This window comes from Ursus arctos, unplaced genomic scaffold, assembly GCF_023065955.2.
Source record: "Ursus arctos isolate Adak ecotype North America unplaced genomic scaffold, UrsArc2.0 scaffold_20, whole genome shotgun sequence".
NCBI lineage: Eukaryota > Metazoa > Chordata > Mammalia > Carnivora > Ursidae > Ursus > Ursus arctos.
This window is the reverse complement of record NW_026622875.1, coordinates 22,215,891-23,369,323: the sequence shown is the minus strand read 5'-3', so window position 1 is coordinate 23,369,323 and position 1,153,433 is coordinate 22,215,891. Positions and strand designations below refer to the sequence as shown.

At 45.7% G+C, this 1,153,433-nt stretch overlaps 5 protein-coding genes and 1 pseudogene across 7 annotated transcripts; 2 read left to right on the top strand and 4 right to left on the bottom strand.

Annotated features, from left to right (window-relative positions):
• Nucleotides 1-49,540: 49,540 nt before the first annotated feature.
• Nucleotides 49,541-71,544, bottom strand: RBP2 (retinol binding protein 2). Its single transcript, XM_026496596.4, has 4 exons — nucleotides 71,425-71,544; nucleotides 60,117-60,295; nucleotides 51,345-51,446; nucleotides 49,541-49,785 (listed from the first exon to the last, which is right to left on the bottom strand). The coding sequence occupies exons 1-4, from the start codon at nucleotides 71,495-71,497 to the stop codon at nucleotides 49,735-49,737; spliced, it is 405 nt and encodes a 134-aa protein (XP_026352381.1). The 5' UTR covers nucleotides 71,498-71,544; the 3' UTR covers nucleotides 49,541-49,734.
• A 6,413-nt stretch (nucleotides 71,545-77,957) lies between these two features.
• Nucleotides 77,958-78,720, bottom strand: LOC113253681 (protein farnesyltransferase/geranylgeranyltransferase type-1 subunit alpha-like; annotated as a pseudogene).
• A 27,082-nt stretch (nucleotides 78,721-105,802) lies between these two features.
• RBP1 (retinol binding protein 1) lies at nucleotides 105,803-130,700 on the bottom strand. The gene is made up of 4 exons (XM_026497139.4): nucleotides 130,422-130,700; nucleotides 129,712-129,890; nucleotides 107,885-107,986; nucleotides 105,803-106,064 (listed from the first exon to the last, which is right to left on the bottom strand). Exons 1-4 carry the CDS (start codon nucleotides 130,492-130,494, stop codon nucleotides 106,011-106,013), a joined length of 408 nt encoding a protein of 135 aa, XP_026352924.1. The 5' UTR covers nucleotides 130,495-130,700; the 3' UTR covers nucleotides 105,803-106,010.
• A 14,042-nt stretch (nucleotides 130,701-144,742) lies between these two features.
• On the bottom strand, nucleotides 144,743-255,676 carry NMNAT3 (nicotinamide nucleotide adenylyltransferase 3). Of its 3 annotated transcripts, none has more exons than XM_057315918.1 (5): nucleotides 255,431-255,676; nucleotides 208,283-208,428; nucleotides 158,654-158,837; nucleotides 153,510-153,592; nucleotides 144,748-147,000 (listed from the first exon to the last, which is right to left on the bottom strand). In XM_057315918.1, the coding sequence occupies exons 2-5, from the start codon at nucleotides 208,389-208,391 to the stop codon at nucleotides 146,582-146,584; spliced, it is 795 nt and encodes a 264-aa protein (XP_057171901.1). In that variant the 5' UTR covers nucleotides 208,392-208,428; nucleotides 255,431-255,676; the 3' UTR covers nucleotides 144,748-146,581. The 3 variants fall into 3 exon arrangements, with proteins under 3 accessions (XP_026352926.2, XP_057171901.1, XP_026352925.2); XM_026497140.4 differs by having other exon boundaries at nucleotides 144,749-147,000; nucleotides 208,283-208,432; nucleotides 255,431-255,648; XM_026497141.4 differs by lacking the exons at nucleotides 153,510-153,592; nucleotides 158,654-158,837 and having other exon boundaries at nucleotides 144,743-147,000; nucleotides 208,283-208,432; nucleotides 255,431-255,621.
• Nucleotides 255,677-448,414: 192,738 nt separating this feature from the next.
• CLSTN2 (calsyntenin 2) lies at nucleotides 448,415-1,049,019 on the top strand. Its single transcript, XM_026497144.4, has 17 exons — nucleotides 448,415-449,118; nucleotides 675,993-676,115; nucleotides 902,357-902,552; nucleotides 903,289-903,497; nucleotides 909,946-910,095; nucleotides 934,227-934,412; nucleotides 943,471-943,719; nucleotides 948,026-948,147; nucleotides 998,506-998,668; nucleotides 1,011,912-1,012,078; nucleotides 1,020,403-1,020,551; nucleotides 1,022,474-1,022,691; nucleotides 1,034,214-1,034,384; nucleotides 1,034,846-1,034,991; nucleotides 1,035,101-1,035,224; nucleotides 1,035,934-1,036,118; nucleotides 1,037,986-1,049,019. Exons 1-17 carry the CDS (start codon nucleotides 449,007-449,009, stop codon nucleotides 1,038,187-1,038,189), a joined length of 2,874 nt encoding a protein of 957 aa, XP_026352929.2. The 5' UTR covers nucleotides 448,415-449,006; the 3' UTR covers nucleotides 1,038,190-1,049,019.
• Nucleotides 1,049,020-1,128,046: 79,027 nt separating this feature from the next.
• TRIM42 (tripartite motif containing 42) lies at nucleotides 1,128,047-1,150,810 on the top strand. Its single transcript, XM_026497145.3, has 5 exons — nucleotides 1,128,047-1,128,387; nucleotides 1,132,411-1,133,108; nucleotides 1,137,432-1,138,255; nucleotides 1,141,261-1,141,485; nucleotides 1,150,724-1,150,810. The coding sequence occupies exons 1-5, from the start codon at nucleotides 1,128,047-1,128,049 to the stop codon at nucleotides 1,150,808-1,150,810; spliced, it is 2,175 nt and encodes a 724-aa protein (XP_026352930.1).
• The last annotated feature ends 2,623 nt before the right edge of the window (nucleotides 1,150,811-1,153,433 follow it).

Sequence of the window (1,153,433 nt, the reverse complement as noted above, 5' to 3'; positions counted from 1 at the left end):
AAGACATCTAGGAAAACTGTATGCCACAAAAGGAAAGGAGAGGGAGGACATAATAGGGTGGCCAGCAGTCTAGATGGCTTTAGAAAACTTAAGGAGGTTTGGTATTTGGGGGAAAAAAAACTATTGCCAATGAATTAAATGATTATGAGGACACTAGTAGTCTTCAAAAAAGGCATTATTTCCTGATGACTTCTTATATGACAGAAATCATGAAGAGTTCTAGAGCTAGATAAAAAAGACACCATCCCTATCCTAAAGGTGCTTGAGCTTAGTATAATAATATATTAAAAACACTGTCCTCACACATATAACCAGGGTGATTATTCTTCAAAGGGACTTTATAAAATTATTTTGCCTGCCTAAGTAATGCTAAGGGAAGCAGCTTTGCAAGGGATTAAGACATGACTGGATGGTAAGGAGGTCTAAGTAGTGAGTATAATCTATTTCACCAAAAGAGTAGTATGAAAAGGCAAATGTTGATGTCTCACTGAAAGTGAATTGATTCTTTCTGTAGGTGTAGTTGACATTACTTCATAAGAACACTCCAAATGGCCATATGCAAGTAAACAGACCTTGCAGTGGGAGTAAGAACTAGCCAGACAAATGTCAAGAGGGTATATGCGGAGCATTTTAAGTGGAGGGAAGAGAGAGTTTAACTTTTCCAGATAACTAAAAGTGTTTTAGCATGTCTGAGCCAGATAGTAAGAAGGGGGGGAATTGAGAAATGGGACTAGAAAGATAGATGAAGCTCAGATCTTGAAGGTCCATGATTGCCAGTTTAAGGAGTCTGGACTTTATCAAGAAGGCTCTAGGGAACCACTGAAGAATGTTAAGTAGGGTAATCTTCATGCTCCATTACTGATTCATCATTGCATGTCAGTTACTTTCCCTGTTAAAGGAAATGTTAAGGTTATCAGCTGGATCTCTGCATGAAGTGAATAAGAAGAGTTTTGACCACATAATCACATACCAACCATCGGCAGACTAAATTGAGTCGAAGAACCACTGAGCTGTCTTCCAAGAATGAAGCTTGTGGATGCCCGACACCAGAGGCAAAAGTTTTGATTGCAAAAGCATCAATTAACCACAACGTGCTGTGCATTTCATCTGATTACCTTCTAAGAATTTAAAAGTTGTTAAAACAAATTTACTCCATGTGATGTGGGCTTGGGGATGAAGGAATGTTCACTTTTGTCTACCTGAAAGCATAAAAACCTAAATTTTAGTCCTTGTTTTTGGTGTGGGTATAAATATTACCTTTTAAAAGAATGCATTAACTTCATGTTTAATAAAAATTTTTAGAGGAGGCAGAGTTTAAAATGAGCTTTGAATGAAATGAAGGAGGTGACTGCATAGACTGGAATTGCTAGACACTGTGAGTATAGTAATAGAATTTGGGGAATTTGTTGTTTAGTGACCTCCATAGTGTTCTATACGCCAGGACATTCTATACCCCACTCTTCACATGCAGAGTGCTAAGACCACCAATGTTAAGTCTTGACCAACAGGCTCTGGAGACTTCTCTGTCTCAGGGTTGTCTTGTGGGGTGACCTTTCCCAGTCTCAGTTACATTACCTGAGAAGTAGTGTTGGACAAAATGAACCCTGAAATCCCTTCCTATGCCAAGCTTCTTTCAACTTTTGAGTGTGAGTTTGTATTCTTGTCAAATAAAGAGGGCAAAGGGATGCAGGATGTGTGAGTAGACCTGTGTTTTTACTTCATGTGTCAATGCAGTAGTTCTTCCCTACATATTTCACAACACGCATCACTCTTTTTCTCTGGAAGCCACCTTTGATCAGCAAATTTGGGGTGAGGGTTCATTATCCTTTGAACAATACTGTACAAACCTGGGGTCCTAGGGCTTTGGGCAAGGATGTGAGAGGATCAGGAGCGGAGGCCCAAGTGTGCATGGTATGCAGAGGTCCTTGGTGAACATTTTCTAACAAACAATGCTTAACTTTCTTTCCAGAGAAAAGATATTACAAAGTTTTACATAAGCAAGTTGATAGGTTTAGAGCAATTATGTTTCCTTAAGAATTATGTCCTTGTAAATAACAGTGCTGCGTATAAATAAATGGATAATAGTGACAAATAGCCTGGATATCTGGCGTGTAGCAGTTACCTTGAAATTAATTGAAAAAGAAATTTAATGTAAAAGTGAAATATCTGGAGTGACAAGGCACTGCACAGTATAATGTCCATCAAATTGCCTTATTCCACTTTCTTCTAAAGAATTTGTCAGCTCAAGTTGATCTAAGGGCATTACTGAATTTGAATTCAAATGTCGTTCAAGCCCAAGGTTTAAAAAATGAAGTCCTTGGGCTCTGAGCTCCTAATATGCTTCTATACCTGAAGATGATAGTCCAAATCATATTGAGCTGCACTACTACAGGACTTTTCATTTGATGTCAAAACAACTTCACGTTGATAGTGCTTGATCCACCACTAAAATCCAAATAAAGGTACTGTCGCTTGGAAGAAGAAATTGTTTCTTTTGCTAAATATGGCTATACCTTGGCATATCTTACATTGACAAAGAATGCAGATATAACTTTATCTTGAAAAAGTTTTTATATAAAGTGAATGTTACTAGCTACCTGGGTCATATATACATTTTATTTACACACACACATATATTACAGGTGGTTTTATTTGTATCTTCTAACTTTTTTCTATTATAAACATACTGTGTAATAAAATTTTTATGCAAATATATAGCAAAGGGGCTTGTCATTTGAGGGAAGCCTATTTTGAATCTGACTATAAAGCAAAGAAATACCTCTTATTTTCTGCATAAACCTGTATTTTCATTTTATAAAGCCTATTTAAAGTGCAACAAAATGATATAGTCTTATTAGGAATGAACAGTTTGCCAAAAGAGAATGTGCAATCCCTGAGTGTTCCAGGGGAAGTATGAACCAGGTTTTGTGAAAGGAAGTTATCCTATGGATTTTTTGTTAAGGTGTATTCCTGGTAGAACTAGACAGGGAAGCAGCTGTGTTGGAAGATTTAAAAGTGCAGGGGTGGGGTGGGGGCTGGCTGGCTCAGTCAGTTAAGTGTCTGACTTCAGCTCAGGTCATAATACCAGGATTGAACCCCGCATCGGGCTCCCTGTTCAGAGGGGAGTCTGTTTGTCCCTCCGTCCCTCCCCCGCTAGTGCTCTCTCTCAAAACAACATCTTTAAAAACAAATAAACATGCAAGAGGGTAAGGTTGAGGCAGGGATCAAGAAGGAGGAAGGATGAGAGCTGCTTAAGGTAGCCCAGTGGAAGGGCTGTAAGCAGAGTTTGTATTCAGCTGGTATGTATTAGTACTGCCAACACATGTGTTAAAATACCAGTTGCTAGATAGCCGCTACTTTGAATGTCTCCACCACCCTAGCTGATCAGGTCCCTCCCCTGGGCTTCTCCACATTCTAGCCACTAAAGGGGTAACAACTTATACAAGGGGCCCCAGGACCCTGGTCTCGTGCAACAGCCAGCATCTGGTCTGCTACTGGGAATCTTCTCTGTTTGAAGAGTGTTGGTGCTTTTTAGTACTGGCAGATATTTTAAGTATCAGTCCTGTCTATAAGGTAAGGATAAGGAACGGGTCCTTGACGCACCAATAAATGAAGAATCACTGAAAGGAGGAAGCGGGTGATTTCCACCAACAAGCTATATTCATGGTAGGGCAATTATAAGGCGGGTTTGGTTGGTCTTTGACAGCCACTTTCAACCTCTCAGGTACCCCATCCCCCTTTCCCACCAACTCTGTGCCAGTACAGACCTTGTTCTGTAACTTTCTCCAATACTGGTCTGATGAACTTCTCTCCTAGTCCATCACTTTAAAGTGCAATCAATCAACACTGGTTTTTCACACCTCTCTCCAGAATTTTTGAGGGGACCATAGACTAAGAGAAGGGATCAAATTCATTTTTGAATGGCGGTTATATGCAGAATTCCAGGTTAGCACTAATTTTCTTTGAGCACATCAAAGCTGGATCAGTCTACCGTTTTCTGATATGCTGTTAAAAGTCCATTATCAGTAGCTCCTTTGAAGATATGAAGATAACTTTTTTCTCTGGTTGCTTTCCTAGATTTTCTTTATGTCTTAGTTTTCTGCAGTTTCATTATGAGTTGTCTAGGCATGGGTTTCATTCTATTCTGCGTAGAATCCAGTGAGTCTCTTAAATCTGTGAATAGGTGTCTCTCATCAGTTCTGAGAAATTCTTAATCTCTACGCTAGTTTCTCTTTCATCTCTTCCTGGCGTGGCAGCGTCAGAACTTTGTACTGTATTCTCCACACCTCCTACGTACTCTTGTGTATTTCTTTTTCATTCTCTCAGTACTGCATTCTGTATAAGGTCTTCTGCCCCACCTTCCAGTTCATCATCTCCCCCTTATATTGTCACTGTCACAAATATGATTATCGAGTTTTTATTTCAACTACTTTCTTTTTTTTATTTTTAGTTTGGTTCTTTTTCAGAAATGGGGTATAACTTTTTATAGCCTCCTTTTAGTTATTTTCAACGTTGTCATTTATTTCCACAAACATATAGGCATGTTGTTTTTAAACCTGGGTCTAATAGCTGAAGTCTGTATGGGCCGCTTTCTTCTCTCTTGTTTTGCTGGTTCTTATTCCCTTGATGCTTGATTATCTTTGGAGAATAGACTGGTCACTGTCCTTAAATTATTTATGGGGTGCTCCAAAACCTAGTTCGGGTGTGCCTCCCTTCTACCTTTACAGCCTTTATTTTGGTCTTGCCAAGCACCTGGGAGCAATAACAATTGAGATCTCTTCACACCAAATTCATGGCTTAAAAGTTTCCAGCTCACCCAGGCTAAGTGTACACACAGTACAAACCCACAAGAGGGTGGTCTGTGGCCACAACGTCTCGAAGACTTTTTGTTCCTTTTCTTTTTAATTCTCCTGCCTTACTAATTACCAAGGCAAGCTTTTCAGCAGCCCCCTGAGGTTGAGGGGCAGGGGAGGCAGATTGAGATCTGGTTTATCCTTAATCTGCATGCGTATTAATTTGGGGAAGTTGTCCAATAATACTCACCAGTTTCTGAGGACCCCAGGTCTTACCTGGTATCCAGCCAACCCGTAGCGGCCACAGCAGTGTTGACAGACACTGTTAGGGGTTTTGATCATCCAGTAGTCTTCTTACCATTTGGTAGCATCCAGATATTGACCTGAAAATTCTTTATTGTGTTTTCAGGTCTTTGGTTATTTTAAAATAGTAGTGTTTGTTTAAATCCATTTGAGCAGTATTTTTTGTTCGTGTTTTCAGCAAGAGTGTTGATCTGAATAACCTATTCACTATTGCCTGAAACCTGTATGACAGTAACACCAAAGCTACATTTTTATTTTTATTTTTTTAGAGAGAGAGCACGGGTGCAAGCGGTGGGGCCGGCGGGACTGGGGCAGAGGGAGAGGAGAGACAGAATCCAAAGCAGGCTCCCTGCTCAGCACAGAGCCCAATGCAGGGCTCGATCTCAACGACCCTGAGATCATGACCTGAGTGGAAATCAAGAGTCAGATGCTCAACCAACCAAGCTGCCCAGGTGCCCCCCAAAGCTACATTTTTAAAAGAGGTGAGACAGAGCCATTCCCAGTGCCCCTGAAAATTGACCTAATCTATGGGTGATATAGCAGGGTAATATTTTGACATACTTGGCAAGAATTTCCCCCACATTTCTCCATATGCCTATTTTCTTTCAGCATCTCTCAGCTTTGAATCTCCCACAGCCTCTGTTGAATCATCTGTCTCAAACTTTCCCTCCATTCTCCCCACGACTGCCACCTCCCTGACCTGGATCAAAATATGAGGGAAAAGTTCACAGCAGTCACCAGTATTCCCAGATTAGAGCAGGCTCTTCCCTCAAGGGCAAAACATGTATATACACATATATGTTTTCATGCAACTGCAACACTTCACAGAATCCATGTGAAAAACCCAAGCCCCGTGTCTATGATGTAGACATTGCAATTAAATTCAACAAACATTTTCTGATGACCGCTTCTATGCCAGAAACCATGAAGAGTTCTAGAGCTAGATAAAAAAGACACCATCCCTATCCTAAAGGTGCTTGAGCTTATTATGATAATACACTAAAAACACTGTCCTCACACACATATCCAGGGTGATTACTCTTCAAAGGGACTTTATAAAATTATTTTGCCTGCTTAAAAAAAGCAGAAAGTTTGGATGTACTCTAAATTCCATTTGCAGCAAAAGGAGCAGGCGCCTCGCTACAGGTTTCAGGGGCCTAGAGCCACATGGTCAAACAAGTGAAGAGTGAATGACACAATCTGATGATCACTCCGCAGGTGTCAGCAGCACTCACACAGAGCCCCTCCCTCTGAACCCTGGTCATGGAAGGCCATGTTCTCATAAGAAGTTGGGACCAATGGCAGTGGTAATAGAGCATCCATGGGATACCAAAGGGAAATGCAAACCGCACGTTGTTACCAGGCACATTGCCTGGATAAGGCGGAACATAAATTTTGCTTTCAGCATTAGGAAAGTAGGCAAAAACACCCGAAATGTAGCCACATCTTCCAACAGTCAAGATTACTGTGAATAGGGTTCTTCATGTCTTAATGCAGCATTAGAACATTTTCCACAGATCAGATATGTTCCCCTTGTCTCATCCCCTAATGATCTCATTTGCAATTCACTGAAAACCTAGGGTGTACGGTACTACCCTGAGTGAGATTCACCAGTGAGCTAAGATGGGGTAAGTTCCTCAGCCTGTGACTGCATAGTGGAATTGCATCATACACTTAAATTTATGCAAATTCAGCTCTTTGAGCTCAGAAATAAAGATAGCTTAAATAATATCAGCAGTACCTCTCTTTCTCCTGGAATGAACACAAACTAGAAGTGAATCTGCTATTCCTTCAAAACACCTCCGTTCCTCTATATCTCCCACAATGAGAACTGTTCCCTCAGTGAACGGGAGTCTAGGTAATTTTCCTATCCCATGCCTCTAAACGCGATCCATCTGTTATCTAGAACTAACCCAGGAAGCAGTGAGCAAAGGGAAAAATGGCTGCGTTGGGTTATTAGGTGCTGCTATGGATACAGTGAAGATCCCTGCTGTCCAATAATCTTCACTGCCTGTATTGAGCTCCACGAATAGGGTGAAAACCAAAGGCAAAAGGAGCACTCAAGACAAAAGGAGGAGGTGGCATACCCTTGGCCTTAAGAGATTAAAAACCTTCTTGGAGGAGGAGACACTTAAGAATGAGCCAGATTATTTCACAGTTGACCAACTGTCACAGAGTTTGGTGCTTTTCATCCAATAACTCTGAGGGCATCTCCATTTTATAGATGAAAAATCTAGTGGACACAAAGGTTAAATAACTTGCTTAAGGTCACACAATATGTGGTAGAGCTGGACCTCAAACCAGGTGGGTACTGTAAGGATTCCTCCCTGTGTAAGGATAATGTTAAGTTGATTAGGTTCTTAGAACACTTAATAATAAGTGAGCACTCAGTAAATACTATCTTCCCTTCTGCCCATATTGTATCCCTCTCTAGCACCTAGCTCAGAAGCAAATATTGAATAAAAGGGCCGAGAAAAAGTGGGGTGGAGGATGGGTTGAGCTGTGTAGGGCAGGAAAAATGGTACAAATCACTGGGGCTTGTCAGTGGACTCTGCAAATCCCATGTAAAGATTTCTAAGGATATAATAAAATCAGTACACAGAAATCTGTTGCATTTCTATATACTTATAACAAATTATCAAAAGAGAAATTAAGAAAACAATCCCATTACAATTGCATCAAAAAGAATAAAATACCTAGGGATAAATTTAATCAAGAAGGTAGAAGACCCGGGGGGCGCCTGGGTGGTGCAGTCGTTAAGCGTCTGCCTTCGGCTCAGGGTGTGATCCTGGCGTTATGGGATCGAGCCCCACATCAGGCTCCTCTGCTATGAGCCTGCTTCTTCCTCTCCCACTCCCCCTGCTTATGTTCCCTCTCTCGTTGTCTATTTCTATCTCTGTTAAATAAATAAATAAAATCTTTAAAAAAAAAAAAAGGTAGAAGACCCGCACACTGACACTATAAGACATTGGCGAAAGAAATTGAAGAAGACACAAATAAATGGAAAGATATTCTGTGTTCATGGTTTAGAAGAATCGATATTGTCAAAATGTCCATACTACCCAAAACAAACTACAGGTTCAATGCAATCCCTACCAAAATTCCAGTGGCATTTTTCACAGAAATAGAAGAAATAATCTTAAAATTTTCATGGAGCTACAAAAGACCCTGACGAACCAAAGCACTACTGAGAAAGAAGAACAAAGCTGAGACATCACATTTCTTAATTTTAAAGTATATTACAAAGCTATAGCAATCAAAATAGTATGGTATTGGTATAAAAACAGACCCATAGATCAATGGAACAAAACCACACATTAATTTATGAAAAAGGAGCCAAGAACATACAATGGAAAAAGGTCAATCTCTTTTAAAAATTCTGTTTAGCAAACTCAATAGCTGCATGTGAAAGAATGAAACTGGACCACTATCTTACACCACACACAAAAAGTAACTCAAAATGGATTCAAGACTTGAACGTAAGACCTGGAACCATGAAATTTCTAGAAGAAAACATAGGCTGGTGTTATACGCAAACAATGAATCACAGAACACTACATCAAAAACTAATGAAGTACTGTATGGTGACTAACATAACATAATAAAAAAATTAAAAAAAAAAAAGAAAACAGGCTGTAACTTTTTGACATTGGTCTTGGTGATAATTTTTTGATTTGACCCCCAAAGCAAAGGCAACAAAAGCAAATATAAACGGGTGGGACTATATCATACTAAAAAGTTTCTGCGCAGCAAAGGAAAACATCAAAAAACTGAAAAGTTAACCTATCAAATGAGATAAAATATTTGCAAATCATATATCTGATAAGAGGTTAATATCCAAAATAATATAAACAAGCCATACAACTTCATAGCAAAATGAAAACAACAAACAAAAAAACCCCCAATCCAGTTATAAAATGGGCAGAGGATGTGAATAACCATTTTTCCAAAGATGACATGCAGATGACCAACAGGTGCATGAAGAGATGCTGAGCATCACTAATCATCACAAATCGAAACTATAATGAGATGGCACCTCACACCTCTTAGAAAGGCTATTAGTACACTAACATCAGGTGTCGGTGAGGATGTGGAGAAAAAGAAACCCGTGTGCATTATTGATGGGAATGTAGTTTGGTGCAGCCCTATAGAAAACAGTATGAACGTTCCTCAAAAAATTAAAAATACATCTACCGTATGATCCAGCAATTCCACTGGTGAGTATTTACCAAAGAAAATGAAAAGACTCAAAAAGATGTATGCATCCCCATTTCATTGCAGCATTATTTACAACAGCCAAGATATGGGAACAACCCAAGTGTCCAACAATATATGCATGGTGAAAGAGATTGTGGTGGTGGTGGTGGTGTGTGTACAATGGAATATTATTCAGCCATAAAAAATAAAATCTTGCCATTTACAATGGCATGGATGCATGGACGTACCTTGAGAGCATTATGCTAAGTGAAAGTAGTGAGGCAGAGAAAGACAAATACCATGTGATCTCACTTACAGGTTGAATCTTAAAAAAAACAAAAACCGAAAAACTCAACCTCATAGATACAGAGAACAGGCTAGTGGTTGCCAGAGGCAGGGAATGCGGTGGAGGGTAGAATTGGTGAAGGGGATCAAAAGGCACAAACTTACAATTATACAATAAGTGCGTCCTGGGGATGTAATGTGCATCATCGTGCCTATAGTGAATAATACTGTCTTGTATATTTGAAAGTTGCTAAGAAAGTAGATCTTAAAAGTTCTCATCACAAGAAAAAAAATTCTGTAACTACGTATGGAACTTAATGCTAACTAGGCTTACTGTGGTGATCATTTCACAATATATACAAATATCAAATCATTATGTTGTACACCTGAACTAATATAATGTTGTATGATAATTATACCTCAATAAAAAGGAGTGAAAACTTGAAAAAAAAGATTTCCAGCTGGTCTTCTATTACTGAAAAGTTGAATATAAGATCTTCGTTGGGACATCCAAACCTACTATATATAAATATTTGTTGATTGATTTTCCAAAAAAATACTTATTCACACTTATGGTATTATATGATATACTATATATTAATGTGTATATGTGTGTATATATATATTTTTTTTTAATTTGGCTATCACATGGGAGTACTTTCATCTTTTTTCTTTTTTTTTAAGATTTTATTTATTTATTTGACAGAGACAGAGACAGCCAGCGAGAGAGGGAACACAAGCAGGGGGAGTGGGAGAGGAAGAAGCAGGCTCATAGCGGAGGAGCCTGATGTGGGGCTCGATCCCAGAACACCGGGATCACGCCCTGAGCCGAAGGCAGACGATTAACCGCTGTGCCACCCAGGCGCCCCAACTTTCATCTTTTTTCTAACTCATGTACAGCGGGCATTGTTGTTCTCGATGTCTGTATAACCTTCCTATTTGAAGGAATTCCCCCTCCTCTGGCAGCTTGAGCTCAAGCATGGCCACGTGGCCTCAGTACAACTTGAAAATTGCTCCTGTCTATGCTGAATCTTGAGAGGCTGCTCAGCTGGTGATAATTCATGGTGAAGTCCGATAGCATAGAGGGCATGACCAGTGCAGCAGAGCCCATGGAGAAGATGCAGAGGCCTGATGCCCATGGGGCCGGCAGAGGCCATGGTACTGTGTCCAGCAAACAGATTCTGCGGTGGGTTAGGCCTTCTTCCGCGGCCCGTGTGCTTCTGATACATGCTAGAATTGGTGTCTGTTATTTTCAACCAAGAGCCCTGCTTAGTATGGTGTCCAATAGCCCGCCCACAAACAAAAGATGGTATGATGGGCTCAAGAGTAATTTTGAAACCTGAAGAAAAGACCCAAATATCACATTGATTTTAACAATAGCCAAAGCAAGTTTGGGAGAGCAAGTAACCATTCCAAATTGTCCCTGAGTTAGGTAACCATTTACGGAAATAATACTTCTTTCTCTCTAGATGTATGGGTGTCAAGAAAACAGCTGGAGTCTATCATAAAACCAGGCCTGACCCTTGGCTCTATGTGGTTCAGTTGGTTCCCTGGCTCATTTCTTATTTTATCCAAAGCCAGGTCAGACCGTCCGGGTGGAATGTTCATAAAAACCAAAACCTTAGTGTGAACATTTTCTTTAAGGTCAGTGTAATTTACAATCTGTCCGGAGAAGCTTTTAGAGATGTAGGATGTGATGTGGAATGTGGCTGTAATCCACAATGCACTCTCATTACCCTTCCCTCCTATTAGAAATTGATTCTGGCACAGCTCCTTCAGGTGGAAAGTGACTCTGTCAGCAACTGCTGTTTCGTTTTTCACACATTTGTGTTCCCCCTACCAGAGTATTAAAGCCTCCTTAATGTTCCTTTAGGAAAGGTTAAAAACAGTTATCACCAACATTTAGAGTTTCATATCTCCCTGTTATTTCTACTGTGCTTTGCTCCTTGGGCAATTAGCAATCATGTGGAGTGGAAGATCTTTTCCTCAAATTACCTGAGCTTGACTACTCTGTATGCCAAGTGACCCCGAAGGAAAACATGCCCAAACAAGTCAGCTGGCTCTGACTGTAGTTGGCAGCACTTATCTCCCTTTTTCCCTACCCTTATGGATCTTCCTTGCACTTTAGGAAAAGATAACACTGTCACCAAACTACGGACACCTTGCAACTTGACTCTAGACAGATCCAGAGAACACACCGGACTTTTTCCATAGATGAATTGAAGCTGCCGAAGAGGATGGTCAGCTCATCTCTGTATGTGGCCATTAGCATTCCCATAACTTTCAGGGTGTTGGGTAGTGTGATGATTAATTTTATTTGTCAATTAGATGAGATCACAGATGCCCAGCTATTTGGCTAAAAATTATTTCTGGGGTGTCTCCAGATAAGAGTGTTTCCAGATAAGACTAGCATTTGAACTGGACTGAGTAAAACAGATTTCCCTTCCTTGCATGGGCAGGCATCATCCAATCTGTTGAGGATCTGCACAGAACAAAAAAGTGGAGGAAAAGAAAATTTGCTCTCTGCCTGACTGCTTGAGCAGAGACATTCATCTTCTCCTCCCTCAGGCTGAGACTTACACCATCAGCTCCCCTGGTTCTTAGGCCTTTGGACTTGGATTAAATTACACCACTGGCTTTCTTGGGTCTCTGGCTTGCAGATGGCAAATCATGGGACTTCTCAGCCTCCATAATCAAGTGAGCCAATTCCCCATAATAAATCTCTTTTATTAATTAACCAATAATCCTATTGGTTCTATTTCTCTAAAGAACCTCGACTGATACAGATAGTATCTCTTAATAGTGCCCATGGTGTTCACTTCCTGATATCATGCTTTTTAACCTGTTTCAATTCATGTATACCTCCTTTGGTTAAATATAAAATATTCTTTCACCCCATACATTGAACATTACATCTTCCACAAGTAGATTCTGTTTAATCTTCTTTAAACTTGTTCATTTTTCAAGTTTCCAAATATGGAAGCATATTGAACATGCCTTTTAAAAATGAAGTAGATTGCCTAGAGATTTGTGTTGGCCTCTTTGGGGAGGAAGCTCCTGGTTAACGGTCATGGATTATGACAGACATAATGGGTGGGCCCAACAGCTACCTCAATCTTCTTATTGCCATCCACTTTAAACACCAAGAAGCTTTCCCAATTTTTCCTGCACTGAGGAATGGCCCTATGGCATGTTATCGTGGCAGTGATAGGTAAGTAGATGTCTGCTGCTTTGCTTTCCTAAGAAAGGGACAGACATAGCCGACTCCATCTCTCCATGTCTTAACTTGGGGAAGTTCACCACCTCTAGCAACCTCAGTCTTTTTAATGTAAAATGATAATAGCGTCTAATTCATGGATTGCTACAAGAGTTATAAGCATAAGTGAGGATAACTTTTAAAAAATATTAACCCATTTTTTTGTATCTCATATTTCTTACCCTTCATGCTACAACTTTCCTCCCCCCACCAATACCTTATTCACGGTCAACTATTTTATGGTCCCTACCCTAGGGATGAGATATACTGGTGAAAACAGATATACAAGGAGTTTCTTCTAGACACTGAGTAGGTAGAGGTGAGAAAAGAAAGGACTCAGGACATAGACTAGAGAATTCAAGATATTTTAAAATTTATAAATATTAGTATTTGATTTCCACTTCCAGGAAAATGAAGTAGATGTACTTTTCCCTCTTCCTCTTCCTAAATATAACAGACCAGCCAGGGACCCCAGGACCGAAATAATGACACCATGGTGAGCTTCTTTTTGCACTGTATATCCCAGACTTGGAGCTGAAGAGACAGCAACCTGGAAACCCCAATGGGCACAAAAAACAACAAAAGTCCCCCAAAAACCTGTTCTCACTAGCCAATAGACCAGGAAAGGGGCAGCCTAGAAAGGCAGAAAATTTTTAGATGATAACCTCTTCAGTCTAGCCAAACACTACAGAAAAAAAAACAACAACAACCCTACTTCTCCACCCCCACTCATGTCAGTAAAGACTAAGTAGTGAGCCTAGACTTCCACCTTCATCAAGCTGCGTGACATGTCTCAACCCTCTTGTTGCAGTGGTGTCAGAGAAGGTCAGTAGAGAGCTGGAAACTTTATCCTCACTGGTTGATAAGGAGGTCCACCCCTCCACCGTGTCAGCAGAGACCATATGGGAGCCTGGACTTCTACCCCAATCTGTCAGTAATGATGTCAGTAATGACCCACTGGGGTGGTAGCAGAAGAGGCCTAGTGGAGAGTTAGCCATAAAGGACGTCACCCTCTCTTCCACCCTCATGATGTTATTGGAGGTCATGTGGGGAACACCAATGAGACACTCCTACCCCTCCCGGCTACAGAGATATCAGTAGAGGCCTAGTGACAAACTAGAACTTCTACCTCCACCTAACAGTAACAAGGAGCTTCCCCCACCCTGCTCTCAGATATCAGTGGAGGCCAAGTGGAGAATCTGGGTTTCCACTGGTATCTGGCAGTAATGAGATTCCCTTCTCCCTTCTGACCCCCAGCCACTAGAGTAGTATCAGAGGAAGTCAGCTAAAACAGAAGGTTCAAATAAGATCAAGAGTCAAATGTCATGCCCCAAATGTCCAGATTTCAATTGAAAATCACTCATCATACATTTCAAGGTGAGTGGAAAAAGACAATAGATGTCAACACCAAGACACCCGAAATGTTAGAATTATGTGACAAAGAGTTCAAAGCAGCCATGATAAAAATGCTTCATGAGCAATTATGAACATGCTTGAAACAAATGAAAAGTAAGAAGAAAGTCTCAGCAAAGAAACAAAAGAAGAACGTCACATCATCAGAGTCCTGGAAGGAGAGGAAAAACAGGATGAGGCTGATAACGTATTCAAGGAAGTAATGGCTGGAAACTTCCCAAATTTGCTGAAAGACATAAACCATAAAAAAAATTCAAGATACTAAGAGCACGCCCAACATGATAGACCCAAAGAAACCCATACCAAGAGTACATCATAGTCAAACTTTGGAAAAGACAAAGAAAAAAATCTTGAAAATAGTAAGAGAGAAATGACACTTGTGGGGAAAGACCATTTGATGACAGATTTCTCATCAGAAACCATGGAAGCAGTGAAAGTAGGACATTTTTCATATACTGAAAGAACTATCAACCCAGAATCCTATATTCAGCAAAAATAACATTCAGGATTAAAGAGAAAAATCAAGACATTCTCAGATGAAGGAATATTAAGAAAACTATTAAGAAAACTATCACCAGCAGACCTACTCTAAAAGAATGACTAAAGGAATTTCTCACAAAAAAAGGAAATAATAAAAGAAGGAAAGGTGAAACATCAGGAAAGGAAAAAAAAAGCTTGGTAAGCAAAAATATGGGTAAATACAATAGACTTTTCTTTTCTCATATGTTTTCTATATTATGCTTGATAATTAAAGAAAAATTATACCACTGTCTGATACAGTTCTAAATGTATATGGGGAAATATTTAAGACAATTATATCATAGGTGGGAGAGGGTAAAAATATGTGAAGGTAAATAAAGTTTCTCCACTTCATATGAACTGGTAAAGTGATATTAGTAGATCATGACGTTATGCATTTATACAGTAACACCTAGATTAACCACTAAAAAAGCTATACAAGGAGATGTACTAAAAATATAATGGAAGCCATAGCAATCTTGAGAAAGAAGAACAAACCTGAAAGTGTCACACCTCTTTGATCTACTACAAAGTTAGAGTAATCAAAATAGTACGAAACTTGCCCAAAAGTAGACACATAGATTGGTGGAACAGAATAGAGAGTCAAGCTTATTTTGTCGATTATTCTATGACAAAGAAGGTGGGAATATACAATGGGGGAATAGACAGTCTCTTCAATAAATGGTTCTGGGAAAACTGGACAGCTACATGAAAAAGAATGAAAGTGGACCATTTTTTTAATACCATGCACAAAAAGAAGCTCAAATGGATTAAAGACCTAAATGTGAAAACATAAAACTCCTAGAAGAAAACATAGGCAGTAATCTCTTTGACATCAACCATAGCAACATTTTTCTAGCTATGTCTCCTTACACAAGGGAAACAAGAGCAAAAATAAACAATTGGGACTACACAAAAATTACAAGAAAAAAAAACCCACAAAAACTTTTGTGCATCAAAGGAAACCATCAACAAGATGAAAAAGCAACCTACTCAATGGGAGAAGTTATTTGTAAATGATATATCTGATAAAAGGTTAATATCCAAAATGCTTAAAGAACTTACACAATTCAACACCAAAGGAACCAATAATCTGATTAAAAATTTGTAGAGAGGGGCACCTGGGTGGCGCAGTCGTTAAGCGTCTGCCTTTGGCTCAGGGCGTGATCCCAGCGTTCTGGGATCGAGCCCCGCATCAGGCTCCTCTGCTGGGAGCCTGCTTCTTCCTCTCCCACTCCCCCTGCTTGTGTTCCCTCTCTCACTGGCTGTCTCTCTCTCTGTCAAATAAATAAATAAAATCTTAAAAAAAAAAATTGTAGAGGACCTGAATAGACATTTTTTGAGAGACATACAGATGGTCAACAGACACGTGAAAAAATGCTCAACATCACAAATCATCAGGGAAATACAAATCAAAGTCACCCTGAGTTATCACCTCACACCTGTCAGAATGGCTATTATCATAAAGACAAGAAATAACAAATGTTGATGAGGATGTGGAGAAAAAGGAACCCTTGTGTACTGTTGGTAGAAATGTAAGTTGATGCAACCACTAAGGAAAACAGCATGGAGGTTCCTCAAAACATTAAAATAGAAATACCACATGATCCAGTAATCCACTAGTGGGTATTTACCCAAGAAAATGAAAAATATATATGCAGCCTTATGTTTATTGCAGTATTATTTATAATAGCAAGATATGAAAGCAACCCAAGTGTTCACCAAAATATCACTCAGCTATAAAAAGAACATAGTCTTGCCATTTGTGATGACATGGATGGATCTAAAGGGTATTGTGTTAAGTGAAGTAAGTCAGACAGAGAAAGAAAAACACCATATCATTTCACTCAAATGTGGAATCTAAAAAACAAAACAAATGAACAAAAACAACAACAAAAAAAAAGAACAGATGCTTAAATACAGAGAGTAAATTGATGGTTTTCAGAGGGAAGGGAAGTGAGGGACAGACAAAATGGGTGAAGGGTAGTGGGAGGTACAAGCTTCTGGTGTGAAATGCACATGTCACTAGAATGAAAGGTACAGCATAGGGAATATAGTCAATGATATTGCAATAGTGTTGTATGGTGAGAGATGGTAGCTACACTTGTGGTGAGCATACCATAATGCATAGAGCTGTCAAATCACTATTTTGTACACCTGAAACTAATGTAACATTGTGTGTCCACTATACTTCAATAATATAAAAAAAATCTTTCCACAAGGATAAATCCTGGGCCAAATGGTTTAACTGGTAAATCTTACCAAATACCCAATGAGAAATTAATATCAAAATTTCACTGACACTTTGAAAAAAATTATCGCAAGTAAAGAACATTATGGACCAATATAACTAATGAATATAGATACAGAAATCCTCAAAATATACTAGCAAACTGAATTGAGCAACATATAAAAATGATCAGACTATGACCAAGTGGGATGATTTCATAAATGCAGTGTTTAACGTTTAACATCAATCAATGCAATACACAATAGAATAAAAAACAAAAATATCATTTCTATAGACCCAGAAAAGTATTTGTCAAATCCAAAACCTATTTGTGATAAAAACCTAAACAGGCTTTTAGTAAACAAAAATTTCTGAGACCTACTAAAGGGCACCTATGAAAAACCCATAACCAACTTCACACTTAATGGTGAAGACTGGATGTTTAGGAACAAGATTAGTATATTTAATTTGCACTCTATTCAACGTTATACAGGAGGTATTGGCCAATGGAACTCTGAAGAAAAGAAATAAAATTCTACAATTTGGAAATGAAAAAATACATTATGGCTAAATCAAATTGGAATTCTTTTTTTTTCCCCCAAAGTAAGCTCTATGCCCAGTGTGGGGTTTGAACTCACGACTCTGAGATCAAGAGTTGCATGCTCTACTGACTGAGCCAGCAGGCACCCCCAAAATGGAATTCTTTAAAAGGGTCAAGTAACCCACAGGAAGGCAGGGAAAAAGAAACAGAAAAGTGAAAAGCAGAACAAACAGAAAACAAAAAATAAAATTGCTAACTTAAATTTTGACAGAGCAATAATTTCATTAAATATAATTGACCTAAGTACACTAAATAAAAGACAAGGATTTGGCAGAGTGGATTAAAAACTGACCCAACTATATGTTATCTACAAGAAACTCATTTCAACTATGATACAGGCAGATTGAAAGTAAAAGGATGGAATAGATATATTACACACACATTACTTAAAAGAAAGCAGAGGTAGTTGAATTATTTCAGATAAAATAGACTTCAGAGCAAAGAAAATATCCAGACAGAGAGACATTATATAATGATAACAAGATTGAGCCACCAAAAAGAACACTAAATAGGTGTGCACCAAACAATAGAGCCACAAATATGTGAAACAAAAAGTGATACAACTAAAAGGAGAATAAGACAAATCCACAATTATAGTTGGAGACTTCAACACTCCTTTCTCAAGGACATAGCAGAGCTCTGAATTCAGCACCACCATCAACAAACAGGATATAATCAACATATACAGACCATGCTGCCAAACAATTCGAGAATACACATTCTTTCCAAATGCCCACGGAATATGTACCAAGATAAACTATATCTTGGGCCATAGAATACATTTTTAAAAATGTAAAAGAATTTGAAATAATACAGTGTGTTCTCTGACAATTGAATCAAACTAGAAATCAGTAACTGAAAGATAATGGGAAAATCTCCAAACAGTTGAAAACTGAACAGTACACATCTAAATAATCAATGAGTCACGGAGGAAGTTTCAAGGGAAAAGAAATGCATTGAATGGAATGAAAAATAAAAGTAAAATGTAATCAAAATTTTGGAAGCATTGCTGACAAGGAAATGTATGGCACCAAATATCTACATTAGCAAAGGGGAAAGGTCTAAAATCAATAATATAAGCTCTCACCTCAAGAACCTAGAAAATGAAGAGCAATATAAATCCAAAACCAGCAGAAGGGTTAAAAAAAATCTGTTCCGTAAGAACAGAAATTGGTGAACTTAAAACAGAAAAATAACGAAGAAAAATAAAATAAAGAGCTAATCCTTTGAAAAGATCAATAAACTAGACAAATCTCTAGTAAGACTGACAGAAAAGAGAGGGGACACAAATTACCAATACTGGAAATGAACAAAGGCTATTATTACAGACTTTTCAAAATCAAAAGGATCATAAAGGAATAATACAAACAACTCTGCATAAATATGAAATGGATCAATTTCTAAAAGAAACACAAATTATCACAACTCACAACTAATATGAAATAGTTTGAATAGTTTTATGACCATTAAGGAAATTGAGTTCACAATTTTAAAACTCCGAGAAAAGAACTCACCAGGCCCAAATGGTTTCACTGGAGAATTCTACCAAGTGTTTAAAGAGGAATTAACATTAATTCTACACAATCTCTTCTAGGAAAAAGAAGAGAAGACTTTCCACTTCACTTTATAAAGCTAGTGTTACCCTAATACCAAAACTAGACAAAAACAATACCAAAAATCCCACCCTACAGACTAATACCCCTCACGAACTTAGAGACACAAAAATCCTCATTACAATTATATATTATGGCACATATAATTCACCCATACGTAAGATAATTACACAGTGACACTTGCTATATAGCTATAGTAATCAAGACTATGTGGTACTGGAAGAGGGATATCCACATAGATCACTGAACAGAATAGGGAACCCAGAAATGGATGCACGCAAATATGTCTGATTTTCACAAAAGTGAAAAAATAATTCAATGGAAGAAATGCAGCCTTTTCAACAAATGATACTGGAGCAGTTGGGTATTTTATGGGAGAAAAGAAGAGAACCTCACTCTAAGTCTCATTCTTTCTACAAAAATAAAGTCAAAGCGTATAACGGACTTAAAAGTAAAACATAAAGTTGTAGAGCTTTTACAGAAAGAACAGGAGAAAACCTTCAGATCTAGAGGTAGGTAGAGTTCTTAGACTCAAACCGAAAGCACAATCCGTAAAGGGGAAACAATTGACAAATTGGACTTCATTGAAACTGAAAACTTGTGCTCTGTGAAAGACCCGGTGAAGAGGATAAAAAGACAAGCTACAGACTGGGAGAAATATTCACATACCACATATCTGACAAAGGACTAGTAACTAGAATATACAAAGAATGCTCAAAACTCAACAGTAAAACAAACAAACCCGCTCATTTTTTAAAATATTTATTGATTTGAGAGGGGCGCCTGGGTGGCGCAGTCGTTAAGCGTCTGCCTTCGGCTCAGGGCGTGATCCCGGCGTTATGGGATTGAGCCCCACATCAGGCTCCTCCGCTATGAGCCTGCTTCTTCCTCTCCCACTCCCCCTGCTTGTGTTGCCTTTCTCGCTGGCTGTCTCTATCTCTGTCGAATAAATAAATAAAATCTTAAAAATATATATTTATTTATTTGAGAGAGAGAGAGAGAAAACACAAGCTGGGGGAAACAGAGGGAGAAGCAGACTGCCCACCGAGCAGGGAGCCCGACGCAGGGCTGCATCCCAGGACCCCGGAATCCTGACCCGAGCTGAGGGCAGACGCTCCACCGACCGAGCCACCCAGGCACCCCACAAATAACTCAATTATTAAATGGGCAAACAACATGGAGATTTCACCAAAGAAAATATAGAGAAGGCAAATAAACACACAGAAAGATGTTCATCATTAGCCATTAGGGAAATGCAATTTAAAACCACTTGAGATCACCATGCACTAATCAGAATGGCCGAAATGCTGATGAGAATGCAGAGCAGATAGACCACTCATACATTGCTGGTGGGAACATAAAATGGAAAGACCACTCAGGATGATGGTTTAGCACTTTCTTAAAAAAATGAAACATGCATCTACTATACAACTTAGCCATTGTACTAGGCTTCTATTCTAGAGAATGAAACTTATGCTCACACAAAAACCTGCACACAAACGTTTATAGCAGCATTATTTGTAATAGCCCAAACTGGAAACAATCCAGCTGTCCTTCATCAGGTGAATGGCAAAACAATCTGTGGCACATACACACTGTGGAATACTATTCAACAGTGAAAAAGGATCAACGATCAATACATGTCACAACCTGGATGAATCTCCAGAGAATGATGGTGAGAGAAAAAAGCCAATTCCAAAAGATTATATATTATATGACTTCACGGATGAAATGACAAGATCATGGAAATGGAGAACAGACCAGTAGTTGCCAGGGGTTAAGGATGCCAAGTGTGAGAGGGAAGTAAGTGTGGCTAAAAGGGCGGCATCAGGAATGCTTGGGTACGGTAAAGTCCTGTATCTTGACTGTATCGATGCTAATATCCTAGTTGTGATATTACAGTACAGTTTTTCAAGATGTTTCCATTAGGAAAACTGTTAAAGTGACATCTCTGTATTTTTTCTTACAACTGCATGTTAATTTACAATTATCTCATAATTAAAAATTCAATTAAAAATATCAATACTTTGTTGAAATGATGTCTTTTATTATTTATAAAACAACTTCTATTGTGAACTACTGTTCTAGAAGTGTAAACAAGTAGTTTTTTTTACTGAACTTTGTATTTTGAACTACTTTTAGACTTACAGAAAAAAGTGCAAAATAGTACAGAGCTTCCATGTATCCTTCACATATACGCTCCCAATTGTTAACATCATATATAAACATGGTATAATATCAGAACTAGGGAATTCATGTTGGTACAATATCATTAACCAAATTCAAGACTGCAAACTTCCACAAATTTTTCCATTAATGTTCCCTTTTTTGTTGTAACAGGGTCCTATTCAGGACCCTACATTGCATTTAGTTGTCATTTCTCCATGTTCTGTGACCAGCCCCAATTGTTACTCAGTCTTTCCTTGTCTTTCCCAACCTTGGCATTCCCAAAGAGCAGTTGTTTTGCTGAATGTTTCTCATTAGCAGCCTGTCTGGTGTCTTCTTGTGATTGGACTGAGCTCTTGTGCTATGAAGACACCCAAAAGCTCCTAGCTTCTAAAATTGGGAAGGATTCCTAGGGAAAGGGAGGGGTTGGGAGGTAATTCACAGCTACTTCTGAGTCCTATAGAAAAAGGTCCTTCCTCTCCTGAACTTGAAGAGGCGTCCCTGGGAGAAAGACCACAGAAGTGCCAAATAGACTTGTGCAACTTAAGAGTGAAAGGAACCCATGTCCCTTTCCTGGACAGACAGGTGGAGGGACCTTTCAGCCAGCATGGACAGGCAATATCAAAAGTATTACATACATCCCCCTCATTCTGCCACCACATCAGATGCAATCAAGAGGCTGGATAGACCCTCCAAACTGGCTACTCGTTTAGCAGAATAGGGGCTCAGACTAGAATCTATTTTGAATTAAAAAAAAAAAAAGGTTACGGGGGAATGGGATAGACTGGTGATGGGTAGTAAGGAGGGCACGTATTGCATGGTGCACTGGGTGTTATACGCAACTAATGAATCATGGAACTTTACATCAGAAACCAGGGATGTACTGTATGGTGACTAACTTAATATAATAAAAAAAACATTAAAATAAAAAAAATGAAGGTTACATTTCTTAACCTCTGAGCTGTGACTTGGGATTTATACCCATTGATAAGGATTGAATAAATGACAGCGGATATAGTGAATAATGGTTATATGCACAGAAGTGTGTGGATGAGTAGGAGTGTGTGTTTGTTCTGAGCACAAACAGCACCATGTTCAAAGGCATGGAAGTAGAAGGTGGCCTGGGTACTTTGAGAACTGCAGACCATTCATGGGAAAGTAACCAATCGGCTCTACTTGTCAGGGCGGGGGGGCTTCTATCCAGATTGTGCTGTATTCCTTCTATTGCACAGTGATGTGTGTAATGTACCAAGTTGTGATGCCATAAAAACATCTTTTTATGAAATGCCATAACCACCCCCTGGGTAATGGTGCTGTATGCTTTTGGTTCTCCAGACCACCCCAGAGGGTGTGCTGTCATTGACCATGAAGGGGAGCCCTTGGCATGTTTCCGAGTGTAGGTGGGAAGACTGGCCTCTTCTTCTGGGTGATAAGCAGGTGCAGTGACAGCTCAGCTGTTCCGCCACCGATAAAACTCCCAGCACTCCGCAGTCCTTTAGGGACTGAATCTGTGCACATTTCCAGACTTAGGGAATGACAGCATTTTAGACCAGTGAGGTTCTTAGAGGGTCCAGCACCCTAAATTTACAAATGAAGAGACTGGGTTGCAAAGAGGGAAGGGTAGCTTGTGCAAGCGTGTCCAGCCAGCCAGTGACTGAGTCTTTGGGCTCTAGGTTCCCAGCCCAGTGTTTGTGGCTACTTTTCCATGTTTCATGCTCCTCTGGGGTAGCCTCCTCCTGGGGAAACACTACCTGCCCTTCCAGCCCACCTAAATCCAATCCAGCTTTCAAAACCCACCTCATATATCTCAGGAACTGACCTCCCCCGTGGCAATTCTTGTCAATACTAGTAGTTGGCAATGAAACAAGTATTATCTTAATGTCTTATCTTCTAAAGTTGTTCTATCAGCTTAAATAGGTTTTTTGCTTTTACTTCACTTTTTAAGCCTTTATGCATTACCTTATCCAATGAAATGGTTTCATTCTGGAGCACAGGTTTTGTGTGTGTGTGTGTGTGTGTGTGTGTGTGTGTGTGTGTGTGTGTTTGTTCCTGCAACAGTACCAGCGCCGTACCATGCACAAGTGCACACGTAATAAGCACTGGCTGATTCGATGCTGCTAGCCCAAGCTCACCACAGCGTGCTATGGGACACAAAGGAGTGTCATATGAAGGCTAATAATATGGGTTCAAGAGTCAGTAGCCTAGCTTTGGCAAGCTGTGTGTGAACTTGGGCAAGTTGCTTCAGGGTTTTTGGGGGGGATGCTTTTTAAGTTTTCGTTTACATTCCAGTTAGTTAACACGCAGTGTCATATGAGTTTCAGGCGTATAATACGGTGCTCATCACTAGTGCCCTCCTTAATCCCCGTCACCTATTTCCCCCAACCCTGACCCCCACCCCTGTTCTGTTCTCTAAGTTGCTTCAGTTTTGAGCCTTGGTTTTCTTTTCTGCAATATGGGATGATGATAGTTCTCCTAGGACTGACAAGTGGATTAAATCAATCTCTCTGGCATATAACATACCTTATATACCCGTGGCCACAGCCATAAACCTTCGGTTGATGGCAGCTATTACTACTACTAACGTCATGTCATGGGTTGGAAATCACTGAAGGTCTATTAACTCCATGGAGCTCTGTGGCCTTAAACTAATCCTTCCACAGGCATTTCAACACCTCATAGAAGGGTCACAGGGTCCAGGCAGGGGCGTGTGCGTATGTCCCCATAACTGTCATCCATTCTTATTCTTACCCTACTCTGATCCATAAAAAAAAGTGGTGTGTATTCGATACATAAAAGCATGTGTGTGTGTGTGTGTGTGTGTGTGTGTGTGTGTGTGTGTGTCGTGCACACACAACACACATTTGCAGGGCACCCCTTCCAAAAAACCGTTCAGGGGCTTGCCAGAATCTCTCCTTGCATAAATACTTTCAGCCACTAGGCGGTGCCTTGGTGCCTCGATTCTTCTCAGGGCAGCGTTTTTTGCTAGTTCCCACCAGGGAGTCAGCTGTAAAAGCCTAAGTGAATCTTTCTTTCTCCACCTACTGCAGACTGTGCAAATCATTGCCTCAGCTGATTCAGATGTATTATGATGTGCTGGGAAACCCGAGCATTCTCTCATCCTGTGGAGATTAATTACCTTGAAATAGTCATTGGATTAAAAGTATTTAAACATGCACTGTTTAAAGCTCAGTGCTGCAAAATGCCATACTCAAGATATGTATTATGGGTATTAAATAATTAACTTTAGTGTGTGAGAGAAAGGGAAATGAAGGGGGAAGAAAGAGTGGGAGGGTGGGGGAGATCTTATTTAGTGCTAAACCAGCGGTGAGACTGACAGTAGCCAAGTCTAAAGCTTTCCACAAATCAGCTCAATCCTGGCTTCTCAATTATTAGAATGATGTGACCTTGGGCAAAATACTTATCCTCTCCAAGTCTCAGCTTCCACATCTTTAAAAGGGAATGACAGTGCCTCAGAAGTAGAAATTTCATGTGGCTAAGACATGGAAAGCACGGGCTGTCATGCCTAACTCATGGTAGGCACTCATACAAAGCGAGATTCAGGGTTTGCCTTTGCTTCTTTAGACCCAGAGATGGCCTTGGTCCCGGCTCTGTGGCCCTCTCCTTCCTCCCCCGTGCCAAGCTGCTCTCCCTCAGGTCTGGGAGAAGCTCGAGAGTGTGGGTATTAGGTGCACAGACTCAGGAGGCTGGCTGCCCTGGTCCACGGCCCCGCTCTAGCACAGACCAGCTACGCAAACTTGGGCAAGCATCTTACACCCTCACTGCCTCCTTGGCTCAGTCAATTAAGTGTCCGGCTCTTGGTTTCAGCTCAGGTCCTGATCTCAGGGTCATGAGATTGAGCCCTGGGTCCGGCTCTGTACTCCGTGCCCGGAGTCTGCTTGAGATTCTGTCTCCCTCTGCCCCTCCCGCTTATGCTTTCTCTCTCTAAATAAAGAAATAAATCTTAAAAAAAAAAAAAAAAACCCAAACCCTCTCAATGCCTCAGTTTCTTTATCTGTAAGGGAGATGATAATAGCGCCTTACCTGATAGGGCTGCTGTGAGGGACGGAGGAGTCACCACGTAGGGATCGATGAGAGCAGTACCCGTCGCGCAGACAGGGCTCCGCAGGTGTTGCTTCCTGTGATCATTTCAGGTTCAATTCAGACCCCACCTGCGTTTAGTTCTGAGCCGGCCTTCACACGCAATGTAGGGGCTCTTTCGCCTCCTGGTGCCCTATCCTGTTTGTCTCGGTGCCATGTTCAGGCCTTGGACCTTCTAGAAGCTCCTATGTAGGCCCGACCTTCCCCAAGTGTCTCCTGCTCCATGCTCTAAGCCAAGCCTCCCCTCTGTTACTCATTCAGATTCATTCCTCCTTAGTCCCTGATTTGTGGCCGCTGTAGGAAATAGAGCAACCCAACTAATTCATATTAAGATGCTAATGGCTGAATACAAGCTCCAGGGGGACAGAAGTCTGGTCCGTTTTATTCACTGCTTATCCCTAGTACCTAGGAGGTGCCTGAACATGGGAAGTGCTCCATAAATACTATTGCATGACTCTTTGGACCTGTGGGAACATAAAATCTTCATTGAAAGTAATGCATCTTGAACGGTGGGATTTCAGACGTCTTGACAACTAAAGAGGAAAATGTTGAAGTCAGGGACTCCTAAGTGTGTCCCCGAGATCACTGCGGCTAGGGGAACTTCTACTTCATTTATATATACAGCTCTATTTTTTATTTTTTTTACTTTTTATTTTGAAATGAATTTTGACTTAAAGAAAAGTTGCAAAAAAGAAAAATAAAGCACCCATCTCTCAGCTTATCCTGAATTTTAATGTTAACACCTTCCACAGGGCAGGGACGGAAACTACGAAACCATGAAGTTAACATCGGTACTCTTAATGTTAATCTCTGTGCTACGAATTAGCATTAACTAAACCCTGGGGCTAACTTGAGTGTCACCAGTCCTTCCACGGATGACGCTCTCACGTTGCGCTTACTTGCTATGTCACCATAGTCTCCTCCAATCTGTGACAGTTCCTCAGTCTTTCCTTGTCTTCGGTGACTCGCCACAGTGCAGTATAACCGGTCAGCTGGATGTTTTTCACGACTAGATTGAGGTTATGGATTTTTGCAGGAATCCAGAGGGATGTGACCTTCTCAGCAGATATATCAGAGGGCACATGATGTCAATATGTCTTTTTACTGCTGATAATTAACCGTGATCACTTGGTTGAAGTGGTGTCTGCTGAGTTTCTCCACTGTAAAATTGCCATTTCTCCCTTTAAAAGTAATAAATGTCTTGAGGGAGATATTTTGAGACTATGCAAATACTCTCTTTCTCCTCAAACTTTCCCACACTAACTTGAGCATCCATTGGTAGATTTCCCCATAATAATTATCACTGTAGTGTTTGCCTCGTGGTGATTTTTTTTTTATCTTTCTCATTTCTTTTGCATTTACTTATTTGAATTTTTTTGCAAGGAAGAGCTGTCCCTTCTCCCCCATTTATTTATTTATGCAATTAAAATGCTTATCAGTATGGAATTATGGATATTTATTTTATTTTATGGACAATAATCCAATATTTGTTTGTTCGTTTATCAATTTGTTCTAGTTTTGGCCAATGGCCTTTCCGTGAGGTCATATGTGGTAACTATAGAGACCACCCGGGCATATTCCCCATTGGACCCTGGGGGATAAGGCCCAAGGAGGCAAAGCGCCGGTAGGGGTGGTTGGGCTTAGAAGCCTGGTCTCCTGGATGCCTGTCCTGCTCTCTGCCAAGGCACCAGGCTGTCTGTCCACACTTCTCAGTCTTTGTTTACCGTGAAATTCCCATAACCACATGCTCCCCCGCCCTCTGACTCCTGGGGCTCAGCCAGTCACTGGGAGGCTGCGGGAGGGGCAGGAGGCCAGGCTGTCTTCCCATTTCTGCCACGTGCCGTGGAGGGGTGGCCTTCTCTGTCACCTCTTTGCCACCAACACCCACGCAGGCAGTCAGGTTTAGTTTGGGAAGGTAAATCTGTAGGTTATTATTACTGCTGTAAAAGTAAAGCATCTCACTTTTCAGCCAGTGTGGTCACCCACAGCTTTTTAAAAAAGTGTAGGTACAACTTATTTCTCCTTCCCGCAGTAATGAATGCAAATGAGGCTTGTTAAAAGGTGCCAGGACAGTTAAGTAGAACACGGTTTCCTCTAGAGAGAGAGGAATAAATGAAGGATATCGTTGCTAAACATCAAGACATATCCAGAACGTGGGTGTCCTATCAGCAAGCTGGCCTGAACTCTACAAAGTCGGTGTCGTAACACAAAAGAGGTGAGGTTTTGTAGATTAAAAGAAGCTAAAGAGACATAACAACCTAATACAATGTGTCAGTCTCTGATGGGTCCTGATTTTTGTGAAAGTCATTTGGAGACACTTGAAATTTGAATTTGGACTGGGTATTAGACACCAGGAAATTATTAATTTTCTTAGGTGTGATAATGGTATTATCATTTTGTAGGAGAACATTCTTGTTCTTAGGATATACATGCTGAAGAATTTGGAGTGAAGTGTCTTGATATCTGTAACTTACTTCAAATAATTCTGAAAAAAAGTCCATAGAGTAAAGCAAATGTAGCAAAATGTTAACAGTTGTCAAATGTAGGTGTATAATAGAACAGTGTTCCTCTTTCAGTATTCTGTATGCTTGAAATTTTTCAAAATAAACCCTGAAGAAAAACTACTCCTATAATCTCGTTTTATATATCCTCTAGTTAAAAGAACCCCCCCCCTTTTATTCCCATTAAAATGACAAAAATCAGTTCCATCCCGCTAAAATGATCACATGACCAGGGGTTCAGGAACTCACATTAGCAGGATCAAGTATCAAACCCGGATCTGTGGAGAGATGGTTGGAATGGGGAGTAGAGCTCTGGTCTCTGCATATCTAGTCTGTTTGATCAGTGACCTTGGCTAAGGAACACAACACTTCTGGGCTTCAGTTTCCACAACTCTAAAATGGGGATAGGAACGTGTTATTTGTTTCGAGAATCAAGGGTTCCATTTGTACGTGCCATATAATATGGATATGTGTATCACCACCAGCAGTGGAGAGTGTAGACCCACCACCATCAGTTGTTGTTGTATTACGTATTAAGGACCCTCTTGTGAGCCCCTGCGGGCCATCCAGTTCTCCTGGGGTGTGCAGGGAATGTGAAGATGATAGCTCAGGCCCCAGGAGCTAGAAGTTGGGTGACGGAAGCAGGACTGGGGGAGAGATGGGATTGGGGTCTGTCTTCAGGGACCTCAAGACCATTTGAGCAAACGAGATTTTATATACAACCATTGTTATCTTCAAAACTTTTGGGTTAGGAGCATTAGCTTATTCAATGTGAACATTTAAAATATCTGACAATATTTTAAAATTCTGGTTTGACCTAGCTGCTGCTGCTTCCTTTTTTAAATACAGAAGCCTCAATAATAGGAGGGCTGACAATTGGGTATCTTTATGCAAAAACATGATCCTTGGCTGTTATGTGACACTACATGAAAAAAATTAGATCATAGACTTAAATTTAAGAGCCAGCTAAAAAACTTCTAGAATAAAATATAGAATAAAACGTTAGTGATCTTGAGTCAGGCAAAAATTTCTTAAATAGGACACAAAAAGCATGAGTCATGAAAGAAAAAGTATTAAATTGGACTTCATCAAAAGACAGTGTCTTCAAAAGCCACCATTAAGAAAGTGAAACAGCAAGCCCCTGACTGTTAGAAAATGTTCGTAAAACACATATCTAACAAAGGACTGTATCATGTACAGTAACACATGGCAGATTTCTTATAACTCAATAATGTGAAGATAACCCAATTAAAAAATGGGCAAAAGAGGGGCACCTGGGTGGCTCAGTCAGTTCTTGGTTTCTGCTCAGGTCATGATATCAGGGTCGTGGGATCAGCACCTTCTCAGGCTCTGCGCTCAGCGGGGAATCTGCTTGAGATTCTCTCCCTCTGCCCCTCCCCCCCACCCATGCTAGCTAGCTAGCTATCTATCTATCTCTCAAATAAACAAATGCCCAGAGAAGGAAGGTGATCTTTTAAAAAATAGGGAAAAGGTAATCTTTTAAAAAATGGGCAAAAGACTTGAACAGACACTTCAGTAAAGAACATGTGCAGATGGCAAATAAGCGCATGAAATGATGCTCAACATCGTCAGTCAAAAACACAATGAGATGCGACCACACCCCCACTAGATGACTAAAATTAAAGAGACAGTACCTAGAGTTGGTTGGTGAGGATATGGAGTAACAACAACTTTCATACACTGCTGGTGTAAACGCAAAACAGGAAGGTTACTTCGGAAAACAGTTTGGCAATTTCTTATACAGTTAAATATACATTTAATAGAATTCCTGGAAATTCTACTCCTAAGTATTTACCTAAGAGAAATGAAAGCATATGATCCCACAGAGGTTTGCATGTGAATGTTCATTGAGTTTTAGTCATAATAGCTTCAAACTAGCAGCAATCCAAATGCCTATCAGCTGGTGAGTGGATGAAAAACTATGGTATGTCCACATAGTGCAATAATATGCAGCAATAAAAAAGAAGAATGAACATGCAGAACATGGATGAGTCCCCAAAAACGTGGTAAGTGAAAGAAGGCAGACACATAAGTATGTAATTTCACTTACATAGTGTTCTGGCATCTTTAAACAGAGGTGTTCTGAGAAAAATAATCTAGTGGTGTTATAGAGGTGACTTGACTTGCAGAGATCCCCAGGGTGGTGTACATTCTAGGAGGTGGGTGCTGCAACCTTGACCTGACCTTGTGGGACCCTGGGCTGGGGGGATTAGAGAGAAAGCATGAACATCAAGGGCATTATACAGAGCCTTGGCTTCTCATCTTGGCTCTGCTAAGATGTGTGCCACTGGGCAAGTCATTTAACCTCTCTTGGCCTCAGTTTCCTCGCCCATAAAACAGGGATTTAAAGTCTACTCCTAAGGAAAGTTACAGGTTAGTTAGAGTTACAGGTAAGTTGTCTTACACCCAGAATAGAAGTATAGCTCTTTGAAGATTAATTTCCTTCCCTGTTGGTTTCTCCCCCTTTGCCCCTCATTGATATGTGTCTTGCCACTTCTCTCTGCCTCTTTTCTATAAGAAATGTAAGCACAAAATGTGTCTAAGCTGGGTCAAAATGTGTCTTCCGGCCAGCTTTGCCACAGCACCAGCCTTTAGTTGGGTCTTTCTTGGCCCTTGGCCACTGACATCCTATGTGACTTGGGCAAGTCACCTTCCTTCTCTGGGCATCTTCTTCAAATTGAAGGGCTTGGGCCAGACGATTGCTCTGGGCTCCAATTTCAACTGCTTCACTCTAAGATTCTAGCCCAGGAATGAAGAAATGGCAGAACTCAAGAAGCAGCTGCTTATGAAAGTCTAAGGAAACAGATCTTCTGGGCGCTGGGCCTGGGCCTCTGGTCCAGATGAGAGTGGAAAGGAGGTCTTTGGGAAGAGTCAGTCTAGAGTCTAGAGGAGAAGGATGGTAAATTCAGAGTGGTTCCTATTTCCCTTCCTGCTCAACCCCCTACCCAGCGAAGCGTTGTGAGGTGGGTGGAGGCACTGTCCTTTCTTGGAGGAAAATCATTTCTCCAAACAGGGGCCCTGAGTGTTCTAAATCAGAGGTGCTGGCCTCCTCTCTTCCCCAGCACAGCAGACTCATCAGTAGCTTCCAGCGCCTGCTCACTGCAGTGAAAAATGAGGTGCCAGCCCTTACTCCTGTGGCAGTGAAGGGTGAGGCAAGCTCAGAATAGTTGGGCGTGTCCCTGGTTGCACAGGCTCAGCACAGCCACCCATGGCTCTGCAGCACCTACCGCGTGGAGAGGAAAGGGCAGAATGGCACCATCGAGCTTGTGACCTTGGTCTCCGAGAGGATCCTCCAAGTAGGGTGCTGAGCAGCCTTGGAGAAAAGAGCCAAACAAGAGCCATTAACTTCCCTGGGCTGAGGGTGATTGATCCCACCCGGACAAGTCCCGTGTCTTCAAGCCATGCTGCACAGTAACTTCCAGACTGGCCTGCTGCCTCAGCTCTGAGCTGTAGGTAGACCAGTACTTTGTCTCTGATGGGCACATACATTGTTAAAAAACCATGTAGTCACACAGGCCTGGGTTCAAACCCCAGTCCTTCTCCTTCAGACAAATGACTTAGCTTCTGTGTCTTACTCTCTCATCTGAATAATGAGATCAATAAAAGTACCTGGAGGAGTCGTGGGGAGAAAGGATAAAGGAATGTGAAACATCCAGGGCAGTGCGCTGTACATGGTGGGTGCTCCAGAAATGGTGACTATTCTTACAGCTGGCTTTAGGACCTCATGCATGAGAAAGGACCACATAGCCCAGACTCTTTGGCATGCAATGAAGTTTATTTTATTTTTTTTATTAAAGATTTTTATTTAATTGACAGAGAGAGCACGCATGAAAGAGAGCACAAACGGGGGGAGCAGCAGGCAGAGGGAGAAGCAGCCTCCCCACTGAGCATAGAGCCCGAAGTGGGACTTGATCCCAGGACCCCGGGATCACGACCTGAGCCGAAGACAGATGCTTAACTGACTGAACCACCCAGGTGCCCCAACAGGGTTTATTTTACTAGACCAGTAGCTCTCAGAGTGTGGCACCCTGACCAGCAGTATCCGAGAACCGGTTAGAAATGCCAATTCCCCAACTTCACATCAGATCTTCTGAATCAAGGACTCTGGAGTAAGGCCCAGTGAGCTGTTTTAACAAGCCCTCTAGGTGATTCTGATGCCTGCTCAAGTTTGAGAAACGTTGTACTTTTTTTTTTTTTTTGCAAATTCGAGCATAGAGAATTTAAAATGTTGTCATAAAATATATTAATTGGTTTCACTTTATGCATCAAACTTGAAATAATACAAATCTCCCCAAATAAATATGTCATCATAATTTGCATCGTTTCGAAGCTGGCAGGTGAATGCACTTCGAACAGCACCTACGCTAGAAACACTTGGTAGTTCCATCGTAGTTGCTATCAGTTGGGATGCTCTCAGCAGCAGATATCAGAAAATCCTGACTAAAATGGATTTAAGACATAAGAAAATGTATTAGTTCACATGACAAGAATTCCACAGGTGGGTGCCTCTGGGAACAGTTCATCAGGGGCGCTTGGCTGCTCTGTGATTGTGTCCTGCATGCTTCTGCGTGTTGGCTTCCCTTCAGGATGGGGGTATTATGAACGCAGCAGTCCTAGATGTCACACTCAGACTTGGCAACACTGCAAGGAAGAAGCCTATTTTTGTGATCTTTCTTTAGGAACCAGGAAGCCTTTCCTGCAAGATCCTGAAAGGCTTCCCCTCATCTCATTGGCTGTTCCTATACTGTATGCCCACTTCTAAATGCATGTTCACAAGATGGGAAGAAGACAATTGGTTTATACCAATCTATGGGTGTTGTTATGGGTTGAATTTTGTCCCCCCTCCCCTCCACCAAATTTACTTGTTGAAGTCCTGACTTCCAGGACTTCAGAATGTGACTTTATTTGGAAATAGGGTCACCACAGATGTAATTAGTTAAGATGAGGTCATACTGGAGTAGGGCGGCCCCCAGTCCAATATGACTAGTGTCTTTACAAAAAGGGACACTGACCTGCACACAGGGAAAATGTCATGTGAAGCTGAAGGCAGAGATTGGGGTGAGACAGCGGAAGCCAAGGGAGACCAACAAATCACCAGCTAGCCACCAGTGTCTAGGAGACCGGAGGGGAACAGATTCTTCCCCACTGTGCTTATCAGGACTAACCCTGCAGACACGTTGATGTGGGACTCCTACACTCCAGAACTGTGAGACAATACTTTTCTTTTATTTAAGCCTCCCATTTCATGGTGCTTTGTTGTGGCAACCCTAGTCAAACCAACAGAGTGGTAGACCAGATGTTGGGGAGTCAGCTGCCATGATCACTGCACCTGCTATCGGGTAATGAATGTCATACTAATATCTCTACCTCAAATACACCTAAAATGTGGGACAAGCAATATCATGAGATAGAAAGTGCCCAGGCTTTGGGATCCAAAGATCTGGGTTTAAACTGTATCCGCAGCTAGCTGTGTGACCTTGGGCAAACCACCTGGGCTCTCTGAACCACTAAACTGTAAAGTCCACTACTGAACTATGAGATGGGATATCAATTGTTGGCATGGAAATATTCAGACACTCCCCTTTCCCAGACCATCAAAGAGAATTACATCCCCCCTTAATTTTCCACCTGGTTCCATTCTGTCCCTACCTCAATCCTCCTCCACCCCACCGCCACTCCAGGAGAGTTTGAGATTGTTTCTGTAGAACTACTTGGGTAGATAAGGACAAAAGAAGACAGTAGAGGGGAGAGAAGGAAGAGAGTAAGAACTTGACCCCTGGAGGAGGAGGTCAGTCTGCAGAATAAAGCGTTGAGAGAAAGAAGAGAGGAGATGAGAAAAAGAAAAGTTGAGAAGGCTGAAGGTAGAAAGACATCGTTTTGAGGGCCATTTGGCTAGTGAGGGGCCTCAGAACACATAGAGGGTAAGAGAATGTGGAAAGAGAGAAAAGAGATTTCCAAGGAGATTTGGGGTACAGATTAGATCCACCTTTCTGTGTTTCAAAAGCTTCTAGAAAAGAATGTAATTCCCGAGCTCTAGAGAGAGAATAAAGTCGGATCACAAACTCACCTTCCTGGAATACTTAATGAAAGAATCGCAAAATTAAAATAAGCTTCCCCCTTGCCAAAACAAAAACAAAAACAAAAGTGAGCAAGCAAGAACCCCTGGCAGTAGCCAATCAAGGAAAGGGATACAACTTCGTGCCCTACAGTCCAAAACGTGGTGGTCAGGGAACGAGACAGAGAAGTCTGGCTTGATTTGCCATGACTTGTAAACTTCCCCCATAAGCCTCTCAGATGCAAGTGAGTGAAAAAAATTCTGAGAATTCACACAACTATGCCCCAGACTGGTTCAAGCGGGACTAAGGCAGGGCTGCCAGCTTAAACACAGGATACCTAGTTAAATTTGGAATTTCTGATGAACGGTGAATAGCTCCTTATTGTACACCCCATTCAGTGTGGAGGACATACCCATACTAAAAATGATTCGTTGTTTATCCGAAATTCAAATTTAACTGGGAGTCTTGGTATTGTTATTATTATTATTTTGATTAAATCTGGCAACGCTAGACTGAGGAAATGAGCAGATATTCTGTAAAAATTAAAAACAAAAACAAACAAAAAAACTAAAACAACAGCAACAACAAAAAACCCCTCAAGCAGAAGTCTCTAACAACTCTAGAAAGGTCTCATTGGCAATGGGACTCACCATTTCATGGGCTCCGTTCTGAATGGGGATACCACTATCCAGTCTCAGCGAGCTGCCTGTGGCTTTAATAAAATCCCAGTGCAGAGACAGCCAAAGTCCCCAGGGCTCCACCTGACTCCTACAGGAGTTCTCCCTACTGCACCCTCAGGGTATAAAAAAGTGGAGAGAACTGCATCGCCCTAGCCTCTCGAACTTAGAGAAGACAAACAGGCTTTGGGTATGGCAGGACAGAGTTCATAAAGTCTTTCCAGAGTTATCTCCATTATAATGAGCAAAACAAAAGGAATGCATCACAAGTATGAAAACAAGCAGTACGTAGAAGGCAAAGGAGAGATGAAGAATCCGGACGTAGAAGAAAACCCAAGGAATGAAAGAAAATTCTCTCTGGCTATTTGGAGGCAGCTGTTTCTGCCCAACTGGCTGTTCACCAGATTTTTGTAGCAGTGGAAGAAAAGGAAAAGAAAGAAAAGGCTGAGATCTTTGATTAACTCTCTGCTTTGGGGAATTGCTGCTTAAGGCAAAAACCAAAGAACTGCCCCAAACAAAACAACATTTATAATAGGAATATTTGTTCTACTGCTGTTTATAAGAGTAAGCGAAAATGATTTATATAATCAGAAATTGGTTAAGTAAATGGTAGAAATTCATACCGTGGAATTTGCATGGAGTGTTGAGAATTGAAATTAAGATCTGTGTTTTCTATTTCTGAGTAAAAATAATTAGGTTATGGAGCAACATGTAAAGGAAAATCTCTTTGATGATCTGCAAATCTGTGCTCATGTGCTTATGTTCATAAAAGTGCCCCCAAGGGTGTTTTCCCAAGATGTTATCCATGGCTTCCATGTCTTATGATGGGATTTCTAATTTTCCCCCCTTCTCTGCACTTTTCTGTATTGAGTTTACTTTTTCCTTTCACATAATAGACGTATTGATTCTATTTATTTTTTAAAAAAGCTTGTACCCCCTTTTGCTTTTCTTGAGTTCAGGGGACTTTCAAGTTACCTGAAGTACTCTGGGGTGAAGTAGACCAGGTAGGATGTGACTAGGTCACATTTGCTTTGTAACGAGTGGCCAACAACTTGTCTTTCCTCAGGATGGTTCTGCAGCCCCAAGCCCTTGGGGAGTCTTAGCAACAGCTGCTTGACCTGAAGCTCCGGATGACCAGCTGGGTTAGGCTCCCGTTGGAACGCTGGACCTGTGCCAGATGAATTGCTTTGGAAAGCAGAATAGTGCTGTGAAAGAGTGAGAAACCAGCAACTTATTGGCCAAGCGTTCTTGGGCAATGATTTCTCCCCTCTAGCCTCAGTTTCCCTGTATAAAATGGGGGTAATGGGAACCTACCTTACAGGGTCGTTGTGGGCATCGGATGAAATAATGTATGTGAAAGATAGTCAATGAGTTTGTTTCCCTTTTCAAAGTCTTTCCATTGTGCTGTTAAAATTAGATGTTCCATTTTATTGATGATTGGACCTTGGGTTGAGGGCAAATTTATTTGGAAATGTTTATGTAAGGGTAAATGCCCTCCCTGCCCTCTAGTCTATGCCCGCAATCTTGCCTTGAATACACTTTAGAATTTTACTGCTGGTGGGAGTCTTACAACTCAATTATTTGTTTCCAGAACTTGACTTCCCTGTGCATTCTCTTATTTGGTATGTGGGAAACAAGAGAATTCTACTGTAATTTCTATGAATAGAACATGATTAAACAGTTGTCAGGAAATCAGAACAAAAGGGAATGCTTTGCACTCAAAAGGCTTGCAATCAGTAACGAAAGGTCAGATGGCATCTGAGACGGACATAGGTTTTCCAATGCTCCCTGCAGGGTGAGAGAGCCTTGGTGCCCAGCTTTTCATCTCTGGCTTTGGGCTCAATTAAACAGCAGAGTCAGCCTGCTGCCCTGGGCTGACACACAAGCTGAGTACGTGTGGGTACTTCTCGCTTCTTCAGAACAGCAATTTGTATTTTAAAAATAATTAAGAGGTGTTAACTAGCCTTACACGCTGTCTTTAGAGGGACAGTCTGTCCTAGGGTATGGTGAAAACATTCTCTCTCAAGTCCACGCAGCACAGGAAGCCAGAAAAATGGGATCGCTCACTGGATCGGGGTTTTGGAAACAATGTTTGAAACAGAAAATATTTTATGGCAACTAGCATGTCAAAGCGGTGAAATCAAAGAGCCGAGTTCCAGTTCAGACACCAAGCATGTGGCCATGGAATTCAGGATCAATCAGAGCAAATAACACATCTGCATGCGTTCCGGGCAATTTCTCCCTCAGACGACAACATCTGTATTTTTCACTGAGGTTCAAGTTTAGGAAAGATGGGCATACAAGTGAACCCTGAAGCCCCTGGCCTAAGAATTTAAAAACGCAGGAGGATCCACGACATAACGTCCCCAAGTCAGAGTCCCCCCACCAGGTAAACCTTACGTGTTGGATGGGCGTGCACTTGCACGGGACTTGACAACATCCTGACCGTCACAAACACCCTCTGAGTGGGGGAAGGGACTGAGGGAGCTTCCAGGGGCTGTGTCTTGGGTTGAATATAGGTAGGAAGTGATGACACTAATAAATCAACAACCACTAAACATTCAGACATTGAGACCGAGCGCTTCATAATTTTGGTCACTGGTAGCCATGCGATTAGTAAGTTGCCCCATATTGTGAGTGAGAGAGAGAGTGTGCACGAGTGTGTGCGTGTGCACGCATCCTCACACATTAATTGGAATAAGAGAACGGAAATAAAAGATTCCAAACAATTAATTGCCCAATTAGCTGTCCTCACAATTATGGGAATGTGACATTTCGTGAAAAACGCAACGATCATTTTAAACGAAATTGCCCATTTTGAAAGCGTCCTCCTAGCTCAGTCGCCATGCCAACTGGTTCTCACGGTGGTGCCATTGCTTTGGAGAGGCGGGCACAATAGTCCCTCTCACACCAAGCCCAGTCTGCTTTCTTAATTAACAACATTGAAACTAGGGAGGGGAAAGGCTGCGGTTGGGAACTGGCGGCTTGGTGAGACTCCCTTTCCGGTGATTTCTCAGGCTTGAGGGTGGCCTGCTGAACCTTGCATCTGAGGAAATATTGTTGGCGGGGGCAGTGATGCAGGGCAGGGCTGGGAAGACTGGCTGATGAGGGACGTTGTGCAATCAGCTAAAGGTCTCTTTCCAAAGCAGGGTGGTGTGTGGGCAAAAATGAAAGACAAGGGAATATGAACAAAATCTCAGGTTCCAGAGATTCAACGTGACTGATGGAGGTCTGGCTGGATTCTTTCCAACATTTTCTACTGGCTTCCAGAAATTCAATAAAGGGACGGAATCAGAACGCTCTTCTTCCTGCCCCTTGTTTTCATAGTATCTGGTCTCATGGACTGACTTGCATGCCCACCCAGCGGCCATCCCTAGGGCACACAAGGACCTCGGTTTTCTTTGGCCTCATTCCCTCCTAGCATCATGGCCCCTACCGCGTGCATACACACACACACACACACACACAGCCCACCCACTAAGAGAGCACAGACCTGAATACAATGGGGCCCACGGTTCCCACATGTATCATTTTCATCGCCCTGAGCTCTGAAAGAAGGGCCCAAGGGAAACCAGGATTTGAAGGGCACTGAGACCTCCTCCTGGATAGGCCTCTTCTGCCTTGGGCGGCAGCTCAGATTCCAGAGCCCGGGCCCGACTTTGCACTCAGTGAACATTGAACAAATTCAAGTTTGTTCTGACATGGAATTCCTGAGAAAGCCCCATTGGTCAGCACTTCTGCTCTCTTGCACAGTGAAGTGTAGTGCTCATGATGGTCATATTGTAGGACATGGACCAGCACTTGCTTCAGAGAGAGGGGGGTTTTGGATCTTGGTTTACTGCAAGCTCTGTTGCTTCTCAGCTGGGAGAACTTAGATAGGTCACTTAAATATTACTTAGCATCAGGGAGCCTTGTCTGTAAAATGGGGAGGAAAAAGGTACTATTCCACTGAGTTACTATGAAGACTAAATAAGCCAATGCATGGGAGGGGCCTAGCACTGCTAAATACTCCAATGGTAGACTTTGTTACTATATATTTATTATTTCTTTCCAAATAATGGCTCAGTGTCAAAGCTGGGACTCCAGAGAGGATCCATCAACCCCTCAGCTTTGTGCAGACTCCAGGACTCGGAGGCCAAGGAGCAGGCTGACTGGGCCCACTCTCCACACAGCCTCCAGTAGAGTGTTTCTAAAAATGGAGCTCTAATCCGTAACTCTCGTACTACCCGAAGCCCATCGGTGGCTGCCACGGACCACAGAATATAGGCAGGGCTTCTTGCATGACAGAGGGTCTCTCTGAATCACTGGGGCCTGGGCAGGGGCCTCAGCAGAGGCAAGGTGAGCAGGCCAACTGAGGACTCTGTTCCGCAGGGAAGGATCTGAGGGCTTGTAAGGGCCAGGGGCCAGGGTTCAATCCAGGTCTTGGGAAGACTCAGGAACAGAATGGAAACAGATTTGGGGCACCATTTCAGGATTAAAACCGAGGTTCTTGTGTGCTCTAGAGATGGTCCCTGGGTGGGCATGCAGGTCAGTCCATGAAACCAGATATCATGAAAATGAGGAGGAGGAATAAGAGTGTTCTGGTTCTGTCCTCTCCTTGAATTTCTGGATGCCAGTAGGAAATGTCAGAAAGAATCCAACATAATGACAGCCAGACTGGAGAGTGTCCGTTGATCCTGGGGTGGTGAGGGAACATTCACTTCTCTGTATCCCACCACAGTATGTCTGTCTTGCTTCCTAGTGTATGAGGAGAAATGTGGCAGCTTCCATGATGGATTCAGGGGCTGGTAAGTGAGAAGCTCACCACGGGCAGTAATGACACATTAGGTTGCAAGCAACAAGTACGTTTACTTCTCACCATTCTAGAAGTCCTGAGGTAAGGCAGACTCCAGGTGAGAGACTACTGGTGATGCAGGCTGACTTTGGGTCTCAGCTCTGCCATCCTTGCATGGATATCCTCCTAAGATGGTTTCCTTCAGAATCTCAAGATGGCTGCCAGGAACAGTGGCAAGTACCTGCCTCCTTGTGAGGGTGGGGGAAGTGCTCAAGAGACCTCTCCCCTGACCATGAAATGTAAACATTTCTGTTTAGCCTGACTGGGCAATGTAGGGTACTCCAATCAATAACAGCTTCCCTCTGGAGCTGGGGGGATCCAGAACAAATTTGAGACTCATTTGGAAAGGAGGCTGGGGATGCTCTGGGTTGGGTAGGCAAGCAACTTCTCAACACGTTCTAACAAATATATATCTCACACTGGCATATGGGAAGCACTCCCAGGTTTTCAGGAGTGTGATGTCCTCTGGCTTCATAAACACCCCTAGCAAACTTGAGAGGTGAGCAAGGGTTAGCCTATCTACTTGCCAGAAAAGGGCTCAGGGAGGTTAAGAAACTGACTCAAGGTCACACAAGTGGTGGAGCAGCCACAGGACTTTCTTTACCTTCCCTGCTCACTCAGAACTTGTTTATGGTTTAGAATCCTTTGACCTCGAGAGCAAGAGGGAGTCCCATGAGTGATTGAGTTGTTTGTTCTGGGTACAGTTGGTATGTAACAACTCTCTCAGAGATAATTCCACAACATGTACATCCTAGAACTTTGGTGCATGACTCCTCCCCACCCTCAGCCATTAGTGGCCAACCAACTGCCTTCTGGCTCCCAGCTTTTCCCCACCACCATCCCTGCTTCCTACCCACGGGCCCTGCTTTTCCACATTTTGCCTTCCCACCCCTAGTGCCCTTTGTTCCAAGACTACTTACTATCAGTTAATGACAAAATCCTCCCAGTGTGGGTGTGACAGGCAGGGGACAGGGAGAAGGGAGAGAGAAAGGACATTCCGAGGCAGAGAGGTTGGGGCAACTCCCCTCTTTGGCAAAATAGCAATGAAGCCCATTTGAGCAGATCTGTGCAGCTGGGCCTAGCAGTTGCCTGCCAGAACGTTGACTCCTAAGGCAAATGCATTGCTTTGTCCATGGGAAGATGTGGTTCCTTTGAAGTTTCCCTGTTGATGTTTGGTACAAAGTAAGAGATTGGAAACAGGACTTCAGACAATCTGGCTTTCAAAGGAGTCAATGGGGCAGAGTCCACCTGTTGGCAGGTGGGGCTTAACCTTTTCTCCTAAAGGGTTGTAGAAGGACGTGGACTTTTCTTGTTCTTTTTCTATCTTAATGGGAGAACTAGAGCCAAGGAATATCCATCCTACCCTCCTCCCTTTGACAAGGAGGCTTCCCTTCCTAGGTACCAGCAAGTGGCCACGGGCTCCTCTAGCCATTGAAATGCCCACCCTCCAGGCCAGCACGTCACAGGTGGCCTTAGGGTCTGCCTGAGTGTCTCTCTCTTTGCCAGGGCTCCCTGTAACGTTTCTCAAAGGGAGTCTCCCAAGCTTGGAAGAGGCCCATCAGGGATATCTGGGGACCTTGGGGTTTTTCCTGCCTTTTAGAATTTCTGGGTCTGCAATAAATGTGGGCGCCAGAGGAACAGGGAAAGCTCTGGAACATAGGTAGGAGTACTGTGGCTGAGTGGCAGCTCAGACAACCACTAAGGCCCTTCCTGTCTCCAGTTCTGTGAATTTTATTGAGTTATAATCAGGCTCCCACTGCAGAGTCTTGACTTAAAAAAAGAAGAAAAAAAGCTTTATGGAGGTGTCACTGGCACAAACAATAAACTAGGGACATCTACTTCTGGCCAAGATGGAGTAATAGGGACTAGAGTCTTGATTCTTGTAGGTCCTCTATAGCCTCACGTTTTGGGGAAAATGTAGCTGCTTCCCAGCTGACGCCTCTGCAGTCCCTTGACCCTCACCCTGAGTAGAGAAAGCAACACTAGTTTTTCTAATTATCCTGACATTTCCGACAAAGCTATTGTTCCTTAAGTCTAAAGGGACTTCAAGTAGCTCTAGTCTGGCTGGGCTCATGTCACATGGTCCTGGCTTCCAGGGTTCCCGTTACTGGAAGTGCATTAACATTCCCCAAAGGTCATAAGAAGGGGACTCCAGGCCTGTGGTAGAGAGAGAAGGAACTTTGAGAAGATGGTCATTTAAAAATACTTACCAAAGCCTTGGAATCTTGACTCTTCCTGTAAAGAAGCAGGCTTTGTTCAACTCTTCCATGTTTCCTGAGAGAACCAACATGACGGGTGGGGGTAGAATGAGTCAAACAGGGCAACACCCCAAAGCTGGTCTCTGAAGGAAGCCTCACAGGCGAATGAAAGTCTTGTGAAGTCTTGGAAGGCAGGGTAAAGCAGATCGATCCTATAGTTGGGTCATAAGAAGTCTTCCAATTTATTCCAGATCATCGACCATGTCGTTGATGGCTCTGCATCCACTGCAAATGTTATAGAAGAATCGTTAATGATGCAAGAAAAGTTCCCACTAGCTGAGCCTCCCACCTTCTGCGTCGCTGACATTTGGGGCTGGGTAACCCTTTGCTGCGGGGCTGTCCCGCGTGTTGTAGGACATTTAACAGCAGCCCTGGTTTCCAGTCATCACTAGCACCCTGCCCCTAGTTACCAAACCAAAACTGTCTCTAGACATTGCCAAATGTCTCTGGTGGGGGAGGGGGGAGTGATTCCATTTTGGTTTGAAAAAAAAGTAATACTAGACTGTCGTGTTGGCCACTATTCATTGTGTGACTGTCACATGCCAGGTGCCGTGTTAAGGGTCTTACAGGAAGGGTCTTGTTTATCTGTGGCTACTGGATTACAAAGGCCTTTTATTTTCTTCTGTTATTATGAGAAACACATCAAGCAACAGGGTTCCAATTTCTCTAGTTCATTTGTAGGTTCTCCCTCTGCCTCCAGCCCCACCCAGAGAGAAGTGGCAGTGTCGGCCTGGGCAAAGAGATTAGGGTCCTGGCCGTGTCACTTCTTAGGGGTGTGCGTTTGGACATCCTTGTCAGTCTTCTGGAAACTCATTTATAAAATGAGGATAATAATACTGGCCTTGCAAGGCTGGGAGGCTCAGAAACAAATTTGTGAGGGGAAGGAACATGCCTGCTTTGCTCTCCACCCTCTCCTCAATGCCAGGCCCCCTGGATCCGGTGCATACATAATAGATGATCAACGAATGCTCCTTGAATGACTAGGTCAATGAAGAAAAATGCCTGCCATCTATCCCAGGCACTGGTACTGACATGTGCCCCATAAATACCTCCTGTCTGACCGCGTGTCAGGGGCACCGGCCGGCATCGGAGGCTACGAGCAGGACAGCCGCCTCTGCCCTGCAGAGTTTGTGATCCAGGAGGATGGGAACGACAATGAACAAGAATTACAAATCATTAAATAATTGCAGGTGCGCAAATATCGCAAAGCAGAGGCTCAGAGTCACCCACATGCTCACACTTCCCCGGACATGCACTCACACACAGCACACCCAACTATGGGCAGGTGAGAGCAAATGCCCCGCCGTCTGGCCTGTGGGATTGTGGTTAGGCAAGGATCGAGGCTCTGGAGAACGTTTAGAGAAGTTTTCATTGCTTTGGAAGTTTCAAACAATAAACTTTAATAAAAGAAAACATTTCCATTGAACTTGTAAACACTTAATAGGAGTTAAAAGAAATTAAAACTAATCAAATAGTCTGTTCTCTTCCAATTCAATAAGCACGTTCTTTTATTAACTTCATTGTCTGTTAAGATCGGGATTCAGGTTTGTCTGCATCTGGAAAAGGTCACATTTGTCCAAAGACTGATGGAGGACTGGAGGGAGGCAGCCGCTTGCACTGGGAATGCCAACAAGAGCCAGGGCTCTGTGAGGCTGCCCCAGACGCCGGCCCTGCCATGATCTCGCTGTGCCCGCAGACGTGTTCCCCTCCCTCCTCTGCCGAGACTCGGTTTCCTCAGCTGTGAAGAGCAGGTGGTACTACTGTGTGAGGTCGTGTCGAGGGTTAAGAGAACTAAGGTACACGTGGAAAGTATTGCGTGTTACAAGAAGGGTTCATTTGATGGCGACCCCCTCCCCTCTTCCCTTCAGTTCAGAGACGGCCTCTCCAAGTTATGTTCAGTCTTTAAAACTCAGGTCCGGCGTCAGTGGAGGGCTGGGCCTTCTCTGGGCAGCCTTGGCCTTCTGCATGCTCACTCTCGTGCATGCTGGCCGCGGTCTGAGTCTGACCGGGAGCTCATGGGGGACCGGGGCCGAGGGCCCCTCGATCCCTGATTGCCACCGGACACCCTCCATCCCCCTTCCCTGTTGTGCCCTGCACTGCGCGCAACATTTCCCAGCCTCCCTGGCAGCAGGCTTTGGGCCAGGGTTTCTACCAGTGGGAGCCCGGATGGAGGGTGGAAAGTGGAAAGGAAGGAGGAGCCAGGATGCTTCTTTGTCTCTTCCTCCCCCTTCAATTTTGGGGGTGTTTTGGGGCTGCATCTCCTCTGATAGCATCTCCTGCCATGGTCCGGCCCTCCCTGCAAGTCCCGGCTTCTGGGTTCTGGTAACACCACTGTCCTCCCTGAGTCCCTGGTGGAATAGGTAGCTTCCTGCTCTTGCTAAGCCCCAGGTCACTCCCCCATCTCCTATCAGGCTTCCAGGCTTCCCCAGCTTCTGCATAAGCAATTCCCTGTACTGAACTTCCTCCATGTGAAATGCCTAGCACGGTTGTTTCCTGACAAGAGCAGACTGATGGGTTCTGTGTCCCCAGCCTTGACGGGAGCTCTGATTGGCTGAGTGCATTTTCTGTTGTCACTTTCCAAAGAAGGTGGGGTTTTTGTCCACCTTTCCAGGCCTTGCCCTTGGTTCCCCCTCACCCTCCAAAACTTTAGCGATCCAGAAGCATGAGGAACAACTAATGTGAGGGCCAACCCCAGAAAAATCTATGACCAAATCTTTAAAGTTCTTGAAAATTCAGTCTAGTTCATTTCTATTTCATTTTCTCAAGCCCCGGCTTCTAATTGGGTCCATTTATATAACAAGTGTAATCAGTGAGCCAAAATTAAATATCTATCCCCAACTTCTGCCCTTCTAATCAATAACAAATCAAGAGTGAAAAGAGCTGGTTCAAGTGGAAGAATTGGCTCTGGGAGGCCTGCTCTGTCCATCCGTTCCATCCAGCTCTGCATGGAGGTGTTACTCACCCCCCTCCCCCAATCCAGCAAGGATGTGAACAAGTCACTTCCAGCGACATCCAGTCTGCAATGGAATTAGTCTTGGAGGAAACTGAGGGTGAATGCTGAATTAAGAGAAATGAAGCCTGATTTCAGATGACTGGGAAGAAACGGCATTAGAGGTTTCCTGAATATGCTGGGTGACTGGACGCTGCTGGTAGGTTTGAACGTCCAGGAACAGGGAGGGCCACCCTGTCCCTACCAGGAACCGCCTCCTGACTGCAAGGTCTCAGGCTCTGGAGACAGATCTACCTGGGTTCAAATTCTGCCTGGGCTACTGACCAGCTGTAGGGGCGTCGGTGAGTGTTTGACCAGATCCAAGCCTCAGTTTCCTCATTTGTAAAATGGCTTTCATTATCATAGTCCCAGAAAGAGCTCCAGGACAGAGAAGATATTGAACAAAAGGCCTGTTATCCTCTCTTTGATTCAAGTCCCAGGCCGGGCCTCTCCTGTGCCTGTAAGTACAATTGCTCTGTGTTGACTTGCCTGGTTGTGCTAAACTAGACCTTCCTGGGCTTTGGGGAGTGTGCGGGGCTAGGACAAAATGAGAGAACCCCTGTGGGTCTGTCTTGGCTGCTGTACGCTGGCCAGTTGTCGCACAGTTCGCATTTGCTCCTCTGTTCTGCAGCTGCTCATGGTGAGTGAGGCTTCTAATTCTGAGCCTCTCCCCTCCCTCCCCTCCTTCCTCTCCCTCCTTTCCCCTGCTCCCCTCCTTTCCCATCCTTTTTTCCTCCCCTCTTCTCTTTCTCCCCTCCTCCCCTCTCACGTCCCCTCACGCCTGGGGGCATCAGCACTTCCTCACCTCAGAAGTGTCTGTGGCAGCCTGGCTGCTCCTCCAGCCCCCAGCCCAGGCCTTCCTCCTGCCCCAGTGACTGGGGGCTGGTAGGTTCACGAAGGGGTTAACATGGGGCCATTGCAGGGTGGCAGTGGGCACCTGGGGAGAGGGCCTGCTGGCCTTGGCAATCGTTACTTTGCTACCTCACACGCAACAGGCCTGAGCCAAATGCACGATCTTCCCTGCAGCCGTGCTGAGGACGGCCCTTCCCCCACTTCCCCAAACCTCCATCTTTGTGGCCTCACCTCCTCTGTGAGCTTCATGCCACCATTGCCTAGCGCACGGGCTCCTAAATTGAAGCGCCTCGCGCCTCTCCCCTTCTCCCCTTCTCCCCCCCCCCCCCCCCGCCACTCCCTGGCCCTGACATGCATCCCTCACTGCTTCTCCCCAAACTCTTTATCACAATAGCCCCTGAGCAGGTGAACCCAGTCCTTCTCCCCACCTCCATCTGTCCTGCCAACAATAGCTGGAGATTTTCGCTGGCCCATGTCTCAGGCCACAGCACTCAGAAGCCTGCACTGGCTCCCATGATCCTCTCGCTGAGGCCCTGCAAGGCATTCCCATCCCACTCTAGTCCGAGCTAGCAACCTTCCTGGCCCTCACCTCCTCCCTTCCATTATGAGTGGGCGCTACTCTCTCACCTTTCCCCAACCCTCTGTGTCATTTTCTGTCTAGTGCCTTTGCTCACGGCAGTTACTTCTCTACTATGCCCTCCACCTTCACCCCCCCCCCACTGTCTTCCAGCCCCAGTGGCCCCCCTGCCATGAAGCTGCTCTGGAGAGCACGACACTTCTCTTTCAGGGCTCAGCACGCGCAGGCCAGCACCGCCTCGCAGAGAAACGTGTACGTGGTTCGCCTGCACTTTGACCACCCATGGAGATGGACTGGGCTTGGCATGAGAGTGTGCGGGGGGGGGGCACGTGGGTGAATACACACTTAAAATGGATCGTGCTTTAGCTGAAAGAAGCAGGGCTTGTCATTGTGCCCACCAAGCGCCTGCAGGTGACTCACCTGGGGACCTTCTAACCATGCAGATTCCTTGGCCCTGCCTTGAAGCGGGAGGGGACGGAAATCTGTGTTTTTAATCCATCCTCCTGTGATCTTCGAATTCGAGGACTATGTAAAGGATGTCGGTGTTCCAGCTTTTGGAAAGCAGGAATTGTAATGAAGGGGCTGTTACCGTGTCATGCACGCGTGTATAGACAAGTAGAGTTAGGGAGGAGAGCGAGTACTGGCTGCTGTTTTAGGACCTCTGTTAACATCTGACTCCATCTCACTCCTTGTGACGCAGGTGCCACAGTCCTCTCTCCTCACTCCGCAGAAGAAGAAATGGAGGTGCACAGTCGCACAGCTGGGGGGGGGGGGAGCAGAGCAGGGTTTGAACTATGGGCTCAGGCCAAAGCCCACGTTCGAGCGACTCCACAGTGCTTCCCATTTGTGAACTGGGATCTTTCATGGGACAGGCTTTCTTTAACTCGCAAGATCAGGCCCCTGGTTCACAGCTCAGCTGCCGTCTCTCAGGGCACCCCTGGAGGCCGGCATTCTGAGGTTCTGAGCGTCTTTCCCAGCAGCCCCACCCGCCTCAGTGTAAGATGGGTTTTCAAAGGCCGCCCCTTCCACTCTGTTCCCAAACAGCCTTGTGCATGCTGGGAGAAGCAGTCCTGTCATGGCTGAGTCTTGAAATCAGCCAAAGGAGCAAAAATAGGAAGTAGGCGACTTGCCCCATCTCCTCCACAGGGCACGCCGGACCGGAAGACAGGCCCCAGCGCAGAACACCTGCCCGGCTTTGACAAGAGAACCTCAAACCCGACTGCTTCGGAGTGCAGGTGCCTCTTTGTTGGAAAAGAAGGATCGGTAGAACGAATGCTGCCACAATGTGGTCTTTAGCACCACATGTCAACCAATCCATTCAGTTACCCCTCATTTGTAGAAAACAAGCACTGAGAAAATCAGTTTTAAATGGGAAATGGGAGTTTTAAATTATATTGTTTGTTATCTATAATTGAAAAAGTGCTCTGCACATGTAAGGAACAAGTCAGTGTTTCCAAAACACTGTGCAGGAGTGAAATGCTGTGGGTAAGGGGGACCCAGGGTTTAAGGTCTGGCTTCTTTGCTGCAGGACTTTTCAGAGCTTTAAAACAGGAATTCTCGCTGTGAATGTCTAAGAAGGAGATAGAGTTCTTAGCATTCCCAAAGTTCATTTGACCATGAACATTTTCACGGGGGGGGGGGGTGGTGGGAGGGTAACATCCCCTAGAATATACTTTGCAAAACCTAGGATCAAAAGTAACTAATAATTAGAACCCTGCCATGGACAGAAATGCTTTACAGCTAGTTCCCAATGGGCTTTCAGATGGATCTTGTTCTCGAAGGACAAACGAGAGGGTGATTTGAGGCAGTGGTGGGCTAGGGCAAGACTAGGAGGGGGCATCAAAAGGGGAACCCAAGGCTCCTGGAGAAGCTCCCGGGGAGCTGGGGACAAAGAGCTTGCTTCACCAGTCCCTGCACTTGGTCCCTGTTCTGCCCCAGGAGACGGGCCTGCAGCTCCTCAGGAGGCTCCCCCCCAACCAGCATCCACGGGGAGACCCATCCCCACACCCCAGCCAACATGAGACTCCATCCAAGCACTTCTGGGCTCTCTTGCTGCAGGAACGTGGCATGGCTGTTGGGGAGAACAGCTTGCCAGGAGGCCCATGGCAAGGCTGCCCGGTCATAGGGGCTTAGGCCAAGGCTGGCCCTTGTCCACATGACCAGATTACAACTTTAGTCTCCATCCTCGATTCCATTTAGGAAGCTCAGGATCAATGAATGATCTGTTCATTCAAGTCACACCGGAGTGGGCCAACACCACATGCTACCTCTCCGGGGATAAACCTGCTTTTCAAAGGTACTGCTTGCCTAACGGTGGGGTTCTAGGCCCTGCTACAGAGGGGGGAAGGAAATGGCTTTGACCTGTAGGGCATTCCCAGGACCCCATGAATGATCCACCATACATCTGTCCCTGTTGACCACTCTGCCCTTCCAGGTGCACTATTCCATTTGTGTATCCAGCAGGAAAATACAATTCTGCTCAGAGTAGCAAACCTAATGTTCTGGAAGCACCAGGAGGCCTCGGAGGTACTGACCCATCACTACTTAGCATCCGCTCATCTGGACCCCTGGGCTGTAGAGGGAGTAACTCTACATAATGGCCAGAGCCAGCAGGGACCTTGCTCCTGGCATGGGTCAGGCCCAGCTTCAAGCACTCCATAGGCACTGACTTGCTAACCCCTCACAGCGACCCAGTGGAGGAGATGATGCTATTTTTGTCTTTCCGTGTTATAGAAGAGAAAAACAAGGATGTAAAGGCCAAGTGATGCGCCCTTGGCTACCCAGCTAAGAAGCGGAGCAGCGAGACCAGAACTCAGGCTTCCTGGCAGAGCTTGGGAGTCCTCTGTAGTGGTGTCGCTCTCCCCAGGGCTGAAAGGCAGAGGGCGGTCCTGGACCGAGAGCAGCTGCTCCCACAGACCTGCAGAGACCTTTACAAGTGGCTCTTCCCGTGCTGCTGAAGGCAAAGCACAAACTGGAAGCCATATGCATCTTAAAATAGCTCTTGGAGAAATGAATGTGTTAGCCGAAGGAATGAATCTCAAAGGGCAATGTTTAAGAATGAGCAGGGAATGCTGTCTTAGCTAGAAAATGTTTCCAGGTAAAGCAATCCCCCCCCCCAAAATGAATTAACAGAAAACAAACAAAACCGGACCAAAAAATAAACAACAACCACCGCAACGAAAGCCTCCCAGAGAACGACCATGCAGGCAATCACCACTGTTGCCTGTGGATAAAACTGAGAGTCCTAGAGATAAAGGGAGAGAGATATAAAGGGTTTCAAAGTATGGGAATGATTTTTGTTTTTTCATTTAATGCTAGGTTTCAAAGAAGGAAGAATATGTCTGTCAACTGAACACACTTTTTCTATTTAAAATCCATCCAGATGTCTTAATGGGCTTGTCAGGAGTGGGAGGGTCCCCTCGGCTGCTTCCCAAAGCCCGGAGAGAACCCTTGGTGGGGAGTGTGGAGCACGGCTCAGCAGCCTCCTTGTGGCCATTACTTCTTCTTGAACACCTGATAGCACACCTGGTCACCACAGGTCAGCTTCTGCAAGGTCAGAAAGTGGGTGAGTGACTCGCAGGCCAGGCCTTCCTCTGCCCCCCCAGGCCTTGGTGTCTGTGAGTCGGCGTGAGCATGGGGAAGCTGGAATACAGAGGACACTCAGTCATTCTGGGCCAAGTGCATCTCATGGACCCAATCAGCTGGCATGCCCTGCAGGTAGCAGTAATTTGATTGTGACACTTGAATTGAGCTTGAACAACTATAAAAATGAAAAATGCAAAGAAATTACCCTCTTGGGCGGGATTTTTCCTACTCCCGTGATTAAAGCAACATCTCCTAATTTATAAAAGGCCATGAAGCCATGAAGAAGGAAAGGATCTAATGGGGAGAAGCATTTGGAAGGCAAGGGCCTGGGAATCTGCAGGCTGGTGGGCTGTCACTCCGTGCTGCGGGCTTTCTGGACTCAGGTGATTAGAATGTTGGTTGGTGGCATCCCAGGCAATGACAGGGCAACAGGGCGTGGGCAGCAGAAGGGCTCCCCCCAGGCCTGCCAATGCAGAAAAGATACTGCTTTTCATCCAGACAGAGGGAGCCCCCAGGCCTTATCCACGCCTCATGACTCCTTTAGGGAGGAGAGAGAAATATGAGAGTGGGGACGGCCACGAAATCATTGCAGTTGACAATGAATCCATTGTCTTAGCCACAGGGACCACTGGGGATTGTACTACAATTAAAAAAATCCATCATCCAAACCAGAGCAGGTAGGGAAAACCGTCAATGGAAAACACGCTAGATGCTTCCCATTTATCACCAGTTGACACTGCTTCCAAAATAAAGATCTCAGGTGAGGAAGCCTGGCTCTGGAGGGCACCGCGGTGACCTGCATACTGACACTGGGGCCAAGTAGCTGCCTGACTCCGCAGGTGAAGGAATGACTGAATGAGTGAAAAGCCATTTAACAAACGAGTGACTGAATGCATGAAGGAGTGAAAGATTCCTCACTATTTGAATGCTGGACACATAAATTGCCTTGAAGATTGAAGACTGAAAAATTCAGCTACCTAGACACATAACATTTATTTCAGGAGATCAGCCATTGTTCCTACTGTACCAAGTTAACTTAAAATATTTCAGGTTTAGGTGGACATACCTGACGATGAGAGGCAATGCTTGTGGTCCACAAGGTGGTTCCCAAGCCCCCCTGTCCCTATCCGTCCCACTCCCGCCCCTCTTCTTCCCGGCTCACATCATGGTGAGGAGGCCTGGAGCCACCTTCCTCCAGGGCATCTTTGTTCTGTGCCTCACATTTCTCTTCAGCTGGTCTTTAACGGATTCCCTGCATTACGCCTTGGATCTCGGCTTCCTAACTCAGCATTTTGAACTCTCATTTTAATTGCAGCCGTTCACAGAGACAGCCATATAGATTTCTTCTTGGAGTCCCCTGAGCCAGACAGGAATGGCTTTCTGACTATATGACCACACGCATTTGGCTGGCGCTCAGGGGACGAGTGCAGGGCCATTTTTCTTGTCAAGGCACCTGGCGAGGTGAACCTGCAGTCTGTGTAAGCACCGCGGAAGGGGACTGGGCAGACCCCGGGACTTACCAGGTGCAGCTTGTCCCCCTCAACCCACTGCCTCCAGCCACGGTTTTCCTTCTCCCCCTTCTGCACGCACACAAGGACATCACCTTCCCAGGTGATCAGCGTCTGCAATGACAGGTTCCCAGGCAAATCAGATGTATGGTCTTGATTGGGATGGAACAAACCTAAGCCCATAGGTGTGGTGCCTGCGGCCATTGTCAGGCTCCTGCTTGCCCACAGGGCAGAGCCCTCAGCCTCTGCTGAGCCGAGATCGGCCAGACTCACTTTCTACATATACCCTCCATTCCCGCCAAACCGGCTTATTGTGGCTGGTTCTGTTCTCTTTTAAAGAATCCTAGAGGCACCTGCATGGCTCAGTCGGTTAGGCGTCGGTTTGGCTCAGGTCATGATCTTGGGGGTCATGATCTCAAGCCCTGGTTCAGGCTCCATGCTGATCGGGGAGTCTGCTTGAGGTTCTCTCTCTTCCTCTCCCTCTGCCCCTGTACTCACTCACGCCCTCTCTCTCTCTCAAATAAGTAAATAAATCTTAAAAAAAAAAAAAAAAAAGAATTCTTCTCTCCCATTTTACCATATGGTGAAGACAGGATTCCAAATCAGTGGGGGAAAAGATGGTGCATTTGACTATAAATGATGTAAAATTTCTGGAAGGGCAAAATAGTATAATGTCAACAGATGAAGAACAAACTGGGAAACATAATTGCAACACATATCAAAGACCTGACTTCCTTATATGTAAAGGGCTCCTGTAAATCAATAAGAGAAAGATCATTAACCCAATAGGAAATTTTAAAAAGGACACAGCCAACAGCTTCTGAGGGAAAAAAAAAAAACCCTAAAACCCAGCAGATGGCTTTTAAACATAAGAAAAGATATTCAACCTTGCTCATAATAGGAGAAATGCAAATTAAGGCTGTTTTTCAGATACAATTCATCACACGGTCAAAGATCAAAGAGTCTGATAACACACTGAGAGGAAGTGTGGAGAAGCAGGCACCTCCATAAATGGCTAGTGGGTATATAAATTGGTATGAATCCTTTTGCAGGGCAATTTTATATTACCTCTTGAAATATAACATTGTGTATACCCTTTGACCTAGAAATTCTGCGTCTGGGAATTTTCCCTCCAGGAATCACACGGTGAGGATGGCCTGTCGTAGGGCAATAGTGCAGGCAGAGAAGCTACCTGACTAGCAGGGGCCCACAACAGGTGGTTCCAGGGCTATCCTCATCATCCAGAAGCAGGAGGGTGGCCCTTCTCCTGGTCCTGGGCTTCCTCTGGACAGCAGTGCGGACCGGCTCGTAACACGGGGGCGGCAGCAGCGCTGCAGAGCTCGTGCAGGACAGCCGGGCTGAGCTGACCGGCAAGTTGAAGAAGCCATAAACCTACTGAACCCCAAGAGGCTCAAATTCCTGTGCACATACTTACAGCTCATACCCCCCCCCCCCAACTCCTCTGGCTTCTCTTTCTCCTTTTATTTCTCCTAGCCCCCGCCTCGGGACTGTTTGTACTATCCCTAGATGGTTCTCCAGGGCCGCCCGCCTCTGAGCCCAGGTGAGGACCGCACATGCACCTCCTGAAGGATGACATCACTCCCATCCAGACAGTGGTTTTGTGTCGCTCCTGTCCTTTCTCAGGGATGACCCCGATGCCAGCTGGTTTTCTCCCAAGCATATGCAAATTGTATTATGTCTCTGTGAACAATATTATGCTAAGGACCAGACGTTTGCTTTTCTATCTTGCCAACGTAGTTGGCGACAAACTGACCTGTGTTTCCTTATTCACTGTCCTTGCACATTCGGGTCTATTTTTTGGGACAAATTTGTTTTCTACAGATTGTTAAGTCTACCTATTTCTAAAATAATATTTGACCTTGACCAATTTATCCATCCTCATTTTACTCCTCAACACATCACGGTGTTGTTTGTTACGGCAAACGACTAGAAGCCTCATAAATTCCGTCAACAGGAGGCTACTTAAATATGTGTGGTTCATGGGGTGCCTGGGTGGCTCAATCAGGGCACCTGGGTGGCTCAGTCATTAAGCGTCTGCCTTTGGCTCAGGTCATGATCCCAGGGTCCTGGGATTGAGCCCCACATTGGGCTCCCTGCTCCACGGGAAGCCTGCTTCTCCTTCTCCCACTCCCCCTGCTTGTGTTCCCTCTCTAGCTGTGTCTCTGTCAAATAAATAACAATCTTAAAAAAAAAAAAACAAAAAAAAACAAAAAACGTGTGGTTCATCCATGCTATGCAGCCCTTGAAAGAAGGAGGCAGTTCTATACCTATGGAGGAGAGCAGTCTCCATAGTGTATAGTGAAGTTAAAAAAGCAAGGAGCATGGCCATATGCATAAAACAAGGGGGGAATGTGTATGCACACATATGTTTGCACATATTCTCTGCAAGGAAGTAAAAGAGCCCTTAATGGTGATCGTCGCTGAGGAAGGAACTGAGAGGTTGGGGGGCCAGAATGGGAAGGAAATTTCACTTTTTACTATTTAAATTTTCTTAAACCATCTGCATGTAATATTCCCTAAATTAATTTAACAATAAAATTCTACATGTTTTCTAAAGAAAATAGGTCTCCTGCTTCTTTGAGGCCATCTGAAGCCTCACATCTTTGAAGGTCTTTAAGAAGCTTAATTTACAGATTGCTCTCCTTGTTCTTCTGCGAGGGAAGAACAAGGAGAGCTAGAATATTCCAGAATTCCCTCCCAAATAGATGAGAAAGGAATACTCATTTGTCGTTGCCCATCATTGGTTTTGGGACTCAATTCCCTCCCAAAAGGATGAGAAAGGATCACGTCTTCTTATTGGGCAAGGACTGTGTCTTCTAACCCCCTACCCCCGCCCACATTGCCTTACACCTCATGGACACCTAATACATGTTGACTGAACTAGTGTCTATCTCTCCCAATAGACAAGAAGCTCCATGAAAGAAGAGGCCATGTCGGCTGTTCATTTCTGCAATCCCAGACTCAGCAGAGAAGGTGCTTGGTGAGCAATGTTGAATGACTCTGTGATTGAGTTATTTTGTTGAAACGGAATCGTGAGGTAAATTCATGTGGGACCACATCTTCTTAATCCAGTCATCTGTTGAAAGGCATCTCGGCTCCTTCCACGATTTAGCTATTGTGGACAATGCTGCTATGAACATTGGGGTGCTTAAGGCCCTTCTCTTCACTACGTCTGTATCTTTGGGGTAAATACCCAGTAGTGCAATTGACTGGATTAAGAAGATGTGGTCCATATATACAATGGAATATTACTGAGCCATCAAAAAGAACTATTTCTCAACATTTGCTGTAACATGAACGGGATTGGAGGAGATAATGCTAAGTGAAATAAGTTAAGCAGAGAAGGACAATTATCATATGGTTTCACTCATTTATGGAACATAAGAAGGAGGAAGATCTGTAGGAGAAGAAAGGGAAGAAGAAAGGGGGGGTAAAGAGAAGAGAATGAACCATGAGAGACTATGGACTCTGGGAAACAAACTGAGGGCTTCAGAGGGGAGGGGGGTGGGGGAATGGGATACGCTGGTGATGGGTAGTAAGGAGGGCACGTATTGCATGGTGCACTGGGTGTTATACGCAAGTAATGAATGATGGAACTTTACATCAAAAACTAGGGATGTACTGTATGGTGACTAACATAATATAATAAAAAATCATTAAAATATATATATATATATAAAAAATAAATAAATAAATCCACGTGAGAGAATAAATGATCGTATGTATTCTTTGTTGATGATGATTCCTGACGACTCAGCCAGCCCGCCTTCTTGCCTTGATTTCTGTGGTCCCCTGGAGTGCACACATGACCATCATTATGGACACTGGATGCTAACTTTCCATCTACCTGTCTGCTTTCTCATGAGACGGTGAGATCTTTCAGAGCAGAAAGGGCTCTAATTCATTACTTTACCCATAGCTCCTGACCCAGGCGTCTCATGTAGTGGGGGTGTGGCAAATTTGTAGAAGGAACAAAAAAGAAAAACGTTGGTGCACGAGGGCCTGTCCTAATATTTTCTTTTAATAAATCTTAGTAAGCAGCAAGATTAAAAGTTATTCTGACCCTAAGTAATTGGCTACCAATGAATTACGGTAATATCTACAATATTACAGCCTTACTCCTACATAAAGCAGACGGTAAGAAGAGAAATGAACTGAAATTCCACCATTCAATTTCCTTTCAGTTGGCGTCCCTCATCCCTGCATCAGAGGACGTTTTGAAAGAGGCTCAATTGCCTTCAAAGATCTTGAGGCTGAGGAGATGGAGACAAGTGAGGAAAACCATTGCTTCTGAGCCAGAGGATAAAGAAGACACACTTGCACTGAATTAAAGAAGGAAGCTGGGCCCACGCTGCAGTTTCCCTCTCTCAGTGTCCACAGTGAAAATCATTAAAAACAGCCCTGGATGGGAAATTAGATAAGGTACTAAAGGAGCACTAAATTTGCAGAAGTGGATAACTATACTGGGATTATATGAGAGACTATTCTAATTCATAGGAAACGCTGCATTACTTAGAGGTAACACATCAGATTGCTCAGAAAAAATATGTATATGATAGTGAGAGAGCACGTACAAAAGATAAAGCAAATGGGGCAAAATATTGACCGTAGGTAGCTCTCAGCAAAGAGTATATGGATGTTCTTTGCTATTTTCATGCAACTTTTCTGTAAATTCGAATCAGTCCCCTAAGAGTTTTTTTTTTTTAAAGGAAAATAACAGCTCTTTAAATGAAGCGCGTTGAAGGGCACCATGAACGTGTTTAAAGTCTCCCAGCACAGCTGCCCTTGTGCCAGAGCGATTTCGGCAGCGCCCACCATCCCCTCCGGCAATCCCAAGCGGGGGCCTCCCGGAGAAGCTGCTGCCCCGGGCTCCCATGGACACCACAGTGGCACCACTTGTTCTAACTGCCATCATCTGTGTCTGCTTTCCCCTGCCTCAATTGTCCACCCCAATTACTTATTGTTTCTAATTGATACAACTTAAATACAATAAAATTTACCTTTTTAAAGTACAATTCAGTCATTTTTAGTATATTCACAAAGTTGTAAAATCCTCACCACTGTCTAAATCCAGAACATTTTCATGGCTCCCCAAAGAAACTCTGCATCAGCCAGTGGTCACTCCTCATTCCCTCTGCCCCAGGCAACCACTTTCTGTCTCTAGGGATTTGCCTGACTTTTCAAAAAAGATTTTATTTTTTTATTTGAGAGAGAGAGACAGAGATAGCGACAGAGATAGTGAGAGAGAGAACGAGCGGGGAGGAGAAGGAGAAGCAGGCTCTCCACTGAACAAAGAGCCTGATGCGGGGCTTGATCTCAGGACCCTTGGATCATGACCTGAGCCGACGGCAGACACATAACTGACTGAGCCACCCAGGCGCCCCTAGGGATTTGCCTATTCTGGGCATTTCATATAAGTCCTACGATATGTGGCCTCTGTGGCTGACTGCTCTCGCTTAGCAGGATACGTCCTGAGTTCATGCGGGCGGCGGTATATATCAGTGTGCGCTCCTTTCTACGCCTGCATGCTATTCCATTACATGAGGATCCGTTATTTCTTTTGAATTTTATTCTGCGTAGCTTGTGTATTTTTGAAAAGGGCTTTAAATCCTCTTAGAAACGATTCAGCATAGAAAGTGAAGAATATGTATGACCCGCAGGAAGGAAGAAGGGGGTCTTTGGGTCTCTTAAAGAGTTGACCCCACAGTTCCAGTGGTGTCACTGCTCCTGCTCTGGGATGGCATGGATCCGGGCACATTCGGGCCCTATTGTGCCTCTGCTACAGCCCCACACCACACACATCTCTCCCCCACGCTGCCGAATGGGGAGGTTCTCAGAGGGGTTCGTGAGGGTGACAGAGGAGTTGAGAAGTAGAGCCCTGGAGAATAAGAGCATGAATATCACAGAAACACGTGCACACACACATACAGATGCATGTGCACACATTCAGATATAGACACACACACACACATACACATGCACACACGTGTGGGCACAGACACACACGTGCACGTGTGTGCAGGTGCACATGGACACACAGGTTTGTGTGCCCTCAGGCATGCTGCCACATGCGGGCCTCAGAAATTAATCAGAGAGAGAGACTCACTTGCTCCCTGTGGTCCCTTTCCAGCTGAAGGGTTCCAGTCAGATTACAGAAAGCAGGTAGTCCCAAGGCATCTGCTCTGTGTTGTGGTTCTCATGGGAACAGCCTTTTGCTGGAGACTGGGCAAATTCTGTCCTGGAGACTTCTCAGGCCCCACCAGTTGCGCGCGCGTGTGTGTGTGTGTGTGTGTGTGTGTGTGTGTGTGTAAGCCCCAACTTCTTGTTGTGGGCAAAGCAGAGATAAGAAGTGGGAAGCGGGATTCTCTCCCTGCAGGACTAAGGCTGGGAAGAGGATGGGGCTCCAGGGTGCGGGGGACAGAAGGCGAAGGAGCACAACAGTCGGTGTTGAGAGGCAGAACCCTCTAACCGTCAGGGCTGAAAGGATGTAACTTATTTTAGGAAGAGTGAGTTCTCTACTATCAAAGGTGATGAAAGAAGAAGTCAGAGAGAACAGGCCTGCTTTTCCACAGCCCACATCCAGAATGGAAAGGCGAAGGAAAATGAATCATTGTGAACAGATTAGGCTAGAACAGCAGAGTGATGCAAAAATTCAGAGACAAATTTCCCATCCGTTCCGGTGTCTGAGGAACTGGCCTTCCAGCCACACAGTTCAGAGAAGCCTCGTCGATCCATCAACCCCTCAGGGAGGGGATTCTACAACGGGCTGTTCCAGAGCCCGGAGGCTTTGGCTCTTACGCCAAGACTGCTCTGATGGAAGCATTTCCAAAGTGCTTTTCATTTCCCACTTTTCTTTAGCAAGGAGCACTAAATATAATTCAACCTTGACTTGATGGCTGAGATTATCAATGCTGCAGGACAACTTGATGGATAAATAAAATGCGTCCTGCTCTCTTGGCTTTAGAGTCATCGCCAAAGAACGATGACAGCTTTTTCCCCCCACCCCAGGAGAGCAGCCAGAGCTCATGTCCCTTGCTTTGGGGGAGAGTTGAGACCTCTGACTTTGGAAGAGCTCCTGGAAGCACCAGAGAAGAGTGGGACTCTGGAGAGAGTGGGGTTCATGGTGAAAGGGAAAAGGCAGGATGGAGGATTGAGCTTCCTTGTGGCACTCTGAGGGGCTGGCCCACTGCTGGGGTGAGGGCACAGACACCTGGGGATAGGATACTCAGCACTGCCCTCCCTCACTTCGAGAGCCAGGGCAGAGGTCCTGGTGGCTGCACGGGCATGAAGGGAGTGGGTGCTATAAATATGCAGGCTGCCAACCCTTGTATAAGCTCGTGGGCCTGGACAGTGAGTGGTCAGTGGCAACCATGCTAAATGACAAACTGGAAGTCCTTCCAAATTTCCTGGACTGTGTAATCCATGAGGTTCTTGCATGGTGCTAAGATTGGAATTGGGGGGGGGGTTGCCTGGGTGGCCCAGTCAGTTAAGTGTCTTCTTTTGGTTCAGGTCCTGATCCCAGGGTCCTGGGATCCAGCCCGAGTCAGGCTCCTGCTCAGCAGGGAGCCTGTTTCTCCCTCTTCCTCCACCCCTCCCCCATTCATGCAGGTGCGCGTGCGCGCACTCTCTCTCTCTCACGCATTCTCAAATAAATAAGTAAATAAATAAATAAATAAAATCTTTAAAAAAAAATTGGAATGGGGGAATCCTTAAATATGATTGAGATTGCATTTCTCCCCATTCCTGTTCGCAGGGACTGTCCAGGGGTAATTGGATTTGGATAACCAAAGACAGGTGCACTGAGTGTGAGCGTGAGCACTGCAGCGATTGGACACTGGGCTGTGATACCACATGGTAATGCAAAAGGCGAGGGAGACCAGCTGTTACCCTGCCTCCCCCTGCCCCCTGCCCCCAACCCCACTTCTCCCTGCTGCTGTCATTCTCTGCCTTATTTACGAACAGCTCCTCTGGGCAAGGGCCTGCTTCTTCTGCAGAGTCAAGTTCTCAGGCCTTGAGATAACTACCCACTCGTGCACTCAGAGCTGTCTGCTCACTTTCAGGGTCCTACCTATATCCAAGCAGTTCAAGTGGCTGGAAGCCGGGCCTTCTGATGTATGGAGGATTTCCTCGATTATGTCCTGTGAATTAAGGTGATGCTGGGACAGAAGCCATCAATGTGCCAGAGATTTCTCTAAGTGACTAGCACTGGGAAAACCTTGACTTCTTTAGTCCACTGACTTTTTTTGATTAGCATTGCATTTTTCTTTTAAAAAGTTAAATCAGTTGGGATCATCCAAAATTGATGTATTTCATATTAAAACGTGTGAATTCTCAACATCTCTTGAAAAGAAAAAAGTAACCTAGCAACACAAGGCCCCCATGCTCCATGGCAATGCTTGGCTGGTGCTGAGTACAGCTGACCCTGAGATGAAGAGCTGTGCTACCCAGCTCGCGAAATCACTCTCACTCCCTACGGTATTGCCCTTGCCCTCCAGGCCCACGTCAGCATAGTGCTGGCCTCCTACCCCAGGTCCTGGAGAGGTGGGCAATCTTCCATCTCTCCTTTGCTTATAAGCTTAGTGTAGAAGCCAGCTTGTTTCTTCCTGTTGAGCCTCCAATACTTTCTTAATGCCAGCATCAAGTCACTCTGGTCTCCTCTGCTGATCCCTCCCTGGTTGTTTCTGTCATATTTCATTGCAAAGCCAGATGGCCGGCTTCTGCACACAGAATATATGAGTAGAAACTGCCAGGCCAGGTCCTCACCTTAACATTCCGGTTGTCCAGGCCCTTTGTGCACTCCTCAAACTCCACTCCAACAGTGAAATCCAGATCATAGTTGCGGAATGTGCTGTTGGTTTTCGTCTTGAAGTTATCGCCGTCTTGATCAATGATCTTCGTCTGAGTCAGACGTACTGCGATCTTGCGGGTGGCAAAATCAATATCTGTTGGCAAAGAAAGTCGTGGAGGTTATGATGTGCTCAGCCAGACTCATTCATTTCTTTAACAAGGCCAAACATTAAGGACTAGAGACACAGACCACGGGCAGCCCACATTTCTTTGCTCAAATGGGGAACAAGAGCTGTCTTACACATGGCCAGTTTGGGCATCTCAGTCAATCGATTGTCTGGAAACCTAGGGTCTTTTGGCGCCTCCTCAGGAGCTCTGATGGAAGGGGGAGGTAACAGGCAGGGCTCACCCCTGAGCTGCAACTCCCAGTAGGCACGTGCATTCATACACATACGCACACACATGCACATGCAGGTACGCGCACACACACACCCCTCCCCCATAGAAGTTCCATTCTATTTAACATAATTGGATTTCCTCCTAGGAGTTTGCTGAATGAAAGATTTCACGGTTTAAAAGGAAGAAGACCACTTAAAAATAATCAGTCTAGATCATGGGTAAAAATGGGCCTTTTGTTAATGTCCATGGCAGGTTAGGATACATATGCACCTCCATTTTTAAAGCAGATTGGGGGTGTACTTAGCTAGGCTGTTCTGCCTCAGTCATGGGCCCCCAGGATAACTTTAAGCGTATTCTAGACATTTAATAAATACTTGTGCAGATTATTGTGAAAAGTTTAAAACAAACCAAAGTAGAAAGGAGAGTACAAGGAACTCCACACATCCATTAGCCAGATTCAACCATTATCAAGATTTTGCCACATTTATTCCATTTACATCTTTTCTTTGTTGATTTTTTCCATCAAATTCTATAGCAGTTGTTTTTATCCCCAGCTTTACTAAGATACAATTAACAAATAACATTGCATCACTTTCAGTGGTAGATATGATGATTTGATACACATATATGTTGCAAAATGTTGACCAACAATAGGCAGTTCTTTTTAAAGTTCAGTATGTATTAGAGTTTCCAAGAGAATTCCTACAAAGAGATCCCTGGACCCAGGTCCCATAGATTCTGCCTCTGTAGTTCTCAGGGAAGCCATGAGTTTGCATTTCTAATAAACTCCATGGTGATGTTCATATTATCGGTCACTGATCACACTTTGAGCAGTATTGCTGTGACAGATTGACAATTGATACATCAGCAGTATTTGATTTCACATATATTTTTGATTGAGACAAATGGCAATGGATGTTTGAAAATTAAGTTTCACCAGAGAGCCTTCCAGTTATCTTTAACTATATCTTTATTTTCAAATAGGAAGGAAATTATGAGGAAGTATTTTAATGGAAAACGTATTCATTTCTCAGAGACTATTATATAAGCAAAAGGGTGTGCCCTTCAGTGGGGTGTTTCATTTACCAAGCTTTCAATTTTACAGTACGAAGCTAGGTATGGAGCCAAACTTCTTGCTAACCTCTGGTTGTGTATAAAATGTCACCCAAGCCAAAATGTCACTGCCCTGTGGAATAGATTTAGAAACAGAGGATCATTCTGGAACTTGCTATAAACATCACTAAGCTCTTGGTATCTAGCCAAAATCATATTGGATCCCCTTTATGTCTGTGAATTCTCCAGATATTTTGGATGCCAATCTAAATCTAACTTTTTTTTCCCAGAAATTCCAGCTGGAAGTTTTTAAAAATACTGACATTGGTTTTTATCATAACCCAAGGATAATAATGACCTCAAGAGTAAGAACAATTTGGATTCATTGAGTATTCTTGCTCTGAGAATCCCAGACCCATCTCTATGGTCAGTCAGTAATTAAACTTCACACTGTGTGCTTTCTGGTGGGGGATAAATACTATTGTGCCCACGAGGAAGACCAGCAGTCACCAACAGTTTAGGAAGCTCCTGACAATATGGAGAATTAACACCTCTGCTGGCCTACCCCCACCCTTTCTGCTGCCCTTCCATGGTAGCCAAGCATCACGTCCCTCATCCTCTCTTCTCATTCCTTTCTGACTCATCTCCTTCTGGATCTCTTTAGTTACTATCACTCTTCTCCTCCTAAAGGACCAAGAAGAGACTGAAGCTGGCTGGTTGGACCTCAATGTGGGCCAGCAGTTTGACCGCAGCTGGGAACCCACAAGAGTATCACATCTGCATGGGGAAGGGCCCTGGCTGGGCTTTTGGACGTGAAATTGTATAGTCAGCATTTATCATAAAGGGAATAATTTCAAGTAACATCAGGCAGCGCAGAAGGTAAAAGGATTACATACCTGTATCCTAAGTTGAAAAGAAAAACAGGTTCAAGTTGGCATGAGCTAGTGCATGAATGCTAGGGCCTTGCTCAAATATCATTCATGACTCTTGGTTGAGAACCTGTCATGTCTAAGAATTCACCAATGGGACCCAAAGCTGGCTGCCCAACAGGATCAGGTGGGAAGATGGAAAAACTACAGAGTTCTGGGTCTTACCCTAGACCCGGAATCTCTGGGTGGTTTTTGATCTTGAATTTCCTCATAACAGGCTGTTTGGAGAGACTTCTATGGTTTAAGAAATTTGAAAGCCATGACTTAAGCACCTACTCCTCCAGCCATAGGTGATGACACAGAGACCCAGAGAGGTTAAGTGACTTGTCTAAGCATGCACAGCTGGAAAAGCAATCACAGGGTTTGATAATTGGATGGATATGTGTGGAGGGGTCAGGTTGGGAGGAGAAAACAGTAGTTTTGAGCTTGGGAATCAAGATGAAATCCAGAAAAGTAGGAGAGAGAATTAATCTTATGGGGAACATAGGAACTGAATTTGAGGTCAAATGATCTGGGGGCTACTCTGGGTGGACCCTTGGTAATATTTGGGGTGGTAATTAAGACACGCCTTGGAACCAACCAGGAATGGTGCCCCAGGGTGGAACCACCCTTGGGAAACCTCACCCAACAAACACATGAGATAAGTATTATATTATCTCCATTTTACCAATGAGGAAACTGGCTCAGAGAAGCTGTGGCACTTTCTCTGGGTTGTAATAGCGAGGAAGCGATCGAGGTGGAATTTGAACCCAGAATGGCCTGTCTCCGGGGCCAGCACGTGCTCCACAAGCCCTGGGCCATCCCGTCTTGTCAGAAGGTCAGACCCCACCCTCCCGAGTCTGTGCACTTTCTGTGGTTGCCCAAACACCAGTAACTTCTGAGCGACTCTTCTTTACAGCTCCCCTGGAGCCACAGGGACTTCTGGATCCAGCCGGAGGACACATCCCTGTTTGGGGCAGTTTACGTTTCCCGGAGCTCGAATGTACCCTTTTCACCACACCGCAGTTGTTTTCTGGGCTCAGGGCTCTCTGTGAAGTCTGAGCTCGGTCAGTCACACTCTAAGCCTGGCCTTTTTCTGATAGCTCCTTTAGCTTCTGCTCCGTGGCTCAGGGAACTGTACCCGGGGACATCCAAGCCACACAGCCTGCAATGAGGCCACCGGACGTGGAATCAGATGAAAGCTCTCTCTGCTGCCCTTTGTGCTGTGAACATTCCTAGGCCAGCATTCACAGAGCCCGGGGTCCCCACTGCATCTGCCATGGCGCTCAGCTTCACAGGTCCCAAAACTGTGGTTCATGATCAATTATGTTTAGGAAACAAGGAGGTAAAACCAAGAGAAGCAGGTTTCTACACTGAAGAACTTCACAGAGCCTTCAATCTAGGAAAGATGCTTGGCAACCCCAACCGCGGGGATGCAGGGTATGGACTCTCCCAGTCTTGTGCGGCCATAGACCCGCCCTGTGGTGGGACATGCCACCCAGCTGGTCCGGTGTTCCATAGAACATGATACAGAAAGGGCTGACAAAACTCTCCAGCTTTCTCTCAGCCACCTGGGCCCTGCAATTGTGGAACTATCTCCTGTTTCATTTTCTCCCTTCGAGGCAACTGCTGACCTGTTTGGAAGGGAAAAGACTAAATAGGACCAACTGGTCAAGTATTTCTGTCTTAGAAATTAATCCTGCCTTAAAATTGCTAAAAGCCACTGAAGAGTCTTCCAGATCTAGTCAGTATAAACACATGCTTGTGGCAGGCAGAGGGCTAACATGGCACACTCCAACTCCTGTTTCTCTCTTTCTGCCCCAGAAACACAGTCTAGCGAGTCAGGTGACACCTGTGTGTCCAGCTTCAGTCCCACGGCTGAACCCTAGAGTCCAGCAGAGCACAGTGGCCATAACTGGAGCTATTATGAACCGCACCAGGTTGCTTTGAGGCTTAAATTCTGCCCAGTGGCTTGTGGTAACGGCCCCATCAATGGTGGCGGCTGCCATCATCGTAATCATTACTATGAAGCCCCTTGCGCTCACAGGCTGCAGTGCTCCACGTCCTTTGCATTTTCCCAGATATGCCCTGTGGGTTCGCCCCCCAAATCCCTGCTGCTCTCCTCCCAGCTCTCCAAGTCTCACAAGACCCAGCCCCAACCTTGCCTTCTCCAGATGATTCTGCTCTTTCCTCACCTGCTCTTCAGACCACACAGCTTTACCCCCAGGAGACACACAGATAGTGTCCTTTGACTTTTCCATGGGGGTGATTCTTTCCTCCAAAGTCTTACCTCTAGGACCTTGCTCTGTGTCTCCAGGGTTGGGCACAGGTAGGTGCTCAAGAAACACTTCTGGATTGGTTAATGGGCACCATAGTTTAGGACAGTGGTTCTCAGAGTGAGGTCCCTGGACCAGCAGCATCACAGTACCTGGGAACCTCTTAGAAATGTAAATTCTGGGGCTCACCCTAGACCTGCGGGTTGGGCCCTGCTTGTTTTTACAAGCCTTGCAAGTGATTCTCTGCATGCTAAAGTTTAGAACTGCTGGTATAAGAGTGAGGGTCAGATCCAGGTATAAATCCTGCCCCAGATTTCCCAGCTATGTGACCTCAGGGAAGTCACTTTCCTTTTCTGAACCTAAGCTTACTCACAGTAAAATCAGGAAAGAATGCTCATCTCAGAGTGTTATTTAGGTAAGGATTCAGTTACGATGATGGTAAAATGCTTTACAAAGTACCAATAAGCTTGTGGGCATTCTGTGCACATTGGCCTCCACCCCCTTGGCCTTTTCTGTTTAGGTGAAACAGTGGCCAGATTGGCATTCAGGCCAGAGTGAAATATTTGGTTCATACTGATGCATCTCCAAGGGCTCTGGACTCCACGGGAACAGTCAGAATGGTGGCTGATGGACTCCCTCACCAGCGTCGCCCTGCCCTGCCACGTGGGCATTTTATCCAGCCTGACCAAACATTTCTCTGCATGGACCAGCTTCTTCGCTGCAAAGTTTGGCCAGTCGGTAGAAGCAACTTTAGCCCCCACTCCTGAGGTCCATGCTGTTTTAAACCATGGTGCCGAAACTGTAGTTAGGAGATGAGAAAGAAAACCGCAGGCCAGGTGTTAACCAGGTGAAACGAGGGGGAAGGCTCCAGGTAAAGCAACGAAGGGAGAACTGAGGATTACAGAAAAATTTAGAACAGCAGTGTTCCTTAGAGAGGATGTGGAAATCAAGGCGCAGAGAATTTAAGTGGTGGGTTCAGAGTTACCCAGCTGGGACAGAGCTCCTGACAGCTTGTCCACAAATAAATTGTTTATCACTCACAACTAAGGCTCCTAATGAAAATTATTGCTTGTCCCTGGTTGCCTAGAAAGGTAGATCACAGCTAAAAATACCTATTGCTGAGAGAACTGGTTTGTCCTGGCCACTACACCCCCGGCCAATCTCTGTGACCAGCGCCGGGAGAATCTTATTAGGGGCTCTATGCACATGGAATCAAGCATTGCTGCTTCTCTGGATTGAAAAATGGTTCGGCGTCTTGGCCACCCTTTAGCATTTGCACAGGCTAGTTAATCACGTCACCTCTGCTCCACCCCAGGGAAGGGAGCCAAGTGTTCTGTCGGCGAATTCGTGATATTTCTAATCAAAAGGAAAGGTTTAACTGCGGCTGTAGAACACACACACATACACACACACACAAACACACACGCAGATTACAAAAACACTTCCTCTTTGTACTTTGCAGAGAAAATTATTTTCCTGATATGGTATTTTAACACCAGGGTTATCAAATATGTTTTATCTGCTTTTCTGGATTAAAGGTATCTTCAAGCCTGATTTATAGCCAGGTGAAATGAATTTCTATCTCAGAGGAAAAGGTCCAAAGGCAAGCTATTTCTGAATAATATATGTGGCTTGCAGCTACCGCAGAAGAAAACAACAACACCGAAGTGACTTTATTAAAGCATACTTTCCATAACTGCATTTTGAACAATGTAAGTCGTAAAGTTGAAATATGAGTATACTGCTCACCATTAAAATGCTTTGTAATATGCTTGTGAGAAAAGCTAAAGTTGCGGGCTAAAAGGGCAGGCAGTCTTTGTAAATTAAAGAGAGAGATGCACACATATTCATCATGTGAAATCTGAGACCCATTTCAAGCTCGGCTTTGATGGGCTTCAAACCTGGACTCCTTAATTCTCAGATGATAGCACTCTTAGGCAACCGCGAGAAGCAGAGTGCAAGAGCAATCTTCTCCGCATCTTTTCCTCCAGATAACACACTTAGAGAGAAATTGGACTGGCCCCCCGCCTGCCTCCTCCTGTCTCTCACGGGCATCTCCAAATATGTTTAAGACCTTTCCTAGACAGTGGGGGCAGGCTGGAGACCCTGGGGAGCCTCCCCTGCTCCCTCTGCATGATTTTGCCTCCCCACTCATACTCTAGTGCTGATCATTGGGATGGGGGCAGGGGGAGGTGAGGCCAATACAAGCTGGGAGGAAGGGGCTGAACTTATCTTCACTGGGGGCTTTTCTACCCACGACACCCCAAGGCCTTTCCCTGTTTAAAAGTCCAACCAGGGATGCCTGGGTGGCTCAGTTGGTTAAGCATCTGCCTTCGGCTCAGGTCATAATCCCAGGGTCCTGGGATCGAGCCCCCCATCAGGCTCCCCGCTCAGTGGGGAGCCTGCTTCTCCCTCTGCCTGCAGCTGCCCCTGCTTGTGCTTGCTCTCTCTCTCTGACAAATAAATAAATAAAATCTTAAAAAAAAATAAATAAAAGTCCAACCAGATACCATGTGGTTCAAGTAAACACTTTGGCAATGTATATAACTTCTTTGACCTGTAAGCACTAGCAGAAATCCAAATTTTGTCAAACTAACTCCTTGGATCATCAGACATTTTTTTCTTTCTCTCTCTCTCCCTCTCCCTCATTTGCTAATTAATTTCCACCCCGGGACTCTGAGTGACTCTTGCAATGTTTCTGAGGGTCCTGACTGTCTATCATCCCGACAGACCTTGCTCAGAATGAAGCTCCTTCTCCCCTAACCCCATGCTTAGTACCTGCACCTGGAACAGTGCTGTGGAAAGAGCCTGGGTGGGAGAAGCAGGCAGACTGGGATCCTGTCTGTGCGATATTATTTCCCAGCCACAGGTGACCCCAGGGAGGTCCTTTCACTTCTCTGGGCTTCAGATTCCTCATCCTGTGAAATGGAAAGCATTCCTTCCATCTTAATCCCTGACTACACCCTGAGCACTAGATCTTGTATCAACACGCCAATTTTAATACTCTACCTGGATGTGTAACGGGCATCTGAAGTCAAAATAGGCAAAACAGAAGTCTTCTTGCATTCCGCCCCGCCCAGCACCCCTCTCCAAACTCACTCCTCCTCATGGCTTCTCTATTTCAGCCTACGGGATCACTGTCTTCCCAGTTGTTCAACCCTAAGCCTGGGGCCATCTTCATTTCCTCCATATGCTCTGGTTTCATATTCCTCTGCAAGCCCTGTTGGCCTTATCTCCAAAATATATGTTGAACCCGTCCTCTCTTCTCCAGGCCCGGGAGCACTACTAGCCCAAGCACCTCTTGCCTGAACAACACAGCAGCCTCCTAGGATGGGCTTCCCTGCTTCTAGTCTTGCTTTCCAATGATTCATTCTCTGCACTGAGCTGTAGTGATCCTTAAAGAATATAAATAAGCTAGATTGTCTTCCATCATAAGGGCTCACCTGCCCCTTGTTTGCCACTTCCCAACACACCAGGCTTTGTGTTTCTTGAACACACCCACAACTTTTGCATTTGCTGTCTCCTGTACCTGTGACACCACTTCTCGACAGTCAAGCCTTGGCTCGCTTGTCACCTCAGACAGCCTTCCCTGACCACCCATTGCTCTTCACTCCAGAGGTCCTTTTCATTTTCTTACCTACCTACTGTACACTACCTTAAACTATTTACTTTCTCAAACTGCCGCTAGCATGTACACTCCAAGAGGGCAAGGAACTTGTCGTGTTGTTGACCACCATGTTGCCAGTGCCTAGAACATTTCTTGGCATGTCATAGGTGCTCAATGCATCTGTTGAAACTGAATAAATTAAATGAAATAATGTATATGACGTTCTGGCAAGATGCTTACCATGGCTTGATAATGCTTCTCATGGCACATGCTCACCTCTGGAGCTGGACTGTGGCTCCTAAGCAGTCAGGACAGGATTTGGACCATTGTGGGTATTCAGGAAACCTTTCCAGGCAGAGACCCCGCAGGTGGGAGCTGGCTGACTACATCCTCTAAGCCTACCTCCTTTCTGGTAGAATTTTCCAGAGACCCACTAGGACTTTTTGCAGTGGCCTCTTCTCTTTTAAATCTGTGCATGTTCATTTAAATGAGAAGATGTTTTTCATAGAAGATGCCCCCCTCCTTTTCCAAATTAAGAGAAGAATTGGATTTTCCCTAATATTTACAGTTTGTGGACTAAAGAACATCTTAATGTTTACATTGAATATTAACTGACCAGTTTTAGGACACACACCTTCCATTATATGTCCACATCTTCACTGATTAAAGTTACATGACAGTGTTTCATTTTCTAGGCTCCTTCCCTGCCCTGTCCCCGCCCAGGCACCAAATCTAGTCTATTTTCCACTCCAGACTTAACCCTGTCCTCCTTCTTGGCACTGCTTTTACCATCTTCCCAGGGCCATCACAACAGCCCCTTCACTTCTATGATGGTCCCTGCAGATCTATTCACCCCTTGCTCTTAGAGCAAGCATTGCTGGCTTCTCTCTCCTCTGCAGACACTTCCTCTCCTTATAGGATGAAGTCCACAGTGGTGGCACACCACCTTCAAGACCTGACCTGTCACCTTTCTGACTTTCTTTCATCCCCTCCTTGCACTTCACTGTCTGGCAATACAACTTGTTCTGTTCCCTCTGTCCAACACCACATTCTTTTTTTAAAAAAATATTTTATCTATTTATTTGAGAGAGAGAGAGAGTGAGCTCTAGAGGGGGGTGGATCAGAGGGAGAAGTAGACTCAATCCTGGGACTCCAGGATCACGACCTGAGCCGAAAGCAGTCGCTTAACCAACTGAGCCACCCAGGCGCCCCCAACACCACGTTCTTACTGGCTTGGCCTTTGCATATGCCTGCAGTCATGCCTGACTCCATTTCTGTGTGGAGCAATTCCTTCCATCCTTCAAAACCCCACCAGGCACTTAGGAAGCCTTCAATGACCTGTGTACAGTAACACCCTCCAACACCCCACACATACATCTTGTTCCTGCTCTATTGCTATGGACCTAAGGGATGGAATCACCCACTGTCCCATGGGTGACAGACTACATTTACTTAAACGGCTGCAACAGTACTTCTCATCCTACACGCTGTTCATACCATGTGACTTTGCCACTCCTCTCATTGAAAGATGGGGTCTCTGTACCTTTCTCTTGAATGTGGGTGGGCTCATGACTCCTTCAACCCAATAAAATACAATGGAAGTGATACTGTATGATTTCTGAGCCTGAGTCATACAAGGCCCTTCAGCTTCTGCCTCCTCTCCAAGCATGCTGTGAGGAAACCCAGACCAGAAAGTTCCTATCTGGCAGATGAAGAAACTGGTTCCGGAAGGTTAAAAAATTGGTCAAGGTTAGAGAACAAGCCTTAACTGGGCTGGCCCTTCTGGTTTGGTTTCCTCACCTACATGATCTTGTTCAGAATTATACTTCTGAGCTAAGCTCCAGACCATCTGCCCATGTATAGAAGCAGTCTTCCATTTTATGGTCCACTCAGGGCACTAAACTCAGCGCAGCAGGGCTGGGGTTCTGGTAGGAGGATTTGTCCCTCTCCCCACTCCCCCGAGGATTTGAGGTAAAACTCTGATAGCCAGGAGGAAAAATAAAGCAATTCTGTGTTGGAAACATGCCTGGAGTACATGAAGAAAGTTCCAATCTCTATAAGCTGTGCAATACGTCCCAGCTCTCCTTGTTCACTGAACACGGTGGAAATGTTCATCAAGCTAGAAGTTACTTGCACAGAAAATTCCACAATTCCCATTCTTGATGAGACTTCCCATCATCATATCCAAATTATTGGGCCTCTGACCCCAAGGGCAGCCCCAGCAGTGGGGAGATTCCAACCAGGAGCTCCTTACGTGGAGAGCTCTAAAGCTGGAAAAGGGATGAGGAGGATGTTGCAGGACAAAATAAGCCCAGGCAGCCAAAGCTCCCTGCCCAGTGCCTGGCCCATGGCAGCTGGCCCACACATCAGCTCCTCCTTCAGCTTTCATGTGACTTCTGTCAGCCCCATGAGAGATCCCACAAGAGCATCAACTCAGGACACACGCTGATCAAGAACTTGGCCTGGAGTCCAGTTCAAAAGTCAGGTAAAGCAGTGAGTTGTTTGATCTGTGTGACAAAAGCCACTCCTAGCCTTCTGTGGGTCTGATATTCTCTAGCTGAGAAATTTTTTAACCACTCCTTGTCTGCTTCCCCTCCACAAGCCTGACATAAGTGCAATGCAGGGGCCATTCGTGGATAATATCAGGTCCAACTGGTGATCTAAGAGATGGTGATCAAAGGCAAGAGAGCCACTGCACCATCCTGTCAAGTTTGGTTTTACTCCGTGTGTGCATGCCTGTGTGTGTGTGTGTGTGTGTGTGTGTGTGTGTGTACCCTCTATTCACATGTCTTTTCTCCATGCCAGGAATTATGCTAAGGACATTTCAGACATAATCTCACTTACTATTATTCCCAACTTACTGATGAGGAATCTGAGCTTCACAGAGAATTTGTATGACTTTCCTATTATTACATAGCTAGCAAAAAAGGAACGAGGCTTGCACACAGATCTGTTGAACTCCATGGTGGCACTGTCTGGAGGGCTGGACCACAGTTCTCCCAAAGTTCCCCTCCTTCCCTCACCCCTGGTCTCCTCCTTACCTAGGGCCTTCATGTAGCCTTCAAAGTTGTCATTACTCTCCATCTCCCAGGTTCCATTCTGGTCCCTTGTCATGGTGATAGCCTCTAGTTCAGTGTGGGTGAGTGTTGAATGTCAAGGAGCAGGCTGCAGGGAGAACATGTTAAAATGAGCTACTTTTATAGTGTAGTGGACCAGGTTTATGGCTTTGAGATAACAGGTTCAAAGGTTATAAGCACAACCCAAAAAACCTTTCCTTTCCTTTGCAAAGTTCAGCAGGACTATGAGCAACCCACACTCAAGGTCCAACGTGGCCAGAATGGGTGTCCCAGTGACCTCTTCCACATGCAGGGCCCCAGAGCAGCTCCTTTTTGGCTGGCTGGGTTCCCACAGAGCTCTTGGCCCCACACTGAACACTCTATCCTGCCCTTGAGGAAACAAATACCCAGTGCCCACCCCACCCACACTGGGCAGGGCCCAATCTACTAAAAGCAAGCCAGATCTGGAGGGAGGCCAGAGAGGAGGCAGAGGGGCAGTGGGACTCTGCTTCAAGACCCCAGGAGCAAGCTGAGGATCACCTTGACCAAAGTGGGGGGCATAGCTGGCATTCAGAGAAAGACTCTTGGTTCAGGCTGTTCCCCAAATTAGCTGTCCTAGTGGGTCAGAAAATGGGTTGGTTTACTGCTCTGATGCATAGTTCTGAGAGATGAGGCCTGGTCCACTGCACTCTGAAGCACAGAAGTGTGAGCCGAGGTGGATAAACCGTGAGGCCCCGAAAGTGAGTTTTGACTACGGCACTTTGGAGCTCTAATACATGTATTCATATGCTGTGAAATCTAAGCAAATGGTTCTGTCTGTGTGTGGTTTGGGGGGGTGTAAAGCAGCACATCTATTTTTTAGTAAATATACTGGAAACAGGGAGACACACAGTAAAAAACAGCCCAGCCACTATCAAAAAAACCAATGTGGGATAAAGGGAAGAGTACAGGACAACTTCCCACAAAGAGAAGATGAGTGAAGGCAGAACAAATAGACAGATGGGCAGCATCAGGCTTCATTATTTGATGTCCATGCAGAAGCTGCTGTAAGCTGAGCACTTAGCCTCCTGGTTTGGAAAGGTAGGTATTCCCTCTGGGTTCAGATTCACGGACTTCCACACAGCCCCTTCTGCCCCCAACTGAGTCTCCTATAGGCCTCCCTTGCAAGAAAATACTAAAAAGATGACCTGGTGGGGGAGGCGGTTGGGAGCAAAAATGGGGTTGCCATAAGCAAAAGATCTGAATTTTAATGGGTGGATGGGGGAATTCACCCTGTGTCAGGCAGGAAGTTGAAACTAAGATGCTTGCATAAAACCAAAACACTGGACAAACCATTCTGCCAGTGAGAGTGTGAAATACCTAAATCTGCCCAGAGACAATAAGAAAGTTTGTCCATTTGGCCTGGGATCTATGTGAGTTAAAAAGAAGTTCTGCCTGCACTGCCTCTGGTTTAGGGTTTGAGCTTATGCTTTCTGCTAGCCAATGTATTAAATAAATGGAGTCCTGAACTTGCAAAACATATGGGCTTCCAGAAAGAAGTAAATGTGAAAACTGTCTGGAGGGACACATCTTCAAACCAGGCCAACCAGAATTTCCTGTGACAAAGTCAGCCAAATGTGAGCTAATCCAAAATTGTAAAAGACACATGAAAATCTACCAAAAAGCAAACGTCAGCAGAAACACACAAACTAGACTTCTAAGAGCCACAGATGATAAAAGTGGTCAGTAACAAACTATAAAATAAGTATGTTTAGAATGAGCAAAAAATTTTAAAAGCACTTAAAACCATGAAAAAGAATAAAATGACATTTAAAAAATAGGTTGAAAAATAACCAGAGAGTAGTAGAAATTTTAAAAATATAGTCATGAAAATTTAAAAGGTAATGGGTGGATTAAATAGCTGATTCAACACAGCTGAAGAGAGACCAAGTAAACTGGTTGATAGAGCTGAGGAAATTAACCTGAATGTATGTAACACAGAATACACTGGTGGAAATTTAGAACATCAAAATAAAAATGAAATTCTAAAATATTCCAGGGAAAACAAAAACAACAACAGATTACCTAAAAATAAACAATACAGTAATCGGACCAATATCAGACTTCGAACAATTCTGATGGAAGGCAACAATAGAACAATATCTTGCAATGATGAGGGGAAAGTCTTTTGACTAAGAATTCTAAATGCAGCAAACTTCATTAAAATATGAGGGTTTTAAAAACTAAAATACTTTCAGATATAACAACCCCAAACTGGAAACTACCCAAACATTCATTGACAGATTAATAAACAAATTATTGTATAGTCACACAACAGAATACTACTCAACAGTAAAAGGGAACATAATGACATGAATGCATCTCATAGATATTATGCTGAGGGAAAGAAACCTGACACAAAAGATCATATATTACATGGTTCCATCCATAGGAAACTCCAGGAAAAAAAATCTAATCTACAGCAATATAAAATAGATCAATAATTTGGTGAGCACAGGAAGAAGAAAAGGTGGAAAGAGCACAAGGGAAATTTCTTGGGGAGGCAGGATGGAAATGTTCTATAGTTCAGGTGGTGGCTACATGACAATTGTTAAAACTTAAACTCCACAATTGATATCTGTTCATTTTTATCATATGTAAAATAAATTTTAATAAAAAATTTATAAAATCATTTTTATTCATGTATTCAACCATGATGGTTTTGGGAAAAAAATCAGTAGCAACCCAAACTATAATCCCATATTATACCTGTATGGGAAATTAGTTGATTGACATGAAATAAGTGTGTGCTAAGGAGGCTATTATTATTGATTGACTAGATGTTTGTAAGAAATATAAGTTTAAATACTATCTGATAAACAAGAGGAACCTCTAGAGCAGTGGTTCTCAAACCTTAGCAAGTGTCAGATTTATCTGTAGGGCCAACTAAAGCACAGATTGTTGAGGGGAGGCAGGAAGATGGCAGGGGAGGATACTGAGCTCAGCTCATCCCATGGGCACACAGAGATAACAGCTACATCTATACAAATAACTCTGAAAATGACTTGAGCTCTGGCAGAACAGACCTTCCACAGTTAATCTTAGAGAGAAGACCATGTTGAAAAGGGTAGGAAAGGTAGAGGAGCAGTCGGGAACCAAACTCTTCCAGTGAGACTAACCACAAGTGGGAAGGACATCACAAACACAGAGAAATGAGAGGGACAGACCCAGTACCAGGCACCCCTGGCACTAGGGACCTGCATTGGAAAAGTGAGTCCCCATAGCATCTGGCTTTGAAAACCCGCAGGGCTTAATTTCAGGAACTTTAAATATCAGTGGGCTTAACTCTGGGAAATTGGAGGATGATAGGAAACTGAGCTCCTTCCATTAAAAAGCCAGCATAATAAATAACTCAGCCCGAGACATGGCACAGAAAAAGCGGTTTGAAAAGTGCCTGGGGTAGACATGAAGATTTATTGACTATTCTTAGAATGTGTGCTGGAGAGGCAGGGACCTTCAGGAGATATCTTCAAGAAGAAAAGAATTTCTCTTCCCTTCTTCTAGCCTAGATAGCCTGATGTTTGTGGAAGCTAGCACTAATACTCTCTACTACCTTACTACCACCATGAGCCCTGGCCCTGTGCTTTCCTGCAGAACCTACCCTACTCAAACTGCCGGACTCAGCAAGCATCCCTCCAAAGCAGCTCCTGCCCTGGGACACTCTATAGGCTTCCCTGGCCCCAAATGGTGCCACTTCAAACTGACTCCTGCCCTGGGGAAGGAGGAAGATAACCCTACACACCAGCATTGCAGTTGTAGTAGATGGACCTATTACCTCACCGCCCAGACAGCAAGCCCTGCCCTTTGGTATGCCTGCAGCTGTGGCAGAGAGGCCAAGGGCAAACAGTTAATCTGATTGCCAGCCCCACCCACCAAGAAGTCCTCAGTGATCTCAGACAGACCTCTCAGTAGCACAGGGACCAAACCCTATCCAGTGTGCCCATGGCAGGAAAAGCAGGTTATTGCATCCAGTTGGGCTGAAGGCAACTGCAACTCAGTCACAACAGAAGGGTGCATACAGCCCACACGGAGGATACCCCTGGAGTGCCTGGTTCTGCTGACCAGAGGGGATTACATTATAGGGTACCACAAGACCTCTTCTTCGCAGGCCATGACTTTCAAGACCAGGAGATGTAGCTGACCTACCTAAGACACGGAAACAAACACAGAGACACAAAATGAGTTGACAGAGGAATATGTCCCAGATGAAAGATCAAGACAAAATCACAGTAAAAGAACTAAATGAAACAACATAAGCAATATGCCTGATAAAGAAATCAAAATAATAATCATAAAGATACTCACTGAACCTGACATAAAGGTAGATGAGCTCACTGAGAACGCCAACACAGAGAAAATATAAAAAATAACAAATCAGAGCTGAAGAATTCAATAATTGAAATAAAAAATATGGAAAGAATCGACAGCAGATTAGAGGACACAGAAGAATGGGTCAGTAGTCTGGAAGACCAGGTAGTAAAAAGCAACCAAGGTGAATAGGAAAAAATAATACTTAAAAATGAGAATAGATTAAAGGAACTCAGCAACATCAAGTTAATAAGATTAACATTACAGAAATCCCAGAAGGAGGAGAGAAAGACAAAGGGGAAGAAAACTTATTTGAAGGAATCATCACTGAAACCTTCCTAATCTGGGGAGGGAAACAGGCATCCAGGTCCAGGAGCACAGACAGCCCCTAACAAGATGAACCCAAGAAGGTCCACACCAGACACATAATAATTAAAATGGCAAGAAGTAATGATAAACAGAGAATTTTAAAAGCCACAAAAGATAACAGTTACATACAAAGGAAACCCTGCTGCTATCAGCAAATTTTTCAGCAGAAGCTTTGCAGCCCAGAAGTGAGTGTGTGATCTATTCAAAGTGCTGACAAGAAAAAAAATCTACAACCAAGAATACTCTACCCAGTAAGGTTATCATTCAGAATAGGAGAAGAGATAGAGTTTCCCAGACAAACAAAAGTTACAGGAGTTCATCACCACTAAACCATCCTTACAAAAAAATGTTTAAGGGAATTCTTTAAGTGAAAAAAAAAAAAAAAGACCGTAACTGGAAGAAAATTATGAAAGGAAAACATTTTACTGATAAAAGCAAACATATAGTAAAGGTAGCAGATCAATCACGTATAAAGCCATATGAAAGTTAAAACATGAAAGCAGTAAAAATCAATTATATCTACAAAAATCAATTATATCTACAAAAATTAGTCAAGGGATACAAAAAAGTAAAAAGATGTAAAATATGACATCAGATACATAAAACATGGAGGGGGAAGTAAAAATTTAGTGCTTTTAGAATGTGTTCAAACTCGTGACCAACTTAATATAGACTGCTATACACATAAGATGTTATATATGAACTCCATGGTCATCACAAATCAGAAACCTATAATAGATACAAAAAATAAAAAAGAAAGGAATCCAAGCATAACACTAAAGAAAGCCATCGGACAACAAAGGGAAGAGAACAAGAGAAGAAAAAAGAAACCCAAGAACTACAAAAACAACCAGAAAACAATGAACAAAATGGCAATAAGTACATACCTATCAATAATTACCTCACATGTAAACGAACCAAATGCTTCAATCAAAAAACATAGGGTGACTGAATGGGATAAAAAAGCAAAAGCCCTCTACAGGCTGCCTACAAGACACTTACTTCAAAGTCACATACAGATTCAAAGTGAAGGGATGAAGAAACATATACAATGCACATGGAAGTGGAAAAAAAAAAAAAAGCCAAGGTAGCAATACTTATATCAGACCAAGTAGACTTTTTTTTTCCAGAAAAGAGGTGACTATTGATGTTTATGGACATTAATATAGAAATTCACGCCATTTCAGAAACTTCTAGCTCTTACAACAGCTTTTTTGTATGCTAAAGCAGTTTTCAGCTGGGGATGGTTTTGCCCCACCCGGGACATTTCCATCAGGGACCTTTTTGTTTGTTATAACTTGGCAGGGAGGCGGTTACTACTGATATAGGGCATAAAGGAATGTTGCTAAACATCTTATGATGTACAGGACAGCCCCCTACAACAAAGACTTACTCTGCTCCAAATCCTGAGATGATAACCTGGGGACTATTATCAATCCAGGACCAGGAATGCGAATGCCTGGGTGGCTCAGTCGGTGAAGCGTCTGCTCTTTTGCTCAGGTCATGATCCCAGGGTCCTGGGATCAAGCCCTACATCGGGCTCCCTGTTCAGCATAGGGTCTGCTTCTCCCTCCCCTCTGCTGCTTCCCCTGCTTCTGCTCTCTCTCAAATAAATAAAATCTTTAAAAAATAAAATAAAGCCTCCTAGACACTATGAAAACTGATTTCTTCTCAATCCATAGTAGCAACAATATTTCAAGAACCTTAATACACCATAAAGGAGAGGAACACTATAGTGTCTATAAATTTGTCATTATAGAATTCATCTAAGTTTCTGTCCTATTTGTTCCATGAGGGCAGGATCAAGGGCAGTCTTGATCTTTGCTGTATACCGAATGCCTGAGCCATGACAGGCACACAAATGTTCTTTTAATGAGTGAACAAGTGAAGGAGATTACTAACGGGACTTCTCTCTCCAATATAGCATGATCACTCTAGCCAGTGGTGTTAGAAATGATGAAGTAGCTTCGGTTCCAGACAGAGTTCTTTCTCACATCCTCTTTAAGAAGTTGGTCTACATACTGCAGCTCACTATCTCGAAGTTTAAATTCCGGAATAACGCACTGTTGATGTTGCCAGGCATGATAATTCTTTGCATCCTGATTAAGAATATCAGCAATAAACTCAAGCTCCTGAGATGGATCTTTTAGCCATGCTGCTAATACTTGCCTGTGAAGCCAGACTTGATAGTGTTGGGGCTCTTCCTCAATTATTGCAGTGATGGAGTTCATTTCCTCATGTAGATCCTTTTGAAGTGACTTTAAGAGAACTCTCCAAAAATGCCACAGTGTATAATTGGCTGCATTTAACTATTGAGTTAGCATCTCTGGTTAGTTTAAAAGCTTATTCACTTCTTCCATCACAGCTGCAAATAATCATAAACATCTCTAAATTTTTTTTACAATAAATGATCTAGACCACTGAATTGGGGCCATCAGTCTATGGCACTGGGTCTATATCTGTCCATTCTGCTCTGTCCCTGTACAGGACATAGCTGGGTGAGTCTGGGCTCAGGAACTTGTCGTCTATAGGGGATGCCACTGCTTCTCTGGGGTCAGCCACCATAGGTGGTTGATACAAATGGCCTCAGCTGGATTCTCACATAGCTTCTCCCCAGGGCCCACTCCTTCCCCTCTTTTTGGTTAATGTCCCTGTGACTTGCATGTCTGGCCCGTGTTTGTTATGGGAAGTAGATACCATCAGATTTGTCTTTGCCAGAGTCCCCAAGAGGAAGGAGACCTGGAGTTCCTTCAGGCACCACACAGAGCTGGGTCTTGCTTTAGGTTTTTTTGTAAATTGTGCCCTTTTCCCACTTTTGTGCCCAGAAGGCATTCCAGGAGAACAGGAGGTCACAAACTCTGATTCTTCCCAGGGCCACAGGGATCAAATTGCTTTGGCACAGGTAGGGGTCAATTTTCAATCCCCTTGTCCTTCCCACCCTGCCCTACACTTTTATTGCAGTTGGAAGGATGTAGGGAGCTGGCAAGAGTGAGTCACTCTAGACCACCTCTTCCCAAGGGAGCTGTCCCTGTCTCTTTTCCAAGGATTCTTGGGATGCCCTTGGCAATCCCGCCAGATGGAAACTGCTCCCCACTGAACATTTCTTCCACCAGACCTAACGAATTTCTGACATTTCTCAGATTAGAGAAAATCTGTTTATTTATTGTCCCTCTTCCTAAGATTAGGGGATTATTTGCTCTCTTTCTCCTTGTTTTGTTTACTGCCACATCCCCAGGACCTAGCACACTGTAGATGACAAATGAACAAATATTTGTGCAGTGAAGACTGCTAGTGTTGAATGTAAATGGGGAGGGTATTTCTGCAGCAGAAACCCCAAATTTCTGTATACTCTGCGAAGGAAGGGCAGAAACATTTGACTACTAGTGATACCGTAAGCTATCAGCAATCTTTCTTTTTAATACCTCAAATTAAATGAAAACATTGGTGATTTAATCAATAAGATATTGGTCCATATTCTCTCCCACCATTTATCAAATGCCATTTGATGTGTTAAAATCAATGAAGATGTGCCCATTCAAAACCTCTTATTATACAATGTTTTGTTTCCACTAAGTGGTTTATCCCATGATTAGAATAGCAATCATGATCTTTTGTTGAGTGTGCCAAGCACTAGTCCTGTCTTGTTTCACTTAACTCTCTCAGCAACCCTTCAAGAGAGGGAGTGTCACCAAAGTCCCACTATGAGGATGATGAAAATGAGGTTCAGAGAGGTTAGGTATCTTCTAAAGGTCACACAGCTGATAAGAAGATTGTGGATTTGAGCCCAGACACTCTTCTATCTGACCTATAAGAATCTGTTTTCTAGTTGAGGAAAATATTTATTTAGTAAGGCAGTGCTGAGAATTAAATTGTGTAATGTTTTAAAAGAGTTTAATGCAGTGGTTCCCAACTTTGGTCCCACCCGAGTTATCTCCATGAAGTTGGTGAAAACACAGAGGCTAGGCCCTATGCTACTTTAAGGATCCTGGGACTCTGTGGGCCTTCTTAGCTCCCCAGGTGATTCTGACACCTGTCAAAGTGCAAGAAGGCATTGATGCTGCACATTACATACACTAAACATGTAGGAGCTACAAAAACCAAGCAGAGACAGCATCCCTATGAAGTCTGGGTATAAAAAGAAAGCTGAGGGTAGCCGAAGATGTTGGACCACAGAAAGCATCAGCCTCTAGTGGTCCCCTTGGTGCCCTCTGTTGTGTGAGTGCTGCCCTCTGGATTTGGAGAGCCAGGCGTCAGGAACAGGTATTAGTAATGGCCATGACATGGCTGCCTGCAAGCCCATCGTGACCTCAAGGCAGCCACTGGGGACATGTCAGTCTTTTTGGGCCAGTGCAGGTGGGGAGTACCTGTTTGTGCTGCCTTCGACCAGCCGGGTGGGTTGCCAACCTCAGCCATGTATTTGAGTCAGACTCAATGTTTCCCGACTGGACACCACCAGGAGGCAACTGGGGCCAGGCAAGTCTGTTCCCCATGTCATTGGAGGTGGGATCCCAGACTCAGAGCCCCCATGGGGTCCTGAGTAAATGACTGGTGCTAGTCAGGCTGGGGTATGAGCCATTGGATTTGGGTTATCAGAGTCTCCAGGAGGAAGGAGACCTGAGAGTTCCTTCAGCTATCAGACATCACTGGGCCTTGCTTTAGTTTTTATGTAAATTGTGCCCCTTCTCCAGTTTTGTGCCAAGAAGGCAGGCTAGGAGAGCAGGAGGTCATAAATACTCAACCCTCCCAGGACCACAGGGACCAAATGGCTCAGGCCTAGGAAGGGGCCCATTTGCAATCACTGTGTCCTCCCCACCCTCCCCCACCCTCTTATTAGTAGTTAGGAGGAGATAGGAAGTTGGCAGCAGTCACTCCAGACCACCTCTTCCCAAGGGGACCTGTCTCTGCCTCTCCCACTGACCCTTTCTACCATGAGACCTAGGGAATATCTGCCATTTCCATTTGATATATCTTGTAAATCTTTCCAAATCAACGCATATGATCTACCTCATTCTTATTTATCTATTCTTATTTTATTACATTTTTGGATAAGTAACATATTCACATGGCTTGAAATTGAAGTAGCATGAAAAATACACAGTGAAAGTTTGGTTCAGCTCCTGCTCCTGCTGAACAACAAACCATTCGTGTTAATTTCTTGTGTATCTTTCCAGAGTTTCTTTATGCACATAAAATCAAACATGCAGATATTTTCCCCTTCTCATATTTTTATCTAAAATATAGAATAGAACAAACTTGGATCCACATTTTTCCTTTTTTGCTTCTCTTAGCAAATTTTCATATTAATACAGAGAGCTTTCTTATTCTTTTTGATTTCTATATAGCATCCAACTCCTTCCAAGGACCATAATTAATTTAGCCAGTCCTGAGTGGGTGGTCATTTGGATTGTTTACTGTTATTTGTAATTATAAGCAGTGCAATTCTGATCTATCGTGTCTGTGTTTTTGTACATATTACAGAAAACGTCAGCGTGGTTTTTAATAGGTTGTCCCCAGTGTATGAGAGCTCTTGTTTCATCACATTCTTGGCAACCCTGTGTATTAACAAATAACTTTTAAAAATCTTTGTCAATCAGATAGGTCTGTAGAAATGTATTTTGTTGTTTTAAAAAGGATTTCTTCTAAGTACAATTGACCATATTTGCAAATATTTGTGAACCTTTTTCCTGACAGCCTTTTCATGTCCTTTGTTCATTTTAAATTGGGTTGTTAGACTTTTTACTGATTTAAAGGGCTTTTTATAAGTTTGTATGGAACCATGAAAGACCCCAACCCAAATAACCAAAGCAATCTTGAGAAAGAAGAACAAAGTCGGAGGCATCATAATCACAGATTTCAAGATATACTAGAAAGCTGCAGTAATCAAAACACTATGGTTTTGCATTAAAAACAGACACATACTTCAGTGGAATAGAATACATAGCCCAGAAATAAACCCACACCTATATGGTCAATTAATCTCAATTAATCCATAACCAAGGGGTAAGAATATACCATGGGGAAAAGACAGTCTCTTCAATAAATGGTGCTGAGAAAACTGGACAGCCACGTGCAAAAGAATGAAACTGGACCACTTTCTTACACCATACACAGAAATAAACTCAAAATGGATTAAAGATTTAAACGTGAGACCTGAAATCATAAAACTCCTAGAAGAAAACAGAAGCAGTAATTTCTTGGACATTGGCCTTAGCAACATTTTTCTAGGTATATTTCCTCAGGCAAGGAAAACAAAAGCAAAAATAAACTATTGGGACTATACCAGAATAAAAAGCTTCTGCACACTGAATGAAACCATCAACAAAACAAAAGGCAACTTACTGAATGGGAGAAGATATTTGCAAATGATATATCCCGATAAGGAATTAATATCCAAAATATATAAAGAACTTAATTAACTCAACATCAAAAACCCCTGAAATAATCCAATTAAAAAATAGGCAGAGGACAAGATGTATGATGGCTAAAAGACACATGAAAAGAAGCTCAACATCACTAATCATCAGGGAAATACAAATCAAAACCAGAATGAAATATCACCTCACATCAGTTGGAATGGTTAGTATCAAAAGGCCAAGAAACGTTAAGTGTTGGTGAGGATGTGGAGAAAAAGGTACCCTCATGCTCTGTTGGTGGGAATGTAAATTGGTACAGCCACCAGAGAAAACAGTATGTAGGTTCCTCAAAAAATTAAAAATAGAAACACCACATGAACCGGTAATTACACTTCTGGGTATTTACCTCCCTCCAAAACAAAAACACTAATTTGAAAAGATATATGCACCCCTGTGTTTACTGCAGTATTATTTACAATAGCCAAGATAAGGAATATATATATATAGTATATATATATAAAATGAATATATACAATGAAATATTACTCAGTCATAAAAAAGAATGAGATCTTGCCATTTGTGACAACATGGATGGACCTAGAGGGTAATATGCTAAGTGAAATAAATCAGAGAAAGACAAATACCATATCATTTCACTCATATGTGGAATCTAAAATGAAACAAAACAAATGAACAAACAAAAGATCAGATTCTTAAATACAGAGAACAAGCTGGTGGTTGCCAGAGAGGAGATGGGTGTGGTGGTGGGGGAATGGGTGAAATAGATAAAGGGTACTAAGAGGTACAAACTTCAAGTTATAAAATGAATAACTCCTACCTTCTGGGGCATTTGGTGCTTCTGACTTCTGTGTCCCACAGAAAGTTCTATGGGTAAACTAGATGGCTTCTTATTGGCATACTCCTTTGTGACACTTAGGTTTTTTTTTTCTATTCTGCTGAGTCAATCACTACTCATCCAAATACTTTCCATTTTTCCTATCCCTCAACTGCTCTTTCACTTTTGTGGATTTATACCATCTTTATTCTTTTCTGAAAGGTTGTAAAAAGTTTTTAAATGGGGAAAAAAAATCAGTGGGTGTTCTGTCTAGCCTACCCATTCAGGCTGTCTTTGGCTATGTTCCAATTTTGTGGAGATAGAAGTTCACTTGCAGAGCTGATTGTGATGCATTTGTTTCCAGTGTATAGCTGTGCAATCGACTCATGATCATGGCAATGCAAATAGGTTTTGTCCAGTAGAGAATATAAATCTCCTTAAGTCAGATCATCATTTGAGTGAGTTGTAACATCTTATTGGTTCCCTCATCAATTAATGAGTTAATTTAAAATCTTTGCTAAGTGTTCATTTTATATTTATATGAGAGTTATGGTTCCATCTTTTAAAAAATTATCTTTTAACAATTTTGAAATTTCTGCTGAGATGCACTATAGATTCAGCTGACAGAGGCAGGTAGACTGTGTGCCCAGAGAAGTATGCTTCATGAGCATACTTAGGCAAGAGACTTTTTTTTTTTCAATCCTAAGTGAATCCCAAGTGTTAATAGAACTTTAACTTTGCCAACTCTATATTCTCTGGGTTTTTTTCCCCTCTGTTAATTTTCCATTTTGGTTTTGTTCACTTATAGTCCATCAGTGATACTTCATTGGTGACAGCAATAACTGGGAATTTGGCTTAATGGTCTGGCCATTTGGTGGTTGCTGTAGATAAATGATATCTATTATTTGCTGGGTGAGAAATGACAGAGAATCTGGTTGATTAGTACTTTTTATGTGTTTTTGTTGTTGTTATTTGCTTATGTGTTTGTCTATTTTGAACACAAATTAATTAAAAAATTCATGCCCACCAGGAAGGAGAACAGCTCTCTTTGATGCATAGAATGGTGATTTTCAAAAAAATTTCTGTGTCTGTGTCATGTGACCTGTGACTAAAATTATAGAATTGAAGCTATAAACTCTCTGTCTATAATTTGGAAAGGGCTTTACCTCTCAATGTGTGTGTGTGTGTGTGTGTGTGTGTGTGTGTACTTTCCTATTTCTGGAGGGTATAAATAAATTAGATTACAAAGTCTTTTAAATTAAAGGAGTTTTGTTCTGATTGGTTTATAGAATAAATAAGTGCTTATATAAAAATCCCCCCAAATAAGATAATTAAACCTCAAATACTTTAAATGGGCTATAAAAATATGCTAAAATTATTCTTCCTGAAGCTAAATCAGAAACCTTTAAGAATCCAAATTCACATAATTAAAGTAAATGTTTGGCAAACAAGACCAGTTTACTAATGTGAGTTTAATAAAAAACAGCTTTGTCTTTTCTGATTTATCACTGTTAGGTATAATATAAGCAGTTTTTTCTATGTAGGTATGTTTTTCTTAGACATTTACAAGTTTGCTAATCAAACAAGCTAACATTACTTCTACATAATGCTTAAGATTATGAAAAATATTAATTTATATTTGACTAAATTGAATCATTATTCTGACAATTTTTAATTTCAACAGCTTTTTAAAAAACCATGAGCTGATACTAAATTAAATTAATTATTATGTAACCAGTGGATATCTAGGTACTTTCTAAGTAGGATAGAGCACTGACACATTGATTATGAAGCATAATTTTGCTTTTTTATATGCTAAAGGAGAAGCTATAGCAATGAGTCATGTTAATGAATGTGCTCTTTTTTGCCACCCAGGAATGCATGTGACTGTAAAAAATTGTATTATGAACTCTGCTAATCTGCTAAAATGCTTCAGTATGACAGAAAGTTCTCAATTATTTGCTCTCTAGTTTTCTCTGTGAAATAGAAGTTAATTACTTCAGTGAAAAGTTATAATTAATATGACTGGTTGCAACTGCACTAGGAGCAAAGACAGAGAAATACAGCCAAGAATATGCTTTTGCTTTTCCATAAGCAGTGGTTCTTGAGATTTATGTGGTAACAATTATTTATATTTACTCCATTAAAAATCGAAACAGAAACAGGAATATTTAAAATATTCATTTATGCATTAGTTTGAAGATAGTGATGAATGCATAGTTTGCTATCAAAAATAGCATCTTAATATTAATATAGAATTAGTTTTGAACTTATGGACCCCTTGACATCTTTATTAGAAGTATAACCAGGGGCGCCCTGGGTGGCACAGCGGTTAAGCGTCTGCCTTTGGCTCAGGGCGTGATCCTGGCGTTCTGGGATGGAGCCCCACATCAGGCTCTTCCACTAGGAGCCTGCTTCTTCCTCTCCCACTCCCCCTGCTTGTGTTCCCTCTCTTGCTGGCTGTCTCTATGTCTGTCGAATAAATAAATAAAATCTTTAAAAAAAAAAAAAAAAAAGAAGTGTAACCAGAGTATGAAAAAGTATGGTAAAGGAAAAAACTTGGAAAATGTATTTTTCTTATCCTGGTTTATAATCTTTAGTCTCATAAGCTATGAAATGCGTTAGAATTTTTACAAAGTTCTCACTCTTGATGAACTTGCATCCTTGATTTTCTGATTAATGTCTTCACCTACAATGCAAATGGCTATTCTTTTTAAAGTGACCCACATTCCTGATTGACCTGGAACTGAGGGTTTCCTGGGTAATGGGACTTTTGGTATTACAATCAGAACAGTCCTGGGGAAGCCAGAAGGGTTGGCTACCTTATTGCCTAGAAAGCAAAAATTCTGTGACTTGCCTGAATAATCTTGCATTCTCCATGTTGACTTTATGCTCTTAACTATGAAAAGGAAGGAGAAGAAGAAGAAGAGGAGGAGAAGAAGAAAAAAAGGAGGAGGAGAAGAAAAAAGAGAAATGCTTGTGAAAGTGCTAAGGTTCTTTACAATCTTGTTTCCTCCCTGTATTTATTTTTAAATGTTTTATTGTCACCTTGATTCAATAAGAAATCAAGTATTGTTTCTCAGGCACCAATGATCCCGTCCTTTTTTTTTTTTTAAGATTTTATTTATTTATTTGACAGAGATAGACAGCCAGTGAGAGAGGGAACACAAGCAGGGGGAGTGGGAGAGGAAGAAGCAGGCTCCTAGCTGAGGAGCCTGAAGTGGGGCTCGATCCCAGAAAGCCAGGACCACGCCCTGAGCCGAAGGCAGACGCTTAACGACTGAGCCACTCAGGTGCCCCATCCAATGATCCTGTCTTAATCAAGTGTCTAAGTGTCCTCTGACAACTCTTGATTTTTGCCTTCCAAAAATCAGTTCTGAAATATAGAAGAAAATAAATAAAACTTGCAGGAAATCTTTTACACCTAAAGTAGTCTTTGAGATCTCCCAGAGGGTTCCTGGAAAAACACGAAGCTTTGTTCTTTTACCTTATAAAAAGGGATGCTAGAAATAATCAGGTTTGGTGAGCTGCATGAGAAGAGTAGTTAAATCAGAAGAAATGTTCAGCCTTCTCTAGGTTAAATTTGTATAGGTAAGACGTTATTAATATAAATATTTCAGAAATTTTATGCTTTATGGGAAGTACCTGGAGATTTTTCAATGCCTTGCTTTCTGTATATGTTTAAATTCAGGGAAAACACTGACTGAAAGTCTTATAAAAATAGTTCTGTTGAACTTTCTCCTATTTATTTGAGTCTTGGCAGTGTCCAATGATATTGAGCAACAATACAATTCAATTATTGTTTAAAGTGTTGACTGCCACAGGCTTTTTTTATTTTTAAAAAAATATGAATCAAGTAATTTTTAGACCAGTGGATCTCAATGCATATTAGACCTAAATGTAAAGTTGTATAGAAATACAGAAGTCTAGGCCCTACTCCAGACTTCCTGAATCATTTTACTTGATATTCTTCATATATTATATACATGTTATATCTAAGGATTATGATATGTTCTATCTTAAGAATTTTCCCCCTATAAAAGTATATTCATCCAATTTTATAAGTCAGATGTAGCATCCACTGGCTTCTTAGCAAGTAGACTTAATGACTGATATAAGAGACATTTGTTTAAAGTTTCTTTTGGGAGAACAGGTTTATTATTTGTTTTGTATACCACTAACCAAATAACCAAATATCCTTGATAGTTGTATTATTCCTGCATTATTATTATTATGAACTCTCATCAGCTCATTTGAAAAATTTCAGTAATAAAATAACCATAGTTTTGTCATTTAAAAATAGTTTTTTATGCAGCAAAAATGGTTCTAAGAGGAAAGTTTATAGCGATACAGGTCTACCTCAAGAAGCAAGAAAAATCTCAAATAAACAACCTAACCTTATACCTAAAGGACCTAGAAAAGGAAGAACAAACAAAACCCAAACCCAGCAAAAGGAAGGAAATAATAAAGATTAGAGCAGAAACAAATGATGTAGAAACTAAAAAAACAACAGAACAGTTCCATGAAGCCAGAAGCTTGTTCTTTAAAAGATCAACAAAATTGATAAACCTCTAGCAAGACTCATTAAAAGAGAGAGAGAGAGAAAGGACCCAAATAATAAAAATTACTAATGAAAGAAGAAAAATAACAACCAACACCATAGAAATACAAACAATTATATCACAATTTTATGAAAAACTATATGCCTACAAATTGGACAACTTAGAAGAAATGGATATAGAAGCATATAACCTACCAAAACTGAAGCAGAAAGAAATGGAAAATTTGAACAGGTCAATTACCACCAATGAAATTGAATCAGTAATATAAAAACTCCCAAAAAACAAAAGTCCAGGATCAGACGGTATCACAGAATTTTACCAAACATTTAAAGAAGAGTTAATACTCATTCTTCTCAAACTATTCCAAAAAAAAGCAAGAGGAAAGAAAACTTGCAAATTTATTCTATGAGGCTAGTATCACCCTGACACCAAAACCAGATAAAACCACCATAAAAAGGGGGCGCCTGGGTGGCACAGCGGTTAGGCGGCTGCCTTCGGCTCAGGGCGTGATCCCGGCGTTCTGGGATCGAGCCCCACATCAGGCTCCTCTGCTGTGAGCCTGCTTCTTCCTCTCCCACTCCCCCTGCTTGTGTTCCCTCTCTCGCTGGCTGTCTCTATCTCTGTCGAATAAATAAATAAAAAATCTTTAAAAAAAAAAAAACCACCATAAAAAAAAAAGGCAACTATCAGCCAATATCTCTCATGAATTTGGATGTAAAATTCTCAACAAAACATAAACAAACCGAATCAAACAATATATTTAAAAAATCATATACCACAATCAAGTGGGATTTATTCCTGGGATGCGAGGGTGGTTCAATATTTGCAAAACAATCAACATAATATTTCAAATTAATAAGAAAAATGATAAGAATCATATGATTATCTCAATAGATGCAGAAAAAGCATTTGACAAAGTACAACATCCATTCGTGATAAAAAAAAATAAAACCCTCTGCAAAGTAGGTCTAGACGGAACATATCTCAATATAATATAGGCCTTATATGAAAAACTCACAGGCAACATCATACTCAGTGGTAAAAAACCAAGAGATTTTCCCTAAGGTCAGGAAAAAGACAAGGATGTCCACTCTCACTACTTTTACTCAACATAATAGTGGAAGTCTAAGTCCCAGCAATCAGACAACATAAAGAAATAAAAGGCATCAAAATTGGCAAAGAAGAAGTAAAACTCTCAATATATGCAGATAAAATGATACTGTATAGAGAAAACCCTAAAGATTCTACCAAAAAACGACTAGAACTGATAAATGAATTCAGTAAAGTTGCATGACACAAAATTAATGTACAGAGATCTGTTGCATTTCTATGCACTAATAATGAAGCAGCAGAAAGAGAAATGAGGAAAACAATCCCATTTACAAATGAACCAAAAACAAAAAATATCTAGAAATAAACTTAACCAAAGAAGTGAAAGACCTGTACTCTGATAACTATATGATGAAAGAAATTCAAGATGACACAAAGAAATGGAGAGACATTCCTTGTTCGTGGGTTGGAAGAACAAATATTGTTAAAATGTCTATACTACCAAAATAGTCTATAGGTCTAATTCAATCCCTATTAAAATAACAACAGCATTTTTCACAGAACTAGAACAAACAATCCTAAAATTTGTATGGAACCACAAAAGACCTTGAAGAGCCAAAGCAATCTTGAAAAAGCAAAGCAAAGCTAGAGGCATCACAATTCCAGACTTCAAGTTATATTACAAAGCAGTGGCAATGAAAACTGTATGGTACTGGAATAAAAATAGACACATAGATCAATAGAATAGAACAGAAAACCCAGAAATAAAACTTCAATAAAGCAGGAAAGAATATCCCATGGGGAAAAGGCAGTCTCTTCAATAAATGGTGCTGGGAAAACTAGACACGTACATGCAAAAGAACTTAAACTGGACCATTTTCTTACACCATGCACAAAAATAAACTCAAAATTGATGAAAGACCTAAACGTGAGACAGGAAACCATAAAAATCCTAGAAGAGAGCATAGGCAGTAGTTTCTCTGACATTGGCCACAGCAACAGTCTTCTAGATATTTCTCCTGAGGCAAGGGAAACAAAAGCAAAAATAAACTATTGGGACTTTATCAAAATAAAAAGTTTCTGCACAGCAAAGGAAACAACAAAACTGAACCTATGGAATGGGAGAAGATATTGCAAATGACATATCCAAAGGCCTTGGTTGTTTGATCAATTTGTTTAATTAAGTTCTGGTAGAAAGGAAGACAGATTGTTATTAAACCTATGCAAATAACTATATTGCCATGAATAAAAGACTCAGAATTTCTGAATTCTAGGAATTCATGTAATTAGATATCACTTTTAAAGGTTTCATTTTCGTTTATAAAAGCAGAGTCTACCAAATTGTCATGGGTCACTTAGATCATAAGAAGAAATAGAAAGGGCTTCCTTATTTATCTGGAAAACAGTTCATTATCACAACATCAGCAATATTCCAAACAACCAGAATAAAATTTTTCTCATCAGTTCATTCAGTTCTAATAATTAACTCTTATTCCATTCCATATCTAAAATTCATAGTCTCACGAAGCCATCCGTTTCTCGACTAAAAAGGGTTCTGGAAATCTTGACTTAGTCTACTGATACGGTCTGAAAGTTGCCTAAGTGATTCCAGCCCAGATACCTCTACCCAAGAGTTAATTCTTTGAAAGGTCAATATTTCGAAGTAACTCTTTCTACAAGGCTCTAAGACTTTCTTTGTTAAAAACACAAGATTCTAGTCTGTAGCTTATGGGAGAGACTTCAGCAAGCATTGGAGTAAAACAAAAACTATTTTTTGTTCTTATTTGTTGTTGTTGTTTTTCATTTCATTTCATTCCATTTTTTCATCACAACAAATGCACTCTTTAATCCCTATCACCTATTTCCCCCATCCACCACCCAGCTTCCCTCTGGTAACCATCAGATTATTCTCTATAGTTAAGATTCTGTTTCTTGGTTTGTCTCTCCCTCTCTCTCTTTTTTTCCCCTTTGCTCATTTGTTTTGTTTCCTAAATCCCACGAGTGAGATCGTATGGTATCTGTCTTTCTCTGACTGACTGATTTCGCTAATCATTATACTCCCTAGCTCTCTCCATGTTGTTGCAAGTGGCAAGATTTCATTCTTTTTTATGGCTGAATAATATTCCATTATATATATCTCGTTGTAGCTTTGATTTACATTTCCCTGATGGTAAGTGATAGATGAACATCTTTTCATGTATCTGTTGGCCAAATGATGTCTTCTCTGGAAAAATGTCTAGTCATGTCTTCTGCCCATTTTTTAATTGAATTATTTGGTCTTTTTTCTGTTGAGTTATATAAGTTCTTTATACATTTTGGATACTAACCCTTGATTGGATATGTCATTTGCAAATAAATAAATAAATAAATAATATATATCACCTTATATATATATATATGTATATTATATATGTGTGTATATATATACATATATACAATATATACATATATATAATATATATATATATATATATATATATATATACACATATCACCTCTTCTTTACCCATTCATCTATTGATGGACACTTGGATTGCTTCCATAATTTGGCTATTGTAGATAATGCTGCTATAAACATGGGGGGGGCATGTATCCCTTTGAATCAGTGTTTTTGTATTTTGGGGGTAAATACCCAGTAGTGCGATTACTGGATCATAGGGTGGTCCTATTTTTAGCTTTTTGAGGAACCTCCATACTATTTTCCACAGTGGCTGCACCAGTTTGCACTCCCACCAATAGTGCAAGAGGGTTCCCTTTTTTCCACATCCTCACCAACCCCTGTTGTTTCTTGTGTTGTTGATTTTAGCCATTTTGACAGGTGTGAGGTGATATTTCATTGTAGTTTTGATTTGCATTTCTCCGATGGTAAGTGATGGTGAACATCTTTTCATGTATCTGTTGGCCATCTGGATGTCTTCTTTGGAAAAATGTCTATTCATGTCTTCTGCCCACTTTTTAATTGGATTATTTATTTTTTTGGTGTTGAGTTGTATAAGGTCTGTATACATTTTAGATACTAACCCTTGATTGGATATGTCATTTGCAAATATCTTCTCCCATTCTGTAGGTTGCCTTTCAGTTTTGTTGATTGTTTCTGACTAGGCTATCTTCCAATACCCTGCGATAGAAGTTAACTTGTGGAACTGATAATAACGCAAATGTTTCCAGTCTATAACTATGCAAATGACACCTGATCATGGCAATGCAAGTAGATTTCGTTAGGTGGGGTTACAAATCTGTAAGTCAAACCCTCCTTTGTAAGAGTTGTAACATCTCAGTGGTTCTTTCATTAATTAATAAATTAAATAAAATCTTTGCCAAGCATTTATTTTATATTTGAAGGTATATTATATATGTGTGTATATATATACATATATACAATATATACATATATATGAAGGTCATGATTTTATTGTCTTTAAAAAAATTGTCCTTTAACATTTTTATTGTCATTGTAGTGAAATTTTGGGAAAGAGCACTGATAAATTCATGTATTTAATCCACACTTTTAAACTGAAAGTTCTGTGCAGGAATTCTAATTTATAGGTACTTAAAGTTATCAAACGTTTCCTTTATTGGTTCTAAGGTTTATGTCATAGAAAGGTCTGCCCTACCCTAAGATTACTTTAAAAAATAAAAACAAAACCTCATGTATTTACTTCTAGAACCTTTATACTTTCACTTTTAAGCCTATAGTTTTTGATTTAACTCAGTTATTTTCCCAAATGTGTCACTGATTATTCCAGCACCACTTCAAATCATTTCCCCACTAATTAAAATTCCATTATGTTATGAAAATGGGAAAATGCTCACATTCAATTTACATATTAACTTAGGAAGAATGGACATTTTTATAATGTTGCATTCTCCTATACAAAAACAGAGTAGGGGTTTCTATTAATCCAAATCTTATTTTATATTAGGACTGAGCTTAAAGTTTTTGTCTATATATCTTTCATATTTTTTGCTAGTTATTTCTAAATATTTTGTCTGTCATTATTATCAATGGAATATTTTCTCCCATTATATTTTCTAGTTGCTTTTTGTTTGTATATAGGAAAGCTACTGACTTGGGCGTTAATTTCGTGCAATTGGGCACTAATTACCCTTTTGAATTCTCTTATTATCTGCAATAGTTTTTTAATTGATTCGTTTGTATTCTTTTATTTTCATGTATACAATCATATCATCTACAAATAATGATAGTTTTTCTTCTATGTTTCTAATGCTTAACTTTTATTCCTTTTGGATTGTTGGCAATGGCTAATCCTTACAGAGGAATGCTAGTGGGTATCAGTGCCTTATTCTTGACTTTAGTAGAAATGCCTTTTTAAAAAAAGATTTACTTATTTAAGAGAGAGAGAGAAAAAAATTGAGCTTGAGTAAGTGGAGGAGGTGCAGAGGGAATTTTCAAGCAGACTCCCCAGTGAGCATGGAGCCCTAAACTGGGCTCAATCCCATGACCCATGAGATCATGACCTGAGCCAAAACCAGGAATCGGTCACTTAATTGACTGAGCCACCCAGGAGTCACAATGCTTTAAAAATTTACTTATTTACTTACTTACTTACTTATTTATTTATGAGAGAGAGAGAGAGAGAGAGACCGTGAGTGTGAGCAGGGGCAGGAGCAGAGGGAGAGGGAGAGAGAGGGAGAAAGAATCTCATGTAGACTCTACGCTGAACTCAGAGCCCCACGCCAGGCCAATCCCGTGACCCTGAGATCATGATCCGAGCTGAAACCAAGAGTCTGCTGCTTAACTGCTGAGCCACCAGGTGCCCCTAGTAGAAATGCTTTTAATGTTTTATCAAAAACTGATTGGATTTTAGTCTAATATATCTTGTTAAGAAGTCAGCCACCCAAGTCTATCTTGCAATGCTTTCATTTTTAAGTTAGTATCAGAAATGATAGGAAACAATGAGATATATAACATAATATGATTTGCAAAAATGAAGAATACAGTGCCACAAAAGAATGCTCATCTTGCAAAAAGATGTTAACACTAAACTTATTAAAGTGGTTACTTATGGGCATGCCTGCCTGGTTCAGTCGGTGGAACATGCAACTCTTGATCTTGGGGTTGTAAGTTCTAGCCCCACATTTGGTATAGAGATTACTTAAAAATAAAGTATTTTTTTAATGGTGGCTTATGAAGGAAAGGGAGAATACAAAAATAGAAAGAAAAATATATTCATACCAAAAAACTAACCGCATGAAACCTTGAAAGTAAAAAAGTACAAGGGCATTATTTGTATTAGTATTTGTATTCAATGTTTAATAAAATTTGTCTATGAAATCATCTGGGCCTGGTGCTTTTATGAGGAAGGATGATTCTTTGACAACTTCCTTAATTTTAACCAAGGTCATTGGTCTCTCTAAATACCTGTTTTGTGATCAGTTTTGATCTTTTATATTTTACTTGAAAATCTTCCATTTTTTGGAGAAATTATCATACTTTTATTTCCTCTATATCTGTAGCCATTTCCTCATTGTAATTTTAATTTTGTATACTTATGAATTCTTCCTTTTTCTTGATTCAGTTAGCTGGTGGTTTCTGTATTTTATTTTTAAAGATCCATCACTTTACTTTTAAAGATTTGTTCTCTTTGTCTATTTTCTTTCTTTCTTTCTTTCTTTCTTTCTTTCTTTCTTTCTTTCTTTCTTTTCTATTCTTTTCTTTTTTTTTTTTTTTTTGAGAGAGAGAGCGTGTGCATGTGCACAAGTTAGGAGTCTGGGGGAGAAGCAGAGGGAAAGGGAGAGAGAGAATCTTAAGCAGGCTCCATTCTTAGCATGGAGCCCGACTTGGGGCTCGATCTCACAACCTGAGATCATGACCTGAGCCAATATCAAGAATTGGACACTTAACCGACTGAGCCACCCAGGTGCCCTTATTTGTCTATTTTCAATGGCACTAATTTCTGGTTTTGCTTTATCAGGTCCTTTTTCCTATTATCTTTATTCTTATTTTGCTATTCTTTTTCTAATATTTAAGTTATTAATTTAATTATTTTTACTTTGTTGAATATTTATATATTAGTTTATTAATTATTTAAGGATATGAATTTTTCCCTGAGCCCTGTTTTAATCATAACCCTTAGGATTTTATATATAGTATTTAAAAAATGTTTCTAATATTTTTATTATGTTCAATTAGCCAACATATAGTACATCATTGGTTTTTGATGTAGTGTTCAATGATTCATTAATTGCATGTAACACACAGTGCTCATTACAACACATACGCTCCCCAATGTCCATCACCCAGATAATTATAGACTCACGAGAAGTTGCAAAAACAGTACAGAGAGGTCCTGAGTACCCATCGCCCAGCTTTCTCCACTGGTGATATCTCCTATAACTGCAGAGCATCATCAAAACCAGGAAATTTGTTGTCACAATGCATATAATTGACTACAAATCATACTTGGATTTCACCATTTTTGGCATGCTCTCATTTTTTGTATATCTTTGTGCATAGTTCTATATTTAATCACATGCATAGATTCATATAACCACCAACACAATCAAGATATGGAACTGTTCTGTCTCTACGCTGTCCCTTTGTAGTCACATCCTCCTGCCCCTTTGTAATTCCTCGTAACCGCTGATGTGTCCTCCATCTCTATAATTTTATCATTTAGATAATGCCATATAAGTGGAATCATATAATATGGAACTTTTGAGATTGGCTTTTTTCCCTTTGCTTAATGCCCTAAGATCCATCCAATTATTTTAAGTATCGATAGTTTGTTCCTTTTATTGCTGACTAGCATTCCACTGTATGAATGTACCACAGTTCATTTAACCCTTCAGCTATTGAAGGTCACTGGGATTTTTTTTTTTTTTTTTTTTTTTTTAGTCTTTGGCTACTAGAAATGAAGCAGCTAAGAACATTCATGTACAGGTTTTTGTATGAATATAAGTTTCCATTTCTCTGGGAAAAATACCCTGAAGTGTGATTACTGGGTTGTATGATAAGTGTATGTGCAATTTTTTAAGAAACTGCCAGACTCATTTCCAGAGTGGATCTACCATTTTATATTTCCACCAAAAATGTGTGAGTGATCTAGTACCTCTGGATGGTTGTCAACACGTGGTATTATCAGATTTTTAATTTTAGCCCTTCTAACAAGTATATTAGCATGCTTTTTGAGCAGATTAAGTCATATGATTTAATTTGCATTTTCCAGTGGTAACGATCCTGAACATCTTTTAATGTGTTTGCCAACCTTATGTCTTCACTGGTGAAGTGTCGTTCAAGTCTTTCCTTCATTTTCTAACTGGACTGTTTTCTTACTGTTGAGTGTAGAGAGTTCTTTACATATTTTGTATACAAGTCCTTTGCTGGATTTGTGATTTGCAAATATTTTCTCCCATCTAGTCTTTTTACTGTCATCAACGTCTAACCATTTTTCTACTTCAGTTTTGATTCACTATTTGATCCAAAAATATTTTTAAGAGAGTGAATGTACCACAAAAAGAATGGAATTTAATAATGACACAATGTCCATCAGGAGAGTGGCCATCAGGGCTGATAAGGAAGGTGTCTCGCTTCAGTAGGGCCTTTAGCTGAGTCTTCAAGAATAGGTAGGGCTTGGGGGAAAACAATCTGTGGTGATTGCAGCAACCTTGAGGATTAATAATTAGGAGCTATAAAATTAGCAGAAATTCTCTGAAGACATACCCAGGCATTCTCCTGATATCCTAGATTAGGTGTTGCAATGCCCACCTCATCGGAGGAGCAGCATCCTCTCAGAGGTGGCCTGTTTGGTGGGCCAAAGGTCTCTACCTATTGCTGCGTGGCAGGAAGATTTCTTAACACCGGACGTGTCCTTAGAACGGCCATAAATGAAAGCATGGTCAAGGTTGGGCTGATAACCACATCGTGTGAAGTTCAAAGGAGTAATTAACTTACTTACACAGCCCAGTAACTCAGGGAACACAGGGCAAAGTGAAGAGGAAAAGGAGAATGGCATGTGACCAGTCCTACCTGCTGGAGAAAGTCTGACGGAAGCCATGTGGTCATCAACAAGAATGAGCTCCTGGGATGTGCAACCTGACTTGACCCTGTCTTCCAACATCACCGCAGCACCAAGCCAATCAAAACTGAGCAGAATTAATTAGGAAAGAGTTAGTCAAAGAGGGCTTTTTGGAGGAAGAACTTGGAGAATTTCGTAAGAATTTGCTGGAAAGGGAAGAGGTAGGCATGTTTTCAGTGAGAATGGGAAGAACAAGAGGGTAGTGCAGGAACTGTCACTGTTCACTTCGGGAGATGGACCTGGCTCAAACAGGAAGGGTGTGTCCAGGACTCAAGGGTCAGACTTCTAAAGGAGGCCTTGGACACCTGAATGAGGAGGGCAGATGCTATAGGACAGGAATTAAGGGGCCCCCCGTGGGCTCAGGCAGCTCCCCACACTCTCCCCGCCCCACTTGTCATGGTGTCTGAGGTGTCCAGGAGGGTCCCGGGTGCCTTCTTCAGATGAAGGCCTTGTTCTCTTCAGATTCTTCTTGTAGAAGTAAACAGTCTGAAGATATTTTTTCCCGCTGGAACTCCTCCCACACAACAGACCAGCCTAAAGTGCTTCACCTTGCACTGCATCTCTTTGCCTGCTAGAAAACTTCCCCCTCTTGCCTCTCCAAATATCCAGTCAGCTTGCTCAGTCCACACCCGACAGGGGGTCTTTCTGGCATCCTGCACTGCGTGCTCTTCTCAATATGCCAGTGAACTCCTGTAGCACTGGACATCTGAGGCATTCATGTGGTCCCTGGCCCTGGTGTCACATCTCCTGGTTGAATGGCCGAGCCGTGGCTCTGGCCCTGCTCATGTGATCAGTACACATTTATGCAGCAATGAAAGACAATAGGGGGATATTTTAATCCAGTTAGGCCATTTTAAAACTGTTATTTGATATTGTTTAACCTATTAATGTTTAATAGGTTATCTTTGGTTTTTTTTTTTATCAATTATAGGTTATTTTTGTTTTTGTTTTTGCTTAAAACAACAGAAAGTTATTCTCCCACTTCAGGTAGCCAAAGTCCAAAATCCAGGTGTTGACAGGGTTGGTTCCTTCTGGAGGTTTGAGCAAGCATCGGTTCATTGCCTATCTCTTAGCTTCTAGTGGTTACTGGTTATCCTTGGTATTCTTTGGCTTGTAGATACTTCAGTCCAATATTTTTCCTCCATATTAAAACCACCTTCTTTTGCATGTGCCCTTTTCTGTCTCCTATAAGGACAGTCTTGTTGGATTTACCACGATTTTATCTTGATTCTACCTTAATCACATCTCCGTGGGACTTAAGTAATTAATAACAGAACCACCATCTTCTTGTATCTTCCAATTCCTGACCTCTCTAGGATTCAAAAAAACAATCTGAGGTTCATTAGCTATTCCCTCCCCATCTTCTAGCTCCTTGGCATCCAGACTCTGAAATGTTACCTTATGGAAGGGTCACAGTCTTGGGCATCAAAGACCCAGGTGCCAATCTCAGTGCTTCCTTTTGGTTCTGCCTTTAAAGGCCTACAGAGAAGAAAGGAAGTCTTGCCATGGGCTGATACGTCATACTCAAGGGGTACAGCAGTCCTTCATGGTTCCCACTGAGGCCACTCTGATTGTGTGTCTGAGAGTTCCTGTATTTGTTATTTCTTGCTGTGTAACAAATTACTCCATAATTTAGTGGCTTTAAACACCATCCCACTGACTACCCTCCAACTGTCTCAGAGCACCAGAACCTGAATCTGGCTCTGGAAGATCCTCCATCATCTCCACACACCTTCCAATGTCCCCTTGGCTACAGAAGAGCATGTGGACAGTTTGTGGCAGAGGGAGCTGGCTGCAGGTGGGTGGTAGAGCTAGCTAGCTGGGATGGAGTGCAGAGGCCTGGTAGTTATGGCACTGGGCACCATTGTTCCCAATGCAGCCCTGGAGACCAGAGCACCCATGAAGCCGAGAGAGACCAGATGGCCGGAGTGCACGACAGCTTCTCAGTTTCCACATTCAAGCAGTGCCATCCTTCATTTCCCCCAGAGGAGAAATAATGGCTTTCTATTCTTTGATCTAAAATGGAAAGTGGGACGCCTGGGTGGCTCAGTCGTTAAGCGTCTGCCTTCGGCTCAGGGCGTGATCCCGGTGTTCTGGGATCGAGCCCCACATCAGGCTCCTCCGCTGGGAGCCTGCTTCTTCCTCTCCCACTCCCCCTGCTTGTGTTCCCTCTCTCACTGGCTGTCTCTATCTCTGTCAAATAAATAAATAAAATCTTTTAATAAATAAATAAAGACATAAATAAATACATACATAAATAAATAAATAAATAAATAAAAGGGAAAGTGCCTGGCTAACCTTGCCAGGGGGCTCTGAAAAATATAGGCTTTGCAAGGGTATTCATAGTTAAGCCATATGGAGTTTGATTTTGTGCAAGAGCATTTATTTGTTTAAATTTTTATATTTTTAAACTGTTTTTTTAAAAAAACTTTCGAATCATGGAATATTCCAAACACCTACAGAAGCAGATAGGATAGCTGAATGAATTCCGTATGCCTGTCACCCAGCTTCAACATTTATCAGGTCATGGCCAGTCTTATTTGTCTCCATTTCTACTCCACCTCCCCTCTCCCATTATCTTAAAACAAAACCCAAGTATCACGCCCTTTTATCCATAAATATTTCAGGGTGTATCTTTAAAAGATAAGAACTCTTAAAATATGTGACCATAATGCCATTATCACACCTGAAAGTTCATTTTTTTTTTAAAGATTTTATTTATTTGAGAGAGAGAGGGAGAGCATGAGCAGGGGGGAGGGGCAGAGGGAGTGGGAGAAGCAGTTTCCCCGCTGAGCAAGGAGCCTGACACAGGACTCAATTTCAGGACCCCAGGATCATGACCTGAGCCGAAGGCAGACACTTAATCAACTGAGCCACCCAGGCACCCTCACACCTGAAAGTTTAATAGTATTTCTAACAATATCATCAAATGTCAGTGTACAAATTTCCCTAATTATCTCATATATTTTTTGTTTAAGTTTATTTTGTTTTTACAGTTTATTTATTTGAATTAGGATTCAAATGAAGGCCATAGAGTATAATTAGTTGATATGTCTCCTGAGTCTCTTTTATTATTTATTTTTTAAAAGATTTATTAATTTGAGAGAGACAGAGCGTTGGGGGAGGGGCAGAAGGAGAGGAAGAAAGAATCTCAAGCAGACTCCCTGCTGAGCACAGAGACCAACTCGGGGCTCGATCTCATGACCCCGAGATCATGACCTGAGCTGAAATCAAGAGTTGGACACAACTGACTGAGTCACCCAGGCGCCCCCTCTTGAGTCTCTTTTAGACTATAGGTTCTCTCTCTGTATGTTTTTGTTCCTTGCAATTTATTTGTTGAAGAAACCAGATTGTTTGTCCTGTTGTTTCTTACAGTCTGGGTTTTGCTGATTGCATCCCTCAAACGTCCTTTAATATGTCCCTCTGCCCCTGCATTTCCTGTAAATATGTGGTTAGAACCAGAGACTTGACCAGATTCTATGGATTTTTTTGTGAGGCCACTTGATAAGTGGTTTGTGTAAGAAGCACAGAGATCTCATTGCCTCTCTATTTGGTGTCCATTACCAGTATACAGAGTGCTTATGACACTGGACCCTGGGAACCAGAAGTCTGTCACTGATGTCACCCCAAGCCAATTCCTCCACTGCAACCATTTCAAAAAATTGAATTCACATTGTTCAACTTCCTCACCTAGTACCCTTTCCAGATCTCATTACTTGATGCATACAATTCAGGGAATCTTGGTCTCATACCTGGAGACTGCATGCAAGGTAGGCTGGGAACGCTATTTCTTCCTTCTGTGAGTATCTTAGAGAGATGGAATTCCCCATGAAGGAATTCCTTAAATATGGGAAACTTGTTCACAAGACGGCAGATAGCCACAAGTGTGACGAATGTGCACTGGGGTGTCTAAGACAGTGGTAAGAGAGAGAGCTAAGCGTAAGGAGCTCAAACAGGACATCCACTGGGTATTGGGGGAAGGGACCCGTTGGGCCCAGACATCACATTCACGAAGGGATTTTCAACTTTTGATGTTATTACCAAATGAAGTTATATGTGAAGGTCACAGAGAGACAGTAACGGGACAGAATGGAAGGAATTCATTCTCTACTTTTAAGCCTGTGCACCATGATTGGACCAGCCTGCCTCAGGTACATTACGAATTCGGGAATTTTATAAATGCTAAAATTTTCCTGGAACTAGCCCTGCAAAATTTTACCATATTTTTGTGTACTAACCTATTTGTTACCTGCAGCCATTTAAAATAAACCACAACTTTTGTTCATATCTGGTCTTCTTTTTTGGAGGCATCTTAAGAAGAAATGGCCAGGATCACCTTTAAGATCAGCACTCAAAGGAGGGGAGATTTTGAGGGCTGTGGAGGGAGGAGAGGAGGGCCCCAAACTTTGTCTCTGAAGGATTGGTAGGCTTTTGATTATTGCAGAGAGAATGAGGAATGTCATCATGGATCAGTGTCCTTCCCAGAGGGAATCAACCCCTTTCCCAAAGGGATACTCATCCCTTTCCTTGTTCCCACTCCCCTGAGAGGAAAGCTCTTCCTGTGATGTGGGTGATTAGCAGGTCCCCACCACCTACACCGACTCAGTCCTGCAGGACCCTGCTCAGGGTGGGATGTGGGGCTAGGGCTGCATCGGGGAAGCCCCTGGGAACTGAGATTAGGAAAGACTCAGCTGTGCAGGTAGGGGTGGGCTGGGAGATTGCTCCTGTCAGTGTTGGCGTGGATAAGGGACATTTAGGGAAATTAAGTGGAGTTTAATTGTAGGGCAGTGTTGAGCTGTTTAATTTGCACCTGAAAAGAATAGTGCTGTCCTAATTAATTTTGACGGAGGTTTATAAATTAGGGCTTCCAGAGAGGTACTTGGGGTTCACCTTGTCAGGATTTTCTTGTGGCAGGGTTTTGGAGGCTGCCCAGAGAATGATATTTTAGGGGCCTTGGGGGGTTTAGGGTCTGAGGTCCATCCTCCTGCCAGTCCTGGGATGACAGGTCACGTGTCTATACATCGCAAATTCCGGGATCCCAATCAGTATTGTGTGTGTGTGTGTGAGAGAGAGAGAGAGAGAGGGAAACTGCACTTGGGTTTGCACCCTCAGAACATGAGAGAGGCCCTGCTCGAGCTCTTCCCTCGGCCCTAGCTGAGCCAGCCTTCCTGATTTCTGTGACACACTTCCCTGCATCCCCTGAACTTCCGCTCCCTCTGTTCCTCTGTCACCTACACTGTGTCCACAACGAAATCATGTTGATTCCACCCCTAAGGTGCCTCTCAGGTCTCTGTTTTTGGTTTTGTTTTATTTTTAACCCACATATAAATTGGCTTGTTATATGCCAGACACTGTTCAAATCTCTTTGTAAATAAAATATATACAGTAGTGCCCCTTATCTGTGGGGGATACGTTCCAAGACCCCCAGTGGATGCCTGAAACCATGGATAGTTTAAAATCCTATATAAACTACATATTTTTCCTATACATACATAACTAGGATAAAGTTTAATTTATAAATTGGGTAAAGACATTAACAACTATAATAAAATAGAACAATTAAGACAGAATACTATAATAAAAGTAAGGTGAATGTGGTCTCTCAAAATATCCTATTATATGTACTCACCCTTCGTGATGATGATGTGGGACGATAAAAAACCTACGTGAGGAGATGACGTGAGGCAAGTGGCGCAGGCACCGGGACTTAACGTTTGGCTACTATTGACCTTCTGCAGATTGGTCAGGAGGAAGAATCTTTTGCGTCCAGAAGATTCCAGAAGAATGCTGGTAACTGAAACCTCAGAAAGTAAAACCGCGGATAAGAGGGACTGCTGTATCTGTTCTAAGCTGCTTGCATGGATTAGATTCATTTAATCCTCACAAAAAGTCTATGACGAACCGTTAGCCCCGATTTGCAGATGAGTAAACTGAGGCACAGAGAGGGTTTACGACTTGCTTTAACCACACAGAGCTAGGGAGTAGCACAGATGGGACTTGAACCCAGGCCACGTGGCTCCAGAGCTTGGGAGCTCAGCCACCTCACTCCACTGCCCCTCCTCAAGGAGGGCCTGCCGTGGCTCGCGGCTCAGCCTCAGCACTTCCGGCTTGAGGAGCCGCACGGGGCCAGACTAGTTTTCCTGAAAAGCTGAAGTTAAGTAATGCAAGCATGTTGATAAGGTGTATTCGTGTAGAGCGTATTTGAAATAGTGTGACCCTTCAGTTCGAAAAATGTAAAAAAATAATAATAAAAAACCTTTTCAAGTTGGCTGGCCCAGGGCATTGCAAGGTGTAGTGGAGCTATTTCCATAGCTCAGTGGTACCAGGTGAGTTGGTTAAATAGATAAGCTCCGTCCTTTGTCAATCCTGCGTCCTTTGTCAGTCCTGTGGGCCTCTCAGTGCTGATGGCGTGCTCTGGAAGTGCAGCGAGGGAGTCCGTTGCTAGTGCCCCGTTATGTTAACAGGCACTGCTGTTCGCGCTGAGAATCGGTTTCAGATCCTGTAACAATGGCATCCGCGTGTGGGTTCAGGGGCAGAGCTTTGCAGGAGCGTTCCAAAAATGGAACGCACATCAATAGCTTTGGACGCGAGGTGAGAGTTGCTAAAACCCCACAGAGAAGGCTGAACAAGCACCACGATGCGCGCCGCCGATTTAGGGGCAAGCCCTCCGCGAAACACTGGAGACGGTGCTGAGGACGGGAGAGCGCACGGAAGCCAAAGCCGCTGCCGAGGTTACAGACTTACACGCGGCAAGGAACAGCCCGCCCACTTTACATATGCCTCTTTGGGAAGATTAGTCTCCTGTGAAGCGAATTTGGAGTTAAAGGTGACCGCCTCGTGCTCAGCTCCAACAGGTGTTTTTCCTTCTTTTCTTACCCGTGAGAGAATGGCTCCCGAATTAGTCCTGGGGAAAGGCCGATCCTGCCACGCCCTCGCTCAAAAACCTCACGTGGCTCCGGCTGCGGGTCAAAATAGGCCCTGGTAGTTAAGCTCTTAATCTGAGCGGGTCTGAGTCTCCCCCTGGGACCAGAGATTCCCAAGGGGGGTGGGGCCATGATGCCTACGTTGCATGCGCACTCACGCTAACGTTACATGCGCACTCGCGCTAACGGGGCCACACTTTGAGTCCCCCCCAGACCCTAACTGCTGGGTGAGGCATTTGCGTATTGGGGGTGGAGATCTGACGGGAGTCTTAATCCCTGGGGCGGGATGGGATGGGAACTCCTGGGTGCCCAGCAGGTATGACGCTAGCTCTGTGTTTGGCACAGAATAGGCCTTCATTAGACATTTGTGTGATGAATGAGTGAACGGCCTTTATAAGGCTCTTTGCCTTTGTTCTATTTTTAGAGCCAAACCAGGGCAAAGGTGAAGGGGTCTCTAAAATCTTCGACAATTCTGGGTTTTCATTTCCTTGGTCTAGGCCAGGGACATGACCTGGATAAAAAACATTCAACATCTCTTACATGTGTCTAAGGCAAGGTATCTCAACTTTGTTGATGTGGTGGGTAATTCTTCGGTGTGGGGGCCGTCCTGCGCATTGTAGGATGTTTAAGGACAGCCCTGGCCTGTAGATGCCAGTAGCAACCCCCACCCAAGTTGTTAAACCAAGTGTCTCCAGACGTGGCCAAATGCCGGTGGGCAGGGGCTGGATCACCCTCAGGTCTGGGGCAGTGATTCTCAACTCTAGTGGCATATTAGAATCACGTGGGGAGCTTTAAAAAATATTGGTGTGTGGGTCACACCTGGAGACACTCTGATGTAACCAGTTCTGAGGAGCGGCCCAGGTATATAGGGAGTTCTGGACGCTCTGCAGGTGGTTCTAATGTTTAGCCAGGTCTGAGACCCGCTGGTCTAGTGCTTGGCAGGCTCCAGGTTGTATACGCGTTACCAAGCTTCACAGCCCACCTCGGTGGGAGGTGAGGTAGATTGCTAGTGTGGTTTTCTGATCTGAGAAGTGAGATCCAGAGAGTGTGGTGTTGCCCTGTGGGCGGTGGTGTTGGAATTCGAACTCTGATCGTCTGACTCCTACCCCAGTACTCTTTCCAAGGGGCAGGGCATAGCTTAAGCAGAACTGATGTCGAAGGGGTCCTCGATGTAAGTCTTCCGTTTCCCAGTGGTTTTCCCTATCCTGGTCTCTCGTCTCCTTACGCTTCAGTTTCCCTGAGTTTCTTTATGCAAAAGAACACTAGCAGTCATTTACACTTTAGAGTGAACACGAGGCTGCTTTCCCTCCTCTAGAGGGATTTGCAAGTTATGTCTCATCTGTAACAGTGAAAAGGAAGGCTTCACGGCAGCCCACAGATGAGGTGGGAATGGTTTGGGGGGTGGTGAAGTATGTGCTCGTGATGCCTCTGAAATAAAATCCAACTGGTAATTGCCCTTGATTAAGGGCCACCTCATTCTAACTTTGGCTTGCAGTTCTATCCAGTTCCATCTCATTCACAAATAATTTTTAGAGCATCTCCTATGTGTACAATATGGAGCTGGAGATCCCCCTTGATTGGATCTCCTTAATTAGGCTTGAAGTGCCCAGGGTGGAGGGCATCTTCTCCTGCTTCTGTGGCACTCACCACATTTTGGCCCTGAATGGACATGTAACATGGTAGGTGCTTACTACATGTGTAGTTGAATGTGAGGTTATACATCCTGACCCCAAGCCTATGCCCCTGGGGAAAGACCTTACAGGTGCACTGTCAGGACTAAATCTGCAGGCGTATGGATGAATTTCTCCCTCTGCCCAGGGGTGGCATCAGGAGAAGCTACCCTCAGAAGCCCAGAGAAAAAGTGACCACAGGGGGGTTCTGAAGCTTCTTCAAAACAGATGTCTTGAGGAGAGATCGCTTTTATTGGGATGGCTTTGTTTTAAGGAAAAGAAAAGAGACAAAGCCAAGAGAGAGCCTCTGCTAACGGATGCCCGGGGGCGGCTGGACATTTCAGCCCCATGCTGCGCAAAGAAGGGGATCCTGGCCTACGGGTCCATGCCGCTCACTCCTCGAGATCCAGGTCTGCCGAAGCTTCAGTGCACCTTCTTGAATACTTGCTTGCAGACCACACCCTGCACTCTCATCTCCTGAAACAAAAGCAGATGCTTGTCACTGGTCAGAGCAACGCACACTTGGGGCTCGGTGCATGCAGCGGCAAGTACTTGGAAAATACTCAGTGTCTATCGTTTTTCCTCAAGAGTTGGTTTGAATTAACCAATTCCTTGGAAAATCAGTTGACCCAGATCCATGAAGATGGGGCTCTGCTATGCCCTGTGGTAGAGCTGGCTGGGAAACAAACGTAGCTCCAAACTGGCCAACAGGACCCGCTAATACCTCCCCTTCCCTTACTACGCTCAATGGGCCGAAAGGCTTTAAGAACCTCAGGCCTGAGCCCAGGACAGAGTCTGTGTCCAGGCCTGGAAGAAATCAGGCCCAGACACATGGCTTGAGCCCCAGAGGACTCAGTAGGTTGTCACAGGCCAAGGCTGGAAATTAGCACGGAGACTCCAGCTTCAGCTGCACGTTGGAGTACCTGGGGAGTCTGAAAAATGCCTGGTCCCAGGCTAACCAGTTATATCAGTGTCGCAGTGGGTGGAGCACTGGAATTGCTATTATTAAAAGCTCCCAGGTAGTACTAAAACGCAGCCCAGAAAACGCCTGCCCTGCCTACAGGGCAGCCCCCACAGAGATGCCAGGAGGAATGACAGCACAGTGTCACCACACATTGCAAGTGTTTTGTTTGAAGGAGCCTGGAAATCTGAGTATTTATGTGACATCTCCTAATTTTTAAATTGTTGCCTGAAGAAGTTTGAAGTTCACTGATAGCCAAATAAAAGAGGCCCGAGGCCCTCCGTTTGCAACTTCTGGCATTGAGCCACAGAACTACTGAGCAGAAAGAGCCAGTGGAGATCACATCATCATCCCTCATTGCTCTGCAGTTGAGGAAACAGAGGCCCGGGGAGAAGACGGGCTCAAGGTCATGCACTGCAGTCCCGGCTCTCCGCATTAGCCTAAGCTGCGTCTGAAAGTCATGCCGTCGCCTCCTCCTCCCAGCACTCACACAGCCCACAGTTCTTACAGACTCTGGTCTTTGCAGAACCCCATGTGGTAGGATGGCATTTTGTAGATGAGGCTGACGGAAGGAAGGCACTTACTCAAAGGTACCCAGTGAGTCGGGAGGTTTTTTTTTCTCAGAAGGAAGGTAGTTGGGGAGTTCCAAAGGGGCAGGAGTGATGGGAGGTCTCCTTTCAGAGGACATGTGTTATTTCAGCCCTCCAGGGGCTAAGACCTTTACTCTAGATTTGTGTCTTTTCCCAGACAATGGGTGGAGTAGAAATGGCTTTGACCAGAGTTCCCAGGCTAGAGGCCCACACCTGAACTGAGAAAGGCTTCTCCTCCCCTGACCTAGAGTGTTGAGGTCATGTCTTAGAGAAGCTTCAAGAATTCTCCTTGGTTCTAGCCTGCCACAACTTGGCATGATGAACAAAGACATCGTTTGGGAGCAAATTTCAGTTCTTCCAGTTTCTAGCTGTGTAACTTGGATGTAAGCCTCCGTGTCCCCATGTCCAAAATAGGAACCCTAACAGTACCTGGCCCATAGGGTTGCTAGGGGAACAGAAAGAGACATGGGATACAAAAGAGCTTGGCTCCACGTCTGCTGCTTAGCAGACGCTCCTCCTCACCTCCTGCCTCTGCCTGGATAACTGAGTCAGCCTTGACCTTGAAAACATATTGCTCAGTTTTTAAAGTCACTCAAGTGTCTTCTACAGGCCCTTGGAAGAAAAGCTTCAGAGCAGAACCAAGGCCCAGCTGCCGGGCATTCTTCCAAGGTCCATCAGACCTCAACAGTGACCAGATCCTCTGGGCCCAGCTCTGTCCCCCACCACCCCACAAACCAGCAACCTACCAGGTGCAGCTCGTCACCCTCAATCCACTGGGTCCAGCCACGTCCCTCCTTTTCACCCTTCTGCACACACTCGAGCTTGTCCCCGTCCCAGCTCACCGTGGTCTGCCAAGCAAAAGAACATGGTGGTCAGTCTTGAGTGAGCAGCCCCTGGGGGCTGGGGGAGGGGCAGCCCCAACCTTGATAACCCAGGAAGCACTCAAGTCAATTTCATTACAGAAAACTTGCAGCCTAACTCTGTCCACCATGTGCTCTTATCACAGTGTGCAAATCAGTTTTACAATTTACAAAAACCTTCCTAAACTTCACTTAAAGGGGTCATTGGGAGAGAAAAGGTCATTAGGGTGGGGATCTCAGAGCTGAGGCCAAGTAGGGGGCTGGGAAGGGAGGAGGGGCTTCAGGAGGGCTGAGTGCACAGCAGGTGGGCAGAGAGAGGGCTACCGTCCTGCATCTTGCAGGTGAGGTTGACTTCTCAGAGTACCCTGTCCAGTTTCCAGACCTTTCCTTCCTCCCTCCCTTCCTTCCTTCCTTTCTTCTTTCCTTCCTTCCATTGTTTCAACCTTTGCAAAGTCTTAGGACACCTAAAAGACTCGAGCTTGTACTCAAAGAGCTTTCCATCTCATGGAGAATGACCTTAGATACAAATAACCAACTGTAGGTACAAATGCAGCTCTTCCAGGCATCTCTGTGCAGTCTCTAAATCCTCGTGACTGTCCTTTTGAACCACGGATTAGCTTCTCTGTTTTACAGAGTAGGATGAGGGACTGGCCAAGTTCACCCAGGTGGCCAATGACAGAGTCGGGTCAGAACACAGATCTGTGGGCCTTCGAAGCCTTCCTCCCCACTTAGGCTACACTGCTTTCCTAGGTGTCCAGTGTCACCAGAGTTACAGACCAGATGCTGTGGGATCCCAGAGGAGAGCCAGGGGAGGGGAAGCTCTGGGAGGAGGCAACAGGGCTGGGCCCTGAAGGAGAGGAGAATGGAACCAAAGCAGAGGAAAGGAGGTACGGGGTGGGGGGGAGCGGTTTTCAGTGGATCAGCATAAGATGAAGCCACAGAGATAGGACAGCATCAGGCATGCTCCGGAAGCTCCCCAGGTGGGCTCCAGGGAACCATAGGAGAATGAGGAGGAAGCTCCCACTGCCCGGCTGGTGCTCGCTGCTACCCCACTCCCCACCCTCGAGCCCTCTCGTCTTCCCTGAGCACTTTGTGCCCTGCCCAGGTGCTGGGCTTGCTGAAGGGAAGACAGACAGCAGGAGGAGGGAAGCCACAGGGCTCAGCCTATGCCCATGGGAGACTTCATGGTCTTATTGGAGTGGCAAGGGCTCACTCAGAAATACAGGGCTCAAGTGTTGGAATTCAGAGGCGAGACAGTCCAGAAACCCATGGTCTGGACCGGGACCTATGTGCAGATGCAGAGGGCAAGTCCCCTCTTTGCAGCTACCCTCCTCGCCTTGAACAGCCTTTCCATATGTGGCAGTTCCACGTTATGAGCCCTGTCTCCCCACTGTAGCAGTTAGGACTCTGTCTGCATCTGTTCACTGTGTGGCTCTAGGCAAGTCCACCCCTTCTCTGGGCCCTGGTGTTCCCATCTATCATAGGAGGGGTCCAGAGGCCATTAACTCGGAGGCCTTGGCTCTACAATGGTAAGGTTCTAGGATCCTTGTGTTCCCACACACGTTTGGACAGTCGGGACAGTCAGCAACAGCCTAATACAGATTCAGCAGAGAAGGAGAAATCTGGGAAGCAGGTATGGACAGAGCGGGGGCACTCCCTGTAGGAGGACCGCCTCCTTCTCCCACGCCTCGGTCTCCCTGCGGGGCCTGCGGATGACTGCTGCCCTCTGCTGTTGGGATGCAGCCTGCAATGGAACACAGGGCGCCAGGTGGAGCCGGCCGTGAGCGGAATCATCCGACCTCTGGTCCTGGAGCCTGTTTCCAGAGGGAGACACAGCACAGGAGGACTGGGGGTGGGGACATTCCTTTCTGGGATCTAGAGATGGCTCAGGGCACATGCCCGGCCCCCAGCTAGAAAGAAGTTCCCACTTCCAAATCAGAACGTAACGAAGGATGTTGGATGAGGTGTGTCACGGGCAAAGACCACTAATGAGTCAAGCCACGAGACAAGATGCCCATTCTCTGGGTGCCTTGTCCATGCGAGGTCCGCAGAGGGATGTGGGGACTGAGAGATCGGACATTCCTCGACTTCAAGGAGCTTGTCGGAATACTCGGCTTCCTCATCAACTGCACTTCTCTTTGTGTGTTTATCCAGAAGTCTACTCTGCATATTAAGGGCTCCAGACCCCATCAGAGGCCAGGAGAGGATTGCTGTTTCCCAGTTACAATATACACACTTCTGCCTCTGCCAGATATGTTAGAGTCAATAAGCATATTCATGCCTTCTGTGCTGGAAAATACAAGAAACGCACAAAGAAGAGCACAGTAAGAAAAAGAATACCTGTAATCATGCTTCTTCAGAGATAATTACTCAGACATCTTGATGTATTTATGTCCAGTCTTTTGTTCTATTAATATATATATATATATATATATTTCTGTTTTAAAAAAATTAGGATTACATCATTAATGGTTTTGTACCCTAGTTTCTTCATTTAATAGAAGCAATTTTCCACTTCAATAAATATTCCACATAAGCATTATTTTAGTAGTTACATAAAATTCAGGAAATGGCTGCATAATCTGTGGGGCCCAGTACAAAATGAAAACGAGGGCCTCCTTTTAAAAAAATGATTCGGGATTTTAAGATGGTGACAGCAGAGCATTCAACCAAGTGAGGGGCCCTTCCTGCGCTGTGGCCTGTGTGACTGCACCGGTCACAGGACCAGGAGGCCAAGCCCGCTAGTATTTCATTGTATGTGCACACTATTACTTCGCTCATTCCGTATTCTTGGGCATTTAGGTTATTTATTATTCTGTGCTATTATAAGCAAGACTGCCTGGCACACACAGTTTTGAACACATCTTGTTCTTTTTTTTTAGGCAGGAGGGGCAGAGGGTGAAGGAGAGAGAGAATCCCAAGCAGGCTCCACGCCCAGCACAAAGCCCCACATGACGCTCGACCCCACGACCCTGAGATCGTGATCTGAGCCGAAATCAAGAGTTGGGGGATGTTTAACCGACCGAGCCACCAGGCGCCCCTGAACATATCATGTTCTTAGAATAAATTTACAGAGGAAGAATTGTTGCATTAAAGAGTATGCATATTTTTAAGGCTTTTGATAAGTATTGCCAACTTGATCCCCAGAAATCTCACACCTGTTTACCTTCTAACACCAATGTCAGGGCATGAAGCTTGAAAGTGATGTTCATTAATGGTAAAGTAGGCTTTGCTCCTGAACTAACATGTTACCCTTTCCAGATCATTTGACATCTTTTAATGGGGACCATTTGGATATAAGTAATAAAACACCTTACCAAAAGAATGATGGATAGCAGAATTTCAGGCATCCTGAGAGGTGGAGGGATATAGGGAGTGGGTGGAAGGATCTTCGGTTATAGAGGACCCTTTCTTAGAGCCCTATAATCAGGTCCCTTTAAGAGAAGGATCCCTAACACACAAATGCTATGGCAGTTTCCAAGAGAGGCACTTTCTCAACCTCAAGTTCCTATTGACTCTGACCTTGGTTGAGTTAGAACAGAGACAAGAATAATCTCTGAGGCTGAGCTCAGAGACATTAGGTGACTTTCTCAAGGTTGCCCACCTAACAAGGAAAGAATGTGGGCTGGAACATGAGCCTTGCATGACTCTGTGCCCCATGTTTCCCAGCCTAGGGCGGGGCACCCAGGGATGTCTGCTGAAGACTCGGGTTTGCAGAGACACGTGGGCATCATGCTGAGACTCTGAGCAGCCTCCAGGAGAACGCCTTTCAGTTCAATCCAACCATCGTTGGGCGTGGGTGCTGGGAGCCAGAGATGGGTCCTAAAGGGCAGACAGAAAAGTGCCAGGTGCTTACAGCATGGTTGGCCCAGGGATTAGGGGAAGCCCAGTGGCTGCAGTGCCTGGGAGACCTGCTCATTCTCACAGGAAACATAAACCAGTTTTTTTTCCTTTCTATTTAAGTGGGAAGGCATTCCAAACACAGTGAGTAAGGACAAGCAAGCCAGTGCTATAAAATCTGTCCTGGGCTTAAGAAGAGGGAAGAACAAGGCCGGGGGATAGACGGGGCCACAGTGTGGTCTACAAACTGGGACTGTGGCCTGCAGCATGGTTCCAATGCCTGCCAGCGCGCCTGCCCCTGCACACAGCCCCATGGCTCCGATCTGCTGGGTGGAACCATCAGGGAGGGCCCGCACCCTGCGGACCGGGGCAACTGCCAGGCTGTCCTCCAGGCTGAAGAGGGCTGGAAGGTGAGCCATCATTTGTGCCGGGGTGCTGGTACCTGCTCCCTCTCACTGTACTCCCTCCATCTGCATCAGGCTGGCCCGGTCCTGTCAGCAAAGAACATGTTCCTTGGAGCCACCAGACCTGGGACCTCTGTCACTAGTATGAGGAATGACTCCAGGCAGTGGGAGGCACCCCATCTATGAAAGAGGATTAATGTTTGTATTGTGGCTGTTTCATGGGTGGCCCCCCGGGGTCACATAGTCACACCCTTGTGAAGTCCCCTCCCACACTGACCCTGGCCTTGGCCGTGTGGCTTGCTTTAGCCAATGGGACGTGATGCAAGCAGCACCTTTATAAGCACCTGTACGCTGCGGGCTTGGTCTCTCAGAACCCCCTACCCCTTGGGAACAGAGTTGCTGTGCTTCGAGGAGGGCCAGCCTATTCTACTGGGGAGAAAGTCCAGGGGGAGAAGCTTGGAGGACAAGAGAGAGGTTACTGCACGAGAACTGAGGCACCCCAGCCGAGCCTTAGCTACATGCAGTCACGTGGACCTGCAGAGCTGCCCAATCACCCCACAGAATCATGGGAATGCGTGGTTGCCCTTTTCAGTTATTAGGTTTGGGATGGTTTGCTATGTGGCATTAGACAACCAAAAGACCTACTTTACTAAGTTGTGCTGAAGATGAGGGAAAAACTACATAAAATGCATAGGGCTGGCATATGAGGCACTAAGGCATAGTAATCAAGACATCCGGAGCTTAGATAGGGAGGGCATTTGCTGGTCCAAGTTGAACTGTAACTAAAATCTTTATCTGAGTTGGAGGTTTGTGAGGAACTGATGGACAGGACACTGTGGCTAAATGTTTCAGAAGCTCCTTCCCTTCCAGGAGTCTTGGACCCAGACCCAAGAGGAGACCTTGCAGGGGCTGCCTGCTGAGCTGGGCGCCCCGGAGCACTGCAATGTCCCCGTCCTTAAAGCCCAACTAGCTTTTCAGCAGAAGATCCATTTGGAGACTTCCCACTGATAGCAGCGATGGCTCCAAAAAGGTGATTTGGTTCTCTCACTTGGCTATCCCATATCCACTTTCAGTGGGCATGGAGTTTTTTTAAGCTTTGTATCCTGTGGGAATAAACCAGCCATTCCCCAGAGAATCAGATTTGTCCTAAGAACAGAAAAGAGGGGTGGGGAGTCGGGGAGGAGGAGGATGACCTAAGAACAGATGAGGGGAAATAGGAAAGAAGTAATGTTGGAAGGAGACCAGGTAAGAAACAACGGTCCCTTGTTTGCTTCTGATAACCCCTGATGACAACCTTCCCCAGCACCGAACAACTCATCTTGTGACCTCCTCCTGCAGTAAGAGTCAGCCACCTTCGCTGGACCAGGAGCAGGGACATCTAGGATAAGGATTCACTTGCCCTGTGAATGCCATGTCTGAAAGGGTTTTGAAGAGGTCGTTCAACCCAGTTTCCCAGCTCAGACACTCACTACTGCTTAACGCATTTAGCCAGAGTCTAATGGGGGAATTTGAGGCAAAAGAATGTTCCAGATGCTTTCCAAGTGGCATGGGGAGGGAGACACCTGTGGGGACTAAGGTGGACGAGGACAGGCAGTGCTGCCTCCACCCCCACCACGGGCTCTGGGACTCCACCTTGGAAACGAAGCCCAGACAATTCCAAGGAGAAGGGGGAGTCTAGCCACCTTTAGTTCCTTTCTTCTTTTATTTTATTTTTTTATGATTTTGTTTATTTATTTGTCTCAGAGAGAGAAAGACAGAGAGCACACAAGCAGGGGGAGCAGCTGGCAGAGGGAGAAGCAGACTCCCTGCTGAGCAAGAAGCCTGACTCGGGACTTGATTCCAGGACCCCGGGGTCATGACCTGAGCTGAAGGTAGGTGCTTAATTGACTGTCCCTTCAATTCTTTTCCTAAGTAATCCTCACCGCAGAGACCTGCAGTTCTGCAAAAGGACTGGAGCCCAGGGCGGTGGGTTGTAAAGTGAAGTCAGTCTAACTTTTCTATTAAAAACAAATAACCTCTAACACTTTGGCCTTGTCAGCAGCTTTCCCAGAAAGGCATGCGCCTACAGATGAGTGAAGACAGCTTTGCATCACTCAGACAAGGAACTGTCACTTCAAAAGGCATTATCCAGCTCCCCTGACCACTTAGAAACCCCAGCTGGCACTGCTGCATGGGGACCAGTGACACAGAAAACCAGGCAGCCTTAGGAAGCACGTCCCAGAGGTCCTGAGGCCCCCTTGCCCCTTGCAGATGACCTGTACTGGGAGTGACAGACCATTCCCACTAAATGGACGCATCTCTTGGCAGTGGCCTGGCATGGTCTACAAACAGTGGGATTCAACCTGCCTCCCAGGGATCTGTGACAGTTGTTAAAGCTCCTACATGCCCCAGACACCCGTTCCAATGAGCAGGGGAAGGATCGATCACCGACCCCTCCACACTTGCCCACGCAGCTCCAGCAAGCCCTGTGCTTATGGACCCACCTCCCGGAGATGGCTAGGACTGAATCTCACTGTGTCTATGGTTCCAGAGCCAGGTCAGAAGGGAGGCAGCCATGTGTGCAAAAGCCAGAGCCAGGACTGACCCAGGTCTGACTCCAAAGCCTGTGTTCTTGAGATTTTGGAAGGGGTGGGGGACTGAAAAACCAGACAGTGAGTAGACACTTCCTGTACATGACGTGAATTGCTAAAAGATGCAAATTGGCCATGCCTCCTGGAGTTTGACTTGAAAGTGTGCTTCGCCCTCGGAGGGTTCCTGGGACATTACGGAGGTTCGCAGCCTCTGGTGCCTGTGTTAAGTAAGTGAGCAGATGAGAAGGTCAGGGAAGGTAACAGAGAACCTGTCAAGTGCCAGGTACTTGTGTTTCACTTGAACTTCAAGCTTCAGAGCTGACAGAAATTAGACTTAGTGTTCGACTTCGTTAGGTGAGCAGCCTAAGTCTCCTAGGGGTTACGGGCTGAGCCATTACTTGAATCCAGTTCTTTCTGGCAGACAAGTCCCCTCGCAGCCCATGAGGCAAGGCCAGGCGAGCGATGTGCTCACTCCTCATCTCCTGATGCGCTCCTAGGAGGCTGGTGATTATCTAAAATCAGCACATTAGGGGGCTGGGGTGGGGGGAAGCCAATTCTCTCTAAAAGCAGCTTAAAACTAAATTAATAAGGCCTTCGAATGTGAATGAGTAATTAGAGACATAAAAGCTGTTTTAAAAGCAACTACTACAAACCAGTAAAGCCACAACGAGGCCTTTGTGGGCATGAGAGAATGAGCTGCTAAAGCCACGGAGGAGCCAACAGCGAATGGTAACAACTCTTAGGACAAACAAAACACCAAAATGTTAAGACTAATCTTGACATGTCATTTTTAAAATTCCTTAAACATTCCGGAAAGTACCCAGGATCAATTTTATAACAAGAAGCCCTCAGAGAGCTCAAGGCCCTCTGAGGCCAACGTTCTGGATGGGGAGGAGGGGAAATGGGGCTGGGGAAGGTCACAGGGCTCATGTGGACCTGTGCTCAGTCAACCCAGGGACCCGGGACCGAGTGGCCTATCTAGGGACCCGAAGGCTGGGCTGGACCCCAGCTGTGCCAGGAGCAGTTCAGCCTGGAGGGCAGGCAGACAGGGAAACTGGCATTGACACCACGGGCATTGTGTGTTGGGCTGTGTGGTGGGTCCCCAACCCAGCCTGGAGGGTCAGGGAAGGCTTCCTGGTGGAGGTAAGAGCACCACTGTCATTGTCACCATCACCATCATTACCCTACGACATGTGCTGAATACTCAGTACGTGCTGGGCAGGGTATTAAACAGCATGGGTCATATCTTGATGGAGCAGTTACATTTCTCCCATTTTACAGATGTGGAGACTGAGGCTTTCGGGTCACCCAGCCATATAGTAGGGAGATGAGATCTGACTCCAGAGTCCATGTTCTTGGCTACTGTGCTCTGCAGCTGCCTGACCTCAGCCGACCCTTGGAATGAGCAGGATTCTCCAGCATGGTTCTGTGCAAGGAAACATTTGGCAGCTGTGGGTTCGACATCTGCACACTAGCCTTGGGTGCTGGAAACAGAGGCAGGTAGGTGAGGACCCTGCTCTAAGGAGCTCACAGACTGAGAGAGAAGACAAGCGGAGAATTCCGGCAGAATGGCAAGTGCTGGGTAGAGGCAGGTGATGGTAGTTGCGGAAGGAGAAGGCGTCTCATCAGTCTCTGAAATAGGGACAGAGGTCCGTCAGGGAAGGCTTTCTGGAGGAGGTAATTAATGTGGGGGGTTATGCTGGAATTGACACCAGAAAACACGACGAGAGTTAGGTTAAGAAGAAGAAATAGGAAAAGAGGAATGAGGGAATCCCAGGCAGAGCAAATAGCCTGGACAGATGCAGCGAGGCCAGGGCTGCATGAGGAAGGCTTCTAAACGAGCTTTGCCCAGCCGGACTCTCTCGGCATGATCCTCCCCATGGAGCCTGACCCTGCACCTCTGACCCCAGAAGTTACTGGGTAGATGACTCAGCCTCTCTTTTCCTGCACTTTGTATCTTTGTGGCTCCAATCAGCCAGACCTGGTGCAATGGACAATCCGGATGTTTGCTTATCTGGCAAGCAGAGGGGCCTGCTACTTGAGCCAGGGCCAGGGGTCAGCTTATTATCCAGTCCACCCTTGGGGGGGCGGGGGGGGGCACAGTAAGGGAGGAGCCATCCCAGGAACCAATGTCCCAGGAACCCTCCGGAGAGTGCTGGGAGGGGCTGCGCAGGGCAGAGTCTAGTAAGGCCTCATCCCTTTCACAAGAGCCTCTGGTTTCTACTTTTTATCTTTCTTTTCTTTTTTTTTCTTCTACTCTTTTATCTTTCAAGGCAAACAGAAACAAACAGCTCCCCCAAGATAAGAGATGCTAGCTCAGTACTGAGGAGGACTCGTCAGCGGGTCAGGATCTCTCAGATGAGAGCTCTTTGGGGTCTGGGAGCCTTTTACTCATGGCAGGATACCAACCCCCACCTTGGAATTTACGGGGAGAAAATGCGTATTACCACTTGTAGAATGAATGAACAAATGGCAGAAAACATTCTAGGGGTACTCTTATAATTTTTCGGGCAATAAACGCATTTTTTTAGACAAAATATCCCAGGCAACGTAGCTGTTTATTCTCCCATAGATGAGCCTTATAGAAATGGGTTCGCCATGGTGTGCTTCTGACTTAATCATCACGCCCAGGGCCACACAGGCCAGGAAGCATACGAGTCCTGGTTTCAACCCCCTTCGGCCCAACTCGAACCCACGGCTGCCTACTGTTCCCACATGAGCATCTCGCTGCCACGGATGCTGTTGCTGCCACGAGCGCCTGGCAGGCTGTGGGGCTGGGTGTGGCCCCGCCACCAGACCGCGGCTTGCCTGCCTGAGCTGGGCATTCGGGGGGAGGGGGGTCATGACAGCCTTGGAGAGATGCAGGCCTGAGCCCCAATCCATCCCTGTTTCTTTCCAGCAGGGAGACCCTGAGCAATGGACCCCACCTCCTGAGCCTGCATGCCTTCACCTGAAAAGCAGGGCTGGCGAGCCCTGCCACAGAGCAAGAGCCATCAGAATGCAATGACACAAGGGGCTGCAAGGACCCATTTCAGCAGTGGCCCCAGAAAATACTTGGTGAGCTGTAGTTCCCTCTGCGGCTGGCCTGGCCCAGCCGGTTGTCTACGGCCGTGGAAAGGCACATGACTTTGCAGGCCCACCTCCGCTGACATAACTCGGTCAGCTCTTCTCTGGCTGGCCACTGTCTTTGACGCCCACGTCACCACCTCCAGAGTTTGGAGGTGTCTCCTGGAGGACACAGTTTACAGGATGAGAGAATTAATAGTACCAGCTCCCACTGAGAGACTAGATGACTGCAGGCTTTCCTCACCAGGAAGTAGTACGTATTCCTGACTTTATCATTATCCCCATTTCACAGACAAGTAGAGGCATGGAGAGGTGAAATAACTTAAGGCCACCCAGTTTGTAAGTGGCTTAGATGGGACTCGAGTCGACGGTCTGGCTCCAGAGCTACACGGGTTATGACTCAGCCCCGGTGCCAGGCCCTGCTTCAGAGGGAGTTGGGCCAAGGACAGCCTCCCCCGCAGAGAACAACATGCAAAGCAGACCCCGCTCCTCTGGCCCTGACACCACTACTTCACTGGGGACACTGCATCTGAGATTTCAAAAGCCTCACACAGAAATTGTTCCAGAGCTGTGAGTCTTAACATAACAAGGATGCCACCCCTCTCTGGTAACAATCCGGAGTCAGGCCAGGATCCAAATTCTGCCTCCAGCAGCTCCCCATCTCAGACCAGTGATCTTTGTTCTGCTTTTCAGTCATCTCATGTACAATATAGGAAGAATTCTGGCATCTTCCTTATGCAATGGTGAAGATTAAAATAATTCATGCAAAGAAAGTGCCTAGAATTCCTAGCACATGGGAAGCACCCAACAAACACTGTTGTTAAATGGCAAATAGATCTTCAGTGATATGATCTACCATTTATATTGTTCGAGGTCCTGCTATTTTTACTTAACACTCATTTGACAAACACATTGGAGCCCTCTGTGCTAGGCACTGGACATGCAAAGTGTGGGCCCCATCTCAAATGCATTAACAAGTGTCGCAGGTGCTCTGGGAACAATGGCTGCAGAGAGGGACAGCGAAGCAGGAGAGGATGAGGTGGGATGGGGGGTCAGGACAAGATTGGTGGAACAGTTGAGCCCGGGCTGGTCTTGACCAATGGGTATTTATCTGGCCAGGGGAGGAAGCAGGGGACTTGTCCCAAGGAAGTGAGCAGAGAGATGCAAAGGGGGATGGCAAGTGAAGGCACCTGCATGTGGTGGGATGGGGCCAAGGATAAGGAGTGAGGTAGGGAACAGAGCTGGAGACGCAGCCACGGCTATGTCCTAAAAAGCCTGAGCCCCCTCCGGCCTTTGGCTGTCAGCACTGAGGGTTAGGCCAGGGGGTGATCTGATCAGATTCCCTTTTTAGAATGTGAAGGATGGCCTGAAGTGCTGAGGATGGTGGATGGGAGATCACGGGAAGAAATAACTCGTGGAAAGTGCAGAGCCTGGTGCATGGGAGTAAAAGCAAAGGGGGTTGCTTATTATTTATTATTATTGTTGTTGTTGTTGTTGTTACCGGCAGGAGATATTCAGAGCAGTGGGGGTGGAGGAAGGGGAAAGAGATGCTAAGCAGCAGAATCTATGAAACTCGCCGACTGGTTGCCCATAAACACTTTTCATTTATCTTCACAGTGATCATTTATGCGGCTACGCGTGGTCTATGGAATTAAAACGCCACAGTCACTCTAGTCACCTGTGGGGTTATGTGGCATTTAGCAACACCAGCAGGAGGCAGCCAGCTCTGTCAACCACACAGGGTCAGGGGTCAGGGAGAAGTGAAGTTGAATCCCCGGGCTGTGGGTAACCAGCAGTGTGACCCCGGGTGGGACCTGAGGGTCCCTGTCGGTAAAATGAGAATAATACCCCCTCTCCAGGATTGTTGGGGGATTAAATAATATACGTAAAGGGCTGGGGCAGAGCTTGCCGCGTGGAAGCCCCGGATGGTGGCTTGGGCTGGGTTGCTGGGGATTCTTACCACGCAACTATAAACAAATACCTTCGTACAAATAGATGTAGCTTTTTTCTTCCTTTCTTTTGCATGCTTTTCCTGGAATATAATCACGTAAGTGGGATCTGTGAGACAAAGAGCAAGATGATTTTTCTGACTCACTGTGCACCATCAGATGGGATTTCTCCGCCCTCATTTCCTGCAGGCAGAGCCAGTTTTGTTGCTAAGGCTGGTCAAGGTGGGTTTTGCTGTCGGGAGTCTCCTCCACCCCTGCCCTCGCACCTTCTATGTCCATCCGGTTTATACAGCTCTTCCCCAGAGTCTCCTCTGCTGTCTTTGGACCCTCAGGTCAGGAAAGAAGGGGGGCAGGGGGCAAGGAAGGACAGACTCATTGGTATCCCTGTATGAAAGACAACTAGCACGCTAAGGTATTTGCTTATGAAAGGAAACACCTAGAAAAGTTTTAGGATATTTAACCAAAATAAATGTGCCGTAGTGTTGGAATTCCAGGCAGCATGACAGAGCCGTGGGGTTCCTGCTTGGAGGATGAGGGGTGATGTGTGTGTGCATACGTGTGTGTGCACGCATGCGTCCTCTAGCACAACTCAATCTGTACGACAGATCGCTACAAAAATGCTTCCCAGGGAGGAAGCTATTGTGAACCAGGCACAGTGCTTGCTGTCAGAGTTTTCAATCAACTCCAAGTCAAAGAGGAAGAAATCCCCAAGCCCATGTGAAAGGTTAGCAACTGGACCTGTGTTGCAGGGGCTGGTGACCAAAGAAGCCTTCCATGGGGCGAAGGGGCCCGGAAGACAGTCCTCAGCTTACAGCCTCCAGATGGCTGTGGGGAGGGCAGAGGGGGTTTCCTGCCCACTCACCTCTTTTGGTTCCAGGCCCTGTGACTGCTTCAACCAACAGAATAGAGCGAAATATTGCTCTATGACTTCAGAAGCTAGGCAGATTACAACAATATCTCACCCTTTGCCTTGTTCTCTTGGCCCTGTCATTCTTGGGACCCAGCCGCCATGATCTAAGGAAGCGCAAGCAGCCAGGAGACAGTGTGAAGGGCCAAGGGAAAGGGGATCCTCCAGCTCCCTGCTGGCAGGACACACAACAAGGACCAGCCACCCCCTTTGGGCTCTGCACAAATTGCAGATTCATGAACAAAATAAACCACTGCTACTGCTTGGAGTGTGGGAGCACTAAGTTTTGGAGTGGTTTGTTACACAGCAATAGAAACATGAAATAATTCACCACCACACTGAATTTTCACAACAATCCCATCCATGCTGCTACCGCTGGCTCTTTTTTACAGGTGAGGAAACAGAGCTGGAAGGTGGACCCAAGATTCAAATCCAGGGTCATCTCAAAGCCAGAGCTCCTAAGTGCTCCATCGTAGCCCATTCTTGCCCACACACTATGGCACCTCTGGGCACACTGCACACCCCACTGGCATCCTTTACTCGGAGCTCAGTTGCAGACCATCATGGGCTGCTGTGAGTTTGGCATCCCCAAGAAGATTCCAACCGCAGGAACTAGACTGCATCCTCTGCTCTCATTCAGCCCGCAGAACCAGGCACCCGGAGCCCCAGCACAGGCTTTTTTTTTTTTTAAAGATTTTATTTATTTATTCGACAGAGATAGAGACAGCCAGCGAGAGAGGGAACACAAGCAGGGGGAGTGGGAGAGGAAGAAGCAGGCTCATAGCAGAGGAGCCTGATGTGGGGCTCGATCCCACAATGCCGGGATCACGCCCTGAGCCGAAGGCAGACGCTTAACCGCTGTGCCACCCAGGCGCCCCCCCAGCACAGGCTTATTACGCCAAATCATAACCAGCTCATCACAGGATCCTGGGCACAGGCCAGCCCACTTCCTCTTTTTTCTTTCTTAGTAGTTATCAAAAGCATGGTCTTTGAACCAGCAGCATCAGCATCATCTGGGAACTCAACAGAAAAACCCGTTCTTGGGTCCACTCCAGACCTTCGGAATTGGAAACCCAGGGGGTGGGCAGCTCAAGTTTAGAACTACAACTCTAATTATTGATGCAATTTCTTTTTTTTTTTTCATTTTATTTATTCATTTGAGAGAGAGAGTGAGTGAGTGAGAGAGAGAGAGCACAAGCAGGGTGAAGGGCAGAGGGAGAAGCAGACTCCCCGCTGAGCAGGGAGCCCAGTGCGGGACTTGATTCTGGGACTCTGGGATCATGACCTGAGCTGAAGGCAGATGCTTAACCGACTGAGCCACCCAGGCGCCCCTACTGATGCAATTCTTTTTTTTTTTTTTTTTTTTTTTTTATTTATTCGACAGAGAGAGAGACAACCAGCGAGAGAGGGAACACAAGCAGGGGAAGTGGGAGAGGAAGAAGCAGGCTCATAGCGGAGGAGCCTGATGTGGGGCTCGATCCCGGATCGCCAGGATCACGCCCTAAGCCGAAGGCAGACGCTCAACCGCTGTGCCACCCAGGCGCCCCTACTGATGCAATTCTTAACTCATGATCTGCGGACTCTGAAGGTCTGAGGATGTTTTTATTTTATTTTATTTTTTTAAAGATTTTATTTATTTATTCGACAGAGACAGAGACAGCCAGCGAGAGAGGGAACACAAGCAGGGGGAGTGGGAGGGGAAGAAGCAGGCTCATAGCGGAGGAGCCTGATGTGGGGCTCGATCCCAGAAAGATGGGATCACGCCCTGAGCCGAAGGCAGACGCTCAACCGCTGTGCCACCCAGGCGCCCCCTGAGGATGTTTTTAGATGCAAGTGACAGGAAAGTAGTTCAAAGAGCGGAAGACGAAAGAAAGGGAATGCCTTGGCTGGCTCAAGCACACGGAGAGTCCTGGAGATGGGCCAGTGTCAGGGGCTCCAGCAAACCCCCAGCATCACAGTTTCTCTCTCTTTCATTTCTGCTTCTCTGCTGGTCTCATCTTCTCTTTCCCTTCTGCTGGATTTCCCCATGCAGCCATGCGACGTGGCATGGCACTTTACATCCCGCACTTATGAACTTGAGAGGGACTACAACACAGCTCTCTGCCAGGGTCCCTCAATTAAATCCCAGGAAAGGGTGAGATTAGGTCACATGTACAACCATGTGACAGGTCATGGGACACTGTCATCACCCTGGCTTAAGGTGCTCATCCCCCAAGAGACAGTGTACCGTGATTTGCAGTTCCTCCAGACCCCAGGTGAGTGGGGGTGTAACTCCCAGCAGAACAGGAGATGCTTTTTTGGGTGGGTGGTCAGAAAAACAAACAGGGGTAACTGCCCCAACTGTCACCTGGCCATTGTGATTACTTTGCCCCAGTCTAAGGCATCGGAAGGGCTTTTGGCCCCTTGCTGCACACAGTATTGTGGCTTCACAAGGCACTGTCCCCTAGACGATCTCTATAGTCCTCAGAATTTGCCTTGTGAGACAGGCAGAGCAGCAACCATGACGCCCATTTCACAGATGTAAAGACAGAGACACTGTATCCAGTCATTTAAGGTCACTGTCAGTTGGGTGATGGAGGAGGATTCAAACCCTGACTCTAATACCAGCACGCCTCTCGACACCTCAGGCCTTGTCAGTACTCTGTGCTCACCTCTTGGGGGGCGCTGGGCTCACAGTAAGGAACTGAGGTGCTGGCCCTCAGCGGAGCCCTTCGGGAGACCTTGTAATAGAACGCTTTAGAAATAGACCAGTTAAAATCCTTCCTCTGCCACCAGCTGGCTGGGGGACCCGGGCCTAAAAAGGCTCTTCACCTCTCTGAGCCTCAGAGTCTCATCTGCAAAACGGGCACAATGACACTTATAGAACAGCATTTGTTGTGGAGACCAAAAGAGGCGAAGTGCTAAAGCCATTTGCTACAGGCCTGGCTCTTGGTAAGGATTTAGTGCATGGTATTTTCCTTTGTTCCTGCCTAACAAAAAACAAAACTTAACACAACAGTGTGATTCTTGAAAGCTACTTTGTGCATTTTATTTGGGTTGCTTTAATTCTTTTTGTAATCCTCAAAAGCATGCTGCTGACACCGATTTCAAAGGTCGGGGAACTTTAGCTAAGACATGAAAGAGACTCCCTGTTTCCCTTCTGGAAAGGACCCAGCGGAGGTCTGGGGGCCTGATCTGCGGCCCTCCGGAGGCCCCCAAATCTGAGAGCATTCATGGCTTGGTGGCTCGGGGGTTAGTTCTGCCCTCGGCCTTGTGGTTTTTAAAAAATACGAACCAGCAAAAATCCATTAATGAGTCAAGAACAGGATCAGAAAGCTGGCAAGAGTTTAGACCAAAGTGTTAACAGCAATTTGGTGGATTTCATGCACTACCGTATATAATTAGATGGATGCATGGGGGGATGGATGGATGCATGGGGGGATGGATGGATGGATGCATGAGGGGATGGATGGAGGGATGGGGGATGGATGGATGCATGGGGGGATGGGGGATGGGGGATGGATGGGGGGATGGATGGATGGATGCATGGGGGGATGGATGGGGGGATGGATGGATGGATGCATGGGGGGATGGGGGATGGATGGGGGGATGGATGGATGGATGCATGGGGGGATGGATGGAGGGATGGATGGGGGATGGGAGGAAGGAAGGCAGGGTGGGAAGGGAAGGAAACACATGGTTAAAAGAGAGAGAATTCAGAAAATCTATAAACACTGATATGGAAAGATGCCCAAGATGTAGCACTGAGTGAGAAAACAACGCACCAAGGAGTGGATTTCTTTCTCTCCTTTTTTAAAACTGATCGATAGATAGACAGCTTCTATATTCGAGGGAGAGTTCCAGCAGACCCACAAAATCAGTAGCAGCGATAACCTCTGGGGAGTGGGAATGAGGCCAAGTGGGGGAAGGGGCCCTTTCCTTTGCAGTCCACTCTCTCCTGTGCTATTTGAATTCCTTTTTTCCTTTTACAATAAAAACAAAGAGAGCGACGGAGGGGGCGGAGGGGCGGAGGGCTGGGAGAGCGGCAGGGAGGCTCTGTGGAAGGGGTCATCCTGAGTTCACGGCTGGATGCGAAGGAGAAGCCGCAGCCAGGGGGGAGGCGCCAGGCTCCCACACGAACAAAGGTGCCCCCTCCAGGGAAAACGTGACCCTGTGTCCGTGGCGGGATGACAAATGGCCCTTCTGCCCCCGCGGAGCAGAGCCGGGCCCAGGGCTGTGACTGCTGACCGAGGCTGCGTTTTAGCACAGCCGCGGCTCCTGTGGGGAGAGCTGGGAACAAAGAACCCCATCATTCCTCACTCCAGGGATTCCCTGGCCGGGCCTGGGGAACACTACCTGAAGTTGAGGAGCACCTTCCTCATTCAAGCTCCCCCACCCTGCCAAAGCTACACGTGCTAGATGTAATATGTGATATGGGTCTCAAACCCGGCCTGGGCGTGCTGGACAAAGGCGAGCAGGAGGGCACGCGGGGCAAAGCCACACCGGTCTTCACATATTTCCACCAAAATGACAGCCCCTGCTGCTTGCGGGGCACGGCAAGTCTTAATCAGACAGACTGGGAAATGTGAGCTGAGAGGTCCTGGGACACACGGATCTGCGCCCCCAGCCCTTGGCCTGGGGAGGGGAGACCGGAGAGCCATTCCTAGTGGCTCTGGGCACGGATGGCAATACCCACGGGGGTCAGATGACCGGCCCCAGGCAGCCAGTGGCACGTAGCCCTCTACAGCGGACGTTCTGGTTTCCCCACTGTCTATGGAGATGCAGGCGCGCAGAGATGTTTCTTTCCTCCAGGGCAGCGGTTCCCAAGCTTCAGCAGTATCAGAGCCGTGGGGAGAGCTTATTTGAACCCCAGACCGCCAGCCCTGCTCCCAGAGTGGCTGATTCAGCGGGCCAGGACTGTGGCTGGAGAATTTGTGTCTCTACCTAGTTCTTGTCGGCTCCGGGACCCACCACTCTAAGGGGCAAACAAAGACAATGGCCACTTGATCCCTGCCCTCAGGTAACGGGGTGGGGTGAGACCTGCAGGGAGCTGGAGAACGTCCTGTCTAAAGGGAGCACTGTGACAGCGTCCCAGGGGCCCACGCAGCACCCAGGGTGGAAGAAATGGGCACCCAGTGTTTTCAGCAATCTTGATTTTGTTGGTAAGAACAGCCAGAAGTATGGATTTTCTATGAAATCTTGCAATCTTTGGCAATCATTGGCAACTAGCTCTGAAATTTTTCAAACATTGTGCAGGCCAAACGTAACACATCTGCAGGCCAGATTTCACCTCCTGGCTGCAGTTCTAGAGCACAGATAATGTTCCCATAGAAGGGGCGGAATCAGAGGTCACTGAGCCAGCAAGCCCCTGGGCCCTCTGGGGAAGGATGTCAGTCTGACTACGCATCTCCTGGCCAGGGGTCCCTGCAGCCGGTGGGAGCCACATCCAGGCTCCCTGCTGGGTCCTCATCACTCCCATCTTCCCCAGCCACACCTCGCACTCCAGTCTTTGTGGACGGCCCCTTGCTCACCTCCAAAACCCTCTCCCAACCAGGCCTTTTCCGACCCCTGGGCCTTTGTGCCTATGGTTCCCTTGGCCTGGAATGCTCTTATCCCTTCTCCACATCTGCCCTAATTCTTGCTGGTCTTTCAAGGCCCCCCTCAACTGGGCAACTTCGATGATGGCTGCCTCCTCACTGCTCCGCCCCATGCTCCTCAGCCCACTGTGCTTCCATCACTGAAGAAAATGGCCTGAGGCTGCGACCGTCTCCTCCACTGGCCTGGGTGCTCCGGGAGGCCTTGCTGCCTCGGGGTTCCCAGGGCTGAACCCAGAGCCTGGGGTGGGACAGGTCTGAAATAGCATTTACCAACTGCTGTTCTCTTGGCCTTGGCCTTCCTCTTGTCCCCTTTCTGTTTGCCTGACTATTTCCTGTCTGTCCTTCAAGCTACAGTTAAGACTACTTCCTGCGGGAACCTTCCCTGACCTCCCAGACCCAGTAGGGGGTCCTCCTCTGGCTGTCCTGCCCCCATCCACATAGCAATCACGGTGTGACCAGCCTCCCCGCTGCACTGAGCTCTTTGAGGTCAGGAATCTTGTGCAATCATCTCAGTAATACAGGGGTTGCAAAGATAGAGTGAGCACCATGAAATGCTTGTGGGACCAAGAAAGGCATGAACAGAACAGATGAATGGATGATTCCAGGTGAGAAATGAGACCCTTGTAAGGGTCTGGGAAGGAAGCTTAGAATGCAGCCAGGCTGGTGCTGAGAACAGACTGGCCTCCTCCTGGCCGCTGCTTCTGGCTGGTGGGTGCAGAGTGTGTGGAGCAGAAGGGGCAGCGGTGAGAGTTATCTCTGGCAACTGCCTCGCCCAGGACCCCCCGGGGCCCTAGAGACCTGAGCCACTGTGGCCTCTTGGCAGGCAGCTGCTCTGCATTTGCAAGCCTCCAGCAGGACAGTTGCTGTAATGCTATTATCCTACACCCCCCGCCCCTGCCATGCTCTTCCCTGTAGGCCTCCAGTCAGTTGGCAACCCAGAAAGGAAGGGCTTCTCTGCAATGCGAAGGGCCAAGGGGAGGCCAGAGCAGAGGGGCCGTCCAGCCCCCCAACAGCAACAGCGAGGTAAGGGAGTGCCATATACTTGACAGAGGGCCGCACTGAGTCCTGCGACAGCAAAGGTGACCATGAGTCCTAGTCTAATCCCATCTGGTTTGCCTGGCTGCTGGGCTCCCCAATCTGGTCACCTGGGTCGTCCTAATGTCCTACTGCTGGGCTGAGAAAAGAAGGCGGCCATGTGCCCCTTCCTTTGTGTCTGAAACCCTCCCTTCTACCCCTTTTGTCTTGTGTAGACGTCACCTCCTCCAGAAGTCCTTCTGGGATCCCCTCCTCTGGGTACTTCCCTTTGTCACCCCTGATCGCACGATGCTCTGACTGTTTGTGTGTCTATCTCCACCACAAAGACTGAGTTCCTGGACACCAGGGACTGCAACGTTCTCCTGCGCGTGCCCGAGCCTGGGGCAGCGACGGGCGTGGGAGGACGGGCGTGGGAGGACAGCGGCAGGTACGGGGCAGTGGTTAACGGCCGGGACTCTGCAGCTGACAGACAAAATGCGAATCCTCCCTCTGCCACTTCTCTTCCCCAACGTCTCACAACAAGAAATCCTGCCTTGGTTTTCTTATCTGTAAAATGGGGTTGAAAACAGTATTGTGAATAGTGAGTTAAAATAAAATGTAACAGGACATGGTGCACAGTCCGCCCTCGATGAGCACTAGCGAGTATGACTAGGTGATCAATTAATGTTTCACGCACTATCGGCTGAGGGAGGGAATGCAAGACGGAAGATGATTAGCCAAGTAAGTACAAGCCAGCACATTCCAGAGCCTGCAGTGACCCAAAACAAATAGGGATGTCTGACGTGCTCTGTGAGTACCCTAAGAGTACTCTGGGGTACTCGGGGGGCAAGGCGTGTTCTTACAGCACAGCCGCATGCAGCAGGCCAGATCTGGGCAGTGATCTGAAAAGCAGGGCCCCACCTCACCGAGGCAGATGCTGTCTGCTGGTCTCCTTTCCCACTGTGAGCCCCGCCGGGGATTCAGAGGCCTTATGTCCTTTAAAGGCACAACCTGACACGTTCCTACAATACCACTGGCCTCTCCAAAGACACTTGTGCTGGGTACTCCCTCTTCTGCCATCATGCCAAACAGCAGACTCAGACACTGACTCCTGACTACTGTCAGATGAATCAACAAGGGGGGATGAGGAGTCCAGGCCTCCCTTCAACCAGTCCCTTCAACCACAGTCCCAGCAAACCTCCACCATCTGGTTTCTGCAAAGGCGACCAGCAGAGAGGCGCCTGGCAGAGAGCGGGAGGGTGAGCTTCAACGTCCAAAGGCCTAAGGTTCAAATCCTACCTCTTGCAGGTCTCTTCCCCCCTCGGAGCCTTGGTCACTGTGTATTATGGGGTCACGAATCTCTCCCTCACTGGGCTGTGTGTAAAATAACTGGCACAGTGTAGGACACACAGCAGACCTTTGGTAAATGGCCGGAGGGGGAGGGGAAAAGGAGGGGGAGCACCTATCAATAAGCAAGGCAGCTGCCCGGGGGTGAGCATACGCTAGAAGGGATTCCGGGAGCACCTGACCTTCCAGTGACCCAAGAATGTTGATGGAGACTTGGGGCTGACCTTCCAGAGTTTGCTGTGGAAACGATAATTGGGGTCTCCGGGTCATCAGCTTCCCACCGTTGGGGATGGGCTGCTCCCTTCCCTCCCCCTCCTGCACGAGGGCTTCCTCCAGCAAGCCCTCCAGCCTGGGAGGCAGTGGCACTGCACTGACCCACTGAGTAGGGGCTGGCTGCAAAGTTCAAAGGAAGCTCACCAGGCAGTGGAGGACTGGGCGGGGAAGGGGACGGCCAGGAGCCAGGTCTCAGTTTGGGGAGGAGGAGGGGCAGGTCAGAGGCTTCCGGGAGATCATGATGTCCCCTGCTTCCTAAAGTGGCTTCATGCTAGATCATATAGAAAGTTTTACACTTGAAAACGATTCCCTGTGTTTCTTCTTTCCTTCCTCCATCAGGCCACATTACAGGCAGAGGGGAACAGAGTCAACAGACTTGTGGACATTCCAGCCCAGCCCCTCCCTCGCCGTGCTATTCTGGGCATGTTACTCATCTCTTTGAGACTGTCTCCTCTTCTGTAAAATGGGCACGCTCAGACCTCCCTCACAGGCTGCTGTGAGGATTAGGTGAAGTCAAATGTGAAGCACCTGGCTCAGTGCCTCGACACAGCAGAGACTCAACAAACCGTAACCATCATAACCACGACTATCTGGTTTGGATAGAGGGGTATGCTTGATGAGTCTGCGCTGTCAACTTTGTGAGCTGGCAGGGCGAAGATCCCTGGTCCCTAAAATATAAGAGTCCTCGCTCCCCTCCCAGATGAAGTAGCCCAGCCTTTGGTCAGGCCCCCTGGGCAGGAGATGCCCTTGGATATACAAATCCTCACCATGCACTTGCGGTCATCTATGCCCGTCAGATCCTCCTCAAACTCCTTCCCAACCTGGAAGTCCATGATATAGTTCCTGAAAGTGCTCAGCGTGCGGATGATCATATGGTCGCCATCCTGCACGATCTCTTTGTCTGGCTTCAGCAAGTTGGCAATTTTGCGCAAGGCCACATTGACATCTGCAGGGGGTGACGGGGAAGAGAGGGGCAAAGAGTTGGCAGGAAAATTCTGAGAACTGTCCCCAAGGTAGTGGGAGCCCCAGGAGCCAGCTCCTCCCTGGGGGCAGGACCTTTGGGGTTCCCTGCCCGCTTAGCGCTGTCTTAGCAGGCAGCCAATTCTGTGCCCTTTTTTTTTCTTTCTTTCTCCTTTTTGTTCCCTCCACCCCCCCCGCAACAAAGTTTTCTACCTTTATGCTGACCCTTTGAAAACAAACTAAAGCCAGCTTTCCTAATGAAGTTACCCACGTCCAGAGCCAACTATCAGATGTTTACCACTAATTAGCTCTAACAACACCCACCCTCCCAGTTGGCAGCCTGTTGGCCACCCTCGGAGCCTTGGCGGCCGAGGCCCTTTCGCTGCCCGGCGCACGAAGGCTGGCCCCAGCGGCGGCAGGCGGGCCGCGGGCTCGGGAGGGCTCCGGGGAGCCCACCGCTCGTCCTCGAGCGGCTGGCCCGGGCGCCCCGGGCCGAGCGCGGCGGGCAGCTGCTTACCGAGGGCGCGCAGGTACTCCTCGAAATTCTCGTTGGCCAACATCTTCCAGTACCCGGTGAAGTCGACCGGCATTTCGGGGGGCTACTGGGGCAGGACGGCCACGGAGCGGGGAGGAGCAGCTCTGGGTTCTGCGGGCGCAACGGCTCCCGACGCGATCCGGGTGGTGGGCGGCCCGGAAATGTGCGCCCTCCGGGGGCAGGGGGCTCTGCGGGGCGGCGACAGCTGGATTTCAGGCGCGCACAAAGCCCGCGGGAGGCTCACTCGCAGCCGTCGCTCCTCCCCCTTCGCGGGGGCGGGGCGGGGAGTTGTTTGAGGGCCAGGTTTGTCCCTGGCCCGCGGCCACCTTCATTCAGACCTTCAGGTCGCCTCCCAGTGAAGGAGGAGATGGGGGGGTGCTTTGTTGGCCCCAACTCCTTGGTTCCTGCGGGATTCCTTCCAACACCTTGAACTTCTCGCACTCACCAGCCGCTCCAGGGTTAAGAAACAGTCTCCTGGCGTTTGCTGGAGTCATTAGGAAAGAGGCCACTTACTGGCCTTTGTCTCAAGCCCCGCGCCCCGTGGCTCAGTCGGGCTGGTGGGCGGCCCAGGGTCAGGAAAGCTGGGCAGTTGCACTCTGAGCAAGAAAAGTGGGTACTTTCCACATCCCTCCCTCAACTGAAAGCGAGGTTGATGTTGTTTGAAGTAAGTATGGCTAAAAAGGCCGTCTGGGTGGTTCTGAGACACAGTGAAGTTTGAGATCCCCGGCTTCATGCAAATGTAAGCAATGATGGATACACCGGTGATTTCTGACCCTTCCCTCTCATCTAAAGGCCGTGCAGTACTCCGCAGTGTTCTGCGCTTAGCTTTTTTCCTTAATATATTCTGGAGACCTATTTCTGTACATAGAAAATGTCATTCTTTTGCAAGGTGTTCCATTGTTTATCTAGCTTATCCACCACTGATGGACATTTGTGTTGTTTCCAATCCTCTGCTATTAGAAGCAGTTCCACAATGAAGATCTTTGATCACATTTCCTTTCCCACCTGGTGGGTATGTCATAGTGCTTTAAAACCTCTGCCTTGTCAGTAAGGAGATGACATAATCATGTGGGTTGACTTTTTGACCCTCTATTAAGGACAAAATGTCTCTTATAAATTGCTTTTTGCACAAATCAAAGCCTAGATGACGGCAGGTACTTTCTCTTCCTCCCCTAGCACTGCCAAGGCTTCCCCCTCCCCCCACCCCACCCCCAACTTTGGGCTCACCTTAGTCCTCACACTGCATCTGGCTGAGTTAGCAAGGGATAAAGCCTTTTCCTCAGGGTAGGGGCAGCTCCGTCCCAGGGAGAGGCTTGGATTTAAGCCCCTCTCACCCAGCTTGCTCTCCACCAGGGTTTCTCAACCATGGCATGGTTGCCATTTTGGGGGCCACATAATTCTCTGTTGGGGGGGTGGTGGGCTGTCCTATGTACTGAAGGATGTTTAGCAGCCTTCTTGGCTTCTACCCACTAGCTCCCTGTTGGCGCCTCCCACAAAGATGCCTCCAGACATTGCCAAATGCCCGGGAGAGAGATGCAAAATCACCCGTGCTTGAGAACCACTGCTCTACATAGCTATACCCCTCTCCGGCCTGTTCCCCATCTCTTCTCACCTGGCTCTGGGTTGCCCAGGCCATCGGTTGTTCGCATGGCCCCTGGCTTTGTGTCCTCCCTAGCCAGCTCAAGGCCTATCTCAGGGGGACAGCTAGGGCGACCTATCCCAGCCCTGCCCCACCTGAAGGTGCAGGAAGAAAGCCCTGTGGCTCAGTCAGGTGGACGAGTGGGGCCTGGCGTGGACTGGGCTCTCTGTGACATCTGGCCCTGGGTTTCCTTGTCAGCCTGACTCACCAGAACAGAGAATCAGCCAAGGGCTTAAACAGTGAACTGGCCATGCCTTGGTCACCCCAAACTAGTCTCAGCTCTTCTTTCTGCTCCCCTGGCTCATCCAGCTTAGGTAGCTGGAGTTCTCATGCTCCCCAACTTTCTCTCCTTGTGCTGAGTCTCCTGAGATGGCTTATGCCAAGTGCCCAGCATAGTGCCTGGCACACAGCAGGGGCCCAGTCAGTTCTGGCTCTCTGCCATGCCCATGCTCTAGGCAGAGAGGCATGCCCTTCTCACCCGTCTGGTCCTCCTCTGTCCATCCCAAAGGACTGACATCTGGCCACTTTGGACGTTTCCTGCTCATGTGACCTCACTTTTTGGAGCTGGCCAGCTGGGCACATGGCACTTAATCCAGCCTGCTTGTGCTGCGTTTGTCCCCCAGAGCCACCAAGAGCACGGAGAAGAGGAAGCCGGCCAGTGGGGAACCACCTGAGGCTGTGTGTATATAGCGGCACTGGTAGGCACAGTGAGCACTCCTGGGGTGGAAGGAGAGGGGACAGGAGAGAGCCAAGGGCCCCCAGGGTGAGCTCCTGGGGGAGAGGGGAGCTCAGAGGAGCTAGGGAGGAAATGTGCATTTCATTCTGCTCCACGGAGATAAATCAGAGCTCAGGGAGCCATCTCCCTGAAATGATTCATCGATTGCCCATGATCCTTATAATCGCCTTGTGTGGTGGGCAATCCCGTGCCCGCATCACCGAGAGGTCAAGCAGCTTGCTGGGTGTCCCCAGTTGTTGGGGCAGAGAGCCCAGGAACAGACCCTGAGGCTCTGTCCCTCCCCCAAAAGACGCTCCTTGCAGGATGCTGGGGCAGAGTGTGCCTTCAGCCCCAAACCCACCCTCTTTGCAGGTCTCCCACACCCAGAGACTTGAGTCTCCTAGCAGCGAACGGGCAGTGACATACTCTTCCCTTGTGCTCATCACGAAAACCTTCCTCATCTGACATCATACCCCTGCTTCTCTTCTAAAGGGCTCGTTTTATTTTGGTGACTTGTAAAAAAATCTTCCCTCTTCCTGTGTTCAAATATGCTTCTAGAGTTATTTTATGGAGAACGACCCTGCTCCAATCCCTGAGCTGTCCCGGTGCCATCTGTGAGGTTAATGTCTGAAGGGATGAGAGGGCCCAGCAAAGCTGCCCTCCTGTGTCGTCTGTGTTCAGGAGTGAGAGGGTTTGTCAGGAGGCCGAGGGGCTGAGGGGCACCAGGGTCTACTGAGGGTGCTCTTCTTTGTTGTGCTCATGAATATGCAGATATGCAAATGACACACCGTGTCTAGAAGCCGCAGAATCTTACACCCACTTTGTGGGGTTAGCCTGGGGATTTAATTCTGTCCAGAAAGTGGCTCTGTGGAGGCAGCCTTTCATTGACAGGTGACAATTGTTTCTACAGTTTGTGACACACACTGCATGGGAAGTCTTCCCTTCCCCTCCCCTCCCCTCCCCTCCCCTCTCCTCCCCTCCCCTTCCCTTCCTTCTCTCTCACTCTTTTTTGCTTTTCTAGCTATTTTATTGTGGACAATTTTAAACGTACATGAACATAGAGAGAATTGTATATGGACCTCCCATGGATTCACCACCAGCGTCAACGATTATTAACCCACGGCCGATCCTGTTTCATCTATATTCCCACCTCCCCCCCATTTCCAAAATGATTTTGCAGCAAAGACCACATATATCCATATCATTCCATCTGGAAACATTTCAAGAAGTTATCTCTGAAAGATAGACTCATGAAAAACAACACAACACCATTATCACAACTAAAAACCAATAATACAATTCCTTAATATCATCAAATATCCAGTAAGTGTTCTCTGATTTCATATATTTTTTTAGTTTGTTTGAATAAGGGTCCAAACAGATTTCATGCATTGCCATTGGTTGACATATAGCTTTTTAAATGGCCTATCTTTTCATTTTTTTAAATGTAAATATCAAGTGTCTGGGTGGCTCAGTCAGTTGAGCATCTGACTCTTGATCTCAGCTCAGGTCTTGCTCTCAGAGTGGTTAAGTTCAAGCCCCGCATTTGGGCTCCAAGCTGGGCATGAAGATTACTTTAAAAAAAAAATTTTTAAACATAAATATAAATATATTATGTAGTCATACTTTCCCTTTCTTAGATCAATAGTGGCATAATATATCCTTTTGAAAAAAATTATTTATTTATTTATTTATTTGAGAGACAGAGAGAAACAGAAAAAGAGCGGGGGAGGAGCAGAAGGAGAAGGACAAGCAGACTCCGCACTGAGCGCAGAGCCAGACGTGGGGCTCCATCTCAAGACCCTGAGATCATGATCTGAGCAAAAACCAGAGTCAGATGTTTCACTGACTGAGCCTCCCAGGTGCCCCTATCTTTTCTTTTTTTTTTAAACTTAAAATCACTCTCACGGTAATACAGGGAGAGCTTCCTCGTTCCCTTCTCTGGCGGGATAGCGCTCCATTGTATGGCCCTACTGTAGCTTCCGGAACCCATCCCCTGTTCATGGTTGTTTCCAGTCTTTTGTTGTAATAAACAGTGCTGCAATGAACAGGTGAAGCATTTTTCTATTTTTGTGAGTGTATCTTTGGGATAGGTTCCTAGAGGTGGGATTGCTGTGTCAGCGGACAAATACTTAAAAGTATTTTTCGTAGATGCTGCCAGATTTCCTTCCTAGGAGTGAGCCGTTTCACCAGCATCGACACATCAGAGTGTCTGTTTCCTCACTAACATGTTGTGTTGTCAAAAGCTTGGCTTTTTGCTGGTTGAAAATGGGTATCTCAGAGTAGTTTGCATTTGTACTTGGGGAGGGTTTCGATGCCACGGAGTGAGCAGTCATTTCCTTACTTGGCCAGGACTGTAAAAGCCCCAGTCAATCCCCTCTGTACCTGTGAGTGACCATCCGAATGGGGTGGAACTGCTGAGCACAGATAGGGCTTATGGGTTTGTTTTATTAAACTGTGTTTGTAAACCCCGTCTGCAGTCCTAATTCCTGCATGTTCCCTCATGTGAGTGACTGCTCAGTGTAACACCTCCCAGAAACGGTGCACGAGGCTCAGGGCTCCAAGGACAGCAGGGCCTCCCGGGGTCTGGAAAGATGGGAGGTGTCCTGTGGGTGGTCATAGACCTCCACCATCTGGGGAGGCTTCCCCCTGAGTCTTGCCAGGGCCCGGTTGTAGCGAGGGGGGTCATTTCATATGCCTTTCTGCTCTTCCCTGGCTTGCTGCCAGCGAGAGCACCTTGGAAAGGGTGGTAGAGAAGGTGAAGACTGGCAAGGGTCTTGCCTACTGTGAGGATGTGGTCCAGCAGGTAGAGCCAGGACACGCGATGGGGAGATCTTGTGGGTTGTGGCAGTTTTGTGAACAGAGCACTTTCTACTTTACCTACCCCAGCCCGTCTCTGCAGTCTTAACTCCTTTTCTACAAAGATATCTGGATCCCAACTTTCCAATGCTCTGGCCCCTTAGACATCTATTTGCAAGGAGAATGCTCTTGGAAAGTGAAGCCTGGGTCCTGTGTCATGCTGTGGTTTCTGTGGGGCAAGCACAGATTGGAGTGCGGTGGGGGGTGCGGGGGATTACCCGTAAACTGGTGGAAACCCCCCCACACGGGTTGCAAGGCCACGCCGGGGTGGTGATTGTGCTGGAAGTCAGTTCCGATGGCCCTCTCCAGGGGTGGAGACCTTCTGGAGTAGAAGCCCACCAACCCAGACGGCAAGGTCGGGAGGATTTTGGTGAAGTTACAGACACCTGACAGGATGGCCCCCAGGGCACTGGTTCACCTGGGAGATAGTATCTCGTATAGTGGCTTAGCTGGTAGGAAATGAGAAGATGTCTGTCTCTGAGCATTAGTCTGAGGTCAGTCTTTAAACGGCCATTCCATCCGGGGAGCAATATGGTCGATGGAACGACTGGAGGTATCATGACTCCGTGCCTTGCCGTGTCATGAGGGTGATGTGGGGTGTTTTGGTCAGAAGCTGTTACTAAAGGAATTTTTTTCCCCCCGATTTTATCCATTTATTTGAGAGAGAAAGAGAGTGAGTGAGAGTGAGAGGGAGTACAAGTCGGGGGAGGGGCAACGGGAGAGGGAGAAGCAGGCTTTTCACTGAGCAGGGAGCACATTGTGGGACTTGATCCAGAGACTCCGGGATCATGACCTGAGCCTAAGACAGACATTTAACCAACCGAGACACCCAGGCATCCCTACTCAAGGAATTTTTAAGTAAGATGGCATTAACAATTAGGTTATACCAGAGTCACTGAAAGGTGAGAAAGGGGTCAATATAATTTAACTGCCTACTTCTGGCCAGTCAGGATACCTTCCTTGGGACAGGCCTATAAAGGGACTAAAGTGGGAGGTGGGGTGGGTTATCTGAGAAGGTGGGCAGCCAGGAGCCGCCATTGCCGAGTTTTAGACAGAAGACTAAGTTCAGACAGATTCGAGACCCACGTGCATTTGCTTTGTTTCCAGTAGGCCCAGGTTTTTTGTTTGTTTGTTTATCACTTCTCCTGATCAGTCTCGAGGTCCTTGGGAGGTTGAAACCTAAACAGGAATTTTATTTTGTGTTTTCACTTTGGATGATAACTCTTAAAATATTTTTGGCCAATAATAAATTTGAAAAAATATGAACTATATATATTTGCAACTTTTCCCACTTCCCCGCCTTTTAAGGAAGATGGTGGTTTTGTGTTCTTTACCCTGGGCTTCTTAGGGAGCTAATCGGAGGTGCTGGGTGAAGGGGAGGAGTGGAGGCAGCCCCGACAGGCTGACTTAGTGGACAGAGAAGGAGCAGGCAGCTGGCCTTGTAAGAAGAGGGGAGAGACGGAAAAGGGCGAGGGTGGGGAGGGGTGAGGAGATGAAGTCCTTGCAGAGTTGAGGGCTTTCAGAAGTAATCGTTATGACCGTATATGCGCTTTGTGCTGATTATAGCACCCTGGGCAAGATATGACTCCACTGGGTCTTGGTTTTCAGAAGAAAATGAGCTTTAGAGAGGTTTTGTGATTTGCTTGAGGTCACATGGCTGGAGTGGCAGGGTTGGGGACTGAATGCGTGTCTGGCTCTGTCTGACCCAAAGCCCGAGGTCTTAACCAGCTACTGTCTCCTGAATGAGGCAGAGATCTATGGGGGCCTTGGCATGCTGGATCTGATAGATAAGCCAGCAGAAGAAAATCCCAGAGAGAAAATACGTCTCTGAAGTCATCATCAATATGGAGCAGAACTTGAATCCCCGTGTGAAATGAAAGCACAGGGCATATATTCTAAGCAGAAAAATCTATAAACAGTTAAAGATTAATGCACCTTAGTGAGGCTCCGGCCAGATTTAAAAAGAACAAATCTTGCTAGACCAATGTTTTTGCATTCTTGGGGCAGAATTATACAATGAAGGATGGAAGGGAGGCAGCTGGTCAAACACATATTGATTTCCAGGAAGCATGTGACCTGGCCCTCTGAGGACCGCCCTGAGAGCGAATACAGAGCAGGACTGTGGTGACCTGTGGCCAGGGGGAGGTGGCCTCAGAGGGAAGGATGGCAGGGGCAGGGCGGGCCAAGATCCCCAATCAGTTCAGGGCTGGCCTCAAGGCCTCCGTCTAGGGCCTGTCTCCTTAGAAGCACTGGAGGGTGAATATGCTTTTTAGGCAGCTAGTGGAAGGTTTGTGCTTCCAAAGAGGGAAGAAATAGGCCAGGAGCTCTTCGATTTAGGGACAAAAAACCCATTCCAAGTTGCATTATAATAATCCTTGTGAAGACCCTTCTCATCTGTGAGCTTCCTTCGTGGTCTGCCCTGCCCACTGCCCCTGGATTGACAGAATCCAGTGCAGTAACACACCTGGGTTTTAGAGTCAGACTGCTCTTGAATCCCAGGTTCACCATTTCCCAGCTGTGTGATCTTGCAGAAGTCGCTTGATGTCTCTGAGCCATCACCTCGTAGTGTAGTTTTGAGGATTCGGGAACACACATCCTCAATACATTCTAGTTTCCTTCTCTTCCTTGTCATCTGAGGCCCTTGACCATCTGGCCTCAATGTCTTTTCCCAGCCCCGTCTGTCCCCTTTCCCCTGCAGTCTAGTCATCCCATGTCGTCCTCTTGTTCTGGCACTGGTGGCCTTGTCCCCCAAACTCTCCTGGCCCAGCCTTACTCTCCTAGGTTCCCTGGCTCAAATACGCTCCCTCTTCCCTTCTCCCGGATTCTGAGAGCCCTGGGCTCTCCCATTCGTGTTGTTTCATCCACACTGCCTCGGGGGACAGAGCTCTTTCTCATGTGCACACACTTGGCACACCTGCTTCAGCTCCCCTGGTGAGCCTGTCGATGCTCTGTGGCCAGACTGTGTCTTAACTTCCTTCCATGTCGCTCACAGCACCCGGTCATGGGCTGCACACCCCAGAACAGGAGCCTAGTGGCTCCTCACCGGAGGGACTGGGGCAAGTGTCAACGCCGCGCGCTGATGGGTCCTTCTAACAAACACTTCCTGAGCGCCTGGCAGGGGCCTGGACCTGGGCTAGATGCTGCGGATGCTGAGAGAGACCCCGCCCTGACCAAGATTCCGCCCCGAGCAAGATACGGTCTAGGGGTGTGCACAGGAGTGTAACGAGTAGCGGCTTGTACAGAGTGCTTCCGGGACATGCTGGCGTGTGAGCACAGGGCCAAAGTTTAGAAGGATGAGTAGAGATTTGCCTGACCGAGGTGTAGAGGACACTCCCAAGAGGGAGTGACGCATGCAAAAGCAGGGAGCTGGAGGAAAGCTGGCAGCTTCAGGGAGAGTGGGGTAATCAAGTGTGGTGACAGCACGGCTGGGGGGGAGCCGTGGGGGGGGAGGGACGGCCTGGGCTGACGCAGTGCAAGACAATGTGGAGAAACCAGTAGGGCCAGGCCACCGAGAACCCTATCTGCTCTAACAAGCTATTTGGACTCTACTCTGTAGGAAATGGGGAGCCACTGACAAGTGTCAGTACCGGAGTGCCACCACAGAGGAAAGGAGGAAAGGACAGATGAGCAGTCATGGTAGTAGATCCAGGAGGGAATCTTTGTGCAAGCCCACCAGGCAGCCAGCCCCCAGCCAGCCCGAGGAGCAGAGCATGTGGGGCGGGGGCAGTGGCCAGGAGAGTGACCCGTTCTGCCCGCCAGGACGTTGCAAGAGCTGCACGGCGGCTAGCACAGTTGTCCTGGTGCCGTGCTCCCGGGCTCCGAGGCTCAAGGTGTGAGAGCAGGAGGTGAAAGACACCTGCCACCCATAAATCCACCACCCGTCCAGACAACCTGCTTTTATCCACCCATCGAACACACCAGGAACAATGTTCGCCTGCAAATTGCTGTGTCTCTCTAAGGTGAGTGAGTTCCTGAAATTCATTATCACACATTATCTGTAGAAATAAAGACATGGATATTGCTTTGGTTTGTATAAAGAATAATGAAGGTGACACCCTGCAAAGGAATAAGGAAATGAGAATTTCTGCAGCTCTATGAGTCTCCTTTAAAAAAAAAAATCAATTTACTTTAAAAAAAAATCACCCTACTGTCTACAATGTGGTAACATTGATTAGAATAAAAAGTACACTGAGCATTTGACCCAGCAGTACCACTCCTGGGAATCTATCCCACAAAAGCACTGGTTTGTAAAGGCTTATGGATAAGGGTATTTGTTGCAGTATTGTCTGTAATACAAAAAACTGGGGAAAAACTTTAGATAAGAACTCCCTAAACTGCAACTCCGAGTACCGTGTTCCACATAGTATTAAGGGTATACGTAGAAGAAGGATTGTGTGTAGACTTGCTTCAAAATCACTGACTGATACAAAGTTAAACAGGTGTGTTTATCATGGGCTTCTCAGAGCTCATAAGATGCTTATTAGGTATTATTTTCTGAAATATTTACTGAGTCAGGAGTTGTCTAGGGACGAAGAGCAATGATCAAGACGAATTCTTATTTTCGGGGACCTTGGAGTCACCACCGAATCCATCATTTCCAGAGTGATGAAATTCTCTTATGAGGGGAGGGCAGGGAGTTGGGGGTACAGGTACAGTGAGCAAGTCTCATTTCCTGGAAAAGGCGAGGAGAGGCAGAGAACTGAAGAAGCAATGGGAGTCAGCTCAAAGGAGGGTTGTAGAGACAGCATGCGTGGGGCGGGCGCGTGGGGAAAGTGCTGGCAGAAGGGGAGGCGTGGGTGTGGGACATTGAGCAAAGCGGAGCCGCCCCAGTGCACTGTGGGGCGTGGGAGCTTGTGGGGGCGGGGGGCAGCTGCCCTCGGAGGAGTCAGGTCTTCACTCCAAGGGCACACAAAGGAAGCTCAGATGTTTGAAAAACACCTTGATTGAGGTATAATTTAAGTACCTCAAAATTTACCCATGTAAAGTAGGTGGTTTGATGAGCTTCGGTAAAATTACGGAGTTGTGCCATCGCCACCGCGATCCAGTTTTGGCACATTCCTATCACCACCCCCTCCCCCACCGAGTTTCCTGTGCCCACCTGCAGTCGTCTCCACTCCCACCTGCAGGCAACCGCTGGTCTGTTCTGTGCTTCTATCTGTAGTTTTGCCTTTTCTAGAAATTTCACATAAATGGAATCATACGATGTGTTGTCTTACTGTCTGGCGTCTTTCTCGCTGAGCGTGTTTCCGGGAGTCATCTGTTTTGTTGCAGGCATCTACCACTGGTTCCTTCTTCGAGTTGCTGAATCATTTCCCATTGCATGGATATATTTGTTTGCATTTACCAGTTGAAGAACGTCTGAATTCTCCCAGTGTTTGGCTGTAATGAGTACTGCTGCTATAAATATTCACACCCGAGTGAGTGGACAGACACACGTTCGCATCTCTTTTTGGACAGATTCTTAAGAATGGGATTTTGCTGACTGATTTTAAGCGTTCATGGAGGTGCAAAGTGCTATCTCATTGTGGGTCTCTCACGACGATTGGTGCCAAGCATCTTTCCGGTGCTCATTTGTCAATCATGTATCTTCTTTGGTAAAGTGTCTTGCTTCTGGGATCCCACGTTTGGTGACTCTCTTGAAGGACTCACAGGGCTCCGGGGCAGCTATCCTTACGGCAGTGGGTCACTCCAGTGAAGCGACGCACGGCAGGACTAGCCAGGGGAAAAGACACATTCGGGAGGGTCTGGGGGAGTCCAGGCGAAGGCTTCCGACGTCCTCCTTCTGCGGTGGGGGCCGCACAAAATACGCTTCCTCCACCAGTGAAATGCAGCCACAGCGTGCAGTGTTTCTGCCCAGGGAAGGCAGTTTGAGACTCTGAGTCCAAGGGTCTTATTGCGGCTTGTGATGTAGGCACTGTGCCTGCACGTCCAGCTGTGCGTTCGGAACTTCCAAGCTCCTAGGACAGCAGGTGTTCACAAGTCGCACTGTGTACCAGCCTCGGCAGGCTGGGATGGCAGGACCCCGTGCCCCAGGTAGGCGACACAGCCTTATCAGTTAGAATCGTAGGCAGCGTTCCAAAAGCCAATGTCTCAGATACTAGCTCAGGAGCAGGCCTTTCCCAGCAGCCGCGTCAGGCCTGCTGTGTTAACCTTCTCCCACACGGGTCTAGCAAGATCTTTGGCTCACCTTTCAATCAATTCTTCATCTTTTTATTTTTGAATTGTTGGAGATCTTTACATAGTCTGGACACAAGTTCTTTATTAGATACACATTTTGTACATGTGTTCTCCACGTCTGTGACTCGTCTTCCACTCTCTTACTGGTGTCCGTGGAAGGAGCTTGGGCAGGGAGGTGTTACGATCAGATTTGTGCAGACCACAGAACTGCTCTGGCTCGTGTGCGGAGAATGGATCGCAGAGGCCGAGGGCAGGTGGGGAGACTGACTACAGGAGTCTGGCTGAGAGATGACGGTGGTCTGGGCTGGGCGGTGTCAGGAGGGATGGAGAGGAGGGGCTGCATGTGAGGAATGCAGGGAAAGTAAGACTGGATTTCACCAGAAGGAAAGCCGGGCTCTCCAAACGGGTCCTCAGGACGCCATATTCTTTTTGTTTTTAATACTGCAACTCCCATTAATTTGTGGGATTTCAGCATTGTGATAATTTGAGAAAGGCGGGGTCCAATGAATGCGAGGGTTCCTTCCAGATTTCACAGGTCTGGTGCCATGAACAAGACTTTCTGGGGCTATTTTAACAATTCTAAAATCTTCTGAGGTGTGCGCCTACGTGCATTATTATAGATCGTTTATTAGTCACACACGTGTGTCTGTAATGCTGAGCTCTGGTCCAGGGAAATAACTTAGTGACAGAAATCGAACATCGTCTGTGCATGGAGACCCTTGCCCAAAGCGAAGGCAGAAACACTGTTGGCAGAGGGAGGGCAGGATGGGGATGAGGAAATTCCTGTTCGTGTATTAACCCAATTACCAAATGTGCCTTGCAAGTCTGATGCACTATTGGTTTAAAATGGGATTTTGCATCATTCTGTTCCCAGTGACAGACAGTATCATAAATGAAAAATCCTTTCCTCAGGCTGGGATGCAGAGCCCCTCTCATTTGGCCAGCATCTGCTATCACGGGAAAACCTTTATTTAAGGCTGGAAATTCTATTTACCCAGGAGGCCAAAACCCTGTTTTTCTGTTCTTGCAAAATAAACAAAACACCTTGGCGCACTAGATGCAAAGGCCTGAGGGAATGGAAAGGAATGTGAGATCAGGTACGCGGGGCAGTGTCAATGCAGTAGATCAGGAGCACTGTGGTGATACACGTTTTCCCTCCTGATACTAAAAACAGAAGTCTACATGAATCAATGAGACAAAGCAAGAGTCCAGAAATTGAAAGATATATGTGTGTGTGTATATATATATATATATGCACCTACTTTATTATAAAGTAGGTTTTGTTGTTTTATTTTAGAAGGAGACAGTGTAAAGCCCCAGCAATGGTGGAGCCAACAGGATGCAGCCATGAATCAGAGAGATGACGGCATCTGCTCTAAGCCTCGTTGGGCCTGGTGTCCTGAACCTATGGCAAGGGGGGACAGGGAGAGGCTGGCATGCCAGGATGCCTGCTGTGTGGTGCACATTATAATAGTGAACCCCTTCCTTGAGGAGTTGATGATGAATCCAGCTCATCGTGCTGCTCATTTTGCCGTCTCTGCCTCAGGGCCTTTGCATATGTTGTTCATTCTGCCTGAAAGCCCAGCTGCCTCCATCCATCCCCAAATCTTGTGAATTCATCTTTCAGGTCCATTCTCTCTTCCCTGCTCTCTATATTTTAACATCAGGGTGAATCTCTCATGTTTTCAGTCTATACTTTATACATTTTGAAGGCCACTCTTCAGAAAAAGAATAAAAACTATGAATGTGAAATTAGATACCCACATAATTAGTCCCCCCACCCCGCCCGGTTGTTGAAAAGGGCCCAGGCAAGTGAGGGACTAGGGCTTCAGTTTTATTAACTTCACGGTGCACCTGGGCCTCTGGCTGTAGGGCGCGCTGTGTATCGGCCTTCAGAGCCCTCATCCCAGTCCGTAATCAGATGTTTGGTCACATGAGCTTTTGATTCCTCTCCGTCTTCCCACCAGACTTAAGCTTCACAAAGGGAGAGACTATTTTATTCATCGTTATGCTCCTAGTGTTGTCTAGTGCCTGGTACGTGAGAGATGCCCAAAAAATGATTCAAATAAATGAACCTTGAATTTTGAATCACAAAAATTAAAATCACAAGACTTCTAGCTTCCACTCCTTGTGTCTCCACTTGCCAGGCTGTGGATGTCAGTACGGAGGGCACAGGATATCCTGGAAGTCTCAGCCTGTAAAAACACGGGAGAGAAAGCCACTCTGGGCACGTGGAAGTAAGGGAGACTGAAGTTGGGGGTGCCTCTGAGTCAAGGGCGTGGCTTCTAATTCCCACTGTCCGTAGCACTGTGTCCCCCGGAATAAACAAGACCTCGTGAGTGGTGGGGACGCCTCTCAAACTAGTCCTGTGTAGGAGGGTGGTATTCTAAAGCTGCTGTCTGTTCATCTGCCCTGCTGAGAAACGCAGGAACCCCTCCTCGCATACACACCCCCACCCCTAGCCATATCCTTAAACCAGTGGGTCTCAACCAGGGTGCTTATTTTGTGCCCCAGGGGGCATTTTTATTGTTACATTTAGAGGTGGTGGTGGGTACTTCTAGCATCTAATGGAGAGAGGTGGGGGACTCTGCTCAGCACCCTGACTGCACAGGGAAGCCCCTCACAGGAAAGGGTGATCTGGCCCAGAATGCCAACGTCTCCCAAGTTGAGAAACCTTGCTTCAAACCCACAGGATCCCTCACCACCCCTTTTTCTGGACACTAAAGCTGTTTGCTTTCTATACTCCATGTAGAACAGTGGGAAAATGTTGCTCAGAGGGTAAGGAGGAAGATATTCACCAGAGTAAACGTGATGTAATCACATATTTCAATCATAGATTCAGTCTATTAAAAATCAAGCTAATATTTATTGAACAGGCACTGTTCTAGGTCGGTACGTTGAATGGCTTGGGAATCTTATTAAGATGCAGATTCTGAGTCAGAAGGTCTGGGGTGGAGCCAGAGAGCCTGCAATTCTGTCCAGCTCCCAGGGGATGCAAATGCCGCATCTTGCAACCGTGTTTGGGGCAGCAAATTTCTGGGCACTTAGGATACATCAGCAAAGACCCTCTCCCCTTGGGGAACTTCCAGTGTGGCCAGAAGTGAACTGGACCCAAAGAAGGGTGGACAGGCTGAAAGAGGGCACTCAGAGCCTCAGAAATCAGAGCTAGAAGAGAATTTATCTAGTCAAACCACTGCATTTCAGAGTTTGGGAAACCGAGGCTCACAGTAGGAAAGGGAGCTGGTCCAAGTCACACGGCTTGCTGTGGATAAGGTCGTCTGATCCCTATGCCCCTGCACTATCAAGGTTCTTAAAGATCCCTTGGGGTGCAGAGCTCAAGCAGGCTGGGGAATGGCTTAGCAGCTTTAGAGGTTGCAGGGGTGAGGGCCTAGGGACCCCGCCCCCCACAGGAGGGCCCCACTACTCTAGACCCAGGAAATCCTGACTGCCTACTTTACTCCTCTCTATCATGACACCCACACGAACACTGGGATATGTTTGGGGAGATAGTAGATTCTTCCTGACTGGCCCTTTGTTTTTCTGATGACTGCATCTGCAGCAAGGATGAACCAGGGTAAAAGAATGGAGAAGTACATTCTGAATGCATTCAGTCATCTGGTCAGCAAGTGTAAAGAGTAAACTCAAACAGAATTAGGCCAATTAAAAGCTCTTCTTAAGGAGGAGTGGAATGACAAATCCTGGACACATGGGAAGCTCCTCCTCTCATCCTTTAGGGCCCACGTGAACAGAGCCATCCGCCCAGAGCTTCGGATCAGAGCACGCTTTGCAGGGTGTTGAAAAGCAACTGCTTCCTCCACTGCTACTACCTGGAAATAGACTCTTAAATTCATGTCAGTTCCATTGGAACAGTAGCAAATTTCACGGGGTAGCTAAAAAGAAGAGCAACGGCTGGTATATCAGGCATTAATAATATAACAAAGGAAGAAAAAAGAAACTTTTCATTAGTATTTTTTATGTCAATTTATTATTTATCTCTTTGCCGATATTCAAACAGGCAGGCGGTCATAAAACATTCACAAAGACCCTCTAAATAGTCAAAGCGTCTGTTTTACCTCAGTTCCTTTTTAGAAACCTGGAGATCAGGAGCCCTGGCATTTATAAAAAAGTCGCGGTAAAAATATCTGCCGTATCAAAAATATTGAGGGTCACTCCTTAGAAAGATCTCAGTTGAAACCGTATCTACAGCCTAGGCAGACAGATGGTGGTTCTTAGGGGAAGATTCAGTGTAAATCGGCAGGAGCGGCTTCCAAATTTTGGAGTCCTCGATTAGTATCATTCTGTTGGAACACGGTGTTGACAAAGCCCACTGTTTGGTAATTAGCATCCTGTCAAGTCCCTCCCATCAAGACCAGCATGCTGCACCTGGTCCTAGTTAAGAAACGCGTGTGGGCCGTTCTGATCCGAGCGTCAGGGGCCCCGCCTGGCGCAGCACTGCCGTCAGTGCGCATGCCAGGGGCACCGTCCCCGAGGAAGGAGGGCTCTGCGGCCAGAGCCCCCGAGAGCTGCGTCTAGTTCTAGTGACCTGCCACGCCCTTTTAACTTTCTTGGTAAATGTCCCTTCTTGAGATGCAGGCACTTGCTCCTCCTCCCAAAAGAAGGTATCTCTTCCGGGGACAGGAGACCCCTCTGAAATAAACTCATTGCCTAAATAAAACAAAGGGCAGACGGAAAAGCAAAAAAAAAAAAAAAAAGAAAAGAAAAGAAAAGCCGAAGACCTTCAGTGCCCTTTCGTCAGGAGGAGCTCCATGGCGGAGTGGCGGGCTCTCCCCAGCTTGTCTTTCCTTCATTCCTCTGGGTGCCACTGCCTTTGCAGGAACCGTCCCTGGTGTAGAGGTTGTGGTCCTTGATGTAGGTGATGACAGCGTCTGGGAGCAGGTACTTCACGCTGTGGCCCTGGCTCAGGGCCCGCCTGACGTATGTGGAGCTGAGCTCATTCTGCACGGGCTCCCTGGCCAGGTGAATGTTGTGCCGGTACCGGTGCAGGATGGGCGAGCCCGAGATGTACTCCTTCGGGTTGTGGCCCATCCGGCTCACGCACACCACGCCAAACTTCTCCACTATCTCCTGGATGTGTGCGTCTTTCCAGAGGTTGGGGGTCTGGAAGGTCTTTAGGACGTCTGCCCCGCAGAGGAGCTTCAGCTCGGGCACAGCTGCAAAAACAAGGGTGGATCCCGACAAGGTTACAGAAGGGTCACGGCCAGTAAAGATAACATCATATTCCGTTTGAAAATTGCACAAGATGCTTTTCTTGGACAGGTGCCTGGGTGGCTCAGTCGTTAAGCATCTGCCTTCGGCTCAGGGCGTGATCCCGGCGTTATGGGATCGAGCCCCACATCAGGCTCTTCCGCTATGAGCCTGCTTCTTCCTCTCCCACTCCCCCTGCCTGTGTTCCCTCTCTTGCTGGCTGTCTCTCTCTCTGTCAAATAAATAAATCTTTTAAAAAAAAGATGCTTTTCTTGGAATGTACTGGGAACTCAATGTCTGTGTTCGTGACTGAAAAAGCATGTAAGTGACTCTGAAGCTACTTCAGGGACACGCAGTTTTAAGTAATAATCTAATCAATACATCTTTTGTTTAATATGGGCGAAGTGCCAAGAAATACACAACAGCTTTTTTCTTCCCCCTCCAGTATTATACCAAAAGTCTGTCTGCGGTGGCTGGACCCCATGGCAGAGTGGGCCAAAGGTGGCTGTGAGCCCCGTCTTCTGACAGAAGGTAAGGTTGTAAGATCCCTAACAAGCTGTGGGCCTCAGACAAGTCTCCACGTTTCTAACAATCTATTTCAGCCCTAACACCTGGTACCTCTATAAGTAAAATCTCATCATAAAGATTCTTTGGATAATCAACAGCTAGTGACCTTTTCATCTGTTTCCAATATAACAGAGCTCTGGAACAACTGATCAATGTGGGTAATCCTCTGGCATTTGTTCTAACAGAATGATGGTTATGATGATAAAAGGATGCCTAACGTGTACTGGGTGCCTGGTGTGAGCACGACAGCTAAGCGCTTTGTGGGTTTAATCTCATTCGATCCTCAGAACAACCTCATGAGGTAGGCGTTATTGTTGTGCCCGTCTGCGGAGCGGTCAGTGGAGAGGGCAATGGGCCTGGAGAGGCAAGCAACCTGCTTGAGGTCACTGGTCTAGGCAGAGGAGGCGGCAGGATTCAAACCAGCCCGCCAGCCTCTGGAAGGGGCATTTGTAACTGCTGGGCTCTGCCGCCTCCTGCTGGCAGGAATTGTATATGCATCAGAACCCAGAAGCCCCTCCTGGATTTTCCTGGCACTGTTCAAGGTCACGTCCCTTTCGAATGGGCTATTCTGGAAAAGAGAAAGTCAAGTCCGTGCTAGGTAGCAGGAACCACTAGGATCTCTGGTCCTTCTGGAAGCTGATTCTAGCTTCAGGAAATGGCAGAGGCTGTGTTCCTAGAGTGCTGGCAGCTCTCATCACCATGAAACCTCAGCTGGGAGGGGCTTCAGGGATACTACCTGCTGGGGAAAGAGCTGATGTAAATGGTCAGTTGAGGCTGTGGAACCATGGAAGGAATCTGGACATGGATTGGAGAGATAAGTTTACAAAGGAGCACCAGACCGGCTGTGGAATGGAAAGTGAGAAACTGGAGGGATCATGGGGAGGTCTGAATTCAGCTTCAGTCAGGCACAGGCTGCTGTGGGGCTGGAGCCAAGATCCATCCTTCTCTGGGCCTCAGTTTCCCCATCCATGAAACAGTGGGCACAAGACTTGTTTACTGATTTTGAAGCAGCAGATAGAATTACAGAAAGACTTTTCAAACACTCTAGCAGAATATTGGTATAATGAAATGATATTCAAACATTTATCGATGCATATATTCATGAATTGTCCACAGTTAAGAACAAGGACTTTAAAGCAAGACACCTTATATTCAAATCCTGGCTCTTCTATTCAACAGCTTTATGACCTCAACTTTAAAATGAGGATATTAACAGTACTTATCCCATGGGATCATTTTATGATTGAATGAGCTTATAAGTATAAAGTACTTAGAACAGTGCTTGGAACAGAGTAAGTGTGATAGTGTGAACTACCATCCATCCACCCACACATCCGCCCTTCCACCTACTTATCCACTAACCCATTCATCGACACGTCCATCCAACACTTAGGGAGTATTTTTAGTCAATAAAATTGCGTTTAAAAATTTCTCGATAGGGGCGCCTGGGTGGCACAGCGGTTAAGCGTCTGCCTTCGGCTCAGGGCGTGATCCCGGCGTTCTGGGATCGAGCCCCACATCAGGTTCTCCGCTATGAGCCTGCTTCTTCCTCTCCCACTCCCCCTTCTTGTGTTCCTTCTCTCTCTGGCTGTCTCTATCTCTGTCAAATAAATAAATAAAATCTTTTAAAAAAAATAAAAATAAAAAAATTAAAATAAATAAAAATTAATCGATAACTCACACTTTTCACTACTTTGGGCTGGTCCCACTACTCACAACATATGTGGATTTGAACTATTTTACATCTGTGAGGTTCTACTCCAATTTCTTATTTATTCAACCATTGTAATATAGCAAGAGACCCGCTTTTGACCTTTTAAACAAATGGGTGATTTTTATGTGCTCTTCCTATGGGGGAGGTTAAATGATGGGCATTTAATTGTAGGGTCTCCTGAGGCCTGGAGCACACCCTCCCCCCATTACCACAGGTCAAAGAAGGTACCCCCTTCCTCTCTTGGTGGATTTTTGTGGGAGCAGTTTCCACACAATGGCTTCGATATTAGACACTGTTTGATTTACTGACAGTGACAGGAATGCAATTCGCTGTGAGCTCTTGCCTACAGGGGACAAGTGCCCACACCAGAATTCCCATCCCCCAAATCAAAGGCATGTCTGTGGGGTAATCACTTCTGGCAACACGTGCCTTAGACTCCCACTCTGGGCAGTCCTCAAAGAGACGGTTACGGATCTCTTTCAAATCCATTCACATCACTGCTACAAACTTCAGATTGAGCGACTGACTGTCCAAGTCCTTAAGTCTGAGGTGCTGAATAAAGGCTGCCGATTTGATTCATCTTAAAAACGATGTAGTGACCTACTTCGGATGTCCGTGGGCATTTTGAGGCAGTGGGCTTTCTTGGAATAGCCACGGGCTTTGAAAAGCAGAGATTTACATGAAAAGTGAGGGAAGTGCCACTGGGACCTTTTTCTTAGGATGTCCAGTTGCCCTAACTCTCTATACAAGAACACCCAGCCCTGAGGTCAGTCAGCCTTGGGTTCCAGTTTCAGAGCTGCTGGAAGCCTAGGAGAGTTCCAGCAGCCGGGGCTGGTTTCCTCTGCTGTAAAATGGGGATGACCTCCTGTGGAGGTTCTGGAAATTGAGTGACAGACTGACTGCGGTGTCACTCTGCGGCCCAGGGCAGGTTTTGGGCACAGCCATATAGACACACTCAGGAGTGTGGGACTTCTGGGTAAACGTGACACCAGAGCTGAAGCCAGGTGTTAAAGGGCAGCACCCAAATCAACCAGACAAGACCACCGTGGAACAAATCAGCACAAGATGGAAAGAGAGGGGGTGCCTGCTCTGGTTGTGTGGAAAGGGAATCCCCTCAAGGCTGCCGAGCCGTGCTCACAAGGGCAGGGACCACCTGCACAAAAGACACACGCTGTCAGGCTTTGCAGTCCCAGAGGACACGAGCGCACAACGAGATACACAGCACACAAAATGGTCCCTTACAAACACGCCCCTAGTAACATACAAGCCAGATGTATGCTGAGGAAGAACTCCGCCTTCCTCTTGTTAATTGCTCTACTGTTTTTTTTCCCTCTGATTACAAACGTGAACTCTGTGTCAACTATAAACTGTATGGAAAATACATATTTAAGGTCGAAAACAACAATTCCGCTTTCTACAAAAACTCAGTATTTTTGTGTAGTTTGGTTTTTTTCCTATTGATTTAGACAGGCAAATAGATGTGCAAGTATATTTACGTGTTTTTTTTTAATATACTTGAGATTATATACACAGGATCACTTACCTCATAAGCCTTTCTCCAAAAACATTTTGTCTCAATTATTCATCCTATGTATACAGAATAATTTAAACATTCCCTTATACTTAAACATCGAGGTTACTTTCATTATCTGCCATTATAAAAATTGCTTTATAATAAACATCTTTCTACATAAATCTTTGTCCCAATTTTTAATTATTTTTGCAGTCTGATTCCTAGAAGGGGAATATATCAAGCAAAGGACATGAACATTTTTAAAGCCCCTAATATATTTTGGTAAATTGAAAAGCCTACTTTTCATTCAATATAAACTTTCTTTTTTTAGCAGTCACTTTTTTTTTTTTAAGATTATTTATTTATTTATTTGACAGAGATAGACAGCCAGCGAGAGAGGGAACACAAGCAGGGGGAGTGGGAGAGGAAGAAGCAGGCTCCCAGCGGAGGAGCCCGATGTGGGGCTCGATCCCATAATGCCGGGATCACGCCCTGAGCCGAAGGCAGACACCTAACGACTGCACTACCCAGGAGCCCCTTAACAGTTACTTTTTAACAGTTACTTTAGGAGAGAACAAGATGAGCAGGGCTCAGGGTTTGAATAGTAAGAAAGGGGATAAAGAACAAACTCCCAGCATCATAGGGCCAAGCAGAGTAGCCCCTAGAAAAATTAATTTGAGGGGTGCCTGGATGGCTCCGTCAGTTAAGCATCTGCCTTCGGCTCAGGTCATGATCCCAGGATTCTGGGATTGAGTCCTGGATTGGGCTCCTTGCTCAAGAGCCTGCCTCTCCCTCTGCCTGCCGCCCCCTCTGCTTGTGCTCTCTCTGACAAATAAATAAATAAAAATCTCTAAAAAAAGTTTTGAAAAGATTGTGGGTGAGCTTTGGCTGAGGGAGCGGGAGAGCCCATCTCCGTGAAAGCAGTTGGGACTGGTTTCACAGGAAGATGGGTCCAACCTGGGCCTAAGAGGACAGATAGGTTTTCAAAAGGGGAGTCAAAGGGAAGGGGGAGGAGGGGCAGTCCAGCTGAGACAGGAATTCTGGAAGCAGGTGCAGAGAGGGGAAGTAGGAGAGGCTGGAAGCCTCTGTGTGGCAACCCTCCCACATCATTAGAGGCTTGCTGCCTGTCACTGGAAGCGCCGGCATTCCCAGCAGCAAGGAATCCCCAGCACCCTGCCTTTGTGCCTTGCCCGGCTGCCCCTCGGCCCAGAAATGCCCCTAATCCCAGATAAGGTACTGATCCTATGAGTTTCGGTGCTAGTGTCTCTTCCTCCAGGCAGCCTTCCTAATCCATGCCTGGACTCCCCACCATCCACAGCGTGTCTCTAGCCTTAGGTCAGGGGGTGGGGCAGGCTACCTTTGTTTTCCTCCTGAGTCCAGAGCCTGGCCTGGGGAGGTGCTCAGCAAGGGTCTCTTAACTCTAGTAGGAGTAGCTGCTGAGCCGGAGATGCTTGGAATACAAGGCAGAGGCTGAGAATGAACAGCTGCTTGTGCTCACGACTGGGAGTCAGAGGGAAGAGAGGCACACAGACCAGAGTAATACAATGAATACTGTAAAGCTGACTGTACAGGAGATGCCGTAACTCCTCCTTTCTTGGATTCCTACTCTAGTGCGGTTCCCCAAACCGGCTATAAAGCAAATCCCAGCGTGCCTGTTAAATATCCAAATTCCCAGGCCCCTTTCCCACTCAGGAGGTCTGGGGTGTGGCCTGGGAATTATTACACACAGGCGATTCTGCCCTGAGTGATCCTTTGAGCAGCATTTGGGGACTGCTGCATGAAACCTTTAGGGCTTGGTGGCATTTTCAAGTTCTTTTAGAAGAGTGTCTTCCAGTCTGTGTTCTGGGGGGCACCAATATGTGTTGAAAAGGGTCCCAGGATTAAAAAGTGATAATGGTGACAAGCTAGTTCTCTTTCTTGTAGAGTCACAATGCACAAGATCATAGTAAAGGCTCTGAAAAGTCCTGCAGGAAAGAAACCATTTTAGGTTGGTTTAACTGTGACATTCCTGAGCCCTTCTGATCTGGAACTGGTATCCCACCACCCACAGTTGGGAGACTGGCAGTAGGAAACCCCACAGATGGGCCTGCTGGGATTTCAGCCAGGCGGGACCAGTGATTCCCAGACCATGTCACATCCTGCCCTTCCATCACCAGGGCCTCCTGTTTATTTGCATGAGGGGCCTATGCACTTGACTCCTAGTACCAGGGCTGCCCATTAGAGAGGGAAGATACTTCAAAGTCACAACTGACAAGTTTCTACCAAATACCAGGAGTTGACAATAGGGTAGAAACCCGGGGTTACAAATTGAAAGGACATTCCATATGGACTGAAATTCCCCTAAAAATAGGTTTCTGTTTGAGGGTCAGAGTGGCACGTTTGTACTCGGAAAGGCTCAGGCTGTTAAAAGAACCCACATCACTCACCAGTTTATCCCTGTGTAGCCCTGACTGTAATCCCCGTCACAAGCACAAGTCACAAGGGTAGGTAAACTCCTCTGGATGAGAAAAATCCTAAATTAGCAACCCGATTTACAAGGGAGGGTGGTGGATTGTTGAACTTGACCTTTCAACCTGGAAACCGGTACCCAGGCGAGCCTCAGAATCCTTATTGTGCTTGGGAGTGGGTCCCACGAATCCCCGACCTCTCTCCCTCCCAGGGACGAGAGGGTCCGCACCCACCTGTGGGGGCCGTGCTGCGAGCCCTGCCGTGGTCCAGGCCTTCCGTCTGGGGCAGAGATCTGAGCAGTTCGCTGTGATGATGCCTGCATTGCAAACACACGGGCTCAGGGTGCGTCCGTCCCCGCAACGCCACCCAGGGGTCTCAGTTTTTAAGTCTCCACCTGCTTTTGTCCATTTTAGGTAGGCAGCCCGGTCCACAAATGTTTGTGGAGGGCCTGCTACGTGCCGGGGGCTGAGAGGAAAGCAGATGTGATCGGGTCCTCTGGGCTATCCACTGCCTTCTGTGAGCCCCAAGGGGGGAAATGAGCATAGTTCTACTTTTTTAACCTTGTCTTTCACTGCCTCACTTTAAAAAAGTTGAGTAGGGATTAAGGACATGGGCTGGGAGAATCAGACAGACCTGAGTTCAAAATAAAACCTTTCATTTGTAAAGCCAGAATAATAACATTATTATTATTATTGTAACTTAAAGCTTACCTTTCAGACTTCAGTGAAGGAAAGCGAGCTACTGCACAGCGCGTGGCCCACAGCTCACTCTTGTCCTGTGAAACTCCTATTTCGGGACTAAGAGTCTGGCTGGGAGCCAGGCTGCCTGGGCTGAATCCCGGCTCGCCCACAGGCCAGCTGGGTGACCCTGGGGGGGCGTGAGCAGGTTTCCGTGTGCATGGTTCAGCACCTGCGTCGTGAGGAATAGCGATCCTGCGTGCCTCTCACGAGTAATGCGGGAGTTATACACTCAAAGTGCACTGAACAGTGGGCAGGACAGAGCAAGTGTCGTTTGGTGTTAGCATTTTAGATCTGATTAGACTTACACCAGCTCGGCAGGCCTGGCTTTTAGCGATCAGTGTGCGAATCAAGACCTACCTGATCCAGCACAGCAGTTACCACGTCTTGTATCAACGCAATCTTCCCCCTTCCCCCTACTGAATTACACATTTACAAGAGCTGTGTTTGGGAGAAGGCAGTGCCTGCTGGGAAAAGCAGGTGCTTTGCAGCCAGATGGGGTGGGTTCGAGTTTACATTTTCTTGGTTGTAGGACCCTGGAGGAGTCACTTGCACTCTCGGAGCCTCACTGACCTCATCTGTCTATTGGTCGTTGTGGAAGCTAATGCCGACCTCCCTGCTGAGCAGCCCCAGACCGTGAGAGAGAACGTGCTTCTACCCTGCCAAACGCTGGACGCGCGGCCCAGTGCTGGTCATCATGGGGAGAAGGCACAGTGTAAAGGCTAAGCTTTAGAATTAGACCGCTTGGTTGGAATTCTGCTTCCAACTAGTAGCTGCGCAATCGTGGTGGGCTCCTTAAGCAATCTGCCTCTGGTTTCCTCATCTGTAGAATGGGGGATGATGACCTCACCCACCCCGCGAGCGCTGAGGATTCATGGAGAGGCTTAGCACCGGCCCAGCCACAGAAAGGACCCAATCAGGGGCGCCCGGTGGCACAGCGGTTAAGCGTCTGCCTTCGGCTCAGGGCGTGATCCCAGCGTTACGGGATCGAGCCCCACATCAGGCTCCTCCACTATGAGCCTGCTTCTTCCTCTCCCACTCCCCCTGCTTGTGTTCCCTCTCTCGCTGGCTGTCTCTCTGTTGAATAAATAAATAAAATCTTAAAAAAAAAAAGAAAGGACCCAATCAACATCAGCTGTTCTTCTGTGAACGGTCAGCTCTTTTAATTCATCCTTATATTCTTAGTCCTCAGGAACTGCTTACCTAGAGTCAGCTGACTTCAGGAACGATGGAAGGAGTGGGCGGATAAATACATTTAATTCTGGTCCAAAGTCCTTCCTGATGATCTCGGAGACTCATGTCGAGTCTTCTTAGGGCCTAGCTGGACTCTGTGTTTCCATTACTATCTGCTTTGGTTTTGGTAAGCTCCAAGTCTGAGGATTCGCTCCTGAATTAGTCTGGAATCTTGCATCAGACCGAAGTAGGTGTGAGTCTCACCTCGACTTTCTAACTGCAGGACTCTGGGGATGTTACTGACCCTTTCAGAACCTCCATTTCCCCATCTGTAAGATGGGACTAAACCCACCTACTTCTCAGAGTTGCTGAGGTGACTAGATATTACCTACCTAGAAAAGCCTGGCACAAACAGTACAGGTGGTGACTGTCATTTTACTTTACTTACCTGGAAGCTCCTCGTTCAAGTTGAGCCTACTTTGAAAATTAGCTGGCTCTCGAATAATTATTTTCCTCATAGACCTCCACTCGGCCTCTGTGGGGCAGCGGCCATGGCTTCCTCTTGTCTGCCTAAGTGGTGCCCTGGTGTGCCTGGCCCTGGGCCTGAGGGCTGATCCTGGGAATGAGTTCTCTGTGTCCTCCGCAGCCCCACAGTTCTCCAGGGATGCCTGGTCAGGGGGTCATTGTGGCAGGAACAAAGTCAGCCCCACTGTGCCCCCACCCGTAGACCACTGGTTTGAAGAGGACCATAAACATGGCTTCAGAGTCAGACGGGCTCCGCCACTCGCTTATTTGTTTTGTGACTTTGACTAACTTAGCCTCTCCGAACCTGTTTCTTCATCTGTAAAAGGAGGATAGCATAAGATCATGCTTGCAAAGGGGTACGTGAGATGACAGTACTGATGGTGATGATGACGGACCACCTCAAATGGCACTGTGACTAAGGACCTCCCCCCACAGCGTGGGGAGAAGATGAGCAAAATAAGTTACCAAATGTTCTAAAAGCATGAAAGCTGGCCTAGATTAAAAAAAAAAAATTAGAGTAAAAATAAGCAACCCGATAAGGAGAAAAAGAATCCTCAATGAACCCTACTGTGAATTTACTTCATAGTGACATTTGTCGTAGTGACACTGTTTGTCCTATGATGTAAATTCACTATTGACTCTATCAGGAAGATACTAAATGGAGCAAAGGCTGGGATGGATTTCTACCATGCGTCTAAAATCACCTAAGTTTACAGTTACCAGATTTTCAATCTTAAAAAAAAAAATGCTTTTGGCCATTTTAGGAAAACATTAGCAATCAAATTTTCTAATGAAGCTCACTCTAAATATTGAAAAAAATGTAACCAGTTATCTGATAAAACTGTTGTCTATTTAAATCAGTGGATTTTCAACCTTGGCTATACAAAATAAATCATTTGGAGACCTTTTAAAAAACACCCATGCCTATATCCCACCCACAAATCATAATCCCTGAGGGCTGTGGGCAGGGAGATGAGCATTTTAAAAAAGCTTCCGAGATGATTCCTCCAGCCAGGGCCCACTGGTTTGGATGGATCTCGGTACTAATAATCATAAACCTGATTCACATACTTGGTGACTGAGGCTGTGGCCTCAACCCCCGCCACGCATTAGAATCACCAGGGAGCCCTTAAAAATTCTGACGCCCCACCCCAGACCAATGGCATCCCAGTTTCTGGGATGAGACTCAAGCTTCGGTACTTTTGAAAGCTCCCAAGTGATTCAGGGTGCGACCAGGGCTGAGAAGCAGTGGAGTAAAGGACAGAGTGAAAAAAGAAAAAGTGTTTGGTAAACTCTTAGCTCACACCTGCATTTTGCAGCAGAAGCAGTGACAATACTACGTAGTTCTGTGGTCAATTCCTATTTATCCAGGAATGGCTTATCTGTTTGGAGGATAACTGTGAGCCAGTGTTAGGGATGCAGGGAAGGCAGCTAACATTATGAAGCACCTACCATAAACCAGGTATTTTGCCCACATCATCCCCTTTAATTCACGCAGTACCCCAGAGAAGTAGGTGGTGTCATCCTCGTGGTATTGGGCGAGGAACAGAGGCGCGGAGAGGCTAACTCACTTACATCAAGTCACTGAGCGAGTAAACTGGGCTCCCAAATCTGGGCCCAAGGCTACACTGCCTCTCACAGGCTGGAGAAGGAAAGTGTCTTCGTGACTACAAGTCAAAGCTCAGTGATTTGCTGGATTATCTACTCTTTCGTGTGTCTGCCCCTCTGCTATCCTCCAGAGGTGAGAGCCGGGTATACAGCTTCTTCTGAAGGGATGATCTAGGTATACATTTCTTCTTTATGTTAAAAAAGAGAGAGCGCGTGTCTGAACAATTATTTCATATTTGCTCTTTTAATTTGGCAAGAGGTTCGGAAGTAGCACTGAATTGCTGAATGCTTCTAGCTGGTTCGTTCCCAAGAAAAAGGCAAATAATCAGAGCCAGGATATGCCACTAAGCGCTTACCTTTACTACCAGGAGAAGATAAACAGTTTTCAACCAAGTGACTGTGAAGATGAGTAAAACAATGAAAACCTCAATCGATTTCTGATGAACAGACCTGCCAATTATTGGCCCTTGTCCCTTGGGCTTCCTAAGCCCTGACAATCCTACTGCTTCCGAACAGATAAAAGACACACAGCCCCCAGTCTGCAGACCCTTCAGCAGAGCCTGCGTTAGTGACAGGCAGGCCCACCTCCCCGTCCCCTCTGCCACCCAGGCTGGGCGGGGCTTCCTGCCTCTCCAGCAAACTCCCAGGGCCCTTTCCCAGACACAAGGCAGTGACCCACTGCCCCAGCGTGCAGGGCTCCCAGAGCTTTTAAATAGCCAATTACTTCTGCTGGGTGCTAACAGCAGTTCCAAAAGAAAAAGATCCTAGCAACTTTCTAGATTTATAGCCTTTTTAAATAAAATTTTACATAAAAGTCGAGATTTATAGAACCCAGGATTTGAACAATTAGAAAAGATGGCTTAAGATGTAGATGCAGTTTTCAACCTAGTCAATGATGACAATGATAGAAGGTCCCACTTAGTGAATCATCTATGTCTTACGGGGTTTTGGGACAGGAAAGTCCTTTAAATTTAAAAAAGTCCTCATTAGGTTTTATGGTCCCCATTTTGCAAGTGAGAAATGTGTCTCAGAGAATGGAAGAGCCCAGTCTCACAGCTAGTAGCTGGCTGCCCTCGAGCCTGAGGATACAGCCCTCTGAAACAAGATTGGGCGCTTCCAGAAAGTACGTCCCGAAGGGCAGTGGGTTGTGATTATTTTCACTCAGGCCCTCTTTAAGAGTTTGTGGGTCTCTCGCCCTCTGAGAGGAAGCACTTCTGGGATTTTGGCAGAGAGCCTGGATGAAGCCGCACTTCATACTTGGTCTCTCCTGTCACCCACTGGGCTCTGCAGATGTGTCCCGTGGCCCCTGGTCATCACAAAATGCCCACTGTTACCTCAGCACCTTCACTGTCTCCATCCACTGCACCTGCTCACTCTCCCAGGGGTCCACCCGGACCCAGTCGGACGTCTGCAGGGCCAGCCGGGCCATGGCCACCCGGTGGTGGGCAGCCACGAGGTCTTTCTTCCTGTAGTTGTCGTTGACAGGAGAGATGATACCCCCGATCACCTGGTACATTCCTAGGCAAGGGAGAGCAGTGGTGTGTGGTATGTGCCAACACCGACTACCTGGCGGCCTGAATTCAGGCAGGTGCGAAAGTCTCTGGGCCTCATCCTGAGTGGGAGCAGACTCGGGCATTCTCTCCGGCTGGGCCAGCTCCCTCAGGCAAGGGTAAAGGCTGCCCCAGGGGCCACAGGCTTCTCCAGTCGACTCGGAGTCCTTCCTCTCCCGAGAGCAAGGCTGTGAGGATGTGGCGAGATAAGGCGCCCAGACAGCAGTGCGGACAGTTAGGGTCAGAATATGGTGGAGGGGGGCGCCTGGGTGGCACAGCAGTTAAGCGTCTGCCTTTGGCTCAGGGCGTGATCCTGGTGTTATGGGATCGAGCCCCACATCAGGCTCTTCCGCTATGAGCCTGCTTCTTCCTCTCCCACTCCCCCTGCTTGTGTTCCCTCTCTCGCTGGCTGTCCCTATCTCTGTCAAATAAATAAATAAAATCTTCAAAAAAAAAAAAAAAGAATATGGTGGAGGCACATCACGACCTCCTCCTGCACAGGACTCAACAGAGGCACTATCATCCTCTAATCATGTATGGGACAACAGTGACACACCAGGGGGCCTTGTGAATCAAAGATGAAGGGATGGGATGGAGCATGGACCAGGTAGGTGGGAGGTGGGAAGGAGATGGGAAGCAGTGGGTCTAGGAGGAATGGGAAGGCCTACTTCGGGAAGGATGTGGGTTGTGCTGGTAAGTGATGCAGTATGGCCCAGGGACTGGAGAACTCTTAAGTTCAGAGCTATAGGGACACCGTGGAAACTACAGAGAACCAGCATGGAAAGAGTATGAACAGGACCCCAAGAGCCTGGCGGGGGGGGCTCCAGCTCCATCACTCCCTAGTGCACCCTAGGCAATTACCAACCTGTCTGGAAAAATAAATTACTTAGTCATCTGGACTTCAGTTTTCCTTTATGTGAAATGGGATCATATCTACTTGGAAGGACCTTATGCTAAGAAGAGGTATTAGGGAATCCTTATTTAGTGGGATGATATTTTATTTAGGATGTGATATATTTTTTAAAATTGTATTATAAAATATAACATGCACATAAAAGAACACATATGGCTTGACAGAGAGTTATAAAGTATATGTTGCTTTCATCAGCACCTAGATTAAGATACGAGCACTTCTGGCACACCAGATGTTCCCCACCACAAGCCCCACTCGGACGGCCGTTAATCACACTCTTATATTAATTCTCTTTCCTTTATAGCTTTACCACATATTTATGTAGCCTTAAAAAACAGAGATTCATTTACCTCCTGAAACTTTTATAAATGGAATCATACTGAATACATTCTTTTGTTCAGCCTTTTTCACTTTACGTAAATAAATTTCATGTAATCCAACCAGTTTTATTGCTGCATAACCTTCCATTGCAAGATTATATACTAAATAATTGATCTCTTTTACTGTTGATGGACTTGGTTTGAGTCTGGCTTTGGACAATTAAAAACAGCGCTGCTACGGACGTCCTTCCACAAATCTCCCAGTGCACACAGGCATGCATTTCTTAGGACATACATCCAAGAGCGGACCGCTGAATGATAGGGTAGGTGTGTCTGCAGCTTTACTCTAATGCCAGACCGTTTTCCAAAGTGGTTGTAGCTATTTATCCTCCAACCAGCCGTGCATGAAGAGTTTCATTTGCTCCAGGCCATGCCACACAAGCTTATGGTCAGGATCTTCCCAAACTGAGAGGTGTGCAGTTATATTTCATTGTTGTTTTAAAGTTCATTTTCCTGCCCACTAACGAGGCTGAGCACTTATTCATATATATTACTAAACATTCAGGTTTAAATTTTTTGTGAAGTGCCTGTTCAAATCTTTTGCCCATATTTTTTGGGTTGTCTGCTTTTTTATCATTGATTCGTAGAGTTCTTTACATGTTGTACATACTCATACATGAGTCATAAATACCCTCTTGTTTTACGGCTTGCCTTATTGTCCTTTTTTTATGGAATCCTTTGAAAATGAAAAAAAAGAAAACGAAAGTTCTTAATTTTAATGTAGTTGGGTTGGGTTATTAGTTTTTTCCTTTATGGCCAGTGCATTTTGTGTTATGAAGACATTTTCCTATATTATCTCATAAAAGGCTTATAGTTTTGTTTTTTCACATTTGGGCCTTTGTGCATGATGTGAATCCTACTGATGAGGACACGGAATACTCGTGAGGTTCAGCGGGGTGGAGTCCGGAGCCGACGACCAAGAAAGAATTCTTGAGGCATCTTTGGTGCAAAATTGGTGGTTTATTAAAGCACGGGGACAGGACCCATGGGCAGAAAGAGCTGCTGCACCGGGGTTGTGAGGGGTGGCTGTTATATACTATGGGGTTGGGGAAGATAAGGAAAAAGGGAGGTTGAGAAATACTTTCATATGTTAAAGAAGACTCACAGGATACCGGAGGCCTTGCCATTGTCAAGTTCAGGTTGTTTACCCCCTCTAGCAAGGCATTAACATGAAGATGTCTGGGAATTTCCTGGAGCCTGCAGATTATAAGGACATTTAATTGTATCTACATTCCCTTCCTGAAGCTAGGTTATTGGTAGAAATGCTTCTTTTTTTTTTTTTAAAGATTTTATTTATTTATTTGACAGAGATAGAGACAGCCAGTGAGAGAGGGAACACAGGCAGGGGGAGTGGGAGAGGAAGAAGCAGGCTCCCAGCGGAGGAGCCTGATGTGGGGCTCGATCCCAGGACTCTGGGATCACACCCTGGGCCGAAGGCAGACGCTTAACAACTGAGCCACCCAGGCGCCCCCGGTAGAAATGCTTCTGTTCTTGTAAACTGCTAAGACATTTGTAAACTGAGGGATTGTGGTATCTATAGGTTAACTATTTCTTTGTCCTTGAGGGCAGCCAGGAGTGCCTGAGGAATGTCACATACATCCCTTGGGTTGCAGGGCGTCAGTTTCTGCTTTGTCCTCAGCTTGCCTTCTGTTCCCTCATCACTATTAAGTTATTTTTCATTTGGATAGTCAATTATTCCAGCAAAGTTGACCAAAAAGCCCCCGTCCACCCTGCTACTGAGCTCTGCCACCCATGTGTTGAACATCAGGTGTTCACCTGTGCAAGGGCCTGCTTCTCTGCTCTTCTGTTCTTTGCTCCAGTCGACTGTCCCTGTGCAACCTCACCTCGCTTTGGTTAATATAGCTTTATCACGCATCTTCGTATCTGGTTAAGCAAATCCTCCCACCTGATTCTTCGCAAGAGTGTCTTGGCAATTCTTAACTTTTTGTTATTTTCCATTTAAATTTTAGAACAAGCTTGTCAAATTCCACAAACGAAACATCTCTCCTTGCCCCTGCACTACCCCCCAAAAACCTGCTGAAATTCTGATAGGAATTGAACTGAATTTATAATTTAATTTAGGGAGAACTCATGTCTTTACAATTTTTAGCCTTCCAATCCATAAGCATGGTATATCTTTCCATTTGTTCAGATCTTCTTAAATATCCCTGAAGTTTTACAGTTTTTCTTAGAGCCTAAACATCTTTTGTAAGATTTATTCCTAGACACTTGATTTTTTAGATGCCACTACAAATGGCATTTAAAAAATTTTTTTTATTCTGTTTGTTGCAATATAGAGACATGCTTTAGGCATCTTGGATGCATATCTAGTAATCTTGCTAAACTCTCTTATTCTAATCGTTTATCTGTACAAGGCTTTCAAATCTGTGTCCAAAAGAGACCATCTGAAAATACTGACGAATCTGCTGCATTTCCAATCCCTCCGCCTTTTATTTGTTTTTCTCGTTGCACCACTGAAGACCTCTAGCATGATGCCAAACAGAGGTGGTGTTAGCGGGCCTTATCGCCACTACCAGAGGAAAAGCTTTTGAGTTTCAGTATTACATATGATGTCCGCTGCAAGTTTTCTGTACATATCCTTTTTCAGTTGTGGCAGAGACAATGCCATGTGTTCATTAGAACGCTTTTCCTCCTCTTCCTGGGCACACTGGAAGCTAATATATCTGTTCTTCTTGAAATTAGGTTGTGTTTATGTGATCTCACTGAGCTATAGTCAACGGGATGTGGGTGGAAGTGATGCATGGCCCATCCAGACTTGGCCATAAAAACTCTTGCTGACCCTCCCACTCTTTTATAGTGAAGCTGAACGCTGTAATTAAGGAAGCAAAGCCACGGGTGGGGCCCGCTAGGATTCCTGAGACACGGCTGGGCGGGGGTTGCCCTGCATCTCTTCACGGTCTACATGGGATTGATCCGATGAGAGAGGAACGTTTTTTAATGTGCTAAGCTCTTAAAATTGGGGCATTTGTTATGGCAGACTAACCTGGTCTATTCTGACAAATAGGTTACTTTAAGAAACATTCCCAGCGATTCCCAGTTTAAGAGTTTTTGTCATAAATTAATTTTATCAAATGTTTTCTCTGCAACTCTTGAAATGATGGTGTGACTTTTGACTACTTGCCGGTCAATGCCCCTGACTAATCATTTGTTGGCGGGCTCCCCCGGGCGTCAGATAGATATGCCCTCCTCCAGAGAAGCCTCATGTTTCTGTTTCCCGGGTCCCTGGAGTTATTAAAAGTCATGGATGACCTTAAATGAAGTTGTCGACTTAAGCTTCCTTGACTAACTCAGGCAAGGGGCTGCAAATCTGAGCAAAGGCTGATGTAAGGCCACTTCTTTCTAGTGATATTTTATCCTTGTCTTTTTCTTCTTCGGCTTGCCTTAGTACCAAGGGTTCTTTAAAGTCCTCTAGGACTGGGGGAAGAAGGTGGGTTAAATCTAGACCCTGAGGGTATAGCTCCTTGGGGGTCCAGCTTAATGTGAGGGAAGTTACCCGTCAGGTTCCCCAGCTTATGAGGGCTCTAGCCTTTCAATTCTTCCTTTGTTGGCTTGTATGGCCACTGATTCAAAGCTTAAGTGAGCAGCACTGGCAAGTTCCCACAGGGCATCAGTGGCTTTGATGTTCCAATAGCCGGCTTACTTACCTCCCAGGTTATAGGGGTTTGTCTCTCAGCTGGTCTGAGACATCCCCACTTTATGGCTTTAACAGTGAGGTTTGAAAAATGTTCTAGCCACCATTTATTTTTGTTTTTAGTAGGAGAGTTGATCCAAAGAAGGCAGCCTGACACCAACCAACCTCTCCCCCCAACACACACACACCTGCCCAGAAGCTGAGAGTTCTCTGATGCATTTTTCCAGCCTGGTAAACCTGGCTGCCCTGGGCCCTTCCTTCCTGGAGGCGGAGGCATCCACTGTGGGTGGGGGTGGGGCGGGGAATGACAGAACTAGCTGAGAATAAGGAAAGGACGTTCAGCTTTCGACTTCCAGAACTGGTTCCTAAATTTCAGAGGAATACTGGTGAAGGTTAGAATCAGGGTTTGTTGAGAAAGATTTATGTAAGTTTTAGAAGTCACCCTAAAAAATATCAACCAGAGTCGGGGAAGTGCGTGCACCCAGGTTTACTAAAATCCAGAATGTTAAGGACAGGATATGAAAATGGAAAGGAAAAGCCCCTTCTGGGCTGCGGGCGGCGTGAGTGGAGGAATGAGCAGCAGGCATAGGGAAGAACCTGGTAGAAAAGGTTTGTGGTGACCAAGAGTTTAGACCCAAGTCGAGACCTGCTCCCTACACGCTCTCACCCTTCAGAGACAAAGCCTCCTGTGTGTCGGGTGATGGGGGCACAGTGCGGAGGCTCAGTTTGGGGAACCGCAGAGCGGGCGGCTGGTATTTTGCTTCCCGCTGCGAATTCTAGGGGAGACCATCTGGCTCCGCAGCGGCACAGCATCAGTGCGGTAGAAACGGCAGCGCGACAAGCACAGACAGAGAGACCCTCAGGAAACATCCCCTCCCCTGCCTTTGGCGGGGCACGGCAGACAGCCAGAGACATTCCCAAGGCTCTCTGAGAGGAGGATCAAAAGAGGCTGAGAATGAACAGTCAGCTGGGCTACTGTGGGGTGGTCGGTAGGGGACACGGGGTGCAGCGCAAAGCCAAGGACCTTGGTGGTGGTAGAACCAGGGAGAGCCCAGGCCTGGGCCCAGACCGCAGTGGTGGTACCTTAGCCAGGAGAGGCTGGGGGCCAGGGCCCAAGACCCAGGTGGAGGGCATTCAGGGCCAGATGCCCCCTTTCAGATGCTAGGATGACAGACCACCTATGATGCTTAATTCGCTTTGGGGGAAGCAGGCAGCAAAAGATTAACTTGATTAAAAACTGACCTGTAACAGAATGAGTTTAAAATCAGAAGATAATTACCTTGAAGTGGCAAAGTATTTCACCATTCACGGAAATGGTGGCTTAAGAGCAAAGTGAGTGTTACAGAAAGCAAAGTAAGTTCTATTTCTGCATATCTGAGTCCCAGGTTATGTATGGAATATCATCTTTCTTTTCCACTTTAAAAAAAGGAAAAGCTAACTTCTGTAGAGTGCCCACTTTCTTGGGTCATTTACATACATTTAACTTGCACATTAATCTCTGTTTGACCGGAGGAAAAGGGTGGGGCACCAGGCGGCCCTCCGGGCAGCCCTGCTCTGCATCTCGGAGACTCAGGTGTCGCCTTGATGGTTTAGCTCATCTTGACAGGACAGGCGGTACAAGGAGAAATCAGTGCTTTGTTTTAGCATCCAGGAAAGGAGAATCAATAAAAATAACAATCTGGGCTAAAACTCCTTGCCCTCCAAATGGTCACGAGCTCAAGCCTCTTCCGTTTCCCACAATCCCTCTGTTGCTTCTCACGTGACCTTTCTCCCTAGGTAGATGCAGGCACTTCTCCAGCGGCCCCACTGCAGCCCACACACCTCCATTACAGCATTTGTATAGTAAAGAACTGTTTGTCTTTCCCATGAGACTGATAGCTCTCAAGGGACGTGAACCTGACTGTTAATTCTGAGTAACGTGACCAGCATATCTCTTAGTACGAAGCTCTACTGTCCTTAATTTGGGGTTACCATAGCAATAGATGGCTGTGAGTTTAACATGGAGGATAGAATTCCTTCTTCATCTCCACCCATTCTAATAAAATGGCAATGAAGGAATAAAATACATATGAAATCACAAGGGCAAAAAGAGTAAGAAGAGATGACAATGGATGGAAAGGTCAACGCAGGCTGGAGAGCTGACGCACAATGATTAACAAGCAGAGTGTGCAGGCGGCGAAGGAGGTGAGAGGCTAGGTGCCTTGTGTGGCAGAAGCACAGAGTGGCTCAGGAATGGGAGAAGGGGGTGCCAGAGGGCCCGAACACAGGACGACCAGTTCAGACCCCTTAGATCTAGTCACCTACCCATTCTCCCATCCTGGCAGAAGGGTGGATGTCTGCTTTCTGCCAATCTTGGACTGGAGAGACCCTTGCCTCCCAGATACAGGCACAAGTGAGAGGAGTGAGAAATATCATCCTTAAGACTAAAGTTCGGCTTCCAGAATAACAGTCCCACCCAGGAGAAGACACCTACAGATCCTCACATTTAGGGGTCTTAGATCCAGGGCCTGATGATATGGCCAGGGGGCCTGCCAGCTTCACCCATATACTCAGAGTTTGCAGCCAGCATTTCGGGCCGGATCTGCCAATATGAGTGGATAGTCTAAGAGACAAATTTTAGAAAGGTGCTGACCGTGAAAGAGAGACCAAACCATCACCAGGAGGAAAGGAACGTGGAGGACACAAAGGCAATCGATGCAGAGGGCACAAGGAGATTTCAAAAATCTCCGCATGATACTGTCAGAAGGATCAGAGATGATAGCTCATCCATGAAACAAGAGTGGGCTGCTCTCAAAGGGGCAGTCAGAAAACAGGAAGAAGCTTGGAGAAACTGAAAAATATCCACCCATCCAACAATGTTCACCCACTGCCCATTCCACGCCAGGTACTGTGTTAGGTGCTGGGGACACAGAGGGTGACGAGGCAGCCCAATTCCTGTCCTCGTGGCTGTACAGTCTGGTGGATGACAGCAGCAATAAAGTCAGTTAGTGGAAGAACCGGAAGATCAATCTGAGGACATTATATGCCCATGAGATACAATTAGAGGACTGACCCGGGAGGTCCAATATCTAGGTAACAGAAATTTCTGGAAGAGAACAGAGGGAAGAAAAAAATAATGTATTTTCCCAGATGAGAAGGGCTTCAGTTTTCAGAACTGAATAGCCTCTGAGTGCTCAGCACTTTGAAGGAAAGAAAGTGCACACACTGACAAACCATTAGTAAACTTCAGACCATCAGGTTTCAGGAGAAGATTCCAAAAGTTTCCAGAGAGAAAACCAGAGGTCGCACACACAGGACTGGGACGCAGGATGGAACTGGATTTCCCAGCAGCAATTCTGGGATCCAAAAGACAGTGGAGCAAAGCCTTCAAAATGTGAAAGGAAGGGGGCGCCTGGGTGGCACAGCGGTTAAGCGTCTGCCTTTGGCTCAGGGCGTGATCCCGGTGTTGTGGGATCGAGCCCCACATCAGGCTCCTCCGCTGGGAGCCGGCTTCTTCCTCCCCCACCCCCCTGCTTGTGTTCCCTCTCTTGCTGGCTGTCTCTATCTCCGTCAAATAAATAAATAAAATCTTTAAAAAAAAAATGTGAAAGGAAAATTATTTCCAACCTTGAATTCTATGTTCAGCCAAACAACCAAGCAATTAGAACAGGAGTCAGCAAGCTTTTTCTATTAAGAGACAGCAAATAGTTGAGGCTTTCTGAGCCATGCACAGTCTTTGTCACATATTCCTTTTTTAACACTTTTAAAATGTAAAAAAAAAAAAAAAAGAAGAAGAAGAAGAAAGAAAGAAAGAAAAATAAAAGCCCCACTGTTAGCTCACAGAAAGAAGGAAAACAGACTATGGACAAGAGTTGGCCCATGGGCTGTCATTTACTGACCCCTGAATTGGAGTGTGGAATAAAGTTGTGTTCATATATGCAGGGCCTCAAAAAATTATCTCCCACAGATCCTTTCTCAGCAAGATGCGGGAGGATGCACTGCCCCAAAGCAGGGGTAGAGCAAAAAAAGCAGAAGGCACAGGATCCAAGAAATCCGAGACCCTTCCACACCAGGAGACAGGCAGAGGGAGTCCCCAGGGTAACAGTGAGGGGAAATCTCAGATGACAGCGTGGTAGCAGCGCAGAGAGCCGGCCGTGCAGACAGGAGCCGGAGGACCCCGGCAAGGGCACGCGCAGAATCAAAACGGGACAGAGTACGTGATGCGTCTGTGCAGACTAAGATGAGTTTTGAAGATCTTTTGGAAAATTTGGGTCTGAACTAGTGATAGGTCTAAGGAACACCCGGAAACAAATAAAATGAAGCAAGGATTACCTCCAGGGAGAACCAAAGTTCACACGGGATACAAGGCAACCACAGTGTACCACGGGCCTTCGTTAACGACATCCGCAGACATAAATGTAAACAGTATCACTTCAGCCCAGAGTTGTGAGCCACTCAACTGGGGAGCCTGTGGTGGAGGCGAAGTGTGAGGGTGGAGGTGTGGGAGCTAAATCTTCCTTTTTCGTAACTGGGAAGCCAACAGATAATATCTAAATCTGAAAAATCACGAAACACAGTACAAGCTTATTATATAAAAATAGGGAGACAAATACTAGAGAAAACGGCTGAAAAAGTCAAACACGACTGCTCTGGGAACCAGGGATCAGGGGAAGGGAGGATGGAACAACGTTACCATAAGCCTTAGAGCAACCTAACTTCTATCATACGTATATTTATACATTTAGAAAATTAGTTTAGGGGCGCCTGGGTGGCACAGCGGTTAAGTGTCTGCCTTCGGCTCAGGGCGTGATCCCAGCGTTATGGGATCGAGCCCCACATCAGGCTCCTCTGCTATGAGCCTGCTTCTTCCTCTCCCACTCCCCCTGCTTGTGTTCTCTCTCTCGCTGGCTGTCTCTATCTCTGTCGAATAAATAAATAAAATCTTTAAAAAAAGATTTTATTTATTTATTTGAGAGGGGGAGAGAGAGGGAGCAAGAGCAGGGGGAGGGAGAAGCAGACTGCCTGCTGAGCAGGGAGCCTGAGGTGGGGCTGGATCCCAGCACCGAGATCACCTGAGCTTAAGGCAGACACTTAACCGCCTGGGTCTTTAGTATTTTAAATATATAAGGTAGGTAATCAAATTGACTTTTTTCTTTAAATACTTAAGGGTAAAGGGACTGTCTCATTTCCTTTTTCAAATACTGTCTCCCCCACCGATGTTGTGTTTTACTCTTACCATATATTATCTTTTTCCATAGACTTTGTGTTCCACTGTGCTCTCTAGGGTCAGAATCACACTCATGTCATCACTCTTGAAAAAATTCTATTTTAATGTCTCACAGAGCTTTCTGAGCACTTGGTTTGTCTTCCAGCTGAACCTTGGGATACTTTTTTCAAGTTAAATAAAGAAAAATAGCCATGGGGATTTTCACTGGAAAGCCCATCAATAACTGACCATTCCCTTGAGGAGCTGCTCATATTTGCATTAGTTAAGTCTCTCAGCAGAGGGGCAGGGCCGCTCCCTCAGTGTCCTTCATGTTTCTAGTTCAGGTTAGTCCCCAGGACAGGTGTCCTTGGCGGTTTCTCTGGTGGATGATTTCTTCCTCATATTTTACATAAGACACAGGTAATATGTATTTTTATATGTTACATAGTATATATGTTTTATGTAATATAAATAGCTCATGACATTGTATTGCAACTGTTACGTAGAAAACTGTATTTTGGTTTCTTTTTAATCCGGACTACCTTACTGAATGTATTTGTTCCGCTAGGTTTTCAAATGCTTCCCCTGGATTTTCTAGGGATACAGTAATACCACCTGCAAATACTGAAAACTGAGTCCCCTAAGTCTAGTTCTTATTTTTGACTGATGCCATTAGAAAGTAATGGTGGTGAGTAGGCATTCTTTTCTATTTCCTTGCTTCTGTGGGAATGCTTCTGAAGTGTTATGCCATTATATGTCATGCTAGATAAGTATCCTTATAGTTCTAATTTACTAAGAGCTTAAAAAAAATCCCTAAGTAGGTGTTGGATTTTATTGAATGACTTTTAAGTGTGTATGGAGATGATGATTTAGGTTCCATAAAAATATATTGTCTCCGTAATGCGATATATTAATAGATATCTTTATGCTATATTGTCCTTGAATACCTGGGATAAATGCTACCTGGTCATGTTGAATTATTCTTTTATTAGCAATTTGATAACCTACTACTTTATATGGGTATTTTGCATCCCAGATTATGCTGTTAAACACCAGCTGTAATGCCACAATATCCTTATCCAATTTTCTTTGTTCTAGAAAATGGCTATGGTAGATTGAATTATTGGTCCTAATTCCTCACTCTGTCATTACACCCACCCCTGCCACAGCCTCACAAAGGCAGGACGGACTTCCCCACCCCTTGACTTTGGGCTTGGCCGTGAGACTCTTTGGCCAAGGGCATATTAGCGGATGTGAGATGAACAAAAACTCAAAGCTTGCTTGCTTGGTGGGACTTGCAGTCCCGTGCCTGTGCCATCGCCAGGAGAAGGATATGTGAGGTAGTCACGAACCCTTCTATTTCCTAGACCCAGAATTATTTAAATCAACGAGTGAGAATTCGAGAACATATAAGCAGTTTGCCGCACTTAGCTGGTGCTCAGCAACTGTCACTCCCTCCGCCCTCCTGCCCGGTGCATCAACCTAGCAGGGAATTGTGGCAGGTCGTGTTTTCCCAAATGGCCACACCACCTACCGGTATGCATGCTCTCCTAGAACCCCACCACTCCTCCATCGAAAATCTGTGCCCGCCCCCTTGGACGTGGGTGAGCACCGATGAGTGTTTAACCCAGAGGTGAAGTGATACCATGTCACTGCTAAGGTGAGGTCATTAAAATGCCACACATGTCCACCTTAAGATCGGGGGACACTTGGTTCGGGAACCCAGCTGCCAGGCCGTGAAAGCCCAAGCTAGCCCATGCAGAGAAACTCCACAGTGGAGACCACCTGTGCATGCTGTGGTCAACATCCCTGCCCGTGTCCAGCATCCACTGCCAGATATGTGTGTGAAGAAGTCTCCAGATGACTCCGATCCCTCCGGGTCTCTGAGGTCTTCCCAGCTGAGTCCCCAAATATTGTGGGGGCAGAGACAAACCATTCCCACTGTGCTGTGTCCCAATGCCTGACCCACTGAATCCGTGAGTGTACAAAATGGTCACTTTACATCACTGAGTTTGGGTGGTTTGTTATGTAATAGTAATAACTGGGACAGGAATGGAGATTCAGAAAAGTTACACCATTTTCCTACGGTTACACGGCCAGGAAATGGCAGGATTGGGATCCGAAGCAGGCCTGGCTGTACTTTTCCTGCTGTGCGGTTCCGGTGACTGACGGTGGGGTTCAGAGGGCCCTAAGCCAGCCAGGACTCAGGAGGGTACCACTCAGTAACTCCACCTCCGTGTGTATGTGGCCCCAGAGCAGATCACTTCGGGGGGGGGGTATGACAGAGATTCCACCCCCTCTAGAGCTGACCGTGTCCCCCAGCAACACTGGGCTTCCATAAAATGTTACTGTTACTTAAAATGCGAGCAGCCTCACAAAGCGTGAAGCAAGACTTAACAGCATTCCAAAGTGTAAAGACTTCATTATTATCATAGAGAACGCCTTGGCACATATACCAGCATTTTATAAGAATTACCATAGGTATTTAAAACAAAACTACACTTGTCCAAACAACTGAGAGAAGCGTTAGGTAGCGCTCAGGCTTGGCCGGCTGGTCCTGGACCCCTTCCCTTGGCACACTCCACCCCCGCTCAGAGAAGCTCAGTGTCCCTGTGCGTGCAGGCCCAGTCCAACCCTTACCCACTTCATGGACCCTTCCGTCCCTTTCCTTCTTTCTTTGGTCGTGGGGGCTGAAAAACACCTCGGGAAACAGGGCCCTGAAAGGCAAAAGTCTTTTAAGAAATACCAGGAGCAAGTGTTGCAAGGTAAACAAGGAAAGAAAGCCAGAGTGATGATAAGCAGGTTGGAAAAAAAGACCAGGATCTCAACCAAATGGGTCTGCATGCTTTTACGAAGAGCTTATTGTGATTAAACCTGGCCTCTAAGCTAAGTCTGGAAAACACGATTTGGAAAACATGAGGCAGTTGAAGCTTTGAGGCCATTCTGGCACGCTCTCCTTTATTCTCTTCATCAAGTTCTGCTTTTCGGTTGGTTGGTTGGTTTCTTCAGCCAGATTGCTCTTAGCGCTCATAGTGCGGATGAACTTGAGCCTGCTCCTTTATTGCTCTGCTCGGTGCGCCGCTGGCCCGAAGCACCCCCCACCTTCAAAGGCCACTAAGTGCCTGGATCAAGGAGGCCTGGGGCAGGGATAACAGATCCAGCAATTCCGGTTATCCCACGTGGAGTTGAGGGCCTCTGGCGGGGCACTGGGTGGGCTGGACCGTGGTGGCCGTGGGAAGTGTGATCATCCTCCCTCCCCCTTCAGTGCCTGTGGGGCACGCGGCTCTTCTGTCTGCCCTCGGTTCCCTCGCTGCTTTCCGCCGACGTCTTTCAGCCCGCACGCTCTTCCTGCACACTGCAAAGCCCCCTCTGGTCTCCAGAACCCTTCAACGCCTGAGCTGGCCAGCGTGAGCTCTCTCTTTCTTTCGTTTCCAAACGTCCTGCGTCGTATGCAACTTCTTAAAAAACTGGCAAAGTAAACAACAAAGCGGCACTATTTCACAGGGGTTAAACTTCCTTTCTGGTCCTAGAGAGCGAGGCCTTTTTTATTTCCTCTCTCTCGCTCCACTCGTTCTCTACAACTGTTTTCCCGAGTCTCAGGAGTGCTCGGGGCTGGTCAGCTTGCAGTGCCTTCCGATTATCGGCGCGCTGACAAAGCCTCTGATGGGGTGGCTGGCTCCTTGGGGTCCTACATGCTTTCAGGGTATTAGCACCTCTTTCTTATGTGTGCCTCTGTTTCCCAACATTGAACTCCTGGCTGCGTCTCTGTCTGGTGAACAGAATGAGTCTCCTTTCAGAGTAGGCAGGTTTTAAAAAAGAACGTGCCAGAATTCCCAAATGCTGGAGTCTCAAGGCTCCTCAGAAACTCATCACTTTCTCTTTGGGGGCCTTGGATGGAACAGTAACTCTATCCGGGAGGCAGTGGGGGGCAGGTTGTATTCAGGAGCTTCTGGCTTGGTGTGTAGTCTGCTGAAGGAGTCATGGGAAAGCTGCACAAAACACGCTGTGGGCAGCCTCTGTCTGTGGAATCTCTGTGTGTGCAAAGCAGCCTCATTTCCCATTGACGATTACTAGTCCTGGGCTATACGCCACACCTGTGCTCTTAAAGACACCCTGCTTTGTATTGGCAGGAACTTGAGGGCGAGTAGGCAGAGGCATACGAGTGATGAAGACTCTGCTCTGCTGTTTATGAGCTGTGTGACCTGGGGCAAGTTACTTAACCTCTCTGTTTTCAGTCTCCTTACCTGAATCAAATGAGCTAATGTAGGAGACAAAGACCAGTTTCGGGGCAAATGTGTGGTGGGAGAGCATGCTAGAAATATCCACTGAATCTGAATTTCCCCTACTTATCCCTGTTTTCACTACAAACACCATTTCTCTTCTTCTACAGGCAAGAGGAAGCCACGCACGTTTATTTAGCTAGCCGCATGGCATGCACTTAAAGCCAGGTAGCGCACCAGCACTGTGAATTCTGAAATAAATACTTTGGGAGCCCTGTCCTCATGGGGGTTCAGTCCTGGGGGAGACAGATAGCCACCACGAGATGGTCAGTGGAGGGCAGAAGTACACGAGGAGCCCAGAAGAGGCTCTGAACAGATGGAGCAGAATTTCTGGAGGAAGGGACCTCTAAACGGAGTTATGTATGATGCAGAAGGTATATGGTAACCTAAGAAAGGTAAAGTCTTTATTAATCAAATCAATTCTTTCTACTCTATGTTGAAAAGAGACTTTTAAAAAAAGTCTTCAGAACAACTGAAGCTTGATGACTCCTTGATTCTGCACTAATATCCTTGCCCATTTCTTGATACGTTTTCAATTTGCCTTCATGGTAATTTACACTCAAGGGAACTGTCCAAGATCTGCTAAGGGATTCAATAAAATAGGTCACGGATTAAATGCTGTGGTGAAACACAGGGCTTAATTTTATGGATAAAATATAAATTGCTTGGCTGCCTTTTTGCGTTATTCGTGGTAAGACTAACGATGGCTCAGTAAATGGGAAGGGATCACTGTAAGAGAGAGGAAGCCCTCTTCCTCCTCCTATGAGCATACCTGGTGGGGTTGCAGGCTTTGCCCTTGAGGTTAACAGACATTAGGGAAGAGACCGGAGTAGCCTGTCAGCCCACCTCCACCAGTAGGCTACCCCTTCAGCTGCTACGGAAACAAGGAGTATTTTTTCTGAGATTGACATTAGGGGGAATAGGAGGAAGACAGTGGTTAACACCAGCACTTTTCCTGGTATTTCTCAAAGTGAGTCTGCACTGATCCATGCCTTTGTTAAAAATGCATATTCTGGGCTGTACCTGGATCTGCTCTCTGGCAGGGAGGCTTAGGAACTTAGAGTCTTCCCAAGCATCCTGGGTGATTGCGATACGGCCCATGGAGATCTGAGGGGCAGCACTGAGCGTAGAGGAACCAACCCCTTCAGTTATGCCGGATCTCTTATGAGCCCAGCACTGGGCTCTAAAGGAAGGACTGCTTTGCTGTAATGACCAAATGAGTCATACCTATGAGTATGTAATAAAAGGATAAAGTCAATTGTATCTCAAGAAAACATATTTAGTGACAAAAAGAAGGACTGGGTTTCCTAGGTTGTAAATGTTTTATGGAGTTTAATGCAATTTCATTTTTGAGGTTTGTTTCTAATAATACCCTTCATTTACTTGTTTAATGTATTCATCGGTCAATTCTGATTATGTAAATTGTAGATGATCTTCTTCCATTTGCCATCTAAGACATACTTTAGAGCTGTAAAACTAACGGAAAGCTAACCATTCCACCAAGCACTAAAAAGTTAGTCCCTCTGGGGGAACATTTTTCCTCAAAGTTTTATTTTTCTTTTCATTCCAAACGTTGTTTAGATTAGTGTTTCTCCTAGCTGTTCCGTGTAATGATTGACGGCACCTAGCAGCAGCCCCCGCCCCCCCCCAAAGGGTTCAGTGGTCAAACAAGCTTCGGAAATACCAGGGCAGACAAAGTGAAACAGGTTTATTGCAGACTGCAGATCCTCTGAGAGCCGCTACCATGTGGATGTGCACAGTCACTCTCCAAGAAAGGCACAGAATCTCGGGGTTTACCAAGCTCCGTTAGGTTTCATGGAACATTCTGCTGGATGAGCGTTCAGAGGACCACACCCTGTGAGATGCGCAGTTAACTGCATTGGCAAGTTACGGCAGGGGGTCAGGCTGCACCGACTTACGTGAACTGCTCCTAAGACCCAGGCCAAGGAAGTGTTTTACAACTGGAGGTATACATTAGGTCACCTGGGGGAGCTTCCTCAAATACAGACCCCCACACCTTGACATCCAGGGTTTAAGCACTGATGTAAATTACGGAATCACAATCCACTTGGTCACCATCACGGTTTCCATCATCAAATCATGATTGGCATTTTTGACGAACATCACAGTCCCCACACTACCACCACCACACTGGCAGTGCCACCACCACCACCACACCAAGACCGACGAGATCACTGCCCTCCCCAACACCATGATCGGTCCCACCACCACCACCACCACCACACTGTGAGCAATTAACACCACGGCCATTATCGCGCCATGATCTATGCTGCCACTGCTGCCACTGGTGCAGCCATCACCACCACCGCACCTGCTGTGGCCACCATCCTTCCAGCGCTGAGACTAGAGAGGAGAGAAATGACAGTGTCCCTATTTCGGGTTGCAATCAAAGGTCGGGAGGCTAGATATAATTGCACATACTTATTCCAGGTTACTGCGGCATCCCAATAAGCACCAAGTGGAACCAGACATGGCATCATGGTGGAATCTTGGGGTCCACCATCTAGAGTCTAAACAGGATCTCCATGGGTATTTATTTTATTCTGTGGGGTGTAATCCATTATCATTATTTATATTGTTCCTCAAATTATCCCAGGTTTGCCCAATGGAACATCCTTTAAATTGGCCCTGGCGTCTCTCTGACATGATCCCATCATTTATTAAGCACTTCCTTGCTTTCCAGCACCGTAAGATATTCAGGCCCATCTTGTTTGTTCTCTGCCCCAGCTCAGGAACCCCACATTTCTCTAAAAAGCCCTGGACTTTTTTTTTTTTTTAATTGAACGGCATTTAAAAACTAAGAAGGCTAGTTGTGCTCAATGCTACTGGGGTTTTGTGGTTTCTAGGCATCTCTTATAAGACAGAACTAGGAAATTATATGTTAGACATTATAATTATGTATCATATAATTATGTAGCGCACTCACGTCCACACCCCCCCTCTGTATCTCCTTCTGTAATACCCCCTCCGTATACACATTAAAAACCCTGTGTTCATACTGAAACCTCCAGTTCCAATCCAACACCACAGGGTTCATGCCACCTCCCTTCCTTCCCCTCCTGTAACTTCTTTCTTCAGTGAGAAACCAGGCTCTACCATCCACAAGAATTTACACATTTGCTCCCAGTATTTACATAAAGTAGCTTCAAATTTGCTCACCTCCACCCCTGTGGAAAAATAAATGTTCTAACTAGAGAACAGTACTTATGTAACATACTTCTTTTTGGCTTCAGCCTCCCAGTATCCAGTCAGACTGCTGCTTTCCAAGTTCCTGAGGCTGGTTCTTTGCTTTCCCACTGCCATCAATGGGGCTGTCTATTCCTTTGTGGTAAAGTAAAGCTGTTTGTTACCGTTTGTATTTCATCTTGGGTCCCCCTCTTACCCAGGTTGACTTTAATGATATATTTAGTTACTTTGGTATGTGATTCCGAGTCAGACTGGAAAAAGGGGTACACAAAGAGAGGGTCTCTCTGCCCTCATCCTAGTGTCTACCCTGTTCCCATCCCCCCATTCTTTTCACTGTTTTCCTATCCACCTGCTGGAAGGAACCAATCTCATTAGTTTACAAAATCTATTCTTAAATGATTTTGTCTTCCGAAGATTTATTTTCCCTACAATTATCAGTAACTTATAAATCTCCCCAAGGTCTCTTTCTCGACAACCTTGTCTCCAAAAATATTTATACAGGCAAATCTTTTCAATTCGTTTTAATTAATGCCCTTTGTACTGTTGGGAGTGTTACTTAACTGTTTTATCTGATGTTGGCCTGGGTTTTCTGAATGCTCTTTGCATGAGTTCTCTTTATGATCTGCTTAGCAAAGAAGGCAAATGCTCGTGTCTGACTCTGAATAATCTTTGCTTCCCATTGGAGGACAAAGACAGTTGCAGGTCCTGGCATATTAACTCTGGGGCTGTCTCCTGGGGGAGGAGTTGAAGGTTAGGCCTGAAGGGCTGGTGTAGCAGCAGCAGCCGGCAGAGACACTAAGGGTCTGCTACAGCGATGGGGTCCCCCATGGCGAGATGGTAAGAGCACTGGCTTTGCATTCTAAGAGACTGGGGCTTCGTCCTTTACTCGCTGGGGAGGTCTCATGTAAAGTGTGTTACCTCTCCAGGCCTTCAAGTTTCCTTATCCTGTAAATGGGAATATTAATACTTGGTCACAGGAATATTTGAGGAGAATATGACTCTGTTTGAATCCCCCAGCCCTGCACATGGAAGAGGTCCACTGAAGGACAATGTCCCTCCCTCACTTAATCCCCACCTATCCTTATATTAATACATATGTTGTTTGCATTAGTTTTGATATTTTTAATTAAACTTTTTATTCTGAGATCATTGTAGATTTATTTTTTTCAGATTTATTTGAGAGAGAGTGCGCACACACAAGCAGGAGAGGCAGGGAGGGGCAGGGAGAGGGGGAGAGAGCCTCAAGCAGACTCCACGAGGAGCTTGGAGCCTGATGCAGGGCTCGATCTCACGACCCAGAGATCATGACCTGAGCTGAAACCAAGAGTTGGATGCTTAACGGACTGCGCCAGCCAGGCACCCCGAGATAACTGTAGATTTATATGTAGTTTAAGAAATAATTCAGAGCAATCCCATCTGCCCTTTATCCAGTTCCCCGCAGTGGTAACATCTTGCACTGCTACAGTACAGGATCCAGGACATCGGGACTGAGAGAATGCGTCCGTCTTACTCACGTTTCATCAGTTTTACGTGCGTTCACTTGAGCATGTGTATTTAGCTCCCCGAAATTTCATCACGCCTGTAGGTTGCATTTATCCACCACAGCTGAGCTACGTAATCGTTCCCTCACCACAGCGAGCCCTCAGTTGTCCCTTTATAACCCACACCCCCTTCCCTCCTCTCAAGCCCCATCCCTAACCCCTGGCAACCATTAATACAGTCTCATTCACATAATTTAGTCATTTCAAGAATATCAGATAAATGGAGTCATATAATATGTAACCTTTTAGCACTGGCTTTTCTCCCTCGGCATTACTCCCTGGAGATTCATCAAAGCTGTTGTGTGTATAGTTTCTGTTTATTACTGGATCATATTCTCTGGTATGGATGTATCACAGTTTATTCACCCCTGGAAGGACATCTGGAGTTTTTTCCAGCGTTTAGCTATTGTCAAGGAAGCTGTAGTGAACATTTGTGTACAGGTTTTTGTGTGAAAATTCGTTTTCCTTTCTCTGGGATAAAACGCCCGTGAGCGTAATTGCTGGGTACATGGTAGTTGCATGTTTAGTTGTACAGAAATCACTACACTGTTTCCCAGAGTGGTTGTGCCATTTTACATTCCCGCCAGCAAGTATGAGCGGTCCAGTTTCTCTGCAACCTGTCTCGCATTCAGTGTCATTATGTTTCCTTTTACCCATTGTCACGGGTGGGCCGTAGTACCTTAGTGTGGTTTTAAAGCCGTACTCTCTAATGGCTAACGTTTTAAGTATCTTTTCATGTGCTTATTTGCCATCTGAATAGCCTCTTCGGTGACACGTCTCTTTGGTGTCTTTTGCCCATTTTTTAACTGCACTATTTGCGTTTTTATTGTTAAATTTTGAGAATTCCTTATATAGTTTACATAGGAGTCCTTTGCTGGATATGTGATTTGCAACTTCAGCTCTTTGAGGAATAAGACAGAGTAACACTAAATGAGCAAAAAATTAAACAAAAAACATTGATTAGTTTTCCTTTTGTATTTGGTTGGGGGAAGGGGGTAGGGGATGGAAAGATGGGAAGAGGCATCTTGTAGTTTATGAAGACACGAATAATGGTTCCCATTTTTCACAGCACTCTGTATGAGCGCAGCAGTGAGGCAGAACAGAAACCAGAAAAATGTCTGAGGGCCTCGATCCAAAGCACGTTCACTGGTGTTTGCTGTTCACCCCTAACCTGGCGCAGCCGAGTCTGGTTAGGAGAGCACCTGCAGTGGAGACTGCCCTCTAGGCGACCTTTCTGGGCTCTGTTTCGTTGAAGCCACAGCTCCACGCAGACATATAAAGAAAATGCTGATTTGTTACTAAATCGGAAAAGTACCTCCCTTTGAAAGACTTTGGAATATAACACTTGTGTGGCCGCAAGCCCTTGAAGCCTCCCATGAGAAAGAGAAAATTATCTTGGCTCAAAACAATTGGCGGAGTAATTCAACATTCTTAAATCTATCTCCTCCAGAAAAATCTTTTAAATTAGAAATGTGAAAATAAACAGTTTTTCAAGCCAGGCTGGAGAATTGCCCATGCGTATATATTAAAATCACTCTATCTGATTAATAAACGTCCGTGTGAGCCCAAGATTAAAGCTACATGCTGAGCTTATATGATATTTACTCCTGCTCTCTTGGTTTCTCCTAAAGCCCAGAAGACCCAAAACTGGGGCTGTCACTGCCTTAAATAGAATTATTAGAGCTTAATTTCCCCCCTTATCTCAGATTGTCCTGCACCACCTTATCATGATGCATTTAATTCTCTGTCTATTCATTGTGTAATAGAGAATGAAAATTAAAGTCACAGAGGGAACAAAAGTGATGTGCATCACACCGGACACTGATCAGATATTTTTATTTAACACGGAAAACTGCTGGTGTAAATGATATTGCAGTAAATATGCTTCAATTTAAAATGCAAGTCGCTGAGAGGAAAACTTGGGAGTCATAAAATACTCTTCCCCTCCTCAAGGTTGTCCAAAGGGGAAAAAAAAGGACAAGGCTTTCAACTGGGTTGTTATCTTTACGACGCAATTTAGTCTGGGATGCCACAAACATGTGGGGCAGGATCGTTAGGAAATAACATCATAAAGTATCAAGAAAGGGCTAAAGAAAACAGGAGAAAGTGTTTTGTGGTTTTCTCACCCCTATGCATAGATAGGAGAATATGCTGTTAACCTGTCCGGTCGTGGCCACAGGAACGGGAACTGCTTTCAGCCAGCCCCGGGTTGAGGCCTGCTCAGGACCCAAGTGGGGAGACCAAAGGCTCTGGGGATGTCGTGTGGGCCAGACGCTCCGTGTACGTCATCTCGTTGAAGCCTTATAATAAATAACCTTGCAAAAGTTAGGAGAGGTTATTCCCCTGCTGCAGTTGAGGACACACAGGCGGGAGGGGTGAAATAAGCCGCTCAAGGTCATGCATGCGTGAGCGGGTTTGCTACCATGGCTGACTTCAAAGCCAGCGCTTTCTGAGACCCTGGGGTCCCAGGGAAGGGAGCAGTGTCCCCTCTACGGCTCACTACTCTGCAGTGCTTTTCCCGTGGGTTGTGGCATCCGAGGGAAAGCAGAAATAGAGATGAGAATCCCGGGACCCAGAACCAAGTCAGGGCTGAGTGTGGCTGGGTGGCAGGCAGGGTTGGGAGCAGTCTGTGTGCTGGCAGGCTGCCAGGCACAGGCACGGGCCTCCTGGGTCCTGCCTAGGCTGGGACAGAGATTTGGCTGAGAGCAGGTATGCGCCCATTTCTGCACCACGTGTCTCGAAAATTAGAGTTCTTCCTTCTGGAGCCATTCATTTGTTCAACTATAGGAGAAGTACAAGGATAAACTCTGGACTATAGTTTGGGACCCTGAATTCAAATCATAGCAAAATCAGGGAACAGAGCCTAAAACTGACAGTTTCTGAGCACTCAGAAAAGGAGACGAGTGCTCAGAGCCAGCCAGAGTTCACTGAGAAGTCATTTCCCTATCTGGTGGTTTCCAGATGAGCAGGCAGGTAACAGCCAATGAAGGAGAACCTTATCCAGGCATCTGACCAGGTCTCAGGCCGAGGTGGGAAATGCAGCCTGGGCCAGCTTGCCTCCGGGAGTTATACAGGGCTGTGCACCTGCCCCCGAGGCCGAGTCCTGCTGGCCTTGCCGCCAGGGCCTGAACGCTCTGTCAGCAGTCCTGGCCCCAGATGGCGGTTTGGGTTACCCCAGTGCAGGGAGCTGAGGGCACTCTAGCAGTCGCTTTACCAAAGGCTTTCTGGTGGGAATCCCCGTGCCAAGGTTCCTTCCGTGGCCGAGACTTCCGCTACCAGACATCCGTGGGCCACCTGGTTAAGACTTTGAATGAGTCCCTTCACCTGAAAGTCCACATTCTTTACCTGGCATTTTAGACTCCAAGGTCAAGTCCTGACCACTTCCCTACTTCCAGCTGGGCCACCCAGACTGCCCGCTCTCACCGAGTCTGGGTTTGAGACCTGTCATTCCTGAGGCCTTGCAAAGCCTGCCGCTGCATCTCTGCAGCATGGGGAGGAGAGGACACTAGGCTTGGGGGCCGAGCTCCCCATGTAGTAGCTGGGGCACTGACAACCTCTCCAGGCCTCAGTTTCCCTGTCTCGACAGGGAAGGATAACACTACCCTCTGCATCCCAGTCCTTGTGCTCCCACAGCCTCCTTTCATCATGACCCGCAACACTCCCTGTCACTCTTGTGCTTAAAGCATCCCTTCTCATCCCAACCTCCCCGGCTCGTGCCATCGGATTCACAGGTTCTCAGGAGTAGGACTCTAAGTACCTTCATCTTTGTAAAATCCTTCTGTACTTGGAGTTTGCACATGGTAAGGCTCTACTACCCTGTGGTCATTCTCCCAAGCTTCTTTCCCTCGCTGCCCTGACGCAGCTGCTCACTCCGCCCAAACTCTTCCGCTCTGCACTCTGTAATGGCACACTCCCGGGCATCTCCTTCTTCAATGGGGTTCGTGCCCCCGTCCCCGCCCCCCACCTCGCTTAGCTTCCACCAACCTGTAAAACCATGGTCATATTAGCACACTGAGATCCTCTCCATCTACAATCTGGCATTACTGGGGCGCAATCTCCAAGTCCACACAGACAACCTAACACAGTGGCTCTCTGTCCCCTCACTAACAAAATGTTCTCCTCTGTGCCCTGAAGCCACTCGTGGGTTCCCTTATGCACCGGACCCTGTTACCCCCCTAGACTGCTACAGTCACTAATGCATTCCTTCAGCTCTTGGCAGCCACATATTCCACGCTCTCTGATAAAACTGCGCATCCACCTTGCTAGGGTCTCCAATCACTCTTGACCCTGCCCTGCCCACCTCCTCCCTCCTTCTGCATCTCACTTTTGATCACCTGAGATCTCAGGTCAGTCCATTCAAGAATGCTCATGGCAATACGCAAAGCCCCATGCCCCTGCGTACCTCCATTCCATCCAGCTAGCCAATTCCTTCCCTGGTTGAACCCCACTACCTTCTTTCTCTGGTTGTCACAGAGCAACCAAAACCGCTGGGGAATGCCATCCCTGGGGCCTCTCACAGTGCTGAGTCCAGACACACTAGCCACACGCCCCGCACGAAGCTGCGGTTCTGGCCCATGTGGTCTCCTACCTCGTGCCCATTGTTTTCCCTCCTCAAGCTTCTGAACTCCCAGCAGCCCTCACTTTCAGCTGGAGACAGCGCCACCTATCTTGGAAGCCAAGAGAAGCCACACGGGGGAATGTCCCCATCTCCACCTTTGTCCTGCCCATTTGATCCCCAGTCACAAGAGCCACAGCCTAGTGCCAGTCCATCACTTGGGCTTGGGTTTCTAGTCCCTCCATAGCCTACAGGACCACCACCACAGAGGCTGAAAATCAGTCAACTGCAGCCCGAATCTGCCCATGGCAGGCATGTCTTGCTTGGTCCACAGAGTGTAATTATTTTTTATATTTGATGAGCCAATATTTAATATTTCAGAGCTTTGTTTAAAAAAACTTTTAATTTTGATATAATTTCCAGCTTAAGGAAAAATAGCAACAATATTACAAAGAATTTTCATATATACTTTATCCACATTCCCCAATGGTAATATTTAACCCCACGTGCTTTATCCTTCTCTCTCTCTCTCCACACACACACACACATTTTTTTCTGAACCAGATGAGTACATTGCAGACACGATGTCCCTGTGTTCCTAAATATTTTAGCATGCTTTAAACAAAAGCACTCTTTTACATACCTACAGTAATATGAATCAAGAAGTTAACGCTGATACAATACTGTTTGCTAACTTACAGATGCAATTCATATTTCACCGAATTTCCACTGACGTCCTTTATAGTAATAATCCATGATCGGTAGACGGCGTTCAGCTGTCCTGTCTCTTCAGCTCTTCCTTCCTCTAGAACAGCTCTTCTGTCTGCTCTCCATGACACTGACATTTTATATAGGCCAGTTATTTGGCAGAGTGTCTCTGAGCTTTCTTTGTGTGATGTTTCCTTGGGAGCAGGTTCCGGGTGTGCCCTTCGCAGCGCACCAGGTCGGGAAACACCCGTGTCATTACCTTCCATCCTGTCGATGTCAGCTTTGATCATTTGGTTAAGGTGGTGTCTGCTGGGTGTCTCGGCTGTAAAGTTAGGATTTTCTCCTTTCTGATTACTAAGTCTATCGTCAGGAGTTACCTTGTGAGTCTGTAAATATCTTACGTCAATCCACTAGTTTTAGAACCCATTAACAATTCTTGCTTCAATCCATTATCATGTGGTTGCCAAATGGCGATTTTCTATCTCTATCATTCCTTCTACATTTATTAGTTGGCATTCAACCGTAAGAAGGAGCTATCTTGTCTCTCCCTCTGTCTGTTCATTTAACTAACTTAGTTGATTTATATCAGTTTAGATTAATGGACTGTTACTTTATTCAATCAGTTATAATCCTTATTTATTTTTATGCTCAAATTGTCCTAGATTTTATCAGCGGTAACTCCTTCAAGCTGGCTCCTATGTGCTTCTGCTATGTCCTCGTTATGTGAGCACTCTCTTATTTTTTGGCTCCGCAAGATATTCCAAGCTCGGCTTATACTCTCCCTGCCCCAGCCCCAGAATCAACCATTTCTCCAAAGAGCCCTTTGGCAGATGGGATCGTATTTTGAAACCAAGATTAGAATGTTGGATTACACTACTGTTATTGGGGCATTATTATTTCTAGACCCTCTCAGCAGATAGATATAAGATAAAATATATGTGTGTCTGCATACATACTGACAGATACGTCTGTCTGTCCAACTGTCTTATCTTCTATTCATGAACTCCTAACACTAAATACCTTCGACTCCAATCTCACATCACTAGGGTATTTCTATGTTCCCTCTGTCTATATTTGTAATTCCTTTGTCTTGCAACAGTGAGAAGTCAAATTCTGATTATCCAGAATATATTTGCTTACTTAGCACTTACTCCTAGTATACAAAGAAAGTAGTTTCAGAATTGATAGACCAAGAATCTGGGAAAAAGAGACTTATTTATTGGAGTTGAATATTAGTTTACACTTGAATAGTTTCCCCTGTTTTGCAATCACAAACAATCAATAATCTTTTATACACGAACTTTCATATTTGCAGCTTCCCTTACGAATTCAGAAGGTATGGCTACTCCCCGCTTTGGACAGGGCACACATGCTCCCCCTAGGGCTGCTAGTCTGCTTGCTCTGATTTTAACTATAAATAATCCCTCCTCACTCTTGTACACGTAGACCCCACTTCACCTGGAGCTGGCCGGTCCTGCAAGGGCTGTCTCTACTAGCATCGCCAGCTCTCTTCTCTCATTCTCTCCAATCTGGTCGTCACGCTACCGTTGCAGTAAAAGCATTCTCACAGGGCATTCACTCCACGCTGCTAAACGTGTGATTTTTCACTCTTCATCCAACATGACCTCTTGGCAGCATTAAGTGTGGAGACCCCTTGTCTTCCCTGTCTTCTGTGACAGAGCCTGCTCTGGTTCCTTCCCACTTCTCAGCCTCCTCGGGCTCCCCTGCAAGCTCATCATCCTCCTTTGTGGGGTTCAAAATGCCGCAGCCCCTCAGGGCTTACCTCCCTTTGTAACTCTCCACCTCTGGGATCTCAGTTACCCCTATGGACATCTGCCTGTTTTATCTACACGCGACTTGCGAATGCCCATCTCCAGGCTTATCTTCTCTAATCACCACCTTCCCACAGATGTTCACCTGCCTCTCTTCCCAGTATGTCTGAAGCTGAACTTGTCCCTTGCCCAAGTCTGGTCCACATCCAGGACTCTCTCCTTCTCAGTGGGTGGCGCACTTTCCCCATCATATCCAACCCATTATCAGGTCAGCTTTACCTTCTGTTACCTCCCACATCTGTCACCTTCTCTTCTTGGCCTTCATGTCACCCTCTTATCAAAAGTATTGTTTCAGGCCTCCCTCTATCCCCTCCTTGGTGTGCATGCTGGGGGAAGGTAAGGGAGGGAGGGGAATGCAGATCTTCTGGCGGCGCTTAGGATGAAAAACACAATCCTTAACAATGAGCTGCAAGACCCTCATGGTTTGCCTTCTCCTTCTCTCCCTTGTCTCCCTTCCCACAACATTCCCCTTTGCTCCCTGCTTCGCAGTCATCACAACCTGTTCAGTCCTCGGTAACCATGTTCTCTTCCACTGCAGGGCCTTTGCACGTGCCCTTCCCTATGCCAAGAATGCCCTACATCCTCTGATCCCCGGCTAACCTCACTTTTAACTTAAAAAAATACCTCATTATTCTTCTCCAGCTAGCCCTTCCATTCCCAGAAACACTTTCCTTGGGATTGCCTCACTGCTCACACTGAGAGCATCAGAGCTTCCCCTCACTCATCTGAGTAATTTTATATCTGTGGGATTTGATTAATGTCTGCCTCCCTGTTAGGGACTGAATGCTTGTGACTCCGCCCCCTCCCCAGTTCCTGTGATGAGACTGGTACTCCTGATGTGATGGTAATTAGGAGGCGGAGCCTTTAGGTAGTGACTGGGGTTAGATAAGGTCATGGGGACAGGGCTGTCAGGAATGGGATTAGTGTTCTCCTAAGAATCACAAGAGAGCTTGCTTCCCCTCTCTGCTGTCCACCCTGTACTGGTACAATGAGGAGTCAGCAGTCTGCAACCTGGAAGAGGCTCTTACCAGAACCTGACTCTGCTGGCACCCCGATCTCAGACCTCCAGCTTTCAGAACTATAGAAACGGCATGAATGAGGTGGCATGGTGTGGTGACTGTGGGGTAACCCGGCTCTATGGTTTACTGGCTGTGTGACCTTGGCAAGTGACTCACTCTGAGCCTCAGCTTCCTCACCTGTAAAACAGGAAGAGTAACAGTACCCACCTTGTAAGGTTCTTATGAAGGTTAAATGAGTTCATGTAATGCCCTTACTACCTGGCAAATAGTAAGGAAGATATACGTTTGTTAAATATGTAAAACAAACAGGTGAACAGTCACTAAATGAATAAGTACTAATTAAACGGAAAGAAACTTTGATTTGAAAAAAGATATATAAGTGACTGTTGTTGAAATATAGGCCAATGGCCAAATCATACTGCCTGGAAATAAACCTTCTAAGTGACAGAAAACAAGATTTAAATTTAATTCAACCTTCATTAGTAAGCTTGTGACTACGTGTTGGGAAAACAACAACTTACAACTGGGAATGCATTCAGCATCTCAAAAGAAATGCAGGCTTGAATTCTTAATATATTCAATGAATGCCGTAGGTATGTCTGATGCTGTTGACTAGTCATATGTTGGGCTGAATCATTTCTGTCAAAAATCTGCACACTAAGAATAAAAATCTCAAATGAACTTTTTAAAACCACCCACATCCACTACACAAATTCATCCATCAAGCCTTCGAGAACCTTTCTGAGCCCTGCACAGTATGCAGTGCAGAGCAAGAAGGGCCTATCATTGAAGAGCCACGCCATAAAGCACGAACGTCCACCGGCCTCCCACATTCACACTTGCCTTTATCTTATTCCCAAACATTCTCTCAAGTGAAGGAGTGTGAAAGAAAATAGCTGGTTCAACATTTTCTCCTCTGAGCTCATATGACTGTCGGTGTATCAACAATGAAAATTTACAGAACTAAGTTTCATCTCATCTATAATTTTTCCATTGTAAAGGAGGGTGTTACCACAGGACCAGAGATCGTTAAAAGTTTTGATATATTGGGGTGCCTGGGTGGCTTAGTCGTTAAGCGTCTGCCTTTGGCCCAGGGCGTGATCCCGGAGTCCTAGGATCGAGTCCCACATCGGGCTCCTCCACTGGGAGCCTGTCTCTTCCTCTCCCACTCCCCCTGCCTATGTGCCTTCTCTCGCTGGCTGCCTTTCTCTCTGTCAAATAAAAGCTAAAAAAAAAAAAAAAAAAAAAAGTTTTGATATATTGGCCTCTGTGGGCTTGTAAGGTTTTGTTGTTTTGGGAGACACAGGAAAAAGGAAGGAAGGACAGTTGCAGCTTGGAGAAGGGATGCTTGTGAAAGGGGAAAGAGCTGTGGCAAACTAGGGTGGCATCTCCATGAAGGTACTCAACAAATGCTTCCGCTGGTGTCATTCAATTTATATGCACGCAGGAGCGAATTACAATCCTGAGTTGGGCTAGGGAAGAAAATACACCAACAGAAGGGAGATTTGGTTTTCTTCGTGAAAAAAACAAAGTCAGCTGTGGGGCCAGATTTTCATCCAGCTTTAATTGTGAGCTGATTCTGACTGGCAGAAAAGGTACTGCTTAAATATTTGTCCCTTGAGAGATGATGGGGGGTCAGGTTATGGCTCGGTGCATAGATCTGCTGGCTTTTGCGGGCCACTGCCAGTGACTGGGGCTGTGGGGAGGAGACGATGCCTGACCAAACAGAGAACGAAAATTCACAACACATTGGTCTCACGGTGTCAAGAAAGTTCCCTTCCCCGTGACCTGGGCCCTCCCACCTGCTGGAACGCGCTGCTCGTCCACCTGTGTGTTTCCCCATGCTGCTTTCTCTACCCATCATGCCCCCTCAACTGTGCCTGGCTAAGTCTCTCACATTCCTCAAGCCTTGGAGGTCACCTCTCCAAGAAGCTTCCCCCACCTGCCAGGTGGGAAACTGCTACCATGCATCTCTCACTGTCCAAGGGAGGCAGACAGTCAAGTCCCACAGAGGTCAAATTCCTCAGGTGACCTATGCTCCTCATGCATTCCTGTCGGGCAGGGGATGCAGTTTAATCAACTCTATCCCCAGCAAAAGTGCCTGGCCTGGAGAAGATGCAGTAAATATCTGTGGGACGTTGAAAGGCACAGGGGAATCCATTCTGGACTTCCAAAAGTGACCAAGTACTTTGCACAGAAGAATGAGAATAAAGGCAAGAAAGTGCTTGAGGTCATTCATGACCAAGGGCCTTCCACCTACTGATACCTCAACTGATGGAAATCAATGTAATATAAATATATGACGTCTCCACGATCCACGCATTCTGCGGTTACCATGACCTCTGGAGATCAGGAACACTCTGACACCTCGTGGGGCCAAGCCAGAGCCTTCCCATGCAGCAAAAAGAGCGTCTGCAACTACATCAAGGGGTACGTATGTCCCGGAGCAGCAGAGATGGATTTAGCTGTCTGTGAAGCGGCACATTCTACAATGCAGAGCACAGACTCTATCCTGATAAACCTCACAGCAAAGACAGCGCCATGAAGCCCGGGCATTTCTGATGAACCAAGGTTGGCAGGAAAAGCCACTTAGTGGCTAAGAGTCAAGCAGATGTTTATATCAAGTCAAGTAGACGGTGTATACCCTAAAAAACATTATTCCACACACTGTTTTAAGATTTATAGGGAAATAAATTTCGTCTTTCTCCCAAACAGAAAGGTTCTTTGTTCCCCCCACATAGTTGCTTTAGGATAAATTTTGTGAAGTGGAATTGCTAGACCAAGAGTATATACTTTCTTTCTGAGAGATAAGGACACTTTTTATTTTAACACAACAGCAATTACTGTTGAATTAATAATTCTTTAATATATCTACTATCCTGTCAGTGGGTCTTCAGATTTTCCCAACTCTGACATGAATATCATTTTATAGCTGATTTGAATCAGGATTCAAACAAGGTCCATACATGGTATTGTTTCAGATGCATGTTAAACCTCTTGAATTATACAGTTTCCAATTCTTTCTTTCTCACTGTTTATTTGTTAAAGAAATTGGGTATGTCCTACCAAATTTATCACATTTTATATATGACTGAAGCAACCTTGTGGAATTTTTTATTCCTTTGGTATTTTTTAATTAAGGTGTAACTGACATACAATAAACCAAACATATTTGAAGGGTATAATTAAGTTTTGACATGTATCCACTCATGAAACCAACACCACGAATCAAGATAACGAACATAGCAGCAGTCCCCCAATGTTTCCTTGTGCCATTTTGTAATCCTTCCCTCCCGCCCCATGCCTAACCCCAAATACTGATCTGTTTGCTGTCACCATAGATTAGCTTGTAACTTCTAGAATTTTATATATATGGAATACATAAAGTATGTACTTTTTTTTGGTCAGGCTTCTTTAACTCAGCATACTTATTTTGAGATTCATCTGTGTTTGGGGTTCATTCTTTTTTGTTGCTGAGTACTATTCCACTGTGCGGATAAACCACTATCTGTTTATTCAGATGTTGACGGAAGCCTGGATTGTCTGCAGTTTGGGGCTATCATAATTAAAGCTGCTGTGAACAACTATGCACGAGTCTTTGCATTGAACGTACGCTCTAATTTCTCTTGGGTAAATACCTAGGAATGGAACAGCTGAATCATATGGTAGAAAAACACTTAACTTCTAAGAAATTGTCAAGCTGTTCCACAGCCGTTGCATCTTCGCGTTCCTACCAGTAGCGTCTGAGACTTCCAGTTGCTCCACATCTTTGACCATAATTCTAGGTTGGTCTTTTCAAGTTTGGCCATTCTAACGTGGGTACAGTGGTAGCTCACTGTGGTCTCAATCTACACTTGCTTTATTCAACTGAGCATCTCCCCATGTGCTTATCTGCCATCCCTGTATCTTCTTTGGTGAAGAGTCTTTTCAAGTATTTTGCCCATTTTTTTATTGTGTTTTTTAAATTACTGAATTAAGAGGTCCTTATCAATTGTGGACGCAGTCCTTTTATCAGGTACAGGCTCTGCGAATCTTTTCTCCCAGTCTAATTTAATGAAGTCTAATTTATCTATTTTCTTTTCTATTTTGGGTTATGCTTTTTGTGGTGTCTTATTTGAGAATTCTCTCTCTTTTTTTTTTTAAGATTTTATTTATTTGACAGAGAGAGAGACAGCCAGCGAGAGAGGGAACACAGGCAGGGGGAGTGCAAAAGGAAGAAGCAGGCTCCCAGTGGAGGAGCCTGATGTGGGGCTAGATCCCAGGACTCTGGGATCTTGCCCTGAGCCGAAGGCAGATGCTTAATGACTGAGCCACCCAGGTGCCCCTTATTTGAGAATTCTTAACCTAAGATCACAAGACTTTCTCTTATGTTTTCTTCTAGAAATTTTATAGTTTTAGGCTTTATATTAAAGTTTATGGTACATTTTGAGTTAGTTTTTGCACATGGTGTGAGCTATGAGCTCACATGATGTGAGCTTTTTTTTGCATATTATGGATATCCAGTTGTTTCAGCACCATTTTTTGAAAAGACTATCCTTTTCTCTTCTGCATTGCCTTTGCATTTTATTTCTTTTTCCTGCCTTATTGTTTTGGCTAAAACCTCCAGTACAATGTTGAATAGAAGTGGCAAGAATGGAGATCCTTATCTCGTTCCTGTTCTTAAGGGTAAAACTTTTAGCCTTTCACCACTAAGATGTTAACTGTAGGTTTTTCCACAGATACTTGTTTTATTGGGTTGAGGAAATTCCTTTCCATTCCTAATATGCTGCTTTGTATATTTTCTTTCTTTCTTTTTGTATCAGGGATGGATGGTGGCTTTTGACAACTGTCTTTACTGAACTGAGATAATAATATATTTTTTCCTTTTTAGTTAATGTGATGAATAACATTAACTGATTTTAGAGTGTTAAACTAAGTGCATATCTCTGGGACAACCAAAAGATGGGGTTGGTACTGATATATTATCCTGTATATGTACTGTTAGATTTCTTGGAAATATTTTGTTTAGGATTTTGATCTATGTTCATAAGGGATATTAGCACATAGCTTTCTTTTCTTATAATGTCTTTGCTTGGTTTTGATACCAGGGTAGTGCTAGCCTCACAGATGGGAATTGTGAAATAGTCTCTCCTCTGATTTTCTGGAAGACACTGTATACAACTATTATTATTTCGTCCTTAAATGTTTGGTAGAATTCACCAATGAATTTATTAATTTATGTAGCTATAGTGGGGGACAGTTTTTTTTAAATTGTGGTAAAATATACATAACAAAAATTGCCATCTTAACCATTTTTAACAGTTCAGTGATATTAAATATTCATTACATTGTACAGCCATCACCACCATCCAACTCTGTAGCTCTTTTCATCTTGTATATCCATTAAATAATACTTCATTTCCCTGTCCTCCAGCCCCTGGCAACCATTTTCTACTTTCTATCTCCATGAATTTGCCTACTCTAAGTATCTCATATAGATGTAATCATATAGTATTTGTCTTTTTCTGACTGGCTTGTTTCACTTAGCATATAATGTCCTCAGGACTCATCCAAGTTATAGCATATTACAGAATTTCCTTTCTTTTGAGGGCCAAATAATAGTCCACCATATGTATATACCACATTTTGCTTATCTATTCATCCATCAATGGATGCTTGGGTTGATTCCACAGTTCAGCTATTGTGAATAATGCTGCTATGAACAAGGGTGTACAAATGTCTCTTTGAGATCCTGCTTTCAATTATTTTGGGCATATAGTCAAAAGTGGAATTGCTGGATCATACGGAAATTGTATTTTAATTTTTTGAGGAAGTGTCATACTGTTTTCCACAACAGCCGTACCATTTTACATTCCCACCAACAGTGCAAAAGGGTTTTAATCTCTTCACATGTTCACCAACAATTGCTGTTTTCTGGTTTTGATTTGTTTTTGACAGTAGCCATTCTAATGGGTTGAGGTAGAGTCTTACTGCAGTTTTGATTTGCTTGTCCCTAATGATTACTGATGTTGAGCATCTTTTCATGTGCTTCTTTGCCATTTGTATATCTTCTTTGAAGGCATGTCTATTCAAGTCTTTGTCCATTTTTAATTCAATCATTATTTTCTACTGTTCAGTTTTAGCATTCTTTATTTTTCTGGATGTTGATTTCTTAGGTACACAATTTGCAAATATTTTCTCCCATTCTATGGGTTGCCTTTTTACTCTGTTAATAGTGTCTTTTGATGCACACAATTTAAAAATTTTCACAAAGCCCAACTGGTCTACTTTTTCTTTGGTTACCTGTGCCTTTGTTGTCATATCCAAGAAATCACTGTCAAATCCAATGTTGTGAAGCCTTTATCCTATGCTCTCTTCTCTTTAATCCATTTTGAGTTGATTTTTGTATCTGGTGTTAGGCAAGGGTCCAATTTCATTCTTTTGGATGTGGATGTCTAGTTTTCTCAGTACCATTTGTTGAAATGACTGTCCTTTCACTACTGCATGATCTTGGCACTGTCGTCAAAAATCATTTGATCCTATATGTGAGGGTTTGTTTCTGAGCTCTTTATTTTATGCGTATCTGTCTTTATGCCAGGACCACACTGTTTTGATTATTGTAGCATTGTAGTTAAGTTTGAAATCAGGAAGGAACCCTCTAATTTTGTTCTTAAAGGCTGTTTTGGTTATTTCGGGTCTCCTGAGATTTCATAAGACTTTTAGGATGGGTTTTTCTACTTCTCCAAAACATGACAGTAGGATTGTGGTAGGGACTGAATTGAATCTGTAGATTTCTTCGGGTAGCACTGACTTTTTAACAGTAAGTTAAAAACTTTAACCTAAGTTATTTTTAACAATAACTTTTTCTCAATCCATGCGCATGGGATATGTTTCCATTTATTCATAATTTCTTTCAGGAGTTGTTTTGTAGTTTTCATTGTACAAGTCTTTCACCTCCTTGGTTAAGATAATTCCAAAGTATCTTAATCTTTTTGATGCTATTATAAATGGAATTGTTTCTGTAATTTACTTTTCAGATTGTTCACTGTTACTGTAAAGATTTAACTGAATTTTGTGTGTTGACTTTGTATCCTGCTATGCTGCTGAATTCATTTTAAGTTTTGTGTGTGTGTGTACACGTGTGTGTGTGTGTGTGTGTGTGTATGTGTGAGATTCTTAGGGTTTTCTACATATAAGATCATATCATTTGCAAACGGAGATAATTTTACTTTTATCTTTTCAATTTGGATGTGTTTTGTTTTTTCTTCTTGCCTAACTGCTCTAGCTATAACTTCTAGTACCTTGCTGTAGTAGACATATGTAGAAAAATGTTGCTATGGCCAATGTCAGAGAAATTACTGCCTGTGCTCTCTTCTAGGATTTTTATGGTTTCAGGTCTCACATTTAGGTCTTTAATCCATTTTGAATTTATTTTTGTGTATGGTGTAAGAAAGTGGTCTGGTTTCATTCTTTTGCATGTAGCTGTCCAGTTCTCCCAACATTTGTTGAAAAGACTTTTTCCTACTGCGTATTTTAGCCTCCTCTGCCGCAGACTAATTGACCATATAATTGTGGGTTTATTTCTCAGCACTCTATACTGTTCCATTGACCTATGTGTCTGCTTTTGTGCCAGTACCATATTATTTTGATCACTACAGCTTTGTAGTACGTCTTGGAATCTGGGATACGGCTACCTCCAGTTTTGTTCTTTTTCAAGATTGCTTTGGCTGTTCACGATCTTTTCTAGTTTCATACAAATTTTAGGACCGTTTATTCTAGTTCTGTGAAAAATGCTGTTGGTATTTTGATAGGGATTGCATTAAATGTGTAGACTGCTTTAGGTAAAATGGACATTTTAACAATATTTGTTTTCCCAACCCTGAGCACAAAATATCTTTTGTGTCATCTTCAATTTCTTTTATCAATATTTTATAGTTTTCACAGTGCAGATCTTTCACCTCCTTGGTTAAGTTTATCCCTAGGTATTTTATTATTTTGGGGGCAACTGTAAACAGGATTGTTTTCTTAATATCTCTTCCTGCTGCTTCATTACATTTAAAACCCAAAAGTTAAAACTTTAATTTCAATTTACACCAGTGTAACTTCAATGGAATACAAAAATCTCTGCTCCTTTAAACCTCTGTCCCCACCCCTTTTTGTTGTTGGTGTCACAAAATAATATCTTCATACACTGTGTGCAGAAAAACATAAAATTATAATTTATTTTTTTTAAAGATTTTTTTATTTGAGAGAGAGAGCACACAAGCAGGGGGAGGGGCAGAGGGAGGAGGAGACTCCCTACTCAGCAGGGAACCCAACACAGGGTCCGATCCCAGGACCCCTGGATCATGACCTGAGCCAAAGGCAGATGCTTAACCGACTGAGCCACCCAGGTGCCCCTTCTTATAATTCTTTTAAATCCATTAGTCTCTTAAATTATGTAGAAAACAAGATTTGGAATTACAAACCAGTTACAATAATACTAGCTTTTAGACAATTTTTTTTTCTTCAAACTTACAATCTCTTAAAATGTTCAGGAACCAAAATGTGCAATTACAAACCACTGTTACAATAATATTAGATTTTATAATTTCCCATGTATTTACCTTTACTGAGATCTTCATTTCTCCATACAGATTCAAGTTACTATCTAGTTTCCTTTCATTTCACCTTACAGAACTCCCTGAGCATTTCTTGCAAGGTAGGTCTAGTGGTAACAAACTCCTTCACAGCTTTTGTTTATCTGGGTATGTCTTAATTTCTCCCTCACTTTTTTTTTCTGGACTATGATAAAAATTTAATGATTTATAAATTATTTGGCAAAAAGCAAATTGCTCTACAATGTGCTGACAATGTTTATCACAATGTATCAAAAATGAAGAGCTTATTTGAGTTTTTTAGGACCATATGCTTAGGTTAAATTAATCTTCTCCCTTTCTTTTTTTTACAATGACCTCTCATAAATGTCTTTGTAACAAACAGCAATGCACAGATATGGGGTGTATATAAAACTAAGAAGTTGGTTGTATTTTTCACACAAGTACTGATTGTAAAGTATCAATGTTTCAAGTGAGAGTTCTTAAGGAACCAAATTTTTAAAAATGTTAAGTTTACTAATTAGAGAAATTTTTCAATATTTTACTAACCATTAATCTCCACATTCACATTCTATGTATTTTCTCATGGTCAACATAACTGATTCAAATGATTTAAGTTATCCCACCATTTAAAGAGGAAAGTTTCCACGATAATTTGAAACCATGGAGTTATCTTAATTTCACCACTGGCTGCCTTTATCAGAAGTTCTTTTAGCTCTTCCTCTGACACATAACAATAGCTCTTAATCTCACTGGGCTCTGGAATCAAAAATACGTTCTTCCTCACAAACAAAAGGAATCAATTTCATGTGTGCCCCCCCCACCCCCCGATATCATCTGATTGACCCTTGTGGTGAATTTGTGTTAGATAATTTCTTCTGGGGAACTTCTTTCATGGGAATTCCCAATTCAGCCTTTAAATGTCTCTGTGCTTTTTTTTTTTTTTTTACTCCAATTGGCATCATTTTCTTCTAGTTCTCCTGCATTACTTAATGGACGACTACAGCAAGTATGGGTAAAACCACCTGGAAAGGTAATTTTAGCATCTGAGCATCTGATCTCTGTTGTAGCATGAGCTCATTTTAGATGTTGAATAAGAAGATCCTAAGAGCTCAATGCAAAAATCCTTTCATTCAGGTGACAATCCTTTTCTGGTCTTGGCCCCAACTGTATTGCCATTTTCATCAGTAAGGAAACACATCTCTGCCAAGAGTTGAACCTGCTCCTTATAGAGGTTGTCAGTGTCTATCTCAGTTATTGTTATGACCCATCTGATCCGTCCCACAATACTCAGTGCTCTCCTTGACTTTTGATGGGCAGTTTTGCCAGATACAGAATTCCTGGTTGACAGTTTTTTCTTTTAGCACTCTGAATGTATCAGCCCATTGCCTTCTGGCCTCCACAGTTTCTGATGAGAAATCTGAAAATCCTACTGAGGAGCCCTTGTATGGGATGATTTTCTCATCGCTCTCAAGTTTCTCTGTGTTTATCCTCTGCAAGTCTGATTATAATGTGTCTCAGTGTGCATCTCTTTGATTTCTTCTTACTTGGCATTCGCTGAGCTTCTTGGATGTTTCTATTTACGTCTTTCATCAAATTTGGAAAGTTTTCAGCCATTATTTCTTCAAATATTCTCTCTACTCCTTTATTCCTCTTCTCCTTCTTGATTCCCACAATGCCTACGTTGGTGTACTGGATGGTGTCCCACTGGTTTCTTATGCTCTGCTTGGTTTTCTTTAATCTAGTTTCCTTCCTCAGACTTGATAATTTCCATTATCCTATCTTTATGCTGATTCTTTGTTCTGCCTTTGAATCTTTCTAGTGAATTTTTAATTCCAGTTACCGTCACTTGCAGCTCCAGTTTATCTTTTTAGTCCCTTTTAGGTTTTCTCTTTGTTGATATTTCCATTTTGTTTATACGTGGCTTCTTGACTTTCTCTACATCTTCCTTCAGTTCTTTGAGCATCTTTAAGGCAGTTGTTTTAAAGTCTTTGTCTAATATACCTGCCCTCGGTCTCTTTCACAGACAGTTTCTGTTGATTTATCTTCTTCCTTTGATGGGGCCATACTTTTCCTGTTTCTTTGTATGTCCTGTGACTGTTTCGTAGAAAACTATATATTTGAATCTAATCATGTGGTAACTATGGAAATCAGATTCTCTTCCTTCTCCAGGGTTTGTTTTTTTGTTATTGTTATTGTTTATTGTTTTGTTTTTTAATTGTTTTAAGCTGTCTCTTTGCTAAGGATCAGCCTGAGGTGTAAACTTAGCCTGAGGTGTCATCTCTCAGTCTTTCCCTGTGCATATGTGGTCAATTTCTAATTTTTTTTTCCTGTACATGCAGTTGTTTTTAATGTTCAGCTCCCAAAGGGAAAAAGAAATATGAGGGGAAAGGGAGAAGGCACTGGCCCCTTAAATCCCCTGGAAATTTCTTCAACCAGAGGGGGAGAAGCTTGCAACAACTACTGGGGGCTGGGGGAAGTGCAACAAGAGATCAGAGCACAGACCCCTGTTATCTGGGGGACAGGGTCCTTTTTGCCAACCTTGGCTCCCACAGGCTGTGTGCAAGCAGAGGATGGGTAGCTGCTATTGTGCTGAGCACTGAAATTGATTGAAGTTAGCTGCAATTTACCCGCCCAAGTTCTCCCCTAGAAACTGAAAGCCTTCAGCAGACTCCAGAGTTCCAAAATAGTTACATCAGACAGACTATGCCAGTGCAATTGCTGTTTAGGTGGTGAGACAGTTGCTGGTGTTTCCTAGTCTGCCATCTTCCCAGAATCCTCTGTGGGATGGCTTTTAAACTACAAATGAAATTTCTTTAATTGATATTGAGCTATTCAGGACTTTTTCTTCTTTTTAAAAAATCTATTCTGAAGGAGCTTTGATAGTGTGTCTTTCAAGGGATTTGTCTATTCTAATTAGGTTGTCAAATTTATAGGCATAAAGTTGTTTATAATATTCCCTTATCTTTTTCATATCAGTAGACTCTGCAGTCGTCACCTCTCTCATTCCTAATGATGGTAGTTTGTGTCTCTCCTCTTTTCCCCCCTTGATAATCTGTCTAGAGGTGTCTCAATTTTATTGATATTCTCAAAGAAACGGGTATTGGTTTACTAATTTTCTCTAATGTTTGTTTTCTATTTCATTGATATCTGCTCTGATTTTGTTTCCTTCCTTATGCTTGCTTTGTGTTTGCTCCTCTATCGCTAATTTCTTAAGGTAGGAGCTGAAGTCATTGATGTGAGACCTTTCTTTTTTTCCCCCCAATATGGTATTTAGTGCTATAAAATTCCCCTAAATACAGCTTTAGTGATATCCCAAAATTTCTGATATAATGTTTTCATCTCCATTTAGCTCAAAGTATTTTCTAGTTTCCTTTGGATTTCTTTTGTGACCCATGGGGCGTTTAGAAGTGTGTTATTTCATTTTCATATCTGGGGATCTTCCAGAGATCTTTCTGTTGGTGATTTGTCATTTAATTCTACTGCAGTTGCAGAATGCACTTTGTAGGATTCCAGTCCTTTTACTTTGAGATTTCTTTTACGACCCAGAATATGGTCTATCTTGGTAAATATTCTCTGCGTCCTCGAAAGGAACAGGTGTTCTGCTGATGTTTGGTTGAGTGTCTTAAAAGGCAACTAGGTTGCATTGGTTGATAGTGTTGTTCCAGTCTTCTACATCCTTAATTATTTTCTGTGTACTTATTCTATCAATTAGTGAGAATTGAAATATCTGACTGTAATTGCAGATTTATCTATTTTTCTTGCAGCTCTATGTTATTAAGTAAAAAAAAAAAGGTTTAGGATTATTATTTCCTCATAAAGATTTGGCCTCTTTATAATTATGAAATGACTTTATCCCTGCTAATATTCTTTCATCTGAAATCTCTTTTCTCTGATATTACTGTAGCCATTTTACCTTTCTTTTAATTAGTGTTAGCATGGAGTAGTTTTCCATTCTTTTACTTTCAACCTATTTGTGTCTTTATAATTGTAGTTGGGTATTGCTTATTTTATCCAATCTGACAGTGTCTGCCCTTTAGTAGGAATTGTTAGATTACAACTGACCCTTAGGGGTGCCAACCCCCCATGCAGTTGAAAATCCACGTGTAACTTTTGACTTCCCCCAAACTTAGCTACTAATATCCTACTGCTGACCAGAAGGCTTACTGATAACAAAAAGTTCATTAACACATATGTTGTATTACATACTATGTTACAACAAAGCAAGCTAGAGGGAAAAAAATGTTATGAAAAAAATCATAAGGAAGAGAAAATACATTTACAGAACTGTACTGTATTCATCAAAAAAAAAAACCCACACCTGTGTGTAAGTGGACCTGTATAGTTCAAATCTGTGTTGTTCAAGGGTCAACTGTACTTATATTTTATGGATTATTGGTATGGTTAGATTTAAGTCTGTCATTTTTGTTATTTGCCCCATCTATCCTTCGGTCCCCTTTTCTCTTTTCCTTTCTTCTTTTAAATTAACGGAGTATATTCTGATTCTATTTTATCTCCTTTGTATGCTTACTGGCTATATCTTTTTTGTTGTTGTTGTTAGTGGTTATATTAGGGTTTGTTATATGTATCTATACACACGTGGCCGTTTAAAGATATACATACATATATCTTTAACTTGTCACAATCTACCTTTAGGTGATGTTATACTACTTCCTGTATAAGAATCTTACAATAGTCTTCCATTTTTCCCCTCCCCGTCTTTATGATACTGTCATACATTTTATGTCTTATATACTTGTCATATTTTACTTCTACATATATTATAAACCCCACAATATATTCCTATTATCTTTGTTTAAACAGTCAACTTTTAAAGAAGTTTAAATAGTAAGAGAAAAACTTACGTCACTGCCCACGTGGTTATCAGTGCCCTCTATTCCTCTGCGGAGATCCTATTTCCATTTGGTATCACTTCCTTCTGCCTGAAGGATTTTAGCATTTCAGTAGTGAAAGTCTGATGGTGAAATCGTTCAGCTTTTGTATAGCTGAAAGGTCTTTTTTTTTTTTTTTTGCCTTTGTTTCTGAAAGATTTATTTTTGCTAGATATAGAATCCTAGGTTGACAGTTTTTTTCTTTCAGTACTTTAAAGATATTGTTCAACTAATTTCCCTTTTGCTGAATTCAGTAATGAGAAATCTGTCCTATTTTTGTTCTTCTGTGGCTGCTTCTAAGATTTTTTATTACTGGTTTTGAGAAATTTTATCATATACCATGCTGTTTGCATTTCTTGCATTTGGAATTTGTTGAGCTACGTGATAAAATCTGTTTGCATCAAATTTGGAAATTTTTCAGTTATTATTTCTTCAAATATTTTTCCTATTCTTCCTCTGTTTCTTCCTTCTAGGATTACAATTCAAGTATATATTAAGATTCTTTTAAGTTACCAGAAGATGGCGGAGGAGTAGGAGACACCGTTTTCAGCCGGTCCCCCGAGTCGAGCTGGATAGGTACCAGACCAGCCTAAACAAACACGGAACCAGCCTGAGACGCAGGATGATGCATCTGGATCTCTACAAATGAACATCTCCAGCGCTGAGTATTGAGGTACGAAGCGGGGAGCCATGAAACCGTGCACAGATATCGGAAGATAAACGGAAGGGGGAGGGAGCCGCCACGTTCGGGCGCCGGGAAGCGGTAGCCACTTGCACGGGAGAGCGGGCGGGGCTCACGGACCGCACCCGCAAAACAGCAGACTGAGACCGTGAGCCGGGTGCGCGCGCCACCAGGCATCTCGCGGAACACCGGAATCCCGGTGCGCTCACTGGATCCAGACTGAGACCGGGAGATCCGAGAGCGGGCGCGGGGCGGCTGGCGGCTGGGGGCGTTAGAAACACAAAGGACAGAGACGCGCCGGCCCTGGAAGTGAGGGCTGGGACGCCGGGTGTGGGGCGCACATCCCGGGACGCTGCAGGGTTGAGCAGCACCAACAGTAACAGAGTTAAAGTGGCCAGAACATTAGTAGAGAACGGGCCGCAATCCCTCTGTTCTGTGACAGAGGCTGAAATTCGGCCGCTGCTGCTCTGACTCTCAGAAGAGGCACAGCAAACCGCCAGGGAAAGCCGCCAGAGAACAAAAGCCTGGAAATACCGGCTCAGAGAGTGCCCATCCCCATCCCCCCTCGCAGGGGACGCCGAGACTCTACCCAAACAGGGTTGCCTGAGTATCGGCGCGGCAGGCCCCTCCCCCAGAAGGCAGGCTGAAAAATCAAGAAGCCCACAACCCGGGCGGCTGGGTGGCGCAGTCATTGAGCGCCTGTCTTCGGCTTAGGGCGTGATCCCGGCGTTCCGGAAAGGAGTCCCTCATCGGGCTCCTCCGCTGGGAGCCTGCTTCTTCCTCTCCCACTCCCCTGCTTCTGTTCCCGTTCTTGCTGTCTGTCTCTCTCTCTCCCAGATAAATAAATAAATAAAATCTTTAAAGAAGAAGCCCACATCCCTAAGATCCCTATAAAACAAGGGGCACGGCCTGGGACCCAGTCAATAATTTGGGCTCTGGACAACCCCGCAACCTCTCCTCATCAGAATGACAAGAAGGAGAAGCCCCCCCACCCCCAGCAAAGAAAAGACAGTGAGTCTGTGGCCTCTGCCACAGAAATAATGGATATGGATGTAACCAAATTATCAGAAATGGAATTCAGAGTAACGATGGTCAAAATGATGAGTAGAATTGAAAAAACTATTAACGAAAAGGTTACTGAGAATATAGAATCCCTAAGGACAGAAATGACAGCGAATCTGACAGAAATTAAAAATTCTATGAGCCAAATGCAGGCAAAACTAGAGGCTCTGACGGCCAGGGTCACAGAGGCAGAGGAACAGGTTAGTGAATTGGAGGATGGGTTAATAGAGGAAAAAACCAAAATAGAAGCTGCTCTTAAAAAAATCCAAGCCCACGAATGTAGGTTACGGGAGATTACTGACTCAATGAAACGATCCAATGTTAGAATCATCGGCATCCCCGAGGTGGTGGAGAAAAACAGGTCTAGAAGAGATATTTGAACAAATTGTAGCTGAAAACTTCCCTAATCTAGCGAGGGAAACAAACATTCGTGTCCAAGAGGCAGAGAGGACCCCTCCCAAGCTCAACCACGACAAACCTACGCCACGTCACGTCATAGTGCAGTTCGCAAATATTAGATTCAAGGATACAGTATTGAAAGTGGCCAGGGCAAAGAAATCTCTCATGTACCAAGGCAAAGGCATCAGAATTACATCAGACCTGTCTACACAGACCTGGAATGAGAGAAAGGGTTGGGGGAGCATATTTAAAGCTCTTTCAGAGAAAAACATGCAGCCAAGGATCCTTTATCCAGCAAGGCTGTCATTCAGAATTGATGGAGAAATAAAGACATTTCAGAATCGCCAGTCACTGACCAATTTCGTAACCACAAAACCAGCCCTACAGGAGATATTACGGGGGGTTCTATAAAAGTAAAAAGGCCCCAAGAGTGATACAGAACAGAAAGTCACAGCCAATACAAACAAAGACTTTACTGGCAACATGGTATCATTAAAATCATATCTCTCAGTACTCAGTCTTAATGTGAGTGGCTTAAATGCTCCCATAAAACACCACAGGGTTGCAGATTGGATAAAAAGAAATGACCCATCCATTTGCTGTCTACAAGAGACTCATTTCGAACCCAAAGATGCATTCAGACTGAGAGTAAGGGGATGGAGTACCATCTTTCACGCAAATGGACCTCAAAAGAAAGCTGGGGTAGCAATTCTCATATCAGATAAATTGGATTTTAAACTACAGACTATAGTTAGAGACGCAGAAGGGCACTATATTATTTTTAAGGAAGTATTCAACAAGTGGATATGACAATTATAAATATATATGCCCCCAACAGGGGAGCAGCAAGATACACAAGCCAACTCTTAACCAGAATAAAGAGACATATAAATAAAAATACATTAATAGTAGGGGACCTCAACACTCCACTATCAGAAATAGACAGAACACCCTGGCAAAGTCTAAGCAAAGAATCAAAGGCTTTGAATGCCATACTCGACGAGTTGGACCTCATAGATATATATAGAACACTACACCCCAGAACCAAAGAATACTCATTCTATTCTAATGCCCATGGAACATTCTCAAGAATAGACCATGTTCTGGGACACAAAACAGGTCTCAACGGATACCAAAAGATTGAAACTATCCCCTGCATATTCTCAGACCACAATGCTCTGAAATTGGAACTCAACCACAAGGAAAAATTTGGAAGACACTCAAACACTTGGAGACTAAGAACTATCCTGCTCAGGAATGATTCGATAAACCAGGAAATCAAAAATCAAATTAAACAACTTATGGAGACCAATGAGAATGAAAATACAACAGTCCAAAACCTATGGGATACTGCAAAGGCAGTCCTAAGGGGGAAATACATAGCCATCCAAGCCTCACTCGAAAGAAGAGAAAAATCTAAAATGCAGTTTTTATATTCTCACCTCAAGAAGCTGGAACAGCAACAGAGGGACAGGCCTAATCCACGCACGAGGAAGCAGTTGACCAAAATTAGAGCTGAAATCAATCAAGCAGAAACCAGAAGTACAGTAGAGCAGATCAACAGGACTAGAAGCTGGTTCTTGGAGAGAATCAATAAAATTGACAGACCACTGGCAAGACTTATCCAAAAGAAAAGAGAAAGGACCCAGATTATTAAAATTATGAATGAAAAAGGAGAGGTCATGACGAACACCATTGAAATTGGAAGGATTATTAGAAATTTTTATCAACAGCTATATGCCAATAAACTAAGCAATCTGGAAGAGATGGAATCCTTCCTGGAAACCTATAAACTACCAAGATTGAAAAAGGAAGAAATTGATTTCTTAAACAGGCCAATTAATTATGAAGAAATTGAGTCAGTGATAAACAACCTTCCAAAGAACAAAACTCCAGGCCCAGATGGTTTTCCTGGGGAATTCTACCAAACATTCAAAGAAGAAATAATACCTATTCTCCTAAAGCTATTTCAAAAAATAGAAACAGAAGGAAAGCTACCAAACTCATTCTATGAGGCCAATATTACCTTGATCCCCAAACCAGGCAAAGACCCCCTCAAAAAGGAGAATTACAGACCGATTTCCCTAATGAATATGGACGCCAAAATCCTCAACAAGATACTTGCTAATAGAATCCAACAATACATTAAAAGGATTATCCATCACGATCAAGTGGGATTCATACCTGGGATGCAAGCGTGGTTCAGTATTCGCAAATCAATCAGCGTGATACATCATATCAACAAGAAAAGACTCAGGAACCATATGATCCTCTCAATCGATGCCGAAAAAGCATTTGACAAAATACAGCATCCTTTCCTGATTAAAACCCTTCAGAGTGTAGGAATAGAAGGTACATTTCTCAATCTCATAAAAGCCATCAATGAAAAGCCTACTGCAAATATTATTCTCAATGGGGAAAAGCTGGAAGCCTTTCCCTTAAGATCAGGAACTCGACAAGGATGCCCACTCTCGCCACTATTATTCAACATAGTACTAGAAGTCCTTGCAACAGCAATCAGACGACAAAAAGGGATCAAAGGTATTCAAATCGGCAAAGAAGAAGTCAAAATGTCACTTCACAGATGACATGATACTCTATATGGAAAACCCAAAAGAAGCCACTCCCAAACTATTAGAAGTTATAGAGCAATTCAGTAACATGGCGGGATACAAAATCAATGCTCAGAAATCAGTTGCATTTCTGTACACGAATAACGAGACTGAAGAAAGAGAAATTAGGGAATCCATCCCATTTACAATAGCACCAAAAACCATACGTTACCTTGGAATTAACTTAACCAGAGACGTAAAGGACCTATATTCTAGAAACTATAAATCACTCTTGAAAGACATTGAGGAAGACATAAAAAGATGGAAAGATATTCCATGCTCATGGATGGGAAGAATTAACATAGTTAAAATGTCCATGCTACCCAGAGCAATCTACACTTTCAATGCTATCCCGATCAAAATACCGAGGACATTTTTCAAAGAACTGGAACAAACAGTCCTAAAATTTGTATGGAAACAGAAAAGGCCCCGAATCTCCAAGGAACTGTTGAAAAGGAAAAACAAAGCTGGGGGCATCACAATGCCGGATTTCGAGCTGTACTACAAAGCTGTGACCACAAAGACAGCATGGTACTGGCACAAAAACAGACACATAGACCAATGGAACAGAATAGAGAGCCCAGAAATGGACCCTCGGCTCTTTGGGCAACTAATATTTGATAAAGCAGGAAAAAACATCCGGTGGGAAAAAGACAGTCTCTTCAATAAATGGTGCTGGGAAAATTGGACAGCTACATGCAGAAGAATGAAACTTGACCACTATCTCACACCATATACAAAAATAAACTCCAAATGGATGAAAGACCTCGATGTGAGACAGGAATCCATCAAAATTCTAGAGGAGAACATAGGCAGCAACCTCTACGACATTGGCCAAAGCAACCTTTTTCATGACACATCCCCAAAGGCAAGAGAAACAAAAGATAAAATGAATTTATGGGACTTCATCAAGATTAAAAGTTTCTGCACAGCCAAGGAAACAGTCAGAAAAACTAAGAGGCAGCCCACAGAATGGGAGAATATATTTGCAAATGACACTACAGATAAAGGACTGGTATCCAAGATCTACAAAGAACTTCTCAAACTCAATACACGAGAAACAAATAAACAAATCAAAAAATGGGCAGAAGATATGAACAGACACTTTTCCAATGAAGACATACAAATGGCTAACAGACACATGAAAAAATGTTCAAAATCATTAGCCATCAAGGAAATTCAAATCAAAACCACACTGAGATACCACCTTACGCCAGTTAGAATGGCAAAAATAGACAAGGCAAGAGACAACAATTGGAGAGGATGTGGAGAAAGGGGTCCCTCCTACACTGTTGGTGGGAATGCAAGTTGGTACAGCCACTCTGGAAAACAGTGTGAAGGTCCCTTAAAAAGTTAAAAATTGAGCTACCCTATGATCCAGCCATTGGACTACTGGGTGTTTACCCCAAAGATACAGACGTAGTGAAGAGAAGGGCCATATGCACCCCAATGTTCATAGCAGCATTGTCCACAATAGCTAAATCGTGGAAGGAGTCGAGATGCCCTTCAACAGATGACTGGATTAAGAAGATGTGGTCTATATATACAATGGAATATTACTCAGCTATCAGAAAGAATGAATTCTCAACATTTGCTGCAACATGGACGGCACTGGAGGAGATAATGCTAAGTGAAATAAGTCAAGCAGAGAAAGACAACTATCATATGATTTCTCTCATCTATGGAACATAAGAACTAGGACGATCAGTAGGGGAAGAAAGGGATAAAGAAAGGGGGGGTAATCAGAAGGGGGAATGAAACATGAGAGACTATGGACTATGAGAAACAAACTGAGGGCTTCAGAGGGGAGAGGGGTGGGGGAATGGGATAGACCGGTGATGGGTAGTAAGGAGGGCACGTTATTGCATCGTGCACTGGGTGTTATACACAACTAATGAATTATCGAGCCTTACATCGGAAACCGGGGATGTACTGTATGGTGACTAACATAATATAATAAAAAATCATTTAAAAAAAAAAAAAGATTCTTTTAAGTTACCAGACCTCTCATTTATATTCTTTTTTAGAATTCCATTTTTTCCCTCTGTGTTTCATTTTAGATCATTTCCACTGTTCTATCTTTAAGTTCCCTAACCTTTTCTTCTGCAATATCTAATCTGTTAATCCTTTCTGGTGTATTTTTCATTCCACATATTATAGTTTTCATCTCTTAATACTTGTTTTGAGCCCTTTTTATAGTTTCCAGGTCTCTACTTCCGAGCATATGGCACATAATTATAGGAACTGTTTTAATGCCGTCTGCTAATTCTAACATCTGTGTGAGTTCTGTTTCAGTTTCAATTGATTGATTTTTCTCATTATGGGTATGAGTACAGACTTTAAATTTTTTGCCACAGAACACCAAATTGCCCTCCAAAAATGTTTCATCATTTATCCTATCACTACCAATAGATTAGTGTCCGTTTCCCTCCCTACCCTGTCACCAACAAATTTTGTCAGTCTTTAATCTTTGCCAATCGCATAGGCTAAAGCCGTTTGCTACTGTAAGAGATATTTATTAAGCACCGACTACAAACCTGGTGATGGATGGTGGCAATTCTGTGGTGTTTAAGCTGCCACCGTAGCTGCCTTCATGGTGCTTATAACCTTGTGTTGTTGACCATGTTTTCATTTGTATTTTCACTGATTATCAATGACATTGAGCATCTTTTCCCAAGTTTATTGGTCACTTATATTTCTCCTTTGATATACTGCTACTAGCCTTCACTGGATTGTTTGGATTTTTTATTCCTTTGTAAGAGCTATATACTTACTAAGGATAGATAACCACTTTCACCTTTTTTTTTTTTAAGATTTATTTATTTGAGAGAGTGTGCACACAAGAGAGGGGAGAGGCAGAGGGAGAGAATCTCAAGCAGACACCCCACTAGGCATAGAGCCCTACGTGGGCTTGATCCCACAACCCATGAGAACATGACCTGAGCCTAAATCAAGAGTCAGACGCTTAACCAACTGAACCACCCAGGCACCCCCTCCAACACTTTCATCTTTTAAATAAAAAAAAAAAATTTGTGGTACAAAGACATTTCCTTTAAAATAAAATAACATTTGCACATAATTTCTTTGAAGAAATTATCTGCATGTTACTCAAATACTTTTTTCTACATGAAAAATAAATAGGAATTGATTCTGGTTTAAAAACAATGCCCTTAAAGGCAAACATTTTTGAATACAAAAATAAAACATACATAGATGAATCCTTAAGGTATACATAAATATGTAAATACTTTCATATATATCTGACATCAACATATAAATGACTTACATTTTTAGAAATAATTACACAGATTCCAAATGCCATTTTACTCTCTTAACAATGAAATGAAAAGTCAAAGAGATGGAACATCTTTAGATTAAATATTCCTGGCTGATTAAATATTTCTGGCAAAGCCATGCCATCTGTATTGGAAATACCCTATACGCAAGATTGTTAATTTGTAATTGTCTAAGATCTATTTGAAGGAGAAAATGTCAAAATTCCCATTATAGCATGTTTGCTTACCCACTGAAGAGCAGCAAGAGCTCTCACGCACATGCACAGGAGCAGCGAGGCACATGCTACCCATTCATCTGGCTGGGCGGGTAAATGCTGCTTGGGAGCATCAGGAAGAATGCCCTGCGACACAGTTTCTAAAAAGTGCCCAATATCTTTTTAGCCTTCATGGGCAGCATGAAGTGCCAGGGTATGGTGGACCCCAAGTTTATGGCCAGGGATATGACTTGTCCACACGTCACAGGGCTAAGGGGTGTTAGCTCTCTGAGTATGATGGAGGAACGTATGCCACCAGTTATGCTGTGAATTCATAAACTGAGCAGTTTTAATAAACAGCCAGCCAGCAGAACCCCACGAGGCCCAATCCATCAGTTTGTCCATTGGGCCTGGCACCCCTGACTGACCTGTTTGATGTAGGTGGTCTCTGGCCACCTCAAACAAGCGCAGGTGCATGTTGGTGATGGGATTGAAGGAGCCACAGGCCAGGAGCACCACTGGGATTCGGCTCTTCATCTTGTCAGGCACATCCACACCCGCGGCAGCGGCCACCCTGCCTTCGTGGGGACAAAAACTGATGTTAGAGAGCTGGCAGCAGACAACTGTCCAGATCAGGGTCCCTAAAGCATACAGAGGCTATTACTTCTCATGTACGAGGTGACTGAGGGGCGGTAATAACAACATTTATAGAGGGTTTACCATGGGCCAGGACCTATGCTCAACACTATGTCACAGTATCTCCCTTGTCTCCCCAAATCCTTTCCACAACCCTGGGTGGTCACTGGTCCAGCTCAGGGACCTTAGAAGCTGCAGGACTGGAACCCAGACAGCCTGACTGTACACACCATGTTCTTCTAAGCTCTATACCCTCCCTGGGCTCTGCTGGGTTACCTTGAAATCATGAGGAGGTATGTAAGACTCCCCCATGTCATCTCTACTTCTATATCCCCGACCCATAGAAACTATGAGATAATAAATGTGTATTATTTTAACCTGCTAAATTTTGAGTTAATTTGTTAAGCAGCAAGAGGTAACTAATACAGTGACCAGCAGGAAAAATGCATTCGCTTCCTTCCTTTCATTCTTGCTATGGTGGCTTTGGCTGTAATTCTGCAGTTGCAGGGGTAACATGGAAAAGTTCTCAGTCACTGGAACCTGCAAGGAAATCTTTGTATCGAAGGAAACTACTGTAATCTGGCCTTTGTTGTCTGCTTCTCCAGATCCAATGCAGGTGACGACTTTTAAACTTTTTGTCACGCAAGAAACACACACCCTCTATTTGTTGTGGCCAAACACTGCAAATGCTGGGACATCCAGCCACTGCCTGCCTCAAACTTTAGCAACGGTGGAGTACCTGTCAGTGGTTTCTCTGTGAGCTCCTCACGGCTTCCTGCTTCAAGCTTTTGTACATGTTATTTCAGTTTCCTCCAACTGGAATACCCCCAGCACGCCCCAATCTGTTAAGATTCAACTCAAATAATGATCACATTATTTGTGACTTCAATCACTATTTCTTGACTGCCTGCTAGGTGCCTGTATCAGTTAGGGATGCCTTTGGCTACAAGTCCCAGAAGCCTAAAACTTTAGCGGCTTAAACACACAGAGGTTATTTGTTTCTCGCGTGACAAGAAGTCTAAGCAGGCAGCTGCCATTAGGTCACTGGCTCAACAAGGACCTGCAATTCTCTCAGCTTTCCCCTCATGGTCACAAGATTGCTGCTGTGCCTACAGCCATCATGAATATGATCAAGGCAAGAAGGAGCAAAGAGCTTGTCCCTCTTAATCAAAAACAGAAGAGCTTTTTCAGAACCACCCTGTAGATTCTGCTTCTTACTGGCCAGAACTACATCACATGGCCCCTCTAGCCGCCAGAGAGGCTGGAAAAGCAAGTATTTAGCTGTACAGCCGCGCCAGTGGGAAGCAGCAAGGAAAAGGGAAGTGGAAACAGGACTGGCTAATGCCCAGCGTCCGCCACAGAGTTGGGGCTACAACTGCCATGGAGCTGGCTGCTGAGATGGTTTTTCTGACAGCTAGCTTGGGTCAGCTGATCTCTGACCTTCCTTCAGTAAACTACAGACCACACTGTATTGGAAAAACCTGCCCCTGTGCCTTTCCCGCCCACCAGACAATAAGCCCATTAAGAACAGAGGTGGTGTTTCCCTCATGTCTGGCTCCCAGCTTCAAGCACAGTGCCCGGCTCAGTGAAGACTGAGAACGGTGGCAGCTAGCCGCACGGGGGACCTGTGGCCTGGCAGGGGGAAGGCCTAATGCACCTCCTAATTCAGAGAAGTTGTTCTGGATGTATTCCGAGGTATAGCATGCGGATTAAAAAAAAAAAAAAAACAAAAACCAAACCTCTCAACCTAGGAGGGCTGTGATTTTTTCGAGTTTCCTTTAAGGCAGCAGGAACACCCCCACTGTGGGAGAAGAAAGCGGTCTGCAAGCTACTGCTGCTAGCTTCTTCCCGGAGAGGTCGGCTGGTTTAATGAGATATTATTTGCAGAGTGTGCTTAGCTATTCACAAGAGCAGCCTTGTGATGAGTGTATCTGAAGAGGCTGTTGTTCACAACTATTATGAAGCCTTTCAAAGTTCTATTTCGTTTTGACAAAATATAATTTCTTAGAGCCGTTAAAACATGTAACCGCAGCATCTCAGGTAACCTGGGGTTTTCTTTTTTTCAAAAGTCCCCAGAAACTGTAAATTAGATCATTTGTTTGAACGGTGGCATCAACAGCAATGAAGTGTGATGTTGGGGAGAAGAATAAATGCCTTCACTTGTCTGTCTGTCTTTTCTTTCCCTGCCAGCAGCCCACCGAGCCACACTGCTCGAGTGATGAGCCTGTCGGAGCCGCGGCTGGGGCGGGGAGAGGCGGTGAGGGCACGTTGCCAGGCTCAGGAACGAGGCGGGTGCTCCTGCCCCACTTGTATATGCTAACTTGCCTCCACTGAACACCCTCCCAAGCCCAAACCCAGAGAAATACAATGACAGCATTAGAACGGACTCACTCCAGGGGCCACCAGAATAAACCAGGCTCTGATTTGGGTGCAGGTCTCATCAGACACGAGGGCAGATGCATGCCATAAAAGTGACTCGTCTGCCCTGCCATCTAGTAATATCGAGTGAGACGAAGCAAGTGCGGGAGACTCTGGCTGTTGGGAAAGACTTCTCATCAACAAGCATTTAATGGGGGGCCACAGAGTGAGCAATAATTGCTGCTGAAGGACTTAAGTTGAGGAGGCATACGCGGCCTTCTTGGAATTTATCACTAACCTGGAGAGACAAGGAGAACAGAAACCACCTGTGGCCCCAGCCCCTCTCCAGATACAGACCAGCTCCCTCTTCACAGCCACCCCGACCGCATGTCACCCCGCTCTTCCAAGGCAGCGCGCTGCCCCCCTTCTCCTCGCTTCCGCCAACACTGTTCTGGCTACCTGAAACACCCTCCTCACCCCTGCCTTCAAGGCTTTCTCCTTGGAGTGTCTACCCAATGCCCCCTCCCCCACCGAGCTACACGTACCGGGTACCTGTTTTATCACTTTCTCCTTCCAGCCGCCACAGAGCTGCCACTGCTTCGTTCCCATGTTGCTCTTCCCCAAGCAGAAGGTGAACTCCTACGGGGCCGTTTCTCATTCATGTTGTTCCCCACACTGTGCCTAGCACACGGGTGCTCAGGCAGTGTGGAGAACGAACAAGAGAATGAGTGACGGTCTCCAGCCGAACGTCGTCCTTTTCAGACGGCTACCTCATCTCAGATATAAACTGACCTTTCTGGCTTCCAAGGGGCACTTCAGACCCCTTGCCAAGAGCCCATTCCACTTCAGACTGAAATCAAACAAGACATTCCTGCCCACTGCGCCATCGTCCATGGCGGGATCCCATCAGCAGGGACACACGCCGACTCCCTGCCCACTGACACCAAGGGCATCCCTCTGCTCTGAAGGGCTGGAGGTTACCAGCTGCTGCTTTGACAGGCAGAAGCTCTGCAGATGTGATTACATTCAGGATCTTGACATGGGGAGGTTAGCCTGCATTATCCAGGTGGACCCAGTTTTATCACGAGGGTCCTAATAAGGAGGAGGAAGGGGGGGGTCAGATACCAAAAGATGGAAGGGTCCAAGTGACCATCAGGAGGGAAGATGCTATGCTGCTGACTTGGAAAGAGGATGGGGACGTCAACCAAGCAGTGCACGTGGCCTCCAGGAGCTGGAATTAGCAAAAGAAAACAGATTCTCCCCTAGAGCCTTCAGAGGGAGTGCGGCCCTGCTGACACCTTGGTTTCAGACTTCTGACTTTTAGAATGTAAGAAAATAAAATTGTGTTGTTTTCAACTAATAATCATGGCAATTTGTCACAGCAGCCATAGGAAATGAATACACTCACCTACGTGGGGGCGGGGGGCAGGCTCTCTACAGCGACCTCAGGGCAGGGAAGGTGAAGGAACTGAGCCAATGAAGGGTGTGTCGAGCAGAGGGACCAGCGGGGCAAAGGCCCAGCAATCACCCCCACGGTGGGTGATGGACTAAAAGCACATCGATGTCGCCGTGTCTGGGTGACTCAGGATCCAGGCTGCAGAGGGTGTAAGGATCCTGCAGGCCCCTAGGGGGTCTCCGGAGACTTGATTTTATTCCATGGGCAATGAAGAACCTCTGAAGCATTTTAAACGGGGGTGTGACTTACTCCTATTTGTTTCAGAAATAGCTCTCAAGTGTTCCCGGGAGAGTGCATCAGGAAGGTCCAAGGCGGCTACTGCCAGGACCCCGCTGCCTGGGGAAGGCAGGCATTTCCCCAGCTTCCCCGAGGATGGCCTTTCCTGCTGCCTACATTTCACTTCAATCACCGGGTAATGTGATGCTGGCCAATGCCCCGCGTGCACCAAATTCTAACTAAGTGTGCACCCTTCGGCCCATTTGTCACAGGCCGTCGCAGAGACACAGAAAGGAAAGGCGAGCCAGGAAGGTTAAGTGCCGTCACTGCAGATGTAATGTGCTAACGCTCATCGCTTGGGAGGCAGTCAATTTACCTTTCCCTGCGGTGAGCGCCTCTAACAGGACCTGGCCCGGGAAAGTGGCTGAAAACATCCCTGTTTATTATAGACATAAAGCAGATGGCTTCAGGCAGAATGGAAATGGATTCTACAAACATCTTTCATTACACAGACCTCTTGACCGGACTCCTCATCTTAAAGAAAACAAGAGATGCGGTCTGTATTTCTGGGGTTGACGAACAAATTTTCAGGACCTAGGGAAATCATTTCCATCTGCACGACTATGTCAACTTCTCCAGGGCAATCAACCTTCACGCGAACTCTGGGCACTTTTTCTTTCCAACTCTGTTGGATTCACCGCTGTTGCTATGGGCACACGGTGCCGCTAGGAACAAAAGCAGAGCGAGCCTTCTGTCAGTGTGGGGGTCCTCCGCCAGCCACCTCTCCACGGAACACACACGCCAATTAAGCACTCATCCTAATGATGAGGCTCCCAGGAAAGCAGGCAGCCTGGCTCTTCAGTTTTGAGAACTTTGAAAAGATCTGAAGGAGGCATGAGGCATGGAATGAGGTCTCTCTCGCAGCCCCACGCTCAGGAGTTGGGACCATTTCAATGGGTGCAGGAAGATGGAAGGGGGTCACAGCTACTGGGTTTGCTGAGTGAAAGGCTAGGCGTTGTGCTACAACTTTACACACATCAGTGCTGATTCTTTAAACCTGCCTGGAAGGAAAGGGTCTGCGCCTGCATTCTGGTCAAGAGCCCAACCAACCTCTCTGAGCCTCAGCAAGCCACAAGGAAGATGGAGATAAATCACACACCTCCTAGGAGCTGACCCACCTAGCACGGTTCTTGGCCCATAGGGGGTTCTCCAGAAATATTAGCTCCTCTTTCCTTTCATATGTTTAAAGCAGAACTCACCATCCCCACCGCCACCTCCACCTGCTTGTTCGCCATTTCTGCAGTCACCCAGGATCAAAACCTGACAGCCCTGAGGGCCACATCAGCACCCACCTGCCTGTTAGATGACTCCTTCAGACCAGCCTGGCCTGGGAGATGGTCCCACAGAAGAGCGCTCCCGAAGGAGGCCACCCCCACACGCCACTGCTCTAGTCTTCCACCTAGCTCCAACCGTAACGACTCGGCTCTGAGCATCACCTGTCCCTGGGGTTAAGACCTGACCGTGAGAAACAGGTAGTGTAATGTCATGCTGGTAGAAATAACATCTGTTGCTGAATAAATACGCTCAGATCACAGCTGACTGGAGACCTTGGAACAAAGAAGGCAGAAGAGGCGGGGAGACGATGAGAAGTGCCTGGCATCCCCTGTGAGGGGTGTCAAACAGCACATAATTAAAATCACAACCTACCAGCAACTGTGCTAGTGCCTTAGAGGCACAGGGCTAAATATAACCTGGCCCCTGTGCTGTGGGAGGTTATAGCCGGGCAGGAAGAACAAACCATTAAGACCCCAGGTGGGACAGAGCTGCTGGGAACCTCCCAATGTCCACTTCTGGCTTTCTGTTTCGTAACAGAGACGCTGTCTCTCGCTGGCAGGTTATATTCTACATTCCCCAGTCTCTGCAGCAGGGGAAGGCCATCCACGTGCCTAAGGTAAGGCCAAAGATCTAGGAACGGAAGTGCTGTGCAATACTTTCAGAACCTTCTTGAAATGGGAAAGGCCTGCCCTTCTCTTCTGCATCCCTGCTGTCTAGAATGTGATGGCTGGAGTATGGCAGCTATACTGGACCAACTGCCAGTCTGACAGAGAATAAGCCAAGAGAAAGTCAGGACTTAATGACCCTGAAGCTGCCATACCAGCCCCAGACCACCTACCTTCAGGCTTCTTTTTCCTGGGGGAGAAATAATCTTCTAAGTCACCATTGTTTTCTATTTTTCTGTTATATGCAGTTAAACCTCATTCTGATACACTGATACCTAATGAATGTTTATTGAACAGTGTATAAAGAAATGAAAAGGTGTGTAAATTTTTAGAAGTTTCTACTGCCCCAGTTAAACTATTTTATATGCGGAAACTCAAATGGATATTGTTTGAAAGGGGAAATACACCTAAGGAAAAAAAAATCTATCATAACTTAATTTTTTATATATGAATTTTTCATGGGAGGAAAAATCCTTACTCAGGACTCTAGAAGGCTGAAATGTGTAGCACTGAATCTGCTTTTCTGTAGATCACAAAAACCAGACTCTGTCCTATCTCCTTCCCCCCAAAACAGATTCATTACGGTGTGCTGTTGCACTCGGCTTCGAGTGGGCATTTGCCATATGGCTTGGCAGTTTAATGGTTTTCTGATACTTGACAAAAATGAAGCACAATCATTTTGCAAGGAGTTTGCGTTCCTAGATGGGTCTTTTCCAAATAACAGCTGTGCCTCAAAATTGAGTTACTCAAATTGCAATTTGTGGACACAATACTCAAACATTTACAAGTGAGCAAAACCTCAAATCACTTGGGCTATTTCCAGGCTTCAGAGTTTATGAAGTTTTTAGCAATGTTATGAGTGTGCAGCTGTCAACAAACTCAAGCCAAAGTCTCCCAACCACCAGACCCGGCAGGCAGTAGAGATGTCCTACTTAGCAGCAGGACGTGTGCAGCCAACCCCAAACCCTCGGGAGAGAAAGAACACAAGGGAAAAAGCCCGCAGACCAAATCCCTACACCTCTCTCTCTCCTCTCTCCCACACTGGACAGATGACACCAAATCTACAGCTCCAGCCTTGACCTTGCTTATGGGTGGGTGCAGGGATGTCCACCTGGCACTGGCTTCCTAACAAGCCACATAAACATGGATTCAAAGCCGACTAAAGACTTCCAAACTGAGTGACCTTATCAGTCAGGAGAGTCCAGACGAGGTATATTAACAATCCCCAAATCTCAGGAGCTTAAAATAAAGGTTTGTTTCATATTCCTACTACATGCCCATTCCATGCCGGTTGGGGCTCTGTCCTGTACCATCTTTTCCCCTCAATCTGGGACTCAAGCCAATAGAGCAGTCACTACCTGGAATATGGTCAGGCTGTAGCAAAGGGAAACAAAAAGGGCTCCAGAAGGTCCCTCATCAGCAACTGTATTATATGGTTGGCTCACACTGGCATGTGTCACTTACAACAAGCCCACCCAACTTCAGCGAGTTAGAAAATACAACCTCACTCTAGTTCTCCACCTTCAGGACACAGAAATATTTGGTGAACAGCCTTGTGCCTACTACAGTCAAGCAACCACTCGAGCCTCAGTGACCCATCTGGAAAATGGAGATAATTACACCTCCTCAGATTGTTATAAGGGTTATAAAGGTTAATAGACCCACGCCTGGCCCAAAGGAGGGTCTCCAGAAATATCAGCTTTTCCTTGCCTTCAAAACAGAAATCTCCATCTCCCACACCTTCTTCCAGCTGCCCAAACCCCTTGTCTGAAAAAAGATTCCACGTTTTTCTAGTCACTTTCAATCAAAACATGCCAGTTAGCTATGACATCTCTTCATCCTTCATCATGTCCTCCCAATACATTGAACCTCCAAGTACGGCCAATATTCCCCACATGAGGTTTTCACTTTCCATCACTACTGGGACGCACCCCACTATCAGATTTTATTATCTTCTTGTATAAGTTTGGATTTTTAAAAATTGCAGACAAGAGAAATGAGCTCTTGTAATCCTAGTTCCCCTCCCCACCAAAGGCAAAGCAGTAAAGGCGCATGGAATCATTGGAAGGCCTCCAGGCCATCACACAGAGTAAAGGAAGAGCTGAACATGAGATCTCAGGGTGGACAAGGGACAGGGCAGTGCCACGGTCTCAGTCTGGACAGAGTCCCATGGTACAGACATGGTCAGTGGGGGCTCACACCAATGCACAATGTTGTTCCCAGAGAGGGGCTGCTGATGTGAGCTGGACAGAACCTATCCCACCCTCACTGACAGCTTCCACACTTGGTGAGAGAAACTCTGGAATCCTCCCCCCCCACCACTTTGGCCCCAATCTAATCTTTTCTCAATATGCTAAACAGATTAAAGTCCTGAAGTTTGGGTTAAGTCACTGAAACTACTGTGTCTACCATGCACCAAGCACTGTTTAAAACCTGGACCTTTATGCCAAGCTAGTGATAAAATCTTCAGCAATTTGTTCCCCACTGACATTTCGTTGCTCAGCCATGTCCTTCATCTGGCATTAGAACTTCGGAGATTTCAGCCCCACTCCGCCTCTCCTAATTGTCTCCTGACCTCCCTCTCTAGCCTCCACATGTGCTCCTTGTCCTCCCCAAGCTGAGACCACCTGCTGTTACTGCTTCTTAGGCTTCTGTTCATGCCCCTTCCTAGAGCTAGGTGGTCTCTTTCATGCTAGCTCTCCCTCAGAGCTCCCCCCAGTAGCCCACCTAGAAGTCACTGTTCCATCCTCTGACCTCTTAAAGGTGATAATCTGTCTATATTATTGAGTCCCTACGCTTTTCTTGCGTAACAGATTATAAATCCTGAGGGCAGGGATCCCACGGGGTCTAACACAGAGTGGAACACAAATAAGGAATATTCACCTTATTCGCTGCGGGACAAGGTAAAAGTGAAAAGTAGATCGAAATGAGAGCCAGAGAGCACTGGTCACCCCCTGGCATGGTCTAGGCCGAAGCACCTCCATTCTCACTTCCAATACCCATCACTTCTTGGCTTTTCCTGTTTGCTTTAACAGATGCAAATTTCTGTCTCCCTCTCTGGGGCATCAGCTCCCTCTGGACTTGAATTTTGCTCTCACCCCATCAACTGTGTCTGCTGCCTTGGCTGGGCTGCACCTAGGATCCTGATTTGCACCCTAGATGCATCACTTGATTCCTCTGTCCATTCCCTGCCTCTGCTGAATCCAGGATACATGTCCAGGGCCCTGCTCCAGTCCAGCAGTGGGCAATGAGCCACAGGGACTGTTGGGAAAAGCAGTCCCACACCCTCTACAGACCTGGGAGATTCCCTGTCTGGCAGAAAAAATGCAGAGCTGTCCATAATGATGGCAGGGGATGGCACCATGGCCCTTCTATGCTCAAGAACAAAACTGGCAGCCATTGGGCTCTTCTCTCTCCCTTACCTTGATAGCCTGTCAGTTCCACCTTTGCAGTATCTTTATTACCCGTCCGTCTCAAACTCTGCAGTCCCTGCCTTGGATTTGGGCTCATTATTTCCCAGTTGGACCCGAGTGAACTCTTAACCTGTCCCCAGTGTCACCTCGCCGGCCCATCTCTGCTCAGCTGCCCAAGGGATCTTGGGCAGGGATCTTTTAGCACGTACATGGTCCCGTTTCCACAGTCACCCAACTGCATTGTGGGTAATGAAACCCCTCAGTGTGGCATCCATGAGCCTTACAGCTGACCATGGCCTGTCTCATCAGTCTCATCACTTACCTTCCACCCCTCCTCCCGGTCTGCTCCATCTAACTGCTTTCCATTCCATCCTAAGTCCCCTTGGATGGAATTTTAGAACGAGCCCTAAAATCAAATACAAAAACTCTAACAAAGAACGCAACTTGGTTAGCTTGCTTGTTCATTCAGTAAAAAACAAAATAAGCTGCCACCACCATCAAATTCGAAAGGGCAATAGGAGCTGACAGGAAGATCCCCAAATGCCTGGAAAGGTGGGAAGCTGGCCAGGCTCTCCATGAAGGCAGAAGAGACCAGGGGAGGCCCAGTGAGCCACAGCAGGGGACACATAGGCAGGAGTCTTGCTGCTCAAGGACAGGCGTTCACTTGGGAATTTCACCGGGCAGAACACAACCAAGTCCACAACAATCCTTTCCCATTTCATGTAATAGAATTTCCTCCAGAAATTATAAGCCAAGCAGCTCATCTCCCTTCTTTATTGAGCTATAAGCAGACTGCCATAGCCATGAGCAGATTAACTGCAAATCTGGGCAGTGATCTATGAAATCAGAACAGAGCTGGGTTTGGGGATGTGATTAATTAAAATTTTTAACCAAGTTCATCCCACGTATATTTAATGTTATGCATAAGTGCTTTTGTGCTGGCTGGAAATTAGGACCAAAGAGTGGGCAGTTCATAGAAACACCTGCAGTCCCTGTGATTCTTAAACAGACAAAGCTTATTTTGTTTCTTCTCTCACTTACTGCTTCAGAATCCACTAGCAGGACTGGCAGATCATCCCCCGCCCGTGTCCCCCATTCAAGCCCCCGCATTTCTCCTGCACACAAGAATACGTACACTCAGACCGTGAAGGGCATAGGGCACTTCTTCCGGCCGTCAACTGAGGTTGTCTGTGCTTGCCATTGGGGGACCTCTGGAATGGAAAAGGCTTGGCACAAGCTCTGCAACCCTGAACAAGCCCTTCAGTCTTCTATAAAATTAGGATAACCAAGCTCATCCACAGAGGCCGTGAAGATGAATGAAAGAGACACCTCAGGACTACACCTCCTACACTGCGTTCAGAGGAGGGGGAACATTTCCATTAGGGATTCATACGTGCCAACCCTGTGTGAAGACACCACTGTCCATGCTAGACTCTACCTGTTCCTGCAAGAACAGGACAAATGAAGCCGCTACTTTTCTGAGCGCACCCACCCCTGCACAGCACAGAATCAGGACTTTCTGGCCAACTCAGGCCTGGGCTGGGGCAGCAGCAGAAGCCCACCAGGTCATACACAACACTCCAGCAGACCGGCATCCGGCTCCCTCCTACAAAGTCAGGATTTGTTGGTTTACTTTACTATATATGAATTAAAAAACCAGCAAAGAGGTTAATTTGCTTCTGTGATTTCTGAAAAAGTAAGGTATTTATGTGGTACACACTTTGGCTGATGTTTCTTTTTATAGGCTCCTGTGATCCATGGTGATCCATGAGTGTGCACACCACAGCATGGGGCTGCCCAGAGAGGCTGCCCAGCGAGGAGGGTCCTGGCCCCAGGGGAACAGGCAGACCCCAGGGCCTCAAGGTCAATGGACAGAGCTAGATCCAATCAAGCCAGAAGAACTAAAGAGCACTAGATGCCCAGAGGGAGGGGTGAAGCCAGATGCAGACATCTGGAGGTATCAACTTCAGAATTAAGACAGTGAAGCTTCATCCCACAGGCCTCTAACTCATGTGAATTCTCTTACATGTGCTGGCCTCACTAAATCAATAAAATAATAATTTAAGTGTAAAACAAAATATAGCCAAAATGAAATGATTTAAGCTCACTGTCTTCCATGAGCAGATGTTCCAGAGGGAATGTGATGTGGCAGCCTGCTGGCCCTTCCTGGCAACTCCCTTTTCTCCTTGCTAAGAAACCTGATTTGGGGGGCATCTGGGTGGCTCAGCAGGTAAGCCTCGGACTCCTGATTTCCGCTCAGGTCATGATCTCAGGGTGTTGAGATCAAGCCTTGGGTGGGACTCCGTGCTCAGCGGGGCGTCTGCTTCTCTCTCTCTCTCTGCCATTCCCCCCACTCACGCACACTCTCTAAAATACATAAATAAATCTTAAAAAAAAAAAAAAAAAAGAACAAAACAAAACCTGATTCTGTTCAGCTTCAGGGACAAGGGGCAGAGATCCCGACAGACGCCACAGCACTGCAGCCACTGCGGCTTGCCACTTCCTTCACCCGTGATTGGCCAAGCACGAGCACGTGAGCCAGTCCTAACCAATGAGATACAGCAGGAAGTGCCTGGAGGCCCACGGGAAAGATTTTGAAAGTCCAATGACAGCAGGTCCTTCTTCCGCCCGTTTCTGCCCTGGACGCCGTGGTATGGGGGTGTGACGCTTGGGGCTGCCACAGCCCTCCTGTGACCACGAGACCACGAAAGGAAGGCCTAGAGAACTGCAGCACTGAAGGGCAACCCAGAGACTTGGTCTCATTACGTCGCTGCAATAGCCTAGTACAGCCTCTCTCTAGACTTTATTATGTGAGCTGCTAAAATATCTTTATTGCCACAGCTACTGCTGGTCACTTATTCAGCTGCTTGTGTCCTCACATATCCAAACAGATACACCTCAGGAGGCTTCAGTTCTTGCCTTCCCCTCCCGGCGTGTGCACTTTTGTGCGATTCCAGTGTGTAAAGACAGGTACTTCTACATCACGTGGCCCCTGAAGTCAAGGCAGCTGCCTCACCTGGGCTGCAGTTGACCCGAAACTGCATTTGTGTTGGAAGACATCCCGCTCTGTAGGACCTGGGTTGGGACGGTATGTTGAACTCCAATGTAGAGCTGTACTAGGAATCTTGCAGTTATGAACAAACATGATTTTTGGTTGACACTGTGACCTCAGAACCTAACCTCAGGGGAAGCTGCCTCCCGGGCCTCTTTGCAGACCCCTCTCAACTGCATTCACCGTCCCCACGGCACCAACTACAGGGACCTTTCCAAGGGTGTCAGAATGCCTCTCTGTGTCAGATACCTCTCTGTATCTCATGGGACGTTTATTCCCTCAATGGCTCCTGAGGGGGGCTGCCTTTGGTGTAGCCTCCTCCCTCCTCTCCACAGGAAGGGACAGCTGTGCCTTCCCAGCTTCAGCGCGGGCTGCTTCCCTACCGTACCTGTGGTAGAGGTAGAGGAGAAGTCTGAACACACCCACAATGCCATCTGTTTTGTTCCTGCTGGTCTCTCTCCTAGAATGCCCTATCCATTTCTACTATTAAACTTCGTTCCCCCAACACTCAGCACACATTAGGCCAACCACAGAAGGTCTCCTTATCGTGATACTGACAAAAAACGACCCAATTAAAAAACAGGCAAAGGACTTCAAATAGCCATTTCTCCAAAGAAGATACACGAATGACCAATAAACACATGAAAAGATGCTCAACATCACTAATCACTAGGGAAATGCGAATCAAAACTACCATGAGATACCACCTCAGATATATTACGATGACTATTATTAAAAAATATAGAAAACAAGTGTTGGCGAGGATGTGGAGATACTGGAACTTTTGTGCACTGCTAGTGGGCATGCAAACTGGTACAGCCACTGTGGGAGACAGTATGGAGGTTCCTCCAAATATTAAAAATGGAACTACCCTTTGATCCAGCAATCCCACTTCTGAGCATACACACAAAAGAACTGAAAGCAGCCACATGAACAGATACTTGTACACCCATGTTCGTATAGCATTATTCACAGTAGTCAAAAGGTGTAAGCAGCCCAAGAGTCCGCAGACAGATGAACGGATAAACAGAAGGACATTAAGTTCCATGAAATAAGTCAGTCACAAAAAGATAACTACTGTATGATTCCGTATATATTTGCCTACCACCTAGAGTAGTCAAATTCATAGAGACAGTATATAGGTGGTCCCACTGAGCAGGGAGACTGACGTGGGGCTCGATCCCAGGACCCTGAGATGATGACCTGAGCTGAAGGCAGGCGCTCAATCAACTGAGCCACGCATCCCTCAAGATTTTTTTATAAGAAGATGGCCTGGACTGGCAGACACATCACCTCTTCTGGTTCTAGTGGGGATGGGCCACCAATGATACCCCACCTTTTGTCTGAACCCAGGCAGCCAACGTCTCCCCACGCTCATTCCCCTGGGGCCACTCCCGTCTGCTCGAGGACCTCTGTGCAGGGACATGTGTGCTCTACCTGCCTGGTCTGCACTCTCAAATTGCTGTCCTAATGTCTCTATAATGTATTAACAGGCGGTGGCCAAAGGGAGTTCTGCTGAAACAGGCAGTAGTTTGGGCCATTCTGGACAAAATCCTAGAATGCACACGATAATGCTGAGCGATGCAGTTTAATTTATGAGCATGCAGGTCTGCTGTGAAATTGGGAAATGGAAGTATGAGACATTAGCATTCACATAGCAAGGGCAGGACCAAGTCCCAAACTGTGATATGCCTTTCCCTGGGAGGGCTGGAGAGCGTGAAAGAGCAGCCACACGGTAAGTTAAATGTGTGCTCACGAACCTCATCCGTCTACTTTAATGCCACCAACCACCCGAGAGGAATGTGCTTCTCCAGGCCCTATGCCTTTCATATTGCCCAACACCCTCCATTGCCTTTAACAACAGTCACTCATATGCACCTCTTCCAGGCAGATTTAAAAAATGAATTTCATGGTCTGGATATGGTTTGATCTGCAGGGGGGAAGGCAGAACAGACGGCTTCTCAACTTCTTCTAGCTAGGGCATACAAACTATTATACTGCGAAATATTTTCAAATTAAAACGGGAAGACAGGCACGTCTGTAATTTAATTCATAGCAGTTGTACATGCGGTTCATGCCGTGTATTCTCCAGTGAAAGGAGCTCATCAGTCAGAGACTTTGTCTGACCCTGACCTTCTAGCCCATCTTTCAGTGCACAGAATAAAAGAACATCTATTTCCGCCTTCTTATGCATGAAAATACACCCTTCCGAAGAGTCCAAAGGAAATATGAAGCGTGCTCTAGCAGTTAAAGTATGTTGGAAAACGGGCTGGAAATCCCACTGCAACAGGCTGAATAATGTCCCCCAAAGATACCACCTCCTCATCCCTGGTTCCTGTGGATGTTACCTTATTTGGGAAAAGGCCTTGGCAGATGTGATTAAGTTAAGGATCTTGAGATGGGGAGATTATCCTGGATCGTCTAGAGGGCCCTGAATGCAATCACCTGGATCTTTCTGAGGGAGGGAGAACGAGACCAGAACACACACACACACAGAAGGCCCTGTGAAGACAGAGCAGAGAGGAATTTGGAGATGCCAGCCTTGAAGACTGGAGTGACGCAGGCCCAGGCCACGGGAGCCAGCAGCCAGCAGAAGCTGGAAGAGGCAAGGAGCAACTGGCCCCTGAATGGATCCCCTCTGAACGGAAGGCAACCCTGCTGACACCTTGATGTGGGCCTTGGAACTGATTTCTGATTTTGGCCTCCAGCATGGTGAGAGAATGCATTTCTGCTGTCTTAAAGCACCAAGTTGGTGTAATGTGTTATAGCGGCCCTAGAAAATTAATGCACCCACAGAGGGGCCAGAGGGGAGAGTTTCAGTTTGGATAAAAACCATCCCAAATACTCTACGGTTCTTTTAATGGTATTTAGCAGAGTTCAACTTCCTGCCTCCAGCACATGGGGCAGGAGAGAGCTGGAACGCAGGGCAGTTGGGTCCACGGAGCACAGGTAAAGAGAAGCGGTAGTCTCGCGCCTGGGTCCTTGGGGACAACTCTAGGCAACGTCCCTTCCTGAAGCAGGGTGCTAAGTACATGAAGAAAACATGTCTAGTTCTTAAAGCAAAAGTGTGACTAGGTGAGTGTGAAGGGGGCAGTAAGGATTTAAGAGACTTCCAATAAATTAACCTCACAGCTCAGACAGGGCCGTGTTGGTATGTGTAGGTGTCAGGGGAGCACATCTTTAAACAAATGCAGTGTAATTATTAATAAACATGGCCAGATGCCTGGCAAGCATATGTTACAAGGCTGTTCTCTGAGGGTTTGTCTGTAATAGTGAAAAATTAGAGACCCAAATGTCTACCAACACGGGAATGGTTAAGGCTCTGGTGATACTATGCAGCTTTAAAGAGTAACATAATTCCACACACACTGACATTAGAGGTTATGAATGAGTCACTGTTGCAGAAGAAAAAAAGGGCAAGTTGCAGATAGGATGACAGTGTTCTCATTTTGGTTAAACAAAGCTATCTCTGTGGCCGTGATCTGCAGAAATATTACAGAATAAAAACGTGTGTGTGTGTGTGTGTGTGTGTGTGTGTCCCACCACTGGACGGGTGCACTGCAAACAGGCAGTCACTGCCTCTGAGAAAGGGGAGGCTTGCTGCAGGGACAGCAAGAGAACGGCCAGACTGGGACTCCGTTGTCTGAATGAGCTTTCTCCCTAAGCGTGTACTCCCTTTGTAGTTTTAAGAAAAGACGCACGTGCAGTCAAGATGCGCCCTGAGAACCTTGCGGAGGCTGCTGTCAGGTGAACCGTGGAGACCCTCAGGAACTGTGTGCCCAAGGAGCACCGCGCTGCACGTGCTCTTCAGAGATGGCTGGGGCTTCTGGGGGCTGCCTGGAGGCCGGCTAACACTGCAGGGCTGGAGGCAAAAACCTTGGCTTTTATACCAGGCTCCCGAGCGGGGCTGCCATGTTCGTATTGAAAGGAAGAAAGAAAGGCGCAGTAAGGAGACCAAAGTCCCAGGCAAGTGTGTCTTTTGTCTCTTCCACAGGAGTGGGGCCAAGCCACTGTTCACCAACTCAGTGGTCTACACCAAAGCCAAGGGAACTCTGTCTTTTGAACGCTTTCTCTGAGAAATTCTGCAGGAAGACGTTTCTAAAGGTTTTCCTGCCTCCTGGAAGGGTAGTTTTCTCACCAGGGGAGCGCACAATCCCTCTGCTTGTTAGCAGCACAGCTCTCTCTGCGTGGTGAGCCGCCCAGCAACTGGGAGGCCCTATGCCTTGGAAAAGGACCCTCTTGGCCTCCCCACTCAGAGTACACCCTAGAGTACACCCAAGCCACGTTCCACCACATATAAAGGCAGAGCTCTTGGATCAAGAGAGTCTCCCAGACACCTGTCTCCTGGAAATCCTGTTCTGGATTACTGTGTAATCAGGCTGATCAACTGTGCACCAAAAAGGCGTTAATTCAGCTACGGGAAATATGCACTGAGCTCACACTGTTCAAATCAGGTGTACTGAAGAGATGAACAAGTGTGTCTCAGAACCCCAAAGCGAAGATGAAGTTTCCCGACAAGAAATGACACGCACTATTCTCTCTTGGATAAAAGCAGGGGTGTGGGTGACTTCTGTCGCAAACACATGCTATGGGAGCACAGGGCCTTGACAGCGACAGGTCTCTACAAACACTTGCTAAGTGACGGCTTTTAGTGAAATTACTGCTTTTGGTGGAATGAAAGGTACCCATCCTCTTTCTCCCCCACATAATATGAAGTGTTTATTTTCCAAGGTATGTTTCTCCAAGATTTGCTGCAAATCTTTAAAAGTCATGACACTTTATGATTCCTTATTACAAATTTCAAGACTTTCATCTCCTGCATTTTAAAGAAACTGTCACAAAAGCAAAGATGGGAAGCTGGATTTTTCCTGCAGCAGAGGGAACGCTGTATCTAGACGCCCGATGCTGAACCAAAATACTGAACGCTGATGGTTTTGCGCTTCCACTTGCAGAATGTTAACCCCTGGTCAAACCCCGCATTTTATAACTGAGCAGAGGACCAGAGAGGTGAAGCTGCTTATTCAAGGTCACACAGGAAGGTAACAGTGCTAGAACTGGAGCTTGGGCTGAGACTTCTATCACACTGTGACACTGCCTCATAAACCAAGCTCTTTGGTTATGGAGATTTTTCAGTTTTATCCCAGGAAGGCGTCATGACACATAGGCCGCATGACAAGGCCTAATGAGACGGGTGCTGAGGGACAAATGCCGGGGATGCAGAAGATGGTAAATTCAGAGAAGTAAGGCTGCAAGGGACCAGGAGCGATTCTCTCACTCCCATTTTCCTTCCCTGAGGCGGAAGTCACGGACATCTTTCCAGGGAGAAGTATCTTATTTCTAAAAGCCTTCAGGAAATATTTCATAAGTTAACTTACAAAAAGGAATATCTGATTTCCTCTCAATAGCAGGATCCAAGAAGTAACCACAGAAAACCATTGCAGTTTTTTCCATAAAAAAACATAAAATGCTCCTCACCCCGATACCTCAAAAGTGATTATTTAAAATCACCTTCCAAGGGCGCCTGGGTGGCTCAATTGGTTAAGCATCTAACTATTGATTTCAGCTCAGGTCATGATCTCAGGGTCCTGAGATCGAGCCTCACACTGGGGCTTAAGACTCTCTCTCTCCCTCTGCCCTTCCTCCCTGCTCTCTAAAGTAAAGAAATAAAATCTTTAAAAATAATAATAGGGGCGCCTGGGTGGCACAGCGGTTAAGCGTCTGCCTTCGGCTCAGGGCGTGATCCCGGCGTTGTGGGATCGAGCCCCACATCAGGCTCCTCTGCTGTGAGCCTGCTTCTTCCTCTCCCACTCCCCCTGCTTGTGTTCCCTCTCTCGCTGGCTGTCTCTCTCTGTCGAATAAATTAATAAATAAATCTTTTTTAAAAATAAATAAATAAATAAATAAATAAATAAATAAAATAATAATAAGTAAAATCACTTTCCAATTTAGTCCTATGTGAACATTTTTACTGTGAAAGGAAAACATCTTGGAAAATAAGAGCCTGGAGATGTCATGAAACCCTCCCTCTGATCTTTGTAAGAATTCGTAAGAACGTCGGAGACTCACTGGGGCCTGGCTGTGTGATTACCTTTGACAGAAATGATATTATAGAGAGGCCTGCGGAGCACAGAACATTTGTGACACGAAAGCACCTGAGTTAGAAACCATATAACGGCTCCCACTGCAGGACCGGCACCTCTAAGTTTTGTAAAAAGTCCCATTTTTTCGCAAAGCAGTTTTTACAGCAAGCCTTAGATCAAGAAAGTACATTTCTGAGTAATGTGAAGGGGAAAAAAATAAAAACAAAATAGATTAAAAACTCCATCAATTCCACATATATTCCTGCCAAATGATCCAAAAGCCAGAGGTTATTCTGAGAGGAGGAAGTCTGCCTAACATCCGTGATATTAAGAGAGGGAAAGCTAATAACGTGTGGCGCTTCATCTGGAGAGGAACCCGCTGACCCACCGCCAATGGCTCTGGACAGCTTTGTGATGGGTGATGATGGGATTCTGGGCTCCTGAGAATCAAGGGGTGCCCCTCCAAGGCAGCTGCTGGAGGTAAGGTGGCCCAAGTCTGGGGCCCGGTGCAGGCTGTCTGCGTGGGGAGGTCTGAGGACAGTGAACACCAGAGTCCTGGCCTCAGGGTCTCAGGCTCTGGGCAAAGGTGCAAATAGCCTTCCTTAATTTCGCCCTCCCCCGGCCCTGCCACACCATCCCCCTAATGGTCTGTTGAAGCCTCTCACAGCCATGCCTCAGTGCTCCTGTTCCAGGCATTTCTCCTCCGCTGTTCCAAAGCAAGTGTCTCTCTAAATGTCCCCAGCCCCCACCCTCCCCTGGTGTTCAGGAATCACCCATCCGCTGACTGATGGTCTGGGGGGCCCATATCCTCGGCTCCTCACAGAACAGAGGAATGGAGCCCAATCCTGTATCTGTGTCCAGCCCTCACCTTCCACCCAGCTCCAGGTCCGAGGGAGAAAGGTTGAGGTCCTCAGCCAGGGCCCTGAAACCCCAGGCTGGAGCCAATGCTGGGAGGAACCGTGCCTGGGGAAGAAGGGCAGCACGGGCTCTACCCCAGCCAGCCAGTGCCCGGCCCAGGTTTGGGGCCACGGGAGATTCAGCAGCATCTCAGCCCAGAGGCAGCCCATGGCTGCTGGAAGAGCTATATGAGCCAACAGCCGTAACCCAGTGAAGTATGGGTACCCAGAGAATGCAGGGGGACCCGGATGTGAGGCCAGATGGATCTAAGTGCAGGAGCCAAGGAAGCACTTGAGCAGGACAATATCATTACTAACCATTTATGGCGGCACGGCTGCAAATCACTTTACACATATTATTTCAATTCGATGCTGTTATTCCCCCTTTGCTGATGAGGAGGAGACTGGGGCTGGAGAAGTGAACTAATTCGTTCTTCAAGGTTACATAGAATGGAGGAGCGAGCTGGAATCTGCCCTCACACCACAGGCTCGCACGCTGTCTCTCTCGGGTATGCACAAGGTGACAACAGCACTTCTCATTTCAGCAAGGGACTGGGAGCACGTGCTTGGGGGGACGGGACAGCTCGGATTCCCAGGTCCCCAATGGCACAATGTCACAATGTTTAAGTGGGACTGCAAAAATCTCAAAACCAAATTAAATTCACTTTAATTTTGGGGCGCCTGGGTGGCTCAGTCGTTAAGCGTCTGCCTTTGGCTCAGGGCGTGATCCCGGCGTTCTGGGATCGAGCCTCATATCAGGCTCCTCCGCTGGGAGCCTGCTTCTTCCTCTCCCACTCCCCCTGCTTGTGTTCCCTCTCTCGCTGGCTGTCTCTGTCAAATAAATAAAATCTTAAAAAAAATAAAATAAAATAAAAAAATAAAAAATAAACTCACTTTAATTTTGAAAGCAAAAGCGAACAGATGCCCAGTAGCGTCTGTTCCTCGGAGAGAGGACCGAGATCCAATGAATCGCCAACCCTTCCCACCCTTGAGAGAGGCTGGAACCAAATGCGGCTCTGCCTCTCCAAGAGCAAAGAGCAGCCTTGGCTGAGGCTCGAGAGGGCCGCAAGCAAATGCAATGGAAGAGAAACCTGGGCTTGATGCGCTTAACCAGCAAGATGCGCATTCACTCAAGAGAGGAGTCAAAAGAATTCAAAGTACAAAGTGGGTTTTGTGATAAGCTGTTTTCCCCTATTTTATTGAAACAACGGAGATCTTAAAGAAATGGATGTTTACAGGGGGAAGAAATGCCACACGGGCCAGTGTAGGGAATCACCGCTTCATCGATGTCACCTTATTGTAAGTGTTTTTCTATCATTTCCTATGTCTATTCCATTTTACAAAAATATTTACACGTGGATTAAAAGGTACCTAAGAGGTGATCCTATAAATAAAATGAGACTTAGGGATGGTATTTAAAAAATGTCATTGCAAATAAAACCTCACACCTTCCACTGAGTCATGGAATAATGCAAAAAGAAGTGATATTGTTAAAAACCTCATAATAAAAAGAAAGCGTTTAATTCAAAAATAACAGAAAACCATAAAATGCTCAGAAACTATAAAATGCTCATTGGAGTTGAAGCCATTATTTTCTGAGCAATCAAACAGATCGTTTATCAGCGGCTCTCTGGTTCCTGTTTTCCTCAATCAGAATCCTGTGTGCAATAGAGAAAGGCTCCATTTGAGACCCCCAAACCCTTTCTCCTTCTGTGTCTGCACCCCTGAGAGTCCTCTCTTCATTCTGACCTCTCCCTCCACTCCCTTCCTTGCCTCCACTTCCTAAGGTTAAGTTTCTGGCCTCTGTCTGGGACCTGGCACCCTGGGACCCCCGTGTACCACCTCCTGAAACTCAGCCTGCCATGACGCCCCGTTTCTCCACAGAGTGGCTCCTCACGCCATATTATCAACCCTGTCCACTGCACTGTCAGGTGGAAGCACCCCCTGGATACGCTCTTCCCCCGCTATGCCTGCGACCAACATGCTTGTTCTTAGCATTCCTGGCCTTCAACCCAGTACACAGAAGGAGCTTAATAAATGTGTGCTGAATATATGATGCAGGCATCTGGCCAGGAGCCACTTGCTTCCTTCCCTTCCTTGGAGCTCTTCTCTCCCCTGAAATGCTCCCAACCCCCCAGTTTATCCATATCACCTTCTCCAATTTTCCATAAATGAACAGCACCATCATCCAGTCAGTTGTGTGGCAGTGACTCTGGCTCCCTTTAAAGAAAAAGGAGCCCCGGGGCACCTGGGTGGCTCTGTCGGTTGAGCGTCTGCGTTCGGCTCAGGTCACGATCCCTGGGTCTTGGGATCGAGCCCCGCATCGGGATCCTTGCTCAGTGGGGAGCCTGCTTCTCCCTCTCTGCCTACTCCTCCCCACCTCTTGTGCTCTCTCTAATAAATAAAATCTTCAAAAAAAAAAAAAAAAAAAGGAAAGGGAGCCTCACAATTCATGCGTCACTGACAGCTATACACTCTGCTTCCTCACTCTTTCTCTGACCACCCCTCTCCATCCCTCTGTAACGCAGGCCCCTGACCTTCCTCCCACCCATGGGGCTGCCTCCTCACAGAGGTGTCCTCTCCTCATTCCCTTGTCCAGCCTGTCCTGAATGCACACCGAACTCCTCCTTCCCCCGCTCCCCTCTGTCCTCCGGTGGACCCCAAGCTGTAGACAAGGCAGAGAAGTGACCCCATGAGCCTCAGAGCAGTCAGTCCCCAGCCCCAGCCCAGTAGTCACCCAGGTGCCACAGAAGCCCTCTTACCCAGCCCCGGTTGGCTGCTAGAGCAGAAATCAATGGTCAACGCAGGAAGCCAATCAAAAACTGTCTACGCGAGCTTTCACTTTAAATTAAACCTTTACAAGTAAGTGATTTGATGCAGGGCCTAGGGCTTGTTTTTGGAGCAAGGATCGGAGCTTTCATCAACCCCATCAGGCCCTGGCAATTCCCTGTTCCAGGTTCTTTCGGGTGGAGAAGGAAGCTGAAGATGCACAGAAAGAACGCGAGGGGGGCGCCTGGGTGGCACAGGGGTTAAGCGTCTGCCTTCGGCTCAGGGCGTGATCCCGGCGATCCAGGATCGAGCCCCACATCAGGCTCTTCGGCTATGAGCCTGCTTCTTCCTCTCCCACTCCCCGTGCTTGTGTTCCCTCTCTCACTGGCTGTCTCTATCTCTGTCGAATAAATAAATAAAATCTTTAAAAAAAAAAAAAAAAGGAAAGAATGCGAGGATGGAATCAGTCTCAACTTTCGGGCTCCCCTGCCTCTGCCACCACCAATCTGACAGTCTGGTTCTTTCCTCAACACCCCACGGAGCAGGGGGGATGGGGGGGCACTCTCACCTTTTCAAGTCTCTTCAAAGCATCCATTCATCAAAAAACCGGACTCTTTCCTTTTATACTGACAATCCATCAGTTTATGTAATATTTAACGTTTACTAAAGTATGTGTTCTTGCGAAATATAATGGGCGCGGACACATTTGGGAAGAAACGCCGCTGACTGGTCCGTGGAGCACGCCACCCAGGCCTGCGGTGCTGGGTCAAGTGCGCGGTGAGCGCAGTACCGCGCCTGCCCCCCCCGCCCCCACTGGACTACCAACTCCAGGCCCTGAGAGCCCAGCTCGGCTCGCTGTGTTTATGCCCTCTGTCTAGCACAGGACTGGAGCATAAGCTGGCCTTGGGAAACGCTGGCCGACTGGAGAAATGAGCCCGCTTACAGAGCAGCCCTTCCTCAGTTCAGACTCCTCTAGCAAATCCAAGCCGCTGGATGCCTCCCCTCCCTACTCAGAGGTACTCACCGCCCATCACACAGTCAAGCAATGTCCTAACTCAGACCCAGACGCAGGGGACTAGGGGTACTCTCCAGTCCAGCCGCACAGTTCTCGGGTCAGGGAGATGGAGACAAGCGAAGAGATCTGGTCGGCGGCAAGTGTGACCGGCACCTCTCCCCCCACCTCCCAGCTTGGGCTCCTCTCCTCTCTTGTCCCTGGGTCCCAGCAGCTGGCAGAGCACACGGCACACACAGATCCCATGATGGCACAGCCCAAGGCCAGGGATGGCTCTGGAACATCTCCACTCTGCCTGAGTGGCTCACAGGTGAGGCCCATAGGGCAGGAACCACACCTACCCCTCCTTCCCCCGGGCTTGGGGCAGGAGAGGTACCTGATTAGCTTAACGCAAGCCTTCAGCAAGTTAACCTGCAGATAAAAATTACGTCAACTTCAAACCAGGGGGCTGATTAAAATGTAAACTTGCACTCCTACTGACCCAGGAGTCTGGAACTGACCCAATAAGTGCGGTGATGAGAAACCGAGCGGCTGGAGAAGTGCCCACTCACTAGGCAGAGAGCTGGACTCCGGCTTACAGAGCAAGGGCATAAATGGACATAAACTTGCTTCCTGCGCGCAAGACATTTCATTAGAGACTGACCTCCTTTTCATGCTGAAAGCATTTGTGTGGCCTTCAATCCTTCCAATTTCATCACAGAAATAAGATGCAAAGCAGTGAACACACTGCTGTCCTGATTGCACTACGGAGGCGTGCAGAATGTAAGAGAAGTGAAACCATGGTGTCTCTCAGGCCAGTTCTGCTTTTGACTTGAAACCTGGGCAGGCCTACCTCATGATCCGCCCCTTAGCTCATCACCAAAAGGAACACAGACAGAGAGGATGTGAGTTGGCTGTGGAATGCATTACGGGATTTATTTTATCCATGACTATGTGAAAACTGTGCTTTTTAAAGACAAACTTGAAAACTGTTCCAAACTCCACTGCCATTAATAATCCCTTCATTCCATAAACATCAGTCTGTACCTACTGTGTCAGACAGTATGCCAGGAACCAGGGAGATGGCCAGAGAACCCACCCTCTGCCTAGAGGGTTCACGCGTCTTTGGTAAAGAGGCAGACGGGCTGACCAATGTCCACAACCCTGCGTGGTAAGAACTGGCATAAACACAGAGGGAGCCTGCGTGCATAGGGGAGCACCTCCAGCCCCGCCAGGCTGAGGGAAGGATGCAGAAGGAGCACGAAAGGGTGCCACAGGGAAGGAACAGGTGCTTTGGGTTTTGAAGGATGAACAGGAGTAAGAGCTGGGAAGAGGTACCAGCATCTGCAAAGCCTGACCCTGTGGGAGGCCATGGGGCATGGGTGGGCTGCAAGAGGGTCAACAGAGTAGCCAAGGTAGGGGGGAGTGGGGTAGGACAAGGCTCTCCCCCGCCAGGTTGCCAAGGGCCTCGTATTCTCCATTGACAAGATCAAACTTGACCCTGATGGTGGTGGCTGGGGAGCCCCTACATGATTTTACAGAGGGGAGTGATCGATCCTCAAGCGATCACTGAGGGTCCCCCGAACAGCTGAGCAGCGCCCAGGGACATCTTCCTTTATTCACTGCTCTCGAGACAAGAGAACTTAAAAGCCTCATTAGCAGGCAGGTCTCCAACGAACAACTAAGCCTCTCTCCCTTCCATAATGCCCTCTTTGAGGCCACAGCTACTTTCAACTGCATTCTAATTTCAAGAAGTGATAAACATATGCTCATGTTTCCATTTACAAGTTTTTGATTATCAGCCTGGCATTGTAGCTGCAAATTACCCATTTTCTATTATAATTATTTTTACTTCTCTAGATGAAGAAGGAAAAGAAGCACTTTTAAATGACTGAAGTGCCTGAGCCACAGAGGGAGGAAAGAATTAAGCACGGCTGCAGCTTTTGCCAACGGCAATATAATAGCAAGAGTTTGAAAAATGAAATGCAAGCTTGTGGGCTGTGTCAGCCCAGGCCTTCTGGAAGGTACATTTGTTCACCATGAGCAATTTACCTAAAACAGGGCCCAGCCTGCAGCAAACCAGGGGACAGCCCCTCTGGGGCCGAACCGGGGCCACAAGGGCTCTCGGCAATGACTTCTTGGAGACCAGATGCTTTAGGTGACAGACATGTCCCCTGCATTCTTGGGCACTAACACTTGCTTTTCCTGCTAACAGGAGGAATTTTTTGAAGATGGGATTGTCATGAGGCAGATGCATTCCAGTAACTATGGTCACACCATAGTTGGAATTCACCAGAATGCAGCCACACTCACCGGCATCCGTGACCCCTCTCCTAAACCAGACACAGCCCAAAGCCACGTCTGGCTGTCTTTCTGTCCTGGCTGGGGCTGGCTGGGGTAGGAGTGAGGAAGAGCCTTGGCAATGATGGGAGGCAATGAACTCAGGTCACTAACTGAAGGGAAGAGGACGCTAGCACGCAGAATCGCATGCCTACTGGCAGCTTAATGTCCCATTTAATTGGCATGTAACATTAATTGACAGAGTAGCATGTAAATGAGAACGCGACCGTGGCTGTGTAGCTTTGAAGGTGCTGTTGGTGACTTTGTTTTAAAAGCACAGCTCGGACGCGCTGAACAGTTTAAATATTGGGATGACTTGCTCATCAAGAAACCGTGCCAATCATCCAAATTCCTAACATCTTTCATGAGCAACTGCGCTCAGTCGTGGGGACGAGGGTATGGACAGTGCCTGCTCTCAAGGCTTCCACTCTAGTGGGGGGTCGGGCATGGGGGAAAAAAACCAAGCAGATACTTAAATGTTCAGAATGCCATTTGTGGCCATAACAAAAACTCCTATCACTGTAGCTGTGGAAGTTCTAAATAGTGCTCTCTGTTCACATTTTACACCTCGTGGATGGCAGTAATAAACCACTATCACAGTAAATCAATAATAACGGTAACAGTGAAAAGAGCCAACAGTTACTGTACTAGGCACCTTTTAGGTCGACAAGTCCTATTTTGGCAGCACATCTGTGCCTGTTATTACACTGTCTTTTGCGTTTCTTTAATCTTTGCAAACACTGCGGAGAGGTATTATCGTTCTGTTTCTGACGGGGACACTGAAGCCTGGGGCTCTGAAGCTCAGGGCTTGGCCTGAGATGCGGCACGGGGACAAACAGAGCAAGGACCAGCTCCTGTCTGATCACAAAGGCCAGGTCATTTCACTCCCCACTGCCTTTAAGTAGCAGAAACCTAGGGGGCTCAGACTGCCCTTCCATGCCAGCCCCAGGCTCTTTGGTATTCAAGATGTGCTCATGCACTTTTGCAGGAAACAATAGATGTAATCAGCATATTAACCATCCTTTAGACATCAATCATAAATTCTTCCCTCAAGAGTAAATTGCTCTCCTTTGTGTGTCTCTCAAGATCCCTGCGTGAGTGTGGAGAGGTAAGAGCAGATTCATGCGCAGGTGCTCTTCCAGAACAAGGGCAAGGAGCAAGCTGAGCAGGGATGCATCACAGGGGCACATCGCAGGGGTGCATGCTCACAAGCAGCGGGGAGTGTGCTGTGGCTGTTGGGGGGAAGGAGTGTCACAGGGGTGCCATACAGGAGCACATGCTATAGAGGGTGCTGTGGGGGCTTCTGTGGTGGGGGGTCTGACATGGGATGGGTCTATGGTGTGTCTTGGGGAGGTGTGCTGTGGATGGGGGCTCAAGCGTAGGTGATAGAGGGGCTGTACTGCATGGTGTGTGGTGGAAATCATGTTGTGGGGGGAATGTTTCAGGGGGGTTATGCTGTGGGGGTATATTGTGGGATGGGCCATGAGGGTCTGCTGTGAGGGTATGACCTGGGGATAGTGTTGGGGTTGTCCTGTGGGATTACAGGGGGAGGGAGGTGTTGTGGAGCTGTGTCACGGCTGAGCTGAGGGTGGGGAGGACCGAGCAGGTCCCTGTCAGTGGGGCACTCTGGAGAGCCCACTCCTAGCCCTGAGAAAGCTGCCCTTGCCACTGCACCTGCCTGATCCCCACGATGGTAAGCTCATGCCCCAGCACCCCACTTTCCTCCCAGCCACATCTGGGCTCAAGATATCCAGTGAGACACTGGGGCAACATGTTCTGGAGTGCTGCTGGTTGGAGGAGCTGGGGAAGCCCCCTCTCTTCCTCACTTGTACCAACGTTTCTGCGGCGGGGTCCAGTACACCTAACACAGCTGCTGCACGGCCCCTCCCAGGGCTCCCCACTAAGTCTGCGAGGGACCCTCCAGGCCACAGCACGGGTAAAGGAAGGAAGGGCCCTCTGCCTTCCCGTCTTGCATCGGGCCCAGCACAGGAGAGCCACACTCCTTTCCCAGCTCAGCGGCCTCTCTTAAGGACCCCGTCCTTCCCTCCTGGCTCACTCCTCTGATCCTGCAGCCTGTCTTCCGCAGGAGCCTCCTTGGCACCGGCTGGAGAGCTCAGGCGTGCGGGTGGAACGCTTGTTTGTTCTTGAAGGTCTATGTCCATTTCCCCCCTAGTCTTTAATGTGAAAGATTTTCAAACATACTGCAAAGTTGAGAGAATTTTAAATGAACACCTGGATACCCCCCACCTAGATTCTACCAAGAATGTGTTGTTATGCTTGCTCAGTCACATACCTACCCCTCTATCCATTCATCAATTCACCTTTTTTTTTACGCCTTTCGAAGTAAGATGCAGACAGCAGTGCACTTCTCCCTAAACACTTCGGCGCGCTATCATTAGCTGGAGTTCATTATTTGCTCAGTGTTCTTTTTGCTTTTTGAACATATAATCAAATGCACCCATCTTGAGGGTAACCATTCAAGAAGTTTTGACAAATGCATGCACCCACATAACTTCAAGCCTTATGAAGATATAGAACGTCCTATCACCCTAGAAAGCCCTCCTCTCCTGTCCCTTCCCACTCAATCTCCTCATCCCCCTTCCCCCAAACAACCCTAATTCTGAATTTTTCCACCACAGGTTAGTTTTGCTTGTTTTAGAACTCTAAATATAAATGGAATCACACAGTATCTAGTCTCATCTGGCTTTGGCTCAGCATAATGCCTGAGATTCCCCCAGGTGGCTGTGGGTAACAGTAGTTGGTTCCTTTTCCTTGCTGAGTAGTATTCCAGTCTTGGACTATACCAGGGTTTATGTATTCTCCTATTGATTGATTCTTTTCTTAAAGGTACAGTGCTCACCTAATTGAGATTACACTGTTGTGAAGTCGCTCACACTTGTATTCTGAACTTTTTCTCTTGTGGCCAGAAGATCGGGTGTGCTCAGAGGTGGCACAACCCTGCCTGACACATGAGAGAGGATGAAGGACAGAATTAACATATTCCATCACCTTTGTGAAAAATGTAAAAAGTACAGTTCTAGAACAGAGACTCCCAGAGTATGATGGGATATAGGCAAGAACTTGATACATGTTTACATGTGTGTCTCTCATCCGGCCTGTGAAATTAGTTTTCCTATGTGAAGGGGATATATAGTTTGCTTTTTATTTTTTTAATAAAGATTTATTAATTTTATTTTTTTTAAGATTTTATTTATTTGACAGAGAGAGACAGCAAGAGGGAACACAAGCAGGGGGGAGCTGGAGAGGGAGAAGCAGGCTCCCTGCTGAGCAGGGAGCTGGATGCTGGCCCCATCCCAGGATGCTGGAATTATGACCTGAGCTGAAGGCAGAGACTTAATGACTAAGCCATCCAGGTACTCCAATTTATTCATTTCAGAGAGAGGGAGGGAGAGAGAGCGAAAGCAAGGGGAGGGGCAGAGGGGGAGAGAGAATCCTCAAGCAGACTCCCTGCTGATCATGGAACCTGACTCCAGGACCTTGAGATCATGACCTGAGCTGAAACCTGAGCCAACCAGGAGCCCCCATAGTTTGCTTTTTAAATGAATGTATTTACATGACTAAACTTCATTTAAAGCAATATTACAGGGGCGCCTGGGTGGCTCAGTCATTAAGCATCTGCCTTGGGCTCCGGGGCATGATCCCAGCGCTCAAGGCATTCTGGAATCGAGCCCCACATCAGGCTCCTCTGCTGGGAGCCTGCTTCTTCCTCTTCCACTCCCCCTGCTTGTGTTCCCTCTCTCGCTGGCTGTCTCTCTCTCTGTCAAATAAATAAATAAAATCTTTAAAAAAAAAATAAAGCAATACTACATATACAAGGAGTTTAGATATGGAAAAAAATCATGGCTCTTGTATGCAGATGACTGAGGTAGGGAACAGTCCTGAGAGCAACGTAGTCACCTGGAAGTTTTAAAAACACCCAACGCCTGGGTCCCACCTCCAGAGTCTCTCATATAATTGGCCAAGGTGCACCCAGGCATCAGCAGGTTTAAAAAGCTTTGCAGGCAATGCGCATGCGCAGCTGGGATGGAAAGAATGGTTTGGAAAACAGCAGGTCTCCAAGTGCAGTCCCTGGGCTGGCAGAATCAACAACACCTGGGCACCTAATGCAAACTCTTAGGCCCCACTCCAGACCCACTGAGTCAGAAACCGGGGCTTGGGCCCAGCAACCTGGGTCTTCACAAGCCCTCCCGGTAGGCATGATATAGCTCAAGTTTGAGAATCACAGCGCAACAGGCTGGTGGGACAAGCCCGACAAGCAGCCCTCGCCTAGCTCCTGAGACCAACGTCCGTGCCGTCACAGTACCAATGCAGCCAAGGTTAGCCAGCTCTGCTGATGTGGCCCCCAGGAAGCCCTTCTCCTCCCTGGGACAGACGGGTGGGGTGGGTGGAGGCCAGGTGGTGAGCAGCTGCTGACCAATTACCAAGGTGATGACATCCTAGGGTCCACTGTGTCTTAACCTCAATTAATCCACAAGCCTGTTAACCAGCCCCCAGAAAATCCAGTGTTGACTATAATTTTATTTTCACCATGATTTTTGATTATCACTGACCTCCTTCCACTCCATTACCCTTGTTAATTGAGAATTGACTGTGCAGTTAAAATGAACGTTTCCTCCACTAACAGAGCTGTACCAGATTCATCTTAAAGTCCCTCGCAGCTCAAAAAATGTGAGGAGTCCACAGATATATTGATCTGATACAATTCATTTCACCAAGAATTTATGAAATTACCACTCAGAGGTCACCTATTATGTGTACATATGTCCAAAGGCTTACAGGAAAGAAATCGAGTTTTCGTTGAAGAATAACACTGTAGTTAGAGAGCCAACCCAGAACTTGGCCAAGACTGGCCTACGGGTTTAGCAGTGAGGTCTGTATTAAAAGATGCCCAACACAGTTCCACAGATTTGGCAAGTCCTTGGAAATACAGAGAAGATAAGGTGAGAACAGACACTCTGGGGGCTGCTCCTCTTCACCAGCTGGCTATTTTGATAAGGAAAAAATAAAAAGAGGAGTCTAACAGGAGATCGGGGAACCTGATTATCTCTTCCAGCGCTAAGCTCGAAAAATGAACTTTCACGTAAAACCCAAAAGATTACAGAATTTGCCAAAGAAATGTGTTAGGTAATCTGCATCGACAATGGAATTCCTATTAAGCAGTATGTACCAGGAGAAGATGTTTGACGAAACATCACAGTCCCTTTCTGTATGATAACACAGCGAAGGAATAATGCCACTATGAAGGAAAAATCATCCTGCCTGTGGAAGGACAGTCATACACAGCGGGGAGGCCTTCAATGGTCGCACATTAAAGAAGACTCGGCCAACTGTCTCTTAGTTCCTCGACTCGGGACTGACTATAAACAGCTTGACAAAAGCAACTGCACACCTGGGAGGCCAGAGCCAGGTCCCACCACAGAACCTCCTCTCCAAGCCGGCTCCTCCTCTGAGGACTGTCCCCAGCAGGCCCTGTCACCTCTGCCCCCCAGCTTGTCCCTACCACGGTGGTCATTCATCTGTGAGTCTCCAGAGTGTAGAGCTGTGTCTCATTTAGCTTAAGACTGAGTACATCCTAAGGGCTCTGTGAATGATTTTTATTAAAAAAACCAACTTTTTTATACAAAATTACCACATACAGAGAAGTAGTGGGAACAGCATAACGAACTGCCACACAGAGGTCTCCAAATGGTCATTAACACATTTCTGTGTTTACTTCATCTTTTTTCCCTGGAAGCATATTAAAGTGTATTACAAAAACCATGACATTTCACCTCTAAGTACTTCAAAAATAAAGGAGACTTTCTAAAAATAGGAGAGTTCCTTATTTATCCATAATATCATGATCACTCCCGACGAAATTAACAATAATTAACAAAAATCGCTCACTATCATGTAACACCAGTCCGGATGTCCACGTATGCCTTCTGAGGAAAGAAAAGATGAACGCAGTTGCGGTGATCCTGAGGGACAGAGCAGACGTGAATTCAGGCCCCCACAGAGCCCGGGAAGCAAATGTGCGCCACCCCTGTCCCACCTGGGAGCTCCACCATTCCCAGAGGCACAGGAGGGTGTGGAAGGTATCCCCTCGAGTGGGGCCTCCTGCTGGAGACCCTGGGAACCTTGCTCCCACAGGCCACCGCATCCAAACACAGCACTCCCCACACTCCGTCCAGTCAGCCTGTGGGTGAGCCGTCTCTCTTCTTCCACCCAGTGACCAGTTTTGCCCAGGAGGCTGGATCTGGAGACACCTGAACCTAGCCTGTAGTCCCAGCTCTGTCACTGACAAGCTATTTGCCCTTGAGCAAGTGGCCTAAGCTCCTGGAGCGTCTGTTTGCTCCTCCGTACTGTGGGGAATAGGGCCTGGCACAGAGGGCTGCCACGAAGACTGAATGAGCCTGTGGCCCAGGCCCTGTCAGGGAGCGCTGAGCATACGGCCTGGGCCGTCACAAGCTCACCCAAGTTCAGCTGCCGACAGTGTGACAGTAATCATCTCTAAGGCCATAGGGCAGCCAAAGGTACTGGGGTGAGCAAGTGAGTGTCAGGCCAAGAGAGGCCCGCATCCTACCACATCTCTGAGGCAGGGCTCCACCAAATGGAAGAGGTCATAGGGTCAGCTCTTTGCTAGAGGATGGCGCTGCCTGACAACGTGCTGAAGAACTAGGGGAGGGAAGCCTGTGGACTATCAGAGCAGAAGGGTTCTCTGTCAGGGGGCTTTTGGTCACCTACTGGGCCATCTGGTGTCTCCTGCAGACCTCCTAATGGCCCTGAACCTCACCTCAGAGGCACCAACCTTAGCTCTTCAAAGACACCTGCTGTCAGCTACTCCTCCTTTTCTGTCTTAATGACCACCACTACCCAACCCCACCAGTCCCACCACCACCACCATGACTGTTTATCAAGCATCTGCTATGCTCCGGGAGCTTTGCTGGGTAATTTCAGACATTATCTCCCTGACCCCACGCTGTAATTTTCTGAGGCAGGCATGACTACCCACCTTTACTGATGCAGCAGTTTTCTGCCGCTGCTGTAACAAATCACCCCAAACCCAGTGGCTTTACACAACACACAGTTTACTATTTTACAGTTCCGGAGGTCAAGTCCAAAAGGGGTCTCATTAATGAAAGCCAAGGTGTCAGCGGGCCATACTCATTTCTGGAGCTCCAGGGGAAAATTCGCTTCTCACCTTTACCACCTGTCAGAGGCTGTCACATTCCTCAGCTCATGCCCCTTTCCCTCTTCCAAGCCAGGCATGGCTGGCCCAGTCTTTCTCACACTGCATCAGTCTAACTGACTCTCCTGCCTTCCACTTTTTTTCTAAGATTTTATTTATTTGAGAGTGAGAGAGAGATCACGAGCAACAGGGAAGGGTAGAGGGAGAAGCAGACTTCCCAGTGAGCAGGGAGCCCGATGCGGGACTCGATCCCAACCCAAATTCCCCCATGCCTTGTAATCTGACATATTCACACATTCCAGAGATTTCTGGAAGGCCATTATTCTGTCCATCATCACAGGTGAGGGGACTGAAGCTCAGAGAGGTAATGGGGCTTGCTCAAGGTCACACAGCTAGTAAGAGATACTAGACTCAGGAGTGAGATTATGGGGACTCCGATCTAGCTCTGTTCTTTCTACTTCGCTGTGTGACCCTGCGCAAGTCCCTTACGCCCTCTGGCCTGTTTCCTTACCTATAAGCTGAAGAGTCTATCTAAATGCCAAGATTTCTTCTAGCAGCTGGTCTATGACCACCTGAGGATCTGGGCCCTCCCCTCACAATGTACATGGATCATAAAGTTAAGGACCCCATGAAACCCTCACCTGGTCTGTCCACAATGAGTAAGACTCAAGTACTGACCATGAGAGGAAGAGATGCTGACTTGGTCATGGCATGGACATCCTTCTCTTCCCAACTGGAATTTTCTGAGGCTTTTGTCCTGGGAACCATGGAGACATGGACTTAAGGGCACCTTACTGACTTACACCAAACACCGCCCCCCCAGCACACCACGCAAACCTTCAGTAAACTATTGTGTTTTCCTCCCAATTCCCACCTTAGAGGGGAATAAAGATTAAGGTTTCTTTGTACAATGAAAAGAAAAACATACAGGGATGTGCAGGATTGTTAAAGGTTCCCAAACCAAGAAAAAAAAAAGTTTTGGGGGGGGGTGGTTTTAAAGATTTATTTATTTATTTTAGAAAGAGAGAGAGAGAGAGAGTGTGTGTGTGTGTGTGTGTGCGCGCGCGCGTGCATGTGAGAGCAGGGGGGAGGGGCAAAGGGAAAGGGAGAATCTCAAGCAGACTCCCTGCTGAGCTCAGAGCCCAACTCGGGGCTTGATCCCAGGACCCTGAGATCAGGACCTGAGCTGAAATCAAGAGTCAGACACTCAACCTACTGAGCCACTCAGATGCCCTGTTTTTGTTGTTTTTTAATGCAGTTTTTATTACAGAAATTTTCAAACATACACAGAAGTAGAGAGATTGGCACAATAAACCTTTCCTTGACTCCTAGACATCACCTCCAATTCAGTATTCTTTACGAGCTGAAATTCCAATTCTGAATCATCACCTGCCGTGGGCAGCTAGCTCCACGTGTTGGTCCTGCGTCCCTTTGTTTTGAAAGCTGCTCTACCACTCCTCCTCATGATTCTGGAAGACCTATCAGGATGTTCAGTAAACTAACTTCCTGGCAAAGTGACCAGCACAGGAGACAAATCAGAGCCCATCTGCAATATGGACATTGGAGACAAGAGTGACTTCTTCTGAAATCAGGAGCTACAAACGCCACAAAAACCTGGCGTTGCCATCATCCCTACCTTAGAGAGTGAAGCCGACACAATAGTAGTAGGAAGAGTTGAAAGAGGGAGAGCGTACGGGGCACCCGGGTGGCTCAATCAGTTAAGCATCCGACTCCTGGTTTCAGCTCAAGTTGTGATCTCAGGCTCATGGGATTGAGCTCTATGTCAGGCTCTGTGCTCAGTGAGGAGTCTGCTTAAGACTCTCTCTCCCTCTTCCTCTGACCCTCCCACCTCCTGCTCGTGCTCTCTCTCTCTCTCTCTCAAATACATAAATAAATCTTTAAAAAAGAGAGAAAGAGAGGGTGAGATGCCTAGTGCCATCAACAGAGCACATGGATCCTGCTGTGCTTGATACCCTGAAACTTTTCTATTATTGCCACATTCCCAGTTTTGCTCAACCTGGTTTGAATGAAGTTTCTGTTCCTTACAACAGAAAAAATCCTGAGCATACACCATCCCAGAAGGCTTTCTAGAATGCAACAAGCACAACTGTCAATCTTTCTTGTGGAGGGTTGAGTTTGGCCTTCTTAATTTAACAAAAACACCATGTATTCCTCAAGGAACACATTTTCTAACAGAAGCTGAAAAAGTACGTGACTTAAGACTATTTCCTCAACAAGGGAAGAATTCTATTCTGCTCGATTTTTTAGGATAGCAACTCATCAATGGTATCTTAGTACTATATGATGATTACCACCCCGCATTCCCCCAACGACCCCTGACGGTGCTACTTTTGGCTAAGACAAGCTGTCAGAGAGTGGTTCTGGGCTGACCAGGGGGACTCCACAAACACCGGGCTTGGGCCTGAACCCCCAAGACCAGGCAGAACAGGGTGGGACCCGATTCCAGTTTCGGTTGACAGGCTGAAGTGATAACCCGAATTTAGGAGATGTGGCCACAAATAAAATTAGAGGAAGGGGAACCCAGGGCACCCAGAAACCTATCCTTAGTCACCTCCACCTGCTCTTCTTTCTTCCTCCTTCCTCGGTACAGGCCTCCTCTGTACGCTGTGGACACAGAGCTCCCTGTGCTACAATGCCACAGTCCATGACCTTTAGGTGGCCGTGGTCCAGCGACAGGAGGCAGGGGAAATGCCATGGGGATGAGAGGTGAGGTGTATGGGAAGAGGATGCACACAATTGGCTAGAGCTCTCGAGGAAGGCTTCTGGTGTATTCTCTCCCATGAAAGATGGCATATAAATGTTATTCACTGCAGTAGTGTCTGCAATAGCCTGGTGCCCACACACAGAGAATTAATTAAGTCAACGGAGGTGAAGACACACACTAGAATACTCCGCATCCACATGTGGGGGGGAGGGAAGGAGAGAGAATAAGAGGACCCTCCATGTACTGCTAAGGAAAGCTCTCCCAGATATATTGTTAAGCAAAAAAATAAAAAGCAAAGCACAGAACCGAAATATAACAATACCTATAATTCTGAAAGAATGTAAAGAAACATAATAATGGTTGTCTATGAGGAGGCACGTGTAGGGGGGTGAGAAAGAACATTTTCACAGTATACACTTATACTTATTTTTTCTTAACTTTCCATCATGTAAGTATGTCATCTACTCAAAAAATTAATAAAACAGAAAGCTGTGACTTTCCCTGTAGTTCTCGAAGGAATAGCCAGACATATGTGAGGATTATGACTGGATGTGTTTTCCAGCATAGCCACAATGTGACATGCCTTCCATCCAGAGGTGGGTCTCTGCCCCATCCCCTTGAAGCTGGGCAGGATGGTAAATGGGGCAAAAGTGACACTGTGAGACATCTGAGGTTGGCCCCCAAGGACACCTAGTCGTAGAACCCAGCTGCCATGCTGTGAGGAACCCAGGCTACGTGACAATGCATTCCAGCCAACAGCCTGACCCAGGTCCCGGCCACCAGGCCCTGAGATGGCCCCAGGCCCCTGGCTACCATCTAACTGCCACTGAACGACAGACCCAGAGCGAAACCTGCCCAGGTGAGTCCAGTCAACCCCTGGAACTGTGAGAAATGCTAATTAAATGACTGTTTTCTTTTAAGCCCCATAAATTCCGAGGCCTAGCTCCTCATTTGTGCCCTTGTCTTACACTTCGTTTTCCAAGATGGAAGTTTTCTGACAAACTTACAACAGTTTGCCTACAGCCCCAAGGAGGTAGCAGAAACAATGTGAGAGGGGCAAGTATTTGGCCCTGTGAAAACAGGAATCATCTAGAACAAGTGAAAGATGCTGCCTCTGCATGCCCATGGGAACCACAAGAGGCACCATTCACCAGGCTGGCAGGCAGGGGGTGTGTGGAAATGGGGATGCAGAAGGCGTCTATGCGAAGGTGATAGTTAAAAACCAGGGGCATGGATGAAATCATCCAGGAGGAGTGCAGTACGGGCGAGACGAGGCCAAGGGAAGACCCTGGGGCTGCCCCCACCCCGTGAAAATGCCAGCAGAGGAAAGGCAGCAAGGAGAGAAATCAAAGAAGAAACAATCAGGCAAGAAGGAGGAAAATCCAGGGAAGAAGGGTTCAAGAGCTGAGCACGGTCAGAGTCATCCCATGTTGTACAGAAGATGTGTCCAAGGAAGGCCCAGAAGACTTGGCAATGTGGAGGTCACTGGTAAACTACAGCAGAGCAGCCTTCTGGAAGTGGGAGGGGGAAAATTAACATTTCAATGCATTCCCATTAATACAAATTCCTTCAACCAAACTTTGAGACCAGAGCAAATAATTTGGGGCTCCCTGCTTTATCTTCTGAGAAACACTAAAGGAAAAAGGAAAGAAAGGAAAAACATCAAATGCATGTGGTAGAAGGAAAAAAGGAAGGGAGACAAACATTGACAAACGGAATAATCACCATTTGTGTGGCAGAGGCATGAAAAAAAGGCACAAGGTGATCAAACCAACTGCCTCCTCTTGAATTTTTTTTTTTTTTGTATAGAGAGACTAGGAAAGATTCCTTTGTTGGCGGTTCTCAGCAACGGCAAGCAAGGATGGGCACGAAGGTGTGCAGGAGTGTGGAGAGTGCACAAGCTTCACCCAGTGAGCCGGTACTGATGAAGGGCAGTGGCTGCAGGGGCGCTTCGCCAGCAGGGGGACGCGGGAGGCGGCACTCAGTGACGTCTGCCACGCACACAGGATGCGGGGACAGGGCATTAACGCCAGGTACTCACCGCCTCATTCTTTGCAGAACACATGTTGAACCATGGCTTGAAGGAAAACGGCCACATTTCTCTGAAACACTGGGATCTTGAATCTTTTCTATACAAATTCTAAAAAGCCCACAACTCAAAGCGAAGGGTTTAGCCACTCAACTCTACTGAGCTCGCTACATGAGCAATTTTAAATCATCTCTTGGAGTAAGGCCTTCATTTGTGGTGACAAATATGCCAATAGAGTTAGTAATAATGAGTATGTGGAAAATGTTTCTAGAATCTGCATTATCCCCCCCCCATTTCTTCCACTATTCCTCCTCCATGCATAGGAAAAAAAGCAAAAAACAAGCATATAAAATGGATTGAGACCCACAAAGCTTTAGAGTGAATTAAGTTGAAATGTCAACACAACCATTTTGTACGCCTCAATTGTGAATAGATATTCTGATGAAGCGCTTACTAAATCTTTAATTGGAGATGGGGTGTTTCTACATAAAGGCTATGACTACAAAACATTTCTCATAGTGCCTAAAGCCATAACTACAGAAATTCTCTCCCACCCTCTGGTATTACTGTCAGTATGGTGAATCCAGTATTAATATTAAAACATGGCACTGGAGATACAATCGTGGGTTGACAAATGAGTTTAAGTGTTGTTTCCCGATGAATTTTTCCTTTACGATCATCTTAATGTACTTGAGAAATAACGGAAAAAAGTCAAGGTACAACAGAGGTGGAAACATGGCCACGATAAAGATCAATCTTATTACACACTCAGGCCCTCTTCTAAAGTGCTGGGTCTCAAACTGAACAGCTGTGAGCACCAGCGTTCTGCCACTTCAGTCAATTATTAATACGCCATCCCAGTTCACAGGGGGAAAATACGGTAATATTTTTCTTAAAGATTTCTTCCCACAGTTTTTTCATAAACTTCTGGGGTTGTTTACTATTTAACGCAGTCTTCAATTGAGTACAAAAGGGTCTCTGATTCAGCACAGAACTGGGAATTTGGTTATTTTCAGTTTAGTACATTGGTAATGTTCATGGTGCTTAGGGAAGAACGTCACAGCAGACACGGTCCGTGCTGTGCCCTGAGCATTCAGGCCTGTTTCTTGTTTCGTTGTTGTTGTTGTTATTTGTTGTTTTAAGATTTTACTTATTTATTTGAGAGAGAGAGCGTGAGCATGAACAGTGGGCAGGGGCAGAGGGACAAAACAGACTCCCAACTGAGCGGGGAGCAGGACCCCAGGACCCCAGGATCATGACCTGAGCCGAAGTCAGATGCTTAACCAGCTGAGCCACCCAAGCGCCCCTCAGGCCTCACTGCTTCAAGACAAGCCAGCTTGTCTTCCACGTGCCAGCATCTGTATCCCTTTGCCCTGATGCTTCACCTGGGAAATGGAAGCTGCCAGAAGTCCCAGAGAATTGACTCCACGTAGGGAGCAAAGCTCAACCAATGATGGACAGCAACGGTGGTTATATATTCAGCCCCCACACCCCATGAGAGGCTAACTCTGGGTGGGTCTTCTACACTGGCTGCCAGAGATTCCCAGCAGATTTAAACTTGAGTGGTCTACACAGACGACCTACTCAAATGATGTGCTTGTGTAGCTCATTTCCCTATTTTCTGCTAGTGCTTCACGGGATCTCCTCCCAAATAAATCACCAGACTCAAAATTCTTGTCTCAAATAAAGACCCGTGTTATGACGTCCCAATGTATGGCCAATCAAGTGAGTTCGAGAACTGCTGCTTTAGGACATACCGTTGGCCACGCACTAGGCCCTTGCCAGTGCCACGCAGAGAGGATACGTGGGTTTAGGGCCAACTGAGAGACAGCTGGTATGAAGAATACAAAACCCAGTCCCAGAGGTACTGGAGTACCGAGGCCTGAGCGGGACAAGAAGCCAGAGTGACGCAGGGCTGCCCCAGACAACTGCTGACCTAGGAAGCGTGCGTGTGTGTGTGTGTGTGTGTGTGTGTACCCGCGCACGCATGTGCTGAGGGCAGAGGTTGTTGAACTTTACCAACAAGGCCCTCAAAGATTGTAAACCCAAATCCCCTGTCCCCACCCCACCCGTGAGGAACAAGGATGAGGGAGGCTAGCACAAGGATACGGAGCTGCAGGGCAGGGAGGAGCCAGAGCCTTCTCCACCTTCCACACGCTCCCCCCAGCATCGGAACCTACGAGCCAGAGTGAGCACGTCTGCCGCCACTTAGCTCGTGGACCCAGGGCATGTCCTTTGCCCAGAGACACGGAGGCAGGGAGCCAACCCTGGCGTTAGAAATTATTGATTGAAAGATTTAATCAGGAGAAGGCCATAAATGTAGTGCCCTTAAAACTGCAAACAACATAAAGGTCATTATTTAACTTGGCTTGTTTTAGGATTTTTTTTTTTAAAGGAGAGTGGAAATACAGTACATAAAGTTGGAAATGTGAAAAAAGTTACCCCTAATTCCCCTGTTCTGGAGCAATTCTTGTTCCCTTTGAGGCATCCCTTGCAGACCATTTTCCTGAACACGTACTTAATGTAAAAGCATTCTGTTCACCGAGCATGTAATGACTTCCCAAGTTACTAATCTCCACAGTTTTAAATACTGCATAATATTCCATCAACCCAATTTTCTGTAGCTTGACTATATTCTCCTATGCTATATATTCAGGTCACTTGTAAGTTTTCGCCATTCTAAATAATGATGCATCTTTATACAATGGCTTTTTTTCGCTTTTCAAATTATTTTCTTAAGACACGATCCCAGAAGCCAAAGGATTGGTAGCATTCCAGGGACCCCTGAAACAGGCAGCCTTCTTACTTGTATCATCTGCAGTGTTCTGAATACTCATAAAATATAAAGTGGGTCCAACACTGGCCTCCTCCTCCTCACACACACACAAAGTAAGACAAGACTGATCAACAGCATTATAAAAATTAAAGACGACGAGATGGGAGAAATAAAAAGCAAGGCAATCTCTGATACTAACCATAGGGTCTGTGCAATAAACACCTATTTCTGATCTTTCAAATGAACATTTGCAAGTGGATAATGATTTCAAGTTAGACTCCTCCACACTAATTCATGTAACAGGCCTTCTGCCCTAATGATCACCTGCTCATAGAAAGACTTCTAGCCTTTGAAAGCCTGGCCTGGTGTGACTCCCTTCCTGACACTGCCATTCACACTCTCCCACAGGCCACTTACTGGGCCCAAATCCAGGTTAGTTCCATCACTTGTTTTCATCATTCTTTTCCCTCCTCAATTGCAAAGGCTTTTCAGTGAGCAGAGTGGCTGACAGCAGAGCTGCTGATGGCCGTGGCTCGGATGGAATCAGGCTGGCTTGCGTTGGTCAGCCTTGCTCCCCGCTCCCTCCTCTGTCAAACACTGACCAGGTGGCAAGGACCAGAATCAAGGCACTCAACCCTTCGCGTCTGCCTTCAACAATGTTCTCTCTGCTTCTGCAAGTCAGTTCCAACACTCCTCCCTGGGCTATGTCCTGCCTTGACAGCTTCCTTGTACAGGAGGAAGCCAGGGAGGGGGGTCGGACGGGCGGGGCAAGGCAGGAAGACCGGCTCTGATTTAAAACCATTTTAGGAGCTCTAAAAAGTTCCAGGTTGACTGATGGACACATTTACTCCCCAGAACCTTTTTTCATAAATACCTACCACTTAACGAGCACTTCCAAGGGGAATAAATACCGTCACTGTGTGTCAGCCTTATGGGAGGGGGATTTCCAGAGCCACTTCTTTCCCCCATGGCTCAGGGCCACACGATTACAATCCTGTGAGAGCTGAGCGCGGAGAATATGGCAGTCACACCCACCCCACCGAGACTCGCCTTCTCAATTTCTGCCCTGCAATGCTACTTTCCTTCCTTTGCTGCCGGGAAGATGGTAGCTCATCTCTTGTAATAGGGTCCACATCTGACGTATTTTGTCGTCTGCTCTGGCCAAACAAATAACTCTCTAACAATATTCAGTCCTGAAGGCAGAACGGTTCCTGGGGCTGTTTGGATCAATCATGTCTTATTTAAAACCTGCCTTTTTGTGTTAGAGCAGTTCCTGCTCTCATCGAAACTGCATGGGCTTGAGGCAGGCATGGTGTCCCTCTGGAGGGTCGTGCTGGGACAGAGGGCTCTGCAGCAGTAGGGGCCCTGACAGCTCAGCCTGCCACAGGTGCAGACAGCCAGGGAGCCCCGCCCTCTTGGACAAGAGCAGTCAGCTTGACACTTCTTTCCTCCCGGATGGCAGGTCGCTAGCCCCAACGTGAGAAAATCTATGCTGGAACCTCACTTAGCCTGTGCGCCCACGGATACCAAAGAAAGAGCAAGAGGCTTTCAGATGGAGCCTGTCACTCAGAAGGGAGAGGGCTCCAGAGCCCACCCCCAAGATTTACCTTCAGGTGAGCCAGATGTCTGTTTGCTTCCACTTCCCAGCACATGTGTGAGGCTGAGGATGGGAGCACCCAACAACATCCAAAGAGGGGCTCTGCAAACTTCAAAGGGTTAAGTAAATTGAACATTCCCATTCTTCTCCCATTTCCAAGCTACAGCACAACTACTTTTTAAAGTACGCATTCTCACAAGATTACCTCGGCAGCATAAACCACAGTTTACCAGAATTCATAGAAAAATGCCATCCACCGGTCTTCAAAGGTATATAAATGAGTATAAGGCTCTAACCAACATTTGTGGACATACTTTATACTGATACTGACTAGATTTCTGCAACTGTCCCACCTTTTCACACTCTCATGGCATGCTAGGCTTCTCCTTCCTGACAGTTAACCCAGTTGATAGCATGACAGTGTGTCGATGTGCTTAATTCTGCCTTTCTTAATAACCTGTCTTGTGATGTCTATGGGCCCCATGAAGGTGGCGACCGTGTCACTTTGACTCAGCATTCTAATCCCCATGACCCTGCCTGAAGAATTTATGAAAGGAAGAAAGGAAAGGGAGGCAGGGAGGGAGGACAAGGAGCCAGGCACGTGCTGGGGACCAGGAACACTTAGCCCAACAGCTGTGGAAGTGCTCACGGCCCAGCACAGGGCAAGTCGGGGTCGGCTGGAGCAGGGTGTGCCCGGCGGACGTGCCCACTGCGACCATGGACTGACTATGGGAAGGCAGGGCCAATTCAGAAAAGCTTCCCTGCAGCACACTGCGTCCCTACAGCTGCTCCAGGGACTCTGGCTTCAGGGGCAGTTCTGGTCAGGGGCAGGGACGGCAGGGAGACATGGAGATACAGACCAGACCTACACTGGACAGGAGGCCAGCCCAGAGCTGGCACTCCTAGGGAGAAAGGACAGCTCTCATTTCCAGAAGACTCTGCCACCCTCATCCATGGCGCTTTCACCCAAAGATCCATCACTGTGAACCTTAGATTTCCCCAGATTCATACTAGCAACAGAGCGCATGCCTTTCTGTTCCTATTTCCCGGACTGGGGTGGTGGGTCTGTGTGCAGGTGAGAGAGACGACGACAAGGGAGCAGACGACGACGAGGGAGCCATCAGTCCACCGCGGCTGGTTAAACACCACCATGCAGAAGCGGATGGCTAAACCAGTGGGGTAGGGGCTGCCATCCCCAGGCCTGCCCTGCAAAATGGGAGCCGTCTGTCTTCACCAGGGAACCATGATAAACGAGCAAAGACAGACACTGGTCAGGACAAGCCACTTTATTTAAGAGCTCCGACAGCCCAAAGTGGTTTTACATAGAGGCATGGAAGATTTATCTAGATGATAAAATACCTGAACTTGAAAGGCACATAAATTATCATTTTGCAGGGTTTTTTCCTTTTAAGATTTCACATAGTCAAGTGCTTTAAGTAATGAATGAAATGCACATAAAGTTGACTTAATTGCACAAGAGTTGTCTGGTTAGTGTCTGCAGACAGTCTTTGCTTCTAGATGGGGCTGGGTTCAGAATCCACGCCACCCATCTGTGTCTGCGGCCTTCTGTGTCCACAGCACAGCGGGGATCATTTGGAGGACTGATAAGTAGGATAATGATAACGGCAACTATTACTGCCTGGGCACCCACCATAGTCAGTCTGCTCACCGAGCATAGCACTTTGTATACGTAGTACTCCCAACCGCCCTGGGAGTTCACACTATCGAAAGGGGGCTTCATCTACTTCCCTTTCCACCTCAAGCTTCCTAATTAAGTTCTTCGTCCCAGCTCGGCTCTTAACTAGGCAAGAGACCGTGCACGAAAGCATCCCCGACGGGAACTGAAACTACCCTCTCAAGCCATAACGGCTGCCCTGAGCCAGCAAGGACCCCGGGACTGACCCCACCACACGGACCCACCTGACCTTCACTGCCCACCTGCCTGTACCCACTGACCTTTGTCCCCACCTTCTCTTTATATAAACCTGGAAGTCTTTTTGGCACTCTAGCAGCAATCTTTAAGATGTTAGTCTGCCGGCTCCCCGGTGTTGGCCTCACTGAAACAAATTCCTTTCTTGTTGCACCACCACTGGTCCCTCCGCCTTTGGATTCTGTCGGCAGTGAGCTGCGGAACCTGGTCTGTTTGGGACCCCCCAGAGCCAGGTACTCCTGCATCCCTGCACTCCAGCTACACAATGATTCCCATTTTCCAGATGCAAAAACTGAGCTTTTGAGAGTTTCTACGACGCATATGAGGTCACACAAGCAAACTTATTGGACTCCAAAGCGGCGGTGTTCACCACAACCTTGCAACATACATGAAAATACTTGGCCATGAGCAAGTACTTGAAAGCACTAGCTGTTCTGCTTATCTTCATACTTTAAGATTTTATTTATTTATTAGAGAGTGAGTGCGTGAGCAGGGGGAGAAAGGGAGAGGGGGAGAGGGAGAGAGAGAGAGAGAGAGAGAGAGAGGGAGGGAGGGAGGGAGGAACAGACTCCCCGCTGAGCGTTCGATTCCAGGACCCTGAGATCATGACCTGAGCTGAAGTCAGGTGCTCAACTGAGCCACCCAGGCGCCCCATACGCCTTTCTTTTAATCAGCACACTTTAACACTGAGAAGTCTGCCTCCCGGGTTTATATTCATTCATTCATCTTTCATTCTGGGCCCAGTACTCTGCAGGATGCAGCATTTACCGGATTGCATTCCCCCGCTCCCAGACCAGTCTCGGGCAATTCCATACCCCTATGAAGGTCGGGGGCAGCACAGGGTGGGGGCAGCCCCTCACAGAGGACCCATACCGAGTGGTGGATTAGAAATACAACCTAAACAACACAATTTTAGATCTTTCTCACCCTGGTCCCCACCCTCTCTCTCCCTGACCCCTTAGCTTTTGCTGTGTTTCTCTGGCCAGAGTCTTCCAAGACCTCAAACTCCTGGGCCTTCTGACGAGTGGCTCCCCAGGAGGCCTTTTATCATGCAGAACATTCCTTTCTTTCGCCTGGGCTGAAGCTTTCCGGTAAAGCCAGAGCCACAGATAACCCAGCTCCTCAGCTAATCGCCTTGCACAGACCCTCAGAGCCACCCCCTCACCCCCACCTCCCACCCTCCCCCTGCCTGGTTTCACCAACTTTTGCCCAAAATAAGGAATAAGAACAATAGCACCAGCAGTAGTAACTTCCTACGTGTTAGGCACAGCTCGATGTGTTTTAGGTACACTAACTCATTAAATCCCATAATAATCCTCTGACCTAGGCACTATTACTATTCCTATTTCAGTTCAATTAGGGGAAGGGGGGGAGTTAATATTTCTTCAGGGCCACCTATATGCCAAGCACTGTTAAGCTTGCACAATCAGGATAAGTGACCTGCCTAGGGTCCGTCGCAGAGCTGGTAAGTAAGGAATAAGAATCTGGACCCAGGTCTGCAACTGCCTGGCCTATGGTTCCCCTTCCCTTCTCTGCAGCTGGCGTGGTCTGCAAGGGGGAACAGAGCGGCTGCACAAGGACAGCCCTCTCTCCCTCTTCCTCCAGCACCCGTCTGTTAACGTTGTCCTCTGTTTTTATTACCACTACCCACAAACGGTGCCAGACTCCCCTCTCAACTGTGTTCCCCCACTCTCTGGGCCTCCCAGCCAGATTTCATGGAGCAAATCCTAAAGCCTACCGCAACCGTGTAAACAAAGCCAAAGAAGAAACTTCCAGCCGATAACATACACGAAGAGGCCGACAGGTGTTCCCCCGAAATGCCCAACTCCTCCTAAATCCCTGTGGTTTCAAGATCTGAGGGGTGCTCGGCTAGGGATGAGAGGGTTACTGCCTCTGAGGAGGTTTTGGCCAGCTGTAGGGGCTTATGCCACCAATCAAAGTGAGCAAGTACCTGATGGTTGAAGCGCTGAGCCGTATGCTTCTGGGGGCTCGTGGAACTGACAATAACAGGTGACGCCTTTCTGGGAAATGGGCACCTGGCCGGGGAAGCAGAGGGGCATTCCCAGCAAGGCCAGAGGGTCAGAAGCCCTCCACTTGGCTCCCAGAGCACGGAGCCCACAAGCTGAAACTCTGTTGACTTCACCTGGCCCACCCTGCGAGAGCTCCAGGAGGGCAGGCCTGCCTCAGATTTCTCTCTGAACTCTCAGGGCCAGTCATAGTGAGTCCTACTTAAATGTTTCCAGAATAAATGATCAAACCAGGCATCATTTTAGAGAACAGGCTGCTTGAGAGATTCTACTCAGACAAGGGAAGAGGACTCCAGGAGAGGGGAACTGGGTTTGCTGAGAGGCAGGCACACTCTTCATAGGCCAGATCAACATCCTGCTCCATCCTGAAACGCTTACACCTGTACTTCATTAACTGACCCCGAACGCCGCTGCTAAGTCATGTAAATTCAATGGGTACGCACGGCCCTGTTTACAGAGCAGGAAGTTCGGGAACTGGCTTCCCCCAGCTCTCTACAGGCAGACCCCCCCCCCCCGACCTTCCTTTCCTCAAACAAGCCACACTCTCCCCTAACAAAATGTGTTTACGCTATTGTTCTCCACCCTGGAACTGTTGCACTCGTGAAGTTGGCGCTCCAGCATCCTTCACAGATGGGGACCGCGGGTTAAACGCTCTCCCGACACCCTGCACTTGCCATCTACACAGCTCTACCACAGTTCGACCGTTTACACTGCGTGTGTAGATTATCTCCTGGCTGTGGGTCTTTCCCACCGGACTGTGAACGCCAGCGTGGCGGGGACCACGTCCGTTCTCCCACCTCTGTGCGCCCAGCACATAGCCCAGTGGCAGGCACTCGGTGGCACACGATAAGTATCTGCCGAATACGTCTTTGTAGCTGCAGGCGGCGAATGGGGGAAGGCGGAATCCGAACTCATGTCTACAGGCCTCGGGTCGGAGCCAAAGGGGTACTAGGGCTTAGGCCCACCACGCTGCGGCGAGAATGGGCGGCGCGACGGCGAACAGGGGAGGCGTTCTGGCGTCCCTCCTACCCTGGACTGCTGCCGGGCTCCGCACCCCGCCGCCACCTGTCGCCCCCGGGCGGGCGGCGCTTACCTGCGCGTGGCGGGGCTCCGCAGAGGCTCTCTGTGGGCCTCGGGGGACTGCCAGGGACTGGGTATCCGCCGCACGGAACCGGGCTCCCGGCCCGCGCGCGGTCCCGCACCGGAAGACCGCGCAGGACGCAGCCTGCTCCCCAGACGCACGGCAGTCTGAGGCCGGGCTACCCCGGGACGAGCCTGCCCCGCCCCTACGCACTGAGCTGGAGGGGGGGAGGGGGGGGCGGGCCTAAGGTGAACTTGACCCCGCGCTCTCCGGGCGCCCCGCCGTGGGCGGAGCCAGAGGAAAAGTTAGCTCTGCGCCCCGCCCCCTCGGTGGGGGCGGTCCCTAAGGGGACCCGGCCCTGCGCCCGGCCTCTTCGAAGCCCCGCCCGCCCGCCCCAGCTCTGCTCTTGTCTACTGGTCTTTTGTGTTGTGTGCTTCTTTGCTTTTAATTGCGTTTTATTTCTTATTTTTATTTCTCTACATTTTAAAGTTCGAATTAAAAGATATATCAAAGTAATGCATGAACACTCTTTACAAAATAAAGTTATCTAAATGTTCTTATAATGAAAGCAACAGGCCCTTCTCCCTTGCTCCCCACACAGAGCCCTTTATAACAGTTCCTCCGTTTAGTTCTTCTGAAGCACCCCCTTGTCGCTAAAAAAATAAGCTTACATAGCGATTTCTTGATTTATCTCTTGACTTTCTGCCATGTTAGAGGAGGATTTACTCTTGCTGTGCCCCTGCTTCCCTTCTCCTGACAAATTTACACCTCTATTCTTAAGTCCTGCCCTGGTGAGCTCTGAGACCCCAAGGCAGGAGTAGAGGAAGGTTTTCTGGGACCTGCAGCTAATACAATTGTGGGGGCAGGGAGAAAGGAAGGCTATTTTAGAAAGGCCTATGGAATTAAGGCTTGCAAATGAACATTTATTTGGAATGAGCAAAATCCTGAGACCTTGGAAAGTCTGTATCCCCTGATGATGAGGGAACAGAAAGTTGGCTGAAGACAAAGCTTAAGCTGACACCCTGCAACCCCCCCAACCCCAACTCCCGGGTGGGACAAGCGACATTGTTCCAGGAATCTCCCAAATATCTTAATGTTAATACCTTGCCAGAGGGGGAAACAACCTTATCTTGATAATAGTCAGGCCTCCAGTATCCTGAGGGTCTTCTTTAACAAATGAAAATCCTTTTAAAACCTCTCTTTTCCTTACTTCCCCCAACTCCCCAGGATAGACCTAAGCAAGTCTTTCTGCCCATGGGTCCTGTCCCCATGCTTTAATAAAAACACCATTTTGCACCAAAGACGTTTCAAGAATTCTTTCTTGGTCCTCAGCTCCAGACATCAACCCACCAAACTTCACCTATATTCCAAAATCCCATCACTGAGACCTTCTCAGAGAAATTACTTTCTGAATTTGCTTCTCCAGTGTCGCTGGTCTTCCTCTGCCCATGCAGAATCCTCCATAACTCCCAACCCTTTAAGGGGTCATGGGGTGAAGGTCAAGATTCATCAGTTTCTGCCAATAGGATTTCTTAATAGAGTGAACTAGAGTGTGCAAAAAAGAGAGACGTCAAGGATGATGTCAAGGTTTTGTGATTGCTGCACAGCTTTTCCTAGCATCAGTGACAAGGTCTTAACCTTAGTAGGAAGAGTGTTTTATAAAGCTGGCTCTGGGCCCCAGCCCTGTCACCAGATCCTCACTGTTCTCCCGTGAGGTTGGCTGGACCTGCTCACTGGCCCCCCTTTAGGAGGTCTCATACTTATCCCTCTAGTATCAATGCACACAGCTAGCTCCCAGTTAGTGCCCAGGTGAAAGGGCTTGATTCCCCCCTCCTCACTCAGATGGAAGAAACAGTGTCCCCACCCTCCCTGACACCCCTTCTCTCTTCAGAGAGTTCAGCCATTTCCCTTCCTCTGCTCTGCCTTCCTTCTCTTCTGCTCACTCTCCTCTTTCCCTTGCCCGGCTCCTGAGGGTAGAGGACTTGGGAGTAACTCCAACTGAGGGTATGAAATGTGGCTCTAAAAGGTGACCTTGGGCAAAGTCACTTTTCCAATTCAAGCCTGTTTCCTTCTCTGAAATTGGAGGTAACAAACCCTACCACATTCAGTTTTAGGGGAAGATTAATGGCTTAATAGCCATGTATACAAGGATTTTTTTCACTTTTAAAAACTTTGCTTTTCTAACTCACAAATTTTAAATATTAAAATTAAACTTATTGAATATGAAAATTAGTTGCTCTTCTCTTTTCTATTGCTTCTGTATTTTGTGTCATACTTAGAAAAGCCATTCATTCCCACTCTAGAATTTTTTTTAAAAAAATCGAGTATAAATTACCTTTGGATGTTCTCTTATTCATAACTCAGTTTGTCTCCTAGCAGAGAAGTGGGAGGCTCATGACAAAGGTTAGGGACTTCTAAGAATTTGTGTAGCATGTTGGTATCATAGGTTGGGTTAAAATGAAGGGCTACATCGGGGTACCTGGCTGGCTCAGTTGGTGGAGCGTGTGACTCTTGATCTTGGGGTCTTGAGTTTGAGCTCTACGTTGAGTGTAGAGATTACTTTAAAAAAAAAAATATCAGTGCTTAGTCATGCTGAGTCAGGGTCTTGACCCTGGACACAAAGAGCAAGAGGGACACTGGGCATTGATTTCCCCATGCAAGGGACCCTTCTTTCCCTGGGGTAGGGAAGACTAAGGGTCCTCTAGAAGGAAGTCTGTCTTCGGGGCACAAAATAGTGTCTCCTAGTGGTTGTGATAAGGGAGCAGAAGCCTGGCTGAAGACAAAGCATAAGCTGACACCCTGCAATCTCCCCACAACCCCCACTCCTGGGTGGGACACGTGCGACATTCTTCCAGGAAGCCCCCAACCATCTTCATGCTAATACCTTGCTAGAGGGAAAAACAACCTTGACTTGACAGGGGCAAGGCCTCAGGTATCCTGTGAGTCTTCTTCAACATATGAAAGTACTTTCTCAACCTCCCTTTTCCCTAATCTCCCCCAACCCCATAGTATATAATCAGCCACCCCTCACAACCTGGGGCAGCAGCTCTTTCTGCCCACGGGTCCTGTCCCCGTGCTTTAATAAACCACCATTTTGCACCAAAGATGTCTCAAGAATTCTTTCTTGGTGGTCGCCTCCGGACTCCACCCCGCTGAACCTCACCTATATTCCAAAACTACATCAGTTGGAGATAAGAACCTCACACAACAGCCATACTTACCCTAACCTAAGTGGGGGAGGAACAGTGGTTGAGAAATCCATTCTGGAGAGACAGCTAGCTCCTAATATCGTAGAAGGGGGAATATATATCTAGGTGAGAGTCATGTCCTTTGCTTGAGGGCATGAAGGGTTACTGGATTATGGGTTTAATGGGGATAAAACTTCTGGTAAGTTTCATTTCTCCTGAATCCTATCACCATGATGGCTCAGGAAGGAGGAAGATTTCACATAGAGGGTGTCTCAGTTTGGGTGCCTTGGAAGCAAATCCTGAGACAAGGATTCAAGTACAACTGGTTTTTTGGGGAGATACAGGGAACACCAGCAGAAGAATGGAGAAGGATGAAGAATGGAGGGAAGAAAAGACAGTCCAGTAAAGGATGCATTGTTAAGCCAGCTACTAGATTGGAGCTTAATCCTGGGGGAAAACTCTAGAAGTTGTAAAGAACATGCCTCAGCATTATTCTACCCAAGAAAAGGCTGTAGGTGGGAGGTCTTTTAAGGGTAAAAAAAACTGGAACGGACGTATTAGCTAATTTTTGAACATTTTTCAAATTATTTCTAGGCATAAGAATGCGGTCACCCAGTGAGATCAAGCTGTAACACCATCTGCATTGTCCTCCTATCACCTAACAACGGTGATATGACAAAGCCTCAGTAGGAGCATTGGGGGCGGTAATGTGCTGATGGCTGAGAGTCAGTGTCTCAGGCCTAGAAACCTGTCTTGAGGACATTCTGGAAAGCCCGCTCTCAGACAGATAGTGATGGGACTTCAGCAGGGTCAGCCTCTGTATTTGGACGAGCCCATAATCTTGACTGCTGAGCTCTCACGAGATAGAGCACACTTTGGCTGAGTGAAAGTAACATGTAAAAAAAAGAGACTGGTAGACTTTTAAAATGACCAACGAGGGCAAACTTTTCAATCAGTAAGTACTTCAGAAGATGGGTGTTTTCTCACAAGCAGTGAACAGATAATGCCAATGCCAGGTCTTTCTTACATGGCTTCTCAAGCAGGTTTCCACGAGAAAGCTGTCATTTTGTCAACCTGGCTTCATCAGCCATACTTGCTATTGAACTAAAGTGATCCTTTTTAAAACATGAAACAGTTCCCAAAATGCCCCTGGCTCAAAAGTTCCGGTGGCTCCCAGCACAATTAGGGTCAAATCCCAAGTCCTTCTCAATGGCCTCCAAGGCCCTCAGGAGATCTGCCCCGACAAGCTCTTCCTGACATTGTCTTCTAACAATGACCCTGGGCATTTCTAGCCTCCAGTCTCCTTGGCTTTGCTGCTGCCCCTTGAATACACTGGGTCTGTTTGCACCCCAGACTTACTGCACTCCTGTTCTCACTGATTAAAATGCTACACTCCCCTGACTCTTAAGGGAACTTGCCCAGTTCATCAACGTTCTAATAGACCACTAACTAACAAACAAACAAACACTCTAATACTGTCCCATTCCTAGCACTTATTATCTGTCATTGGAATAGATTTTGATTTATTATTTGTCTAATAAATAAGTATAAGGTCCAAAAAGGGCTGACTCTTTATATATTTTGTTCCCTGATATATCCCCACACTTAGAACAAACAGTGCTTGATGCCCAGTAGGTACTTAATAAATAGTTGTTGAATGACTCAATCAATTGAATTGAGTGAACAAAAAATACAAACAAAATCGGTAGATATATAGCTCAAAAATATTCTAGAATGCGGCCTTGCAACTACTCCAGATTGGATTCCTCTCAGAGGATTACTGGAGCAGAGTGAGAAAAAATAAAATTAGATGGAGTGGTTGCAATGCATTATATAATCGGATTCATAAATACAGGCGAGTATTGGACTGAGGACATTTGCTATTTTGTCTTTGACCCCATGTCTGTGTTAAATATTTAAGAAAAGGCTGGCTTAAAAGACTACATACTCATTTAAAAGTAGTAAGAAGGAAAAAGAAGAGAAAAGGTTCCCCTAGTCATTTTAATAATTCAGAGTGGCGTTCTGTGGCTTCTGTTGGCATTTGAGGCCCAAAATGGTAACTGCTTACCTGAAAATAGAGGCCTTGATCAAATATTTAAGCTCTCACTTATTTTCATTTTCTGCATATTTTGTTATTCCTGTGTCCCACTTCTTTTTACCCATTCTGTAGCTGCACAACTCACACACTCAGGCTAATAGAAATGTTTCATGGATTATTAAATGCGGCTAAGCAATGAGCTTTTGCTAGAACATAAGACCAAACTGGGGCCACTTTGCCATTCTAAAAAACTAATTTTTCCTTGAAGGTGCAGACTATGAATTTACAGAGGCCTCTCCCCTGTATTCCAAAGTTTCTTTTCCTTTTTTTTTTTTTTAAGATTTTATTTATTTGACAGAGAGAGAGCACAAGCAGGGGGAATGGCAGGCAGAAGGAGAGGGAGAAGCAGGCTCCCCGCTGAGCAGGGAGCCCGATGCAGGGACTCAATCCCAGGCCTGAGCCGTAGGCAGTTGCTTAAACAACTGAGCCACCCAGGTGCCCCAATTCCTAAGTTTCTTAAGCAGATCCTTTTCTGCTGCAAAGAGATTTTGAGGTGGAAAACAAAGACTCCCTAGAAACAGGTTGTACAAGTGGTGCGGTTAAGCAGTCTTAGAATCAAGAACAGTTGAAGTCATAGAATGAGTAAGTGGATCCTTGAAATGATGGTGAGATGACACTAAATGGTACCTGTTTGGCTAATGAAAATATTGCACTCTGTTGCCACCAGCAGTGGAGTGGTTTTGGTTAGTGTCTACCTGGGCTTAATTGCCTAAAGAATGTTCCAGTTGCAGCAGCCCAATGCTGTAAATTATCTTTCCTAATGGAGCTTTTATCTTCTACCACTGTAGCTAAAACTCTAATTCAGGCTTTGACGTCTGTCTGGACTCACTTGGTACAAAAAAGGCCTCCGAAGGAGGTCAAAGCATCTAATACATTGTTCACAGTGGAAAGCGCTTTAGGAATAACCCATCATTTTTCCACGAGGAGAGAGTAGCTGAAGAGGTGAGGTGATTTCCTCAAGATCACACACAGCTGGTCAGAGATGGAGCTGGAGTATCAGTTAGGACTTTTTGTTGTTGTTATAAGCAACAGAAAGTCTCTGCTAACTGAGCAGAAGGAGCTTATTGGGAGGGTTGGCCCTTCAGAACGTACAGGAAGGTTGGGGACCCAGGCTTCGAAAGGGATGGGAAGAAAGAAGTTCTGAAAGCTTGAAAATGAACACCATGGGAGTTCTCTCTTAGCAGAAACCGCTGGGCTAGTCAGAATGCCACTGCAGGGATAGGGAATTAAATTCTGGCCACTTCACGCGTGGCTCAAAGTCCTGGGAGAGACCGTCTGATCGGCCACGGTGAGGATGTGCTCCCTGGCTGTCCTGGGGAAGGTGTCTGCAAGACCCTTTGACTTTGGATTTTGAGAGGAGGCTCCTGACTTTACTCTCTCACTAAGACTCTCATAGTGGAGAAAGGCAAATCCGCAAAAAGAATCCTGAAGATGCTTTTAGGAGGAATTCAGGGATGCCAGGAGCCAGGATACAATGAAAGCCCAGATGCGGTTTAAAGCGGTAGACTCCAGTGTGGCTAGAGGTGGTCATGAGAAGCAAACAGAAGTCTGCTTGGGATTAACAGGAAGGAAGGTCTTGCTTTTCAAACACAGGAGCTCCTGTTCCCTTTCTTCTTTCCTTCTTCTGTCTTGGAGTATGGATATGAGCCTGGAGGCCAAGCAGCCATCTTGAGCCTACGAGGTGAGAAGCATGAATTCCAAAGTTACTTGCTAAGGATGGCTGGGTGGATACATAGAAGGAGTCTGATATTTTAAATACACCACAGAGCTGCTGCACCAGCTCTGAACTGCCTACCTGCAGACTTCTTACTTTGTAAGAAAATTTAAAACCGGGGCACCTGAGTGGCTCTGTCGTAAACGGCTGCCTTTGGTTCAGGTCGTGATCTCAGGGTCCAGGGATTGAGCCCAGTGACATTGGGCTCCCTGCTCAGTGGAGAGTCTCCTCCCTCTCCCTGTGCCCCTCTCCCCGCTTGTGCTCCCTAGTGCACATGCACGCATACGCTCTCTCTCTCTCAAATGAATAAGTAAAATCTTGAAAGAAAGAAAGAAAGAAAGAAAGAAAGAAAGAAAGAAAGAAAGAAAGAAAGAAAGAAGGAAAACTAAAAACCAGACCACTATACTTGGGTATCAGTAACATGCACACTCGCATAGTCTGATAATACAAATTGGTCTTAGAACTCTGTCTCTGGGTTCCCTATGCAGCACCACTCCTGCTCTGCCTTCAAGGACAGGATTCCTGTCTTGAAGGAGCTTATGGCTGAAGTGAGGCTTCAGATAATATTCTTAAGCAAGTAAAGAGCAAGGACCTGTGATGTAAAATACATTCTGAACAGTAAGGAACAGAGGACAATGGTAAAGGCGTTATCTAAGGCCAGCCCTTCTGCCCAGGCCTCGCTCCATCCTCCATCCCTGGGCTCTGACTGGACTACCATTCTCTTCTGCATCTTTCCCTTTGCCTCTGCTCCTTCCTCTTAGCTTATAAGGAGACTCAAGTCCTTCCCATCACCAATGGCCTAACAGCCAATCTCTTGCTTTCTCTTCCTATCCAAACTTCTCAGAGGAGGGATCTGTCCATACCTTCTCTCCTCCCATTTAATCTCCAGCCCAGAGCATCTGGTTTCTGTCCCGGCCTCCACACTGAGACTGCTCTGCTGATCGCTAACTCCCTCGGGTAAATCCTCATTTGTCCTCGTTTGACTGGCCCTGGGTGCTGCCTTCGATAACACTGGCCACTGCCTTTGTAGACACTCTCCCTCCCTGGGCTCTGTGACCTCACGTTCTCCTGGTTTTCTTCTTACCTCTTGGATTATGTCTTGCAGGACCTACTAATCAGGGCATCAGAGCACACCCTAGCTAATGGGAAGACCCTGTACCTCCCTCATCCTAGAAACTGACTCACGAGCAGAGAAACTCGCACTAAAAATGGCATCATTCTTCCATTTTCATGGCGCTGCCTTTGTGGAATTGTTGAAGAGCTCCTGCCACCCATGGTCCCAGAGCTGCCAGGTTCCTGTCTGCCCCCTGCCTGGTTCTTCAGCTCCTCTGTGGCCTACCCACAAATCTTTTCTTCCATGTTAGCCAGAGTTAGTTTCTGTTGCTGGTGCCCAAAGAGGCCTGAGGTATTGATACCTTGGTCCCTGCTCAGATCTCTAAACACACGTGTGCAGAGCAGACCATGGGCCTGGTTTGGACCTGTGTCCTCAGGGAGCTCACTCTCCAAGGCTCAAATCAAATATCCCTCCTCCTCCATGCAGTGTCTTCCTGACCCTTGTCCTTGCAATCAAACCATGTTGCTCTTTCTACATTACTGCCTGGCAAGGCCTTGACCTCCAATGTTCCCTTGGGGCTTGGAGCACTCTGTGGCCCCTTCATAGTCAACTCCAATGCTCACAGTCAGAGTAACTTGTCCAGGGCCAGTCTGCTCACCTGGTTTATGTCCTGGCCTTGCTCACTAACCTAGTGTCTCCTAAATGGTGCTGAGTCCTCTCGGGTGAGAGCTTTACAGATGATAGGACTCCTTATGACATAGTCAGCTCTTAACTTGGGTCTCTCATCTGAGAAAGAGCTGGCAAGAAACACTGAGGCTACAGAGCTCCCAGCATGAGAAGATCTTGTTCATTCTCTCCTCCCTCCCACATGCCTCCTGTCCTTCCATGCCTGTTTGGTTTTCTATGAAGCAGACACTGAGATGGAGTTAAAGACGCAAAAAGTTTACAGGGGAGGGACACCCATGAAAGAGAAGGGTCTTTTAGCAGGACTGGACGGGGCAGCTAGGAGAACATGATACAGACATGACAGTCTTCGCCGGCTCAAGCAGCTCTGGAGCTCGGGTTGCCCACTAGAGGAGTTCTGTGTTGGGTAGAAATGGCCAGGCATTGGGTGGGGTGTGCCCTGAGAAGAGCTCCACCTTGGCTTGAAAACTGCAGCAAAACCTGAAGAAGCTAAGAGCCAACGGCCGCCAGGAAGCCCTGCCCCTCCCCCTAGGGAAGGACATCTTCCTGAGCATCTCCGGGTCTGCCACACCTTCCACCCCAACCAGTATTTGTCCGTAGGAGCTCATGGAGTGGCCTACATCCCCACACAGCTTGTGGCTCTGTGCCAAAGTTTTTGGCAAAGTGAGGCAGGGGTTAGGGCTCTATTTGTAGCAAGGGAGAGATTTTGTCCATATCCCAGACCCTGAAATAATAGCTAGAACTGAAACCTCACCATTGAGTTCTTATTCCTTAGTACCAAAGCTCAGCTGGGGATCTTGGCTCTGTGTCTCTCCCTCCCCTGCTGGGCCCTGCCCTGTCCCCTTGTCCATACCTCCTCTTATGCTGTGCAGGCTGGTTGGTAATATTGGAACAGAGCTGTGCTCGGAGGCCTCACTGGCTGCATGAGTGGAGGAATGAATGAAATACAGAATGAGTGAAGAACAGAATGATGGCCCAGATGAAACGATGCAAGAATGATGAAACAGCTTGAGAAAAGAGCAAATTGAGTCAAGACACTTTAGCAACAGAACTACCAATTGAGTCACTTAAGGATGAGGTGATCATGTCTAGCCCCCAGGGATTCTTTGAAAAAATCTCTTGACTATTTCATCCAGTGGCAGAGGCAGTGTCTCTGCTCTCTCCTACCTATTCCCCAGTGATGACAGCTATTCTTTTTACTCTTAGTCTTCCGCTTTTTGGGTAAGTCACCATTCTTCCCTCGAAGGCAGCTTTGCTAAATGCACGGAGAGCACAGATTGTCTGTGAAGGCGGTGTGGCTCCCTGGGTCTCAGACCAAAGGTGGTAATTGACTGCACTACCCTGAGCCTTCCTTCCGTCCATCTTTATTGCTTCACACTTTGCCCAGATGGCATCTGAGCCTCAAGCCTCCAGTTGGTCGGAGTTCTGTGGCCCTCAAGGGGAGGAGAGCCGGCTGGCTGTTCCCTTCCTCATGGTCCTGTAATGACTTAGAGCCATGCACTAATTGGCTTGTCTCTCCTTGGGCAGTTCCAGAGACTATCATTGGGACTGATTCCAACAGTCGGCCCCATTAGGAGGGCGTGCTGCAGGAATACACCCTAGAGGAGGAGATCATTTTCCCAAGATCATTTTCAGAAAGGGCAATTGGAACTTCACACTAATGCCTTGCTCAAGACTCCTCCTGTTTTTTCTGTCTAAGAGGAAGAAGTATGAAACACATTAGTAACTGCCTATGCATTTGCAGTTCTCATGTACTGATTGAGTCAACCAGCTCAGGTTACATTATGCCATGGGAACAAACAACCCCACATCTCATTGGCTTACAAAAACGAAGGCCTATGTCTTGCTCAAGCTACATGTCCGTTATGCGTCAACTACAGCTCTGCTCCACTCCATGTTTATACATGGACCTTCTTGGGGGCACTGCCGCGAGGCAGAAGGGAGAGAGACATGGAGAACCATTAGCTGGCTCTTCCTGCAGAAGCAACATGGCCTTTCCATCCATCTTTTATTAACCCAAGCAAGTCATGTGCCATTTCCAAGTTCAACAGGCTCTGGGTGTATAGTTCACCGGCAGGTTATAGACCCCATGTAAGAAAGTAGAATTCTCCCCTGGGGAAGGCTAATACTGTGAACCATACTGTATAGGACCCCTAGCATTCACAGCGAGGAGTCAGGCTAGGCAGCTCAGGTGATCTAGTAAGCTGTCAGGTGTGCCAAAGGCTCTGCCCCTGTAGGCGAAGCAGGTGATGGGCCTCTATAAGCAGCGTGATTTAGTGACCAAGGGCCTAAGGTCTAGTTTGATTTCTACCTCTGCTTGTATGACCTTGAGCAAATTGCCTAACCTTTCTGAACCTCTAAATGGGCTATTCATATCTACCTATTAAGGCTGTTGTGAAGACTGAGTAAGGTATTTGGCAAGTGCATAATACACCAGAGATTTTATCGTGATAAAGTAGTTCACGCTTGCCTCGGACAATCTGGAAAACTCAGAAAAATAGGAAGAAACAACACGAAAGTATTTCTTGCCACCCAAAAACAGCCAGTGTTAAAATTTTGGCATATTTCCTTCAAAAGACGAAAGCACGCTATTTTTAAAGCTGCAGCTGTTTCTGCATTTGGGCGCAAGGACAAGGAAGATATTTATTTGGGAAGACACCTTAATGGGCTTATTGAACTCCCCTCCTTGCTTTCCCTGGCTCGTCTAGAAGGGAAACACTGAAAGAAAAGTTTTCTGAATTTGCTGCATACTAAGCAAACAAGTTTTTTAGTCCTGGGTTGAAAGCAGAGAAGAAGGGAGAGGTTCCATTTTTGAGGCTCTGGAAATTGGAGAAGGAAGGATGTGCACACAGTGGGCAGCCTAACGTTGTTTGAGACAGAGATACACAGAGGGAGAAAGTGAGGGATCGCCAGAGGGAGATAAGGACAGAGAGGGGTGGAATGGAGAGCAGCGCCCTGCAAGGACGCAGAGAGGGATTCACAGATGGGAGCGGGAGAGGACCTGGAGCACAAGCACAGCAGGGCGTGCACCCCAGCAACAGCAGCGACAGCGGCGTCAGCCTGCCTCTTGAGTGACAAGAAACCAGGCTGATTTTGCTTGCTGGGGCCAGCATGTCCCCGTGAAGTTTGGAGACTGAAGCCCAAATATTTAGCTTTCAGTGTTGACCTGCCCTCTGCTGCAGTCTGCTCTTACTGTCTTCAAACCTTTAGGACAACAGTCCGTCTCCAGTAACAGCTTGATATTGCTCACGCCATGGGGAATGCAGGAGAGGGGTCCTTGTCTAGAGAGGGATTAAGTGGCTTAGGGAGAGGAGAGGGTACAGTGGGACTGAGCTGAGATCTCTCAAGGGGATTGATAACTGGGCCAACAGGAGGGTTTGGAATAACAAGCCAGGGGCAACCCCAGAAAGATGAAATCTCCTTTTCTCAGAGGGTGGGAGGAGGATTTGGCTTCCTGTGTTTCTATAAGATTGAGGTTTGAGTTATACAGAGATATTTTAAAAATCTATTAATTGGCATGTATTAAATACCAAATACAGTCAAATATCATGATGGCTTGATATTGATAAATACATATCTAACGTAGTTGAAATACTGTCCACATATCGTACATCCCGCTTTTTCTCTAAGCATTGTATTTCAAACATTCTCCCATATCATTAAAAACCCTCCATAAACATCAGTTTCGGGCATTTACTCTTCAACAGCCATTGTGTGGCTCTCCCTCTGCTGACCGTCCCTGGACCTCCTCCCGGCTCCTCCCGCCCACCGGCTTTGTTTTACGAATTCTTCTCAGCTGGAGCTAGAGGAGGGGCCTCTGACAAGGTCCTTGCTGGGCTCAATTATGGAAAACATGGCCCGAGTCACGAGATGAGTGATTGCCATGTCCCTCCCTCCTGTTACAGGAGCCATCACGAAGATGCTTCCAGAGTGCAGGCCCAATTTTGTTATTTGCCATTGTGGTTAATGAAAAGATGAAATTGGAGCCTATGAGCACAACATGTAGGCAGCACCATAATTAGCCCTTTGGAAGGTGAAAGATCCACTTTAAAATAAAAGAAAATAGCTTTACTCCCACAATGAAATGGCTGCAATTTTCCAGCTAATGCAGAACTCGCAGTATTTCTGTAATTTTATCCCCCAGGTCTTCTGTTCACTGAGATCTCTCCCTTTCTTTTTCTCTCTTTTTCCTCTCGCTTTCTTTTTTACTCCTAACTAAATTCCATTTGGTAGAAAGAAGGCTAAATAATATTATTTGCAAACAGGAGGAAAAAGCTCTTACCCATGCGATGAACGCATTTTATTTTGAAAGGGAAGAAATAAAAGGCCAAATAATTAAGTCTTTACGCTGGCAGAGCTGTGCTTTCCTCAAATCCAGCCAAACCTACACAGGTGACTCCTGGCCCTGTTTCTTCACAAAAGGACAGGTGCCCCAGAAGGAAAGGTAGTTTCCTGGGAGGTGACTGACAGCCACAGCAAACCACAGTGAGGAGGAGGCCTCGAGGCCGGTGAGGCCAGACAGCCCAGGTTCTGCCCCAGACCACACCTGCCGACCATCGCCTTGCCTCTCCATGCCTCAGTTTCCTCACCTGTGAAATGCCTAAAGCTCCCTGCCTCGCAGCCCGTCGCCAGGGTGGGTAAGTATCCAGCACAGTGCCTGAATCACGGTCAGGGCTCAACAACACTCCTTACTCCTTTTACCTGGTGGCCATTGGCTGAATGAGCAGACCAGAGAACCCGAGCCGGGGGTGACTCACCAGCTACAGAAGACTTACGGCTCCAGCAGTCTAGAAGATGGCCAGAGGGAAAAGCTTTTGATTTTCTCAAAGCAGCACATTGAGGAGCTTTGCATCAAACAATCTTGCAAGACGGGTGCTGTTTCTCTGTTTTACACTCAGGAGACAGAGACTCAGCAACTCGCCCAAGGCCAGGCATCTTGTAAGTGGCCGCGCCAAGACTTACATCCGGTTCTAGCTGACGCTGGAGCCTACGCTCCTGTCTGCACCTTTGCCCAGATCTTGCCTTGCTTCCACTGTGTACTAAGTTTTCATCTGCAAAATGGGCATGTTGCTTGTTTAAGTGGTCAAGTGCATGGCCTTTTGTTATCAGACAGGCCTGAATTCAAGCTCCAGACCTCCCATCTCCCAGTTGTGTGACTTTGGACAAGGAACCTAACATCCCTGGGCTCCATCTGAGAAATGAGGACCTGAATAGAACCTATCTCATAGATGCTGGGGACAGAAAAGAGATAGCGTTTGTAAAGCAAGTGTGTGCTATGCCCGGCCTCTTGTAAGCACCTAGTGAAATAACAGCTTTAATGATATCTCCTCCTATGTTGTCGGGAAGTTTCCTTGAGGTCACAGACATGAAAGACTTTCTGACTTGGGAAGCCTACATCCACACTGGCCCAAATGTCGTTCCACCAACCACCCCTCCTGGTAATCACGGCCCTTGTGACTAGGTATAAGAAAACCATCCCCACACCTCTTAAGGCTCTGGGCTCTGAACTATCCCCAGACCTGAGGGGACAGTTACCATATGAAAGTGTTTGCACGAGGCTTAGGCAGCAATCCCCTTCCTGATTAGTTTCACTGCAGAGCCTGGTCAAATAGAGCCCTGTTCCCTCAGCACGGGCAGCATGGAGACCTGGCAGGGGTGGAGGGGGGGACAGGGGGCGGTGAGGAGCAGCTGATCTGTGATTAAAAATTCACTACGGATCATCAGCCAACAAATCGTGTCCTTCGGGAAGACTAAAAATTGACTGCAGTGTCAATTGACTGCCCCAGCCTGGGAATCTGTGCCCTGGTCTGGGGAGAGAGAGATCAGTGTCATTGCCAGCCCTGAGAGTCAGGTGGTAGTGGAGGTCAGACGCGGCAGGGCTGGAAAGGTGGTATGTGGACCGATGGGGGCCAGGGTTCCTTCCTTCCCACAATACCTTTTTTAAGGCTTTATTTAAATTCCTTCAGTTAAAATACAGTGCAGTACTAGTTTCGGGTGTATAACACAGCGACCCAACAGCACAATACAATAACCGGTGTTCATCACAGCAAGTGCACTCCTTCATCTCTATCATCTGTTTCACCCAAGCCCCCACCCTCCTCCCCGCTGGTAACCATCAGTTCCACAAATAATTCTCGAGTCCCAATTGAGCCAGACTGTGATCTAGGCTCTGAACTAGGGAATGAATCTGACCCAGTCTGGTCCAAAGGGGTACAGAGAAGTAAAAGGACCATGACACTCATTGGTCAACCAAGATAAAGTAAGCACAGGTGCCATGGGAGCCCAGAGGGGAGTTCAGCCTTGGTGGTGGTGGCAGTGGCAGAGGAGAGGTCCAGGAGAACCTTCCAGAACAAATGACATCTGAGCTGAATTTTGAGGAGTGTTGGACAGACAGAGGTGGAATTTAGAAGAGCCTAGACAATGGCCCATTGACACTCGGGGCATACAAATAATCTGGCATGAATGGAAGGAGAAGTGGCACACAGGGGGAGCAAGAATGGAAAAGGTGAAACCAGAGAGGCTGGCTAGGGCTGGCCATGAAGCATCCTATAAGCCAGTCTGGAGTGAGAGGAATGAGTCAGACCCGTGGCATGTCTGATGGTCTTAAATGCTGATTCTGCTGTTAAGCAGCTGTGTGGCTGTGGGCCAGTTCCTCATGCTCAAGGCTCAGTTTCTCATCTACATAAACGGAAATTCTAACATCTACCTCATAGGGGTAAATCTCCAAGCCAGTATCTGGCCCATTTAGACACCCGACCAATGGTACTTCTGTCTTTTCCCGAAGTGTGAGGACTGGGGAGAACATGGGACAGGAAAATAGGCAGGCCAGTGCCTGGCCAGTGACCCTTTCCCCGGGAGAATCATCTATCGCCAAGCCCTTCGAAACTCACAGTGTAGCTGAAGCCTCAGAACCCATAGTCCGCCAGTGGGCTCCAGGTTCTAGCCTCTCCCTTGCGGTGTGAGATTTCAGGGGGCCCCTCTGTATTTGTATAGCCTGGAGGCAGTCACAGTCATCAGCCAATCTGGTGTGTGGGCCACATGGTTGAGGCCCTTGCCTTAGGAAGAATGGATGTTTATGGGCTGAATGCATGTTGATGGGTTTTCTTTATGTCCTCTTACCAGAACAAAAGATCTTCGCAGGGGCGAACAGGGTGCACTGCAGCAGCCAGCCGGCCCTGGCACGGAGCGCAGTAGGCGTTGGTTCCCCCCCCCCCCCCCCACAGCAATGCCTGCCCCACTGAGTACTGTGGGAAACCCAGATCACGGGTCTGGGAGCTATCAGGGAAGCAGGTGTTCCCATTGCCCTCCAGCGTGCTACTCGCATCTGCCCCAGAGAAGATGGCAGGCTTGGCCAAGGGTGCGGGAGTTTGCTCCATCTTCTCGAACGGCTCCTTTCCTCACTCAGGGTAGCACGGGGCCATCTTCGGCACGTCATGGCGCTGAGGCCTGGGGCAGACGGGTAGTGGGATAGGGGCTCCAAGAGCCACCGGAGGCCACCTCGCGTAGCTGTGGCTCCTGTGTGCTGAGGGCCATCTTTGCTCTCATGCTTCCAACCGCTTCAGCTCCTCTTCTGGAAGCCCATCCTGAACTCTCCTGGCCTCCTTCTCACTTTTCATAGCACGGTTTCCAGCTGCACCTGCGCGGGGGCTTTGTCTCCTTGAGAAGCAACATCTCCAAACTGAAGCTGTATCAGCAAATGCTCCCTGCCCCAGACCTGGGCCCTCCGTCGCCCCCCCACAGCCACCCCCGGTGCTGACGGCTCACCCGGGTGAGCAAAGCCTTCGCAAGGTGGCCGGAGGCCTCGAGGAGGCACTTATGGGCTCACACAACCACCAAGAGGCGCAGTGGGCCAGCCCTCGCCTCCAAGCCCGCTCTGCACCATTGGGCAGTACTTGCCCTTCCATTCACTTTGGATTGTGGAGGGAAAGACCATGCTCTGTACTTATATTTGACTATTCCCTTAAGGTTGATCACAGTGCTGAGCACCTCCTAGGGGCTGAATGAAGGGGCTCATGGCAAAAGAGATCAAAAGTGTTTAGTCAGTAAGGATACAATCATCCATTGTGCCCCTACTGCCTGGTTAAATGCACAGACTGTGGAACCAGCTGCCTGTGTTCTGAGCCCAGTTCCACCACTGGCCGCGTGACCTTCAGCACATTGCTAACCTCTCTGTGCCTCAGTTTCCATATCTGTAATTTTGAGATAGTTACACGACTGTTGGATTGAATAAGTTAATAGGTACAACAGAGACTGCATTTTGGTAGGTGCTACATAAGGTTTCATTGCTATTATAGCTAAAATATTGGGTGTTCATTCTGCAGCTTGACTATTCTAGAAGAGACTAATAAAGGGAAAACACTAGCTGGATCTTGTTCATTCAAGAGGCTTTGAGGTCTAGGCAAGTGGTTTTGAGGGTATCTTAACAACTTTGCTGATAAGTGAAAAAAGGAATTGATCTGCAGGCCAAACTCTTCCAGTCTTGGCCAAGGTACAGATTTGACCGTGACCATGGCTAACACCGCATGCTCTGGCAGCCCCAGGAAGCACCGGGGATCCCCAGCTGCCGGCCCTGGGCCCATGTTCATTTGCCTGCATTCGAGTCAGCAAAATGGGACAAGTCAAAGCAATAAGGATGGTAGAGAAAGTCAGAAACCTTTTTCCTCCCCTGCGCCTAACAGAAGAGTAGAGTCCCTTTAATAGAATAAATAAATTTGGTCATCCATTACTTTAGGACAACCACTAAAATGAAAACATCCGCAAGCAAGGGAAACTCCATTGACAAATTCAAGTTACAAGAAGGCAGTCTTGATATCGGAAGCCGTGGCCAGAAATGTTAAATAAATGGACAAGTCGGTGAAACAATATGCTAGCTATCAAATCACATCCCCAGTTTCTACAAAAGGCTGAAAGAGATATTTCCCGTGTATCTGCGTTTTCCCCATTCTCAAATACTATTTTATGGCTGGGCAGAGGCAATTGGGCCTTCTCCTGCTCGAGGGCACTTCCACTCCAGCCAGTCATCTGCTTCTGGCGCAAAAATAGCCAAGATCATTGTGACGAGTTAAGAGCAGCTTTGGAGTAAGCTCTTCCCCACCCCACTCTTAAATTCATGGCATTCATGCCATGCCCAATCTGCTCAGCATATGAGCCCAGGCACAGAGATGGTCCTTCCCAGGAGAGCACCCTGCAGGACTGTGTACCCCATTCATCACAAAATTATGCACTATTTGTGCTGTTTGCAGTGCCGCTCAAATTCATAAATCCAGACCAATAAAGGCAAGGCGGAAATTCCTTAGGAGGGAGTAGGGATTTTCCTTCCAGTACAGAGAAGTTAAGACATATGCATTTGCTAATACCTGCTTCCCCAGCCAACACATCTCAGCCCAATTTCCAACTGGGTAGTTCGGCAGCCTTAATGAGCTGTAAGGCGTTCATTTTTGTTAATTTTGCAGCTGACAATTTCTTCACTGGTTTAAGTGGCCTGCAGACTGTGATTTGTTAGTTCTCATTAGAAGGGAAAAGGTGTAGTCCCGCACTCTGCGGCCTTCATAAATCACATTTTCAGGTGGCTTTAGCATGCTAGAACATTTCTGAGCACAGGGCCTGACATGAATAATCCCAAGGATGTGGCTCTGTGTTGGGCAGCAGCACTCGAAGCCTGTCTACGATCCCATCTGTGATTCACTGAACATTCGTGCTGAGGCACAGACAAAGGTGAATTAGTTCCAGACAAAAATGCATCGATGCTCTATTGAATAGTCAATTATTAAACACATAATGGAATCTGTGGTTAGCAAGGCGTGCTGAAGATGTGCCATGTTTGCACAATTTCTAGCAGAAAAGGAAGGCTGGCTGGTAGCTTTTGAAAAATGAAACAATTCAATGGTATTTAAGGCCAACTTGGAAACACACCACTTTCCTTAGAGGTGAGTGTAAGCTTTCTGTTCATTATTTACACTTCATTCCATTTCTCCTCTTAATTAGACCTCACGGAAGTCAACTCTTAAAACTCACCAGCCAACAATCCTGGAGGGGACGAATAAGGGCGGGTTGTCCAAAGTGCTACACCATCCAACAATCTTTACTTTCTGTGTTGGTTTTGGGCCTTTCCTCAGCTTATGTGTAAATGTGGACGTGAGTGTTCTGACATTCATTGGGCTTCGAGCAAAACAGTGCATCATGCAGCTCGCCTTCCCGCAGCTTGCCTCTCCTTGGTTTCAAATCCTCAAGTGGAGGCCAATCACTGCCTAGGAGGCATTCTCTCCAATCTCGGCTGGCTTCCACACTGCCTCGGCCATCCTGGAATGCGAAAGGCCGATCAGTAGCTGGGATTCACAGGGCCGTCCTTGGAGCCTGAGCTGGATGGGGAAGGACAAGGTCCGGTATAGGTGCTTCCTTTAACCCTGTCAGGAGTTGGCGGATGCCAGCGGCTCTAGGTTCTGCTACGACCTATGTGTCTTTGAACAAAACACTTCCCCATCTGGTTTTACCCATCTGTAAAATGGGTGGGATGATTTAAAACAAATCTTTGGTTGCTCATATACACACTGAAATCGGATGCCAAGGTTTGGCTGCGTGTATGGTTTATTGAATAGTCTTACTTGGGGTAGACACAGGAGATGATTTCGTTTTTCTCTAATCATTGCCCTCAACTGTGATATGTTGACTCCTTTCTGTCCTTAGCAATATCTTGGGCAGACGCTACTACTTTTCTGTCACTTCGAGCTATTAGAAATTGAGTCCATGTTAAAGTTTCAATCTGAAACTCCATTTAGATCTCCTCTCCTCCCCCATGTAGACATCACACACATGCTAGGGTCTGAATGTTTGCCCCCAGAAGTCATGTGTTGAAATCCTAACCCCCAAAGGTGATGGCATTAGTAGGTGGGGACTTTGGGGGGTTGCTGAAGTCATGAGGGTGAAGCTGTCATGAATGGAATTAGTCCCTTATAAGACGCTCCAGGGAGCTCCCTCACCCCTTCCATTGCATGAAGATACAATGGACCGTCTGCACCCCAGAAGAGGGCCCTCACCCGACCATGCTGGCACCATGATCTCAGATCGCCAGCCTCCAGAACCGAGAGAAATAAATGTCTATTGTGTGTAAGCCACCCTGTGTGTGGTGTTTTCTCATAGCAGCCTGATGGACTAACATACCATGACTGTGGGGACTTGTAGAGGGGAAGGGGGTATGGTTTGCTCTCCTGCCTGGCACCTGAGAGTTGAGGGTGTGGAGTTTGCTTTTCAGACACCTGCTCTCCTCCACCCCTTGGGTCCAGGGCTGAAAGCAAGGAGGAGACAAGGAGAGGGCAGAAGTCTTCCCTCACCCCTGATAACTGGTCAGTGGAAGGAGGCAGGTGCTGCTGGCCTCACTGAGGTTTGGGGCAAGACTGACTCTGGATGGGGCTGATGTGCTGGTCCCCACATCGATGGTGTACACAGGCTTTGGGGGGAGCATTCAGCTTTCCCCAGCAGTAGGTTTCTCCGGAAAGAGAAAAAATAGCTTTTCCTTGATTTCATCCATAGTCCATGTTTATACCTTTCTGAGTGGGACATGGATCACAGACTCCTTGGGCCATGGGTCACCAGGATGACCCCTAGCTTCTGCATGCTACCACACTGTGGTAACAAGTAAACCCCCAAATCTCAGTGGCTTTAGTGCAGCAAGAGTTTATTGCTCCCTTAGGTCAAGTCTGCTATGGGTCAGCAAGGACTAGCCTCCACCTGGTGACTCGGGGCCCCAGACTCCCTCCAGCTGGAATGCTGCCATCCTAACATATGTCCTCCAAGATCTCCATGCAGAGGAAGAGAGGAATGGAGCAGGTCTCTTTCTGAGTCAACCTTGGATGCCCTGGGCTCTAATTTCCTTAATGGATTCTGCATTTCTTCTTTACAGGTACTCTAGACATTTGTCATGTGCAAGAGATATTTCTATCTCCACGATAGATTATTGTAATGTACTTGCCCAATAATGTTACAATGAGTTAGGACCAGACTTGTCTGAGCCACACTAGATCTGATAATGACACTGTACATTTATATAGCCCTTTTAGTTTTCAGGAGCTTTCAGATTTATCATGTCAGTTCATTCCTTCACCATCTTTCCAAGGAGTGAGGCCTGCTTCCTCCCTGCACTGTCCAGGTGGAGAATCTAGGTTCAGCCTGATTCTGGGCCTCACCTATGTCCCACAGGTGTGGCTGACCCATCCAATGGTCCGGTGGCACCATGAAGTTGGGGTGACAACAGGTAGATGGGACCCTCATGTCCCTCTTAGACCTTCTTCTCCGTCCTCTCTCCCACCTCCTGTTCAGGCCGCTCTTCACCACCTGTCTGGAACCTGACTTTCTGTGTTCACTGCAGCCACCCTCGGTCTTTCAGGGACCTGAGTGTCCAACTTAATAATGTAGAAATAATCCAGTCAACTCCCACTGATTACTTGATGGTTGCATCCTAAGCAGGGCATACAGAATTTGAGGTGGAGTGAATGTATCCTTCCTTGAAATTCCCAGAAGAGAAGTTTTTTAGGCTCTTGAAAATGTGTTAGAACTGTAAGATGTGAGAAAGTTGGCATTTTAAATTGTGAAATACAAATCACAGCTCTGTTTGGTATGAAACAATATAAAATTGCCATTCTTGAAACAAAAGAAATAAAAATAGAGACTTGGAGTTAAACAGGGTAGTTTGCACACATGCATTTATCCCTACTACCTCCTGAGATACTGAGAAAAAAGCAGAAAAAGGAATAAAAATGGTATAAGTTTGCCAAGACAAAGAGATTAGGAGTAAAGAAGACAGCAGACAGGAGAGATCCAGGAATCCGGGAAGATGGGAAGCCGGTGGTGAGATAGCTGAGCACACGTGTCTGCAGCCAGGATGCCTGTGAGAATCTGAGTCACACTCAGAGCCAAAGTGTTCAGGGATGGGAAAGCCCAGTCACCTCTCAACACGAAAGGAAGACTCAAGACAGGCAGACAGAACACAAATCCATGTAAGGAGCAGGCAGACCCCCAGCCCTCCTTTTCTTTGGTTGGCTAAGGGAGATGGCTCGGAAGAAACTGTACTAGGGAGGCCCTGAATTCAGGACATCTGACACAGAGCAGAGGGGGTGCTGGGGGTGGCACTGAACACAGAGGAATCAAGACACAGTCTGTAATTGATCGGGGAGAGTCCAGCCCGCTTCCCTTGCTCAGCTCCCACAAGCGTGAAGACTGCCTAGCTTATAACACCCATACAGAAGTCAGGAAAAGTATTCCAGAATGGAGAACAACAAAAATAGAAACAGGACGAAAAAGAAAGAAAGGAAAGGAAGAAAAAGAAAATTATGGATTCACTCAATCTACAAGGTCTAAATCTAACTAATAGGAGTTGCAGAAAGGGAGGACAGAGAAGATTGGTGGGGGGAAATCATCAAAGACATAATCAACGTACATCTCCCAGACTGAAGGACTTGCGTTTCAGATAGAAAGGGCTTGTCACATGCCCAGCACAGCAGATGAAAAACAACCCGTGCCAAGGCCAGAGTTCTAGAGATGAAGCAAAGATCCTAAAATCTTTTGGGGTGGGGGGAGGGAGGGAGACAGAATGCATCACACGAAAATAAGTATGACTCAAACTGGTATCAGACCTCTTAGCAGCAACCCAGGATGCTGGCAGATAAGCAGCAATCCTCCAAAATCCTTAGGAAAAATGTTTTCCAGTCTAGAATTCTCTGTGTGGCCAAACTGTCAAGGATGGAACAATGACCTCTCACACAACCATTTTTTAAAAGGGGGTGCTCTACAAAAAGGAAGGTGTCACAGAACAAACCAAACCAAATCAACAACCATGGGATCCAGGAGACAGAGAGGTGAAAGGGATTTGCAAGCTGGTGACAAAGGATGTCCCGGGTGACAGCTGTGCAACCGCTCTAGAGAGCAGCTTTGCAGACTGGTGCAGGAGGATGGAGGGATCCAGGAAAGATATTACCAGGGAAAAAAAAAAAGTAGAGACTACCACATATATTAAACTGTGAATTGTGTTACAACTGGGTCAGTGTTTAGCATGAATTAGTGACTGATGCCCAGAAAACAAGCAAACAAAAAGGTAAGGCAATTTCAACTTCAGGAAAAATGAAAATATGTACAAGAAAATACATGTAATTATAATATGTTATTTGTCTCAGTCGTGAACAATATTTATGTGGTTCTAGAAATATACACACTATAGTAATTCATCCCCAAATCATGATGCGATTCACTCAGGAGGATGGGGAGGAAAGGTGTGGGATGGCAGGGGGAGAGGGAGGGAGCAAGGGAGGGGGTGAGGGAGAGGTAGAGGGCTCAATTCTCACCCTTCATAGTAGGAGCTGATGGATGTTCCCTAAAACAGATCAGGGACCGGCCTTATGAGAGGCTTAGCAAGAGGAAGACGCGTCCCAGAGAAAACATGCAGAAGAGTTGGAATTATTTTCCTCTGAGGAACAGGACTGGGGTATGAAGGGTAGTGAGGCAGTCAGAGAGGGGCAGATCCAGGTTTTACAGTACCTGAAACTCACACAACTTGGGGGCCCCCTAAGAAAAATAATTGCAAATATAAAATTAGGAGTGAAGATTTAGGAGGGGCGTGTCAAAATGAGGGTCTCTGACGATGAAGCATCAGTCGTGGCTTCAAGGTGCAGCTGCCTTTTCAGAGGTCAGGAGATGCTATTTGTCACTTCGGATTATTACTTATTGCTTAATATCATGTATGTGTATTATTTTATACACATTTTTATAGAAAGAGAAACAACGAACACATTGCTGAAACCCAGCTGATGATGTCACTTGAGTGACACCATTTTTACTTGGCTTTACATAGTGCTGTTGGGGCCAAACTGATCAATGCCTGCTCACACTTGCTCAGCCGTCTGCATTGCTTGGTGCACGAAGTCCTTCCTCTTCCATTTCAGAAGCATTAAAGTGAAATTTTTAAAAAAGATTTGTTTATGTATTTGAGAAAGAGAAAGAGAGAATGAGCATGCATGTGGGAGGAGGGGTAGAGGGTGAGGGAGAGAGAAAATCCCCAAGCAGACTCCCCCCTGAGTGCAGAGCCCAATGCGGGGCTCGATTTCAGGACCCTGAGATCATGACCTGAGCAGAAATCAAGAGTTGGATGCTTAACTGACTGAGCCACCCAGGAGCCCCAAAGTGAATTTTCTTTTTTTTTTTTTTTAAGATTTTATTTATTTATTTGACAGAGAAAGACAGCCAGCGAGAGAGGGAACACAAGCAGGGGGAGTGGGAGAGGAAGAAGCAGGCTCATAGCGGAGGAGCCTGATGTGGGGCCGGGATCACGCCCTGAGCCGAAGGCAGACGCTTAATGACTGCGCCACCCAGGTGCCCCCCAAAGTGAATTTTCTTATAAAGCTTTGTGCTTGCTTGGTTAGCCAAGAGCCCTAGCCCTAATATGTTAAAACATAATTTGTCCCCCTTCTCTCACCTGCCCTGTACCCAAGATTCAGGTGTGCAAGGCTCCTTGACACGAGGACAACTCTCCTTGTTCCTAACAGCTGTCACCCCTGTTGGGCTAATTCCTCTGAGGACCAGTAATCCTTGGTCCAGGAGAAGCTCAGTTGGCAGAGGTCAGACCAGAAGTCAGGGTAGCAGGCAGGAAGGAGGCATCAGATGGCTGAAAATGTGGGGGGGACAGAGACTGCCCCTGACCACTCTTGCCAGCCCCCTTCCAATAACTTGCCCAAAGTCATGCAAAAAGAAGGCCGTCGTTCTGTAAAAATTGTTCAGTTGTATTTGATGATTCAAAATGTTTTAGCCACATTCAATAGCCATGCAGTGAATATCAGCCATAAACAGCGCATTGTGCAGACGCTGTGCTCAGAGTTGGGGAGTCACACGCAGAGAGAAAAGATACAGTTTCTGACCTCTGGGAGGTCACTGTCTTGTCCTTGCTAAGTTGTCCCTGCTTCTGCGAAAGCCACAGTCCAAAGGTGAACATAAAGCCCCCCTGGTTAAATCTGGAGCTGGGTGAAACAGAATCCAGAGAAGGTGAATGAAGTGCCTATAATGGAGGAATTTCTTGCAGACAAGGGTTTTGTCCTTTTTCCTTGACCAAGATTTATGAAATTTACAAACAAATGAAGAGAAAATATCCAGTACAGAGGTATTATGAGCATTATTGATCAAATAAACTTGAACATGTGTACTCACTGCAGGTTCCCCCGCTCCTGAGGTAGGTATTGACTGTGTCCTGAGCCAGGGATGCCTGAATGAGCTGTTAAATCATTCAGAGCCAGCCTGGGGTCCTTCTTCCAGGAAGCCTTCCAGGACTTCCAGGTCGAGCCAAGCCCTCCCACTGTGCCCCCAAACCTCTTATGAGACCCTCTATAAAAGCACAGACCACATGGGACGGAAACCGCCTGTTTCCCCACCAGACTGTGATTAACCAAGGTCCGGGGATGGTTGGAATACTGGGTCCAGTCCAGAACTTGGTACACGGTAGATGCTCAAAGGGCGCCTCTTACACAGAACAGGGCACGGTCTAATCCCCTGCTCTTGCTCACATAACTGACCTCCTTCGAGCTGCCTGGTGACTGAGGGTGAGGGACTAAGCAGGTGGGTGGAGGACGAGGTGGCGAGGTAAGAGAAGCTCCCGCCAACTGTGAGTCATTTCCAATTCTGTTGCCTCTAGACCAAGTTGGGCCTCTGTCCCACAGGCAGGTGCCACTTCTCCTTGCTCTAAAGCTGGTTCCCACTCTCCTTGAGAGGCTGTAAGAAAGATGGCCAGCACTGACCCCCCTCACATGTCTGGAGAAATGGGCATTCAGAAACTGGTTTGCAGGATTGAAGCTTACACCTGTCTTCCTAGCAGTTCATGTCTGTCCCTCTGGCTGATGATCTGTTGTTTTCCAACTAAACTTTGGAAAAATGTGAAAAATGTGATACAGTTTGGGGCATGGGAGTCAAACCCGTTTTAAAAAGAGTATTTCCAGATTAATGGATGAAAGTATTTACTAATCCTAACAGAACTGAAAGTCAGTCTATGTAATAGACAAATGGTTAAAATGAAAGCAGGAAAATAACCTAATTTAAAAATGGGCAAAGAATCTGAATAGACAGTTTCCCAAAGAAAATATACAAATGGCTAATAAACACACGAAAAGATGTTCAGCATAATTAGTCTTCAGGAAAATGCAAATCGAAACCACATTGAGGTACCACTTCCCATCCACTAGGAGAGCTGTCATCACAAAGGCAGATAAATGCTGGCAAGGGTGTGGAGAAGCCGGAACTCTCCTGCAGCGCTGGTAAAAATATAAACCACTACGGCCCTTTTGGAAACAGTCTGGCAGTTCCTCAAAATGTTGAACAGAGTTACCACAGGACCAGCAATTCCACTCCTAGGTATATACCCAACACAAATGAAAACACGTCTGTACAAAAACTTGCGTTCAAAGGTTCACAGCAGCCTCGTTCATAACAGCCCCAAAGTGTAAACCCCCCAGGTGTTCAGCAGCTGATGAATGGGTACACAACACACCTGGGAATGAAGTACTGAGAGATGCTATCACGTGGCACGTCATGCTAAGTGAAAGAACACGGTCACCAAAGATCAACACACTGTATGATTTCATTTGTGTGACACGTCCAAAGCAGACAAATTTATAGAGACAGAAAGTAGATCACCGGTTGCCTGGGGCTGGCGGAGGGGGGACAGTGAGTGACTGCTAGTGGGTCCAGGTTTCTTTCTGGAGTGACAAGATGATGTTTGCACAACTCTGTGAGTACGCTAAAAACCACTGAATTGTACACTTTAAGTGGGTGAACTGTATGGTATGGAAATCATATCTCAATAAAGCTGTCATAAAAAATATGAACAGGGCATTTCTCTGCAGTCTGCCCTGATTTCCACAGCCTCCCTTGCCACTGAATTCCCACGGGGGCTTCTCCCCAGCAAGGGCTCAGCTGCTGCCCGGACTCATGTCAGGCGCTGGGCTCGTCTCTCCCACCCAACTGTGAGTTCCTTGAGGGTAAATTTGGTACCTTCTGCTTTGATTCTCAGGTCGAAGTAAACACCGTGCTGAGCACCGGGAAGTTCACTTGTCGACTGACTGGTATATTGATAAATTGATAAATGTCTCTTAAAATGCAAAGAGGGAAAAGAGGGACAATCCCCCACATCTGTCATTATCAACAGGGGGTGCCTGTGTGTGTGGGGGGATGCTGGAGCAAGGAACAGAATGTTTGGGTGTTGAGTGGGAGTTGTTCCCACCTCCGCAGTCCTTCCAAAGCTGATGGGCCGGTAGGCAGGGAAGGAGAAGAGGGCAGTGAGGAGTGGAGGGGCCTGAGTTTCCATTTGAGTCAGCTGGTAACCTGGCCTGCAGCTTAGATTCTGGGACTCAGCTGCCTACCTGTGGAAGAAGGGGCTGGAGGTTAAATCTCAAAGATGCCCTATAGCCTGCACACTGTGTGACCGAGTCTAGGGGAAAGTCCTGATTGGGGTCTGGAATATTAGCTCTGCCCTGGGCTTTCAAGGATTCAAATCCCTTTCCCTCACTGGGCTATCATTTTCCTGTGTGTACTAACTGGGGTTGGGCTCTGGGGACTCTCTGTCTTCTTCCAGCAGTGTGCTCCCAGACAGGAGCACACCCAGATGGAGACCTTGGGCCCTAGTCCACTGGTGGCCACACTGACTTGAGTCAAGGATGTTCCTTTCCGTTCCCTGATTCCAACTTGATTTTTCACTTTCCCTCTGGCCAAAAGAAGACATGGTAGAGTGGTGCGATTAGAGCAAAGCAAGAGAGGTGGAGGAGGAAGAAAAGGAAGAAGATGAGGAGAAGGGGAGGAGAAAGAGGAGGAAGCCCCAGTGGCCAGGGCTGCAGAGGGGTGGAGCAGAGGGTCTGGAATTGGCAGCAACATCTGGCGAGGGATAACGGGAGGGTCAGGGGCAAGAGTAGGCATACAATTGTGGGCACCAGTCAGCTATCCTTAGAGTCCCTTTGGGTGGACGCCACGGCAGCATCTACTTTGGGATGCTGGCTGGCAGCACATCCCTGTCTTTCTCCCCAGGATGAAGCATCTTCCCACCTGCCTGGCGTGGTCTTTGTGTGCACCGACTGCACCTGCCTCCCCGGGGTTCTGTCCCAGGAATGCCACAAGAAGAGCGATTGCAACCACACCTTCGGTATGAGGTACTGCAATTCCTTACCATAGCCCCTGAGGCAATTATCATGACCCCCGCTTCACTGATGGCGAACCAGAGTGTGCCGAGATTAAGGCACCCCCGAAAGCTTCACAGAATCAGGGGCACCTGCCTTTGCAGACCCCTCTCTGCACAGGCCCTCCCCGCCACGCCTCCTGCCTGTGGACAAGGTTCTCGGCCAATAGTCACCAACGTTTTAAGGTTTGACTTGGATTTGATCCCGAAGAGACAAGGCTCCAAAAAAAGAACCGCCCTCGGGTGTATTCCCCAGGGGTCTCATTCATGGGTCCCAGCAGAGTGCTGGGCACTGCAGGAACGGCCTCTCGTCGGGCTGATGCCACCTCGAGCTCTGGGGAATAAGTGTCAGCTGTTGGATGGAGACAGGTAGGGCTCCCGTGTCAAGCCAATACCATGTTCCCAAAGGGTCTGCTCGAGCCAGTGTCCCTGCTGCCACGGGGCACATCCCCCAGCAGTCACTGGCCATTGGGCTGGAGCTGGGTCAGATTTCACACATGCTCACTCTCCGGGGCTACATTCTCCGCTACCCATAATGGAGTCTGTCAAAATGCTTGTACGACTATTTTTATAAAGTCCCATTTAGCATCGAAGTGATGCCAGAAATGCAGTTATAAAGAAAGACGACAAATGATCACTTCCTCTTCCAATTCTGTCCGAGGCCTGAAGCTGGAAGACTTACTGCAGAGTCTATTCTTAGATGTTCAAGACAGAAGTTTCTTTTTTTATTATTATTTTTTTAAACGCCAATCAATGTGCAATGTGATTAGCACTCTTTGGGAGTCAATGGATAGTATGTGAGCCAATGTGGGAGATGATGATCCACAGAAGAACTGTCATTATGGAGATAAAAGTGGAGGGTTATGGGGTTGTGTATGTATCGATGGAGACGAAAGCCAAGCTCTAGCGGAATGCCACCTTCCAGCCGCATTTCTGGGGCAGCGATGGTGTGCCGGGGAAGACCCACAGGTGGCATGTCACAGAGGCCCTCGATCACAGTGGCAGGCACCGCCATAGCCCTAACGCTGTGCCAGGTCCTGTTCTAAGGAGTGCCCCACACATTCACGCCACTTAATCCTTATAATCACACAGGTAGGTGGGAGGTCAGTACTATTATTATCTTCATTTTACAGATAAGGAGACGGAGGCTCAGAGAGGTTAAGCAACTTGCCCAAGTCACACAGGTAGCATGATAGAGCTGGGATTCAAGACTCAGGCAGCCAGCCTTCAGAGCGCGCTCTTAACCTCTACCCTGGCTGTCTCTCGGATGCTCAGATGCACCGTGGAGGGTCATGCTGGTGGGGTCAGGGGAGGGGGCGTTTGGAGGTGGCGGATGGAGCCAGGTTTGGCACTGGAAAGGGGCATCCTGGGTCTCCTCTGACTGTTCCGCCATTTGTGCCCCATTGTGCGGTGTGCTCTCTCTGACTATTTTGCCGACCACACTGAGTTCCCAGTCCTTGTGGCTGGTCTCACCCTTGCCAGCTCCCCCCTCACGAGCTCTGGGAGAGCAGAAGCTCCGCCTTGGTCTCCTCCGTGCCCCCCCCCCCCCAGTTCATGGTCTGGCCCAGAGATGGAGCTCGGTGAACTTAGACTGAATGGAGTTGTTGATGAGAGGCAGAAGGAGTGGAGAGGGCAGCTGAGGGTGCGTATATGAACACAATTATGGCAGTGGGAATGAACAAGGGGATCTGCAGAGGGTCTGGAGGGAGCAGAGGGTCTCCGGGGAGTCTGGGTCAGAGAGGAAGACTGTGGAGGGAGAGCGTTGAATGCAAGGGAGGAATAAAATCCCGCAAAGTTAGAGCCAGGCTTGGGCATGTGGACTTCAGGCAGGAACAGTCTGGGAAATGTAAACTGATCTTGAGGTCATGGGGTAACACTGTAGGTGTCTAGCCATGGACCATCTAATGCAGACAAGAGCCCTGCGAAGATTTCTGATATCCGTGAGTGGGGGGCTCAGAGGAGAAGTCAGAGAAATCAGCAAAATCAGAACAAACCCTAAGTCAATTAAAAGCAAAAATGGATGGAAACTTGCCCAGGTAGGAAACAGGCGATGCCTCCAATGGGTTTTGGGAAACACTTGCCACCATGGCCCCCAACCAGCTTTCTGCCCTCCCCGCTGCTGCCTTGGGGAGGAGCCTGGGAGTTCTGGTCAAAGTCACCAGCTGACCATATCCTGTTGGGGCCCATCAGCCCCTCGTGCTGTTCCTCATCACAGTCATCCTTCCCATCACATCGGCTGAGCCAACAACCCTTCATCTTTTCCCCAGGGCTGCACTTCAGACATATTTTCCTCTTGTGCAAAGGACCCAGCTCTTTTATCCCACTCCATCATGCTGGAGTGGAAAAAAGAATTGCTCACCCTCAGCAAAATTGATGCAAATGCCAACTCTGATTTGAAAACAGCCCCGTCATTGGGAAGCTGAGTTTCTCTCTTATAAGCTCCTCTTGAGTCCCCAGGGGAAGTAGAACAATCATTTATAAGAATAATAAAATCATTTTCCTGATCCAACAGTGTCTGCTTTCCACCATGTCAGTTATGAAGCAGGTGCTGATCCCCAGGGCTCTGTTTTGCTAACAGACCCTTTCGTGCAAGTACTGGGGTCTTTCTGCACTGGAAGCCCACGGCACTCCCCAGCTAGTAGCTTCCAGGCAGAAGTGAGGGCCCTTTGTAGATTGTACACACACTATTCCCTCATCTTGCCATCTTTGCTAGGGTGTTCTCACCTAATCCAGACTGGCCCCGCCTCTCCTCTCCTGGGAGTGCCGCCACCGCACTAGTAATAGTAACAGTAACTATTAGTTACAAAGCACTTGCTATGTTCTAAGAGCTTTCTGGACATTGTCACATTTTAATGTGAACAACAACTTTGTGGGATACTATTTTTATCTGTATTTAGGGATAAAGACAATAAGACATGGATTATGAGCACAGTGAGCGCGGATCCAGGACACAAATCCAGGTAGGCGTCTGAGCCTTCCTGTGCTCTCCCGTCCAGCTCTGCAGCATCGCCAGCATCTTGTCTGATACAAAGGAGGAGGCGACAGAGGCCACAGTGGTTTCTAGGGAGAAGGTTTCTAGGTTGTAACAACGTCCAGGGTTGAAAGACTGTCCTGCTGGTGGGATGAAATGATCCCTGCAACGGCTGATTAAAGACCCCATACATATCCTCATTGTCACATCACTTTAGGACTTTAAAGCGCACGACCGTACTATCGAACACAGAATTGATATAGAAACAGTCGTGGCTAATGTTCACCGAGCCCCTGCTACTTATCGGGTGCTGTGCATAGACGCCATCTAACCGTTTGTACAAATGATCTTTTGATGCAGGTATGGCTAGCATTTCCATTTTACACCGAAGAGGCTGAGGCCAAGTCCAGTGAAGTCACTCGCTCAATGTCAAATCCATTAAGTGGCAGAGCCAGGATTAGAGACTGAGAGTTTATTCTGGGGCCATCACTAGCAAGTTGGTTCTTGTGCTCCTGTGCTCTCCCTCCAGGGGGCTTCCCTCTCTCCTCCTCAGTTAGGACCTTGGCTCCTGAGTGGAGCTCCTTACGCCCTTGGGTTCACTCCTCACCATCACCACCTATCCACACAGGGCCCCCCTCCAGGTCTGTTTGTTTTCTTCTTAGCTATTTATTTCCTCTCCCATCTCTGATCTCCACATCCCTCTCCTCCAAGCCCCTAGAAGTTCTTAAGGTAATGAGCTTTATGTAAAAAAAAATTTTTTTTAAGATTTTATTTATTTATTCGACAGAGATAGAGACAGCCAGCGAGAGAGGGAACACAAGCAGGGGGAGTGGGAGAGGAAGAAGCAGGCTCATAGCGGAGGAGCCTGATGTGGGGCTCGATCCCAGAACGCCGGGATCACGCCCTGAGCCGAAGGCAGATGCTTAGCCGCTGTGCCACCCAGGCGCCCCATAATATGGTAAGGCCTTTTTTTTTTTTTTTTTTGACAGATACAGACAGCCAGCAAGAGGGAACACAAGCAGGAGGAGTGGGAGAGGAAGAAGCAGGCTTCTAGCAGAGGAGTCTGATGTGGGGCTCGATCCCGAAACGCAGGGATCACGCCCTGAGCCGAAGGCAGACGCTTAACGACTGCGCCACCGAGGCGCCCCAAAGATTTTTTAATTTATTTATGTGACAGAGAGACAGCCAACGAGAGAGGGAACACAGCAGGGGAGTGGGAGAGGAAGAAGCAGGCTCCCAGCAGAGGAGCCCGATGTGGGACTCGATCCCGGAACGCGGGGATCATGCCCTGAGCCGAAGGCAGATGCTTAATGACTGCGCTACCCAGGCGCTATGTTAAAATTTAAATATGCATGTCTCCTTGTCAAATCTCTGGAGTTGTCTCATGCACACTTGGCTTTTAATTTATGTAAAGGGTACTATGGTGTAAAGCCCATTCTGGTTCCGACCCTTCCCATTCAACTGCATGCTTTTAAGATCTATCCATATTGATTTACGTGCATCTAGTCCACAGCTTCTCACTGGTGCTTGGGATTTTGTTCTCCAGCACATTTTGCTTAATTATCCCTCCAGTGATGGACCCCCAAGTTTAAGTTCCTGCTACTAGAAATAATAACGCTGTTGACAAACATCCTTATACTGGTTCTCTTATTAGATCTGTGGAAAATCTCTGGGTTGTATAAATGGGAGTGGAATTGCCAGATCATAGGACATAAATACCCATAATTTTACTAAATTCTGTTAAATTGCTTTCCAAAACAGCTGTACCAACTTAGAACTCCCAGCAAGCAGTGCACAAGTATTCCCAGCTCCTCATGTCCTCACCTGAACTATGAATTACCCACTTTTCCAGTTTCTGCTACTGCGAGGGCTGCAAAGCACTGTCTCATTCATAATTTAATTTGCATATCTGTGATTACTAGGGAATAAGAGCATCACCTCATTATTCATTTTCTGTGAATTACCTATTCATATCCTTGTTCCTCTAAAAATGTTGGGTTTCCTGTCTTTTTTCTTGATAACTTGGAGTTCCTGGTACAGTCTAGAGTAGATATTAATCCATTATTCATATTACATGTTGTAATACCTTCTTCCAGTCTGTCATTGATCTGTTAACTCTGGCTGTGGGGCTCTTGCTAAACCCCACAACTACCAACTTGTGATAGCTACCTAGTTTTGTCTTTTTAGCCCTTATGGTTTCTGCTTTTGGGTATTTGATTACAGATATTCAATGACATTTTCTTCTATGAGGTTTATAGTTTTACTTTCCATGCTTACGTGTTTATTCTGTCTGGAATCTTTTGGCATAAAGCGGCCATGTAGTATTCTCTGCCTCCTTATGACCAGCCAGTTTCCTAACACCACTGACTAAATAATCTTTTCTTTTTCTTTTCAGATTTTATTTATTTGACAGAGAGAGACATAGCAAGAGAGGGAACACAAGCAGGGGGAGTAGGAGAGGGAAAAGCAGGCTTCCCACTGAGCAGGGAGCCCCACGCGGGGCTTGATCCCAGGACCCTGGGATCATGACCTGAGCCGAAGGCAAACGCTTAACGACTGAGCCACCCAGGTGCCCCTAAATAATCTTTTCTTTCTCTCATTATCTGTGGTTCCACCTAGGTCGTCTATAAAGTTCCCATACATATAGGCTGGTGATGGGTAGTAAGGAGGGCACGTATTGCATGGTGCACTGGGTGTTATACACAACTAATGAATCATCGAGCCTTACATCGGAAACCGGGGATGTACTGTATGGTGACTAACATAATATAATAAAAAAATCATTAAAAAAATAAAAATAAAAATAAAAAATAAAAAATAAAGTTCCCATACATGCATGGGAGCTGCCCCTTGGCACAGAGTGCCCCTTCTGATGTAGACTGGCATTTCTTTGTCCTGTGTAGGGAGTTCAGGAGAGATCTGCACACTGACAGGTGCCATGCTTAGCAAGGACTGCTCTCAGATGGGTTGCTGACCTCTAGACTGTTGTAATACACACAACGGGATGTTAGTAAGGACCCGGGATGGCCTCAGCCTCTAGCTCAAACCTGGCTGCAAGGGAGCAGACTGTATTGTATATCTGAGTATGTGCAGAGCCAGACTTGGGTCACAATGGCCTGAGTCTGAAGCCCAGCTGCACCACCTATAAGCTGGGTGAACTTGAGCAAATCACTTCATTTCTCTGGATCTTCGTTATATCACCTGCAAATGAGGGGCTAAGAATAGCTCATAGTGCTACCGAGAAGATCAAATGAAGTACTTTGCCCATTCCTTGGCACATGGCAAGTGCTTAATAAATGATAGACACCCGGGTGACAAAAGAAAAAGCTTCATAGCAAAGGTGATGCTTGCAAGATGAATAGGTGTTTGCGAGGCAGCTGTGTAGGCAGGGTTACTGGGCAGGAGGGAGCAGTAGAGCAAAGGCCCTGAGGCATGAAATAGCCTGACATTTCAGGAAACTGTAAGTGGTTTGGTTTGGCTGGAGCATCGTGGAGGGGAGAGGAGGGACATGCATTGTCTGGGGCATACACATAGACAGTTAATTATAGATTGTCTTTGGTGGTTGTCTAATTGCTTTGCACGTGAGTCTGTCATCTGGTGAAGGTGGCTCTTGCACGGGTTGGAGGCTCCTGTCTGGTGCTCTGCTTGGCAGCAGGGTCAGCCTGGACCTCTTCGACAAGGACCGCCTCTTCAGATTCTGGGCTTAACCAGCAGCAAAGTGCGTCATGGCTGGGCTGGCAAGGAGGCTTCGGAAGTCTTGGTCTGGGGTCATCCCCTGAATGCTGGACCATGAGGGACTCCAGCCCACCCCTGGCCAGAGCCCCCTGCTGCCACTCTGCAGGCTGGAGGTGGGTTGCAGTTTGGGGAACCCTTTGACCCCATACCTCTTCAGCCACTGCCTGCCATTTAGTCCCAAAGCCGATACCTCTCGTTTCTGTGTTCTACAGCACCTTCACACTTCTACCAACTTCTGTGTCAGAACTTCGGAAGTGTGCATGTCCTCAAATAGAGGGCTTATTGTAAGAATTAGACTTTCCACCATTGTGGGGGAGCCGGGAAGTGAAAATCTGTGGTATGAGCTGAATTATGTTTCCCAAATTCATACGTTGAAATCCTAACCCCCCCATACTGTATCTGGATATAGTCTTTAAAGAGGTGATTCACGTTAAATAAGGTCACTAGAGTGGCTCTAACCCAATAGGACCAGTGTCCTTATCAGAAGAGATTAGGACAGAGACGCAAGAAGGAAGAGCGTACGAAGACAAAGGGAAGACGGCCCTCTACCAGCCACGGAAAGAGACTTCAGAAGACAGCAGCCCTGCCGACACGTTGATCCGAGACTGCCGGTCTCCAGAACTGTGCGAAAATAAATGTCCAAGTCACCCAGCCTGTGGTACTTTGTTTCAGTAGCTGGAGCAAACTAATACAGTCCGGAAGGGGAAGTCGGAAGTCATAAAGAGTCACCATCTATCCTCTAGAAGTCCTGATGTGGATAGGAAAGTCGGAGCTTGCAGGGAAAATCTGAGAACCCCGTCAGGCCCCACTGGTGACGTGGAGATGTGAAGGAGTCACTCATGGAGAGGTCTATGGACAGCTGTTCCACCTGTAGCTCCCCCTGCTGTGGTTACCAAGAATCTAGTGGTGAGCCTGGGGTCACTGTTGGTGGTTAGGGCTACAATGGGGAAGAAGAGCTAGGCCAGAGTTCCCGAGGAACAAGTTGGAACCCATCAGCCACCTCTGTGTCATCTGTCACCTGTGACCTCAGAAACCTTTAAGACAGAAATGGTTACTGCTTCACTTCTACTTCCCAAATCTCGTGCAAGTTCTACTTTTAACCAACTTGAACTTGGAACCATAGAGAGAAGATTCTGGGAAACACAGCTTCCAACTTGACCTAATCAACTAAAGAATAGTGCATTTGATTGCACTGTACAGATGCCCTAAACAACAAAGAAAAGGAACGGGAGATCGAACAGGCTGTGTTAAGTACCACAAACTATAACCCTCATCATAGGCACATTAAAGGCTCCTAGAAGTCTTGCCAAAAAGAAATCCATTTAATTTTGATCAAGCAGTCTTTGGCCATGCAACCTTCTTTCTCCCGAGCATAGCAACTATCGACGGCCTGGGTGCACTGGATGAATGGGTGTTGGGCAGTTATTTACCCTCCTGCTCAATCCCTTTCTTGGCCATGCCCACCTCCCAGATAGCAGTTCCTTCCTCAGATGGCCCTTCTGCCCAAAGGTCCTCCTCGGCCTCCTCTTGCTAGTTCCTCCCCTGCCCCTGGGGCTACACACCATTCACCCCAGTGTTGAGCCCAGCAGGCTCTCCCCCACCCACAGTCAGCAAGGTGAATGAGATGGGGCTGAGCAATACTAACCTTGAGTCCATGAGGCGGTCAGGCGGATCATACGTGTGGACGGTCTCTGAAAGAACTTGACCGGTAGGTTTCTGGCTGCCCAGTATTCAACACAGTCTTGTCCCTAAAAATTGTATTTGTGACAGATTCACTTTTTGAACAGTTTAGAGCAGATTTCTTGCTATTTTCATAACGGCAACCTGCTCACTCCCTTGCATGGCAAGACGCTTCCTCGAGTGGGAGAGGATGGCTAGGGTTTGCAGTGGAGTCAGGAACGGACTCCCACGTGGCCTAGGGAAGTCCCCGGGAATCTGGCCCACATGTGACTCTTACCACGTGGGTCCAAGAGCAGACAACATGAAGGCCAGCTGTTTTAGACAAATGATAGGGATTATCGTTTGGATAACACTTTAAACTATCAACCAGATGTTTCCAAATATAGTGCCTCGGGGTCCAGGTTATTGTGATGTTTACCCTTTGTCCTACCAGGTCCCGTGGATCTGAACAAATCCACTCTCCAGTGCCAGGGGTGCTGCAAATGCCTGCCGTCAGCCAGACAGAGAGGAGAGCAGAGGCCGGCTGTGTATGGATGCCCCTATTTTCTTTGTCCATTCAGACACTCATTTAAGACTAATTTTTCCTAAACCCCATCACATTTAGGGATTGGAGAAATGAAAATAAAAAGACAGACATATTTCTGACAAGACTGCAGCAACTGGTTAGCTCAACAGGGCTTTAAATAGCTGTTATTGGGGTCGAGCTGAAGAGTCTAAAAAGAGCACATTCCGGTTCTCCCTCCGCACCCTCTCCCAGGGGTCAGTGGGTGGAGGCGCTATAATTACCCCTCCGGGGTGTTTAGGGACAAGGAGGGAGTTCTGAAGCCCTAGGTTAGAACACAGGCGGAGGCCGAGGTTCAGTAGGGCATGGTTGACAAATCGCCTCGCTTTCTCCAGATAAACACAGTCCTGAGAATTCCTGAGGGACAAGATTCCCTGGAGGGGCCCAGAATATGGAAATAGATGCATTTATTTTAAGTAACTTGTAACTCTGGATGGGAAGGCCCCCTCTTCTCCACCCTTCAAGTCTGTGTAAATTAGGGCTCGGAAGACAGTGGCGTTGGTGGTGATTTTCCATACTCTTTGGGAAACCCACTCCGTAGGTGAAATTCCCAGTCTCTCCCTGAGGACCAGAGTGGTCAGAACGACACCGTGTGTCTGTGTGGGTGAGCGGGTGTGCTGGGCACACGGTCCGAGGGAGAAATGCCAGGCGGTCAGCCGGGCTCACAGCCGTCCCTCGGCCTCCTGGCACTCCCGCCCGGACGCTGATCAGGACATCTGTGATGGCCACCCCAGGGGCTCCAGGGAAGAGATGGAAAAGGAGAAGGGCATGACGGAAGCTAGCTTTCTAGCGCGAAATACCCTCCCTGAGGCCAGTTCAGTCTGGAGCGCAGATACCTGCCAAGCGGCCACATTTTCCAAAGAACCAGCAGAGGGAGCTACGAGTAGAAGCCAACCGCCTCCCAGGGCCTCAGATGGGAGCATTAGCAATTCTGATTTCCATCTGCTTCTCCCCGGCGTCCACAACTCACAAGTAACAAAGGACTCCTCCTTGAAGTTGTGGGTGGATTTGCGTTCTGAGGCTGATGGGAGGCGCGGGTCCGGCCGGGAGGCGGGCTTCCCACGGAGCGCGGCTTAACCGCGCAGGTGCTGCCCGCCCCCACGTGCGAGTCCTGGGCCCAAGCCCCCGCCGAGCAAGCAGCGCGCTCCCCGCCCCCCCGCCCGCTCCCCCGACCCCTGAGGGACAGGGTGGCCTCTCAAGAAGGAGGCCGTTCCAGACAGACTGGTTTTCCAGAACCAATGCGAACAAAGCCAGGTGGGAAGGGCTCCGCCCTTCATTAGAGGGACGACAATTTCCTTCACTGGCAGGATTTTCTGCTCAGCCAGGATTGGTCCGGGTGGGGAGAAGCTTGGGAAAACTTTATGAGAGAACTTCATTTTATTTTACTATTATTTTTTTCCTTTTTATTTGAAATGTAATATAAATATCATAAAAGGCATAGAATACACAAATCTTAAGTGCACAGCCTGATGGTTTTTTACCTTTGTGGATATCCATGTAACAGCATCCAGGTCAAGATATTAAACATTCCTTTTTTTTTTTTTTTTTAAGATTTGATTTATTTATTTGACAGAGAGACAGCCAGAGAGAGAGGGAACACAAGCAGGGGGAGTGGGAGAGGAAGAAGCAGGCTCCTAGCGGAGAAGCCTGATGTGGGGCTCCATCCCAGAACTACCAGAACTCCCAGAATGCCGGCATCACGCCCTGAGCCAAAGGCAGATGCTTAACGACTGGGCCACCGAGGCACCCCCAAGATATTAAACATTTCTAGCATCCAAGAATGTTCCTTTGTACCATTTCCCATTAATATCTACCCTCCAACAATAATGGCTATTTTGACTTTGTCACCATTGATAGATTCTCCCAGCTGTTGCATACATCCAGCATGTTTACTTTTGTGTCTGGATTTTCTTAAACCCAGTATGACATCTGTGTGATTTGTCCATGTTGTGTTTGCCACCAGTAATTCATTCTTTCCTAATGCCAGGTAGCATTCTATTGCATGAATATACCACAATCTGCTTATCTGTTCTTCCAATAATGGACACTCTGGTTGTTATCAGTTTTGACTATTATAAATCAAGCTGCTATGAACACACATTCTGGTACAAGTCTTTGTGTGGACATATGCAATCATTTCTGTTGGGTATATGTTGAGAAACGGAATTGCTGGTTATAGGGTAGGTTTATGCTTAGCTTTAGTCAATATTGCCTAACAGTTTTGTAAAGTGTTGAACCAATTTACACTCCTGCCGTCAGTGAGGGGAATTCTACTTGAGAGCTTTTAAACCAAGAGTGTCACGGCCACACCTCTAACCTGACTCCCCAGTGTTTTCCTGGCTCTCCTGCGGACTCCACTTAGGCCAGCACCTGGCCCTAGTTGTGACTAGGCTCACGGATCGGGAGCTCTCTGAATGGTACCGAGAAGTACAGTGAGCTCAAGGCTGGAGTCGGTCCCAGTCAGTGTTAGGGATCAGTGTGTGGCCAAGAAGAGAGCAAGCCCATCTTCTGATCCAGGCACCGAACCAGCATTTTTGCTGACACTCGGTGCTCTTCATATGCTCTGATGTTGGTGACAGGGATGCTCGTGGCTGTGGGTACCACTTAGCTCCTAGCACGGGCCACTATCTCTTCCAGTCCTCCGAATAATCTGCTGTGGGGATAACATTATCCCTGCCTAAAAACTGAGGAAACCAAAGCTCAGCGAGGTTAGACAGCCCCACCCCAGGTCCTCAAAAGGTCGAGGGGCTGGGGTTCATAGCCTCATGTAAAACTCCTGCTTTTCTTTCCTTTTGTCAAGTTACTTATTCTTCGAGAATATGCATTTGGCACAGAATTGAAAAGATACACACAGGAAACAAAAAGAAAGAGTAAGCCATCCTTCTACTTCCTGTTCCACCTAGCTCTTCTCTCCCAGAGCCAACTGCCATTACCAGCTCCTTGGGTGTCCTTCCAGAGACTGTGTATTTACAAACACAGACAGGTATTCACAATAGTATTCTTACCCCACACACTGTCCTGCTTCTTGCTTTCTTAATTTAACAAAACATGTTGGGTAGCTTCTCATTTAGGTATACACAATGGTGTCTTTTCCACAGCTATACTATATTTTAATCATTCCTCTTTTGATGGACTCAGGTTATTTTCAGTAATTTGCTCTTATAAACAATGGTGCCTGAAATATCCCTGTATCTGTGTCACCTTGCACGTGTGCAAGTGTATCTGTATGATAAATGTCTGGAAGTGAGATTTCTAGGTCAAGGATGTGCACGTCTGAAGTTCTAAATATTTCCAGTCTGCCCTCCATTAAGCAAAACCAGCGTGACAACCCCAGATAATCTATGAGACATCGGATCTCAGAGAATTGAAATACTCACCATCATCCCAATCTGTAGGCTTGGCACATGGTATTTGTTGAATGTATGAAGGAAAGAATGATTCCCCTTGGCCAGACTTTGGGAGGGATTGCTGTGGCAGCTACCAGCCCCCAGCACCAGGGCTATTCCTTCACTTCTCTCTGATGGTCTTGCCCTTGTGGGGTTGTCTCCCAGATTAGGTAGGAAAAAGACAACTAGAAAAGATAACTTAAATCAGGCTCTCTGAAGAATGCCAAAGTTCCTGGTGCTTTTTCTACTCTTCACTCAACCTTCTTAAATTCTCCCAATCAGGGACAGGATTAGTCTCAAACCTAGGTTTCGGAGTGAACCCTGAGAGAGAAGCTGCCTGTGGGTAGGAACGAACTGAACCACTCCTGGTGGGATCTCAGGCACTGTATCAGATCAACGGCAGAGAGGCACGGGGTGTGGGGGCTTCCCAGTGCCCCTCAGACCTCATCTACAGATAGCTGTCCATACCCAGGCTCAGCAGGTCTTAGCCTCCATCCTGAACATCTCCCTAAATAGCAGGCTGCAGGGGAAGGAGGTACCTCCTTTTCCAGGACAAAAGGCGCCTTCCAACCCCAGTCTTCATTTACATTTCGTCGAATTATTAAAGTGAGATCCAAATGTTTCATTGCTCTCAATTACACTTATTAATGGAAGCTAAAAGCTTCTGAGGGTGAAGCTTATTGGAACATATGGTCAGCCTTCCATTCTGAGAGCCTGGGGCTGAGGAGCACATGGCGGCGAGAGGCTGGGATTTTAATAACCATTTGCTTTTTCCTGATCCTCCTTTCCCCAAATAATTGAATAAAAAGAGCTCTCCTTCTTAATTTATGAGGAAGGATTGGACAATTTAAATCAGAAAAAAAAATCAAGAATAAGCTAGGAGATCTACTCAAATAATATTAAATGATATCTGTGGACATAGAGTTCAGAGTTATTTCTCGGACTTTGCATTATTTCTCAATGGTTTTAATACTTGGCTAGAAAAAGATTGTGAATTTTGGGCTCCATGAAAGACTCCATCAGGGCCTCATTCACAGATGAGCAAACCGAGTCTCAGAAAGTGAACATGTCCAGAGGAAGAGCTTGAATTGTAAGAAGTAGAGAGAGTGGCTGATGGGTTGGGATCATCAGGGAAGCTTTTTGGGAGGGGTGGGTTAGGGTTGTGATTTGAAGGATAGATAGAATTTGGTCACATGAAGAGCAGGGAGAAGGTACCGAGGCGGGGGACATTGATTGAGCAGATGTGCAGAAACAAAGCCCGGTAAGATGTGCCATGTAGACAGTGAACATGACAGTTTGGTTCTAAAGAAAGGTTCATGTAGGTTAGTGGGACATGAAGTTATAAGTGGAGGTTAGGACTTTGGAGGAAATGGCTCTATGTTTGCATTTCATCTTTGAGTGATCTTTTGGGGGCTAGCACCTAGGGGGTAGTGAAACAGATGATCTGGTCATTCAGCAAGGTCATTCGTCTTGGATCTGACTCAGCAAACATTCACATAGTACGTGCCAGGCACTGAGGTTGGCGCCGAAGACAAACAGGAAAGGGCCAAGTGCTGGCCATGAGGACCTCATAGTGTCACAAGGGAGTTTTGGTCCAAGGTGGGAGCCAAGGAAGAGTAGTTAGGAAGGAAGTCACAGGTGTGAGAAGATGTGGTCTTTTGTCAGAATATTTGTGGTGGCGATGGGAAGGAGCACAGATGAGGAAGGCTTTTGAACAAGGGGGGTAGAGGCCAGGGGATGATGGGATTTTGATGAGGAGGTTGGGGGCTAATGTTGACTGAATGCTCCCTGATAACCCTGAGAGCAGGGTTTCTCAACCTGAGCACTGCTGGCAGTTAGGGCTGGGTACTTCTTTGTTGTGGAAGCTGGTTGTTTAACAGGATCCCTGGCCTCTACCTACCAGAGAATAGCACTCCCCAAAATTTGTGACCATCAGAATGTCTCCAGATACCGACAAATGTCCACCCTGGGCAAAAAAATCACTCCCAGTTGAGAACCTTTGCTCTTTGAGGTAGGCATGTTATAATCTCCCCTTTGCAAGTGAGGAAATTAAGTCTCGGGGAAGTTAAGTGACTTCCCCAGGATCCCTTAGCTAGGAAGTTTTGAACCCTAGCAGTCTGGCTGTGACGCTTGTGACTTCACCACGGTGAGGCTGGACGAGTGGGAGAAATAGAACTGATTCCAGCTAGGACTTGAGGAGAAGTGGCTGCTGAGCTTGCTGCCTCCCAGAAGCCATTCCCTGTCAGTCCACTTGGATGGGGCTGGATAGCAGGGCAGGCACAGCTCAGCACTTAAGGAAGTGGCAACTGGTCAACCAGAATGCTCCCAAACCAGTAACCCTGAACATTAAGGAGTCAAAGAGAGAAACATTTATCTTCCTGCAAAGCCAGGCTCCCAGGCTCCAGGGTATCTGTTACTGATTTGTTGCAATATTTCAGAAGTGATTACCCAGGCTGCTTTGGATTAAAAATGCATTTTGTGATTAAAAAGTTGATAGGCGAAAAAAAAAAATCTAAATCTGGAGATGATGTTTGCTTCTCCCCAAATCTAATTCAGGCCTCACACTGCCACTGTAAAATCTTTTGATCCATCGGTTCATCTCACACTGAAATAATGTAGAGTAAATTTATAAACTAAAACACCTGGTAAATCAGTTAAAAACACATTGCTCCTTGGAACACCTTCCCGGCCTCTTCCAGCCCATTCCATGCTGTTTCTTAGCATTCATTTATTTATTTGACAAATATGATGTTGCGAATTTAATAGCATTAAGTTTGGAGCTAGAGGTATGTAGACAAGATACAATTTCTGCCCCCAAGGAGATCACAGTCTATTGATCAGTGTGGGACAAGCATGTGCATGAGAGCAGGGGCATAGGACATCCCAGGTGGTGGACACAGCAGGTGCCCAAGCTGGAGGCAGGACAGAGCTACAGTTTTAGAGGAATTGTGTTATCAGTTAGGATGGCTGCAAGGCAGAGTGTAGGTAAGAACATAGCATGCATTCCAGGCAAGGTGCTCCCCACAGGGTCCTCGTTCCTTTCCATTCTGGCTTTTGTTTCTGTGTAGTGGGCGCCCTGTCTACCTTCCAATACTTTGCTGCCTTTCAAGTATCAAGGCCCCCGTCCACAGAGCTTTCTTAAGTACTGTTCTCGGCCCCCTCTCAGACTCCTCACGGCTCCCAAGGTCCACACCCTCCTTTTGGTAATAATTTAATTTTTATCAATAGACTGAGGTTCTTTGAGGGCAGGAGTTCTCTTACAATTCTCTGGTCTCCCCGCAGACATTTAGAAAGGGCTGCACTCAGCAGACGTTCTATTATTTATGTCTTCTGGAATTTCAAAACATCAGCCTGAAGAGCTGGTGTTGCTCATTCCAGGAGAATTTGACTGAACTCTCACCTGTGGGCATTCTGGCTCGTAGGGTAACACCTGATATCACACGCTCCTGGGTTTCCTCCCATTTTCTTTCATTGGTCCTTCTCGGTCTTCCATGACAGTTTCCTGCTTCTGTATGGCCTGGTGATCCCAGGGTTTTGGTCTTGGATCTGTGGTCTGTTCACTGTCTGTTTGCTGCCTGGCCATCTTCCTTCCCCATGGCTTTAGCTACCACTCTCTTGCTGAAAATTCTCAGCCCAGCTGAGAGCTCTGCATCCCAGACCTGTCTCCATCAGGACTGCTACTGTCCCCAGGACCTCCAAACTTACCAAATGCCAAATAAAATTTGTCATCCTCATCACCCCAAATTCCCACGCCTGCTCCGCCTTCTGTCTTCTACATCCTGCTCGATGGCACCAGTGTCAATTCAAGATGCCATCCAGGAATCTAGGTAACATAGAATTCCTTTTCCTACTGCAATCTTACCAGCAGAGTCTCCCATCAAATTACTTCTGGAACCTGCACTTTCCTTTCCATCTCTCTTCACTATTAGTTTAGAATTCATTCTCTCCTGCTGAGATACTTGCCCTCGATGGCTCTTCCTGTCGCAATGGGAGTCCCACTATCTTTCTGAAAACCAAGACTGATCTTTTTCATTCTTCTGTTTTAAATTCCTCAGGCAAATTTTAGGGATGATATTTAAAGTCTTCAGGTGAAAGCTCCTAAACTCTCTCCTGCCATCGTTTGCATTGAATTACTGGATGGTGGAGACGGGGAATGCAGGGACTACTGGATGGTGGAGACGGGGAATGCAGGGACTACATAGTGTTTGTTGAATGAATAAACATGTTTTGATTGTCTTGGATGTGAGGTGAGTGTATTTGTAGCTTGGGGATGGATAACATAACCGCCCATCCAGCATCATCTCAGGGCCTGTTGTGCAGATTAACAGGGTCTGACCTGAGACCTCTCTGCACGTTCTGACATGTCACTATCTGTCCCAGAGAAGGCAGATTTCCTGTCCTGCCATTAGGTCATTGTCCAATGTCCTGCCTTATCACTCAGGATATGTCAGGGATGAGTGTTCTTCAAAAGAGAACTGGCCTCCTTTTTATTAACAGGCTTGGCTGATTCCATAAAAAGAAGACTTAGAGCTTTACTCTATAGTATTTGTGAGAGAATCAGAACCCTAAGAGATTTTTATTTGGTAGGAATAAATCTGTCTAACCTGGCAATTCTTGCTGGACTCTTTATTACTTCACTAGCAATAACAATATCTTATGTGTTAATGCTTTTGTGATACAAAAGTGCTTTCTCATGCAGTATCTCATTTTTATTGTTGATCTTTGCGAGGTTGGAATGGCAGGTATTACTATCTGAGGAGCAGAACTGGGATTTGGACTTGAGCTCAGTGGACTCCCAGTCCAGTGCTCATTAGACTGGGGCCACAGTGTTCTCTTTGAAAAACAGCCCACCTTTGCGACATTGCAGTTTCCAAAGGGGCCTTGTGTATGTATATTTTTCTAGTTTATTGTATTTAAGGAAAATCTTTCACTTTCTGCCTTTTCCCTCTTGGTGTAGACCTCATTTTCAGCACTGGTAAAGTAACTGACTAAGACAGTGGCTGAAGTTATTCTGTTGAAGCATTTGGACTGCACACTTAGAAGTTGAGTAAGAAAGTAGATCTCATGTGCTTTTTTTTTTTTTTACCACAATAAAAACATTTCTTATCTGAGCATTGAGAGGTATCCTTGCCATATGTGGGTACCAAAAAGCCATTGCCACCCAGACAACCAAGACAGGGGACCCTGCTAGCTGTGGAAGACAGCCCTGCATTCCAGATGATGAGAGCAAGCTCTCCTGAAGAGAAGAACTGCAGGGCTGGACTGCACTGGTGGTGGGCTATCTGGTCCCGGGGGCCTGGGTCCGCAGGGCTGTGGAGCATCGGCGGCCCTGTGCAATGCTACGGGAAGCACTGCCCGGTACACAGGGCCGAGGAGGACACCACAGGAGCTCAGCACGTCCAGGTTCACTTTCTCTGTCTTCCAGCTCTGCTGACCAAATTCTCCCTCTTCGAAACTCAGCTCTAATGTCACCTCCCCTGGGAAGTCATTGCTCATCCCTCAACTCACAGTGAGTTCTTCCTGGCTGGGTGATCCCCTAGCACTCTTTGGTTCTGTCTTTCAGGGAGAGGCAGTGTAGCATCCGGCCCAAAACTTGCTCTCTGCAACCATGCTGCTGGGTTCGAATCCTGGTTCTACCACTCACTAGCCATGTGACCTTGGGCGAGTTATTTCACCTCTTGACTTTATTTATGAAATGGAGATGATGATGGTGATGATGATGACACCACCTGTCACAGAGCCACTGCAATGAACGACACATTTGAGTGCCCTGTGACCACCATGACTGGCATAGTTTGGCCACAATTAGAACTACTTATGTTGAGTACACTGCATTGAGCATTTAATCGATTTAAGTAGGTATTTGTTGAATTCCAGACTTTACATAATAGGTATTCAATAGGCATTTGTTGAATTGTTTATTGAGTTGAAATGAATCAAGACTTATACAGGAAAAACAGTATTGAATCGGCCAACCGGTCAATGAAAATTTTCTTAAGTGCTGACCAAGGGACCAGCCCGAATGAAGAGTTGTAGGCCTTAGTAGAGTATAAAATGCAGAACTCTGTCATATCTTATTGGTGTTTACTCTAATGACAATTAATAAATTCCTTACAGGACCAAACTCAGTCTACCACAGAGCAGGATACTTCATAGACATTTAAGCAAATGTGTAGTGAATTAAATTTTCTTTGAGCTTATTTTTTCTTACAGATTTTATTTATTTTGAGAGAGAGAGCATGAATGGGGGTGGGGGTGCAAAGGGAGAGGGAGAAGCAGGCTCCCCGCTGAAAAGGGAGCCTGATGTGGGGCTCGATTCCAGGACCCTGGGATCATGACCTGAGCTGAAGGCAGATGCTTAACTGAGTGAGCCACCCAGGTGCCTCAAATTTTTAATTTAAACTAAAAGGATCAGTTTATTAAAAAAAAACAAAAACGGAGTCACCCAAATGCTTTCAGGAAACAGTTCCCTATGGAAACGGTGATAGCCCCATGGCGTTATGTGCTGCTCACTGAGGAGCATAGAAATTACTGGTATCTTAAAAACTGGAGTCTCCTTTGATTTTTTAAAAAGATTTGTTTATTTATTTGGGAGAGAGAGACAGAGAACAGAGAGTGAGGAGGAGGAGGGGCCAAGAGAGAGGGAGACAAGCAGACCCCCCACTGAGTGGAAAGCCCAACGTGGAGCTCTGTTCCAGGACCTGAGATCATGACCAGAGCCGGTATCAAGAGTCAGACGCATAACTGAGCCATCCAGATGCCCCTTCTTTGATATTTTAAAAACTTTTAATTTTGAAATAATTATAGATTCACAGAAAGTTGCGAAGATAATACGAAGATGTCTCATGTCCCCTTCACTCAGTTTGCCCCAATGGTTACAATTTTTATGTCATTGTGGCACAATATAGAAACCAAGCCAATTACGTTGGTACGATGTGTGTGCGTAGTTCTCCTCTGAGATATGACTTCTTCTAACGAACAAAAGCAGGGAGAAAAGATTCAATGGAGACAGCCCCAAGGCCCCTGAGTAGGCATTGGCCTGAGAGCCCCTGGAGTGGGGGTGTCTCAGCCCCCCGCATCCTCTAGAGGCCCTTAGGAGATGTAAGGAGCTGGCAGGTGGTCCAGGCTCCCCACCTCCAGCTAGGCAGAAAGGCGGGTGAGGAGGAAGGACGTTTCAGACCTTGAGATGTGTGTGCTGGTTTTTCTAAACCCTGTCTCAGCTTGCTTTTCCCTCAGCTCAGAGATTAACCGTGTCCCAGGACATAATTCTTCAAGGGACCCCCAGTCCCAGGCTGGGCTTGGTGCCTTCTGCTAGGCTCATAAGCACAGGGTTCCAAGGGCTTGATCCACATTTATGAGAAGGAGCCAAGGAAGAGCCGAGTGTGGCTGAGACACCCACAACTCGCCCTGTTTATGAAGCCGCAAATAACCCGCTTACCGAGGTGTCGGCGATGGTATTTTATAGGGGTTTAGAAAACCTCATAAAGGACTTTTATTTAGCATGCTTAATTTTAAATAGATCCTTAAATTGTAGGGCATCTAAATGCCAGTGTTCTTTGAATATTTATATACCTTCTCTGAGGAGAAAAACGGCAGAAATGGCCAAAACAAGGGGAAAGCCCAGGCTGCCATCCCCAGCTGCTTCAAAGGGAAAGGTTTGGAGATGATGGGAGGGCGCTCTCCCTCTCTTATTAGTGAGGCTGGGAGAGAGATGTGGCATTTAAGAGCTCTCTGGCATCTGGTGCTGAGACTGGCAGAGAAACCTCATCCTGCAAATAACACGCCCCCCTCCCCAAATATATCATGAATCATCACCGAGGCAGAGCCCGGTGCCAGGCACGTAGTATATGTTTGACCAATGTTAACACCCATCACAATGGTATTATTATTATTATTATTATTAAAAACACTTATTGAGCACTTACTATGTGCTGGGCACTCTTGCAAGAACTTTACAAGTCTTAAATCATTCGATCATGGGAATAACCCTATGAAATGGGATCTTTATCATTTTTTAAAAGAATTTATTTATTTGAGAGAGACAGGGAGAGTAAGAGGGTGGGGACAGGGGCAGAGGGGGAAGGAGAGGGACAAACAGATTCTGTGCTGAGCACGGAGCCTGACGTGGGGCTCGATCCCACGACCCTGAGATCAGGATCTGAGCAGAAACCAAGAGTTAGATGCTTAACCGACTGCACCCCCAGGTGCCACAGGATCTTTATCATCTTACAGACCGAGGTGGAAGGTACAGAGTGGTTAACCAAGTGGCTCAGGGCCACACAACTAGGCGAGTGGCAGAGCCGGGGCTCAAACCCAAGCACTCTGACTCCAGAGCCTCCGCTCTGAACCACTGCTCACTGCCGTCTCTGTTGTTAGGTTTGCTGCCTCCAGGATCACTGGGGAGCGATGGTCTACAAGCATTGCTGGGTCTAGACTTGAACATGCACCAGTGTTGTCTGAGGGCTTGTAATACAGACAGCTGCCCCCACCCTAGAGTTCCGGATCCAGTGGGTCTGGGGTGAGATGTCAGAATGTCCATTTCTGATAAGTTCCCAGGTGATGCCGATGGTGCTTGTCTGGGGACATTACCTTGAGAACTATGGGGATAGAGCAAAGGCCAAGCGTATCTGCTCTTGTATCCAGCATGGGGTGGGCTGTCACAGCCTTTCTCCTCCCCTTGCCTGTCCATGGTGTCCCAAACTTCACCTCCTCCTGGTGTTTGCTCAGATAACCTGCTTCTCCTATTCTTCTTTTCTTTTCTTTTTTTTTTTTTTTTAAGATTTTGTTTATTTATTTGACAGAGATAGAGACAGCCAGCGAGAGAGGGAACACAAGCAGGGGGAGTGGGAGAGGAAGAAGCAGGCTCATAACGGAGGAGCCTGACGCGGGGCTCGATCCCATAACGCCGGGATCACGCCCTGAGCCGAAGGCAGACACTTAACCGCTGTGCCACCCAGGCGCCCCGTCCTATTTTTCTTTTCTTGACCCTGTAGGGAGCCTATGGTTGGTGACCCTCCCTCCAGCCCAGGGCCAGCTTCATGGGTGTAGTCACATAGGGCCCTCTGTTTAGAAGGCCGCACACTCGGGGTTTAATGCTCTGTGACTGCCGTCTTGAAATTCATAATAATCCATCTTTGAATCTGTGTTTTGTAAGTGAAGTCCGAGGGGACGATGGAGTTTTGCCCATTTTCTCATTCATACATTCATGTATTCATTCATTGAACAAACCTTTCCTGAACAGTGATGAGATTTAAGAACAGGGGGTGGGGGTGGGGATAGGGGGATGATATGAAAATCCCCTCTTCCAGAAGCTCATACTCCAGTGGGGAGGGGGAGGTGACGTTCTAGCAGGGAAGGGTGAGGAAGAGCAGCAGAAAGCGGGCGTGATTCCTCAGCCCCAGTTCGGCCATCTCCCCTCCTTCCCTCTGCCCTCTGCCGGAAGGACAGATTTTATGGGGGAGGGGCCTTTCACTGTATGCGAGTTACCTTCAGAGAACCGGGAAAGCACATCCTTGGACCAGGTGCGCTCAGTCAGGCTTTCAGGGCCCCGGGGACGACTGCATGCTTTCTCTTGCTTTTGCCGGTGAGCAGACGAGGATGAGAAGGAACACCAACAGCAAGTTGCTTTCCTGCGCTGTGTTCGGAGAGTACTAAGCACAGTTAAGGAGATGGCCCTGGCAGAAGACAGTCCGGGGAGGCTGGCTTCCGGGTGAGGCCAGACAGAGAAGGTCTGGGCCTCCTCCCCCGTGAGGGCCAAGCGCGCTCAGGTAGCTGCAGAACCCTGCCCCGGACTGTGCGTTCTCTGAAAGTCACTCCCGCAGGGTTAGCATTTAAATATGGTGTGCACGGCCTGGAAGGGGGCCCACGACAGCCACGGGCTGCTCAGCCGCAGGGCCACACCTGACTGCAGGAGGGGGAGGGGCACGGGTGGGCAACCATCCGCCGGCCTCAGCCAGGGGCACCTGTCCCGTGAGGCCAGCACAACCGCAGGGCAGGGCAGGGCAGCCGCCCGAGGGAAAGATGGGAGCCTTTAGGGTAGAAAGCCGGGACACTCAACAGGCACGCCTGCTATCGTGATGACCAGACAGCGACGTGTCACCCTGGGAAGGATGTGTTTTTGTTTCTGCCACCCTCTGCCTGCACTGAGGCTTTGGCTGTCTTTGTCACCCATCAATTAGCTCGGTGAGAAATATGGTCACGGCCACCTACAGGTGCTGTGTGCTCCTCACGGGGATGTGTGGGGACACTGCCGAGCTGCGCCCATCCAGCGCGGAGACACGGGGTGCTGCACACCATTTTAGGCGCTCTGTTCGGAGTCTGCCTGTGTGGTGGTGGGGAGGCAGAAGAGAAGCTTCTGGCAGAGTCAACAGGGGTCAGGAGAGAGCTTGGAAAAGAGGGGAAGCAGGAACTGAGTCCTGAGTGATGAGAGCCCAGCCTTGAAATGTTCAAGTTTTAAGAGCATTGAATTTGTGGTCAAAGAGATCTCAGGCTAAAATCCTAGTTCTGCCACTTAGCTGTGTGACCGTGGACAGATTACTCAACTTCTCTGAGCCTTGAGTTCCTCCTCTGTAGAATGGGTCCAATACAGCAATGGAGTAATGTAATAATAGTTCTCCTTACGTGGTAGCTTACGCTGGGACTCAGGTGTGGGCAGAGCAGAAAAGGCATCCCCACTGCGGGAAGAGCCAGAGCGTGGGTGAGCAAGGCAATGGCCAGCACTTCAGGGTGGCTGTCATTTAACAATGTCATACTAGTTTCAGGTGTCCAGTATAATGATTCAATAATTCTATACATGACTCAGTGCTCATCACGGTAAGTGCACTCTCGATCCCCATCACCTATTTCACCGTCCCCCCACCCACCTCCCTTCTGGGAACCATCAGTTTGTTCTCTGTAGTTAGGAGTCTGTTTTTTCCGTTTGTCTCTTTTTGTCTTTGTTCATTTGTTTTGTTTCTTAAATTCCACATATGAGTGAAATCATACAGCATTTGTCTTTCTCTGACTTGTTTCACTTAGTGTTATACACTCTAGGTCCATCCACATTGTCACAAGTGGCAAGATTTCATTCTTTTCAGGGCTGAGTAATATTCCATTATATACATATATACACCACATCTTCTTTTTCCATTCTTCTATCGATGGTCACTTGTGTTTCTTCCATATCTAGGCTATTGCAAAAATGCTGCAAAAAAACATAAGGGTGAATATAGTTTTTTGAATTAGTGTTTTTGTTTTCTTTGGGTGAATACCCAGTAGTGGAATGACTGGATCAGATGGTACTTCTATTTTTAATTTTTGGAGAAATCTCCATACCATTTCCCACAGTGGCCGTACCAATTTATATTCCCACCAACAGCGCATGAGGGTTCTTTTCTCTCCACATCCTTGCCAACACTTGTTATTTCTTGTGATTTTGATTTTGGCCATTCTGACAGAGGACCTGAATAGATATTTGTCCAAAGAAGACAAGCAGACGATCAACAGGCACATGAAAAGATGCTCGACATCACTCATCATCAGGGACATGGAAATCAAAACCACACTGAGCTGTCATCTGACACCAGTCGGGATGGGCCGTGGAGGGTTTTGGAGCAAAGGTGTGGCAGAGTCACATGAAGCACTGCTGTCTGCATGTGCCGAAAGGCCCCGAAAGACCTCCCTTTGGGTCCCTGGGTTCGGACAACTGGCGTTGTAGAGAGAGGTCGAAATGAAGGGAAGTACTGCACCTTGTCCTCCCTGCCACTGTCGACTCGTCATGCACATTTTCTGGGTGGACATGAACGAGGCAGTTGGTTGGCACATCCCTGGAAGGGCAGATGGTGTCACAGCATTGATATCTACACCAGGAAAAGCCTCTAGTGGAGCCGTGTAGAAGGGAGCCAAGAGCTGGCACAGAGAGAGAAGTCAAGCCCAGTTCACTAATTATACCAACTTCAAAACAAACAGAAGATATGGGCTCTGCACACGGCGTGGGGAAACATCAACATGCATAAACAGGAAGGCATAGGAGCCATATGTTGGCCGCTCTCCACCCACACAGCTTCCCCAGAAGCTGGCCGTTCATCCAGAGCCTTCTGAGGATGACTGGCAGGGAAACATACATACAGATGGGAAATGAGCAGACAGATCAAGTCTGCAGTGACCGCTGTCCTCGAGGCCCCATCTCTGCTGTCTGTGACGCCTTGGACGCTAGTGCACATGGCAGGGAACGTCTTGCTCAGGTGGGTAGGATGACCCACCTTGGGGGAGTTCATGGGCTCTTCTTTTGGCAATCTTAGGGTCATGCGAGCGCAGACCCTGCCATCAGAAGCGCTGGGTTTAGGAGTTAGTTCTGCCCCTCACTGGAAGGGTAATCTCAGGCAGTTCAATGGACCTTTCTGACCTGATTTCCCGTAACTGTAAATGGAAATAATAATGCCCACCCTACAAATGAGGCACTCATTCTTTCAGCAAATATTTCCTAAGCACTTACTCTAGCTCAGACCATGTTCTGGGACTGACAGATGGGGGATAAATACGACAGGCCCACAAGGAATTTCCAGTCTAGCAGAAAAGCAGCCCCCCAAATATGTGCTCACATGTAGGGCTTTCTGGCAGCCAGCAGCAGGCATCTAACCCAGCTTGAGAGGCCATGAAAGAAGCTTCCTGGAGGGTCTCCACTTCTGTGTGAAGCAGGGCACAAGGGCTGAGAGCAAGGAGTGTGAGGAGAGGTAGGAATGTAAGGAAGATAGGAGGGGTGTGAAATGGTCAAAGAGGAGGATATGAGAAGCAGTCAACCAGGGATGGCCCAAATGGTGGCCGAGAGGATCATTGGGACAGCTGAAGGAAGAAGCTATGTGGATGGAAGCAGTGATAAATAGCTAAGAGCAATAGTGCTGTCAGTTGCATTGGAACTCACTAATACTTTTCCATATGGAACCTCCACTTGGTGTACTTGTTGGTTAAAGTGGCCTCCCTGCTCTGTGTTTCCTGAAGCCTCCATGTGCATTCCTGCCCTGTCCATTTGCTCACATGCCCTGCTTCCCCTTTCCATTCAGGTAAAGCCAGCCTATCCTCCAAGGCTCTTCTCTGGGCTGACTTCCTCCAGGAAGCCACCCGGGAGCCACTGTTGCTCTATTTGTTGTGTGAGTACCTTCCCTTCTGTCTGGGGCTGCAACAGCCCTGGCTGACAAGGCCTCTCACTTGGCTGAGTTCATTCTCCCTTGGGTCTCTCTCAGGTAGCTTCCTGACTCCAGAGATGCACTCAGAGACCCAGCTGAGAACTGACGGGAGGGTCTGCCCTCAGAGAGCCGAGTGATGCGGTGGGAGACAGACCATCTCAAGGGCTGTCATGTCTGTGGAATAAGGGTTCTTCAGGCCCCGCAGGAGCGGGGACCACTTCCTGTCCATCTCTGGATCCCAGATCCCAGCACACACAGGAACTCTGCTTCCTCCTTCCCTCTCTTCCTTTCGATTCCCTAAGACTTTGCTGAGCACAGACCCTGTGCAAGGATCAGACATTGTCTGATGAAAAGAGTTGAAAAACATTGTCCCCCAAACTGTACAGTTTTAGCTGCTCTGGTTCCTGCCATATTGTAGCCACTTCCTAAACATTTGTCTTGAATTGAGGTGTCTGCTGAGGAGAAACTTCTGGCTCTCTGAGGATGAGTCCCTGACGCTTCTTCGTCTCCACCATTACTTGGTTCACAGAAACCGCCGAGCTTCTACTCCATGCTCCGGGGTCTTCTGCCCTCGGGGATGAGTGACCAGTGGGGAGATGGAGCAAGGGCCTCAGAACCTCAGAGAGCAAGCTGTGGGGCATTTTCCCCAAGTACAGAGGCTTCTGGAATGCCTGAGTGCTCCATCAGGACTACATTTTTTACTCTTCATGCTCTAATCCGCAGGTGTGGGACTATTGATGGTCTGGGGAACTGGGGGTGGGTGGATTTGCTGAATGACTTCATGCTATTTGAGGAAGAAGAAAGCAGGAAGGTTTAAAACAGAGGATCTGACAGAGAACAGCAGAGACCTAGTGCCCTCACGGCAGCATGCATGGGGTGGGGACCTGTTTTCCTCTGAGAAGGACATACCCAAACACCCGAAGGGCAAAGGGAGCCAGGTGGGAGGGGTGTCTCAGTCACTGGCAGCATGCTGGGATTATTTTGCTATTCTTCCTGGGAGGCGCCCATATGTTGTGGAAAGGAAGTGCACTTGAAGAAGTGAGAGGACCAGTGAGTGATGGAGCTGGGTGCAGTCTGGGTCTGCCTCGGTCTCTTTCCTGGGCTCTTCAAGACCCGCAGCAAGTCAGAAAGGATTTAAAGCATTATCAGAATCCACATGGGACTTGGTCAGGTCAACAAATCCATTAAAGAATTAGATTCTGTTCATTATACTTTTGCCACCTAAGTGTCCAGTGCTGAGCACAAGGGGGGGCAGGTGGGGTGGGCACCAGGTCGGAAGGAGAGGAAGGCCCAGGCAAGCAGTCTGGGCCACCTGCTACAGGCCCAGCCACATGAGGGAGGGTGTGGGGGCCGTGCTGAGGCACGTAGACTGTCCTGAAGGCAGTGGGCCTGTTGAACATTCTCAGGAAGGGCAGGCCATGAACAGGACCGTTTTAGGAGGAGCTGTACGTGGGAGAGGTGGCAGGGCTAGAGGCTGTGAGATCGATCAGGGCGCTGTTCTGTGGAGGGTCTATGCCAGGTCCTGTGGGCAAACAGCCTTGGAATGTCTCGTTGCTGCCCTCACAGAGCTGGGGGACCACACCTGTGCAAATCCCTGACAGGTGTTCCAATATCGAAGTTGAGGTAGGCCAGGGGAGAGTGAGCAGGGAGGCTTCCTGAAGGAGGGGGCATGCACATTGGGCACTGAAGGAAGCAGGAGGTCCTGACAGGTCCATACAGGTAAGACAAAGCAGGCCAGGATAATGCAGGAAAGAGCAAGGCCTAGGGCATAAGATATGGCTAAATTCGGCAAGGTTTTCTCTTTGGCCAGAGGAGAGCAGGACAGGAACTGGAGCGGGCTTTGGGACCTGCTAAGGAGTCTGGGCATCATTGTGACAACTGAGGGCCTCAGAAGGGCTCTGACTCCTCGGAGGGTGTTGTGGGAGGCGGGCTGGCAGAGGGCAGCAGGGTGGGGCACTGGGTCTGACAGTCTGGTGGGGGAAAGAAAGCTGACGCCGAGCCATTGGGGGGAGCAAACGGCATGTGGTAACAGCTTTAGCACCAATGGCGTCTGTGAGCGCTGGTGGGGTGCAGGACACAGGGGAGAAGCTAGGTAGCCCGTGTCGGGGGCTGCCTTCCGGGTGCTGGACGGGTGGGAGTTAGGCAGTTACGGCTGGAGATGGCAGCCGGGGCAGAGGGCAGGCGATTCACACCCTGGTCTCTCTTCCTCCTGCCTTCCTCACTGGCTGTCAGGAGCTTGGAAATGCAGCCCTGAGGGGTCAGCAGAGGTGGGGAAGAGCCAGTGTGCCCCCCGCCCCCTGCCGGGCCAAGGCTGGCCATATCACAGACCCTCCACGGATATCCTGGCTCTTGGGCCCTGGTCCTCACGTGCCATCCCGGTGTCCATGGAGTCCTGGCCTCAGCAGCCTGGCGGTAAGAGAGCACATGCGAGGTGACCCCTCCTGGGATATAATGATCAATGAGGCCTGCCCGTGGGCTCCAGGCCTCACCTTCCACCACCTCTGGACTCCTCATTGCCCACACCTCTCACTCCCTTTTTGCCCACTCGGCACTTCCCTGCCTCTTCACAGTAATCACCATTGACAGCTATCGACTGGTGGTGACCGGCTGAAATCTGAAGGTGCAGGAGCGGGCAAGTTCCTCGCGTTCCCGCTGTGCTGCCCCAGATACAACAAAGTGAGGCGCTTAGCTCTCATCCACCTCTGTCCAAGCCTAGCACTCCCTCACTTCCCATTCCTTTTCCTAAACAGGGCCTCTTTGGTGTCTAGGTAAGGACACCATCACCTCCTCCAGAAAGGCTTCCCTGACTGCTCTAGCCTGCCGTGGCAGCTTCTCCTCGCTGAAGTCTGACAGCGGGTGGGATCAGCACGAACCCTTTAATGCCGGGACTAGGCTCTCTTAAGGCAGAGGTTCCCAAACTTAGTGTGCATCACGTCCCTGGGAGGGCTCGTTGAACCACAGACTCCTGGGTCCCACCCTGCTATCTGTGATTCAGTAGGTCCGGATGGGCCTGGAGAATTTGCATTTCTGACAAGTTTCCCCCATGCTGCTGATGCTGCTGGTCTAAAGTAATAATTACGGCTCAGTGGGCTCTTGCCATTTCCTTAGTGACCCAGCAGGAGCCTGTGGGGGAGGGGACCCTAACTATCACCAGAGAACTGACCTAGTGCTCTTTCGGTAAAAACCACTGCTTAGTAAGTCACGGGTCATCGAGTAACTAGGAAAGATTCCCTTTTTCCCTGTGAGTGATGGGGGCAGGGAAGAGAGAAGAGTTTGAGGTTATTGGGCCCAATTTTATGATGCTGTAAAATCTGAAACTTACCACGTATAATGTCTCTTTCTTCTTCTGTTAAATGAGTTAATACGTGAAGTGTTTAGAGTAATGTCTGCAATGTGTGAAGCGCTACAGAAAAGCTTCTTATTATCATTACTGGTGTGTGTGTGTGTTGGAGGGGGTGGCGCTGGAATCCTGCTGAACTCCTTGGCCTGAAGTACAATGTCTGTGCCAGAACACAGTGGTGACAGCAAGGGCTGCCTCAGCTTTGGACTAGTGACGCTCTTCTCTTTTCTCTGGGGTGAAATATGCCCAAATGTCACAGCACCTACCTTCCGAGGGGTGGATTATGGATGAGTTTTATTTTCTTCTTTATACTTCTCTGCACTTCCCTAATTTTCTACCACAAACGTGTATTATCACCATTATAAGCAGAAAAATGTTATTTACAAAACGCAGAGTATCTCCAGTACAATAGTATACAAGACTCAAGTTCAGTCACTTTACCACCAGCATGAATAATGTATGGTTCTATCGGGGGCCAGGGGGCTACCGATCATTCATTCTTTCTTTCATTTATTTATTCATTCACTTGAAATATCGGTTGGGTATTCAGCACGTGTCACCCCCGTTCTAGGATTCGGAGATACCAAGGCAGAGGAGCACGCGGTTAAGGGCGTGGCTTCGCATCAGGAAGACCTGGTGTCTAATCCGAGCTCTGCCACCCCATGGCTGGGTAACCGGACGATTTACTTGACTTCTGTGTGTGTCTCAGGGTCCTCATCTGTAAATGGGGACCATAATGCTAGCTTCCTTCCAGATATCTGTGAGGATGAACTGTGGGAAAACCCATGCATGCCCAGCATGTAGCCAGCTCTTGCCGAATGCAGGCTGCTATAACCGGGGTCCTTGCTCTGAGACCTGGTTTCTGTCATGGTGTTGTAGTCATACTGGGGATCCAAGGACACCCCCATGGATGGCTTTCTCTGCTCCCCAAATGCTTAGTTTGGTGAAGATTATCACCCTCATCTTTGAGGTGGGGGACTATGAAGTCTAGAGGATGAAGGGGATGACTCAGAGTGCCACACAAGCCCTCAAATACTTGGCCTGATGGGACCCCTGTATCATATCACTGGGTGTGGAGCGTGACACAGTGTGGCAAACTTTCTCAGCTGATGGCTTTGTTTTTTGCTTTGCATCAAGGAGCTAAGTCAGTTTGGCTGCCTTTCAGGCAAATCTCTAGCTCCAACATCCACTAAACTAAGGGAGACCTTCCTTTCTAAGGAGTGAAGGCCAGAAGAGTGATCCTAACTTCGTCCACATTGGGGGGCATCCCGCACCTGCCACTGCAGAAATGAGGCCTCATGGCACTGGATTGTGTTGAGCGGCAGCAAGACCCCTTAGGAGCTGAAAGCTGCCACCTGCAACTAAATATTCTTATCTCACGAGCACAATGAAGCTTAAAACACTCATGAAAACATCCTTCAACATTAATAATAAGATTAGAATAAATTGGGCAGCAATGGCACGCTGATGAAAAAGTGGGTGCCTTGGGAGTGTGAGAATCAATGGGTTGCATACAGAAGGCTTGCTAGCTTCATGCAGGGTGTGCCATTTTAGAGAGGGTGGTGTCACTTCTCCAAGGGAGAGACCTTATGTGTCCATCAAAGGCTATCAGTGCCCTTCCTGAAGAGGAGCCAACATAGGTAGGTGGAAAACCAACTTCTCTGCAAGGGAGGTGAGAGACCCAGTCTGTGGTCCCAGCTCCAGCACCAACCGGCGCTGTGGCCTTGGATAAGTCACTCATGTCTGAGACTCAGCATTCTTATCTATAAAGTAGGAATAATAATGGCATCATCACAGAGATGTTGGGAATATGAAATTACAGAGTATGTACAGAAGTTGCTTGAGACCTAGGGGGTGGCATATAAATGGCACAAAACTTTGGAGAAGCTTCATTTTTGGTACTATTAGGGGCTAAAGTCTCCCAGAAATGAAAATTTTCAGTTAGGTGGCACTTATGTGGGTTTTGTGATTTATTCTTTCATTGAGAAGGCTCTTTTCACAATCCCTTCCAAGCCTCTGCCTTCTTAGACACTGCCTGTTGCTTGGGGCTCTTTGTTGGCTTGCTTCTCTTCACTATGAGGCTGTCAGCTGTGGTTTTTTCTTTTATTTTTCATTACGGAAAATTTCAAACATATACAAAGTAGAAAACATAGCATAATGAACCCTCATTTGTCCCTCATCCAGCTTCAATAATTATCAGTTCATAGCTAGAATTTTTCCCTCCATGGTCTCTTTTTCCCTCTATACAGTTTACCCCCATCCTTCCCCTCCACTCCAAGCAATTTTAAAGTGAATTCCAGCTATTGTGTCATTTCATTACTAAATGTTTCAGGTTATACCTCTGCACGATAAGGACTCAAAAAAATCATAGCCACAATACCATTATCACTTTACAAAACTTAGCAGTAAGTCCTTAATTTCATCAAATAGCCGGTGCTCAAATTTCCCTGAATGATTCGTACATTTTTAAATAGTTTGAATCATGATATAAACAATGTCCATCCATTGTGATGGGTGGATGAAACACTTAAGTCTCTTTTTGTCTACAGGTTCTCCTGTACTTTGGTCCCTTGCAGTTTATTTAGTGAAGATGCTGGTCTGGATCATTTGCCTGGAAAGATTATCAAGCTCTGGATTTTGTGGACTGTGTTCTTGTACACAGGTTAATAAGTTCCTCTGTTGCCTGTATTTCTTGTCAAGTGGTAGTTAGATCTAGAGGCTTGACTCTAGTCAGCTCGGTTTCTATGACCCCTTCACAGGTGGTGCTGGGTACTCCCATCAGGAGTCGGGGTGTCTGGCTGTCTCTCTCTGCCATGGTGGCAGACAGCGGTGCTCGTTGCCGGGACCTGTTAATTCATTGGCGGTGGCAAAACGTTGCTATACCAATTCCATCATTCCATCTTTGTTCATTAGCTGGAGATGTCTATAAATAGATCCTTCTCTTCATCAACTCCGCAGTTACCCTGAGGGATAGTTCATTTAGGAAAAGCAAGATAAATGCTTGATTGTTTCCTCTTCTCTTCACCAATTTTTAAGATAATTAGTTGGTTCCTTTGTGCCTTCCAATGATGACTAAATCATTTATTTTTTTTTTAAGATTTTATTTATTTATTTGACAGAGATAGAGACAGCCAGCGAGAGAGGGAACACAAGCAGGGGGAGTGGGAGAGGAAGAAGCAGGCTCATAGCGGAGGAGCCTGATGTGGGGCTCGATCCCATAACGCGGGGACCACGCCCTGAGCCGAAGGCAGACGCCCAACGACTGCGCCACCCAGGCGCCCCATTTATTTTTGATTTTTATGAACTCATGGACTGAAAACTATTTGAGGTCTATTAATCTATTCCAATTTTTGTCACTATTGAAACTCAAATAGTCTCCCTCCTGCCCAGTGCAAACCTCTTTAAGTTTCCTCCTGAGTCCTTCTGATGTGATCCTAGAAGACTTTGAGAGTTTTCTTATTTAAGTATGACAAGATGGCCTAGACCCACCCTATGTAATTCCTGCCAGAGCTTTGAATCAAACATTTCTACAAGAATTCTTGGTTTCTTTTAGTGGGAGATGGGCATAAGGAGAGCTTCATGTTGCTGGTCTAGTCCTTGTTTCTAGGGATTTTCAGTGGATAATAAGAAAACTGTGTGTGTGTGTGTGTGTGTGTGTGTGTGTGTGTGTGTGTAGAAGTTTACTGCGAGTTAATATTGCTGCTACCAGTTCAGATTTAAGATGATAGAATTATACTTAAACTCATTGATCTTAAGTCTATATGCCTTTTCTTATTGTGAAAATATCATTTCTCAACATCAGTCATGTGCTTTCTTGCACAACATATGAACAATAGTCTAAGAATAACAATACAAACACCACCAGGAACATTAGAATTTAAACATTAAACATGGGTTTAAGAATTTTTCTCAGTTCTTTTTGTCCTTGGGGTATATTCCACTAGGGATGGATGTAGAGTCAAATTGCTGCGTTAAAATTGCACTGATTAATTCCTCTCTGTGTGGTTATGCTACCAACGAAGTATAGAATTAGGTTCGCTTATTTCATTTTGCTTTTGATTTTAAGGGAATTACTTTTCTAAAATTTAATTTTGTTTTCTATTTATGTAAACTATTCACATGGTTCCAAAATTAAACCTATAATGCAAGGGATGTTTAAAGAAATCTAGCCCTGATTTACTTGTAATTTAAGCAAATACGTTTTATATATCTCTCTCTATATATATCTTCATCTTGTAAATAAGTGGTAAAATAGTGTACATTTTCTTTACCTTGCATTTTATACTTAATGTATCTTAGAGATTTCTCCCTAGTAGTATATGGACTTATTCCTCCTTCCTTTTTATATATGATCTCGTTTTTTACCAGTATCATTATGCCTGTCTCTAAGCAATCGACCTTCTGCCTTAAAGTGTTGAGTCTTTGTGCTCTGGAAGGCACATCTCCTAGCTTACAAGGATTGTGTGTTGACTAAGGGTTAACAGATTCTGAGTAAGGACCCATGGAGCTCTATAGTTAGGAATGGGTCTGGTCTTTCGGGCAGGGATTAGAATTGCTGAGCTTCCAATACATGTGTTGCTCAATAAAATTTAGTTGAATCAAATTGCTTCAAAGTGTTTTAGACCATTTTGCAATGATCAGAATAGTCACTGTGACAATAAGAGCCACTACATTCCCCTTAGATGTATCCATGGCGTTTGGTCTCTTGGGCTGGCAATGACGTTGGTGCCTGAGAAATCATTATTTTGCTATTAGAATTTCTTTTGGAAAACCTGTCATTTCTGGGGATCATGCAGGCGTAAGGATAAAAAACATCATTTGGCAGGATTCATCTTAACGAAATGTTGTTCTGTAAACCAGGGAGGGGCTCGTTGATTTTCTTCCTTAGCATGATTTGATTGATTGACCGCGTCAACCGTTCATGTATTCGCAACTTCTGATCCAGTTTTTGCGTGTGTATCTACTACACCCAGATGCCACGTCGGAAATTGGAACTGCGGGAGTTTGCCTTCCTGCTGTGAGCCCATGGGCCTCTTTCCTCATTTCCTGGAACATTCCTATATGACCTGTCCATTCTTGATCCCAGATGCTGATTTCTCCTTCCTAAAGAACACACTGAAACCGAGGCGGGGGGTGAGGACTGGCTCGGGCCTGCCAACACTTGCTCAGCTGTAAGGAGTACATCTTTACCTCTGGGTGCCTTCAGACACGTGCCTTCAGTTCATCCAGCTGAAAGCATCTGTTTATTTCTCATAGTTAAATCTTCAATGAACTCAGGTCAAAAAGATCAGGTCTTCATAAAAGACTTAGGCATTTTTCTTAAATGAAAGCTTTTATTGGTTAAGCAATAATGTAGTTGTTTGTGGCATGAAAATAATCGGCCCTTTTCTAAATATAAACTCTTCTCTGTTTTCTCGCAGCTGACAGGGTCTTCAATTCTGGGCCACAGTCGGCCTTGTCATCTGCAGACCCAATTCTGTTTTTAACAAAATATAAATGGTAGGCATAGTACTGAGATAGGGAAACTGAAGGACTCCATAAAAGTCTGCCTGCTTGCTAGGACCCGCACCCCCACTTGACGCATACCTCATAATGCAATCATTGTGTGTGTCCTCCCTAGAAGGGACAAGGAGTTCATGATTTCTTTAGAATAGATAACATCTAAGGAAGGACCAGGTGAGAATGACCGGACAGAGCCATCGTCTACGTGTTCCAGCCCACTGGCACTAGACCTCTTGATACCCTGGCTCCAAGGAATAACACCTGGGCCCTTGTCTTTGTTCTCACCGGTTCCTGGATGCCTGAGAAGACATACACCAGACTGTCATCCTCAGTAAAAACCCCCAGACCCTGACGAGAGATGGAACTCGCTCTCCTTTCCTTTCCGAGTCTGCCAGACACTGTCTGCACCTGCACTCTCCGACTCTGCTTTCACCTCCTGCTGACTGCCGTCTGATTTCCATCCTGCGCATAGCCAGGTACCCTCTTGGCTGGTTCTGCGGACTCCCCTCTGGGCTTCCAGACCCAGCCTGCCAGCATCAGGCATCAGTATGGCCATTATAATGCTGTGTCTACCCTTGAAACAATTTGCTTTTAAAGACAGTTACAAATTATTCTGCATACACCTTCGGCCTGCATTATTGAACTGCCTCTTGGGGTTACATGAGGATGCGGCGAAGGAGAGAACGTGAAGACTGGCAGGAGGCACTGCCCGAAGAGAGGGGGAAAGGCAGGGCCTCATACGCATGTCCTCACACACACGTTCACGTGGACACGCGCACATGCACGCAGAGGCACTCACAGAACACATGCTCACGTGTGTGCACGCACGTTCACGTACTTCACATGCACAGGTTCACACACCTGTACGCACGTGCAAACTTGTATGTGCACACACGCATGCATTCTCCGATATACACTCTGCTAATACATGTATACACAGACACGCACACTCACATCTACCCACTCACACACTCATGCACACTCATACACGGTCATAAAACACACTTATACATATGCACACACACTCCCACCCAGGTTCAGAAAAACACATACTCTTAGGCCATTTTTCATCATTATGGAAGTTCAAAATGGTCATTTAATACAGAAGCTACTCCATTTTCCCAGGGCTTTCCTCTCCACTGTGTTCAGAAATGAGACATCTGGGTGCAAAGTCATCTACTGCCACTAACTTTGTCCTGAGTGTCCTACTGGGCAGCAGGCTCTCTATGGTAAACCCAAGAGCCTGGTTTTTGCAGCAAACTCTAGCCCCAGAACCAATGTCTGAGTCAAGGGGGCATAATCTCTGCTCCCCGGCTGGGAGAATGAGGTGGAAGGAGGACTGGGATTTGCCCAAGGTCATCCATGAGGTCACAGGTAGCTGAGCACAGCCTAGAAGCTGGCTCCTCCAAAAGCTTGGCTAGTCCAGCTTTGAGCTGATGTGACTTGCTTGACACTCCCAGGAAAAGATGCTTGTTTCTGGTTTCTAAACATTCTCTGCCATTAATGAATCCTTTAATCAAACTCATTCATTGTATTTTTCATTATCTAAAATGACCCCTGGAATAAGGCCCCCTACACTGTTCGGAGAAAGTAGCTGTATATTTTGCATCTCATTTATCAAACTTTTATGAAGTAGCAATTATGTGCGTGCTTCACGAGCCAGGCACGCTCTGAAATTGCTGGGAATGTAATTTTTCTGAGCACTATTTCATCGCTGCCTCTCCAAGTGACAGAAAACAAAGCTGATCATACAAGGGAGACTCTGCCTTCAGAGGGGAAATTAAAGAACCGCTTGCCTAACACACATCCTCTCCCTGGAAGACCAGATTTACACTGAGGTTTTGTTCTGGGCGGAAGGGACCTAAAAGTCAGTCCTCACACTCTGGGAGGGACCCATTCCCTGTGTCAAGTCACACAACACAGAGGCGCGGCCACACTGCCCCGCCCTGCGCCAGCCATCCCTCACTTGGCACTTCTTTCAGCCTCCCCCTCCTGGGCTTTGAAGGAGCTGGAGATAGGAGATTTTATTAAGAATCATTGTGCATTTCTCTGAGTAACCCAGGGGTCTCCTGTGTCAGGCCCCTGCCGACTACTGACGACTGCGCTGTTAACCCATTTCCCTTCCTTTCTTCCGAGCAGTAGCTGGAGGTCCCTCTACCAGCAGCCTCAGCATTCTCCGGGAACTCTTCAAAATGCAAATGTCCAGACACCCAGAATCAGAAACTCAGGGGGGGCCCACAGTGATCTGTGTTTAACAAGCCCTCCAGGTGCTTCCGATGCTTGCTTGGGTCTGAAAACCACTGCTCCAGAAAAGAGGGGGAAAGAGACACATATGTCAGCCTAACGAGCATTTTCAGAGCTGGCCTCAGGGTTGGAGAAAGACAATGTTGTGAGCAGCCTACCCGGGCCGGGGTGGGGAGAAGGAACTGACCCACTGAACCCTGTTGCAGCGGGCGCGGCGACAGGGTGGGGCAGTAAAGGGTCCCTTGGCCTCTTGCTAGAAGGGGGCCTGCCGAGAGCCCCGCCTAACCCAGGGGCTCCCAAACTGTATCGCATGTGGGAATCACCTGGGGACCTTTAAACCTACTGCTGCCTGACTCCCACCTCCAGACACTCTGGTTTAATTGATATGGGGTGTGTCCTGAGCAATGCGAGTTTTAAAACTCCCCAAGTGATTCTAATGCGCAGCAAAGCTGGGGAGTCAGTGGTTTAACCTGTTGGTGGACTTTCAGATGGTGGGGAAGGGGGAGGGGGAGGAAACTCAGCTGTCCTTCTGCGGCCTCTCCGGTTACAATGTTTAGGGGTCCACGGTCCTGCCTGCGTAAAAAGCTGGTGTTGGCGGTCAGTGTTACCTAAAACAAACGCACAACGCGTATAAAAAGGAGGTTGCCGACGAGTCGTGACTTTTCTGAGGCAGAAAGCATGCTGCTGCTCACCTCGGTCATTAGGCTGTAGGAGTGCTAAGCCCAGCATGGCCAGGGCCCTTGGCGGCCCTCCGATGACAAGACTGCCACCGTGTCCTCAGGTATCCTCAGGTACTTGCTGTTCCTTGTCAGCAGTCCCGGTGGCGGGTGGTATCTGGAGAAGAACAAAGGTTCTGGGGCCCCATGGGCGCCAGCTCCCGCCCTGCTGCTCGGCTTCCTCGAGCTCTGCACCACTCACTGTGGACCCGAGGATGATTAAGCCTCCACACGTGGCTGTTGCGGGGACGCGGATGAGGTCTGACTATCAGTGGGACACCTGGCACCTTGCAGATTCCTCCACACCTGTGTACCGTCCTCTTGCTCTCAGCCGGGGCCTCCCTGCGAAGTGACTCCTCACCAGACCTGACCACACACTGGAAACACCTAAGGAGTTAAAATGCTCACACCTGATCCCTGTCCTGCAGCTTCTTTCTTTCTTTTTTTTTTTTAAAGAGAGAGAGAGAGAGAGCACAAGCAGGGGGAGCAGCAGAGGGAGGGGGAGAAGCAGACTTCCTGCTGAGCAGGGAGCCCAGTGCGAGGCTCGATCCCAGGACCCTGGGATCATGACCTGAGCCAAAGGCAGACGCTTCACCGACTGAATCACCCAGGTGCCCCTGTCCCATGGTTCTGATGTAATTGGCCTGGTGTGGCCTGTCCTGGATTTTTAAGTCTCCCTAGGTGTTTTCACTGTGCGCTAATGTGAGGCATCTCTGGTTTGCCGGAGTAAGGAATGACTCCCCCTGGTGTGCTCCGTGATGTCTGAATAAGGACCTGGGGAATCCCAGCCCAGAGGAGCATGTAAGGGCAAGTTTTGGGCTCTGAAGTAAGCCCGAGAAACAGGTGCTTGGAGGGGGGCATTGCACCCCACCCTAACCCCAGAGACAGTGGCTTCCTCTGCTTTCCCAGAAGGCCAGCCTCGGCTGAGGCCTGTGAGGCTGGTCTGATGCTTGACCCCTTGCCCACACTCACGTTCCCCAGCTGTCGCGGATCGATCCTCCTGGCAGCCTGCACAGCGGCCTTGCATGTGTACTGCTCCAGGGGCAGGCGGTGCTCAGACATCTCCGTCCCCTAGCCTCCCGGGCCTTGCCAAGTCTCTTCCCAGCTGCCCATCCTCACTGCACCCCGGGGAGAGAGGCACTGCTCCCTCTGTTTCTCCTTTGCAGACTTAGCCACAATGCTTCATTCCTGTTTTAGAAGAACAGAGTTAGTTCAGTGACCCAAAGCCACAGAGTGACACACAGAGGACGGCGCGTTAGATGTCCCCCAAGAGGAAGACAACTTGGATTAGGCCAGTATCATGGGATGCCACTGTACCTTGTGTGGGGGGGTGGTCTAGGGAGCTTAAAATGAGAACAAACCATTGGTAAACAAGAAGCTTGGGAAACATTTTCAGCACTGGGAGTCAGATATGCCACCGGGGTCAAGTTTTCATCCGGACCCGACACAGGGAGAGCATTTCACCCAGTTACTCTGAGCTGAATTTGCCGGTTCTTTCTCACTATGTTCCCAGAATCACCACAGACCGGCCCAAACCACCCTACGCTATGACGGGAATGTACAGGAGGCAATGTCATGCCCCGTGCTGGGTACATCACCTTGCCTTAGACTGAAAGTTTCTGCCTGTTTCTCAGTGAGGCTCAAAGGTTGGACCCAACCTTTGACATTCCAAAGAGGTCATGTCTAAAGGCCTTGGTGCCTACAAGCCAAACATGCACATATGAACCAGAAAGTGAGCACCAGACGTCTGATTCATCCCAGGGTGCCCAGAACTCAGGCGAGGGCCTGGCCCACAGTAGATACGCCGTGAACATTCGTGAGGAACGGTGGAGGGTGCGCCAGCCATGTATGAACAATGGCACAATGGCAAGGCCATCTGGCCAAACAATTGTCATGTCTACCTTGTGCCCGGCACTGGGCTAAAGCAGTGAACAAATACAGATCATTTCTGTATTTGTTCCCCTGGAGGGGAAGGCAGGCAGTAAGCAGACCATCACACGAAAGCAGTTTTTCAGGGTGGGAATCTAGTCTGGTTTGGGGTGGGGGTATTAAGGAACCCCCCCCCCCCCCAGGACATGACCTGTGAAATGAAATATGAAGTGAGGATTAACTGGCTTGAGAGTGGGGTCAGAGCTCTCCCTGCAGAGGGAACAGCCTCTGTGAAGGCCCTGAGGTGGGAAGAAGCAGGGCTCCAGTCAGTTCCTTAAGGTGAGAGCACAGACAGCGGAGGAGCAGGGAGAGAGGCCGTTGGAAGGTGGGGGCTCTACCTTGAATGATCTTGAAGGCCGGAGACTAGCAGTTTGGTTTTTATCATAGAAACCACCGTCAGCCAGTTCTGTCCCTGAAGGCGGTCTGGGCAGGGCCAGGCTGTTGGCTCTCAGTCCAATCCCTCACTTGCCCTGGTGCAGGAGGCCTGAGCGTCGATTTGTAAAAGGGCCCCGCTCCCACATGATTCTCCTGTATTCTCAAGTTCCGGGACCCGTGACTTAATAAATGTGACACTGCTAACTGAACCGAGTTAATTATACTTCGGCGCCACTAAGGACTAACAAAGAACCATGGGACACCCGTCTCCTGGTAGGTGGGGGCACGTAACCTGTGGGACAGAGCCCCAGGCGGTTCTGGGGAGAATGAGGCCACCAGAGCCATCAGCAGCCCACACTCCCCGCAGCTGGGGGCTGGGCTCACCTCCCAACTCCTGAGATCATTCAACCCTGTTAGCAGAGCCAGATATGGTGGTTTTCCCTTTCGTACTCCACATCCCTATCTCCTCAGAAAAAGGGCCCCCCCTCTGTGGAACCACACTCACCACTCAGGTACTGGGATGGCCCTGTCACCCCTCTGGGAGGCTCCTTCTTGGTTTCTGAGAACTGCTCTGGGACTGCTCAGGATCTGGGTTTCTGCTAAGGAAGAATTCCAGCTGCCACAGGAAAAGAGATTTTCCCAGAGGGATCTGGGGTTCTGGGCATGTGATACACGCTGAAGAGGCCCCAGTGCTTCCACCCAAGGTCAGGGCAAGACCAGGATTGGGAGCCTGGGCTTTGGGCTCTAGTCTTAGTCCTTTCTTAAGCCCCTGGGTGGGAATTTGGTGGCGGGATGTGCTGTGTCCATTTCCTCTCTTGTTGATGGCCAGTGATGGCAGTTTTCATTTTGGGTGCCATTTTGGGTTGATGGGTCGTGCTGTCTTTGGAGCAGTGCATTTCTGGGCTTAGCTGACAAGAGACCCATGGTTGGTTAGAGGTGCTGCCATGGCTGAGAAAGAGGCTCTTGTCTAACAGTTATTGCCTTGGTTGGGTGGTCTTGAAGGTCTCTTCCAGCTCAGGCCTATGGAGAACTTCCATGAGACTTTCCCTGACTTGGCCGAAACACATTTTTCTTCCCTTTTAGTTTTTAGCTCATGAAGTTTGTTTGCTTGTGCTTCTTATTCAGGCCCATTGGCAGGTACAAAATACTGACTAATGATAGTTCTGGCTTTATTTGGGTATATAATTGGACTTTCCCATGATTGTGTAATTTTCTTATTTAACCATTTGACTCTTTAAGTAGATTATAGCTCCTGGAGGGCAAGTTCTCTCGTTGCCCTACATTTCCTAGCCAGCTCCCTACACAGATGGTGTTTAATACAGGCCTGTTGAAAAGGATGTGGAAAGGCCTCTTTGATTTCATTTAGTTTTATCTGACTGTGGTTAATTGTGAAGCACTTGGCCCCCACTTGGTTCTGGCCTGCAAATTTAATTTATAATTTTGATAATTATGATGGACGTTGTTGGAGCCCTGCTGAGATGCCCCTCACCAGGGAAGTACATCCCAAGTGCTGCATGTGTTGGCTGCTCCTAGATCATAGGCGCTGTTTTCCCGAGAACTGCCCTCAGCTGAAAGGGAACCAGTCTTCTCAGGAGGTTACACCAGGAACTGTCTACCAAAGACTGACTCTGGTTTAGGGGATGGGTATACAAAAGGCCGCACCCCTTGACTCCAGGAGGAACTGACTTTCTCTTTCAGTCTGCACTTCAGAGGTCCCCATGGGATCAGGCTGAGACCACAGTGTGCTCGGCTCTTCCCCCGCTCTTCATGCTTCCCTCACTCCCCTTTCCTGAGTGCACATTCCCAACACAGACCCCATCTCCAGCTTTGTTTCTAGGGAGCGTGCTCCAAGACGACAGTGATGTTTGCATTTTATTCTCATTTGACTCTTAATTTCATCCATCAGAGGGATAAAAAGGATCTATCCAGCCTTCTGTGTTGCTAGTTCTGGGCTAGGATCTGTGGAAGATTTAATGAGAAAGAAGGCCTTACCAACCCACATATGAGCCTTTCTAGCAAAATCTCATTTTAGGCATCTTATCCCAGAGTCTCCCTTAATTCTGAAGATGACCCAGGAAGTTCAGCATTTCTACATCTTCCAGCCTGACCCTTCCAGGCAGCACCCTCCATGTAGAATTAGCTCCCAAATTCTTTGTCACCCTTAGGTTACCATAGTTATTTCCCCAACTACGGTCACTGTGTGCATTTTCTGAGTTACAAATTAGGACTCATGGTAAAAATAGAGCAGAACATGTCCCCAGTTTAAAGCTGCAGCACCAGAAAGATTATGGGGGTGTAGAATCCCTCTGCCCAGGAGGCTATGCAGGTGGCTGCTGGCCTGTCCAAGCTTGACAGCCCTAGAGGTCTCTGGCTACCTAAGGCCTACTGATGGGGTGTGTAATGCTCTTGTGGGGGCTGTGCAGGTCAGGGAAGCCAGGGATGTGGAACAGGGCAAGTATTGGGAGAGCCTGTGTCTCTGGAGGGGGCTTGCAGAGCTGGGCCACCAACTTCTTATCATGCTGGGATGTGAGGGCTGTATATGGAAACTTAAGAATCTGGGAAAACCTCACATCCCATTGATTAGACAACCTGCACCAACCTTTCCAAGGCCTGGGATGGCTTAGAAGGCACAGGCAGGAACGGACAGAGCTGTGGAGAGCCCCTAACTCAACTCAGGACCATGGCCCTAGAAACAGCCTGAGAAGAGGGAGAGGACTAGTGAAGGAGAGAAGAGTGGCAGCTTGGGGCACGTGGAAGACCAATGGGGTCACAGAGTTCTGGGCCCAAAGCCCAGCTCTGACCCCCACTAGCTACGTAAACTTTGACAACTCACATAAACTGTCAGTTTTCTGTTGTAAGATGGGGTCATACCTATCCTGCCGACAAGAATCCGTGCTGTTGTATGAAAGATGCCCAATATACGGTAAGTTCTCTATAGACATCCAGGCCTGCATTTCTGGGTCAAACTTTCTAAACTGGTTTTATCTGCAGCCACACCCCTCCCAGTCTGGCCCCTCGCACAGCCGACAAAACACTTGATTTCTGAATGGCAAGGTTACAAGGCTTCCTCCATCATGGGCTGGAGGCTGAGGCCCCAACTTACAGAGAAAGGTGCTTGCTTTGATGTCTCTGAAGCCTGTTCAGCCCATGTGGCCCAACGTTGTGGGGTTTGCATTGCTGACAGTCCTGAGATTGCCTGTGTACTTCCCCCGAGTCGGCCCAGGAGAAGAACACCATGGCGGAATGCGGGCAGAATTCAGCTCCAGTCTCCTGCCCCGAGGTCTGCAGCAGCTGCTCTCCAATTAAGTATCTGGTTTGGACGAGGCCACTGACCCTCAGTTCACCCAAGTAAATCCAGGTCCTCAGGAATGCTGGGGATTTCACGTAAGTCTCATACGGTTTCCCTTGAGGCTTTGAGGTTTAGAGACTTTCTGTGATCACAGTCTGGCAGTCCTAGGTATTGGGGGTGGCTGTGTCCTCAGAGCCCCAAAGCTGGAAGGGCATACCGACTTCCCCGTCAGCCGCACTATGGCAGTCTGTAGGTGAAGCCTCCTCATCTGAGAGCGGGTTACCCTCTGGAGGATTGTCATGACTTTGCTCTCTCTAACCTAGTTCACACTCAATTCCTAGAGGCCTTTCTCCCTGGTCTGAGATGCCCCACACGAAGGGTCAGAAAACTTAGCCCATGGGCCAAGTGTGGCCCACCACCTGTTTTTGTAAATAAAGTTTTATTAGAAGAGCGTCATGCCCATTTGTTTACATCTTGTCTATGACTGCTTTCATGCTATGACAGCAGAGCAGAGTAGTTGCAACAGATACCATATGGCTGCGAAACCTAAAATATTTACAATCTAGCTCTTTACAGAAAAAGTTTGCCTACCTCCTTCCTATGCCATCTAGGCAGACTGAGTACCAGACCATACACTGGGATAAAGACAGGAAGAGATGGGGTCAGAGTTTCCTTTCTGACAAGAAGCCCCCTTTCCTGGGAAAGTGTTATAAACATCTGGCAAAGGGACATCGGAGGCTGCATAATGCAGGTGGTCCAAGGCATGTCCTAGAAGATGCCCCAGATAGAGGGTTTAGAAATCAAGGATTATTTTTAAAAATGTTATTATTATTATTTGAGAGAGAGAGAGAGAAAGAGAGAGAGAGAGAATGAGCAGGAGGGGCAGAGGGAGAGGAAGAGAGAATCCCAAGCAGACTCCATGATGAGTGTGGAGCCCGACCCAGGGCTCGAACTCAGGACCCTGATATCATGACCTGAGCTGAAACCGAGTTAGACACTTAACTGACTGCACCATCCAGCTGCCCCAGAAATCAAGGATGTTTGGGAAGCACATTCCTTAACCTCCTCTTGAAGAGTCACAACATATATCAGCATACTAAAGGCTCTGAGAAGTCCTGTGGGTAACAAACCCATTTATTTTGTTTAACGATGTTTTTCTAATGGAAATTGATCACAGAATGCTTTTTTTTTTTTTTTTTTTTTTTTACAAGTGTACCCCAACCATAGGCCACAAAATTTAGAAACAGATTTGGAAAATAATGGCCTAAGAGAAAAAGTTGATTTCATGGATTTTAGAAATTACTTATTCATTAACTCCCTGTACTCTCACCTGGTTCTAGAAGAGGGAGGAAAGACCACTGGTACAGCCTCTCCCTACACAAAAGCACCTTTGTGGGTGTTGCAGAGTCTGGGGTACTAAGAGTTCTTTCCTTCTCTTGGTGACTTCTGGGAGTTAGGGAGGGACCTCAACACCAGCATTGTGGATGGGGAGGTGGGATGGCAGAGAGAGGTCTCTGCATCTGAGGTCCTTCCTGCTCCTCCTCGCCTCGTGGAGAAACATGGGCATCTTGAAGGCAGGCAGCCCCACTGGAGAGCGGGCTAGAGGGTGGCTTCAGCTGTGTATGTGCCCAGCCCTTCTTGCCAATCTCCTCTGTCTCATATGTTGGCAGGAGTGACTGGGAACTGGAGGAAGGGTACACAGCTCTAAGTGTGCTTCTGGCTGGAGTTTGGGGATGGACATTCCTATTTTGGGCCAAAGATACAGAGAGTACCTGAAGAAACAGACCATCTTGGGGGGGGAGGATTGTTAAGTTGTCACAACGCTCTTTCCTGGCTGCCAAACCCTGATGTGTGATGCTGTCCCAGAGGTCTTTTAAGATCATGAGTCAGCAAAGGAGAAGCCAGACAGAGCCACAAGATAAGACAGTCAAGGTGGGAAAGTGACAGAGCACTTTGCAACTTTTCAACAAGGGCCAGAGAAGGAATTTTTGTTCAGTTCACCACTGAAGGTTCAGGCCTTGTCTCTCAGAAGGTTCGCTATAAGGGACAGGTTATGCAATGGAAAACAAGCAAATCTGCAAAGCAGAATTACACCCACTGAGAAAATGAGCAGAACACCTAACAAGTCATTAAAAAAGATCTGAATGAAGCAGCAGTGAGAGTCCATTTTATCTGGATCAGAGTAGCAAGACTTTTAGAGAGGAAATAAATGATGGAAAGGCTGCAGAAGGTTGGCCCTGTCCCATGCTGCCGATGGGAACAAACATTGCTGCGACATTTCTGTGTGCCGCAAGAGCCTTCAAAATGTTGCTACCTTTTGACCAGATGGTTTCATTTCTAGAAATCTGTCTAAGGGAACGATCAGAAGTGGAGAAGAAAAAGCTTCATGAACAAACAATGCAATACAATTTATAATGGCAAAATATCGGAAGCCTTCGAAACGTTTAAGAGCAGCGCGAGAATCAAGCAGATGGACCTTGCATACAATAGAATATTTCATAGGCTATAAAAATGACGGCTACAAAGATGTTTTGAATGACATGAATTTGTTCTGCTATAGCACTAAGTGAGAAGAGCAAAACCGCAGGGCGTTCTCCTAACCATCTACATAGTATCACATGGTATGAAGACTACGTGCTTACGAATGGCAGGCCTGTGAGGCATTTTCAGTTTATAAATGTATTTTCCAGGTTTTCTCCAATGATTATAGATTATGTGTCTAGCCAGAATATTGGAGCAAATCCTTTAGCAGTGCGGAGATGGGGGGAAAGCCCAGGCCAGAGTCATCACAAGACCCCTGGAAAGAGTGCCGAGGTGAGAAGGGCACTGTGTAAAATGGCCAGTGTCCCTGCATGAGGTCGGCCGGGCAGTCTTGCTGTTCCCACTCCACAGCCGGGGAGCCCAAGAGCGTGGGTCACACTTGCTCAAGGTCACTCGCCGGCATCAGTAGTCAGGAGGCGAGCCCACGTCCCCATTCCAGGCACGTGGCTTTTTCATTAGGCCCAGCTGCCTGGTGACAGGAGGAGCCCATGGGCAGCTGCTGGCATCTCTCGACCCTCGGCCTCTGATTGTTTATCTGGAGTGGCTTGGTGGAAGCCCGCCTGGGACGACCCCCTGGCCAGGCTGCGCTGCTCACGTGCGGCTCCCCGTTTGTCTCGGCACCAGCTGCTCAGCCTCGCGGGGGCCCTGGGTGGAGCTGGCAGCGTGCGGGAGTGCACGGACATGACATCACGGAACAGGTAACGCACGTTCCCATCAGCAGTGTGTCACACTGGGGTGACCCTGTCGGCCCCGGGGTGCCTTCCAAAAGCAGCTATTTGTTTGAGCAACACTTGATCAGAACGTGCATTCTGGATTTTTTTTTTTTTTTTTTGCAAGGTTTTCTGGGGAAAGCAGCAGTAGAGGCGGTTGCCAGGAAGCTGAATGTGTTGTAAAACAGCCCACAGAAGAAGAGTGGGTGACTCGGTGTGAAGAATAGGAACTCTGGTGGCAGACAGACTTGGGTCTGAGCTCTGCCACCGCCGCCTCCCAGCTGAGGTTCCTTGAGCAAGTCACTGAATCTTTCTGAGTCTCTGTTTTCCTCGTTTGTCAAGTGGGCATGAGATACCAACCTCACAGAGAAATAGACGGTAGGATAAGGATACTCCATAAACGTACTGTTGTGACTAATGACGATGACTTTATTTGGAAAAAAACCCATGGGGCCCCTGGGTGGCTCAGTCGGTGAAGCATCTGCCTTTGGCTCAGGTCATGATCCTGGAATCTTGGAATCGAGCCCTGCATTAGTTTCCCTGCTTGGTGGGGAGTCTGCTTCTTCCGCTGCCCTGTACCCCTCTCGTGCTCTCTCTCTCTCTCAAATAAATAAAATCCTTAAAAAAACAACAACCCTGAGTACTTACTTTTAAATATAACTGGCTAATAATTGATTTCATTCTAAGCACGTAACTGAAGGGTGCGATGTGGAACACGGAGGCACAGTATGGGTCAGTTGGAGCTGTCTGTCCGGAGTCTGCAGGAAGGATGAGCACATTGCAATGGCTTTGAGGAGGACAGCATTGTTAGTGGGGGGCAGTGTAAACCCCAAGGCAGACCGCTGCAGGCCCCAAAGTTCTGCCAACACTGAAAGAACTATAAAGAAGTCAGACTCTGAGTTTGGCTTGGGTTGGGCCTTTGCTGAGGAGGGAGGCAGACCCTCGGTCTGCCCACGGGCCACCTTCCCATCCGGAGTCTCCGCTCACATCACGCCCAGCCCAAAGTGGTTTCTTGGCTTCTCTCAGTCCCATTACCCTTCGATATCTGTTCTTCCCACTCCTACCCCTGCCTCTCCACCCAGGAGTCACCAAGTGGGTCAACATGGTTTCCTTCTCTCTCTCCCACTCTCACTGTACCTCTGTGTGAGAGGCTGGGCAGAGGAACAGCACAAGCAGTGGTACCAAACAGAACCAGGCCATCTGCCACATATCCGTTCTGTGGCCAAGGGCAGGTGATGCAACTGTTCTGACCATAAGTTTTATTTTATTTTTTCTGAATTTATTTTTTAATATTTTATTTATTTATTTATTTGATATATATATAGAGAGAGAGAGTGAGAGAGAACGAGAGCGAGCACGAGTGGGGGGAAGGGGCAGAAGAAGAGGAGAAGCAGGCTCCCCACTGAGCAGGGAGCCTGATGGACTTGATCCCACGACCCTGGGATCATGACCTGAGCTGAAGGCAGATGCTTCACCGACTGAGTCACCCAGGTGCCCCGAGCATCAGTTTTATTATACAAAATGTGAGTTGTAATTACACTTACCAGCTGCTGAGCACTTATGTGCCAGGCGCAGTGCGAAGTGCTATGAAGACATTATTTCCCCACCACAGGGTCAGGAGTGCTGGTCTCACTATCAAGAAGAGGGTTATGAACACAGACTGAGGGTTCCTTTGAGTATCACCAAGGGAAATATGGAGGAAACCATAGGCTTCCTCGGAGGTGTAGGTGGGGGACACGGCTTCCTTCAGGGTCTGGGCTGGAAGTGGGATTTTCCCTATGGGAGCAGCCTCCTTCCAGAGATCAGACCCTGGGCACATGGCTCTGAGTTGGGGAGTCCAAGCAATGGCGAGAATAATGAGAATGGACACACCAGATACCCGGTGAATCGCCCATTTTAATCCTCACCACAGCACAGCGACGTAGGGGCTACATTACATCCTTCTTTCATGGCTGAGCAGACTGAGGTTTGGGAGGTAAACAATTTGCTCCAGGTCAGGCACTCAGTTAAGGACTTTACAAGTACAATGTAATATCATTTGGTCCACCCTGTCCATCATGCAGTTAGTGCTATTGGTTTTCCATTTGATAAAAATGGGGGCTCAGAGAGGTTAAGTAAACCATTGAGTCACAGAGCTAATATTGATGGAGTGAACAGGTATCCAGGAGTCTCTGATTCTGGAGTCTGTACGCATAATAACGAGCTGGTTGGCTCCCCTGGAAAACCTGAGACTGTCGACCTCCCTCAAGTCCTGGCCTCTAGCCTGCTTTCAGCTCTAGTGCTGCAGCCCAGCATTCAGCCTGTGCATAGCCCCTGGGGGAGAAATGTGTCCTGATTTCTGGATGTTAAACCCTCAAAGGCCTTCTTATTGCCTGCAGTGCTGCACAGGTCCCGTCTCTCTCTCCCGTAGCATGCCAAGTGGGCAAGACCCATCCCTTCCTCGCTGGGAGGACCCTGCCAGCTGGCTGGAGGAAGGCAGTGTATTTCTTCCACCTCTGACCCCTTCACTTAGTCAACCTCGTTTTGTGCTAAACCTACAACAATCAATTCTCTGCAACCCCAGTCTCTGACCTTAGCCAGTGCCCAGGACTTTGGGGAACTGGGAAAATGGGTGGTGCTTTCCCAGGGAGCAGGGCCCTTCTGTTCTCATTGTCACTGCCCCGGTTCAGGCTCCATTACTTCTCATCCAAGACTAGCTGTGTAATTTGCAAGACCGAGGGCAAAATGAAAATACAGGACCTCTTGTTCAACAATCACTAAGAATTTCCGGATACTGACAGCAGAGCACTAACCCAAGCATGGTCCTTTCTAAGCATGGGGCCCGTGTGATTGTAGCCAGCCCGTCCCTGGACTATGGCAACTGCCTGCTGACTGGCCTCCCTGCCTCCCCTCTCTTGCCCCATCTTTAAACCATTCTCCACCCTGCAGTCACAATGACTGTTCCTGATTGTACCTGCATGGGAGTCGTGCACTGATTCACACGTTTAAGGAGTGAAAGCCTAGGTAAACATGGCAGGTGCTCCAGAACTGTTCCCTCTAGACCCTGTCTCTTAGCCTCAGGACTATTGACATGTTGGGCCAGATAATTCTTTGTCGTGGGAGGTTGTCCTACGTAAGACTGTAAGGTATTTATCAGTGTCCAAGTATCTCGATATTTGGCTTCTACTTTCTAAAGGACAGAAGCAGCCCACATCTTCTCCCTTGCACATCATGACAATTTTAACTGTCTCCAGACATTGTCGAATATCCGGTCGTGGAGTGCGGGGGAGGGGGCGGCGCATCATCACTAGTGAGCGTGCTGCTGTAAGCCCAGAGAAACCAAGTGGGGCTCCAAGGGTGGCAGGTGAGGAGAGGGCCATGCACCACTTTGCCCTAGAGGTCACCGTTCAGGCAGGGTTTGGCTGTGGGGGCTTTAGCGGGGGCATGGTTGTCCTTCCTGACGTCTTCCTCTCCCTCTTCCCTGATACCACACCCAGGTAAAACATCAGGTTTGAGTCCCTAAAACTTTTTACAAACTGTGTTTCCACTTTCAGCTTATATCATTCTTTGGGTATTTTTAAGGATTTTAGAGGTTGCTCGGACAAGGCCAATTCCCTGTGTTACAGGTGAGGAAACGGGGTCCCAGGGAGGCACAGTCGTTTTTCCAACATGGTGGACATCCTTGCTTTTGCTGGCTTTCCCACTCCCCTTGCATAAGCTAGCATTGCTGTGATTTTCTCCGAGGAACCACTTTCTTTGAGGAACCAAATTCTCATGCCACGTGGTGGGCTTGAGCTGACCCTCTCTTCCTGGCTTTGGGGGTTAGCACGTGACTGCAAGTTGGCCAGCCAGAGTTAGTCCTGGAATTTGTGCAGAGACTCTTGGGAGTGAGGCCCCTCCTATCTTCCAGAGTTGCTGAACTGGTGGGAGGGAGGCCTGGAGTTCTTGGGGGAGCACTCATTCAGGGAGAGCGAGTGAAAGTGGGCACCTGGAGGAAGGCAGAGCTGAGAGACGGAGAGACTGCGTCCTGCAGGCCTCGGTTGACTCCCGAGTCTGGTCGGGTCTGCAAGCAGACGTACCCCGGCACTTTGCAGTTTTGTGAGCCCATAAAATCCTTTTTGTACTTCCTCCAGCAGCGTTGGGTTCCTGACACTTGTAACCCAATGGATTGTGACATACCTGGGGGGGCAAGCTCAGGGCTTATTTACAGCAAGACGCTGCTCATAAAGGCTTGCAGAAAAGCTTTCCTGGGGTCAGTTTTGTTGGTGATGGCCCCAGGAATGAGCCCCCGCCCCTGGCAAGGGTCACAGTGAGACAGCGCTCTGGTGGCACGTACCACCACGCCACTGTGCGGTTTCTTTACTACTCGTTAATGCATTCGTAGGGAACACCTACCCGGAGACACAGCAAGGAGCAGGCCTCATAAATCTTTTAAACTGACATGAAAGAAAGGCTTTGATTTTCTCCAAATCCAGGGTAGAAAGGGTAGCTTCTCTGTTTCAAAAATATTTATCTTTTAAGCATCTTCAGGCCCAGAGTTCATCAAGTGAATCTTCCTTTTAGCCATTGAAGCGAGCTGTTAAAAGCAGCCAGAATGGAGACCTATTTCTCTTTCATTTTGCTACCCCATGGCTCCAGCTTTTACAATGGGTCCCATCTCGGCAAGCCTAGACTGTTCTGGCCAGCACTCTGGATTTTCATGATCTTGTCTGGTCCCGGGACAGCTCTCATCCAGTGGGGGAGACAAAGAGTAAATAGGAAATTGAACTACTGGGGAAGCATGGTGGCTGTGTGAGCACAGTGGCAGGGTGCCCAGGCCAGCATGGGCATCAAGAAAGACTTCCTGGCAGAGGTGATGCTTACTTGAGCCATGGAGGATGACTGGGATTAGGTAGCTGGAAGAGAGGAAGGCACATTCCAGGGGAAATAAATGAATGTGCGGGTCTGGTGGGGGTGCCTGAGGAGAGCTGTGTTTATTCAGCCCCTTACTGAAGATTCCCGGTGTCCAGCACTTTTAGAGCCCAGTGAAATCCATACTTTTGAAATGAAGCAGGCAGGGGTCATAGCCTCAGCCCCTGGTCCAGAAATAGTAGGGCACAGTCTTAAAACAAATCTGATGGGGGTGCATGTGCAGGCAAAACGGACAGGTGACAGCTGGAGGTGGGGGCAGGTAATTCATTTCTTACCACTGCGAGCCTGCATTTGTCACTGTTTACTCTAAGCTAGTATCCCCTAGCTGGGCCAGGGGAACCCAGAGACCCTGCCTTCGAGGAATTCACAGACCAGCTGAGCAAACAGATGATGCCGGCACCATGTGAGGACTCTGGAGGTGCTGGCACCATGTCTTGACATCTCTGTCTGTGGGAAAGTTGGCACAAGGAGCTTGGGAGCCCCAAAGAGGGCAGCCCAATCTGCCTGGAGAAGTCCGAGAAGGCTTCCTGGATGAGGTAGCGTCAAGTAGAGTCTGAAAGACAAATGGGAGTGAACCAGTCAAAGAAGAGTGCCCAGGGAGAGACTTACCAGGTGGAGGGGTATGGAGGGTAAAGTCCTGGAGGGGAGAGAAAAATTGTTCCATCAGGAAATTGAAAATGGCTGGATATTGCAGGAGGGCAGGGTTCTGGGGGGAGGCATGGCATATAACCTGGGGTAGATGGTGAAGGACAGTGTGGGGCAGAGATGGGGAGAAGGATTGAGAATTGTTATACAGGGAGAATCAGCAGGACTAGGTGTGGGAGCGAGAGCTGAGCCAGAGTCCAGTGCTTGGTAATAAGGAGGGAATGTAGGAGAAACAGGTTTAGGGAATAGCAGACAAATTCCATTTTACCACGTTGGGCTGAGATGTTGTGGGCTATCCCACACTGAGCGCTGGGACTATGGGTGGGGAGGCTGAGGGTGGAGAGACAGGTGTGTGAGTCATTAACAGCCTGTGGAAGTTGAAGGCAGGGGTCAGCCATGTTCATGGGGTAGAGGATGGGGGAAGGAGGGTAGAGGATGAGAGTACCACTGGACTGCAAGATCTGGGCACTAGCAAGAGCAAGCTCTGGCCAAAGATGAGCAACCAGAGAAGAGAGAGAGGAAGGAACCAGGAGGAGGGACAGAGGCAAGGAGGGAGTCGTCTCTAGTGTCCACAACCACAGAGAAAGGGGGTGTGGGGCCTGGGCTGGATAGGATACCTCTGCTCAAGGGACAGGCTAGCATTTGGGGTCTGAAGAGTCTGTCAGTTCTAGAGAGCGTCTGGGTCATAGCATGGGACTGGTCACATAGTGGGAGCCAGTCTGTAGAATATGCACCAAGATAGGTGGTTAGCTTATTTGGAGCCGAGTCACTGAATGAACTAGTGGGGGATATGGAGTGGTTTTTTTGGGGGGCGGTCCATTGTTTTTCCCTTCTATTGTTCTTCTATTCTACAACATGGCCTCCTGGCTCGCTCTCTCCTTCCTCCCTTCTTCCTTCCTTCCTTCCTTCCTTCGTCCCTCCCTCCCTCCCTCCGTCCCCCCACTTCCTTCCTTCCTTCATCGGTTTCCTTAACTTCATTCATTCATTGGCTAATGCTTAGAGAGGGCTTAGAACAGTACTTGGTACACAGTAAGAGCTCAATAAGTGGTAGCTTTAAAAAAAAATTCTTGGTCATTGAACTGTTGATTGTGGCAGACCACTGCCAGGTGATGCGCAGTGAGTCATTCCCTTGTAGAATCCCCTCCTCTTGGGAGCAGGTGGAACTTTTGCCTTGCCTCCAACCAGCGGAATATGGCAAAAGTGATGGGATATCTTTTCCTTGATTAGGTTACATTACATAGCAAATGTGATGGGATTAACTCCTGTGGTTCCATCATGGGATGTGAGACTCCTTAGCTGATGAGAGAGACAGAGCAAGAAGGAGAGAGAGAAGGAGAGAGAGAGCGCGCGCATCTCCTGCTGGTCGTGAAATGGGAGCGGCTCTGATGTGAGTATCTAACATGGCAGGGACGTGTGAGAAGCTGGTGCTGGGATCTGAGGCCCTCAGTCCTACAACCGCAGGCACTGAATTCTGCACAACCACGCGAGCTTGGTGGAGGAGCCCAGCTCCAGGCTGGAACACAGCCTGACTGATGCCTTGATTGCAGGCTTGTGAGACCCTGAGCAGAGCATCCCTTGAGGCCGTGCCCAGACTCCTGAGCACAGAGACTGGCAGGTAATAAATGTGTGTTGTTTAAAGTTGCTCCAGTGGTAATTTGTTAATGGAGCGACAGAAAGCGAATACATTGATACTCACGCAGTTAATGAACGATTGTGAAGTGAGCCCCAAGTGGCACGGTATTAGTTGCGTGGGGCATGTCTGGAGTAAACACGTGAGACATAGTGCTTATCTTCAGAGGCTCCCAGTGAGCTCCTGAAACACTGGGTTCCCAAAGCCAGAGTTTGCCTGTCGGCAGAAGATAAGGCCATGAGGAAAGTCTTCTAGACAAAGGGAACAGCTTGTGGCAAGGCCCATAGGCCTGAAGGGGCTGGAACATTCTGGCTGGTGAAAACTTAATGGGGGAGAACTTGGTACCTGGAGTAGAGCTAACTGGGTAACATGTCTCCTATGGCCTTGACAGTCACACTGGAGAAGTCACACTGGTGGGGGAACGACTGCGGGGAGCGGAGGGTGGGTCGAGGGCAGGCACTCTGGTCTTTGCTGTCGGTGCAAGGCCAGCATGGCGCTGGTGTGCCTTTCCTGGGAGGTCAGCTGTCATGTGCACAGCCTCCTTAGAGCTCAGGGGGCAGGATGTGGCTGTGGTCAGCTCGAGGCTGGAGTACTACCAGTCAGGGTTCTTGGAGAGCGCCCCACGGATGGTCCCTCTTCCTAGAGCTGTGGCTACGGCCAAGGTATTCTGGGGTTTCAGACCTTTCTCTCTTGCTGGAGAAAATGCTTCTGCTCTGGGCCGCACATAGAAGGGAAGAGACTGTTCAAAGAAACCTAGACGAGGTGATGAGGGCTCCTCACTTCAGCTGCAGAGACACCATGAGACCTCTCCCTGTTTCTCTCATCAGCTATCCAGAAATCCAGAAAGAAGACGGGGTTTCGCTGTAGGCATCCAGTCTAACTTCTGAGTGAAGACTTTCTTCTCCGCCCAGAGCCTCTCTGCTAAGAAGCACCACCGACACGGAGTCTGGAATGCACGACACTGATTTCTCTTGCAAGGAAGCATTTTACTTCTTTCCAAGACAGGGAAGGAGCGACGCAGTGTTTTATGGGCATTTACTGGAAGGCGGTGTGTGTGGGCTCTGTACCCTGATCAGATGCCTTTCTCCCGCCTCCCCTGGCAGGCAGCGGTGCCTGGTGGGGTCTGCGGGAGCAGGGCGCCCCTGGAATGCGAGCATGAGGGCCTGGGCGAGTGGCCGTTGTCTTGCCAGCGCCGAGACTGACAGGCAGTTGTTATTTTTGTTCGGAGGTCTCCGCGCTGGGAGACTAGCGTTGCCTCCTGTCTCAGCGTGAGCCTTGGGAATCACACGCTCCGCGGCAGCTGTGTTGCTGTAGATGTGACAGTAAATATCCAGAAAATTGAGTGCTTTCTGGTCCTCAATTTAAGAAGTCATTTGCTGGATGGTGCTAACTAAGAGCAGTCATTAAACTTGAGAAAGCACCCTTCTGCCTCACTCCTTAATTAAATGGAAGAGAGAAACAGAAACCTGGCTTTGGGAAGCCCCAGGCTCTGAGCGGAAGTGCCCGCAGGAAGGAGGAGACGCAGACGTGGTCTGGCTGCTGCTTCTCTCGCACCTGGGTCTGGGCGCGGGCGTGAGCGGGCGTGCATCCTCAGAGAGGCGAATCCGCGATATCTCCCGGCTGGAAGCGAGGCGCAGGGGGGCGGGGGGCAGTCAGGAAAGGCCTGGAGAGCTAACGGCCATGCACTGAGTCGTGTCCCCTCCTAATTCATGTTGCAGTCCTAACCATGATGTGACTGTATTTGGAGATGGGGCCTTTAATGGGGTAATTAAGCTTGACTGAGGTCACGAGAGTGGGGCCCTAATTTCAGAGGACCCGTGTCCTTTTAAGGAGAGGAAGAAAAACCAGGGTGTGTGTAGGACACGCAGAAGTTTGCCATCTACCAGCCAAGGAGAGAGGCCTCAGGAGAAACCAAGCCTGTTGACACCTTGACCTTGGACTTGCCAGCTTCCAGAACTGTGAGAAAATAAATTCCAGCGGTTTAAGCACCCTGCCTGCGGTATTGTGTTATGGCAGCTGGAGCTGACAGGGACCATCCCTGCTGTCGGAGCTAGCAGGAGGCCAGGAGGGCAAAGTGTAGAGGGTCAGGTAGGCCTTGGAGGCCAAGGCCAGTGAGGCCCCCTCACTCTATCGCTCTTCCCACAGGAGGGTGGTAGAGACAGAGGTCCCAGGGGTGGGGATTTTGCTGGGATGGGCTTAGGCTCTGGGGCTCTGGTTTGCGAGACGTGCTCTCCTTCTCTCAGGCTTTCCCTCACCTGCAGTACGTCCTCTTTCTGGAACTGCCTTCTTTGGGCACCCTTCTCTGGTTTGGCTCATGGGGTCAGAGCAGCCTAGAGTCCCCTCCGCTTGGGAGGACATACCTCTCCTGGCTTCCCCGTGGAAAGCCCAGGAGGAACCCAGTCAGGTATCACTCTTGCAGAGAGGCCTGGGTACCTGGCTTAGGCCATTGGCCCTGGGCTGATGGGGGAGGAAGAGCGCACTGGAGGTCAGTACTGGGCCATGGGCCTAGGGAATGGCACTCTGGACCTGCTCGGGCTTGTATGTACAGTTGGCTCAGTCTGGTCTCTGATCCAAGCATAAGGAATCTTCCCATTCCATGGGGCTGCCTGCTCAGGAACTTTCGGGAGCAGTGGGCAGCTGGCATAGGACACAGGTTGGACATCCTAGCCATGGCTATTTCTTACTGACACAGAGCTTGGGGGGTGGGGTCACACACTTCCTTGGGCTTCCAGGAGGCTTGTCACATCCAGCAGTATTTGCTCCGTGGCTGAAGCACGCTAGTCAGGGAGATTCTGCCCATCCCCACCCCCCGCCCCAGCAGAAGATTCCTAAAGTGAGCAGTCCTCTGGCAGTAGGACACTCGTGGCCTGAGTGCCTGGCCTGGACTCCCCACCACTCCTGTGTCCTCTGCTCCTCCCTCCCTAATCCCTGACCTTGGCCTTAGCCACTGTGGGCCTTCCTAGGACTGGCTGTCTGACCTCTCTCTGCATGCACAGCCAGTCTCCTCCTCTGCGGTGGGGGTCAGGGGAGGAACCCCCTGGCTTTGACCTGCCGCGTGGCAGGGTGCAATGCGCTGGTCGTTCCAGTTACATGAGCCAACATGAAGTGGTTTGAGAATAGTTTGTATCAGATAGCATCCCGACAAATACTATGGATTTGGGCTTTTTTTTTTTTTTTTTTTTTTAAACTCTGTCTCATCCTCAGTGAGGAGAATACAATCTGCCCCAGGACACATAGTGGGGATTAAGCCAGTCGCCTCGAGTAGTCTGCAGAGCAAGCGCTCGAGGAGCCCTGCTGGCCCAGCCGTGATCACTAGTAATGCTGGGGCTTCACTGGCGCCACCCTTCGGTCAGCCCTGCCCTCTTCTCTCCTCTCTCTGGTCTTTGTAACCCGCCACAGCACCAGTTCTCCCCCAGTCCACTTGCCACACCCTTGCCATCGTCGCCTCACCCCTGCAGAGGGGACAAGCAGGGGGCTGGGGGTCTGACCTGCCCCTGGCCCCCATTGCCCACTGTTCGGACTGCACCCCCACTGCACCCAGCCTCCCAGCCTCCTGTTGGCCTCAGAGGGGCTCCTGTCATTCTTCCCAATGTCTGGCCCATCCCATCCCTGAAACACGTGAGAGTTTTGTTATTTGGGTATATTCTCTCTGCAGAGAGTGTACCATTCCCATGGTTTCCTAAGATCAGCATTCTGTTTTAAGTTGTATTGTGTGAAAAATTGTTGGGCAATAATCTGTGGACCAATGAACACGACACATCGAGCGTGAAGTCTTTACCAGTGAGTTTTGTTCTTCTTGAAAATATGTTTTTGGTAATAAAATGTAACTTTTCAAAAAGTCAAAACAATAGGTATGTATTTGTTGATGAAGCATCCTGTGGTCTGCATCTTACTTTAAATAGCTCAGCCAAACTATTTGAGAGAGTGAGTAAACATGGTGAAGCTGTGTGGCAAAAACATATTTTGATTATGATGAAGGTATATCAGTCTTGCTAACACTGTTTGCCTTATTTTCTTTAGGACTAACATTTTCTTTATTTTTTTTTATTATGATGTGTTAGTCACCATACAGTACATCCTTAGTTTTTGATGTAAAGTTCCATGATTCATTGTTTGCATATAACACCCAGTGCACCATGCAATACGTGCCCTCCTTACTACCCATCACCGGCCTATCCCAGTCCCCCACCCCCCTCCCCTCTGAAGCCCTCAGTTTGTTTCCCAGAGTCCACAGTCTCTCGTGGTTCATAGGACTAACATTTTCTAAGTAAAACAGGAGAAAAAAGAATGGGTAAAAACCTCCGGAAGTAGTTCAGAGTAAAAGTGCGGGATGTTAATTGTCGCTAAACATCCAGATCAGGTATACATATATTTTGAAAGTGACACATTTTTTATTAGGCATTTCAGGTATTTTTGTGGAACCATCTGGCATCTTGAGTCGCGTTCTCAGCATTCACAGCTTTACTTCTGAACACTTTGCCCTGACCTATTTCTCCCACCTGCTGTGTTCTGCCTCCCCATACCCTTGGCTGTGACCTGGCAATTCATTCGCCTCCTTCTGTCCCTTCCTTCCTGGCTCTGAAGGTGGGGACTTGGGAGAGCACACCCAGCTCTCAGAGCTGACCGCACCAGCATCTCAGGTGGCCTCGGATAAGCACCCCACTCCTGGGGGTGGGAGCCTTCTATTCTTCAGGGGCCTGCTGACATGCAGACAGAAATTCAACCGGAAGTTATATAAACGAAATCAAGGTTCCCTGTGCTTGTCTGTTATTGCAAAACAGAAGTGGTAGGTTTGGTTTTCCCCATGCTTGGGGAGTATGTTTGGGATGGACTGCCTTAAAGTACAGGCCACGTGTCCTCTGTAAAAGTCTGGGGGGCCCCAGGGGGCATCTCAGAGCTGTACGCACAGACTGCTTCACAGCAGCTGAAGGGAAGTACAGAGCGAGGCCCGGGAGTGGCCAGCCAAGGACACACAGCGTGGCTCTTGATGCACTGTGGGTCCAGAAAGCAAACACAGGTTCTCAACATGCACCCGAAATCAAACATCCTAAGTGCAGGTGTTTCCGGGTGCACGGTGACTTTCGAGTGACCCACTCCCCCCTACCAGCGACTTCGTGTAGCATGGTCCTGGGTGCGTAGCCGCAGGGGCTTCACTACTTACACATCGTGGACACTCACAATCCGCACAGGGTGAAAGCTAGTGAGAAATGGGATGGCGCCCCTGGATATGCTATAGCACCTCATCTCACACAGTACCTTTTCCGGGCCCAGCTGAGGTCCTCCTGCTCCCGGGAACACTCCCCTGCTTCTTGGCTGTTGGTCCTCAGGGCTCCTTGCCCTGCCACTCCCTGTGGCCCTTCCCTGCTCTGTGTCTTGTCCAGAGCGATCGTTTTGTGGTGTTCTAGCAGTTTACTGGGCCGCCCTGGCTGTCCTTGATGAGTTGGCGTGTCCGTGCGAAGACCTTCCCTTTGCACAACTTCAGGGGATTCCATTCACACAGAATACAATGTGGGGAGAAGAAGAGAATGGGAAAAGCCATGTGCAATGTGGTTTATGTGATGAGGTAGCCCAGGCCCTAGAGGTGTAACATCTCATTTCCCGAACGTTATGCACCACATTGAAATCTACTCCAATGGTAGAGCTCTTGCGTTGGCTGAAATGCCTTAGTATCATCCATCAGCAAAATCTAAATGAAACTAGACAAGCACAATCTTCAAATGGACCCCAGGGCAAGGATGGTGCCCATGCAGAGGCCGCAAAGCCTGGCCTGCTGCGCTCTGCTCTTCTCCCAGGCCCCGGCTGGCTATGACCGCCTGGGACCCTGCTGATCAGGCAGCTGTCCTCCCAGAGACAGACACCCTTGGATTGGGACAACCTGGAGGAGTTGACGACTGTCCACCCACACAAACGGGGACTCACTTCCTCCACCAGAGGTTCTATGACTGGAGAACAGTCTTTGGGGAGAGGGTGTCAATGGCATCTGGGACTGGGATTGTTCTCTCAGCAGCCATACTGTGGAGGAAACCCTGAGCCCCTGCTTAGAATATAAGATCTGGGAGAGGATTCTTTCCCCTGAGAATCCTGTAATTTACAGAAGACAAATCTGATCCACCAGCACTGGTCTTAAAATCTATGTCTGCCCTCAGGAGGGACTCATGGGTCTCGGAAGAGGCCCTGACTCTGTTCCCCACTCGCTCCCAGAAGAGCTAACTGGGACACTCCCTTTATTAGGTGCTATATTCATTTCCTGTGACTGCTGTAATACATTGTCACCAACTGCGTGGCTTACGACAACCAGAATTTATCCTTTCACAGTGCTGGGAGCCAAAAGTCTAAAATCACGCCATAGGGCCATGCTTCCTCAGGTCTGAGGTGAGAACCCTTCCTTGTGTCTCCGGGCTTTTGGTGGCTCTGGACGTGCCTTGTCTTGTGGCCATGTCCTCTAATCTCCACCTCCTCCTCTGTGTCTCTCTTATAAGAATGCATATGATTGAATTAAGGGTCCACCCAGATAATCCAGGATAATCCCCTCAAGATCCTTAGCTTAATTACATTTTTTGCTGAATAAGGTAATATTAACTGGTTTCAGGGATTACAATGCAGGCATATCTTTTTTGGGGTCCACCATTCAACCCATTACAGGGTGTTATTTACGGGAAGGGTCCACATTTTATCAGGCTGTCCACGAGGGAGCACGAGGCCTGGCATACAGGGAGTACTCCCTGGACATTTGTAGAAACGATGGCTGCAGTGCTCACGCGGAGGGGCCGCGAGTCTGAGGAGGCGTTGGTGGCTGGAAGGAAGATGGTGTGGGTTCTGCTCCTCTCCCTGTCCTTGACAGAGCAGCCTCCTTTCCCAGTGATGGGTTACGAGACGAGACATAGCCAAGTCTCTCAGAAGCGTGACTGAGCAGGGAAGCCGTCTTCCATTCCACAAGTCATAACTATCTGGGGGGCAAAATTAATACCTGCAGCAGCTGTGGAGGGATGGTACGCGGCATGCTCGATTTTTATCCCGGCCCAATCAAGACGACATGTGTTGGGATGCGATGTTTCTGCTTGTCTTCCCAGCAGGCTGATGGCTGGACTTAGATGTAAGCTAACCACCTGTGACCAGCAAGGTGGGGTGGGGGTGACTGAAGCCTCCCAGGACTCAGGGCTTGATCTCTGGCGGCGGGGCTCCTGGGACGGCGACAGCAGTTGCTGGCCCTCTAGCCTCTGCCAGCACTGGCTGTTGGGGAGGAATGAGACAGACATAACCGGGAAAGCTGGAGGGGCGGTGGGCTTCCATTTGGAACTCTGGGAGTGGCTGGCACCTGAGGAGAAGTGAGTAGAACCAGAAATGAGATGAGGAGGGCCTGAAAACCAAGGCCGCTTGGGAGATGTGGGCGGGCACAACAATTCCTACATGGCCCAGAAGATAGAGCGTGATGCCCTCCCTCGACTCCTGGGTCTCTTTGCTGCACACGGCAGCTGACATGGTTGGGAATGTTAATTCAGGCCCTCTCCCTCTTGGCCGTATGGAGCTGCTACTTGCAATCGATTGTTGTCTCCCCAGATTTGCTGTGTGACCCCCTGAGCCCTGAGCAGGAAGCGGGATGAAAATTCCTCTGCCTTGGTTTCCCCTTGGCCTCTGCATAATTCTGCTCTGCCTGGAGAGGTGGGGCTCAGAAGAGGCCTCTCACTATCTGCTTTGCTTGTTTCCCTTTCTCTTGTTCACTAAAGGTGGGATTCCTACTGCTGGTTCCTATTTAAAGTGATTTTCCCATATGCCATTTCCGCTCCCGCCTTTCCTGCCACCATAATGGCTGGCTGGATGCTGACGAACACCATACATGCAGGAGAGGGTAAAAAGCACATCAGTTTAACATTTTTAAACATTAACCCTGTTTTTTCTTATTTTATCTACAAGAATGTGTGATTGTATGCTTTGCATAGAATTGTGGCAATGATACTTTCTTTCCTTGAGGAACTCACTTTAAGGAAGGAAGGAAGCAAGGAAGGACGAACTTTAAATTAAAAAGTTAAAAAAAAACAGGGGCGCCTGGGTGGCACAGCGGTTAAGCGTCTGCCTTCGGCTCAGGGCGTGATCCCGGCGTTATGGGATCGAGCCCCACATCAGGCTCCTCCGCTATGAGCCTGCTTCTTCCTCTCCCACTCCCCTTGCTTGTGTTCCCTCTCTCGCTGGCTGTCTCTATCTCTGTCGAATAAATAAATAAAATCTTTAAAAAAAAAAAAGTTAAAAAAAACAACAACATGTAAGAAAAACCGACAGCAAGAGCTAACCATTCCAATCAGGAAGAAGAGCAGAGCTCTGGAGGACTCCCCGTGGTTCTCTGGGGCACAGAATCCCCAGCATCGAATGGAGCTTGGAGTTAAGAGTCAAAAAAGATGGTGATTTCAGCCACCATGTTTGCAATGTGCATAATCAAAACCCTTTGTTGGGGTTTCCTTGACATTCCATTGTCATTCCTTTGTATTAGAAGCACATTGCCAATGCATGTGTAATAATGCACTTGTCTTTCCTTGCAAAGATTCCATCCAGTTCAGCCTGCATCTTCCTGTGGCTTAAAGCTGGAAGTCTCACTTAAGTTAATAAGTGCCTGACTTTCCCAAGGGAAGTATAAACAGAATCTTTTTGGGTGGGGGAGGGGAGTGTAAACAAAATCTTGACTCCAAGTATTACGAGCGTTCTTGCCGGAGACATGCATTGGCTCATCGTACCAACCTTGCCTATTACATCCTTACAACACACCAGATTAGCTGGTTTGCAGTTAATTCAGCCAGCTTCAAATTCTTCACAGGCAAGGACTTAACTTCGATTCTGATACCATATCCATCTCATGCCGTTTTAAGATGGTTCAGTGATTTCACTACCTTAAAAGTTGCACACAATTTGATTGATAACTCACAGCTCAAATGTTTCCAAAAGGAAAAAAAAAAAGCCACTTCACAAATCAATTTCCCCAACGGTTCAGTTTTTTTTTTCATGAGTTCTCCATTTAACCACTGGAACTGGATCGTTAAAAAAAATCTATTCTCAAATCATAACGTCTGAGAGACCAAGCATACTCCTGAAACATAAACGTCAAAATAGTCTTTTAATGTTTCTAATTATTGCCATTTATTTTAATAAGTTTTTCTGATCAAGAGTAATGCGTGCACATTGTGGGAAAAAAGTTAACCATAAAAAAGCATAAACAGTGAAAATCCTTTTGAAATCACTGATAATATATCCACAATAAAGCATTTTGGTGGACGTCCATCAGGCTTTTTTTCTCTGTTAGGTTGAATCACATGTAATTGGCAATATTCAATCATTTTTGGTCTACAGAATGGCAGTTACATATGGTCCTACCTAATAGAGATATATGCATACAAAGTTCTACATTTGTTAGCCTAATATGTCTAAAACAATTCTCTATGTTTAAACATACATTTTTATAGTAAATGTTTTTCCTGGATTTTATTAAATAAGTCTCATAATTTATTTAATTAGTTTCCTGTTGGTGGATACTTGTTACTCCCTCCCCCCGCCCACTTGTACAATGTGCTATTATAAATAAGACTACAATAAACATTCTTGTTCCTGTCTGATTGTTTTCTAAGAACTACTTTTTAGAATTCTGGGTCAACAAGCTTGAGTGTTCTAAATAATATTGATGGTGCAGACCAGAAAGGGGGGGGTGTGGGGTCTTGGAAAGAGCATTAGACAGGGCTTTCCATGTGACTGGGTTTGAAACCTGCCTCATTCGATAGCCTAACCTGACTTTATCCTTTGGTAAATGGTGTTATATTGATTTTTAAAGAGTTGATATAAAGGTTAAATAAGATATCTTATATCAAGTGTCTACTGCATTCCCGATCTCTAGACGAAGCGCTGAAGAGGTAAGTCCATTCGTGCAAAGGCTAACTGGCCTAGCCCACCGCAATGTTTTGTCCAGAGGAACAGAGCCCTTGATGATGGGACTTCAGACGTGATGGCGGCTAGTAGGAGGCCTAATACCTTTTCCTCTTCCTTCTCATTTTTAACCTCTCTCCCTTTGCTCCCAATTCCTAAATCCCAGAGGCTAGCATTTGTCCCTCTCTGCTCAAATTCTTGGGAGGCTAAGCCTTTTTACGAAATGCCCCACCTCCCTCATGAGAAGAAGGAGGCAAGAAGCAGTTTAGTGTAGGATTCACAGCACAGGGATGCGGGGAACCAAATCCCAACTCGCCTGCCTTGAAGCTTTGTGATCTCGGGCTGCAGAACTGACTGCTCTGTGCTCAGTTTTCCTCTTTGTGAGGCAGGAATAAAAATAATGTCCCTAGAAGACCAGGAGAAGTTAGCACAGGTGGTTCACTTAGCACAGGGCCTGGCACATAAGATCAGTAAGTGTCAATCATTTCCACTTCTCCCTCACCAGAAAGCAAGCTCTGGAAGAGCAGAGATTTTAACTGTCCTGCTTGCTGCCAATTCCCCAGTGCCTACAACAGTGCCTGGCATGCCTCAGGCCCTCAGCCAGGGTTTATTGAATAAATGAGTGATTCTCTGAACTCCTTCACTGCCAGAGCATGGCTGTGGATGCTGTTGGTGCCACGTTGTTGTTGTTGCTGTTTTTTGCTCACGACGGAGCCATTCTAGAGTGTGCTCCTAACTTTCTCTGTGGGAGAAAACGTACGGTTTCTCAGGCATCCATATTTAATGCGACTTAAGCTGCAGGAGCGGGTTCTTTCAGTGCATACGGAGTCCCTCCTGTGTCTGCACAGTCTGACAGGCGCTTTAGGCAACAAGTATTCGTGGGTCTGATCCCAGTGCAATGGCCCAGGCACTTCACCCATTGCATCACATGGGAGGGCCGTGTCCAGCTACCGGATGCCTGGCTTTGAGCAGAGCAGACGCACACGTACACGTCCTGCCCACATCCCCTGCCCTTAGCTAGGGATCCAGCATTTCTTCCCCTAAGCCACACTCGGCACAAAGGATGATGAGAACAGGAAGAGAGTGGCAGAGGGGATTCACGGTCTCAGACCACTTCAGCTCAACAAACTCTTCGCTGAGTAGTGCCATGCACCAGGCAGGGGCTGGATATCAGGAAAAGATGTGAGCAAGACACAGGGACAATAAGGAGGCCATAAGCCTGTCAAGGGAAGGGACTCCCTCTTACTCATCTCTGTATCACAGGGTCCCACACAGAGCGGTCTGGAAATGGAATAAATGTACCAATGCAGAATGAGTGCTCAGCTGTGGCTGGATTGTATGTGTACCCCAAGTGTGTGCATGGAAGGAGCAGCTGTTTCCGAGGAGATTGGGATGGGGCCCCCCCATGAAAATGCTTACAAGGCATCTAAAAGAAAAGTGACCTTGGATAACAAAGAATCATTTTTTGGTCTCCCAAATAATTGGGATGCGTGTCTTCTGAGAATAGAAAATTTTGAACTGGAGATGTGTGGTAGACAGAAAAATGGTCCCTCAAACTCTCCATGTCTTAATCCCTGGAATCTGAGAATGTTTTCATTGTAGCAAAAGGAACTTCACGGATGTGATTAAGTTGAGGATCTTGATATGAGGAGATCATTTTAAATTATCTGGGTGGGATTAATGTAATCATAAGGGTGATAAGAAGCAGGCATGACAATTGCTGGACCTTCTAGATTTATAGGAATACCTGGAAATCTGGATATTAAAGTAAAAAAATTATTTTGAAAAAATTGACACTACAGGCAAAAGAAACTTGTCTGTAGACGTAACTCGGGCCTTGGACCACCAGTTTTTTTTTTTTTTAAAGATTTTATTTTTATTTATTTGAAGAGATAGAGACAGCCAGCAAGAGAGGGAACACAAGCAGGGGAGTGGGAGAGGAAGAAGCAGGCTCCCAGCGGAGGAGCCTGATGTGGCTCGATCCCAGGACTCTGGGATCACGCCCTGAGCCGAAGGCAGACGCTTAACGACTGCACCACCCAGGCGCCCCTGGACCACCAATTTTTAACCTGCACGAAGACTCGTTGGGCTACATTTTGTGCCAAGCAGCTCAATCACCTTCTATAAAATTAGATTTTCCCCTAAACTAGCTTTGCTGACTCGGGAGGTTGGGGGTGGTTCTTACTGGGAACCCCAGGGGTTGCTTCTGCGGGCTACCTCTGATTTTAGAGACCATATTCGATTTTATTCATTCAACCAATATTTATTGAGCTGAGCTCAGCATTAGAGATCCAATGGTAAATAGGACAAACATGACAAACCTGTTTTCAGGAACACAGAGTGTACCAGAAGGCGTGTACAACAGACACCTAATCCCATTAATAAATATAATTGACACATGCTAGAAAGGAAAAGCAGAAGTCTCAAGAGGAAAGTATTATAATGAGGGTCAGATTTAACCTGGGGAGAATGGTCAGAGAAAGCACCAGGCGAGCCAGGTGATGAGCAAGGAGGAACTTCTGGGCTGGGGTCAGTGCGTCCAGGGCTGCGTGGGGCTGAACAATTTGATGAAGAACTAGTGATGTCTGGGGCTGGGAAGCCTGGGAAGAGGGCAGGAGAGAAAATGACTGAGCTCGTCCGCCCTGTACCTTGTGGAGTGAGGCGGAATTTCAACAGGGAGAGACCTGATCCGTGTGTCTCAACGGGCACCGCGATGCTGAGTGTGGAAGAAAGGAGTGAACGAAGGGGAGACAGTGGCAGCGGGCCACATGAGAGCGGCTAGAGGACAGGACTAGGGTGGGGGCATGGAGAAGGATAGAAGTCGTCAGAATATATATTTGGAGGTACAGCCAATTGGATGCAATGATTACTATATTTTCATTAAATATTACTGCCTGGGATAAGCCAAGACTTGCTTGCCGCTGCTGGGAACAAAATTCCTGGTTAGACTGGATCTGGGCGGAGGATGACAATTTGCTCTTCGTTTCTCAAGTGCCCTGGATCACTCCTCTTTCCTGAGAGGAACCCTTTAGCCCCTCTGCACCCACAAACATGTGGGCTCAGTGTCTATAGGCTAACATTCACCTTCTGAATTTGGTTTAACCAAGTGGTTTCCAAACATTTTACCCCTGCTACCCCGGAGCTGAGTCTTGGATGTGGGACACACACCACAGATTCTTGGCTCATGCCTCCCAGGGGAGTAGTGATAGTCATTAGTTCGTTAAATGCCCGGCACTCTTCTACATGCTTAACATATGGTTGACCCATTTAATCAGGCTGTTATCCCCATTTTGCCGATGAGAAGACTGAGGTACAGAGAGGCTAATAACTTGCTCTAAGTTGTACATGTGGCCGACGTCAGCACTGGTAACTGAACCCAGGCAGCCGGGTCCAAAATCCACAAACTTAGGCCCTTTTCTACAAGTGCGAGCATCACAGTGGTTTTCAGATGGTGGGGTTTTGTGAGTACACTTCATTCTGTGTTGCTGCGAAAGACTCACGAAGTGACTTTGCCTCCATCACCCCAGCAGACCGCCCAGTAATGCTGCCAGAGGGGATTTGTCCTCGACATGCTCACTTTGGTGTCTGCATGGCTAGTCCTCCAGCCCATGGTGCTCTGCCCTACCCACTGCGGAAAAGGCAAGGTGGTGTTGAGCCTCCTGCAGGGGGTGCTGTTAATTAGACCAGGGATCAGCACTTGATCCAGGAGGGATCTATTGATAGGGTGTCAAGAGCCCAAAGGTGGCCAGCAATGATGGGCTGGCCCCAAGGGGGATGAGCTGAGCTGGCTCAACAGCAAGGACTCTGCAGGGCTTTGCCTAGAGGATACAAATGCAACTGGCCCATAACTAACAAGAGGTCACCAGGGAAGACATGCAGAATCTAGTGAGGAAAATGGGCAAGATGGCACGCCACCCTTCCAGGCCTGAGTTTCCCTTCCCATACATTCCCTGTGAACAGCAATGCATTTTTCTGATAAGGAGGTTTCTCCGAGGGCTGTAAATGCCTCGGGAGGCATTTTCCTGATAAGGAGGCTCTAGTGTGATGGGTAGTAAGAAGGGCACATATTGCATGGTGCACTGGGTGTTATACGCAAGTAATGAATCATGGAACTTTACATCAAAAACTTGGGATGTACTGTGTGGTGACTAACACAACATAATAAAAAATTTTTATTAAAAAAAAAAAAGGAGGCTCTAGGGCAACTGGGCTGCCCACACCACTGACAGAGAATGGCCAGCTGCTCTCAATTTGCATTTGCAGGAAGCTGGTGCAAGTGAAACCCCAGACTTCCTGGCAGAAGAAATCTAGTTCTCCAATTACAGACTCCTGTGACAGAAGGGCCTGTGTTTTGTTATCCCACTAGGGTGGGGCGTTGGTTGGGATGGATGGCCCAACTCCTCAAGCTCCCCCAGTGTCATCATTCCAGGGGCAGCCTGCCTTTGACAGAGGCTGTATCTTTGTTATTGCTTTGCGTCCTCTTTCAGATTCTTAAATTTATGAGATGACAACCTTCTGCAAGTCGGTATAGGACAGTGTTTCGGAACGCTCATCTTATGACGTTCCCCCTTTCCATTCTTTTCTTTTTTTTTTAAGTAAGCTCCATATACAGCGTGGAGCCCAATATGGGGCTTGAACTCATGACCGGGAGATCAAGACCTGAGCTGAGATCAAGAGTGTGACGCTTAACCAACTGAACCACCCAGGCACACTTCCCCCTTTCCATTCATAACCTCCCCCTCCCCCTAAGTGTTCCAAGTGTAAACAGCTTTGGGAGATGCTGCCTGCTACTGTGCCTAGAGACTCACGGAGCACATTAGTGTGTTACAAAGCTCTCAGAATTCTATAACAGGGAACTTCAACATTGCCTTTCCTAAGGTTTCCCAAATGAAACCCCTCAAAAACCTTTTTTTTCAGATGATAGCTACTGATAACCCACAGAACCAGGATTCTGTGGAATAGACTTTGGAAAATTTTACTCTGAAAGATCTCAGGCAAAATCATTCAGCGTGCAAAGACCACTGGCAGCTAATCCTGTCTTGGCCTTGTGCCAGGCACTGGGGCCACTAAAACTTCAGGTTCAGGCCCTGTTGCTAGGGATCTCAGCTGGGTGAGGGAGACAAGAAGGAAGAACACAGTAGGGGGTTCCCAGGCCATCCTGAGGCAATGAAGGCTCCCTGGAAGAGGGGGCACTTGAGATGAGTGTCCAAGAACAAGGAGTAATGCACCGGACAAAGGCCCAAGGCCTGCAGTAGCCATATTCAACACAGAGTAGATAATTAATACAGATCGTTCCAGAATGGACTGAGCACAATACTTGATGTAGTAAATGCTTAACCATCACTTTCTAGTTAATGGGGAAAAACTATAGATTTTGGTTCTCAGCAAAAGCACCTTTAATGATTAAGCTATAGACATTTTTCAGGCTCATTTCCTTTGTAATTGAGAAATCGGCGATTTGGAAGAGCCATCTTGGACCCCTACGCAAAACTTATTGACCTGTTTCTGACTTCACTGGAGCATGTGGAGCTGACGTTGCCAAGGGCCAGTTTAGGTAAGGCTGGGCTGAGGACCTGGCACAAGCGTGTCTGTCTACCTTTGCTGAAAGCGAGCAGATGGAGGGAGAGGTTTATGCTTTCTGGACAATCATTAATAAGCCACTTAGAAACTGTATCAATTCACTCCGCAGAGAACCAATATTTTCCCAAGTGCAGAATGTAGTATTTCTGATACCTACTGGGCACCTAGTGCTGTGTTAGATTTTTTTCATACAAGTTATCTTATTTAATTCTCTTAATGATCCTATGGGGTTAGGAAGATGTTACGTTCATTTTACTTACGAAAAAAAAATGTGGTTTAAAAAGTTAAAGTGATTGTCCAAGGGTGTGAGTAGGACTCAGACCGAGAAGTGTTTGAAGGCAGATTCAAGTGCCCATCACCCTGTTTAATGGTGTCTTTTGTAAGATGGGGAAGGGAAGGTAGACAAAGAGAAGCCTCTGACCCCCTTTCCTTGAGATGTAGACCAGCTGCACCTGACTAACCACCCTGCATCCTGGAAAACCAGGGCCTAGATTCCAATTTCTCACCCCCTCCTGATTATCTCCTTAAGACAAAGGATAATTGGTCCTTTTCCCTTCTACACTTCTTGCACTGTGTGGGTAGACTTCCCCCTTGACCTGTGAGGTGATTCCTTCTGCAAATCTACTTCACCATCAAAAAACCATCAACACCAACTGTGGTTTGTTGGCCGCTTTATTGGCATTTAAGTGGAGAGTGCAGAAACTATTAGAGTACTTCCTTCAGCTCTTTTTTTCATTTGCCATGTCTTGGAGGTGAGTGGTATACCTTTATATTTAGCATGCTATTAAGGCTAATTATACCTCTGAATCAAAGGAGATCATTCCAACTAAATGGGAAATGATTAAGAGCAGCAGAGTCTGATTTGCTAGTAAGATGGGGCTCCAAAGAAACCTAAATGTAAAACTGGGATTTCCATTGACTGGGGAGATGAAGGCACAGCCCTCGGATGGATGGAGAGTTGGAGGGCACGAAGCTGGATTTTTCTGCTGCATCTCTCCTTGGGGTGAACAGCCCAGAGTCCAGTGTTGTCCTTGGTGCTGAAAAAAATTTTTCCACAATGATGAGGGAGGTCTCAGAAAATCACATCATGGGCTAGCACCTTGGAAAAGTTGGGTTTTTATTTCTCTTATAAAGTCACGGGCTCCCTCTGGAAAATGAAATTAACTCAGTTCTTCCTGATCTGATTGCATTATTCCAACACTCATCAGCATGGCTGAATGTCTGAAACCAGGAGGCCCTTGTTGAGTCTGGGGCTCCATGGCATGGCTCCCCATCATAAACTGCCTCTATACTTCCAATATAGAACCCCAAGCTCCAGGAAGCGTAATCCAGGTTAGAAGCACAGATTCTGGGATATGAATACTGGTTTAATGTTTTCTGATTTGTGTTTAGATGCAGAATATTTGATTGAAAATCTTAAGTAGATTCCTGAGATATACAATAGATTATAATTCTCTGCTGTCTTGAAGTAGGGGAGAAGCCACATAGTCCTACCCCCAGGAAGCTCCTCAAGAGTATGTGGATACCCTATGGATTGATCGTACAAGCCTGAAAACCAGTAATTTAGTCCAATCTTGTCCTGGCTGTTAACTGCTTGTTTAATTTTTTTTTCATTTGAAACTAAGCACAGAGCACCTCATTCAGGAAGCCTTCCCTGATTTCTGTTCTAAGCTAGGGGTTGTGCTCCTTTAGCTCTGTACTCCCTACTATCACTACACTGATCACTCTGCTGGGTAACTGCGTGTCTCCTCTACCTGAGGCAGAGGTTCTTGAGGGCCAGGATCATGTGCTTGGAACATGGTAGGTATACAAGGAATACTAATAGGCTGATGTTTAATGAGCCTCCCACTCAAGGCAAAGCAGGAACTCATCGATAGCATTTTCAAGAAATAATTTCACGGACTCTGCTTCCACATCTCTAGGGATAGGGAAATCACTCCAAACTAAGGTATCCTTTTCCATATTAAGATTCTTGTGATAGTAAAAGTCTTCCTCTTCATTTTGAGCCAAAACTTGTCTCTCCATAGCTGATACTTTCTAGGACTATATCGAATAAGCTGGTGTCACTTCTATTTCACAAGACCTTCAGAGATATTACATTCCTCATTTCTGGGCTAATCTCCATCTATTCCTCATGGGACATTAGTTTGAGTCCTTTTGCCTATTTGTTGTTTGCCTCCGCACACAAAAAGTTTGTCTATATCTTCCTAAAATCTGGAGTTGGATTTTGAAAGTCATGTATGAGTAAGCATCTCACGCTTACTGCTCTTAGCTTGTTAAATTATTCTTTAGTTTCATCCCATTCCTCCAGTTTAGCATCTCTCCTGGGTTTACTCCTCTATACCTTTAGGGTCCTTCTCTGTTTCATATTAGAAAACTTTTAAACTCAAAGGTTAGGAGATGTCCCACAACTCTTTACTTCTTTTAGTAGAGTGACTATTGGTGTAAAGCCAATATTTCTTTTATATAGGTCACCTTGAGTTGGAAATAAAAAAGCAGGATCTTTGGCTCAGGGAGATTTGTCTGTTTTGTTCACTGCCATTTCCCCAGTATATGGGAGAATGTTGGGCATATCCTAGGTGCTCAGTAAATATTTGTTGAATAATTGAAACATGGAACATGAATGCTGGCATTTCCTGGACCCAAACATAACAGAGATGATGCCAGAACCCATGGCTGAAGAATTAATTGACTATCATCCAAGGGTCCTCATACTTCAATATGCAATGTAAGAGTCTCTCCCACCTCTTGCTCATGTCTGCAAGTTGGGAAGGTACCCAGGTCAGGATTAATTTATTTCCAGTAAATGGTGCCTAACAACACGGGAAAGCCAAATGGAGCCTGATGATAGGAAATAGAATGAGTAGAAATGTTGATAAAAATACCAAGGATAGTTTATCTTTTGGGGGCCTTACTATGTGCTTAGCACTTCACATGTATTTTCTCATTTGAATTCTCACTGTATCCCTATTATTTTAGAAAGACAACATAATTCATAAGTCCACTGTCTATCCATAGATCCCCTCAAGACCTGCCAAGCTATGAGTTTCCTGAGGGCAAGACCTGACTCTGGCCTTGGCTGAATCACCCTGTGTCTATGTACAGAGCTGACCTTAGGGAAGATCCATTTGCCTGAGACAAAGAAGATAGATGAGAACAGGGGCAACTGGGGAAAATGAATCTACTGAGAAGCTGTTCTTATTCCTGGAGTTGGGAATGGTATGGTAACATGGCAACATGAGAAGAAAAAAATGTGTATGTGTGTGTGTGTGTACATATATATATTTAATAATAAATGCAAGCATGTTTTCTTAAAGCTAGTTTTAGATAAATTGGAATCTGATGCTTTGAAAGCCAGGATTGCCTTCTTTTTTTTTTTTTTAAGTAAGCATGATTAAGGTATAATTTAATACAGTAAAATCCACCCCTTTTAAGTGTACAGCTCAGTGAATTTCAACAAACGTATGCTGTCATAACCACCACTATAATCAATATATAGAACAACTCTATCACCCCAAAAAGGTCCTGTATCTCTTTACATCAATTTCCTCCTCCTACCTCCATTTCTGGAAACTGCTGATCTTACATTTGTCCCTATAATTTTGTCTTCTTCACAATGCGATATAAAGTGAATCATACACTATGAGCCTTTTGGGCTTGACTTCCTTAACTTCGCATAATGCTTTCCAGATTCAGCCATGTTGCTGCATGTATCAGTAGCTTGTTCCTTTTTTTTCCTGCCTTTTCTATTTTCTGGAAGAGATTATGTGATTGATATTATTTCTTCCTAAAATGTTTGGTAGAATTCTCCATCTGGCCATCTGAGCCAGAAAGGTATATTTTGAAGAACAAGCATGTGTCGGCTATTTTGAATACTTGGACATTGGATGCAGGGATCCCTTTGCCCTTCCTTCCCTCTCCAGGGAGGGGTGGGCATGTCCATACATCCCGGGAAGACTTTCCAGCCGCTGCTGGGTGGGTTGCAGATCAGAGTGTACAGGGTGGGGGTGGGGGGAGGGAAGAAACTGGTGGCAGGAGTGAAATGTCAAAGAAATGGCAGTCAGGGCTTTCAGAGCAGAGCCCAGGAGATAGCAAAACAACATGCTTCGCACCTCCTCACGGCCTGTTTATTCAGGAGAAAAATCACAGCATCAAGGTCACACTGTTGTTTGTTTGCTATTTCTATCCTCCCTAGAAAGAGGGAAAAAGCAAGCTTCAGAAAGAGGCTCCTTCTCAGGAGATTTCCAGCCTTGTCCAGACCGAAGTGGTTTGGACGAGCTTTAGATAAATATCTGATTGCTTTTATGGGCTTGGTGAGGCAAACTTCCATATGCTTTGAAGTGTTCCTGATGCTGCTAAAAATTCTCAGTCTTTAACACCCTGGGGTCCTCCCAATAGGGACAGTATCGATTTGATCATCCCCGGGCTCATGTCCTAAGGACGAATCTCTGTGGCTGCTCTCAGACAAGTTTGCTGAGACTTGAGCCCTGGAAAGTCCTTCTCCAGCTAGAGCTGGACAGGACGTGGCTTGTGAAGGGATGCCCTACCTGAGTGCTCACAACAGCACACGCTGCTGGTACAAGGTGTGGCCATTCTGATGATCTGATTGCAGCGTACTGGTCCGGAAGACAGGGACTTTCATCAACAAGAAGGGTGCTAGACATAAACAAAGGCCGCCCACTAAGGGAAGGGGTACAGAGGGGACTTGGGTGCCAGAACCAAGTAGCCTTAGCAAGTTCTCCAGGGAGCTCGGCTTCACCTTGTGTCTTATCCTCATCCCTCACTTTAGCTCCCTACATTCCACCTCCTGCCCTTAGCGTCCCATCCACTCTACCTTCCCAGCTCTTCAATAGAGGTTTCTGGAGGGGTTTTTTGGGGGGCGGGCGTCACTTCCAATTAGCTGCTTCCCTAACATTTATTGAGCACCCCTTTTTGTCTGATCCATGCTCAGTTAGGATTCCCTCTTTGTGCTCCCATAGCATCATCAAGTGATAGCTAAGGGGCGACCCGCCCCCCTTCCTGGGCACACTGGTCTGGCTGATAGGTAGGCTATTAATAATTAAAAAGCAATACACACTTCACACCTGTTAGGATAGCTGTAAAAAACAAAACAAAGCAAAGCAGAATAAAGTATGCATTGGTGGGGATTGGCGAAATTAGGACCCTTCTGCATTGCTGATGGGGGATATAGAATGGTGTGGCTGCTGTGACACATGGTATGACAGTTCCTCAGAAAATGAAACAGAGAATTATCATATGATCCAGCATTTCCCTTCTGGGTATTGACTCGAATGCAGGCACTTGAAGGACTAATGGTGCACCCATGTGTGTAGCAGCATTTTCACAATAGCCAAAGATGAAAGCAACCCATCATCAACTGATGAAGGCAAAAACACAGCATAAAATGAAACTTTATTCAGCTTTTTAAAGGAAGGACATTCTGACACATGTTACAACACAGATGAATCTTTTTAAAGACGTTATGCTAAGTGGAAGGAGTCAGTTGCAAAATGACAAATACTGGATGATTCCACTTACATGAGGCACTTAGAGCAGCCAAGTTCATAGAGACAGGGAGTAGAATGGTTGCCAGGCGCTGGGTGGCCAGGGCTAATGGGCAGTTCGTGGTTAGTGGGAAGAGCTTCAGCTGGGGAAGATGAAAACACCCTGGAGATGGATGGTGGTGAAGGCTGCACAGTACGAATGTACTTAATGCCACTCCAACATGGTCAACACGGTCAGGTTCATGTTATGTACAGTTTACTGCAATAAAAAAAAAAAAGCCATACATTCCATCGTCTTTCCTCCTCAACAAAAGACGGAGTAAAGACAGAGTCACCAAGCTGCTTCTAGACGCTTATTGGGAGAACACATGAGGTAAGTTTTATATCAGTTCTTTAACTATCAAGTGCTGTCCAAATATAATTTCCTAGAGGGCAGGGGGTATGTATTAGTCAGGATGTTTTGTATTGCAGTTAATAGAAATTTCAACATAAGCTGGCTTGGAAAATAGCGGGGATTTCCTGGGTTGTTAAGTAAAAGTGTCCAGCGGTAGGTGTAGTTCATCAGGGCCCCGACTCGTCTTTCTGTATATTTTCCTATCCCGCCAGTCACTGGGTGTTGCCTTCAGCACCTTCCATGTTACCCTCGTGGAGCAAATGATGGTCTCCTGAGAAACAGTGTCTCCCATGTCCTGAGGGAAGCAGAGAAAAGAGACGGAGAAACAGTACTCTTGGACTTTTGCTAGATTTCCGTTCCTGGTTATAGTCCTGGTCTCCAGCTGCATTCTGTTTTCTTTCTTCCTTTTTTTTTTAAGACTTTATTTATTTGACAGAGAGAGCGCATGAGAGAGCACAAGCAGGGGCAGCGGCAGGCAGAGGGAGAAGCAGACTCTGCCGAGCAGGGAGCCAGACATGGAGCTCGATTCCAGGACTCGGGGATCGTGATCTGAGCTGAAGGCAGACGCTTAACCAACTGAGCCACCCAGGCGCCCCTCCAGCTGCATTCTTATCCTTAAGTGCTGACAGCCAACTCACACCCTTAAAGTAGTTCCTTTTTTTTTTAATTTTTTTATTTTTTTAAGTAATCTCTACACCCAATGTGGGGCTCAAACTTACAACCCCGAGATCAAGAGTCACATGTGCTGACTGAGCCAGCCAGGTGTTCCATAAATTCTCTTTTACTGTTTAATGCAGCCTCAGCCAGTTTCTGTAACCTGGAATCAGAATCCTAACAAACATGGCAGAACTCCTTCTCTAGTTTATACCTTGCTTTCTTTTGCTTTTTTATTTTTCCCCAGTCCTTTCTGTTTAGGCTTCTGAGTGAGTTCTCTCTGCTAAAGGAACCAGGCTGCGGGCCGTACTAAGCTGAGAATTGCTCACCAACCCTGCCCCGTCGTCAGACTGGCTCGTGGTCCTACCACCAAACTCGTGTGCGTTACTTCCTTCCTAGGAGGCTTCTGGGCCTCTTCTGTAAAAGTGCTCCTACTAAGCACAGCCAGCTGCCCCTCCGACAGCTTTGAGGGAGTGTATTTTAGGATTAGGGTGTGGCCCTTACTAATCGTGACTCCCTAAATTTATGGTAAATACAGGCATTGAGTCAGCCACCTCTCGCCTCCTCCTCGGGCCCAACGCCGAGTCAATGCTTACAGCTGAATCTAGAGACAAACTGATGGATTGATGACGAAGAGACAGCATTACATTTCTGATTTCTCACCAGCAACTGTCTTCCTTTATAAAATAGATCCCTCGGCATGATAAGAAGTTATATTAGTTTAAAGTAATTGCTTACGCTAGTCAAATTGCTCTGCTTAATTGCTTCTAAAAGTGAATAGAACTCAAGAAGGGAAGAGCTGTAAAGGCTGAGTCTTTTCTCCAGCTGGATCCTCTTACAAGCAGATATGAGTGGCTTCTAGTTTAAAAGAAGCCGGATGATTAACTAGAGCCACATCTAGTTTCCATTAGGCCCCAAGGGTAATGGAAGAAAGGAGGTATCTGTTCCGAACAGAACAACGTTCGGTTGCTTAGTCTCTTGTTAAATCAAACTGTAGACCTCGTTGGGGACCTGCCCCCCTCAGAAAACAAAACAAAACAGGAATTCTGTGTATGTTTAGCCCACGATGCTGTTATTCCATTATTTCTTTGTATTCTCTTGGAGCTGGAATCTGGGGGCAGCTGGTCCTCATGAATGTGCCCTATCATCCATCTATCTATCTATCTATCTATCTATCTATCTATCATCATCTATTTATCATCTATCTTTTTAATGTTTAATAAATTGAAATGAATTAAGTAGTTCCATTAAGCAGGTAAGGTATGGAGGTCTTTAGAAGGGGACAGGCATGCAAATTAGGAAAAGAGCCTGATGAAGTTTTGTGTGCTGAGTCCAAGGACTCTTGATCTCAAGATATGACAAAGTGGAGGGACGTGTCTAGGAATATATGAGAAAATAATAATTGGCTTCTTTGAATTGGAAAGAGAGAGTTGAGGCAGACAGAAGACCTCCCAGAAGTCTGTCTTCATGAGTTTTCAATGCAGTTATCTCGGAAGGATATTAAGAAAATAGGTGGTGGTGATGGAGGGAGAGAGGGCGGGGAGAGTTATGGGGGAAATAATGTTTTTGAGAAGCATTAGGAGAGAGAAGAGCAATTTGGAGGCTTTTCTGTACAGTCTGAAAAACAGTTCGTATTTTCTGTGTAAAATGATCAAAGACAAGATTCAGGAGGGAAAACCTCAACCAGCCTAATCTTCAGCAAGGGCTCCAGCTGATGATAAAACTTTCCATGGTTGGAAATGGCTGAGGTGTCAGCCTAAGTCTTCTTCATCAAAGCTACCACACAGACGTTCATTAGAAGCTGACAAATGACCATCTGCTGGTCATGGTCACATGCTTTCCTACTTAGAGAGGAAGTGGACAGGGGGGCTGCTGGCCACACCACCGTCCACTTCAGCCGATGAGGTGGCCAGAGAGTGCCTGTAGCCATACACAGAGGTTCCAGGGAGCTGTAACTTAGGTTGGGCCTAACAACATGGGGGCTTGAATGGGCATGCCCCCCACAGAGCCTCCTAAAGCATGAAAGACAGTGTCATGGGGCCCAGAGTTTTGTGGGTTGAGCAGGTAAGGTATGGAGCTTAGATCTGTCCTCTTTCAGAATCAGCTAGGCAGCCGCAAATAAGAACTATTTCCTGAGAAAACAGGGTCTCAACTTTGAACGGAAGCCTCAGTTTCTGTCATCTGGCATATCAAGGTCATCGTGAACCTACCTCATGAAGTTGATGTGAAGAATAAAAGCAACAACCTAAGGCCTTAGCACATGTTTGGCACATATAGGCGCTCAATAAATTTTAGATGCTGTTGGTATTAATGTTAGTATATTTATTTTTATTTTATTTTTTTTAAAGATTTTATTTATTTATTTATTCGATAGAGATAGAGACAGCCAGCGAGAGAGGGAACACAAGCAGGGGGAGTGGGAGAGGAAGAAGCAGGCTCATAGCGGAAGAGCCTGATGTGGGGCTCGATCCCATAATGCCGGGATCACGCCCTGAGCCAAAGGCAGACGCTTAACCGCTGTGCCACCCAGGCGCCCCAACGTTAGTATATTTAATATATTTCCGCGGACACTATCACTCAGGAGAACAGCACACATTCTAGATCTTTCAAATAGAGGCATTTAACACAGGGAATTGGTCATGCATATCATGGAAGAGCTGAGACACCAAACCATGGGATGGTGAGGAACCCCAGAGTTTAGCAACAAGAAGCTGCTATCAGTTCCGGTGCTGGAGGAACCAAAGGGGGAGAGTCCAGAGGCCAAGGCCATCAGGCTGGATTTAGAAACATGGTGGGGCCTGGCCAGTAGGACATGGAACAATAAGGGGATAGATCTAACAAGAAACACAAAAGCCTGCTTGAATAAAGTCATGTGACTTTCCTGTTAGATTTATCCATCTGTCTCTGCAGAGCCAGGGTCATAGGAGGAAAGTAGCCCTTGTGGCTCTTTCTTGCTAAGACACCACCAAGGGTAATGCAAGACAAGAAGGAATACTCTTTGTTCTTCCTTCCCACCTGCCAGTCTTCCAGGAGTGTCCACATTAGCTGAACCTACCTGGGAGTAAGTTGGCAATGGAGCCCGCGGAGTGCAGCTCTGTGCCGTACAGAGAAGGGAAAGGATGGGGGCAAACAAGCCAATGACCGGTGTGACTTACGAAGCCTGAAGCAGCCACCCGCTACAATCCTTAGGAAGTGGTAGAGACGTCTGTAGTCTCCTCAGCCTTTCTGCCCTTTGGCTTGTCCCCTACTGGTTATTTCATGCTTGTCTGGCTCATTTAAGTTTTCTTTCAGGGCATTTCTTCTTTCCCAGGAGTCGATGGCTGGCAACGGTTTAAAGAGCTGCGCTATAGCGGGAATTCGCACTGTGCAGAGGAGCAAGACCGTGAAACAAGGGGAAGTGCTCTGATGGTGACGTTTCAGGCTTTAAATGTACGAGGCTGTGGTCTTGGTTCAGTTTGGTTTTTAATCCTGTGGTCTTCATTCCTAGAGTCCTGAGAATTACAACATGAGCTCTATTTCTATATATACATTACTTCCATTTGTCGTCACAATCCTGTGAGGTAGGTAGACAGGGATCGATCTCCCCATGTTTCAAAGAAAGCTCAGCGAGGTGAAGAAAAGTGCTCAGTGTGGTATAACTTTAAGTGTAAGAGCTGGGATTCAAATTCCAGTTTCTCCCAAGCGGGGAGTGTCCCCATTCCACATGATGCCTTTCTCAAGAGAAAAAGCACGGGTTCAAGGGCAATGTCATTTATAGGAGTAGTTCATTCTTTCTGCTAGTGAAATGCCTCCTTTATCACTTATTAAATTCCTATATCTATATATACACATATATGGGGTCTGTTTCTGACATATTTTATTCCTCCCAATTTCATCTATTTATCTAATCCTAGTGAATATCATGCTGTGTTAATTACTTTTGCTTTAGAGTATGTTACAATATATATCAGAAAATGTCCTCTCTCCCTTCTCCTTTTCCTTCTTCCTTTTAACATTTTCTTGGTTCTTCTTGCATATTTTCTTTTCTGGGATAAACTTGGAATCTGCTCATCAAATTCCAAAAAGAAATCTATTGGACTTTCGATTGGACTATATTGAATAGCAAATTAATTTGAGGAGAATCGTCACCTTTGCAATAGTGACTCTTCCTATGTAACAACATGGGCTATCTCTCCATTTCTTCAATTCTTTCTTATGTCCCTTGGTGAGACATTTATGGCTTTATTCAAGCAAGTCTTGCACATTTCTTGTCAGATTTATTCCTAGACTTATTACAGTTCTGGTTGGGGACATGAATAAGGTATTTCCTCCCATGACATTTTGTAATTGGCTGTTGCTGATGTAGAGAAAGATCCTGTTTATTGTATGCCTTTGTACCAATCACCTCCCCAAACTCACTTGGTTTTAATGGCTCTTTAGTGCACTATCCAGGCTTTTCTAGGTAAGGAATCAGATAGTCTCCCTACCACATTTAAGCTGTTCTTCCTTTTATGCCTTAATTCCCCACATGCGCTTTATAATTTATCTCATTGCCTTTATATCCTGTCTCGAATTGTAGTAATGTCTGTGTATTTTATTGCCTATAGTAGATTGTCTGAGAGTAGAAATTGTCTTATTTATCTTTACGCCATCTCTCCCCATTCCCTGAAGACCGTAGCATATTACTTGGCATAAAGTGTATAGTATATGATCAATAAATGTTTCTATAACAGTTAGGCATGCCTTGTAGTGTAGTTAATTATGCATATTAAATTCAGATTAGATTGTGTGTTAAAATAACAGTTTGTTTTAACCAACCATATCCTAACCTGACTTCCTTGTACCCTGAAGCTCTTTCCCCAGTTCAGGCACTAAATTGCAATCACATTGCCCTGGGGTGGGAGGGCCTCGAAGTACAACAGAGAACAAAGATGTTAAATTCTTGGCTTTGGAATGAAAAATTCAGGACCAGACAAAAAGGCAAGCTTTGTGGTTCAATGGAATTTCATTTCCTTTCAAACTCAGCCCAACACACACACACACACACACCCCTAAGACTAGAAAAAGACTGTGAAAAGAGGGAAGGGGGGCACAGCGAAGCCTCCAGAAGTTAGCAGAAAGAGCCTGCTGCCTGGAGCTCCATCTGAGCAGGGCCATCAGTGACCCCAGGGAGGATGTCGGTCTTGCTGTGCACGAGCAGAGGACACTGTCCCCACAGAGGAGCTGTGTTTGTTGTCCTTTAAGAGGCAGCCCAAGAAGATCACCCCCTGGTGTTAGTCAGCCAGTCACTGCTGAGGAACTAATGGGAATGATGCCCTCCTGGGCCCCGACGCTTGGCTACATCTCCAGCGTATCTTCCCCATGACAAAACTCTACTTCCCATGGGCTAGGACACTCCTAAGCTCCCGGGGACCACAGGGGGCCTTGACACCTAGGGCAGTGGCAGTGACCTAGAAACAAAGTCCTCCTCATCTGCATTCCCCAACCTTTGGCAATGGGGCCTAGAAGAAACCTGCTCCATGTCTCCTACTTGGTGGGGGCAGAGGGGAAACAATCACCTGTTTACAGGTCATCTTTCAAGGGCAGAGATTGGCTGAGTCGATGGTGACTCCTCCTCTGTACCTGCACACCGAGGTTCAGTAGCCTTCTGCTGGGTGAAGGTGTGCCGCTCAGCCCACGGCGGCTCCGGGATGCAGGTGGAGGGGTGGCATAGAGCAGCGGGAGCCGAGGAGGTCCCTGCTCCCCGTCTCAGACCCTGTAAGGGGGCTCCCTCCTATCAGGTACCAGTCAGGCGATGAAGCTGCTGGCTGACTTATGGCTCCAGGACCTCAGTGACCTCGCTTTTCAACCCTGTGGAGGAATTACCCACAGGGCGCTTGGCCCGGGGGGGGGGGGGAGGTGGTGGGGTGCAGCACTGCGTCCTCTGGGGAATTGAAATGGGTGCCATCAGGATGTTTCAAGCTGACCCACGGTCCTAAATAAACACTTCAGAAAAACAGAGAACGTCTAAACTGAAACTGTTTCAGAAGTGCTAAATGCGACTTAATTCTCATCCTGCTGGGGCCCCGTGAGGGGTAGTGGCAGGCCTGTGGTCCCACCGACAGAGTCACCTCCACTCACCACCCCCTAGGTGTTAAGCCCTTAACTGTGCTCGGATCAGAAAGCAGCCTTAACTGCCTGTCTCCGGCCAATCCACTGTAGTTTTGTGTTTACATCACGTTACTGCTCTTACCGCTCATTACCGCTTTCAGAGCCAAGTTGTGAGAGCTGCTCATCTTGCCTTCTCTCCCGGAACACCAGCACGTGGGCTGGAGAGCAGCCACCAGTCCATGGACGTTTGTTGAGTGAATATACGAAAGTCACCTCCTCGCTGCTGAGTCAAAATAGGGGGCTGAAAGGGAAAACAGAGCCCCCCTCCCCCACCGCCATCCCCTGACAACTGTGCACCCTGAAGTAAGCCAGGGAGCCTCTCAAGGCTTCTTCTGAGAAATGGGAGGAATCGTGGATGTGTAGAGGCCCCATGGGATGGTGCAGCCCAGAGCTCGGGGAGTGGTCTCCTTGCACGGTGCCAGCGCGCTCCTCCTTTTGCAAATGCGTGGCTCCGGCTAGTGTCCTGGGGCTGCCCTACCAAGCACCACACACTGGGCGGCTTCAACGACAGACACTGATTCACACCCAGTTCAGGAGGCCAGATGTCTGAAGGCTAGGTGTCAGGAGGACTGCTCCCTCCTGGAGGCGCTGAGGCATCATCCTTCCTTGCCTCTCCTGGTCTCCGGTGGTCACCGCAAACCTGAGCATTCCTTGGCTTTTAGATTCATCCCTGCTATCTCTGCCTGTCTTCACATCAGCTTCTTTCCTGCCTCTCTGCTGTCATTTTCTGCCTCTTATGAAGACAGTCTCGTTGGATTTAGGGCCTCCCTAATCCAGTATGCTCTCCTCTTGAGCCTTACTTGAATTATACCTGCAAAGGCCCTGTTTTCAAATAAGGTCACATTCTGAGGTTCCAGGTAGATATAGATTTTAGGGGACACCATTCAATCCGCTGGGAATCTGTCATACCATTGCCCAGATTTGGTTCTCTGTTCCAGTGCATCCAGGCGTGCCTTCTATTCACAGCCGGGTTTGTGAGGGACAGTCCCCAAATCTTGCAAAGGAGCAGGAGGGGACAGAGACAGGTGACTGCTTCTGAGGGTCTGCAATGTGCCTGGTGCCCATGAGGCCCTGTACAGCCTGACTTTATGTAATCTTGCAGCAGCCTCCAGGAGATATTGCCCTCATTTTCCTAAAGAGAAAAACACGGGCTTGGAGGCATGAAAGGGCATCTGAGATTGTAAAGGACACACCAGGGTTCGAGCCCAGGTCTGTCTGACCGGAAGCCCATTTCTTTCTGTTCCACCCGTTACACATGAGTGGTCACTGGGTGCTCAGGATGCAGCAAAGGGAAAGGCCTTATAACGCAGACCTTACGTTCTGTGGAGGAGACAAGTAGTGAATGCGCAGGACAGTAGGAGGAAGCTCTAAGTGCTCTGACAACAGCAAGCCAGGGTCCGGTGACAGGGACTAAGGACAAGTAGCTTTCAGCAAAGACTTCTCTGGGGAGAGACACCTAAACTGAGACTCCATGTCAAGAAGGAGCCAGCCAGGGACACAGCCCAGGCAGGGAAAGTGGGAAGTGGAAATAAACTTAGCAAGTTAGAAGAAGAGAAAAAAATCCAGCAGAATTTAGAGAAGTGGCGGAGGGGGGGGGCGGGTGTGAATCAGAGGAGGCGGAGGTCCGATCAAGGGAGGCCTTGTAAGTGGGATAAAGATTTTGCATTTTCTCTGAGGCTGTTACATTGGGGTCTTGCATTTTCTTTGAGGCCTTGAGAAGGACTGGCTGGGGGTGGGTGTAATGTGCTCTAATGGGTGTTCTTAACTGATTGTACCAGGCCAAGTAGGGAGCCAGAGAATGGCTAGGAGGCCATAGCAGGCCATAGCAGGCATCCAGGTGAGAGAAAGCGGGCCAGGGGCAGGATGGAGGCTGTGCAGTTGCCCAGGAGAGGGTGGAGAGAGGGAGCCTGGGGGCAGAGCTGGGTTGGGTTAGATATAGGCTGTGACTTGAAGGAGGAAGTGGGGGGCGGCTCATCTGTTTTGACTTGAGCAACCGGGTAGAAGGAGGTGCCCCTTTACCAAGAAGAGATGTCTGATGAAGGCAAGAATTTCCCTGTGTGGGGAGGCGAGAGTGGGGATGGGGAGCCATCCCATGTCTCCTCCCTTCCAGTCCTTCCCACTCCTGGCAATACTGCAAGACACCAGCCACCTTCCACTTCCTAGTGTATGTTGGACCATCACACAGTTTCCCTTTCTGTCAGCTACCTAAAAGTGGAGTGGGAAAACCCAAGATGGTATGGGATGGATGGTGAAGGGAGGGGGGAGTCCTGGATCTGGCCTAGCTCTGGAAAGCAGCGTGGGAGGGCAGGGACACTTCTGGGGAAAGCTGAAGGCAGGCACTGGCACTTTGGGAGCAGGAAAGCTGCAGGGATGAAATAGAGGGGCCCAGAACCAGGAAACTGAGATGGGGAAGAGCAAGTGGCACCAACTTGCTGTGGCAGGAATGGCAGCCTGAGCAGCGGGGTTCGAACCTGGGAGGGGTGGGAGCAGGCTGCAGGTGGGGCCAAGAGGTGAGAACTGACCCTAGGACCATTAGCCAGGCAAGCTACCTTCTCTGCGTGGTGCTGGCCGATGGCTTGGGGAAGGCACGGTGCTTTAGTGAGCCCCTGGAAACCACGCATCCTGGGGATAGGCTCTGAGCAGCAGAGTTACACCAAGGTGGCCACGTTGGAAACCAGCTTGCATGAGACACTTCCTCCTTCCCACCTTCCACGGTTCCTGAGGGATTTCAAGTTTTAACTGGTACCGAAAATGGTAAGCTAGAAGATGAAACTCTAACTTCGGGGTATCGGGTGTCAGCCAGCAGCGGGGAAAGTATTATCCCACACACGTCAAGCTCCTACACACGTCTCAGATCCCAGCCTGCGGGCTGCCAGCCTCCCGCTCCACTGGCGAATAGGCCTGCACATCCCTTTACCCGCCAGGATATTCTGTTAATCAGAGCATTTCCTTTCTCAAACACACATTTTCTGTATCAGGGGTCTGTGTAGACATTAAGTTTAAATGTAAATATTTAAAAATTGTTATTTATTTGTACCTATTCCCAGAAGGGATCTGAGGCAGCTGATGCATGAATTAGGACCGTTAAGACAAAGATTTTCCAAAGAGCTTGCTGAAAGTACCTAGAAAAAGGAAAGAGGAAAAGGAAAGCAGGAAATCAGAATAAGCAGTAGTGATCTCTAAATTTAGCGGAAAGCTCACGGCACCCCTAGGAAAAGGGGGAGCACGCTTGTTTGGTGGGCTCCCAGTGCCTGAACAAGGCGAGCCTTGGAAGTAAACGTCCGGGGGAAGCAGTGTGCCACGTAGGACGGCAAGTGCCTTCCAGACGCACAGAGCTCGAAGGTCCAGGTGTGACATCGGATGAGGCATCCCCTTCTTTGAGCATGAGGTTTCTTATCTGTTAAGTAAAGGCAGTTATTATAGGCAGGGTGCCTGGTAGGCACCCATCCTGTCCCTGGCTCCGAGTTCTAGGAGGAAGCGTGTCATGGGGACCTTATATAAGAGTTAGTGGGTAACGCAAGAGACACTGCCATCTGGTCATATCCGCCTCCACTCTGGCCTGATGGCCCAGTCAGCTCGCAGAAGAACACTCCTCCTAAAGGAAAAGAAAAACACCCCTGTACCCGGGAAGTGGGGGCAGAGAAGGGCTCTCTGCCCAGGGCTGCTGTCTCAGGGCTCCAGGGCTGCGGAAGCAGGCTAACTCCAGCTGCACGCAGCGTGTCTGGGAGCACAAAGCTGGCAGCACGGGGCCTCCGCTCCTTAGAAAGCCCAGACACGACTGCACACCTCCGAGGACTGCCAAGCATCTCTGTCTGGACCACCCTCCCATGTTCTGCAGAATCCTGCTCCCTCTGGCACCTCTGCTGTGAGACCAGCGTCCTCAGGGGACCCCTCTCCCATCCCCTGTTTCATAACAAGCCCCCAGGACAGAAGCCCAATTGCAAAATTGTTTCTACTTGCTCTCCTCTCATTAGAACTGGCCTTCCCTTCTGCTCCCATCAAGGTCCTGCTCTCTGCTAGGGACACTGAGAAAAGGAATAGAGAAACAAGTCCTCCGTGAGGGAACAGCAGTAACAAAAATAACGACAGCAGCCAACATTTACTGAAGGTTCACCGTGTGCTCAACACTTTACAAGGACTGGCTCACTTAGTCCTCAGGACCACTCAAGTCTATTTCCACTTTACATGAAGGGAAATTGAGGTTCAGAGAAGTCCAGCAATTAGCCCGGGGGCACACAGCTGGTGCATGGTGGGGAAGGGAGTCAATTCATGAGCCTAAAATATAAACCACTTCTCTTAACCTTGTATTACTGGTTACTCCAGGCTTTTCCTACTGGGGACACTTCATTGCAAAAGAGCACCTCACTTTAGTCCAAGAGATGCAGCAATGGTGAAATTAGCTATTAGTGGAAGAGGTATTTTGAGTTAATTGACAACCTTCCTAAGCCCTACATCATGGGTATTCAGCCTCTCTGTATCTAGTTTACTCATCTACAAAAATAGGAACAGTAATACATACAGATTTCAGGGGCTGTTGCGAAGTTTAAATGAGTTACCGTGAGTAAAATGCTTAGAACAGTGTTGGGACGGGGTAGGTGTGTGTGAATATGACCATTTTCACAGTCGCTCTGGTCAGGGCAGTGACTTCTGTCTCCTGCCACACCTGAGGTTTGCCCTCCTGGGGGGGAGCAGGTGGGTTCCCAGGGGAAGACAGTGGCAGCTCCCATCCGCACTCCCCTGCCCTGCCTCCTCTAGGCCAGCAGACCTTGGGGGCCGGAGGCAGGAATCCAGGAGCTCTGGCCAAGCAGGGTGAGATGGCTCCTCCCTGCCAGGCCCCTTCTGGTATTCCTCAGCATCTGGGGACCCAGGCCCCTTGGGGTGCATGCTGGGCCAAGCTGGGTGTTATTTCCTATAGCACGAGGGAGAAAGGATTCTCTGGCATTCCTTGTGACTGAGGGTGAAAGATCAGGTCATTCACAGAGCTGACTGTTAGGTGTCACCTATTTTGTGCCTGAGTCCTGTCTCCTCTCATCATTGCATTCTTGGTCGGATGGTTTGGTACCTGTGGACAGGGTATGGGATGAGGAAATGTGGGGAAAAGAGAATCCGCCCTTGGTGTAGGAGCCTGGCCTCCCCTCCCCCTCACCATGGGGTCCAGAGCTCTGTGGGTATGGCTCCCTGCAGCTGGAGCTGGGCTTCCACACAAGTCTGGCCCCTCTGGGATATTCTCTTGGCAACGCCTGTGTTCATGTACATCTACAACCCGATTGCCAGCTTCTGGGGGCAGCCGTCGGGCATCCGACTCCCACTGCACACACAGCCTTCGCATCTCAGCACACGGAGGGAGCTCAGGAGGTTGGGGCCGCAGTGGCTATCAGCACCCCTCCTCCTGGACACGTGGAGCTGGTCTCACAGATTCGCACATCCCAGGAAACTAAGAAAATGCGGGGTCATTTGATGAATACAGATTCAAACCTGTCACAATTTCCAGATACTCTTCATTAACCTAATTAGTAAGATCTGGTGGGTCCCCCAGATCTTACTAATTCCCCACAGTGCCAGCTCTTTACCTGTATTATGATTTAATTCAGGAAATGCTTCCTGAGTACCCACCACGCGCCAAGCTCTGCTGGGGCCTGGGATACGGAGGGCAATCAGAGAGGCACAGACCCTGTCTCTTGGGACCCAGGTGAAGGAGGTCCAGGGGGGAGACAATGTGCCACCGGTGGAGACAGACACGTGAGAGGCCGGAAAGGCAGTGCCAGGTGCAAGGCTCGGCGCGGTGACTGGTGCGTGAGCTGTGGGCTGGTGCCGACTGAGCGTCAACTCCCAGCTCTGCCTCCGTGGCTGTGCGGTCTCCGCGAATGAGGTGACCTCTCTAAGGCCCAGGCCTCGCCTGTAGCTGAGAGCTAACAGCGCCTGTGCCGCAGCACCACCGTGGGGAGTATGGGAGCGAACGTACGCGTCTGAGCTGACCCAAACATCCCAACGACGCCACGGCCCTGGGCGTTACACCCTCTGCTGTACATTGGCAGCGCGGACGCATTCAGTTGCTGCTGCTGCGGCTGTTATTATTTATTATTATTACTGCTATGGAAGTCAGCTCAGAATAGGGAGGACAGAGTCTGTGGGCAGATGGTCAGGAAAGATTGCACAGAAGAGGTGAGATCTTTGCAGAGACCTGAAGGGTGAAAAGACGTTCACCAGGCCGTCGTCAGGGAGAAGGGCGTTGCGGGCCCTGAGATGAACCGGGACCCGCAGCGCGCGGGGAGTCCCGGTGCGGCGCCGTGTGCTCCAGGAGCCGGGCAGCGGCACTGTAGCCCACCTGACTGGCCCGGCTTGTGGGGCGGGACCGTGGAAACCGCTTCCTGCCCCACTTCTGATAGGAGATGCCGGCACCCACCCAGTCCCAGGCCGCCCCCTGCGCAGGGGGGCTGATGGGTCACTCTGCTGGTGACTTTCCTGTTCCATCGGCTGCTCTAACGGGCCAGCCTGGAAGCCCCCGCACAGCCGGTGTGGGGACAGCTAATTGGCAGTGAGGCATCGCAGGAGGCCCAGCATCCTGGCCCCTGGCTGTCCCCGACGCCGCGGCAGATGGCCTGCCTTCTCCAGCCCCTCCGAGACGCCCCCTCGCAATTACCACTCCACAGCTGCCATGCGCGAAGGTTAGCTTGGTGCTTCAAATGTGTGCCTGCAAGATTATGTAACCCGCTGGCAGGAGAAAGCCGCCACACTTGGCGAGTTTAGCAAGATTAAATGTGTCAACAGTCGGCTTTGAATATGAAATAATGCAAATATCTTCTTAGTTTCATTTGAATTAAAAAAAAGTCAAGATTGGTTCATGTTCTGTCTAAAATGCTATAGTTCGAGAACGTGTTTAACTCGTTCATTCATTCCACAAACAAACATTAAGCGCTTATTTTGTTCCAGACAAATGTGATACATGGAGAACCAAACATAAATAAAGATTCCTGCCTTCTAGGAGTTTACATTCTATTGAGGCAGACAATAAATAATAAACACAATGATTTCATGCATTACCTAGTATGAAAGCAACTGAAAAATGTCATGGAAGAAATTAAAAAATAAAGCAGAGGGAAAGATGTCAGGGGTTCAGGGAAGGGGGACGATATTGCGCAATAAGTAGGGCAGTCAGACACGTTTCCAGTGAGAAAGCAGATTTGATATAGATTGTGTTAGGTACATTTTCTCTGTCCTGGTTGACCTGTGCTTGGTACGTAGGTCTGGGTGGTCTTGAGACATCTTCCTCAGTTGTCATGGGCAACCTCCCTGGGGAGGGCTGGAGAAACACATCCTTCCCCCAGAGGGTGACCAGCTGTCCTGGGTTGTCTGGGCTGGAGGGGTTCCCAGGACATGGGAGCTTCAGAGCTAAAACCTAGGAAGTCCCAGGGATTGGAGGCAAATGGTCACCGTATCCCCACACCAGTGCCTCATTAGACTCTTACTTCTAACCCAGCCCCAGGGAACCACAGCCTAGCCACAGAGTGGACTGGCTGTCCAAGCTTCCAGCCTCGTCTTACTCATCTTTAAAGCTCCACAGGGCCTAGTTACAAATGTTTCTTGTCTTAAGCCTACTCTTCATTTGATAGATAAACTAGAACTAAGAGAGGTTCAGGATTTCATCAAGCTCAAACAGCAGAAAAGTTTTCTCTACTCCTCCCATGATTTTCAGTCCACCTTGGTGCCCAGAGGAAGAGAAAATAAGCATCCATTTCCAATGTGCTTTTGAAAGCCTCCAGGGAAATTTTACTTGCAGATGTTGTAGGACTGAAAACATTTGCCTCAAGTGAGGTTTGAATGTTCCCCAAAGATTCCTGTTGTCAAGGCTCCTCTGGAGTCACAGACGTTCAGGGGCAGATTGACTTCAGAGTTCCTCCAAGAGAGGGATTGCCATGTTCGGCCGAGTGCTCCTGGTGCTGAGCAGAGGGCCTGGCCTCTGGTAGGCTGTTAGCCCATACCTTATTGGTGTTATCATTCTTTCCATCACCCAGGCACTTCAAACTCAGCTTGTTACAGAATCAAACTCAGCAATCCCCATCTTACCCACGCCTAAGCATGCTTATTCTCCCAGGCTCCCACTTCAGTGAATGGTCACCAACCTCTAATGAGCCATGCCAGAAGCCTGGCTGGTCTTCTCCCACTTGTGCCCACAGCCCATGCATCACTCAGCCTTACCTCTCTACTGCCTCCCAAATCAGCCCTGCTCTCATCTCCACGGCTGCTCCCTGAGTCCAAGCCACCATCCTCTGGCCCTTGGATGACAGCAGAGTCTTCTCACTAGCATCCTTATGTCCTCTAAGAACCTTCTTCAACACCAGCAAAGGGATCTTTTAAACAGACTCACTTGATTCTGTCACTTTCTTCCTTTAAAGACCTCCAATGGTTTTCCGTTATTGATTGGATCAAGTCCAAGCTCCTTAGCATGGCATACTGTGCCCTCTAGAATCTGGTTTGGTTACCTATCCGGCCTCAATCCAGCCCCATTTCCTCCTGCTCAATGCTCTGGTTGGACTCAGTTACCTGACATTCCTTAAGAGGTTTTGCCACACCAATTTTACTCATGCCACTCACTCTGGAGAATCCTCATTTTCTGTCTTATTTCAAGACTCAGCCGATGCCACTCCACAGGAGTCTTGTCCTGACCCTTCTAGTTAGAACTGTATGCTGTGCTACCAACTGTTTGCTGATATTCAATGCCCTCCCTGCCTTTCTAAGCTTGTCCTTGTATCACGGAGGCTGGAGGTCGCAAAACTACATTACCCAGATTCCCTTGCCAACAGAATTCCAGTTTAAATTCTTCAAAGGACAGGCTTGTGCATGAGACGTGGAAGTCAAGAGAAAAGGAGAAGTCATCATTTACTTCCAGGAATGGCAGAAAGTCTAATGGGCAGGTGGAGATTTTGGTAGGTCTTTCAGTGCCTTGTTTTCCTAAGAAGCAGACTGGTTTTCTTCCCCTGTCATTACTTCCCCGGATCTCCCATCAGTTTGGTAAGTATTGAATCTCTTGCAATAAATCCCTGCCTCTTGAAATATGGAGAGTGGATTCCATTTCCCTGCTACTTGTGTTTTCCCTACTTTCTTACATGAAATTAGTCTTCACATATCTAGCACCTAGTCCAGTATCTGTCGCTTAAGTACTAAATATAATTGTCACTAAGTTAAATTGAGTCATAAGAAGAAATGAAAACGCCATGGGTCATTTTACTCCCCAAGGTCACTCCACAACGCATGCCTGCCTTTGTGCTCATCTCATGGCGTCTCTTTCTTCCCACACTCCCTCTCTGTGTTTGTAACGTCAGACTGCGTATCGAATGAGATGCAATGGAAAGTGGATTATGACCATCATGGGTTCGAATCCCACATCTATTACTCATCACCTGTGTGATCTTGAACGAGTTCTTACCTTCTCTGAGCCTCAATTTTCTAATCTGCGTAGTAAGAATAATTATGCTTTCCAGAGTACTCAGGAGAATAGATACTCAGTAAACATGAATTCCTCTTCTCTTCCAAGGTAGAGGAGACATGGACTTTTTGAGATGAACGTGGCCTTAAAGATTATTTGTAACCTCATCCTCTTATTTGACAGAAGAGGAAATGAAGGTGCAGAGAGGGAAAGTGGTAGAGAATTACAAGGTCGTGAAGTGGGGAAGCCAGGCCTGACATAAACTCTTCTGACTCCACATGCAACTCATTTTTCTACTTTAGGTACAGATAATAAGGACGATGAAGACAAAAATTAAGTTTTATGATTGCCAGAAGGACAGAGATAGACTTTCCCTCAGTCGAGGTCCCCGAATAAAGAAAATATTGAGCAACATGCCCTTTTCCCTCAGGTGTCCTATGACGTGTGATCAAGCACTTCCTGTCTGGCTACTGAGATTCGGAGGTTGTTTGTTACTGCCACATAACCTAGCCTACCCCAAGCAATTGCAGGATATGAGCTGCGTGGGCATCCTTGGCGTTTGGCAACAACTCAGACTAAAGCCACCGCTGGTGCTGCAAACTGAAGTCGGTATGAGATGCCCGGGACTTTAACTTACCAGAAACATCTATGCTCCCTATGGGAAGTGAGAACTAGAGAGTGAGGTAGGCCTTTGGATTTTCCGACGGTCAGGGCCAGGCCTTAATGGAAGGTGCAGGCTCTCCTGTCTCTGATGGTGGTATTTGGAGTCTCCTGTCCAGCTGCCTCCAGGACCAAGAGAGACACTTATGAGTCAGCCTCACCTCCGTGTGCTTGGTTCACAGGCTCCTGGAGCCATCTCCTCTCGGATGCTCTCAAACTGGCTTTTGACTGTTCTTCGCACGAGGTCTGACCATCCTAGTGGATTCAGGGACCTGAAATGTGGGGTTTTCCTTAGAGAAGCAGAGGATTTTAATCCATGAGTGGACAAAGAGGATGAGGATTCTGGCTATAGAAGGCATATGCCATTTTCCTGGATTGAGGTGCCAAAAATTTAATAAGTGGAATTATTACAGTAAACCCAATGCCTAAGAAAGGAATTAAAAGCTTTCGCTAGAAAGAGTATGTGCTAAAAGTAATTGGGGAATCTGTGCTTGAAGACCAGGGTGGGTTAAGAAAGTTTGCATTGATTTGAGAGGGACAAATGAGAACAGGACTGGGAGAATGAGTCTAGCATAGGAAGGCAAACTTCAAGGCAGGACACTTACCATGAGTGGGAAAAGGAGCCTGGCACCGGTTTTGAAGAAATTTTCAGAAAACACATGGGGTTAGGGTTAGAAGGGAAGCTGGGCAGGGGGGAGGGGGGGGCAGGTGAAAGAGTCATGGCTAAGCCAAATCCAAGTTAGAGGTTGGATTCGTCTCCTCCTGAGTGCGAAGCCCAGGAGGGCAGGGACTTGGTCCTGCTTGCCAGTGTCCCCCTGCATTCAGGACAGTTCTAGCACATAGTACGTGCTCCATAGATATTCGCTGGATGAGGGACTGTTAAGGAAGCGCATCCTGGTCTTTTGCTTTTCAAAGAGAAAGTGACAGAGATAGGCAGGCTGTGTCTGCATAATGAATACTTTTGCCTCTAACTTGGCCTTCTCTCTTGCTGTGTGGGATGGCACAGGACCTCTCAGGAGAAGGCTAGGACCACAAATGTCGGGGCCTGAAAAAAAAGAAATGGGAAAATAAAAGAAAGCACTAAGACCCAGCAAACGATGCTAGGCCTACACATGGCAGAGAAGGAAAGAGGCGAACTGAAGAGGCAGGTAAACATTTTAAAACTCAGCCTGAAGGGAGTGAGGGAATGCCAGAGAAGATGGAACGCCAGAGGGCTATCCCGAGAGCGCTGGCGAGGGGGCGGTGGGAAGGAAGCCTGGAAGGCAGGCGAGAAGAGGCGAGATCGGGAAAGGAGCCTGCGGCACGAAGAGCTGGTCTTCTCCAGCAGCAGCTTCGGTGTCTGGTGTGCCCGCAGCTGAGTCATAAACCAAGGAGAAGGAAAATGCCCTCAGAGACAGGACTCACGCGGCCCGCGCAGGAGGCAGAGGCAGCAGCCAGTGCGGGGCAGGGAGGGAATGCGCAGGACGCAGTGACAGCGGCAGAGAAGAGGGGGAGTGCAGAGAGAGAGGGAGAAAGAGCCCCGCGCACTGGCCTTGGGCAGGGTCCTGCTCGCAGGGGGAGGGGCAGGCCAGCCCCATGGCGCGAGGCCGCCGCCGGGGTGCCCGGCAAGGGAGGCTCAAGGGGGCAGTGGGAATGAGGAGGTTTTAGAAATACTGTGCCGGTTGGATGAGACTGAGATAAATCTCCGGAGACGAGGGGCCGCCCTGGAGGCGAAGGGCCGCCCCGTGGCAAATGCCGGTCTCACTGGCAATTCTAGAGTCTGGGACCCGGAATATTTTCTGTCTATGTCTCACATTTGTTTTCTCCATCTCCTTTCCCCCAGATGTCATCGAGCATCTGCTACATCCCATGGCTGGCAGCAGAAACACAGGTTCTGAGAACAGCACGTTACTGGCTAAATTTGGTGGGTGCGGGGCTGGGCTGCGATATTCTTGTGTGCCCTATTGACTTTCAAACTTTTTGAAAAGCGGGACGCATGAGCGATTTGGGATTGGATAAATCCGACCTCCTCTTCGCTCTGGGAGCCACACCCACTCCGGGGAGACAGGGCGAGAGCAGCTGCTCCCGGAGGAGACACTCAGACTTCTCTGGGGGAGCTCTGCTGGCTGAGACAGGGAAGATTCAGATCGGGGTTGGGTGGGGGGTGGGGTGGGGGGGCTTTCATTTCTTTGGATTTTAATTTGCAAAGGAAAAGTAACGGCAGTCTTGAATTTCGATTTCTCTCCCAGAATTTAATAATGGAGAGGGCCCCACAGAGCTCAAGTTCGGGGTATTTTTAAGTTGCTGGTATGGTGCTCTTTGGGGGTATTTTTACCCATCATGTGGTGTTTGTGGTATGGCTTCCTCTCCTGAGCTATATTGGACAGTGTGGCTTGGAATTGGAGAAGGGAAATATAATCAGGGTGAATTTTTGGCCCAGGGTACAATGGGGACTTGGAATGATTTTACTTAATACCCTGTTCTGACCATTTCAGAGGCTTCTGGGGGTAACAGCTGACCTCCCCATCCCAAGGCCCCTGGGTAGAGAGGAGCAACATCGTCGGAAGTTGTGAGGGCACAGCTCTTCTGCCGGCCTCCTCCCTGAGAGAACAGGTGTTCCCAGGCTGACCACGGCTTGCCTGTTTGGCCTATTTGGACCAGTGGCAGACTCTGGCTGGAGTTAGGGCAGAACACTAATCCTGCCTACCTCCTGTTTCCACAGAGAAGAGGCTTCCTCCCTGCCATCTGCTAACTCAGTTGTCTCAAGGACAGTAGAGTTGCTGACATTCACAAGGCCATGTGTTGACCAGGAATAGGCATGTTAAAGGTACTGCTCACAGACAAGCTAACCCATGAGGTACCTCTGTGCATTTGCAAACGATGCTGCATCTGGGCAGGCAAGGTCTGACAGGAACGGGTTGGCAAGTAGATGATGTATTTGTGCAAGGGCAAATGTGCCCCCTTGCTTCCATAGGATGCTTGGTGAATGGAGCTGGGGCTAGACTGCCCTCCCACTTGCCCCCTCAGGGAGTGCATTTGTGCAGTGCACAATCTGCACAGCCATACATAGCTGCCCTGAGTACCCTTTCCTGTTCTTGCATTGGCCAGCCCCCAGTCACCAGGAGGCATTCGCATTTGAAAGTCTCCAGTCCTCAGGGGTCACTGCCTCTGGAGGCCCAGCTCAGACCGCTGGTCTCTGTTCAGCTTCTCAGAGCCTGTGGTCTTCAAGTCACAGGGGTGTAGTGAAGAAAAACATCCTCTTTGGTCCAGCTCATCCAAGGGCTCTTGTGTGTTACCCATGAGTAAAACATCTGCAGGTCCCTTCCTAGCTACATCTCTTGTGATGCTCTCTGTCTGCCAGAGCCCCAGAGGAGCAAGAGGAAAAACAGATCATACTTCACTTTAATCCCCAGCAATAATAATAACTAACAATATTTGTCCCTTGTGTAATTTCAACAGTGGGGTCTTGTGGTGTTCAAAGCCTTTTTTTTTTTTTTAAGATTTTATTTATTTATTTGACAGAGACAGCCAGCAAGAGAGTGAACACAAGCAGGGGGAGTGGGAGAGGAAGAAGCAGGCTCCTAGCGGAGGAGCCTGATGTGGGGCTCGATCCCAGAATGCTGGGATCACGCCCTGAGCTGAATGCAGATGCTTAATGACTGTGCCACCCAGGCGCCCCAAAAGCCTTTTTTTTTTTTTTTTTAAAGGTAGTTTCATATTGTGGCCTCTGTCAGGAATGAATGATGTATAAACCCACCCTTGGATCCATTAGAGGAATCCCTTTGCCTCCCTGAGCCCTATCACCGCCGGGGCTATGAAGCCTATTCGTGTAATAGGGAACACAGGGAGCCTCATTAAGACAGAGCTCTACAAGGGAGATGTGGAAGTGGAGGAAGACCAGGGTAATTAAAGCAGAATTTGAACGAGAATCTTACTCCAATAGTCAGGCCAAGCCTGCTCACGTATGACATGATCTAGAGAGTTCTTTAATTAAGGACTTTGTGAGGTGGACAGAAAAATGAACGTGACTGAGCCCTGCCCACATAGAGAGAAGAAATAAATACTCTTGTCATAGTTCTATACATAAACTCTAAGATTCATCGTGAGGTCCGAACACCATTTCCAAGTCCTTCGGGAACTGAGGAGAACCTGGGCACCAGCTGGAACTCCTCCTCCCCCCGCCTCTCCTGTTCACGACCGTGGGGCCCTCCAGAGCTGCCTGCTCTGCTCCAGACAGTCGGTGCCCAGTCTGTGGTCTGTGCTGACGCAAGTCTTCGGGGTTCATCATAAGCCCGCCCTCTGAGGAGGCTCCACAGTCCTCCCCGGAGCTCTGCCTGGTCTGCAGTCGGTCTGATTTGGGAATGGCTGCTGAGGCTGCGGCTTCTGCCTCCCTCTAACCTGACTGCCTGGCTGCTAGGGTTGCTAAGGACTAGGAGGTTTCTGGGATAGCTCTCCGGGAAAGTTCCAGGCAGATGGGGGCATGTTGGTCACCTACCAATTGTCCTGATGCTCCCTTCCTTCTAGCATCAGGGTTCTCTGCACCCCGATGAGAATTCCCTGCTTGCTCGAATACCATGCCTTTTCCCCAAGCAGCTAGGCCTGACCATGCTGCATAGCGTGCTTGCCTTGGAATGGTGACTTTGAGTTTGGGTGATCATAGATAATGAAACTGAACTTGCCCTGTGTGTCCAGAGTCTACAGAGACAGAGAGCCTCCCTGACACACGTGGTCCTATAGTCTGCAGGGTCCTGCCTGAAAGGCTGATTCAGGTGTGCCTAGCGTCTTACATTCGCATCCAGTCCCATCAGGGGCCCAATTGGAAGTCAGTAGTTTTGCTGTGTTTCTCAGGGTTAAAATAGCATCTCTGCTGCTTCTTTGCAAAACTGGCATTTCTGTTTCAGATTTATTCCAGGCCAAACATTCTGAGGTTGGTCTGAAGTTGTATTACTTTCCTCAGTTTCTCTTGTTTCCATGGTGCTCACATGGCCAACTACCAAATCCCTAGGCTGTTTGGTTATCTTTTGTGGGGGAGGGGGGAGCGGAGAGGTTAGGAGAGTCTGATCTGTTGCCACTGTGCCTAAGGCATGGAGAACCTTCCAGTGGTAAGTAAGTAACGGTGTGATTTGCTGACGTGGCTAAATGCAATTTATGGGATCTGCCAGGAATCACGTGGCAAATCCATGCATATGGGTTTGGCGGGGTGGGTATTGTGCTGATACCATCAACTTGAGGGCAGAGGTAATCTGTTTGCAATTCCAAACTCATTATTTCTTTATTTGCATTCGGTATCGAAAAGCCATTCATGAGAAACACATTTTTAAAGCATCATTACTATAAAATTTGTTAAACTGAGTGTAAACATTTTATCAGCAATATGTTCTGGCGGGTTCCCCCCCCCCCCTTTCTCTTTTTTGTTTTTTAACTGAAACATTATTTCACAGCTGCCTGGTTCCTAGGCTGGGTCACAAGTTAATAACGTCTGTACCTTGGAATGAACTTGGGCCATTGCTGGCTGTCTTGTGAATTAGGCCACAGTGAGTTTTTCATTCCTACAGCCGGGGCAGGAAGCAGTGCATCATCATTACGAAGCTTTCTTTTCTGCTTTATCTTGTACCATCAAGTGTAATCAGAGGATCAGGAAGGCCTGTGCTCTTTAGAAGGAGATTTCAGGCACACAAACATTTGGTTTACTGGTTTGGGGCGGCGGGGCGGGGGGCGCTGGTGCTCCCCGCAGGAGGGAGTTTGCTCGGTGCAAATGTTATGCAAATAGCAAAGATACTCTTTGAAAAGAGAGACCTTTCAAACAGATTCCTGTTTGGCAACATCATCCTACAGTTGAAAGGGCTTTGACCCTTGCCCCATTCTGATGTTACACCTCTTTTAGATTCTGTGTAAAGTTTAGAATTCAAAGCTGTGCTCCTCTCTTCCCAGGCATGTTGAGGGCACGTGGCATGCAGGGCACCACCAGAGGAACAGGAGCAAGGTAAGGTCCTAGCGATTACGTTATTTCCACAGGAGGGGGAAAGCATCACCAGCTTGGTGGATCCATCAGATTCACCTGAGTGTGAATCCTGGCCGCACCTGGCTGTGTGACCTTAGACAAGTTACTCGGCTTATCAGCTTCAGTTTCCTCCCCTCCAAGGTGGAGATAGTAATGCTCAGCTTGGAGGCTCACTGCCTCTAAGATGGCAAGGAGGGCCGTATACAAATTTCAGCAGTGGTTATTTGCTAGGATTGTTACTGGATCAGCTGTTTTCTAAAGCCACCGCCCCTGAGGACTCGGCCAGTGTGCTGCGGGATCAGTGCGGGGGCAGTAAGAGCAGGAGCACGGGGACCATGGAAGATTCGCTACTGATGAGAGCAGCCTCAGCTGTTGCAGTCCGTGCAACAACCACAAAAGAATATTAGCTGCTACTTATGTTTGTACAATCATTCCAAATGAACTTTCTACATACACATCCTTCCTTCCAGTTCTGTGGGTAGGACGGAACTGATTACCCACCTAGGCTTTAAGGGAAAAGATCACTTCAGGGAGGAGCACATGCTTTTATACATCATTTGGAAAGCAGTTGCTTTATCCTTTGCCTGCAGTTTGAAGAAGGGCCCTTTGGGGAGTGTGTTCCTTATACTCACGACCTTCACGGGGTTCAGAAACAAACACTGGCGTTTATGCTGGTCTTGAGTTGGTGTGAAGTGGTATGGGGCTCCAGAGGCTCTGGGATTGGCTGCCATTACCAGCTCTCCATGGAGACTGGCCTCTCCCTAGGGACCCATGTGGGTGGAGGCAAACAACTACAGTCTCAGAGTCCTTACTTGGGTTCTGGGCAGACCGCATCTTTTGAAAACATGCTGAGCTCCTGTTCTCAGGACCCTGCTTGCAATGTCATCTCTCAGCCACCAATCCTCAAATGTACCTATAATTCATTAGTTGTTGTGCAAAGTGCCAGGGGAATGTGGTCCCTGCCAACAAAGAATTTGTCATTTGGTGGGGGGAGGTATGTATGTAAATATTTAATTACCGTGCAGCATGGTAATGCTCCATAACGGGCATGTTATGTTAGGAGAGGGAGCTAAAGAGGTCCTAAGAGAACCTGTTGGAAGACAAGGTTTCTGAAGACTGGTGGGAATATACTAAGTGAAAGAGAGTAAAGGTGTCATGAAAGGGAAACGGCAGATGCAAATTTCAGCAGGTGGTGAGAGCATGGTATGTTTGAATAATTGAAATTAACTTGCTACAGTTGAAGGACAAGTGCCCCCTGGGGTTTGGAGTGGTGAAGTAGCAAGATCTATACTATAGAGGAAAGCAAAGGTCAGGTAATGCATAGCCTAGAGCCATGCAAAAAGGAGCTTGGAGTTTATTCTGAAGACCATAAGGGAACCATTGAATGATGTTTTGAAGAGGAATAAGATGATCAGATTTATAATAGAGAAAGTTCATTCCGTGGTTGCAGGTGAGAGGTGATGTTGGCCTTAATTAGGGAAATGACAGTGAGTAATGGATAGTGAAGCATAGATGTATTAATAGGCTGAGGAAGATAATCAAAAATCAGATCTAGGTTTCTAGTCTAAGCTACTGAGAGGCTGGTGCTACAGGATTCCCATTTTGCTTCTGTTTTGTTTTTGTTTAATTTGTAATTCTCTGGTAACATGATCTATATTTTTATATATTTTTTTCTTGAACATAATTTATTTTAATGTGCATATCTGATAACCCCAATATCTGGATCACCTGTGGGCCTATATATTGACTCTCTTTTTTTTTTCTTGGGTTTCATAACTTGGTCTTATTTCCTGGCATGCCTGGTAAATTTTTTGTTGAATTCTGGACATTGCATTTAAACAATTTTTGAAACTTCAGATGATGTTTTCTTTCTCCAGAGAGAAATAAGTCTTTTTTTCCTCTTGTTTTGTTTTGAAACTTTAATAAGAAAAAAATATATATGCCCATATCAAGCTCAAGAGAATGTGTGTTTGGTGTATCGTTGGGTCAAGGGTTGGGTCTGCATATGATAGAGCCAGCAAACAGGAGGCCTGTAAGTGAAGATACACACGGTCGCAGAATGAAAACCTGGCGTCTGGCATGGGTGGGGTGTAGTTTCTCCGTCACTCAGCAGCATGTCAGGGATCCCACAGGTGACAGGGAACAGACTCTGGACATTGCAGAGTTTTTCTACCTCCTGCAGTCTGTGGTGCGTCTTCCTCAGAAATGTCTCGTCATGCTCATACCTATGGATCGACTATTTGGGCGCCTTCAGGAGTGCCTCCCACTCCACCTTGGGAATTGCACGTACCATAAAGTTGGGGTTGAACCCCACAGGGTTGATGCAGAGGCCTGGAGGTACAGGGGGAACCCATAGGGTTCTACCTCCCACACATGGGAGCTTGGCAGGTGGTGGCAATGTGCTCTCTCCAGGCCGGAACTGGAAAGGGACTAATTCTTCTTCTTGCAAGCAGATGGCATATGGCAAAGTCACCTTGATTCAGTGGAGGCTCTTCTGTTTCTGGTTTGCCCTGACTCCTAAGAAATAGCTTTTCTGGGGTCTCAAGTGAACCTCTGCGTGTTTACCAGGGCCTTACTCACGGCAAGCACGTGGCTTTCTAGCACTGTGAGGCTAAACATGCCATCCTTAGATTTTTACTGTTTGGGCAGCTTCCTTCTTCCACTTCGTTTCTTGGTGTCTTACCCAACATATAGCTTAGAAATCATAAAATGACTTGAGTGAATTCAGGCTTCATGTCAGCTTCACCTCCCTGTGGTTCCTTTTTCCTTAGGATCTTGGACCTCAAGTCTTGGTTTCTTTGTAGCTTGAACTCCATTTTTTGCCTATCAAGCCCAGTGAAATTGCAGTAAGCTCTAGACCACTGCTTTTTTCCTTTTTTTTTTTTCCTTTTTCTGCCTTTATGTTCCATGCTACGAATTGACAATGGACTCAAGCAGAAAAGACTATGTTGAATGCAGTGCTCACCACGAAGCATTTCCTCTTTTCAGAGATTTTTTTCTTTAGATGGTAATTCTCTGGTAAAAATGATCTACAGTTTTATATATTTTCTTTTTTTTCAGAAATTTTGGCCCATCAGGTCTTAGATGCTTTGGTTATTCCCTGATATTCTTGGATTATGAGCCACTCTTACAGTTTTTCTTAGCCATAGAGTTTGTCTGATACAAACTATTCCATCTTATCTGGGAGTATAAGTCTGGATTTATATTTAATATCTTTCTTAAATGTGTATAACCATAAACTAAATCAAGATTCTTATATTAATAAGCTTACACAAACAAAAACCAAAACAAATACATTTAAATCAATTTAACAAGTTCAGTTAACAAATTAAATCAACGTAAACATCAGTAAAATTATTATTAATTTAATATGACAAATGATGGATTATGATGTGTGACTACCTCCTATTATGTCAGGTTTTTAATTGTGCTTTGTGATAATTCAATTCTCCTATCTCTTTGCTCTATTCCATCAACTAAATAACTTAAACTCCAATTTATACCATGTGCTGTAACATTATTTGGCCTTCACTTTGCATAAACATTACATTTATGCATAGATTCAAATATGTTCCTTTCTTTCTGTCTCTGAGCACTTACAATAGTGGTTTTTGGCACCAACAATCACAGAAATGAACACAAACGTAGGCTCTGAAATGACGTGGCAGTCCTTGCATTTGGGTGGTCATCTTGATATTTCAAGGTGTACTTATGTTAATGTTCTTAGATGATCATTGAAACGGATACAATTTTTTAAAATAATCCTTTTGAGACTTTGAAGACTATCCAGTTAATGAAACAGCTCAAGCATGGGACTCAAATCTCCTACCCTGTTCTCAGACTTTCAAACCCACAGGTGAGAAATGCATCAGGCCCAAAAACCCCTCCCTGAGACCCGAGGATCCCTCGCAAGCCGTCTACACTCAAGGAAACTTCCCCATTCCCCCTTCTTGGCCAGCACCTGTTGCTCTTCCTCATTAATAAGGAGCAGGTGGCTCAGGCACTGAGTTTCTCTTCCTGAGAACCTGGGAGCCAGGAATCCCCAGTGAGACAGGTGCAACCTCTGTCTCAAGCTGGTGTTTGCCTTCTTTTAATAGGTGTGTGTTTGTGTTAAGCACAAATAGATGTGTATTGTGTGTGTGAGGGAGAGAAAGAAAGTGTGATGGGCTGAAGTTTGTTCCTCAAGATTCATATGTTGAAGCCCCACCCTCAGTACCTCAGGCTATGACTGTATTTGGAGATAGGGCCTTTAAACAGGTAATTAAATTAAAATGAGGTCATTAGGGTGCCCCCCCCCCCGACCAATACGACTAGTTTAAGAGTTTAAAAGAGTTTATGACCTTGTAAGAAGAGATTAGGACATAGACACACACGGAGGGAAGACTATGTAAAGACACAGGGAGGGGACAGTCATCTACAAGGCAAGGAGAGAGACCTCAGAAGAAACAACCCCACTGACACCTTGACCTTGGACTTCTAGCCTCCAGAACGGTGAGAAAATAGAGTTCTGTTGTTTAAGCCGCCCAGTCAGTGGTATTTTGTTATGGCAGCCCTAGCAACGAAGAGAAAGATGAGAAAGGAGCAAGGAAGAGGGAAATGAAATGAAAGGAGAGCGACTTGGTCGTGGTGGCCGATGGGCACGGTGGGCAGAGCTCAAGGCTGCCCCCCACTCAGTAAGGGTCTGTGCTTTCAGAGAAGACAAGACACTGCCTAGAGAGTCAGGCTTTTATTCTGGGACCTGTTACAAAACAGCAGCAGGAAGCAATGGGCAACCTTGCTGCAGTTTGGTCCATGGTCCCCCTTCTGGGCCTGGCTGACCATGGGATTGAATAGACAGGAGGGAGAAGCCACTGACCCATAACCAGGATCAGGAAGGAGCAGGGAGAGACCAAGTAGCTAGAGAAAACAGACTTGACCGAGATCTAGGTGCCATTTTAAAAATCTTTTTGTTTTTCTATGTCACCCACTCTCCTACCTACTTTCCCTCTGGCAACCAACAGTTTCTTCTCTGTATTTAAGAGTCTGTTTGTTTTTTTTTTAGATTCCACATATAAGTGAAATCATGCTCTTTGTCTTTGTCTTAATACCCTCTTGGTCTATCCATGTTGTTCCAAATGCAAGATCTCATCCTTTTTTATGGCTGAGTAATCTTCTACTTCCATATCATATCAGTTTATCCATTCATCTATCAATGGACACTTGGGTTGCTTCCATAATTTGGCTAATATGAATAATGCTTCATGGGCGCCAGGCTGGCTTAGTCAGTTAAGCATTGGACCCTTCATTTTGGCTCAGGTCATGATCGCAGACTCCTGAGATTGAGTCCCGCTTCAGGATCCATGCTCAGCATGCAGTCTGCTTGAGATTCTGTCCCTCTGCTCTCCCCACCCTGACTCATTCTCTCTCTCTCTCAAAAAGATAAAAATAAATCATAACACACAGGCACATATAAACAAATTTCCCATGAGGTGGCCATCATTGGAGGGTAGTGGGAAAAATACTGGACTTCGAGTCAAAGAGACTTGAATTTAAATCCAACTCTGCGCCTGATGTGGTAAACCTTGGGCGAGGTGCTTAACCTCTGAACTGCTGTTTTTGATTTTGTAAAATGGAGGTACTGATATCTGTTTCATATGTTATTAGATAATTAAATGAGGAAAATATGTGGAAAGGGGCTTAGCCTAGCGTCTCGCACATAGTAGGAACTTAGGAGAGGTTTCTTTTCTCCTTTGAGCAGAAACAAAGGCTGTCTTCCCTCTATGGAAGTGCAGAGTCCTTACTGTTCAGCAGTCACCATGTACCACAGTGGCGTATTGATTATTTTGAATTGAAGCTATTTGGGAACGGGTTGGTGCAAGGATACTCAGACCCTCCTCTGTCCCCTGAAAGCAGGAAACCAATCTCCCATATGAAAAATACCCTCTCTGCACTGAGAAGGGAAAAGACATCCTTATTATAGGAAAGGAACTTTAAAGCCAAGAAAGCTATAGAAACAAACCATGTCTTACTAACCTACTACCTTGGCTTAAAATCCACTTAAAATTCCTTTCTAAGATTCCCAAACATCTGTTTTTCTTATCCTGTAAATTCCTCACAAAATTATCTGTCTACAAAGTATGAAAACTGCCTGACTTGGTCATTTCTTTGCGTCTCAATTTCATTATTGAGTCTCTATGCACAGGTTATAAAACTTAGGGGTATTTCCCCCCTCCTGTTAACCTGCCCCATGAAAATTTAATTCTCAGTCCGGCTGGAAGACCTTGAAGGGGGGAGGAAGAACTCTCCCTCTCCTATACTACTTTTTTTTTTAATAGTATTTTTTTATTATATTACGTTAGTCACCATACAGTACATCCCTGGTTTTTGATGTAAAGTTCCATGATTCATTAGTAGTAAGGAGGGCACGTATTGCATGGTGCACTGGGTGTTATACACAACTAATGAATCCTGTACTACTTTAAAGTGTAACTAAAAGGCGCGCGAAGTGTGGCGCGTCAGCGTGGAATACGGCAGTGAGTGGCCGCGGAGGCTGGCGGGCGCAGGAAGCCGGGGAGGACGGAGGAGGGGAGAAGAGTCTGCGGACTTCGTCATCAGAACAGCCTGGAGGGGGTAAGAGAGGAGGCCCTTTTATACTCCTGCAGAAATGCCACAGGGTGGGTGTTGGTGGAAGTGAGTGGAGTGAGTTGAGGTGGGCCAGGTGTCAGCACCTGAGCAGCGGGAGGGGAAGGGCCGGTTGAGGGGCTGAGCGGGGCCCAAGCTGCAACAGGTCCGCCGGGGAGAGGGGCGTCATCTGGGGGAGCAGGTGGCCTTTTTTGGGTGGTCTGAGACCTGACCACCAAATGCTGCGGCCAAGGGAGACAGAGTCTCTGAGAAAGCCTGGGGGAGCCTGGGCAAAGTCTCCGTCTTAATTACTGTTTCTCAGCAGAGAACGGTGACCGTAAAAATGAAGCTGAGGGAAAACCCTATGGCGGCAAAACCGCGCAAGGCTTGACGGTCGCAATGCGCTCAGCGTTAGGAGCGAATAGTACCTGTGGTATGAGAGGCTGGTGTACGTTTATTACCTTCCTCAAATGCCGTCTTTTGCGGTAGAGAGGCCACAGCTTGGATTCTCAGGGGGGAAAAACCGCAGGTTGCCGAGGTGAGGCTCCCTGTGCGCCTCCAAGGGCGGGGGCGGGCTTGTGGTGAACGTGTTGTCGGTGCGGCGACCCGAGTGCCTTAGGAGCAGGAAGGAGGCCTGGCCCTGTGAGCAGCTGGAACCCCGTCCAGGACGGGCTGCGGGGTGGGGAGTGGGGATAAAGCGGGGAGAATGCTCTTCATTGTATTATTTGTGTATCTGCCGCCGTCCCCAGGCTAGGGCCAGGCACCTGCCCGCTGAAGAAGCATGAGGATGGGGTGGGCCGCGGAGGGCGGAAAAGGAGCTCTCACCGAGTTAGCGCGGCCTGTGGGCCACGTTCTCCCTCCGAGTTTTCCAGATACTAACTCATTTCAGCCTCCCGTTGCCCTTCTGAGGTAGGATGATGATTATCACCCCATTTAAAAAATGAGAAAACAAGAGCAGGAAAAGTGAGGAATCTGTCTAAAATCTAGGATTGCCAGTAAAATATCGGATGGCCCGTGGAGTTAATGTCACATAAACATGAACAATTCTTTTAGTAAGTCATGTCCTCAGTATTGCATGAGAATATTTATACTAAAAAGTGTTTATCTAACATTCCAATCTAACTGGTTGTACTGTGTTCTTATTTGCTGAATCTGGCAACCATTACTGGAGTGCCACCGTCAGAAAGTGGCAGAGCAAGGATGAAAATCAAGTCTTCACTCTTAGCGATCACACTGTGAATTTTAAATGCGCCAAGTGTTTTTTGAGAAACAGCTTTGACGGCTTAACTTTTTCCCTGTTTCCTGGTCTGTTTAGGTTTTCCACTTTTTGAGTCGGTTTTGATAATTTATGTTCTCTTGGAAAATCCTGCATTACATTTAGATTTTCAAAGTACTTGTCATAGTGTGTTGTCTTAATTTTGAAATCTTAGTGCTTGTAATTTTCTCTTTTTGTTATTCTCGAGGCATTTACTGTCTTTTCTCTTGTCAAAGGTGTAGCCTTTCCATTGTTTTAAGCTTTTTCTCAAGAACAGACTTTATTGTTTATGACCATGATTTTCTTTTTGTTCTGTATTTCAATAATTTCTGGGTTTTTAATTACTTCTATCTCATTTAGTATTACTCTGTATTCCTTCCATTTTCTTGGATTAGAGGTTTGGTTAATAATTTAAATCTTTCTTGTTTCCTAACATATAAGGTTATACATTTTCTACTGGGTATTACTATTTGGCTGATTCTCATAAGGTTTTAATATGTAATTATCTTACTTTTTTCTAATTAGAATTCTAGATTTGTTTTTTTGAATTCACAGATGATTTAGAAAAGAGGTTTCAAAATTTTCAAGTGGATTTTTTATGTGTTTACTTTTTACAGACTAAATTTTTCTTGACATTTTCTAGTTTCACTGTATGATTTCTACTTGTTTGAAAAAATAGCTGGTATTTTCCTTGTGCCCTAATGTATAGTCAAAGTTTTAAGGGTGCTTGAAAAGAATGTATATTTTCTATTTGACTATGAAACTTTGTGTGTGTACATGTCTATTAAGTCAAGTTTGTTAATTATTATTCAAGCCCTCTGTAATTTTATTTCCTATTTATCTACTAGATTCTACAAGTTCTGAGAGAAGTATATTAAGATTTCTTAAAATGATTGTGAATTTGCCTGTTTGTGTTTCTAGAAGTTATTGCTTTATATATTTTAAAGTTGTATTACAGGTTCATTAAAGCTTTTTTGGCTTTTTGAATATTGTTGTGGATTTTACCTCTTACCATTACAAAATACATTGTTTTACAATAATTTTAGCTTCAAAATCCACTTTATATGATATAAACAAACACTACCTTCCCAGTTTTCTATTTGTTTGCACTTATCACCCCTCTTTTTAGCGTTTCTCCATTGTTCTTAGATATATACATAAACGTAAAAATTGGAGTTTGCTTTTCCACCCAATTTTGGGGTCTTTGGTGTTTTTTTTAAAAACAGCTTTATTGAAGTATAATTGATGTACAATAAACTGTACATATTTAAAGTGTACAATTATACACCCATGAAATAATCACAACAATGATTGTTTTTAATGACTGTCTAATGATTTTTATCATTATTTTTAGTAGGGACAATTAAATACAGTGGCTATAATTGAAATAAAGGACATATTTGGCCTTTTTAAATCTTATTTTGTGCTTTAGTACTAATGTATTCTTTGTTCCTGTTTTCTTCCTTAACCAATTTTTACTGCATTGATAGACTTTTATTTTTAGTTACTGTTTTGGCCTCTGGTGATTTGGAAGCTTTTCTGGATGTTTCTATTTTAGTGAGTATGTATATTTTGAAGAGTATATTCAAATCTGTGTTTCTCTATCAATATATTAAATGTCCCAATTTCCCAAGAGGAGACTTTTTAGTATAGTTTTTATCCAATTCAGCTCCAGCCACATTCCCCACACAAAAATGAATCTGTTGGGTTACTTCTCTATTCCCTTTGTCCCTCTTCCACCAACTCCTGGGTTTTGTTGGAATCCTTTGGAGTTCTGATTCTTCTTTTATTTTTTATTTTTATAACTTTTCATTCCTTATATTGCAGCTAGCAGTCCCCTTCCACTCATCTATTCTGGTTTAGCCATACTGTCACTTGCGCAGTTCTCCCAATTGCTGTCTCCATGCCTTTGTCCTGCCCCTTGCTTGTTGATGCTTCTGGCCCTGGACTCACAGTTTTGCCTTCCCCACTCCTGTTATCATTCTGAGAAAGTGGTGAGCCATGCCGGTAAGCCAGCCCACATTCTCTGAGTCCACGCCCTCTTCACCTCCACTGGAGTTTTCTCGATGTCCCTTCAGTCTCTCACTCAGGTGCCCATGCCCAGACTGTGTCATCAACAACAAGTGAACTGCATCAGCCGTTGGGATGTCATCCCTCCCTTGCTCTAGTTCTCCGTCTGTTATCACCACTCTTTCTTCTCCATGACCTTCTCATGTCCTACTCTCCCTGCTCATCCAGCTTGGATTCCATGATCCAGCCCTGTAGCTTCTTTGCCAATCCTTTTAACTCACTTACCCTCCTGCATTCCCTCCTTGTAGGGAGTTGAATAGTGACCCCTCCCCAAAGGTATGCCCACCTGGAATCTATAAAAGTGAACTTATTTGGAAAAACAGGTATCTGCAGATATAATCAAGTTGAAGAACTAGAGATGAGATTGTCCTGGATGAGAATGGGCCCTAAATCCAATGACAAGTGCTTAGAAGAGAAGACAAGGGGAAACAGACACAGAAACCCAGAGACAAGATGGAGGCAGAGATTGGAGTGAAATGTCTGTAAGGCAAGGATTGCCAACAGCCACCAGCATAGGAGAGCCTCCAGAAGGCTCTAGAAATTCTCCAGAGCCTCCGAGAAGGCTCTAACTCTTATGGCTTGTTGATTTCAGACTTCTGGCCACTGGAACTGTGAGAGTAAATCTCTGTTGTTTTAAGCCACCAATTTGTTGCCCTAGGAAACTAACACATACCTGATTAAGTACCTGAAAAGCCCTGAACTATTTAAAACCAACTACCTGCTTATTCCTCACTTACACCCCAGCAACCAAACATTACTGGCAAAAACCCCACCAAGCTTCTGGGAGGCTGCACTAGTCAGGCTTTTCTCCTACCTCAATGGCACTTCTTCTCAGTCAGCATCGCTGGCTCCTCCTCACCAACCAGCAATACTGAGAGTCCTGGGGCTCTGCCCTGTCTTCTCTACCAACATGCTCCCCTTAGAGATCCCAGTCATAGGCTTCAGAACCATGTACATACTCATACTTCTCACTGTTCTTTCCTCAACTTTAACTTATTGTTTGAAACTCCGGATTCATATACCCAACATCTCCCTTGAATGCCAATTAGACATCTCAGATTTAACAGGAATGAATGAATCTTAGTTGTCCACATTTCAGAAAATTACCTCAAATTCATGAGTCATTCTTTCTTCCACCTTCTCATATATCCCATTTCCAAAATGTCAGCTTTACGTCCAAAATGTCTCCAAATGCAATCGCTTCATAGCCTCTCATTCTCTAAAGCTCCACTCTGAACCACAATGATCTTTTCTAAGACTCATTAGGAGCCCTGCCCCTTGATCCTACAATATAAATCTGACTGCGTCACTTCCTTCCTGAACTTTCCCCCCCTCCCATTCCCATTCTACCTCCAGCCCTTCCCATCACACTGGGAGAGAAACTCAAACTCTGTACTATGGTCCCACAAGACCCTGCCTACCTTCGGTTGTCAGGGTGGGCTAATAGTTCTTAACAGATTTATTGACCCAGTACTCAACAATGGCTAGAACAGTGTAGTTTTTTGTTTCTTGCTCACATACCAGCTTGGTGACCAGGTTGGTGAAATTCTACACCAACTGTTCAGAGATACAGGTTGCCATCATCTTCAACATGTGGCTCTCTTTCAAAGTCACCCTTGGGGCCATTTCCATTCTAACTTGCTGGAAGGGGAAATGAGGAGAGAAGAGTACATATGGGTGGTTTTTAGGAGGCAGAACTGAATATCACTTCTGTTCACATTGTTCTGGCTGGAACTCTCATGGCCACACCCCATTTCCAGGTAGGCTGGGAAGGTGGTCCAGCCACACACCTGGGAAGAGGAAGAACCTGATTTCAGTGAGTTGGTGACCGTCTCTGCCTCAGTGCCTCCTCCCGTCTGAGTTCCCCATGCCCAGCCACAGTGGTTTTCTTTCTGCCTGATGGGACACACCATGCTTCTTTCCTTCTCAGAGACTGTATCTTCTGCTCAGAGTACTCTTCTCTATGTAGGCAAGGTTGCCTCCTCCTTACAATCCGTTCTCAAATCAAACATCGTCCCCAACTCTGTCAAAACAGCGCCTGTGTCTCTCTCTTCCTTAACACCCCATTAAATCTTCACAACCAGAGTCCCTGAATAGGAGCTTCTGGAGGTCTCTGTCTTGTCACCATTCCACCCTGGAACAAAATAGGGACTTAATAAATATTTTTTTGACTGCTACTCTTTGAGTAGTTCATCCTACCTTCAGATTTTTTATTCTAATTTTTTTTTTTTAAATTAGAATCCTCCCTTAAGTAATTTACTTAGAAATATGCTTGGGTGGCATACCTTGTAAGTCTCCTTGAGCTGGAAAAAAGAAAGAGAAAAAAACCTTTCTTTTCCCATATAAATATTTTATTGGATAGTATAAGAATCTTGGATCACATGCTTTTCTTGAAAAACTAAATATATACTGTGCCACTATCTTCTGGTGTCCAAAGTTGCAGATGAGAAATCTGTTGCTGCTCTGATTCTCCTGCCTCTGAAACTCACCTTCTCACTGTGTCTGGAAGCCTTTAGGCAAATCCCTTTATCCTGAGTTCAGGAATTTTATCAGGTGTGTATCTGATTTTTCATTATTCCTGCCAGACTATATGTGCTTTGTCAATGTAAAAATGTATATCTTCTTCAACTCAGAGTTCTTTCCCTTTCTACATTCTGGCTCCTCCTACGTCTGTTCGGTACCACCTCCTGCAATTCTTCATTTTGCATCTTAGGTCTTCTGGGTCTGTTCTCCATGTCTTTTGTTCTTCTCACCTTTTTTCTTTGTATTTTTTGCTCTTCCATAGTAAGATAGTTCTTTGATTTGATGTCTTAGATTATGAATTCCATTTTCAATCGAATTAATTCTATTTTTTAGTTCTACAACTGCGTTTTTCAATTTAGATTTTTAAAAAATTTACTCAAGCTTTTTAAAATTCTCTAATTTCATAGCTTAATGCAGTTCCTTGAATTTTATTTAATTTTTCTTCTGTTTCCTTCAGTAAAGCTTCCTCAGTAGGAAGAGGTCTGGTTCTTTGCTTGGTCTTACTTCATGCTCCAAATCTTGACTTGAACTCATCCATGCCATGCCTTGCCAGTGGGTCTGGCTTCCTCTAGCACATGCTCACATCAGGCTGAGGGGCTCACACAGCAGACGGTTGGAGGACTGGAGGGCAAGAAGCAGAAGGAAATGAAGGGGTGTGTTTTTCTCTCCGTGCCGCCAGCCATGAGTGGGTGGCAGCACAGCTGTCTTTGTGCCTTGGGGAGCTCACAGCTCAGTCTTGGGCCTGCTTATGCTGCTGGGTGGTCAGATGTCTTTGCTTCAGACGTTGCCAGGAAGGACTCCTCCTGCCTTGTCACTGGGGCCCACATCCTCCAGGTGACAGAAGCACATCCCACTGCTCACTGTTGTCCAGTCCCCTTGGAACCTGGCACCTCAGACATGTGTCACGGCTCTTTAGGGTTCAGCATCAGAGCTATTCCCATCCTCATGATGAGTTTTGCTTTCTTGTTGAGCTAGTGCTGCGGGGAATTTCGTGTAGAAGGCAAACATAGGATAGAAATGTGGGGTTAGGCTGCCCTCTTCTCAGATTTCCCTCCTGGCCCTTGTCCAGTGTGTACCTTAAATCATCCTCCCTTCCCTTGGCTGATGCGCTCAGGTCTGGGCCAAGAACTGGTTAAGAACAAGGACTCTAAGGAACCATTACTTTGTTCCCCAGGGAGGTGGATGAGATAAAGAGGTTAGGGCCAGAAATGGAAGGGGGAAAGATGGGCAACATCTATTGTCTTCCCCTTAGGGGCACTGTGGTCAGATGGGTGTGAGACCTCCTGTTCAATTGGCCTTATCCCAGCAGCAACCAGAGGCACGGTGGAGCAGGAACAGACCAGGTGCGTGGGCACTCAAACCAGAGGGATAGGAGGGCTTCCAGATGATTCCCACTCTCTAGTCCACTCCCCAGGTGGGGAAGTAGTTGGGAAGCATCATTTTTCTGAGGTGAATTTTCCTGGAGTGATCACCCTGTTCTGCTTGTAGGACTTTAGCAGGCACATGTGGGTAGTAAATTGGTCAGAGATTTGGGACACAAATCTTGGCCATCTCTCTTCTTAAGAAATGTAACAAGCATAGCTTTCTGATTGCTGAATAGGATTGAGAAATGTAATATATTTGGAAAGCAGGTTAGAGTTCATCTGAGAAGAATAAATCAATTCTTCTTTAGTGTTTATACGTCTTTAAAGCTTAGACAATCTATACAGTTTATCAGAGAAGAAGGGTAATGCTTCTTTCCAAACCGCACTGGTAAAAATCGAAAGTCAAGGAACCACATTTGTAATAGAAGCTGAAGCAAACATAGATGATCCCCAAGACCTGCCAGCTCGGGTCCTACTGGTATCTCTGTTCTAACTAGATCAGCTGTTTATCTGTCTGTCTCCTGTGTGCCTGGATGTGTGCTACATGCTGAGGATACTGAGATGTACGAGGCAAGATTCCTGTCCTCTAGAATTTCCCATACTGGAAACAGGATATGGATTAGGGGAAAGCAAGAAAATACAAAACAAACAAAGTAAGTGGGATAATAAAGGGAAGTGTGGGATCTTAGAGGAGAGGAGACCCAACTCAGCCTGGGGCAGGGGTCAAGAAGGTTTCCATGGACATACCTGGAGCCACATGGGGAAGCCAACTGTCTACCTTTGGACTGGAGAAGCCTGTGATATTAAGCACAGATAAGAAAATAATCCAGCTCAAGAGAATCTGAACCACCTTCTGACAATTTTACTCTCAGCCCCAACACAGAGGCACCAGGTAGGTCTGGTCAGTGTTTAAATCCTAGAAGCCTGTGGCTGGGGTCATGCACCTACACAGGTGACCAGGAGTAGTGAGCCAGAGGACAAAGGATAGAACATAAAAAGCCGAGTGCACCCAGCAGCATAGAGGGCTGGAGCAGGCCAAGAAATGGCAGGCAGAGACATAATTTCAGCACCAAGGACTTGAAGGGGAGCTGGTTGGAGCGGAGGCAGGAGTGTCTGCAATGGCAGCTGTCATGAAGCTGATAAGCCACACTTGCAACACGTGTAGTACGGTTGCCAGAAAATGACTGGAACCACAAAGGGAGGCTTGAGGTGAATGGTAGTTCCATCCAAGACTCCAAAGGATGGAGTGAGAGTCTCATGTAACAAACACTTTCCAAATGTCAATTTTTAAAAATTCCTTAAACTTATAAAAACTGCCTGAAAGACCCTATATATTCTTGAGTTTTCAATAACAATTCCCAAATTTGAGAGTTCTTTTGCTAGTGTCCTGGAGTCACTATCAACAGATAAGAATCACTAAGGATGGGTCTTCTCTTCCTCTTCCTCCTCCTCCTCCTAATGGCTTTATTGAAATATAATTTGCATACAATAAGCTGCATATATTTAAGGTATAAAATTTGATGAGTCTCACCATGTGTACGCACTCATGAAAATAGCACCGCAATCAACCTCAGAAGTTTTATCAAACTGTTTTATAATCCCTCCATCCTGCCCGCCCATCTCCAGGCAACCACTGGTCTACTGTCTCTGTTTACATGTTAGTTAACATTTACTGGAGTTTTATGTAAGTGCAGTCATATAGTATGAGCTCTTTTTTTGGTCGGGCTTCTCTCACCCAGCAGAACTATTTTGAGATTCTTCCTTGTTGTGTGTATCAATAGTAATTCTGTTTTACTACTGAGTAGTATTCCATTGTATGGATATACCACAATTTGTTGTCTATTCACCAGAGAATGGGCATTTGGCTCATTTCTAGTTTGGGGCTATTACAAGTAAAGCTACAATGAATATTCAAGTACAAGTCTTTGTATGAACACATGCTTTCTTCCCTCTTGGATAAATACCTAGGACTACAGCTGGATCACATGACAAGTGTAAATTTGACTTTTTAAGAAATCTGCCACATCGTTTTCTAAATAGTTCTTCTATTTTACTTACTATCAGCAGTGTGTGAAAATTCTAGTTCCTTGCCAACTCTTTGCATAGTGAATTATTTTTAATTTTAGACCTTTTAATGGGTGTAATAGTATTTCATTGTGTTTTTAATGTGCATCTCTTCCATAAAAAAAGATGTTGAGTTCCTCTTCATGTATTTTGTAGCCATTTATAGATCTCCTTTGGTAAAGTGCTTGCTAAAATCTTTCGTCCATTGTTAAAATTGTTTTTTATTTTCTTATTGAATTTTGAGAGTTCTTTATATGTTATAGATACATTTTTTAAAACCCAAATACATGGTTTGCACATATTTTCTCCAGTCTTTGACTTGTCTTTTCATTTTCTTATCTGTGTCTGCAGAAGATTTTAATCTTGATGAACCCCAATTTGTCAACTTTTTTCTTGCGTGGTCTGTGGTTTTGATGTCCTATCTAAGAAATATTTGCCTAACCCAAGGCACAGGTAGTATTTTAAGAAGTTTTGGTGTGCAAGCCTATCCCGAATTAGAACTCAAATACATCATTCAGGAAAAATTCCAAATCTCTGAGTTACTCTTATTTTCTTTGCAACAGCTACATTCTTTTGAGACTTGTTTCATAGTCTGTACCAGCCTTTGGAGCTGTCACCCCGAATTATTGCCTCCCAGAGGCTCTGTTCTCTTCCAGGTTATCAAGGGAAAATGTTCTCTCGTGAGGACTAGAATGGGTGCTTCATGGGCACTGATTCTTGCCCTACACTGCTACCCACTCATTCTCATGACCATGACCCCAATCAGGAGGAAAATATATCTTAGAGAAGGGGGTGTGTTAAGGTCCTATGTGCTGTGCCTGGGGTTTCCTGGCATGTGCTTTCTTCAGACTCCAGGGCAGGAGGAGGGAAAGTGTGCCCTAGGCCCTGCTTTGGCCCTGATGCAAAATGGACCATGTCCACAGAAAGGGAAACAGGAACCTCTGTCACTGAATACCTACTCTGTGAGTCAGCTCACAGAGTCCTCGCTGTGACCTGTGAAGAGAAACGTTACTGACCCTACTTCATAGCAAGGACGTAGCCTCAGAGATGTGACATGACCTGTCTAACTTACCCTGAAAGTAAGTGGCAGATGTGGGCTGGAACTTCTGTCACTCTAACAAGAAAGCTCCTCAGGGACACATGAAGCTGCTTCAGGGAATGGTAACCAGTTTGCCCTTGATACCTTCAAAGGGAGGGATATTTAACAAAAACCACCCTCGGGGCAGGTCTCTGCTTCCTGTGGCTGGGGATGTTGTCTCTGATTGGGGCCCTAGGGCCCATGGAAAGACCACTCGCTGCCATCATCCTTCAGAGTAGCCCAGCACACTGGGAAGAGCCTGGGCTTTGGAGTCCAAGAACTAAGTTTAACCCCAGTCTCCCAGTTCATCGGCTGTGTGATCTTGAGTTAGCGTTTTAATGTCTCTGAGCCTCAGTCTTCTTGTCAGTTAGAAATAAGGAAATTTGATATATAAAGTCCTGCTGCTTGGAGCAACGGCCAATGTAAAGCTGCCTTGCCCTGGAGGAGAGGCCCGTGGGTGCAGCTGTGGGAAGGCCCAGGCCAAGGTGACCTCTGCTGCCCTACTGTTTGGAAATACCCAAAACATCACTATTAGAGAAGGACTGTGAGCAACCAGTATGTGTTCTGGTTCTGGGTAGGAGTTGAGCTCAAAGACAGAGGTTAAAAAAGTAAACCGTGCTACTCAAGGTGAGCCTGTAAATAAAAATTCCAAAACCCAAGAGAAAATCTAGTGCTAAAAAAGATTGACAATTGTGAGCTGAATCCACAACAGATGAAATAAAAACGACAGTGTGAAAATTACTTTTAAAAATGTATATTTAGGATCCTCAAAGGGGTAAAGAAATGGCATCTATTAATAAAATAGAAATTGATGAAATTAAATAGGCAAATGAAATAGGACCAGTGGATAGGAAAAAAAAAATCATTTGAAACCCTGTTAATATAAACAAATGGAACATGAAAATAGAAATATTAATGGAACCCACTTCAGATTGAAAGCTGAAGAAACTGGAAGGTAGTAGACTTGAATTCATTTGAAACAGCATAAAAGGAATAAAATAAAAAATTAGCTGAGACATGAAGAGACTTTGAAGTGTTTTAGATTTAAAAAAAAGAGAGAATAAAGGAAATGGTGGCACATTAAAAAGGCATCTTAAAAAATAGAAGAAGAAAGCATAAGTATAGATCTTCTTGACCTTGGATTAGACAATAATTTCTTCCATGGCACCAAAAGCACAAGCAACAAAAGAAAAAATAAATTGAAAATCATCAAAAACTTAAAAAACTTTGTGCTGCAAAGATACACCAAGAGGGTGAAAAGACAACAGACAGATGGGGAAAAGTTTTGCCAATTCTATATCAGATAAGGGACTGTATCTAGAACATATAAAGAATTTCTATAACTCAATAGTAAAAGGAAATAACCCAATTTAAAATGCACAAAGGATCTGAATAGACATGGGTCCAAAGAAGATATACAAATGACCAAAAGCACATAAAAAAGATGTTCAACATTAGCCATCAGGGAGATGCAAGTCAAAACCACAAAGAGATACCACTTCATACCCACTGCATTGGCTAGAATCAAAAGCCAGACAGCAAACGTGAGAATGTAGAGAAATTGATGCTCTTACATACCGTTAGTGGGAGTGCAAAATGGTGCAGCCACTTGGAAAAACAGTCTAGCAGTACCCCAACAGGTTAAATATATAAATTCTGTTCCTAAGAATACCCAAGAAAAAAGCATATGTTCCCACATTAACTTGTAACTGGATGTTATAAAAGCGTTACCCGTAATGGCCCCAAAGTGGAAACAATCCATATGTTCATCAACTGATCACTGGATAAATAATGTGGTATATCCCTACAATGGAATATTATTTAGCAATAAAAAGGAGTGAAGCACTGATACATGCTAAAGCATCAACATAACTTGGAATATTATGCTTTGTGAAAGAAGAAAACAGTCACAAAAGACTGCATAATGTGTGATTCCATTTGTAAGAAATGTCAAGGTTAGGCAAATCCATGGAGATAGACAGTAGTTTTGGGTTGCCTCAGGCTGGGAGGGAGGTGTCCAGGGAATGCTGATGAATGACTGCTACTGGGTATGGACCTCTTTTTGTGGTGATGAAATGTTCTAAAATTGATTGGGGTGATGGATGCACAACTCTGTGAATATATTATAAATCATTGAATCATACACTTTGAATGTGTGAATTACATGAATTATATCTCAATAAATCTTTTTTATTTTAAGAATTTAAAGGTGGTGTGCCTGGGTGTCTTAGTTAGCATATGACTTCTGCTTAGGTCATGATCTCGGGGTCCTGGGATCGAGCCCAATGATGGAGCCCTGTGTCAGGCTCCCTGCTCAGTGGGGAGTCTACTTCTCCCTCTGCTCCTCCCCCTGCTTGTGCTCTATCTCTCTCTCAAATAAATAAATAAAATCTTTTAAAAAAAGAATTTAAAGGTAAATGTAAATACAGTAAAAAAAAAAATAGTCTATAGCTTCCAAATCATCTAAGGGGTAAAAGTAAAGAATAAAGAACACTTTATTAATTTAACAGAAGGCAAGAAAGTCAAGAAAGGAAATTAAAATAAGCAAAGAAGCAACAAAAAAATGTATCTGGTAATAAATAAGTCTAAATATATCAGCATTCAAAAGTTTAAAATCACCTACCAAAAGTAGAGATAACTGATTAATTACAAATGATAAAAATCAAGCTTTTTGTTGTTCATTAAAGACATTCTTAATACAAAGTCAGAATATTTGTAAATAAAGAGATTGGGCAAGATATACCTACAAGTACAAATCAAAAGAAAGAAATTTATGTGGCATTTTCAATATAAGAGAAAACTCAATAACAGAAGGAATATTATTAGGAATAAAAAGCCCTACACATCGATCACATATTCCAGTAATAAAATATAACAATCATGAACATATAAGCCATGATATATTCATACAATGGAATACATAATAGCAATGAAAATGTATGAACTAGATCCTAAACATATCAACATTGATAAATGTAAAAAGTGCATTATTAAGTGAAAAAGCAAGATATATCTCAAAATATAAAGAACGACACTTTTATGTCAGTTCTAGAACATGGAACAATGTATATTGTCTGTAAATAAATATGTGGTCTATGATTTTATAATTTTATGACATATTTGAATAAATGCTTGAATCCAATCACCGTTCCTTTAATACAGGAATTTCAGGGATTGAAGAAAGTGGTCGTCCTCCCAACCACTGAATCTCAATTTGTACAATTTTCACCATAACTTAATTAAATCTATACTCAGATTCAAATTCCAGAATGCCTACAACATCACTGGTCTGCTGGGCATAGGGAAGATGAATGAGATCCAGTCCCTGCCCTGAAGAACCTCCCACCCATCAGGGCTGAAGGAAAGGTGAACTATATGATACAACAGAGAGAAGGATGGAACAAGTCAAAGGAAGCACATCTATTTTCTCGGTGGGCTCAGGGAAGGCTTCCTGGAGGGGCTGCCTCCTGCACAGTCTTTAAGGATGAGTATAGCTCTCCAGGTGAAGGTGGTGGGTGAGGCTGGCATGATAGCATGCCCAGAGCAACATGGGGTATACCTACATGGTTTGGTTCTACTGGTTTGGGTACAAAATGCAAGGTGCAGGTAGTTGGGGGTGTCTAGCCAGAGAGGTGGTTAGGGGAGAATCACCAAGACCATGTAGGCATGCCAAAGAACTTTGCCTTGAACCCGAGGGTGAAAGGAGACCACTGCAGGGTTATTAAGCAGGGCAGGAGCACTGCCAGACTTGTGGTTTGGATACCTCACTCGGAGGTATTGGACCAGAGACAGGAGATGACTTTGAGAGATGGGGAAGATCTGAAACAGAACCTGGGGTTGGAGAAGTAGGTAAACTTGATAAGATTTAGTGAGATTGGCATGAGAAAAAGAGGAATCTGGAAATACAGCCAGGTTGGAGATTGGGTGATTGCTAGGGGGTCATCAGTAGTGTTTAGAGGTGGGTGGATGGCATAAGACAATCCTGAGTTCATTTTCTGATGCTTTATAGTCCTGAAGGTTCTGAGGAGTTCATTCAAACCCCCTCATTTTCATGACTGCTGGTCATGCAATTTATGCAGGTCAGTGACAAAAAGCAGGGGGGGAGAAGTGATTTGTAAATTATTTCAGCTTGTGGCTTTTTGATATTGCCTTGTAATAATTATCTTCAGTTCGTATTATCTATGACAAGGAACACTGACATAAGGATTGCAGTGCGAAGTTAAGTATCACTGAATTGTATTGAAATCAGAGGATTGCTAACGTGTATCCCTGACATTTTAGCAGTATCAAATCTGATTTTGTCACATTTACAAGGTACTGTGAGCCGGGATCCAGAGGCGGTGTGTTATCATCGCCTAACATAGTGTTCCTTAATTATCAGCACTCTCACGCTTCCTGCATAGCAGATTGGAATCGCTAGAAATAGCACAAACTTGAAAATTAGAGTTTTTCTCTTAAATAATCAGGATGCTATATTTATAGTTTCCATGGGATGGGTGTCTTAACAAAGGTAAACTAATTTCACACTCAAAGGTGAAGTTTTTTTCTCTCCTCTCTTACTGTGTGATTCCCCCCTTCTCTAGGGTCTATTTTTTCAGTTTCTCAAAATTTCCATAGCATGAATAATTCTCTCCACTGTCCCCTCCCTGGTGGGGTGTTTCTGCACTTGGCTTGCCCTTGTGATAACTCACTATGTGGGCAAGGAGCCCATGATAGAATGGAAGATTTTGCTTTTCTATATAGTTATTCACTAGCCTGTGACATTAGCAACACTTGATCACATGAACTGCAACAATTTTTAAACTTCAACAGAAGTGGAAATGCCTTGTCTAGGTCACTGAGCTCTAATTTACATATAAACTATTTCCCATCAACTGGCAGTTGAGTGAGAGAGGAAAACAAGGAAGAAAATTAAACAAGATGGATGGAATTCTGAGTGGTCCCTGATCCAGAAGTGAAGTATATGGGATCAACATTTGGAGGTTCTCTCCCCATCTGGGTCTTCAGCCTTCCTCTGTACTCATGTTATCCTGCATCACAGGCACATGATATCCTTGGGAGAGACCTTGCAGACCCATCTCCCTAACACGGATCCCTGCTCCAGAATTCCTTCCCCACCACATCAAAGCTGCCTCCTTGCATTTTGACTGATACCACTCATCTTAAGAAGAAAGCAACCTCGGGCTTCTGGAAGGTTCAGTTGGTTAAAAGTCTGATTCTTGATTTTGGCTCAGGTCACGATCTTGGGCTTGTGTGATTGAGCCCTGCATGGAGCCCTGTGTCAGGCTCTGCACTGGGCATTCTCTCTCTCTCCCTCACCCTTTGTCCCCCTCCCCCCACACATGTGCTCATTCTCTCTCTCTCCCTCTCTCTCAAAAGAAGGAGAAGGAGGAGGAGGAAGAGGGGAAGGAGGTGGGGCAGAAGGAGGAGGAGGGGAAGGAGGGAAAGAAGAGGAAGAAAAAGGAGGAGGAGGAGGGGAAAAAGAAGAGTAAGAAGAAGGAGAAAGCAACGTTTTGGTACTAATCTATTACAAATGTCTGGCATCTAGCACCCTAGTGATTCTCAAGTTATGGGCATTTTTCAGGAGTGTGAAGAGGTGAATGGAGGAATTTCAAGCCCTGGGAAAAGTAAGGTATTCTGGGGGCTTGGAGGCCTTCTTAATGCTACAGAAGCTTTCAGCAAAGCTGTCTGTGCACAAGGCCAGCCTGGGGAGAATGCATAGCCTGCACCGTCAGCATCACTCACGTTGCACTTACATGTTATACTTTTGCTGTAAGCTTCACCGTGAGTGATAGTCTCTTTCTGGCAAAGACATTGTAAACTTGAGGGAAGGGATTATAGTTAATACATCTTTGTTTTTGCAACATTGTAGCTGCGCACAGTGCCTGACTGTTGTGGGTGTTCGATAAATCGATGCTGATAATAGAAAGAGAGCAAGCAAGAGAGCAAGATAGAGACAGAGAATGACAGAAACAGAGAGAACAGGCAAGTCTTTAAAATGGGAAGGTATTGGAATGTTAAAATAGAACACTGCTGAGAAGGAGGCACAAGAGACTAAAAGGAAACATAAGAAAAAGTAAAATATAAAACACAAGAGAAAATTAGCATTCTAGGTTCTTAGGCTTATGGTTGGAAGAGACCTTGGGCAGGGGGTGGGGGTGGTGCTGAAATCTTCTCCCTTCCAGAGCAGGTTTTTGTACTTGAATCTCGGGAATCTTTTTCTAGTATCATTAAGAACTCAGCAAGACCGCACAGTCAGGGTATCTCTGAAGCTGGTGGACATTGTAGGTGGACATTGGTTACTGGCCCGTGAAGTAAGGGTTTCACATGGGGAACCACAACTCTGAAGGGAGGCTGTGGTGAACATTGACTGTTTTTGTGACCTACCATCATGTCCTAGCATCATGAACTGGGGTACAATTCACTTCTGGAGGACCAGCCATTTCCACACTCAGACTTGTGTGTCCTTTGGCCACTGGGAGTGATTCAGGGATGGGCATACAACCCAATCCCAATCCCTGACAATAAAACCTGGCACTTCTGGGGCTGTTGAGAAAGAAGCCCGGCTCCAACCCATCATAAACCTAAGAAATGATGTCTAGCAATTTCCGGCATGGAAGAGCAAAGAGATCAGTAAATCCTCTTCTCAAAATACAATTAAGAAATGGAAAAAATGGTCAAAACAACCATTTCAGAGGTCTGGAAATTGACCAGAGGCAAACAACAAATTGAGAAGTGCTTGTTCATGGAGAACTCCCCGAGCTTCAGGTAAGAACAGCAGGAGTCTGTGGCACTGTCGCCTGGGACTGTTCTCATTCCTCATCTCCCTCATTTTAAACTTGGTTCCCCAAGTGGTTCAACCAGGGTGGGGTGTGGCATATGGAAAAGTTTTGTATTCAAAACATATAAAGAAGTTTTACAACTCAATAGTAAGATAGCAACAATTTAAAAGCGGGTGAAAGATCTGAGTTGATATTTCCCCAAAGGAGATATATGAATGGCTCACAGGCACATGAAAAAATGTTCGATATCATTGATTATTTGGGAAGTGCAATTTCAAACCAGAATGGGTATCATTACACCCACCAGGATGGCTCTAATCAAAATGACAAAGTCAGGTGCTGGCAGTGATATGGAGAAACAGAAACCCTCTACATTACTGGTGGAAAATAGATTGGTACTACCACTTTGGAAAAGTTTGGCACTTAAAAAAAAAAGTTAAACATAAGCACCATATGACTTTGCAAGAGAAATACAAATCCGTGTCCACACAAAGACTTGTACACAAATTTTCAGAATAGCATGACTTATAACAGCCTAATGTAAAATCAACCTAAATGTACATCAACTGGGGAATGTATAAGCGAAATGTGGTATATTCGTCTGATGGAATAGTATTTAGCAATAAAAAGGATCAAACTACCGATGGACACTACAAGATGAACACCGAGAACAGTCTAAGTGAAAGAAGCCAGACACAAAAGACTGTATGTTAATGATGCCATTTATATGAAATGTCCTAAAACGGAAAACCTAAAGCACAAAGCAGATCGCTAGTGCCTGGAGTTGGGGTAGTAGCCAGAATTGATTACAAACAAGACTGAGGAAACTTTTGGAGTGAGGAAAAAGTTTTAGGATTGGATTACGGTGATGGTTGCACAACAATATAAATTCACTAAAAACCATCCAACTGCACAGTTCCAATGGCTGAATTTTATAGTTGAACATTATACCTCAAAACATCTGTAAAAAAAAAAAAAAGATGTTTAGCTTCACTAGTGGGCAGCAACATACAAATTAAAGGATCTAAGAAATAACATTTGTCACCTATCAGATGGCAAAAATGTGAAAGAATTAAATTATATATCACTGGTAAACATGCAGGGAAAAAGTCAGAATAATTGTTTTAGCTTTTTAAAAAAGAAATAGGGAAATAATGATTATAATTAAAAACTATATTTTCCGGCTCTGTAATCCCACACCTAGAACTTAATACCATAGGAATAAAGAAAGATACCGCATTAAGTATATATTTTAAATATATACTTACAGCATGATATTTAGCAGCAAAATTAAAAAAAAAAAAACAAAACACCTGGAAATAAAATGATGGCCTATCAGTGTGGAATGAATAAACTACAATGCATCCATTCTATGGCTGTAGAGTTCAGTTACAGTCGATTGGAGGAGAAAGTGAGTTGATGTGGAGGGTTGGGTAGGTGCGCGGTCCTTGGGAGGGCTGGAGGAGTGAGGTCTACGTTGAGTCTCCAGGAGCAACTCTCAGGACACCAGCGTAGAACTGGCCCACCCTGGTTGTTGCTCTCTTCGCACAAACAAAGCAACAGTGGTGGATTGCATTATTCTCAGTTATTTGCTCCCCTTCTTTGCAAGAGGATTATACTTCTCCCCATTAACAGTAAACTCGGCCACGTGATTGCTTTGACCAATGAAATGTCAGTGGGAGGAATGTGTGCCAGTTCCAAATAAAAGCTTGAAATGCCTTTGCATGGTTCCACCATCTCTCTTTTTACTCTGTCACAACGGCGTGTCCTAGATGGGTTCTCCTAGGTCAGCCTGGATCCTAGAATAAAGACGACACAGGGGTAGAGTCAATTCAAACCTACAGCCAGTGTGCAACATCAGGGAGAAATCATTCTTTGTTGTTAGCTACTAAGAATTTTTTTTTTTAAAGCAGTATAACCTAGTAAAAGCTGACTAATAAAGCTAGACATGCAGGACGCTCCAGCTCCAATTGCTAGATTCAACTGCAACAGATGTCTAACTCAGCAAAATAACTGTCCTGACCCTTGCAACCTGCGAAGCTAGGCACCAGTCACTGGGATTTCTAGGACAGCTCCCATGCCTCAGCCTCCATGACTGTGCTAAGAGAAGAAGCCAAAGCAAAATTCTGACTTCCAAATCTCCCTCAGGTGCCTGTTTGGTAGAAACTCAGTCAAATGAGGAATTGTATGTCTAGGAGGGGCGAGAGATATAGTCGTTAGCTTGCAGTAAGCCACACTAAGAGGATTAGAATACAGTCGAGTGCACTCACCTGCAATTTCTGATGCTTATATCATGAACTATCATTCAGGTTTTAAAAGAGTGAGTTAATTCTGATCACTCAGGTTGTGGTCTCCAAATGGCATTTCGTACTAAGTGGAGGCTATCAAGGGCTAACGGGGCTTGTCAAGAGAATACAGGAGCCAATCATAGGGGCTCCCATTGGCTAAAGTTGGGAAAACTTGAGTAATTTTAAAAATTGCAAAAGATAAAAATGCATAAAATATATGCAAATGAGTTCTAGTGATACTAAAATTCGTTAAATTTCGTTACCACTCATAGCAAAACAACTACATGTAATGCAATAGGAAGCTGAAAGAACTGAGTCTAAATGTCATCAGACCGCTAGATCTAACTTCCATTTTGCAGGAAATATACAGGATAGAAGAACATGTTAATTGCTACTTTGAGGATATGGTTACCTTAATTCAGAATGCGGCAAATTCTACTGAGCAAATGATCAGATTTTTTCACCAAAAAAATTTGGCCTGTTTAAAAGGAGAGAAGAGGAAACTTATGAATTAAGTGGCTTAAGAGAAGTGTCAATAAAATATCACTTGACAACTTTCTTTAGAACCTGATTGAATAAACCAAGCACAAAAAGTGACTTTTTTTTAGACATTAAGGAAAATTTGAACACAGACTATTAGATGATATTAAACAATTACTCATTTTGTAAGGTGTAATAGATATTGTGGTTTTTAAAAAAAATCCTCATCTGTTAAAAATATATGGTAAATGAAGGTAAAATACAATGATATCTGAAATTGGCTGTAAAATACTGCACTGGAAAGTAAGGGAAGAGGGAAAGAAGGAAGGGAGGAGAAGGAGAGGAAGGTAGAGAGGGAGAAAAGAATGGAAGGAAGGAAGGATGGAAGGAAGGAAGAAAAAAGCAAAGGAAAGAAAAGAGAAGAGAAAAGAGAAAAGAAAAAGCGAAAGGGAGGAACGTTCATTTTTTTAAATTGGGTATATTCGTTTTTCACTGTTGCTGTAACACATTAACATAAACGTAGTAGCCTAAAAACCCTGCACATCTATTACCTTGTGGTTCTGCAGGTTAGCCATCTGATCTGCTTCTCAAGGGGCTAATGTCAGGGTGTTGGCAGGGCTGTGCTCCCTTCTGGAGGCTCTAAGGAAGAATCCATTTCCTTATTGTTTCCAGCTTCTAACAGGCCCTCATTATCTTCAAAGCCATCTAGGTTGCATTTGTCTGCTCATTCTTCCACAGTTACATCTCTTTCTCTAACTACAGTCAAGCAAGATTCTCCAATTTTAAGGACTCACATGATTAGTTTGGGCCCACCTAGATAATCCAGGATAATCTCCTCATCTCAATGTGCTTAACATAATCACATCTGCAAAGTCCCTTTTGCAATGTGAGGTAACATATTCTTAGAGGATAGAGTGTGAACGTCTGTGGGGGGCTAGTATGATGCTTAGCACAGGAAGGATGAATGAAACAAGATTGGCGAAATGTAAATATTGGTTACTGTTGAAGCTGGATGATGGATACTTGAGAGTTCATTATACTTTTCTCACTTCTTTTGTGTATGTATGAAAATTTCCATAATAAAAACTTACAGAGAATAAGTTAGGTATATTACAGCTGACTACAGAGAATTTACATGATGAATTATAAAGTGGGAAAAGCAAACTTCAGAGGAGTATAACATAATCCTAGTTTTATAAAATAATGATTAAAATTCTATATATTTGTTTTTCTTCTTTCTCTCTCTCTCTCTCTCTCTCTCTCACTTACCTACCTATGATTAAATGAACCTGGAGGAAGCTAAGACAGGATGTTTAGGTAAGTTGTTAATGTATTAGTTATATAAGATGTGTGCATTAGAGTAGGGGAGAGGTAAGCAAAATTCAGAGTTCAATAAAAGCAGTCATTAGATTTAAAAAGCAAATAGGTAAGTCCACTTATGAAAATTGTATGTGTGAAAATGTATAGATATATGTATATATCTATATGTCTGCATCTAGAGATGTATGAATGGGTGGTCACCTAAATCTAGTTATCTCAGGGTAGAAGGTATTTTGGGTGATTTTCATTTCTCTTACACTTTAATGTGCTGTTTGAAAATATTTTACACTACACACATATTCTGAAAAATCATGAAAGATACAGTAAAGAGATTTTAATTGTGGAAAATAAAAAATGTGAATGAATGTTCTTAATATTCCTAGTGTCACGGGCTTACCCTCCCGTGGAAAGGAAAGTACGACACCCCCAAACACTGGACTTTGTTAGAAAATTTACACAATGAAAGATAGGTCTTAAAATTTTTTAAGCAACCACTAAGATAATAGAAACAGATATTACAACCACCAAACAAAGGACAAAAAAGGGAGGGGGTGAAGAGAGGTCAAATGTAATCAAACCAGGGGAAAAAAACCAAGTTCAGAAGAGAGAAAAAACTGACAGGAAAAACATGCTAAACAATAAAAAAATGTATTACTCCAGATGCAAATTTTTTCAACTAACCCATTAAATACAGCTACTATCATGGTGACTAAAAATCAAAACAAAGTTTTAAGATCCATTTGTTTGCTACTCATTAGGAGTTAAAAATAAAATTAAAATAGAAAAGTTAAAGATAAAGGATGAAAGGTATATCAGGCAGATGCTAGCCCCAAAGAGAGCTGCTCTTTGAGACGAAATAGATTTTAAGTTGAAAAGCATTAAGACGCTGCATGATTAATGGTGTCATTCATCAAGATATAATTATGACCTTACACTCCTAATAACATGGCCTAAAAATAGGTAGGATTACAAGGAGAAATGGACAATCCCCAGTCTTAGGAAGAGGTGTGAATACGGAGCTGTTACACACTGATGGATAGAGCAGACGAGAATTAGTCAGGGGCTCTCAGGCTCAGGAGTCCCGTGCAGAGGGCACACTGCTATCGCCTGAAGGTTTGTGCCCCCCTCAAATTCATGTATTGAAACCTAATCCCCAGTGCGAGGCTATTTGGAGGTGGGGCCTTTGGGAGGCTCAGGTGACGAGCCCTCCTGATGGGATTAGTGCCTTTGGAAGAGACTCCAGAGAGCTCCCTCATCCTTCCCACCAAGTGAGGACACAGAATTTGCCGGACTTCTCAGACTTGGGAACTGTGAGAAATAGATGTGTGGTGTTTGAGCTGCCCTGCCCACGGTTACTCGTTGCAGCAGCCTGAGTGGACTAAGACATACAGAAGTGGGAGTGGGGAGGGAAGAGAGAGGTGTGGGAGTCATGAAGCCCATTTCAGTCACCCCCAGTGACCACTCCGTGAAGATCATATGAGCCTTACATTTTATCTTTGCCCTGGGCTCATTCTAGTTGCGTTTCTGGAAGAATCTGTCACCTCGCAGTCTAGGAAGGTCAGCCAAGTCTTTAAGGCCAAATCCAAGCCAATCCAGATATTGGAATACAAACTGAAAAACATTATTTGCCAACCAGATACATTCTTTCAAGTATATATAAGTTTTGGATCAGGGACAGATGAAGGAATGTTTCACTCTGAAAGTGAAGGATTGAAAAAAAACAGTATTAACATGAATGATGTTTACAATGTGCTGTTAACATTCCTTGTGAGTGAAACTCAAACGCTGGAATGATTACTCACTCTACAAACAGCTTTCTCGCTTTGCAAATGGTTTGCCACAGGGCACCTTTGAGTAATGAGCTCCTTAGTGCATTCTGCACAGGGCTTCTGTTCCCAGGGTGCAGCCAGCAGCAGCTTTGGGGCCCGGAGTCCTCCAGGAAAGGCACTCTTAATTGTGCGCTTTGATTTTTGCAGAAAGAAAACGAGGTAGTTTCCTGCAGCTGGGAATAGAACCACAGCCTTGGGGTAGACGTTGTCCTAGGCTGCATACTCTAGGTGGCGCTAGAGAGCCAGGGGGCCCCTGGAGCTCCACAGTTCCCCTCCGTGAATTAGTTGGTTACAGGGTTGTAAGCCCACGTGGTGAAGAAACTGGAGAGGGTTATGGTTATGACCCCGGCTTTCGTGAGAAGTACCAGGCCAGGGGGAAAGGAGGTTTAGAGTCCACTGTTAAAAAAGATATGAGTTAGACTGTCCCCAGAATGGAAAATAAGGCACATTTTAATAAAGTTCAAATTAAGTGGATAATACAGCCCACTGTGGAAAAATATGCAGATAGGGACAAGCTAAAAGAAATAAAATATCTCTTAATTTTCCACCCAGAGATCAGTAATTGCAATTAACATTTTGGTATTTTCATTTAAACTTTTTTTAAAAAATGAATATCTATCTATATAAATACGTGTGGTTTCTTAAGAAAAGTAGACTCACACAAATGTGGTGCTCACCTAACTGTAAGTATTTCTTGCCATATATGTATAATGCCATATATATGATATGATATTCCATTACATGGAAATATTATACTTTGTTTCACCCATCTCCTGGTGTTGCATATTTAACTTGTGTCCATTTTTACCTATTGCATTAAGTGTACGTGTACACCCATCTTTGAACACTTCTCTGTTTGCTTAGGATAAATCCCCAAAAGTATTCCATTCAGGTGAAAGGGACTGCATATTTGCCAAAACACCATGTAACTAGATTTACCAGTTGGTTCTCTCTCCACCAAATCTGAGAACATCCAGCATCATTTCACCAACCCTGTACCCCAACATTTATCTTTCCTGTTACCTGTATTTGTTTAAGTTTGCATTTGTTCCATTGCGGGTGAGACTGTCATTTCTGAGCATAGGCTTGTTTGTCTTCGCATGGTTTCTTGCACCTCTGCTGTCAACATGAGCACAGATCCAGGCGTGTGCCAGACACGTGGAGGAGAGGCACATCACTCCAGGTGTGTAGCAGAGGCCAGCCCGGATTAGCGAATAGCCAGGTGGCCCCCAGGAATATGAGGAAACCCAGACAAGAGAAACACATACCTGGTCCCAGACATGTGAGCAATGAACACCTATTTCTATGAATACTGTGGTTTTGTGATTGCTTGTTATGCAGCATAGTAAGAACTAACTGTTATTGAAGATGGCTACTGCATGTGACTTGGGATGTGTGTATGGGAGGCATGCCGTTCCAAGGATGGCTGAGCACAGGTGACAAAAGCAATAGATGCCCATTATGCTGATACATTAAGGACTTCTATCTCATCTTTGGCTATTGACATTTTAGATGCAGAGCTTGAAGAGGGCAATGCTTAACTCAAAAAACGGATAAATCCAGGAGGCTGGCATTTCAGATGGTGCCAGAGGGAGGGTAGATCCATCTCCTTTTGCTGGCCAAAATGACTTTTGTGGCCTGGTTCCTTCAGCACTCCTAAGAACATCATTTGGTGGGGGTGAAAATGAATAGTGGGTGTGATTTTAGCAGAAGGGCAATAAATTGAGAAAAGATTTTTCTCTTCTCCCACCAAGGAGTCTCTCTTCTTAATGGTCCTTTGACGGTGTCTTTTAGGAGAGACCTACAGGAAGTGGCATTTTTAGGGAAGCTGATTGCCAAGTTCAGCCCTAAGCGCTAGATTCTGAGAGCTAGCTGGGATTAACAAGAGACATAATTATAATCCAGGGGGAAATCTCTTATTTCAGTTGTGTATATGATGTTAGGTTTCCATGGCACTTTACCCCCTTATTTATTTCTCAATTACATAGTACGGTTCTTGGAGGAAATGGGATAAAATTGCAGCAAGAGGCATCTATGCCTATAATAAGGATTGATTTCATATTGTGATGATCATCAGACTTGGGAAGGGGATTTTGTAGGGCAGTTGTGAAATTTCTCCCCCACGAGGCTCATAAGAACAGAGTCAGTCGTTGGCTGACCTGGGGGTGGAGGAACTGGTTGGTCAATTTGGTTGTCATCTTTTCTGGAAGCAGAAACAGAAAGATCAGAGAAACTAATACCCTAAAATCTCCATGCCTGCTGTTTCCTCCTCCTGCCCCAATTTTGTTCAGCCCTGTAAGGTTCTGGGACTTCTTCTCTCTGGCCTGCACACCTGCTTCCTAGCAAAGGGCCACTTTTGATCTTTGTCGTTGCTTCCATTTGCACCATATTCCCTTGCCCAAGTTCTGTTTGAGAGGCATGGGTGGTGGCACAGTGGAAAGAGCACGGGTTCTGGGCTCAGACACCCAGTCATCCATAGACATTGCATGAAGGCTCACCATGGGCCGGGGATTGTGCAGAGCACATGATTTGGAACAGTATCCTGCCCTCATTCTAATGTGGAAGACAAGAATAAACCGACAAGTGAAAATAAAGGTAATATGCTATCGGGTAGGGATACGTGGTAGAAACAAAGCAGAGTAAAGCATTAAAAACGATGAGTAGAAGATGGTGCATTACAGCTAAGGTGGTCTGGGAAGGCTTTTCTTGGCAGGCCACAGGAGCAGCGACCTGAGTGAAGTGATAAATAGGCCAAGCGGAAATGTGGGGAAGCTAGTGCCAGGTCCTGCGGTTGGAGTATCCTGGGAGTGTTTAAGAAACAGCAAGGAGGTCAAAGCGGCTGAGCTGGAAGACAGACAGGGAGCGATCAGCAGGGCGACTGGAAAGCTGGGAGGGGGGCCGGGCCATCCGGGGGCATGTAAGAATTTTGGATTTATTCTGAATGATGTGGGATGGACAGCTTTAAAGGATTTTGAGCTGGGAAGTGACATGATCCGACTCACATTTCCGCAGAGCTGCTTTGGCTGCTGTGTGTAGATGGGGGGGGGGGGGGGTGAGGCCAGTGAGGAGGCGGTGGCTGCTGTCCAGATGAGCGACCATGTGTGCTTGGGCCAGGGCAGTAGCTGGTGAATGATGACTCACTTTGATACTGAGTCTGAATTCTGGCACGGCTTCTTACAAACTGTGACCTTGGACAAGTTGTTTAGCTTCTCTGAACTTCAATTTCTTCTAAGAAAACCAGGGGTGAGGACACTTCCTTTTTGCAATCACTCAGGTCACTGCAGGCTCTCAGTAACCTAGTCACTTCAGAGCCCACAGTCTGCCTTCTAAACATTGTCCTTCTCCCCCCAGAAGGTGTTAAGCCTCAAGTGCAGAGGGCTGAGTTAGTCCTCTTCATCAGTGTGTGGTGTGGTCCCCCCCACCTCCCCCATCATGTTATTTATTTCTCCATTCCCTGCTCCCTTCTTCCTTCCCTTTTACCCCAGCCAATCATTCTGTGTTCAATGTGCATCCTTTTGTAGAGGCCTAGAGGTGTTCTGTGTGTATGTGTTTTAAATGAACCTAAATAGTATGGCATCATACATTTCACTTTTTTTCTTGTTTACTGAACTGTGTGTTTTCCAGATCCATCCTTGCTGCCATGTATCTATTTGACTCATTGTGAGTAACTGCTGACTAGTACCTGTGCGGTGATGTGCATCCACCACAAGTTACTTAGCCACTCTTCCAACCCTCTGCAACCTGAAACAGCTCAACAGCCTCACACTTGGGTCTCTTGGACTGTGTGAGAATTTCCCAGGACACAGACCCAAGGAGCAGGGTGGCTGGGTCATAGGTATTTGCATATCTAATTTGACTACGTGCTCACCAAGCCTTTCCAGAATGGTACACCACTCCCACCAGCCACACATGGAAATTTGCATACCCCACATCCGCTCCAGCACTTGGCATTATCTAGTTTTCCAATTTCACCAGTCTAATACGTGTAAAGGGAAGGCACTTTGCTAATTAGAATTTCCCTGATTACTGATGAGTTTGAGCATCTCTTCACATGCTTATTAGCCTTTTGAGTTTCTCTTTCTATAAATTGCTAAATCATATCCTTTGAACATTTTTAATTTGGGGGTGCTGTCTATATTCCTTTCAAGTCACAGGAGTTTCTTATATATTCTAAATAACGTATTCCTTGTTGATATTAAGTGCCACAAATATGTTTTTTTTCATTCTGTCATCTATTAACTCCAAAATTTCTTTCATTCAATTGGAAAATACTTAATTTTGGTGTGTTCAAATCCATCGACCTTTTGCCATGTGGTTTGTTTGAGGTATTGTTTAGGAATTGCTTTCCTTCTATTATGTCACAACAATATTCTACATTTTATTTTAGTTACTTTGATGTTTATCTTACACACTTAGATCTTTCAACCAGTTGGAGAAAAGTTATGTTAGGTGGGAATCCAGCTTTATTTTTCTTGTGTTCCAGTTTTTCAACACTGTTACTAAACAATATTTTCTTTGATTTATGGTGTTATTTTACCACGTGAGAGGTATGATAATGGGTCTCCCTTGGCTCTCTATTCTGTTCTATTGGTCCATTATCTGTTTGTAGAACAATACCAGACTGTTTGTGTTACCAGGGCTTCATAGTATATTTTATTATCTGCTATAGTGAGTTTCTTTTCATTACTCTTCTTTGTTAAGGTTGTCCTAATTATCTATGGATTTTTGTTGTCCCATAGAAATTATTGAGGAATAAGTTGTATATATCAAAATTATATATAATTTTCAAAATTTATTTAACTGAATACTTACTATCTTACCATGTGTGTTAGGTGTAAAATTATATCTCAAAAATGTATATGGAAGAATAAAGGTCCAGAATTAAGTTAAAACAACCTTAAGATATAGAATATTGTAGCACCCCAAAATTGTTCTTGTGCCCTCTGCCAACCCCACCCCCATTATGGTTGTTTCAGAACTTCACATAAGTGGAGGTAACCCATATTCTTTTAAATCTTGATTCTTTAAAAAATAAATATACTGCAGATGTGGTGTGAAAAAAAGTAGTAGAGTCTGGGGTAAGTCCTTCTATCCGCCAGGAAAGGCATGGTCCTTCTCCCAGTCTGCTAGTGGGTGGGGAGGGCTGAATCAATCTAACTTTTAGTAGAATCGAGTCGGGGACTTCCTTGCACCTGTAATTTGATTCAAATATCATGGGAGTGGAATCAAGACATCCCCTTCGGGAGGAACGGGGACCTGGGGACACTGGACCCTGAATATCTTTATACTTTTCAGCCCAACTGCCAACTTTCTGTGCCGTGAGAGCTCTCCACTGTGGGGAGTTCACGTTGGTCTCCATCCTCAGCCTGTCTTTGTGTCTCGGGAGACCTCTCTGTCCTCTTGCCCTGCTCCAGTTTTCAGGGGGCTGCTGCGGTGCACCTGGTGAGGCCCAGAGTGCTTCCACAGGGTTTAGCCCTTCTGCCCTGTCCCCAGCAGACAGCAGCCACTGCCTGGGAGGCCCAAAGTTCCTCCTAGGGAATTCCTTCAAGTCTCTCACTTCCAGGGCAAGTAGGAAGTTTATAAAGTTCCTTTAAACTCCATTTGGAAAGCTGATTGTGATTGTCTTCAATTTAGACGCATGTGGGGAGAACTGAAATTTCTGTAATATTAAGTGGTCCCGTTCATGACCTTGGAATTTATTCATTTATTCAAGTCATAGTTACATGCATTCGTATTTATTAGGATTTTTTAAAGATTTATTTATTTGGGAGAGAGAGAGAGAGAGAGAGAGAATGACTAGGGGGGAGGGGCAGAGGGAGAGGGAGAGAAAATCACAAGCAGACTCCCTGCTGAGCTCAGAACCCGGCATGGGGTTTAATCTCACAACTCTGAGATCATGACCTGAGCTGAAACCAAGAGTCAGACACAACTGAGTGAGCCACCCAGGCACCCCTGTATTTGTCAGAATTTTAAATTTTATTTCCTGTAGGGTTTTTTTATTCCTATATATTTTATGGGTTTTGTTGCTATTGTGAATTATATCTTTTAAAAAATAATATTTGCTAATTGGTTATTACCAATGATATTAGCTAATTGGTATAAAAATTGATACTGATTTTCTGAGGTTGCCCTTAAATCCAGCAATTTTGCCAAGCTCTCTTATTCTGTTTGATTCTGCTGGTGTTTCTAGTTAGATGTTTATAATATTTCCTAATAGTGAGCATTTTATCTGTTTTAAATCTTTTACCTCCTTTTCCTTTCCACCGGCCAGGACCTTAGTGCTCTGTTGATCAGTAGCATACAGTCATTTTTATGGTGCTTGACGCTTTCCTGCCCCTGCTTCATGCCTCCCTGGCCACAGCTGAATTAACACCTGACCCAGGCTGGGCCAATCAGATTCGTCTCCCCCAAGAATTTGGAACTGGAATTCTGAGTTGGTGGTCAGTCTCTGCTAGGCAGGTGAATTGGAAGGTGTTGTAAAAGTGGGATCGGAACAGCCATGTTTCATCATGTGTACACAGAAGCAGGGAGAGGAGGGGGAGGAGGAAACAAGCATGTCAAAGGAAGCAGTGTAAGAGACAGTGCAAACGGAGAGACAGACAGACAGATGGACAGAGGCAGATAAAAGCACACAGATACTCCTCACACATGAAGAGAGAAAAGCACAGAAATAATCATGGAGACACGAGATATAGGGAGACGCACATGCCCACACACATAGCCACACATTCACAATAAGAAAGAGACAGACGCACAGACACAAATACAGACAGACATGGAGAAAAGTGCAGAGACAAATAGAACAGACAGAGAGAAAGAGAGACAGACAGACAGACAGACTGGAGTCCCAGATGCTGTGGGGCAGTAGGAGTTCATCTGACATATGGAGGCAGTGAGGCTGCCTCAGCTCCTGGAGTCGCAGTGCTTACCGGGCTTACCTGTGCCTCAGGTTTGGTGAGATTCCTCTGAATGCTCCTAACAAATCCCACTTTACTTAAGCTCATCTGAGGGGCTTCTGCTGGCATTAAATGCGCAATTCACAGCTCCCCTCCACACTCCAGTTTTGCACAAATTTGACTGTACCTAGGAAGTTCAAAGACATGACAAACCTAACCCTTCTAGATTGGAACTCTTGCTTGTTCCCTCTAGAACACAACACCGTACGCCTCCCTGTGTTCCTAGAATGTAGGAGCCACCTTTGAGTCTTCCCTTTTACTCAGCCCCTACAGCCAACCAGCACTTTTTCCAGTTAGCTGTTTTTCTGATGCATCCACATTTCTCCATCTCCTGGAGGTGGGGTCTAGCCACCATCCTCTCTCACCTGGATTACCACAGAAGCCTCCAAACTGGGCTTCCTGCTTTCACTTTTGCCTCTTCCCATACATTCTTCACACAGCTGCCAGAAGTTTCCTCTTAACATTTATTTATTTATTTTTAAAGATTTTATTTATTTATTTGAGAGAGAGCACCCGAGAGAGCAGAGAGCATGAGCGGGGAAGGTGGGGAAGAGAGGGACAGAGGAAGAGGGAGAAGCAGACTCCCTGCTGAGTAGGGAGCCCAACGCAGGGCTTGATCCCAGGACCCTGAGATCATGACCTGAGCTGAAGGCAGATTCTTAACTGACTGAGCCCCAGGTCCCCTCCTCTTAACATTTATATTGTTTGGTAATATATCCCTGCTTACCACCCTTTAACAGCTTCCCATTCCACTTTGCACAAAATCCAGCTCCTACCATGGCTTACTAGGCCAATGTGACCTGCTCCTGTCCCTCTCTATTCTCTCCTCAGGTGGCCCTCCCTCAGTCACTGGGCTCCACCTCAGCACATAAACTCACATTGACCTCAGGGCCTTTGCACATGCTGGGCTCTTCCTGAATGGTACTTTCTATGGCCAGTTTCTTATCACTTAGTTCTCACCTTAAGTGTCGCCTCCTCAGAGAGAATGGAGAGACACCTTACTAGTGCAAGACCATCTAAAGTAGACCCTGCCCTTTCTTCTATTAGCTGGTACCTCAATGGCTTCCTTCACAGCTGTTATCTGTCTTTACTTTTACTGGTATGTGTCCATCTTGGACATTAAGGGGGCTCTTATATATTGAAGACTCCAGAATGTCTCTGTGGGAATGTGTTAATGGGCTTCCATCTGGTGTGCAAGGGCCAACTGTCCCTATCAACAATTGTTGGGGAAGGGGCCACTGGAAGATTAAGGAAAACCTCTACAATCAGTCAGTGTCTGCATATGCTAAGTACTCAGGAGGAGTCCACTGGAATTATTTCATTGATGGAAAGTTGTATTTGTGGTCTGGATCCCTGCTTGTCCTTCAAAGCTCCGAGCTCACGGCCCTGTGTATGTATTTTCCTCCCTACTGTGGTCCTCTGTACACTGCTTTGAGAAGTTCTGGAGGAAGACGGAGCTGGTTTAATTGATATCAATCGAAAAGGGCCTTATGAAGAGACGTGAGATAAAGATGAGGAGAGGTCATTGTAAGTAGTAAAACAAGTCTGGGCAAGATGGGGAGAGGAGGACTGGTATGAAATCTGCTGTGCCTGCAGTAGGAAGTAGAAGAGAGAATGGAAAAGACTCAAGGCCATAATCTGAGGAAGACACATGATGTAATGAACACTGGGTATTACATAAGACTGATGAATCACTGACCTCTACCTCTGAAACTAATAATATACTTTATGTTAATTAATTAAATTTAAATTAAAATAAATAAATAAAAATAAGAGCTTCAAGAGTTTAGGCACTGGAGACCACGGGAACGCAGAGACGACCCTTTACACCTAAGGATATCAGGGAGGACTTCCTGGAAGAAGGCAATTGAATTAAGTTTGAAAATTATGGGCAAGTTTGTTTCCTGGTAATCCATCTTAAGCTGCCTTTGTGGTCTCCTGACCCCACCCACTCTCTCCTACCAGGCCTGGAAGGGTGACTGAGGTTTGGCTGCTTCTCCTGCAGACCCTTTACATAACCAAAAATGCCGCAGTGACGTTTCCAGGCATACTAACCGTTCTGCACTTTATTTGCTAATGAACAGTGTCGTGTCCTCCTTTATTTCTGGTGCAAATTTAGACTTTGAGAAATTGAATTTGTAGAAGGTGAGGGACCGCTGGACACAGGGTGACAGTTGGTCAGGCTCAGCACTTGCTGGTTTCTATATTCCACATCTTAATGCGGCTGGCGAAAATCCATGCTGCGCGGCCTGTGCCTGCTGCATGAGTCTCTTTGGGTCATAGAAAACTCTATAATATTCATTTTTTGGAAATCGAAGTTTTACCTTCAGGTAACACATCAAGATTTACAGTACCTTGGACAAAATTAGGCATTAGATTAGGAATTCAATGCATGACAATCTATCTTCCTTCCAGAGAGATATTGTTGCACAAATCAGAAAATCATAGCCTGGCTGTATAATCAACAACATTTCATTCCAGAAAGCATATTATAGCTGGAGTGATAAGGCCTATTGAAGCCGCGGATGGCATTTCCTGAGGTTCCTGAACAACTATGCTTTCTGGGAACCCTAGTGGCTTTTCCAAATACATTTGAGGATTTTCAAGTCAGTTCTGTTTCCTTATAGCCAGAGCTGATACAGCCAAGGTCGCAGGTTCATTTCAACAAGGGACAGTTTTCTTCATTTTCTACAGCTCTATTTTCCATCTCTAAACATGCTCCAGTGAATCTATTCCAAAAACAAAAGTAATTCCAGTAACCCCACATCCCATTCTTGCTCCAATCTTATTTTTCAAACTCTTTACAGCCAAGCAGCAGCAATAATACATGTCACCATAATTACCATTTATTACACACCTACTATTTGTCAATAGTAGGTATTACCTAATTCCACTTAATCACAACAACGCCATAAGATGGGTATTAATACCCCAATGTCTAGGTGAGAAAATGGAGGTCCAGAGAGGTGGAGAGGGCTGTACAAGGTGCAGAAGCTAGGAAGTTGCACTGTGGGGAGGAGTTTCTCCACCTCTTCTGCTCATGCTTCATCCCACGCCAGCTCAGCTTCTTCCTCCATGGAGCTGTTGCACTGGCTCTCCCTGTGGGCACCAGTGACCATGGCTAAACCCCATGGAAAGCATCCCTTCCTTATCTTGGCCGACCTCTCTGTGGCATTTGCCTTGGGCATCTTTCCTCAGCCTCCATGGCCCCAAGGCTTTTTTTTTTCTCCATCTCCTCTGGATGCTCCTGGTCTCCTGAGTGACTATTCTAACCTTGCCACCTCTTCACATTGGCGTTGCTGGGAATTCTGGGCTAGGTCCTCTGCTTGTCTCATAGTGTCTCCATCCTTGGATGGTCTCATGCATCCCATGTGCAGGCTTCCAGCTCCCGAGTCTGTGTGTCCAATGTGGTCTCTCTGGTCTGTCTCAGACCGGCAGCTCCCACCACCCACTAGACATCAATATCCTGGAGGCTCTGTGGGGCACCTGACATGCACCCCAAAGAGAACCTGTGACACAGCAGTGCTAAGGGATGATCAGGATTCATCTCATCAGGCCCTCTGTCACTGTGGACCTCAGTCACCGGGTCTCTTTCCTCATCCACACACTGTCAGCTCTGTGTGGCCCAGCCTCTCCATTGGCCATTCCCCTCTACACTTCCCTTGTGTCCCTGGCAATGCAGAGCCCTCTTCTCTGAAGGATCCCTCTACCTTCCTGCTCTCGCTGACACCTGATTTTCCCATAAGGACATGGCTTCCTCAGCAGCCTTCTCAAGGGGAGGCTGTTTTTTTTTCCTTCAGAGCCAAGACTTGAGCTTGATGTCCTCTTCGTCCTTATTCTATTTCCTGATGATCATTTCTTCCTCCTTCCTAGAGAGTCCTCCATCATCTTTGATTTGCATCTCCTTGGGTTAGATGCCATCTAGCCTCTTTTGTTGCAATTATATGTTGCCCTCTTCCTCAGTCTTCTTCAGGTATCAGTCATCAAAGATTTTTATTCCTGGCTCACTTTATTCTGTCCTCCACTATTGCTGCCATCATTTTTGGTGGCTTGGGCATTCCTGGAAGGAGGCACCCAACTTTTTGACCTCTTAGTTGCTTAGCTGCCCACCGCCAGTGATATTTTCGTCCATTCCACCTCAGTCCCCCCTCCCTCGGGCACACCGAAGACCTCATTAGCAATTACTACACCCTTAAAGTCTTAGCTCGGAGCATAGCAAACTGACCGCTGCCAGCATCTGATCTGTGTCCCACGCTGTCTTCACTCCAGCAATTCTTGGTCTCTGTGGGACTATAACATTGAGCCCTGCCACATTTTCACTACCCATCAGCCCTACCTCTCTTATTTGCAAACGTATATTTCATTACCATATGAGCCTGACCACAGGCTTGCTTTTCTTTCCTTTCATTGCACTTCCCTGGAAAAACCCAGTTCTGTGGTGAAAGCCAGCTTTCCATCCATTCTGCACATGCAGCCTAGCAGATAAACACGGCTGGAGGAACACGTCAGGTCTCACTTTCAATTTACCATCGCAGATCCCAAGTGGGTCTCTGGATCTAGATAGTGTTCCACACTTTCCCTCTTTTCTCAAGCCTCCAGCATCTCCTTACTGCTTGTAATCGTGCAAGTCCTTCCCTGAGAAAATAAAAGAAAGCTGCTTCCCTCTCCCACCAGAATTCCCATCAACCTTTCATGTAGAAGTGCTCTGCCTTTCCTTGTGTGACAATGGGTGCACTCCTCCCGTTCCTATCTGAAGCCAACCATTCCACCTGCAGTCTGGGTTTTCTCCCAGGATTTTCCTCTCTCTCCTTTTTATAATATGAAAATGGCTTCCTCTATCGACTCGTTCCCATTGGCATACAAACCTGCTGCAGTTTTTTTTTTTTTAAAGATTTTATTTATTTGTGTGACAGAGAGACAGCCAGCGAGAGAGGGAACACAGCAGGGGAGTGGGAGAGGAAGAAGCAGGCTTCCAGCGGAGGAGCCTGATGTGGGGCTTGATCCCGTAACGCCGGGATCACGCCCTGAGCCAAAGGCATACGCTTAATGACTGCGCTACCCAGGCGCCCCAAGCCTGCTGCAGTCTTAACAAAACCTTCCCTGACCCCGTATTCCTCTCCTCCTCCCTAGTCCTCTGCTCCCCGTAGTGACACAAAGCTCTTTGGGAGAGTATACATTCAGTGTCTCCACACCTCACCTCCCACTTTTCTGAGCGCGCTCCCAATAGCTTTTGTCCTCACCACTTTAATGATTCCACTCATGTTGAGATCAATCACCTCCATGTTGCCAAATCCAATAATCTAGTTTCAGTCTTTGGGCTCCTCTCGGTAACATCTGCATTGTCAGTCACTCCCTCTGGAAAACCCTTTCTTCGCTTGACCTCCAAGATACCAGGTGGACTTGTCTCCTGAAATCTAGACTTGGGCTACCTCTCTAATAGCTCCATTCTTATGTCTAATTAGCATTCCAAGCTTAACGGTATTGTTGATTTCCACCCAATCTTATGTCTGAATCTTGGCTCAGCCCCTCATGAGTTGTGAGATATTAGGGAAAAGTGCTTAATGTCCCTGTGCCTCAGTATCTTATTTGTAAATTAGTCATAATAATATTACCTAATGTATAATGTTGTAGTGAGGATTAAATGAAGTAATAACATGAAAAGCATTGATCCTCATGCCTGGCATATAGTAATAAATAATAATAAATAATAAGTAAGACAGTTCTTATGTCCCTGCCCCTCACTGGTACCTCCCATTGGGGGTTCTTCATTCAGTGAACGCCATCACCCAGTCAACCAAGCCAGAACCTGCCATCGCCCTTGATTCCTTCCTATCCCTAATCCCACATCAACCAATAACCAAGAACTCTAGAGTCTGCCTTTTAAATATTTCTCCCCTTCCCCAGTTTTCCATTCTTGTTGCTCCCTCTACATTTTGTCTCTTGTCTGATTGTAGCTCCCTATTGGTTCTCCAGCCCTTCCCCCACCCTGCAGCAGGAGTGAAGGGATCACTTTAAAATGCATATCTGCCCATATCACTCCCCTTCAATCTCTCCCCATTGATCTCAGAGAAGATCTAAATTGCTCAGTGTTACTATGCATTATTATTACAATACAAGACATGCCAGAACTCGGCCTTGGCTTCCTTGTCCAGCTTCCCTTCTCATCGCTCCCCACCCCATCTCTAAATCCAAGTTTCAGTTTTTTCTGAACCACTTGCCATCTCCAAAGTTTGCCCTGAGTTCTTACCTCAAGGCTTTTGTATATGCAGTTTCTTTTGTCTGCATCGCTGTACTGCCCCTCACCTCAATGATGGCTAACTCATCACTGAGGTTTCAGTCCAGATATTTCCATCTGTAAGAGGCTGGTGCTGCTTTCCCTGTTCTGGGTTAACTGCCCCCTCCCACCAGTGCTTACACAGATTCCAGTACTTTCCTTATGATTTCCCATTTAATTAACTGTTTATTACCATTTAAATGATCTCTTTCCTCACCAGCTCCTACAGGGAAAAACCTCATGCTCAAAACTCCTAGAAAAATGCATTTTTAGTCCTTTGATCTTTTTGGAAACTTTTCCAGTTTCTTGATATTTTGGGTGTCCAGTTATTGAATGTGATGAGGGAGCAGAAGGCTGGCTGAAGACCAAGCATAAGCTGATACCCTGCAACTTCCCCCACCCCCCACTCCTGGGTGGGACACGTGTGACATTCTTCCAGGAAGCCCCCAACCATCTTCATGCTAATGCCTTGCTAGAGGGAAAAACCACCTTGACTTGACAATGGCAAGGCCTCGGGTATCCTGTGAGTCTTCTTTAACATATGAAAGTACTTTCTCAACCTCCCTTTTCCCTTATCTCCCCCAACCCCATAGTATATAATCAGCCACCCCTCACAACCTGGGGCAGGAGCTCTTTCTGCCCATGGGTCCTGTCCCCGTGCTTTAATAAACCACCATTTTGCATCAAAGACACCTCAAGAATTCTTTCTTGGTGGTCGGCTCCGGACTCCACCCTACTGAACCTTACCTGTATTCCAAAACCCCAGCAGTACACAGAGACTTGTAAGTGTGCCTGGGAATCCATTCTTTTGATATTTGTAATGAGGCTATGAGATTATATGGTCTCAGATTCTTTTCTAGTCCTAAAATGCCAGCGAGGACTCCCTGGTGAGTTGGGCTATCTGGGGCCGGGGTGTCAGCCACCAGGAAGGAAGGGCTGAAGCTACTGGGGGATTCTGAGACCATTCCTAAAAAACCATGGTCTAAAATAGCTGAGCAATGGGCTTACTTTCTACTTTTCCATCCAGTTGTTTAGAAACCATGTAGACACTGTCTAAAAGGAACGTTATTAAACTGTTTACTTTGGGAAATGACATAACTGTTTCATATTCATTTTCTACCTCAGCTTCTTAGAATAATGGAGAAGGCAAGCTACAACAATTAAATGGTGCCACTCCCCAAAGGCCACTTGCTCCAGTTTATAATCGTGTTCCTGCCACATGATAGCAAACGATCCTTCCTACCGTGGCTTCCCCCTTGGTGCGTTAATGAGTCCTCATGCTTAGAAACCGATGCTACTGCAGGCCTCGCTGGCTCTTTGGAGGAGGCAAGGGTTGAGCAGTTGTCTGGCATCTCGATGAAGCCCGTGATGGGGAAACAAACTTAGTCATGGGTTTTCAGAGAAATTAACTTGTCTATTCTGGGTGCCTACTCCATGCTGGGTCTCTGTGTAATGAGCCTGGCAAAAATAAAAGGGAGGGGAGATGAAAGGCTTTGGGGATAGAGGAAAAGAGGCACAGCACGTGTAGCAGTCTGATATGAGGAAGGATGGCACCAGAGACCCGCAGGAATATGCGTTTCTCTGAGAGGCAGTGGGTGTGGAAAGGAGAGAGGGTTGAGAAGTGGCAGTAGGACCACACATGAAGGAAGTAGGGAATTTTCCATTGTTAAGAGCCCTGTCATTTCTGAATTTCTAGGACAAGCTAGTACTTACAATACTTGGGGCCAAGATATTGCCTGATAGAATGGATGGGCTGCAAATCCCAAAGGGTTCGGAGACCATCTCTACCTGTTCTAAAATATCCAGGTAGCTGATTACACTTGTTCCTTTTTCTGTTTAGTTGTTTGAAGACCATGTTGATACTATTATGAGCAGAAAGTTATCAAACCACCATGGTGAAGAGATTTGCTTGAATCACGAAGGCAGTGGGGAGCCATGGAAGATTAAGCCAGGAAGAAACGCGTTGGTTTATGGAGTCCTTTAGAAAGAGCAAAGGGGAGGAGGAAGCCTTTGAGGGCAGAGGTAGGAGGCGAGAGCACCAGGGAAGAAGTAGTTTTCATGGCATCAGGATCATTTGCAAGAGAAGATGAGTCATGATGAAGAGTCACGATGCCTTCTCATTGCTGCAAATGGCCACACACGGGACCCTTTGCAGCCTGGCGGAGGGCAAGGCACGCTGCAGGAGTCCTGAGGGGAGCAGGCTTCAGCCCTTCCTGCTTCGGTGCTGTCTGTCCAGTCACCTGCTTCAACACCATCACCATGGTCACCTGCCCTTCTCCCTTACTGCCCCACCTCTGGCCCTTTGAGCCAGCCCAATCCAACTTGCCTCAGACCCAAGCTCCTTAGCCTCCTGTCCCAACCTGCCCTTCTCCGGCTTGCTCTGCTTTGGATGCTGGCGCCACCATCATTCAGCTTCCCAAGCTAGAAGCCTGGCCTGGATTCCTCCCTGCAGTTTACATCCAACACACCTCTTAGTTCTGCCAATTTCACTTCCTAAATCTAGACTCTACTGCCCTCTGTCTACCCCCCCCCCCTCACGTTATCCCTTGCTTGGATAACTGCCAAGGATTCCTAGTTGCTCGGTCTTCCTAGGCTCTCTCTCTTTTGGGAGCTAGTCAATAATGCCAGAAGGACCCTTCTGGAATACAGATCCCTCTCCTGACTCCCCACTCCCCACACCCCTAGGAGAGCAACCAAGCCATTCAGTGTGTCTTGTAAAGCTCCAGCCCCTGCCCAGCTCTTACACCCTTGCTCTGTGTGGAATGTTCCAGCAACACTGGGTGAATTATCTTTTCTCTCCAAACACTGCCTTGCTTGCTTACAGCCTTCCTACTTTTGCTCATGCCGTGTCCCCTTTCTGAGATGGCCTTCTGATTCTCCATATTCCTCTACATCAATTTAGTTGCTATTCCCCTTCTAAGGCAAATCAGGAATCAAACCTCCAAGAAGCCTCGTCCATCCCAGGCTGGATGAAGGAACTTCCTTCATGTCCTAACAGCCTCTTGTCTCCCTTTCTCAGGGTATCTGCCACCAGCGCTATAACCGTTTTCTCTTCATTCATTTCTTTTTATGTTCCCACAGGATGGTGACCACTCTGTTGGGTTTAGTTCTGTGAGGCCCAGCAAACAGGCTTGACACAGTCTCAGGGGCACTTAATTTAGGTTTGCTGGAGAAATGAATGAAATGACAGGTAACATGTACTGAACACTTCCTGTCTGCCTGCCCTTGTGCTGGAATGATCTCATCAGCCCCCACATCACCCCTGTCAGGGAGGTATTATTACTCTTATCCCCTTTATGGGTGAGGAAATGGAGGTTTCGAAGTTTAAGTGTCAGAGCCAGAATTTAATCCCAAGCATATCTACTCTGGAGCTTGTGTCTTTGTCACAAATGAAGTCCCCCACGACCACAGTGAGGGCTGGGGTCCCAAGGCCATTATCACAGTGGAGCAACTGCCCTCTGGAAATAAAACACAGGTGAGAGGACAGGCTCAGGGGCTTCCCTGCGTGGCCTTCAACACCATGTAACGGATGGCATTCATGGCTCCCTGTCTCTCACTCCAGGGATACCAGCCTGACTCCTCCTCAGCCCACACGCAACCAGGACTCACCTTGCCTCCACCCTCTGCCTCTGGATGGCAGCTTTGAATTGCCCTCTCCTTCCATGTTGTCCCCCTTCAAGCACCTCTGATGTAACTTGCCATGGGCAGACTCTGGGTGAATATGCTGGAAACTTACTCTACAGGCTGCCGTGTCCCAATCCCAACCCAGCTGAGGCCAGGGAGCATCTCCCCGCAGCCTTCGTCTTCTTCTCAGGCTGGAGCCCTCAGTCCGTCCCTTCTCCGTCTTTTATCCTGTGCACTGCTTAGTCTAGCTTGGGCTTTGGGCACAGCAAAGAGCTCGATAAATACTTGATGAATTCAATTGAAAACCATCCTGGAAACAGAGACCTGTGATTTGCTGCCCAGCCTGCTGAGGGATGTTCCAGCCATTCCCAGAAGGGGTTTTTGTGTAAGAAGTACACTGGCTCAGACTCCCAGCTGCCAGGTAGGGCAAAGTCCCCGTGAGACCCAGAAGATTAACCTACAAGAAAAATCTTCATAATACCTTTATTTTTCCTACTGAAGCCATTTTCACATGTGGTACTCTGTTAAGAAGCAGCATTGAGTCACATTTATTTCTACATCAGGGAATCAAATCTTAGTTTTTTATAAGGCTTGCATATCCTGGAAAAAATAGTTTGTGTGCATGTGTGCATGGGGAGTATTTTAAGGCTAAAGGGATTAACTTTGGGGGGAGCTCAAAATTCTTCAGGAGTTTTGTGTACAGAAGTCTGAGGCTCTGCTGTATCTGAGATGGGATTCTTTCTCTGACATCTGATCAATGGCCATCTTAGTACTTTCTGTAACAGACACTTATAGTGCAGAATCTTCAAATTTCTTCTGAAAAGCAACAACCTTACAAGAGGAAAGAGTTACATGTCATCTTTAGCGTCATTTGGAGTGACCTGCTTTTGCCACAACCTCTTTGTTAGGAAGAGGAAGAGACCAGCTGCCCACACTGCCGATTTGTATACTTCCATTTGTTTCTAAGCTGCCAAATGGCAAGGAGAATGCACCGGTCCCAGGCCAGGCAGGGCTCCACAGTTGGGAGGGCTGAGAGCCTAGAGCTTGGCCAAGAGTACTCTGCCAGACCAGGCCAGGAGGCGTCCGTCGGTGGCCTGCAAAACACATCGCAGTCTGAGGACAGAGGCACAGAATGGATTCCAAACTGCATACCACCAAGGACTTGGGTGAAAATGGCCAAATCAAACACTTCCTCAAGCATGGCCAACATCTAACCAGTTTAATTTGGAAATCTCTGTCCAAGCCACAGGAGCACAGCCTGTCCGAAACTCCCTTATCTTTTTTTGTTACCAGTTTTTTCAGGATATGTGCCCTAGTCTATGAGAGCTATCAGATCATGTTCCATGGGTCAGAACCACCAAATTCATCTCTTTCCAGAAGTCCATTTTCATTTTCCTTAATGGCAGTCCAATTTCATTTTTAGTAAACATAAACATTTTGTGGCTCTTTAAAGTGCATTTCTCATCCATGGAAGCATGTTTGCCTCTCCAGTCTTTGGATAGGTGTGAGATTTGGTGTTTTCTCATCAGCTGTAGAGGTGATGTGGAAGGAAGGGTCTTGGCATGAATTAAATCAAGTGGCCTCATGGACTTTCTCAATACTCATTCCATTCTACTCCACTCTCTTCTCAACACGGCCAGGAGAGCCTTCCACCTTCCCCCGACTGACCTGCTCTTGCCTGTGCAAATGTCCCGGGCAGAAATAACCAAGGGTTTAAGCAGAACTGCAATGACATGTCTCAAAACAATGTGCCACTTTGGATCTTTCCAGATGCATAAGAGCAGTCATTTTCCTAAAACCCCACTGTGTAATTGGACGAGTTGGAGAGGCGGTGCTTGCAGGAATCATTTGGAGCTGGAATTTCAGGCCTCGCTGTTATTTCTTGATTGGAAACCTGAATGGAGATCTAGGATCTGTAGACAGGGAGCCACATCCGGTACGCCTTTGTTTCTGCTGCAATGGCGGCAATGTACCTTCAAATAGCATGTGGCTGCTCTCCTTGGTATTTTAAGAAGCTGTCTTGGGCTCTAGTTAATCATTATTTCCCCACAATGTAATTAAAACTGGCAGGCAAAGATGATCTCCTTTTTCATAGCCTTGATTACACATTGAGCCTGATTCCAGGACATTAGTCCCTGGAGTCTGGAATCTTGGAGTCTGGAAGGGAAGTTGCTCTTCTGAGTCAGCCTCTGCTACAAAAGACCCTGGCCCCAGGTTTCCTATCTGAGTTGTTTGTCTGTTGTTGCCTCTAAAACCACTTTCGGGAACTCAGCTCACTCTCTGTTCTTCTGGGAGTCCTGTCTCCGCCTGAGGTCCCTCTTCCACAAACGGGTAGCAGCAGCCGGAGCACAGCTGTGAAAACAGAGCAGCGGGGTCTGCTGGACCCGGGCATCTCTCCCTCGGATAGTCACAAGGCAGAGACTAAATCGGGAACATGCCCATACTTGCTCCCTGGCCCCAGAGTGACAAATTAGGCCTCAGAGAAAGGTTGGCTTTTTAGACCGTTCTCACCCTGTGTCGCCATCAGGCACCCCGTGTCATGTGGAGCCACTGACAGTTGTCTCAGAAACCCTTTGAGATATATTTGGAAAAGAGATTTTACAAGCCCCCATCTGTCCTGCGTTGTGCTCACCCACTGTGCAACTTACTCCAGCATTGTCCTCCTGCTTCCTGGGGAAATGCAGTCTCCTCGTGAGAAACAGAATCCCTCGGCCACCCTGTGCTGGCCCAAGTCAGCTGCCCAGGCAGAGTGGGGGGGGGGGGGGACCTGCCGATTCCCTTAATGAACCTGAAGGGGCCTGTCACATGGGCAGTGGGCGGAGATGCTGGGGAGGGGAGCCGCGGGAGGGAGCCGGCTCGGCAGCCCTGATTCCTGTCTTCCCCTGTACAGCTTTTCCTGGGAGACTCCTGGCTAGTCAAAGCTGCCTCACCACAGCGGCCTCAGGCAGTGCCACTCCCCTTCTGAATCCTAGTGACTTGCAGCTCTTGGCTTATTTCCCTGTGGGCAGCAGCTGGCACCAGGCAGGAATATTTAACCCAGACTCCGCGACAAGTGCCTGGATAACGCCAGGGAAATAAACACGTGAGAGCTGGCAGCACAATGCATCTGGGGCGCTCTGGGAGGCCCCTGGGACACCTCCCTTAGCCGCTGGCCATCTCCGCCCGCCAGTCTGGCCAGCACATCTCAATCCCTCCACTCCAGGCTCCTCCAGCCTCCTTCCAAGATATAGCATCTTGTCTGGTGCCCATCTGCTTCCATGAGTGATGCCCTTTACTCCCTTTCTCAGGTTTCCTGGCCCCCACCCTCATTATCAAAATCAAAATCAAAATCAAAATCAAAATCCCAGCCTCTTCTGTGTACGCTGAAGAGCAGTGGTGGGAGTGGGGATGGGGAGGGGTGAGATAAGCATGTTTCCTTCTAGAAGAAGGAACCAGCAACCAGTAGTGGTAAGTAGAAGTGGTAAGATTCAGGTTATCTTCAAATCTCTTCTCCCTTCTGGCTAGATCTTCTCGCTGGCTAGACTTTCTCACTCCAACCTCCTTTGGTGCGTGCTGGCTAGAGGATTGAAGATCCTATTAAAAGCAATTCATTTTCACAGGCGATGTAATCATCAGCAATGCTTTAATGCCCTACCCTCTTCTGTCATTGTCTCTTCCCGCCTCCCCATCATCCATCATGATGTGAGATCCTTGTGGGGAAGTTCTGGGGGTCTTTTCTTTTCTTTCTTTCTTTTTTAATGTCTAGTGCCTAAAATACAAGCGTTGCCTACAAGAGCTCTCTGCAAACACTGCATGAGGAGCCGTGACCAGCAAGGGATGTTTTGTGATTGTCCTGCTGGAAACTGTGGCCTGAGATGAAGACAAGTTTAGGCCACAAAGCATTTAACAAATACATTTTTATAACTTATAATGCAGACACCATAGCATCTAATTAATAAAAATTTCTTGAGTGCCAACTGTGTGTCTGGTCCGCCCTAGATGCTTCGGATAAAGATAAAAATACTTGGTTCCTGCCTTCCAGGGCTTACAGCTCCTTGTCTTTGTCATAATCATTTCTGTGCTTTGCTTAATAGTTTTACCATCTATGAATCCATCCTTAAGAAATACAATTTCTTTTTGCCTAGGTTTGAGATTTTATACGAATGGAATAATGCCCTAATTAGCCAGTCTTTTGTATCCGGCTTCTCTGGCTCAACACCGTGTTTTTGGGATGGAGCCATGGTTTTGTTTTTGAGTGTGTAGCAGTAGTGTGTTCATTTTCGTTGTTTCATTATATTCCATTGAGCGAAGATGTCACCATTTATTTATTCCTTCTACTGGGAATTGACTTTTGGGCTGTTTGCAGGTGGGAGCTACCACAAACAGTGTGACAATAAGCACTCTTGTCCATGTGTGCACTTTCTCTAGGGTAAGTAGCTACAGCAGGACTTTGGGGTCGCTGGATGTGTATCTTCAATTGAACTACGTAACAGTTTGTCAAAGAACTGTAGATATTCTAAGATAGTTCCCATCGCTCCACGTTGTCATTAATGTTTGATAAGAGCAGACTTTTAATTTTGGACAATCTGGTGGCTATAATTCTCATCATAAATTAGGAAGAGCCTACATACATTCGGGATACTAGACCTTAGTTGAGTATCTTCTCCCAGTTGTGGCTCCTATTTTTACCCTTTTTATGGTATTAGGTGAATACATACTTTCAACTTAATGTAATCACATTTATTAATTTTTTTGATTTTATGGTTAATATCTCAAATATATATTTTTTATGGTTAGTATTTCTCATATATATATATATGTATATATATATATATTTTAAAACTCCTCTACCACTAGGTCATGAAGATATTCTCCTATATTATCTTCTAAAAACTTTATAGTTTTGCCTTTCACGTAGTTTTTTTTATGCACTCAGAATTGGTATAAGGTTGGGATAGGATTTCATTGGTTTTCCTTATGCATATCTAATTGTCCCAACACAATTCTTTGAAAAGGTATTGTGTCCTCACTGGTATCTGATATCTCTTTATCCATATATTCATGGCTGTGTTTCCTTACACTCTATTCTAGTTCACTGGGCTGTTTGAGCAAATAGCACTTTATCTTAATTACTATAGCATTAGAATAATTCTTGATATAAGGTAAGACAAAATCTACCACCTTGTTCTACAAGAGTGTCTTGGTTTTTATTGGCACTTTATACTTATGAGTGTATTTTAGATCAGGTTATAAAGTCCCACCAAATAAACAGATAAATAGCCCTTTTTGGATTCTTACTGGGATTGCATTGAATTGATGCGACGTTTTTTAGAGAGAAATGACATCATTAATATAAAAATACCTTCAGACTCATAACTTGGTAGCTCTATTTAATGTCTCTTGATGTTATATAATGTTCTCTACAGAGGTTTCTGTTATAATTATTCCTAGTTATTTTTTGATGGTTGGTTTTTTAAATATTTTTAATTATTGTGGCTGGTATACAGAAAGGCAAATGATTTTTGCATAATTTTTTGTATTCAATAATCTTGCTAAAGGCTCTTACTGACTCTAATGGTTTTTCTATAGATTTTTTTACTTCAACATTCAGTCATATAATCTGCAAACAGCATTTGTTTGTTTCCTTTGTTCTCCCAATCTTTATACCTTCTTCTTTCTTTATTTTTTTAAGTCAGGCTTACTAAGTCCTCCAGTGCAAAACTGAACAAAAGAAGTGAGAATAGCATCTTTTCCTTATTATCAGTTTATTAACAGAAGGGAAAGCTTTCAGCTTTACAATTACATATGACATTTAACACACAAGATTAATACATGTATTAATATATCACATGTAGTATATATTACATAGATAGATATGTATACAGATAACATATATTCATTTGATAACGATATGGAAGTTTCCACCACAATTTTCTGAGACTTTTTAAGAATCATGAATATATATTGCATTTTAAAAACACCTTTCTGCGTCTTTTAAATTAGCATCCCACTTACTTCTTTAAATATGTGAATGTGGTGAATTACATTACTCTATTTTCTAAAATTAAATGAACCTTGCATTTCTGAAATAAGCACCAATTTTTAATATTCCATTAGGTCAGCTTGATCATTTTTTTTTTTTTTTTCAGGAGGAGGGGATATTTGCATCTGAGTTCATAGTGAGTGTAATTTTCTTTGTTCTATACTGTCTTTGTCAGATTTGGTCATTAAGATTATGTACACTCACAAACTGAATTTGGAGTCATTCTTGCTTTTTCATAATTTAGAAAATTTTATCTAAGATTAGAATTATCAATTCCTTTAAAGTTTATTAAAACGTTAGCCTAGTGTTTTGTTTTGTTTTTTTAAGATTTTATTTATTTATTCAGGAGACACACAGAGAGAGAGAGGCAGAGGCAGAGGAAGAAGCAGGCTCCCTGTTGAGCAGGGAGCCCAACACAGGACTCTATCCCAGGACCCTGGGATCACGACCTGAGCCTAAGGCAGACACCAGCTGAGCCACCCAGGGGCCCTGGCCTAGTGTTTTTTATGAGAGATATTTAAATTACTGGATCACTTTCTATTTTTTTTTTAATATTTTTTTTATTTTGGAGTGCCTGGGTGGCTAGTCGTTAAGCCTCTGCCTTTGGCTCAGGTCATGATCCCAGGCTCCTGGGCTCTAGTACCAAGTTGGGCTCCCTGCTCAGTGGAGAGCCTGCTTCTCCCTTACAGCGTGCTTTGGCAGATGTTAATAGAACTACTTTGTTCTTTCCGTTAGTGCTTGCTTCATCTATCTTTACACATATTTGAATTTCATCTTACTGAGTCCTTATGTTTAGACAATATGTTTAATTATATCTCTTGGAATCAACATATAGTAGGATTTATTTTCTAATCAGGCAATCCTTGTCTTTTAACTGAAGAGTTTCGCTTTTAAAAAGTTGTATTTATGTCTGGGTGCTAATTATGTACTTTGTGTTCGTCCCACTGTTTCTGTTTGTTTCCCCTTACTTGACTTGTCTTCTTTGGATTGATCGACTTGCTTTTGCTAGTATTGCTTTTCTTCTTATTTTATCGCTTTCAGTGTACGAGTGCTCAGCAGTCACAACTTCCGTGTTTACTCTCAGGGCTTACGCTGCTATTTCAGTATGCACACTTAACAAATTATGCTTTAGTGACCCTTTTACCTCCCCTTTGTCCCACGCGGCTGGCCTGCAACTGCATGCAGACTCCAGCTGCCTCGAGAAGTGCGCTAGCCTCCCACAGACGGGCTGTTTCCAGCAACAGCCAGCAGCTTCCTCTAGCACTTCCCAAATTCCGAGGCTTGCTGCCCACCTGATTGCGGCCTCTAGTGGTACCCCAGAGGGCAGATTCTAGCCGGTCCTGCCAGCCCTGCACCTCAGTGCGTTCTCTGCTGTCCAGTGAGCCAAGCTTTGCCTTTGCAGCGATGTGATGTTCGGATCTCAGTTCTGGGGGAGGTGTGGAGGACTCTAACCCATCCTAGACAGTGGTCGCTTCTCATATCTGCCGTTCTTGGATTATTTATAAATCTCTTTTGCTCTCACTAGCTAATTCCACGTTACTTCGGTCGCTATTAATAATTCTTTATATTCAATTTTCTGTGTTCAAATAACTGTGATGTTTCTCATCTCCTGACAGGACTCTAATATGTTCTCTACAATATATATGCTCTTATGGCCCAATATTTAAATTCCATCCTCTTTCCTTCAAAACTGGCATTACTCTTGTTATTTTACCCTCTGAACATTTGTTACGTTTACACAGGTATTTATCGATAGCCTTGCTCCCCATTTGTATGAGTTTCCTATTGCTGCCATAACAATTTGCTACAAACTTAGTAGCTTAAACAACACAAATTTATTATCTTGCAGGTCTATGGTCCAATTCTGTGCGTTTCACTGGGGCCCAGATCAAGGTGTTGGCAGAGCTGCATTCGTTTCTGGAAGCTCTGGGGAGGATCCATCTCTTCACCCTTTCCAACTTCTAGAAGGTGCCCACATTCCTTGGCTCCCGACTCTCTCCCTCCATCTTCACAGTCAGCACGTTGGGCCAGGTCTCTCTCCTGCTACCATCTCTCCAACCTTCTCTTCTGCCTCCCTATTCCACATTTAAGGACCACTGTGAATACACTGGGTCCACTCCAATAATCCGGGACATTCTCCTTATTTTAAGGTTAGTTGAATGGCAACCTGAATTCCACCTGCTACCGTGAGTCTCCTTTGCCATGCTAGGTAATGTATTCACAGATCCCTAGGGATCAGGACGCGGACTTCTTTAGGGGCATTATTCTGAGGACCATACCACACCATTTCTTCTTGCAACTCTGAGTTTCCATCTGGGATTATTTCCCCATTCTTTTATAATTTCTGTTAATGAGAGTAATTTCGGTGACAAAAATTTTCTTTTTATTTTCTTTTTTGGGTCTGAAATGGTTTTGTTGCATTTTCTTTCTTGAAAGACATTTTTGCTGGGCATAGAACTATAGCTTGACATGTCTTTTCTTTCAGCATCTTGTGCTCTGGCTCCCACTGCTGCTATAGAAAAGTCATCATCGAACCGCTCCTTGTCCAGTTGCTTTTGAGATCTCTTTTTCTATGGCGTTCTCACGTGGATTTCTAAAAATATTTATCCATTTTTTAATTTATTAGGATTTCTATGCCGGGGACTTGGCAACTCTCAAGAATTCTGGAATATTTTCTGAAATTATCTATGTTTACAATGTCCCTTCCTTTTTTTCTCTTTTGTCTTCTGGAATTCCAATTATATTGGATTCTCCCTCTATCTTCCCTGTACTTTGACTTTTCTACTTTTTAAGTATCATCTCTCTGGCTTGAATTTTGAGTAATTATTCGATCCATTTTGCAGTTTGCAATTTCTCTCTGCAGCTACATATATTTGTGGATTCATTTGCTCATTAATTTGTCAACTTTCGTCTTTTATATCTCAAGATGTATTCTATCCCTTCAATTCTGTTGATATTTCCAAACTTCTATTTCTTTAGGTATATTAAACATACTTATTTAGATTTTTGTGTCTCTAAATGCCAGTGTCTGATGTCTGTGTATATCTGTTTCTTCTATCTGTTGTTTGTTTCTGCTGGTTTGTAATCATATATGTGCACGTAGTTGAGTTTGTGCTATTTATCCTACTCCCAGCTTTACCTGTGGTGATTCTTTGAGGCTTACGTTAAGTTTTGCACCTCAGTGTGTACATTTGTTTCTGCCACGTACAGGTGCTGTCACCTTAGGACTTTAATTTCAATTTCCTGCTTGATGTTTTTTTGGAATGCGCAGATAGCATATTTCGTCTATGCAGGGCTAGATATAGACAACAAGTGTCCTTGCTATCCCTTTCCATGTAGTCAGTTTTATTCCTCATTCTCTCTTCTAGTAAAGGTGTGACCTCCTAGACTGGAACATAGACATTAGGTTCTGAGCATCATATGCTAGACAGACATTAAAGGTGAGACTCAAGGTCTACAGGGCTGGTGAGATCACTCAGGGCAAAGCCAGCTCTGTTGCTCACATATTTTCCAGGAGTTCTGGTTTCAATTCATTTTAGATTTTGTAGAATCCTTATTTTTGCATCAGCCCAGCAATGTATTTAAAACTCATCCGTTTTGTCCATTACTTTAGTATCTAATTTATTATGCTGTTGAAAATGGAAACTTTCAGTTTTTTTAAAAAACATTTTATTTATTTGACAGAGAGAGGGAGCACAAGCTGGGGAGTGATAGGCAGAGGAAGAAGCAGGCTCCCCGCTCCATCCCAGGACCCTGGGATCATGACCTGAGCCAAAGGCAGATGCTTAACTGACTGAGCCACCCAGGCGCCCCTGGAAAATTTCCATTTTTATTTTATGTTTATCATCATGTATTTTGATTTTCCCATTTGCTACAAGTTTTACTTAAGTTAACTGCTATGTAATAACCCATGGCATGAATATATCATAATTGATGAACTAATCTTCTGTTGAAGATATTTATATTTATCTATTTTCATAATTATGAAAGATGCTGCAGTGAACATTTATACACAGGTTTTCATGTGTGTATATACATACATGCATACATACATACATATTTTAAATATATAACCAACAGATATGGCTAGACATTATGGGTGGAATTGTGTGCTTGCCCAAGAAGTCTTCCTAACTCCCAATTCTCAGAATGTGAGCTTATTTGTAAATAGAGTGCTTGCAGGTATGATTAGGTCAGTAATGATGAGGTCATCCTGGAGTAGAGTAGGCTCCTAACCCAATAGGGGATGAAGATGGTCATGTGAAGATGCAGAGACACAGGGAGAAGTCCATGCAAAGACAGTGGTGACATTAGAGTTTGCTGCCACAAGGCAAGGAACACTCCGGGATACCAGAAACCCGGAGGGGCAGAAGAATCTTCCCCTAGAAGTTTCAGAGAGAGAGCATGGTCCTACTGACATCTCAATTTCTGACTTCTGGCTTCCAGAGTTCTGAAAGAATAAACTCTGTCGTTCGAAGCCCTCTAGTCGGTGGCACTTTCTTAGGGCAGCCCCAGGAAACTAGATTGTGGAACATATGCATATATTCAGTGTATTCGGTTTTCCGTAGCTTCTACCTAGTGCTTTCTAAAGTAGTTGTACCAGTTATATTCCCACCTCTAGAATTAAAATTCCCACTGCTCCTCATTCTCACCAGTGTATGGTATTATTAGGCTTTTAAGATGTTTTTAACTTTGATATGTGTGAAAGGGTACCTCTTTTGGTCTGTTCAGGTTTTGCTATAATAAAATACCATGAACGGGCAGCTTACGACCAACAGTTTATCTCTCCCGGTTCTGGAGGCTGGGAGTCTGAGGTCTGGGCGACAGTGCCTTCCAGGGAGGGTCTTCTGGGCTGCCGTCTCCTCCTATTTTCACATGGCAAAAGGGGTTCTGGAGCTCCGTGGGAGTGGGGTGGGAGCTAATCCCAGCACTCCTGACCCAGTCACCACCCCAAAGGCCCCACCTCCACATACCATCACCTTAGGGGTTAGGTTTCAACATATGAATACTGGAGAGACACAAACATTCAGACTAGAGCAGTATCTTTTTATTGTTTTAAATTTCTATTTCCCTGCTGACATGTAAGATATTGAGCATCTTTTTGTGTGTTTATTTGACTTTCAGATTTAGTTTTGTACGAATTGCCAGTTTATAAATTTCCCCTAGTTTCTTAATTGCTTAGTTCATTCTTATTGTTTTGTAGGAATTCTTCATATAATCTGGTACCAGTCCTTTGTTAGTTATAGGGTTGCAAGTATCAATTTTCCCGTCACAGTTTCACATTTCACTTTATTTATGGTATCTTCTAATGAACAAAAGTTCTTAATTTTAATGTACTGAATGTATCAATACTTTCTTCATGATTTGTGCTTTTTGTTTTGCATTTAAGAGATTTTTTCCCCTTACCTTGCAAGCCATAACAAACATTCCAAAATTTCTTCTACAATTTGTAATTTTGCTTTTTTCAGATAAAGACTTTGTTCCATCTGGAGTTCTTTTATCACCATTGATGGAGTGTCCATCCTTTCCTTCACTGACTTCTAAGCACATACTAAGTTCTTATACACGTATTCATCTGTTTCCAGGCTCTCTACTCTGTCCTATTTCTTTCTTTGTCTGTTGTTTCTGCAACATCATGCTATCCCAGGTACTATCACTGTCCATTGTGTAACTTTTTGTGTCGCATGCTAAACTGAAAAGTCTTCAGACTTGTTTCTTTTCCAAGATAGGTATTAAATACAATTATTTCTAAATGCCATGCTAGCTTCATTCTGTGTTATTATATAGTATTTTCACTATTGTTTAGTTCTTAATGTTTTTTAATTTAAAATTTTATTTTCTCTTTGAGCTATTAACCATTTAGAAGTTTTCCCCTCCATTTCCAAATATGTGAGCATTTTAAAACATTTTTTGTTATTGTGTTTTAGCATAATGGTGATAAAAAAATGTTGTCTACATAATGTAGACACCTTACTATTTGTTGACACTTGCTTTGTAAATATACAATTTATGTTTGAAAATCAAATCATCTACTTTAATTGTTCATTGCTGGGCTTAAATTGGCCCATTAGAGCAGAATTGCTCATTGTCGCATTGTTCAGATGTATTCTATTCTTACTAAATTTTACAGGCTTGACCTACAAATTACAAAATGAAGCATCTTTTATTGTGATTGTGAATTCATGAATCTTGTGATTCTGTAAATTTTTGCTTTATGTATTTTGAGGCTATGTTATTAAGTATGAGGAAGATTAGAACTATTATTTCCTCCTGGCAAATTTAACATTTTATCTTTATGCAGTGACTCTCATTGTTTTTAGTAAAACTTTTTTATACACACATATAAATATAAATACACACACTGTGACTTCCAACTTTTCTCTGTACTTATATTTTAGGTGTTTCATTTGTAAACAACTTATGACAGCATTTTAAAAATACCTAATAGGTAAGTTTATTCCTTTCATATTTAGTAATGACATATTTGGGTTTATTACATCAATGTATTTTGTTCTAACAAATATGCCTTTCCTTTGCATATTCTTTATTCCTTTACTGTCATTTATCAACGTGATCGGGTTTTCTTCCATCCCTTCCTTTTTTCTAATAATTTGGAAATTACTTGTTCTGTATCTAATCTTTAACTGCTTACCCTTAAAATTTGAACAAGAACACCTGGTGAGCATCTAAATGTCATCTGCATCTCCGTTCTACTTCAGAACAATACAGGAAGCCTAGAATATTCTAACTCTGATCTCTCCATTCTAGTCCATGTTATTTTTGCCCAGTGTTTTCTTGCGATTTTGTTTATATACCATGCAAATTGCTCATCATTTTAGCTAATGTTTTTATTTTTTGGTTTAAATCTTGTTTAGATCTATCTGCATGTTTTTTATCGTTCTCTATTCCTCGTTTGATCTTAGAGTTTCCTTCCACGAGGGCCCGCTAGAAAACTATCACTGGGTATCTGAAAATGTCTTTATTTCATATTCACTTCTAAATAACAGTTCAGGTATTTAAATAATTTATTAATTATAGACATGTATTAAGCACTTTGGAGATACAGGCATCGAATCAGTTTCTAGGAAGAGTTTAAAAGAAGCCCTAATCTCCATTTGTAAAGTACAAAATTTCATATTCATGGATATGAATTGTGTTCTATAAATCCTCAGAATCCTTAATCATTGTTTGTGTAACTGCTCTTTGAAAACCCTTTGTGCTGTCTCCCTCTCTTCTAAGTTGTTGCAGTATTAAATTGACCTTTAGACCAATTTTAGGGAAATGTATTTAGTTTGGATTTTAGTAGTCTGATTTAAGAGTACTCATCCTCAAACTCTAAATCCAAAAAATAGCTTAATATTTTTTTACAGTGATACCGGTTTCCAGTGTTCAGTCGCCCATGAACTAAAGCAGGAATAGAGCCCCACTTTGCCATTTCAGTAAGGCTCTGGTTTTTCATGTCCTTCAACTCTTCCGCCAGCGAATACCTACCGTTTATCACGAGCCATCCATGCAACACTGTTTTTGACATTCCCAGGTGTCGTAGAACATCGAGCGAAGATGATATAATATATCCTGTCCCCTTTGGACACGTGATTCACTACACATAACCATGCTAACTTGGAAAAAATTTCTTAAATATTGAGAAATTGAAAGACATGAAACTTGAAAATTACTTTGGTGTAATGATTTCCTTGGCACAGTCTGGGGAGTTGGCTGTCGGCCTCAGACTGGAAACCTTTGAAAAGGGAGCAGGTATGAGTAGACTCTTTTTCTGGATTAGGAAAGCAACGAAATGCTGTCCCATTACTTCTCTATCACAGAGACTTCTCCATTGGGATGTTTTGTGTAGAAGGCATTTCCTGACTCTTACTTCAGTCTACTCCAGGTATTAGAAGCAACTGGCATTTGTATACTTATTAACCCCCATTATGTAAGTGGGCATGGTATAGAGAAAGAACTCTGGACCAGGACTCAAGACAGCTAGAACCTAGCCCAGGCTGTGTGACCTTAGGCCAGGGGTGTGACCTCTATTCACTTCCATTTCTTCATGTATAAAATAAAAACAGTTTCTGCACTACCAACCCCTCAAGATACTCTCTTATTTTCTAGCACCACCCCACCATTAAGAATATTTTGGATTTTCCAGCAAAATGCTCAGGCTACATGAAAATATCAGTTCTATATTTTTTTTTATAAGAAGAGTGTACATTTCAGTGGTTTTGCAATACATTGGTGAAATAGTCAGAGAAGAGTGATGCAGAAATAATCACTCTGCTCCGGGAAGGTCAACCGCTTATTCATTCAATAACTATCTAGCACCCATGTGCCAGGCACATGAGGCTCTCCTCTCCTAAAATCTGTCTTCTATTGGGAAGAGACAAGAAAAAAATGAGCAAGTAAATTCATAAGAAAATACCTGGGGAGGTGACAGATAAGATGAGACCTGAATGTCATGTGATGGTCAGAGGGAAGTACAATCCCAGAAAAGGGTTCAGCCTCAAGGCAGAGAAGAGCTTGTCATGTTCAAAAGAGCAAAGGCCAACGGACAAGGAGAGAGTGGTCTGAGAAGCAAGCGGGAACAGACCAAATAGGGCTTGGTGAGTTAGCCTAAAATGGTTTTTGTTTTACTTCAAATATGATGGAGAGTGTCTGGAGGATTTTAAGATAAACATGTACTGGGGAGTTAGGAGAGACATATATTGGAGGTAGGACTGAGTGGGCTATGTGGGGAGGGAGAGGGAGGCTGGAGGTAGTTGGGTTCCTTTCCTAGGGCTGCCACAACATAGTGCTACAGACTGGATGGCTTAAATAACCTATTTTCTCGCAATTCTGATGGCTAGAGTCTGAGATGGAGATGTTGGCAAGGTCGGTTTCTTCTGAGGCCTTTCCTTTTGGCTTGTAGACGGCTGTCTTCTCCCTGCATCCTCACAGGGTCTTCCCTCTGTCACGTGTGTGGCCAAATTTCCTTTTCTAATAAGTACACCAGTGATATTGGATTAAGGCCCATCCTAGTGACCTCGGTTTACCTTAATTACCTCTTTAAAGACCCTCTCTATAGATACAGTCACATTCTGAGGTGTTGGGGGTTAGGACTTCAACATATGAATTGGGGGGGGGGGTTCAATTCAACCCACAGCAGTGGAGGCTATAGTGTGAGCAAATGTGTAGGAGGCATGGTTGGCACAGACCTTTTTGACAGACAGTGAAAACAGCAGCCAGATGCATAGTTTACACATAATGGAAGTCAAGTTATCAATGGAGGCGAAAGCCAGGCTGCTAAGAGTCTTGACCTTCTGCTATGGGTCTTGGGAGCCTTGGAGGATATCTGAGTAGTGGGGGAGGGCTGAGTATCCATAATTAAGTAGCTGGTTGTGTGAACACCAGGTAGAAAAACCCAGCACCTAGAGCCATGGTGACAGGTGGACAGATTGGCTTATTTGGCAGGACAAAATATAACTTCAGAGGCAGATAGACCTCAGTTCAAATCCCATCTCCTTCATTTGTAGCAGTATGTGGTGGTTAATTTTATGTGTCAACTTGACTGGGCCATGGGGTATTCTGGGTGCTCCTGTGAGGGTGTTTCTAGATGAGATTAACATTTCAATCAGTAGACTAAATAAGGCAGATGGCCTTCCTAATGTGGGCGGCCCTCTTCCAATCAATTTAAGGCCTGAATAAAACAAAAAGCCTGATCCTCCCAGAGTAAGAGAGGGTTCTTCTTGCCTGACTGCCTTTCAACTGGGACACTGGTTTTTGCCTGCTTTTGGACTTGAACTAAAATATCAGCTCTTCCTGGGTCTCAAGGCTGTCAGCTTTTGGACTGAAACTACACCATTGGTTCTCCTGGTCCCCAGGCTCTCAGACTAGGACTACAACTATACCACTGACTCTCCTGGGTGTCCGGGACCTAGATCTTGGGACTTATTAGCCTCCATGATTACATGAGCCAATTCCTTATAATAAGTCAATCCCTTTCTCTCTATATTTATCATCTATCTATCTACCTATTATTTTTCTATCAGATACAGATATTTGTATCTGTATATCTGTCTCTCTCTCCCTCTATCCCATTGGTTCCATTTCTCTGGTGAGCCCTGACTAATACACAGTATAACTTAATCTCTTTGAGCCTTAGTTTCCCTGAGTGTCTGATGGGAGGAATAAATCACCTTCCAGAGCTATGGGAGGACTAAATGAGGGGATGTATATAATGTCTGGCTCATAGTACGTGCTCAATAAATGATAGGTTCCTTCCTGTCCCCTTTGGTGGAACGAAGCCCACAAATGGCAGAGCACGTAGACATAAGTACTCACAGCACATCTGAACTGCTCTGGCAATGCATGGGGGCTGGTGCTTTCCTCGGCAGTGTTGGCAAAGGTGCTGATGGTGCTTGAGTTGGTGTGGTTCCATGTGTGTCCACAGATGTCCACATTTTGCCTGCATGGAAAACACCAAATACTGTACTAAGGATCAGGAAAAACGCCACCGTGTGGCCCTGGGTGAGTTTCCACTTTCACTGTGGATAGCTCGGCTTACTCTGTCTCTACCATCTGGCAGGGAAAGGATTCAGCTCTTCACAGTTCATTAAACCTTACAACAATCTTGTTGCATTAGTCCTAGTTTGTAGCTGAGGGAACTGAGGTCCAGAGTAAGTAGCTTTCCTGAGTCATACATGGTTAGAAAATGGTAGAGCTGGGTTTGGAATCTAGCTTTGTTCGATTCTGGAAGTCACCCTCTTCGCACAAAGCTCTTCTGGTTCCTCTTCTTGGCTTCCACAAGTCTCCACATTTGAGCTTTGTAGTGGGACAAATCACACAGGGCTTACCTCAGCATACTTTCCTGTCCCCTGTCTTTGTTGTAGGGAACAAATGAAAATAAGTATGTTCCAGTTATCCCTGCCCCAAAACTTGGTGGCATAAACAACCATTTTATTGCACTCATGGATTTTGTGGGCCAGGGATTTGGGCAGAGCATAGTGGAAATGTCTTCACTCTATTCCATGATGTCTGAGGCCTCAGCCAAGAAGATCCAAACAGCTGGAGGGGAATCAGCAGCTAAGAAATGGAATTATATGAAGGTTCCGGGATGACTCAAATGTTGGACTCAGCTGGGGCTGTCAGCACACCTGCATGTGGCCTTCTTACATGGCTTGAGATCCACACAACAGCCTCAGGGCAGCTGGACTTTGTACCTGGTGGCTCCAGGCTCCAAAAGTGAGCATCCTAGTGAGAAAGGCAGAAGCTGCATTGCCTTTATGATCTAGTCTGGGAAGTCACATAACATCACTTCTGCTGAATTCTGTGGGAAGAAGCCGTCACAAATCTGCTCAGATTCAAGGGCTGAAGAGAGAGATTCTATCCCTCAATGGGAGAAGTGTCACTGGATTTTTATGGCTGTGGTTTTTGTTGTTGTTGTTTTTTTTTTAAACCACCACAGGGTATACAAGTCCAAGGGAAGTATAGGAGAGTATACTGGAATAATTCCTTGCTATAATCAATGACATATTTGTTTTTAGTCAGGGCATTCTGCCTTGCCAAGCATAAAACACTCATGTCTAAATAGTGTTGAACATGAACTGGATTTGGTCACGAACAAGCTTGTCTTGCTTTTTCCTGAAGAGAAATGCCTAAACTTTAAAAAGCTCCTTTGGCAGCAGCAGTGTCTGCACTAGCATCAAAACATCTGAGAGATGTTGAAAATTCTGTAACCTGTCCAATTGCTTGTGGGTCATGAAGACCTGGCTTTGCCTGCAAAGATGGGGGAGGGGAGCCGTAAATGGCTCCAGTTCTTTAAGTATCAGATTTTCAACCTTTTTTTTTAAAGTTAAGTACTTTTAATTGAATTAAATTAAAAACGGAAAGCCTCTGTTTAATTTTCTTTTTAGAAATAAGTTTCCATAAGCTGCTATAATTTATTTATTTTGTTTACCCAGTTTAAATTATTCAGGGGCTGTGTTTTGGTGCTTAATTGGGCAAAGCATTAATGACCCTGGTGAAAATGAGAGGGTTTGGCTGTGCTTATGTCAGGCCTGTTCCTGTTAGATTCTATTCTATCCTATTAAAAACTATTGACCCAAATAAATTGTCTGAGATTCATTACTGCACCACCAGGTGGGACCCTGGGCTTGGGGCTTAAAGTGACCAAGGACTTACATCATCCTGCTCACCATTTTTTGAGCCTGGCCTTTAAAGGAACATGCACCAATAGCAAGTCAAAAATAAAGGGTAGGGCCTCAGCAAATTCGGAGACTTGTATTTATATTGTATTTATTACTCAGAGGTGATGGTGGATAAAGATGAAAAAATAAATCGCCAAAGCTATCTTTTCTCATATGAAACCATTTTCCACTGCTTACTTTTTCTATACGCCTTTCTCAAAACAATGATGTGTGGGAGAAAGATGGAATTTGGAATTAGGCAGACATGAATTCATATTCTGCATAATTATGTGAATGTAGATAAGTTACTCAAACTTTCTAAGCCAGTAATCTGGTTATAATAAAATAGAAGAAAAGAATACCTGCTGTTGCAAGGATTAAATGAAGTATGGAATGTCAAACCCCCACTGTAAAGCCTGGCACCATATGACGCATGAACTGTTGGGCGGTTTTACCCGCTCTCTGCATCTGCAGTGGTCCAGCAGTGCTCCACACAGATGACATGGACTTGAACTTCTTGTGGCCTGAGTATTTCCAAGGCTGAACTTACTCACTTTCATCCCATCAGCCAGGTTGGTGCCTTTCTCCCAAACAAAACAGAGTTATGAGTGGCATTTCAGTGACTTGGGAAAATAGGGATAAGAGGAGGACATTTTTATATTTATTGAACATTGACTATGTGCCAGGCAACATACTGAATATTTCACATACATTTTCTCATTTACTTCTTGAAATGACTTATGAAGTAGGTCTAATGCTTCTTAACCAACCCCCCCCACCTCTACCCCCTGCCCCAAACATAGCAGCTTAATACAACAACCATTTATTATTGTTTATGAGTCAGCTGGGCAGTTCTGATGTGGGCCAGGTGTGGCTGATCTTGCTGGGCTCGCTCATGTAACTGTGGTCAGCTGGTGGGTCAATTGTTCCTGACTTGGCTGGCTGGATAGCTCAGCTGTGCTCCATATGACCTCTCACCCTCCTGCAGCTTACCCTGGACTTGTTCTTATGATGGTGGCAGGGGTCCAAGAAAGGAAAAGGAAACATGCATGTGACTGTACTACTGGCCAAAGCAAGTTGTATGGCTAAGCTCTAAGTTGGGGTAGGACTGCATATCCAAAGGGAATGGATTTAGGGAGACATGAACAAATGGGGGCCACTAGTGAACTTCATCTCCCTCAAAAGGCATTGTTATTAACCCCATTTGTAGAGGAGGAGATAGAGGCTAGTAATACTGTGTCTTTTGGTCACTGGCCTGCTCCCTGTGTCTCTCTGTTGTGTTCTTTCTTGGTGATCTAGGTGGGATGGGGATGTTTTCCAATCAGCTGTATTTTCTCTTCTTTCTCATTATTTAGTCTGTATTTGAAATCTCATGTAAAATTTTTGGGACTAACCAATGGATCCTAATGAAACCCTGTAGAATGATATCAAGGGTTAGTGCAGGTAAGTCATTAAAGTAAGTCTAATGGTTAGAGAAAATGAAGGAGAGGCAAATATGTAATTGGACGGAGTGTAAATGGAAAAAATGAGACGAATTTATATTTCTCCTATATTGGCTGGTTTCCTTGATTTTGCCTGGGTCAGCTTACCCTTCTTGCCATCCTTTCTAGATTTGGATACCAAGTCTGAAAAAAGCAAGATTCTGGTGTTGGCCTAGGGCATTTATTAGCTCTTTGATCTTGGGCAAGGAAGTTACCTAACATACCTGGAGCCTCTATTTCCTCATGTGTGAAATGGGAATAATAGCTCTGATGTTGGTTGTACACGCTAAAGGAGACCTGCAGGTGAAGTACCCTGCCTGGTCTGAGCCTGTTTGCAGCCGCTGTGATTCACTGCTGACCCTCCCCCCCTCGCCAAGCACCTCTCGGTGCCTGGAAATGCAGGGGAGTTGGCCTTCACAACTGCCGTGGCTCTGGGTGAGCTGCCAGGGCGGCGCAGAAAGGCTGAGCAGCATGAGGGCTGTTAATGGATTTTATGGCTTTGTTGAGCACCCCAAACAACAGTTATTAATTATAGGATGCTGTTTAGACACTGTTGCAATATATACATTTTGTTAATTGATTTGTATAGGCTCATATCTAGCAACATAAAGAATGTGCAGGACCATAACATTTACAAAGCATTGTAATTGCCTTTTACTGCCCTCTCTCGCTTCTCAGATGGGAAACAAAGGCTTTGAGGAGAGGACAGACAAGTCTTTTTTGTCACTGGACCTTTAATGTCTAGTCCAGTGCCCAGTGGCAGGATAATACAATCTGTCTAGGTGCTCAGTAAATGTGTTGAATAAATGAATAACTTGTTTCTATATTTCTATTTATTCCTTATGAACCCTGAATTGTGATAGTGACACTGTATATATGCAAATATGGTAAAGGATTTATTCTGAGCCATTAATATTGAGTACTTTTATGAACCTTGCATGGCTTTGGGGTGGTGGGGGATCGACAAGACGTACGTGGCCCCTGCTCTCAGGGCAGTGACAATTACTCAATGGCATGAAATGTTACAAAGCATGACGTCAGGGGGCCCAGTCTTAGGTATGTGGAGAGACAACAGAAAGGTGGTAACTTCTTGCCTAGGTACCATACTGCAGGGAAGTTATGTCCCCACTGCTGGCCCAGAACCCCAAGTTTGCTTTTCGGATCTGGTCCATCAGCCTTTGAGAGCCGCGGCTGCTGCTGCACCTGCCTCCAAGATGGTGCGGAGTCTGGCCATTGCCCTCCAGGTCCAGGGAGATTTACCCTGCCTGGCAAGTCCAGAGCAGCGCTCGCGTTCTCCAGCTCTCGCGTGTGCCTGGCGCCCTCCCCAGACCAGGCGGCACAGAGCGTCCAGACGCCCGGCCAAGGGCAGGACTCGCAGCACGGCCGCCCGCCCCTCGGCACGGATGTCAGCTCCAAGGGCGTGGCAGGGCAGGGTCCCCTGCGCCCCACGGACGACGCGCAGGCCCCAGGTGACCACTTTCTGAGCGGCTCCGCCATCTCCTGAGGCAGTTTTGGAGACCCGGTCCGGGCGGGAGGGCTCCCCGCAGCCGCCCGCCGCGGTCCTCGGAGAGCCGAGTCCTGCTTGGAGCACGAGCGCCGGGGAGCGTGAGGACGCTGGAGGAAAGTTAGGGGTCGGGGCCGCGGAGCCGGGAGCGCGGAAGCAGAGCCGGTGTCCGCGTCTCATGAATATGCAGGAGCCACCTCCCTCCCTCCGTGACGTCACGGGCCGTCCCGGGGTGAGCGCCTGAGCCGCTCCGGGTCCGCGCCAGTGAGCGCGGCTGCTGCCGGCGAGAGAGCGGCGCGGCGGCGGGCAGCGGGCAGCGGAGGTCGAGCGCGGCGGCGCCCGAAGCGCACCCAGCAGGCAAAGCGAGGCGGCCGCGGCCGGGCGGGCACCCGCAGGCGAGAGCCCGCGCGGGCAGCAGGCGGCAGCTGCGGCTCGTTGACGGAGGCGGCGGCGAGGATGCTGACCGGGAGGCTGTGCTGGGTGCCTCTCCTGCTGGCGTTGGGCGTGGGGAGCGGCAGCGGCGGCGGCGGCGGGGGCAGCCGGCGGCGCCGCCTCCTCGCGGCTAAAGGTGGGTGCTGGGGAAGTTTCCTCCTCTCTGAGGAGGGAGGCAGGGCGGGCGTACGGGTGCTAGCGCGGGGACCCGGGCTCACGCTCGATTTGCACGCCCTCCTTTGCCGCAGCTCCCCTGGCCTCGGTGCGCTCGGGATCCCCGAAGTGAGCGCCCGGCGCCCGGGACCCGAGAGGCTCCTCCTGCAGACGCCGGCCCTACCCTGGGCGGGGTCCAGGCACGGGGGAGAAGGGGAGGTCTGCGGAGTCTGGACAACTTTGGGGTCTGTCTGTGGCGGGGTGGGGGTGTCGCGGGCCCCAGCCCGGGGGCTGCTTGAGCAGGGCTCGGGCGCCGGGTAGAAGAGGCAGTTGTCTGCTGCTGCCCTGAGGGAGGGAATCGGCGGCGGTGCCTTCAAAGGACGGAGCAGAGCGCGTCTCCGGCTCGGAGGCGGGTGGAAACTTGTAGCCTCCGGGGCAGCCCCCCCCTCCCGCTCGCCTCAGGCTCCCCTAGGGCAGCTGTGGCTCCCCTGAGAACGCGCACCCTCCGGGTGGGCCGCGGAGTCCGGAGAAGTGCGGGATGAGACGACTCACGCTGCCTCTCCGACTCGGCTCGGGCTCCAGCGGGCGGAGGCGCCCACCTGGCGCCCCTCCCCCGCCCACCCGCGGCGGTGGGAGATCCTGACCTCCCCGCTGCTCGCTCCCAGAAGGCAGCAAGGTCCTGGTGAACGCCCGGCGCTGTAAGGAGACAGTAAGCGGGCGAGCAGCGTACTTTGACAGCTGTCTGGGTGCAAGGGGAGGGCGCTGGGGTAGGGGCGACCGGAGGGCGGATCTGAAAGAGAAGGTCACGTGCTGACAGGACCATTCGGGGAGGGGAGAGGGAGGAGCAGAGAGAGAGAGCTGGGTGGCGGTGGGCGCTGAGGAGGCAGTAGCAGATCTGGGCTGGAGCGCCCAGCTTTTAGTGATAACTTGTTGATTCTTTGCGCTGTTGACGAGCAGGGTGTGCGCTTGACTTGGGGGCTGTGGCCAAATCTGGCAGGTAACGAGGAGGGGGGGAACCTGATCGCTGGAATCTTGTCGACCATCATCAGGGGATGGAAGGGTTTGCACCTGTAGATAAACAGGTTCCCTATTAGAGGCAACCTGATTTTGCAAGCTGGCTTTGAACGATAGCTTACCAGTGGCTCAGGGAAGGGATGTATACCAGGTTTAATTACTCTTGGAGGGTGAGGAGAGTGAAAGGTAGACAGTTTGCCTCCTCTGGACTTGAGGGATGGTCCCACAACTTGTGAATGATAATTTTGAGAAGAAAAGAGTTTCTGCTTATTCTCTAAACTTACGTTTTTGGTGACATGGTTTTGAAACTCATAAGCAGACCTCCTGTTTCTTTTCAGCAATTCAGTCCCCCCTCCCTTCTTGAGAAGCGGTTTCTTTTTTGAGAAGTCAAGGAAAAACTCATTATGAAAATATCTCAAAGCGTGGTAAAGGAGTCGCTAATACGAGGGATCATTCTGAGAGACTGTTGTTTTGGTAAAAAACAAGAATTAAAAACAATGAACTTCCAAACCTTTTGCCCTCCTTCCCCCATGTAGACACTTTGTTAAACAGAAAAATGACATGTTTTTGGAGATTTTCTCATCACCCTGTAGCAGAACAAATGGTATATTTATAAGCAGATGTCTGCAAACAGGGCTGCTCACAGCAAGTGAAGAAAAGGGAAAAGCTTGTTTGGGTAGAGGACCTGTATGGTTATGCATTGCGGAGTTCTCAGGTCAGAATAGAAAGCTTTGCAGAGATAAGAGAGAAAGATGAAAAAGAAAAAAATCCAGGCTCCCAGTGATTCACATGTATGTGTGCAATTACGTGTATTTTAATCAACACTTTTCCTCTTCCTCACTTAGAATATACTCATTTTATGGTGAAAACAAGCCATTTGTCTTTCCAATGTAAAAAGTTGATTGGCCCTAGACTGGTCAGAGTTGCTGTCTGAATCCCCCTTCTTCCTTCTTTCCCCTTCCAACCACTGGGGGGCTGCAAAGAGCGCTGTTAGCTGCATTTTTTTTTTTTTTTTTGAAAAAGACAAATGTGTAATAGTTGATCAAAACAGAGACATTTATAATGACACTTTAGTCGGTATTTACAGGACTGACTTTCCTTGTTACGATACACTTGCATTTTACGTTCCCAAATCTCACATAATCTCTGAAGAACACGTGCAACAGTAAAGGTAAGCTTCCTACTGCCACTGACTTTGCCGTTTCTAAGGCTCATATCGTTATTACTCCCATCATTGAAAAAGAGTCAGGGACACATGGGAAGAAGATTGAACAAAAAATAGCTTTCTTCCTGCATACAATTCTGTACTCCTGTGTAGAAGAAAATTGGGAATGTGGCTTCAAGCTGCCTGGCAGAGTTGAACACGCCCTCTGGACAACTGTCTAGAAACACACCTTCACGGCTTTGGGTTCCTGTAAGACTTTGTGTCTGTGGTGCAGTGGCTCATTTTGCCTTTTTATTCCTTGCTTCTTGCTGCAGGGAATTGAGCAGCTAATTCCATACAACTATTTGGGCGTTTTCACAGGGTCACTGAACTTTTAGTGCAAACATATTCCCAATTTCTGAAATAATCCAGTGGCCAGGCAGTTATTATAACCACTTCCCTCTACTCTTCTCTATCTTGGCTATTCAAAAAAGACAAACACTTCTTGGATTCCGTGAAAAGACCGGATTCCCTTCATCCTGAATCACCTGTGGTTACCGAGCCGGGATGTGCTCATGGATCCTCTAGACTATGTCTTCAGACTAGAAGGTCACCTTCCTCAGCCTAATCCCTACTGTTACTCATCACATGGTCAGGCTTAGACATGGCCTCCCCTAGGAAACTTTCCCCACTGGTCTCCCAGGCTGGTCACCCCCAGGACACTGTGATTTCCTCGGGCATGCCTGTGCTCCTTGGCTGGCCCAGCGCAGCTCTGTGAGGCTTGAGGGCTGGAATCTCATCCTGCCTCTCCTTGTCTCTCTAGGGCCACGTGGCTGCCTGGTCTCCAGGTGTAAGCTGAGCAGTCAGTAGTGATGGGCTTAGTGACTACACCTGTTTGCAATCGAGGTGCTCTTGTTTCTTGATGTAGATATTTGAGATGTTTTCTCCTCTCCTGTATAAAATAAAATTTGGATTTAGAGAAACCCGGCTTCTAATCCAAGTCTTACTGCTTCCTAGCTAGATAATCTTGGATAAATTAGCTAAGATTTTGAGCCTCAGTTTCCTTATCATAAAATAGGGATACAAAAATCTACCTTGCAAAGCGGTTGTCAGGAGAGGGCTTAGATATCATGTATCCAGTTCATGGCATGCAAATGGCACTAAATACATGGTGATTGTAATTACTGGTCACGTGAACACTGGGTTCTAGAGTCTGAGATTTAGTGAAATCCCCTTTTCTGGCCTCTTGGCAATTCAGTAGCTTTGTTCATATCTTCTCCCAGCCCAAGCTCTGTTCTGTCTCTTTGTGTGTGTGTGTGTGTGTGCACATGTATGTAGAAACACCGTGTATGAACGGAAGTGCACATTCACACACATTTGGCTTGAATTGTGAAAACATTTACCCCTCTCACTAGTCTATGGACGCCTTTGAGGCCAGGGCCCCCTTCTCATTCATCTCAAAAGCCCTGGCACTTAATGCAGCCAGAGTAGAGACTCAGTAATATGTGCTGTATAAGTAAATATATGTATCTATGCGGGCCAGCCCTGGAGGTGTGGGGCTTCTCATCTCTGGAGGAAGAGCATCTGTGGTTGATTTGTGCTGTTAGGAGAGGTCCCTGCCCAGTTAGCACTTTCCTCTCAGCTCTGCTATTCCAGGAAGCAGAGAAGCATTTTTGTTTTGCTTAAGACAACCTCTCTGATGATGCCTGTTTACATGGAAGAGGGTAACCCAAGGTATGATAACTAAATGGCAGCTTGAAACATGATTTTTATTATTTGTTGTCTGGCCCACCACTAACTGGCCCCTGTGGAAATGTTTCCATTGGCGTGGTAAGTTTGAGATGGAGAAGGCTGAATTAGGGGAAGACTGCTGAGCTCAAGACATTTACCGCGTACTCAGGACAGATGGTCGCCATCTTAACCAGGTGGGGCTGCTGTAATGAAAAAACCGGGCCCTGGGTGGCTTATAAGCAACCGCAATGTATTTTGCCCAGTCTGGAGGCTGGAAGTCTGAGATCGGGTTGGCAGGAGGGTTGTGTTCTGGTAAGAGCCTTTTCCAAGTTGCAGACTGCTGGCTTCTCATTGTACCCACACAGGGTAGAGAACAGAGAAGAAGCAGGCTTTCTCCTGACTTTTGTAAGAGTACTAATCCCATTGATGAGAGAGCTCCACCCTCATGGCCCCCTCCAACCCCAATCACCTTCCAAAGACCCCGCCTCCTCATGCCATTACTTGGGGGTTAGGGTTTCAGCATACGAATCTTGGGGGGACATAAACGTTTATAACAGTTGTGCTGTGGGCTTTGGGAGCATCAGGCAGAAGGCAGGGGGGGCACTGGTCAGAGAAGGGTGTCTTGGGTGAAAGGCCAACACAGACATGCACTGGGCCCTGTTCTTCAGCCTTATCAGCCAGTAGCTACTTCTCAGTCTTCTGTTATTCTCTGTGAGGGGAACAAAAAGATAAAGCAAGTTCCAGATATCAAAGAACTCATACTCTGTCTAAGGCAAACATCACACATGACGGGAACTATTGGAGAACTTCATAGCTGACGGGAAAAGGGTAGATTGTGCACTACAGACCTCAGAAAAATCTTGGAGGAAAGGAAGAAATTGGCAAGGATGGGAGAAGTCAGGAAAGAGTTACAGAGAAAATGAAAGGGGTGTTGATGGGTGAGTAGGCACTGTGTAAGCAGATAGGAGGGGGTAGGACGGTGAATGCAGGATGGTAAGAACGCACATGATTGGCACACAGGCGGGAGTGAAGAGGGAGCTCAGCCATGGCCAAATACATTTCTTTTTTTTCCTTTTCTTTTTTTCTAAGGGGGGAGGGGCAGAGGCAGAGGGGGAGAGAGAGGATCCGAAGCAGGATCCACGCCCAGCATAGAGCCTGACACAGGGCTTGATCTCAGGATGCTTAACCAACTGAGCCACCCAAGTGCCCCATTTTTTTTTTTAAGAGTGAGAGAATACATTTCTGTATGCAGATTACAGAGCTAATAAAAGAGTGAGTGTTTATTAAATGCATGCTATGCACCAGGTACTGTTTTCAGCATTTCCCACCTGTCAGTTGATTTGGTCTTAACCCCATTCCTATGATGCAGGTAGAATTGCTGTCCCATCTTTACAGAGGAGAAAACTGAGGCCCAGAGAAGTGAGGTAACTCACCCAAGGTCTCACAGCTTGGAGATTGTAGAACTGAGATTTGAACCCAGAACAGTGTGGTAGACATGGATTTATCACATCATGGGCTTACCTACCAGAGGGATGTGATGTCTGCTTTGGGAAGGGTCTGAGTAAGGTCAGAGAGGCTCTTACTCTGTCTGAGCCTCACTGTCTGAGAACATTTGGGTTTCACTACAAAATTGCTGAAAGAGTCAGTTTCTCTGCAAGCCTTATTCTCTGATTCACGTTGCCACAAGGAGTAAGCATGGCTTCTGGCTTCTGGTCCAGGCAGCTTGAAGCCTTCCTCACCTCCCGTCATGCTTGGCCTCAAGCAGAGAAGGCAGCTGTCTGCATTGTGTGGTCTGAAGTGTGCTTGCAGGGGTCTCCTGCACCAGAAAGAGCTCCCTCCAGGTCTTTCATTTTCGTTAAGCATGGCCCTCTCCTGACTCCTTTGTTAAGCAGGCAGGGTGAATAAAGGCTACCATAAACACTTTCAAGTATCTTAGATATATGGGGAGAATGAGGAGGGGATGCTGAAAAGTGAGTGTGGCAAGGGTGGGAGGAGATGGTATAGATGGAGTAGCAGGTACCTGACTACTCATAGGGCTGCCTTTTCTTCTCCTGTCATGGCATGATTATATATGTCAGTTGTTCTTTTCACCAATACCCATTTTATAGGTTGGTAAAGGAACCTCATAGGGCTTGTAGCAGCAGAGCCAGAAATCAGACCAAGGGGTCTTACTGCTTGTACGTGGTTGTAATCCAGCACCAGAGAGCCAGGTGATGTCTTGGATGATGTCACCCAAAGCCCATGTCTGCATCTTCTTAGCGCTTTTCTAATCCTTGGAACAGGCACTTATCCTTATAGATCCTCAGGACCTTGCTTCTTCCCAGCTCAGTGTCCTCAACTTATATCAGTTCTCCCAGGGCCATCTCTGGCTCTGAACAATTTTTCTAGCTCATCTTGAGGCTTACTTAATATCTGCCTCCTCTAGGATGATCTGGGGTACCACTGGCTCCATGTATGCCCAACCTCGTCTCTCCTTCCAAGAATCTGCTGTTATTCTGTCTGTGGCCTTCATTTGGGTGAGGGTTCCCCTGTGCACTCACTTAAGTCAGAGCCCCAGGCTCCTCCAGCATGCTTCTCTCTCCTCCATCACACTCGGTCCTTCATCATGTCCAGTTGATTCTACCCATAAACAGCTAGAACCTTCCCATGTCTCTCCATGTCCATTGCTACTGCCTTATTCAGCGGGACTTGCAATGAAACCGCTGAATTTTAATTTTGACCTCCTCTTCACTGCTCCCTCACAGTGCGCTCAGGATGGGTAGCACCAACTCCAGTCCCACCAGGTCTCCAAGAAATTCCATCCCAGTCATCATGAATCCATCCTTCACCATCCACGCTAGGGGCTGGCAGGGTCCCAGGGTTTTGAGAATAGCTTCGCACTCTTGGAATGGCTTCAGGTTCTGTCTGTCACAGGCTACCACTTGTGATGCCCACTGTCTGAACAGCATGGCCCCTCAATGTGCCTGGCTCCCTACTTACACAGACAGCAGAGTCTTTGCTGCCACTGGGACTCTAGTACTGGAAATCCAGTTCTTATATCACATTTTGTAGCCACTGCCCTAGGGTAAGAAGGGGTGCTGTGGGGAAAAGAGTGGGGGTAGGATACCAGTTCTTGTCCTAGAGGACACTAGCCCTTCTCCCACCTTCTGCCTCTCCCATCCCTTCCATAACCCCTGCTAGCAGCTCAGACAGTCATAGAACAATGGCTAGGACAGGAAGCGTCCATAGAGGACTTCTGCCTGCACTCTTACAACCCAAGCCCCCTCTGAAATGGGGACGCATGAGGGCCCAGTTGCCTTCTGAGAACAGGGAGCGTCACCCCTGATGGTAGTTTCTCTCGAGGTAGTTCGAAACTCTGCAGCCTCCCATAAAAGTTGATGGTTTTCTCCTCACTTCTCATCAGGCCGCCTGTCTTCTCAAAGAACTTTCCAGCATTTTCCAGACAGCAAATATGACCATCTACCAAGAGCTGACTATGTTTGAGGCACTGTTCTGAGTGCTTTTTCGGTATTAATACTCATAGCCTTCCAGCCGCTCAAGCAGATGTATCCGCTTATCATCCCCATTTTATAGGTGAGAAAACCAAGGCCAGGAAGGTTAAGCTACCTACCCAGTTCACCCAATCAGTAAAACAGTAGAGCTGGGATTTGAATCCACCAAGTCTAATTTCAGCATCTGCCCTCTCCTCCACTGAGTCACTGATTTTCAACCCTGAGTGCACAGCAGAACCAGTTGAGACGGTTATAAAATAGCACTGAGGCCTGGAACCCACCCCCGGAGATTCTGCTCCAGTTGCTCTAGGCTAGGACCTGGGATTTCCGTTAAAGCTCTCACATTTTTCTTTTCTTTTCCTTTCTTTTAAAATTTTATTTATTTGTTTGTTTATTTGAGAGAGAGAGAGAGAACACACAAGCAGGGGAAAGCAGCAGGCAGAGGGAGAAGCAGACTCTCCACCGAGCGGGGACCCCACGCAGGGCTCAGATCCCAGGACCCTGGGGTCATGACCTGAGCGGAAGGCAGATGCTTAACCAACTGAGCCAGCTAGGCTCCCCGGAGCTCTCTGGTATTTCTGATGCCTAGGCCAAATCCGAGAAGCACTCCATTGGCTACTAACAGTTCCCCAAGGAACACTTCATTTCTTTACATGGGTTGCGGGCTGCTTCTAGGTGGGGGCCTTGTTCCTCTATATTTTACCACTTCTAGTTTCCCCCATTCAAGTGCCTATTGCCTTCCTGCCTCCCCAGGCAGACTGTGAGCCCCTCCAGGGGTCAGAAGCCCGGTCACCTCTGTGTGACTGGTGTCCCGCACTGTCTGAGGTCCACAGTGAATGCTCAGTGTGGAGGGAGCCAATGTGCGCCATGGTGATGCCACCCACACTGGCTGGGAGTGCCTCGGGGCTCAGTCCTTGCAAATTTCTCCTGGTGAGTACCCCTTCCTGCCCTTCGGCTCTGCTAGGAACTGCTCATCCGGCCTCTCCCCTTTAGTTATCTATCTTTCCAAACCAATTAACAGCATTACTTTGTAAAAGTTGAAAACACTCCGCTCTACAGATGGGTCAGAACATTAACCACACCGAAATGTGTGAGGGTGTCAAGTCCAGCAGATGCCCTTAGAATTCTCACTGAGAAAGGCTATAAACACCACTCTCGCTGCCTCTAAAAATGCTTCATTGGCTGAAATTTGACTTAAATTTTGCGATTAAAAAAAAACCACATCATTTTTGTGACTTCTACCACTTTGCGTGTCCACAATGTTCATTGTAGTATATAGTTAAACAAATCTGCGGTCTTCGAACCAGTCTGACAGCAGTCACTGTGGAGAAGGAAGTCTTGTGACCTGGACCCACTGATCAGTGTGGAGCTGGGGCGGGGGGGCAAACCGTTCACGCTTCTGGGGTTGGCTTTGTGCCACCTCCCTCCTCTACCCACGAACATTCTGAGTGTCCACTAGGAAGTGGCTCTAAATGACCTTTGCGAGGCTGAAGTGCCTATGAAAAGAAGGTGATCGGATTTAAGAAATTTGCTTTGAGACTTTGGGACTCAGCTCCCCCCAAACAAAACCCTGTGTCTCTTTGTTTTTATATGGCCTTACCTACTTAGTTAGGTATATTTTCAGGAGAAGTTTGAATTTAGTGTTAAGTCCCTTCCCGGCTCTTTGATGCACAGCCTGCACGTGTCACCCAGCTGGTGGTCACCATGGCTACCCAAGAATGCAGCAGCTGCAGGTTCATAAACTTTAAGGGAAGAACCAGTCAAAACTGTTAATATTATGTCAAGTTGATGTGTCGTTTTCCAATATTATGTCAAGTTGATGTGGATAACTGCATTGCAGCAAATTAATTAAAACAGATAAATGTTAATCTAATGCATGTCTCCTTGTAATTAATGAAATATAGCCATTACAGGGGTGTTTGATTTATTGTTTTAATTTATAAAATGCTGAATTCTCCTATAAAGCTAGATATAGTAATAGGAGAAGCTGACCCATATATAGCATTAGGAAAAATAATCACATTTCTATAAATTAATCACTCTCTAAAAGGATATAGTTCATTAACACCATGAACTGAAAGTGTTAGATGTAAATTAGATTAACCTTTTTAGTGACACTTCCATTTATATTGCGTATTCTCTTCAAACTCAAAGCACTTTACATATATTAATTCAATTAACCCTCCCCAGACCCTTGTTAAGTAAGTACATACATCAAAGTTGGAAGGGAGGAGAAATGAAACCCTTCAAAGATATTGAAGTTCTGGTCTTCGGATGCATTATTTATGATTTCCTCTGCAGCAGTACAGTTTATCCCGAACTTACGTAGCTTGAGAACATGGATAGGTATTCAGGCTCGCTCTCTGGGCTGCCAGGAAACACTTAGCACGTCACTCTGTACCTGAAGCCAGAGATGCTTCTGCCTGATGCTCAGGCCAAATGCTGTAAGGCAACTTCTGCCTTATTGCGTAAAAGGTACCCCACCAGCCCTGGGTTTGGCTGTGAACAGGGCATCGCCAAGTAGGTGTGGGTGATGAGAGCTTAGTACCCACTCAGACATCCAGAGGGTCACCTTCCCTTGGGCTAGCTGCTGCCCCACCTTTAGCCCCCTCCTCTTGATCATCTAGACACTGAGGATGGGCCAGTGAACAAGACTTTGGGATGTGAATGGGAGAAGAAAAAGAAACAGGAGTGACAGGGAAATGGAAATGGGCTTTAACCTTTCATTTGGGGTCTCTCTTCTGTAGCTGTAGCTCGTGGTTCCAATCTGCCATGGGCAATGTTAACCCAAAGGAATGAATCACTAATGGTTAGACAGGAAATAGAGGGTAGAACAGGTTTGGAGTGTGGGAGATTCTTCTGCCTACCTCTGGAGTTAGAAAAATCACTTACTCTGGTCCTCGAGGCCCACACGCAAGGGCAGTTTAAGCCCACACAGTCCTAGAATTTCAGCTCATCGTGCTCTGCCAGCATTTCTTGGCACACCTTTTTGCTGTAAACTGCCCCAGCTTCTTCCCTCCAGACCCTGTCTGGGAGGGATTAACAATCAGGAATTAGAGCCAAAAGCTGAAAGACAAGCCATCACTCAGAAATTCACAGAAACTCTGGGGAATGAAAGGAAGTATTGAGTTTGCAGTTCATAGGATTTTAAGTCCCTCCCTCCCTCCTTCCCTCCTTCCCTCTCTCCCTCCCTCCCTTCCCCTCCCTTCCTTCCTTCCTTCTTCCTTCCTCCTTCCCTCCCTCCCTCCTTCCTGCCCTCCCTCCCTTCTTCTGTCCTTCCCTGCTTTCTTCCCTTCTTCCCTTCCCTCCCCACCCTTCCCCTCCTTTCTTTCCTTTTTCAGTGTTGTTTTTATTTTGTTTGCTTGTTTTTGTTTGTGGGAGGATGAAGGATCACTTGGAGTAGGAGAGAAGACCGTAAATATTCATAATAGGAGTAAAAAGAATTTCACATCAGGACCTAGATTTTACCCACCTGGCTTTTATGTTGGCCGTTTTTTCCGTAGAGGAAAGCCAGTGATTTCTGCTTTATTGTACCATCATCAGAAATATCAAGATGGTTATATCTTGCTTATTAATTTTAAAATTTAAGACTTTTTAGTGATTTGTTCTTCTTTTAGTTAGATACCATGAATATAGCATTATTTAAATTGCATTTGCATCTTTTTCCTCTTCGAACAACTCCCTGCCTCCTCTCCACCCTAATTTTCCAATAGGTAAACCCTAGCCCTCCTACCTAGAGGAATTCAAGTCAGAGACCAGCCAAGGATCTTTGCTTGAAACTATAGCTTTTCCTGAAGTTTTGCTTCCAGACATGTCCCACCACTACTTTGTTGCAGAGCCACCACTACTTTGTTGCAGGGGGGAAAGGGAAGGGCTGACAGAATTGTTGAGTCAGCCTTTAGCATCTATGTCATTCCACTTTTTCCCTATCCTGCAACAACTCTTCCTGCTCATCCCCACCCTACTGGGGTCTCTCTTATCAAGACCTTGGGGGCATGAAGGTCTGCTTCTGGAGGTAGGGTTTGGATGCTTTCTTGAGCCACTCTTTAAAATACTATGAATAATGATGGGAATCATCCTCATCCCCATCTTACAGTTTGTTTTCTCAATCCAATGGAAAATGTGAGAAAAGTGTTTTTAGAAAACTTTGCCACTTCTATTGATCAGAACTACCCACTCTTACTAAAGACTGAGGACTTACTATGTCGCCACAGCTTCAAAACAATTCACCTCTTTCACACTTCCAACCAGATGGGCTCCTATATAGAAGATTTGGGGGCACCATGACTCCTACCCAAGTCTACAAGCCACTGGTGCCTAAAGCCCTACTTACATCATCTTATCAGAGAAGAAGCACATGTGACTTTCCAGGACACTAAGGTAATGAGACATGATGCATGGTCTCATTTGGTGGTGTCTGCATTTAGAAAGAGAGAGCACTCCTCCACCCATAGGGTTAAGCAGTCACACGTTGGTGGCATTTAGGGCAGCATGGCGGGACGTCTGGAAGGTGTGGAGAATGTGTGAAGCAGATGGGTCTCTGTCATGGTGCTCAAACCATATTAGAGTGCTCTCAGTTCCTCTGCCCAAATTGTGTGGATGAGTCTATGAGACATACCTTCTGTCATCTAAAAGCTGGCAGTGGCTGGCCACAGATCCTTAGGAAACTGGGCTCCTGCCTGTGCTAGCTGCCAGTGCTGGTGGGTTTTGAGTGTCTTGTCAGCCGTGGGTCCTGGCATGAGACAACCTGATGCTTAGTGTGGATAGCTTCTGCGGCTGTGAACCCCAGTTTCTGCCTTGTGGGGCCTTCTTGTGCCTCTGTGCTGCTGCACACCATGCCCCATCTGCTGCCCCACTTTTGCCTGCCTGGCAGCCCGGCAGCAGCCCTTCTCGTGGGCATGTCTTCTGGGAATCCATCTCTGTGCACCCCCCGGCCAAGGGAGGTATTCTTCCTTCTCCATTACATAGCTGCCATACAGACCTCCACAGTGGTACTTACCAGATTGTATTGTCACCTGCTTGCCTGCCCCTCACTAAACCGTGCGTTCCTCAAGGTCAGTATCTGTGATGTCCTTGTTCCTGTGTCCCCAGAAATTTAGGGTGTAGGGTGGGTGGGTGATTGATGGCTGGAGCTCCCTAGAACCCAGCTCTTGGCCCTGTGGGGGATGCAAGGCTGGGATGGAGTCTTCCTTGATTCAACTTTCTCCTTCATCCCCCTGGATCCCCAGTGTCCATCTTCCCTGGGCAGACATACCAGAGTAGAGCTGCTGGAGCAGGATGATTTGATTAGGCAAGGTCAGCATCGCAAGGTGGCCATTGGCTCTCCCTGGCATGTGCTGGTACATTCCAGGACGGGGAGATGGAGCGGGGCTGGAGGTGGCTGACCTGCTGGGTATGAGACCGGTTAAGTGGCTGTTCATCAGCACCTCTGGGGCTGATGATGCTGGGGGCCATTGCTAGAGTGTATCATCTTCTGGGATAAGTAATGTAAATTAACTTTCCCATCAGTGAAATAGCTTAGTCATAAGTTCTGTCTTTAATCTGTAGCTCTGAGTACTGCACATTTGGGAGAACATCTTCTGTCACTGCCCTGATGAGAATTTTATTGTGACCATCGGCTGCTGCAGGTCTAAGACTCTCCCCATCACACTCTTCTGTGTTGCCCTGTGGATCCCGTGTGTTCCCATCAGCATTCTCTTAAACTCTAGATCGTAAAAGTCCTATGTATGTAAATTAGGCTTTCTTTTCCAAACAGGTCATTAAAGGCCCTTTGGTATGATATCAGATACATGGGTATGTAGAGGCAAGGATGAAGTAGGAAAAGCTTTGTCATCAGTAAAAATGGGACGGCCCCATGGGATGAGGCCATGGAGTTCTCCCACCCCAGCTAAGGAAGCAGGTGAGCAGAAAGAGGGGTAGACTTCTGGATGTGCTGAGATTTCTAGGCTGTGCATGTAGTCCACAAAAAAATGAGCAAATGGGAATCTCTCCAAAGTCAGAACATTTGCTTCTGGATCTAAGGATATACTGGTTCGTACCAAGCATTAAAGCTTTGGCACTGTGCACAGGGAAACCCCACCCGTCTTCCCCATCCAGACCAAAACTTAGAACTTCTGAGGCTGGCATTGGGAAGAAAAGCTCCTGGAGGGGGGCCGGGCAGTGAGCTGTGAAGCAGGGGTGGGGCAGGTGGCTAACAGCTCTGATTCTGACCCTGGCATCTCCCTTCTAGGGGCAGAGGTTTTTCTGTGGATAATGCTGCCACTCCCTGTGTGGGCTAGGGTAGGAACCCAGACTGGAGAGAGAGACCATCTTCCTGGAACTCTGGCTCAAGTGGGAACATTTCCTTTCATTCCCACATCAAAGCTAGAGCTTGGACCCAACAGGGTTTTACTAAAGTCTGAGGATCCATAACAGGGAGATAAACTGAAAGGATTATGAATCTAGACCATTGGTTTTCATCTCTGTCGGAATCAGTGGCCCCTTTTTACAAAAAAAATATTTTGTAGTGCCCCCATTATTATCCTGATATGGAATTTACTGATATTATTACCTGCTTGTATACTAATTTAACAAATCAGTTTAATGCCTTAACTGAAATATAAAGGAACTCAAAGGAAAACATATAATAAAATAATACGTAGTACCCTGGGGCCAAGTCTACTGGAGGAAGTGGTGAATTAGATGCTTGCTGTGAATCCCACAGCTATAAAGGCATATGGATCCAGGTGTATTGTATTGGCAATTCAAATGTCGTGGGCAGTATTGAGGTGATGTAATGTTTAGAAATGGTGAGATATTTTTGGTGAAGTCCTGAACAAGACAAAGTATACCCTGGCCTCAATTTATAGGATGGTTGCATTCCTGGAAAACTCAGCATTTATTAAAGCTACACAAAGAATATTTAGCTGACCCACTCCAGTGCCACTGACATAAGGAAGAGACTGTGGAGCTCTGCATGATGTGTTGGGAGACATTCAACCCAAGAGATGCCTGGACACCTGCAACACACTCACTCACTTACAAATTCCCAGTTCTGGGCGCCTGGGTGGCTCAGTTGGTTAAGCACCTGCCTTCGGCTCAGGTCATGACCCCAGGGTCCTGGGATTGAGTACCGCACGGGCCTCTGTTCTCAGCGGGGAGTCTGCTTCTCCCTCTCCCTCTGGCCCTCCTCTTTCTCCCTCAAATAAATAAATAAAATCTTAAAAAAAACCCAAAAAACAAATTCCCAGTTCTAAGAGACACCAAAGATGGATCCCATATGTGCTTGCAGGCTGAAATTGCCTTACAGGGTAGGCAATTTCTGGAACTATAGTCTTTCTGGGTGCCTTTTGGGGAAAAAAGGGAAAATGCCACCTGGACAACTGAAAGAAGTTGTCATATTTCACAAGAAGATCTCAAGAAAAAGACTTCCCAGTGAGGCGTTTTGGAAGACCTCATAAAGTCCATAAACCATGTGCTGGAGCATTATTGAGACCAGAAGAAAGAGAGGACTGCTACTTTGCCTTGTTAAGTATAGAGCTATCCCTTGGTCTTTCCCCTCTCCTGCTTCTCTGCTCCATAGGCACAAGAGCAGGTTGGAGGGGAGGGGGCAGACTGAACTCTGCCCCTTCATCAGAGACTTGGGAATTCCTTGCCTTGGTAGGGGAGCAGGGAGAGTAGATCTTGGATCAGATAGGAGATTGATGTTAAAAATGACTTGGATTGAGCCTTAGTAATTGAAAGGGAATGAAAAACTGTGGAATTGGGCTGGAGTATCTTTGAGCCCGTTTGCACCCATTGGGAAAGAAGAGGTTGACACAGCATGGTAGGGGCCAAAAAATAACATCATTTTATGTTTATAACCCAATGGGTTAAACTCCAACAAACAGAAAAGAGTACTTATTATGGTCAGTACTAATATTTCAGAGTTAAAACACTGGTCTCTTAGATAGAAAATTCTTCCTTAGTGTTCTTATTGGTAACGTAGAAGATGAGGGGTTTTATTGTGTTTTATTTTTAATCCCTAGGTGTCTTGTTTTTCTCCCTTCCTCACATAAGCTTGAGGTGTTACAAAGAGAGGCTGAATTGGCAAAGAGAGCTTCAGTAACTTTGAGATGAAAATGCATTTTAATATTTTGATTTAATAGGAAATGGTATATCCCCTTAATAAGTAGCTCAGTGACATTTGGTAGTTCTGTAATATTTGACTTGGAGTGGAGTTTATAAAAATTTCAGCCCAACAGTAACTTCAGGGCACTAAGGGATGTATGTATTTCTGAAATGAGAAGACCTGGTTGACATTCTGATTCTAAAATCAACATCATCTCTTATGCGTCACCATATTTTCAATTATAATGGACTATAAGCTGTGAATTTAAAAGCAGCTTCTCTGCAAGCTCCCGCACAGACCCAGCTTGTGTAGAATAAAGAGAAGAGCCTGGGTGGGAGGGAGAATTCTCACGCCCACTCTTCCAACTTAACTTACTAAAATGCTTCCTTCTCTGAGACGGCTTTGGTAGCCCCCCTCCTCCGCCGCCCATCCTGGCCCCTCGACATACACACATTGGGTCCTTGAGGATTTTTTTGAAAGTAGAATCTTCTTTAACTTCAGGGGGAATTTACATACCGATTTGCCTGCAATGATTGCACTTGGGAAAGGTAAAATCGTGGCAGTAAAAGCCTGAGGTTGTATGAAATACCTCTGACAGCCAGACAAAACTATTTCTAACAGAAAACTTGGGGAGTAAAACAAGTGTCTAGGGCATGGTGTTATGTTATCTCTCTAGCATTTCAAGATAAATCCAGACCTTCTCTACTTGTTTCCCATTTCAGCATCCTCTCACTCTCCAAGTAAAAAAATGCCCCACATGGATTATATCAAGTTCTAGGTATGGTGGTCTTTGGCAGCAGTTAAGGTCAGGGGTTACACTTATGCAATCCTAGGGTGCCATGGTTTCATGGAGGTTTTGTTTTGTTTTTTTCTGGGAGGTTCAGAAGCAGACCTCCTTATGCCAGAGGGTGGTCACAAAACAGGTCTGCGATGGCCTGCTGGTCTACCCGTAGCTAGCCCGGAATGAAGAAGGGCCAGCTCTTTTCCCCATCCACCCCATTCAGCGGGGCTAGAGGAATAGAACAGCTATTGAGTTAGGTGGAACTTAACACCAGTGGCTTGGAATCAGGGGCTTTCTCCCCAGAGGGGATGTGCCTTCCAGGCTGGAGTTTATGGCATGCTTCAGCATGCGTTGTCATCAAACTCAACACAATGCAGGTTGGATGGAGACTAGACAGTAGCCATTTGGGGGGGGTATGTGGGGAGGGCATTTATGTAGCCATGGGCAGTGATCGTAGCAGACACCAGCAGTGCCCTGCCCACATTCCCTGTGCTCCTGCCATTTTCATGTAATCAGGCCCTACTTCCAGCACCACTGGCCCTTTGCCTGTGCCTCTTTCTGGCCATGAGACCTTTTTCTGCCTGTATGTGTACCAGGACAGAAGACCAGGGAATTAACCCCAGGAATGGTCCTCAACCAATGTCTGACAGGAGTTGGTGGATCAGTACCCCAGAACCCTTGTCTCTCTGGTGAGAGAACGTCTGCAGCCTTGCACACAGTCCTCCGAGGTCCCCCGAGGCCTGGGGTCCACGCACCCCCGGTGGCGACTTGCTTCCACCCTTTGTTCCCGAGTGACTGCTCTACTCCCCTCCTGGCTTTCCTGACATTACCTCCCCGATATACCACCTGCCCCCAGATCCTTGACCCAGGTAAGGCCTGCTTCTGAGGGACCTCAAACTGAGAGAGGGAGTGAAAAAGAGAAGGTATTTTATAGGGGGTGCGTGCTGTGCTCTCTCCGGGCTCTTCCTCCCAGGCTGAGTCTTATATTTCAGCACCTGGATGCTGAGGTTCCTTGGCACATCCAGTCAGACGTGCTTGGCAGCTCTGCGGTCTCAGAGGGCTATTTGGAGGACTCTGCTTCGCCCCAGCTGGCGGCTCCCTTCACTGCACATGGAGCGCTCGTGTGCGCATTTACGCATTCCTTTGCACGCGCTGGGGCTAGAAGGCCTCCCGGCAGCAAATGCCCTGTGCAGTGCTCTGCAGCCAGGGCTGGCAGTTTGTATGCTGGGCCCTGGACTCTCAAGGCTCCTTCCCCAGGATCAGGGCTGAGGTACCTACCTGTCCTCCTGAGGTGACACGAGTTGAATTAGGTTGAGTGCCTGCAGCACACAGTCATTCACGCGTCTGGGGGAACATCTGGCCTCTGATCGCAGCCAGATTTCTCAAGTGTCTATTTTCAGCATTCTCCCAGAGCACCTATAAGTGAATTTGCAAAGCAGTTTTCCCTCGGTCTGCGGCACATCCTTGGCTGATGTGGAATTGCAGGTGGAACGAAAGAGCTCTCCCTTGCACCCACCCCCGCTTGGCCACTGGTCTGAATTACCGTGGTCATCCTGTCATTTCCGGGAAGGTGCTACGGAATCTGACTGATACAGATTCTACCCTTTCTCTGAGAGACTTAGTGCCCTGAGCCACTGTCAGCTGAGCAGTCTGACGGGAATCAGTCCCTCAGCTTAGCTTCAGTCACATGGCCCAGCTCAAGTGGATGGGATTTAGTATATTTTATGTTTTTGACAACCAAATGACTTTATTTCAGAGGTGAGTGTTATCAGCATATAAAATATATGTAAATAGGCCGTTTCAGGTGCTGAATACAACATCTAATTTATTTAAAAAGTTCTCTTAATTCTGGGTGGCTGACTGATGTGCGGTGTATAAATAGTATTTGGATCCCGACTTGGTGTATTGGTCCTGATTATACCACTTAGAAGCTGTGCGATCTTGGAAAAGTTGCTTCACTTCTCTTGAGTGGCAGATTTCTCCTCTCTCAGATGGGTGTATTAAGTCTTATTTCAACACACTGTTATAAAGATAAGGTGAGCCCAAGGACATAAAACACTTGGTATACAAGAGTCTGCTGTCCTAGCTATCTATCGCTACCCCACAGCTTACCAATGGAAAGCAACCATTTTATTATGCTCATGGATCCCGTGGCTTGGGAATTTAGATAAAGGACAGGGAGGGAAGGAGGATAACTTGCCTCTGTTCCGTGGTGTCTGCGGCCTTAAATGACTAGGAATTGGTTGGGATCACCTGGAGATTTCTTTATTCACACATCGGGAGCCTGGGCTGGGCTGGCTCAAGGCCTGAGCTCAGCTGGGGCTACTGGCCAGAGCCTGCACATGGCCTCCACTGTGGTTTGATAGTCCTCCCTCTTACGTGGTAGCTCAGGGCTCCACCGCACAAAGTGGAAACCACAAGGCTCTCCTGAGTCATCTAGAAACAGGCTCTTCTCACCTCAGGTGTGACTCTCACTAGATGATTCTGACTTGGTTCTGTTTGTCTCTTACCTTGGCCTTAGCCAGACTGGTCATAACTCTCTCACGGCCCACAAGAGAAAGGATGGAGTACATTTATTTCCTAGGCAGCAGGCCCAGGGCACACCCTATGCAGGGGGCATTATGCATGGTGAGAACCCCGGAGGACAGACAGGTCCCTATAGGAGGCTGGAGCTGGAGGCCAAAGGGAAGTGTGGTGATGGTGCTAAGACTTCGAGGATAGTTATCCCCATCCTGAGACTTTACACACATCAGCTCATGTCATCCTCACAGGAGCTGTGTGAGGAGGTTCCCATAACTTCCCCATTTTATGGGAAGAAGCTGAGTCTCCAGGTAAGCTTGAGTAAGTCCATAAGTGCTGACATTGGGACTTTTTTTTTTTTTTAAGATTTTATTTATTTGAAAGAGAGAGTGGGTGAGAGAGAGAGAGAGAGAGCACGAGCAGGGAGGAGGGAGAAGCAGACTCTCCTGCTGAGCAGGGAGCCCGACGTGGGGCTCTATCCCAGGACCCTGGGATCATGACCTGAGCCGAAGGCAGGCGCTTAACCGACTGAGCCACCCAGGCGCCCCTGGCATTGGGACTTGAAGCCTGATCTGACTTCAGAGCCTGTGCCCTTAATATCACTGTGGTATGCGGTCTCCCACTTGGTGACACATTTTTATATTTTATTCTCTATTTATGGAGCATTAATCATTTATCCTGACTCCAATCTATACTCACTGAGGGCAACAGTGTGTCTTTTCCTTTTATATTCCTCTCCCGTGCACATGGGAGGCCCTCAGAAAATAGCACCAGGGCTTGGCAAGGAGGCCACCATCTCCATTCAGGGGCCCAGCGAAATGATTGTCTCGTTAGCCACACCAGCTGGGCTCTGGTGGGTTGAGAGCAGGGAAGACATTGTTGCTTATATCCTAGTCTCCAAAGGAAATTTTGTTCTAGTTTATTGTTGAAGTATGGGTTTTGAAATTGAAACACAGAAGGTCTACTAAAGGGATGTCCCATTTGGAATGGGCTCTCTTTTTCTGCTGTTTTCAGGTTAAAAGCAATAACCATGAAGCAAACAGAAAGAAAATCCTCCAAAGAATATTGTGAATGGCTCTGACAGGTTAAAGCTGCTGGATAAATGTGGAATTTACATGACAAAAACCCGAGCACAATGCTGATTGTCATTCACCAGTAATATCATCCCCCCCCCAAAAGCTAAAAATCTTAATTAAAAAGAAAGACCACATAATTTATATTTGCTGGTTAAGTGTCCTTTTGCCTAAGGAACTACTCAGACTATACTGTTGCTCTCCCTGAACTTAACTTCACCAAGGCTGGGGCTGCTACGTGTCCCGGCCCCTTTATCCCCACCACCTCTTCCTGGGTTTGGCAGACTGCCTGGAGCATAGGAGGCTTCGGGAATGATCAGAAAGACAATTCTCTGCCCTCAAGAAGATGTAAGTTTTCATGGGGAAACTAGCTGACAGATTAAAATATTAAATGGTGATTCTGGACAGGAGGGCAACACAAGCCTTGACTGAGGCTGGAGAGTCAGGGCTTGTGGAGATCAGGAAGGGGATGCTTGCTCTAAGCAGGAGGCATGGGTTGCCTGCTGGCCACACCTGACACTTAAGAGCTGTTTCACCCTCTAGGCAGCACCACTTCCTCTCCCCATAGTATTGGATGCCCTCCTCTCCCCCCTACCCGCAACCTCATCCCAGATCTCCGCTGGTGGAGAGAGATCAAGTCTCCTCATCTGGGACTTTTTCTATGAAGTTTTACCTTTCTCCTCCCACAATTGTGCCGTGATTCTAACTTGTACATATCTCAAAAACAGTTCATGCAATCCTTGTTATTTTTAATTTGAAAAGCTGACTTTACCTACCAGATAGTGAGGTCTGCAAAGAAGCAGAGCTCATGGCTGAATTCATCCCTGTTTCCCAGCCTGATAACTAACTGTTGATTGGGTGAGTGAACAAAGGAATGAATGGATGTCGATTCAATCAGATGCCTTGTAGACTCTGGAGAAGGAAGATGATGTCAGCGAAAGTCCCAAGGTCAGGAGAGAGCATGTTGGATACATGCTGAGACCAGCCTGTTTGCCATGGGCTTCCATCTGAGGCATGGCAAGAACAGGCATCCCTTTCTAATGTTGGGCCCCACAGCCCTGAGCTAGGGGGGCTAGGCTGGCACAGGAAGTGTTCTCAGGCACTCGTGGTCTCAGAAATACCACGGGAGCCCATGTGTCAGGCTCATCAAAGGCAAGCACTTTCCCTTGTTTTTCTGATTCTGTTTTCCTGCTGAGTTACTACCTGTGAGAGGTTGCTATCTACCCATCAGTGGGGGACCCCGTCTTTGATGTTGATCTGCAGATGCAGCCGCAGCCATTCAGAGACAGGGCTTAGCCCAGGGCACCACGGCTGCTTGCCCTCCTTTCCAAAGGGAGCCTGGAGCCAACTCTCACTGGAAGACTGGCCAGAGAAAATACTGTTCCAGCCTCATTGAATACATTGTTGTCCTGGGATGGAGTATGGCCATCATACTTGCCCCATACTTGCCCCATACTCATGTCTCCTAGGATCTTGGGGATGCAGTACTGCCAGTGAGGACCAAGAATATAACTGGCGCACTCTTGGAAGGGCTTAATGGTCACATGGTGTAGGTGTCCCACCTCCATCCAGCACTTGTCCAAGAGGTGTGGGAGTAAATGATATGTGCTCATTTTTTCCTCAGCTTTGTCTTTGTGCTGTTCATATTTCTCCTTCTCTGCCTCCATAATTACTTTTCTTCTTTGGCACAGCATGCATTTCTATACAAAAGACTGAAATCCATCATAGTATGTGATGGGGCACAATGAATAAAATAATAAATTTGATTTTTGCCCAGGGAGACGTGATGAACCTGGAAGACACAGCTGGCCATGATGTACTTGGTAGGCTGAAGGAGTAGGCACTGGGGAAGGGAGATGCATTAGGAACCTACACAGAAAAACACCTGGCAGCCTATGCTTCTTCCAAAGGGTTGGTGTATGTCTCTGTGGAGTCAAGATTGGACAACTGCCTCATGCAAAGGAAACCCAGCATGTCTAGGAAAAGAGGTACTCTGTGAAGCATTGTGCATCATGTCTCCACAGTATACCATATTCATTAATTCTAGGATGCTATTTTTTTTTCAAATGTTAACATCTCCAAAATCAGGATGAGTCTTATAATCGATGTCCTGAATGTCATGAAGTGTGTTAAATGGTAGTGTCATTCCTTGGCCTGTTTGGTGTCTGATCTCTTCCTGCTGTTCTGTTGCTCCACTCTGTATCGCAGGGAATTACGTTCTCCATCTGCCTTGCCAGTTGCTTCTGGCTAGGTACAACCAATGGGAGGCATTGGTGGAATACTGGGGAGGGTGGAAAAGGGAGAAGCCAAAATATTTCGCCCTCTCTTTCTCTGCCGGGGGTGGTCTCATTGCTGCCACATATCTGTCCTTGCTAATTCCCCTCCTGCAGGGAAGACATGGCAGGGTTTCAGGTTCTGCCATGTGGCCCCACCTCTTGGCTCTGGTGATCCTTCCTCTTCCATTTGTCCCTCCATACCTGGATGGTAGTGGCTTCCTATCTTGCCATTTGCTGTTTAGCTTCCCTGGACTACATCACTTGGATACCCGATTCTTTGCATTAAACTTCCTTTCCTTGAAGTACCTAGAGTAGTTACTGTTTTTCTTGTTAGATCTTGATTAAGACAGTGATACGTCATCATAAGGTCAAACACTGAGGAGCCATTACTTCTCTTCCCAGATCCTCACATTCTGCTGAATCTGGTCAAGTTAAGGTTACCAACAGTCCCTTTGAGGCCAATCTCAGAAGGCTCTTTGAGGTCTGTGGCACTTGACAGTGTAGCCGCCCCCTTTTGTTCAATCTCTCTTTTCCCTTTTTCCTGGGGCATTCACCCCTTCTTTCCCTTTGCTTCTTGAATTTCCTCAGTCGTCTTTTTCCAAGATACCTCTTCAGTAACTCCCTTGAATGTTGGGTTCTGCAGATTCCCAGGATTCCTCTGCCCTTTTTTTCACCCTACCTGCTCACACCCACAACCTCTCTGTAGCATGCAACTATATCCCAAGGTTTAGACACAAAATTCTGCTATCCTTGGGTTGTCTTATAGATCTTCCAAATTCAAAATGTCCTTGGCTGAACTCCCCTTCTCCATCCCTGACCCTATACCAACTCATTCTGCTATATTCAGTGTTTCAAGAAACAGAGTCTCATCCATCGTGAGATCCAGACTAGAAACCTCAGAAGGTCATCCAGAACTTTTCTCTCTACCTCCCAAATCCAGCTGGTTTTCAAACTGTATACCCAATGGTGTGTGTAAATATTTAACAATCAGCTCTCTGCAGTGGGGGAAAAGCCCTCTGATTCATGGCACTTGCCATTTTTTTTTAGTGTAGGTATTCCCATCATGGCTGTGATTTCAAGCTACCAGTGTGATATCACTGAACGCGGACTTGGGAAGGGATGTGTACAATCAGTTCTTGTGAGCTGGTGTGCGCCTGCTCCACATACCCCTGCACTATTGCCATTCTTTTATTCCATCTTTTCTGGTTTGGCCTCATCTAGACCCCTGTTGAGATGCCTCCTTGCTGCCTTTTCCGTCTCTTTCTTTCCTAGGCATCCTTCCCAAGACCTGAGCATATCAGCCCCTAACTGAGTTTTTTGGGAGCTTTAGGAGTTTCCCATTGCTTAGGAGAATACCACAGATACGGTCTTCTTGACCTTGATTCTAGAGGATGTGGCCATGCCTGCTCTCCTCCCAGGCCTCACATTGGGCTTGAGTCACTAAGGGGTGACTCTTTTGACGTTTTTCTTTTCTTTTCCTTCTGTGCCTTTCATCACTTTAGCTGTTTAAAGTATGCAACCATATATTTGTTTGCTGGGCTGTGCATTGATGATCATGAAAGAAGCCAGAGGATGATTCAGCTTTGTACCTGGGGGCTGGAAATGGGGCTGGAGGACTCTTGAGATAAGAGGACAGGTCTCCTCAATGTGTCAGTCATTTTGGGGCTGCTGCAAAGACGCTCATGAAACAAATTATAGTTTAAAGGGCCACATCTTTGGGAAATTATTAAATAGGTCATGAAAAACCGAAGATTCTCCTGGATATGTGTTATGTTAGAGAAAACAGATTGAAATGCAAGCTGTTCCTCTGCCTAATTGCTAACCCTTTCTTCTAGAAATAACAGTTTACCAAATGTCTGCTTGGGTTGGGCCCTGGAGACACAGAGATGAGCAGAACATAGCTGAAGCTTACAGGCTAGCGAGTGACTATGGAGTCCCAGTACTTCTGTCTGTTGTTCATATAGGGAAGTCAGGGAAAGACTTCTGAAATCACCCTCAGCCAGTTAGTGCTTTCACCTCATCTTCCTCTTTGTGCATGGAGCCAAAGTGCCATCAACCCTACCACCCACTTCCCCGTGCTCTTGTTTTGTTGGGGTTTTGATTAAAATAGATGACTCTGAAAAGCTGTGTATAAGAACATAATATAGCATTATTATTCATTTGTGTCACCATTGTGTGTGTATGTGTGTGTGTGCACACGCACACACATCCTCACCTCTGTCCTAGATATTATGGCAAGGTGGGGTGGGGTGACAGGGGCAGTGTAAATGAAGGGGAATATCCCACCTCTGCCTCTCAGGGGGCTCACACTCAAAATATGGATTCAAATGGAGTTTCAACAAATTGTAAAATAAAATTAGGTGACAACATATGGTGTGCACCAGTTGGTTCTCTAGGTGGTCTAAAAGTAGAGAAAGGAACATGGATTCAAGTTATAGAGTGGCAACTTGCAGTGAAGACATTTCTACATTTTCACAGATGCAAGGATTAGAGAAATGCAATCTGGTTCTTATCCTTACTGCAGGGTTTGCTTTTTCAAGGAACAAGAAAGACTGGAGGGTTTCCTTGAATATTGTTTATTTTATTTATTTTATAATTAAAAAATAAATTCTCACTGTAGAAACTTAAGGAAATACATAAAAAGTAGCAAGTTAAAAAATTTGCATTAAAAGATTAAAAATTACCCATATTCCCCATCAGTCAGAGATAATCCTAAAAATATTTCAGAGATTTTTCTATGCATATTTTTACATAATTTAGTTCATACCATATATACAATTTATATCTTGCTTTTTTCACTTAACATTATCACATAAGTATTTTTCCAGGTTATTAAAAACTCCTTATATGCATTGCCTTTAATGGCTACATAATATTTCAGTATGTGAGTATACCCTAATTTATTTGAGCATTTTGTCAGATATATTAGTGGTTTCCATTTTTTTTATTATAAATAATCTTGCAGTGAAAATTTTGTGTCTTTTTATGTCTTGGGATACAGTTCTAGAAAAAGTTTCAAAGGATAAGGACATCTAAGGTTCCTGAAATGTTTTGCCAAACTGCTTTCTAAGAGGGATCCGTTGGTTTATATTCCTATTTATATCCCTCTATTTCTCTATCCTTTACTATCATTTTTAACAGATATAATTAGTATACAATAAGCTGCACATATTTCAAGTGTACAATTTGATAAATTTTGATATGCATACACACCCATGAACCTATCATCACCACCAAGATAATGAATAAATGTGTCACCTCCCAATGTTTCCTCATGCCCCTTTATTCTCCCTCCCCACAGACAACCACTGCTCTGCTTTCCGTCACTGTAGGTTAGTTGGTGTTTTCTAGAATATATGTAAATAGAATTATACAATATGTACTCTTCTTTTTGTCTGGCTTCTTTACTCAGCATAATTATTTTGAGATTCATCTGTTGTAGAATATATTAATCATTCATTCCTTTTTATTACTGAATACTATTCCGTTGTATTGATGAACCACAATTAGTTTATCCATTCAGCTGATGGACATCTGGGTTGTTTCCAAATAAAGCTGCTATGAACATTCATTTACAAGTCTTTAGTGAACATATGTTTTAATTTCTCTTGGGCAAATACCTAGGAATGGAATGGATGAGTCATATGGTAATTACATGTTTAACTAGCCTCTTTTGTTAGTAGTAATTATCTCTTAGGATAAAACAAGTGCATTGTCATGATAATAATAGTAATTATTATTAAGTGGTTTTAACTGGCTTGTTGGACTTTGATCAAAGGTGAGGTGGGGGAGGAGTAGAAGTGAGAAGGGGGACAGAGACCTCCTTCTTGCCCCACTTTCTGGTATTCAGCAGAGAGTGAGCAAAGTGGGATGGTCTGTGCATATTTTCTACAACCCCTGCTCCCCACACTGGGTCTGTAGCCCTCGCTCTGCTCTTGATACCTCTGGACTCTTCCCCATTTTCCTCAGCAGACTCAGGTTCTTCTGGTCTCTGATTGGAGTGTCCTGCTTGGATTCAACTTCCTTTCTCTTTGCAGTACTTTGTGATGAAGTGATCTAATCCTCCTCTGCCAGTCATGTCACCCCCTTCATCTTGTCTACACCCTGGGGGTAGAGGGGGAAGGTAAGGAACTCCATGAAGGCATCCTTGAGCTTCTTGCTTGTGTCCTTGACATGAAGAGACCTTTAGTAAAGAAATGTTGAGCAAATGAATGCAAGAATTTGCATAATAAGGGAAAAACTAAGCATCAACGGCAGTCAGAGGAGGGAGTGATCAAACCTGCCTTGGGCAGTTCGAGAAGGCCTCCTGAAGCGCGTGCTTCTCTGTGAGAAAGCAGTACAAGATACAATACAAAACCTTCCTACAGATAAAAGACTGGTATCCAAGATCTACAAAGAACTTCTCAAACTCAATACACGGGAAACAAATCAAAAATGGGCAGAAGATATGAACAGAGACTTTTCCAATGAAGACATACAAATGGCTAACAGACACACGAAAAAATGTTCAACATCATTAGCCATCAGGGAAATTCAAATCAAAACCACATTGAGATACCACCTTACGCCAGTTAGAATGGCAAAAATGGACAAAGCAGGAAACAACAAATGTTGGAGAGGATGTGGAGAAAGGGGATCCCTCTTACATTGTTGGTGGGAATGCAGGTTGGTACAGCCACTTTGGAAAACAGTGTGGAGGTCCCTTAAAAAGTTAAAAATTGAGCTACCGTATGATCCAGCAATTGCACTACTGTGTATTTACCCCAAAGATACAGATGTAGTGAAGAGAAGGGCCATATGCACCCCAATGTTCATAGCAGCATTGTCCACAATAGCTAAATCGTGGAAGGAACCGAGATGCCCTTCAACAGATGACTGGATTAAGAAGATGTGGTCCATATATACAATGGAATATTACTCAGCCATCAAAAAGAACGATTTCTCAACATTTGCTGCAACATGGACGGGACTGGAGGAGATAATGCTGAGTGAAATAAGTCAAGCAGAGAAAGACAATTATCATATGGTTTCACTCATTTCTGGAACATAAGAAGTAGGAAGATCAGTAGAAGAAAGGGAAGAAGAAAGGGGGAGTAAACAGAAGGGGGAATGAACCATGAGAGACTATGGACTCTGGGAAACAAACTGAGGGCTTCAGAGGCGAGGGGAGGGGGGTGGGGGACTGGGATAGGCCGGTGATGGGTATTAAGGAGGGCACGTACTGCTGGGTGCACTGAGTGTTATACGCAACTAATGAATCATGGAACTTTACATCAAAAACTAGGAATGTACTGTATGGTGACTAACATAATATAATAAAAAAGTATTATAAAAAAAAACAAAACAAAACCTTCAATTGTGTGGCTCAGAGGACAGCAGGAGAGGGAGGGAACTGCATTTCTTGTTCCAGAAACACTCTATACACCATAACATTGCACAGTCACAGTATACATGAGGGCTGGATTATCATCTTCACTTTTCTGATGAGGTAATGAGACTCAGAGAGTTTGGGAAGTCTGCCCAAGCTCTCAGCAGATAGGGAGTGAGCTGACAGAGTGTATACCCTCTTTGAAGGACTGGGGTAGGCCTTCACATGATGAGAAAAAGAGTGAGATCATTTTTTTTCCTCTGAGTGGTGTGAGGCATCTGCTCTTTATCTATTGGTCCTGGAAACATGAGCCCCTGTGCTCTGCAGAAGAACATGCTGTGGCTAAAAGGGCCCAAACCTCCTTTTCTGCTCTTCTTCCTGGGAGCACATTCTGTGGCAAGATGTGGGCTGGGACCATTCGCTCTGCCCACTGAAGCCGCCCGAGGATGTCCAGCTCACACATGGCATACACTGGGGACCTGGACCCTGGCATCTCGGGGGTGATTTAGGAGCCAGGACGACAGGCAGAGAATGGTATTGTTCCTGTGCCAGTCTTCATTTTGCTCTGTGTCTTCTTGGAGTCACTCACCACATCGATCCTAGAGACAAGTTTCTGATATATCTGATAAGGTCTGTGTTTGAGTTCTGTGAAGTGTTTTGTGTTTGCCTCTTTGCTTGGGAACTGCAGTCCTATCCAGAAGGCCTTTGCTTCCTGGCTTCACATTCTGTCCTGTGGGCAGGCCGATGGCGGTGGTCGGTGTGTCTCTCAGTGCAGCTTGACAAGGAGCTCTGCCTGGGCAGTGTTGTACACTGTATTGGGCCGGGTGCTGGAGCAGGGCCTTGCCCTTGAGAAGCCCGTCTGCGGTCCAGGGCTGAGCCCAGTACCCGGCACAGCTGGCAGGCGCTCGGCAGGTCCGGGAGTGAAGAGCCTTGCAGGCTGGTGTGCACACTGCCACCAGCACAGGCCTGGGACCTGCGCTCACACTGTCTACACTAACTCACCTAAGGGCACAAATTCCCCAGCTTTCTCAGTTCACTGTACCCTTTGGGTCTCAGTAAATTTTTTGCAGTACCCCTAGGCACCCCCAAAATACCCCACAGTTGTGCTTATTAAATAGATTGATTCTTGGGGCGCCTGGGTGGCTCAGTTGGCTAAGCGTCTTCCTTCGGCTCAGGCCATGATCTCAGGGTCCTGGGATCGAGCCCCACATTGGGCTCCTTGCTCAGCAGGGAAGTCTGCTTCTCTCCCTCCTCCCTTAGTGCTCTCTCTCTCTCTCCCAAATAAATATATGAAATCTTTGAAAATAAATAAATAGATTGATTCTCAACATTCAGTAAGTATTTCCCTCCTAACAATGTGGTATCTATAGGGCACTGAGCAGGCTCTCAGACCCAGAACCCCATTGGACACTGCCATACTCACTTGCTGGTCCACATGGATTCTCACGGTGTACTTGCCTTTTATCACAGCGACCCTGAAATCCAAGGGTCTTGAAGATGTGGTGTCATGGAAAGAATGAAGCGATCTACTGTTGTAACTGAACTACCTGGAGCTAGTTGTTTTGTCTGACAGATGTCATCATATTTCCCTTGAAACTCTCAAAGATTCAGTGGCCTCTCTGGGAGTTTGCCGCGGCTCCCCATGCGGACTCCGCTCGCAATTTGGGAACAATGGCCCTAGCGTCGCTGTCCTCCTTCCGCTCACCTCAGTGTTTGTCTGGTACTGACAGTGTCCTCTGTTTCAGGGATAGAGAGCTGCAGAAAGTGCTCGCGAGGGTCTCCTAGTCTAGGGGGAGAACAATCGCAACATAATCCAGCCTTGGCCATGCTGGAGGTCAGGGCAGGTGTTACATACATGACATGTGAAGAGCTCATTGCATCTAAGCGAGTGCAGGGTATGCTGCCAGCACACGTTCTAATCCAGCCTGAGAACCGGAGGATTCTCTGGGTGGAGGCCACACTGGAGTTTGTTCTCAAAGTGTGAGCTGGAGGAGGAGGGGAGACCGCGTTGAAGGATGAAGGTGCCGCCGTGCCTCAGTACCCGGTATGGGGCCAAGCCACCCAGGAGGAGCCAGGGAGGCTTGCAGTTCGGTGGAACCTGCATTTCAGGGCCTGGGCTGCCTTCTGAAGAGAGAGGGAGTCAGACTCTGCACTGAAGGGCTGGGTCCAGTGTCTTCTCCCCCAGAACCTGCTGGCAGTGCAGCCCCAAATATTCCCTGTGATGACTTTTCTTCTTTCTTCATTTTTCTGTCAACAAAAGTGAAATGTATTTTGCCAGTGCTGTAAACCACGCTTTCCAGGAGGGTTATTTGCATGTCCCAGCCTCGTATCCTGGGCCCATCACAGGTGCCTCTTTCTCTCAGACTGGGGCACAACCTTCCTTGTCCTGCAGATCAGCGAGTTGACAAATACCATCTGCTGTTCCTCCTGGGCACCCCCATTCATTTGATGGTGGGCTTGAGACGCCATGGCCACAGTTGATATTTTATACTTTGGAAGTCATCTTCAGTGATTTCTTCTCATGTGTTTATGATGTTAGTGCCACCCTCTCTTGGTCCCCAGAAAGTTGACATGGTGTCCTTTGGTGAAGAAAAAGCTTTTCTGTAATTCTGTTCAAAGGCTGTTTAAAGAATTAATGAAAGGCTCTATCGTTTGCCCAAGCCTGGCTGTGGGCACTGTTTCTGCAGGGAGGGATTAGCATTGATTAATCCTTTGACAGCAGAGCTGTCTGAACGGACCTCTCTACTTTGGTATATCAGATACTACCTCTCACAAATTTTGCAGTGGCCTGGAAGGGAGGCAGAGGGGTAGGATTGGAGCATTTGGACTTCTGAGCAAGCCATGTGCTGCTCTGGGCAGAGACCAGGCTGATCTGTCTCTACTCTTACGCTCTCCCTCGTGTTCAGTGGGAAGGACATCCTCCATGTCTGAAGCTTGGGCTTCTGGGTGGTGGTGTTTGAGCCTCTACTCCGAGGGAGAAGGTAGGCAGGTAAATGGCGGATACTCCACCCATATGAGAGGCAGAGTGGCCAGCTCTGTTAAATGATATCAAGAGACAGGCAAACCCATTCCTTTCTCAGGGTGCCAACCTCAGGTCTGGCTCAGCCCTGTTGAGAATCAGTTAAGGTACCAGAGCCTAGCTTTCTTCCATTCTGGGACCCGTCCCTCCCTCTTGCAGGAGCCCAGAGCCCTCACCTACTCTCCTGTGTTCTCCAGCATCCCTCTGCATCCTTCTGCATCCTCATGAAGCTCCATCATGCCCCAGCCATTTTCTGACGCTGCTCATTCACACACTACCCGTAAATTCCATGCCCTTCTCTCGCATGCCTCTCTTTTGAGATCAGCTGCCCTGACAACCTGTTGGACAGTGGTTTGGTGACTAGCCCATTGAAGTAGTACTGTTTACCCCTGGAGTGTGCTGGCACTGCATTAACACTGGCCCATGGAGGACAGGAAGGTGCTGGAAGAACTGGGGCCAGGGCCCAGAGGATGGACCAGCTAGTTGAAGGGGTATCCTGGGCTCTGACTTACTGACAAATGACAGAGGAAGACCTGGCCTCTACAGGGCTGGTGTTTACCATCCAAGTAAGTCTTAGCTGTGGGTGGGGAATGGCACTGAATTCCAGTCTCAGCATCCTACCTGGGGAGAGGCAGCAGCCCACTACCCAGTCCCTAGCTTCTGCTATCTGCCACAGACTACAACCCATCATCCACTCTGCAGCCAGAGACATCAACCTCAAAACCAGACCTCACTGTGCCACGCTTTTGTTTAAATCCCTTCAGTCACTCCAGCTGTATATAGTCAGGATAAAGTCAAAGCTCCCTAACCTGTGTCTATGGTCCTTTATGATCTAGCCCCTGTTAATACTCGACCCTGTGGCTGTTAGTCGTTCCCACACATACACCACAATGACTGTTCTCCCCGTTCTTACTGATGCTCTTTCCTCTGCCTGGGATGACTGTTTGTTTCCTCCCTGCCTCTCACCCAAATTGCCTGCTAATTTCATTTTCTTTTCTTTTCTTTCTTTCTTTTTTTTTTTTTTAAGATTTTATTTATTTATTTATTTGACACAGAGAGAGAGAGAGCCAGCAAGAGAGGGAACACAAGCAGGGGGAGTGGGAGAAGAAGAAGCAGGCTTCCAGCAGAGCAGGGAGCCCGATGCAAGGCTGGGTCCCAGGACTCTGGGATGATGCCCTGAGCCGAAGGCAGATGCTTAATGACTGAGCCACCCAGGTAGCCCTGCCTGCTAATTTCTATTCATCTTTTCCGACTCATCAAACCAGGCCTCTCCCTCTCCAGGAAGTCCTCCTAGGGTACTGCTAGTTGGCGTTGGAGCCTTTCTTTGACCTTGCAGAGCACTGAGCTATCCCTTGAAGCATGCACCACACTGCAGTCTCATGGTTTATATATTAATTTGTCTCCCTCACTAGAGCACAAGATAGTTGAAGTCAACCATTGTGATCCTCATAGGTACATTTGTGATTGTTGATGGGATGAATGAATGAAGGGAAGGTGCTCAGAAGCAGACCTGTGGCTGAATCTTTTTTTTTTTGGGGGGGGGGTCTGTTTGTGTGAAGTGGCAGGCCCTAAGCCAGAGGCTGGGGGGATTGAGGAGAAGAGTCAGTACTAATAAGAGTGAGGCAGTGATTAGGACCTCATCCTGCAGCCAGCATCTTAGGTTGTCACCACTGGGAAACCTAAGTATAAATCAGGAGAGGAAAACGTGTAGGGGCATAGATGGGTGTCAGTGTGTTGAGGGTGGAGGAAGCCTGCAGCTCATTAAGGCTTCGCCTGAAGAATTGCCACCATCACCTGTAAAAGACCTTGGTGGGGTCGGCCCCCACACCAGTGCTTGTGAACACTTGCCCTTGATCCTGGAAGAAGTCGGGGACTGACTTGGAAGCCACAGGGATGACGGAAGAATGGGGTGGATTTCAGGAGGGGTGGAATAAGGGCTACTTTCGAGGGATCTTGTGAGTAGAGGCCTCCTGCCGTTTCTCTGCCTTCTTCTACCATTGGTCCTATAGCAACCTGCAAGATGGCGTCGTCTTGTAAATTGTGCTCATTCAGTTGTCTATGCCTCTGCCTGACCTGGGCATCGAGGTCAGATAAGCTGTCAGCAGTAGGCACTGTCATCTTCCATCCGTGCCTCAGCAACACCAGGCTTTCAAGAAAGGACCACCAGAGAATGGTCATGGCAGCCATCCATGTTTGCCCTTAAGGAACAAGCCATGGGAATTTGGCACGTGAGACTCAAGGTGGCTACGGGAAAAAAAACATCCCATATGTTCCCTGGGAGCCTGAACTGTGCTTTCTCTGTATGATTTTGTTTCCAAGACTATGGCTACCTTTCTGCCTTCCCTCTTGCTTTAGGAAGGGCTATTTTGTTATCAAAAGTGGTTGCTAATTTATTTTTTTCATGAAAAATGAGAACTCCCAGTTTCCTAAGAATAAACTCTTCCAATGTTAAGGATGTTTTGAAGTTATGGCAAATGGCTATTTACAAATGATGATACAGTTTTTACACATCTCCATTTATATGGAAATTTACTCATGATAACATGCATTGCAATAACAGGCAATAATTCTGGTTTGTCGTGAAGATAAAATAAGGGTATAGATATACACACACACACATCTATATAATGTATACACACACATTAACTCACACACATACTTATATATCTGTGTAGCAGCAAATATTTGGCATAATAAAAATACCTAATAATTGGTTATTTGCTTTAGAATAGGTTGACAATCCCAAATGGGCTTCTCTAGTTGAAGGGCAAGTATGCCTCCTTGAATATGTGAAGCCCTTAGAGAATTAGCACATGGGAGCCACAGGGACCAGGCCCCTTGGAACCTTGGAATGCTGATTAATGGAATTCTAGGGATAATTCAGGATTAGTCTTCAAACCTGTTCTCTTTTGTAGTCCCTTTTGTGTGTTTGAAGTTTCAAGAACTAGACTAGATTGAAGACTCTTGTCATAAACATTATGACCCTCATGACCACCATCTTCCAAGGACTCCAATAACTAATTTCTTAAGAGGAAGACAGAAGGTAACTTTTTTACAACTTTTTGTGCTGGTTAGTTTGGATCTTGAAGTATTCCAGAAACTTAGTATGTAGAATATATTGCCACATAAAATAAGGGGAAAATGTAAAAAGAAATTAAATATATTTTAAGAAACTCAAATGAAAAATTATTGACATTTTAATTCAAATTCATGTTGGTAAGTCTGTTCTCCAGCAGCAGCAAAAGACATAAACTCTTTTAATTTGTTCATAACTTTGAGCTATAAAAGGCATCATTATTAACATTTTTTTCTCATATGGTAGCATAGCCTTCAAGTTTAAGAGCTTGGAAAAGTAAAGAGAACATGCAGAGTATTAATAACATCATGAAATTGTGTAGGGCTTTGTATAGAATGCTTTTTACCTCTCTGGACATGTTCACATCCATTCTCTCCTTTGAGGCCGTCAGCCTGCCTGTGAGGTGGGCAGGGAGGGTTTTGTTATTCCCATTCATCAGAGCTGCATATTAAGGCATGGAGAGTCAAGTGACTTGCTCAAGGTCACTTAGTTAGTAAAGGACAGGGCTGCTGACAAAAGCAAGGCCAGTTGCTGCCAAGTCTAGTCCATTCTGCCATCTGATGGCTCTTACTCCTTCCAGTCTTACGGCCCTACCCTGGGTCAATTTTTAATTCTTAGGGTGGTTCCCTCCTCCTCTTAGGTGAGCTCCCATTCCAGTCCACCTCATCTCAATTATTTTCTCGTTCTGCAGTAGTCCTTGAGTGCCTCCCCTGAGCACAGCCCGTGACTCTAGTAACTAGAGCATATCCGCGATCATGTCATTGCTGTTCGGAGAATATTTAGGAGCTTCCATTGTCAACCACGTAAATCATCACTTCCTCCCCACACCCACCTGTCTTTCTACCCTGTCTCCACTGACTCTCTGGGTGTCCTCAAAGCCCCAGCCTAACTGAGTGACTTTCTTCACTTGGGTCCTACCTGCTCTCCTGCCTCCTTGCCTTGCTCATTGCTGTAAGCTCCATCTATAACAGCTCCCACCAGCATGCTATAGATTTGTGCCTCTGGTCCCCTTTCAGATGAGACTTTCCCAAAGAAACTAACATCTTCTCGCCCCAAATTCAAGGATCTCTCCTCCCTTGAACACTGTAGCCCTTTGGACGCACATCATGGCATTGATTGACTCTGCCCTGTGATACTGTAGACTGGCCTTGCTCCTCTTATTCAGTCTGTGGATGCCTTGAGGGTAGAGACCTATGGATAGAGTGACATAAAGATTGGGACACCAGTTCTGGAGCCAGACCCATATAGGGTCAAGCCACTCTATTCCCCTACTACCAGCCGTGGGAACTCCAGCCAGTCGTTACGTCATTGCTGAAATCACCTCTGGGACTTAAAAAGATGGTATGTGCATGCCCCTCTCAGAGATCTTGCTATAACTCGGGCTGGGGATGGTCTGGGCATTAGAACTTTTAAAGCTTCTTGACTGATTCTGATGAGCAACACAGTTTGAGAGTCACTGATTTAACTTGCTTGGGTAAGTAGGCTAGAACGTACTCTCAGATAAAACACTGTCTCCCAGAATTCGTGGCACTGTATGAGATGGAATGCATGAAGTATCTGGTGGCCTGTGCTCTCCATATGCTGCCCAGAGATGGGGCTATTGTAACTATGATGCCATGTTGTAGCCGCTACAGTTCCTAACACGAGGTCCCAGACAGAGCAGGTGCTCAAAGCCTAGTTGTCAAATACGAAACATAAGAAAAGTATGTGCTTTTGTGACGGGAGTATGACCTGTCAATAACTCTGGTGAGCATTTTGATGCAACAATCGTTGCTGCAAGTGGTCTATGAAGCACTTTGTGGAGTTCATCCTGAACACAGCTGCGGTAGGCTTTGGGGCTCCCCCTGCCCCCCGCGTGTATACAGCAGGCTGCCTCATGCAGCCCCACCCCGGGGGGAGCTGACTAGGTGCCGACACTGTTGTTTTCAAGGGGAACTGCGGCCTCTTTCTTTGGCAATTCGTGATGGGCCAGTGGCTGCGAGAGGACACACATTTTAGAAATAGCTCTGGAACATAATGACGGGATTCAGCTTCCGGAAAAGCTAAAAGGAATGATGATGAGACCCATTGTCCACCTGCCCTTTGCCCATGTCAGATGTTCCGCACAACGTTATGGGGGGTTGATGGTCTTTGTAAAAACTTGGGTAGGCAACGCTGCCTTTAATGATGAATTTTTGCCTTGAGGAAATCAATCAAAGGGAAGATTATGGCTTAGAATTGTCAGGCTCTCTTCTTGGTATTCGTTTGTTTTTCTCAGGACCAAATAGCTATTTAGTAGTCCTTCCTGATGCCAGAGAAAAGAAATGACCACTGAAGATTTGGGATCTTTGTGCTGTTAAATGAAATGCTTATGGAATAAATAGTACCTCTGATTATGAAGGGTATTGAAGAGCTTCAGTGCTCTGCAGGGCTGGAGAGAAATGGGAGGAGAGGCCTCATAAAAGAGTAGTCAATTATTTTAAAGATGAGTTGGCATCTTTTAATTCCTCTCCGGATAATGAAATATCTATTTGAGCCTGAGGCTGTTGTATCATTTCTGGTATATCCAACAAAATTTATTCAACAATCATTTATTGAGTACTTCTCTGTGCCAGCCCCTGGGCTAGGGGCTGGAGATTCACAGAGTGATGAGCCGCAGTCACCCTCCATGGAGAGGTCTGTGTCTGCTGGAGAGAGGTGGAGAGTGGAGAGCAGTATAGACTTCCTGGAGGAGGTGAGGCTAGGTCAGGCTTGAAGGAAGTGGAGGGGTTACCCAGGAGGGAAGAGCTGTGAATCAGGGTAAGGGGTCTAAGTCCTCATGAGCTGGGTTTACCCAGAGATGCAGCACTGCCTTTCTGAGCAGGTGCCCTGGATTTTCAGCCTACACGTGGTTGTGGAGCGCAGACCAGGCTCACACCATGGGTGGTTACAGGGTTGGGCACGATGAAACGCCCTTGGTCAGCAGGCAGTGAAGTCAGGAGCACAGGAGATACAGACACTAGCCCTGGCTTTGCCCGGCTGTGTATGACATCAGCCATGGAGGCCCACTGGGCTCCAATGCCAGCATCTGCCCAGGGCATCCTCGGATAGACTCTGAATCCCTGACCATAGGTGCTGGAGAGTGTCAGGGAGGCTGCAGGTGCAGAGTCTTCCTGGAGGAAGGGGCTTGATGGGGCCCTGGGGCATGTAGGTTTCATAGTTTGGGGGGGGGGTCCTTCTCTATTCTTTCAGGCCTCCTAAGAGCATTTTAGTCCTTCATCCTTCCCCCAGACTACAGGCTGGGCTGCTTGCCGAAGGAAGTAATGGTGTTATTATGAGCATCTCTTGGAGGATTTGAATTCTTGTAACTTCTACATCTAGAAGAGAGGGAAAAGCATGGGCTGTGGATCCCCGTGGCAGGTTGCGCATTAAGCTTTGTCCCTGCTGACAGCACCACCCAGCTCCTTCTCAGTCTTCCTTTCTCCTCAGTAGAATGAGGGCGACGCCGGTTACTCAGAGGCTTGTGAGGATTCCATGATATCCTCTCTGAAAGTCCTCAGCAGAAGCCACAGTCCGTGGCCAGCACTCACTCAGTAAATCGTGGTCACTTGTCAGAGTGAGGGGGATGCGTGATGAGGAATGTGGGGGGCGGTGCTGGTGGCACGTTGCACTGCCTCAGTCCAGGACGAAGAGTGTGAGGATCAGAGAGCCATGGCTTTCTCCTGCCTTGGCCCACAGTTAGCTGTCAGCAGTGCTTATCGAATGAAAGACTGGATGGGTGGACAAATGAATGAATGAAAAAAAAACCTTGTCACTCTGGTATTTTCAGCTAGGAATTTTGTCTGTGCATCTGTCTTTATTGTTACAAATTAATTGCTCCTTTAGTCTACCTTGAAAGTAAAAAGGATTCCTGTGGAGTTTTTCATAACGAGTGAGATGTTGGGAGCCGGGTTCTCCGTGAGGCTGCTGGGAGACAGAACCTGCTCTTGTTTGGCACTCACTGTGAGCTGGGCACTGAGTGCTTTCCTGATGTACTCCTGGGGCAAGGCCTGGATGCCAGGGACCTGTGATCCAGAGGGCTGCAGCCCTGAGGTAGGCTCTGGCAGGGCGTGGTCTGCCAGGGGCCATCCCCACCCCCCTGCTAAGTTTCCTTCATCACCCAGGGGCCACATCACTGTGACTGGCTTAGAGTGAGCCATGTGGCTGATCATTGAGTTCCAGCCTCAGCCTTATTAGTAGTTGGCTCAGATTAGTGACCTGGACTTAGAAACTCAACTGAGGACTGGAGGACTCATCTCAGATGATGGCTTCAAGAGGTGGAGGGTTGGGGTGGGGGGAAAATGGGGTGAGGGGGATAGATTTATCATCAGGAACCAAGGGGTTGTCAGCTGGTCTGGAACACCTGAGGCTGGGCTGTGGGGCAGATGGAGGCTGGGAACTTGGGGTCTGAACGTGCCTGGCATTTGCAAGAACAGCATTTTCAGGAAGCCCATTCAGGCAGGTTTCTGGGAAAGGATGGGGACTGTGGTTATGTCATAAGGAAGAGTTTAGCATGGAATTTGTGAAGTCTGATGCTGAGATTGGGGTGGCAGCTGCTAAATTATTCATGACAAACCCGTCTTTGTTGTTCCTGTCCCAAGTGGTTGGTTTTGTAGATCTTCCCAAACCCAAGGTGCTGTAAGCCTGAGAGAAAGCAATTTGCTGTAAACATTCTGGAGAAACCTTGCTATGACAGGGTGAAGCTGCAGGTGTGGGGCCTCAGGGTGACACCACCTGTCCTGTGAGAACCAGTTTGGGAATGGGAGCCATGGGGCAAGGACTAGAATCCCTGGTCCTCTGGACTCAACCAAGACACTTTCAGCTATGAGACTGTCCCCCTGCAATTCTGCCCATGTCTAGATCAGACCCCAGCTACGTCTTCAGCTGCCCTGCTCTGGGAAAAGTGACTCCCCAGGCCAAATTACTTGGCTCCTCCTGCTTCCCCAGAGGTCACTGTGTGATCTCCCTGGAGTCTTGGGAAGGGAAGATGGGGTGTCCATGGAAGAACAGCAACATCCCTTAGGAAGCTGCATTGGCCAAATTTACATTCGTGCTAAATGTGTTACAGCATATGTTGCACTGAGTAAATTGAAATTGGGCAGGAAGGTTTTTAACCAATTTATCAGTCCAAGTAAACCCCTGTTAAGAGTTAGAAATGAGCTCTTGTGGGGATAATAGCCATAGGAAAACAAAGTACAATAATACTCTTCTCTTTCCAAATTATGTATAAAATCAATTGCTGGTTCCCTGCTAAAGAGCCTAATGTCTTGCACTGTAGTGTATTCCAGGAGTGGTGTTGGCATGCTGGCAGCCCTCTGGCCCGTACAGAGATCTCGGATATTTGCCTTAGATGAGCTGAGGAGGGCGTGTGCTGGTTGCGTGGGTTCAGCTGGGTGGTAATGGTATGGCCTAAGGGGGGGTGGCCCTGAGGAGAAGTTGGGGCGCTTGAGCATTGGCAGGCGCGGCTCCTGCTTGATCTCAGCTCGTCCCTGGGACACTCTCACTCTGCAGAGCTGGAAGTGGAAGCTCTGAGTGAGGAATTGTCTCCTGAATGCCTCTCCATTGGTTAGAGAGAGCTCAGAGTGGTGTCCTCACCTCCGGGTCTAGCTGTATGAGCCGTAGCTTCCTGGATTCCTAACTGAGGATGGGCAGCAGGCCCAGCCTCAAGGAGTAGAGCAGGAGCTGCGGAGCAGGCGGAGGGTGGAGGGGGGTTTCTGCTAGGCAGCCCCTCGGGCAAAGGGGAGACTCGGAGGGAGCCCGGTGAGGTCCCTCAGGCACTGGGATGGGGCTGCAGGAAGGCTGCTGGGTTTGTGCTTGACTGTGCCTGCCTTTAGGGCAGACGCTGTCTGTCATGGTCCTGCTGGCTCCCCAGAGCATGGAGTGGGTGCTTGTTAAGTGTTAATGAATGAATGAAAGAACGATGGTGTTATTCCTAGCATTAATTGTAAATATGAAATAGGACCATGGGTAGAGGCCATTCAACTCAGGATGAAGGGACTGATGGAGGCCTGTAAAATAAGCTTCAGAAGATCTTGGTTCTAAGAAAGGACTCTTAGACACATGTGCTGAGGAGGAAAAGCCACAGGCACTGGGTCCTATTCAGCATCTAGGCCAGGCTGACACACTGTGGGGCTCTGTGTCTGTGTGTCCAGTGAGCAGATGAATGAATGGGTCCCTTCCCCGTCACCTTTCTACACAGAATGCATCCTGAGATGGATCAGAATGGCCCCAACATCATGTGTGCAGACCCTTCTCCCCAGTCTCTAGGGATCCAGCTGAATCAGGGGCACAGTCATTTCAACAGCAGCTACAACACAGCAGCTGCCATGTTGAGTGCTTACCGCGTGTCAGGCACTTGTTGAGGGCTTCTGTGACAGTCAGGAGGCGGGTACTAGGAGGCAGAGACTGAGGTTTGGGGGTAGCACTGAGCTGACTTTTTCTGGTGGGAGTTCAATGAAAAGGCTGAAGAACACAACTAACAGAATTACTGTGACCCCTGTGTGTAAGTCACTGACACTTCAGAAGCTACCCAAGACTGTCACCAAATGCCTCCGCGGAAGAGTCATAGCCAGCTGACCAGCCTGGAAATATTGGGAAGAGCCTGTTCTGCCACTCTGGGGTCAGGAATCTCTCGTGTGACTGTGCCCTTGGCTCCTGGACCCTGATCCCCTTGTCTGGGACCACCCAGGGATTACGCTCAGCCAAGATGGGCAGAGCCATCTACTTTTGCCACAAGTCTGAATATTAAGGTGGAAGTGACTAGCATCTGCCACTTAAGGGAGCCGCTGCTGTGCTTAAGGCCCTGTGCCAGGTGCTGTACATGTGGAATCTCACAGAGTCCTTAAAAGAAGGCAGGGAGCATGTACTGCTCTCCTCGGTGTACAGATGAAGGAAACTGAGGCTCAGAGGGCTTAAACAACTTGTTCAAGGCCGCTCAGCCAATAACGATAGAGCCAGGTTTCAAATTTCAAGTGGAGTCTGCCTGAGCCCAAAGTGCTGCCTTTTCCACCCTGATCCCAGTGTGCCAAGCACAGTGATGTGATGGATTCACCCAGCAGGCAGGTGGCTGGGTCAGAAGACAGACAGTCCTGGGTCCTGGCTCAGCACGTAGCCTGTCTTGGACAAGTCATCTTACCTCTCCAAGCTGCTTCCTCCACGTCTGTAATAGAAGGGTGCTAAATATGGTGGGGGTTGATGCCTCTGGGGGTGTTCATGTACTGCTGTGTGTGTACTGATGTGAGTATATGTACGTGTGTGTGTGCACGCACACACATGTATGCACTGGCAAGTTACAGACCGCCAATCCTCCTCGGCAATCTACTTCCTAGAAGGAAAATATGCAGTCTGCTCCTTTGGAGAGACCTCCAGTAATGAGGTTCCCGCCCCCTCCATCTGCCTCCTCTTCCTGCTCCAGCCAGTTGCCACCTGGGCCCCAGCCCTGGGATGGACCAGCAGCCACTTGCAAATTAGAATCAGTGGTCGGGAAAAGAGACGATCTCAAACCTTTCTGCGCCTGCCTGGCAGGCAGCAATAATGTTTGATCTGTCGCTGAGAGTGGGAGTCAGTATTATTCTGTTTTCTGAGATCTTCCTGGCCCCTTATCTGATCTCTCAAGCCCACCACATCTGTTCACCAAAGGCTTGGGCAGTGCCTCAGAGCCCCACGGGCAAGCCAACTGAAGGTTTGGACCAGGCAAGAGACAGATTGACCAGGAAGGGCCACTGAGAATACCAGCTCATGGTGGGGAGACCTCCAGGAGCGGGATGGTCTTTTCAAGCACCCATGGGCCCCATCTCCACAAGACCTTCTGAGTCTCGCTAGCCTGCCTCTCTCTTCTCTTGTTCCTTCCACAGTCCCAGGCTGGTTTTGAGTAAAATGACAGCACTGACCATGAATGGTGTCAATGAGTGTGGATTTTAATACCTTTTGCCCTCACCCAAGTCTCTGAGGAGCCTGATTAAGTATTCTGGTGTCAGGATGGCCGGGTTTCTGCTGGCATCGTTCTGATTCACACACTTTGCAAAAGCTGAGGGAACCCTCTTTCCTTGTCCTGACATTTTACCAGTTCTGTTTGGCCTGCAGGGTAGGAGCAATGCGCCAGACCAAGCCGTCTGGACACTGCAGAAGGGCCGCTGCCTGGCATGGAACAGACCTGCCGTTGCTTCTGCGGCCTGGCTGGGGCAGAGGTCAGCCACATTATTTTTTATTCTTCACCTGCTGAGAAAAAAATAGAGCTTTGGAATTGAGGTTATTTACCCATGCTTTCTGCTCAGCATGTTCTTAATATTTCTCTTGCTGACCTATTTCTGTGACACGTGGTGACATGGGAGGGCATTTAGGTATTTCTCATTTTGGCAGTGAGAGGGGGCTGGTTCTGAGGAAGTTTCCCCCCAGACAGTGGTGTCAGCTTCTGGGGAACGCTTTGTTGAGTTCAAACACTGAAGGAAAGGCTTGTACAAGGTGGAGGGAGGACCAAAAGGGACATTTTGTCTTAGCAGAACTAGGAAGCAGAGAATAACCAAAGATCCTCTGAGCTCATCTGTTCAATAGTTCAAAACACATGAGTTCAACAAAGGCAAGTACCTGCTGTTGTGAGGCGCTACGCAGGCCTTTTTTAACCTTACTGGTTCTATAACTCTCTTTTCACGGGATAGTTATAAATTTGTTTTTGAAATATTGCTGTGGGGATAATAGCTTCTTTCTGCCTAAAAACCGTCAGATATGTGAGTGCATGGGGCAGAGAGAGTTAGAGAGAATGACTGTATAAACTTAAGGTTTACAGGTTTAGATTCTGTTAGTTACTTATATTGTTTCTTTTTTTTTATTTTAATGTTTTTTTATTATATTATGTTAGTCACCGTACAGTACATCCCCGGTTTCCGATGTAAGGCTCGATGATTCATTAGTTGTGTATAACACCCAGTGCACCATGCAATATGTGCCCTCCTTACTACCCATCACCGGTCTATCCCATTCCCCTACCCCCCTCCCCTCTGAGGCCCTCAGTTTGTTTCTCATAGTCCATAGTCTCTCATGCTTCATTCACCCTTCTGATTACCCCTCCCTTTCTTTATCCCTTTCTTCCCCTACCGATCTTCCTAGTTCTTATGTTCCATAGATGAGAGAAATCATATGATAATTGTCTCTGCACAGAAAGTACACAGAGAAGAAAGAAGTCAAGATAGTTTTTAAATTTTGAAAACACAAAACATTGTAGAGAAAAGAGGAAAGTGACTAAGGCATTTGTGTGACTTAGCTGTGAGTGACATTTACATATTCATAGCCATGTCAACACTGCATATTGGGCTAACCAGAGTGTAACGTAGCTAACTATTGGGAGGACTGGGGTGGGGTGTGTGTGTGTGTTTATGCCTGTGTGAAGGTGTGTATATGTTTATTGTGCATCTGCGTGGTTATGTGTGTGTGTGTTACGTGTGCATAGGTGTTTGTGTGTGTGTGTGTGTGTGCGCACACGCTTAGATGTATGGAGGGGAAAGAGAACAAGAGCTAAATCCTTATCTTCCAAAGTGGAAAGTCAATAGATGATGCTAGAGGTGAAAAATGAGGTAGCAGCATAAACCTGTTTATTTAGAGATACAGAGGTAAATAATGAAAGAACCATCTAATACAGTTAAAAGCAGTTGCCTCTGGGAAGTGGAAAATGGGGCACAGGGAGGATTCAGGATAACTGCTATTTTTTGTAACAAGCCCTGTAGAGCTATTTGACTCTTCTAACTGTGTATGCAGAACTTTGATAAACAGTAATCACAAATGTTAAAGAAAGGATAATATTAAAAAGTGGATATGTAACACCAAGTGGATCCCCCGGCTCTTGCCCCAGGATGTCTGTGCCCACTTTGGAGGCCTGCCCTCCAAAGCTGTGAGTGCTTGATCTCTGACCCTGAGGCCCGAATGTCAGTGGCCTCTGATCTGTGACGATGGACCAAGACGTGGGCCAGTCTGCGCTGACCGTGGGCTCCTGCGTCCTCTGTGAGGGCTTCATTTAGCAATGACTCCTGCCCAGCCCAGCAGAGCCCCCGAGATCGTCACCTGTTCACTGAGGTGTCTAGGGTGGATGTGGGACAGTTCTCTTGTTATTTGCCATTTACATTTCCTTGCTTATGAAACTCAAAATAGCTTTAGTCCATTTCTTTCTCATCATGCAAGTAGCTGAAGACCACGTTCCTGCAGAGAGCTCCAGAGGGGGCTTCTTGCTTGCTTCCGTGAGGAACACTCTTTAATTTTTGAAAATCGAGAGGAGCTGTTTGCTGTGCTTTCTACTGCATCACCATCAAGGCCATCATTGTCAGCCTTGACCAGTATTAATTTCCCAAACTGAGCTCTTGGCTTCTCCCTCTCCAGTTCATCCTTCCTCTCCCACAGTGACCCCTATTTCAGTTAGGGGCATTCCTCCGCTTGTTTAAGCTACCTTAGAGTCATCTTGGACTCTTCTCTGTTTTTCTCACTCCATTTCTCATCCATCAGGAAATCCTGTGAGTTCTGCTTTGAAAATGCATCCATTGGTGGGAATGCAAGCTGGTATAGCCACTCTGGAGAACAGTACTGTAGTTCCTCAAAAAGCTAAAATTAGAACTACCCAATGATCCAGCAATTGCACTGCTGAGTCTTTACCCAAAGGATACAAAGATACACATTCGAAGGAGTACATGCACCCCGATGTTCACAGCATTATGTATAGTAGCCAGACAATGGAAGGAGCCCAAATGTCCATTGACAGATGAATGGATAAAGAAGATGTGGGGTGTGTGTGTGTGTATCCATAATACTATGGATATATACAATGGAATACTACTCAGCCATCAAAAAGAATGAAATCTTGCTATTTACAATGATATGGATGGAGCTAGAGTGTATTATGCTAAGTGAAATAAATCAGAGACAGACAGATACCATGATTTCCCTCATGTGGAATTTAAGAAACTAAATGAACATTTGGGAGGGGGGGAAAAGAGAAAGGGAAACAAATGATGAGAGACTTTTAACTGTGGAGAATAAACTGAGGGTGATGGAGGGAGGGGGTGGGGAATGGGCTAGATGAGGGATGGGTATTAAGGAGGGCACTGGTTATGATGAGCATTGGGGGTTATATATAAGTGATGAATCACTGAATTCTACTCCTGAAACAAATATTGAACTGTATGTCAACTAAGTAGGATTTAAATTTTAAAAAAGATGAAAAGCATCCATAGTTTGTCCATTTCTCTCCCCAGACAGTCTCCATCCTACCCCGGCCACTGTCATCTCTCACCTGGATAACTGTAGTGGACTCCTGACATTTTCCCTGCTCCTACCTGAGCTCTATATTCTGGAAAAGCAAATTGCCTTCCAGGGGGTTCCTGGAGCAGAATGTAGTCTTCACAACGATTAGCATGGTTCTACATAATCTGCCCACCTGTCTGTCCTCATTTCCCATTGTTGCGGCCCCAGCTTCTCTGCTGCAGCCACACTGCCCTTCTTGTACTTCCTTGACCACTGCTCCTGCCTCAGGGCCTTAGTACTAGCTATTTCCTGTTAGACTCTTTCCCCAGGTAGCCACATGTCTTGCTCCTTCACTTCGTATAGGTCGCCACTTAAATATAAGGTCATCAGAAAAACCTTTTATGACTATCTTAGGTAATTGGTTACCGTCTTCCACTGCATATCACCGTCTATTCCCTTCTGCTCTATATTTCTTCATAGCATCTGACATTTCTACACTATATTATACATGTGTTTATTTATCTTCCCCTTGAGACTGTACTCTCCACAAGAGCATTTGTCATTTTGATCCCCTGATATATCCACAGCCCCAGAACAGTGCCATCACATTGTAGGCACTTGGTAGATATTGTTGAATGTCCCAGTGAATGAATTCTGCTTCCACACACTTCTGGCCACTACACAGAGATGTTGGATTTGTGCCTGCATCCGATTTGTCACACCCATGGAGAGTTCTGTGACCACAAGGAGTGGCCCATACTGACTTCCAGCAGGAACTGTGGAGGTACCATACTGCCTGCCTTCTTAGTTCCCTCTTATAACTCTTGCCTGGAAGGATGGGATGAATGGTGTGTGGCATGGGGGGTGGGGCAGAGAACGGAGCTGAGAATTCCCTGCAGTTAGGAAACTTTTATGCGTGTGTTTGATTGGGCAGATCAAAGCGACCTCTGTCTATGGGTCACCTGCACACATTTGAGTTTACTAATGTATCTCAGTGGTATCATCTCTTTCTCTCAGCTTCTTGGAAAATGTCATTCTTTCAACTGACTTTTTGAGAAGATTTAGCAGTGTGCATGGGGAGTGATACAGCCTCCACTCCCAGATCACCCTCTGTGAAAATGTAGTGATATTTAACAAATATTTTTGAGCATCTGCTGTATTCTTAGCTCTGTACTAGGCAATAAAGATACAGATGGAACATTAGCCCCGGAGTTTAGGGTTCTTCTCAGGGGCAAGAGTGACCCATGGCAAAGAGCGTACGTCTTTGTGGGCATTGGTGCCCTTTGAAAGGATAGGCCTCCTGTGTCACTTTTGTTTTTGCCCATGCTTCAAGATGGCTATGCCAAGCTTCCATTACTTGGCCTTTCTTCTTCGACAAATGGAATACCAGACATTAATTAAATGTCAATGACTATTCCTGCCAGCTCAATTTTCTGGCTCTATCTAATTAGAATTAAATGGTGAGAGAGGTTAGGCAGACTAAATCAAAGGAACAGAAAGAGTTCAGGCTTCCAAACTATGTCCTTGCATTGCTAAATCAATTTGAATTAGTTGCATGAAGCTGTCTGGCTGCTGTGTGAAGCAAGATGGTTGCCTTTTCCGAGAGTATCTTTGTTCTTCCCACTAACTGCCTTGACTTGGGGCCACCTCATGGCTCTGAGAGCACCTGTCTCCCTTGGGCTCATGATGTATGAGACGCAAATGGAAAGGCGGGGTTCCAGGAAGAGACTCACAAGTGGAAGAGGAAATTCTGTCTTTTTCCAAGGCTACTCCGCCCTGGCTCCTCCCTCTCTTGCTGGTCAATATCTACCCTCAGTATTCAAACATGGCTGGTGGGAGAGTCATCATGATGTTTGCATTCCCTTCCTTCTGTTGGCAGAGCAAGGAAGAGTAGGCCTAAGAGATGAGGAGCTTGTTAATTCAAACAATAATAATTTATTTGATGTTTAGGAGAAACCAAATGCACTGTGGGCAGCTTTCACAACTAAATTAAGTGTTGATCAGCAAATTAAAATATGCTACTGATTTCTTGTCTGTGTGTTTGTTTCTGGTTGAATTTTTGTTTTTTCAGGTATTATGGTGTTATTCATTTAGTTTTATATTACAGGTGAACAAATGAACTTATCACATGCTTCAATTATACTTTAAAGAAGTCTTTCAGTATTAATTTTTCGTGTGTTTATACTTGTGAATGATAGTATATTAAAATGTTTTACTTTTTTTTTTTTTTTTTTTTAAGTTACAAAATTCTCGTGGGTTCCTAAGTGAATATAACACCCTTGGCATTAACATGCTTCTGTGGGGGCTTTATTTCTGCTGATAATTGTCGATGGTTAGAAATGCTGGGTCTTTGACAATGCTTGGAGAGGCTTTTTTATTTGGCATGTGCAATTTATAAACTTCCATAGATCTACGAAAGCTTGTGCCACGGTAAAGGCTTGCGCCGCTGTAAAGGCTTGCCAACTCTGCCCCACCACTAGGTGGCAGGATTCAGAACCTAACCTGTTGGTGAACAGAGGTCCATTCATAGTTTCGCTGTGTTGCTACTAAAAATCCTGCTGGGAAGATTCATGGCTAAAACCAGCTTTTGTTGCATTCTGAAAACAAATGTGTATACATAGGTATAAGAGAAATCATGAAGGACTCGATTAAAGTTAATAGGAACAAGATATAGCTAACTAATATTAAGGTAAGTTAACTAATGTTGATATTGGGCCTATTCCAGGTATTGGGTCAGAGAAGAATATGTATCTTGATGTCTGTGCACCAGGGTTCCATAGTGAACAAAACTCCAAAGCCGTTTTTGATACTTTAGAAACAAAGCCAACAAATAAACACCTCAGAGATTAGCTCTTTCCTAAGTAACCTCTGCCTCTAATTGGATATTTTTTTTCCCTGAAGTAGCTGGCGGGATTTGGGGCTGGTGTTGGCACGTTCTGTCTCCATGCTTTGGTCGGCGGAACTTGATTATGTGTGTGTTACTCACCTTTCATAAGCAGCCACTCACGTGGAAATCTGTTTACAGAAAGAGTGGACTGGGAAAAAAAAAGGAAGGATGGTTTTTATCTGATTTAATATAATCTAACTGCATTAAAATCTTAATTAGAAAAGAAATTTTAAGCTGTGGGTCTCATCTGGAGAAATATGCCTGAAAGAACTCCTAAGGGAGAAACTAGCTCTTAATTCATGATCATAACTTGGTCCACATATTCCCTCTAAGGCTTTGAAGTAATCCCCTATTTTAACCTTACAGCCGTGAGAATCCACATGCCACTATATTATGAACTTCAGTGATAGGAGGAATTATTGCATATTACTAAAACTGTTATCCATTGGATTTCTAAAAGCATAGAATTTTATGCACAGAGCCTATTTTTATTAAATCTTTAAATACCCATGTGATTTAAATTTCTTGGAGAATCAGGAGGTCACATTTTTCCCCACTGCATTATAGTATTAAACTGTATAATTATTTAATATGTAATATTTAATATATTTTAAAAGTCAACTTCCAGGTTATTTAGGAGAGGCTATGTATTTTGTTTGGTGTAAAGTGCTCTTTGCATTTTAAATGGGAGCTTACCCAATCAGTGGCATGTTATTAACTTTGCATATTTGTAGTAACATGAAATTAAAATCCAGCAGTCAGATGCTTCTAAAATAATCAATACATAAAGCACTATTATTTCTTAATCATTTGTGATTTGATTCAAGCTCCCCAAATGTTCTCCTCTGATTACATTTCTTTTTTTCTTTCTTGGTTGTCTCTTAGAACCAGAAGTAAAATTTAGTGGAATCAGTCCATAAATTGATCCATGTCTTTAATGAGCCGAGCAATGGGTTATTTATAACAATGGTGTGGTGGAAATACTTCTCATGGGAGTTGAGTTGGGGAGAGGGGGAGCTTGTGAGGAAACATGTTTGAGGAAGCAGTGGGGACTGGAGGTTACAGACACCCATTGCATGGGAACTGAGGAGACTGATAAATTCTACTCTTAACCTAGAACCCAGGTTCTTACTCCAGGAACTGTTTTCCAGGATGACCCATGGTCATGGAGGCCACAGATGGCCAGTGTCCCTCACAAACAAGGGTGGTGTCATCAGAGATATTGCTCCGAGAGAGTAAAGCATCATCCACCAGCACAAGATGCATCTGGGTGCTTGCTCTGCTCCCGTTCTCCCCCTACCCCATTCCTGGTGTCTCTCCTCACCATGCACAGTATTCTCTCTTCACTGCCTACTCCAGTGGACCCTTTCCCACTCATCCATTCCTGGGCCTCGCAACAGCATTTAACATAGATGGCCACTTCTTCCTTCCTCGGACACCACCTTCTCTTTACTGCTGGGGCACCAACTCTCTATTCCTCCTCCCTCCAAATCACTCCATCCCGATCACCTTTCCTCTTTCCACCTCCTCTCACAATTTCATGTGGTTTCCTCGGGCTGTGTTTAAGCTTCTCGTCTTAGCTCTCCCTGTATCATTCCCTAGGTGATCCCATCCATCCCTGGGATGAGGTGTCTTAAATACCATTGCCACATGAAAGTTTCCAAAGACTGTACCTCTCACTCCAGGCGCGTATCTCCAAGTCTCTGATATTTCCACTTGGGTCTCAGCTGTGTATCGTAAAGTTCAAAACACAGCTTTTGTTCCCCTCTTCTCCATCCCCAATCTGTAGTAAGTCTTTTCCTTCATAATTGCACCACATACTTACTTCCGCCAAGAAACTTTTCTTTACCTATGTTATGTCCAAACCAGCAACAACGTCCTCAGCTTTGTCTCCAAAGTGTGTCTCTTGTCTACCTGCTTCCCTCCATCTCCACTGCCACAATCAAGTACGGGTCACTGTTCATCACTGTTGCCTCCATCACCTGCTACCTGCTCTCCTGCTTCTGCTTCCCTACCCTCTCAACAGTTCACTCTCCATAGGCAGTTCTCCACTGAACAGAATTTTTCTACAACATATAAGGTCATATCACATCCCTGCTTGAAACCTTCCAGTGGCTGTTCTCCGTACTCTGCCTGAAATCCAAGCTCAGCCGTGATGTACATGGCTCCCAAGGGCAGAGCGGACTGGACTAAGCCTAGCGCTGAGACCACTCACGAGCTGACCATTCCTATCTAAGTAAGGAGGAAGAAGAGAATGCTGCAAATAATGTGTAACGGAAAGAGAGCTCTTTGAACTTTGTTCCTGTAAAACCTCATAGGTATTCCTCCCAGCTTTACATCAGTCAACATTTGATAAACAGGCCTTTTGGGTTGTTCTCTAGATAGATGTCCACGGCTGTGTACATCCTGAAACCCTGACATTGTTTGCAAAATTGTGTGTGTGTGCATGTGTGTGCGTGTGTGTGTTTATGTGTTTGTGTTCTTATGTGTATCATTTTTTTTTTTCTGGAGAGAGAATCCATTGCTTTCATCAGCTTCTCAAAGAGGTCTGTAGCTGCCACTAAAAATAGCTTATTTAAATGCAGGGCTTTGTATACCATATCTTCTTTATCCATTCATCAATCGATATCTTGGCTATTTTAAGTAAAGCTGCAACAAACATGGGGAGCATGTATCTCTTCGAATTAGTGTTTTTGTGTTCTTTGGGTAAATACCTAGTATTTTTAACTATTCGAGGAACCTCCATACTGTTCCACAGCGGCTGCACCAGTTTACATTCCCACCAACAGTGCAGGAGGGTTCCTTTCTCTCCACATCCTCACCAATACCTGTTGTTTATTGTTTTGTTGATTTTAGCCATTCTGATGGGTATACATGTACAATGGACTATGATTCAGCTGTAAAAAATGAAATCTTGCTACTTAGCTTATATAATTCTAAGTGAAATAAATCAGAGAAAGACAAATGCCATATGATTTCACGCATATGTGGAATTAAAGAAACAAACAAACGAAGGGAAAAAAGACAAATCAAGGAACAGACTCTTAATTATAGAGAACACAGTGATGGTTAAGAGAAGGGAGGTGGGTGGGGGGATGGGTGAAATAGGTGATGGGGATAGAGGAGGGCATTTACTGTGATGAGCCCACCAGGTGTCCTATGCAAGGGTTGAATTGCTATATTGTACACCTGAAACTAATATGACACTCTGTTAACTGGAATTAAACACTTATAAAATAAATACAGTGCTTTAGGGACAAAGCTGAGGAAAGTAGGTAACAGATCTTGGTTGCCCCGAGATTCCTCTGAGGTCTGTGTGGAGGGCCTGGTTGTGACAAGTTCCTGTTGGTATTATCCGACTGCAGCACTGTGCAGTGAGACTGCCTGCGGTGACGGGAATTCATCTGTGTCTGTGCCACTGGGGATGGTAGCTACTAGCAACGTGTACACTTGAAATGTAACCAGTGTGACTGAGGAACCGAGTTTTTAAACTTTTTCTAATCTTAATTAATTTAAATGGAAATGGCTACGCATAGCTGGTGTTTACTTCACTGGACAGTGCAGACTCCAGCCTCGTTGTCTATGTGTAGTAGGCGTTAATTACTCCCGAGGCTGTGGGGCCTATCAGAGCTTCCCAGGCTCCCCCACGTCTCTCCTCTCGTGTCATCCTAACCCTAGGAGGGAGATTGAGCATGTTTCCCCTACACTATTAGTGAGGAAACACGGGCATCTTTGCCTGATTTGTCTGGGTTTCTAGAAATAGAACTGAATTTTTATAGACTAAATTCCAGAATGTATCGAAAATTTTAAAGTAAGTTATTACAAGTGCATAAAGGTTTTTGTTGGAAATCATTACTGTAATTAATAATGATAACAGCTACCTTTTAATGCATGTCTTCATTGCATGGTTCTGTGGTCCCGGGTGTTGTGCTCTGTTATCCATTACTTCTCTCCCTGTCCTTTGAGGGAGTATGACCCAGCCCCAGAGAGGCTCAGGTTCTTGCTCGCTGTTAAGTGGCACTGCCGGGCATCTACCCTTCAGTCATCTGCTCTCCTGCAGGCAGCCCCCACCCCAGCTCCCTTGCATTTGCTGCAGGGTCCAGCATACTGTGGGGAGGGGGTCTGTTCAGTCCACCCCTGCAGCCCCCCTCTGAGGAGCACATTCAGCGTTCTGTCGTGTCTCAGAGACTTTCTCTGTTTTCCCTTGCCCTTCAGCCCAGACTGTTCAGAGCCTAACTGGAATTTTCTCTGTTGCTCTGGGTGGGTCTCCACCAGTCTGACTTTTCTTTATTGAATGTGCATTCCTGTATTGCTCATTGTGCTCATCTCTGCTGTTAGTGGCTGGTCAGTGTTGATGGGCTGCCGGGCTGTAAGGAGAAGTATGTCTCTCGGGATCTGCACAGCTGTGGCACTGGAACAAGAAGCTCCAGAGAGCTGTGTTTGTCAGTAGCACCTACTGCATGCTCTAGGGTTGGCTGTGGCCTCGTGTGACTGGGCCATATTTGAAACGTAGCAGAACTACCTGAGAAATAGGTTTGGCATGAGGGCTGGGTGTCCACAAGAAAAAGATACCTCAGTGACTGCTCTAATGCACCCTTCTCACCTTAATGATGTATCGTGCGTGTCTTTTTATCTAGCTCGAAGCTGCTTATTGATTTCTCCTTGGCATAGGGGTCCCAAGAAGAGAAGGCACTCTTGTTGATTTTAGTTCCTCCATCTTTTGGAGAGTCAAGTATTTTTAATAATCTAATCAAAGCACACTGAATGTATAACTGCCCTTTCCTTATACCATTATACCATTTGAAAAGATGCTAAGCAATGACCATGCCCAGTCCTGAGCCCTTACAAACTGCTGGTGGCAGGTGCTTTGGCAGGTTGTATCAACTGGCTTTAAAATGTGGATACCCCTGCATTCAGTAACTAAAGTCATAAAAATTTACCCTAAGGAAAGAATATGAGAAAGGGGCAAAAACATATTTAAATAGCAATTGTGGTGTTATCTATAATAGGAAACACTGGATGGTAAATGGAACCCCTAAAAACAGGCAGCACAGTAGCTGGCTGAGTTCATACATCCCAGATTTCAGCCTTACTTTCAAATACTCGCACCTTTCCTGCCATGCAGGACCTTTGCCAAAGGTTGCCTGTCATTATGTCATTTGTTTAGAGCTTACATTTTATAAGTAAGAGAGAGATTAAATAGAAAAGGAAAAGCACTTTCTTAAAGCTGTTTTTCTGCAGACCAACAGACAGCACCAGGATGCTGTGGCTGGCAGTGGGATTTACCCACCTCAGGTGGTAGAGGTTTCCAGGTCTCCTGCCTCCAGCACCCTTGATCCTGATGGTGATCCTGTGGAGGTGCCAAGAATATGAAAAACCAAATTGTGCAACTTGAGGACAGCAGGTGAGTCACCAAACTCCTGGTGACCTCAGCCTGTGAACTGCAGGCACTGGAATAAATTAAAGAAGTTGCTTTTGATTTTGTTCTTGGAAGCCTATACCACCTGTGTAGTAGCTGCAGGTGTTACTCTGAACTCCAGAATGGTGAGGAGGAGAGTGGTTCTCCCTAGGAGTGAGATGGTCCCTTGGAATTCTCAGAACCAGAAAACGGGCCGGTATTGGAAGGCCAGTGCTAGATCCCAGCCAGCCTTTCTAGTTGCATTAACATCGTACAACTGGCATTTTTTTCTAAAGATATCTTACTGGGAATGCTACTTTGGGGACCTACGGACATTCAGCTGAGTGGGGATGGAGCTGGTGCAGCTCCCGCCCTCACCACCCTCCGTTTTCCCTTTTAGGGAAGCACTGGGTTAGAGCCACCGCAGGGGTGGCAAACATTTCCTTCACCTTGTTGGGCCCAATCAGACTTACCCTTTAAAGTTCATGGATTAAAAGCAAATTACAAGGAAACCAGAAAAAGAAAGATAAGCAAATTATGCCATCCTCACAAAGATAGGCAACCTTCAGCTTGGTGGAATTTTAAAGTATTATGTTGAGAGCAAGGCCCTAGCGTAATGAAGAGAACATCCAAATATGGCGACTCCTTGGTCCATATTCCACAGTGTCTGTGGAGTGTCAGTCACACTGTTAATTTCCACTTATGAAATGTTTATTAAGCATCGCCTGTGTGCTGGTTGCTCTGCGACGTAGTGAGATATAAGGCTGACTAAGATGTAGTTCTGGCCCTCAAGGAATTCATGGTCTTCATGGGGAGGCTAAGAAGTAAATAGACATTTGGGAGCTGTGGGAGCACTGGGGAGGGCACCTGACATGGCCTATGTGGTTAGGCAGGCTTCCTGGAAAGGCAACGAGATGCTCTTTTAGGGAGCAAGGGATGGGGCAGATATCCAAGCAAAGAAAGTTACAAGGAGCCATCAGAGAGCATGGTGGGGCTTGAGTACTGGGGGGCTAAGTATTGTCCCTGTGCAAATAAAAGTCCATTGCTGCTTGGTAGGGGGGCTTGCCTGGATTTGGAAATTTTTGTGTGAATAAATTCTTTCAGGAGTTGGGCTTGCAACACAGATGGATTTGCTTGGTGATTACTTAGTCACCCCTGGTAAGTTCAAGGACAGAATGTGATAGACACATGCCATCTTGTTTATCTGATATGGAGAGGAGTCCAGTCACACTCCCTGCTTAGCAGGTACAGGGAAAGCTCTCCACTTCTCATCTGCTTTACAATTTGAGGAGCACTGGACTTCTTGTGTTATTCAGTCCACTCTCAAAATAGCCTTTGAGGGGAGAGCCAATAGCCAGCCCAGGTCACTTGGGTGAAAACGGGAAGGTTGGGTCCAGGACATTTTTGGGTTTCAGATCTGATGTTGTAACCCCTATCAGCACCCTGCTCCTGTGGACATCTTGGCCTCAGGCTTGGTGTGGGTCTAGTAGGCTCCTTCCCAGTCACTGGGACTGTACCTTTCCACTGCAGGGTCTGGATGGCCCTTTCCTGCAGCTCCTCACAGACTCATGCTTCCTTTCCACTCACTTTTCTCCCATGTTCTGGGGCTGCAGTTTTCCTCTCCCTCTGTCTTACAGAGGGTTTTCACTCCTGTATGGGTTTTTGCTCTCCATCTGCAGAGAGAAGCTGCCCTCTGCATGTGGCTTGTGCCCCTTACCTCCACATGGCCTGTCACAGAGCTCCCCCACTGTCCATCCCTCTGAGCCTGTCTTTGGTCTGTCTGCCCTCATTTCCCTGTGCCTAAAGTAGGGGCTGCCTTCTCCTGGGCCTGGGCTCTCAGAAACTGCATAGGTGAGCAAGCCTGGAACCTACCTAGGCCTGCCAATTTTTTTTACCTCTAAACAGTGAATCATGGAACACTACATCAAAAACTAATGATGTACTGTATGGGGACTAACATAACAAAAACTAAAAAAAAAAAAAATAATAAAAAAAATTTAAAAAATAGAAAGGAGGAGATAATGCTAAGCGAAATAAGCAGAGAAAGACAATTATCATATGGTTTCACTCATTTATGGAATATAAGAAGTAGGACGATCGGTAGGAGAAGAAAGGGAAGCATGAAGGGGGGTTAAACAGAAGGGGGAAGGAACCATGAGAGACTATGGACTCTGGGAAACAAACTGAGGGCTTCGGGGTGGAGTGAGGGGGGTGGGGGAATGGGATAGACTGGTGATGGGTATTAAGGAGGGCACGTATTGCATGGTGCACTGGGTGTTATACGCAAGTAATGAATCATAGAACTTTAAAAAAATAAATTTAAAATAAAAAATATAAATAAAATTAGAAAGCAGATTTGAGAATGATTTGGGATAATCTATGCAGCAGTTCTGCACTGAGCCTCACTGCATCTGGAGTATGGACAAATGGCGAGCTCCTTCTGTCTACCTCGCACTGCAAACTTTCTGCAAAGTACTACCACAAGGCTTCTGCCACCCACCCTGCAGGTCCATGGTACTCCCCATTCTCCTGCCTTCTGAAATATCCCTGCCAGCAGCACTGAAATCCATGTGCAGTGGAACAAGCAGATTTGAAAAGTGTGATATAGAAGCTTTAAGAATGTCCCTTTATGTACAAATTTGGAAATAATTTGATCCTCCCATTTTTTTTTCTTACAAATTGCATGATTTCAAAGCCAGATGGCTGAACTATAAACTGCACTCACCCTTGAACTGGTAAACAGAAATACCCCATTCTTTGTTCCCATTTGGGAATGCTTTTGTGGCTTGCATGCATTGGCAGGCTGTGAGTCATTTTGGTAACCGTTGTGTTGTTATTTTAACATTCATTTTATTATCATTGAAATCCTCTTTTTATACCCTATAGGGGTAGAAATATCACTCAAGTGCTCATTAAGAAGCATTGTTAGTCCTGAAAATTATACCTGAACGTTAGTAAGTTTGGTCCGGAAGGTAGACCTGACAAAGGACCATGAGGGAGGCCAGACCACCGCCAAGATATGCTGCACCGTAATGCAGGTATGAGCGCTCCATGGAATACTAGGGCCAAGGCTGAGAAAATAAACAGCAGCTTTAAAATAAAGTATGGGAGAGTGTTTGCAGATTTATGGGCTCCTGGGGTTCATCCCCTTTGCTTTGTACTTCTCCCTAGGTCTGGAAATATACCTGTTTTAAATTGTCTGACACCTTCAGAAATGCCTCCTTTGCTTACAATGCAATTGTTCTGCACAATCAAAGAGGGCATCATCTATAGTATAAAAGTTGTTTCTAACTTTTCCTTGCCAAGTTCGTAGTCTACCAACAAAACTCAAGGCTTAATGAAGAGGAGAAAGCTCGCTATAGGAGGGTCCAAGGTGGAGGCCCCACCTGGTTTGTGAAATAGGTAGATGCTGAGGAAGGTGCCAGAGAGGATGCCACTGGAGTTCTCACTGGAATGGTTTAGCTCACAAGTTTCTCCCAATTGTGCTATGACTACCATTGTTGGTATGCAAGATAACTTTAAATCGGTAGAGATAAACCATTTTTATGTTAATAACTATGTCTTTATTTTAGTATTGTCTTAAAGCATAGCTGGTGTATCAAACTCATGATATAAAATTTGCTTTTTAAAATAAAATTATTTAAATGAACAAAATGGGCCTATTTAAAGAAACATTGTAAGTAAATAATAGTACAGGTGGCAAGTAGCTAGAGCAGAAATTGAGAGTATTATTCAAATGATGAAATGTTGGGAAATGTTGGTTTTAGCTTATTTAGGTAAATACGGGCGTCAGGTTGATGGAAATCCTGGCAAGCACGTATTGTTCTTTTGGGGCAATATATCGCATAATTGGATGTAGTGCTGTTTTATATGTGGCTAATTTCAGAAGCTAAAACAACCGTATCTATTAAATGCTATTTTATTTGATTAATAAAAATGCTAGATTGTTTTAGGATTGAATAAATATAAAATGCTAATTGGTTATAAAATCCTTATTTATGTGATCATGGGCATTGCCATAAAACTATAAGACAGTTATTACTGTTTAATATTGCTTTAATTAGAAGTGCTCTTCTAAAAGTTGGGAGACAATAAGCCTCTCCCCATAACAGCTCCTGAGGAACCAAAGTGATGTCACAATGAGATCGGAAGTCAAAGTGGAACAGAGAGATTTTCTTTTTTCCAAGAAGGCACAGGTTGATGTTAAGTTGTACTTTCGAAAACCAGTGTTTAAATAGGTTTCCTCAGAGTTGTTGAATTTAATTTGATATTTACTTAATGTCTACTGTGTATTGTGCTCTATTAGGTCCCTAGGGAGATGGTGATGTTTATATGAGCCAGGACCATTTTAGGAGCAAGTGATAGAAAACCTGACTCAAACTGGCTCAAATTAACCCAGAATTTATAGGTTAACACAATGAAAAGTCTAGGTGTGGACTTCAGGCATGGGTGAATCCAGGTGCTCAATCAGTATTATCCATCTCTCAGCTCTACTTTCCTCTTTTGCTCTCCAAGGTTCTTTTCATGTAGTAGCCCCTAACAACTTGAGGCCAATATCCACTGGTTTCAGGTCTAACAGAAAGCGTTACTCTACAGTAACTTTGACATAATTCTCAGAACGGAGACTCATTGTCCAGAGTGCTTGCTTATGCTGTTTCCTGGGGTAAGGATGGGATCACCTGTGTGGACTGAGGGTAGAGGTAATGTCCTTCTGATACAGGCAACCAGAAGAACGGGAATGGACAACAAATGTTCTGTCTTTAAGGGGCTCTCTGACAACTGGTGAGAACGTGTTCTTGAGCAAGTCTTTGAACAAAAGGGCAAGTGTGGAGACAGCATTTTAGGAAGGGGGTCAGAATGTAGAAAGACGTGGAGGTACGTGTGGGGATGAGGCATTTGGAAAACTAAAAATCAGGAATTTGTGGTGCAGTAACTCTCAAGGATGGAAAAGGGTACAATGTAATCATATCAGAATCTCCTGGACATTAAAAGACGGTATCTTGCTATTTGACAGCTCCCTACTCTTACCCTCTGAACGAGGGTGGGAGTGGGAGTGGTGGGTGTGGAGCCTCGACTGGAGGCTTGGAGTCTGCCTGTACAAAGCTCAGAGGAGAGGGCTCCCCAGTCGAAGCTCTCCCTCAGCAGTGCCAGCCTTTTGTACTGTTTCTGTAGGCAAAATAGAGGTCCTCAGCCAACAAGTACTTATTGAGCACCTACTGTGTTCCAGGCTTACTAATCAAATCAGGGCTTTGCTGCCCCTTATCTGCAGCACCACCAAGTATGGAGCACCTCCTGGGTGCCCAGGAGACTATGAGGGGCCATGGGAGAATCATTTAAGACAAACAGGGGCAAGGAGATGCATGGGAGCTGCCAGGAGCTCTGGAGAGGAGGGGGGCTCTTATGAGACAGGAAACTGGGGAGTATGAGAGCTGGAGAGGTAAAGGCTGCTCTCCTCCATACTGCCTTGTCTCTTCTCTGTTTCCCTCCTGTCTTCCTCTGCTTCCCTGTAGGAGCCTGGGCTACACTTGAGAGGGGAAGTTCAGAGGCACACTAGCATCCATCAGGGCTTCAGACCACATGTGGTCTAGAAAAGTCCTTGTGCTTCTCCTCTCCCTCTTCCCCTGTTGCTCTGCCTCAGCCTGCTCATGTACCCTTAGAGGTCCTCTCTCTTGCGTCCTGTGGTGGTGGACAGGGAGTTAATAATTTCATGTTCCCTCCTTGCTGTTCTGCCTCTTGTCCCAAGCCCACTTTCAGTTCCCTGTAAGGGAGGAGGGATGATGGGTCAGCGCCTGAGATCTTCATTGGGCCATACAGTTTGTTCTTGGTGTGTGTGTGGAGGGCACTGGTGAGGGGCTGGGGCACAGGCCTTATTTCTCTCTCATGCTTCCGAGGGAGATCTTGTCTAGTCCCTCCTTCTTTTCCAAGCATACCGCTGCTGGGTAATTTAGGCCAAACCTCCTTCTGGGCCCGATGGTCTCTCTTTTTCTTTCTGCCTGCAGAGGTTCTGGAACACCCTGGTTCCAGGATTCGGATCCATGTGGCCTGTGCCTCATGTCCCAACTTGGCCCGCATCCCAGCCTGTGTACTGAGGGACACTCAGGGCTCTTTGTTTCCCATTACCGCTGCTTCTTCCCCCTGGAACCTGCAAGAAAAGGAGAGGGTGAACAATGCCAGCCTGGCTAGCCCTGAGTCTGTGGACAGTGAGCAAATGGCCACCAAAACCTCACTTTAACCCCCATACGCCCTTTTCTGAAGGGCCTTTTGGCCAAAGGGTACGTTCCCACCTCTCCCACACCCCAAAAAGAAACTCATAAACTGTGCCTGCGTCATCTTCTTGATGTTAATTCATTATCACTGACTCGTTTATTAAGACAAATACCCGAAACAGAGGGCAACAGTGTAGGCTTTGTGGACAAGCATGTTTTGGTTTAAATCCTGACTTTGCTACAAACCATTCTGTGATTTGGGGCCAACTTAAGTCTCAGTTTGCTCATCTGTCAAATAGGGATAAAAGTGCTGACCTGGTGGGGTTAGGAGGAATCGATGAAAGTGTATGACAAGCAAGTGTAAAAGCAGGCAGCTGCATCACTGAGTCCAGGGCTGGTATGATGAACCTGTAGCAGTGGGGCCCGTCCCTGTGAGCTGCTTGCTGTGGGCTGCCGGGGGCGGGCCCAGTGCTTCTGCTGCACAACCCACAGGATTCCCGTGGTGGGATCTTCATAGGGCTCCAGGGAAGGTCTCCCAGTGGAGTGCTGACTTAGCTTAAGCTCAGTCCCCAGGGGTAATAGCTCATTTGCTCTTTGTACCTAATAGTGTTGGTGGGGAAGAGAGCAGAGCTTACTCACAGAGGTCCTCAGGCAGACCCTGCACTTTTCTGCCACACCTGAACCAGTCCAGGTCTTGGGTTTGGGCGTTGTATCTCCCTGGACTGAAGTGTGTTTGTCTCTAGGAACTTTCAGCTTGTCTACTCCCAGTCCCATCCTTGGGTTGGCTTAGAAACTGTAGGTGACCTTTCCTTGTGTTTCTGTAATGTTTCTTTCCTTTCCTTATACGTTCATGTCCATATCACTTGGCCCTTACACAACCTTGGAAGGTATTGTACCATTTGGCAGATGAGGAAACTGAGACATGATGTCTTATGTTAGATTTCCTGATTTCTCATCTCATGCTTACTCCGTTGCTCTGAGCCATATCTGGCATTTGATCTTTATTATTCCTACATGGAATTGATTTTTTGTGACCTCTTACTACTATTATTATTCTGTCCTAGTTGAGGTCCTGGGCTGCAAGCAACCCTTCCAGAATGTGCAGTGTCCTTGAGAGGACTACCCCTCTTTGCCCCCTGCCTTCCCCTTGTCACCATTCCCTCCCCTGGCCTCTGCTCCTATTCAGTGCTTGTATGATACTAACACTAGCACATCCTTTCTGTGCATATTTCCCGAGCCTCTTGGATTGTAGAAATTGATTGGACAATCAACAGCAGTTGGTGACGATATACTCTGTCCCACACACTGCTGGGCAGTGGAGATGATGAAAGAATTGAGATGTTTCCCTTGCCACTGTGGTTTATAAGGAAGAAACAGTTCCCTTTTTATGATTTCTCCCCCCCCTTCCTTAGAATGTTGATGCTCTTCCTAAATGACTCAGTTCTCAAGCGCAAAAGACTTTGGCTTTGAACCAAAAGAAAACCATGCATTACTGATGTCTTGGCCTTCATCTGTCTGACATTTGCTGGCTGCCTGTTGCGATCTGTGGCTCTGACTTTGAAGAGTTTTGGGGAGCATTTGGAGAGCTGGAGACTGGTGGTATCAGCCATGCCCCTGGGTCTTCTTTGGCATCCATCTTTCCAGGCTGAGGTCCTGCTTGTGGTGAGCTCCAGGAATGCCTTAGAGGAATTACATTTCCTTCCTCAGCTCTGAACATCCAATTTTCCCTCAGGGACCCAAAATGACCCAGTCACCCATGAACAGAGATACTTCTTTGGGAAATTGGTTTCCATTTCCAGCCTCCACACCTCACAGCATAGCATATTTCCCACATGTCAAGTTAAATATGCTGTTGTCTATCCCGATTTTCTCTTCCTCTCAGGAACCAAGCAGGCAAGGGCTTGTACTCAGGGCTTTGTCAACCAGGGAGTCACATGGTGGTTTTATGGACTCTGTATCCTACTCCAGCAGCTGACTTTTCTCCTCTCTTGACTGTGGCCCCTTGAATTCTCCTTCCCTGCCTTGCCTGCAGTTCTGGACATCTTAATTCACCCACTTTTGTCCATGCTTCCTCTCAAGTGGCTATGGGGAGAGCTGTGTGGAGAAGTTGGAAGTCTTCGTGGGTCCAGTGTTTATGTCTGTCATGGTCATGAGTAGGAAATGTGGTAGGGTTAAGATGGCTGCATCTCTGTCTGCTACTCATGTTCAGGTGTAAAGGGGGCATGGAGAATCTTTGGCTTATGTTACCAGTCTGCAGCAATGTAGACTTTTTATAGATGATGGTGTTTTGGCAGTCACCAATATTCAATTGCACCTGTATTCCAGTTTTTTTTTTAATTGAACCTCTGGTATACCAAATTGGATTAATTGTAGTTCTTTTTATGACCCATATTAGCATTGATTCTCTTTTATTTATTAATATAATAAATACTTGTGAACCCACAACTCAAATCAAAAATTGTATATTATCAATCACTTAGGTCTACCCATGTGCTCCTCCCTCATCCCACCATCTGCCTCTTTACCCTACAGAAGTAGTCATGATTCTGAAGGTTGTGATTATTATTCCCTTGTTTATTTTTTTTAAAGTTTTTTTTTTTTATCACGCATAATACCTAAACCCTAATTGTCCAGTTTGGCTTGTATTGAGCTTAATAAAAAGCATCTTACTGGATATCTTCTAGGTTTAGGGCTGCTTTTTCCGGTCAACTTTATGATGTTACTGTGTGTATCTGTATAATATTTCAGTGTGTGAAGTATCCACACTTAATTTGTCCATTATGCTATTGATGGGCTTTTGGGTTGGTGACTGTCCAAATTTACAAGATGATGCCAAATTGCTTTTCAAAATACTTGTATCATTTTACAGTGTTACTGGCGATATATAAAATATCAACATTAAACCACATTCTTTTGGACATTGTGTATTATCAGACAGTATTTTTCCAATTGAATGAATGTACAGTGAAATCTCATGATCTTGATTTTTCTATTTCCTCATTGCTATTAAAGCATAGCATTCCCTCATATGTTATTGGCTATAAGTATTTTCACTTCTGTGAAAATGTCTGGTAGTGTCTATTGCTTATTTTTCTACCAGGCTTTTTGTATTTTTCTAATTTTTTGTAGGTACTTTTTATAGATTCTTGATATTGGTCATTTTATTTCACACGTATCTTCTCTGGGTTGTAGCTTGATCTTTCTCTTTCCTTGAGTCATCTTTTGATGAATGAAAGTTTTTAATTTTAATGAAATCAAATGTATAAATTTTTTCTTTTGTTGCTAAAACTTTCTGAATCTTGTTTAAGAAATCTTTTCCTATGCCAAGGTCAGAAAGATAGACACACACACAGAGTTGATTTTTGTGAATGATGAGTTAGAGATCCAATTTCAATTTTTACACATGGAGAACCACATTTTCCAGTTCCGTGGATTGAATTATCTCCACTTTCCCCTGTGCTGATCATGCCGTGTCTTTCATATATTGAAGTTCCAGATATGTGAGGATCTTTTCCTGGGCTCTGTATTCTGGTTTGTTGGTCATATTTTCCTAGTGGTATACCAACACCTTTCTGTTTTAATTATTATAACTTTATATTTAGTCTTTGTATCTGGTAAGGTAAGTTACTTTATTCTTCAGAAGTAGTGTGGCTGTGCCTTGTTTCTCTTCAATATACATTTATAATCAACTTGTCAAGCTGATTAAAAATGCTTGTTATTTTGAATAGAGTTGCATCAAATTTATAGGTCAATTTGGGGAACACTGACATTTCCCTAAATGTTAAAACTTCCTTTCCATGAATGTGGTATATCTCTTCATGAGGAAGAGGCTTGGAGTTTATAGTTTTCTTAAGACCCTAGAATTAGAAAGCATATGTTTAGAAGAGCATGCCACCTTCTTCCTTCTTAACAGTTGGAAGTTTGGACAGTCTTATAGTAGAAAAAACCCCATAAATGGACATCTGGGCTGGTCAGAAATTTTCTTTCCTGTACCCAGGGGATTATGAGAATTCAGATGAGGTCATGTCTGTAGAGGGTCTTGTGCAGTGTCTGGTCCAGGAGGATACCTCAGTAATCAGAACAGCACATGATGTACAGAAACAAGCCTTGCTGAGCTTAGCCAGACAGACCTGGCTTTATTATATCCTTGCACCTGCCGCCCAAGAGGTCTGGGGTAGGGACTGCACATCTCCTAACCCGTTTGCTCTATTTAAATTGGAGATAATAGTATCTACAGCACAGAGTTTCTGGGAAGGTTCTGTCAAGTGTGCAGGTCAGTGTTGGGAGCTCAGTAAAGAGTGGTTACCTTCCTTGAATTGAGGCCAGGCCAGGACACTGACCATCTCCCTTCAGCTTCAAGACCTGCATAGGCCCTTCCCATCAGAGTCCTGCCACCTTCCCTGGTCTGGCCCAGAGTGGTCTCAGAAGCTGACAGCCCTATTTCCTCAGCTGGCTTTTTGACTTATATTCTAGTCACACACAGAGGCTACACAAGATCCAAATACATTTCTGGAAAGCTTGAGGCCAAGTTTAAAATGAGATTACCTCTGATGGGAAGAGCATGAGCTCCAGACTCAGCTTTCCTCTTCTGCCTGGACCTTGTGATTTATTATTATTTTTTATTCTGAATCCTCCAGTGACCCCATTATGTTTACCTGTCCCCATGGCCTGGACTGCTTGGGGCAGACACACTACTGTGCCAGCCCTTTGGAGAGGAGCTGTCTCCAGGCATCAGCCACTTGGGGCAGTCTCTGTGGTGATGGCCCAAGGTGCACTGAAGTGTTCTGATCCAGACTTCAGGGGACCCTGAGGATGGGGAATAAATCCTGCATCCCGTGCCTACCTGCCTCTGGCCCCAGGGCAGGTGTTCCTCCACCTATGCAGCTCTCTAAGGTGGAATCAGAGCCTTGATTGGGGCCCCTGTGGTTAGCTGCTTGGTCAGAGAAGGATAGCTGTTCTGGGGGCCTCAAATCAATCTTAGATATGCCTGACAAGAAGGGGACCCTAACACTAAGATACATCCAAGTAATCTCCAATATCCTAGCTTACAACCCTGAACCAAATCAGAGACACATACATTTGTTATTTACTTAACTTAGATGAAACACATGAGGAAGCACAACAAGAAAAGTAGATGCGTCTAAGTTTGGTTCTCTGTGTGAATCATATATATGGAACATTTTAAATTCCAGATCTTCCTGTTTTTTGAGCTCTCCGTTGTCACACAAAAGCAAGCAAGAGACAGCATGTTTAATGAGTGTTGACAATGTGTTGATTACTGTGGTGGTCATTTTATATAATTATCTCTTTTAAGCTTCACAGCAGCACTGTAGGGTAGTGATGGTTAACAACATAACCACGTTGTAGAGGAGAAATTGAGCTCCAGACATTACTGTTTAGATTCAATTAGGTCAAGTGTAGTGGTTCCTAACATATAGTGGCACTCAACAGATAATACCCATTTCTGGTTGATGAAGAACCTTGTTAGCTGGATGGCCTTGAGGAAGATATTTAATTAGTATTTATCTTAGAAGGTGGTTGTGATAGATGAATTAATATACATGTGAAATGTTAAGACCCGGCACATAGTATGCTCTTATGAAATATTAGCTATGCATGAAATAATACATAGTAGGTAATAATCAATAATTAATACAATTGTGAATAGTATTACTGAATATTTGAATTATTGCCTTGTTTTATCCATGTGTTGATCCCTAAAACAGGGGTTGTCCAAATGAAGAGAGTCAGATAGGAGATATAACAGAGTGTCAGGGCCCAGATGAGCATTGTTCCTACCTTAGTCTGTAGATGGTCCATCTCAGTAGTCATCCCCGGATAATGGCAGTGTGAACCATCTCTAAGAACTGAGCTATTTTCGTGTGATCTCTGGGTACTGGCAGAGGATGGTGCTTGCTCTGATAGAGCAGCCCAGAATTTACATCTTGTGCTTCTCTGGCCTACATTGTCTCTCTTTTCTCCATTTTCCCATCTTATGCCATCTCTCATCTTACCTGGGAGATAGGAAAAGCCACTGCATGAGTCTGCATCCTATTTTTCTATCTCCCACACTAACCGAGGGTTTGTGAGCCTAGAAGTCCAGTATTAGGGGCTTTTAGTCCAGGATTCTGTGGTTGTTGGCAGGTGTCTTGATCCTGAGTCAGAGATCATTGGGAGAAGCACATACACAGATAATTTTTCAAAATACCTTGCCTCATTTAAAAAAGAGCCTCCAATGTTGGCTTGTTTGTTGCCATTGTACATGCAGAAACTGAAGCTCAGAAGAGGTAGGCCACCTATCAGGCATGCCATTTACTCAACCAGTAAGAGATCCAGTAAGTAACCCCAGAAGAAGGTAAAATTCAACCTAGGTTTGTCTGAAGTCAAAACACAGTACAGTTTTAATTACATGTATATTAGACAGTTTGGCTCTTTCCCACATGATCTCTTGTATTGTTTTCTCTTTCTCCCCGTAGTCTTTTTTCTCTTTGCATACTAATGTGGTTCTTTTACTAATCTTGCTGTCTATTTTGTCCAGTTTGCTGTCCTGATGAATTCTTACCTTGATACATTGCATATTTCAATTCTAAAATGGACTTTTAAACTCCTTCTTACATGTTCCATTTTCTGTTGCAATTCTCCATCTTATAATCCATTTTGTTCATTTTGTCTTCTATTTTCAACGTGTTAATCACAAATATTTTAAAGTCCTTGTCTGCTAACTCAAATATCTGGATGATCTGTGGGTCTGTTTCTATGATCTTTCTTCCCTTGATTATTGGTCAAATTTTTGTACTTCTTCATACGTGTGGCAATTTTTTTTATTGTATTTTGGTTATTAATTACAGAGGCTTTGATATTTTCAGAGGGAGCACCCCTTTTTTTCTGTTGGTACACAGGGTGAGAAAATGATGACCTCAACCCAATGAAACATACACTTACATACTACATACGAACCAGTTCCCAGTGCTTCTTTGAGGTTTCCGTAGTCAGGCAATCTTCCTCCTTGCAATGATGAAGCTGCAGTTTCTCTTATACCAATTAATTAAACAAGTACCTTCATTAACATGCAATCCTTGCTTAGTCACAGAATTAAAGCAAAAGAGAGAGAGAGAGAGATTCAGTCAGTTGGAAGGTGGCTTTCTTAACTTAAGCAGATGACTAATCTGACTTTGGTTTCCAATTATGACAGGTGCCATCTGGAGAGCCCTCCAGGGGAGGTACAGACATTCATGAGGTAGGATGTGGGAAAACTTGGTAAATCCACCTCTGGCCGTCTGGATCCCAACAGGGAAACTCCATAGAGCAATCACTCCTAAGAGCCACTCACAGGGGCAGTAGGAAGGATGAAGCATTGGAAATATTTGGGAGGTCTTTCTTTACAGACCTTCTCTGATGCTGGGGCTCTCCCAGGGACCTAGTGTTTTTCATGGCCTTCTAGTAATTCACTAGCATAATGAAGCTCTTCATCTGGGAGTGAATCCTTGGGAAAGATGTCTGAATTGGAAAAACAAGCAAACTTATAGTCAGAAAGATTTCATTTCTAACCTCTTCAAACAATACAAATAAAACTGAATGTGAAGGGCTTCTTGTACTAATTTGGTTGTAATCTTTGGCCAGTTCATAAAACATTGACTGGATTTATTTTTGGGGGGCTCCCTGGTTTTTTTTGACTGCTGAGCAAGTTATAGAAATCTAAAACAAGCTCTTCCCTATTCTAGAGCAGGTATTGTTGTTCAATTCTTCACAATACGGCCATATAATATACCCCTTCTGTTGGTCTACTGGAATCAAAGTTTATAATTCATAAACAAGTACCATTACATCTGGTAGCCTTCATCTCTGATGGCCATTGGAGAAGGTTAGAAAAGAGAGAATGGTGGCCAGTGGCTAACCCTGGATATCACCACACTGGGAAAGGTAGAGCTTAAGCTGGTCCAGGGAATCCAAGGACAATGGAGCTAAGCACTATGGACATTGCCCTGGGGGGTGGGACAATTTCTTGGTAGGGTATTTCTGAGGGGAACAGTGTCCCATGATTCTTGGCCATCAGGGTGACCTCCAGTGCCCTCATATCAGCATGGTCTTGGTCCTAAACCACATGCATGGATTGATTTGCATCCCTCTCCTCACTCCAGATTTTTCTAGCCTGTATTGTGGTTGTTGCTTACCTGTTCGCAGTCCTTCCTGTCTGTGCTCACCCTGTGATGACCTTGGCCTTCCTCCCTGTCACTGGTGGTAATCTAGCCTCTGGCTACATTTCCCCAGCCTGCCCAAAATAGTCCTACCAGGCTCCTAGATTTTTTCTCTCCCTCTGTCCACCAGGATGTGCACACAGAGCCTCACCTGCCTTTCTTTGTGGCTCCTTTCGGCCCTTGTAATCCTTGTAACTGATAGCCTAATATGTGCTCTTCCCTGCGCTGAGTGCAGTGAGAGTAAGTGAAACAAAATTCCTGCTGTCGAGAAGCTACATTTTACCTGAGGAGACAAAATTTTCTCAGTTCTTAAGATCGGACTATATTGGATTATGTGCTAAATGGCGTGGTGCTGATTAGTGCTAGAGAAAATCCAATGAGAGAAAAGTTAATGTAGTTTTAAGTGGGAGGAAAAGTAGATCTTGACCTGGGGTGTGTGCTCTGACCTACTTCTGGACTTCGGCCAGTGTCATCACCAACTGGCAAAGTGTCTGACAAGCAACAATGACAAAAGAAATGAAAACGGAGTTGTAGAGGTGCCAATCCACACATACCAGAATGGGGATAACTCATAATAGTCTCTAATGTTGACAGCTTAGCCTGAACAATAGTGCATGTTTGATCTAGTCTAGAGTCAACACTATCTAAGTTCATTCATGCTACTGCTAATATTAGCAAAATTATGGTTTGGGAGCCGGAGTTGATATATTGATATTCAATATAGCATACACATTCTTGAAAAAACAGCTCCTATTTAAATCCACATTGAGGTTTCATGGTTTCTCAGTGGGGTTTCCATGGATCCCTGGGTATTAATGAGGATGTGGTATTCATAAGCACATAAAGAATGCTGACCAATGGCTTTACATCAAATTAGACATTTTTCCTGTGAGATATTTTGTTTTATTCTTTCTGAAAAATTTAAATTGCAAGAACAATACTTTTGGCCACAGATTTCATAATAATCTTCCTCCCACAAATCTAAAATAATCTTATGAAAAATTCAAAGCCTGGTTTTTAAAATCCCTACCCAGCTTTCTTCAGTACATGAATCCTCTAGCAGGGGAAGCCTTCCCTTAGTCCCTACACAAATGTCCACATAAGTGGTTGGTCTGCACGCCCCCTTCCAAATCTCTCTCAACCTCTGTGGGCAGCATGGGATCTACTCGTAATCTCCCTGGCTGGCTGTGAGTGCTTCACCACGCTTCCCCATGCCATCTCTCCCCTAAATCAGAGGCACAGTCGGTCGGTGTTTTCTAATCAAGTGTGGTCCACTCCACTGCCTCCTGAATTTGTGTCCCCACCACCTCTTACCAGCTGTGGGACACTTCCTATGCTGTTTTCTTTCTGTGCCTCAGTTTCCTCAATTACCAAATAGGCACATTCTCAACTTTACTGATGAGACTATTGTGAGACTTCTATAGAACTTTTTTAAGTGCAGTGTCTGGTGGATTATTTATACTCAGTAACTAGTAGCACTCTCAATAGGGACTAGAGTGAAATGAATGAGACATAAAACCCCTCAGAAATAAAGATAAGTAATATTTTAATGCAGTATTTTTTTTTTTTAAAGATTTTATTTATTTATTTGACAGAGATAGAGACAGCCAGCGAGAGAGGGAACACAAGCAGGGGGAGTGGGAGAGGAAGAAGCAGGCTCATAGCAGAGGAGCCTGATGTGGGGCTCGATCCCATAACGCCGGGATCACGCCCTGAGCCGAAGGCAGACGCCTAACCGCTGTGCCACCCAGGCGCCCCTTTAATGCAGTATTTTAGAAAACCAACATTAATGTAAAAATTCATGATGACAAATGTCGACATTTTAAATAAATGTAAGATCAGTGTTCCTGGTTTTTCCTTTTGGCTCCGGTATGGCTTGGCATGGCAGTGGTGGTGATGCGGAAGTATATGCCCAGGCCTGTTCCTGCCCCTTTGCTCCTGTGTGGCCCACCAGGCTATTTCAGCATTCAGAAAGCCATGGGTATGTGTTCTGGAATACGCAGGCTTGAGTAGAGGCTGAAAAATGAAGAGTGGAAGCCCAGGCTGGGGTCTGAGTAGGTGGGTGTGGAAGCAGGACACAGGGTGTCCGGAGAGGCGGGCGTGCTGGCAGCTGGTGTGGTTAGGACAGCATGAGTGGTGACATAGGAGCTGCTGGCCAGAGCTGTGTTCTGATGAGGCAGCCTTTCCCCTTCCCTGCCCCTGCCCCACCCCATCCCATCCCAACTGCTTTTTGAGTTGATGGTGATTCAGTTCAAGGAGTGCAGTTGAGATGCATCATCCATGAATTTAATTCCTTTGTTCGTTTGTGCTAGCAGCAATTTGAAAAGGAGAGAAAGAGAGCAGTTGAAATAGCGCTGGGAATTCCATCCACCACTCCACTCTGAGTGGGTAGGCCCCACACTGAGCATGCGCAGGGGCCGTGGAGGGCTTGGCCTGGCTCAGGTTCCTGTGTACCACTGAGGTGTGAAACCTTGTGATGCCCAGTGTGTCCTTATGTTTGTGTACTTGCGTGTATGTGTGTGAGACTGTGCACCTGCTAACTCTGTGTGAGCTGGGTAACCGGTCTGTTTCTCTGGCTTTCCACAGAAGAACCAATAACCTTGTCTAGTAGTGGAGGGAAGATGCTGGCAGTTCCATATGTACCTTCTGGACAATTCAAGGGATTTCTTAGAGGTAACTTAGACTATCCATGATTTTTGCAGCATGTGCTGACTTAGAACCTACACTTTGGATGAGATACAAGTTTGTTATTTTATACATTCATCAACTTATTTAACTGCCAGTAAGTACGGAGTAAGGACTCTCGGTCTCATACTGTGCCAGCCACAGGGATGCCAGACCTTGTAGGATATGGTCCCAGCTTCAGGAGCTCATTTTCCCGTCAAGAATGACTACATTTAAACAGCTGGTTCCAGCACCGGGGGAGTGGTGTTGGGGCATCACTGTGTGCTTGTGTGGCGGAAGAGGGGGGGGAGATGGCCTCTTTTCTTTCTCAAGTCCTTGAGTTTATCTCATAAATGTTCCATGCTTCTTCAAGGTAGCAGCTGTGAGCTGTCCAGCTGTTCCCAGGAGCTATAGTCTAGATCTTTGCAGTGTCTGGTGTGACCATGCCCTTGGCATCCTTTGCCCTTCGGCCGGTCCTCTAAGGCTCAGCTCCCGTCCCCCTTCTTCAGTGTGCCTCTCCTGATTTCTGCAGCCTCCTGTGAACTCCTTCTACGCCGTGCTGATTGAGGAGGGGCAGCCCGGTGGGCGGGGCAGCCCCAGGAAGGTGGGAGCTGCACTGCTTGTGTGGGGCCTGGGAGGCCATGGAAGATACAGGCAGCTGTTTTTGCAACTTACAGGGGTCTCCAGGGCCCAGAACCCACCATTTGGCCAGCTCTCCATAGCACCTGCTGTCTGCCTTCTTCAAATCTGCCAGGATCAGAGCCAATGTTTTGCCTCCATCAGGGCTTCCAGAGTTTCAAAGTTAACAGAATTGTCCTAATGATATGAACAATCAGAGAGTACAATTTGGCTGCAAAAGGACATCAGAGAGTCGGTAGTGTTATTTGCCCAGCACTTGCTTTTCGTGATGGTGACAGTGTAGCTGTCTGCGATTCTGCCCAGCCACTGGCTTGGTTGTTGAAGGCCACATTCTCTGTTAGGCTGAAACATCTGGGAAAAATGTGGACGATGCAGTCAGTCACCCCAGAAATTGATCCAAATGGCATTTGTCTTGCAGATTTTCCCAAATATTTAGATGTTTGGCATACATAGACTTTTTTTTTAATGTGAATTTTTTGGCATCATACAAGCATAAGCCTTGTTGACTTTATTTTTGCATCAATGTGTTTTTCTCTAATATTTAGTGTGTTGTGTTACAGATAGCTGAATAAATATGAGATATGGAATGGACTTGTGCTAAACAGTTTTTGGCTTTGACATTGAAGAAAGATTTGTCTCTCTCCAATGTTTATGGGAGGAATATTTTCTTATCCATTATACTTATCTAGCCATGCTATTTCAGTTCTTTCTTAAGGTCCTATTTCCTAATTATAAGTCTTAAGATTTAAAACTGACCTTGGTGAGTCATTGTTTGCTTTGGAAAGATTTCTTATTTATTCCTTTTTATTGTGCAAGTAATTCATGTGCATTGTACAAAAAATTAGATAGTTCAGATAAACAGATATAGAAAACAATTTAAAATCACCAATAATCCCATCACCGAGAAATAATGACTGCAAACATTTTGTTTGGTGTTTATCTGTTCAGATATATTTACTTGCCATTCATTCAGCAAATATTTATTGAATTCCTATTTTGTACTCAATACATGGAATTATCCTATATATATTCTTTGAGACCTGCTTATTTCTCCTAGACGTGTACATCTTTCCAAGTCAATAAATGTGTGTTTACATTGTCTTTTTAAATGTTTTCCAGTTGCAAGGGCATGTTGACATATTTTGTTGTTTTTAAGTTTCAATTATAGGTTTCTGTTATTGTAAACATTGTTGCAACAAAGGTCCTTGTCAATGTTTCTTTGCATGCTTGTCTGATTAGTTTGGAAAATTTTTCATATATATTTACCTCCAAATTAAAAAAGAAGGTTAGAATCCAATTCAGTTATATCCCCTAACCCCCAAATATAGCAATATTCATGAGTCACTGGTAACGAAATTACTGCCTCAGCAATGGGTTTTCACCTATGCTGTTACCCAGACTTGTTTCATGAGGTTTGCTTTTGATCATCCTTCAGTTTCATTTAAACCTGAGAAAGCCTTTCCTGACTCTCCATCAGACTAGATTTGGATTATTATTACTGCCCCCCCGCCAGCCTCCTGGTGTCTGTACCTCTCCTGTCTTAGTAAGATCACTGCGGACAAAGGTCTTGATTATTAGGCTCACCACTGTTTTCCAACCAGTTAGCATGGTGCTTGGCTCACAACTATTTGTCAAGTGAGGAAAATTAACTGTGGTTGTCTTATGCTTTTCTTTGATTTTCACTATCTTTTGGGAAATTTCTGTGCCCAGGTAGGAGGCCTTGGTTTTGCTCTTTGGGTTGGTTGTAGACTCTGTTGTTACAAAGATGAGAAAATATTGACTCACAAACATGAAAATTCTAGAAGTGGGGTTGGCTTCAGGCATGGCTGGATCTGTGTGCTCAGTGATATTCCCAGAAATTCATATTTACGTTTTGGGAGGTTGGCTTTCCCAAAAGCTGAACTCATTCTTTGGTCCTCTGGTGAGGGTGATGAATCCTTGGTTGTTCCAAATCCTTGGTTTGTATCTTGGTCTTTCCTGAGAATTCCATCAGACATCCCAGGGAGGATTCTGAGTGACCTCACCAGGGTCACAGGCCCTCCCCTGAGCTTTCCACTGTGCCCAAGGAAAGGGAGTCCTCTGGGCCCCTGGGTCCCATAGGAAACCAGAAGGAAAGAGAGGAAACAAAATTGATTGTTACTCTTATCCATGGCACTTTAAAATTGTTGTGAGATCTTTAGCGTGCCTCTCGGAGCCTTGCGTTGTTGATGCTGTTGATGTAGAAAATTAAAAAGGTAATTGTTGTGGGGACCCAATGAGGTGATGGCTATGAAGGCACTGTGGCAATTATAACACAATTTGAAAAAAGAAGGTCTTTTCAAATTATAGATTTGGCAGTATCTTTGTCTTTATTCCCCAGATGCAGCTGAGGGGCCTATCAGTTCCAGAGTTTAGAGAGTGTCAGCTAGAGGGCTGGAGTCTTAGCTCTGTGGGTGAAGCCAGGTCCCCTCCACCAGCGGTTAAGGAGCATCCCCTTGCAGTTAAAGCTTCAGCAGACGCTCTTGGATCGATCCAGGGACCCCACCCCGGCAGCTCTGGGCTTGAGCCGTGGGGCTGCTAAACTGGCAGCTTGTTTCTAGGAACCTATAATCCCTGGCTGATGGCATGGCCATGGGTCTGTTACCACTCCTCCACTGGTATTTTGGTGGGTACCTGGCTTTAGGAAAGGGTCTTAGAATAGCTGAGCTGCTAGCAGCAGAGTGCAGGGGGAAATGGCTATCCCCTGCTCCAGGACGTGCCTGCTAGCAACCTTGACTTGCAGACCACCAGCTCCTGCAACCCATTTCTCTTTACCTCAGACCACTGATCTGCTCACTGTTTGCACTGCTGAATCTCTCTGAACCTTGGAATCCATTCTCTATAAAACTATCCCAATTGTGTACTTTAAAATGAGATAATACATGGATACCACCTGGCCCATGGCCTGGTATATACTGTTAAGTTTACCCAGTGCTCATTATCTCCCTGGCTGGTCCTTTTGATGATTCCCCATAGAGCTGTTTGGTTCTGGATGATGTGCCAGAATATAACCCTGGGCCTTCCTCAACCTCTGGACCGCTGGGGCCCCTTTCCCTGGCTGCTGCCACCTTCATGGCAGAGTTTCAGAGTCACGCAGGAGATATGAGTAGGATCTAAGTGCTGAGCTCAGGGTTGGACGAGCAGGGAGTGGGTATGGCTGGTGGGGGGGGGGGGCTGTGAGGGAGAGGACCCCAGCTCTGGAGTGCAGAATGGCCCTAGTCAGGAGCGTGAGGCCAGAGCAGCCTGTGGGAAACCTGAGAGCCATTGTGGTAGCACCAGGGAGAACGCTTTGCTGGAGGTGTGCAGGAAACATTGCAAGAAGGCAAAGAGAACAGACAGGAGATTTGAGGCTCTGCACTGACAGGTGCACAAGGGGAAGCCTAGCCTGGGCACTCCCACAGTGAGTGTGTGGCTGGCTCCTGCTTTCTCTCCTGTGTGCTGTGAAGAGCCCTGTAGAGTGGATGCTCAAGAGGCAAGCACCCGCTAAAGCAAGGATAAGAGAAGGGAGGGAGGAAGAGAGAGAACAAGGGAACAGTTGAGTAAGAAGGTCCATGAGCAGTGGGAGGGAGTGGAGAAAGGAGAAATAAGAATGAACTCTGTGTGTAAGGATGCTTTCACTGCAAGCATGGAAGATACAATACAAACACCTGTTTATCTCTCAGGACAAGCTGCCTAGAGGCAGGTAGGCTGTCCAGAGCTTGAGTGACAACTCACCAATGCCACCAAAGTGCTGGGCATTTTCTTCCTCCCTTACTCTTACCCCTCATAGGGCCTCAGTGGTGCAGCAGTGCCCCATACACTCGGTGTTGGGGTGGGTGGTGGGCATAGGGGCAGGTGAGAGCAGGACGGTGACCAGCTGCGGGGCAGGGTGGGGGGCACCTTTTCAGGAAGGCAGAGCTTTCTCAGAACCCCCAGCAGACTTCTGTTTCTAACTCACTAACTCACTGGACAGAACCGTTTCTCCTGACCATACTGCCAGCTGCAAAAAGGAAGAGTCATTAGCTTTTGTAGCTGTGCAGGGAGGGGAGTCAGAAGGGTTGGAGGGAGGCTGTGGGGTGAGCGACAGCAAGTTCTGTTGATCCCATGCGGTTAAGCTTGGGTGACTGAGGGGCTGCAGCGGAAGTCACCCAGTGAGGGAGATGAGGAGGCAGGAGGGAATTCAGAGGGCAATGGATGAGCCTGAAATTCCCAGGTGCATCTAAGCAGCAACAAAGCTGGCTCTGGAGATGCAGCCTGGCAGGCTGGGGGTCCATGTGGAGGGCTTGGGGGGGGGCTCCATGCGGTGGGCTCGGGGGGGGGGGTCCATGTGGAGGTGGCCGTGGCAACCGTGGGATGGGTGTGGCCACAGAAGAAAGAGTGTTGCCCTCGTCCAGGCAGCAGGAGGGAGAGGGGCCCGGGGCTGTCAGGGCAGCTCAGTGTGGTGGAGGCCGAGGGAGAAGTGACTGGACGGGGCCAGCAGCCCAGGACTGCACTACTGGGGAGAGCAGGGGGACAGTAGGAAAACCACACCTAGTTAGGAACTGAGGCATGGCATTCAGGTGGGGGACAGCGGTAGAAGGGGTGCAGCTCTGCGAGGCCTGGGGCTGAGGGCAGGGTCTGCAGGTTGTATGGTCCCGGGCGCAGCCCATGGGGGCTGCTGAGGTGGTGGGGAGAGGCAGCCAGCTCTGGCTTTGAAGGAGAGCCTAGTTACCTCTCCCAGTACTTTGTTGTGGCTCACAAGGATCTGGAGGGCGTCGCTCCGAGTGTGGGAATGGAGAGAAGTGCATGGGAACGTGTGGGTGATATGGAAACAAGAGGGTTTGGGTGCCAAATATTGAAATATCCTTTTTTCTGAGGCTTTTGCAACCCAAATATATAAAATGCATATATGAACACACCAGGGTACATTACAGACAATCTGAAGCTTAGGTCTAAAGTTTTAATTTAAGAAAATTTAATTGCAAAACACTAAAAATAATCAGAAACATAAATAGCAGAGCAAGCCTGTCATAATTGCCAAATTCAAAACCGTAACTGAAAAGAATATAATATGCTGTAGAAAATGTTCCAGTTGAAAAAATAAGCAGACTCCTCCAGATGTCACCAGCCTGTGCTAAAGGTGGGGGGCGGGGTCCATGCATACCTTCAGTGCCTAAATTACCAGAGTCCGAGCCTCTTTCCAGCTGCCTGGCCGGAGCTCAGCGCTGGGCTGCATCTTCCTCCCCAGGTATTTCTGCAGCAACCCTGGGCAAGGCTGACATTTATACCGGCCAGTGCTGGTCACCCCTTGCTCCCCCTGCCAGCCTCTTGGACCAGGCCAGGGCTCTGCCCTTTTACTGAATAGAGAGCTGCATCCTTCTCTCTGCTCTTGTGTTCCTTGGTGCCATTATCCCATTCCACAGCTAGGAGAGCGTCAGGTGCCCTCCTGAAGCATCAGTCAACCATGAGGGCTGGGGCTGTGACCAGGCTAATCCGCCTGGGGTGAGGGTCGTGGTTGAACTTAGTACACTGACCCAGGAAGGCCATACTTGAGGGGTGGGGACCTGGTGGTTCTTTGGGGATCCAGGAGTAGGGAGGTAGGGTTGAGGGCCTGTGATGGCAGGAAGGTTGCAGTTTTAAATCGGGGCTCAGGATGGTCTCAGTGAGAGGGTGACATTGAACAGAGATGGGCAGGAGGTGAGGGAGTGAGCCGTGCGGCTGCAAGGAGGAGAAGAATACCCAGCTAGCAGGACAGCGAGTAGACAGGTCCTCAGTAGGGCACGTGCCTGGCATGTCTGTGTCTGAGGGCTGGAGGAGAGTGAAGGATGGGGAAGGAGAGGAGGTGAGGTCAGAGGTGTCATGGTGGTTGGGGATGGGCTCAAGCACGGCCTTGCTGCCATTGTAAGGACTTTGGGTTTTACTGAGTGAGATGAGGGTCCTTGTAGGTGTTTGAGTAGAGGACCTGACTTAGGTATTAAATTAGGACTTTGGCTGCTCTGTGTCAGGAACTGTGGGTCTGCTTCCAAGCTAGCAAGTTCTGCCCTGGGTGCCCACATACTGGTGGACGTGAGACTCCTGGTCGGAGATAAAGCGCTGTATTACTCACGGCAAACTGTGCAGCTTGAGCCTCCTGTTCACACCGCCTGCCCTGCTCGCCAGGTCCCAGATGGGGGATTTGGAGCAGCCCAGGTGGATGCCTTGCACACGGTGGGCCTATGTCACAGTGGAGGAACCCCCAGTCTTATAAGGGGCTATTGGCACACCTGCCCCAGCTTGTCCTAGGATAAGACAATATCTTTTCTATCCTGTTGAGGAAACAATCTGCTCTCTGTCCAAGAAGGAGACACTCGATCTTCTGGGGATGTTTGGATATAAAAAGCCTTGAAACCATAGTCTAGGACAAACTTGTCATTAGACATACGGAAATGCCATGAAGAATTACCCCGCCCCCCCAATGTCAGGATGACAGTAAACTGGGGTGAGTCAGGTAAGCAGGAGATCCCATCAGGAGACTGTCGCAGTGACCTGAGAGAGACGAAGAAGCTCAGACTGGGGTCATAGCAGCGGAGGTATTGGAAAATAAAAGCCAAATTCTGGGCGTGCATTGCAGGTGACGTTAACAGGATTTCCTGACAGATGGCATGAGAGTGTAAGAAAGGAAAGGGGCAAGGACTCCAAGGTTTCCGCCTGAGCAGTGGAGGGATGCAATTGCTGTCAGCTGAGCTGAGCTGAGCTGGGGGACATGGTGGAAGGAGCACGTTTGGTTGGAAAGAGCAGGAGTTCTGGGCATGGTGGCTCAGAAAGCCAGGCTGCGGAAGCTGTGGCCAGGGCCCACAGATCAGACCTGTCCACCCAAAGCCATGGCTGTCATGATTGCAGAGACATTTGTTCCGGTCAAGAGGGACCGGAATAGCCATGTCTCCACCTTTCTAGCCGTGTGTCCTCTCATGCCACTGAGTTGATGCTCCCTTTCAGTTCCCCATCTGGAGGTGCAGAGCAGGGCACCATGCCAGCCTAGAAGGGCACAGTGTATGGTGAAGGTGTGCTGAGGATATGGAGGGTCTGGGGGACTTGGGCCATTATCCAGGTGCGGAGGGATCCCTAGATGGGGAGGGGCATGTGTGGTTTGGAGGGGGTCAGGTTCATTTAAGAGCTTCAGGGTCTGGAGACCTCCCCCGCCCCCCATGTTCCAGCTCCCAGGCACATGCATAGAATTGTGCATACAGTAGAGACCCATACTGGCTTGAGGCACCAAGATTGGGCAAGGGTGGGGAGTGGTGCCCCGTTGGTCCCTGGACTTAAGTGTGAAATGACTCCTTCCCAGGATGAGGGAAAGGAGGTGGCGTTCCAGAGGCAACAAAATGGGGAGGAGGCCGGGAATGTGATTTTCTTCCTTGTTTGAGCCTCCTGCGTTGAGCAGCGGCTGGCCACAGGTCTGACCTGGGCCTTCCCTTCTACCCGCAGGTGATATGGACAAGTGCTCTGTGGGCGTCCGTGCCAGGGCCTGGAGCTGCTTTATCGCCTCATCCTGGAATATTTATGAGCACGGGGTCTCTGCCAGAGATTGTTCTCCTAAATGACTCTGACTGTGGAGGGAGATGCTCATATTGGTGCCTCTGCCAACCAGCCAGAGTACAGTCTGGCTTTGGTGTGTGTGTGTGTGTGTGTGTGTGTGTGTGTGTCTTCTTTAAGAAAGGATGGGTTGGAGTGGTTTGAATTTTTGAGGCTGAGTAATGGATCTACAATTATAAAGTATAACTTCAGGACATCCCTTTTCTCCCCATTTTTAAAGGAAAAAAGTTGTTTTTCTTTCCTTATATCTGGTTGTATCTGTTGACGATTGGCTGTAGCTGCTACAAATGTGCATCTAGAAAATGCTTTGAATCTGGCATGATGCTTGCACGCCTATTTACCTGATTGCCAAATGAGAACCCACTTGCAGCTGTGCTGTGATGCTTCTCTAAATCAGCCCTCGGGTCTGAGTGGGACGCTTTTTGCCGTAACTCGGGGAACAGCGGTATTTATAGCTGTCTTTGCTCAAAGACCCTCTCCTGTGAGGGGGTTGAGGGATTGGCTGTAATAAGAAACTTGTACAGAAGCTGGGGAGGTATTTGATCTGGGTGATTTAAAGGACTGCCTTTCTCTAGGGCTGCTCTGTGGGGCGGTGTGAAGCCCTGGATCTTTGGGAGGAGCAGTGGGCCCTAGAGAATCAGTGTGCTTAGCTGGCTTTCTGGGGAAGAAGGCGGCGGGGGTGGGGGGAGGCGGTGGAAGAAAGAAGGTAGTCTGTGGGGTGGCTCAGGTGAAGGAGCCAACCACTGAGCTCCCCACTCACTGCCTGCGTGGCCTTGAACAGGCCTTTTCTATCCGTGTCTGCTGTTCTTCCTCTGAGGAATAAGCCCCAGTGTGTGTGTGTGTAAACAGTGCCACTTTCAAGTTGGGGAGGGGTCTTAAGGCCTCGTTCCCTCCATCATTCTTATTCCTCTGTCCCACATGACTCTAGGTAAGGAGACCACCTAGGAGGGAAGTGCTGGCTGTGGAGACGTAGCTTCAGGATAGGTCTCCCTAGCACCCCTTGCCCCTTCCCACTGCATTGCTGCCGCTGAAGGGCCTCCTGCCCCCACCATGCACACAGGGCCTGGCGCTCTGCTGACATCATATGGGACCCTTAGCTTTATGTTCTTTCATGTTACTCGTATTTTTTAAATGCTTGCTGAATTGGTGTACAGAATGCCTCTCCTTCCCAGTTGATTGTTTGCTACTTGTCTGTGAAAGCTTGACCCTGTCTGGGCCTCTCTCTTCTCATTGCTGCATGAGAGGCTCTGATCAGATGATCCTGGGGGTCTCTATAGCTCTGCAGGTCTGGGTTCCTCTGCACAGAAACCCTCAGGGGCCCCTACCCTGGTCATGTAAGAGGGAGATAAGCTTTGCTCACTTCCCAGAGCCTCAACCCTGTCATTACAGAAAAGAGATGGTGTGATGGTTAGTTATATGTCAATTTGTTGGGGCCACAGGACCCAGATATTTGGTCAAACATTATTCTGGATGTTTCTGTGAGGATGTTTTTGGATAAGATTAACTTTTAAATCCATGGACTTTGAGTAAAGCAGATTGCTCTCCATAATGTGGGTGGGCCTTATCTAATCAGCTAAAGGCCTGACTAGAACCAAGACTGATCCCCCTTGAGCAAGAAAGAATTCTGCCAGCAGAGGGCCTTTGTGCTGGACCTGTAACATCAGCTCCTTGCTGGTCTTCAGCCTCCAGATTTTAGACTAGCCAAACTCAGGATTGCGTGAATCAGTTCCTTAAAATCTTCACCCCCACCCCCCATTGGTTCCTCTGGTTCTGTTTCAGGGCAACCAAATTGTTTTCATTTCTCTGGGGAGCCCTGACTAATAGAGACAACATAGTTGGGTCTTTTTATGAAATGTTTGTTAGACTCATTCCCAGGTAAAGCAGTTTGAGCCTCATCCTGATTTTGGTGGGAGTCACTGAAGAGTTTAAAGCAGCAGAAGGACATGATTGGATCTCTATTTTAGAAAGATGCTGGGGAGGGTCAGACAGTGGGTTGGGAGCCTGGTGGCAGGGGAACCAGTGTCCTTATCCAGGTAGGACTCGAGGACTATGGTGGCAGAAATGGGATGGAAAGGGGTCCGGAGTGGGCAGATATTTAAGCGGAGGAACCTAATGGGAGTCAGGACCGCTTGTGTGAGGGATGAAGGAGAAAGTCGGGGTGAGTCTCGTTCCCGGCCTGGGTACGCTGGGGATGCCGACGCCCGACGGCACAGAGGGGAATTGGGTTGGGGCAGTAGGTGGGCCAGGTGCTGCGTGTTCTGGGGTGCATCTCAGATTAGATTAGCCTCTGGGACACCCTGGGAGAGGTGCCAGGGCAGGGACACAGATTTCAGAGATGCACACCGTGGGGGAGTCGGGGCATGGAACCCTGTGCAGTGTGTGGAGCTCGTCTGTGTTTCTGCAGGGCGTTGTTCCCATGGGACAGTCACCCGAGTGCCTTGCCCGGTGTGCCCAGGCCTTCACCCAGGAGCCCAAGACAAAGAGCAGGTTGATAATGCCAAGAGGGAACATTTAGTACCAGTCACCAGGACTCGGCAAAGGTGGTAAACACTGTCTGGTGCCAGCCAAGAAAAACAAATTAAAAAAAAAAAAGACTTTGAGATGATCCTATACAAGGGAAGAGGTGCATTCCTTGTGCTGGGGTGGGGGGGGGGGCTGTCCGTGTGTGTGTGCACACTCGCGTACACTCAGAGCCGTCACGCAGGTACCCATGTACCCTTGGAATAATTGAATCTCCATAAACCCACCATCCAGTATCTCATTTCGGCTTCACAGACCCCCATCCCCCAACCCCATGACAGCTTTATGGTGCATTGACGGAGGAGGAGAGGGAGGGTCCCCTGCCTGCAGAAAGGCTCAGTGTGCTCCGGGGGAGAGAGGCAGCGGTTCTGGCCCGAAGTGTTCCCGTTGGGTGCACTGCGGGCCCCATCTCAAGATGGTGCCCAAGGCCAGACAGGCTCTGGGCTCTTCATTGTGACCAGGAACAGTATCCCTCCTCCCCCTGGCTGACTGGCCTCCGAGGCAGGACTCTGACACCAGGGTTATAAATGCATCTGTCTGGGTGCATTATCTAAATTGTTATGTATCACCCTGGGTAATGGCAAAAGTAAAAACCGCTGTTAGCTCAGTGAATAAATCCTTGGTGTTGATCAATCATTGCATGGCGTAGACTCTTTTAATAGGCACAATTTACACGGAGGCTTGGCAGACTGCTCTGGCTTCTAATTGCAGATGGAAAACGGATGCCGATCTCTGCTGTGCCGTAAAAATGTAAACTATAAATGACTTAAATGCTCGTGTGCTCCCTTCTCCACCCAGCACTCATTTTCACCTCGTATTCAGATACAAATTGGAGAAAAAACTACTCTCCTGCGAGATAATAACTTTTATGATGTGGGGCTCCAAGCTTCTCCCATCTGAGGCCCCACATGCTTCCTGGAGCCATGGTCTCCCCAGGTCTCAGTCCTTGGGGGGAAGCATCGTAGTTAGCTCTGCAGACAGTCCCTAGGCTCTTAAGTACCATGATGTTATTACAAACTCTTAAGTACTCTGAGTTACTGCCCCTGTGCTCATGAATACTCCTGTGGGCTGAAGGGATGGGAAGCTTTCCGGAGAGCTTAATTCCAGCATGGAGCCCCAGGAGAAAGTGGATTCTAAGGACAGCTGCGTGCCACTGATGATGGGCTGAAAACAGGTGAACACAGGTGACTCAGTGATACGGTTTACCTGCAGGCTTGCCAGGAGCCAGGCTCTCTTCACTCTATGTGTAGCTCTCAGACACTAGCAAGCCCTGTTCTGTTAGAAAATTCCCCTGCCCAGGGCTAGAGCCATGGTGTGTGCCTGATACTCTAATATGGTCCAGGTGGGCTGTGTGTACTAGTGTGTCCCTGGATGTTGGGGCTGGCTTTTAATTCCTGTTCCAGGAACACTCAGGAAGTATGTGTGACCACTTTGGGATGAGCTGGGGTACTGGGAAGTCTCCTCTCTTCAGGGCCCCCAAATTTTTACTCACCCATATGCCCCTATATTGGATATTTCACCCAATGCATTTCTTTGGGATTTACATCTAGAGGACCCCATGAAAGTCCAGGTAAGAAAGCTACCTGTGAACCCTTCTCCTTTATTAATGCATTAGTTCAGACTGAAGTGTGGAGCCCTGAATGTTAAACATGAGGTTGTGCCATCCAACATGCCCACTTCCAGGGCGAGAGGCACAAAGACCAGAGAGGGAGTGCTCCTCACCCGGCTGTGCAGTGGGCACAGCTCTTCTGACGTGATGTCACTGAAAGGCTGTGGTCCATGCCAGGGTGGAACGGAGGGGGAAGGGGAATAGCCCGTGACTGAAGAGTAGCCTGCATGTCTGAGGGTGCTCTGAAGGAGAGGAGAGGAGCCCCAGGAGCTCTGCTCACAGCCCCTCTCCCAATGCTGCTAGAAGGAGCCTGACAGCCTGCAGGGGTGAGGGGCCAGGAACATAGGCCACAGAGGGCCTGAGCCACCCGTGTGTGCAGGTGAGAGGAGTAGAGAGGACTGCTACTCCTCCGTGAACAGTACTCTGGCTCTTTGGTCGGCCTCCAACTGTCAACATAGCTCACTGTGCCCCAAGCCTTCCTTCCAGGGGCTCCCCGCTCCTACTGCATGCAGCCCCAGCTCCTTAGCCACCATACAAATGCAAGTAAGAGAGGAGGGGGCAGACCTCAGTGGGCTGATCAGCCCTTGCGGCAGTTAGGTTGTTTCCCTGGACTGATGTAATGGTCCATGTGTGATCTACCAGCAAAAGGGGCTCAAAGACATTTTTATAAATTTTTTTGGATGAATCAAGTGATTTAAACATGGACAAATCGAGGAGCAACTTTAAAGAAAGGCAACAGATTTTCTGTGCCTTTTATATATTTCACAGGTCCCCAAACATTTATGAAAGTCTATTTGTCCCTAGGCCTGACTCCTCTGGTAGTGTCAGAGCTGCCCTGGGCTCCAGCTCCACCTCTAGAGGATTGATAGTGGGAGGGACAGACAGACAGGCAGGCAGGCAGAGAGCACAGTGTCAGGGTAGGTGCCAGGACGTCTATGTGTGGTGTGCAGGAAGGATCTGCAGACCCTAGAGGTGGAGGCAAGCTAGCCAGGAGGGGTGCCGGCTGAGCAGAGAAATGGGAGAGAGGGTACCTGGCAGAGAGAACTGCCTGCAGGGAGGCCTGGACAGCATGGCAGTGTGGGCAAGCAGAGTGTCCTAAGGCTGAAGCAGACACTAAGAGATATGGGGTGTCAGGAAGGGAGGCTGCCCGGGAATTAGGCAAGGGCTATTTGGTGGGGGTTCCACTTGACATTCAGCCTGGAGGTCATGGGGAGGGCTGAGGGGTCTTCAGCAGGAGAGTGACATCTTTGCAGAAGAATACATGGCCTTGCCATCTGCAGAACGGGTTGGAAAGTGACAGCAGAGGTCAGGTGTTACCTAGCAGTGCCAGACCCCTCTGTAAAAGAAGACAAATGCTGGTGTGGCTTGTAGAATATTAGACGACTTTATTATTAATGTGATGGCTGGCTGGCCCCGTGGGAGCTGGGTCTTGGACTTTTATAGACCGGCCCATAAGTGGACCTTATGACAAGACACATGAAAAGAGCCCCTTTCTCCCTGCTTGGGCCCCTCCAACCCCACCAGGACACCTGCAACATAGGGAAGCCGAGCAGGGGAGGCAAGCAACGCAGAATTGAGAGGGGAAGGCTTCAGCCTTCTGCAGTGAACTGGCCAGTCTGTGGGAGACATGAGTCTGGGAAGGCCCTACCTGACCTGTCGGTCACCCCATCCTGGCTGCTGGACACCAGTGCTGACCCAAGATAAATGGGTTAGGGAGCAGACGTGGAATTTCACAGATCTCACCCCCGGGGAAGGGACCCAGGCCGGTTTTGCAAGAGGAGAGACAGTTCTGCAGGTCAGAGCTACCCTCAGAGAGGCCGTATGGAGGGTTGCTGGTGCTGCTGTCTACCGATGGCAAATATATATATATTGACCCTGGTGGCATGAGTGGGGGAGGGGGCCCAGGAAATCAGCCCCCATGAGGAACTCCAGGCTATGCCAGGTGTCACTGGAAGAAGTACACAATCTCAGAAGGTGTCTTCCCTGAAGAACCACTAGTTTGTGAAATGAATTTCTGCTGTGGTTGTGAAAATATTGTCTCTTTTATTAAAAAGAAAAATTTATTGGATGCCTACCATGTGCCAGCTCTGCTAGGCATGGGGGATACACTATTGGCTGTGACAGAGCCACCCTGGGCCCTCCGGAGTAACTGAGTGGTGGGGGACGAGGAGCAAACCAACCCCACAAAAGTGATTTTGAATAGCCCCATGGTACACACCTTGACGGAGAAGGCCCGGATCTCATTATTTGTGAGTCTTACATTTCTTCCTCAATTATGACCAAAGCAGGAGTCAGAAGGCAATGAGGACACTGGAGAGAACCCCCACACTTCTGAGTGAGGACCCAGAGCAAGGCTCAAAAGAGGCTGCTGGCCTCCCACCTGAGAACTGGGCTGGGTCCTGTTCCCACCTTCTTGGCTTGGGACCCCTTTCTGAAATGCAAACGCACTGAAGAGAGCAGGTGGGAATTCTTCAGACTGAGGGAACCTGGCATTGTTTCCCTTGAATCTTAAAGAATAATTGCCCTTTGACTCTGGACCGGCCCTTGCTTTCCCGAGCCTGTGCCCCATTTGTAACAGAAGTGTGGACAGGATGGCCCTCCAAGGGTGAAGCTGGCCTGGGTCCCTGACACTCTGGGCCTTTGCCTCCCCTTTGTGGGGAGCACCTAATGCCCCATTCCTTCAGCAGGTTCCCGGTCTGGCCCCTAGCACCTCTGCACAAGGAGTCTCGGTGTCCTGGCTCTGTCTCCACGGGGCAGGAACGGAGCCTGCTGGTATAGCTTTCAGTGTCATGAGCTGATTCTGTGGCCCCAGGAGGTCTCGAGCTGGGCACCAGGGCCCCTTTGTGGCAGCCGAGGGCCCCAGGGGAGCTCTGAGAGGACTGTGTTTACCAGGTGGCTTTCCCTGGACACTATGTGTCTCTGCCACCTCCCTCACCCCACTGCTCTCGGCGGTGCTGCTTCTTGCCAGGAGTCTGGTCCCAAGGAAAAGGAGCTCAGGCTTTAAGCTCTTGGCCTCCACCTGGCACAAAACCTGGTGTTCTGGGCTCTGCCGGCTCCAAGCCTCAGTGCAGCTCTCCTCCTGGGCATGAAGCACTCAGCCTCTTGAGCCAGGTTGCCTAGGTCTGAAGTCCAGCTCTGCTCACTGTATAGTGCAGCCAATCCGGGTCTCAGTTTACTCATCTATAAGATAGGGATAATGATGCCTCGTTTGTAGAAGGGGAGGACTCAGTGAGGGAGTGTATGGGCAGCCCTTACCCCACTTCCTGATGTGGCATTTGCATCCGTCAAATGCTAGCAGCTTGGCGGTTATTACTAATAAGACCTCGTCAAGTCTGAGCACGGAGGTAGGAGTGCTGCACAGTGTGGACATCCCACGGTATGGGAGGCTTCCTGCCTGCACTGCCTGCCTTGTGTCTGCCCCTCCTGCTGTGGGCGACCTGGGAATGGTGCTGCCCTCCCCCAGGGAGACCTGGATGGAGCCTTAGGCAGGACCCACTTCCGCTGGGTGTCCTCTGTCCTAGGAGGTGAGGTTTTCTTTTCTCAGAGATCACTGATGGTATCAGATGATTTTTAAGCCTGATGGGCAGCCTTGGCCTGGCTCCAGTGGAGGGCTCGTCACTGGCAGATACCCGGTGGCTGGACCTGAGTCTGGGTAGCATGCAGCGGGCTGTGTATGTCAGCTTCTTGTCAGTGCAGGGCTCTCCGTTTTGAGTCTCGTGGTGTCCTGCAGGTGAAGGAGCCCCACGTTGTGGACATAGAGCAGTAAAGACACAAATCTCAGCTCTGTAGCCTCAAGACAGTCGATTGGGTTTTCTGAGCCTCAGTTTTGTCATCTATAAAATGGGGATGGTAACCCTCATTTTTCAACATTGTTTTAAGACTTAAGACACTGCAGGTAAAGCACCTGGCATGTGTTTGCTTCTCAATAAATAGTAGCTGCTGCTATTTTTGTTAAATAAATATACCTAGTGCCAGGGATTTGCTCCTTCAGAGTAATCGTGTACAAAATTGTTTGAACTAGGCTAAGAATTGTAGAACTGGAAGGAGACATTTGGCAGAGGAGAAATGAAGGCCCAGGGAGGACTGGTACTTTGTCCAGGGTCTCCCTGGCCAGGAGCCCTGCTGTTCTCAGATCCTCTCCTTTCAGCTCCCCAGTGTGTGTTTATAAGCAGGAGCTTTGAAAGTGACCGCAGTTTTGTTTTTCAAGCAGTTTTGTTTCCATTTACTGTCTTAGGTTCATTAGAAATTTTTTCAGCCAAATTCGTTCATGGGTATGCTGACCCAAACCTAAGATGTGTGCGTCTAGTGGGGGGGCGTCAGACACACCCACAGAAATGATGGGCCCACAGAAAGGTGCCTTACTTTCTTCCAGAGGTTCACGCTCTAAGAGTGGAGGTGGGGAGGCTCTGTGAGAGGCTGCTGACCTGCTACTTGTCCAGCTCGTTCAGCAAGTTACTCATCCTGTCTGAGCCTCAGTGTGAGATGAAAACAAACAAGTAGCTTGACCATTTAGGGTTTCCATTATCGTTAATATTCCGGATGGCTATTTCTAATGTCCTCTGCCTCCCACCGGGTGTTCTTGTTGGTGGGGTTGATACATGACAAAGAGGGCATTAATTTGTCCTTCGTGAGCAGAACAAGGGAGGAGAAGAGAGAGATGAGACAGCTGGTGGCCGAAGAGATGTTCAAGAAAGTTTTAAGAGCTATTTTCAGTGTGATGTATGATGTAACCCTCTCTGAAATCTTCGGTAATATTTGTCTTGGGTGGACTACAGGAGGTGGTTTGCTCTATTGGAATAAGGCTGGGCACAGAATCAGCTCCTGGGACCGGGAGTGGAAGTGATGTGTGGCCGGGCTGGGCACTTGCTCCTGGGAATGGAGGAAGTACTGGGCACGGAGTTAGGGAGGTGAGATCCAGGACCGTGGCTGCTGCTCGCTACCGGTGACAAAGGCGATGCTCCCCTCCCTGCAGGTGCCCAGTCTCGCTGGTCCTAGAGATGGGAGTGACTGCAGATCCACCCCGTCTCAGCATCTCTGTTCCCCCAGCATTCCCCAGTGGGGTGGGAAGAGATTGAGTTCCTAACCCCACTGGCAGAGTATTGATGAGTTCTGTTGGATGAATTCAAGCCTCAGCCCTTCAGTATTCTTGACATGAGGATATATCGCTATGGAAAATATTGGAGTTGGGAGCTATTAAAGTGTTTTCTGAAGCCAGGCTGTGGACTGCAGATTTATAGGGAAGGGTTTTGTTAGGGGGGAAAGTGCCGAGAGCATAAAAGCCGACCATACCCAATATCTTTCCCAGACAGAAATGATATTTCAGTAGGTAAAATAAATAGTATATGGAAGGGCTTGCAAATACATCACTGCGCCCTTTATGTACTGTGTGGGGTGTGTATGTGCTGAATGTGTCCCAAGGCTCAGAAAGCAGAAAAAACTAAATGGACAAAAAAATTTGCCTTTCCATAAAGGGCCATCTTTTCTCTGCTTCCTCTCTCTGTCACAGAATGATGTGGAATTTGAGGAAAGGAACTGCCACTTGTTTCTTGTTGGATTGGTCATGGGGACAGGCGGGTGGTGCCTGGAGTCTACACCTCAGAAGTTCTGGTTCTTCAGGGCCCTCAGCCCCCCACTGCAAGATGACCCTCCAGGGCTGGATGGGCTGAGTATGAGACCTGCTCCACCCCCAACGCCCTCCCTTCTCCAGTAGCTCACTGTTCCTAGTCAGGGAGGTCTGCGATCCAAGAGCTGGCTCCTTGTCTTACAGATGGGCACAGGGGCCCATAGACAGTAGGTGAAGACCCCCCTCCCCCAATCTCAGAGGCTTCCCCACTTGACACTGCCCGTCCCTGGGGCACTACCTTCTCTTGATTGAGAGCCCAGATTCCTGAGCCAGAGGCATGAGAGCGACCATAGGAGCTCCATGCCACAGCCACCGTGGGTTGATAGCCTTTCCTGCACTGAATGGAGCTCCAGAGATTACTGCTGATGGAGTCACAGATAACACTCGGGGCTGGTACTGAGGCTTGCCCTTCAGCTGTGCATGTCAGTAGAACTTTGAAAACAAGTGTTGGTTCTTGTGATGTCAGCCTAGGGACTGCATCACAGCCAGACTGACCAGCAGGCCAGGTGGAGGGATAGGACAATCAGCTTTGCCTTAGACTCGCTAGTGGGTCTGCTAGTGTCCTTCTCAATCCATGTCCACCTGGACCTTGGAAGGTGGCCTTATTTGAAAATAGGGTCTTTGCAAATGTCACTGGTTAAGGTGAGGTCACACTGGATTAAAGTGGGACCTAAGTCCAGCGACTGGTATATTTAGAGATACAGGGAGAAGGCCAGGTAGAGGCAGAGACGGCCCCAAGCCAGGGCATGCCAGGAGCCCTCAGAGGTGAGAGGAGTCAAGGAAGGATTCTTCCCTAGTGCCTTCAGAGGGAGCATGGTGCTGATGCCTGGAGTTTGGACGTGTGATCTCCCACGCTGTGAGGAAATACGTTTCTGTTGGGTTCGAAGCCACCCACTGTGTGGTGGTAAGCCTCGTCACTTGTGGCTCCGGGATCTAAACAGGTAGAGAGGGGCTGGTTCTGGGTCTCCCTCTTTGAGGAGGGCAGATGGAGTGTGGGGGTTTAGCCAAGAGGGTAGAGTTTGAGAAAATGAGAATGTTCTAAACTGGGTTTTCTGTCTTAGAAGTTGTGTTAGGCTTCTTCATGGAAACAGAACCAATAGGTATATATAAATGAAAGGATGTGTTTTGAGGAATTGGCTCATGAAATTATGGAGGATGAATGAGAAGTCGTACGGTCTGCTGTCTGCAGGCTGGGGCCCCAGAAGAGCCGGTGGTGTGACTGAGTCTGAGTTGGAAGGCCTGAAAGCCAGGAGCTCCGAGAGCAGGAGAAGATCCTTGTCCCGGCTCAAGCGTTCAGGCCAGAAGCCAGAAGCTCCTCCTTGCTCTGACTTTTTGCTCTTTCCAGGCCCTTCACAGACTGGATGATGCTTACTCGCATTGGTGAGGGAAACTGCTTTACTCAGTTCACCAGTTCAGTGCCAATTTCATCTGGAAACTTCCTCACAGATACATTTCAAAGTGCTGTTTTGCCAGCTATCTGGACACCCCATGGCCCAGTCAAGTTGACACATAAGATTAACCATCATAGAAGCTATGGTTAAGAAGGGTATAACTCCTGCAGAGTGAATGGTGGAGCTTCTGTGGTACATTGACGCGTGTGAGACAGGCCGCGTGGAACCCCAAGGCCTTCCTTCTGGAATTGTATAATGTGTGCCATGGGTCACTTCCATATTCATGCTGTGTTTTGTTTTAAAATTGTTTCCATTTCTTCTTTTCATAGCCTCCTTTCCAAACTCTTACAGGATCCAGAGCATTCTCATTCTGAGAATCCAGTAATTCTCTCAGGCCTTCTAGAAGTTTCTTTCAGACTCTTTGGAGGGAAAGGGGGAATGCTCTGGAATAAATGGAGGAAGGAAGCATTGCTTTTTTTGAAGAAAAATGAATTCTCTCCTTTGTTGGTTTTTTCCCTTAGGTTTTTACATTTTAAGGATGCCAAAAATATGAGTTTTTTCACTAAAAGTCTGTTATACATATGGTATGTATTCACAGTTAGATTTAGGTCTGTAAAGGATGCTGGGGCAACAGAAGAACTGATGAGGATATCTGGCTCATGTGTGCAAGGCCTATGCCCCACATGTTGGTTTTTAACTTTATTGTTTGGAATTTGAAGTCATTCTCATAAAAACACTTGTCAGTCTTTCAGAGTGGTCTTCCTAAAAATGTTTAACTCAATGAATTAAGAACTTGATAAGGAATCTAGGCTTGGGGAATATCTGTATGTAAGAAATACACAATACAAAACACAGAGATGAGAAAAGCTATATCGCAGGTATCTAAATAGTATAAATTGTAAAATTAAATTTTCTCCAAAGCTCTGGAATTTGGAGTATTTTCATTTCTTGGTTGGAATAATTATTCTCCAATCCTTGTAGGATTCTTCCTTTTTTCTGTTCCCCAGCTGATCCGTCTGTATCACCTGATTAATTTAATAGAGGGATCTTCCAAGACCCAAGTTAGAAACAGCATGAATTTCAGGGGCACCCGGGTGGTGCAGTCAGTTAAGCATCCAACTCTTGGTTTTGGCTCAGGTCATGATCTCAGGGTCGTGAGAGGGAGCCCTGCATTGGGCTTCTCACTGATGTGGAGCCTGCATAAGATTCTCTCTTTCTCTCTCCCTCTGCCCCTCCCCATCTCTTCCCCCCGCCACCTGCTCACATGTGCTCTCTCTCTAAAAAAAGAAAAAGAAAAGAAACAGCATGAATTTCAAAGTTGCCAGAATACAGCAGATGCCCCATTGAGTTCCTGAAGGCTGGGTTCAGAGAAGCCAAAGCTATTTCTGAGAGGTCACAGCTTCAGTGGGTTCTCTTAGCATTTCATCTTGGCTCCATATTTTCTGTTTTCTGCTCAGTGATAAAACACACTGACAACACTACATTTGGCAGCACCAACAGTTGTCAGGAGTTGTGTGTTGGCAAAAGCAGCGGAGCGGGGGTTAGAGGCAGGACCACAGAGAAGTTACCATTTCCTGTCTGGAGGGCTTGCTAAGTGTCAGGCATCACACCAGCAGCTTCACCCTGTGTCACATACTCTGCTTGTGAGACAGATCATGCCATACCCATTACAGAGACGGAAATGACAAGTCAGGCCAACTTCCCCAGTGTTGTACCTCTGGTGTCCTTAGAACCCCTGCTCTTCCCCCTTCCCCGATAGTGACTCTCTCAAACTGGATGTATGCTAAGCTGCATCATCAGGAACCTGGAGGGAGACAGAAGGTGGGAGTTGCAGTTCACTCTTGCAGCCTCCCCTTCCTTCTCGTGAGCCCAGGAGGTGGACTCTCGCCATGTAGGTGGAAGACTCGCAGCACATTGGGCCAAAGGACCATGGAGAACCTGTCCCCCTATGTGAGCCCATCGGGGGAACAGCCTTAGCATGGGCAGGACACAGGGCTAGTCAGCTACCTGACATGCAGTGTTTTTCCACACCCCTCTTTAGTCTTTTAACAAGAAAAAGGATCCCATCATCCTACTGGAGATAATTTAACTGAAATCAGAACTCCTTAATACACTTTTGGAATTGTTAATTAAAAAATACAAGCCCAACAACATTTTCACTAAGTACCCCAAATGGTGGATAAATTGTATCTTCTGCCTTGAATTCCCTTCGGTGGGACAGATTATTAAAGCCAGAGAAACAGTATAACAGCTCTGCAGCATCAATTAGGCTGAGGGAAAGAGGAGCCCCAGACAAATGGGTGAATTTTCTTCCCTTTTTCATGTCGGGTCTTGTGTTGGGGGGAATGTCAGCTTTGACACCACCTCTTCTTGCCTTTATTTCTCTTGGAAAATCTCAACAGTGCCGTGTCAAGAGGCTAGGACACCCTTCTGAAAGATCTCAGTGAACATGCTAATGTTTTTTAAGGGCCTCAAATAAATCCAGTTAGAAGGCTGGCATTCCTAGGAGGTGAATGTGAGTCATGTTTTGCTTCTGTTTGGTTTCGCTGTAAATCAACCTAGATTTTACATGTGGCATGTAAAGGGAAGAAGACATTCTTGGACCATGAAGATATGAAGATCCTTGTTTGATCATCCCTGGTTCTTTGTTAATGAGGAGCAACATACAATTCGTGTGTGTGTGTGTGCGTGTGTGTGTACATGTGTGCACTCGTGCATGTGTGTGTGTGGGGATAACCACCATATCCCTGAGGTGGCTGTGGTGTTGGCAGCCTATGTCATGGTAGCCATTTGGAAGGGTCCCTGTGTGGCATCTCTCACTACCCAAACTTTTGCTGTCCAAATTTATATTAATAATTTAGATAAACATTTTGAGGTAGGGCAGGTATCCTTTGCTATCCAGACTCTTCGTGCTTTGCTGTCCACTTTTAGGAGCTAAATAGGTTTCAGATAATTAAGTGTCCATCTATGTTTGGGAGAAGCATTCAAGTTCTTTCTATCCAATTGTATAGGTTTGAATATCAAGGGATATTTGTAGTTTCTTTTTCTGGACATTTCTTGACAACAAGGACAATATGCATGAGTGGAATTTGGTGTAATGGAGAAGAGACAGACTCAGAAGCTCTTTGTAAGAGATGGGTCTTCACTGCTACAGCGAAATGGGGTGGTACCTCCAAAGCTGGCCCTGGGAAGAGAGCAGGTAGCTGGCAGCTTGTACGATTTAAGATGTGCATGGGAAGATTCCTATGTCTTCGAGTAACTCTGCGCTAAGCCTGAACTAATCTGTCCAAAGTCACATGGTTAGTAAGAGGCAAAGCTGGGATTCAGACCAGGCAGCCTGACTCTAGGATCTGTGCCCTCAGCCACTGCACAGTTGACTGGTGACCTTGGGCAAGTCCCTCTTTCTGGACCTCAGGGCCCCTCTGTAAAATGGGGGGATGGGGGTTAGAGTCCAGGATTTCCTTACGTCTCACAGTCCTGGTACTCTGTGGCGCTAGGAACACTGTGACATGCTGCTCTGTACCCAGAGTGAGCCCAAGTTGGGGTAAGAGTGAACCTTTGACCTCCTTCTTCTCTTGTACCCCAGACAAAAGGAGGACAAAAGGAGGATGCTGCCCCTTGACATATTGCATGGGGCTTGTCGTGAAAATTATGTCTGTGCAAAATGAAAAGGCTTGCTGGGGAGAACAGGCCCATAAATTTACTCACAGGGAAAAATTAATTTGTTAAAAATATATTTCACATGTAGCCTTTTTATGAGTCTGCCGAAAATTTATTATTCTTCTGCTTTGTCTTTGCTGCTATCAAGCCTGGTTTCTAGGGCCAGTAAATACCATTGCTGGGTTGTCCAAAGCTGGTACAGGGTTGCAGAAGTGTGTGCACACCTTCCTGCCTCCTGCCAGTGGGCCATTGGGCATGGTGCAGGCTCTGCAGTGGCCCAGGCACCGGGAAATCTGGCTTCCAGTCCTGCACCCACCATTTACCATCTGTGTGACCTTGGGCAAATCACTTGGTCTCACTGCCCCCCAAGTTCCCCATTTATGAAATGGCATTTGAGGATAACATAGTACTCCTCTGGGTATTAGTGTTGTAGGGATGGGAGAGGCAGCCTGGCCCTTGGATTAGAGCAAGGACATTAGAGTCAGATGGGGTCCAGTTATCAGCCAGTAAGCCAGCATGAGTTCCTTCACTTCTCTGAGCCTTGGTTTCCTTATTTGTAAAATGGGGATAATGACCCCCTACTTTAGAGAGTTATTTCAATATTGAAATAGAAGGCCTGGCACATAGTAGATAGTATATAAAAATTGAAATATGCTCTGAGACACATCTAAGAAGAATGCTGGTTCTGCACAGACCTCCTGCATAGACCAAAGGGACAGAGCTTGGTGGTAGGGTCAACATAATTACAGGCAGGAATCAGTGGCTGTGCCCCAAAGACAGTAACTTCACAATGATAGTCAAAACATATTTATTGAACCCCTACCTTGCTCTGGGGGCTAGGCCTCCGAGAAGAGCCTTCCTCTTCCCCTGTACTTCACCTGGAATGCCAGACCTGACCTTTTTTTTTTCTCTCATTCTAATGGAGCATTTATCGAAGTGTCCCCTGCAGAGGCCGTTAGCATATTTTTGAAGTACATGCAGAACACCTGATATTTAGTTGGTGAATTTAGTTGGGGAGCAGAGAAATAAATACAAATACTGCTCATTTGGTGAGCCTTCTTCATTCAGTACCGATGGCACTAAGGAAATGGGCAGCCATCATTTTCATAAACAAATTAGTGGACTGAAAAGAAGAGAGGCAGAATATTCTTTAGGGTTCCTGGGCTCTCAGGTGATCCAGGAAGTATCTGAAATTGTGTTGTATCTCTGTGCAAAATTATCTTTTTTGTGTGCAAGTGTGCATACCTGAGTAAGATGGTGGATTTGACTGGGGAGGAGATCCATAGCATGCTTCATATTCATAAAGGGCTGAAGACCAAAGATTACAGCCCATTAATCTACTGAGTTGTTATTATTTTTAGATAGAAGGAGATTGAAATAAATTGCTGTATCATAATATAGGGAAGAAAACATCTCTCATTAGTCATTTAACAGCTTGAAAGGGTGCAAACTTTCAAGACTTCACCGATGAACGTTTTCAATTAATGTTGAGTAAATTTGCGTTTTGTTAATGTGATAAAATGTGTATGATTCTGTATTAGAAACGGTTCCCGGCTCTGACAGAAAGCACAACGCCAGAGCATGGGGGTTAACGCTGGCAATCCTGAGTCATCTCTCTGTTTGTTTTAGAGATAGCTCTGCAGTGCATAGAAATTAATAAGTAATTTTCTTAGTGACAGCCTGAGGCAACTGAATGAATCCTTAAATCCAAGCGCATGCGGTGCGGAAAGGAGCAAATGATTTTTATAGAGAGTGCCTATAGCAGTGGGGGAGAGGATGGTGCTATGGGGAAACATCTAATGGGAATTCTCATATTTTAGTCATTAACCTAGAACGGGGATGTCATCATTGTGTCAGAGAAAGAGGGAATAAAAATCCCAGAGGCCACAGGAGTCTCGAATGCCAAATCAGAATGAAAGTTTGAAATGGGGCTTGTCCTTTCCACAGAGGTACTCTGTGCTGTTCCTGGGAAGTGATCTTCGTCCTGCCACAAGGCACTACACGTGGGTAGCACGCCTAAAAGTGCTGGGCCTGGCCCCAGAGGGCTTGCAGGCTTCAGGGAGACTGCCCTGCTGTGCCCCATTCACCGGAGCATCTTCTTTAGCTAGAAATCCAGTCTCTGGAGTTCCAAGACAGCGAGAAACATAGAGGAAGGGCAACAGTGGGGGTTGGGGTGTGTGTGCATGGAGTTTGATATCCATTGATAGCAATCAGCTTTTCCCTTCCAAACTGTTCATTCAATAATTAATTCATTGTAGAGGTAGAGACTCTAAGTCAGGTAAGACCTAGATCCAAATGTACTTTTCTCATCCATGAAGTGGGAATTGTAATGCCTACCTCTCAGGGTGGCTGTTAGGCACATTACTGATACAAAGCCCAGTGTGTAAAATGCGTGCACAATAGAAATTGGAACTGAAGGACTGTTACCCTGTTCTAGGCGATATGCAATCTATCCACAGGCACAGCTCCTTCCCTGAGCTTTGCCATCCCTTTCTTGACCCTCTTCTGTCCCTAGTGGTCTTCACAGGAATTCTCAGGAGCCTACCCTTAACCTGATTGAGGGATGATTGACACACCAAGGACCTTGTTTCTGCCTAATCATACATATTGAAACTTTTATGAAATACACATTTTCCTTGTGGAGTTTTAAATTGTGGTGAGAGTCCCAGCCCCATGCCTATGTCAGCTAACTAACTTTTACTGAATCTCTTCATCCTTAGGAGTTCTGGTCAGTCCCAAGACTGGAAGAGGGCTTGGAGATCCTAGTGGCACCTTGTCAAGGGAATGACTATGTATGTAGTGGTGGTTCATGAGTTGCAATGTCTTTCTCCGTGGGGCTGTAAGCTTTTTGTAAAGTGTATAGGGCAATAGGGAATGAGTGATGCGATAGTCTCCTAGATGATCTTACCCACCCCGCCCCCGCTGTCCATTCCCACCACTGGCCAGGTGAGCATGGAAAGGCAACAGAGCAGTGTGGCAAGAGGGTAGACTTTGGAGTCAGGGTTTGCGTCCCAGCCTACATCTTTTTTTTTTTTTTTTAAGATTTTATTTATTTATTAGAGAGAGAGCACACGAGAGGGGGGTAACGGACAGAGGGAGAAGCAAACTCCCCACTGAATAGGGAGCCCAATGAGGGGCTCAATCTTGGGACCCTGGGATTATGACCTGAGCCAAAGGCAGATGCTTAACTGACTGAGCCACCCAGGTGCCCCCCAGCCCTACATCTTACTAGCCATGGGAACTGGTGTCTTATATGATCTCCTTCTGCCCTCATCACTCCACCTCAGTTTATAATAGTGCCTGCCTCTTAGGGCTGTTGTGCAGATTAAGTGAGGGAATCCTGGTAAACCCAGAACAACACCTGATTCATGGAAGTGCTAGGTGATGTTGACACTTATTCCTTTTTTGTCAGTCATGTGCCTATAACACTTTATTGACTAAGACTGAAAGTTTTTTAAAATTGTTTTTATTAAGAGTTTTTATTTTAATTCCAGTGTAGTTAACATGTGGTGTCATATTAGTTTCAGGTGTATGGTATAGTGATTCATCAATTCTGTACATTACTCAGTGCTCATCATAAGTATACTCTCAATCCCCATCACCTATTTCACTCATCTTCTCACCCACCTCCCCTCTGGTAACCATCAGTTTGTCTCTATAGTGAAGGGTCTGGTTTTGGTTTGTCTTTTTTTTCTTCTTTGTTTTGTTTTTCAAATTCCACATACGGTATTTATCTTTTTCTGGCTGACTTATTTCATTTAGGATTATACTGTCTAGCTCCGTCCATGTTGTTGCAATTAGCAACATCTCAGTCTTTTTCATGGCTAAATATATATATGTGTGTGTATCTATATACGCATGCCACTTCTTTATCCATTCATCTATGGGTAGACGCTTGAGCTGCTGCTATAATTTGGCTATTGTTAATAATACTGCAATAAACATAGGGTTCCTGTATCCCTTTGACTTAGTGTTTTCATATTTTTTGGAAGACTGTGAGTTTTAATATGGCCTTTAAGTCCCGGCCTTACGTACTATCTGCCTGCCTCTCCAACCTCATCCTAAGCTCCTCACCTGGGGTCCAGTCGCATTTGTTTTCTTTTTGTCCCTGGAAAGTACTGCCCTAGGACAGCTCTTTTCTGCCTGGTGCATTTTCTTCCCAACTCATCTCCCTAGCAGCATGGGTGACGTGTGCTACTTTTAGGACTTTCACATCTCAGCTGGAAGAGGTCTTTTCTGAGCATCAGCACAGGACCAGGTCCCCTATCGTAGACTTACAAAATACCCTGTTCTTTTGCTTCATGGCTTTTTCACTGCTTGTAATTATACACTTGTGTCTTTATGTGATTAAAACTCGTCTCTCTCAGTAAATTGTGAGCTCTGCGAGAGGAGGGGCAATGTTCATTGCCTATAATTGTTTCCCAGTGCCTGGCCTTACTAGATGCTGGCTCATATATGGTGTTGGTTGAACACTTACCTTTTTGAAGCACTAGCAATCATGTACATTACATTTATGTATTGTTTCACTTTTTACAACTGTTTCCATTCTGTTATCTAAAACATTTACAACCCAGCCCCAGGTCCATGGAGTGATTTATGCTGCTTTTAATGAGGACCAGCTCTGAGATAGCTTGCTGAAGCCTAGAGGCACCCCATGACCTCACCAAGTGTTTGCCCTCGAGAATCAGATGGCACTGTGCATCTATACTTTTCTTGTTCATACTTTTATTTGGAGTAAGTGGAAAATAATGATATCCTGGGGCACTATCTCATAATATAGGTATGTAGGTAAAAAGCCCCAAATCTGGACACAGCTCAAGATGTTTGGAAATTTTTGGATTTGCATTTTAAGATTCTCCTTTCCTTCCCGATGGGGCGTGAAGTGAACACAGTGTCAGCATCCACATCACAGCATCATGTCGAATGCTCTGTTCACCCCCATTATTCTTATCACATCAGTGAGGACACTAGATCTATTTTAATAGGGGCTGTGCATCAGATAAAATGCAAGACATTCTGTCATTCATCAGAATGTTTCCAGCGTTTAGGATGTTGTCATTAATTTTGAACTGCATTTTAGATTATATTGATTTAGGGATGGGGGCATATTTAGTCTAATTCCTGAATGCTGTGTATGCTGTTAGTTACAACAAGCAAAAAAAATTTTTTTAAATTAAAATGTGATTAAAGAAGTGCAAAGTACAGAAATGTATAAAGGAAATAAAAATGTTACATAATCCCTACACCTTGAGATAATTACAGCTTGCATTTTGGAGCATATATAATTTTAGTCTTTTTTTCTTGTGTTATATATGCAACTATATTTGTATACCAATTTGGAATCATACAGTCAGTGCAATTTTGTAGCATTTTTTCCTGAAAACTGAATACATCAAGGACACAATTTAACATTCTTAATTATTATTTTCACACTATAGAAAAACTTTCAAAACCCAGAAAATTTTGAACATCTATAGCAAGAAGCACAACACTGTTATAAACCTTCATGTACCTGGCACCCAGGTTCAGCACTGTTGGTTCATCTGCCACTCTCTTGCCTGCCACAGAGGTATTTTGAAACAACTCTCCACCATCATATCATTTCCTCTGTAAATATGTGAGCCTGGATCTCTAGAGATAAGGGCTTATTTTATTAAATACACATCTGCCTGTCATTATCTTTTCTAAAAAAATCAATAGTAATTCCTTATTATCATAAAACATTTAGTCACTGTTTATCAGCCCCATTGTCTTATTAAAGGATTTTTATAGTTTGTTCAAATCAGGTTCCAAATAAAGTCTATAAATTGCAATTAGCTAATATGTCTCTTAAGTAGCTTTTAATTTAAAAGTATCCCTTTGGCACACACACACACGCACACACACATTTTCTTTCTTGTAATTTATGTTAATTTGTTCCGTAGAGTTTCTCACAATCTGAAATTGCATCCTGGTGGTGTTCTTATAACAGATTCCTCTCTGCTTGGTATTTCCTATAAATTGATAGCTAGTTCTGGCACTTTGCCAGGTTCTGCTCTGAAGTTTTGGCAAAATGACCTCATGTGTGGCATAGCAGATTTCCATGCTAGGATGTAACGTCTGATTGTCTTTACTTTTGTGATGTTGGTAGTCAGTAATACTTATTGCCTAAAAAATCATTTTATTGATGCCTATGGAATAGTGATATTCTAATTTTATCATTCCTTCTGCACTTATTAGCTGCAGTACTTCTATTAAGATAAATTTCCCTTCATTAACTATTTAGTTAGCAGTTTTCAAAATAAGGAGTTGTTCCTTAATCTTCCTAACTTGAAAGAAACTAATGCATGTTTTGCGTTCTTCGAATGCATGGATTTAAATATATTTTATGTGCTTCAATCCATTTTAATAATATTATTAATGCTCAAATTGTCCCACCTTTGGTCAGTAGAAGCTTCTTCAGGATGGCACCTGTGTTCTTAGAGACACAATTTCATAGTCTTTGATGACAACCTTGCTTTTTGTCATGGCAAGATATTCTAGGCTAATCTTGTTCATCTTCTGTCCCAGACCCAGAATTAGCCATTTTCGTAAGGAATCTTTATTTCTCTTATTTGAAATGTTTTTTTAGATAGTAGGGGTGCTCATTGCTACTGGGTTTTTCATTGTTTCTAGTCTTTTCATTAGACAAAGATAGGGAAAATGTACTTGGTTAAACTGTATGAGGTTGTCATGTTATTGGTTAAAGTGATCTGATATTGGCAGTTTCACATGGTTTAACCTATTTTTAAGAGAAAACACATTGAGTTCAAATTTATACATCTCAATGAGATTGCTCTTACTTAACTTCGTCAATCTTGACAGTCTGAGCCTCTTTTTTTAAAGTATTTTTTATTACGTTATGTTAGTCACCATACAGTACATTATTAGTTTTTGATGTAGTGTTCCATGATTCATTATTTGCATATAACACCCAGTGCACCATGCAATAAGTGCCCTCCTTAATACCCTTCACCGTCCTATCCCAATCCCCCACCCCCCTTCCCTCTGAAGCCCTCGGTTTGTTTCCCGGAGTCCATAGTCTCTCGTGGTTCATTCCCCCTTCTCTTTACCCACTCCCTTCATTCTTCCCTTCCTTCTCCTAATGATCTCCCTGCTATTCCTTATGTTCCATAAATGAGTGAAACCGTATAATTGTCTTTCGCTGCTTGACTTATTTCACTTAGCATAATCTCCTCCAGTCCCATCCATGTTGCTGCAAATGTTGGGTAATCATTCTTTCTGATGGCTGAGTAATATTCCATAGTATATATGGACCACATCTTCTTTATCCATTCATCTGTTGAAGGGCATCTCGGCTCCTTCCACAGTTTAGCTATTGTGGACAATGCTGCTATGAACATTGGGGTGCATATGGCCCTTCTCTTCACTATGTCTGTATCTTTGGGGTAAATACCCAGTAGTGCAATTGCTGGGTCATAGGGTAGCTCAATTTTTAACTTTTTAAGGGACCTCCACAGTGTTTTCCAAAGTAGCTGTACCAACCTGCATTCCCACCAACAGTGTAAGAGGGTTCCCCTTTCTCCACATGCTCTCCAACATTTGTTGTTTCTTGCCTTGTCCATGTTTGCCATTCTAACTGGCGTAAGGTGGTATCTCAATGTGGTTTTGATTTGAATTTCCCTGAGGGCTAATGATGTTGAACATTTTTTCATGTGTCTGTTAGCCATTTGTATATATTCAGTGGTAAAATGTCTATTCATATCTTCTGCCCATTTTTTGATTTGATTATTTGTTTCTCATGTATTGAGTTTGAGAAGTTCTTTGTAGATCTTGGATACCAGCCTTTTATGTGTAGTTTCATTTGCAAATATCTTCTCCCATTCCGTGGGCTGCCTCTTAGTTTTTTTTTGACTGTTTCCTTTGCTGTGCAGAAGCTTTTTATCTTGATGAAGTCCCACAAGTTCATTTTTGCTTTTGTTTCTCTTGCCTTTGGAGATGTGGCATGAAAGAAGTTGCTGTGGCCGATGTCGAAGAGGTTACAGCCTATGTTCTCCTCTATGATTTCGATGGATTCCTGTCTCACATCGAGGTCTTTCATCCATTTGGAGTTTATCGTTGTGTATGGTGTGAGAGAGTGGTCAAGTTTCATTCTTTTGTATATAGGTGTCCAATTTTCCCAGCGCTATTTATTGAAGGACAGTCTGAGCCTCTTAACCATACTTATCTGGTAGGGCTAGTTCCTACTCATTGCTCTTCCTCTCTCAAGGGTTTTCACTCATTCATTCATTCATTCATTCACTCATTCATTGGTTGTGTAATGGATGCAAGTCCATCACTTGCCCACACCATAATTTATTTAATCCATTTACTTTTCTTAGATATTTTGATTCCAGTTTTTCTTTACTGTGGATGTGGCTGTGGCAAAAAGACTTTTTAAAAAATTATATTTTTTATTTATTAGAAAGAGAGAGTGTATGAGTGGGGGTGGGGGGCAAAGGGAGAGGGAAAGAGCATCTCAAGCAGGCTCCCTACCCAGCATGGAGCCTGACATGGGGCTTATTATCACGACCCTGAGATCCCGACCTGAGCTGAAATCAAGAGTCAGACACTTAACCGACTGAGCCCCCCAAGTGCCCCTGTGGTGAACATACTTGAATATGAATCTTTGTTGTGAGTTTCTCATTATTTTCTTAAGATAAATTTCTGAAGTATGAAATTTCTGGGTCAATGGGTAGAGAGAGCTTTTAAGGCTTTTGGTACATTCTGCCAAATTACTTAAAAATTGATTTCCTTCTTTACAACAATGTCCTAATGTCTCTCCACTGCCAACAGGTTATTTGTGGGGCTGAGACAACTTAAGGGCTGGACTCCAAGCTCTGGGAGAATGTTCTGTTTTATGTGTGTTGATGTATGTTGTGTGTGTGTGTGTGTGTGTGTGTGTGTACACATTTATAAAGTAAATGCATATGTATTATAAAGTATTTAACTAAACAAGAATAAACAGATGAATTAGTATCAACTCAAAAGGCGACAGGAACAGCTACTTACTAAGTATCAAAAATGTTGAATATGCCTACGTTATTTTAAGTTAGATAAACTGGAACTTTCCTTCCTTTATTTTAAGCTGTTTTAAGAAATCAAAGCTACAATATTAAATATGATTTTTACAATTTTTATTGTAAATATTTATTTACAATAAAATTCATTGTTCATCTCCCATAAGCCAGACATTGTAGTAGATGAGCTTCCGTGGCTGACCGCATGGCTTGCTACGTTGCTGATGCTACAGGTTTTGAACTCACCTGGTCTGAGCCTCCCCTGTCTCACATCAGCCATTGCTTATAGCAGGGACGTCCTTCCCACATCCGCTTTAGTGTCTTTCCTAAGCAATGCCCTCTGCTCCCCCCCGGAGCAGACTGCACTACCCAATCCATGTGCTCTCTAGCTCCTCTTTGCCATTGCTAATAGACACACATCACAAAAGTTTTCATCAATGCTTTTGGGGTTCTAATGTGCAAACAAAGGAACAGTTTGAATGTTTTGAAGGAGCCAGACCACTCCTTTGCATAGGTTAAATGTGGTCAAATTATTTAACAGAACTGTTGCAAGGTGTGCTAAATACCGGAGCAGATTTCCACCCCAGTATCATTCTTGTGTGTTGTTTCTGTACCTGGGAAGTGGAACAAGAAGACCAGTGACTGATGTCCCCACATGTGCACCTTTAGTATTCCTCACCAAGCAACCTGATCCTGTCGCATCCAGATTCTGCCAGTGGTCTGAATGTTTTATTCAGCACTGGTGGCTTGTCCCACTGGTGAAAAGAAAGTTTGAATAGTCAAGCAATTTGAAGAGATTAAAGAAAATGGAACACTTCTTTAGAAATGTGCCTTTACTTCTATTTAGTTTGAACCCGTGGCAAGAGAAAAAGAATAAAGTCTTGGCTTGGAGGCTATTGACAATGCAGTGCAAGTGACAGTCCCAATGAAGGGGAGAGAGTATTTTTCACAATTACAAGGTGGAGTGTGCTGGATCTGGCTGTTAGGCAGGCCCAGCTGTGAATCAGTCATGTCTGGCATGATGGGGGGATGAGGGAAGAAAATGGGGCTTTGACATCCCACTCTTGTTGCTGGTGGCAGTGATAAATGGAGGAAATAAGCACCCTCCAAATCAGGCAGTCTGCATCGAGAAGAGGCCCCATAATAAACCTCGGAGATACCTTCCACTGGAGCTTCTGTGAGCTCCCCATGCGGTATATTACCCCTGCCGTTTATCTCGTTAAATCCAGAGAGCTGGGGAGACATAACTGCTCATTTTTATCATCTTGAGATGTACAAGCTGTGGTTGTGACTTTAATTAACTGACTTGAAACAAGCTTATTTAGAGCCGCTTCCCAACTGTCTATGAGGGTCGCTTGGCCACGTACAGCCAGCTTACGGTTGAGATGCTCATCTCCTCCCCACAACCATTTGGTGGGGCTTCTAGGCACTGTCTGATCTCTCCACATCCAGAAAGTCGGGAGCCGACAAGAGAATTCAGTTCCACCTTAGAAAGGTCTTTGCTGAAGACAGTCCCAGAGGAAATGCAGTCTTCCTTTTATGGAGAGGAGTGGGTGGTGGGGAGGAGAGCTGGGAAGCTGGGCGTTGGCCGGGGTGCTGTCGCTCAGGGGCCCATGGCTCTTCACGCCCCTGTCTCTCTAGATCCCTTCAACACTTACATTCTGCACAACCTCCTTGTCTGTCTGTCTCTCCACTGTGTCTGCAGCATCCCTGGCCATAGCTTATGCACAGTGGGTGAGAGACATCTCTGCTAGGGTGCGGTGAGGGGGCTAAGCTGACCTTGGTGATGATCCCTTTCTCCTGCTCCATCCATTCCCCCAGCTCGGAGTCTTTATTTTTTTTTTTAATATGACAGCTTTATTGAAGTAGAATTCACATACCGTAGAATTCACCCATTTTGAAGAGTATGATTCATTGATTTTTAGTATATTCACAGAATTGTGCCACTATTAGTACAATCAATTTTAGAACATTTTAGAATTTTTAGGACATTTAGAACATCACTAAAACCCATGCACATTAGCAGTCAATTCACAGTTAAGTTCCTTTGATTCATTATGCATCTGAAACCAAAAAGAAGCCCTGTACCCATTAGTAGTCACCCCCTGTTTCCCCAGCCCACCCTCCCTCTGAGCCTCTGGCAGTCGCTAATTTACTTTCCATCTCTGTGGATTTGCTTATTCTGGCCATTTCATAAAAATGAGATCCCGCCTACTGTGGCCTTTTGTGACTGGTTTCTTCACTCAGCAGCATGTTGTGAAGGCTCACCTGTGCGGCAGCCGCTATCCGTGCGCCCTTCCTTTTCACCACGCGTAATGTGTTGTGTGGACACGTCCTGTTTTATTTATCCCTCAACGCCTTGATGGATGCTAGCCCTGATTCTTAATGATGGCTCTGCTGTCACCTCCTCCAGGAGGCCTTTCTGCCAGTGGTCTGAATGTTTTATGTTTATGTTTGTTCCTTTGTATGTTTATGAATGTTCCTTTCTCTGTTTGCCACTCCAGTATCACACTGTGTGGCCAGGGACATACCTTTCATTTCTCCATTCCTGCAACTTGGCAACTGGCTGAGCATCGTGTGGCCCGCCCTTAGCTGGCCCTTCTTGGTGAGTTTTGCACATTTGCATACCATCTATGTTATTGTTTATGGTGAAAGACATAAAGGTTCAGGCAAGAATATTTAGTAAACATCCACGTTGCTTCCACTCCAGATTGCTAATGTTGTGTCAGGTTTCCGTCAGGTCCCTTCCTCTCTCTTTAAAAAAAAAAAAAGAAAGAAAGAAATTTAATAATTTTAATAATTTATATTCCCTTTGAAATCAATCTTAGGCACGTGCCTTTCTCTCCCTTTCCTCTTCACCGTCCATGGGAAACGCTATCCTTCTAGTCCATTTTGTCTGTCTTTATGAATACATGTATGAATGCATATGTGTAGTCATGAAAAGTAGTAGTAGCAGTAGTAATATTTGGGGTATATCTTAAGTTTCCCATAAATGATGCCACAAAATATATTATATGGCTCTACAATATTCTTTTCATTCAGCTATATGTCTTAACTATCCGTGTGGATACATAGACCGGGTTCACTCCTTCTAACTGCCACATAAATTCACCTGTGTGCTGTATTTACAGAATATTTTCTGCAAACTGACTTCTTATGTAAATTAATTTAAGAAGGAAACTTTGTCAGCCCTATAAATGAGGAATAATTATTACTTGCCTTAAATAATGATGCAAGGAAATAAAGAAATGCATGGTTATTAAAATTAAAGTACAAAGCATAAAAAATTGACCAGAAAGATACTGTTCCCATGGTGACTGAGAGGAGAAAGGAGGAGGGAATATGGCGCAGGAACGTGATCTAAAGGGACATAAACTTATCTGAGATGTTGTCATTATTTATTTAAATGGAAGGCTGATATTTCTTGCCTTAAATATTGATATAAGGAAATCTAAAAACTACATGGCTGTTAAAATTCAGACAGAACTCTGCGGTGTAACTCCTGTCAGTTTGTGCAACATGGTTGTACATGGAACATACTCTGGGAAATACGGCTGAGTTCATAGTTAGATGACCGAGTGAATGCAAAATTGAATGCTCCGCAGTAGCATTTCGGGCATCATGCCAGCATCCTGGTGGTGAGCCATGGCGAGATTGAAGGTTTTCCTCAAGTCCTCCCTGCGCACAGGATGACCTCAGAGTTGGCTAGCGTTCTGCCAGCGGTAATGCAGCTGACCTGTGTAGCACTTAACCAGGGGCCAGCACTGCTCACGTGCTTTATGGATATTAATTTAGTTCCCACAGCAGCCCTGTTGGATAGTGCTCTTGTTGTCATCCCCATTTTACATGTCAGGAAACTGAGGCAAAGACAGGTGACGCAGATTGTCTGGGGTCACACCACTCATGAGTAAAAGAGCTGACTGTGAGCTTGGGCTTGGTGAGTTCAGGCTCTAGGATTTTTCTGTCTGCTGCAAAGGGCCTCTCTCCATTACCTGGTGGGGCCGTGCAGAGCCCCTCTGCCGGAGGGGTCCTGAGTTAAAGGCCCCAGAGCAGACTGCGTGTCCACTCCTGCTGAGGCCCTAGCCCTCCCACTGCCTCAGTGGGCTGCCTCCGGCCCCACCACACCGTTGGAAAGGCCACGCTCCGATCCTGCCCATGACTGCGCCTCCCCAGACTCATTTCCAGGTCTCCAGGCTGTTTCATGACGTCCATCCCCTCCTAGTTTGACCAATGGTGCTTAGCCGGCCACTAGTGAGCCCCCCCCCCCCACCCCCGTGCTGGTCCTTGTACACTGGCCCCATCTCTTGGGGCGCACCTGCAGCCAGGAGCTGGAGTTCGAGCCAGAGCAACAATCCAAGGGACGCAGTGACTAGCTGGCCCTGCAGAAGGCCAGTGCTGCCGAGGGATAAAGAGGAATAAATTGCCTTCAACTCTCATCCCGTCTGGGTGGCCTTTGACTGACTTCTTTGTCTTCTTGAAGGCCATTGTCAGGGAATTTAACGGTGAAATCAAGAGGACCATCTTTTAAAGCAAGTTTTCTTACCCCAGGTGCATGAAATCAATGTATGATAAACAGTTTTAGCCTCCCTTCTTAAACCACCAATTATAATCTCCAGATTAGAAATATTTCCAGAATGAGGGAACAGAACCAGCCATTTATTAAATGCTTGTTCGGGGCTACAGATTGTACTTTGCTATCTTATTTCGTCTTCTCAGCCTCTCTGAGGGGGCTGTTAGTGCCCTTCAGGGGAGGGCACTGAGTGGGGGCGGGGTGGGCAAGGAGTCGGGGTCTGGACTTTGGAGGTGCAAGTCCAGGCATCCTTTCGGCTGCATCGCTCTCAGAGAAGCACCGTGGGCTCCCAGTGGCTGGACAGGAACGTAGAGTCATGGGCAGGAGAGGCGGGCTGTGCCCCAGACAGTGGTGATCTCAGTGACCCCTTGAAAGATGGCCCCCTGCTCTAGCTGCCGCACTTGGCACTCTCCAGCCTTAATGACCCCCTCCTGTATGGTCTCATCACCTCCAAAAGCTGTATTGTGTACCTCATCTTGGACTGAATCTATCAGAGTCAGCTGGTGGGAGGGAGCAGGCAAATCGAGTCGGCAGCACTATTACTTCTTGGTGAAAGGTGGTATAGTTCCGCAGGAAGGAACTCGGGCAGAAGAAGTGAGCAGACGTGGGAGATACAATTGGGCTTTGATTAAGGGTCTGCAGCCAGGCAACCTACCCAGTGCTGGGCCCTTACAATATCTTCAGCAAAAGCACGTGAGTTTGTTATCCCCTCGTGCCCCTCCAGACTCATTCTCCCTGGTCTGTGGTCTGCTCTGTGTGCCGGGAGGCTGTCTTCATCTTTCCAGTGCAGGAGGCTGACATCTAGGGGCAGCTCCCTTGCCCTCTTGCTCCTGGCTGAGTCTGACCAAAGGGGAGACCCTGGGTTAGGTGCCAGGGGAAGGTTATTCTTAACTTTCCCAGTCCTTGAAGTCCCCATCAGTGAAATGGGTACAATAGCCATCTATGTCAGTGTTGAGGACCAGATGAGGTGCTCTGTAGGAACTGTTAGTGCGGTGCCTGGCACCCAATAAACACTTGTTGTTTTCTCACCCTTACACTAGATTACTTTGGACGGGTCTGTGCGGCTCTCTGAGTCTGTCTCTCACCTGTGTACGGACGCTAGCATCTCACCAGGCCTGCTGCGTAAGTTGAGCAGGATTCAGACACCCACTTGGAAGGATTAACTAAAGAGAGTTTAAGGTTGGGACTATTGACTAGGCTGAACCGTATAAAATTGCTAGTGATCTGGCCATTTTTTTACCTACAAGCAGTAGCTTCACATGGTTCAAAAGTACGGGTAAGTGTAGGGACACCAGTAAAGGGTTAGCGAAGGAAGCAGGCTAGCAACATAGAAGCTGCTAGCACACCCAGGCCGAGGGGAAGGGGCAGTCACTGGGGCTGTGGGAGAGGAGCTGGACTGAAGGAGATGTGACCCTCTGTAGAAGAGTGGGGACCACCTGGGGACCAACACAGAGGGAGCCTAAAGAAGGATCACCCCAGCCCGTCACTACTCGGCCCCTCACTTTCCTCCTGATGCATCCCTTTGGTCAAATCCAGCCAGAGAAGAGGGCAAGGGAGCTTGGATGAAGCAGCCTAGATGTCAGTCTCCTGCACTCGAGAGGGAGAGAGGTGGGGAATGGGTCTGCAGGGGCAAGAAGGGAACCACCAGCTGCCATATTCCAGGGGCCTGGCACTGGCCTTGGTGCTGGTGGCTGTTTCCTTGTCATCCTTATTGTTATTATTGTTGGGGTGGAAGGCCAGGTAGGGATGAACAGGGATGCAAAGGTTGAGTAACATCAAAGAAAGAAACAGCACAATAAAAGGAGGCTTGGGAGGCTGTCCTGGATGCCACATAGCCTCAGAGTTCGCGGGCTGGGGCCTGACACGGGCATCCACTCCTTGCCCCCCACCTTCGCTCTGGCCCTCCTTCAACTCCAAGGAAACAGGAAACTTGGCTTCCAATGCCCATTCAAAGCCCAGGACAGGCTGAGGGTGTGAACAGCTTCAAGGTCTTTGGTAGAACTGGGGTTTCAATGGTAAATTGCTCCGGGGAGAGGCTGTCAGGAGAAGCCATCAGTCTTGTGGCATGTGCAATTTGCACAAGTTTGCAGACCTTCAGGACTTTTTCTGATGAATGAAAAACAATCAGACCTGGATGAAATATCACCGACTTTTACAAAGCCCCGTTAAAATCCAGGTTGGAAACCCTTCCTGCCTTTGGTCGGTTTTTGATCCATCCTGGGCACAGCCACTGTGTGTCTCCTGACCAGCTTCCCGGCCATTCATCTGCATCTGTCTGCTTGCTTGCTGGGCCCTACCCAGTAGGTGGAGGGAGAGGCAGGAGCAATAGGGCTGTCCGCTGACTGTAGGGGGCCATGAGGCGGGCTTGTGCACACCAGCCTTCTCCATCTGTGGTCTTAGTCCAGGCTCTTCACCCCCTGCCGGGACTGTGTGATCATCGGCAGAGTATAGTGCTTCTCAGCCTGGCTGTACCTGGAAAGCTTCAGAAGAGCACTGAGGCCTGCATCTCACCTCATTTACATCAGAGATGGGGATGCTATTGATCCGGAGTATGATCTGGGTTCTAGGCTTGTGGTAGAACCTCCCTGGGGGACTCCAGGGTGCTCCCATGCTTGACGGCCACTGGCTCAGAGTCCCCTAGAGGGCTTGAATACACAGATGACCGAGCCCCACCCCCAGATTTGCTGATAGTTCTGGGGTGGGGCCTGAGAATTTGCATCTCTCTCAAGTTCTGATACTGCTTGTTTGGGGACCACACTCAAGAATCATTGGCTTGGTGGAAACTGAGGCTCAGAGAGATTAAATGACTTGCTTGAGGTCAAATGGCCCTCAGTGAATGGAGAACGGAGTCTTTATTGCTCTCCAGGCCTGGCTCAGTGAGCCTGTTTAGAGGGCCAATATTTTCTTCAAATGTTTCTGGTATCTAATTATCATAGGGTCCAGATCTGCTCTCCACACCATTCTAGGTTTATTCTTATAGACCTGTGTTTGCCAGATCGTAAGAATTCCTGAGAGGATGGGGGAAGGGAAGCACTTGTTTAAAATACTTCTTTCTAGCCAGATGTATCAGATGTATCTCCCACTGCCATGAAGTGGGTTTAGCACCGTAAGGCACTCATTGGCCTCTCTGAGCTTCCCTTTAGAAGTGTAGCCCTTCCCGTCTCCCTCTCAGAAAATCCATGGCATAAGTTCTGGAGCCTAACAAACCTGGGTTCCAAGCACAGCTTCTTAATTCATAAGCTGTGTGGCCTTGGACACGTTACCTGACCTCTCTGAGCCCACTTTCCTCCTCTGACAGCTCCACTTCTATACAATGAGGACTTGGGAAGACTAAATAGCATACCTGGGTGTGGGCACAGTATGTAGTTTCTCCCTCCCCTGTGCAGGGCAGAAGCCGGCTGTGTGGTAGGGACAGACAGCTGCCATCCAGAAAGCGCAGCCAACTGTGGACCTGCAGGGGTGAGCACAGACCCTTCTCGTAGGTGGGACTGGGAATTGGGACTTCCACTGCATCCCCTTGGGACCCCTGTCACTCTTGGGCGAGGGGATGTCACAGGGCCTGAGCACAAGCAGCTCCCCACCCAAGAGGCCAGCCCTCACAGGCTGCAGCCCTGCCGTGCCCCTGCAGTGGCAGGACATAATTTCACGCCCCTGGCTCTCTGCACCCTGGTGATGGATGTGTGTAAGTGACCTTGGCCCCTCCAGCCACCATCAGCACACATGGTGATGTAATTGAATTTGTATACACTGTAAATTTTATTAGAGGAAAGCAATCTAGTTCCAATTCTGATTCTCTGGAGTTACTGGATTGTATCTGAGGATAAACTCTTTGGTCAGCTGGGCAGGGAGAGAGATCAGGGCCACGGCAACTTTCTCACTAGATTTCACTGGGCATGATAAACAGAAGTGTGCAGCAAATCCCAAGATGCCTCCAGCATGGTGGGGAGCCTTACGGGGAGGGACGTGTGCAGAGACCAGTGCTGGGGCGGCTCAAGACAGGAGCTCAGGAGAGAGGAGTCTAGATTTGTCTTTCATGTTTGACTTTCTGCCTTCTGTCTCCTCTGCTGACCACCTCCCTCCTCTGTCTTCCCTGCCTTCCTCCATGGTCTGCTTCCAGTTCTGCCCCTCTGAGCTGTGAGGCTTTGGAAAACAACTAGCTCAACTGCATGAGCCTCAGTTTCTTCATCTATGAAATGGAATCAGTAATACCTATCTCAGAGGGTGTAGGGAGGGAATGAGATGATTATCGTGAAGTACTGGGCACATACTAGGGACCCAGTGCCTGTAAGGAACCTTTCCTTCGCTGAACCCCCCTCTCCCCCAGCCTCAGGTGCCTGGATGCCTTGTCTGTAAGATGCATATCTACTAATTGCCTGTGAGTGCGGCTCAGGCCCGGTGCTCCTGGGTTACCGTGGCCAGTCCTTGGGTAGCTACCGTCGGCTGGGAAGTTCCAGCACTCACAGATGCTTTGTTCATGGGACAAGGTGGTGAGTGACCACAGACAAGGGACTGGGGGTGACTAACCATACCACAGAGCTCATGGGAAGGGGGACCCATATAGTCAGGGGAGGCTTCCTGAAGGAGGTGAAGGTGAGCCCTCCCTCCAAGTTGGGCCAGCTGTGGGGAGGATGAGCACAGCATGGAGGCCAGGGCGTTTATCAAGTGCCTTCCCTATGCCGAGAACCTTACGCGCTCATCTTATTGAGTCTTTATCTTCACCTAAGAAATAGGCAGGCTTGACAGTTACTGAAACATCGGTGATAATGAGAGGGCAGGTGATTGCACCCCAGTGGCTGGGTAAGGAATATAAGATGTGTAAATCCAAGGGCACGTGGCCAGTAAGTAGTGGGAGTGACTTTCTGGCCTGGGTCTGCCGTACCCCGCAGACTCTGCTGGAGCCACCTCATGCCACTTCCACACCCGCCTGCCCGCTGTGTCTGCTGGAGGTCCGTAGCTGGTAGCCAGGCGAGGAGACAGAAGGCCCACCTACTGCTGAATGGAGTGTAGGCGGATCTGTCTGTAGGTGAGCAAATGCGCTGAGTCTGCATCGTGTGCGTGGGTTTGTACGTGTGTGTTTTCTTCACGGACGGATGTATTAGCAGAGGTCGAGTCACCGAGAGCTCCCCTGTGCAGGTAAGTGTTTGTTGGCCACTGTGAACTCCCTGTGAAGGGTGGCCCTGATTGGGGCGGGGAGGGGGAAGACGGAAAGCCAGTGGGGTAAGAGGTACGACTCCTCTTCTACACCGGGGACGAAGGCCGCTCTTCCTCGTGTGGGCCGTAGGGACTAGCTCACTCCAAATTTCGTTTCCAGCCAAGTTCTTAGAAACACGGCTATTTCTGGAACATACCAGGCAAATGTCTGTAGGTTTAGTACTGTTGTTTCTGAACTTGACAGAAAAAGTGGCTTTGATTTTGTTGAAGCTTTCCGTTTTATTAATGTCGGGTTTCCCTCCAGATAGGAAGGCAGCTCAGTGATGTGTAAAACCTCCATTTTCATCTTTTTTCCTCAGAATTTCATTTCACTTCATCACCTGATGCTTCCTATCTAAGGCTTTCCAGAGATGGATGGCAGTGTCCAGAAACCATTTTCTTTTTATTTTATTTTTAAAGATTTTATTTATTCATTCAACAGAGAGACAGCCAGCGAGAGAGGGAACACAAGCAGGGGGAGTGGGAGAGGAAGAAGCAGGCTCATAGCGGAGGAGCCTGATGTGGGGCTCGATCCCATAATGCTGGGATCACGCCCTGAGCCAAAGGCAGACGCTTAACCGCTGTGCCACCCAGGCGCCCCCAGAAACTATTTTCTCATTCCTCTTATCTTGCTTGCTTAAACCCTGTCTCGGAGGGGCCTACCTTGCCCTTGAGGAGGCCCTGGAGTTTCACCTGATTTTGAGCCACCATCACACAGCAAACAGGTTCTGTTTATCTTTCCAGAAGGCAGCATTTCAGGAGGTCTTTGGAGGTAGCATAGGGCATGTGTTCTGGAGAAAAACCTTGGCGGAGGAAGAAGAGCTTAAGTGTCAGGACTGCGTCGCTGTGGTTAAATCCCGGTTTTGCTGCTTACTAGCAGTGAGACCCCAGACTGGTTAGCCAACCTCCTTGAGCCATGATTTCTGCACATATGGCAAGGGAATAAAAATGCTTTGCTTCAGAGTTGTGGTGGGAGTTAAAGAGGGATAAAGCTGAAGCATCCAGCGTGACACCTAGCATGTAGTAGTTACTCAGTAAAAGACTCCGTTTTTCTTCTGTCTCCCCGAGCAAGAAAACGAAACGTGCTCTGGTTTAGTGCTAATCTTAGAACAGTGGTGTCGAGTAGGAGGAAACACCTCATTTTCAGCGCCCAGTTAACCATTCTCCCAGTCTGCTCAGTGTCTAGAGTTGTCCTTGGCACAATAAGGTGTAAAAGAAAAAGGAAGCTGGGCCCCAGCTCAAAGGAGCTGAGTAGGGATATAAATGATGAGGTGAGTGAAGTGGCTGGGGTGCCCCTCATGCTGGCCCCATCAGGAGCAGATGTGCACCCTGGGGTCTGGGAAGAGGCTGACCTTGAGTGTGCCCGTGGCTTTGGGTTGAATTTGGCTGGGGAGAGAGAGTCTAGAATGGAGGGGGAGATTTGGGAAGAAAGATAGTCTGTTCACCAAGGAGGCCAGGCCACATTGGGGAAGTTATGTCTGGGAGAAGAAGCGTGCAGAATAGACACTGGAGTGAGTGACCGGAGTGAGCCATGTGGATTCTTGAGTTAGGAACTGGTATAGCCTCAGCATCTAGCACAGTGCCTGGTACGCACTTGGGCTCAGTAAAGAATTGCAGACTGCTAGCTGGGTGATGACCAAGGCTCAGCTCAAGCGTCACCTCCTCTAAGAAGCCTTCCTTAACTCTCCTACCAACTTGTCTGCTGTGCCTGCAGGGCCTCAGGTACACCTCTGTGTCAGAGGCTCTGCCCCACTGTGTTAGCCTCGTCTGTCTCTGATCTATCACCCCCACTGGACTCCAGTCTTTCTGAAGACAGACTGTGCTCTGTATCCTGAGCCTGGCTCACAGAACTCATAGGTTAGATCAGTGCCCACAGACATGGGTTAGAAGAATAGGGAGCAGCTCTCGGATGGGAACTGAGAAAGAGAGGAGGGAGGATGTTTGTAAAACTCAGAGGCCCTTAAGGGATACAAATCAGACTGTTTATTGCAGTACAATTATGGGCACCTGCAGCTATGGACCAAACCCAAATAAGTCCAGAATAGATCATAGTTGAGGAAATTCAGGGTATTTAGTTACAAACTATTTGGAAAAAAAGGGAACTATTTTATAGCACTGAACATTGCTGGATTCCTAAAACTGACTTGGAAATCATTCAGTGATTGCTGTCACTTTATGGACATTGAAAGCCTGACGCTAATGCCCACGATCACTTGGCTTAAGCTCAGAGGGCGTGGTGGGGCCCAGGCTCCTGACCCCTGAATCCTCCTTGCTAGAACCCCTGCCTCCTGGAATAAGAGATGTCTCATGCCCTCCTGACTCTGCAGCTTCAATAGCAATTTCTCGAGGACACACTGGCCTTTTATTCTCCATACCAGGCACTCTGTGTGCATTAGCTCATGTAATCCTCATAATCCATGAGGCAGGTATCGTTATTCCCATCTCACAGGTGGAGAAATCGAGCAATGCCATCTACCATCCCAGGCTGCTTAGCAGTGTCCAGTGGAGCTGAGATTTGAACCCAGTGCTCCTGATACCTGAGTTTATGCTCTTCTAGCTGTGCCATGTTGAAAAGAATGACTCAGAACAGCACACATGCAGCAGCCACTGATGGGAACATTTATAATATCAAATGTGTCGTGGCTGGGCAGACCACGCTACAAATAAATGGGTGCTTTTCATGGCTGTCTCTCTGCTCTCCTTGGCTTTTCCTGCCAGTAGCAATGTCTTTTCTTCCTAGATCCCTTTGGTCACTGATGCCACCAAACTGAATTTCTTAGCATGGAAATGTTACATTCAGGAATTGATTTTCCTGCATAATATTTCTAGAAAAGTTAATCGCCTCATTAGTCATGTTTACATTCTATTTTAATTGCATCCTCGAGAGCAAATGTATTCATTTTTCTCCTATGTTATAGTTCTCACTTTAACAACCTCTTAACAAAGCAGAGGAGATCAGAGCACATGAAGAGTACTGGTTTTCTTAAAATATGCCACCTCCCAAAAATGTAGGGCCCAATTATCACTGCAGCTATAAGCTAATTATCAGATACAAAATATGGATCACAACTAATTATCAGGATCTGACCTTATTTCGACGTCATAGATTCCTATAAACTAGGTTACCATTACTAACAAAATTGAGATTTAAGTAGGAAGTCCAGAACTCCAGTAATGAGTGGGTATGAAATGTTTATATTTCTAACAAATGGCAAAGGCAAGAGAGAATTTTTGTAGGCTTATGTCTGGTGAATTTTCCGTAAGTCCAGCTTCTGCAAGGCCTTATTATTAGTGGGGCCCAGACGATGAAAGTCCCTTTCCTTAGCCTCCTGGATCTTCTGGGTTTGTTTGTTTGTTTTTTCCCATGAACTGAACACTGTGTGCCTACCGTTGATAGAGCTCTATGCTAGATGAAGTGAAAGATTGTGAGACAGCTAAGCCCTCGAGGGGTCCAATCGGGTAGGTAGAAATGAAACGTGGTCCCAAATTCCTGGCAGGGGAGCACTGAAGTCCCATGTGGGGAGCTGTGGTTGAAAGCATCAAGGGAAAGCTCTCATCTGACCTAGTAATGTTGGGGCTGAGTTTTGGTGGATCACTAGGATTTATTAGATGGGAATGAGCATGTAGGAAGCATCATGGATAGAGAACATGGCATGAGCAGATGCTGAGGGGGGAATGGAAAGACACCTGGTACATTCAAGGAATTCAAAAACAGAACAAGATCTATGTGTCTATAGCAGAGGTCTTCCTGGTGACGTTGTGAGTTGGGACAGTGTGCTAACTTTGGGGAGAGCTTGCACATGTTGCTTTCCTGGGGAGGGATAACTTTGGTTGGCTTCTCAAAAAAGCCAGTGATTCCACTAACATTTTAGACCCACTGGACTGGAGGACAGCTTTTGTGAACTGAGCATTGGTGAACAGAGGGAGAAATGTGGAAATACATGCTAGGAGAGACTACAGGGGGCCTTACAAGCCAAGGTTATATACCTTGACATTATTTGGGACTCAGCTGGGGTGGGGTGCAGGGTGGAAAAGAGGTATGAGAGGCTAGGTAGGAGCTGGGCAGGGGCTGGAAGAGGTAGGGGGACCAGAGGGAGGCTGCTGTGCTTCCCGAAGGACAGGATGAGGGCCTGGGCCAGGGGAGGGGGAGATAGTAGAAAGTAGAGCAAAGGAAGTCTGGCAAAGCTATGGAGGAAAAAGTGAAAGGGTTTGATGTCAGAGAGAAAGCAGGCAAAGACGTGGCAGCAGAGCGTGTGAGCTCTAGCAACAGATGGCTCGTTCAAACCCAGCTGCACCGCCTCCTGCCCGATCACCCTGGCTAACCATAGCCTTCCAGTACCTCAATTTCCTTGACTGTAATACCAGCTCCTCCCTCAGAGTTTTGTCGGAGAGGAGCAAGTGAGTAAAGTTCCAAGTACCTGGACTAGCCCATGATGAGTGCCCAAGGAGTGTCAGGTCTTATTTCCAGAAGACTGGCAGCTCCAAGAGGGTGGGGCTGTGGTGCCATGTGCACTGCCGGCTCTCTAGGGCCTGGTACTATGCTTGGAATACAACAGGGGCTCCATAAGTGTGTGTTCTCTGCTGAATTCGATAACTCAGTGTGGTGTGGCAGGAAACTGGGACACAGGTGTGCTCTTGGTGGAGGGAAGTGTGCTCATGAGCAGGGAACCCAGTAAGAGTTACTTGGGGACCCCGGGAGGTCTCAGGAGACCACAAGGCCCTGCCTAGGCTGCTTGCTCAGGCCTGTGTTAAGCCCTTGTGCCCTTACTATCGTGTCTAGTCCTCATGGTGGCCTCCTCTGAGCATGGCAGGATGGGACTGAGGTCGGGGCAGTGAAGAGACTGATCTGTTTATGATGCTTGCGAGTAGCTGAGGTCGGCCTGGTCTTTGGGCCTGTGTCTTCCCCTTCCCTTGCTGCTTCCATGAGTCCTCAATCTGTGATCTCCCACATTGCCATGGAAGCAATTAGTTTAATAAGAAAGCAAGATGTCCAAAGATAGTCTTTTTAACACAAGTTAGGGACTCTTAGTAATGTATAAAGAACTCACGTAGGAAGAATGGTTTTGCTTGATCATGAGGTTAAGAAGAATATCATCTCAGACAGCTTTCAAGAGGAGCTGATGTCATACCCCAGCCATGTCCCTGATCAGCTCTGCAGTCTTTGACAAAGTGCTTATTCTCTGAGTCTCAGTTTCCTCATCTGTAAGATGTGGTTGAGGAGCCCTCTTTGTGGGCTGTCAGGAGAATTAAATAGCATGTTTATAAATAGCTCAGCAACAGTCTTGGCATAAAGAAAGAGTTCAATAACAGGTCATTATCATTCATTTTTGCATCATTATGCCTTATTTGTGCTGATAGCCTGGCTCCAATGGAATAATGTTGTGATGGTGGAAAAGCTAGTCCTCCACATACAGGAAAGGAAACTTGGCATGAGGTCAGGTGTGACATCACTGGGGGTGTGTGTGCAAGGATGGAGGAGCGTGAATCAGAGGAGGAAAGCCTCCTATATCTATTACCAAGGCTGCCCAGCTGCCATTTTGCAAAATTGACAAGGAGCTCCTTCAGTACAGTCCCCAAAGTCCTCTTATGAATGAATGTGCCCTGCAAGGGCAAGGGCAGCCTCAACTTTCCCAGACCTGTGGGAGCCCTGAGCCTCCGCGGGTCCCAGCTCTGGCCCTTCCTGGCTGGCTGAGCCACCTGAGCCTTGCAATGACGGGGCCAGATGGGGCGACTGATGTAATAGGGCCTAATGGATGCCTAGCCTAGCAGAGATGCTACATGTCTGGCTGCTCAAGCAAGCCTGTTGGTGTCTGGGCACATCCCCAGAAGCCTTCTCTAGGTGGGATTTAGAGTAACAAAGCCTGTGGTTGAGCTGGGTACCTAGTATGAACCAGTGGTGGGCCACACAGGGAAACATTTGGGCTTCAAAGACAAAAACACTGAGCTCTGGATTTGAGTTTTGTGGGTGTGCCATTTGACATTTTCTGAGTATCTCTTAGGGCCAGGTCTGCACCAAGCCAAAGCAACATGGAAAAGGATGAATCCTGATCCCTGCCCTCGGTGAATTTCTGGCCTGGAGAGCATGACAGAGAAGTGGGCAGGCTGTGATCGGACACTGATCAGTGCTGTGGCAGAGGGAAGCCCTGAGCAGCGGGGTGCAAGAGGAGACACCCTCCCTTGGTCTGGGGACCAAGAAGCAAGATACCCCAGTGGTTCTCTTCAAAGACTAACCTTCTTGATTAACATGGAAATGGTAATATTGACCATTTTCTCGAAGTGAACTTTCCTGGGTCAAATTCTGTCTTACAACCAATGTGGTAGATAAACCTTCAAAGGAGAGGAATTAAAGGGAGGTGGATAAATGCATGTGAATGGACAGCTTCCTTTATCTGGAAGTCAGTTGCTAACACAGGTCCACAAATCTGTTTAACCCCCATGCTCTATAATGACGTGAAAGAAAAGAAAGGCTCAATCGAAGAGCCCGGCACTACAGAGACTCAATTTGTCCATCCTCTATCTGATGTTCGTGATTTTCCAGATGGAGGATCTCCAGATTGCCCTGAGGGTTTCACAGTTGTGGGTCGTGAAAAGGAAACTGGCTTACATTCCTGCCACCAGCCCAGCTTTTTTCCAGGTCTGGAGCAGGTGTTCTCCTAGAGCTGGAGGCCAAAGTCCCCTGTACCACTCTCCAGGGCTGGAACCCTCTCCAAGAATACTCTATTTTTCCTTCCCTATTAGAACATCTGCCAGGCTATGAGACCAGAAGGCCAGAAGTTTGCCTCTCCAAGAAATCTCACCCATACAGTTACAGCCTACTGGGACATGAACACATGTGCATTCTGCACCGGGGAGTGGGAAAGTCTTGCTGAGGCCAGGGTAGACCATCCTGTTTCTTGCCGCAGTGCCTTTGAGTGTGCTGTTCTCTCAGCCTGGAACTCCTTTTGCTTCTACATGTCTTCAAAACTTGGCAAAGTACCCCAGAAGCCTGTGCTTGCCCCCTCAGAACATTGATCATACTGTAGTATTTAAAATGGTTGTTAATGCAGCAGCCTCCCTTGTAGAGTGAGAGTTCCTGCCTGCTAGCAGTCCCCAAGCTATAGGATTGCTACCCAATTATTATTGTTGTTGTTGTTATTGTTATTATTGTAAAGAAGTATAGAGAAAGAATTCCAAATGAGGGCTCAGCATGAATGAAATGAGTCAGGCATTCACGGAAGGCCAGGAGAATAATGGGTGTGTGCTGGGAGTCCCAGGCACCCAGCTTGCAAAATGCTGGGTGGCAATGATGTCAGTCTTCCCTAAACAAGTGAATGTCCTTCTCTGAGAAGCACCTTGTCTCTGTTTCCAAGTGATTGATCTCAGCAAGTCTTAGGTAGCAGGGAAAAGGACTGAACTGGAGGCTTCCTATCCCATAGGCAAGCATGTACCTTTGTGAGAGATTATATTGAGGGACTATATTATTTCCCGAAACTGCTCAAATACAATTATAAAGAACACAAGTACGTGATATGGGTTTTAACTATAGAGACAAATCAAGCCCCACCACCCTCTCGTGTGGCCACTGAAAGATCATTTAATCTATTACTTGGTTCCATATGAGCAGACTTCAGGAAAACAAATAATAAATATTTGTAATTGCTGCTCAGAAGGTCTCCCTGGCTGAGCAGGCAGGGCTGCAGACGGTGCAGGCTGGCTCTCCATTTCCCTAGCCCCTGACTGAGCCGCACCCCTGTTCCCAGAGCTGTCCCAAGTCTGAGCTATGGCATATAACCGAGCTGTGTGCTCACTGCTTGCAGCCTCCTGTCCCGCCTTCCTGTAAGATCATCACAAGCTGGTAGGGTTGGAAGATTTAGGCTCTGGTGCTGACTCTTCGGTGTGATCTTGTGTGGATCACTCTCTCTGGGCCTATTTCCTCAGCTCTGACCATGGTTCTTCAACATGTTCGTGTACCATCTCTATAGCAGTCTGGTGAAGCATTTGCACTCCTCAGAATAATGTTTTTTTTAAATCAGTAAAATAAAATACATTAGACTATAAAGGAAACTATATTGAAAATAGTTATCAAAATCTATATGATATTGGAGTATATACACTTATTTATTAACACATTAAGTGACAAAATCTAGTTGTGGGTGGAAGTAGTGATGCATATAAATTCTGAAATAGTGGTGCATATAACTGACATTTTGAGATGTCTGTGATAACTGTGATGTACCACCCAAACACCTGTGATTTCAATTAGTCACAAAGCCCCAGGTCCTAGGCCCACAGATTACTGTGGTCTGTTGCCTATATGTATGATGAAGGGAATTCTAAATTGCTGTGAGATTAGTGAGGATAAAGATACAAGTGTTTCCTAGCCAAATTTTAGGTACCCCCTGCATTCTATCCATGAATCCCAGTAGTGAACCCCTGGACTAGATGGGCTCTTCCAGCCCTGGCACTTTACTGTGTCTGATTCTGCAAGAGGTAGGCCACCATCCTCCAGCTTGAGCCCCAAGCAAAAGGGAGAAAGGAGTAAAGGAACTTTCCCAACCCCATGTGTATTGAGCACCTGCCATGTGCTGGGCAACCACACTAAACTTTTCATATGCACTATAGTCCCCAGGTCTGGGTAAGGTCACTTCTCATCTTAGGAAAAGAGTGTTAGAAATAAGTCATGTAAAGATTTTATTTTTAATTTCTACACCCAATGTAGGGCTCTAACTCACAACCCCAAGATCAAGAGTCACACATTCCACCGACTGGGGCAGCCAGATGCCCTGAAAATGAGTCATTTAAAAGGTAAATATATAGAGATGCCTGGGTGGCTCTGTCGGTTGAGCATCTGTCTTCGCTCAGGTCATGATCCCAGGGACCTGGAACTGAGCCCCGCATCCGCATCTGGCTCCCTGCTCAGTGGGGAGCCTACTTCTCCCTCTGCCTGCTGCTCCCCCTGCTTGTGCTCTCCTCTCTCTGACAAATAAATAAGTAAAAATTTTTTAAAAAGGTAAATATATAAATAGAGATTCAAAACCCCAGCAGAACTCTACAGGTCCATCTTTAACAGTTTCTCCTGAAGTCTGCTCTGAAATAGGCATTTCTCAATCATCACCAAGTCCTTCTGCAATATCTTGTTACTCTTTTTAGGAGGTACCACCCTTCTATATCAATCCTGACCTGGAGTAAGTTCCTTCATCTCTCTGAGCCTTGGTTTCTTTATCTGGGAAGGTGGCTGATAACTACTTCATAGGATTAAGCAATACAGTTAGGGAGTAGTGTATCCGAAATGGTGTGGACATTGGCCCCGTCTGGACAATCTAGCTGTGATGGACAGCTTGTGTTACAAAGGCCCTCCAGGGCCTTATCTCCTGCTGCTCTGGACCTGGTCTGAAAGATGGGGCACTCACCATTTGCCCCCCTACACTCTGTGCAGGGAAGGAGCATGAGCAAGGAGCAGAGCGCTCTGGTGGCTGCCGTCTTAGCGTGACCTGGTGGGGGACCCGGGTGCCTTGTGATAGGCCTTGGCCCTAGCTGCTGAAACCCCTCACTTCCCTCCCTAGCCCCAGAAAAGGCCACTGACAGTGGTGCATTCCATTTTGTTCAGTAAGCATCTTGGGGGGTGTCTCCTTAGCCAAAAGGTTTTGAATCTCGTTTTTCCTTTTCTGATTTCATTGGTAATAACCTCTGATGCTTTAGGCTGGGTACTTAACTTTGCCATGCCTCACGTTCTTCCCCTCTGAAAAGCGGAGCAAGAACGTCTCTCCTGCCTATAGAGAATCATGTTGTAGCACTTACAATGAAAATCAAAGGAAAATAAAACCTAATCACATGGAAAGAAGAAACGAAGCTTTCTTAAATGGCTTTTGGGTACACATGAAAATCAAAACCACAATTACAAGCTATTAATAGAACAACACTATACACCAAAACTTATGGAATGTGACCAAAGCTGTACTTAGAAGCAAATCCATAGCCTTAAATGCTTCATGATCAATGAGAAAGAATGAAAACAAATAAGACATTCAACATAAGAAGTTAAAAAAGAGAAATCTGAGGAAATTAGGAAGCAATAAACCATAAACATGGTAGGAATTAATGTATGAGAAAATAGAAAAACATTAGAATTTATAAGTGAATCTAAAAGCTGATTCTTTGAAGAAACCAATAAAATGGACATGTTCTTCTTAGATATAATCAAGAAAATAACAGAGAAAGCACAAATACACAAGATTAAAGATGAGAAAGGAAGTATCACCATGGATATGGAATAGATTAAATCAAAATACAAGAGAATAATACTAGCTCTAAGCTAAGCTATTAGAAAGTCTCTGAGATGTACTACATTCAGAGAAAATGTATATTGGATTTGACTGAAAAGTTAACTTGGCTAACAGCCATTGAAGCAATTTAAAATAATGTTTAATGAATAATGTTTAATGTAAATATATATGTATATATGTATATATGTATGTATGTATGTACATATGTATATATATGTACACACACACACACACACACACACACACACATACATATATATCAAGTTTCAGAGAAGGCTCCAAACAGACCTAGGCAGGGTTTTACTGGAGCAGCTGAGTGGATGAGGCAAGACAGTGAGCAGTCAAGGTGGAAGGCACGGGGAGGTCAGAATGAAAGCAGGTGGCCAGGGTCAAGGGCAGTTGTATGGGAGGTGAGGGCAGGTGAGTGGAGCCTGGACAGATTGCACCTGGAGATCAATGCTCATGCTCAGTGTACTTTTGAGACTTAGGTCTGGCCACCTGGATCCTGCCTTTCTCTATCTTCATGGTCACCCAGGAAGATAGCCCCTCACCACCTACTCAGCCCTGAGTTTCATGACTGTCAGTGAGAAAGGGTTTTGGAAATCTGGAGCACTTGTACAAAGCAATTTTAACAATCATTTATGGGAAAGGACTACCCTTGTCATGGTCAAGAAATGGTTTCCTACAAAGCTATTGTGTTGATAACATGAAGACTTCAGGTGCTTCCTATATGCTTGAATGTATATTCTGGAGAGGGGATGTCCCAAGGGCTGGGGCAGAGGGAGATGCAAGTCTGCCTTTCTTTCCAGGTCATCATCCAGCCTTCACTGGCCCCTCAGACTCTCCATAGAATCTCTCTGGAACCAGGAGACCAGAGGCATTGGGATTTAATTCCCTGGGATCATTAAATGCACCACCATTCATCTGAACAATGCTGTTGGCAAACGTCGCCTTGGGCGTGAGGGGCACCAGACCCAATGAGCGATGGGAATATTCGATCTTAATTGGCTACTTTTACTATCCTATGGAAGGATTAATCTTGTATGCTCTCTTCAGCTGTGCTCTAGAGACGGGAACAAATAGTTACCAAGTTCTCATGATTTGCCATCCATTTTACATTCACTGTCCCGTATAATGCTCACCGTCACCAACTGATACGGAGTCATTATTATGCCCATTCAACAGAACGGGTAACTGAAGAAAATTAAAGAACTTATAATGGTCTCTCAGCTAGAAAGTGGCAGGGATGAGATTTATACCTTGAATTTAAGGTCCTTGATTTTTCCACTCCACCATCCTGCAATTTTCCAGGTAGGCACAAGTCCAGAAAGAATATTTTCTGAAATGTTCCATCCTGTCCTCTGTGGCACCCATCTGGGAGCCCAGAAGCAGCCTGTCTGTTTTGGGGAACAGATGTGAGCTGGAGAAGCAGTCTCTCACTTTCTACTTCTATAGGGAGGCTACACAGCCCCTTTCCTGGTGTTTTTCCAAGACTCTCTCCAGTCTTTCTCTGATGCCTGAAATTCTGTTTGCAGGCATCAAACTTGTTCCATAATGAGAGAAAAGGCCAAGGGAGGAAACTGCCCTATGAAAGAAGACAAATGTCTGTATATTAACATAAAAGTGGGACTGATTTCTAGGAGATGCTCTCCTGGAAGAAATTCTAGACGGGAAGGTGATTCGGACTAAAGGGACCAAACCTGTTATGTAGGAATGTTTCTATCAGAAGGGAATAGGTGCAAACAGGAGAGGCCAGTGATTGACAAGACAGACTGTTCCCATTTTACAACTTTGCCACCTTCAGAGAAAAAACCCTGTACTTAGGCTGCTGGTATTTCGTTAAGCCAAAGGTGTAATATGTTGTCTGTTTCCATTCATCTGTGACCACTATGACCTCCAGATCACCTTCTGCTGTGCCGCCTTCATTGCCCTTCACCTACAGACACTCACAGATGCTTAGCAGTCAGAAAATGATGGAGAGGAGGTAGGCTGTACATCGCTGTTCTTTCCCCTTCTGTGCTGATCACCCCAGACCAGTTGTCAGCGGCCTTCCTATCACTCATATTTCCATGGCAAGGAGTTTGGTAATTTATCATCCGTGTATTTTAATCAGAGCAAGAGATGCCTGGAGTGCATTTCATCAATCTTGAGGGAGGAGAGGTTTGACCCCCAGTGTTTCCTGCACCCCCCAGTCTGTGTGACTCCATGATGGATTACACAATGTAATGTGGGGTAACGGGCAAGTGTCTCACCAGCTCACAGAAGGATGTGGCAATGTTACATAGGCTCACTGGGCCTCGGCCGCCTCCTCTTTCTACCAGGGACATGTGCCTCCTTAGAGGGCCATCCATGCACTGGCACATGGTTGGGGCAGAACAGTTTTGGGTTCCTTACGTCTTTTTGGTTCTCGTTTTTAGAACAGTTACTGCTGTTTTTCTCTGCAGCCATCACACTCTCATCCAGCTATCCCGCTCTGTTGTTGGGGCAATCCACAGCCTCCATCCGCTTCAAATAACTCCCAGCTGGTCTCTGCAGTCCTATGTCAACACTGCTGCTTCAGCCCCAAGAGGGAACCACCATACTGAGAACCTACTTTGCACCAAGTGTGTTACATAAATGATCTTATGTAAACCTCCAGGTAGTCCAGGAAAATAGACATTGTGCCCATTTTAGAGGGAAATGATGGAGTCTCAGAAAGGCTAAATGATTTCCCAGTGAACACACATAGCCAAGAGGGATGTAAAATTGAATGTAAATTTGAGTATGCCTGATGATTAGATGTCTGGATTGCAGGTGCTGTCACTCCGTCCGATCCCAAGGGCTCCCCTCTTGGTGGCCATTTGAGGAAGGACACTTTCCTGGGAGAAATGAGGCTGCTTCTATTGTTGGTATCTGTGCCTCACTGGCTTCAGGTAATGGAAATCCTTGAATACTTGAAATATCCAGTCTCCTCACTTCATCCTGCTGCCTTCCTAAAAACAATAAAAAATAGTGACACGCATTCGGATACCTCTTTCTTGTTGACATGAAGGCTCTTCCCTTTTGGCAGAAGTGCTGTCTGTACAGTCTTGACACTATGTGTATGAGGCTTGTTTGGTTCTCTTCCAAGCTCTGGGCTGGCACTGTGGACATGGTTCTATGCCACTTGTGACGGTGGCAGACACATATTCAGATACTCTTCAGGAGATGGTTTCAAGGGAGGCAAAGGATCTGGTTCAGAGGAGGGCCAGCCTTACTGCAGTTATGCCGGAGGCATACCTGCTTTTGAATACCATCCCTACCTCTTCTAACCTCCAGGAATCTGGGCAATTCACTTAACTGCTCTTGGCCTCAGAGTCTTTATTTATAAGTAGATTCAAGGAACGCTTTCAGAGTGAAGACCCAGGTAAACTGACACCTAGAGGTTCTTAGCACATTGCCTGGCACATGATAAATTACCCCGAGGCTCTGTATGGACCGTTTACCTCTAGTTTATGCCTTTACCTTCTTCTTCCCATCCAGAGAGGCTTGGAGTTTCCCTGCCTACTTGGCTTTTATATGCATTTGATAATAACATGCATTGTTTCTTTTTCCACTGAAGAACCATACTTGTTTGTTGAATCAAAGTCTACCTTGTGACAGTTTGCTTCCTGAGAACCATTAGCTGGGGCATAACCTTTTTTGAATCATCTTGATGGGATGACTAATTTCTGATGGATGATCAGTTTCTATTGGGATGTCTGGTTCCTGATGGAATGGCCAGTGTCTGAAGGTATGGCCAATTCTTAATGTGATATCTAGTTGGTAGGAGGCCAGTTCCTGGTGGGAGGGCTAATTTCTGCTTCAAGAAAGGGCAACTGTCATTTATTAAACATCTATTATGGACCTGCCATGGTATAGGAAATGTGTGAATTATATGGGATTTAAACCATTCCGTGAAACCAGCACATAGATGGCAACAGTGAACAGCCTGGCTTCTAATGTCATATTACCTGGTTTAAATTTCATTGTTGCCACTTCAAGCATGTGATTTAACCACTGTATAATCTCTGTGATGATAATAGAATCTCCATCATAGGGTTTGGGGGGAAGAATTGCCTCTTGCCACATAGTCCAATAAGATTTAGCTGCCCTTATTTTTTTTGGTATCTTGTAGACAGGGAGACCAAATCTTAGGAAGTGACAATGAGGGAGTCTTCCTCTTCCAAGAGGAAAACTCAAATTTAAATCTTGACTGAGATTCAGTTCTGGATCTCAGAATTGTCCTATGTTCATTTTCTTTTCTTTTTTTTTTAAAAAGATTTTATTTGTTTATTTAACAGAGAGAGAGACAGGCAGCGAGAGAGGGAACACAAGCAGGGGGAGTGGGAGAGGAAGAAGCAGGCTCCCAGCGGAAGAGCCTGACGTGGGGCTTGATCCCAGAACTCCGGGATCACGCCCTGAGCCGAAGGCAGACGCTTAACAACTGAGCCACTCAGGCGCTCCCCCACCATGTTCATTTTCAGTTCAAGCCAGCTATTTGCAATGTGAGGACATAAGCCTCCCACTCAATGGGAGTGATGCCCATAGGGCCATCCTGGGTACAGTATGACACTGAGATCAGGGTAATGGCAGGACCATGGTAGACATCTCCTAAATATACACTGGTAAGACCCCCCACAGAAAATAGGCTCCACTGGTGGGGAAGGGTAGAGCCCAGGGTCTTCATAGGTTTCATGGGCAGAAGCTGAGCTTGACTGATGCCAGTTGGGTATATGAGAAGTGAGTTATGACCATCCATTGCTGAGTAACAAGCTCCTTGCCATAAAAGTGACTCTCAGCTCTTATGCATTATCTCTTTTGCTCCCTTTAGCCATGGTAGGGGTGTATAAAAAATTTATCGTAAGAAAGCTGAGGTCACAGAAGTTCACATCTTGCCTTATAGCACATGTTGGCAAAGGCAAGGTTTGAACTTGGGTTTGTTGGACCGTTTTGCTTGTGTTCTCCTTGCACCCATACTGCCTTTTTCCATGAAGATAGGACTACAGGGCCATCAGAGGGCCAGGAGGGGGTTCTGGCAGGAGATGAGAGAGCCATTGGCAGCAGACAGTCCATGATCCCAGTAAGCAGTTAGGTAGATCAAGGCTCCATAGGAAAGAGGTGAGATTAGGCATGGTGTAGAGAGTCTATGATAAGAGGATGCCTCAGCCTGAAAGTGTGGAAAAGCTGGATGAGGGTAAGATTGATGACCACAGACCTTCTGGGATGCTTGGGCTCTCAGCCGTATTGCCCACGTGGACGACAGCGGGGAGGTACTCCATAAGCCTGGCAATCACTCCTGTTCCCGGACAACCAGGTCAGGTCCACGGCTCTCTCTCTGGTGCCACAGTCAGTATATTCCTGGTCACCTATATTTGGATTCTGGTTCAATGCCAAAGCCCTGGCCTTCACCTTAAGTCAGGGGAGCGCATATTTGTGGTAGGGGAGTGAGTAGATAGTGATCTTGAGAATCTCCAGAAAGCTATAGACTCTTCCTAGCAAATTATACTTCCTCATAAATGTTACATACAGTTTCAGAGGGTATCTGGGTCCCATGGGATTTCTCCATCAATCCTAGGAAAGTCTATAGATTTGGTTATAAGCTTTGCATTAAACTAGTAGGTTGTACTGATGTTTGAACAGGAGTAAATTGGAACAAACAGTTTCGTGTGCAGTAATCAATAAACATAAAAATAAATAAAATACCTCATACAAAATAAGAAATGCACAATAGTTATGAGGAAAACTTCAGAATCTTATGGAGAAGCAGCAATTCAGCTGTGAATATATTCTTGGATGCTAACAGTCAACATATAAAAATGTAAATTCTCCCACTATTAATCATTCAATTCCAAGCAATCCTAACTGATAAGATTTAGTTGTTTAGGTAGGGGAACTTTCAAAAATGATACTAGGGCTCATTCAGAACAGTGGCTGGCAAACTATTGGCTCATCCAAATCCAGCCCACTGTTGTTTTTGTAAATAAAGTTTTATTGGAATACAGTCATACTCATTTCTTTACATATGACCTGTGGCTGCTTTCCAGATACAAAGGCAGAGTTGAGTGATTACTACAGAGACTGTATTACCCACAAAAAGCCTAAAATAATGACTGTCTCTTTAAGAAAAAGTCTGCAGACTTCTGACCCAGAAAATTAAACACATGGAAATATCTATGAAAACATAAGAAAAGGTTGATGTGGGCAGACTAGCCTTACCAAATTTCAAAAGGTTTCATGAATACATACTATTTAAATTAGTTTGGTATTGGCATAAAAAGAGAAAATTGTTCAATGCAGCAGAGGGTGCAGACAGAAGTCCAAATATTGGGAGAACTTACCTCTAGTATATGGGAGGATAACATTTCAGATTGGCAGGATTAGATGGACTATTCCATAATCTGTGTTGATATCTAGAAAAAGGAAAAAAAAATCTCAATTCTATCTTCATGTCTTAAATGAAGGAAATTCTAGATGAATACAATATTAAATGATGATCAGTGGAATCCTAAAAAAGGCTACAAGGAAACAAAAGCTACAAAGGAAAGAAGTTTCATGTGTTTTACTTAAAAACTTTTTTATAGACCTACCCAGTAAATTTACTACAGTGAAGCCAAAAGGCACATGTGAAACAAGACAAAGTAACCTTGTCCTGGGAGACAGAGCTTGAATGCAAAGAGAGCCAACAAATCAATGAGAAAATAATAAAACAACCTAATAGAAAATCAGCAAAGAGCATCAACAGACAGTCCAGAGATCCACAATAAAGAAATGAAAAATAGCAAATAAGCATATGGAAAAATGCTCATTCTTCTGTTGATTTAAGAAGTGTAAATTAAAACAACTCTGATATATCTTAATTTACCTGTCAGATTAGCAGACTGGCAAAGAGATGAAAAGTGTCAACAGTGTGTGGAAACAGACATTCGCATGCATGGTTTGGAAAGAGTAATTGCAGTCTTGTCAGAGGGTAATTTGACTGCACTTACGAACACCGTAAAGGCATCTACACTCTGGCCTAGGATTGCCATGCTTAGAAGATTATTTTACCGGTATGTTCAAATACACAAAAATACTTGGAAGAGGAGATTAATTGCACATTGTTTGTATCAGTAAAATAACAGGAAATGACCTAAATACCCATCATTAGGGTTTCATTATGTCAGTATTTCTCAAACCTGAGTAACATATTGATTCCAGTTAAGGGAAAAAGAAATTCTCAGAAACCCTTTCTGTTGAATTTAATTATTTTTATTATGATGTTTCTCCAAAATATGGAACTATTGAACTAAATACAAACCTCGTAGGTTTATAGTTCTTATAATTCTATAAGTAAAAATCAAATGTATAAATTACGTACAAATACAAAACCAGTGAAATTCAAGGTAACAATATTAAGTTTATAAGATGTGTGGTATATTCTGCTGAAACTACAGTGTGGATGTTAACAGTGGAGTTGTATAGACATGGATTCAATTTTATATATAGACTCTATACTCTCAGTTCAATACCTAATGAAAGGAAGGCTACTTACATAAACGGGCTTTAAAAACTATATTCATACATTTAAGCTTTGCCTGTTTGTTCAGGCTATTTGGATCCATGATTAATAAAACCCTTCAAATGCTGTCATTGATAGTCTCATGAAGTGCCCAGTTTCTTTGGAGATGAAGTTAGCATTGAGGCTTATGGAAATGTGTGTTAAATAGTATTTAATCTAATTATCACGGGACCTGAGGGCAGAAACATTCTTTCTGGGGTATTTACTGCCGTGCTTGTTGCTAATGTGTTGAGGCTTGCTGTCGGTGCACAGGCTCAGACTGCCCTGGGGGATAGCTCTTGAGCTCTGTTTTTGCCTGTTCTACCTGGAGGACTCAATACCCCCCCTTACTTGTCTCCTTTGAAATTACCCTGAAGTCTTTGTTTCTGTGGACTGCCATGATGTGGTGGATCTTCACTCGCAGTGACTCTCCTGGCAAAAGACAGATGACCGAGTAGCAGCCTAGGGGGGTTTCTTGCTAAAGGGTAGTCATCTGGATGATCCAAAACACGGCTTTTACTCGCTTCCTTGGGAGATACAATCAAAATGAAAATGCAGAATCAGCGAAGTCTGAGTGGACTAGTAGGCTCGCTCTAACATGGTGAAATTTGCAGGAGAGCAGGCAGGGAGGGGAGTGGGAGGAGAAGGTACTCCCAACTCCAAAGTCAGAGTCACAGGATAGGTTCCCTGGGTAGGCTTGTAGTGTGTCTGTTGACAGTGTGCCTGAGCCTTGGAACAGGACAACGTGGATTCGGGTCTGGGCTTGGCCACCTACTCACCAGCTGACTGGTCCGGGGCTTGCAAGATGGTGAGTGCCAGTGGGCATTTGGGCCTCAGCTCAGTGCCACTCCTCTCCTTCTGCCAGGCCTAATGGACCCTAGCTCCTTCATGATGCTATGAGGCCCCCTGCCAGTCAGGGTCTCCTGGGGCAGTGTCAGAGGCAGTAGAGGGATGGGGGAGAGGTGCACCAGGGCGCTCCTTACAGATCGAGATGACGCAGCTCTGGGCCGTTAAGTAATGTTGGCAGAGAGCATTTAAGCATTTAAAATCCTTACATCAGATGTTTTCATGCACTTCCCTGCCGAGAAGTGCAAAGGGTGCTTGGTTTAACTGTGGTTATTTACAGCCCAAAGAAAGTGGCTGGCAGTTCGAGGGAAGCCAAGGGTTTTATTTCTCACTCCTGTTTTCCATTTCTGTGATTTATGGTCCTTAGGCCTGGCAGAACTCGCCTGAAAAGCTCTGAACTCAGTCCACTCCTGCCCTACCCCCTATGGAAGGCAGGCCCCCTCTTGGAGGCTCAGGGGTTGTGCCCTTGCCAGAGGAAGCCCAGATGCTGGTCTTGCTGCCCAGGGGTGGCTGGTGAGTCAGGCCGTCCTCCTCCATTTCTGGCCTGGGAACACGAGCCCCAAAGCTCTCGGCATGAAAACTGACATCAAAGCTACCTCTTGCTGTTAGTTTTCTTCCATCTGCCATTTGACCTCTGATTTTCCTTAGGTAAAAATGTTTATTTTCAAAACATTGCCACTTCTACTCAGAGCTATTATCCATTTTTGTCTTGATTCTTTGGCACTTGAATATCTGAAGGGTATTTTTTCACCTTGCCTACCCCCTGCCCACGATGCTATCAGACAGAAGGCCCAGTCTGGAGTGTACATCAGCCTATTGACCAAAGACGTATGTCCCTGCTGGGCAGCTCCTGACAGCCTGGGTGGGAATGGTCATGTTCTTGGCGCATAGGAGGCATTTCATAAATGGCTGCTGAGGGAATGGAGGAGTGAGGGGTCCCCAGGTTTCTGGGCCTAGCTGCAGAAATGCAGTTCTGCCTCCCTGCCCAAATTGGTACCTTAAACTATGATCTTAGAGATGTGAAAATAATAATATTCATAGTAATACTCAAGGTAACTGAGCATGCACTTTTTACCAATCTCTTCTAATGCACATGACCACCTCGTAAGAGAGGTATTCATATTACTTCCATCTTACAGATGAGGAAATAGAGGCACAGAGGGGTTAAGCAGTTTGCACACGGTCACAAAGCTAGTCAGCTGCAGAGATGGGATGCAAGCTCAGTCCGTCTGACTCCCTACCCTGCACTTATGGCCACTAGGAGATGTAGTCTTCTTTCAGATCATCGGAGTCCCTGTGGATAGTAAGAGCTCTCGTTGTAGAAGCCCGCAGGGCTTTCCTTCTCTTCCCACGGGAGTAGCTTCCCTGGCTTCCCCAGCCCTGGGGCTCTTTCTGCTCTGCACCTCCTGCCTGGAGCACTCACTTGCCCCAAATCTCTTTCCGATACTTTTCATGGACACAAGTCTCTCCCCTCATTTTCATCTTCCTGGAGCAGAGGCCAAGGCTTCAACTCTGGGAATCCCAGTCATGCCCCACCACATTAGAAGTTTAGCGTTTTTTAAAGATTTTATTTATTTATTTGAGAGAGAGAGAGAGAGAGAACAAGTGGGCAAGGAGCAGAGGGGGAGGGAAAGGGAGAGAATCTCCAGCAGACTCCTTGCTGAGCGTGGAGCTTGATGTGGGTCTGGATCTCACGACCCTGAGATCAGGACCTGAGCCAAAACCAAGAGTCAGATGCTTAACTGACTGAGCCACACAGGTGCCCTGAGAAGTTTATCATTTTTATTAGCCTTTTCAAAGAACCTACTATTGGCTTTCTTGACCTTCCCCAAATTATGCTTATTATTTCATTAGTAGCTACTTTAATCTTTATTCCTTTTTTTCCCCTTTGGGTTTATTTTACTCTTCCAGTTCAGAGAGATGGATGTTTTAGCTCATTAATGTTTCTTCTTTCTTCACATGAGGCTCTGTGTTTTCCTCTAAATTCTGCTTCAGCTGTATCTTGCATGTTTTGATGTGTTATTTTTTATATTCTCAAATTCAAAATATTTTCTGCTTGTATTATTTCTTTTTTGGCCCATGGATTATTCAGAAGTGTGTTTCTTGACTTCTAAACACATGGGGGGATTTCTGTGGTTTATCCTTTGATGATTGATTTCTCCTGACGTACTGATCCGCTGACGTCAGACACAGGCCCCGCCCCCGTTGACCACTCCTGACCCTGTGGCAGGAACGGAGCGTCATCCCCACTGCTCCCTCGACCCTCCCTCCTCAGGCAGTGTCTGTTTCTGTGTTTCAAAGATGAAGGTATTGAGGTTAAAGATTTTGCCCAATGTCACACAGCTTGTGTGCTGGAGTTGTGGGCATGGAGAGAAGACGGGGTCCAGTCTAACCCAGCTCCCCCGGGGCTGAAGCTCGGTCCGCCACCTCCTGCTCTCCATTTCACAGTCACTGGGGATGTGAACAAGGGAGCTGTGGTGTCAGCGGAGGAACGGGGTCCGCGCCGTCACCACTTGACGGGCACCAACTCCTGCTGCCCTGCGGTCACCCGTTCACTTCCTGCCCTATCCTCATTTTCACTAATTACAGTACCCTCTCCAGACTGCCTGGGTGAGCTTTGAAAACACACTCAGGCTCTTTCTTGTGTCAGCCACCCACCGCAAGGAGCAATGTCCTACAGTCAGAGTAGCAAAAATGACTTATAAAAATGCAAAAAAATAGCTTGAAGGAAGGGCCTGCCTTGGGATGTGAGTGACATGTCATTTGAGCAGCGGATGGATGTCAGCGCCAGCCTCCCACACTCCGCTTGACGGGCAGACCTGTCGGCGAGCGGCTCCTTTATGATTCCCATCATAAAACAAGCCCATCTGGGTGGTTCATCCTTAGCAAATATTAAGGAGAAAAATGAGGACTCTGGTCATTATTTGGCACATAGGTTTTCATTATTGTGTTGTCCCCCAGCATGTTTTTCTCTGCCTGCTTGGAGGTAATCTCTTTGCTGTCAAATTACTCAAGTCAGCCGGAGAGAGACTTTGCTCCAGCACATGTCCTTTCCAGAGATCATCAATAAATAATAAATAAACCGGAGAGTTTCTAGAGCTTTCTGTTTTATAATGAGGTCATTTGAGCTTGAAATAGTCAGAGGATACGTTCTTGAAGGAGAAATGGAGAGAGGATATGGTCCAGAGATTCTGAGTGTTAGGGATCTAACCTGCCAGGTGTCAGTTCTTTAAAAGGCTTTACTTTGGTGGAGTTTGCTGAATCCACAACTGGCCAAGGGCCAGGGCAGGCTTGGGCAGGTGATCCCAGCTGCAGGGCTGTCCCCAGGGAAGATGGCCCCCAATTGCCATGGAATCTTCACTCCCTTGACAGGAACTAGGCGGCCAGTTTAGTTTGTGGTGTTGAGAGTGTGTATAGGGTGGGAGGGACTGTTCGTTTTTTTTTTTTTTTTTTATTAAAATAGTATATTTTTGTCATACAAAATTAATGCATATTCATCCTGGATAACCCTCCTACAATTTCAGCATTTGTAGATAATCACTTTAACTTTCTTAAGTACATTTTTTTAGACTTTTCTAAAGGAAAAATATATTTGTATAAAATGGATCTTACCATGTACATTTTCTTTTGAATCTTATATTTTGATGTCACTATGTAGTGGAGACATATTTGTTAGTGCATTGTCTGGTATAGTATGTTAATGGCTGCATTGTATTTCATTGTATGAATCTACCATAATTTATTTAACAAATATTGTATTTTTGGGCTTTTTCTCTCTTTTTTTCCTTTCTGCTGTAAACAGTGTGGCAATAAACAACCTTAGAGCTAATTTGATATGCACATCTTTACTCTTTATAACCTTAGGATAAATCCCTAGAATAATCGTTGGGTCAAATGGTAGGCCTTCTTTTCAGTGCTATTGATCTGCAATGCCTAAGAGCGTTCCAGTAGATCTGAACTTGTCATACTCTCACTCACGTAGTCTGAATGTTCTCTATTCCCTACGTATAATGTAACAGACACAATGGATGAATCTTCCCACGGCTGGTGGTTATGCATGTCCAGAGCTCAGCTTCACCATAGCACTTAACACTCTAAACTGAACCCATTCACTTACTCTTCTGTCTCTCCAGCTGTACTAGAAGCGACTTGAGATGAAGAATTATTTTTTTTTAAGATTTTATTTATTTATTTATTTGACAGAAAGGCGGGGGGAACACAAGCAGGGCGAGTGGGAGAGGGAGAAGCAGTTTCCCCGCTGAGCAAGGAGCCCTATGAGAGACTCAATCCCAGGACCCTGGGATCATGACCTGAGCCGAAGGCAGATGCTTAACAGACTGAGCCACCCAGGTGCCCCAAGACAAAGACTTCTTATTTATCTTTTTTTAACTCTGATGCCTGGTACATGATAGGAGCTCATTCATTCATGTGATAAATATTTATTGAGGGCCAACTATATGCTGGGCACTCTTCTAGGCACTAGGGATACCTCTGTGAGCATCCCTGCTCTCATGGAGCTTGCATGGAAGTACAGTTGTGTGGTCAGTGACTGCCCTCCCCCCAGCAGTGGCTTCTCCAACCTTCAAGGCCCAGCTTCTCTCTAAAAACGTCCCTGATCCCCCTGGGCCGAACTCAACAGCAGTGAGTGCCTGCATGATTTATTTGGCACTTAGCCTATGCAGTGTGAATTGTTTTCTGTATTTTTATAGCTCTCTCTGGCCTCCCCAGCTTGACCAAGGACACCTTGAAGAGTGAGAACACCATGAAAATGGAAACCATGGTTTTTGCATCTGCGGGTTCACAGCTCCAAATGCTGCCTTACACAGAGCTGGCTTATAGGGTGATGCTCTGCAGACCCAGCAAGGCCCAGCCAGGCACCATGCTCAGCATTTGATGCTCAAGTTGCATTTCCCACCTTGAGCTCACAAGGACAACCACCTCTAAGAGGAGTGGAAAAGGCCAAATTCTCTCCATGAAAAGGAAAGCACAGAAAACTTATTAGAGCCACACTTAAGCAAAAGATGCATCGAATCAACTACACATAGTGATCATGAACCTGAAGTTCTCTTAGACAGCCACGGGGAGAGCAGGAGAAGGGCTTGCGCTGCATAGCTGGTGAGGCTTTCCTGTAAAACCCCATCGTGCTGTAGTGGGAGGGGCTTGTCGGCCTCCCCTTCATTTAGAGGAGAGGGTAAAAGCCCACTCAGTCCTCATGGTTTGAAAATACTCAACCCTGAAATACTCTTCCGTCTGCTGCCACAAAGCCCTTTCTTCTTGTGTCCTTTCATCCCATATCAAATGCCTACTTAGCTGTAGCTGCCAGCATTTGCAGTGGCTGACTTGCTCCTCTGCTGGAACATTACTGTTTGATGATTTACATGTGGACTGTCCTAGAATCCAATCCAGATTTGATTGTGATTATTAAAGCTTGCAGTTCCATCTCAGGGGAAGTGTCTGGAACTGGAGGGAAATGAACCCACTCTGAGAAGTTGCTAGGATTTGTGGAGAAATTCCCTTGTAAAGGAGCAACTGAGAACTTTAATTTTGGGTAACAGGGGTGAAGAAGGAGGGACAACGGAAGGAGGAACATAGGGATTACTGTGTATGCTAGTGGCATTTGGGGACTCCTTCCAGCCCACTTGAGCTCCGTCTTCTGGACTCACGAAACACCCTCCCCCATCAGGAGGGGCTTGCAGCAGCTCCCCAGTGATCAGGTCTAATCCTGTACTTTGCCCCTGTGTTTGGTTTATCTCCTCCACAGTGTGGTAGGCACAGAGACACTGAACTAGTTTTTGCTGGTTGGTTAATTAAAGAATTGGTAATTAGAAAGAATCTGGAGCTGCCAAATGTGCAGTGTCTGTCTCTTGGTTTAGAGGAGATGGTTGGGGCAGAACTGACCCATAGTTTTGCCAACGTGGAACCAAAGTGATACAATATACTGCTGGCACCACTAGAAAATTAAAGGTGACTTTTCAATCAAGATTGCAAGCTGACAGCAGCCTATCTGAGGAGCTCCATGTAATGAGTATATTGTCTCCAATAGGGGGCCTTGATGACCGATAGGTGAGAAGCTGCACCACAGCCTGGAATTATTATGCTCACTCACAAAAGAGGGCGAGTGACAGCGCGGTGATCTATTAGTACCGTCTGTGGGGTTAATGGTAAGCTTTTCTGTGCTAGTGGTCTATGAAGAGAGTGAAGAAGAAGGAAATGGTGCCGGGGGGGGGGGCATCAATAGTATTAGTGGAGTCATGGTAATAAGTGCAATCATTTATTTCTGGGATGGTTTTTATTGAACTGGTTATGAACTTGATACTTCTTTGTAGATTGGAGAGAGAATGGGAATTTGGGGGGAAAACTCTACCTTTCTGTTAGACAAAGCAGCTGTATTGAGTCAATTAAAGCTTATTTTCATAGTCTTTAAACAGGTGAACTGAGAAATGAATGTATATGTAGATGGAGTAAGTCAGGGAATACTGGAGATAGAGTGTGATCTTTAATGTCAGAAAGACCTGTTTTTTGAATCCTGGTTCTGCTTGTTATTAGCTGCATTACCGCTGGCTAGTTTCCTCATCTGTATAACAGGATAAGTATATCTCCCTAGCCAGGCTGGTCATAAGGCTGAAACAGCATCATGAATATTTGTAAAGGTGTCCAACACAGCACCTACTGGGCAACAGCTTCTCATCAAACCGTGGCTATGGTTTGCCGATGCCATCACCATCCTGGTATTTCATACTTCATTACAGTCAACAGTTCAATGGCCTCTGGGCCACAGGTCTAGAAAGACTTTTGTGGTATATGTGACTTTCTGAATCTGTTGTTTCACGATAGGTACAAAAGGTTAAGGAGTGAGCTCAAACCTCTAAGAGATCTAGAAAGTCCCTTTGAAACATAACAGTAAGCCCTGGAAATACCTAAGCAGAGGTAGAATGTTCATATAACATGGGCACTATAGAAAAGATTATTAGGGGATGGAAAGGAGAAATAAGAGTTTACATATAGTTTTTTAATTTATTTTTGTTTATTTTTAATGTTTTCTTTTTTCTTTTTAAATTTTTTTTATTATGTTATGTTAGTCACCATACAGTACATCATTAGTTTTTGATGTGGTGTTCCATGATTCATTGTTTGTGTATAACAGCCAGTGCTCCATGCAATACATACCCTCTTTAATACCACCAGGCTAACCCATCCCCCCACCCCCCTCCCCTCTGAAACCCTCAGTTTGTTTCCCAGAGTCCATAGTCTCTCATGGTTCGTCTCCCCCTCTGGTTCCCCCCCTTCATTTTCCCCTTCCTTCTCCTAACGATCTCCCTGCTATTCCTTACGTTCCACAAGTAAGTGAAACCATATGATAATTGCCTTTCTCTGCTTCTCTTACTTCACTTAGCATAATCTCCTCCAGTTCCATCCATGTGGATACAAATGTTGGGTAATCATCCTTTCTGATGGGTAAATAATATTCCATTGTATATATGGACCACACCTTCATTATCCATTCATCTGTTGAAGGGCATCTCGTCTCCTTCCACAGTTTGGCTATTATGGACATTGCTGCTATGAACATTGGGGTGCCTATGGCCCTTCTCTTCACTATGTCTGTGTCTTTGGGGTAAATTGCCAGTAGTGCAATTGCTGGGTCATAGGGTAGCTCTATTTTTAACTTTTTGAGGGACCTCCACACTGTTTTCCAAAGTGGCTGTACCAACTTGCATTCCCACCAGTAGTGTAAGAGGGTTCCCCTTTCTCCACATCCTCTCCAACATTGTTTCTTGCTTTGTCCATTTTTGCCATTCTTACTGGTGTAAGGTGGTATCTCAATGTGGTTTTGATTTGAATTTCCCTGATGGCTAGTGATGTTGAACATTTTTTCATGTGTCTGTTAGCCATTTGTATGTCTTCATTGGAAAAGTGTCTGTTCATATCTTCTGCCCAATTTTTGATTTTATTATTTGTTTTTTGGGTGTTGAGTTTGAGAAGTTCTTTATCTTAGATACCAGCCCTTTATCTGTAATGTCATTTGGAATTTCTTCTCCCATTCCGTGGTTGCCTCGTTGTTTTGTTGACTTTTTCCTTTGCTGTGCAGAAGCTTTTTATCTTGATGAAGTCCCACAATTTCATATTTGCTTTTGTTTCCCTTGCCTTTGGGGACATGTCATGAAAGAAGTTGCTGTGGCCAGTGTCGATGAGGTTACTGCCTATGTTCTCCTTTATAATTTTGATGGATTCCTGTCTCACATCAAGGTCTTTCATCCATTTAGAGTTTATCTTTGCGTGTGGTGTAAGAGAATGGTCGAGTTTCATTGTTCTGTATATAGCTGTCCAATTTTCCCAGCAACATTTATTGAAGAGACTGCCTTTTTTCCATTGGATGTTTTTTCCTGCTTTGGCAAAGATTAGTTGACCATAGAGTTGAGGGGCCATTTCTGGTGTCTCTATTTTGTTCCATTGATCTATGTGTGTGTTTTTGTGCCAGTACCATGCTGTCTTGGTGATCACAGCTTTGTAGTATAGCTTGAAATCAGGCAACTGATGACCCCAGCTTTGTTTTTCTTTTTCAACATTTCCTTGGCGATTTGGGGTCTTTTCTGGTTCCACACGAATTTTAGGATTGTTTGTTCCAGCACTTTGAAAAATGTCATTGGTATTTTGATCGGGTTGGCATTGAAAGTATAGACTGCTCTGGGTAGCATAGACATTTTAACTATCTTTATTCTTCTGATCCATGAGCATGGAATGTTTTTCCATCTTTTTGTGTCTTCTTCAATGTCTTTCATCAGTGTTCTGTAGTTCTAGAGTATAGATCCTTTACCTCTTTGGTTAGGTTTATTCCAAGATATCATGGTTTTTGGTGCTTTTGTAAATGGAATCGATTCCCTAATTTCTCTTTCTTCTGTCTCATTGTTAGTGTATAGTTATTTTTTAAAAGCTGGTAAAAATTCTGAGGAAAAATATGTGGGTTTTCATGTTTAGCTCTTTAAATGGTCCAGTGCATATAAGTTTGAGTATTCTTGATTATTTGAGTTGGTTTTATTATTATTATTGTTGTTGTTGTTGTTGTTTATTTGAGAGAGAGAAAGAGAGTAGAGTGAGAGAGAGAGCATGAGCGGGGATGAGGGGCAGAGGGAGAGAGACAAGCAGACTCCCCACTCAGCAGGAGCCCAACATGGGGCTCGATCCCAGGACCCTGAGATCATGACCTGAGCAGAAGGCAGACGCTTAACCAACTGAGCCACCCAGGTGCCCTGTATTCTTGATTATTTGGCAGGGAGGAATTAACATATACTTACTGTGTCAGACATGTTTATATACATTCTTTTCACAATTCAGTGATATGAGGCATGTTATCCACATCTTACAGATGGGGAGATTAAGAACAAAATATTTAATGTAAACTCAAGTTGCAGAGCTGTGTGAGGCTGGGATTCACATTCCAGTCACTTGGTCTTCTTGCTGCCTTATGGAAGAGAGGATATTAGTACCTGGGAAATCTTCCTTAAAACTTCTTCCCTTCCCAGGCCCAATGGGAGCCCTTCCTTACGCTCTGACAGCAGTGGGTCTTCTGCCGTCACCCCACTTAACTCACTATATGTTGCTTGTCTGTTCACTGGTCTTTTGTCTCCAGAATGAACTCCAAAATAGCAAAAACTATGTGCTCATTCTCTCTGGACCTCCAGGACCTTCCTGGGGCAGCTGGCACATACTTGGTGCCTGGGCAACATTGAGTGAATGTTGGAAGACCAGGTGTCCAGCTCTCAACCCTTTTCTTTGAGCCACAGTGGGTCTTAACTTTATCTATGCAGTGTCCTATCTGGGCTCATGTTCATCCCGACTTAACCTTCCTTTCCTCATCGGTGGTCTTTTTTCATCGAGACTAATGCTTTTCCAGACAATGATTCCTTTGGGCTCCTAGGATCCTCAGCTTCTCTGACCTAACCCCAGCTTCCTTCTGGATGTTTCCACTCTGTCTAAGGTGCTGCCTCCCTCACAGGCTTCCACAACTCCACCTGCCTCTTGAGCTTTTTGGCTGTGGCTGCTCATTTCCCACCCACGAAGGCTCTGGGAAGCCACCACTCCAGACACCCTATAATCAGTGTTCTTCCTATAGAGGCTAGATGATATCCATGGTCTGCCACAAGAATAGGATGAGTGCGGGTATGCCATAGGATGAGTGCAATGATGTGATGGGGGAGATTTCAACCCACTTCACCACTTCTCAGCTGTGGGATACCTAACTCTCTAAGCCTCTTTTTTCCTCATCTGTGCAATAAGGTCAAAAATCCCTATCAGGTAGTAAGTTTACAAAGCACAACTTTGATTCCAATGCTGTGAGAAAGCTGGAAGTTCTGTGTGTGCAAATGAGTCGACAGGGTGGATGGTAGCTGGCTGACCTCCCACATCCTCAACTCTACAGCATGCCCAGTGATCTAAGGGTAGCACAAACACACAATTTCTTTATGGAAAATGGGCCTCCAAAAGAAAGGAAGAAGCTTTTGTTGATGACAGAATGGAACAAAAGGTGAAGATGTAGGAGCAAGTGATGGCTCTCTGCAAGAAAAGAGACATTCAGTGGGGGACATTTTGTACTAAAGTGGCATTTGTCAGTTTGGGTTTTTTCTCCCTTAGGGCAAATCCCTCATAGCTGTCAAGACAGTACTAAAAATGAACAATGGAGAAAAGATAGAAAATATAAAAGTGTTGAAAGCATTGGGAAGTTTCATTTGTTTCTTTGTTTGGAAAGATTCTGTTCTTAATGCCAAGGTTGATGTTTCTCCTTCCTCACGTTTGTCGTTAGTATTCTGCGTGAAAAGTTAAACACTTGAAACGGATAAAGATTACCTGCCAATGCTTTCCCCATGAATCAGATTGAAAATGCAAACTGTGACATGAGGCAGAGGCATTTATTTTATTTAGTAGGGAATCAGGAAAGGAAATTGCTAGGTTCCTGCAGCCCCAGGCACTGGTAGGTCACACCAGCAAATTCTTTACCCCCTTCCCCTGCCTCCAGCCCCACTCATGGCCTTCCCTTCTCTCTTCCCAGCTGCGCCCCACTATCATGTGCCCCTGCCTCCTTTAGAAGTACTTCTGAAATCTTCAGAAAGGAAGACTACAAGAATCTGTTTGGGGGAGGGGGTTGCATTTTGTTCATTTTGAAATGCTGGATATAGCCATCTTTCTGCTCTGGTGATCAGAAATAGTTGGGGGTTAAATTATTAAGCTCTGTCACTTAATAGCTGTTTCGCTTTCAGCAAGTTGCTAAATCCCTCTGGATTTAGCTTATTTATTTCTTGTTATTTTTTATATGGAATGCAGATATAACTACCTGTTGTCTGATTCATTTAACTAACTCTAACCCCCTCCATTGCTCACTGCCCTCCACCTGCCTGGAGTTACTATCTAGGCAGGGCATTTCTCCCCAACTATTTGGGAGACCTCAAGCCTATTAGAAGTGCTGCAATGACTAAACACCTTAACTGGAGCAGCAGGTGGAGGCCAAGTACTGCTTCAGACTCCCAGCACATGGGTGCTCACTGAGCACTGGTCTGTGCCCCAGGGTAGCAGAGTAATACAGGAATGTAATCCTGTCTGCTCTTCCCGGCCTAAGAGGCATCTGTGTGCAGCACACAGCCTTGGCTAATAACAAGAGTGAGAATACTGGTATCTGTGTGTCCTGAGCTCAGCAATCTTTTTTGAGAATTTTTTCCCCTTCTATCTTTAAAAAAAATTTTTATGTAGTAAACTTTGATCCTCTGCCTCCATTCAGTAAGCATCAAAGGTGGAGTCTTGATACTTATATTTTTGATGTGAGACATAAATCAGAGATCGGTAGGAGACATTCTTCATTGCCTTTAGACAGCTCTTACTAAAGAGAAGTAATAGGTTCTCTTGATCTGGGATGTAGACTTTTCATGATGCTATGTATGTCCCCAGAGGAATAGGAGGTCAAATCCCAATGAGTCGGTGTGCTCTTTGCCTTTCCTGTGGCAAAGTGGGTTCCTGTGCATCTTATATCTTCCCTGCTGAGAGGCACCAACACATGCTTGCAGCATCACTATCCTGTCGTGGTGACTTAAAGACAGAGGTATGTACATGGGGCCAAGAGTGAGGATATGATATTAAATAAATAAACAGCACAGCATCCATTCCTACCACCCAAGGAAGTGGCTGGAGTACTGGACAGAGAATGGAAGGATGGGATTCCTATTCAGTGAAACCCTTAACAAGCTGTGTGAGCTCTGGCAAGCTCTTTAATATCTGTGGGCTGTCACTAGGTGTATATGGATAAATATGCATTCATATATATTCCAGCTGCCTGACAAAATCTAATTTCCTACAGTAGCTGAGAGTCTGCCAACATCTGTCAGAAAGCAAGCCCACAGACAACTGCAATAGAATGTGCTGCTATTTTACGGTTATTTTACCCAATTCACAGGTTCAAGGAGACCGTATCTGAGGTTTGTCTGATATACTACACAGTACAAGGCACACCGATATAGGATACAGCCTATTGCTAAACTTGAACAAATCTGGAAACAAAAATTCTAGGGAATTTGAGGGAAGCCTGAAGGGAGTCCTTCCATCAGATATTTGAATCCCCTCTCCAATATCTGCAACAAGCATTTTCCGCCCCTCCTTACCCACCTTCAGTGACAGGGAATGTGGTACCCTCCTAATGAAGGCCAGTCACTTTTTGAATTAGGACTTATGCAACGTGTGTGTGTGTGTGTGTGTGTGTGTGTGTGCGCGCGCGCGCTCAAGTGTAAGTGTGTGTACTTGCATGTAGTTGTGCATATGTGAGCATGGTAATTCATGAATTTGTTTCCAGTGTGTGTGACTGAATCTCCTACCATCTACCTCTCCAACATTTCCAAAGAGAAATAGGATTTTTGTAGGATTGTCAGATATTTTGGATTCTTGCAGCCTCCTTCCACTGGTACAGTTAATTGAGGGTTGATTTTGTTTGCAAATGTTATGCATTATTCATTCAGGGTCTCTGTGGACACCTCATTTCCTGCCTTAGAAAAGAAATCAACAAACAGATGGGTGTCATTGCCGTTGCATTGTTGCGCTGAAAGAAAAATGGTGGATTGGAGCATTTTGTTCCTCTGTTTGCACAAGGAGCCTTTTCTTGCCAGTAATTTAAAAGCCTCTCTGTCTCCCAGGGAGTTTTTTTGACCAGCATTAGATCTACTTACTTTCCTCATTATGTATATGTAGGTAGGGCTCTTGTATAAGATGATATCCAATACCTAGGAACATTGTTCAGAGTCTTATCTTCCTGGGACCATCTTCACTCTGAAGTGGAGAGGGGCCAGTTGGGCTATGGACACCTTTTGTGAGAATCCAAGTCCTCTGAGTACAACTTATTCTGTCCAGAGAGTTGACACAATTGATGGTCTGTGGCTGGGTGCTGGGATCTGTCTGGTGAGCCTCAGGTGTTTCTTTGATATAACTGGCTCTCAGCATCCCAGTCAGGGCTCTACCTCCTCCCTCCATTGCTGTCCGCAGGATCTCACACAAGCTTGGATAGGTGCAGGCTCAATAAAACTATGTTGAGAGACTAAAAACGTGGCCCCTGAAGACTCCCTAGGATTTGTAGCCTCAGAAGAGGTTTTGAACTATGTTCTTCTGTGTGACTCAATTGTGTGCTCAGCAGATCTTGTGCTTTATGCCTTTGTGCAAGTCCTTGACCAATCATGTTACGTAGAACCAGCTAAAGTACGGTTCATTTGTGGTAATTCCTGGAGATCTCCTCAGATGAGCATTGACCCATTAGTGAGATGTATGGCATTTTTATATGTGTCAACTAACCACAAATCTATCTTGGGGTCTTTCCCCACCTAATTTATAAGAGCATCATAATAGATTTTGCTTACATCTAATGGCCATTTGAATATGTCACGCCAATGGCAGGAATGGCAAAGGAATTTTCTCTGGTGCAATAATGCCCACAGCTTAGGTCCAGTTCCTCTGAAGTACGATCTTGGAAGAATGTTTAGGCTGTATCTCTGTTCGGTGACAACGAATGCCGGAATTGATTAGCAACGTCTGCTGTGGGAATGCAGTAGCAGAGTGGAGGTGTGTGTGCTCCTTCTAGTATAATTCATGGAACAGAGGCTCTAGAGCTGCATTTCTTCAATTCCCATCCTTGCTCTGATACTTCCTATAGTTGTGTGTGACCTTAGGCAAATTACTTAAGCCCTCTGTGCCTTAGTACCTTCATCATTCAAGATATCGATAGTATCAACCTCATAGGGCTTCCCCATGGATTGAATCACCTAATATGTGTAAAGTACTTAGAATGATTCCTGGCACATAGTAAGTACAACATAAGTATTTGCTATGGCTGTAATTATTAATGCATACATTTGACTTAAATATAATGAAGGAGTCAAGGTTAATCTGGCATGTTTTTCATTAATAAGTCAATTTTGGGTCCTTGGGATTACCCCTTTATTTTCTAAGGGCTTATAAACTGTCTTTTTAAGATGTTTCCTATGATTTTCCTGGGCATCATCATGTATCTTATGACTTGTATTTTTAGATCCATGCTTTCTCATTTCTTGAAAATTAAGTCTTTTGCCATTGCCTAATCTTTAGGCACTGCTCTCATTTGCTGTTAGTACACAGGTGTCTTTGGCAGATCCCAGTGACATATCAGTTGCCATTGTGCATCACACACAGTTCTAAGAACCTCTTATTCATTGTCTCATTTACTCATAACAGCCTTTTCAGGTTGGCACTGTGATCATCTTCATTTTATCAATAAGGACACTTCAATAAACACTTAAATATCTCTAAGATTTGGAGAACTTAAATGTCTTGTTTGAGATTACTCAGCTGGCAGATGGTAGAGTTTCAATTCAAACCCAGTCATTGCTCACATGAAAGGTAGTTTGAAGACATTTTGCCCTGCGGAGGAGATCTGAAAAACGAAGGGAAGAGTATCACGGTTGATATCTGAGCAGAATTTTAGAGCTGGGGTAAAGTTCTGAATCAGGAACCAGTGTCACTTAAGACCAAGCACACAGGAGCTGTGATGTGCCCATTTTGCATTTGTTGTGTTTAAGTGAAGGAGGTAGAAAGAAGACCCTGAAATTAGATTAAATTTTCCCAATAGGTCAAGGAAAAGGTCATTGAAATTAGGATAAAGTCCAGAGGTATGGCTAAGGATTAGGCTTATGAGCCAATTGAAGTTTAAAAATTTGAATTGCAACCATGCTTCTTATTAAATTTATATTTTTTAGGTTCTAGGGAATTTTTAATAGCCACTGCCTATTTTGCTGTCATCCTGCATTGAAAGGGTCCATTTTTCTACATCCTAGAATTACTCTCTGTGGATATGTCTGTGCTTCTACCTATCCAAGACTTCATCCATTCAGTCACCCCTGAGTGAGGTTGTCATATTGTGGATAAAGAAGTGAATAAGATAGACCCCTGGTTTTTTTGGAAATGTACTTTTGAAGTTAAGCAGAGGAAACAAAAAATTAAACATACCTACATGGTTAAGTTGAGGCTTATATAGAGATCATCATTTGGTTCTGTGGAGTCCCCAAAGGCGACACCTAACCTATCCAGGAATGAGAGAGGTATGTTACTGAAAACTTCTTACAAGAGGTAAGTTTTGAGTTAAGCGGGTAAGGTAAGTCATTTGTAGCATGGGAAGGAGTTCAAGAAGGCAGCATGTGTCAAGTAGGGAGATATGGTAATGTTTGGAACATTTTGCAAACTTTGAAACGTTGGCATGGTCGGAGTATACACCGCAAGGGCTAGACTCAGGCCATATCCCTGTGGTCTCACAGTCCAGGTTAAGGAGGCCAGGTTTTAAGGAGTTTGGAACCACTGATCTCTGTGGGCCGGATAGAAGGCTGAGGGCAGGAGAGTTTGGTATCTCACCAGCCCTTCATTATGCTGTGACATTTCTGACACATCTGATTCTTTTGTGGCCCATTATATTTTCCTCCTAAGAAAACCAGATGCAAACACAATCACTTGGTTAAAATAAGATGTAGAACATTTTTATCACAGAAGAGATGGTGCTATCATAAAAGTCTCTGTCCCACAGGCAACATTTTCTATTAAGAGTGGAAGATTTAACAGATGTCCATTATCTGAGAATGGGATTTGTTCTGATAATGGCCAGACAATGAGTTCCAGACACAGTTTATAATCCAGAGTCTCCTTTATTCTTGCACAGAACACATATATCAAGGCTGACTTTTATGTGACACCTGGACATGCCATAACTTGTTGGGGGAGACATTTTTCTGAAAGTCTTATATTTTAAATCTAGAATACAGCTGAGCCACGATCCTCTACCCCCACCTCATTTCACGTTTATGTCCAAGTCTACACTGACATTCAAGGTCATTTGAGCTGACCTTCATAGAATTATAACCGCAGAAAAACAAAGGAAGCCAGCTCTCCATGGCAACTGTCACTTGGCTCCCTCCTATCACTTCCCCTAACCCCAAATGCTTCCACCCCAATGTTTCTGAGGTGCCTGGGAGACTTTCAGCAAGAGGATGGCTTGACTTGTAACAATGGGTATGATAATGTCCTGCATCATCCCTAGGTCTCTCCCTGAACTTTCTGGGAGAGGCCTTCACAGCTTGCAGTAGAATATCTGAGGCAAAACTTACAAATGAGATTTCATTGGTGCTTGCTCCATTCTCCTGTTTGTTCAGTCTCTTTAGGTTTTCCTGGAGACCCGTCGGCTTAGAGGCTACTCATGTACGACACAGCCTGAACTCATAAGTGGTTGTGCCCTGCTCTCTGCTCACCCTCTCACCTCATGGTCCGCTTGCCCAGACCTCTTAGGATTCTTACTCAGGGCTTGTTTTCCCATGTGTGGCCTTGTGTCACCCTTCAGAAGTCAAAGTTGGTCCTTCTCTTCTTTTTGGGTTGACCCCTGGCTTCCCTTCTTGGCCAAGGTTGAAATTGAAATTTGACCTTGGATTATGTGGTCTCTGAGTGCCCTGATTTAAACACTTAGATGGCTCCCCTCAGTGGATTATGTGGTCTCTGAGTGCCCTGATTTAAACACTTAGATGGCTCCCCTCAGTGCAAGCCCTTGAGTCTAAACCCCAACCCTCACTTCTCCAGGAGGGCACTGGTCTGAGGACAGCCCTTCAGATGTGCCCAATGGAGAAATGAATGTGTTAGCTCAGTAGGCTGTCAACACCCAGAACATTGAAAGAGAATTGAAGCCCTGTATTTTCAAGTCTACTCCATTTGGTGGCCTTCCTTTTTAGCTTTTTAAAATGATAAATCTGCTCCAGCCAGGATCAATGAGGAAAAAAACAAAAACAAAGGCATTATCAATAGATAGAGAAATGTAGGTCAAGTGCTTACTGGTGTCTGGCATAGTGTCAGGTGATATGGGGGAATAGCGGGATGAAGTGATGAGACCTTTGCTCTGGGCGCTGAAATCTTATTAGGAACATGACACTAACACACGGAACATAATTAGGGACAGCCACAGAAGTCTTCCTGGAGAAGGTGAAGCTGAAATGATCCTTGAAGGATAGGGCAGGCTTAGTCTCAAAAGAGAGGTAAAGTTTCTGAAGGAGGAAATTAAGGCTCAGAGGCAGGCTGGACATACCATGAAAGACAGGAAAGGAGGTGGGAGTCGTAGAGGATGCTGGTTAGGGAGATGAAACAGAGCTTTGTGGTAGGAAGTGGGAGACCCCCAAATGCGAGATTGGAAAATGTGAGCCTGACCCAGACAACAGTGGGGAGCATTGAAGGCATGCGGGTCAGGTGACCTGGTGGAAGAATCTTGAGCAACACTGGGCTTCTCCTGATGTGGTGGAATGGGCACGGTAGTGCCGTGTCACCAGCTGTGTTGCCTTGGGCAAATTTTTGATCCAGAGCCACTCCCTGTTTCTTGATTGTAAGGGTAGGCTGATGACAATGACCTCCTAAGGGTGTTGTGGGGATTGCTGTGAACACCAAGCACAGTATGTTCCCAGGCACAGAGTCAGTGCTCAGCAAACGCTTGGTCCCGACCACATGGGGTAGACAGTGTGCAGAGCAGCTCAGCAGAGGACGAGGTAGACCCAGGGCCTTGCAATGCCGGATTGAAGACCACACCTTGGTGACGTGACCTGAACAGAAGCTCTTTAGCTTTAAGAAAAAATGGTGCAGAACCCAGGGACAAAAAGAAATCTACTCCCGAGCTGTACCGCTCAGCTCAGACGGTTGGCTTCCGTGGAGCTCTGCCCACGAACAGGTTTTCACACGTTTCACCCACTGGCTAGTGTCAGCCCCCACCTCTGTTTGGGAGAAGGAATTTCTACTAAACCTCTGAGCCTGGGTGGCATGTATCAGTCAGAGAACCTGAGAACATTTCGTAACCAAAATCTGTTTCCAGTTTGAAGACATTTTGAAAATGTTTATGGTGACTTGCTGCACTTCTGTATGAAATCACTTTCCTAAATCACTCAGTGAATGAACACATTTCTTTCTTTTTTGTTGTTGAAATGTAAGGAGCGTGGGCCAACCATGACTCCAGGCCTTGTGTGGTTCCTCTGAGCCAAGCACAAACCTCAGAAACAAACACAAAAGGAAAGATATCCCATTAGGGTTTCTGTTGATGATGTGCTTAAAAGTTATATCATGCTTTAAAGTTTTGTTGTGAATGGGAACAATAGCCCCCTGTGTTCAGCTTTATTGCCTCATCACCCAATAATGCAGTTTTCATTTGCTTTGTCTGATTTCTTCAGTTCTTTTGGGTATTCCAGTCCCAAGACAATGCTGAGCCTGTAGTAGGTGCTCAGTAAATGTTTATTGAATAAACAAGGATACGATTATTCAAGCCTGGCTGTGCCTCAAAATCACCCAGGGAACTTAATTTTTAAAAAAATATTTATTCACTTAAGAGAGAGGGGAGGGGAGGGGGGTTGCACAGACGGGGAGGGACAGAGGGAGAGAATCTTCAAGCAGACTCCCCTGATCCGAGTGTAGAGTGCGGAGCCAGACATGGGGCTTGATCCCACAGCCCATGAGATCATGACCTGAGCCAAAACCAAGAGTCAGACCTTCAGCCAAGCGAGCTACCCAGGAGCCCCACCCAGGGGACTTTTAAAGAGGGCATGTCCTGGGCTTCCTTCCCGCACCCTGGATCAGCTGTTCCCTCGAAGTCTGTCCGTGGAGGTTGCTGTGGGAATGATTTAGAATATCCATCACGGATGACACTTTGAGTCTTGTGGGAGTGCCACACGGGCCCCTCAAACCTCCTGGCCCTATTTGGAAATGTCTAGGCCTGGGATATGGTCTCGCTGTTCAATTTGTTGAGGAATCTTTCCAGAATTGTCACCTGGGAACACGCTTTTGAACAAGCCAGCCAGTCCTGCTGGGAGAAAGTGCACCTTGGTAAGAGGACAAGGCTGACAGTGATACCTTGCTCTGAGTGTTGGGCATGGACTAGTGATCAGTTCCTGGCAAGAAGCTGGTGTGCACTTAGCATGTGCTTCATGTTTACAAACATTTTTCCTTTCCTCCTGGCAGGAGTGTAGAGGGAAGTGTTGTTTTATTATGGGGAATGGACAGGATGAGGGTCGTGCCCAAGGTTGGAGAGCTGGGAGGCAGAACAGGCGCCCCACTGAGTGTATCTGACTCTGGGGCTCTGCTCCCAGGCACTGCGGTGTGTTCCAGGCTGGCGGGGTTGGGAGACTGAGATGAAGTCACTTTGTAGAGAGCAGTGGGCTGGGAGTCAAGGCGACCTATGTCTGATTCCTGCCTCTGTGGCTTCAAACAAGTTAATTACAACATGAGGGGGCTGCACTAACAATGGAATTTCTGCTTGCTCTGAGCTCACTCAGTATTTACTGCCCTTGGGCGCGTAGAAGGGCTGAGCCGCAGAGAAGATAATCCTGAGAGAGCCTCTGCCCCACCCCTTCCCTCCACAGGGCCTCTCTAACTGTCCCTGGGGAGGGTTGGGGTAGGTGCTGCCTGGGGTGGTTGCTCCTCCTCTCTAAGCAAGCTGGCCAAGGGGCTGAGCAGCAGGGATTGCAGCAGGGATAAGGGGTGGGTGGGCCCGCTCCACTCTTCTGGGGGCCACCAGATCCATCCCTCCTTCCCCACAACATGTGGACATCATCTGGGCTCCTGGGAGCATTTAAGCCCTTCACAACCCTGGGCGTTCAGATGGGAGCTACAGAGCTGTACAGAGACTGCAGGGAAAGAGAGAAAGTCACAGGCTTTGAGGCCCATTTTGCTACCTGTCAAGCCCAGCCAGCACAGGCTTCCCCAGGTGAGGGGGGGCAGGGGCATTGCTCCCTGTGGTTGTTCTCTGAACCATGATTTCACAGATATTATTAATACTTAGTACTAAGTAAAAACCAGATTCTACTTAAAGTCAAGTAAGCGATAGTCAAAGTAATCAATAGTGGCCCCAGGCCACGAGGAGGCCCAACTCCTTTCTACACCCACCTAGGCCTGAAGGTGTGCTCGCTGCCTTCCCACTTCCCTCCTCTTTTCTCATCCTTAAACAATGGAGACCAGTTGCCCTCACATCCCCTCGGGACTGTTCACATTTCATATTCTGGGGTGTTGAGTTTCAGTGTCCTTCAAGGCCAATGACCGCTGGTTGGCAGGATATGAGGGGCGGGCTCTGCCCCAGCATCTGCGGAGGGCGAGGCCTGGCATAGACCTGATCATTTGGGAGATGAGGTGGGAAGAAACCATGATGACCTTCACTCTAACCCTCCCCTCCAGAAGTATTTCTGAATGAGTAGTGTGCAAAGTGATTTTGAATGGCACAGGGTGAACATGGGTGATTTATAGTTCTGTATTTATTTCACCGTGTATTAAAATACATATAATTAGCATGTCAAACCTATTATTTCTCATATATAAGTGGTAATATTTGAACATGAGGGTAACTCAGTAAAGTGGGTTTATTCGAAGTCAAGTAAATAATAAAAACAATAAGTAAATAAAGTACAGATAGTATCCAGATATGGCAAGAACCGGAGGAGGGAATGTTCGGAGGGACCCAAATGTTGGAAACACTGCCCCGAGGGATCTGCAGTAAAGGATCTCATGCCTGGAGGATGCAGTTCCTTCTGAAGCCAGACCATTTTTCCATGGGAGAAATTCAAACCTTTTTTATTATCAGAGCTTCCAAATCCAGTGGGGAGCATGGCGGAGGACCTTGTCTAGGGTCACAGACTCAGGATCCAGTGGGGCGGGGGAGTGGAGGACCTTGATTAGGGTCCCAGACTCAGGAAGAGGCAGAGCCAAGTGTCAAACCTGCATCTGTCGGACTTCAGAGCCCTGCCCTTTCTCTTACTTTCCTAGAGGAGCAGTAAAGTCTCCTCAAACTCTATGAAATCTATGACTTGAATTCCTGGTATTTTAATTTCTCTCCATGCCCTTTGAGAAATAAAATTGACCTTATATTTTCCCGGGGCTGGTGCCTTAACTCTCACAGGCATTTTAATCAGCATCAATTCCATGTATTCAAGGAAATGAATTTTTATTTCAAATGGTGCAGGAACCTCTGTAGGGAAGAAAGGGAAAACATATTAGCAAATGAAATGTTCAACGCTCAAAACTCTTTCTAATTTACAAATGCAACATCGTAAGTACCTAAATTAAGCCGCTGGAGTGCTGTGCAATATTAATGCTATATCCTTCAGTCTGCGGCAGCAATGGCAGACACGCGCTGGATAAAAGCAGAAAACACTCCTCCTCCCCCATGTCAGTACCCCCAAGTTATACCATCGGGAAACTCCCTTTGAGCATGGAAATTGGCAGTATTCTGAGGTCTGGTGAACACACTGTCTTCCCCTTGTGGCAGGTTTCATTTGCAGCAAACTAACTTTGCATGAGTGATGTCCTCTAACACATCAGTGATTCTACTGCAGCCAGGACTTCCTAGACACTGCCCGGACCAGTGGGATTAGCAATGGCTTTCTGAGGTCTTGAAGTAACTTCAGTTAAGACCAAGACTGATTATAGAAATTTAAGCAGATTTCATTGACTGCATGATGTCCCCATATTATGGGAGGTAGGGGGTATCCTCAACCCTAAAGAGACTTTCACAAAGATTTTATGGGCCAAACTTCTTTATACCATTCTGCTTGGTTCTGTCCTCCTCCCAACACCACACCATAACTGCTCATATATTAAGGATATCTGGGTTTAGGAGCAAAAATGATGGAGAGAATATTAATGGAGTAGCAGAATAAATTAACTTACAACATCGCCATTTGTTCTGAAAGTTCTGCATGAATTATCACCACATGGGGAGGATGGTCTCTGAAACTGTCTTGTCAAGTGGCCATGTCCCTTCTTTTGGGACTCCAGGTTGCTTGACCATATTCCTCGATGCCCTCAAGCCAAACATCAAAAGTGAAAAATTACTTAGGTCTTACATGTCCTGCTAACAAGGATAATATGTGTGGATGTTTAATACAGGAAGACCAATGCCACTAGGAAACCGGTGGAGCCAGTGGACTGTTTACAACTATTCCATTCCAGATAATGTCAGCTAATGGAGAGCAAGTGACATACATTTTCTGCTGTACACAATAATTAGCATTAGGCTTTGGCATGGTTATTAATATTATTCCGCTTCAACTGCAATCACTCCCACTTCTCATAAAGTGTACAGAGATTTTGTCTGATGTCCTGATTATGAGTGTTGGTCATGCTGCACTAAAAATTTTGCACAAAATGGGAAAGGAAGAGTGAGTGGCTGGAAGAGAACACCTGGGGGCTTGGACAATGTCAGTGACCAGTGACAAACATCTGTGTCTCTTTAGTGCTTTGTATTTTCCAAGGATAGTGACAGCCGCTCCAAACCCTGTAATTAGCTTTAGGACTTGGAAGTAATTGAGCCACAAGCTGGCACCCACACTGTTGGTGAGTGGGTTGCAGTTTATTTGTCTACGACGGGCTCTTGTCACTAATGGTTGTGCAGTTGTGTTGAGCTGCTCTCCTAGGAGATAAAGCACAATGGGTAGATGAGGAAATTTAAGGACACTGGATGACAATTTAGTCAGCTTCTTGGAAAAACAAAAGCGTCTTTCCCAGAGAACAGATTCTGAGGGAAAGTAATTTGATTTTACCAAATGACTTCAAAGTCCAGTTTCAGAGTTCTCAGACCGCATCATATTTACTCCTGCTTTCCTGCTCCTGAAATCTCATTTTCCCTCTAGTGTCCAGGGGTTTCATGATGTCCCCCGTTCCCCAAACAGTTCAGGGCATAACTAATTCCTCTTCCAACTCCTACCTTTTCGCCTTTCAAGCCAGTGCTGTCTAATGAAATCATGTTCTGCTTAGAAGTTTCCCTGCTTTCCCAGTGGAAGGTTTCAGATAGTCCGATTGACATTAATGGCTCATAGTACACTACATGTCCCAAGAGCATTTGTGATGCACCAGAGAAACAAATGTCATAGCCGGAAGGATCGAAGCTCTGATGGCAGGCTGTGGCACTGGCGGTAGGCTGCTGGGAGAGAGTCTTAGGAGTATTTCCCTGGTATTCTACCCTTCTGTTGAATGGCTCTTTCTTGTGATAGTTGAGTGTGAGGAAGTCTTCTAGGTCTTGACTCAAGACCATATCAGCTACAGTCTTTAGTTGGCCATGTGCTTCAGTACAGGTGGAGATCCATCAGAACCTCCTTTGACAATGCTCCGAGGTACACATGGCCTATGTGGGAAGCCGGGCCGTGGACCCAGCCTCTTGATTCACAGTTAGTCTTGTTTTATCTCCTGGAGGATCTGTGGTCTCTTAGCCTGGACTGGTTGGTTGTGCTATGGGGATAACCAGAAAAGAAGGGGGCAGTTCTCATTCTCATGGACTTGGTGTTCTGTTTGGGGAGACATGAAGTGACAGTGGCAGTAGGCAGGGGTAAATGCAGCCATCATCTGGCAGCAGGAGACTGGAACTCGAGCCCTTGCTCTGCCATTAACCCTGAGTAGGCTAGTTCCTGGTTAAACTTGGGTAGTCCAACTTCACTCTCTGAGCCTTGGTTTCTTGATCTGTAAGATGGGAGGTTGGACCAGCTGAGCTGGTCCTTCCAGCCCCAATATTGGGTATAATATTATAGGATTATCACCTATAGGTACTTTGAGTACCTATAATGTGCCAAGGAGCTTAAATGTATTTTTCTAATATAATAACAACTATGTTATTACCTTCACTTTATACATGAAGATGCCAGGCCTCAGAGGGTTTGGGTACCTTATGCAGGATTACAAAGTGGAAAGACTGGGGCTGTGGCTCGGGTGTGCCTGTCTCCAGACCCAGCAGTTCTTTCCTGTCTCCACTCCACCTTCAAACTGGAGAGCTATACCAACTATCTGGTTTGCACTTTCTGTTCTGCTGCTTGGGGATTTCTTTGCCTAGCCTTATGTGGGGGCTACATTTCTCTTTTGATAACCATCATCATCATAATAATCAAAGCAGCTAACATTCTTCGGTCCTTACTCTGTGCCCTTGAGCAGCTTACAATCAAGTCGAGCAGATAAAGCATGCTAATGTGAAACATTTAGGTAAAACCACACAAATTATCCAAATAGATACATAGTTGCACATGTGCTTTCGAATTCTAGAAAAGAAATAGAAGGGGTGGGCCAGAGAGCCCACACGTAGCCCTCCTCCCAGCTATCTTCAGCTCCAGTGCAATAATAGGGCTGGAAAGCGCTGGTATTAAAGTCCACAGATGGGACCCATTGAATAATGTGTGTCGTTGTACATTTTCATTGTCACAGGTGTTGGAAGTTTTCAGGAAGTGATTTAAGATCAGGAGATAAAGAATGTAATTATTTTCCCAAAATGCAAATGGGCAGCTTTGATTACATTGGATGTGAGTCCTCCTATTTTTGTTCTCCATCTAAAATACAATGAAACTTTATTTCCTGCTATTCCTCTCAGAGAAATGAATTTCCTAAATGCTTAGCACAATGCAATGATCTAAGACATCGGGCAGAATATTCCTGAAAACAGCACTGGGAAGATAATATAAGTGGAATAAATTTGCCTATTCAGCTTAAAGGCCGATAATGGTGAGAGTGCGGATAAAGGAGACACCAATGAGAGACTTTATTCTGTGCAAGTGCGAGAGCCGAGCCAAGGTTTCTAGAACCCCACAAAGCAAGCTGTATTAAGTCTTGCAGCTTGTTGGATACCTCCTTCTGCAGACTACCATTGTTTTTACAACTGCACTGGGCCTTCCACAATCCAAGTTGATATTTTCTACCAACTTCCGCAAAGATGGTACAATCTGCAAAGTTAGAATAAGCCTTTTCCACACCATTAAATTTTAACATTTCACATTTCCAAGTATTTGGCTACTAACACAGCATTACTTTTAATGAGAAATCTCAAAGCTGATTTCTTGCCAGCTGTCATTGTTAAATTGCTTGACGTTAAATCCTTCAGCAAGACTGAGGGAGAGGGAGAAACAGCTATAAAGTGACATTAATGACTTAATCAAAATATGTTTGTTTGGAAATGTATAGACACTGCATATTTACTATTTTGAAGCCAGTAAATTTTTTTTTTTCTGGAGATTTTATTCATTCCCCTGGCTTTGGAGGCAATTACTAAATACTCAAAAACATGCAGTCCTCCCCGAATGTAGTTCATTGTTTTACAATAGACGTGAACTTTCCCTGTTCTCCTCCCATCTGCTTACGTCTCCTCCCATCCAAACGTCTTATTCCTTCGCTCTTTATTACTGAGCTATAGACTCTGTGTTCCTAAAAGTATTATTATTATTATTATTATTTTATATTATGCAAAAGCATTAGGAGTTTGAGTGCTTGCCCAGGAGCAGGGGAAGAGGTAAGATGCACTGGACTGCCTTGGCAAAACAAAACAAAAGAAAGAGCAAACACTTTCCAGGCCAGATCATAAATCCCAGACTAAACCACAAGTTCGAGCCATACTTAGAGGTAAGGTCATACGTGGACATCTGAGGTGATGAGAGTCACATATTGGGACAGTTAGCTGAGTGAGGGGTGTGCCAGATGCCACAGTCCAGAGAAGGACACAAGAGTCTGCTGATCCACACAATCTTATCCAATAGCAACTTTTTCCCCGGGACAGATTTAATGAACAAAAGAGTGGAAGAGTGGCCTCCAGCTTTGAAGGAGCTCTCCCAGAAGTGTCTCTGTATTAGTTTTCTTAGGGCGGCTGTAACAAATCACTGTGAACTTGGTAGCTTAAAACAATATATTCTCCCACAGCTTGGAGGCTAGAAGCCTGAAATCAAGGTGTTGGTAGGGCTGAGGTCCCTCTGAAGGCTCTTAGGAGCAATCCTGTCTTGCCTTTTCTAGTTTATGGTGTCTCCAAGTGTTCCTTGGCTTGTGGCTGGGTCCCTCTAGTCTCTGCTTACGTCTTCACCTGGCCTTCTCCTCCTCTCTGTGTCTGCCTGTGGTGTTTCTTCAATAAGGACACTCGTCATTGGATTTAGGGCCCACCTGGATAATCCAGGGCTATCTCATCTCTAGATCCTTAATTCGGTTACATCTTCAAAGAGGTCGCATTCACAGGGTCCTGGATGGAGACACATCTTTGAGGGTCACTCTCTTCAACCCAGTGCACCCACTGAACTGCTGCTCCCACCTCATTGGCAAGAGCTGAGTCCTGCAGCCGTTTCTGTCTGCAAGGGAGAAGGAGAGAGGAAGGGTTTTACCTGGATGCATTTCTTCTGTGAAATTCCTCAACGTGATGCAGGTTCAGTTAGAGCTGGTGGAGAAGATTAAATCTATTTACCAACCCTAAAGAACATGGCAGTTGCAGATGAAGGGGTAAGATGAACACAGGAGAAGATTAAATCTATTTACCAACCCTAAAGAACATGGCAGTTGCAGATGAAGGGGTAAGATGAACACAGAACTGGGTCAGTTGCTGTTGGCCAAGCTCTGGATCACCCTGTAAGGAGACTATAAGGTCTCTTGCAGAGACCTGTTTAAAGGCTGGCAGTGTTGGATTTTTTCCTTTCCTCCTTTCCTCTCTTCCTAGGAGGAAGACACAAAGTGTTTTCCTTCCTGTCTCCCATAGAAACACATGCTCGCATACACATGCTGAATACCTCTTTCTAGAATCCCACCCATATCACCAGCCTCTGTAAATCACAATTCTTTCTTTCTCCCCCCCCCCTTTTTTTAACTGTGCAACTTTCATGAATTCTTTTTTGGAAAGTCCTAGCTCTCTTTATTTGTCCAGAGGTCTCCTCTCATCCTTTGCTGTGAACTCATTTCCCTTCTTGACTTGACATGGGACCTTTTTGTTATTTCTCTCCAGCCGTCACGTGATGCGGAGGTCATTCCTGCCCAAGTCCCTTGGCTATCTGTGGACTGTACCAAGGTATTAAAATTACCATATGTGACCCCAAGGCAATGCACCTCATTCTGCACTTAACTAACTGCAGTGATCCAGGTCGACACCTCATTCTTAAGCAAAAGAAAATGATTTAAAATGTTGCTTTCAGTATTCACTTTTAAGCTCTAAAAATAGAAGGGAAAAACTGGAAATTATAAGATTCTCTTAAATTCTCTTTAAAACATGACCTTGTGATAGGGAAATACAAATTTGCAGTCACTGAAGGTTTTCCCTTCCTTCTCTTTCTTAAATGTACCTCTGATTACCCAGCCTCCCACACCGCCCAGTATGCCACTAAGGGTCCAGACTGAGTGTGGGGGGACACACACAGGCTTTCTGTGGGCAGGGGATAATTGCATGCCCATGCACAGCGGAGGTGTGTCGTGAGGCTCACATTCTGTCTAACAAGATGTGAGAGGCATAGTTGGCCACCAGGTGTCTGTAGAGTTGTGAGTTGTCTCACAACTACCGTAAACCCCAAAGTGACGCTTTCTGATGGCAGCCATGTCCATGTGTGATTATGATTTCCCTTCTGCTCTCATCTTGTCTCCCTGATGCTCCTAGAGAGGATGCCAAGACAAGTCTTTACTGTAGTTTTTGTGCTGCCCCTTGTGGTCAGAATGTATCAGTGCAGGTCCTTGTGGATGGCAAAGGGAAAGGCAAGGTTATAGGAACCTGTTAGGAAGAGAGCAGCAGATGTGCAGGGGTGTAACTTGGGTTTTATTCCTGATGCTAGGGACTATCAGTCGCATGTCCTTTAATCATTATGTCAGTTTTTCATTTGTAAAATGGGGTGACTGGGGAGCCTGAATGGCTCAGTCAGTTAAGCATCCAACTCTTGGTTTTGTCTCCAGTCATGATCTCAGGGTCATGAGATTGAGCTCTGCATTGGGCTCTGTGCTCAGCAGAGTCTGCTTGAGATTCTCTCTCTCTGCCACTCCCCCTGCTCCCTCTCTCAAATAAATAAATAGGATGGCTGATATCTACTTCAATATTAAGATTTCTATAAGGATCAGGGCGCCTGAGTGGCTCAGTTGGTTAAGCAGCTGCCTTTGGCTCAGATCATGATCCCACGGTCCTAGGATCAAGCCCCGTGTTGGGCTCCCTGCTCAACAGGGAGTCCGCTTCTCTCTGTCCCTTTCCCTGCTCATGCTCACACTCTCTCTCTGAAATAAATAAATAAGATATTTAAAAAAAAAGATTTTTATAAGGATCAAATGAGGCTATGTTCCTGGTATATAGTAAGTGCTCATTAGTTCAGTGTGAATCTCTGTCTCCTGCCCTCCCCAGTGGACTGCATTGCTTCGTGCTGGGTACAGACTGACCTTGGTTGCCATTTTATGTCAGTCACCAAGCAGCAGTAGTAATACTACCATTAATATGGGTCATCACCGCATCTGCTGAGCTACTGCAATGTATTGCCAGTGTATGTGTGCTCTCTCCTAGGGGATAGTTTAGGGATTCAGGCTAGTTCTATCTTACAGCTGTGCCATCTGGAAGATGTGGCCAAGGAAGGGGACAGAATGATAGAAAAGGTGCACCTGCTTTTAACTGCATTGGCCCAGATATGACACTACTCAGTTCTGGTCATAGTCCTCGGGCCAGAACTAGGTAGTGCAGCCCTAACCCAACTGTGAGGGAGGCTAGGACATGTAGGAGAGTACATGGATACTTGGTAAATATGGATGATCTCTCCCATACTCTGGGTCTGCAATGTCCTTCATATCCAGTGTCCCCAGCTCTCTGTTATTTTCCCTGAGGCCTTCTTAGTTCAAATTCTTAATGAGAGAGACTACTTTTCCAATTCCTCATTTCAGACCAGACCACACATGTCGTGCAGAGGTCGCTGGCTAGTCAGTGGGCTTCCTATAAACAGCTGTCCACACTTGGGACAATCATTCGCGACCAGGAGGGTTACAGTCACATGGTCCACTGCCTCCTTGGCAGGGGCTATGTTAGGAACATGTTCTCTAAGAGGGAGATGTAGACTGAGCCTGCATTCCCAAACAGACATCATACCAAGGAGCCTAGGCTGATCTTCTAGGGACCATCTAGGACCAAAGGTCCAATGGTCCATGATTTGGGGACAAGAATCCTTTCATGTTCAGGCATCATTTCCCACGATCCAAACCTTCCATAATCATTGCTTTTTTGCAGGTCCTCACTTTAAGCCAGACCAGTCTCTGTAGTGACTAAGCAGCCTTCTTTTTTCAGGCCTTTGGAAAGCAGGGCAGTAGGCAGATAGAGACCCATATTGATTTTGCCTCTGAGTCTAAGTAGAAACTTTAAAAATCTTACTGTGGGTCGCCTAGCAAGGTTTCTTGTAAGCAAGAGATAATTCCTCGTAGAGACAACAAGAACTCAATTGGAAGCCATTGACCTCCCATGACCCAAATAACTCCTTTGTTATTTCATGTTCTTAATGATACTGCTACTAAAAGTTAGGGAACGGTAACCTAACCTTAGCTCTACCAAATGGTGATGGAAGTGCCTTAGAGAGAGAACTCTGTGGTATTCAGAATGGCATATGCAATAAACTAAGAATTAGTATGTAGAATAGTTACAAAATGACCAGTAATTGGAAGAGCATTGGAGTCAAGTTGGGGTCCAATACTTAGGTCCAAAACTTATTGTGTGATAAATCGATCTTTCTGGCCCTCAGTTTCCTCACCTGTGAAATAGGGACATTAATATCTCTTTTTGTTGTGAACATTTCAAATAAAGGGTGACAATCACGTAGCTCATTGTCTGGAAGAGAATAACTGCTCAATTAAAGTTGGCAGTTAGCATTATTATTTCATAGTCCTTTGAAGGCAGACCTCTCTGGGCCTGACCGTGCTCACAGTCCCCAGGTATCCATTATAGCTTAGTCCGTGGGGCTCCAGCAGCTGGATGGGACACCTGGAGATACCTCCTTTGGACAAGATCCTGGTCTATGCCTTTGGCCAAACCAGGGATTACTAACTTCTGCATGGCCTTCATACTGTCTTCTGCACCATCTACTGTGGAACTGATTGAAGGATACACAACTGGCCCTACTATGAATGGAGAAGAAGCAGCTGCACCCTCCACCGGGAGCTTTCAGAGGAGATAGGAAGCCTCCATGTACAATTTTTTCTTAACCTCCACACCAGCCATAGTGCTTCCAATTCCATTGTCACAGGCCACAGCTGGTGGCATCGTTTAGAGATTATGCATTTATCTTTCCATCAGCAGCATGGGTAAGTTTTTTCAGGGTCCTTTTGAAGAAAGTGTTCTGTGATCTCAGAATTTGAGTCACGGTAAATCAAATTAAGTCTAAACCAGGTAGTATGCTCAGCCATGTCTAGGTTGTCAGAAGTAAAATACAAAGTGATTTTCCAAGGGAGATGTATTATTTTCCATTGTGTTCCATGTTCTTGCTGGAGTCCTAGAGGATCATATCCAATGTGACAGGCATTTATTGAGCACCTACTGTGTACTCAGTCCCAGTTGGGCTCTCCAGGAGTTTTTGGACTAGTTGGGGAGAGAAGATAAACTCATGAAAAAAGAACTCAAAATACCAGGGTCATACAACGATAGAAAACAATACCTAGCAGTAACTAAAAAAACTGCGGGATTCTGATTTTCAGAGAACTAGGGTGTGATTGATGGAGAAGGTAGAGGGAGCCATGAAAGTTGGTTAGAACTTTTTCTTCTCCTAGTTCTTACCAGGGAATAAGGAGGTACTTGTTCACATTAAAGGCTGGTAAATTTAGCCGAATGGAAGGAATTGTACTTCTTTAATCAGAATATTGCCAACTTGTACAGTTCACCGTCATGTGGTCAGTATCACATGGTCACCTTTCCCCCATGCTGACTCCTACAGTGATAAGAGTCAAACGGCACCTTTCAAAGGATGATCTGGATTCTTTCAGATCATCTGAAAGATCATCTGCCCTCTTCATGGAGCAGTGGGCTAAGGGCATCGGAGAAAGAGAAGTGTACCCCCCACACTTGAAGATCATTGTTCTTCTGACAATAGAAGAAATTTCTTCCTGTTCCCAGCCTAAATATCATCGAACATCTGGGATTCTTTCTTTGTTGTCAACTAGGCAACGCCCAACTGAGAGGAAGCATAATAGAGTTCTTTGGGCTAACTTAATTTGACAGACGCAAAATGTAATACTTTTAGCTCATTCCAACTACTCATTGATTTACCCCAGAAGGAGAAGCTAGTCATATTGAGAAAAAGCCCGAATCCAGGTAGGATAAAAAGAGAAACTGTTGCTGCTACAGAAAACAAAAAGGGAAAACTGAATTTCTGGTGGTAACAAGGAAGGAATCTTATTCCAGGACAAGGACTTGGGGTGGCTTAGAAAGAAGTGTTCTGTTCAAGTCTTGAGGTATTTCCAGGTTTAGGTTAAGCAGTGACTAATAGCAGTTAAGAATCAGTGAGATAAGTACCAAGTTTATTCAGAGGCTTATTTCTTTAAATTCCTCCTCTTAAGATATATTACCTTTAAATACTCTGTTTTTTTAAAATTGAATTGTTGCTGACACACAATGTTACATTAGTTTCAGGTATACAACATAGTGATTCAACAATTGTATACATTATGCTTTGCTCACCACAAGTGTAGCTACCATCTGTCACCATACATTACTATAGTACCCTTGATTATATTCCCTATGTTCTGCCTTTTATTCCCATGACTTATTTATTCCGTAACTGGAAGTCTGTATCTGCTACTCCCCTTCACCTGTTTTGCCCATCCTCTCACCCCTCTGACAACCAGCAGTTCTCTATATTTATGGGTCTGTTTTTGCTTTTCGTTTATTAGTTAATGTATTTGTTTTGTTTTTTAGATTCCACATAAAAGTGAAATTGTATGGCATTTGTCTTTCTGTGTCTGATTTATTTCACTGAGCATAATACTCTCTAGGTCCATCCCTGTTGTTGCAGATGGCAACATCTCATTCTTTTTTATGGCTGAGTAGTATTCCTGTGTGTGTGTGTGTGTGTGTGTGTGTGTGTGTGTGTGTGTCTGTCTGTCTGTCTGTCTGTCTCTCACATCTTCTTTATCCATTCACTATCAATGGACACATAGATTGCTTCCATATTTTGGTTATTGTAAATAATGCTGCAATAAACATAGGGTACATATATCTTTGTGAATTTGTGTTTTTGTTTTCTTTGGGTAAATATCCAGTAATGGAATTACTGGATTATATGGTAGTTCTATTTCTGATTTTTTGAGGAACCTCCATATTTTCATAGCGCTGCAACAATTTACATTTCCACCATCAGTGAACAAGTGTTCCTTTTTCTCTACATCCTCACCAACACTTGTCATTTCTTGTCTTTTTGATTCTAGCCATTCTGACAGGTATGAGGTAATAGCTCACTGTGGTTTGATTTGCATTCCCCTGATGATTAGTGGTGTTGAGCATCTTTTTATGTGTCTGTTGGTCGTCTGTATGTCTTGTTTGGAAAACAGGTCCTCTGTCCATTTTTAATCAGATTGTTTATGGCTTTTGGTGTTGAGTTCTATAAATTATTTATATATTTTTGATATTAACCCCTATCAGATGTATCATTTGCAAATATCTTTTCCCATTCAGTAGGTTGCCCTTTAATTTTGTTGATGATTTCCTTTTTGTGCAAGAGCTTTTTATTTTGATGTAGTCCCAATAGTTTATTTTTGCTTTTGTTTCCCTTGCCTGGAGAGACATATCTAGAAGAATATTGCTGAGGCTGATGTCAAAGAAATTACTGCCTTTATTTTCTTCTAGGAGCTTTATGGTTTCATTTTCATATTTAGCCCTTTAATCTAGTTTGAGTTTATTTAAATACTCTGTTCTCTTTGACTTTAACTGTTTTACAAAAGTTATTGACAGACTGCATTCATGTTTCTGTTGATAACTATGCCATGACAGTCCTTGGTGGAACCACAGGCTTTGATCAAGGCTAATGCCCCAAGTACAAACATAGATTCTGGAATGAAGGCATCATATTCTAAGACAGCCCCAAATGCTCAAGCCAAACATTTATAGGGCCAGCTCCTTACACACAGTTTGGTAATGTTAGTAATAACTACTAACTGCATAGTAACCTCTGTTTCTCCCCTCCTAGCTGTGTGGTCCCCCATGGAAGGATAGAACGCATGCATTTCTCCTAAGCTACTTGGCTTTTGTATCTTCTTCCCTTTTCAGTACAGTGTAAAGTTTGTCGGCCAATTCCTGGCATCTACATCAGGCTGATTTCTTAGTCTTCCTTGGATAAGCCTTTATTGAGTATCTAATCTGTGTTAGGCTCCTTCTACAGTGCAGGAGTATCACCCAGGAGTGTGAAGCAGTAGGGGATGCTGTTTCCTTGGACCCTCAGGCACCCTGGGCTTCAGCTTGCTGAAGACTGAGATATAGCAGGTCTCATAGACCCTGGAAGTACACCTTTTGTGTCCTGGGACAAGCACTGCTTTCCCCCTTTTCTCTGGCGTCTGTACCACTCTTGTAGAGGGCTGCTGTGGGTCAGTTTGCTACCTTGCAGCACATAGGGCTCCCTTTGAACAGAGGTCAAGTTCAGTGACATAAGAATTGACAGTTCTTGGGTCTAGTCTCCTTCATTGCAAAATCACCGCCTGCTCATCTGTGTGGCCCGCAGTGGAGGGTCTGGTTTTACCTGTAGAGCACCATCAGAACATGGCCACTTCCATGGGAAAGACCAGCGGGGGTCTCTTCTTCCTTTTCAAATAGCCATGTATATGGCAGGCATTTGAGGTTATCTTATAGTATCAGATCTGGTTTTTAAATTTCCTATTTGTTTTACTTCCTTTACATATAGTCCCACCCTGAGAAACACACCTTCCAGACAGATTCTCTGAGTAATAAGTGACCAGGCCCATTTCTGCCCTGGAGAGAGGTTCCCCCAGATGACTAGCATTGTCTTTAACATGTGCTTTCTCCTGAGATCCAATCCTGGGAATTTTCCCCAGAACCTGCTAGAATCCTCCAAGGAAGGGACAGATCCAAGAAAGATCAAGAAGGGCTTTCTTCCCATTGGCAAAGTAAGCCAGAATTGTGTCTGGGTCCTCAGCCTGGTCGCTGCAGACCAGAAGCCCACTGCCTGTCATCACAGAGGATAGCCTTCCTGACACATGGGCCAGAGTGGGAGTCCCACCCTCAGTTCTCCCAGTGTCCCATGTCTCTCCCTGTCCCCCTGTAGCGGCACTACTCAAAGCACCATTTTCTGCCTGGAATTCCAGACGCTATTTCCTTCCAGAAGACGAGGACCCTCATCAAGATGGCCTACAAAGAAATGTGAGGGTCAGTTAAGTCTTCCAAACCACCGTTCCACAGTGGACAGCGTGCATGTCCCTTGTTCTTTACACATAATTGATAGGGAAGAAAGGCCGCTTCCAAAATGAATCTTCTTAAAAAGCAAGATAGGAAAATTTCATGGTAGATTTTTAAAAACACTGTTATGAAAAATGGAATTAGAAATTATGAAAGCATGTTAATTTTATCTTATATTTAACAAAAAAGGTGTTATAATTGCATATATGTGCTACTCATGCTAAGCCGAGTGTTGAGTATTTTCTCCCAACACTACTGTTAAGTAGCAGGGGGGGACATTTGAGTGGGAACTCACTTTCTAAATGATCATTCAATTAATGATGTGACAACTTTTCCTTTTTTACACAACCTCACAGTTGGAGCATTGATGATAAAGATTCACTTTAAGAGGACTACCCATCCTTATGAATTCTTTTGCTTAGTGCTGAGATAGCCGGGAAAAGGCCGACAAGAACAGACTAGAGGTCCCCCCTACATCAGAATTTCTGCAGTGCCCACAGGGAATTTCCACATTGATATGGTCCTTGGAGCCACTGGGGAGTTCCCGTGTCCTGTCCTGCCCTGAATCCCCAAGGGTAGCCTGTCTTTGGGGCTCTTTAAGTCCCCCCCCCCCCACTTCTCAGATTCTTTTTTCTTTTTCTAAAAGTTTTCATCTATCTATCTATTTTCAATTAATCAATATATAGTGTATTATTAGTTTCAGAGGAAGAGTTTGGTGATTCATCAGTTGCATATAACAACTTCTCAGAGTCTTCCTCACCGCTTTTCCCCTAACACAAGGAGGTGTCTCTTTCCCCGGATCCACCTCTTGCCAGCTCTCACCATTTTGTCCTCATTCTTAAAGGAGCAGCTCCAATGTCCCCATTGCATTTGCATACAAGAACAGCTTTAGGGAGGAGTCTTGCAGGGGGCAAGTTTTCAGGGGAGAGGTTCCCTGCCATTCCACCCTCCACTCCCAGTGTGAGTCCAGGCTGACCTGGTCCTTGACGCCTGGGACTGTTGGATCAGACATCTGCATATTCATCTCTCAAGGGTGACACATGATTCTGCGAATACTAAAACCTGTATCTAATCATGCCTCTACAAGGAAACGTCCCTGCTTGGATCACTGGTCAGTGGCTCCCCCTTCAGGTGGCTGTTGGTGAAGTCCACAGGCATTTGCAAGGTTTGGCTCCTTACCCGTCAGCCTTTGTTTTTTGTTTTTTTTTTTAATAATATTTTTTTATTATATTATGTTAGTCACCATACAGTACATCCCTAGTTTTTGATGTAAAGTTCCATGATTCATTACTTACGTATAACACCCAGTGCACCATGCAATACGTGCCCTCCTTACTACCCATCACCAGCGTATCCCATTCCCCCACCCCCCTCCCCTCTGAAGCCCTCAGTTTGTTTCCCAGAGTCCATAGTCTCTCATGGTTCATTCCCCCTTCTCTTTACCCCCCCTTTCTTCTTCCCTTTCTTCTCCTACCGATCTTCCTACTTCTTATGTTCCATAAATGAGTGAAACCATATGATAATTGTCTTTCTCTGCTTGACTTATTTCGCCTAGCATTATCTTCTCCAGTCCCGTCCATGTTACAGCAAATGTTGAGAAATCGTTCTTTTTGATGGCTGAGTGATATTCCATTGTATATATGGACCACATCTTCTTAATCCAGTCATCTGTTGAAGGGCATCTTGGCTCCTTCCACGATTTAGCTATTGTGGGCAATGCTGCTATGAACATTGGGGTGCATATGGCCCTTCTCTTCACTATGTCTGTATCTTTGGGGTAAATACACAGTAGTGCAATTGCTGGATCATACGGTAGCTCAATTTTTAACTTTTTAAGGGACCGCCACACTGATTTTCCAACAACCCTCAGCCTTTGGACATGAACTCAAGGAAGGGTACAGGGTACTCTCTAAGGCTGCTCCCTTTGTTACTCCAAGGGGAATGGATTCACCATTCTATCTGGGATTAATGAAATGATTTTATTCTCTTCAACCTTCTAATTTTCTCACGCCTACAGAGACATTGGTATTCATCTCCCAATTTGGTAGCCAAGAAAATGGAGACTAAAAAAGTTAAGGGAATTCCCTGAGGGAGCACAGCCAGACAGTGGCAGTACAGGACCTCCAACTGAGCCAAGTCCCTTGTTCTTATCATGTCACTGTGCCAGAATAGTGAAGAGTTAATAAGGGACCCCCTCACAAAAGTGTGGGCTGTAGTGTTTCAGGCGGTCCGTATCCCTCTCCAGTTAGCAGAAAATATAGAAATTAATTTTTCAGACAAGATCATCTTCTGAAATTTTAATATCGACTCTCCTCGTAATTATGCAAATGCAGATAGAACCACCATATCAACAAGTCTGGGAGCTGACACTAGCCATTTCAAACATTCCGTCGTAGCTGGCATGGGGAAATTGGAGTGGTTTGGCACAAAATTTGCTTGCTCTTTAAAGTAGTACACCTCAGTCCTTAATATTGTATGATGTGCAACTACTTAGAAATCAAAGTCTCCATTATAGCCCGAGCTACAGGGAAAGCTCTTCCGGGATTCCTGGATCCCATGGAAGCTGGGCATCCTGCCAGTGGGGCTGAGTCCACCCCCTCTGCCTCTCTGCAGCTTCCCTTTGCCAGGTGCTTCTCTTTCTTGTCAACTCAATGCTGTCCCTAGAGCTGGGAGCCCCATCTCTTCTTGCAAGAAGGGTTCATCTGAACATACTCATTATTGTTCCCTCTTTGGACATACTTCCTTTAGAAGGTGAGCCCAGAGAGGGAAGCTCTCCTCCACAGGGAAAGGAAGAGATCAGCATTTGTTGCAATCCCGCTAGGTGCCAGGCACTAGGAGAGCTCTGTTTCTACCCTCTCATTCTGGGGACAGCTCTATGAGCTGGGTGTCATGACCCCATATTAAACGTGGGGAAAGTGTGCCTCAGAGAGGTTAACTAACTTGCTTAAGCTGGGCAGCTATGAAGTGGTAAAGCTTAGATTTGAACAGAAGAGAGAGGGCTCTGTGGTTTGTGGCTAAGGGAGTTAGTTCTGGGCATGGGGATCTTTCATGAGTCTCAGCATGTTGCATAGAGAAATGCCTCCTTTCTCTTCCTTGATCAAATATAACAAGAGAAGACCCCTTGTACCATTTCACTTTCCCTAGTCTGAGTCTTCTGGCTCTAGGACAGCTCTCCCTGCTTTCCCAGAAGTCCACATGGTGCTGTGGAGGCTCCCATCCCCTGGCAGGGCGTGGGCACTTGTGGTGTCTCTGACTGCTCCCTGGAAAAGTCTGGGACTTGTGCTTGGGCGAAGCCTTAGATCAGCCTGTGCCCTCAGGATCCTTGATTGCCTCTAACTGGAAGAGGTCCTCATGCCTGACTGGGGGTGGATAATCGGCTCAGGCTTAGGTAGAAGTGGGTGGAGAGTGTCTTCCTGTTGGCTCTGGAGGCCAACAATAGATGTGGTGGAGGCATGAGCCTTTTGTGATAAGACTGCTCCTCGGTCTTTTCAAGGCTATTGAGTTTATGACGTCCCCATGGTGTCTGTGCTCTATTAAAATCATGGGCTCTGTACAGCTCTTCCAAAGAGCTTGGAGAATTCTGTGAGCACTAGGGAGTCCCCAGTGTTGGTAGAGAGGTTTCCAGCCAAAGAATTTCAAGGTGGCACAGAGACAGGACCAAATGTTCCACGTAGAGCAAAAATGATGGTGAGGGCTTAGATTTTGCGTGACCTAGTCAGTGGGCCATGTTCCACTTCTGGCTTTGTAGTCAAAGCCCAAGTAACCTAGGGAAGTTGTGCTCCTCTCTGGGGCTTGTTTTCCTTGGCAATAATTAAAAGGAACTTGCTGGGGCTCGTGGGTGTCTCAGTCAGTCAAGCGTCTGCCTTTGGCTCAGGTCATGATCTCAGGGTCCTGTAATCGAGCCCCACATCAGGCTCCCTGCACAGCAGGGAGTCTGCTTGTCCTTCTCCTTCTGCCTGCCTCTCCCCGCTCATGCTAGTTCACTCTAAGTCTCTCTCTGAAATAAATAAATAAATGAATAAATAAATAAAATCTTCTTCTTTTTTTTAAAAAATAAAACAAAAGGAACTTCTTAAAGTCTCTCCAGATTTCCTCCCATTGAACAACTTGATCATGGACATCCCTCCAATCCTGTTGTCATGCTAACCCTCAGCAGCCTTTCCAGAAGCATGGTCCTCAATGTGAGTGCCAATTTTATATCAGGTTTTGCTAAAATATTTGTTTTAAAGGGCTGGCAATTTCAAGCCACTATCACCACTCATCTTAAAGTCAGCAAATACTGGAATAATTCACCTTAATATTCAGGTTTTACCTTGAATCTCTTAATCCTTTTATTTTGAGGAGCATGCTATTTAGATGGTTCCATGCTCTCTTGAATTCTGAATGGACCTCAAGATGATGAACATCTTCCTTAGAGAGCTTCCCGCTCCCAAACCGTCAATGCAGGAGATTTAAAAGATGGGGGAATGGGCCACATTGCAAGAGAAACCTCAGAGTGTATTTGCATGGTAATATTTTGGCAGTAAGTAAAGAGGGAAATGCAAACATGAAATACCATGGGCATCGTGTTATTGAGTTAAATTAATTTCTATACTTTGGTGGAGACGATAGAACTTTAATTCTAAGGTCAAGGCTTTCCACTTTTCTGTTCCTTCAAATTTTATTCTTTATTATTAAAATTTTATTTGTTCTTTATTATTAAAGTTTTATTTGTTCTTTATTATTAGAGAAAAATAAGGACGCTAATTATAGATGTTTTAAAATAATTCCCTTGGAGGGTAGATATGTTGCCGCAAACATTGGGATTGCTATTATCATTGTTTCTATTGTAGGTATAGAAAAGCCAAGGTTCTTCCAGGTTCACTGACCTCAGTCTCTCGGGGAGTAAGGGCTTGACTTTCTGACTCTCAGTCCTGAGTTCTCTCTGCTGCCCCTCAACCTCTGGGATGACTCTGAGCTCCCCACTTGGGAGCCCTGCCTCTGGATGGCTGGGTGATGGCTTCCCCTCCTGCTCCTCTTAGAGCCCCCAGACCAGGATGAGACTTGCAGAATCCCAGGAAAGAAAAGCGGGCTAGTTGGACAGAGCCAATGTCTAGTTTCTGATTGTGTTCCAGAAGGATCCTGGGCTCCTCAACCCCTTTTCCAATTGTTCTCAGGGGAGAAGGCTGCATATTCAAGGCTTAGCGTGTATCACTCCATGCTTCCCACCTCTGTGCTTGCATTCTTTGGTCACTATTCCAAGAAGCAACAGTGATTCTCTTGGATAGTTTGAAGTAGTCCTGTGCTTAGGGATGACATTTCTCCTTATGCTTTATATGTAACCCCTGTGCACACAGACATGGCCCCTGTCCTGTTGTGTGTGTCTGTTCCTCTTGCTTTCCCCTGTCCATCTGAGTTTCATTGTTTATCTCCTCTGGCTGGATCCCCCAGTCCATGGTCAAGCGCTCATGGGTGTGGGTTTAGAAAGACCCCATCTTTGTTGGCCAAGTCAGAGCGGTGATCTCTCCAGTGGAAATGTGAGTCACCAGGGCAGTCCCCTGAGGTTTCTTACTTTGAGACAACCTCTGAAACCATGTGGTGGAGGAGCAGGGTCCCTGCGTAGGTCCGATCCAGGGTGTCTCCACTTAGCAAAGTGCCTTCATCTCCACACAGGAGGCTCCCTCTCCCCTCCAAGAGGGCTTTCTTCTTATCAGGGGCCCAGCTCTCCTTCTCACCCTCACCTCCTGATTCATCAGCTCTTCAGTTTACAACACCTTACTTAGCATCTATACTCTGCATGTTCCCGGCACCTCCAAGAGGAGAAAAATGGCCCTACCCGTCAAGCAGTCGAAGTGTAGTTGAAAGACGAGGTGCGTGTGTTGGGCCATCTAGACAGCATCGTCATCGCCATGTATGGAGTGCCCACCCCGCGCAGTAGCCGCTGTGCTAAGGACTTTGCAGGCACCATCCCGCCTAATCCTTTGAATGGCCCTGAAAGGTAAGCTCACTCTGCAGATAGGAAACCAAGGGGTAGAGAGTACAAGGGACTTGCCCAAGGCCGCACAGCTCCTGGGCCGCAAAACTGGGCTTCAACCCAAAGTCTGACCTTAAGGCTGTGCTCTGAACCCCCACTCCACCCCTCTCCTGACGCAGAAGTTTGGACAAAGCATGGAGGTGAAGATGCCAAGTGTCCCTGGCATAGCTCAGCTCCCAACCCCCGAGAGAGACATGAAAGGGAGTCTTTATTTTATTGAGTCCAAGGTCTTCCTTCAAAATAGAATCTGCTTTCATTTCCTGCTTTAGAGGAAGAGAAAGAGCCATCTTGATGGAATTTTCCCTTCTGTTCTGTGAGGGGTGGCAAAGAAAAGAGAAAGCACTCTTTAGCAACTTGTCTTCTGAGCGGTTTCAGGAACACCCTTATTTTTGAAGCTTAGTTTGCTTTTGAAATCCCAGAAGTGAGGGTAAAGGGAAGAGGAACAAATATTAGAAGTGTGTTTTTCACTACACTCCAAATAATTACTTTCCCCCTGAATTTCCCGGCATCACACACACATTTTTAAAACCTTCAATAAGGAGGGAGCTTAAAATTCACAGGAGCGCATCGTCATGGGGAAATCTCAGAGAGCGAGTGAGGGGATGTAGGCAGTGCTCACTGTATGTTACACGCGGTGCCGTAAGTTCTCTCATAAACTCAGCATATGGGAAAGGTCTGCATCTTTCTGTCAATTACAGATGAGCCTAAGGCTGCAGTCACTGTCACCTCTGGCTTCTCCTGGATGTGTTCAGTCCAGGGGAGGTGTTGGGTTTTAACCAGAGGCAGATGAACTTGTGCTAAGACCATGTGTCTGACTCAGCAAGCACTGGAGCATAAGAGTGCACAGTCTGCCCTTTAGAGCTCTAGGCGCATTTTGCTGATGGACGCTGTGGAAGGCACATTTGAAAATTTCTCTCTGCTTGGTTAACATGCCTTTGGAGACAGAGCAAGAGAAGAGCACACCATTAAAATCCCTTTGTGGCTGATTTCCACTTAACCAAACTGAAGTAGGAATGCTTATTACTGAAAATGGCTCGTAATCTGTTTGTGGTAATTTTCTGGAGAGGCCCTGAGATGCCAAATGCACCCTTCTGATGGCTGCCTGCATGCTCGGCTGGAGCCAGCTCTGCCAGCTGGGGGGAACTGAGAAATATTCTGGAATTTTGGGAGCCAATTTTTAAACCATCGGTGGCTTGAAATTGGCCAGGGTTGGGGTTTTTACACCATGGAAATCGGCAAGCACTGCAGATGGGGTTATTTGCCTGTTTTCTGGAGGGCCTGTTTACTAGCACACGCACCACTGTGCCCAGTGGACATCAAGCTCAGAACATCTAGCAGCACCTCAGGCTGCTTTCCTCAAAGGTCTGCGGTGACCCTCCGAACCCTGGCACACATCCCAACTCTTCCTCAGTGCTGCCGGCTCTCGGATGCCCGCAACAGCTGCAGGATGGAGCTGCTTCCAAATCTGCACCACCAGCAGTTCCTGCACTGCCTTCACCGGCGTTCCCATCTCTGCGTGCCCTCCCCATGCCTGAGAGGTGCTTCCCCCTCTCCTTTGCTCCCTCGGTTCAGCCATAGTCCCCTCTGCTCCTTTTCTGGCCCTGTTTCTGCACCTTTCACACCGATGGGAGATGGAGCTGTGTGTGTGTGTGTGAGGGGGGGTTCAATTTTAGTCACACGATTCCATTAGCCTCAGATTAAAATTTTTCAAAGGTTCCTGGGAGGCATCTTCTTTACCTTCATAATAAGCCTCCGAGTTAAGTTGGGCACGATCATTCCTACAGGTAAGCACAATAAGAGCAGTTTGGATGGGGAGATTGTGCAGAATTATGAAACTAATTGATGGTAGAGCAAAAAGCTTAGATTGAGCAAAAAGCTTCATTTTAAACAACAGGGTGAATGAAACGAAGGCACATGTGTGTACCCCATATGAATCAGTGGCATGAAATGCGGGGCGTTCTTCACAACCATGAGGAAGGCATCAGCTGCATGGCACGACTGCAGTAGGTCCGGCCAGTGAGCCTGGGATGCTCTAGGGATCTGTGGCGGCCTGCTGTAACTTACAGCTGCCTCTGAGCAGACATGCACAGTTAGGCCCGTCTAAGTCTCCTTGCCGGCCTTAGGGGAAGGCCCAGGTCCCTTGCTTCTGCCTATGAGGCCTCCCCAGCAGAGTTCCTCCCTAGCAGAGTTCATGTTACTCTCATGTGCCTTAGGATTCCGTCCCAGTGCTGTGCTCCCCTTTCCTCCTGCCCCTACTCCAGCTTTACTGAACTCACCTTACAGCTCCACATCTGTTGGCTCTTTGCTAAGGACGTTCCCCATTACATCTGTCCCCACCTGCGGGCTGGATTAGGTCTACCCACTGGTGCTCCCACTGCCGCTGTGGCCATGACCTTCATCACACAGTGTCCTGTCTTTTCTCTGTCTTCCTGTCATGCCCGTCCCTAGCCTGTAAGCTCTTGGGGAATGGGTTTGCTTGAAACTAGTCTCCGAAGCTGCATCCTCCAGCTCAAGCTTCTCAATACATTTGTGTTGGGAGAATGCAGGGATGGTCTTAGACACAGGGATAATAAAGCCCACCATCAGATCCATCTGATTTCCCCAGCAGAACTTGTGCATTCAAATGAATGCTTTCTTTCAAAGGGCCACCACATCTATTCCAGGCATGTGGGTCACTGGATTCTAAGGCTCTTGGAGACAGGATGTAATACTTCTGTCATTTCTATTCCTGGTGCCTGGCACACAGGAGGTGTGTCACTCACGTATTTGTTGGATGAAACAAAATAATGAATAACAAATGAGGTGGTATTGTTTTCACCTTCTGGGCTACACAACAGCCTTGACCCCTCATTAACATGGTTAACATCCTCCGATGTCTGATGCCAGCTTTACCAGGAGCCACCACTGGTCATCCTCTCGGTGGTAGCAGCTGTGGTCTCCCCTCCCTCTGGCTTGATGTGAGTTTCACCTTGACTTTGCCCGACCCATTCCTGGGCCTAGATACTATCTGTTTTCCTTCTTTATAACAAGACCTTTGGTTTGGCTAATGTGTCATCATTTCCAATATGCTTTCTGATGGATTAGACCAGTTGTTCTCTGAAGGGAGGAAGCACCAGCCCATTTTACCATTGAGGAAACTGAGGCTCCAAAAAGTCACAAGGCTCATTCCAAATCACATGCTATGAGCAAGTGAGAGGTGGATCTGGAAACTTCACCTCATTCCAACATCAATAGGTTGGCCCCAAACCTATTGATGTTCTTTCTGCAATTCTGTCTTTGCCTTCTCGATTACGGGACACTATAGTAGGGTACATGACATTTCCTTAAAACATAAGCTTTCTTTCTGTCTGTGTTTATAGTGTTCAAAGGTATAAAATCACGAAACTCTGGGCAGCCTCATTCCTGCTTGTGGTGGGGGAGGGGCATTCACATATTTCCTCGACCCTCACCCCTTCTGCTCGCCAGGGCTGGAATGAGACCTCATTCTTCATTCCCACTGGCACAGGGGCTGAGCAGGGAAATGTGAACGAAAGGTCATTTGCAAAGGGCAGGCAGCAAAAAATCCCTGCTTCTGATTAGATTTTTCTTCCCAAACCAGCTTGTCCTCTTCTGATCTCTGCATCTCACTGGGCAGGGCAGCCTGGGCCAGAAGCTTTTGTGTTCGGGATTCTTTTCAAGTGAAAGCACCAGAGCCATATCCTCACTGGTCACCAAGGGGTCCCGTCCTAAGAAATGGGTTGAAACATTAAGGACATCTTTCCCAGGGAACTGTCCCCATTCTATTGTTCTCACTGAACAGCCACTTGTCTGAGGCTCTCATTCTTCAGGAAACAAAGAGTAGCTTCCGAGGTTTGATCAGAAACCCTCTGTGCAGCGGAGCTTTGCCCGAGTGACTACAGAGCAAGCTCAGTTGTCCGGCTGAGAAACTCTGGCAGCAGCACGCTTCTGGAATTGTTTTCATGGGAAATGTAAACCTAGTGTCTTTGCCTGAGGCAGAAGCCTGCGTTCTGCTAATTGCTTCTCTCGTAGGCCAGATCATGGACTGAACTGTGTGCCTTCAAATCCACATTTTGAAGCTCTAACCCTCAGCACCTCAGGAGCAGCTTCTGGTGCGGTGGCCAGGGTGTCATGTGCACCCAGTCCTGCCGGGGACACGCGCTTCCTTGCCCCTCTCTGACGAACTGTTCCGCTGCTGGGGAAACCTAGCATTTCCCAGCCGCAGTCACAGGCCTGCCTCTCTGTTTCCCCATCAGCATGTCCCTTGCTCTATTTTTTACTTAATATTTTTCTCCAGTTAAATTTATTGTAAGAGGAAACCTTATATGTCGACCATGAGTGGAAAACTAATATTACTTGCTGTAAATCTGTGAAAGTAAATATGGTGAAATCAGGGCAATTATTAAATTCCAGGCAGACATTGTTGCCTGCAGGAGGAGGCTGTGAGCGTGAGGCCAGCTCAAAGCCAGCGAGAGGGGGGCTGGGCTGAGAGACATACCGGGCTTCTCCCTACAGGAATCTCAGGGATTTGATCATGAATTGAAAGGGGCTGGCTTTTTCCCTGTGAGCAGGGAGTTTGTGACCAGGTAGCTCCTGGCTGTGGCTGAACTCTGTCCGAGGTACTCCCACACTGCCCACTTAATACCCACTGGCAAAGTGCATGGAGTATTTTTACCAGGTTGTCCAGCTGGTGTCCAGCATCCACCGTTTTGCCCACTTTGAGACGCTGGTACTGTTTGTGTTTGGTCCGTCTTGCAGCATCGCTTCTGTATTCCTGATTCCTTCTCTTGCTCCTGCTCCAGCTCCGCATGGGCAGGGGAACAGTTTGTGAGGGTGGCTCTGAGTATGCCATGCTGTTCCTGCCTGAAATATGTTTCTCAGCCTGCTTCCTTCTCAGCCCTCGAAGCCCTGCTCAGGGGTCCCCAGTCCCTCGGCGATTGTTCCTCTGCTCATGTCATGATGAAGATGACCCACCCCTGCTCAGTCTGCCTCTTCTGACCTGCATTGTGCATGATATATGGTGGCCTCTGCTGACTGTGATCCCTTCAAAGGTGGGGATGTGCCTTACACAGCCCGGTGCCCCCAGTGCACCAGGGCTCGGTCCAGCACAGGGCCAAGGACACAAGCTCTAGAATCAGAAGCTAGGGCTGTGCATGCTTGCTGCACATCCGGACCTCCGGGAGCCTGCTTTCCCCACCTGTGAGGCCGAGCTAGTGGTCCTGCCACCTGGCTAATGGCAAGGATGTCACATGGCAGAGCAGGCAGATCTCTTGCCCCACAGCCTGCCCATGACCGCCCCCAAGACTGCTAGTTCCCCAGGAAGGGAGCTGATTAAAGAGGTGGGTCTCCAGTCAGGGTAGGGAGGGGCAAGAGAGATCAGTTTTCTGTAAACAGCACTTATCACTGCTTCTCCTTTCAGCAGGAATTTTATAACCCACTGTGTAGGTCCAAAGCTTGTAGCTTCTCAAAGAACTTTCATGGCCATAAATTTATAGGATTAGTAGAGCAACTCTGGGACAGGCAGGAAAAGTGTATTTGTGTCCATTTACAAATAGGAAACTCAGGGAAGTGATTTTCACGGAAATCTCAGAACACTCAGACCTGGGACTCAGGTCTCCTAACTGGGTTCTGCATACCTTGTTTTTGGTCCCTTTGCCTCTAGGGAGCCTCACTATTGCGATACCTTGCTGCTAACTGCCTCCCTCTTACGCCAGATCATGGACTGAACTGTGTCCCTTGAAATTCACCTATTGAAGTTCTAACCCTCAGCACCTCAGAATTGACTGTATTTAGAAATAGGGTCTTTAAATTGTAAATAAGGTAAAATGAGGTCATATGGGTGAATCCTAACCCAATATGACTTGTGTCCTTATCAGAACAGGAGATTAGGACAGAGACAGAAGGATGACCAAGTGAGGACACAGCTAAAAGGGTGGCCATCTACAAGCCAAGGAGACAATGCTCAGAAGAAACCAGATCTGCCAACACCTTGATCCTGCACGTCTAGGCTCCAGAACTGTGAAAAAACTGTTTAAGCCACCTAGTCTGTGGTATTTTGTTATGGCAAACTGAGCTGACTAATATATTAAAAGAAAAAAAAAAGGGAAAAAAAGAAAAAGAAAAAAAAAAAGAGCTATGTGGACCAGGAGCATGATGGGAACCCTTCCCCATCCCAGAGCAGAGCAATGATTCATCATTTGGTCTCATCACTGCTGGGACTCCCTGATGTGTTTCAAAGCTGAACACTCTGGAGGACCTGGGTGGTGCTGAGCTGGGGAAGGAAACCACGAGGTTTCTCTCCTCACCAGCAGTGGTTGTGGGTGTGATTCTGTGTGGTGCAGCCTGGGCCCTCTCTTGGAAGTCGGGGTCAGGCAAAGGACGAGGGGTGGTGAGCCTCAGAATGAGTTCTGCAAAGAAGTTTGCACTGGGGGCACATGGCTCCATGTCAGAGAGACTCTTGGGTTTGAAGTAAGACACTGGGCGAGTTACTTACCCTCCCCGAGGCTCACTTTCCTCATCATTAGAATATGGACTGCGTGTTCTCTTCTGAGGCAGGAATATATATATGCCATGTCTGGACTAGACAGGAGGCTTTGTAAGTGGTGGTTGCAGTGGTTATCATCACCTCGTTGGTGAACGGTTCCTCTGGTGTTGTCCTTGCACTCCCAGGACACAGGGAGAGCAGGAGTGGTGGGTTTGAAGGTGGAGAAGCAGCCCCGGAGGCCAAAACCCAGCAGGGCAGACAGGTGGGAGCCAAGGAGGGCATAAGGGAGAGGGGGAGAGATGACCTAGCTTCGCATCATTATGGGGCCTGGAAGGGATGAAATGTTTGCTCAGGAAGTGAGAAGTGGGGGTGTCATGCTCACATTTCTTCCCTTGCCCACTGCCTGCTTCTCTAAACTGCTTTGTCCTGGTTTAGGAACAGAGAGGACACGATAGGACTCCATGGCCCTGACTCGTCAGAATCCCAGAGTCACGTCAACCCAGGGTCAGTCAGAAATTGGTAATGACTACCTTTGTGTGTGCTCAGCCTAGCACTAGACACTGAGGGGTGGGAGGAAGGAGAGGCCTTAGTCCCTCCTGTGACCCCGGTGTGGCTGGTGAGATGTCCAGACAAGACACAATTAAGCCAAGTAATGGGCATAAGCCAGCCTGCACATGGTAAATGTTTAGTTCGTGTAAGCTGTGAGTTAGAACACAGTTAATTGTGGGCATGCGTGGGCAGCAGGGCATCCTCTGTCTCGGAGTGCTGACTTTCAAGTCCTCAGCTGCCACATGGGTGCTTGGTGGACGCTCCTTGAGCCTCCATTTCCTCCTACATGCAATGGGTGCCCTTCAGGGCTTCCTCCCTGGGCTTTGAAGCATTCCCGGTGCAGAGCTATTCACCTTCTGGGATGGAGGACCTCTGTGTGGAGGACCGTCCCATGTACTGCAGGTCACTGGGCATCCCTGTGCCTTGGCCACTGACCTGGCAGCCAAGTGTACGTATGTTGCCAATGTCCCTGAAGTGTTGCAGAATTACCCACCAGTAGAAAATCAAGACAGAGCACTTTATCCGTCTCGGCCCCCCTGGTAAACAGGTGACACACTCAACTGAGGTAATTTGAAGAGAGTGTAATAGAAGGACGATTTTCAAATGTGTGGGCAGAGCTAGGGAAGCCACAAGAAATAGTGCAGTACCCTAGGGCTAGTAACAGCAAGGAATTCCCCCTGGGCTAGAAGTGACAAGGGGTGACGGAGAGGTTACCAGGCAGAGGGCTCTGGGGGGAAATTATGGCCTTCAGTGGATGGATGCCGCCAGCCCAGAGTGCCCCACAGGGAGCGAGCCAGAGCAGTAAGACTCCAGCTTCCCTTGCATTTCCTGATGGCTGAACCCAGCCAGAAGCCAGAGGCAAGGGAGCCTGCTGATACAGGCCAGCCAGGCCGGCCTCCTGCGGCCCAGAGCAGGAGGAGAAGGGAGGAGGGGCAAGGTGAGGATCAGCACAAACACCCAGCACAGTGTCTGACGCACAGTATGGACTCAACAAATACGAAGTCCTCCCCTCTGGGCAGAAAACCTTACAGGGATTCCAAGCAAAGGGAGCCCACAAGAGCCGGCACAGCTGGGCTGGGCCTCGAGTCTCAGAGCAAGAGCCATGAGGTGCTGGGACCACCCCTACAAATCCTCAGTGCCCTTCTCAGCTCCGCCGGAGTACAAACAAGGCTTATAAGGGGGGACATGTTGTGGTTGGGGGAGGTGCGGTGCATGGCTCACCTCAGACACTGTTCAGTGAGCAGCAGCCCAGGCTGGTCAGCAGGACTGTCTCCCGCAGGGCAGTGCCCAGCTCTGCAGGTGGAAGAGCAGGGCCTGGGCATTCACGGCAAGGCTCACAGGGACGGGCAAGCGTGGGAAATCTGCAGCTTGCTCTGACCTTCCCTCCCGAGGAAACCAATTCTCACCAAGTCTGAATTGGTGGGAAAATACCGAAGCCTGCTGTTTGAAGTTGACACCAGGAATAGCGTGAGGAAGCGTGGGAAAGCTACTGTAGTGGGGAGGGTTGGTAATTGTGTTTCTGATCCAATCAGGAGCACAGCGATGCTGAGCGTGACGCATTCCCCGTGGTTCTCTGTCCCGCCATTCCGCCGCTGCACATGTCTCATGCTGCCCTCAGAAGATCCCGGGGGTTTGCCTGCAATTCTGACTTCCATGGGTGCCCACCAGCTTCCAGCATGTGCTTTGCTGCCGGAGGACGCCTCTCCCCACTGCATGAGCTTGTCAATGCATCTTTAACAGTATGAATCTATTAGCTGTGCAGGGTTGGCATTTATGAGGAGGCAAGCCTGGATGGCACCTCTTAACTTCAAAGCCAGCAAAGTGCAGTGGATGGATGTGCGGGGAAACGCATTTGGTATACAACAAGCTAAATGGCAAGGAGTGGCAGTAACTGCTAATGGAATCACGTTAGCTGAATCATGGACTCCTGATTCACAATATAACTATTTTATTAGATAATAAAGAATGTCTTTACTCCCAAGAAATGGATTCTTCGGAAATTCCCACGAAGAAATCTCTTGAGCACTCTGCTGTGTACCACATTAGCTCCCCTAATGGGCTGGAAACGGGGAAGTAATGGCGCAGGAAGAGTGTGTGCCACTCAGGGTCACGTGGAAACCGTATCTAAGGCGTGGCAAAGCAGTGGACGGCATGCTCCCCAGAAGGCCCCTGAGGGACGGCCATGCCCACCGGTCCCCTTGGTCTCCTAGAGCAGGTGTCTGCAAACTTTTAAAGAGTCAAACAGTTTAGGCTTTGCAGGGCATACAGTCTGTCACATCTTCCTGTTGATTCTTGTACCTGCTGCTGGAGCTCTTCCTCTTCCTCCTCCACTTGCTTCTCTTCTTCCTCTTCCTCTTCTTTTTCCTTTTCTTCCTTCACAACCCTTTAAAAATACAAAAACCATTCTTAGCTTCTGGGCTGTACAAAACCAGGCCACTGGCTGGGTGTGGTCATCGGGCTGTTTGCCCCTATTTTGTCACAGGGGATGGAGAGCTGGTCAGTTCATGAGCCTCTCAGATGAGGGACGCAGCATGGAAGGAGCCCCACTTGGAAGTGAGTCACTCAGGCAGTATGTCTCCACTGAGCACCTGGTGCCTACCAGGCACTGTTCTAGGACATGTGGGATAGGTTAGTGGGCAAAGTAAACAGGGGACCCTGCCCTCGTGAATCTCACATTCTAGTGGGAAGGGACAGACAATTAAAAAACATAGTAAATAAGCAGGTAGGAGGATGATAAGTGCTAAGAAGGACGTAAATAGAATAGCAGGAACTGCTAAAGAAGGGTGGATGGGAAAAGGAGGAGTCTGGTGTACCTTGTTTCAAAATCTAGCTTGACTGATTTTGGTCACGTGACCTTGGATGATTTAACCTCTCCGAGTCTCAGTTATCTTTTCTATAAAATGAGGGTAATCTTCAAGAGCAGTTGTGGAAGTAGATGAACGTGTGAAGTACAGGGCCAAAGGAGGAGGCTTTAACAAGTAGTAGCAGGGACCACCAGCATTGTGTTATACGTACTTTGGGCTGTCATAGTCGTAGAGGTACCAGTAGTACCTACAGCACCCAGGTCGAGCTCCCAGATCATCTCCCCCTTCAGGTCAAGGCTGCTACACTATCACATATGGTTGGAGGGCTCAGGAAGTCATTAAATTCAAAGTCCTCATTTCACCAGCAAAGAAACTGAACCTCTAGAGAGGTGGGCTTGCTTAAGTTCGCACAGTGAGCCTTAGAGCTCCTCCTGCTCCTGGCGCTGGTACGATATACCACTTCACTCCTATGCTAATAACTTCTCTCCACTTTGCCCCCCACCAAGCAGGGCCCCTAGGAGGCATAGCCTTCACCCGAGTGCTAGTGCTGGCCCTGACATATGCCTGCAATAGGACTTTGGGCAAGTTACTTAGTTTCTCTGTGCTTCAGTTTCTTTACCTGCAAAATGGGGATAATATCAATCTAATGTCATGTGATTAGGATGAGGTTGAAATATGTTGATATTTGTAACACACTGATAGCAATTCTTACAGCATGGTAAGGACATCGTAAGTTAAACAAAATAAGCGCTGTAGAGAAAATAAATAAATGAGGAGGAGAGCCAGCGTGAGTGGGTGGTTGCTTCAGCTCAGGTGGTCAGGGAATGCCTCTCTAAGGACTTGGCGCTGGGGCTAAAATCTGAATGCTGAATGCTGAGATACCGACTCGGAAAAGATAGGGAACTAGCATCCCAGGCAGGGGAACAGCACCTTGCAAAGACCCCAGATGGAAACTCAGTCGGTGTATTAAAAAACAGAAGCCTAAGTCGCTGCTCAACATTTGGGGATGGGTGGGCAACAAGCTGGAGAAGAAAGCCAGGGCTAAGTCAGGGAGGGCATCCTAACAGCCAATTTTTACTTAATGTCACCATACAAAGGCACAGGGTTGCTAGCAGACTGCTGCGGAGGGGCTGAGCTCTAGCGGGTAGTGGTGAAGGCAGAGAAAGCAGATGTTCTCCACTGTGGTAGCCCAGGCAAGGGATAGTAGTGACTTGCATGAGGGTGAAAGCAGTAGGAGGTGGAGGTGATGAGACATGGATGGACTTATGGAAAATTTTGAAGGTTGAACCATAGACTGATGAATGAGATGTGCAGGCAGTGTGGAGAGAGGAGTTAAGGATGACTCCCCAGTGTTTGGTCTGATCACCCAAGTGCATATGGTGCCAATAACCAGGATCAGGCAGACTGGACAAGGTTTAGGGAGGCATCAGGGGTCTAGTTCTGAGTGTTGAGGTACCCATGAGACACCCAAGCAGAGCTGTGGGTAGAGGTGGCAGTTGAATATTCAAGTCTGGGGATGAAATAGTGATATCATCAGCATATAGCAGGCATCTGAAGTTCCGTGCAGGATGAGAACATGCAGGAAGTGAATGCATATAGAGAAAAGGGCCAAGGACAGAACCCTTGGCCAAAGCTGAGTCTAGGAGAGGGTAATCAGCCAAGGAGACAGGGGCCATAAAGTAGGAGGAAGCCCAAGGGAATGTGGAGACATAGAAGCCTAGAGAGACAGTGTTTCAAGAAAGTCAGTGTGATCCTGTCAGAGGTGAGGCCTAAGAACTGACCCTTGGGTTGAGCAAGACAAAGGTGACTGATGACCATCGTGGGAGCACCCTCAGTGGAGCAGTGGGGACAGAGCCCAATTGGCGTGGGTTGAGGAAGGATAGGGAGGGAGGACGTGAGAACCATGGGTGTTGTCAACTCTTTTGAGAAAGGTTGCATGAACAGGAGTGTGGAAATGGGGCAGTGGCTAAAGGGGAAGTGGAATTGTAGGGTAAGTTGTGTTAAGTGTAGGTAGAGTCAGTGTTAAGAAGTGATATATGTGAGAACAGAGTTGATGGTTCGGGAGACAGCAGTTGCAGGAGCAAAGGCCTTAAGTGGGCAAGAGGGATGTACCTAGTGCCCAGGGACGGGGTCCGCCTGAGGAGCAGGGGGGTTCTACTATAATTGAAGGGAAGGCAGAGTATGTAAGAACAGATGCCAATAAGTCAGAGAATTTAGGGATGGGGATATGAGGTCGTTCTTGATTTCTTCTCTTTTCTTTATGAAGTAAGAGGTCAAGTTACCAGCCGAGAGTAAGGAGGAGGAGGGAGTGTTGGAGCTTTAAGAAGAAAGAAGAAGTTGTGAAATTTTCAGATGCGGAGTGAGACGGTGAATTTGCTGGAGGAATATCAGTGCACAACTTGCAGTGCTGAGCACCCACTGGAGAGCTGGGTCATATATACAGACTGAGCCCGGTCAGCACGGTCACCTGCTGTTCTCCAGACACATTTGCATGGGTGCAGGACCTAAGAAGGGGGTCACTTGGGTTAAACTGTGGTTGGAGTAAAGCCTGGAGAGAAGGAAGGAGGGAGAGACATGGCTGGTAAGCAGGTTTGCAAGGGGAGAGTGGTCTGGACAGTGCACTCTAAGCAGAATGAGGATGGAAATGGGGACACAGAGACATGGTTGACAGCGACAGAGTGGCCAGGCCAGTGGGGTTAGAGAATTGTTAGTGAATTTACATTAGAGTAATGAGCAGAAGGATGGGAGGTGTGATGGTCAAGAATAGGTAATTGAAACAAAAATTTCATCATTGGTTCAGTGATTGGTGATGATATATGGCCTCAGGGGTAAGTGCCCAAAGTAAGAGGAGAAAAAAGATTGGGTTTAGGAATTCAAGGAACTGAGAGGCCATGGCTATGGAGAGACCATTCCCATGGATGTTGGGGTCCTCCCCACATGAAGGCAGGGAGGCGGTGTGAAGGCATCAGTGAACGGCAAGAACTGGGAAGTTGGCAGATGATAGCAGGTGATATGCTTCAGAAGACCTGCACGTTTTCAATGAGGAAGGCAGGGACAGGATTTGCAGTGGCAGTGGGCGTCCAGCAGGGCAGCTGCTCACCTCCAGACCCTGGGTTGTGAAAAATTTGCCTCTACTAAATGGGATAGGCTGGTGATGGGTATTAAGGAGGGCACGTATTGCATGGTGCACTGGGTGTTATACGCAAGTAATGAATCATGGAACTTTACATCAAAAACTAGGAATGTACTGTATGGTGACTAACATAATAAAAAATTATTTAAAAAAATAAAAAATACAAAAAAAAAAAAAAAAAAAGGTCTATACTGAGTGCCCAGAGGAACTTCTGGGGTTGCATTTGAATAAGAAGGTGGAGGATCTTTCCAGCACTGAGCTCTGACTATGGGATTGAAGTGAGTTTGCTTTTGATATTCTCTAAGTGGCACAGGGCCAGGAGGCGGGTTTGAAGATCAGGGAGGGACACTGGGTAACATAAGGGGAAGCACAGACTAATGTGGTTTCTCCATCACTTGCTTCTCCTCCCAAACCTTTTGCCAATTTTTCTTTTCTAATTACCTGGGCCTTTCAGACTTAGGGTTAATCCTTTCGAACTTCATTCATTCATGTATCCTTGCATGCATTCATTTAAACATTCACTAAGGCCTGGGCTGTGCTGGGGACACAGAGATGGTCATACCTAGACCCTGCCCAACACTGTGGACCCCTGATCCTGTGTGCAGATGCACAAGTGGGCTGGCATCCATCAGGAGGTACAAGGACTGTGTTCCCGTCAAAGGTTAAAACAATGAAATTAGCAAATTATTGAATTCAAAAAACTTAAAGTTTAATTCAAGGTTATCATTATAATGTCACTCTTCCTCATTTCCTCACTTTCATATCAGGATGCGTTTTTGAGTGGGGTAGAAAGGGGTGATGTTAGGGCAAGTGGGCTGGGCTATGTGGGAGTGCCCTACAGCATTATCTTAACCCTGGAAGGCAGTAATAACCTGGGGACAACCTGCTAGGGTTTAGATCTCAGATCCACTTCTTATTAGCCATTTGGCCTGGGGTAAATTGCTTAACCTCTACATCCTCATCATAAAATGAGAATAATAACACTCTTAATGATAGAATTGCCATGAGGATTAACTGAGGTATAATGCTTATAAAATTCTTAGCACAGTGCTAGTCCAGTACATAGGAAGGTCTCAGTACATTCTAGGTTTAATTATTGTTCCTAGCATGCTACAGCCTTTATTCTGGGCCAAGTGCATTGCAGTGGGAAAGATGTCGAAACCCCCTGGTCTGATGGCAGGGGTTATAATGCAGACAGCCAAGTGGAGGCACAGTGCTGAGAGACAAGTGTTATGGAAGCAGAGATGAGCAGACTGCCAGAAATCATGGCTCTCAGACCCTTCCTGAGTCCGATTTCCTGGTCGTGGATGGAAAGAACCAGATTAATCTCAAGGGCTTGAGGAGATGAGGGCACAGTAAGAACAGGACTGACATCGTGGGGTGGTTGTGAGCACTGAATGAGTTAATATTTGTAAAGCAAATAGGCCAGCGCTGGGCACAGAGTACATACAAGTTGCTGTTGTTTTTCTCTTCTGGCCTTTATAGGCTCCTAGAACCTTTGTGTTTCATCCCAGATCCTGGAGATACCACATGGACTTGTAAATCCAAGTGACATTCCCATGTAAATCATCGTCCTCATAGTAAAGCGTTTAGAATTGACTGTGTCTTGGAATTAGGAAGCAAATACTCACATTACAATAGGATTCTCTGCTTTAATAAATAGTGGATTCATTGCAGGGTTCTTAACCTGTGGTTTATGGACCAATCGCCTGAAAATTTATGCAAATGTTTGTGGACACATGCATTTGTATATTTTTCTAGGGTGAAGGTCTACAGCTTTCATCAGATTTCCTGAGAGATCTTTGTCCCCAAAGTAGATTAGGAAGCATTGAGCTCTCCCAATTAACGTAGAATTCCATTTGCAAAAAAAAAAAAAAAAAAATCGGGTGAATGAAGCATGAGAGACTATGGACTCTGAGAAACAAACTGAGGGCTTCAGAGGGGAGGGGGTGGGGGAATGGGATAGGCTGGTGATGGATAATAAGGAGGGCACGTATTGCATGGTGCACTGGGTGTTATACGCAACTAATGAATCATGGAACTTTACATCAAAAACCAGAGATGTACTGTATGGTGACTAACATAATAAAAAAATATTATTATAAAAAAAATCAATTTAAATACTTTTGCCATAAGTCCAACTTTTGGGTGAGTGGAGAGATACTCAGTCAGGCAGGTCCCGCCCACTGTGGGCCTGACTGCTCTGTGGTCTATACCATAGGTAATGAAACAATACATGAAATATGGTTTCTGCTCTCAGAGATGGTATCAGACAGCATCCTGGAAGGAAACAGATGGCACCTTCAAATTAGGTGGTTGGAAGCAAGGTTAATAAAGAGATTATTTACAGAAGCGTGGGCAGGGCGTTGTGAATGACGAGAGATAGTGCGGCACCCTAGTCTAGACGTGGTGGGTAGGCATGGTGATCACCCCCAGGCTTGAAGGGGAGGGACTCCTTAGGGAGGCTGAAGACAGACCTGAGCAGAAAAGGTCTCCTGACAGGAGCCATGACCTTCCTTTTAGTGAAGGTACATAGCCATGTTGCAGTGACCTCAGGAGGGGAGACTGGGACAGTAAATACCCCAACCTCTACCCCCCCCTTCCTTGAGTCTCTGTAGCAGTCCCCACTGCTGAACCCCAATACAAGAAGACAGGCCAGAGAGCTAATTGAGGGGGGGCCATATGGCCCTGACGCACAGAGCTGGGCAGAATAGGGAAGGTTCACTGAGAGGAGCACTGGGAAGAATGTCTAGTCCTATGACCTGAGGAAGGGGGTTGAGCTGAGGGGATCATGTGCGAGTAACCCATGAGGTCATCAGAAGTGCAGACATGATGCATAATTAAATTCTCAGCAAGAAGAGTAGATAGTGTTTCCACAGTGAGGCGGTTTGAGAGCATGAAGTCATCACATTTTAGGGTATGTGAACTCCGTTATACCTGAAAACTTGTAATCCTGGAAACTGAGTGGCCCATCTCAGTTTCTCCTGACAGTGGCAAAGAGCTGACCCTAATCTGAGTGCTTAGTAATGTTAAATTAAATTGATTCCCTCCACTTTAAAAAAAAACCTTTTATTTTGAACTAACTATAGGCTCATAAGAAGTTGTAAAAAGAGCCCAGAGAGATTCTGTGTACTCCTTCTCTAGCCTCCCGCATGGTGACCTCTTATTTGAGTATAGTATCTTATCAAAACCAGATTCCTCCCAGCTTTTAGAACGTAACTTGTGCCATTGTCATTGTGTGAGGGTCACATTTGGCGAGGGTGTTTTATTGAGAGGCACCCACTTTGTAGACAAAAGGCCTATAAACACCTCTCCTTGCCACTCCCTTGGCAGCCCAGTGGCACTGTTGGGAGACTTGGTGATGCCGGCATACAGTAGTTTTCAACGCCTTAGCAAGCTGTGTGCTCCTGGTTAAATGTCTTAACTTCTCTGATCCCTGGGTTTCCTCATTTGGAAAATAACATCTGCCTCATGATGTCGTCCTAAGAGTAAAGACAGAGAAAGCATGCAGAATGTCTAACACGTTCTAAGGTACGACTTGCACATAGTCACCGTTGTCTGTATCTGCAGAAGAACTACTAGCAAAGACTCTGGGCTCAGTGGACCTGAGTTCAAACCCAGGTTTTTGTTTCATTTTGTTTTGTTTTTTTACTAATTAGCTGTGCTATCTTGGCATGCTTAGTTAATCTTTCTTGGTCTTAGTTTTCCCATTCTTCAAATGAAGATTATACCTATGCCACGGGGAAGTGGTGAAGAGTTAAGGAGACGAAGCATGTATGATATCTGGTACACAGTAAGTGTTCAATAATTAATGGTCTCATTATTGGATGGTAGGTGGGGACCGCAGCTTCCTTCTCTATCTTCAGCATCTAGCAGACATCGGCTCGGACAGGTGCTCAGTCAGTTGTTGACAAGCGAGGGAATGTATGAGTGACTGGATCTTGAGTGGGTTGGTGTTCTTGAACCCCCAATCAGCCACCACATCTGCTGGGCCTCGTGTGTTGAAACTCGGTGCCATTCCGAGGCCTCTCTTGGAGCCCCATTCATCAATCCTGACTTCTGCATGCCAGCAGAGCGAGTGATGCATCGCCCAACCGCTTATCATGCGTAGGAAGCCCGCTCTCCTGGCCCCCTCTCATGTAAATGCAACCAGGACCCCATTCATCAAGGGGACACTGAGTCCTCCTGGTAAACTGAACTGCCTAATGCGCAGGGAGCACGAGTTCCCTCTGCAGCATACTGAGCAGCCTGAGCGAGGTGCCCGGTGGGAGGGATGCTGGGTTTGGCTGCTCCGGAGAGAAAACTCCTGCGCGTCACGATGTGCTCGTCTCTGACACAGGTTTCCAGACGAGGGCGAGGATGAGCAAGTGGAGGAGAGCAGGAGCTTTGCAGTTCGGGAAATGCAGCCAGCTCCCATCCACCCCTGGCAGTATGCACTTGGAAATGCCACGCAACCTCTGCGAGCCTCACGTTCCATCTCTGCCTCATGGGAGTGGCAAAAATAGACTCTGGGCAGGGCGGCGAAAACCCCGTTTGGTGGGCCCCCTGCAGCCACACTCTAACATAGCTGCTGCGTGGTGCATCAGGTCGTGAGCACCCCCCTGGGTTCTTTTTAAGCGAGACACTGAGGGAAGTTTTGCTGATGCTCAGAGTAGGTATTAAATGTACATTCCACGGCGCTCTCATTGAAGCTCCGCCAGGAATCGGAGGTCATGCCCTCAAGGAAGGTTGCCTGGGGTGTAATGAAGAAACGTGCATCATTTTCCTCATTCATTCTTTCAATAAACATTCACAGCTACAAACTATATGCCACACTGGGGGAAAGACATGACTAAAGGAGCCCCTGCTCTTAGGGGCTCGCGTTAGTCTAATGGCAAAGAAAACATGAAACTAGAGTGTGTCAGTGGGATGAGTGCTATGATAGAGAGAAGCACAGGGACTGGGCCCAGCCTGCTGGGTCCTCGCTCCCAGGAAGCAGAAGTGCGTGATGCTTTTCTATGTGTAGATGAAGATTTTATATGTTGTCTCTTTGTTTTCAGGAAGTTTTGACCTTCACAGTTTTTTAGCCTCATTCGAAGCAATATTTGGATCATGGATTAAACTGGGTTCAGCGCTGACAGTCCTTTTACACCACAGTTCCCCATTCCAGAGCTTTCCTTTTGCCTCTCTCTGATTTGATGGACTGAGTTCATTCCCATGGAAGTCCTTGGCTACCATCAGCACCAGGAAGAGCACATCAGGGACGTGTTTTCTTAGCCCTTATAGGCTGGAGGTAGTCTTTCCCCTGCCTCCAAAGATGGACACCAGAGCTGCTGTTCTGGTGTTGGGTCGCAACCACTGTGCTTTTCAAACTTGACAGATCTGTGACCGGCAGATAATGTCCCAGAGGAGAAATCTGAGGGCAGTCTGACTCTATTTTCTTTGGCAGCAAACCCATTTTGTGATTTTCTTGGGTACTTATTAGACCATGTTTTGTCTTTTCAAATCCAAAATTTTACAGGTTACTAAGAGAGTTTGCTCAAGGTTTTTTGTTTTTTAATGCAGTGATTCTCTTAGGTCATTTTTTTTTTTTTTTTTTTTTACTCAGAAAATTTCTTCTATCTATTTGTTGCATCTACAGGGCATACTCGGGGCTGGTATTTTCTTCTGGAATACAAGTTGTGTGTATATTTGATGATTGGAGTCATCTGCATTTATCATCTTCTCTATCATGACATTGACATTTTTGTCCTTTTGTTCCATATCCTAAGAGAGGTGGTCAAGTTTGCGGTTCACATCTGGAACATCCCTAGCCCTTTGGAGGCAACAGGCAGGCCTGGCTACCTTGGACAGTTTCTAGCCTGGCATTGACTGCTTCCAGTATTGTCTCTGATGCTGCTTCTGCTTATAGATGGTGGAGGTGTGAGATGAGGTGAGGTGCACAGGTCATGGCCTGGATGGTGACGGGTCATGTGGCCTATTGGTGGTGGGGAGCCGGTCAAGGCCTTTGGGCAGGGCATGGCTCAGGCAGTTCTGTGTTTTGGGAAGCTCACTCTGCATTTGTGTCGAGGAGGGTAGACTGGAAGAAGAGAGACAAGGGTCGGAACACAAACACAGAGAGGGGCCTAAAATTGCCCTGTGGTTGACCAGTGTCTTGTCTGAACTGGATGGCAATGGGGAATTTATGTAGACACAGGCAGTGGTGTTAGAAACATTGAAGACTAAATAGATCATTGCAGCTATACTTGTGTGTGATTTAAAAGCAGGTGATACAACACCCCCAAAGTAATAAGCTTCTCTCAGAGATGAATTAGGATTCAGTCTGGCAATTACATTAAGGTTTCTGATAGATAGCTCACGTGGAGAGCTGCAATTATGATACATATCGCTATTCTGCATGGCGGGCTCACATAACTCATCATGTTGGCTGAAGTTTAACAGGAGGAAAGGATGTAAAAGACTCCTCACTTTGAGGGGAAATGCCTTCCTCTGATTTCTATGATTTTTACCAACAGCACTTAAATAATTGATTCTTTTTTCTATGTTTGAAGGTGAATAATAAATAGATCCATATGTACCTTCTTATTTTTTCGAGCTAGTACAGGTAACGTCACTTAGAATGCATAAATCTTCTTTTTTTTAATAATAATTTTTTATTATGTTATGTTAGTCAACATACAGTACATCCCTGGTTTTTGATGTAAAGTTCCATGATTCATCACTTGTGTATAACACCCAGTGCACCACGCAATACGTGCCCTCCTTAATACCCATCACCGGCCTATCCCATTCCCCTACCCCCTCCCCTCTGAAGCCCTCAGTTTGTTTCCCAGAGTCCACAGTCTCTCATGGTTCTTCTAAAAAAATACTTTGTCAACCAACTTTGTCTCCCCATACAGGAGAAGAGGAGAAAATAATTCTCCTGCGCTGTGAAATATAGAGGAGGGAAAGTGTGGGGTGGGAGAAAATGCCTGGACTGTGGGTTTTGGGGGACCCAATTTCTGGTCCCTGTTCTATCACTTTCTAGGTGTGGAAAGTTATTTAGTGTGTCTGAAACTCAGTTTCCTGGCTGAAGTTGAGCACAGTAGGACGTCATGAGGTTGAAATCAGATGACATGTGAACGTGTAGCACAAAATAGGTGCTCCAGAGTAATGAGTTCTTTTAAAACATTCATGTATGTCTTAAAGTTGAAAAACATCGTTAATAACAAAGGCCATATAAAACCATTCTTACAAGAGCAATGCAACTAATATCCACAGTTAGTGGACAATCGCTCCCTTGGAATTAGGTCTGTGTTGTTGTGGGAGATGGCAAAGCCGACCTCTTAGTCCGCTCCGGGGATATCCCCTACAGAGGATACTGAAACGTGTATTCTTTGGAATGTGATATATTTTTGTCCTTATTTTAAAGGATTTCTAAATGTCAAGATGGGGTGCGTTATTAAAATGTTTGCTTGGTGGGGCCAGGACCTATCTGCTGACTTTGAAATCACACAGAGGCCTGATGCGTCAGTGCAATCAGAGACAAATCCTGACCCATGCCTCGGCTCCTTCCATCTATAGCCAAGGTGTCTCCAGAGAGACCTGGGGGCAGTTGACATTTGGTAAATCAATAAACAAGGACTGGGGTGGAAACATGCCTGAGAAAGGCCCAGGTCACTCCCACACCATCTGAAGGCTGATGCCTGGAGAGTGGCCAGGGTGGGCCAGCCAGGAGCCTGCCTTCATCACCAGGTTTGAGAACGTGCACACATAATGTTGCTGGGAGGCCAGCTGTGTCACCCAAGCTGGAAAAGCTTGGGCTACGGGAATATTGGTGCCCCAGGTAGAGCATTCAGTGCAGTGAAGAAAACCTGGGACATTTCTTTGGAAATGAGAGAATAGTGTCTGTCCTCACAAGAATATTCAAAGCCCACTGTAGAGGCAATAGGACACATCCGACTACAATTTGGACCTTGAGAAGTCAGAGCTTTGATAGGATATCCACCCCCCTCCTCTAACTCATTGCCCTTGGGTAACTGGTTGCAGGTAGAGTAGAATGAGCAACTGACTTGAAATCAAGGCTCTCACTTGGCTTGGAGCCCCATCCCCAAGTGGTTTATGTGTGGGCCTTTAGGATTTAACTTCACTGCCTCTGAATCAGTTTCCTACATTAATCAAATAGTGGTAAGCACTGATGGTGCCTTTATTTTTCCTTCCTGCTTGTATGTGTATGCTCTGAGCTGGGTGTTTCCCTTGGACATAGAAGTCTTTCCACTGGAGTTGCAGAGCGCTCTGAAGCCTGAGTCTGTCTCCTGCTCAGCTGGCTTTCTGCTCTCTGGATGACATTAGACAGGGCGGCTCTTCTCTGTGAAATGGGACAGTCGTAGCCCCCACCCCAGCCAATTGACTTCTTGGGAAGAGCAACCATGCACAAGGCTCACGAGGTCACCCAAATGGTCTGGACATTCTCCTCAAGCTAATGTTTCCATAGAAACCTGGCCTGTGTTGAAATTGAGAAAGCTTGAGTTTTTAATCAGGCCTCTTTGGGCAGACGGAATTCTCACTTGGGCCTCAGCTTAGGAGAAGATAGTTTGACACTTGCTGAGCATTGTCTTTATAGATTTCTTCCAGTGCCGCACAGGGGCCGCCAGCCAACAGATTGTGCAGTGCAGATCATCAGTGCGGGGCTGGGCTGGGGCGGGGTGTAGGGAGCAGCTGTCACTTAGTGCCTAAGATGCATGTGCTGTCATTCCACCAATCCATCAGGGAACGTCATATTCATCAAACGCTCCAAAAAAACATGCAGCAAACCCCTAGGTGATGGCTTGTGAAGAATTTCCCAAGCTGGGTTGTGAAAGGAAGGTTGAGAAGTGCATATAAGAATATTTTAGAATGGAGAACACATGGAATTTCTTGCCCCAGGATGTGTTCACTTTGCAAAGAAAAATGGGTCCAAGAAAGGTTTAGACAGCATTTCCAGGTGTGTTCCATATGATAGCAACACTCCAAGGTGATGCCTTTTAAAAGGATCAGATATATTGGGGATATGCTAGATATCATGGTCATCTTTTGGAGTTATACGATGCCTATTTACACATAAAAGACTCTGAGATCTGTAGTTAAGGTACCTGTTTCATTTTGTTTCATTCAGTGTTTCCCAAACTTGTTCATTCTGGAACCATTTTTTAAAAAGATTTTATTTATTTATTTGGGGGAGAGAGAGAGAGAGAGAGCACAAGCAGGGGGGAGGGGCAGAGGGAGAGACAGACTCCCCACTGAGCAGGGATCCTGATGCAGGGCTCGATCCCAGGACCCTGAGATCATGACCTGCGCCCAAGGCAGACATTCAACGAATTGAGCCACCCAGGTGTCCCCTCTGGAACCATTTTGATACCTGTCATTGCATCCCATCCCTCTTCTGTGGCACACACTCAGGAACTCTGCAGAGTTTCCATCACACTTTTTCCTTCATGTGATCCTTGAGGCCAGCCTCAAAGGTAGGATCTGGAGCTGAATAGAGAATGGGGTTGACCCAATGTGTGCTTTCTGAAGTGTTTTTATTCTCACATTCTCTAAACATAGACTAGTTTGGCTGGGAGAAATTCATGAGCACCTGAGCTTCTAGGGATATCGAAGAAAAGCGTCTGAAGCAGGAGAATGGGAGCAGATATTACAGGGCCATACAGACAGCCTGTGGCACCGCCTTACCATACACTGAGCGCAGAATCATAGCAGAGCACATGTGATCACACATGGAGCAAGAACATTCGGCTTTTGGCAAATGGACATGTTAATCTGGTGGAACATGTTATGACACTGAGGTTGGAGTATATATCTCAACTTATTTATTTATTTATTTATTTATTTATTTATTTATTTATTGATAGCTGGGGCCAGTTTATAAAAGAATGGACTGTGTCGTATGGGTCTCTTCATGTCTGGGACCCCTTCATTTTAGGAATGTGCCTTAAACCCAAATCTCTAAAATCTTATAACCCCGAACTAAGTTACATTCTGCTGTTCACCTTGACAGCACTGGTGAATGCAGACATACGCTTAAGAGATTTAGGTTTGTATCTTGGAGCATTAATATGAGTAAGTCATTATTTATCTTGGACTTAAGAAGATTTGAAGGTTTTAGATCCAGGAAGGCAGAGTGAGGGTCACTGTCATTCTTAATGAGCAGTTTCTTTAGAGCTCATGAGATAGAGGCTGACTGTGCCTGTCAGCCACAGCTTCCTTGAAATGATTGGGATGTATAACCGTGCTCTAGTAATTAGAAATATATATCACTTGGAGTCATCAAGCCCCAACAGGATCTTGGTTTCGTCTTGAAAACAAGCACATCTCCCCCTCAATTCTTGCTGCACTTAGAGTTGACACTGAAATGGTGTTGCTGTAAGAGGACAGGCTTTGGAATTAGGCACACTTAACTCCACGACTCAGTAGCTGTGCCTTAGAGAGATTCCTCAACCTCTCTGAACTTCAGGATCACCTGTGTAAAATGGGAACAATGGTATTTCTCTTGTGAGGATCGTTGTATGGATTAAGGAAGGTGATATCACCTTGCCTTGTCAGTGAGGACCTGACACTCAATACATTACTTTTGTTGCTACTGTTATTATTTGCTTTGTGGCCTTCCCCACCCTGACTTCAACCCAGGTGGTGGCTTGACCACTTATGTAGCAAAGAACACAGGTTCTGCGGTCAAAGGGACTTGAGCTAGAACCATGACTCAGATTAGTAACTAGCTGTGTGATTTTGGGAGAATCACTTTGCTTCTCTGAGCTTTAGCGTCTCCATCTGTAAAATGCGTTGACGGTCAACTGCCCTGGGTATTTTTTGGGAGCATTGGATGGGAAAACGTAAGGAGTCACCTGAGCACAGTCCTGCCAGGGAGCGTGTGGTAAAGGAATGGCTGCTATTCTCACTCCGACTTTGAGGAGGGGGTTGTGAGTGCATAGAACCAGAGCAGCTGGGTTAACTTCGGGTACGGATCGTGGAGATGGGGGTGGTAGAAAGTATGGCGGGCCACCGAAGAGAGAGCTGAAATCCATTTATAAATGAAATGGCTATAAGAATGTAGGACTATTTGATATTCTATGGTTATTTTTATCATAATCTTGGCCTGCCACCTCCAAATTATATTAGAAGTTGAAGGCATTTATTCAACAAACGTTCACTGAGAACCAATCATGTGCCAGGATTTGGACTAGGTACCGGGATGCATTGATTTATTCCGAAGACGGAATCATTGATGAGGGTTAGCTCTGTAATCAGGGGCAAGGAGAAATCCATCTTCCTCCTGTCCCAGGCCGAACAGGGGCTCAGGAACCCAGTGATATGAAATTACTTGGGCAGGGAGCTGAAGACCTTTGCAGAGATCAACCTAGGTGAAATTCCAAACATAGTATGTTTGTTCTTTGCCCTGTTTCATCATACATACTATTTCTCTGCTTGCTTGGAAAGTTCCCACCCTCCCCAGCCCCCCAACCTTCTATACGTCCTCCTAGGCAAATCTCAAGGGTACCTCCTCCATGAAGCCTTCTTGGACCACAGTCTAGGTTAATTGCCCCTTGTCTGGAACCCACATTCCCTTCCTGTGCTTCCTTCTCTCTAGTTCAGCACCCACCACTCAGTGCCCTCTGGCTGGGAACATCCTCCTCCTAGACCCTAAGCTCTTGATGCAGAGACTATCTAAGCCAGGGACTGTAATGTGTTAGGGACAGTAGTAGTGTGATTTGAACATGTGTGGCTTAGCTTACTTGCAAATCACAAAGAGATGTAATAATGGTTGTTATTAGCTGTTGTTATGACTATGCTAGCATTTACATAAAGCTTTGCAGCTTACAGAGCACTCCTTCAGTCTTTCCTCCCTGAATGCTCACCCAGCCTCCTGAGGCAGACAATGTCAGTAGAGCAGGCTCTGCTTCCCTGTCCCCTGTCCTGCAGATGGGGAATCAATAAAGGACTGAATGTGTGGGTTGTGCTCTGTTTGAGTTGGCATTCAAATCCAGGTCTGTGTGATTCTAAATCCTGCTTTCTCTGTTTACTGTAATCTGTTTGTTAATTTTCTTGCTTAATAGAAGCCCTAAGGAAAGGAACGTTCACAAACATATACATGTGTACACACAAAGACCAGGGGCCAGTGCAGCCAGCGAGGGGCTCTTCAGTAAGGTGTCCACCTGTCAGGAGCCCTCCTTCCCCTAAATTACATACCTCTGCCTAATTTCCTGAGACCTGATGTTTCTCCATGAAGACAAAAGTCTGAGATAATACAGTAGGGCTTGGGGTACAAATATGACATATACCCAAAATGGCAATACCAAGAGAGGACAGAGTCACTTGTAACAGGGACAGGCAGGAAAGGAACCAAACTTTGCTGCCCACACAGTGCTGCCTTCCATGGGGCCTGTGTTGTGTGAGACCACCTGTCTGGCCCTGTCCAGGGAGGTGGGGACCCCATGCAGCTGCCAGGCTAGTGCTCAGGGAGGAGAATCCTTCTTGGGTCAGAGTCACCCAAGGTAGGTGCACCTTCCAAGTGCCCTGAGGTAGCATGGCTGGGGGATGTGCTGCCCGATTGAAGCCAGGCAGACATAGGAACCTCAGTTTGAACCTCACAGCTCAAGGACAGATTCACCAAGTGAGGCAATAGGAGACATGTCAACAACTATCCTGGAGCTTGGTGGACCCTGGAAACACATGGACACTTGCTCTGAATGGCTTTCTCTTTGAGCCATTCATAACCCTGGGTTATCCTCTACTCTTACCAAGGTCGGTATGGCCATCTGAGGTCCTTCTCTGTTCCTGGTTCGGCCAGGCCTTGTAGAAAAAGTAGAGGAATGTGAAAAATTAGAAGTAATAGTTGTACCTCTTTCTGGTTCTGAATTATTACTTTGTTGTGATGGCTCCAAATCAAAGTCCATTTTAAGAGGCTGTGTTGGCATTTTCTCATGTCCTCTTCCCCAGAAAGGCAGGTGGTATAGCGGAAAGGGAGCTATATGACCTTGGGCAAGTCAATGATGTTTCTGCACTTGGGTTTTCTCTTTGTAGAATATGAATAGTCATATTATCTGGCAGGGTGGTTGCTACACATTAAGGATGATACCATGGGCCTGCCACATCGTGGGAGCTCAGCATTTGGCAAAAGGGCAGAGGAGTATGTCACAATACAGCAAATTTTTGTGTTGTGGAAAACCATGGCCAGGAGACACGTCTCAGCTCAGTTTTGACCACCCTACAACTCAGGCAAGCTACTGAACACATCTCAGAACAGTTTGGATTTTTTTTTCCCCCACAAAGGTGGAAGAATAACATTTGCCCTTTCTTTCTCCAAAGGTTTTTGTAAAGTCTAAGTGACTTTCAACTCATGAACTGGCTTTCTGCCTCTGCACTGAGAATGGCTGAGTCTCTGACCCATTGCAGGGGGACCAAGAGGATGAGGGATGGGAATGGAGAAGGCACGGGCATGCCTCTGCTTCCTCCCTGCCTGCCTGCCTGTGGGCCACCCATCTGGGTCCAGAGGTTCACCGCACGTTGGAATCATCTGGGGAGCGTTCACAAGTCTTGTGCTGGGGTCTCGCTTCCTCCCAGAGGTGCTGCTGTGATTGTTCTGGGGTGCAGTGTGGGTATCTGGATTTTTCAGAACTCCCCAGGTGATTGTAATGTGTGGCCAGGGCTGAAAACTACCACTCTCAGGGGAAAGCAGATCTAAAGAAATATAAGTGGCAGCCCATATTTAACTGGCTCTGACTCTATCAGCACATATTGAGTGCCTGCTTTTAAGGCGAGTTCATTACTCTCTGTAATAGCAACCACTCACATTCTCACTGGATTAGATCGAATTGAACATAGTCTTGGCTCATGCTTAAGTCAGTGGAACCACACTCTTCTCCTTCACCCAATGATTTGTCCCTCATGATCATGGTTTTAGCATGACTGGTCTGGCCACTGGCCACTTCCTTATTTCAGCTCTAGATTTGAAAGTCAGTAGAGAGGAAGGTCATTCCTTCATCTCTGTCTGGGAACAGACTGACATTTACTGAGTGCTTATAAAGGTTCTTAAACCTTTCCGTGTATCAAAATCACCCAGAGGGCTTGTTAAAACAGGTTGCTAGCTAGGCATGATCCCAAGGGCTTTTGATTCAGTGGGTTTCAGGTTGGGTCAAGAATTTGCATTTCTAACAAGTTCCCAGCTGCTGCTGCTGCTGCTGCTGCTCCAGGGACCACACTTGGAGAACCCCTAGTCTAGGCAGCTAGCAGACATTCTTTAGGAAATCTTGGCATCCAGATGTACATTTGCAAAGTCTCATCTTGGCTCATGTTACTTCCTTTATGTGGAGATGAAAGGCAGAGCTCATGGCTTCACTGTGAATATCATCAGGATAAATGGAGATAGTTGCTGGGGACAAGAGATGCCCAAGAGAGGGGGTGCCTGGTGGCATGGAGGCTGCTCACAGAAGACATCTGACGTGAGGTGAAGCATGCAGGACCCTGGGGGAGAATGCTGCACCCCAAGGGTGGGAGGGAGCAGAGTGTGGTTGGCAAATGCAGAAGAGTTGTGCAAAACTGGGCCCACCTAGCCAAACTCATACCAGCAGCCAGAGACGACTCCTCCATAAGTTATGGGAAGTGTCATAAATAACCAAGTTATATGCACCTGGATTTCTGTGATTATTTTTCTTATTTTCAAATTGCCTGATGTGTGTTGAGAAATAGTCCGTCTTTATCTCTGGGCATTTCTGCTCAAGTAGTGACTGGTCTAATAATGTTGGGCCCTGTGTGACCTGGAGAGAAGTCTCAAGAGGCAGGAGGTGGCATCTTGATCCTGGCTGAGCCCATTGCAATCTCAGGTAATAAGAACCTATTGCTTGGGGCCTCAGTTTCCCCAGCTGCAAAATGGCAGTAATACCTGTCCCATCCACCTCATGGGAAATCAGAGGTGATGATCCATTTTTAAGGGCATTGGGATGTTTCAGGCAACTTTAAACTCTACAAGTGCGAGGGGTAGCAGATCAACCAGTACTTGAAAGCACCTTAACTTTGTGCTAATATTGTGACCACTAAGCTCTCAGAGCCCCATTTTCTTATCTGCTTGGTGGGGATAACAATACCCTCATTACAACATTGAACCCTCACTGGGCTGCTGTGAATTAAGATAATGTGTGTAAAGTATCTAACAGTACGTGGCGTATAGATTACAAACCTAAAACAGTGGCAGCTGTTAGAATGCTTGTAATCATCAGACTGGTTGTAATCATCCCATTTATGAATATAGATATTTCTGGCAGGTAGACTCAATTATTTCATGGAATTACCTTCCCATCTTGGTCACTGTGGTGGTTCTTGGTACCTCAATTAAAACCTAGAACCCACCTTGCTAAGCCTTCCTGGCACCTAGATGAAGGGCATCGCCTAAGAGCCCATGACTTAGTCTCTCTGTATTTTACCCCATTCTGGCTTTGGGAAGGACAGTCCTGTGTGCTGAGTGTGCCCGATCCCCCATTCCTTCTAATGCAGGGTGAGCTGCAGGGGGGAAGCCTGCCTAATCATTTGTATAGGAACTTAGGATGCTCTGATAGCAAACTTCCAATTGCTTCTTTGCCTGAAATCTTCGGAGGAAGCGTGCAGAACGACATGTCATGAGTCCAGCTTTGCTAACCAGTGAAAGCGCATGCCGGGTGCCGTGCTAATTAGCATGCTGTCTCCCTCACTGAGTGCCTTCGTGCTGTCTGTCAGCTTCTGCTTGGTAGATACTAAACACTGTTAAGGCAAATGATATCATGACTGACAACTTAATAGATGTCTTCTTGAGCTGAACGTGCTCCCCAGTGCTCCAGCCAGATAAAATTAACAGAAGCCTTTAAGATCATCCTTTTTCAGGCTGAGGCTTGCGAGAGTGATGTGATTGCAAGAGTCTCCCTGCTCACGTGAAAGGCATGGAACTCGGTCTGACTGAAGATTAGGGGATTGGATGTTTGTCAACAGGCTGCCGGCTGACTTGCTGGAGAATGGATATTTTCACAGTTATTTCTGATGACACCTAAAAATTATAAAGGGTAGAGACAAATACAATTCTTGTTCATGTGAACAGGCCTCCAAATGAGGGCTGACATTAAAAGCAATCCCCTCAGGAGATTGCATACTTATTCTGATTACATCAAAAGTACTTACGTGGCTTTTTTCCCCCCTTCTTTTTAAAAAAAGATTGCTTTCAGAACCCATAAAACCAAAAATACCAAAGTAGTGCAGCTTGGATTGGCCAGATTAGGCTCAAAGTACAATTTTTTCTGGAAGTTAGGTGATGTTGGACCTCTCTCTCTCTCACATTTTCTTTCTTTTGTGTGCAAGTGAGTTTTAATTTTCATTATTTTATATATGTGTATATATATATTATTTGATATACAAACACACTCACATTTCATGTACATATCTGATGAGTTTAGACATATGCACACACCCATGATACCATCACCACAACCAAGGCACTAAGTATATTCATGACCTCCAAAATTTTTCTTGAGTTCCTTTGTGGCTCTTTTTTTTTTTGTAATAACACTTAACATATCTGTACGTAATGTATTTTAAAGTGCGCTGTATTGTTAACTATAGACTGTGTCATACAGATCTCTAGAACTTAATCATCTTGCATAACAAACTTTATACCCATTGAAAAACAATTCCCATTTCTCCCACCCCACAGCGCTTGAAAACTACCATTTTATTCTTTTTTGTGGGTTTGACTCATTTAGACATCTCATATAAGTGGAATCATGCAGTATTTGTCCTTCCCTAACTGGCTTATTTCACTTGGTGTAATGTCCTCTAAGTTCATCCATGGTGTCACAGCGGCAGGATTGCCTTTTTGAAAGCTGAATTATAATGGATAAAGAAGATATGGTATATATATGCCTTGGGCTCCTCTTTACATCCCAGCCCCATGCTACGTTGTGCCTGAAATTCAGTCACACTAAACCCTCTTTATTCATCCAACAGGCGACATATTCTCCTGCCTCTGAACCTTTGCACACAGCTTTTCTTTTGCCTGAAACAAACAACTTCCCTTTCTTTTGGGGGCTCCATAGCTCCTTGTCATCTTTGAAGAAACATTTCAAATTGTATCTTCTGTGAACAAGGTCCACGCTCCACTTATCCTCCAGGAAGACCATTTGCTGCCCCTGTATGCCTGATGCTCCTCGGCTACTCTTTGGTGGCTTTATCATCTTGGAAGAGTTGAGTTATGGGATTTTTCCCCACACTGTGATTTCTTTTAGATGAGAGGACATATTTTTACTAAACCCTCTGTAACTCTGCTTCTAGCAGAGCATCTGGCACATGGTGTCACCTCAGTAAATGTTTATTCAGTGACTTTAGACAGCTATAAATAGAATGCATGAGTAGGTGGGCAGAGTTTGGGCTATGACATGAGACAGCCGTGATTTCAGATCCTCCTCTGACCCACAGGAGTCGGGGAGCTGTGGGGAGACCTCAGTGTCTCTGTACCTAATGTCTTCTGATCCACATATGAGAGAAAATGGTTCCTAAGGACATAGGGTTTCTTTTTTTTTTTTTAATTTTTTTTTATTATATTATGTTAGTCACCATACAGTACATCCCTGGTTTCTGATGTAAAGTTCAATGATTCATTAGTTGTGTATAACACCCAGTGCACCATGCAATACGTGCCCTCCTTACTACCCATCACCAGCCTATCCCATTCCCCCACCCCCCTCCCGTCTGAAGCCCTCAGTTTGTTTCTCATAGTCCGTAGTCTCTCATGCTTCATTCCCCCTTCTGATTACCCCCCTTTCTTTATCCCTTTCTTCTCCTACCGATCTTCCTAGTTCTTATGTTCCATAGATGAGAGAAATCATATGATAATTGTCTTTCTCTGCTTGACTTATTTCACTTAGCATTATCTCCTCCAGTGCCGTCCATGTTGCAGCAAATGTTGAGAACTCGTTCTTTCTGATAGCTGAGTAATATTCCATTGTATATACATAGGGTTTCTAAGAGAAATAAATGGCATGAATCAGTTGCTCTGCACAGCACATATGGGCTGTGTAAAGCATTTGCTGGAAGGATCATAGCTTCTCAAGGCAGTTCTCAGAGCAAAGCTCTCCAAATGTTTCCAGCAAGGCTGAATCATTGGAATAAGTGCATAGACTCCCCAGGGACTACTTAGAAGAAATCTCTCTCAACTGTCTCAAAGGACACCGGTGTGTGGTTGGAAATGCAGCTTTGCTTCCCACTACTGAGGCACATGCTCAAACAGCACCTTGCCCAGGGCTGCCCCAGCCCCAGCCTCCAGCCCAAGGGCCCTGGTAGCAAACTGTAAGACATTTCCAGCTTTGTCTGCATGTTCTGATCAAACCTCTGCAGTTTAACAAGCTCCAGGCACGATTCCAGTGCTTCTTCCAAGCATAGGACGGTTTCTTAGGTTCAAAGAATATCATTCCTGGAGCTGGTAGAATGATCTTTCTGACACAACCCACCCACGTGGGGCAGATGGCGTTATAAAACATTCTGCCGATGAGAATCATTGCCCGTGAGTGAGATGGCCCAGCCTCCACGATGACCTCCCATTTCAAAAATACTTTTCCACAAGAAACCTCTTTTGTTTCTGGGAGTTGGTTGGGGGATCTGGACATGTGATTTGGCTCCATTGTGCAGACTTGGGAAGGCCTGTCCCCAGGACCTCCCCACCCCCGAGTCCACCTGTCACTGCCTGGTGAGGTATAATTCCCTACCCTTCCTGCTGGTTTAGAAAGTCTGTTGAAAAATATGTACAAAGAGGCACAGAATCCATTACAGAAATGAAAATAAACAGAACTGGCGACAAGTGGAATTTAATAAGTTCAGCTAAGCATATAATAACTTACAATAGCTGGGACACCCTGAAGTTGCTGAACACACGATGGGGAGGAGGAGTTTAACTGTAGTTAAAATGCAGTGTGCAATGCAGGTTGTTTTTATTAGGAAAAGGATATTAGAGAAATAGCAAAAGCTCAGCAAAGTTTTGTTAGGGTGTCTCTGAAAAGCAGGAGGGCTAGGTAATTCAGACGAGGCTGGAGAGTGAGTAGCTCCTGGGGAAGGGAAATGAAGGGGGTTCATGGAGGAAGCAGTGCTATGCAGACCAACAGGGAACACTTCTCCTCTAAGGCTCCTTGAGGTTTTGCTAAATAAAGCAGGTAGGTAATTCAGAGGAAGTTCAGTCCGGGGGGGGGGGTAGTGGGTGGGGAAAGAAAACTAGAAAGAAATTGTGTTGCGTCTACAAAGTAGCAAAAGTAATCTAGTAGACATATTACTAGCAACACTGAAGAAAATATCTTAATCCGGAAGAGTAACAGCACTGGGAATGAGTTTTCATGTGCTAGAATGGGACAACGAGGGAGACCTTGCTGGGCAGCTGGACTATTTAAGTCGGTTTAGAACCTGAGGCCAACCACAATGACATCACCCTCTCTTTCCTCCCGCACCACCTCCTTCCGGCCCTCTAGCAGTAGCACGACCTGGGAATGCAGCCCTGTTTGCCGAACACTTCCTCAGTCACCTGTGCATTTATTCATCGACATTATTTAGTACTTGCCAGGTACCAGACTCTATTGCAGGTACTTGATACACAGAGACAAAGTACGCACCTGACACTGTGAAAGGAACTTGTTGATTCTCAATCTGTTGAGTAAATTAATGAGTGAATGAGTGGATGGATGGGTGAATAGGTGAGCCTATTTGGACATGACCCTTCCCTAGGAGAGGCCGCAGTCTAATAGATGGAAACAAGAAGTACAACAAGACTACTTCCATGTACTCAGATAGGAGTCTCTGTGGGACCCAGTGATCCCATGGGGAGTGACCTACTCATCCTAGGAAGTCAAGGAGAGCATCCCAGAGGAGGATGAGGCATCCTGAGGCCAAGCCTTCAAAGAAAACCTTCCTATCTTATGGGCACTGTGGTCCTTGGCTGTGGCCCCAAACATAGTCCCACCCTTGAGGAAGTCCTGGCTCCCAGGAATGGTTCAGCTTCTCTGCTTGACCCTTGACCCAACTGCTTACACACTTTGCCCTTTACCCCCTGATTCAGTCTGTTTCTGGCCACCCCACAGAAACTGTCCCACCTGATCCAGCCTGTGGCCAAGGACCTGGCCCTGGTGCCAGCTCCAGTCTAGTCATGTGATTAACCCACACTCCCCATAGATGTGACAAGGTCCCTGCAATGTGATAAGTAGGTAGCTGGTCACTTTATTTTTATTTTTATTTTTTTAAACTTTTTATTTTATTATGTTAGTCACCATACAGTACGTCCCCAGTTTTTGATGCAAAGTTCCATGATTCATTACTTGCATATAACACCCAGTGCACCATGCAATATGTGCCCTCCTTAATACCCATCACTGGCCTATCCCAATCCCCCACCCCCCTCCCCTCTGAAGCCCTCAGTTTGTTTCCCAGAGTCCACAGTCTCTCATGGTTCATTCCCCCTTCTGTTTACCCCCCCTTTCTTCTTCCCTTTCTTCTCCTACCGATCTTCCTACTTCTTATGTTCCATAAATGAGTGATCATCCTGTGTCAGGGAAGCACATGAAGGTCATTCCAGAAGCATTTGGAACTCACAGAAAGGACCTTAGTAAAAGCAAACAGATGCATGGGAAAGGACAGGATTAAAGCAGGGGTGTAGGGTCTAACACACTGCTCATGCAGCTAACCACCCACTACCGTCCCTGGGTTCCGTCTGAGGCACCCCAGAGCTGCCTAGAACCTTGTGAGGACCACAGAAAGTCCTCCCTATCCAGCTCGGAGAGCTCACTTAGCTGGTGAGATGGGGGTGGACTTTTTTCCCTAAAGCCTTTAATTGCTAATGACTTTGAGTGGAATTTGTTCAAGTGATTCTTTGTGTTCAACCTTTTTTTTGTTCAAAGTCATTACTCACTGTGTTTCGTTTGGATATTTGAGACAGCGCAGCCTGGCATATTTCCCATCATGGCACTTTATAAATGTTCATGCTGATTAGAACTTTTATTTTTCATAATGACCCACGAATGTAATGATAATGCAAGTAATAGTCCATATCTAATGGCTTCTTGTCCAAGGGCTGAGGGAATTTGTTTAATGTAGTTAGTGCCAAACTCCTAAAAGAAAACTATTTAAGCTGTTGCATTCACTTATGCATTTTTATGAATCTCTGGGTAATAAAAGGGAATGGCTCATCTGGAAAGTTGGGAGACAAAGAAGAAGTTCGGGTCACTTGTGATGACATTTTTTATTGTCTCCATACCATTTCCTCATCACAGAGCTGCTAAGAAACTTCAAGTTCTGGGCCAATGACAGGATGAGGAGACTCTGAGTGTGAAGCTGGAAGTTTGCAATACTTGGGTCTGTTCCAGGTGCAGTGTAACTACACCACTTGCTGGCCCATAAGCAGGTCATGCGTACAACTGGTTGCTGGTGGATGGGCTCATTGTGGGGACAGAGCAGCTAGAGTGTTACCCTCTAAGCCAGACAGAGGCAGCCCTCTGTTGAGCAATCCTAAAAGACTGGAACCTCCTTCTCCCAGAGCCTGACTGAATTCAGTGGAGAAGCTCACAAGGCTACCCCACACTCTATGGGCCTTTTCTTCTCATCCTGAGCCCTCCACCCTCTTAGTAATGTCCACTTGTGGCTGTCCCTCCTCTCCATCTGTGTTCTCTTGTGCATCCTCCCCAAAACCTGCTTTCAGGGGCATCCTGAGGGTGAATAAAGGTAGTTCATGGGTCCAGAGGTGCTGGCACAATAAGCGTGAGCTTTAATGGTGCAGTGAAACACTTAGGGTGCAGGAAAATGGATTTCAGACTGAGAAAGAATGATCTGAGGAACCTTTTATGTCACTGAAATAATCTTGAGGATAGGGATTCCACTTCACTGTGAGTAGGGTTGTCAGACAAAATACCAGGCACATAGTTAACATGAATGTCAGATAAACAGCAAATGACTTTTTAATAGGAGAATGTCCCAAATATTGTATGGACATACTTATACTAAAACAATCATTTATTGTCTACCTGAAAGTCAAATTTAACTGGGTATCCTGTATTTTTATTAGTTAAATTAGACAACTTCATTCATGGGTCCTAGCCCTGGTATCATCTCCCAGGGTCCTGAATATAACCTAGGATGAGGCAGTGTCCCAGTAACAAAGTGGGTACAGGTGAGTACACATGGTGGCACACTCCATTCACACCCAGACTCACTGCTTCCACCTTCTAATCTCCTGGTTATTTCAATGACTCTTGGTCTATTGTGTGCTCAGCCTGTGGTAGGTGAGGGGACACAGGTAAGCCCTTCCAGTTGCTTGGAAGGGATGAACACTGCACAGTGACACAAGCATAAGCTGTGAAAGCAGAACTGAGTTCAGATCCAGCATGTGCAACTTTGGTCACATGATACTCTTCATGCCTCAGTTTCTCATCTGTAAGATGGAGATAATATCTACATCCTGGGTTGTCATAGTTTTTAAAGTGAAACTTGGAAAGCACTATGTAGTGAATCCTGCAATGTGCCACCTAGACCCCCTTTCACTAAAGTACCGGTTGTCCCAGCCCCTGGGAGAAGTCTTGAAAGAAACTGCTCTCAGCTGTCAGCCCCTGTGGCATTACTGCAGCTGCAGGGAAGCGCATTGCCTGAAGTTAAACCCTTTCCCAGGGTGCCCCCCCTGCAGGGACTGATGAATGCTAGAGTGTAAAGCAGCCGAGGACAACCTGGAAAGGGCCATTCATACTCTAGAGCATCACGGGGGTTTGTGGAGTCTGCATCACAACTTGCCTTCTCCCACTGCCCTTCCTGCTTCCTCTTCTCCTCTATAGCTATTGATAGCAAGGGCACTCCTAAAGAAACATCCTATCTACTAAACTCGGTCTTAGGGTCTGCTTCCCAAAATCCAACTTGCCACAGCACAGTACAATTCCCAGCACATATTATAGGGGTTTAACCCACAGAAAACTTGAATGACAACAACAAGAGAATGGCAACAGTATGGTCAAACATACAGTACTGTTCTAGCTTTATATGGCATCTCCCGCACCTTCTTAGAAAGGGCCTCCTTCCTTGTGGCGATGTCACCAACATTACACTGTGATGAATGCAAGGCCTGTGCCTGCCCCTGTGCCTCACTTGGTGGTTGACATGGTCCTGGAAACACAGCAGGTGCTCAATAAGTGCTTAGGCAACATTTAGCTGCTTGGCCTCAAAAGATCCGATGGAGCAGTAAACTTTTGGAAAAGTCATTTACAAATAGCTTCAAGAGTTTGCCTATAAGCAGTGTGCAGAAGAGATCTGTGAGTGGTTACAGCTGAAAGTGAGGGGCTTGGTGATACCCTTGGCCCATAAAATAAGGTCATGTAGGAAGAGTGGCAAGTCCCCCAGAGCCCCTAGAAAATGGTGGGAGAGAAGCTTATGGAAGGGCTGGAGAAAGCAGGGCATGCCCAGGAAACTTAAGGTGTCAAGGGAGATTAGGCAATGAATGGAAGTCAGAGCAAGTGGAGATTACAAAGTGAAAAGCCTGTGTGCTAGGCTGAGTGTGATCTTTTCATCCAGGGTGATGGGAACTCCTGGGAGGAGGGAAGCAGGCATGGTCTGACCTGTGTTTTAGAGGCCACTCTCCCTGCAGCAGCAAGGATGCTTTGGAGGGTACAGTATGAGAGACGGTTGGAGGTACTTGCCACAAACACTAAGAGCAGTGACGGGACGGCTTGAAAGAAGATGACAATGGAAAGAAGACACCCAAGAGACATTTCGATGAGGGGCAGTATGTAGACATGGTAAAAGATAAATTAACAGATGAGAGAGAAGGGAGGAGGATAAGTGGATATCTAGGTTTTTGATCTTCCTTCAGCTCCTTGCCTACCTACCTCATCATGCAAGAGCCAGCTGAGGTCCAGCCCCACCTCCTAAACACCTGCAAAAGTGGACTCCTTATTGACCTCCCCATCCTCTGAAGTTTCTGCAAAATTACATCTGAGCTACCTAATCACATAGTTAGAATTCTGAATCCTCTTCTCATTTTCCTTGGTTATTAGGAGCTTCTCCAAGCATGAAGCCATCCCTTGCCTCCCCATCATACACACTAGTTCTATAGTTCTTTCTCTGATGGACCACACTCAGGGTTCTCTCAGAGTCTCTTCCATTGCAGTTCTTTCTTCTGGAACATTCTTCCATCCCTCTCAACTTTCAGGTCTCAGCTCACCTATCTGTCACTTTTGAATGGTGGTCCCTCCAGCAAACTCAAATATGTCACTTCTTTCATAGAATCCTCATAGGATCCTCATAGGATCTCTACGTTTCCTTAGCATTTACCCCAATTTAATTACTCGTTTAATGGGGCTCCTGGGTGGCTCAGTCAGTTAAGTGCCTGCCTTCAGCTCAGGTCATGATCTCAGGGTCTTGGGATCAAGCTCTGCTTGGTCTGAGATGGATGGGCTCCCTGCTCAGCAGGGAGTCTGCTTCTCCCTCTCCTTCTGCCCCCTGCCGGCTTCTGCTCGTGCTCGCTCGCTCTCAAATAAATAAATAAATAAATAAATAAATAAAATCTTAAAAAAGAAATTGCTAGTCTAACTACATAGTTCTGTACCTCTAATACCTAGCATAGCCCCTCCTCCCATACCATAGTTACTTATTAAATAAATATTTGTTAAATGAAATTGTTACTTGTGGACAGCATTGTGTACATGGGCAATGGGGATTCATATTCCATCAGTCTGGTCTTATTTGTGGGTGGAAGCCATTTTGCAAGTTATTTTTGGTGAGATGAAGGTACTGCCTCACTGAGCACCCCTCCAGGAGAAAGCAGCCCCCATATCCTAAAGGTCTGCTTTACAGCAAGTTCCCTTCCCTTGGACTTAAGGAAATCCCATTTTCTCCTACTCCATACTCAGGGGAGTTGGAGATAATCTACATATCCAAGACATAAATGCTTCATGAAGCCAAGAGATACTTACAGAGAGCCTGTTATGCACACGCCCCAGGGACAGAGGCTGAAGCCAAGGTTTGTCCCCACATGCATTAACTTCAGCTCAAATGATCCCAAAGGAGGCCTGATTTACCTGTGACTGGAACTACACTGGCTGTGGAGCTTGGGTGCCTGCCTGGTCTATGTGGTGCCTCAGAGAGCTTGCTTTATGAGGAGTTTGGAATTGCATGCCCGGGCACGGTGTGGGGCTTGTTAAACTCCTGTAGAGGAGGAGATGAGGTTCCAGCTTCCACTGTTGAGAGAAAGGGTCCTGGCGCCTTGTTCCCTGCATGGCTCCTCTCAGCTTCATTTCTGGGCCCTGTTGCTCAGACTGTGTAGGCAGAAGCTGTTTTATGAAGACAGAGGGGTAGAGGAGCAGGTGCACTCATTGGCACAGGGAATACAAGAGGCTGCCAGGCAGTTAAAAAAACAAATCACCCTACACAAAAGCATGGGAATGCTCTGCCTTTACTGTGTCACTCCTCAGGGCTAGAGTCACCTACCAATGGTAGGAATTTGGCAAGAGCTCTGGCTTGGAGCTTCAGCATTCTGCCCTGCAGTGGTGGAGAGCAAGACTTTCCCCTATAGTACTGGGATAGGCTCTGCTAACTGGTCTCCACCAGCTCAGACCATGGGTGCTATGAAAAGTGCACCTGTCTGTGTTGGGGGGGGGGGATGAGTTTAAAAAGGAAATCAAGGCACAGGTGAATCAAATAGACCATTCTCAAAATCATTACCTCACCCCTGAATTCCTTCTTCGAGAGCCTCATTCTTTGGAGGTTAAAAGACCTTTAAAGTTCTCAGATTCTCTCTGCACAAAAATAGAGCCTTGAAATGAAGAGGGTCTGAGCATGATTCATCACCGATACCTTGGGAACAATACAGGGGGTGGGACAGAGGACAGTGATGGCAGCATGGGATATGAGAGAAACATCATGCTGGGAATGGGGCTTCCCAGACGGAGTCGAGCTGAGCTAGGAAAGGGCAGTACAAGAAGAAGGAGGCTGGTGTCAGACACTTTTCTGATCCCACCGACAGTTATGAGGGGCTAGTTCATTCAGTGACTCAGCATGTATTTATTGGTGCTTCCCATGGGCCAGACATTGTCTAAGCTCTGGAGAAACGGTGATGGACAAATCAGATAAGCCCCCTGCTCTCGGGGTTTCTATTCCAGAGGGGCCAAATAGACAATGAAGAAGTCAAGACTTATAAAAGGTAATTTCAGATGTGATAATTGTAATGGAAAGACTCAAGGTGTGATAGGAGGAGTTGAGCAGTGAGAAGATACTTCAGATAAGGTCTTCTAGAAGGGGTTCTCTGAAGTCTGAGCTGAGAGCTGAATGATGAGGGGGATGAGTCATGCCATTGCAGGAAAAGCATCCAGGCAGAGGGAACAGCTAGTGCAGCTACCCCATGCTAGGACTGAGCTTGGTAAATCTGAGGAATAAAAAGGAAACCACTGTGACTAGCACAGAATGGGTGAGGAGAAGTGGTGGGGGATGAGTCAGGAACGATCTTATACAGCATGGAAAGAAGTTTGAATTCTATCCTAAGTGTGGTGGGCAACCTTGAGAGGCTCTAAGAAGAAATGGCCATGGCCTGTTTTATGATCAGATTTTCTTTTTGAAACCACTCTGGAAGCTCTGTAGAAAAGGGGTTGTAGGGGCGAAGAGTGAAAACATGGAGACAAATTATAGGGTACTTGCAGAGTTTCAAGCCAGAGACGGTATTAGCTGGGGATGGGAGGTTAGCAGGTGGGAGAAGAGAAGTTCCATTCTTTTTTTTTTTTTTAAAGGGTTTTTAAAAAGGTTTTCTTTATTTGATAGCACACAAGCAGGGGGAATGGCAGGCAGAGGGAGAGGGAGAGGCAGGCTCCCCGCTGAGCAGGGAGCCCAATGTGGGACTTGATCCCAGAACCCGGGGATCGTAACCTGAGCTGAAGGCAGAAGCTTAACTGACTGAGCCACCCAGGTATCCCTGAAGTTCCACATTCTATTATGTTTGTATAGAAATGGCAGGACCTGCTGATGTCTTATGTGTGGTTATGGAAGGACTGTTAGTTACAGAAAGGCAGGAATCAAGGTTCCTCCTGGGGTTTTTGCTTGAACAGCAATAATGGTGCCTTTTTCTGATATGGTGCCCTGAGGTGAGGAGCAGGCCTAGGAGGAAATCAGAAGTTGCCTTCTGTTTCAAGTAGCAGGTTCAGGTTTCCTGAACATCTGAATGGGAATGATAAATTATACCTGGTTAGGGTTTCATCTTTGAGAAAAGAGCACGCAGCTCACATTCAAAAGCTTAATGTCCTGCTTTCTCCCAAAGCCAGGGGCTGGGTCTAGAGAGAGCAACCTGAGTCTGCCTAGGAATTGTTTGCTTGGTGCATTGGAAAACCTTCGAGGATGATAGCCAAATCACCACTATGCAAATATACCTTCAACCCAATTCATTATCCATTTGCTGAGTGCCCACTATCAATGATTCCCACAGTCATGGAATCACTCATAAGTCAAGGGATTCCAAAATTTAAAGACAGAGGCATGAAGGTTCATTGCATTATGATTATGATCTGTCTCAAAAACCATTTCCAAGATTGTTAGGCCCAAGCTATAAGAGTAAGAAGCTGATCTTATGTCATTATCCATGCTTACTCTCTCCCTTTTCTTAAAACAGATTAATTACCAACTCTCCTGGGGACAACCTTATTTATCTTTGTCTTGCTCTACATTCTCAGCATAGATAACTAGGCTAGATATATATTCTTTGCATTCCATGCCCCCCCCCCACACCAATGGTCCACCACTTCTCCTAGGAGAGGGATGGCAAATGGGTTTCATCTTAAGTGCTACTTCTTAATGATTGATAGAGTTTGCTAAAAACATTGTGTTGGGAAAGAGTCTGAGGTTATGCCCAGACTCAGTGGGATTAACTACCCATGCCTGTCATGGATATGAGAGGAGAACAGGTTCTGTCCACTTGTTCCAAGAAGATTTAATTACATTTTACCTATGTCAACCAACACCAGATATTTCTGGGAGTATACTTCTCAGTTTCATTGTTCGTGCCTAGAATAGAGTTTTGTACATAATGGGTTCTCAACACATATGTCTTGAATGGATAAATAGAGGAATGAATAAATGAATAAATAAATAAGAAAAAGTTTTTTTTAAAGTTAACTCTGAGGGGACTTAGAGCACGACCAGGCACCCTGTGTGCCTGGCCGTCATAAGAAAGTGTCTCCTAGACTCCAACTACAGGATGGGTAATGAGCTGGTAGGTGTTGAGACGTCTTGGATTTGAGGCCGTGCCTCCCATGGCCACTTCCAGCCAATGACTGAGTGTGGGGATGCTGGGTGATCCTAAGGCAGACCCACTCCTGGGAGACACGGGATTCCCGGGACTGCTGACTTGGGCTAGAGAATGACCCCAGGGATTCAGCTTTGTAGAGTTCCACTTAGCTCCATGACAGGATAAGACTCTTTCACCCAATCTTCTCTTCTCTCCTACACTGGGCTCACACTTGCATCAAGGTCTAAAATCATTTCCAGCCTCTTCTGGCCCTTTCCATTTTTTCCTTCACATTTTCCCTTATAGAATTCTTGCATGGTTTAATCCCATCTTGGGTTTTCTTTTTGTTTTTTTGTTTTTGTTTGGGTTTGGGTTTGTTTTTTGTTTGTTTGTTTATTTTTTTTTAATTTTTTTCTTATAATAATATTTTTTTATTATATTATGTTAGTCACCATACAGTACATCCCTGGTTTTTGATGTAAAGTTCCATGATTCATTAGTTGCGTATAATACCCAGTGCACCATGCAATACGTGCCCTCCTTACTACCCATCACCAGCCTATCCCATTTCCCCACCCTCCTCCCCTCTGAAGCCCTCAGTTTGTTTTTTGAGGACCTGGACCAACACACCCTGCTAACATCAGAAGGGACCAGGTCTCTATTAACCCTACCAGATGCCAGCTGTGCAGCAGGCTCATGCCCTTTGTGAGGTAGAGTGAGTTCCTGGAAAACTGTCTAATGGGAGGAGGCATCACTGTCTAGAAATTCAATCCTCATTAAAAAAAATATGAGAAAATGATGTTGAGAATTAACATGTAACTGTTTTTGTAAATATCTCAATTTTCACTAATATACAGCACACCAAATAACACACTATCAATGACATGATACCCATTTTAAATTCAATATAATGAGCTCTGCGTAATTAACTCCATTTATCATTCTGTGTTCACAAGAATCTTTTAGACTCTCCCAACCCTTAATCAGTTAATTGCTAGTACATTTGTGTGCTTTGTTGCAGATAATGCGCATGTCTTGTTTCCATTCCAAATGTCCTGTGACGATCTGATTTTATGAGATAGGAGTTACTTTTCCTCCTGCGACCTACTCAATTCTATGGGATTCCATGTAATTCTTCTAATTATATGCTGTACTGCCCCAGACGATTGTTTACCTTCTGTTGATTTTGTTAATGGACCCTGTCCATTCTCTTTGTTTTTCTTTTCCTTTTTTCTTCCTTGTTCAGTTATCCCCAGAAGTGGTGTTGGTTATGTTGGAAACCAACATTCTCTTGAGGGATCAAAAGTTATTCAGAAGTAAATAGGTCCAAACCAGAAATCTTGGTTAAGAGAATTTATAGGTGGGGTAGAAACATTGTACGTGGGTCTTCACACAGATCATTGACACAAGCAGTAAAAGCGTATTCATTCCTTGATCTTTTAACACACATTTGTTGAGTACCCGCCATGTGCCATGCCCCGCACTTACTACTGGTAAGATTAGGGATCTCACGTATCTCTTTTGGGAAGGATGCCTTAAGCATTGAGAGACTCTTCTAGCTGGCAAATACCTGTTCTATTTACAGCTGGGAGAAATTGACACCTTTAACAGTGGAGTTACCCTTTAAAATTGCTAAGATCATGATTTCTCTTTTGAGACACACTGGTTGCCTCCCAAACACTCTGAAAATTCAGAGTACAGATTTATTTCAGAAATTCATCACGATGCTTTTAACCTTTGATGCCTTTTGCCGGAATGATTTATGAAGTTTGTTTCTTTTTATGGCGGTTTCTCCAACCAGGTTGTAAGAGATGTAAAGACTGTGATTTCAGACAATTATTCTCTTGACAGCATGCGCTTAAGTTCATACAGCAAGAGAAGATGCTCCTCTTGCTTTTTCCAAAGAATCAGAAGCTCTGTTACCCACCCAGTATAGCAACAATCGGTGTGCAAGCTGTTCAGTCAACCAGTTGCTTTTCTTTCACATCCAGACCAGAGAAAGGACTCATCTCGTCACTACATTGATCAACTTTCCTCCAACTGAGTTGAATCTGAGAATTGATTATGTGAATCTCGCCTTGACAACTTTAGATATCTTTTCTTTCCCTCCCTCCCCTCTGTCTCCTTGTTCTCTGTCTCCTCTGTCTTCTCCACTCACATCTCTTCTCTTTTTTCCTACATAAGGAGTAAATAATGTGTTATAAATCCCTTGCCAGGTCATAGAGCAAACTTGTTTGGTCTAAAGAACACTTTAACACTCATATTACCGAAATCCCCCCCCCCCAAATTTATGTTTTTGTGGGTTATTCCTATTGCCGTGTATTGCATTACTAATTAAAGCGGATAAAAATTTAAAATATACATTTATTAATTCAGTTAAAATAATAACCCATGTCATGTTGACAAAAATATTTTTATTAAAAATAACTATATTATCCAAAGTCAAAAAATAGTGAAGAGAGTGCCATTTTTTTTACATTTTTGCAAATGTCTGGCTTTAATAGAAGACAGCTAAATTCTCTTATCTGCTTCTGCACTAAACCTGTGGTCTCATGTTCTATAGCCTCTGGAAAACTCTTCAGAGAGAATGAGAACAAAGGAAGCAACTAGTATCTCAGTACTTCTAGAACATAGTTTTGACATTGTGAACCCTCAAGGGTCTCAGGGACCACTAAGAGTTCCTGGGCCATGCTTTTGGGAACTGCTGTATATGCTAGGGTTAGAGATATAGACATGGAAGACCCGGCATCTTTCCCCACCATCTGCTAGAGGAAAGACACAAAGGATACTTATAGCCCATTATGGACCTTAGTGTACCGAGGATAGGGAGGTGGCTATGGGAGCGCAAGGAGAGAGACCTAATACAGTCTGGGTGTGTTTTCAGGGGTGGAGGAAAAGGGGAGGTTCAGAGAATGCTGCCTGAGTCCGTGGTGCCTGAGCTGATGATACTGTAGACATTTAATTGCAAAGGGAACCACCTTGTCTGAAACCCCTGATGGTTGGGGCTGATCATGAGGACGACGTAGGGTATTTGGCTTATAGTTTTATTAGGATTATGTATTTGGTGGTGGTGGAGGAGAGGCTTTTTTGTGCCTATCCTCTACCTCTGATATTCTACAACTTCCCAGAGAAGAGCCACATAGTCCACATAAATAAGAAGTGAAATTGGCCTGCCAGTGCTTTCTTTCTGAAGCAGTGAGAAGCAGATGAGCATTTTGCAGTGAATATACTATAAACCAGATAATTGCCATTTGTTGTTCTGAACATCTTGGGATCTAAGGCATGAAATGGAATTTGCAATAAAAATGTATCACACATTTCCTAGCCTCTGGAACAAAGTTGATATCATAGGCCACAAAGGTTTTATTTATAGCTTGCCAGTAGAGAAACAAAAATACGGTGTTTCTGAGGTTAAAAGGAATTCACATTGTCACATCAAATCCTTTTATTCATTTTTGAATACAACATTTTAAAAGATTCTTCAGCGAGCATGATGGCTAGTTTTATGTGTCTATTTGGCTAGGTTATAGTACCTAGTTATTCAATGAAATACTTAATTTGGGTGTTTCTGTGAAGGTATTTTGGAGATGTGGCTAACATCTACAATCAGTTGGCTTTAAGTAAAGGAGATTACCCTGAATAACGTGGGTGGACCTCATATAATCAGTTGAGAGGCTTTAAGAGCAAAAGCTGAGTTTTCCCAAAAAAGAAGAAATTTTCAAGACTGCAGCATCAACCCCTGCCTAAGCTTGTAGACTGTAGGCCTGCCCCATAGATTTCAGATTTGCCAGCCCCCATTTTGTGTGAGCCAGTCCTTTTATTTATGCACACACACACACACACACACACACACACACACACGCATACACATATGTATGTATGTATGGGTATGGGTATGTCTATATATATATCTCTGTCTCTTTCTATCTCCTCTTAGTTCTGTTTCTCTGGAGAACCCTGACTCTTCTCCCATAGATTTCAGTCTTGGCAACATGTTTTCTTGCACTCCCTCAGAGCACTTGATCCAAGACTGGACCCACAGGAGATGGAAACAAACATGTGCTGTTGCATTGATCTCTGGTCAGAGGGAAGAATAACCAGTTGGGGTGGGACTCTCAGTTTCTCCATGAGGGCCATGACCTTGACTGATTAAGCACCCCAAACCTCCATAGCCTCATCCATGAAATGGAGCCCATGCTGTCCTCTCATGGGAATGGTTGTAAGGATTTAGTAAGATCACAGCCATAGAGCCTGACACATAGAGATCCCTTAGGAGTAGCAGTTCCTGATTAGTTACATTGAACAATAGTGATTACAGAAAGAGTTTTAGACAATTGCATTTAGTAGTATAAACTCCCAAGTAAGTTGAGGGCTGGTTTTAGGGGTTAAAGATGTTTAAAAGGCAGTGAAGTATAAGGTATTGAGGGAATAACAATATTGGGGAATTATACATGAAACAGTCATTTTGTTCAGTAGGTAAGACATTTTGTGTGGAAAAATGAGTTGGCTCTAGCAACTGAATGGGGACATTAAACCATCAGAATCCCCACCCCACTTCTTCCTATTCCAAATGATCCTCTCGAATGGCTCCCAATCTTCTTTACAGACTTAATCCAATTTTTCCATCCCCTGGGAGTTCTGCTAGGTTGTCAGCCCACCAGTAGGTTTATCGGGTAACTTGAGTGTTGTCTACCTGGGGCACACTGGGTCCCATGTGGGTCCTCACCCCAGCCTGTGGGTGCTGAGCTTCAGAATCGAAGGTGCTTTCCTGTGGACATACAACATGCTAGTCACCGAGTCAGCTCTGACCCAGGCTCTCATTTTATCATTCTCCCACTGACCTTGCAGAATTAGCGTTACCTCCATTTTATAAAGGAGAGGGAGCAGAGGTCTGGGAAGATTGAAAGACTTGCCTAAGATACCCTGTTGGTTGCATGGTAGCAGAACTATGACAAGAAACCCAGTACCCGTTGCACCCAATCTCAGGCTTTGTCTTAGCTTTGGGCAGTTGGCTTTGTCCGGATGGCTTATGTGGAGACAATTGAAACTCACTTTTGTAAGATTATACAATCTTCAGTGGGTATTTGTAGCCTTGTTCCTGGCCCACATGTTAGTACCCAATAAGATAAGGGCATGTGGCTCATCCCCAGGATGGGGTAAGGACTTTGAGAGAACCCACACTCTAAACAATTATTTATGGGTGGAAAATGACAGATGGAGGGGAAGAAAAAATAGGAATGGTGAATAAATGGATGGGTAAATGGATAGAAGGAAAGGAGATAGGAAGGGAAGGAAAGCAACATGCTATCCTCACTGCAAGCACCTATCAAGCAGTTAAGGATTAACAACTCAGTCATCTTTTCCTCAAATGCTTTTTCAACCCAATTAAGACAGTGAAATGTAACCCTCATCTTCTGTGAATATTTGCATGTATGAGTCACACACACGGGATTTGTATTTAAAACTCTCTAATTGGTACCTCTAGCAGGAAAGATACATTGCCTCTAATTAAGTGATGGTGAATGTCACCTTATGATTTGGGAGGCACGCCCTCTTTCTATTTGGGTGATATAGGAATTACCTGCTCACTGGAATCAAAGTGCCACTAATTGCTTCAGGCACTGGAGGTGCCAGGAGGCAGCGGTGTGCTCACCTCATTTACCAATGTACTGGGCACTGTGTTAGGGTCCTGTGGATATCATTGTGACCAGGATGCTGCCTCGTCCTGCAGAGGGCTCATACCTGAACGGGAAAGAGGGGCAGGGAAACAGCTAATGGCAGTGCAGTGGACCTTAGCATGAGAGCAGATGGTACAGGGTGATATAAGGTGGAGAGAAGGACAACTGGAGGAGGTGGGGCTGGAGCCGAATCTGGAAGGATGTACAAGCAGGAGTCAGGAGGAAGGAGAGGAGAGGAGTAAATGGCACAACGAGGGCAAAGGTGTGGGTAATCAGGGAGCTGGTTCCTTTGCGGGGCTTCATTTGATCTTGGAGCTGAAGGCAGGATTACTGCTGATGGATCCTAAGCAGGAAAGTGCAAGATCAGATTTGCCTGTAGGCAGGCTGACCTCTTGCCTGGACAGTGATCCTATTCTACCCTCACTCTGGAGCAGGGAATAAAAATACTTTTAAAAATGCTATTACAATTATTGTAGTTAGGAATCATTGTATTGCAAGAACAGATACCCTGCTCAAAGTAGTACAAATAGAAAAAAATTTTGGTGCCTGGGCAGAATGAATGAAAAACTTCACTTGACAACTTCAGATACCCCACAACAGGCTGATGAGTCCATGAAGGCTGAGCAGGACCTCGACTGGAAAACAAGTGTGGGTGGCCAGACTCCTGCAGCTGCTTGGGGTGTTTCTCTTCTCTCTGCTTATTGGCTCCCAAATCCTATCTCCTGGCAGATTAGCTCTCTCTGATTTTAATGGCTTCTCAGCTTCCCCTAAACTTTGAGTGATCGTTGCATGAATGCCACCCCAACACCTTATGGACTTTTATCTCAAGTATCCATCACCAGGGGTACCTGGGTGGCTCAGTCGTTGGTCTGATTCTTGGTTCAGCTCAGGTCATGATCTCAGTGTCATGAGACCAAGCCCCACGTCAGGCTCTGCACTCAGCACAGAGTCTGCTTGGGATTCTCTTCCTTTTCCTCTCCCTCCCCCTCTGCTCCTCCCCCTGCTCAAGCTCTCTCTCTCTCTCAAATAAATGAATGAATAAATAAATAAAATCTTCTTTAAAAAAGAGTATCTATGACCAAATGAATTATAGGTTCTGGGCCTGCCTCCTAAATGAAAGTTGAAAGATACAACCAACTTGCCCAGCTTACTCCACCCATTGATTTCCCCTGGGGTTAGAGAGCCACCCGGGTCTAAGCACCCCTGCCAGGGCATCAGGTCAGAAGGCAGAAGTTGGGCATCACAGGCGAAAGACCAGCCTGATCACAAGAATGACCTATTTACTGGGTGTAAGTTATCCTCTCTAGAGCATTTTGTAATCAGTACAGTATGTGTTTTTGTTTTGTTTTGTTTTGTTTACTAACAGTTCACTTGTACTCAGAAGGAAGTATTGGAGTTCTGAGAGTCAACTTTAGGATGAGAGTAAAAAGATTGAAAGGGTAAATCATCAGCTGCTTGGCCCCGCTGCTTGGATTGAGTGTTAAAGCACTTTTTCAGAGGTGGAGGCAGAGAGAGAAGGCAAGGAGTGCTCCCAAGAATGCATCTGCACTCTAGTTAAAGACGCATTGGGTGGCAAGACCTAATTTCTCTGTAAATGGAGCAGAAATATCACACTGGTGTTTCCTCTGTATGAGTGCAAAGATGCAGGCATTTCTCCACATGCTGAAACAGCATGGGAAGGACACAAGACAGAGGCAAGAAGCAGTCCTAAGGGGTCATGATATGACAGAGTTCAGCCTCACGAAGAGTTGTGTAACAAACAGAGGTTATCTTGTGAAGAACTGATAGAAAGTCAGTTCTTCTGAAGTTACATCCAAATGGAACAAAGCATGGGCTGATTGGCCTCAGTCTATTGGAACAAAAAGGCAGAACAGTTGTCAGGGGAGGAAACAGATTGCATAACAACAGCCAAAGCACAAGCATCAACACCTACTGCTTCTTTCTGGAAAGGAGTTGGTTTTCTGGTGCCCCATAAAGCCAGCGTTTGGAGGTGGCTCCTGGATGAATCTATACATTCCATTAAGCCCTGGGTGATGTAGATACTATCTATCAGTCCATCCTTTTGGCTGGACTTGCCCCTCAAACTTCATTCTCAGCCAAAACTATTCACATTTCCCCTATGGTGCACCAGGTGCTTTTACTAATGGTCTTTTCCCATGCACGTTTCTCTGCCTGGGACCCCGGCATCCTTTATCCCTGCTTAATTCTTAGTACTCTTGACTTCAAATCTACTGTCTTCAAGAAGTAATTCTGGATTACCATGCCTGATTAGTGCTTCTCCTTTCTTTTTCCATAGCACTCTGCTTTTTATCTGCTTATCTATCTCTTGCCATAGTGGTTATCATGGATCCGTCTCCAGTCTGAGGTTCCCTTGAGGATAAGACCTTTGTTCTTACTACATTATAAATTATATGTATAATTTATATATAGTAAAATTCTACCTTTTAAAATGTGCAGATGCTAAATTTTGCCAAAGGCACACACAAATGTAACCACCACTACAATCAAGATACAGACAATTTCCATCATCCAAAAGTTCCCTTATGTCCCTTTACAAGCAAACCCTACCCCACCCCTCAGACCCTGGCAACTACTGATCCATAATCTGTCCTTATACTTTGGCATTTTCTAGAATGTCATATGAGTGGCATCAAATAGCATGTAGTCTTTTGTGTCTGACTTCACTTCATTTCACCAGAGAAATGCTTTGGATATTCAGCCATTTTGTTGTATGGATCAGTAGTTGATTTCTTTTTACTGCTGAGTAGATGTCCATTATATAAATACACGGCTATTTGTTTATCCATTCACCAGTTGATGGCCATTTTATTTTCCAGTTTGGTACTATTCTGAATAAAGATTCTATGAACATTTACATACAAGTCTTTTTGGGTAATTTATGTTTTCATTTGTCTTGGGCAGTTCCCAGGAATGGAATTGCTGAGTCATTTTATAAGAAATTGCTGAACTATTTTCCAAAGTGACTGTATTATTTTACATTCATACCAGCAGTGTATGAGAGTTTCAATTGCTTCACATCTTCATTAGAACTTGGTATTGTCAGTCTTATTTTAACCATTCTAGTGGTGGTGTGGTGACATCCAGTTGTGGCTTTAACTTACATATCCCTGATAACTACTAATGTTGAGCATCATTTCATGTTCTGATTTCCTCTGGTGACAGGTCTGTTCAAATTTTTGCTGCCCCCCCCCTTTATTTTTACAGATTATTTTTCTCATTATTGAGTTGCAAGAATTCTTTATATGTTTCTGGATATAAGTCCTTTATGAGGTAGGTCTTGCAAATATTATCTCCCAGTCTGTGGCTTTAAAAAAAAATGTTTTCTAAAGAGTGTATTTCAAAGAATAGAAATTTATATTTTTATAAAAATTGATGTTTTGGTTTTATCTTTTATTTAGTGCTCTTTTTGTCCCTTCTAATAAACCTTTGCCTAACCCAAGGGCACTGAGCTTTTCTTTTATGCTTTCTTTTAAAGATCTCACAATTTTAAAGTCCTACCATGATCTATTTAGAGATAATTTTTGTGTATAATCTGCAGTATAATTGAAATTCTTTTTTTTAAATATGGATATCCAATTTTTCTCAGCATAAATGAAAAACTATCCTTCCCCTCCATTGGATTTTCTTGGAAAGTTTGTCAGAAATTAATTGACCACATGTATGTGTGTCTTTTTCTGCACTCTATTTTTCTGTTGATCTGTATGTCTGTCCTATGTTAATACCTTACTACTTAATTAGGGTAGTTTTATAATAAGTTTAAAATCAAGTAGTGTGAGTTTTCTAATTTTGCCCTTTTTTTTCAGAATTGTTTTGGCTATATCAGATTTTTTCATTTTCTTTCTTTCTTTCTTTTTTTTTTTTAAAGATTTCATTTATTTATTGGACAGAGAGAGACATAGCGAGAGAGGGACCACCAGCAGGGGGAGTGGGAGAGGGAGAAGCAGGTTTCCCACTTAGCAGGGAGCCTGATGCGGGTCTTGATCCCAGGACCCTGGGATCATGAACTGAGCAGAAGACAGACGCTTAATGACTGAGCCACCCAGGCGCCCCGAGATTTTTTCATTTTCATATAAATTTTAGAATTAGCTTATATGCGACTAATGAATTGCCGAACACTACAACAGAAATTTACAATGTACTATATGCTGGCTAACTGAACATAATAAAAAAAAAACTGAAAAAAAATCATATTATTATTTTGATTATTATTAATTGATCAATGGGTTGCATTGATTAATTAGGGAAAAATTTACATTTAGCTCTCTTAGCTTTACCAAATCATAAACACTGTCTATCTCTCCATTAAGACTGCTCCAGGTCCTCTTTAAATTCTTTCAGCAATATCTTATTAGAGGCTTTGGTGTATAGATACCACGTGTATTTTGTGAAAGTTATTCCTAAATATTTCATGGTCATTGATATCATATTAACATTTTTTATTTAAATTTCCAATAGTTTACTGCTAGTCCATAAAAATATGATTGATTTTTTTATATACTGATTTTATGTACTGTGGTCTTCCTAAACTCACTTATTAGTTCTAGTAGCATTTTAGTAGATCCCATAGAATTTGCTTCATTGAGGATCATGTTCTCTGCAAATAAAGACAATTTTACTTTTTAATTTATAGTCTTATTTTTTTTCTTGCCTTATTGAATGGTTTAGAACCTCCAGTACAATATGAATAGTACAGTACAAGGTAAAAGCGAGCATCCTTGTATATTCTTCCTGTTCTTGGGGGAGTGCATTCACTCCTTAACCACTAAGCATGATGTTAGCTGTAGGTTTCTAAAAAAGTTCTTTATCAGATTGAGAAAGTTCTCTTCTAGTCCTCGTTCATTGATCATTTTGATTATGAATGGATGCTGAATTTTTTTAAATGTTTCTTTCAGGGACTCCCCCCCCCCCCCCCGTTTTATGCTCAGTGCTTAAGCTGTTTTTGCATATTTTAGGTGCCCCATAAATACTTGTTGAATGAATGCAGCTGAGAGTGTAAGGCCACACTTCAGCCACTCAGAAGCACGAGATGGGCTGAGGGGAGCTTAAGGGTATTTGAATGCCTGTTCATATCAAGGGTATTAGATTTGCCTAAATGAACTCATGCAATTTTTACAACATTCCTATGAAGTTAAGAATCTCCATTTTACAAATGAGGAATGAGTAATAGATGGAATGATTAAAAAGCTGTAATATGGTTGGGATGTGGGGAAAGGTCCTGTGTTTCATAACTCAATAGAAAGAAAAAAGAAAATCATTATGTTCAGAAAACAAAGAATATACAAAGGAAGATGGTCTCAAATATTTCAGTTATTTGATGGTGTGAAAGAATCAAGAGTCTAGTCGGTCTAGGTATAAAAAATGTCACCTGTGGGGGCGCCTGGGTGTCTCGGTCGTTAAGCGTCTGCCTTCCGCTCAGTTCATGATCCCAGGGTGCTGGGATCGAGCCCTGCATTGGGCTCCCTGCTCCGCTGGGAGTCTCGCTGTGTCTCTCTCTGTCAAATAAATAAACAAAATCTTAAAAAAAAAAAAAAGAGTGTCACCTGTGGAATGACAGTTGAATCATTAAGAAGGAAAAGCAATTCTTGCATAATACATGGCTCAGCCACGAACAAAGGTCTCATAGTCAAAATAATGTAAATTTAAGTTATTGGTTTGAACCCTGAGGATTTGATCTATAGACAAAACAAAAAAGATTTAATTTTGCTTACACATCAAAATGCAAATGTTTATCAACTTTAACAAAGAAAAAGTTAAGAAAGATCTGATGTAAGTTAGAAGGTGGGAGAAAAATGAGGAAATTCTAGGGATGTTAGCACTCTTATTTTACAAAAAGGGAACATTTAAACCCCTCTGAACTTTAGTTCCTTACCTGCAAAATGAGATATAAAATCTTATCTAATGGTGTGGTAGTGAGGATTAATGAATGTACATAAAATGCCTAATATGTAGGTACTCAACTAAAAGGAGAAAAGGGTAGAAGACCTATCAATAGAAGGAAGTAAACCCATCCTCACTCATGAGGGAGAACCTCAACTCTAAGGTCTGTGTCACTTCTCTGCTGACGCTGTCACTACCCAGAGAGCAGGGTGCTGAGTCTGAGTAATGAAAGGTCAAGGGCTGTGTGTCCAGCCCAGGGCATCTGAATGACATGACAACTCTGTGAGTGGTATCATTTTCCCCATTTTACAGTTGAGGGAATTGACACACTGAGTGGCCAAGTGACTCACATAAAACCAGCCCTGAAGTGCCTAAGCCAGGCCTGGAACCCAGCAGCTGTGACTCTAGATTTGGTTGTCTGCTATCGAGTCAAGTGCTAAAGCAAATCTGAAACCCTGGATGAGCTTGTGGCATATCCTGTATACACATTTCTAATGAATAGGCCCCTAGGTTTAATTAAAGGGGAAAAAAGATTAATTGTTTCTCCCAACAGCTGCAAATTATTTACATTGCATTTGTGTTGATGGCTAATAAAAGAGCAAAGGCGTGTGGGGACAGCCCAGGGTGGCTGTAATTCTTCCAGGGTCCATAATGGAGCAGCGGTTTGAATGCCAGCATGTGAGCATGGAGGAGCCTGCTGTCCCATTCAGATTTGCAGTGGGCAGAGCCACTCTCTGCCCTGGGCATGATCCAATCTGCAGAAATGGATCTCAGGAGCCAAGACCTGGGAAGAAACAAGGCATATGTCCCTACCACACTAAACTGCCTCTTGATTAGTTCATGATTGCTGTGGAATGGCTGAAAAGTAGCAAAATGGTGGTCAGCTTGAGGCTACCACCAATCCTAGAGCAACCCTTAACCAACCTTTTGAAGCATGTTGTTGTGGAAAGGGGTCAGGAGCCACTGCAGCAGAGCTGTCCTCAATTTTATAAGCTCTTGCTTTGCAGTGCTACTGAAAATTATACATTATAATATGCATATATATTATAATGTGTGTTATATATTATAATGTGCATGACTCTATATTATAATATGAATGTGTGTGCACATGTGTGTGCTTTTTGGATACCACCCAGTAGGAGAGAGTTTTGGTCTTCCCAATTATTAGTTTTTAACCCTGTGGCCATCTTGGGAAAGTTACACCTTGTGAAAGTGGTTTCTTCATCATTTTCAAAATGATCACACCTACCTCTTAGGTTGCTGTGGGGAGCATTATGTACGTGACAACTTCTTTCAAACTGTGAAGCAGGGTGTGAGAATTGGCATCAGGATGCCTTTGATTATTCTAGGACTCCCTCTAACCTATTATTTTGTTTCTTTTTTTTTAATAATATTTTTTATTATATTATGTTAGTCACCATACAGTACATCCCTAGTTTTTGACGTAAAGTTCCATGATTCATTACTTGCGTATAACACCCAGTGCACCATGCAGTACGTTTCTAAAGCACCTATTCTGCGCTCAGATTTGTGTGAGTGTATACGGGGGAATAAAAGGACTAACCAAGGAGACCACAGTTGAGTAATCCGATTAATGTTTGAGGAGATTATTTTTAATGCCTGTGTAGAGGATGAATTGGAGTGGGATAGGACTTCTTACTGGAAGACCACCCTCCTGACTGCAGGAGGCCACTGCAGCCTTCCAGAGAGGGGATGGCTGGGCCTAAACGAATCTGGAATTGGCCAACTGGGATATTCACATAGGAATACTACACCAGTCCTAGCACAAGTTTTATTTAAATTCTCTACCCTTTATGAGTGCCTGTTGACCATAAGTATCTTGTATTTGTTTGCTAGGACTGCCTTAACAAAGTACTACTAACTGTGTGGCTTGGAACAACAGAAATTTATTGTCTCACAGTTCTAGAGGCCACAAGTCTGAAATCCAAGTTGTTGACAGGACCATGCTTGATCTGAAGGTACAGGAGAAAAATCTGTCCCAGGCATCTCTCCTGGCTTTTGGTAGTTCCTTGGCTGGTGGCAACAGAACACATGGCTTTCACATGTGTGCATGTCTGTCTCTTTGTCCAAATTTCCCCCTTTTTATAAGGACACCAGTCATTTTGGATTAAGGCCTGCCCAAATGACCTCATTTTTACTTGATTACCCCTATAAAGACCCTCTCTCCAAATAAGGTCACATTCAAGGTACTGGAGGTTAGGACCCCAGCCTATCTTTTTTTCAGGGTCATAGTTCAACCGGTAACATTTATTTGATATGGATTTTAAGTGTGTTAATTTTCCATTAGATAATATATCATTTACCTGGTCAAATTACTGAAAAACAAAGCAGTAACAATTTGTAATGATGGATCAGATTAGGTTGAGGTCAGAAATTCAAGCACACATCCATTATCTGCTAGTTTGTTGATTGATAAGGGATTTTAACCCCAAAACATCTATTAATAGTAGCATTTAAGAATTAAAGCTTTTAGTCAGTTTTTAACAATAGCTATCTACACTGGGCATCCAGAAATAGAAATAATGGGATTTTGGTAAGGTTAAAGATCCATGATCTTAGAGCCCAAAAATGTGTTTGAGTCTCAGTGCTGCCCTTTCTTTGATCCTCACATGAATTGTTGCACTTCTCTCTGAATCTCACTTCTCTGAAGTTTACTGAGGTATAAAATGGGACTAACTAATGCTCTGTCTCTCATGTGGTTGTTGGATGAGAGCCTATGACTGGACAAATGTGCAATATTAATTATATTATGGATTAGCTATTCAAGTGGTGATCTTGAAAGTCAATCTTTGTTTCGTTTTTCCATTGTGTTCTAGTCAACAAGCACAAACCATGGATCGAGACTTCATATCACGGAGTCATAACTGAGAACAATGACACGGTCATCTTGGACCCACCACTCGTAGCTCTGGATAAAGACGCACCAGTTCCTTTTGCAGGTGAGATGATGGCTTAGTATGGTTGGGCTTGGCTCACTTTGGAGGCATGCTGGGAAGCCTCCACAGAGCTCAGACTCTGGCCGTATATAGCTGTTGTCATCCCTTGTGCATCTCATAGATCAGCCTGTGATTTCAAAGCTGAATGGCTCTTGTGACCGCTGGTGTGGTTCTGATATCTGGTGTGGTTCTGATTTCTGATTTATGGGTTTTTTTTTCCCTCGGTACTGCCTCCAGTACAAGACCTTTATTTCTTCTTCTGAGAGATGGTATATTGCTGAAGCGGTGTCTGGAGTTGGAAAAGCTGGGCTAGTAAGGTCCATAGGGGAATAATTTTCCCTCTAGAAAGATGACCTAGGGGCAGATTAAGTATGTGACCCACTGTCCCAACTACACATATATCATGGACAGGTGAAGACTTATAGCTTGGTAGATTGGCAAGAGAACAGGGGGGAAAAAATAAAGGACCAGGAATATTTGCTAAGGATAGGACAGGGCTGTGCCCTTGAGCTTCACAGTGGGTGTGGCTTTTGGTGGAGGAATCAGAACACAGTGCCATTTTGTCCTCTGCAGCTTGTGGCTAGAGTGTCTTCTCATTATCACTGAGATTATGACTACTTCCTTCTCTAACTTCCTGCGAGGGCCAGGTCTGAGGAAGGGTGGTTATATCTCATGTGTCCGCAGATTTTGGCAAAGAGAAGGGGATGGCTGATGGTACGGGGAGGAGGGAATGGACGAAGAATTTCTGAAGATGCCTGCATCATGAGTAAGATTGTTAACATTTTATAACTGTCAGGAGAAAGACAGGAAATTTAATGAAGGTTTTCAAGATTTCTAGAAGATTGCTTTATGATCGATGGGTGCCAGGCTGAGGTTTTCACCATGATGAAGTCTATTTTTTCTGACAGTTTGTCTGCTACATTATGAGCTACCTGGGCAGAAAAAATTGACTCTTTCACACTTCTAAGAGATAAGCTCTATGAAGGCCCTTTTTTCATTACAGAGCATTGTAAAGTAAGGCGTGAGGGGGGTGGGCTAAATGAGGAAATTCAGCGTTATGTGAAGATAAACCCATAAGCGTTCTTGCGGAGCATGGGGAAGGTATCTTGACTCTCAGAAGAAGGCTTTATCTTTATTTTATGTAGAATGATAACCACCAAAGGCACGTAACTGTGACTTCCATAGTGTTTAGAATTAGGATATTTCCCTACATCTTGCGGTCATCCTCAGAGGTCCCCGCTCAACCAGATTTCCCTCGGAAGTGTGAATCCCATGCTGTCTTTTCCGCAAAAGGTGAGTTGTCTTCCCCAGACCTTCTTTGCCAGCCTGGGAATATTCCAGTGCATCTCCTTTTTGCACGTAATTAGGTGATACTAGGGTTAATCAGCAATTCTTTTTTTTTTTTTTTTTTAAAAGATTTCGACAGAGATAGAGACAGCCAGCGAGAGAGGGAACACAAGCAGGGGGAGTGGGAGAGGAAGAAGCAGGCTCATAGCGGAGGAGCCTGATGTGGGGCTCGATCCCATAACGCCGGGATCACGCCCTGAGCCGAAGGCAGATGCTTAACCGCTGTGCCACCCAGGCGCCCCTAATCAGCAATTCTTAACCCCCTAGAAGTGAGATTTTAAAACAAACTCTAGCGAAACTGTTTGGGTCATGGAAATGTTTGGTTTGGCATGCACTGTGTGCATAACAAAATAGAGACAGTATTTAAAAAGTGGGAGATTTAGGATAAAAAGGCAGGATTCCGGTTTATCTTGATGAACCAGATCGGAAATACAGGGCTGAGTCATGACTTCCCTCTTTAGACTGAGCGTGTGCTCCTGGCTTCCCTCAGCCCCTTCTCTACAGCCTGTGTGCAGAAGTCCTTCCACCAAGCAGGTCCTCTTGTTCACCTTTCTTTTCAAGTGTGTGACTTCTCTTTAAAACATAACAGAAAAAACCAATGACATATTAAACAGGAAGTAAATGTGTGTCATTAAGTCACTTCAGTATAGTGAAGCTAACAATTTAAAGATGAAGGATGTGTTTGATTCTTCAGCATAGCCCTGTTCTCCTCCAGTAGTAAACTAGGAAACTGAAGTTGTTGGATAATCTGTCCCTACGGTGAAGTTATAAGCTCCTTAATGTACAGACCAAAATGGGTAGGGCAATTTAAGCAATCTGATATTTGGAAGTATAGACTTAACAAAGTTTACTTATTTTCTTTGGTTATGGGGCTACAGAACAATTAATATTTTCACCTGAAGATTCAACAAACGGTTTTATAAATCATAAATCCATCAAATGCCTTTAAACTTGAATTTGTATTCTGACCATTGGATGTGCCCACTGGTTTTCAGACACATCTGGAAATGAAGATTTGCTTCTAAGCCAAGCCCTGTGTAGTTATTTCCATCTGAAGAAAATTTCTATGCTCCTCTTGATATTTGCAGCTGCATAAAAAAAAATATCTAGCTTAATGCATCAAAATATAATCTTCCAAACTCTTAAGAGTAAAAAATAAAGGTGCTTTTTGGAATGGTCAAAGCTATTTTTCTCAGTGTTATTTATGATCAGCTCTAAGACAGGACATAGGCACTAGCCATCCATCCATGCTGCAGACGTTTATTTTAAAACATTTATCTTAAAAAGAAAATACTGAAGATTTATTTCAGATCCCTATCATTCTCATAAAATTGAAAAATTCCTATCTGCCAGCTCCATCAGTTCTGGAAGTCAACTGCAGCATTTAGTCCCCCCCCACCTTATCAACTGTTCTTGTATTGTGTGTCAGTTTTTCCACCCCTTTCCCACTGGTCTTTATTTCCAATTTAGCCTGTGAGGTGAGCTGTAAGCTTGCTGGGAGATAGTTCCATCCATATCACTTTTTCTCTGTCTCATTTCTTTTGTGATTCCCCCCTTTTAAAAAAATTTTAAGAAAAATTTCCTACGTAAATAGCACTCATTTAAATAAAAGTCGTGTTCACATTTTGCATATAAATGCAAAATTCAGGGATATAGAATAGCTTTTACTATATATTTCCTGATTATGACAATAAGTGTTTATTGTAGAAAATGTGAAATATATAGTGAAACAAAAAAATACAAAAAGTATATTTTCTTACCCCCAGAGAGAGCCTCTGTTAACATTTTAGTGTATTTCCTTCCAGTCATTTTTCTACTTTTTTTTTCAAAAATTGTGATCACACCTTGTATTCAATTCTAATAATTTATTTTTCCCACTAAACTAATGAAACTATGCCATTTTATTAAATATTACTCTGCAGCTGATTAAATAGCTACACAGTGTCTTTCTCAGTGAATATTCTGTAGCCTACCATTCTCTTTTTTTCTAGCTTTATTGAGATATAATTGACATACAACATTGTGTAAGTTTAAGATGTACAATGTATTGATTTGATAAACTTCTCCTAGAAAGTAGAATAAATAGATAAACTATCTATTGCAAAATGATTACTACCGTAGTGTTAGCTAACACCTCCATCATCTCAGATAATCCCTATTTCTTTTTTGTGGGGAGAACATTTAAGATCCACTCTCTTAGCAATTTTCAAGTATGTAATACAATGTTGTTAACTATAATCACCATGCCATATGTTAGATCCTCAAAACTTACCCATATTATCACTGAAAGTTTCTACCCTTTCACAACACCTCCCAATTGCCTCCACCCCCAGTCCCTGGTAACCACCATTCTACTCCCTGTTTCTGTGAGTTGGGCTTTTTAAAGCCAATTTCACATCTAAGAGTATCCACATATAAGTGATATTATATATGTGATATGAGTGATTCCACGTATAGATTCCATATATAAGTAAGAATATATATATAAATAAGAATAAGTAAGAATATATATATATGAATTTATTTTCTTTGGATATATATCCAGAAGTAGGATTGCTGGATCATATGGTAGTTCTATTTGTAACTTTTTTGAGGAACCTCTATACTGTTTTCCATAGAAGCTGTACCAGTTTGCATTCCCACCCCGGTGCACAAGGGTTCCTTTTCTCTGCATCTTTGCCAACACTTATTTCTTCTCTTTTTGATGAAAGCCATTCTGACAGGTATAAGGTGATAGGCAATTTGTCTGTTACAATTCTTTCTTAATATAATGTTTCTACATTTCTGATTCTATCATTTGAATGGATTTCCAGAATTGAAATTAATCGGTCAAACATTTTAATGTTCCAGAAACAGGGCACGTAGGTGGCTCAGTTGGTTAAATGTCTGACTCTTCATCTAGTTCAGGTCTTCATCTCAGGGTCGTGTGTTCAAGCCCTGTGTTGGGCTCCACGCTAGGTGTGGAGCCTACTTAAAAAAAATAAATTAATTAGAAAAAATAAATAAAAAAGAAAATTCCAGAAGCATGTTAAATTGCTTTCCAGAATAGTTGTATGAGTTTGTAGTCCCATTCTCACCATGCTAGTCTCATTCCCTAGCCTCTGTATGGCTTACTTTAATGGTGTGAATTAGTGACCACGTGGTGGAGTCGCCAATAACAGTAGCCTCACCATCTTCATCTGTAAAATAATACAAGCTTTCCAGTGTTGTTGTTTTGATTAAGTTTAAAGAATACGATGCATGTTATAATGATTCAAAATATAGTAGAAGCTTAATAAATTCAAGTTGTTATTGTTGTTGTTGTTTTCCCATATCCTTTTCACTGCCCATTTCGTAGAGGAGATAACCAACTCAGGCAGAGGCCAACCAGCTTGCTCAGTATTCCAGGGTAGGCCAACCATGGGGCTGGGACTGCAGCCCAGGGATTTTCACCACTTGCTCTGAATTCTTTTTCCCAGTGATGTTGCCTTTTGATCCCTGCCTCACCTGATTACTAGATGTGTCAACTCTCAGTCAGTGAATCTTCCCTCAGACCTCAGTCAAGTCCATTAGACCCAACTTAGTTCTCAACCTAGTGTCTGAGCCCCGTGGACATGACCTTCGTAGAGAATCAGATCCTTGAGTAATAATGAAAATTCTGTCCATTGCATGGCAAAAAATGATAATGAAAGTAAGCTGGGCACACTGTGAACTTATTAATTTCTACATGAGCCCCACTGAGGCCTGTTAGGAAACTGTGGAGACTTTTAAATTTGAAAAGAATTAGATTGCCTTTCAGTGATAATAGAACTGTTCATTTGTCTACATTGGGCCAGTCTGGACTTGTCTTTTGTGAGGACAGGGCAGCACAGAATGATCAGGCATAATTGGCTGGCTTCTCAGGCTGGGTGACTCTCTGAAGGCCGCCTGGAAAATTGCCTGGGACGTGATTTGGCCTGGTTTGATTAGCTGGTTGCAGCAGAGATTCTCCCTTTTCTGTGGTTAACTCCACTCGCCCTCCTTGTTCTGCTCAGCATCTGCCCACCTTATCTTTGGACCTGCCCAGGGTCCTTGTTTGTGCTTTAGGCCGCCAAGGTCCCTGATGGCAGGGATCCTCCCCGGGGAGCTGTGCAGTCCCTGTGTTTTATGGTGGGAAGAGAATGAGGGTGTGAACAGCCACAGGCTTGACCAGACACACATTGCTTTATATTCAGGCTCTGTCATTTGCTAGCTGTATGGTCTCAGATAAGTTACTGAACTCCTCTGAGGGGCAGTTTGCTAATCTTTAAAATGGGGGTAAACATAATACCTATATCTGGGTTGATATGTGGATTAAATAAGATATTAATGCTGAGTGCCTAGAGCAGTCATGGCCACCAGTAAATGTCCAGTATGTCACAGTGCTGATGATCCTAGCAATGGTAAAAATAAGGGTAATCACAGTAAAAGTGTAATTCTTAGTATCATCAATAAGCCACAGGGTTTTATTCATTTTAGGCTGATTACAGTTCTGTGATTATAATCTGTGTTGATGATGTTAAAGGAGGAAAGTGAGTTTGGAGTTTGTTTTAAAGGCTTAATGCCATCACACATCAAGGTATGTTGCCCAGACTGGTCATGTGGCAGTGTGGGGACAATGAGTTAAATAATGTAGGCAAATAGTTCGTGAATTGTGCTGAACTCTGTAAATATTAGTTGGCAATACATTTCCTTAAATTGCACCTATACCCTGTCCCTGTGGAGTAATTAGTTGCAAGATACACTTTTAGATTACTGCAAAACATATGCCCTTTCATTATAAACACACACAAACACACACACACCAGCCTTGGCACACACAAAATTGTATCCAAGCATCACACCAACTCTGTGTAACAAGGTCAGCTGTCATGATTCCGTTTTGCAAATGAGGACATGGAGACTTAAAAAAATTAAGTAACTATTCAAGGTTACCTGGCTGAGGACGGCTCAGCCCTGTCACTCAGTTTCAGATGCTCAGACTCCAAGTCCTGCCTTCTTTCCCCTCCAGTTGTCCAGTGTGGGATACATATCTCATTGGCAGTGGAAGATTTACGTGGTACCTGGAAATAACGTTAAAGAATGCTGAATCCCATGCTCGGTCATTCCTTTTTAAGTTCTTCTTCAGCCTCTCTGATTATGTCAAGGAGAAAGGCAGTTTGGGAGGCTCAACACCTCTCAAACATTTGCTAATGTCTCTTTTTGACAAAGCATTCCATAGACAACACTGTTGAGGTAGAATTTTATTACCATTTTGTTGTATTTTATTTAAGTTCCTTTTTCTTTTTCTGAAACAAGTATTGTTGGCTTTTCAGGGTTTTTTAAAATAAATTCATTTGGATTTTTTAAAACCCCATTTTTTTGAGATTTTATGTATTTATTAATTTATTTGAGAGAGCGAGAGCACATGTGCCTGCGCAAGAAGGGGGCAGGGCACGGGCAGAGAGGGAGGGAGAGGGACAAGCAGACTCCATGCCTAGCGTGGAGCCTGATGTGGGGCTCAGTCTCAGGACCCTGAGATCATGACCTGAGCCAAAACAAAGAGTCAGCGCTTCACCCACTGAGCTACCCAGGCGCCCCTAAGACCTCAATTTAAAGAAAAATGTAAATAAATCAATAGGTAGTTCATGGCAGTGGCAAAAACAATGAAAGAGATCTATGATTGGGTACCAAGTAGAACACCATGGAATAATCACCTCTGGGCCTCATCCCCCCCCCAGCCACCGCAGGACTACCCACCATCTTCAGCCTGTCCTGCCCCATGGCTCTCTTAGCTCTGACCCTGGCAGCAGAGGAGGCATCTACGTCAGCCTCACAGTAGATGGGACTTTGTGTTCCTGCTGGTTTGTGTGGGGGGTGGTCATTCTTGTGGGCCAGAGGAATGGTGCCCCCTGGTGTCCTACCCTGGTCTCTGAGCATTTACCTGGCCTCAGCCAGAAGTCAGTCTGTGGCAGTCCTTGCAGAGATCTGTGGATTCTCTGTAATCCACGATCTGGGTTACAGCCTTGGACCTCAAGAATTAGAATCAAGAATAAACAGGACCAGAAAGACATGGACTAGTGTGTATTCACTAGAGTACATGTGAAAATTATGAAAAGGAATAAAGAATAAAACAAAATTTACCCACATTCCTAAGACCCTGCTAGACCTTTTTCTATTCATATATAGATACATAGTACTTATTAATTTGGATCATCGTATACGTGGTTCAGAGTTTTTGTGTTTTCATTTTTCATAGACCTTTTCCAAGCTGACCAAAATATATGTTAAAATATTACTTAGAGTAGAAGACATAATTATATATCATATAGTCCTATCATAGTTTATTTAACCATTCCATCATTTTTGTATATTTAGGTTGTTTACAGTATTTTTCCACTTAAAAAATATAACATTGCCATGGGCAACTTTGTTTGAAATACCTTTCTTAAACAAACAGGAGTCAGGATTTCATATTTATGGCTTAGTTCATAGATAGTAAAAAAACAGATGTGTTCTATTTCCAGTGACAGATTGAGATTGTGCTGTCAGATGTTTTTGCTGATATGAACTGTGATCGCCCAATTTTTGAGCAGATGGTGGGGTTCAGAATAGATGGGAAAGTAAGAACTGGCCTGACTCCCACACCCGTCCACAGCCTGTGGCGGAGCCCTCAGTGCCCATCCCCACAGGCTTCAGGCCTCCATCCCTGTGATGAATTATCTTCTTCACTACAGTGACTGTCATCTAAGGCTTTCCAGTTGTAGGCAAGGTGTGATTTGAGAACTCAGGAGGGCAATACTGAAGTTGCTTTAAAGCTGGAAAAAAATGCAGTCGAGGGCATAGCAACCAGTAAATAACCAGAAGACCTGGTCAAGTTGATGCTTGTACCCCTTTGGGATGGTGGCCATGACATTTGTAGCCCCCAGGAGCAGCAAGGCCTCTTGGACCACACTTGTGGTCCTGGTCCTGGTGGTGGTGGAGGGGTCTGCCAGGCAAACCGGGAGAAAGAAAGACCTGGTATAGCATCACTCTGAAATTAAAGTATGGAATTGGCTCTGTTCTTGGTGCTCTTTCTTCCACCAGTTTGGCAGCTGCCAGCCTTGACAGTGATTGATAGGGGTTGGGGGCATATTTGGGTCTCTTTCTTGGTCATCCCTCCATGAGCACTGCATTCACTTCAGTGTTTCCCTTTCACACTTTTTATTCCTCCGTCCTACCTGGTGATGTCCAAGAAGCTCAGGAGGCAGATCTCAGCACTGGGCAGGATGTTCCATATAATCCTTGGGCCCCCGGAGCCTGGAGCACAAAGCGCTGGCCTTGCTGAGAAGACAAGTGAACATCTGTCCTGCCAGAGAGGTAGTCGGCGGCCCCTTTCTATTGGTGGAGCTGCTGTGCTGGAGCGAGAATGAGGAGCTTCCCAGCATCTCTGCCGCCCATGAGTTTGGGGTCTTTGCCCTGAATTTTCTTTCTTCTTATGAATTATCTTCTTTCTTTGCCCACCCCAGACTTGCTTTCGGTGTCCCTAAAGCCGTTTGTATATTGCCTGCTATTGGGCCTTTTGTTGTTATGGTTTTGATTTCTCTCTTTTGAAGGCCATGTGTAATTTTGCTGCATGGCAACTCAGACTAGGTAAGTTAGGATGGCCCATCTCATCTGAAAAATTCTACTTTCCACCTCTTCTGCATTACGTTCCATGTTTAATCCTGGTGTCCCAGGCCTTTCTATGGAAGCCTAATTGCACAGGGTTCTTTGGCAGTAGCTGGGTCCCCTGTGAGTGTGGTCACATGAGCTCGTCTTGTGCTCAGTGGTCAGAGGCAGGTGTTGAGGGGGACACCCTCTCGGGATGGCTGGAGGAGGGACTAGGAGCCAGAGTATGGAGGAAGGAGGGCAGGAACAAGAGCTGGCCAGTTAAGAAGGGACAAGAGAGTCCCAGATAAATGCTCACAGCAGGGGCTAGGCTCCATAATCTAACTAGAAGTAGGAGGCTATTCACAAGTACTCCTGACATTCTCGTTGAGAGGACTCTGGCAAAGTCCTGCTCCTGTTCAAACTAATATTTAAGGGAGATCCAGTGTTTATCTGTCGGTCATTTTCTGTCAGGCTGAAAAGTGAAGGACATTCAGGGAGTCAAACCATGCTGGTTTTCCCAGGACTGAGGGTTTCCTGGCATATAGGACTTTCAGTGCTATAACCAAGAAGATCTTGGTAAACTGGAGTGAGTCAGTCACCCCACCAGGAAGGATGTGGAGTTCTAGGATAGAAAGCTTGAGTACTGGCACTAGATTGCTTGAGAAAAGCCCTTGAAGATAGGAATTTCAAGTCTTCTGGAATTCTGAGTTAATGGCAGTATTATACTAAAGCAAGATGAAAAGTGAACGTTGAAATCAATAATAATAGCAGGACTGGTGCCAGTCCATATGGTAACTGTGAAAATTAGAAATAGGTGCCCTTTCTTACATATGGACGCTCTCCCACACTAGAGCACACAGCTTGGCAAGTGGAGAAAGAGGTGGATTTTATCCCCACTTGTCCCCTCGGTCTTATATCCTTGTACAAAAAACAACAACAACAACAACAACAAAAAAAACAAAAGCAAAAAAAACAAAACCAGAAAAGAAAAGCTTGCACACAATAGCACTGAAAATTAACTAACATTTATCAAGCACTTACTACATACCAGGCACTGTACTAGGTATTTTGCACACACTGTATCATTTAATTTTTACCACAATCCTCTGAAATAAGCACTATTATTTTTCCTATTTTATGGAAGGAGGGACTGAGGCTAAGCCAGATTATGTCATTTTCTCAGAACACAGTAGTAATGGTGAAATTGTAATTCTAACCAGATGTCTCAGTTAGGTGTTGCTCCCCCAAACTTAGGAGCATCAAAAAGCAGCCATTAACTCTTTCTTAAGAGTCTACCTATTGATTAGACAGCTCTGCTAATGTGAGCCAGGCTCGGCTGGCCCCAGCTGGGCTTGTCCAGGTATCTGTGGACAGTTGGTGGGTAGGCTGAAGGCTGGCTGGTCTAGAGTGGCCTTGGCTGGGATGACACTGTTCTCTCCCATGTGTGCTGGCCCAAGCATGTTGGCAGACGAGGCTGAGTATCTCCCTGTGCTGATCACAGAAAAGCATAAAGAGCACAGATATGTGCAAGCACTTTGGCAAGCTACTCGGGACAAGTTTGTCTCACTGGCCAGAGTCAGTGTAGGAGTAGACTAGCAAAGGCAAAGAGGGGTGACAAGTTGGGGTCATCGGCATGGTCATTCTATCACAGCCTGCCCTTAGGCCACAACTATTCACACCCCTTCCTCATGTAAAATGTGCTCACTTTATTGCAGCATCCCCAAAAGTTGCATCCAATCATGGCATCTGGCTTGAAGCCCAAGACAGGTCTGGATGCAGTTCTCTTGATCCAGAGCCCTGTGAGCTAGAAGGATAAGTTATTTTCTGACATGCACCCTCCAGGGAAGGGAAAACCTCAACAAGCTCCCTTTCGAAGAGGAGAAGAATGGGAGGCACATAGCAGTCACTGGGCTGGCCCATAGCAATCCTGATATCCTGCTGGAGAAATGGTGCCATGTCCCTCCATTTTGACGGTGATTCCACTGTTCTCTACTACTCCCTGTTAACCACTGTTCTCTTTCACCATCATTTGGTTCTGCTCCATCCCAAGCTGGTGGACTCAGCAAGAGTGGGCACAAGGTCCTGGCTGCAGTCCTTGGGGACACTCCTGCTTTCGTTAGTGTCTTTGACTCTGTCCATCCTTAGCAAAAGACAATGGGTCAAACCTAACTCCAAAGCCAGGGTTCTTTTTACAGTGAATCAGGAAATACAAAAAAGTGAAACAAAAACATACCTTTATTTCTATTGGAGAAACAGTTCAGAGGGTATATATAGATAACAAAGCTCCAAGCCTGAACACATCCTGAGGTATAAGGTACTCCGAATCTATGCCCTTATTTACAAATGTGATGCAAACATGTTTATGGTGCTTTCCCACTCACTGCCCCTGATGGCCAAATTCTAGGCCACATGACCTAGACCCCTCCCTAACTGTGATTGGACCTGAAGTGGGCACCTGACTAAAGGCGGCCAATGAATAAACCACTTACAACCTGTGATTTGCTACCTGGATAGAAAAGGCCACACAGGCCAATGGTCTTCCTGTTCGAGTGCTAAGGGACCATGGGGGAGTGTGGGGGTTCCGAATGCAGTTTCTGTAACTCATGCAAATCACAGTTAGGAGGCCTTGGTCAGCAGACTGAGGTGATGCAGCTGGTCCCGGGAAGAAGCAGATGTGCCTGGAGAGAAGGGTCTAAGTGGTTCCTCTTGTAACTGTGGCCTCCATTCCCAAGTGGTCCTGCTGTTCAGGTGATCTTGGATTTCCATGAAATTATTCTCATTGTTGCATTTTATTTCCACTCTCAGACTATGTCTCCATCCCTGGAAATCAAAGAGGCCAAATGAAAACGACCTGTTAATATAGTTTTCCATATTGAAGTCAGGGGCATTGTTTGAGCTACAGGAGAAAAAAGAGCCCAAGAATGTTCAGGTAAGGGGGCAGCATAGTTAAGAATGAGCAGGGAATTTGAAAGCATTGAAGAAATCCTCTTAAAAAGCCATAACCGGTGATCATCACAGTGAAATCAATGATGATTGAAAACCAGCTCCAACTGTCAGTAATTGGACCATTTAATAGCCAAGCTTAGACAAGTTAATACCAATTCAAATCCCTTGTCCAGAAGCCATTTCCACAGCTTACAACAGTGGCCATATTGAATAGGCCTGGAATTGGAGCCCATCACAAATATTAATTATGAACATGAATTTGTAAGGTCAATGGTTTTACTTTAATAGGTATTTGGGGCCTATGAATGTAAGTCCTAAATGTCTTAGACTTGTTTGAGATTCCAAAGCAAAGAACAGGAGTATAGCAGGCATTTATAGTTCATTCTGCTTGGCATTGTGTCCAGCGTGAGATCACTGAATACCTTGGCGTGAATTCAGAGCTCAATTTTATTATCTTGTAGCTGCCTGTAATCACAGATGAGGCATCAAAGGCCAGCTGTCCCCCATGAACCTTGACAGTCTATATAAACTAATTACTTTTTTATGAGCCATCCTTTCAGAGGTTTGGAGAGAGGGCCTATTAAGCCAAGTTCAATATGATCTACAAACTTCAAAAATTATTATTATTTATCTAAGTTCCAGCTGAGTGCCATGGTAAATGACATCCTCTGTAATGATTGGCTTGGGTGGCCATGGACTTCATTAAAATACAATATTTTGTGGGGGTTTTTGGGTTTTGGGTTTTTTTTTTTTTTTAATGGAAAGGTAAATCCCAGTGTGGCAGGAGTTCTTTCCGCACATTAATGATACTAATAGCACAATTTGAAGGGCAAGGAAGAAAAAACACAAGTTTGGAAAGTGAGGGTTCATTAGCAAAAGCCCCTCTCCTGGCCCCACAAGGCTGTGGATTGCAGGGGTAAAGACTATACTCTTTGTCCCTGAGTCCACTGCACAAAGAGCACCCCTTGGCCCTTTCCCTTTTGGTGTGCCTCTCTCTGAGTCCCTAAAGAGATGGGATAAGAGAGAAAACACTCACTACAGCCTGCCCTTAGACTACCCCACTTGGTGCTGTCCCCAGTTGTCTGTCACGTTAGCAGTGAGGCCATCTGGGCCACTAGGCCTCACATGTGGTGGGCTGGCTATACTGTTTAGGATGTATTCTATCCCAGCCTCTGCCACTGGGTGCTCCGTCATTGCTCACCTTCAGATGCTTATTGCTGTGATGCTGTCTTTCATGTCCACCATGTTGATGACAGGCCCTGGGTCAGCCCACATAACACTCCCCTTCACCACCTCCCTCCCTTCCCAGGAGGAAATGGCCTTTTTCCTCTTCTGGCCAGCTCTTGCTCAGGGGTTCCTACAGAAACATTGCTTGGACTCCCAGTACTACAGTTCTTTGTTTTACCATAAACTCCTCCCTTTCCAGAGACGTATGGGTACCCCCAGGCTGTAGATATAAGGGATGGGTTCACATACGAGGTGAAACTGTGCTGTGATAAGAAATATTCCACTCAGGTGCCCCCCACTGACTCTGCCCTTGACTGAGTTCCTTCTTTTGTAGTTTTACTTTCCTCTGACAAGCAGGCATTCCTGCCAGCTACATGATTTCCGTGGATGCTCTGCACTCATCCCTCCTCTCATCCCCACACACTGTCCATCAGACATCACTCTGTATGTCTGAACCTGATTTACAGAGAGGGTCCTGAGCCACAAGCAAGCCAGTGTGAACAGCCAGATAGCAGGGGAGTGGCAAGAGGGACCATGTAATTCCACATGCCCCATTATCAGGATCATGTCCACCCCAGCAGGACTCCTGCACTGACAGAATGTAAAATAGACCCATCTCTCCTGAAGGGCATCCCCGTGGTTCCCATGATCCGTTCTTTCCTTGGCCATGGGACTTGCCACACTGGGCTTCAGTTGTCTATCCATGCCCCTGCCAGCTCACTGGTCTTGAGTCTGAATCCACTTTGTGCCTCTAGCACCTAGCACTGAGTAGGTGTTCAATTAAAGTTGGTGCAATGAATGATTGATATTCTATTTCATGCTTAAGCTAACCTATCAACTTCTCTTATTGCTTTTGATATATTTGCTCCTGGACTCAGCTGAGTTCTGCTGCACTTTTAATCTATTTGTCTGTTCCTCATACCAGAGTGAGCTTTTTTTATCATTGTGTCCTTGCATACATTCTAGCTTAGAGGCTCCTAGTAAATATTTGCTAATTTGAGTTGAAGGGACTGAGTGGGTTTCCAACCTACAGCATGGGGGTAGGGATGGGAAACATTGTTGTTCAGGGACGTCTCATCATGGTGCCCACATTGCACACTGCAGGGGCTAAAACTGACTCCTGGTGGCCCTCTGATATAATTGGGAACAAATCCACCCCAGCTAGTGTGTTTCCCAGATCACTACTCCCACACTCAATGTAGCCAGTGCAAGAAGAGGCCTGGTTTAGGGAGATCTGGACACTAGAGGGGACTGTGGTGATCCAAAGAGATTCCTTGTGCTAGTGGAAAATTACCTTACCTAAGGGAAGACGCAGCTGCTACTCAGTGCTGGCTAATTTCTTTAAAGAAGGTTGATTTTTTAAAAATAAAAAAAAAATTCAAACCATGGTGATTGCACACAATTGTAAGAAATAACATGGAGGGACCCTGTGTACTCTTTACCCAGTCTCCCCCAGTGATAACACCATGGGAAACCATAGTACAACATTACAACCAGGATATTGACATTGACTGTCAAAATGCAGAACATTTCCATCATCACAAGGATCCTTTATGTTACCCTTTTATAGCCACACCCACTTTCCTCCCACCCACACCCTCCTTAACTTCCTGGCAACCACTAATCTGTTCCCCTTTGAATAATTTTGTCATTTCCAGTATGTTATATAAATAGAACATCATTTACCCAAAGGATACAAACAGTGATCCAAAGGGGTACCTGTGCCCCAATGTTTATAGCAGTGATGTCCACAATAGCCAAAATATGGAAAGAGCCCAGATGTCCTTCGACAGATGAATGGATAAAGAAGATGTGGGATGGAGATACACACACACACACACACACACACACACACACACACACTGGACTATTATTCAGCCATCAAAAAAAGAAATCTTACCATTTGCAATGACATGGATAGAACTAGAGGGTATTAGGCTAAGCAAAATAAGTCAATCAGAGAAAGAAAATTGTATGATTTCACTTATATGTGGAATTCAAGAAACAAGACAGAGACTCATAGGGGAATGGGGGGAAAATAAAATCAGAGAGGGAGACAAGCCATAACAGACTCATAACTCTAGGAAACAAACTGAGGATTGCTGGAGGGGAGGTGGGTAGGGGGATGGGGTAACTGGCTGATGAGCATTAAGGAGGGCACTTGATGTAATGAGCACTGGGTGTTATATACAACTGAAGAATTACTAAACTCTACCTCTGAAACAAAAAAATAAAATAAAATAAAAATAAAATAAATAAATGGAATCATCCAGTGAGTAGCCTTCTAGAATTGGCACTTTCTTCACTCAGCATCCTTCTCTGGAAATGCATCCAGGTTGTTGCCTGTATCAATCGTCTGTCCTTTTTATTGCCAAGCAGTGTTCCATGGTATAAATGTACCACAGTTTAACCATTCATCCACTGAAGGACATCTGGGTTATTTCCAGTTTTTAGTTACTATGAACAAAACTGCTGTAAATATTTGAATATAAGTTTTTGTGTGAACATAAGTATTTACTCTTCTGGCATAAATGTCAAGTAGTAAGGTGGTATGGTGGTTGCATGTTTCCTTTTTTACAAGACTGCTAAGCTGTTTTCCAGAGTGGCTATTGCCATTTTACTTACTATGACATCAGCCATGGGATGAGTGACGGAGTTTTTCTGCATCCTCATCAGCACTTGATGTTATTCCTATTTCTTATTATAGTCACTCAAGTAAGTATGTAGTGTTATTTCATTGTAGTTCTAATTTTCATTTTTCTAATAACTAATGATGTTAGATATCTTTTCATGTGTTTATTTGCCATGTATAAATCATATTCCGCGAATTGTCTCTTTTTTGCCTTTTGCCCATTTTCCAACTGGATTGTTTGTGTTTTTACTGTTGAGTTTTGGGAGCTCTTTACATGTTCTAAACACTAGTTCTTTGTCAGATATCTGGTTTGTAAATATTTTCTCCACTGCATAGCTTGTTTTTTGTCCTCTTAACATGGTCTTTCTCAAGGCACAAATTAAAAATTTTGATGAATTCCAATTTATCTTTCTGTGGATTGGGTTTTTGGTGTCCAGTTTAAGAACTTTTTGCCTTATCTGAGATTTTAAAGATTCTTTCTAATGTGTTTTTCTAAAAGTTTTATAGTTTTTATATTTTTTATATTTATATTTTATATTTAAGTGCATAACCCATTTGAGTTAATTTTTGTACGTGATTACATTAGTTTGAGATTTCTGTTTTTCCTTCACCTTTCTCCTCCTCCTCCTTCTTTTTGCCAGTGAATGTTGAATTACATACTATTTGTTGAAAAGTGTATCTTTCCTCCATTAAATTGCTCTTGCACCTTTGTCAAGAAAACTCAGTTGGGCATAGTTGTGTGTGTCTAGTCCAGGGTTCTCTTTACCTGTTCCATTAATCTATATGTCTACTGCTGCCTCAGAACTACACAGTCTGGATTACTACAAGTATATAAATCTTAATGTTGGATAAATGAATGACTCCCAATTTATTTATCTTTTTCAAAACTGTTTTAAACCATTCTAGTTCCTTTAACTTTCCCTATAAATTTTAGAATAATCTTGTCTACATCTACAAAAAATCCTGCTGAGATTTCAATAAGAATTGAATTAAACTTGTTTATCAATTTGGGGAGAAATGACATTTTTACCGTGTTGAGTCTTCCAATCCATGAACATGCTATCTCTCTCCATTTATTTCAATTTTCTTTGATTTTCTTCATCAGTGTTGTATAGTTCTTGCATAAATTCCTGCCCATGTTTTGTTAGATTTAGACCCAAATATTTCATTTTTTGGTGACTGTAAATGGTATTGTATTTTTAATTTTGTGTTCCTGTGTTCATTGTAAGTATGGAGAAATACAATTGCTCTTTTTTATGGTTATGTTTTTATGTTTCGTATCCTCTAACCTTGCATAGACAATCATGTCATCTGCAATTAGAAACAGTTTTATTTCCTTTTATGTCTTACTGCACTGACTAGAAATGAGAGGGTTTCTTGCCTTGTTCCATATCTTAAGGAAAAAGATTCAGCCTTTCACCAGTAACTACAATATAACCTATTAGGGTTTTTGTAGATGCTCTTTAGCAAGTTGAGGTAATTTTTCTGTTTCAAGGTTTCTGAGAGTTGTTTTTTTTTTAATCAAGAATGGGTATTGATTTTCTCAAATTCTTTTTTTCCAGTATCAATTTATATGAATATATAATTTCTCTTTTTTGGTTTGTTTATATGGTGATGGATTGATTGATTTTCATATATTGGACCAACCTTGCAGCCGTAAAACAAACCCTGTTTAGTCATAGTATATAATTCTATTTATAGGTTGCTGCATTTTATTTGTTGAGAATTTATTCAGGATTTTTTTCATCCATACTCATGAGGAATATTAGTCTGTCATTTTCTTTCTTTGTATTGTCATTATCTGGTTTTGTATCAGGGTGATACTAGCTTCATAAAATTAATTGGGAAATGTTCCCTCCTTTTCTGTTTTCTCAAAGAGATCAGGTAGTATTGCTGTTAATTTGTTTAAAACATTTGGTAGAATCCTCCAGTGAAAACTCTTTTGGGGCATTTTTGAAATTATACGTGAAATTTTCTTAATAGCTATAGGGCAATTCAAAATATCTATTTCATATTGGGTATGTAGGGGTAGGTTGTGTTCTTCAAGGAATTGGGCCATTTCACACAAGTTGACAGATATATGTGTATAAAGTTGTTTTTAGTATTCTCTTATCCTTTCAATGTCTACAAGGGTCTATAATGATATATGCCAGTTCAAACACAATATTGCTAATTTATGGCCTCTCTCTTTTTTCTTTTGGCAGACTTGCTAAAGGTTTGTCAATTTTATTGATCTTTTTGAAGAACCAACTCAATTTATTGATTTTTTTCACCATTGTTTTTCTATTTCTTATTTCATTGCCTTTTGTTCGTATTTTTATTATTTCTTTCATTCTACTTATTTGGGTTTGCTTTTCTTTATCTAGGCTTTTGAGGTGGGACTTCGATTATTGATCTGAGATATTTTCTCTTTTCTAATGTATGCATTTAATGCTATAAATTTCCCTCTCAGCACCTCCTTCACTGTGCCTACAAATTTTGATGGGTTGTATTTTTATTTAGTGAAGTGTATTAGTTTTATTTTCATTGAGACTTCCTCTTGGAGTCATAGTTCTTTAGAAATGTGTTGCTGAGTTTCCAAATGTTTGGAGACTTTCCTGTTATCTTTCTGCTGTTGATTTCTATTTTGGTTCCTTTGTGGTCAGAGAACATACTTCGTATGATTTCAGTTCTTTTAAATTTTTTGAGGCTTGTTTTATATCTCAGGATCTATCTCAGTCATTATATGTTCTGTGGGCACTTGAAAAGAATGTATATTTTGGTATTGTTGGGTAAAGTGTTCTAAAATGTCGATTAGATCCTGTTGGTTGATAGTGTTGTTAATTTTTTCCCATATTCTAGCTGCTTTTCTGTCCAGTTCTATCAGTTGTTCAGGGAGGGCTGTTGAAGTGGTCAACTATAATTATGAACTTGTCTATTTTTCCTTTCAGCTCTCTTAGTTTTTGCTTCACATATTTTGTAGCTCTGTTGTCAAGTGCACACACACTTAGGATTGCTATGTCTTCTTGGTGGATTGACCTTTTAATTATCATATATCATCACTCTCTGTCTCTAGTGATTTTTTTGCTTTTAGTTTACATTATCTGGTATTAATATGGCCACTCTGCTTTCCCTTGATTACATGATGTATTTTTTCCATTCTTTTACTTTCAATCTGCCTCTATCATTATATTTGAAGTAAGTTTCTTATAGATGGTATATTGGATTTTAAAATTTACTTTTCCAATCTTTCAACAGGTGTATTTAGATCATTTACATTTAATGTAATTATTGATATGTTAGAGTTTAGGTCTACCATTTTATTTATTGTTTTTTGTATGTTCTCTCTTCTTTTCTTTTCTTTTCTAAATCTCTGTTGTTGTTGTTGTTTTCCTTTTATACTATCTGGGTTTTTTTTCCTGCCTTCAGTCAGAATTCATTTTGTATTATCTATAGTATTTTCAAGTATATCTTTTTGTTTAGCTTCTTTAGTGGTTGTTCTAGCTACTATATACACATAACTTATCACGGTCTACTGCTGTCATTATTTTGTCAGTTCAAATGAATTATCGAAACCTTACTTCTTTTTCTGTCCCTTTACCCTCCCTGTGTATAATTGTATTAAATATTTATTTTACATACATTTAGAGCCATATCAGACTGTATTATAATTTTTGCTTCAACTCTTAAATGTAATTCAGAAAACTTAAGAGGAGAAGAAAGGACTATTGTATTTATCCATATTTTTGCTTATTTTTCCCAGTATTCCAAGATTCCCTCTTTTACAGTTTCTTTTTTATTTCAAAAACTTCCTTTAACCATTCTTTCAGAATAGGTCTTCTATGACAGATTTTCTTAGTTATCCTTCATCTGCGAATGTCTTGCCTTCCCCTTCACTCCTGAAGCATATTTTTTTCTGGACATAGGATTCTGGGTTGACAGTTCTTTTCTTAAAAAGCGTTGTGCTCTTTCTTCTGACTTCCTTGGTTTCTGGGTAGAAATCTGTCACTCTACCTTTTTTCCCTTAGATGAGGTGTTGTTCTGGCTGCTTTCAATGTTTGTTTGTTTGTTTGTTTTCCTCTATGTCTTTTATTTTCAGAAGTTTAGGGGCGCCTGGGTGGCACAGCGGTTAAGCGTCTGCCTTCGGCTCAGGGCGTGATCCCAGAGTTCTGGGATCGAGCCCCACATAAGGCTCCTCCGATATGAGCCTGCTTCTTCCTCTCCCACTCCCCCTGCTTGTGTTCCCTCTCTCGCTGGCTGTCTCTATCTCTGTCAAATAAATAAATAAAATCTTAAAAAAAAAAGAAGTTTAATTATGTCACCTTGGCATGGACTTCTTTAACTTTATCCTGTTTGATATTCACTAGATTTCTTCAATCTATAGGTTTCTGTCTCTTGTCAAAAAGAGGAGTTTTCGGTAGGGGAAGAAAGGGATAAAGAAAGGGGGGTAATCAGAAGGGGGAATGAAACATGAGAGACTATGGACTATGAGAAACAAACTGAGGGCCTCAGAGGGGAGGGGGGTGGGGGAATGGGATAGGCTGGTGATGGGTAGTAAGGACGGCACGTATTGCATGGTGCACTGGGTGTTATACACAACTAATGAATCATCGAGCCTTACATTGGAAACCGGGGATGTACTGTATGGTGACTAACATAATATAATAAAAAATCATTATAAAAAAAAAAAAAGAGGAGTTTTCAGCCATTATTTCTTTGAGTATTTTTTTTCAGCACTTCTCTTTTTTTCCTTCTCCTTCCAGACTCCAATGACATGAATGTTAGATCTTTTGATCTTTTGTTATAGTCCCACAGGTACCTGAAGCTCTGTTCTGTTCTCTTCTTTTTTTTTTTTAAGCCTATTTTCTCTCTCTTGCTCAGATTGCTTATTTCTATTTCTCTCTTTTCTAGTGTACTGATTCTTTCCTCCATTTTGCTGATGAGCCCATCCACTGAGCTTTTTATTTAATTTATTGTGTTTTTCCATTCTGGAATTTCCATTTGGTTCTTTATATCTTCTGTTTCTTTGCTGAGATTTTCTAATTTCTTGCTGGCTTTATATTTTATTTTGATTTAAGCATGTTCATAATTGACCATCCAAGAATTTTTATCATGACGGCTTTGTCAGATAAAATCTATCATAAAATCTTTGTCAGATAATTCTCATATATCTGGTATCCCAGCAGTGTCATCTATTGATTGTCTGTTTTTCATTCCATTTAAGATCTTCCTGGTTTTTGGTATAATGAGTGATTTTTCTATTGAAACCTGCAAAATTTTATATTATTCTCTGAGATTCTAGATCTTATTTAAATCTTCTGTTTCAATTGGCTTTTCTGCCACTGCTCCAGCAGGGAATGGGGCAGTATCAGCCCCTTATAGCCAACCAGAGGTGGAAGTCCAGGTTCTGTACATGGCTTTTACTGACACCTGAGTGGAGAGCCTCCTCATTACTTCTGGGTGGGGGGTGGGAATTCTAGCTTCTCACATGGTCTCCAGTGAAACTGCAGTGGAGATAGCCTCATTACAACTAGACAATGATGAAAGTCCTGACTCTCACCTAACCCTCTTTTGACACCACCCTAATAGGGAGGGGAGAGGATTCCTCATTACTGTCAGCGGAGGGTGGACATTCAGGCTCCCCATGTGGTCTTCGCTGACGCTGTAGGAAGATCCTTGTTATGGGCCACTGGGGATGAAAGTCCCAGCTCTCTGCTCGATCATCCCTGACACTGCTTGAGCCGGGATGTTAGAGTATACCTCACCATGGCCTCGTGATGGCGGAGGCCCAGGATCCCAACTCAGCCTTTCCTGACATGCGTAGAGGTGAGGCTACAGTTTTTTATGTAGTGCTTGTCTGAATAGAGTGGCCGTTATTTGAAAGTTATCTGTCTTGCTGGACTGCTCCTTTCCTGGGCCTTTGGGTAGAGAGAATGGCCTTTTGTTTGGGGTTTGTTGTTTTTTGCTTTACCTGTTGGCATTTCTAAGTTGTAGGATTCTTCGGCTCCAAGCTTGGGATATATGAAGCAGAAAGAAAACCTAAGGAATTTACCATGTCATTTCTCAGGTCCTGAGCTCCCAAACCAGTCTGTCCACCTTACAGAATCTTCCTGTGTTTGTCTTGTGAATTTTGTCCAGGGATTTTACTTGTACTTATTGAGAAGAATAGATAAGAGTCTAACATTTTTCATCCATAAACATAAGCCTAGGCTACCCGGTTTTGGTTTTTTTTCCAAAAGAAGTCAAAAATCCAGAGATTTTTGAGTGAAATTCCCCAATTTTTTTGAAGTTAAGAATTCAGTTTTATCTACAAAGCACTGTGTGGACAGTCAGTCTACAGATTAAACAACACTGCTGGCTAAATTTGTCCTCAGGCCACCTGCTTGTGACCTCTGGTTTAAGCTACACAGGCAAGGAGGGATGAAGGGCTATGGGTTTGGTACACTTGGGGTTTTCACACTACCAAGGAAGGGTGGTTGCCCTATCCCACATTTACTTATTCATTCACTCATAGGAAATTATCACATGTCTACTGTGTGTGAACTACAGTGGTGAATGAGACAACAAGAGCTTCTCACTATGGAGCTAATATGAATAAACAAAACACACTTAGTAGGTAGGAGAAGTTTTCAGAAATAGATGTGACTTTATGGGCAGCTCCTGAGGTGGGATGTCTTTCTCATAGTTAATCCTAATGGATTTCCTCAGGAATCCAAAGTCATCTTTCTTGTTATTTAAGAAGATTGCCTGGGGGAAGCTACATTGGCTCCAATGACAGCTAGAAGAGAGAGGACAGGTGCCCCTTATCTACATCCTGTCCTGGAAGCTGGTTATAGTCAGAGGTAGCAGAACTCTCCCGAACCTCATAGTGGGGGAAAGGCAGGGAAGAAAATCCAGAGTCACTCTAATGAAAGTCGAGGAAACAGGGAGGCTGACATCTGGATGTAGGGTTGGAGCACGATTTACCGTTGTGTGGACAAGTCCTGGGGGTGAAGGTGAAGGTTAGAGGTTTCCCTCAGCATGTTCTCTCCTGGTCAGACCAGGAGCTATCATGCAATGGGTACCACTTGCCATTTCCAGGGGAGAGAGGGACAGGGATGGACCCAAAAGGTTACCAGTACAAATCCCTTTGATGCTTTTTGGTCATCAGGGTATGAGATAATCAGTCCTGATTCTGAAGGTGCATATGTGTCGTTAGGTGCTCTGGACTCCCAACCAGCATAAATACCCATAGTGGGGTGGAAACAGAGAGGTAGCCCGAACAGCAAAACTGTCCTGCTCTCATATATTGTATAGTCTTAGGCTTCTGTACACACACATTTTGTGGTGAAGCCAGAGTTTGAAAAGCCCAGAATTGAACTTTCTGTTTAGATTCATATCTGAACACTATCTGTGATCACACCAGCAGCATGGTTACTTTGTTACGAAAAAAATTAGTTCTCTCCTCTTATACTCAGGCCTTTTCCATCTCAAAACCTTGAAATCTTCAGAGGTCTTTGGCAATTCCACATTTTTTATGAGTTTCAACAATAAAAGAAGTTGACTTACTCATCTAGGAAAAGGATGATAAATACTAATTGAATTTTATTTTGCAGAATCCTGCAGCTGAAGATAAGGAAGCTTAAAGACATGACAAAAACAAACAAATAGCACATAGTTTGTTTTCCCGTACAGCAAATACAACCCTGCCTGACTTGCAAGCATTCCCCCTTTCCTCCAAATGTGAGAAGGTCACAGTTTCAGCTCACTGCTGCCAAGGTAGCTGTCTCCACTAGGAAATGATTGTTCAGTGGCATTTACAGCAAATTGCAGAAAGGAGAAAGAGCTCGCTGGAAATAGACTGGTGTCAGACTATCGCATCTCATAAAAATAATAAAAATAATAGCCACTGCCAGTCTGCTCTGTGCCTGGCACTTTACATAACTTCATTTACATTCACCAATCACATGAGCTTGTAAAGTTGGCACTCTCTTCACTTTAAAGATAAGGAGACTCAGGCTTAGAAAGGTAAGTGACTAAATGAGATCACATAGCCCAGTAAATGTTGGAGCCAGAGTTCACATGGATGGCATCATTCGCTCAGATCCCTGGTTCTTATCCATGGGTGATTTTGCCCACCCCCCCATGACACTCAACAATGTTCAGAAGCATTTTTTGTTTTTTTCCATGGGTTGGGGGGTTGCTATGGCATCTAGTGGGTAGAGAGCAGGGATACTGCTAAACGTCCAACAGTGTACATAACAGCCTCTGACATGAAAGAATGATCTGACCCCAAATGTCAGTAGTGTTGAGATTGAGAAGCCCTGGTCTGGAAGACAGGAGGCCTCAGGTTTAGTTCCTATTCTGTATCTAGCTCAGAACGTTAACTTTGGAAAACTTACTTCCTCTCTTGGAGCCTCGGTTTTCTTGTGTGTAAATCAAGGTGATAGACTGTTAGCTTGGATTATCTTTAAGGTATTTGCAGCTTTAATACACTATGGATCCTGAGAAACTTTAGAATTTCATCTGTGGCTCTTGAAGTGGCCTTGAAAGTATGAATCATAGTGAGGCTTCAAGCAAAAGTAAGAAGAGTTTTTGGAAGGCGTAAATAAACTCTGTTGCGAGGATACATGTGGACACTTAATGCATTCAGCAATAGAAAAAAAATGTCTTCACATCATATTGCATTTGGGTATTAGTTGATGGTCCTGTTAAATTTTGACTTCTTACCACAATTAAGTTGCCCATTCTGAACCAGCCAATTCTTGTTTCTCCGTGGGCCGGCTGAGCTAGGTGTGGTGTATTGGTGCCTCTGGGGGAGGGGGGTCAGCTAACAGTGGGGTACTTGTGCTACCAACAACTGTTTATATTATGGACACACAGACTCTGGCAACCACAAGACCAGCTGAACGCTCAGCATGGGCAGACCACATAAGCCTTCCCATGTCCCCGTTCTTCTGGATAGGCCCCACTGGCCAGTGGACGTCAGTGGGGAAAAAATTATTCAAAAGCCAAAAATTACTTCTTTGCTAACACACACACACCTACGTCTACATAGATTAATCCACACATTTGACAATGGATTAAATCTTTCAACCACTTTATTTGTGTGTGTTTTATGAAGATTTCACTTCAGCCAGTTTTTTATAATTGTGGAGGACAGACCTCCAGTATACTGAGGATTCATTGCTAGTGCTTTTGTGAAGGTCAGTGGGGAAAAAAAAGCAGGTAAGAATTTGTTTGAATTTTAGACAGGAAGATATTTGAGAATTGGTAAGTTAAATTAGTAAATTAAATTCTCAACTCTCTATGAGTCATGGGGTAGAATATAGATGCAAGCATGATTCAGTTCCTGCCTTGAAGGACCTGGCAGTCTCATGATGGGAAGTCACAGTAGAGCTGGGTTGGAGGCAAATGACACTGCTATAGCCTCAGATGCATGAGGCTGTGTCAGAGTCGAAAGGCTGGTGAGCTTTTTGCAGACTGAATTGTTTCTGCATCATCAAGGCTGAGCAGACTGTCAGACGCACAAAGGCCTCAGTGAACACTGCTGAACATGACAGACTGGCACAGTTGTCTCTCATAGCTATACTCATGTTGCATTGAAGGTGTCACCATACCGTGCCCTGCCTGAATTAGGGACTCTGTGAAGGCAGAATCCCTGACTTGTTCACCTCAGTATCCCCTGCACCTGGCTCAGAGCATTCCCAAGGAATGGATGAATTCATGTACAACGGAGTGGTACTCCCGAGAGCTCTGGGTGCCAAGGACTGTGTACTCCCTGAGGGCTAGGGATAGTTGGGTGAGACTTCGTGGATGTCAGGGAACCTGAAAGATGAGGCAGAGAAAAGTAGGGGGAGACTCCAGAGTGTGTATTGGGAGGGCAGGTTAAAAGTGCCTTTTCCTAGTGAGAATTGACGGCTAGTTGATGTCTGAAGGCTTGTATGAGTCTTCACTTGCTGTGTAACAAAGTACCACAGACTCAGTGGCTTAAAACAACACCCATTTATAATTGCATGGGTGAGGCAGCAGACCTGGCACAGTGTGGCTGGGTCTTCTCAGGGTCTTACCAGCTGAAAATAAGGCATTGGCGGGGCTGTATTCCCATCTGGAGCTGGGTGCTCTTCCATGCTTCCTGGTTGTTGGCAGAATCAGCATCTGCGGCTGAAGACTAAGTCCCTCCTTTCTTGTTGGCTGCCAGCTAGGAGATGTTCTCAGGTCCTAAGCGCTCTTATAAAGATACGGCACATGGTATATGCCAGCCTCTTCACATAGATTATTTCATTTAGCCCTCCAAACCATGGGTCAGCAAACTTTTTCTTAAAGGGTCCAATAGTAAATATTTTAGGCTTTGCAGGTCAAGAGGGAATGTCAAGGCTATTAGGTAGGTACTTAATATAATCATATAAAATATAATCATTTAAAGATGTAATAACCATTCTTAGCTTGTGGGCTGTAAAAAAAAAAAAACTGCTGGCTGAATTAGCCTGTGTGGGTGGTAGCTTGCCCTCTTCCTGCTCTGAATAATCTAATTAGGCTAAAATATTATAATATTTAAAGATGGATAAATGGAGACGCAGAGCCTTTAGGTTACTTGCCAGACACTCTCAGCACCCAGCTGGGTCTGACTGTGGTTTCCAGGTCTGGTTCTGCAAGGCCTGACCAGAACCCACATGTGCAGGGATTCATCATCTGCTCGTCTTCTTTCTAGATGCTAACTCCCTGTCTCTCCAGTCCCCACAAGGGTGACAGGGCCAGAAGGTGGAAAATTAGGCTACCACTTTCCATTTGTGAGGTCTCAGGCAATCATTCTGTCTGTAGCCTGTTTCTTTTCTCTGAAGTAGGTGGGGTACTGCCTTAACCTGGCTCTGGGTCCTTGGCCACTGGCCAACAGCAGCTGGGGAAGATGGTTAGGGCCCTCCTTAGGAGGAAATGAGAGAAAGTCTTTGTGGATGTCCAGGCTTATCCATCAGATAACCCTTCATCTAATCATCTGCACCCTTGTCTGAACATCAGAATCCCCTGGGGAGCTTTCCAAAGTTCTAAAATCAAATTCATGGGCTTTGTCCCTAAAAATTCAATCCAGTAGGTCTGGAGTGGACCTGGGAATTGGAGTTGTTTTGAAACTTTCTAGGCAGTTCTGATGCAGAGCCAGATTTGAAGCCACTAAATAGATCCGTGCTTCTAAGCAGCTGGGGTACTTGTCAAACTTGGAGGCTCCCAGGCCCCTGCTCGGGTGGTTATTGTCACTAGGGATGATTGAGACACCCTAGACATGTTTTCTCTCAGTCTCCTTCTGCCCCGGAGTCCCCACACGTGCTTGTACCTTGTCTTCTCAGAGATTGGCCCAGCGAGCCTGGGTGAGTTCTGGATAGCAAGATGCCTGACAAGCACCACAGGTGAATCTGATGTTCTCCAAAGTCTGCCACGCACTGGGATGAACAAACCAAGTGAGTGCACCTGGCCATCAGGTGGACTCAGTAGAGTTGGCTTCTAGCAATCAGTTAATTAGAACTTAATGACATTTAATCCAAATCAGACACCAAATGTTAGAAATTGCAAAGGTCTTTTTAGTGACGCTGAACCCAAACACTGTGACAAATATAGTTCAGATTCTGGCTGGAGGGCATTATTTATGCAAGGATTGGAGCAGCTGGTGGCAGTTTCCAGGTGCCTTGTAGGAGACCTTTAGTGCAGGCACGAAGGCAGTTCAGCTCAGAGGAGTCTGTATTCTACATGTAACTTCACGCCTCTTTCCTCGGGAGCTTCACTGGAAGCAGGATCTGTTTGTACTAGTCACATCCTAGGCAGGAGCTCTATATACAGGGCAGGAACTGTATATACTAGTCGCAAGTTAGTCTTTTATCAAAGTCATCCTAAAAGCCAAGACTTTTTTGCTTTTTCTAAATGGCTTTGGTTATTGTATGGTGCATGTACCCTTTTGACCCCTCTTAACGACTGAGCCACCCAGGCGTCACCCTTTTGACCCCTCTTAAGGCCCTGGCTCGGGTGGCTCCTCCAGTGCTAAGCTTTTCCAGCACCTCCCCACCCAGGTGACACATAACTCAGTATTTACCTCTGCAGGACCTTGATCAAGCCCTGGGAACTCCTTGTTCATCCAACAATCTTCTCTCCCAATGTGACCACGAGGGAGTCGGGGGAGTGACCTACTTGCCTCCAGGTCCCTCATCCTCACACAGAACAAAAATGTCTGCTAAATGAGAGCTAGATAAATGAGTAGAAAGCCCTATACTGTTGCTTGAGGTGACTGTAACAAAGGCCCTGCCCTCAAAATATTTACTCAGAGGGGGAAGTTGACAAAAGACATGCTGGAAACCACTGTGGCATTCAAAGACTGGGGAGGGAGGTCTGAGTTCAGTGGGGGAACATCAGGGGAGGCTTCAGTGTGGCAGATAATTGTTGAAGTGGCCACTGGAAGCTGAGTGGGCCCCGGAAGCTACATTCAAGAGGAGAAAGGAAACCAGGAGCAGAGACAGAGGGGATGAAAGATGTGGGCAGGTCCAGGTTGTGGCTGTCAGTCCCTTTGCCTGGCACACAGGCCATGTGTATGGAGGAAGTGGGAGCCCCAGTGAGGAAAGAGCAAAGGGACAAAAACATGAGGCATGTTCACTGCCAGCCTGGGGGTTTGCACTTGGTGGGGACCCAGGAAGGTTTTGAGTGACAGGACTGATAGGGAGGCATAGGGAATCAAAGTGGCATATCTTGGCTACTGCAAGAGTAACTGTGAATGCTCTGTTGGTGGTGCAAGATACTAATTATTTCTTCAAAAAGTATTTACTGAGTACCCAGTATCTGCTAATCTCTGTTCTAGAAACTTAGGATACAAATCAGTGAACCAAAAGGAGTTCTGGGCCCTCATAAAACTTGTATCTTAGCAGAGGTGAGCATGAGACACAGTAAATAATAGACATAGAAAATTAACAAATTATATGGTAGGTTAGATAAGAATGAAAAGGGAGAAAATCCTGACAAGGTAGAGCAGGGAGTGGGAGTTTAGGAGTGTTGGGTAGGCCTCACTGTGAAGATGATCTTGAAGGAAGGGTGGGATGTGTGGTGTGTCATCTGGATGACTGGGTTGGAGGGTGTTTCAGGCAGAGAGAATGGCCAGTACAAAGGCCTGGAGCTGGGGGCTTGCCAAACTGTTTAGGAAAGGCTGTGGTCAGAGAGGTAATGGGGGTGGGGCAGATCAAGCATGGCTTGCGAACCATGGTGAGAGCTTTGACTTTTCCTTTGAGTGCAGTGGGAGCCATTGCAGGATTTGGGGCAGAAGAGAGACATGAACTGGCTTACATTCTGATAGGACCTCTCTGGGAACTGCATTGAGAGTAGATTGTAGGAGGAAGGCAAGGGCAGCACCAGGAAGGCCAGGTAGAAGGTGACTGCAACAATCCAGCTAGGAGTGCTGGTGGCCCAAATCAGGAGGTGAGAAATAGTGGGATTTTTTGGTGAGTATGTTTTGAGGGTAGAACTAATAGCATTTCCTGATTTTTGAGGTGTGAGAGACACAAAGGGGTCTAAGAGGACTGCAAGGTTTTGGGTCCAAACAACTGGAATGGTGGAGGTGTCATTGCCCAAGTGAGTGCAGTGGGTTTGGGAAGGAATAGGGGCCATTCACTTTAGAATGTTCCATTTGCTATGTCTTTTAGCATCCAAGTGGAGATGTGAATAAGCAATTGAATACCCACATTTAGAGTTTGGGAGGAAGGTTGGACAGGAGAAATAAATTGAGAATTGTTGGATTACAGCTAGTCTTTTAAGACATGGGATATTAAGATGTTCAGGAGAAGAGATAGGATTAGCAAAGGAGACTGAGAAGAACTGGCCAGTGAGTTAAGAGGAAACCAAGACAATAAAATATCTGGAATGAAAGGGAAGGAGGTGGGATATGGAAGAGACCAGTGAGATACTCCCCAAGCCCGTTCCTTTTTGTCCCAGGAATATAACTAGACTACATTTCTCACCCTTCCTTGAAATTAGGTGCATCCGCATGACTGAGTTCTGGGTAGTGAAATGTGGCTAGAGTGACGTGTGCTACCTCCAATAAAATCTCCTGCTCTCTTGGCCTCAGGCCATGGTGGAGCCTCTGGATGGGAGGATTTGGTCCCCTAATGACTGTGTGGAGCAGTAACCACCCCACCACACACACACACACACACACACACACACACACACACACACTTTGGAGCCCATCACAGGTGAGAAATAAACCTTTATTATTTTCAGCCACTGAGAGTTGGGGGTTGGTTGTTACAGCAGTTAGTGAACTCTGACAAATATAGGGAGTGATTGAGGGCTTTGGTTGGGTCAGGAAAGATGAGGACTGAGATAGGATTGTTGCTGATAGCAGCCTGGAGGTCACTGGTGGCCTGGAAGAGCGAGTTTTCAGGGAAGAATGAATGAAAGTCTGATTGGAGTTGGTGCAACAGAAAGTGGGAAGAAAGAAGTTGGTGCCAGTGAGTCCAGACCCACTCACTCTCCATGACTGTAAGGGAACACATGGGGTACTAGCTGATGGGGAAGGAGGGGTCAGGAAAGGGTTGCTTTGTTTTGTTTTAAGATGGGAGAATTAAGCACACCCTGTGCCATTTGTTGGTGGAAAATGTCAGCTCGTTTCCTGAGACCATGGTGCAATTTGGCACTGAGCCCATGCCTCTGCCGCTCACCTGGGACAGTTATTTGTTTCCGCCTGAATAGCAAATGATATCGTTTTGAAAGGCCTCCTGGTGCCTGATTGATTTGTTAGGGAACCTGACAGCTTTAATGGACTTTTCTGACAAGACAGTGGCTTCTCCTGGCAGTGCTTATCTTGGAGAGGTTCCAGGGATGTTAATGAACAGCATTTATGCTGGAAAACAGAGGAGGAAGAAGAGGAGGAAGAAGAGGTAAATATTGCAGAGAGTTTACTTAATGTGGAACCTGAAGCACGGGAAGGAAGTCAGCTTTAAGGTCCTGTTTCATTGGCAGATGCCCGGGGAGGAAACAAAGACATGAAAGAAATGTGTCTCGTTAGGGTCTTGGTAAGTAGGAAGCAACTAGGCTGACCCCTTAAGGATATTTCCTTTTGCAATTAATCTCCATGCATCTCCTTTTCCTTCTGCTCCCCATTTTCCAGAGGAAATAGGTCCTTTGGGATGCATGTAGCATATGAGAAAAACTTGACTTAAATTCCTGCTTCATCTCTTTCTGCCAATGTGATCTTGAGTAAGTCACTTAACTTTTCGAATCTTCCATTTCCCCTTCTGGAATATAGAAATCATCATATCCAAAATATTTTACAGCATGTGGCAGGTGTCCACAAGTGGTGGCTGTTGTTATTTGGGACCATCTAGGAGACATGATGGCCTAAGGAAGCCAGCCTGTGCAGGTTATCATGTGGTGCTCTTCTCCAGCCTCGTGCAACTTAAGCTCTCCGTGCCTCCTCATCCATAAAGTGCCAGTAATCACAATACCTACCTCACAGATTTGAGGGGAGTGTTAATGAATGCATGTAAGACACTTCGTGTCTGGCACATGATAACTTCTTGGTGAATTAGCTGTTAGAATTATTTGCATACACATACACACGCACGTGCGTGTGTGGTTGTGTGTTAATTTGGGGAAAGGCACATCTCCTGGCTAGTTGGTTGTACTTAACATGGCACCTGGGCAGAACCTGGGGATGGGGTGAGGGACCCGGAACTAAGGATAGCAGTCTCTCATGCCAGCTATGCCCCAATGGCCCTTCCTGAGGGAGCCAGATGTGCCGAGGGGAACCTCTGTCTGAGGGGTAACATGAGCCACCCTGAGGTCCTTGCAGTTGCCTAGAGGTCTTCTTCCCCTGTTACTTTACCTCAGGCAGCCAGACTGCAGTGGTGCTTACGATTGCTCAGGCTTGGCTTGCCCCCCATTCTGGCTCTCTGAGGCCATTGGGAAGCGACTGGCCTTCCCTAATGACAGTACTTTGGTCATTACTCTCATTAGTACTTATGTCATTATTGACCTGCTAATGATTCTTAGGGCCTTTAAATATGGTGGGGTGTGGAGGAGTAAGGAGGTATGTGAGAAGAGAGCAGACATTTTCCATAAGATGTGGCTTTGTCTTACCTGTGACAAGGTAAACATTATTAGGTATATCTTAAAGGTAAGGAAGTTGAAAGTCAGAGAGGTTGTGTAACTTGCTCAAGATCATACGGCACCCAAAGCGATTTGCCAGCATCTGAACTCAGGTCCTTCTGATGCTCAAATACTATGTTTTTTACAATTTCTTTATCATTATGCCCATGTCTGGTTCGACTCAATTCAAATGTTTATGGAACTCACATTGAGTGCTCAGTGCTGGAAAGGGGCAATATATGCACAGAGGCAAAGACATTTTATGCCCACATTTATGCCCCGTGAGGAGTGCTCAGTGTAGACAAGAGGATCAGAACAGGCTCATGGAGCACCTGAGCATGTGATAAATGTTTAGTGATCAGGTTGGCCGGACAATGAAGCAGGAGTTCAGAGAAAGGCAATTCTAAGTACTTTCTGGGTCACGAAAGGTAGGACTATCAGAGATGTTACACTGAGGTTGGTGAGCGGGGAGTGCTCAGACAAACGGAAGAGGGACGAGGAGGCAGGACTGGATGTAGTTGTCGCTTGCACCTGACCCCACACAGCCACATTCTCTGCATGTTTACAAGGCAGGTCTTGGTTAGCCAATGAGCTCATCAATCACCACACCATCTTCTGCCACTCCGTGAGGGCTGAGCACCTACTGTATGTAAGCACTGTGTCTGGGACTTGAGCCCAGAGGACAATAAGGCAACAGCTCTTACTCCCTGATCAGCGCAGACATCCATGTCTCACAAAGCTCCAGATCATACACTCCCACCGGTCAGCCCCAGGCTGGGTGGGACTCATGTGGGCAGCACCCTGCAGTGGGCATGCGCTGTGCCCCCGGGGTGTGGGAGCTTCATCTTCTGTCCCTGAAGAAAATGCACCCGAGTGCACAGGAATAAGGGATTTTATTATAGATATAACCTTGAATCCACTCCTATTAAACAAAATGAAAAGGAAATCATTCGCAAACTTCAGAACATTCACTTTTATTAGTAACAAATTACTGCCTGTGGAAATACTGCTGCTGAGATCTATAGCTATAAACAACTCTAAATTAGTCTGTTCATGGGACCAGGGGGGCGCGTTATCTGGTAGTGGAGTCAGGGAGTTGAGAGAGGCAGGCAAGGAACCCACAGAGACACCTTCTCCTTCTCTGGGGGTAGAGAAGTGGGCTTAGCAGGAGGCAGAGGCCTGGAGGCAGGACACACTACTCCCTGGGGGAGCCCCTGCAGAGCCCCTCAGGGCCACCTCCCCAGCTTGGGGGGCAGAGGCCAAGGCAGGGGACAAGGATGAGTAGCAGGGCAGGGATTTGACAAAGGGCCCCTAAAGGAACTGATTGAGGAATCGCGGCCCCAGCCAGCCGGAAATGAGCGTGAAGTGCTCCAGGCAGGTCTGGCTTCCTTAATACCCGTCTGCTCTTATCAAGTGTGAGGACACCTGACACTAACAGCCAAACACGACTCTTATCTTCCAGACCTGAATTAGCTCCCCAAGCCAACTCTTCAGGGCTTCTTCTTTTAAATAATGAAGTATCTGATAAATGTGATGCTAAGTGGATTCAGAGCAGCTGAGGAGAGTGGCTGAGACCAGGTTTAAAATCTCTGGGTGAAGCTCCCTCTGGACCCTCTAGGGAGACCATTGTAACTGCCCTGCCAGAATCTCTGTTTAGGGAGGATCTGATGGGTTGTTCTGTTTGGATGCTCGTGGAGCATGTCTAGGGTAGAGAATGCTGAGAGGCCAATAGGAATGTGATGGGCCTGAAATGGCAAATGTGGGGCCAGGAATTCCTAGTCCTGGGAGCAAGCAGAGCCTACCCTGCCTGAGAGGTAGAGCAGGCCACTGGTACTGGTTCCCTCCTTCTCCTATATTCTACTTCTTCGTACATCCCCACAATCACTGAGTGACCAGAGCCCTACGGGGTGAGGCGCAGACACTGGGATATTCTCAGACCTTCCTTCAGATCTTCTCAACCTCCTATTTTTCCCATCGCATCTGACCCATCATGTGTCCCATTTCCAATTTCTAAGGTGCCTGTGATTTAACTAATAAGCTAACAAACAGCCTAGGAAAGAGCTTTGACAGCAGGTCCTTCTTCCAGGAATGATGGTGCTTTACAGTTAGTCTAAGAGAAGGAGTGTTTCAGAATCACCATGAGTCTCAGTGAGAAACTTGCCCTCTCTAAATCCCAATTCTCCACTTTGTAAGAGGAAGGAGTTGTTGGAGGTGACCCACCCTACCCTTCTATTCATGTCTTAATGGCATGATTTCAGACATCAGAGAAAACTTTCTGTGACCTTTAACTCAGACTACACCTAAGCTACCCTTTTTGTCTTCCAGGGTCTTTAAGTGGGAATAATGATGCCTTCCTTAGGAAGTTATTTCAAAAATTAAATAAGATGACACTTGGAAACGTGTGCCACAAATTCAGAAGGTCAAAACAACTGTGAGGACTGACATTGATAATGTTCTTTTAAATAACCAAGCACAGGGTAGATAGAGCATTCTGTGCCTGGTGAAAATCCTCCTACATACACCTTGATGCAATTATTGGATTGTCGCACAGGGTAAATTCCTAGGAGATGAATCGGCAGGTCAAATGTGTACTCTGTTAGCATTCTTGGTACCCAGAGCAGTACTGGCTTCCAGAAAGGACCTGATTTACCAGCAGTTAAAAAAGGAACTGCTCTCTTCTCTGTTTTGCCAATTTAATAAGCAGAATTGTGGCCACGTTTTATTTTGCATCTTGTTGATTACTGGGGAGTGTGAACATTTCCAAAGTCATTATGGGGTATATGTGTTTTTTGTTTTGTAAATTTTGTATTCATATATGCTTATAATTGAAGAGATTATTGCTTCCCTATTAAAATGCAAAATGTCTATTTCTAGCTTCCTCTTTTTAATAGTAACCCATTCACATATCTTTGTTTTGCAGGAAATATTACTCTTTTGTGCTTTTAAATTTTGATTAGATTGTTTTGGATATAAATTTTAAACGGTATTAGTCAAACCCATTGATGTTTTCTTTTATGATTTTTTTCTCATTACTTTTTGCTCTAAGCAAAAGGAAAATGTTCCTCATCCAAAAATCCAAACAATGCTACTACTTTTTTCCCAAGGTTATATATGGCTCATTTTTAAACTAAGTCTTTAAACTATTTGAAATTTGTTTTGATGTAGGATTGGAGGTGAGGCTTTAATTTTCTTATGAGTAAAAATATTCACAAAAATATTTCTCTTGAAAATAATTTTATTAATCCTAGTTTAGTCAATTTAGTTGGTTTTATCTAGGAAAATTTATTTTTACTGATTTTCTTTCTTGTTATACAATACAATGAGATCTTTTAATCTTAAATTATGATGGATGTTTTTTGTCTATTTTATTTTAGCCAAGGGAAATTTATAATATCTTTGTTTATTGATTCTGTTCCCCACAATTATAGACAATGCTTACAATCTCTCCTCTGTGTATTATGTGTTCTGACATTGTTGTTTGTTTCTTTGGCATTTTCCTGCCTTCTTAGATATTTTATTTTATTTTTTAAAAAGATTTTATTTATTTATTAGAGAGAGAGAAGGAGAGAGAAAATGCACACAAGCAGGGGGAGCTGCTGTGGCAGAGGGAGAAGCAGGCTCTTCATTTGAGCAGGGAGCTGCTGATGTGGGGCTTGGTCTGAGCCAAAGGCAGATGCATAACTGACTGAGCCACCCAGGCACCCAGATATTTTATTTTTTGCATCAGTTTTACTGTTTTCATTTTGCTTTTGTGTGCTACCAATGCAGATTTTCATTCTGATGCCATATTTTGGGGTTCTGTTGCAATCTTTTTTATTTCACTCATCTTTTTAAGTTAATTCTATTGGGGTTTCATCTTATTTGTTATCTTTTAACCCAGTTTTATATAAAAAGACACTGTGACTTTGAGCAAGCTGTGTACCTTCCCTGTACTTCTCAGGGGGTAATTGGAGAATAAAATGAGTCAATACTTATAAAGTGCTTCTAGCTATGCTTGGCACAGAGAAAGGGCACAATTAATCTTATTATTAACACCCACCACACTTTCTGGTTATTTTGCATTCTGAAAAGATACAGTGGATAGAAAATGACAGTTCCCAGTTTGAAGGGCCCCCAAATTTCTTCATAACTTTGTCAGCGTCACAGTATCTTCCTCTGAGAACCATATATTTAGGAAAAATATGTCATTACCATTCTATCTACTCTACTCATTTCTTGCTCTCAGAGTTTTGAAATGTAGGGACTCAATTACCTGTAGAATAAAATCCATTATGTGTACTGTGGTGGTTGTCAGCAGAAGTGGGTCTATAGAGATGGGGGAGTTGCTTGGGGGCCAGTATTCTGGCTGATCAAACCAGGATCCATTTAATAGAAAAGAGAGGACTCAGTATTTGGATAAGTATTGACTTTGCATTTCTGGGTCAGGGGTCCATGGGGGAGTGAATGGACTATAATCCCTCATGCTTTTAGGTCAGCAAGTTCACTTCCTTTCAGCCACGTAGCTTTGGTGCCCATTAATGACTTTTTCATTTACATTTTGTTGGTAGGAGATAGAATTTTCCTCTCTATTCTGTCAATAGGTTAACTGCCAGGGCCAGATTTTGGTGCTTTTGTGAGTGGTGGTCCTTGCAGTGGCTTTGTACATACTTCCATGGGGTACTGAGGAAGACTGAGTCCACTGCTGCTATTCAGGGCTTTTCTACAGTGTGTATCCCTGTGGAAGTTGCAGTGATGTCTTCATTGCTGTCTGAACCTTCAGCTCCGCAGTCTGGGAGCCAGAGAACTGTGGGATTTAGTGGCTGAGAAAGTAGCAGGAAACCTGCACACCATTCTTTCCTGTAGACTAGCACCTGGAGAGGACAAGTGGCACAAAGAGGCCAGCATGATGAAAGGGAACGAACTCTTCAGGTGGTAGTGAAAGAGGGCATTACAGGGGTTCAACTTTGAAAAGGTGCTAACTTTTTACATGTAAGTTGGAGCCTTACTTAATCTAATTCTCACCACAAGCATAGGACTTTTCTAAGCACCTTCAGGGCTACAAATCAGAGACCATTCAGGTACTCATTCATTCACTCCCATATTCATATTTTTTGGGCTCCTGCCATGTTCTAAGTGCTGGGGATACCGTGGTGCACAACACAGAGCCTTCCCTATCTCTTCTGATAAAGTCTACTCTTCATCACACACCTACCATATCACACTCATTTATTAGGAGTCTTACATGCATCACCGCATGTGTAATGACTCTGGGAGGTTGCCATCATTGTCCTTATTTCACAAATGAGGAGTTGGGATGCAAAGAGCTTTATATCGGTGGAAGGACGGGACTTGACCCACTGTTTGCCTGACACTAAAGCCCTTGTCTTATGCTTCTTAAATCCACCAATACCCATATGCCATGAATGATAAGAATATGTTTGTGCGGATGTGACTTTGCAACCAGAGATGCAGTGTTCAACTTGATAGAAGCAGCAGTAGCTGGAGCATGCAGTACATCTGGATGCTGAGAAATATCTGGAAGCATTACACATTTTTAGGCAGGTGTTTGGCAATAATGAACCAGTCAACCCATATGATACGCACCCAGCAGGAAAGAGGCATTCCCACCTGGAGTACAGACTCTTGAAGTCTGAGAGCAGTTTTCAGTTTTGCTTGTAATCCCATGGGAAATCATGCACTAGCCTTAGCTGAAGTCATAGAGGCTCTCAGAAACCTCAAGCTGCTGCTTTTGGTTGGATAACTCATCACAGTGAAGCCACACTATGTCTTAACCATTCTTTGCACCATTCCTGAAAGAGGATGACACTTGTCTGGTTGTTTCACCTTGGGTAGATCTTGGTGGACCCTGTCCATGCAGTGGGTTTGAAGGAGGAAGATTGTTATAGAAACCTGCAGAATAGGCCTACTTACAACTATTGAGGTAGAATTCAGGGACAGGGAGGGGGTTGTAACAAATACTTAGCCATGAAGCTAAGGATAACTCACTATACCCTCAGTTTCCTAGGTTCCAATCTCCAAATTCATTCTATCTACTTCCCCTTCCCAAGTATTCCATGAACAGTAACTGGACATTCTGCTCACTACATTATTGTGAGCATGATTTTTTAAGAGAGGTTCTGAAGACTTAGGTGTGGAGGCAGTGTCTCATTCCCTGGACAGCCAGAGCCAGGCTCCTGTGGAGGGTCAGCCTGGTGGAATCAAAGAAGCTCTGGACTGGCTCTTGGGAGGGCTGGGATCTCGTCCTGGCTCTGCTCTTAACTAGCAGTGTGGCTTTGGTAACTATTCTCTCCCTGGCCTCAGTTTCCTTCTCCATAAATTGAACAATTTATTTCAGTTTAGATTATTTTAAGGAAACTTCCAGCTCTCTTATTTAAGATTCATTCTAGAATGATTGGTTTGCAGGGGTGAGCAATCTGTTCTCAATTATCCATGACCAATAAACAGAAGGAGAGGCCCCAAACCACATAATATATACTGGGTAATTCATATATATCCAATTAATCCCCACAATAGAAAAACTTTAGGTAGTTGTAATAGTTACAGTGGTATAAGGGAGTTGAATCATAATGCACATTTAATTTACTTGAATGAAACCAAATGTAGATACTCAGAGAGATATCCTTCATTTAATCTCATCTTTACATCCCTGCCCTCACCCTATTTGCCATCTCTCCCTCAGCCTTTCAAACTAGACCTTAACCTCTAGTGAATAAAAAAAAAAAAAAAAAAAAAAAAAGGAAAAGAAAAAGAATAATAATAAATGGAAGCTTCGAGGTTTCCAAGTGCCTGGTATTCACAACTTAAAGAGGATTTAGAGTTCTGTTGTTTTATTTTTCAAGTGCAATTTGTGCCTGATTTTCAGTTCTCAGGACACCTGCTGACATTTGACCCAAAATCTGTATAGATTTCCCCTGCATCCACCATATTAGATATGGAATGAAAAGACAGGTGCCAGGGATTAAGTAACCTGCCATCACAGATCTGGTGAGGAGCCAGGATTCAAATGCAGTCGCACCAAATGACGGAGCCCCTTCTCGGTCTCCCACTTCTGGCTGTGCTGAACGACTGCAGAGGCGCTTAGCTCCTCAGGAACTCTATGGGTGGTTGCTGTGGGTAGTCCCCTGAATGAGCAGTTATTTACACTTGGCTTTCTCATGCATTATGTTAATCATTTTTAGCAAAGATTTCCCTTCTGAATTTTGTTTGGCTCAGTCCAGTGCTAAAATGAGTTTGAGGCCTAGGGGAGCTGGTGACTAATGACAGAAAGGCAGCCATCAGTGTCCTGTGCAAGAATGGAAAATCAGTTTGGGGTGAACATTTTTCATTTGCCACAGGTAATCCACAAAGCAATTAATCTGCATACAGATAATTACAAGTTGATTCAGTTGCACCTCTCCGAAATCAAAACTGTGGTTTATGTAAGTAGAAAGCTTATATGCTATGTCCTGAGGACCACCCAGAGCCAGCCTGCCTAGAAAACTCCTTTAGCTATCCTGGAAGTCTGCTACTAACCTCTCATCTGCTTGATGTTCTTCAGTGGTTCCCCACTGCTTTTAGGCTAAAGTCTCATCTCTTTAACATGACCCATAGGATCTCAATTATCTATATTCTGCTTATATCTTTAGCTTTGTTTCCTACCATTCCTCCTACCTCCCAGCAGCTATCACAAACTTACTTCATTTTCTCAATTAGGCCATGCTTCTGTTCACTCTAGACCTTGCCACATATTGTCCATTGTGCCTGAAATTCTCATCCCCTACGCTAAGACCCACCTGACTCCAGCCCTCAGATCTAGGGAAGACCCCAATGATGCCCCTCGTAGCCTTACTTATACTAGGTTGCAATTGCTGGTTCCTCTGCCAGAAGCTCCTTGAGGGGAAGAGCTCTGTCTGCCTTCCACCATGCCTCATATCCTGACCATGTCAGGGCATATAGGGGACACTCAATGGCTATTGATGAATGAATGACCCAATCATCAATTAAGATTAAACTTTCAATTCTCTGGGAGAAATAGCTTCATAGCCATCTGCGTTTTTCCTTTTCATTTTTAATAGTGTAAGTAATACATGAATATATTCTCCTTGTTAAAAAAGATATAAGAAGAAGGAAAGAAAAGAAATATTGCGAATGAGGCTAAACTCCTCTTAACTACCATTTTCAGGCCCAGGATCCCCCCTATATTTAGCGTTATTTAGCGTACGATGTGCACATGCATATTTGCACATTTGTATTTCTGTACCCACATATCCTACAAAGAAAATGTATAGTATTATATGGAAATATCTATCTGCAGCTTGCTTTTTCAAATTTACAACATGTTACAAATTTGGTCCTGTGTTAGCATCCTTAGCTTTAATTCATTCTTTCTAGAGGCTGTCACGATTTCAGAACATGGATAGAACAGTGTATGTAGTTACTCCCCTGCTGTCCATCAATATTTAAGTACAAAGTGATCCTGGACTCTTTGAGAGAGTGGGGACTTCAGGGATCAAATGATCTTCTCTAGAGACTGGAGTCCCTCCAGCAGCATCCCTGTACAGATGATGTCTCCCATTCTTGCTTGGATACTTAAAGGAACAGAATGCTCTATACCAGAGATGGCAACCCTAATTAGAACATTTATTCCCACATCAAGCTAAAATCTTCACCTTTTTAATCTCTACCCTTCATTGTTGGTTCTTTCAGCTAGAACCTCAGCCACTAAGTCCACGTCCTCTTCCATTCCACTTGCCCTCCAGATGTGTGATGGGAACTGTCTTCCACAACCCATTCATCTTAATCCTTCACCAAGTCCTTCAGATTTGACTTCTAGACCCCGTAAACATCAGGCAGCCTTCTGAATGCATCAGTTTGGAAAATCCTCTCTTAAAGTGTCACTGTTAGGAGGAAATGCAGCACACTACCTCTTTGGGATTACCCCTGGGCTCTTTGGGATTACCTTCTTCCTCAAGTTAACCACTATGTGTCCATTAAAGTCACCCATTATCTGCATAGCTTCAGGCCCCAACGAGAAAAGGAGCACGACAAGTGGATTTGGATCAGACTGAGATGACAGTGAGTGCAGACTCTTCTGGAATGCAGGTCTGGGCAGGGGTAGAGGGACAACAACAGGATTCCGAGTTCTCCTGGATACCAGTGAGCAGAGAACAGAGCTCATAATCCCTCTCCTCGACCATTTTTCTTGGCATGAGCTATGGAGGAAGCCAGTCCTCAGGAAACTGGGGACCCAGCTTTGCCCGCTGATTCTTGTCAGAGTAAAGTAAGGAGCACCTGGCCCCCCAGGCCTAAGCAGACAGGTCCAGAACTACTCCAGCGTGAAGAGCAGGAGCATTGTGCTGGGGAATAGCTGTTGGTGCCTGGTGTCCTTTCTTCTCTGGTCAGTCGTGCAGGATGTCTGGTCTACCCACATTCACCTATTCTAAGGTCTGACCTTGTGGTGTGAAAGTAGGGCCCCCTGGTGGGTTAATAGGTGAGTCTCTCTTTCCTTTGCAGGTTGTTTGTGTGTCAAGGAGGTCAGGGCCCAAATCCAGCCCTGCCCTCTATCAGTCAGCACACTTTAGTTGTAAACGACAGAAACAGATCCTGGTGGCTTAAGCAGAAGAGGATTTACTAGAAGGAAATATGAGCAGAGGGAACTCACAGACCCCACAGGAGGTTGAAGACCCAGGTTTAATTTCCATCCTTGAACCAATCCATTCAATATTCACTGATCTGGAAAGGTCAACTGTCCTGACAGCTTGGTTTATGGTTCTAATCTAAACTCAAAACCAATGAGTATAAGGCATCCCCTATGCAACCATTCTAACTCTGTCTTAGATAAGATTATCCCAGCTTCGGTTTCCTTATCTATTTTTTTTAAAGGATGATGTGTCCATCCACTTTGAAAGGTTTTTGTAAAAGTGCGTAGCATAGAGTAGGTGATCAACATTCTTCAACCTCAGCATGTCGTAGGGACTAAAATGAGAGCTTGCATCCTCTGCAGATGGACCAGGCACTGCATTCACCAGCTCATCTGACCTCTTTCTTATACATCCTCGCTGCTTGCCGGCCTTCAGTAAAGACTCTCCTAATTATTTAAATAGTATCTTCAAGGATCACTTCCAGAGATGGAGGAAAAATTCCCACCCTAAGTGACTACTCATGTGGCAGACAACTTTGAGAACAGGGAGAGGACAGCATAGAGGAAGAAATTCAATAACTGCATAATTTAATGAAAGCAATCTTTCTTTGACTATCTGAAGCCTTATCTGTTTTTTTACACTTTGGAAAACCACAGACACCATATATTTTTGAAGTCTTTATACAACATAATAAAATTAGACTATTTATTATAAGTGTGTTAATCAGAATGTATCAAATTTTTATCAAGCAAAACCAAAATAACTAACACTTATGGATTTTGCATTATGAAGTAGATCTAGGGTGGAGGGATGACTATTTTAGTAACTGCACTTAGTCCTTGCAGTGACAGAGATCTGGATCCTCTGGTAGAAATAGGAGGTGGGAAGAGCCCCCTTTTTTCCTGCTCTTATGTGTTGCTGGTGGGTTTGATCAGAAAAAGCTCTTACTCTGCCTTCCTTCTTCCTCCTCTCCTCCTCCTCTGCCTTGTCTTTGTTCCTTATTCTTCTCTTTGCCCCTCTTGCACCATCCCCTTTCTCTTCCTTTTCCTCATTCCCTTGCTTTTTTCCTTATTTCCCCGCACTTATGCCTTTGTTTGACAATAGCAAACTATACCCAGGTCACAGACCCACAACCACAGGCTCATTCTTTGGAATAAAACAGTTTCCTTGGCAAAATGTAAGGAGCACCTAGAACAGGAGGCAGACCACTTGTTCTTAGCCAGGTGCTCTGTAATTGTAACTGTTTATCTACCTATCCTTACCCCCATGGTAGTTATCTCCATGCAAGAGGAGTCAGAGAGAAAGAGACACTGGATGTGGAGTTGGGAAGGGATGGGAATCTCTGCTTGCCTTTTAACTACCTGTTCCCTTGGGAAACCTAGACTCATCATTCATAGAAACACTCAGCACAATGCCAGGCACATAGTAAACATTCAGTAACTTCAGAGAGTCAGTAGAGCCTGGTAATAACTGTGCAAGTAACTTAACCTCTCTATGCCCCAGTTTCCTTATCTGAAAAATCAGAATAAATGTGCTCGTTTTCAAACTACCTACATCATTATAAGGATTAAATAAGTAATCCATATAAAATGCTTAAAACAGTGCTTGGCATAAAGTATGTACTCATTGTTTGTTATCTAATATAAAGTAGTTCTGGGTTTGGTCAGGAAAATGGAAAGCACTCTAGGTATTTCCAGCAGAAAGAATTTTGTAGAGGAGATTCGAGGATACAGGTCTTTAGAAAATGTGAGGGGATGAAAAAGACAACCACTATTAGTGTTTAGGAAGTCAGGAATTGTAGCACCCGTGGGGGTGACTTGTAGGAGGATGTCCAAATGCTGCTGGCATCGCTCCATCCTGTCTGCCTTCTGCTGGAGAGCCTGCATGGCTGCGCACTACTGCTTAGGAGAGTGGGGGTTCTGCTCCTTCTCTGCTGTTACTCTTACAAAGATAGAAAAATCTGTAAACTGCTGGTTAGAATCCCAGGAAATCTAGTTCCCAGGGCTCTAGTACTGTGATACAGGGGAAAGCACAGAGAAGAGAAAATGGCACTAAGTTGCCCAAAACAATCAGGCAGAGTAGGGAGAATACCCAGGGCTAATGTGAAGGTTATGTGAGATTTAGAGTGTAAAAGCATTCTGTAAACTTCTAAGTTCCATGAAGATATAAGATTTTGATGGTAATGAGAGTGAAGCTGGGAGCGATATGCCCAGACAATGAATCCAAGAGTACATAAGAAAACTTGGGAAAACAAGTGACAGTGCAGTGAAACAACGTTCCCTAGATAATTTGACACATTTAAGAATTTACCATGTGCCACGTTCTATTATAAAGGCTTTCTATGTGTTAAGTCACTTAATCCTTATAAAAACCCATGCAAGAGGTACCATCATTATACACATTTTACAGATGAGAAATTATGGTCCAGAGAAGTTAAGTAACTTGCCCAAAGTCACACTGCTCATAAATGGTCAAGTCAGGATTTGAATCCCAACCGTTTGTTTCCAGGGCACGACTTCTTAACTGCCTGTAATAGTGAAAGGAAGAATGCACAGGCTGAGGTTGGCTGACTTCACGTTAATGGGGCCTTGGCTGTGGCTGTAACCAAGGGTCTGTTCCATCATCCAGTGTGGCTTTTACATCCTCAGAGCAGAGGTTCCTTTTAAAAGCACAGGTCCTTCTTTCTTGTTTCTAGCAGCGATTTTGTGCCAAGGCTGGGGATGTGTTCTCCTATTAAGAAGAGTTTGACAAAGTGATTAAGCATCTTTGCCCCAGGATGGCTGTCCATGGAACAGAGTCGTAATCTGCTCCAAAAACTGCCCCAGGATCCTCATTCAGCCCACGGTGGCACCTCCCGTGTGGTTTTCTGAGAGCCAGAAGAAACTGATCATCGCTCAGTGATCACCATGAAAATGATTTTCAGTAAAAAAAAATTTGAAGTTTGTTAATTACTTTGTACATGACAAAAATAGGAAATAAGAAAATACAAAAAAAAATCCTTGCTCTTCAATATAATTACGATATTTTCGACACCTTTTTAAGATGCGGGAGAAATAGAAATGGTTGGCGTCTTGCGAGAGAGTTGTGGTCTGAGGATTTGTAGCACATGACCCATTTCTTCTAATAGCCTTCCCTCACCTTTGGCTTTCTCTGTCAGCAGCTTCTAGAGCAGAAAAGGCCATATTTGCCATAGTAAGCCAGAGCATTGTTGTTGGACTAGAAAATGAAACTATATAAGAAATGTCAAGTGCAGAGAAAGCTTGGAAATTATGGTTTTAAATTTTAAAAGTTCTCTACAGCAGAAAGGAAGGAAGCCAAACCGTGCTGTGCTTCAGCTCAGAAGCACGTTAGCCCTGGAATGAACCAGACCCTCCTGAAACCTTTATCGGTGACTCAGCATACATGAACTAATCCATTTTCTAGTGGCCCCAGTAGAAGGATGACCAGGATAGGAATGTGAGCATAATCCAAAAATTTATCAAGGGGCTGGAACTCAGGAAGTAAAAGCAAAACTAGAATGTTGATAAGAAAATGTAACAGTTATCATTTTTAAAAACACGGCGTTTTATATTATTAAACTCCTGTTAGCAAAATTTCCCTGGTTCTTGTCAGAAAAGTGGCTACCCTTATTAACCGAGAGATTCCTGCATTTGGGAACAAGAGTCTCTGGAGTCCCTGCATTTGCTGTTGTTTTGCCTGTATTAATCGCCATGCCGTTTGAGCAAAGAGGCAACCTCACACAACCGCTTACTGGCAAAGCTGTGAGGGACCCGGGGTCGTGCTCTTGCAGCAACCCGGGTGCTTGGAACGTCTTTGGTCACTGATTTTATTCTTACTTCCTGGTTTGGAAAGACCCATCCCAGGGCCAAGCAGGAAGTGGAAGCGAGTGTGTAAGATGGGGTGTGTGTGTGTGTGTGTGTGTGTGTGTGTGTGCTGGAATTGTGCTGAGCTGCAGAGAGCTGCTCTCCCCAAAAGTAGGACCCAGCTCATTGTTGCCTTGTTTGATTGTTGGCCCATATTGCTAGACATTCTGATTTTTTTGAGAAGAACCTGAACTGATGTTAAAAAAAAAAAAACCCTCCTGAATTTTACATCAACAACTAGTTATTTTTGAAACACTGAATAGGTCAACCTAGCATATCTTTGGACCAAATGCAGCCCAGAGGAAGCTTCTCCCCAGAGACCTCTCAAGGCAGGCAGCTGCTTTATAAAATAACTAAGGCCCCAGGAAATGTGGAGCAAAGGTAATGTTTGGGGTGGGATCCGTTAAGGGAATGATGACCTGAGTTTTCTTCTAATCACGGATTATGCAGAGTCCCTGGGGGGACAGGGATATAGAAACAGCCTTCACAAACATGGTCATGTGGGGCAGGACTGAATGGTGCAACCGTTCAAAGCATCACAGTGAACAACATGAGCGGAGGTGGTAGAGTGGAAATAGAGGGGACCCAACCTGGATGGAGCAGGCAACCCCAATTGGCAGTGGTTAGCTCACATACAAGATTTTCTAGGTGGCATGTGAACCTATGTGGTGGTGGTGTTTAAATAATTGGGAATTTATTTTAATACCACCAGTGTGTCAACTCGAACCATGCTCCACCCCATGTGTGAGTTGTAGGGATGATGGACATTCAGGTGCCTGGGTGCATTCACGTCTGAAGAGTAGAGTATACAGCCTTTCCTAAAAAATGAGAATGGAAATAAGAATAGAGGGGGCTTGCGTGCAGGGCTGAGGACTTCAGAATTTCTCATCTCATCAGAGACCTTTTCTGGCCTGTCTTCCTGGAGAACGTGCAGGGGACCTCTGGGCTCACATATTAGTTGCGCATGAGTTAGTTTTAATTAAAGCCCAGGGCTTTAAAAACTCCATATTTCCCACAGGTAACCTTTCAAACCACAGTTCCTTAATTCAGAGAATTCAAAGCTCCTTAAGAAAACAAGGTGGCGTTTTATCTAGGAATAATCTTGCTTCCAGAATCCTTTTTCTTGATGTATTTTTTAATGTTTTATGGATGTGCCCCCTCATTGTTCAGAGCAAACCCTATCTTGGTGTCCTGGAGGCTGGTAAATGCAGGGGCAGGGACACCTGTGGCACCAGGATGGAAGGGCAGTACCAGCCCTTCAAGACTGCCCTGCAGGTGCATCTCTAGCATCGGGGCAGCTGGATCTCCTGCATATCCATTTGGTAAAGTGAATCTTCTAGAAGGTACCTCTTGGAAGCCTGGCTTCCTTCAAACTTCCTAGCTGACCATGGCTCCTGCTTGGGATGTGCTGTGTCAGGTAGTGAGATAAAGGAATGTTTCCAAAGGATAATGTCATCACTGTCATACCTACTATTTACCTAGGGCTTTTTCTTTGCTCCACACTTTGGCCATATTTGGTCATTCCACCCCCAGGGGTGGTGGGCGCTACTTTTGTCCTCATTCTATAGATGGGGGAATGGAGGATGAGAGGGTTTCCATTATGTTCTCAGCATCTGTAAATGGCTTCAGACCCAGGCAGCTGGGCTTTGGATGCTGTGATCTAACCTGCTGTGCTGTCCTGCCTCTCGTGGTTCCCTGCAGCCAGGAAAACAACATCCAGATGAGAACAATCAATGCATCAGTTCAACTTTGAAGGCACAGGCTGGGCTGTGTCACCTGCTGCTGGACTCCTCAAAGGCCCGCAGGCTAGGCTGCCCACAGCACACCGGGCAGAGGTCCCCTCCCCCTTTCCAGGTATCATCTCATTATGCTCCTAATACTATACACCTCGGTATTATGATATATTTGGTCACTAGCCTGTAACACTGGCAGAGGCAAGGAGTGCGAGCACCCTGGGAGAACAGAATTATGGATATTATTAGGTCTACTATGTGGAATTTGGCATCTTGTCTTCCCACCTGAATTCCATGGTTAGTTTATAGAGTTTACATTTTTAGCCTTAAACTGTCCTAGATGTTTTTAGCTTTGGAACCAGGCCTCCTTGCCTGCGCAGCATAGCAAGCATCCCATCCATGTCCATTACTATTAACCCCCTAACTCGTGGAGAAGATTCTGGGTGTATTCAGAGCCAAATTTGCCAAGAGCCATTTCCGTTCAATTTGGTAGGAATGCCTTCAGTGCCCAATACTGAAGATGCATGAACAGAATTGGCACCTGCTTCCGTAATGCTTTCTAACTGAAAATCCAAAAGCAAACCCAAGAACTCAGAGAAAAGAAAGAACACAAAACCGAATACCATTTGCGCTGATTAGGTATTGAGACAGGGCAGTTTCCACCCAGAGAAGGAAGGAGGGTAAAATTTATAGGTGCCTCTGTGCGTGTCCAGGACTGCGTGCCCAGAACTTTTCACCTACAGTTGGCCTTAGATCCTCACAACCAGCTGGTGAGCTCAGTGTTATTATCTGGGGCCAGAAAGGACAGAAAGTAAACTGAGGCACTGATTCTGTGGGATCTTGGGTTTGTGACTGTGAGGAGACAAGGTTGAGAGCAGGTGGAGTGCAGAGGACAGGCGAGGAGTTAGCCAGACTCTGGACACGCATGACCTTACTGGGTCTGACTTCAAAGTGAACAACCAATCGAAGCAGAAATCATGGGCCAAGCCTTGTTCTTTGTACCTCTATAGTGGCTGGACCTTTATCACTTGCTGAAAAAAAAATGTTTTATGTTATTCAAAGAATGAATTAATAATATTATTTGAGGGCTCTTATGGAGCAGAAACATGATGGATACTCAGAAGGATAATAAATTTAAACTCATAATTGCTGTCCTCAAGTCTTTCCCTATGACTTTATTTTCAATTATCACTCTACATGCTCCTCAGAGTATGTCTGCAGCTAAGAACTGAATATCTCACCAGAATATGGGGCAAATGCTCAAGACAGAATTCTAGGACGCAGGAATGCAGGCTAGATTTGGAGCCTCCGAGGGTCTCATTCCAATTCCAACAGACCCTGGAGCTTCCAGTGACATCTGTACCCTTCAGGTGATTGGGGATGAACTGCACTTAAGGTTGGGTGGTGCCTTTGTTGAGATCCAGGTATCTAGGGTCTAGAAGGCTCACAGGGTGGCCATGAGTGGGACCCTGACATGCAGCTCCCAAAACTAAAGTTTATCCGTGTCCCAGAGTTGGTCCAACACCAAGAGACTCACACATTACCTAAATACACTGAGGCTGGTGTGAAAACCAGAAGACCAGAGAAACATAAAGGCAAGAGTATAACTAGACCATTGCATATCCAAGACCAGGGTTAGGAGAAAAAGTTAGACAACTCACAGTTTAAATATTTTTATTCACTTTGAAATTCTCTTATATCCATCTTCACTCCAAGAGCAGACCATCCACAGGCCCTGGACAGGACATGGAGGGGCACACCCTCTCCCCTGGTTGTTTCTTGAGTGGGCAGGGATATATCTTCAGGATGGCTCTTTCTTTCTATGAGAAAAGGCTTCTCACAAAGCAGATTAGTGCTTCTAGCTTGGGAAGCACTTTATTAGTTAAGTACCTCTTGCACCTCTAGGCTCTCGACAGTATGTATTACCTTCGGTAGTGTGGGGCCCAGAGTGTAGAGGTACCTTCCTGTCTCTCATTGCCAAAGCTTGGATTTTTGATAGATCTAGCCCATAGCCAAGGCCACCACATTCAGTGCTTTACCTCCCTACTTCTCATTTTCCTGATGTGTAACATGCAAAAATAGCCCAATGTCGAGAAGTGTAGAGTGAATGGCATGGCATAGGAGAATGTCTGGCACAGTGCTGGGCTCCAAAATGGGGCCATTCTTGTGATCATTTTAATCACAGGGATGGTCTTCAGTGTTCCCCGTGGACTTCCCCTCATTCTACTTCCTTCTCAGAAGTTAGAATTTGGAGAATGTCTGGAAAGACAGGGTTGTGCTCAGAAGGGGATGACAAATCACTGGGTGGGCACCAAGCACCAATATTCACAGAGAGGCCCAGGACAGAGCCCACCTTCCTGCCTCTATGTGCCACAAATGCTGGCTCAAGGACCCCAGGCCTCCCAAGGCAAGAGGACTACTAAGTAAGTGGTCCTGAACATGGCAGCTGTTCTCCTACTAGAAAAATTACCACATCTTGGTGGCATCTTTATGTAGTTTGGGAGCAGATGCTGACAGGTAAGCTGGTGCTTCCATTCTGGCTAATTTTAGAGCTGGCACCTAGCTTAATGCTGTTATGGACTGAGGATAAATGTTCTTTCATGGAGCATGAAGAATCTTGCAGAGACAATTTCTCAGACTTTAAGAGCTAGAACTCTAGGGCTTGGGTTAGAGGGTCAGACTCCAGTGGCCCCAGATGGGAAGGATGGAGGAATCCAGCTTGCTGGTCTGGTCAAGTACAGAGCACAGTGCCTGGCCCCTGTTCCAAATTTTCTGTCACTGTCAGCTATATATCATGTGACTCTGTGGACTCCTGGCCATGCAGGGCCTGATGTGGGTCTGAGTGAGTGAGTGAGTGGATATAATTGAATCCCACCCAGTCCTCACTCAGTTGCCTATAAGTCTGTGAATTTCAGAGCCTCAAGAGAAAAGCTGCTTTTTGACCCATTTTTCACTGTTTCCCATATTGGCCCATGACTACATCAGGCTGCCCACATCACTTAAAGGAAGAGCTCTGCCCAGGAGACCAGCTATAAATTGGGATCCATTACTAGTCCAGGCTGGGAGCAGGACTTGGCACTGTGAATACAGTATCAGAAACCAGCAAGCAGACCTGGCCAGACCCTGGGCACTAGGCACCCAGAATAGTTGGAGGCCCTGACCACTGCAGAATACCCACCATTCCCAGGCTTAGCCCAGAGCTCCCTGGCAGTTCATGGACAAGGTCTAAGCAGGAACCTTCTGCTGCTGAAACAGACCTCCACAGTGAGTTAGGAACAAGGCTGAGGGATCTGAGTAGGGATGGCATATGTTCCAGTATAGACACAGCAACCCATTGCAAGGGTACCAGTCAGGTCAAAATCCCTTATCCAAAATTTTAAAAAGCTCTGAAACCTGAGAGTCTTTTCATAAGATTGATGTCCAAACTCACTGGGTGAAAACAGTTGACTGAAATGATAGAAAGGTATTTATAATATTTATTTATCTCAATACAAATGTTTCTATATTTAGCTGCGTAAATATTAGCATGTTTGATTTTAAGGCATTGCCCTCAATCCTGCGTGGAATGGTACGTAATATAAATTGTGTGTGTCATGTTACCGTTCTAAATGCCAAAAAAGCCTGAGTTCTGCAACTCAGTTGGCCTTGGATTTTGGATAAGGAAATACACACCTGGAATAACCAGATTGGCAGGTGGCACTCATACCAGGCCTTACGCCTAAATGCCTTACATCTATTCTCTCTTTTATTTTTTTATTTTAATTTATTTTTTTATTATTATGTTCAGTTAACCAACATATAGTACATCACTATTCTGTCTTTTAATCTTTGCCATAATCTTAAGAGGTAGATGCTGTCATTTTTGTCCGAATTGTAGAGATGGGAAAGCTAAGGCCCAAAGAAATAAAGTAACTTGCTCAAAGTGAACACAAATAGTAAGTGGCAGAGTTAAGAATCAAACCCAGGCAATCTGGCTTGAATATCTACCTTCTTAACCACTGTCATATGCTGAGTTGGAGTCATGTTGACTAAGAAATGTCCCACTCACCTGGAGGCCTTGTCTGCCTGGGCCGGAGATGATGTCTTACCTGGAGCTAGCAACAATTCTCCATCTTTTGTCAAACACAAGACGCATGGAGAAATCAACAGGATGGGGGCGCCTGGTTGGCGCAGTCGTTAAGCATCTGCCTTCGGCTCAGGGTGTGATCCCAGTGTTCTGGGATCGAGTCCCACATCAGGCTCCTCCGCTAGGAGCCTGCTTCTTCCTCTCCCACTCCCCCTGCTTGTGTTCCCTCTCTCGCTGGCTGTCTCTCTCTGTCAAATAAATAAATAAAATCTTAAAAAAAAAAAAGAAATTAACAGGATGAAACAGTAGTTAGCAATTAGAATGTGCTTATAGCACAATCCCTAATCATAACTATAATTTAATTCTTTTATGCTGCTTACGCATCTGAACAATCACTTATTCATTTAAAAAAAAAAAAGAAAAGAAAAGAAAAGTAGTGACTGCTTTTCCATAAGGCAGGGCCATGCTTGAGGGGTGCTGTGCGAAGCAGCCAGCTCCTAGTACCTAGGCCAACCCCTTACAGGGCCTGGAACCTGTGCTGGAACTTTGGCAAAGCTGAAGGAGACCCTTGAGGTGTAGGGTGAACTTTCTGAGAGATGTACTTCCCGTTTCTAAAGAGGGATCTTCAGAACGCCTTTTTGCACCTGGCTTTCTACCATATCAACATCCACTTTCCTAGGCAGGTTTGTTTCCTGTCTGCCACAGTGCTGAGCAGAAGTGTCTCATAGACACGCTGTGAACATCGAGAGGTTGAGATGCTCTCTCCTGGACCTCTGTCTGCTGTGCCAAAATAAATGCTCCTAATTTCCTGTTCGGAAGCCTTAGTGATTACTTGCTCCCTTACCAGGACCTCATCCCCTCCCTGCTCCAACCCCTGTTCCTGTGGCTGTTTTATTCTGCATGCTTCAGTATTCAGTGTTGATTCTTTTGAGGACACCCACACATAATTAGATGAATAGCAAATCAAGTATTTCAGGTCAATCTGGTTATTGTTGACACTATAGTTCCCACAAGCATGTGTGCCATCCTCTACAGCCAGGAAGATTTTGGAAATAGATGTTATCCCCGAGCATACTGGAAGGCCACCTCTGAGGACGAGTTTACTTGGAAATATGGGGTGTTATGGTGGGGCCACTTGGGGCTAGTTCCCTTCTGGTGAATGATTCCTGGATGGGTTTTGGATTCATCTATCTGTTTCTCTCTTTCTTCCTAGAAGCACTGTAGCGGAACGGTTACTAACGTGGGCTGGGGAGTCATACAGTCTGGATTCAAGCCCCAGCCTGCCTCTCCTGTCTGTGTGACATTGGGCAAATTATGGATCCATTATAACCCTCAGTTTTCTCATCTATAGAAGGGGATAACAATGAGACCTAGTTCTCAGGATTGTTTTGAGCGTTGATTGGGATAATGCTGGAAAAAAGTTTAGCACATTTCCTGGAACTGAAGAAATAATAGCTTTTTTTTAAGTCACTTAACCAGCATTCACTGAGCACTTGCTATGAGCCAATTGCTGTCCTAGGCAGTAGAGGTACAGTAGGGAACGCAGTGGGAGGCTGGAGGCTCTCTAGCATGGAGCTTATCTTTCTGCGTTCATTGTGGACATGTGCACACAGGCCTCACAGACAGGAACCGAGCAGATCAGCCTTCCTGGAAGTGTGACCCAGAATGCTTTTGTCTGGATGAAGCTTCACAAGAAAATGAGGTCTCTGGTCAGATAAGTTAAAAGATCAGGATTATAATCAGTAATTATGACTGTATAATATAATAATCTGTAGGTGCCCCGTGCACAGTCTCATACCAAAGGGTCTGGGCCATCCTACAGTAAAGATGCCTGCTTATCTTTGATTAAACCAGCATTCCCCAAACCTGCATGACCACCAAATCTTCGCTAATTCCTGTTAGACTGAGTGCCAGGGGTCTGTGTTCTGAGGAGCACGTGAAGGCAATGCTGAGCTAGAGATGACTGAACAAGCAAGTACACGCTGTATCGAGAAAGTACCCGGTCTGTACTTCACCAAGCAGCCAAGCAAAGGCTTCCCTGCTCTTAGGGGCGTAATGCTCTTCCCACTAGCCAGTGCTGCCCGGCCATTGCTGTCTGTCCCAGTGGGTTTGCCTGCGTGTGGATTCAGGGTCAACGCCTAAAGGAGCATCAGCCCGGCCATCCCAGTCAGCAGCCGCCCAGCTCTGGGGCCCAGGCTCACCATCCCCCACTGCAGAACTCTCTACTGCAGGCCCTGCACAGGACTTCTCTCCTTGTGGGCCCCCATGTTCCTTCCCCCCGGGAGTCACTTCTGCAGAGGTGAGGTAGGCAAGGTGTGAGTGCTTAAATGCTAAACTTCCCTCCTCTACGGAGAAGTCCATAAATCTCTAACTGGTGTTTGCCCTCTTTGGAATAAACTCCCAATTGATTTCTAAAGATTGCTGTTTGCAAATTAAATTACACTTCCCTTATCCATTATATAAAGAAGCATAAACCAGTCACCTCTCCTGGGCACACCCCCCCTTCTTGGGCTCCTAGGGTGTGATTACATTACTTCAATTGCAGGGCTTCTATGCCACTCAAGCTACATGAATTGTTTCTCTTGCTTGTTTAATTGCCCATGTCTTATTACAGAGACAATTTATTGTTTTAGTGCAGCATAAAGTTCAAATATTTTATGCAAGATGAATATGGCCACTGACATTTTTATTCCCTTCTCAAATTCACACATACAAAATTCACATTGGAAACTTTTCAAAATGTTTGTGGCCAGTACTGCAAAATGTCAAAACCTCCATAAGTTGGTTGTTTTTTAAAAAGAAAAGACTATGAAGAGTATATTTCCTTCTCTAGCATTGCTGGGGATTTTTTTTTTGGTGATGCTGACACAAGCTCATGAAGAACTTCCCCTAGGTGTGAAAATGCCTTTGAAAACACATTGGGAATGAACTGTTGATACACACAACAACCTGAATCACCAGAGAATGATGCCGAGTGAAAAAAGCCGATCCCCAAAGGCTACCAATGCATCATTCCATTCATATAACATTTTTGAAAAATAAAATTATTGAAATGAAGAATAGCGTAGTGGTTGCCAGGGGGTAAGGAGGGGGTAGGGAAGGGAGGATAGTAGGTGTGGGTATAAAAGGGTAATGTGAAGGATCCTTTTAGTGATGGAATCTGTGTCTTGACTGTATCCACAGCTATATCCTGGTTGTGATGTTGTACTATAGCTTTGCAAGATGTTATTACCGGGAAAAACCAAGTAAAGGGTATGTAGGATTTCTCTGCATGATTTCTTACAGCTGCACGTGAGTCTATAATTATCTCAAAATAAAAAGTGTAATCTAAAAAGCATATTGAAAAATAAGGGGAAATTATGATTAGATATATGTGTAGATATGTGATAAAACTGGATTCATTTTACAATTGGGTATTGTTTACATTAAAGTGGATATTCATTGCACAATTCTTTCACCTCTTCTCCATGCTTCAAAATTTTCATAATAATTAGCTGTTGGAAAAAATATACTGGAAATGTAAGGAATAGCCCTAAAAGAACAGATATAGGACAGGACCCAACTATACGATGCTGGAGATCACGATATTGATCCAATATTGGACCAACAATAGTACACAGTGTTCCGGTTTCTCCACATCCTTTCCAATATTTGTTATCTTCTCTTTTTCTTTATTCTTTTGTTTATTTGTTTCTTTGATAGTGGCTATCCTACCAGGTGTAAACTGATAGCTCATGGTGGTTTTACTTTCCCTTGTGATTAGTGATACTGAACAAATTTTCATATACTTGTCGACCATTTGTCTTCTTTGAAGAAATGTCTATTCAAGTCCTTTTACCTATTATTAAATTAGGCATTTGATTTTTTTGTTATTGACTTGTAGGAGTTAATAAAGGGTTAATAAACCCCTTACTGGATATATGGTTTGCAAATACTTTCTCCCATTCTGTAGGATATTTTTCACTCTGCTGATTGCTTCCTTTGCTACACAGAATCTTTTTAGTTTAAGATAGTCCCACATGTCTAATTTTGCTTTTGTTGCCTCTGCTTTTGAAAAGTGTCATAATCAAGAAATCATTGCCAAGACCAATGTTATGATACTATCCCCCTACATTTTCTTCTGGGGTTTTATAGTTTCAGGTCTTACATTTAACTCTTTAATCCATTTTTAGTTTATTTTTGTTTATGGTATAAGATAACTGTCCAATTTATTCTTTTGCATGTGGATATCCAGTTTTCCCAACACCATTTATTGAAGAGGCTGTCTTTTCCCTATTGTGTAGTCTCAGCACATTTGTCAAAGATTACTTGACTATGTATGCATAGGTTTATTTCTGGGTTCTCTTTTCTGTTTCACTGATTTTATATATATATAAAATCAGTCTTTATGACAGTATAATCCATTGTTGATTATTGTAACTTTATAATATGCTTTGAAGTCAGGAAGTGTGAAGCCTTCAGCTTTGTTCTTTCTCGAGATTATTTTGTCTATTCACGATCTTTTGTGGTTCCATATGAATGTTAGGATTGTTGTTTTATATTTCTGCAAAAAGTAACATTAAAGCCCCAAGGAGATTGCACTGAATCTATATATTGCTTTGGATAATATGGACATTTTAATATTAAGTCTTACAGTCCATGAACATAGGATGTCCATTTGTTTTTGTCTCCAATTTCTCTCATCAATGTCTTGTAGTTTTCAGTGTACAAGTCTTTCACCTAATTAGTTAATTCCTAAGCATGTTGTTCTTTTTGGTGCTATTTTAAATGGTATTGTTTTCCTAATTTCCTTTTCAGTTAGTTTACTGATAGTGTTTAGAAATGCAACTGATTTTTGCATGTTGAATTTGTATCCTGCAACTTTACCAAATTCATTTTTTAATTCTAACTTTTTAGGGAGAAGCTTTAGGGTTTTCTACATGTCATCTGCAAATAGGGAAAATTCTACTTCTTCCTTTCTGATTTGAATGCCTTTTATTTCTTTTTCTTGCCTTATTGTCCTGGCTAGGACTTCCAGTACTATGTTGAATAGAAGTGAGAGTGAGCTTCCTTGCCTTGATCCTGATCTTAGAGGAGAAGCATTCAATTTTTCACCTTTGATTATGATGTTAGTTGTGGGCTTATATGGCTTTTATTAATTTTTTATCAATTTCCTTCTATTCCTAGATAGTTGAGTATTTTATCATGAAAAGGTATTGACTTTTTTCAAATGCTTTTCCTGCTTCTATTGAGATGATCATGTGATTTTTGTCCTTCATTCTTTTTTAAAGATATTTATTTATTTAGGGACACCTGGGTGCTCAGTCAGTTAAGCATCTGTCTTCAGCTCAGGTCATGATCCCAGGGTCCTGGGATTGAGTCCCACTTTGGGCTCCTTGCTCAGCAGGAAGACTGCTTCTCCCTCTATCTGCCACTCCCCCTGCTTGTGTGCTCTCTCTCTCTTTCTCTGTCAAAGAAATAAAATCAATATAAAAAAAGATTTATTTGTTTTGTTTACTTTATTTTTTTAAATTAAAAAAAAATTTTTTTTGATGTAAAGTTCGATGATTCATTAGTTGCGTATAATACCCAGTGCACCATGCAATACGTGCCCTCCTTACTACCCATCACCAGCCTATCCCATTCCCCCATCTCCCTCCCCTCTGAAGCGCTCAGTTTGTTTCTCAGAGTCCATAGTCTTTATTTATTTTAGAGAGGGAGAGAGAGAGAGAGAGTGCAGGAGTGGGGGAGGGGCAGTTGGAGAGGGAGAGGCAGAGAATCTCAAGTAGACTTCACACTGAATGCAGAGCCCAATACGGGGCTCAGTCTCAGGAGCCCAAGATCATGACCTCAGCTGAAATCAAGAGTCAGATGCTTAAGTGACTGAGCCACCCAGGTGCCCCTATCCTTCCTTCTTTTCAAGTGGTGTCACATTGATTGATTTTCATATGTCAAGATATCCTTTACCGCAGAGATATATCCTTTACCTTTACACTTGGTCATGGTGTATGGTCCTTTTAATCCGTTGTTGAATTCAGCTTGCTAATATATTGTTGAAAATTTTTGCATCTACAGTCATCAGATATATTGGCCTGTAGTTTTCTTTTTTTTCTTTTTGGTAGTATCTTTGTCTGCTTTGGTATCAGGGTAATGCTGTCTTTATAAAATGAGTTTGAAAGTGTTCCCTCCTTTTCAATTTTTTGGAAAAGTTTGAGAAGGATTGGTGTAAATTCTATTTTATTTTTTATTATTACTTTTTTATTATGTTCAGTTAGCCACTGTATAGTACATCATTAGTTTTTGATGTATGTTCAATGATCCATTAGTTGCATATAACACCCAGTGCTCATCACAACACATGCCCTCTTTAATACCCATCACCCTATTAAATTCTACTTTAAATGTTTGGTAGAATTCGCCAATGAAGCCATATGGTCCTAGGCTTTTCTGTGTTGAGAAGTTTTTGATTACTGATTCAATTTCCTCACTAGTCATAGATCTATTCATATTTTCAATTTCTTTATGATTCAGTCTTGGTAGGTTGTATGTTTATACTAATTTATCCATTTCTTCTAGGTTAATCAATTTGTTAGGCATTTAATTATTCACAAAAGCCTCATAATTGTTTTTATCTCTGTGGCATCAGTTGAAATGTCTTTTCTTTAATTTATGATTTTGTTTGAGTCTTTTCTCCCTTTTTTCTTAGGCCGTCTAGCTAAAGGTTTGCCAATTTTGTTGATCTGTTCAAAATGCAAACTCTTAATTTCATTGATTTTTTTTTCTATTCTCTGTTTCATTTATTTCTGCTCTAATCTCTGTTATTTCTTTCCTTATCCTAACCCTGGTCTTAGTTTGTTCTTCTTTTTCTAGTTCATTGAAGTTCAAATTTATATTGTTTATTTGAGATCTTTCTTTTTATTTGTTGTAGGTGTTTATCACTACAACTTCACTGTTAATATTGCTTTTGCTGCATGCATCCTATAAGTTTTCATATGTTGTGTTTTTATTTCTTAGAATGTTCTCTAATTTTCCTTTTGATTTCTTCTTTGACTCATTGGTTGTTCAAAAGTGTGTTATTTAACTTCCACGTATTTGTGAATTTTGCAGCCTTCTGTTATTGATTTCTAGTTTGTTTTATTGATTTCAGAAAAGATACTTGATGTGATTTCAGTTTTCTTAAATTTAAGACTTTTTTGTCATCTAACACATGATCTATCCTGGAAAATGTGCACTTGAAGAATATGTATTCTGCTGCTGTTGGGTGGTATGTCAGTTAGGTCTGTTTGGTCTATAGTATTGTTCAAGTCCACTGTTTCTTAAATGATCTTCTGTCTGGATGTTGTATCCATTATTGAAAGTGGAGTATTGAAGTCTTCTATTATTGTACTGCTGTTTCTTCCTTCAATTCTGTGAATGTTTACATCATTTATTTGGGTACTCTGCTGTTAGGTTTGTATATATTTATCATTGTTATACCTTCCTGATGAATTTCCACTTTTATTGTTATATAATGTCTTTATCTCTTGTGCCAGTTTTGACTTAAAGTCTATTTTCCCTGACATAATAATAATTAATAATTATGACCATCCCTGCTCTCTTTTGGTTGACATTTACATGGAATATATTTTTCTATCCTTTCATTTTCCCCTGTATTAGTTCTAACATCTAAAGTGAGACTCTTGTAGACAGCGTGTAGTTGGATCTTGGTTTTCATTTTCTCCCTTCCCTTCCCTTCCCTTCCCTTCCCTTCCCTTCCCTTCCCTTCCCTTCCCTTCCCTTCCCTTTACGTACTCAGCCATTCCATATCTTTTGGTTAGAGAGCTTAAACCATTTACATTTAAAGTAATTACTGATAGGGAAGGACTTATTGTTGACATATTGTTCATTGTTTTCTGTCTCATAGCAATTTTGTCCCTCTTTTTCTCTTTTGCTATCTTTTTTAAAAAAATATTTTTGTTGGGGCGCCTGGGTGGCACAGCGGTTAAGCGCCTGCCTTCAGCTCAGGGCGTGATCCTGGCGTTATGGGATCGAGCCCCATATCAGGCTCTTCCACTATGAGCCTGCTTCTTCCTCTCCCACTCCCCCTGCTTGTGTTCCCTCTCTCGCTGGCTGTCTCTATCTCTGTCGAATAAATAAATAAAATCTTTTAAAAAAATATTTTTGTTATTTTATTTTTGGTAGGTATATACTTCAATTCCTTTCTCGTTTTCTTTTGTATATCTTCCATAGGTATTTTCTTTGTGGTTACCATGGGGCATACATAAAACATCTTATAGTTATAACAGCTGGTTTTGCATTCACTTGGGGTACAGTATCCTTGTAACTGGTTTCTGGTTTTCTCACAAAGGGAATTGGTTTGTGTGTTGCATCTCTTTCATGAGAGAAGAAGGGTCTGATGATTTCCGTTCCACCGTCTTGCTCCCTAGCATCCTAGATTATCTTTCTTTGACAAAGCAAAAACTATACTTATGCTCCTCATGTGGTTTTTCAGAAGAGCTAAAATTTATTCATACAGATAAGAAAGTAAGTATCCAAGTCAGTGAAGGAGGAAGTGGGGAAGCTGCCGTGCCTACTCTGGTAGTCTTAAAATATTGTACCCACTCTCACTTTACAAATTCCCTCAGGGCTCCTTGAGATTCAGCTTTCCAGCCTTCTCCTTGTAAGATCTTCTCTTACAAAGGCAAATCAAGCTCCTGCTCTATGAAATGTAAAGTTCTAATAATAAAGGACTTCTTTCTACCCTGTGGAGACATAGACAGAGACTTCATCTGGCTAGTTCTCTCACAGTGCTCTCTCTCTCATTGATTGAGATGATCGCTTTGAACAGAATGTGAGGTGGGAGCCCAATTTATTATTATCATTATTTTTTTTTTGGTTTTTGAGATACAATCGTTATAGAATATATCACACTATATTGAAATTATTGCTTTCCTATCTGTCTTCTCTAATAGTCTGTGAGTAGTTTGAAGGATGTGTCTGATTCATCTCCTTGCCTGCAGGGTAAGGCTTGGTAAAGTAAATGCTTAGCCAGTGTTTCTTGCATGACAGGAATGGATGGGTGGATGGATGGATGGATGGATGGATGGAGCACTGATGGAATATCAGGCCTCACTGAGCAGGGTCAGAGGGTAGTTTCAGCATTGATTTTTGATGTATGGAACAGTATCCTGACAACAGTGACATGAGACAAATATATTTATTGGGAAGGTTCCATGTGGCAGTATAGTGTGGTCAAACAGGCAGCTAGCCTAAGTGCAAAAGAATATGTCAAAACCTTGGATATTTTAGACCTACCTATAATATTCTCAATGAGTAGAGCTAGTCCAGTCCATGAAGCTTACCTCAAACAGTAAATACAGCCATTTCAGAAACTACCTTTTAATGTCTTGTAAACCCTACATATGACACCAAGCTAGTATCTATAGAGGGAATCCTTCCCAAACCACCTTCAGAATATTGTAGTCTCCCTAGAATCTTAGATAATACTGTGAGGACCAAGAACCTTATAGGGTCTCAGGAGACTTCATTGGCAAGTCAGCCTGGCAATTCCTGAAGGCAATGAGATAGCTCACACTTGGCTTTTAAACAGGAGAATAATTCTCTCATTTATTTTATAAGTCAACTATTTCTCCATGATGAAACATCTAATGTAGATCCCTCCTAATTCAGACCTTTCTCATCTCCATAATAATCAAAGCCCACCGTGAGCATTGGGAAAGGAGATATTATCAAGAGATAAAGGGGACCAATAGGGTCTTATCTTTTTTCTAGGAAGCTCCCACTATGTCATGATGTCACCCAAGAGTCCTTCCTACCTGAAGTAGACATACTGTTTCCCTTTCCTGGCTCCAGAGTTATCAATATCCTCCCCATCATCTAGCGCTGGATAAACTCTACAGTTTCATAAACCCCAACCCTCTAAGTTTTAAATGTCTAAGTCTATTCCCATCACAAAAAGGAGATTGAAGAAAAGGCTTTATGATTTTTTTTTTTAAATGCCGACTGTCTCAGGCGCAGCAAATTAACCATCACAAAAATACCTTCCACAGAAAAACACCAGGGGAGATGAATTCAGGTCAAGGCAAGCCTGAAATACCCAGGACTATACCCTTAAACTTGTTTGCCTGTTATAGCTCATTTCAGGTCTAGAACAGTACTCTACCCCGAGGTGTTCAATAAGAGCCTGGGTTTCTCTCAACTGGTCCCCAATTCAAGTTGCCTGCACATTCTGTCACCAAACTCTTGTCTCTTTGTTGTGTGTCTTTTCTAGATAAGATTGAGGAGTTACTGAACTCTAAGATCCATTTGGTTGGGAACCATAATGTTTCAGTGCATTTTCGAATTGCGACATGGGACATAATGCCAGCTACCTGATAGTCACTTCATTAGCCTCTGCTGAAGGAAAGATTTCAAAGGTTTCAGATTCAAATTTTATAGTGCAGTGGTTAGGAGCACAGACTTCTTATGTTTAAAACCCAGCTCTGTCATTTTCTATTCATGTAATCTTGGGCAAGTTTTTAAAAAATTAGGATAATAATTGTACTAGATTATTGGTACTGGATATCACTGAATTGATGTGAGAGTTAAATAAGTAAATATATTTAAAATGTTTATAATAGCGTGTAGAACACAGCACATACTAAATAAATGCTATTCATTTTATTATTGAAACCTCTGATGTAGCTTGTGGGTTAAAAGTGCATAGGCTTAAGAAACAAAAACAAAACAAAACAAAACAAAAACACCTCACAAGTGTATAATTCATTCAATCCTGCCTTCAAAACCTACTGGCACTGCAAACCTAGTCAAGTTGCTTCCCCCCACTGATTCCCAATTCTCTTATTGGTAAAATAAGAATAATCAGATTTAGCCATACAGCGGTTGGAAGCATCACAGGAGATCGTCCATGTGCCATCCCTGACAATGAATGTTATGTTACTCTCTCCTGCTCCTCCTCCCCTCCTCATAGGGGCCCTTTCCCTTCCTCCTCATGTTTTCCCTATTCTGCCCATTTCTCCCCAGGAATCCTACTAGGACTTCTGCTCTTCTTACTCTGTGCACTCTTTGTGTGTGATCTCATCCCTCCCATGGCTTTGATCACAGTTCCTTCAGACTAATGTTCCAAACCCCTACCTCTTGCCCTGATTTCTCCCCTACATTCTACTCTCAATATCTTCACTAGTCCGATTTACAGATACTAAAAGTCAACAAGTCCAAAGCTGAACACATCACCTCTCTTCCAAACCTGACCCTCTTCTGTATTGAATATTGCAGTGAATGACACCAGTGCCCACCCAGTTACTCAGCCCAAAACTTGGCTATCCTCTTGAACTCTCACTATTGACATTTCAGCACTTACCAAGTTATGTCAGTTCTACCTTATAATTCTTTCTAATACTATCCCCTTCTCTCTGACCCCTATTACTAGCTTAGTTCAGGACACCAACTCTATCCTGGGTGACTTCCAGAGTCTCATGACCCTGGCCTCTCCTCTATATTGCCACCCCTTGGTCCATTCATTTTCCACAGTGAAGCCTTAGTAAAATGTCTCTAGATTTTTAAAAAAAAATCCAGACACTATTTCTCCCTGACTTTAAAGGCTTCAGTATACCCCCATTGCCCTAAGAATTGCCTCCCCTCCTTCAGAGGCTGAAAGGGTTTTTGACAATCTGGCCCCAGATTCTCCCCTACCCCATTTACTTGCATTTCCTTCTCAGACTCAAATCCCTGGTTCTGCAGTCACATTGCTTTAAGCTCCCATGCTCCTTCCCACTCAGCCTTCATACATTTTTCACTGCCCCTCCTTCATCTGGTTGACTTTGCATCCTCCAAGCCTTCAAGTATCAACAGAGGCTTACCTTCTCCTTGATAGCTGCTTCTAATTCTCTTCTTCTGGTTATATACGGTGCTCTCCTCCAAGCTCATTCAGGGCTCCTTGGCTTTTCCTTTCTAGCACACACCACATTGGCTTGGGCTGTTTATTTATACCTTCCTCCCCCATTGGGTTATGAACTTTTTGAAAACAGGGTCATTGCATAATTTATCCTGTATTTATTTATACTACCTGGCATATAGTAGTCATTCAGTAAGGATGAACAAACAAAACAAACTTGATGGATGTTAGTTCACTTTCCTTTCTATTCTACAGAACCCATCTAATAAGAGTTTGACATGAAGGAGAAAAAGTTTTCCTGCCATAAATAGCCTGTTACTCTTCTTCAATCTGTTAGTACTTCTTATGTTCATTCCAGGCACTCAGAATCCAAATCATTTTGCATTCATTGGAATGTCCTGCCTCCAGGTTACTAGAATGTCTATTCAGAGTGAAGCATATTTTCCCACATTGCCTTCCCTTCCACAGCCCCTCTTTGAGAGGGAATATCTGGTGCTCTAGAATTGGGATGGCAAAGCACAGCCTGGGGGCCAAATTCAGCTCGCCACCTGTTTTTATAAATAAAGTTTTATTGGAACACAGCCACACTTGTTCATTTATGTGTGGTTTATGGCTGCTTTCATGCTGTAGTGGCAGAGTTGAGTAATCATGACAGAGACCATATGGCCTACAAAGCCTAAAATATTTACTCCCTGGTCCTTTATATAAACAGTTTGCCAACATCTGCTCTAGAGCTTTGCTCAAGAGCATCTGGGCCCATTCAGCTTTGTGCTGAGATTCAAATATGCAAGGCATAATCCAAGAAAGGGTCACAGACTTAAATCCAATTTCCATGCCTGAAAGGCATTTCTAATACCTTGCCTTTGATAATGCTTTATGTTTTTCTAAGTACTTTCATATTCTTTAAAGAAAAGATCTTCAAATACAAATACTACTGCTCCCAGGTGAGTCCCACGCTGCTGCTCTGCTGAGCACACTTTCAGCTGTGAGGCAGTAGAGCAAAGACTCTGGAATCTCACTGTCTAAATCTGGCTCACTACTTACCAATGGTGTGTACTTGAGCAAGTAAGGTACTTGACCCTTTGGGTCTCAGTTTCCTCCTTTGTAAAAGGTACTCAATGAAAGTGACATCCACTGACCAAAGTTATGGTGGAGAATAGATGGGATATGGAAAGGTCTTATCACAATATTTGGTTTATTCAAAACATTTAATGCCAGCTGTTATGGCCTTAATCAGCTATGTGCTTAGTACCATGGTAAGAAATTCCAAGATCTCCTGGATTTGTGTGCTCTCCCCCCCAAATTCCTAGCTATCTAGGAATAGCCAGATGCCTAAAACTTCTTTTCTCCATACTATTCTTCTACATGAAATCTATCCATCTCAGTGCCCACATGAGAAGATCATAACAGCATTCCATTCAATTCATCCACTCTGATGTCAGTCTTCTCAGTCTTGCTCTTTTGCTCTATTAATGCTGTTCCCCTAAGTTTGCATTCTCTCATCCCTCCTTTCTACCTGTCTCAAAGCCCAGCAGGCTCACCACTTCCTGCAGGAAGCCACCTATGACTGTGACCATCACCCACAGTGCTCTCCTCCTTCCTGAGCTCATGCAACATCAGGAGAGACAACTGGTCTGTATTTGATACTTGTCTCCTCAACTTTTATTTAGCTGTGTGACTCACTCAGCCTCTCTAAGCCTCGATTCCTCAACTACAAAGTAGGAATAATATTTATCCCTTTGTGTTGTTGCAAGGATTAATCATAATATAATAAATGTGTCTTGCACATAGTAGGTTCAAAATATATTTATTTTGTTCTCTGTGCTTTTAACCCATCACATCGCTTTTTGTACATAGCTGGGCACATGGACCGATTAATGTGCATTACTGCTCCCAGTTATTGGCTTCTTAGGGCCAGATGAAGGGCCCTGACAGTTGCACACCTCTTCTTTCCCTGAAGTCTTTGCAGGTCCACCATGTAACATCCCAAGAAGGGTAGTGGTAGAGGAGAACTTAAGTGCTGCTGGGTGCAAAACTGGGGAGAAATTTATTTTTTTATTTTTATTATTTTTTAAATTTTTTATGTTCCAAGTTTTTCTTTAAATTCTTTGAGTCTTATTTAGCTTTTTGTGCATTTATGGTTTTCATCAAATTTGTTAAATTTGCAGTAATTGTTTCTTCAAACATTTTTTGTCTAATTTCTGGGATTCCAATTACAAGAATGTTAGGCTCTTTGATATTGTTCCATAGCTCACTGATGCAATGATCCCATGCTCATTTTATTTTCCATTTTTTTCCCTCTTTATTTCATTTTGGATAGTTTCTCTTGCTATGTCTTCAAGTTCACTGCTCTCCTGAAGTATTTAATCTGTCGTTATCACCCATCCAGTGTATTTTAAACCTCATATATCGTTTTTGTTCATTTCTGGAAGTTCTGTGATAAATAGATATAAAATCATCTATATCCATCTATTATCTGTATATCTACCTATCTATTCATCTATCTTATTTTCCATCTTTCCTTATTTGCCCATGCTTTATTTTTATTTTTGAACATTTGAAATATATTTATAATACCTGTCTTACAGCCCTTGTCTACTAATTCTGTTATCTGTGTCACTTCTGAATCTGTTTCTATCAACTGGTTGTTCTCCTCATATGTTTTTCTGTTTCTTTGCATGACTGCTAAATTTTTATTGGTTTATGGACATTGTGAATTTTATATTGAGTTGCAGGATTTTTTTTATTATACCTTTAATTATTTGAGGACTTCATTTTGTAGCCCAGTTAAGTTACTTGGAATCAGTTCAAAATTTCAAGACTTGCTTTTAAATATTGTTAGATTGGACCAAATCAGCTGTTAGTCTAGGGATAATTTGTCCTCATAACTGAGGCAATACTCCATGCGTTATGTATGGAGGTTTTCCTCCCTGGATGGTGGGAATGCAAACTATTTCTAGCACTGTGTGAGCTCCAGGGATTATACATTCTGCTCCTTTCAGTAGTTCTTTCCCCAGCCTTGGTGGTTTTCTCATGCATGCTCTGATTAGTACTCAGTCAAAAGACTTGAGGGAAATTCTCTGTTATCTTCAGATTTTGTTCTCCTTCCCTCTCTCTTTGTCTTTCTGTATCTCTCTGTCTTTCTCTGTCTCCCTCTCTCTGCATCTCTTTCCTTTCTGATACTCCTGCCCACAGATTCTAGCCGCCTTGATCTTCTCAAACTTCTGAATCTGACTTCTCAACTCAGGGAAACTGCTGAGCTCTCTCTGGATACTATTTCCCTATGATGAAGCCTGGAAAATCTTGCCAAGCAGTAAGCTGGGGCATGAGGTTCACCTCATTAGTTCTCTTCTCACGGAGATCATTCTGCTGTGCTGCCTGTTGTACTGTATATGAAATCCATTGTTTTATACATTTTTCCAGTGGTTTTTTTTCCCCTTTTTTATTTTATTTTTTATTTTATTTTTTTAAAGATTTTATTTATTTATTTGACACAGAGAGAGACAGCCAGCGAGAGAGAGAACACAAGCAGGGGGAGTGGGAGAGGAAGAAGCAGGCTCCCAGCGGAACAGGGAGCCCAATGTGGGGCTCGATCCCAGAACCCTGGGATCACGCCCTGAGCCGAAGGTAGATGCTTAACAACTGAGCCACACAGGTGCCCCAACTGAGCCACCTAGGCGCCCCATTTTTTTCTTTTTTAATCTAAGTTTTATAGATGGTGAAACTAAGGCAAAAAGAGGTTAAGTAATCTGCCCAAATTTGTGTAGTTAACAATTAGAGGAGCCAGGGATTTGAAGTTATGTTCCTAAACTCTAGGCTCTACTGTCTCAAAAGTATTTACGTAAAATAAGTCAAAATCTTTATGAATGATTATTTGGTATTTCCCAATTACAGAAGAAAGAAATCAACATATGTTCACATAAATCCATCCAGCATTCAAAGGAACAGGCCCATTCCACTTATCTATGTGCTCAGAGCTAAACATGGATGCTTTTCCAAGTGTCAATGTCAATGCTATATTTGCATCCTATCTCAGATCTAAGGACAGACATTTCTCCTGACCCTTTGGGACCATAGGATAGATTGCCAGAGCCTCCAGTTGTGGCAGATACTTGTATTGAAGAGAAATACAATCTGACTTTTCACTGCTATCTGGAAAATTCCTGTTTTCAGAGCACAAACCATTTACCCAAACAGTGTAAAGAGATTATGGTTCACTCTATACGTTGAATTATGCATGGTTTTCAGCTAGGTAAAGTTCTCTGTGTTCTATTTTAAGAACATTTCCTGCACAGAGTGGAAAAAAATCTATACTATCCAGAAGAAACTACTTTTGATATATTTTACTTCTACTAGGAAAAAGGAATAATAAATCCGAACCTCACCCATTTTCTTTGCGTCTTGTTTTGTAATTGGTAATCAAAGATTTCTATTCATTTTCAGAAGTGGAACTTTCCCTTCACATTCCAAGACATTAAAAGAGAAGAATAGAAGCAAATTTGGTCCAAATTTAAAACATCTATTGTGGCATACTCATGACATCTTTTTAGAATTAGGCTTACTAATCCTGCTTAATACACAAGAAGTGTTTGCTATTAAGCCTTCTCAGAACACCATGTCAAAACCACTTTAATTTGAGTTAGGGGTGATTTTAAAATGTCAGCTTTAAAAGAACTATTTCAAGAATGCCTCAGAGCCTTGGGTTCGGCTACAAAGAAATTTTGTATTGAAATAATACAAAAGGGATTTGAATTCCGGAGTTTTAGTTCAGCATTCGTGGTATAAAGTACAATGATTGTAGACCTAGAAGGGAAGTTCGATCACCCAACTGAATTGAAGACATTCATTTGGGGGAAAAATCAAAGTGACATATGGAAAAAGTATTTCTGTACATTTCTCAAATGTACATCTCATCATCTGTCCCAGCAATCTTTTGCTGCATTTAAGTTCTAGGAAATCCTTAATAACTACAGTTTTTGCTGCCAGTGTCCCCAAATGTTGGGTGTGAGGATGGGACAAGTTGGTTGATGGTGTGAGAAGCAAAATGAGATAACTCCACAATTTTGGTTCAGTCCAGACCTGCAACTCAATTTTTCTTTAGGGTTGCAGAATAGCATACATACACATATGAATTAATACACAATATGTCTGTGAGCTCTATGTATTGATGCTAAGGTGCCATCAATTGTAAATACACCATCTGTACATTTCCCTCTGGCCTTAGCATTTCTCTAAGCCCTAGCCCCAGCCCCAGCCATAGAGCTCTACCTTAACTACCGCTGGATATTCTGTTCTTTTTACAGTAGTACTTACTGAGCAAGTTATCATGATCAAAGAAAACAAGCATGGGGCACTGCATGAGATTTGGAAACAAAGGGACAGATTTGAGCCCCACAGAACCATAATATTTATAAGCTATGAGCCCTTAGTCAAGTTACATACCCTCATTGAGCCTCATTTGTTTATCTGAAAGTAATGATGCAGTAATACCAACTTGACAGGTTTGTTGAGAGGGTAGATGAGATAACATTTACACAGATATAAAATTATTACACACGTGAATCTCACTTATACTGCCAGTGTGCTGACACACATCCTGTAGGCCAGTAGGTAAGGCCTTTGTTGATGATGGATGATCCTTGGTGTTGCTTCTAGCAAAGCAGCAGAATAGAGAACTAGAGAGGATGTGAGCCAGCTTTGAAAGATTGAAACAAAGAAGACTGACCAGGGGATAAAGGGATATTCTAAAGATGGGATAAAAGAGGAGGCTGAAGTTTTATGGGGCCCTTCCTCTGTACATGCCTTCTCTATCAGAGAATCTTCCTTCTCCCAGATGACATGCTGACCATCATTTAGGAGGCTCAGAATGGGAGAAGTGGTATGGGTCCCCCGTCATCAGGTTGTAACGTACTGACATCTCAGGAGATAAGGAATTGAGACTGTTGACAATGTGACAGAACATGAAAAATGATAATGCATGAAATCAGCTGTAGATATTATGACTTATAAGTTATCGTTCTATGCGTTGTTTTTCACTATTTTTAACAAGATAATTTGAAAAAAAGAGGAATATTAGGAGTGCTGTTTCATGGTGTGACTATGCCCATTTTGTCAAATTGTGACTGCTCATCCTTGTCACCTGTGGTCAGGATGATAAATAGTTCTTACCTCCTGTCATCTCATCAGTTATCAGTAACTGCTGGAAGTGCTCTGTTGGAAAGTAATCTCAGGCCATATTTATGTTCAGCAAGTAAGTGTTCTGTGAGGACCTAAATATTACTATCTGCCATGGATGAGGGAGAGAATGGACTCAGTGTTCCATGAATCCACAGACTCTGGCCTGTGGTTCAGGCCACTCATCCAGATATCTTTGTTTGAATAAACATTTAAAAGCTGGCTAAGGAGGGAGTTGGTCCTTCACTTAGTTCCAATCTTGATATTAATGTCCTATAACTCTTTCCAGGGATCTTGCTCCAATCCTAGTGTCCCAGACTCTCCTGGCACAAATGATTAGACTGTGAGTTCACTCAATCATCCATCCATTCATTTAACAAATTTTGATTGGATGCTTTTTATGTATTAGGACTTGTACTTGGATCTGGGGAATGTATCAATAAGCAAGACAGATGGAGCCCCTGGAGTCCTGCTGTCAGGAAGGAAGCTATGCCTTCAATAAGCACACAAACTATATAACACAATTGCCTTACATGCTGCAGAGGAGAGGGCCTGTATAATTTATTGTGAATATGTAACAATGGGGGAAATTGGCCTATTCCAGGAATCAGTGAAAGTTTCATCGTGAAAGACACATAGAACCACATTGTGGTTTTAAAATAACATGTTCAGTATTTTCCAGGAAAACGTGTCTGTGAGACATATGAGCAGAAATATGAAGAAAGTGTATTTGAAATATAATATTGAAACTGTGGCCATGTGTCTTCCATGGGCCAACATCTGAGAATAATTTTTACTTAAATTTACATTTTGAAAGTCTTGTGTGCTTTATCCTGAACATCCATTCTCTGTGCTCTGGCTTCCTAGAGACCAGGGACGTTAACTTCTCCCTGTACAAGACAGATGCAGGTTACCACCACAGTGCCTTCCCACTTGCCTGGGAACTACAGGGCTTTTATGAACCTGGAGGGTTTTGACACTCAGCCATTACCTTCCCCTGGGGAAGCTTACAAGCAGCGAGAGCTCACGGGACTCTGAACTTTATGAGAGGACATGACTCCCATTCCCCAGGCTGCCATGTCTGGCATTCACAGAGGCGATGGGGCCTGACGGAGTCCTCACTGCCCAACAGCCTGTGGAGGAAAAGTGCACATTCCCCAAGTGATTCTCTTGGGGATGAAAAGTGCAGCATCACAGGCCTCTCCCCAGATGAGGGGCCTGAACTTACCCATATCATCCCTCACTCTCCACTCATCTACAGTAGTACATATGGGCTGCTGCCATGGCTGTCTGTACTTTTTTTGTACTTGTTTTCATCAACACCACTTCTTTCTCTTCTGCCTCACTCCTTGTTAAGCTCTGATTCTTCCAGAACCCTTGCCAAGCCCCTATAGCCCACTGTTCTATTTTCCTTCCCTGATTTTCAGAAGCACATGTTTGCTAACTATATTAGTCCTATTTTCCCAACCACACTCTAAGGGCAAAGGACTTCTCAGGTCTCATAGCTCAGCCCACCCCCATCATGTTGGAGTGCAGTGCAAGGTCAGTGTGAGATAGATGCATTAAAGCCCATTGGTAATGGACAGGGGCAGCAGTGTGCTCTTGCTCTTCCCTTTCCAAGTTAGGATATTAATGTCACTATCCAAGCGCCAATTCAAAGCTTGATATTTTAACCCAGACTTTAGACAGAAAGCCATTGCTGGGTAAATTATCAGCTAGTGGTGTGCTCCCCACAAGTGGGTCATGAAAGGGTGTTGATGTTTTGAGACATCCTGGGTGCTGTTGCTGTCATCTGTCTGTGATTTAGCAGATGGGGGATGTCTGAGTGCACACAGGATGGAGAATAGGGAGGACATGTAGCATGAGTATGTATATGTGCATGACTCTACAGGAGTGCATAGTGTATGGATGTCTATTTATTCACCCTGTGGCTGTGAGTACATAGTGAAACACCCCATTTGGGCTGTATGCAGCTGAGGCACACAGGTAGTGATCACAACTATATACATGCAGGGCCTCCATAAGTTCTGTGGTCTCAGCCTTCCCAGGGAGTGCTGAGAACTTGAACTGTAGACTCTGGGAGAGGGGAAAGAGCTTAGATTTGCTTCTTCAAATGTGGTCCATGGGCCAGCAGCTTCAGCATCACCTGGAAGCTTGCTCCATATGCAGAATCTCACTCAGGTCTCCAGATCTACTGAGTCAATCTATAGCCTAACAAAACCTCCAGGTGATTCATAAGCACATGATGTTTGAGAAGCACATGCTTAGAGTCTATTACCTGCATTGCACAGCTGAGAAACAGGCCTGGCATGAATCTCCAAAGTCAGGCCATGTCCAAGCTGGAACCACAACAAGGCCTGGTAATGCCTAGAGCACACTGGGCCCTCCTCGGTGCAGCCCAGGTCTGTGCCCATGTTTCTTCTGCCCGGCATATAGCTCCTTTCCCGTAAGGAGCACTATCTGTCTGTCAGAAATACCAGGAGGTGAGTGGAGAGGAAGACAGTCTGCATTCAGTGCCAAGGAGAAGTGCTAGCATCTGAACTCAGTCATGCCTAAGAGGCGCAGAGTCCTCAGGCCAGAGTTATGTAGTAGTCCATAAGGCATGGCTGACCAACAGGACAGGGAATGGGATGGGTACAGAGTGGGCTGCCTGACATGTGGTGAGTGTTGTGGTGTGGTGGTTATCAAGAAAACAATGACTTTAGCATGGGATCAAATTCACATCACAGCCATTCAGGACTTTATGTCATATGAGACCCTGCCCCATACCTCAGGAAATGCCATCTCTCCTTTCTTTCCTTCACTCCACATCTACCTAGGAGTCTACACTCTTTGTGGGAGGGGTCTCTGTCTTGGCCATCACGTGCCCACATGTGCACACACACCCTCACACACATACGCACTCAGTTACACACATTGTATACATGTTTACATACACACTCACATGCTCATGGCACCAAGGCACAGGCTTTACACTTGGTCCAGTATCTGGTTCATCTCTGTAGCCCCAGCCCCTGGGATCATGCCTGGCACATAATAGCTGCCTAATAAAAGTTTATTGGAGCAAACCCAGCAGCAGTAAGAGAACATAGGAGGGCCTTTCTCTAAGACCAAGGCCTCACTTATCTAAAGGAGAGGTCAGCCCTACTGAACTTCTCCCTAAACAGATTTTCTTTTTTATTTGTTTATATTTTATTAGGTTTATAGTTCTAGTTTGATGTTTATTGCAATTTGTTCCCTGTAACACTTGCTCCTACAGAATGTTAATTTCATCTTATTTTAAAAGAAGTTCTTGTTGTGCAATAAATTTTGAAATATTAGAATTTTAAAATGCCATGGTGTGTGTTGCTGCAGGACTTCTCAGCCCTGAGCTGCACAGGCGTGCAGGATGGCTCCCCAAGAAGCAGGTCTGGGCAGGGTTCCCCAAACTTTCCTCATCACAGAGCCTCTTCCTCACAGAGTCTTGGTTTCTCAGGAGACACTTTGGGAAGTACTGATTTAGCTGTTTTTTTTTTTAAAGATTTTATTTATTTATTTGACAGAGATAGAGACAGCCAGCGAGAGAGGGAACACAAGCAGGGGGAGTGGGAGAGGAAGAAGCAGGCTCATAGCGGAGGAGCCTGATGAGGGGCTCGATCCCATAACACCGGGATCACGGCCTGAGCCGAAGGCAGACGCCCAACCGCTGTGCCACCCAGGTGCCCCTGATCTAGCCGTTTTGGTATGCATGCCATTTGTCTTCTAACTTGACAACCATGTGTTACAAGGCTGTCAATGTGTCTTGTACTTGGCTTTTAGTCTTCAAGGAGGAGGGCATAGTAGGTATTCAAGGATTGCCTGTTGAATGATTAACTAGATAAAAGTAAGCTTGTGAGGAAGTCAAACAGATATAAATTCCAGGATGAACCATATTCATTCAATTAAGTTCTAATCCAATGCAGTGAAATGTGCAGGGAACTGCTTCTGTGCCTTGCACAGTGATAGGCATGGTGAATACAGAAATGGAGGAAACTCAGCTGCATCTCCAGGAAGCTCAAAAGCTTGAAGGAGATATGGGCATTTAAATGAAGAATTGCCCAGCTGTGGATAAGTGGAACAAATGGTGGTTGTATGAGGCTTGGAGGTTGCAAAGGAAAAGGAACGTCTAATCCTTTATCTACATGATGACTAACGTAGGTTTTGGAAAGGTAACCGAGTGTTTACCAGATTGACAAGGATAGGGGAGAACAATCCAGGGAGAGAGCCTAGGATGGTCAGGGGTTTCCAAACCTTGGTGGAAATACCTTGCCATGTCCCAGAGACTAGTAATTTCCGAAAAGGAAAATGTAAAGACTGACAGATGTTGGAGTTGAGAATGTCCTTTGTCACAGTGCATACTTCTTTACTTCCCTAGAGGCCATGCAGCTCTGTGGGGACAATATCTTGCTCTGATCCAGGAAGGTGCCACATTTCTTAACTTCAGGGATCCATAGTGGCCTTGGATAGTGGCCTCACCCTGTGAACTCCTATGTAATTGCTGGTCTAGGAACTGAGGGGGGCTGCCCTAGAGCATGGGCTCTACTCTAGCCAGCAGGGCTGGTGGCATCTACTGAGGGCATGTATACCAGTGAATCTCTCATTTTCTTAAAGTCTTCTTGTTATGCAGTATGGTTATGTGTAGTTTTTTTTTTTTAAGTTTGCAATCAATAAACTGTGAATCTCAGTGACTGTAAATAAGACAACTTGTAAAAATGCATTTACATTGATACTTCCAGCTTAAAATTTATTTTGCTTTTACTTTAGTTTATTTATGAGCCAGGAATGACACTGATGGAGAATCTGTTTCCATACTAATAACACTAAAATAGATTTAGATGCATATCAGATGGAAGCTGAGTATCATTTTTAATTATGATTAAGGTGACGTTTTATTATTTTCCCCAGGAGAGTCATGAATTTTGACTCTGCATGAAATGTTAATTGAATGCACCTCCTGCCCCTTCAATCAGAGGATATTCCTGGTAAATGATTGTGGTTCTGAATGGGCAGTTGCTACTGGGGGAACTTTTACTGCCATGAGTTCAGGAATCATTCTGGATGCCTTCCCCTTCCCTGCCTGTCCGAGCCAGGAGAAGGGATCAGACACAGGTGAATTTGAAACCCAGCTATACCATGGGGTAGCTGTGCACACTTTGGTGAGTTATATCACCTTTCTGAGCCTGAGTTCCCTCAGTTTACAGTGGGCGTGATACCCACCTCAGAGGATGAGGATTTCATGAAACATGTTGTAAAATGCTCAGTGAAATGCCTGGCACATAGCAAGTGCACTTACATTGTTTTCGTTGTTGTTATTTTATTGAAGTCTAAGTAAAAAATGAGAAATCTCAAACTAATAAGTCAGACCAAGGAGGGGCTAGGCAGAGAGGGACAGGAGCACATCTGGGCAGGTAGGAAGACGAGTCTGGAGGAATTCCAGAAGAGGGCACTGGGCTCCTTAGCAGGTGTCTGTGGGACTGCTTTTGTCCTGGGGCATCCTCAGTTGCTTCTGGGAGGCAACATAACATAGTAGAAAAGGTATAAGCTGTGAATTTAGATATTCTTGGGGTCTAAATCTAGGGTTATTAAAATGGGAATAATAATGTTACTTTAGTTATTGTGAGGATTATGAATAATGAATGAAAGCATCATCCAAATTCCTGGTGTCAAATACCTGGGGGCCATGGCCATGAACTGATACCAGAAAACATAAAATGGAGAACACCTCTACCACGATGGCATTTAAAGATTCCTCTTCAAATTAGAAATGAATTCCATTGGGCTTTTGGTTAATTTTCAGAAAAGTGAGCTGAAGATCATGAAAGGGCATTGACTTAGACCTTGGGGTCTTGCCTTGGCTATCAGCGATATCTGTCCCACGAGGGTCCTGTTCTTAACCCTGTGTTTCCTTCATGATGGTGTCAAGAACCAAGCCATCTAGCAATTGCGACCTGTTTTTTGGTAGAGTGACCAACTTGTTAGGTTTTCTTGGGACTTTCCAGTTTTAGCACTAAGAGTCCTGTGTCCCAGGAGACTCTTCCAGGAAGAACTAAATGGTTCATGCTTATTACCCTACTCGTTACCCTATAGATTAAAGATGACCTTTGGAAAGCCCTGGCATCCTCATAGTGCCCAGAACTGCATTTGCGTTAAGACACTTTTTCCCTAAGCCTGAACAAAGATCAACTTCAAACTGGCATATTAGATTTCTTCCATTTAAAAAGCAAGCACAAGAACACAGAACACCTGGGTCTCTAAAGTAAAACAAAATGATGTGATTCATTTTCTTTGCTGCAGTTCTCCCCTCCTAATGGTTGTTGATGTGCTTGTTTTTTTGTTCGAATGTGTATCGTTTGAGTGGGAAATGCGGGCATTTTCATGTGTGGAGGGGTGCAGGGCTCAAAAACAGTGAGACACCTCGACCCCTCAGACCCTCCCCAAACAAAACCTTTGTCTCCTTATGCAGCAAGACATGAGGCCATAAAGCAGCTTGGGCACCCTGCAGGCTCCCCCACACCCCTGTCCAGTTAGTACCCATAGGAACCACTGTTCTGCCTTCCAGAGCTTTTCAAACATACTGATTTTCCAGGTCACACCCTCTGAGACTCTGATTTAATTGGTCCTAGATTGGGCCAGGCATCAGGATTCCTTAAAAGCTCCCTGAGGTGATTCTAACATGCTGCCGGAACTGAGATCACTTTTGTAATCAAACCGTATGTATGAACAGTAGGTGGTTCCAGATGCCAGCACATTTCAGACCTGCTACTTCCCAGGCATCTGAGGGCACAAATTAATAGGCATGTGGGAAGGGAACTTCAAAGACCTGTCTGTGGGTATCTGCGGGGAGATGAGAAGCAATGGTGTCATTCCCTGAGTAGAACAAAGCATTAGATTTGACATCCCACAGAACAGTGGAGTACAGGTTAAGCCGAAGGAGCCATTTTGAAGTAGAAACACAAGCCATACTGCTTAGGGGCTTTGTGGGGGGGGGGGGTGTCACCCATCAGAACAAGACTCCTTGTCCTGAGCCCTGCAGGCAGTGATGGTGGGGTCTGCAGAGTGGCAGCAGCCCCAAGCACAGAGGAGGAAGTGATGGTGGTCATTCCGGGCAACAGTGGAAGAGGCTAAGGCTCTTTCCCAAATGCTGTGGGCAGCAGGCCTCAGCTGAGTCAGAATGCATTAAGTGCTCTCGAGCACATGTGAAACTCACCCAGAGGATGTCTAATAGTGCATCCCTGGGAAGACCTCCATTGGTGGTCAGAAGAGGGCCGGCTGAAATGCTGTGGATATGAAGATGGGGCTGAGAGAGTAGGGACATTTAAGTGTTAGCTCATTACAGATTCCCAGGGTTGAGGTCTGGCAACAACAATTTTACCAGTTCACGCTGGTGCTGCATCAGCACATGAACAAAAGGTCCTTATAGAATTCCTCCAATGGAGGACTTCTGTAATATGTTTAAAGATTAGTTTATTATGAAAATTTTATCTATACACAAGAACTAGAAGAAACTGCATTCTACAGATTTGGAGGTTAGGTTTTCAACCTCAGTTCTCCCACTAAATAAGCAACACTGGACAAGGTACTCTCCCTCCTTGGGCTTCCATTTGCCCAATTTTGAAATGAGAGAAATGGCTTAGGTGATCTCTAGGAGACCTCTTAGCACTGACACTTTAGGAATTTCTGGATTTTTTTTTTAGCCCAGTTTCTGTATTAGTCCGTGTTCTCCAGAGAAAGAGAACCAGCAGGCATATATCTGTATCTACACATCTATAGATATATAAATATTTATTACAAGAAATTGGTTCATGTGATTGTGGAGGCTGAGAAGTCTCACAGTCTATAGTTTGCAAGCAGAGAAGAGTCAGAGAAGATGAGCTGGAATGTCCCAGCACAATCAGTGATGCAGGAAAAAAGGGATGGGTTCCTCCTTTCTCTGCCTTTTGGTCTCTTCAGGTCTTAAAGGCTTGGATGATGCCCACCCACACTGGAGAGGGTAGTGATCTGTACAGAGTCCACCACTTCAAATGGCAATCCCATCTAGAAACACCTTCACAGACATACCCAGAAATAATGTTTAATCCGGGCACCCTGTAGCCAGTCAAGATGACACATAAATTTACCACAGTATCTATGTAAAGTGAGAGAGGGTTTTGAGGAAGGGTTTGCCCGTGGATCTTTGATTCCTTGCTCCCAGTTGCATCCCTGCTTCTCCTAAGCACGTCCCTGCAACTCTTGGAGCCTCAGAGGGCTTGAGATGCCAGCCGGTTTGGCGAAAGTCAAGCCCTGCTACCTTTGTTAAGATGCCATTCCAACAAACAGGGCCCCGAGAGAAAGTGTCCTGCCCCTGAAGTTATTTCCCTGTTCAAACAAGTCCAGCTGCAAATCTGAACCTAGATGAAGATAAATCGACACAGACAGATGTTCTAATCCAAGCATTTCCCTGAAGCTCACACAAGAGCGTTTAGTCAGCATGGCCAGCCTATGGAGTCTGAGAAGTCTGACAAGGCCGGGGGTTGAGCGAACACCCTGCAGAGGGCTAATCTGGCGCCACATTGATTTGACGGCTGGAACTCTTAGGAGGAAATGATCACAGGGAGTCAAAGGTGTGGATTCTGGTCTAACAGGCTGACGTGACCTGAGCTAGGGCGATAACAGCAATGGCTTCCACACTGGGCACCTACAATATTCCACGTACAGTATAGGCACTTTGCACATTTTATCTAATTTAATTGTCTTCCAGACCCTAGGGCATTGTGATCTCTATTTCATAGATGAGAAAATTAAGGCTTAGAGATTTGTAAGGGGACAGTTAATTTGTGCCCCAGGCAGCCTGGCATGAAAGCCTATTTTCTTTCCTCCATAACACGTATCCTTATTTCACCCACCATTCTTGGAAAACCACTATAACTCATGGGTCCCAGCCAAGGGAACTTGGGAGTACAGGAGGTTAGAGATGTCATTGAGGCGTTTGGAAAGGTAGATTAGGATAGTCACCAAAGATCCCTGCCCAGCAGGGCAATGGGCTGGCTGCAGCCAACACAGTCATGCATCCTGGCTATAGCCTGCAGCTGGCAGGGAGAACTCAGAAAGACAGCAGGGTGGCCGCAGATGCTAGCCAGGAATCATGTCAATTTAAGAAATAACAAGTGCCCCCCTTCAAGAGGTACCTGCTTGAATTTTTTTAAAACTTTTATCTGTATTCATTTTATGCTGAATTTTTTCCTGGGCCATAAGTTTGTGTTCTCCAGTGTCTTCTGGGATATCTTTTTCTTTTGTGCAGTCTCCTCTTGTGGTTGAGGAACAATCTGGTCTTCTTCACTAAGGACCATCTCAGCGTGGCAGGTGGGCCTTATGTATGGTTATTCCAACCGTGAACTCTGAGCACAGAGGCACTTCTGGGGGGCCATGTTCACCTGGATATGCTTTATGACCAGAGACTCTACATCTAAACTCTTCAGTTCAGCATTGCTCTGTGCATTTTCAAACATGTGTAGCCAAAACTCAGCACTCTTTTTGGGCCACCAATCCTGTGCCAGCCCCACTGTTTGGCCTGGGCCTACCTGCCAGCTCTACCATGTAAGGACAGAATGGCACATTCTGTCTCTGCAAAATGAGGTCTTTCAGATCCTCAGTAGCTTTTCACTTAGGCATACCCTGATGGCCTGGGCAGTTTCATGGGTGTTCTTAAAGTGGACATGAAGATTTGAACCTCTTGATTTGCATGATTTTGTGGGATTTTTCTGGGTCAAGTGAATAGAGATCCATTTTCAGAGATCACCTCAGGCCACTTATGGAAAGACCTTGCTTAATGTTTTATTAGAAGCTTGGGAATAATTTGTGCTATGGAGGAATCTCTCATAACAAGTCAAACAGACAACATCCTAGGAAGACAGACATTGTTCGACAGTCAGACATTCAGTCCCAGCAGCAAGCATGTGTGAGGGATCATGCATGCACTCAGCAGAGTTTCACTGGTGCCCACCTGTGCCCAGTGCTGTACCAGGATGTGGGAACCGTACGTGAGCCGGGTCTGGCCCTACCTTCCCAGAGCCACACACTCCTCCAGGGCCTCCCAAAGAGTACGCCAAACTCTGATGGTAGAATGGAGGTGGATCCTTTGAAAATAAGCTGGGGAATATTTCCATGTCAGTCAATTACAGCTGAGAGTCACAGCTATTTGGCTGGCCTCTTTGGGGGCTTGGGGCTAATGCTTCATGGAGTTTTCATAGGGAAGAAATGAGAAAATCTATTTCAATTACTTTTTAGAAGTCAAATTTACATAATCATTTGATGTAATGCTGTTCGTTATGGGCTTCCCTGGAGTGGCATTAGAGCCACTGTCCCTGCAAGTGCGGCAGCCCCTGGAGTTGCAGCCAGACATTTCTGCACACAGGGAGAGCCAAGCTGCACTCAGTGCAACTGGATGGGCCCCTGGCCAGGGATAATTAGGCCAAATGGGTGAGAAAACCCACCTGGGGGAGAAAAGAAAGGAAAGCATTCTCTTTAATTAATCACTCTTTTTCCAAACTTAAGAGTAAAACACTAAAATTAAAATTCATTTTAATAATATAGTCTTCATTAATGTGAAATGTGGTTTTAGGCAGACCTTAATTCACAGCCTGATTTTTCCTTAGAAAAGATTATTCCTCCTTGTGTGACCTTTATTAAATCCAAAACTGACAATATGGACTTATAAAGGATTTCTTAAGCAGATGAATTTTGAGAAGAGCCTTTTCCCCATTGATTGGTTCTCCAAGTGGCAGATGTGTCCATGCTGTGACATTTGTGCTAAGCATATGTTGACTGTGACTCCTGCAGGTGTGCGCATGTGGGGAAGCATGAGTGCGTGGATCCTTCTGGCAGTGCCAGAACCACATCTTCTCTGGCTGGCTTTCTCTGAGCCCAGCCTGGTAGGCATTCAGGCACTGTCTGGAAGGAAGGAAGGAAGGAAGGAAGGAAGGAAGGAAGGAAGGAAGGCAGGCATAACATTATCAGAAGGTGGTTCCATTGTTCTCGATACCAAAATTTGGTATCTCCTCTGGGGCAAGGCTCTTGAGTTTGCTATTTGTAAAAATTTTTGGAAAGAAGTGTCTTCTTCCATTAAAATTTGCTCTGGACTGCATGATTTATTCAGCATCTGTTTCTATACTTTGGTAGTTTGCCTAGTTATTAAATGAATGTTTTGTGACTACAAGTCTAAGGAGCTCATTTACTTTCTTTGAAATTTTGGCAGGAAAGGCTAAAAATCTTTTATAAAGTTTGGAGACAACGTCTTTACTCTTGGCTGGTGATTGACACCTGGTTCCTTGACCTGGGGTGGCAAGGGAAGGGAAACCACCAAGGGCGGCTGCTGGGTCCCCTCCCTCGCTCCCTTCCCTCCCTCCTCAAAGAGGTGGTGAGTACCTTCTTGGAGCCAAGCCCCATGCCCTGCAGTATCAGCCTTACATGTGTATGTGGTGGAGGGACATGCAGCTCCCGCGCTCAAGGAGCTCTGTAAGTGAGGGAAACAAAGAAGGGAGCAGACAACACAAAGGAAGGGACCTAGTATTCGAAGGCCATGGAATCTGTGCAGCCTGGAAGGAGGAAGAGGTGGAGGAGGGGTAGGCTGAAAGGAGGTTTAAGAGAGCAGAGCACTGTGCTCACAGCCTGGAGGCAGACAGCCATGACGCACCGGAATTGCAGGGTGCTTGCTCTGCACCCACTCGGGATGAGAAGACAGCAGTGGGGGAACATGAGGCTGCAGTAGAGAGACTGGGCCTAGGTTACAAGGAGCCACCGAGGTCAGATTAAGAAGTTGGTTTTCTAAGCACAGAGAGGAGGCATTGAAGAATTTAAAGCAAGGCAGTGACACGAGACATGGGCTTTATTTATAAAGAAAACTTTGGAAACAGAACTGAGGAAAGCAGTGATGGATGAGAGTAGACCTGAGACAAGGAAGCTGATTAAGGGGCAGGAGAACGGAAGAGTCCGGGAAAAGAGGGAGCAGATTCTAGAATGGGGCCCAAGGCTTGGAATTATACCATGTGTAAAGATTTGGGGGGCAAATAATTTTTAATGTTTTTTTAAGCAAATACACCAAAGAATCCTGCAGTGCTGCCATCATCGGATGCAGTCCTGGGCCACAAGTCTGCACACTCCTTTGCGACTGATCCTGTGACAGCAGAACCTTTCATTTCACCTTTATTGTTTACTATGACCCCCACGTTATCTTCAAAATAGAGAAACACGCCATCTTTTCTCCAGTATGACTTTCATTGTCAAATTACCACTGCTGGATGTACCTTCTTTCTGAGCTTTGGTTCGCCTTTCTTCACTGTGGCCATCACCATGTCACCCACACCAGTCCACCCTTGTTGGAGATCCCAAACTAGTCCTCAGAGACACTCGCTACTCAAAGGATGGCCCACAGACCAGGTACACGGGTCTCCATCTGGGGTTTGTTGGAAAGGCAGAACCCACTCCAGCCCTACTGAATCAGAACCTGCATTTTAACAAGCTCTTTAGGTCATTCGGGTGTATGTGAAAGTTTGAGAACACATCCGTGGTAGATTATGGGAAGGAGGAGCACAACTCTATAAGGTGCCAGCGAGTTAGGACAGTGTGGTACACAGGTGCATTTGTTGAGTTGATTGAGTTCCTTGAAGAAGTGGCAGCTGTGGCTCAGAGATTTGAAGGTATATATGAGCAACTGAGAAAGTCTGTGAGCTTTTCTTCAGCCTGACCTAGCCCATTTTATGAAAGCCAGTGACAGCTGGATCTGCTGGCCAGTGTCTGCATGGAATCCAGGGAGACCACACCAGCGTGCTAAGTTAACACCAATCCCTGGGTCTCCCCCACCCCCAGTGTAGACTATGTCACTGTCAGCCAAATGTGCTTTTCTGCCTAAGACTGTACATGTGTGAGTTTGTTCACCAGGATCTTTCTGACCACCTGTATAGTCCAGGCACACCAGACAAAGGACAGTGGGACCCCTACCCAAGATCAAAACAGAGGAATAGAGAACAGAAAACAGGTGGAGGTCACTAAGTTACTGTTGCAAAGACAGAGTCAGTAAGTCTTGGTCATGGGCAAGATGTGGGAGTGAGATGGGGACTAGTTAAGCTCAGCATTCAAGCTCTCTCATCACCACTGCCAGGTTTTTCAGTGGCTGGAAGGGTGGCGGATCGTGGGAGCTATCTTCTCAGGGTACCTGCAGGAGCTGTCTCCATAGCAGGAAACCTGTTGTCAGCCGCTCTTGAGCTCAAGGGCGCTGTGCATGTGGCACCCGAGCAATTGATCTCCCTAATTAGTGTTGGCAGCAGCTACATTTGCTTATGATGTTATGTAATCAAATTTGTATAATTGCTCTTTTATAACTCACTTTAAAAATTCAAAACAACGCAGTTCAGGCAGGGAGAGTGTGAGCAGGGTCCCCCCGACAGGTCGGCATTCCAGCCTTTTCCTCACAAGGGAAGGGTATGTGTGCTGAGAGAGAACACAGCCAGAAACATGTAGTGGAGGAGCTGTTTCCAAATCTGCCAAAATCAGGAATGGTTCCCTTCTCTGGGACAGACCTTAGTTGGATTCTTTTCATTATAAGGAGAGAGAAAATCAGGATCTCAGGAGGTAGAGAGCCACTCAGAGTTTCAGTCTTGTTTTTTTTTTCCTCCTAGGCAGTACACCATCCAGACATGACTGTTGCTTTTTTAATCCATCTGACAGATGTGGGATTCTTTGGTTGAGTGGCACTCCTGGAATTGGAGCTCCCATGCTTGATGATGGGGGTGGACTGTCAGCGTTCTGCTCAAAGCCACAGGCAGCCCTTTGTTAGGGGCAGTTGGGTAACTTGCCACAGTGGTCAGGGAGTCGTGTTCTGCCTCCTTTGGAACTTTCCTTGGGGCAGAAATTGTGAGTCCGTTACTTAATTTGAGCATTTACTTAATTCCCCCCATTCTTTTCTAGAAATCATAAAATAGGTAAGGAGGGACTCATTACAAGATATTTACAGACTTGCCATGCTCTCCCTTCTTGTTGCAAATGCATGACAAATCTGAGAGGAGTTGCAGATCCTTACAAACCTTATCTAAGAAATGAAAGTAGTCAAATTACTAATCTTGGCTTTCTGCAAGATGGAAAAATCATCACATATAGGGGTGAAGAGGTCTTGGGCTCTACGGAGGGGACTTCTGTGAGAGTTTCCATAACTAATTTACAAGAGAAGTTCTTAATCTGGAACTTGTCATGACTTTAGGGACTCCATGAGCTATCTGAAATAACTTTGTGTACAATTTTTATATACATGCATTTGAACATTTTTACAGGAAGCAGAATTATATCATTCATAAAATTACAAAGCCTTGTTTTTAAGTAGCTTAAGAACTTGGAGAATTTTTAATGGTTTCAGGTTTATTGAAGAGCCTTTAGATATATCCCTTGTGGCCCTCCTGTTATCTTTGTGAATGGAGCAGAGCAAAGATCATTATATCCAGTTTATAGTGAGAAAACTAAGGTGTAGAAGTGTTTAATGCTCATTGATCACATACTTATTGATTCTCAGAAACTGGACACACAACTAGGGTTCTGACTCCTGATCTTACAATTCCAGCACAAGCTTTAGGAACAGAAATTATGGACTCCTTCTACATAATCCAGAACATTTGGACATTTGGAAACATTTAACATCCTTAAACCCTGAATCTGGAGAACAGATTTCTATGTGTGCAAGTCATATTTCCGCCCACCCAAATATTGCCTTTCCCACATTTTGCAGATATGAGGGTCATAGATAATGTGAGATGGTAAAGCTCTTTCTAGGGCAAAGTTAGTCCTAGGTATGACAGCTGAAGACAAGAGAGATTTTCCCTCAAAAATATTTATCCACAAGAGCCCTCACCCACTCTTTACCCCAGTCCTTTCCTAGGCACTGGGAGGTCTCCTTTCACAATGCAAATGCCTACCCCCTTTTGATGAAGGTGAACCTTAAACTTCATTTTGGGCCACGCTACTCTAAAAGCAACCTTAAGGAATGCTATGTTTTTAATTTTTATGATCAAACTAATTCCTAAAGGAAAATACATATTTGAATAGTCGTAACCTGTATCAACATATGAATAGAAGCCTGATACTTCACCTCTCTGAGCTCTATAAATGGGTATCATCACATCAACCTCATTGGGTTATTTGTACAGATTGAATGAGATGAAATGAGAAAGTGTTAGCACTATGCCTGCCTCCGAGTAGAGACACAAAAGTGGTCATTTGCTTTGGAATCCTTCAGAATGAGTTTCAGGTTGATATTTCCCTTCTCTATCATCCCTGCCTTACATCTTAGAAGAGCATTGCTGGACCCGATATTCCAGGGAAGGAGTGTTTCTCTAGGCTTTGCAGTACTTCCATTTTGAATTTGGTTGTCCCTAGGCTAAAAATTTCTGATTGTTTGAGACTTCTGTTTGATTCAGTCCAACAGCGAGACAGACAAATAGATATTATTAACTAAGATATCATCAGAACCATTGCATGATGTTTGTAAGGCACTGAGTTTTTGTTTTGTTTGTTTTTAATTTGCATTCTGATTTAAGAAGCGGAAGTCTTTCCAAGCAAGGACATACCTACCAGCCATGTGTTTGCTCTATGCCTGACTCTGTGCTACGTGCTGGAAGTTGGACTTCCACTCTCAGTGTGCCTAGGAAGACAAGCTTAATGCACAGGAAGCTTTTGAGAGCAACATGTGTGTCATAGAAATACATATAGTGGGCACTTAATAAATATTTTTTAAATAAATGAAGGTATTCATGAAACTAAATTCAGTGTTCACCTCAATAGTTGAAGAAGGGATAGAGGACCAGTTTCAAACTCTTAAAGCAAACATGCTCCAAACTAATAAAAAGTTTTATGATGATTAAGTATATGCTCCATAAATAGCCCTCGGTACACACTACAAATGAAACAGTCTCTGAGGATTTCTTAGGAGATTAAAATGATTTAATAAGGGAAAGTATTTAGATGAGGAGGAGAAAACCATGACCCAGTGGACAAGATATAATCGACATATAATCAACAGTAACACAATGTGTGCCTGGGCAATGAGGAAGGTCTCATATTACTTGGAGAAATGATGGGGAAAACTTACAATAGATCATATGTGTCATGATAATATCTTCTAGTACTTAAAATTCATTATTGCTCAGTTGTTTCTAAAGAAGAAAGTTAAAATCACTGGTGGTCTCACTAGCACAGAGTGACAAACATTGTCAGCATTCCAGCCTGTTTCTTTTCAGTGTTCTGTGTGGAAGAGTGTGCGCATGTGTGTGTCTCTGCTGTGGGATCACATTCTGGATACGACATTATTTTTCTATAAACCATTAAATATTCCCATGTCACTGAAAATGTCTTGAAAATGTGTTTTTAAGTGGCTGCAAAAGCTGTGCTGACGTATAGATGTGTCATACTTTAATTAACAATTCTGCTGCTGGGCATGAAGGCTGTTTCCAAACCTTTGCAGATATACACAGAAATATTTTTAAAAGTCTTAACGTCTCTTTGGTGCCAAAATGTCAGTCTCCACTTCAGATTCTCCCCTTATGATGAGGTGCCAGTAGATGAATTGCTGAGTCGAAGGGTATAAACATTTTTAAGATCCCTCACATACATTCTTTTCAGGCTTGTCACTTTGCTTTCCAACAGTGTTCAGGTGCTTCACAAGTTCTGTCAATGTTGAATATTATTATATATTTTTCCTACTTTGGTAGAAAAAATGATCTTTGTTGTAATTTGTTATTCTTTAATTATTGATTGAGCACTTTCCCCAATGCTTAATGGCATTTTAAATTTCCTCATTTACACATTCTGTCTTCGTAGTTTTTCAACCTCCTTTATTGTGTTAGCTCCCTTTTGTAAAATTATTTAAACAGACCTTGAGATTAAGAAAAGAAGGCCCTGTATGGAAACTTCTATCTACTAATTTGCTAATTCCGCATGGGCAGTGACTTCCTCATAGATATATGTAGCTGAAATTACTTTAATGCTTAGTGCTTAGGTCAAGTATTTATCCATAGGTTTTTCATTTGACAGCTAATCCATGGCCCAGCTTTGGGAAGGCATTATTTCCTTCATGTGGCCATAGATAATGGATGAGGTCATCTCCAATTCATTTGTCTTTTCCTTTTTTCTTCTTCTGGCTCTCTTTAGTCAAATTCTGGGAAAAGCTGTAAATGCACCACAATGAGAATGAAAGTCATATTTCTGCTGCAAGGTTTGTCATTCCCCGTTTGCTGCTATGATATGTATTCTTTACAAACGTGAAGTGAGGATGCATTTTCTACTTGAAGTTAAATTTCATTACTTCCTCCTTATTCATCTTTCCCTTCCCCACCCCTCCCTTCCTTTACTGTCTTTTGTGGCAACTTCCATCTTAATATCTTTGAACTGTTTTCTGTGGGGCACAAGACCTCTTTGAATTTTAACAATATGTTGGAAATTTCCATTATTCTGACACTTGCCGTATGATTACTAGAAGCTGTCTGATGACAAGGAGTACTTAAGAAGGGTCTTCTGTGTAATTATCTTTATTTTCAAAACCTATTCACAATATCGGCTTTCTCACTGATGAAAATCATGATGTGCATATAACATCATGACTGTTTATATAGAGGAGGCACTAGGTAAGACGTAGATGTGTCCTTGGAGCAGTAAATGGAAAGCCTTGCAGATTTGGTGTGTCTCTACTATACTGTTGACTCACATTTGGGTCAGTCCATTTGGTAATCATTTCTTAGCCATCAGAATATCTTTAGAGCTTGCTCTGCTAGTTACGGTTGATACGGAGGGTTATTTCAAGGTCAGTCATTACCGCAAGGCTAATTAGTATAATGCTATAAAAACTATAGATTTTAGAGTCATCCTGTTCTGCCTGATGAGCTATGTGACCTCAGTAAGTTTCTTAACTTTTCTGAGACTCGGTTTCTTGACTTAGAAAATGGAGGTTATAATACAAACTTTGTGGGTTCACTGTGTTTATATATACCCTGTTTAGCTGTGTGTTTATTTGCAGTTGGAAATGATCTAGTAGGGTATGAAAAAAATGTATACTCATGATGTACTATATGTTGGCTAATTAAATTTAAATAAAAAGTGTATAATGTGGTTACAAGAGGGGCTGTTGCTGGAGTGATCAGACTCAGCACATGAGTAGTGAGACAAGCCTTTGAGAGGAATAAAGATTCATCTTTCTGTTCCTTATTAGAACAATATAACATTCATATTAGCTACTCACTGGTAATTCCAAGATGGGGAAAAGAATCCCTGAAAGGAAGTTTAAGGTGAACTCTGCGTCTGAGAACGCTTGAAGCTACAATTCTACAAGCATTCGTTACAAATACCACGCTAAGTATGTTCCTTTCTTATTTCAAGATCATACATAGTCAACCCTCATTATTCACCAACTCTGTATTTGCAAATTTACCTACATACTAGAAATTATTTGCAATTCCAATATCATTACTCATCATGCCTTCATGGTCTTTGTGAGTATGTGCAAAGCGGCAAAAATTTGAGCTGCCCAGTGTCCACGTTTTCAGCTAAGGTTGAACAGGGCGATACTCTGCCTCCTTGTTTTAGCTTTCATACTGAAACAAACGTCTTTTTCATAGTCTATTTAGTGTCTGTTTTATTTCATTTTTGTGCTTTTTGTTAATAATTTTGCTGTTTATAATTGCTTCCAAGCATAGTGTTAAATACTGTCTAGTGTTCCTAAGCACCAGAGGCCGTGGTGTGCGTTATGGAGAAAACACTTGTGTTAGATAAGCTTCATTCAGGCATGAGATATACCGCTATTGGCCGTGAGTTTGGTGTTAATGAATCAGCAGTATGTATTAAAGAAGGCGTCTTTAAACAGAAACACACGTAAAACCCGGTTGTATATTCATCAGTTGATGAAAATGTTATGACCAGAAGCTTTCAGGAACCTAACCCTGTATTTCCCTTAGGGGCAATGATTCAGAATTCACTAATCCAGTGTTTATAGAGACTTTATAGAGCATAACTACTGCAAATAACAAGAATTGACTGTGGTTTGTGATGATTCCCCTTTGAGGATGATTTCCTTGGGCTGCCTTCTGTTGACCTATAGCAAGAGATAATCTGTAGCCTGTTAGGCAAGTGACCTGGAAGCATAGGACAGAGAGAGAAGAAAGGACTGTTCAGTGGTTTTTAAGGCAACTGAAAAACTGGTGGTTCTCACTGAACCATGGTTATTCACTGAGAAGTGGACCAGTGGGGGAGAATCTAAGAGTACAAGCATGCTTCCACACACGTTTGCTAAGAGCTTGCTCTGTGTCAGACTAGATGTTGGGATTATAGAGGTGGTTTAGACAGGATCCTGCCCCCAGGAGCTCATCGTCTTTGCTTCCCTCCCTCCCCACCCCCACACTTACAAAGTGTTGGCTGTGTGCTGGCCATTGCTGTAGTGCATTACACGTAATAGTCCGTTTAATCTCCACAGAGATTCCATAAGGAGGTACTACTACTATCATCACTTTTATAGGAGGTCACTGAGCCTGGAGAAGTTGCCTGAATTTACTCAGAACACGGCAGAGCCCAGATCTGGGTCCAAACAGTGCAGCTACAGACACTCGGGCCCTCATATCTATGAGTCTGCACTGCCCTTCCTGGTTGGGCGACAGGTGTAGAAACGAAGACAGTCCCAAGTTATAGATGCTGTCTGTGGGCAGTGCTTGCAGGGGCTGAGGGAACTGAGAGGCCAGTCTCACCTAAGAGGCTCAGACACAAGTAGGGAAGGGAGGGTGCGAACTAACAACTTGTCAGCAGAGGAGAGAGAGCTCGGAGTCTGGAGGCCACACAGGCTCCATGGGGTCGGAGTTCTGACCACGGCTCTTCATGGGCCTTCCAAGGCTCTGTGAGGCCCGCCTTCAAGAAAACAAGCGTCTGTCAATAAAGGACAATCATTCCAGCTAGCCTGTCCCTATTGAGTCTTAAAGTGCAGTTTGAATGCACTTTTCATCAGCATTGACTTTTAAAAATGATTCTCCTACTGCAGATATGAAATAAAAGCCAGTTTTATCTGGAAGAAAAATAAAACCATCAGTGCTTTGAATTTTCTTAGGTAAGGGCAAGATTTTCCCCATTCTTCCGACTCCCACACAGAGCTCCTGAAAAGAGAACTTTGTAAGTCAGCAAGAATGTGACACATCAAAGGGACATTCAGGGTGAGAGGCCCAGGGAAGCTAGGCAGATGGAGGCATCTGTGCCAGTCTGAGTCTCCCTCTTGTCATCTGTAGCGATACATTCAATAAGCATTCCCACACTGGGAGAATTAGGCTCTGGGGTTCTTGGGCCCCTCCCTAGGTGTGCACACATCAACACCCCATTGCCTCAACTCTGCTGTGATTCACGGGTGATCCTCACAGTCTTCCAGTACAGCTCCTGAGATTCTTCAGTAGCCTAACACCAGAAACCAGGGCACTGGATTATTGAGGGTGACTTAATCATTCTCAGTGTTGGCCAGCTCTTCCCCTTTCGCCCCGTCCTTTGTTTTCCCTCATCGCCAGAGGGAATGCAGAGAAGATGTGGTTCCCTAAGCAGAAGTTCCTAAATTCTTATTGTTATAGGTGAATGAAACAAGTCAAAGTGTAAATAGACAGAAAGGTGGAGGGGAGAAGGAGGGAGAGAGAGGGAGAGCAAGAGAAGGAAGGGAAGAAGGAGAAAGAAGGAAGGGAGGAAGGAAGGAAAGAGGGAGGAAGAGAGGAGGGGAAAAAGGAAGGGAGGAAGAAAGTACGGAGGAAGGAACGACAGAGGGGAGGAAGAGAGGAGGGGAGGAAGGAGGACATTGGAAATCCTACAACAGTGAAATCCAAAACAACCACAGCAAACTTGAAAAACTATTGAGCTTATATTATAAGAAAGTAGTTTTGGTGCTCTTATAAAACCAAGAGAGCATCTTCCAACTTTCCTTTAAGTGTAAAAAATGCCTGGCTGCACCCACATGTGGGCGTACCTCAAGAACAATTCCAGTCCTTAGTTACTAAAGAGGTGGGTCTCTTGCCATCCTGTTTATGTATTGGTTGCCAAATTTATGATTTGTTTTAAGTAGGTTGTTCTGCCTTGAATAGAGGCTGAATAAATGAAAATGTGTCTGGATTTCCACTGCTGTGTTTTGGTTTCAACCATCTAGTCTGTGCCAGGTATTAAAGCTTGGACAGTTTAGTGTTGTTGGGCTAGTGGTCACCACACAGATGTTGATGACTCTAACAAATGATCATCCTTCGCTGTAAGTTTAAATAGACCCAGTTTATCAGCCCACTAGTGGTTCTACCTGGCCATGGATGCTAACCGGTGACTTGTCCTTAGCTGTATGGAAAGAGCACTGTGGCATTTCACGTGCCAAGTATGATTGTTAGTTATTGTCTAGAACATTGTGTTGGAAAGAATTCCAAGGCTGAAATTATCTCAGGAGGGAACAGTACCATGATCAATTATCAGTGTCTACCATGAGTACAGATAGAAAGAATGGGGCAAGTGAGACCTGTCTTTCATTCCTGGATCAGAGCTACAACATTTGGAAACCAGCTATACCTGGAAATCCTAGGTGGATGGTGAATGGGCCATGTTCCTCCCAAGCCATCAAGTTGAGAGTGTAGCTGAGGGAGATTCTATATCTTCTTGTTTGTTACAACACTTGATTCCTCTTGTCAACCCACCAAGGCTTTTCTGAGCACCTGTCCCTCTCTAGAAGCCTCAGATCCTTCCTTAAGAAGGAGGAAGAGGAGATGACAGCCTAACAAGCAACTGTAGATAAATGAGATTTTGGAGCAAACCCAGCTCTGTATTGCTCTTCTGAGTTTTTTCCGGTGTAGAGAGTCTCTGCTCGGGCCTAACCACTTCAGTCCACAGGCTCCAGTCCCTGGGTCCGTTGCTCATTTCTGGGTTGCAGAGCAAGATGAAAGCCTATGTGTATTGAGAGAGCGATGAAGGTCAGGGAGGAAAGCTGAACCTCACTGAAGCAGAAAGAATCAAGCAATAGCGATTACCAAAGGATGCAAAGGTGGGTGGACACCTAGGCCAGATGGGGACATACCTACATGCTCCAGGGGCGGGCTGCTTGGCACCACTCTGCTGCCTCCTTCAGGCAGAAGTCAGGTGGTTTGCCATGCCCCGGGACAGCAGACAGGCAAACCTTTGAAAGTACAAGGGAAAACTTCAGTAATTTCTAGTTTGATCGGACTGAGGAAGGGCTTTGCCATCTTTTTCATTCCTCAACTTTTCATTTGCACTCAGCTTTGGAGACATGGGAATGCTGGTACGGCTCGGGAGCCCCAGCATAGGGATAGAACAGTGGATAAAGGCCTCAGGAGAACGCCCCAGAAGACTGCATTCTTAGAAGGTGTAGTGATTCCTGGACTCTGATTCTGTGAAGTGAAATTATACCCACTTTGACATTCATTAGCTCCTATCACATAAGCATATCATTTATGCTTAATAGACCATATCAAAGTGGGGAATGAATTGGAGGCAGAGGAAAGGGGAGGCAAATAGCATTTAATGCCAAACTTCGAGTGGTGAGAAGGCTCTTCAGCCTGCCTCTGCGGCCGCCCTCACGTAGCTTACTATCTAGTAAGAGGAATCTGGTAAGTGCACAGTGACCTGAGACCCAGCAGGAGGGCCCCAGGGCTCTGAGTCTTCAGAGGAGGGAAGGATCATCCAGCAGAGGTCTGGGCAGAATGTGCAGCGAAAGGAGCCCTGGACATGGCATTCATGCATTCATTCATTCAGCCCTTTGACCAACCTTTTATTCCATATTTATCAACCCCATGTTGGGTACTGGGGACACACTGATATGCCCGCCATGAACTTCCTCGGCCAAAGAACTGAATTTTACTCATCGCAGTGTTATGGATACTGAGATAGAGTTGATGTGCAAGGAGGTGAGCATGCAGGACTGGCTGCTGCAAGCCTCCGTGTGGCACTTTGGGGGCACATTAGAGAATGATACCTCTCCTGGACAGACACCGCCCACAAGCATGAGGCTTGGCAAGCAGAGGCATCACTGTGCATATTAGGAAAAGAGTCCCAGTCTTCTGGCTGTCTCAGTACCCAGCCATGGTGTGGACGTAGCCAGTGAGCCATGGGAGCGCCCAGGCACCCTTCTGTAAGGTGCAACTGCACACTTGTACACAGCACCCCAGTGGCAGTGGGCAAGAGGCATACACAGCCCAGGTTTAGACTCTGATGCTGTGTCACCTTCAGTGACCCACTTGACCTCTCAAAGTCTCATTTTCTGTATGTGCAGGATAGAAATATACATATGCACCTACCTTGATTATTGTGAGTAGTGGTCCAATGAGACACTGTATGTAGTGGTGCTCTGGGCCCAGGGAGGTTCTACACAGATGAAATTTGATTACTCAATAGAGATTTGTCTATTGATTAATTGATCAGAGAAATCTTTAACAAATCTGCTAGCGGGTAAACTTTACATCCCACAACCCCTTCTATTTTTGCTTCCCTATTTTCTTCTTTCCCCCTTTCTCTCCCTTTTCCCCTCTCTGTGTCCCTCTCTTACACTTACCTACCTTCCACCATCAGCCCTGCCCATTCATAGGCCTACTCCCTCTTTGCTGAGAGACCCTCATCTTTTGTTTTCAGGATTTTAGTCAAGAGGCAGGTTTTCCATGAGGTTAGAGCTGGACACAACTCAGAACCGAATGGTGTCCTTTAGGCCATACCTTGCTTAGTTTCTTGCAGAAAGGATTTTTCTTAAAGAGGACATAGAAAATAAACAGCAAGAAGTGTTTGTCCCCAATAGCTTTATTGGAAAGCATTATTGGGCCAAATGAACCGAGCTGAGCATTTGCATTAATTAAATTGACCATAAACCCAGCATAATGTTTCATTTCACCTTTCTCCTGGCATGATGGTGCTTGAGTGTTTTGGAACTGAGATACATACCCGCTGGCAGGGATGGCTGAAAGATCAGCAACAATCAATGTTTGTAATCAAAGAAGATTAAACTCAGTATTAATTAACAGAAATCTAATGATCAACAATCATGTGGGGCAGAGTGGCCCAAGCCTATGGTGTATGCACAGCAATGGAGGTAATTAAACACTGGACCCTTCTGGAAGGAAAAACTTTTGTTATTGTTGAGTGAAAATCTGGGTGTATAGTCCAATTCTTTAACCAATGGGGGATCAAAGTGAATGTTGTAGGAAGTTGGGACAGTGTGAAATGCAGCTCTTGACCTGCATTTTCAGGGTGCTTCTGGCCCCATAGGAATTTGGAGTAGTATTAAAAGAGGGGGCTTACTCCTGGGTTCAAAGCCTAGCCCCGCCACTAGCTCTGTGACCCTGGGGAAGTTACCTAACCTCTCTGAAACTCCATTTCCTCTTTAGGTGATAATAATAATTGTACATATCTCAGAAGGTTTTTGTGAGGATTTGGTGATGTCTGAAGCAGTGAAGATAGAAAAACAAAAAACAAGGGGGAGGAAAAGCAGGATGATTTCTTGAGCAAATGCTCCTTATTGGGCCCCCATCTTTACAGACAGGAAAACATTTAAACCTCAGAGCCAACATATGAGATGCACAATAATAAGCCCATCTTCAAAGATGAACATGGCAAGGAAATTAGGAAGGAAGAAATACAAGAACTGCATAAATGTCCTGGTAGGGATTTGATAGCTCTCATTTATTGAGAGGACTAACTATATGGCCTCTACTCTGCGCTACTCATCCATAGACTCCTCCATTCACCTGTGATCTTCAAAACCCCTACACACGTGAGGAGAGGGAGCTTCAGAGAGGTGAAGGCTAAGAGTCCACGCTGGAGCTGGACTCACACCCAGCAGCACCGGGCTCCAGAGCCCAGACTCTGCCCCACTCTGCCTGGTGCTGGCTGGAGCAGGGAGGAGGCTAAACAGAAGATGGCAGTCATCTGTCTGTGTCAACCACCTATGTGACAAAATGAGACAAACTCCTTGTTTAGGGGGTACCTGCTGTCTGGTGGCGAGGACAGAATTCATGAGCAGAGAATGCAAGAACATGTGCAACCCACTGTCCACTCAGTGTAATCCAGGTGGCCCCCACTTGAGCAGTTCATGTGTTGGGCCAGTAAGGAACATGATCCTCTCCTTCGAGGCCAAGTTGTGTGTGTACAGGACAGTGATTCAGGGATCCACCTTGTCTACCTTGTGGGTCTGTGGATCTATGATTGGAAACCCTGGTCCAGGAGATGACAAGTGCCACAGAAACACTCAGCATTTCCACATGATTTCATTAAAACCCACAGAATGGTTGAAAAGCACATCCATTATCATCTGGTGCTGAGAGCAGATTCTGAAACCAGTGGTCCAGAGTGGTCCTAAGGGAGGGCTTGGTTTGCAGCTCCCTTCCCATCATCACCCCTCTCCAACAGACCCAGTGAGATGTCTGCATTTGACCTCTCATCCTAGCATGGAGACAATTTAGCACCATTGGATAGTCTTGCAACAAAGTAATAATTTAAGAGGAATTACTCCCTAACATCCTCATTGCCAGATAATTCCTTACCAGCGTCTCTGGGTGATTTCCTTCCCAGGGAGCAGCATAATCACTTTGTACTGGCTCACCAAACAGCTGATGGCTCGGTGCATCATTGCCCCCAATCGAATGGATTTAGAGCACCATTGCATTCTGAGATCATTTATCCCCGAATCTCTCAGAGGTCACCTCTGCTCATCAGGGCCCCAGATACACGAGAGGACAGAAGCCCCAGTGCCAGCTAGTGTCCAGCAGGAAAGGGCAAGTGACAGGTTATGCAGAGTGCTTTTGTCCACTTGCCTACCCCCCCCCCCCAAGCTAATTGTTACGTTTCATTGAGGGTTCTCTGTGTTTAGTAGCATGGGAAGCTGCTACCAGGCTTGATTAGTTTCAAAAGAAGGAAAGCTTTTGATCCAAACTAAGTGTGCTTGTATAATGCAGACACACAAATGTGTGTGGGTTCCTAGCGGAGGCAAAATGTGTTTAGTTTAACTTCTAGAATAAAAAGTACAAACAGTAACCAACTCTGCATTCGCCAACCTCCTTCTTAATGTTTCTTGCTAGTCATTATAATAGCGCTGTGTTTAAAGCTGCTGCCAGGGCTGCTTTTCAAAGTGAACCATTAACTCTGTGCCCTTCTATTTTTTTTTTTTAAGATTTTATTTATTTATTTGACAGAGATAGAGACAGCTAGCGAGAGAGGGAGCACAAGCAGGGGGAGTGGGAGAGGAAGAAGCAGGCTCATAGAGGAGGAGCCTGATGTGGGGCTCGATCCCAGAACGCCGGGATCACGCCCTGAGCCGAAGGCAGACGCTTAACCGCTGTGCCACCCAGGCGCCCCGTCTGTGCCCTTCTAGAATGGAGGAAGTGGGCAAAGGAGAAGCTGGACAAAGGACCACCTTCCCTGTTTTTGTTTTGTTCACACATTAATTCATAAAAGCCTGTGGAGTGATGTGGGAAAAGAAAACTTCTGACTTTTTGAACAACTTAAATCTAGGTTCACATCCCAAATTTTCCAAGACTGGCTGAGTGTCCTGGGCAAAGTTATTTAATGTTGCTGGGCTCAGTTTCTTCCCCTCTGATATAAGACACAGAACAACAATTTAATCATTATGCATAGGACATGAATAAGGTCAGCAACTAATTTCTCATGAGGGAGGTGCGAAAAGAAGTAAGATCCTATATAGGAAGGGGTATGTACACAGTGTCCAGAACACAGTAGCCAATCGGTGAGATTATAATAACTAGAAAGCCTGATTATTAAAATCAAATATTCTGTATTTTACATTCATCATATTGATTACTACGTGGAAAAATCATGAAGGGTTTAAGGAAAGTTGGCAATGTCCTTTTCAGTCTTGGTTCAGTTTTGAAAACCTCGAAGAAAATAGCTCTTGGACCCAATTATTTTGGGTTCCAGACCCCCCACCCCCATGTCCTCTTTGGCTATCTCATTCCCTTGTCATTTGTGATATAGTCAGATGAAGACCCAAGATGTGGGGGAGGATTATCTCACAATATAAGGGCAAAATTCCTAAAGAATGACATTGCCCTTAAAATCAGACTCATCATCTTTGAATTCTTGTTGGTTGGAAAATATACTTACTTCCCTCTTTTTCTTAAAAGTACTTATCACCCAAGGGGTGCCTGGGAGGCTCAGTGGGTTAGCTGTCCAACTCTTGATTTCAGCTCAGGTCGTGATCTCAGGGTTGTAAGATCAAACCCCATGTGGGGCACTGTGCTCAGCACAGAGTCTGCCTAAGATTCTCTCCCTCTCCCTCTGCCTCTCCCCGCACCTTGCGTGCTCTCTAAAAACAAAGCAAAACAAAACACCAAAACAATCCTGATCACCCAGGATGCTGTAAAATACTTCACTTGTGGTAATTCAGTTACTCCTCACCAGTGTTATGGATGAGGAAACTAAAGTTTCATAGGCATATGTGGCCTTATAATGACTCCAAAATTCACAGTTTTTTTCTATATCACATATGAGTCAGGGTAATAATATTGAAGTACAGAGGAAAAATCTATACAAAGTGTTGTGAGAAAATCAGTGAGCTGCCCTGTCAGAGCCCTGGGGCCTCGTATACCGTTAGTTCCTAACGAATGCTTGCTTTTGGTTTCCTCTCCTCACCCCCAGCCAGGGCCTCCTCAGAAGGCCCACCAGACCAGTCCCTTGAGGTAATTTGCCCTCTCTGTTGACTCGTGGTGTGAGTGTCAGAGCACTGGAGAAGCCTTCCAACAGTTTACTCCTGGCTACTTAACTGTAAGAAGGTGCTTTGTAGTTGATCAGTTCACATCACCAGGAAGGGCATCCTCACCCCTCTGTCCCTGTCAGCACGTGTGACTCGTTGAGGGTCTTGATTAATTCCAAAAGTACACAGGACTGGAGGAGCTCACAAAACCTCAGAGGATATTCGATGGTTGAAATTACTTGGGGAAGCAGCAGAGTCATAAGCCACAGTGAGTTCATACAATGTGGGACAGAAACCTTGGAAAGATCGAGATTGGTGTGGGCTGTGACCATTCAAGGAGAGTTTCCTGGGTGATATGGGCTCATATCTGATATGGTATGACCATACCTGATATGGTCAGGTAGGATTTGGAGAGGCCAAGGACGATGGAATCGGGGGCACAAGAGCAAAGATACAGAGGCAGTGGCCAGCACTGAGGGCCCGGAGACCAGAGACAAGGGAGTCCTGGTTGCCCAAGCTCTGACATGGCTTGGGTAGAGAACTTGGGTACAAACTGGAGACCTGCCTTCCATATTCCTCCCAGAGAACAAAGAATGCACCTTTCCTTTCCCACCCAAAGTAGCTCCATGGGTGTGGGAACAGTGGTAAGCAGGAAGAGTCAGAAGTCCTCAGAAAAAGAAAGATGACACATAGCTTTTGGACACAAGAGAAGTCATTTTAGGTGCCCAGTTACTTCTGTGATCTGTGCCCTACCAGCTCTGCTCCTACTGGTCCAAGCACACTTCTTGCAGAACTTCCTGGGAGGTGTCAGAATTACAAAGAAATGCAAAAACCTTAGTAGTTAAGGATTTTTAAGGGAGAAAAAGGGAATACAAAAGCTAACACTCTCTGCCAGGCCTGGAAATAGCCAAACCCTATCAGAGACAATAAATCAGTGGTAAAAACTGCCAGGGCTGTTTGAAAAGTAAGTAAGGCCCTGCACTCCTTTCCGGAGAGCCCATCCAGTCTATCCCAGCTCTGGGAGCAGGCCCACGGCCCCTCCCCCTTGCCCCGCAGTTACCTCTGCCTCATTAGAATGTGAACACCTCCACCCAAGGAGGAAGGCAAACCTCCTTTCCATAATAGACTGTGTCTGTTAGGGCGTGCTTCCTTAAGGTGCTTGCATGACCTTCTGTCTGCCTCTACTGTGTGACGACAAAGCTCCCCTTTCTGAATATTAACCCTAACCCTAAATAAAAAGAGCGCACTTACCCCTGCCCAGAGAGATGTGGCTTTGGAAGTTATTCCCTGTGATCTCTTTATTTGCTGCAAATGAAGTTTCCTTTGTGCGACAACACTACCTGGTATAGTCTCTACCTGGAACTCACAAGGAGGGAACTCACATTAGCTCTAGGGTCTGGAGAGCCAGTTGACAGCACCTTGGCCATTCACCAGTAACGGAGGATGCAGTGGGATGCTCGTTCCCTCAGCTTGTCCACTATGCAGTCCCTGCGAGTCTCCTGACTTCCAGGAGGCAGTCTTTCCTCTGTGGTTTTGTTACCATGCCCCTCCCCCCCCCTTAGCCCACACTCCGCCGGGCCGCGCCGCTGTGATCAAGGGTCTGGAGTGGAGGCAAGAGCAAGGGCAGAGGGAGGGAACCACCATGCAGCCCAGTACTCTCTCAGTCTGGGTTTCCTCTGACATACGGACTCGAGTGTGAGAGTGGCCCCGGCAAGCCCAAGTACGAGAGTGGAGAACATGAGACAGGGAAGGGAGAAAAACCAACAAACAGTACAGTAATGCACAGGTTACTGCTGTAGACATCTGGGCGCGATCCTACTGGGGACCTTCGGAGACGTAATTAGGGTCGCCAGCCATCCCAGCCTGTGCGGACGGACGCCGCGTTAGCCCTGAGAGTTCCACATGCCAGGAATCCCCTCAGCCCCTTGCAGGTGAGGAGGGTCACTGCTATCGTGTAGAATGTGCACTGAAGATGGGGATGTTGGACTGTTAGACGACACACGTCCCTCCTTGGTTGAGTGTTGCCTCTCGGCATTGGCACTTCTGGGCTGCCGCTCATAAGCCGCTGAGCAAGTGACTATAGCACAGGGAAAGCCTTCGGGCAGGGAAGCCGGGAGAGGCAGCCCCTTGAGGTAAGAAGCTGTCAGCGTGCACAGAACAGTGCATGGAGCTGCAGGTGAACTCACGTGGGCCAGGTGAATATGGGTAGGAGCCTTGGGAAGGTCAGCTACTGGTAGCTGGGATCTCAGGTCTCTGTTTATGTTAAACCATTTCATTGTTCTGGAATTCTGCTAGGCAAGGATGATGAGGTAAGTTGCAGGCCTGAGGAGTTGCTTCCCCCAAGGTCATTGGCTTTGTTTCCTCCACGAGGTACATCCAGCCTCAAAGCCCGTGCTCCTTGCCATTCACACAAGGCCTCTGGTTACCTGTCTTTCCTCCAGCCATTGCCAGTTGCATCGAGGCCAAGACAGATTCCTTATGAATAGTTCTGCAGATACCACTGTGAAGAGAGACTATTGAAAAGCATCCTAGAATTTAGTTTATAATAGCTCACCTTGAAAAATAACAAGGTTAAGGGGAAAGAATGTTCTATTTAATTCTGTTGTAATTAAGAGAACTTTTCTGCTTTGCATGCTTCATAATTGAATTATACCACCGATTAATTTTTTAAATAATTATTTGTAGATTTGTTTCCCCTACTGTACTTTTTTTAAAAAAAATAATACACTTAGCCACTTAATAAAGCAGATAGATGCTGGGGGAGAGACGGTGGAGGAGATATTGTTTGTGCTCAGTGGCTCCATCATTACTATTGATTGCACAGTCTTATTATTCACCTCGAAGACACTGCAATTAATAGAAATGGAAATGAAGGAATATCCGTGTTCCGTGAGGCTTTATTGAAGGAGGAAATAAACAATACATGTAGACAAGTAATAATTCTTTGTTGGCCATGACAGTGGTGCTCTCAAAGGAAGGATTACCCTGCATCTTAAGCAAGCAGCCGCGGCTCTCCCTGCCTGGTCGAGGCGCCATCCCCTGTGTAGGCCAGCTAGCAGGTCCGAGGCCCACCCTGCTGTACACCCAGCCCCTCTGACCTGAGGTCTGCCGAATAAGGTGGCAGGCACGATCTGCTCCTCCATCTACTTGCTGTTCAAGACTGATCACTCTAAATTGGATTATGTGAAGTCATTCTCTAGATCCTTGGACGATTGGGGCCTGAATCATGTGGTGAGCTAGTGGAAGCAGCCCCTGGTGCTCACAGGTGTTATCCTCATGCAGCGTGGTCCCCACAGCCCAGTCTGGCCCCTGCCTCTTCCCTGCCCTCCTTCCCAGCACTGCTCGCTGTCATGCCCGGGTGCCCCAGTCTTCTCAGTTTCCCCCACCACCCTGGCCCCCTTCTCTCAGGCCACCTCCATGTCTGCAAAGCCCTGTGTTTCTTCCTTCTCAGGCCAATGGCTGCTCACGCTTTAGGACTTGGCCAGCTGTCTCCTGCCCTCAGGCGGCCTCCTATCCTGGTTCAGAGCACATGGCCGACTCCTGGCCAGACCTTGAATTCTGCAGGAGTAAGCATTTGTTTCTTTATTCTTGTCCCAGGCCCTGCAGAGAGTGTGGCACAGAGTCATGCCAACAAGTATCTGATACTCAAGTGAACTTATCTTTGCACATTTACTATGACCTCTTTGCCCATGCCCCCAAAGGCTTTAGGGTTTTTTTTAATAAATGAGATATAATTTATATATGGTAAAGTTCAATAATCTTACAGGTCTAAAAGAATTTTTGTTTACATATATATACAAGCATGTAGCTGTGATACAGATGAAGATATGGATCGGGGCGCCTGGGTGGCTCAGCGGTTCGGCGTCTGCCTTCGGCTCAGGGCGTGATCCCGGTGTTGTGGGATCGAGCCCCACATCGGGCTCTTCCGCTAGGAGCCTGCTTCTTCCTCTCCCACTCCCCCTGCTTGTGTTCCCTCTCTCGCTGGCTGTGTCTATCTCTGTCGAATAAATAAATAAAATCTTAAAAAAAAAAAAAAAGATATGGATCATTGCCAGCACCCCAGAAGGCCCCCTCTTTGCTCCTTCTAGCCCTCCTGCCTCCTACCCAGGGTAACCAGTCTTCTGATTTCTATCACCATTGGTCAGTCTTGTCTGTTGAAAGCCTTTATATAAATTGAATCATACAGCAGGGACATTTGTGTCTCACATCTTTCCCTCAACATGATGTCTTTGGGGTTTTTCGCAGTGGCATTTTATGTGCCCTGAGCTCTTCCCCTGGGGGGGAGGGCTTCCCTATTCAGATGCCTACTGGGGAGCCCTGACTGGGGAAAGACAGGGACAAGCCCACGGCTCCAGACAGAGCTTCCACCAGCGTCTGTAGGCTCAGCATCAGAGCTCGGGCACTCAAATGGTGGTCAGGTGGCTTCTGGGTAACCAGGCTTGAGTCCAGAAGCAGCCAGAGTGTCCTCCCAGGAGATGAGCAAGGAATACATGGAGAAGGGACACACTGTCAGGGATGGGTAGGGGCAGATGGCTGTCCTCTCAGGAAAGCCCTTATGTGCTCGCTGAGTCACCGCCTCTGAGGGGACCTGCGTTCTTGATCACTGTAGCAACGAGCTGTCTCTGCTCAGGCCCTAATTAGATGGGTTCAGGCAATCCAGTGACATCTGCTTAACTGCGGTGGACCCGAGCCTCTCAAGGCCCGTGGCCTGCCTTATTTGTCCCCAGTACCCAGCAGGTGCCTGGTGCATAGTATGTGCTCGGTAAAATAGCTGTCCAGTGAACAAAGGAGAGGGGAAAATGAGCAAAAATCCCAAAGGAGGATCAGGCCTCCTTCCTCACTCTGCCCTAAGGAAGCTCTACTCCCAGTGCTCTCTTGGTTTGCCCCAGAGGCGAGCAGGACCTTGCAGAAGCACAGTAGGCCCTCACCCGGTGCTTAACCCAGCCCCCAGCTTGTTGCACTCTCTTGTCAGGCCCCACGCAGTCTGTGCCTGCCTGGAGCCGGGCCCTGCTTTGTTCCCCTCTGTGCCTACAGCCCTCACACCGGGCCTGGGCCAGAGAAGGGAGCTTGGTGAATTGTGCAGGCATCAAACCGGAATAGTCATGTCTTCTCTTAAATAAAGGGAAGTTTTAGCAAGAGAGAAGAAATGTCCAAAGTAGTTTATATCCTGAGATTTCTGACTCTTACATAATAAAATATGTGTAAACACAAGTAAATATTACCACATCCCCTCCCCTCCTCTGCTCCACCAATGGATGCTGGCTCTGTCCTGTTAGATCCTGTGCCCTCTTTGTGCAGAATCATGGCAGTGGGTAAGCAGGGAAACTGAGGGGGAGAACATCAGGCTGGATTTATTTACGTTGAAAAAGGTATCACATTTCTGGTGGGAGAGAATAGACTGGAGCCATGTGGAAGATATAAGGAGAGAGAACAGCATGAGGCAAGGAGGACCAATCTGAGGAGAATTTTTGAGCTAGCAGAGTGAGGACAGTAACCAAGAAGCAGCGGCCTTGCCTCTGAGGGGCTGAGAAAGAGAAAGAGGGTGTGCGGGATGTTTTGCTGAACATAATGGATGAACTCTCCTCAGATTCTGAGACCGCTCAGGAGACACTTGTGTCTCTGCTCCATTGTTTTGGATCTTGAACTGGAGCGTCTTGCGGTGTGCCAAGCCACCCCCGGGGCCGGGGGCAGGCCAGCTTCCTGCACACTTTGCAGGCAGTGACCCCGGGGCTTGTAGGGGAGGCTCCCGGGGCCCTGGGGTGGAAGGGCCAGGCCTGCTGCAAGGGAACTTGAGAATTGGTACGAATGACCCAGCATGTCTGGGGACAGCCCCAGCCTTGGTACAGTGAGGGCTTTGGTACACTCAGCTTGATCTGGGATGGTAAATAGCTCACATCCCTCCAAAAGCCAATTCTGATATCCATCAGAATTGGCAGAAGCTTGCTGGGACCGAGAAGGATTTTGAGTCAGGATGGAGGTTCAGTAAAAAGTGACATGATTGATATAATTGACCAGCAATGTCTGTCCCACACGCCATGGAAAGCACAGTGGCTGTGGTTTCGAGTTTCCCTAAAACTCCTTTCAAGGCTCAAGGTCGAAGTGTGAGTGAGAGACCACATGCGTCCATGTGTATGGCAGATAGCCTCACGAGGTGTGGGTGGCATCAGTAAACATTTAAAATCTCATTTAAAGAGCACTTCGTAGAGGGTAGGAACTCTAAAATGTTTTCGAGTGAATTCTTAAATAAACGCATTGGGTGCCTTGATTCCTGGAATATAATACGAAAAAGTTCTTTTTATTTTAACAAATATTTATTGCCAATGATGTCGAAGGTGTAGGGGCACTACCAGAAAGGAGAGTGTTCCTGCCTTCAGCGAGCTCATGGACTTTGAGAAACTTTCAGAAATGAAACAAAACAAAACAAAACAAAATAAAACAGAAAAACGAACGAAACTTCCATCAAGCTTATCCTCATCATGTCAGCCTCAGGGCCGCTGGTGCCTGAGAAAGTGTATATTGGTAGCTTCTTGCTTCAGGTAGGACAGGATACCGAGTTGTGTAATCCCCATTATTTTGCCCACATCTCTTAATCCAGAAACATGGGGGGTTGGGACACTTCTAGCCACCTCATTAATTTACTCTGAGAGATGTTCCCAGGCCCCATTCACAGGCCACTCGCTGAGATTTTCTGGAACAAAGGTCTTTGATTTAAAAAGCTTGGTAGCCTGATTCCTCAACCCGCGGCTGATTAGAAGTGGCAAATTTTGAGATGCGGGGTGGAGGTGGTAAATCCTAGAGGGAGCCCTCTGATCGAGATTAGAAAAGATATTCTCAAAGAGACAGTGAGAGATGAGCCTGAAACACAAGAAGTAGGAAAGCAGACACAAAACCAATGAAAGCCCAGCCTTAGGGGTCCTGCCCACCCTTCTCAACCACTGACCCTCCAGGCACAAGCTGCTGGACCACATTAGCTAATTGGTCCAAAGAGGACAGGCGTGGGGACAGAGATGCTTCCTGGAGGGCGCAGGCAATTGGCCATGCCCATGCCAGAGAAATAAAGCTCGGCAGCAGGATTCTTTCAGACTCGGAGCCCACCAGCCAGACACTACATCTCCTGGTTGCCAGAGGATGGTGAGGATGCCCAGCTGAACTAGGTCTTCCACACGTATTCCCTCAAACATCACGGACAGCAGCCTCACCGTCAGGTGCGGCAGGTGCAGACAGGTGGCACAGTGGTGGCGGTGGGCCTGGAGAGGCTGGGGCGGGCCAGAGAGCATGCGGTGCCCATGGAGCTGCAACATTTGGGAATGAAGGCCAGGTGAGGCTGGACTTCGTGATTCTCCAAGAAGCCGTGAAATCTCCCAAGTATAAAATAGTGACAACAAATTCAATATTTTAGAACACTTTATAGACCAAAGAAACTGTCTGTTACTTTTTTTTTTTTTTTTTTGGCCCAAAGATTCCTTCCTCTCTCCTTTTCCATTCCCGCATGTGTGATCTCTGTCTGCTTAGAGGGGTATTATTATCCTGTGTACACAGAGGAAGCTACCTTTCAGAGTGGTGTGGTCATTTGCCAAAGTTCCTGGAGATGGTGGTTAGAGGAACTGAGTTTTGCAACTAGGTCTGAGTTCAAAAGAGACTCACATTTCTCTAGTCCACATTGTCTTACAGTGTGTGTATTACTTTAGAATTTTGAGCATGCCAAATTTTACCATTTGCAACCCATCCTGGAAAAGCTGAACAAGGGAATGTTCCATTGCAGAAGAGTCTCTGAGCTTCTGTTTCCAGAGGGAAAGTGATGATCACTTCTCAAAATGGCTTTCTCTTCTAAAACTGAGCTGTCATCTACCCCCAAAATGATTACAGGGATGTATAGCAGAGCTGGGAATGAGGTACAATTTACAGATTGTCACGGTGTTCAGACCTCATATTTTCGTACTGCAACCAGAGGTTTACCCCTTTGTTCTTTAGGTAAGTAGGTAGGCGGCTGAGTGGATAGATGGAGGAATAGATAGGTAGATAGTTAGATGGATGGACAGGTAGATTTCATAATGCAGAAGGTTCTAAAGACGAATACAGCAAACCATGGTTTTCCTACTACTCAGCTTAAGAAATAAAGCATCACCATCGCCAGTTAGCCTGTGCAGTCTGTGGGACTGCTTGCATTGCCTCGTTTTTTGGAGGAGGAATAGGGACCTCAAGAGGAGTTAGGAGATGGGCACAAGTCCCCCAGACGGTGGCTGAGCCAGACTTGCACGCTGGGCCTCCTCCGCATGGCTCTAGGGCGCATCCCCCTCCCAGGCACCGCACTGTCTTCTCTTGGCACTGGGCCACTCAGATAGAGGCAAAGACAGATGAGTCCAAACAGAAAAGTCGTTCCTCCTCAGACTGAAAATAACAAACCTCAGTTGAAATTTGTTTTTCCAATTTGTTTATGCATTCTTTTTTCCTTTTAACTTCTCTCATTAATTGATAATATTCCCTCCCAGTGTCTTTGATTGTTTCTCCCTTTAAAGCTTAGAGCTGAGAGCAGGTGGGTGGCATTTAAGTTATGACTTGTTTAGAAAATTGATATTGGCATTTTCTGCATGACTTGCCTTTCTTCAGCGAGTTACTTTGCTCCAATTCTCTGTTAGAAGCTCAAACTGTAAAGGAGATACAGGCTAATTAAGAATTGGAAGCTGGTAAATTTCACCTTGGGCAGCTAGTATGTGCTTTTGGCAGGAATTGATGCAATTATTGATCAAATAAAATTGTCACCCAAAAGAACATCTCCTTTTTTTTTTAAGAGAAAGCAGCGAAATATTTATTATTGAAATCAAACCTTTACTTCAAAGATTCAGTAATGACATATGAAAACCAGGTAGGTTTTTGTGCAAATGAAGAACTATATATATTTTTACATATATAAATGCTATTGCGATTTTTTTAATGAGAGAACAAATTGAGCTTCACATTTATTGCTGAGCTAAACACCATACTAGGCCCAACATAATTACTCAATAAATGCTTGTCAAATTGAGCTGAATTGAAAAGTTGTCAAGATACCATCACCCTTAATCAGTCTTTAAGGTAAAACAGCCAATTGTAGGGCTGTTCCACATATATAATATTGATGGAGTCCTAAAGAAAATATAAGAGTAATTTTTTCCCCAAAGAAAATAGCATTATTCACAAACCGCAGGGAATTGTGGGAATCAAGTTCTCAAATCAAGGCTGTGCGCTGCATTGTGGATTTCCTAGCTCAGGAGCCACTCTGTCCAGACGTGCCCTGCCGTGGGGGCCTATTATCTGTGGAAACAAAAGCTCAAGCAGCACAAATCTTTTCTCAAAGTCGATGCAAACCTCTGTCCAAAACTGCTCATTCTGAAGGCTTTCTTTTCCCATCATCTTCGGGTTACATTGCTCAACGTCACGACTCCCTCTGTCAACAGCCTGTGTTTGCTGGGCTGGCGGCAGAACCTGTGCATGCGTGGTCTGCTCAGCCTAACACCAGGGGCAGGGGGGTGGTCGGAGCTGGGACCAGTGACAGGGCTGGAGTCAGGACAGGCTTGTCCTGGGAGCTCCCCATGCTGTCCTGCCACACCCCTTCTCCCACCCCTGCCCCAAGAAAGCTGAGCCTGAGACAAAGGCTTGCATGATTCCAGGGGCCAAGATTGGGGCACTAGGCAGGGTACAAAAAGGGAGGGAAGAAAAGCCCATGCAAAGCAACGTGCTCCAGTTGGTCACCACCGTGAGGGGCCTTGGACAATAAGAGCTATCTCGTAGAGCTTTCTGTGATGCAGAGAACGCTCTCTGTGTTTTCCAGTATTGCATTCTCTAGCCACATGTGGGCCACTGAAATGTGACTCGTGACACGGAGCGCTGAATTTTTTATTTATTTCATTTTCGGTAATTTTTATGAAGGATCACACACAGACTGCATTTTCAAGTTGCAGGCTGAAGGGGCGGGAAAAGTATCATTTACCCACTAGCTCTATCTCCTGTCACTTCAGGGGGTGTTACTCCCCACATTCCCATTAGCCTTTATGGGTACAGGCAGTTTCTACAGGCACCACCCCAACTTCCCACACCACTGCTGTGTCAGATTAGCTACAGGTGCAAAGCAGCTCTTGGGGGTGTAACAGAGGCAGGAGCTGGCGAGACACTGGTGTGTGAGGCTGTTTGCAACAGACGTGGTTCTCAAACCTGAGTGGGCACCAGGAGCTCCTGGACAGCTTGTTAAAACACAGATTGCTGATGGACACCCCTAGGGCTTGTGACGCCCCTGCCACTGGTCAGATGATCACATTTCCAGAGTCCTTGGGCTAATGTAAACTGTGGGCCAGAGGATGTGAGTTGGAGCTCAGGTGACCAACCATCCCGGTTTGCCCAGGACTGCGGGGAGGGAGTACCCTGAACATGAGACTTTCAAGAACAGCCCTGGAACAGTGGGGACAGGTCAACCGATTACCCTTGCTGGAGGTGTCTTAGCACACTGCCACCTGTGCATCAGTGACTTCACCTGTCAAATGGGAAGTTTAGACATGGCCCTTCTCACCTCCCAGGGTGTTTGTGGAGAATCAGGTATAGCGCCTGAGAAATTTTAGTGTTGGCCTTTAAGGTGAGCTGCTTCTCCAACAGCAAAGGGTCCTGTTGGCCTCTTCGAGCAAGAGATCCCCGATCTTTGAACAGCATCCAGAACTGCAGCCCCGGTGAAGAAACTGGCCTCTCTGTCCAGGTCCTGATTCTAACAGAGATGGTGCTGTCAGTCTACAGGATGAACAGTAGGGCAAGCTGCCACAGGGCCTTTGATTCATACCTGGCTGTGGGTTTCACTGTTAGCTGTGATGTTTTCAAGGAGAGCTGGGGAGACTCTGTGGACCATTTCTCCTTTACAAATCAATTCAATATTTATTAATTTTCTTGGAAAGTGTCTATTCATGTCTTCTGCCCATTTCTTAACTGGGTTATTTGTTTTTTTAGGTGTTGAGTTTTTGATAAGTTCTTTGTAGATTTTGGGTACTAACCCCTTTCAGATACATCATTTGCAAATATCTTCTCCTATGACTGTTTCTTTCACTGTGCAGAAGCTTTTTATCTTGATGAAGTCCCAATAGTTCATTTTTGCCTTCCCTGTGGTGATGTATCTAGTAAGAAGTTGCTGCGGCCGAGGTCAAAGAGGTTTCAACCTGTGTTCTCCTTTAGGATTTTGATGGTTTCCTGTCTCACATTTAAGTCTTTCATCCATTTTGAGTTTATTTTTGTGTATGGTGTAAAAAAGTGGTCCAGTTTCATTCTTCTGCGTGTAGCTGTTCAATTTTTTCAACACCATTTCTTAAAGAGACTGTTTTTTTGCCATTGGATATTCTTCCCTGCTTTGTCAAAGATTAGTTGACCATGGAGTTGAGGGTCCATTTCTGGGTTCTCTATTCTCTTCCTTTGATCTATCATGATGGCTAAAATTAACAACACAAGAAACAACAGATATTGGTGAGGATGTGGAGAAAGGGGAACACTCTTGCAATGTGGGTAGAAATGCAAGCTGGTGCAGCCACTCTGGAGAACAGTATGGAGGTTCCTCAAAAAGTTAAAAATGGAACTACCCTATGACCCAGCAATTGTACTACTAGGAATTTACCCAAAGGATTAAAAGATGTCGATTCGAAAGAATACATGCACCCCAATGTTTATAACAGCATTATCAACAATAGCCAAACTGGAGAGAGCCCAAATATCCATTGACAGATGAATGAATGAAAAATAAGTAGCATATATATATATTTTGGTAATTTTTATGAAGGATCACACACAGACTGGATAGTACCCATCTGGATAGTACCATATATATATATATATATATATATTGCAGTATTTCTCAGCCATCAAAAAGAACGAAATCTTGCTGTTTGCAATGATGTAGATGGAGCTAGAGTTTATTATGCTAACTGAAAAAATTCAGGAAAGACAAATACCATATGATATCACTCATATGTGGAATTTAAGAAAGAAAGCAGATAAACATATGGGAAGGGGGAAAAGAAAAAAGGAGAGAGGTAGACAAGCCATGAGAAACTCTTAACAATAGAGAACAAACTGAGGGTTGAATGAGGGAGGTAGAGGCGGATGGGCTAGGTGGGTGATGAGTATTGAGGAGGGTACTTGTGATGATGAGCACTGGGTGTTATGTGTAAGTGATGAATCACTGAATTCTACTCCAGAAACCAGTATTACACTGCATGTTAACAGCTAAAATTTTAAAATTAATTAATTAATTAATTGAAAATCCATTAAAAATAAATAAAAAATAAATATTTATTGATTATCTTCTCTGTTTAGCCCTATATACATAGGAGCAAACAGGAGGTGTATAAAGCTTGTTCCTTGCTCCAGTGATGTCCCTGACAAATTGGGGGAAAAGAATGGTTTGACAAGGCACATCCCCAATTCCCCATTGCAGGCAGGCAGACCTGTGCATGGCCTCTTCCTCTCTACCCATTTTTTGTCTATGCATAGGCATGACAGTGTGCCTGGCTGCCTGCCAGCCCAGCCTTGGACTGTGAGCACCCTGGGGGCAGGGACCACGTCTTGCCTCTCTCCCAATTCCCACACTCAGCTCAGAGCTTGGCATGGAGCTGCCAATTGGGGATTGTTTGCTGAAGGGAGGAGGGGCCTGCTTGGTTGTACATGCTGACTTGTGAGACATATGAGCTGGGAGAGGGTCTGAAGGGCAGCTGGAGAAGCAGCAGGGCCTGAATAAGGTAAGGCAGGTACTGGTACTATCCAGATGGGTTGGCTTTTTAGAGGCAAGGAGGTAAGAGACTATGTGCCTGGCCATGGTCCAGCAATAGCCAAGGCTCGGATGCTGAAGAGATCCTGGAAAATGTTGGTGACAGGGAGGCCTAGCCTGGCTGGAATGAGGAATCGGGCTGGTCAACAGAGGGGAATGAGATTGGCTCAGTCCAAGGAGCGGATGAATGAAGGGCCTCCATAGCCCAGCTGAGGAATAGGCATCATGCATCAGAGAAGAACGTAACAGTAAGCAGAGATTTCTTAGAATGAGATGACAAGATCTTTCTGGCTTCCTGATCTCCAGGATGTTGTATGGTATGTTAGAGCATGCCTTAACAGCTTAAAAAGTACAGTTAATAAAATATTACTCAGCTACACAAAGCAGTAAATTATTATATAACCAACACCATGGATGAATCTCAAAATCATTATGCTGAATGAAAGAATTTAGGCCAAACAGAGGAACAAAAGGACACCCTGTGTGATTCCATTTATATACAATTCTAAAAAATGAAAACTAATCTCTGAAGACAGAATGCAGAACAGTGGTTGCCTGGAGAAGGGAGCAGAGGGAGAAGTGGATTGTAAAGGGGTTTTGAGGAAATATCTGGGGGTGATAAAAATGCTTGTGGTCTCGATTATAGGAATGGCTTCACAGTATATACATATGTCAACACTGGTCAAAATGTATACTTTCAATGTGTGCAGTTTCTTGTAAAGAGAAAACATAACATTAGCGGAAGTTGAAAAAACAGTTTACTTTCTTAAGAAAAAGGCAATACTTTATATATCAGTTTGTGTAATTTTCTCAAGCAGCCAAGAATGCTGATATTAAATTCCCATTTTACAAACTCTGAACTGAAACTCAGAGATGCGCAGAGACTTACCCAGGGTCACACAGCTTGTGAGTGAGGGGTGGAGCCAGAATTCAAACACGGGTCTGTCCAATCTCCAAATCAGTGTGCCATTTACTGTATCTGAACCTCTCAAACTTAAATCTGCTTCTGAGAGCGTGTCCCAGTGCTCTGGAGGTCAGAGGAAGGGACTTATGAGCCACATAGCACTTCCAAAACCTCAGAGGATTCCCTCTCATCTTCCGGAATGGGTTTGGATCAGCAGAGGGTTCTACCTTATGATTATCAGGGTGATTCTGGCTCAAATTTGTAACCCAACATGATCTTTAATCACGTCCTCTTCTCAATAGATAAAGTATAACCTTAATTTGAAAAGCAATTAGCAGAATAGGAAATGAGGGTCAGAGATGGATGTGGACAGATATATACCTATTTTAAGGTTGAATGTTTAATCATTAACACACAACAGATAAACACAAATGGAAGTAGAAATTTGAGGTAAGTAAGAAAAGAGGGTGGGAAGAAAGAAAGAAGAAAGTAAGGAGGGAGAGAAAGGAAGGAAGAGATGAAGGGAAAAGATCTCTGCTTTGGGGCATTTGCCAAGTTACAGCCAAGTCATTCTCTGGGCCCTTCCCTTCTCCAGGCAAGACACTCCACAGTAAGAGTGAGGATCTCACCAACCCCCGGGACCCTCCCAGATACCCAGCTCTTTTGAGAAAAATTCTATTGCAATCACTGAACACCATTTCCTACAATTTTTGCAAACATTCTTCAGTGCTAGCTGAAAAAAAAAATCACAATGGATTGGGACACTTCGCTTCCCCAAATTTTTTGGTGGAATTCAGCCTCCCAAGTGCAGGACATAATTTCTGAGGTTTGTATATTGGATTTAGGAATGCTGATCGATTGTTTTGATTTTCCTTCTTCTCACCATGTTCCAGTTAACATCTCCCACTTCCCACCAACACCACTGATACTAATTATCATTTGCAATGCCACCACTGATGCTGTGGAAGGCCCCATTATCACCTTCCAAGGGATTTGTATAAAAACAACTGTGAACCAGGCTTGGACACTAATGAATTAATCTATAAATTGGAAAAATCCAGCTGCTTCTGAGCTGACACTCTCCACAGCCCCCTGAATGAGCTGGACTCTTTCTATCCATCCTTTATACCTACCTCTACTGATCTCAGCAGCCTCCCCAGACACCTCTCCTCCCGCGCCGCAGTGCCCTGTTTCTCCTCACTAGAGTCATGCTGCTGCTGTTGTGTTATTGCCCTGATAACACTGTGCTGAAATCCTCTGGGATCTTTACTGGTTTCTCCCTGAGAAGAGGGACCTTTGTGTGCACAGGACCAAGCATAAAGTAGCCCCAATAGCCAATATGAGTTATTACTGTGTGCCAGACATCATTCCAAGAGCTTTACTTGTATGCAATCCTTTATTCTCCAGAACTGTATGAGATGAGCTGTGGTATCATGCCCATTATATAGATGGGAAAACTAGGTACAAAGCAGTTCAGTTACTTGTCCAAGGTCACACAGTTAAGAAATGAAAGTGCTAGGATTTAAACCCGGACAGCTTGTTTCAGAGTCCAATTTCAAAGTTTGCTGACATCCAGTGAGTTGTATTTCTAGAAATTGAGGTCTTTTTTCAGGTACCTAGTTAATCTCTGCAACTGGCCCAAAACTGAAGCTGAAGGAGTAGCCCATACCAGAGACCATCGCCTAATTCTCATAGCCCTCTTCCATCTGTGGCACAATTTTGACCTCTATACAAAGTATAACCTTAATTTGGAAGGTTATACTATTTCAGACCCCTCCATGGCTCCTCATTGACTTCAGAATCAAGGCGAAGCACTTGAGCAAATCTGTACTCCCTTCCTTGTTTAACAAACGAGGACTGGCACATCATAGGTGACATAATTAACATGTGTTGAATGAATGAATGCACCAGAAGATATACCTATATGAGGACAAGCTTTAGCATTTGTTGCCCTTCTAAAATCACATGCCTGCCAACTTGATCATGAACTGAAAATACAACCCTGCCAGTAGTCTCCTATATAAGTTTCTTACACATCAGACAAGATTTAAAAGCCCAAAACATAGGATTTTGTCAGGATCCTCATATATGCTAATGATGACAAATTTTCATATTGAGTCAGGCAAAATTGTGTTTTCAGGTTAGAAACAGGGCTTGCGAGGTATGTAAAATAGTCTCGGAAGCCTCTTTGGCCAGTCTGCTAGATGCTGAACAGGCATTTTTCAGGCTTTTAAAACCAGACTTTATGTAAAAGATGGAGAAATAAAGATCAAAAGTCCCTTTAGTGCTCTAATTTTGCTAGCAGGCATCAGAAAAGATTTTCATTATCTTTTTGCATGTTTAAGATAATGGCGGGCTCTGGAATTGTCTCGGAGCTCCCAATTTATGAATTTTTTTGAGCTTGGTTTGCGTTGTGTTTGAGTTCATGTTGCGTTCATTTACTGAGTCCGTCTCACGAGTCACGGACTGCGGTCAGCCCCAGGTTGGGGTTTGGGGGGCTGTAATACAGGGAGCTTCCGAGGTGACTAAGAAGACAGAGTCCTGCGTTCAGGGAGCCTCCCGTTACGGGGAGCACTAATAGAGCAGGCTGCAGAGTACGGAAAACCAATTCAGGCCTTTCGGAGGGGCGGCCTTCAAGGTGGGGCTGGGGGAGAGGGGGAGGGATTGCTGCAAATGAGGAGAAGGACAAGGTGGGAAGAAAAGGGCATCCCCATGTCTTGTTCTGAGGAGCTTACAGCCCATGGGCTGGACAGAACCCAAACACGCCCGGTCATAGTGTAACCGACAGGTGATTCAGGAAGCGTCTTCCCTGGCTGGGATCCTCGCAGGGGCCTGGCTCATCCTCCAGTTTGGAGTAGGACACGGATAACAAATGTGTAGGCACCCGTATTCTGATTCACACTTATCCTCTGTCCTCAGGCACCTTCCTCCTCAAGCTGATGACCCCTCCCTTTCTGAGACACCTCTCCCTTAGCTTCTGTGATTCCACTGTCTCACTGAGCATTCCTTGTCAGGCCCGTTGCTGCCTCCCTCCTCTTCTTCCATCAGATAGCCAGATCCCGGGGTCTTTTATTTGCTGTTTTTACCCTTTCCACCCTCTTCAGGCTGGACCTCTCGTGAAGCCCAGGTCACCGTATTGCCCTGTCTACTGGGGATCTCTGCTCCACTGTCTCACATGCACCTTGAATCCAATGTCAAAAGCAGAGCTCTGTCCCCTCCTCCCACCTCAAATGGCTGCCCCTCAGTCCTCTCCACCTAAAACCGAGCCACACTCATCCTTGACTCGTCCCTGCCCATCCGCACCACAAGACCCGTCTTACCAGTGCAGCTGCAACTTTAAAGCATACCCTAAATCAGTGTACCCTTCCCGCCTTCACAGCCACGCTGTCTCCCACCTGGAGGACCATATGAGCCTCCTGACTGGTCTCCCTGCTCCAGCTCTTGCCCTTCCTCAGTGCATTTTCCATTCTAAGCCAGAAGGTCTTTTTAAAGCAAATTCCAGATCCTATTTCTCCCTTGTTTAATTCAATTCAAAGAATTCCCAATGTCCAGGAGATAAAAAACAACTCCTCATCCCCTGGCCTACCAAGCCCCATGGCCAGGCTGAGGCCTGCCTCCCACACTCTACTCTCACTGCTCTTCCCCTTGCTCCAGGACACGCACACTGCATGGCTTCTCTCAGTTTCTTCAACAGGCTGGGCCTTTGCACGTGCTGCTCCCTCTCTGGGATGCTGTCACTTCGTTCTTCCCATGACTGGTATGAATGGGACACTGGATATCTTAGCCCAAATAGTTCCTCCTCAATTAGGCCTTCTCTGATTCACCCAGTTAGCTGCGTCCTTGATGCTTGTTTCTTTTCTAACTGCCCCACTAAAATCAAGTACCCCCCCCCCGCCCCCGCCTCACCCCCACACACAAGGCCGTTATCTGCCTTGAACACAGCTGCATCCCGAACTGGCCAAGCACCAACCCCTTAGCAAGTCCTTGTTGAAGAATGACTCCAGTGCTACCCCTACCCGCAAGCTGCAGCAGTCCTCTCTCTCCACCCCAGCATTGCTGGGGTGCCTGGTAGACCAGCCGCTGCATGGAGAAGAGAGTCACGCGGGACGCAGAGTCAAAAGACTTGGATGTAAACCCACATTCCAGTCTTTCTTAGTCAAGTGACATTGAACAAGCAACTTAACCTCTCTCTGTCTCAATTCGCTCATTTGCCAAACGAGGGTGGGAATAACAGTATACCCCTCACAGCATCGCTGGGAGAGCTGCACAAACAGGACCCCGTCTGTGAGTGTGCTGTATAGATTACAGACTTCTCGGTCATGTCACACACTTCGAGTAGCAATCCTGCTTGCGGGTAGCTAGTGTCATGCTCATTTTTAGCCAGTGGGAAGGCAGGGGCTCCATGAGGCTGGGGATCAATTGTCCTCTCCACCTACGACGCCTGAGTGTATCAACCCCTGCCCTCAGGGAGCATTCATCTTCTCTCTCCTTCCCTCCCTCATTCTGAAACTTTGTAGCTATATTTAGTTTCCTACGTATTGTTTTGCCAATTTCCTAGGAAAAAATGATATCCTGCTTTTCTTTATATTCATTCTATTTTAAGCAAGAATAATCATATGGTCATAATGTCATATGTTGATTGACTATATTTCTTCTGTAAATTGCCAGTTTGTTTCCATTGGGGGGATGGTAACTGAACTTTTCCTTATGACTCTGAAGTCAGTTTGGGTATTAGGGATTTTAGCCTTTCATCATCGCATAAGTTAAAATATTTCTCCTAGGGTTTGACTTTTTCTTTCAACCTTGTTTATCATAGTTTTTCCTTTACAGAAAGGCTTATTAAAAATTATAAAAAAGATTTACCCACCTTTTTGTTCAACATTAACGTACTTGCATTATTTACATATAAATCCTTATTCTATCTGAAACTTATTTTGGTTTAAAAGCGATGTAAAGCTCTAGCTATATTTTTTTCCCTGAAGAGTGATACAGCTGCCCCAACTTTTCTCTGTTAAATAGGAATCCCAGCCCCCCTCCCACTCTGATTTCCATTGCAGCCCTAACACCTGGATTTATTTATGAATTCTCCATGATAATGTCCTGATTCATTTGTCTTTTCTTGTGCCTTCATCTCACAACTTCCTACCTTCACCTGTCATAGGATCTAGAAGGATCTTCTGTTCTGAAGACCCTGAAAGTCTTCACGTATTTGTTCTGAAGATGATCTTTAGGATTTTTAGAATCACTGTGTCAGTTCCCTAAAAACCATCCAGTTGAAAAGTTGATAGAGATGGGGTGTACAGATTTAAGATGTTGATCCATACTGGCAAGTCGAGCTCTGAGAAGTTCGAACCATTGACATTCTCCCCATCTCCTCACCTCAGTCCGTGTCCGGCACTTCACCCCTTGCCTCCATTGCTGTAATGGACCGTGATATCCCATTGTCCTCTCACTTTGCATTTCTTTGATTATTAGTAAGGGTGAGTATCTTTTCAGATGTTTACAGCTCACTTGTTATATTTTTTATGGATTCACACCCTTTTATACTTTAACTGGGATGCTCTTTCCTTCCCAATTCTTTGTCATATACAACACAAATATTTTTAAAATTTGTTTGACATTTGTTTTCCCTATAGAAATTTTTGAATTTTTATATCATGCCTGACACGTAATAAGAGCTTTTAATAGGGGCACCTGGGTGGCTCAGTCATTAAGTGTCTGCCTTCGGCTCCGGGTATGATCCCGGCATTCTGGGATTGAGCCCCGCATCAGGCTCCTCCGCTGGGAGCCTGCCTCTTCCTCTCCCACTCCCCCTGCTTGTGTTCCCTCTCTCGCTGGCTGTCTCTCTCTCTCCATCAAATAAATAAATAAATAATCTTAAAAAAAAAAAAGAGCTTAATAAGTATTAGTTGAATGTTGAATTAATGAAGTGGAATCTACCAGTATTTTCTTAACGGTTTCTGGTGTAGACCATCTCTCCTGTGAGGGCTGTGCTTTATTAGTTCTAACCATAGCAAAGGCTCCACTGTCACATCTATTTTTCTATTATTTCCTCATAACCACCCTGTTAGGTAGAAAGAAAAGTTGTAATGTGAGTTAATTCTCAAATTGAGAACCTGAGGTTCAGGAGAGAAAAAGGAGCAAGCTGGGACAGAGCCAGCAGCAGTGGCCAGGCCAGCCCTGCAAGCAGCCTCTGCCCTGCTGCCGGATGGACAGATGTATGGACAGACAAAGGCTGAACTTCAGGAGTCATTTCCTGGGTATGCCCAATTTCCTTCAGGTGAGATGCAGACCTTCCAGCTACTCCTTTGCGAGAAGCTCTCTGGGCATTAAAGTAATTAACTTCTTACTAATATTTTGACTAATGAGAAAACATTTGGACTCAATCTGATTTGTTGATTTGCCAAGTATTTTGGCCAGTTTGGCATTTAGTCAGCCAGCCTCAGTCCTTGAAGCGATCTCTGCATCGCCTGTGAGAATTGACCCTGCAGAGAAATCACACAGCCTCTGTGAGGGCTGAAGGGGGTAGGACCTCATGCCCACTGTTTTTAAACACATGCAAAGGGCTCTGAGAAACACAGCCACCTCTGGCAGCCACTCATAATGAATATTAATAGTTATTATTCATATGAATGCCTTTGTTACTACATCTTCCTTTTCAGAAGATTTCCCCAGACAACCTTCACTGGATTCTCACCATGAGCTTGCGAAGTAATTACTACATAGTGTGGGCTCAGCAAACTTTTTTCAGTAAAGGGCCAGATGGTATATATTTTACTTTGGCTTTACTGGCCAATGGGCAGAATCAAACAACCGTTTTCTTGGAAGGTTAGAGTCTTTTTTACATCTTACATTTAAAAATATGGAAACCATTCTTAGCTTGTAGGCTCTACAAAAGTGGGCATGGGGCCGGGTTTGGCCTGGAGGCTGTAGTTTGGCCAATCCTCAGCATATACTACTCTATCTAGCAAACAGACAATGAAACTGGGGCTCAGAGAAGCTCAGTGACTCTGCATGAGTCATCTGTTTCTGAGCATGTGGGGAGTAATGTGTAGAGCTTTGGAGTTCCATAATGATGGCTCAACCTAATAGTCATCCATCCATTCGTTCATTACCAACAATTTACTAAGCATCTACTGTGTGCTAGTTCTCATGCTAAGAGGTGGGATGGTGGAAAGTATAGTCACTTGATGGTCTAGCTTTCCTTTAGACAGGCCCGCACACAGTTTCTGGCCTTGCCGCATACATGCTACATGACCTTGAGCAAGTCACTTAACATCTCTGAGCCTCAGTTTTCTCATCTGTAAAATGGACACAATACAGTTCGTCTGTAAAATATATGTAATACCCCATTGGATTGCTGTAAATATATAAGGAAATAATCTATGGAAAGTCTTTAAAACAGTACCTGGAATATTGCGTCCATTAAATGGACGATAATAACAATAGTAATGATAACAGTAACTGTAATTTACACTGGCCTATGAACCGTCAAGGAGCTCACGGTCTAGAGAAAGAGACAAGCATAGAAACACATAGCTGCAGTACTGTGATATGAAATGCTGAGGACACGGAGGGGCTGCAAAGAGGTCAGCAGGGAGAAGCTGCTTATGGTGCGTCTGGCGGGGTGAGGGGGATTTGTGCCAGGAACCGGCTGCAGAAGGAGCAGGAAGCTCTGAGCAATTAAGTTCTGGCTGGGGGCCCACCTACCTCGCACTGGGGAGGCCACGGTCAATGGCCAGGTTCCATAGATGGGAAAGACAAAGCCCAGGGATCACACAAGGAGACTCATTCAGCAATTCATTCATTTGTCCATAAAACCTTTACCAGACAGGCAAAGGGCAATGTACTTTTTCAAAAAGTTCATTTGCCACTGCGGGTGGGAGTGGGAGTGGGAGCGATGAACACACAAGAAACTAGAATAAAAGTGATGGGGAATAAAGGAAATGCAGACAAGCTGCAGTTGGAGTGAAGAGGCAAGAGGGCAGAAACCCACCTGGGCAGCGTGGGGACAGGAAGAGCATTAGTGGTGAACTAAGAGGATGAGAGAAGGATTTGAGGAGACAAGGAAGGCACTTCAGGCCTGAGCAAAGGCTGGAGTGGAGGATCCGAGGTCTGGACATGGGCTGAGCCCCTTTTCAATAAAGAGACTCTGAATCGTGTCTCACCAGGTGGTGGGCATACAGTGAGCACCTGACGTAAGGCTGGCCCTCAGCCTTATCCCCTTCTCCTGGCTTCAGCCCCTCACTACCACCTGGAGCCGATAGGCTGAGGTGCCCCCTATTACCCCTCCACTCAGCCTGATACTACTGGTCCCTAACAATCCAGTGCTGAGCGCTGCTCCTGCAGGAAGCCCTCCCAAATTACTCCAGGAAACAGTTTTCAGTAATTGTAGTATGTGGCCCAACTGAGTGGGAACAGGCCCAGTCCTGGCAGCTGCCTTATAGGAAGGGGCTGTGCCCCCAGACAGCCACTTGCTCCCCAGGTCCTGACTTGCATGATTACGTGGGCCCCTCTGCTTCCCATCCCTCTTCCTAACCAAACCTACAGGAGTCCTTAATCCAAAAAATTGTTTAAAAGGTTAGTTTAGAATGAAACATTGTATAATAAATTCTATTCAGTTGACTAAAGCACTATTTCAGTCATAACATGCATACACTATGTGTACATATCTGCACACAGACTCACAGAGAGAATTCATTCCCCAGGTCCTTGCTCATCAGGGAAGTGATGAAACCCTTAGCCAGGAATAAGGAAGTGTATGTCAGTCCACGTCCTGTCTAGATCCCCTTCTTTATCTTCTCTGTGTCTTTCTGTCAGCCACTGATCTTCATCTGTGCCCTTAGCTGCCCCACATTGACTTTGCTGTGTCACGAAGAGTCCTGCTTGTACAGGGTGGGAAAGTGATCTGCAGAGAAGTCTGGCTCTATGGGCCATGGCTGCGCTCTGTCACACTAGCTGGTTTCCCCCGATTCGGTTTGCACACACACCTGTGGTTCCAGGACCTGGTGGGAATTACATTACACAAATTGGCCTGCAGGAACTCTCAGTGAAAGTTTTCCTTCTCCTTTCCTGTGATAGCGCCATTTCTCTATGTGGCTGGGAGAATGCCACATGGGGCGATGGTTTTGTGTACAGCCTCGCCTTTGGAGGGAAAGAGAGCAACTTCCAAATCGCAAACGGCCTGGAAGGGTCTCCTCTTCTTGCTCAGAAGACTACAGCTTGACTTCCTCACTTGCTATTGCCCAGCAAGCAGCCTTCCCTCCACCTCTGCACCCTCCCCTCCACCTCTGTACCCTCCCACTGGTCCCATAGGATTTGCTGTGTAATTATCCTGGGGGTAGGGTCCCCAAATCTGCAGTTCAGCAAATACCTCAACGTAGCTTTATGCATCATGTCTCAGAAATCTACACGCAGGGCTGGACCAAAATTAGGCCCTCTGCAAATAGTTGTAATTGGGAGCCTATAGGCCTCGCTGGGTCTGTGATGCTGATTAACGCCCTTCAGACCCAGACCCCTACAAGACCCTCCTCCCTCACCTGCCTCCTTTCCTTCTTGCCTTTCTTCCTTCCTTCAGTGCAAGCAAAACCTTAACAGCTTACAGTACTCACAGTAAGTTCTTCCTGGGTACCAAGCCCTCTCTTTGGCATCCAGAATGTAAGACTGAAAACCTCCCAGCTCTGCGGCAGACATTCAGAGTTGGGAAATACAGACAAGGAAAGCTAAGAGTGCAATACTGGGTAATCGGTGCAATTGCAGAGGCACCCAGGGCTCACTTGGGGCTGGGGCTCTGAGGCAGATTTCTAGAGGCGTGTTGGAGATACGTCTGAAAGATGAGTAGGGGCCAGGAGGGCTGTGAGGAGCTGAGGGGGCATCCTCGGACAGAGTACTCAGGCCCTTTGCTCTTGGGACCTCTTTACATTCCTAAAAATTATTGAGGACCACAAAAAGCTCATTTGTGTAGATTATATCTATTGATACTTATTAAAATTAAACCCAACATGTTTTAGAAACACTTATTAATTCAATAATAATCAACCTATTACATGTCAGCCTAACATTCTTCTGAAAAATAACTATATTATCCAAAACCAAGTGTATCCAACAAGAAGAGAGGCATTGCTTTACATTATAGCAAATCTCTTTAATAGCGAACTTAAGAGAAGATGGCAGAGTCTCACTGCTCCTTTTTCACTTGACCTGTGCAGTGTTACAGCTGGTGTAGCTCTGTGTAGTTTGGAAAACTCGCTGTACATTCTTGAGCTAATAAAAGTGAAAAAAGACAAAAATGTCTTCAGGAAATTATGAAAATAGGTTTGAGCTCATGGGCTATCCTCCGAAAGGACAAGAACACCCGAGGTCCCTGGACCACACTTTGAGACTCTGTGTTTTGGAAACAGGAAGCTCAAGGATGTATAATCGACTAATCTGCTAGGCTTTGGGCTTCTGCTGTGTACACAGGGGGCCCAGGTGCCTTTCCTGGAAGCTCTGAGTCCATCAGGCAGCACCTCCCACTCCCACCCCTCACCCAGCAGGGCATATGGGAAATGTAAAACAGTAAACCCAGCACAGAGGTGGAATTTCCTCCAGCTCTTACAGTAATTGTTTTGGAGAAGAGTCTTTGCAATTCAGGTGCTCGGATTTCTGCAAAAGCTTCAGGCCTGTTCTTAAAGCACGTGTATTTTTAAGAAGGCCTGTAGAAAACTATTCTGTGTGGGGATTGGCCTTTGTTTACCATCAATGACATGGCTTGTATGCTGTCACAGAACAGCATTAACATTTTTTTATTAAAAAGTCATTAGGCCCAACATCTTAATATTTGGAATGTTGTGATCATTTAAGGCTTGGATGAGTCTTGCCAGTTTTTGTTGTTGTTTTCTGGGGAAAACAAAACAAAACTAAACAATCTCAGAACCAGAGCCAGGACTCTGTTATTGCAAGGCTGGGTGAGCTATCAGAAGGCCCGTGACATTGGAGACCACTTGTTAGCTGTGCTGACATACAGGGGCCATATTTATGAGCTACATAATTGAATAAAGATGGGCTTATAGATGAAAAAAAAGAATGCGAGAGGAAATGGTGAATAACTGTGTTCATTCGGCTCCCTTGGGATCAGGCCTGTTTTCTGCTTCCTTGCTATTAATGAAAAGAAATCCAATTTGTTCTACATGGTGAGATTTGTAATTTAGATGCTTATTAATTCTGGGATCGCGTAGGAGCTCTTTGAAAAATATGGTCTTCAAAGCGTTTACTTTCAAAGGCCAGCAAACCTTGGCTGAAAACAAGCCATGCACCCAAACACGTGCAGCTAAAATATTTTCTGTGTTTAGCAGAAGCTTATTGCATCCCTATTATGTGAAAAACCTTGATCTAGATGTGCGGGTGATTGGGGTTATGGAAAAAGGGCCCTCACTGTGGCCCAGCACCCAGATGGAGGAGTGAGGCTGGTGTACAGAGCAGACAGGGGCCACGTAGGTAGGCCAGGCAGTGAGGTGGGCTTGGGAATGGCGGCTTCTAGCTGGAATGGTGTGGGCCCCGTGTGGACGCAGGTGGGCTCGGGGTTCCAAACCCAGGCATCCTGGTGTGGGCCAAGGGTGCGCTAGCCTTCCAGAGACTGTCCGTCCCAGAGATGGCGTAGGACTGTGGTTCCCCAGCCACAGCCGAGTCCCCAGCCTCTGTCCAGCTCTGCGATGCACACAGCATGGGAGGCAAGAGTGCGGTCAGGGTCTCCGCCCTTGAAGCGTATGCAGTCTCATCGAGGGTGCAGACGAATAAAGGGGTAACCATGACAGGAAAGCTGAGGCGTTTTTGGATGAAAGCTGACCTCAGGTAGGCAGTTTAGCTTCTGAACATTCACAAGAGGGAGCAAGAGTAGGAACATCCGTGAATTCAGTCATTTAATTCATTTAGGAGATAGTTCTTAAGTGCTTATTTGGCACCGAGCATAGCACGTAGGCTTGGGGAACTAGAGAAGACCAAGATGTGAGCCCTGTCAATCAGGAACTTGCATCTTCTCCTTGTCCCCTGTGCCTGGCAAGATGTTGAGTATACAGGAGGTGCTCAATTAGTATTTCACTGACTCGAATCCAAAAGAAAGTTCAGGCTCCAGTCTCAGCTTTGCCACTGCCTAAGCTTGTAGTCTGTGACAAGTCACTTAGCTTCTCTGGGCAGTTTTTTACTTATAAAAGAGTAAATAATTGAAATAACCCTTCCAGAACTTTTTCTGGAAAAACCCCTTTAACTTCCCAGGTATAGAGTTCCCTACAGTTTACAAAACCCTTTAATGTCCAAAATTTTAAATGAATCCAGCTAAAACTCAATTGGAGCAAAGGAGATGGGTTTCTAGGGATGTCTTTGAAAAGTGTAAGAACAAATTTGAGCCTGAAGGGACAGTTTGGTGGCCAGCCTAACCCTCAGCCATTGTGACCTGGTTCCAGAACCCAGAGGCCCTAAAGGAGGCAGCATGAGCCCTGCATGCTAGGAAGGGTCAGCCTGCTCTGGCCAGAAGTGGGAGAAGACCAGCCCTAACCAAGAACCCTGCTCTCACCTTCCATGGGGTCGCCTTTCCCAGGGTAGGACTTGTGGCCTTGACACCTTAAGAATCCAAAAGCTTGGGGGAAATGAAGTCTGCTGTAGGACCGTGCCACTTTTTCCTCTTTGATGTTAAGCAAGCCACTTCTTTCTCTGAGTCTCCTATTGTTTGTCTTTGAAATAGTGATCAGAAACCAGACTCATTAGAAGGATTATATGGATTAAATGTACAGTGTGTGTAAAACTCAGAGGAGGATATGTGAGCTAGGTGGTTACCTCGGAAACTGACAGTAGGGAGATTAAATGCCTCCAGACTGTAACTGCATGGAACTTCATGTCTTTGAATTTTTTCTAAGAGTGGCCAACCTAAAAGCCCTTCATGTTTCTTTCCTCATCCCTGATAATCTTCCAAAATGCTGGGTTCAGTTCCGAATGGAATCCTTTGCTGACGGCAGGACTCTGACCTGAGCCCCGCTTGAAGTTTGGCAGCGGCCTCTGGTTCTCCAGGGCTGGGGTGGGAAGGAGATGGGGAGGAGGCATCTCCCCTCATTGAACCAGTGCAGGAAGTGGGGCTGTGCAATGGAAAGAAAGCCAGATTTGGGTCCAGGCTGATCTGAGTCCCAGCCCCAATCCCAACCCCACCACTGGGTAGACGTGTCGCCTTGGGCAAGATGCTCAACCTGTCTCTCCAGATAAGAAAAGCTAACAGTCGTTCTTTCTTTACCTACTGTTATAAACCCAAAGAGAAATGGTCTATATCATCCCTGGAGGACAGAATCATGTGAGCGCTCACACACACACACACACACACACAAACACTGTGTGTGGCACCCCCTCCCTCCCCACCTTCAGTACTAATCACCAGGAAGGGAAGCCTCTGTTCTATGCCGAGGATCCTGTAAATGGATTCAAGCTGTCACCATGTAAGACAGGGTCAGAAGGGGCTGCATTTGTATATTAATAGCCTGATATGCTGATTTCCAACAGGAGTTGAATTAGAAATTACATCTCTTGGGGCGCCTGGGTGGCACAGTCGTTAAGTGTCTGCCTTCGGCTCAGGGCGTGATCCCAGCGTTCTGGGATCGAGCCCCGCATCAGGCTCCTCCACTAGGAGCCTGCTTCTTCCTCTCCCACTCCCCCTGCTTGTGTTCCCTCTCTCGCTGGCTGTCTCTCTCTGTCAAATAAATAAATGAAATCTTAAAAAAAAAAAAAAAGAAATTATATCTCTTAATACTTCCAGAAACCTGAAACATTCCTTTAAACTCCATTATCTCCAGATAATTTCTCCTAAAATCCTTTATTTGCTTTGTTTTTAAGTAAGGGGGGTGGGGGGAGGCATTTCGGGTCCCTTGGCTCCAAAGGGAAAGCAGACTCTTCCTTCTGTTCCCTTCAGATCGCCCCTAGCATGGCCAGACACCACAGGAGGAAAGAAGTGGGGAGCGTGGTCAGGCAGCAATGAGAAGGTGACCTGGCCCTCTAGAAGTACCCCAAGAGAAGCCCAAGAAGGCCGTGGTGAACTAGCCTCTCCAGCCCAGAGAGCCATGTCCTCACCAGCCAACACGGTCAACATGCTCACAGGGCCCCAGAATAACTTGGGAGGCCTGAAACAGAGCACCATGCAGCTATGGAAACCCAGATTCTTGAAAATATTTTAGCAGAACAAAATACTTCAGTATGTGTTAAATTTTAAAAAAAATTAAGCCATGGGATTGTATATATAGTCTTGTGGTGAACTCGTTTTTGGTTTTTGGGGTTTTGTTTGTTCGTTTGTTTGTTTAAGTACACAGAACAAAGCCTGTCAGGATAGACAGCAAAAACTGATAGATGACTTTTTAGTTTTTTCTTTATACCTCTGTCTTTCCAAGGATTTTTGTAGTGAACATATGTTACTTTTACAATCGGGGAGGGAATGCTATTTTGAAGTGTCCATCTCTCTACTTTGACTATCGGTCATCCCCCCCGTCGGTCAGCTGCTCATGTGGAGCCCCTCTCCCTCACAGAAAGTTCTTCTCCTTTCTACATAAATCCAGAGCCTATTCATCTTCGAAGGCCCCGTGTCCTCCAGATTGCCCTTGCCAAGTATACTCCCAGCGTGCATATCGTGCACCACCTGAGCTCCGGCAGGGCTCCCGCCATGTTCGTGTTGTACACAGAGTGCTGAGGACAGTTCTGTGCACACGGACAGCACTCATCAGTTCTCTCGGAATCCATGAAGCAGGTGCCCTGGAGAATCCACCCCCCCCCCCGCCCCGTCCTTATTGTTTCTCTTTGCTACCATCATTCACCATGACCTCTCCCAGCAGAAGATATAATTCCTCCCTCCCCACAGAGTCTAACTTCTAAAAGGCCAATAGCACATTCAGGGTAAAGAGCCATCAGCCTTATAGCTGACCAGTCCTGGCTCTACCACTGACTGACCCTGGCTCCACCACTTAGTGCTCTTGGGCAGTTGCTGAAACCCTGAGTCTCAATTTCCACCTCTGTCCAGTGGAAGCAAAATGCAGGGCCTGATCCACAGGACTTGAGAATGAGTGAAAACGAGTGTAAAGAGGACAGCACCTGCCTCACACACCTTTGCCCCTGGCTTCCTTTTTGTGCAGCTCTTGCTGTGCTGAGAGCTGGGCTTCCCGGGCTCACTCCACGTGTTCCAGACCCCCGGTCCCGTTAGTGCTCTGAACCTCTGGGCGTAGCACCCACAGAATGCGGCTTTTCCAGGAGATTTACGTCTCAGTTGTCGAAATGACTTCCTACTTACCCAGGGCAGTTTGTTTCATCTCCATTAGATTTCTGGTGTTCTGGGATCCATTTTTGTTTATATTCTGTAATTTATTTTTTTCAGTTTGGCTGTTTCTACATGAACAGCACTGGGTAACTCAGAATCCCTCAAGCTGTGAGACATCTCCCCTGGCCTCTCTCACCAGTCGATTGAAACCTGCCCCACTGGATCCAGTGCTGCTCTTTCTCCCACCCCCCTTGCTCTTCCTCCGGGGGACTCCTAGCCTACCTAACCCCTTTGGTGGGGTGTAAGCTGTGCCACTGACAACTCCATGTCTATGCTTACTGTGCTGCACAAACAGAAAGGGTGAGGCTATCGTCTCCAAAGAGTTCCCTCAGGTTTGGGCACAAGGTGTAAGGTATACAGTGAGCGCTCAGCCATGCTTAGTCACATGCATGGGACTATGCCTAACCCAGGGCATGAAATCCATTTAATGTTTGTTGGCTGACTGTTTTTTTATTGATCCATTGTCTTGCCCTTTTACTCTCCGCAACATTCCCCCTATCTTGTTGAAATCAACTGCTCTAAAATGGCCAGAACCCAGCTAGTGAATTTTACATTTTCCTCCATGCTGTTCATGGGAGCAGAAGGGTGTCAGCCATTTCTTCTTTGGGCGACTTCTGGTATATTAAAGACTAGAGCAGTGCCAAACCAATCAGCAACACCATGGTGCACTTAAATGTTGACACTGAATAATTAGACTCATAAAGGGCTTCCTTTGATGTCTGTCAGGGGTGTCCCCTTAGCAGGGTCTGCGCGTATAACCCCTGCACACCCAACAGCAAGTCTCAACATGAGACTCTTCTTAAAGATGAAGGATGGTCCAGAGTCCCCCCTCCCCCGACCCCCATGATAGACACCACCTGCATTTCCTGACCTTGGAGCCTGTCAACTCCATCTTGAGCCTTTTGGGAAAGTGCACCCAGGGGGGTGGCCATTCATCATAACATTGGCTCTTGGCATCAATAGAAGGCCACAGATCCCTTAATCCTAGAATGCTGACAGTACCAATGTCAACCTGGAAGTCAGATGAAGTGGAACTAGAGAATGAACACAGGCTTCAGGGCCAGAGGGCCTCGGGTGCTCAGGCCTGCTCCACTCCTGTCAGATGTTGGGACTTATGCAAGTCACTAATGTAGATGTTAGGGTCACCCATTCACAGGGTATCGTTCACACTGAGGGAGGAAATGGGGGTGAAGGACCTGCACAGTGCCAACATGTAGTAGGCCCTCCATAAATGATCCCAGTTGTTAAGAACCCTTTGCAGTCCCTCCTGGAATTCACACCACGTGCCCACCAAGAAATGTGGTTAGTTTACGGGGGACTCCGCACCTCCCTTGGGAGCGTCTACCCAGTTAATTCTAGTAAGCACATTTTTGAAGTGAATGAGTGTAATTCTAAAGCATTGTGTGAGGTGTTAAAATCAGATTAGTTGGCCTTCCCCAAGAGAACTGGTGAATTTTTCAAAACCACCCTGCTCATTTCTCAGCCAGCTGGAGTGCCGCGTGTTCGATGTAGACAGAAACCCCTCATCGTACTATGCCGAATTATTAAACAATGTTTAACATTTCAGAAGCACAACCTCCCTTCAGTTTTATGCTAAGCCATCTAGTATTCTCAGAAACCCGACGTCCGTTGGCATGTTAGATCCCTTCCCTCCCTGCACCATCCCCCAGCTTTCCTGAGGGCCACCCGGGCAAATTCTCCACTAAAACTCATTTCCTCACTGGACTGGCCTGAAGCCTACGCAGAATAGGGGATTTGCATCTTGAGTCAGCGTTTTACTGGCTGTGTGATCTCTGAGCAGTGGTTGCATTGGTTATTCATTCTGTTTGTTTAACAATATTTACTGAGCACATGCTATACGCTTGGTTCTATTTTAAGTGCCAGGAATAGAATGGTGAATAAGGCCAGCCCAGTTCCTGCCCTCTGAGAGTCAATCACTAAGCACATGATTAAACAACTAATTATTTGAATTACAATCCTGACAAGTGAGTCAAAGCGGAAATAAAGCATACTGGGAGCATGTAACCGGCGGTCCGAGGGAAGGCTTCTCCAAGGAAGCCCTACTTAGGCTAAAACTGAAGACTGGGGGCGGGGGGCAATGAACATGCCTGTGAAGGGCTCGAGGTGGCAAGATGCTTAGGACATATTGGTGATAGGCAGATGTGGGGTCTACCTGCTGCTCCCACAGAAGGGTGGTCCCAGGTAAGGCTGGCGAGAAGTGGCAGCAAGGCCGGCAAGCCTGGCAGGCCCCGATCAGGACTGTTGTCTGCACTCGGGAATCGGCTCTGGGCCTGCCTGAGACAAGAGAAGGTGAAAAAGACCTTGGACCCTGGGCGTCTGAAGAGAGCAAGAAGGCAGGTGGCCCTGGGAGCTCGGTGGGGGGGGGGGTAGAGCAGGGTGAGGGGAAGCTCTGGGAACTAGCATTACTGTAGATGTGGCGAAGTTGAGGAGGTCTGGTCTGGTCCCCAGCTGGGCATCGCTGGTGGCAAGGTAGGCGGGCCAGAGGATGGAGGATCTGGGGAGTGCAGCAGATTGCTGATTACGGCATTCAGACGAGGGCTTCAGGTCACAGCTGCAACAGCCAGGCAGCCACAAGAGTCACCCCATGTGCCCTACCAGGAGTTTTTCCCCAGTTTGCCTCTCTGCTCCTCCCCCACACTGCGGGGCCTCCGTGTCCTGAATGTCTACATCTGGTTTTGGCATCTGGCCTTCCCATTTTCTCAAGCCTGTGTTCTGCCCCTTTCCCCCGGCTCCACTGTGCTCATACGAACACACATCCCTGGTTCTTCCAGGATAGAGGTCTGGGAGTTCTGACTCTGGTTGCCTATGGCATGGTCATCCTGCTTGGGTCTTCTGCCGTGACCTCTTTTTTTTTTTTTTTTTTTTTAAGATTTTATTTATTTGACAGAGATAGAGACAGCCAGTGAGAGAGGGAACACAAGCAGGGGGAGTCGGAGAGGAAGAAGCAGGCTCCCAGTAGAGGAGCCTGATGTGGGGCTCGATCCCAGAATGCCGGGATCACGCCCTGAGCTGAAGGCAGACGCTTAGCGACTGAGCCATCCAGGCGCCCCAGCCCTGACCTCTTTCTATCCCCTCCCGGGAAGGTCTGGTCTTAGGGTTCTAGCCTTCCATGTTCTCTCTCCCTCTCCCCCTCTGCCACCTGCTCCATCTCCATTTCCTTCTTCTAATTTGGCTTCCTCCCCTATTGCTACTGCTCAGGTCTGAGCATCTGTCACCTGAGCTACTAGACCAGTCTCCCACCTTTTCTCCTTTTCTCCTGCGTGACCCATGCCATCTAGACTCAGTGCTGCAGCCAGAGATAAAATCGTGAACCATACATCTGGCTGTCCACTCTAAAGCCTTTGGGGAATACTCAGGCTGGCTCACGGGTCCTCCCTGGTCTGGCTGCCCCCCATTTCCCCAGCCCCTTTCCTACTGCTCCCTGACAAGCTACCTCAGACTGGTTTCATATGCTCGTTCAGTTTCCCAGGGTCTCATGGGCCTTCATGCTTTTGTAGCTGCTATTCCTTTCCCTGGAAAGACCCACCCACCCCTTATAGACAATCCTTCAACCCTCACTTCCAGACTTGGTCACCTCTGTGAGACCCTCCTCAGTGTCCACAAACAGTGGGGCTGCCATTTCTGGGCTGCTGGCATTCCCTCTGCTCTCCTCTATCCTAATGTTAACTCACTAATTACAGTGGTCTGTTCATAGGTCTCCCTCCTATATAAACTTTGGTTAGGCTCTCCTGTCCTATCCTGTCCTGTCCTGTCCTATTCTGTTCTAGTGCATGGGACTCCAATTCCCCTCCACTCTGTTCTATTCCATTTCATTCCTTTCAAGGTGCGGTGGTTATGAGATAATACAAGAAAAGTGCTTAGAATAGTGCTTGTCACAGAGCAAGCACTAAATTAATGTTAGCTACTATTATCATGCCTTAGCACTGTCTTATTTATTCTTAATCTTTAATTCATTTATTTATTCATTAGTTCAGTGAATTTTAATCGAGCACCTATTACAAACCAGATTCTATGTTGGGTGCTGCGGATTCAAGAACAAACAAAAACAGATCCAGATTCTGCCCTTCTGGAGTGTCCCGGGCGGAGGGAATCAGCCTGTGCCCAGGCCCTGTGGACAGGGAGCAGGACAGGTCAGAGAGCCTGAAGGAAGACCAGGGCCACCAGAGCAGAGAGAGGAAGCAAGAGGTGAGCAAGATGTGGCTGGGAGTCCATAGAGTCTTTGTTTTAAAAATAGTAGGAAGCCATTGAATTGGGGTTAATATGATCAGATTTGCATAGCCCAGAATTGGGAAAACTGAAAATACCTAATAAATGCTGTCAGAATAAACAGATGGTGGATGGGTATGTGAATTAATAACAACAGCTAGGATTTCTGAATACATACTATGTTGTAGGCACTATAATAAGGGGTGTGTATGTAATAACTCATGGAATCCCCATGAGGACCCTATGAAGTAAGTGCTGTTTTAATCATCTGCACCCAGCTGATGAGGACAGACGGACACAGAGTTAAGGAACTTGCCCGAATCACACAGCTAGTGAGTGTGGGCCTGGGCTCCAGACCCTGGGCTCTGGGAGGATGGAGAACTGGAGAAACAAGTTTGTACTAACAAACCACCCAGGGAATAAAAAGCCTTATCTCAGCCGCATCTCTAATTATGAAGATTATTCCAGTCACTTCTCTACACATGTGTTGTCAATGTTCTTCAATTCTCATTAGAGTCACTAATTAGAAGTAATCCAATTAAGCTTGGTTCCGCTTTCTGTGGTTCATTCGGACTCACGGCGCTTTCCCCTTCTCCCCTGTAGTCTGTGACTGTCTTCCCTAAATGCTTGGAAGCAATGTAGACATTTATTTTTAATGAGAAGGCCAAGTGTTTCATTAGGACGTGAGTCTGAGATCTCCTCCCGGTAGCTGTTTGCTCTGTGCTAGTTTTTCTAACAAGTAATTGGTTTCAGATCGCTAGGTGGGCATTACTTTACAAATCAGAATCCCAGTTACACAAAAATAAACGGTTTCCTCCCTTTTGGTGTGCACGCCTTTTGCACAGTGCTGCCTTGCTAGGCGGGGCTGGCTAGGGGAGCTGTCACCTGGTGACTCTGCTCAGCTCGGGCCCCCTTGACCTGCTCTGTCATCCTTGCATGCGACAAGTCTTTCTTTTCCTTTATTTTTCTTTCAAGTAGTTTGTCCCCGGGGGGAAATAAGCCAACTGTTTTGACAGGATGGTTATCACCCTCAGTCTACAACTCTTTCTGTAGACTTTAAACTACAAGCTTGTTTGAAGTAATCGTCCTGTATTAGGAGAGTGCAAGAAAATTTTAAGCCCTCTTTTAGAATAATGAGAAATTCGGAAGATGAACACCTTCCGGATCCTTCCTTCTTTCATGTTGTTAGCATTGTCAAGAGCCAGGATTCGCCAGCGGGTTGCAATCAGCAGTGAAGTGAACTCTGTAAGACCACAATGAAATTATAATTAATTAAGGTCAAGGGAAAAATTGGGGGTTTTCAGAAGAACAGTTTGGTTTGCCTTGGTTTTAGAGTCTGACAACGGGTACATGGGAGAAACAGAGAAGAGAATTTGCATTTGTTTTGAAAATTGAGAGCAAAACCTTTTAAGGGTTGACATTTTCAGCAATTGGATTATTTGTTAGCTTGTCTCCAAAGGTCTGCACCCGAATCCTGGGCAATTTCTGTTTTGTGGTATTGGTATTATTTAATTTCTTTTTGAACATAAAGAAAACATTTTTTTAAAGCTATGCAAAGACTTCAGGGGAGAAAAATTCTGACAGTTACATTCAGTGAATCAAAGAATGTGCTATCCGTGGTGCTGGGTGCTGGGGTCGTAAAGACGGGTGAATCACGCACCATCACCATCATCCAGAAACTTATACTCTAGCAGAGGGGACAGAAAAACAAATGCAACAAGTCATTTCACAGCTCTTCTTTGAGTCTCTCTACAGGTCAGATGTTGTGCATTTCATGGTGCTTAATCTTCACAAGAACCCTACAAATCAGAGACTAATTAGTTCCTTTTACAGATAAGGAAACCGAGCCTCAGAGAGGTTGGCCAGGGATTCACAGCAAGGTGGTAGGGACGCAGAGCTTGCTAATTCCAAAGTCCATGGCCCCTTCCGCTCCCTGGGGCAGCCCCCGTGCCCAACCAGGGCCAAAAGGGGAGGAATCCTTTCTGTCTGGGTGGGGGCCCCATGAAGGCTCCAGAGAAGAGCTGGCAGGTCAGTGGAATGCACTGTCATTTTGAATTATATGACAAATGACTGCTGAAAGTGGCTGAGAGCGGAGGCGAGCTAAGAGTGCCTAGAGGAGGCGGCAGCTGTGGTCAGTGCTTTGGAAGAAGCACAAATGGGTTATAAAGTTGTAGCAGAGGGGCATAATGATTCCAGGAGTGAGACGCTGCAGAGACGGACAGGGAGGCTTTTACAGCGTTCAAGTGCATCTGTACCAGCTCCGCAGAAGCTATTTCTATACTCGCACAGTGAAGTGTGTCATTGGTAAAAAGTCTAGACAGCATAATGGCTTTGTGACACAAAGCTCAGTGCACTGATCTCCAAATCCCAGCAAATGCACCAACAACTCTGCCTGCTGTTGGTCCTCAGGCCTTTGGGAAGTTGACACCTACCAGTCTGGGAATATTGAGGACAGCTCAAAGTGGAAAGAACACGAACAGGCCCTCACTTCTGGTGTTGCCCATTTGCCCTTTGACCCACCCCAATCCCAGTCCTTGGGTGGTCCTGGGGCCAAGGGACACCTCGTTCAAGGAAAGGGTGTACTTTGGACCACTGGGATTTCTGACAGCAACAAACACGTGTAGGGCACACATCAGCAGTGGCGGGCCCCGTATGTTTCCCACTGTGGCCTCATGGAATCTCCACAACCCTCCCATGAGGTGGTTTGTCTTATCTCCATCTTTTTTTTTAAGGTTTATTTTAGAAGGAGGCAGCCAGAGGGAGAGAGAGAATCTCAAGCAGACTCCACACTGAGCACAGAGCCCAACACGGGGCTCCATCTCAAAACCCTGAGATCATGACCTGAGCTGAAGCCAAGGGTTGGTCGCTGAACCACCCAGGTGCCCCTCGTCTCCATCTTTCATTTAAGAAATCAAATAGCCATCCTGAAAGCCAAGCTCCTAGGAAAGAGTTGGGTAAAGATGAAATCTCATGAGTTTAATTCAAAGTCAGGCTCTGGTTCACAATACATGAGAACCCCTAAGTGTCCTGCCATGAAGTTTCCCTTAGCTGTGGCCCTGGAGTTGCCCCTGAGATCACTGTCCACACAGCGAGACCCCTGGGTGGGAGAAGGCATCAGTTTGTCCCTATGAGCCCATGAACTGCATGTGTTCTGTTTAAGCCTCCTACCTGTCCTTCCTTCCTTGATCTGGAGAAGAGCTGTTTGTTGTTGAGACCTAATCCCCTGGAGACCTGGTGGGACTATTCCCATGGGACAGGTGGATGCTCTTCTCCTTACCTCTGTTTACCCTAGGCAGCCCATGTTTCCATCTTCCAGTGTTTTTGTGTTTGTTTTTTAATAAACCAATCTTTAAAAATGAAACAAACAACAGAAATAGGAGTTTTTACAGAAGAATCTGGATCTCTAGCCTTGGAGTAAACCCAGACATCCAGGAACTAGGGCCCATAATCCTGATACGAACCCCTCATTTTGAGTTACTGGTGGCTACTCCCTCAGGAAGGAGCCTGTCTTCTCTCATGTGCCATAGTCCCGACCCTCCCTGAGTTTCCTGCTCTAGGCCTACTGCTGGGTTTTGTGCCTGGCCTGGCCCATGGGGGATTGGAGTAACTATGTCGATGTCTGTCTCCCTAAGGGAAACACACCTTTGCTCCTCAGAACAGTCTCCGCTCTCACTCATGGCCACCTGCTAGCACAAAGGGAAACTGAAAAATATCCTTGATGGAACCGCGATTGAACTAAGTTTCTATTTATCTCATTTCGATGAGAGAGTTAGATCTCTTCTCAGCCTATGCCAGGGAAATATTAGATTGGCCCGAAACTTGTAGATGCTTCCTGGTGAGGGCAGCGTGCACAGGATGGGAAAAAACACTGCTGAGAAGAGGAGGGTGAAGGCCCATGGAGGACCACCTTCCCTGACATTCCGGGATCCTGTCTCAGACCCCGAAACCACCACACATACGAACAAGGTCTGGAAGCTCCATAAGCCGCCTGTCCCTGAACTAAATAAAATGATGGAAACCCTTGAAGTAGGCCCTCGCCAAAGTCCAGTTCTGAACAACACCTGTGATTTCCCAGCCGATCACGAATCCTTAATTGGGAAAGGTGCATGCCAAGAGGCTTTGCTTGGAAGAAATCATGTCAGACCTAATTAATGACTCCAGAGCAATCAACCAGGCTCCTCTGATTTAAAGCCCCACAGACCAATCCACGTTAATTGGATTTGATTGTATTTGCTATTTTAATTAGTAGGCAAATTATGAAAATGTTTATTTGTTCCTGTGGATGGTGTTATCCTCTCATAGTGTGGCTTTTTGCCTCTTTCCCATGTGCCGCATGTGAGCCCCTTCACTGTCGCCTTGCTTGGCTCCTTCAGCTAAGAAAGTTGCTTTCAGTTAGTAAAGGGCGGTTAAAAGTTGTAAGTGTCCAGGGGAGGCTCCATGGAATGGTTGTCTCCTGAATATGAGGGCCCGCCTAGCAGTTTGCCTTCCAGGGGGACCCAGGTAATAACACTGCTCTGAGCAAAAATCCCAAGCCCGAGCTGATGTGTTTTGGCAAGATCACAGCCCACGTGTTCTGATCAGTTTCTGGAGCTGTGCTATGGGCTCAGCATGGTACTGGGTCTAGGATAGAGATGGGGAGGATAGAAAGTGGAGAATGTTTGATCATTGCCTCCAAGATGATTGCTGTCTCACTGAGGCGGTGGGCACAGGAGAAGGGGAGCTCAGTGGAGGGAGACAGAGTCAGGACAGGCTTGCCGAGGGGCGTGCATTCTCCCCAGCTCCGGGGAATCGTAGGTCTTTAGTCTCACTCCTTCATACAGGGGACATTTGCCGGGTGCCAGCTGTGGGTCAGGCTCTGTGTAAGGCACCAGGGGTATGGGGAGAAATGAAACCCAGCCTTGGCCTTCACAACCACGTCTGGGGACAGACAGATTCACATATGACTGCAGTGCAGTGTGAGCAGTGGTGTGAAGGAGAGAAGCCCCTTCTAGAGAGCAGCACAAGGAATAGGATCTCAATCTGGCCCGATTCCTGACCCCAAGTCTCAAGTCCTGGAGGAGAACAGAGGGTGAGCCTCAGACTTGTCTCATAGAGCTAGTTGAATCAAGTCTGAATTCTGGGGTGTAGGTCAAGCGCCTGGCATGGTGCTGGCGTAAGTAGTATTTGCTAAATGGTACCTGTGCTCTGGCAATTCACATCTTTTCCATGAACCCCCTTCTTCAACTCACACCGTCTTTCCTTAACATCTCCTGGTGTCTGTGTCACCCATTTTGCCTCTTCATTGTATACCATTTTAACCATCAGTTAATTCTGCTGGCATGTCAGCTCCATAAGGCCAGGATGGTGTCTCAGGTCTCCCAGAACAGTGTGGTACCCAAGCAGGTGTTCAGTGAATGCCTGTTGGGGAGTGATTGACAGAGGGGCTCGTACATTTCCCAGGGGTGGCAGTGATGTGTGATCAGAAGCTGTAATTGCCTTGGAGGCAAATGATATTCTAATCTGTCACCACGTTTGTGAAGTTAATATTTCATTTCACATAGTTAGTGGAGTCATTGCTAAATTGTTATACCACTCAACTTTTGAAGAGACACCTCATATTAATCTCATCAAACTATTCCAAGTTTTAAACTCACCGTGAATGCAAATAAAGCCTGCCATAGAATAATGCAGGGTAGGCTGTCAGCTTGCTGATGGGAAAATTGTCTCACTTTAGAGACAACTCGAGGAAATCAAGAAAATAAGTTCTTAGTGCTAGGCGGAGTCATAATAACGTGAATTATTAGAGGCATTTCCATCTAAGAGTTTCCGTGATTTCCCCGATTAGTGGGTCCTCTGGGAACAAGCTTCTTTATAATGAAGCGGAGCCTTTTAAAAAAACAAACAAAGAAAGAAAACAGTCTTCATGAATTATACCAAGGAAGTGTTGAGTGAACCAGATGGCTCAATTATAAACAAGGTTGTTGCTCTTTGCATCTCCTTTGGAAGTGCGGGAGGGAAAGTTTGGAGAGTCTTCTGGGAGGGCACATTGAACCAGTTGCCTTGGATGGTAGGAAGCCTCAGTTTACTGGGGCAACCAAAACTAAGCAGTGAGGCTGGAGTGGCCAGAGACCTCCCACCCAGGCCTGTCTCCTCCCCGGGGTGTGCTCACTCAGCCCAATCTGTGTGGGCCCCAGCTCTCGTGTCAGATTGCCAGCGACCAGCTGTGTCAGAGGTCCCCACCTCTCCAGACTTTCTATTCCTCACGGGCAAGATGGATAATCTATCTGCCTGGACTTTCTCTCATGGCCCCCGAGGCTCAGATGAGACCATGTATGTGAAACTTAGAAACCTAATAACTTACCTCTCCCAATATTATGCAGGCTTGTTACTGTTACCTGATTCCATGTTCAAGTATAAGGGAAATGGGAAATACTGAAATTCACATTAAAGATGCAGCTGTGTCCTCCCTCACGTCTCACACCAGGTTTGTTTGTTCCTTAGGAAGCCCCACAGTTTTGTGCTTCTTGTAACCAAGTCTCCTAAAACCTGCATGCCCTGGGTTATATTAAGATCCATGCCGAACACGGCCCCGAGGGGCCCTTGCCAGCTCTCCCCTCTCCTGTAGGGACGTAGCATCTGGGGGCCAGCCGGGAGGATGTGAGTGGCAGGGAGGATCCCAGGGAATTTAGTCAATAAAACTAGTAACAGTAACAATAATAATACCTCATCCAAAAACGTGTTGATTGCCCGCTCCATACACGTCAAGACTGCCTGGTGCTGATGGCAGGCTGCGCACCACACCAACAGCACCCTCCAGAGCTGTGCACTTCATTGCTTTGTGACCCTGCGCCAACACACCTTAGCCCCATGGGGCAGGCACGGTTGCGGCTCCCGTGTCAGATGAGGACGGTGAGGCACAGGGAAATGAATCGACCTATCCAAAGTCACTCACCTTGTGAGTGAGGGGGTCTTGTGGACTAGCTCTTGTCCTTCAGGCAGTCTCCTGGGAACGATGTTACCCAGGCAAATCCAGGCGCCTTGGGCAGGAACAGACATGTGATCCAGTGACCAGCCAAGGCTATGCCCCAGGGAGAAGAGGCAAGGAGGAGGCTTGGATGGCTGAGTGACTGTGATGGATTCCAAGGGTTGTGGGGAGAGCAGAGGGTGGGGTCAGGGTCAGCAGACAGAGCGGGTGCTTCAGAAAACAGTTCTTCCAACAAAGGCGGTATCTGGGTTCTGCAGAAGCCGGCTCGTGGTAACTAAGGGAGCAGAGCAGTTACCAGAGGGCCCCTCTGAGGTTCCCATCCCTGGGGGATTATCAAGGGCCCCTCAGGTCTCAGGGTGTGACCTAATGTATTAGTGATTAATTGCAAAAATTTTGCTACTGCTGAAAGCTTTTTCGTTTCTTCATGCTGTTGAACAAACAGACCTTAGCATGAATGTCTCCACATGCTGGACATCCAGGGAATTAGCGTAATGCAGGAAAGGGTCCAGGCACCTGAGGGCCCTCCTCAGGGCCACCATTCCCTGCTGGGGGACCTTAGGTGTGTCATTTAATAACACCGTCTAGTGCCTGCTCTGTACCTAGCTGAGGGGCAATTGGAGAAAGAGTAAAGCAGAAGGTTTGAGTTCTAAAGTAGTTTTTAAAAATAATCCATCTTGTAAAACCATCTATGCTCTGAATTCTTGGGGGACAATATTGATTTAATGTATTTTTATTCCCTCAGTAAAGGCAACTTGTCAAATTTCCACATGTTATTATTATAAGAACCTACATGTAGCAGTAATTCAGAGTTTAGGCTTTGGAGTCAAATTATCCTTGAATTTTCTCTGTTTACTAACTATATAACCTTAGGCAAGTTAATTAGTCCCTTAAACTTCAGTTTCTTCATCAGTAAAATGAGAATGGTAATTGTCCTAGATGAGTTAGGACTTTTCCAAGTGCTGGAGTGAGTCCACTTTACCCTGAATTAGAAATTAAGGAAATGTCTTGTTTCACACTAAAAGGAAGGCCAGAGGCAGGGTGCACAGATCCAGCCACTCACTGATGGCTGCAGGGACCCGGGTCTCCCTGTCCCTCTGCTCTGTTGTCCTCAGTGTGGGGGCCATGCTAGGGGCGGTTCCCTGAGGTCAAGGTGGCCACCAGTGGTCTGCGTGCCGCTCTGTTGTCAGCCAGCAGGAGAGTGAGAGAAAGAATCAGTTTCTCCAAGCATGCCATATGTGTCCTTATGCTCAGTGTGTCTGGGCCATAGTCACGGGTTACTTTCAGTCAAGTGATAGTAGCCAGAGAAACGGTGAGCACTTGCTTGCTTCTTAAGTAATCAGGCAGCTCCTGTGGGGCTGGGGATGGGCTGGCCGCAGAACAAATCAGGATCCAATTAGGAAGGGTGGCAAGGATGTGGATGCTGGGAACGCAGCCAACAACAGTGTCCGCCACAAGTACCGTGACAGAGGTTTGTCACAAAGAATAAAGAGATGACACGTGGAAAGTTCTGAGCACGTGCCTTAGAAGATTGTAGATCACTTTAGTAATAAGCAAAGGTGCAAAGCCTTCTAGGAATTTCTGTCTGTCCCTGTTTCAAATAATGATCACTGTGCTCTTTTGAAACCTGCCCTAGGCATAGCATCTCCACTGCTTTCCTTCAGAGAAAAAAAGGCCACTCTTGCTGCAAACACTTCACTGCTGCTTTATGGCTTTTCCATTTTATTGCAAATACATTCCCAACAGTCTCTGAACACTGTGTTCCGGTGTCCTAAACAAACATCCTTGTTCTGCCATGAAATGTATTCGTGTCTGAGTGTCTTCCCAGAGTGTGATGTACGTCCAGGTCTGACCACAGGCAACCCCGTGTCACATCCTCCCTCAGCCCAGCTCTTCTGGCAGCCCTAGGGCTTAGGTTCTCTCAGGAGCCCTGCACGGTGCAAGCCAGCCAGGAGATCCCAAGAGTAGGTGGAAGCACAGGGTTGCTGGGACAACCTCGCAGCTGGAGAATACCAGATCAGGTACCAGGGCAGCCTTATTAGAATTCACCCCCATTTGTAGTTTCTAGATAGGGAATGGGGAGACCAGGTAAGAGGAAAGACAGGGAAGGGAGTCCAGCAGTGGAGCCCAAATGGGAAGTAATAGCTTATCACCTTCTCTGAAAGGAGAGAAAGAGGGTGTGATGGGGTTGATAAGGGAAGATGACAGAGCAGTGGAAGACATGGTCCCAACATGATGATTTTCAGATGCTGAGGTCACAGGCTCCAGGGCACACTATTGGCTCTGAGTGGCTGTCTCGGGCCTGACCACACAAAGAGAGGCTAGCAGTGGCCCTGAGGACTGGGTGGCCCTGAGCAGGCCCCACTTCCAGACAAATAATGCCTAGGCTTCCTTTCTATTGTGGGGAGAGGGGGCCAGGGGGCTGGGCAGTGGTGCTCAGTTTATGGGTATTTTTGGATCGCACAAGATTCAGGAGCACCTTCATTATTAGTTAGAGCCCTGAGTCATGTCAAGTAGGAGAAAAGTCCATTTTGGGGATGCAGCTGAGCCTTAAGCAGCTCCAGCAATGCACGAATAAATGACAGGAGTGAGAGGAGCCAGAAACCGAACATAAGTGCACTCTCTAAGACTCTGGATTGCTTACGTCTGTCTGCCTGTTCGTGGGACAGGAGGCGAGCAGAGGCAACAGAGAAGATGTCAGACATCATTTTCACTGGGTGTCAGCAGCAACACTGCACCACATGACCCACACGGAGGGCATGCTGGAAGGACTGTGGAATGCCCCCTTAGCTTTTGGGGGATGCGTAGCTGAAATCAATGGGCTTAGTTGTGAAGGGCAACGAGCAAGATGACTGATAGTGAGTGACCATGGTAAATGATTGTGGGAAAGGGTGTTTTCCCATGGCCGTCTGGGTATACCTTTGGCAGAGTGCAGCTTGTTCGTGCAATGGGGGCCCTGGGGCCTCAAGGACCAGGTTAGAATGGATCTGACCCAGGATTCTCCATAGCCTTAAGCCTAGAATAAGTCCAGACTCATGCTCATGTCTTCCGCCTGCCTGTCTCTTCTTTGATAACCCCTCCAACACCTCCTGCCGGAGGAAAGCAATCTCCTGCTCCACTACCTGCTGGGTGGGGGCAGCCCAGCCAGGTGGCGAGTATGTACCCCGCAGCCCTAAACCTGTCTCCTCCTCCTTCTCTTGGACTTCTCAGCTCCCGGCAGTGGCCTGTGTCATCCAGTGTTTGCCCTGCATCCTTCTCCACTTGCTCCCTAAACCCTCAGGTCTGGATCCCCGCTGAGGCCCACCACCCTCCCTCCGCAGGGCCAGAAAGACACTGCTGGGGACCCTCAAAGCTAATAACTTAGTAGTCCTTCAGGCTGATAGTCCTTGAAGCGTTGCTGCTCATTGATTTAGAAACAAGGCTGAAGGCAGGGATGGGGAACAGCTGGGGTGGGTGCATACCCCACTGAGAAACTGGAGCCCTCAGGTACCCTGAGACCCCTCCCGAGGATGCATTGATGGTTCCCAGCCCCATGTCACCCCCAGAGATGGTCAGATTATTCTCCTTGAAAAGAGTTCTGGGGAATACATGTTTTCCCATTTCTGCTATTTTTGTGTCCAATACAGATTGGCATTCAGGGGGCCATGATGGCTCCCAGGTTCCCGGAGAATCCAGGCTCTCAGAGAAGGAGAGCCATGTGGCCACAGCCTTGTCCAGTGCAGGACCGGCACTTGGAGCAGACTGGCTTGACTAGTGTCTCATTCTAGGGTAGACACCTGGGTCCTCACTGTCACCCTCTACCCCCCTCTGTGACTCCATTTGTCCAGACTGCAGTCCCCAGGAGAGGGGCAGCCCTGGGACGGGGACTGTTCTCCAGGAAGAGCCTTAGTCATAGCTAAGTTCCCAGAATAAGGTGACCTTGTCAGTGAAGATGTCAGTGAAGAGGATGTCAGTGCTTAGGAGAGGTGGGCACTTCCCCTAGACCATTTTATACATTGGTGGTCTGCACTGGGCCAAGACAACCCGGCTACAAGTGCCCCACCTGAACCCTGAGACATGAACTAACACTGAGTCATCTTCTGGGGGCCCTGCTTAGTAGTCATTGAAGAAATAATGTATTGAGTACCTATCGCCATGGCAAGCTCCATGCTCGGAGCTGGGGATACAGACCCAAGTATGATAGTTTCTGCTGACAGGACATCAGAGTCAAGTGGAGGACATGGACAAGAAAACAGCCTAATGGGATGCAGAATGACTGATACCAAGTGAGGATTATCTCCACAGACTGTAGGAAAATGTGGGAGGATCCCCAAACTGAGCAACCTTAGGGTAGAGGGTGGCCAGCAACATTTTCTAGAGCAGGTGGCAAGGAGCTGAGTATTTTAGAATGAACCTCCTTGTTATCAAATCTTGTTGAACCATAAAAAGAAATTAACAAAAAAAGATTTGCCCAAATGCAGGTAGTAAAAGACACCGGGTGTGAGAGAGAAGACCCTATGTATCTCAGACTCACACGTCCATCAGAACACTATCGCTCCTAGAATCTCTGAGTCCCACTTGGAAAGCCTCCGAGGGGTTTCTGGGTTACAACGTGCTGATGGAATCAGTGAATCAAAAAATAAACTCCCTATTTGCAAATCAGCATCCCTGTCATGCAAAATCTCGTTTCCCTAAGCAGAAGTTTCTCACTCCCAGAAAATCATGTACATTCTCTGAATTAAAATCTAAGGGAGAAATAAAAAGCACACCTCATGCTGGGTTGATTTTCTCTAATGATCTGATCCATGCCCCTGTTTTGGGTGGAAAGTTATTACAGCCATAAATATTTGTAATTCTTTCTCTGATGTATTATATTTGTTAACAGCGCTACAGGGTAGATGCTGCCGTAGAGAAAATGAAAACCCTGAATGGTGGGGACTGAGGGGAGACAGCCGGGGAGGGGGAGGGGATCCCCCTCTAGCAGACTTCCTCGGCAGTGGGATCTGGTGGACGGAGGTCTGGACCACTGCTCAGGGAACCTGGCCTCCGGTTCAGTCTCTGACACCGGTTCGCATTGTGCCCCAGGACGGAGCACTTCAGCTTCTCGGACCTGTCTTCTCTTCTACAGGGTATCTGAGGAAGGATAAAGTAAATAAATAGATGTAAAAAGGTTTTATAAAGCAGTGAGCTCCACACATGTACATCTAAACAAAGGGTGAAGAAACGAAGGAAGCTCCCGCTTCCTCTTCACCCCCGTGGACAGTCTGCGAGACACTCTCCACTTCTCTCATCGACCTGTCAGCGAGGCTCCAGGCTCACACACGTACATGGACTGGGGGCAAGTTGTGCAGCGTCTCTGATGTTCAATCTCTTCGCTTGTTCAATGAGGGGAATTGCTGGTGCGTTAAAGATAAAATCTGTAACAGGTTCGGACATGGTTGCCATTTTTATGATATGTGTTGGTTTTACTTTATCAGTGAGAATGCTTTCAGCTGCAATTAGTAAAAAGTTCAAGAAACAAGAAGGAAACTCGGTGTCTTATGCAGTAAGAAGCCTGATGGCAGGACAGCCGCAGGGTGAGCTGGATGGCAGCTCAGTGACTTCACCAACGACCCAAGTGCCAGCATTGGTTTTTGTCCTAACACTAGTCCCTTGCTTTTCGCACAAGGTCCAGCCTCACATCCCCACCGAACAATATTCACAGGCCATGCCCAGGAACTGGTGCCTTCCTGTTACCAGTAGAATGGGAAATCCACCAATAAGGAAAATGGGCAGATCTCAGAGGGGCAGCCAGACAGAAGCATCTGCCATATCTCTTCAAATAAGGCTCAAGGAGTGGGACAGGGTTTTATATCGTTGGATGTCTCTCACACTACCTGGAAAAGTCCGTGTACCCTGAGGCCTCATGAAAGAGTCGCTACTAACTAAAAACTGTTCATGAAGCACTCAGTTATTAAAAAATTATCATGCTTAGCAATATTTATCCTTTACATAGAAAGTTGCCTGTGGTATAATTTCTAAAAGCAAGGAAGAAAAAGAAACAATTGTCTAACAGTAGAAGCATGGCCAAATAATCAATAATGTACTCCTCTAATTATGCAGTATTAAAAATGAGTTTCAGATGACATATAAAAATCCTACTATAAAATGTGGAGTAAAATGAAAATACATATACACCACATTATTTCCACTACAGAAAGCCAACAAATGTACAAAAAAAAATTATGTGTAGGGAAAAAAAATGTACTAGAAGAAATCAGACCAAAATATTGACAGTGATTTTTCTAAGGTTGGGAGAGCTCAATTGATTGGTTCTATTTTTCTTTTCCTACCGTGTTCCAAAATTTCTATGATTCCCATGTTTCATCTTTTAACAGGGAGAAAAACAATTAAAAAAAATGATGGTGGTCAGCCTGACCACAGAGAATGCCCTCTTGGCGTGGATCTGCATGGATATTTCTATCATTCTGTTTGTTCTATCCAAATCAATGTGAAAAAGCAACTCAGGCCGTGTGGGGAAAGCTGCATCTCATGCATTTTTAACAGGTCTATTGAAACAAATGAGAGATGAGGGAGAGGACCTCTGGCCCTGAGAACAGGTTATATAAACTAGAAGTGATCCTGTGGTGGCGGTGACCACAGAAATGTAAGTTAGGGGACTCTTCTGGGACTGCAAATGTATCAAGGAAATGCTAAAAACTGGGGAAACCACAGTTACCGTCTGTGACAAATTAAAGAGGATTGGCATGCATCCTTATGAAGAGATTTATTTTGATTACAAAGAGATTAAAGAGCCGAAGCTGCCTCTAAGACAAGAAGTTTGATGAAGCAGATCAGAAAGCGTGAGATGGGGTTACCAAGGGCCAGTTTGCTATGTAAGTGGACAATGCAGTTCTCGTTACCATGGGTGGGTTGCTGGTAAGAACCCCCCTTCCCTGAACGCCTCGCCCATGACTTGATACTGGGTCAAAGGTTTTTGTTTTGTTTTTTGTTTTTTGCTTTTTTAAGATTTTATTTATTCGTTTGAGAGAGAAAAAGAGAATAAGCATGAGCCAGGGGGAAGAGAGGGAGGGGGAGGGAGAATCAGACTCCCCGCTGAGCAGGAAGCCCCACGGTGGGGCTGGATCCCAGGATGCTGGGACCATGACCTAAGCCAAAGGCATACGCTTAACCGACTGGGCCACACAGGCGCCCCTGGGTCAAAGTTTTAGGAAACCAAATGAGTGTACTTTTTCTCCTCGCAGTCCTACCCCACAACAAAGTGCTAACCACAGGCAAAAAGTGCCATTTTAAGTCATTGTAATAATCACTGGGTATGTCTGATTTCCACCCGCACACATCATACCCAAACTCTCCCCTACTGCTAGGCATCCTACCTGAAATGCCACCACTGTGGCTTTACTCCTCTAAGCTCTGAATAGTCCCTAGTTTCTTAAGGGTCCCCAAACAACCCTTGCTGCCCGGGGGAGAAAGCTTTACATGGCTGTCAGGGTGTCTTGTGGATTAGTACTGAGCACCAGTAGGGAAGGCGTCTGGGTGTGAAGTCGGGGAGGCAAAGAAAGAGGTGGGACCCAAAAGGCACGATCTTCACAACACTGCATGTGTTGTGCCCAAACCTTCCAGAGATCTTGTTCCTGTTGGTTGTTGCAGTCATCCAAGGCTGGGAATCGCCTGCTTTTTCCGTGGGACTGAGGAGCAGGGAGCATAGAGTGTGTTGAACATTTCCCATTCGTGCTATCATTTCATTGTCTCAGCTTTTCCTCATTTTCAGAAGAAAATCAGCTCTGGTTAGTTCAGGAAGCTGGAAGTTCACATATTAATTCACAGCAGATGGGAGATTCAAGGCCATGGCTTACTCCTCCAAGCTGGATTCCTCTCGAGGACTCAAGAGCCTGAGAGACAGAATTCTCCAAAAGCTACCACCCTTTCTGCCCAGATGACCCCTTCCCGCAGGCAGCACTTGCCGTGGCGCTGCCCCGGGTGCTAAACACTGTGACATTGTACCAATTATGAGGGACCAAAAGAAGGAAGGCTGAGGGCCTCATTAGAATCTCCCTCTGCACCTTCAGACAAAACTCTCTCATTGACCTGTGCAATTTGGTGTGACATTTTCCCAAAGTGCCTTCTTCAACCGTATTTGCTTTAGACATCAGTTTTAACAGTGAAAGGTCGACTTCCTGGATGTGAAATATTTTACACATGACCTTTTATCCGTCATTGCTAAGATTAATGCAAAGTGTTTGCCCTGAAGAATAACTAAAAATGCAATCAAATAAGATTATCTATTGCATAGAAAAAAATAACACCTCATTAAAGTGATTGGGTGTGCAGCTCTTGGCAAACAGGTCGGTATCATTAAAGCGATGCCAGCAAGCACACAGAAAACAAAGAGGATGAGTCTATCTTGTCTCAACCCTGAATGAACCAGGGAAAACCAAATCATTAAAATTGAAGCCAGGCTTGCTAGTAGCCATTCTAAGTCTGATGCTCTGCCAGGCACGGCGGTGACGAATGCGCCTACTGCTCGTCACAACATAGCCATCATCCTGTTCTGCAGAGGGACAACGACAGGGAGAAGAACCCAGTCAAAACCTACCCCTATTGTCCCAGCAACAGGTCCAGTTTTTGAAGTGCCTTCACACACAAAAGGGACCCAAAGCCTCCTTGTACCCACAGAAAGATTCATGCGCTGCTGGTCTCAAGTCTAGGGTGTAGGTCTCCCAAGTCCTGCTGGCCAGACCTCCCTCATACTTGTCCTCAAACTTTAGGAAGTGGAGTGGGGGGGGAACTCTGGACACCCTACCTACGGGACTCAAGAGAATACAGGCTTTCGGGTCAGACAGCTCTCTGTTCACATACTGATTCCACTGACAAACAGCTGTGCCATCTTGGGCAAGTCACTTCAGCATCACGAACCTCAGCTTCCTCATCTATGAAGTGGGCATATCTGTGAAGCTTACCTCCAAGTGATTTTGTGGGAATTAACTGAAATTAGTACTTTGCACTCAGTAAATGTCAGCTCACTGGCCAATCCATAGCATACTGTGGCATCCGAAGAATTTAGTGAAGCATGTTAATTTCATACTCTAGTTTTCAGACCTATTTAGTCACAGACCCATTTTCTTAATGAAACTACGTGTAGAAACACAACTTGTAAACTAGTTGAAAGCTAACCTGTGGGACTGGGATACCTGGAGTCCCAGCCCCTCAGGCCAATTGTACTTCAATCCTGTCCTCTGAGAGGGTCCCAGAAGCCCTTGGGAATCACAGGAGGATGGTGTATCGTTGTTCTGGGTACTCATTCCACCTGCACTAGCCTTGTTTCTGTTGTAACTTCTTCAGAAAGAAACTAGGTGTCTTCTGTAGCCCAGGCTGGAAAATTTCAGGAGCTGGATCCTATTCCCAACCTAACCAGTGCAGACAGACATTTCCTGGCGTCCTGGAAAGTAAATAAATGGTACGTGTGCTTTGATCTTCCCCGCTGTTGCCAGAATGGGACTGTACACCCGATAATCAGCACATGGGCTGTCCCCTTTAGCCAAGCCCTGCTCATTCTGCAAAACTCAAGGCAGACACACCCTCCACAGAGGTGGGTCACCGAGCTTCCCAGTCCATGCAGAGCACTTCCTTCTTGTTGGATTATAAATATCTGGGATTTGGGGGGATCATAGGTTAGCCATCTTCCCCTGGTTCTCACTGCTCTGCTTTTCCCAACTTTGCCTAAGCCAAGAACTCGCCAGAGCTCAGCACATACACAATGGGTAGAAGAGATCTGAGGCATTTCCTCACAGTGCAATGCTTAAGACTGTTTGTAGGTGGGGAGGCTCCCTCGAAACATGGGATATGGAGAATGCTGACAAGAAGCGGTGGCAGAGTGGTTAAGACAACGGACTCTGGAGTCAAACAGTCTAACTTCAAACTCCAACTCTGTCAGTGTGTGACTTTGGGCAAGTTGTGTAACTGCTCCCTGCTTCAGCTTCCTGATGTGTAAAATTAAAATAATAATAGTTCTCTCCTCACAGGGTTGTTGTGAGCGTTCAATAAGCTAATACATGTAAAGCCTTAGAACAGTGCCTGGTGTGGGCGCCTGGGTGGCTCAGTCGGCTAAGCGTCTGCCTTCAGCTCAGGTCATGATCCCGGGGTCCTGGGATGGAGTTCCTCATTGGGCTCGTGCTCCACAGGGAGTCTGCTTCTCCCTTTGCCTCTCACTCTCTGTCTCTCATGAATAAATAAATAAAATCTTAAAAAAGAAAGAAAGAACAGTGCCTGGTGTGTAGTGTTGCATCAATTTCTCATTGACACTTTGCCCCATGTTTTGTAATGAAGTGCGTCAATATGGATTGTCAAAAGAGCACTGGACTGAGAGTCAGGATTTAAATTCTAGTCTTGGTTCCTCTGTTGATTTAGTGTGTGATTTAACCAAGTTACTATTGCTCTTTGGGCCTCAGTTTCCCCCTTTGTTTATCAGCAGTTTGGAGTAGATTATAAGACCTCCTACCTTCTGTATCTTTTTAAAAAATTTTTTTAACTGTGGTAAAATATAGCTAACATAGTATTTACCATCGTAACCATTTTCAAGTGTACGGTTCAGTGATATTAAGTCTCTTCATGCTCTTGTGCGACCACCACACCGTCCTTCTCCAGAACTTCTCCATCACCCCAAACTGAAACTGTACCCACTCAACAGTAACTCCTCCCCTCCCCCAGCCCCTGGCAGCCACTGTTTTACTCTCTGTCTCTATGAATTTGACTACTCTAGGTACCTCCTTTAGGTGAAATTATACAATTTTGTTTTTCTGTGACTGGCTTATTTCACTTAGCATCATGTCCCGAAGTTTATTCACGTTGTAGCATGCGTCAGAATTTCCTTCCTTTTTAAGGCTGAATACTATTCCATTGTGTATATATACGACATTTTTTTAATCCATTCATGTATTCATAAACACTTGGGTTACTTGCACCTTTCGGCTATTGTGAGTAATGCAGCAATGAACACGAATACACAAATATTTCTCCCTGTCTCTGCTTCCAGTTCTTTTTGGCATATACCCAGAAGTGGAATTGCTGGATCCTATGGTTATTCTATTTTTAATTTTTTGAGGAGCCATCATACTGTTTTCATTAGCAGCTGTACCGTTTTACATTCCCACCAGCAGAGCACAAGGGTTCCCATTTCTCCACAGCCTCACAGCACTTACGATTTTCTTGGTTGGGGGCAGGTGTTGGTCGTGGCCATCTAACAGGTGTGAAGTGTCTTCTCTATCCTTTGACTTTATGCCTTGCTGCTTGATATGGTAGGAGTGGCTGGTCCTTGGGTCTGCTGCCCAGCCCCCTGCTAGGTACCTCCTTCCTGTGTCTGTTTCCTGTGCTAAGCACTTGGTATTCACAGAACAATCTCCAATCCTTTCCTGAAAGGATTGTGATTTGGCTTATAAATACATGTGACACACCTTGAATCAAAAAAGAAATTCTGCCCAACCTCATAAAAAATCAGCTCCTTCCCTTTGATTTTTATAGACGTAAGCACTTCAGGTCATATTTATGGGGTTAAGATCCAAGATCTGATCGATGGCCTCTCCTCCACTTCCTGTATTCACAGCATGGCCTCAGCAAAGTAGGCATGGGAATCTGTGGCTGGGTGCCACCGAAATATAAATGTTCCTTCATTTCTAATGGATGCTGAAGAATGCAGCTTATATCATTACGCCTGCCATAAAATATTAAATGTAAGTAATTCAGTGTTACCCAAGAGCCAGAGCCAAGCTGGTGCCTTTTTCTTCCCCTGTTCCGGAAGGAATGGCCCAGAGGACCCAGCCTGGCCCCCCACACACTGTGGGTGTGCCTGCACCTTTGTTGTTCACGGCTGGAGCCTGCCTTTCTTAGGGTCCCGTGATGCGAACTCCTCCAGGGAATGAATGGCAGAGACTCAAATCTCCACCCGACATTTTTGGCCTCTCCAGGGAGAAAGAGAACCAGAAGGGGTGCTTCTCTTCCTGAACCCCTTCAAGTAGAGAGAGAATTCCCAGTGTGAGATTTGACCTCAGGATAGGCTGTGACAGGTTCTGAGCCCCACATCCTGCCCCCTCAGCCCATCTGCTGTCACTGCAGTCACAGAGGATGGGTTAGTGCATGCTGTCAGAATCCCGCAGGCCCTGCAGTCCGCTCATCTCACACTCACATGCTGCCCGGAAGTGTGAGAAACATCGTGTTCCCAGTGACACCTCCCAACTAATGGGAGACAAATGATGGTGGTGGTCAACAAGTACACCAGCGCTCATCCTTTACACGTGCGAAGGATGGGCATCCTACGTGTTTCCTCAAAGGGTCCCAGATGGATCAAGCCTCAGTTTGTCTACAGCAATAACTAGCCTGATTCTGCACCTTTCCGTATTTCCCCATCTTGTTTTCCGTGCCCCCTTACTCTGCCTTCCTGAGACACCTCCCACATAAATTACCTGGGCCAAGTTCTTGCATTAGTCTCTGCTTTCAGGGGGACTCATGTCAAGACACAGGCTCACAGTAAGAGGAGGATTTCTGGAAGGGGAAGTAGATGTAGAGGCTTGGGGACTGACACAAAGACCGAATACCTCTAAAAGTCAGGTTCCATGAAAAGAATTTGGTTTCAGTTGTGTTTCTTGTTGCCTATACATCTTACCCGGATGGTAGCGATCAGGTTACGGTATGCAGTTTGTTTTTTTTGTGTTTTTTTTGTTTGTTTGTTTGTTTGTTTTTTGGGTTTTTTAAAGATTTTATTTATTTGACAGAGAGAGAGAGGGAGAGAGGGAACACAAGCTGGGGGAATGGGAGCGGGAGAAGCAGGCTTCCCGCTGAGTGGGGAGCCCGATGCAGGGCTTGATCCCAGGACCCTGGGATCATGACCTGAGCCAAAGGCAGATGCTTAACGACTGAGCCACCCAGGCACCCCATACGGTATGCAGTTATGCAGGGCAGGCACTGCACAAAGGCACCTAATGCACGAATTTGAAATTTGGCACATGTTCTGGGGACCAGGCCACACCCTCCAGTTCTGGGCTGCATCCACCAAAATAAAAGGCTCAAGTTTCTTAACACAGTGTTACTGACCATTCTGCAAGCCATGCGGCTTCAGGCTGGCATCTGCACAGAAGGGATACCTTTTTCCAGTTCACACAAAGGCATCTTCCAGGCTAGCTGTGGTCCTCAGACCCCTCAGTGGGGGTCTGTCCTATGTTTGGTTACTTTTATCCACAAACCTGACACTGTGGCCAGGCTGTCTGTCTCTCATGCCCCATGTGACATTTTCACTTCCACATATGCCCTTGGTTACTGCTGACTCCCCACCTCCCTCTTCTCCCAGAGGTACACCTGTGTTCCCCAGCATTTATTCTTCAGGTCTCCGCTCATTCTAGTAAGCTTCCAAGCTCACATGTGCCACTGCAATGCTTACTGGGATTTGTCCGTTTGTTCCATTCATACATTTGTTCCCCAAGAATGTGTTCAGTGTTTTCTAATAATGTACTTGGCTCTGGGTCTGCAGACATGAACCAATCCAACCCCTCTCCTGGGGAGGGACAAAAAAGCAGATAGAAACAGAACCATGATGAGTGCAATGATAGAGGAAAGTTCGGGGGCTCTGGGGGCAGAGGCAGCAGCAGGTAACCTGAGCTGTCTTGACACTAGGTAAAGGTGGAGAGTGGGAGACATGGAGGGCATCCCAAGAGAGAACAGTGAGTTCAAGGACAAGGAGACAAGAAATGTCCATAGGGGACACTAGACTGCTCTGTGATGTGGAAGCAGAAAAGGGAGAGATGAGGCTGGGCTGGATGGGTCAGGGGTAAGCAAGGCCCTGCCCTACAGGATAAGCCCATCGAGGTGCTTATAGTCAACCCTGTCAAAGCAGAGACAGGTGCTCAGCAAGGGCTTTGCTCTTGCTTATATTCTGCAAACGGTAGAAATTCAACTGATTTTTCCCCCCAAATCTGCCTGTATTTCTAAATGGAAAGCCACATAGAGTGGGATTCCATCGGACTAGAATGAATATTTGGCTGTAAAGAATGGATGAGAAATATCATGGTTGTGGACTTGATTTTCTCACCATGGATGGTGCTGAGTCAGTAAAGACCAGAGGCTGTGATTACCTCTGCCAGTCCACATCCCTTTCACACAGTGGACACTGGGTTTTCTGGTCTACGTATCTCCCAGGAGAATTTTCTTGTCTTTTCCAGTAAGACATCCTATAGGAAGGATCCATTTGCCCTTCCTCTGGACACAGACATGAGAAAGGAGCAACAAAAGGAGAAGCAGGCAGTGGGTCGGCAGTGGGCTGGATGCAGGGTTTCCCTCCCTGTTTGTTTGCTCAAGATCTTAGCACGACCTTGTAAAATTTAGGGAGGCACAGTTGAGCAGAAAGAGGTTGGGATCTTTGCCTCTTACTGACCTGTGTTCAAAGACAGGTTTGGGCTTAAACTTCTCTGACCCCAAATTTCCTTCTCAAGAGGGTTCATGTACTCACTGGGCTGTTAGGACAAGTAAAGGGGACAGTACCAAGTTCCTGGCACTGAGCCTGACTTTGAAAGTGACCGCAGAGGAGCTCGTTGGATATTGGCTCATTCCTCTCCACCGGCTCCTCCTTGAGGGGCCTGTTTCCACGTCTCTCTGCCTCCTTTTCTGTAAACACGTGAGCGCTGTGCCAACGTGCGTCAGCGTCATCCACCCCATCCATCTCTACAGATTAATCCATTTCTATGCCTCCCCCAATGATGCCTTCTGAGTCAGAGCTCTGATGGTGCACTTCCTTTGCCAGTAATTCACTGCATGACTGTTGGCAAGTCACATTCCCTTTCTGGACCTCAGTGTGTTCATCTATAAAATGGATGGATGGACTGGATCATTTGTGAGAGTCCTCTCAGCTCTAACATTGTATGATTCTATGATTCCATGGCTCCCAGCTGCCTAGAAAATAAAGCCCAAATGCTTTGGCATGGAACCCAAGCTCTCCCCAGAGTCCCTGTTACCATGGTCTGACTATCATTTTACCCTCATCATCCCTGGGTCCTCTTCCCCACTCTCCAGTCCCTTGCCTTCCTATCCCAGTGGAATTCTCTGTGACTGTCCTGGATTCCTGCCACACTATGTATCGCATCCCCACTCCCCAGTTTCACCACAGCAACTAGCCAGATGGAGAGGAGACACGCAATACTGTTTTTGCTGAGTTAACTTGCAATTCCATTATGAGTGGGTATTACTGAGGGAAACACAAAGAAAACCTGAACTTAGAATCAGGGGTCTGGTTGGTGAGTTCACCAGACCAGGCCATCTAGACAGTTGTCAGGGCAGAAACACGGGCCACATAAGTACTTGCAGCGCCACATTCAGCCTACTGCTGAGACTGTTATGAGCAGACCAGATAAAAAATGACATGTGGGTTTTATGTCTGGATATGTCACCTTGATCGGGGAGGGGCAACGTGGCATGGTGGGAAGTAAAACAGAAGATAGCAAGGGTAGAAGCCTCCATTCAGCTTTATCTTAGCTCACCATGTGACCTCAGTCCAGCTGCTTAACTTCTTGGGTCTCAGTTTCCTCATCTGCAAAACGAAGGTGTTCTTATCCCTGGAGGGTTGCCCTACCCTGATCGAGACATTGCATGTAAAGGTGCACTGGGGAAAACATGCAAATGTCCCGAAGGGAGGAAGCACTATCATGAAGTCATTGCTTATCATGCATTACAGAAAGGCTTTCTAGAATGAGCTAAACCAGTCATCCACCCCAGCCACTGAGAAATGACTCATTCTCACGGATGTGACCTGAATAAATAGAGGAAGCGTGGCAGCTCTAAAACATTAAAATGAAAAAACAGCTTGGTGGCCTCGTTCATCACTGCCCGGCTGAAAGTTTCTGCTCTGTGTTACTTGTGCATTTACTGTTCCATGCTCATGCAGTGAGCACACAACAACATTTGCTTAAGACCTGCTCCGTGCCAAGCCCTGCCCTAGGCTGTGGAGACACAAAGGGGAGGATAGGGTCCCTGCCTTTGACCACCTCAGAACCACAGAGGGAGGCGCACGAAAGAAAACAGTTGCAGAATGTTCTAATCAGTGACAGAATGAAGGGCATTCCACGTGATGCTAAGAAAAGGATCACTCAATCATCTAGAGAAATCCAGAAAGGTTCTCAGAGGAAGTAGCTTTTAAGAGTCTTGCAAGATGAGCAAGGCATTTGCAGAAGGGGAAGGGTAAGTCAGAAGGGGAAGGCGAGAGGAGCCCCAAGTCTGGGTTGAATGTCAGTTGGCAGAAGGTACAGGAATGGACCTGCAAGCAAGCTTAAAGCCAAGCCAGCAGTCTGGGAAGCGGAGCCTAGAAATCGACCTTTTCTTTGCCACAGAGCCTCAGAAACGTGTTGTCATTGTCACTCCCTGTTGCTAGTTCTAGGGCAGGCAGGCACGGGGCCTGAGTCTCCAGGGGAGCTGCTTATGTCCAGGAGGCTATAAATGCCAATAGAGGAGCAGTGAGAGGGGCTTCTTAAAGGAGTGACTGGCTCCTTACCCCAACCAGATCCTTGTTTGGCTGAAGGTTGCCTTGGGGGAACTCAAAGGCTGAGGATTATTTGCCCTCTAGTGGGGAAAATGTTGCTGTATTCTCTGTGGTTAGTAAGTTGCATCCTGGTCTTGATCGAAACCCAAATGTGGGACAGACAGCCTGCCTCTGGCCACTCAGAACCTTTGGAGCTGGTGACCCGTTGGGTGGCTGTGGCAGGAAATGGAGCAAGGCACAAGGTGTACTCATCTTTTAGGGATCATATACTATTAGGATGGTAGTAGTTAAAGAAATATACCTTCTAACTCTTACAAAAGATCAATTATGGCAGACAGCAGGTGGGGGAGAAGTTGTCAAGGGAACTTAAGCTGTGTGCCCTTGCTCAAAAGATGTGAAAGGCAAAAAAAAAAAAAAAAAAAAGTCCCATTGAGACTGAAAGTGCCTTTTCTCTGACATGAGTCGAAGGGCTCTGTGCATCCCTGGTTCTGAAGCCCTCCCTGCCTGCTCAGGCCCAGGGCCACAGTGCTCCCAGAAAGCAGCCTGCAGTCTGGGCACCCATGATTGAGACAGCCAGAATCTCGAAGACAGTTAGAGACAGAATAATTCAGATTGGAAGACATAGAGACTGCATTTCTGACTGATTGCCTTTATTTTATATTACATTATTATAATAAAGGCAGAAGGGAGAATACGATTACTTACAGAGGTCTTGCAGGTGGCTGCTGATTCCTACAATGCTGGTATTAATCCAATCATGCACCTATAATTTGGGGGCCATGTGTTTCAGCAAGTCAGCTCTTCCAAGAGGAGGGGAGAAATGAGCTTGCAAGATACTTGAATATGACTCTGTGTGCATGCATGTGTGTGTGTGGCGGGGGGGTGAGCGAGGGGTGGGGATGCCGGGAATGGCCTCTCTCCTCTGACCTTCGCTGCTATCAGAACTCCTCCCCTGCTCAGAACAGAGGCCGCAGGCCACACCAGAGTCTAAGTTAACTAGACACTAGATACCAGAAAACCGCACTTTACTCTTTTTTTTTAAATTTTTTATTATGTTAGTCACCATACAGTACATCATTAGTTTTTGATGTAGTGTTCCATGATTCATTGTTTGCGTATAACACCCAGTGCTCCATGCAATATGTGCCCTCTTTTTTTTTTTTTATGTGTGCCCTCTTTAATACCCATCACTGGCCTATCCCAATCCCCCCCACCCCTCTGAAACAGTTTGTTTCCCAGAGTCCATAGTCTCTCGTGGTTCATTCCCCCTCTGTTTACACCCCCTTCATTCTTCCCTTCCTTCTCCTACTGATCTCCCTGCTATTCCTTATGTTCCATAAGTAAGTGAAACCATGTGATAATTGTCTTTCTCTGCTTGACTTATTTCACTTACCATAATCTCCTCCAGTCCCGTCCATGTTGCTGCAAATTGTTGGGTAATCGTTCTTTCTGATGGCTGAGTAATATTCCATTATATATATGGATCACATCTTCTTAATCCAGTCATCTGGTGAAGGGCATCTTGGCTCCTTCCACAATTTAGCTATTGTGGACAATGCTGCTATGAACATTGGGGTGCATATGGCTCTTCTCTTCACCACGTCTGTCTCTTTGGGGTAAATACCCAGTAGTGCAATTGCTGGGTCATAGGGTAGCTCTATTTTTAACTTTTTGAGGAAACTCCACACTGTTTTCCAGAGTGGCTGTACCAACTTGCATTCCCACCAACAATGTAGGAGGGATCCCCTTTCTCCACATCCTCTCCAACATTTGTTGTTTCCTGCCTTGTCCATTTTTGCCATTCTAACTGGAGTAAGGTGGTATCTCAAGGTGGTTTTGATTTGAATTTCCCTGATGGCTAATGATTTTGAACATTTTTTCATGTGTCTGTTAGCCATTTGTATGTCCTCATTGGAAAAGTGTCTGTTCATATCTTCTGCCCATTTTTTTATTTGATTATTTGTTTCTTGTGTATTGAGTTTGAGAAGTTCTTTATAGATCTTGGATACCAGCCTTTATTCTGTAGTTTCATTTGCAAATATCTTCTCCCATTCTGTGGGCTGCCTTTTAGTTTTGATGACTGTTTTCTTTGCTGTGCAGAAACTTTTTATCTTGATGAAGTCCCAGAAGTTCGTTTTTTCTTTTGTTTCTCTTGCGTTCTTTACTCTTATACGGTATGAGTATAAGCAACCGTGAAGCTAGGTTGAATGAGTCCACTACTGTTGTTTTGATTTTGGTAATCTGTCTTCAATCAGCAGAGTTATTTATAGATTGAATACTATTGAGTTCAGTTATTGACGAATGAGCTAATTATGATCAATAATAGCTGTTGAGTGCTGACTGCATTGGGCACTGCAAAGGCCCTTTGAACATTTTATCTCAAGTCTCCCATTTTACAGAGCTGAAAACTGAGATTCAGTGTCGTATCCAAACACACAAAGCAGGTACATGATAGAGACAGGATTTGAACTCAGGACCAACCCATTGTTCAGCATTTCTGGAGCCTAATGTGTGAGATAAGAAGACGAGATGGGACTGCTGTTGGAGGTGACACCATTCTAGGGGGCTTGGCCTTCCTTCTTTCTGGTTCTTCAGGCTCTGCCTGTGGATAAGCTTTTACTCAGCATCCCCTGAAGTGTGGACAAGTCCCGTGGAATGGCACAGCTCCCTCAGCACCTAGATTCTGGGGTTGAGTGTGGTACAAAGCTCCCCCACCCCCACCTAACTGAGGTGGGATGGGAACTGACCCTCGGCCACACTCACAGCCTGTCAGAGCCAGTGTAGACATGCCAAGACTTTCCTGAAAGCCAACCACTTCCATCTTATGAAACGCGGAAGTCCTTGGGTAGGGGGCTTTTGCGTTTTCTTTCATGCAACCACTTACTGCTGCCCTGTGTGAATTGTGTCACAAAAAACCAACTGCCAATGGCCTCACTTGTCAGCATTCACCAGACAGCAGGCTAATGGGGCCGCTGAGAACAGCCCAGTCACCATGAACCACATCGCACAGCTGCACAGGTGAGGAAGGGGCTGGGGGTCCTTGCAACGCTCGCCCTCCTCCACCTTCCAGAAGATCAATAGCTGAGGGAGGAACTGAGAACCACCTCTTCCCAATCAGTAGCAGCATTACTATCTCCAGAAGGGCTTTTGCCCCCACTGGTGCCTGGCAGGCCAGATTCAGGATCCAACTGTCAGGAATTGGAGGTTTTCTTCTTGGGAGCTGCCATTCAGCTCTTTCTTTCCTTCGAGAGACCAGTCGCTGCCCGTTCCAGGTCGACAGATGTATTAATTTCCTAGGGCTGCTGTAACAAACACATTTAAAAGACTTGTTTTAATTGAGTTAACAGCAATTTATTGTCGCATGGTTCTGGAGGCTCGAAGTCTGAAATTAAGGCATTGGCAAGATTGATTCCTTCTCGAGGCTCTGTGGGAGAATCTGCTCTAACCCTCTCCCTTGGCTTCTGGTGGCTTTGGGTATCCCTTGGCTTGTAGATGGTGTTCTTCCCGGGTCTTTACATCATCTTCTCTTCGTACATGTCTGTCTCTGTTTCCAAATTTCCCCTGATCAAGGACACAGTCACGTTGCATGGGTGCCAATCCTAATGACCTCATTTTGACTTGATCATCACATTCCTCGGAGTTAGCACTTCAACATCTTCAGGGGGGAAACAATTCAACCCATAATGGCCACAGTGCTGCCGTTATTTCTGGAATCTGTCTGGGAGCGGTGGATACGTTTGCTGCCACAGTGAGTGGAGGCACACCCAGGTTGGAGGACTGCCCTCGCCTGAGGTGAAGACTGTAATCACCTCCAATCTGGGTTCTTGAGCCCTGGAACAAGCCCATGAAGAACACACCTCTACTAGCGTGGAATAGAGTGTCTGCCAGTTGACATGGAGTTTGCATTATCCCTTTCAGTAGCACTCGGATCCAAACTGAGCTCTTACTCTTGGCCTAGAACTAGTTTGAAGGGTTTACATGCATTAACTGATTTAACCCGCATAACTTCCATATGTGGTGGATACTAGCATAATTGCTGTTTTAAAACAGCAGGTTGCTTTCCCAGACTCACTGAAGTAACAGAGTCTGTATGAAAACTCAGGCGCTCTGACAACAGAGCCCAAGTTTTTATTCTCAATAATGCAGATTTCTAGGCTTTTCCCCTAGTGCTTCTAATTCAGCAAACCTGAGGTGGAGCCCAGGAATCTGAATTTTGAAAGCAGAAACAATGATTCTGATGCAGTCTGTGGTCCAACTTTGCTTCAATGTCCTCCTGTTTCCATGGAAATGACTGTCAAATAGTCTTTAATCCACAGGCCTTGGGGTTAGCAAGAGGGAGCAGCGCCTTGGTTTCCCTCCCCCTTCTCTGCCTGTCTCAGGCACTCAGGAGAAGCATGTCTCCATTGGCAACCACTCCACTCTCTTCCCCACACTTCCGCTGCAGGAGGACTCTGTTCACAGGGCACACCTGGGACCACAGAGCTGCCTGTGACCCATAGCTCTTAGACTAAAACCCTAACACTGCCACAGGCCCTTGGGTAGCCAACCCTGATCATGCCAGGCCTTCTGTCCCAGCTCTGTAAACGGAGCAAGGATTGGAATTCCTCTGAGCCTCATCGGTGAAGCGGGAAGAATGACAGCTCCTCCACGAGGAGGGCAGCCACAGTGCAACGTGGCAAAGCACGTAACGCATCCAGTTCCACTCTTGGCCCCTAGGGGGCGCTCAGGAAGTGGTGGCTTGCCCAGGAAGTGCGCCCTCAGAGTTGGCAGGTTCTGTGCTACATCGGAGAGCTCTTATCTGCGCCTCCCTTACCCCCCAGGAGGATCGTCATTAACTGCACAAAGGCTAGCGCCCCCTACTGCACCAGGCCTGGCCCTGGTTCCTGAGGGGCTTTTCCTGCCTGAGACCTGGGGGAACACACATCCTGCAGAACAGACGGCCCTTGTGGACTATCCTTCCAGGCCTTGAGGTTCTCAGGACACAGATGCCACATCGTCCCTGTGCTCAGCCTGGCCAGCTGCTGTCCGAATCCGCTGTGCACTGCGATTGTCTGCTTTTTCCAACAGACACTGGGGCGGGCTTTATGGGCTCGTAGCTAATGAGGTGGGGGGCAAAGATGAGGGCTCTGGCCGCCTGACACAGACCCACGTCTGCTGCTCTATTAGGAGAGAATGGCAATGTGTCACACCGTGCCGTGGCTCCTCTCAGCGGAGCTGCCCTGTGTCAGCGGGCGTGACCAGCTCTACACCATCTGTTTCTTGGACAGTGCTTTCAGCCTCAGGTCTGGGGTAGCCGGTCCAGGCTTGAATGTGGCTCTCAAAACTTTGGTGTCCATCTGTACCATAGGGAATTGGATATTCTCTCTCTCCCTTCCTCCCCTTCCTCCAAGGACAAGTTATTAAGAAGACCAGAAGAGACTCTGGAATTGCAGTGATATTTATAAAGACTAATTAAGGGATTTAGTTTGCTAATCAGTTACTCTTAGAATCTTAAAACTGGAAGGGGCCATCCATCTCAGCGATTTCTAAATCTGGCCGCACATCCTCATCCCTTGGGAACTTGAGAAACATGCCAATTCCCAGGCCATACACTAGTCCTACTAAATGAGATCTCTGGGGCTAGGGCCCAGGCCTCTCTGTGTCCGACAGGGCCTTGAAAGAATGGCTTAGAAGTTTTTATCCCCCAAGGCACACACAGAAGCACTTTACCCCTCAGGGATTCAAACAATGCAAAAACAAGTAGGTGGAGCCCACGTCCCAGGCCTAAGCTTTGTTATCCTAAGCAGCTGAGTGCAGGTCAACAGCCGTCTGGCTTCCGTGTGCTCTTCTCAGCTTGGGCGGCAGCGTTGTTGCCGTATGCAGGAGAAGGAACCCAAGTTTGGGAGTTGGGCTTGGTTCAGACACTTCCCCCACCGCTTACTGTTTGAATTAATGTAAGACCTTGGGCAAGGTACAGATGTCTCTCAGACCCCTGTTTCCTTTCCTGAAACTGAGGACAAATCGGTCGACCTTACAGAATTTCTGTGAGAACAAAAGAGCTGGAGGTCGCGGGGTGAGCGGTGTGCAACAGGACGGCAGGAGTGTGCGTTCTTCTCCCACGCCCTCCCTACAGCTTGAGTGATCCCTTTATAATCTTGCTGAAACTGGTACTTGCTCAGCAGATATCTTCCCAAAACATGCATTTTATGTTGGTGCAGGATAATTTGTGAAGTAGACTTGACTTTAAGAAGTTCTAATGCACTTCCTATATGTCTGTCACCTTCCCTCGTGTGTGGACCACTGCAGTAACGTACACTGGCTAGACTTGCAGATGAGGGCCAGAGAGCGAATAAAAAGGGTTAACAAATAGAGAATGACCCTATTTTTTGTTTAGAAAAATTGAAAAAAGATTGTATACATATAGAATAATCATGTATGCAAAGAGAAGGCTATAAGCCATATTATTAACAATAGTTTTGTCTGGAGGGTGCAATTATAGATAATTTGTATTTCCTTTTTGTTTCTTAATAAATTATATTTCTTTAATTTTAGATTTACAGAAAAATTTCAAATGATAGTACAGAAAATCCCTGTAATCCCCAATCTCAGTTTAACCTTAACTTTTTACATTAGTATGGTATGTTACAATTAATGAACCAATATTGAAATACTATTATTAACTAAAGTCCACACTGTAGTCACATTTTCTTACTGCTTACTTAATGTCCACTTTTTGTCCTAGGATTCCATGTAGCATACCACACTACATAGTCGTCATGTCTCTTTATGCTCTTCTTGGCTGAGACAGTCCCTTGCTTTTGATGACCTTAACAGTTTTGAAATATACTGATCAGGTATTTGAAGAATGTCTCTAGATTGGGATTTGTCTCATGTTTTTCTCATTATTAGACTGGGCCGATGAGTTTGGAGAAGGAAGACCAGAGAAGTAAAGGGCTGGTTTCACCCCCACGATATCAGGGGCACGTACTAAACTTGATTTACCACTGTTGGTGTTGACTTCAACGCTGGCCCATGTGATGTTTGTCAGCTTCTCCTCTATAGATATACAGTCACTCTCCACCCCCTTTTCTGTACGACACTCTTTGATTTCCTTTTCATTGTTCCATATTACCCGAACTTCTTTTTTCTTTCAAGGAGCATAGTTACTTTGATAATCATTTTGGAAAAAAAAAAAAAATTGACAAGGTCTCCTAAGACTTTCATCCTTTCTGTATATTTTCTTTTGGCTTGATTTTCACACTATTGCACACTGCTCCTCCAGACGTCTCTGTTGGGAACTTGTCCGGTCACCACCTTGGTTCCTGCCAAGTGTGCCTGTGCCCTGAACCCAGGCTGCTCGCCTTGTGGAGGGTGTGCCGTGCAGAGTAACTTCCGATGGTACCCTGCGCAAACAGCCCCATAAATCAGCCAGGGAGCCTTGCCCTCGCCATAAAAGTGAAGGGGACTTTCAGCTTCGCTTTCTCCTTGCTGCTGAAGGTAAACAGGGCATAAATCTTGCTGAAGGAGAAGATTCTTATCCAGCCACCAGAAAACACCCCCACCATTTGGAGGACGATCTGCTCCACAACTCCTTTCATCCAAAACACCCAGCACCCAACACAGGGCCAGGCACGTTGTGTTCAGTTACCAGAGGGATAAATGAGTGAACTGTGGCCATTTCCTCCCTCCTCTCACCCATGGCTTTTTGTCAGAGAAGGTGGTGAGAGTGACGCATGAAAATTGGACAGTTTTTCCTACAGGAACAGCTTCCTCGCCACCTGCAGCCAGCACACTGTCCTAAAATTTACTATCCTTAGTGAATTGTTGGTTTGTTTTTGTCTTTGTTTTTTTCCAAAAGAAGCAGTTCTCCGGAGTCTGAGAGCAGGTGGCTAATTGCTGTGTTTTAAGGGGAGCCTGGTGCAGAAGGCAAGCTTGGAACACTGGGGAGGGGGGGTGTCCTGGGGTGGAGGGCCTGTGGACACCTCTTCATTTATTTAACACCTGAAAGAAAAGAGTCTTCCATCATACATTGTCAGAGCCTTGCTGTCCTGGCCCAGGTGGGATTCTCTGTGAAAATGGAACATTCTGGGGTGCGTGGGTGGTTCAGTTGGTTAAGCATCTGTGTTTGGCTCGGGTCACGATCCTGGGATTGAGCCCCACATTAGGCTCCCTGCTTAGCAGGGAGCCTGCTTCTCCCTCTCCCGTTCCCCCTGCTTGTGCTTTCTCTCTCTCTCCCTCTCTGTCAAATAAATAAATAAATAAATTTTTTTTAAAAAAAGAAAAAGGAAAGGAAATGCAACATTCTTAGCAAATTGTGCACCTCCGAGTGGTAGCTGACTGCTAGAGCAGAGATTCTCAACCTCAGCACTATTGATATTGTAGACAGAATAATTTTTTGCGGTGAGGGGCTGTCCTGTGCTTTGGAGAATGTTTAAGAGCATCCCTGATCCCTACCCACTAACTCCTCCAAGTCGTGACAATCAAAAATGTCTTCAGACATTGCCAAATGTCCCCCAAGGGGAAAGTCACCCTCAGTGGAGAACCACTATCCTAAAGGGATGGCTATCTCTCTAGGTCCTGTACGATGGAATACATGTGCTTACTTCCTGCCTGTGGAGGGCTGATGACTTGCCAACCATTAATTGCAGACATTACCAGGGCGAACCGGGGAGTCAGTCCCCATCATGGTTCCTGTTCCAGTTATCTATTGCTGTGTAACCAAGCCCCTAAACTTAGTTCAATAAAGCAGCAACCATTTCTGGATTCTGTGGAGTTTAGAAGGGGCACAGCGGGGATGGTGTGTCCTTGCTCCTGATGTCTGGAGCCCTCAGTGGGAAGACTCAAAGGCTGAGAGTGACTTCATGCGGGGGACCTGGAATGGTTCTCACACATATGTCTGGAAGCTGATGCTTGCTGTCATCTGGAAGTAACCCGGAGCTGTGGTCAGCACGTCTCCTCATGGTCTCTCCCTGTGCTCTGGGCTTCCACACAACATGGTGGCCTCAGGGCATTCAGATGCCTGCATGGGGCCCCAGGGCTCCAAAGGTGACTATCACAAGAGAACCAGGTGCAGACTGCATTGCTTCTGTGACCAAGCTTTGCAGCTCCCACGGTATGGCTTCTACTGTGGTCAGAAGCACGCCCAGCTGGGAGGAGTGTCTACGTCACCTTGTAGGAAGAGCGCGTGGACAGAATATGTTGTGGCCATCCGCCCCAGTCCTTTCCCTGACCTCACCTTTCTGCAGAGGATATTTTTCGCACCCCATCCCATGGACCCTGGCTCCCGACTCTCTTCGCTCAGGCTCTCTGCTCTCCTCTCATTCACCAGCGAGGCTCCCCCAGAATCAAAGAGATCAAAGTGAAACGACGCTCCAGGTCTGCTGAAGGAGGAGGATTCTGGGGTTTTGTCTGTTTTATTTCCTCTGACCAGCCCCAGTGGCTCCAAGAACCATTTGATTCTCAATTCTAGAGGTCTTAAGAACAGCGAACTCCATTTCACCTTGAGAAAGAAAGCTTCTTTTAAGGCAAAACCACAGCATTGGTTACTATGAGCTTAGCTCAATAAAGAATAGTGGTGCTGATACACTTGAAGTAAGATTGCACATAAATCTTTGCTTTTAAGAGACTGTCCCAGAGTGAGCTTGTGTTTTCCAGAGGCTACCAGTGTGTAGCGCACAGACTGGGTTCTTAGTAAGTGTTTACTGAATAAATGTTTCTGATCTCAGTGACTGGGTATTTTATTATGCTCAGTAGTATCTGTATCAGAGCTTGTGAGATTTTTCTTGAGCCCGGAATTTCGAAGCAAACTGTAATTTGAATATGAAGTTTTACTCCTCTTCAGTCCTTATGCAAGTTCTGGTGACCCTGAGTGAGCTTGTATGATTGTTATGTTAACAGAAAGACTTGTTAGCTGTGGTCATGACTAAAGTTTTGCCTCCGAAGGTTTCAAGCCAGTGCTTCAAATCGTCCAATGTCTGTCAGACTGTTGGTGCTGATGTATGTGCGGCTTCTCATTTGCTCCTGGCTGAGGACTTGTTGGTTTGGTCATTGAGCTGTCTTTACTAACTGCTGTGTGCTCAGACTTAGGCTAAGTGGCAGGCATGGGTGACCATCCAAAAGAAGACAGTCCCTTGCCCTCAAGTCTCAGGGCCACTTTTTGCTCCCTCTGTCTTCTGTGTTTATTTCCAGTTCGTTACGATTGGCATATTGTCTTTTCTTCCACCTCTTCGCTCCCCATTCTTGCCTTGCCTAGTGTATCAGTCTGCTATATTTCTGTAATGCTGCATAACAAGCCATCCCAATTCTCACTGGCATACAGTAATAAATATTCGTTTACAACTTACTTGTGCACCATCATCTATCTGGAGTTTTGTTGCTTTAGGCTGAGCTCAGTTGAAATAGGGTTCAGGTCTGTTCTCCACATACCTTGTGGCTGGCCCTGAAGCTATCCAACACATGTTCTCCCGACAAAAGGTGGGAGCACAAGACAGAAGCCTGACTGTGCAGGCACACTTTAAGCCTCTGCTCACATCCTGTTCACTGACATACCAATGGCCAGAACAAGTCACAGTCTCAGCCCAAAGTCATGTTGTGTGCCAGGAGACCCCTCCCAGGAGGCAGGGGGGAGTCCTTCAGTATCTTCTGAGAGGTTATCTAATTTATCATGCCCAGAACCACTGCTGTAAGTGTCATGCTCTTTTTGGCCTCTGGGCCTTTGGTATACCTTCCCCTCTGTCTGAAATACTCTCTCCTCAGGGGTCCAAACATCCCACTCCCTGACTCATTCCTACTCAACCTCTGAGATTCCATTCAGTGCCCCCCCACCCCCGCTCTGGGACACCTGCCCTGATAACACACAGGTTCCTGGACTCCCCTCTGGGTTCCCCTAACATTCTGCACATGCAGACCCCATTATCCTGCACCATGAATGTATCCGTTTGTCTTTATCGTCCTCACCATTTCATGAGTTTTGAACCACCTCTTAATCACCATTATTTTCCTAACATGTAGCGCAGGCTCAAAGGTTTTAAAGAGCAAATATGTGCTGGATTTGTGGCACTGGCCTCTCTACATTGATGGCTCTGGGGGGAAGTGCAGAAAGAACTGGGATTTTGACATTTCCAAGGAGGAGGGCCATTTGGAATGAACCGTATGAGCCGTCTGGGCACAACTGACTATGTCCAATAAATGCCATCTGCTTTTGAGGCATGTGGAGCCTGGGAAATCAGTGTAGACCATGTGGCTTAGGCTCTGTTCCGGTCGGCACCATATCCTCATTTGCCCTTTCTGAATTTTGTTCCTCCTATCTTGACTTAGATGAAGAGTAGTTCTGACTAGCTGCCAGTTTGTTCCCCAGGTAGTAGTCTAGGAGGATTTGAGGCAGGGAGACATTGGGTAGATGCAGGCTTTGTTATGCAGGGTTTGTCATTGATCTGTCATTGATGTTCCTGTGTCGATTTCCTGGTAAAGGGGGTGGGGCCAAGAGCATGGAGCAGAAGGCTGTGCATGTGGTTAAAGGCAGTGACATGTGTGGCTGCCACTCATCTCTGTTAGGATTTTTCCAGAGGCAATAGGGTGGGTGGAAGGGTACAGACTCACAGGCTGCTCTCAACCCACTACAGACTCCGGTTTCTTCAGAATGGGAATGGAAATGGGAATTTATATATTTGCCGGGTGGTACGTTAAAGTCACAGCTGCTCCTCATTTAAAGGAATCCAAAGCCTTTCAGTGTGAATGATCATTTTGAAGGTAACTCAATTATCGGTGTTTGCCGGTTCAATATGGTACTCTTAGATATAATGGCCTATCATCTCAGCTTACTGAAACCATGCATGGCTTCCCAGGCTGGGTCTTCATCCAAAGGAATGAGTGGAGACATTCAGAAACCTCTTCCAAATCAATACACAGAATATGAGAGAAGGCAGGGGATGGCAGAGCCCCAAACCCTCCTATCTCTTCTTGTGCCGTTGCTAATTCCCCTAGGCATGCAAACATGCACATGAGTCTCACCATCTCAAAGGTGTTTATTCCATGCCGGTTGAATTGGCTGTAAAATTCATCAAACAAGATATCACACTGTTTATTCAAATTTAGAATTTCATATTAGCCAAGTCCATGCAGCCATCCTGCATGTAATAGCCTAAACAAGTTCTTTCGCGTATTCTCATTTAAAGGGGGGCTGCAGGGAGCTTTAGGAACTTATGGATAGGTGCTGTCTGTGTCTGGCACCCCCACCTTGCTTTCAATGGCCCACTCTGCTTGCCACTCCCTTTTTTTTTTTTTTATCTGCTCGGACAACATGTTTTATTTTTTTTTCATTTTGTTTTTGCACTTTTTTAAAATTATTATTATATTATGTTAGTCACCATACAGTACATCCCTAGTTTTTGATGTAAAGTTCGATGATTCATTACTTGCGTATAACACCCAGTGCACCATGCAATACGTGCCCTTCTTAATACCCATCACCAGCGTATCCCATTCCCCCACCCCCCTCCCCTCTGAAGCCCTCAGTTTGTTTCCCAGAGTCCATCCCTTTTGACCCACTCTATGTAGCCATATCCCTGTGCTGTGCTCTGCCTGCCCATGTTCCCAGTTCTGCCCATTCAAATCTTCTAGGCAGTGTCCCCTGCTGGCACAAGTGCTTTGCACAGAGGAGCTATTCAATAAGTTTGTAGGATTGAGTTATGAGAATTAAATAGTCCATTTTGGAACAAGAGTCAAATATGCAGAAACTCTGAACTGAGCCATTTTCAGTCCCTACTTACCTAAAATTGGGACTGAAAACTTTCTTTGCATCTCTACATACAGTCAGCTTCCCACTTTCCCCAGTGACCCTCAGCCAGTGACCCCACCGTGCAGCTTCTCTTGGTGCTCATCTACAAGAACAGGGGAACGATAACCATGAATGTGGTTGTGAGGATCATGGGTGATGGGTAGATAGTGAGATGCATGTGGCCCTTGGTAGATTTTCCAGAATCTAAAATAACGGTTAATATTGGGTCCCTGCATCTACAAATCCACTTGGCCTGCCCAATAGTAAACACTGGAAGAATATCTTATCTAACCTTTATGTTTTTTACAGTGTTTCTCTCCTGGGAGGGATTTCACAGCTCTAAAAGTTTTATTTGATTTTCTTTAAAAGGGCCCAGATTCTGTTTCCTCCTGAGAATCATACACACATTTTGAACAGAATTGTTGTTTTGTTGGTGCTTTTCTCTCAAAACGCCATTTACTGAAACAATGAGTAAAATGTATTATTTGGTATTTCCTAGTAGAATATATATAACTTTTCCCTGTTGAACAGGAAAGATTAAGTCATTCCAGTGACATGGAATCTAAGAGTTGAAGATTCCAAAGAGGTTTTGCAGGACTGCTAAACCTCGAGTCCACTATGGTTTTGTTTAATGGCTCTTTACAAGATGGTGCTCCTAAGTTCACCATATTGGTGAGCTCTAGTCATTTCTCTGGAGTCCTAAACAAGAGAGGGAACAGAAGTGAGTCACCTGGAATGGACTTTTTAATCATAATTCCTCTGTTTTTTGGTTAAGCACACATCAGATCTATCACTACAACACAGCTACAGTATTTCTTTCTTGATGAACATGACTGGAGCTCTGTGTAGATAAGGCCTCAGTGAGTCATTTTTCTTCCAAAGCAACAGAGAGTAAGCAGTCATAGCAAATACGCTTTTATGATATCCAGGTAATGCTTTCTTCTACCTGCCTCTTAGGAATTGTTATATGTGTTGACTGTGTGTACTTGTTTTCACATGAGTTTTTATCGAATGCTCCTAGATCTGTTGCATATGTGCTAGGGTATCCTATCCTAAATTGTTTCTTCGGGGAAAAATCATAGAAATAGAACCTTTGAAGAATTTATATGTGGGACCTCTTCATTGCTTTTGACCATGAAAGGAAAATAGTTTTTGACCCAAGAGCCAAGTTGAATCAATTAATTCTGGCAACTTGGAGAGCTGGGTTGAGAAGGATTCTGATGCTTAATATTGGCTCAGTATGGAGAACACCATGATGAATTAGCATTGACTGTCACTTGGACAGAAAGGAAGTGATGACACAGGTATTGAGTATCGGCTCTAACTTCTAGACTTGCAAATCTAACCAGTTGTGGTCAAGTTATAGAGCTTTGGCCCTTGGAAAAGTTCCTCTTGAGATGGTGGAGTTACCAAAACGAGGTGTAGCCCTAGTCTTTGGCTTCAGACTCTCAGATAGAAATAAATCGTTCAGCCTAATTCCTCAGGCATGGATAGATTGAACTCTGTAGTTTCACTTCTGGAGCACGGGAGCACAAAACCAAGGTTTAAAAGTTTTAAAACGTCTGTTTCGAGTTAAAAGGATGTTTCCTTTCTCTGATCACCTTTATATCCATGCTTCAATTGAGGGTCAATCAGCAAACACTATCTTCAGTTGCCTTGCATTCTCCTTTTTGCCCTGCGGTGCATGTCAGCCTGCGCACTTCTCCTCCCCACCAGGCACCAGCTCCAGGCTGCCCTCAAGAAGAGATCTGCTATCAGTCATTTACATCAGCATGGGTTTCACTGTTCTTCTTTTTCTCAGAGATTCATAGTTTGAAATTTCTCTGGGGAATGAAAGACAGCCCCCGGCTCCCAATGACCGAAATGGAGGCCATTGTAGCAGATAGGGGAAATAATTTCATACAGGAAAGCCTTTACATTATGCTTCAGGTCATACCTGATATGTAATGACCTAATATGGGAAGCCAGCTCTGCCTCTGTTTGACCCGTACTGGAGGGAATTCCTTCCCTGAAGATTTCACTGTGTCAGTCACACACACACACACACACACACACACACGTACAGGTAAATCCCCTGAGGTCCGGAACTCCAGTCACTCTCTCCCCCGGCTCTCCCAGCCCCCTCCTCTGTGTCTCCTCTTTCCCCTCCCTATTATGGCACACATAGGGTCCCAGTGACTTTGCCAAGACTGGCTGTCGGTCATTATTATGGCTGACTGTGTTCCCCTCATGCTATACCACGGATGTACACTCTACTTCATCGCTGGGTCAGAATCCAATTACCATTAGAATGCACTGAAGGAATTTAGCGTAGGAAAAAAGCCTATGTTCCCCTTTGTAAAATGAAAATCCTTTCCCAATAGGAATAATCCATTTATTTATTCAAGAAACACTTGTTGGTTGCTTTTTATATAATCCTGTAGATTCTTCAAGAAGATAGTAGATGGCATTGCAGTGAGAGTCCAATCTACAGTGGCAGTAATGAGTGAGGCATGAGGGCTGGGAAATGCCAGATCTGAAATCTGTGAGCTGAAAAGTCTTTGAAATGGTCACCCAGACATTTAAGAGTCCAGGTTTTTTAATCTAACTGCAAGGCAACACAATCTAGAATTGAGGCAAGTCCTCATTTACCCTTTGCCTGCTCTTTTTCCACCTGGGCATGCACAGGTTTCCCTCTATAACAAGGCTCTACAAATACACATGGTTAGGGTGGAGCGAGCATCCATCCACACACTTCCCCATCAGCCCGTGCCCATGGCAGCCTTGTGAACAGAGCACAAGCATTTTGCAGCAGGTTATCTCCTTCCAAAGCCTTCTCCGACCCTCCCCGCCTCTCGCCTTGTTGACATTGCCCATAAGATTGAGGGCATCTTTTGGATGACAGTGTTTGAAACTTTGCCTGAAGTCCAAGAAGGAGAGCCAAGAGTCAGGCCCAGGCTGTGGACTAACAGACCTCTTTCTACACACACGTGCTCCAGTCCCCAAGGAAGGCAAGCTGACTGCAAGAGCAGCTGCCCTTCTGCCTCTTGGCTTGGTGGCAGCTGAGGGTGGGGGTGGCCAGGAAAAAAGGTAACAACTTTGGAAAGCTGAAAGGAGCACATCCCCCAAACCCAGTCTTTCTTTAATGATGCCAAGAACACTACCTGCCAGAAATCCACACTAATCTCAGACCGTAACAACAGCTAGAGGAGTTTCACTCATGCAAACCAACTTGCAAATGCAGGTATTCTGGGGAAGCTAAAAAGCCAGTTACAGATGCCCGCCTTCAGCACAAAGCTGAGCTGTGACTTGTGGGTGCCCGAACGTCCTGTGGTGAGGGACTAGATCTAATGGAGAAAATGGGAGGTGGAGTAAGGAGAGGGTGTGACCTGTGAAAGCTCCTCTACATGTTTTATGTTTCCCAAAGTAAAACATTGAAGGACACATCAAATCATGAGTGTATCAGTGACATGGTTTCATCTCAAAATGGGAACCGTGGCTGCTGTATGTGATTAGGTTTCATTTACCCAGTTACTCCTTGCTTGCTAGAAACTTCTTCGGTTCTTTCTTCCCAGATGTCCTAACAGTATGCTTCTGAATTTATGCTACCCTTTTGCAGGAGGAATGCCCGTAATGAGGCACTTATGTGGGGAGCTTCCTTCATCCAGGTAGTCAGTGATTTTCTGCCTTTGACCCCAGGTCCCTGAAGCCTGGGGCTCTGGGGAGTTCTATAGAATGAGAGATGAGACACCTGAGCCAGAAAGTCGTTGAGTAATGCTGTCAAAAGGCTGATTGGGTGGTAAGCAAACCCCGGGACCCCTCAACACCAGTCCCCACTGCAGCCTCTCCCGTTCACACCTGAGCACGTTCTTCAGGCCCTGCAGAAGGTTTAGTGCTTCTTTGCTCAATATCCCTTGTTCCACTGCCACGTGGAGAGAATTAGTGCCAGGGAAAGTGTGTTTGGGATACTGCAGGTGGACAGAGGGGTGAGGAACTGGGATGGGATGAGAGGAGACTTCCCAGAAAAGGGGACAACCCAGATGAGTGCTGAAGTGTGATTAGAAGTGGATGGAAGAACTTGTCAAAATAAGTTGCTCAAAATGGAGAGAGAGACAGAGACAGAGGGAGAGAGAGAATGTGTATCAGAGTTTCATTTAACTTTTTAATGAGGGAACCAGCAAGATGACAAAATCAGTACCAAAGAAATATGAAAACTAGGATTTTATTTAGTCTTTAAAACATAAAAAGGAATGCTGAGAAGAGATAGGTAAATGAGATGCAAAGCTAGGTAATTTCTTTTTTTTTTTCTTTTAAAGATTTTATTTTATTTATTTATTTGACAGAGAGAGAGGCAGCGAGAGAGGGAACACAAGCGGGGGGAGTGGGAGAGGGAGAAGGACGCTTCCCACTGAGCAGGGAGCCCGATGTGGGGGTCGATCCCAGAACGCCGGGATCATGACCTGAGCAGAAGGCAGACGCTTAACAACTGAGCCACCCAGGCACCCAAAGCTAGGTAATTTCTGCAGGGAAATAAAATTATTGCTTTTGAGGGGCACCTGGGTGGCTCTGATGGTTAAGCGTCATGCCTTCGGCTCAGGTCATGATATCCGGGTCCTGGGATCAGCCAGGCTCCCAGCTCAGCGGGGAGTCTGCTTCTCCCCCTCCCTCTACCTCTCCCCTGCTCATCATCTCTCTCTCTCTCTCTGTCTCAAATAAATAAATTTTTTAAAATCTTAAAAAAAAAAAACCTATCATTTTGAGACACTTTCTACCAGCTAACCCCTTTGTCAGTTTTATATAGGTTAACCTCTAACCTTTATAGAAGACAAAATATCTGGGCCCTAATCAATAGTAAATAGTAAAGAAAACTCAGTCAAGCCTCTCCCTGCCCCTGCCCCTGCCCCAGCCACAGCAGGGGTCAGCAAACTATATGAAGACCCAGAGAGTGAATATTTTAGGCTTTGTGGGCCATAAGGTCTCTATCATAACTACTCAGTTTGCCAATGCAGCACAAAAGCTGCCCTCAACAATATTTAAAAGAATGGGTGTGGCTGTGTTTTAACAAAACTTTATAAAAACAAGTGGTTGGCTGGATTTCGCCTGCAGTCTATAGCGGACCTCTGCTCCAGGAGAAATTTAAAGGGTCACATAATCATCTTTTTGACTTATTTCCAAGTTTTGGTGCCTTTTTCGTAATAGGTTTACAGTAAGGAAAAGAGCAAGTGCAAAGGCACTGGGGCCTGAGTTTGTACATTGTATCTGGGGGGGCCATAAGTGAATAAGGATTCCTGGAACACTGAAAAGGGAGTATTAGCTATACAAAGAGGAATAAAGCTGGATAATTCCAGAGGAAATCAAACTATCTTTTTACCTGTAGCAATAAGTGTACTTGGTTAATACACCTGGGCAAGAAAATGAGAGGACCCGGTTCTGATTCCAATGAGTGACCTGAAAGGGTTGAGGTCTTCTTACTAAAGCTCAGTTTTCCTGCTTCACAAATAAAAATAACGTTGGAACTAGCCAGAGGGTTGCTGTGACAGTAAAAAGAGACAGTGTGTTTCCCATTACTCAATACATGATAGCTTTTAATTATAAGTTATTATTGATATTCTTCATTAATCAAAGCCAAAGGGAGGTCCTAGGACTACAGTTGCGTCTACAATTTGTCACAAAGGGTAGGTGCTGGGATCACGAAGGTGTAATGGAGAGTCCCGTGGCTCATTTCCTTCTCATTTCAGGTCCTCAGTCTTTGAGACTTTGTCCTAAAACCAGCTCCATCTTTCCCTCTGATACACAGCTGGACTCCGAAGCCCAGGGTTTTCTGGAATTCCTATTAAGAATCTCCTCACCCACCACCCCCAGTAACAATTTATAAACAACAAGGGCTCTGGGGACAATTGCCTTGTAAACAAGGACACAGTGAGCGTACTTCCAACAAAACTGCTGGATTAGCAGCCACATTTGCATCCCCAGGATGGATGTGCTAATTAACAGTGATTCCTACCTGTTCATTAAAGCTTTAAGAGATTCTCCAGGAAACATAGCCCTGCTTTCTCTTCTGGCCCTGTCAGCAGTGACCTATGCTTACTCAAAGCCGCTCTTCAAAATTATACCTATTTTTTTTCTTTTTCAAGTTTTATTTAAATTCCAGTTCATTAACACACAGTGTAATATTAGTTTCAGGTGTAGAATTTAGTGATTCATCACTCCCAACAACACCAGCGCTCATCACAGCAGGTGCCCTCCTTAATACCCATCCCCTATTCAAATTATCCTCCCCACCTCCCTCCGTCAACCCTCAGTGTGTTCTCTACAGTTAAAAATCTGTTTTCTGCCTCTCTTCTCTTCCCCCTATGTTCAACTGTTTTGCTTCTTAAATTCCACATATGAGTGAAATTGTATGGTATCTGTCTTTCTCTGCCTGACTTACTTCACTTAGCATAATACCCTCTAGCTCCATTCACCTCTTTGAAAATGGCAAGATTCCATTCCTTTTAGGGCTGAGTACTATTCCATTGTCCATATGCCACATCTTCTTTATCCATTCATAAGTAAATGGACATTTGGTCTCTTTCCATAATTTGACTATTGTTGATAATGCTGCTATAAACATCGGGGTGTGCATATCCCTTCAAATCAGTATTTTTGTATGCTTTGGGTAAATACCCAGCAGTGCGATCCCTGGGTCATAGGGTAGTTCTATTGTTAACTTTTTTGAGGAACCTCCATACTGTTTGTTGAAAGGTTTTGGTTTGGGTTTTGTTTTGTTTTGTTGTTCTGCTAATTGGGACCAGCTATCTCCTTCAGAGCAGAGGAATTCATCTCTTTCCCCCCAAACTCCTGGCATCCTCAGTCAGGCTCTGTCTTTTCAGGGGGCTACCTCTGCCTCACTCAGGTTGGTAGTAATATTTGTCCCCTGTTAGCAGCCCTAAAGCTTACTCAGATGGCCTCAATAAAATATTAGTGATGATGATGAAGTATTTACCGTGGGCCACTTGTGTATTTCTTTTTCACTTCTAAATAGTAATACTCTAAGAGTAATAATACTAATGCCGTGTGGTGCTCTCCATCTTTGCCTGGGTTCAACCAGTCAGGCTGCCTGGTGATCCTGGTGGAGGGATGGCCCCAATGCTGAGGCTGCATCAGACTACAGAGACCCTGAACCCCACGAGTGGACCAAAGTTTCCCATAGTCAGCCTGGGAAAACAGTCCTATTCATCCATCACACATGAACCACTCAGGAATGCATTGTTTGCTTTGCAGTGGCTCCTTGCATATGGAGGGTAACTAGGCACATAGCCTTGGTAACTAGGAGAGAGGAGGGTGGAGGAGGTGAGGCTGGAAATAGTTAGGAAGAGCCCTCCTATAAGTGGCCAGTGACACATCGGACAGTGCCCTGCCTCCAGGTGATGATATTGCTCATAGTTGCACCAATCCGGGTGGAACTTGGGGTCACCCAAGGCCACTGAATTTCCATCTTGTAACTGAACTAACAGGAGTTCACTCCCTGGCAAGTCACAGATAGAGACCACCCCAGGTGGAGCTGTCACAGAAAGGAAACTTTATTTGCAGCAAATAAGATCCTGGGGAATAACTTCCAAAGCTGTGACTCCACGCCAGGCGTGAGTGCTTTAAATAACCTTGAACCTTATTTAAGGTTAGGATAAAGGTTGCATAAGGTTGCACGTGCGTACTCAGGAATCGTGCCTACACATGCATCACGTGTTACAGAAATGAGGTCTGTGCCCCTCCTGGGGCGGAGGTTTAACATCATGATGAGGTAGAAGTAACTACCGGACGCTCCGTGGCCCGTCTGTGCGGGTGTGAGTCGGGGGCCGGGCTCCAGCGGCTCTGTTACTCGCCTCTGAAAGGTAAAAGTTATCGTTCCTGTGGAGAAGGGGGCTTCGTGGGGGTCTTGCTGGTGACAGTCTGGGAATGGACTTCATTGCCTTCCACTGTGCATCTAGCTTTGTGAGATTAGGTATCTTTTGTGGTTAAAGATGCTTTATGCCCTTTCATAGTAAAGACACTTTTCCTCCTTCAATCGTCAGTTGATGGTACCTCTCTACCCACCACATTGCCATCCCTGTGACAACCACGTAAACTTTATTTCTGTCCCCACATTACCCACAATGACAACCGTCCTAGCGCTTTGGTCACACTGTGCCTGCCCCGCAATCCTCCTGACTCCCCACCCGGGGCTCTGCAAGACCCACTTCCACCAAAATTCAGTCCCAGCCTGGGCTGCGCTGCGGGGCGTTCCTAGTTTGCGTGTGGAAGTGGGGAGCCCCAAGGGGCCGTGATGAGTTAGGTCTGACTCGTGGTGTGGGGGAATCAAGCACATCACAGCACTCCTTGTAAATCCTTTCTGAGAGAAGACTCCAGGAGAGACTTTGCTTTCTTGCTCCCACCCTCTCCCATTGTCCTGCTTTGTGCCACCAGGCCAGTGTTCACCTGGCCACCCTCGTGGACCAGGTGGCCCTGCTGCCAACACGGGCTGTCCTCCCACTTGCTGGCGCGCTCCTCGTGGCAAGGCCTCTTCAGGCACCACCCTTATCTCCAGCCTGCGCCATACACGGCTGGGACTGTCCTCGTGGGATCTAGCATGAGCTGGTAGGGGGAGGCTTCATGCCTGATGTTCACTGTGTTGTCAGAAGACAGAGATGCTAACGGGCGAGTCCCAGGTGTTTTACAGAGAGAAAGTGGCATTGCTATTAAATTGTGCATGGGTTGAAGAATGACCCTTCTTACAATGGCCTTCCTTATTTAAGAATGGCATTTTTTATTTAATGTTTTAAACTTAAACATGAATCTTCACTCTCCCAAATAAATAGTTTGATGCAGGGCATTTGCCATTTCACATGCTCTTTTGGTCATTTGAGTCTTGCTTGCTTTATCTGTAAAATGGGAATATTAATATCAATCTCACAGTATTGTTTTGAGGCAAAAGTGAGAAAACTCCCTTAGCATTTAGCACGGCATCTGGCATAAGGAGGGTGCTCAGTAGGAAAAGAGCTGTCACTGGTCCGGGCTCATGAGACACAATGCTGGGGCAGCAAGGACATGCTGCCAGACGTCAAGGGTGAAGGGCCACGTGGTTTGCAGCAGCCTAGGAAGTGTCTTGGAGACAGAAGGTGGTGTGCTATACTCCATCAGTCAGGCAGCCTGAAAGGTAGGCTGGCCTGCACCATGCATGGGGCAGGTGACAGGAGACAGGCTGAGGCCAGACCTGCCCCCCGTCTGCCACGCACAGCACCTCCCACTCCCAGGAGGGGAAATGGAGCGTTGTGTACAGGGCATCACAGGAGAGAGGTTTTATTCTGAGCAAGTGCGGCTCTTGTTTTCTTGGTAAGTGAACATCTGTTTGTTGCCTTCAGAAAATGTAAATTAACAGGCTTTTGTCCTTGAATAAGAGTGAATGAAAAGTTAACCGTAATATTTTTTGAGCGTCTAGCAAAACTCCCATTAGTGATGACACAGCTCAGACTTCAGCTCCCTACCTGTAGTACCTCCATCATCCAGCACTGACCACCCTGGATTCTGACCATCTGGTTCTCCCACGGATTGGTAGCCCCTCCAGGAAAGTGACAGACATGGAGCCTTGGACCCACAGCTCAATAACTATGGGAATTTAAAGGAAAGACGAACATCAGAGGGGGCCGGAAGCAGAAAATGCTCTGGGAGTCTGCAGAGTGGGAGATCACCCCCAGTGGACAGTTCAGGACTGGATTCACAAAGCAGGCCACGACTGAGCTTTCCCCTGAAGGTATCCATGAGCCAGAGCACCCAGGACTGACAGAACACCCTGTGAGTTTAGACAAGATGGAGCGCTCTTCCCTACAAGGACCAGCTGGGTGACACCTAGGAAAACAATTGTCCTCAATTAAAAGGAAAACATGGAAACATATTACACTAACATTTATACTATCATTTCAGACAAGGGAAAGGATAAAGAGAACTGAGAATGATCATGAACTGGGTAGCAGTTACTCATATAACCAGCCACATTTCCTGTGCTGTCTGTCCTCACAGCGTAGCAGCATGTGGTTGGCATCCCCATTTTACAGGTGAGAAAACTGAGGCTGACAGAGGAACATGGCCCCAGGCCATTTAGTAAAAAGCAAAACAGACCCAAACTTAGACATCAGCTCAACCACATAATATCTGCCAGCTCTTGGGCAAGTCACCTTCTTGGGCCTCCAGCTGGAAAATGGAGAGGAAAGAAGATGTTTTATGTTACGGTTCCTAGCAGAGGATCAAGGACATAGTAGGCAACTAACAGATCTTAGTTTTGTTACATTGTCTGAAATCTTATCAATTAAATTCATTTGGTCCAATGAATCTTCCAAAGTGGCAGCAGTGGGGACTCTCCGAGGGATATTATATCAGGTGGTTGAAGACTACCCTATCAGAAGGGGCTGGAAAGATTAACTGACCCCATGTTTCCCTATGCTATCCCTGGACCAGCAACATCAGATCCACCTCCATGGGCACGCGCTCCAGATACCCGCTCCCACCAAAACACACCTACACAGTGCAACCAGCTCTTTCATATCCAGACGCACAGGTTTGAGGACAGACCAACAGAGGCCTGCTGGGAGAGGTTGCCACAACCTGAAGTATTCTCTTCTCCTGCCTAGCAGAGAACCTCCCCAGAAGTCCACCTGTGGACAGAAAGATGACAAACCCCCTTAGGAGCATGGTGGGCTGGTGCCTTGGTGACCATGGCTCCAGCCTCGCAGGGGCGCCAGAGAAGGTGCTGGGGGGCAGCCTGTTGCTCACAAGTGGACAGGCCTTGGCTGAGGATGAATCTGGGAGAAAGGGTCTTGCAGCCTTCCCGCACACTCAGATGGATATGCTCAGTTCCTAACAGGCCCTGGCAGGAAACTAGAAGGGCCTAGAAGAGAGCAGGATTTGATCTAAGCACAGACCCCAGGAACTCCTGAGGCCCGGTCTTGGGGGTTGCCCGAAAGACACCATGCCCCAAAACACTCTACCTCCCTCAAATATGAGAATTCGAGGTATTACTTAGGCCTTCCACCTACTGCCCCACCCCATAGGCTTCGTGATAGGAGATGACATAGCGAGCCCTAAAGACTGAATGCAAGTTCATGGAACCCTTCTGGGACAGGGCGAGGCCTCACCAGGAGGTTGCTGATAGCTGTGCAACCCCACCCATCCCTGCCAAGCATCATGGAGCACCTACTGGGCAATCCTCCACTGCACAGACATCTCCTTGGGGAAGCCTTCCTGGTCTTCAGCTGGGCTGGGTGGGCGTCTTGGGTATATGCCCCCTCCCCAGTGTTGAGATTTTTACTATTGTTGTCACTTAGTACTTGGTTCATTGACCCACGATTGTATCTTTATGTGAGGAAGGCAAGGACAGACACACCGAGCCTGGATGGGGAAGAGCTGAGCGGAGACTCTACGGTCTACCTCATTTTTTACTTTGTCCGTGTGCCCTTAGAATGACATTCAGAGATGGGGCTATTTGGGATCCAGACCATCTCATTCAGAGAGCAGAGGACTGTGGTTTGGGGGCACCTAGACACTATCATTTGCAGCCTGGCCAAGGGTCACCGGGGAGCTCCAGAGGCTCAGACTTCTCTGCCTGAACTGTAAATTCAGTGCCAGACTGACCAGCCTCAGTGACTTAATACCGAGGAAAATACATTTCTGGGTTGCAGGGCAGAAATGCAGGCTCTTTTATGGATTCTGACAGCCCATTAGCCAACAGCAAGGGGTTAAGTGTGAAGGGCCCTAGCAAGAACTTCTCCCCCTGTTCTAACACAAGCAGGCTGACACGGAGGGAGGCCACTCCCGCCGCTTCCTTTACCAGAGCTGAGAGCCAAGAGCTGGTGGAGCGCCTGCTCAGCAGGCTGGGGCCCCCTGTGCTCTCTGTGTCAAAAGGTGGCCCATTGATGGGTCTCCTTGCTCGGAATTCTGTGCAACCTGGCCCCTCTCTCTCTCAGAGTGTTGGGGAGATGTGGCCATCCCCCATCTACCTCCTCTTCAAAGAATTTTTAAAAGCTTCTCGGCTTTAGGGAGCCGTTGGAGCTCCTGGAGTCAGCTCTGGGCTGGGGTCTAAGGCTTGTCTGGGTTTGGGTTCCCGCTAGTGGCTGAAGAGCTGGTAACCTTGGGAGAGACCGAACTGTCTATCTATAAAATATCTAAAATACGATCTTGCTGCCGTAGTGATATTTAAAGATCATTCCCTTAATGAAAAGGAAAGCACTTAGGAAAACATAAGGCCGGATCAAAGGCAAGGCGGCGGAGTGCCTTTCAGCCATGGAAATGTGATTCCGTTCTGTGACCCTTTCTTGGGTCATGCCTCGCATACTTGAATCTGCAAAGAGCTGGAAGCGGCCCAAGAGATTATTCTAGATTCATATTATTTGAGTTCTCAACCCTGGCAGCTCATCACTGTCACCTGGGAGCTTTTCCGGAAATACCCATCTTCCACCACCACCCCCACCCCATCACTCTGACCGTGCAACTCCCGTATTTTGATCCTATTAGTCTGGGGATGGGACAAAAGCGTGGGTGTTTTGCAGTGATGCAGATGACGCGCCTGGGGAGGGAGAGGCTGGTTCGGGGCCGCTCTTTGCTTCGTGGCTGCTCTTTGCTTCGTAGGCGCTGATGCAGTGAGGTCAGGGAGCAGCAGGGTTCCCAGCATAGATGCACTCCCAGGCAGCCACCGGGAGGCGGAACAATCCCGAGAGCAGAGGCCACAGCCAGGCTGCCCTCCTGGGCAGGGCTGGCAACCAAGCCTCCTGCTGACGTCCAGGCATCTATGCCAAGAGCAAAGATCCTGTTGTTCAAAAGTGTCAGCTCTGAGACTGCAATTAACCATAACCCACCCACAACACCTACCACACACGCCGCCCCGGGGGATTAATGCGGAAACCGGAGGTGCCAGTTTATTTGCTGGTATTTGTGGGGAAAGAGAGCCTTTTGCTCCAGCCGTCCCTCTGGACTCTGAGCTCTTCAGGCCAGGGGCTGAGTCTCTTCGTCTTTGCATCCCCGATAGAGGAAAAATCACACCAGAAAAACAATGTTATAGTGGATGAGGGAGTGAACAAACGTAAGTATGTGAGGTGCCCAAGTACGAGGCTTAAATTTAAACCATGAGCGTCACATAATGAAACCATTTCCACGCTCAACTAGCGCTGCTGTCCTAAATCTTGATTGTCATCGTAAAAATCATTTTGATGGTTAGCCAGGGCCGCCCTGATGCTACACATTATGTGTACTCACATGAAGAAAGGAAAAGGAAAAAAAAATGGGCCTTTTGATTCTCTGCCCAAGTCACAATAAACCGTCTATGGTGTTAATTGTTTATAATAACTTAATGACATAATTACCCCCACTTAGGTTGCCTGGAATAGTGAAAACACAACAGGATCTCAAATCCATTGAACTAAATTTAAAAAGAAGGCTGGCTCCACCTCCTTTCATTGGGTGAGGTTGGTCATATGGCTTAACCTCTGACACTCAGCAGCCTCATCTTTAAAGGGGGACGAGAATATCCATCTTGCTGAGTAATGATAGTGGAGACATAAGACTCACTTCCAATTACATTCCATTGGCCAGAACTAGTAACCTGGCCCCAACCCCACTGCAAGGGAGGCTTGGAAATGTATGGAAATGCCTACTGCCTCTCTATGGGCAGTGAGCTCAGTACACATTAGTTCGCCTGCATATGGCTGGCTCCTCCCACCTCCATCCTGGGAACACGTTTATCATTTAGTTAGAAAGAACAGTGCAGCAGAAAATCACTACTCTGGGGTGGCTTGAGGGTCCCAGGTTTGAGGCCTGATCTCCTCCTATAATCCTTCCTTCTTTTATTGGTTCACTCACTCATTCACCATCAGATATCTTTTAGGTTCCTCCGGGTGCTGTGGGGAGAGGTGAGGACAGCCTGGGCCTGCACAGCACTAACACTCCAGCCAGGAGGCTGGACGCGGGCATGGCATAAGAAACAGACCGTAACTAAGTGAGAAAGTGGCTGAACAAAAAGAATAAATTCAGATAGTGATAAAATACAACTGACTGACGTGATGATAAGTATCTGGAGGGGGAAGGAGAGGCCTTTGAGATGACAGTGACCAAGAAAGCTCTCTCAGAGGGGTTGTTGTTTTAATAGAAATGCAAATATCTGAAATGGTCACCCACACAAAGTCTCCTTCACCAAGAAATGAGGATATGGTACCAAAATCAGAAGAGAACGGTGTGACTTCTGGAATGGTAGAATGAGGAGCTTGGCAAACACTCTCCCAAAGAAGGGACAATAAAACTGAAAGAAAAAAAAAAAAGTCACAAACCACCATTTCAGAACTCTGAAAATTGGCCAAAGGCAAACAACAAACTGGGGAAATACTACAAACGATTTTATGCCAATAAGTCAGACAACTTCAACAAAATGGAAAAATCCCCAAAAGACACAAGGAACTAAAACTGACTCAAAAGAAATAGAAAATCACATAGACTTGTAACAAGTCAATAAATTGAATCTCTAATCAAAAATCGTCTCACAAAGAAAGCCCAGGCCCAGATGACTTCACCGATGAATTCTATAGCATATTTAAAGAAGAAATAATGCCAATGTTTCACAAATTCTTCAGGAAAAAGAGAAAGATGAGGGACCACTGTTGTCCTGATACCAAAGTCAGACAGTGACATCATAAGAAAACTACAGACTATTATCTGTCCTGAGCATAGATGCAAACATTCTCAAAATGTTGAAAAATCAAGTTCAGCAATGTATAAAAAAGATGATAACTATGACCAAGTCAGATTTATCCTAGGAATAAAAGGCTGGTTTAACATCCAAAAGTCAATCAATGTAATATATCACTTTATTAAATGGACAGAATTAGCAAGGACAAAAACCACGGGATCATCTCAACAGACCCCCCCCCCCAAAATGTAAAAAAAAAAAAAAAAAAAAAAAAATTCAACACCCACTTGAACTAAAAATAGAGGAACTTCCTCAGCCTAACAAAGGGCATTTACAAAAAACCTATAGCTAATATCATACGTAATGAGGAGAGACTGAAAGCTTTCCCCCATAAAATGAGAACAAGGTAAGGATACTCACTCCAACACTTCTATTCATCTTTGAATGAATGTTTCTAATCCTGTGAAATAAGACCAAAAAAAATGGATATTAAAGACATTCAGATTGGAAATGAAGAAGTAAAAATTGTCTTTATTCACAGACAACATGAAACCGAATGTAGAAAATCCTACAGAACCAACAAAATTCTACTAGGACTAATGAACAAGTTCGGCAAGCTTGCAGATACAAGATCAATGTAAAAAAAGTCAATTGTATTTTTATATGCTAGCAATGAACAATCCGAAAATGAAATTAAGAAAACAACCCCATTCAAAATAGCATCAAAAATAATAAAATGCCTAGAAAGAAATTTAACAAAAGAAGGGCAAGACTTGTACACTGAAAAGTGTAAAAACATTGCTGAGAAAAAAATTAAAAATACCTAAATAAATGGAAAGACATTCCAAGTTCATGGATTGGAAGATTTAATATTATTACAATGGCTACTCTTCACGAATGGATCGACATATTCAATGCAAGTCCTATTAAAATCTCAGCAAGCTTTTTTGCAGAAATTGATAAGATGATTCTAGAAATGCAAAGGACCCAGAATAGCCAAACAATTCTGAAAAGGAAGAACAAAGTTGAAAGACTTAGACTTTGTGATTTCAAAACTTACTATGTCTATAGTAATCAAAACAGTGGGGAACTGTTGGAAGGATAGGAGTGTAGATCAATGGAACAAAATTGAGTGTCTAGAAATAAGCCCTTACATTGTGATCAGATGATTTTCAATACAGGTGCCACGTTAATTCACTGGGGAAAGGAGTAGTCCTTTCGACAAATGGTGCTAGGATAATTGGATATCCACGTGCAAAAATGATGACTATAGACCCTTACTTCCAACATACACAAAACTAACTCAAAATGGATCATTCATTAATTTGAATGTAAGAGGTAAAACTATAAACCTTTAGATGAAAACAGGAGAAAATGTTTATGGCCTAGGATTAGGCAAGGAATCTGACACCAACACCAAAAACATGACCTATAAAAAAAATTGATAAATTGATCTTAATCAAAATTGAAAACTATTACACTTCAAAAGACACCATTAAGAATATGAAAGACAAGCCACAGACTTGGAGAAAATATTTGTGAATCATATATCTGATAAAGGACTCACTCGAATGCAAACTGTGTAAAGAACTCTTACAACGCAATTAGAGAAAGGACAACTTAATTTTTTAAAATGGGCTAAAGATGTGAATAGACATTTCACCAAAGAAGATGTAAGAATGAAAAGTGAAAAGGTATTCAACATCATTAGTCGTTAGGGAAATGCAAACCAAAACCACAGTAAGCTACCAATTCAGGAGCCTAAGAATGGATATAATAATAACTAAAAATAATAATAATAAACCAGACAATAACAACAAATGTTGACAAGAATGTGGAGATATGCTAACCCTTATATAGTGCAGGGTAGGAGTGAGGAAAGCATAATCACACAATCACTTTAGAAAAGTTTGTCAGTTTCTTAAAAAGTTAAACTTATTGTATGACCCAAAAACTCCACTCCTGCATATTCACCTAAAATATGAAAAAATATATGTCTACATACAGAATATTAATAATGGCATTATTCATAATAGCTTAAAAGTGGAAATAATCCAAGATGTCTATCAACTGATGAATAAACAAAATATGGTATACCCATACAATAAAATATTATTCACCAATAAGAAGGAATGCATTACTTATACACAGTATGACATGGATGAATCTCAAAAACATTATGCTAAATAAAAGAATCTAGTCACAACAGACTGTTATATTATTCCATATTATAACAGAGTATTATATGATTGCATTTGTATGAAATGTCTAGAAAAGTCAAATTTATGGAGAAAGTAGATCTGTCTCAGGTGTTGCCTGGGGTAAAGGATGTAAGCCCCCAACATGACTAAAAATGGGCACAAAGGGGATCTTTCTGGGGCAATGGAAATGTTCTCGAACTGGATTATGGTGATAGTTGCAGACCTCTATAAAATTATTAAAAATCATTTAAGTATGGACTTCTGGTGGATAAATTTTTAGATCTGTAAATTATACCTCAGCAAAGTTGCTAAAAAAAAAAAAAACAAAGAGATCAAAACTTCTGATTCTCAAACCATAAATAATAGATGGTGGTCTTGGGTTCATGGCCATTGATGGTGGAGATGCCCGACAGTTGGAGGGGGCTAACATGTATTTAGGATCCTGCCCATGTGTCTTTTCTGCCTACCTTGAATTCCACTGAAGCAGGGCTTCTCTGGACAGAGGTGGGATGGTGGGAAAAAACAAGAAGGGCAAACAAAATCCTTTGGGACTCTATGCTGAGCACAGTGGGCCACCACGAAGATTTTAAATTTAAGGGGTAACAAGATCCAAGTTGGATTTTACAAAGATTCCCCCTGATTTCTCAGTGAAGTATGAACTGGGGATGGGGAGTCTAGTGGGCAGGAGGCCGAGTGGGTCTCACTCTTGCAATGGCCCAAGTTGGAGTGGTAAGATGAGTGGGAGACTGGATCCTGACTGGGAATCTCCGGGTGACCCTGCCCTTCCCCAGTTTCATGTCCCTGACTGACTTAGCTTCCACTGGTTTCCTCATCTGCAAACCAAGAGGGGTAAACAACAGGACCCTAGAGCCATCTACAGTGCCTGGCATACAGTCGGCCGAGTCCGTGTGTGTTTAATGAATGAGTGTCCGTCTAGGGTCCTTCTGTGTGGTGCCTTTTTCTAAGTCCTGAATCTAGACCTCTGGGTACACATTCTCAAAGAGTTGCCCACCTAGACCACTTCCTTCTCATAAGTCAACTCCAAGGAGTGGACTTAGTTGTTTTTGGTGTGAAATAGGCAGTCATAGGCATCAGACACATTCACCCAGAGTTCCAAGAGGGGGCCCTGGAGGAGATGCCTGGAGTTCTGAGTGGCATTGGCCTCTCTCCAGAGTGGGAGCCTGGGGCTTGATGGGTTCTGTCCTAAGGTATCAAAGGGCCCTATCTCCATCTCCTGCTGAGGAAGGGAGTTTGAGGGGAACCAACAGTTACTACAGAAACTGCCCAAGGTCCCCAGAACCTTACCTTCCCCTTCACGTGCCATTTGGTCTCCTCGTCTGACCTGGTAGCAACCAACTTAAAACTTGCATATGTGAGGCTGCTGCCTATTTGAAGGTCAGCTAAGATGCATCAGTGAGGAATAAGGGGCACCTATGTCCAGGCTGCCAGAAACAGGAGATATGGGTGAGGTAGGGTGTGAGTAGCTTATAATAGCAGTTGAGAAAAGGGGACGAGAGGGTCCAACCCCTGGGGCCTGGGAGGGGATAATGAGGCAGGGAGAGGGTCAGGATAGAAGCAGAGGCCCACGTCTAGACAGGCAGGTAGAAGTGGCTTGATTCAAATTCCATGCCATCACTTGCCTTGGAGGGAAATGAGGGTTACTACCCAAGAGAAATTCATTCATTCATTCAGCAAAGATCGATTGAGTGCCACAGTTGTCCAGGCCCTGTCTGGACGCTGGGCGTACACTGAGGTCACTGTGGTGAGTAAGGGAGCTTATCGTCCAATGGGGAAGCCCAAGGAGCTGAGAGCCCCTAGGAGGAGCACTTCACCCAAACATGAGGATGACTCAGGAATGCCCAGGAAGGACAGCACTGACCAAAAGCCACATACATGGTGAACAATGGTGCCAGAGAGAGGACTTCAAAATCAGAGCTCTGGACAATTTAAATAAAAATTTGGAAGAAAAAATAAAGTATCTGGTAATGAACAGAATGCATTTTAAGCCCCTTTTAAAGGATACAGAATTAGCTCTATTAACTATTAATTTTAAAAAAGGATTTTGGGGAAAAAAAAAAGAGCCTGCCTTCCTCCCACCATCCTCTCAGCTGTCGGCTCAATGCTCCCCGAGTGCCTGCGACACACAAGCCCTGTTCCAGGCCTGGGGCTCTGGTCATCGATAGAGACAGACAGCTGCACATTCAACACAAGAACTTTCTCTTTTTAGATTTTCTTAACTCATTCTCAAAGCTGCCGAAAGCCCCTGAGAAATGTCTAGAGAGACAGTGAGTTGCAAGCCCGTGCCCTAGATGGAGGGTCTCCCCAGGAGCTTGTGTTCTGCCCCCTGGAGGACCCAGGCCACCTCCTCATCCTGATCCTCAGAAGGAGGCTGCCCTTGAGGACCCTGAGTGGCTGCTCATCTCCTAACCGGGGCTCGGGGTGTGTAAGGAACAAGCTGACCCACGAGGGGGAAACACAGCGCCCCTGCTGGGACCGCCTGGATGCTGGTCCGCTGCAGGTCACAGAGGCACAGGCACCACGCACCCGTGGGATGGAGGGGACCCGGCATCTCCCCCACCACCTTCCGCCCCACCTGCCCAGGGGCCACTGGTTAGGATCCCTGCTGGAGAAGCCTCACCGGGTAAACAGAAACACCGTCTGTGTGAGGAGAATGTGACCCATCGGGCGTGGGCAGCAGCCCCGGTGTGGAGCAATCAGCCTAATGACTTCATCGCTCCTGAAAGCAGTTGTGAGTGGCAGGAGGACGGGAGACAGGATTTGTTCTGCCTTGAGAGAGCAGTTAAGAAAGCAGCCATCAAATATTAAGAAAGAAAAATATGTAAGTCAAAACCAAGGCACTTACACTGGGTGTTATACGCAACTAATGAATCATCAAACTTTGCATCAGAGACCAGGGATGTACTGTATGGTGACTAACATAATATAATAAAAAAACATTAAAAAAATTTTTTTTTCAAAAAAACAAAACAAAAACCCAAGGCATTTAAATGCGTGGGCCGCGGGCTGAGCCACCCACCCTGGGCTGATTCCAGACAGACTGCAGAGGCCCACGCGCAGTCAGGCCCGCACGCATTGCCATTAGCTCACCTTACCTTCCCTCTCTCCTCTGCCCCGTGCGTCCTGCCTGCCAGGGGCCTGACCCCTCACGTCATTCCCTCTCGAGTCCTCTCCACCCTCTGCATCTTCTCAGACACCCTCAGAAGCACTCGGCTGGCAGTGATCACTTTCTTCTCAAAACTCCAACTGGCTTGTTCCTATTCGAGATTTGTCCTTGCACGTGGGACTTTTCTAGCGTCTTTGGCTTTCACTGGGAAGAGTGAACGATGCAGCGACAGGAGTTGGGAATGACCAGGGCGCTCTCACAGGCCAACCCAGGGGAGAACCAGCACTGGAGGGAGGGGGGGACTTGGGGGGCATCAGCGGGAGGGAAGGCAAAGTCAAACTCCCAAGGACCGGCGTGGCCACCTGCAGCGGGCAGGAAGGTTCTGAGGCCGCTCTGCATGCTGAAGGAGTGCTTGCTGTGGCGGCCTTGGCAGTGGGCCTGGTAGTAAGTATGTGAGTGTTGAGCCCACCACCTGGGCTCCAGCCCTCTCACCTCAGGCCAGGTGACCCAGTAGGGACACTGAGAGGGACACACAAAAAGGAGAGAAAGTCAGCTTCGGAGAAATGCGTCCAGAACTTTAGAATTCTAAAACTTAGAAACTTGCACCATCTGCGTTAGTTTTACCTCAGTGTTTTGTGTTCTTTTGAATTAGGAAGGTTGAGGGCTCTGTAGTGTTCTTAATGCCTGAAGGTCCTAAAGTACTTATCGCAGTCCTGGCTTTACCACGTGAATTTGTGGCACTGGCTGTGGTTGGGAACCTCTCTGAACCTCCACTTCTTCATTTATAAACTGGAATGGTAGTACTGCCTGCCAGGATGCTTCACGAATGAGGTTAGCCTGTAAGTTCTGAGTGTAGGGCCTGGGGGGTAGCAGGGGCTCTCGGATGTCATTGCTTCTGTCTGGGCACCCGAGCAGGTGTTCGTGGTTCATGTTGCATCTCTGGGGTGAAGGAGGAACTCCAGACCCTGTAATCTAAACCACAGAGGGCTTTGGAAGCTTCCAGGTGATTATTTTTGAAAAAACAAATCAGGGAAAGCCTAGTTTAGGTAGAAAATTGTAAATATATGGAATTTATTAACCAGGGAAAACAGGCTACGAATGAAATTTAAAAAGATGCATTCATGGGCATGCTGCTCCACACCCCGCCCCCTCTCCTAGCACTTAACACTGAGCCAGTCACAGAGCACAGGGACCCCCGTGTTAGCCGGGGGATGGGAGTAGTCAGGAAGGCCTCCCGGACAAGGTGGCCTGGCTACATTTCAAGAGATGAGTAGTGTTTCGGGTTTGAGTGACTATTTGCCTTCCCGAGCTCTTCTTTCCTGCCTTGCTCTGTGCCGTGCCCTTGACCAGCTGATTCAGCCAGTGGGGCCAGGCAGGAGCTCAGGGGAAGGAAAGCGGGGGACATCAGGTTATTCATTGCCCTGGGCACCCTCCCTGCTTGGCCATTGCAGGCTGCATATGCTCTTGACCAAGGGCCAAAGTCTTGTCATGTGACTCCATGGTCAGTCTCTGGCTTCAGATCTCTGAAACTGCTTCCTCCCCGCACTGGGGCCTCAGGGTGGTGTCTGTGTCCCCAGCTCCCCCCCGCCCCTATGGTTTCTTACACCAGAACCTCACCTTTGTGAGTAGTCCCTTTACCCACCTCTTTAGTTTCCTCCTGGGACCATGACTGTTTACAGGTAAACATCAGACACAGAGGTAAAGAGGAACCCACCATGAGTGAAAAGACTAGAACTGGACCTGGGCCCTGCCAGGCCCTCTGCCTGGGAGGCTGGGGATGGTTGTAGTGGGGAAGGAAGCAGGGACCCCCATGATAGAGGAGGTTTTGTGCTAAGCTAAAAAGCTTGGAGTTTATTTGAAGGTGAATGCTAACCCCAAAAGGATTTTAAACGCCGGGTAGCATGCTGAGCGTAGCTTTAGACAAAGAACTTCCTGGCCATCTTATGGATGATGGGCTGGAGGGGAGCCAGACGGGAGTCGGGACCCACATTAGGAGGCCACCTTGGTGCTCTAGGTGAGAGATTACGAAAACAGACCAAGGCACATGGGTGAGAGAATGAGGGGGGATTCTAGGGATTAAGTACATGCAAAGCCCTAGGAATAAAGCAAGGGAAACTCCCCCAGATTTCTGCATCAAAAGACTTAGTGGATGACCGTTCCATTTAGTGAGATATTAAAAATAGAGAGAAAAGTTCCGACAGAAGGGAAATGAGTCCTTTAAAATGCTTTAAAAAAGGGTCCAGGTTGTCGTGTGTGCAGTATAGTTCCTGAAGGAAATGCTGAAAGAAGGCCACGTGGAAAAGGAGCTGCCTCCTCTCCCTGGCACCCCATGCCATGCCCACTGGCACCTCCTCGTCGGACTCATTCCCGTTCTTCCTTGCAGACCCCTCGCCTGTAATGTCCCCTGTGACAGTTCCCTGACCGTGGCACTCATCCCTTTCCCGAGTTCTGTCTCCCAGGGCCCGTCCCAGTAGCATGAGGATTGTCTGCGAGGCACGGAAGAGAGAGAACTGCGAGGTCAGATTCTAGAACTACACTTAGTAGGGGGATGGCCCCGCACCTCATGCTGAGCTTCCCTGACCCTCTGGAAAGGAGACCTTCTATGGGTTGTACCGAGAATCAAAGAGGCTGTTGTATAGATACAGCCCGTGGGATATGATAGGCACTCACTAGTACTCGTGTGCAAGAGCTTCCGGAAGGGGGCCAACTGAACACAAAGGACTTCCTGGAGAAGAACCCTCCATGGCACTTGAGCTGGCCTCAGAGGTAGATGGTTTGGGGGGATATTCAGAGTTGGAGGCAGGACCTCTGTGACTCTGTAATGAGAGGCTTCAAATGTGGGAATAACCTCATAGGACAGAAGCCATCCTGGCTGGAGGTGACATAGGACCCAGAGCCATACAGACCCTGCTGGAGGACACAATCCTCGGCCAGAATCCAGGCCCACTCCACAATGGGTCGGAGCCAGATATTCCCATCTTCCCCTAAGTTGCAGTTAATTCTCAACCAGTCCTTGTCTCAGCCTGCATTTTAAGGCCCCCGAGAGTATCCATGGGACTCCTCAAAGAGCCATGCAAGTGCCCAGGGCAGACTGGGTCCGTAAGTTCTGCCCCCACCGTCTCTGCCTTGCTTGTGGTGAGAGAGCAGAGAAGTTGCCCCTCCCTCTAGAGCGCCCACTGAGTGTCGCTGGTTTGCTATGGGAATTCATCTGCTATGGCATCGTCAGTCATTGATTTTCTTACAGAGTTTTGTGTGTGAGCTTGAAATGAAAACAGTCTGGAAAAGCAGTCAGAATGAAGGGCAGGTGGTGCGGTCCTGCTCCGTAAGCACAGTTAGCTTCCCTCCTGACAGCCAGTGCATAACGGAGGCATTTTCACCGACTCTCCTCCCCTGGGAGCGTGTGGACCTCGAAGGTGAGGCCCACCCACCTCAAGTAGAGGGTCAGTGGCAGTTTTTAAGTAAAAGAATGAATTTCTGGCCAGACCGTGGCTACTCTGTTACCCAGGAACATCTAAGACCAGGCATTTAGGTGACGAAGAATAATGAGATTCATCAGCTGGGTTCTAGGCCCGTCCATTGTTGTGGCTTGCTATTTAATTGTCTTGTGCAAAATTCAGCAGCAGCCGTTAGAAGTCAATACCGAGTCAGTGAGAGAGCTTTTCACGTCACAGGTCTCTCGGAACTTTTTTTTTCTTTTTTTTTTTTTCTCTTTTTCTTCCTGTCCAGTTCTCTTCTTTTTTTTTTAATAATAATTTTTTATCATATTATGTTAGTCACCATACATTCAAGCACTCCCGGCACCTCACCCTGTACCCCTGCCCGAGGTGACATGCCGAGCTGCAGGTGGTGGAGGAACGAGGCTATAGATGGACACACAGGCCTCACCGTGCAAAGCAGATCGTGGTCCCCCTGAAAGTTATTTCTGGGGACCATTTGATATTATAGATGGGTAGTTACAAAATGTGAAATGACCTATGTATTCTGGAAATTTGTAAGGATTGCTTTCATAGGGCTGTGGGGTCATGTCCACAGTCCCCTGCTTCAAGGAGGGTTGGCCTCCCTCTTTCGTCTAGAAACACCCCCTGTCAGTCACGGGAACTCAGCAAGGTGGGTTACAGGGGCCAGGACTTGTAAGCAGATTGTCTAAGGGGCCCGCGGCCGTCCCGGTTCAGGCTTCTCAGCTCAGGCTCTGCTTTAGATGACACGGGGTGCACGCTCCCCAGAGTCAGGTTCACTTGCTCTCAGGTAAGGCCTGGTGCCAGCACAGGTAAGATCTCCGTGGTGATTCTCCTGAGTAGTCAAGGTAGAGCATCCTTGTCCCAAGGAAGGCTGTCTGCTGACACTCAGTAATCCTGAGCCTGAAGTGCTGCTGTCCTGGGTGGAAAGCTTGGGGGTTCTGCCTGCCCCAGCAGACCGAAGAGTCAAGATGGCTTTGTGCTCACTCTGTATCCTTCACCTGTGCAGTGACAGGCACATGGTATATATATATATATATATGCATATGCACAGGGTACACTTATGAAAGGAAGGAGGGAGGAAAGGAATTGTCCTGGAAAGCTCATCACCCGACTGGGTGCTGACTTTGTAGTTCCAGAATATGAGTGTTGTGTCAGGGTTGAAGGAGGAAGGAGGAGAGCACAAGATAACTGGGCTGGCGGAAGAGAACTTTATTTACTCAGCATGCCTTCACCCCAGGCAGTCAGGAGTCAAGCTAAGTGGGAAGTACACACAGTGAAGAAAAGAGCGCCTTTCAGAGCTTACAGAAGAGCAAATCACATTTCAAGGATGAACCATCTTCTGGGAGCTCAACCGTCTTTTTCAATACCCAGCTCCCAACAGGGACCACGTTACACCCATGAGCACTTATTTCTGCCCTCAGAATCCCCATTACCGCCCCTCACCCCCAGCCAACACACACCCCACACCCACCTCCAGTGCCTTGGCCGGAAAAGCATAATGACTCTAGGTATCAAACACCCACCCGAAAGTCTGTGATTTCCACAGGTTTGTGTCTCATAAAAATTTAAACACCTGCTAAGCGAAAACAACACCTTTTGCTGTCTTTCTGGCAAACACCTTCTGCAGGGATTTTCTCACTTCTCAGTGGCAACATATTTCACTGGCAATTCCCCTAGCATCGAAGCTGCTAAAAGATAAAGGGGGCCAGATAAGGTGCGCCTTCCAGGAGTCCCGGCAGGTCCCTCTGGAGACGGGGATCTGAGCAGGCTTTGGGAAGTGGAGGGACCCGAGGCAGCATGTAGGTTGATCTTTGAAGATAAGGATGGCTGGGCCTGGAAAACATGGCCCTGAAAGGCTGTTGCCAACAATCTGTAGACCACTGAGGTGAAAACGTGCTCAGCTGGAACACAGGGTGTTCCGTTAGAGGGGGGGAGACAAGGAGCTGTCATGTGTTGGGAGCACTTTTGTACATAAGTGAGTTTCCTCAGGCCTCACCAATGTTTGATGCAGATGAGACCTCCACACCAGTAACTAGTAACATACTATGAACACATGTATTCGTAACCTTCAGGATGCCCGTAATACCGGCACAGTGCAGGCTGCAAACCATCCAAAGTGCTGCGTTCCCAGAGGGTCTCATGTGAACTTAATGGGTCATCCCATACTCTTCCTGTTATGGATTAAATCTTGTCCCCCCTCCCAAGTTCATTCATTGAAGTCCTAACCCCCCAATACCTCAGAATGTAATCTTATTTGGAAATAGGGTCTTTGTAGATAGGATTAGTTAAAATGAAGTCATACTGGAGTAGGATGTGTTCCTAGTCCAATATGACCAGTGTCCTTATAAAAAGGGGAACTTTGGGCCCAGACATACACAGAGAGAATGCCATGTGAAGGTGAAAGCAGAGACGGGGTGATGCCATCCAGCCTCCCAAAGCTTGAAGAAAGGCATGGGTAGATTCTCCCTCACGTCTCTCAGAAAAAAACAACTCTGCCCACACCTTGATCTCAGACTTCTAGCTTCTAGAACTGCGAGACAGTAAATTTCTGTGGTTTAAGCCACCCAGTCTATGGTACAGGCTGAGCAAACTGGTACACTCTCCAACCCTGGCTTTCAGTAGGACCACCAGGTGGCTGCCACTGGAACCTTCCTGCAAATTAGTTCCCAATGTCCTGCCCTCTAGTTGGCCACCACGTCTGGTCATGTTGAGGTTGGTCTAAGCTCAGGCTAGAGCCTCAGTGTCCATCATCCCATGTAATCCGTCCTAAAGAAAACCTGAGAAGAAAATTATATTCCTACTTTGCTGAATAACTGCAACTCAGGGAGGGTATAGGACCAGCCTAGGGCCATACATTCATTAATTTCAGGATTTCTCAGGGTGCCCGGGTGGCTCAGTCGGTTAAGCGTCTGTCTTCAGCTCCGGTCATGATCCCAGGGTCCTGGGAACAAGTCCCACATGGGGCTCCCTGCTTAGCGGGGAGTCTGCTTCTCCCTCTGCTTATCCCCCCGTTCTTGCTCACTCTCTCTTTCTCTCTCTATCTCAAATAAATAAAATCTTTAAAAAGAATCTCAGGGTTTCTCCATCAAGACAGAACAGTTATAGGACAATAGCCAAATAGCATGTGTTCAGCAAATCTGTGGTCAGGGAGCTTCCCGTTAAGCAGTGGCACCACCAGTAGGTGGATGTGCTCTCTGCACCTAACCCTAACCAGAGGGACATACCCACAATGCCCAGCTCTCCCTCCCTGGGCGGCTGTGGAGGTGCTGTAATACATCAGTGCTTCATGATGGGCCTTAGTGGCTGAAGAGAGCAAGCCAGTAGCTCCTGCATGGCAACAGGGTTTGTACTCAGGGCATCTGGTTGGAAGAGGAGTACCTGTAAAGACATAGGATGAATCTGGGGAAGGAGGTGCAGTAGGTGGGGACATCCCAAGCCTGGGAAATCCCAGAGTGGGGAGAGAGTAATAGGAGCTCAGTTTACTCCTAGTCCATGCCACAACACTCCTCCTAGTTTCCAGGGTGACATCCACAATCCTTGCTCCATAAGAACATCCCTGATCTGGCCTCTGCCTCCCTGTTGACCTCATCTCCAGTCGCTTCTCTAAAGCCATTCTCTTCTTCAGCCGTATTGGGCTGCTTGCTCTTCTCCCAAGCATAGCATGTCGTGGCTTGTCTCCCAGCCTTGCTCATGTCATTTGTTCTGCTCTAGCACCTTTTCCCGCCTCCCCAGTTAGGTATTACCTCCCTCTGGAAGCCATCTCTGAATGCATTTTTCTTGGACCAGGTGAGCTATCCCTCATCTGCTCCCAAAGCTCTTGGTCCATCCTTCTTCATAGTATATATTGCCCAGGAGGGTATTTATCTTTTTAGTTCTCTGCCTCTCTCACTGTACTTGAGATCTTCTTCAGGGCAGGGTCTACAACTCACTCTCTAGCCAGCACGATCAGCACTAACTGTTTCTGAATGACTAAAAGAGGGGGGGCGCCTGGCTGGCTCAGTCGTTAAGAGTCTGCCTTCAGCTCAGGGCACGATCCCAGGGTCCTGGGGTCGAGCCCCACATCAGGTTCCTCCGCTGGGAGCCTGCTTCTTCCGCTCCCACTCCCCCTGCCTGTGTTCCCTCTCTCGCTGGCTGTCTCTCTCTGTCAAATAAATAAATAAAATCTTTAAAAAAATAAAAAACAATAAAAAATAAAATAAAAGAGGGGATAAAGCGATCCCTGTGTGGGTGGGTAACCAGGGAGCAGTCTTGGTCTTAGAGTGAAATAGCCCCCCTGCTTTTTATGAGACAGAACTTGGATAACTATGTCAGAGTGAACATAGGGCACTTGGTGGGAAAGAAGAGCAGGGGAAGTCAGGGAAGTATAGGGAAGCCCTTGACAACACATTTTGCTGACTTTATAACTTCAGGCTACTTGGTGTCACCGGCTATGGTACAATAAAATCCCTTTGCATCCATGAGATTCTGTTGGAGAGGCAAGCGAGGGATGTGAGTCTGAATACAACCCTTGGAATGTAGGTGGCTCCATCAACATGGAGGGGAGATGACCATCTGACCATTTTCCCTGAAGGCACACTATAAGCTCCAATTGCATGAGATGCTCTACAGAAAGGTAGTTGAAGAATGCATCCTCTTGGGACTGTTGGTTCTCTTGGAAATTCACAGTATAAATTAGCATATTAAAGGCTCTGAGAGGTCATGTAGTTAAGAAAGCTATTGTTATCTCAGCATTTTCCAAACATGGGTAGCCACAAAGGGAACTGTGTGTATAATATGCATTAAGAAATGGCAGGGCATACTCTAGCAAAAATGATCATCACACTATCTTAACAGTGATATTATGAAAGATTATCTCACTGGAACTTTGAGGACTGCTGTTCCTTATTCTTGGGAGAAACTCAGCGCAGACATCAGGGAAATACGACCTCTTTCCCCTACTGCTGCTTGTGTGACCGCCAGGGATAAAAACATGCCCAGTGTTAACAACTGCATTTTCAAATGGAAGATGATCAGCTTTCTGCTTCACTCTGAGTGCTGCTTTCTTATGTGCTGTCATGTGGAACGAGAGCATCAGAGAACAAGAGCCAGAAGAAATCTCTCCCTCCTCACTCAGTTCAGGCCATGGGGCTGTGCAGCTAGGGTGTGGAGACTGTCTTTAGGGGAAAGAGCTCTCTAAGTGTGCAGGGCACTGGTAATCAGTACTGTTGGCTCAGGAGAGAAAGAACTCTATTTTAGGGCAAAGGAACAATCACTCTGACCTACATACACTATCACATGTGAGGCTCTAACAGTGGGAAAGTCAGGAAAGCATAATCGTCTCTTTGAAGAGCGAGGTGGAGTCTGGCTTCTCAATCAGCAGGAGGGAACGCGGTCAGAGCAAAGAGGCTGGAGGCTCCCTGCCAGCACTGGAGCATGGAAATGGGCCACTCATCCCTGCCAGAACTTTCTGGAGCCCTCCCTCATGGACTGGACATTTCATGTGCCCTCAGCTCTTTTCCCTTCCTGATTGCTCAGGCTCCAGACCCCTTCTCTATTTTCTCTGCAGGCTTCCTGCTGCAGGCCCTCATCACCAGGCATGGATGGCCTCCATTGCCTGCTGACAGTCTTGCAGTCCAGCTGCTTTCCCCTCCGCTGCTCTGCAGAGAGGTCTTCCTGCAGGACTGCATCCTTCATCCAGCAGGCACCTTCAGTGGCTTCCCACCAACTTCAAGATGTGCCACAAACTCCTTCCCCCGGCTTTCAGATCACAGCCCTTTACAATAGGGCCCTTGTTTACTGTTTAATTCTGTGACCTTAAATGACACAAACCAAATTGATCAACCTGTCTGTTCTGCACCTTCGCTCAAGACTCTCCCTCCCTTCCCCCCACCCTGACTGTGCAAATACTGCCCTTCTTTATGACCCAATTGAAGTTCCACATCCTGCCTGGAGTGTCTTTACAGAGTGACCTCTGATAGGACCTACTACTAGATACCCTTGTAACATTAGCCTTCCTCTCATGTTTTGTTAGCTAACTTTTATAGGTATCTTTTTTTGCCCTAAGGAACCTCTCTACTATATGTCTGTTTGCTATTTCATTGATTTCTATTCTTTGAATTTGCTGGTTCTTTGAAAATACTAATAAAATTGATAAAGCTCCCATTAAGGATGACCAAGTGAAGAGGAAACAAGACATAACCTTAGCAGGAATGACAAAAGAAGACATCAGATGATCAGTGATAATAAAGTGGTATTATAAGCGACTATGTAATATATTTGAAAATATAACTGGCATAAACAAATTTCTAAAAATTCAGCTTTCCAAACTGATCCAGGAAGAAATGGAAAGCCTGAATGATCCTATCCTCGTAAAGACAACCAGTACTTTTTTTTTTTTCCAAGATTTTATTTACTTATTCGTCAGAGAGAGAGGGAGAGAGAGCACAAGCAGGGGCCGTGGCAAGCAGCTGGAGAAGCAGGCTCCCTGCTGAGCAAGGAGCCTGATGTGAGACTTGATCCCAGGACCTTGGGATCATCAACTGAGCTGAAGGCAGACACTTAACCGACTGAGCAAACCAGGTGCCCATCAGTACTTTTGCATAGTCAGATGCTTTTCCCCTTGACACACTGGGAGCTCCTTGATAGCATCACAGTGTATCTCAATATTGCCTGACTCATGTTGGCCATCAGACCCTTTCCAGTACCCTGGCAAGGGTTGGGAGAAAGAGGCCAGCTGCTCACAGACCACTCTCTTGACCTGGTGATTTCCTCTGGCCATACCAGCCCAACCCAAAGCATCTACGCATTTTGCAGAATTTTAGACAGACAAGGCCTTTAGCCTTCCACCTCCCTTTCCCCATCTAGCAGGCAGAGCATGGTGCTAGATCTTGACACTTGGGACTCCCTAGCGGACTGTATGTACAGACACTGCTCTTTGTTGTTCACAGAGGGTAGTAGAGGAGCTGAGGGAGGGGCTGATTGGGCTGAGGTTTCATTCTGGTGCATTAAATAAAGAAGTTGACATGGGGCAAGGGTAAAGATGCATGTCCTGCTCTCTGACTGCTTGGGGGGGGGGGTCTCTCTCCAGAGAACATTTGTTCGGGGACCCCTTGCCAGGGGAAGACAGTCGTGGGAGGCCTGTGCCCTGGCTGAAAGGCCCTGACAGTCTTCGCTGGTGGAAACTCCAGCCTTTGGCATATGCCCTGGGCCAGATGAGCTCTATCTTCTTATCCATTTTGTTTTATTGCCTGATTATCCCAGTTTTATGGTTTGTAGATTATATTCTTTCAGTATTCACTTTGCTCCCTGTTTCTTGTATTTTAATTGTTCTCAGCTGACAACGATTTAATGGCTTTCTTTTATCTCACTTTTACTTTTATCCGTGGCTCGTATTTTATCTAGTTCCTTCATCATATTCAACTTTTATTTTGAGCTTTATTTTTATGCTGTTCATTTTTATTTCAGCCTTGTTATTTGCCTTTTCTGCTGTTTTTAATGACTTTTGCCTTGATTCATCTTTTTGTTGGTAGCATACTGTTACTTTATTGGCTTTTATGCTCTTTCATTACAAAACGACAAGTTTGAGGCAGAGTCATGAGGGAGCCGGTTGTGAGGGCTGTCCAGTGTCTTCGAAAGGACAGTTCGAGTGGCCAGAAGCAGCAAGCCATTCATGCTGACTCCATCCAGTGGAGGCTTATTGGAAGGATACAGGCGAATATCAAAGAAATGAAGAGCAATAGGATATTCAAGCCTCATTAGAAATGGAAAATTATCACCAACAACTGCCTTCTCCATCTGTCTCCCAATCTGGGGTCCCTAGTTTATCCCTCTCTGCTCCTCTGCTTCATGTGCCCTCTCCAAACAGCACAGGTCTGCTTTCCCAGGGCCCAGCCTAACCACCAAGCTCATGTCTGCATGCCTTACGGTCCAGAACCTACTACCATGTAATGGACTAGTCTTGGTTATCCTCTGCCAAATACCAGGAAGAGAGGGTTTAATTTTGCAGTTCTGTTTGGCTTAGTTTTCCACGTCCAGCCCTTTCCCCACCTCCATCAGCTTTAGCCATCAGGATGGCAACAGGTAGTGCCCAAGGCTGTACCTTCTAGGCTGTGGCAGGCAGGTTCCTCACGTAAGGGTAGTGATTGACATGGACGGGAGGGAGATTAGATGCTTTTCTCCTTCCGAATAATCCTGTGACAGCATCATAACCTCTTCCCAAAGATTCCCCTCCCTTCTGCATCATCCCTTCATCTCTTCTTTCTTCAACTAATTATTCACCTAGATTCTTTAAAAGTACTTAGCTGGATTATCTAGTAGACAACTGGCCAAAATTCCAAATCCCCATCCCAAAAGACAAACCCTACATGGATTTTGCTTGTAAATGCTGGAACAAAGTTGTTGTTTTGTTTTTGTTTTTGTTTTTTTTTTTGTATCACATTCTCTACAGCCCCTGTGACGAGGTGTGCTGTAAATCCAGTGTCTCGTCTGACTGTACAACCCCAGGACACTTGGCAAGATGTGCCAACAAGAGAGCAGTGTCTTGGTTTAATTGAAATGAGCCGCCATGTTATTTGCAGCATTCTTATAAGATTCCTTGAAAAGAAGCATGATGAAAGGTCCGTGAGCTGGGTTTGGGGTCGTTTTATCATCATTTCTTGATGAAGTCTTAAAGCCAACAGGAACTACACTCCTGCCTATTGGACTTAAGGGAAAGAACATCTCTTGCTCCCTTATTCCTTTCTCCTGGTAGCAGACCTATATAGGAATCACTCTGGATGGCATGTAGTAGCTGCTTAGTAAATATTTGATGAATGAACTGCAAAGCCATGTGGTCCTAATGGAGAAAGGGAACTAATATCTGCTCAGATCTAGTATGTTCTGGGCACTTTACACGCTTAGGCTGTACAAGGTCAGTGCCTACAACCTTCTGATTTAATGGACTCGGTCCAAAGACTAAGAGCTCTCTGTCAGAACTAGGAAAGGTGGGGCTGGAAATGCAATAACTTTATTCTGTTTATTTGTCATTGGGGCTATGTAATCTGTCTGCTAGAGACCTGAGACCTAGACCCTCTCAGTGGCACTAGGTCCCTATTGCCCATTTGAACCAGTCTGTGTAAGAAGCAGCATGGAGGGCTTCCTTAAAGACAGGTACCTAGCAGGAGCATGCATGTAGGAATCAGACAGGATGTGTCTGAAGCCTGAGGGTCACTTACTGGCTGTGTGGCCTTCGGTGGGTCAAATAACTTCTCTGAACTCCAGTTTGTTTTTCTCTGAAATTTGGTAAAATAACTAGCTTTCAGGCATGTAGACAGGACTTAGTGTGCTAATATACATGAAATGCCACATCTAGTGTTTGACGTATAGTGGACGGTCATTTATAGATGGCTTTACTCTCACTGCCCTCCCGCCACAATCAGTGTGACTTAAATCATAGCCTGAGCCACCTGCTACCTGCTGAAATGCACCTGAGGCCCTCAGTGTTCAGCGGTCATTGTTGACTGTCAGCATTAGCTTAGCAGCTGGGCTTCCCCTGTGAGCATATTCTGCCCCACTCCACTCTATTCCCACCCTGCTGTCTGGAGGGTGAGGTGCTAACTAAAAATCCCCAAAGGGCCCCCACATTCTGGGGGAAGGAAGAAGAAACGATGAGTCACTTTTCCCCCATTAGTTACAGCCGGGTGTCTGCCAGCAGGAGCTGAGACCATCTCATCCAGCAGGCAGGAACCTGCTGTTTCTTGCTCACAGTCTTGGCAACAAGCCTGGCCCCAAAACAAGCAGAGAGTCTCAGGACCACATTGAGAGGGATGTGCTCCCCGAGTGTCAAAGGGGACTGATCCCAGGGAGGTCACAGTCACTGTGGAGGTTGCCAGGAGTGGGAAGGAGGAGACAGTGACTCTTCAGAGTAGTTCGCTGGCTCAGACATGCTGGGGTGGGGGGCGGTCATTGGACTGCCATTCAACCAGAGTCCACCGCACAACTGGAAAGGCTGGCTCCATGTCCTGGGAGGTTGGCATTAGAGTAGAGGAGCGTTCGTGATGAAATGTGTTCTCCTGCTAGGGAGGGGGAAGTGGGAGGCTGCATTTTAGTAAAAGAGCAAAACATCACAAGAACTGTAAAATATTTATGCCTTTGGACTTATTTTTTTCACTTCTGAGAATTCATCATCTGCTAATGATATTTTAAAATATATATATGAAACTGTATATCCCAGTGCTATTTATGGTTGTAAGAAATTAGAAACGACGTCCATTTTGACCACTTGGATCAGGGCATATATGTTAGCCATATCCATAGAATGGAACAGTAGGTAGCCATTAAAAGTAGTGCCTGCAAGGATTCTTTAATAAGCTAGGAAAATGCTCTTATAATATGAAACAAAGATGTAGGACACAGAATTGTACATAAAGCATGATCTCTGCTATTTAAAAAAAAAAAAAAAAGTTCAGTGAAAGAAGATTAGAAGTAAATATGCCTAAAAGACTTTTGATTGCTTCCCAGAGGTAAGATTACCATTCCTTTTTTTTTTTTACCTTTTATATTTCTAAATTTTATCTACTGAGCAAAAAGATAAAAACTGAAAATGAAACAAAAATAAAACCAAGACACGCCAGTATGGATGAACTAAGCCCAAAGAAATAGACTCTGGTGTGGAATTTCAGGCACTACCAGGGCTATGTTTGTTGGAATAAGAGTCATCTTGGACCTGTTGAATAACCCCCCCTCCCCAGAGAGTGGCCTACGTGACTGACTGCTGACCCCGCTCTGACAAGGCTGGGCTTTGGGAACAGCCAGAAATGTTTAGGAGGGGCGATCGGGAGTGTGTGCCCTTCAGAGAGCCAGGCAGCCCGGACCAAATCAGCCCCTGCGGGGGAGGCCTGGTGGAGGGGGAGCAGGGCCCCTACCATGGCCTGGCCCTGTTTCCTGAGAGGACCAAACAATGTATCCATGTGTGTTCCAAGACTTGACCAGCCAGGTATAAATTGGAATGCTTATCAGATTGGCTCCCTCAAGGGACAGCACATAACAATGTAATAATAACAGATTTATTTATAGCCCTTTTATTGAAGTACTTGAGGATTTCTTTTTTTTAATTCTGGAATTTCTCCAACTTTTGGAAACACTGACAAAGATTAGTTTTATTTCCTCTTAAGAAAATCCAGTCTGGCCCCTAGAGGGTCTTTCCCACTGACCCCAATCCTGCCACAAACACCCCTGGCCTGTGCCTCCCTGGCTGGGCCTCTGTGACCGACTCTGATGCATAATTCCTCATTCATTTAACAAGCACCCTCAGAGCCTCACTGTGTGCTGGAACCCCATCCGCTCACACAGAACTGGTGGGGCAGAAGGAGACGCAGATCTGAGACCTTCCATGGCTAGACTGTCAGTTCCTTCTGGGATCTTCTCTCCCTCTTCAGCTCCCATGGCTCCCACATAGGACCAAGGTAGACTTGTGGACTTGAATGGCAGCTGTGGAAAAATGTGGTCATGGGCTTTGTGGCTCACAAAGAGTATACCTGCCTCGGGTTTGGCTTCCATGTTGGTGTCCTAGGGCTACCATAATAAAGTGCCACAAACTGTGTGTCTGGAAACAACAGAAATTTAGTGTCTCCCTGTCTTAGAGGCTAAGAGTCTGAAGTCATGATGTCCTCATGGCCTTGCTCCCCGTGAAGCCTCCAGGGGAGGATTCTTCTTTGTCTTTCCCAGCTTCCGGCATTTGATAGCCATCCTTGGCTTTCCTTGGCTTGTGGATGCCTCTCCCCAGTCACGTGGCCCTCTTCCGCTACATGTGTTCACATGTTCCCTCTGTGCGTGTCTGTCTCTGTGTCCAGATTTCCCCCTTTTTCTAAGGACACCATCATACTGGCATAGAGCCCACCCTAATGAATTCATTTTAACTTGCTTACCTTTATAAAGACCTATTTTCAAATAAGCTCGCATTCTGCACTTAGGACTTCAGGGTATCTTTTGGTGAACACACAGTTCAATCCACGATGATTCCTAAGGCGGACTCAGCTGCCCACTAAGTGTGTAGCCTTGGAAATCACACCACTTCTCCAAACCTCAGCCGCCTCTTATTCTGTAAAATGGGAGTTAAAAAGAACACTTAACTCCAAGGTCATTGCAAGGTCTAAAGGAAGTAATCGGTGTGTGAAGCACGTAACATGACGCCGGGCTGACTCCAGGTGCGGCTCCTCATCGCTGTCATGAAGCTACCAGTTGCCGGCCACACAGTGTCTCCGTTCAGGAGAGAGTCCAGCCTAAGCCAACCGGGGCTGACACTGAGGCTCCAGCTCCACACTGTGGAGGGTCCAAGGGTGGCATGCCCGCAGGTTTCTCCTAGGCTGAGTTGCCAGGTGTCCCAGCAAGCAAGGGCACAGGGCCAGACATAGGGCTGGTGATGTGTCAATGTTCGTAGAATTGAACAATTGGAGCTTGCCTTTCTTTTTTTTTTTTTTAAGATTTTATTTATTTATTCGACAGAGATAGAGACAGCCAGCGAGAGAGGGAACACAAGCAGGGGGAGTGGGAGAGGAAGAAGCAGGCTCATAGCAGAGGAGCCTGATGTGGGGCTCGATCCCAGAACGCCGGGATCACGCCCTGAGCCGAAGGCAGACGCTTAACCGCTGTGCCACCCAGGCGCCCTGGAGCTTGCTTTTCTAAAACAATCTCACAGAGGCCACATTTGCCCTGAGGCCTGCTGGATATAAGAAAGCAAGAGGTCCTCAAAAAATAAATTTGGGGTAAGACCAGAAAACCTTCAACTGAAAAACATGATGTGTCCATTCGTACGACTCTAAGGCTTCTCATGCCGCTGACACTACCCTCACTACGTTCAGACTCTCTTTCTGCTCCATAAGAGGAAGCTTGTACCCTCCTATCTCAGGGCTTTGCACTGCTGTTTCTTCTACCCAAAATACACTGTGCAGCTACCCTCTACCCTCCTTGCCCGTTCCCCAATTTATCTAATTTCTTTACTCACCCATTATCCCCTCCCCCAGTTATTTTCCCTGTTCATTCCCTTCCTAGCATTTAACCCAATCTGTAAGCACATCTTCAGCCTTGTACTTACTCATTTAGTATTTGCCTTTTTCTATCAGGCCAGGTCCCAGACTACAGAGTCTCTGTCAGTTTTATTCCCGCATGGACTACCTCCCACCCAGCTCAGGTCCCGCAAACGGAGGGGTACTTGGGACTATTTTGTGGATATCTAATGGATGGAAGAAGACATTATTTCCCCAGACAAGGTGTGGCCTCATAAGACTGAGGGGGGCTGATCATCTAGGGAAAATGAGTGATTCATAGCTTCTACTTTCAACTGAGTCGTATTTAATCAATGTGATTTGTCAAAGAAGTCAGTTCATTTTCATGTAAATTGACAAGCACCCCACAGCCAACACCACCTTTGTTCGAGTCTGCACTCCACTTCATTCCTTTGGGGCTCGGGTTAATGGGATAACCCTATGAAAAATCTTGCTGCTACAAACAAGAGGTATCCAACAAAGAGGAAACACTAGGGGCTGCTATCCTTGGCATAAACCCCAGGTCTTCACACCTACTTCGCACATGCTCTGTAAGAGCAGTGAAATGATTCTGTTCCCCCAGGAGAGGAAATGAAGCCAGCCCAAGCAGAAGGCTAGGGGGGTTATCCCCTATATGACAGGTGACCAGCAAATAGATTTTTCAGCTCAGGGATGTCACCACATCCAAATCTTCAGGCATCCCTGAGCTCACAGCAAATTCATGGCAAGCTAGAGAGGCTGGGCTTCTGACCCTAACAAGGCATCACAGCCTGGAGAGAGGAGAGTAGCCACAATGTGGTCTTTAAAATAAATCGCAACAATCAAAGCAAATGGGAGATGCTGAGTGTGAAAACAGGCAACATTTTAGAGTGTTTCACAAGAAGAATGATCAGAACATATCTCTGCAACAGGCTAAGCAGTTTGAAAGGTGCTGTTGCGAATAGATTTTGATATCCATGTTGGATCATCAGTAATGTGCTGTTTCTGCATTGTTCCAGAGACAAAAGCAGGTAAATTAACACCAAGACACTATGGCTCGTTCCAGACACAAGGAAGACCTTAAGGGAGTATGGAAGGTTGTCTTCTTAATGAACTCGTAATCATCCTTCCAGCCCAACTTAGGTGTCTCCTCCTCCAAGAAGCCTTCCCTCACCCCTACATTTGGTTAATTGCCCCCTCCTCTCTTCTCTCTGTTGTTACTTACTGTGCTCCATTTTAATGAAATGGACACATGTCTATTTCCTCACTGGGAGGGTAACAATGCCAAGTTAGAAGTAGTGCATAAGCAGTGCCTTCTCTTTGTGGCTGATTGTGTTGTTTTCCAAACTGTAGTCATAAAGTCGTCTTTATAAATAATTTTAAGTAGAAGCAAATCTAGTTAAATTTATGTTAACAAATCTTATGTTAACAAATTTATGTTAAATCTAGTTAACAAATCTAGTTTAAAATTATGAAGTAAAAATATTACAAGTCTTCCTCGACTCTAGCAAAAATCATGAAGGTGATCCTTGAAAAACTGAGGTTGAAAAATATTAGCGTAAGAGCTCCAAATCTTTCTTCTCTGTAGAGCCTCAGGGTGCCATTTGCACCCAGCTCCTCTTCCTGAGGAGATAATTAGCTTGCAGGACAGCGATGGGGTCCGTTTCCTTTTGCCTCCTCTGCAGTGTCTAGCATATAATAGGTGTTCATTCATGATTCCTGGTATGCCCTGCATGAAGTGTGATTGGCCAGGAAAAGAACAAGTGACAAAAGATATAAGTACTTTAATTCTGAGCTTATGCAAGTTCTAAGCCAAATACCATTCGCAAAGCAGGAGTAAGATAAAAAACAGAAACACCGCGTGCTGATAAATTTGTGTGGAACCATGTGATGCAGACTTCCCAGTCACTAGAGACATGGGCAGTTGTGAGGGGCAGAAATCATTCCTGTCAATTTTATTTTTCCGGGGTATGCAGAATTTTGGCTCTCCCTGGGGATGGCATAATTATGTGACCTTTGCTGCTGGGAACTAGGGAATTAAATTCTCCTAGGTCTCCTACAAATACCCCCTACTCGGAGAGGAAGGAATTCTATCTCTCCTTTCACCTCTAGGTAGTTAACAGCGAACCGCATTCACATACGTTTTGCGTGGAAAGTAAGCAGCGGCCTAAGGGTACTTACCGTACAGTGAGATGGATGGCGAAGCTGTGATTTGTCTTGCATTGGCCCGAGGGGGAAATGAAGCATCCTTTTAGCATTGCCGGTCTGCGTGAATCACAATAGGCAAATGAGAACAAGGGCTGAGCACCCATAATACAAATATCCATGTGCAGCGAAGGAAAATGTCAAAGCGGAATTTTGGCTCCACTGGAAATGGGTTGCATTTAGAACACATTAGCTCCTGACACCCAGGGCCTCCGTAATCTACAGCTCTTCCAACTTATTTACTGTAAACTCGGAAGCAGCCAACCTTTCATATTTGCATTGGCTTCTGTTGCCAGGAAGGAAAAAAATAAAATGTACGTGAAAAGAAAATGAGAGTATTGCAAGTCAGTTTGCCGATCGGGGGGCTCGCTGAAGCGCGAGTCCGTGAACTGGGACTGTCTTGGCCACCGTGGTCCTCAACTGGGGAGCTTGCTCAGCTCTCCTATTGTGTTCCTGCTCCAGCCGAGTCCTTGGAAAATAATGGTTTTATTTTGCTCCAGAATTAGAAAATAAAGCAGCTGAAGCTGGGAGTTACGAGTCTTAATTATCCTCCCTGGCCTTTTCTTCAGGAACCTAAAATTGATTCTCAAATTTCTCTTCTGAATTTGATTTAACATTTTAATCTGCATGCCTTCTGCGGGGGCTTTGCCGGCAGCACTGATGACAGGGAGATGAAGGGTTAGCGGGCCGCAGGGGAGGGGCTTGTTATCAGCTGCGCAGTCCTGGTGTTGATGAGAGGTGCCCAGGGGTCGTCTGGCCCATGTGTGAGAAGGCCCTTCATCTCCTGCTCACCTTGATCAGAATGAAAGCTGGAATCATGCCTGACAGGCAGCGGCCTCTGAACTTTTGTTTTAAACTAGGAAGCTGTCCCCTGAGATGCTGACTTATTAGCTCTAGGAATTGATAGAACAGTAAAAGAGTCCATAGACTTCTGTAATATTGATTGGGCTGCCATTTCTCTTTCTTCTGTGGCTCAAAATATGGATTTTCCTGACACTAGCCTTAATTTGAATTAAACATTTAAAATATGCCTCTGCCCCTTTGGGGTTCCCCACCTGAACATTTGGGAACTTCAGTACAACATACGGATTATGGGCAAAACTTGTCAGGGAGTGGAAATATGAGGTCTTGTGTCTCTGCAGTTCATCGATTTCAGAGGCTCTGCTCTACCAGGAGCAGCTGGGTGGAGCGTATGAGTACCAGAGCCGGGCAATCAGGGGCCAGATCCCCGTGTGACCTTGAGCAACTCATTCAGTTGCTCTCTGCCTCCGCTGACTCACCTGCCAAATGGGGTGAATACACCCTGATAGCTGGACCACTGGTGGAGTGAGAGATGGTACATGCAGTGTGCTCAGTGTCCACGGTGGACGGGGGAAAGACGGAGCAGTGTAGACAGCCCAGAAGAAGTAAGCTTACAGGATAAATGCAGGGATAGCATCAGACATGAGAGGAGCCCTGGCACCTGGAACAGCATCCCACCCGAGAGGCTCACGGTTCAGAGCTTCAGAAGCAAGATAGGGTCTGGTACAGGGACTAAATAGACCTTGACCTGAGGCCAGTTGAAGGAGGCAGGGCGTGACAGCTGGCAAAGAGAAACCTGGAGGCAGAGTCTTAGTGATGGCCTCGTTGGGATCTTCCTGACACCAGATGATAACCTTCTCGGAGCCTCTTTCTCTCTTGCGAGGTCACAGTCAAAAGAAAATGAGTTTCAGCTTCCGCATGAAGGTGCTGACACTGAGTTAGCAAATTACCAACACTTAACTGTGCACTTTCTCCATGCTGGCAGATTGATTGATATTTGTTGATTTTAGGGGCACCTGGGTGGTGGAGTTGGTTAAGCGTCTGACTCCTGGTTTCAGCTCAGGTTCTGATCTCAGCGTTGTGAGACGGAGCCCCGCCCCCCTGTCCTCGGGCTCCAGGATCAGGGCAGAGTCTGCTAAAGTTTCTCTCTCCCTCTCCCTTTGTCCCCCACCCCCCATCCGTGCAGGCATGCTCACACTTTCTCTCTCTGATAAATACATCTTAAAAATAAAAAAAAAAAAACCACTTGTTGATTTTAAGCTTCACAATAGCCCAATATAGTAGAATCCGTTATTATTCACATGTTATGGATGCGGAGATCAAACTTTGGAGAAGTTAATACATTTTGGCCAATGATCACAGAGTTAGGCATATCGGAGCTCACACTCGAAGACAAGTCATTCTGATTCCAAGATTCTGGTATTAACCATCATACCACACTGCCTTTGAATTGACTAAGACTTTATTTCTCTGACATACAGCAATCATTCCCTGAGCCCCTCTATTAAGCCAGACCTTAAACTAGGCAGTAAAGTCAGGGAGATGAGTAAGTACAGAATCTTGCCTTGGGGAGCTCTAAAGGGAAAATAAGATGTGTGGGCACAGTCGACAAAGCAGGAGGGAATGTGCAGGGAAGCAGGCATGGGGGAGCTGCGATCTCAGGTGGAGAAGCCAGAGCAGGCTCCTCAAAAGAGGTAATGTTTAAACTGGGCTTTGAAGCTTGGATAGGAGTTCTCCTGATAGATACAAAGGCGTGTTCTTTGTTAGTTGACCGAGAGCAGCTGGGATGGCTCAGTGTTTTGGCAACATGGGCTGCTGATGGCCCTATCAGCTCCTAACTAACCTCTCACTGGGCAGCTGGCAAGCCTGCCTTTCTGTTTCCACAGGTTCCTGTTTGCAGATAAACTGCAAGGAGCCTGCTTGTTAGGGTACTTTCAGTTCCTCCTTAATTTCCAGATTAGAAACCTTGAGTATTAATTGCCAGTTAGCTCTTGGATAGGCTGACCTTCAACCAGCATTTTCAGAGCAGTTCCTGTCGGCCTGACTCTGCTTTACCGAGCAGGGACGGAATCACCAGATAAATATGATACATTTTCTTGGAATGTTAATTCTACCCAAAGATGCAAGGGTTTCGTTTCCTATTGTATTTAGATATTTTATAGACTGAGCTGCAAAATTAGCATGATTCATAAGAAATAAAACATGAGCATGTCTTAGAAATGTCACTGTTGACTTGGGCCATTATGTGGCTTGGCAATTTCTTCTCCACCATGAAAGGTCTGAATGGGCCTCACGTAAGGTTGCCTGCTTCTGGCCAAGAGAGCGCTTGGGGTCGATCCTTCACCTGTTCAAAAGCTGAACCCCCACGCTCTCCCTGTAGAAGGGACCAGGGTCCGTTCCCTGGTGCAGAATCCAGTAAAGCCTGTTCTTTCCTAAAGACGGGTACCGCGACGGCACCTCACGCTTCGCCAGAAGTGGCTGAAATCTTAGAGCGCTTTAATGTCTTGCTCGGAATTAAAGTAATGGGAGACACAACCATAAGAAACCCACTCTAGGCCGTGTCGAGTCATAAAACTGTAATGCTGTGAAAGCACAGCAGCCAGAAATCACTGGTGATGTGAAGGGAGCAAAATAAATATCGGCTGGCTTTTTAATTAACTGCCTCTAAATAATGAAAATGAGCAAATTAGACTCGCTTTTAGTAGCAAAATACCATTATAATTTGAATATTCCTATTGATGGACAGCATGGTGTCTTTGACGGAGGCACGTAAATCAGGCAGGGCTCTTGCGCATCTCCTGGAAACCACACACCACTTAGCGTGCACCTGCTCTGTCCCCGCCGCACAAGCGCCAGCCGTGGTTGTGCCTCCCAGACCTGTGAGAGGGGCAAGTGTGAAGAAGCCAGAGCACAGAGCCTTCCACCCTACCTCTAGATCCCTTTAATAATTATTGCCAGGCTACTGAAAAGACAATTGTGATTAAGGGATGGGCTCTAAAGTCAGGGAGATCTGAATTTAGATCGGATTACAATTACTTTAGGACCCTGGGCAAGTCTTCCCTCCCTGTCTTCCAGCATCCTCATCCCTGTCATGGTCCTTGCACGAAGGGTTTCTCCAAAGCCCCCGGCACAGTACCTGACACATAATAAGCACTGGAGAACTATTAAGTGGTGAGAACAGGCCTCCTGCCTTGTTCCTGGCCTTAGGAAAGAAGGATCTAATTTTTCACCATGAGTATGATGTTAGCTGTAGGTTGATCATAGACGCCCCTTACCAGTTTGAACAACCTTCCTTCTAATTCTAGTTTCCTGGAGGCTGTATTGTGTATGGGTCTTGAATTTTGGTGAATTTTTTTTTCACATCTATTGAAGTGACCCTATGGTTTTTCTCCTTTATCCTGTTAATATAGTAATTACATCGACTGAACCCTGCATTTCTGGGATAAAGTCTACTTAGTCATAATCCTTTTTATAGAGTTGGATTAAATTTGCTAATATATTGTTGAGGATTTTGTGTCTATGTTCATGACAGATAGAGGTCTGTAATTTTCTTCACTTATAATGTCTGCCAGGTTTTGGTATCAGGGTAATACCAGCCTCTGAAAAGGAGAATGCGTTCCCTCCTCTTCTATTTCCTAAAAACAAATGATATATGATTAGTGTTGTTTCTTCTTTGGATGCAAGATAGAAACCGATGAAAACACCTGGCCTGGAGTTGCTTTGTGGAAAGATCTTCTGAAAAAATCCAATGATTTAATATATGATTTAAATATGGTAATAATCAACAGGGGTTTTTCTTAATCTACTCACTTTGAATTTGCGGTACTCTTCCTTCAGTACATTCTTGATTTTAGAGCTTTCTTCTTTTATGATATATGCATTTGAAGCTATAAATGTCTCTCTAAGCACCAATTTAACTGCATTTCACAGATTTTAATAGATTGTATTTGTACTGTCTTCAGTTCCAGTTATTTCTCTTTCAATTTCTTCTTTGTTCATGTATTGTTTCAATGTATATTGTTTAATGTCCAAATACCTGGGCTTTCTTTAGATTGCTTATTGTTAAACGCTATCGATTTCCAATTTAATTCTATTGTAGTCGGAGAACATACTCTAGGATTTCAGCTTTTAGATTGATTGGGTCATTTTATGGCCCGTACATGGTCTTTGTGACCATGACACGTGCGGTTGAAATGAATGTGTATTCTGCAGGTGCATGTACTGTTCTATAAATATCAGTTAGGACAAGTGGTTAATAGCATTGTTTAGGTTACCTATGACTTTATTCCTTTTTGTGTTGTTATTCTGTCAATTATGAAAATTCTCCCACAGTGATTGTCGAATTGTCTGTTTTGTCCTTTAATTTTGTCCGTTTTTGCTTCATGTGTTTTGAGGCTCTATAATTAGGTGCACGTGCTTTTATAATAGTTCTCTCTTCCATTTGTAATTATGTAATGTCCTTCGTTGGCAATATTATTTGTTCGACATCCATTTCATCTAATATTAATGTATCTACTTCAGCCTTGCTGGGCCCGCCATTTGTATCAGACATTTTTCCTACCATTCCTTTTGTCCTGTGCATGTTTTTATATTAAGAGCGCATCTCTTATAGACAGCACACATACAGTTGTCTCTTGCATTTTTACTCATTCTGATAATCTCTGCCTCTTTATGGGGATGTTTAAGGTGATTATTGATATGGTTAGATGTAGATCTACCATTTTATTGTTTGTTTTTTGTTTAACCTCCGATACTTGTTCCTTTCCTAACTTCTTTGGGATTGTTTGAACATTCTTTAGAATTTCACTTTGGTTATCATTGACTTTTAGCTATACCTCTTTTCCTTTAGTTTTAATGGTTACTTGCTGTCTGTATATATCTATAAATTTTCAAAGTCTTCATAGAATTATACTTCCTAAAAATACTTCCTAGTATTTTACCGCTTTGTATAAACTGCAGAAACACTGCAACTTTATACATTTACCACTCTTCTCCTACCATCTTTTATGCTATCGTGCTCTCATGCATCATATCTATACATATTATAAGCCCCCTACACAATGTTAGAATTTTACTTTAAACAATCATATATATGTGTATATATATATACATATATATAAAATAAAATATATATCATAAAATACAGATTTTTTAAACAATCATATATATATGTATTTTTTTAAAAGAAATAGGAGAAATGTAGTGTCGTAGATTTACCTAGATACAATTCCTGATGATCGATCTCCCTTTATCCCTGCAGACTCATGTTTTCCATAATATCATAGAGTTCTATTTTGCCAGGAAAAAAAAAATTCCTTTAGCATTTCTTATACGACAGTCTGGTGGAAATGAACTGAAATGTCTGCATTCCATCTTCTTTCTCGAAGGCGATTTTTTGCTTGTTACAGAATTATGGGCTGATAGACCTTTTTTTTTTTTTCTTTTAGTCCCTTAAAGATGTTGTTCCCTGGCCTGTAACTTCAACGGTTTGAGATTCATTAGCAGTCATTCAAATTATTGTTTCCTGTTTATAATGCCATTTTTCTGCGGCTGCTTTCTCTTTCTCTTCAGCTTTAATGCACATAGGTGTAGTTTCACCCATATTTACTCCTCTTGGGATTTATTGGCTTTTTGAGCACATGAATATATGTCTTTCACCAAATTTGGAAGGTTTTCAGCCATTATTTATTTGAATATGATTTTTGCCTCATTCTCCCTCTCCTCTCTTTCTGGGACTCCAATGACCTATTATGTAAGACTTTTTGATAGCAACCCATAGGTCCCTGAGGTTATATTTTCTTCAATATTTTTTCTCTTTCTATGTCAAATTTCTCACAAGTCGTCAAAGCTCTGTTTATCTCTGTGTAGTCTTTGTTCTCTCTTTCCTTCAAATTGGATACTTTGATATTGATTTCTCACATATTCATTCACCCATCCTATCATCTCTATCCTGCCCTTAAGTCCATCCAATGACTATTTTATTTCAAATATTATCTTTTAATTATAGAATTTGTATTTGATTCTTTTTTCTATGTTGTATTTGTCTGATGAGATTTACATCTTTTCATTCATTATCAGCATATTTTCTTTTATAGCTCTAAGCCTACTTATAAAAATAAATAATACACTTTTTTGAAAATACAAATACCTGAGTCATCTTGGCATTGGGCCCTGTTGTCTTTGCCCTTCGGAAATGGTCACGTTTTCCTGACTCCTCATATACCAACGAAGGGTAGATTATATCCAGGGTATTTTGTATGTTATACTGAGATGACACTGAATTGTCATATTCCTTCCCAAGAACTGTTGGTGTTTTGTTTGAACAGGCAATTAACTTATTTCAACTCAAACTATAAACCCTCCCTTGCCTGCTATGGGCAGCAGTTCAGCTCTCAGTGCACATGGCTTTCAGTCTGTCCCCCACATGCACAATTCTGAGGCCAGCCAGAGACATGGGTATTTCAGCATAGACTGGGCTTCCCCTTCCCTGGTTCACTCCTCTCCGGGAGCCCTCCCTCACCCTCCAGCAGTCCTGTCCATCTGGCCAGAAAGACAACAGGTTTGCTATCAGAGTGTTAGTCCCCCAGTTCCGCCAGAGCTGCACTTGCCCTCAGGCAAAGGATCAGTACAGAAGACTCGTAAATACACTTCGTAATACTGAACGGCACACTCAGAAACGGTTAAGACAATACATTTTATGTTATGTGAATTTTATCACATTTTAAAAAATTGTTAAAAATCCAAGAACACACCCGTTTTTAGTAGTTTTTTTCTACTCCCCTCCAAAATCTGTTGACTTTTAGTCGCTCTCCAGGCTTCAGGTATTTGGGAGGGGGAGCTATTTTTCCAGGGTTGTGGGTATTGTGAAAGAGTCAGGGTGTTAGGAGCCTACCCATTCACATCAGAACAGAACTCCTTAGTTCCCTTTACTTGAATCTTTTACAACCCCAAGTTTGCTGTCCTCCCAGTTTCAGGGAAATAAACACAGTGCATTACATTTTCTGTGAGTTTGAATTATTCTAATTAGAAAAAAAAATGTAATGAGAATTTTGATATTGTATGACCCAACATGAAATATATAATTGTCATTTTATAAAATTATTATTTTACTATTAATCTAGTACTAATATTATTGAATTTATTTTATAAAAATAAATTTTTCTTTATAAAAAATGACACATTTTTAATTTTGGTGACTAAATGAATTATAAATTCAAATCCTATTGCCAGAAGACTTCTACCTTAGCTGATAAATAATGAAAGCCATTTATCAGCCATACATCTGAATTTCTGTAAGTGACCAATGTGCTATTATTTAAATATGCAATATCATTAGAATTTCAAAGTATTTTCTGTTTTATAATAAAAACCATCCAAAGCAGTAAGAGGCCATGCTAATTCAAGGCCTGACAATCAGCACTTTGGGAACTTGAGCTAAATTTGGCTTAATCATCTGAAGAAGGCCAAATGGGCTGTTGTTTTAAGTGGAAACATTACTCTAAATATTACGAATAATGCTGAGATATAAAAATCAGCATTAAAGCAGAACAATTCTATAATTACTGTAGGATGCATCCTCTGTACTTTGCATGTATTTCTATGGAAAATTAGCCTTAATGATGGACGCTATTAATTATGTAGAGCAACACTGTCCAACAGAAATATAATTCCAGCCACATACATAATTATTTATTTTCTAGTAGCCACATTAAACAAGAAGAAACAGGTGAAATTGATTTTGATAATGTGTTATATACCTAAAATATCCAGTATTATCATTTTCATGTGCTGTCAAATAGAAAATTATTAATGAGAAATTTTTCATAAAAAGGTTTTTCAAATCTGATGTGTATTTTACACTTATAAGACATCTCAATTTGAACTCTAAATTTTCATTGGAAATATTTGGTCTGTATGTAGATTTCATAATTTATGGTTGAAAAAACTGATTCACATACCCAAACATACTTAAAAGTTTTCCAGTAACTGAATTGGGCAACTGTTCTTAAATGTACAGTTCAAATGATAAAAATTAGATAAAATTTAAGATCCAGCTTTTCAGTCACGCTAGCCACATATCCAGTATTCAAGAGCCGCACTGTAGCTAGTGGCTTCCGCCCTGAAAAGTGCAGAGTAGAGCATTCAAGAAGGTGTCCTTCGAAGGGAAACTTGCCTCCTGTGCCTATCCAAGCTGCTAAAGACACTGTAAATGAGAAAAATTCAGAATGAATTACAGAAAAAAATAAAATTGAAAAAATTGGGTGGAAGCAAACAAAGCCTTCAAGTTTGATTGGGTTACAGTGTCTGACTGGTTCAGTGTTGAGGCTGTATGTGAGACCCCTGTTTGGACACTGGGAAAAAGGAGACAGGAAGAGATTCCAAAGATTTTACCTGTCAGCATGGATCTATACCAATTCCATTTGAATATTAGTCTTCAGGTCTTCCTCTGGTTAATTGAGGAGTTTATAATATTCAGTCCTCATATCTTGAAAACTCATTAGCACTCATTAATTATTTGGTCCTCACAATCCCAGATTTCAAGATATGTTACAAAGCTGTAGTAATTAAAACAGTATGGTACTGGCACAGAAACAGACACATAGATCAATGGAACATAACAGAGAGCCCAGAAATAAATCCATGCTTATGTGGTCAACTAATCTTCAACAAAGGAGGCAAGAATATAAAATGGGGAAAAAATAGTGTCTTCGATAAATGGTTCTGGGAAAACTGGACAACTACATACAAAAGAATGAAACTGGACCATTTTCTTATACCACACACAAAAATAAACTCAACTTGGATCTAGATATGAGACCCAAAACCATAAAACTCCTAGAAGAAAACATAGTAATTTCTTTGACATCGGCCATAGAAACATTTTTCTAGATATGTCTCCTTACGCAAGGGAAACAAAAGCAAAAGGAACTCATAGGGAGAACATCAAAATAAAAAGCTTTTGCACAGGAAAGGAAACTATCAACAAAACTAAAAGGCAACCTACTGAATGGGGGAAGATATTTGCAAATGACATATCCAATAAAGGGTCAGTATCCAAAATACATAAGGAGTTTACACAACTTAACACCAAAACAAACAAATAATCTGATTTAAAAATGGGCAGGAGACCTGAATAGACATCTCTCCAAAGCAGATATGCACATGGCCAACAGACACATGAAAAGTTGCTTAATATCACTCATCATCAGGGAAATGCAAATCAAAACCACAATGAGGTATCACCTCACACCTGTCAGAATGGCTGAAATAAAAAACACAAGAACCAATAAGTGTTGGCAAGTATGTGGAGAAAAAGGAACCCTCATGCACTGTTAGTGGAAGTGCAAATTGGTGTAGCCACTCTGGAAAACAGTATGGAGGTTCTTCAAAAAATTAAACATAGAATTACCCTATGATCCAGTAATTCTACTACTGGGCATTTACCCAAAGAAAGCAAAAATACTAATTCAAAAAAAAAAAAAAAATCTGCACCCCCTATGTTATGGCAGCATTATTTACAATAGCCAAGATATGGAAGCAACCCAAATGTCAATCAATAGATGAATGGATAAAGAAAATGTGATCCATAGATATAGATATAGATAGATATAGATATAGATATAGATATATGTGTGTTATATCTATAATAGAATATTACTCAGCCATAAAAAAGAATAAGATCTTGGCATTTGCAACATGGGTGGATCTAGATGATAAAATGCTAAGTGAAATCAGTCAGAAAAAGACAAATACCATATGATTTGATACACATGTAAAAATTAAGAAACAAAACAAATGAACAAAGAAAAAAGAGACAAACAAAAAACAGACTCTTAAATACAAAGAACAAACTGGTGGTTGCCAGAGTGGGTGACATAGATAAAGGGGATCAAGCCTACACTTTTATGGTGATGAGCACTGAGTAGTGTATGGAGATGTTGAATCACTATATTGTACACCTGAAACTAACATAACACTATGTGTTAACTATACCTCAATGAAAAAAAAGAAAAAAATATTTGGTCCTATGGATAGCTCCTATTTCTGAAATTGTGAGCCCTGACTCTGATTGTAAGAACAGTTGTAGGCTTCTGGGGACCTCAGCGTCTCCTAAGATTCCCTCCCTGTGGGAGGTAGATGCTTACAAAAACTTTGTTGATGGAGATAACTGGAGAGTGGTAGAGGGCCATTATATGTGTATAGGACTTTTTCATTCTCCAGGCACTTCAGCATCCATTATTTCCCCTAAAGGCCAAGTAGGAGTTAGCTGAGGTGGATTCCAGGTAATGACTGTGGACTGGGTCTGACTGAACTGCACCCAACAGCTGTGGGCAAACAAGATCCCTTCATTTTTAAATAAGACTCTCCACCCTCTTTGACAGTCCCCCCTTCCTGCTTGCCAGTGAGAAAGGTGTCTGTTCCCATCTGGTAATTGCCTCCAGGTCAGTAATTTTTGAGACACAGAGTTTTAAAACATTCTTGGCAAACATTTAAAAATCCAGCTATGATGAACTCAGTCACTGTCCTATTCAGTGTGGTTTCCTTGCTCCCTCCCTTCTCTTGCCATCTGACAGCTCCTGACCTAAACTGTGGATACCTGGGGATCAACCAGTGAGGTCAGCAGAAGGGCAGGGAGTTGCTCCCACTGGCGAGGGCACAGAGGTGGGACTAGGAAAGAGCTCTCTCATCTGCCAGGCATTGACCTGCACTACCCTTCTGCCAGGAACAGAAGCCCCGAAACGCCATTGTAAAGAGGAAGACATGATGGCATCTCTAGGCAGGGTCTTGTCCCAGCAGAGATGTGTGAGCTGAAATTCAGCCCTCCTGGCAGCCGAAGCACCCCTCTGTGGTAGCTACATGATAGTAAACAGCTGCGCCTGGAAGCATTTAGGCGTGACATTGACTGACCATCATGCTTTGTGTTCTCACCACGCCCAGAACAGACACCTGTTACAGCCTTTGAGTACTTTATTGCACTTAACTCTTTGTTCATCTGCCTCCTCTTCCTGTCTGCGAGCACAGAGCTAGTCTCTGATTCATCCAGATCTCCCGCCGCTGGTCAGGCAGGTCTGCACATAAAGAGATGCAGTTTGTATTCACTGTAGACCCAAATAAGTGCTGGATCCCTCGTAAATGCTCAATAAATTATAAATAATTTTATAAATTATTATTCACTCAATTTCTGTTTATTATGCACATCTAGGGAAGGTTTGCTGAGTGAATGATGAATACAACACGTTTGTACCTGGAGTCCTTCAGCTCCAGACCACTGGTCACCAGGCAGAACAAATGACCACCCCACATCTCTTCAAGTTCTACTTGACCTAATTGTGATTAGCTGACCCAGGGGGACTTCTCCAAGTCTCTTGGCATATATAGTACTTGTTGTATCATTTATTCACTCAAAAAATATTGCCAAAGAAGGAAAAATGCATTGTCTTCTTTGGTCTTTCAGCAAAGCAATAACTATGCCGTGTAAATCTTCCAAAAGGAGGGGGATTTTGATCTCAGAACATAGGAAAATGACTTTTTAAAAATTTTTATTTATTTATTTATAATTTTTTTATTTGAAAGACAGGGCTGGAGAGCAAGCAGGGGAAGTACCAGACGAGAGAGAGAAGCAGGCTCCCCGCTGAGCAGGGAGCCTGATGTGGGGCTCGATCCCAGGGCCCCGGGATCACCACCTGAGCTGAATGCAGATGCTTAACCCACTGAGCCACCCAGGTGCCCCAGAAAATGGCTTTTTAAATAAAAGAATATGTTTTATTTTGCTCAATACCAAGTAGACAGAAAGCTATAAATGGTGACAGCACCCCTCCCCCTGACTTCGCTGTCTAATAGAAATAAAGTAAGTCGCCAATATGCATTTAGCTACTTGCAGGCTTGAAAGCAGGATTTATTCTTATCGCAATAATGAAAAGCAGATAGACCTTCACACTTCCCAGAGCACTTGCGCATTTCGTGTGTCAGCGTGGCCTCATGGCCCTTTCAGGATTCGGCGTGGTCATATCCTCAGTTGTAATGAAGAGGAATTTAGGAGCCAGCCAAGGTCACACAGCTGAGAAGAGGAGAGCCGGGACCCCAACCAAGGTCATCTGCCTGCCACCAGACACATGAGGGAGCAGCAAAAGCGATGATCCATCACAACTTTCCCTTTCGCTTTCTACTTTGGGACATTTTAAGTTTTTATCGAGAGCAAGAGGGCTTAAAATCAACTCTTTCTTTTAAAGTATAGATTTATTTCTCAGTCCAGCCCTAATTTGATATTCTGGACATGATTGCCTCTTGATGTGATTAGCATTTGTCCTCTCCCATTTTATTATACTTAAAGTGACTGCAGATGGCTCTAGGTAGCTGTGTGCAGTACCCTTTACACATCGTACCCCCTGCCCAGCCCTCTGGCAGCGCGGTCGGTGGTCACGGTCTGCCAGGCGTGCGTGCTGGAGGACACAGTGTGCAGCGGACAGCAGGTGGGATCGCCCTCCATCTGGAGGCACCTCGCCAATCTGGAGGAGAAGTCTTTACAGATCAATCGTTTTCCTCGGGCCTGGGGCGGTGGACCTGGCCTGGAGCTGCCTCAAAGACTAGCTGCATGCTGCGGGTAGAGTGTTTCTCAAGGGGGCGCTATCGCTATTTTGGGTGAGATGGTTCTTGGTGAATTAAGACTGGCCCACTCGGAGCAGGATGCTTAGCACCCTTGACTCTTGCCCAATAACGGCCGTTCGCGACCTCCTGCCGCTGTGACGAGCAAAATTAAGCAGCCGCACAGTGCCCACCCACCCCAAAAACCCACCCTGTGAAGCAGTACAGGCCCTGGATGAGATTTTGCAGACCCGGGGTAGAGTCGCTGACCAGTGACGTTCAGGAAGCTAAGTGTATGTAAGCCGCGGCTGATGGGTACAAGGTGTTTCAAAGAGCAGACGGGTTTTGAATGATTCAAAATATTTCTGCTGATGAAATCGTCTCCGCAATCAGCCCCTTCATTTCTCAAACAAACAGGGAGTTTGCCAGATGTGTGTGACTTTTCTTCAATATAATGACAGGGATAAGAGCTATCATTGATGTAGGGCTTAACGTCATGCCCGGCACTATTAAGTGTTCCATGTGTGTTAACTCATTTAATCCTCCCAACAACCAAAATTGCAATGAGGTGACTATGACTGATACCATCCCATTTTACAGATGAGGAAACAGGCACAGAGAGGTAAGTGACTTGCCCAAGGTCACACAGGTAGTTAACTGAAGAGGTAGAATTCGAGTCCAGCCTCTCTGGCTCCAGAGCCAGATTGTAACCATCCATGTTTGGATGAAGATCTGGAAATGAAGTTTCTTGCCCCCCAGCACTCTGTGGACGTCAAGCTCTACCTAGGTGACTCACTACAAAGGCTTCGGCTGTGAGATATAACACATGTTGTGTTACTCTGAGGTTGGGAGTCTTCTGAGAGGTGATGGGCTATGTTTTAAGCATCAGGAACAAAATATGGAATCATGATCTGGGTGGAAGATGTGCTTGGTAAGTTACAAGAACAGACTTCTCAAGCTTTTTGGTCTCATGACTCCTTATACTCTTAAACATTAAACATTAAGGACCCTCAAGAGCTTTTGTCTATGTGGGTTATGTCTATCGATACTTACTATAGAAAAAAATTAAACTGAGAAACTTTCAAATCCTTATTTATTAATTCACTTAAAAATAACAATAATAAATTCATTACATGTTAACATAAATAACATGCTTTGATAAAAAAATTTTTCCCCCCGGGGTGCCTGGGTGGCTCAGTCGGTTAAGTGTCTGCCTTCAGCTCAGGTCATGATCCTAGGGTCCTGGGATCAAGTCTCTCATAGGGCTCCCTGCTCAGTGGGGAGCCTGCTTCTCCCTCTGCCTGCTGCTCCCCCTGCTTGTGCTCTCTCTCTGTTAAATAAATAAATACAGTGTTTAAAATATATTTTTTTTTCCAAAACAAAATAAATTAGTGAGAAGAGTGGCATTGTTTCCATTTTTGCAATCTCTTCAATGTCTAGCTTGCTAGAAGACAGCGAGAGCCTCATCTGCTTCTTCTTGAGATATATTGTTCAGAGGAAGCATGTGAAGAAAAAAATAGGGCCTCATCCAGGTATGTAGTTGGAAAAGGGAGGAGTATTTTAAAAATCTTTTCAGATAACTATAGATATTCTTCTCTGATAACAATACCTGAACTCCATAAGTAATAGTTCCTTAAAGGTTAGCTATAATAGGGAATCTGAAATCACGTTAATGAATTTACCATATACTGTTATATTAAAATCCACCGGTTGGTCTCGCACTGTGAATGGATCTTTTCCCCATTCGTGACTGTGTAAGACTATACCTTGGTCATCTGGAAGATACTGATTCACTGGCAAGTCGGTCTTTCAAAACTTGACGTATTTCATTATACGGTATCCCACAGTCACAGTCATTAGTATCGCTAACCATCTCATCAGAAAAGTATTAACGTAAATTGTGAAAACTTACTGTGGCAGACACGAGTCTTCCAAAATTAAAAGCGCTAATCTTATCATTGGCAACAACTACTACTGGTTCTTTTCCTTGAAATGACGGGCTTACTTTAGAAAGAAGTCTGCCACACACTCCTGTTTGAATAAACATAGTTTGTCCATCAATCCTTCTTTCAAGTAAAAAAGGCATTCTGTGTCAAAGGGTCCTAGTGTCAGCTCCCACTCGACTCACACAAATGCTTTTCTTCGAGACACATTAGCATACTTTGCTCTGCAAGGTGCTTCACGTATACTTTCCATTTTGTTACATAGAATATTAAAAAGTTGTATACTTGAGGATTGAGATTTAATGAAATTAATAATATTTACTGCATTATCTGGGTTATTCTTAAGTGAAATTGACTTTTTTTTTTTTTTTACTCCAACTGTATGTGATAAAGAATACAGGTAGGTACTACTAGGGCACCTGCATTTTTATTTTTATTTTTTAAGATTTATTTATTTATTTATTTATTTATTTGGGAGAGAGACAGAGACAGAGATAGCAAGACAGAGCACAAGCGGGGAGGAGAGGGAGAAGCAGGCTCTCTGCTGAGCAGGGAGCCTGATGCAGGGCTCCATCCCAGGACCCTGGAATCATGACCTGAGCCGAAGGAAGATGCTTAACCCACTGAGCCACCCAGACACCCAGGCCCCAGCACTTTTATTCACCATTGCTTTTATACCATCGGTGCAAATATCACCACAGTGAAAAAGACAAGTAATGTCTTAATGTTACTAGCATGGTAATTTGACTCTGTGGAGCCTGAGGGGTCTTGGGGATCCCAGCGGTCCACAGATTGCCCTTGGAGAACCACTGTCCTACCATGTCACACTCACCCAGTGATAAGCAACAAGGAAGAACAATGAGCATGCTGGATTTAGAATCAGAGGATCTAAATCAGTCCTTGATCCACTCCTTACTATCCAAGTGACCTTGGGTGAACCACTTAATCTCTCTGAGACTCAGTTTCCTCATCTGAGAAACAGAATCACCACAACCTGTTGTTCAAGGGTATTCAAGGTTAGCCACCAAGTATAGTCTAAAATCTGTTTCATTCACCCATTCATCCATCAGTTTCATTCATTTCTCCCAGAATCTTACAGGAGGACTTAAGAGACAGCTACACCAGTGTCTGGGGGGCGTTGGGAGGTGCGTTCCTGTGGAAGAGAAGGTGATGGTGAGATAGACAGGGGTGCTGAGGGAGGGAACCATCGTGTCCCACCCTGCTACTGCACGGGCCCCTCTTCTGGTCTGGACTCTCAAGGGGGCCTCTGGGGAAGCCGAGTTCAGCTTCCTGAGGCCATGGCCAAGGCAGATCGGGCCTGGCAGCCTGGTGCTGCTGCCCTCACCTCCCCACAGAGTCCATTGCCAGCCCAGTAAGCGTGTCCATCTGTGTGCTGCTCTCCTACCCAAGAAAGCGTATCAGAAAGTCAGATTTTAGAAGTGGTATTTTTATACGGAAACCACCACTTAGCATCATCATTACAAACTTTTACTTTAAGCACATCACCACCCCCCCCACACACACACAGACTGCAATCCTTTATCAGTAATAACAAATTCTCGTGGCAGACCTCACAAAAGATGGAGACAGCCCAGTGAGTCACATATCGGTGCTGGGAACTGCACTTTGAAATATCCTTCCCCCTCAGCACTCCATCCTGGGACCTTTCTTCCACAGAACCTCTCTCAACTTATGGTGTTCTTAATTTGCTATCTGGTGTCGTTCTAGGTAAAGACAAATTAAAATGTTAAATTATGAGCATGAATTTTACCATTCATCTTTATACTATGCAATGCCAGTTTTAAATGCAAATATAAGAGCAGTTAACTGCTGTGCAGGGTCTCCCAAAATTACAGAATTTACATTTCATAGCTCATGTATGCATATGTATTTCATTTTTCACCAGAGCAGGGTAAATGCCACACGAACACAAATGGAACTCAACTGTTTTTATTTTGCTTCTTGATATGCACACATTTTATCCACACTCTCTGCCCTAGGCTTACTGATAGGAAGGACAGCCCCAGACTACAGGAACCATAGGCTGTCCTAGCTGTCCTCTTCCTCTCTGCCATTTCCAGCATAAGCGATTGACTACTATAGGGAAGTAATGTGAGTAAGAAAAGATAACACAGGTGTCTTAAAACATCCGTTGTCTTCCTTCTGCATTCAAAACAATTGTTCAAACAGAAAGGGAACCTCTCAGGGTGGTCAGCTCCCTGCTTCCTCAGTCATAGACATCACACGCTGAGTCCACTGAACCCGCACACACGGTGAGCACTCTGGAATTCGGTGCTCACTGGGCATCCTGAGTACTGCATGTAAATGGGGCACTAAGAACGAGTCTTCATCTCCTCTTGCTCACGGACATGTGCATTGTCCCATCGGACTTCATGTACAAAACACAAGCTCAAACATAAAATTATTAAGAATTTCAAGATGGGGGGTGGCGCCTGGGTGGCTCAGTCAGTTAAGCATCTGCCTTTGGCTCAGGTCATGATCCCAGGGTCCTGGGATCGAGTCCTGCATGGGGCTCCCTGCTCAGCGGGCAGCCTGCTTCTCCCTCTCCCTCTGGCCCTCCACTCTGCTTGTGCTCTCTCTCTTTCATGCTCTCTATCTCTCTCACGCTCAAATAAATAAATAAAAGCTTAAAAAAAAAAAAAGAATTTCAAGATGGTAACAACAGAGACTTAAACCCAGCTCAGGGTCCTCTTGAGCTCGGAGCACTATGTGGCCCTTGGGTCACATGCACATGAAGCTGGCCCTGCCCCACGGCCTCTGCTGCTGCCACACTGGCCCCTGCAGATCCCTTGGGCTCCCATGTCCCTTCCCACTGAAAGGCCCTGGGGTATCTGCTCCTCTGCCTGAGGCTTGCTTCCCTCCCTCGTGGCCTGGGCATGTTCCTCCTCGTCCTCCTGTGATCTCAGCTCAGCTGTCCCATCCTTAGGTAGCCCTTCCTGCCCTGCCAACGGGTCAGAACTTCCTGAGACCCCTGGAGTTTTCCTTCAATCATGCATCGTGGCCACCATTTTTCATTTAGGGCTGTGATGACCGGATCGCTCACTGTCTTCCCTCCGGTTTTGCTTCTCAGTGTGGCACCAGGGCTGGGCACATGCTCCCTAATAAATATTCATGCGGTGAATGAACGAATGAAAAATGAATGAATATTTTTGCAACTGGAGCACAAGTGTCAGGTGAAGAGGTGGGATAAATGAGGCTGGCCTGAATTTTGTTAGTGAGGCTGGTGAGACTATGTGGGCATCCTATGGCCCATGTTTACTTGCTGTCTCTTCTAGGTAATGAGTGCTTGATGATAGGCTATCCTTGTGTTTTAAGGGATCCAAGTCTTTTCCTTTTTGTCTCCAGGCCCAGCATGGTGCCTGGCGCTTACTCGGCTCTCAGAAAGTTCTGGTCCTATTGAACTGAACTGAGCTGTACTTAGATGAAGTGTGTGGCCCTGAGGCTTCCTGTGTCTCCCCCTCCCGTGTCTCCTTTTCCTCCATTCTCTCCTTCCCTCTTGTTAAGGATTTCTGAGTCTTGAGAACCACTTTAGCGGTGACCAAAATTTTCCAACAGAAAATTACCCTCATTTATTTTCAGTTTAACTCGACTCTTCAAAGAAAAATGGCCTGATTGGTCCTATAATCATGCAGCGGTTGGGCACTCCAGAGACTGCCCCAAATCCAGGTCGGGCACATTCGCTGGTAATATTGCCATATTGGCATTGCTCTTGGGGTAGAATCACAAGGCAGGCACTTCCGAAGTTCATCCATTCAACCCCAGCCAACTCGGAGCAGAAATTAAACAGGAGAACCAGACAGATCCTGCTGTTCCACCCTGAGGGCTGCAGAGCTAGCCGTGTCTGAGAGCAGTCCAGTGACACCACGGATCCTGAGCGACAGCGGCACAATGGGACCCATCCTTCTTGTTAGGCCTGGTCTGCAACCTGTCTGTCTTGTCCATTATCCCACCCCTACGTCTGAGAAATGGCCAGGAGGGGCTGTAGTGAAAATGGAGTGCTCATAATGAAATTGAGGATCGATGAAATAATAAAAAATAAAAGCCTACAGGTAAGATGGGTATTGATTGACCATCTCAGAAAACATTGTTAGTAAGAGATCAGGGCATGCTTCCTGTATGTAAAATGGGGGATTTCTCTCCAGAGTGAGACTTGAATGGGAATATAGAAGCTACTGGAAGCAATCCCAAGTGCAGTCCCCTTGAAGTTATGGGGTTGCTTACGGAGGCTGCGGTGGCGTAGAAAGGGCATGGCTCAGGAGGCAGCTATCCTGGGGCTTCCACCAGCTTCAGCTCTGTGACCTGGAGCAGGTGATGACCTCTCTGATTCGGATTCTCTTTCCCCTTCTCCTCCTTCTCCCCTTTCTCCCCCTCCTCCTCCTCTAGCTCCTCTTCTTCCTCCTTCTTCTTTTTAATTTTACAAATTGGGATAAAACCCATGCCTCCAGGTTTGCTCTGAAGATTGAATAAGGTCACCTGGGTGGAGATACAGGAAGCATGCCCTGATCTCTTACTAACAATGTTTTCTGAGATGGTCAATCAATACCCACCTTACCTGTAGATATGGAGGTGCAGAGCAGGGGTGCAATCATGTTACCCCTTCTCCCCACAGTGTCAGGAGACTGTTCCTCTTTGAAACAGCTGGCCATGGCCGGGACTAGAGGCAAGAAAACGCCTGGTTGCCCTCAGAGTGAGGACCCCTTAAACTGTGCTCACTAGACCCCTCACCTTGACCCCAGCAATGTGGCGGGGACATCCCAGGGTAGACACGCTCCTCCAACACCATCTCCTGGGCCACTTTATAGGTGACACAGTGGAGACCCAGAGTCATTATAATTTGCCCACAGCAGCAAGTACGTGACGAATCCAGAATGTGACTCCAGGCCTCTGGGCTCCAAGTCTGTGCGTGACCCCCCAGCAGCCTAGAGCTGAACTCTTTGCTGCCTGTGTCACGTGATGCTCACACACACCCCACCCCGCCCCGTGAATGGTCTTTCTGGACATCAACACTTGGTCACCCCAACAAGACAGGAAGAGAATGTGTCTCAAGTTTTCAGCCCTTGCCAAGGCACTTACTACAGGGCTTACTTGCAGTTGGGGTTCAAGAAATAAATATCTGTCAATTGAGAAAAAGAAGATGTTTTCATGGCCTTATAATTTTAATGCAGAGAAATAGTCATAATATACATGAACCCAGCTGAGGGAGAGAAATGCATTAATTTCACAACATGTTCAGCTCTTTAAGAAGTTAGCTCTTCAGGCTCCACGGGGATTCTGGAACTCACATAGACTCACCCCCACTGTTATGAGAGAAAATTGTAACTGAGTGGTGCCCTTCTCCCCACAGGGAAGGGGTGGGTGGAGAGACAGAAGTGGTCGGGCGGAGCTGGCTGCAGCCACGTGGGGTGTTGAAACCAGGAGGACAGGACCGAGTGGTGCCGCTCACATTTAGGGAGCAAACAAACCCCCCTCACCAGGGCACCTGGTTAAAAAAACAATACACATTCTGATTCAGGAGGGCTGGGTGGGACCTGGGGTCTATATTTTTAACAAGTTCCCCAGCAATGCTCATGCTGCTGGCTCAGGGGGCAAAACACGGCAAAAGCTTTGGCCTTTTCCTCTTTCCTCTGCAGTCATTTATCTTTAGGCTGTGGGCAAAAATCCTTCTTCTCACACTGGGCAGAGGGCAAGCGGGAAAGCTGCTAGGAAAAGCAGCAAACTAGGACAATCAGCCAGCACCCCCGGCACCATGACTCCCCTTTTTCCGCTGGATAAACTTGATGGGTGACATTTCTATGTGTGAAACACTTCAATTTTACCATCCATGAAATGAGCATGTTGGTCTGGGTCTCCGGAGGCCTCTTCTTCTAGTCTGACAATTCTTCGTGTGCAGGAAATGGCCTGGAGTTTTGGGGTTTGCAAATACGGTCCAAGTCTGGCAATTCTCAAGATCCCCATCCACCGTCTTCCATCCTTCTGCAGGGGAAATTTGTGCCTTCAAGATCCATGGCCAAGAGCTGCCCTTCGAGGCCGTGGTGCTCAACAAGACATCAGGAGAGGGCCGGCTGCGTGCCAAGAGCCCCATCGACTGCGAGCTGCAGAAGGAGTACACGTTCATCATCCAGGCCTATGACTGTGGCGCGGGGCCCCGGGAGACAGCCTGGAAGAAGTCGCACAAGTGAGTGGCCTGCCAGGGCTCCCTGCACCCCTCCCATCCCCCGCCCACCCATCGGGATCACACACTGCTCCTCAGGTGTGTATGCCCAGTGCTCCCACCAGCCTGCTCAGCCTCCTGCCGCTTCCCCAGACCCCTGCAGGCATCGGCACAGGCCACCCCTGCACCTGCCATCCTCTGCCCCTCTGCCCCTCTGCTTCATCTGCAGACAGTCCTCTCTCCCCAGCACCACTGCTCTCAGGTGTCACTTCCTCTGAGAAGCCTTCCGTGAACTGGGCCATCTCTGCAGACCCGGCTGGGACCTTTCTCTGGGTTTCTGCCATGCCACACGCTTGTCTCTCTCACAGCACTTTTCAGTTTGAGTTGGAACTCTCTTCCTTACGGAGTTTGGCTCTGAGCCTCACACGGAGTCAGAGTGGTTAAATTCTTAACTGAACGGAAGAGTGAATGAACAGAGAAGGAGTGAACAAGGGAGGTGATCTCGCGGGAATCACTGCCCAAAGCTGGGTAGCAGGGAAGGCCAGAGAAAGGGTGGACTCATCTCAGGACCAGGGAGGGGACAGGTGGAGGCCTGTCCGGTGGGAGGGCAGACAGAACGCTCAGACAACAACCATTCTAACTGGCTGTGGTTTCTCAGCTCTCTTGGCCCTGGGACCAGAGTCAGTGCCCTTGGGAGGCGTGGGAGGACAGCATCATCCTCCCTTTACTGCTATCTCTTCCTTCCTGTGTGTGGTCCCAGGGCCGTGGTCCACATCCAGGTGAAGGATGTCAATGAGTTTGCTCCCACCTTCAAAGAGCCAGCCTACAGGGCAGTCGTGACAGAGGGGAAGATCTACGACAGCATCCTGCAGGTGGAGGCCGTCGACGAGGACTGCTCCCCCCAGTACAGCCAGATTTGCAACTATGAAATCGTCACAACTGACGTGCCTTTTGCCATTGACAGAAATGGTGAGTGTCCTGAGAGGACCCCAGTGGGGGGCAGGGAAACACCTCCACCACCCCCTCTCAGAATACCAGGTTGGGCTCTGGGTATCCGTGGCAGGTGACAACTCCCTTGCCATCTGTGACCTGGGCTCTGTAACCCAGAACTCAGTCCCACACCAGAGGGGATGGCCTCGCATTATTAGCAGCACAGCCAGGTCTAAAAAACCCCCACCAAAACACCTCAGAAACCTACTCAATGCATATAGTCCATAGAACTCGTAATGCCACACATCTGGATACTGAAGACAGGTTTTCTGGTAGAATTTTCCAATTGCCATGCCATCAACTGAGCCATATCTGAGTCCCTTTCCTGTATTACCAGTTGTGACACCACCCCTGACCCCAGTCATCTGCTTCCTGCTCTCAGGCAAAAAAAGAAAAAAGAAAAAGAATGCTTAAAGAGAAGGTGGAGATTTTTGGAAACACCTTCTGAGCTTAGATTCATTGAGGAATCTTTAACGGGCTTGCCAATGTCCTTTGGGAATTTCTGCCGTAGTGAGGATGAGGAGTGAATGGAGCCTCCCACCATACCCCAGTCCCAAAATGAACTTAACTGAAAACAGTCCTATAAAGCCACTTGTGTATTTCCCCATCACCATCAATAAAAAACTTATAGTGTAAACAGGCCAGCCAGAGGCCCAATTGACACAGCCCACTGTAAATGTAATTTTCAATAACTACATGTTAATCAAATGATAATTACTTGTCAAGTATGTTATTGAATAGCATGAGTGAAACACAGCATCCCCGCTTTGTTTCCAATAGCATCATATAGTACTGCACAAAGATGCAAAAGTTGCAAAACCTGACATTCGTCTGCTCAGTACATATTGGCTGGGTCCTGGCGTGGTGCTGGGAGCTGGGAATGCAGGCAGAGTGGAACTCAAAATGACATGGGCCTGCCCACAGTGGGAAGGAAGTCAAAAACACAAATGGGAAGTCAGGTGGCATGGAGGGTGGGGTGGTACCTAAAGCTTGCCGTGAGCCAGCATGAGGCCGAGGGTTTGCTCGGGGCCTTGGGGTAGCCAGCGCCTAGAGAGAAGCGGACCGTCCGTCCCTTGCTTGCACGTCCTCAGCACTTCTGGTGCTCCCTGACGTCGAGACCCGGGAGCAGCTTCTCCGCGATCTGGTCTTCTGCACCCTGAGGACTGCCGCAGGTTCCGTGGGGGATGGCAGCCAGGGAGACACCCTCCTCCCTGGCCTCCAGTGGCTCATGATCTGCCTTGCATGATGAAAGCAACATTCATAAAACAGACAAAATACTCATAATGCAGTTTCTTTGCAAAATGATAGAACGTGTGGGACGGCCGTTACGAACCTGGACGTTGCTACTGTCACTGTGCGGCACCCGGGATCAGGGCATCCGTGCACTAGAAGGTACAGGAGAAAAGACGGGACTTTAAAGACTGGTTCAGACGAAGAAGTAGGTCATTTCAATTAGTAGAGCCTGTCATAACTGCTTCCTGATAGCTTTTCCTACGGGCCCTGTGACGTGGCCGGCTTGTCCCCACCACACAGACACGTGTCTCGCACACATCAGAGACACACACATGCACACACACACGCTTGCACATATGCACCCACACAGCACTCCATAAAACACAAAACAACTGGTTTGTCTTTTTCTGCTCCCCTGTGACCATCTGTGGGGGCCCCGTCCACAAAAGCTTTGGAATGTGGGGCGTGACGAGCCCTTGGTGAAGAGCAAGACTGGACGAGCACCGGTCTCTGGGATGAGTGGTCAAGCTCCACTTGACCTCCTGCCTCAGTTCCGGAGAGTCGAGGCCCAGTGAGAGATGAGATGCAAATCCTCTCATGTGAGGGTAAACTGCCCCAGTCATGAAGATAATTACTCACCTTGATGAGCCATTTCGCTAACATATGCCAATTTATTTCCCTGGCTGTCTCATTAAAAGTGAGTAATGGTCCTTTGCCAAGCCTCTGCCTCCAACATCAGTTTACACCGTAAGATGAAGAGGAGAGTGGGCACTCCCAGGGAGTGTGGGCCCCCTGACAGCGAGGTTTACAAAAGCGGTTGTCCAAGTAATGAAGGCAGGACCTGGGGGTGGACACAGAAACGGCTGCTCCCATTCTAATGAGCTTCCCAATTGGCCCCGAGCCATCACTTCTCCCAGCCATCACTTCTCCCAGCGACCTTCCAGGCTCCTTGAAGAAGTTCTTTGTCTGCATATCAGAGAAAGTACTGCTGAGCTTGGGGTTCCCTCATTGAAGCCCCCCCGACTGCAGGTAGATGGCCCCTGGCCCCTCCAACCTGCCAGGCTCTGTGGGAAAGACAGGAAGCAGGGCAGCAGGGAGGATAGAAGACATTACGTGGATTCAGCCTGACCTGTCTTACCCCAAAACTCAAACTCTTCCTACCAGAGGTCGTCGACCGCTCTCTGCTTGAATTCTTCGCCTGTGAAATCATGGCAGGAACCACACCTGCCTCCTTGTGGGGTTGTGAGGCCTCAGGGAGGCGGTGCCCGGGGGTGACGGTCACAGGGAACCTGGCAGAGAGGGAACACTCCATTCATGGTCCCTGGGTGATTGGGACGTGAAGGTTATTCACTCCCCATGGATTTCCGGACTGACGTTATGAGCAGGTAACTGAGTTGGTGACATGTACTCCCTCTCAGGAAGTTCTGGATTCACTTCAGATGGCCTCCGGGCCCCCATCTCCTGGCACTTGGCTGGTCTCTATGAGATCAATAGCGCCTAGATCCTTATTCTCATTGAATGGATGAAAAAACTGAGTCCTAAAGTATACAGAGCTTGCCTAACAGCTCCTGTCACCCTGGTGGCAGAGTTGGGACTGGAGCCCAGATGCCCTGAGCGTTGGCCCCTATGCCTTTCCGCCAGTGATATTGTCACTGAACTCCTCGGCGATGTTTGACGGGAATGCATGGCTATGGTTTTTAAGTTCAAAACTACAAAGTTGCATCTAAATCCTGCATCCATTACGTGTGTGTGCAAGCCGGTGAGAGAGAGAGAGAGACAGAGATCTTTGACAAGTTACTTAACCCTTGCCTCTGACCCTTGTCAGTAAAATGGGAATTAAGTACCATGCTAAGTACCATGTCTGTGTGAGAGCGTGGCCACCCTGCTAACGGGGCGCTCACCACAGCATCGGCACAAACCAAGCTCCCAGCCACGTTTGGGGATGACCAGAGGGAGCAGCAGGGGGTCTCCGTGACACCCAGTCACCCCTTGGCAGACGTTTCTTCCTTTTCCAGCAATCGTGTGGTCCCCAGGCAGCCTCTCTTTGGCAGCAGGCTACCCTGGTGAGTAATGGGACTCCGCCGCCTCTGGGCGAAGAGTGCCCTAGAGTCTGCTTATTTGTAAGTCAACGAAAACATTTCTTTTCCATCTGAATAGAAAAGGAATGCATGCCCTTTGTAGGAAATTTAGAAAAGTGGGAAGAAGGAAATAAATCACCTGTAATCCCACCAAAGATAGCCATTATTGACGGTCTACCACCACATTTTCTGTGAAGTTTTTTTTTAACAAACGTAAGGCCACACTTTCCTTGTTTTTCTTTAACCTCCCTTTTTTACTTAACGTTCAATTATATGGATTTTTTCCGCCCTTAAGAATGCTTCATAATTACCACTTTTAGTACTAAGAACATCCCATCTGATGCAGAGATGCCTTTGCTTAGCTCTTCCCTTACTAGCAGACATCCAGTTTATTATTTTTCACCCTAAGAAATAACGCTTAGACGAACATATTTGCACTGTATCTGCAATTTTTATCATTTTCCTGGAATCGAATTGGTTTTTAGATGTGGAATTGCGTGCCCAAAAGCCATGAGCAAGTGCAAAGTGACTAGCCTATACAACTTTCCAAAGGGGTTATTCCAATTTAAATTCCATTGGAAGGTCAGAGCGCTTACCTCATTGTCCTTCTACCCTGCCTCAGTTTTTAAATACCCTCACTAACGGGGCGCCTGGGTGGCTCTGTCTGTTAAACGTCTGCCCTCGGCTCGGGTCATGATCCCAGGGCTCCCTGCTTCTCCCTCTCCCTTTGCTGCTCCCCCTGCTTGTGCTCTCTTTCTCTCTCTCTCTCTGTCAAATAAATAAATACAATCTTTAAAAAAATCAAGAATACAGTAAAAAAAATAAAATGAAATACAATACCCTCACTAATATGCAAGGTAGGTACTGATCGTCCTGTGAGAGCTAGCTTCCACGGGCTCGTCTGGATCAGAGAAATAGGCCCAGGAACTCACCTGGGCAACCCGTGGACTCAGGTCTCCTAAGAAGGCACTACTGGAGAAATGATTCAAATGTGGGGAAAATAATGCAGTGGTAACAGAAGCAAAATGGGAGGGTTTTTGAGCTTCCAGACATTTTTAAATGTGTGTCTTATCCAAATAGGACTCTGCTAGCACAGTCATCGGTCACAACATTAGACGCGTGTGTTTGACCCAAGGCTTCAAATTCCAGGCGGTGAAACCCCACACGCATGAAGCTGGCGGTGCAGGAGAAAGCACGTTCGTTGCCCAGACAGATTCACTGGGACTTGCTGGGCTGCCGCTGCCGCACACCTGGGCCTGGGGCTGCGGCCTGCGTGTGTATTTCTCCACCACGGTCAATAGTGTTTGGTCTGCTTGATGTCACACAGCTTGTAAGCCCTGAGCCGCCTTCTTTCGAATGGCGGATCTGAGAGCCATTTAGCTTTAAAGAAAGGGAACGTTAAAACTTTTTGTTCAAAATTCAATTTGATGTTGCTGAAACCTACTTCACGTGTTTCTGTTGCAACGCTTCCACCTGCAAGAATCCCTCCCCTGTGAGGGCTATAACCACAAACTAGTTTGCTAACAGAACCCACAGGGAGTGTTACCAACCCAGCCCTGAGCCGCTCCAGCCCTGGGCGGCCCTGCGCTGAGACCGGAGCTCATACGTGGGGGGAAGCAGGAGCGCTTCTGAACACCAGGCACGAGGCCGAAAGTACATCAGACCCATTTTCATTCGGAGATTTTTGACTGGCTTTGTTAAACGAAATTTCACTTCAAATCGGTGGCTGCAGTTACGTGTTTAGAAACAGTCTGGAGCAGACAGTGGAATAAACGCTCCTCATAAATGCTCCTAAGTCTTGGGCATCTTTGTAGGAGATCTCCTCCCTGCCCTCACAGGCCTGGCTCCCACAAGAGGAGCCCTGCCCGCGGCCTTGGCACCCAGGACCGTTTCACTGGTGTTGGGAGATCGGTGCGTCAACTCTTCCAATCTCTAAAACCTGCCGTGACTGTGGTAATTCCCCAGGCTTTCTTGCCTTAGTCCCTGTTGCCTCAGTTCACACAAGCCATAGACATCCGTCGAAATGGAAGAAAGCTCATCAGGGAGTTTTCCCTTAGTTTTGATGAAATGTAAAAATATACCTGAGTCAGCCATTCCGTGTTTGCTTATTAGCGTGTTGGTTTGTTTGTTTTTAAGTTTCCATTTTCTTAATTTCACTTCTGCTGAAGGATAATGATAACATTGGCGTTGTAATTTGCTGTCAGCTCCACTATTAGAAGAAAAGCAAGGATGAAATGATTCCCCACAAAGGAAGACTTCACTCCCTTGGAATCAAAAACCAAGACGTATTAAAGGCACACGCGGCCTTTATTTGCTCCTTAGAACCAAAACTGTTTCAGCAAAAGTAGTCCAATCAGAATTTTGCTCATGAAACATCAGATATTTATTTCTGAATTATGGCACCAACCCACAGGAACAAAAACTCACAAATGGCCCAGAAAAGTGGTTTGGTCTCTCTTGGAGAAGAAAAATGTCTTTGCCACCAGGGCAGGGAATCTGTTATTCTGTGTAGCTTTCAGAAGAGAGGTCACACATTTTCTTATTGATTTTACTTCCTATTTGGTAGCAAAATACTGTGAGAAGAGACAGTGAACATTCCTGGCGACAAGCCCAGATGTTGAAAGATATGTGTCAGGGCATTTCTGAATCCCATCTTTTTCCCAGAGATTTCATGGCAGGTGAGCCTTGGCGCCCTACATCATCAGGGACATGACCACATGGGCACACTTGAGGAGGGAGTTTCCTGACAACCCATGACTAACAGACACACCAGTTGGGTTCCAGATATGTGCTTGGAATCCGCTAGTAGTCCTGTCCCACAGCTGGGTGGCTCCAGCCGGCGCTTCCTGGGAATCTGCCTCCAAGGCACAAGCAGGCCATGTGTGAAAGTCATGTTCCCTATTTGCTCTTGTTTGTACACGGAGGTAAGGAAAGGGGTCCTTCCATTCTAGCAAAGGTTAGAGGAGTAGAGAAGGGATTTTAAAGAGCTGCACTAAATTCTACCTCTGAAATGAATAATACAGTATGTGCTAACTAAATTGAATCTAAATAAAAAATAAAAACTGCGGTGTGGTTGACTTGATCTGAAACGATTTTGAATATCCCTGTATCCTCAGGCAACATTAGAAATACCGAGAAGCTGAGCTATGACAAGCAGCGCCAGTATGAGATCCTGGTGACCGCCTATGACTGTGGACAGAAGCCCGCCGCTCAGGACACGCTGGTGCAGGTGGATGTGAAGCCGGTTTGCAAGCCTGGCTGGCAAGGTGGGCCATCTCTTGTCGATCCTGTTGAGTGAAGGCAGCTTGGCTTGGTGTATAGAAGGTGCTAGACCCGTCCTGAAGATGATCACAACATACAGCTAGAGGAATTTTTTAAGTGCAGTCACTCTGCTGCAAGAAGTAAAGTAGCTGTTGATTCTTACAACCCCTAGGTGATATAGTATCCTCATTTTACAGCTGAGAAAGTCCGAGGCAACTCGTCTACTGTCACGTGCCCCATTTGTCCAGTGCGCTCTTTCTAAAATCTCATGACACTTTGGAATCAATAGTAATTATCGCACAGTGCTCAGGAGAAAGTGCCACAAGCCTATTCACTTTATCTGAGGGAACGAGTCTAGCTGGTATGCCTCAAGTTTTCGTCACCGCTCAGTACCTGGGGAAGGTTGTCCTGTTCTTTGGGCTGGCACAGAAGGTGGAAGAGCAGAGGCCGGAGGGCCAGAATCCACCCTTTGGGTAAAGGAGTTTCTCAAATGTTGGTTCTGGGAACGGAGAAGCAATGGCCTGAGGTGGAGGTGGGGTTTTGCCGTGCTGGCAATATTTTGGTGTGCAAAGACAGAGCAGGGGTTCCGGTTTCCCCCAGGTGACAGAGGTGTACCACTGACCGCAGGGAGATAAGGAGCACAAGGCCAGCCGCGTAGAGGAATCTCGTGGAGAATTGGATGGCTTGTGAAATAACAGTAGCTCTCGTGGTGGTGCCAATATTCCGGTCCCGGGCAGGGATGCTGGAGGTGTCTCTGTGCCACCACATCGTTGGCTCAGCCACTGCTGTTTCAGCTTCCTGTGCTGCTGCTGCTGCTTGGGGGCTGCCGCCCACTCAAAACTTAGGGCATTTCCCGGAGTCTCTGTTCTGTGGCTTTGTCTACTGTATTCTCTTCATGTGTCTTGAAGCTTCAGGCCCCTGTTATAGTCTACCTGTTTCTCTTTCTGTCTGTATATCTCATTTTTAAATTCCCTAGAGACTAGGGTGTCATTAGCCACATTAAGCATCTGTATTTCTATCAGACAGACTGATGCCAGGATACCATAGGTCACGGTCAGACTTGGAATGGCATTCATTCTGAGGGCGCACAGCAAGGACACCTGAGGACCCACCTGGGGTCACTTCTCTCAGAAGGCAGCTCTCCAAGGGCTCCTCCCCCACACAATTTTATCGCCCTTACTCTTTCAACTAGAAAAATGGAAGATGGTAATCAAACCCACCTCTGGAGAGAGCCAGAGTCGTTTGCCTTTGAACAAAGTAGAGAAGATGAAATGCCCAGTAGAGGAGTCACAGGTAAGACCGATGAGACATAAAGAACAAAATATAGAGCCATCTTTGTGTTGCCTATTCAGGACCAAGCAAGAGACAGAGAAAAAGGAGCAAGCCAGAGTGGGAAACTCTGTCACCAACCTCAGGGAGCCTGGGCTCTAGTTGGTATCATTCAGTAAACCCTGAGGAACCTGAGAGCAGGACTCTGTCTCTCTCATTCACCGCTGAATTTCTCCGACTTAGCACATGTCTGACCCCAGTGATAGGTGCTAAAGAAATACCCATTGAATGAATGAATGCATGAATGAAAAGCTATTTGAGTAGAGAAATACTCAGCTTGTTTTATTTTAACTTATAAGGACTAAGCCAGTGAAAGTCTAGCTTTTGAGAAGAAAGCCTGGAAAGAATATAAAAGCCTTCTAAGCAGGGCACATGCTCATAATGGGATTTTCAGTGGGGAAAGTAAAACACAAAGCTATATCTGGAGAAAGATCCCAATGTTTTGTGTCTTTGATAAATGAGACACCTACAGATTTGGGATTACATTTTTGTACCTATATTTATATGCAATTTCCTAACAGAGTGTACTCGCTTCAGTGTTAAATGTATGCAAAGAAAATCATGTTAACGATGTTGAGTTCTGCATGTGCAGCATGTGTGGGGCGCCTCGCCCTCTGGTGCACGGTGCTATTTGTCGCCCGACAGTGAGCTCCCGGAGGCAAGGTCGTGCCCATTAGCTGTGTCTCTGGTGCCCAGCACAGGGCCGGCGCCATGCAGGTGGTGGGCATGTGCCGGCTGGATGAATGAGCAGTGAAAAGGGCACCTTTCTGTGGAAGGAAGAGAAAGGGAAGCAGCAACTCCCTGTATCCATTCACTGTGTCAGAGCAAACCATTTAAGCATGTGTAACATCAGAATCGACTACTTTATGGCAGCCTCCCTGCCTAGTGAGCCAGCCCTTGGTGGCACAAGCTGACATGGGGTTCAGCACCGTGCCCCTCCTCACTGCAGCTTAGCCCCTCTAGAAGCCGCTAAGTCTCTCCCCCCAGCCTTCATCCCAGCAGGCCTCAGATTGTAGGCTGGTCGTCCAGGTTCTCTGATACGCGTATCTCGTGCTCACACCGCCTTCCAGCTAGTCCTGTCCCAGCCCCCAGACTGGAGAGCAGTCCTCTTCTTCCAGCAGACGGGCCCACTTTATTCCTGCCCGTGGGCAGCCCTCATCTCCAGCTCACTCATCTTGGGCCCTGCCCTCTCTTCTACCACAGATCAGGGCTGCAGCCTCACAGCTGAAATTGTGCCTTTTTCCAGGGAAGAGCAAACCACCACTGGTCCCTAGTGTGTGTCTCTTGTCCAGTCCCCTCTCTCAGCTTCACAGAGCAAACTAGAGTAGGCCCTGTTTTGCTGGTTTTCTTTTCTAACCACAGATGAAATAGGCCGCGCTGCACCCTGAGAGGTTGTCAGGTTCCTGGGGGAAAGGGCAGGCTCTTCTTGAAGCAGGGTCAGGGTGAAGCCTGCACTGTAGAGAAGAGTGTAAGGAAGCCAGGCTGGCTTGCACAGGTGGTTGGGACTGTGGAGCACGGCAAGCAAGGTTGGAGAGGTCAGAGCTGGGGGAGGCAAGATTTTGAATGCCATGGGCAGGAGCTGCAATGATCCCAGCCCCTCAGACCCAGCCATGAGTAAGGAGTCTGCAGGTATGTGCCAGGGTAACTGCCCAGGAGAACAGAGGCTCCTCCCCGTGCTGATTTCCCACAAACAACAAGAGCCACCAAGCAAACACAGTTTGGCAGTTCAAATTCTTGTACCTGTTCTTAGTCATTTCCCTCCAGGCAGGAGGGGATCGCAGCACAGTGCAGGCAATCCATCATGCTCAGAAGCCTCCTGTCTCCCCGGACCGCTCCCAGTCAGCACCATCAGCCCTGGCTGCCGTCAGCGGCTCCCAGGAGCTGTCCTGGAGGCAGAAGGGACCCTGCCTTCCCAGGCTGATGAGGGACTGCTCCCAGACTCCTGAGGTGCCCCAGGGCATGGCCCTGTTTTCCATCACAGCAACCCCTTCCAGGAGGGTAGGGTTGCAGCTTTCCCAGCATGCTGTTGGCCTTACCTGGCCGTGTGCAAGGACATCACAGACCCTGGCTCTGTTTCCACCTGCTGTTCAGACCTTGGCCAAAGCCTTGTCTCCTTTGGCTATGGTTTTCCATTCTCTGTCTTTTTTCTGTGGCTGGATCTTATCTTCCCAGAAACGACATGAGTTTTGTTCTCGCTGCTGTATTCTGAGATTATAAGTCTGAATAGGTGGTGGGGGTCAGCTCACTCCACCTGGGAAGGTGGAGCTTTGCCCAAGAGAAAGTCACTCCCATTCTCAGCTGCCCAGAGAAGATGGTCATCCAAGTACCCACTAGACCCGTGTGAGTGGAAGGGAGAACAAAATCTCTGTGTGTTGTCCTGAGCTTTGAGAACTCTTGATATCCCTATAGCAGCTCTTACTCATGATGATAGAAGATTCTATTAGGAAGCAGGAAAATGGTGCACCTGCAGTAGGCTACATGCTAAGGCCTGGCTTGTGCCCTGCCTCTCTTGCCAGACATTGGTAGTCTGCATGGTGTCTGGTTCCCTCTTACGAAGCGGTTATACGTGCGCGAGCTTGGGCCCGCAGGTGCTGAGGACTTGGGGAAGAGTCCGCCTCTGTTCATGGATCTGGGCACCACAGAGGATGTAGCACCCTCAGAGGCCCTCAGGATGATGGAGGCGACACATCCAGTGAGAGACCATCCTGCAGACCCCTCCTTCCAGGGGCCACACACTGTGCCTTAGAGGATCATTTGTCATTTGGTTGCTGATATGGGTTTTTTGTATTTGTTTAGTTGTCATGTTGAGAAACACATCCCCTCTTTATGCCTTCTTTTATTGTCCTTGACAATCCCATAGCCCGTCTCTTTTCTACGTGGCAAGCTGAAAACACTGTCTTCAGAACACTTACTCAGTGTATTTTCCTTTCTATTACTGCACGTCCAACTCTGGATCTGTTCTCTGCCTCTGCCAGTTGGGACCCAAGGTTCAGTATTTCACGTCCCTTTACGGAAACAGTGTCCCTCTGGAGAGAGCCACTGCCCACTGCCCTGGTGGCCCCTCCACACTTCTCTCCCAGACATGTTGCTGACTGGACGCGCAGCCCTTCTGGATCCAGAGTTCCCATGTCAGATCAGGTTTGCAGACTCCCGGCCCCGCGGGACCCCATCTCTGCTTGCCCCCCTCATCACTGAGCACGAGCGGTCTGTGGTCCCTTGCTGGCACCTGTTCACTGGGCGCTGCCAGTTCCTAGACCTCACGGGCCCGCTTCCTGCTCCCTTTACCTTCACAGTAAGGTGCCGTGACTTAGACAGAAAGAAATGGAGATGCAGCCCCGTCATGAGCCACTTTTTCTCTGTCCCTGGGTTGGCTACTTCTCCAGGTGCACCAGACAGTCTCAGTGCTCCCGCCCTTCCGCACATCAGGCCTTTGTCAGGAAGGAAGGACGGCATCTGATGGAGCAGAATGTGCACAGCAGCCCCGGGAGCCGGGGGGAAATGTGGATTCTGACTTCATCGGTCTGGGGCGCCTCTGGTGTTGCTGGTCCACGGCCTTCACATTGAACGAGAAGGTCACTTAGAAAATATTTACTGAACACCTAGAGTGTGTGGAAAGGACAGCAGCATGAAAGCTGCTGGTGGAGATTAATTCTCCTTTAGTTATTTGCATTGTGAGATAACAGGAGCTGACACACAGGCCACACGGCAGGAATGTTGCCGAGTGCGTTCCCTCACCCTTTCCTGAGGCCCGCGGTGTGCTCGAGGCCGGGGGTACAGAGACAGACACGACCTACCAGGGCTCGCGGTACAGAAGAGGACAGTGCTTAGGACAAAAGCTCGGGTGGAGGAGGCTCTGGGGACACGGAGGAGAGGCACTTCACCTTGGTGGGGAGATGTGCCTGGGCCAAATCTGGAAGGATAATAGTTTGAGCACAGAGAGGAGTATCCCAGATGAGGGAACAGATGTCAGAAAGGTGGGAAGGAGCATGGTGTGGCAGGGACATGGGGGAGAAGTCTGGATGGGCTGATGGGGACCAGGTCATGGAGGAAGGGCCTCCTGCGTTACCCTGAGGGCAATGGGGAGCACAGAAGCTTTTATGACCCCGTGTGATGAGGGGGATCTTAGGGAAGAAGGACTCCTTGGCCAGCCACACAGATGGTGGCTAAGGTACAGAGACTGGGGCAGGGAGATCAGCTGAAAAGAATGATTAATCCTGAGTGCACTTTTAAATGGGGCACTTCTGGAAAAGTATCTGAAGTCATGTATTTATTCGAAAGCCAATTCAAAGTAGTGGACAGCAAAGGAAGTTAGATTTTCAGGCAAATCCAATGAGACCCCACAGGCAAGGGGACAAGGCTGGCAGCCAAGCATGTCTGAGGTAGAAGAGACCACTGCTAAACTTCATCAAGTAGATGTCCCCGTCCCCTCTGCAGCCATCCACTTGCCCACCACCCTGCCAAGGAGAAAAATGTTCCAGGCCCCAGGGGTCAACTGGCTTCACCCTGCCCCTTTCAAAATCAGATCCATTATTGAGCAAGAACCCTGAAGAGCTTGCTTAGGCTTTACTTCATGAAAGGCATTGAGGGGCACCTGGCTCAGTCAGTTAAGCGTTAGCCTTCGGCTCAGGTCCTGGATTGAGCCCCACGTCCAGCTCTCTGCTTGGCAGGAAGCCTGCTTCTCCCTCTCCATCTGCGTGCCATTCCCCATGCTTATGCACTCTCTCTCTCTGTCATATAAATACATAAAATCTTTGAAAGAAAGAAAGAAAGAAAGAAAGAAAGAAAGAAAGAAAGAAAGAAAGAAAGAAAGAAAGAGAGAGAGAAAGAAAGAAAGGCATTGATTTCAAATCATAGTGTGATAAGCCCAGAAGGTACCCAGATTTGCTTAGAGACAGGCAAGCCATGTCCATCTGAGGATTACATAATGGTCTTACCCCTAATGTAGGTCGACGTACAAGGGCATTGGCAGGACGACAGGAGAAAGGATGGCTCCTTCCCCTCAGTTCCGTCCCTCAGTGTGTCCGAGATTCCACCATTAGGATACCAACTGTTTTGTTCTAAAGGATAATTCCCCCCTTAAAACGTACAGGTCTCTTGTAGGAATCACTGTTAACCCAGTGACCAGCAAAGTAGAGCCCACAAGCCAAATCTAGTTGACCACCTGTTTTTGTACTACTGTGAGCTGAAGTATGATTTGTGCATCTTAAATGGTTGGAAAAAATCAAAAGACGAATAATATTTTGGGCCACATGAAAATCACATGAAATGTAAATTTTAGTGCCCATAAATAAAGTTTTATTGGCATACTGCCACATTCCTCCATTCACATATTATCTCATGGCTGCTCTTGCACTGTAACAACAGAGCTAAGCAGTTTTGACAGAGACCAGATGGCCCTCAAAGCCTACATATTTACTTCCTGGCCCTTTCCAGAGAAAGCTTGCTGACACCTGTGTGAAGCTATTATCATCCATTGACACCTCAGCGACAAGTAATTTATAAGAGTACCTTGGACAGCCTAGAAAGAATGAAACACCAAATAGACAAATTTAGACAGAGACAAAGGAATACAAGAGTCCAAAACAAGGTTCGCTGCGCAGAGGACAGGAATAACCCCATGAGATAAGCAATTCTAGCCCATTTTACAGATGAGGAAAACAGGGTAAGAGAGCTTGAGTGACTTGTTCAGTATCTCACTGTGGGTAAATGGCAGACATAGAATTCGAGTTTGTATCAGCCTATCCCAGAAGACACTGAGGTGTCAAGAGGAAGAAGGCTACAACAAGGAGGTCGGGAATTTCCAAAAGGGCATGTAACCAGCTCTAGAAGCCCATCTTGGGAGACTGTTCAGAAGAGAAGCAACCAGGGGCTCCTGGGTGGCTCAGTCGGTTAAGTGTCTGCCTTTGGCTCAGGTCATGATCTCAGGGTCCTGGGATCGAGCCCTGAATTGGGCTCCTTGCTTAGCGGGGAGTCTGCTTCTCCCTCTCTCTCTGCCTGCCACTCCCCCTGCTTGTGCACTCACGCTTGTGCACTCTCTCTCTGTGTCAAATAAATTTAAAAAATCTTTAAAAAAGAAGCAGCAGCAGCCTGAGGGCCCTTGGGCACCATAGTTCACCTCTCAGTCACCTGATCTCCAAAATGGTGATGAGACTTACCTTGAAAGGGAAGCTACAATTCAAAGAAGCAAAGCGCATGCGGCACCTAAGGGGTGCTCCCACACTCACTGTCTCCTCTCCCTGCCCTGCCCCGACGCTCCCTTCCTGGATTGAGACTGGTCTAGTGAACTGTTGCCTTGAAATGATAGCTCGTGGGAAAATAAACCCATGCTTGTGGATTGTCCATCTCTCAGATACTTTTTGCCCGAACCTGAAGTTGCTTCTGGTGATCACATGGGCCAGAGAAACACAGCAGGAGCCTGAGATGTACACAAATCTTCAAACCCAAAGATGTCAGACCCAAGTGTGGCAACTCACACCAGAGCAGGGGGCTACCTGCTCCTGTAAGAGACTTGAATGTGAAAATTATCCACCACCCACCCTTCCATTCGCCAGTACCTGGCTTTATTTCAGGTTCATCCCCAGGGGCTCGGCTCGTCCATCCCGTAGGTGTTCTCCACCTTCAGGCTCCTGTCCTCTTGACTTTCCCCTTTGCCATATTCTCTCCTCTCCATTGTGTCCCCATTCTCCACAATCCTCCCCACCCACTCCATTCCTTTGATATTCATCCTCTGATCCCTCCCCGTTACTGGGGAAGGTGCTGGGGCCCAGGGGTGCAGGAGTCAAGTACAAAGCAGTGAAGACGGAGCTAGGTGGGAGCGAGAAGGGCTCAGGTCAACCCTCCGCCCCGTCATGATTGGCCATAGCCTTTGCTGAAGCCACTTCGCTGGCTGAGCCTGGGTTTCCTCGAATGTTGATTGAGAAGCATTACCCTTGGCCTAATCATTTTGTAGGACTGTAAGGAAGCCAAAAGAGGTCTTGTGTTTGAAAGTACTTTACAAAATTTAGATTACCGTGCAAGCAATGTTATGATTAAAATTGGTAAAATAGGTACCATCGCATAAATGAATACATACCCGCGTGTGCACGCCCATGTGCACACACACACACACACACTGAAATTCATAGAATTGGGTAAGACTATGTGGCTTGAGCATCGTGCTCTTGATTTTAGCGCTTTAGACTGGACCAAGGTGAGACAGTGGGGTGGGTGTGTGAGAAGAGCACAGTCTGGCGGGCTGGGCACACAGGCCTCAGTCTCCTGGGCTCTAAGACATGCTGCATCCTCACGAAAGTGACTCCTGCCTAGTTCAGCTTTCCCACGTAGAAACAGAACAATGCCTTCTGAGAACAGGATGCCAGGCTCCCTGTGGAATGCTGTGCTCAGAACCACCCACGCAGGGGGCCCAATGAACGGTGGTTCTTTTTAGTTCCCTTTCTTCTGATTTTTTTAAGTCACAATAGAGCACTTTCTCTCCAAATAATTGGAAAAGCCATCCCTGAAGCCAAATTCCACTAGCTCTAGCAGTGCGACCCCAGGGCAGCTGCTCCTGGGTCCGCTCAGCTCTGCCAGGTGAGTGTCCGCGCTCCTGGCAGAGGGCCTCCAGGGGCACTCCTCCGTGAAGAATGACCTGTTTTGACATCACTGACACAGCTGATCATTAAGGTGCAACAAATGGCTTTTGTACAGGACGCTGATTTGCCTACTCGTGGCGTCTTTATGTGCTTGCAGTCCTGCTAGAAAAAAACGCACCTGCTCAAGCCTGTTTGCACCTGGCTCCCCAGGGCCTCCATGTGAGCACGAGTGGAAATGGGCCTCGGAGGTTTCTGGGGCTGATCGGCTCAGCCCTGAGGGAGACGGCGGTGCAGGCGGACTGCGCTCATCCCAAACAGAGCTCAGTCTGAGTAACGGTCACTGGTGTGTAAGCCTTTACTCTTTGCCAAACTCTGTGTAATGGTGATGTGTGTACTTGCTCCTTTACTCTTCACTGTCCCCTGAAAGTTGGCCCATTTCACAGATGAGAACACTGAAGTTAAGATGCTCACCACATAGCTAGTTACATCCAGGAGCCACGTCCACGCCAGTCCTCTCTGTCTGCAGACGCAGGGCTCCTGTCCCTTTACCTACAATGTGTCTCAAAGCAAAGGAGAACTCTGGCCACCTTTTGAGATCATTGCAAGCTATTTCGAGAAAAATTTTATAGTTAGTACCCTTGCTTGATATTGTAAGGAAAATGTGTGATTGGACATCAGGGCAATGAGAGAGGACTGTGACTTGTAGAGTTGGGGGGCGGGGTGTGGGGAGGTAGCACTCTTGCCACACAAGCCCACACAAGCCCACCTCAGGGACCTGCCTTCATTCAGAATAGCAAGGCCATTGCTTGGCCTTCTTGGATGACCCCTTAAGGACCCCAAAGCGTATGGAGCTTGCCTGAGAACACCCAGATGCTAAGAGGGGGATACATGCTGGTGTTGGATTTTGTGACTCAGAACCCACGCTCTGTCCCCTCTCTCTGTAGACCTGGGTCTGCCCCAGACCCACACACAATCAGCCTCTTTCACTGATAGCTCTTTTAAATATTTGCAGCCTGCTGTAATCTCTCCCTGCAGGGAGTCAGCAGAGGGCAGGGCTTCAGGGGGGTGGCTCCAAAGCCAGAAAGAGCAGGGTTCAAATGCACATTCTACCCTGTGTTGACTCAGGGACATTAGGCAAGTCGTTGAACCTCTGTGAACCTTCAGACATAGCAGCTGCAAAATGAGGCTCCCATGCTTATCTCAGAGGTTCGTCACAAGGTAGAACTGCTCCGGGCGTGCAGGAACGGCTCCATGGTACCAGCGAGGGGGATGCAGGGAGAGAACAAATAGAAGCTACTAAAGTGGGTTTAGGAGTCAGGCCAGCCTTTGGGTGCCATTTTATGTCTGACCTGAGGGGTCAGTAGTATTTGCCAGGTGCGCTAGGGTGTGGGGAAGGAGGCAGTAATGGGGAGGACCAGGAGGGGTATCCCCAGGACAGCTCAGTGCTTAAAAGTTGCACCTTCCAGGAGCCTGTTTATATTCCCTGTTCTTTTTTTTTTTTTTTTTGGATGTAAAGTTTGATGATTCATTAGTTGCGTATAACACCCAGTGCACCATGCAATACGTGCCCTCCTTACTACCCATCACCAGCCTATCCCATTCCCCCACCCCCCTCCCGTCTGAAGCCCTCAGTTTGTTTCTCAGAGTCCATAATCTCTCATGCTTCATTCCCCCTTCTGATTACCCCCCCTTTCTTTATCCCTTTCTTCTCCTACCGATCTTCCTACTTCTTATGTTCCATAGATGAGAGAAACCATATGATAATTGTCTTTCTCTGCTTGACTTATTTCACTTAGCATTATCTCCTCCAGTGCCGTCCATGTTGCTGCAAATGTTGAGAACTCGTTCTTTCTGATGGCTGAGTAATATTCCATTGTATATATGGACCACAACTTCTTAATCCAGTCATCTGTTGAAGGGCATCTCGGCTCCTTCCACGATTTAGCTATTGTGGACAATGCTGCTATGAACGTTGGGGTGCATATGGCCCTTCTCTTCACTACGTCTGTCTCTTTGGGGTAAACACCCAGTAGTGCAATGGCTGGATCATAGGGTAGCTCAATTTTTAACTTTTTAAGGGACCTCCACACTGTTTTCCAGAGTGGCTGTACCAACCTGCATTCCCACCAACAATGTAGGAGGGATCCCCTTTCTCCACATCCTCTCCAGCAATTGTTGTTTCTTGCTTTGTCCATTTTTGCCGTTCTAAGTGGCGTAAGGTGGCATCTCAGTGTGGTTCTGCTCAGCATCTCTTTATGGCTGACAGGAGACAAGAATTTCAGTCGCACAAAAGGATTTGGAGAAAACTTAGCAGAGGTAGATGAACTAGTGTTTATTTTCTTGTTTATTTTCATGACAAAAGTGAGCTTTCCAGTGCAGACAGTGGATGAAGTAGACAGAACTTTCCAGAGAGATTCCGTAAGGCTGTGAACATAACAACCACAGTTCACCTGGCCTCCCCACTGTGACTCCTTTCTTCTCATGTTTTGCGGGGGCCCAACCAGCCCTGGCCCCTGTGGCCTAGATGCCTTCAAGCCTGTGTAGTTGGTGCCCTGAGCTGGGAGGCTGGTGTCCACCGGTCAGGTGGACCAGGGCAAGGCCTGACATGGCAGCAGCAGGCAGAGGCAAGTCAGTAGGAGCAGAGCGGGAAGTTCAGGGAGGCCTGGGGGAGCTGTAGGGGCCTGATCCGACAAGGGCCAGGATAAGGAACCCGTCTGGGACCTCTAGAAACTAGTACACTCTGAGGAGGACTCATTTCTGACAACCTGGTGGGTGGAGGTCGATATTTCGAGTAAAATGTGACCTTGTTCTCAGCCACAGTTTAAGACAAGTAGGTGGTCTGGCTAGCCGTGTTTCAGCATCCAGGCATTTGCTGGAGGCCGGCAGCCCCTGTGCAGCTCCCAGTGCCCGTGTGCGTCTCTGGCCCGAGAGCCTGCAGCCCTGGGTGGGAACAGCCAGCCGCACACAGAAGTTCTGCGTTCCGCTCGAAAGCTCGAGCGAACAGGCAGCAACGGGGCCACCACCACTTTTTCCTGTGAACATTTTTAAATTACGGAGTATTTTATGTTCATTCAAAGATGATTTTTGAAAAGTATAATAATCAATAAGAACTGCCCATAATCCAATTAATGCCGCCTCATCAATGTGACAGTCTACTCTTCTCCCTCCGTAGTCATTTCAACTTTGTGTTCTTTTCCCACGTCCCTTGATGCCTTATGTATGGTCACACATCACAGACCCTCACCACCCCTCCGCAGCTGCGTAATATTCCCTCACAGGAGGTCAGATGAGCTTGTCTGTGTCCTCACAGTGAGACGGAGCCATGTGATTGATTTTAGCTCGGCTCCGTTTTTCTTGTTCTGTGCACCGGTGAATACCTTTGTGCAAAGGTCTTTGCATTTCGAGTCACTTTCTCAGGAGTCTATCACCTGGGCCAAGGCACATGGGCATTTCTTGGCCGAGAAGCATTCTGCCAAGCACTGGGCTGATCCTTGGTGATGGTTTACGCTGCCCCCGGCAAAGCGAGCGACACTTCCCCCGCCTTCACCCACATGCTCTCTCAGGCTTCCTGCGTGTTTGACCGACTCTGCGGACTTGTACCATATTTTCTGAAGAGATGATTATTTGGTTCCAATTTTAGAATGCCGTTCACTGAAATGAAAAGTCCTACAAGACTGGAATATCACCTAGAGTCATGGTCCTTTTATTTAAAAAATAAAAAAAGTTTTGCAACTGTGGACAACTGATCTGTAGATTAAAGAGATCCATATTGCTGGAGAATAAAAAGTATACGTAGGATACCTTACAAAAAGATGGAACGTGTGCAAATGAAAAACCATACTCTTGCATTGCAAATGCTTTTCAAAGCCATAAAGGTAAAGATTCTTGAAGAATAGCTACTCCGTCTTGCACCAATAATACATCTGTCCCAAGATAAGAAAATTGCCTGGAAAATGCTCATGTTTATTAGACATAAGAGAGAAGAGTCTGCACCTTTCCAGCATCAATTCTGCCTGCTGTGTTTCTGTTTGGGAGCTGAGAAGCATGGGAGTGGAGGATCTTTGGAAAGGAAGGAGTTGGGGAGGAAGTAGCAGCCAAGCTTTGGGTGGGGGTCCCGGTTTCTGAACACCCCATGGTTCACTTCAGTGGTAGCATCAGTGGCTCCCCCAATAGCCCTGGGGAGCTTGGAGCTGGGGGAAGGGGGAGTACACGGGCTTTAAAGAGGTGATGCCCGACACCAGCAAGCTCAGAGGCTTGTCGAAGAGCTGAGGCACTCACACTGGCATCAGAGAGCCCCACAGAAGAGAACGGGTGCCCTCACAGCATGTGGATGGCCAGGGGCTAGCTGCATGGGGGGCACGGCGTCCAGGGGCTTGTGCCAGGCATGGGAACAGAGCAGAACCCGAAGGCTGTGTGTAGCTCCAAGGGCCCTGCAGAAGCAGCACACGGAGTGAACCCAGACCTGCCCAGCGGCAGGCGGCAACAACATCTCCAGTCCAGAGAGGCTGGAGTGAGCAGGAGAATCCGCAAGGAATGAGACAAAGAGCAAGTCTGACCAGAGCAGTAGGGCCAGGGGAATTCCCTGAGCCCTGGAACCTGGACAGGCACCTTTCATGAAGCATCCTTACTGTTCATTTCCCAAATATTCAGTGGGAACCTGCAGTGTTCCAGAAACTGCACCAGGCACTGGAGATTTTAAAACTAACAAAACAGTCAGACCCTGCTCTGTGGAACCTCCGATGGGGTTGGGGAGATAGAGAGTCGCAGACAAAAAACAATTAAGAAATAAATGAATAGTTTATTCTATTGGTCAAAGCCAGTCATGTGGCTAAGCCCCAAATCAGTGGGGCCTGGGTATGTACCCCTTCCACTGGGAGGAGGGCATGGTCAGGAGCAATCATCGAACGCACACAATGGGAAGTGGCCCTCTCTGCACGCAGAGCCCTGGGTCCTCCGTCTGTGGTTCCTCTGGAACTGAACCTGTGCTCTGCCTGCAGGAGGTAAAGAAAGAAAACACAGCTTGTTCTGAATTCATCTGGTATGAGGTCCCACCCTGCTGGGTCAGGCCCCAGGCGGCACACAGGTCTCCCTCTGGGCCTCCTGTAGAGGGGGCAGAAATCCTTTCTTAACCCCTCTCTGGCTGCTGGGACCCATGCAGCGGGAGTGGGAGAAGGGATGGGAGTTCACTGCTCAATATAGTTTGGGCTAGTGGCTTCCAAGTCTGTCTGTGCCTCCTCATCACTTGGGGGGTTAGTTCAAATGACAGACCCCACGCCCTCGCCCTCAAAACCTTCCACTGGGAATCTCCTAAGGTGGGGCCCAGGAATTAATGTCTATAGAAGTTTTCCTGGTGATTCTCCTGAGGCCAACCCTAACCCTGCACCTGTCTACAGACAACAATTTAGGGGACACAGTGTGAGCACCCCATAGATGATGTACATTCCAAAGCCCACGAATTGGGGAGGAGAGAACGTGGTCTAGGCTGGAGCAATCGTGGAGGACTCCCTGGAAGAGGAACTGGATGTATTGCAGTTGGGCAATGGTGACCAGCGTAGATTAGAAGGACAAAGAGAGGTGAGATAGGAAGTTGTCATAGTAGTTGGACCAGGTGAGAAGTGATGATAGCCTTCAACTAGAGTGGACAGACATCTGTCCTGGGAGCCATCTAGAATTCAGAAGCAGGAGGCCTTAATGGCCCTTGGCGTGTGGCGGGTAAAATGTTGTAGTGCTCTGAAGTACTGCACTCTAGATTTGAGGCTTTGGAAGTAAGTTTTAGGCCATCGTGATGACAAGGCATTACCTAGGGCCGTGCTTCTTAAATCCTCTGTGGTGTAGGACCAGGGTTTTTCCCCAATCAGTCATGGACCATAGTTTTGTAAAAATATAATAGGAACAAATTTCTGGAAAAATGAAATAAATAGCAAAGACATTCAAAATATAGACCAAAATGTTTATTTTTATTAGAGTCAACAACAAACTCACCCTGCCACATGGCTATACAAGTTTCTAAATGCTTACTGTCCATTTCCCCACTGACGTCACACAGACCTGGAACGGGCAGTTCAGGGACCGAACTGGTCTCTAGGCCACAGTGAGTGGCACTGTTCTAGTAACGTGGCCTTGCCCTCACTCTGCACAAAATCTGAAATGGTCTGGATCACCTTTCCAATGTAGGCTCCTCAGCAAGCTGTCCTTCCATGGTCCTTGCCTGACGGCTCCAGCTCTCCCGGTTGACTGTGACACGCAGGGAAGAGGGGATGATCACAGCCTCTGGCTGTAGCCGGAAGTTGTCTGCAGTTTGCCAGGAGCTCCCAGAAAAAGGCTTCCAAGTGTCTGCTGGTGTGCATGACTCCGAGATCGCCCAGGGGGAAGCGTGAGGGTATTCTCAGGCCCAGGAGTCCCAGTGTGGACTTCAGACAAAATGAAAGCCCCTCTGCCATCAGAGAACCAGAGAAAACTTCATAGGCAGAACAAACGTTGAGGACAGATTTCTAGTTGTTTCATTTGGCATTTATTGAGATGTCGCGGGGATGAGGGACGTACTAAAAGGGTTGGAGATACATGAGATTTTCCAGAATTGGGGCCACATGTAAGTGCAATTTCATCATCACACACACTCACCCACAGATACTCAAATTCAGTCTGGGGCGTGTGCCCGCACACACATGCACATACACACTCCTGCGCGCGCGCACACACACACACACACACACACACACACACACACACCCCACAGAGCAGCCACGTCTTGAATCGTTCCCATTTTAATGCGTGGCAGGCTGTTACTTGGCGGCTGGCTGGGGGCTAGATGTGCCGTCCCACGTGGACTGCAACAAAGGTTCCTCGGGTCCAGATGATCACCGTCCTTGCCTCTGACAGCCAAAATTGGCGTGTGTGTCGGAGGGGTGGTTTCCGTACACTTAATCACGCACTCGTTACTGAGCACGTCGTATGGGCCAGGCCGTGCACAGTAATGTACGAGTTATGCTCCCATGCGCGAATGGGCCATAAGCAAATAAGTAAATAATCCTCCAGAGGGGAGGACAGGCGGGGGTGGGTGGAAGCAGGGGCTGGTCGTCAGGTGTGGCCCAGAAGGCCTCCTTTACAAAGGCACATGTGAGTTGAGGCCTGGGAACAGAGGAGGACCAGCCACAGGAAGGGCAGGAACGGAGCACCCAGGCCTGGAGGCTTAACCCGTGATATGGGCACGGGGGTGTTTTTCCCCTCCCTTCTGCTCCTTTGTAGGTAATTAAGAGATCTCTTTTTAGGAAGAATTAAAAGGTAATAAAATGCTCTGACTTCATGAAACTAAAATATAGTAAATGGAAAGGGGTCAGCAATAAAGGAAGAGAGAGGATTCCGTGTATTTATAATGGCATTCAGAGAGTTTGTGGTTTTGTTTCTTTTTAAATTGTGCCTGTGTGCAAGTGTTTTTAATTGGAGAGGAGAAAGCCATATAATTTAATCCCTGTTAAATTGTGTACGGGCCTGTTACATGTGGGGCACAGGGCTAAGTGGTTTGCATTTATTATCTGATAGAAACCCTCTCAACAGCTCTGAAATAAGTGACAGTGTCACCAGCGTCTGCATGCGTGTCATCAGTGTTTGCCTGCTCAGGCAGAGAAGGAGGTGACGGCCCACGGTACGTGGCACCAAGTAGGAGAGCTGGGGTTCACATGTGGGGCTGAGCCCAGGCCCGAGTTCCTCCTTTTAGGGTGATTAATAACTATCCCCATTCTGCAGATGCAGAAACTGAGGCTCTAAAAGGTTAAGAAACAGGCCCAAGCTTACCAAGGCAGGACCAGTTACAGAATTTGTGGGTCCCAGTTCAAAATGAAAATGGAGGCCTTCTTGTTTTAAAATTATTAAGAATTTCAAGACAGCGATGGCAGAGCAGTAGAGCAAATATGAGGCCCTTCTGAGCGTGAAGCTGGTCTTGGAGCCAGGATTGGATGCCCAGCCTCCCTGACTCCTCACTACCTCTTGTCTCCTTCCAGCTGAACATCCCACCTCACAGATAAAGACCCAGAGCAGCGGTTGAGGACATGTAAAAAGAAAAAGAATTCAGAAAAGTAACGAATGCTTTCTGGGGTTTGGCTTTAGAGTCAGGTGGGCCCGGGACAAGTCCTGGCTTTACCACTTGTATTGTTTCAATCTTCACAACATCCCCATGAGACGTAGTTATCATTTCCCCCCATTTTACAGATGAGGAAATCAAGGCACAGAGAGTATCCTGCCCAAGGTGCAATCGCTGGTAAACAGAGGGGGTCTGAACCCAGGGGTCTAGCGCTCTGTCATCTAAGTGTCTCGTGGCACCACCCAAAGTCAGGCTTGGACACTGAGGAACTCACCCCTCGGAACCATGTGGGGCGAGGGGAGAGAAGGCGAGTCTCAGAAGCCAGCTCTCGTCAGCCTTTTACAGAGGCTTTGGAAGAGCATTGTCTATGCTGCCGAAGATCCCCCACCCAGCCCAGCACTCAGTCTGGTCCCAAAGTTCTGTTCCTGCCCATGTGGCACCAGGCCCCCTGGAGGCCACCCCCGCCTCACAAAGGTCTACACTTCCTGAGTCGTGCCAGGTCGTTGAGTTGGAAACTGAGGCGGGGGATACTCTTGACATCATTTCCCATCTAAATAGCCCCCCTTGGCCTCGGGCGGCCCCCAGGCCATGATGGAGACATCCTGAGCTGCTATTTCGCCTTCTGGCATTCCCCTCCTTCCTCAGTACTGCGTTAACCATGCCTTTTATTGTCCGTATCCTGATGTTTTGACTATCGGGGCCTTGCTGACCCTGGAGGGACTCACCTCAGGGTTAGCCAAGTCCTAGCAATTCAAAGATAAGAAACAACTTACCCTTTAGCTTTTCAAACACAGACCAACCAATCCAGAACCCACACCTTCTACCACCTTTATTGGGCTCTCATGCCCTGTGCCACCGTCCGTCTGCCCTAACCACCAGGGGCAGGTACCAGACAACAAGGGATGACCCCTATACACCACAGGCCGCTGAAATTATACAAACTAGCATTTGAGGCCATCCTAAACCTGGTTACCACGCTTTGCCCGTCCCTCCCCACGGAGAGCACAATAAAGACTCCTGCCCACAGTTTTCCCCTCTCTGCCTCCTGACTGACCGCACTGCTTCTCCCCACACGCCTGGGGGCATAGCATACCCCCTCTCCTTGGGATCTGTGCATGTCACAAACCATCTGTTCAGCGGCAACAGCGTCCTGATCTGTTGTCCCTACCAGACTTAAATAAACGAGATCTATACAAAACAAATGACCAGGTCACTTCCTCCAGGAAGCCTCCATGGATGCCCCTACTCAACATAATTTACTTCTTCTTCTCTGTTCCCTGGAGCCTGCTCTTTGTTCCTCTGTGTGCTTAGAAGCTGGCTGCTGTCTGTGGCTGCTACTGCCTTCACTGTGAGCTCCGTTCAGATACGGGCTATGAGTCCTACTCCTCTGCCTCCCTTGCCTAGGGCTCTGCCTGGCACTTAGTAGATGCTCAGTAAAGACTTGGCATCCGAAAATGGTAAGAATGATACAAGAATAGTCATAGTAGTTGTAAGAGTAGCTCTCTATTCCTGGTTTTTTTTTCATACCTTTTCTCAAAGTCCCAAAGCAACTCTGCAGGGGGTTCTCCTCGTTCTACAGATGCAAAATGAGGCTCAGAGAGGTTCAGTGATTTATTCAAGGCTACACAGCCAAGAAGTGGCAGAGCCAGGGTTCAAACCTGAGTCTGTCCAGCTGCAGAGTTAACAGTCTTGCATTTAATTTAATTGAATCGAACTGAATTGAAGTTAATTCCCCATTGTGTGACCCTGTCGGAGGGGGCACTCTGCATGGATTGATGTCAGGAGTGTTCTAATGTTCTGAAAATGAACACCAGACCTAATTCGGCTGCCAAGTGACCTTTTCAAAGCAGAATCTGGATACTTTATGCCCTCACTAAACACTCACTGATGGCTCCTCGCTAGCTGTAAGGTGAAACCCAAAGGTCTTACCCAGTATCCGTCATCCTACCTCTCCTTACCACTCTAGCCCCTCTCTACCTCCTAACCCACCCCCAATTCAGATGCACTGGATGGCTGTGGAGATAAAGGTGCTCTCTGCTGAGCAGAAGTACCTCCCTATCTTCTCCCAGTAAGAAAGGAAGTCCCTTAGTGCCCAAATCAAAATCACCCAGCCCTTGGGGAAAGTCTTGAAAGATGCCGGATGGTTGACGCCCACAGAGACTGGCTAGAATGTCAGCTGCCTGCAGGATCCTGTGTGGGGGCGGGGGGGGGGGGTGCACCCTTCCTCCCCTCCCACTCTCCAGCATCCCCATATCCAGCCACTCACCTTGTACGAATCCAAAAATTTCCTAGAACACCTGATGCCTCTTCAGCCAAGACCAGGAAGAGCTGGAGGCCCATGAGTGCACACAGTTAGGGAATGAAGGGTGTTTTGACACACCTGTGTCTTTCCCTTCCATCCTTTGATGTCGCTTCTGAGTACAGAAGTGGAACAGTTCTGAATGCCTTGGATTACAAGAACCCTCAAAGCCGGTGCCTTCCAGAAGTCCCCGATTTGCTTTTTTCCACCTCCAGGCATCTAATAGGAGAGTTCCAAGTGGTTAATATTCTCCTGACAAGAAAACATGTGTCCCCCAAATTTAGCAGGAGTTATAATAAAAATCATCATGTTTCTAAACCCTTAACCCATGGAGAAGGAGTTTAATTCCTAAAGGCATTCACTGTTCACTTTTCCAGGAATACTTACGAGGTAATGGAGCCTGATTTACCGAAACAAAAGGTAGCTGCTTCCTTTCTCTTCACTTAAGAAAATAAACGAACCACAATTCATAAACTAGTCTCCAGGTCCTTTATACACTGGAAAGATTTTGTTTCCAAGCAGGACAGCTCAGAGGAGTCTGGGAAGCTTGTGAACCAGGGAGTGGGACATTCCTATTGTGAGGCTTCAACAGGAAGGTCACCATGTTGGGCCCTTAACCTTAAATGCTCATGACAAGCCCGTAAGGAGGTATCTCTAACTCAGATCTACAGGTGAGGCAGTGGAGGCTCAGAGATGACTCGCTCAGCTTTCCAGAGGTCATATGACCCACATTTAAAAGAGATGAGATTCAAGTGCAGTCCTGTCCAGTCTCCAGGATTAAAGCAACCCCTGTGCCCCCACCAGCTGCCCTCAAGTTCAAGCATATAAATTGAACATTCAAAAATGAATCTGTAAAAATTACACTTGTTTTCCATCCTGGCAAATCCTCAGAATCATGGCAGAGCTGAGGTAAAAGAGCTGCATGGCCTTGGACAAGTCACACCAACTGTCAACCGTGGCTTTGTCATCTGTACAATTAAGATAATAATCACTGGGTTGCTGGGAGAATCAAACAAAAGAATAGGTGTATAAGTGCTTAGCACGTTGTAGGTGCTTAGTGGTAATATATCCTTTGTTTCCTGTAATAAGTGCTGTTGAATAAATGATAAGTTAACTGTAACATATCTATTGAATATAACCCTTATGTTTGGTGCTAAAATGAGTCTGCATTTAATCTCCCCCCAATCCTGGGTGGTAGACAACACTTTTGCATAAAAGGAAACTGAGGCTCAGGGAGGGTAAATGATTTGCCCAAAGTTATGCAGGAAGTAGTAAGGGTGGGATTTGAATTCAGACACACTGAATTCAGAGGTCAAGCTTTTACCCGTCTTGCTATCCTACCTCCAGGAAATGAGGCTAACTAGACATCTCACATGACAAAGGCTGAGTTCGATGACTTGCCTTTGCTCTCTTGACCCCATCTCAAACTCTTTCTTGGAAAATGAAAGATGTTTGTGTGAGCTTCCCACTCTGTCAAGGACACTACACTCAGAAAGCTCCATCAATTTCTTTTACTATATGGTTACAATTTTGTCTGCTCCTCCTGAACCCTCAAAAGCAAGCCTGGTGAGGTCACCCAAGCAACTGCAGATGCGAGGTTCTCCCAGCTCTTTCGTACCTGATTTCTTCCTGAAGAGGCCCTTGCCCTGCAGCCAGGGTTGGTGAGAGGAATAAAACCTAGTAGACCTGAGCCTCCACTGACCTTCCCTTCACTATTCATCTGCTTCTTCATTTGCGTCCTTCCAAAAAGGACTTCAGGTGGAATGCCATCAAAGATAACCAGCAAAATATCTAGATACCCACAGCCCCCACAGCATAAAGGGAATCAATACCACTGATGTCTCGGGCTTCTCTGATGAAGAGGCTTCCAGAAGGAGGTGATGTGGGAGGACCTTACACCAGCAGAAATAGCCGAATGCCAAGAACTGGTACCACGGGGCTCACCCCACGGCCCCCACACAAAACCACTTTTTCCACGTTCCTCTCCACATCTTTAAAGAGAGGGAAGATCCAGGGAAAGAAGGGTAAGGCAGGGAAGGGAAAGAGGCCTCTCCCTGGATGCCGTTTCTTATTATCAGGAAGTAGATTCCTCGCTCCTCAATTCTGGACCACCTGCCTTGCTGAGAACAAAGAGAACCCATGTGTTGCGGGCTGCTGGCGGGATGTTGCAGGACCGAGGGTAGGATCAGGCAGGGGCCGTACCTCAGAAGGGCAGACAGGCCACAAGTTCTGTCTGGGGCTCGGGGAAGGCTGCCATGGCAGCAGTCAGGTCAAGTGTCTGAGGCTCCCCAGATCCACCTGGCAGGTATTCCCTGTGCTCTGACCTCAGTGTAGAGGGATCAAAAATGAACATCACAGCCCCTGCCTTTGAGGACCTTCCAGGTGCTGGGGGAGGCGAGCATACAAACGAATCCCGTAGGATTCATTCACGCTTTCTACCGACATCGAGGGAGCGTCTAGTCCGTGCCAGGCACTGGGCACAGAGCGTGATGGGGATTCCGAGTCACCATGAAGCTGAGAGTCTAATGCTGTGTCTAGTGCTGAGGATGCCGTGGTGCACCGACGAGTGTATCTACCCAGACTGGAGAAATTCGGAAACGTTGCGTGGAGTTAACAAGACAGAAGGGGAAAGGAAGGGAGCTCTATATAGAAGACACAGCATGGTCAAGTGCACAGAGGCTTGAAACATTGCGCCTAAGACACAGGGCTGGCTGTGCGTGACTGCTGCTTACAGCTCTGTGACATTCAGATGCCCCTGACAAAAAGCCCTCCTGTCCTCCAGCCGTTCATCTTAATTGAAGTTGGGGCCTCTGGAGCGTGGCTCAGAGCAGCGGCATGATCTCATCCTCCAGAAGGCGATGGGCTAGTCCAGACACAGCTCCTGGGGGCTGTGAGAAGAAGCATGCAATTAGGTACGTTCTCTTTCACGTGAAGTCCCTCCCATCCAAATATCGTCCCATGGTAAATTCCTGGTGACCAACCTCACAACCCTGGGTGCAGTCTCTGCTCATGGCCTGCTCTGAGAAAATCCGGAAAGGGTGGCTGGCTGAGGTGGGGGTCCAGACCTAAACCCAGATTCCATGGTTATCTGGAACATGGCAGGGTTGCAGTGCAGGCAACACTGGTCCCCTAGGACTGAACATCTCCCTTCCCCTCCTAGAACAACACTGATTGAGGCCCTACTGCATGCCGTGCACACACTCCGTCCTCACCCCAACACTGTAAGGTCCCTCTTTTATTGATGAGGTGCCTGAGGCTTGCAGACCTTCGTTAACCTCCCCAAGAACTTCCTGACCAGACAGAGCCAAGCCAAGATCGCTGGGGCATCTGCTTCAAACCCGCTTCTCTGAAGTTTCCCACGCACATTCATCCTTGACATGCAGACCTCAGCTCAGACAGGAACTCTCTCCATCTAAAGAGCCCCTCTCTGTCACAGCTTTTCCTTTCCTAGACTCACCCTCTCAGATAGGACAGCACAGGCCTCCCCCCAAACCACCCCACCCCCGCGCCAGCTCCGCAAGGCGGGGACCTCTCCTGCCTCCTTCTCTGCTTTATCCTTGATGCTCCAAGCAGAGCCTTGCACATGGAAACCCTGAACGCACGGCTGCTCCATGAACAAAGGCATCTGGCCCCTGCACTGGAATTGCTCGAGATGGCAGTCAGTGGCCCGCTGGGTGCTGGCGAAGAACAGTGACCCGTGAATGCTGGGTTTTCTCCGTTTCTCAGAGGCGAGAGCAGGCAACTTCATGGATTTTTTTTTCTGCTTCGGAAAAGGGATCCCTCCTAGCAAAGTTCTATGTGACAAACATTTGGGATCCATCAACAAATAGTAGCCATACGTCACATTCCCTGATTCTACCCCCCAGTCTGACTTAGGGCTGCGCAGACCTCAGACGTGCGTCCTCACAGAGCACGGCACGCTCACTGCTGTCCGCAAGCGCGGTGACCGGTCACCATGAGCGTGGCCTCGACTCTCCTGTGTCCTCAACTGCTGCTGTGGTTGTTCCAGTCCACCCACGCGTCCTCTCCCTCTTGGTGTTTCTTTTCATTGATTGCCCTATCTTGTGTGATGCCGTTTTGATTGTGTTTTGTTCCTCTCCAACACTGTATCATCTCTAAGTTATTTTTCCACTAAAAAAGAAGTGATAAGCGCATCGGCCCTACTTAAGTGGGTCACAGTCCTGAATGCTTGAGAAAGAGTCCTGCGCCCCACCTCATGACCCCAAGTCACCCTGAACTACCATGCTCTCTTGTTTTGCGACAGGACGTACACATTCCTAAAAACCACCCCACTAGGCAAAATGGGGGAAATGGGGCAAGTGGCATAACACTCAAAAATGTCATCAGTGACATATAAGAAAAAGAGAAAGAAAAAAATTAGCATGGTTTTATACCGGTTAAATGGTTAAGAAAGAGAGAAGTCCTACAGTGAATCTGGCCCCTCACCTTGAAGAGACCTGGTGTTTGCCCGTAGCAGAGGACAGGGCAGCGCTGCAGCTGGGGCAGTCCTGTGACGGGCGGCAGGGGGCTTTGTCAATGGAGGGGGCACTGTCACTGCAGGGGCACGTGGATGCGGCTCGCAGCGCACAGTGGACTGCGTGGCGGCTAGATGTTTGAGGTGTGTACCCGTGCGTGCTTTGTGCCTTCCCTCCTGGTTTGGCTCAGCTGGTGGCTGTTTTCTCCCTTCACCTAGAGTTTCTCAGGAAGGAAATCTTGCGTAAGCAAGTGTGAAAGTCGCCTTATCCTCCAGCCGTTCCCCAATATATCAGTTATGTTAGAACAGATCCACATTTTCAGAACAAGTGTTGTGGCCGAACCGGCCATCCCTGATTGACTTTCATCTTTTCCTTGTTGATTCAGACTGGACCAAGAGGATTGAGTATCAGCCCGGCTCAGGGAGTGTGCCGCTTTTCCCCAGCATCCACCTGGAGACGTGCGACGGGGCCGTGTCCTCCATCCAGATCACCACGGAGCTGCAGACCAATTACATCGGAAAGGGCTGCGACCGGGAGACCTACTCTGAGAGATCCCTTCAGAAATTATGTGGTAGGTTTTTCCCTGTTCGGGTTGTTTTTTAATGTATTGCTTTTAAATGATTTATTCAAAGCATATCTTATATTAGGAAAGAATGAGTCCCTCCCAACCACACTGGCACATGTAACTCCTGGACGAATATTAAGTTTACTTACTATCGTTAAAGGGCCAGAAGGCTCAGCGCTCGGCATCAGACACACCTGACCAGATCCCACCATTTACCAGTTGTGTGGCTGTGAGCAAGGTGTGTGACACAGCCTCTACTCTTCATCAGCAAAACAGCCATTAATGACCCAGCGTATTTAAGAGAATCTACCACGGAGCCTGAGGAAACACGGGCTCCCTTCCACTGTGTCGGTTTGGAAAGAGGCACCTGACCAGGGGCCAATGTGAAGGGTGGGGACTATCACCTGGGGAGAGGTCAGTTTCCTCCCCAAAGGACCAGCTGCATAATTTGCCAAGCCCATTGCAAATGAAAATGGGGGACCCTTATTTAAAAACTATTACAAATTTCAAGGCTGCAACAGCAAAGCTTGAAACCAAGCTGGGGGCCTCCACCGAGCCTGGGCCCCGTGTGACAGCTAAGGAGGCATGCCGATAAAGCCAGCCTGGCTGCCCGCATCAGAGAAGAAGAGCCGGGGTGGAGGTGGAGGGCCCAGGGAAGGTGTCCCAGTGCAGGGAGAAGACCTGCCGTCTCCGTGAGGCGATGGCCTGGGAAAGGAGCCACTGGGAGCTAGGAAACGAGGCCCATAGAGGTGCTACACAAGGAAACAGCTTCACGAAGCACCTACTGGGTGCACCTGCCACGCTCTTTACACACATCACTTCGTTTAACCCTCTCACCTTCGGTGTGAGGCGGCTGTTATTCATCCTATTGTGAAGATGGACAGTTTAAGGCCCAGAGAAGGAAAAATGGCTGGTTCGAGACCCTGGTTAGAAGGCGACAGAGCCGGAACTTGAAGGCACTTCTACCTGAATGCAGGCTGTTAAGTCAGCAGCTGTGAAGCAGGCCAGGCCGTAGCAGCTGGAACTCTCCATTCGGCCTAGGGAGTACTCCACAGAGTGGGAACGGTCCCCTGCGCGTGGCAAGCCGGGCCGTTGATGTGTGGATGGGCCTTGGGTGAGGTGGACCACATACATTTCGTTGCTTTCTTGTTCTCTCCAAGAGTATTCAGGAACTCACATCTGGGTCCCCAGCTGTGCTGTGGGGAGCTTCGAAAAGAGCTGACTCTTAGACTAGACCTGTGTTTGGACTAACCCCTAACTCAGGAAAAGGAGCCTCCTGAACCCTGTGCAGTTCCTGAGCACCGTCCACTCCCAGTGGGCCCTCCACGACGATGGCTGGCACAGTTTTCCTCCCTCGCCATTGCTGTGCGCGCACACACCTTCACCCACACTGCTGCTGCCCAAGGAGCCGGGTGAAAATCTTAGAAGTGAACGTGGAGTGGACCCTCCTTGGGCCGTGTCCCATTTGTCATGTCACCAGGCTGTCAGGAAGGCCTGTGGGGACACAGTAGGTTGGGGAGAACACCGCAACTTCAGTACTCCAGACAGCCCCCGCAAACACAGATGTCATGGGCCTACAGAATTCAGAAGACCGCCTCCAGCGCTCTCCTTCCCTCCTGTGCAGAGAAGCCATCTCCGACGACATCTTACTGTGAATGAACATGCCATCTCGCTCCCCATGCACCTGGATTATAAGTCAACTCTACCCCGCGCCACCATGGGTTACAGTCATTTCCTAAACTCCTCCGGGTCAGAAGAAGATGATGGAATCACGTTGTTAAAGATCAGTAGGGCCCAAGGGCACGCACTTGTGATTTGATTTTGAATGTTGCTGGGGAGAGATGAGGAGATATGGAGAGCGAGAAGGATTTTTTCTGAGGGAAGAAACTTTAGAGCAAAATTGCATCTGGTTGTTAACACCACTCATTCCTTCTGGGCTGCCAGCGTCGCCTTGAAGGAAGGCGGGTAATTCAGTGAGGAAAGCAGCTTTTCCCCCAAGATGTGAGCTCACCTGGTTCCAGGTGCACCTTTATGGGGGGAGGTCTGTGTGTCTTGCTGGTGACCTTCCTGGTAGGAGCGCCCACCGCACTGTGGGGACTCTGTCCGAGGAGGCTGACGGGCAGGGCCACTCTGGCCTCCATGTCAGGAGTCTGAATCTTGAATCCCACGGAGCGAGAGCTCAGGAAAAAAGAGCAGAAGCAAATGAGTGGAACCCAGGTGCGTATCCGGCTGTGGAGTGGGCTTCGGAAGGAGACGGCCATCAGGCCACATGCTCTTTCCAAACTGCGAGGGAGACGCAGGCTGGATCGCTTCCAAAACAGAGTCTGGGTTATAATCCCTGCTCCTGTGGGGTGGCTTAGTTTCGGGACAAGCTTCCATGTGTTTTCAGTGGATGGTAGACAAGTTGCTTGCAGGCTTTCCCAACTAGGGATTGGCCATGACACTTTCAGCCTCGGCAGCCATGCATTTTTCTTCTTCCAAGTCTTTATTGACTTTGGATGGAAACAGGGAGACCAATTAGGCTGTTATTGCCATGGTCTAAGCAAGAGATAATGAGTTCTGAACCAGGGGAGTGGCAGTAGGGATGCATTTAAGACAGCTTTAGGAGGCAAAATCAGCAGGCTAATCAATGATGGATTAGCTGTCAGGAGTGAGAAGGGATCTAAGACGACTCTAGCATAAGCTTCTAACTGGACAAGGATGCCACCGACCAGAACTAGGAATCCAGGCATGCGCAGATTTAGGGACTACGAGGACAGGTGCCTGTGGGACATCCAGGTGTGGGTGTCCAACACCTGCCTGACTCTGGACGCTTCTGAGGACCTGTCTCCCCCACTGCCGATCCATTGTCATAGCCGGTTTCTTCCTGACGTTCCGCCTCTTCTTGGCTAGGACACCTCCTCTGTCCCTGTGCCTGGCTGGTTCTCATCCCTAAATCTTTGCTCATGGTTTCTTCCCACCAGAATCTCTCCCCCCTTTGCTGTTCCAAACCTTTCCCTTCAGCAGTATTCTCCTGGCCTTTGTACACCAGGGAGGCTCTCCTGGGGGTGCTTTGTGGACGCCTCTGAGTTCCCGTATCTCTTCTGTGACACCGTAGCTGTGCAGTGACCCGGGCGGGGGTGTCTCTGTGGAGGAGCATTTCACAAGCCTGGTCACTGCCCACCTGCTTCCTCCTCTTGCAACGCCGGCTCCATTAGGAGCAGACAACAGCTAGTTCATAGCCTATTGTCACAAGGACCTGACAGATCCAGCAGCTTTTGAAACAGCCTCTCTGGGCCCACACTGAGACCCCTGCATTCTGCCTTGAAATAAAAACAATGCAGGACCCTGAGCCTGTGTCCCCTTCAGCGTGCAGAACATAGCCTCAGGTGGTCCACCACTGGCACGCTTTACCTAAAGCTGGGTTGCTTGGAGAAGTTGGGCAAATTGCTTATCATTTCCTCTGAATTCAGAGATTCAAGATGAAGGGCTCTGTCATCTCAGTCCCAGACTTTCCAGAAGCGAGATGTCACAGAGCTGCCTTGAGTATGAAATGCCCCATGAAGCCCTTAGGAAGACCTCTTGGCCAAATTAAATTTGACATTACTGACAGCCCCAGGAAGGGCCCACTTCGATGCCCTCAGTCACTGAATATTACAGCAAATAGAAAAGCAGCCCGTGACGCACATGCCTTTCCTCACGTGGAGGCCAGGGGCTGCTCCTCCTCGGGCTCACGGGGCTCCTGGCCGCTGGCTCCCACCTCCACACACGCCGCCCAGGGCAGCTGTTCTGTATGTGGAGTCAGGAACCACGGGCAGGCCCTGTTGAAGGAAAGGCCACAGAATGAGAGCATGCTATTAAATCAAGTGGTTGACCTGTCAGAGCACTTCAGATCACCAGACATTAAGTTGTGCTCAGGATGTACGCACTCATGAGCCCAGGAGATTTTCATAGATGATTCATTCATTCATTCATTCATTCATTCATTTACTATTTCAACAAATATTTGTTGAGTGTCCAAATGCTGTCATTCTTGAGGTTATGTAGAAGTTAATAAGATCACTTGATAGTTCAGTCTTCTGGGGAAGACATGTTTAAAAAAAAAGTTAAGATCATGATTTTCTACTACACCATGAAGCTTGGCAGAGCTCGTCCTCGTTCAGAATCACGGTCAGAGGCATTTGTACCCCCAGAATCACCCAAGTCCAGGAAGCTATCAGCAGTCTCTCCAAGATGCCTCTGCAAGGCTGGCACTTCCAGGCTTGAGTGTCAGTCCCCTAGACTCTCAGAGAGTAGAAGGGGGCCTATCTCTTTCAGAAAAATTGGCACACACCTATAGGGAATCAGATTAAATCCTTAATCATACATCAGCATAGGGCCGCGCACCCTGACTCATGGAGGACGGTAGGGAGGGAGGTTCTCCGTGGATAAGCTTATTTCTTTGGTGTCCTCCAAAGCTCCCTTACAGCATGCCCTCCTATGTTGGGTAGAAGGTTTTTACCTGCAGTGGCCTAGCCCCAGCTGGTCAGCAACTGGGTATCCATGGCCCTGCTCCAGCCGCCTGGCTGACCGCCCCTCTGCCAGAGCCCAGCTGCTCCATCTGGAGACCCAAGTTCCCCATTGCAAGGCCTCGCAGGAACCCTTCTTGTCTAGGATTCCAAAGGTGGAATGATGCTCTGGTTGTAGGTTAACAGCATGTGAGCTCCTGGAAGGACATTAGAACGTTCTCTCTGTCCATGCTGAAGGCATGCCAAAGAAGAAATGGGAATCATAACCTCTGGTGTCTGTCACTTAGGTGGGTTATCAGGAAAGCAGGTGACCCTGCAGTCACAAATGACCCTAACATCTCACTGGCTCAAAATAACGAAGGTTTATTGATCATTCCTACTGCATGTCCTTCTTGGATCGGTTTGGCTGTCTTCCAGGTGCCCCCCACCGGGATCTAGGCTAACAAACAGCCTTTACATACATAGAGTGCCGCGGATCTCATGGTACATGGAAAAGACATGCGGAGAACCACAAACTGGCTCTTAAAGCTTCTGCTCTGATATGACACGTCCCTTAAACTCACATTGTATTGGTCAGAGCAAGTCACATGGCTACGTGACATCAGTGGGTCAGAGAAGCATGTGGAGATCAGAATGCATTTTACCAACATGCAGTCCTAGTACAGCATTTGTCAAGAGGGCCTCCCTGTCCTCCCCTGACACTCTCTGCCATTGACCCGCTCCGCCCACCAAAGGTTAAAGATTTTCTACCGGGTCCCTAAAGGTAGGGCCAACTTCTGTTTGGTTTATTGCTGCCTACTCCCCACAGTGCCTGGCATAACCGAGATATGACGCAAATGTTTATAGAAATAACAGGGAGTTGATATTGCAATTGTGAGAATACTTCACAGAATGAGGCCTGTGTCTTTGGTCACAGTGGTTCCTCTCCCCTGAGACCCTCCCTCTCATTCTGGCCCTGTGGTAGACCATGAGGAGGCGTGGCCTGAGGCGCCATGTCAGTCACTATTGCAACAGGTTCCCCTCGAAGTGCTAAGCACCCTCTGCCCTGACCAGAGCCATCCAGAATAGAATGCAGACCCTGCAATTAAGAAGTTCAGTGCCCTTGGGCGCCACTGATGCGTTCACACCACAATGTGTCCTGAAACCTGCCTCATTTACCCCATCTTTATCTACTTGCAGGCTTAGAGAGGCTTCCTCACGCTAGGGTTCAGAGGCCCTGAATCACACCTCAGCTGTGGTTCCAAGCTCCCCCCGCTCAAGCTACAGCTGCTGTGGACTCGAAGCAGCCCGATGGGTCCCAGGGACCTTCGCAGAGGATTCCCAAGGAGCTTCTTAAATCCACCCTGTGTGCAGACAGTGCTGCGCCCTCTTTGCAAGGGATGCGTCCTGTTTACCCGCAGCTTTCCATGAGATCCCTTGAGGAGAGGGGAGAGAGAGAGAGAGAAACTTCGGGAGAGAGTAAATCTCCCTCAGTTTGTTTAAGTGCACCGAGAAATGAAATACAAGCTGCTAAGTTGGGGAAGTCTGTACCATCTGGTTCCTTACAGCCTGATACTTTCTGGTAGGCAACATCTGTGGGTTAGGCGGGGTGGCCTGCCGCTCCCATCACCACGGAATCAAGGGAGTCTGCATCAGTGGCCTTACCAGGGCACCTGCTGTCTTCAACGTGCCTCTCCGCAGACAGCCACCTGTATGGGAAGGTGAGATCCCAGGGGACTGTGCCATGTACTTGGCAAGACACCATACCGTGCTGAAGAATGAACATTAGCTGGGGATCTGAGAGCTGGGCCTGTTTCTAGCAAGCTGGGTGGCTGTGTGACCTCGGTCAAGTCATTTCCCTTCTCTGGGCTTTGCTTTCCATTTGTAAAATGTGGAGGCGGTTACAAGATCTCCCTCCAGCTTCATTGAGGTGGTGCAGTGGTGGGCACAGGCTTTGGAGCTGCAAAGCCCTGCCGATGGGCCCGCTCACTAGCTGGTTATGATCCTGGGCTCACCGAGCCTGAGCTTTTTACCTGTAGACTGGAATCACAATAGTATTTACCACGTAGATGAGTAACTGAGAAAAAGCATTGCAGTACTTAATTCAGATCTGGTGCTCAGTGCCCCAAAACTGGTTCCTAAGAAAATAATAATAATGGTATTGGTGGCAAAGCTGGCACCTGCCTTTGCTGCGGCTCTGCTAGGCTGCACTGGCTTCTCTGGCCCGAGCTGGAAGTCGGGAGCCCTGAGCACTGAGTCTGCACCTGTCTGGCCACCTGAAATTTCAGGAGCTGACACTCTCTCTGAGTGGGCCAGTTACTGGGCTGTCTACACGCTGGACAAATCCTGGTGTCAGAGCCAACTTACCTGTGGGTCAAAGAAGCCATTGCCATGTTGCATAATTCTAGAGGTTCTAGGAAAATGAATTTGCTACAAATGACCACATATCTTCCACTCCCAAACCACCCCCAAATCTCTACCTGCTACCGCCTAGATACATTTATTTCTTTCAGACAACTTTGGAGGGTGATAACCCTTAAGGCTTTATTAGTCATTAAAATATTAGTGTGAATCAACTTATCAGATGAATAAAATGGATACCAGACAAGGCTGCAGGGGCATGGGCTGAGAACCAGTAAATACTAAGGAGAGGTGTGGGGCCTGGACATGCGGCCGCCGGGGCAGGCACACGTGAGCGTTGGGTAGATGGCTAGAAGTATCTCATGGAGGCACCGGGTGGGACGAAGGGCAGTGATAACGTTAATGGATTGCCTGCTGTGTGTCAGGCCTGGCACCAACCCCCAAACCCTAGGAAATACGCAGGTAAATGATGCAGTCCACACCGTCCCCACGTCCCCCCATGATAAGCACCAGCTGCAGAGTGATCACGCATTGGCAGACCGGACTCTCCCACCCTCTCAGACGCCACAGTTCCTGGAGGCCTCTCCCAGGGCGAGCCTCTCCCAGTGTGAAACACAGCAACGGGCTCTAAGGATACCTACTTCTCACATAACATAAATTTCAATTGCAAACCAAGGGGTGCTGAGCCCTAGACTTGATCATCTGCTCCAAGGCTAAAGGGAAGACTGGCTGGTGAAGCGTTTTCAGAGAAGTATATTGGTTTCCAATATGGCACCTTCCCGAAGGATTCTCGAGGGTCATTTGAACTGTAGCTGACTTTGGAACCCAAACCCTAGGTGAGAGGAGACCCTAATATACAGAATTGAGGAGTCCAGTGATCTCTGACAAAGATCAGTTGTCTACATTTAGACAACTACTGCCCATTAAACCCACCAGCCTCTGCGACTGACTGGTCGTGCCATCTCAGGAAAGCACAGGCTCCCCACATCAGGTACCCCTTAGACTCTCTGACTCATGTGCCCTGACAGTATCAGGAAACCCTGGCCATTATCCTTCCCTAAAGAACCAAGTCCTGCTCCCGTGTGGCACAAAGAGATGTGCTGACAGCGGAGATCTTCAGTGGGAAGTCAGTTGATGCCCACAGGTCCCCCCAGCTGAGGCTTCCAGACTTCTCTGCAAGGATGGCCACTCCTGCCCACCTTAGCTCCGCCCTCCACAAAGCTGCTGGTGTGACGTTCCTAAGACATAGGTCTACCTGTGACCCTCCCACTGCTTCAGGCTTAGTGCTTGTGCCTTAGCCTAGAATCATAGTGGTAGCAAAAATAATGATCGTTGTAAGGATAAAGTCACAGGCGGCACGAAGTGAGTATTCCCCACGTGGCCGGCATGCTGCTCAGGCTCTTAGGCAGGCTTCTATTCAGTCCTCACAATCCCCTGGGAAGGGAGATACCATGGCAGGAGCTGGAGAGGCAGAAAGGCTAAGGGACGTGCTCACAGTCACAAGGCTAGCAGGTCATGTTGCAAGGAATCAAATTCAGGTTTGAGGACTTCTGAACCCATGTTCTCTCGACCTCTGTACCATTTGGCCAAACATAATGCTTGTTAAAAAAAAAAAAGTATGGTGAGTACAAAGTGGCTCACACTTCTTCCCATGGCATTAGGACCTAGAACTTTCCCCAGTCACAGCCCTAATCATGCTGTGTCACAGCTGTCTGTCCACTTGTTGGCTCTGAGCCACCCCAGGTCAGGGACTGTACTGATTCACCTTTATATCACCCGCGCCTACCCAGCAGGGGTCTTGGCACATGGTCAGTGCTCAAAAAATGGCTCACAGGTTAATGGGTGAATGAATGCATGAACGAATTCATTCATCCCCATCAAACTCTGGCCTTCTCCAGGAACCTTCCCTGCTTATAAAAGCCCCCCCACACTCTTGTTTCCCGAAATTCCTCCAGCACTTTTTCCTTGTACAGTTGTTCATTGCACCTTATCTTGTCACATGCAACATTTTTGTCTGTAAGTTACAGATGCCTTCACCTCTGCAGACCGTAAGGATCTCACGGGGAGGGATGGTGTTTGGCCCTTCTTTTCCGGAGTTGCCTAGCTGAAGGTTGGCTCAGATCTCTAAGTAAATACACTGAGTAGTTCATCCTGACCCAGGAGCAGAAAACAGAAGGTGAGGACATGCAGCCCGTGAGGAATAAGCCTTTGTTCTTTCTGGCCCCCATGCCCCACAGGAGCCTCCTCTGGCATCATCGACCTCTTGCCGTCCCCCAGCGCTGCCACCAACTGGACAGCAGGACTCCTGGTGGACAGCAGCGACATGATCTTCAAGTTTGATGGCAGGCAAGGGGCCAAGATCCCTGATGGGATCGTGCCCAAGAACCTGACAGACCAGTTCACCATCACCATGTGGATGAAACACGGCCCCAGCCCTGGTGTGAGAGCCGAGAAGGAAACCATCCTCTGCAACTCAGATAAGACTGGTGAGTCTGCCCGTTATATCTCAGCTGGTTAGGCGTGGACACAGCCCCCGACCACGTGGGAGAAAAGCCAGAGCATGATGGCGTCCTGGGAAACCAATCTTGTCTCTGGTTTCCTGGCTGCTGATTTCCTGGGCTGGGGGTAGAGCGAGACCAGGAAACGGGGGAAAGTAGAAGCACAGACACAAAGAATGCAAAAGCTGGGACTAGTACTTTTCAAACCCAACCTCCCCAGAAGTGAGGTGGGAGTTGGGGGGCAAGGGGGCTTCATTCTTACTTCAAAGCAGCAATACCTTTGCTCTGTTATGTATAAGTAAGATTTCCAAAAGTTTATTTTCAATGAAAGGGTCATGGTAATTTTCCAAATCACTGCTAAACGTAATAACGGTAGCTAATTTTTGTTTTGTTACGCATTTCCCCCATGCTAAGCCTGCACGGGGCAGTTCACTGATTGGTGGCTAAAAGCACTCCACCACTTACTGGCGATGCGACCTTGGGCAAGTTGTTTCACCTCTCTGTGCGTCACTTTCCCCCTCTATAAAATGGGCATTCTAGTATTATCTACCTCATAGGGTTTTTAACAGGATTAAATGACTTGAAGTATGTCTAGTGCTTTAGAACAGGGCCTGACACATGGGAAGTACAATCTGTGTTAGATATTACTGTTCTAGACAGTTTCTCCGATCTCTACATTTTCAGCAAAGCGTTGCTGTGTTTCCCATTTGAAGGATAAGGAAACATCGCTGAGAGGTTTATAACTTGTCCCAAGTTACATCGCCAGTAAGGATCAGAACCGAAATGTAAGCTTAGATCCAGTTAACTCCAGTCCTGTGCACGGGTCACCACATCCCACACAAGCACACATACACACACATACACACAAATATTTGGATATCTTATGCAAATTTTATAGCTCCATCTTAAATGATAATTCCACAGTTTCCTATTTTAAGCGCTGCTTAAAATACCTAACGTAAACCAGCAGATACTGCAGAGAGAAGGCAGGATAGAGTGGCTCACAACTCAGCCTCTGCTGCCGGACAGCCCAGGTTCGTTTCTCAGCCTTTCCACTCTCAGGTGTGACGTTTGAGGGGTTGTGAATCTCTCTTAGTTTCAGTTCCCCCGTATGTGAAATGGGGGAAATAAACATGAAATAATGTATGAAATCACTCAGCATCAGATATAAAATCAGTGCTCAGTTTATTTACTTGATGGTGTTACTATCATATTACTTCTGGTTTTATTCCACATTATGCTGCTCCCAGGACCCCACCTTTACTGTTTCAATCACTTCTTACAATATATGTTAACACATTTTCCAGATTATAGAAGCTGAGACAGAGAGAGTAGCCTGGCTTTCGTTAGTCATGAAGTAAGCCTGTGTCAGATCGGTTATGCCAAGGATGAGTTCTTCTGGGACTTTCATGCAGGAAGGACCCTGTAGACGTGCATGAGATCACACTGAGGTTTGGCACTGGGTTCAGAGCTCAGCACATGATCCCAGCAATCACCCTGCAGCTTGGTCCTTGCAGTGCCTGGCAGGGCGCTCCCCTCACGATCCAGAAGCCTGCATCAATGAGACGACAGCTTAGGACCGTCCACACCAATGGAAAGCGGCGCAGGCTGGGGTTCACAGCCACACACGTAGAGTCCTTTCTGAAATGTATCCAATACCCCTGGGAGGCAGGTCACACAGATACTTGCTTACAGAGGAGGAAGCTGAACTGTGAAAGGTTGAAAGACTAGCCTAAGGGAATGCAGCCGATTACCCAGAGCAACAGGATCGGACCTGGTCCTCTGGGCCTGAGTTCCAAGCCTGTGCTCTGGGACCCATGGTGCTCAACCTGGCTACGCAGCAGAAAAACCTGGCATGCTTGTAAAAATGCTAAGATGCCAGGGCCCCACCCCGGTGCAGGAAGTCCGAGTTTCTAGGGGATTCTTTTGTGCAGCCGAGGCTGAACACGCTGCCTTAAATGATGATGCCTCCTTGTCATCAGAGCAGTCTACCCCACGGGCATGTCATCACCTCGAGGCAGCACGACCTGGTGCTCCTCTGCCTTGGCCTTGGCACAGAGCAACACTTTACAAGCAGCTCAGCACTGGCACGAAGAAGATAGGGAAGCTTTCTCTAACTTCTTTGACTTAAAAAATATATATCTATAAATACCTGCTTGCCCTAAATTTAAAAACTATCAGGAATAAACTAAAGCTTTATTAGGCTTTTATATATCAGAAACATTTTTTCAAGACATGTTTATATCAGAAAACCTGAAAAACACAGAAAAGTATAAAGGAGAAAACACAAATCCCCTAAAACCCTAATACCTAAAGATATTTCCTGATTACATTTGGTATATTTCATTACCAAATAAAATCTTATTTTTATTTCTATGTATATGTGGAATGTCCTTACAATTTTTACTATTTTATAATACATGTGATACCATTATGTTCCCTGTTTCTTTTATGTAACATTATATCCAGATCATTTCTCTTCATGATAAAATATTCTTTAAAGACATGAATTACATAACAATCCAAGATTCTGTCATGGGGCTTTATTATTTCATTTAACTGGCTTGTTTTGTTAAACATTTAGCTACCACAAAGAACACCAAGGGTCATGAAAAGAAATGAAGCGGATTTCTGAGTGTACCATGTCCCTAGCCCACTAAATAAACCAGTGACCCCAGTGTGGACAGTGACTCCAGGAATCCAAACTAACGGAGAGGGAGGGAGAAATTTCCTAGGCCGGAAATGCTCCAGACCTCCATTCTTCTCGTTCCACTTCCTCACCCACAACCGCTCCTGTCTCCAAATAAAAATAAAGGGGGAAAAGGTCCTTCTTTCTATATTTTTCTGACGGTAGACAATAGCTAATGGAAATCAGCTGGGCAATTGTGAGAGGAACAAGAAATATTGAGTAAAATCGCCATAATCAGGCCGGGGCATTTTATCAGTCCAAAGGCCGAGTGGCCACCCAGACATCAGCCTAGGCCAACCCTGCCACACTGGCAACAGCTTTGCACATACTTCCTTGTTCTACCAGTTAAGATGCTTTCAGTTACAAGAAATAGGAAATACAGATCAAACTGATATCAGATGATCAAAGAAATCAAAATAGTAAAGGAAATGTAGAGTTCTTGTAACTGAAAATGGCCAGAGCTATGACAGCTTCAGGCAAAGTGTGATCAAGGGCTTGGCCCTTTTCTCTGCAGTTTCTCAGATCTGCATATATGTATCGATTTCATGTTAGCAAACAGGGCTGCAGCCGCTCCATGCCTCCCAGTTATATACTACAACTTCTAGAGAGAGAGCGTCTCTCCTATTTGCTTTCTGATAAAAGAGAGTTCTTTCTCAGAACCACTCAGAAAAGCTTCCGAATCACTGGCTTGAACTGAGTGTCTTTCCTGACAGAAGCGCTGTGGCTGGGAGAAGGGCCTGCATTGCCTGACTTGGGCCTGGGTCCTGAATCAATCACTGTGGCAGGCAAACCAACCAGAGCCCAGGCCTAGAAGCGGGATGGGTATTGATTCCTCACGCTCAAACCTCGAGGTTTATACAGGATGTACAAGAATCGATCTCACTATCCTATTCCCGTGATTCATTAGGACAATCAGCATCCCTGTCATGACACAGGTGAGAAAACTGAGGCTCTAAGAGCTAAAGAATTCTCGCAGAATCATCTGGAGATACAACTCCACCCGAAGTCTGTCTGACTCTAGGGCCCATGTTCTTTCTACAACAACAGGTCACCTCCTCATCCGTCTGTCATTCATGGAGCACGTGCCTCTTAGTAGGTTTCCGTGTATGCTGCTATGTAGTGCATGATGTGAGTTCTCTGAGGTCAAAGAGCAGCTCCTCTCCTCCCAATGGCTGTTACCTTGTGGCTGCAGGACATCACGACTGGGACCCTTGATGCGAGATTTCCTAAGCACAAAAGGAAGTCTTTCTATCAGAGGAGGAAAACAGCCCATCCATTGTGTACGGGGAGAGCAGTATTTATTCGTTGCTTCGGAAAGACATGGAACCATGACTAATGCTGAAAAATCCATCTGTCCTCTCCTCCTAGCAACTGAAAATGAAGCCGCTTCCCCTAACTGCACACGGTAAGGTAGAGAAGGAGACATGCTCTGTGGTCACCATTGTCAAGCCTGATGAAATGAGACAAAAGCCCAGTACTCTAGGAGAAACCAGCCGTGTTAAAGGAGCTCAGCGTAGCTGACATGATTGTTGGAGAGCCCCCTTAGCCTGGGGGCGACGGAGGCAGGGATTCTATGAGCACTCAACTCCTCTTCCTGCTTTGCAGAAATGAACCGGCATCACTACGCCCTGTATGTGCACAACTGCCGCCTCGTCTTCCTCTTGCGCAAGGACTTCGACCAGGCCGACACCTTCCGCCCCGCGGAGTTCCACTGGAAGCTGGACCAGGTATGGCACTCAGCTCACCCCTCGGCCCAGCTCCCCGCTTTGCTGGGGCGGTAAGTGTGCTCCGGCGACAATAGCAGCGAGGCGGCACCTCAAAGTTCTGCTCGCTTGCTGAGTTTTGGAAAAATCAGCTCAGGGAGACACACGGCATCTTAAAGTCAAGAGAAAAACCGTGGCCGTAAGCCCAGCTGCGGGGGGAGGGCCTCACATCCCCGCTGGGACCCTCCCCAGCAGGTGGTGGACCTGCCCACATGTATCTGGTCCATTTGCTCCCGTTGAGCTCCTGGGACGCTGGTGCTCTTGGTCCCAGGCCCAGTTTGTGGTCTCTGTTAGCACATCTTTATGGCATAAGTGCCTGCGCCTCCTCTGTGATGCTCTCTTATCTCCTTGGGGCGACGGTGCAGCCTTGCTCTTGGTGACACAGGTGGAGAACAAGGGACACGAGGACCTTGAAGTAAACAGTGACATGGTGCACTGTGGGTAGCGCACGTTCTTTTCTGAAGTGCAAAAATCCGTGACTCACTCTGGAGCCCCCTGACTGGTGATCACAAGGGCCACCGTGTCAGCCTCGTCCATGACAAATGAAGTGTCTGCTTGGATTGACAAGCTTTGAAGTGTCTGTCTCCAAGGGCTGTCCAGGGCTGAGATTGTGGAGGTGGAAGTCACTCCTCTGGGGGCTGTGCCCCTGAGAAAGGTTCTGCGCAGCAAGCCTAGCCCGGCCTTCAGTTACACTTGAAATTGGGGGCGGGGGAGGGGGCACACGTGAATTTTTAAAAATGGTTTTAAACTATCAAGGGGGAGGATGCTGGCAGACGGGGAGGGGACTGTGGAATGGGTCGGCTTCATGAGCGGATGAGTGATGCTCATTCCGTGGTCTTACTGTCCGGCACCCTACCCGTATCCCGAGTGCTTCTAGGGACCTCAAGCTTCCTTCCTTCCCCTAAAACCCACTGTGTGTGCTACCTGCATCACCTTGTCTAGGGCTGAACGTTCCAGAATCCTTCCCCTTCTCTCTCTTTCTTACGGGCATCTACCCAGGCCCCCAGTAGGGCTAGTTTCAGAGAGCGCTACTGGGAAGCGTTCCAGAAGGAACTCATTTACATTGAGATGAGAATGATAGCTGCCCCCTTTCATCCACACAGAAGCACAGACGTGCTCTTTAAAAGATAGATTCATTAACCTCAGGGAACTCTCAATGCTGGACCTTCAGGCAATGTGACAAGGTCAAGGATGCCAAGCTGATGGAAAGGTGTTTGAGGAAGCCCAGTGGCAACTGCCTGATCTATTCCCAATAAAGCCCATCCTGCTGGAGCCTGGGGTTTTGCAAATATGGCATCTGGGTTAGTACACGTTCCTCTGAATTAGGAATTCTGGGTATTGCAGAAATTGTGAAATCTTGACTTTGCTTTTTTGATTTCCCAGCAACCTCTCAGCTACCTTCTGAAGTGCCATATGGCTTATATGGGATATATTTAAATACATAAGACGAATTGAGATGAATTAAACTAAATTCCATATTGTGAGGGGTTTTAATAAGAACATTGCCATACTAGCCAGGATAATTACAGATGCGCTGCAGCGTTCTCTAAGATGGGATTGAGAAGGACTGATCCAGGCAAATGAAGCCACAGGGTTTGGAATTAAAAATAGGGGAGGAAGGAATTCTGGTTCCAGATAAAGAAAGAATGACTCTAGGAATTCTGAATTCTGCCCAAAGTGGTGAATTTAAGGAGGGGCTGATTACTTGGATCTCAGTCATCGGTGTCTGCTCTGTACCAGGCCCACTGATACACCCTGAGCTCACTTTCACCTCTGCCCTGCACCCACCCCCCCACCCCCCCCCCACCCCCAGGCCCCGAGGATGAAATAAGGCCGGGACCATGGTCTCGTGACCTGCCCAAGGTCACACAGCGAACCATGGCCTGGACCTGCCCTTTTCTATTAAGCTCTGCTGCTGCTTTGGTGAACTTGCTAATTTAAAATGTTTTCACTTCTTAAATTTTAAATATTTTTAATTTAGAGATCAGAATTATCATTGAGATGCAAAATGTTTATAGTCTTGATGAAACTCCATGAAACTGTCAAATCTTCACTTTGTCTTCTTCCTTGTCTCTGTAGCCTGGGGCTGCCGTAACCAAGTACCACAGCCTGGGGGGCTTACACAATAGACATGGACTTCCCACAGTTCTTGGCTGGGAAGTCCAAGATCAATCTGATTCAGTTGCCCAGTGAGGGCCCTCTTTCCGGCCTGTAGACAGCCGTCTTCTCACTGTGTTCTCACGTGGCAGACAGAGAGAGAGAGCTCGCACACTGGGATACCTGTTCCTCTTCTTATAAGGCTCTATGGGATTAGGGCCCCACCCTTAATGATCTCCTTTAACCTTGACCACCTCCTAAAAGCCCTGTCTCTAAATACAGTCACACTGGGGGTAGTGCTTCAATGTATGAATTTGGGAGGAGAGGGGGACACAATCCAGTCCATAGCATTCTTTACTAAAAACAATTAATATTAAAAAAAACAACTTAATGGCTACTTATTGGTGATCAGAAGCCCCAGCCCCTTTGAAAGGAGGCACAGTGGGTGCAGTATAGGAAACCTCAACCACACTCATACTAGCAATCCAGTGGTACATATAGACCCAGCCACAGACCTCTCTCTCCCTTATTCAGCTGTGTAGACAGAACCTTTCAGAAGTTTCTTGGATGTAAATCACTTGGTGTTCAAAATGTACATACTTGATAACGTCTCCTCCCCCAGGAAGCCGCCTTGACTCACCCCCCTGAGTGGCTTAGCTCTCCCCAGTGCTCCCCAGACTCCATACAGAACTCCATCCCGATGCTTACTGTACCCTAGGAACCCATTTATCCTGCCTTTCTGCTCACGTTGCGCTGAGGTCCTGGGAGGCAGTACTGTGTCTTACTTTCTCCAGCTCATCAGTGCATATTACAGCCTTGAGCACACAGTTGGTGTCCAGTAAATGTTTGCATAACAGCGAATGGATGTCAAGATCAAAAGAAGAGAGAGAGGACATGAGGGAGGGAGAGAAGGAAAGAGAGGAGAAAAATCCAGAGACCCTTCAAGCCTCCTGGTGATTAATTGATCTTTTGATTGATTTTATGCAGCATTTTAAGATTCTAAAATTTTGTCATTTTTTACTCTGTGGATCTCAAATGTCGTTTGGCTTTTATCTTGAGATCTAATTCCAAAGACTTTAGGGTAGCTTACCGGTAGTGACTCTGTAATTATTGCAGAACTTTCTGGCCTGGGCCAGAAACGACTCAAGCCCGTCTACTGACCCACCTGGGAGCTTCCAGAAGCCTAAGAAATGTTCTAATGGCTAAGGGGGCTTCATCTAGTTCTTTCCTCCACAAATGATGCTGAACACAAACTGTGCCAGCCCCTGTGCTCGGAACCCAGCTCAGCTGCTGAAACAGCAGCCCCTGCTCTCCATAAGTGTCCACGACCCTGGGGCAAACACAGTTTACATCGATATGTGCTGGGGCAGAAGGCAAGGGGCAGGTGGAGTGGGGGGGTCTGTTGGAGCCCATTCTAGAGACACCTGACATGGACCTGGGAAGAAGGGCCCAGAAAAGCCCCCGAGAGGGGACGTTGTCCGAACAGAGTGCGGAGGGCTCAGTGACGCGGAGCCAGGCAGCCGAGATGGCAGAGAGGCGAGCAGGATGCCCAGCTTCAGGAGAGTATAGGCTTCCGGTGCGGCAGACCCCAGGCATGGGGCGGGGAGAGCGCTTTGGCAGGTATTAGGACCCACGTTTAGAGGAGCAGGTGTCAATTAAATCCCAAGAGGCGTTTCACATCACGTTATTGAGTTGGTACTTTATCCCCAAAAGAATGGGCTATTGTTGAAGAATTTTGTTATTCAAGGGGAATTTAGGGATGGGTAAATGTGAATAATGCGAGTATGACATTCATAAAATTTATCAAATTTAAGTAAATGTTAGCTCAGGCCAGTGGCAGGGGCTGCCTGAGAACCAGGGTCTCCCCTTTCCTTTCTCCACGGCCAGGCCAGGAGCTCAAGCACTTGACAGAGGCTGCTCTTGGGCATTGAAAGCAGGGCATGATATGCACAGAGCTCTTCAGGAAGGTTCCCAGGGAGGGAGGCTGTTGCCACGGAGGAGCTGTGTGCTTCCTCCAGCCCCTTTGCCCCACACCTCAGAAAGCCGTCGCCAGGGTGGACAGACTGCCAGGTAAGTCCATTATCGGGCCGCTCCGGGAAATGTCCCTGACAATCCAGTGCGCCTCACTAAAGGGATCCTAATGATGAAGAGAATGTCATTTTAATGGGATTTTTACTTATGATCTGCTAATGCAAATCCCTGGAGCCTGCAGCTAGTTATGTGCAAACCCGGACGGAAGCGGAGAAGAGCGCCCAGCTGCCAGCTCACACAGGAAAGGTGTATTAATTTGCAGCCCCTCCCGGCTCTACCATTATTTGGATGTGGTTGACTCAGTGTCACAAATTCTAATGATCTTCCCCTTGGACTTCTTGGTGCTTGGAGGGGGACGTGCTGATGTTTCACAGCATGTTCCACTTACTGGAAGACACAGCTTGAGTGACAGTCTCAATCGACCAGCAAGAGGACAGGTGCCCCCAGCTCATATAAGGAAAGAAAAAATGCCTCTCTGAAAAATTGCAATGATCACAAGATGCAGGAATGAGATTCATTCTGCTGGCTGTTGCTGTCTCTGTGCCGGAACTCATAGCGGTCCCCAGAGAGAGAGGACATGGTCCTGCCCGGTGTGTGGACCCTCGAGAGCATTCTCCTGCAGGAGCCCGAACTCTAGTCATTAGGAGTGGGGAGAAAGAGGGAAGATGCCTGGCTGGGTGAAGGTGGGTCCTACCTGAAGACTCAGCCACCACACGGCTCTCGGCCATCAAAGAATCCAGGCCTGGGGCTGCCTTTCCAACTGTCCAGAAGTTAGAATCAGAGTTTGATATAAAACCTCCCCATGTTTAGTATTTCCTCACTTAAAACCACACATCATCAGACTCAACGAATGTTCTGCAGTCGACCTTATTCTGTGGTCACCAATTTGAGACTACTGATAAAACAACAACAAAACGCTAGGATTTTCACACAGGAAAACCACACAATAACATGTCTATTTGAGACATTTGGATCTTCTTAAATGAGGCCCACGTGTTCTTTGTAAGCCCCCTCCTGTTCTTCTAGCACCAGCCCCCCGCCCCTCCAAGGAGAAGAGTCCTGGGCTTCCAGTGGCAGGGGCAGGGGAGCATGACCCCCACACCTGGGGGAAGGGAGGGGCGAGTGGGGCAGGAGCCCCAGACCCAGTCCCCTGGGGTTGGTCGTCTCCCCTCCTCCTACACAAAGGAGGCAGTAAGGCACAGGCCCAGATCTCCCCAGAAACAATGCCAGGGCTGGGATTTGAGCCAAAGGCTCCCATTTGTCTTGGGCGAGAGCCTCTGCTGGTCAGATCCTTTCTATTGCGTGGAGTTCTGTCGCTCCTGCCAGAAGCTGCAAGTGAATAAATCCCTCATTCCCGGTGCGGAGGAATGTCAGGACGAGGCGGCCAGTTTGCCGGCATCTGCTCTTCCAGCCACACTGGGAGTCAAATGGCTTAGTTCAATCATTATTATAGCCGAGTGCCAAGGAGTTAATTGGAGAATGGTTAGTCCAGTCCAGACCAGTCCTCTTAATGAGCAGAGTAATCGGGCTTTGTCAGCACTCTAATTCCACCACTACAGACTATTTCTTGGTTGCATGAGCCATGTTTTCCCTGATGCAGTGGCCACCCACTCACCGTCCTGCCCACACACGGGCCTTCAGTGACACCTGTGTTCCTTCTGGAACATGTGTCCTAAACGGAGGAGAAGAATGTTCAGAACCTCTTTTTTTTCCCTCTCTTTTAGGCAGAATCCCAAATGACGTTTTCTAAGATGCCAACTTGCAAGGTTGTTCTGAATGAAAAATGGTTGTGGGGAGGGTTATTTACTCTCCCTTGTCTTTCTCTCTCTAATATATAAGGGCCCCACACAAGCCCCTTCTCTTAGAGTCCCTGTGCCTGCCTCTTCCCATCTTCTAGACCCTTGCGGAGAGCTGGCTTCCATGCCACCATAGTGATCCCAGAGAAGGGGCCTCCCACCTGCCCTGGACACTCCTGGTCCCCTCAGGTCAGGGCTGTGCAGTGACTGGATTGTCTGCTCCCTGGAGAGGTGACTTCTGACACAGTTAGTGCATTTCTCCTGTTTTCTTTAGAGAGGGTGCAGCATGCTGGCAGCCGCCACTCCAGCCCATTGCCTGAGCCATGTTCCCTCCCTGGAAGCCCCGTTCGTGGCGGCCTTGCAGCCTGGCCTGGGTCCCTGCATCACTGCTGGCCCTGAGCACCGCGTGCCCTGACACCTCAGCTAGGCGCCTCAGCTCCCCTGTTGGCCGCTTGTGATGGACAGAATAATGGCTCCCAAAGATGTGCACCCCCTAATCCTTGAAACCTGTGAATATGCTATCCCCCATGACAAGACAGTGATTAAACTAAAGATCCTAAAATAGGGACATTGTCTGGATGGGTCTGATGCAGCCACAAGGGTCCTTACAGGAGGGAGACAGGAGGGTTAGAGTCAGAGAAGATGTGACGAAGGAAGGAGGGATCAGAGGGGTGTGGGGCCTTGAGCCAAGGAATGTGGCAGCCTCTCTGAGCTAAAAAAAAAAGAGAGAGAGAGAGAAAGAGAGAGAGAAACAGATTCTGCTCTAGAGCCTCCAGAAGGAATGCAGCACTGCCAATACCTTGACTTTAGCCCACTGAAACTCGTTTCAGACTTCCGACCTCCCAAACTGTAAGATAATAAATGTGTGCTGTTTCCAGTTACCAAGTCTGTGGTGCTCCAGCAGCAAAGGGACACTAGCCCATCACTCGTGAGCCTTGGGGAGGCCTGGGGCTGCCCCAGGCTCCTGGGTGCGGCCACCCCCCCTCCCCACAGCTTACTGAGGTGATCCTGGGCCGGCTTCCCAGGCAGACCCAGAGACTCTGCTGAGCCCCGTGCATGCTGCCTCTGTCTCCTCGGAGAGCGTGGCCCTGAGAGGGAGGAAAGAAGGGGCGATGTTCCTAGTGCTCCTCATTGACAGCCCGCTCCTCGCTTCCCACAAGCCTCTTGTGGGGGATCCCCAAGGGGCAGATTTAGCCTTTCCTTCTGCTCAACACCACACTGTTCTTCTAGCTAAGGTGCTGGCCCCTCACCGGCCATAAGTGAAAAAGCTACCTTCTCTGCTTTCAGGGAGGAAGCACTGAGTCCTCTATGCTTGCTTCTGGAAATGCTACAGCAAACCTAGAAAGTCCTCTCTCTTGACAGAGGCTCACGCTGGAAGCTGAAAGGTGACAAAGCTGATACACCAATGAGATTCTCTAGATCGTATGAGTCCTGCCCCTGAGGCACAGTCACCGACTCCTGCCCCCACGGTGCCTTTCAGTGTTCTGCCCGAGGCCGTGCTCCGAGGCAAGAGGAGCCTCTTGGCTCCACGGAGCCCCCGTTGCCCCAGGGCACTGGCACCACAGGCCTGAAGGTGGAGAGCACTCGCAGCCAGCCACCTGCGCTCTCGTCAGGAGTCCCAGGGGAAGCAGGCCCCCACTGCCACAGCCACCACCTCCACAACGCCCCCCCCCCTTCCTGGCTTGCCCCCTTCCCCGACTCACCCTTCCCACTTCTTCTTTCTTCCTCCCTGGAACCGCCTTCCAGATGAACTCTCTGCTCTACTCTACTCACCCCTGCAGCGCAGGTAAAGTCTCTGATCTATAGACGGAAGTTAGCACACAGCTCCTGCTGAGAGCTCGGGAACAAAGGGATGTCTGCAGCATTCTAGAAGCAGAAGCATGACCAACAGAGGAAGTTACCTGAATGAAGCGCACAAAGGGAGGGAGGGCAGCTTAGCAAAGTGCAGCTTAGTGTTGCCAGACGTTAGTGAGTGGGTTGTCTACCTAACCGACTGTAAGATCTGATGACAAGCACATGGTGTCCACACTCGCTGAGGGTTTTCACAGGCATTTATCGGTATGTCCGGAGCCATCTGCTTGAAGGGCTGATTTCTCAGGGCTTTCTTGGATTTCCATTATTACCCGAAGGATTTTCTTTACTTTTTCTTCTGAAGATCCTGTGCTAAGGGAGAAGCCTAACTCTTGTCAAATCCAGAGCTATTTGGATTATTCTCTTCTCGCTCAGTCTCACTGGTGTCAGCCACTCCCTCATCCGGGCTGGAGGTAGAAGGCTATATAACTGTTAAATTTAAACTAATCAGGATGACTGGGTGGCTCAGTTGTTAAGCATCTGCCTTCGGCTCTGGTCATGATCCCAGGGTCCCGGGATCGAGTCCCACAATGGGCTCCCTGCTCAGTGGGGAGTCTGCTTCTCCCTCTGCCTGCTGTTCCCCCTGCTTGTTCTCTCTCTCTCTCTGACAAATAGATAAATAATATCTTTAAAAAAAATAAGTAAACTAATCAGATATACTAAGTATTCTGTACATTCCTCCTTTGCTGGCAGACCTGGCTCTTCTCTGGTCTCTCTTCCCCCATGAGCAGCTGCTCAGCGATTCCTTTTGCTCCCATGAAATGATTCTTTGTGTTCTGACCTGTACATCTGCCCAGAGGCAACGGATGCATTTTTTTCAGTAGACATCCCATAATGCGTATTTAAAGTCAGTGTCTCTCATTCTACTGTTAAAAGAAGAAAATAATGTCAACACAATTAAAAATGCCTAGTAAATCAAATCAGCTTTTCAGTAATAAACTAAGGTGCTTGAGCCTTGGGGTGGACCCATTTGGAAGTAGCATTAACTCGGTCACTAGCCTGGCCATGCTGTGCTCCTGTCTTTCCAGACCACTTCAGGGACTGGTGCCAGTGGGAGGTGAGGGAGACTCCTCCTTGGCCTCAAATCCAAATGTCTGCACTCATTATAAGAGAGCTATTTTTCTCTGTCACTTCCACACTATGGAAAGACAAGAAATTGACAAAGCTGAAGGCTAATATAAAATGGCCAATTCTAATGCTAACGGCTCATTTAAGAGAAATAAGGTAAAAGCACTGGTCACTGTGAGGTCCCCATGTAGTGAGGAGGAGAATTGGAACCAGCATTACTTCACTGCTTACTTGTGCCAGGCACTTTCTTTTAATTCTAACCAAAATCTTGCAGTTCAGGCATAACACCCGGGATACGGATGAAGAATGGGAGAGATAGCAGGTGCTTTCCACATCTCTTACCTAATACATGGAAAAACCTTAAATCTGACCTTAACATACACATACTCCAAGAGGGTAAAAGGCACCATTATTGACTTGGAAGAGTTTGCAACTTTAGTGAATACCCAAGATGACAAGAACAAACCAATATCCGTGCTGATACGTAAGTGCTGAGAACAGGATAAGGGTGTCCATCCAGGAGCATATTCCAAGCTTAGCTTAGGAGGAATCACGATTTAGCGTTTTTTAAAGTAAGGATCAGCTTGCTCCTGACGCACAGTGAGGAGAGCGCTGTTCATCCCATAAAATAAGAGAAGCCGGCGGAGTTGTCTTCTCAAGGGAAGACCCTTCTCCGAGGAAGTCTTGCACAGCACCAACCCTCGAGGCCCAGCAGTGAGATTAATCTGCCCTACCTTCCCTGCTCTCTCCCAGTCCCTACGAGTCATCTGTTTCCATCTTTAATGTCTAAACATGCAAATATTGCTGCACTTACTGCTCGTTAGTTAGCTAAAGGAAGTGCCCTTTAATTATGCCTTTAAATAATGAACCTTCTCCATCACCCTGACAATCAGCGCATGTTTAGAAGGAAGCAAGGCCTCATTATGAGACAGCCACTACATCCCTGGCTTACTTAGGAGATGGTAGCGCTCTTGAGGCAATAGAAGTGGAAGTCTAAAGACAAAGAAGCCTTGCGTTTGCATGAACTCCTTGTAGCTTTAGGTGCATGTTGCCTGCTACGGAAAGAGAGGAAACCAGCATATTTTGAGAGGCCAATCCCTAAACTCCTTGATATCCATGCATTAAATCTAAACTACATGGTTAGTTTTGAAATTATTTCTTATCTCAGTTTTATAGATACTGAAATTGACATCCTGAAAGATGAAATAATTTGTATAAGGTATTGGACCAAGTCTACCATTCTCCAAAGCTCCACGTTCTTTTCCATTATGTGTGTATCTTGTTGAGACGTATTTACATAGCGTGGCAGAACTGGGTATCTTCCAGGTCTCCACTAGATTTCTTCATCTTTCCACCTTAGCAGAAACTCCATACCGTTCTCAGGCACAGGCAGATGGGACCACACAATGCATGTACTTATCTGCATGGCTGTGAAGAATAAAACAGTGTATGTCACGAACAGGCAGGTCCTTTCCACTGTGGACAATTACCTATGTATCTTTCCAGACCAAGGCTCACATCTCTGATAAAGACTTTCCTGTAGCTCCCTCACCCATAGAGAACTGACCTTACTTCCATGGAGGACAGAATTTTCCCATAGCATTTTTCATACTTTATTACACTTCTTTGTTTCTTGGTTCTTTTCCTCCACCATGCTAGGATATCATTCTTATTTACCTATTTAATCTTTAACACAGTATCTGACACAAATATGTGTTCAATACATGCTTATTAAATTTTTAAAAAATGAGTCCTTATCTGTGGTTCCCAAACACTAGTCCATTAACCTGTAAGCATCAGTTTGGCAATGTATCATCTGAGGAACATTGAAGTAAAACTTCCAGGAAAAAAAAAAAAAAAGTATGTCCTTTAACAGGTGAATGAATAAATAACCTTTTGTATATCCATACATGGAATTGTATTTGGCAATAAAAAGAAACAAAAAATATTTTTGTTATCTCAAAAATATGCTACATCAAAGAAACTAGGCAACAGAGACTAAAAATTGCATGACTTCATTTACACAAAATATCAATAAAAATGCAATTTTGTAGACAGCCCATCAGTAGTTTTCTAGGGCTTGGGGTGAGAGCCAGAATCAACTACAAATGGGCACAGATATCTTTGAGTGATGGCAATGTTCTAAAACTAGATTTTGATGATCATTGCACAACTCTATAAATTTATTAAAAATCATTGAATAGTACACTTAAATGAATGAATTTTATATGTAAATCATACCTCAATAAAGATATTAAAAATAAGAATTGAGAAATGGCCCATTCTGAGGACACAACATGATATTGGCACTGTCTTGATTCTAAAGAGCTTTAATACAGGCTTCATACCAGAAAGGAGGGAAATGCAGGAAGAGAGCCCAAAATTGGAATATAAACCTCCTTCAAATCTGTTAAATCCTTGGATGGCCCCTGAATTGTGTACACACAGGGGAGACTTCAGGAACCCAGTGAAAAGCAGCAAAAGGAAAGACAGTCTGAAAAACTGAGTAGAGATTTTAGCTACTGCCTACTCCAAAGGAGACATATTTTAAAATTCCTCCAAGTTTGAAGGGCCAGGTAAACACCTAGAGTTTTCCAATGAAATACCAGAAGAGACATGAATAAAAATTATATGCCAAGATTAAGGGACTGGCCCAGAATTAAGGGTAAATCTAAACTAATATACTCATATATAGTATAAGATCAAACTTTACAGGTACAAGGTGCTCATTCAGTAATTTAACAAAAATCAATAATCTCAGAGAAATATAAGAGAATCCAGAGTTTCTACAATGTACAATGCACAGCTCTCAGTATGAAATGTAAATTATTAGACATGTGAGGAAACATAAAAATGTGACCAAAGGGGGCGCCTGGGTGGCTTAGTTGTTAAGCGTCTGCCTTCGGCCCAGGGTGTGATCCCAGGGTGCTGGGATCGAGCCCCACATCAGGTTCCTCCGCTGGGAGCCTGCTTCTTCCTCTCCCACTCCCCCTGCTTGTGTTCCCTCTCTCACTGGCTGCCTCTCTCTGTCACATAAATAAATAAAATCTTTAAAAAAAAAACTGTGACCAAAGGTCAGGGGTAAAGTCATTCAAGAGAAACAGGCCCTGAGATGATGCAGATATGGGAATAAGCAGAAAATGATCTTAAAGCAACCATTTTAAATGTATTTAAAAACTTTAAAGACTGTCATAATGAGTGAACAGATAGGGAATCTCAGCAAAGAACTAGAAACTACACAGAAATGTAAAATCTAGAGTGGAAAATATAAAATCTAAAGCAAAAGGATGGACTTTGCAGATTGGAGAAAGAAGAAGAAAGAGTCAATGAACTGGAAGGGAAAGCAAAAGAAATTATCCAATATGAAGAAAAAAGAGGAGAGAAAGATTTCTTTTAATCTAGAGCCAGAGAGAGAGGTGAGAGAGGGAAGAGAATAGAGGAAAGGAAAGTCTAAAAAGAACCAAAGGATAAGAGTGAATGACTAGGGCACAAAAGAATTAATTGAAGAAATGATGGCTAAAAACTTTTCCAAATTTCATATAAAACATCATCTTAAAGGTTGACCAAGATAAGCTCCAAACTGAAGAAATACAAAGAAAATCACACCTAGTCACAGCATTCATAACGTGTTAAAAAACAAAAAGAGAAAATCTTGAAAGCATCCACAGAAAAAGAGAGAAAAAAAAGAAACACATTACATATGGGAGAAAAACAATATGAATGCAGTTGACATTTTACTGGAAATGATGGGAGACCAATAAACAGTGGGAAGACAAAGGTAGTCTGTAAGAGAGAAAAGAAATGGTACCAGATGGGGAAACAGACCTCTAAGGAGGAAAGAAGAGCATTAGAAATGGTAAATATATGGGTAAATATAAAAGACTATCTTTCCTTCCTTCTTAATTTCTTTAAATGGCCATTACTTTTAATTCAACAATTATAGCAGCGTATTGAGGGCATATAACGTATGTAGATGTCAAATACATAACCGCAATAGAACAAAGGGCAAGGGTGGAGTTACGCCGCCCTGTGGTTCTCACGGCTTCTTTTTTTTTTTTTTTTAAGATTTTATTTATTTATTCGACAGAGATAGAGACAGCCAGCGAGAGAGGGAACACAAGCAGGGGGAGTGGGAGAGGAAGAAGCAGGCTCATAGTGGAGGAGCCTGATGTGGGGCTCAATCCCAGAACGCCAGGATCATGCCCTGAGCCGAAGGCAGATGCTTAACGACTGCGCCACCCAGGCGCCCCTCTCACAGTTTCTGTAAGTGGTAACACTGTTAACTTTAAAGTTGAAGATGTGGATGAAGGAAGCCTAGTTTAGGTTGAGGATAATGAAGTTAGAGGAATATACAGGGGGAAAAATGCAAGCTTAGGATGTTGTAGGTCTCTTGAAGTAGATTTTAAAATGGGCTGGGGTACCTGCGTGGCTTGGTGGGTTAAGCATCTGCCTTCGGCTCAGGTCACGGTCTCAGGGTCCTGGGATCAAGCCCTGCGGCTCCCTGCTCAGCGGGAAGCCTGCTTCTCCCTCTCCTCCCTGCTCCTGCTCTCTCCCGCTATCTCTGTCTCTCTCTCTCAAATAAATAAATAAAATCTTTTTTTTTTAATGGGCAAAGGTATGACAATGGCAGAGAACATTTATTGGTAGATGAGGAATAGAGAACTTGAATCTGGAATTTCTAGAGCGTGCTCAGGGTGAGTGCTCGAGAGTCAGCATGAATGATGAAGGAGGACCCAATCTGAGCTCCCAGCCCTGAATTAGAATTGGACACAATATTTAAGAATGTAGGGTTGCTTGTTGTCGTGAAACAGGGTTCTAGAGGACCTAGAGAGAAAATTCTGGGGTTTAGATTTCAGAAAGTAAGCAAGAGAACTAAGAGGTATTACGTTTGAGAGGTGTAGAGAATGACCAAGGGGTGCAGGAACAGAAAGCGAGGTGGAATTTGCTGCTCTTGGGGCTGCAAGCAATGGTGTCAACTTTGTCTCTCTGTGCGTCGGATTTTTTTTTTTTTTTCTGTATTTTGATGCTTTGACATCTTGGGGCCTTGTGGACCCGGGAAGGGACTTTCCCTTGCAGTGTTAGCTCATTTCTAGAGATAGTAAATTACTTGTCAGCCAGCATGTCTTTGATATGCAAACCAACCAATCCTGAGTCCATATTTCCATCTGCCTCCTCTTACTGGACTCCTTCAGACCAGGACCCTGTCTCCCTGCCCTAAATCGTCCCAGGGCCAGGTACTGGACATCTAGCCCACTGAAAGTATCCAAACTATCCAATCCTAAACCTGTTCAGCTTGCTTACAGCTTTGCTCATTCTTTTCCACAAAACCACAATAAAGCATCCTGCCCACAGTTCTTACTCCCTCTGCCTCCTCACCAAGCCCGGTGACTCCCCATGTGGCCCTGCATGGCACGGTGCCTCTAGTTTCTAGGGATCCGTGAGTATAAAGACTTCTTCTTTCATGACAGTCACTTCTGTGTCTGTGTGTCTTGCCATACCTGATTAATACAAATCTTACAGACATTTTAAAACAGTGTGTACCCAAGGTCCTAGGGGGTCACAGGCCTGTGTGTATCATCTGTATAATCAGCCTCCCTAGGATGGAGTACATCTCTTTCTTTCCCTTTTAAACAGAATTATCACTCTTTGTGGAAATTGTTTATGCTTGTCATGGAAGTGAATAGAGTGAAGAGGTCTGCTAAAGTAGTGCGTTTAGCCATAAATTAGAGGTTAAGAGGGAAATTATAAATAGTATGCATGAATTGGGATATCCACAAAGATCTCAGAAATGATCCGTCATTTGTACCATGAGTGTCCCACATTTATTTGGCATTTCCTTGACTCCTCATCTCTCACCTCTAGGCCTTTTGGCCATTTTACCTTCAAGAGCTGAGCCAGCTTATAAGAGGAGCCCAGTGGAGGCTTTCCGGTCAACTTCCTTATAATCTTCTAGACTAATTAGACACACAGAACATCGTTTGGCCTTCTGCCCTCCTTATCACTGGGGATGAGTTGTCATTTTTTCCAACACTGTCTTGACTCCAGTGTCTGAGACGAAGACAGAGGACAGTGTAGGGCCACCCCTGCATTGATCCCGTGGACCCTTCTACTCTTCTACACACCTTCTACTCTTTGCCAAATAGGTGGTAACTTCTCGAGTGCTCATGGGAAAGAGAGCTCTGCGCTCTCCTAGTAGCAAAATCTAGCACCTGCTTCTTGACATTACATGAAGCGTTAGATGGCACGGAGTCCTTGTCCCATTTCAGGTGCCCTGGAAACTGAGAGCTTGGGGTCAGTCTTATAGTGGGGTCTGCTCCTGCTCAAAGGGCCGCATGTCTTTCCATTGGACACAACTCTGTTGGAGGGTTCGTTACAGTCACAAACGCAAGGGGACAAAAAGCTGCAGCTGTGTGGGCTCAAAGCAGAAAGATAGTCTTATACCTATTCTCGAGACTCAAGTACAAAGTGAGCCCCTCATCGGGGTACGAATGTGAACTGGGACTTGAGTTACTTTGAGAATTATGACACCATGCACTTATTTTTGCATCTGTAAACATATGAATAAAATGAACCTCCTAAGCCAAGAGCAAAAATATACCTTCAGGTTTGTTCCAGAATACTAAAAATATCCCTCTGCCATATCTAGCAAAAATATGTCGCATTGGGAACCAAAAAAATTGAAGAAAAAAAAAGGGTAGGAAAAAAGCAGTGTATTGTGAAGCGGAGTGCAGAGCGGGGCCGTGTCTACATTCTGCCTGGTGAAGTCAGGTGTTCAGTCACTCAGTCATTCATCAACAAATGTCGATCAAGATTAAATTTTAAAGTGAACAAACTTATATTTCAAGAGCAAATATTCATCAAGACACGCAGGCTTTGGAGGCTCTCAGACATGAGTTTGCAGCTCAGTTCCGCCCCTTACTATCTGTGTGGCCTCGAATGCCTCACTTTACCTCTCTGAGCCTCCGGTTCCTTATCTGTGAAATGGGGATAATTGGAAACAGCTTAGGGCCTGTTGTAAAGATTACCCAGTATTGTAAATGTCAAGCAAGGTTAGTGAGGGAGTGGCAGCAGAACATTTGACCCAGGGAAATGTGGTTTGGGGGGGGCAGCACTATCATAATCACACATACGCATGGGTACGAAGGTAGGTGGATGGATGGATGGATAGATAGATAGATAGATAGATAGATAGATAGATAGACAGATAGATATAAGTAGATAGACAGACTGCAGGTAATATAAGCATTTTTTTTAAATTAACAAGATCTTTTTATTGCCTTGGGTCAGTAACGAAGTGGAGAGATTTGTTTATATGTTTCTCTCATTACATTCTTTTTTTTTAATGTTTTTTTATTATATTATGTTAGTCACCATACAGTACATCCCCGGTTTCCGATGTAAGGCTCGATGATTCATTAGTTGTGTATAACACCCAGTGCACCATGCAATATGTGCCCTCCTTACTACCCATCACCAGCCTATCCCATTCCCCCACCCCCCTCCCCTCTGAAGCCCTCACTTTGTTTCTCAGAGTCCATAGTCTTTCATGCTTCATTCCCCCTTCTGATTACCCCCCCTTTCTTTATCCCTTTCTTCTCCTACCGATCTTCCTAGTTCTTATGTTCCATAGATGAGGGAAATCATATGATAGTTGTCTTTCTATGCTTATTTCACTTAGCATTATCTCCTCCAGTGCCGTCCATGTTGCAGCAAATGTTGAGAACTCGTTCTTTCTGATGGCTGAGTAATATTCCATTGTATATATGGACCACATCTTCTTAATCCAGTCATCTGTTGAAGGGCATGTCGGCTCCTTCCACGATTTGGCTATTGTGGACAATGCTGCTATGAACGTTGGGGTGCATATGGCCCTTCTCTTCACTACGTCTGTCTCTTTGGGGTAAATACCCAGTAGTGCAATTTCTGGATCAGAGGGTAGCTCAATTTTTAACTTTTTAAGGGACCTCCACACTGTTTTCCAGAGTGGCTGTACCAACTTGCATTCCCACCAACAATGTAGGAGGGATCCCCTTTCTCCACATCCTCTCCAGCAATTGTTGTTTCTTGCCTTGTCAATTTTTGCCATTCTAACTGGCGTAAGGTGGTATCTTAGTGTGGTTTTGATTTGAATTTCCCTTATGGCTAATGATAAAATAAGCATTCTATAATCTTTCCTTCCTTCCTTCCTTCCTTCCTTTTTTTTTTTTTTTAAATTTTCTGCCCCTCCATACCAGACACTGATCTGGTGGGAGCTGGGCGTATAGTGAACAGAACCAGGCCTCTGCTCTGGTTTTCCACATGGTGGTCTTAAAATATCATTTGTACTAAAAGAAACCAGGGTTTCCTGAAGAAGTGTAGGGTGGGAAATGAATACTCCGAGCCTGACCCCAGTTGCCTCTTTGAGGGAAATACCAGGGCAGAGTTGAACATTGTAAACTCCATGTGAGTGTGCAATTAACAAAACCCAGAGAGGGAAACTCTGTAGGTCAAATGTCCTGGGCTTTTTGACAATTAGATTGTAAGGAAAAGAAAGCCGTTGAGGAGGAATCTGTAGATTAAAAAAAGACTTTTAAGTGGAACAAACTAATCTTTTAATGGAAAAAAACTAGAACGTGTAGGGGCAGAGATCTGAGTGATCCAGCTGTAGAGAGGGGAAGCCTGTAAAGGTCAGAAGTGCCAGCCCTGCCCGGAGCAGGACGGCAGCTGAGACGGGCGGGGCACAGGCTGGGCGTCTGGACGGCTGGAAAAGTTCTTTCTCTGCCGGGGTGTGGCTGTAAGGACGCTCACCCTCTAATAGTTGGTTACGTTCTGCACTTGTTTCGTGTGGCTCTCTGCAGCTGGATTTACGTTACAAGCAGCTTGTGTTGAGGGCCACTGTGTGCCGGAGACTTTGCCTGGCGCTGGAGTGGTGAGTGGCGCCCAGTCCTGACCCTGAAAGAGCTCAGTGCTTCATGGGAGCCAGAGGTCATCAGAGTATAGTGATCGGGGCGGGGATGGAGGGGAATACTGCAGACTGGCGGGGAAGGGTGGCCTCACCAGCGTGGGGGGCCGGCAGAAGGCTTGGCATGGACAAGGTGCTGGGGAAGGACACCTACCACCCCCAGCCCAGCCTAGGACTCAGGGCGGCACTGGCCCCATCGGGCTGGTTGCGACAGCGGGCGGGGATCCTGCTCACAGGCCTGGCCCCTTGCTGCACGCTTTCCACGGCGTCATGCCCCCTACCCCCAATCTCCGGTAACTCCTGCCGGCACCCCTGCCCCATTCCTCAGGTGGAAGGCAACTGTGGCTTCAAGCGGTGGTAGAAACAGCTCGCCCTCGGCCAGCTGGCCAGTAACAGAACAGCTGAGAATTCAACCAAATCCACATTCTTTTTCCAGGGAGGTAGTGTGTCCTTGACAGACATAGGTGGTTTGTCTGTGGGAGCCGGTAGCCCAGGCCGGGAGTTAGTTTAAGGGGTTGGCAACAGGAAAGCGGACATTATAAATTTATACATGACAAACATTTTTAATTCATTCTTAACAAAGCCAAACAGCCAAGTTGCTTTTGTTTGAATGAGAATGCCGAGCACAGCAGGGGCGTAAGGACGGCTGGGCTGCTGGAGGCAAGTATAAACTGGCACAGCTTGCCAGCGGCATCCTGAGGCCGCAGTCCCGTTCCCAGGTGACAAATGAGGCTTTCTGTTCACATGCCCGTGGGAGAAGAGGGGAAGCTGTACATGTGGTGTACCTGGAGAAAATACAAAGCTTCATGAGGGCAGGGGAGAGGTTGTAGAAGCAAGAGCATGGACTTTGAGCAGAAAACCTCAAGTTCATGTCTCACCATGACGACCCTCCAGCAGTGGGAACTTGGGGACGTGACTCAGTCCCTCCAAGCCTCCCCCCATCCTCATCCGTAAAGTGGGCTGCTGAGCGTTAGGTATGTGCCTAACGCACCTAACTCATGCTAGGTGATAATAAATTACATCGTTTAATCCTTGTCCTTATTTTCACCTTTTTTTGCCCACATTAGAGATCGGTCTTGGCTTAACCAGTTTGAATCTGTCCTGGAGGATTATAGAATTCAGGGCTTTCTGGAAATAGGAGGCCATCCCCTCTGGTGTACTTGGCTGTGAGTGGTAACCTGGCTTAGTGGTTAAACGCATGGATTTTGGAACCTGACTTCCCGGGTTGGAATCGCAGATCTGCCACTATTGGCTGTGTGGCCTTGGGAAAGTTAACTAAACTCGCAGTGCCTCAATGTCCCCATCTGTAACACGGGGGGAGAATAACATTTACCCCATGGGGCTGGAAGAATTAAATGTGGTAACACAGCACATTGTTCCCGGTGTAGCTCTGCCTTCAGGCTGTCTGCATTAAGGAGCTAGTGAGAAGCCTTCCCCAAGCATCCAGACGAGTGGCCCCAGGGTTCTGACCAAGTGGCCCCAGCGGTCTGACCGGAGCCTTCCCTGGCCATCACAAACTGCTCTGGGGCTCCTCCGTTCAAGAGCCTTTGAGATCCTTGCTCCCATTACAGAGGTTCTTTTTTGGCTTAAGCCCTGACTCAGCACAGTCTAAAGACACTGAAGGTTTAAGTCTTTCTTCAAGACTTTCTTCTGCTGCTCAGCCCAGTACACCAGCGGCAGCAGGGACTCACAGCAGCCTTGCTCTGCGGACCATCTGGGCTCCACACCAGTCACTCCGTCTCTGTACACACCCCACCTCCACGGAGACGGAGGGAGGATCCGTTCCCACTGGAGCCAGGGCTGAACACGAATGCCCCCTCGGGGCCTGTGTGTTAGACACTCATCCCTAGAAGCAGCAGCTAATGGACAACGCTAAGGAATCCCTTGCCACCCAGACTAGGGGTTTCCCCCTGATTTCTGTTCCAGAACTCTGAGGCTGAGCCACAGAGAAGGATCGCATCCCCACCGCCGCGTGCCCAGGACCAGTGCATAATGTGGCACGCCCGCTAGGACTGGGCTCAAGCAGGCTACTGGCTTTTTAGAGCAGGATCCTGTGACTGCCCACCTTTAGGTCATGGGCAGTCTGTTCACCAAGCAGTGTCGTGGGCTGAACATGGGCACCATCATCGGGTCAGTCCCCACAGGGCAGACCCCACACCTCACAGAGGTCCCGCAGCCCGGCCTGCCTGGCTGTGGTATCCAGTGCGGCCTCCCCGGTGGCCGACTAAAGAAGCCAGGGGGCTTTCCAGAAACAGAGTGTAGACTCTGTTTCTGCGTGTCATCTAACAGCGGCTTATCTAGGGAGAGAGGGGCAGGACATTTAAAGCCTGCTCATTGAATAAGATTTTAGCAGTCTTAACCCCCTGCAAGTCATTTGTCCCGAACACACTTAAGGCTTTTTATCTGCAGAGTAAAGCACAATTGGCCACTTAAACTCTTGCAAAACATGCTTTATGTCACAAGCAGAGTCAAGTGTTAATTTGTCTTTCCATGTCTCTGTGTGCCTCGCCGGTCTGGCCCCCCTCCCGCCTCTTGTCCACTCGGTCCCCTCGCCTCGGTGATCCTTCTAAAGACAGCACAAAGGCCACGGGACCACTGCCTAGTGCAGACACGTGGTCTGGATGCCCATCTCCCCCTCGCAGTAGGTTTGCCGGTCCAGCTCACATTGCACTGGTGTCCGGGAGAGGTGGCCACAGCCAGCGTATAATGAGCACTTAAATGCTTCCACCAGAATGAGGAAGAAAAGCATAAGAAAGCAAAGAAAAATAGAGTCCGCAGATGCAGCAGGAATGGGGAGCGGCTGGAAGCTTGCGCGCTGCTGCTAGAAGCCGCTGGGCCGTATCTCCCGCAGCGGACGCTGAGGCGGTCCTGCCTGTTGTCTACCCAGCAGGCACACATTATGTGTGCGAAAACATGCACAGTATTCGGGAACTGAGCGGGTCTCAGAGAATGCTGGTTGATTGTGGAGCACTCTGTGCAGAGGCACGTAAGACCCTGACCTTGAGTAGCCCCACAGCGGCTTCTTTGATTGAACACACTTTTCCCGAGTGTGTCCTGTGTTCTGGGCTTGTGCTCGGCGCCAGGAATATGGGGCTACAGCAGAGACGGCCCCTACCCCGTCAGGAAAACCCAGGCATTTACCTCAGCAACCAGGTGATCTTGCTCAAGGGAATTTGGTTGAATGAATATCAGTGCTGTGGACCCTGGCTTATCTTCTGTTGCTATCTGTGGCTGTGATTCCGTGATCTCCCTCCACGAGAGCAGGGCGCTGGTCTGCCTTCCTGCGGTGGCCCGCGCAGCAGCAGACAGCAGCACCTGGCTCCGCGTCAGGGCTCAGAGAGTAGATGCTGGATGCAAGGATGGATGGATGAGGTTGAACGGAGGTGGGAAGAGTTCAGGGGTCTCTAGGTAAACTCATTACCCCCATTTCACAGACAGGAGTCATGAGGCTCAGGACATGGAAGGGGCTTGTCCTAAGCCACACAGCTCCTGAATGGGTCTTTCCAAAACGCTGTGCCCTTTCCAGAGAGCTCACTGCCTCCTGGAGAGACCCAGGGGCTTGTGTCCACATCGGTGACCCCTTACTCACCGCTGTGAATCACACCGCCCATGATGCCCGTCAGAGGAGGGGCATGTCCCTATGTTCACTCTTCATCAGGGCTTTCCTGCCTGTTGGCAGCTCCCACTGGAAGCTTGGGCCTCCCACCATGTAAGGAATATTCCATGAAGACTTTGAGAAACCAAACTTGCCTCTGCCAAGGATACTTACCAGCAGTTGGAATTGTAACAATCAACCATGGATTTCTGTTTTAACTTAAGACAAAGATTAATATTTCAGGAGAACATGGTTCTAATTTACAGCCAAGACCTTTGGTTTAATCAGCAAAAGAAAAAAAAAAAAAAAGTCTGTGAACGTCGTTGGCTCGCTCATGTTTTCCCATCGCACTCCTAGCTGGGTTTACCTCTTTGGCCTTTAATTATTCCATTCTCTCACATGGCTTTATCTCTGACACTTCAGGATGAAAATGTGATTTGCCATTCAGAGGTTTCAGCAAAAATCACACTCCAGTCAGCAAATTGAGAGTCTGATAAAGGAACAGAGGGTTGGGCCGAGGCTTTGAAAGGATGTCTTTAAAGTGTTTTTAATTAAATCTGTGTTATTATTTAGAACAGTGGAGAGTCATTTACATGCATTACGGGGTTTGTTTGGAAGCTCGGCCGTGCTGTTCTTGCAACTGTAGCATTAGTCATGGAACCTGAGGACAATGTGACAAGTTGGCTTCTTCAGCCCGAGGTTCTGAGAGCAGTACCTACTGTGTATGGTACCTGCTTTGCACTAGGCACTAGGCTAGGGTCGGTAGGGGTCACACAGAAACCTTGGCAAAGCTCTTTCCCTATCCTGTCAGGGGCTGGGTGACATTACCACGCTGTAAGACAACAGAAAGGGAAGAAGAGGGTCAAAGGAATGAACATGACTGAGCCTCAGTGCTGGCCTCTGCTTCAGCGGCTTGCCTACATTCACTCTTCTAATCGTACAGTGGTCTGCAGAGAAGAATCACTACCCCATTTCACAGACAGGAAGTCCTGAGACTCAGAGCACTGAAGGGGTTTGTCCGAAGCCACACAGCTCCTGAGTGGGTCTCTCCAAAACCCTGTGCCCTCTCCATGACAGTGCATGGCCTCCTGGACAGGCCCAGGGGCTTGTGCCCACATCCGTGAAGCCTGGCCTCACCCCAGTGGTGAATCACAATACCCATCATGGCGGTCAGAGGAGGAGGCATGGCCACAGGCTCACTCTCCACCAGGGGTTCCCTGCCTGTTATCAGCAAACCTTCCCAGACCCCTCGACTACAGGACCCGTTATAAAAACTGTCACTTCGTGTGCCCTTCCTTCAGGATATCTGTCACAACCCAAAATATATGGTTGTTTGTGTGATTATGCATGTACTATTTCGCCACAAACTGGGAGCTTTGTTATGAGGGCAGAACCTCACTGCTGTTGCACCCAGACTTTCCAGCAACAGCACGGTCGCTGGCACAGGGTATTTGTAAAATGAAATGAGATAAGAAGTGAGGGAGGGGATAGGGAAGGAAGGAGGAAGAAGGGAGGGAAGGAAGGAAAGACGGGGGAAAGAAAAGAGAAATTGGAGCCTCTTTTTTAGGAACCCCTGTGATTACTATAGACCTTCCCAATATACTTTTCCCTGCACTTCGTTTCCATAGTCTGTACTAGCGTTCGTAGCCAGTAGAAGCAAACAAGCAAAAAAGCCTAGAGTTGAGTTATTCTGCACACTGACTGAAAGATCAAAAGATCAGCAGATCTCAGGCTTCAGGACCCCCAAACCATGGGAGCCTGTGTTACTTTGAGGGGTCTTTGAATACTTTGCCCTGCCAGGAACTTTGCACGCATAGCCTGTATGTGGTTCTTAGATTTCAAACACTATGATCATTAATAAAATCATATACTCATATAAATATAAATAGTAGCTTTAAGTCATTACATTATTCTTTCAGACCATGGATACTAAAACAACTATTGTAAAGCCTGAAATGTTTGAAATCAAAAAGAGACCCTCAGTGGTTGGAAAAAAAAATGGGAGCTACACCCCAAAATACTTGACACTTAGCTGTGAATTCAGGCAGACCACCTGAGAACCATGTCGTACATGGACTCCTTCCAGAGCCATCTCAGAACAGGGTGTTCAACAGTCGTTTCTACCGGACACTCACTGGGTGCTGAGTGCCATATTGAGCACTTTTCATGTACTACTTTACTTATCCTTATTAAGACCCATTTGACAGATGAAGGAACAGAGGCTTAGGGAGTTTAATTTGCTGAGGTCACACAGGTAGTCAGTGGCAGAACTGGGCATCACAGGGGAAGCCGGGCCACGTCAAGGCCCTGACGTTAACCTTGCACCATACAATCTCACTGGCTCCGGGCTCTCTGTGGAGCACACCTGGATGGTACCCTTTCAGGCCATGTTGAAGGGTGTTAGAAGAGCCCCCAAAGCTCACCATTAGAGAATATAGGTTGAGGTTGAGGACAGTGGTCTCTACATCACACATCACACAATGCCTCCTTCTGAGAACCCATAAGAGAGACTCCTGTCTGGACTCCGTATAAAAGCTCCGCTTCTCTGTAACAAAAAGGTTCTTTTCGTTTTGCGGGCATGGGAAGACAATATGACTCACCAGGTTTCTCCTTCACACTGGCTGCTGCACAGCTCGGAACCACCTGGCTGCCCGCTGCTGGCTCAGGCCCCTTCCGCGCACATTTAGGGGACAAGCCACACACCTGCCCTCCCACACTCCATCTGAACTTTCTGTCTCAGCCTGAGTCCCTAGAAAGCAAAGCCTGAGGCAAAGGCTTATGAGTCTTTCCTTTCTAATAAGGAGCAAAGCCCAGGGCGTGAGAGTGTGGGAAAGGGGACTGGGGTTTAGGGACTGAGGGACATCAGTAAAAAGGGTGTGGTTATCAAGCGGCGCACTGCTTATGATCAAATTCCGCTGGTTGTTCTTCCAAAGGAAGTATTAGCTATTAATAATGAACCACTGTGTCCTATGTGAGACGTGAAAGGGAGAAGAATTTGTCCACTGGCTCCTGTCTCCCGTTGACCCAAAATTTGCCTCAGGAGCGTTCATCCCCGGTGTGTGTAGGTGGCATTTGTCTCGCTGTGCCTTATGCGTCAGGGACAGCTGGGGAGCCCCACGGCAGGTTGAGGGGCTGTGGTTGTGCCTTCGGGAAGTCCGTCACTGAGCAGCGACTACGTGGACCGTGCAGTTATTTGCCACGATGGCAGCTGTAGCCAACATACAGCCAGGCCCCACTCCCCCCACAGAGAGATGGTGTCCAGATCCGAGGTGGCCTGGAGAGTGTCTGATACTCCTTCCTACCCACGTTTTCCCTTTCGTGGCTTCTTCTATTTCCTGACTTTTAAAAAATTGTCTACTGACTTTATCCTCATAAGCCACACTCAATATGTTTTGGATGGACCAGGGTATACACAAAATTCAACAACTGTTTGCTGTGTGCTAATCCAGTCTCTCAATAAGAGTCATATCCTCAAGGCACCTCCTGTCTTTTATTCCCTGAAGAGCTCCTAAGAGCGGCTAAAGTGGGTGCTTGAGGATGGATTGACGCAACCACTAGCTGTTCTCACCACCTCTCTTTCCGTGACAAGGTGGCCTTGAACTCACATCTCATACCACGTAGAAGGCTTCTGTCTGCTGAGGGGCTTCCTCTAAGCCTGGGTAACATCCGTCGTTGGAAACCCCAAGAATCTACCAGGACAGCATGTCCTTGTAATCCCCAACACTGAGCCTTGTGTCTGGTGTTATGGGAGAGGTTGATGAATGTCCCCTGAACCAAACAATGAACAATTATTATAGTATAATAATATTACATTAATAACTTTTATTGACCATTCAGTGAATGCCCAACCCTGTGCTAGCTGATTTACCTTGTTCGATCTTCACATAACTCAGCTCTTACCAGCCATGGCTCAGTCATATAACGTGATGAGGGAACCAGATTTTCTATGATGATGGCTTTTGCCAGGAAAAAAATTCAACTAGCTCTTTGACTCTGAAAATGTCAACCAATATTGAGCCTTAGAGAGTCTGCTACCTCCAGATGCTCCTGTTTCTTGCTCTCAAGCTTTACCTCTTCACTGCATGACTCACAACGGCCCGTCCACCAACTGTGACAAAAACAATCTGCATTTCTGGAAGCCGGCGGCAAGGTGGCCTTTAATTACCTAATGTCTCCGAGGTCCCTAAAGTGTAATTAGGTTGATTGGACCTTGTAATTAAATGGTCAGCCAACCACGTGGGAGGACACCTTCGGCTTGGACATTCTTTTCTTTCTTTTCCTGGGCTCAGGACCTAAGAGCTGCAACCCAAGAAACAAAGCTCCCCCTCCCCTGCCCTCGGGGGCTGAGCCACTCCTCCTGCCCGGGCTGGTGGGGCAGCATTTAGAGGTAAAGGCAGCTCTGCTCACTGGCAGAATTGCCCTCGGTGTAGTGGGTGGTCCAGTCCCTCCATGTCTGAATGTTTGTCACTGAGCGTCTCTGATGGCGTGCCCACGTGCCTGGTGCTCCACCCCTTGCCATGCCTGGGGTGCAGAGACCTAAGACCCCTGTAGAGACACAGAGGTTCTCATGGGGGGAGCGCAAGGTGTGGAAATCAGGGCATTCATGGGAAGTCAGGGAGGCTCAGGTGAAGGGGTTCAGGAATTCAGAGTCAGCTTGTGATACCCAGGGATTCTGGATATAAATATCCCCTCATTCACCCACTCATTTAACAGGCATTTCGCCTCATTGAATATCAGAGGCTGGTCCCCAAACCAGCCTTGCTGGTAATTGTTTAAAGACCCAGAAAATATCTGGGAATTGAGAAAATAAACCAAGCAACCTATATACATACGTGTGACCACGGAAGAAAACCGTATTTGAAAATGAGGACATTCAGAATGTGTGTGAGGGAGAGAGAAACTTTCTAACAGATGTGAGCAGTCCCATCGTGGAACCAAAGTCAACCATTCAAGCAGGATGCTGAGTCATAAATCTGAATCGTGGATTGTGTTGAGTACGAGACACCAGGGGAAATGTTCCTGAATCGGAGGTGGCATCTTACCTTCTTGCCCGCATTTGATTAGGGTTGTTGATGCGGGCTGGCCAAGGGTCCTCGGCTTTGCTCAGGAGAGAAGTCGAACATGAGCCAGCAGGAAGTGAGAACAGAGTTTACTGAAGGTATAGAAAGAGTACAGATGTAGACAGAGTGTCTGGAAGACTTGGAAAGGAAAAAAGAGTCTCATCTTAGCTCAGGGTCTGGGGTTCTCATTGAGGATTGTGGTCTGGTGTATGTGTCATCTCAGGCATCTAGGAACCGGTCAACACAAGAACCAGCATCCAGGTGTCCTCCATAAGTCACTCGTTCCTTGGAGCCAGGGGTCTTGGCATGGAGATGTCTAGCGTCAGTGGTCGGAAAGGTGCATATGATGGCTTGTTCTGGTCAGTGTTGCCTGGCCCTCCCTTAGATGTGATCTGTTGTGCTGGAAGACTCCAAAGGAATCATGAACTCCTTTTCCCTTACAAGGAGGACACACACTATTTGCATGATGAGGCATGTGTAAAGTGGGGTGTGAGTGCTAGCAAAAATAGAAGCAGGAAAAGGAGCAAAAAGCAGATTTTCATGGAGTCCTTCAGTTTCCTTATCTCATCGTGTCACTACTGCTGGTTTGGTTTTCACGTTTGTGTAGTTATCAGGAGGAAATGCTGAGGAAGCTATGCCACCTAGAATTCAGGAGACCTGGGCTCCTGCCCGGGTGCCCTGCTCCAGAAGCCGCCTCTCATGAAGTCATGCTACTTCTGCAGGCCTTACTTCCCTCGCTGTAGAATGCGGACGACACTCCCCCGTTTGTCCTCCCAGGGACCCTGCCGAGTACTCTGAACATCATAAAGTATTATTTCATTAGTGGGAAATGATCAGTGCTCTTGCCATTAATGATGGTTATTAAGTATCTATTATTAATACAAATTAATCCTAAATCTGATGAGGAATGAGGTGGGTATAAATAAATAAATAAGATCTAAATGGATGGATTTCAAGGCAGCGATAGTGATTGAGTACCGGTCTCACTCCTCTCACTTCTAGGTGGGTGCTGGGGGGACGGGGAGGACCCCCTGACCCTGCTTGACTGGAGGGAGCCTGCCCGTCATTTACCCCGTCTGGTGCACAAGGCGCCCCCTCCCCAAATCAGCCTGTCCCCTCCCTGACCTTGCTTTTGTTCTCTCTCTCATCCCCTTTCACACTAGCTAGCTAGCCCGGATTCCCACTCCTTCCTCCTCAGGCTGAAGTTGATGATATAGTCTGGACAGGGACGTCTGCGAGAGCAGTCCCGAAGGCTCCCCTGCCATTGCGCCGATTGGCGCCCATGGCCGTCACGCAAGGACAAACACTGTGTCAGTCCTCCAACAACCCAGTGGGAGCAGCCCTCCCTGTTGGGTCTGAGGGCTAGGTGCAGGGGGGGGGGACCCCTGGCAGCTAAATGTTAGGGATTGAATGCAATGCTTCCAGAGATCTCATCTTCCTCTCCCAAGGTCTTCCAGCCTGTTTTCCCTTGACCTGCAGGAATCCTTCCCAGATGCACTATGCAAGCTTTCATCCAATAAACGATTGTTTTTTCTTTCTCGAGTGATCACACCACATAACGATTTAGAGCTTCTCAAACTTTAATGCCCGTGCAGATCACCTAGAGATCTCATTAGACTGCAGATTCCAATTCAGAAGGTCAGAGTGGGGTCTGAGACTCTAGTGTCTAACCAGCTCCTGGGTGATGGATGTGCTCGTACCTGCTGCTGCTGACTGATGGCTCACACTGATCAGCGAGGCTTTTCAGAGAGGCTTTAGATACAAACTTGCTGTGAGACCTTGGACAAGTTACTTAACCTCTCTGAGCCTCTGTCTGTCTGTAACATGGAGAAAACAATAGTATTACCTCCAAGAGTCATTGGGAGAATACACAGACAATGCATGCGATGCTCCCAGCCCAGGGAGTGGCACAAAGCGGAGGGGAGAGCGCGGTGCACACGGTAGTGGTGATGCTAAAGTGGGAGCCTTCTCCTAAGTGGGAAGAGTTCGAAGAGCACATCTTTCAGGCTTAGGAAGCGCCCGGGGCCCGAGGCAACCGGCTGTGTCTAAATGGAAAGACTTGTAGCGAATGAGCACACCTTGGACGGGCTGGGCAGGGGCAGGTGCCGAGGCCTGTGCTCGCACGGGGGTGGACAGAAGCCAGCTGCTGAGCTCCCTGTGTGGCTGCGTGTGGTTCGGCACAGGGGATGTCTGCGGGCCTTATCAGGAAAGGAGCAGCGGTTGGTTCAGGGGGAACTCTGGCTTCGGGAAGATTCGTTAGGTATCCAGTTTGCCGTGCGACGCCAGCTCAGCCCTTCTCAGTATCTAAGTAGATGCGACTTTTGCTTATTTGTTCATCTAAAAGTGGTCGTGGAAGACAGACAGTGAGAAACACTCTTCAGGATACCGAGGGGACTGAGAGGTCAGCGCACTCTGTGCCTGATTCGGGGGGACAGCGGCATGGGAGCGCCCGACTAAGGCCTGAGACGTAGCAGAAGCATGGGAGAGGGCAGATGGAGGTGGGGTGCAGGAATGGCATTTAGGACAAAAAGACAATGGTGAGGAAATCCCGAGTTTGGAGAAGCGAGGAGTGTGGGCCAAGACGCATGCGTCTGCTTCTCGTTACTGCACCTGTCACTTTGCACTTAGTAGCTTCAAACAACAGTTATCATCTTCCAGTTTGTGGAAATCAGAAGTCTGAAATGAGCCTCGTGGAGCTAACATCAAGGCGTAGGAGGGCTGTGTTCCTTCGGAAGGCTCTGGGGAGAAGGGGTTCCCTTGCCCTTTCCCCCTGGAGAGGCCGCCCGCCGTCCTGGCCTCCATCCTGAAAGTCAGCACTCACACCGCCCAGCCCCTGCCTCCACCGCCTCCACCTTCTCTGACACCCACCGCCTCCCTCTTTCACTTGTAAACCCCCTTGTGATGACACAGGGCCCACCTGGGTAATCCAGGAAAACTCCCCAACCCAAAATCTTTCACTTCATCACTTCCGCAAAGTCCCTTTGCCCCGCAAGGTAACACACTCACAGGTTTCAGGAAGCTGGGATGTAGACATCTTCGGGGGCGATTCTTCTGCCAACATGTTGGGACTGACTTCAGGGTGGCTCTCTCCCAGGATTTTGTGGGAAATGCAACTTATTAAGGAAATTCCTGATAAAGAAAAGAAAAGTTTATCCAGGAGTTCGGGAGAGAGGAGAAAAGAATTGTTCGAGGCTCAGATCTACCAGCAGGTTTGTAGGGAGAGCTCCCCCTCACACAGGGGCTGAGGACCCATTGTATGCCTGGTATCCTGCTAGGTCTCCTTCATCAAGGCCCCCAGAGGAGCCATAGGAGAGGCAGGGTAGCCGTGAGGGCCTGGAGAGCATGCTGTCCTTGGCCTTCCCGCCCTCTCCACAGCACACCCGCCTTACCACGTAAATCCAGACACCCCCTTAGAACCTCAGTGTGTGCAGGGAAGACCCCGGTGTGCTCTCCTTTCCTCTCTCCCTATGCCATGCTCATGATTCTGCTACCAGAGTGGCGGGGTTTTTCCCACATAGAAAAATGCTCTGAGCCAGCAGCTTGGTGTCCGACACTCCAGTTCAACGCTGGCACTGAACTGGAGTTCATGCAGACCCCACAGCTTAGGACCCCAGGCCCATGAGGCCGCCCCTACGTCAGATGCCACTAAGCAAGAGGTAGGTCCCCAGGTTACCCACCACTTCTGTCCAACCTGGCTACAAATCGGAGCTTCCAAAGACCCCGCCCTCCTCGGATTTGATCATTGCTAACACAGCTTGTAGAACTCAGGCAAACACTAACTTGCATTTATCAGTTTGGCTATGAGAAAGGGTACAGATGATTAGCCAGATGAAGAAATGCAGAAGATGAGGTCCGGATGGACCCCAGGTATAGGAGCTCGTTCTGTCCCTGTGGAGTTGGGGTGCACCACCCTCCTATACTGGGGTGTGTTCACCAATCCAGAAGCTCCCTGAAGCCTCTACTATTGGGATTTTTATGCAGATTTCATCATATAGGCATGATGAGTTATTAACTCTATTTCCAATCCCTCTCCCTTGTCCAGAAGATGGGGGGGTGCGGCTGAAAGTTTCAAGCTTCCGATCATGGCTTGGCCTTTCTGATGACCGACCCCCATCTAGGAGCCCACCCAGAGTCACTTCATTAGTACAAAAGATGCTCCCATCACCCAGGAAATTCCAAAGGATTTAGGAGCTTGCAGTCAGATGCTCCCATCACTCAGGAAATTGCAAAGGTCTTAGGAATGCTGTGTCAGGAACTGGCACCAAGACTAACTGTTAGAACGAGAGATTGTCTTAACACCTCAATTTACAAGGGTGGTAGGTCAGGAATAGAGAGTAAAGACATATATAGATATAGATTTCTTATTATCTCACACTCAGGCATTAGAATAAATGCTCTGGAAATGGTCTCAAGTGTGAGGATCAGCCCTGCTTCTGCCAGATGACTAGAGAAGGAACCTTCGAGGCCCGGCCCGCAGAGCCAAGGCTCCAGGCTTCCTGGGTGGAACCTCTGCTCCCTCCACGTGGAGCAGGGTGCCTGGTGCATGGCAGGCCTGGTGTGTATTGATCAAATGGATGAATGAATGCATATGGTATACAGACCCTTTAATGGGAAGCTTTTATTATTATTATTATTATGTAACAAGGCATTCTCCTTTTAAAAGTAGCACTTCCCAAATACATATAACATCTCGCAGTTTACTATTATTATCATGTGGGATTCAAAGAATTTTCTTTCCTCATCCCAAAAAATGGTGGCGACTCTAGGCAGCCCCTTTGCAACTTCTGACGTGCTGAGTGGTGGGGTGGAATGCTGCATACATCCTTTGAACACTTCCACCCCACCTTCTCTCCAAAGCAAGGGAAGGTTGGTGCTGGCTGGGTTTTTGTGTTTCTTTGAATGGCTCTTTTGGGGGGGGGGGGTAGATACTGCTGAATTTTAAACCGTTCCCAAATCATTGTACAAGACCAAAACCCAGGTGTGAAAATCCCACTTGGCAAATATCCATATGGACTGGTCTTAAGATCCTGGATGCTGTAATGAATGTAAAGCTGTAACTGTTCCCTAAAGAGTTCTCGAAGCTCCCCCAGACTCCACGGGCTGACTTGTAGCTCCAAGACATGCCCGATGTCTTGGCTGTGGAATTCCAAGGAGAGGCACCCTGCCCGCAGGCCTTCCCTGGAGGCCCCTGTGAAATGCAAATAGGCCTCCCCACACGGGGAGCAGGTGTCTCTCCTGGAGCCATGCTGCTGTACCGTGGCCCCGCCGGAGAAAGGCCTTCCGTTACACTCAGGCCCTCCCAGTTCCACCCAAGCAGGATCAGCGCCAGAAGCCCGCGTGGTGGGGGTCAGGGCGGGAGGGTCAGCAGCTCCGTCTGAGACTGCACACCTCTCAGCCGCCCCGGGGACAGCTAGCAGGCACGCGGGGTGGGCGCGTGGCGGGGGCCCCAGGCGGGCACGGCTGCGGCTGCTTTCCGGAGCCCATACCTGAGGAGGGTCCGGGGAGGTCTGAGGTGCCGGACGTGCTCGCCGGCTACCGTGGGCTCTGTCTTCCGAGATGGAAACGCTTAACCGATGCCATTCAGGAGCGACGCGATTTTCCAAAGGGGCAGAATTTATTATTTGAATTATTCAGGGGAGGTTTATTCACCAGCACTGAGATATGAGATATGTCAACTAAATTATAATTATGTTTCTCCGAAGATACCCACTGAGGGAGTCCTCTTTTTTTTTATTTAACCCTGCAAGGAGGAGTCAGACTGTGCGTTTATGAACAGCCAGCCTCAGTATTCGGAGTGGCAGAATGAAAAATTAATTTTCTGCAAATACATTACCAACTAGTTAACTGCATCTCGGGAACCTCTTTGTTTAATATACTGGGGTCCTCCTTAAAGAGCTTATGATTTATTCTCCTCTTCGCCAAGAGGTAACTTTCAAAAGCCCAGGCCTGAGGACAAGAAACAGGAGTTCTGGCTCCAGCCCCGCCACTAGCACGCTGTGCACCTCAGGCAAGCCCCCGCTCCTCTCTGAGCCCGGCAGGCTGGTCCACGGCTCCAGGGGACCCCCCCCCACCTACCCTTCTGCAGCTGCCCACAAATGTCAGCCTCCCTGAGGGGGAAAGGGTGATGTTTGACTGCTCCCCGCTGCTTCTCTGTTTTATAAGGAAGGAGAAAAAAAAATTAAGCCCAGAAAGAAACATGTTTATGCCGAAGCGTTCCCTCCTTTCATTCCACCTGCCAATCCTTGCTTCTCCCGCCAACATCCTAGGAAATTGCAAGGGCCTTCCTGGGAGAAGACCCCCTCCTTCTGCCCATTCCTCCCTCTCCTACAAGTGGAAGACCGAGGGCTCGTAGGACGGGACCTGTCCTCCTTGACCCAACATGCATCTACACCGCCCCACGTCTCTTTCGTCACTCGCCCTCCTAATGGTACCTTCTGGGGCTTTGGGTCCTGTAAGTGCTCCTCTCACCTTCACTTTGGAAAGGTCATTTGGCACTTGGTACCCATCATGGCTGAAGGGCTATGAGCCTAGTAACAGAGGAAGAGCCCAAGGGAGAGCAGATGGGGGCTTTGTGGAGCATGACTGCCGCTCTTCCTTGCACCCATGCTTTTCTGTACACAATCTGCACTTATTGAGGCCTGGAGTACAGACGCGGCCCTGCCCTCTTGGATCTCAGAGTCAGGGGCTGACCTGACCAGCTGGATAGCCACTAGCCAGGTGTGCCTGTTGAGCAATGGGAATCTGGCCAGTTTGGACCAAGATGTGCTGTCATACACATACACAATGCATTGCAAAGACTTAACAAGAAAAACAGATAAAATATATAAAAATATACATAAAATGTCTTTATTTTTAAGATTGATTACATGTTGAATGATACATGGATATATTCAATTATATTATTAAAATTAATTTCACCTGTTTCTTTTTAGTTTTTTAAGTGGTTACTAACAAATGTGAAATTACAGATGTGCCTTGAGTGTTGTGTGGGACCTGGGACAACCCCTTGAGTTAGTTACTATTGTTATTTCAATCTTATAGGTGAAGGAACTGACGCATAGAGAGGGAATGTGACTCGCCTGAGGTCACACAGCCAGGAAGTGGTCAAATCAGACTATAAACTCCGGAGGCCTGGCCCCAGAGCCCCTGCATTGAAGTGTACTAGGACCCCTCTCTAGGGTCAGGCTGAGCAGTGAGCACTTTGTGGAAAGTGGGCACCACCCCCACAGGTTTGGAGCAGTGCAGAGCCCAGTCTGAGGAGACAGGAAAGTCAGTGTGGGGGCAGGGAGTTTGGGGTTGACACAAAGGGGTGCTGGCGGCAGCAGGGCTGAAGGCAGGGCAGAGACGGACCCTTCCGTGACACCTGCTCTGCCATGTCCTCTGCCCACCAGATCATAAGCTCTCCCTTCCCGCTGTACTCCAGCCTCAGGGCCATCGTCTGTGCTGTTCCCTCCTCCTTGAACGTTCTTACCCACATCGGCCCACTCTCCTGCCTCCTTTCCTTCACCCTCACTTCCTCATCTCCACAACCAGGTCAGATCTTCCAACTGCGAGCTCATAAGGCACCTTGTACCTCCCCTGCGTGGTATTTCTTTCAGATAGAACATTACATTATTCACGTGGGTATTCTCTTTCCTGTCTATTCCCTAAGGGAAGGAACTGCGTCTGGTTTTGCCCACTTTCTATACTCAACACCTAGACTAATGCCTGATCTATAATTGCTGCCAATAAATATCCATTGAATAAACAATTGAACCTTCCTGCAACACAGATGTTTTACCCATTTTACAGATGAAGAAATTGGCCATCACATTTAAGTTTAAGAAAGTTAAAATTGCCCCAGGTTCCAGCAGGTAAGAGGGTACGGCTGAAATTTCCCCGGAGCTGACTCACTTCAAAGCCACTGCCTCTTGGTGGGAATGCACGGAGATGCTGATACCCCCAGGATGGGCCTTGATGCCAGAGGCTGGTGAGGAGGCCTTCACAAGCCCTAGTCAGGGTCTTCTCTAGACCCACCTGTGTCTGATGACCTTCACCCTCCTTCCTTTGCCTCATCTTCTGTCCAGAACCCTCCATGTGTGCTGGACCTGTCAACCCTTTCTCTTACACTGCCATGCTGGGGAGCTTGTCAGAATTCTAAGGATTTGACCCAGATACGGCCTTACCCCAGAACCAGGCTCCAGCTTCCTGAGCTGGGCTCCCATGTCCCCCTTTTCTGTAGCATCCATGTCCAGTGTCGCTGGCTTTTGCTGGCTTTTAAAGTAATCTCCCATTCGTTCCATCAGTGGGTTGGTCTGTCAGAGCTGCCTGTTGAGTGCCCCCCATGCCCTTCACACTGTACCTGGAGAGGCGCAGTCTTCTGTAGGAGGGCACAGCACCCACCTCAGCCCCAGACTAAAGCATCTCGCTTTCAAGACCATTCCTTTTTCAGGGCAAGTGATCTGCTTGGTCTTTGTGCAGTTGATTGTGATCAGGGAAAGAACCCCTGAGGAGAAGCAGTCCCTTTCCTAATTGTCAAATTTAAGACGCCTGCTTCCTGCCCTGCCTCCGCAGCTCCAATCTGTGCCCCAGGGGCCCTGACAGATGTCAGCTGTTCAGTAAATTCGTGAGAAAAATATCCCCCAATGAATTCTAAGGCACATCCTCGAAACAAAAACTGAGGAGGAGGAAGAAAGCTTGGCAGGCCTAAGAGAGGCCTTTTGCGTTTGGGGCGAGGGAATCCTCCTGCTCCAGAGGAAAAGCCGCAGGGAACATGTGAACAGAAGCAGGGAAGCCTCCTCAGGGGGTGGGCGGGGTGGGGCGGGGGAGGGGAGAGACCGAAGCAAATGCTGGGAAGTGGGAAGGGACTGGCAGAAATCTGCCCGCTTTGTTCACTGTCACGTCCCCAGTGCCGGGAAGGTGTCTGGGACAAAGTGGGCGCGCGGCTAATATGTGCTCAACAGACGGAATGAATTTCACAGCACGTGTCTTCTGGGATTGTTTTTGTTCCAGGTGATGTTCTTAGGTACCTAACAGGAAGACAAAGGAGGCCAACAGATGTGGTAAACTGACTATTCTGTTGCCCACATTAGCATATTCTCTGAGGCAAAGGTTCTCGAACTTGACCTATCTGAGCACTTGGAGTGCCTGTGGGAAACAGGCCGCTGGGCCCCACCTGCAGGGTTTCTGTTGAAATTTTTGCAGGGATGGGGCCTGAGAATCTGCATTTATAAGACGTTCCTAGGTCTCTTAGCTCAGGCTGCTCTAACAGAATGCCGTAGATTGGGTGGTTTAGACAATAGGCGTTTATTTCTCACGGTTTTGGAGGCTGGGAAGTCGAAGATCCGGGTGCCAGCAGATTCGGTTCCTGGCTTGTAGATGGTCACCTTCTCCCTGCGTCTTCACGTGGTAGAGAAAAAGAGGGGCTCTGGTCTTCCTCTTCTTATAAGGACACTAATCCCGGGGCGCCTGGGTGGTTAAGCGTCAGTTAAGCGTCCGACTCTTGATTTCGGCTCAGGTCACCATCTCAGGGTCGTGAGATCCAGCCCCACATGAGACTCTGCTCAGTGTGGAGTCTGCTTGAGATTCTCTCTCCCTCTCCTTCTGCCCCTCCCCCCAATACATCTTTTTTAAAAAATGAAATAAGTAAAGCACTAATCCCACCAGGGGCGCCCTACCCTCATGGCCTCATCTAAACCTAATTGCTTCCCGAAGACCTCGCCTCCAAATACCACCACACTGGGCGTTAGGGCTTCAACGCAGGGATTTGGCGCCGCCACAAACATTCAGTCCGCAACCCTAGGCGGGGCTGATGCTGCTGGGCCAGGGACCACACTTCGAGAACCAACTGCTTTGTGGGTCTTGCTAAAAGAAAACTGTTTAACTGCGTAAAATGAAGTTTTTCCAATTATGACCCTGACACCATTGCTCAGGATATATCCTGCAGGACTGTTTTATAAAACACCCTGTTGGGAAAGAGGCCCGAAAGGGTCACACTCTCCTGAGTGATGGCTCATGCGGGCCTCATCTCCCCCGGCTGGTCCCATTCCTCTTCGTCACTCCTGTGAGAGACTGAGCACTTGGAATGCACAATCACCAACATCTGGCTCCCACATTAATCTGCCAACCCTACCACCTCCATGGGGCTTTGCAGAATTTGTTGATCAGACCCAGGCTGGGGAGAGAAGTTTTGGCTTGGATGAGAGACGAACTGAAGTGCAATTTTAATACATGAAAATGAGGCCTTCAGAAGAGCTGGAAGTTAAAGATCTTCCCAGGCTGTCCTCCAAGGGTGGGAAAGGGGGATCTGAATGGCATTGTTGAAAGGCTACGGTGGGGAAGCATGAACAGCTGGTCCAAGAAGCTGATTACATAGGCAAAAATCGAAGCGTGGTGCCAGGGCACCAGCCATGGCCTCAGTGCATAGGAGCTGTGTTGGCTCTCCCTGTGCACTGGTCTAAATCCTGCGGGCACACAGGTCTTGATTTACGTGGTGCAAGCGCACTGCAAGGACAGTTTTTCAGGATTGTTTTGGGGACTTGCCCAAATGTTGCTCAACCGAGTTGCAAACGGGGTGGTTTCTCTGACGCAAGCTCCCTTTCGTGTTGCCTGTGCCCCGTGCTCTGCGGCCCTGAGTCAGCAACTGCTTTTTGACAGAAGGCCCTGCGGGTGCTTTCTGAGCTGTCCTCACCACCTTCCGCTGAAAACACACCGCACTTCTCCCTGCCAGTTAGGAAGGGCAGGCGCCCTCCTGGGAAGATTTTAAAGAGGTTTGCAAATAAGAGTGGCATCTTTGGTTTGGCATGAGGTTGGTCTTGGCACTAACCAAAACTGCATCTTTCTAAATGTTCCAAAACAGTGACTGAGGCCAAAGGGCCTTGCAAGTTCCTCGTGCGAACCTGATTTGTATGGTTTCAACCCTCCTGGTTCAATTGTTGTCCATTTCAGGAAAGGAAGTTCAATTTGATCTTCCCTTCAGATATGTCCTGTGGGGCAGGGGCTGTGGAGCTGTGTGTCCCCCGTCATCTGATGTAACACATGAGAAGGCTGTGGAAGCAAAGAATGACTTTCTAGAACGCAAGGCACCGCAATAAAGTGGCACGCGCCTTGGCGTAGCACTGGCAGTCCTCAGGAGCCCAGACCCACTGCTGTCCCCCACTTCCCCCCACACACATCTGTCAGGCTCGCTGCTGGAATGTGCCCTGTGATCATCCACAGAATCCATACCTCTTCGTTGCTTTATCAAATTCTCATTTTTCCCCAATCTCATCTATCAGCCAATTCTCTAATTCTGTTGTCAGTGTTCTTGATTTATTTTCATTTCAGTAACTATGTCTTTATTTCTGGAATTTTTCTTTGATTCTTTTTCAATACCTGCCTTCCCCTATTTCCTTTCTAATAGCTCCATTTTCTGGGGTTCCCGAAACACAAAACACGGGTTTGATCATTTGTTTTGTCCGCTTTTTCTCTCGAGGATTACTTCTTCCTTGTTTTGTAAATTTTAACTCTGAGCTCAAGGCCAGCAGGAATTGTCCTACCCAAGCCTGAGGCCGGTGATGGGCACAGCTCTGTCAATAGATTTGAGGCTGTCTTTTCCGAGGGCCTAAAGACTGCGCATGATTGTTAAGCTCAGTTCTCCGTTCTGGATTTCTGCGCTGGCCAGGCTGTGTACCTTTGGAGCCAATGCACGTGCACAGAGCAGGCTTGACGGTCTAAGGTCTCTGAGGTGACTTGTTCCAGAGCCTCTTCTAAGGCTTGTCTGGCTCCCTCCCTGCCTCCCACGGTCCCAGGACACAGGCTTCGGAAGGTCCCGCTGCAGCTGCGGGCTTCATGCAGCCACGTCAGTTTTCTCCCTGTGGAGGGCCTGAGTCTCCATTCCTCTGTCCCAGTGGCTTTGAAACCACGGCTGAAAGGGTGGGGCCCAGCCCCTCCGCAGCCATTCACTTTCAACGCTCCGGGGCAGCTTTGGGTTTCTGTTCGCTTTCTGTATCTAAGGACTTCTCTTTCTAACTCTCTTATTTCTGTTTTGGTTTGTTATTGTTGTTGCTTTATTTTATGCAGCATCTCAACGTATTTGGAGAAGGAAAGGGGTTTCCATATCTGCTCAGGCTGAGAATATGTGCTCAGCATGGCATAGGCTTTATTTTAGCTCGATTCACACAAGAACGCTATGATGTAGGCACTCTTATCATCCTCACTTTATAGGTGAAGGAGTCAGGACTTCAAAGGTTCGGTTATTTTCCCAAAGTCCAGAACATGATTGCCCAGAAGGTCCTAAAGCCGATGTGACACCAGGCCCATCGCCCACGGCTTGGCCCGCAGTCCGCCTCCTGGGAGCCCTCCTTTGCTGCCCCTCCGTGGCTGTCCCCAGCGAAGCCGGCCAGTAGCAGGCTGCCAGCTCGGCCCCACCCACGCTCAGGCCAGAGCTTTCTGGCCATCCCCCTGCTGCAGATGGGCCTCTCCCCCTGCTCGGGTGCTTCCCACCTTGCACTAGCCCTTCGGAACACACCTCCTCAAGCGCCCCCCTAGAGTACGTGTTGTAATCCTGGGTGGGAATGAGGGTCCAGCGATGAGGATGGGTGAGAGGCGTCATCCGGACTTGGCAGCACGCTGGCTGGAGGGAGGGAAAGGGGGGGGAGTCTAGAGCCGCGCGCTGGGTTCTGGCCTGGAGACAGATCCACAGATGGGATGAGGAGCATTCGCTGAGGCCGGGACCCAGGACAGGGCCGGGGAGCTGGAGCGTGGGAGGTGTTGGGCCCCATGTCGGGCACAGTGAGTCTGAAGTGTCCAGAGCATGTCAGGTGGGCCGTGGGGGGCAATGTGACATGCACGTCCGTCACTCAGGAGATAAGCGTCTGCTCCAGACCCTGATTTGGCGGTGAGCGTGCGAAGCGGAGCCACGGGTTGTGCGTGAAACAGACACACAAGAGGCTGAGTGTGGAAGCCAAGTGGGGTCCGCGTGACCTCGAACTCCCGACATACACTCCTTGAGGTCAGAAACCATGTCGTTTCTGTCACTTTATCTTCTGAAGGTGCCGGAGACAGGACTGGCCCTCCTCCTGTAGACGGTTGCAGCGAGGATTCCATAGCATAAGGAGAGGAGAAGCTGCTTTCAAACCGAGAAGCACGTGCCAGCATTGCTTGTTGTTAGGACTCTATCCCCCTCCTCCTGCAGCAAACCCCCACACCTCCTGCCGCCTGCAGGATGAACGCGGCCCAGGTCCTGCGGCCTCAGCTCCCAGCCTCGCCTTTCCCAACCAGGCCTGACCCCTCCATGTCTGTGTCTGGCTTCTTCCCGCCTCCCAGGGCAGATAGCCTTTACGGGGCCACATTGCACATTCAGAGCTGGTTTTTCCAGGTAATCGGCTGTTTCAAATGCAGCTCTTCCACGTGAGACACATTTCCCTCCCACCTGTTACGTGCTAAGGGGCTGACACTTCAAAGGATATTTGGACCGACCAGTCAGCAGCCTGACTTCCTCCTCCCCTCTCATGGGAGGCTTCCACGGCCCCTGACTCACCCTGGGTACCAGCCTCCTCCCAGCTCGGGCCCCGTTCGGCATCGTCACTGCTCCACACGCGTCCCTGGGTCCCTGGTCTCTGGGTTACTTGCCAGCTACACGGCAGCTGCAGCCGCCCACCCTGGAGCACAGCTGCAGGTGTTCAGGGAGAAAAGTGTCTCTGGCCCAGCGGGGGCCCCGGGCGTCGCCTCAGGGGATGGCACTGGACACGCTCAGTGCCAACTGCATCCTCCAGTGATTCATGAACAGGCAGGAATTAAAGTTCTTCTCTCTCCCCCCCGGGAAAGGTCACTTTGCCTAATTTCCTTCTTTCATGGTTGAGCCATTGCAATGACACGTTTATTTTTGCTGCCTCCTAGCTTGATCATTTTTCAATTACAGTTTGTCCCTCCAATTCTAGCAGAGGACTAATGTGGGTCTCTTCCCGATCATAGATCCACATTAGTGAAACCCTAACTAGGTATTTCCTTTAGCCGCCGTCATAGATTACTTGGTGCGAGAAGTCTGCAGGCATAAGCCTCGTCTGAGCGGAAAGCCTCTTTAGATGCCCAGTCAGGAGCTACTGAGGAAGCCCCCAGCATTCCTGCCTGTGACTCTTAGCTCAGGCTGCTCCCCACACCCAGAAGGCCCTCCCTTTTGACCTTGGAGAATATAAATCTTGCCGTCTTTTATGAACCATATTAAAATGAGATAAAATGTGTCCCCTTTCAAATTGCCAGGATTCTGTATTTTCCTAATACTCAGTGTGGTAAGGGTACAACTCATGAGCACTCTTACCATCTGTAGGCAAGAAAATAAATAGGCACAAACTTTTGCAAAAAAAAAAAAACACCACCAAAACTGACAATGTGTGTCAGGAGCCTTCCAAATACCTTCAACCTGGTCACCTGGGTGGCTCATGGTTAAGTGTCTGCCTCCCACTCAGGTCATGATCCCAGGGGCCTGGGCTGGAGCCCCATGTCGGGCTCCCTGCTCAGTGGGGAGCCTGCTTCTCCCTCTCCCTCTGCCCTTCCCTCCACTTGTGCGCTCTGGCTCCGTCTCTCTGTCAAATAAATACATAAAATCTTAAAAAAAAAAAAATACCTTCAAACTTCGGCCCAATAATTCTACTTCCATGAATCTTTCCCAAAGATACAATCAGAAATGCAGACGGGGGCGCCTGGGTGGCACAGCGGTTAAGCGTCTGCCTTCGGCTCAGGGCGTGATCCCGACGTTGTGGGATCGGGCCCCACATCAGGCTCCTCCGCTATGAGCCTGCTTCTTCCTCTCCCACTCCCCCTGCTTGTGTTCCCTCTCTCGCTGGCTGTCTCTCTCTCTGTTGAATAAATAAATAAAATCTTTAAAAAAAAAATTTAAAGAAATGCAGATGAATATTTATGCATAAAGATATACAGCATTATGTTACAGCAATTTTTATATTGCTGTTACATAATTAATACCTGATAATAAGGGAATATTTAAATGTAATTAAGTATATCCATATTATACAGCCATCAAAACTGAAGTTGGTAAAGGCATTTTAATGCTGACATTAGTGAATCTAGAGAACTCTCAAATTATAGACCCAGAGTGACCCAAATTGACCTTCCCCCACTTGTTGTTTCAGAGGATGCTTACAGAAATGCTATAAATAGAAAAGTTCCATTTTCCAGCAAGGTTGGAAAGTTATTATAGGCATATACTCTGAGGCTGCTGGGAGCCGTGGATATGCAAATGAATGGGAAATCAAAACAAAACAAAACACCGTAGGCTTGGTATAGAGGGTCACTGTTTTTATGCAGGGCTTCCTGGGGGCTGCTGTTCAGGAAGCACATTTCAGAAAACTTTGGAGGGAACACCTAGGAAAGATTGCCATGTTGAGAGGGGTCATAGCTACTGTTAGTCATGGAATTATTTTTTCTTCCTTGGAATTTTTTGAGTTGCCCTACGAAAATGTCGTAAGTGTTATGAAAGGAAGAGAGCCAGAGGGTCATTCTCCATCCAGCGTAAGCAGGTGTGAAGTGCTGTAGAGTCAGCCAGCACACGGATTCAAAATGGCAGCCACGCCCGAGAGGATGGCAGTGCAGAGGGTGGTAGGAGGCCAGGACAGGGGAGCCGCGCAGTGCTGCCTGGTTGACTCTCATGCTCTGCCTACATGACAAAGGCCATGGGGTGCGGTCAGGGTCACAGTACTGCCACCTGCTCCTACTCCACCCTGGGACTGGCCAGAGATTTCTCCATACCTCAGAGACCATCCCCAGGATGTGAGCCATATTCCAGGCTCTGCCTATTCTTGATTGTAGACTTCGAGTCTAAGATGCACTGGATGGGTCTGCTTGGATTCGATGCCTCCTCCTTAGTTCCCCACTCTTCTACTATCCCTGGACTCTGTCTCCAGGTCTTCCTTTGTACCACTCTCACACCACTGGGTCAGCCCAAGAGCCTGCCCCCAGCCCAGGATCTGGTCTCAATCATGTAGCCAGAGGGATATAAACTTGGTCAGGACTTCAGAAGCAGGCACTGAGCTGTATGTACAGTGGGGTGTAACAGGACTTTGGAAATACTTGCTCGGACACCTCCTGATTACCTTCCAAGGGCCCCTAAAGTATTCATCAGGCTTTATCAGGCTAATGGGCTTCAAAAGGAGCAATTTTCTGAGACATGAGACAGGACAATATAAAAAGAACATTAAGGAAAAAAATTCCTATTCCACAATGAAAGGGAAAAGATCATTTAGCATCCCTGTTGGTGTTATCTATTCATGAGAAACAGCACATTTAATCCAGAATGGGATGTAGGGAGGGCTCTGATGCCCTCACCTTAGGGTCACCTTCATGCAGAACTCGTCTGTCTCCACTGCCACAGATGGCGGGGGCAATGGAGACGAGGATGCAGATGAGAGACATTCCAGAGGCGGGCTCCACAGGGTGCAGAGGAGTTTGAGGGAGAGGGTGTGTGGAGGAGAAGGTCGAGCGTGACTCCCAAGGCACTGGCTTAAGGGATGAGAGAGAAGGGGCACCATTCTCCAGCCTGGCCACCTTCCTGTCTCCCTTCCCAAGGCCCACTTGGTTTCTATTTTATCTTGGTTTCTATGTTGGACTGTGCTGTGGGAGTTCACGCCTTCAGGTCAGGGATTATGATTCCATCCTAGCCCCCAGTGTCTCTACCCATCCACTAAAGTTGGGTTTTGGTTACCAGCACTAAGACCAGCAATCTTGGGCACAAAAGTTGTGAGAGGCCATAAGCGTAAGAGTGCTCTGCACCTGTCCTGGCCAGGAGGGCCATTTGTGCTCCTCCTCTGCCTCCCCACCTCCGCCAAAGTAGGATGCAGGTGAGTCCCCTCAGGAAGACTGTCTTTCGCAGAATGTATTTGCTCGAATTGAAGGGGCCATGAGGTTACTCCCTGGTTGCTCCTAGAGACAAAGGAATCAGGGGTTCTTACCTTTCCGCACTCCATCCTCCTTCCCCATCCCCTGTTCGCCTTCTCTCTTGCTCCTTTCTGGCCCTTAATTCTCTTCCACTTTCATCTTTCTCTTTCCCTTCCTCCTTCCCTTCTCTATTCCCACCATCATTTCTACTTTCAATCTAGTATCTCTTTTTCTAGCCTCTCCTATCCCAAGCTTAGGAAAATAATTTCAATTTAACTTTTTTCTCTACTAAAGAACTAAGAAAAAACATTTTTTTAATTTTTATTTTGTTATATTAGTCACCATACACTACATCACCAGTTTTTGATGCAATGTTCCATGATTCATTATTTCCATATAACACCCAGTGCACCATGCAATATGTGCCCTCCTACTACCCATCACCAGTCTATCCCAATCCCCCACCCCTTCCCCTCTGAAGCCCTCAGTGAGAGTGTAGTGTTTCCCAGAGTCCACAGTCTCTCACGGTTCATTCCCCCTATGTTTACCCCCCCTTCATTCATCCCTTCCTTCTCCTACCGATCTTCCTGCTATTTCTTATGTTCCATAAATGAGTGAAACCATATGATAATTGTCTTTCTCTGCTTGACTTATTTCACTTAGCATAATCTCCTCCAGTCCCATCCATGTTGCTGCAAATGTTGTGAAATCGTTCTTTCTGATGGCTCAGTAATATTCCATTGTATCTATGGACCACATCTTCTTAATCCAGTCATCTGTTGAAGGGCATCTCGGCTCCTTCCACAATTTAGCTATTGTGGACAATGCTGCTATGAACATTGGGGTGCATGTGGCCCTTCTCTTCACTACGTCTGTCTCTTTGGGGTAAATACCCAGTAGTGCAATTTCTGGATCAGAGGGTAGCTCAATTTTTAACTTTTTAAGGGACCTCCACATTGTTTTCCAAAGTGGCTGTACCAACTTGCATTCCCACCAACAATGTAGGAGGGATCCCCTTTCTCCACATCCTCTCCAGGAATTGTTGTTTCTTGCCTTGTCAATTTTTGCCATTCTAACTGGCGTAAGGTGGTCTCTCAAGGTGGTTTTGATTCGAACTTCCCTGATGGCTAATGATTTTTAACATTTTTTCATGTGTCTGTTAGCCATTTGTATGTCTTCTTTGGAAAAGTGTCTGTTCATATCTTCTGACCATTTTTTGATTTGATTATTTGTTTCACATGTATTGAGTTTGAGAAGTTCCTTGTAGATCTTGGATACTAGTTTTTTATCTGTAATGTCATTTGCAAATATCTTCTCCCATTCCGTGGGCTGCCTCTTAGTTTTTTTGACTGTTTCCTTGCTGTGCAGAAGCTTTTTATCTTAATGAAGTCCCACAAGTTCATTTTTTCTTTTGTTTCTCTTCCTTTGGAGATGTGTCATGAAAAATTGCGTGGCCGATGTCAAAGACGTTACACCTTATGTTCTCCTCTAGGATTTTGATGGATTCCTGTCTCACATCGAAGTCTGTCATCCATTTGGAGTTTATCTTTGTGTATGGTGTGAGAGAGTGGTCAAGTTTCATTCTTTTGCATGTATAGCTGTCCAATTTTCCCAGCACCATTTATTGAAGAGACTGTCTTTTTTCCACTGGATGTTTTTTCCTGCTTTGTCAAAGATTAGTTGCCCAAAGAGCCGAGGGTCCATTCCTGGGTTCTCTATTCTGTTCCATTGGTCTACGTGTCTGTTTTTGTGTCAGTACCATGCTGTCTTTGTGATCACAGCTCTGTAGTATAGCTTGAAATCAGGCAACGTGATGCACCCAGCTTTGTTTTTCCTTTTCAACAATTTCTTGGCGATCTGGGGCCTTTTCTTGTTCCACACAAATTTAAGGGCTGTTTGTTACAGTTCTTTGAAAAATGTTATTGGTATTTTGATCGGGATGGCATTGAAAGTGTAGATTGCTCTGGGCAGCATAGACATTTTAACTATGTTTATTCTTCTGATCCTTGAGCATGGAATATTTTTCCATCTTTTTATGTCTTCCTCAATGTCTTTCTTTTTTTTTTTTTTATATATATATATATATATATTTTTAAGATTTTATTTATTTATGTGATAGAGAGACAGCCAGCGAGAGAGGGAACACAGCAGGGGGAGTGGGAGAGGAAGAAGCAGGCTCATAGCGGAGGAGCCCGATGTGGGACTCGATCCCGGTAAGCCGGGATCACGCCCTGAGCCGAAGGCAGACGCTTTAACGACTGCGCTACCCAGGCGCCCCCCTCAATGTCTTTCAAGAGTGATTTATAGTTTCTAGAATATAGGTCCTTTACATGTCTGGTTAAGTTAATTCCAAGGTAACGTATGGTTTTTGGTGCTATTGTAAATGGGATGGATTCCCTAATTTCTCTTTCTTCAGTCTCATTGTTCGTGTACAGAAATGCAACTGATTTCTGAGCATTGATTTTGTATCCCGCCACATTACTGAATTGCTCTATAACTTCTAGTAGTTTGGGGGTGGAGTCTTTTGGGTTTTCCATATAGAGTATCATGTCATCTGTGAAGAGAGACAGTTTGACTTCTTCTTTGCCGATTTGGATACCTTTTATCCCTTTTTGTTGTCTGATTGCTGTTGCAAGGACTTCTAGTACTATGTTGAATAATAATGGCGAGAATGGGCATCCTTGTCGAGTTCCTGATCTTAAGGTAAAGGCTTTCAGCTTTTCCCCATTGAAAATGATATTTGCTGTAGGCTTTTCATAGATGGTTTTTATGAAATTGAGAAATGTACCCTCTATCCCTACACTCTGAAGGGTTTTAATCAGGAAAGAATGCTGTATTTTGTCAGATGCTTTTTCTGCATCAATTGAGAGGTTCTTGACTCTTTTCTTGTTGATATAATCTATCACACTGATCGATTTGCGAATGTTGAACCACCCTTGCATCCCAGGGATGAATCCCACTTGGTCATGATGGATAATCCTTTTAATGCGCGGTTGGATCCTATTAGCTAGGATCTTGTTGAGAATTTTGGCGTCCATATTCATCAGGGAAATCGGTCTATAATTCTCCTTTTTGATGGGGTCTTTGCCTGGTTTGGGGATCAAAGTAATACTGGCCTTATAGAATGAGTTTGGTAGTTTTCCTTCTGTTTCTATTCTTTGAAACAGCTTCAGGAGAATAGGTATTATTTCTTCTTTGAATGTTTGGTAGAATTCCCCGGGGAATCCGTCAGGCCCTGGACTCTTGTTTTTGGGGAGGTTTTTGATCACTGCTTCAATCTCTTCATAATTAATTGGTCTGTTTAAATAATCAGTTTCTTCCTGTTTCAGTCTTGGTAGTTTATAGGTTTCCAGGAAGGCATCCATTTCTTCCAGGTTGTTTAATTTATTGGCATAAAGCTGTTGATAAAAGTTTCTCCTGATCCTTCCTATTTCATTGGTGTTGGTCGTGATCTCTCCCCTTTCATTCATAATTTTCTTAATTTGGGTCCTTTCTCTATTCTTTTGAATAAGTCTGGCCAGTGGCTTATCGATCTTATTTATTCTTTCAAAGAACCAGCTTCTAGTTCTGTTGATCTGCTCTACTGTGCTCCTGGTTTCTAATTCATTGATCTTTGCTCTAATCTTGATCAGCTGCCTTCTCATGTGTGGGTTAAGCCTGTTCTTCTGTTCCAGCTCCAGCTTCTTGAGGTGAGAATATAAAAACTGCATTTTAGATTTTTTTGTTCTTTTGAGTGAGGCTTGGATGGCTATGTATTTTCCCCTTAGGACTGCCTTTGCAGTGTCCCATAGGTTTTGGACCGATGTGTCTTCATTCTTATTGATCTCCAGAAATTGTTTAAACTGATTTTTAATATTCTGGTTTACCCAATCATTCTTGAGCAGGATGGTTCTTAGTTTCCAAGCATTTGAGTTTTTCCAATTTTTTCCTTGTGATTGAATTCTAGTTTCAAAGCATTGTGGTCTGAGAATATGCAGGGAATAATCTCAGTCTTTTGGTATCGGTTGAGACCTGTTTTGTGACCCAGTATATGGTCTATTCTGGAGAAAGTTCCATGTGCATTCGAAAAGAATGAGTATTCTGTTGTTTTGGGGTGTAGTGTTCTGTATATATCTATGAGGTCCATCTGTTCCAGTATGTCATTCAAAGCTCTTGTTTCTTTGTTGATTTTCTGCTTAGGTGATCTGTCTATTGCTGAGAGCGGAGTGTTGAGGTCCCCTACTATTAACATATTTTTATCTATATGTCTCTTTATTCTGGTTAAGAGTTGGCTTGTATAACTAGCTGCTCCCCTGTTGGGGGCATAGATATTTATAATTGTCATATCCGCTTGTTGGATACATCCTTTAAGATTAATATAGTGTCCTTCTGCATCTCTAACTACAGTCTTTAGTTTAAATTCTAATCTGTCTGATATGAGAATTGCTACCCCAGCTTTCTTTTGAGGTCCATTGGCATGAAAAATGGTTTTCCATCCCTTCACTTTCAGTCTGGATGTATCTTTAGGTTCAAAATGAGTCTCTTGTAGACAGCAAATGGATGGGTCATGTCTTTTTTATCCAATCTGCAACCCTGTGGTGTTTTATGGGAGCATTTAGGTCATTCACATTGAGAGTGATTATTGAGAGATGTGATTTTAATGATGTCATGTTTCCTGTGAAGTCTTTGTTTCGATAGATTGTAAATTTCTGTTCTGTATCACTCTTGGGGCCTTTTTACTTTTATAGAACCCCCCTTAATATCTCATGTAGGGTTGGTTTGGTGGTTACAAATTCCTTCAGTTTCTGCCGATCCTGGAAGGTCCTTATCTCTCTGTCAGTTCTGAATGACAGCCTTGCTGGATAAAGGATCCTTGGCTGCATGTTCTTCTCAGATAGAGCTTTGAAAATACCCTGCCAACCCTTCCTGGACTGCCAGGTCTCTGTAGACAGGTCTGACATTATTCTGATATTTTTCCCTCTGTACGTAAGGATTGTCTTCCCCCTGGCCGCTTTCAATACTGTATCCTTGGATCTAATATTTGTGAATTGCACTATGACGTGACGTGGCATAGGTTTGTCGTGGTTGACCTTGGGAGGGGTCCTCTCTGCTTCTTGGACACGAATGCTTGTTTCCTTTGCCAGATTAGGGAAGTTCTCAGCTACAATTTGTTCAAATATCTCTTCTAGACCTCTTTCTCCACCCCCTCAGGGATGCTGATGATTCTGACATTGGAACGTTTCATTGAGTCAGTAATCTCCCGTAATCTACATTCTTGAAATTGGATTCTTTTGAGCCAAGTTTCCATTTTAACCTTCTCTTCTACCATCCCATCCTCCAATTCACTAATTCGTTCTTCTGCCTCATTTACCCTGGCTGTCAGAGCGTCTAGTTTAGACTGCAGTTGATTCATAGCATTTTTAATTTCTGCCACACTCGCTCTCATTTCTGCCCTTAGAGATTCTATATTCTCGTTAATATTTTCATTAATAGTTTTTTCAAGCCTACACATCATCTTGACCATTGTTACTCTGAACTCCATTTCTGACAATTTGGTTATACCCATATCCATCAGTTCTGTGGCTGCGGCCACAGACTCATTATCTTTTCTTTGCTGGGGGGATTTCTCCTCCTCGTCATTCTGATGAGGAGAGGTTGCAGGGATGCCTAGAGCCCAAATTATTGACCAGGGCACAGGCAGTGTGCACTTGTTTTATAGGGACCTTAGGGATGTGGGCTTCTTGATTTTTCAGCCTGGCTTCTGGGGGAGGGGCCTGCTGTGCCGATACTCAGGCAACCCTGTTTGGGTAGAGTCTCCCTGTCCCCTGCGAGGGGGGATGGGGATGGGCGCAATATGAGCTGGTATTTCCCGGCTTTTGTTCTCTGGCGGCTTTCCCTGGCAATTTTCTGTGACTCTTCTGAGAGTCAGAGCAGCAGTGGCCTTATCCTAGCCTCTGTCTCAGATCAGAGAGATCACAGTCCACTCTCCACTGAGCTCTCTTAGCCACTTTAACTCTGTTTCTGTCGGTGCTGCTAAAAACCCTGCAGCTTCCCAGGATGTGCGCCCCACACCTGGCGTCCCAGCCCTCACTTCCAGGGCCCACACGTCTCTGTCCTTTGTGCTTCTAACACCACCAGCCGCCCCCAGGTTCCCACGCGCGCTCCTGAGCTCCCTGTTCAGTATGGTTCGCGTGCACTCTGGAGCTCCGGTTTTCAGACTGGTCGCGCGCGTTCCCAGGCTCACAGTCTCAGTCTGCTCTCTCGCGGGTGCCCGTCCGCGAGCCCCGCCTGCTCCCCCGTGCAGGTGGCTACTGCTTCCCGGCACCTGAATGCGGCGGCTCCCTCCCCCTTCCGTTTATCTTCCGATATCTGCTGCGTGGATTCACGGCTCCCCGCTTCGTACCTCAATACTCAGCGCAGGAGATGTTCATTTGTAGAGATCCAGATGTATCTTCCTACGTCTCAGGCTGATTCCATGGGTGTTCAGGATGGTCTGGTAGATATCCAGCTCTACTCGGGGGACCAGGTGAGAAAGGGGTCCCCTACTCCTCCGCCATCTTTTCTCCTCCCTGCAGAAAGTGGTCGCTTTTCTGTTCATAGAGTTTCTGCTACTCTTTTCTTCATTCTCCAGTTGTGTTCATAGGTATTCAGAATGGTTTGGTAGCTCTCTGGCTGAACTCCTGGGATCAGATGAACTTTAGGTCTCTTGCTCCTCCGCCATCTTGGAACACCCCAAAACTAAGAAAAATTTTATACAAAGCAAATTTAAGCTGTCACCCACCCTGTCCACCAAGACCTTGCCAAGACACTCTGCCCACACTCAAATACTTGTCTGATATTTGGGTTCTCTGGTGTTCTTCTACCCCATGGTTTGCCCCATCATGTTTGATGTGAGTTTTTCTAACCTCAGTTATAGCAACCATTATGTTCATTGAGTTCTTTGCAATAAAAACTTTTGACCCCAAAATGTCTTCTCCCCCTTTCATAATTAGAATAAAAGCCTGTTTGATTTTTGTTGCATGTTCAATTTTAAGTGTTGCTTCTCTTTCTTTTCATTAGATATGTGACAAAGAATGGCATTACTACGTCATCAATGTGGAATTTCCTGTAGTTACCTTATACATGGATGGAGCAACATATGAACCCTATCTGGTGACCAATGATTGGCCCATTCATCCATCTCACATAGCCATGCAACTTACGGTCGGCGCTTGTTGGCAAGGTAACTCTGCGTCAAGCCCTTCTCCCTGGCCCGTCTGTGTACAGTCCATGAAAGTACTGAGAGAGAGAAGGGAAAAGCAAGTGTTGTGAGAATTAGCCTAGAAAATTTACTACCCCTTACTAATAAAGCAGGACCTATAAAAATAAGGATTACTCCAGACACTAATCTTGTGTAATAATAAAGCACTTGACTTGAGACCAGATTTTGATTTTAGATCAACATGAGCAGTTTCATGGTGGCCTCTGAGTTGCTAGTGCCTTTTACTGTTCTGGACCCTTCTCTGATTTCAAACTGGGCCTGTGTAAAGAAGAGACTGAATGTAGAATCCCGTATCAAAATTGCCATTTGATGCTGTTGAATGCTAATCGGTAGCCAAGGATCTCCCTTTGTCACCACACGAGTTGTCCAAGCTCCCAACACTCTGCTCTGGGAGCTCACAAATCTGTAGGGCTGTAGGGGTGGATTATCTGTAGGCATAAGGCCGTGGGACACCACCGTCAAGTTCAGCTCAGCTCTGAGCCCCTTCCCCACTCACTAAGGATAGAGGCTCCTTGTTGCCTTTCCACTAGAAGGTCTCTGCTCCCTCCTCAGTTCATCTGCTGCCACCTCCGCTCCAGTCCCCAAACTGGAAGACTAATCTCCTCTTTGGAAGCAGGAAACCCAGCTCTTGGAGCATTCACTTAACCTTTCTGTCTTTCACTCAGATCTGTTGGAATCTTTGTTTTTGTTCCCTGAAAAGCTGGGGTGCTTTGAAATGCCAGTGAAAGAACAGAGGGGAGGAAAGATGCTCCCCAAATAAGCAGATTAGTACTCTGAGATGACCCAACCTCAAGGTGACGGATTCTTTGAAAGTTGCGAAGATGTGTGACTTTGACCATTCGCCATGGGGAGCGGAGCGGAGAGGTGGGCTGTGGAATAAGAATGTGCCTTCAGAGAACCAGTTGACCAAAGAGCGAGCTAGGGGACATGTATTTCCCTCTGGATTGAGACAAAGAGTGAGTGCTGGACCGCAGCACGCAAGATAAGACAGAAGGGTGCACACATAGCACAGCCTGGGAGCAATAGGGGTACAAAACTCAGGAAGGAATAAAGCACAGATGAGGCAAGGGAAGAGAATATATATTTTGAGCTGGGGTCACAGACTTGACATCTGACATATGTCATGTGATACTAAAAATTCATTGAACATTTCAATAGAACTTGGTAAGAGCTTTATCAGTACTGCGGAATCCCCCAGGAATTCAGAAAAGGCGACTGTTATCTGGCGAGAGTCCATGAAACTAATTAGTGTAGCAAGCCGCTGATTCACAGATTGCACAGGAATCATTCGTCACTGAACACAGCTGGGCCGCAGTGCTGGCCCTCTCCCATGGCTCAGTGCCCCAGCCGGACACCACAGCCAGCCTGTGGAGTTTTTGGAACATAGCCTGGATGCCACCCATAAGTTAAGGGGGCCCCGTGATGTCCTCACCATGTACCTCACCATGAGTCTTCCCTTAGAGGCCCTCAGAGACCACATCGGGATCCCTGTCCCCCCAGCCTGCAATGGAAACCTGCCCCCACCTCTACAAGGCCAGTTATAACCACCGCTGCCCAGTTGCATGTCCTCTGGGCAGGGAAACAGTCCCACCAAAATAAAAAGTGCTTTTATAAAGAATTAAGATGACCTCTTTGAATCCGTTACCATAGGCTGTGTTGTGTTGCAGTGACAATCAAGCCCCAGTACTCAGGTACTTAAGATAATTCTCAGTTTATATTCCCCGCGGATCAGTGGGGGCTCTTCTCCGCTTCTTCCTTAGTCTGGGACCCAAGCAGACAGAGCAGCCACATTGCTTCGTACTGAGAAAGAGGGGAAAGAAAGCATGATGAATGGTGCATGAGCCCTTACAGCTTTCACCTACGAGAGACACTAATCATTTTTACTCACATTTTATTGGCCAAAGCAATTCATATGTCCACACCTAACTCCAAGAAGGCAGGGAAGTAAAAATCTATAATGTGTTGGGAAGGAAAACTGGAAATATTTTATGAACAACACTGATGAGCACCATGGTCTGTCCACTCAGTCAACAGATATTTGACTGTCCTTCCCACATAAAAAACACAACCACCCTTCCCTAAATGAGGCAACCCAAAATTCCAGCCGTTACTGGCTCCAGGCACAGTGTGCAGATTCTCTGAGTGGTTCCTGATGGTCTGTCCAGCAGGCTGAGAGGCAGGGGTGGCTATCTCTCGGGACCAGATCAGGACCCACTTGATCTGGAGACCTACACACTAATAGGAAGAAATATTTGCTGCCACCACAACTTGTCATCATCCCCTACACACACACACACACACACACACACACACACACACACACACTGCAGCAGTGGAACAGTGGAAGAAGGCAGAATAACCAAAAAACATTTCCACTAAGAGGAAGAATTAGAGAAACACAGCAGTCTTTGGTCACTAGCAATTCTGAAATCCCTCTGGGCAGATGCTTTAAGGGTCCCTACCCTAAGGTGGGGAGTGTTCTCCATTGTCTAGGAGGTGTTTCCTTCTCAATATTGTCCCAGGCCACATGTAAAGACGGTGGCATCGCTCCATAAATAACAGCACTAATATTATATGGATTAGAGTTTTATTTAAAAGCTATTTCACAAAAATGCTTTTCAAACATTAAACCAAAGTGTAGGTTTATTTTAAAAGAATGTAGGAGAAAGTGCCTACGTGGGTGTTCACCACGGAGTATTTCCACCCCCTTCCCAGAGGGATGCTGGAAGGCGGGGTCACATGACTTGCTTTGGCCAATTAAACGTGAGTGGAAGTGCCTGACATCATTTCCTGGCCGGAACTTTAAGAGCCAGGGTTGGAGGAGGCCCTTTACATACCTGGGTATTTACAGTGCTGTGAGAAAGAGCTAGGAGTCCTGACATGTGGATAAAGAACCAGGGGCTTTCAGGGGGGAAAGCCAAACCTCCCTGACCCCACGTCTTCAAAGCCTGTTTTCTCCTCACTGTGGCTTGTTCCCCCATTGCTAGTTGACCATTCTGTTGATGTCATTATGTGTTTGGGAAAATGCAGAAGCTGATGTGTAAACTCTGCAGGGCCTTTACCTTCTGACACATCTGTCAGCTCTGGAATCAAGAACCCACAGCAGCCCTGCATTCCACTTGCTAAGCCCTTGCTATGTACTCCCTTAAGTGACCTTCCACAGAACAAGGGAAAAGAGTTCAGGCTTTAGAGTCAGAAAACTTTGAATGTGAGTCAAACCCCCATCCTGCCACTTCCTAGCTGTATGCACCCAGCAGAATCTGCAACTTCCCTGAGTAACTACTTTCTCATCTATCAAACCAGGCTAGTACCGCCCTTGTCCTTATAAGGAAGAGGTGATAGGTACATGCAGCATGCTTGGCATGTTTCAGTTGAATAAATATACCCATTGGAGAACATCTGCTGGTCCCCTCCTCCATCCCTTCTCTGCTCCTTGCACCTCAGCCCCACACGGCAGACAGTCTGCAAACGTGGTATGCTCTGGCTTCTGTCACGCAAGCCTTCCCGTGGCTCCTTGCGAGCACGGATGTTTCTCCCCTTCCCCAGGATGAACCCTCCCACATGAACCCTGCTCTCCTGGGTCTACCTGCAGGTCAGAAGGAAGGTCAGTGAGGTGGGAGAATAGGCAGTCAGAAGACGAGTATTGGGACATGGCCCTTGTGGTGTAGGCAGGACCCTGACCATGCAGTCTTTCGAGCCATGGAGATTTGGGTATTTTCCCTGAGAGGAAAGATGATATATTGGTAAATTTTCAGCATAGGAGACAATCCTTAAGAAGCTTGAAACTTGGGCTTTATAGGACGGGTAAGAGTTCAGCAGACAATCTTAACAGAGGCGTACCCACGACTCCCTGTCACTGGGAGGTACGGGGACTGGGATGAGAGCAGAAGAGGCTGGGAGGAGGAGTTGTGACCAGTTGTGACCATAAGACGCCAGACTGCCTTGTGAAGGAGCTTGGATTCGCGTCAAGACTTACATCCTCCTTGGAGCCACGCTTTGTCTCGGAAGAACACAGAAGAAAACCTTGCAGTCGGACGCGGTGCTGTGAAATTGACAGCCCACGACGCAGCCCTTATTCGGCATATTCCTAACTTTCTGAAGTCCACTTACATGCATATTATAAGCCCGCTGGGTGAGCTTCTAATTGCCTCTGGGCCTGCAATTGTGGGGAGCTTTTGAGGTGCTTCTGAGGTTGGCAAGGAAACGAGTTCCCATTTGTGAAATTTCCAATTGGGGTTTCACAATGGGGAGAGAAAATAATTTGATAGCAGCTGCCTGTCGGATGCTCTGGGGAACGGGCTTCAGCGCCATGGCTGGGCAGTGCTCCGCAGCCCCAATTAGCCTGCTGTGTCCTGTGAGTGAATTTGAAAGGCAGAGTAATCAGTGGAACTTCATTTTCATTGGTATTTTTTCCAGTAATTAAGAGAAAACAGAGACTTCATTTACACTTAAGAAATGTTGCCAGTACAGCCTCCAGCATGTATCTTAATTGTAGAGAAGGGCTTTTGCAGCGAGGATGGCCCTCGCATCACGGAAGAGTCCTCTTCTCCTCCGTGGCCAATGCACACTGCCTTGCCTTCACCTCTGTGCTCGGAGTCAGCGTTCTCAGGATGTGACCAGACCCTTTCAGGGCTGAGCTCAGTCTGCGCCAACTCAGAAACGGCTGCTTTTAGGCAAATTCAAGGTTCCTTGTCTCTCTCTGGGTCTTGCCATAGGAGAAGATCATTTAAAAGACTAATTAATTTGCTCTTTTCCTTAGATTTCCTACTCACCCATGTCTAACAACAAAAATTCAAGTTCTGCTGATCTATTATAAAAGTTGCTGTACTCACACCTGCTTCGCCCCTGGACCTCTAAACTGGGCCCATCCACACAGAGACTGGAACCCGGCTGTCCCTGGGAGCAAGTCAGGAAGGCTGCTGACTGTGTCACACCAGGGCCTTAGGGAGCTGCCGGGTTTCAGGGAGATGCCCCAGCAAATGGAATTCCGGGCCGCCTGTCCCCCAACACCACAACCAGAGCATCTCTATTGTGGGTCCTTTCAAGGAAGTGGCTAACCAGGTTTCAGAAACACAACTCTCGGCATGCTGTCAAGAAGCCACCACCTTGCTCCCTCCCCGATCCTCATCTACGCTTTGTGGATCTCATCACAGGCTTCCCTACTTGTCACCCATCCCCAGCAACTACCTCATGCCTACTTCTGCCAGGGTCTCTCCTCCAGGGCTCCAGACCTTGGCCTTCCTAGAACATCCAGCTCTGCCTGCTCCTGACTCTGACACTATCCTGCTCTCAGAGGAGGAGACCTTCTACCCTAGCTCCTGGTCTTGCTGAGTCCTACCCCTTCCTTAACAAATAAAGCCACAGGAGGTAGAGAAAGGGATGGTTCTAAAAATTAGAACTTCTTGTTAAGGAACTCTCACTGTGGTTTTGGGAGGAGCCGAGTCAAAGAACAGGAATGGTCAAAGTGGGATAAAAAGGCAGAAGTAACCCTGAACGTTGCAATAATCAATAGTATGTCATCTTCCGACAGAGGGGAACTGGAGCCACATGTGGTCCTGAGATCTGGTGCACATTTCCAGGTCGTCCTGTCACCAGACACTCAAATTAGTGCAGGGACTTGGAGTACATGCCTTCACTTAATAAGTTGGTCTAATTTAGTACAAGTTCTCTTAATAAAGTCTGGGTTGAAATTATTCTACATCCCTAGGGTCTCTTTTGCCCGAGGAAAGAGGCATGTGTTAACATAGTCTGCCTTCGATTCCGATGGGCATTTCCCAGGGAGGCTTTCGGGAAGCTCTGATTCCACAAGGAGGCCACCGTCAAGGTTGGGAAACTGCGTCAATTATCCCCATACCATCACGTTGGAGAGTCACAAGGCTCGTTACTTTATTGAAAGCTCTCAAAAGCCCACCAATCAAGCAATCTGTTTGATATTACTTAACCCATGTGTCTCAATCTTGCTTCACTGTGGAACTCACTCTGTGGGCCAGTGTTCTTGGAGCACTCTTGGGGAGATATCTTGTTGGAGTTACCGGTGCAGGTCTCCATCCCTGCTAGGCTATGAGTTTACGGAAGGCAAGGACTATCCGCTCTCCCAGATTCGGCTCTCCTTGCCTCCCCCCCGACTCCAGTAGGTCAGTAGAGAAGGTCAATAGCTAACGTTTGTTGAATTACATCCCATTTTTGAAGCTGTTTTGACAAAGGTGTGTGGTTTGTGGTGTGACACACGGGGATGACTAACAAGGTGTCTCTTAGTTTTAACTGTATCAAAAAATCAAGAAAAGATTGTTCTAGGCCCTGGAGTTAATTTGACATGAGGGCATATTTAAAGAAGACATGGATGAAGTCTGCTTTAAAATTCATATCTGGAAACACAGTATCACTGAGTCGTAATTCTAACTTTGTGTCTTATTCTGATAAGATGATATTAATTAGAAAATTCGACAAGGATCTTGGAGCAAAAACAGTATTGTTTTTGCTTGTCTGAGAGATACACCAGAGGGGAGGGGGAAAAAAGACCCCTGAAGGGAAAGATAGAGAAAATTCACGTCATGTCATCTCATGTTTGAGTCCCTTGGTTCGTGCTGCGCCTACGACTAGCTGCCATTTTTTCATTCCTACACTGCGCAGCGCTAAATGCATGCCTTCCCCTTTCACAACCCTGTTGCCTGGATAGGAACGGGATCCCCACTTTGCAGATGAGAAAACAGAGAGGAGAGAAGTGCCTTGCTAAGGGCCACACAGAGCCTGGATTTGCACCCAGGTCTCTGCCACCAAAACCCTCACCTTTAATTGCACTGCTACACCACCTCAGCTTCTAGAGACAATGTATGGCCAGATGACATTACGTATCCAAGTACGGAAGACCAGAGGATTCTGGAATCTGGAGTCGAATCACTTGAGTAAACTCCTGGGGCATTTTTCCCACAAATTGGACAAGTCAAGCTGAGGCCTAAAGGTAACTACAGGCCCATCATGGTACAGTGTAGGGAGGGTTGAGTTTGGAGCTAGAAGAAGAGAATTCCAGACCCTCCCTGCTGCTCTGGGTCTTTGAAAAGTGTCTTGCTTCTGTAGTTCTCAGATCTTCATCTGGAGAATGAAGGGGATCTCTTGGATGATATATGAGGACCCTTCCACCTCCATGAATTCAGGTCCCCAACCCCACAGAGATGGTTTTGGGGGTCATCTATAGTCATACAGTTTGCGGCTTGAAACATGCCATATATGAAACATCTGCTGGAAAGGCTGGAGAGGCGGCTACATAGACACGGAAAGGGTTGGGAAAGCCTGCTGAGAACGGTCATGGTCAGCTGCAGCCGCAGATCGTTGTCTCCACAAGTCACCTGCAGCCTCCAGCTGCAGCCCCGGGGCTGTGCGGACGGTTTTGAAGCTACAGCTTCTGGGGGTCTCTGACACGCTTTGCTTAGTCTGCGTTCCATGGGTGTCTCCATCACCGAAATGAGGAAATGCGGGAAAGCAAGATTTCAGACCGTCTCACCATTTGCATTGCTCAAAATTGATACCCAGCCATCCATGAAATTGTGTTCATTGAGGGGCGTCCCCGTCAACAAGCCGTGCGTAGAGCAGCATTCGACTCAAGCAAGGGGAAACGCAGCACCCACTCGGCTCCGTGTGTTCCTCAGCTGAAGCAGCTGCAGGAAGGACAGCGGGAAGGGAAGGAGCGGCAGCGTCCTGCACACACCTCGTGGAGGGAGGAGACGACACCTTCACGCCGCACGGATCTTCTACTTCCACTTAGAGGGAAGTGGTTCAAAAGTTCTTGAGGTGGGTGGGCCCCAGCTCTCAGGTGAAGGAAAGCTGAGGGGGAATTCGTTCCCAGGGCAAAGTCTGGCTCAGAATAATTGCTGCTGAAGCCCTTCCGTGTCCACAGAACCCAGTGTAATCGGACATTCTCCACCAGTGTTGTGTCAGCCCAGCCAGTCCCCCCCTTCCCAAAGCAGCCCAATTATTACATCATCCGGGGGATCCTCTTTGAACCCTCCCGACCACATCTACTGCGTGGCGTGCGGGTCAAAGCCTGGCAAGCAACCCAGACCTGAGTCTGAATCCGGGCTTCACTAATTCCTGCCTGCGTAGCCATGGGCCAGTTATCGGACTCTGAAAACATCATCTGGAAAAGGAGTTAGAAGTTTAGCATGTAGGAATCTGAATTCGCAAAGAAAAATTATTTTTTCCACACCCATCTTAGTTTCATTTCGGACCCCTCTTCCATCTGAACGGGGAGATTTAAACTTGGCAAGTTGGAAATTGTTCCATCTCCTTGGGTCCAGCTGATTTCAGGGGTATTTATGTGGGCTAGGGTGTCGGGGGGGGCCTCCAGGCATCGTCCTGTGCGGGTGTCACCTCTTTGGTCCTGTCACTAATGGTCTTTGGGGCTGGCAGCTCTCTCAGTATTTCCTTGTCTTACTTAGTGGCACAAAAATACCTTCTGTGCTTCTCATGCTCTCTCCGTAAGACCATCTGCCGTCCATCTGCCTGTCTGTCCAGCTGCGACAGGCCAGCATCCCCTCCAGCATCGCGCTCCCCAGCCAAGGCTCAGCCCGGGCGGCCGGCTTCAGGTGCCTCGCTCTGCATCCCTGTGCCTCACCCCTCCCCCGCCTCCCAGCCAGCCCCCCTCTTAGTCGAGGGTGACATTTTCTTGTCTGCGGGAAGCCAGATTTTCTTCTTCTACTTTTCCCCAAATATGGATCCATACCCAGATCTTCCTCACCCTCCTAGGATTTAGACTTCTGGAAACAAAACTGGGGAAGAAACTCAGCTTTAAGGCCCATCTGCTCTTCTTGTCACAACCCTCCCTGTGGCAATGAGCACAAGCCAGATATGTGTCTAAGAGAGGGTAAGATGGGAGAAAGCCTCAGGAAAAATCACAAGAATAGAGGCTAAGGTCTCAAACATACTATCTTGCAACTTAAGTATTAAATAAAATAGCACATGAGAGAACTTGCCATGTTTTAAAGGGCCTCATAGATAATGGCCATTATTTTTCCCCTCTGACCTGTTGGACACGGCACCCGTATCATTTGTTGGAAATCAATCATGCCCTGCCTTAGAACATGTATTGTACTGGCAATTTACTCTTATATTTTTATTTTCCCAGTGTCTATACTTTATTCTCCCAACTAAATATAAGTTCCTAGACAGCGTGGTCTACATCTTAAAATTAACTGAATCTAACAGAAGGCTAGGCTTTCAGCAAACACTTTCAAATGTGTGCAGATCTAGCCTCAGGAACCCAAAATCACAATCGCAAACATGGAGAGAAAGTTCTTTGTGTAAGAAATCGGGTTATTTTTTTTTTCTTAAAATAATACGCGAGCATGTTTATGTCTACATGTTAACAGAGGAGCCATGTGGTTTATGAAGACACCCCAGATATTAAAAAGAAACAGATTTTCAATGTATCTATTATTTTTTAAATCCTGCATCACAGCCACCCCTGAGTGCAAATATACTTCAAATTCTATGCCGGCTTCCTGTTGCAAAGTGCTAATTGAATCAATTTCCTGGAGCCACATCACTAATAAATAGAGTCCATCACAGATCCGGGATTCTTGAATCACAAATACAGAACATGAATGTTTTGCTGAGAGAAGATGGTGTGTACGAAAATGTCTTAGCATCCAAGAGAGTCATGAAGTTTGGTCTTTAGACATGGAGCTGCGAGGAGCCCGTGAGGGGGCTCTCTGTCGGCCTCGCCCCGGCCGGGGCCGGCCAGCACTCCAGGATGCCCCAGCTGGCCCCGCGCGTGGCTGAACGTACGCACACCCAAGTGGCCCGCACTGCACCACTTCCTACTCGTGTGGCCTCGGGCTGCTTGCTTCTCTCTCAGCCCAAGTTCGCTCAGCTGTAACTACAGAATAAGTACCTCCCTCCCAAGAGCTTGTGAAGGTTCAGTAAGATGATGTCTGAGGAGGACTTGGCACCGTGTTGGAGACGTAGTGCATACCCAGTGCTGCGTCTGCTGCTCTGAGGGGACAGGGGCTGGACAAAGCAGGGAAGAGGTGACCATCTAAATGCCCTGGAGAGTGGCAGCTCCGCCATGCGTACCCACGTTCACACCCTTCTTTCCGTAGGTCAACAGAAGTGCCCCTTTGCTAGGGCAGAGCCATGCTAATGGCATTGAGGCGTACTTTACCCATGGGGGCTTTGAGGACCCAGATCAGAAGGCCGGAGATGGGCTCCCCCACACTCTCGAGTCATTGCCACGTCAGGGCGTTCCTCCAAGGCAGATCTGTTTCGAGTTCCCTGCGGACTGAGTACTTCAATAGAACCTTCTCCTTTCATTTCCAAAGTGAAGATGTTTTTGGTGGCAGGAGCAACAGTGTGAGTCAAAATGGCTTAAACTGTAAAGGTGTGATGGGCTCCCACGGCTGAGGATGCGCTGTGGTAGAGCTGCGAGGAGGTCTCCCCGGGCCTCTGCTAGGACCATCCTAGCTCTGCCCTCTGTCGTGCGTCACCTTTGTTGGCCTTGGTCTGCCTAGAAGATGGCTGCAGCAGCTCTAAGCCTTCCTTCTTCACATGATCATCTCCAGGGAAGAGAGCAAGAGTAGGTTCCAGAAACTTTCTGAAGAAAATGGAAGCCCTTTTCCCAAAGGCTTCCAGTTAATTTCTCCTCTCATCTCATTGGCCTAAATTTGGTCTCATGGTTACTCCTGGGCCAGCCTCGTGGCTTAGTGAATGCGGGCGCTGACTGGCTTCCCCTGCAGTCGACACCTGACTCAGTCACGGGAGCGAGGGGAACAGGAAAACCTGTTGAGCTGTGACTAAATAGAATCAATCCCTGTAATTCAAGTCAAGGCCCGCAAACCTCTGGGCTGCCGCTACGGACGGGCAGAGGCGAGATGGGTGTCGGAGAGACTCCACGACGTCCACTACTCCGCTGGCACTAACGCACCACCTCTCAGTTCGGGAAACAGTTACGAGAGGTCTGCCGTGTGCCGGGCAGGGCGCAGCGTGCTGGGACCACACAGCGGCCCTGTGCTGTTGAAAGGAATAAATGAGCCAACTTATGCAAAGTGCCTGGTGCAGCCCTCGGCTCAGTATCATCTTCATTAAAATGAATAATGCATGAGTGCTCCCTGCCATCCAGGAGAGAGACTTAAACAAATACAGTCTAGCAGTGTGGGACAGGTAGCGAGAGTAAGCCGGCGGGTGGCATAAAGATCACACGGGAGCGAGCAGAAGACCCGACCTAAGGAGCTTACAGCCAGCGATTCCGAACCTTGACTTCGCATTTCACGCACCGGAGGAGCTGCGGAAACTCCCCACACCAATTAAGTCACAATCTCTCGGGGTGGGACCCAGCCCCGGAATCAGTTTGACTTTTTAAAGATTCCCCGGACGATTAAAACGCGCAGCCAAGGTCGAGAGCCACAGTAAGAGGCTGCTGAGGACATACAACCCACGCAGGTAAACCGTCCGCCACGCTGGGTCTGAGGGTGTGTGCGAATGAGGCCCATGCTCGAGGCTCAGGGCCAGGAGGACACGGTGGGCCGGGGCTCCGGACAGGGCAGCGCGTGGTAGACAGGGGGCTCGTGAAAGGTCTGTGTGCGCAAGCAGGGAACAGAGGCCGCCGCGGCCTTGAAGGACCATGGGATTCGCCTAATCCAAGCGGCTTGGAGGTGGTATCTCAGCGTGAAAAAGAACAGGTGTGAGCACAGGTGTGCGTGCCGACATAGAGGGTGTATCGGTGTGGCCTCAATCACGGAGGAAAAACCACACTGCGATTTCCACAGATGAATATAGAGAATTATTAACTACAGTAGAGATTTGGAACAACACAGGATCGGCTACGGAGCAGTACAGAGAACTCTCAAGAATACAGGAATGCAGTTATGAGGAGCAGCCAGGACCCCAGGGCTGAGGTAGAGTGACCGGGGAGAGCCTTCCGCCCCATGCAGCTGAGCACCAGGCTCTGCGGGCACAGAGTGGCTTGTGGAGGGCAGAGAAGCCACTGCGGTGTCACTCGAGTAGAAATGGCCGGAACTTTGCCCTCTGGGGTGGTGTCTCACTGGAACACGCTTCACCTGGGATGCATGGCAGGAGCTGGGTCCTGGGGAGGCTGCAGGACCCTCTGAGAGGGACAGGGGAATGAGGAGCCAAAACCCACAATTGTCCCCCACAAGCCAGCAGAGGCTCGGGGTTTACAAACCTTCCCAGGGAGTTAACAAAGCTGGAGTTCAGCCCACATCCACCTTTCTCCCATGTCCCGCTACCTCTCTGAGCAGACGGAAGTGCAAGATCGAGGCTAGTCTGCCCATGTAGGCTGCCCGGACACGGAAGGGGCCTGTGCTCAGCGACGGCGGTGGGGAAGGCCTCCTGGAAGAGGTGAGGATTCAAATGGACCTGCGGGGAGCTCTTACTCTAGAGACCTTGAGAAAACCAGGGAGAAAATGGGAAGAGGGGCCTTGACATGAGCAGCTGCGAACGGTTTCCTGTGCTGAAGGGCAGGCCTGAGCTCAGACAGGACTCAGCTCAGCCCGTAGAGAGAACAGTGGAAAACAAGAAGGCAAAGAGAAGAAAGTCAGAGGTAGAATGGAATCAAGGAAGTCCGTATATGCCAAAGAACTTGAATTTAAGCGGGTACGAAATCAGTTCATTGCAAGAGAGCCAGCGCCCGTGGAGTAGGGCTCCAGGATTCCTCGACTGCCTGCCAACCTCTCTGTGGAATGTAGGGAAGCAAACGCCAGCTTTGGAGTCAGACCGGGAGTGGAGGACCAGCGCCAGCGTTCAGCTGTGCATCCTGGGACAAGTCTCTCAACCTTTCTGAGCCTCAGGGCTCTTCAGGCGTGAGTACGAAGCAAGGATCCCTTCTTCGCAGGCTTGCTCAGATGAAGTCCCTAGCAGACAGCGGGCTCACAGCAGGCCCTCCGTCAGTGACAGCTTCCTTCTCCCTCCCATCTCTACTCTCCAGGGTCCTTTCTGTCTTCACGCCTCTGAAGGCAGCTGTTGGCAATTCAGGAATCGCAGGATTTCTAAGTCAGGCGCAGCTGGGGAGCGCCAAGGTCTTGGCGGCAGATAATGCCCTCTTGCTGAGAGTCTGGCCGCTGAGCTTACGGCCTGCAGGAAAAGCTCGGGTTGAGGGGACACAGCCCTTGGTCCCCCGGGCTCTAGACCGTGCTGGGAAGTGGTGCTTCAGACCCAGTCTCCACAGGGCAAATGACCGCGCTGCTTTCACTTTCAGGAGGAGAAGTCGCCAAACCGCGGTTTGCTCAGTTCTTCCACGGCAGCCTGGCCAGTCTCACTATCCGCCCCGGCAAAATGGAGAGTCAGAAGGTGATCGCCTGCCTGCAGGCCTGCAAGGAAGGACTGGACATTAGTTCCCTGGAAAGCCTCGGCCAAGGAATAAAGGTAAGGAAGGAGTTGCTTAGGGGGCAGAGGCTGCCCCGCGGCTGCGCACTCGGGAAATGGGGTCTCTGTCGAGTTGCGCAGAGATGGTGCCGCGGCAAAGGTGCTGGCCCGGTGGGGAGGTTCGTGACCGTGACTTCCCTGGGGGACCTCCGCTGTGTCCCGAAATTCCTAGATGGAGCCCTTGCGTATCATCAGCTCACCGCACAGGAGCAGGCGGGTTCGCTATCTACCAGAGGGGAATGGCTCTGTTTCAGCCGTTCCTGCCTTGGTTGGTGGCTTTATTGTTTGTTTGCCAAAGGAACAGAAGCAGCATGCGGGAATATATTTCGAAAATATTTAAAAATAGAATGAAAAGTTTGGCCACGTTAAATATAAATTAGGAAGGAAGGTCAGCCCGGGTGGGCTGGAATTAGAAAGCAGATACGGAGGTCGATGGGTCTCAGGTTGTGAAATTGAAGCACAGATTGGGCTTCGAGCAATCTCTGGCGAAGGGAATGTGAGCAGATTCAGGCAAAATAAAAACACATGATCCGAAAGACTCAAAGCTGCGTTCTGAGAAAAGTGCTCCCGAGGGGCAGGACACACACAGCTCAATGTCCTGGGCGAGTGCCCTGCCCACCTCCTCGCCCCACGGGCAGGGAGAGTTCCAGCCTCACCTGGATCGTAGGAGCTCCTACCAGCAGGGAGCCTCTGGGAACCTGAGCCAAGAGCTGGGTTGTAGGCCCTGCTCAATCCTAATGGACCCCAGTGAGAGCAGGCAGACCACCCTCTGCCTCCTGGAGCACAGGACAGCCCCACGAGCCAACCCCCTTCCCCAGCTATGGAGGTTTCCTTTATGGGCCATTTCCCAAGGATGGTGGGACCAGAGCAGAGGTTGCCCCCCACACCCTCATCTTCTACCAGCCTCCTGCCCTGGGCCTACCTTTCCTGGACAGGGAGTCCCCCCTCCCACAGACAACACCTTTCTTTTCACTGCCAGTGGGGCTGGTGAGGCTCTGACATGGGGAGCCATGGAGGGGCTGGTGACCTGAGCATGTCATGCTTTTCTTTAAGCTGCGGTCACTTCAGCAAACATGACATGGACACCCATGTACTGGTTCTGGGCTGGATGGCGGCGGGGGGGGGTTACACAAAGCTGAACATGCCCAGCTTTTTGTCTTCAGGGAAGTCGGTGGCACAAGCTGGCGTTTGTAATGCCATGTGGTAAGCTGCAATGAGACTGAGCACCGAGGCTCCCCCAAGTGCCAGACTGGGCTCTAAATGCTTTGTGGGTGTTAAATCCTTCAAGCCCAGAACAAGCCTCTGGCAAAGTTACCACAAATATCCCTGTTTTGCACATGAGGAATTGAGGACATTAAGAGAAAGGAAACTTGTCTAAGATCCCAGAATTGGTAATGAACAGAGCCAGAATTTGAACCCCAGATGGTGCTGCTCCAGAGTTCCAGAACCTGGGGAGCAGCAATGAGGGAAGGCTTCTTGGAGGAGGTGAGGTCTAAGCAGAATGTTTCAGGATGGAGAGGAATCAACCAGGAGAAAGGCAGGGGTAGGGAGCTGGGTAGTCATTCTAGGCAGATCTGAGAGCATGAATGATGGTAGAGGGCTGGGAAGCCCCACCGTGTGCACCAGAACTTCGAGAAGGCCAATGTTACAGTGCCCAAATTGCAGGAGGAAAGGTAGAAAATGCGGTCGGAGAGTTATGCACGGGCTACATCATGGGGCCCTGAAAACTATGTTCAGGCATTGACATGTTTTCTTGTCGGCAACAGGGAGCCACTGAAGAACTCCAGGCAAAGGGCCACGATCTGGGCAGGAGCATAGTTTAGGATGCTCCCTTTGGAGACTGGGTCGGAGGGGGAAGGTGGGAGGAGTGCACAGACAGGGCAGGGCAAGAATGGCTTTCCAGAACATTAAATACACACACGCAGGTGCACTCAGTGGTTAATCCCCTGTCATTGAAGGAAAGCTGCAAGACTGCCTCATATTGGAAAGGATGACTTTCCCCCGGTCTACTTCATGGCACATTTCATATAGGCACCCTCACATGTAGAACCTGGGGTCTGATCCTTGACCGGCTGTTTGAGTTGTTTCCTTGGCATTTTTGTCAGCCCAGTGGTGCAGAAATCTGTCCTCCAACCCTCTCCTGTCTGTCTGATTCCGGGTTTGTGCCCTGCCCCTCAGTGGATCTGCTCTGCAGCGTCCCATGAGACCCGTTTCAGGATTCAAGCACGACAGGACAAATAAAGCAAAGATACTGGGCTGCAAAGCCACATAGTCTCAGAATGAGAAATTAAGAGGCATGCCATCTCTGCAGAGCAGCCAGGGCCTGTGAAAAGAGGGGATTGTGAACTGAGTGACTCACAAAGCCACAGGGGGTGCCACGGCTCTTCCGACTTTTCCGGATGCCACTTGTTGATAACCAGTCAGCGCAGAGGATCCTTCTCCATCCTTAGGGCACAGCTGGCAAGAACTAGAGCACTGCGGGGGCGGTTAATGATAAGACACACAATTCATGGTGTCTCTACTGGGGGCATTCTAAGTTCATTATCTCTACTCCTCACAACAGATTCGATGTTATGGCCCCATTTCAGAAATAAGGAGACTGGGGCTCAGGGACTTGCCCAAAATAAGTCTGTGCTCTTTCCTCCACACCAGCAACTTAGATTAGAAGGCATTCTTGAAATGATTCAAACTTCCTTCTTTCTTGCCCTTCCTCCATTTATTCCTCATTTCATTTCTGAATAATGACTGTTTGTCTCTTTCCTGGTTCCTGGCCTCCTCCCTCCTCCCTGGCGAGTCAAAGGAAAGCGAGGGCCTCCTGTAATTAACACAACTTCCCGTCTGTTCGCAGGGCCCAGCACAGCCTCTTCTTTTCACTTGCTTTCCCCTGGATCATGCCTATTTCTGAATATTTGTCCCACGTGTCTGGAGTCCTTGAACGGTTGGGGTGGTTACTGTCTCATACCCCTACAAGACACTGTGACACTGTGGAATAGCCCCATTCCCGAAGAATCCCCTGTTCTGATTTTCAGAGTGCCGTGCCTACCAGTTAGTCACGTCCACAGTGTGGAGGAGTGGGAAAGTGTAAGACCTTTGGGACAAGGCATTCCTAGGTTCAAACCATAGAACAAATACTAGCTGGGTGAACTTGGGCAAAGTAATTTAATTCTTTAAGCCCCAGTTCCCTCATGTATAAAGTATTTCGTGTTGTGGGAATTGGATTTGATGTATATTATATCTATATATATATTTAGATATGTATTAGATATATATTAGATATATAGAGATATAGAAAAGATATATAGATCAATGAGATGATAGATACAGATAGAGATACATAGATACTGATCTCTCTTAGCAAACCTAATAAATAGGTTCTCAACAGATCGCAGTCCCTTCTCCAGCGGGCTGGCCTTGCATTTGGCATTGCCGCTGTGCCAGCTTCTTTCAAAAGCTAAACCTGGGCAGCAGTTATGGCAGAGGAGCCTTGAATGTGGCAAGTCTTCATCTGGCCCAACCCAGAGGGGCTGGCAGGTGTCCAAGAGAAGGGTAAGGTACCTGGAGTGCCACAGCCAGCTTTCCCTTGAGGAACAGGCCTGGGCTTTGGAAAAGGATTTCACTGATGTCCCAGCCTGCTAGGTACCTGGCAACACTGGCTGACCCTCTGGGAGAACTGACTATTCCCAAAGGCCTTCTGTCTAGCAGCTTCTTAGCGCAAAGAAAGGAATCCCTGTGGCCATAGCACAGCTTTCCAAAAGACAATGAGTGCATCACCCTTTGCTGGGTTCCCAGGAAGCCACCTCCTGTCCCTGTGATAATGCTAATTCCATTCTGTGTTCTACACACTTACGCTGAGTCATGCCACAGGGCTGGGAACACTGCAATTTTAAAAAACGAAACAAAAAAACCTACTTTGGTGGAAGGTCTTATTGATCCTGCACGAACTGTATTGATGGCTAGGCCAGTACGCACCTTCACGCCCTGTGGCAGCCCTCAGGATGCGCGGGCAGCCAGACCAGGGTATTAACTGGAGATGGAAAACCTCGCCTAGCTGTCCTCTCATTAGGTGGCTGCGGTGGGAACGCACCCCCTGCTGATTGCCTCAGTATGCTGCTGATTCAGCCTTCTGGAAGAACGGTCTGATTTAAGTTTATTTAAGTAATCTCTATACCTGGGGCACCTGGGTGGCTCAGTCAGTTAAGCATCTGCCTTTGGCACAGGTCATGACCCCAGGGTCCTGGGATTGAGGCCCGCATGGGGCTCCCTGCTCAGCGGGGAGCCTGTTTCTCCTTCTGCCTCAGCCTGCCATTCCCCTTCCTTGTGTTCTCTCCCCCGCCCCTGTCAAATAAATAAATAAATCTTAAAAAAAAAAAAAAAAAAAAAACCTCTACACCCAACATAGGACTCAAACTCACAAGTCCCAGATCAAGAGTCGCATGCTCTTCCAACTGAGCCAGCCAGGCGGCCCATGGGTTTCCTGTTTAGCCCTTATGTGAACTTTGGATCAGCCTCCCCTGCAGGGCTCATCGTTTTGTCCCCTGTTTCTCATGTGCTAGACCCTGTGGTGACCCTGAGGAGAAGTCAATAGACCCTGCCCTCCAGGCGCTCCCAGTTGCCTGGGGGAGGCAGGCAGACAGACAGCACCGAGACTCTCCTGTAGCAGGGATGGTGCAGGGCGGGGCTGTGGGAAGGTAGGGAGGCAGACTGTGTGGGAACATAAGTGGTATTTTAGAAGAATGAAGGTGAATCTGTTCAAATCCGAAAGGGATGATTTGTGCAACACTCAGCACAGGGCAGCTCTATGGTTGAGCACACGCAGCGAGTGAGTCCTCCACAGCAAGGGAGAAGCCACCTCAGGGGATGACTGTGGCATCACCTGCCCGTATATCCGGGAACTCCCACACCCAACAGAGGGATTGGTGCCTGTGACCGGCCCTCCCAGCCCAGAGAGACCCTGCGCAGGGCATGGGGGCAGAAGGGAAGTGGGTCATAGGGAAAGATCAGCAGTGAAGGCAGCGGTACCTGTGTGGGCAAAGACTCCGTGCAGAAATAATTACAGTGTTAAGAATTGTAATAAAAGCTGTCTGGGACTGAGCACCCTTTAAGCACTAGATTCATTATACACATTATCTCATTTAAGCCCCCAGACAGGTAGATATTAATATCCCCGTTATCTTAAATGAGGAAATAAAGTCCAGAAAGGGGACGTAAATTATCCGAAGTTGTATTCTGTAGGCTGTACTGGAACTGGGGCACTGCAGTCCACGCAGCCCATGATCTTTCAAAGATGCCACATAGCCTTGGGTGAGAATCCTGCCTGGGAAGGGCTCAGTTTTTCCACATGGGCTAAAACACTGCAGTAACAAAAGACTCCAAAATCGCTATGGTTTAATGCTTAAAAGTTTATTATTCTCTTCCATCAAGCCCGGGAGGTGGAGTGGGGTTTCTGCCTAGAACAGCCACCAAAGCGGCGGAAGAAAAAGGCTGCAGCATCCCGCAGGGCCCTTCAGGGCCTCAGCCCGGGAGCCCCGCCTCACTTCCTCCTTCGTCTCATTGGCCAGCAGCAGTCACGTGGCCCACCCACACGGCAGACGGCCGAGGGCAAGCGCAGCCTCCGGATGCTGAGCGTGCCGAGAGCAGGGCTTAGTGAGCGTGGATAATGACTCCCACAGAGCCTTCCCTGGAAAGACCGTGGAGGAAAAAGTCTTTCTGGGGAGTAACCCGGGGATGACACTGAGCAAAATGTGGGCCAAGGGGGAACATTTACTCATTCATCTAATAGGATTACAGGGCACTAGGGCTAGGTTCTGGGATTCAGGGGTAAGTGTTGGAGCCCCTGTCCTCAGTGTGCTCACGGTCACCGTACTATAATCATTGTGCTACCGTTTCATAAGCGCTATAGAAGCCCAGGGGGGCCTAAGTGAGGGAAGCTGGGGTGGCCTCAAGGAGGACGGTAAACAAATAACAGTAGTAGTGAAACAAGTGATAGTCGAAGGAGGCAAAGACTAAGCTCTCGGTTGGCTAGGGACCCATTACCGGGAACTTACGTGGGTCGGTATCATCAGTAGTGCTCATGGGATACCAACCTCCTTTTAGAGTCCAGGCATCGAACAGGGAACTCAAAAAGACAACCAGGTCAGGTCAGGGAAAGTTAATACAGATGGATTTTTCCTTAACCTCATAAGAACATACTCAGTCTCCTTCATGGCAAGAGAAATGTAAATTAAAACTACACTAAGGTAGAATTTATCACCTGTCTGACTGGCAAAAATCCCAAATGACAGCATATTCTGTTGAGGTTTTGAGAAAAGAGGCATCCCCATACCCTGGGAGAGGGAGTGTATATTGATAGAATTCCTGGCAACGGGGAATTGGGCAACATTTGTCAAAATTTAAAGTGCATATACTCTTGGACCTAACAATTTCACATGGGAGGATTTATCCAATAGATATATATTTGCCCACATAAGAATTGTGTACAAGATTATTCACTGTGGCATTATTAGTAAAAGATTGGAAATAATCCAAATGTCCATAAGAAACTGGTTAAATAAATTATAATTTATGTATACAGTAGAATATTATGCAGCTATAAAAAAGAGGAAGCTTATGCTGTACTAATATAGAACAGTCTCCAAGATACGCGTTAAGTAAAAAAAATTAAGGTTCAATAAAGTATGTAAAAAGCTACCATTGGTGGAAGAAAGGAGAAGAAAAGAAATCTATATTCCTAAGAATGCTGAAGTACAACTTTCAGGGTAGGCTAGGTGGCGCTACAGTACCAAGTGACTAAAACATTTCAGCGGCTTACACAACTTCTCTTTATCGTTCACACCCAGTGTCCATTATACACTAGCTTTGGCTATGATCCACATACCAGCCCCACTGTGAGACCCAGGCTGATGGCCCAGGCCCTAAGGGAACCTGGCAGGTTTAATGCAGAGGGAAAGGGACATGGCAAACCGGGAGCTGGCTATGAAATCTTCCACATGAGTGTGAACCAAATAATACTTCTGCCCACACTTCATTGGCTGAGCAAGTCACAGGAGCACTACTGAGTACAACAGGGCAAAAACTGTGTATCTTGCAGGGAAGGGTTCCCTACGTCACATAGTCAAGTCTATGGACTATAGGACAGGCATGTATAAGCCCCCAGTGGGAAGGGAACAACTAATAATGAACAATAACACAATCTGGCACTAAGAAATATAACAGTGACTAGTGGGATGGACACTTTCACTTAGTACACATGTATATTTGAATTATGTGAATATATTATCCAAAAAAATGTTGCCAAGTAGCTACATAAAAATGTATCAAGATCAGGGGAGACTGGCTTGCTCAGTTGAAAGAGCACACAATTCTGGACTCAGTTGGGGCTGGGAGTTCGAGTCCCACATTGAGTATAGAGATTACTTAAAAATAAGTAAAAATATATCCAGATCTCCTTTTCCTATGACATGAACTTTGGACACATCATCTGAATGCTGATAAGCTCCTGACATCTCATGATAATAAACCCTGCTCGGAAGCATGCGAAGATCAGCGAGCGGGCCCCGTACCATGGCAGTTCTCCATGCTCGATGCCAGGAAGATAACTGCCGGGGCTCTGCAGGGAGAAGCGGGAGTCTGTATCTGGTTTATCTGGTTTATCTGGTTTGAGGACTCAAGTGACAGGGTCGGGGAGCATCGTAGCCCCCGGACCTTCACCAAGTGTGGGATGCCGGGGACTCTGAGCGGAATGAACAGATAGTAGAGCTGGGCTGGCTGCAGGAGTGCACACAGCAAGTGAGCAGAACTCCTGGGAAAGCAGAGCAGAGCGCGGGGGAAGCAAGCCCAGGAACGAGATCTAAGAGAGAAGGAGAGCCATTAACTGAAAATGAGCTTTCAGCTTGGAAGCTAAGAAGGCGACATGGATCAGGAAGGGGAGCACAGGGGGAACTGAGGAGCAGTTCAAGGCCGCAGCCCAGACCAGCGAAAGGAGCCGAAGCCCCCACATTTCTAGGCAGCCAGCTGTCCGAGGGCTGAAAGGCTGCTCAGGACCCCACAGCAGCATAGAGCGGGGGCCACCCCGCCACGGGCTAGACTGCAAGAGCCCTATGACAGGGATTCAGAATTCAGTTTCTAACCCCTGGGGATCTCACAGGGAGGCCTGGAAGCCCCCCAGGGGTAGCAGGAATTGTTTGAGGGTTAAAACAGTCGTCTGTGCGCATGGCTGCTGGACTTGCAGGTGCTCCGGAGACACTGGGCCTTCGTGGCCTGTCCATGGAGATGGTGGGCTCCGTTGTTGATCACTGTCCCCCATGACACCCCCTCTCCTCCTCCAGTACCACTTCAACCCCTCGCAGTCCGTGCTGGTGATGGAAGGTGACGACATCGGGAACGTCAATCGCGCCCTCCAGAAGGTGTCCTACATCAACTCCAGGCAGTTCCCGACGGCGGGCGTGCGGCGCCTGAGAGTCTCTTCCAAAGTCCAGTGAGTAGACAGGCGCTGGTCAGCCAGGGGCCCAGCTGAGATGGCGGGATGGCCCCTGGGAAATGTTCCCTGGCAAAACAGAATTCATCTTTCTTCAGCTATTTGCGGTTTCTCTGCTGTCCCTATGTGGACGCCCCGATGGATCTGTGTTTGCTTCTTGTTTTCTTCTTAAGAAAATGTTCTGTCGCTTTGCCACCACAAATCCAGCTCTCTCTATTTAATTCAGAATCTGAGGTAGTACTGCTTCCTGTAAATTCTCAGAAAACTCGGTTTTAAGTGGTCTGATTTAAGGTTACAGTAGCTGGTACATAGTAGGTACTTGACAAATGCTTATTAAATTGGATTAAATCAACCAAGCCAGCTTTGTAGAGCAACTAAATACCACAAGTCTGTGAGAGAGAGAGGGTACCGTTCTTGTCCCCGGGGATCAGAGTTCAGAAAAGGAGATGAGACCATTTATTAGTGAAGCCTGTGGGTAACTCCTTTCTTGGTCTGTCGAGTTATTTCTCAGCCATAGCAACTGCCTGGTAGGGCAGCAAGGATGGGACCCCAGAAAAACTCCTGGGAGGCAGAAGGGGACTCACCTCATCCCTGGAGCCAGGAGAAGAACTCAGAAAGACAGGAGCAAGGCTGGGAAAGACGGGTCTGCTGACTGCCACGTTACTGGGGCCAGCGACAGGTGCCAGGCTAACCCGCACAGGCGGCGATCAGATTCAGTAGTTCTAGCGACAGAGGAGGTGCTGCCCCCTTCACACTAAGGGCCACCCCTGGAGCCTGTGATGGGGGGCAAGCACCTCCAGCTCAGCTCCACACTGCAGCCAAAGAGAGGGGGCAGCGTGCCCTCTGGGATTGGTGCAGCAAAGGCCAGACAAAACCAGGGGCAGGAGCACCACTGCTCCACATCCCGCCCACCCCGAGAAGAGGGAGTGGCTCAGCATGGTGCCCACGCAGACTGCGCTTTGCCCACGCAGACTGCGCTTCCATCAGGAACTTTCCCAAGGGATACAAGTCGATGGCCGCCACCAGCTGGAGTCCACCCAGCATTCCCAGAGCGGCCATCTGGGCCCCGGGGCTCTCGTAGCCTACGTCTTTGGCCTAGATGAGCAGAGAGTGCCAGCGACTCGCATGCCTGATGGAATCTGATGAGGGTGTCAGATCTGCCAACATTTACTGAACTCCAACCATAATGCAGACTCTGGGGTTGGCTTCTTTTCCATACATTATCACACTTAATCCTTGCTACTATGAGGTAATTAATTATTGTCATCCCCACTATGTAGATGGAGAAACTGAGGCTCCCGGGAGTCACACCTTGCCCAGGGTCACCCAGCCCCGTTGTGGCAGAGCCAGGCCATGGACCTTGTCTAACTTCCCAGGCCTTGCTCGTGCGGTCACAGCATTCTGCCTTCCAGGTATTTCTGTGGCAGTGTATCAGGAGAAAGCGTGCTCAGTAGCACCCTTGCAACAGGGGCCCTGTTGGGAGCTCCTCGTAGAGAGACAACATACACAAGTGCAGGACAGTTCAGCCCTGGGGTCTCAGCAAGATGCCTGTACCCAACCCATTAAACTGCAATTTGCTCACCAAATCCTAGCGCACATAGCGAGCAGTGGCTAATCAACGTTACCACTGATTACTTTGCTAGAGGATAATGAAAGCTTTAACAGTTACTTGTTGCTGGTACAGAAGATTCCCATTTCTCCCAGAAGCCAATCTTCTTAAGTCCCTAGATTGCCATTAGTTTTGACTATCATGTGGCTTTCGATCTGAATGTCTGTTGACATCCTCCGAGACTCCGAGACTCCGAGGCATTCCGGAGACCTCAGCAAGGGCTAGAGGTGGGGTGTGTCTCCTTGTCCCCGGCCGCGTGGTAGATGCGTTCATGGCTCGCTCCTCCGGGCCGTGACCACAGCTGTTTTCCCAGGTGCTTCGGAGAAGATGTGTGCATCAGCGTGCCCGACGTGGACGCCTATGTGATGGTGCTGCAGGCCATCGAGCCCCGGATCAGCCTCCGGGGCACGGACCGCCTCTGGAGACCCGCAGCCCAGTTTGAAAGTGCCCGAGGGGTGACCCTCTTCCCCGACCTCAAGATCGTGAGCACCTTCGCCAGAGCCGAGCCCCCGGGTGACCTGAGGACCACAGGTACAGATGCATACTGGGTTGTGGGGCGCGAGCCTTCGGTTCTCACCGCCACGCCAAGTCCCACTTCAGAACAAAAGCACTGTTCACCACGGTAGGGAATTTCTGATCGCAAAGCAACAAACCTGCGAACAACACAGATAACAGGGAAATGAACCATTTGGTAAATAATTGGCCCACCCCTGTATGTGATAGGATGTTGGAGGGAGGGCATTTATGCCAAATGGTAAATGAAAGAAAGCAAGATGCAAATTACAGAGTACCTACAACACACACAGAAAAACGCCCAGAGGGGCGCCTGGGTGGCATAGCGGTTAAGCGGTTAAGCGTCTGCCTTCGGCTCAGGGCGTGATCCCGGCGTTCCGGGATCGAGCCCCACATCAGGCTCCTCTGCTATGAGCCTGCTTCTTCCTCTCCCACTCCCCCTGCTTGTGTTCCCTCTCTCGCTGGCTGTCTCTCTCTCTGTCAAATAAATAAATAAAATCTTAAAAAAAAAAAAAAAAAAACGCCAAGAAAACACACCTGACGCAAGAGTGTCATTCTCTGAGACGCCCAAGAGGCAGTTTATCTCTGCTCCCCTTCGCTTGGCTGCAAATGCAAATTGTTCAGTACTGAGCATGTATTATGTTGATAATCAGAAGAAAAGCTAAAGAGGCAAAAAAAAATCTAGCTGCACCTTAACAGACCCCCAGTGAGTGGGGTCTGATCCAGCAGCATGGGTCTGGGCTCTCAGGAAGCTCTCTGGCACGGCCGTTATGGGGGCGCTACCGGCGGGGGGGTGGAGTAGTTGGAATGATCTGCCGGGAGAAACTGTTGCGCGGAAAGCTACGGTGCACTCAGCTGGCGGGAGTGCGGGTGACAGGAAGGAAGGGTAAAGAAGGAAGGGAAACGCAGGGGCCAGATCTACAGGGGAAATGCCCGTTTAACAGTCCTCTGCGGCCTCCGCCGGGAGCGGACTTCCAGCTCTCCCTCCCTGCCTCCAAAAGCAGCTGCTAATGCTGTGCCCGCCCCAGCGGGCCTGAGTCCCCGAGGGCCGCTCCTCTAACAGGCCTAATGACTCACTCCCTAACCACGCTGGTCCCTAGCGAATGGGGTGCCTCCAGTGCAGCCCTTCTCAGCTCGTGACAATAGACGGCGTCTTCCAGATGGCCCTGCCAGGACAGGGCCGTTGCCCAGTGACACTCCCAGGTGCATGAGGGCCTCTGAGCTTTCCCTGCCCCTCACTGGGAGCTACAGTCAGATGGGAAAAGGAACGGCCTCTGACCACCGTGGTTGCGGGCTGTAACTGAGAGCGCGGACGTGCTGGGCCTGCCACTGGCTGACAGGCAATGCCAAGGAAGGGCAACTTCCTGGGGCTCTAACTCACCTTCTGTTATGAGAGGTGTGGGCAGAGCACGTAGCCACATGTCTGAGAGCTGTTATCGGCACTTTTAAAGTCTTACTCTTATTGTTGTTAGAATAATCATTATTATGGACGCCTTAAGTAAGCAGGTTCATGGCATTTGCCAGCAGGCCTCCGTGACCCGCCCCAGGAGCATCTTCTGCCCCCACGGACCTCCTCCACTTTGTGCTGTTTCGGAACCAAAGACAGGCGTGTACACCCCTCTGCCTCACACGTCCGTGTTCTCACCTTTGCTCGTGCCCTACCCTCTGCCTGGCTGGTCCCTGACCCTCCCCATCCCTGTTACTGCTGGCAAACATCTCCCCCACAAGCACCCTGCCCCCCTCGACTGGGCTAGCTCTCCTGCTCTGTAAGCCCCCCATGACTGATGCGTCCCTGCAGACCCCCATGTTTGCTAGCCCTCAGTGGCAATTATTGGTTAATTAAGCCAGACCAGGGGCTCCATGAGGGCTCAACCATAGCCGATTCGCCTCTAAATGCCCGAGCCCGGCACAGTCCCTTCGGCACAGTGGGAATCAAGAGAAGTACAGATGGAAGATAGAACCTATAATGTATCCATAGAAGAACAAAGAGAAAATGCTCAACAATTATACCATGCCCCCTGCCTAGTGTGACCAATCAGCCGGCCACGTGGGGAGGTAGGAGTAAGGATGACCCAAACCGGCTTGCTAAGAAGCAGGCAGAAAACTCCAGAAACACGCAAAGGCCATTTGAAATACAGATACACATACGCTATTGCTAATGATAGGCCTTCAGGGTATATTAATGTGATTTTAGATTTTGCTGGTGAAACATGAAGCCATTGAGATTGACAAGCATCTAAAAATTAAGCATGTGAAATTATTTATAATTATATCTGGTGAGAACAAAAATATTTTTGGTATCACGAAAAAATTAAAACAGAAAATAATTATTTAAAAATAATTCCTCTTTAGTAAATCCTTTTTAATTTCTATTTTCATAAATGTTTTATAGTATACAAAATATATTAGCCCACTTTATAAATAAATAACTATACATATTTAAATGATCTCAGTTCAGAACTTTTTCCCAAAAAGCCTGCAAGATCAAAAGCATTTGAAGACTACTAGCCGTTCTGAATTTATAAACTGTGGAATCAGAAAGTCACGGCTTCTGTCCCAGCTCTTCCCTAATATCTGTGTAAGCCTGGGCAATCTAGCCTACCGCCTGGACCTTCCACTTCACCATTGGTGAAATGGGGCTACGTACTAATAGCACCCCACTTAACAGCTCTCTGTTAGGATTGTTTGCACAGCGCCTGGCCCATAGCAAGCACTCCATGAATACCGATCACTTTTATGTTTTAAAATCTAGTATAGTTACCATGCAGTGTTATGTTAGTTTCAGATGCGCAATATCATGATTCAGCGATTCTGTACAGCATCCAGTGCTCATCACTACACACGCGCTCCTTAATCCCCATCACCCATTTCACATCCCCACCCAGCTCCCCGCTGATACCCATCGGTTTGTTCTCTAGAGTTAAGGCTCTGTTTTTTTGGTTTGTCGCTCTTCTTTGTTCATTTGTTTCTTAAGTTCCACATATAAGTGAAATCATATGGTATTTGTCTTTCTCTTACTGCATTTCAGGATCCATCCATGTTGTTGCAAATGACTTCATTCTTTTTTATGGCTGAATAATATTCCACTGTGTATGTATGTATACACACACACACACACACACCCCACCTCACCCCACCCCACCTCTTCTTTGTCCATTCATCTATCAATGGACACTTGGACTGCTTCCATAATTTGACTGTTGTAAATAATAACGGGGGGTTATTGGGCTGCTATAAAAGTAGGAGTGCATAGGTCTTTGCAAATTAGTGTTTATGCATTCTTTGGGTAAATATCCAGTAGGGGAATTAATTACTGGATCATATGGTAATTCTGTTTTTAATTTTTTGAGGAGACTCTATACTGTTTTCCAGAGAGGCTGTAGCAGTTTGCTTTCCCACCAACAGTTCCTTCTTCTCCACATTCTCATCACTTGTTGTTTCTTGTGGTTTTTTTATTTTAGCTATTCTGACAGGTGTAAGGTGATGTCTCATTGTGGTTTTGATTTCCATGTCCCCGATGATGAGTGATAGCATCTTTTCATGTGTCTGTCAGCCATCTGTATGCCTTCTTTGAAAAATACCTGTTCATGCCCTCTGACCTTTTTTAATTGTATTATTTGTTTTGGGGGTATTTAGTTGTATAAGTTCTTTATGTATTTTGGATACTAATCTTTAATCAGTATGTCATATACAAATATCTTCTCTCAGTAGGTTATTTTTAGTTGATTGTTGCCTCCTTAGCTGTGCAAAAGCTTTTTATTTTGATGTCATCCCAATGATTTATTTTTGCTTTTGCTTCCCTCGCGTCAGGAGACACATCTAGAAAAATGTTGCTATGGCTGATGTCAGAGAAATTTCTGCATGTGCTGTCTTCTGGGATTTTTATGGTTTCTGGTCTCTCAGTTAGGTCTTTAATCCATGTTGAGTTTATTTTTGTGTGTGGTGTAAGCAGGCAGCCCAGTGTCATTCTTTTACATGCAGCCAACCGGTTTTCCCAACATTTGTTGAAGAGACTGTCGTTTTCCCATTGTACAGTCTTGTCTCCTTTGTTGTAGATTAACTGACTTATAAGCATTGATTCATTTCTGGGCTCTCTGTTCTATTGATCTATGTGTCTGTTTTTGTGCCAGTACCATACCGTTTTGATTGCCACAGCTCTGTAGAGTATCTTGAAATCTGGGATTGTGATGCCTCCAGTTTTTGTTTTTTTTTTTTTTTAAGATTTTATTTATTTATTTGACAGAGAGAGACAGCCAGCGAGAGAGGGAACACAAGCAGGGGGAGTGGGAGAGGAAGAAGCAGGCTCACAGCGGAGGAGCCTGATGTGGGGCTCGATCCCAGAATGCCGGGATCACACCCTGAGCTGAAGGCAGACGCTTAACGACTGTGCCACCCAGGCGCCCCTGATGCCTCCAGTTTTATTCTCCTTTTTCCAGATTGCTTTGGCTATTCGGCGTCTTCTTTGATTCCATACAAATTTTAGGATTGCAGTTACAGTTCTGTGGAAAATGCTGTCAGTGTTTTGATAGGGACTGCATTAAATCTGTAGATTGCTTTGGGTAGTATGGACATTTTAACAATATTTGTTCTTCTAATCCATGAGCATGGAATGTCTTCCCCTTTGTGTCATCTTCAGTTTCTTTTATCAATGTTTTATAGTTCACAAGAGTACAGGTCTTTTGCCTCCTTGGTTAAGTTTATTCCTAGGTATTTTATTGTTTTTGATGCAATTGTAAATAGGATTGTTTTCTTTTTTTAAAGATTTTATTTATTTGAGAGTGCAAACGAGAAAGAGAGAGGGAGAAAGAAAGAGCATACATGGGTGGTAGGGGGAGAGGGGCACGGGGAGAGGGATAAGCAGATGCCCCACTGAGCGGGGAGCCTGATGCAGGGCTCAATCTCAGGACCCTGGGATCATGACCTGAGCTGAAGGCAGATGCTTAACCAACTAAGCCACCGAGGCATCCCAAATGAGACTGTTTTCTTAATTTCTTTTTTTTTTTTTTTTTGCTGTTTTGTTATTAATGTATAGAAATGCAACAGATTTCTGTATATTGATTTTGTATCCTGCAACCATACTGAATTCATCTATCAGTTCTAGTAGTTTTTTGGTGGGGTCCATAGGATTTTTAGACATAGTATCATGTCATCTGCAAATAGTCAAGTTTTACTTCTTCCTTACCAACTTGGATGACTTTTATTTCTTTTTGTTGACTAATTGCTGTGGCTAGGACTTCCAGTACTATGTTGAATAAAAGTGGTAAGAATGGATAGTCTTGTCTTGTTCCCAATCCTAGGGAAAAGCTCTCAGTTTTTCACCAATGAGTATGATATATCTGTGCGTTTTTCCTATATGGCCTTTATTATGTTGAGGTATGTTCCCTCTAACCCTACTTTCTTGAGGGTTTTTATCATGAATGGATGTTGTACTTTGTCAAATGCTTTTTCTGCATCTGTTGAAATGATCATGTGGTTATCCTCCTTTTCTCTTGTTGATGGGATGTGTCACATTGATTAATTCGCGAGTATTGAACCACGCTTGCATCCCAGGAATAAATCCACTTGGCCATGGTGACTGATTTCTTAAATGTATTGTTGGATTCGGTTTGTTAATATTTTGTGGAGGAGTTTTGCATCTATGCTCCTCAAGGATATTGGCCTATAGTTGTTGTTGTTGTTTTGATAGTGTCTTTATCTGGTTTTGTTATCAAGGTGATGCCGACCTCATAGAATGAATTTGGATGCTTCCTTCTTCAATATATTTTTTTTTGGAATAGTTTGAGAAGAATAGGTATTAACTCTTCTTTATTTTTTTTTAATGTATCATTATTTTATTCACTACTAAGAAAAAAAAATGCTGCCAATCCAATTACAATTGTTAGACTGTTAGATACCTCCTAGTTTCAGAGATGTTGAAAGGTGGGAAAATGTGCACCTGAAAATTACAAACATAACATACAGTAAATCTACATAGTAATTTTCTATCATATTTCTTTGTATTTTTAAAATTGCATCATAAAATTTCAAACATATTCCTGGATACAAATGACACTCTTTCTGGATACAATGATATGAACCTCGTTCCTCTTCTCAGTTTTTTCTCTCTGATGTAGGGGATAATTGCTCCTCTGTCATCAGCAGCCTCACCAAATCCCAAAATGGCTTCACCTGAATACTCTGCCTCAGGAGAAACATGACAATAAAGTAATCAAAACTGTCCCAGGTGCACAGGGTCAAGCCCTAAATTTCTGTCATAAATGGTGATTAGTGTCAATGCTGTACACATATGAAGGGACCTAATTTTTATCTGAGGTCTTCCATCATTTAAAAGGAAGATTAAAAAGTCAATAAGTCCTAAAAGGAGATTAAAATATATGCACTGGTTGGTATTAAGAATTCACTTTATGTGCAAAAACATTAATATTGTTTTATCCAAACAGTAGATCTTTATAAAAAAGTGAGAAATCTAGTTTTAAAAATTGTTGTAATCCAAATAATTCAAATATTAAAAGAAGTGACAACACATGCTTTTTTATGTCAATTATATGAGATCTGCTGAAATAAATAAATGCAGATTTTTAAATTTGAATAGGATACCTAAATCACATTAGAATGTAAATGATCAAGATGACTGCATATTTTATTATAAATCCTATATTCTTTTTTTTTCTTTTTTTTTAATGATTTTTTATTATATTATGTTAGTCACCATACAGTACATCCCCGGTTTCCAATGTAAGGCTCGATGATTCATTAGTTGTGTATAACACCCAGTGCACCATGCAATACGTGCCCTCCTTACTACCCATCACCAGCCTATCCCATTCCCCCAACCCCCTCCCCTCTGAAGCCCTCAGTTTGTTTTCCAGAGTCCATAGTCTCTCATGCTTCATTCCCCCTTCTGATTACCCCCCCTTTCTTTATCCCTTTCTTCCCCTACTGATCTTCCTAGTTCTTATGTTCCATAGATGAGAGAAATCATATAATTGTCTTTCTCTGCTTGACTTATTTCACTTAGCATTATCTCCTCCAGTGCCGTCCATGTTGCAGCAAATGTTGAGAAGTCGTTCTTTCTGATAGCTGAGTAATATTCCATTGTATATATGGACCACAACTTCTTAATCCAGTCATCTGTTGAAGGGCATCTCGGCTCCTTCCACGATTTAGCTATTGTGGACATTGCTGCTATGAACATTGGGGTGCATATGGCCCTTCTCCTCACTACGTCTGTATCTTTGGGGTAAACACCCAGTAGTGCAATGGCTGGGTCATAGGGTAGCTCAATTTTTAACTTTTTAAGGAACCGCCACACTGTTTTCCAGAGTGGCTGTACCAACCTGCATTCCCACCAACAATGTAGGAGGGATCCCCTTTCTCCACATCCTCTCCAGCAATTGCTGTTTCCTGCCTTGTTAATTTTTGCCATTCTAACTGGCATAAGGTGGTATCTTAGTGTGGTTTTGATTTGAATTTCCCTGATGGCTAATGATTTTGAACATTTTTTTATGAGTCTGTTGGCCATTTGTATGTCATCACTGGAAAAGTGTCTGTTCATATCTTCTGCCCATTTTATGATTTGTTTATTTGTTTCTCACGTATTGAGTTTGAGAAGTTCTTTGTAGATCTTGGATACCAGTCTTTTGTCTATAGCATCATTTGCAAATATCTTCTCCCATTCCGTGGGCTGCCTCAGTTTTTTTGATTGGTTCCTTGGCTGTGCAGAAGCTTTTTATCTTGATGTAGTCCCACATGTTCATTTTATCTTTTGTTTCTCTTGCCTTTGGGGATGTGTCATGAAAAAGGTTGCTTTGGCCAATGTCGTAGAGGTTGCTGCCTATGTTCTCCTGTAGAATTTTGATGGAATCCTGTCTCACATCGAGGTCTTTCATCCATTTGGAGTTTATTTTTGTGTATGGTGTGAGAGAGTGGTCAAGTTTCATTCTTTTGCATGTAGCTGTCCAATTTTCCCAGCACCATTTATTGAAGAGACTGTCTTTTTCCCACCAGATGTTTTTTCCTGCTTTATCAAAGATTAGTTGCCCAAAGAGCCGAGGGTCCATTTCTGGGCTCTCTATTCTGTTCCATTGGTCTATGTGTCTGTTTTTGTGCCAGTACCATGCTGTCTTTGTGATCACAGCTTTGTAGTACAGCTCAAAATCCAGCATTGTGATGCCCCCAGCTTTGTTTTTCCTTTTCAACAGTTCCTTGGAGATTCGGGGCCTTTTCTGTTTCCATACAAATTTAAGGACTATTTGTTCCAGTTCTTTGAAAAATGTCCTTGGTATTTTGATCGGGATAGCATTGAAAGTGTAGATTGCTCTGGGTAGCATGGACATTTTAACTATGTTAATTCTTCCGATCCATAAGCATGGAATATCTTTCCATCTTTTTATGTCTTCCTCAATGTCTTTTAAGAGTGATTTATAGTTTCTAGAATATAGGTCCTTTACGTCTCTGGTTAAGTTAATTCCAAGGTAAGACCTACAACCTTTCTACTAAAAAATTAGCTGATAGCCTTATGGGTTTTCCTTATACGTAACTGTTTTCTTTTCTTTTGCTGTTTTTAACATTATCTCTTTGTGGTGCCTGGGTGGCTCAGTCAGTTAAGCGTCTGACTCCTGATTTCAGCTCAGGTCCTGATCTCAGGGTAGTGAAATCAAGCCCATATTAGGCTCTGCATTGAGCATGGAACCTGCTTAAGATTCTCTCCCCCGCTGTCCTTCCCCTGCTGCTCACGTGCTCTCTAAAAAAGCCTGGGTGGCTCATTTTGTTAAATGTCTGTCTTCAGCTCAGGTCATGATCCCACGGTCCTGGGATGGAGCCCCACTTCGGGCTTCCTGATCAGCGGGAAGCCTGCTTCTCCCTCTACCTGTCACTCTCCCTGCTTATGGGCTCAGTCACTCTCTCTCAAATAAATAAAATCTTAAATAAAATTCTATCACTCTTCTTTGCCTTTTCAATTATTATGTGTCTTGGTGGGCACCTCCTTGGGTTGATCTTGTTGGGGTCCCTCTGTACCTCCTAGGTCTGGATTTCTGTTTTCTCCCCAGAGTTAGGGAGTTTTCATCTATAATTTCTTCAAGTAAATTTTCTGCCCCCTTTTTCCCTCCTCTTTCTGGCTCCCTATAATGCAAATGTTGTTATATCTGATGGTGACACCGAGTTCCCTAAGTCTCTTTTCATTTTTTTTTTTCTCCCCCTCTGTTCAGGTTGATTGCTTTCCATTACTTTGTCCTCCAGGTCGCTGATCCGTTCTGCTTTCTCTAGCCTATGTATTCCCTCTAGTGTATTTTTAAATTTCATTTATTGAGTTCTTCATTTCTGATTGGTTGGTTGGTTTCTGTCTCTTTGCTGAAGGTCTCACTGAGGTCCTCCACTCTTTTCACCAGTCCACGGAGTATCTTTATGACCATGACTTTAAATTCTCTATCAGGGATATTACTTTTCATTTTTGTTTAGGTCTCTTGCTGTGATTTTGTTCTGTTCTTTTATTTGGGACATATTCCTCTCTCCCCTCATTTTGTCTGACCCGCTGTTTCTGTGTGTTGGGAAAGTCAGGAAGGTCTCTTGCTCTTGAAAGTAGTGACCTAATGACGATGCCCTGTAGTGCCCTGCAGTGTCCCCTGTTCACCAGGATCTGGCACTGCAGGAGTATCTCCCATGTGTGCGTGTTGTGTGTGACCTGCTGTGGATGAGCAGTTTTTGCCTTCGGCCCAGGGGTCTGCGATGGCTTTCTTTGCCTTTTGTGAGCAGGGGTTGGTCCCTGGGGTATTAGCCAGTCTGGTCCTGCCTTGGACTTGAGATGAGTCAGATCAGGCATTTGCCAGAGATGCAGTAACATCAAACTGTACTCGCCCTGCGTTGTTCCTTAAGAAGCTTTTGTTGTCAGGTGGGGCCTGGAGTCAGACCGATGTCTGCCCCCAGCCTACTGCTGGGGCTACGGTTTGGTATGCGTGGTTGTCTTCCCCTCTCCCCAGGACAGGCATCACTTTGCACTGGTGCTGGTCCCTCTCAGGGCAGCTCACACAGCACAAGGCTTGTGGCACCACTTTGGATGGGCTCTGGCCAAGGTCATAGGAGGGGGCTGATCAGCAGGAGAACTTGGTGCAGGGCACTTGGTTTGAGGAAGGTTTGTGCAGGTGTGCTGTGGGAGGGAACCTGGAGTGGAGGCCTGGCCGGAGGGGGCATGTCTGCAGGAGAACCTGATCACAAGTTAGCATATGTTGGCACGGTGCTGGTTCCCGCGGGTGTCTGTGTCTAGGCTGGAGATCAGGGGAGGGAAATGGTACCCACATGCTCCTTTGTTCCTGGAAGAGTCTCCAATGATCTGTCCCTTCAGCACATGTTCTGAGATTAGTAAACCTCCCTCCCATATACCCGAGGCATTTTTCAACTGCTGCTTCTATGCTTTGTCTCCACAGGCTGTTGTGCTATCTCTGTAAGGCCAGGGCCTGAGTTTCCTCTCCCCGAGCCAAGCCCACTGATTTTTAATGTTCCAGGTGTTAAGCCCTACTGCTTGTAACAAATCATGAAATTATAACCGGCTGGCTTTCAAAGCCAAATATTATGGGGGTTCGTCTTCCCTGGGCCTGGGGTGTCTGGTATGAAGGTCTGTGTTTTTCCCCTTTCTACGTCTGTGGCATCCCTCCTTCCCGCAGACCCATTTGGCTCCTGACTGTGTCTCTGGCCTTCCTACCCTCTTTCATGCGGCCTCTTCCCTACATTTAGCTGTGGAGTTTGTTCTGCCAGTCTTCAGGTGGTTTTCAGATTTATCCCGATGTGGTGTTATCTAGGTGTATCGGTGGGATGAGGTAAACTTAGGGCCCTCCTACTCTGCCATCTTCCCCAGAAGTCCCAATCCCTTTTAAGTCAGGACTGCCAACGTGTCCAGCGTTCAAATACTCAGATGTCCCTTTGGGAAATTTGGGGTCATAAAATCAGGCCAGGATTGCTAGGCTGACCAAAAGATTGCCAACCAACTAGTTTAATCATTTAATTATAGTAACGATGCTTCTCTATTTGAGCGATATGTAGCAATATGCTCCATATGAGCCCCTGGGTTAGATACTGAGGAGTTGGTCATAAAAAATTTTTTTTTAATTAAAAGTGCTTCTGCCCTTGAAAAACTCAGGGTCTGCCGGGGGTGACAATACACCATGACCACATGGTGGTCAGAGCATGGTAGAAGGGCATTCGTCTCTGGCCCCAAAGGAGAACTGTTGCTTATTGAGCACCTACTAGGTGCAGACACTGTCTTCAATCCTCTTAAGACCCTCGTCCTCTTTACATGAGGAAATCGAGAGGTAGGTAGTTTCTCTAACACTGTTAAGTGTCTCAGCTGGTATTCAAACTCACATCTTTTGACTATTACATTCACGCGCTTCACACAAATCCATGGCACTCGTCTGAGCCATGGAAGTGGTGGTTGGGATGGCACAGCCTCTTCTCCTGACCCATTCTGACCCTGGGGTGGAAGATGACATGCCAGCCTGCTGAGTTGTCCTCATGCCTGTGTTTCCCCTATATCTATCTTCCCTCAGCCCCCAAATCAGCAGTCTTAGAAGAAATGCTTCATAACTTAGACTTCTGTGATATTTTGGTGCTCGGAGGGGACCTGGACCCAAGACAGGAGTGCTTGGAGCTCAACCACAGTGAGCTCCATCAGCGACACCTGGATGCCACCAATTCCACAGCAGGCTACTCTATCTACGGTAAGACCACACTCAGCCCCTTAACCTGGTTAAGGTACTCTCCTCTCAGAGTACCTCATGCTGGAGTCCTGAGTGTCATGGTGCTGTCACCTGTGGAGGAGGCGTCAGGTAGGGACCCTTGACCTCAGAGCATGGACTTCTAGCCCCTCCTTCAGTGAGCTGCTCCAGCAGCTTGAGGATCTCTTCTGTAGAAAGTAGGTGCATGCTTTCTAACGTTTGACCTCAGCAAATATCATAGCAGCATTTGACAGGCTGAGGCCATTCTGGTCAGAGCCTAATGTATCCGGAAATCCTATGGGTCAGTTCAGTTGGCTCCTTAGAACTCCTGTATCCATGCGTTGTCTGCCCTAAACATGTCAAGCTCTTACCCTGGCCAGACTCAGGAGAACCGCAGGTCCCAGCAGCCACATTCCGCACCCCGTCTTCTACCTTCTTCTGACAGGCGTGCTCTCTTGGCACAGGTGTGGGCTCCATGAGCCGCTACGAGCAGGTGCTGCATCACATGCGCTACCGCCACTGGCGTCCGGGCTCCCTCGAGGCCCGGCGGTTCCGAATCAAGTGCTCAGAACTCAACGGACGTTATACCAGCAATGAGTTCAACCTGGAAGTGAGTGGGTCGTGCCGTCGTTAGGGAACCGCAGTTACCCACCTGTTCCTCACTCGTTTGGGTCCACCTGCCACTCCCAGTCAGCAGCACCTCTCCCTGCTCTTCCTAGGTCAGCGTCCTCCATGAGGCCAGAGTCTCAGACAAGGAGCATGTCAACCACCTCATTGTGCAGCCTCCCTTCCTGCAGTCTGTCCACCACCCTGAGTCCCAGAGTAGCATCCAGCGCGGTTCAGGTAGGTGGCCCGGGAGGAAGGACCTCAGGAAATCAGGCGGTCCCCGTGATTCAAGACCATCCACTAACAGGTACGGTGCAGCAGCCACAGGCGCCCAGAACTGCAGGAGGGACCCAGGAATGGGAAAGCTGCGGACCCCGCCTCTGAGGTGCTCCCAGCCTCAGGGGCTAGTCAGGGACGAAGTCACAGTATACCGTAGCAGAGGTTAGTACGGAGTGTTAGGGTAAAATCTTCCAAGTCCTTTGAGGCCTCACTCAGAGCCACATCCTGTGTGAAGCTTTCCCTGCGCCCCTTCCTATGCGTTCTCTCACACACGTGCACACCACATCGCAGTCTCCCACGCTTACTTCAGTTCGTCTTGCCATTTGCGTTACTGTCTGGTGGGCATTGTTCTGTCCCTAAATTCCACCGTGCCTGGCTCTCAGTGGAAGCTGCCCTAGACTTTGAGGGGAAAAGCAAGAGATAGAAGAGAACATACACCAATTATTTGATTTATTCCTCACAAGTATGCCATGCAATAAGAATTATTAAACCCATTACAGAGATGAAGAAAACGAAGCCCGGACAGGGTGAGGTGCTGGCCCCGAGTTCTACAGCTGAGAAGTGGTAGGGCGGGTTTTAGCCTACACGCTGTTACATTCACACTCCATCCCCACACTGAGCTGGTCCTTCCATTCACGACGTTGTGTGGATTTCTTCCTGGTTCCAGTGGTCCCCAGCATCGCCACCGTGGTCGTCATCATCTCCGTGTGCATGCTGGTGTTCGTCGTGGCCATGGGCGTGTACCGGGTCCGGATCGCCCACCAGCACTTCACCCAGGAGACGGAGGCTGCCAAGGAGGCTGAGATGGATTGGGACGACTCTGCGCTCACTATCACCGTCAACCCCATGGAGGTGATCCTCATGCAGGGGCTGGGATCTTGGGGCAGGAGGCTTCCCCTCCCCCGGCTCCATCTGCCCTGTGCTAGAAGCCCTGCCTCAACTAACCCCGCCCCACTGACACTTGCCTTCTCTGAGCACCTTCGGCCCCCTCAACCTGCATGGACCATACTTTCCCCCCAGCTGCATTCACGGATTAAAAATATGTGAATTGCTCTCACCCTACAACCCACCAGACACTTCTTAAGACAAGCAGCCATGTGGTGTCTATCCCTTGCCTCCCCCATAGTATTGAACTCAGAGCTAAGACTCAGGATTGAATCTTTGATTAGCAGTGTAAATTAGATGGCTCTGCTCCCTGCTGCCTGCAGAGCTCACTTAATAGCTTAAAACAAAAACACAACAGCAATACCTGCCATTCACTGAGCCCCCATCATGCCGGACACTGCCCAGGCGCTCTGTATACACCACCCCATTTTATCTTCCCAACCCCCTGTGAAGTAGAGGTTCTCATCCTCACTTCTCAAGGTGGGAACCAGCTCAGAGAAGAAAGTCAAAGTGCTCAAACTGACGAAGCTGGTAATGGCAGTGCCGATAGTCAACTCAAGGTGGCTGGATCCTAAAATCGTATCATTTCAGTTAGCCAGCAACCTCCAGCATCCACCCATGAGGGTCTAAGGCCCCAGCTCTGGACATACGAATATCAGAGTGCCCTTTGGGTTGCCCAAGGGTCCTTGGCGGTGGTAGAGGCAGGAGTAGAGAAACAGAGGAAGATCAAGAGGAGTCACTAAGGAATGAAGATTCTCCCAGTGTGGTCCCCAAGGTCCCCGTGAGTTGGCCTCCTGCTCTGGTATCACAGCCAGCGTGCCGAGGTAGCTCTGGTTCTCGCTGAGCATGCACGGTGGGGACACCAGCCTTTCCACCCTCGGAGAGCTGGGCTGCGGGAAACGACCCCCTATGCCTGGAGCAATCTGAGTACTGGGCGCGAGTGTTCTTACCGAGTGCTAACCTGCTGATGCCAATGGTCCGTGAAGCATGAGGAGGGAGAGCCATCAAGGCTGGAGTGTTCAGGAAAGATTTCTTGGAGGTGGTTAGCCTTAGGGAGGCCTTGAAGAATGGGTTAGGATGGGGGGGGCACAGGCAAGGTAGAAAAACAGCCCCTCCAAGGAGGAGATGCAAGCATGCAAGGGCATACATCGTTTATGGCTGTTTCATCAACTCAAAACATAAATCCAGAACTAAGATTTTGCTAGAATCACCAAAAAGCTGGTGTGAGTGGGGTCGGGGGAGGGGCAGGAATGGAGCTAGAAAACAGTGGGGTTGAGTTTGAGGACAAGAGTCTCAGCCAGTGAGGGGAGGCATGGAAAAGGAGGACCATGAACTTTCCTTCCCGAAGGAATATTTCTGAGGAGCAGCACACCTGAGTCTTGGCTTAGAAGACCTTCTGCTCCCAGAGAACATGATTTCACTTGGAAACGGCCTGTATGCTTCTCAGTGAGAGAATAGCATTTAAGCTAACACTTAAGACTTGGAAAGCTCCATACAGACAGGCTGCAGAAATGCCAGAAAGCAAATGTTGGCCTGAAAGGTTTCTAGTGGTGGAAGGGATTGGCTTCGATATCGTGTGTTTAAAACCCACAATTTACCTTGGGTCCAGGTCTTGAAATTCGCTATTTCTTCTTGGTCGTTAGCCCTCTGATTTGTGTTTCACCAGAGGACCTCGCGTCCGGGAGGCCTGTCCCCAGGGCCACGGGTTTAGCAGGAAGTGAAAGGAGTTCAAGGGGCCCAAAATGTTCCCTCAGTGGAGGGAGAAACATGTAAGTTCCAAAGTGGTTTTTGCTCGGCCCCTGACGAGCATGTCCCTTCTCTCCCCAACATCCAGAAACATGAAGAACCAGGGCGTGGGGACGAGGAGACTGAGGAGGAGGAGGAGGAAGAAGTAGAGGAAGACATGAGCTCCAGCAGCAGTGAGTCAGAGGACAGCGAAGAGGAAGAGGAGGAGGAAGGGATGGGCAAGGGCAGACACGGGCAGAGCGGAGCCAGGCACACCCAGCTGGAGTGGGACGACTCGGCCCTGCCCTACTAGCACCCTGCTGCCTGCGCCCACCCACGTGTCCCTTTTGTAAGCCCCACCCAATGTATGCCCGAGTCTATCACACGCCGCCTCTGATTCCTATGACAGCTCTGGGCAGGCCTTCCCCAGCGTCCTGGAAGCCACCCTTTATGCCTTGGGCATTCCCTGTGTCTCAGCCCTGGGGAGGGTCCAAGACTCCCAGGGTCATCTTTAGTGGGGACTTCTGGGGGGACTTTGTCCTGTAGCCTCCCACGTCTGCCCTGGGCTCACCCAGCATCCTGTCAGCCAGTCTGCAGAGTTCTGCCTGTGCTCTTCTCTGCAGGGGAGAAAGCCCGCCTCTACGTCACTCACCTCCCCTGGACCCCCTGTGCCCAGGGCCCTTGGGTTCCAGCTCGTGTGTGCACCTGCCCTGTTTCCACTTCCACACAGAGCAGCAGGTCCTTACCTGACTCCTCAGGTGGCTTCACACAGGCAAGGCGGTCAGACTTCGCACATAAGAGGTCTCCGTTCCTACAGGAAAGGCCTTGGTGAGGCAGAATTAATGTATAGGGAAAGGTTCACAGACATGCGCGCACATGCACCCATATGCTCTCCCCAGTTTGGAGAGCCTTTCCCTTTGTCTTTTCCGATGCCACATAAGCTTAGGTGAAAAGTCCAAAACCAAGGAGAGGTCCTTGGCCACAGCAGGGCCTGGTCCCCAGTCAGAGTTCTCTGTCAGCCTGCCTTGGCTGCCCTGCTAGGGGCTGCCACCACACGATATCACAGGAGCCAGGAAGCATTCCACAGAGGCACTGCCCCAGGCGACAGCACGACAAGCCTGCAGCCAGGGACCAGAAGGAAGGGCTGACAGGACGAGCAGCTGGGCATCACTGCGGGCACAGATCTCGGGGCGGGGGGGTTCTCCCCAGCCAGAGGGCAGCCGGAGGTTGACAAGGCTCTCAGCATTTAGTCTTAGGGTCCCTCGTCACCTGTTTCACACTGTTTTGCCTCTTGAGAAAATGCATCCCTCTCAGATGTATTAGGACTATCATGAACTGCGCCAAATCTAATATGAAAGTTTGGAGATTTGAATGCTAGGAATTAGGACTCTATCTGTGATTGATAGTAACAGCTGCTTCTTTATTCTTCTCATAAAAGGAGCAATGCTTCGGGTGGAGGGCAAATATATCTGAAAACCTAATTTCTTTCTTCTTGTTTTAATAAGAAAATCTTTTCCACCTCCATCCTAACATGGACGTGAGGAGAACTGTTGCTATAGTAACTTGTCTGTGCTCTTTTGTGACCAAGAGAATAGCAGGCAAAAACAGGGCCATTCTAGGACTTGCACAAGGCTCTGAGACCGTCTTTGTTTGTTTTAAAGGTCTCTGGCTTTGTCCTCGGTCTGTACAATCTGTCCCTATCCTCCCACCCACCCCCCACCCTGGCCCATTCCATACTGGCATAGGCACAGAGCTGGCCCCTAGTCACAGTGGCATTCAGATTCAAAAGAAAGTTGAGAATCTGTTCATTCTACTCACCGTGTCACCAAAACAGAGCTTAAGGGGGTCCATCATCCATGTCTTCTAGTTTGACCTCCACCCAGCTTGGATCCATGACTGGCCCCTGCAACCTTCCTTCTGATTCAAGCAGACTACCTGATGCAGCTTTTTCCTCCACCGAAAGTGGCTTTTGCATATCTGTTCCGTCCTTGAGCCCCACCATAATTCTGTCAGGGAGCTGGGACATCTCCTGTCAGGCATATTTCGAGTAAACGAGCTTCAGAGTTTCAGCACCTTGCTCAGAGTCAGTCAGAGCTAGAGACAAGACCAGACTCCCCACCTTCCCCTCTTGGTCCAGTGCCCACCACCCCACTTCTACTTATATTCATATTTATACAGCTCACCGGCATTGCTGAGGACCTACTATGTGCTAGGCACTCAACCAGCAGCCCTACGAAATGCTAAAGCTGGGTAAGAGGAGCGTCTCCCCTCCCAGGATATAATAGTTGCAGAGGGGGAACCAACAAGCATAGAAATTATACAAAACAGACCTAGAGCAGGGAGAGAAGTCGCAGGAGGAAGAAGCACACAATCACAAACTTGGTCAGTACTCTTATTTTTCACGTCTTAGGGAAAAATGCAGGCAGGAGTTTGGGATTTTATAGTCATTGAATGGAAATAGACACTTTGGTGAATTCTCCCAACCGAAACGCCCTTTTCCATTAGGCTGTGTCTGCACATCTACAAGGAGAAAATCTCTAACACTGCTTAGGTCCCCACCATTCCCTCTGTTAAATAAAAAAAGATTCTCTGGTTAGGCATTTAGGAGCTAACAGAATTCTCCCAAAATTATGGCAGTAAAAACCAAATTTATGGTTTAAAACCAATTTTTTGTTGTTGTTATTCCTAAGAATTTTTTTAATGTTTCAAGTTTTTAAATTCTAGTAACTTAACGTATAGTATAATATTAGTTTCAGGAGTAGAATTCAGTGATTCATCACTTACGTACAACACCCAGTGCTCGTCACGACCAATTCTTTTTCAACTGAATTTCCATTTAAAATATTGTAAGTCTGGTTTTCATGAGCGCACCCTGCAGAGTCCTTTTGGTTTGGCTGGGGTGGGAAGGGGTTCCTCATGCTCTCGGGTGGTCTCCAGTGGCTGCCTCACTTACTCATGGCGGAGTGGGCTGTCTGGAGCATAATCTGGGGAGGGTATTGGGGGATCAGATAGAAGTGGCACTTGGCTAAGGACGCAGAGTTCGATCATTTGTGACTAGACTGATGTAGAAAAACAATGGGAACCACAAGTCAGGACCCTCTCCATCAACTCACGTTGCTCAAAGTCAGAGTGCGTGTCAGCTCCAAAGACGAGGCAATTGAAATAATACTGCTGGGTTGATGGGCATTTATCATGTTCCCGACACCCTACTCAACGAGGAGTGGTTATGTGAAAGTAGCAGAAGCTTCAGGGACTATTCAGGTGAGTGGCGAGTAATGTAACTTGCCCTCCACCAGATATTCTAATGAGGAGTGAAAAATGTCATCAACCAGCCCAGCGTTTTCCAGGCTCCATATGCTGGTATCCGGGAACCAGAACTCCCAGACGGCCCAGACACATGGGCAGACGTCAGAAGCAGCAGATGCAGGCTCGTACCCCAGAAGAACAGCTGACCAGTTTGGCCACAGGCCAGACCATTGCTGATCTTGCCAAGAGGATGACCAGATTCTGCTCTCTGGAGCTGGAAAACAGATTGGCTGAAACCTCTCAAGTGATCGGATGACAGGGAGGAAGAGGAAGACGAGGTTGAAATGGAAAAGGCCAGTACAGAATGAGAGGCCCGATGGAGTAAAGCAATCAACTAGTTGGTCACCTGTCTTAAAGAATACCAAAAGTATATTCTAGTAAGTTAATCAAATGCTTTAAATCTGACCAAGGCCCAAATTTATGTAGGTAACAAAAATGTGATTTGAGTGGGATCTTATTTCATTACCACTTTCTTGCGTGTCCTCAATCATCCTATCAAGCAGGGTTTAGACCACGTATCTCTGCAGGTTGCAAGAGCTGTACCTTGTCAACACAGACCCTCTAGGGAGAGGGCTCCTGGCGGGAGGCAATGTTCTCCATGCCTGTACATACAGCAGATGTCAGCAAACTTTATCTATAAAGAGCCAGAGAATAAATATTTGGAGCTTTGAAGGCCATATGGTTTCTGTTGCAAGTATTCAACTCTGCCACTGTAGCATGAAACAAGCCACAGACAATACATACATAAATGAATGGATATGGCTATGTTCCAGAAAAAATTATTTATGAATACTAAAAAAGCAGACAATTTGATTTCATATTTCCACATATCATGAAATTTTATCACTCTTTTTTGATTTTTACTTTTTGACCGTTTAAAAATTGAACAACTCTTCTGAGCCCACGGGCCATACAAAACCCAGCAGCCTGCCAGATTTGGCCTGGGGGTCATAGTCTGCACACATTTACCATACGTTCAAGGAAAGTAGCCTTCCCATTTACCAAGGGAAAGTAGATTGCTATCTTTGACCCTTCCTTCAACTACCCAGCGGCCTTTGCCTCCAAAATGAACAACAACTCCATAGCCCTTAATTAAGTGCTTTTAAATGTCCACGTCCCAGTGAGAAAATGACAACAAAAAACACCTGTTACTGGTCAAATTGACTTGAACGCAGACAAACATTCATCAAGAACTCCAAGCCCTGGCTACGAGAACTGACTGACCACTGAGCACTAACCCCCTTGAGCTCAGGGCCATCTCCAGGCACAGCGCCTTCCCAGCACAACTCAGCCCATAATGATTTCTAAGCAGGAGTGTTCATTATCTCAGACGGATTTCCATTTCAGCCCTGCTCATGCCATTGCTCTAAAAATGATCCTAAAGACTTTTGACTGTTTGAATCAATAGCAACATAATCAGTAGAAAGCCCTACCCAGCACATTTCAAAATTAGCAGTCTTCGTGGCTCTATGATTCAATATTAGCAAGCGGAAGAAAAGAGGACTTTTTCTTAACCATCCGCTCATTGAAATTAACCAAATCAGTTTTACAAAAAAAGTGAGGGAGTGAGTTTAATTCTTTGAAAGAATTTACTAGTGAAAAGTAGATGATTTTCAGGTAAGATCATTCTCAGGCCTTTGTGGGAACCCCAAAGCCCCTGCAAAGTACTCTGGAGGGCCATGGACAGTACAGGATCCTCTGTCTGCATCAGACTTTTATTGAGGCTGACAAGCCGAAGCCCTGGGCACAATTTAACTTTTATGTAATCACTTTCTGCTGCCCAGCTGCAGACGAAGGAAATGAACAGTGAAAGTTTTGAAGTCTACTCCAGCACCTCATTCCCTGCCTTTATTTATTCTATCTTATAAATTTATTCTGCACCTACTTTATAGATCTTGCTCTAGTTTTCTTTCTGGCACCAACTACAAAGGAGAGCTGGCTTTGCAAGGGCTAGGGACTAGAAGTCAAACTTGACTCTCTCCCAAGATGACGCAAAGAGACACAAAAAGGTACCCCAGAAAGCAATCCAACATGCCCTGGATGCCATTAGTGAACAGATGGGACTCTGGGTTTGCAGCTACATTCAATGTAATTCAGCAACTCCTTGCTGAGTGCCCACGATGTGCCAGGCCCAGTGCCAGAAACGGGGGAATGGGGGATGAATGAGGTATGGCCCTGCCCAGGCGGGTCTCCCGGTCTCATGAGCTGTTGGCCTGCTTCCTTTACGGTGTTGGAGGCTGAGAGCAGTTAGGACTGGTGCCGATAGAAGTTTGGAGTTGGGGGAGGTGGGTAACTTGCTTTGGTAGTTCTCCGCCCTAAGTTAGAAGGCAGGTGTGATTCTAGGAGCCCTCACACACACTGCCAAGGCCAACGGAGGAGAGCTCTAGGGAAGCAGGCAATGCTTCCCCTAGATGTTTCTAATTCTGCCCCAGCCCAACCCAGGTCACTTATGGATAAAAGCCAGTCACTCTGCTCACAAGGTGGATGTCACATGGCTGATGGCTGAAACTAGGCCAAAGGAAGTTCTTCGGTATGAACAGAGGCAGTCAGACCTGGAAAGTAAGCCAGGTACAGGGGCCGGTGTGTGCCAAGTTCCAAAGGCATGAAAAGCCTGACGTGAAGGAGCCCCCTGAGGCCTGAAGTCAGAGCTGAGGAGGGAAGAAGGGCCTGACTTTGGAGGACCTGCTAAGGGGCCACAGGACACTGAAGAGCAGTGGTTCTCAAGGTGTACCCCTGGACCAGAGCATCGCCTGGGGATGAGCAAGAAATGCAAATTCTCGGGATCCAGCCAAGAGCTAGGGCAGCAGAAACCGGGGGTGGGCCCAGCAGTGGATGTTTGAAGGCTCTCTGACCCTGCTGCACTCTAAGGTTTGAAAACCACTGATGCAGAGGACGACAGCGACTTTCACTAGCACTGGGAGAAGATGATTAACAGGAGAAGAGAGTCAGTTACTAGTGTAGAAGACAGGGAGTCAAAGCAGAGCTCCCCATGAACCCTCCAGGGCCCTCCAGACTCTGGTCCATACTCCTGAGGCAGTGATTTCAAGGAAACTTGGGTGGAGTCCCAACTCCACTCCTCCACCTCCTGCTGGCCTGGCCCCTTTCATCCTAGAGAGAGACCCCATCCAGGGGAGGCTGTAGTGAGGCTACCCATCCCTAGGGAGGCTGCCTTCCAGATTCCCACTGATGAGCAGCCTGCTGAAGGGCCCTATTTGAGGGGAAATGGTTTAACTGTAGCGGTGTCCCTACGTCACCAGGGGAGCGAGTCCCCACACCGCATCTATGCCGTGGAGCCACAAGGGCCTACAGAGAGTGGAGTGGGGTCGTTTAAGGACACTGCCAGCTTTACTACAGTGCTGCTCCATCTGTAAGATGACAGGGTCATGCAGCGTCACAATCCAAACACGAAACCGGATGGAGAATGAATGGCTTTTCTTGGAAGGGCAGTAGTTCATTCTGGATGTTACTAAAAGTAGAAAACAAAACCCAAAACAAACCTGCAGCATTCTCTCCAGGCAGAATCTGTGCTGGCCTTTGAACCTCTAAGACCTGCAAAGGTACCAATCCCCACCAATTCCCTTTTCCCCTACCTCCCAGAAGCCTGAGGTCTGCCAAGTATTGACTTAGGTTTTTGATTTATGGCTTAAACTCTGCAAAGGTCTACAACCTTTTCGGGAGAAACTAGTTGGCACTCTATCAGTCACTTCCACCTACCTGTGGCACAGAATCTGTCCTCACTCAAGGCTCCTGGGAGTCAGAAAACTGGGTCGTTGGGCCTTGGGGTGGAAGGACAGAGGAGGAGTGGGCTGGAAGGGGACCCAGACACATGGCCTGGGAGAGCTCATGCCTGCTGTTCAGTTTCTAAGAACCCAGTTCCCTCTTGACCAGAGGCACATTCCTGGTCCTATCAGCCCTGTCCTTGCTAAGTCCTCCCCCAAATGCCCTAAAGGATACTTCCATTTCTCCAGCCCAGTTTGTGGAAAGGTCTTCTGATTAAATGCCCAACCAATCCCTTGAGGGCACAGTGACCATATCAAGAACAACCATCTCTAACACATTAGAGTATGCTAAAGAACCAACAGAGCTTGCCAGTTGTTTGTGAGACGCACGGGAGAGAGCAGATGCAAGAGGGGAAAGGAAAGTCTCTTCATGTTCATGTCACTTAGGTCCAGAAGAACTTTCTTTATAGCCTGGCCTCTCTTTGTGAATTCTCGGATGCAACGTCTCTCTCCCAAGACCTTAAGACAATTTTGTTTCCCTGAAGTTAAGTCACTTATTACAAAGCCCCCATGGGACAAAAGGACAAGGAATGGGGCGGCAAGACGTGGGTGGAGAGGCCTCAGGTAGTTCTGGGAGCAGGATGGGCTCTGTTCTCATTGGCAAGCTTAGATCTGAGTCCAGTCAGAAGGGTCTGGAGCTCCAATCCAGCCAGGACACCAGGCAGAGAGAGTGAGTATGAGGGGCGTTTATCGGGAAGACTGGACACAGAGGACACACACAAGGTAAATCACTGTGTGGGTTATACCAGCCATTTGCATTTGTCCAAAACAGGGGAGAACTGTGTCCCAACATCAGCTAGTCCCTCCCATTCCAGGCCGCAGAGAGAGCTGCTATCTCTGGACCGTGGAGGTGACACATCTCCAGAGTCAGAGTCCCACTCCACGAGAACTGTCCGTTGAATGAAATGGAACCACAGCTCTCAGGCACCAACTGGGGACCCTAACCGGGCCCCAGAAAACATGGCTGTGTGAGGCTATCTGGCCCCTCAGCTCCTGCCGCCTTTGCTGTCACAGGCTCCCTCGTCAAGACAAGAGTCACTCACCTATCCCACCACCGTGGGTGCCTAGCACAGCACCTGGCCGACAGCACGGGCTTGACAAATGGTGAATTAACCAGAATACCAGAGACCACCTGACCTCAGCAAATGGACAGGATGTGAAAAGTTAAGATGCTTCAATAGAAAAAGATTCCACCACCTTTTCTCTTACTATATAGGTTGGGATACTTCATAAAATCAGAGCGAGAAGGAGTAGAAGTACATAGAGGGGCAGAAAAAGAACAGGAATGGGGTTGTTGGACAGCGGCCCCTTCCCATCTATAACCAGTAAAAGGTGCCCCTAAGCACAGAGCAGTTGCAGGGGCCTTGATAAGCCCACCTGCTCCATCCTCTAGGTCCTGGGCAGCGTCCTGAGGACGGGGGTCCTCATCTGTTAACGACCCTAGTCCTGTGCTGCTCTGCAGCCACTTTTACCAGATTCACTGTCAAGATCCGTCAAGGTGAAGCTCAGCCATCAACAGATGAAGGAAAAGACGACAACAGACGTGAGAAGAGCCAAAATGCAGACGGCGTGTATTAATCCCAGGCGAAAGAACCGTGCCGGCTTTAACGTCTGTTCACTTTTATCTCGAAATGAAAATGCATCTCTGCTGCCCAGACCCTTTCCTGAGCATTTCAGAACAGAAATGGGACAACACACACACACACACACACACACACACACACACACACACACACACACGGCAAGGGTTCTTTTCCACAGCAGAAAGAGCTACCGGAGAAAGGAGCCCACAGGCTGTGTCTAGGTGCAGGAGCAGAGAACCAACCACAGGTCTCAGCGAGTCCAGCCCTGTGAAAAAGGGAGAGGAAGGGCCAGGAGACAGCTGTCCTTAGGAAGGTTCGTTAGGGCCTCTATGATGAAGGGCTCCACTTGGGCCTGTAGGTCACAGATAGGAATACAATGTGCACACCCCTGCAGACAAAAGTCCATCCATCCTGAGCCGTGTGCAACACACCCCTAGCTCCTCCCTCGGCTGCAAAGGAGCCTCCAATGTGTAGGATTTGGAAGCGGCCACACACATCTTCACTTGTAAACTTCAAATGGTGGAAATAAGGAAAAGGTTTTTGGATATTAGGAAGTTACACTTGACACCCAGGGCTGATCCCTCAAAAGGCAAAGAAAGAGAGATTGAGGGAAAGTGGACTCCGAGTTAGAGAGGGAACAGGGGAGGCTGGGGAAGAGTGACAGAACAGGAACACGCTCCCCCGGGAAGCCAGAGCATTGCTCTGTACTGAAAGCTGTATCCAAGCTTCAGCAAACTCTGGGCAAGCCTGGCCGTGTGACCCAGAGGCAGTCAAATCAGTGCCTCCAAAGTCAGACCTGTTCAAAGGTGATTTCATCTTAATTGAACTAGTCATGATGGATCAATCCACTTGATCGCTTCCAGCCCGACCTCAGTGGCTTTCAAAAAAGTTGTTGATGCCCTGAGCTGGACAGCTTGGAAGGAAAGTGAAGAAAACCAGCTGGTGAATTTAGGAAAGAAACTGCATGTAGAAGTTGGTTGTTTTCAAAGAAATCTGTAGGTATTAGAGTTAGGTGTGTTATGTTATTGGCATGGGCATTATAACGTCAGTAAGGTAAGATTCAGAATGACTTGGTGGGGCACTTGTTTGGAAAATCAGTTTATGTGTTAAATAGAAGTTATCAGGGACAAGTAGGCTAAGGACAGCAATATATGTGTGTCACATGCAAATATATACATATGTATGTATATATACATACATACACATAAAATACAGAAATAAGTAAGATATAAAGATGTCAATGGTCCCAACACATTTTCAACTCCTTAGAAGCACAGGTTTGGATGTTATACTTTTTCTTATTGTCCTCATTTACTTTTAGCTCTCAAAGCACTGGGAACAGTGCCTGGCACATAGGAGTTTGGTAAGCATTGGGACATGGAAGGTCCAGCTTGTCACTACACGGTAAACACTCAGTCCTCACTATACATCAAACTAAATGAGCCATAGGGAAGCAGGCCAGCCACATTCCCCTCCTAGATTATCACAACCCGGCTGTGGAGAAGCCTTCCTGAATTGACAGATTCAGAGCAATGTCCAGCCAGCTGCAGGCACTGGATCTGGCTCTTGCCAGGATGCTGCACACAGTGGGTCTGCATCACTTAGACCTTATCTGCATAACACCTAACACTACTTCTACAGGGAACAGGGCTAGGGGCTCCCGTTCTATTGCATCTGCCATTTCCTAAACACTTGGAGCAATGCTGTGGAGTTTTGCCAACTTCAGACACAATTTGGAAACTAAATGAAACGATTCTGGGCTCAGCCAGTCCAAGAGGTCTAGGGATTTCTTCTCTCAGTCCTTCCCATGGTCCATATCTGGAGATGCCACCTCAGGGGGTAGGCCAGTGTGTGTCTGACACATGTCAGACTTCTGAGTGCTTCCAGCTGCCTCAAACAAATGAATCCTTTTAGTCTAGAAAATGTATTTGCTAAATATACTATTGTGTATGATGTGAAACAATGCAAACTTCGGACTATCTCGTTAGAAGGACTGTATGCATTTATATAATTGAATTTCAGGAGAGCACGTTGTCTTGCTCAGTGAATGAGGATGCCCAATAGAAGATGTTCAGAGAAAATGCCCCTTCCCCTCCCCACACCTCTCAGCCCCTCCCCTCATTGAGCCCCTGCCTAACTGGGCTGTCCTGTCCACTCCAGGCTGACGCAGAGTGACGGGCGCTGAGACTCTCCATGTATATAAAGATATAGGAAGAAAATAAGAACCACCACAGGAATCTGTTGGGCTTCTTCCCATGACTGTGATTTTACCCATGTTTGAGTCACAAACTTTAAATTTCTAACAATTAAGATTCTTGCAGTTTCCAAGTAATTTGTTAAATGCCTATTCGACACAGACAGATATTTATTTTCAGCCTTGACTTGTAAATGCCTACAAACTGATTCATGCTGGTGGTCGTTACGACACTTTCTGTGAATTGGTGAATAAATATGATTTTAGAATTTCACAGTAAAGATGACCTCTGAGAGTTTTTATCCTTCAGACTGTTGGACGAGGCGAGGTACCGACACCTGCTCAGCTGAGTCAACACTGTCTGGAGCTCTGTCCTACATCTTTGTGTGAAGGGAGGGGTGTGGGACAGGAGGGGTGGTGACATGGCGAGCTGGCCCCTCATCAGGCCTCCTGCGGGGCACCCTGTTCTACCCAGAGCACACCTCGGCAGCACTGCTACTGGAGCCGGTACAAAGCCAAGCCTCGTGTACTTGCGGACTGCCTGCAAAGTGCTGGAGCCCTCCGTGCCTGCCCTTAACTCTTGAAGCGGGCAGCTCTCACTAGTAACGTGAAGGTGAGACTCAGAGGCTCCACGGGCGTTGCCAGAGGGCAGGTGGGACTGAGCAGAGCCCTGTCCCTCCCCTAGCCCATTCGTCCCTGCCCCTCCATGCTGACCTCTCCTCACACCCAGGTGCCACCTTGTCCCTGCAGCCCACTGAGGCTGGCCCCCCTCCCCACGCAGAGCTGGTAGAGATCCAGAGCGCTTCCCTAGGCTCTGTGAGCTGCAGTTACAGCTGTCCCTCCCTCCTGGTTCCTACTGACCTGACCCAGGGGTGAGGCCTACCCTTTGCACAGAGAGAAGAAGGAAAAATTCAAAAATAGTTTTCTTAGAAGTGCTGCGGTCATGAAGAGGAGCCACGTTGCACATGACACAGCAACCAGCACATATCACAAAAGGCACCATCATCTGTTCAACTCCTTCTGGCCACCCTCCCCCAGCCATGTGCCGCCTGCCTGCCTGCCCCACCCTTCCCTGTCCTCCCCCTGCTCTTCTCCCTCCTCACCCTTCTCAGAAGGGACAACCTCCTTTCTTTTTCTCTTTGAAGAGCAGCTTTGTCATCTTTTCCTCATTCCCTGTGTCCTGCCAAAATCCAGGCCCATCCTTCTGCCCCAAGCAGTTCACCATGATCTCCTCCCAAATACATCATTCACATCCTAAGAGGAGTTCTTCTGCCTGATAAGACAGCATGTTTATTGCACCGAACTGTACTTTTGTACATCGGAGAGAGCCAGCAAGGAGCCTAGGCGGCTTTGTCCGTTTGTCCTTCCATCTTCACTTTGGTCACACACACACCCCACCCCACCCCACCCCCCACAGCCCATCCTTGGGCTTCCCTGGAGCCCAGTGTAGCAGCTCACTACCAGAGCCCTGACCTCCCTGCTCCCTTTTTCCCAAAGCAACCTGGCCCCTGTTCTTGCATCTAATAGATTCTTCATCTTCTGCCTGCGCCTGCGCCCTCTCGTCTCTTTCCAAAGCTTCCCCTCATCCCTCAGCACCACAGCTGCCTGCCGCTGGCTTCCCTCCTCAGCCGTGAGACCACACTGCCGAAGCTCCCTGGGAGGTGGCCTCCCATGCTGACAGGCTACAGAGACTTCAGGAACCTACCCTTTCTACACAAGACCCCTGGAGCTCTAGGGGCTCCACATCCTTGGGGGTAAATGAGCTCCGTTCTCTAAACTGAAAGAGTCGTAGTTTATCAGGCCTGAGTACAGGGCGTCATACTGGGTTAACATGATAGAGGGTCCACCGCAAAAACTGATACACACCCACAAAAACCAGCTTCTAAACTACCAGACTATGGATGAAAGTCTCAGGCAGAGGTTCCATCTCAATCATACCTGCGTCCATACTCTAGCGCAGAGCCCAGGACAGAAAAGGCTCAGAGAGAATTAAACTGAACTGGATTAACCCTCAAGTCCAAGATCCTCAATGACCTGGCTCAACCTATGTTTTCCTCTTCCTATCTCCCAGTCCCCCAACATGAGTCCCATGTCTTGGTGTTCCCAAACACACGGTGAGCATTCCCACCTCCATGCTGTTGCTCCTGCGGCTCCCACTCCCTGGAATGCCATCCCCTCCCGTATCTCAGACCACGGAACTCTTATCCCTAACAGGAGTGCCCACTCCCAAGCTCCTAAGTTGTCTGTCAGTGATGCCGCCCTTGATTTTCCCAGTGGAATGTGATCCTACCATCCTCGCACCCCCAGAGCTGTCCTGATGTACTGTGAAGTGCCCCAAGGGGAGGCTGAGGGGAACAGGTCACGAGACATGCTGTTCTAAGCCACATTCAAATGCCTGCAGAGGTAACGCAGGTAGTGTGAGTATAACTACCTAGATGGGGCCTCTGGTGAAGAGAAAAATACACGCCAGGTCCAGAGTGGAAACTGCCTCTCTGCTCCAGCCAACTGTGTCAGTGCAAGAATGGCTACCCATTATTGCCAGATTTCCTGATTTTTTTCTTTCAAGAGAGTTCTTAACAAGCCCTAATATATATTATATATAAATATGTAATCAATATAGCATATAGTAATATAGTATATATTTTGTAATTATAATTATATACTACATAAATGTCAAAGGTATGATTATTATACTATTAATTATACACACACACACACACACACATACATACTATTAATACACTGATAGCAATACTGGTACTACATTTTTTTTTTAAGATTTATTTACTTATTTTAGAGAGGGAGAGCACAAGGGAGTGTGAATGGGAGGGGCAGCAGCAGAGGGAGAGAGAGAATCTCAAGCAGACTCCACACCGAGCACACAGCTCAATGCAGGGTTCGATCTCACGACCCTGAGATCATGACCTGAGCCGAAACCAAGAACCAGACGCTCAACCGACTGTACCACCCAGCTGCCCCTGTACTACGTATATTTCTAAAACCAGTTTGACTACAGAACCCTTTATGTCATAAGGTATCTTTATCTGAGATAAGGGCCTGAAGCTGAGGCCCAGAGTTCTTCCCTTTGTTAGTGTCTCACTGGGAAACAATCCTGAACCAACAATTAATTTCATCCTAGATATGACTTCTCTGCAGAGACTTCCATATGTGCCTATGGATGTCACCAGGATGCTCTGTGCACACAAGCCTCACAGCCTGGGCTCCCAGGACCCATGAGCACTACCCACTGACTGCACTCAGAGCCCTCAGCCAGTTCTCTTTTCCCCACACAGCAGGAAGGTAGCCCCAGAAGCTCTCTATGAATTGACCTTCACTTCCCTTCAAGGCCACAATGTCAAACCATTACTCCCATTCCACCCTTCATTTTATCTGTCTCTACCCTTCTAATCCCCAGAAACATTTACAGTCATTTAATAATTGCATAATCATGTCATGAGTGCCTACTGTTTTCTTGGGACTTAGATAAACACACACACACACACACACACACACACACACACACACATTTAGCTCCAAATACACCTATGCGCACATATACGTATCTATGACCTTCTATTTTCATGATATCTTTGTAAAACCACTTACTAGTCATGGCACCATTTCTATGCAGCAATCTCCCTGAGCTTTCCTTTCCTTGCTTATAAAATGGTAATAACGGTACCTCTCTTAAAGGATTCTTGTGATAATTAAGTCAGATAATTTCTGTGACTTGTCTGCCACAATGTCCAGCCCTGTAGGCACTCACTAAATAATTACTATCGCAGCTATGACCGTTACTTTTACAACATCCCCCAGCAATAGATAATGGGGTCGCACCCTCATTTGTTCACTCCTTCCTCATGCACTCACTAATTCATTCCATGGTTCTGAGGTCTAGCCTGGACAACATTCCCCATGGGTGGCCTCCTCTTTATCTTCTCAGTGTAGGCACTCCCATAAAGAGGGGGAAGGGAAAGAGCAGAGGGAGGTACAAAGATTTGCTGAGCAATTATTTTGGACCAGGCACTTCCACAGTATTTTCTAACGCAATCCTTCCAGCAATCCCATGTTGCAAGCATCCTCATCCCTGTTTTATAAATGAAGGAAACGAGTTTGAAGAGATTAGGTCTCGTCAAGGTTACCCTGCAGGTGAGTGGCAGAGCCCAGATTCCTTCATAGATGTGGTATTCTGAATACCACGCTAGTGCTGCTCAACCCAGCGTCTGCCCACACTGCTAGGGAATAGCCAGCCTTGAAGAGTGAAATATTGCCTCTGAAAAGGCAGAGAGAGCACGCAGGTGCCAGAGCCCAGTGACGAATGCAGTTTTCCTTTTTAGCACCTTCGGCTACAACCAGTCCCAAAGCACACACCAGGTAGGAACTGAGAAGTCCTGGTTAGACAGCTACAGTTCCAAAAATAAAATTAGTGTTGAAAAAATATAAGCCAGAGAGAGTCTAAAAAGCAGCAGGAGAGCAAACTATTTGGAAATACACACTCAGAGACACGGACAAATGGGTCTCCTCTCCCAGAGCAGTAATACCAGAAAGCCATCCCCATGGTCTCTGTTGACCTCTATGTCCTGGAATCTATGACAAACCTGGAGACATGGAGAAACTTGGAGTCTTCATTTATTTGTCTATTCATTGCCCAAAGATGTTCCCAAACTCGTTACTCAGTGCTTCCTGTGTGCCAAATGCTGTGCTAGGCACTGAGGACACTAGCAGCACCAGCTTCCCACCCTCACTGAATGCAGTCTAGTGGAGGACAGAAGTAAGCATTGAATAACCCCACAAATAAGTCCGCAGTTGCACTTATGAGCTGTGCAAAGGAAGCCTCTCTGGAGCTATGAGCAACTATCACAGGGTGAACTGCCGTTAGCAGGAAGGCCAAAGTTCCCTAAGGTGAGGATTAAGATGAGAGGAGAGAGAAAGGGGAAGTGTATCAGTCAAGCTTCTTAGCTGCAGATGAGAAAGTCACCTTTAGATAGCTGAAAGCAGCAGGCATTTAGGAACAGGATCGTTGGAAAGACTAGAGAATCTAAGCTTCCAGAAACACCTCCCAGCAGTACCTTCTCTAGCAGAAATGAATCAAAACATGCGTATAGATATGGGCTACAGATCTGGAAGGATCCCCACCTTGCTTTCCTTTCTCCATTTCTTCCCCTACAACTTTCACTCCAAAACTCTTCCTGTGATTCAAACTCCCGGAACATGGTGTCTCAGCCAGGATCCCACCTGATGGAGAAACGGTGAGTATGTATAAATGGGCTCAGATTTTGTCAATCAGATTTGTGCTACTCCCCTGCTCAAAATCCACCAAGAGAGTTCCATGACCTCAAGATAAAGTGATGCCTATGGCATGGCTCATGGTACTTACTGGTAATGAGCTGGCCACAACCTAAATACAACAGTCCTTCCTGTGTAGAATTCCGCATCCCAGAGCCCGTCTACATGGTCATCACACTTCACTAAGCATGGAGTAAGGCTGCAGGAAGTGAGAAGTGATCCCAAAGAGAACACTGATTTCTGAAAAATGCAGCTACTTATCTGCAATGCTGGTGACGGACAGCCACAAGTCTTCTCCGACGTGTTTAAAAAAGTGAAAAACGACACTGTGTACTTTCCTTCTGTTAATAAATGATAAAGTAACTTTTCACTTTACAAAAATATGTCAACTCTGCCACTTGGTAGGAGAGCACTTTGATTAAAAGGGCCCTCTGGTGCAATCTGTCTCTCAACAACAGCCAGAAGGTTATCATAAAAGCCTAGTTCTAATAGGTTTTGACCAACACACGACTTGAAGCATGCATTTTTCCGACATAAGGTGCCTCTGACTTAGGCTGTGCCTGACAGAGGGGCAGCGGGACAGCCTGCTCACTGCCAGGAAGCTCTGACAAGGCTTTTCAGAGATGGGCAACCTGTGTGTATAGCCGGCATGCCTGCACCAGTTTTCTTGCCACAGTTTTCAACTTGTTCACGTAAGAAAAGACAAAATATGACGTCTAGGCCCAAGGATAAAGGTGGTATCAGTGAGATGCGTTGGCGAATACCCACTTTCAACTGAGAAAATTACTTTAATCGTTTCAGGATTGTGTGTTGGGAGCTTAGGAAGATGGCAGAGTAGGAGGACCCTGAGCTCACCCCGTCCCACACGTACAACTAGACATCACTCACATCCATGTAAATAAACCAGAGAGGGACCCAAAGACTGGCAGAATGAACTCTACAACTAAATGTAGAGAAGAGCTGCATCTGAGACATTACGAAGGGCAAATTGCAATCGAGAGTTGCCCACAAGGAGGAGGGAGCTGTGGGCGCAGAGAGAGGAAAGCACCAGAGAACCCACACAAAGATGGCGTGTCCCCATAATATCCTTCTTTGAAACCAGAGGGGCTGAATTCCCTGACTTTGTATGACAGCAGAACTTGGAGCCTGGAGCTTTAAAAGTCAGCTGACTCAGCACTGGGCAAAACAGCTGGTCCCCACTCTTAAAAGACAACAGCCCAAAGAGAGGCAACCTAGAAGCAACTGTTTGCACAATAGGGCAAATGGGAGGAAGATCTGTTTATTCCAATTTCAGAGTATATTGTGGGAACAAAGGACTGTCATTTTCCTCCCCCACCTCCAGCATAAACACAGGGCCACCTTTGGGAGGCAGCGCTGCACAGACGCTTGCTACCTAACCTGCTAGCAACGTGCCCTACCCCTGTATTCTCCTGAGGACTCACCTACTCCAAGCCTTCTGGCCTCGGCAGTGAGCTTACTGAAAATTTGGCTAACACCGAGCACGCACCCTGCCCAGGCACTGCACACAGACACCCCTGCAAGCCATGCCCCCTACAGATGCCACTGTCCACTGCATCCTCAGCTGCTGCCACCCCCGCCTCTTGCTGTGCCCCAGGCAGCCACTGCACTTCAAGGGTCCAGCCTTGGACTAGCATCTTAGTGCAAATTCTGTTAACACTGCCATCCCGCTCCAAGCTCTCCTGTAGTCACACCACTTCAGAGCCAGCCTGCATGGGTCTCATTAACACCACAGAAAGCAAGCATAGCCCACAACAGGCAGAAAGTCGGTGCAGACATCTAGACTGAAAAGAAAAGTGGCTCACACACATCAACAGGATACAAGCAACACACACAAGAGACTCCCCTGAAGCGCCAGGTTCTGGTGAACAGTGGACATTGCACTGGAGAGCGCAGGACCTCTTCTTCGTAAAGCCACTACTCTCAAGAGCAGAAGACACAACTGACTTTCCTAATACACAGAAACAGACACAGAGAGGCAGGCAAAATCAGAAGGCAGAGCAATATGTTCCAAATGAAAGAACAGGACAAAATTATAGCAGGACATCTAAGCAAAACAGAAATAAGTAATAGGCCTGTTGGAGAATTTAAAGTAATGATTATAAAGACGCTCACCGGACTTCAGAAAAGGGTGTAGGACATCAGTGAGACCCTTGACAAAGAGATAAAAAAAATAATATCCAAAATGAAGAACTCCATAAATGAAAGTTAAAATACAATAGATGGAATACTGGGCTACAGAAAGCAGAGGAATGCATCAGTGACCTGGAGGACAGAGTAATGAAAAGCAATCAAGCTGCGCAGGTAAGAGACGAACGAATACTGCATAATGAGAAAAGACTTCGAGAACTCAGTGACATTCATATTAGAAGGATCCCAGAAGGAGAGGAGAGAGAAAGGGAGGCAGAAAATGCATCTGAAGAAATAATAGCTGAAAACTTCCCAAATCTGAGGAGGGAAAGAGAGATCCAGATTCAGGAAGCAGGTAGATCCCCAAAAAATTTAATCCAAGGAGGTATACATCAAGACACATAGTAATTAAAATGGCACAAACAGTGATGAAGAAAATTTTAAAGGTTGCAAGAGAAGACAGTTACATAAAAAGGAAACCCCATAAGCCTAACAGCTGATTTTTCAGCAGAAACTTTGCAGGCCAAAAGGGAGTGGCACCATGTATTCAAAGTGCTGAAAGGGAAAAATCTGCTGCCAAGAATACTCTATTCAACAAGGCTATCATTCAGAACAGAAGGAGAGATAAAGAGTTTCACAGACAGACAAAACTTAAAATAATTCATGACAACTAAACCAGCCCTACAAGAAATGTTAAGGGGGAGTCTATGAGTGAAAAACAAAAAAACATAAAATAAAAACAGGAAGCAAAAAAGCAAAAAAATTAAGTATACCTGTAAAACTCAGTCAAGAGAAGCACAAAATAAAGAGATGTAAAATGGGGCGGCTGGGTGGCTCAGTTGGTTAAGCATCTGCCTTCAGCTCAGGGTCCTAGGACTGAGCCCTGCATCAGGGTCCATGCTCAGTGGGGAGTCCGCTTCTTCCTCTCCCTCTGCCCCTCCCCCAGCTCATGCGTGCACACATGCATGCGCTCTTTAATAAAAAAATAAAATCTTAAAAAAAAAAGATGTAAAATATGATCCCAAATATTTGAAACATGGAAGGAGGATGAGAAGGATGAGAAACATAGAGAAGGATGAGTTTAGAATTAAGTGACCATCAGCTTAATATATACTGCTTTGTGCAGAAGGTGCTATATACAAACCTAATGGTAACCACAAATCAAAAAACAGTAATAGCTATGCAAAAAATAAAGAGAAAGGAATCCAAGTATATCACTAAACATGCCCAGCAAACCATGAAAAAAAGCAAGAAAGAATTGGAGAAAAACTACAAAAACCACCACCAAACAAGTAACAAAATGGCAATAAATCCATACCTATTAATAATTAATTTGAATATAAATGGACTAAATGGTCCAATTGAAAGACGTGGGGTGATAGGGTGGATAAAAAAAACAAGACCCATCTATATGCTGCCTACAAGAGACCTAAAGATACCTGCAGATTGAAAGTGAGGGGATGGAGAGACATTTATCACATAAATGGATGTCAAAAGTAGATGGACAGGGGCTCCTGGGCGGCACAGCGGTTAAGGCGTCTGCCTTCGGCTCAGGGCGTGATCCCGGTGTTCCGGGATCGGGCCCCACATCAGGCTCCTCCGCTATGAGCCTGCTTCTTCCTCTCCCACTCCCCCTGCTTGTGTTCCCTCTCTCGCTGGCTGTCTCTATCTCTGTCAAATAAATAAATAAAATCTTTAAAAAAAAAAAAAAAGTAGACGGACAAAACAGACTTTAAAATAAGACTGGAACAAGAGATAAAGAAGGACAAAATAGACTTTAAAACAAAGACTGGAACAAGAGACAAAGAAGGACACTATATAACAATAAAGGGGACAATCAAACAAGAAGATAACAATTGTAAACATTTATGCACCCAACATAGGAACACCCAAATATATAAAGCAGTTCATAAGAAACATAAAGGAACTAATCGAGAGTAATACAATAAGGGACTTTAACATCCACTTACATTTATGGACAAATTATCTTTAATAAATAAATAAACAAACAAACAAACCTCAACAAGGCATCAGTGGCTTTGAATGACACACTGGACCAGATGGATCTAACAGATACATTCAAAACATTCCATCCTAAAACAGCAGAATACACATTCTTTTCAAGTGTGCATGGAACAGTCTCCAGAATAGATCACATATTAGGCCACAAAACAAGCCTCAACAAATTCAAAAAGATAGAATTTATACCATGACTATGAAACTAGAAATCAACCACAAGAAAAAAACCTGGAAGTACTACGAATACAGGGAGGTTAAATACCATGCTACTAAACAATGAATGGGTTAACCAAGAAATCAAAAAAGAAATAAAAATTACATAGAAACAAATGAAAAATGAAGACACAGTGGTCCAAAACCTTTGGGATGCAGCAAAAAGTGGTTCTAAGAGGGAAGTTTATAGCAAAACAAGACTACCTCAAGAAGAAAAATCTTAGACAACCTTACTCCTAAAGGACCTAGAAAAAGAACAACAAACAAAACCCAAAACTAGCAGAAGGAAGTAAATAATAATGATTAGAGAGAAATAAATGATATAGAAACTGAAAAAAGAAAAACAAAAACAATAGAACATCTCAATGAAACCAGGAGCTGGTTCTTTAAAAAATATCAACAAAATCGATAAGCCTCTAGCCAGATTCATTAAAAGCAAAAGAGAAAGAACTCAAACAAAATCACAAATGAGAGAGAAGTAGCAACCAACACCAAAGAAATACAATTACAAGAGAATATTATGAAAACTATATGTCAACAAATTAGACAACCTAAAAGAAATGGATAAATTCCTAGAAACATATAACATCCCAAAGCTGAAGCAAGAAGAAATAGAGAATTTGAACATGCCAATTACCAGCAATGAAGTTGAATCAATGATCAAAAACCTCCCAACGAACAAATGTCCAAGACCAGAGAGCTTCACAGGTGAATTCTATCAAACACTTAAAGAAGAGTGAATACCTACTCTTCTCAAACTATTCCAAAAAAATAGAAGAGGAAGGAAAAATTCCAAATTCATTCTATGAGGACAGCATAACCCTGATACCCAAACCAGGTCAAGACATCACAAAAAAAAAAAAAAAAAAAAAAGGAACTACAGGCCAATATCTCTGATGAGCACATATACAGAACTCCTGAACAAAATACTAGTAAACGGAATCCAACAACACATTAAAGAAATCATTCACTACAATCCAGTGGGATTTTAAGATGTAAGGGTAGTTCAATATTTGCTAATCAATCAATGTGATAAATCACATCAACAAGAGGAAGGATAAAACCACATGATCATTTAATAGATGCAGAAAAAGCACTTGACAAAGTACAACATCCATTCATGATAAAAACTTACACCAGAGTACATTCAGAAGGAACATATCTCAACATAATAGAGGAAACCCACAGGTAATATCATACTCAGTGAGGAAAAACAGAGCTTTTTCCTCAAGATCAAGAACAACACAAGAACATCCATTCTTACCACTTTTATTCAACAGAGTACTGGAAGTCTTAGCCACAGCAATTAGACAACAAAAAGAAGGCAGCTAAATTGATAAGGAAGAAGTAAAACTTTCACTATTTGCAGATGACATGATACTCTATCTACAAAACCTTACAGAGTCCACAAAAAAAACCCAAAAACACCCAAACCTACTAGAACTGATAAATGAATGCACTAAAGTCACAGGATACAAAAGTCACTGTACAGAAATCCATTGCATTTCTTTCTTTTTTAATAATTTTTATTGTTATGTTAGTCACCATACAGTATATCCTTAGTTTTTGATGTAGTGTTCCATGATTCATTATTTGCATATAACACCCCGTGCACCATGTAATACGTGCCCTCCTTAATACTCATCACCAGCCTATCCCATTGCATTTCTATACACTAATAACAAAGCAGCAGAAAAAGAAATTAAGAAAACAATCCCATTTACAATTGCACCAAAAATTACAAGAGATACCTACGAATAAACCTAACCATAGAGGTGAAATACCTGTACTCTGAAAACTATAAAACACCAATGACAGAAATGAAGAGGACACAAACAAAGGAAAAATACTCCATGCTCATGGATTGGAAGAACAAATATTGTTAAAATGTCTATACTAGTCAAAGCAATCTACACATTTATTGCATCGCCATCAAAATACCAACATTTTTCAAGGAACTAGAAAAAACAATCTTAAAATTTATATGGAACCACAATAGACCCCAAACAGCCAAAGCAATTTTGAAAAAGAAAAGCACAGTTGGAGGTATCACAGTCCCAGGCTTGAGGTTGTACTACAAAACTGTAGTAATCAAAACAGTATGGTACTGGCACAAAAACAGACACGTAGATCAATGGAACAGAATAGAGAGCCCAGAAACAAACCCACAATTACATGGTCAATTAATTTTCGACAAAGGAGGCAAGAATATCCAATGGGAAAAAGACAGTCTCTTCAACAAAGGGTGTTCAGAAAACTGGACAGCTACATGAAGAAGAATGAAACTGGACCATTCTCTTACATCATACACAAAAATAAACAGCATGGATTAAAAGCCTAAATGTGAGACCTGAAACCATAAAAATCCCAGAAAAGTGCATAGGCAGACATGTCTCACACATTGGCCATGCCAACATTTTTCTAGATATGTTTTGTGAGGCAAGAGAAACAAAAGCAAAAACAAACTATTGGGACTACATCAAAATAAAAAGCTTCTGCACAGTGAGGGAAACAATCAGCAAAGCTAAAAGGCAGCCCACTGAATGGGAGAAGATAGTTACAAATGACGTATCCAACAAAGGGCTAGTATCCAAAACAAAGAACTTAGACAACTCAACACCCTAAAAAACAAATAATCCAGTTAAAAAATGGGCAGAGGACATGAACAGACATTTCTAAGAAGACATACAGATGGCCAAACGACACATGAAAAGATGCTCAACGTCACTCATCATCAGGGAAATGCAAATCAAACCCACAATGAGATACCATTTCACACCTGTCAGAATGGCTAAAATTAACACAAGAAACAACAAGTGTTGGCAAGGATGTGGCACTGTTGGTGGGAATGCAAACTGGTGCGGCCACTATGAGAATGGTACGGAGTTTCCTCAAATAATTAAAAACAAAACTACTCTATGATCCAGTAATCACACTACTAGGTATTTACCAAAAAAATACAAAAATACTAATTCAAAGGGATATATCTACCCCTAGGTTTATAGCAGCATTATTTACAATAGCAAAAATATGGAAGTAGCCCAAGTGTCCATCGACAGATGAAGGAATAAAGATGTGATTATTTTATATATATTATATAAAATATATTTTTATATATATTATATATAATACACACACACGCATATTACTCAGCCATAACAAAGAATGAAATCTTGCCATTTGCAACAACATGGATGGAGCCAGAGAGGATAATGCTAAGTGAAATAAGAGTGAAAGACAAATGCCATGATTTCACTCTTACGTGGCATTTAAGAAACAAAACAAATGAGCAAAGAGAAAAAAAAAAGAGAGAGACAAATCAGGAAACAGACTCTTAATTATAGAAAACAAACCGGTGGTTACCACAGGGGAGGGGGTAGGGGCATGGGTTAAATGGGTGATGGGGATTAAGGCGTGCACTTGTGATGAGCACCGGGTATTGTATGGAAGTACTGAATCACTATATTGTAAACCTAAAACTAATATAACACTGTAGGTTAACTATACTGGAATTAAAATCTTTTAAAAAGAACTGTGTGCTGACTGGGGTGGAACCCCTGAATTTTCCTGGGGACGGGGTACACATGCTCACCCTGCACTATCAGTCCATCTGAAAGGCCACCTGGGTTCCTGCAATAGGACCCCAGGAGGGTTTGATCTGTACCCAGGGAAAATTTTAACCCAAAACAGATGGGTTTGAATATATTCTTCCCCTGACAAACTTCCCCTGGGGAAAGCTAAAGCAGACTGGCCTGAGGGTGTTTCTCTCCCACGGCGGAAGGGAAGTGTGAAGAAACAGCCTGAGAATGTGCTCACTCAGGATGATGACACAGTTTATGAGCACATCGTATGGTATCAAGGCTGTACATTTCCTGGGATCAAAAATATTTCCCTCAAACAAAGTCTTCTGTTTTCAACAAAATCAAACACCTTAAAACATCCCCCAAATCATAAAACGCAGGACTTCCAGACTCCTGTTTTGACTAGCACACTAGAAAGAGAAGCGGGGGGGGGGGGGGGGGGGGGACAAGGGAGGGGGGGGAGCAAAGGAAAGAAAACCAGCCCTTCTACCTTCTTTGGCTCTTTTACAGATTCAACTGACTATAAGATGGTGGTTCTCACCCAGAAACGGTAGAAAATATTGTAAATTTTGTCAATTTAGATGTAAAAAGATTAATTGTAGCTACAAAGAAAGCATCGAGAGATGGAAAAACAAAAACAAAAGCAGTCACTCCCAAGAAACCCTCAGTTAAAAAGTAACTTGATGCAGTGGCGTAGTCGGTGAAACAACCACCTCTTGGTCTCAGATCAGGGTCATGAGATCGAGCCCTGCATTGGGCTCTGCGCTCAGCAGGGAGTCTGCTTGAGATTTCTCTTTCCCCCCTTGCCCCTCCCCATGCTAGCGCTCATGTGCTCTCGCTAAAATAAATAAATAAACATGTGCTCTAAAATAAATAAATGTTTTTCTAAAAAGTAACTAGATGGATGGTTATATTTTATATTGTTATATAAAAGTGATAATTTCTTCAAAAATACTTCATTATAAACAGCAGTTTCTGTGTGTGTGTGTGTGTGTGTGTGTGTGTGTGTGTGTGTAAGAGAGAGAAGAGAAAGGGAAAGTTAGTTAACACTTGAAATATTCTGAACAGGAATCCCTGCTCCAGAGAGGGTTGCTTAAACTCTTTAGATATCATTATTAAAATCTATATGGGAAGTTTGTTCACCAGCTAAAAAGAGATCAGAAATTTTTTTTGGAACCAAATAGAAAAATGGACAAAGAATATGAACAGACAATTCACAGAAGAGGAAATCCAAGAGGCTAAAAGGCATATAAAGATACTCTCAAACCCATCTGCAATGATGCAAATGCAAATTTAAACCAAAATCAGACTCACAGACCCACCAAATTGCAAAACTTAGAGAGCTGCATCATACCGACAGTTGGTGGAGCCCAGAAACAGTCATGCACTACTGGTGAGAACACAGGCAGGGACAGTGCCCTGGAGAGTGAGCCAGCACCACTGCCAGGCCTCAGGAATTCCCTGCCCATGATCCCCAGAGAGGCTCTCTCAGACCCACATGGGAAACGGGGGTGTTGGGTGCAAATTCCTTCGTGGCATCAGGGAGCTGAGGCTGTCTGAAGACACAAATGAGGAAGCGAGGCAGGATGTGGAGCAGGGTGACAAACGGCACACGGGACTCAAGTGTCGAGTGGCGGATAGCACGTGTGCTCCCCAGACTCTGTCTCCCTCCTCTCTCAGCACAGAGGCACTCCTCCCTCCAGCTCCTGGAGCTGCTGACCACTGATGCTCTGAGTCCCTCTTGGAAAACTGTTCTGAGCCAAAGCAGCCCCTTACCCCAGTCCACCAGCTCAGTGCTTCCAAGGCAGCCCTCATCCAGTAACAGGTTGATGGCATAAGGCAGGCCCCTATCCTTAAGTCAGGGCAACTCTGCTGGACTAGCCCAGCTCCAGAGCTCCCCACAAGATCACCGAGATCTGCATCACAGATCAGGTCCTCCCCCTGCCTAGTCCTGCCTCCCTCCCTCCTCCCCTCCCTCCAAGGGGTTGACCCTGGAACACAGAATATTCCCAGTAAACTTTCTTCAAGCTAATCTCTATCTCAGAGTCTGTGCCCTGGGAAACCCAACCTAAGACACATAGCAACATAAGGAGATCATGTAAGAATAGCGAATAGGGAGAGAAAATATTGAGTAACAGAATGAGATCTCTAACCCAATAGAATAAATAGAACAACAGATGCACACAAAACTATACATGTTTTCAATAACACACATTTACACATTAGACGGCTTGCCTGTGTGAGGAAGGAAGGAACAGGAATGGGAGTGGGGCCTCGAACGGAGACCAATGAAGACAGCAGGATATGAGTTGTCAAGTCCACTAAGTCAACCATTTTGTGCCTGGGGTTCACATTAATACTAAGAATATCCAATGGAGGAAAAGACAGTCTCTTCAATAAATGGTGCTGGGAAAATTGGACAGCCACACGTGGAAGAATGAAACTGGACCATTCTCTTACATCATACACAAAGATAATCTCAAAATTGATGAAAGACCTTGATGTGAGACAGGAATCCATGAAAATCCTCCAGGAGAACATAGGCAGTAACCTCTTCAACATCGGCCACAGCAACTTCTTTCAAGACATATCTCCAAAGGCAAGGGAAACAAAAGCAAAAATGAACTTTTGGGACTTCATCAAGATAAAAAACTTCTACACATTGGGGCGCCTGGGTGGCACAGCGGTTAAGCGTCTGCCTTCGGCTCAGGGCGTGATCCCGGCATTATGGGATCGAGCCCCACATCAGGCTCCTCCACTATGAGCCTGCTTCTTCCTCTCCCGCTCCCCCTGCTTGTGTTCCCTCTCTCGCTGGCTGTCTCTCTCTCTCTCTCTCTGTCAAATAAATAAATAAAATCTTAAAAAAAAAAAAAAACTTCTGCACAGCAAAGGAAACAGTCAACAAGACTAGGAGGCAATGCACGGAATGGCAGAAGGTATTTGCAAATGACATTACAGATAAAGGTCAGGTATCCAAGATCTATAAAGAACTTCTCAAACTCAACACCCAAAAGACAAATAATCCAGTCAAAAAATGGGCAGAAGACATGAACACTTTTCCAAAGAAGACATACAAATGGCTACCAGACACATGAAAAAATGTTCAACATCACTAGCCATCAGGGAAATTCAAATCAAAACCACATTGAGATACCGCCTTACACCAGTTAGAATGGCAAAAATTAACAAAACAGGAAACAACGAATGTTGGCAAGGATGTGGAGAAAGGGGAACCCTCTTACACTGTTGGTGGGAATGCAAGCTGATATAGCCACTCTAGAAAACAGTATGGAGGTTCCTCAAAAAGTTAAAAATAGAGCTACCCTACGACCCAGCAATTGTACTACTAGGTATTCACCCCAAAGATACAGATGTAGTGAAAAGAAGGAGCATGTGCACCCCAATGTTCATAGCAGCAATGTCCACAATAGCCGAACTGTAGATAGAGCTGAGATGCCCTTCAACAGACAAATGGCTAAAGAAGATGTGGTCCATTTATACAATGGAATATTACTCAGCCATCAAAGGATGAATACCCACCATTTGCACTGACATGGCTGGAACTGGAAGGAATTATGCTAAGTGAAATAAGTCAAGCAGAGAAAGACAATTATCATATGGTTTCACTCATATGTGGAACATAAAGAATAGCATGGAAGACCATAGGGGAAGGGAGGGAAATCTGAAGGGAGAGAGATCAGAAAGGAAGATAAATCATGAGAGACTATGGACTCCGGGAAACAATCTGAGGGTTTTGCCAGGTGATGGGCATTAAGGAGGGCACGGGTCGTGATGAGCACTGGGAATTATACGTAACTAATGAATCTTTGAACACTACATCAAAAACTAATGATGTACTATACAGTGGCTAACTGAACATAATTTTAAAAAATATTACTAACAATAAACTACTGTGAATTGATGAAATGAGGGGCAGTTCAAGATATGTGGCTGCCTACAGAGACTGGGTCTCCACTACCCCTGTGTTAACAACAGGTAAGAAGGCAAGCACAGCAGCCTGCTTCCTTCAGAACAGCACTGACGTCTAGAGCCTCACTGGCTCTGTGAGCCCCCACTTTCCAGAGCACTCCATCCAGTCACTCAAATCTATGGCTGGCTGGTTCTGCCATCAGAGTATCTTGAGTACCTCTGGGTCTGGCCTGGGGTGAACCCGCCCTTCAAGTCACTCACAGCAATTGCTAAGGATAGAGAAGGGGAACTTCCTCATGTACAAGCATAGTTTATGTGACCGTTGTCTAACTTCTTATACATCCACTAGAATTGAGTTTAGAAATTGTTCTTGTGGTGATATTTCTGCAGCAAAATGGTGGAGGATTGAAATACAACCCCACAAAACTGTAACTGCCAGATACAACCAGTATTTGCCAGAAGATCCTGGTAATTATTGAACGGCCTAATCAGCTGTGAGGCAAAGACCCACTAGCTGCTTCCCAAACCCCTTCCTCTTCCTGGCAAGCAGTTCCCAGCACCCCTCCTCTCCACAGGCCCACAGTTAGTGTGGTCCTGTGATGAAGTTCTAGCCAATGGCATGTACACAGAAGTGATGCCAGCCCCTCCAAGCGTGGCCCTTATAAACCTTCTGGGAACAGTCCTCTGGGCTCTTTTGCTTCTGCCATCAGACTGCCAGACACAGATCAGCATGCATCCTTGGAAGCTGAAGTAGACGACGGCAGAACCAGGAGATGGGGCACGGGAGGGAGAGCTGCCTGCTCCTCCAGAAGACTTGTTTTGGATTTTACATGAGCAAATTCAAAAGGAATTAAAACATAGAACAAAGCTGGGAAAGTTAACATTTCATTATCTATTAATCATTCCTTACACTTGGGTTTGTGTGGTAAGGCTTCTAGCATTTCCTTAATTAGGTCTGTTTACATCTTCCTTCTCACCCCACGAATTAACCAAAAGAGTCCTCATTTTATTTTAAAAATAACCAAAGGTCTTTTTACTTAAAAAGAGAAAAAGGATAAATACCCAGGTGTCAAATAGAGAAAGCTATAAGGACAGAGCTGAGAAGGGCTCTCATTTATGGGAGGGAAATCCTAACAGCGGCCAATTATAAATAAAATGAGAAAGGTTACTCATGCACTGGTCAAATAAGTATGTACATATGAAGCTTTAAATTATAGAAGAAACTTTGTTTTAATTCAGGTAAGTTCAACAGCCCCTGCCAGCTGCCTGTTCTGTCTCCATTCCCACATTCTCACTTAGCTAACAGAGCCGTTCAGACTATCCCGTCTCCCAGCCCTGCCGCTAAGCATGACCACTTCCCTCAGTTCTGGCCAATCAGACGGAGGGGGAAGACCCTGAGGGAGATATTCTTGCCTGGACTCTACACAATGCAGCCTTTGCCTTTTCTCTTCTTCCTGAGTGCTGCCAGAGGGGGGCTGAGAGGCTCTAAGGACAGCAGCCTCCTTGTAGCCATAGGACACCCAGAGCAGGCAGAGGCAGGCACGTAGAGGGTGACAGAATGGAGCCACGGGAAGAAGCCTGGGCTCCTGGTGGCTTTGCTGAACCATGGCAACAGCCTAGATCCCTACTGCCTCCCTTTCCCACGCCAACTTTTTGCTATCTATTCAGCCAACTTGGTTGTATTTCTCTTATTTGCAGACAAATGGATTCCTGATACCATATTAATCTTTCTGCTCATTTTCAAATACAAGGACTTCTTTTTTTAAAAATAGCTGTGAACTTAGCGCTCTATAATTTACATAAATGTTCTGTAATTTATAGTTTTTTTGTAATTTATACTTTAAGGATGATATTCGGAGATTATAATTCTCAGAGAGTGAGAGATTGATAAATTGGAGCTTCTAAACATGAAAATATAGGTAATTGAAAGTCTAAAACCCCGTTTGTAAAAATGTATTTTAAAAACTCCTTTTAGAAGAGATTGCTGGGGAGATAGCAGAGTAGCATATGACCCTAAGCTCACCTGTCCCATGGATAAAACTAGATACAACTAGATAACACTCATATCAGTGTAAGTAACCCAGAAAACCACCCAAAGACTGGCTGAACAAACTCCACACACTGAATGTGGAGAAGAGGTTACACTGAAGAGAGTAGGAAGGGTGGGGATCTGGGGGGTAGCTAAATGGACCTGGGAGACTATCCCCAGAAAGGAGGAACCCATGGATATGGAGAGGGGAGAGAAACAAGACTATCACACTGGGAAACCCGCACAGAGAAGACAAAACCCTGTAACATTTGGCTATGCAAACCAGAGCAGCCAAATTTAATGAGGTCTTACAACCAGCTGGAATTAAAAAAAACCCGTAGGCTCAGCTTTGGGAGAATCAGGAGGGCAAGAGGAAAGGAAGTCCCCCACCCTTTTTTTTTCCCTTTATTTGAGAGAGAGACAGTGGCGGGGGGAGCACAAAGGGAGAGGGAGAAGCAGACTCCCAGCTGAGCAGGGAGCCCACAGTAGCACTCAATCCCAGGACCCCGGGATCCATTTCCAAGGTGCTGTTAGTTGTTCTAAGAGTGGGGCACTCCGACTGGGCGCCTGGGGGGCTCACTCAGAGCTCCCCACCCATAAAGAGACAACACAACAAATAGCACCATGGAAATGGAGCACAGAGGCAGCAGTTTGAAAAGCAGCTGGGGCATACAGCAGAGAAAGTTGCTTACTAATCTCAGAGCATGTCCTGGAGGGACATTGATCACTGGCAAACTCCTCTAGGAACAAAGGAAGCAGTGGGTACCATTTCCCTCCCCTGCCCCACAGTATAAACATACAGCCACCCACAAGAAGTGCCACAGCACCAACACTCACTACCTAACTTCCCACCGCACCACACCCCCACTTCGGTGGATCAACCCCCTCCCACCTGGCCTGCCTCAGCCCTGGTGCTTCAGATCCCCTCCCCCACAAGATCAGTGCAAACCTTTCCAACAAAATACCTCCCAGAACCGTGCCCTCCCATATACTATTAACTGGAACCCATCCAAAGTGGTTCCACAAGGCTGGCAGTATGCATGCAGTCCCTACAGGGGCCAGCACTACTCCAAAGTGACTCCTGCCCCAGGGAGAGAGAAAGATAACCACACACACCACCCTGAGTACAGCCCCAGCAGAAGACTAGGGACAGAAAGCTGCTCTGATTATAGGCCCTGCCCACCATCCAAACTTTCTCAGGGGACAACACAAGAAAAGTCCCCTGCAGTTTGGTGCTACTGCATCTCTGGCAAATGCCTGGTCTGACTTAACTTGAGTCCCCAGACTGGCCTACTAAAACACAAGGACCAAGATTGCCCACAACAGACAAAGAGAGCCACTGCAGATAACTGAAGGGGAAAATGGCTCAGCCACAACAACAAGGCACATGAAACACATACAGGCGACACCCCTGAAGAGCCAGGTCCTGGTAAACAAGGGACACTGCGCTGAAGGGCACCACAGGGCACCACCCTGTGGAACCTCCTGTTCATAAGACCACTACTTTCAAGAATGGGAGACATAATTGACTTTCCTAACACATAGCAACAGACATAGAGATTTAGACAAAATGAGGAGACACAGGAATATGCTCCAAATGAAAGAACAGGTCTCTTGCTGTGGTTTTTGTCCTAAGTGAAACAGAGATAAGTAATGTGTCAGATAGAGAAATCAAAGTAATGATCATAAAGATGCTCATGGGACATGAGAAGAGAGTGGAGGATATCAGTGAGACCCTTAACAAAGAGATAAAAAAAAGAACCAATCAGAGATGAAGAACACAATAAATGAAGCTAAAAATACACTTGATGGAAAAAACAGTAGACTAGAGGAAGCAGAAGAACGAATCAGCAACCTCTATGACTGATTAATAGAAAGTAATCAAGCTAAGCAGATGAGAGGAAAAAAATATGAAAAATGAAAACAGACTCAGGGACCTCTGTGACTACATAAAGCATAATAACATTTGCATCATAGAGATCCCAAAAAGAGAAGAGAGAGAAAAGGGAGAGAAAATGTACTCGGAAATCATAATGGAAATATTCCCAAACCTGGGAAAGGAAACAGAAATCCAGATCCAGGAGGCAGAGAGACCCGAACAAAATCAACCCAAGTAGGTATACTCCAAAACGCAGTAATTAAAACAGCAAAAAGTAGTGATAAAGAATTTTAAAAATGCCAAGAGAAAAGAAAACAGTTACATACAAGGGAAAACCCTTAAGGCTATCAGCTGATTTTTCAGTAGAAACTTTGCAGGCCAAAAGGGAGTGGCACCAAGTATTCAAAGTACGGAAAGGGGAAAAAAATCTTCAGCCAAGAATACAGCAAAGCTATCACTGAGAACAGGAGAGATAAAGGGTTTCCCAGACAAATAAAGGAATTTGTGACAACTAAACCAGCCCTACAAGAAATGTTGAAGGGGATTCACTGAGTGGAATGGAAAGACCATAATCAAAAGTAAGAAATGTAGGAAGCACAAAAGCAGCAAAAATATGTATATCTATAAAAAAAAATCAGTCAAGGGACTCACAAAATAAAAGGATCTAAAGTAGGACACCATGTACCTAAAAACATGGGAGGGAGAAGAATAAAAAATGGGTTCAAGCTTAAGTGACCAACAACTTAATATATGACTGCTATATGCAGAAGATGTTATTTACAAACCTAATGGTAACCACAAATCAAAAACCAGAATAGATATGCAAAACATAAAGAGAAAGGAATCCAAGTAGATCACTATAGAAAGCCAAAAAACCAGGTGAGAAAAGAGCAAGAGAAGGAACAGGAAGAACTACAATACAATCATAAAGCAAGTAACGAAATGGCAATAAGTACATATCTATCAATAATTACTTTAAATGTAAATGGCCTGAATGCTCCAGTGAAAAGACACAGGGTGACAGAACGGATTAAAAACAAACAAAAAAACGACCCTATCAATATCTGCCTACAAGAGACTCATTTTAGTTCTAAAACACACACAGATTGCAAGTGGAGGATGGAAACGCACTAATCATGCAAATGGGAGTGAATAACAAGCCAGGTAGCAATACTTACATCTGACAAAATAGGCTTTAAAACAAAGACTGTAAAAAAATAACAATAAAAATAAAAATAAAATAAAACAAAGACTGTAACAAAAGACAAAGAAGAACATTCAATAATCATAAAGGGACTAATCCAACAAGAAGCTATAACAATTGTAAATATTCATGTACCCAACATGGGAGCACCCAAATACACAAAGCAGCTAGTAGCGAACATAAAGTAATCGACAGTAGTACAATAATAGTAGGGGACTACAGCACCTCACTTACACTGATGGATACATTATCCAAACAGAAAATCATCAAGGAAACAGTGGTTTTGAATGATACATTGGGCCAGATGGATTTAACAGACATATTCAGAACATTCCATCCTAAACAGCAGCATATACATTCTTTCAAGTGCACATGGAATATTCTCCAGAATAGGTCACATGTTAGGTCACAAAACAAGCCTCAACAAATTCAAAAAGACTGAAGTCATACCATGCATCTTCTCTGACCACAATGTTATGAAACTAATAATCAACCACAAGAAAAAATCTGTAAATACCACAAAGACATGGAGGTTAAGTAATGTGCTACTAAACAATGAATGGGTCAACCAAGAAATCAAAGAGGAAATAAAAAAAAATACATGGAGACAAATGAAAACACAACAGTCCAAAATCTTTGGGATGCAACAAAAGCCATTCTAAGAGGGAATTTTATAGCAACACACACATGCCTCCAGAAGCAAGAAAAATTCCAAATAAACAACCTAACCTTACACCTAACAGAGCTAGAAAAAGAACAACAAACAAAACTCAAAACCAGTAGAAGGAAAGAAATAATAAAGATTAAAGCAGAAATAAATGAAATAGAAACTAAAAAAACAGAGCAGATCAGTGAAACCAGGAGCTGTTGTTTTTTATTTTAAAGATCATCAATACTGAAAATTTTTAGCTGGATTCATCAAAAAGAAAAAAAGAAAGAAAAGAATAGAGAGGACTCAAATAAAATCAGAAGTGAAAGAGGAGAAATAACAATGAAAAAATAGAAACACAAAGGATTGTAAGAAAATATTATGAAAAATTATATGCCAATAAATAGGACAACCTAGAAGAAATGGCTGAATTCCTAGAAATATATAACCTCCCAAAACTGAATCAGGAAAAATTAGAAAATCTGAACATGCTAATTAACAGCAACGAAGTTGAATCAGGAATCAAAAAATTTCCAACAAACAAAAGTCCAGGACCACACAGCTTCACAGGTGAATTCTACCAAACATTTAAAAAGAGAATTAAAATGCTTATTCTTCCCAAACTGCTCCAAAAAATAGAAGAGGAAGGAAAAATTCCAAATTCATTCTAGGAGGACAGCATTACCCAGAAACCAAAACCAGATAGCGATGCCACACACACACACACACACACACAAAAAGAGAGAGACTATAGGCCAATATCCCTGATGAGCATAGATACAAAAATCCTCAACAATATATTAGCAAACCAGGGTGGCGCCTGGGTGGTACAGCAGTTAAGTGTCTGCCCTTGGCTCAGGGCGTGATCCTGGCGTTATGGGATCGAGCCCCACATCAGGCTCCTCCGCTATGAGCCTGCTTCTTCCTCTCCCACTCCCCCTGCTGTGTTCCCTCTCTCACTGGCTGTCTCTATCTCTGTCAAATAAATAAATAAATAAATAATCTTAAAAAAATATATTGGCAAACCAAACCCACCAATACATTAAAAATTATTTCTCACAATCAGGTGGGATTTATTCCTAGGATGCAAGGGTGGTTCAATATTCACAAATCAGTCGACATGAGATGATACATCACAACGACAAGAGAAAGGATAAAGGGGCGCCTGGGTGGCACAGCGGTTAAGCATCTGCCTTCAGCTCAGGGCGTGATCCCGGTGTTCTGGGATTGAGCCCCACATCAGGCTCCTCCGCTATGAGCCTGCTTCTTCCTCTCCCACTCCCCCTGCTTGTGTTCCCTCTCTCGCTGGCTGTCTCTGTCGAATAAATAAATAAAATCTTTAAAAAAAAAAGAGAGAGAAAGGATAAAAACTATATGATCATTTCAATAGATGCAGAAAAAGCTTTTGACAAAGTATAACATCCATTCATGATAAAAACCCTCAACGAAGTAGGTTTAGAGGGGACATATCTCCACATTATAAAGCCTACAGCTTACATCACTCAATGGGAAAAAGTTCTGAGAGTTCTTCCCCTAAGATCAGGAACAAAACAAGGAGGTCCATTCTCACTGCTTTTATTCAACATAGTACTGAAACTCCTACCCACACCAATCAGATGGGGGAAAAGGAATAAAAGGCATCTAAATGGGTAAGAAGTAAAACTTTACTATTGGCAGATGACATGATACTGTATCTAGAAAACCCTACAGAGTCCACAAACAAAAATACTACTAGGACTAATAAATGAATTCACTAAAGTCACAGGATACAAAATGAACATACAGAAGTCCATTGTATTTCTATACACTAATAATGAAGCAGCAGAAAAAGAAATTAAGAAAACAACCCCAATTACAATTGCACCAAAAAGAATTAGGTACCTAGAAATAAACTCAACCAAAGAGAGGAAAAACCATACTCTGAAAGCTATGAAACATTGATGAAAGAAACGAAGATGACACCAACAAAGGAAAAGACAGTCCACGCTCATGCATTGGAAGAACAAATACTGTTAAATGACCATACCACCCAAAGCAATCTGCAAATTTAATGCAATCCCTATCAAAATACCAATAGCATTTCTCATAGAACTAGAACAAACAATCCTAAAATTTATATGGAACCCACAAAAGATCCCAAATAGTCATAGCGATCGAAAAGGAAAAACAAAGCTAGAGGTATCACAATTACAGATTTTGAGATACACTACAGAGCTGTAGTAATCAAAACAGTATGATACTGGCACAGAAACAGATACATAGCTCAATGGAACAGAATAGAGAGCCTAGAAATAAACCCACAATTACATGGCCAATTAACTGTCAAAAAGGAGGCAAGAATATACAATGGGAAAAAGACAGCCTCTTCAACAAATGGTATTCAGAAAACTGGACAGCCACATGCAGAAAAATGAAACTAGACTGCTCTCTTACACCATACACAAAAAGAAACTCACTATGGATTAAAGACCTAAATGTGAGACCTGAAACCATAAACATCACAGAAGAGAGCACTGATAGTAATGTCTCTGACATTGGTCATAAAAACATCTTTCTAGATATGTCTCCTGAGGGAAGGGACGCAAAAGTAAAAATGAACTATTGAGACTATATTAAAATAAAAAGATTCTGCACAGCAAAGGAAAAAGCCAACAAAACTAAAAGACAACATGTTGAATGGGAGAAGATATTTGCAAATGACATATTCAGTAACAGCTTAGTATCCAAAATATACAAAGAAGTCAGATAACTCAACACCCCAAAACCAAATAATCCAATTTAAAAATAGGCAGAAGACATGAACAGATATTTCTCCAAAGAAGACATACAGATGGCAACAGACACATGAAAAGACACTCAACATCAGGAACATGCAAATCAAAACCACTATGAGATGTCACCTCACACCTATCAAATGGCTAAAATAAAAAACGCAGGAAACAACAAGTGTTGGCAAGGATGTGGAGAAAAGTGAACACTTGTTCACTGTTGGTAGAAATGCAAACTGGTGCAGCCATTGTGGAAAACAGTATGGAGGTTCTTCAAAAAATTAAAAATAGAATTACCATATGACACAGTAATTGCACTACTATTTACTCAAGAATACAAAAACACTAATTCAAAAGGATATATACAACCCTATGTTTATTGCAGCATTATTTATAATAGCCAAATTATGGAAGCAGCCCAAGTGTCCATTAATAGATGAATGGATAAAGATGTGGTGTATGGAATACAATGGAATATTCAGTCATAACAGAATGAAATCTTGCCACTTGTAACAACATGAATGGAACTAGAGAGGATAATGCTAAGCAAAGTAAGTCATAGAAAGACAAATACCATACAATTTCATTCATACATGGAATTTAAGAAACAAAACAAAGGGAAAAAAGGACAAATCAAGAATAAACTCTTAACTATAGAGTACTGAGGGTTACCGGAGGGAAGGTGGGTGGGGGGCTGGATGAAATAGGTGAAGAGGATTAAAGAGTTTGCTTAACATGATGAACACTGAATAATGTATAAAATTGTTGAATTACAACATTGTACACTTGAAGCTAATATAACACTATGTTAACCATACTGGAATTAAAATAAAATAAAATGTTAAAACAACTTTTAAAAAGTTTTCTTAAATATAAATATATTCTGACGAGGAAAAAAATGAACTAAATGCAAGTATTTGTAAAGAGCCGCAAGTTCCTGACACAGGGCTCCTATGCTCTTGTAGTTTCCAAAGTGATAAGAACATTGAGAGCATGTTTTGTTCTAATATTTGGTCTTGGACCCCATTCCTGACACAGGGCTCCTAAAACCCTCAGAATTTCCTGGGTGATAGGAGAATCTTTTGTTCTACAGAGGTGACTTGGTGGTCTCCTGGAAGGGAGCTGGTCACCAGAAAGACCAAGCCATGATTAGAAGCTTAGAACTTTTAGTTCCATTCCCCATCCTCTGGGAAGGAGAGAGGGGCTGAAGATTGAGTTAATGGTCAATCAAGCCTATGTGATCCTCCATAAAAATCCCTCTAATACAGGGTTCAAAGAGCACCTAGGTCGGTGAACACACCTGCATGGCAGGAGGATGGCACACTCCAGTCGTGCAGGGATAGGAGCTCCAGTGCTCAGGACCTCATCCTATGTATCTCTCATCTGGCTGTTCACTTGTATCCTTTATCACATTCTTTGTAATAAACCTGTAAACAGAACAGTTTCCCCGGAGTCTGTGAGCCATTCCAGCAAATGATCAAGCCCAAGGGGGGGGCTGTGGGGACCTTGATCTCTAAGCAATCAGTCAGAAGCACAGGTGACAGGCTGGGACTTGTGACTGGCATCTGAAGTTGGGCAGTCTTGTGTGACTGAGACCTCAGCATGTGGGATCTGACTCTGACTCCAAGTAGATGGCGTCTGAATTGAAGTGAATTACGGGACACCCAGCTGGTGTCACAGACAATTGCTTGCTCTGTGGAAAACTCACACATGTGGTATCCAAAGTCTCATGAGTGTATGAGTAAAGGAGAAATAAAGGAGGGGTGTTTCTCTTTACATGAAGCTAAAAATCCTTTTTTTTTTTTTTTTTTTCAAAGAAGGCTCCATGCCCAGCATGGAGCCCAACTTGGGGTTTCCTCTCATGACCCTGAGATCAAGACCTGAGCTGAGATTAAGAGTCAGATGCTTAACCAACTGAGCCACCCAGCTGCCCCTAAGAATCCTTTAAAAAAAAAAAAATGAAGAAAACGTGTCGCTTCAATCTTGGCCTATGAAATGGTGGATTCTGAGCCAAGAAAATGAAATGAAACTTTCCCCTGACTTTTCTTTTAAAAAAACAAAAAAAAAATCTTACATGAGCCTTATTTTCTCTAAATGATTACGAATTCCAGACATAGGTACTTTGTATTGAATGCTTTTCCTTCCAAATAAAAATGTATTGTATAATAAAACTGGGAAATTTAACATTTCACAGTCTAGTAATTTCCTTATAAATTGGAATCAGAAAAAAATCTGTTGGTGAATTAAGTTTTTGTTGAAACTCAATTTCTTATAAATGACTATGTGTTTTATCTCTTAGTATGTATGCACTTATTACAGAAAGCAAAGATAGAAACACCATGACATACTTAAATTATGCTAAGATTGGGTTTTACAGCAAAAGCAAAATAGCTAAAACTTTTTATGACTGTAATTTTCTGGATTTCCTACACTTATTTTCATATAAAAATGACAACAATAAAAAAATACTCTAGTTACTCTTACTTAAATTAATATCAGAAAATATATAAGTGGAATGTCAATGTGGTATTACAATTAATATTACAAATATTATGCCAAAATCTAGATTACTAGGGTTTTAAAAAATAAATTGCTTCCAGTAAAACCAGACATTGTAAAATTATATAGATGCATTTCCATTTGTATTGGTTTAGAGAATTTCCAATAAAAGCATTTTACGGATACTTGTTCGTATTAACTGTAAGGTATTTTCTTATCGTTTTGTTTGTATTTTCTGATCTAAATTGTTTTGGGAGACTTTGGATTTACACCCTATTGGGTGTTACAGAGACGTATACCTCCTACCATATATGGATGTACTCCTCCACATCCCAACGCCTAGACAGTTAGATGGGGCTGCACGACTTGTCCTAGCCGAAGGGCTAGGGATCAAAGTGGTACATATCCCTTCTGGGACAAAGCTCTGTAGAGCTAGGGCACGACACAGCAGCTCTCTTTTTTTCTGTTCAGGCGACTAAGGAAGCCAAGTGTTCCAGATGGTGGAGCTTCAAGAGGATGCACCTTCTGTCAGCCTGGACCCCTGAATAGCCTTATGGAGCAGAACTCCAACTGACCCATGGTAGATAGGGATTATGATTGGGAAATAAACTTCCGCTGGGTTAAATTACATAGCATTATTCTGGCTAATTAACTGAGATAACGAGTATCTATATTCATCTACATGGAATGCAAAACGCAAAACTATTATCATAGGAGTTAAATAATGTCATTAGTAAATTCAAATGTATATGCAAAAGCTGGGTTCACATTTTAGGCCACAAAGAGAGTGACAGGATAATTCTAGGCAAAAACCTCCATATCTGGTATTTGTCCACATTCTCTACTAATTTCATGCAATGTCTGCCTCAGATACTGAGAATGTTATGGGTTTATATTCCCTCCAGTCCCTCTGAGAAAAAATAAAGAGAATTGTCGTTTTCCCCTCCAATCACCATGATGCCAACATGGAAAATCACCTGAAACTGTAAAAAGGAAAACATGCTTGCCTTTATTTGGGCTTTCCCAACCATCCAGTATTCCTTGAAATCTCTGCCTGATTCTATCTTTTTCTAGGTCATGCTCAAATTCAGGAAAATTCCCTGGAGGCTGATCTTTCTCCTGCACTTTACCATTTCTTCCCAGTCTCCTACACATGCTCCGTTTTTTGACATCAGTATTAGTGTTTCAGGGTTTGGTGCTATGCCTTTGATTCTTTCACACCATGCTGTCTCCTTCGAGTAGCTCACGCCTGCTTTTGGCTCCACGGACTTGCAAAAGTCACTGCCAGGGCAGATTCCTCACCAGCACTGTGGGTGTATCTGAGGCCCCTTCATGGGCCCTGTCACTGTAAGAACCTCAAGCAGCCCATCATCTTCCCCCAACCAATCTGCTTCTCTTCCTCTGACCCCTCACTTGACATCACCATCAACCCAGATACCTGGGCTGTTATCCTTGGAAATCCCCACTTATTCAAAGTTGGGATTTTTCCCCCCTCATTCCTTATTTTTTTCTAATATACAGACCTACTCCTCACACACAATCACTCTCCCCCATGCTATGCACCAGCCCAGTCTCTCCCCACTCCTTTCCAATTCAACCCTGCTTCAAGTGAGCCTTCTAAATACAAATCACACCCACATCTTCCAGTGCCTCTGAGGGCCCATCCTCCCCCTCACCATTATCTCTAGGTCCTTTGCTGTCCCACCTCTGCTGTTCTATTAAGCCACTTTTCTCTCCTCTCCTGGTACTCTGGATTCCAGCCATACCAAACTGTTTGTGTGTCCCTGGATTCTGCATACACTCACCCTTCTGGGCCCTTGCTATCACTGTGCCTTCTACCTGAAATGCCTCTCTCTCATCTGTTCATCTGACTAGGCACTGGCCATCATTTGGGTTTCAGCTTGGACACCATCTCCTCAAGAATGTCTTCCCTAGCCTCCCAGCCGACCTGGATCCCTCCTCTCTGCTTCTCCACTGTCCTCGCTTCCCTCTGACGTGGACCCATCATATCACCCTGCATGGCCTGTCTCCTAGCCTATCTCCCCTGCTCCCTCCCTCCTGGATGAGCACCCTTTGGGCCCAGAGAGGTGGATTCCCCCACAAAGCTGAGGATCCTTTCCTCAATGCCCCTCACTTGCCCAGTCCCTTCCCAAGGCCCTGACAGCGGCCCCAGCAATGTGTTCTCATGGTCACACGATTTGTCAAAAATAAGATACTTAAACATAATCGGTTAACAATGCCATCTCTCTCCAGCTGACTTCCCCTCTGTGTCATTTCCCTTTCTGTAGTTGGCATTGGAGCAGCTGTGGGGTCGTTTAGTGTGTATTTTACAAAAGGACTGTGCAGTCACTTCCAGGGAATACTCTTACCGCCCACTGTGCCGACTCCTCCAGCATCTTGCACAAAAGGCACAAGTCCAGGGATTGTATGACAGCATAAACATGTCCCACAGCACCTGGGGGTGGAAGAGAAATCAAGTTCAAAACACATGGAGTCAGAGCTCCATCTTACAACCACAGGGAGATTACAATTACCAGCAAAGGCTTCAGTGCCTATCCATGCTTAGATAGTGCTATCCTAGATAAAAAGTTCTCTCTTCTCAGGAATATAGCTAATAATGTATACAAAACTATAAAATTTGGCACACATTTTAAAATTCTTTATGGATTGTAACAAAATAAATTTTATCTTAATTCTTGTGCTGTAGGGTACAAACCTACAGCAATACTACAGACAGAGAACACATCTATGTAGGAAACAGCACGTTTTAACATCCCCATGTTATCACGGCATATCTTGGTGGATCTAACACAATCTCTCCCCCAAAAAATCTGGAAGTTTCAGATAAAACTGCACACAAAATTACCACTGATGTATGTGAATTAACTTGAATTTAAATAAAATCTTGAAAGAAAAAAAAATTACCACTGATGCAAGAAAAGGACCTAAAGAAACTCGCCTGGCAAAACTCCAACAGTCAATATATATTGTCTCAAAGTAAGTTGATTTCACAACTATGCGGTTAAGTACAAAGTACTAGCATTTAAAAATGTATTTGGATTTCTTTGTGTGTTCCTTAATTACAGATCAATTTTGTGTATTTTTTTTTCAGAATTAGTGATCATTCCAAAACTCAAATACAACAGAAAGGAAGTATCCTCATGGGAGCCAAAAATATCAACTAAAAGACAGACTAGGAGAGGGGTCAGCACATCCAAACCTCTCACATCACACTAGACTAAAATGTTGAGGTCCAGATGAAGACAAGGAAGGAATCATGGTACCCAAAAGTGTAGATCATGAAATAACAGAAGATATAAAAAAGATGATGACGATCAGAACACTACCAAACAAGAAACAAACAAGCAGAAGGAAATACAATCCATACACTGAAAATAGAAGTTTTTTCCAAATTTACAACAATCCTCATATTTCTGTGACGTACTATCAGGACTCATGAGGATGAAAGATGTTTTCCTAAACTACCAATAATATACAGTCATGTCTGACAAACTACGCAAGAGGCGAGACTGAATCACCTTTCTATCTTCACAGTAAATCACATTACAAAACTGTCTCTATATGAATTGACAATTAAAGAATATGCCATCAAAATAGGTTATTAAAAATTATTACAGAGCTGTGTCTAGCTGTTAATTCAAACACAATATTATTTGTCTAGTTTTGTCAGCTTTTAAAAATCTTAAATTTGATGTAATTTCTTTCTTCCTCTAAGCAAATATCTACGTTTTACCGACCTTTTTTTTTTTTAAGATGTACTTGTTTATTTTAGAGAGAGCGTGCGCACAAGCAGGAGGGGCAGAGGGAGAGAGAGAATCTCAAGCCGACTCCCCACTAAGCACAGAGCCCAGCACAGGGCTCTGATCTCATGACCCTGAGCCGAGACCAAGAGCTGGATGCTTAACCGACCGTGCCACCTAAGCACTCTAATGTCTTACCTACTTTTGCGATAATCATTTTGTATTATTTTCTGGAAAGGACACACAAAGGCTGGGTCCACCCCCGGGTGCATGAGGAATCTTTCCATGTTTCTCTGCACTGCCTTACCTTGTGCCTTGCTCAGAAAACAAGCGGCTTGGGAGCCACATGTGCTATTACCGCCCTACCTCTGAGTCTCCCCAGGTCACTCCACAGTGTAGTGCTCCGCCAGTGTCCAGTCCTTTCTCCCCCAAGGGCTGGGATACCTGGAGCTGGGGGAAGTGCCAGGTCAGAGGGTGCACACACAGCTGCATGCCACAGAAGAGCAAATATCCTGGGAACTCTGGTTTTGATGTCCACAGCCCCACAAAGAGCCCCACCTCTGTCACTGAATCCCTAGAATTATGCCAGCATCATAGAAAGGAACAAGGACCTGATAGAATCCCCCTGCTGTATGGTCCCACTCTGGCCAGTCTACAGGCTCATCTGCCCGTGCAGAAACAGAGCTCCTCTTGTTTGCTAAAGCAGTAAGACTTCTCTCCCCCTCCCCCACCACTGCTCCCTTGGCAAGGGATGCTCAGTGAGGAAGCGCAGGCCTGCATCTGGCCAGGTCGTCACTGCCGCTCTTCCTGCGGGCTGAGTCCAAGACAAAAGCTGTTATTAATCCTCCTGCTTCAGGGCTTTAGTAGATTGTGAAAAGCATTTTCTCCTGGGCGTGCCTAAAAGGAACCAGGGCGTTTCTGTCCTGGCTTGCCTCAAACAGTGTCCTCCAAAGGGAAGCTGCCAACTTGGTCACTTCTTAGAAGGTCCACATTCTGCTGATGTCTCCCACCTACCCGAGTGCTGAGCAGAAGCTGTGCACAGAGCCAGGCCTCCACCACGTGCACTGGCCCCACTGGCCAGCACAGAAAAGGACTTTCGCACCGAGTTACACAACGGACAGAAGGAGCTCCAGCCTATGCTCCGACAGCGCCTCGTCTTCCCTGCTCTGCTAGAAATAACCAGAGGGCAATTCTGGTAAGAATAACTATAGGACACAAGCACATCCTAAGTGCCTTATTTTTACAGTTAACCTTCCAACAACCTACGAGGTGTACTTTTATTAACCCCATTTTGCAGATGTGGAAATTGAAGTCCAGATGGGCTAAGTGATCTGCCCAAGGACAAGCAGCTGGTGATGGCATTAAAACAGACAATTAGACCCTGTGTTTAACACTGTTTTTTTAATTGTAAAATAACTGATCACAGCAACCCCATAACCACACACCTACTTGGTGCCAGACCCTGGGCGAGGTGACGGCAAGCCACAGATGAGAAAGACATTTGCTTCTCCCAATGCCTGTAAGGAGCCCTTGGGCTGGTGGGTGGGGGCGGAGACAGACATTTGAGGAAGGGATTTTAACACATTAAAAATGCAAATACAATGTGTGCTAATGGAAGGAAGCCTTGACAAGTAAGGAAATGTTTGCTAATGCAGGTCTAAAAGAGAGCTATTTTGTTTCTCATAGTCATTTTCTACAGAAGTCCTTCCATATTACATCTACAATAGAGCTGCTTTTATAGGATGGGAAAACACAGAGGTGCAGAGCCAGTGTCAAATCTTCATTTCGATGTGTCTTATGATTCTTGATAGCAACTCTCATTTCTTATAGGATACCCATTCAATCCCCACCATTTCCCAGGCTAAAAACCATTCTGAGGCTCAGAGAGCTAAGGGGACCAGAGCCAGGTCCCACAGCACAACCCAAATCTGAAGGCACCTCTGTAGAACTGCCAGGTCCACCAGCTCGCCAGCACCCAACACCGCTTTTTCCAGAATACAGCCATTCCACCACCGAGGGGCTGCCGCAAGACCTGGGACAGGACAGACTCCAGGCGGGGCTGGAGATGTTGAGCCCTCCCCCCCCCCCCCACACTACAACTGCTTTACCTCCCCAGGCCCAAGATTCATTGCCACTGGCGTTCGGGGCCTGAGCTCAGCTCTCTGGGGACCACGCTGGAGGTGCACGGTGACTCAGGGCCTCCACTCTAAATTCCTATTAAGCACTCTAGATTTAATAGCTGCTATTAATACAAATTATGCTTCATTAAGCGTGAAGCTAAGGAGAACTCAGCTCAGAGGCTCCAGTTCAATACAGGCTGAAGGACAAACAGAACAGCTATTTTTAATCCTGGCAATGTCAATGCGAGGGAGAGCAGCCTGACATTGCATGTGCCCGTCGCCACTGCTACAAATGCAGTTTTTCACATTTCACATAAATATCTGTTTTCAGCTCAAGGTGTATAACAGAGGTAAGCCTTTCTAATTCTTGACAGATGGGGATACTACCCCCCATTTTTCCCTTCAGCAAACATTTTTCTGGGAAGCCTGAGGAGAAGCGGGGAGGGAGGAGCTCTCAGTAGGTCCTCGGGCAGACCGTGCCCCACACCTCTGAGCAGGCTCCGCTCTCACAGGCTGGAGCATTAGCAAGGCCTGTCCTGCTGCCCTTGCCGTCAGCTCGCTGGGTGTGCAAGCTGCAGCGTCTCCAGAGACAATTCAAGAGTACGTCAAAATCATACCCGTGGGGTCCTTCTAGGTCAGGGGTCAACAAATATTTTCTGTAAAAGGCCAGAGACAAACTATTTTAGATTTCATGGGCCCTGTGATCTCTGTTCCACCTGTTCAACCCTGCCGTTGTAACGCAAAAGCAGCCACAGAGTACTCATAAAGTAATGCCCATGACCGGACTCCGATAAAACTTCATTTACAAAAATGGGGGGTGGGCCAGATTTGGCTCCCAGGCTGTAGGGTTTCCTACCTCTGTCTGATTCAAATTTACTGTTCCATCCTACATGTTTTCGCAACGGGTGTAAGCTTAGTCTTCTTTAAACATAGTTATATCACCTATATCTGTTTACCTCCTACAAGGTTACATAAAACTGGCATTAAAAAAAAAAAACCTCTACATGATGCCAGTGCAAGATTACGGCATTACCATGTCTGGATTGGTTGAATTTACTTATTATCTCCACTATGCTCAATGAAGTCTGTGATACACATTCACAGAGGTGCAATTTGCTTTTGCTGAGAAGTCGGTTTGCATGCTTTTATATTTTGTATAGCACATGATCATTTTTATTGGTTCTAAGAATCTGCAATGGGTTCTGCTAATGAAATAAATTCTCCAGTTCATTCACTGTGGTAGGTGTATTAGTCACGGTTCTCCAGAGAAACAGAGCCAATATATGTAATAAGGTATTGGCTCATGCAATTAGAGACTGCGAAGTTCCATGATCTGCTGCCTGCAAGCTGGAGAAGTCAGGAAGGCCAGTAGTGTGGTTCAAGGGACTGTGAGCCAGACAGCTGATGGTGCAGATTCCTTGAATCTGAAGGCAAAGGGCAGAAGACTGACACTCAGCTCAGCAGTCAGGCAGAGAAAGAATTCTCCCTCCCTCTGCCTTTTTGTTCTACTCAGGCCCTCGGAAAGTTAGAAGATACCCACCTGCACTGAGGAGGGCCATCAGGTGTACTCAGTCTACTAATTCAAATGCTAATCTCTTCTAGAAACACCCTCACAGACACCCCCAGAAATAATGTTAAACCAGGTGTCTGAGCATCCCATGGCCCAGTCAGTTGACACATAAAATTAACCCTAACAGTAGGTTAGATACTTGTTCAGGTAATATTTATTCCCACCTCCTTTCAAGAAGTTCATTGCCCTTGAGTTTGATGTGATTTACCTTGGCCAACGGGAAGTCAGAATACATCAAAGAAGAGACTTAGAGTTTGGCCTGTCTTTCCCCACAAGCGCGTGCCAGTAAGGTGGTAGAGCTGCTTCCAAGAGTACGTGAGGAACAGGCTTCCATAGCCCTCAGTAAAAGGCATTTAAGAAAAAAATGCTTGAATAAGATTTTTCAGGGAAAAAGGTAACAAAAAAATATTTAAAAATAATTGCTATGCCAGATGTGAAACTAGTTACTGTCCTACAGAGCAATAAAACCATAATTTGTGTGTTTTTTTTCCTATCAAGAACTCAAATCAGCATGTAACTTTACAATGTCTGAGCTCTAATAAATGGTAAAACACAAGGTCAACACAGTAACCTCTCATAAACAATTAGATAATCCTTGGTTGAGCCTATTTTGTTTTGTTTTTTAAAGATTTATTTGAGAAAGACCACGAGCAGGGAGGGGGAAGAGAATCCCAAGGAGACTCCCTACTGAGCGCGGAGCCCAAGATCATGACCTGAGCTGGAGAGTGGGACGTTTAACCGACTGAGCCACGCAGGCACCCCGAGGTTGAGCCTGTTAGCAGTTAAAATTCCTACGGTTTTGCCTTATTTTCAAGCTTCAAGTAAATTTTCTTTACCATCATTTGAGAGAGACACCACCATCCTAGAGAACACCTTGGGGTATAAAGGAAAACCACATCCTGAACAAGCACACCCTGGAAGCAGACCTGGCAATGCTCCTGCTGACTCATTCACCCCATGTAGATAAACTACACACTCTGTGCACCTTGTTGCCTGGGCTGTTCCACCTGGAGCAGGGGATGAAGAGGAAGAAACCCTGAGGAGGAAGGCCCCACTCATTCTCCCACAGGCACAGCTTTAGAGGATTGCCTTGGACTCACACTATGGCAGCCTGCAGCTCTGTATTCCCTGACCTTGGGGGCCGCCGAGAAGGATGAACTGGTACAAATGTGTTAGGATGAGTGGTCAAGGGGTTTTACTGGCTTACTATGTCTAGCAGATATCACCAAACCGAAAAATGTAATACTCCAAAACCCTCATAAAGATGCAAATAATCACAAATATTTTATTGTTCCTAATATTACAATAGCTTTAGTTCTGTCCTTTCTTAGTGACATAACATCTCTTGGAGGGAATTAATGGGGCTCACAGGAAACTATGAACCTCACTCAGGCTGTCAGACACAGGCAAAGTTAGGTGCACTTAGATTTATCTTGGTAAGTGGATAAGCATCACTCGGACCTCACACACCCAGAACAGATAGAAGGGGTGCCAGACGGAGTGCAGGAAGGTTTCCTGAATCTCTCAGGGCTCTGCCAGAAGTCTAAAGATTCTTCCCAACAGACTGAAGACCAAACTTTCACTGCAAAGGGTCAGATAGCCAATACTTGGGGCTTTGTGGGCCATACCATCTCCGGTGCAAATACCCGACTCAGGAATGAAAATAGCGATAGAAAATGTAAACCAACAAATGACTGCGACTGAGGGCCAATAATTTACAACAGGTGGCAGGCTAAATTGGGGCCATATTCTACCAACCCCTGCTCTAGACTACAGCAGACTCCCTAAACCAACGTGACGACGACCCTCCTTCGGTTGCACAGCCCTGATAGGCCCACTTCCTACCCCTCCGTACCTAGGTCCTTAAAGCGAAGTAAACTGTCGGTCTGCTTTTCCCACCATCTGTGGGAGCTCAATCCTTTACACGCAATTAGCACAGCAGCCGAGGGGCTGCACACAACGCTAGCTCCTTCGTGTACTACCTACAGCCTGAGCGGCTGTGAGCTACAGCCCAACTCACCAAGGGAGACTAGACCGGGCATTGGCCCCCAAGGCCCAGCACAGCTTCGGGCGCGCAGGTGGGGGGCGCCGGTGGGGCGGGGTGCTGGCTGCCCGCGCGCTCGCCGAGGGGCCGTGGGGCTGAGGCCGTCCTCGGCCAGCCCCACACCCAGGCCGGGACGACACGGACGGGACGTGAAGGTGGAAGTGGTCGGAGGCAGCAGCAGCCCGACGCCGACAGCCCCAGGAAAGGCGTGCGGACCGTGAGGACGGGATAGGGGCACCGCAGGCCCGGCCAAAGCCCCTCCCAGCTTCAACAGCAGCGGACCGGAAGCGGGAAACAATTGGCAACACGGGGCGGCGGGGTGGGGGTGCATCACGGGGCCCTATCACGAGCTACCCTCAAATACCCTTGGAAGAACTTTGGTAAACTGCATAGAGCTAACTTTTTGTCTTTGGCAGGGAAAAAGTGGGAAGAAAAAAATTCTGCAAACAAGGCCTTTGAAATGCTGAATTCCAATTCCCTTGGAAAAACTGCTAGTAAATAAGCTGTACAGAACTTTCTTTTTCCTTTGAAAGAAACAGGGGGAAACGAGTTCTGAAAACAAAGCCTTTGAAAGAAAGTTTTAGAAACAGCCCCACCTCTGCTCCAGAACTCGTCTAGCCAGTCTAGAAAAGCCAGCGATTGACAAATGAATGCGGGTTAAAAGAAGTGTGTTTACTGTTGTAATGTATCTTTGAGACAGGCCCTCCAGTGGGAGAGATACAGACAAGGCCCTGGGTTCCTCCACCCTCCAACCCCCTCCTGACTCCATGCGTTGTGGGGTGTACATCAAGTTCCCACTGGGCAGGCAAAAGGGTTCCATGGGTTAATGTATTCATATCCTACCCCAATTGTTTCCAAGTAGGAAATCACACTTCAGTTAAATTAACCAAGACTAAATATTGATCCTCACCACAACTGCCACAGTGAAGCTAATTCAAGGTCTAAGTAACAAAAAGTCATGGCTTTAGAGGTAGATTTTGGAATTCAAGTCATATGGAAAGTATATTTGAGCCACAGTCTCCACCCTCAAGTGTTAAGAAGCTGAAAGGGCAGGTGTGTCCTTTTAAGTTGAATGTGTATCTTGTTGAGGGTGCTTGTGCCTTGTTGATTTGAGCTTCACCTGTTTTAAGCCTCACGCATCCATAAAGATTATAAAAGGTGACTTTCTCCTTATCCCTCTGGCCCACATTCTTTAAACCAAGTTATTTGTGTGAGTTTGATCATTGACCCAACACAGGACTCACATCCCGTAATTCAAAATAGAAAGAAGAGTGGGACTTGGATCAAGATAGCATTGTAAGTACATAATTTGAAGCCCCCTTCCTTTCCTCCCATCTTGAGCATATAGTAACGGTAGATGAAATATGAAAAGAAATGTAAAAAAAACTATAGCCAAGGTCGAAATCAAGATGGCAGTGTCTATGGATGGGAATTGGAAGGGAAATCCAAAGGGGTGAGTGGAAACTGGAACTGCTGTCTTGCTAAGCTCTCCGTCAGTCTGGGATGTCTTAGAGTTTTGTTCTTGCACAGTAGGTAGATAGTATATGTGTTGACCACCAGGTAAAGGACCCATATCAGACTCACCGCTCAGGGCTTCTGGGAAAGGTTTTCTTCCAAATAAAGCATTTGTGGAGAAAAAGCTGCTGTCTTCTGCTTGTATCCCCCATCTTACCTGGGATGTTATTACATAATGACAGGATGCTGTCATTATGTAGACAGACATTATGTAGAGAGAAGCTGAGACAGCCTCTTGCAGCTGGTGAGGAAAAGGAAAGATACTGACCTAGAATCCTGATGTTGTTGGACCACTCAGTGACCCTTGTCTGTACTCCTAGCCTCTGTACTCCTAAAGTAAATAATACATGTCATATGGTTTAACTAGGACTGTTGGATTTCCTCTTACAGGAAGTCAAATGCATCCTAACTGAAATAGTGTGTGTGTGTGTGGGTAAGGAGGTGGACAAAGACATCCCTCTTAAGATAAGCCTGCAAACAAAAATTCCAATGCACATGAGGAAATCAAATTTGATAAAAGACCTAAAACAAAATAAACTAATAAATAACTCCATGAATTCACTCTAAACAAAAGTAAAATTATAGTCTAAAAATGACTTTAAATAAATATATCTAAGGTCCTCAGTGAAAAGAACTATCACCAATAAAGGGACAGAAAGTATGAGACAAAATCAGGCAGAAGTTAAAACAACAAAAAAGTCTCAAAAATTAAATATACAGTCATTGAAATAAATTCAATAGGCAAAGTGTACAAGAAACTGGACACAGTGTAAGAATGGACTCAGAGGAAGTGAGCTGTAAGATAGCCATAACAGAGATAATTATTAGAAAAATTATTAGAAAAATCCACTAAGAGACATAGAGGACAGCAAAGAAGTAATATTTGAGAGAGAAAAGTAGAACATTTCCAGGATTTAAGAAAGACATAAATTCTCAAATTAAAAGTTTGCTCCGAGCACAAAGCAGGATTGACACAGGATTAATCCAAAATTTGACATGTCACAGTGAAAAAGATACAGAGAAAAATCTTTAAAATACCCAGACAAAAAAAAAAGATTGCTAACCAAATAAGAGGTGGTGATCAGACTGTCCTGGGGTATGGCTGGAAACTCCTCCCTCTCCCTGGGCTGTCCTCACTGCTCTAATTTCAGTACACTATCTTTGCTAACACTCTCTCAAATGTTGATCGTGTCCTTAATTTCTTATCCCTTCCCCCTTCCATTCCCCACATTTCTTCAATATTCAAAGCCTACTCCCCTCCCATCTCAGCGTTTTTATTCATATCTCCTCTTGCTCATCTCCACATCAGCCATTCTCTCTCCAAACATCACCTTTTATTCATTTGTATCTCTATAATTTTTCCAAACAGGATTTGTGGTGCTTTGAAATCTTATGCAATAGACAAAAAAAGATTAATTGATCAGCAACCATCAGAACAAAACACTGAAGCCACAAGTCCCAAAAATATATGTTGCACACTCCTTCACACTTACTAAGGTCACACAGTTCAATAGGAGCTTCCAAGTGTCCAAAGCAAAAAGAGACATACATTCAGCGCAATATTTTTAGTTTCCATAAAATACAAATGTATGAGTTGGTAAGGAGAAGTATTTCCACACAGAAGTCAGGGATACAGGGCCATGTTACAAGCTCTCTCTTGCTCCCACCCTCAACAACATTTCTGTGACACCAAGCAGGTTGGGTAGGTGTTAGGTCACAGAAACCCAATTCCCTAGTGGCCTATTGAAGCCTCTGAAGGACCCAGGCTGGAGCCCAGAGCATGATTTGGCTATCATGGCTTCTCCCATCAAGCAAGCTACAGCTGACCAAAGTAGGCAATTCCTCTGAATGTGCATCTTTGGCAAATAGGTATTTATCACACATGCAATTCTTCATATTCAATGGATCTGTGGGGCTGCTTTAAAGCCTTTTTAAATTTTTCATTACTCTTTTCTCTTTTGCTTATTTTTAAGCATTTTAAGTATGCTTTGGTCAATTCCTCTAAGGGCATATCAATTGGATTGGGTAGCAGTCTTTAACATATTAAAGAAGACAAAAGAAAAAGATGCCTCAAAGAATGCAGAAATTACATAAAGGACAAAACTGTCCAATTTTGTGATGTTAGGCACAAATATTTAAGCATATACATCATTAGATGAGACATATATAGAGGAAACTTAACTGATTGTTTCCCAAGTGTGACAACAATCCTAAAAATTTACATGGCATTTTCAAAAACAAACTACTAAATCAAAAGACATTTCTAAAATTATCAATAATATAAAGGAAATTTGAATCAACCATGCTGGAGGAAAGACTGAATTGCCATCTAATTCTGTCTATAAACAGTGATATTACAAAATTATTAACTTGTGAAAAGTCAATCAAAGAGTATATAGCCAAAAAAGTAGCAAGAAAAACTCTCCCAGGAAACTCTCCTATTCATGAGATGAGGATGCCGAGGGCAAGAGTAATTGCTTCATGCTTCATGCCCCCAACACCTAAAAAGCTGGCCAGGGAGAGAAGCTGGAATTCCAGCCTCCAGCTGTTTCTGATCTTGCAGAACCTCCTACTGACTGTGCATGGGAACACAGCTCAGATTCTGAGCACTAGTGGTTGCGTTCAAACCTGGCCCTGTGACTTCCTCTTCCACACCACTGTCCTCTACAGGCAACTGCTTTGTCTGCTTAAAGCCTACATTATTTGTCGTTGTTTTTGTTTGGAGATGTTTTTGTTTTTGTTTTATTTGAGTATAGTTGACACACAAAGTTAACATTAGTTTCAGGTGTACGACTTAGTGATTTGACAAGTTTATACATTATGCTATGTTTACAAGTATAGCTACCATCTGTCCCATTACATCGTTATTACAATATCATTGACTGTATTCCTTATGCTGCTTTTTATTCTTGTGATTTACTCATCCATAACTGACTGACTGTATCTCCCTCTCCCCTTCACTCATTTTGCCAAACCCCCTACTCTCCTACCCTCTGGCACCCATCAGTTTGTTCTTTATATTTATAATTCAGATTCTGTCTTTTATTTGTTTATTCATTTTCTAGATTCCATTTGTGAGTGGAATCATATGGTATTTGTCTTTCTCAGTCTGACTTATTCATTTAGCATAATACCCTCTAGATCCATCTATGTTGTCTCAAATGGCATGATCCCATCCCTTTTTATGGCTGTGTAATATTCCACAGTGTACATATGCCACATTTTCCTTATCCATTTGTCCTATCCATAGGTTGCTTCCATATCTTGGCTATTGTAAATAATGCTGCAATAAACATAGGGGTGCATGTATCTTTTCAAATTAGTGTTTTTGTTTTCCCTGGGCAAATACCCAATAGTAGAATTATTGTGTCATATGGTATTTCTATTTTTAGTCTTTTGAGGAACCTCTATACTGTTTTCCACATTATTGGCTATACCAATTTACATTCCCACCAATAGTGCACAAGGGTTCCATTTTCTCCACATCCTTGTCAACACTTGTTGTTTCTTATCTTCTTGATTTTAGCCAGTCTGACAGGTGTGAGAAGATAATCTCACTGTGGTTTTGTTTTTGCTTTTCACAGATGATTAATGATGTTGAGCATCTTTTCATGTGTCTGTTGACCACCTGTATATCTTCTTTAGTAACATGTCTATTCAGGTTCTCTGCCTATTTTTTAATCAGATTGTTTGGGCTTTTTTGGTGTTGAGTTGTATAACTTCTTTATATATGTTGGATATTAACTCCTTATTGGATATATCATTGAAAATATCTTCTCCCATTCAGTAGGTTATCTTTTTCTTTTGTTGATGGTTATCTTTGCTTTGCAGAAAGAAGCTTTTTGTTTTCATGTAGTTCCAATATTTTATTTTTGCTTTTGTTTCCCTTGCTTTAAGAGACATGTCTGGAAAAATGTTACTATGGTTGATGTCAGAGAAACTATTGCCTATGTTCTCTTCTAGGATTTTATGGTTTCAGATCTCACATTTATGGGGGCGGGAATGGGATAGGATGGTGATGGGTATTAAGGAGGGCACGTATTTTATGGTGCACTGGGTGTTATACGCAAGTAATGAATCATGGAACTTTACATCAAAAACTAGGGATGTACTGTATGGTGACTAATAATATAATAAAAAATATTATTATTAAAAAAAAGGATCTTACATTTAGGTCTTTAATCCATTTTGAGTTTATTTTTGTGTGTGGTGTTAGAAAGCAGTACAATTTTATTCTTTTACTTGTAGCTGTCCAGTTTTCCCAACACCATTTTTAAAGAAACTGTCTTTTCTCCATTGTATATTCTTGCCTACTTTGTCATAGATTAACTGACCATGTATATGTGGGTATATCTCTGGAATCTCTATACTGTTCCATTGATCTATGTGTCTATGTTTGTGCCAGTACCATCATGTTTTGATTACTACACCTTTGTAGTATAACTTGAAATCTGGAATTGCAACACCTCCAGCTTTGTTCTTTCTCAAGATGACTTTGGCTATTTGGGGTCCTCTGTGTCTCCATACATATTTTAGTATTATTTGTTCTATTTTTGTGAAAAAAATGCTGTTGGTATTTTGATGGGGGTTGCATTGAACCTGTAGATTGCTCTGGATAATATAGACATTGTGACCATATTAATTTTTCCAATCCCTGAGCATGGAACATCTTTCCATTTGTTTGTGTTTTCTTCACTTTCTTCCATCAATGTTTTATAGTTTTGAAAGTACAGGTCTTTCACCTCTTTGGTTAAGTTTATTTCTAGGTATTTTATTACTCTGGGTGCAATTATAAATAGTGGGGTCTTTTTATTTCTCTTTCTCCAATTTTATCATTAGTATATAGAAATGCTATTGATTTCTGAGTATTAATTTTGTATCCTGCCACTTTGCTGAATTTATTTACTTCTAGTAGTTTTTGGTAGAACCTTTAGAATTTTCTATATATAGTATCATGTCATCTGTGAATAGTGATGGTTTAACGTCTTCCTTACCAATATGGAGGCTTTTTATTTATTTTCTTGTCTGATTGCCGTGGCTAGGACTTCAAGTACTATGTTGAATAAGAGTGGCAAGAATAGGTATCTTTGTCTTGTTTTTGACCTTAGAGGGAAAGCTCTCAGTTTTACCATATCGAGTGTGATGTTAACTGTGTGTTTTTCATATATGGTCTTTATTAGGTTGAAGTATGTTCCCTCTAACCCCGTTTTGTTGAGAGTTTCTATCATGAATGGATGTTGAATTTTATCAAATGCTTTTTCTACATCTATTGAGACAATCATATGATTTTTATCCTTCGTTTCATTGTTGTGGTGTATGATGTTGATTTGCGAATATTGAACCACCCTTGCATCCCAGGAATAAATCCCACCTGATCACGATGAATGATTTTTTAATGTATTGCCACATGTGGTTTGCTAATATTTTGTTGAGGATTTTTACATCTATGTTCATCTGGGATATTTGCCTATAGTTTTCTTTTTTTGTAGTGTCTTTATCTGGTTTTAGTATCAGGTTAATGCTGGCCTCATGAAATGAATTTGGAAGCTTTCCTTCCTCTTCTATTTTTTTGGAATAGTTTAAGGAGAAACTCTTTTTTAAGCATCTGGGAGAATTCACTCATGAATCCATCTGGGCCTGGACTTTAATTTTCTGGTAGCTTTTTGATTACCTATTCCATTTCATACTTATAATCACTCTATTCAGGTTTTTTATTTCTTCCTGGTTCAGTTTTGGAAGATTGTATGCTTCTAGAAATCTGTCCATTTCTTCTAGGTTGTCCAGTTTGTTGGCATATAATTTTTCATAGTAATCTCTTATAATCCTTTGTATTTCTGTGGTGTCAGTTGTTACTCTTCTCTCATTTCTGATTTTACTCATTTGAGTCCTTTCCCTTTTTTTCTTGATGCATCTGGCTAAGGGTTTGTCAATTTTGTTTATCTTTTCAAAGAACTAGTTCTTCGTTTCATTGATTTTCTTTTTTTAGTCTTCATGTCATTTATTTCTGCTCTGATCTTATTTCCTTTCTTCTTCTCACCTTGGGCTTTGTTTGTTCTTCTTTCGAGTTCCTTTAGGTGTAAAGTTAAATTGTTTATTTAAGTTTTTTCTTGTTTCTTGAGGTAGGCCTGTATTGTTATGTATTTCCCTCTTAGAACTGCTTTCACTGTGTCCAGAGATTTTTGGACCATTGTGTTTCACTTTCATTTGTCTCCATATATTTTTCTTTCATTTCTTCTTTGATTGCTCCATTGACTCATTGGTTGTTTAGTATCATGTTGTTAAGTCTCCATGTAATGTGTTTTTTTCCAGTTTTTTTTTCTTGTGATTTATTTCTAGTTTCATACCATTGTGGTCAGAAAAGGGGCATGGTATGATTTCAATCTTCTTAAATTTTTTGAGGCATGTTTTATGGCCTAATATGTGATCTATTCTGGAGAATGTTCCATGTGCACTTGAAAAAAATGTATATTGTGTTGGTTGTGTATGGAATGTTCTGTATATATCTGCTGTGTCCATCTGGTACAATGTGTCATTCAAAAACATTTTCTTTATTATCTTTATTCTTTATTTCTTTCCTTATTATCTTTATTTCTTTATTTTTCTTTATTATCCAGACATCTTTTCTGTCAGATGATTTATCCATTGATGCAAGTGAAATGTTAAAGTCCCCTACTATTATTGTATTGCCCTCAATTTCTCTATTTATGTCCATTATATTTGCTTTATATATTTAGGTACTCCAGTGTTGGGTACATAGATATTTATAATATTGTATCCTCTTGTTGGATTGATCCCTTTATCATTATCATTGTGTAATGCCCTTCTTTGTCTTCTGTTACAGTCTTTGTTTTAGAGTCTATTTTGTCTGCTATACGTATTACTACCCTGGACTTTTGTTTGTTCGTTTGTTTCCATTTGCATGGTCAATGTTTTTCCATCCCTTTGCTTTCAGTCTGTATGCATCTTTTGGTCTGAAGCAAGTCTCTTGTAGTTAGTCTCTGGCTCTTATTCTTTTATCTATTCTCCCACTCTATGTCTTTTGATTGGAGGATTTAGGCCATTTACTTTCAAATTAATTATTGATAGATATGTACTTATTGCCATTTTTTAAATTTGTCATCTAGTTGTTTTGTAATTCTTCTTTCTTCCTTTCTTCTTCTCTTGTTCTCTTTCTTTGTGATCAGTGAGTATCTATAATGCTTTGTTTGGCTTTCTTTCCCTTTATTTTTTTGTGCATCTACCATAGGTTTTGTGTTTGTGGTTACCATGAGGTTCATATATGATATCCCAAGTAAATAGCAGTCCATACCTACCTGATGGCCATTCAAGTTCAAACACATTGTAAAACAACAACAAAAACTCTTTTCTTTTACTTTTTCCTCTTCTCTTCCCTTTTTACTCCTCCACACTTCACATACATGTCATATTTTACATCTTTTTATTCATATTTTTCTTGTGTCAAGTTGTGACATTTCCTTTTCCACTTAAAGAAGTCCCTTTAGGCCATATGCACCCCAATGTTCATAGCAGCAATGTCCACAATAGCTAAATTGTGGAAGGAGCCGAGATGCCCTTCAACAGATGACTGGATTAAGAAGTTGTGGTCCATATATACAACGGAATATTACTCAGCTATCAGAAAGAACGAGTTCTCAACATTTGCTACAACATGGACAGCACTGGAGGAGATAATGCTAAGTGAAATAAGTCAAGCAGAGAAAGACAACTATCATATGATTTCTCTCATCTATGTAACATAAGAACTAGGATGATCGGTAGGGGAAGAAAGGGATAAAGAAAGGGGGGGTAATCAGAAGGGGGAATGAAACATGAGAGACTATGGACTATGAGAAACAAACTGAGGACTTCAGAGGGGAGGGGGGTGGGGGAATGGGATAGACCGGTGATGGGTAGTAAGGAGGGCACGTATTGCATGGTGCACTGGGTGTTATACACAACTAATGAATCATCGAGCCTTACATTGGAAACCGGGGATGTACTGTATGGTGACTAACATAATATAATAAAAAATCATTAAAAAAAAAAAAAAAGAAGTCCCTATAACATTTCTCTGGTTTAGTGGTGATAAACTCTTTTATCTTTTGTTTGTCTCAGAAACTCTTCATCTCTCCTTGGAATCTGAATGATAACCTTGCCAGGTATTCTTAGTTGTAGGTTTTTCCTTTTAGCACTTTGAATATATCATGCCACTCCCTTCTGGCTTATAAAATTTTTGCTGAAAAATCAGCTCATAGGCTTATAGGTTTTCCCTGGCAGGTAAACTTTTTATTTCTCTCTTGCTGCTTTTAGGATTCTCTCTTTATCTTTAACCATTGACATTTTAATTGTATGTGCCATGGTGTGGACCTCCTTGAGTTCATTTTGTTTGGAACTCTCTGAATTTCTTGAGCTTGGATGTCAATTTTCCTCTTTAGATTAGGGAATTTTTCAGTTATTATTTCTTTGACTAAGCTTTCCACATCTTTCTTGCTCTTCTTCTGGGACCCTTATAATGCAAATATTTGTTCGCTTAACATTGTCCAAGAAATCTCTTAATCTAGCCTCATTTTTTTTTACATCCTCTTCTCTTTCTACTGTTCAACTTGTGTGCTTTCCATTAACCTGTCTTCCAGAGAGCTGACACATTCTGCATCCTCTAATCTACTGTTGATTCCCTCTACTGTCCTTTTTTTAATTTCAGTTATTGTATTCTTCAAATGTGACCGGTTCTTTTTGATATTGTCTATCTCTTTATTGAAGGTCTTACTGAGTTCTTCCATTCTCTTCTCCAGCCCAGTGAGTATCTTTACAATCATTACTTTAAATTCTTTATCAGGCATATTGCTTATCTCTGTTTCATTTAATTCCTTTATTGAGGTTTTTCTTGTTCTTTCTTTTGGAGCATATTTCTCTGTCTCCCCAGTTCGCTTGACTTTCTGTGTTTGTTTTTATGAATTAGGCAAAATGACTACTCCTAAAGTTGAAGGAATGATCTTAGATATGCTGACCCCTATGTAGACTATGTATGCTTGGTGATTTTTGCTGGCTGACTGGAGCTATGGCTATATATGCTAGTTACTCTTTTTAACCATGACTTTTTACAGAGAGAATAAAGAAATAATAATAATAATAATAATAATAATAATAACGATGATAAAAAAAATAAAATAACGTAAAAGAAAAAAAAAGAAAAAAGAGAACAGGAAAGGAAAGAATAAAACCAAAATGAAAAAATAAAAATGGGGCGCCTGGGTAGCTCAGTTGGTTAAGTGTCTGCCTTAGGCTCAGGTCATGATCTCCAGGTTCTGGGATTGAGCCCCACATTGAGCTCCCTGCTCAGCGGGGAGTCTGCTTGTCCCTCTCCCCCTGCCCCTCCCCCCTGCTCATGCTCTCTCTCTCTCTCTCTCTCTCAAATAAATAAAATCTTTAGAAAAAGAAAAAAAAAGACAAATTTTTAAAAGTCAAAAAAAAAAAAAGTAAAAATTGAAGGAAAAAAACAAAAACATAAAACCACAGCTTGTCCTTTGTGCCCAGCACCACAGGTCAACTGGTGTGGGCTTCTGTACCCTAGGCTCACTGAGATCACAAGCTCTCCACAAGCTGGACCTGCTAAGGTATAGGGGAAGAGAACATCCCCACAGTTTCTTGGCCCTTTTAAATCACAGCTTTTTTTTCTGTGCCTCAGTGTGACCAAGGCTGGTGTGGGCCTACAAGCCCTCTGTCATGATCTGACCCACCAGTTATAGCATTGGGACCCTCCAATTATGGCCTCTGAACCTGCCCCTTATGGCAGCCAGACCCTGTTCTGGTCTGAGCCCTTGAGGTGGAGGGGGAAAGAACATCACCACAATTCCCCAGCACCTCTAAACTGCAGCTTTTCCTCTGTATCCCAGTGCACCTAGGGCTGGTTGGACTTGTGGATCCTGGGCTCACTGAAGTTGCAAGTACATGGAGATGGTTAGCCCTGCTTGCCATAGTGTCTAGACCTTGCTGCAGTCCAGGCTTCCAAGGTGGGGTGGGAATATAAACTGTGTCACTCTCCAGTCCCTCTGACCTACACAGCTTTCCCACAGCTCCTCCACCACTTGGCAGAATTCTAGTGTTGTCTCTGTTATATGCAAGTTGCTTTTTTAAACCTCAGGATTTCTTTTTTCTGTGCCCAAGGACAGAGGAGTCTGTTTCTGATCCCTCAGTGCTATTCCTCCCTACTGCCATTTGCAGGGATGGGGTGGGGGTTCTCCTTGTTACTATGTGTCCATTTCTCTCGCTGTTCTCTTGCCATTCTCTCTGTCTTTGGTCATTCAATAGCTGTTCAGTCAGCCCTCAGTTCTTCTTTAGGAGGAATTGTTCTACTAATAGGTATAATTTGGTGTGTTCCATAGAGGAGGTGAGTTGAGTCTTCCTATGATACCATCTTGAACGGGAACTCCCCTCTTGAAGCGTGAATTAATAAATGAGGAATTCTTTGTGCGTGCAAATCAAGGCATTCTGTCCATTCACCAAATACTACCCATAGACTTGTAGCTGGATAAAATCTCACTCACTGACTCAAAAGTTTTAGCCTTCAATATCATCAGCTTCTTAGCTTTTAACCCAGAGGCCTGTACTGATGGATAAAGTTGTTTCAAGCAGTAGCACATAACCCAACTTCAGCCTTTCCCTTGAAAATTATTGTAATAGGGCTGTAAAGTCTGGAAGACAGGCTGTTTCCCCCATTTCTCTGTTCCCTGGGTGTTTTGCTGGGTTGTGTTCTAAGACATTCATATGGAACATAGTCCCCAAATGTAAGACAGTTAATCACAGCTCAGACAATCAGTGCTCCAGACCACAAAGGCAGTTACTTCTCCATTATAGGACTTCCGACTTGAACTGTAATCTATACCATTGGCTTTCTGGGTCACAGGCCTTCAAACTACACCACTGGCCTTCCTGGGTTCTCCAGTTTGCAGATGGATCACAGGGCTTCTCAGCCTCTCAATCACTTAAGCCAATACCTTATAATAAATACCTTTATTTAAATATCTTTATTCACTTATTTAATCTTAATTATATATATATATATATATATCTTCTATTGACTCTGTTTCTCTGGAGAACCTTGACTACACCTAATACACCTATCACAGTGGATAAACTAGAGCATTTCACTAGCAAAACCCTTGCAGTACACTGACTGTCAGATTCTTAGAACAAATAAAAATGATCATATACTATATAAAAAACTAAAACATGCAAAATGACTTCTCAGCAAAATTTGTGATTACAAAGTGTACCCCATGAATATGTATCACAGACTAGGTTGAGCATAGTGGAAATAATAAGTAAATTACCAACACTAATAGTTAATTTTATGTATCAACTTGGCTAGGCTACAGTCCCCAGACATTTGGTCAAATATTACTCCGGATATTTCTGTGACAATGTTTTTGAATGAGGTTAACATTTAAATCAGTAGACTTTGGTAAAGCACAATGTCCTCCATGGTATGGGTGGGCCTCATCCAATCAGTTGAAGGCCTCCCCCATGAAAGAAGGAATTCTTCAGCAGACAGCCTTTAGTCTCAAACTGCAACACTGGTTCTTTCCTGAGTCTCTGTTACCTCATGAGCCAATTCCTTAAATAAATCTCTCTCTTTCTTCATACACACACACACACACACACACACACACACACACACACATAACCACACACACATCCTATTTGTTCTGGTTCTCTGGAAAACCCTGACTAATACACCAGCAAAGATGGTTTAAAGTAGTATGTGATCCAAAAATCCAATACAATATGCCACACCTTTAAATGTAGCCTGTGGCAAAATTCTTTTTTTAGTCCTTAATCTTACATTAAAAGAAAACTATATAGACCAGATGTTGCAAACTTTGGGGCTTTATCTAACCTACAGTGTGCTTAGTTAGACTACCAATGCAATTTTTTTGTTAATTTTAGAAGTATTTAACAATTAAAAATCAGGATATTTCACTGTTGAGTTGACTTTTGGATTCAGATTTCTGCTTCTCTTGGAAAACCAGGGGAGCTGGTCCCATGGAGCTGGCACTCGTGCTTAGCAAAACGTGGCTGGAGCTGAGGAGCTGCTAATTTAGACAGGGTACATCCCCCGCCATTCAGTCTCCATAGTCCCACCCTCCATAGTCCCTCCCTTTTCTACATCACCTACCTGGCTCCTGTGGGCATTTAGGTGTGTGATCTCTGATAACAACAGGAGGATAATGAAGAAGAAAAAGAATTCAAGGAGTCCTGCCTTTCTATCTTCCACCAGAGTCAATGCTCACTGGCTGGGTGACTTTTGACAAGTCTATAACTTTTAGGAGCCTTGCTTTTCTCTTGGGTAAAATAGGGCTAATAGTACAGATCCTGCATGATGTTTATGAGGATTAAATTGTATAATGTTTGCACAACACCTGGTAGCTATTATTATGATTAGTTTATTCAGATGCAAGCCATACTCTATTCAGGAAAGATGGAGCTAAGCCAGCCAGGGCATAGAGGAGATAGGATTCATGCTGTGAATGCTGCTTCCTTATGCAACTTGAGCAAAATGGAGTTAAAAAATGCAGTGTTAGATATTCCATTAATTCCTTGCAATGATCTTGGGAGGTTGCTATTGCTGTTACCCACATTTAATAGGTGAAAGTGCTGAGGTTCAAGAGTCCTGGCCCCTGTTCTCTCCTGAATACATCTTAGTATCACAGCTCTCACCAAGTGCATTATGACAATTACCTATGCCCACATCTGCTTTTCCTCCTGGGCAATGAGAACCTCAAAATATGGGACAAATGGGAGTCCTGCCATAGCCCTGGTGGATCACAGAGGGCCAGGCTCAGGAAAATGCTCAGCCAACCCTGGCTGAATCAGTCCATCAACAGAGGAAGGCGCCCACATCAGAGAATCAGCACAAGTCCCAGAGGCAGGTGCTGCTCTGGTCTGACTCCTAGACCACTGTTCTCTCCCCTCGACAAAAACAGTGATATTTTCCCTTTCACTTCCTTCATCTGCTCTGGGACCCACTACTTCTTCACCAGATGAACATTGGGAGTTTCACCTGTGCAGTCAAATGTGGATCCCAAGGCAGTGATGGAGGCTCCAACAGAAAGAAATGTGACATCAAATTCCTGTGATGTGCTAGAAAATGCTGAAATGTACTACAGGAAGGTACCTCTGGCACCTTCCAGAATTGCCAGTACCTGGGCAGCCCAGGCTGCTCCCCTATCTTCACCGTACCCCACCACCTCCCTAACCCAGGCTCTCCAGCACTCTGGGACCTGATCCCCTGTACAACATGAAAACATTGTATCTAACACAACAGATGCTACAACAATTTTAAAAATCAGATTTTAGTCTAACTTACAAAGTCACCCATTTTAAGTGCACAGTGTGATGAGTTTTGACAAAAGTATGCTATCTTATAACTACCACCACAGTCAAGACATACAGTTGATCCTTGAACAATGCGGAGGCTAGGAGGGCCAACTCCCACACAGTTGAAAGTCCCCATATAATTGAACTACTAATAGCCTATGGTTGACCACAAGCCTTATCAATAACATAAACAGTCAATAATACATATTTTGTACATTATACATATTCCAATAACATAAGGTATAGAAGAGAAAATGTTACTAAGAAAATCATGTGAAAGAAAACATACATTTACAGTACTATACTGTATTTATTGAAAAAAATCCATGTATAAGTGGACCATGTAGTTCAAAAGTTCCTGGCTTCAGGCTACCGAACTGCATCCTGTTGCTATACTCTGGCTCTTTCTAAAATGTCATAAAAAGTAAGTTTAGGAGCAGGTTAAGATGGCGGAGGAGTAGGGGACCCCTTTTTCAGCCGGTCCCCTGAGTCGAGCTGGATAGGTACCAGACCAGCCTAAATAACCACAGAATCAGCCTGAGACGCAGGAAGATGCATCTGGATCCCTACAAATGAACATCTCCAGCGCTGAGGTACGAAGCGGGGAGTCGTGAAACCGCGCACAGATATCGGAAGAAAAACGGAAGGGGGAGGGAGCCGCCGCATTCGGGCGCCAGGAAGCGGCAGCCACCCGTACGGGGGAGCGGGCGGACTCATGGACGGCACCCGCGAGAGAGAGGACTGAGACCGGTGAGCCGGGACCACGCGACACCAGGCATCTCGCAGAACACCGGAATCCCGGTGTGCTCACGGGATCCAGACTGAGACCGGGAGCTCCCGGAGCGCGAGCGGGGCGGCTGGCGGGCCACCTGCACGGGGGAGCGGGCAGACTCACGGTCGGCACCTGCGAAACAGCAGACTGAGACCCTGAACCGGGTGCGCGCGCGACCAGGCTTCTCACAGAATTCCGGAATCCCGGTGTGCTCACCGGGCATAGACTGAGACCGGGAGATCCCGGAGCGCGCAGGGCGGCTGGCGGCGTTAGAAACACAAAGGACAGAGACGCGCTGGCCCTGGAAGTGAGGGCAGGGACACCGGGTGTGGGGCGCACATCCCAGGACGCTGCAGGGTTGAGCAGCACCAACAGTAACAGAGTTAAAGTGGCCAGAACATCAGAGGAGAATGGGCCGCAATCCCTCTGTTCTGTGACAATTCAGCCTCTGCTGCTCTGACTCTCAGAAGACGCACAGCAAACCGCCAGGGAAAGCCGCCAGAGAACAAAAGCCTGGAAATACCGGCTCACAGCGTGCCCATCCCCATCCCCCCTCGCAGGGGACACGGAGACTCTACCCAAACAGGGTTGCCTGAGTATCGGCACGGCAGGCCCCTCCCCCAGAACACAGAAGGCAGGCTGAAAAATCAAGAAGCCCACAACCCGGGGCGCCTGGGTGGTGGAGTCATTGAGCGCCTGTCTTCGGCTTAGGGCGTGATCCCGGCGTTCTGGAAAGGAGTCCCTCATCGGGCTCCTCCGCTGGGAGCCTGCTTCTTCCTCTCTCACTCCCCTGCTTCTGTTCCCTCTCTGGCTAGTTGGCTGCCACATAAATAAATAAATAAAATCTTTAAAGAAGAAGCCCACATCCCTAAGATCCCTATAAAACAAGGGGCACGGCCTGGGACCCAGTCAATAATTTGGGCTCTGGACAACCCCGCAACCTCTCCTCATCAGAATGACAAGAAGGAGAAGCCCCCCCACAGCAAAGAAAAGACAGTGAGTCTGTGGCCTCTGCCACAGAAATAATGGATATGGATGTAACCAAAGTATTAGAAATGGAATTCAGAGTAACGATGGTCAAAATGATGAGTAGAATTGAAAAAACTATTAACGAAAAGGTTACTGAGAATATAGAATCCCTAAGGACAGAAATGAGAGCGAATCTGACAGAAATTAAAAATTCTATGAGCAAATGCAGGCAAAACTAGAGGCTCTGACGGCCAGGGTCACAGAAGCAGAGGAACAGGTTAGTGAATTGGAGGATGGGTTAATAGAGGAAAAAAAACAAAATAGAAGCTGCTCTTAAAAAAATCCAAGCCCACGAATGTAGGTTACGGGAGATTACTGACTCAATGAAATGATCCAATGTTAGAATCATCGGCATCCCCGAGGGGGTGGAGAAAAACAGAGGTCTAGAAGAGATATTTGAACAAATTGTAGCTAAAAACTTCCCTAATCTAGCGAGGGAAACAAATATTCGTGTCCAAGAGGCAGAGAGGACACCTCCCAAGCTCAACCATGACAAACCTACGCCACGTCACGTCATAGTGCATTTCGCAAATATTAGATGCAAGGATACAGTATTGAAAGCGGCCAGGGCAAAGAAATTTCTCACGTACCAAGGCAAAGGCTCAGAATTACGTCAGACCTGTCTACACAGACCTGGAATGAGAGAAAGGGTTGGGGGAGCATATTTAAAGCTCTTTCAGAGAAAAACATGCAGCCAAGGATCCTTTATCCAGCAAGGCTGTCATTCAGAATTGATGGAGAAATAAAGACATTTCAGAATCACCAGTCATTAACCAATTTCGTAACCACGAAACCAGCCCTACAGGAGATATTACGGGGGGTTCTATAAAAGTAAAAAGGCCCCAAGAGTGATACAAAACAGAAATTCACAGCCAATACAAACAAAGACTTTACTGGCAACATGGCATCATTAAAATCATATCTCTTAGTACTCAGTCTTAATGTAAATGGTTTGAACCATCCCATAAAACGCCACAGGGTTGCAGATTGGATACAAAGAAATGACCCATCCATTTGCTGTCTACAAGAGACTCATTTCGAACCCAAAGATGCATTCAGACTGAGAGTAAGGGGATGGAGTACCATATTTCACGCAAATGGACATCAAAAGAAAGGTGGGGTAGCAATTCTCATATCAGATAAATTGGATTTTAAACTACAGACTATAGTTAGAGATGCAGAAGGGCACTATATTATTCTTAAAGGAAGTATTCAACAAGTGGATATGACAATTATAAATATATATGCCCCCAACAGGGGAGCAGCAAGATACACAAGCCAACTCTTAACCAGAATAAAGAGATATATAAATAAAAATACATTAATAGTAGGGGACCTCAACACTCCACTATCAGAAATAGACAGAACACCCTGGCAAAAACTAAGCAAAGAATCAAAGGCTTTGAATGCCATACTCGACGAGTTGGACCTCATAGATATATATAGAACACTACACCCCAGAACCAAAGAATACTCATTCTATTCTAATGCCCATGGAACATTCTCAAGAATAGACCATGTTCTGGGACACAAAACAGGTCTCAACCGATACCAAAAGATTGAAATTATCCCCTGCATATTCTCAGACCACAACGCTCTGAAATTGGAACTCAACCACAAGGAAAAATTTGGAAGAAACTCAAACACTTGGAGACTAAGAACCATCCTGCTCAGGAATGACTCGATAAACCAGGAAATCAAAAATCAAATTAAACAACTTATGGAGACCAATGAGAATGAAAATACAACAGTCCAAAACCTATGGGATACTGCAAAGGCGGTCCTAAGGGGGAAATACATAGCCATCCAAGCCTCACTCAAAAGAATAGAAACATCTAAAATGCAGTTTTTATATTCTCACCTCAAGAAGCTGGAACAGCAACAGAGGGACAGGCCTAATCCACGCACGAGGAAGCAGTTGACCAAAATTAGAGCTGAAATCAATCAAGCAGAAACCAGAAGTACAGTAGAGCAGATCAACAGGACTAGAAGCTGGTTCTTTGAGAGAATCAATAAAATTGACAGACCACTGGCAAGACTTATCCAAAAGAAAAGAGAAAGGACCCAGATTATTAAAATTATGAATGAAAAAGGAGAGGTCACGACGAACACCATTGAAATTGGAAGGATTATTAGAAATTTTTATCAACAGCTATATGCCAATAAACTAAGCAATCTGGAAGAGATGGAATCCTTCCTGGAAACCTATAAACTACCAAGATTGCAACCGGAAGAAATTGATTCCTTAAACAGGCCAATTAATTATGAAGAAATTGAGTCAGTGATAAACAACCTTCCAAAGAATAAAACTCCAGGCCCGGATGGTTTTCCTGGGGAATTCTACCAAACATTCAAAGAAGAAATAATACCTATTCTCCTAAAGCTATTTCAAAAAATAGAAACAGAAGGAAAGCTACCAAACTCATCCTATGAGGCCAATATTACCTTGATCCCCAAACCAGGCAAAGACCCCCTCAAAAAGGAGAATTACAGACCGATTTCCCTAATGAATATGGATGCCAAAATCCTCAACAAGATACTTGCTAATAGAATCCAACAGTACATTAAAAGGATTATCCATCACGATCAAGTGGGATTCATACCTGGGATGCAAGCGTGGTTCAATATTCGCAAATCAATCAGCGTGATACATCATATCAACAAGAAAAGACTCAGGAACCATATGATCCTCTCAATCGATGCCGAAAAAGCATTTGACAAAATACAGCATCCTTTCCTGATTAAAACCCTTCAAAGTGTAGGAATAGAAGGTACATTTCTCAATCTCATAAAAGCCATCTATGAAAAGCCTACTGCAAATATTATTCTCAATGGGGAAAAGCTGAAAGCCTTTCCCTTAAGATCAGGAACTCGACAAGGATGCCCACTCTCGCCACTATTATTCAACATAGTACTAGAAGTCCTTGCAACAGCAATCAGACGACAAAAAGGGATCAAAGGTATTCAAATCGGCAAAGAAGAAGTCAAAACGTCTCTCTTCGCAGATGACATGATACTCTATATGGAAAACCCAAAAGAAGCCACTCCCAAACTATTAGAAGTTATAGAGCAATTCAGTAACGTGGCGGGATACAAAATCAATGCTCAGAAATCAGTTGCATTTCTATACATGAATAACGAGACCGAAGAAAGAGAAATTAGGGAATCCATCCCATTTACAATAGCACCAAAAACCATACGTTACCTTGGAATTAACTTAACCAGAGATGTAAAGGACCTATATTCTAGAAACTATAAATCACTCTTGAAAGACATTGAGGAAGACATAAAAAGATGGAAAGATATTCCATGCTCATGGATCGGAAGAATTAACATAGTTAAAATGTCCATGCTACCCAGAGCAATCTACACTTTCAATGCTATCCCGATCAAAATACCGAGGACATTTTTCAAAGAACTGGAACAAATAGTCCTTAAATTTGTATGGAAACAGAAAAGGCCCCGAATCTCCAAGGAACTGTTGAAAAGGAAAAACAAAGCTGGGGGCATCACAATGCCGGATTTCAAGCTGTACTACAAAGCTGTGATCACAAAGACAGCATGGTACTGGCACAAAAACAGACACATAGACCAATGGAACAGAATAGAGAACCCAGAAATGGACCCTCGGCTCTTTGGGCAACTAATATTTGATAAAGCAGGAAAAAACATCCGGTGGGAAAAAGACAGTCTCTTCAATAAATGGTGCTGGGAAAATTGGACAGCTACATGCAAAAGAATGAAACTTGACCACTGTCTCACACCATACACAAAAATAAACTCCAAATGGATGAAAGACCTCGATGTGAGACAGGAATCCATCAAAATTCTAGAGGAGAACATAGGCAGCAACCTCTACGACATCGGCCAAAGCAATCTTTTTCATGATACATCCCCAAAGGCAAGAGAAACAAAAGATAAAATGAATTTATGGGACTTCATCAAGATTAAAAGTTTCTGCACAGCCAAGGAAACAGTCAGAAAAACTAAGAGGCAGCCCACGGAATGGGAGAATATATTTGCAAATGACACTACAGATAAAGGACTGGTATCCAAGACCTACAAAGAACTTCTCAAACTCAATACACGAGAAACAAATAAACAAATCAAAAAATGGGCAGAAGATATGAACAGACACTTTTCCAATGAAGACATACAAATGGCTAACAGACACATGAAAAAATGTTCAAAATCATTAGCCATCAAGGAAATTCAAATCAAAACCACACTGAGATACCACCTTACGCCAGTTAGAATGGCAAAAATAGACAAGGCAAGAAACAACAATTGTTGGAGAGGATGTGGAGAAAGGGGATCCCTCCTACATTGTTGGTGGGAATGCAAGTTGGTACAGCCACTCTGGAAAACAGTGTGGAGGTCCCTTAAAAAGTTAAAAATTGAGCTACCCTATGATCCAGCCATTGCACTACTGGGTGTTTACCCCAAAGATACAGACGTAGTGAAGAGAAGGGCCATATGCACCCCAATGTTCATAGCAGCAATGTCCACAATAGCTAAATCGTGGAAGGAGCCGAGATGCCCTTCAACAGATGACTGGATTAAGAAGCTGTGGTCCATATATACAATGGAATATTACTCAGCTATCAGAAAGAACGAGTTCTCAACATTTGCTACAACATGGACGGCACTGGAGGAGATAATGCTAAGTGAAATAAGTCAAGCAGAGAAAGACAACTATCATATGATTTCTCTCATCTATGTAACATAAGAACTAGGATGATCGGTAGGGGAAGAAAGGGATAAAGCAAGGGGGGGGTAATCAGAAAGGGGAATGAAACATGAGAGACTATGGACTATGAGAAACAAACTGAGGGCCTCAGAGGGGAGGGGGGTGGGGGAATGGGATAGGCCGGTGATGGGTAGTAAGGAGGGCACGTATTGCATGGTGCACTGGGTGTTATACACAACTAATGAATCATCGAGCCTTACATCGGAAACTGGGGATGTACTGTATGGTGTCTAACATAATATAATAAAAAATCATTAAAAAAAACACTAAAAAAAATGTAAGTTTAGAGTATATAGTCTTTGGAGTCTGCCTTCTTTTGCTTACCATTGTGCTTCTAACATTCAGTTATGTTCTTGCATCTACCATTAGGTTGTTCCTCTTTATTGCTGAGTAGTATTCCATTGTACGACTATACCACAACTTACTTATCCATTCACCTGTTAATAGACATTTTTGTTCTTTCCAATTTTTGTCTACTTTGAATAAAGGGGCTATGAACTTTACATAAAAATATTTTATGTAGGATGTTTTTATTTCTCTAGGATAAATAGCTAGAACTGCAATGGCTGGGTCATATAGTAGATGTATGTTTAACTTTATAAGAAAATACAAACTATTTTCCAAAGTGGCAATGTCATTTTGCTCTCCCACTAGCAATTTACAAGGGCTCCAGTTGTTCCACAACCTCTCTGACACTTGGCGTTGCCAGTCTTTCTTAATCTAGTCATGCTAATGCGTGTCATGGTATCTCAAGCATATTTTAACTTGAATGTCATTTACGACAACTGATATTAACCATCTTTTCATGTTTATTTGCCATATCTATATCTTCATTGGTAAAGAGTCTTACCAAATCTTTGTCCGCTTTTTTTTTTAATTGGATTATTTAGATTCCCAATACTAAGTTTTAAGAGTTCTTTATTTTTTTATTAAAGATTTGTTTATGTATTTACTTTGAGAGAGAGAGAGAGAGTGGGGGGAGGGACAGAGGCAGATGGCAGGGAGAGAATCCCAGGCAGACTCCATAACAAGCGTGGAACCCAACACGGGGCTTGATCTCACGACCCTGAGATCATTACCTGAGCCAAATCACGAGTCAGACGCTTAACCAACTGAGCCACCCAGGTGCCCCAAGAGCTCTTTAAATATTCTGGATACAAGTCCTTTACCTAATATATGGTCGGTAAATATTTTCTCCCAGTCTGAGGCTTGCATTTCCATTTTCTTAACAGGGTCTTCCAAGGGGCAAAAATACTTGGTTTCCATGAAGTCCAATTTATCAGTTCTTTTCTTTTATAGTTTCTGCTTTTTTGTGTTTATCTAAGAAATCTTTACCTAAGCTAGCCACAAACATTTTTTATGCTTACTTCTAGCAACTTTACAGTTTTAGCTTTTATATGATAGTATGATCCATTTTAGGTTAATATTTGTATATTATATGAGGTCAGGATGAAGGTTCATTTTTCTTTCCAAATTACTATCCAATTGCTTCCATTCTACTTGTTGAAAAAACTATCTTTTCTACAGTGAATTTTCACAACACCTTGTTGAAAATCAATTGGACGTGTATGTATGTGTCCATTTCTGAACTTTTCCTTCCATTTCATTGAGTTATATATCTATCTTTATTCCAAATCCACACTACCTTGATTACTGTAGTTTTATACAGTGAGTTTGGAAATTAGGAACTGTGAGTTCTCCCCTGTTATTCTTCTCTGAAAAAAATGGCTATGGTTATTCTGGGTTTCTTGAATTTCCATAAAAGCTATAGTATCAACTTATTAAAGAAGCTGTGAAGAGCCTGCCATGATTTTGAATAGAATTGTTTTGAATCTACAGATCAATTTCAGGAGAATTGATATCCTAACAATACTGAGCCTTCAAGTTCATAAACGTATATTACTCCATTTCTTAAGTCTTTTTTAAGCATACATGAGCAGATATATACACATAAGATATATACATAGCATGCATAATCAAATACATTATTGGTATTATTTTGAACAACCTGTTACTTATTAGATCAATTAAGAATAAGAAAAATAGAAGTTTTTATTTTACCTTCATGTATTACTTCTTCAGTATTCTTCCTTGCTTTATATAGATCCAAGTTGCTGATCTATACTATTTTTCTTCTTTCTAAAGAATTTCTTTTAACATTTCTTGCAAGGTAGGTATACTGGCGACGCATTCTCTCAATTTTTGTTTGTCTGAGAAAGTCTTAATTTCTCCTTCACTTTTGAAAGGCAATTTCACAGGGTACAGAATTCTAGGTTAATTTTTTTTCTCAATACTTTAAATATTTCACTACTCTTCTCGCTTTCATGGTTTCTGAGAAGTCAGCTGTAATCCTTTACCTTTGTTCCCTTATAAGTAAGATGTCTTCCCCCTCTGGCTTCTTTCAGAATTTTTCATTATCTTTGATTTTCTGTAGTTTGAAAATAATATGCCTATGTGTAATTTTTTGGCATTTATCCCGCTTGGTGTTTTCTAAGCTTTCTGGATCTGTGGTTTGACATCTGACATTAATGTGGGGAAATCTTCAGTCACTGATTGCTTGAAATATTTTTTCTGTTTCTTTCTATTCCCTTCTTTCCTGATATTTACCGTTACCTGTATTTTATACCTTTTGTAGTTGTCCAGTAGTCCTTGGATATCCTATTCTGTTTTGTTTTTTTTCCCCCCAGTCTTTGTTCTCTGTTTTTCAGTTTAGAAGGACTCCACTGAAATGTCGTCTAGCTAGGGATACTTCCCTCAGCTGTATCCAGTCTACTAATAAGCTCATCAAAGCATTTTAAATTTCTCTTACAGTGTTTTTCATCTCTAGCATTTCTTTTTGGTTCTTTCTTAGGACTTATATCTCTCTGCTTACATATACCATCCGTTCTTGCATTATGTCTATTTTATTCATTAGATTCCCTTAACATAATAAATCATAACTGTTTTAAATTCTTGGTCTGATAATTTCAACCTCCCTGACACGTCTGGTTCTGATGTTTACTCTGTCTCTCAAATTGTGTTTTTTTTTGCCTTTGAGTATGCCTTGTGATTTTTTTCTTGAAAGTTAGATATGATGTACTAGGTAGAAGAAACTGTTGTAAATAGGCCTGTAGTGGTGAGTTGTGATGGGAGGGAAAGCTTTCTACAGTCCTATGATTAGGTCTTAGCCTTTTAATGAGCCTGTGCCTCTGGACTGTGAACTTCACAGGTTTCTCCTTTTTTTTCTTCCCCATCTTAGGCGGGACAAGACTGCTAGAGCCACCTAGAATTGGTTATTTCCCCTTCCCCCAGTCAGTCTGATAAATACCCCAGCAAGTTAAGCACTGGTTAACTAGTTTCCCCTGAGGGAAGACCTTGTTAAGAACAGAGTACCCTTGCATATTTCAAAATGATTTCTTTTTCCTTCTGCCGGCCAGCCGGCCAGAATCACAAGGGGATTTTTCCTAGCTATACACTACAGGAAACTAGAGGTAAATCTCGCAGAATTATGGGATCCTCCTTTATCACTGGATCCTCCTGGAGTTTTTAACTCTCAGATTTGTCCACACGTAGCCTCCAGCAATTGTCGATTACAGTTCAGGGTTTCCTACCCCAGCACTGGTTCCTGTTCTGGTTTCTAGTTGTGATTCCCTGCATTCACATGTCTGTCTCTCCAGTCTCCAGCTTGCCATGTGTCCTCCCCTCTCTTATGGATCTAAAAAGAGTTGTTGATTTTTTTGGTCATTCGTCTTTTTACGTATTGTTAGGACAGAGTGGAGATGTCCAAGCTCCTTACTATGGAACCATAAACTGGAAGTCACTTAAGTCTTTAAAATTTTTTCTCAGCAAATATTTTTCTGTATACTAAAAATATATTCAGTATGTAAGATTTTGTGTGTATTTTTAAATGTTTTCCCTAAATATTTCATATTTTCCCTAAATTATTTTATACTTTTTATGTTATTTTAAATGGCACTATTAATTTCAAGTCTGATGCTTTTGTTGCTAGTATATGGAAATACAATTCATTTTTGTACATTGACCTTATGTCCTATAAACCCATAAAATTACTTAGTTGTTCTAATAGCTTTTTTATAGATTCATTAAGATTTTCTATGGAGACAATTATGTCATCTGTGAATAAAGACAGTTTATTTCTTTCAAAATCTGTGTGCCCTTTAAGTCTTTCTCCTGCCTATTTGTACTGGCTATGACTTCCAGTAAATGGTAAATAGATGTGGTAAAAGTGGCCATGCTTTCCCTCGTTTCCCAACCTAAAGGGAAATTATTCAATCTCCCACCATTAAATAAGGATGTTAACTGCAGGTTTTCCTAAATGCTCTATCAGGTTGAGGAAATTCCATTTATTCCTAGCTTTCTGAGAGTTTTCATCATGTGTTGTATTTTATCAGATGTTTTTTCTGTATCTACTGAGATGAATAAATTTCTTTATGTGTTGGTCTTTTGCAATGCTGAATTATATTGGTACATTTTCAAATAATAAACCAACATGCTGCTTTATTTCAAACTGAAAATAGCCCATATGTCAATAGGACAATGGTTTTAAAAATTGTGATTTACACACATACCCTTCACCTTTATTCTATCACATCAGCAATAAGAGGGCAAGAAACCTAAAAAATATAAATAAGAGATATGGTCAAATTACAGGAAAGGAACCCCAAGTTATCGAGGAGTATATGAAGAAATTTTTGATCTCACTGGTAATCAGAGAGTTGCACATTGAAATGAAAAACACCATGTTTTATCCAGTGATTTCAATAGTCACAGGCTTCTGATTACTTCCCTTTCAGGGGGACACAAGATTTGACGCATGATGAACACCCAATTATTGACAAAAATTAAGCAATTACTATCTACTGGGTGGCTAAGAGAAAAGTAACTGGTGTTGCTGTGTTGAAAGGACACATAGCAGATATAATTGACAAGAAACATCCCCATATCTTAGTACTCACCTGAAGAAACTCTTACACAAGTTCAAGGACAAGGAGAAACGTGCAAGAATGTCTATCACTGTGTTGTTTGCGATAGCTGGCAATGAGAGCCTGCATCTACTGGAATAGCAGTTTTTCATGGGAGTTCATGGATTGAATGGCTTCTACTTACCTATATCCATTCTTCCATTGCCCTGGTTTCTGGTCTATGCAGCATGGCTCGCTCCCCAACACTATCAGATCACTGCCTTGGAACAAATTAGTTGTTCTATGTTCACTCTAAAATGTGTGCAATAATAATAATAATTAATATTTCATGATTAATAAGTTTGCTTGCCTTCTTGGAAATTTGATGAGCTTTTAGGGAATCATTTGGTTAGCCTGAGTCTGTTAATAAAAGATGGCCAAAGAAATTTATGCTGAGGTCTCTTTTTCACACTGTAAAGTTTTCCTCTGCAAGAAGTAACATTCCAACATCTTTGAAACTATGGGTGTTTCCCTTAGAATTATGATGATGAATGTGGCATCTCTCCCACTGAAACCATTGGTAAAGGGCTTTCTCAGCATTTCATGCCTTTACCCTCTCCTACCTCCTTCCTCAGGTCAGCTGCTCAGATTCAGATGGAAAGTAAGCTAATGGGAAACAATAATGTCTTTTCCAAAGGTTTCTCTTCCTTTTTCTGTCAACGGGCTGACTTGGCATTTTGTTGGCAGGCTTCAGAGCACTTCACACTTCCCTGGAAAGTGTTGAAAGCAATTTATAAGTTCTCGGCACATATAATAAATAGGTTTTCAAAACAATCTCTTCTAAAATTGCCAACAATATATAGACCGGGTGGACACTGTGTTTTCTCTGCTGGTTTCTCCTGGGAGATATTACCAAATAATTATAAAGACCATAGGGATTGAGGTAGCAGTTCAGTGACTATAAATCATTGATGTCTGTGACAGGCTTGTCATTGCACAAAAAAATATGTTCCAGAAATGACAATATGCTGGCATCGTATTACTTCTCTCAATCTGGTTTTAGGTCTAGAAGTTCAAAAATGTTGATCAGATCAGGTGCAGTGAATATCTACAGCTTTTGCCCCCCCACCATCCACTTGCCATTCTGCTTTTAACCTCTCCCTCGCTCTGGAGAACTACCCCCTCCCACACGGAGGGGGTTCAGCCCACGCTCACCTCCAGCGCTGAGCACATAACTTGAGTCTAAGCCAATCAACACACTGCATTTCCATGGCCTTGGTCATTGGCTTAGGAATGGTCACATGACCCAACCAAAGCCAATAAAAATGCAATAAGCCATCGCTGGTGCTTCTGGGAAAGAGACAGGTATTTTCATCTCTGGATTTAAACTGTAAGCAGGGAAGAGTTTGAGATTTGTTGCCACCGTCATGTTATCACATGAAACCTGAGACTACAGTCAAGACAAAAAGAGGCAGAGCTGAGATGTGGAAAGAAACTGTTTGAGTCCTTAAATTCAGCTGTGTCTGAAACTATAACTGGATGGTTCTGTTAAATGAGTCAAAAACTTTTTTTTTCTGCTTAAGCAAGTTTTGATACAACATTCTTTACTTCAAAACCAAACCAAGGGCATCTGGGTGGCTCAGCCAGTTGAGCATCTGACTTTAATTTCAACCCAGGTCATGATCTCAGGAATCTGCCCGGCACAGAGTCTGCTTGGGATTCTCTCTCTCCCTCTCTCTGTCCCTCCCCATGCTTGTGCACTCGTTTGTTCTCTCTCTCTCTCTCTCTCTCTCATAAATAAATCTTTTATAAAATATATACAAACAAAAACCCTGAATGTCCTAACATATACCCTGCTTTTAGTTTTGAAAAATACTTTCAGTGTAGGTAAAAGTATAAACTAAGTGAAGAGATAAAAAGCCTGTATTTCTACATTTCCTAAAGCAGCTAGTACATCCTGGCCACACCCTAGCTTTCCAAGACGGTGTGTGTGTGTGTGTTGGACTGATTGAATGAGTGGACACAAAATAATTCTGTCAGGAATAATTCATGTCAAGTTTTAGGGAATCCCTGAGTTTCAAAGCAACAATCATTGGAATTTGGAAGCTCTAGGGTAAATCTGCAACTGCCTACCAAGGCTGAATGAGCAGAACTCACTAAAGACTGAGCCACAGAATAAAATGCCTGTAAGCAAGAAGGCTCTCACTGACCATCTCTGGGCACGGCCACCTGTCTCCAATAACATGGAGGGCCCCTCCCATCCCCACCCGTACATTGCAGATGCACCCTTGGGGTAGTGAACAATCAGATTTGGGGCCTCAGAGAGCCTTCCACATCAAAGGGACGTGAGGGCTGAAATGGGCAGCATGAATTTATGGAAAAAACTCATACAGAGCCTGAGGTCCATGGCAGGAAGAAGGGGGCTTCCTCCTGACACTGGCAAATTAAGCATTCTCAGAAACTTGAAACTCTTTTCAGACAGGGAGGGCATGGGATTTTAGAAGAGGAGTCCTCACAGGACCTAGAATTGAAAGAAGAACCTAGACATGAGCAGGAATGGATTTAGAAAACTGTAAACTGCACAAAGTTTTGTTCTCACCACTGAAGCCTGTGTCCCCTATCTGCACCTCCCTCCCAGAGGTCCACGGCAACTTTGTGGCTTCGGTCACTTAAGAGATGAGTCAGATACTCCTTTATACATAGGAGTTAGAAATTAGTGTGAGCAAAGAATAAAGAAGGAAGGGAGGGAGGGAGGAAAGGAGGGAGGGAGAGAGAAAGAAAGAAAAAGAAAGAGAGAAAGGAAGAAAGGAAGGAAGGGAAGGAGGGAGGAAGAGGGAGAGAAGGAAGGAAGGAAGGAAGGAAGGAAGGAAGGAAGGAAGGAAGGAAGGAAGGAAGGAAGGAAGGAAAGAAAGAAAAAGAAAGAAAGAAAGAAAGAAAGAAAGAAAGAAGAAAAGAAGGAAGAAAGAAGGAAGGAAGGGAGGAAGGGAGAAAGAAAAAGAAAGAGAGAAAGAGAGAAGGAAAAATGCAGAGGGTATAGCCAGTTTTTGGTTAGCTCAAGTGGTGAAACTTCTCAGGCATTGTCAAGGCACCTACATATCCCCAAACTTCCTTCCCTACACAAGGAATGGAATTCCACTGCTGGAGTTATATTCTTTTAGTTTTTTATTTTAATCTCATTAAGATAAAGATGTCTTTGGAGAGAAAGTGGCTCAGACATTAAACTGTTGTCTATCATTTGCTCCTCCATGTGAAAGCTCTGTTATTAGAGAAGAGTGTGATAACTAGGAACATAAATACATGAGGAAGACAAGGAAACAGGACACCAATGAGGGGAAATGGTATTTGGGTAAGTGGTACACTGAGGTGGGCAGAGCACAGACTTTGGAGTCAGAAAGACCTGGATTTGCTGGTGATGGGTAGTAAAGAGGGCACATATTGCATGGTGCACTGGGTGTTATACGCAACTAATGAATCATCAAACTTTACATCAAAAACCCGGGATGTACTGTATGGTGACTAACATAATATAATAAAAAAACATTAAAATAAAAAAAGGAAAGATCTGGATTTGAATCTTAATTCTGTTATCTACTAACTTTTACCTCGGGCTAATTACTTCACTTCTTTGAAATTCTACTACCTTCTTTGTGAAATAGATATATAAATACCATCTCCATGCTTTTGATCATTGCATCTTCTCTGTCTCAAATGCCCACATGTTCCTTGCCATTTGCCTGCTAATTCCTATTCAGACTATATGTGATCCATGTCACCTCTTCAGGAAGACCGGACTACAGCATCCACTTACGTAGAACAGAGGCAGTGTTGGTTGTAACTCTTGCTGTTCTGCACTATGACTTCACCCTTTGACTGTCTCCACTACAGTGAGAGGGCTTTGAGACTCAGGATCTGTCTCTTACTCCCCAGTGCTTAGGAAATGTGAAAACATCAGCAAGAGAGATCTGGAGGGCTGTCCGCTAGAAGAGATGGAGACGCTGGGCTTAGGTAAGCCAGGGGAGAGGAGGCTGTTCCTCCACCACCTGGAGAAACAAGTAGGCAGAGCTGAGAGAAGGATGGGCAGCCATACCACTTCTTTGCCCAGACCAGCTTCTTAACCTGGAACAGAAGCCTGAATGGAGACAAGACAGGAATTGTGACCACTGTTATTAGACAAAGTTGAATTCAAGGTCAAAAGCACTGTGTGGGGGTAGAAGTGGTCACTTCACAATGATGAAGGATGCAATCCACAGTGGAGATAATACTGTCATGAGCCATTAAGAATCAAATAACAAAGCATCAACACCAGTAAAGTAAAACCATAGGAAATACAAAGAGAGAGTGACAAAAATATGAAAGTAATAAAAGGTTTTAAGATACCTCTTTAGATCCCTGACAGATCAAGTATATGAAAATAAGTAAGGATATAAAATATGTGAACAATATAATTAAAATTATGTCTTTCTAGGTTGCTATGGTACATTTAAAAAAATTATCATCTTTCAGGCATAAATTCCAAGAAGCTGTTATAATGCAAAGAACTACATTCTAAGATTGCAATACAATAAAACAATAAATAAGTAGCAAACACAGAAACATAGAAAAGCCAAACACTTGAAAATTAGGGGGGAAACGTCTCTCCTAATCACTATTAGGTCAAAGGTAACAGGTAAATTGTAATTGTCAAATATTTTAAAAATAAAATAACATTACCAGTTAGAACTGGGATACATTCAAAATTGTACCCATAGGGAAATTCACAACCTCAAACACATATATTACTAAACAAACAAGAATAAAAATAAATTAAATAAGCATTCAATGTAAAAAGTTAAAAGATCAAGAAAAATATAAACTCAAAAAACTATGAATTTGTGATCAACAAATAGCAGAATTAAATTAAGAGCAGGTTCTTTGGGGAAAAAATCAATACAACTAATACATCATTGGGCAGCCTAATTAAAAATGAAAGAGAGAAAGCACAAAATGATAACATTAAGAATCAATAAAGGATGTGCTCGCTTCAGCAGCACATATACTAAGAATCAATAAAGGAGAAAACACAAATGCAGAGAAAAATTCAAGGATACATGGGAGAGCACTTGGCCCAACACTGTGTTAGTGACGGAAAATATGAATGGAATGTATCTTTCCTTATCCCAATGTGTCATGTTAGTTTTCTTTACCACAAGCTTGCTGCTTCTGGATGACAGTCTCTGGAAAATCATAATGGTGACTCCTCACACATCAGACACTGTGGGAGATTCTGAAGCATCTCAATGATATGTAAAATGGCCCATAAAGTAGGTACTCCTATCATCATCCTTCTGATTTCACAGACGAACGAACAGTAACTTTGAGAAATTAAGTGCTTCATCAAAAACCACATAGCTAGTTAGGAACCGTACTGAAACTTGACCCCAACCAGACCGACTCAAAAGCCACCCCAGTGTGCCCCCAGCTGGATATGCCAATGCTGCTGGTCCAGAAACCACACTGGGAGTGCAATGCACCACTCTATCCTGCCTCCTAATAGAGTATCCACCCTCTGCAACCTGCCACAAGACAGACATGACACAAGATGCTCCACAGATTGTACTCACTTCATTCCCACAACCATCCTAACACTCGTAGCTATTATTATAATTCCCATTTTACAGAAGGGGAAATTGAGGCATGGAGAGCTAAAGTGCCTATCCAAAGTAAGACAAATCTAAGAGGTAGAGGCTGGATCCATATCCAGATCTGGGAAACCCCCAGACTGTTTTCTTACCCTTGACCAAGTGCTCTGATCTACTTGTCCCCATGGGAACTGCCAGGTTTATTTACAGTGTGGTAGTTCGTGGATCAAGAAATGAAACACTTCCTGGGGCGCCTGGGTAGCACAGCGGTTAAGCGTCTGCCTTCGGCTCAGGGTGTGATCCCGGCGTTATGGGATCGAGCCCCACATCAGGCTCCTCCGCTATGAGCCTGCTTCTTCCTCTCCCACTCCCCCTGCTTGTGTTCCCTCTCTCGCTGGCTGTCTCTATCTCTGTCGAATAAAATAAAATAAAATCTTTAAAAAAAAAAAGAAATGAAACACTTCCTAAGAAAATTAGGAGGCCACAGCCAATAATAACTACAAAAGAAATATTGTCACAAACTGTAGTGCTTTTGATAATTCTCTCAAGAGAAGATGCATTATGTTAGTTTATCATTTTAAATAAATTCTCAACAAGCTATTTACCTGTCACTCTGTATCTGTGGAGACTGTTTTTGTTAACATCAGATAAATGAGCAATTAGAGACTTTAAAAGGCTCTTAAATGTGGTGGAGCTTATAAACCTGAACTCTCAGGGACAGTAAATGTCACATCAAATGGCTTCAGTACACATTTCTTGTCTATCCTTTGTTTCAACAGCTGTAATATGGCACTCCTTATCCTAGTCTGAACACACCTGCCTTCTAGCAGGATATAATGAGAAAATTGAAGCATTGGGACCTAGGTCACTTGGACTCTACACTCAGCTGTGCTTGGATGACCTTGACCAAGTCAACATTTCTCTGAATTATTTGTTAATAAAATGAGAAGGTTGTAACAAGAATATTATGAAGAGCTCTCAAGCTCCAACAGTCTATAGCTTCATGAACCTATGACTTTGACTATTCCATAGCATCATTCTTTACAATTTTCTAAGCAGCATCCTACATAAGGGCAAGTTTATCCTCAAAAATATTAGTTATCATTGTCATCATATTATTATTTTATGAAGTCAGAAAGTCTATCTGTAGCAAAAGAAGCAGAACCAGGATCTAAATTTCTACCATTAGAGACTCTTTTTTTTTTTTTTTTTTTTTTTTTGGTTTTAGAACATTTTAAAATATCTCAGAAAAAATGCTCTAAGAAATGGATTGTTTTTAAGAAGCAGAAATCTTTTTTTTTAAAGTAAAACTCTTTAATGAGCCCTTGTATATAAACCATAGATAATGAGTTTTTCTTGGTGAAGTGGGAAATGGAGCAGGGGCAAGGGGAATAGGAAGGGATACCTGGCAGTTTCTCCACTTATCATTTCCTTCACCCTCACAAAGACACAAAGGCACTGCCTCAAACACCTATGATTCCCCAGAAGACAATTTACAATTCATTTCTTGAAGCCAATACCATTTGCCCTCTTTTCAGATTAAGGAGCCAATAGAAATTAAGATGAGTGATTGAAAATGGAGAATGGTGGGAGGGGTGCAGAGGAGGCTAGACTCTAGGAAGGAAGGGAGAGAAAAGAAGCTCACCTTTTTTGAGGGTTTTCTGTCCATTGTGTATTTTGCTAGATCCTTTAAATATACAATAAGGGAAAAGCATTTAAATTACACATATTTATTGAGGCTTGGTAACCATGCCAATCCCTTTTCTTGTGCCCCAGATCCCATCCCTACTCCTCTACTCAGGACATGGCTCTCTCCTATCCGAGTATCTCCCACTTGAATCATAGCTGTGACTTCTTGCCTCCACCCCAACCATGGTATGCTGTCAACATGGTACTCTGACCAGAACCTGCAATGTTATGCTCAGAGTAAAGCTAAAGTCCTTCACCAGCCTTCAAGGGCCGCGTGATTTGGGCCTGATGCTATGCTTCATCTCCTGGCTCACCCCCTCACACTCTGCTGCAACCACACTGGCTTCCCGCAGTTTCAGGAAATCCCAGGCATGCTCCTGCCATGGTAACTTTGTGCTGACTGTCCGCTCCACCTAGGGCACTCTTCAACAAACATCCACATGCCCCCTCTCTACCTCCTTCAAGCCTTCTTTCCAATGTCCCTTTCTCAACAAGTTTCTCTAACACTACAGCTCATCCACCTTCTTGGGCACTTCAACCTCCCCTCCTGATATGTAAATTCATACACAGAAGTCCTACCTCCCAGTGGCTCTGAATGTGACCTTATTTGGAAAAAGGTTCATTGTCAATGAAATTAGTTAAGATGAAGTCCTACTGGAGTAGGGTGGGCGCCTAATCCAACAAAACTGGTGTCCTTATAACAAAGGGAAATTTGGACACAAAGACAGACATGACTGCAGGGAGAATGCCACTTGAGGACTGAAGGTGTGCTGCCACCAGCCAAGGACAGATATCTGGGACACATCCTTCCCAGAACCTTCAGAGGGAACAAGGCTTTGCCAACACCTTGATCTTGGACTTCTGGCCTCCAGAACTGTGAGCCAATAAATTTCTGTTGCTTAGGCCACCCAGTCTATGATACTTTGTTACAACAGCCCTAGAAACTAGTACTCTCCCTCTGCTCTGCTTTTCTTTTTTCCCACTGGACTTTCTAATGTATCACACTATCATTTCTTCCTTTTAATGTCTGTTGTCCATCTCCTCCTTCTGGATTATAACCTCCAAAGGGGCACAGATCTGGGTCTATTTTGTTCACTGATATCTAACATTAAGTGAATTAAATGAATGCTTTCAAGTGAATGATTAAACAAATACATTTATCTCCTTTCTTCTGTGTTCCAGAAACCATCATAAAATTCGACCTTACTCTTAAGTGCCTTAGCTCTCAGACTTGCCTTCCCTAACTGACAGCCCTCCCCCACCTTACCCACTCTCACTGCCAATCTTCCCACCTGTAGGAACCATCACAACATGTTGAGAGGAACGTGGCCCAGGAGGGTGCACTTACATTCATGTTGCCCATACTTAATCCTCATAGTAGCCCTGTGATCAGACATTGTAATCTCATTTTATGGATAAGGAAACTGAGGTTCATAAAAGTTAAGCAATATGCATAGCATCCTGTGTGGAAAATACCTGCACATGTTGACCTTTCCCCTTCCTTCTTTAGCATGGCACCTTCCAAGGGGCAGGAGCAGCATCGTCACCCCTCTGTCACAAGTGTGCAGGCCAGGCCAGGCGCATAGCAGGGGCTCCATGAATACTGCTGAGCTCTCCACTGCAACACCACTGGCAAGTGGCAAAGCTGGACTGTGTTGCAGCCTGGCCCATGGCCCGTGCTCCTGCCATATAGCCCACCCTGCCTCCAGAGCATGGCCACACCACAGCTGCCTTCTGTTTTTCCAGAGCTTTTCAGCAGCCTCCTCTCCCCACCATCCACCCAAAGCCCCTTCCCACTTCCCCCTGACCCCAAGGAACCATGTTAACACCCTGGTGGATACCCTCCCATACACACATAGACAAATGTGCCTGTGTAGAGTGTTTGCCTTTATTTTTTTAAAAACAGGGTCTCCTATATTCATGTGTGCATCTTGCTTTTCTCATTCAGCAACATTCCTGCAAACTCATCCAAGGTGAATTGGTTTGCCTCTAAATTATTCCTTTTAATGCCTACATGGTATCACAATTTATTCAACCATATGTCACTGCTGGGTATTCAATTTATTTCTAGAATCTTTTTTCTTTTTGTTAGTTTTGCTACATTAAACATCCATACCTGGGTAACATCTATGGATAGATTCCCAGGAGTGAGATTATTATATTAAAAAGTAAATGTATATATGTTTCTCTTTGTTATAATGGAATTCTCAAACTTATAAAAGTAAAGGAAAGAGTACAATGAGCCCCCCTAAACCTAATGCTCAGCTTCAGTGGTTATGAACTCATGGCCAATCTGGTTTCATTGAATCCATTATTCACAGCCTAGATTGTTTTGGAGGAAAAGGAAAAACTGATATTTTATCACATAATCTATAAATATTTCTTCCTGTATCTCTAAAATTTGAGGACTCCTAAATAACATAACAATACCATTATCAAACCTAAAAAAAATAATAATTCTTTCTTCCTATCATCCAGACTTTAGGCAGTGTTCAAGTTCCGTCAACCGAATCATAAATAATTTTTTTACAGTTTGCTCAAATCAGAATCTTAATAAGTTTCAAGAATTACAATTGGCTAATATGTTTCTTGTCTCTTAGGTCCCTTTGGTGCATAAATGTCCCCCTTTGTATCTCTGTATGTGTATGCATGTGGTTGTGTGTGTCCCTTACAATATCTTTGTTGGGGGAAAAAAAAAAAAAGGTCATCTGTCCTTTACAGTTTTCCACAATCTGCATTTTGCAAACTGCCTCACCCCAATACCATCTGTGTCCAACAAGGGGTATGTAAATATAGAAGCTTGATCTGTTTCAGGTTGGAACTCTGCAAGAATACTTCATTGGCAGTGCTGTGTACTTCCATGAGGAGCACACCGTGTTGGGTTGTCCCTCTTTTATGCTATTAGCAGCCACTGATGATATTGCCTAGATGTGTCTTTTCTGTAAGAGATGAATGTAAATAGATGATATCTTAATTCCATCACTCTTCATTTCTTAGCTGGGATACTTCTATAAAGAGAAAATTCCCTTTATCAACTCATTATCCTAATGCACACCTATAACAAAGTCTGGATAAATTATTCTTTCCCTTTACTTGCCAGGTTTCAAAATAATAGTTTCCTAGTATCATCTCAATGAAGGTTGTTGGGATTTTTGTTTTGTTTCAATTATCTTTATAAACTTGTACGTTTTCAAATGTGAATAAACGGTTAACAAACTCATTCTCATTCTTTATGGAAAAAAATGACCTTGAGTTAACTTTCTAGCTCTGTTCCCCTGGAAACCTAATAAAGGTGGAATGCCATCTATGTTACCAGGCAACATTGCTTATGGTAAAAATGACCTCTAATTAGTAAACTACACCTGGCCTTGGAGGACTGTGAATTAACTATAAATACCCAGTGAGAATCCATAGCTTGTGCTCCTCTGAATGCAGTGCATTCTTGTAACTGGGCATGTCCCTTGCTAGGGCTCCTGGAAGCTATTCCCATGGGAGGAAATAAAACATATTGGCTCATATGGGGAATGGAGCTTATAAACCGGAATAGCTCCTATACTCATTCACTTGGGCCAGATTCCCTGAGAAACAGACTATGAAATGAAGACTTATGCACAGGAGGTTTATTAGAAAGGGCTCTTGGGGAGTGAGGGAGATAGGATTGTGCAGAGGAAAAAGCTAAACTACAGTATAGCTGCAACTGTAAACCTCAGCCAATCCAATCAGACTTCCGAAGTAGCTGGGATGGCTCTTTAAAGTCCCAATTTCGGCAGGGCTGCTCCCTGAATAGGGGCATAATCTTGGTCCAGACAGCTTCTCTCCACTGAAAGCAATCCCCAGAGAAAGATTCAGGTGTGAACTGTGAGCAGCCAGCACTCATACAACTGGGGGAATGATTATCTTGGTCTTAGCAAGGATCCTCAGGCTGTGCGCCACAGCATCACCACACCCACTCATTCGGTCTCATTCCTTCACACCTGAGCCATCACACCTGACTCTGTCCTACTGCCATGCTGTCCTTCCTGTCCTATATCCCCGAACAAAGCTAAATAAACTGGTGCCGGGGGAGGGGGGACCTGCTCACTTTTGTGAAGTGTGGATCTAAACCCACATTTGTCTTGTATATTTCTTGCCCCAGACCTGGAATCATCAATTTCTCCAAAGAGCCTTGGTTCTTTTTAGTGATATTCAGGACTACAATCTGGGAGACAAAGGGACTCATTACTACTGGTTAACTCTTGGTTTCTGGGACTTTTCAGTGGCTGGAGTTAAGAAATACTTTTTTTTTTTCCTCAGATAAAATACATCATGAGTTTCATACTCGGGACTACAAAATTTTCTTGACTTCAGCAGTTGTCCATTTGCATGCCCCTTCCCCCTTGCCCAAAACTGTGATTCTCACTGACATCAACCTAATTCCGCATCTGCTTTACTGGACAAATAAGTCTTACATGCCTAAGCCTTCCAGAATAACAATACCAACACTACCATTAAGGATATGATTTCTGAAAGAGTTTACGATTTCTCTTTGCCTTGTTTTGTTTTATTTCTCCTTAGGGATTAACACTCCCACCCCCAGGGTTTATTGTCAAATTACTGCGCTTTAAACTAACTTAAAATAATTTCTCTTCATACGCGCCACCAACTTAATTCGCTTGCTTCATTTGCTTTAATTTTTAGGACTGGTCTTTTTAATTTAATTTTGTCTTATAATTATGTAAAATATTTAAGTAGTTCCTTTTTTTTTTTTAAGTACGCTTCACACCCAGCATGGAACCCAATGCACGGCTGAACTCACGACCCTGAGATCAAGACATGAGCTGAGATCAAGCATGATGCCTAACCAACTGAGCCACCCAGGTACCCCATAAAATATGTAAGTAGTTTCCAAGTCAGTTCTGTAAATTAGGACATATAGGCCCCTCAACCCTGTTTCTACTCTCCCTCATCAATCTAAGCTTGTGGTTTATTTTTCCATATCATAAGAAAAGATAAACCAATGACTTAAGACCTTTCCTGAAATTTCTACACCTGGCTTTTTGCACTCAATAATATATTTTGAAAATCATTTTGAAACAGTAAACAAAGGTCTTTTTCATTCCTTTATATAACTATATTAGATGGTGGATGCATCTGTGTGGATGTGCTTCAGTTTATCTGATCAGTTCCCTACTGATGGCTATTTGGGTTGTTTCTAGTTTTGTGCTATCAAAATAGTGCTGTAATAAATAAATTACACATGAATGAAACTCTTTTTTTTTTTTTGCCAGTATATCTTTGGAAGAGATTCTTTTTTTTTTTTTTAAGATTTTATTTATTTATTCAACAGAGATAGAGACAGCCAGCGAGAGAGGGAACACAGGCAGGGGGAGTGGGAGAGGAAGAAGCAGGCTCATAGCGCAAGAGCCTGATGTGGGGCTCGATCCCATAACGCCGGGATCACGCCCTGAGCCGAAGGCAGACGCTTAACCGCTGTGCCACCCAGGCGCCCCTGGAAGAGATTCTTATAATTGGAATTGTTGAATAAACAGATGTAATTTTGAGATCCCATTTCATACCCACTATGATGGCTATAATAATAATAATTTTAAAAGAACAATAACAAGTTTTGGTGAGGATGTAGAGAAATTGTTAACTCTCATATACTGCTGATGGGAATGGAAAAACATAAAATGATGCATCTGTTTTGGAAACAGTCTGGCAGTTCCTCAAAAAGTTAAACACAGAGTTACCATATGACCCAGCAATTCCACTTCTAGGTATATACTCAAGAGAACTGAAAACATATGTTCATACAAAAACTTGCACACAAATGTTCACAGCAGTATTATTCATAATAACCAGAGTGGAAAAAACACAAATGTCCATCAATGGATAAACAAAATGTGGTATATACATATAATATTCAGCCATAAAAAATGAAATATTGATGCATGCTTAAACATGCATATGCCCCTTCTAGCTGATAATAAAAAAATTAAACATGTCTAAAATCTGAAGAAAAAAAACCATGGATGCCCCTTGAAAAACATTATACTAAGAAGCTAGATACAAAAAGCTATATATTATATGATTCAATTTATATGGAATATCCAGAATGGATAAATCCACTGATACTCAAAGTAGACTAATGATTGCCAGGGGCTGTGGGAAGGGGGCATAGAGAGTGATGGGTATGGGTACCAGGTGTCTTTTTGGGGTGATGAAAATGTTCTGGAATTAGAGAGTGGTGATAGTTGCACATCTTGTGAATATACTAAAAACCATTGAATTGTTCACTGTAAAGTGGTGATTTTAATGGTAAGTGACTTATATTTCAATAAAAATTTTAATATTAAAAAAAAAAAAACTAAGGGCACCTGGGTGGCTCAGATGGTTAAGCATCTGCCTTCAGCTCAGGTCATGATCCCAAGGTGCTGGAATCGAGTCCCACATCAGGCTCCTTGCTCAGCATGGAGCCTGCTTCTCTCTCTCTCTCTCTCTCTGGCAATAAATACATAAAATATTTTTTTTAAAAAAACTAATATAAGAAGGATCCTTGCGCAGACCAATGATGAAAATGTACTATCAATCCAGGAGTGAAACACAAACCTCTGTGCCTGGAGGATAGAGAGGAATATTGATAAAATTGAGTTTGGGAAAATGTGGGGGGAAAGCAACTCCCATACATTGTTGGTGTCAGTATAAACTGGCATTTTCATTTAGGTAAGCAACTGAGTAGTAATCTATCAAAAAAATAATAAAACACATACCCTATGATCCAGAATTTTCATTTGTAGGAATCTAAAATCAATGTGTGGCTGGCAGTTAGCACTCAGTGAATGTTCTTTCCTAATATAAAGGTGATAATCACAGGGAGAGATAATAAATTATGCAATAAACTCCTACAGCCAAATTCAGCTCCCACTTCTGCTTCTTTTGGAAAAATAATAAGACAGTGTTTATACCATAGGGTAGTATGACCATGAAATTTCTGCTTTTTTAATCTCTGCAAGCTGCATAAAGTGGAAAGCAAAATTCTCCCCTAAAATATAAGGTCATTTCTAGAAATACTGAATATATACTTAAGAGTTAAAGATTCTCATGTAGAGTTCCAGCCTCTTGATAAGAGATCATGGTGTGCATGGAGTGGGGCAGGAGTAGGAAAACCGAGCTTGAGCCTCAGCCAAACCCCATGAAGCTACAAAAAAGCCAAGACATATTCAGAGTGACATATGCATTGAAGCCTCATGAAAATCAGCAGTGGCTATGCAGCAATGGACAAACTCGATGACTACTGAAAGATGTGCCTTAGTGAACTCCTACCTTTTTTCCCTCTAATTCTTTCACCAAATGGCGATTCCCCTTAAATGTAGCATTGCCATGATTTGTAAACACTGTGCTTTGTTCAACACATAAAGAGTTCAATCAATGCAGAAAAGGCCCAAGGAGAGGAACATCATGTCAATCCACTTCCAATTAATCATTCCCAGTCCTTTCAGCCTGTGAAGACATAACCTGAAGTCAACTAGCTCAAGTTGCAGGGAAAACATCATCAAAGAGAAACAGCTTCTGGAATCCACCCCATAACCCAAAAGGTGACAAGTGACAGCTAAACCTCCAGGATGCTCTTTGCATTAACCCTCCTCTGGAGCCGATCCTATGGAAGCATGAAGTGTCCATCAGCCGCCCACCCCTTGCCAATACCCTCCCACATCTCACCCACCCAGCATGGTGAGGCATGGTGGGGAGACAGGGATTGTGACATAAGCAAATGGCCTCAGGCTGATATATGTAAATGCCAGCCCAGGAGCTTCCTAGTAGGGACACCACCTGTGAAGCCCTCATAACAGCCAACCTCTTGCAACCTCCAAGCTGAGGGCCTCATTGGGGGGAGGAGGGACCCCCTCCCTAGGAGACCACAAGATTCTGAGAGAGGTGTCAAGAGCTCTGGACAGCCTGTGCCAATCATGTAGGTGCCATGGAGACTGCTATGTGTGTTTGCTCTCCATGCTGTACGTGGCAGAGATGTTGTCCTCGATTATGCTCCTGTCTGTGCTGCAAGTTCCTCTTCACCTCGGAGCGGAACTGCACCTGCTTCCCCTGCCCCTACAAGGACGAGCGCAACTGCCAGTGCTGCCACTGCACCTGCTCTGAGAACCCCAACTGCCACTGGTGCTGCTGCTCCTGGGCCAATGACCCCAACTGCAAGTGCTGCTGCACGACAAGCAGCAACCTCCAGTGCTACTACTACGAGAGCCGCTGCTGCCGCAATGCCACCATCACGTTCCGCAAGGGCCGCCTCAGGAGCATCCGCACCTCGTAAGTGCCCGCTGTCTCACGGGGCCCGCGCCAGCTGCGGGCTCCCAGGTGTCCCCACCCCGAGGCCATTTCTCTACCTGAAAAAAGGAGGCCAAGAATTTGGTAGCAGTTAAGCATGTCCTAAACAGCCAATAACCACGTCGAGCCCTGAGTTCCAAAGCCACTCCCCGCCAGCTGTGTAAATGAGCACTGCGCTCTCTCACCTGCACCATATAGAAGGAGCTATATTTAGTGCACCTGCCAGGCACTGCATGTGTGGCCTCAAGCAACCCTCACCCCATGCCCACCACACCAGTGAGGAAACTGAGCCTTTGGAAGGTTAAGTTGCCCAGGGTCACCTAGCTAGTAAGACGCTGCCAGATTCTGAACCCAGACTCTGCATCTTAACTTAAAAATGCTGTACAGCAAAATGGAGAGTATAATGTCTGCTGTGATTTGGTGGGTATGGGGATTAATGTATGTGCTTTGTAATCTGTTATGTGGTATAAAAATATGAATCGCCCTTTTTCTTGCTTCTCTGAACATTTGATACCTTAACACTTACTGGAAAAGTTAACAACTTCCACAGGCCACTTTTGACCCCTATATCCTATGTAAGTACCCCAGATGGCCATCAACTCCTACCAGGCTTCTCTTGGTCTCTATTGGAAGTCATGCAACTTAGGGTCTCAGTTATTTGCATGGGGCATTAACCTTCTGTATCAAGTACTACATGTTCTCCTCCTGCTCTGACGGAGACAGTCCTTTTATGTCACATTTGAGGGGAGCCTAGAGTAGCAAAGGCAGACCTTTTAGACGAGAAAAGATCCAAGATCAGAACTATAAGATGGCAGCATTTGGAGAGGCAGAAAATGAGAGGCAGGTTTAGAGCTTTTCAAGGTGGGAAAACAATTCCAGGAGCCAAGATTCAGTGAATTCAGGAAAAGAATAGGATCCATTTTGCAATTCAGCACTCAGTAGATGTTTAATAAATGTTACTCTCCATTCATGGACCTCTCATGCTGTTTGCATGAGTAGAGAACCCAGGAGTCCTGGATACAAGTCCAGAAGTTCTCAGGTGCAGAGAGTAGCATCCACATTCCTCTCTCCTGACTCAACTGCCCCACTGTCTGCATATCAGCAATGGAGAGTCAGTGACTACATTTCAACAGAGGAGGTGCTTTGGGAAGATGCGTTAGGTCAGTAGCTTCCAAACTTTGCTTTATGTTAGAATCACTTGGGGCTCTTTACAAATGTCCTCATCCCCAGTCATTCTGATTTCATTGGTCTGGGGTATCACCTGGGCATCAGAATTGTAAAAGCCACCCAGGTGATTCTAAAGTACAGATGGCCTGGAGGGAACAGGAGGGAAGTTGGAAGTCCTGCCAGGTGACAGAGTGAGAACTAAGGGACTGGGAGAATAGCCCTAAATTGGAAGGAGGGGTCTGTGCAGAGGAGGAGAGGTCAGATATCCAGCAAGAAGGCAAGGCTGCTGGGTTTGGTGGCTGTTTGGGCATAGAACCATGGCCACTGAATGCCCAGGTCCAAGCCACTTTTGTGTCAGAGGATGGTCAGAGATGTGTCAGGAGGTGGGCTATGGATACACTGAGGTTTATCTTCCAAATGGCCTCTCTCCCAGTTTCTGAATCACTGCCTCCTTGTTCTTTACTGTCACTGCCTGCTCAACACCTTGCTCATTCAGCCCCACTCTGGTCTCATGCAGCTCTTTCTGACTTTCTCATTTCTTTCTCACTTCCTTTTTCATCTCCATCCCAGATTGCTGAGCTACCTGTCTCTCAGCCCTGCTCTCTCTCTTCCCCCAGCATCACCCTCCCTTTCCCCTTCTTCCTGATTTCTCATGCTGTCTCCCTTTATATTACACCATGATTCTCAGAGTCCCACCTTATTGAACTAGAGAGGTTCACCCAGCTACCACGTGTACAACTGACTCTACCTCCAGTGATTCCTTGCAGGGCCCAGGCACGAGACTGAGAAAGCAGAGAGAGAAGGGGGCTAAGAACATTGAGACCAGCAGGCCTAGGACCCAGCATCCAAATCGCCAAGGGATGAGCCTCCCAGGAGACTGAGTCCCCAAAAGAGGCACTCTGTCACCACAGGGCCACTCCCTTCCAGTTATGCTTGAGCAGTACCTTTGACTACCTGGGCTCTAAAATATGGGTCCCTGGCTAAGGGATGGGGAAGTAAATAGGGGCATATAGGGACTACAAGAAGCCAGAAGCAGAAAAGAATACATCCACAATGTCAAGATCAACACCCAAATATCACTAATGTGAACAAAAGAGAAGAGACAGGAAAAGTCACAAATTGTGTATCTGCTTCCATTTCCATCCCCACAGGTAACTTATTTATTTTCAGAAACTGCTTTTGCCCTGATTATAGACTCTTAGGACATGCACTTGAATTTTATAAGTACGCTCTTACTTCATCCATGGTTCTTAGAATTAAATATATGAAATCAGCCTCAGCTATTTTTTTTAAAGATTTTATTTATTTGACAGAGAGAGACAGCCAGCGAGAGAGGGAACACAGGCAGGGGGAGTGGGAGAGGAAGAAGCAGGCTTCCAGCGGAGGAGCCTGATGTGGGGCTCAATCCCAGGACTCTGGGATCATGCCCTGAGCCGAAGGTAGACGCTTAACGACTGAGCCACCCAGGCGCCCCAGCCTCAGCTATCAGACAAAGAATCAACACATACACAGGCACACACACACAGCAGTAGAAGTGCACACTTCTCCTGGACTTGACCATTGTTGTCCTCTACTGTGGACATTAGCTGGCTAGTATCAGAGGCGAGTAATTGCAGTGGCCACATTTATTGAGTCCTTACTATGTACCAGCAGTTAAGCACTTTATCACGGGTTACCTCATGTAGGCTTTGTAAAATTCTCATGAAGGATACAGGATTGTGAGCTTTGAGCTTTGGATTACAGGTGAGGAAACTGAGAATGGGAGAGGTTAAGAAACTCATCTCGAAGGTGCAGCTTTAAAGGGTGCACTCCACCATGAGCAATCTGCTCCTAGAGCCTAGACCCTTAACTCTTACCTATCAGTCTGCTGGTTGGAGCAAATGCGTTCTAGACTTGGCTCAGGGACTGAACTCCTGGTGTCCTGGGAAGGACACTTTACCCATCCATCTTACATACAAAAATAATGATGATGTCAATGCCTGCCAAGCAAAACTCACCAAGAACACACCTGTACGTGGACAAGATTGGATTTACGGAGTCATTGCGACAAGTGAGAACATACACCATGGTTAAGAGTGAAGTGTCTCAGTAAGATGGCATCAGCAAGTTATTATGGGATTTAGTCTCATTTTAGGTGAGGCAGTGGGGTTAGATCTCCTAGTGGATATCCAGATAAAAATCTTGTCTACAAGATGGGAAGCGCAGGGTGCCTGACATTGCAACTGGTGAAAAAGCAGCACACTCCCACTAACCAGGATAGGCCGGGTTTAGTCATTTTTGTGGTCTGGACAATATTCTTGTTTTGCCTGCATTCAAACAGGATAAAGTGGTCTTGTTTCTGCTTTGCTCTGTCACAGTCTCAGAACGGCTTTCTGGGGTGTTGGTAACCTGTGACATTATTGATGGGCAACATCCCCCAGCCAACACCACCCCCACACCAAGGTCCAGCTGATGGTGCCAGGCTGGTCTCTTCTGCGTTCTCTTGCTCAAAAATCACAGCACTCAGTTGTCTACTACTTACTGTGTTCCAGGGGCTGCTCTCAAGCTTTGTAGGTATTAAATGTAATTTTAATCCCCTCAAGAAACTCTATAATGTGACTACTAATTTTGTAGCGAGGAAAAAGGCAGAGAGAAGTTAATTAACTGACCTGAGGTCACCCAGCTAAAAGAATAGCAGAGGCAGGTTCAGAACCCTGGTGCCCTGGCATGGAGCCCACGCTTCCCGCCATCACACTGGCCTGCCTCGCAGTGACCCCTCAGTTCTTTCAGAGGCTAGAAATGGGGTGAGCTCTGGAGCCTGCCTCCTGAAGCCCTCCCCGTGTCTGCTTCTCCTTCCAGCTCCAAGACCGCACTGCGTATCGGGAGCAGCGACACCCAGGTGGATGAGGTGAAGACGACGCCCACGAACAGCAACCTGGTGGACCATCTCTCGTGCCCCATGTGCAGCCGGCTGCGCCTGCACTCGTTCATGCTGCCCTGCAACCACAGCCTGTGCGAGAAGTGCCTGCGACAGCTGCAAAAGCACGCTGAGGTCACCGAGAACTTCTTCATCCTCATCTGCCCCGTGTGCAACCGCTCGCACTGCATGCCCTACACCCACAAGATGCAGCTGCCCGAGAACTACCTGCGCGGGCGCCTCACCAAGCGCTACATGCAGCAGCACGGCTACCTCAAGTGGCGCTTCGACCGCTCCTCCGGGCCCATCGTCTGCCAGGTCTGCCGCAACCGGCGCATCGCCTACAAGCGCTGCATCACCTGCCGTCTCAACCTGTGTAACGACTGCCTCAAGACCTTCCACTCGGACGTGGCCATGCAGGACCACGTCTTCGTGGACACAAGCACCGAGGACCAGGATGAGAAGATCTGCATCCACCACCCGTCCAGCCGCATCATTGAGTACTGCCGCCACGACAACCAGCTGCTCTGCACCTTCTGCAAGACGGCTTTCCACAACGGCCACGACACCGTCAGCCTCATCGACGCCTGCTCCGAAAGGGCCGCCGCGCTCTTCAGCGCCATCGCCAAGTTCAAAGCAGGTCCTCGTCCCCTTCCCTCTCCTGCACAGGAATTTCTAGTTCAGGAACTGTTGGGGGAAATGGCTCTGGGCAGTCCGTCTGGTCAGAGCCTCCCCTGGTGGGACAATCCAAGCACTGAGAAACACTCTGCTAGGCTGCAAGGCATTGGCTTGGTGTGCACACCTGGCAACCACCACCAGCCTCTTAACCTCCCTGCACCTTGGTTTTCTCATCTGTAAAATAAGCAGAGTAGTAGTAACTCCTTTGGGTGGTCGTGAGGACTAAATGGGTTACACTGTGTGTGGCATGCCAAAAAGTATCTGGCACATAATCAGCACAGAAAGATTCTATAATCTTGGTTACAATCTTTATGACCTTGGACCTTGTTTCCTCCTTTGGAAAGTGTTAAATTTGATCTTCTAGTATCTGTGAGCCTTTCTAAAGTGTTTTGTCACTAAAGTTGGATGTCTCTGGTATTTTCCCAATTTGCAGAAGGAAAGAATTAAGTCAATGTTGAAATAATTTCCATTTTAAATTTTCCTCAACAGTGTTTTCCCAAAACTTGTGAACAGCAAAGTAAATGAACTGGTAGCAAACACATAATAACAGAGAAACTCAGAAATAGCCAGTAACATTCTGGTCAATAGCTGGTTTTTCTTCTGCATGCCAGCTCAGGGTTATTTTATATTGGCTTACCTATAAAATAGCTAGTTTATGTAAGGGAAACTGACCTTAGTTTCCACGCTGCAGTGCAGTACAACAATATTTCGCAGAGCTCAGCAAAGAGTGCCATGATTTCTGGGTGTGGATCTACCTGATGAGACAGGAGGATCTCAGTCATCGTTTTAGGGCTCTTTTCACCTGGGAATAGCTTCTTGAATAGAGGCCTACTATGCCCAGGCCTAATCATCTCAGTCGTCCTACAGTACAGGCATTAAAATTCCTTCCATGAATAAGACGGTGGAGACTCTAAGAAGTCATTACACAAGGCAGCTAGTAAATGGGCAGACCTGGACTATCTGATCCAACGCCCATGTTAAATCCATAACGTTCATTTGACAACTTACTCTATGCTAAACAGTGACCAGAATCTAAAGATTGAAAGATTGAAAAACAACAGAAACCACCACCACCACCATTTGTGGTCTATTTCCTTAAGGCTGGACGACAGTCAAGTGATGAGAGTGCACCAGACCACCCCAGCCCTTTCCCTTTGTCGGATATTTCAGTGTCCATGTGTAAGCATGCCTAAACATATGAGTGGGAGGCAGTTTTTCTCTGAGCTGCACACAAAGGTCCTGTTGGACATAGAGATGGGTCAGAGATGGACTTTGCTAACTCTGTCACCTAGGACCTCTCACTAGCATGCATATTTCAGGAATACCTTCACTTCTCAATTGCTGCTACTAGGAAACATTATTTATCAATTGATATTTATTCAGTTTTAGAACCACCACCAGGGAAGTCTCTATAGTAAAGAAACTCTATAGGAGCCACATTGCCAAGCAAATGGGTAGCCCCTTTGGTTCCTAGCAAGTTTTCTTAAGGTGGACTCACTGCCTGGGCTCAGCTGAATTCTCTGGGGCCTCAGCATAGGGAAGGGGCTGCTGCCTACAGTCTGCTGTGACCCCCATGTAACCACAGGAAGCCTGGGTTTTTAACACAGGAGAAATCTAAGGTAGTTTTCTCAGAGGCCAGGGCACTTGGAAGTCAGACGATGAAATTCAGTTCAATGTAAGGAGATACCAGGACAAATTCCAGAGAGCCCAGCAATTGGAAGGGGACAGGGGTCACCTTCAAGGCATATCCATGTGTATGTAGGTAAAGAATTTAGCCCTGCCCATCCTTGCTAAGGGAACCACAACCGCCCCCCAATTTTTTTAACCAGGGTTCAAACTTGCTCTTAAGGACTCAATTCACTTTTGGAGAAGGTGCCATAAATCTGCATTTTAAACAGATCTTTAGGTAATTCAAAAGCAGATGATCTGACAATACACTGAGAAACTCTGGGACCTGGAGGGAAGATCAAGTTTGGGTCAATAGATTGAATCTGTGGTGTTGACCCCAGCTGCACACTGGAATCACCTGGGGAGATTTACTAACTAGGACCAGCAACAATGGCACCACCCAGGAGCCTGTCAGGCATGCAGAATCAGGCCCCACCCATACCAATTTCATGGGAATCTGCATTTTTAACATGATCCCCAGAAGATCCCTTGGATTAGATTCTAAACGCAGCTGCAAACTGCCTCATCTGGATTCCCGAGCCCTAACTCAGGCCAATTGAGAATCTCAGCAAGTGAGGCCAAGAAAAGAGTTTTCTTTAAAGTTGCCCAGAAGATTCTGATGCTCACAGAGGGCTGAGAACCACAGCTGGAGCAATTAAGAACATAGGCTTTGGAGTCAGACAAATAGAATTAGAGACAGGCCTTGGTTTCTCCCATTTACTTGCTGTGTGACACTGGACAATAACTTAACCTCTCTGAGCCTTAGTTTCCTCATCTATAAATGGGAACAATATCTTCCTCATAGGAAGTTACGTGTTATATATGATAATACAGAGATGTGACCCATAATATGTGTATCATATAGATCTGGTCCATGTTTAAACATGGTCCTGGGTACATAGTAAGTAATGTTTAATAAACAATAGCTACTTTTAAGTGTACTGCCTGAAAGAGATCTTGATTTAACTTTGCTCTAAGACCAGCTCTTGCAAAGCTGCCATATTTGTAAGACAGCACGGGGTTGCTTGTGGCCGCCTCTTTCTTTTCTCCTGGTGCTGCCTCTTTCCCCCTCATCGAAGGAATTTTTATCCTACCTCTCAGGACTTTACATGAACTCAATCCCTAATAAAGCAAGGAATTTCCTATGCAAGTGTCTTTGGCAGTGAGTAACTATTGAACAAAGAAATTAATGAATAAAGTGGAATTTCAACTGCCATAAGCCACAATAGGGTTTGAGTCAGGGGAGAGCGGGGAGCATTTCTCAGCACCACTGCAATCACCCTGATTGTTTCCTGTTCAGACCCCATCGGCATTGCTTCTGTGCCTGTATAAGGGAGGAAGTGGACAGAGGAAACAGCAGCTTCACAAAATAGGCCAGAGAGTGGCATTTGCCCCGAAGATGTTAGAAAATAGGACAGATTGGCTCTCACTCAATAAATATCTCTCGAGCCCTTCTACACACCCTAGTCATAGTGACAACCAAGACAGCCACAGTCCCTGTTCTCGTGGTCTGACAGGACTCCTGGGTCTCTCTTACACAAATGCACATCATTGTTACAATGGCCACCACCCACAGAGGTCCAGCTTACTATGTACCCAGGACCATGTTAAGAACCAAGTACAAAAAATTCTGGGGCACCTCTATTCCTGAGTAAAATTTGGTGGGAATTATAGCCCATCAATTCACTGCAAAGTTGACCATTCAGGGGAGGATCTTACCTTTAGACTAGGCTACAGAAGGTCTGAAATGTCTTCACATAGTTGTCACTGCCTGATGCCTAAATCACTGTAAAGACAACAAAGGTGCTCATTTCACAGAGATGTGCCACATACTTTCTTTCATAGCATCCTCTATACTGTAGTATCATTGGATTTATGAGTGCCCTGAGCATCAGTGCCCTTTCATATTCATACATGTACATATCCCTAGTACCTTGGAAGGCGTATGACATGTAACAGGTGTTCAGTAAATATTTGTCGAATGACTGAGTGAACTTAAAATCCAAAAACCACATAAGAGCATACAGGACAAATTGGGTTCTCCTTGAAGTGCAACAGCAGACTCTTTCTTGTAAGGAAATGGGGGAAGGGCAAGGGGGGAGCCCAGCTAATTTCCTACTGTTGTCTAGGGCTAGGTTTTTGGTGAATGAAGCAAGGCAGCATTTAGAAGAAATCATCAGAAATTTAGTTCTTTCTCTTGACCCTGCAGGAGCTTAGCCTTCACACGGGGAAAACCAGTCACTTTGTGACATCACCTCTTCTTAAGTCCAATGTGCTGACAAGTGAAGTCTGGTAAAAACTCGTATCAAGGGTGGCCTTGAACTTTCAATTTCAACCCAGGGCCACAGAGACTACTATAGATATAACTATGCTAGGAAAGAAAGGCCGTTATTCCTGAGGGAAGTATTAGATAAGGAGGCTGAGAAGGGATTCCTGAGGGAGGCCAGATGCACCTCATAAACCTGTTCTAGCCTATTTCAGCTCAACTACAAGTGCCTTCCCTCCCTCTCTGCCCACTTCCATGGGGTCCAAGGGCATTCGCTCCAGTCTGCTACTGGCTTTGACATCTGGGGAGATGAAAATTTTAACCAAAGTAATTAATCTGGTTATTTTGCAGTCCGCTATGAGATTGATAATGACCTAATGGAGTTCAACATTTTAAAGAACAGCTTTAAAGCTGACAAGGAGGTGAAGCGAAAAGAGATCCGAAATGGATTTCTCAAGCTGCGCAGCATTCTACAGGAGAAGGAGAAGTCCATCATGGAGCAAATAGAGAATCTGGAGGTGTCCAGGCAGAAGGAGATTGAAAAATACGTGTATGTCACAACCATGAAAGTGAATGAAATGGACGGCCTGATCGCCTACTCCAAGGAAGCCCTGAAAGAGACAGGCCAGGTGGCGTTCCTGCAGTCTGCCAAGATTCTGGTGGACCAGATCGAAGATGGCATCCAGAGCACATACAGGCCTGACCCACAGCTCCGGCTACACTCCTTGAACTGCATGCCTTTGGACTTTGCTGAGCTCTCCAGTGCCATCCACGAGCTCTTCCCCACAGGACCCAAGAAGGTATGCTCTTCAGGGGACTCCCTGCCCTCCCCCTATCCCATGCACTCAGAAATGATGATTGCCAGGAAGGTCACTTTCAGCACTCACAGTTTTGGCAACCAGCAGATATACCAGCGAAGCTCCTCCTTGTTGTCCTTCAACACCACCACCGGTGAGAAGGCCAAGATGGGTCTGGAAGCCTATGGGCGAGCCCAGTCCGCCACACCTGCCAAACCCACAGATGGCCTCTATACCTACTGGAGTGCAGGGGCAGACAACCAGTCTGTGCAGAACAGCAGCAGCTTCCACAATTGGTACTCATTCAATGATGGTACTGTGAAGACCCCAGGCCCAATTGTTATCTACCAGACTCTGGTGTATCCTAGAGCTGCCAAGGTAAGAAAGGCTCTGGGCCCATGGGGAAGGCGGGGGATGTGAGGTACAGAATGGAGTTTTGGGTAGTCAGGAAAGGCTGCACTTAACCTCTTTGATATCTAGGGTCCAGTCACTCAAATCTATTCCTCTGGATTCTTCATGGTCAGCCCATTCAAAAGGGATAAGTTCCTAGGATCTTAAGTACCCTAAGATTGACTTAAACCAAACAATGTATTTAATTCATAGTCAAAAATACATCTGAACGCCCCAACCCCATTTCAAGGGCAACCCAATTTGGGAACCAAAGTAATCTGAAGGTATAATATTTCCCAGGGGAAAGCCTGTAATAGTAGAGAGAACACAGAGAATCAAATTGGAAGTACAGGCTCCATTATTTATCAGCTGTGATTCCTCTAAATTGCTACTTTTCCTAAAGAAAGTATCCATACTCTCCATGATTTGTAAAGAATGGAAGGATAATCCCAATGGAATTCCAATTTTTATCTCCTGAGATTCATATTTTTGGGGTGTGGATCTGTCACAGACCTCTACGGCTGCCATCATCTGATTTTGGGGGACGTGACTCCTCCTTGACCCTCTTGGCCTAACATGGACAGATGACCTTTCCCCTTAACATTCCTTTCAAATCCAGCTGAACCTAAATTGAACTATTTATAGAATGTGTTATTAAGGTTCAGGGAGGGAAACAGATTAACTTGCAATTAGATACTCTATTAGCACAAACCTTGCCTCTCTTAGTGTTCCTTCAGGGACATCTCCCAGGCCAGCCCATGGCCTGCCTTCATGTGGCAGAACCCATCTTTTGCCCCCATAATCTGAGAACACTCCCAAAGACTTTTAGCACCCTTGAAGTTGAAACCATTGATTCTCAAACATTAATGTGCACCTGCAGGTCTTGTTAAAATGCAGATTCTGTTTCAGTGGGTCTCAGGGGGCCCTGAGATTTTGTGTTTCTAACAACCTTCCAGGTGTTGCCATTGCTGCCAGTCTGCACACCACACTTTAATATCAAGGGTCTAAAAACAAGAAAGTGAAAGTCAGACACTGACCAAGCTTTGCTTCACTGTTCTCCTGAGACATCATAATCTATGTTTTAGAGTCTATAATTGCCAGCAAGAATGACCTTATGCTGCAAAGTAGAATACACCTTCCCATGGGCTCTCAGACACAGCAAAGTCTCTCTGCCCTTCACATACGAGATGCCCACAACTGAGCAGCTGAATCTTCATTTCCAAATGATCCTAGATCAGCAGAGCCTGCAGTGTATGTGACATTAGCTCAGTGATGGCCTTAGGTCTCTCCATGCAAGTTAGACGGCTTAGAAGATTGGCAGTTTCTTGCTCTGGAAGGAAAGGACTAGTGATGTCTGCTCCACACTTGGGCTTGGAAAACAGTCACCCCACGCCACCGGTTAGTGGTCCCTGGATGAGCCCAAGAAAGGGGCCTACACAGGAAAACCTAGTCAAGACATTGTCTGTCAAGAGAGGACACCTAAACCTACTGACAAATAGTGGTATTTGATGTGAAAATATCATTGATCCCCATTAGGATAATGGAATGGAATTCACATGGGAACCATAGTGCTCAGTAATGCCCAAGATGAAATCTGTGTTGACTTCTCTCACAAATGATGGTTGACAGTCCTCTTTAGGCTTTTGGCATAGAAAACATTCTCAAAGGTAGTCTCATAACTTGTCACTATGTATCTGAAAAATCCTAAGGAGTTTTCTTCTAAAAACTCAATTTTATTTCTAGAACTCTTTCCCAGAGAAATAATTAAAAATTCAGATGAAGATTCATGCCCCAAAAGTCTTCACTGCATCATTATTTACTAGAGTGTAAAATTAGAAACAACCTAAATGTTCAACTATAGAAGGATTAAATCACTTATGGGACAGTTATTAAGACGGTGCTTTACTAAGTTTTTCATAATATAGGGAAATATATAAAATATAACAAGTGAAAGAAAGTAGGTATCAAAGCAATATAATCCAAATTAAATGTATCTCTGTGTTTGTGTATGTTCCAAAATTGGAACATACTGAAATTATTAACTGAATTTTGGAATTATAAGTAATATTTATTTTCATCCCTTATATTTTTCTGTATTTTCTAAGTCTTTTACAATGAGTATGTTAGTTTTGATAATCAGAAAAAAATAAGTTAATTTTTACTGATGAATTTTATAAATTTATTAAAATTTTTAGAAGTATAAATACATAAAAATAACTATAAATTATATAGTCACAAAAATTTATACACTTACAAGTAATTATAAATTAATTTTATAAATGTAATAACATTTGAATGTATTAAAACTTAGAGAATGCAGTATCTGTTTAGAAATATAATCATTATAAAATATTTATATGCCAAACACAACCTGCTAATTGACACTTGTTGATATATCTCTTTCCAAAAGCTGATAGTTTATGTTTTGAGTGTGAACATATATTCTCCATGAGTTGGGTAAGCCTTTTCACCTCTCTGGTACTCCACTTCCTTGTGTGTAAAATAGAGGGTTGGAATAGATACACTTTTCATCTTCTGGTAGTCTGTGGTTCCATTAGAATTTGCTAAATATAACCTTCCTGAGCCTCAACTATAAAATGGGATAATAAAATCTCCCCTCCAGGGAGTTGTGAAGACTAGGTGAGCTAGGCAATGTCAGACACAGAATCTGATGCATAGAAGGTGTTCAATAAATGGCAGCTACCTTACTTGGTTGTGACAGGAGACCAGTGGTCACTGCCACGTTGACCAATGGTAATAGAACCCAGAGGAGCATTCTTCTGTTCTTGAAATGCATCACGAGCATCATGGAAGGCCTTATCAGGCAGCCTTTCAAGACTGTTGCACATAGTCTACATCAAAGTCCTCAGCAACTGGAGGAGATCGGGTCAGCTTAAACTCACCCCACTGATAGTCAATGACACAAATCTTTATGGGAAAGAAAGCTGAATGGTGTGTATTAGTATCACACCCTCATGGTCATTGCTTCATAGGTTTACTGGACATGCCCAACAGAAGACGTGGACTCTTTTGAGATGGAATTTTATGAACTCATTACTACCCCTCCTAACAATGTGCGGACAGAGCTTTGTGGGCAAATTCGGGATATAATGCAGCAGAATCTGGAGCTGCACAACCTGACCCCCAACACTGAGTATCTGTTTAAAGTTAGAGCCATCAATGACAATGGTCCTGGGCAATGGAGTGACATCTGCAAGGTACTGTGCACATTTTTTCTCAGACAGACTTTCTTTATAAGTTCTGATGCAGCTATTAGGATAATCACGAGATCACAGAACCTACTGTGTGACTGCCCCCTCTAATCCCAGAAAACTTGTTAACTCAGGTCAAAGAGAAGGCTGCTAGCCTCAACCAACTTAGCAAATGAGGCCTGAAAATTGTTAGTTCAGTTTGATTCAAAAAACATTTGGGCCAGGCATTCTTTTAGGATGTAGAGATTCAGAGGAAAATAGGACATAATCCTTGCCTTCAAGGAGCTCAGGGTCTATTAAACAGATACTTGTGGCATGAGAAGGACAAAAAAAGAGCTTATTATTAGCCCTGGTGGTGACTCAAAGCAAGTGTACAGTGCCAGATTTAACAAACATAAATATGGGACACATATAAAAAACACTTTTTAGCATAAGTATGTCCCATGCAATATTTTGGACATAGTTATACTAAAAATTTTTTACTTACTATTTATCTGAAAGTCAAGGAATAGCCACTGAGCATGTCAGAATGGTCTCCCAAAAAGAAGGGATAGGATTATTCCTATCTTCTTTGTGATGCAAGGCTGACTCTTCTTTATATCCCCAGGGGATATACATTCATGAATATAATTTTACTGATACTCAAAGGAGAAAGGAAGAAAAATATCAAGACTTCCCAGAGCTATCTTACTGTATAACCATGATGATGTTCTTTGGAATAAGAACATGGCTTAATCATGGGATTCTTTAGAGGAAAAACAGTAAGTCCATTCATTTCAGCTTTTGAAAAGGGAAATTTATGGTTTGGAGAGAGAGGAGTCTCATGAGACCACTTCCAGCCAGAACATACATCTGATCCCCAAGGGAACTGGAAAGCCATCAGTTCCTCTCCCTTCCTATCTCTGTCTCTGTTTCTGTCTCTGTCTCTCTGTCCTCCCTCTGCCCGCCCTTCTATGTCTGCTTCTCTCTGAATCTGCACCACTTTCAGCTAGTTTGTAGTATTTTCCTCCCCTAAATTCAGCTTGCTTGGGGTTTTGGATTGTCTTGGCCCAAGTTCTGTGTGTCCAACACAATCTGACTAGCAAAGCTCCCTTTGTCTCAGGTCCAATGTTTGCAGAAGAGAATCTGATTGGTTGCTACTTCTAGTGATGAAGGGAAGCAGGAGGGAGGATGGGGGCAGGATTATGCTGTTGGCTGGTGTACCAGTAGCAACTCTGTTGGAGGTAGAGGCTCTCTAGTCCATCTGGACTGCTTCTGGAGTCAGCACCCACATGCACCCTTCCCGCTCCCACAGAGGTCAGACATTCACCTGGGAAGGAAGTGGGATGAGAAGGTCAGCCTTGCTGCTCCTCTTGCTCTACTCCCACCAGTTCCCCATCAGGCAGGTGCCTCAGAACCCCACTCTTGCTGCCACCCTTCTCTCCCAAGCATGGGACACGCACAGCTGCTACCATATTTTGCAGGATGTCCTTCTGACTATGGATTTTTCCTTCCTCTAATTCCATCTGCCTTCTAATTTTTTAGGAATTCCTCAAAAATATCTTGCCCATGAAGGGCACTCAGTGCTGTTACTAATTTTTTTTTTTTAATGTATCTCCTGTTATTTTTACATGCTAGGGTCAAGGACAGAGGCGGAGAGACTGAAATGTGTTGGCCCTTTTTAGGTAGATGTTTTGTCCTTCCTCCTGAGCTCCAAACTCCCTGAAAACAAACTTCATGTCTAATTCATCTCTCTTGCTCCCACAATGCTTACCACAGCACTGTGCATATCGCAGGTTCTTAATGGTTATTGAATGAATACATGACTGAAAATGTGACCAAACAAATGAATATATGAATGAATGTCTAAATTAAAGAGTGAAGAAATAAACTGATGAATAAAATTAATAATTACAAAGTACCATAAGATGCCTGAAAGCTAAGTGTTTTATGCAATCAGTCAAGAAATAACATTCCCCCTTAAATTATGTTTATGCGATTAATTTGTACTCCCTATATGGGAAGGAAACTCATTCCAGTTTCTTTGCTTTTTAACACAATTTCTAAATGAGCAGAGCACTAATTAATGAGGTTTTCTGGAAGCTTCATTTTTATCTGACTCGCAGAGCTGCAATATAGATTTTTCCTTCAGAAGTAATTCTTCTTCCCTCTTTGTGATTATATTAGCATTCTAGGGGAAACACTGGCTTCCTTAACATTTGTCATGATTTGCATAAGTAAAGGCTTCAATAGCAAATGAAAATAAGATGGTGTGTTTGAATGACATTTATAAAGCTTCATAAAAGTAATGACTTTAGTTCTTTCCTATAAAATCGAAATACTTTTCCTTTGGCATTGGTTCTATGCAGGTATTCCTGAAAGGTTTCATTTAAAATGCTGTAATGAGGTAGCTGAATCATTCCTTATCCAAAATACAATATTTCCATCATATGTACTTTTGAAAAGGAAGTGAAATAACACCTTTCATATTTGATTTTCATAGTCTGTGACTAGCTGATTTTTAAGGGATTTTATTCAAAGTATAATACATGAAGCATGAATATTAACTTGAATGCTTTTTAAAGGTCCCATTTATTGAAGGCCAACTCCATGTCAGACACTGTCTATTCATTATCACTGATATACCAGCCACTGGAGGCGGGGAGTTACTGCCTCTAATTTACAGATAAGGAAACTGAGGCTCAGGAAGGAGGAGTTGAGTGGGAACCTGGGTGTTCATCCAAGCTGGAGCTCTTTGTCCCCTGCACCACAGTCAGATTCAGCTAAGCCTGGGCTGGTGGGACCCACCCTGGAGCCCTGGCACCTCACGCTGGAAGAATGATGTTGTCCAAGCTAACAGCAATAAGAGTGGGACTTTTTTTTTTCTTTTTGAGAGACAAGATTGAGCATTGCTTGGCCTGGTGTGCCTAGCCCCAACTCCACTAGGCTGTAAGCGCCAGGAAGGCAGGTGTCCCGGTGGGCTTCCTCACTCCTCTTGGCCCACAGCCCTCTGCCAACAGCCTCTAACATTGAAGAGCCTAACTGGTAGTTTTGAAGGAACGGAGAAATGTGTTTTTAGACAAGTCATATATCCTTTAGTCTGTTTCTCCTCCTGCCCTTCCTTTAGTCCCCAGGGTCCCTCCTGACCACCATTCCCATTTCTGCAAAGAGCCTCTTTACTTTGTCTCCCTCTAACTTCAAATCTCTAACTTCCAAGAAGTCTTCCCATGATAAATGGAACTTTCCATCTATGCATTGGTTTCCTATTACTGCTATTTCTAATTGGTTTCCTATTACTGCTATTACTAATAACAAATTAGCAGTTTAAACAATACACATTTACTTATTATAATTTTGGAGATCAGAACTCCAAAATGGGTGTCACTGAGTAAAAACAAGGTGTGAGCAGGGCTGTGGTCCTTCAGGAGACTCTAGAAGAAGTTTATTCTTGCCTTTTTCCAGCTGCTAGCAGCTGCCAGCATTCCTGGGTTCATGGCCCCTTCCTGCATTTTCCAAGCCAGAAACGTTAGGCTGAGTCCTTCTCACACACATACACACTTCTCACACCTTCTCACATTCCCTGGCTCTCTTCCGCCCCCCTCTTCCACTTTGAAGGACTCTTGTGATTACATTGGACGGACTTGATGACTCAGCATAATCTCTATCTTAAAGCCAGCTGACTAGGAACCTTGATTCCCTTTGCTGTGTAACATAACATGTTCACAGGTTCCCGGGATCACCACATAGACATCTTTGGGGGCAATTACTCTGCCTATCACAGTCTGTAAACCAGATGTCCCCTATTACATCACATTTGGAAGTAAAAACTCAGGCCCAACAATAGTCACAAACTGCTACTGTTCTGCGTCTTCCCTGATAGCTCTTTAGGAAGTGTGCCCACCCCTGCCCCCATTCATCCCCTCAAATTCCTTCTCATTCTGTACTGGGGATCACCCCTGGTGTGTCTCCCATGTGCTCAGGAGACAGCCCTGCCAGCTACTCTGAGTCTGCAATGCTGCTCTCTTTCTGCCCAGACTGGAACTCCAGGCACAGAGCCAGGCTGCCTGGCCTTCCTGGGCATCTAACCTTGGGTTCATGAAAACCCCCTTCTGGTTTTACCTTGGTCCCTACTTCAGATCTCCTGTCTAGGCTGAGATCCACAACCTCAGCAGGTGGGGTTGCAGGGCAATTGGAGCAACCAACACTATCCCACACTCAGAATAACTGCCCAAAATCTATCCCACACCACCCACATACTCACAGCGACTCCCTGCCCTGAAATGAAATAAAAATGGGTTTGCACTCTCTATATCCCTATGATTTATTCTTTGCCAAAGAGCTCCTTGATCCTTCATGCAAATAGAACCCTATTAGTCTCTCCCTACTAGCTCTGCAGATAGATTTGAGCCCTGGAGTGAGGATAATTTAGGTCAAGCTGGACCTATTATTTTTAACCTTATACATAGAGGGGTTGAGTTAATCATACACTTCAGTTCATGGTCCATTTTCAACACTGGTTTATGCAAGGCCCATTTCTTGTCTCTGTATGTATTCCTTTTTGTGGCCATTCCTTCCCAGACATCCATTCTAACACATTTTATGTGTATCTTATTGCTTTTATGAGTTCTTACATGGTATATATTGTTTTGAATGTGTTGGTAATTTGCTCAAACAGTATTATGCCACATATCCTACTTTGTTTCTCACCTTTTCTCCCTAAACACTGTGTTTTTATGCTCTGGCCATGTCATTATGCACATTTAGTCCCTCACTTCTGATGCTACCTCATTTGGACACCACAGGTTACCTGTCCACTAAGCCAGCATGGACACCGAGGTGACCTCCAAAAGTGCTGCAGTGAACAGCCTCATTCCTGACATATTGTGGGCAGGGTGGCGGCGTGAGAATTTCTCTGAAACATTGTTTTCTAGGGCTGCCATACCAAAATGCCACAGATTGGGCGGCTTAAACAACAGTAATTTATTTTCTCACAGTTCTGGAAGCCAGAAATCCTAAATCACGTTGTTGGCAGGTCTGGTTTCTTCGGAGGCCTCTCTCCTTGGCTTGCAGACACCTGCCTTTTCCCTGTGCCCTCACGTGGCGTTTTCTCTGTGCGAGGGCACCTCTGGCAGGTCTCTGTGTGTCCAAATTTCCTCCTTTTATAAGGACACCAGTCAGATTGGATTGGGGCCCTCCCTAATGACCCCATTTTAACTTAATCATCTCTTTAAAGGTCGTCTCTCCAAATACGGTTGACCCTTGTACAACACAGGTTTGAACTGTGTGGGTCCACTTATACACTGACGTTTTACAATGCAGGACTGTATTTTCTCTTCCTTATGATGTTCTTAATAACATTTTCTTTTCTCTATCTTTATTTTAAGAATACAGCATATAATAAATATATAAAACGTGTTAATTGACTGTTTATGTTATCAGTAAGGCTTCTGATCAGCAGTAGGCTACCAGTAGTTAAGTTTGGGGGCACTAAAAAGTTATGCATGGATTTTCAACTGTTCAGGGGGTCAGTGCCCCAGTCCCTGCATTGTTCAAGGGTCAACTGTACAGGCACATGCTGAAGTACTGAGGATAGGACTTGAAGGTATAAATTTTGGGAGGACACAATTCACCCCTTATCAGATATATGCCATGAGTGAAATTGCTGGGTCATAGAGTACGTGCATACTTGATTTCAATGCATGCATGTGTGGGGCCATAAGGAATGAATGAGGGCCCCTGTATCCCAGCCCCCACCTCTATGTGGCATGATCCAGTTTTCTACTATTTTGCTAATCCAATAGGTACAAAGTGCTGTCTCCTTATTGTTTGAAAATTCATTTCATATGCTTATTAGTTTTCAGGATTTCCTCTTCTGTAAACAGCTGCAAAATATTCTTTGCCCATTTTTCTATTGCACTTTTCATTTTCTAGGTGATTTGCAGAGTGTGCTGATATATTCCAGATAGTGGTTTTAGACATTGTTAATATCTTCTCTGTTCTGACATTTGTCTATTAACTTTGTTCATAGTGTATTTCATGAAACAGCAGAAAACTTCCATTTTGATATGATCAAAGTCATCAATTATTTTTCCTTTCTGGTTTGACCTTTTGAAGTTTTGTTTAAGAAAGTCCTTCCATAGGCTTAGATCACAAAGATAATCTTCCACATAATTCTTTTATTAACTTTAGTTTTACCTATCAAATTTAGAACTTCCATCCATCCAAAGCCCACCTTTGTGTGTAATGCTGGATAGGATGCACTGTTTTTGACCATCTAGTGAGCCAGTTTTTCCAATAGCAACCACCAAGCAATGTCTTCTCCATTCATATACAGTGAAGGTGCCACTGCCATCTTATATTAAAGTGCCATATATTTAGGAGTCTGTCCCTGAGCTCTCTACAGCCTCCTACAGGTAACTTTGTCTGTTTCTATATCAATACCACACTGTTTTTATTGTTTAACCTCAGCTTTGTGCTCTGTCTTGATGAACTGCTAAGGTAAGTCTGCCCATTACCCTTCTTTCTTTTTTAAGGTTTATTTAACTAATCAAAGGAATTTGTTCCTTCATATAAATTTTGGAGTAAGTAAATTGAATTACTAAAAGAAGAAAGAAAGAAAGAAAGAAAGAATCCATAAAAGAAAGAATCCAAAAAAGAAAGAATCCAGAATAGAATTTGATTAGGAAGGCATTGAGTCTCTAAATTAATTTGGAGGCATTTGATATTTTTGTAATAGGCCTGACATTTATTGAAATCATCTTCAATGTGCTTTACTTAGGCTTTTAAATTCTTCTCATAGAGGTACTACATGTTCCTGGTTAAAGTAATTGTTTGCAGACTTTGTAGATATTATGAATATTATCTTTTATTTGATTATATTTTCTAATGTATTGCTGGTTTAGAATAAAAACTATTGGTGTTTGGAGGTTAATCTTGATTCCAGCAATCTTTTTTTTTTTTTTTTAAGATTTCATTTATTTGAGAGCGAGAGAGAAAGCATGAGCGGGGTCACGGGCAGAGAGAGAGGGAGAAGCAGGCTCCCCACTGACAGGGAGCCCAACACAGGACTCGATCCCAAGTCCCTAGGATCATGACCTGAGCCGAAGGCAGATACTTAACTGACTAAGCCACTCAGGTGCCCCAGATTCCAGCAATCTTGATAAACTCTCTTATTATTCTGAGAGTTTATCTGCTGATTTTGCTAGTTTTTCCAGGCTATGACCCTATCATTTATGAATAATGATAGCTTTAGCTTTTTCTTACAATCCTTGAACCTCTATGTCTTTTCTTTCTCTATACCTTTGGCTAGGGGCATAAGTCTTACAGAAAATAGAAGCTGAAATACTTGATAGCTTTGTCTTATTCCTGATCTTAATGCTTCTCCATTGAGCTATGATGATTTTGCATTTAGTTTTTGTGGTATATAATTCTCATTAAGGAAATTTCTTTCTACTTCTAAATTTCTGAGAGCTGTACAATCTTATGCATTTTTGTATTATTTGAGATAATCATATGATTCTTCTCCTTTGGGCCTTAATGAAATGAATTACATTGATTCTCTGATGTTAAGCTTGACTTGCATTCATGCACTAAACCCTATGTGATCATGATGTGATTATTTAACATACTTGGTTTTCGTTAGCTCATATTTTATTTTGGATTATTGTATCTATGGTCATAAGTGAACTGGCCCTATAATGTTTGGCTTATATTGTTTTTATCTGGCTTTGGAATCAATAGTTTATTAGCTTAATAAAATGAGGTAGGAAGCTTTTGCTCTTTTCCTGTTTTCTAGAACAACTTTATCTAAAAGTTTGTTAGAATTCATTTGAAAAACCATCTGAGCATTTGGGGCAGGGAAGAGGATGTCAACTATCATTTCAAATTCTTTAGTATCTCAAGTTCTGTTCTCTATTTCTTTTGTCCTGTTCATCTCATCCCCTTGTTCATAAACATGTCCCAATCCTCATTGCCCCACTCACACATCACACATAGTCTTTATCTCTGGAGGCCCTGACTGCTTTACAGCAGAATTCAAATCCACGTGGTATTTTATGAGTCAATTTCTAACCCCACCACAACACTGTTATCCCTTCATTAATGCCCTTGATAGTTCAATGTGTATATCTTACACTATATCTACTATCTTTACCAAGGCTCTCTCTGTGTGTTATCTCCATTTTTATCCAGCAATGTGTAACCTAGTGTCATGTATATAGTATCTTTATCTTGCAAGAAACCCTTTTTCCTTTAAAATTAAAAAATTTGATAAAACTAAAGGGCATAATGGTAATAAGTGTCTCTCTCTCTTTTTTTCCCCTTTCCCTTTGAATACAAATATAAAAAATTAAAAGCTTTGTATATAGGGACATTGTACAAACATCACTCTTCACCACCCAAACCACAACCTCACCCCATCTGCCCCATGAGTCCTGATCTGTCTAGACAGAGCCCACTGATCCATTGGGCTATCCCTCATCCCTGATCTCAGCCTCACTCCCTAAACACCTCTTCAGTAAATGTGTACTGGGAAGGAAGAGGAATGCTGCCAGACCAGAAGCATGAAGAAACCCAGCACCTCTGAGGTAAAACAGGGAGATCCACGTGTAAGCTGAGTTGGTTAGATTTGTAGGAGACTTGCGCAGTGCAGGTAGTCTGCCCTTTCCAGGTAGCTCTGACCGCTCACTGCGATCAAAGACAGTGTGAAGCATCAGAGAGAGACAACTGGCAGATTTACAAATTGTGGTTCTATTCACCTTTCATCCACTTCTCTAAGAACCTTCTCTTTACCTTAACCAATGTTGTGATTACAGAACTGAAAGACTCACTTCCCCTACAACCCAGTCAAGGTGCTCAGTCTGTTAAGAGTCAAACACATTAATGGAATTTACAAATGATAACAGCTATGACAGAAGCAATTTCCAGGGGCTGGAGGGACAACCTGGAGGGCTGCTCTACGGTGAAGCCCACCTGAGGTCACAGCACTCAGTTAAATGCAGTGCCTTAGAAGAAGTGGAACCTAGTCTATGAAATCCCAGTCTCGCGACATATTAAGAGTCCAAATTTAGAAAAGCAAAAAGCTACCTCATCCTTCTGAGCCTCAGTGTCCTCATTCATACAAGGGGGTCAGTGGCACCTGCTTTGTATGGCTGTCATAAGGGGTTAATAAGATAATGTGTGAGGGTCTAGTGCACGGCAGTGGCCATGCTCCTGGAAGCTACTACTGTTTTGCCTGTGGCTGGTACCATGGCTCTTCTGATTGCAGGTGGTAACCCCGGATGGGCGTGGGAAGAACCGAGCTAAGTGGGGCCTGCTGAAGAACATCCAGACTGCCCTCCAGAAGCGCTTCTGAGCCCCCCGCAGAGCAGGCAGCAACCTCAGCGAGTACCACAGATAGACATAAACACACACGCATATATGTATTTTTCTCACCACATTCTTCAGTGAGGTTGCAGACGACGTTCCCAGCACCTCTGTGTCTTCTAAAAGCCAATAAAAGGAAATGCCTGATGTCATGGCTTGCTGTTTGCTCATTATTTTGGAACTAAGATGTAAATCAGTCAGCAAGTCTCTACACCTCCATTAGCTCAGGCCCAACCCTAGGCTCAGAATTCTGTGATGTTTTATACACGGCAGCCACAGGCCTCTGGGTAGGAAAAAGGGCACTCTCTTTGCAGTCAGGCCCTCTGGGTGTGCGTTCTGACCCTAGTCTAACTAGCTTTCGGTGTTTGGGCAAGTCACTGACTGATGGGGAGCTCCTTACCTCACCATGTGGTCTATTTCAACAGTAAGCACCCAGTATTGTTAGAATGCTCTTCCTAACCATGGAGCCTGAACTTGCCTTCCCTTAACTTTACACCGTGGTCTGAGGTCTGCCTCCGAGCCATAAAGAATGAGAGCACTCCCTCCTCTCCACACTCCTGCTGGTCCCCAGAGCAAAGGAGAAACACTGGAATGCTTGTTTGGAGGCTCCCCAATGGTCCTTTGAATCAAGGCAAGAAAGAATGGCAGAGTCACATGGCAGCTCCAGCCTCACCACAGAATTTGTCCTGGCCCTTCAGACAATAGGAAGCCCTCAGGGTTTCTGGCCTACCAAGGCCCCATCTGCCTGGAATGACCTTCTCCTGAACCCTAGCCCATTTCTGCCAGGAAAACACCACCAGGGCTTAAGACCCAGTTCAACCACATCTGGGAAGCCTTTGCTGATTCTCTAAGTCAGGATAACACCTCTCTCCTCCCCTGGGTCCTCACTAAACACAAAACTTTCCTCCCCTACTTCCATCCCCCACAGAGACATCTATTCCAGCCCTTGAAACTCAGGTGCTCGCATTTGTCCCCAGTCTGTAGGGCAGAGACGGGATCTCATTCATTCTGTCCTCAGTGCCTGGCTTGATGAGGCCTACACTGCGCATCAGTACGGGGCAGGGAGGCAGTACTGCTGGAAAGCAGGCACACAATGACCCTCCTCCAAACCTCGGCAAATGTCAAATCTGCACAAGGGTCTACACAGGGAAGTGGGAATGGGCGTGGAAAGAGACAGGCAGTAACTGGTCTCCACCTTCTCTAATCCCAGCCTTTTCATGAGTTATCCTGCTGGCAGATATGGCTAACCCATCTAGCTCCACCCATAGGGCCACTGCTTTACAACCCTTTATTTTGCCCTGAGCCTCAGCATCAAAGCCAGAAGAGACCTTTTCCCCTGAGAGGTCCCCAGCGAGGATCTTCTAATAATGTGAGATGAAGTTGAGCAGATTCCTGCCCCGCTCCCCAGCAGTATTACAAGAAGAAATTCCCCAGGGAGCTTCGTTACGATCCTATTACTGTAAATGATAGCTTGAATCCACCATCAGATTTGGTATTACCATATAATCATTTCTGTAAAAGGCTTCAGAATCATCATTAGCACAGGGAGCAAATTAAATGACATGCCAGCAGGGATTTTACTACTGATAAACTAAAATGAAATTAAACTAACAAAAACAGAGTGGTATGAATATTGCATTACAATGATCACACCCACACACACTGCAAGCAAGTGTAGCCAGAACCAGATAAGCCGCAGCACCCTGATCTTGCCTCTCTAGAGAACCCATAGCCTTCCTTCGGTGACCACAACAGTTGGCTGGATTCTCTGAGAGGCCCACCTCACAGGTAGCAAAGCCATTCTATCAAATGCAAGACAGGATTTCTTAATGGCACAGAATCCCCTGTACATCATGCTGAGACCCCCTCCCAGCACTCTTCCTAAGGTATAAAGAAGAAGGCAAGGATCTGGTTTTAATACCAGTTCTTCACTAACTTGCTGTGTAGCCTTGAGGAAGCCCCTCTCTCACTCTGGGTATCAGCTTCTTCATCTATCCAATGATGTGGTTTGATATGAGATTTTACAGATGATCTTTAATAAAATGAGAATAATGCTCCTCTCCCTGACTCTTAGGATTGTTGTCAGTTTCAAATGAGCAATACAGGTGACAGCATGTTACAAAGTAGAAAATGCTGTTAGAGGATGAGGATTTATAAGATGCAAATATGTATGTGCACAGTAGTACATATACATAAATGTATGTATGCCGAACATAAGCAAGAAATTCACAAATATATGCCACTGTGTTGAGCCATAATCTCCCTGTATGTCTACATATTTCAACATCCCTATCAGTCTTTCTTCAGAGTAGAGTCTATGGCTACAGGAACAGATAATGAGCGGCCATGTCTACTCTAAAACAGTTTGCAGCATGTTGGTACAGTCTCTAGCTAAGTAAATAGTGGTTTATGTACACCTCTCCTTTTTCCCCTTTTTTTCTTTTCTTTTTTTCTTTTGATGTCCACTCTAGATTTATTCATTCATTTAGCACATCTGTACTGAGGCCTGGGTGCAAGCTGGTGAATTAAATAGACATGGTCCCTGCCCCATGTCTTCTAGAGTCTAATAAGGGAGGCAGATAAAGTAAAGATACAGAGATGTAAATGACTGG

Coding starts and splice junctions, on each gene's coding strand:
- RBP1 (XM_026497139.4), bottom strand. CDS start 130,494: ATGCCGGTCGACTTCACCGGGTACTGGAAGATGTTGGCCAACGAGAAT. Junction 129,891..130,421: donor GGAGTACCTGCGCGCCCTCG/GTAAGCAGCTGC, acceptor CACCCCCTGCAG/ATGTCAATGTGGCCTTGCGC. Junction 106,065..107,884: donor AGGGTGACGAGCTGCACCTG/GTAGGTTGCTGG, acceptor CTTTTGTTTCAG/GAGATGAGAGTGCAGGGTGT.
- CLSTN2 (XM_026497144.4), top strand. CDS start 449,007: ATGCTGACCGGGAGGCTGTGCTGGGTGCCTCTCCTGCTGGCGTTGGGC. Junction 1,012,079..1,020,402: donor GCCTCGGCCAAGGAATAAAG/GTAAGGAAGGAG, acceptor CTCCTCCTCCAG/TACCACTTCAACCCCTCGCA. Junction 1,020,552..1,022,473: donor AGAGTCTCTTCCAAAGTCCA/GTGAGTAGACAG, acceptor CTGTTTTCCCAG/GTGCTTCGGAGAAGATGTGT.
- NMNAT3 (XM_057315918.1), bottom strand. CDS start 208,391: ATGAAGAGCCGAATCCCAGTGGTGCTCCTGGCCTGTGGCTCCTTCAAT. Junction 153,593..158,653: donor GAGACAGTGAAGGTGCTGAG/GTAACAGTGGGC, acceptor TTTGCAATGCAG/GCATCATCACAGCGAACTGC. Junction 147,001..153,509: donor TCGCAGCACGGCCCCCACAG/GTGGGTGCGGAC, acceptor TTGTTTTTGCAG/CTGTGCCCGAGCTGAAGCTC.
- TRIM42 (XM_026497145.3), top strand. CDS start 1,128,047: ATGGAGACTGCTATGTGTGTTTGCTCTCCATGCTGTACGTGGCAGAGA. Junction 1,138,256..1,141,260: donor TGTATCCTAGAGCTGCCAAG/GTAAGAAAGGCT, acceptor ATTGCTTCATAG/GTTTACTGGACATGCCCAAC. Junction 1,141,486..1,150,723: donor AATGGAGTGACATCTGCAAG/GTACTGTGCACA, acceptor TTCTGATTGCAG/GTGGTAACCCCGGATGGGCG.
- RBP2 (XM_026496596.4), bottom strand. CDS start 71,497: ATGACAAGGGACCAGAATGGAACCTGGGAGATGGAGAGTAATGACAAC. Junction 51,447..60,116: donor TGGACAACCGGAATGTTAAG/GTGAGGACCTGG, acceptor CTGTCATTGCAG/ACGCTGATCACCTGGGAAGG. Junction 49,786..51,344: donor AGGGGGACAAGCTGCACCTG/GTAAGTCCCGGG, acceptor CTGACCTTGCAG/AAGCTGACCTGTGGTGACCA.